General features: G+C 40.8%; 21 protein-coding genes and 5 long non-coding RNA genes across 71 annotated transcripts; 11 read left to right on the forward strand and 15 right to left on the reverse strand.

Annotated features, from left to right (window-relative positions):
- Positions 1 to 2,943: 2,943 nt before the first annotated feature.
- Positions 2,944 to 4,561, reverse strand: LOC309696141 (G-protein coupled receptor 151). Its single transcript, XM_082517273.1, has one exon. The coding sequence runs from the start codon at positions 4,317 to 4,319 to the stop codon at positions 3,186 to 3,188; it is 1,134 nt and encodes a 377-aa protein (XP_082373399.1). The 5' UTR covers positions 4,320 to 4,561; the 3' UTR covers positions 2,944 to 3,185.
- A 26,030-nt stretch (positions 4,562 to 30,591) lies between these two features.
- Positions 30,592 to 35,089, reverse strand: LOC309695958. The gene is made up of 2 exons (XR_014273268.1): positions 34,493 to 35,089; positions 30,592 to 32,905 (listed from the first exon to the last, which is right to left on the reverse strand). It is a non-coding gene; the product is annotated as an uncharacterized lncRNA (long non-coding RNA).
- A 545-nt stretch (positions 35,090 to 35,634) lies between these two features.
- On the forward strand, positions 35,635 to 66,345 carry rab11fip5a (RAB11 family interacting protein 5a (class I)). 3 transcript variants are annotated; one of them, XM_082516987.1, is made up of 6 exons: positions 35,635 to 36,559; positions 51,782 to 52,293; positions 52,756 to 53,341; positions 58,288 to 60,450; positions 61,841 to 61,985; positions 63,399 to 66,345. In XM_082516987.1, exons 1-6 carry the CDS (start codon positions 36,183 to 36,185, stop codon positions 63,654 to 63,656), a joined length of 4,041 nt encoding a protein of 1,346 aa, XP_082373113.1. In that variant the 5' UTR covers positions 35,635 to 36,182; the 3' UTR covers positions 63,657 to 66,345. The 3 variants fall into 3 exon arrangements, with proteins under 3 accessions (XP_082373113.1, XP_082373112.1, XP_082373114.1); XM_082516986.1 differs by having other exon boundaries at positions 35,636 to 36,559; positions 58,015 to 60,450; XM_082516988.1 differs by having other exon boundaries at positions 35,636 to 36,559; positions 58,504 to 60,450.
- A 777-nt stretch (positions 66,346 to 67,122) lies between these two features.
- sfxn5a (sideroflexin 5a) lies at positions 67,123 to 89,421 on the forward strand. 3 transcript variants are annotated; one of them, XM_082515989.1, is made up of 14 exons: positions 67,132 to 67,467; positions 70,342 to 70,410; positions 71,448 to 71,525; positions 72,263 to 72,289; positions 75,001 to 75,055; positions 75,562 to 75,587; positions 75,747 to 75,800; positions 76,272 to 76,328; positions 76,449 to 76,514; positions 77,806 to 77,896; positions 81,489 to 81,604; positions 81,832 to 81,917; positions 85,774 to 85,891; positions 87,827 to 89,421. In XM_082515989.1, the coding sequence occupies exons 1-14, from the start codon at positions 67,420 to 67,422 to the stop codon at positions 87,902 to 87,904; spliced, it is 969 nt and encodes a 322-aa protein (XP_082372115.1). In that variant the 5' UTR covers positions 67,132 to 67,419; the 3' UTR covers positions 87,905 to 89,421. The 3 variants fall into 3 exon arrangements, 2 of the variants coding, with proteins under 2 accessions (XP_082372115.1, XP_082372116.1); XR_014273139.1 differs by lacking the exon at positions 87,827 to 89,421 and having other exon boundaries at positions 67,123 to 67,467; positions 81,489 to 81,600; positions 85,774 to 85,888; XM_082515990.1 differs by lacking the exons at positions 67,132 to 67,467; positions 70,342 to 70,410; positions 71,448 to 71,525; positions 72,263 to 72,289 and adding an exon at positions 73,244 to 73,307.
- A 1,418-nt stretch (positions 89,422 to 90,839) lies between these two features.
- emx1 (empty spiracles homeobox 1) lies at positions 90,840 to 101,095 on the reverse strand. 6 transcript variants are annotated; one of them, XM_082516496.1, is made up of 6 exons: positions 100,846 to 101,095; positions 100,537 to 100,667; positions 100,334 to 100,431; positions 96,520 to 96,871; positions 94,680 to 94,864; positions 90,840 to 92,365 (listed from the first exon to the last, which is right to left on the reverse strand). In XM_082516496.1, the coding sequence occupies exons 3-6, from the start codon at positions 100,412 to 100,414 to the stop codon at positions 92,198 to 92,200; spliced, it is 786 nt and encodes a 261-aa protein (XP_082372622.1). In that variant the 5' UTR covers positions 100,415 to 100,431; positions 100,537 to 100,667; positions 100,846 to 101,095; the 3' UTR covers positions 90,840 to 92,197. The 6 variants fall into 6 exon arrangements, with proteins under 6 accessions (XP_082372622.1, XP_082372623.1, XP_082372626.1 ...); XM_082516497.1 differs by lacking the exon at positions 100,537 to 100,667; XM_082516500.1 differs by lacking the exons at positions 100,334 to 100,431; positions 100,537 to 100,667 and having other exon boundaries at positions 100,846 to 101,090.
- A 3,054-nt stretch (positions 101,096 to 104,149) lies between these two features.
- Positions 104,150 to 105,401, reverse strand: noto (notochord homeobox). The gene is made up of 3 exons (XM_082515384.1): positions 104,826 to 105,401; positions 104,526 to 104,713; positions 104,150 to 104,402 (listed from the first exon to the last, which is right to left on the reverse strand). Exons 1-3 carry the CDS (start codon positions 105,202 to 105,204, stop codon positions 104,196 to 104,198), a joined length of 774 nt encoding a protein of 257 aa, XP_082371510.1. The 5' UTR covers positions 105,205 to 105,401; the 3' UTR covers positions 104,150 to 104,195.
- Positions 105,402 to 132,415: 27,014 nt separating this feature from the next.
- On the forward strand, positions 132,416 to 139,375 carry cdc25b (cell division cycle 25B). Of its 2 annotated transcripts, none has more exons than XM_082516917.1 (15): positions 132,416 to 132,981; positions 133,154 to 133,236; positions 133,605 to 133,656; positions 134,833 to 134,874; positions 135,021 to 135,054; positions 135,281 to 135,409; positions 135,644 to 135,763; positions 135,856 to 135,990; positions 136,089 to 136,172; positions 136,420 to 136,608; positions 137,115 to 137,219; positions 137,304 to 137,366; positions 137,461 to 137,559; positions 137,772 to 138,017; positions 138,205 to 139,375. In XM_082516917.1, exons 1-15 carry the CDS (start codon positions 132,782 to 132,784, stop codon positions 138,343 to 138,345), a joined length of 1,722 nt encoding a protein of 573 aa, XP_082373043.1. In that variant the 5' UTR covers positions 132,416 to 132,781; the 3' UTR covers positions 138,346 to 139,375. The 2 variants fall into 2 exon arrangements, with proteins under 2 accessions (XP_082373043.1, XP_082373044.1); XM_082516918.1 differs by having other exon boundaries at positions 132,418 to 132,981; positions 136,089 to 136,166.
- A 9,356-nt stretch (positions 139,376 to 148,731) lies between these two features.
- Positions 148,732 to 157,773, forward strand: ap5s1 (adaptor related protein complex 5 subunit sigma 1). Its single transcript, XM_082516175.1, has 3 exons — positions 148,732 to 149,064; positions 151,330 to 151,621; positions 156,523 to 157,773. The coding sequence occupies exons 1-3, from the start codon at positions 148,883 to 148,885 to the stop codon at positions 156,649 to 156,651; spliced, it is 603 nt and encodes a 200-aa protein (XP_082372301.1). The 5' UTR covers positions 148,732 to 148,882; the 3' UTR covers positions 156,652 to 157,773.
- Positions 157,774 to 160,469: 2,696 nt separating this feature from the next.
- On the forward strand, positions 160,470 to 163,592 carry LOC309695488. 3 transcript variants are annotated; one of them, XR_014273160.1, is made up of 6 exons: positions 160,470 to 160,525; positions 160,647 to 160,779; positions 161,188 to 161,251; positions 161,628 to 161,775; positions 162,137 to 162,224; positions 162,808 to 163,592. It is a non-coding gene; the product is annotated as an uncharacterized lncRNA (long non-coding RNA). The 3 variants fall into 3 exon arrangements; XR_014273161.1 differs by having other exon boundaries at positions 160,479 to 160,779; XR_014273162.1 differs by having other exon boundaries at positions 160,480 to 160,779; positions 161,216 to 161,251.
- Positions 163,593 to 292,002: 128,410 nt separating this feature from the next.
- On the forward strand, positions 292,003 to 297,678 carry LOC309695486 (uncharacterized protein). Of its 2 annotated transcripts, none has more exons than XM_082516176.1 (6): positions 292,003 to 294,366; positions 294,494 to 294,638; positions 294,749 to 294,980; positions 295,058 to 295,195; positions 295,318 to 295,377; positions 295,465 to 297,678. In XM_082516176.1, exons 1-3 carry the CDS (start codon positions 294,312 to 294,314, stop codon positions 294,894 to 294,896), a joined length of 348 nt encoding a protein of 115 aa, XP_082372302.1. In that variant the 5' UTR covers positions 292,003 to 294,311; the 3' UTR covers positions 294,897 to 294,980; positions 295,058 to 295,195; positions 295,318 to 295,377; positions 295,465 to 297,678. The 2 variants fall into 2 exon arrangements, with proteins under 2 accessions (XP_082372302.1, XP_082372303.1); XM_082516177.1 differs by having other exon boundaries at positions 292,008 to 294,260.
- Positions 297,679 to 373,040: 75,362 nt separating this feature from the next.
- Positions 373,041 to 527,916, forward strand: gfra4a (GDNF family receptor alpha 4a). Of its 2 annotated transcripts, none has more exons than XM_082516173.1 (8): positions 373,041 to 374,021; positions 493,425 to 493,706; positions 497,564 to 497,644; positions 504,307 to 504,646; positions 508,094 to 508,203; positions 509,889 to 510,023; positions 520,612 to 520,781; positions 524,201 to 527,916. In XM_082516173.1, exons 1-8 carry the CDS (start codon positions 373,964 to 373,966, stop codon positions 524,345 to 524,347), a joined length of 1,323 nt encoding a protein of 440 aa, XP_082372299.1. In that variant the 5' UTR covers positions 373,041 to 373,963; the 3' UTR covers positions 524,348 to 527,916. The 2 variants fall into 2 exon arrangements, with proteins under 2 accessions (XP_082372299.1, XP_082372300.1); XM_082516174.1 differs by lacking the exon at positions 373,041 to 374,021 and adding an exon at positions 493,056 to 493,240.
- Positions 428,797 to 431,107, reverse strand: LOC309696222 (uncharacterized protein; the record flags this gene model as incomplete). The annotated part of the gene is made up of 4 exons (XM_082517376.1): positions 428,797 to 429,384; positions 429,430 to 429,696; positions 430,268 to 430,450; positions 430,829 to 431,107. The coding sequence occupies 4 exons, from the start codon at positions 431,105 to 431,107 to the stop codon at positions 428,944 to 428,946; spliced, it is 1,170 nt and encodes a 389-aa protein (XP_082373502.1). The 3' UTR covers positions 428,797 to 428,943.
- A 9,982-nt stretch (positions 527,917 to 537,898) lies between the features above and the next one.
- atrn (attractin) lies at positions 537,899 to 671,847 on the reverse strand. 2 transcript variants are annotated; one of them, XM_082516171.1, is made up of 29 exons: positions 671,366 to 671,847; positions 660,134 to 660,217; positions 656,186 to 656,299; positions 655,964 to 656,092; positions 652,616 to 652,812; positions 649,858 to 650,026; positions 648,364 to 648,454; positions 647,155 to 647,404; positions 646,608 to 646,791; positions 645,644 to 645,798; positions 641,728 to 641,812; positions 639,569 to 639,789; positions 637,045 to 637,166; positions 634,433 to 634,571; positions 633,258 to 633,439; positions 631,107 to 631,326; positions 629,086 to 629,274; positions 626,754 to 626,999; positions 626,078 to 626,215; positions 623,557 to 623,650; positions 622,473 to 622,525; positions 619,668 to 619,762; positions 618,316 to 618,394; positions 617,581 to 617,738; positions 603,934 to 603,995; positions 587,618 to 587,696; positions 558,859 to 558,966; positions 548,630 to 548,744; positions 537,899 to 545,430 (listed from the first exon to the last, which is right to left on the reverse strand). In XM_082516171.1, exons 1-29 carry the CDS (start codon positions 671,602 to 671,604, stop codon positions 545,306 to 545,308), a joined length of 4,122 nt encoding a protein of 1,373 aa, XP_082372297.1. In that variant the 5' UTR covers positions 671,605 to 671,847; the 3' UTR covers positions 537,899 to 545,305. The 2 variants fall into 2 exon arrangements, with proteins under 2 accessions (XP_082372297.1, XP_082372298.1); XM_082516172.1 differs by lacking the exons at positions 537,899 to 545,430; positions 548,630 to 548,744; positions 558,859 to 558,966 and adding an exon at positions 564,400 to 567,460.
- On the forward strand, positions 606,249 to 610,388 carry LOC309695020. The gene is made up of 3 exons (XR_014273019.1): positions 606,249 to 606,453; positions 607,140 to 607,228; positions 607,426 to 610,388. It is a non-coding gene; the product is annotated as an uncharacterized lncRNA (long non-coding RNA).
- A 3,082-nt stretch (positions 671,848 to 674,929) lies between the features above and the next one.
- eif2ak3 (eukaryotic translation initiation factor 2-alpha kinase 3) lies at positions 674,930 to 702,393 on the reverse strand. 2 transcript variants are annotated; one of them, XM_082516180.1, is made up of 18 exons: positions 701,678 to 702,393; positions 693,356 to 693,485; positions 686,773 to 686,967; positions 686,513 to 686,643; positions 686,051 to 686,318; positions 685,749 to 685,914; positions 685,526 to 685,651; positions 685,147 to 685,269; positions 684,814 to 685,043; positions 683,328 to 683,440; positions 681,874 to 681,996; positions 681,314 to 681,463; positions 680,298 to 680,847; positions 680,016 to 680,189; positions 679,623 to 679,796; positions 679,415 to 679,516; positions 678,657 to 678,719; positions 674,930 to 677,555 (listed from the first exon to the last, which is right to left on the reverse strand). In XM_082516180.1, exons 1-18 carry the CDS (start codon positions 701,977 to 701,979, stop codon positions 677,373 to 677,375), a joined length of 3,303 nt encoding a protein of 1,100 aa, XP_082372306.1. In that variant the 5' UTR covers positions 701,980 to 702,393; the 3' UTR covers positions 674,930 to 677,372. The 2 variants fall into 2 exon arrangements, with proteins under 2 accessions (XP_082372306.1, XP_082372307.1); XM_082516181.1 differs by lacking the exon at positions 701,678 to 702,393 and adding an exon at positions 701,181 to 701,458.
- Positions 702,394 to 703,933: 1,540 nt separating this feature from the next.
- rpia (ribose 5-phosphate isomerase A (ribose 5-phosphate epimerase)) lies at positions 703,934 to 712,186 on the reverse strand. 5 transcript variants are annotated; one of them, XM_082516183.1, is made up of 10 exons: positions 712,061 to 712,186; positions 711,892 to 711,960; positions 710,943 to 711,003; positions 710,675 to 710,730; positions 710,498 to 710,557; positions 710,197 to 710,261; positions 710,048 to 710,116; positions 707,253 to 707,394; positions 705,874 to 705,973; positions 703,934 to 705,779 (listed from the first exon to the last, which is right to left on the reverse strand). In XM_082516183.1, the coding sequence occupies exons 1-10, from the start codon at positions 712,169 to 712,171 to the stop codon at positions 705,682 to 705,684; spliced, it is 831 nt and encodes a 276-aa protein (XP_082372309.1). In that variant the 5' UTR covers positions 712,172 to 712,186; the 3' UTR covers positions 703,934 to 705,681. The 5 variants fall into 5 exon arrangements, with proteins under 5 accessions (XP_082372309.1, XP_082372310.1, XP_082372311.1 ...); XM_082516184.1 differs by having other exon boundaries at positions 711,892 to 711,964; positions 712,061 to 712,163; XM_082516185.1 differs by having other exon boundaries at positions 712,057 to 712,143.
- Positions 711,011 to 713,556, forward strand: LOC309695491. The gene is made up of 3 exons (XR_014273163.1): positions 711,011 to 711,558; positions 712,717 to 712,925; positions 713,156 to 713,556. It is a non-coding gene; the product is annotated as an uncharacterized lncRNA (long non-coding RNA).
- A 4,809-nt stretch (positions 713,557 to 718,365) lies between these two features.
- Positions 718,366 to 822,505, reverse strand: slc4a11 (solute carrier family 4 member 11). Of its 13 annotated transcripts, none has more exons than XM_082516515.1 (22): positions 822,396 to 822,505; positions 791,587 to 791,672; positions 768,806 to 768,856; positions 765,921 to 766,037; positions 758,370 to 758,413; positions 754,155 to 754,383; positions 750,488 to 750,520; positions 746,540 to 746,621; positions 744,933 to 745,056; positions 742,690 to 742,899; positions 739,680 to 739,764; positions 738,593 to 738,718; positions 736,806 to 736,919; positions 735,610 to 735,742; positions 734,077 to 734,150; positions 731,063 to 731,282; positions 730,530 to 730,636; positions 727,601 to 727,766; positions 725,721 to 725,894; positions 724,067 to 724,262; positions 722,771 to 722,940; positions 718,366 to 721,730 (listed from the first exon to the last, which is right to left on the reverse strand). In XM_082516515.1, exons 3-22 carry the CDS (start codon positions 768,837 to 768,839, stop codon positions 721,664 to 721,666), a joined length of 2,505 nt encoding a protein of 834 aa, XP_082372641.1. In that variant the 5' UTR covers positions 768,840 to 768,856; positions 791,587 to 791,672; positions 822,396 to 822,505; the 3' UTR covers positions 718,366 to 721,663. The 13 variants fall into 13 exon arrangements, with proteins under 13 accessions (XP_082372641.1, XP_082372632.1, XP_082372633.1 ...); XM_082516506.1 differs by lacking the exon at positions 822,396 to 822,505 and adding an exon at positions 821,556 to 821,871 and having other exon boundaries at positions 765,921 to 766,032; XM_082516507.1 differs by lacking the exons at positions 791,587 to 791,672; positions 822,396 to 822,505 and adding exons at positions 821,349 to 821,465; positions 821,556 to 821,871 and having other exon boundaries at positions 765,921 to 766,032.
- Positions 822,506 to 826,768: 4,263 nt separating this feature from the next.
- ky (kyphoscoliosis peptidase) lies at positions 826,769 to 832,915 on the forward strand. Its single transcript, XM_082516522.1, has 7 exons — positions 826,769 to 826,938; positions 827,771 to 828,372; positions 828,768 to 828,882; positions 829,030 to 829,147; positions 829,305 to 829,496; positions 829,682 to 829,872; positions 830,050 to 832,915. The coding sequence occupies exons 2-7, from the start codon at positions 827,791 to 827,793 to the stop codon at positions 831,375 to 831,377; spliced, it is 2,526 nt and encodes an 841-aa protein (XP_082372648.1). The 5' UTR covers positions 826,769 to 826,938; positions 827,771 to 827,790; the 3' UTR covers positions 831,378 to 832,915.
- A 1,037-nt stretch (positions 832,916 to 833,952) lies between these two features.
- Positions 833,953 to 857,610, reverse strand: dnaaf9 (dynein axonemal assembly factor 9). The gene is given in 39 exon segments (XM_082516990.1): positions 833,953 to 836,529; positions 838,594 to 838,743; positions 838,951 to 839,044; positions 839,897 to 839,962; positions 840,073 to 840,260; positions 841,071 to 841,145; positions 841,403 to 841,509; positions 842,172 to 842,258; positions 842,606 to 842,741; positions 843,848 to 843,885; positions 846,714 to 846,839; positions 847,039 to 847,164; positions 847,251 to 847,339; positions 847,575 to 847,692; positions 848,912 to 849,013; positions 849,129 to 849,208; positions 849,450 to 849,593; positions 849,808 to 849,908; positions 850,006 to 850,096; positions 850,190 to 850,237; positions 850,367 to 850,437; positions 850,684 to 850,752; positions 850,755 to 850,794; positions 850,898 to 850,943; positions 851,601 to 851,645; positions 851,752 to 851,828; positions 851,916 to 852,000; positions 852,094 to 852,130; positions 852,293 to 852,374; positions 852,844 to 852,979; positions 853,095 to 853,150; positions 853,534 to 853,635; positions 855,128 to 855,205; positions 855,308 to 855,414; positions 855,586 to 855,682; positions 855,957 to 856,081; positions 856,169 to 856,294; positions 856,436 to 856,515; positions 857,346 to 857,610. Coding segments are annotated over 38 exon segments (3,438 nt in total). The 5' UTR covers positions 857,402 to 857,610; the 3' UTR covers positions 833,953 to 836,529; positions 838,594 to 838,636.
- Positions 857,611 to 862,411: 4,801 nt separating this feature from the next.
- cfd (complement factor D (adipsin)) lies at positions 862,412 to 864,245 on the reverse strand. Its single transcript, XM_082517224.1, has 5 exons — positions 864,116 to 864,245; positions 863,848 to 864,004; positions 863,431 to 863,572; positions 863,027 to 863,317; positions 862,412 to 862,890 (listed from the first exon to the last, which is right to left on the reverse strand). The coding sequence occupies exons 1-5, from the start codon at positions 864,171 to 864,173 to the stop codon at positions 862,711 to 862,713; spliced, it is 828 nt and encodes a 275-aa protein (XP_082373350.1). The 5' UTR covers positions 864,174 to 864,245; the 3' UTR covers positions 862,412 to 862,710.
- A 32,116-nt stretch (positions 864,246 to 896,361) lies between these two features.
- On the reverse strand, positions 896,362 to 900,569 carry foxi2 (forkhead box I2). Its single transcript, XM_082516818.1, has 2 exons — positions 899,842 to 900,569; positions 896,362 to 898,908 (listed from the first exon to the last, which is right to left on the reverse strand). Exons 1-2 carry the CDS (start codon positions 900,443 to 900,445, stop codon positions 898,319 to 898,321), a joined length of 1,194 nt encoding a protein of 397 aa, XP_082372944.1. The 5' UTR covers positions 900,446 to 900,569; the 3' UTR covers positions 896,362 to 898,318.
- A 7,921-nt stretch (positions 900,570 to 908,490) lies between these two features.
- On the reverse strand, positions 908,491 to 921,203 carry LOC309695862 (phospholipase A and acyltransferase 3-like). Its single transcript, XM_082516821.1, has 5 exons — positions 919,666 to 921,203; positions 919,240 to 919,348; positions 918,852 to 919,129; positions 918,136 to 918,254; positions 908,491 to 908,519 (listed from the first exon to the last, which is right to left on the reverse strand). The coding sequence occupies exons 1-5, from the start codon at positions 919,678 to 919,680 to the stop codon at positions 908,507 to 908,509; spliced, it is 534 nt and encodes a 177-aa protein (XP_082372947.1). The 5' UTR covers positions 919,681 to 921,203; the 3' UTR covers positions 908,491 to 908,506.
- A 2,528-nt stretch (positions 921,204 to 923,731) lies between these two features.
- LOC309695861 (uncharacterized protein) lies at positions 923,732 to 925,817 on the reverse strand. 2 transcript variants are annotated; one of them, XM_082516819.1, is made up of 3 exons: positions 925,175 to 925,817; positions 924,763 to 924,872; positions 923,732 to 924,581 (listed from the first exon to the last, which is right to left on the reverse strand). In XM_082516819.1, the coding sequence occupies exon 3, from the start codon at positions 924,491 to 924,493 to the stop codon at positions 923,927 to 923,929; it is 567 nt and encodes a 188-aa protein (XP_082372945.1). In that variant the 5' UTR covers positions 924,494 to 924,581; positions 924,763 to 924,872; positions 925,175 to 925,817; the 3' UTR covers positions 923,732 to 923,926. The 2 variants fall into 2 exon arrangements, with proteins under 2 accessions (XP_082372945.1, XP_082372946.1); XM_082516820.1 differs by having other exon boundaries at positions 924,763 to 925,817.
- Positions 925,818 to 1,033,902: 108,085 nt separating this feature from the next.
- Positions 1,033,903 to 1,035,305, reverse strand: LOC309695505. The gene is made up of 4 exons (XR_014273167.1): positions 1,035,217 to 1,035,305; positions 1,034,540 to 1,034,582; positions 1,034,105 to 1,034,157; positions 1,033,903 to 1,033,948 (listed from the first exon to the last, which is right to left on the reverse strand). It is a non-coding gene; the product is annotated as an uncharacterized lncRNA (long non-coding RNA).
- Positions 1,035,306 to 1,067,027: 31,722 nt separating this feature from the next.
- On the forward strand, positions 1,067,028 to 1,135,490 carry fgfr3 (fibroblast growth factor receptor 3). Of its 13 annotated transcripts, none has more exons than XM_082515489.1 (18): positions 1,067,028 to 1,067,492; positions 1,071,749 to 1,071,974; positions 1,092,040 to 1,092,312; positions 1,095,396 to 1,095,461; positions 1,103,732 to 1,103,901; positions 1,112,116 to 1,112,239; positions 1,112,401 to 1,112,591; positions 1,116,611 to 1,116,755; positions 1,119,202 to 1,119,383; positions 1,122,731 to 1,122,876; positions 1,123,061 to 1,123,182; positions 1,123,354 to 1,123,464; positions 1,123,552 to 1,123,742; positions 1,124,108 to 1,124,230; positions 1,124,637 to 1,124,707; positions 1,129,235 to 1,129,372; positions 1,130,362 to 1,130,467; positions 1,130,774 to 1,135,490. In XM_082515489.1, the coding sequence occupies exons 2-18, from the start codon at positions 1,071,827 to 1,071,829 to the stop codon at positions 1,130,936 to 1,130,938; spliced, it is 2,472 nt and encodes an 823-aa protein (XP_082371615.1). In that variant the 5' UTR covers positions 1,067,028 to 1,067,492; positions 1,071,749 to 1,071,826; the 3' UTR covers positions 1,130,939 to 1,135,490. The 13 variants fall into 13 exon arrangements, with proteins under 13 accessions (XP_082371615.1, XP_082371618.1, XP_082371621.1 ...); XM_082515492.1 differs by having other exon boundaries at positions 1,119,205 to 1,119,383; XM_082515495.1 differs by having other exon boundaries at positions 1,119,205 to 1,119,377; positions 1,122,728 to 1,122,876.
- Positions 1,135,491 to 1,153,433: the final 17,943 nt, after the last annotated feature.

A 1,153,433-nucleotide genomic window follows, 5' to 3' on the forward strand; every position in this document is an offset into this window, starting at 1 on the left:
CCAAAGTACACTGAACCTGTTCTGGTATGTAGTGCCAGAAGACCTTACAGAGATGCTTCATGTTGGCTTTCCTTTCATTTAAAATGTGCTTGTTTGATTTTTTTTCCCTTTTAGAATAAATGTAAAAAAAAAAAAAAAAGAGTTGGGTATAATTTTGACATATATTTATTTATGTGATCAGCCATTTTTAGCTACTTTACACTCAAACGGGGGATTATTGCATTTTTTCTTTATCACTTTGTTGATTCATAAAGATGAAAAAAGGGTCATTGAGTGTCCAGCTTATGCACTACTACTTTCTAAAAGTGAATGCTGCTTTCAGTGAAATATCATTATTCACTTGACCCAAATTATGCAGCTGGATTAGTTGTGAATTTAATATGGAGGAATGATCTATTTGTACAGAGCATGGCATGTCAAAACCTTTTGAATTAAATGGAGCGATTTGATGGTCGAATTGTATTTTATCAGTGATTAAGGTCGGGTGGGTGTTTCAGGGGGAAAAACGAAACAGAGCGATTCGTATTTGAGAAGGTTTTAATATCGATGATATGCATCACATGTACACAATCACAATTTGAATGTTCTGAGTATTTACACTGGCTTCATGTCTGTACAAATATCTGCTACATATTACAGTTTTTCTCAAATGCTAAAACACATTTCACAAACGTTACCACCAGGTCCCCCAATGTCCAAACACAACACCCTTCTCTAAAGCTACATAAACACAACCACACCTTCCCACTGCAAAACTCAAACTCCCACACCAAGAGAGCAGCTCGAAGCTGTCAAAACTATAAACACTATACACAGCATTACACACTACAGCAAAACAATTGAAAACACAATGCTCAATTTGTGAGAAGGTTCTTTGTTCCATAACTGCCAATGCATATTTTAGAAGCTATACAGTAACGGATCGTCGTAGATCTCTGCAGAGGATTAGGCATTTAGATTTGTGAGTTTCATATGAGTAGTATAAATCTATAGAAAATCCTGCATGTACGTACACTACTGTAACACAACTCAATGCAAAAACAGAATCTATTGCACACAACAGTAATCTTGAAAACATGAACAGGGTGTGAAGTTTTTTTATTTACGTTACAGTTTTTCTCAAATGTTAAAACACAAAAGCCAATCCTGTAACCCAAATGACCAGTAGTCTAAACACATTTACTAAATGTAGCCACCATATTCCAGTACCATAAACACATGTCACATGAAGACACAATTCACAAAACACAACCCTATGTACTCTTAAATCTAAACACATTTTTCCTTGCTAAAACACATGTTGCAAAACAACTCTGCTCATATTCTCAAATGAAAGCCCATGTGATGCAAAATGCTTGCCACAGTCACCAATCTTTGAACACAGGGAACACACCTGGCGTCATTCACTACACACAATGACTCAAAATTGAAGACACTTGTTGCTAATGCTGTACCCTCATGTAAAAGCAAGTTCAGAGTGCACAGTATGCTGAAGGTTCCAAACAAACACAATGGATGAAGGCAGAGTCAGGGGAAGAGGAATTTGATGCAGAGGAGGGAGAAGAGCTGGCCCTGGAAGAAGAGGAGCAGGCCAATGAGGAAGAGGAGTTCAAATGAGAGGAGGAAGAGGAGCGACCAACGAGGAAGAGGAGAAGGCCAACATGGGAGAGGAGAAGGTCCAGGAGGGAGAGCAAGACAACCTCGCACCATCATTACGGACAAGATGCGAGCAACAGCTCAGCGACATGATGCCGCACAGTGATTGTGGTGTGTGTGTGGTGTGAATAACGTAAATAAAAAAACTTCACACCCTGTTCATGTTTTCAAGATTACTGTTGTGTGCAATAGATTCTGTTTTTGCTTTGAGTTGTGTTACAGTAGTGTACGTACATGCAGGATTTTCTATAGATTTATACTACTCATATGAAACTCACAAATCTAAATGCCTAATCCTCTGCAGAGATCTACGACGATCTGTTACTGTATAGCTTCTAAAATATGCATTGGCAGTTATGAAACAAAGAACCTTCTCACAAATTGAGCATTGTGTTTTCAATTGTTTTGCTGTAGTGTGTAATGCTGTGTATAGTGTTTACAGTTTTGACAGCTTCGAGCTGCTCTCTTGGTGTGGGAGTTTGAGTTTTGCAGTGGGAAGGTGTGGTTGTGTTTATGTAGCTTTAGAGAAGGGTGTTGTGTTTGGACATTGGGGGACCTGGTGGTAACGTTTGTGACATGTGTTTTAGCATTTGAGAAAAACTGTATTCACACCACACACACACCACAATCACTGTGCGGCATCATGTCGCTGAGCTGTTGCTCGCATCTCGTCCGTAATGATGGTGCGAGGTTGTCTTGCTCTCCCTCCTGGACCTTCTCCTCTCCCATGTTGGCCTTCTCCTCTTCCTCGTTGGTCGCTCCTCTTCCTCCTCTCATTTGAACTCCTCTTCCTCATTGGCCTGCTCCTCTTCTTCCAGGGCCAGCTCTTCTCCCTCCTCTGCATCAAATTCCTCTTCCCCTGACTCTGCCTTCATCCATTGTGTTTGTTTGGAATCTTCAGCATACTGTGCACTCTGAACTTGCTTTTACATGAGGGTACAGCATTAGCAACAAGTGTCTTCAATTTTGAGTCATTGTGTGTAGTGAATGACGCCAGGTGTGTTCCCTGTGTTCAAAGATTGGTGACTGTGGCAAGCATTTTGCATCACATGGGCTTTCATTTGAGGATATGAGCAGAGTTGTTTTGCAACATGTGTTTTAGCAAGGAAAAATGTGTTTAGATTTATGAGTACAGAGGGTTGTGTTTTGTGAATTGTGTCTTCATGTGACATGTGTTTATGGTACTGGAATATGGTGGCTACATTTAGTAAATGTGTTTAGACTACTGGTCATTTGGGTTACAGGATTGGCTTTTGTGTTTTAACATTTGAGAAAAACTGTAAACATGTCCTAAGTGACAGCGTATCAAAACTGCGGGCAAATAAAATAAATATTCAGATCAAAAGAACAGAAATATGCGTAACATCGAAACATACTGTTTGAGTTTATTTTACATCTAGTCAAGCTTACGATAGCAAACAGGCCACTACAGACTTTCAGCCAGGGTCTGCGTTGTGGGTCAAAAAACTAGCAACCAGTCCAGAACAAGCAGAAATATTCTGCTAAAAGGAAAAAAAAGATACTTCTGATTACAACATTTTCTCTTCTCTCTCCCATGGAACCGGGTCCTGGTCCTCTTCCACGTGTGTGTTTCTGCGCCCTGTCCAAAAGTGCTCCACATCTGGGAACGTCTTCTCGTTCCCTGGCGAGATCGCGTTGGTGACGGCGTTTGCCCCGACCTCTGCTCCGTTCCCCTCCGTTTTTGGACATTTTTTTCGGGGCACGCGCTTCTTGCTTCTGCAGGTCCCGATGAACCAGATGCTGATCAGTCCCTGACGCACATCGTCGTACATGGTCATCAAGATGACCGGGGACAAAGAGCTGCATGCGTAAAGGAGGACTTGCGCGAACATCATTAAACCCACGGGAGGCCTGGAGTAGCCGAGTCTGATCCAGGTGAATGTCCCCCACTCCGGCAGCAGCATGAGCCCGAGGGCGCCGCTCAGACACAACAAAACCAGGATAACTTTGCTCTGGTGCTGCGGTCTCGGTGCGTGGTTCACCGCAGTGTGCAGCGTTTTAGTGTAGTAGGCCACTGTGTAGATGACTGGCACAACAAAGGTTGCAGTCGGATAAATTTTGTAGAACAAACTCATGAAGTCAGACGCGCACGCTGGCATTTCGGAGACGCAAATATTGTCGCGGCCATACGGCAGCATGGAGGCAAACAGCATCTGAGGGATGGGAAACATCATGGACACTATCCAAATGAACGCCAGGGCTCCGTGAATCCACGTCGGGTTGTGCAGACCCCCCGTGGCGTTGCTGGGAATCAAAGTGTGTTTGGCTCTGGTGGTGAATGCGAGGATTAAAGTTTTTGCAACCACACACGAGTGCTGGAACCAGTCTGTGGTGCTGCACACAAAACTCCCCAAGGTCCAGGTCTGCTTATAGTAGGTGATGGCGCGCACGGGCGCGCACAATAACAGGATCACCAAATCCGTAGAAGCTAAAGAAGCGAGAAGTGCTTTTACCTCAGAGCCCTTTCCGTTCCTGAAGTCACGGATGAAAATGAGCAAAACGAGCAAATTCCCAACCGCTCCGGACACGCAGACACCGATCAAGAGGACAGGCATGGCTGTCCGGGTGTTCTCGCCTTGAAGAAGTTGAACTCCTCCAATGAAATCAAAAAAGGAGACATTTGATGGTCTTTCAGTATTCATCTCTCCCACCGTGACTTGAAAGTTTGCCTTCGTTAAAGTAACAAAACGTATTCAGCAAACTGTCCCGCAGACGCAAATCCTGGAAGCAGAGCAGTCGGAGGAGCTGTCCGGGGCAACGCAGTGCTGAAGCGCTTCTGACGGGGTCGTGAGCGCATCAGCGAGTGGGTGAGCGGGCAGGCAGGTAGGCTATTTCAAATGCTTCCATTTGGTATCGTCAAGCACTCACGTCACTTTAACAGTGTCGCTCCAGGCTGCAGCCAACCCAAAATGTGAGCGCAGCGGGACATGGTTTACATCCACAACCTCACAAACGTAGTCATGCAAGAGTAATCGTGCCATAATAAGCCTGCGCTACCGTAAATCCACCAATATATGCCTCAAATTTTCGAATTTTGCCAAGTGATATAAATATAGTTCAGTTTTAGGGGAGGGAAACTTGGGTCAACGTGGGGACCAAATTCGCAATTTTAGGACTTTAAAATTATATATAGTGTCACATTTTAATGTTATAGTTTATTTAGTGTAAAGGTAAGATTACAATAATAATAAAAATAAGTAAAAGCAAGATTGTGTGACTTTTGACATCAAATCACATAGTGAAGGCAGGGCTAAGGCATCTGTGAACCGTTGCTCATAGTGACCAAAAATGCCAACTTTAAAATTGTAAATTCTTCTTCCACTAATGCATTTATAATGTATGAACCCTATCTATCTATCTATCTATCTATCTATCTATCTATCTATCTATCTATCTATCTATCTAAGAAGTATTTAAGAAAAACAGCATGAAATCAAAGAAAGAAAGTTTTTACATTCTGACATCCCATCACAACAGCTTGGAGGCAAACAGCATCTGAGAGATGGGAAACATCATGGACACTATCCAAATGAACGCCAGGGCTCTGTGAATCCACCAACCCATCTTGGTTCATGGTGATTCATGATGGTAGCAGAGTTCACTGTCTAACATAACAGCCCAAAAGCTCTTGTGCGGATCCAACTGAGTTTTGGCTCATATTGTTCTCATACCCATCAAATACCCACTTCACTGTCGTCCCTCACAGCATAATAAATCCACCTTTAGGTAAAAGATTTTGCCAACCTAAAAGATGGCTAGTTTTATTGTCATCACACTGTTCAAACTTTAAAATATCAATAATTGTCTAAATCTCTGCGGTGTAGCTGGCACATCATGGAAAGTCCATCTGCATTATTGTCACTTTAGATCTGTTTAGTTCACATAAACGCAGCGTTCTCCAATCAGCTGTTTCTACATGCAAAGTCCATAACATCAACTTTTAACACAGTAGAGTTTGAACATTTGTACATTTGCTTGGTGAATCATTTGAAAGTAAGAATCCAGTAAGAATCTCTTATTTAATTAGCTGTTCCTGAAACCAATCACATGTCACTCTTTCTAACTTAAATCCCTCCTTATAACTGAGCAGTTTTATTGATGTCCTTAGTTATGCTAAAAACTCCTATCAGTGACTGTGTGACATTTACTGTATTTAATGATCATCATGGCCCATACGCTTGCCTAACTCATTAGATAAGGTTAGTGTCAGGCCCACTTATAGTCTAGCCTGTGATATTTAAGCATCCCTAAAAGAAAGGGTAAACATCACACCTGATTTATTTTTTTGTAACCCATTCAAGTGTTAATAAATCATTCAAGAAGTATTAATAAGTTATTAAGTAGCAGTCTACTGTATATATAGATAAAAACACAACCGCCTTTAAAGCAAATAGAGTCAAATATATTATGTCCTGTTTAACCAGAGGCACCCATGTGGTGGTTCAATGATCCAACTATGAATGGAAGTGTAGCATTGAACTCATTATTCAGTGATGTTATCATTCTAATACGGTGAACTTCATGCACAAGTGCACTCGGCACACTGCGCCACAGAGTGAGGTCTGTTTACTTGACTTGAAGAGCATCCGGTTGGTGGAGAGAAGGGAGAGGGTGTTGGAGGTGTTGGAGGGGAGGAGCGGGGGGTGAATGTGTAGAGGTGAGGGTGCCTACTCAAATGCTGTCACCTCCTCTGAGAGGACCGGTTGCTAGGAGACCGGCACCACCATCACAGTATGGGGTTAGGAAGATGTAAGGCATCACGAAGTAGTGCGAGATGGATAGAGAGGCTTTAAAGCCACTCTGGAGCTTCAGATCTAATGAATGAATAGGTACAGCGGTGTAATTGCAGTGGGGGAAAAGGCTCCTGTGGTATTTAAAGGGATTATATAATAGCATGAGCAGTGGTGCAGCCCTCAAGGTGTGCAGTAATCAGGGATAATTGATATGTTATGGTGTGTGCAAGGCTGTGAATGCAAACAGATTTCAGCGCCCACTTGTTTCACCTCTGACAAACTGGAGCGGAACCACAGATAGTAGCACTGAGAAAAATAAATAGCAACAGTAACAATAAAATGGGAAAATAATACAGTTAGCACGCCAATGTTTGCAGTGGATATGACCTCAATTTTATTTCATATGCATGCTAAAATGAGCAACTTTGCACAAGTTTGTCAGAGGTTGACGGGAAAGTCAGCAGTTTTGAAGTTTCATTGTATTTGTTCATAAAGTGAGGAAGTACAGAATGTATTCAAAGGCAGAGAAAAAGTGGAATAAGTAGAAAGATAACAAAAGCAGACAAGAGTACTTTGAGGCTTGGTGCACGAGAGAGGTGGAAAAGGGAACGGTAAAGACATGAAGCTGGACACTAAGTTAAAAAGACTTGTGCTGATCGGCTGAAGAGAGATTGAGCTGGAGATGTGCAGCAGGTTACGGTGATTAAGAACAGAGCCTGTAATTTACTAACAAGTGAAGAGAGTGCAGGGAACATAGATGGAGTATTTTGAGGAGCTGATGAATGAAGAAAGTAAGAGGATGAATGGAGGACAGTTAGTGAATCATGAAGGTCAGGAGGATGTGAGAGCGTCTACAAAGAGTGGAAAGACAGCTGGTCAGGATGCCATAGGGAGATGTCCATGAGAGAGGGTAGTAGACTTTTTGACCAGATTGTTTAACAGGATACCTGAGGAATGGAGACGAAGTGTACTGTTACTGATTTTCAACAAAGCTGATGTGCAGAGTTGTAGTACAGAGTGATAAAGTTTGATGAGCCATGCAATGAAGATATGGCAGGATTGACGCTGGCTTCATGCTGAGAAAGTGCACTTGAGATGGGATGCTTGCTTTGAAAGAGTTGATGGAGGAGTAAGTAGAAAGAATATATGGAACGAGTTGCACTGTGTCTTTGTGTATCTATAAAAAATATATGATAGTGGTGCTGTACGAGGAAGTCAGGAGAGGCAGAGAAGCATGTGAGGTTGTTGCAGGAGGACAGTGGTTGACTCACATCAGGGTTGAACTTATGACCTTCTTTCTGTGAGGCAACAGTACTACCAACTGCACCACCGTACATAGCAAACAACTGCATTTACTTACATGGAAGTCAGCTCAAGTGTTATTATCAGCTGGATTATTGTCTGACTATCTCACTCCTGTCTGACTAGGCACTCACTTCTTTCATGGGTCTGCCATCAAAGGCACAAAGCCTGTCCCACGGTACACTTTGAATACATCTGTTTACATGATAAAGAAGTGAATGCAGAAATACTAAGTAAAGAAGAAGAAAAGAAGTAAATCCATTTATAAATTATGAAATCATAATTCATCATCTTAATGAAACTAAAAATTAAATAGCAAAGTCTGAAGTATTAATCTGTGTCCTACTTTTATAATGACTTAATGCCCCTTTCTCTTATTATTTTTGATGCATTTAGTCCCATAGTCATTTATGTCGTTTATTTTGGCAGTGTTGGTCCTCCAAAATTAAAAAAGGTGATGAATGTAAACATTGTAGCCTCTGGACCTTGGGCTCTAATTATGATCACTTTGAGCCAATAGTATTACTCTGACTGACTATAGACTCAGACAATGGCAAAAATAAGTCATCATTGCTGTTGTTCGTTTAGAATATTAATTTCATTTTTTCTTTCTTTCTGTTTTTCTGCTGAGGTCATAAAATAGGATACAATTTTATCCTATTTTATGGACAGGGATCATCTCAGAGATGAAAGACTCTTTTTTCCCAGTTGTTTTATGCCTTCATGAATTACCATAATTGTAAACCTTTCTTTTATTTCTTTTTTTTTGGGGAAGGGTGGAAACCAGCTGAAGCTGAGATGCAAACAGAAAATTCCCAGTTTGCACCCACGACTCAGCCTAAATAGAATGTATTGTGTGAGGCTCAGATCTCTCAGCGTCCCCATGGATGAGCCGGAGACGGGCAGAATAAGAGTAAAAGGGAAAAGGAAAGAGAGGAGGGGGTGTACCTGAACAAAAACCCAGAGCCTAAATGAGCTCCAGTAATGTTCCCTTTGGAGATATTCCCGAGAAAAAACAAACGTGAAGTACTTTTTTGACCGCAGGGATAATCTTTTCTAAAAAGCAGACCTTTCAATGACAACTGTCGGTTCGCAGATCCCTTGATGCAGAAAAGCTTTTACAGTATAAAAGAGAGCAAGTGCAGGTTTTTGTTATTGCTGTCATTCAGAAAGATCAAGGGTCTCCCTGGCAACGTAATTGATGTTATTACTCAGAAGTGGAGAAGCGAGTCGCAATTTGTTGTTAATCTTGCAACTGTTTTACATGAAAACTGACTCCTTTCAAGTCCCCCTCTTCCACCCCCCTCGCCCCCCCCCAGCCATCAAACGGAGCGGATGGCTGCTGGCATCAGGTTGCTACTATATGGTGCCAAAATGGGGAGTTACCACGACAACCTGTAGATGGAAACCCCTTGACTTGCAAAGGTGAGAGTTGTCACGCTCTTTATCACTTTTAATTTGTCTGTATTAGCTGTATTAGCACAGGAAACAGCATCACCTTCATTACAGTTTTGTTCATTTGAAATCAGGTATAATTCCAAAGGGGGGTAAATGACTCCCTTTAGCAAAAGGGCAGCCTCCTGCCTGCAAAACAGCAAATAATTAATGTCAGGCTTTTTTATAGTGTGTGTGAGAGGGCGGGGGAGCGGATGGAGATGCAACCCACCCCCCGCACTCATAACCCCGCACTGCTTTGCTTTTCTTTTTCTTTTCTCTTTAATCACAAGCACATTTAAAAAAAGCCAAAACACTGCTACATAAATGCCTTGGAAACATGGCATTAACAGGTGCTGTGTACATTATGGGTTTGGTTGTTTGCATCAATTACCAACTTATGAAATATGTATCGTCTTCCTTTTTTAGTGCTTTTTAACCACCTGCTGTGGTTTCCTGCTGTCTGCTGCTACAACCGTTCGAGTGGCAGCTCATTAGAAAGCTCCACCGAACATAGGTGAACCAGTATGTATGTATGTATGTATGTATGTATGTATGTATGTATGTATGTATATATATATATATATATATATATATATATATATATATATATATATATATATATATAAATAAAAACACCCAGCACGCCCCTGCGGGCGGTTTATCCTTCAAGCTCGGGTCCTCTACCAGAGGCCTGGGAGCTTGAGGGTCCTGCACAGTATCTTAGCTGTTCCCAGGACTGCGCTCTTCTGGACAGAGATCTCCGTTGTGGTTCCCGGGATCTGCTGGAGCCACTCGCCTAATATATATATATATATATATATATATATTAGGCGAGTGGCTCTACTATTTTCACCCCTCTTTTATGTTTATTTGTAATCATTTTGGGCTATAAGAGTTCCCATAATTGTCAAATTACTGTAAACGATGCCTTCTTAGTTCCAGTTACGTGAATCAGGAATTCTATGATAATGCACTTATCATAGAATTCCTTAGCTTCACCAGCCTCAGCATCCTTCAACAACCCATAATAGAAGCTCAAACACTTGTTGTGCCTCACGACAATCTACTGTTGTGATACTAATGGGTTTAATAGGCTTCTTAGTGATAAATAAGATACCAGGAGAAATACTGATGGGAGAATGCCACCATGTGGCAGAGGGAGGAAAACATTTTAAACATAGAATCAATGCCAGATATGTTGTTCAAGAAGTTATTTATTTTCAGTACATTGTAAGTTTTATTATTTGGTGTCTTGAAAGAATTGCAAAGATAAGGAATGTCTTCATGTGTAATTCTTCTTCTTCTTCTGTAACATTTTTAATAAAAGCAACACTTTAATTTAAATTGTTCACACGCTTTGTGCTTATTTAAAGATCTTGTTTCAGTCTCAAACTGCCAGTACCTGATATCAACGATAGATGGCAGCAGAGGATATTGTTTAAAAATCCACAGAAAAGCATTAAAGCCTCTGAGCCAATAGATGGAGGCTTCAGTGTGTAGGTTTTTTAAAGAGGGGCCGTGATTCAATTCCATCTGTTTCAATAGTCTCCAGGTGCTGCTTGTCGAATTAATTTAATGAATTCATCATGAGTAAGTGCACCGCCCCTAAAAATACAGAAGCTTTGGCAATTTGCTGGTCCGGGCCATTCAGGTGTGTATTACAGTTTTTCTCGATTGGTTTGGCTCATTTCTTGAAACCGAGATGACATTCTCAAAATAACATGGACAAATCTCCAAACCACCTTGCAATTGTTCACAACAGAATGTCATTTTTCATTGGTTTTATCAAATTGCAAATGCTTTAGTACATGTCTCAAGTGACTCTGTGCTTCTTTTCAAATGATTATGTACAAGTAGCTACAGTTAGCACAATGAGCCCACATTTAGCACATTTTCCAAATAAATAGATCTTGGCGATCTAAACTGATTAGTTGATTTTTCAGTGAAATGGTTACTCACTCCAAAACATATCAGCATGGTTTCATTGTGTAAGTCATCATATGCACAATTGTCTGTTCAACTGTCAAAATTAGTCAAACATATAATACCATGAAAGAATATCTTGGAACACTTGATAAAGTTATGACAGTACTTGACAATCAATCAGGTGAAATTAGAACTAACGAAGGAGCAGTTTCCCACATCTCAGATGACCAATCAAACAGGTTGTTTAGATACCTGACAGGTGTTGTCTATGATTATGACTGCTGCCAAAAGTATATAGACAGAGCTTGGCCCGGGGCCAGTTTCATTTGCAGTGTGAACATGGAAGCACCTCGCCAAGTACAACAGCAACTTCCTGCTCGAGGAAGAGGAGGAAGAAGAAGAGGAGGAGTGAGAATGCGTGGAGGAATAGGGGGAAGAGGCCGAGGAGCACGGAGGCACCATGATGTCCCAGATGAAATCCGGGCCACCCTTATTGACCACGTTATAAACCATCGCCTCACAATGGCAGAGGCAGGTCGCCGAGTGCAGCCTAATGTGCCTCGGTCTACAGTCTCCTCCATCATCCTAACCTTTCGCAGGGAAAACAGGTACAGAACTATGCTATTGAACTATTCAGTGTTGGTGTGTGTGTAGGCCTAGAGTACTGTAATATCTTCGTGTGCTGTTATATGATACTATAAAAATGACAAAGAAAAAAAAAATGGAGAAAATACTGTGAATAGTATTCCAGTCACTGTGCAGTGCATCACACTTTTAGTACCATACAACAGCAGTACAATTACATTGGTAACTCATTTCGTAACAAATTTACAGTGTTGACCTTTGACTTGTATGTCTAGGATTGGACGACAGCCTCAAGTGGGTGGCAGAAGAAAACTTCTAAATGAACAACAAGAACGAGAAATATGCAACGTGGTCATTGCAAATACTGCCATCACACTGAGACAGATTCGTAATGCAATCCTGCTAGACAATGTAATGTTCCAAAATATAAACTCTATCAGCATCTCCACAATAGACCGGGTATTGAAGAAACATCAGATGACCATGAAACAGATTTACAGGGTACCATTTGAGAGAAACTGACAGAGTGAAAGGGCTGCCGTACCAGTATGTGCATGTAAGTCAACTACTGGTTGTCTATCATTGTAACACTATTACAGTAAGACGTGGTTACCACTGTTTTTTTTGTTTTGCGTTATCCTTTTTACCTTCAGAATCCAGCTTTGTGTGACTAGAGCATTTTGCCTAGAAATTGTCTTCAGTTTTCCACTCCCTGTTTTTACAGTACTTTAGATCCTCCCTGCAGTATCTGTCTCTACTTCACTGATTAGATTTATTTCTATTCTATTGTAGAGAATAATGGCATTAGAAGGCAATGAAACCCCTCACATCCTAGTGTTCGTTGATGAAGCTGGCTTCAACCTGGCCAAAGGTCGAAGGCGTGGCCGTAACATCATTGGCCACCGAGCCACTGTGGATGTCCCAGGCCAGCGAGGAGCAAATATAACAATGTGTGCCGCTATATCAGAAAGAGGTGTGGCCACACACATTCCCAGTTTAGGGCCCTACAATACACAAAAGCTCCTCAATTTTTTGGACCACCTTTATACTGATCTGATCCCAGAAAATGAGAGAGGTGAAGAAGGACCTCAGCTACCACATTATGTCATTGTGTGGGATAATGTGAACTTCCACCGCGGCCCACGCATCAGAACCTGGTTCACCACCCATCCCCAGATGCTGATGGAGTTTCTTCCACCTTACTCTCCTTTTCTAAATCCAATTGAGGAGTTTTTTTCAGCTTGGAGGTGGAGGGTGTATGAGCATCAGGCTCAAGACCAGAGGGCCCTGCTGCATGCAATGGATGCTGCATGTGAGGACATCACAGGGGATCAATGTAGGGGATGGTTGAGACATTCACGCCGTTTCTTCCCTCGCTGCATCGCAAGAGAAAATATCCGTTGCGATGTGGATGAGAATTTATGGCCTGACAGAGAGCAGCGCGTCGATGGCCAGGGGGATGAGGATGGTGGCCAGGAAGGAGAGGGTGACAATGGCGACCACTGAAAATATTACTGTACTATAGTTCTGAAACTTTATTTACAGTATGGTAGGCTACAGTTTTTTTTGTTTTTTTTGTTTTTTGTGTTTATGACTGTTCACATTTACAGAATCCTGTATATGTTTTCTTTTCACAGTATGTTCTCTAATGTTAACATTTCTTTGTACGAATAAAAATGTTTAGTTTCCTTGAGTATGAGTGGTTTATTGGAGGCTGATTTTACTGTAAAATCTTTTAGTTTTATTCATAGTGGTATTCTGTTGCTAGACCTGTGCCTCAGTGACAAAACGTCTAAGCATTTTGACTTGCAGTGCTTAAACAATGCCAAAGGTATAATGCATTTTGGGGGCATTGACTATTTATATGAGAAGGATATTTAGTTTTGACACATGGATAAACTCTTTTGGGAGAGATATGAGCTTTTGCAGGGGATCCATGGTGTTGTGCTAAACCATCCAGGTTATTTTGACAAAAGCACTAAATGAATGCACATGTGCCAAGGCAATTGAGAAGGATCTGTGCTATTTTGACTGTACTGATCTTTTATATGGGAAAGGAATCTGCTTTTGAAGCATGGACGAAGAGTTTGGAGAAAGATGTTTGATTTTGCTAGTGAGCTATAATGTTGGGCAGAACTGTAAGACTGTTTGGCCAAATGACCTTATGGTTTTGAGAATGTCATCTTGGTTTCAAGAAATGAGCCAAACCAATCGAGTGAAACTGTAACACAATGAATAGGAGGAAAGAGATTACCAGTGAACTCAGAGAACCAATCAGTGCTCTGTTTTAATCTGGGAAGATTTCCATTTCAAAACAATCTGAAGTCCATCATTCTACAGTAAGAAAGATTATTCACGAGTGAAAACATTTAAGAGAGTTGTTTGAGGGTGACTGCAAATTCTGTTGGTCAAAGTTCAGCTCATGTAGTGCTTAAAGAATCTGCAATAATAATAATAATAATAATAATAATAATAATAATAGGAGTAGTAATAAAAGACTGGTTAACATGTAAAATGTTAAAGTTCATGTCAGTACAACAAGAAAAAGACTGCACAAGTAGTCAAAGTCAAAGTAAACTTTATTGTCATCTCTGCTACATAGAGTAAAGTACATAAAGAGACAAGACGACGAGGCTCCAGTTACATTCAGTGCAAAAGCAACAATAAATATAAGAAGAGTAACAAATAAATATACACTTTGAGACTAAGGTAAAAGGAATAAATGTACACTCAAGGTAAAAAGGATCAATAACAGCATGAGTGTTTTGGAAGAAACAGCTTAGGTTTGCAAAGTCCCACCTGAACAACAACAAAAAGACTTCTGGAACAATGAACAGATGAGACCTAAGTGGAGAAATTTGGCCATAATGACCAGTACCACATTTGATGAAAACCAAACGACACATCAACACAAACACTCAATAACAACTGTCAAGCACAGTGCTGAGTTGATTGTGAATTATTATTTTTAGGGTCAAATATGAGGCCATCTGGGTATGCAACAGGAAGATGACCCTAAGCACACCAGCAAATCTACAGCAGACGGTCTGAGAAACATACGCACATGAAGTGTTCACACTGTTTTGCTGGGCAAGATGTTCTCTGGTTTATTTGGACTCAAACCCTCAAACATAACTCTATTTTTAGAAATACTAAAACACCAAATATATATTAATCTGCACTGTAGAGTTTATTTGTAGACAGGCAAAAACAAGAGCACACTGCTGTCAGTGCATTGCATTTCCTCTTGGTGAGAAGAGCCACAAAGAAGACTTACAATTTTACTTACAGTAACACCAAAATACACCCAGGCAGACTTTTATGTACATAACTAGAGACAATCTTGCAGCTGGGATTGCTGTTAATGTGCTGATGTTCTGACCCGTGAAAACTCAGTAGTACTAGATTATTACCAGGTGGAGAAACTGTAGCTGGTACTGCTTTCACTTTGTCACTTACCGACACCTTGGAACTCATTGGTGTTACTATCTTGAGTATTCGTCTACTTGATTGGTTTACATTCAGATTACACTAAGCACATTTTCCTTAATAATTAATTATTTGAATTTAAAAAAAACTTTTATACATTTTAATTACATATTAGTCAAAATTGTTGCTTCATATTTATAGGGACCAAGAATCTTTTTTTTTAGCGCAGAAACACATACACACCTGCTTCCATTACATCTGTTTCATGTGTTGGCTGATTAATAATTGGTTTCAATGTGTAATTTCAGCATGTTTTATGAAACATTTTAAAAAGAACGAAGGCCTGCATGTCAGAAAGTCATTGATATTAACATGCAGACGAAAACACACACACAGTCAGTCTGTTTAAAGTTAAAGTTTTTAATGCACGCAATAAGAAACCAAATGTGTTTTGCTTTTGGATCTCTGCTCGCTTTATTTAATCTAGATGACTTGTATGTTCTCGCCTTTATGCACACAAGGCCCCGCTAATCGTGTTCTCCATCGGCCCCTGTGCATAATGAAAAGGGGCTTATCGTGATGCTGGCCTCGGGGTGACGTCGACTTTCTCCATTTCCGCCACGAATAAGGTGAATGCCACTTAAACCACGTGACTGGCGGAAATCTCCCAGGACCCATAGGTGCCATTGCGGGCTGGAATGGGAACAATAACTCAGAGAGAATAAAATGAAGAGTTCAATTGGGAAGCGATTAAAATGAATAGAAGCTCTGACTAGATAAGACACATACCATTTCCTCATCTATTTAACATTCATTGAATTGAATAATCCGGTCTTATTATCGTAAATAGTCTGCATATTTACCCTGAATATGCTAATTTATGTTTGCTGCAAGCGCTCAGCGACTTAATAATTTTTTCATCAATATATGCATATCTCTGTCTTTCTCCTATAGCTATTTCTAAAGAGGAGTGGAGAGAGAAAGAGAGGGAGAGAGTCAGAGAGACCTAGAGACACAGCTCTATAGTGCTTGTTGTTTCTGTAACTTTTTTTTTTTTGCTCTTTGCCCAGGGCCAACCCAGTTACATTTCAATCAAAAGATTCATTGTAAAGTCATTATCCCAAACTAGGCCCCAATAATTGGCTGTCATTTTGCATAGTGGTGGCACTCTGGCTTTAGGGCGAATGAGTGCAGTCTTATCTTTCACTTTTAAGGAAAAATAATAGACAATTTATCATTAATCTTTTCCCGGAAATAATAACAAGTTAAATGTCATTCCCTGTGTCATGCCTTACAAATAAAATTATGTTGCTCTGGGCCTGGGCTGATCACTGACTGACCTATCCCCTTCACTGTGAAGGCAGCGTTGAAGTTCAGCATATGCACAGAAAACATCACCACAAATCCTCTGCAGGTAAATATATGCGCAATGTTGACAATAAACGGCATTTTTCTTGTTTTAGGCACCAAAGTGGGAACATGGCACTTACATATTAGCTGTTTTGAAGTTGCTTTCTTCTTAAAGGTACCATATTTAAATAAAACATCAATTTCTCTCACAGTCAGTTGTTGACTGAATGCTTTTTTTACCACCTCACTCATGACATGGGTGAAAACGTGTAAGTATCTACACTATATTTAAAAAAGACTACATATCAAGTGTTGCACTGCCAATTGGGAAATTTCTTTTGACTTTTGAAAACTGTCTGTGCATTCAGTCACCTCAAAGCGCTTTACATGGTAATGTAGACTCTACAATGATACATACAGAGAGAAACCCAACAATCATATGGCCTCCTATGAGCAAGCACTTTGGCGACAGTGGGAAGGAAAAACTCCCTTTTTAACAGGAAGAAACCTCCAGCAGAACCAGGCTCAGGGAGGGGCGGGGCCATCTGCTACACTGGGACTCTTTTACTACAAACATGTGGAACGTGCAGAATGTGGTTTAGCATTTAAAGCATTCATAAAAACTCACAGCATCTGTGTGGAAGCATATGTTGTTTCAAGGCCTGTATTCAACATCCAGCATCAATGGTGCCTTCACAGATGTGCGAGCTATCCCCGGCATGTGCGCTAATGAACCCACCCATGCATCATTAATGCTGGCCTTTCAGCCATGCATCAGTAATAAGCTGGCCTGTCCCTCCCGTCTTTAGCTTTAAAAATGCACATTTTGCTCAATCATACTGTTTTTGTTTTCCCATTGTGCCTCAGTCCATCTCAAATGAACTCAAGCCCAGAGAAGGAGGTGGCATGTTTTATATGTATATAACCAAAGTTCAAAGCAAAAAGGGTGGATTAACAGACACTGGTGGTTAAATATGTTTCTGTATCATCAGCAGTGATATAACATTTGAAAGATTTGTAATGACAGGACTCAGAGGATCATGTTATGCATTTGCCTTAATGGATCATGTAATGGAATGAGTTTTGAGATCAGATTACTTAATCATGATTTGTATTCACTGCTGTTTTGATTATTGTGCTTAGTAAAGGCTCAAAGCTGCAGGCCTCTGTGAGTGACCCTGTCCTCGGTCACCATCACCGGGGCCTCATCAGCAAACAATCTGAGATAAATGGCAGAGTGAAAGGTTGACATCAGCAGAGGACGTCACTCATTCCCATTCGTTTATCGGATTAGGCTGCTGTGGGAGGACGGGGGAGAATGACTCGTTTGGCATTCAGAGGCAACTGTGGCCCAAAGAAAGGCTGTTTGAACAGAGATCAATTATCAATCAGTCTACCATCGAGGACCGGAGATTACCAGAGCTACACGAGCCATGTTGACAAATAACCTCGGAGATCTTGTCAATGAATGCAAACGGACAAACGTCTTTGGCTTTGACACTGGCCACTGCTGAAATTCAGATTAGAGTCCATCTCATCAGCAGATTGGAGCTCGTTATGTCTGCCCGATCCTCACGCATTATTTCGATTGTCGTGCAGCATTAACGCCGCGACTGGATCCTGCACAGGCAATCATGTCCTCGAAAGCTTACGGGTAACTTTCGCTTTGTCAGTAAATCACATTTTAAGTTAAAAACCATTAAGTGCATCCATATTTTTTCTAATTGTGTCATCATCGCACTAAAATAAGGAAAACAATCTCACTTAAAATGTGGCTTCTGCAGTAGTTGTACACTAAACTAGGCTAAAATAAACATGTTTTTGTGGTTCAGAGTGTGAGAGACTGGGAGTCAGATAACATAAATCAGATAATGCGAGTAATAACTAAACTCGTATATTAGTGTTTGTTTTGCACTTATGGAAATATAAATCATTTATTAGCTACAGATAGTGTGACGGAATTTGGTTTGTACAGATTTTTATTGTTTGTTTATTGAACGGTTCGGTGAACAGAGCCATCCCGCCTTAACATCAACCCAATTTTTTCCCCCAGTGCAATTAGTGCTCACCTAAGTATAATTCAGCAAGAGCCAGAAACAGAATCTACAGTTGTGCACACTGTGAACACAAAGTAAGGAGCAGCGGTTGCTACGGCATTGGTATCGTTACTGTCACTTTTACCTGGATACTCTTTATAATGATACACCAATGAGGCCTAACATTATGAGCACCTGACAAAACAGCCCTGACTCACTGAGGCATGGACTCCACTCGATCCCTCAAGGTTTGCTGTGGTATTTGGTGCCAAGATGTTATCAACAGATCCTTTGACTCCATGTTGAGCCTCCATGGTTCGTCCATCACGTCCCGCAGATGCTTGATTCAACTGAGATGTGGGGAATGTGGAGGTCAAGTCAACAGCTCAAAGTCGTTGTTGTGCTTCTCAAACCGTTCCTGAACCATTTTTGCTTTGTGGCAGGGAACGTTATCCTGGTGGAGGCCACAGACACCATAAAATGGTGTACATGGTCTGCAACAATGCTCATCTAGGTCGTACGTGTCAAAGTAACATCCACATGGATAGCAGGGCCCAAAGCATCACACTGCGTACCCCAACTAGCCATTGTACATCTTGGTGCCAGGTGTTCCACAGGTAAGTGACACACATGCACCCGGCCATACACATGATGTAAAAGAAAATGTGATTCAACAGATCAGGTCACCTTCTTTTATTGTTCCATGATCCAGGGAGTGGACAGCGGTTAGCATGGGAACCCTGAGTGATCTGTGGCTTTCCTGCCCCTTGAGCAGCAAACTGTGATGCATTGTATAATCTGACGTTTTTCTATTAACGTCAGATTATAACCATTAGAACCACCTAGAGCTGGGCGATATGAGATTTTTTCATATCACGATATGTTTTTTTCATTTCAGGCGATAACGATATCTATCACGATACAAGCCAAATAACTATATTTGTAAGATTTAAATGTGCCGTTGCTCACAAGTAAAATGTGAAATAATCAGCAGCTTGTTTTTATTTAAATATTTATTTCCCATAATAAGTTCAACAGGGTAGATGTACTTAAGGAACATGAGACTTTTTCAGATAAATAAAGGCAAATATTACAAACTACACAAAAGGCAGCCGCTAAAGCGTTTAAGTTTCAAAATAGAACAAATGAAACAGACTAAATTGTCAATTCCACTTAGAAACAAAATATTAATTCTAAAAATAGATCTTAGTTTGTTTTACAGAAGAACAGACAAAACTCACTAACTTTTGTCAATATCAAATAAACTGAGAACTAAAAGGAAATTCTCAATCTCTCCTTGTTGTATAGCTGAGCTTTTCAAACAGTTTTAACAGTTACTTTAGTCTGACAAAAGCCGAATGACGAATTAGCGCTTCCAGTCAGAGACTGAGGCTACGTCCACACGTACACGGGTATTTTTGAAAACGGAGATTTTCCGTTTTCGTTTTAAAAAATAATCCCGTCCACACATAAAGGCAGGAATGAAGGAAAACGCTGCTATGAACATGCCAAAGCAGCAGGTGGCGCTAGATTCCTAACCGTGCAGAAATGTTGGCCAATCAGAAGTCTAGAAGCCTCGGTGGGAAAAAGTAAACAAAGCTGGGGCATAGAAGCAGAACCGAGTCGTATGTGTGGAGGGACAGTAACTGTGTGTATATGTAAGCATTTAAACACTGCAGAGAGTAGAATTAACAGTATTGTAGAAATTCATTTCACCGAAACAATAACGTGGCGCACAGTGTGACGCATGCACCAGTTTATTGTATTTCCAGACTTGCTTTCGGCACATTTACAGTGCACGCTACTCTGTTTTTTGTCAGACTTGAAATAGCCGAAATACCTTCACACTACGGAACTTCTATGGCTCTTCCGTTCGACAATCTCTCCGGCGTTGGAACCATCATCTGTTTTCTCTTCGGTCACGCTCGGTTGATTTTTCTAGTCGGCACACTCATTTCCTCCATTACGCGCTGGCTCCATTACCCGCTGGCTGCTTCCCAAACAAACACACGTGCGGCTTGGCACTTGTGCTGTAGTAACAAGTCACGCGACGTGACGCTGCGGCTGTGATTGGTTCGGCTCTGCGCTACTTAATTTGGATTGGCTGACCTTTTTTTTTTTTTTTTTAAGAGGACAAGAGCGGCGAAGTCTATCGCGATAGTTTAATTTCTCTATCGAGTAAAAGTTATATCGCGATACATATCGTTATCATTCTATGCCCAGCTCTAGAACCACCATTAACATTTTCACAATGCATGCTAGAGGAGCTTGCGTGTTAGGTTCAAATACATGAATTTCAACAACTGCAGGAAGTAAACATCAATAACAAAGAACATGCTTCACTTTTAGATTCATCAGATGCACGTCTGAAGCAGCCAATGTTTCATTTTCTCCTCTTTAACTATGAATGAGAACCTTCCTCAGCTTTATTGTGAAAAAATTCATCAGATTAGGTTAATTTGACCAAATGCTGCTGTTTGCTGATGCTAATGCTAATACCACGAATCAACTTCTCCGGCCCTTCTATGATGAAAGAGGGATTTGACATTGCTCCGAGTGCTGCTGTGCTTCACGGCTGCATCAATACCAGCAGTCAGTGTGTCTGTTTGGAGGGCAGGTTGAAGGTTACATGGGGCCCCAGAGAGCAAACAGGCCCCTGTAATCCTGACCTTCCTTGTCTCCCACAGCAGTCAGGAGTTGACCGTGACAGCTAAGAACCACGATGACTCCACGGGCACGTCTGGACGCCCTCAGAGACAAACTGCAGGACACAGGGAGGGCTCGCTCAAGCTCACAGACTTGTTGTGAATGAAACTGAATGTATACCAGTCGAATAGATTTTGACCAGTTTCTGTTACATATATGTTTTAAATGATCCTTATTTAACAGAATTACATGAAAATTTGACATCTAATTATATTAATTAAAGTCAGTATTTTGGGCACAATTTGTTTTTAAGTGGTGCAAGTGGACCCAGTAAAGTCAAGATGTAGACTATTTTAAGGTCTGTACTGAGAAGTTGAGGAAACAGGAAAGAATAGGATTTATAACCTAAATATGAAGTTCCCTCCAACTTACAAACAATATTTAATTACATAAAATTACTCACTATACCTGCCCAGAAATAGGCACAGCTTCTGTGACAAATCTTCTTTACTCAGGATTCCATGAATGAAGGAGTCAGTGGAGTATGTTAGTGAAAGTACACCTCATGATTCAACAGCTCATAGAACCTTTCTCAGACATACATCATGTAATTATCTTTATCAGTCTCTCATATCACTGTGGAGGAATTTTGTCTATTCATCTTTAAAGCCTTGCTTCAGTTCATTCAGCTGGACATTTATTTATGCACAGCTCTCTTGAGGTCTTAAGGTTGGATTCTTTTCTTTGTGACCCATTCTGCTGAACTGTTGGACCTGTGCCTGGGTCCTGTGGCTAGAAAACAAGACCAAATCATTACCTCTCCACCACCATGCTTGACATTTAATATAAGGTTTGTGCTGTTATGCTGTGCTTGGTTTTTGGTCAAATGTGGCACTGTGCATTACAACAAAACATCTTCACTTTGGACCTGACCAAGAGGCGTTGTTCCAGAAGTCTTGTGGTTTCTTTAGATACAGTATTGCAAATCTAAGCTGTGCTGGCATGTTTTTTTTTAGAGTGGAGAGGCTTTTTCCTGACAATCCTTCGATACTACTTTCTAATTGCATTTCCCAAAATGTAACATTTAGCATACTAACTGAGGCTTGTAGAGTCTGAGATGTGACCATTGTGTTAAAAGACACCTGAATGCTGTAGACCAGCAAACTGCCAAAATCTCTCATGTAATAGAGCTGCTCACACGTGTTGATGATCAGTTAATCATGTGCATTTTGTTAAGAGCACCTGGCTGCTCCATACCCTCTTAACTCTTAAGATGCACTGCATCTGGACTCCAGTTTGTTGAGTAAGAATTGAAGCATCCTGGGCCAAGGCAGTATTACCTTAGCATGTTTTAGATGAAAAAAGAAACCAGTGCTTCCAGAAAAAAAACAATGGAAAACTTAAAAACATGCAAACTTCTGAACATCGACCCCTACGGACCTGTGGTAAGTGCCATATCTGGGTTTCAGTTCATGAAGTTCTGTCCTCTTGTGGCCAAAATAAAAAATAAAAATTATTTATAAATTTTAAATTATTTATAAATAAATAAATACACCATATTTTTTTCTTACCTGATTCAGGTTTGATACATTTTTCCTGAAAAATAAAGCAAGTAAAGCTAATTGCTTTGTGTAGCTGTTTTTAACCTGAGGAAAAACCACCAAGATAAAAACCATTTCTTCACATTTTATGGCTCCAAGATGAGAAAGCCAAAGATTTTTCTTTTAAACGTTCCTAAAGCAATCATTATTCCATAATCACAAAGAGTTCCCCGAAATCATCCTCTCTCTCCAAACATTTATCTCATACATACACACGTTCATGTTAAGTCCTCAGGAGGGTCACGCTGCTCTTCAGCCATCGTGACCTGCGGGGGGTCAACAAGAGCAGCTTTACAAATCGTGACTTCATAACAACACTGGGAGAAGGTCCTCATGGGAATTAACCCTACCCGGGCAACCCCAAACAGTAAATTACAGGGGGCTTACATGATTTCTGCATTCCCCGGGGACATCAAACAGTGAAACGGACTCCATTAAAATAACCCTGCTCACTCCACTTTAGATCTGCTCCTCTCTTTTGTTCCACTGTATTAGTTCAGTGTCTTAAAGACTGCAGGGAGGCTGCTCTGTGTCTGCTCCCTTTCTTTACACTCTCCTTCCTTCTTCTCTTTAGAAAACTCTTGCAAAGATCTTGCCTGACTCGCTTGATAGGAAAGGTTAAAAACTGCATCACTCGCAAACAAGGCTTTGTTTAGTTGTTTATGTGATTCACAAGCAATTTTCCGACAAAATGACAGAACAAAAGGTCCAATAGCTGCATATCTGAGCCTCCTGTAGCTTTGTTTTCATTTTTGTAATGTCTAAACTTCATATTTCCACCACGCAAACCGCTTGTTTGGTAAATTAGAGAGAACTCCCCCGTGCAATATAGGCTTAAATTTCGAATGATTAAAAATGGTATAGCCTCTCAGTAATTGTTTTGCCTGTGAACAATCAAGAAAGACTAGCATGGAAATATCAACTCCAAATTGGAAACTCGGTGAAACAAAAACAAAACAAGAAGAAGAAAAAAACCAGGTCTGATTATGAGACTTCATAAAAATGGAAAAGAGAGAGGACCGGAAGATCAGTGACCGTGACAGTTGCAGTAGCAATCAGGAGGAACAGGACGGGTTATAATATTACTAATATGAGGCACAGTGATATACTTCTAAAATGACAGTGTGCTACTCGCACAGTGAACAGCAGATGGGTAAGTGCTTTAGATTTGGCAGAGGAACTGTCAGTAGTTCCTGTGACAGATCAGGCAGTGTGACGCATTGTATAACATCAACATCTATGGATGGCATCCAACAATGAAAAAGCCATTTGTACTCTCACCAAACTGTAAGATTAAACTAAAGAATATGACCAAGAAGACTAGTTGATCTCAGGATCAACTAGTCTTTGAGAGCCTTAGAGAGGCTATACCATTTTTAATCATTCGAAATTTAAGCCTATATTGCACGGGGGAGTTCTCTCTAGTTGATCTCAGGATCAACTAGTCTTTGGTTAGATGAGACCAGGATATCTGTTTGGCTCGAGTCCACATTAAAACACCTCTGAGATGTTTTAAAGAGAAAGAAAAAACTGTCTGCTCACTGATCTCTGCAGAGATTGGTACAACACAACACAAATCCTCCACAGGTTTGACTCTGTCTTTAAATTATAAAATCAAAAAATTAAGCTAGAGGAGTTGGTTGGTACATTTAGATGCTTCTGTATTTCCCAAGGAGTGCGTGAATGTGCATATTTGATTTGGCAGAGTTTTTACAGTGAATCCCTTCCCCGGTGCAACCCTTCGGTTTGTCCAGGCCTGGAAGCAGCACATGGAGCACACTAACCTGTGACTTCATGAGGCTGGGTTTGTCTCCTCCCAGTCTCCAGCAGGGGCCTTTTGCACATAAGGCAAATGTGTTAACCACCAAAGCAGAAAAAGTACTAAAAAATTGGGATCTCAGATTTATTGCATGGGCCCTGCGTTCATCGGGTCCCTCCATTTCAAAAACATTAATCTTAACTGCCTTTCGACTGTCATAATGATTTACTGTGTGATTTGCACTGTTTGTTTCTACTTTTTAAATCCTTTCACAATCACGTAATGTAGCAGCTCTAAAAACTTAAAATGAATTCAAACAGCATGACAATGAAAATGAGCTCTGAAATATAATATTAAAATATAAATGACCAAATAAAATCCAAACTACAAACTAGAATCATACTCTGCACTCTAATGTACACACAGGAGCCCCTGACACAATTACAACAGTGGTTATTGTGCAAGTCTACATATTGTATATAGTGTGTTATTAATATGAGAGGTTTTATTAGAATTTGTTTTTTAATAGTAACAAGTACCTGTAATTGGATCTGTGCAGCATCATTAAATAAAGCTCATTACTACATCTACAGATTTTCAGAACATGATGATGAAGTTTATTAAGTAAGATTAAACATGCAGCTCTACGTATATAAGTGGTTACCCACTGCTGACGTAAAAAGGGCGGCTTGCCCGTATTGACTTGGGAACAATAGCTTGTATGTCTGAGCATTTCTTTCTCAGCTCCTCATTGGAAGGAGCCCCCGCTGGGAGCAGATTAGCCCCTTCATGGGGGTTGTGATGCCCAGAGAGGAAGTATCAAAGGAGGACAAACACAAGGGCAAATCGTCCGACCGACACTTAATATTCACCACAGACAAGCAGAAAGCAGGAGAGGGATTCCTTCAAGCTGGAGGCTGAGATTTCCATGTCTGCTCGTCTTTGTTTCCCTCATTTTGAGCTCTGTTAACTGCGACTGAGATGATTACTGGTTGCCTATGGAGGCAGAAATGTATCAAGTAATAGTAAAAAAAGAGGAAAAATAACCTGTAAAATATGATTTATGTTATGTTACTGATCACACAATTTATGTCTGACTGTGTCTGTGCCTGCCTCTGAAGGAGATATATGTATATATATATATATATATATATATATATAGATATAGATATATATATAGATATAGATATAGATATAGATATATAGATATAGCTTAGCCATAAAAATCATGAGACTTTAATAGCTAAGATATTATATATAGCCATTTCATTAATATAGAGTGAATATAAAACAAAGTTTTACAAAAATGATGTAACCAAATATATTTATTTTTTTAATTTCTAGTTTATTTTAATAGCTTTTAGGGAAAAATATCAGTAACACAGTACTTCTGTATGTATGTATTTCTTTATTTTGCGTGTTGTGGATGGATTTCATCACCAACAGATGGCGTCAAATCCAAACACATTTCGATAGAAGTGAAGTCTCTTCACGTTACATCTACACATTTGACCTTTTTGCGCTGATTTGAACATTGTCTGCATTGAACGCCTCACACGTTTTAAACATATAAACTCTTTTAATTTCATATATCTGTAGATTTATATGAAAAGTATATTTTTAGAAGTCTGAAAAACATACATTTAAAAGGGCTGTATTAACATTTATTTCCCTTTGTCAGCACATCCACTTCTATGTGTATAAACACATATAGTATAAATAAGTCCGTGATATGAATAATATGAATATGTGTGTGTGGTTCCTCTGACCTCCTCCTCAGTGCTGGGTGATTGACAGCTGCTGAGGTCAGTCCTCGGTTCTTTCCCACATGGCCCTCAGCCGCAGTTTAGCAGATAATTAAAATATAAATCGGACAAAGACCACTAAGTCTCTGGGTAAGCGTTACAAAGGGAGAGCCCACATCCCCAGAGCTGGTAAACCAACACCTTATTGCTGAGCCCACAAAGAAAAACACGCCGCTCTCCGCCAGCTGTTCACCGCAAGTGGTGTGCTGTGTTCACGGTCCAATCGTCCACAGGCAGCCGGAACCACGCTGCGTTCAGTCCGATGGGAAATATTACACATACTTCCTAATTTACATGATTTAAGAAAAATAAATCGCTGACAGTGACAGGATTTCTTGTTTTCCGGTTTAATTTAGATTCGATTTTTCTAGTAAATATTGTTGTTTTTGTTTTTAATCTTAATCGTGATTGGTCCAAATCCTGTAATAACAGTACGTAAAATAACATTATATAAAAATGAAAAATAAAAATGTTTTTGCGTGTTATTTGAATGGAGAAAAGGTATTTAAACTGAAATTTAAACTAAAGTCAAATCAGTTCAGCTAAAGATTCACTGGCTATGAATACTATGAACACTATGAATGCCTATGTGTATGCATCTTTACATTGTGTGCATCTGAGACACTAACAGCCCACTGAAATATTTGATTTAGCAACTCAAAGAATTATAAAATCACATCTTTATGCATTTTTTGTGATTCTTAAAAGTTTAAAAAAAAAAAAGCAACTTAAAAACTTAATTTTAAACTGCGTGAAAATATACCACATCATTCAAAGTTTTTTTAATTTGAAAATTTTTATCCAAATGTAAGATTTCAATTATGCGTGTGAGAGCGAGCACATGTCTTTTCTAAAAGATAACACTGAAATATGGACATTTAAAATATGAAAATGATGTGTTTTGTTTTTAAAATGAAGCAATTTAAAGTGCTTATTGGTGTATAGTTTTTATCTGCCATAAGGAAAGATTTATATATTTGAACACATCTTGTATTATTACAGTTTTGCTTTACTATATTACTGTTTGTGTATAGCTATGAACTGCTGGCAATATATAAATGTTTTACACTAAGCCTTTCTAGTAGCCTAACAGTCTTTCTAAGGACAGTTAAGATCAAATTTGAGCCTTTCTGCAATAAAAAGATATTTAAATTTAAAAAAACCAAACAGCTAACAGTAAAGTGTGCATAACTCACATGTATGGAAGGTCATTAAAGCTGACCTACTGCTTGTCTAAGGTCCTTTAACAAATTTAATGCATAGCTTCTAACTTTAAAAGGTGGGCTGTCAAACATTGTGCTGTTTCAACTAAGACTTGATGATTTTATGAATTATCAACTAAATTATTGAAAATTAGCATTTATAGAAAAAAAAATGAAAGGACTGATAATATTAAGAGGATTAACACTGAGTAGAAATCTTGTATTTAAATGTAAAGTTAAAATGAATTCATTTTTATAAATCTTGCAGGTTTTCTGTTATTTAATGAACTCCTGACTGAGCATAATGCAACGTGATAAGCATTTACAGGCAGTCACAGCTGTTTTGGGCCTTGTGTATATGGGTCAGTTCTAGGGTCACGTATGAGGACAGGAGTGCGGCATTTCATTACGTTTATGAGGGTGAGAAAGTGAGCCCTGATTAGGTTTCTAATTACTCACTTAAACTCTAAGTAGGCCATTTGCACTCTGGTGCTTGAACTGGATCCATCTCAGAGCTCGTCTATCTGTTTCTCTTGGCTCCACAGAAAGTACGTGTGTGTGTGTGTGTGTGTGTGGCAGCTGCTCACACTTATTGTCTTCTAGAGTGTGTGTTTATATGTGTGCGCGCATTCAATCCCAGCATTTTACACATGGATTAGTGGTGGTTATGTAACAGCTGTCGGTGTCAGGATCTGATATGAATCTGTGAGCCTGATCAGGGGATGATTGACAGCTCAGCTCCCAGAATAGATGAAGAATCTCTCTTTGATGAGGCCCTAAACTCAGAGTTGATCTCTTCACGGGGGCTTTTTAGAAAATCTCTGCCTCGTCTATGATTGGCAGGGATAACACCTTAATTAGCCAGATGACTTTGTCAAAACATTTTAGAGACTGTGAAATTCTGACTCTCATTTCAACATTTTATTTAAAAATAACAGATGATTTTTGTTGTTCCACAAGGTCTATCTTGTAGATTTTCTGCACTTTTGGATCATATCACAGTATTTTTACGAGCAGATGAAGTATGCACATCTATGCCATGTTTAATATTTAATCTTTATAACTTTCCTTCCATGTAACACGGCCACTGCAAACAGATGAAAGATTTTTTATCATTAACTAGTTGTTCAAGTCATATTTGCAGTGAAAGTGGGACACAGGAGTGCGCATTTGCAATGTGAAACATTGATTTTGTTTCAAATGTTAGCCATTTTATTTTTTATTTTGTTGTAAATCATCAAAAAATAATTATAATTAACATCCATGACATGCAGTGAGGGTCAAACATGGCAGTGGAGTCTCAATGATCAGCCTCGGTCAGCACGTGCAAGTAGGACTCTGATATCCTTCTTCATATATGTGTATTACTGATCAGAACCCTTTGACAACAATGTGTGGGAGTGTCACTATCATGAGATAGACTGGGAATATGTCAAGCTCCAATGTTGGCAGGATCTTAGCTGCTTGGTTTTCCGAAATAAACAATGCCCTGCCTTCTAATGTCCCTTGATTGTGCAGCCATATTGTAGGAAATATAACTTAAAAATGCCTGAACCATTTTAGTAACGCATGAATCTCTGCGGTGTGCATTTTTGTGCATGTCTGAATGATCACATGCATCCCTGGGTGGATAACTTGATGTCCAACTAGGCCCACGTTGCTATAAAACAGGAGCATTAAGTCAAATTTCTTTCCAAATGAAGCCCCATAGAGGGCGCCATAGGATCCTATCTAAAACTCATCCTCACTGTTACCAAAGGTAAAGAGTAGTGTTTAAATATTAGAAAAACTTTAATAGAAAATGAACACTTGCCACTTGAATGAACTTATGTAGCAAAATAGACTGAATAAAATCAAAAGTAAAGTGGCCACAATGCAAACTTATGTTTCCTGCGTGTCATATATTTGGACTATTATTTGTGATTGATGTTACATATGTGATGCATGATGAATTAAGTTATTTATAGTGGACATATTTGCATATCAAATTTGAATCTGTAACGCATCTACAGCTGTGAAGATACAGCGCAGAGCTGGAGAACACTACTTGAATAAATGTGGAGATGCATTCGCTGAAGTGGGAGTTGAGCAGATGAGGAAGATGGGAAGATAAGATGCTTGAGTTATTAGATTTGTCTTTTTAGTCACATTTCCAAATTGTTCATCAAAAGTTTCAGCCATGTGGGTGAAATTTCAGCGAGCCCTCAGAACTCATGCAAAGCGTGTCAGCCATTTCTGGTCATCCCCCGAGTTTTGATTTGCATGAATACAGGAAAAAGGATTTCACTCTTAATAGAGGTCATAGTAAGGTCGGCTGTTTTTGCATGTTAGGAATTTTTAACACCTTAAGTAAAGACCCATTTAAACTACAGCAACCCGAACAGGTTTTAACCCACAGCATTAAGGCTGGTTTTCAGATGATGCTGTTGATTCTTAGTCTGCCCTCATTGGTTGTCGGACACACTAACAGAAATCTGGACTTTTACCAATCAAACCTGCTTTGTTACTCTGCCAGCATCACATCTTTACACAGCCAACAGTCCATTTTGGCAACGCTGAAATAGTTCTGAGACTTCCTCCAGAAAACTGCAATTTGCAAATTGTACCTGTTTTGAAGGAAGGAAGGTTCAGGGCTGAAGCAATCAGCATCATGGGCTCATCCGGTTAGAATAAGAAAAAGCAGCCATCTAATTCAGAATTATTCTCAGGGTTCTCCTTTTATTCTCAAATAAATAAGGCAAAGAAGGAACGAAACAAAGACACACATGGACTTCCTCAGCTGAAAGAAAACAGGAAAACAGATTTAAGTTACTCATTCCCTTAAACAATACATAAAATAAAACCCAAATAGAACCTCACCTCAGCTGCCGCCCCGTGTGGAAGTGAAGAAAGAGTGACCCAAAAGTGAATGCAGTCCTTATATAATGTGTGACATATAATGTGTGACAGGTGATTGCAATTGAGGACAAGCACCATACCCAATCAAAGGTGAGAGAACTAAACAAGGTGCATCTGGTGAAGTGAGTGGGTGTGCTGGGATGTGCCAAAGGGTGGGTCTCTACAACAGTACCATTTATCAGAACTGTGTTTGCTCCATGTGTCATTTCTGTGGAGCAAAACGGGCGAAACTCTGAAACTATCATCTTCTAGTTACCCTAAAACGAATTCATTCCCAAATCTCATTAAAACCGCGGCTGATGAAATTGTATAAAACATCGCTGACACATTTCTGGTATCTAAAATAATGGGAACACAGTGGACAAAGCTATTTTTTTATGGCAATGACAAAGTGTGAGAGTCAAATCATTGTTTATATTTATTCATCACTCTGTTACATTCTTACATAAAGGCTAAGTGTTGAGAAAGTTTTGACAATTAAAGATAAGGAAGGGGGTAAGAGATTTTTGGCCAGAGGAAAGTGTTATCATGAAGTGGCCACCCCACAGCCTTTTGAACTTCTCCTTCTACTTCAGATTTCATGGTTACAAAGCTTTAAGTGGCCTGTGATCCCCCCCACTGGTCACCACTTGACAGCCAGCCTGTTTACTCAGGCTTTTTACCTGAGTGGAAAATTTCAAGTGCTTCTGTCAAAATACCACCAACAAATCTCATCAGCAAAAGCAACATGTTACTGTGAGATGGCACATGCAGTAATATTTCATAACTGGGCAGCAGAAGACCAAAGGTTTGAACTAAAACCTGGATTCTGACTGGAAGACAAACTTCAAATTTGAGTTGAAAGTTTTTTCTTTTTGCTTTAAACACAAGATTGATACCATATCTAATCAAATATTAAGCTCATGTCCAGTCATTCTCTATTGGTTGCCCTCCAGTGACATCCAACCAAAATCTGTCAAGCATAATTTCAGTTTAGATTTTTTTTTTAACTCAAACGAGCTCTAACAGGTCCCAGCAAAAAGATCATGACCACCAGACAGATCCTGACAAACTGTTTGCAGTCATTCTGCGATCATCATAGTCTACATTTACTTTTTCAAGTGGCACTAAAAAATAGGCTGTAACACCTAAAGTTTTGTCTTCTTGCTGCCTGATCTGACTGAATTGGTGCTGAGGTACTTCAGTCTTAAGCTTACCTTGTAAAACACAATCTATCTTAACCCTGCAACAGCAATCAGGGTATAACAATCAGACACATGCAGCACTACTGTGAGCAGTAAATTTGCAAAAAGATGCTGGCTGTAGAAAAAAATGATGCAATTCAATTCAATTAAAATCAATTGATTATATATTCATATGTTTATGTACTTAATGTTGCATCATCCGTCATGTGCTAATCCCTACATTAGGTGAAATAGATTTTTTTGTAGGATGTGTCATACCTCCATATTTGAGCTTACTCATCATAGTGTCTCTAGGTCACAACTCCTGCACATTCATTCATATGACACCAGCCAGTTTTACATACTGTAGGAATGATCTCATACTGATCTATATGAGCTCTGAACCAGTGTCAATCTCAAAGGTGGCGAGGGTGAAATTGAGAGAGCTTCTTCTTCTATACAGTCCTGGACTTGTTTGTGGGATTACATAAAACTAAGAACCCAGATGCACTTTACATGAACAGATGACGGTTATGGAAGAAAAACTTTAAATTTACTTTGAGGATGAGCTTTTAGTGTGAAAATTGGAAGCTGGGGGCGATGTTAGGAAAAGACCACTTCTGACTGAGTTTGTGTTTATCGCAGAAAGAAAAAAAATTGCAAATGATCGGTAACTGGCACACGAGTCCTGCACAGCAAATTCCACTCCTGTAATTGTGGCACACGCAGAAGAAAGAAAGACAGTAAGAGATGTGATGCTCCTCCCACTGTCTTGCAGGTTGTTCTGGCCTGTGCTTTCTAACACTTGCCTGGGAGGGTCATGAATTGGCTCACCTGGGCATTCCAAGCTATATGAGCTGGCCAAGATGTGCAATGTTGTGTTCTCAATTTCGTTCGACTTGGCATCAATCAACCTTGGCGTTTGTGTTTTGCTGGTTTATTTTTAGATAAATTATATTGGATTGACACTTACTTTGAGCCAGTCTGAGACGCTGGCTAGGAAGCAGAGGAGGCAGAAATAGTATAAAATGTTTAAGATAATTACTCTTAATTAAAATAAATGAACCTTTTGACTTCATCAGTAAAAAGATGTGATTGGCAGTAGATATTTCTAGACTTTCTTACATGCAAGTTATGGGCACTTCAGCATTAATGGGCATCAGCCACTCTCAGTCTCACATGTGACCCTGGGTCACATGGCGTTTTTCTCCACTGCAGGTCAAGTCAGTTCAGATGGACTGAAGCAGGCGAGTCAACAGGGAACAAGTCTTCTTCACAGTGACAGCTGCTAAGAGACAAACGGGGGTCTGACTGGTGAAGAGAAAAGTGTGGAGGACGGGTAAGAGGACCACAAGTCTGCACAGGACAAAAGAAAACAGAACGAACTGGCATAAATGTGAAGCCGTAAACAGCAAACAGCCTGACAAATGACATGAGCAACCACAATCGGTTAAAACATGCCGTAAACATGAGGCAAGCTCTGACTGGGAACTCAGTAAGGGACGGTGCATCTCCTGTTACAGAGAGAAAGAATATACTGACATTTATGCCAAACTGTGTCATTAGAAAAAACAGCCTTCAAGAAATGATAATCTGCGGTTGAGTTCTGGAAACATTAAATACGGTGAAACCATCATGTGACACAGGATGTGCCAATAATATCCGTGTAGTCACCTACATGCCAGTTATTGTTGACTTAATGTCATGACCTTTGGCACTTTCGATGGGGGAAATCCTGCCTGCAGGACTGATTAAAACAACGTGGCTTTTATATTTTTTATCATTACAGATACCCAAAGGTCTTCTGTACAAGTACACAATGCTAATAGAAACACAATGTTATACTCTGTTTGTGAAAAACTAACCAAAGGTCTTCAGAAAACACTTGAACTCATAAGCTTGCCAGCTGATGTGTGAAGCTAAGTGTTAGCATACTGCTAACACAGTGGATGATCGGGAAGGCATGTAATTCTGCAGTTATTCGATCCAAATTCAGACAAAGTATTTGTAAATCATCATAAATGACTGACAATCTGCCCATTGTATGGATCAGTGATGGAAAACCAACCAGCGTGGATAAAGATACAGTCTAGAAGTGAATTACACTGAGATAAAAGTGATGGAAAAGTGGTCAAACAACAGTCAGCAAACTGATCTGTAAACCCTGAATGAAATTATTGGTCTCTACATCAATAAATTTTAACACTAAATGGGAGGCTTAAGTATCCACGACACAATCTGCTGAAAGATCTGATATTTAGGACTAATCCACTTCATTGTGTTCTATTGATAATAGAGCGACGCGATTGGTTGTAGGTCTCCTTAAAACTCAAAATACATGAACAACTGAAAGATGCGTTTTTGTATTAACAAATTATTGGTAAAGTAAACCTCAAAGTGATTGAGTGGTCATTAAAATGTGTTCAGAATTTTATTTATTTTATTTTATTTTATTTTATTTTTATTTTTATTTTTTTTTAAATGACATCAGAAACAGCAGTATGCGACATTACGTGATGGCAGAGCTTCAGTTCATCCTTTGTCATTTTTTTTTTTTTTTTTTTTTTTTAATAAATAGGACAGGGGGAATGAATGAGAGAAAGAGGGGGAGAGAAAGAAAGAAAACCAAAGGGGAGAAGAGACGGTGAGAAGGGGGGGAAGAGAGAGAGAAAAAAAAAAGAACTCCTGGGTCACCTGTATGGAGAAAAAAAACAAAAAAAACAAACAAAAAAAACAAACAGAGGAGACAGCAAACAACAAAGAGCAACATAATAATAGAGAAAACAAAGCACCATCACAATAAACTAGCTAGTCATAGATATCAATATTTACTAAATAATGAACGATATTGTGCAGCACGCAAGATAGACAGCGCACAGTGTGCTTTGAGGCAGCAGCCAAGAAAGCTTTAGTCCGCGTCTGTGAATACCCATGTGTGCATACCTGTGTGGATCAGCATGCTTGCATTCCAAAGGTTTCTCCATGTAATGATCTGCTAGGGAGTGTGGGGGGGCCACAGCCCCGTCCTCCAGGGTGTGAAGCGGGTATGGAGGAGATCAAAACTCCAGACATCCAGAGGCCCCCAGAACACAAGAGACCAAGGAAGACCAACAGAGGGGCAGCCGCGCCACTGTTCCAGTAAGAGCTGAGGAGAGTCCCAGATGAGGGCTCGCCCAGCAGCCGCGGAGAAGAAGTCAGGGGGAGTTGCAGTGACGCGCCCGTGAGCTCCGCCGGCCCCCAGCTGCGCCTGAGTGACCGAGCCCCAGGCCGAGAGGCCGGGGGCACCCCACCTCCAAAGGGGCCCGAGCGAGCCCCAGGCCCCAGGCCCCGACAAGCGGCCGCCAAGGAGTGAGCCGGTGTGTACCCGGACGCCCACCCCCAGACACAAAGAACCACCAACACACCGACACCTGAGGGAGTCCGCCACCGGCAGGGGAAGTGGTGGTGGGTGGAGATAGGCCTCCAAACCTTGGAGGGCCTGAGGTGTCCCCAGAGAGGTGGCGTCTGATACCCAACCTGACATATAGACACAGACATACAGGCACACACAGACACAAACATCCATTCCCACCCTCATGCTCTCATATGCACTTACTCCACACTCAACCAATGTGGAGACAGACATAAAGAGACGCTGTACACACGATCACACTCCCCAAGCGTACTCTACAAACCGGGTCTAGGTACCCTTGCCCCTGGAGGGGGGAATTGCACCCAGACCCAGGTGGTGTTACCCTTTTCCCTGCGGTGGGGAGAATTTTGTGTTCAGAATTTTAAAATGAATGAAAATTCAGCTCATAAATGATAAATCATGACACACTGCTCTCCACTGCATATCATAATTGGAATCAGTAATACTGGCCCTGTATTTACTTGGTATCAGAGCAAAGCCAAGATTTCACACAGCACTAAAATTAAAATGCTAAAATTAAAGTGAAACTAACAAAAAACTAAAAAACTAAACTGAATTAAAAACAAAAAAGTTAAATTGAGCTCAAAATAATAATAACAAAAAAATAGGAAACTCTAATAACTCTGGTGTGCTGTGGTGGAGTTATGTTGGCACACGCTGTCACGGAAACTTCGTCTGGCTTTGTAGTTGTGCAGCTTGTAACTCAGACAAACAGGTTAAGGGCGGAGTGTTGTTGATGTGATGCTTGAATAATAGCTTTCACCCAGGGGATACATCGGGCCCTACGTTACAGCCCAGGCACGTGTGTGTGTGTGATTTCTCCGTGCATGCAGACATGTGTCGAGTCGGCGCTGAACTTCCTCGTCCTGCATTAGAAGAAGGAGGATAGAGAGGCGTGACGTCGCTGGCCGCAGACAGGCCCGTGCGGCAGGGGGAGAGAGGCAGGGACGGACGCTGCTGCTGCCGCAGAGCAGACTGAAGAATCGCAGGAGCAGCCGGGCACGAAACAACCGGCAACCACGGCAACTTTGTAGAGACGCCAGACGGCCATAATGCGGCACCGCCCGCCGACGACCCCGGAGCTGATGTGACTGTGCACAACCAGAACCGGGAGGAAGCGGCGGACACCACCACCTCCCTTCGCTCTCTCTCTCTCGGTGTGTGCGCAGCCGGTCGGTTTGTCGTTCTGTCTGTCTGGAGGGAGGAGGTGGGGGGACGGACATGTCCTCGCTAAACGTACCGGAGGACCAGAAATGGGTACCGACACACGTCCAGGTGACGGTTCTGAGAGGCAGGGGCTTACGGGGCAAGGGCAAGCACGGCACCAGCGATGTGTACACCATCATCCAGCTCGGGAAGGAGAAGTACTCGACCGGCGTGGCGGAGAAGACGACCGAGCCGGAGTGGAAGGAGGAGTGCTCGTTCGAGCTGCAGCCCGGTGTGCTGGAGAGCGGCGGGCAGAGCGGATACCCGGCTGGGAGCTGCGAGCTAATCCTGACGGTGATGCACAGGGCGCTCATTGGGCTGGACGTGTTCCTCGGACAGGCTGTGATCCCTCTGGATAAAGTCTTTCTCGAAAGTAGATGCGTGAAAAACGAGTAAGTCCAACTGTCTCCGCTTGTAATAGTTGTGTGTGTGTTTTTAGTACGAGAACCTGCTACAGTGTGGCAAAAAAGCTGCGTGGATATGCTTTCACGTGTTGTTGTTTTATCTAATTTCCCATATCCCTTGAACCCGTCAAGGGTGTTTTTTCTTGTCCAGTCCGCTTTTTGTCCCGTTTAACTCGCCACACAGTTTGTTGTTAGATACAAACACAGCTGTCAAATCTCTGGTGCTGCATCAGGGCCCTGCAGACACACCCTCCCTCCTCCCACAGACAGACCAAACTAACTCTTAGCAACCATCAGCGCACTCCCCACTGAGGCTCAAGGCTCCCCTACAACTTGTGCAAACCTCACATCCTCCACAATGTTTACATCATCAGCTGCTTGCGGTCGGTTCTTTAGAAAAGAAAAAACCCCACCAACAACAACTGTTGTTTCCCCATAGCTGAGGCATAGAGTAGAGCTGGATTAATGCTTGTCCCAAATCCAGGGATTAACCAACAGTTACATGATCCCAATAAAGCTTCAAGGTATTTTTAGCAATAACATGCTGTTTCACACAAGCCCCGCCCACTACAGCAGGAAGTTTGGTGATAAATCTTTGGAGGAATCTTTCCGTTTCTTTTTCATGGTAACAGAAATCTTCTTTTTTTTTTGTGCATCTCTCTAATGGTGCAAACAGGAGCTTTTCTTTTCTTTTTTTGTTGATAACACCTTTCAACACCTTCAGAGAATATCGAAATGTGTGACATTTGTAGGTTGAGTAATAATGGCACATAAGCAGTTAGCTGTTAGATAAAAAGGTGGGTTTTGCACTGATGGTTCAAAGGCACTAGTAGCAAAAGATCTGACATTTACAGGAAGGTTTTGGATACCTAAAGGTTTTCCTACTGCTTGCGTGTTCGTACCACTGCTCCAAAACTTGACGAGCTTCCCTTCTACTTTTCATCCACCAAACCAGGGTCAATAAAAAAGTAAGTCCAGTTGTTATATCTGACAGTAGCAATAAGTGCTACTCAGAACTGGTACATGATCTTGCCCCATCATGCTGACACCACACTAAAAGATGTTATGTTTTGTCGTGTTGGCTAACAAAATGCCACATGAAGCAGTTTTTTTAAAAATCTTTTAAGTGACTGCCACCTGACCTAAGTGTGCTTTCAGTCAAACAGAGCCATGAATTTGAGACGAAAGGGGAGCAAGTCTCCTCCAGTCGGCCCTGTTGGAGCTGGTCAATTGAAGGTTAGAGCCAGCCTGTGATGATGATGATGTGTCAGCAGTTTGGTGCTGTGGTACATTCAGTGTCTTCACGTGGGATTCAGTGAATGTTCACTGGTTATTAGCAACACCAGCAGCTTTCAAAGCTTCCAGCTTCAATTCTCGTCTTTGCTACTGAAGAGAAAATATATGCTAGAAGGTTTGCAAAAGACCCCCCAAAACAAACATTTGAACACGACGATTTACAATAGTTGACTTTGATACATAAAAAAGCTTATAATTAGACATTTCTTCTTATTCTTCCAACACCAAAACACTATACCCAGCCAATGCGTGTATAATTTAAAGACAAGAAAGGCTACCTGTGGGCTGAAGGTATTCAGCATCTGCTCGCTCCCTGTTCTCTGAGTTTTGCTACACAATCAGATCCTGTATGTTCTGACTACTCTTGCATTAAATCATGGGAAATGTTCAAACAGGAACTTAGAACAAATAGAAAAGTTTGCTCATTTTAAAAAGATACTTCCAACTACTAGCTACTACTATAAGCCTCTGGTCGTATTAGGCCTTGTGAGGTTATTACAACAAACCCCCCTGAGTGTATTGGCTTTTCATTTTGTAGGATAATGGCTATTCTCATTCTGAGAAAAGTAGTATTTGTTTGCTGCATGTTAATGTGTTTTCTGCAGAACCTGTTGTATTTCTCAAGTGCACCAGTTTTTAAAGTTTGATTCAAACAAAAACTCTCATAAGAGCTTTGTCTAACAAATATGGAAGCTAGCGAAGTACAGATAAGCTAATAAGAGATTCACAGTACTGTGCAAAAGTCTTGAACTGCCTGTTATGTTTTATGAAATAGGTGCATTTTGAAATGTGCAAACATGCATGGAAATACAGTATATAAATCAAAAGCACAGTTTGTACAATTCTAAAAAGCTTGATAGTCAATATTTGGTATGACTTACTTACTTTAATTCTTCAACATAGTCTGAGTTCACTTAGGCAGCTTTCTTTAGGAAGTTCACCAGGCTTCTGGAAGGTCTTCCAAAGCTCTTCTTTAGATTTTAGCTGCCTTTTGTTTCATTCTGTCAAGATGATCCCACACTGGAGGCCAATCCATGACTGACAGTGTCCATTGTGTGTTTTTCTATCAAGGTATGCTTTTACTGTGTTGTCCATATGCTTGGAATCAATTCCATGCTTAAAAATGAAGCAGTAGCCAATCAGCTGCATTCAAAACCGATATTGCATGGTGCATTAAAATCTGACATTACTTTGCGTGTTCATATTTACATCAGTTTTTACAAGTTCTCCGACACCACTGACTGAGATGCAGCTTCAAACCATGACTAAGCCTCCACCGTGTTTTACAGATTGCTGTAGATGCTCACTGATGTGTCTCTCTCCTAACTCCCTTATACATATTAATGTACTAATATTAAGATTCGTCACTCTCTAGGACCTCTTGCCACTGCTTTTAAGCTCAGTTCTTGTGTACACTGGAATTCCTCTAACAGTAGATGGACCAACTGAAGAATATTGTTTTCAAATACTGTTCAAGATGGTTTTTCTTTTGTTTTTTAGGCTTACTACTTTTTCTTTTCGCCTCCACTTGTCTAGTTTCTGTTTCAAATTGCACACCATGCTGAGATATACAAAGTTTTCGGCTAATAGCTCGTTGGGAATCACCTTGTTGGTACAAAAATACTATTTTTCTTCAAGTCAAACTGTGTTATTGTTGACATGTTTTTCGTTTTCTTTTCTTTTTTTTTAGATGTACAGTGCTGTACACGCTAGTGATCATAACTAATGAACAACTTCAGTAGATTGTGTTTTGATAGAACCCTGTTAAATGTAGTAGCTACTTTTGGCAGCTCCCTCTTCACAAGGGGTCACCACAGCGGGACGCTCCACATGCTTGATTTGGCAGAGCTTATGCCGAATGCCCTTCCGAATGCAACCCTAAAGTTCAAAACCAAATTGAACTGAACTGTTTGTCGAAACCAGAAAATAAAGTGTTACAGTGAAAATGGGACAAAACAGCTCAGTTTATTAATATTCAGTTTGAGTTGACAGTTGATGCTTGACACTTAACGTACCCCTCTCCATCATTACTGTGATCTTCTGCTTTGGAGAACATTTTGTCATCAGGTTGATCATTTTATGTAACTTTCCATTCATTGTATACATGGTTTGAATACATATACGATCATTAAGGTGACAATATTTAAATATTTTTAAGGAAAATGAACATGAGAAAGACGAGAAGTCTAGTTTGACATACACAATGCAAAATTGGTTTCCTCAAGTGTGCTGTTTGTGTTAGTTGAGTTTTTTTTGGATGGTGATCAAATCTAGAGGGAAACATAAATGATGGCAGTAAAATCTGATAATAAAAACATGATGAAAGTACGACTGATAGACGGCTTACATAAGGTTAGAAAGAGAACCGGTAGCTTTTCAACTCACTCAACAACCATGAAACGAGATTAAAAGTGACCTTTCCTTTTAGACTGCCATGCAATTTAATGGGAAAACACAGAATAATGCAGTGACAACAGCCTTGTAATTATTTTAGCAGAGGTTAAGAAGCAAGGTGTGCATCTGTAACTTTACAGATTTTAATAGTTAGCCCTTTGGAAGAGTTTGAAGCATCACACTGTATATTTCTACCCCCCCAGCCACCCTATTTTCTGACTTTTATTGTCTGCAGGATTCATCATTTTCCATACAGTGTACTTCTGAATCAGCATGTTCCAGTCAGTGAGTGGAAATGAGGAATGAGCTTTAAATTTGGACGCATTTATATTGGACTGCATGAGTTAACTCTGCTCATTTGACTTGCCTTGTGATTCTGTTAAAAATGAATCGATAAACAACTTGTAATTCAACATTAACACAGGACTTCGCTTTGAGCTGAGCCTTTTGACTTAGATGGAGTCTTACTTGCCTTTTTAAAACCCAAGAATGCGAGAGGAAAAGTGTTGGTAATGAATTTAACCAAGTGTTTATCTTTAACATGAGTTGCAACCTCCGATACGTTTAACTGAGTAGCACAATTGTTACTTCAAGGAATATGTCATTAAACAATTTAGCTACATTATTGTGTCTGTAGGTCAGAAAGGTTGCGTTACTTGCTAGCTTCTGTTTCTCCAGGACTGGCTAGCTTAATGCTTTAATAAAAGTGTTATACCATATTTTTGTATGAAACCAATGAGGATGCTGCCAGTTTGTCTTGTATGTATGTGTCATCAAGTGCATGTATTGGTTTAATTTCTTTAAACAAGTCAGCTAAAACAAAAAGTCCCATAGTGACAATGTTTTCAACCTTATCATGTAGCTAATGTTAGCTTAAGCTAGTTATCTATTGCTAGCTTAACAAATTAAGAAAAGCTATCAAAATCAAGTGTTTACTGGTAGTAGAGTTTCAATATTAATTGCTCAAATATTCAAAAAGGTATCAAATTTGTTGAAGGGTACAAAATGACTAAGTTGGTGCTAAAACGGTGTTTAGTACCTTGACTTGTTCCTAATTCATGACAAAATCAATGGTAATGATTTTTTTTAAATACATCAAATATATCTAGTAACTGGTTTAAATGAGATTTTCACCTTTTATTTTAGTTTGAATATGCATGGCACTGAAAATATTGGAGTTTTGACTCATTGTAAGACTGCAAAATGATAAATCATGAATCTATTGTGAAAGTTGCCTACAGTGAAAACTGAGGCAATTTCAATCAATAAGCACTCTAGGTTCGGTAACTTTTTGTAGTAACAGAGAAGCTTTACACAAGTATGTAAGAGTATTAAAAACACAGTTTATATTCATAGTTAGCAATGAAAGAAGTAAAAGAAAACATATCAAATATGTTCCTCCTTCAGTAATTCTTTTCAAGAAACAAAGATAGAAGTGGATCTTCCTTCAAAAGAGTGACCACAGCATATTTGCATTTTGCATTACTGGTGTAGAGCAGATTACTGGAAAGGTGGGCGTTCGGTGAATTCCCCTACTGGGTCTGTCAGGAAGAAGCTACAAAGGCCCTGCCAGTGCAGCATGCATACCAGGGAACCCATGTTGTTAACAGAAAATTCATTTTGCCAGGCTTTTGCTGATTATCAGATTTGCCATATTCAGGTTTCCTTTATAATCAAGTTTCTTCCCAAGAGTATAAATGTCAGCTCTTTTATTCAGTTATTTATTTATTTATTTATTGTTTGCTGCCTGCCAGTGATTCTTTACTGGTTCAGTGCTTCTTGTTGTGCTAAGATTATATATTTAGATTTGGTGCTTTACAACTTCTTCTTTGTATCGGCTCTCTGTCACAGTTCCCTACCCTGTTGTGTATGTGTAGGAAGAAAATCTGTGATGTTGTTTCAGGCCTGAGAGCTGAACGTCTATTTGCTGAGTGAGGCAGGAAGATGGTGTGTTTATTTCTGTGTGTGAGAGAGAGAGATGTAGATCCAGAAAAATCCTCTGCTAAGAGCCAACAGACTTTCAGTAGCTACAAGCTGGAGAAAATCTAGTCTAATGGACATTAAAAGTTATATAACAGTGTGACCTGTTAAGTCACCCTAGATAATATAAATGTAGCATGGCTTTCTGGGAAAATTTTCCATGGAGATTTTTCAGACAATAATCTGTATAGATTATACAGATAGCCGAGTATGCAGGAGTCCACTGGTCGTTCGAGGGATATGTTCCTGAGTGATGGAGAGGCAGTGTGTGTCTACATCACAAAAATCTCATCAGACCATCTGGTTGTATTCAACAAAGCCAGAAAGTAAAGGAGAGGAGGCGCACATAGAGGATGACTGCTGTTTTGTTTGCTAATATTTTGTAGCAGGCCACAATTGCTAGATGAGTTTGACTTGCTTCCAGATCTAGGTCAGCTAACATTGCTGCCTTTTCGTGTATTTCTAGCTAGTCAAATAGCTAGCATGCTAATGTAAAGTTATTTTAAAGTGATGCCAGGTTAGCTCCTCTCTAGTATTAGCATTGTGCCATAGTGTGGCATATTGTATAATATCATCAGTATAGTGGTTACTAACAGTGGCAGTGAGGGGTACCTTTGGAGTTTGTATTTATAGCTAATGCTTGCTTTTTGTCAAGATTGAAGTGTAATCACTACTTTAAAATTAAAAATGCAAACATTCTTGCTTTTCCTTGATGACCAAATTACATTTGGAATCATGAGAAATCTCTTAAGTTTATTAGACTCTACGTAAGTCGATGAACAATCCCCTGATTTTAATTTTTTTTATGATGAAGGTAATGAGTAGTGATGTGATTAAACTAAGGTAATTTAAGGGGTTAGATAATGTGAGTTAATCTGTAGTGAATACCTCTTTGTTACTTGCAGAGCATCACTGGTGAGTTAAGTAGTCATTCAGGAGGGAAATACAGTTTATTGAAAGATGATAGGGAAAAGTTATACATGCCCGATTGCTTAAGTTTCCCATTGAGTCCCCCGTCCTGAAAGTCTTAGCTCTGTTGCCTAATTTTCTTCTCATTTGCTTCTTTCTTACTCGGTACTTAGATATTTAATGGTAGTTGTTGTACATAAACCTTGGAAAGCTGGCAGACTCGAGCGTCACATTTCGGCTACTTTTCAGACTGAAACACTGGAACGCAGTGGTGGCAAGAATGTGGCAAACTTTGCGTTGCAAAAAATGTTCTTGGATGTCTTCTGGTGGCCTTGCATATTAGTGCCTGATTCTTGTAGATATAGCTTAAAACCTGATTACAATGTATTATTTGGCATAGCCTGCGTTAGTATTCTGTAATCTGCATTTATTTTTATTTTGCATTTTCTTTTATTGTGGATTCTTTTTTTCTGTCTGTTATTGCAGTCTATCTAGTTTTTATACAACGAGCATTCATGTCCAGGTTTATTTATCACTCATTTATCCCTAATATGTATCTGCGACTATGTGGTTTTAAAGAATTGGGAGGGAAGTTGGTCGGTAGGTTTTTCGCTCATAGCATCCAGATGTGGAATGTGGTTTGGGTCTCACAGCCTGTCTGCTTCTTCTGCTGAGGAAGCAGGAATCCAGGGCATATTACCAGTATTACCCACAGTATTCCTGAAGGGCTTGTTGGCCTAATTAATTCAGAAAGGTGTAATGGGAAGTGTTCAGTGTTGGTAACTCAAATGAACAACACTGCTTGCATCCTTTTTTATGCACTTGGATATGATATGGAGGTGATGGTCTGCTATCATTGTTGAAGACCACTGACTGCTGTATTTTTTTCACTATATCCTTTGTTTTGGCTGTAATTGTTCATTATTTTATGAATTTTCTGCTGAATCATTTCATCATTTTGGATAAAAAGTTGACCCTTTTCTTACCTTCAATCCCTGCCAGCACTAGAGCCGAACATTGATGAAGATTCCTAACAGAGTATTGTTAAAAAGAAAACCTTGTGTTTTTTGGGGTTTTTTTGGATTACGCTGTAATATAGCAGTTTGTAGTGTGTTGGAAATTTTGGTAAAGGTTTTTGTTTCAAAAATACTCTCATCTACTGAAGTCCTTGTGCGTTAGCATGAGCACAGCCCTCTAGAGCTGCTAGAAAAGCTGTTAGCTTCATTTCTAAATGTGACAGACTGTTCGAGAAGTGACAAAGTTTCTTCACTTGCTTGTGTTTTCTAAAGTTGTAGTGCAAGATGCACTCTGCACTCGTGTCCCTGGAGTGTACTCCCTGAAACTGAAACCCGTCTGATGCTTCTGCTAGATAAACGCAAAAAAAAGAGAAGAAGAGAGCGATACGACCTTAAATGCCAACATATTTGTTAAATCATGTGCTGCTAAGTTCCACAGCTCACACGCCCTTGGCAATGGTTTCATTTCACTCTTGTGTCTGGCCCCGATACCACAGAGGCTCACAGAGGCCGACTACACACTGGATGAAACGAGTTGATAGCCTACTTGTGTTGTAATTTCAGCTCTCGTCTGCTCCGAAGGGTGGTTTCTAGGGATTGACATATAGCCTGTAAGTTGAAGTCTGCAATAAGACAGCAGCTTCAGAGTGGGAACATCTTCCTGTCTGCTCTGTGGTAGATCAGGGAGATTGAGGAGATGGTGGTGTGTTGCTGGGATGGGGTGGAGTGTTGTGATTTCCTGTTTTCCCAAGATGGGGAAGCAGATGTGTAGTTATGCTCTGCAGCTCTGGAATGGCATTTTTCCCTCTCTTATGACAATTAAAAGCCTGTTTAGACTTCCACAAGTTCCCAAAAACAAGAAGAACATTTTCCATCTTTATTGTGTTTTCACTTAGTGCTTATAACGAAAACCGTGTTTGCACGATGGCCTTAGTGAACTATACAGTTTCTGTGTGGGATGATGCTTTTGGGAAACTGGCTCCTCTTCGGTAGCAGGCTGTGCTCTGCCTGAGTATGTGGGCTACAAAATGTAGGTTGCTGCTTTTGTCTCTCTTGCAGTTTCTGTATTTGGGCCTCTTGTGTGTTTTACTTGTTGTTCACATTTATTATTGTCAAGCTTAGTCATGCATCAGGCAAGAACAGGTGCACGTACAACGGAACTGTACGTGGCCTTTTAAGTATTTTGCAACTTCTTTATTTTTATATGACCAGTTAGAAATGTTATTTTGAGAAGACAAAGGCACAAAATGTTACCGTGTGCAGGTTTAGAGAAAGATGTACATATTTTTAATGAATTACAATCCCTGTAATGTTAGTGATGGTGGCTGTAGTACTAAGTATCCCTGAGGAAACCTTGCATAGCTTCCCTGGCCCTGTGTTTGGAATGTGAACCCCACCTCGGCTGACGTGCCAGGAGGAGGACCGATACTATTGTTGACACGTCGATGTGAAATTCGAAACCACACCTAACAGGCGTTTGAGACATATTATTAGTGACAGGAGAATGAGCCCACACAAAAAAATCTGTTTTGGCTCCAAACATTAAAAAGAAAATAGACAAGTTCAGAGCTGAGGAATTGACTTTGTTGACATGTTGCTCAATAATCCCTTAAAAGGATTTGTCTTAATGAAACGCGCCAATATAAATACCTTATCTGGATTAGACTAAATCAGCCTCAAACTCATCATTCAGCAAACGTAGAAACATAAGACCCAGGCTTATAGGCTGTATGTATTTGCTTCATTGGAGTGCTGCTCCTGCCTACGCCTTTTTCATGTGTGTGAATGATATCTGGTTCGTTAATGAAAACAACGTGCTCAAGTGGCAGATTTCCATTGTTGCCTCATTTCTGTGAGGTATAGTTCTCTTGTTCTTGGGCCGTAAAAAGCATTCCTCTCTCCTTATACGCCGAGCTCCACCTGCTCATTAGTCGCGCCTCTTGGAGTTTGACTTTTAGAGTTGCTTTACTAATTGTTTTCAGTGACATTCTTCTTGGGTGTTACCATGTTTTCAGGGCTGAACTTGAGGTCAGAGGCAGGACGATGATGATTACATAACAGGCTGTGCAGTGAATTATATGACTTGTGTTATTTCTTCTCTGCAGCCTACTATTACGCCAGTGTTGTTGCCAGAAACGACTTTCTCGTCTCTGTTCCTCTGTAATCAAACAGAAGATTGGTTGAAGAGTAGGGATGGGTATTGATAAGATTTTCACGATTCCGATTCCATTTTCGATTCTGTTTAACAATTAGATTCTTTATCGATTCTCTTATCTTCTCTTTGAACAAGATAGAAATTTAGGAGTAACATGGCCTTACAAACCCAACAGTGAGATCTTAAGAGATCCACAGCCTACGGCTCTTCAATGGGGTGTCACAGGATCCCCAGGAAAAGAAATTGTAAATGTAAAATAATAAAATAAATATTCTTCTGTAGCAATAACAAAGTATAACAGAAATTCTTCTGTAGCAATTACACAAGAATATCCAGTAATGTCCCTGCCTACAATTAAACACATTCACTTACTGAAAATCGGGGCATCTGCTGTGGCAAATGGGTGCAAGCCTTTGACCACAAACTGAGTCACTGCTCGGTGAGATTCGTCTATCCTGGCCTGAAAGGAGACGCTACCGGTAGACTGCAGCGAGAACTGCCAGCATCTGAGCCAGACTCTGTCTCTCTCATCATGGTCACCTAAATGCACAGCAATGGCAGGTTTTGTAATAAGGCAGATCGCGCTAACATAATATGCACTGTTAGTTGATTATTTACCTGCCGCATTAACGGGAGAGAACGTGCAAACGTTACCGCTGCTGCTGGGTTGAGATTCACGAGTCCGGAGCAGAATTAAAATCACGACATTCATTTAAGGTCATCGTGTGTTTTGTGAGCAAATGCTTTTGCATATTCGTAGTGTTTCCTCCCTTAAATGAAATCTCTACTTTGCAAGTATTGCAAGTTGCCCTGCTGTCATCCGTTCTCGTAAAGTATAATCAAACTTTTGAGCGTTTGAGCCGCTTATGCGCCGTGTTTCCTGCCAGGTAAATGATGCTCTGCAACGTGGTGACGTCATTCGGGGCGACTGGAATCGATAAGGGAATCGTTTGCAAAAATGGCAAACAACTCCAAGGAATTGAAACAGTGGGAACCGGTTCTCAACAAGAACCGGTTTTTGATACCCATCCCTATTGAAGAGAAGAGAGTTTGGTATTCTGATTAGATTTAGATGATTTCATGTTGGGTTCATGAGTCTGTCAGTCCTACTCCATAGTCTTTTTTTTCTCCATTATATTGTGTCTTCAATATAATGTTACATTTTGACCAGGTGCTGTAGTCAAAATGTAGGCATTTAAAACACTTATTTATGCTTTAATTACTAGCTCTAAATCTTAAATATCTTTTTTTAATGTCAGTTTTTCAACATTTTGGTCTAAAACTAAATCCTCTCCAGTCTTGCTTCTTGGACTGATGGAGCTTGGTAAGCTGGCAAATGCTAATTTGTCTCATAAGTATGTGTTTATCTCATAGGTTAAGCATTTTTTGCCTATTGGCGTTAAGCGAAGATAACAACCCTGACTGTTGAATGTGTTATTAATGTCTTGTAGTGCTGTGCACGTTGTTCTCTAAATAGAAACAAGCCCCCCACAAAGTTTTCATTCTTGGCCTCTGCAGCTTTTTTATTAGCAGCATACATGTGCAGCATATATTTACACTCTTGGGTCATCTAAGATTTCAGCAGCAAGTAATCTAAACCAATCTGCAATCAGAATCAGAATACTTCATTAATCCCTAGGAAAATGACAACAAGGTGATTCAAAGTGCTTTACAGAGACATTAAAGAACAAAAACAAATAAAAAGCATGATTTAAAATTGATTAAAAAAAAACAGTAGATAAAATCAGTAGTTAAAATGTATGTTTTGAAATTTAAGCTTAACAGTGTGGATTTGGTGTTTTGTTCAAATGCAGGTAGAAGAGTCTTCAACCTGGATTTAAATAAACTGAGTGCTTCAGCTGATCTGAGGCTTTCTGGGAGTTTGTTCCAGATATAAGGAGCATAAAAGCTGAATGCAGCTTCTCCGTGTCTGGTTCTGACTCTGGGAACTGATAAAAAACCGGATCCAGATGACCTGAGGGATCTGGAAGGTTCATACTGGGTCAGGAGGTCACTGACGAGAATAATCCATGCTATTTTAACATTATAGCTTATACTTTAGAATGTAATTCAATTGATACTTAAACTGTACATTTATATCTACAGGGAGTGCAGAATTATTAGGCAAGTTGTATTTTTGAGGAATAATTTTATTATTGAACAACAACCATGTTCTCAATGAACCCAAAAAACTCATTAATATCAAAGCTGAATGTTTTTGGAAGTAGTTTTTAGTTTGTTTTTAGTTTTAGCTATTTTAGGGGGATATCTGTGTGTGCAGGTGACTATTACTGTGCATAATTATTAGGCAACTTAACAAAAAACAAATATATACCCATTTCAATTATTTATTTTTACCAGTGAAACCAATATAACATCTCCACATTCACAAATATACATTTCTGACATTCAAAAACAAAACAAAAACAAATCAGCGACCAATATAGCCACCTTTCTTTGCAAGGACACTCAAAAGCCTGCCATCCATGGATTCTGTCAGTGTTTTGATCTGTTCACCATCAACATTGCGTGCAGCAGCAACCACAGCCTCCCAGACACTGTTCAGAGAGGTGTACTGTTTTCCCTCCTTGTAAATCTCACATTTGATGATGGACCACAGGTTCTCAATGGGGTTCAGATCAGGTGAACAAGGTGGCCATGTCATTAGTTTTTCTTCTTTTATACCCTTTCTTGCCAGCCATGCTGTGGAGTACTTGGACGCGTGTGATGGAGCATTGTCCTGCATGAAAATCATGTTTTTCTTGAAGGATGCAGACTTCTTCCTGTACCACTGCTTGAAGAAGGTGTCTTCCAGAAACTGGCAGTAGGACTGGGAGTTGAGCTTGACTCCATCCTCAACCCGGAAAGGCCCCACAAGCTCATCTTTGATGATACCAGCCCAAACCAGTACTCCACCTCCACCTTGCTGGCGTCTGAGTCGGACTGGAGCTCTCTGCCCTTTACCAATCCAGCCACGGGCCCATCCATCTGGCCCATCAAGACTCACTCTCATTTCATCAGTCCATAAAACCTTAGAAAAATCAGTCTTGAGATATTTCTTGCCCCAGTCTTGACGTTTCAGCTGTCTTGTTCAGTGGTGGTCGTCTTTCAGCCTTTCTTACCTTGGCCATGTCTCTGAGTATTGCACACCTTGTGCTTTTGGGCACTCCAGTGATGTTGCAGCTCTGAAATATGGCCAAACTGGTGGCAAGTGGCATCTTGGCAGCTGCACGCTTGACTTTTCTCAGTTCATGGGCAGTTATTTTGCGCCTTGGTTTTTCCACACGCTTCTTGCGACCCTGTTGACTATTTTGAATGAAACGCTTGATTGTTCGATGAAGCTTTGCAATTTTGAGACTGCTGCATCCCTCTGCAAGATATCTCACTATTTTTGACTTTTCTGAGCCTGTCAAGTTCTTCTTTTGACCCATTTTGCCAAAGGAAAGGAAGTTGTCTAATAATTATGCACACCTGATATAGGGTGTTGATGTCATTAGACCACACCCCTTCTCATTACAGAGTTGCACATCACCTAATATGCTTAATTGGTAGTAGGCTTTCGAGCCTATACAGCTTGGAGTAAGACAACATGCATGAAGAGGATGATGTGGACAAAATACTCATTTGCCTAATGATTCTGCACTCCCTGTACATGATGTTAGCATGACAACATGCTAAACCTGTGCCACAATGTTGCAACAATGCAGCAACACCCGTGTTAATTTTCAACTTCAGTGTTTCTGCAGAGTCACAGTGGAGGTTTAGAGAAAAAAGGAAGGGATCCCGTGGGGGAGAAATAAAAAGCTTTCTGGTTTCTAAGAAGGCGAATGTGTGAGGTTCCTTTCTCATACACGAGTGGGGTAGTCCCCGTTTTCTTTCATTTTGGAGCTTTCATGTTTTGCCTTTGATTCTTAAACCTCTGTTCTTGTAACTTTCCTCAGTTGCACGTTTGAGTTTCCAGTGCACGACATTTAGATTTTCTTGTTTACTCAACAGAACATTTGTAGTTGATCATGAAGCAATTTCGACAACCTTATTAACATCCTGTTTTGTCATTTGTGCAATAAGAAGTTTCACAACCATTTAATGCAATCAGAAAATTACATGTAAGCACACTTGATTTAGTTAATGACCGTTATTTAACGTCTCAGATAAACTGTATTGAAGAATTCATTGCAGGAAATATTTCGTTTAAAAAGGCTCAAATTTATATACTATATCACAACACCAGCTTAAGTTGTCTGAATATTTCAAAAGATATAAAAATAGTTGTTTACTTGACAAAGAAAGTATTTTTGTCTCTCCAAATGTACCTTGAATATAGTGTGGATACCCTGCTTTATATCTATGGATGTCTGTACTCTTTCTCAGAACAATGGTGAATGTTCACTTTGGTTACGTATTTGCCCCTCAGCTTCGTAATGCACATATGAATAAAGAGATGATGCGGTGGAGGTGTGAGGTTTATAATAATGTGGCCACCCAGTAGCACAGGAAGTGAAAAATCTATAAGCAGATACCCGTTTGAGGCCTGTTTGTTTGTCTTCCTGACAGAGCTGACAACTTCCCGTTGGCAGCATATTTATGCTAACTGGGGAATTTTTCTCACTCATTTAATTTTTTTTAAACCAGTCACTACAGATCAGATGAGACTTTCCTATGAGTCACAGTGCAGTGAACTTGGTGGCACCGTTCCACACACTTTTCAGGCCTTCATATTCATGTGGGGCGCTGAGTGTTACATCAGAAGTGAGCATTGTTTTACTTCATTGTTCTTGCTTACCGGCCCTGACAACAAAAACAAGGGGCCTCCCGCAGGGTATTGTGGTATGTCAGGACGCACAGCTGTTTGGTATTAGTAGGTCGCAGATACTCACACACCCTGTTACCCTGTGCGAGGACAGATTAGCCCCATTCATGATCACAATACAGTCATTCACACTGCTTCATGGCTGCACGCAGCGGCGAACTAATTGTTAATGTGATTCGTCACAAAAGCACTTTGAGTTGTTGTTACTATAGTAAGAAGAGTAATCAACACCAGAACATTTCAGCTCTGTGTTTGGATTTTTATTGACAGCGGAAAAAGATGCACCTGTGCATTTTTCAATATGATGCATAATATATTTTCTCAGGAGGTTGTTCTGGATTTGGTCAGCTGTCAGATCCGTGACGAGCACCTGGAACCACAGGTGCACAAAATAGTTCCTCGCACTCTGCAGCTCTTTTCCGGGCACGCACAGAAGCCCGGTTTAAGTATCAAATAACATGAAGCTATAAAAAATAAGCCTTTGCTGATAGTCAGAACACACATACTTTAAGATGATATGAACTAGTGAAAAGCAGCACATTTGAATATGCTATAATACAGCTTCTTTTCACTTCTTTTCACACGCCTTTTCACTGGAGAGTGATAGTGTTTGTGTGTTAATCATGCAAATGGATTCTTTTCTGTTGCAGGTGGTACAGGCTCAACTCGAAGACGGGGAAGAAGGAGAAGGAACGGGGAGACATTCAAGTCACCATCCAGTTCACCCGCGACAACCTGACAGCTAGCATGTACGACCTCGTCATCAAAGATAAAAGCGCCTCCACCTTCGGCAAGCTGAAGGAGCGCATGAAAGGCAAGAGGAGATCCAGCGACGAGGACTCCTCTTCGGCCGTCCTGCCGAGTGGGTATGGCTCTTTGTACCGCATGCGCCAAAGACTTCCTAGCGACGGAGGCGGAGAGGAGGATTATGAGGACGACGAAGGGGGCGAGGTCCGGAGGAGCAAGATGAGAACTTTCTTTTTGAGGGGAAAGTTGCGAAAATCGTCCGACACTCGGTCCAGCACGTCCCTGGGCTCGGAGAGCAGCGAGTCATCGTCACGGGGTGGGAGCCTCAGTCCCACGGCCGGTATCAGCGTGGTGGTGTCCGATCTCTCTAACTCGCCCAGTAACAGCAGCAACCTGACAGCAGATAACAGCCCAGGTGAGCTTGTTGTCACTTTAGTATCAAAGTGAAATATTCTTCTTGTATGATAATGTCTAGAACATGGATTTGTTAGCTGTTGTGTTTCAACCAAAGGAACAGAAATATTTGTTAGCAAGAGTTTTCGAGGTTATTCTGTAAATGTCACAGACTTTAAGTTAAAGTTATACATGTGGAAGTTCTATTTCTTGATAGTTGTGCTCCCTGAAATCTCATCTACACTGAGAGCAGGGTTTAAAAAGCTGCACTACGAAGCACAGTTTGTAGAAAAGATTCTGCAATCGTGGGTAAATTTTCATTGACACCTTTGTCTGCCAGAAACACTGATCAGCTCTGTTTTGAAAGACATTGTCAGGAAAATGTCAAGAAGGCTTTACCAGCTGAAGTTTAATCGAGTAAAGTCATATGTTTTCCTCTGTTCTCAATTTTCTTCCATTCCCTCCTCCTCGCCACGATTTGCAGAGCACACAGCAAACACGTCGCCCAAGTCTTCGTCTCTCAAATGCGAGTTTGGTGATGAGGCCGGTGAGATCACCATTGCAGTGCCTCAGCCCACTGTTTGCATCAACGGAAGCCATTCTTACAACGTGCAGCCCCAGGCCCCAGGCTCAGGAAAACCTGCAGGTTCTTTAGGCCTGGGACTGTTGCAGAAGTCTATGCCTCTCTCCGTGTCTCTACAGAACCTCAGTCAGCAGGCCTCCATAGATCTCCCTAAAGGTGGTGTGGGAGATGGGCGCCGCTGGTCCTTTGACAAGCCCGGCGAGGAGGAAAAAGCAGCCATAGCTGCGGCTCTGGAGAAAAGCGGCCCGATGCTGGGTGAAAACGAGGAGCGCCTGGGACAGGCTGCTCCGACAGAAGCCACGTCATGGTCCTTTGCTTCCACAGTGGAGGCGGGGGACCTCCAGGGGAAAAAGCAGAGGAGGAACTTTTTCTCTCATGCGGGGAAGGGACAGAGTCAGCCCAAGGATGAGTGCGAGCGGGCCCATGCTGCAACTGACGAGAAACAAAGGGGATGGTTTGGATCAAAGGACTCGCAGAGCAAACCCAGGTGAGATACACACTGATCACAGAGAAGACGTCCGACCAGTTTAAACCTTTGGTGCAAATATTATTTGAATGAAGGTCAAAAGCAACCAAAAACAAAGTGCCTGCTGAGAGTTTGTACCTGCACATTTAGACTTCCAGTATCATTACTCACAAAGTGAGGTGCGTAATTGCATGTGACCCGTATACGTTTTATCTTACTTTAGCAATCATAAGGGCATCAAAGAATGTTTTTGATGTGTAAGATGATATTTTGGCAGCAGAGCAGAATGCAAATGCGTGTTCGAGTAACAGAAAGTGTTATAGCGGTGTTACCCTAGTATTACTAGATAAAATCTTTAAATGTGCATTTTATTTCAAGATCAATGATCTTGAAATGAATTTCTAAATGAATCTCTGCACAAAATTTTCTCTAGCCTCTCTAGTGCAGGTTGCCAGATACAGCCAGTGAGTACAGGCCACTGCCACCAGACATGGCAACCAAGCTACGACAGAGGCTAGCAGTGACAGGTTTTGACAAACAGTTTTGAGTAGCAGTGAAACAGACTTCCTTCCTGGCTCTAAATTAGCACTCAATTTCCTGTGGAGCACCTCATTTGGCGTGACATTGCACGATATCTGTTGTCTACCACTATTTGCTTAAACCGATGACGCTCACAGTGCAGCAAAAGCGTAACTTAAACCCATTCTCAGGAGGGTTAAATGACGGCGTAGATGTTTACTTCCTGTGCACCAGCATCACAGCTAGAAATTGCTTCCAGCTTTGCACATATCCCTCCTGGTTTCAGTCTCTGGTTACAGCAGGTATCTGCAGTGCAGATGGAGGAGGAGAGCTGCTCTTGTGAAATTAGCTCTGTCAACTTTCAACCTTGTGCACGCTGTAATATGCTTCAGTAATAATGTTCATTTCATTGGAAAGATGATGATGTGAGCTGGGAAAAAGAAATCATTCTTCTATTACAGGTTGTGTGTGTGTGTTTATGGGCAGGGAGAAAGTGGGGGAAGAAAACCTCGTCTTATTTTATATCCACTTCTAACACAAGTGCATACAGTGGGGCAAAAAAGTATTTAGTCAGCCACCGATTGTGCAAGTTCCCCCACCTAAAATGATGACAGAGGTCAGTAATTTGCACCAGAGGTACACTTCAACTGTGAGAGACAGAATGTGGAAAAAAAAAATCCATGAATCCACATGGTAGGATTTGTAAAGAATTTATTCGTAAATCAGGGTGGAAAATAAGTATTTGGTCAATAACAAAAATACAACTCAATACTTTGTAACATAACCTTTGTTGGCAATAACAGAGGTCAAACATTTACTATAGGTCTTTACCAGGTTTGCACACACAGTAGCTGGTATTTTGGCCCATTCCTCCATGCAGATCTTCTCGAGAGCAGTGATGTTTTGGGGCTGTCGCCGAGCAACACGGACTTTCAACTCCCGCCACAGATTTTCTATGGGGTTGAGGTCTGGAGACTGGCTAGGCCACTCCAGGACTTTCAAATGCTTCTTACGGAGCCACTCCTTTGTTGCCCGGGCGGTGTGTTTTGGATCATTGTCATGTTGGAAGACCCAGCCTCGTTTCATCTTCAAAGTTCTCACTGATGGAAGGAGGTTTTGGCTCAAAATCTCACGATACATGGCCCCATTCATTCTGTCCTTAACACGGATCAGTCGTCCTGTCCCCTTGGCAGAAAAACAGCCCCATAGCATGATGTTTCCACCCCCATGCTTCACAGTAGGTATGGTGTTCTTGGGATGCAACTCAGTATTCTTCTTCCTCCAAACACGACGAGTTGAGTTTATACCAAAAAGTTCTACTTTGGTTTCATCTGACCACATGACATTCTCCCAATCCTCTGCTGTATCATCCATGTGCTCTCTGGCAAACTTCAGACGGGCCTGGACATGCACTGGCTTCAGCAGCGGAACACGTCTGGCACTGCGGGATTTGATTCCCTGCCGTTGTAGTGTGTTACTGATGGTGACCTTTGTTACTTTGGTCCCAGCTCTCTGCAGGTCATTCACCAGGTCCCCCCGTGTGGTTCTGGGATCTTTGCTCACCGTTCTCATGATCATTTTGACCCCACGGGATGAGATCCTGCGTGGAGCCCCAGATCGAGGGAGATTATCAGTGGTCTTGTATGTCTTCCATTTTCTGATGATTGCTCCCACAGTTGATTTTTTCACACCAAGCTGCTTGCCTATTGTAGATTCACTCTTCCCAGTCTGGTGCAGGTCTACAATACTTTTCCTGGTGTCCTTCGAAAGCTCTTTGGTCTTGGCCATGGCGGAGTTTGGAGTCTGACTGTTTGAGGCTGTGGACAGGTGTCTTTTATACAGATGATGAGTTCAAACAGGTGCCATTCATACAGGTAATGAGTGGGGGACAGAAAAGCTTCTTACAGAAGACGTTACAGGTCTGTGAGAGCCAGAGATTTTCCTTGTTTGAGGTGACCAAATACTTATTTTCCACCCTAATTTACGAATAAATTCTTTACAAATCCTACCATGTGGATTCATGGATTTTTTTTTTTCACATTCTGTCTCTCACAGTTGAAGTGTACCTCTGGTGCAAATTACTGACCTCTGTCATCATTTTAAGTGGGGGAACTTGCACAATCGGTGGCTGACTAAATACTTTTTTGCCCCACTGTATTTAAGTGGGTAATTTATTTTGGGGGTGTCACAGGCCTTACTGCACTTTCTGCACTGCTGTCGGTGGTAAATAGTAGTAAATACATTATTAATCTTTCATTCAGGTCTCCCAAAACTCATGATTTAAATTTTTTAAATCAATTTACTTAACCAAGGTGGGGGGGGAAAAAATAAGTCGATGTCGTAATATTTTCATACACAGAGTGTAAACAAAATATTGGCCAGATAAGCACCTGCTCGTAGAAGTAAGGGGTCAGCTATTCTGGACCATAGTACACACAGGGCCTTTCTGCTGCCTCTGTAACTATACATTTTCTCAGCCTACGCACCCACATGCTTTTAGATACTGGAGTTGAGAAAGGTGCCAAGTTGGTGCAGTTAGCGCTAAGCAATGACTACGCCTAGCTGCGTCAACGTTTCTCGCAAATTATTACATGAAGGGCCAATGAAAACAGAGAAGAGACGGCCATTAATGTTTTAGATGCAAAGTGTTTTGGATGGAAGACGTGAAGACACGTGCATGCATATGACTGATGTCAACAATTAAAAAGTAATATCTGTTTTTTAATTCAGCTTTTTCAATTAAAGTCTTCAATGAAGTGTACCTGGAACTGAAGGTCTTACTTACCGTATTTTTCGGACCATAAGGCACACCGGATTATAAGGCGCATTAAACGCCTTATAATGTTTGCTATGTAACTTTGCACTGTCCACTGCTGTAACAAAACAAATTTCCCACGTGTGGGACTAATAAAGGTTATCTTATCTTACATTAATGACTAACCTCGTATTGTGGATAGATTATCTCAGTCGTTCTCCTGACTGAAGTTTGGTCCGTTTACACCATCTTTCCATGCGATTGCATTTGTCAAAAACACACTAACTTTTATCGAGTGGAAAAAGGTTAGCATTCATCCTCCAGTGTTTATGTTATGCTAAAATAGCTGTGGCGCTAGCGATCACGTAGCACAGCATTATATACCAGCTAGCCCAACTTCAGTAACCCTACAAACGTCACTGCTGTTTAGTTTTCTATCTTTATTTATGTTGCAAGTGATAGCAGAGCAGAGTGATAGTTTACATTTTTTTCCAGAAATCTCTCAGTCAGAAAATGGTATATCATGTTTAGGTAAGCAAAAGGAGTGAGCTAACTTCCTGCTAACATTCTGCTAACTTCTAACCCTGTTAAATGTAATAAATCCTGTTTTCATGGATGCCAGGATGTTAAACTTAATTGTTACACCTGGTAAAGCAGCAACGCTGATCATTTTATTAAAGATGAAAGAATTTAGGCAGTTTTTAACTCTCGGTGTGCCTCAGTGTTTGTTTGACTATAGAACCTGAAGTAAACGGATCTTTGGACCCAGATTACTCCGCGAGGCTCCCTGACTATGGTAGCCATAATGCTCCGACAATCCATCAAGCTGTGCGGCTTGGTAGCTTACCATACATAAGGCGCACCGGATTATAAGGCACACTGCCGATTTTTAAGAAAATTAAAGGATTTTAAGTGCACCTTATAGTGCGGAAAATACGGTAACAAACATGCTTTTTTAAAGGTTTTTATAGATTTTTATAGTAGATGATTACAGCAGTTGGACATTCCCAATATGATTCTCTCAATTTCTTAATGCTATCATGCACTGTTAGAGGTTGTGATTACCAACCTCTTTGCAACTCTACTTCTAGAATACTATTTTTAAAGTGAGTCATGTTTTTTTTTTTTTTTTCATGTTTTTGTTTTTTGGCATTATGTTTGCTTTGCTGCAGCTTTTTGATGTGTGTTGCTGGCTTCAAATTGTGTGTGCAAACTCTTCCACTTCAGTTTATACACTAATTAGTAGTGGTTTTAAAGAATAAAGGGGACTGCAGCTTCGACTGATTTGATTCATGTGAGCACTCTGTACAAGTATGTTCTTTAAATCGTGATTTGAGACAGAAAAGCCCTCTTCAGCGTGCGGTTATTCTGTGTGAATGATCCAAACTAATCAAGAGGACTGTGTGCCTTCCTTTCACAGCCTGGTGGTCTCACCTAAATTAGAACCCAGCACTGATCCCCACTTACCACCTCTTCCACCTAGTCACCACCCTCTGGGTCCCCTTGTAGAGCATACCTCCATGGTTCCAAACCTGCACCATACTAACCCTTTCTGCCACTCACCGACCTCACCACCCCCTATATCACAATCCAACCCTTTCTTTTCTCTAATCCAGCACAACCCTTTCTATGAAGACATGATAACCACTCAGCAACTTAAACCTACACCGCCTCCTCTGCCCTATCTTTCCAGTTCCCGGCCCCCTATAGCTCAACTCTTTCCACAGCCGAGTAACTCTAACTCTGTCCTCACCCATGGCAACTCAGCTGCCGAGGAATCCATCACTGATGCTGATGCAAGCAGCACAGAGGTCACGAAAGCTGGGATGAGAGGACTTCCTCTAACTCTCGTGGAAGGAAAGAAACCGTTACTCAAGAAGTCATCCAACCCTTTTATGTCTGTTAGCAGTGTGGAACCGGATTCAGAGTGGGACGAATCCTTTGAAGCATTTGCAGCTGGCAGGCTGCAGTCTCCTGAGGATCTCTCCACAGGCTGCAAAACGCAGCAAAAACCACCCAGCGACCATCTGCTGGAACACTGCAATAATAAAGCCGATCGAAACACAAATGTGACTGATGCACTGCATTATCATCAGCTAGCCAGCCAAGTGACCAACACTAACATGCATTACCATAACACTTTCCCACAATTCCTTGAAACAATCCCAGAACACAGAAGTTTTGAGCACAATGATGTAACTTTAAATACTTCCACTAACTCTCTGAAACTGAACACTTGCTCTGAAACTAATCAGGACACCAGCGCTACCAGTGAAATACCCGACACGAACATGAGTCGAGCTCCTTGCCGCACCCCGTCTGTACAACTCAGCAGCAGCTCTCCAGATCCTAGTTCTTCAGGTCTCGGCAGTTCAGCAGAAGAGGATTTTCTGTCATGTGTTTCCTCTTATTCTGATAAAGTCTCTGCATCCTCATTTGAAGACACTGAAAGCAACATCTTTGGGTCAACGGATGTAAAAAATAAAAGGGGCTCAGAATCTGAAGATGACACTACTTACAGGTCAAATGATCTATCTTTAGTTGATGTTGTTCAGCAAACTGTTATTGAGCCTAAGGATAGCGGAAAGGTAGACTTGAGTGGTTCAGCAGGGTCTTTGGCACCACAGCCCACAGTACTTGGGCATCCACATCCATCAATCACAGAGAAGATAGGAACTGATGGTGCAGATGCTGAAACACGTAACAATTCTAATATTGTATACCCTGACTTGTTGCCTGAACTCTCTAAACCACAACTAAAGTCCATCATCTTTTCACAGTCGGACAATGTAGGGCAAGAAAGAAACATAAATGATTTAAAGGTCTCTATAGAGGATTTTTCTAAAGATTTAAATGATGGCTCTAAAGACAATAATATAAAAGTGAGGAATCCTGCAACTCCAGATCAAGAAAGATCCTCCACACTACCATCATTACACATCACAACCTCCTCCCCTGATGTCAAGCAGGCTTCATTGGTTGAACCCTTTGAGAGGGCTCATTTAGCAGGCCAGGATGTTAGCCCCAATTCTCATGTGCCATTTAGCAGCCTTGGTGATTTACTCAACATCAGTCAGATTGCAAACAGTCCTAGCCAAGACTTTGATGACACTCAGTTGCACAGACGGATATCTGATCAGAGCTCCAGCAGCTTTCTCCAAAGTCTGAATGTCAGTATTGACTCACAGGATTACCAAACCTGCGTGTCTCACTCTTCCTCCAAAAGTTCCAGCGTCTCTGAGCCAAATGAGACGATGCAGCTGAAGGATGTTAAAACAACTGCAGATGCTGCGTTGGGCTTAATGGATTCTACAAATGCATCCAAGTTATCTAATGGGGAAATCGGGGAAACTGACAAATCTGAAGCATCTCCCCAAGCTGCTCAGGACAAGACGACGACTCTTGAGCCAACCTTCCCAATAGGAGACTTGCAATCATTCCCTGCAGCACAGCCGGACTCTTTTATGAGCTGTAATCTGAAGAGTGCTGGTGAGGTCTCGGATGCTACGTCCTCGATATGCGCTCCTACACAGAATGTTACACTACACCGCTCCCAGTCTGAGGGCACACTGGCAACTCCCTTCGACGAGCTCCTCCTACCCTCTTTTGGTAGTGATCCTGGCGGGGTACAGGGTTCCACCTCGTCTCAGCCAGGCCCCGACCTTCCCTCTCTGATTTCCTTTGCTCCTTCTCTTGCTCCTGAAAGTATTTGCTCCCCTGTAGCGCTTCCTGCCTTCTCTCCCTTTGCCAACGCTTCAGCGAGGTTACCGCCCAGCTCAACGCAAGCCACAGCACCAATGCCACTGCAACAGGAGGCAGAGCAGCAGCAGCAGCAGGCAGCCAGTCAGCAGAACAGGTGAGGTTGCACATGCTCAGTGCTTGGTGACGAGGTGAAGAGGAAGGACTACTTGCAGAAATTTCTATCCTGTCATCTCTTTGGTCTCCTTCTGGCGCTCTGCTTCCGCCTGCTTTTCTTCTGCGCCAACTGCACATCCTGTCTCATCCCTGTGGTGTGATCTTCCCTTTTTGCTTCACTTTGTTAAAACACACACACAACAACATTGGTGTTAACAAAACTCCTCTGTAGGTGTCTTTCATGTGTCCTGGCTGTGGTAACGGGAGGGGAAAAAAAGCCTCAGGCCAATTAGCAGTTATTATTTTGCCCCATTTCCTACCACACACCTCCAACTCCCTTTCGAATACACACACTCACACGCACAACGCACACAAATACTCACATACCTCCCCTTTCCCCACAGGGCCAGCTAGAGTTCTCACACAGCCATCCTCATTTGCCAAAATCTCAAGCAAAAAACAGGCTTTTTTTTGCAAGACACAAAAGGTGTTGTTTTGTCACTGGTAGCATTTCCTTTCCACCTCCGGGTAATAACATATTTAATACAATTCTACATGATTGATTGCACCAGTGCATGCAATTAAGTCTCTCGGTTTTTAAGGTCTTTTCAATTTTCACCATTACTTCTTTTAATAAGACATCTTACACCTGTCTAACCTCCTCTGGTCTTAATCACTTAAAGCAAGGAGTCCTTAAGCACCTGATGTCACCCTGGAGGTCCACAGGCCAATCTGTTGCGTTTAAATAACAGCTTAACCTGCAATACCTGGAATAAAGAAAGATTTGTTGCTGATTGAGAGCATGAAAGTTCAGCAAGTCGACTCAGATTTCCTATGAATGCAGGTCAACTGTAGAGTTTCAGAAGATCCTTTAAGCTGACTCAAATAGAGGGCTAGTTTTTGGCTGTTTGTTGCCCTGCATGCAAATCAGTGTAACAAAGCAGCAAGACGGTTTTCTTGTCTCTGTTTGTTACAGTAGTAAAATGCACTATTGTCAGCCTATAGCTCCTCACAGCCACCATGTGGCTGATGTGAGTCCTTTTTTTTAAGCTACGGACTGATTGGGTTTCTTGCATTAGTTTATTAAGAAGATGTTTGGGGCTGAAGTGCTAGAATCCAGTATTACACTTATATTGTAGAATCCTTGGTTATTATTAATGTAGCTGCGATCATCATTTCACATGCAGAAATAGTCCTGATGTATATTGTTGAAGCATAGTTGGCTTTTTTTTTAAGTTAAATATATCCAAGAGTTGTGGAACTCCAGTATGGCAACCGGGTTTTTCACCTAACCTCAACTGAAAAAAAACTTCATATAAAATATAAGAGTCAGAGTGCGGTGTTGTATCAAGTGTGGTGGTGTGACTGTGTGTATGTCTTGTCACATCCAGCCCCCACCCAGTGAAGCCCCTGCCCACTGCCATGCAGGCTGAGGAGAAGCGGTCAGTGCTGGCCACAGGCCTGGAGAAGCTAAAGTCCACCATCCACCACGGAAGGAGCAGCCAGCTGACGGAGCAGGAGGGCGAAAGGAAGAAGGTACAGTGTTTGAAAAAAATCGAAAAAAATTGAAATAAACTACTAACATAAAATAAAATGGCTTACGTTATAAGAATTGTACTTTGTAGTAACAGAAGATTTTATAAGAGTTCTGAGCTCTCCCAGCGAGACAAACGCATTCAGCTTTAGTGTCCTCTGAAAGTTATTCCATGAACACAGTGCAAAATAAGAGAACCAGGTCCTACTACCTTAAAAACACATAACAGCAAAAAACTCAGTGCCCTAATGAGGAGATATTTAAAGTAGTGAAGATCATAGTAGCTTTTTGTAATGTTAAGTAAATAAAGAGATAAAAAGGGGGGCGCTTATTCAGTACGGATTTGTTAATATAGTTATACCAGTGACGTTGTCTAGACCACAAAATACATGGGAATGTGTACTGGACAATGAATTTGATATGAAATACAAATAACTGTGATACACGAAGTCTAGAACAAATAATAGAATCATAATGAAAACCTTTAAAAACATATTATGTCCGAGTGTTTTCCTGAGTGCTAAATTTAAAAAAGGCCCTATTCTGATAATAGAAAAACCAGTGTGTACACAATATGATGTTAAAGAAAAGTCTATCATCCAGCAAGACACATGTGTATTTGTAGGATTACCCTTTTTACACTAAGTCTTCTCCTAGCGTATGAATACCGAGATTATTTGAGATCTGGGATATTTCATTAGTCTGTCCATCTGTGTGTTTTTTTTTTTTTTTTTTTTTTTCCACTAATCCAGTTTAAGGTTGGGAGACGGGGGTAGGGGTGGAGTGTCTATGAAAAGGGCTAACAGACAGAAAAAAGGCTTTCATGCTCCCATTCACATTTACAGGCAGCTTAGAATAACCAGGATGTCTTTGGAGTGTGGGAGGAAGCCCTAGCACTCAGAGAAAAACCTCAAGGAGAACCTGAACACGGAAGCGCCCCAACCAATACGTGGATTCAAACGCAGGACCTTCTTGCTGTGAGGCAGTATAGTCCTAGCCACTGTCGAGATCTGGGAGTGAACAGCATAGGTTTTGTTTCCTTAGTATTAAGAAGCAACTTCAAACCAGGCAATGATGGCTGCAGCAGTTCAAAAGCAGTCTGGATCTCCTAAATGGCCTGACTTAGAGAAGAGCTAACTGAGTAGGGTATTATATCATCTGTATAAAGGTGCAGTTCAGGAACAGGCATGTCCTTCGCAATATTCTTTATAAAAATAGGGGGGGAAAAAGCAGGGCCTGTAGTTGAACCTTGAGAAACTTGTTTTGAAATCTCCAGGAAGCTTGACTTCCTTTCTACAAGGTAGCTATGTAACGCCTGAATCTCATTCTGTAATGAGTGCAATGAAAAGACACAAGGCTGTACCTGTTAAATTAATATTTCTTTCTTGTCCTTTTTTTTTCCTTTTTGTCTTAAGTCACTGACAGAAGGAGCGGGGTCATACTACCACCTGACCCACAGCGAACTGGTCAACCTGCTGGTGCAACGCGAGGCGGAGCTGGAGAGGCAGAAGGCGGAGTATGAACGTCAGAAACTTTTGCTGGCCAAGCGGGAGACGGAGCTGAAGAAACTGAAGCCGCAGGTCAAAGATTTGGAGGACTACATTGACACACTGCTGGTGCGCATCATGGAGCAGAAGCCCACCCTCCTGCAAGTGCGCTCCAAATTCAAGTGACGAATTCAGGCGGGGGGTAGAGGGTTTGCAGTTCACGTTGCATCTGTTCACTCTAACCTCCACAACAGCTCTTTAGTCTTTTCACTGCTATGCTGTCTTTTTTGATACAAATATTTAGGCACTGAGAGATGTCGAGGCGACGTTTTCCAGCTGGCATGCTTTACTGTACTGAAACCCGTCCTCGGTGAAGGGTTTGGTCTGAGTGGTTTTATGAATGTAGCGCGTCCTCAGGTTGTTTTCAGGTTCACAAAGCCAGATGGTGGGTTTAAAAAACCCAGATGCTTCAATTTTGGGATCTTGATTGTAAAACAATTAATTTTCCTTCTCACCTCACCTGTCACTTCTATCACCTTATCACAAAAGAGAGAAAATTGTAGGGTTTCAGTCCACATGACGTTTATCCGACTATATCCTCACTCGAGATGAAACGACACCAACACTTCCTCGTGAGTGTTGCAGCTTTGTAGCTTGAGCAGAGCAACCTGAAGAGACATACTGGTGGTTTTGCATATTTAGTCCATCAGTTGTTGGCCTTTTTTCAGCATGCAGTCAAGTAGTAGATTGATTCCCCTCTTTCAAGGCAGACATTGTTTCAGCTATTTTTGGCATGAAAATCAAAGCCTCTCAAGACACGATCGATCAGGGTGAGCATTTTGTTGTCTTGTTACATGTCATAGTAGCTCAGAAAATGTCGCCATTTTATGGAGTGCAATGAGATGTTGCTAGCTCAATTGCCAGTTCAAAAGCCAAAAATGACATAAAGAGACTAAAAATCCTGACATTTGAAGGAAAACCACATTGAGTATTTGCAGCAGTATCTCCTGTTGTGTGTTGAGCAGTTCACTGGGCAATCCCCTAACCTAGTTTCTCCTGCATTGTCTGGAGTTCATGTGTAAAACTTGTGAAAGTTTATGTTGGATTTGGCTTTTTTGGGCCCTGTGTATAGAGTCAGAATGAAGCGCCAACAGCAGCCACTGCAGTACGTAATGGAAACACCGCTAACAAATAACAAAGGCACCATAACATTTCCTCCAACAGAGGGAAAGTTTCAAGTCTCTGCAAGTTGAGACCTGATTGAAATGATCTCAAAAGTCTGGCTATCTGGAAGGAAGGAAGAAATCTTCAAATAGAAATCATGCAAAGTGAACTAAAAAGGCAAATTCATGATAAAAATGTGCAAAACCACTGATATGTTTCTTTTGGTATGGCTTTCTGCAACGTTTGAGTCGTGCCACTATTTCCAGAGTGTGTGTCTGTGCGTGTTTGGTTTTGGATTAAGACTCTACTAATGTTCCCTGATAAGTACCGAGTGCTCTGACTCGTGTTTGAAAGGAGCAGATTTCAGCCTTTGTCACGTGGACATTACTGGGAACTGATTGTAGCCTTTGAATGTTCAAAAGTGTTCTTAGCCAGCAAGTGAATGGTGTTTTCTTCTTTTTCTTTCACCCATTTATTTGCTTGTTCCGTCCTCTTTTTTTTTTCCCTCTTTTCTTCTTTCTGTTCTTTGGGCATGTTATGCTCAGCCACATAAGCTAACTGATTCTAGCATGGGTCACGGTGTTATCAGGTGAAGACAGTATCACTCAGTATCCAGTCAGTATCAGGATCAGCCATCCCAGCTATTTGATCTCATGCTTCTGCCTTCCCACGTGTGCGTTCTCGACACCACGTTATGAAGAAGATGCCTGCGACATGCTGGTACTTGACTTCCCTCCCTCAGTGTCTTGGGTGTCACATATGCTTCTGCTCAAGCACACATATCGCTACAGCTTTCAGGTGTTACAAAGGGATATATACCGCGTTCTACAGCATATATGCCGTATTGAAATGCCAAATGCTGCCTTATTTTTGTTTTTTGGTGTTCATTGAGAATCGAGCACTTCGTTTGAACTTGTCAGGGCCCGAGGCAGGTTTTGAGAAAGAAAAGCCATCTGTTCACTGATATTTTTCTGTTCTCTCAGTTTTTTCTAATGCTTTGTTTTGATATTGTTTAGGTCACTGCTGCACAAAAGTACAATGTATGCATAACAATAGAAAATGAGTAGAAACAGTGATTTCCTGTGAAATGCCAAAAATAAAGTGTGTACATATTTATTTAAAAAGAAGCCTTGAAACTTAATCTATGGAGCAGAGTGATACACCATAAAGTATTCTGATAGGATGCCACTTTTAACAGCATTTGTGGATGTTCTTGCACTACTTAACTGTCAGAATAAAACTGTACCTGTCTGTCTGGTATCGGTATAGTTAGATCTTCTTTACACCGTACTGCACTTTCTAATCGCTCCGTGATTTAAGCACTCGGCCTACTTTTAACGTCACGACAGATAACTAGCCAGTGAGCTCAAAGCATACACGAGCATACACAAGCATCCGGACCTATCCCGTCGTCTCAGTCCTGCTGTGCGATTGCGAAATCGAGTTGCATAGATGACTGTAGAGACTGCACATTACGTGTGACTCGGCACATCCTCTTTCACGTCTTCCATTTTACAGAGGTTTTGTTTTGTTTTTTGGTTTTTTTTGCATTTCAGTTTAAACTGATTGTATTTTTCTCCTCAACTGTGTAGCTGGTGGAATGTGCTTGAGGTAGTATGTAAGATTGGAAAGTTTACAATCCGTGATGCAATTCTGTTTCACAAATTTTGTATATTTAATAAAGAATATTTTGTGTTTCTTGCTCACCGTATGTTTTCTGGTAATTATTTCTTTCCATATTTCCACTGATTGTTTAAAAAAACTCAGAATCTTTCACTCTGGGTTTTTTCTTACAATTTTGCATCCAATTCCAAGCTGCTAAAACAGCAGAGTTCTAGATGTTCCTGACATTCAGGTAGTTCTTTAACTAGTTTGACTCTTTTAGATTGAGCATATTCTTCAAAGTAGTAACTGAATAAAATGTGATATATTAAAACAAGTGATCTTGCTATGTCATGTTGAACGCTGTCTTTTGGGAACCTTTCACCGACAGTGACTGGGCTCATATTATACACGATTTCACCCATTTGTCATGCCTTTATTAGTTCCACCTTCTTAAAACACTGAAAAGATGGAGCTGAAATCTTATTGGAGATTTCACAATACCTCTCGTAGCCTTTACACCAGAACACTGAAGTCATTAGTGTTCTTCACTATTAACAATAACATTTTTTTATATCCTTTTTGAATCTTTTCCTGCAGTTTTATTATCCTTTGTACATGCTCTCACACACCTCCAGGACTGATATTCTTCTGAATACTGCATAGTCACCAGCAATTTTAAGCATGCATAATTTCTAAAAACCACGTGTGTCATGACATCATATACTTTGAACTCAAATTTACAAACCAAACCCAACTCCTGCTGGGTTACCCTGTTGCACATTTGTATAATGCAAGCTGCTACTGTTTGCTCCTCAGAACCACCACTAGGGGGTATGTTATCCTCTATAAGCTCAAGCAACCTCGCACTCACCAAGAGCATTTCTCTTTTTAACCGTTGTACTCCAAACCCAGTGCAGGTCTTTCGACATTAACCTCCCGTTTTAAAAGAGGCGAAAACAATGCAAGCTCTTCTGGGAAATGTAGTTATCCTGTAAAGGGGTTAAAGCCACGTCCTGTCAGAGCGAAGCAGACCGGAAAAACTACATTTCCAACAGTGCAACTTGGCCAGCTGACTGTTTGACGGCAGTCCCACAGCTGTAAAAGTTAGTTGGAGGGTGAGAAAGAAATAAACATTTAATAATCTCAGAGAAGAAGAGGGCTGGCGGTGATTTGAAGCGGCATGTCTGAATATCCGCCCTTCCAGTATGGCAAGTCTCGTTTCGACCAGGTACTTGCAGTTTTTATCTGATCATAAACAGATACACTTGTAACAAAATATATTTTTTGGACATAATTTGCGTGGCAAACAGACCACACCCACTCACCGTGTCAGCGTGTTTATGCGTGTGTGTGGTTAGATGCGCTGTCCCGCAGGCGGATTCTTAAACCCATATCAGGACCATTATACCATATCATATCTTATTGCGCTTTTGAAATGAAAGTCATACCATAACTTTAGGTGAAGCCTTGTGACTTTTAAAGCTGTATCCGAAAGGCTTTAGGTGAAGTTGGGCATTGAACGCATCACAAGAGCAAAGGTAAACTTGTAAAAATCTGTAATATGCAGCTGGTCCATAAATGTTTGGACAGCGACGCAGCTTTTTGTAGTTTAGCCTCTGCACACCACCTCTTGACTTAAAATCAAGATGTGATTAAGGTCAAGGCTTCCAGCTTCTATTCAAGGGGTTTAAAAATAACTGTTCAGTGGTTGGTGTCAATCATTGTACAGGTGAAACCAAGATGAATTTGTACTACAGTGTGCAGGGAGGGAAAGTATGGAGAAGGAGATAAACATGCCTCATTATCTGTCAATCAGGGTGGAGGCAATGTTATGGCACGGTCATGTATGCTTGCCAGAGGAACCGGGTCACTAGTGTTTACTGATGACATGACTGCTGATAAAAGTAGCAGGATGAAATGTGAAGTATACAGGGATATACTCTGTGCTCCGATTCGGCACAAATGCTGCAAAACTGATCAGAAAGCGATTTACAGTGCAGAAAATCATCGAAAGCAGCGAGTCAGAGACACTGAATATTTTTCAATGATTCTAGACTTCAGAAAGTCACTGACTGCAAAGGATTTTCATCCAAGTATTAAAAACAGTCATTTTATTTCAAATTATGTTGATCCAACAAGCTTTTAGCTCCTGAAAAATATCTGTAATTGTTAAATAGTTCCTTGATTGCTTGATTTTAAATCCACTGTGGAGGCACACAGAGCTAAAACTGCAAAATACTGTGTTGTTGTTCAAATGCTTTTTGACCCTCACTGTATGTGCTAACAGAAAATATGCAGGTCAGCTGTTATCATACAGGTATCCCATGAGATATGCTTTTATTCCATCTTATGTTAGCCTTTTATATTTCAACCCTAGTGCCCTCAAAAGCGAATACACACAAGCCTGCACCTTCGAGGCTCTTTCAGAGAAATGTTTATTACTTTATCAGTTTGAACTGTACGACCTTCTTTTGGTGTCTGACTTCTTATATGCCTCATTTAGATAAATGAGACAAATGTCATAAACGGCTCTCTATATGGGGTATAGCGGTTCAGCACCACAAGCCACATGTAACAAAAACCATCGCCCAGGTGAATCAGTTAAGTTTTAACAGAAAATGAAGATTTATTGTGTAATACACTTTTTAGTCTGCTATAAATATACATTTACATCAATTTATGGTATTTTTGTACACAAATATATTGAGTCAGTAAAAATGAAAAAGAAGAACATAAGACATAAGATGTATACACTCACCAACCTCTTTATTAGGTACACCTGTCCAACTGCTGGTCAACACAAATATGTGATTAGCCCACATGCATTTTGCCATGTAGGCATGTTCTCTGCTCATAAACAAATTTTCTGAATGAGGACGAACGGTGATTTGAGTGCCAGGTGAGCTGGTCTGAGTATTTTAGAAAGTACTGGTTTGCTGGGAATTTTCTGTAGGGTTTACGACAATGTCCTGAAAAAGACCAAAGCTTAATCTCTTGTTCCAGAGGATGGTTATTTGTTTTGGTAGCTCTAATTTCTGTGCTTTCATAGTTTTTTAACCATCACTGAGGTGATTTGCATTTAACTCCAACTCTATTGGTCTAAGTTGGGGAGGTCTCCATCTGTACTCCGGTATAACGGTATGGCATGAACTGTGGAAAAATTGAATTTCCAGCATTCCCTATTTTGATCCTGTGAAATTATTACATGGAGATATTTTTTTGAATTTTCTTTTATTAAAACTGTTAAGTTTACTCCATTGAAAGTGGAATTTCAGACGAAGCTGAAATGTGGAAACCAACTCAAAAGGCTGCGTCTTCATAAATCAGGATCTGATACAACATAATGATAAGATTAAGCCCCTGTTACCCTTCCAGTAAAGCTGAGACAAGTCTGTTCCACTCGAGTATCGACTCAAACTGGTCAAACTGGAGTGGCACTGGTGGGTAATTGAATGTACCAGATTTAACAACTTTTCCCCTGTGCCATGTTTGTACAAACCATCCATATGTTCAGGAAGTCACGAGGCACAGCAGTGAGTCAGATACCAGATTTTCATCCAAATTAGCAGTTAGTGTAATTAAACTCCAGTTAGGGAGGGATAGGAGGCTTTCGAGGCTGCGTGGCACGTTGCTGATTCCCCTAAATTATTCCTTATGCTCGGTTATGAATAAATTCTCGAAAGGTATTTCTGGCACAGTCGTTATTAGAATGAATTGCAAAACGGTGTGAGTAGTTTTGGGTGTGCAAAAGATGCAGATAGGAAACAGTTTGTCTCTGGCATTAATGAGGAGGCTCCACCTGGCGTGTTTAAACAGCTGGCGAGCGGTAATATTGCTGTTTACTGGGCGACAGCTGGAATCTCCATGGCTCTCGATTCATAATCATGATTTGGCTGCATATAATTGATCAACAATTTATATGCAGACTGGGTGGAAAGTTGGACTTTCTGAACTTATACATTCCAGATCAGGATTTTTCCACTGATTATATATTTAAAGTTGCATCTGCAGTTTAATGTTTGGTCTTTAAATAAAAAAAACAATATTGCTAACAATTGCTTTGTATATGAATGAATGAATGTGCATTTCGTTTGTCTCTCAGAACACGTTTTTTGGCCAGTTCAGGCACTTCTTGGACGTGATTGACCCCAGCACGCTCTTTGTGACAGAGGTAAACAAACCTTTGGATTTGTTACATGGATCACATGCGTGGGTTGCTTATTTACCAAGTTAGCCACAGTATCACAATATCTGCATACAAATGACATTAAACTCCATCAGATGATCTGTGATGGTGATCTTTAGAGAAGTCAGGTTTTATATAACCGCAGTGGTTTCCTAGCTGGGCTAAAACGGCAGCACAATAATCTTGTGGGATTCAACATTAGCCAAAATTTACTGAAGGAGGTGTTGAATTAAAGGAAGAAAACCTCAAAGGTATAATTAAAATGAAGGATTCTCAGCTACTGCCAGCAAATGTGCCACCTTTAGGTTACAGGATATTCTCTGTAAATGTTAGGCTGCTCTGCTCATTGCAACATTTCCACAGTTCTTGGTTGTGTTGTGGTAATTTTGCTCATGGAGCCATCACAGCTCTAGTGCTCTGGGTAATGAAGCTGTTAGTGGGTTCTTTGGTGACACTAATAGCTGCAGTACCTCCCGGGATGTGATGAGGTGTGGACATATGGGGCTGCTGGGAGGGGTGGAAAGTGCATATGCTTAGACACTCACCCACACCCACACTGATACACATGACACCTTGCTGGGCCAGGCATCGCCTCAACTTGCCCCTAATTCAGACAGTGGAACAGGGACAGCCCTGATTTGCCTTCGGTCGCACGCACACATGACCTCCTGTGCATACAGTAAAAAAAAAAGAAAAAAGTGCACGGCTAACACTGACACGCACAATTACAGAAACGTGAACACACATACACACACAGATGGCGAGCTCATTAGAACAAATTGGTCCTCATGACCTTGTATTTTCCTCCATATTAGACAATGATCACACCACAGTAAGCTCCTCATTACCTTTTAGGGAACTCATTTGTCACATGAAAATCATCACGGAGGTTTTAGTAAAACATAATTATCACACATTGAGGCCTATAGCAGGAGGGCAAATACACATCTAAGCTGACATAGAGGCGAGAGTGGCCAGACTTGGTTTCACATTTTATTGACTCTCATGTTCCGTCACATCAGAAACGGCTGCGGGAGTGCGTCGAGCTGCTTGACCATTTCAAGCAAGGAACTCTGCCTCTGGGAGTGACGAATGCTCAGGTAAATATGCGTCAGCTTGAGTTGAAAACTCACATCAACATCAGTTTGTGAGAATTCAGCATCTGAAACGCTGCAAACCTTTCTGAAAAGCCTCTTCTATGCAGTCTGACATGTGTCTCCTGCCCTTGAGTGGATTATCTGTGCACTGCAGGCACTAACCGGCCTTTGAGTGCTAAATCAAAAATAGCTGCTTTAATGTTTGTGCCAGGGAAATATTTATGGTATGAACGAAGTTTATATTGTTGCAACATTTTAATAATTAGTTTTTATTTACACCGTTGAAGCAACTTATTCGTTATTAGTTGTACAGTAATTTCTCTGTGAAGCAGACTCTGTGAATATACTTAACCTTCTATTTTATCTAAGGAGGTATTTACAGTCAATATTTTTAATTGTTTAAACGTTCAGATGAAATATTTAAATTTGAAATATCTGTTCTTTTCAAGTCTACTGCTTTTGCAATAGCTGATGTACTACAAACAATTTTAATTGTAAAAATAAACCAAATTTAGTCTTTTTAATTAATTTAATTTCAACAATATTATTAACCGTACAGTCCTGTTAATAATTGCAAAATATAATAATTGAAATTTCATCATTTTTTAATGTAATTTTTTTATTTAATTTTCTTTTACATATTAAATTTGTAAACTATATTGTAGACAGACAAACTATCCCCCTTAAACACAGAAGCATTGAAAGACTTTCTACTTTTTCTTATTTATTTTACTTTACAGCTTTGGCAAGCCCAGAAAATAAAGCAGGTAAGATTTCTCTGTTTTTGCTTACTTGAAATACGATCCATCTCTATATAATGTCATTATTGGGTCCAATCTAAGTGAAACACTCCAAAAAAAAGTAACGTCATTCGAAGCGGGTAAGGTTTGACTGGTGTTACGTGCTTATACCGCAAATATACCAAAGAGTGTACAAAAACAACATTAAAAAAGGCTTCCATGTTGAAGTAACTACATTAAAATTAGACACTGAAGCAGGCGAGCGGTTTTACCTCCAGTGTTAATTAGCTGGAAGTGCCAGCTCTGCAAGACGGCTGACAGTCGTTGAACTACAGGTGCAGCCGGTTAAAGTGGGAGAAAATTACTTAAAGTTTTAATATCTATTTACAAACTGCCAACGTCCAACACTGCCAGAGATTTATATGTTTGATATTTATGCCTCACCTAAATAAAACTTAATTAATGTAATGAATTGATGAATTATTTAATGAATGTATTTTTAAGTGCAATGTCAGCACTGTGAAATTAGTTTTGTACTTTGTTTGGCATTTCTTTAATTTAGATGCTGTTTAAATCTTATGACTTCCCACGTCCACCTTATTCATTTATAAAATGTGCATTTTCATTGGAAAATTAAAAATTAAAAGCTGTTACATCTCAGTTTTTGCTCATATTGAACTCGACACTAAAATGTGTATTTAAGGATCTAATCAAACACTCTAAATACAGATGAACCATAAGTATCCTCTCATCTTTAGAACTAATTTTCTAAACCATGGATGGGATGCAGTGGACTTTACGTTAAAGTATGTATCTTGTCGACATAAACTTGTCTTTGGGTCAGGTTTAATGTGTGTATAAAGGGTTGTTCAGACAAATCTTAAGTAAGTAACTCTTCTTTTATCATTATGGTTGCTATTGCTTCCATTTCATGTGTAGGATATGCAGTTCAGTCTACATAAACAATTTCACACTCTGCAGGAATGAAACCAAATCCGGCTCAAACTGGGCTCCATATGAACACTGAAGGCTGGCTTACGTCCAGGTTTGTTTTTGTATGAGAACATGAAACAGTTGGTGCTCTTGCAGGGTTTCAGGGTTGTCAACTGCCAAAACTCCCCAAAACCGACCTATCCTTCAGCATGGTGCTTGCCTTATTTATGTGCTTCTAAGGTTTATACTCTTTCTGAGTGTTAAAGACCTAGAACTCTTTGTGTAGTTAGATCATTATAGTTTAAACTAGTCTCCAGATTTTTCTTACTGCATCCCAAGTTCATTCAAGACTAAGAGGAAAATCTATATTCAGCCATGATAGTGGTATATCTATCACATGTACGTATGTGGTCTTTCACAAGTCGAAGCTTGGCTCCATGAGCCTGAGGAAGCAGTGTAATCGCTTTCGTTCTTTTCCAATCTGCAGATTTGATCAGTGTTAAGGCAGTGGGGGAAAGACACATCATCTGTCTTATCTACTTTGTAACAGTGGGAATAGCAAACTGACGGGATAATGTCTGGTGTAATTGCTTGAATATTTGTGTAGAATTGACAAAAAACACCCCACAATCCTTCTAAAATCATTTAAAAGTAAATGGGCTTTCTAAAGTTAGCCTCCTATTTGTCTAGAAATACCTGCCATAATTCCTTTTGGCTGCTTCTGTCTCTTTATGTCATCCAAGATTCACTCAGTGACACTGGAATCGTGGCTCTATGGTGGCCTTACCTAATGTTGCCGGTCCTTCCTGTGGTTCTTTATCACTTTGACCGTCTGGTTAAGTTGTTGTAATGTTGTAGAACGAATCTGAAACTGATCAAATGCTTTCTTGTGTGGTAGATGAGAAGGTAAACCTTGAAAATGCCTCGTACCTTAGTCTAGCTGAAAAGACTGCTGTTAAAATTTGCTCCCTGTTTCGGGGGAGTTAATTAAGCCATTCGATGTGGTTGCAACCAGTTCGTACATTCAGCTGACAGTGTGTGCAGGCAGTCTGCAGGATAAATTTCATTCACTAGACATCCCTTAACTGTCCATGAAAACTGCCTGGTTCAACTTTACTTTGTGTTTTAATATAAATTAGAAGATGATAGCATGCTAACATGCTAAAAACGATAGCTCTCGCTACCCAAACCATAACAGAAATTAGATTTGTTGTAAATATTGCGTTAAGTGTTAGGGTTGGGTTTCTACGGCACCCCACAATTGGTAATGACACTGGTGTTTCGTACTTTTATGCATCAGCATATTGTTATTCCAAGTATTTTACATTAGCATTAGCATCTTTAGCTTCTTAAAGGGAGCTTTTTCTGTGGTGAATACTTTTGGCTTGCTTTAAAGCGTTATACTGTATCCGACAACTCAGTCACTATTTTTCTTTTACTTGTGAAGATAACAACTTTTGTTGAATTTTGTTTAATTACTGCAAACATGTCAAACTGTTATATTTGTCAAAGGAGTAAGGTTATTTTTCAAAAGCTCCCCAAGTGCAATGCATTGTTCCTGAAATATGATTAAATGAGTGATGTAAATAAATAAGTCGATTAGCAATAACTGGTTAATCTATTGATTTGAAACCATTTTCTCAGTGGTTTTTATATATTCAAGTTAATATTAAATACCCTGAGCAGTAACTTTCTTTTAGTTATTTTCACAGCAGTGCTCTCTTTATAAGTCATATGAACTGACTTAACCCAAATCATTCGGTGCTCATTACTGTCTGATTGTTATCATTATGCACTTATTACAGGCCATCATCCACCCCGACACAGGGGAGAAGATCCTCATGCCTTTTCGGATGTCAGGTAGCGTATCTAAGAGTGGAAACTTTGGAGTGGAGGGGAATCTCGGGGCTTTTAAGTGGTCCAATACGGAGGCGTCTTCACCTTAGAGACTGTCATGGCTCAACAGGGCTCTTCAGGTTGTCTCAGTCCTGGAAAAGGTCACGCTCAGCTGGGCGCTGATTAAAACCTCTCTGCTGTGCTGACAGAGATCTACTTGGGGTTTGTGAAGAAGCAAACGCTAGCACTTTGGTTCAGTTTGAAAGCACCCTTTTTGTAGGGTGACCGTAGTGGAAGTGAGAACAAAGAAAAGAAGGAAAGGACAGAAGCAATTAACATGTAATTACCAACATACCACATGAATGTCAGACCAATAGGAACTGGCCTCGTGATCCAAAGTTAGAAAGAAGAGAACAGTGTTTTTTGAAGGGCTTGGACATTTCTGCACAAAAGAATAGATTTATAGTAAATCTGAGAAAAAGGGTAGAGGCGAAATTGTAAGAGTGGTAATACTGATCATCTTTTACCAGGTTTTATCCCGTTTGGCACACCAGTGGTAAGAGTGGTTTTCATAAACTCTGTTTTTCCAAAGCACACACTCATACAATACCAATGCTACAAATAATGATAATTTATTGATTTTCCTTTATGAAATCTTTCTTTCTTTCTTTCTTTCTTTCTTTCTTTCTTTCTTTCTTTCTTTCTTTCTTTGCAGGTTGTTGGCCTCCTTCTCCCTAATCAAACACTTGCATCTACCGTCTTCTGGCAGGTATTTCCTCGAAATTCATCTCTGGCGTAGTTTGGTTTTCTAAATTACTTCACTTTGTAAACATGGCACATATGCTGTAGGTAGTGCCTCAAGAAAAACAACGAATGAGCAAGTGTTGACTATGATGTGATTTTGTTTTGATAAAACTAAGAATGATCAGTTGTAAAGCTGCGGGATTAATGGAAAATGCTTTAAAAAAGCAGAAACAATAATGAATAGAATAAATTAAGAATTAATTATAAGAAATCCGGGTGGTGTGAGACAGAGGCTGCCACTGTTTAAATAACGGAGTCTCTTCTGTCACTGATTCTGCTCGTATGCTTGATAGAGCCAGTGGCTGAGCCTGTAGGTTAAGATGCTTCTTTTAGCTGATTTTAAATGCACAGGAGAATCACCTTAAATGAAACTTATTATTATCGCAGTTTATTACATCTTACTATACTTTTCACTTTCCTCTCCTTTGTACGGCAGTGGTTGAACCAAAGTCACAATGCCTGTGTTAACTACAGCAACCGCAATGCCTCCAAGGTACTGTACCTGCATGGCATCCCAGCTGGCCCATTACTACACACATTACAAATGCCTTTTTCTGTTGCTCAGCTAAAGTGCTTTTATAATGTTGTCTCCTCTTGTTTTCTGCCACTTTAGCCAGCTCCAGCTTCCAAGTTCCTGCTGGGATACCTTGGGGCGGTTACCAGTGCAGTGTCCATTGCTGTAAGTCCCAGCAAATCTTGTGTTGACTGATAAAGGAAAAACCAAAAAAGTAAAGCCTTCAACCTTGGCATGAGTGTTGATGTTGCATAGTTTTTCTACCAAAACAGTGCAACTTCCCTGCTGGCAACAAATGTTTGGAACACCACAAACCCAACAACCAGCTGATCCAAGTAATGTAAATGAGAAATCCATGATTTGTTGTGGACTAAAGACTCATTAACAACTATTTGCGGGATCTGTATATGTGCTGTGTCTGAAAAAAATCTCTGATTATATCGGCCATTATAAAGGACTTTGAAAATCACCAAATAGTAGTATTAGTCTCATTCGACATCTAAGGATCCATCAGGTTAACTGATAATTCACTGAAACTAGGAACAATGTATAGAAGCAGGTCTTTGTAATCCCTTCATTACCCACAGATGGGGAAAAAAATGTTCAATAAGCCTTCTTTTTTTTTGCAGATTATTTATTAATTTGTCTGTTACATACACTAAACGAAGGGTTCCTGTAACCACCTTGATAACAGAAGAAAATATTGGTAATCTGGGCTTCTGTGCAGTTTCAGCATGTGGTCTTTCACCGCATTACTTCTTCAGTTAAACACCAAATATCCAAAATGGCAAAATTTCAAATAAGGTGGATATCAACATAACTATAAAAAAAGCAGACTTCATAATATCCCAATCACTTAAACGTCTCTTCTTACCTCTATGTCACCACAGAATAAAATGTCATAGGGGCGTAATACCCGTTCACACACCTGCCTGACACAACCCTTAGTGTGGACAAGGAGCTCCAACCAAGCCAATTACTGGTCCTGCTGGGTGTTCATCCGGCTGATGCCCTCAGGCTTGACAATGGCAGCAAGCACAGAAAGAAATTGCGGGGTGTCTGGAGTTTGGTACGACATCCCTGGAGGGGGGCAGGCACGCTCCAATTAAACGTCCGCTCTGGTGACGACCCCCCGCAGGGCTAGAGGGAGCTGGAGGATGAAGTGGCGTGGTGGTGTGTTATTTGAGCGAATATAGCCTTTTGAATGCACCAATCTGAAATGTTAAAACACTGCAAAGTTACGTTCATCAAATGTTTAAACACATTGCCCATAATTTTAGTCCACTTTCTCCCAGTGATCCTTTTTCTGATGCTTGTATGTTTAAGCCTGGTGGTGGCTGTTCTCGTGCTCTGCTCATCCCCTTTGAAAGAAAGAGCTCTGAATTCCAAATTTTCTGTGCTGGCTTTTCACACACACAGTGTCTGATCATATCATCTGTGTCTGGTTTATCTTCAGGTTGGGTTAAACGTTTTAATCCAGAGAGCGAGCCGCTTCAGCCCAACCACCAGGCTTTTGGTGCAGAGGTTCATCCCCTTCCCAGCAGTGGGTAAGTTAAATAAAAATGTAAAAAGTCAGGTGAGCTTCTCGTGGGACAGAGAAGGGTTAAGCCCTGGATGGACATTTAAAGTAAATGTCATAGCTTAGATATTTTTTAGTAATAGTAATAAAACAATTGGGGGTTTTATAGAAACAAATGAAACGCCTTTGGCTAACAGCTCTGCAATAATTGCTATTAAAAGGTATATTTAAAAAAACGCACACACAAGCTGATTGTTTTCTTTTCCTTGCTCTTGATATATTATACCTTTTTATTTAAGCTGTTTTCTGATCACAATAATTCCCTGTATGAAAGCTAAATAGAGCGATTTTTGTCTCACGCCGCTCCCCTCCGCCCGCTCTCCTCTCTGCAGGCTTACCGTCGCGTTGACAGCCGGCTTTGTGTGTGCAGCCACAAAGCTGATTTTCATGCCACTCTCCCGCAAACACAATCACACCCAGGGGTATAGACCCGTGTCCCAGAATGCCCCGGGCTGCTGGCTCATAATTAAATTGTTTGCTTGCCCCCCCCCCCTTTCCTTACCATGGCGGTTCTTCTAATTAAATCAACAGGTTTCTACAGCGCAGCCTTTGCCTGGTAATTGGCTGCTTGTTAGAACTCTGCTGCCGCAAACAAATTGGATAATTACCCTTAAAGTGGCGTCTATGTCAAGGCCTCATTTACCTGATTTCTGTTTGTTCATTGTTGTTCCTGTTGTTGTTTTGCTAGGCCAATATAAGAGGTAATTAAAATGGCTAATTGAAGCGAACGAAAGCAAAGGGCCGTTTGAATTTTCGCCCATTTGATTTTGTTTGCTTACTTAAGGCTAGATTTATTTGTAATAACCTAATCAAGCGGCGGCCTGTCATTCAATTAGATTATGAAGACCTTAACTGGAGGGAAAGCCACGCTGGCAGAAATTTAGGGGGTTAATTATTTGTTGTCTTATTTGTCATTATTTGTGATATTTAGAAAGTAATTATGTACAAAAAATTCTTGGATGTATTTCTGTGAGTGTACCACCAGTTATGAGATGATGATTAAAATGTACACAAATGTAATTATTTTAAATAATTACAAATGACAGGCAGATATTTCAACATTAAGCTGTGCAGATTTTGCATTTTATCAATTTAATTTAGTAATTACTTTGATGCTTTTATTTATGTGTTTAAGAGTTTCTATTTAACTGTAGTGTTTGTTCCTGTTTGTTCCTCGCCACAACCCTGTCTGTCCCTTTTTATTATTAACTGGTCTGGGTAAAAAAATCCCTTATAGGTAAAAAGAGTTATTTGCTCAGTCAATTGAATTCCCCTCACAAAGCGACCTGGCAGCCCTGCGGCCTTTAGTAGAGATAACTCTGAACGCTGTTGTCTTAAATTAAAAAGGCTCGGGGCAGCACCACTAAACTCTCTAAAATGAATTTGTCTTATTCCTATTAGAGTCAAGAAGAAAGGTTAATCTATATTAACATACATTTGTGTTCATTTTAGTTTTCGTGAATAATCAGAGGGAAGCAACGCCGCTGTTTGTCAACCTGCCAGCCTCTCTGTGATCTGACTGTTGTGTGTGTCAGAGTCTCGCAGAGGCACGGCTTCAGTTTTCTGAACGCTGACACAATGACATGGCAATAATGTTCTTCATTTGAGGAGTGAGAAGAGTAAACAGGAGTTCAGTGTCTTCCACAGGGACACTCAGCGGTGGTAATTGGCAGTTTGGAGTTTTCATAACAATGTCAGTTCAGCCTGTTAGCTTCTTTTACAAGAGATGATTTTCCTTACAGGAGGGAACAAGGGCAAAAGCGATTTCTTAAGCTGTGGTGTTTTCTGACCTAATTGCATATCCTGATGTGTTAAAATGGACTGTAGATCAATGATAGGCTGCTCATCTAACATTATTGTGTAACCAAAAATGTGCAAATAACATGCAGTTGTAGATATTTAATGTAAATATGCAAACAGAAATTATTTATCTGTATTATAGGTCTAGTGCCAATCCTTGAGTTAATGTAGTTAATAGGTTATTTCATTTGAAAGAATAGTCTTGTGCAAGTCTTGAGCCATGCTTCATTTCTTTATATCTTTTAAAATGAATTATCTTGAGTACTAGGTGATTACCAGAGAGTCAACAGCTTGGCCTATTGCAGCGTGGCGTGCAGTGTGACTTCAAAAAATTTGAGGAAACTGTGACAGGCCTAAAAAATGTCTACAGCTGATTAACAGTATCTGAAAATTATATCCTTAAGAAATAGGAAAAAATCCAGCAAAGGGTTCACACGGGACCTGAGTGATACAGCCAACGCGTCAGCTGATCCATGTGTCAGTGAAAGAAGGGTGGCTGTCATTGTTCTTATGGAAAGTAAACAAGGAGAACAGGCTGAAGTATGACAAACTGAACAAGAACTGGACTGAAAGTTGGTGGCAACAGGCTTTATGGAGTGATGAAAGCAATTTTTAAGTCTGATTCAAGTCATTGTCAGTGTGGACGGAGGAGATTGAGAGAAAAGTACAACAGTGAGTGTCTGTAGCCATCTGTGAAGCACGGCGGAGGCTCTGCCAAGCTTTGGGGCTACAGTCAGTGGGGAGAGTGCCTAAGAGAGTTCAGCCTGTGTTGGAGAATAAATGAGGTCACACCAAATACTGACTTTTAAATGTCATTAGAATTGTACAAACTCTGTTTTTGCCTAATATACTGTATTTCTGTGTATATTTGCACATGTTTGCATGTACACACTGCAGTTATTTCCTATTTTTCTAGCAAAAAGGAAACAAATAAGTGATGACTCGAGCCTTATATGATATAATTTTAAAGAAACATTATGTACGGGTATTACAAGTTTCTTTTTTTAATCAATCTGTGTGTTAAAGTATTATTATTTCTTGTTGGCAGCTGAGTGTCCTTGCAGTTTTACTGCCTTGCTGCCAGTTCTATAGTTAGTTTTATGCTGATTCTTACATTACAACATTTTGGACAAATGATGATTTTTCACTTCATGATAAAAAGTTAAAGGCTCATCAAAGTTATTGTAGCGCATCAGGGTCTGTAGTAAATTTAATGTCAGTCCAGATTTTTAAATATATTTCACAAGAAAACAAAAGGTCACGCTCGTAGAAATCCAAGAGGAAAAGTCAGCGCCACAGGTTAGTCACTCTGAATTTCATCAAAGTGGTGGACCCAGCCATGTGACCCATTGACTGATATTACCATCCTTAGAGCCAAGATGCTTCATTATTTTTGAGCAAATATTTAATAATCACAGGACACTGATGTGGAGTTTACATCTTGAAAAAGAATATGTGCAACTTCTGAATCCATCCATGCAGTTCAGAACAAACAAAGTTTAGTCCTTCATCCTTATAGGACTTATAAGAGGAAATCAAACCTCCCTTTTCCAGTGGGCGTCTTCATAGAAAACCTGTTTATCAGTTAGTAGACTGATTACTTTTAAGGCTGTCAAAACGGTGCTTTAAAAAAAAAAACCTTTTCTATCTCTGTCCATAACATCACGATTTCCTCATTCCAAATATGACTGTATGTTACATTCCTAGTGGCAGTGGCACGTTTCCCTTTGATCTTAAAAAACTATATTCTGTCTTCACAGCGAGTGCAAATGTCTGCAACGTGGTGCTCATGAGACACTCTGAGCTGTCAGAGGGCATCAGCGTGCTCGACAACAACGGCAACGTGGTGGGAACATCAAGAGTAGCTGCCAGGCATGTATGTCCTCAGCTCTGAAAATTAAATGGATCATGTTATTGGTATTGCTGTTTAGCAACATATGCACTACAATGCTTTTAAATAGCAAACAATTTAAAGTTTAAGTGTTTTGCTTTCACACGTCAGTATTCGTGCATTTAAACACTTAAATGATTGCATTGTTTCCCAGATTCAAAGCAAATTTATTTGTATTTTTTAATATTCCTGGTTTATGTTTTTTTATGCAGGCTCTCTTGGAGACGGCCCTGACCAGAGTAGTCATGCCCATGCCAATCCTGGTGCTTCCTCCCCTGATCATGTCTGCACTGGAAAAGTAAGAAACACTTCTCAACTTAGTTTAGCCATTGTGTGTTTCCACCTGTTCAGCTGCTGTTTAACACAAGACACCCTGCAGAAGTTCAAATCCAGCATCAGAATTGTTAAGAGAAGTGATTCTTGATGATGCAGAGGCCACTCCGAGTATTTCAGAAACAGCTGATCTGCTGCCATTTCAGTGCCAAACAATTCCTGCTACAGCTTTCGGATGGTAGGATCCCACCTGTCTTATATAAATGTTTCAGGCTGGTGGTGGTGTAATGGTATTTGGGGTGTTTTCTTGGCAGACTTGTTTAAAAGCCACAGCCTACACAGCAGTATTGCTGATGACCTTCCCATTCCCAGGATCCAGGAGGATAACCCAAAGCTCAAATCATCTCAGACTGGCTTCTTGAATATGAATGGGATATTTGCATTTCGGACATGCAGCTGCCTAATCTGCAGCACCTGTGTGATGCTGTCATGTCAATATGTCTGGAATGTTTCCAGCGTCTTGTTGAATCTCTGCCATGAAGAATTAAGACCATTCTGAAGGCAAAACGGGAACCAACCCGATACTAGCACCGATTGGTGCACCTAATAAAGCTATCCTGTGAATGTATCGGACGACTGAAGGCAGAAAGATGTTGATGCCGTTTAGATGTTTGGATTTTCTGATTCCTTATCGTCTGTCTTAAAGTGTGCTGTTGAGATCCATCGCTTTTATATCCACAAAAACAGGATAACAGTAGAAGAACCACACTGTTCCTGATCAAATAAAGAATTCCCTGCAATGTCTTTCAAATGAAAATATAATCTTGACTTTCAATGGAGACTGATCTCTTCCTTTCACTGGAAAGTTGACTCCTCTGGCTTTTTATGCTATTAATTGTAGATTGTGTCTGTTGGAACTGCTGATGTTGACCTCTGTTGTCTGTACGAGTAGTGAGGTTGTGCTCTGCACTTTAAATGCATTCCTTAATATGCATTTCATTTTGATATGAATAGTTTTATTTAGGAAAAGAAGAACAAACAGCCAGTGTTTGCAGCAGGAAAATAACTAATTTAATTAAGTCTTAATGGAGAGAACCACTGTCTTTATAAAACTCCATAAACTATTTTTTAAAGAGGCTGATTATGCTGTTATGGCAGTAATGAAGGAGGTGAAAGTTTCATGAGTTAGAATAATTCAAGGATCCAGCTGTCTTCTAATTAAATTACCACAAATTAATTATAAAGCCGTCCAATTTTTGTTCAAGAAAAGAATATTTGCGATTCTCTCGTTATCTACTCGGCTGTTGTTTAATACTGATTCGATACTGCACATCAGCTCTACTGGTTCAGCGTTGTGTGCGATGACGGTAACGGTGCTTTAATGACAAAGGGTGTTTATGCAGATGCCCGTTGATCGATGGCGCGACTGTGCCTGTGGTGCAGCGAGGAATGCAGCCGTCTCTGCAGATCCTTGACAGCACTTGTCTAGACCTCTCAGAGTGGGCGGGCTCAGTCGGTGGGGCCGACTGCCCAGGTGTGTTTGGGATTCCTGGCAGCTGAATGACTGAACCGTGAGCGAGAGAGAAAGCAGCGGTGGGGTGAGCGTAGATCTCCGAGGGTTGGCTGCAGCGCTGCTCAGCCGTCCTCCACATCAGCTCGCCTTCACTGGCTCTCAATGGAGCGAGAACAAGGGGATGGAGACACGTCCCCGGGCGGCCCCTCAGTGATGGATTACACTGCTGAGAACAGATACACGGGGAGTGACTGCAGGTTCTGGCCTTCATGTGCTTCAGTAGCTGTGAGGGGGTGCAGTGAATTCTGGACTTTCATCTGTTTATTTAAGTCCCAGACTACATTAATCTGCAATGGGAATTTCCATTTGCTGTAAGATACCCAGGTTACCTGATTCAGAGTCAGGTTTACTGCTTCAGCATTTAAATTCTAAGTCAGGTGTTATTTATAACAATTTAATAATATAAATGATAGTATATTTCCTGCAGTAGCAGTAGCGAGACTGTTTAGATAAACACAATGGTCAAAACTGGCCATGTTAAGGCTCTTTCATATTGAAATATGACACCAAAGATATATTGCTAAAAATAGACATGCTCACCATTATTTTTTCCTTTTTTTGTAACATTTGTGAAAAGTCTGTATTACACAACCCCTCTTGACACATGTTTGCACGCTTCTTTCTGCTCTAACTGGCCAACATGTCAAAATAAATCAAATGATGGCTCAGCAGAAGCGAACGAGTGAATAAAAATGAACCGTTTCGCTGTCAGGAATTCATTTTTAATAAATGGGAACACATTTGGGCACATTTTGGGCAAACTCTAGGACACTTGTATAATAAAAATAAACAATATAAATATGATATCCTAGATTTAGTAATTTAGAAATTGTTTCTGTTAGTCCACATTAAAGGGGAAAAACAGTTATAGTTGATTATGTGTTAATTTCTGATGCTTTTATTTGCTGTTTCATTTCACAGTAATGCACTTAGTTATAAGTAGAACGACTAACAATATTAAATTTGATTATGATGCTGCTTTTTATTTTTTTCCTCCATCATCATCTAGTGCTGTGTTTCGCCACAGGTCAGCAGGGGATAGTCTAACAGCCAGTTTGATCATGGTAACAGGGAGACACAGGTCCATGTAAACAGTTCAACCTGGGTAAGACCTTGACCAAAATATGGCCACTAGCCAGGTTGTAGTCAGATCCCGTGAATGCAGTATTACATTAAATGATATCACTGATTTTGGTTGGTTTCAGGTTTTTCACCTGACCAAAAAGGGGTTTTAAATTTTGCACATGAGCCCGAATCCAAGTTCCTGTCACGTCTCACATACCTTGCAACTTTTCTCCCGTTGACTTTTTTTGTTAAAAATGCAGTTTTCCACGTGTGTGTGTGTGTGTGTGTGTGTGTGTGTGTGTGCGCGTGTGTGTGCGCGTGCGTGTGTGTGCACGGAGCCTAATTAAACCATGGCAGCCATATGTGTTAATGAGCTCTCTCATTAGGCAGTAGCTCTCCTCGTTAGGGGGAGAGGCGTCGCTAGCGGTGGAGAGACAGAGCGGCTCTTTCTCAAGCTCCTGCTGAGCTTCGCTGTCCCGCTCAATGTAGAGGGGGATTATCCTAGTGGAGGGTTAGCGAGGAGAGAGAGGAGAAACATATTTCATTCGTTTGATTTATTAAATGCCCTTAAAAAAATTAACATGCATTTGTTTTCTTTAGCTCATGGGAATACACTTTTGAAACCTTTTGCAAAATGTTAGCAAAGGATCATGCGGTTCAGTTTTAACTGCATAAATGGTGATTAAAGGCTTGTTTAAGCTAAACATGTGTAACGACGGAGTGGACAGCTGATAGTGTGTGTGAAATCAAAATGTTTTGATCTGCTCACCTGCTGATCCACGTGAGTTTTATCAGGTCCTGACAAATGACTTTCTTGCCGGGGTTTATTTAGCTTAACTGCACTGAATTAACTTCGGTGATGAATGGTGTGGAAAAGTAGCCTGCCTAGTGCTGCATAGGTCTTGTGCTGACTGGCACCTGAACAGAGTTGGAGACTCCGTCAATGTCTTGGGTGTTTGTCATGTTCCTTTCTTAAGCACATTTTGCTGGGACCCTGGCCAGAACCTAAAGTTTTCAACAGAAGATTATAAATATAATAAGATGATCCAGCTTTTATTCACCTTTATTTTAAAATGTGTAGCTGGTTGGTCCCTAAACACTCATAGCATATGTGTGTTTGTTGACTATATATGCAGCCCAGGCTATGTTGCACTGTGTTGTGTGTGAGAACCTGTTGCTTTTGCCCATGGTCTGGGTGTATGGCTGACAACTGACTTGTTTCTTCTTCTCTGTTTCCCGTCAGGCTCCCTCTCCTGCAGAGACAAAAGAGGCTCGTCCTGCCTGTCCACAGTCTCGTGTGTCTCGCTGCCTTCAGCCTGGCTCTGCCGCTTGCCATCAGTTTGTTTCCACAGATGTCGCAGGTACTTCATGCCCAATTCTTTTTCTCTTAAGGAGCATGCAGTTGGAGACATAATTATTTGATCCCCTGCTAAATTTTTAAGTTTGAAGTGAAGTGAACAGGCTAATCTTTATGGTCGTTTTATTTTAATTGAGAGAGACGAACTATCAACCAGAGTCACTTGCTTGTTGCCTTGGGGGTATGTTTTGAGGTCTGATGGAAGATCCATCCATGACCCAATTTAATTTTATTGTTCTGGCCGAGAGAAGGAGGTTGTCAGGCAAGATATCACGGTACTGAGGAAGCCGTCTTCTAAACTACACAGAAAAATAGCCCCAAAGCATAAGATAAGATGAGATAGAACTTTATTAATCCCTCGGGTGGGTTCCTCTGGGAAATTCGATCGATAATTCGATAATGTTTCCACCTTGACTGTGGGGATGATGTTCTTTGGGTCATACTCTGCATTTCTCTTCCTCCAAAGATTTTTGGAACTGTGTTATCAATGGTGTTCTTGGTGACCGTGGTCCCAACTGCCTTCAGATCATTAACAACCTCCTCCGGTGTAGTTTTGTGCTGATCCACCACCGTTCTCATCATCATCCTCATCCTATGAGCCAAGATCTTGCATGGAGCTCCAAACCGAGACTCACTGATGGTCATTTTATATTTCTTCCTTTGATTTTCTCTCTATGCATTAAAATGAAAATACCATAAAAAAGACAGTTCATTTATTTTGAAGTGAGCATACTTACAAGTTCATCAGGAGATCAAATAATCATTTCCCCCGCTGTAATTTTTCAACATTGAATAAAACAGAACAGACTTAAGCAGGGCTTTATATTGGGTCTTCTAAAATTGCAGATATGCTGGATGTGTGTTCGAGCATATGTGTCTAAATTATGAATGTTTGAGTCTCTGCGGTGGCACAGTTTTTGTTCTCCTGCCTAATGCTCGGTTGCTCATGCTCAGTCCTGAGATTTTGTTCATTGCAAACACAGAGCTGCAAATGTAAAGCCTCAGGTTGAATGATGATGTCGGTGACCAGCGTCTCCTGACCTCTCCAGTATTTCCCATTGAGCTGTGCAGCAGCGCTGTCCTAATGAGGCGCCGCCCTCTGAGACTCAACCTGCTCTGTTATGATCTGCCCAGAGCCACCATTGCCTTTATTCACCGCCACTGATGCCATCCAGACTAGCGGGCTGAGATCTAACTTTAGCCTTATTGCCTCAGTATGTATCATTCTACTCATTAAACGGCAATGGCACAATTATGTTTTTCCACTCCATCTCCCTCTCTCTTTGTCTCCTCTCTGCCAAATGACTTGCTGACACAAGCCAACCAGCTCTGGCTTTAAAATGTTTAGGATTTAATTACCACTTGAAATAGCTCAGACAGCCATATGGCAAAAAACTTCAGACATATGTGCCGCCAACAGTCCTGTGAAAAGCTGCCTCCAGTTCCACAGAGGGGCCTGTTTTTTTTTCTTCTCACAAGTCCTTTTTGCACTTTCACAAGGATAGCAGATGAAAAAAAAAAAGGGAAAAAAAAAAGATCTCCCCAAAAAGCAACATGAATGCCCCACTCTCTTGGACCCCCCGCCTACTCAATTTGTCCCACTTCCCCATTTCACACCTACCAAGATGTCTGATTAGGATTCTGCCTCCAACTCCAACAGCCATCTGTCTCTGGTTCAAATATTAGGTGATGCAAACCTCAAATTAGACTTTAATCTGGCAAATTGGCTCTTTTTGCACATTAGCAGTAAATACAGAACATTTAAAGCCTTTGAGAATTACAGTCAGTTTCCAGTCTCTATGCAGCGGTTCGTGTCGGTGATATACGGTTGCATATACAGCACGCACATACTGCATCGAAGCTGTTATATCTGACGATTTGTGCGAAATATTTCCATTTGCACTACTGACCTTTTCTGTCCTGCTTTGGTTTCCCACAGATCAGTGTAGATCAGCTGGAGCCAGAGATCGCCATGGCAACCGACTGTAAGATTGTGACATACAATAAAGGACTTTGAGTGATCGCTACCAAAACTGAAATGTGAAGAAAGGACGCGCAGCCCGTCGTGGCTCGAGCCGCCCCGACGCTGCCAGGGAATTAATTGTGTCAAATTTGGCTGCTGCTGCAGTGGCTTTAGCACACGTTTGGACAACAACAGCTGATACGAAGAATCAGCAGCAACAGTGATAAGAAAATATGTATCACAACACGAGGAGACAAAGCCAAACAAGTGCATTTTGAGGGTAACAGCCCAGTTAGGTTGATTAATTAGGTTAACAAAACCCATAAGCTTGCTTGGTTCCTTGAGGCTTTTTCCACAACGAGCAGACCGCTAACCATAGATCAAAGATGGGCAAATTAAAATGTCTGGACAAATAAATGTGTAAACTGTGAATGAAATGAAGATACAAATGCTTCCCGCCTTTTTTTTTTGTTTTTGACCCTTCAATATGAGTCAGTACCTTCCTGTGACCCAAGGCGATGTATGTCTATAACCTGGAAGTATTTCAATCAACGTGGAAATAAGAAAGCAGCCAAGATCAATCTTTTTGAATCTGAATGATTATTTTTGCTCTCTTGGGGTGCTGTGACTCACGTTCGCAACTACTGATTTATGTATTTTTAAAGTAGCTTTGCTGTGAATTGCGTTTCTCTGGTGTCTGCACAACAAATATATACACAGCCTGATTGTGTTTGTTTAAGTTTCCTTAGATCTCAATGAGCCAAGTGTTCCCTGTGACCACTATCAGCTTTAAATTCCTCCAGTGAAAGAGTGACTCAGTTTCTAACCACAATGGCAAATAATAAAAAAGTTGCAGTTTTGGTTCAGAGTGAAAACCAGAACATTATAATTAAGCAAATATTGCAAAAGCATAAATAAATACACAATTGTGACATTTTATTTCCAAATTGTTTCTTTTATTAGTCTTATAACCAGAGACTTCTCTCTCGCTCTCTCTCTTTGTGTACATATTCATGCTCGATTTATCTAAACATTCTCAAAGTATTAAGATGGTTTGCTGTGATGTGTGTGATTAGTATGTTTGCCCGGTTGCTGAGGGAACACAGCACAGTAGGCTGCACTCCAGCGTAATTCAACAAGAAGCCACATGCAGGATCAGTGGAGGTTGCTGGGTGTGAGTTATGGCACACAACCAGGGTGAGATGAATAAATGGAAACAAAACCCCATTCATAACGACGCACATCTCTCACCAAGTTATTGTCATCAGATTTAGTTCTGGCCTGTTAACTGTAATGTCATCTGATGTTACAAAGCACCATGTTGTAGCTTTTGAGCTAGTAATTTAAATTGTAACCCACAGTGGATTTATCAGCATCTGTCTGATTAATCCAGAGGGGGGTGTGGTTGGGTATCAATTGGGTGTCTCTTGTAGGTGAGTATATGAAACCTTTGAGGAAGATTATAAACTGGTAATCAAAAGGTATTGTTTTTTTGTTTTTTTTAACAGAACTTGAACGATATTGATATTTGTTGGCTGATATTTGCATATCATAAAGCTGTGGAAAACATATGTTGCAGAAAATGTCATTAATTTTTATTATTATTATTTTTTTAAGAAGGCCACAATTCATTAAAATCATGCGATTTGAGAAATTGTGCCATAATTTGTCCAGCAGAGTGGCTCCACCGCCATAGCTTATCCAACAGCTGAGACGTTTATAATGCAGGATCAAGGCGTCCCATCACCGGAAGCTGCTTACTAGCTTTGTAATATCTCACTGAAATTCAGTAAATTAATTTTTTTAATTTAACATTAAAATAAAAACAATAAAATAGCCATAAAATAACAAAAATAAAAATTGCTTAACGTGGTTACGGTGATATATTGCATTTATTTATTTCTAATTACATCTATGTTGAATATTATTTTTCAGCCAGCAAATGTTTTTCAGCGTCATCTCTAAAGGTGCTGTGGGTTGTGCCCTATAATTTCAGTTTTTCAGCTATACTTTGAGCTCCGTGTAAATGCTACCAGGGCATAGTTAGCAGCATTCTTTCAGTAATTAGACGTGTAATTCTGTGTGTGCGTTGCACTGCATGATTTATCACTCAACGAGGAATTTTAAAGCCAGTGTAATTTGTACGTTTTACTGAGAAAACAGAAAGCTGCAATCATCCCCCAGAAAGCAAGTAATGAGAAAATCCTGATTAAACCCACAGTGATTCGGTCGAGTTTTCTAACACCTTTGCAGCAACAACAGCAGCAGCAGCTCCTAAACCTACACGTCTGGAGAGACACTTGTTATTCACGCTGTTTTCCTGCTCTCATCCTAAACTCTCCCCTCTGCTGACTAAGGCGACACGAGACCGGGCGTTTAGGGAGATGAGCTTGATTTTTGCCTTTAATTGTTTTCCTAACAGACGACTTAGAGGTGCAGCTCGCGTTAATTGCGCTGACCTTATAGCTAATCAAGATGTGATTGGGCTTAAGCAACCCGCTCACAGTCAAGACAGCTTTTAGTGTCAGTGAGCTACTGTACTGTTTAAAAATAAGCCCATTTGATTGTGTTTGTTTAGATGATTGGAAACCGTCAATGTCTCTTACAATGTATTTGCACCTGCAGTGAGTATAGGATATCCTGGAACTCAAAACAAAACATATGGCCCCTTTACACCTCCAGATGTCTGATGTATTGTGCACCGCTGTTAAAAAAAAACAAGAAAAAAGTGAGCACTACTGCAGTGCATTTTACTCGTACGTCTCCGTGCCTCTTAGCTTACAAAACAAGTCATCAGGGTCAGCCGTCAGGGCTCATCTCTAAAGCCTCGGGGTCATTAGGCAGAGGCTCCTTCCGTTTCCTTTGACAGGTGATTACTGTGGCAGTTGGTGAAAAGGCTTCTGCACAATGCCAACTACTTTCCCTCCTTTTTTTCCCAGGAGTTTCAGCCTCTGGATGGGAATGATTTCTGTGCTATTTCTGCTGGAATTCAGAGGAAATACAGACTGATGGCTAACACACCTGACACCTGTGCAGCTGTCCGGCAACATTCCTGACACATCAATCTCAAAGAGAAACCACCTTAACGGGATGTTGGATTGCACCACCCACCTAAGCTTGCTGCAGCTTACAGCAAAAAGAACAGTAAAATTCTTCATTTGTGCTCCAGTATTGCCGGGTTGTCATTCCCATCACTTGCATGCATCTTGAGTTTGAAAGTAAGACGTAATAAATCAAATCTGCAACTGCAATGGCTGTAATGAAATGTAATCTTGCAGTATCTGAAGTTTAAAAAGAAAACACTTGAGTCACACACACACACACACACACACACACACACACACACACCGTATCCCATCAGAGAAATAATTTTTACTTTTATTTCTAAAACATCTTTCTGTAATTACACGTTCCGCTCGCACAACTGTGTTCTGGTCATATTACGTTTTTGTACTACACACAGTGCTGGATGAAATCTGCACACATTCACGATCACAAATGTGCCATGGCAGAAGAAGCACGAAGCTGTGAACTTGTACTATGCAGCTCAAGTTAACCCGAACACCAGAGGTCTCTGCAGCTTCTCATCTGTCCCAGAGTCATGCACAGCTGGCCAAGAGTCACATTACTGTGAAGAATCTTCATTAGGAAGTGTAACAAAGAGCCAAGACGGCTTTGAAGGCGTGAAAGTGGGAATAAAATCATGCAGGGTCTTTGAATCTTCTTTAGATGCGTGCTCCTTTACGTAATTTTTTTTTGTTTGTTTGTTTGTTTCTCCCCAGTTTTTGTTCTTCCGGTCTGGCACCGAGTGCGTCCTCCGACTCACCGGGTGGATTCGTAGTGTGGATCACCTCCTTCTTGTAAGTGAGGAGAAATTTAAATTAACTTGGTACACAGGTGGTGGAGTAGGGCGAGCGATGAAGTGTTAATGACCTAAGCAAGTGGTAACACCCCCCCCAACAAAACAAACAAAAAACACGTAACCTTCACTGGTCTATGTACAATTTAAAAAAACAAAACAACAAAAACACCATGGTAGAGGGTGTCATGTCTCTTCATGTTTGGCTGTCACACAACCAAAATGATCAAACGATGTCAGAATCTCTTCTCATCCAGAGACAATCAGAGGAGATTTCATTAAATAAGATGCCCCCCACCCCTCCCAGTGTCACAGAGTATAGCACCTTGATGAAGAGATGAGCAGTGATCACATATTAAGTCCTCGAGTCTTCCTCTAATGTGTCTAATTATACTTAATAATATTACATAATAAATAGTATTGGTCCTCTGATGCGTCACAAGCAGACGCAGGGGTAGGGCAGCATTGTCAGAGGCTGGACCGCAGATTTAGTCCTCTGAGGTCACGTCAATGTCCTCGGAGCTGGTCTGCTTAGTGGCGATGCGCCATCTGTTGATGTGGTGGTTCCCCTTCTTCTTCTGCTGGCTGTCTGGTCCCTCCTCCTCCAGCTTCTGTCGCTTGTACTTGGTCCTCCTGTTCTGGAACCACACCTTCACCTGGATAGAGAAAAGCACTCAGTGTGTGACCCGAGAAAAAGGAAAAGACTTAACGAACATCTGTTTAGATGCACATTTTGAGTTTCCCAACGCACAAGCAGCTAATAAGATAAATGATGGCCATGTTGTGGTTTTGTTGATCTAATAAAGGCACAATAATTACTCCTTAAGAAGCTCCTTTCTCTCTTTCTTTATGGTACTACAAAGTATGTCCTTTGGCAAACTGTGTTTCTGACTTGTATTGTTGAAATGCAGTAAGGGAAATAAAATAAAGCAACGCAGTTTATTCTGTTTAGCAAGCGAGAGGGAAAACAGAAATGCACATAAAGACTTAATGACTAAGGATGGCATAAAATGCGTGAAATATCAAGCTTAAAAGCTTCCAGACAGTTGCTGCTGTGACCTTGTAATATGAACCTGTCTGACTAACCCGTATGTAGTCAGAGTACTACACACTCACACTTACATTACTTTTCTTTCATCTTTACTTTGCTCGGCTTTGGGGTAATTTTTTTTTCAGAGCAAACGCTTAAAGATCCTTGGTACAGTGCAGTAATTTGTGAATGACCTGTTTAGCTAAAGGGGTGGAGGGTGAGCTGCATTATATACGTTATAGTATATTACAGTATTTCGTGCTTATTTCATGACCACAGTGACTTGATTAATCGTATCCAAATTTTCTAACTTTAAGATAAACTGATGACATGGGCCTTGCTATCACCCATGTAGATGCTATCGTTTAATCTTGCTGATCCAATAAAGTGAGTTTATTAGTATTCGTTTGACAGTCTTTAAAATTTGCATAATTCAATTGCTGCTTAATTGCAAGCCGCCTTATTGACTGACACAAACCAGAAACTTGCAAGCAGAATATATTCACACTGCTGACTGAGGAAATATCTTTTAATCTTACCTATTAGGCAGCCTAATTGACACCCACAGAGTGTGGACTCATTAAACTTAAGCATCAATAATATTTACCACAGCTTACAGTAGAGCATACATGAGTGAAATCCTTTTGAGAGACTCTTTGCAAAATGTGGGTCAGGTAAATGTTAAAAAAATGCAAGTGCACAGGCCTACAGATATGTCATGTAAGATAAATTCAGTTAATTATTGTTAATTTAAATTTCTAACGTATCAATTATTGAAATTAGAATAACAAGAAGAAAATATTTGTATATTTATCATCTCTGTCTCTGAAACATAGTGATCAAGTCAGGAACTTTTTTTCATTTTGGACTTTAATTTTCTGTTTTTCATTATGTTAACAGGTTCACAAGAACTGTTTTTTCTTTCTGCCACTTAAATATATATTTAAAAAGTTTGAAAATACTTATATCAAAGTGCTTGATGCATCCGTATCAAGAGTGCTGTAATGCTCCATTTGAAGGATCATTCAAACTATCAGTAGGCTTCAGCTTGTCCAGAATGCAGCAGAGTCCTTATAAATACGCAGAAATTTGAACATATTAAAGTCTCCCAGCTCAGCACAGAATCATCGTTAAAATCCTATTAATTCAGAAAGCTCCAAATGGTTTGGCCCCGCAATAAATCTCTGACTTGCTCCCTGTCGATTAAACCTCTCAGGTCATCAGGTGCAGATCTTTTAACTGTTCCCAGAATTAGATCAAAGTGTGCTGAGAATGCTCTCAGCTACCCGGGTCCTGTTCTTAGGAACAAGCTGCCCTGAGGTCAGTCAGAGCTCTGTCCACAATCAAAGACAAACTTCAAACTTTATCATTCTCGCAGCTCTGCACTTAATAACAGTGTGTGTTACCTTGTACGTGTGTGTTGTGTTTTATATCTTTGTAAAGATTGTTTTGTTATTTTTACTGCCTGAAGGCACAGTAGACCTACATGGGTTTTATGTTTTTATCTTTCATGTTAAACACATTGAGTTTACACATAAAATGTGCTATACAAATAAAATTGCCATAAACTATTACAATTGAATCTAGTTTTCTGCAATACAGTGCATTCATTCAAATAAATGTATTCTAACAACTAAACAGACGAGTAAAAGCCTATAATATAACATATAAAGAATTGTTGGCTACGTAAGAAAATAAATATAAATTATTTTTATAAATTATTATTTTTTATTATTCTTTTGTTGCTGTCCGTTTTAATGTCGTTGCTTGGGCTTTAAAATATTGGGGCTATTTTAGCTGTAGCTATGTGTGGATAACGTTATAGAAGTATCCAGAACTAGCCAGATGCTAGTAATAGTTTATTAGCAGTAATAGTATTGACGACTAAAGTAAGCGACGTTAGCAATTAATTTAAACAAGCAAGCGTTAGCTTAACCTACCTGCGTTTCAGATAAACTCAGGCTGTTGGCCAGTTGTTTCCTCTCGGCTCCGACCACATAGTGGTTCTTCTCGAAGGCTCTTTCCAGCCGGAGGAGCTGGGAGGGAGAGAAGGCCGTCCGGATGCGTTTGGGTTTTCTCGCGAAAGGGCCGTGGAGGAGCAGGCTGTCCTGGGACACGTCGTTACCTGACAGCGAAGTCAACGAAACGGTAACGTCAGTCATGGAAAAAGTTCATTCTTATTTTATTTTCCCGAGAAAAAAAACAAAACAAGTTATAATGGTTCACTTATTACTGTTTTTGTTAATAAAATAGAATTGACATTTGGAAAAAAAAGAAGCGTATTAATACAAAAGTACGATAACAAAATGCTGTTTTGCACAATCGTGCTATTTATTAGGCCCGTTTGAACGTGGCATTGTAAACTGTCCAACCTGATAAAAAAAACACAATAAATTCATTTTCTGGTAAACTCATTAAAGACAGTTTTGCCCTATAACGCAGTTTTAGGCTGAATGACTTTACGCACATTTTAAAAATAAATGAATCGTGACAAAAATCAGGATCAGACATTTATAGTTAAATAAGAAAGTACATGGCTACACATTCGGAATAGAGTCATAAAATAGCACATCATAACACATCGTAATATATAAAAAATATTTATGTGACTACAGCTAAATATATCAAATGCGTCTTTAAAAGTTATTGTCTTTAGTCTGATCTATTTTGCATTTTTTAGGGTATAAATATTTTTCAGAATTTTTTTTATGGTCAATATTTCTCAGAGTGATTTTTTGGTGCAAACTGTTTTATTTAAAATAAATGTTTGGGTTTTTGTTTGTTGGGGTTTTTTTACATTTACAAATTCTGTTAAATTCCCCATATTACCCAATTACATCCAATAAGGCTAATGTATGTATTAATTAGCCTATGGTATAATTATGATACAGATATTTGATTTATTTAGTTGTTTTTGTTTTGTTTTTAAATTAAGGGGCCCTTTATGCGTTTGCAACATTGCTTTTTCCCCCCAAAATGACATTTTCTGTCCAGACAATTACGTAATTAAAAATGATTGAATGAATAAAAAGATGTAGATTATCTTTCATGTCTTACTAATAACAGGTCTTAGTGCTGTATAGTTATTGGAGGGTAGGTGTGGCTGAGGTTTGTCACCACTAGCTGTGTTCAAAGCCTCTCTGCATCAGATTTTTATTCCGCATCCCTCCCCTCACGATGAAATTATTATGGTAGATTTGATCTATTTTGCCTCTGTGGACTGGCTTTTGTGCAAGATTTTTTAATTAAATGAAAAAAAACTGTAGCCTCACCTAAGGCGAATTTTATTTTATGTGGGGAAAAAACACAACACGGCTGCTTATCTTTTCCTCCTGTGGTTTTCCGAGAGTAGCTGCAGGGCAAACGAGAGTGGGAAACATGAGAGGAGCCCAACAAGCCTGCTGCAAGCTGTCAGTGGTCTTGTGGATTGTGATATCTGCGGCTACAGTTTATTGTTCGACTAAAAATGCTTTTGAAATCTACAGTCATATTGTTGAAAAAAAATCCCACACAAAGATATTTAGTTTACTATGGAAACCACGTGTTATGCACACACTTATTTTATTAGTTTAATCACCTCCACCTACTTTATTCACCATTTTACGCACAGAATAACGCATTGTTTAATTCTAGACTAAGAATTCTGGCCTTTATAGCCCAACAGTGGACCTCAAAATACGCACACATCTGCAAATCTTTAAGCGAAGTAATAATTAAAAAAAAACTTTTATTAGTATTATTATTATATTATTATGTTTTGCATTCGCATTTTTCGCGTACCTTGAAATCTGTGTCCAAAAAATCTGTTACGTAACACCCAGGGGTAAAAGTTGAGCGGGTCTCGGTGTTGCGTCCCAAAGAAGTGCGGATGCTGTAGGTGGGATCCTCCGAGCTGGTGAGGAGCCACGGTGAGTGAGGGGTGGTTCATCGTCTCCGGGAACACCAGGTCCGGGCTCTGGTAGAGGGACCTGGCCGGTGGTGGAGCCTGGTAACTGTTCATTAAGGCATCTGTCGTCGGGTTGGAGTAACTTAAAGCCGTCGGGCGGATGGGATCCTCTGCCGTTAGAGGGTTCTCTTTAGCGACCAGAGACTCTATCGTGAAGCAGCGCTTGCCTGCAGACGAAAACATCATCTCTCGGTAGAAAGGGAAACCAAAAAGAACGCGATCAGCCTTTATTATTTTCCTTCCTCTTGCTGTAAAGGGAAAAAAAAGAAGCCCACTCTCAGAGAAGCATCATGGCCAAAGATGGTGGGGGTGTTAGGGGAGGGTGGGTGAAGGGTTTGTCTACACGAGCTCTAAGATGCTGCTAGAAAACTCAACAGTGCTGCAAATTGTCCTGATTCACCGAGCCCGTGCGCGCTCGGAGGGTTTCTGCGCGCAAATGCGCACCAAGAAAAGCGCCCGAAACCTTCCATGTGGCTTGACGTTGCGCGGAAAGAGGGAGCTGATTGGACCAGAGCACCTGCCAATAGGTCTCCTCAAGTACCTGCTTTGTAGATCACACAAGACCGGGCAGCTTAGTTACAGGGGCACGCTGAGAAAAACTAGCATGCTCCAATTAATGGGTCATTGCATGTCGCGTTCAGCTTTAATGTCAAGTTTTTCTACAGGAGGGGGAAAAAAAGTAGTCCGCCTGCGGGAGTGAGAAGGTCCCACTCGTCCCACAGCAGATTCATCCAGTTCAGGAATTCTCATAGTGTCAGTATTTGACTGACGCTCGTTAAGAAGTTTTGTTGGTTTTTTTTTTTAAAGCTGACTCACCGAGACACTTTGGATCTTTCACCTTTAACTTAACGTTTAGGCTCTCTTTCAACTCTCATTACAAACACACGCACACACAAGAGCAAAATTAGATTTATATTATGAGATTTATGTGCCTCTCAGAATAAGACAATACAAAGTTTTATCTTCAAATACCGCTTATTTTTCTTTTATTGAGGTTATTATTATTAATTATTATTACTACAGTCGAAACTCCACGTCTGTCTTTCATGTTTTTATGTGATCTTCATAATATATTTTTAAAACAAACAAACCCGACAACAACAACATGAATCAGTGAAGAATGCTGATTCTGGTGAGTCAGACTCCCTGCAGCAGAGCATCCTTTCTCTCTACAAAGTGAGGTGTCCCGCTGATTGTTTTGTTTTGTTTTTTAAATCAAATTTTCCGTGGATTTAAAATGTTTCTCAATCGGTGCAATAATAAGTGCACGTTCGACTTAACAGCTCCGGTTAAAAAAAGGAGAAAAGGCGAGAAATAATATTTGTTACAGGTGTTATTTTTAATTTTAGTTTAGAGGTTTTTTTCTGTTTAAAATTTAAATTCGTCAAGCAAACGTTTTTAAATTTGGTCGAATCAGATCGAAGCATCTTTCAGGTCACAACGTGTATTTGTATTTTTTAATGGTGTGCTCGCGTTTTTATGTTAAAAATTAAGCTCATTTATCATTATTATTATTATTATTACTTTTTATTGTAAGCACATAACGGCGTTATTAATTCGCCTCGTGTTTTTTTTTATATATATTTTTAAGAAAACGTCTGTGAGTTTGTCCTCTGTGAGGACAGTTTAGCAGGAGAAAGTCTGTTTGTCATTACTAGAGCTGCTCCCTCGGCGCTCAGCTTCCATTGCGCGCTAACCAAGTTAATAATTATCCTCTTAATATGCTCCTTCGCGTTGGGGTTGCATTAGAAAATCATTACCGATGGAAATTATGAGGTAAAACAAGCTGTTGATTAGGCTTTTAGAGCTAAAGGCTCCTAAAGACAGCAATCGGTTCTGGGAATGGGTCATTGTTCGAAAAGCTTAATATGGGGCTGTTCCTTGAACACTTCCATTTCTTTTAGTTATAGTAATTACACGGTGAGGATTGTGGCGACGCATAAATGCTATTCAGTTATTTTAACATTCATTCTTGGTGGATCATAAATTCCTAATACAGTTTGCCAGGAAATCATCCACATCTGTGGCATAACTATAAGTGTCTATTGAAAGGTCTGCCGCGAAATAGCTGTAAAATTAAACCCTGGAGTTTTTTTTTAACTCTTTAAATTTAACCTTCACAAGTATTTTAGTCGTATAGGTCAGCGGTAAGTTCCACAAGCCTATAGTGGTAGAGAATGGAGAGATAAGAGGAACAAGGAAACAGCGCCGATGAATACACCGCCTTTACAGGGAAACGTTTCAGGAATCAGTCACGCAGCTCAGTTCTCTATCTAAACAGTCCAAACGGAGCATCAGAAGCAGGAACTTGAAGGATGGCTGAGTGGGTTAAAAATGCCGCCTTGAGTTTAATGATGAAACCCTGTGGGCCTCTACGCGCTGACCCTGATCGCGGCTGGTTAATAGATGATCAAATCGCTCTGCTGTAACAAAAAACAAAGGAAAGCGCTCTAACCTTGTTCCGTACCTGTTGCTGATTTCACCCCCGAGGCCCCCTTATTACTCAGTCTGACCAAAGTGATCTTCAAGAATAGTGCACTGACTGTTTTAATGGATTTGTTTCCTTAAAGCTTTTATAGTGACATTTCAATGTAGCAGCTGCAACAATCTGAAACCTTTTCGAGATCTTAATTCTCATTTAGTGCATTAAGAATCAAATAAAACGAGATAAATGACAACTCTTTAAAGCACCCAACACACGTATGAATATGTCCAGTGTGACCGGAGGGAAAAAAAAATCGTTGCACATTTTGTGTATTAAGAAAACCCAGAAGAGAGATCGGAGATGTTCCAAGATGCAGGTAGCCTGCAGGAGCTAGAAATAACCGGATGGAAGAGTGGGGGGAAAAAACGCTTACGGTAAACCCTAAACAGCCTGCTTTTATCCATAACTTAAAATAAATTTTTATCTTATAATTTTAAATGTTAATCAACTGATATGAAGTTGACAACAACAGCAACAACAAAAGCAACAACAACAACAAAATTAATAATAATAATAATAATAATAATAATACATTTTAAACTGTTCAGTTCCTCACAGTCAAAAAAGGAAACAACTGTGAGGAGTGACGGCAGTTTAGATTAGTGCTGTCCTCTAGTGGCGGAAGATTGAAACGCTCTTACAGCTCCCTGAAAAACACCGACTTCTATGTCAATGCTGCCATCTAGCGGTTGAGGTGAGGAACCGTAAGGTTGTAAGGATTTTGAGTTTATCCGCGGAGATCAAAGGGAAGTTGTGACCTCAGCGGTTCCAGGTTGGCGAGGGGCTTCACGAGGGCTTGTAAGTTGGAAAACAAGAAGTTTAAGTTTTAACTGATGCATATTATTTTTTAAATGAAACTTAATGAAATTACTTGTGAATTAAAAGGAAATAACTAAATAAATATTGGGATATTCAGCTTTTGGGGCTGTGTGACAAAGATCAGCGCCGTGTGTTGTCTGCTCGTTCTCCCCTAACGCTGATCAAAGCCATGAGATCAAATCAGTCCGCCTCGGTCCCTTCCTCCGTTCATTAATAAACTAATTAGCCATTTTGTTTCGCATTAGCGTTGTGTGTTCAGCTAATCTCTTCCACTTAAATACTTGGGAAATTTCACCCCATTATAACGAGATGAGAAAAGTAGCACGTCTCTGCGTTTGTGGCACCTGCATAAGAAGTGCGGTCGTTCGGCCACCTGTACGGGCCCCGCTCTTCCACCGGCTCCCCTCCTCAGCATAAACAAACATCCCACTTTGAACAAGGCCTGGGGAAAAAATAATGGGATGGGAAATGCATTAGTGTTAAGATTATATGTTTGAAATCTCAGTTTGGGACGTCAGATACAATACAATTAAAATATGACACTTAATTGATGAAAGGTTTTGCTGTCGAACGTAAAAGTTGCACAGTCGGTATCCGGCGGTCTTTCTGTTTTAGCCTGCAGCTTGTTTAATGGCGTCCTCCGTCTCTGTATACAACGTTAACAGGAACTGCTGTTTCCTGGCAAAGAAAAGAAGCAGTTTGTTCTCCGAGCATGAGCCCCTCTTGTCCGTGCCCGTGTCAGAAGTCAATGTGCATCTCAAATGTGAGCCTTTCACGTCGAGACAAAGCCCTGCCTCTACTTCAAACGCTTGTAATGAAAGCTAATGACTATTAGATGGAGTAGAGTGGCCCTTACCTCTGCAAATAAAATGCAAAGAGGGATTCCCCCCCTTTACGATCGCCTGCTCTAAAACGCATGTTGGTTAAAGCGTGAGTGCGCTCTCCATTGAGGCTGCAGCTCGTTGAATTCCATGAGAACTTTCACACCTCCTCAAAGCTGCATTACAATCTGAAGGCGAAGAAGAACTCATGGGAGTCATGTGACGAACTGTATTTAAATTTTTTGGTGGGGAGAAACTCAGTAGCCAATTAATTAGGTACACCAGACAATATAAAACAGCTAGTATAAAACAGGCCTCACTGGTGCAAATAAGGATCATCATTGCCACTAATAATCCTCAAAAAAAGTGAGTTCAATATACTACTACTACTACTAATAATACTAATAATAATTATTATAATAATTATAATAATGCTTTGGCCTTTGATCTGTTCTTGAGGCCAAGAAAGCGACTTCGAGACATCAGCTTCAACATCAAGAAACTCAGATCAGACCCAAATTGACTAATTCATTCTTCAAATTAGGATTTAGTTGCAATTAATTATTCACTGAAACCCTAATATTGATTCTCCCAACATTTTGAGCTTTGAGCAAAGTTAATAGCTTGAAATGTGCACGCTCTAAACACTAAACCCAGCAAAGAGTGGTCTTTTCTCTTGAGCGAGTTATCAAAACAGTTGCTGATGAGTTGTTTCAGATTAACACAGCCCAACAAAGGCACATTGAAGAGACCCGTGTGGATAGACCAAAATTGCCCACTGTGTTTGTGTCGCCAAGACAAATTGTGTAATGTGCTGAAATGCAAAGCTCACGAGAGCAGATGAGAGCGACCGGTCAAGAGACAAGTGAAGATGTTACAGTTTCCTTTCAGAAAAGCCTTCAATTCGGACCCTGGAGAGAGTCTTAAGAAGCACAGTCAGCGCTGGCAAGCATCCAGCCGTTAAGGTGCCCTGTGCTAATTGAGACGATGAGCCCGGTGACCCCCACCGCCCCTCCCCTGGACTCTCTCAGTTTTCCCAGGCCTCTAGCTGCTTCTTTCTGTTCCTCAATGGGATTACGTGGAGCTGTGGACAGAGAAGAGGAGAAGGGGGCTCTGATTCCCGGCTGATCACATCAGAAACGGCTCTCTGTGGTTTTACACAAATTCTGCTCCTTCAGCGGTGCTTAAGCCATAATCAGGCCAAACGGGGGCACCAAGAGAGAGCAGGCAGGGGGTGGCGGACAAGAGACAGTGAAAGAGATCAGCTCTGTTAGCGTTTATTAAACTCTTCTCTTTGATACGGTGACCAGCTGTCTTCTCCTTGTCTCCTTGCACTCTGATATTTAAATTGACAGTTAAATTGATCGGCAGAAAAAGAAATATCTGACTTGATTTTGTTGAACTTTTTGTAGTGAATTAGTCAGCTTGAGTGGCCTGTTGGTCAGAAACATATAGTATATTGCATGGGAAAGGAAACCTTTATTCTAAAATACATTTTGCACGCAGAAACAAGTGTATCTGCATCTGGAGTTGTTCTGTTGATTGAATATGATTGTGTGACTTGTGTGTGCTTTTTTCTTCCAAATGTCATGTTTGTGTAATTGTTCTTTGCCTCGGGTAAAATAACGTGAGCATAGAAACTAAATTATAAATTTAAATCATCACTTTCAGCAACCAAATTTGTTACCATAGAAGCAAAGAAGCCTAACCCTTCATATAATTAGTTACATCAGGGGTATCAAACATAAGGCCTGGGGGCCCAACTTGGCCCAGCGAAGACTCCACGCTTGTGAAGGAGTGCATAGCTTTAGCTAGGAACTTTTTTTTAGCTGTATTTTTATAGGTTTTCCAGCTTTTCCCGTTGGTAAAGACAACCTTCCCACTGGTATTCACACTATACCAAAGTAATTCAATAAAAGATAAACAATTAAATGACAGAAACATTCCAGGTCACATAAAAAAGGGGAAAAAAGAAAAGAAAACCTCCCCAGACATTTTTCAGAGAAATAATAAAAACATTATATTTTAGAATTACAGGACAGTCTGGGCAATGAACTACCAAGACTTTTTCTTTCATTTTACTCATTTACCTTGTAATTTCACTTGGCCAACCCATTGAAGATCAAAGTAGCTGTATGTGACCTAGAACTAAAATCTATTTGACATCCCTGACTTGTACCTTCTGTTGTCCCTGTGACGATGCATTTGTTAACATGAAATGTGTCATCATATGTTTTTAAGATTATAGAGGTAGACGCTGTGTGTTCCCATCAGCCTTCTTTGTTTAATGTGACCGAGTTTCAGTTGACCACCCCAATTACCTGCTCTGATGGACACATATCCTTTCTACGTGCCGTCTTCTCTTCTGTTTTATCCCTCATGTCTGCCAGGCAGACAGCATGAGTCCCTTTCGTTTCAATAGAGCAGAGACAGGACACCTGCTGGCGGTGGGTGGGCATGTGGAAGCCCAGTCCACTGAGAAACAGTGAGAACGGTCGTATTGACCATTTAAACAGATTAAACAGTGAGACCCAGCTCTCTTGCTCCGAGACACAGTGACCCCTACCACCCTGGGTTACAGATATCCCAGCTAATCCCTGAGCTGGTTATTTATTTGCTTAGCTTAAACCAGAGGGGAACCTAGACTTTACATTGGATCGAACCTGGAAGGAAATATCTCCCATCATCCTCAGACTTGGCAGAGTGAGATGAGAGGGAAATGAGCAAAGTCCAGAAAGACACAAGAATGACCTGCTTAGGACACATTAAAGATGAACATTGCTCCATGTAGCAAAGATGAAAGTTCATTTATTTGTTAAATAAAACTCTGAAATATCTAAATGATGCCTCTGAAAACAGGATTTCAAGTCTTTCTCTAAAACACCAAGTGAACCAGATTTGAAGTTAATGTGCCATGTATTTTTTTAACCCCTCAAACATGAATTCATTTGCTTCTTCATAACTGTGTGATCACATTTCACTGACGATGAATAATGAACCCCAGCAAACATCCAGCAAATTCACTCAAACTATTAAAAATTCAGATTTGAAGAACATGATGTAACATGTCTCTGCTTCCCAAACAAACTTTAAGCTGCTGAGTTTGCTGCTGTTGCCTTAAACTTCTAAAAATCTCTCTAATTGGATATAAAGGAATGAACAGGACAGGTTTTGCATTCATTTCATAAAATATATTTTCTTAATATTTCAGATATACAAAAACAAACTCATCAAAAGGGCAATAAATGTAGACAATTAAATAAAAAACTATAAATCTATTAAATATTTTTAGTTGGAGACTATTAGCCTCTTTTCTCAGATATATATATGTACATATATAAAAAAGTCCTCTTTTTTTATTGTAGTCAAAGGTCCGGTGGTTGGTTCAGCAGTGCTCATTGGAGTCGTCAGATACGTCAATATCCACATCCGAATCGGAGAACTCTTCATCCTCATCGCCCTCATCTCCGTTCCCTTGAGATCCGGGGCTTTTCGGTGGAGCAGCCAGGCCCAGTTTGGCCAGTTTGGCCTGCTGCTGTTCCAGACTCTGTTTGCGCCACTTGATGCGTCTGTTCTGAAACCAGACTTTGACCTATGGGGTAAAAAAAAAAGAAAGAAGACACTTAGAAATCGTACTTTTACCTTAAGACGACTAAGTTGTTGAGATGTCTGAAAGAATACCTAAACTATGTGTTTTCCGGTAAGATTTTATTACCTGAGCTTCGGTGAGCTGCAGAGAAGACGCTAGGAGGAATCTCTCCGATCCGACCATGTACTGCTGCCGGGCGAACTCTTTCTCCAGGCGGGATAGCTGCTCGCTGGTGAAGCTGGTGCGCATCCTCTTTGACTTCCCACCTTTCGTTTTGAGCGAATGTAGCCCCACGTTGATTTTGGGCATTGCAGCTGCAGAACAGATGAAACATATAATCACACACACTGCCGCGTAAAGGTCTCCGTTTCTACAGACAAACTACTTTTCGGATGTTTTTGTTTTTGTTTGTTTGTTTGTTTTTACCTTGAGCGTAAAGTGCGCCTCGACACGATGGCTGGTAGGTGAAAGGTGAGTAACAGTAGACGGAATATCCAGGTTGCGTGTGGATCGCTGAGTGTAACACGTTGGGTGAGGAGTAGACCCACGGAGCTGGTCCTATCGGTAAGCCTACGTGTCCGGTAAAAGGCAGAGATGGTGCTGCTGGCTCGTATTTTACTCCGCACTTAGCAGGACTCGTGCGGCCGCTGGTTGTGTCCTCGGGTTTGGCGAGCAAAGCCTCAATAGTAAAAGATTTCCCACTGGGTGGTTTCGACTCGCACTGCCCTCCCTGGTAGTGCAGGTGCAGCGACGCAGGTGCGCAATTACGCACGGAGTATCCATAAGCTCCGATCGGTACCTGCATGCTGACGGTTGTTTAAAATTAGTTTATGAAGGTCTCTGCTGAAAAAAAAGTTGCTTCTCCAAGTCCAGCAGGAAGGTGAATGCTGCTCCTCTGCGGAGTGTCTCAATTTATAGTCCAGAGGCGCACGGAGGTGTCAACAGCCCCCCGCCAGCCCTTTGTCTTTCTAAGTAGCAGATGAGAGGCGAACATCCCGACAAGGTATCCAATTAATTGCTGGAGTAATACAAGCTGGGATTGTCAAACATCCTAACCCTTTGAATGAGCAGCCTTTTGAAGAGGGCTGGGGGGGCTGGGACTCAAGAGATTTGCTAGAGTACAAATTCTTGCATGGATCTTAAGTCCAAATGTAATCATTACCGCTGGGAAAGCCTTGATGTTACCAAATCATCTTATTTTTGTGTCCTTTAAGTTCAGGCTGGTCGACAGATGCTTTAAGCACTTGATAATTGGAAACCTTCTTTAAGCTACAGAGAAAGGGAATGTTGTGTTGCTTTCTGTTTTTGTATCCTGTATTCTGAATTCCACGCTAAGATACGTGTTTGCAGTTGTAAATCAAGCGCTGCATCTGTGTGTTAACAGTTTGTGATGCGTTTCCTGTATAAAACGAATGCACTCTATTCCCAAAGTGTTTATTTTAGCAGCAACGGTGTGGTTCTTGAAACTGAATAACAGCCCTGCGTAATTGAGGCGTCAAATTCAGCGGGTGAGCGCAGCGCTGCAGGTTTTACCAAACTGCAACTCCGCTAATCTCAATTACTCCGTTAATCCACATGCTGATCTGTCCCGTCCTTTAGCTCCTCAGAGAAGGCAAGGCTTTGGTTGATTCCTCAAACAATCTAAAGTTGCTCTGAATCTGAGCCCTAAATCTGAGGTCGGGTTGGTTTATGGTCTAAAAATACTAAATGTGGAGTATTATCACTGCACAGCTATTTTGCATACATTTATTTTATTTTATTTTATTTAAAAAAAAAACTTGTTAGGTTTTTTCTTTCTTTTTTGTTTAAGGGGGTGATTTTACACTAACTCTAGGACAAAAAAACTTCCTCTCTTTCAACCCGGATTATTGCCAGCTCTGCAAACTTTCCAGGCTCATTTCCATCATTTGGACGTGGCAGAGAGCGCCTCCCGAGCCTTAAGTAACTGTTAAAACACATTTAAACACCGAAGCGAAACGCTCATTCCCTTTGACCTCCGTTCGATCTGTTTATTCTCTTTGGCTGACACTAGAATGTCTAATGAAGAGGGCAAACACAGACTTTCTCGAGTCGGCCTGAACAATAAAGGATCCTTCTTCTGATGCCTATACGACCGGACCACCCACCCCATGACCGGTGTTTACTTACTGCGGAAAACCTCTGCCCCGACGAGTCCTTTAATTCACATTTAGTCTTGAAAAGGAAAAGCTTTAAGTTGGTGCGCAAATGTAAGCCATTTCAGAGTTAAAACAGCGTTGGAAATTATTTGTCGACTAAGGCCTTATTTTCTGACGCAGAGAAAAGGACTATTGTAGTGTCAAAAAATTATCAAAAGAAGGGAAAAATACATAAATTATTAACTTCACATTCTTCCTGTGAGGCCAAGACAATTAATAAGCAAATACAAAAATAGTCTAGGTCTATATAAGAGACATTTAGATCCAAAAGTTATGTTATAATATGTTAATTTGTATATTTCAAGGATTCTTTTCTGTTAAGATGGACAAAAGTGGAATATAGAACATAAATACATTCTTTGATGGATTCACATTGAGCTGTGGGGACTGGTGATGGACATTTCCTGCATTTTCTGGACAATTTAGGCTAAAAAAGAGAATTGAATAAATTCCATTTTAAGTCTGAACTATATATGTTTAATATATTTCTTTTTCATTTTCAGCCAAATCCTCCAATATTTCAGCTGTAAATATTTAATCTAATAACATTACTTCATCTTCAACAACACTCTTTTTCTTTATATTGAGAGTTAACCTGAAATAAAAACCCTCTCTGGGTCAAGGTAGTCACAGAGCATGCTTGTGTATTGGAGCCAGACAGGGAATACACGCGCCTTTGTCCAGGGGAGTTCCCTTTTCATAGTCATGGCTCGAGAGAAGAAAGACAACTAAGGGCTGCTCTCTAATAGCTCCGTGGGCCACCCTTCCCAAATGAGGCTCTCAGCAGAAGCTTGAAACTCATCAGCATCACTTAGTCATTCAGCATCTGGCTGCATGTAGTGATGGCTCATGTTTCTCTCGCCTCTTGGTATTTGTTTTACTTCTGTGAGTGATGCAAAACTCTACCAAGATAAAGGGGTCATACAGTAAAATCAACCCTCCACACACACTTGGTGAACAACCAAAACTCCATCTAATTAACATGATGCATAAATGGTAAATGGCCTGTATTTGTATAGCGCTTTACACATCCAGTCATCCACCCATTCACACACACATTCACACACAATCTTAAAATTTCATAGAAAGTGAAACATTTTCATACATCAGAGTTTTAAAGGCAGTTTGTGGAATATGAGAGATCCATTAGCTGCTCTGACAGATGCCATTAATGTTATGTTAATACAACCAACAAGCATGAAAAAAATCACAGTAGTCTGTCAATGATGGGTGGCATTTAGATTCTCATTTTATTTGCGATTCAGTCAGTTGTGAAAGTTTACCCAAGGAGCAGTCACAAACATAGACAATAAAGGTGCTGTTTTTAATCAAAAAATAAAAAACACAAGAGCTGTCAGCAGAAATGAACCTCACATTCTCACATTTGGTATACAATCAAGTTGTGTAATAAATACTTGTATGAAAGATAATTCACCTACAGTTTAAGTAGCATGAAATAAAATAAAACAATCAATTAAAAGTTCCAACAAAACACGGCAACTGGAGATGTAAGCCTACTCTTGCCTACATGCTTCTGATTTCCTGTTTTACTTTCAGTTACAAGTTACTGCGAGGTTTTCAGGATCAAAGCCGTCATTTTAAAACAATGGATGTCAGAAATATTACTCCAGCTCATGGGCACATGACAGAGGAGTGAGAGCTATACAACTCTGTTTAGCTCTGTGCACATGCAGCTGAATGAGACAAAAGCAAAGAGAAACACTATCATCATCATCATCATCATTACCACTGCACTGAAAGGGATCTTTTTCTCACCTGCTCGACATATTTAACATACACTGTAATCTCAGTCTTTCCTGTCTCCACACATTCCCCACTAATGACTTTATGAAGCTACTTACTAAACGATCAAGAACGACTTGTTTCTATCACTTTGCCACTGGGAGTCATTAGGTATTACAGGGGCCTGCTGGGCTCTGGCCCTCAACTTGACTATGAATGAGAGTCCAGTGAATGGGCAGGTATGCCGTCTGACTCCAATACACATTCAGGGACTGCTGTGGGCTGTGACTGTAGTTGGTCAATGAAGAACCTCACACGCCCTAAAGATGAAACCATAACATGAGACTGTTTTTCAAAATTGTTACTTTCTAAGTGTTTTTTTTTTTATTTCTTAAAAAAGCGAGTTGACCTGCTAGAAGTGGACAGCTTTAAAATCAGCTTCAGTGCTTGAACCCCCTGGGTTACTGTTTAAGGAAGTGTGAAGAGGCAGGACACAGAAATATTGAGATATATTAACAAAAAACAACAAAACACCAGTGCATATCATTCTCTGTCTCTGTATGGTGACTTCTAATAAATACTGTCGATAGCTTAATAATTGTTCTATATTTCTTTAGAAATAAGTCAGATCTTGTCACAACATGTCTCAAGACTTTCATGATAAGTCTGAGGGGGGGGGGTGTCACAGGCTATTAAATTGCAAATGAGTCTTTGAATGTAAAAGACTTTATACCCGTGTCATCAACCATTAGTTTCAGATAAAAATCTTTCAATCACATATAAATAACATTTATGATAGCCCTGGGGAAACTTTCTTATATATATTTGGTTCTTTTGGCGTTTTACTAGCCCAAATCATTAACTTGAATATATTTACCTGTAATCATACAGCAGGTCATTTAAAAGCAGTTATAAACTGGCTGTCTAGAATGTATGTGAACATACATGTGTTTAATTTTGCTCTATAACAGCGGTCCCCAACCCTCGGGGAGTCGTTTGGTACCAGGCCGCGAGAGTTGAGGCTCAGGTGTGAAATGTATGGTTTTCAGGGTTTTTATCGGTTTTCAGCGTTATTTTGTTATCATTTTTATCGTTAACTCGTTTTTCCTGGGTCTTTTCACGTGTGTTATGAATAAATTTTCTTTTTTTCGGTACAGGTACTAGTTTTATTTTATTGTATTTATCCGGTCCATGAAAATATTGTCGGGCATAAACCGGTCCGTGGCGCAAAAAAGGTTGGAGACCGCTGCTCTATAAGACCTGATCTCATTAAAAGAGCTGGAGAGAAATAAAAATCGGTATAAAAGCGATGTTTTGTATTCCTCTAATGAACAAAGTAATTACAGTATTGGAAATAGCTTCTTTTGCATGTGACTATGTATATTCTGTGTGTTTTCCATTTATATGTGTGGCGGCAGAAACAGCCTCACTGCAGCTCTGTCCTTCAGTGTCGACACCGGAGCTGTGAACTGACTGCATGAGCTGCTTTCTGCCACCATTCACTTAAATAATCGTCTATACTGTCAACTTAATGAAGGATTAACTTTCTTGCTGAGGAGTTTCTGTTCACTGGCTTTACAGGCACCGCAGCATCAGTGTATTCAAGCTGTCAGACACAGACAAGCCACTACTGGGCCAAAGAAAGAGTCTGTTAATCGCTGATTTCAGCAGAGCAAAATCCAAAATAAAGAGCCAATTCCCTCGGTAACTTTTAAAAAATAAGGATTTCAATAAGTCATTTGATAGAGAAAAGTGGTGATGGTGAGACACAATAAAAACAGCATTTCAATATTTAGATAGGATAGCCTTTTCAGCCATGCTAGCAGCTTAGCTATCATATCTGTCAGCTACAGAAATATATATATATTATATAGTTCTGTCCTCAGTCAACAAACCCCCAGTGTCTTTCCTTTAGGACCGCTATAAGGTGGACATTTGTGGTTTTAGTGGATCGTTTTTTAAAAGATGCTGCTTGCCATTAAATTGATGTCCCGTTCTATGGATTTCTGATAAGTTTCATGATCTAACAGCTAATCATCTGACCCCAGATTACATTTAACAAAACTTAATTTTGTTCCTAATTTACTTTATGACCACATAATGACCTACAGAAATGAAAGTCCCATTAGCAAAACTTGTGTTTAGAACACAATTCAGTGTAAATTCAGCAAGCTAACAAGCTAAACCTAGCAAACATAATAGCAAGGTGTAGCCCAACATTACGCTTCAACCATGTATTCCAGCTGTGCACATTTTCCCTTACTTACAGGAATTCATGCTGCTGCTGCTGCTGCAGCTGCTGACCTTATAAAGTATTTATTGTTGCATACAATGTAAAAAAAATTGCACCATGAACTGAGACACTTGCTGTACGTGAAGCCTGTGCAGATAATTGTGGGTGCAAATCTGCCTGGTCTATTAGAACTGATTTCCATCATGCATGGTTCTGGCACACTGATGTGGTCAAATATATGTGCAGCCATTGTAAGCGACAAGCTTTGGTAGTGCTTCATATTACCGGTTACTTTCAGTACCTAAAAATGCTTACCAGTAGGCACAGACAAGAGGTAACAGCTAGTGCTTTAATAGGAAAAACAAATTATACTATAAGTATATTTCATGTATAAACAATGTGATTGCATTTTTTGGGGGAAATGGGCTGTAAAGTCCTCCAGATACTGTGTTTTTCAAGTGGCGCTAGTTTCCAAAAAAGATTTCAGAAGTAATAAATAAATAAAAAGAAAAGTACAAAAAAAATTGAATTAATTTCAGAGGCTTTGATTATCTCAATTTATTTAAAATTAAGGGTTGGATTAGTTAGCTCAAGACAATTTGTTCTTTTGCTTTTTAATATTATAATTTATTATTTGTTTAACATTCAGTTTATTCTGTTCAAAAGTCGACGTTAATTAAAACATTGGTCAATTAAAAATGTTGCAGTCTAATTTACTCATCACTTACTTTAATGCTGACAATTGTTACCCAATTATTCTCCCGTGCCTACATTTATCCCCTGAAAACATGCACATGTGTGCATTTTTTCTAATTATTACTCATGGTATAACATTGTCCAGACATGCTCTGTAAGGACACGAGGAGGAAACGGTCACCAAAGGAGCTGTGTGAGGCTAAAAGCAGTGGATCCCTCACCAGCTGGGCTACAAAGAGCACAGGTCACAATAACACATGTACCAGTTGTTGCATTGCAGAGGTATTCAAGTATAAAAACAATAATAAACACAATATTTTGGTTCTATAACATTTTTCTATCATTACTTTATCATGGATTAGGTGCAAGAGTTGTTAAGTGTGGATAACTGAATAACAGTTTAATGCAATAGCAAACTGTGCCTTGTTCTCAGATGGACAGCAAGTGGAGAGTGATGGATGAGATGAGGAGATGGAAGGAGGAAGAGCGTTTTTTTAAATCTCTTGCCTGATGGTTCCAAGTACTGTCACCAATCTTTGCATTTTATTATTATCTCATAACACTTGTTTAATCAGCTACCATCTCTCCTATGAACCTTTTACAGTCTACAGTCTCAGATCAGCACAGCCCTGCCCACCAGCACTATCAGCAGCAGGAGCAGCAGCAACCCCTCCACAGCAACCTTGTACCCATCAGGTAAAACATAGGCTACGTTTGCTTTGCATTGTCCCCACCTGATGACAGTGATATAATATGATGTGAGTCCATATTAGATTCTTGATGAATGTGTGTTGTTGTTAGTCAGCCTGGTTCTGTGTGGCCCTTTTTAACTTTGAGCACCTTCAAACATCTCTGCATGGCTCTGACCACTGCAGTGGATTTTAAATGAAAAAAATAAAATAAAAATCAAGATGTGATTGAAATACCAGCTTTCAGCTTTAATTCAAGGGTTTTTCCAAAAAAAAATACTTTTTCTAGAAGTTGTACCCATTTGTGCACATAGTCTCCATTTTCAGAGACCTGATTAGATCTTGTGAAGTTCGTTTTCTTTAGGATGGAAATGATTCTGTCATCATGCACTTTAGTTGTTTTTCACGATCTTTCAAGCCTTTGGTGTTTCTGAGATGGTCATTCATTCTTTTAAGAATTTACCAGATTGCTGATTTGTCCACTCCTAACGTTTTTTCTGTATGTGATGGCTTTAAATTGCCTATTTGTGCCCTGTAGTAAAAATTACAACCAAAAGCTGCAAAATGCAAAATCAACACCTTGAATTTTGATATTATGTTTGCATCATTTGCCATGTAATAACAAGGGAACAGGTCTCACACAGCCATGAAACTGTTTGTCAACTTTCAAATTCATCTCAAGCCTCTGAAAATGGGGGACTGACTGTAATTCCCGATGCCAGCATTACCTCTGACAAGGAGATTATGTTTTCATTAGCATTTGCGTGCAGGTGTGTCATCATTCTGTTTGTAAACATGATCGTTCAATTTTTTAATGACATTTGATTAAACTTCATGGGGGTGCAAAGTAGGGTCCTGTTCACAATCCATTAAAATTTGGCTTACAAGTGTACTGCGTATTGTCAACACATAGAAATTACTGGATGAAGATTTAAAATGTTTTGTCATGTTTGACCTCAAAATGTTAAACTTCCACAAAAACAAAAACTTCCTTAAAAATCTGCTGCCTTTGTTTGTATTGGCAAAATTTAGAAAAATGGTATATGGTGATTTTAAATATCATATATAATATTATTTGCTTAAAACTAAATCCGTCCCAGAGAGTGAACTGCCTTTATGGCCTCTGAGAGCTTCATGTTTTAACTGTGATACAAAAATTTTGCTGTGTCTGTCTTTAAAATGTAATAAGATTAACGGTGCGTTCCCATCTAGCAACCAGCTAATTTAATGGCCAAGTCAGTCACCTGATCTCAACCCAGTAGAGCATGCATTTCTTTTATTAATAAGTGAAGGCAGAGATCTGAAACACACTGATTGGTGAAAGGCCTTATAGGTGGCATCATCATAACCTTTTTGAGAAAAGTTTGGTCAGACATAGATACCACATTTAATAACAAACTTTTCTTGTCTCTCTAGTCAAATTAGCATCCCCATTAGTCTTTTGATAAATGCATAAATTGTAGACTTTTGAGATCTTCACTGAGTCATAAGGCTTCTTTTTAAAACCAGTCTTTCCAGTGTTTAAAAGGGTGGGCTCTTCCCAGGTGCTTTGAGGGACCCCCTCTATCTTTAACGGAGGTGAGAATTGGCGGGTTGGACTTTAACACTTGACCTCTGTTTACACTTCCTGTGGGTGTCAGAGCTTGTCTATAAAGCACTTCTTGCAGGGTTTTGCAGCATTGAAAGAAGACAGAGAGAGGCCAAGCACCCTGGCGCTGTGAGCTCAATGCACTGCTGCTCCTGGGCTGTGATTATAGGGACAAGCCATTTCCTCTCTTCACATTCTCTGTTTGCTTATGGTACTGCCACACTTCCTCCACCCCCCCTACACTCAGGCCTTTTATAGGAAATGATGACAAGCCTGCATATTCAAACCCGACTGTTCAGGTCACTGTCTGGCTGACAATAAAGATCTAATGAATGGTAGAAATCAGAAAACTCCTGTCTTCCTCCACTGACCCCCAACCAGTAATAGGGTCTTTAGGGTCTTTACCTTACAATATAAACCACCTTCAGGCAACCTTGTTGTGATTTGATGCTATAGAAATTAAATTGAATAGATTTTTGTTTTGTAGTCTGTTTGACATTGAACTATGAATCATTCAAGGATTAAGACACCTAACTTAAGGCATAAACCAATGTTGTGTAGACACATAACTGAGCAAAGAACCCATTTAAAATTGCATCTTCAGGCATCTTTAGTCATTTTCAGCCTGTCACAAAAACAAGCTATTTGTTCCCAATTGTTTAGGTGAAACCATGAAAAATGCCAAAGATAAAACAGTTTGATCTCAGCATGCTGTGCAGTGGAAACTGGAGGAAATTGTACCAGTGGAAGACAAAAGAAGAAGTGGCAGGCCTAAAAAACAATCATTAAAAATATCTAAAAGTCACACTCTTAAGAAAGGAAAAATCCAGCAAAGACCTGACACAGGACCTGAGTTAAACCATCTACTATTCACTGGAGCCTTGTCAGAAATGCTGTCAGTAGAAAAGTGGCTCTCAAGAAGCCATTATTAAGGGAAACGGAGAAAAAAGACTGGTGTGGGAAGATACACAAGAAATGACAGCAGGTGACAACAGGTCTCACGTAGTGAAGAATCTAAATTTGTATGAAATTGTCTGAAAAAGAATCACATAAGCTGATTGAATATGTGACCGGCATTAGCAAATTAGATTACTGTCACCAGGCATACAGGAAATTAGGAATGAAGAACAAAAGTGAGTGTCTACATCTATCTATAAAGCATGGTTGAGGCTCTGTCATGGTTTGGAGCTTCACTTAAGTCAGTGGATCCTGTTAAAAATTTAAGGAAATATGAAACAAGAAAAGTACAGTCAGATCTTGATCCACCATGCAATACCAAAAGCGTCAGCTTGATCATTAAAATCTTCCATTTAGAAGATTTTGATGTGAACAGACAACATGCGGTCAAATGAGTTCTCTTTGCAAGTGAAACAAACCATCCTTAAGCTGCGAAGACAGAAAAAACCCATCCAAGAAAATGCTACAATATTAGGAGTGGCAAAATCTACATTTTGGTGCATCCCGAGAAAGAGCCAAAAGGTTGATTCTGTTCAGTGGGAGCGTTTTCCCACTGAAAATGCTGCTGTCAGATGAACTGAATCAACCTTTTGGGATTTACTTACCTGGATGGTTAAGCATGCATCAAGACATCCTGAGAAAACAAAGAAAAAAGAAGTCAGTGAACTCAGCAATGCAAAAAGACCTGGACATCCATGGAAGGCAACACCGGTGGATAATCGCAGAATCATTTCCATGGTGAAGAGAAATCCCTCCACAGGAGCAAACCAAGTGAACAGCACTCTTCAGGAGGTAGGCATATCTACATCAAGTCTATCATAAAGAGAAAACTGCATGAAAGTTAATACAGAAGGTTCACTGCAAGGTGGAAGCCACTCATAAGCCTCAGGAATAGAAAGGCTAGATTGGCTAAAACAAAAAACAAAACTCTAAAAAAGCCAGCACAGCACACACAGGACAGAAGCAGCCGAATGAATTCTGAAGTGTTCAGAGACATACTGTCTGCTTAAATCCAGCTAAATGCACTCAGATTGATTGGGAGGCATTTCATAATACAGACAATGAACCAGAACATATTGTGGTGTACAGAACCAAAATGAGAAGATGGTTGTCTTTATCCAAATACTTGAATCAAACTATATGCTCAGTGTATCAGAAGAGTACCTGGGCAAGTGCTGGTTTAGCTCATTGGGTGAACAGGCAACACATGCTGCATAGCCACAAAAGCAGTGGATTGGATTTAAGTCATAGCCCCTTGCCTCATGCATAAAGGCAGTGAAAAAAGTACAAGTTTATTAAAAATTAAATGTAAAAAGCTATTGATTGTGGGCCTGTGTAAATAAAAAAGGTTTGTTCAGAATGACTCCTGAGTTGCTCAGTGCAGTTTAAAGACAGATGATAGAAATATCACCTGCATAAGAACGGTAGGATATATTAGAATTCTTTATGACACTGACAAGCAGGAGCATGTAAAGGTTGAAGACTAATGAACAAGGACTGACCCTCAGGAACCTTTGATTGAAAGGGTTGTGCAGATCTAACCTGAAAGCACTACTTTCATTCTTATGTTGTAATTTTGGTGATGGGATAAACATTTGTTTACAGTTAGAAGGAAACTGTAAATGAATGTTGTGGTTTGACGCGTAACTTCAAAGTTTATAGTTGGCTCACCTTGGCTGTAGTCTTTTGTTTCTGTCATGTAGCCTGACTTTGAGCTGAGCAACAGGGACTTTAAACAGCAGATCAAAGCAGCTGTCTCCATGGAGAAATGACAAACAAAGACAGATTTGCAGATTATGTGGGCCATGATAGACAGAGTGCAATAATTAGAGTGGACGGCCCACCTAGAGGCACACTACATCTCACTTCCCTGTCTGCTCCAGTATGCAAAGAGTCAGGGGACACAATGGCTTATTTAGTGTTTTTTCACAAGGGCAGACTGAGCACTTCAAACAAGACCACACACAGGCTCACAGGTAGAACCAGGGACGGCATCTGGTGACATCTGGTGGACAAGTGAGGTACAAGCTGTTAAAGTGATGAAAAACATCCACATGGAAAAAAAAAAGTCATAAAGTCAATTCGTGTTTCAGTTGTCCAGTTTATTGCCACCTTGGAAAAAATGTTGCTCTCCTCAGTCCTTACTGACTTTAAAGTTCTGATGCTGGCCTATAAAGCTCTGAATGGTTTAGGACCAAAATACATCAGTGACCTCCTGACCCAGTATGAACCATCCAGATCCCTCAGGTCATCTGGATCCGGTCTTTTATCAGTTCCCAGAGTCAGAACCAGACACGGAGAAGCTGCATTCAGCTTTTTTGCTCCTTATATCTGGAACAAACTCCCAGAAAGCCTCAGATCAGCTGAAACACTCAGTTTATTTAAATCCAGGTTGAAGACTCACCTGTTCTCAGCTGCATTTGAATAAAGCACCAAATCCACACTTTAAGCTTAAATTTCAAAACTTACATTTAACTACTGATTTTATCTACTGTTCTGATTTTATCTGTTTTGATTTTATATACTGTTTTGTTTGTTTGTTTGTTTGTTTGTTTGTTTGTTAATTAGTTAGTTAGTTTATTTGCTTGTTTTAATCAATTTTAAATCATGCTTTTTATTTGTTCTTGTTTCTAATGTCTCTGTAAAGCACTTTGAATCACCTTGTTGTTGAATTGTGCTATACAAATAAACTTGCCTTGCCTTGCCTTGCCTTCAAGAACTGGTGGAGTCCTGAGTTATCATCTACTGTATTCAGAAACTGTAACATTCTGCGCAAACATTTTTCCCATGATCCTTTGTCATTTACAGTAAATTAAAATATTAACTGGTTATAATATCCTACTGTCACAATATCATGCTGTTCAAAGTACACAAAGCAGTCAGAGTCAGTAAAAGACCGGTAAAATAATAGAATTTAATTTGCCAAAAACTTATCAAAACTGAAGCACAAACCTCTTGGACGGCTTGTACCTCATTTATATCATTTTAAACGCTTTATTCAGGCCTAATAAATTCATATATAACATGACAACATTTTCATACTTTGTAAATGATGGATTAACCATTTCTAAATAATGTACAAAAAGGATTTAGGAGCTCTTTATTTCTCATGGTATCATTTAGAAAATCTAAGTAAATGAGTAAGAAAGTTTATAGATGTACATTCAAATTAATCTTACTATAATGATCTTAGCTTATGTATGTACATATGTACCCATATCCTCGTCAACAGGTAGGCTTATATGAATGAAACTTTGCATAAGCATCTTAATACATACAGCAATTATTAACATCTATATGTTTTTTTTAAATGTATTATAAATCTCTATTCTTTTCATTTGGATTTCTGCAAATGCAATGTGTATATGACATTCTCTGTATTTTTTTTTCATGTTAGATTCAACATATGTCACACATATAACTTAACAGTGACCAAAATTTATATCCATGGCTAATTCAGGCGGTTACAGGATATTTATTAAGTATTTTACAGCACACCGTCTACTATAGGCCTTATAAAACATTTGCAAATGAATCTCAAAGATCAGAATGACCTTGAGAGTCAAAACAGTCTCAGCTATCATCATAACAGAAAAGGGAAACAGACAAAGCACAAAAATGATGCGGAACAAACAAAGATTTATTGTTAAATAAAAAAAAATAACCCATCCGAGGTTTATTGATTAGTAAAATGTAAGTTGGGCTAGAGACTGTAGGAATGGGATAAAGAGGAAATGAATTAACAGAACACTTTCAACTTAAATATATTTACTTTGTATCGAAATATATTTTTCAATTAAAATAACACAGATGAGGTTATAAACTGTTGTAACAGTTGTAATCACCATAAACAAAGTGAAGTCTCAGAGGGAAACCTCTCTGGGACGTTTAAGAGTTTGGAATTTCTTTACATCATCATCCTCAACTTCTGCAGTCAGTTAGTTAGTTAAGGCAGAGTTAATGAAAACTCTGTGCAGCTCCTAGACAGCTTCAACTTCAGCCAGCATCTCCTGGCTTCTTGTCGCCAAACAACCTTTTAAACCGGCTTAAGAGATTAATGTCTAGATGCCTCCAGATGCCTGGTATGTCCATTGAATTGGTGCCATTCAAACCACCTCCCTCAACTCCTTGCTCTGCAGTTTGCTCACTAATTTCTGCAAGACCAAAAGCACGTGAAGAGGTGATGCTAGCAAAGAGACGACCTGCAGCTTATTGATCACAGCAGCCAGGCCTCTAATTTTAATAATTACCTGTACAACAAATGTGTGCATTTGCGGGTGCATGTGTGTGTGATTTGGTGAACGACTCTTTGAGTTTTTAACTGAGTAGAAAGGCGCTATATTGAGTACCAGTCCATTTATGAGTTGTTAAAAAGAAATTCACCCACCATACGTTTGCTTTAAAGAGTGATACTACCTCTGAAGATCCAAATCTTTTTGTGTTTTGTTTTTGTTTACATCAGGTTAAAATAATTTTTTTAAATGAAAAAAAGGAGATTGATTCACTTTTGGAGCTCGCCTCTAGAGGCCATTAAAGGAACTGCACCTTTTTCTACACCATCCTGTGCTCTTCGACTGGTGTTACACTACAAGTGACACCGACACTACACCCACATGGTCAATACATAAAACAACAAACAAAGAAAACCTTTAATATTATATTATATTATATTATATTATATTATATTATATTATATTATATTATATTATTACACATTAAACAACCCCTGCCAGGGGAAATTAGTGAACAAAACTAGTGTGAAAACTACTTCCTATAACTTCAACTGAAGTTTTATTTGCTGGGAGAAGTTAAGGAGGTGCCAAGCAAGCTAAAAGTGAGCCCATGGAAACCAAATATCTCCTCTCACATAAACTCTCCGTCAGTAAAAGAACAGTTAATCATCAATTCAGTTCATCTCCATGAAGATGATGCAAAAAAAAAATTATAATTATCTGCATAGTTTGTGAATCCTCACTTGGAATGTGACATTTATTTCCCAAAGAAGAGAGAAAGAAAAACAACAAAGTGTCTGTGAAGGTTCTCAGTCATCCAGGTCATCGTAGTCAAAGGAGCTTGCAAAGAAAAGCGTCTGGACTTCTTTAAGTTGCTTGAAGACGTTTCACCTCTCATCCGAGAAGCTTCTTCAGTTCTAAGGTCAAATGGTGGAGAGTCCCAGATATAAACCTAGTGGGAGTAACCCCCCACAGAGGGACAACAGGACCCCCTGATGATCCTCTAATCGCCTGAGCCAAAACAACAAAGGTTTTCTTACTCCCGTTTTTGTCTTACACTAATGTCGCCAGTAGGTGGCAGCATACCACCGCTGGTTGCAGCACATGTTGAATCAGTTACTTTATAATAAATAATAACAAACACAATGTTAAAGTTGTCTGTGGATTATTTTTGAGGGGGAAATTACTAACTGCAAAAGAATAAGCAGTAGAGTGAAAAGTGAAATTACAGGAGTTTTTAAAACGTTGCTGGTCAGAAAAAGTGTGGGGAACTCTTTAAATCAGTGTTGCCCCAATACAGTGGACGTTTTCTGAACAGGAAGTTAATCCCTGCATAGATGGATGACATTAATCCCAATTAATTCAGTAATAATAAGGAATCAGTCATTTGGGTGATAATCGGCAAGAGCTCCTAATTGTTGAGCGAATATTTAGTAACGTTTCCTCTGATACTTGTGGAACTTATTAACTTTTAATCCCTGACCTCATCCATGATTAATAACTCTCTGTCTGATCCTGTGAAAATGAAGCCCCGCACTGGCTCTGACAGATGGGCAGCCCAACTGCTGCCAGCTGCTTTCTATGCAATATTCAAGATGCATATGCCTGAGCGTGCACGCGCAGACACACATATACACACACAACCAGTGCCCATGGCTCACATTGGCAGTTGAACAAAAGGACAGTCTCAGTATCACAAGGACGGTGATTTTATTCCTAGACAGGCTGCCCCTCTTTTCTTGTAGTTATCCATCAAGGTGACAACAGCAACATAATTTAGGCTATTTGAGAAAAACTGGGAGATGTCATAGAATGATGACTGTTGAGGAATTTTCGGAGCTATCTGTAACATACTTTATTTTTATGCATCATTTTTTTCTGTATTACAAATGTAATAACTTAGAAATGAAATAATCAAGTTGCAACTGAGCTTCAAGTCAAGGGCTTGAAGACGGATGTTTATTTTTACATGCGTTTCTGCCATTGTGACACTTTACTGCAGCTATGTGCAGTGTTTGCTAGTGGCTCTTTCTGCCTTTAGTTTTGTCCCTTTTCTGACCAAGGGAGTCTCGCGTTATCACTCAGTATCCCTGATACTAAGTGATACTCACTATCTCACTATATCGGCTAAATGTATATCTGCTACAGTTCTGAGGGAAACTTCCAAGAAGGTAAATGCTCTCTCCAGAGGATGAATACAAACACCACAGAAAGAGGATGAAGAGACTTGGTGGTAAAATGAGGAACTGCGTTCAAAGGATGGTGCCTTCAGCTTCCAGGCCTCTATTGCATGGACTCAGCTCCCAGTTTGGATTTGACAGACACACACCTTAACTATTTTATGATTAGACTTAAAACCTTCCTTTTTGATAAAGCTTATTGTTAGACCTGAATCAGGTGACCCTGAACCCTCCCTTAGTTACACTGCAACAGGCCAAGGCTCCTGTTTCCACTCTCTTTGTGTTTATTCACCACTTTGTGTTTAATCATAAGTTATTGTTAATCTCTGGCTCTCTTATACAGCCTTTTGTCTTTTGTCCTGTCTACCTCCCCTCACCTACAGATGGCTGCCTGTCCCTGAGCCTGGTTCTGCTGGAGGTTTCTTCCTGTTAAAAGGGAGTTTTTCCTTCCCACTGTCACCAAGTGTTCGCTCATATAGGGTTCGTCTGAATGCGGTGGTGTTTTCGCTATATTATTGTTGGGTCTTTACTTTATAATATAACAATATAAAGCACATTGTTCTCTCTTGTGTGTGTGTGTGTGTGTGTGTGTGTGTGTGTGTGTGTGTGTGTGTGTGTGTAAAAAAAACTGTTTTTGACCAAAAAACGTGTGTGAGGAACATTTTCAAAGACTAAAAGCATCTGCTTCATGTACAAACCACATTAAACTGTGTGATCTATGCTCGGTAGTACTGCATATGATTATCAGTTTCCTGTGTAGTACAAGTGTACACTTTGTCACTGAAGCCTTTTAGAAATTCTTTTGTTTCTTTGCTTTCTAAGACAACAGAGCAGTGTCTATCAAATGCCATGAAACAGCCTAAGACTGAGCGCTCTGGGGGAAACTCATGTCCTTCAGCTGATAATTGTTCATGTTTTGAAGCAAACGATGCGTTATAAACACATTTAGTTTAAAAGTTTTAAATCCATCTCTTACTGATGACCTACATACACGGTTTTATCTGCTTATAATAAACGCGTCAATAGCAATAGCAATAGCAATTTTGAAGAATACAATAATTAAAAATGCTAAAAGCAGGAGATACTTAAATGTCACCAGTATGTGGAGTTTGTTCTGAGGTGTCCCTGTAAAACACTATGATGGTATCTAAATCCATTTCCCCAGCTGCTGCATAGATAAAGATCTGCTCAGCAGAAACTGTAAACAGCCAAGGGTATTCACTCACAAATTCTCCCACTGAAGTCATTTTTTTTTTCTCACAGTGTGGAGCCTGACTTAACAGCCTGCTCAACGCAACATGATGAACTTTGCCTCACTCGTTTGCTCGGCTTAAAAGCAGTTTGTTTTATTCTATAACTATACATTTCTGTATTACTTTTCTTTATCTTTGTTGTTTTTACATTTAAATGCAGCTAAGATTGTATTTATTAAAGGCTACATTTCTTCTTCTTTGCCTTATGGATTCTGTTATTTACACTAAACAATAAACATATAACACAGATACCATATCTATGGTGTGGTATATGTGCCATATACAAATAACATAAACCAAAGGTAAAAATAAAAGTAAATAACCTAACAAGTGAAAGATCGCTGGTTCAAACTGAGGAGGAGGCGATCGCTTAGGTGTTGTGTCAGGAACAGAGATGGGTAACGCGTTACTGTAATCTGATTACTTTTTTCAAGTAACGAGTAAAGTAAGGGATTACTATTGCAAAATCGGTAATTAGATTACCGTTACTTTCCCGTAGGAACGCTGCGTTACTGCGTTACTAAAACCGTGATTTTTCACGAGAATGTCTCACGACAGTGACATAAGCAAGTGCGCTGTTAGTGACAACAGCTGTCTGCAGATCAACAATGGATCACATATTGAGTGTGGAGAGAGTATGAGCGTGCAGCGTTTAAAGCGTGGAAGTACTGACCTTACTTCCATAAAAAGTGACAAAAACATTAGTGTCCGTTGTGCGTGGGAAGAAAACTTCTTTTTACAGCGAAAAAATACCCCTAAACTTCCAAGCAAGCACCGAGTGGGCAACGACGTAATGGGAAACTCACAGAGAAACTCGCGGATTCTTCAACTGACCGCGGCACACCTGCACCAGGGTAAACCTCCGCCTACCCCACTCCTGCTTTACAGGTGAAAATAGAGCAACAGGACCGCTGAGTCTTTGACTTTATTTATTTTCTGCTGTGTTTTACTTGCATCTATTTGAAAGACTGAGTGTAAACACAAAAAATATATATATTTTATGTGCTGGAATGTGCAGAAAATAGGTTTAAATGTTAAACTAATTTATTCAAGTCAGAGAATGTTGCATATAATTAAATTTTTGCTTGATGCATAAAGTTAAAAGATTAAAACTGATAAAACAAGTTAAAAAAAGAGACTTTTCCATTTGATTACATTTTGTATGATGGATTATGCAGAAAAAGTAGAATTGGGCTGAAAGATCTATCGCTTTATCACCTCTTCAGGTTGTAAATCGTGTTTTTAAAAAGTAACTAAGTAATTAATTACTTTTGAAAATAAGTAATCAGTAAAGTAACAGGATTACTTTTTTGGGAAAGTAATCAGTAATTAGTTACTGATTACTTTTTTCAAGTAACTTGACCAACACTGGTCAGGAAGGGGTTAAAAAAGATGGTAGAAAACATGTGGAACTACCCATTATAAATCAGGAATAAAGTGTTAACCATGCATACACATGCAGGTATGAATACCATAAACCAGAAAACAAAACAAGATGTAACATCTAAACAAACATGAATGTACACAATCTTGTAAAACGTCCTTCCATCTTTGTTTCTGAAATCCTTTTCAGAAACTTTCAGACATATTTGAGATCCTTCATTTTTTAATTGCTTTATTTTTGTAGCTTCAAATCTATAGATCTGCTCATATCTTTTGTAACAGTTAGTGGTGTGGTGTTTTTACCTTGTGTTTGTTATTCTTTTCTATTTTTAAACCGCTCTGTTTTGTATTTTTATAATCATAAAAGAGCAGACTAACACTGTGTTGCTCCAGCTGCTTAAGAAAAGGCTCATTTCCTTCCGACTCTCAAATAATGATGATAATAATAATAAGGACTGACTTCATTTATATGCACCTTTCAAGCAAAAATGGAGCTGAAGATGTGTAATAATATCTCCTTTTTAAAAAATGTCTGCTTTCTCTCGCTTTAATATTGTGTATTAACAGAATACACTGAGCTTTATCAGGATGTCATTTCACTCTATTAACCTCTATCTCCTCCTCCTCCCTTTCATTAACCCCTTCAATCGCCCGCTGCAGCCTCCCATCTTTGCCCCCTCCTTGCCTTTTGTCTGTCTTTCCCTCCAGAACTTCCGGCCAAAGACTGGAGCTCTTTCCCCCCGTGTCCATCTGTCAGCCTTCTCCAAGAGCTGATATTGACTGCTGTTGCATTGGCCCGCGCCTAGGGGTGTGGGTAAATGTGGAGGGAGCTGGGGTATCTACGAGTGAAAGGCTACCTATACATACTGACACTAGTAGAGACAATGCGCCAAAACAATGGTATGGATGGACACCAGGCAGGACACCAGGGAGGAGGATGGGGGTAACATAGCTGCCTGACTGTGTCCATGCATATGAAGCCTTCATTCCTCTGTAGAGCGGAGGGCTGTAAACATACATAGGACGAGTTAAAGCTTTCAAGGGTCTTGACTACCGCAGGATTTCTGCTCACAAAATGATCTCATCACTATAAAATGACCTAAAAGGTTTAATATAAATATAACAATATAATGTGCAAGTCCAAAACACCTCTACATAATGTCTATTAAAATTGGATTTTACAGCAACAGACACTTCAGCACAGTACCTCACGTAATTTGCTTCCATGACAAGAAAGTGTTTTGGCAACATAAATGCATCTTACTTTGCAAATGCTTATCACTTATGCGAAAAGTCCACTGGTGAGAAACCAGAAATCCTGTGATAGGGAACGTTAAGAAACACAATAAGGAATATGGTGTTTTGCCTACTGTATTTTATAGATGGGAAAATGTTATACTACTGCCATGAAGCTACCCAGTAACTGCTGCTTAGCTTAGCATAAGGATAGAAAGCAGGTTGAAACAGCTAGCCTGGGTTTATCAAATGAAACAACAACAAACCCTCAAACTATGTCTTTGTGCAGCTATAAATACCACAAGTTGTGTTTTAGGTGGAGAAGCTGCTCCATCTTGAAGAAATGTTGTGAATCTGTGTCATAAATCTGGATTGAATGCATTTTTTAAAGCTTTGCAGAGAGCCAGACTAGGCTAGCTGTTTTACCCTCTCCTTTTCATCTTCAAGCAAAGCTAAATAAGCTAATCGATTAGCAGGTTGTTCAGGTTTAAAATGTAATAACTCTGAGAAAGCAAGAAAATAAGCATAATAAAATGGTCAAATGAAAAGAAGAACAATATATGGAGCAGTTAAATGTTAACTTACTGCAGCATTTCTTTCATAGTACCACTTTTTTTTTAACACTGCTGAGATTTCTTTATCACACAGCACATTTTAATTGTCCTATTAGGAAACACAGGGCTTATATTAGTTTGCATTTACAGGTTAATCTCTGTTGCATTGATTGAAGCTGCGAAGATAGCTCAAATGACTCATGGAGGACTGCAACAACAGTGAGAAAACATGCCTATAAATTTAGTTAATTTGATTGTTTAATTCTTTCTTTGTAAAGGAACAAAGCCATAGCTACAGCAGTGCTGTTCAACCTACAGAGAGATCATTATTAGCAGCTACAAGAGACGTTGTTTTGTGAGCAGTCTGCCATGTTAATTACCCTCTGGTGTCATCAGCCTGAGGTGGTAAACTGTCTCCTCTGTCCACATGACAGTCTGAGTGCTCTGCCACTGTGCTAATGGCCTGTTTGAACTAGTGTGAATGTAAATGCTCCTTCCAGGATTCATTTCCAGATAAGACAAATTCAAATGCGTACCTAAGTGTCCAATCAACAGCTCCAGCTTTTATCAGCTCTTAACTTCTGCTGAGGTTGTCGGCTAGTTGTAAAAGCCCCTAAATTAATAGTTAAACATAACTAGGTGCTCCCAAATATTCCATATAATTTAAAGATACTTCCTTTAAACTCACTTCCTGTAATAATAGAAATGTTTCAGTGATCCACGGGTGCTGTTGCGTTGCTTTCATTTTGCTGGGAGTATCTGTGATACACTTGTGGGTCACGTTTTTATAACCGAAATGCACCCTCTGCAGTTTCACACAGTGACAAGTCTAAACTCCCCGGTGCCTTTGGCAAGAGATCTGTCAAACTCCATGACCTTCGGTAGTCAAATTCAGAAGTTACTCACAAAGACCACCTTGAAAGTCCAGTTTCACACCTATGAGACTACAAGGTGTGTGTGCGTGTGTGTGTCTCTTTCTCTCTGTGTCTCAGCTCCCTTGTAGTTACACAGCTGCAGAGGGGGTTGAAAAGAGCGCAGATGGTTTAGTCGGGGGACAATTGGTGGAAAAGCACTGATGAACTCACACTTGCAGGATTCCACAGTAACACAAACAGCTGCCCACAGAAAACAGCCTGCTAACTGATCTGACAGAAATGAACAAGAAGCAAAATGTGCCTTTAACTGTTATTAATGTATATAAAACGTTAGATAAAACTGAGTACAGCTCCGTGTCAAACAACTTGTTGCTATAGACTAAAACTTACAGACTGTGATTTTAGTTTTTTCCCCCAAGTAGCACAGGGGCTTTACAACAGTTTACAACAGTATACTGAGATAATCACTGTAACGTTTTAAAAGCTCCCTGGATCATCATTTTACTGTTTATTTGTTTGGGTCCTAGTCAGCCCGTCGGTGTAGAACTGTAGAAAAGTTTGAGTTCAACGTTGTGTTTGCTGAGTCTTGATAATAAAGATGCTTTTTTGACATAAGCTGACTGTGATGGATTACAGTTGTCAAGCAAATTTCAAGAGTCTGCTGATTCACTTTGTACATTATGGTGCAAAAACTCCACAGCAGCATGCTTTGCATAATGCCATTGCCCTTGCAGTGATATTTAAAGCTGTATTGACTTGGTGTACTGCAATCATAAGTGTAGGTGATTTGCAGCAAATTGGATGGAGCACAAAACCAAAGACAATAAAGAAAACATAGTAGTCTTTATCACTCTCTGACACACATTTTGCACACCAATTCACTTGTGATGTGTAATGGGTATCGCAATAGGCAGAAGTTAAACACAACTACAGCGCAGATGTGTTGCAGTTGTGTTTAATGACATGTGAACATATTTAGAGATAAGCAAAAAGGCTAAATGAGATTTACAAACTTTATCTAACTAAGTAAAAGTGGTAAAAACAAAAGACAGAAAATTTGGCTCAGAGATTGGTTTGAATACTGAATGCTCAGTAGTGTTGTTATTTTGACTGTGTGTGTGCATGTGATCTGAAATTGTTGTGTGGTTTTGAAATAGATAAGAACGGTTTTGAGGCATTTGAGTGATTTTGGCGAACGAGTCGGAGGTTTTGCAAATGTTTGTGTATGTGGATGTGTATCTTTGCAATTATGAATAAACTGTAGCCTGGCATGATCAGAAGCTCAGAAAGTGCAATCATAGCTAACTCTGGGAAAACGTAATACTTCTGGCCAATTCTACCCTTCTACGTTTGCTTGTTTTGCAATTGCAACATGTAACACATGTAACACATGTTGCAATTATTCTGTATTTGGTTACAATTCACTTATTTAAAGTAACAACAAATACATAAACTGATGTCAGCATTGTTTCTTTAAAGTGTGAAGGAAAATGAATTCTCATAAATCCAAAAAATCAACATGTTTATGGTATCGGATTACTTGAATGGTATCCGATTGTTCAGTCTGACGCCGTGTCTGGGCCTAAACTCCGCTGCAGGTCCATATATCAAGCGATCACTATGGCATTACTGAGAGTTGAAAAACTGTCTAAAGTCTTTCATCTTTAATAAAATGATCAGAGTTCTGTCTACCAGGTGTAACAATTGAGTTTAACATCCAGGCATCCATGAAAACGGAATTTATGAGATTTAACGGAGTTAGAAGTTAGCAGGGAGTTAGCTCGCTAGCTTCTATCTAAATACAATATAGCATGTCCTGACTGCGGGGTTTTGGAAACAAATTCAAACGTACAGCTCTGCTATCACTTCCAACATAAATGAAGACAGAAAACTAAACAGCAGTGACGTTTGTAGGGTTACTGAAGTTGGGCTAGCTGGTATATAATGATGTGCTACGTGACCGCTAGCGACACAGCTATGTTAGCATAATATACACAAGCTAACTTTTTTTCCACTCGATAAAAGTTAACGTGAGTGTTCTCGGTGGTCAGGAACAAATGTAATCGCATGGCAGGATGCTGTAAAAGGACCAAACTTCAGCCAGGAGAACAACTGAGATAATCCATCCACAATACGAGGTTAGTCATTCATATACTGCTGCATGGGCTGGGCTGTAGTTACATCCTAAGGTTTTAAAAACCAGAGGTGGGACCAAGTCATTGTTTTGCAAGTCTCAAGTAAGTCTCAAGTCTTTATCTTCAAGTCTCAAGTCAAGTCTCAAGTAATGTCAGGCAAGTCAGAGTCGAGTCTCAAGTCACTGGTGTAAAAGTCCGAGTCAAGTCACAAGTCTGAAACTTTGAATTTCAAGTCCTTTCCAGTCTTTAAAAAAAAAAAAAACGAAAAAATAATGTTGCAGTTATATGCTAAATGTAAATATTAGACCATGTAATTTTAAAATCTGTGTTTTTCTCAACACATGACAAAATAGTGAACTTAGAAAATATACACAAATTGTGAAATTGCACCTCTTTAAAATGCAGCTCAATTAAACCTAGCTCCAAGAATAATTTTCACCGACAGTTCTGAGATACGCTGCATGTTATTCTTGGATGCGGTTGTAGGACTGGCTTTAAAATCGCATGACAAAAATATCATACACATTAAAAAAAACTGTATCACCAACGTAGCCTGGACAACATTTGCTAGTTAGATGAAGTCAGCTATCTCATCTTAGCATATTTATATGCATATTTATAATCATACGGTTCTTGGAGTGAGCGCATACGATCATGAAGTTTAGTAACTTCAGGTCACTGCAACAAGCCCAGGTACAGTTTACCGACGGATGGGTGCAGGACCTTGAAACGCACCGTGTAGAACGAAAGACCATCGTACGTATCATAAGTTTACCAGTCTCACAAATTGTCGTCATAAATACACATTCCTTAACCGTTTATTAATAGGACCTTTGAGCTCAACGGTAATTAATTAGTAGTGGAAATAATTTCTGGTACCCATCACAGAAATGTAGCAGTGACAATAATACTGTATGCTGTAATCGTACTGGGCAATTAGTGATACAAAAAACCTGTTTTATCCTGTGAATAAAAGTATATGTTTTTGTCAATGTACCATAATAACAGAAGCGAAACGCAATATTGTGTCAGGACAATTCACTATTTATGCACAATAAATAAAGGAGCATAGCGCGACAATTTCTGTTCAGCGCCAGACTTGCTTGTAACCTATATCACTAATTATGTTAAGAAAAATGACGCATTAACTACTAAAAAACACTGACCTTCGTGTAAATGCTTGGAGCAGACTAACCTGTGAGCTGGAGTGTTCTGGGACGTTATATTTGATCTTTGAATGGCTGCAATCCAGGCCATCCGTCGCGTCTTTGTTACTTCGGAAACATGGCTCGAACAATTTCTCTTCAACGACGTAATCCGATAACAACCGATCTCTTTACCCGTCGGCTTCCCGTGGCTGTCATGCGATCGGCTATTGCAGTTAATAATACAACGGCTTCTTGACATTTTTGTGTTTCTTTTTATCGCTGTATAACTGATTTTAATTGAAAGCCTGCGTGTGCTAGTACCGCTTGCCACGAGTTCCCAGAATCCTTTGCGGTTCTACCCGTGAATGACGTCACATTTTCAATCTCTATATAATATGCATGTTAAATTTTATATTTGGGGTAAAATATCAAGTCTTTTCAAGTAAACCGGTTCAAGTCCAATTCAAGTCCCAAGTCATTGGTGTAAAAGTCCAAGTCAAGTCACAAGTCTTAGAACATTTTTTCAAGTCAAGTCTAAAGTCATAAAATTAATGACTCGAGTCTGACTCGAGTCCAAGTCATGTGACTCGAGTCCACACCTCTGTTAAAAACTGAGCTTAAATAAATGATTAGCGGTAATAAAAGCCGAGGGAGGTCAACAGTGATCACTGACTGTTTTAGGAGCTTTTTGAGATTAAATAGAAGAAAATACATAACATTAAACATGTTAACAACACAAAAGCCATATTAAACGCAGACTACTTTAGACCCGGAAGTAGGATTCGTCGCGTCATCACTGAACAATCGGATAGAGTCTTGTTTTCAGTAGAATGATTCTCAGTGATCTCAGTCTTATTTGCATGTTTGTGCAGCTGAGGTTGTGGTGTGAGTGCACTAGCACTATCAAGTGGGAGCAGTAGTTTTGAAGGGGGTTCATTTGGGATGATTCACCTTCCCTCTCCCACCTTTTGTCTCCCTTTTTCACTTGCGGGGTGTGGAGCCTTGGGTCGTATCGCTGTGCTCACACCTTTCCAAAGAAAGTTCATTTACATTTGAGATGGCAGTTACAAGGATACTTTAGCTGAGCGAAGTCCAGTGAACAGCGATTAAAACCAGAAGGTCACAGGGTCAACACACCGACTTTGCTGAAAATGTTAGCCGAGGATCTTCTCACTGAAATACTAAATCACTGTTGTCATGTTAAAATGAGTGATAAGATATCAGATTTTCAACTATACACCACTGCGCCCTTAGCTTTGTGAATGCAATCAAAATGTGGGAAACCTGGACTGCTGGTGGAAGAAGTTTCGAAATGAATCACGCAGAGATGGATGAAAGCAAAAAACAAAGCCTGACATTAACCTCAGGCAGAATACCGATGTGGTTTTACGAACATCTGTCTGGTTTTGTCGGTTGGACAACTTCAATTGTCTGGTTGAACTAGTTGCAGGAAGGTGTGTGCCTTTCAGTTCAATATATGGCATATCAGTCAACAGCGAGCATGTACAAACTTTATGACTGTTAGCCCACTGCACATAGGAGATTGGGATAAGCATAAAAGGAAATAAAAAGTCTGTGCTGAAACCAGCTAGAACCAGAACCTACGTAATAACCTGCTGTACAAATACAGAAATCATGAACCATTTACATTTTTTGCAGTTTATAATATCATTACATTGTACAGTCAAAAGTCCATGCTTTAAATTGAAACATATGCGTGGTAAACTCTATTGTCCAGCAGCGTGAAAATGGGTTCATTCTATTTGAGATGCTTTCTAAAACATTTAGTTGTAATTTTAGGAGCCAGGTTCTGATGTTTAATTTCAAATAAGATGAATTTTAAAACACTTAGTTGAAGTCCTAACAACTCCCATATCACGCCACAGCATTCACAATCAACAAGGAGCATTCATTAGAACATGAGTTCTATTTTCTCATCTAATCAATAAAATGCTTCATGCATTTAACATGATTTCAGAAAGAAAAGCACAAGAGAAAGAACGTGGTGTTCTTAATACATGTTCGCCCTGCGAGAAGCTGATTTCTTTGACTGACTCACTCTGCCATTAAGCATGTACACAATCAGTGTTACAATGGGATTTACCAAATTTTTGTGCAGCTCAGTCCTCTTAAGGAACAACCTGCGGTTCATCTGTAAGATTTATGTAACATATTTGGGCCTTTTATGCTTAATTATTATTGAAGTACTGTACTTATAATTTGTTTTTCCATTTGCTTTTCAATTCTTCTTCACTGCCTTTTGAACAACAATGGATATCTGTTTTCTGTATTTGACAAGTTTGTTACACACACAACCAAAAACACCCACTTGAAGCATTTTTGTAATTTCTGCAATTGGTTTCATGTTTTAAACCTAATGTTGATAATGCTTTGTACATAAAATCATGCATTTTTATGCTTTTTTACTTTGTGTCTTTCACTTAAAAAGTACTTTGATATTTCTGCCTTCACTAAAAATATTCATGAAAATATGAGGGAGAACGTTTTGTTTCAGTTTGTACTTGAGGTTAGATTATTATTGATGCCCTTAATCGTCGATTTGAGTACAGGTTTGTAAAAACGGGCATTTTGTTTGCAAGACTGTCCATTGTTGTTCGAAATATTCAAAGTTCCCTATCAAATCCATCATTTACAGTTAAGTAAATCTTACTCCACAAATTGAAAAACTAATAAAGTAATCTGAAGACATGTTTTTCTGAGTGTATAGTCCCGGTAAATACATAATAAAAAATAAAAAAATTCAAATTTCTTCTCAGAACAAAAGAATTGCGAGGAAGAAAAAAGATGAATATTGTGTCATATCCTCCTCCTTTTTTCCCTCATCCGGTGAGAGGACAACAGCGGAGACGCCTTTCGCGCTCTGATTGGTTTTCCAGATGTAACAACGTCGCTGATTGGTTCAAATATTGCCGCTTCTGAGCTTCTATTTTGAACATAAATACGAGCAGCTTCAGTCCTTTCCTCACAAATCAGGGGTTGTCAGAGAGGAGGTGCCTTATGCTGTAACTCTCTGGCATAAACAACAGCTATGTGACTTTAGTGATTTGGAAAGACCAAATCTAGGTTTTACACCTCACGGAACCACCGTCTAACTTACGGCCGGTGTTTTGCTTCGTATTTTTGGAAATGTAATCTCAATTGTTCCTAGCTAGCTGCTTAGCTTCCGGGTTAGCTCGAAACTTTGACTGTCTTGCTTTCTCCGACTCGAAATTCAAACCAAATCTATCATACAGTAGTACTCCCGCGTGACTTTTGCACAGATTTGACAGCGAAAAAAGCAACATGGAATCTTTTTTTAGCAGGATTAGTCCTGTTAAGACGAACAGGCCCGACCGGATCCCCGAGCTTTCCTTGCCCTCTCTGCTTGAGCACAGCACTAAGACCTCGCACTGCAGGAATCTGTTTTCCCCTGGGCCCACGGCTGTGCTGTCTCCTGTTACCAATTTGGCTATGGACATGAACAATTTAGCTGGACTCGGAAGGTACTACTAAGTTTTTATTTGTTAATTATTTTCATGTAACTGCAGTTCCCGTTTTTCAAACCACTAACTACCCTGTCATCTATTTATTCCTTTTGATCGGTTCTTTGCGATGCACAATACGTTTCAGTCTTGACATTAAGGAAAATTTTCTGTTTCTTTCTTTGTCGTGCAGCCAATGTGATACCCCGAAAAGGAGAAAGCATGCACCCCTCGAGAAGGTTCCCTCCTTCGCCTCTGACGTCTCATCTGATGCTGGTGAGACCCCGTTAAAGCTATTGTTTGTGCTAATTTATGCTATAAGGCCAAATGTTCATGGACTGAATTTGATTTCAAGTCACAAGATTCGATACGGTTATGCGGAATGTAGTATTGTATTATTTATTTTAGCTGCAGTAATATTTTATGTATTGTAATTTACGACTCAGTTACGACTCAAATGTATCAAGTATAGTCTTTTATTTATTTATTTATTTATTTATTTATTATTTATTTGTAATTCCAGTCTTCTAATGTAAAGTCCTTACTCCACCAGACAGCTCACCTATGCACTGCAATATGAGAAATGTGTGTATACATGTGGCAGGTCAGTATCATCTATTAGTGACACATATCTCTTCCTTCAGGCCTGGGCATGGATCTCCCCAGCCCACTAGATGCCATCGAAGTGGAAGACACGTAAGTTAAACTATCCTCCTTCTGACTATTGTTATCAGCCTTTGAGCAGTGCGTCTCCTTACCCTTTTGCCCCTTCACCCGACCCTCCACCCCCACCCCAGTGCTAGGGTTCAGCAGCGCTAAGCACCATTTCCCATCTGAGGGATTAATATTTCTGCCGTTGACTTTAAGACGATGACCTCGCTCCTTTTTCTTAGACAAAGCAGATTAGCTGATACACCATGTGAGCTTTACTTTCTAAATCAATGTAGTGTGACATATTATGGACTTAACTTAATAGTTAAATATTGCAATTTTGTAGGTGGGAAGTAATACAACTGGGACAATATGCTCTGTAAAATCAGTTGGAAACCCTAGTGCTGCTCACTGAAAATACTGTTGCACTTGTGCTCAGCGTTATTATCTTGATCAGTTTGTTAGCATACCCTCAGCTGCCTAATCTTGGGTGGCCCTTTTCCTTATTCTCAGTTGGGTGAGTCTGCCCTGCAGACATCTGCCGAGGTCTGATGTGAGTTCTTTTGCAGCAGTTGGTGCTCAAGACTTCATTCACCTCCTTTTACAGCTGTTAGGTTGCTAGGAGTTTTCCATGATGGGGGGGAGGATGTGGCGTGCGTGCTCTGGTTTGATAACCCACCCCCTCTGAGCTTTGGCACACTCTTCTACTGCAGCCTTGTTTCAATAGGGAATTGAGGGCTGGAGTTTCTCTGCATCAGCTATTGAAATCAGGGCACCCCCAGAGAACAGCTGCCCTCCCTTCTTGTGGTCTGCACTGAATGGGACACGCTCCCCCCTCGACAAACAAAAGAGCTCTTGCAGAAAGGGGGCTTTGCAGCTTCGGCTCCAGCAGGCATATGGTAGATTAGCTGATTTCCGCATCCCTTCCCCTGACCTCCCTCCCACCCCCTGAGCTCTCAGGCCCACTTATTTAGCATACAGGTGGGCCGTACTCCCAATGCAAAGAGTACGTCTTGCCTCCATGCATTCACCCAACTTCCTCATGTCCAACCGTTCCTCTCGGTGTCTCAATAGAGTCCCAGACTCTTTGTAGTTTATGAGTATGCAATGTTTCGACTGACAGTTGAGGCCTTCCTAGTCTCTTTTCTTAGCAGATCTTCTTGCAAGAATATATTAGTTTTGTAATTTCTGAAGCATTCCTTGCTCTTCTTTCTGTTACAGATTTGAAAAAGCCATTCGAGAGTCAAGCAGAGTTGTCAATGAGTAAGTTTTGTACCTGGTATTATCTCTCCCCCCCCCCCCCCCCCCCCCCCCCTTAAAAACAACATTGCAGAGCAGTTTAATTTTCAAAATCTTATCTCCTTATTTTATTGACTGCAATTCTTTTCTCTGCCATCTGTTGATTATAGGAGAATGCCAATTCGAAGAATCAACTCATTGCCCGTAAGTATTTTACAGCTTGTGTGTTATGCGTACACATATTATCTGTTATCCCCAGAGATAACAGATAATGTCCTGTTGTAGTTGTGATTTTGGCGCTTGAATAGGATTTAATCTTAATTTTTAAAGAGGAGTTGACAGTACACATAAACACAACTCAAACAAACCATACAGTGGAGGTTAAGCCTAAACGCGTTGCTAACTGATTCCCTTTTATTCCCCCACTCAGCTCCAGCTCATGGCCTTCAGTCCAGCTCTGAAGGGGCAGCAAAATGATCCAAACCGCTATGGAGTATTTGGTCAGCAACCTTCCCAAGTATCCACCTCTCAGCATGAGAATAAGGAGAACATGCCAGAGGTCAGTTGGACCAAAATCATTTACTTAAGTCTCACTGCCTTAGAACTAAGGCGATGCTAAATGAGCTTTTATTACTGTGGAGACGGCATTTCATCATTTGGGTTAAAAACGGGATATTTGCATTTTATGTAAGTGAAAATTATTAGTGTCATTAGCAGGTGCTTTTATTAATCTGTCACGTCTGTGTTGGCATTCCTTGTTTAAAATGCCTTGTTGTTGTTTTTTTTCTTTCAGGAAAGCTTTGAATTCAAGAAACCCACCAAACCTGCTTCGCGGTGTCGTGGGCGATCCTTTAACAACGGGCAGTCTAAGGATGCCTTTGCCTGCCGTCCCAGCTCCGCACCAGCCCTCATGGTATGTGAAGAATCTGTCTGCAAGTTAAAAAGGGGTGATCTGCTTCTCGAAAGATGCTGACTGACGTTTTTTTTTTTCATTTTTATGTAAAGCTTTCTTCACCTCCTCCGGTGCAGCAGCTTGACTTTCATGACTCCAGCCCCATGTTTCTGAGAAGTTCCTCCCTCACCTCCTCAAATGATGATGAAGACGATGGCTTTTTGGATGTACTTGATGACAACATGGAGGTGAGTCCCTGCCATTCATGTTTTTATGGATTCATTTTTTTTCTGCAATTCCTTTTTGTCAGACTTGATTTTTAACGGCACCCATTTGTTGTTTGCAGAATGACTCTGGGGTACCGATGGGCATGGCCAGCTTACTCACTGCCCCACTGGTGGCTGACAGTATAGGAGAAGACTCTGTAAGTGTGCGTACTTTAGGTGCAGTATGTAAAGTGTGTGCCTGCTTTTCTCAGTAGCCACAGATGACTTATCCATCTTGACAACCATTTTACAACAAACACAATATGTCACAGCATAGTATAAAGAATAGTCCTGATGTATTTTGATGCAATCACCCAGAATAAATTTTGATGCTTTGCTGTCACAAGTTGTAGCACCTCACGCAAAATGTGGGTTGAATTTAAAAATGTACTTATTCTCGCATTTCTTTAGCCTGTGATTCGGTGCAGACCACGAAGCCTGTTTCGCTCTCCTTCGATGCCCAGTCCTGTTTCCCGTCTCTCTGTGAAGCGCGCTGACCGCCCCGGAGATGAAAATACACCCATCAGGGTGAAGAGGCGGCGTAGCCTTGCAGGAACGCAAGTAACCACCCTGGAACAAAACCCAGAATCCCCAAGAATGGTAAGGCCATACTGCCTTGGACAACATGCATCACTTTTGTTGTTGTGATAGTTGATGCAAGTTAGTTGGATGACTTGATCATTTTAACATGTTGGCCAATAACATGAGGAGCTGAGGTGAATGGGAGGAAGTAGCAGCATCGTCTTTTAAATGAAAACGGAATGAAGTGCATGCATGCTGAGATTGGTCTTACAGCATTGCTCAGGTCTAAGCCACACGGTGCAAGATTAATAAAAACTGTCTTGTGTTACAAAAACGTGCTGTCGAGCTCAAGTCCTTTTCTGATTGAAACATTTAAAACCAGTGATAACATGGAGCTGCTGTTCTGAACAGACAGCAATGATCTGTAGGCGTGATTTAAAAAATCTCCACTGACCATCTGTCACCCAGCTTCTGAAACATCCACTGAGGCTTACTGGCTATTGTTCCAGGCTTTGAAGCTTATCTTAAATCGCTTCATTTTCTCCTTGGCTACCTCGGTAAGTGTCCCTCTCCTCTCTTTCCAGGGCTGCTCACTGCTCCAGAGGTCCAAGTCGTTCTGCCAGGCAGAGATTGAAAAGCTGTTGGACAGTGAGGCTGGTTCTAATGAGCTAATAGGCGATTTCACCAAGGTAAGGGAGAATGAAAACTCTTCTGTGTGCTTGTTAGTTAGTTGCTTGAAAAAGTGGAATAACGAATCCTCTTTCGTCTTTTAGCCTTTCGTTCTACCCACAGTGCATGGAAAACACCAAGACCTCAAATACATTACCTCAGACATGGTGAGTAGACGCACTGTGTCAAAGCGCTCAGTCCCTTCACAGTAATCACTGCTCCTTTTGAAAACATTAAAAGTATGTTCTGTGTGGTCTTTAGATGGTGGCAGCTCTCACTGGCCAGTTTGATCATGTAGTTGAACAAGTCATCGTCATTGACTGCCGCTATCCTTATGAGTTTGAAGGAGGACATATCAAGGTGAGTCAGTGACAGACATTGCAGTATACATAAAACTCGAGTGTTTCCTAATTTGTGTTGGAAAATCACACAGAACGATGTGAAAATCGGTGATAGATGTTTTCAGTAACAACTGTGGGGGGGGGGGGGTGATGATGTAAAAACTGCTTAATTAAAGACTTCTCTGTAGGTGATCCATCCCTGAGCTCTAAAGGTATTTGTTTTTGTTCCAGGGAGCGCTAAACCTACACCAGGAGGACCAGGTGAAGGACTTCCTCCTCAAGAACCCGATTGTCCCATCCAGCCCAGACAAACGAATCGTCATCATCTTCCACTGCGAGTTCTCCTCGGAGCGCGGCCCCCGAATGTGCCGTTTCGTCAGAGAGCAAGACCGCGCCATGAACGAGTATCCCAAACTTCACTACCCCGAGCTCTACATCCTCAAGGGCGGCTACAAGGACTTCTTCCCTCATTTTCAGGTTGGGTTTGATTTGATTCTCAAGGAGTGAAATATAAATGCTGGTGAGGCCTTGTGTATCTGGAGCATAATGCTTCGGTTTTAGTCCAAAGAACTGCGTGCTCATGTTTTAGCATATCAGTTATCACAGACCCACATGAATCTCAGCTGTTCAGTCCTCTGAATCCTCATCTCGTTCTCTTGTGCAGGCACAATGTGAACCTCAGTCTTACCGACCCATGCACCATGAGGATTTCAAGGAGGACCTGAGGAAGTGCCGCCTCAAGAGTCGCACCTGGGCCGGAGAGCGCAGTAAGAGGGAGATGTACGGACGACTGAAGAAGCTGTGAGCACGTCCTCATCTTCCCAACCTCCCGCTAAAACACACTGCCTCTCCATGAAACGGACTCAGTGCAACCTCCTCATGTGTCTAACGCCTCACTCTAACCAAGGAGAAATGCCTTCTGTGATTGCGCCAGCAGAAAAAGGGATTTTTAAATTTCCTACAAAGTTTCATTTATAGCCAATTTAGTTATTTATGCGAGTTACAGAGAGAAGGATGTGGAATGATGGATCCTTGAAGAAATCAGCAGTGCAGTGAACAGATTTTATAAAGGTGATTTGAAACAATTTGTATGTTTTAACAAAACAAACCACTAGGACCTACTGCCTGTTTTTTACCTTTCCTTTTCCTTTTTTTTTTTTTTTTTTAAATATAAGCTGGCATTAGTGATATGAATCAATGCCATATTGCAATATACAAACAGACCACACTGCCAGGACTTTGTCTTTCAGTCCCCCCACTGGATTTTTTTTTCTTTTTTCTTTTAATGTCATGTACTACATTATATCAGCACTTAATTAAAGAAAAAAAAAAAGTTGAATTGGAGAGGTGTCCCTGTCCCCAAGATTTTTATATATACATACACACACACACTTTGTTTTTAAAGAATGATTTGAGTATTCTTTGGAGTGTGCATTTCTCCAGGCATTCCAAAATGCAAATTGGATACTTAATGATAACATGTGAAAGCACAAGATCAATGCAGAGCTTTGCCCCATCACCTCCACCCACATCTGTTGCAATAATTATTTTCCTCAGTCAGAAGATACCAAAGCAAACAAAGCTACCTGTTTACTTTGCAGTGAGATTTCTCTGATGCTGCAGGTCAGCAAGTGTGGACAGATTTTTTCTTTTTTTCTTTTTCTGTCTTATAAGAAGTCTTTTGTTTCGCTTTGACACCTTTTAAAATCCAGAGAACTGTCTAACCCTCTGCCGAGCTAATAATGTTGGTTTATAATGAGCAGGGTGCTTTTGGTATTTTGGTCCAGGCTTGCGGGGGAGCTGCTGAAATAAAGATCTGATGTGTGTTGAAATGAGATGAATAGCAGCCTCTTCTTTCTGAGTTTTATCACGCAGGATTTTAAAATTATATTTCTTTGCAAGTAGTTTGTGAATGAATAATACTTTTTAAAATAAACTTAAAATTCTTTAAAAATGGTTTGTCAGAATTATTTAATAAAATCAGGCTTTAGTTGAGCTTGACAAACTTTAAACCTTTATGGTTTTGGCAAGACCATCAAAGATCGAAAGTGTTGAGCTCTAATGGCCACAACCACTCGTGCAGAGTTTAAGGGACTAAAAGTGCCCACTGGCTTCATAATTGCCACGTCTATTAGCTGAAACCAGTTGTTCTATAAGAAAGTCTCAATGTTCAGTATGTATGTCCTACTAAGGAGTTGAGCTGCTTTGGTGAGGTACGAATACTAAAATTCATACTTAAAATTAGGACTATCAGTTCATAGATATATCGATCTCGGTCTTTAATAAGGCCTAGATTTAAAAATGTACAAAAGGCTCAATAGATCAATACTTTTATGCAATTTTTAGCCTTTGATGCATTTGAATATACTTTATACGTGAGTGTAGTCAGTTTATTACCCTGCTAATTGAATGCTTTCTTTGAAAAGGCAGCAGGTTTCCTGTCAATGATTAATAATTAATTGGTTGCCCAGAGGGAGTCTCTCCCCCCCCGACTATTTTTCTGATTAGTGTTGAAAATCAATGACCAGTTCAAAGTGAAGTCACTTTAGCATGTGTGTATCTCACATCTTATTCATTGATATACATGCTACAGTGGGGCAAAAAAGTATTTAGTCAGCCACCGATTGTGCAAGTTCCCCCACCTAAAATGATGACAGAGGTCAGTAATTTGCACCAGAGGTACACTTCAACTGTGAGAGACAGAATGTGGAAAAAAAAAAAAATCCATGAATCCACATGGTAGGATTTGTAAAGAATTTATTCGTAAATCAGGGTGGAAAATAAGTATTTGGTCAATAACAAAAATACAACTCAATACTTTGTAACATAACCTTTGTTGGCAATAACAGAGGTCAAACGTTTACTATAGGTCTTTACCAGGTTTGCACACACAGTAGCTGGTATTTTGGCCCATTCCTCCATGCAGATCTTCTCGAGAGCAGTGATGTTTTGGGGCTGTCGCCGAGCAACACGGACTTTCAACTCCCGCCACAGATTTTCTATGGGGTTGAGGTCTGGAGACTGGCTAGGCCACTCCAGGACTTTCAAATGCTTCTTACGGAGCCACTCCTTTGTTGCCCGGGCGGTGTGTTTTGGATCATTGTCATGTTGGAAGACCCAGCCTCGTTTCATCTTCAAAGTTCTCACTGATGGAAGGAGGTTTTGGCTCAAAATCTCACGATACATGGCCCCATTCATTCTGTCCTTAACACGGATCAGTCGTCCTGTCCCCTTGGCAGAAAAACAGCCCCATAGCATGATGTTTCCACCCCCATGCTTCACAGTAGGTATGGTGTTCTTGGGATGCAACTCAGTATTCTTCTTCCTCCAAACACGACGAGTTGAGTTTTTACCAAAAATTTCTCCTTTGGTTTCATCTGACCACATGACATTCTCCCAATCCTCTGCTGTATCATCCATGTGCTCTCTGGCAAACTTCAGACGGGCCTGGACATGCACTGGCTTCAGCAGCGGAACACGTCTGGCACTGCGGGATTTGATTCCCTGCCGTTGTAGTGTGTTACTGATGGTGACCTTTGTTACTTTGGTCCCAGCTCTCTGCAGGTCATTCACCAGGTCCCCCCGTGTGGTTCTGGGATCTTTGCTCACCGTTCTCATGATCATTTTGACCCCACGGGATGAGATCTTGCGTGGAGCCCCAGATCGAGGGAGATTATCAGTGGTCTTGTATGTCTTCCATTTTCTGATGATTGCTCCCACAGTTGATTTTTTCACACCAAGCTGCTTGCCTATTGTAGATTCACTCTTCCCAGTCTGGTGCAGGTCTACAATACTTTTCCTGGTGTCCTTTGAAAGCTCTTTGGTCTTGGCCATGGCGGCGTTTGGAGTCTGACTGTTTGAGGCTGTGGACAGGTGTCTTTTATACAGATGATGAGTTCAAACAGGTGCCATTCATACAGGTAACGAGTGGGGGACAGAAAAGCTTCTTACAGAAGACATTACAGGTCTGTGAGGGCCAGAGATTTTCCTTGTTTGAGGTGACCAAATACTTATTTTCCACCCTAATTTACGAATAAATTCTTTACAAATCCTACCATGTGGATTCATGGATTTTTTTTTCACATTCTGTCTCTCACAGTTGAAGTGTACCTCTGGTGCAAATTACTGACCTCTGTCATCATTTTAAGTGGGGGAACTTGCACAATCGGTGGCTGACTAAATACTTTTTTGCCCCACTGTATGTGTCAACAGGGCCACTATTCTTATTTCCTCTTCTCGTCTCAGGATTAACTTTAGTCTTAAATACACAAAACTACATTAAAGAAAGATGCTGATTTTGTATATTAATATTGACCAAGTTGTGATATTGAAATTTCATTCCAAGCGGAACAGTGATTTGTTTCTGATTAATAAAGTGATTTATAATGTAGGAAATGCTCTCTGATGGCTGCACGAATCACATTAGAGCCTCTAAACAACATTTGTTTTTGTAATTTTTTTTCACTGCTTTCTGGCAAAAACTAACTGAAAGAACTGATAGACCAGTTTAGAGAAACTTTATTCATATTCCGGGATATACACATTATTTGTACACATCCTGGACCTAAACTTCCTTCAGCTTTCAGCCTGAGTTCACCCAAAGCCAGTTTTCCACATTTGATCTCTAAGAATAGCCCGTCTGCCGTTTTGTTTAGCATGCCTGCTGTGCACGGTGAAGGATTTCTTTCCACAGGCTGCTTCCTGTTTTTTCAAATTTTCCCTCTCGAGTTGGCCGTGGGAGTGGCCTCTCCTTTCCAGCACGTGTCCACGCATACAAACACATTCCTCTCTGTGAAGGCAGTACCTGGCAGCTTGACGTGTCCTGACATGAGGTTAACTGTCCTGTTACAGGACAAGGAGTGGAGGGAAAATATCACAGTCACCACGTGCTGAAAACACGTGACATGAAGGGAGGAGAGGTTGTAAAAGCACAAGCCTGCTGGCACCTCACCAAAGTTTGAAATCAGACAGTTTCCCAATGTCCATGTGGCTGTGGGAACGAAAGGGCAAGGCTTTGTTTGCATTCCAGTGAGTGAAGTCTAACTTATTTACAGCCAGTGGCAAATTGCCGAAACTAATGTCTGTTGGTTGAATTGTGCAACTGAAGCTGCTTCAAGTCTCTCCTAAATCCTCTAAAAAATTACTGACAGCAGCACTAAAGAGCAAACACTACACAGCTTAATAAACGACTATTTAGCTTCCACAGTCTTTACACATACTGGTCCGTGAGTCTATGGTATCTTTCACCTTTTTTTTTTTGCAATTACCAGGCCAGCTGCTTAGATTTGAGAGGCCTCACACCTTTACACGAGGCATACATAATGCAACACTTGCGAGATCCTTTCAATACAAGCTTCCCTTCTCCACCTCAATAGTCGTTTTTAAAATGTAGATGAGTCCTTGGCAGGTCCTCAAAAAGTAAACTGAGCCAGGTTTTACAATTAGACTCATCCAATTAGGAGATTCAAGAATTCAGCAAAGCAACAGTGGGACACTTAAACTGATTTCCACGAATGAATGCTGCATTACCGAGTGGCTTGTTCTCAAAGGTGTGCTTTGTTTATCTGACGGCTTTCAAAAGAGTTGAATGAATGTAAACTCTAAACTGTATACAACATAAACAGAAACAATATCTTATGTGTATGTTTTCCTTTTTTTCCCTCCCACAATAGAGGTCTCACTCCCTGTATAGTGGAGGAATCCCATATTTCCATAGTGAAAACAGTGTATATTATAAAGACATACCCTAAAGGGTACCTTCTGGGCACAACAGAGAATAAAATAAACAACATTTTCCATTCAGGAAGACTTGAAAACAGCAATCGAGTCTGTAAACTTTGAGGAAAGTGTCTCCTGGGGACATGGCTCAAGCGAGCCCAGGGCTGCTTTCCCACAGCTTGCTAGATTGTTGGACTTCTTTTTGCAACAAAGGGAAATTCTGAATGCATGTTTAAGGCACTCACTTCACAGACTCACTACCTATACTTTGCGTATACAGTGTGTGACTCTCTGATGGTGGATGCTGTTTGATGACCTTTCATTACTTTGGTTTGGATTTAGTCAAATGACTAAATGTGGACCCTTGATGGTGTGAAGCAATGTTCCTGTTAAATCAGTTTAATTAATTCAAATATGGCCAAAGACTGATGAAGATATGTAAAGACTTGACATGAGATGAAAAAGCATGCCAGCGCTCTGTAGAATTGCCCTTAAAACCTCGCCACCCTTCCTGTGACTGTCTTTCCTTTTCTGCAAAGCCGATCAAAGGTGCCCTCAAACAAACCTCCAGCCTGGGTGTCACCCATAAACCTCTGTTTGCTGTGCGACTGCCGACATTGTCAGTAAACTGACAAACCAGCCTGCAAATCAAAGGGTCGCACGGGCCAACAAGGGTGGTGAAATTCTGAAGCGTAACAGTGTGGTTTCAAGGAAAGGGTGGAGATTGTGGTTTTCTAAGGTGAAGTCAAAGTTTTTGAGGATTAGAAACTTCTTAATGTCTCACTCACAGTTCTGCTTTCTGCACACACACACGCACACATACACACAATTTAAGAAGATTTCACCCTGCGCAGCAGACAAAATGTTCTTTATGTCACTCGCTGCATGTTGTCTTCAGCTTCCTTTAATTCAAATTGGCGGGTTTCATCATTATTGGTCCGTATGACTGGCTGATTGCCCTTGCCATCCCCCACATCCTGTTGTTCTTCATATTCAGCTGGTTTTTATTTCATCACAAGGAAATGTGACTCATAGGTGAAAAACACCGAAACGTGTTCTGACTTTTTTTTGTGGTGATCTCGACACAAGTTTCTGCACTTCAGTCACGCTCGCTGCTTTTGCTTTTTTGTTTTCCTCCACGCTGAAAACGCGATCCTCGTCAAACAGCTGGTGTTTGAAGCTGAAATTTCACAATGACAACATAATCTGCCTTCACTTTCACACTGACTGCTCTCAATGATTTTGTCTAATTATTACCTGCAGTGATCTCCACCCTTTACTTTATTGCTGAGGAGCAATGTGTGCATGTGTAGATCATTACCTTATGTGTGTGTTGCAGAAATATTGCTCTCCTATGTCTATTTTGATGACAAGCTCCATAAAAGTAGGCTGAAAATTCTCTCTTGGTTTCCGAGCATGAATCAAAACCAGACTTGAACTGAATCCAAAGTAGTCAGTGTTTAAAGCAGCAGAATCGTTTTAGTTCACGGGCCACTTGATCTCAAGTGGGACGCAAAAGTATTGGATCATTTTTCTTTTAGTCTCAAGATTTATATTGTGGAAACGTTCACATTTGATGAACCACCCATTCAGAAAAATTGATGACGAAAAGCTAATGAAGTCTTGAGAAAATAAATGCGTCTTCAACGCTCTGACTAATTTTTTCCATGTTCAGTCATTTCACTGTCATCATAGAGAAATGCACCAGCCACGCAGTCGTACAGATTAAGCTCTTTGTTAGGCTTGTTCTTACGTTTGACACACTGGTCTAAAGAATAGTTAGTTATTAAGTTACATTCATTCAATTCTTTTCTGTCTTTTCTGTAAGTGGAACATAATTTCACCTGCACAACATTCATATGTTAACCAGTGATTTGAGAAGTGCTACAACTATCTTCATATTTTCCCATTTTTATGTCTGTTCTTTTAAACATGGAATTTTTATGCGCATCTTAAAAGTACAGACAGTTGTTTTTTAAAAAAAAATTATTTAATAGAGTCAAAGAATGTTATTCTCATAAATGTACAGTAATTGTTCCAACAAATGTATGCATTGTCATAACTTTGAATTCATCCATTAAAAATACACAGGAGTTAACACCGGTTTGTGGCAGCTACTATGTTGCTCCGCCATCTTGACTGCAATGGCCAAGATGGTCATCATGTTCCACCTACCGTAATCGCATCTTATGTATGCGTCTGGAGACTTGCAAAAGGTGGAGAAGAAGAGAATCTGGACAGCTCAAGGCTGGCTAGCTTACAAACAGCTGTTTATAAGCTAACATTGTGAAAGCTAATGGAGTTTCCTAAAAATCACACTTTCCCTCTGATAAACAGTTTGATTACATTCTCACGTCATATGAGTTTATTTACAAAGTGCCAAAGTCCAATAATGTTATATTAACTTCAAAGTTCCAATTTTCTCTAACACCAGTTAACAGCGGCTAACCGAGTTTATTGGTGGCTAACAGCTAACAGGATATCTTCAAAAAAAGATCATAGTGTCTGTGCCATTGAACAGAAGTGAACATCGCTGACACATCAACTCGTATTCAAGTTTTACAGCCTCCTAAAAGTAAATAGACGTGGACGCCTCTCATCTGCATATTGACAGTTGAGGCAAACAGTGGCCTGCCCAGATAGCAAAAAGACTCCAGGGCAGATTTGGTCCAGAGTCACTTTAATGCCTGAGTACACTCACTACAGATTAATGGTCTGTCTTCTGGAACAAATGGTAAGCATCCCATGTGTGTTGACTGGAGTCTGCAATCTACAGACATCTAGTAGTAAGTTTTTACACACTGTCATTTTAAGCTACAATATTGTATGCTTATATGGAGACATCTCAAACAAAATAAAAGATAGTAATTTTTGTGTGGGGTTACAGTAACTCCCTGTATTAGTGTCTTTCTCAGTTGTAGTTGGTTTACAACTCTGCTGCTTGACTTCTAACTGCCTGACAACACATCCCTCCTTTTTTAGCTCAGTTGCACTGTCTACCTGTGAAATAGAGTTGTTTTTAAAATATTATTATTTACTTTAAAAGCCCTCTGAGGATCAGCTCCACAATAGTTCACGGATGTTTTAAGCCCAAATTTTGCCTCCAGGTTCGAGGTCACTGAGGTCATCCTCCAGCAACGTCTCTCAGCGTCCCCTTTTCGCCTAAAGCCTAAAAGCAACCGCATCTTTGTTTTTATAGCCCTCAGGCTCTGGAATAATTTGCCATCCCATATAAAAACCTGTCAAACAGGTGATTGTTTTTAAATCAAATCTGAAGACTTACTTTTATTTGTATTCCCTTTGAGTTAAGTTTGAGGGGCCTCGTGGTTTTTGTCATGTCCATTGTGAATGTTTTATTCCTGCTCATTTATGTCAGCTGCTGTTTGTCTTCTTAGACATTGTTTATATAGTCATTTCTATTTGACTGGTGGTTTTTATGTGAATTATGGTACTTGAGTTTTTGTAGACCTGGAGTATAAATACATCTGCTTTAACTGGATAGAACTCCTGTTGTTTTAAATGTGCAATAGAAACAAAGGTGACATGAGTGTCCTAGCTAAATAATGAAACAAGACAGCTTAATTTCAGGTTAAACCTGACTGAGGTAACTAAACCAAACTGTATATCTAAAAGAAGAGTCAGGGTACCACTGAATTCAGGAAGATGAATCACCAAAATGTGGAACCTATCGAAAGCAGCGAGAAGTTGTTGTATTCAATTCAATTCAATTTTATTTATGCAACGCCAAATCAGAGCAACAGTCGCTCAAGGCGCTTTATATTGTAAGGTAGACCCTAAAATAATACAACCAACCCCAACAATCGTATGACCCCTATGCGCAAGCACTTTGGCGAAAGTTGGAAGGAGAAACTTCCACAGGAAGAAACCTCCAACAGAACCAGACTCAGAGAGGGGCGGGGCCATCTGCCACAACCGGCTGGAGAGAGGGGAGCAAGACAGGATAGAAGACATGCTGTGGAAGAGAGTCAGAGATGAAGAATAACTAATGATTAAATGCAGAGAGGTGTATAAACACACTTTGAGTGGAAAAGCTGACTCAAGAAGAAGGGCTCAATGCATCATGGGAATCCCCCAGCAGCCTACACTTATCGTAGCTTAACTAAGGGAGGATTCAGGGTCACCTGATCCAGCCCTAACTATATGCTTTAGCAAAAAGGAAAGTTTTAAACCTAATCTTAAAAGTAGAGATTGTGTCTGTCTTCCAAATCCAAACTGGAAGCTGTTTCCACAGAAGAGGGGCCTGAAAACTGAAGGCTGTCCCTCCATTCTACTTTTGAAAACTCTAGGAACAGCAAGTAAGCCTTCACTCTGAGAGCAGGGTGCTTTATTGGGATAATATGACACTAAACGATCTGTAACATATGACAGGGTCTCATCGTCATGTCAAATTGCATGTGAGAAGAGACTTTTTAAAGGGTTTTAAAATGACATTCTAGATTTTACCTGGAACCAATGAAGAGAAGCTAATATGGGAGAAATACAGTCCTTCTTTCTTGCCTATGTTACTTGTTTGCTGTGGCCTTTTGGATCAAAATAAGGATTTCCAGGATTTCCTGCCTGATGCTAAGGAGTCTAGTTTAGTCTAGCCTAGAAATCCCTAAAATACCTACTGAGATGTTTCATTCTGGACCAACGTGGTGAACTAACATGAGTCCCTATTACCTAATAATAAAGCCAGACTGCTAACAGCCTCATGATGCTACTCTCTTCCAGCTGTTAGAGTTGTAATAATGACATACGGAGTTCTGAATGTCATAAAATCAGCAGTTCTTTTAATAAAATAAAATAAAATAAAATCCTGTGAAGAGCTAGAACTATCCCCAGGTCTTGTTACACTGTGTTTCAGTTACACCAAGTAAGTTCAGGGCTGAGGGTGAAGAGGTTAACAGGATGGTGGAGTGAATGCTAACAAAGAAGAGTGAATGCTCTCTTTCTTCTTCACACACACACAGACAGACGCATGCACACACACAGAGGAGGGCCTCTCAGTGTAAAGAAGCATGACCAGCAGCAGCTGTTGGATTACCAGCTGCCTCTGTTTATCTGCTGAGACCCCGAAACCCTCTGTTCTCACTCAGCCTCTCTGCAGCCTCTCCTGTCCCTCAGTCCTGAGAGCTGTACTAGGAAGAAAGAGACTATTGAGTTAGTGAGGTATGTTGAGCTGAAAGCAGGAGTGTTTAATTTCACATGTGACCTGTTCAATAGAATGTTACGGTCAGAATTATTGATCGTATTGTCTATGATCAGTGTACTATAGACTGTCAGCTAAAGCAATGCTATTCTGGCTAAACCATTCTGATTTTACACACAGCCACCACACAGCTCCATGCTGCCGTTTAAAAACAATCATTTGTAAGTGTAAACAAACAAACAAACAGTCTTCAAAGATACTGTATGGCTCTGAATAACACTGCTGGGAGCATATGTGGGAGTCGCTGACTGCGAGCGACCTCTGGTGGTTATATTTATGAAAAGCAACAGTGCACGAGACTGGTCAGCTGACCAATGCGGAAGTGCTTAAAATCAGCAGTGTAAACAACGATTCAGAAGAAATAAAGTAAAAAGCTCTGTTTGGATAACTTTTTCTCCCCTAGTACGACAGCATGGTTCGGTGTTTCCTCATCCACACCGTGTGCCCGGTGAGTGCTCTGTCTGCCGGGGAGAGCCGTGTTCTGTACTCCCGGGTTTTCGGTCCAGATGACGGAGTCCTGTCCGAGCGGCACCGAGACTTCAGCCCGGAGGAAAGAAGGCTTCTGCAGAAGGAGAGGGTGACCGCAGTAGCCAGGTGGGTGTTTGTGGTTAACAGTTAAAAATAAATCATTATTCGAAGTCATTTTTTTTCTGGACATCCACAGATTGGGACAGAAGTGGACACTTTAATTAAGCCCTTTTTGTGTAATTTTGCCTGTAGGAGTGAAGAGATAAGGACAGCAGACATAATTAAATTCAGTTAATCACCTTTCTGTGTTTTTGCATTACATTAACATAGTGGAAACGACTTGACAGCCCAAGGCTCTGTCCCATTACTTGAGCTTCATTCATTTTCCACCAGGTAGACAGAGTGGACCTGTTGTGGTAGTCTTCTGATTCCGCTTTGTGGATGCATCTGATTTACACTATTCCCTCGTGTTTACAACAGGATTCAGCAGTTCATGCAGAGACTGCAGGGGGCAAAGATGTTTTTGTTTCCTCCTGAATAAATGTCTCAGTCAGCTCTGATAGCTGATGTGTGTTTTCTTTTCATGTTTTGGAACTAACACCTGTCCAGATAAAGACATGCAGCCAGTGTATTCTGTTGAGTGGCGTCTGTTCGTGTCCCTGCATTGCCTGTTGATGTTTGTCATATACAGTATTGTTCAAAAGGCTCTTTGAATGCTCTATTCATATCCGTCATGCAGTGTCATGAAGATCTATCCAGCGATGAGCACAGGAGCTATGTTTAGACTCAAGAACACAGGACTACTTGTTATACAGATGGTCTGCCAGACACCGAGATGGCCTCAGTCTCAATGCTTTAAAAAAATGAATTTACCTGCCAGAGTACCTAGAGCCATTTTTGGCTTTTGAGCAATTTTTTTTTTACTGCTAATTGTATGAAGGTAATTTAAAAAAATACTGAAAATAGCACCCTGGCTTTATTTCTAGTGATTTTTAGGATTTATTCTTGTTGATAACTCATAATAGCAGTTCTTTCACCATCAATCATCTCTCTGTTTTCTCATATAAAGCATCCTGCTATTTTGATGGGAACACACAATGTAAAATGCCAGACAATAATATTTTTTTTCAGTGACTCATGAATCATTGTGTGTGTGTGTGTTTTAGGGATGGGTATTGATAAGATTTTAACGATTCCGATTCCATTTTCGATTCTGTTTAACGATTCGATTCTTTATCGATTCTCTTATCGATTCTTTTTTAAAAAGGAGAACACTAAGGTCGATTAGCTTAGAACTTTGTTTTATATCTTCTCTTTGAACAAGATAGAAACTTAGGAGTAACATGGCCTTACAAACCCAACAGTGAGAGCTTCAGAGATCCAGCCTACGGCTCTTCAATGGGGTGTCACAGGGTCCCCAGGAAAAAAAATTGTAAATGTAAAATAATAAAATAAATATTCTTCTGTAGCAATAACAAAGTATAACATAAATTGTTCTGTGGCAATTACACAAGAATATCCAGTAATGTCCCTGCCTACAATTAAACACATTCACTTACTGAAAATCATCTGCTGTGGCAAACGGGTGCAAGCCTTTGACCACAAACTGAGTCACTGCTCGGTGAGATTCGTCTATCCTGCCTGAAAGGAGACGCTGCCGGCAGACTGCAGCGAGAACTGCCAGCATCTGTGCCAGACTCTGTCTCTCTCATCATGGTCACCTACATGTACAGTAATGGCAGGTTTTGTAATAAGGCAGATCATGCTAACATAATATGCACTGTTAGTTGATTATTTACCTGCCGCATTAACGGAAGAGGGCGTGCAAACGTTACCGCTGCTGCTGGGAGAGTCACGAGTCCGGAGTGGAATTAAAAACACGACATTCATTTAAGGTCATCGCGTGTTTTGTGAGCAAATGCTTTTGCATATTCGTAGTGTTTCCTCCCTTAAATGAAATATCTACTTTGCAAGTTGCCCTGTTGTCATCGGTTCTCATGAAGTATAATCAAACTTTTGAGCGGTTGAGCCGCTTAGGCGCCGTGTTTCCTGCCAGGTAAATGACGCTCCGCAACGTGGTGACGTCATTCGGGGCGACTGGAATCGATAAGGGAATCGTTTGCAAAAATGGCAAACGATTCCAAGGAATTGAAACAGTGGGAACCGGTTCTCAACAAGAACCGGTTTTCGATACCCATCCCTAATTGTGTGTGTGTGTGTTTTGTTTTTCTCCTGTTCCAGCCTGTAACTAGTGATTACTACTGTCAAAGACAACGGTTGTTCTAATGTTATCAGTAAAACTGGTTAAATAGCTCAAAATAAAATGAGTCCCACAGTTATTGTGACTATGAAAGCATCCTAACTAATGGCAAAACACTTTTTGTGTCTCAGACAAGTCCGGAGTGCTATCTCTCTGTCCCGGGAAGCCTCGGGTCGGCTGATAGTGGAGACGTTGCCGGGCGAAGAGAATCTGGCTCTGCAGGACGCCGACTGCGGCGTGGTGCGGCTCAGAGCCGGAGACCCGTTCTCCGAGGAGACGAGCGCTCTGTGGCTGGGGGTTCAGAGTCTGGGCTTCACGCTCGTCTGTGAGCCTCATGAGAACCTGCTGCTGGCTGAGGGAACACTGCGCAACCTGACCCGCCACTGCCTGGAGCACCTGCACATGCTGGGGCAAGGGAGCGAGGTGAGCCGTGGACACACATTCTACTGCTCAAAAAAATGAAAGGAACACTTTTTAATCAGCGTACACCATCAAGTCAGTTAAGTTTCTGGGATACTGAGCTGGTCAGCTAAGTAGCAGTAGGTTGTAAATAAGTTTCAGTTGCTTTGAAATTAAGAGTAGGTGCACTAGAGGGGCAAAAATGAGACAACCCCCAAAACAGGTTTTACAGGTCGAGGCCCCTGACATTTTTTTCCTGCCTCATCTTTTCTGATTGTTTTCTGGTACCAGGACCCTACAGAGGTTGCACAGGTACTCCAACTCCTTCAGGATGACACATCAATATGTTTCAATATGAAGGTTTGCCGTGTCTCACAGCACAGTCTCAAGACCACACAGGAGATTCCAGCAGGCAGGTAGCTACTCTAGGAGAGCTGGACTTCTTCTAGAGTGAGCATACTCACTCTGTTGCACTCGATGTGTGTTTAATTTGGACCTGGGGCCCGTTCTTCGTACGTCGCTTACTACATCCAAGATCAAATGACACATCCAAGACCAAATCATCGCGCTAACCGTGAGCTCGCTAATCCGGTTCTCCGAACACACCTGCTGTTGACGATTAGTACAGCTGGATGAAGTAATGTGAGATCACTGGGTGTCGTAAAAGGGGCTACGCATCCATAGTAGAAACATTGATCGGCAACCCTCTGATTGGTCGGCGAAAATGTCGAAGGAGCGCGCTCAGTATTTTTCGGCAGCAGAGCAAGAACTCTTGAGTGAGGGATTTCAGGAGTTTAATCAGAACTCAAGGGAACACTGCAAAGGCTGCAAAAGCAAGGAGAGAGGGCTGGCAGGAAGTTGCTGACAAATTAAACTCGTAAGTAATTTCATATCACACTAGGGCTGCTCGATTATGGCAAAAATGATAATCACGATTATTTTCACTGAAATTGAGATCACGATTATTTGACGATATTTATTTAACCCTTTAAGACCTACTATAGAACCAAGTCCACCAGAGCTTATATTATTTTTATTTATTTTTTTACATGCTGTAGTGCCATTTGTGGGAGCATTTCAAGTTGCTATACATCAATACAACTGTTATAGCCCATATTTTAATAATATGTATGCATTAAGTCCATAGTAATTACATAAATTGCAAAAAAGTGCAATAAACTACAAAAAAAATTGAAAATCGCTTTTGTTTTGTTTACATATATTTCTACTTGGAGAAGTTTAAGAGGTTTATCCCTCAAAACTTTAAATACAATAAAGTTGCAAAAAATAGTTTACAACAACAGGAAATTTATTTTGAGTGTCTTCATAGTTTTATTTTGGAGATACAGCAATTTTTATATACTGCAGGAAAAACAAAAAACAATCCTATGATGCAAATTTGCAAAGAAAACAGCATGTGCATCATTTCACTGTGGGAAGTGTTACGAACAGCTGATAGGAACGGCAAAGCGTGTTTCTGGAATATTATGTTTTTGTTGCTGCAAGCGCTTTTTATGCAGTTTTTGCAAAGCTATATGTGGAACGAAACCGTGACCGAGGACTGATTGTCCCTAAAGTCAGGACACATACTCACGGAGAGGCAGCGTTTCAGTGGTATGGTCCTCGTCTGTGGAACAGCCTGCCGGAGGAGCTCAGGGCCGCAGAGAACGTACATGTTTTTAAGAACAGGCTCAAGACCCACCTTTTTAATTTAGCTTTTACTTAGCGTTTATTTATTTTATGCTTATTTATTCTATCCTGTTATTCTATTATTAATTTAGGATTTACCTAATATTTGTTTGATTTTATTCTTATTCATTTTTTAATCTTCTTATTCTATTTATATTTATATTGTATCCTGTTCTTATTTATTTTATCATTTTACCCTATATATATTGTATTGCGTCATATCTCCAGTGTTTCCTCGGAGGGCGCTCTCTGCACCGGGGCTGTTATTGACCGTGGCTGCTGGGTCTCTGGGGTCCTCTCAGCCTGGCTGGGGGGCTCCTTTGCCTCCCTCCTGCTGTGTGCCCAGCCTGGAGGCTGCGGTCTGTGACCGGCTCCCGGTGCAGACGGCTCCCTGTTATAGTGTTTCCTCACTTGGCTCATGCGAGCCCAGCCCAATTTTTACTCTTTAAGTGTGCGCGTGTGTGTATGTGTGTGTGGGTGGGGGGATATATGTGTATTGAGAGTGTGGGGAGTGAGTTGGAGGGTGGGGTGGGTTGCTTTTAACTATGTAAAGCACTTTGTGCTACATTTTCTCTGTATGAAAAGTGCTTTATAAATAAAGATTGATTGATTGATTGATTGATTGACAAGCTGATGGCATCAGATGTAAGTACAACTCCTCCGGTTTCATATGCAAAACAAATTATTGCGCTAGCTTACACGGTTCAGATTCTACAGGGGTTTAAAAATAGTTACGCAAAACGGAGCATGCTGCTCTGACCGGCTTTAAAGGGTTAACAATGACTTTAAAAAAATAATATAAAATAGTGTGCAACACCACTGAAGTTTTTTTTTTAACTCTTTTCAACCAACGGCAGTCACTCTCCAAATAACTTCTGCTTAGCTTTCCGAGCTTCCCTCGGGTCCTCTTAATCAGCGGTCTCCACCCTTTTTTGCGCCACGGACCGGTTTATGCCCGACAATATTTTCACAGACCGGCCTTTAAGGTGTCGCGGATAAATGAGGGAGGGGCCAATAATCGGCTCAGTCATTTTTAATGATCGTTGAAAGCCCAGATCGTAATCGTGATTAAAATTCGATTAATTGAGCAGCCCTATATCACACTATATTATCCAATATTATATTACATTATATTATATTATATTATATTATATTATATTATGTTATATTATATCCCCTTTCACATTAGAGCCACAACAGGACCCACTAGAACATGGGAACAAGTAAAAGTGAAATATAAGAATATTCTACAGAATGGTAATATTTATCACTTATATTGCTTTTAGTCTCTTGAAAAGAGACCCTGAAATAATCTGTTTGTTTGTTCATAACAGCAACCAAGAAAAGGGCAGAGCAAAAAAAGACAAGTGGTGGTCCTGCACCCCCTCGTCAACAAGTTGGTTAAGTAAATAATATCCTCACGGGAAAATCGATATCTCTCAATGAGCACACTGTCGCGCTGAGCTAAAGGATCCTGTCTGTCCCGCAATATACGCTGAATTCTGAAAACTCTCCTTATCCACCTTCGCTTTTATAGCCGTGGTCTCTCATCTTGATTACACGAAGTAATTTACAATTACTACTCTAAAATATGAATTACATCTGTAATAATCACATACATGTAATAGAATGTTAATAGTACATTTCCCTTTTTTAGGATATGACCTGTATGTATCTGTGTGAAATCAATAAAAGAATCAAGTACTGCATTATCTTTAGTTACATTGATAATATTTATTTATGGTGAAACAGTGGTGGAATATCGCTGTTGCTTTCGTATGAATGACGCGGGCATACCTGCGTGGCCGCGATCTAATCCTGTTTACATAAAGTAAACCTGCTCCCGAGCAGGTTTACGCTTACGGCTCTGTTGCTACGACAGCAAGTCCCGAATGAGCTTCGGGGAACCGAACGATCCAGGATCACGCGAAATCGTCAACAATCAAATCCAGCTAACTTACTTAGCGAGGTACGAAGAACGGACCCCTGGTCTGGAGTATTCAGGATCTATTTTCACAAATACAGTTTAGATTTCATAAATATGACAGAGTTATAATAAGTGCCCATATTACTATAGTTCAAACTTGCCAATTCCAGTTACTGTAATTTGTAAATGGCTATGGTCTGGTGCGGTATGAATTTTCATATGTTAAACCCATTTAAATTGGGTTTAAACTTTGTATTATCAGGAGTATTGTCCCTTTGATTGAGAAGTGGACGCCTGCCTGCGGGGTTGTAGCCAGCAGCAGTTTCATGAGCTTCATCTCAGTTAATTCACGTCACTGAATGAGAACTCTGGTATTGATGCCTTTTTGAGTGTCATCAGTTCAATTATCTGACAAGTAATATGGGGCCATGTGTCACTGATTGTGCTGACAGACCATGCAAGAAGTCTTTCTCTCAGTTTTGATGAATGAAGTTATGGTGTTTTATGTGTTTGTGTGTTTCACAGCACTTACTTTTAGCGCCTGTGCGATAAACCTGCTGATAGCTTAGCGCTCTCATCGAAATATAGTTGCTTCTGGCTAATCTTGGTGTCAGCTAAAATGCTAAACATGGGGATGTCACAAGCTGAAGTGCAACATCACATTTGTTAATGCCTTCTTTTATATACTGTTTAAGGCTTTCATAGATTAAAGAAGTGTTATCTCTGATGGCTGCTTCAGTGAGAAGTGTGTGAAGAACACTGAGACATGTCATTAGCTTTGAAGTTATTCTCAACAGTGAAACTTTAAAGACCTCTTGAGCCTTTTGACTTGTACAAACCTAGTGAAGCCATGAGTCACTGACCAGCTGTTGATAAAATGTATTGTTTTATTTCATTTCTCCAATTTTTCTTTTTTTCTGACAGGAATAATTGCATAAACATCTTTTCTTTACCACAAACATACAGTAGATCACTGTGACTCATGCATCTTCCGGCTGCTGTAAAGTGCATTTGTATTCAGAAACTGTAGCGAGTGTTTGTGTCTATATGCGTCCTAAGGCATCATCAGACTGCAATCCATTAACTTAAACAGTTTACCTCCCCAAAGAAAGATGATTGTCGAACACTGGTATCGAGACTCGCAAGAGCAGCCTCTCATTACGTGCTATGAAAAATATCAATAAAGCAAAATTCAGCAGTAATGAAACTAGATTGCAGCAGCGCGCATTCTTATTACCAGCTTTTAAGCATCTCTTGATTAATCGAGAAGCCTGCTCGGGGTCATCACTTGTGGCATTTTTCTCTCCAGGTCCTGCTGAAGAGCAACCGGATCGACGTCCTGCTCAGTCGCCTGCTTCCTCACGGCCAGCTGCTCTTCCTCAACCACCGCTTTGCCCAGAGTTTGGAAAAGGAAGTAGCGGCTTATATGGCCAAATAAAGCCGAGCAGCCACGGTTGCCATTTTCAGGGAGGGCGGGCTATCATTTACAGCTACTTCTAGCTATATCTGCTGGCTTCCAAGCAAACAAGCCCTCTGTCATTCACCTCCGGTGACATTTCCACGCTGGAAGACGAAGAGCGGACTACCAGCTGCTGCTGCTGCTGCTGCTGTTGTTAGAGATTGCATGATGTGTAAACACACAGAGTGGTAAATACCTGCCTCATCCACTTGCAGCTCACTCTTGGCTGTTTACTGTGTGGGTGGCTTCACTTCAAATCCTGTTTGTCAAATTGAAGAGTGGAAAGAAAAATGTGGCAGATTAAAGAGTGCAGTCGCAGAGGCCAGTTAAGACGTACTTGTCAGCATTAAAGCCTGCTGTTTATCTGATTCACCATACTCGAAATGTCACAGTGTGACCTTGAGGAGCCAGACTTGACCCTTTTTTGTGCTTTTTCAGATTTCAGTGAGTATAAATGAAATCTCGGAGTGTTATTGCCTTATAGTAACTCCTCATAAGACCTTACGTTTCCTACTACTCATCGGGATAGCGAATGGGTTTTAAAAGAATGTTTTGGGAGAACAAGAACACAGTATAAATCCTCTTAAAGAAATGCACAATAGAAAGGGAAGAACAAAAGATCTAGATCTGAGTTGTTTTATGACAATTTATAGCAGAAATGCCGCAATGCCAGTGATGCTAAGGACAACGGACGGGGCAGGAAGTGAGGAGACGTTTGGATAAACTATTATGAATGAAAGCAGAAATGTTGGCATGCAGAACATGGAACAAAACATGAGGAAATGATGACAAGTAGACCTACAAACACAAACATCCTGACTCAACAAATAAAAAATGTATTCCTGTGTCTTGTGAACATCTGTTGTTCCCCCCCGACTGCCTCTCCTCACATCGAGCCAGACTCTCCTGCTCCTCCTTCTGGCCTCTTAAGAGCTTCTTAAACCCCACTTTTTGTGCTGGCAACCAAAACCAGAGCTGTGTTTTTAGGTGTGTGTCTGTGTGTGTGGAGAGGAGATTGTGTGGATGCCAACATTGATTGCTTTGATCTTCTTCTTTCCCCCCCCCCCCCTGTATTAAAAATAAAACTAATTTCTTGTATTACCCAAGGCGTATGCTTTGATACTTGTGTAGTCTGCAATCAAGGATGCGGCACATCTCCCCCACCCAAAAAAAGAAAAAAAAAAAGAAGATATCAGCGAGGAGCTGGGGATTGCACCTTAAATGAGATGTAGCACACAAGAGGAGAATTTGATATGCTGAGCAAAAATTACTGAAAAAAAAGAACCACCATAAACACCTTTACACTGATCGTGACAAGTAATGTCATGGTATGACCAGGAGAGGGAGCTGTTACTGTGACTTTCAGTGTGCCATGAAGGACGTTGGAGGGGAAATCTTACTTGGAGCTCTCTTCATAGAGAAAGAACTTGTTAAAAGATGGATGCTGGACTGAGGGAGACTTCCACATAATTGCAAAATAAAAAGGACAAGTACAAGACAAGAAGAAGTATTACTGAAGAGTCCTCACGGAGATGACAAGAAAGCTTGCCTTAGAAAGTTGGTAAGGTGGTCATACTGAATATTAACTTTCCAGCTTGTACAAATTGTTTTTGCCTTATATATGTATATATATATATATATATACATACACACATATATAGCAAAATATAAAGAAATGAGGGGCGGTACTGTATTTTATCTGTTTTGAGAATGCTCATCTTTCCATCCTGAAGCTATTATAAATAATGCCAGTGGAGACATCAGCTAAGTAAGTGTTGGTCCATCAACTTTCCAATAACAGCGTCTCTACTAATAGCGTGTAAAACACAGAAAAAGTATCTGACTCCAGTGGAACATTTTCTAAGGACAGATCCACTAAATGGAAGACGTCAAACGGAACTCAAGAGTTCTTTCAGTCAAGAAATTGTTACATTTCCCTTTTTTCCAACCAACAAAAACAGCCATATAAAGAAATATAAAGAAGTTGTGTAGAACTGGCCCGCACAGAGACCTGACTTCAACCCCATCCAAAACCTTTGAGATGAGCTAGAACATTGACTGCGAGCCAGAACTCATCATCCAACATCAGTGAGCGACCTTATGAATAACTCAGAGCTGGTTCAGACAGGCAGCGCAGGTCCTCTGCTGCACTCGCATGGCCTGCTTTTCTCTCTGCGTGCAGTGCCGTGCAGACGTTTGGGCAGTAGTGCTCGTCAAAATGACTCTGAATGGCCAATAAAGATGTCCTGATTTCTAAAAGGCACCGAGTTAAAGAGGATACTTAATTTAATTTGCATATTCCACAATTTCAACATAAAAAAGAAAAAATGGCCCACAGCAAAGATAGGTCAGCGCTTAGCAGCGTGCGCTTTGGCAAGGATCACAGCATGAAGGTGCTTTCTGTGGTGCTATGAGTCTTTCAGTTCTTGTTTGGGGGGATTTACAGTTGTTGTTTGAACACAGCAGAATGCAGTGGCACCACTCTAAATCTTCATGAAGGTCTTTTGCACTCAGACTGTGCTTTTGATTTGCCTCTCTAGCGATTCTATGAGCAATTTTCTCAAAGTTTTCCAGGTCTTCCTGACCGCAGCCTGGCCTCCACCGTTCCTGTTAACTAACATTTCTTAATTGCACTTCTAACTGAGGAAACATCCATCTTCCTACTGTCTTCTTGCAGCCTTCTCCTGCTTTGGGGGCATCAATTACTCTAATTTTCCAAGTGCAGTGCAGCTGTGTTCTCTACTGATTACTTGAGCAAGGTTTAAGGAGTGTTTATAAAGCTTTAAAATGTACTCTACCTGACCTTTATTATGAATGAATGTGAACAAGCCACAACCTCTTGCTTAGAGTGTTATCTGCATGTGAATAATATTGAATCTTTAACTTCTATGCCTTTTGTAGATCTAATCTAATGAGAGCAACACTTTTTCTTTGGAGCAATTAGCTTTAAAAGACTGGAAGTCTTGTTATTGTTCAATAACATTATTTATACAAATCCGAAGCAGGAGATTTTAAGTAGGAGACATCTTTTGACATGCACACTGTAAGAAAGAAAAAGGCCATTAAACTTAAAATATCAACTGATTTCAACTCAATACATTTTTTGATTTTTTCTCTACTTTTGAGCGTTTTTATTGACTTTACTAATATTCACGGGCTGAGCACTAAGTTCTGGCATCTTCTTGTTCGACTAATTACAATAATTCTAGCTTTAATTTCATGCATTTCTACCTTTAAAAACAGAAATTCTTCTTGTTAGTCTGGTGCTAGTCTGGTGAAAATTGTAATTTCTGCTGATTGTTCACAAGTCAACAACAACAGGAAATGCATCAGAATAATAAAGTTTATTTTTGTTTTTGTTGTGTTCATGATCAAATGATCAAATCTGTGGATAAAATGATTGTTTCAGGAATATTGCAGTATCAACAAAAACTATGACCCAAAATTTGAGTTTGAGTGAAAATGTATAACACTTATCACACTAACATATTTCAGATAATTTAAAAAACATATTAGGAAAGATAAATAACCAGAATTTTTGGAAAGCTCAGTTCAGTTTCACTAGTCACACCCAGGCCTGACCACTGTCAGACCTGCTGAATCAAGAAATGACTTTAATAGAACCTTGTCACAAAGTGAAGCAGGCTCATAAAGCAACACACCATGCCATGATCTAAAGAAACAACTGACAAAACAAAGTCATTGACATGTTACCGGCTGGAAAGGATTCTAAAACCATTTCTAAGGCTTTGGGACTCCAGTGAAGCCCAATTGAGAACCTTTGAAAGGAGTGGCCATCTTACTGAAATTACTCTACACTGAAAAAAAGGGACTGGCCATCTCTTGGATTTATGTAAGCATCTTGCATGTATTTAACACAATTGCCTCATGTTTTAAAGATAAATGTAACTATATAGTGTAAAAACTACATGATATGCAGAAAGGGTGTATTAAATTGTTTATATCATGTTCAGGTGAAGTAAGTCAATAAGATAGCAACGTTAAATCTCGTGAAACCACGCGTGATTTCATCTCGCGGGCTTTGGATCGTGGTTTAAAAAATGCATCCATCTCAGTCAAGTCGAGCAGCCAACTCTACGTTTTTTGGTATGTCTTGATTTTTTGAATTAATATTTACCATATTTCAGCCAAATGTAGTTAAACGTCTAAAGTGCCGCCATGTAACATGCTAAAAAAGAGCCGTTAGCTTATTTGCTGTTTTATCTGTTATCAAAGAATTGGCGCTTTTTCATTTGAATTTGTCTTTGGCACAAGAGCCGTAATATCACATTAAACCTAATTACGAGGCACTCATAACATAATTTGGTTTTCTGTGTGAATAGATTTGTCAACTGACTCTTCAGTTACATTGTGTATTTACTGCACCGTGGTGTTAGTGAGATTTTGGACATTGAACAGCTTTAGCTAATATCATCAGCGGTATTATGCTAGCTTACATCCCTACCCCTCCTGCCCTCACCTGCTGTCCTTTTGTTTTTGTTGATGCACATTGAGAGACCACATCTATTCTGCATTTCACCAGGAGTCAGCTGATGGATTGTGGGTTCAAGGTGTTATGGTAAGAAAGTATATTCTATTTTTGCTTAAGGTTTCTGTAACTTAATTATAATAGGTTTTTTATAATTATTAGGTGCATGCATACTCAAATAGACCACCCTATTAATACAACTGAGAAATCCAAAATCTGCCATAGGTTTGACTTATACCTGTATGTATTGTCAGAAAGGTGATTACTGGACTCACATTAATGCACACTTGAACTAAAATGAGGTTGTAACTTGTGGGTTCTTGGGTTGCAAATCAGAAATAAACATCTTTGGATTTTTTTAATCCCATAAGATCTGGAAACACAGTTTTTATTCAACAAAACATTACTGATTATTAACCAAGCACAGTGCCTGCTGTTATTTCAAAATAATTTTATGTCATTTCAGATAAAATGCAGCATTCCAGTGCATCCCAACCATGCCTTTACAGGTTTCTGACGGAGCTGAGTTTCTCTCTGACAGTCTGCTGAAAGTGTTTGCAAAGTGATCGGGGGAACAGGGCACAAAGCTAAAGGATGTAGCTGCCATGATGACAGTAAGAACTTTAAAATTCTTTAACTACAAAGTGTATATGTATTGCATTAGGTCAGTAAAAGATTTTTATGCTGCATCCATTGAAACAGTCAACTATTACCTGTGAGTACTGATTCCACCGAAAGGATGCCATAATTTTCGTCATGCATTTACTGGCCCACTGAGAAAAATTGATCTTTTTAAAAAAATAAATGTTCTGGAAACTATATATCCATAAAGTTGATGTCAAACAGGAACTTTTGATATTGCTTTGTAGATGCTGGTGTTGCATGTTGACTGGTTTAAGTTTTGGTCTGGGATCATTTTCTTCTGTGCTACTGAAAAGTTCACAAATCTCTGTTTTCTTTGTTATAATACTTTAGGATGACATTAATGCTCAAAGGGAGTCTCATCAAAGTGCTCCGCATCTGTGTGAAAGACAATTGCAACATCTTGGTGCAGGAGTTCATGGTGAGTGTTTTATGAGTAGATTGTGGCTTTGCAACATTTTAAAATGCATTTAGTTATCCACTTGATCCTCATTGGACCAGTTAGGACCAGTAGTCCTCTTTAATAATTTGAAGTTCACATGAGGCCTGGTAGTGAACTCAGCCGCCGGCCCTTGAGGCCCCACCCCTGTATTAGGGGTCACATCAGTGTGAAAAAACTTTAAATTTGTCATTCTAGTGAACAAAGGAAAATCCCACCAATATTTACATTAGCTTTTGTTTGAAAAAAAAAAAAAGACCAACAGCTAACCAAATTGTGGGGCTGAAAGTCTAAATTCTAACATCTTCTGAGTGACAAAACCTGGATTTCTGATGGGCCGGTGTCTTTCTAAGAAAAACTAATGTAAAGCATTTGAAATTATGTTTTTCACCCTCTCTTAGAAACTCTGTTAGACCATGAATGGCAGCATGGCAGGCCACTCTTTGGCTATAGCTATTTACTATGTTGCTTGCATTGGTTTAAATTACTCTAACATTAGAACTGGTAGATTCAAAAGAGATGAGTTTAAAAAGGAATCTTAAAGAAATGTTTTGTGTTTAACCAGGACTTGACTGAGGCCACTGCACAGATTGAGAAAACCACAATGAACATCTGTCTCCAGAGGATGCACCAGGCAATGACTTTTCTGACGTTGGCATCATCATCGAGGGTATAGTAGTTCTTCAAGATCTGGATAACGTGACCTTTGCAGTAGCCATGCTGTTTGGACCTTTTTTATTCCTTCAATATGAGTTACCCATCACAACTCTGCTACACTTTTGAGGTGATTCAAAGGGTGGTAATGGAGTTGGAAGCAACTCAGCTCTCAAGAAAAGCTCACAACTAAGACAAAACTGCTCCTGCAACGAAGCTCACTGTTATGCATGTGAGGTGACCAGCTCTAGGTGAGAAGACATTTAAATCTCACACTTGTTCTGCTGCATTTTTGAAGCTCAATTCCAGGAACAGATCGCAGGGTTCATTTTTATATACACTGCAACTGCCATGAGGACGAGCCGTTTTTTTGTTGTTGTTGTTGTTTGTTTTTCCTTTTGCTCTGTACAAGTTCTCTGTCTGTTTGGCAGCATTTTTAAATTTCTCTTTGTATTTTTTCTTTCTTTTACTAGTGAAGAGATGTAGCATGAACAGTTATGCAGTCTAAATATCCCATATGGGCCATGTGAAATGGTATTTTCAGTTTCATTCAGTTGAAGTAAGGAACGTTGAATATTTCTAAGCTTGCTGTTTTGAACCAAGATGTCACAGTATGATCAGTGCCGTAATTTTTGACAGTCACTCACTGTATCAATGTTATTTTTGCATCTCTTGAATAAAGGTTTTGACCTGCAAGTGCTAATTTCTTTAGTTATTGGGGTAAAATGGGTAATGTTAATAGGAAGGTGTTTGCCAATTCAGTAACCTAATTTAATGTTAATGGAAACTAACATTACCTCAAATTGTTTAGTTATAATTGTTGTTTAACTGAATCTTGACGTCAGAGGCCTTAAATAGAATGTTTTGTATTGTTCTTTCCCAACATTTTTCAAAAGAAAGAGTCTAATTTCTTTGCTGTGATTGATTCCAGAGAACACGGAAGAACTGACATTATTTAACTGTTGGTTTATATAGATTCAGTAGTGGAGTAATGTCAGTTTAATTCTTTACCTACTGTCAATGCAGTGAAATTAGACATTTTGTTTTGAAAGGTTACTGGTGGATGCCAGCAACCATCTTGGAAGAGAACAATATAATCTGTTATAAGGCCTCCATTTGAAAATTGTGTATTTGATACTAGAATATAATAGCAAAATGTAATTTGAAGATAACATGTAGTATTTAAGTGACCAAGTAGTATTGGGTAAAAGTTATTGAATGGTGTTGGGATAAAGTGAGAAAATTGTGAAGGATTAAAATATTTCAAGAGCTCAAATTACTTCATCAAAACATGTTTAAGTCACATTTTATCAACACAAATTGCACAGGTTTATTGAACATGAATAAATTGTGTTAATTTAACTCAATTGTTTAAGTTGCTGCCAAAGCAAAACATCTGTGTGCAACAAATGTCCACCATTGAATTAAGTAAATCCAACAACATATTTTTTTCAGTGTAAGAGTGATGAATGACTCACCCAGAAAGAAGAACTTAGAACAACATCTAAAGACCTCCACTTGCCAGAGTTAAGGTCAGAGCTCATGATTCAACAATAAGAAATTGTGTCCATGGGAAGAGGTCCAAGCCCAAATCCACTACTGGCCCCACAAAAAAGAAAAGAAAAACATCTCGATGATCACTGAAATCTTTGGGAAAATATTCTGTGGACTGATGAAAGTCAGTTGAACTTCATACCACCAGTCAAGCATGGTGGTCTCGGTCTGCTTTGCTGCTTCAGGCCCTGGACGAGTTGCTGTAATTGATGAAACCATGAATTGTGCTCGCTACCAGAAAATCATGAAAAAGAATATCTGGATATCAACTCAAGCCCTGAAGCTTAAGGGCACTTGGGTTATGCAGTAGGACAATGATCCAAAACACAACAGCAAGTCCTCCTCTGAAAGTCTCAAAAAGTCAAACTTGACGTCTTTGAGTGACCGAGTCAAAGTCTGGACTTAATTCCGGATGAGATGCTCCGGCAAGACCATAAACAGGCTGTTCATGCTTGAAACATTTTAGTGTGACTGAATTAAAACAATTCTGCAGAGAAGAGTGGGCCACAATTTCTCCACAGTGATATAAAAGGCTCATTAGCAGTTATCACAAATCCTTGAATGCAGCTCTTGCATGGGTGGCACAACTGAACGTCAGTGTTGTGCAAATTAATATTGCTACAAATGTGTTTTTCAGGGCATGCATACTAAAAGCAAAACTTGTACATTCACTCATGTTTTATTAACAATCAGTATGATTGGGCGCTACTGCCATGCCATGCACTCACAAGGAGGCGCAGATGCATGACGCATTTGGTTTTATCTGTGGAGCAGCTAGTGGGTTTCCAGTGGCATATTTTTATTTTTGAAATGGAAAACTTTTCAACAATTGTTAGTTGTTGTTTTTTTTAATAGCATTTACATCTTAAATGAAAAACATTAGCATGTTTGTTGAGTCTGGTTCTTTTGAGGAAGAAGAATTCAGACTTTGTGTGTTAAAATCATAAAACTCATTCAAAGTGTTCTTAACTGTCTGTAATTGTATTCAAACTTAACTTCAGGTAGTTTCTGAGTTCTTTAAATTGTTTAGCAAATTTAGTTTACTTCATTTTATAATCTCCCAACAAAACATTTAGTTGATTCAAATGTGGAGGCTGGCCTCCATCCAGTTACTTGGCATCTTTAAAAAGTTGTGTTAAACAACCAGGTGCAGCATAAGGACTGACAATGCAGCGCCTCACCACTAGGGGGCAGTATGTAGCCAAAGACGATCCAAGCAGCTGCTCCCTGTGTTTCTTCTAATGGAAGACAAACAGTAATAGCAGAACCGGCCATAAAATCACAAATTCTACTTATTTGAAACCATTTAAAACAATATGATAGACATCAAAACAAGCAGGCGCTCAAACTGTTTTCATGTGTGTGGATCCTGTTTGTGATTACGTCTAATTAGGGAAGCTCGGAAAATCAGAAGTTGATCTTTGCCAACAAGCAGCTGTTTGATAAAATGCATGACTTGGTGTCAAGTGGAGATTAAATTTACAGTATCTGCTGCAGATATTTTAGCATGTATGTTGTGCTTTCAAAGCCTGTGATTGTAATGGCCTAGCTACATTTAATTACAGCACAGCTCGGTTTGAAAACAGGGACTATTAAAAAGGACATGTTACGCAGCAGAGTGTACAAATAAACACGTGGAAGTCAGAAGGGCGAAGGAGACGCTCAGCATAATTGCACAAAAAAAATCCCAGGGACAGAAAATGCAATGATGCCACAAAATGAGCATGCGCAGGTTGTCTTGACTTTGAAAGGAGGGCGCTCTCAGGTCAAAGTTTAAATGGAGGAAGGTCATGAAGAGGTTTTTCTACTGAGTGCTACCAAAAGCCCAAGAACTCCGGCTAAACACTGCAGGTGATAGCTCCCTGATTAGCACAAGGCGCGAGCCGGCTGCTTTAATGTGTTGCTGAAATGAAAACGTCAACACTCTCTGGCTTCAATAGCACTTACAGAGGGAATAAATTGAAGGCCATTAACTGAAGTACAGAAAATTCTCATAGCTAACAAAACCCGGTTCTGAGAATGGCAAGCAGATGGTGAGTGGGGCAAGGTTAAAGAAGACCCAAAGGTCAAGCTGCATGAAGCAGCAGAGCCAGTGGATCAAAGGCAAAATCTGGGTATCTGCTTTGTACACGAGCTGGACTGCACTGCTGACCCACCAAGTCAAGAAAGAAGGTGTTTCCCAGAGCACCTGATACTCTGTAGTAGCGAGCAGAGTGGCTGTCCTACACAGATTTTCACTCTTTTTACAATATTCTTATCCACTTGGCAGCTCCCTCCTGCTCTGGTTTTGTGCTCCGGCTCTCCCCTCCTGCCTTTCTTCTTCCAGCTTCCCTCATATTCACTCATCATCTGTGCGGGCTGACCAGACCAAAGCTGACATTGTCACAGCCCATCTCAGTCACTCACTCAATCTTTTCTTCTCCCCGCTTTTTGTTCTCTCCCTCCCACCGGCCTCAAGCTCCTAACAAAAAAAAAACAAAAAAAGATTTTCTCATTGCATTTAGAGTGTGGTCATTGAGTATGCCAACTCCTGAGTTTAAGGATTTTGCTCTTAATATTTTTTCTCCTGCCTCATTAGATGTCTCCCTGACTATTGTATGGCTCATGGCGAGAGCGCAGTGGAGAGAATGGGCTCAGCCCCAGCCAGAGATACAATATGAATTTCAATGCGAGTTGACGACTTATTCACTTTAGCCTCTGTCAGGGCATGCAGTGTGAAATACCTGAACGCCATGGCTTCCATTCATATACATTAGGCATCATTTCTATTCCCTTTCACGCGTACATCGCTAGAATTTCAAACGTTCCTCTGCTCCTGGGCCACAGCTAAGTGGAGTTTCTATTGGAGTGGAGGTGGAGGAATGCTCAGTGCTAACAGCTAAACGCCACTCATATTAGATGTCACAACAGATCTGCGTGATCTGTAAATTTCTGCTTTCTCCGCAGAATCCGTAGGAGGGAGATTACATGTTTGTGGAGTGCGTGGGTGCGCACATGCCAAGCTTGAATTAATGGCTGGAATGTAATAAACATAAATTTGTCATGATGATTTTTTTCCCCATAATTCTGTAACTTATACCTGGAATCATCTTTAAAAACACACACACATATGCAGAGGGAGTATCGCATTCTCTCTCATCCAGTCTATCGGGCATCACAAGTGAGACGTTCTCTCTTAGCATCTCAAATCGCGTTAGATTTCCAATTTCAAGCCCTTTATTTCATAGCTTTTTTCTCCCCAGTCTCTGAAAAAACATCTTTTCCGCATTTCAACCAACATGCGCGCAATGTGCCTGCTTTCTAAAGGTACGGTTTGTCAGAGGCAGACTTCAAACAACCCCATTAATTGAAAATATAAGTCAATTATTTCTTAATTAAGCTCCCTCTGCTGCGGGATGCCTCTGTAGGATTTCTGTTTTTGCTCATTACCAATGAAAAGGCAGCGCGTGGGTCTGCGGGGAAACAAGTCGAGTAAATAACTTCACACCAAGAAATGAAAACGGGGACTTTTATGGCGTTAATTTTTCTGCTTTCTGTTTGTGTTCTTTTTTGTTTTTCACACCAAATTGATTTATTGATCTGTAAATAAGCTAAGCGATAAAGTAGTCTAGACTGATAAAGGCCACATGCTCCGGATGCTCTGATAGTGACTCAGAGGGGATTATATAGCAAACTGGATGCCATCTGTTTCTGCACGGGAGACGCTCTTAATATTTGTCACCACTGTTTAAATCACAGATAGAGATACTTTCACTTACTTTTCGCTTTTCTCTTAAAATCACAGCGACAGGCTGTGCACGCACGGCTCCGTATAAACTCCTAATAAGTTCCAAGAATTGTAGCAAAAACACACTCGTTTCTTTATCACGCAGAAAACCTTCTGCTGCTTTACAGCTTGCAATTAGCCATTAATTGCAATTTTCAGCAGTAATGAAAATAATTTCAGCGAGGCTGGAAGCTCCTCAGCAGTATGTCTGGGATCATAATTTCAACAGCTCTGAACAAATGTGGTCACATCCACTACAGAGTACCGGCTATAAAATGTTACAGCCTCCCCAATAAATTTACATCCGGGGAATGGTTGACTCCTTTATGGTAAAATTACAGTGAGAGTGCGTGTCACTGTGTCATAGTCGGGCCTGGAGTTTTTTTTAATGGGTCATGCCCCTTTATCACATTAATACTCCCCTATGTCTCCTCCCTGCTCCTCACTGCACTTTTCTTCATTCAGATCAGAAAAAAGCTGTCTGTATTATGTTTATGTTTTAGAAATACAGCCACATACAATTCACCTTTCCTCTTTGATTTTAACTGAATATATCAGGACATCTATGAAGCAAATTCACTCAGTGAAATAAGGGAGTGCTTCAATCACAAATTGGCTTTTAATGAATGAAATATCCAAGTTGAAATCCTTTAATGGTATACATTTTGTAATTTGTTGAGAGCAATATGGTCAATGGAAACAAAAATCACAAACGGCTTGAGGGTTTGAAATTTGAAATCACAGGCCATGTTCACTCCTGACAGTGTCACTCCTGATAAGATGGTAGATCGGGTCAAGGAATTTCCTTCCAGACCTGGGTCAAGACATCAGTAAGCTCCTGGACAAGTGCTATTTGATGGCTTCAGATTCACTGACACATCCCAAAGGTTCTCAGTTCGATTTAGGCCTGGAGAATGTGAAGGGCTGTCAATAGTTAATGGTATTAACATCTGTCATCACCCGGGAACTTCCTATACACTCTTGTTGGACACTGGATGTTCTCTTGAAGCAGCAGGAACTCAGGGCCCATGACACAAGCACAATTTCTGATAATGGGCGTGAGGATTTTATCGTCCATCCACAGCATCTCCAAATTCTTTCATGCCACTTTTGGCCACTAGGGGGCAGAAGACCTAAGAAAAAAGCTCTGAGAAGGCTCTAAAGTTCTTACTGGCCACATGTTAGCAAAGAACTGCATATTCACCCAGTTGTTCCCAGTTTGGGGTCGTTGTCATGTTACTACTTATCACAAATGTCAAAATTATTAAAAAAAAAAAAACTAGCTGAGGATTTAATTCTTAATCTTATCTATAAAGCAGCTCAGATTGTTGATTTTTAACCACAGCTTGTTATTCTGCTTTTGCCAGCTTATGTTTAATTGACTTAATGCCATGTGGCCCTATAGGCAAGCATTATATATTTAATTTAATACAGATTTACTGACAGTAATACTATTCAAAATATGCATCATTTACTGTTAAATGAACTAATTTAACATATATTTAATTTAAAAAATGATTAATTGATATTTAAAATGATAACTTGGAAACTTTAACTCTTTCTCCCATAAAGACTAGATATCACCATCTCCCAGCACCCTTAGAGACAGGTTTTGACATCTCATTATATCAATAAGGACAGGGTTTGATTAGACTAGGTACCAGGTTCTTCACTTGAGTTGTGCTAAAATATTTAACTGGGCCTTTCCCAAAATCATTTTTCTGATCTTCTGAGATAAAATGCACCAGTAAATAACTCGAGCAATATTGCACCCATTTAAAATATGACTCTGCGCATGTCTTAAGAGCCTCATCCTTACGTTGGTTCACCGCAGCTTTGAATTCAACCGCACAGTGCTCGTGGCACGTGAGAGCCTGGAGATGGGAAATGCCTCATTATGACTGCTTTCCAAGTTAAATGGAGAAGATGTATTATTCATTTTGGAAAATCCCCTGTGAGTGAGACCCAACAGGAAAACAGGAAGTGTGGGAGGTTTTCTCTCTGCCAGCCATTAACCAATTGGTTGATACACCCAGTTCTGCATTCGGAACCCAGGAGAAGCCGTGCAGCATTCGCTCACATAAATTACAGGATGTCCAGGAGGCCTCATCAAACGAGCTGGCTTTTCTTCGGTCTTGATAATAGCATCTCTCCTTTGCCAGACTCTAGTGTTTTTTACTTTCCATTCAATTACAATGGCATTTAATACAAACTCAAACTGTAGCCTAATTCAGCATCTGGATTCTGTATCAGCTCAGTGTCTCATTTCAAAGCAATGCACCCTTCTTCTGCTGATTTAGAGGACATACTGGCGGGTCTTTTAGACTCCCCGGCATGGTACACTCCATTGTCCACTGATAAGTTGTTTAATGAAGCATTCTGGAGAGCCTAATCAACTCGCAGTAGTTGAGATTTATAACAAAACCACATTGTATGTACCAGGACTTGTGATGCACGATGAGACACTGATGAAGACGTAACACTGAAATGTTTGTCTGTGGGCATTCTTGCACTTTATCACTTTTTTTGCAGTCTGGTGAGCTGCAATAGATGTTTTGAGGCTTTTTTTGCCTCTTCTGCTGTCATTTGATATGACTCTGGTAAATATATCACCTAAACTAGACAAATGAAAACCCAGTCCCAGTTGGAAACAATGGAAATGTATCTTGTTAGCACTCTGAACAATTTGTTGATCACAGTAAATTCATTTTACGTTTTCATTAACACTTTTCACAGCGCAGGTAAACTGTCACAACATATGTTGTAAACCTGTGGTTTTAATGTTTCCGTGTGGATGGTTTGATAAGGATTATGGCAGATGTGTGAAACAAACTTGTCTCTGTATAAAGTTGCCTGATGAGACATTAATTTTCACATTTCTGGACTCGTTTTAGGAGAGCCCCCTTTAATTCACTGGATAAAATCGCATAATACAAATACACCGCATGAGTTCAAGGGTTGCAAAGTGTATAATAGCGTATGTGCTTGTACTTGCAAACTAAACACACAGAACTACTGTGAGAATAAACACTAATTCCCTTTGCATTTTATGCGTGTCACTGCAGAAGGCAGTTGCACAATGCATCTTCGGGTGTGCATAGTAATACAGTTTTAAAGAGGGAATTGCAATTAGAGAGAGGGGGGAAAGTGGGTCACTTGTGACACCAGGGATGTGCAGCAGAAAGCACTATGTGCTTGTCATGTCATCTCTCACTAAGCTGCAGTCACTCAGGAGCAGCCCCCAGTGTCAGTGATGTCAGTTTGGGCAGGTTGGATCCACTCTAAAAGCAAGCCTGTCCAATTTTCTCCTTACTGGCCATTATCCCTCACAGAAAGAGCCTCTAATATGTTGCAATACAGCTGTCATAAGGACTGGGCTCATATAAGGAGATTAGATTAACTGGATATAGGAATGTTGTCAATGTAACATTTTTTGAAACACCGTGTGTAGGTAGTAAAGCTATTTTAGACCATCATATATGCCTTGAAGGCGATGTTAGGATACTGAAGGATAAATGGTAGAATCCCTATTCTGTAATGGCAGCCTAATAATTACCTGTGTGTGTGGGTAGCTGTGTTGTTGTCACCTATTTGATATTTAAAGCACTTTGAAAAGATCTTTGAAAATCGCTGTGACCTCATTTGAACACATCACACGTTACACTTTTGACTGATGCCTTTTTTCAGCTCTGGCTGGAGTCCAGCCATGTATATGTATAATTTACTGCAAACCAACAAGGTGTATGCATGCAAGGGTTGGAGGAGACCCATAATTTCTACCAGCGATAATCTCCGGAGACACGTCCACATTCGTTGGCACACTTACGTGAATGACACATACAAAGGCCTCTGTGTTATTTACTGAACAATTATTTGCTGTGGATTTTCTCGAACATGGAAATTAGGCTGTTTTTTTTTTATCCTTCTAATAACTTTGCACGTATGTGCCAAAGTATGCAAGAAGATTAGCATTTTTCGCAATCCTTGCCAAATTTTACCCATGTGTTTTCCAATTTGAGTCTCAGGCAACACAAAAGCAGCAGCATATTTGGGGTATTTCAGTTAAATAGTGTCAAATAAAAGACTAAAATATTTATAAATTAAAAGCTAAATGGTACCCCGAGGTGTGATTAGTGGTGTTATTAGTGGGTATGTTGTATAGTTTACGATGTTACAGTTGCGGTGTTTTGTTCCCGTTGGGAGCAGAAGATGAAGCTGTACACAATGTCAGGGGCAGCTCAAAGGCTCTTAGCAGTCCCCGGTGGTCCTCCTGGTGGAGCTGGCCTTTTACCCATCCTTTCTAAAAGGTGACATTTTTTACCATATCTTTGCAGTGAATGACTTCGGATACAATCTTGCTCTGATCTATTTTATTCATGTTTCTGTCACTACAGGGGCCCTGCTATGGGTAAAGGTTAGGAAGTGTAAAAAACAGTTGTTCTTCCCATTCCATCTGAACTCCAGAAGTTTTCTCACAGTCCTTTGTGACTACCTGTCCTGTTTTAAGGTTTCCAGAGGTTGTCCGTCCTCCACTCCATGTCTCTAGAGAGTCACAATTAATTTTTTCTCTCCCATCTCTGTTTAGCTACTTTTATCCCTAGCCTTATCCCGCCTTGATCCTTTATCGGTTTCAACAGTTAGAGAGCTGCCCACTCCCCAGAGTCCTCCTCTCTTACCTGGAAAGCTCTGGCTTCAAACTGTGAAGAGAGGCTTATTGATTTTCAAAAAGTTTGCTGAAATACAAATAATTATGCATCATTACCTAATGCTAATACGATTGCAGCGTATATCTTCAAGGATTTTCTTTTCCTCGTCCCGATCTTTGTGAAATAATAGTTTCCCCTCCCAGAGGGGTTTTGGAACACCAATGAGACTTTTTGTTTTGTTGGAACAAAACTGATATTTCTGATCTAGTGCGGCTGTTATAGCCAAGGTGACAGTGGAGGAATGATGACCTGGTAAGCTATGTTTTCACAGTTTTTTTTTCTTTCTTAAAATTGTTTCCCCTGCAGCGAGGATGGATTTATATGTACCTACAATGAGGGTGGCATGCATCAACCCCAAATTACCTTGTCCTGCCCAGGATAGAAAGCAATATTTAATAACTAGCTGGTCTTTACTCTCAGTGCTAATGAGGGAAATTTCTGTCCACGGCTTTCCAACTGTCACAGCTCATTACAGCAGGTTTCAAAGCTATACCTGCCTGAAGTCTGATGTCTTTTCAGACTGGACCTTTTTTCATTGTTGCCTCCTTCTCAAAGAGAAAAGGTAGTCAGGTGATCGCCACATTAAAAACCTCGAGAGACCCTGCAGCTCCAATTCAAACATTTTCTGTTGTATTGATGACTAATGTTAATTTCTTTAATTACAGAAACTAAAGCTACATGTCGTTTATGCTGATTTTCGTTCAGCTTTTGGTTCACTTTGCCCTCGGGCATCTATAAAGGTGAATGCATTAAACATTTTTATTTCAAAGAATCCTTGTTTGAGTAAACTGACGACCAAACGTCCACACCAATCCAGATCATGGTAAAAGTAGAGTTTCGGTGTTTTAGTGCGTGCTGACACAAGCTTCAGCTGTCCCAGAAAATGAATTATGGGAATAATTCTGTGTTCTTGCAGCTCAGCCTCATTCAGCAAGCTGGGGCACAGCAACACCTTTCATCCTAACCTCCCTAATGAAATTACAGACTTGCCCTATTTTCTAATTTTATTACTGAGATCATGTATGTACAGTTTACTGCCCCTAAAGTAGGAAGTCCCATAATGAAGAAGAAAGAAACGTCTGTCATTCAACTTCAGTGTAAGTCATGGTGGACTAGGTTGGTAAAAACAACCCAAACTTTGGTGGCAAAATGAGGTCAGAACAAATGAAGTTAGTAATGTGCAGGGATAGCCTTTAGTCGCCGAGGATAGATGGACATAGGTGCAAGAAGGTGGTTGGTTTAGAACAGATGAGAAAAAGAGCGCAGAAAGGAAGTAGGACTGCTGGGCGAAGTGTTCTCTAGGGGTTGTGACACCTGAGGCAACTCGACGCCGGGTAAAAGAAAATGAAATGAAGCTGAGCCGAGTGTGGGCTTGACAGACATTGTTCAAGTTGTGGTGAAAAGAGAAATGGGTTTCTGTGGCTCTAGTAGTATCCACTGGTCACTGAGGGTGCCAATAGAGAGGACTTGTTAAAATGATGAAAATATGAGAATGCTGTATTTCCTCAGTTTGCTCTGCGACACATACACACGAATCGTGAATAAAAGGCTGCTGAAACATGTTTGCATATTGTGTTTTGTATATTTAACACATGTGCTTGCAGTGCGCTGACCTGTATGCACATTAGAGGTGGGCGGATTGATCCAAATGTCGACGCTGGTATTTGTATGGGATCAATACTGCCGTGATCGATCCTCTGTTTTTATCCTCTAAGTTCATTATGCAGCCCACTGAACTGTGTTGCATTTTTTTCTTGGAAATGAAAAAAATATAACTGAAACATGCGCTATGAAAAATGTCTGAACCTTTTCGTGTTGACTGTCTCTATTTTAGCATATTTAAACAACAGAAGTTTCCCCAATGTGCTTTAAAAACAGGCACATTTACAAAAAAAACAAAACGAGTGATTTGTTGCATTTACTAATTATTGTGGAAAGTAAAAATCAAAGTGATTTAGCGGTCATTAAAATGTGTTCAGAATTTGCAAACTAATAATGATTCATCTCATAAATCACGACACACTCTCTCCTACATAAACTGGCTTTATAGTATCGGTGCTGGTATCAGTATCGGCAGTATTGTCCTCGCATTTCCTTGGTATCTGATCAACACCCAAATTTTCCATATTGCACAGCAGTGATGCACATATGTAAAAGGTAAGCAGGCTTAAAGGTAATACTGTTTGCTTCATTAAGTAATAAAACTCATCCTTTTCCTGTACTGTGTTTCTTTTTCAAAGTGGCTACTCCCCAATGTATTTTCAAAATAAAAGCAACCCTTCTACTGTAGTCATGAAGCTCCTTTGCTGCAACCTGCATAAATGCCACTTGCTCTTGATAGCAGCGCACGCACTATTAGCAGACACTCTTTCACCCAGCTGAGGGCAACAATTAGCCAACAAAAGGGAATCTCAATCAATTTCAATTTCACCTTTGTAGAGACAATTGAGAACACAAGGGGTTAATTATCCCTCTGCAGTATTGATTGGTGTTCCTCGTTGGCCTTTTAATTAGGGTGAATGATTTGGTGCTGAGGTTGGAGTGAGAGTTAAATGATAAGCATGAGTAGAGGGAAGAGGTGTGTGCAGCAATTCGTCGCCTCCACTCAACAATTTCAGGCCTCCTCCTGTTCATACCCCCCCCTCCCCGCCCCACTTTCCTGTACTTATGAATCTGACTGTGCTTTTAGCTGAATAACGTAGGGGCCTCTGATTCAATCTTCTTTTCTCCCCTTCTAGTTATGTTTGACGAATGTGGCTTGATGGAGGCATTTTCTGTCACTCAGATGTCTGAGATTTTGCATATCACATGCTATTTACCTGTGACAGGCAGATCTGCTGCAATACATAGTTTGTTTCTTATGTATTTTTCATGAAGAAGATGGCATAAAAGGTTATTTTTCTCTTCAGTGAAAGAAGATACCTCCTCAAGCTGTCTCGTTGTCATGTCTCATTGATGGGGGTATGATATGGAATGAATAAAACTCAGATGCAGAAACACTTGCTGGGAGCTTTCTGTGAGCACTGGGCTTCATGCCGCTTGGCTATGCTTGGCTACACAGGTGACAGTGTGGCTTAGCTGTGAAAGTAAGGCAGGCAGAGCTGAAAGGCAAGCCTAATTGAAATCCCCTCCTATGTGAGACAGAAGAGATGGAGCTGTAAAAGGGCCTGTAATTACTGAGGCCACTAATGAGAGATAATTAGGTCATATGGCAATGTCTCTACTGGGGCTGTGCTGCAAGAGATGCGGTTAGGAATAAAAAGGTGGGAAAAACTATGAACTCCTGTTGCTCATCACCATTATGTACCACCATTACAAATGAGCAGTTCATTAGTAGCAATAAGTTATGCTCTTTTTCATCATCAGCAGAGTGAATTCTACAAGAAGCCACGGTACACACCTGGCAAGAGATGCAAGGGCGTAAAGTAGATTTTTGCGCCTAAAATGATAGTAAGGACCTGATAGAGAATATGCAAAATTTCTATCCAGTCGTGTGAAAAAGAGCAGTTTCAGAGGACTTATTGAAATTAGAAAAAATGGAAAAAGTAAGGCTTGTTTGAAGTGTTTGTCAGGAGACAGTCTCTTCCCTGTGAAAAGAACAGGACAGGACAGCTTAGAAAAATTGTATTTCAACAAACCACAAGACCTCTGGAATAACACCCCTTGGGTAGATACGACCAAAATGGAGATGTTTGCTCATATTGAACAACACCACATGCTAGCATATCAGTAGGGATGGAAATTGATAAGAATTTAGCGATTCCGGTTCCATTATCGATTTTCTTATCCGATTCTCACTGGCTCCCCTTTGAGATTCACCACTATCGCTAAGCAGCAGATCAAAGGTATTTGTGCAAAGTAATTGCATGCTGTGTGGTTCCACACACCAACACAAACACCTATGCTAATGAGGACACACTATGATCTTTCTCTTAGTATTTAGGTATGAACACAAAGCTGACAACAGAAAATAAAGATGGAAACCAGCGCCGAGACTTTAAAGCGATCGCCATGGTGATTCCACTTTAGAAACAGGTAGAAACAGAGGTTGCAGCCTCAATGCTCGTCAGTGCTTTTGATACCCGTTGAAGTTCAGTTTCAGGCTGCTGGCCTGGAGTCAGCATTCACTCAGCTTTAACATCACTTTGGCTTTCTTGGCTAGCTTAGTATTAGAATGCTGCTGTGCAGATGCTTGCAGGCTTGAAGTTGTGTTAGCAGCATAATGCAGCTGTTGCTGTTCTGGATGCAGTTTACCACTTCACCATTGTGCTCTTGTCCTTTTTTGCAATAAAACACAAATAAATTATCCACATCAGTGCTCTAGACTGTACTGCTAATGTCCTCTTCTGGTACAAGAACTGAAATCAGGTGATTGTACGATTGATAAGCGGCAGACTAAGAATTCCAAGGAACTGAACTAAAAGGAACAAGTTCTTACCAAGGACTGGATCTCAATTCCAATCCCTGCATAGCATCGCAAACACCTCATGCCAACTGTCAAGAAAAACGGGGAGATATCCTGATTTGGCTTTGTTCTGCAGCCACAGGACTTGGACACCTTCCAGTCATCGAGTCAACCATGAACTCTGTGTACCAACTTGTTCTAGATCTGTCCAAGAGCTGAAGAGTGGCTGAAACCGAGTCATGCAACAGCAGCAATCGGAGAAGTTGGATCCTAAGAGAGCCGTGCATGAACAAATGCCCAAAACTTGCAACGAAATGAAACAACATGACGAGTGGGCCAAAATTTTCACAATAACATGAGAGAATGATCAGCTCTTGCAGAAAATAAGTGCTTCATGTAATTGCTAATAAAGGTGGTTCTACATGCTACTGAGTCGAGTTAGTTATTTGCAATGCTGCACTGAGTCCTGCGAAACTCTCGTTTTTTTCACATGACTGTATCTGGTGGATCTGTTTCGAGTTAATTGTGCTCCTTGTGTTTTTTCTTGACTAATTTGGCATCAAGCTGAAATTGTTTTTCTCTGCATTTTCACATTGCAGACTTAATTTGTACTCTTTAACAGTTAAACAATAAAAAACAGGTTTAAATGTTAATAAGAAGTAATTATGCACTTAAATAAAAGTAATAATATCACAGTGTGTGATGAACATATTAAAAAATCCGTTTGAAACAGAACATTTTGAGCCTGATGTGCCCTCAGCTCATCTGGATTATTTGTACATAGGATGACCAAAAATAGGCAAAACATAATCCACTCAGAAATGAAAAGTAACTGAGATTAATTTAGCTGTTTATCACTGATGCTGAATTTACTTTCATTGTGTGTAACAGTCTTAGTAAATTAGAGTCACTCTATATAAGCAAAGTGAGAAACTAGTAACACTCTTACAATTCAGTCATACCCTGGTCTTCCAATCTCATCAGAATTTTATGCTCTACTTTTAACCACTTTCTACAGACATCATTTGAAAAAAGCCCTTTTAAATAAATGTCGTTTTAATCCAGAAGTCAGTTAAGGGATGATGGGGATTCGGAAGAGGCTGAAACAGACTGCTTCATGTTTAACGTGCTGGTGGGACTGCATGACTAATACAGGAGATGCTGCTGTGATGTTCACAGTTAGAGTGTGATTATGTAGAGCTGCTGCGCATGAATGAATGATTCCAACACAACGTGCATGTGGAATCCAGTTGAAAAAGACTTTTATACACCCGGTCCCTTTGCAGTTGTATATATTGATGTTGCAATTCATGTTTCTGTGGCTGTTCAGGGAAACATTTGTACTTTGTTTAGTTTACCATCTCTTTTTCAGGGCTAACGTGAAAGTCAATATTTCTTGGATTTGTTTTGTGTGCAGTGCTCAGTTTGTGGTAAACATTGATTTGTTCTTAGGTCTTTTTTCCTTTTGGCTTAGCTTGGCGTAAAAAGGATAAAGTTGCTCTATAGCTTATACAATGCGTCACAGCTTATAGCAGTGGATGTCTGATAGAGTGTGTTGAGGATTGAATTTACGGACACATGACATGCATGACTGCACCTGTTCCCCAGATTCAATCAAGGTAAAGAATTTAACAAAAAGGCCAACAGCCTCCATAAAGCAGAATCAGCCATGTGTTTTCTTTATGGGAGAAATGTAAAACTAAAGTGGGAGAGTCATGGGTCCAGCTTTGAAAAGCCCTAATGGGTTTCTTTAGAGCTCTTCAGGATAATGACCTCTTCAGCTCGCCAACCATTTAAGTGATCTCCAGTTAATTGGGCAGGAACCCCAATCATGTCGGCACATTCGCCCCATCTGACCCTGCTCTCTTTTAATCCATTAGCCTTATTTTTCTTCTATATTTTACAGGGAGCCTTCAGAGAAAATCATCTGTGAGTCTGAAGCAGGGTCTCGAAGCGAGTGTATAAAATTTGCAGCACTATTAAAGGAAAATAATACCGCTTTGGTCCACTAAGGCAGGGAATGCGATCAAAGACAAAGAATGATTTTAAGCACCCTTCAAGCGTCACTATATCATCAAACCAGTGAGTACATTCAAAGGGGTTTGTGATGCCACAAGGACCAAGATGGCATCGCTTTTGCTTACAGTTAGACTTCAAACAGTCAATCATCAAAGTTACCTTGTGTCGTTCATAGTATTTTTTTGTGATGACATACTGCACAGTATTGGGAACTTTGTAATGTGAAAATTTGTAAAAGTGTAAGCATTCACAAGGGGTGAGTAGTTAATGTTAGGTTTATATCTCAATACTGACAGAAAATACAGAAAATACACATTTGAGCTGATGTCTCTAATTTTCCTGCCACGTTCTGTTTTCCAGATGCAAACGAAAAAGCTTTAAACCGTAGTCAAACCATAAAAGGTGAAAAAAAAGGTAATGGAAAAATGCAGTATTTTTGGTGAGGACATACTGTTATAGTCTCTTAATCTCTCCACATGGATCTGACGCTTTTGTCTGCTGCTACTTTTAGTCGCCACAGCAGCGCAGAAGCTTCAGTTGCTTCATGCGCATCGTGACGTATTTGCCAAGCCTGTTGTAATGTCACTGTATTACATTTTGATGCACTGATACAGGGATACAATGCTTTTTTTCTTCATATGTTTACACAGTTGTTTTCATGCTCATTTAAAAAAAAAAAAAAAAAAGCACCTTGCTTCATTTCAAAGTCTAAGAAGCCACAAAAGTCAAAAATCAGTCATCTAAATGAGATGCCTGGAGGAAAAATAATGAACGTGAGCAGGAAATAAAGGTTGTTGATTGTTGAGAAAGACTGATTGTTGATTACAATCCCTTACTGCAAAAAGAGGAAGAAAGAAAGAAGTTGTAAAATCTGATTAACATTAATAAGTCTAAATTATTATATATGCCCACAGCGCCTTTTCAAGTTCTGTCACAGATACAGACTTTAGTGAGCTACATAACTGGCTGACGTCATTGCCCACATTCATGCTTGTGTGTAATTACGTGTTAATTATCGTGTGGTATTACATATGTGGTGCCAGCTGATAAAAAAGTCTCTCAGGTTTTTCCACTTCTTCGTATTCACTCAAGTCCATTTTGGTCGTTTCAGCAATCTCCCTCCAGGAATCTGCTGACATTCGATTCCTTATATATATATATATATATATATATATATATATATATATATATATATATATATATATATGCATGCTATGATTATTGTTCTATGTGCTGAGGCGATGATTGCTATTCTGCCACTGGTAAGTTAAAAAACAAAAAAGTAGCTGGAAATGGTGCTGAACTGACCAGTTATATATTTGATGTGTAGTTATTTTTCAGGTTATGTCGTAGGGTTAAAAGTGGTTTCTAATTACATCGTAGTTTGTGACATAGATTTCTGTGGAAGTCTAAATCAGAAGAAGTTATGGGTGATGTACACTGAACATGAGGAACAGGAAGAATATGCACAGAAAGCCAGCTGGGTGATTTGAACCCAAAATAGTAGGAATTACATTTACAATCATATAGACTGTGATTAAAGTGTAACCAAAAAAAGAAATAAAAAGTCAAAATTGTAACAAAATAAGGAAACATTTTTTCCAGTGTTTTTCCAGCTGTCTGCCTAAATCTGTCTAAATCTGTGATTCTGAGTTCTGGGATGTGTCCCCGTTCTTCATTTCTCTTTAACATGGAAAGTATCAGTTGGATGTTAGTATGGGTGGGAATCACTGATCTTTCTTCCCTCATCGGGCTTAAAGAGAAGAAAGCTTCCTGTGGGTCCCATCTTGGCTGAGACAAATACATAGTGGCATCTGTGTTCTGCAGGCCTCTGTGACACGGCGGCCGGGAACAGCGACTGGTGGGACGAGATGAATATTCATCACTGGGTGCTATTTTACCCCATCAGCCCGTGCCGGCTGTTCCCTGTCCTCTGTCAGGGACTGAAAGAGAGAATGGGGCTAAGAATATGTTGATGAGAATCAGAGCCGAGACAGATGAGAAGCAGACTGAGGGAAGAAATGACTATGTTTTGAAAGATGCCTTTGACCACCAGATGAGAAAGACAAGTTGGATGGGTGAACGGTAAGTGAAGGGAGAGGAGGAAAGAGAGAAAGGCTTAGGTGTGGGAAAGGATGGCTTTAGAAAGATAACTAGACAGCCACTCAACAAAGGAAAAGGTGTGGGAGAAGAGAGAAGGGGTAAAAAATGGCAAAGGGTATAAAAAGGAGGGGGTGTGGGTGGAGCTCAGAGAGGACAACGAGAGGAGGACTGAGAGGAAGTGAAAGAGATTGCTCTGGAAAGATGAGTAAATTAAACTGGTGTGAGAAAGTGGCAAACGATGCAGCAAAATGGAGAGCAGAAAAGGATGACTCTGCAGCGACGAGCAGACAGCATGGGCAGAGACAAAGGTTTGGAAGTTTGGCGCTTGTGTAAAGGATGATTTATCCCCGGATGAAGACAGAATCACACCCCTCCCGCTTGTCCTGGGCTCTGGCTGCACGCTTACCTGTGGACAGGAGTGCTGCTGCTCTCTGGTCGAGGGATAAGTAAACAAGGCTGTTGCTCGCAGATGGGACTGTTTGAGATGAATAGCCTTGTCACAAAAATATGCATGCACGTGCAAAAACATACAAATCCACAGCACACTCACACCAAACGGTGGAAAGGAAAACAAATACTCATGCATGAGCTAACCCCCTTGGTAAAAAAACACTTTAGGAAAAAAACCCCAAAATGTGTCTGCAGCTTTTAGGTGTTTTTGGTGGTGGGCAAGGCCGCTGTGAAGGAGATGGTGTTATGTTTGATTCAGCATTTTCAGGGCTGAAGCAGGAAAAAAGCTGGGGGCCAGCGTGTCTGGCTTTCCTGCTGTGGCTGACTGTCAGTACGTGTGTGTGTGTGTGTGTGTGTGTGTGTGTGTGCGTGTGTGTGCGTGTGTGTGTGTGTGTGTGTGCGTGCGTGTGTGTGTGCGTGTGTGTGCGTGTGTGTGCGTGTGTGTGTGTGTGTGTGTGTGTGCGTGTGTGAGGGAGAAAAGGGACAAAATAGATGGCAGACTTAAGGCGCTTGTGTTTCTGTCTGAGTGTGGCTGAGCACCCATTAACTTCACTCTTTCTTTTAGCACGTCTGTCTGCATTGTGTTGTTGTCTTGTTTGCATGAGAAACCTGTAATCTTCCGGAAATGTGGGGAAGCAGTAATAACGAGCAGGTACCGAACACAAGGGCTCAGAAAAGACATCTCCAAAATCTTGACAGGAAGCGTGGAGAAACAAATGAAAAAAAAAAAAAAAGCAGTCATCAACCTGATATTTTTCATTTGTCAGTGAGGCACGAGCGTGACAGTGTCACTTCCCACATGAAAAGGAAAAAGGGAAACGCATCGAACTGTAAGCCTCATCACTCCACTGCCTTTTCTTCCCTCGGCCAGCTCTGTTCGCCGTGAAAAAACAGACCAGGGAAATTCATTATCGCTAATGTATTCTGATGTGCCAGATTTCATCACACCTGAAGAGCATAATAGCAGTTTGGGTACTGTTAGTACATATTGAAGATTTTTATACAGTATGATCCACAGTGCAGATTCTAAAAATATTTATGCAGCGTGTATGGAGCGTCTCCGTCTCTATGTGATCTTCTGTGTTTGTGGAGCTGAAGGTTAAGAGAATAATGCATGTTGATGGAGGCTTTTTGTAGCTGTAAAGTTGAAGTCTTTGGTCCAACAGTCTGAGAAAATGACAACACATGTGTGACTTCAGCATCTGTAAAGGCGACACGGCAGTTGTGGAGGGGTAATTATACAGTCATGGGGAAAAAGGAAAGTTTTCACAGTCTTTCTGTGTCGTCCTGTGCTCAATGTACATCATAATTCAGTGACTTGTGGAACCACTATTAGCAACGGTATCTTTAAGTAGTCCTATGTTGTATGACTCTCACATCATTGTGGAGGAATTTTAGCCCACTCGTCTTCACAATGCTGCTTCAGTTAATTGCGGTTTGTGGCTATTCGCTTTGACAGCTTTCTTAAAGCCTCAACGCAGCGTTTCAATCCAGTTAAGGTCTGGACTTTGGCCTCACATCTGACTCCATATAGGTGGCCAGGCCCCATGACTGCAAAACAAGTCAAAATCATCATCCCTCTTTCCCCCATTTGTGCTAATATGCTGCGTGTAGTTTTTTGCTAATTGGCAAACATCTCTACAAAGGACACAAGTCCAGAAGTCCTGCAGTTTATTCATAGGCTACTCTGCAAACCTAAGCTTTGCTTCAATGTTCCTTTTAGAAGCTTGAGGCCTCTGAGATGTAGCTCTTTGCTGTGTGATCACTGTGCACTGTGTGGTAAGGTCTTTGCTAAGACATACACTTCTGGGAAGATTGGCAGTTGACTTGAATGTTTTCCACTTGTGAATGAATTGTTTCCGCTGTAGAATGAAGGACATTTCTTTCCCCATATTAATTTTAGTGCAAAGAAGCACATTCTGAAAACACTCATTCAACATTCACATTAATGAATCAACTCTATACAAAATAGATGACAAGCAGTCAAATATGTATTAATGGCCATTACTTAGAAATGCAGCTCCATGGCTGTGTGCTATGGTAGGCCATTGGAAATCTCTTTATCAGAAAGTGCAGAGCTGATGATGACTGAACCATTATTGTGACACAATTCATTCTTTGCACATCCATCTAGTGGACCAGATCACACATTTTGGCAGGCCTTAACTGGTCTGCAAACCTTTTTTTTTTTTACATCATCGTTCTAGACATTCAAGCAGCATATTACTTACCTTTTTATATAGTGATTTTCTACTCTAACTGAGGACTTTATACTACAACCATCATTTACCCAATTACACACACATTCACACATCGTTTGTATACCTGAGGCCCTTTTCTAACTTTCTCAGATACACTCACACTCTGACTGATGCATCTGGGGCAGCTTTGGGTTTAGTATGTTGCCCAAAGAAACATTGACATGCAGACTGGCGGAGCCAATGCCCACCTTCCAATTGTTAGATTACCACTCTATCTCCTGAGCCACAGACGCCTCCCACAACAACAATAATCTGTACAATTATTATCATACTTGCTCCTGTAAACATTTATTACACCTTACAGACCAAATGCTTGGTTCAACATTTTTCTTTGCACCATCTTTCAATTTCCTCCCAGTTAAAAAGGGATGACCTGAGCTAAGTACTACTAAGTATGAAGTATTAAGCACTACTGCTTCTAGTCAAGATTTATATGTAAGTGACATCACGTAAAACTATTGCTATGATTGAATATTCCAGTAGGAACTGTTACTTTCACATTATTCCAAAATACTATGACTCACTGAGCTTGATAATTAAGTCCTTTACTATTTAAATTCATATACTAGAAAATCAGAAACTATCAACCAAAAACTGAGCAGTGAGTGGTCTCTGTTAGGTTTCTTTTTGAGTAGCAAGATTTGAAAAGAGCTGCAAATGTTGCAGGACTCACTCTTACGAAGATGTACTTGGACACAGTATTAATAATAATAATCTTGAGATGCCAGAACGATTGTTCCTACAGCTTTGATGTGGCCACTAAAAATTTAAAGTGTCATCAATGATTACACCAAGACTGTTGACATGGGTGTCCTAGACTCAAGGTCAGCAGTCTGATTGCCAACCTTCCTTTGTTTATTGCCAAAAAACAATATTTCCACCTTAACTTTATTTAAATTGCTTTAAATGGGTTCAACAAAAGTCAGAATAATAAAGGGAAATGTTTTACAGTTGTGGATGAGTAGTTGAGGCTCATCTGAAATGTTTGGGTTTTTCCCCCATTTATTTTAGAAAAGTATTGACAGGTGTTCTGTTAATAGGCAGCAAACTGACATCTCTCAATAAATATCCTAATGACACATCATTAGCCAACCTTTTTTTTGTGCACACATTTGTGAAATCATGACTGTTTGGGGCTGTGGATATTTCATCAAGCCCATCAGAAATGGTCTTGATGGATGGTTGGCTATCAAGAGGCCATTCTTAAGGTAGGGAAACTGAGAAAGGGCCGAGGTGAAATTATACAAGAACTGGACTGAAATCAGTGACAAGTCTCATGGAGTAATGAACCAAAATGAATAATCTTTGGTTAAAATTGCCATCGATATGAATGGAGGAGGACAGAAGAAAGGTCTAACAATGAGTGTCTACAGTCATCTGTAAAACACGGTGGAGGCTCCATCATGGTTTGGGGTTACATGTCAGTGAGAGATGAACCCAGAAAAGTGCTGTCAGATTTGAATTAATCCACCGTGCAATACCATCTAGAAAGCATCTGATTGGCTTTATTTTTTTTTAGCAGTATAAATAACCCATAAACACTGCCAATGCAATAAAAATACCTGATCGTCTTAACAGAGAACAGAACAAAAGACAGCCAACATGCAAAGAAGCTTTGAATGTCCTTCAACAAGGCTATTCCTAAACACTACTGGAAGGAGTTGCAAGAGAGCTTGCCCAAAGAGTTCTGGCTGTGTTAAAGAATAAAAGTAATCATACCGAATATTGACTTTCAAGCTTATCAGAATTTTACTTAGAACTCTACTTTTACCTTATATATTGTATATTTAAATACAATGTTGCTGCAAAATACAAAGAAATAGTTTTAAGACACTGTAGCAAAATATTTTCTGGTTTAAGCTCTGGCAAGGCATCACATTAATGTCATAATCAAGCACACTTTTCAAAAAGTCTTTTGTGCCCCAAAATGCCAACTTCAATGGCATTAAAGGAAATATTTCTGTTCAGTCGCAAATGAATATGAACTGTGGGTGAAGTTTATTTGAAAACAATAAAAAATGATATAAAAAAAAAGAGACTATAAAAACACATCCTTTATTTTTTGTAAGTTTGTTTTTCTTTTCTTTAGTGTCAAGTAATGTTTTAGCAACGGGTTACATCCCAGAAAAGGGATAAATAGAAATCTTACAAATCAGGTCCTGAAGCAGAAGTGATTCAGAATAAAGCTTTAAGGCCTGTGGAGTTAACCCACCCGCTGAGATCAAACCTCTCTGCTATTTACCTGAGACAAAATGTAACAGGGGCAGAAGGCGACGCTTCTGTCACGATATTTTCTGCTCCTATCAGACAGCTCGTCGTCACAGGAGGGCCTCCCAGCTCTCGCTCAGATTTGTCTGTTGTTCCTTTTTAATTCCTGGAGCAAGGTGACGCCCAATGGCAAGCTGCGATGTGACAGCGTACCTAAATCTGCTCATTGTGTGACAGTGGGGGGAAGGAGCTGGATTTTCATCACTGGCAGGCTTTTGTTAAAGAATGTGGATGATTTTGGGAGGGGGGCTAAAGCTGTAAAATGATTTTTTTGTATTTTTAGATTTAGATTACACTTCAAGCTCTTAGAGGATGCATTTTAAACCTATGCCTGTGGGTGTGTCTGTGTAAGGCCTGTAGGTCTAACATTAATAAACACTGCTTTCCCAGTGTGAATCCAGATGGATTTTTAGACAGCAGAGAGAAATATTAGATTACACGCCATCCGACACTACATTAAATCCCCGGTCTGTTCCCATGGTAGCTGTCAATAACACTGCATGGGCGAATGCGGGCCTGAATTCATTTCTGCAAAAATGCCCTTAAAGTGTGACATGAAATGCCATTTGCATTAAAGATCCCCGCTCCTTATATGGTGTCGTCACCTTCTCATGTAGAACTATCCAAAGGAAACACGTTTATTTCATAAACACTTCTGACCATTTTCTAAAATGCGAAGATTTAAGCCAGAGTTTTCTGTGAAAAGAAACAGCCCATTTTTGGAGAACACTGTGCCATCTCTATCAGCGCTCACTGACAGCATCTGTGTAGCATCTAAAGTGGGCATCATCACCGCTGTTCCCCACGCGCGACACAACTATTTTTGAAAAGCATAAAGATGGGAAATGGTGCGTCTGTCTCTGGCATCACTCTGGCATAAACATCTGAGAGCCTGTTCGCACCTGTTTCCAAATGAATGCCTGATGTTGGTTGTAGATGTTTCCCTCCTAGGAAAAACTTAAAATTCAAACCACGTGACTGACACCAGCTGCAGATTTCATTTGAAGGTGAAGCTTTGCTCGTATGCTGTTTCTGTTTTGTTTTTTTTCATGGACACAGAGATAAATGTTAGCCTAAATCATGTTTTTTTTTGTGTTCAAGTAGGTGCAACTCTAAATGTGCTTTACTTAAGACATTCAATATGATAAATACACAATGATGTCAAAAAGCAGTTATACAGTTCTCCTTGGCTCACCAGTGTTTTTTTGTACTGTGAACTTTCTATCAAGGAATCCACCCTTTAATTTTCTTAACAGGTAATCCAATCAGGTTAAAAAAGAGAAAGCCTGAGGGGCTCAGAGCAGAGCCGCTGCTCCTCCACATTGAAAGGAGCCAGCTGAGGTTGCTCAGGGATCTGACAAGGATGCCTCCTGGGTGAGGTGTTCCCGGTATGTCCCACTGGGAGGAGGCCCCGGGGTAGACCCAGGACATGCTGGAGAGATTATATCTCTTGGCTGGCCTGGGAACACCTTGGTGTTCCCCCTGGATAAGCTGGAGGAGGTGGCTGGGGAGAGGGAGGTCTGGGCTTCTCTGCTTAGGCTGCTGTTCCTGCGACCCGGTCCTGGAAGATGGATGGATGGGATGGATGGAGGAAAATCCAGTCTCCAGTATAACTGAAGGTTCTATTACTGCTGGATCCTTGCTCAGTTACCTTTTGCTCTGCTCCCAAAGTTATATCATCAGACTGTCAGTTCTAGACTAAACTATTAATGCTATTTGAATTACAGTGGAACAGCAGCAAATCTCCATGTTTCAAATGCTGTAAGCAGCTAGTTTTGTGATTTTGATTTGATAAATGGCTTCAAATCATTAACAAATTATCAACCTTGCTAGTGATTTATTTTTGCTCCAGAACTTATTGATAATCAATAGCCAGTTATTTGCACGACGGCCCTTGAGAATGAATGCATCAGAGCCCATCGCAACCAAACTGTGTATTAGGCCTGGACGCTCTTTACACACCAGGCTTTTCCTGTAACCTACAGCTTATCACAGTGAATCCATCTGAAATGAAATGTCCTCCTGTCTGAAAACATGAAACATGGGCACATTAAGTTCTTGTGCAGAAGGCTTTTGATTCTGATCCATCCTTTTACCGTGGCTCCCAGGCAGCCGCTGGTATTTATTGTATATGTTGTATGTCTCAGGTATTTTCTGATCTCTCACTGTGAGCAGTGACAGTTTTTCTTCTGCCACTGTTAGACAAATTGGGCAGATCTGGTGGTAAAAGGCAGTCTACGTATGGATGCAGTGAGCTGTTATCACTGGCCCTGCTTGCTTGTTTTCATAATGTATTCGTCTCCTTATTTATATGCAATATCGGGCATATCTTTACCCTTTCTGTTTGTTTACCTTCTCTGCATGGATGTGGTAAATTCATATGAGTCATACCTAACATTTCATTAATAATAGCAATCTTTATGTTTCATGCCTAAAGGAATGATTAGAGTTTTATAGCTGCGATCAAAAGGTTATATACATCATCCTGGACATAAATGTCAAGGCGTTACTGGGCTTTCAGTCATCTCTGTGATTTGTTGTTTTTCTGGGGTAGAATGGTTGTATAACATACATCTTTAAAAGTTAAAAAAATTCTGCACATATTAGCATATTTCAGATATTTGGGGTTCTCTGAAACATGATTGGAATTCAAATATACAAAAGAAACTGCACACCTAATATTTTGCTAAAACTTTAACAAACTTTTGATACAATTCTGGTTGAATATTTGCCCGTTCTTACAAGTAGAACTGCAAAATACAGTTAAAAATGGTTGTTTCACCGGCACATACCTTACTTTTTACACATTTTAGACACATTTAAGGTCGGAATTGGAACAGAAACCATAGTTAATCAAACAGCCTGGTTTATCGATTCTACACCCAGCTTTTAGATTTCTGTGGCAGTTTTACGTCCATTCTTTCAGATGTACCACTGGGACAACCTCGAAGCACGATTCGACCCCTCCCCAGTATTCTTATCATTGAATGCCAATACTGCTCCAAACATACCTCTGCAAGTTGTAGCTATGATGTGTGGTGCAATGCTGAAATATCGATTCTTTCAATGCCAGATATGTTCTAGAATTAATTCTCATAGTAACATATCAATATTTTAAAATTTGTTCTTTATGACTAACAGGAAGACACATTGGAAAGTGAATATATTACTTGGATTGTCTAAATGATTGGTAGGAACTACTTCTTCTTCCGCCTGTAATAGTGATATGCCAAATATGGCTGTCACGTGTGCTCACTGATGATTGTCAGGGAGTCATGTGTGGCGCTATTGCAGCTCCACATACAGCCAAGAGGCAGTTTGTGACACATGTGGCAACACACAATCCCATTTGTTGAACTTTAAAGTGGATTATATAGACTAGGTATCTTTAAAATACACAGTGTACTTGCAGTACAGCCGTTGTAGGTATTGCCTTTTAAGGGTTTATTGATTTCTTGTATGATAATTCTTCATAATTAAACAATCAGAACAAGTAGTCTGATGTCTTGTATTCATCATGAAGTTGTACTAGATACACAACTTTTGGATTTTACAACTCATACTCTGAAAAGCATATGTTGTAGATTGGCTATAATCTAATCTTTTATAAACCACATCCCTCTGGATGCCGTTAATAAGGTGTGACAATAGTTTAATACAGGGGTATTTGCAACAAAATATCAAATCGGATCAGTATTGCCAATAACAGCCTAAATTCTACTTGGTATCAGATTGGAAAGGAAATCAGTGGTACCACACATCACTAGTTGTCTCATCTGGCCATAAAAAATCTCCTCCACAGGGCCGTTTCTTTGTTCACATGTTCAGCAACACACTTTAGTTCAGTTTCTGGAGCAAGGATGCTACACTTTCAGTCAGTAATATAAAATATATTTGAAGGTAGATGACACCGAGTCCATGACAGGCCTGCGCCCTTGTGGTTCTCTGGGTTGTTTCTGATGATGTAAACTGACTTCCTCTCAGCTGAGGATAACAGTGTTGGGTCTCTTTTGAAACTCAACTGGTACTCTTGGCATATACAGTTTTAAAGAAATGGCTCTGAAACACATTCCTGACTTGTTTAAATCTTTGATGCTGTTCCTAGAGCTGCACTGAGCTCCTTAGACTTTGCCAATATGCTGTGTTTGGGTTCAGGGAGTGCTGTGAAACAAACCCTTTTTCTGATGGCACAGAAGAATCTGTAGTCAAACATGATCACATACAAAATAATGAAGAGGTCTTGGCCTTGAAACTTAAAACATTTTATTTTGTACTTTCCGCAGCATGTTAATAATGCAAGTGGGTTTATGTATACTTTTGACCCTGTATGCATCATTTTTGATCCATCGTTAAATCTTTTTAAAACTTCTTCTCTACTTTCTTGAGTTCTCTTTTCTCAGTACATCATTCCACCACAGAAAATGAACAATTCACTGATATGAATAAAAATGTAACAAATGACAAAAACTTTCATATGAGTGGACACATGTGCCTTCTGTGAATGGCCACTTGCCAGGACACCAGCCTCTCTTTCTCCATGCTCCATGTTTTAAACCAGGATGGGGAGGAAGTAGAACAGATGACATCATCAGTGTAGTTTGGCAGCATTTGAATGTAGAAAATTAAAATATGGTTGTATGTGGGCTGTGTCAGAACAACCTGCCAAGTAACCACTCGACTGAAGCAATGCATAGCCATATTCAGGAGAGACATGAGGAGTTTAAACTGGCTTCTGGTGCTGGCACAGCTAACAGTAGCCACACACAAAAAAGCAATCTGACAATATGTGAGCGCAGTGTTTTAAACAGTGAGAAGTGCCAGTGACTGGCATTTAAAAGACTGAAGGATATGATCAATGGCTTTGTGGATTTTCTGAATGTTTACTATTGACTAGTTGATTAGTCTGAATTCCTTTTCCTGTTTAATAAACTAGAAAATTAGATGAAACAGCTCAGATGGTAGTCTGCAGGGGAAAGTAATCTGTAAAATGACTTTGGAAATCAAGAGGAGAAAATTAGAGTGCCAATTTAGTGAGTGCCATGTGCGTTACAGCTAAAATTCAGTGGCCTAGGTTGGAGTCTGACCTGCGGTGCTCTACTGTATGTCTTCCTGTCCAATAAAAGCAGAAAGGCCCAAAATATAGCTTCAAAAAATGACAAGAAAGTGAGGCAGAGACAGGGATTAATTCTGCACAGAGTTGAGGGAGGAGGTGAGGCAGGCTCTTGGTGGTAGGCAATAGTTACCAGATGACTGGGAATGTATAGCTGGAGTGCTGTGGGAAACTGCCAAGAAGGTGTTTGGTACATCTTCTGAAAAGACAACAAAGAAGTATACAGGAGTACTTGGAAGGTTGGGATACAGCAAAGAGAGAGGTGGCTATGCGATGCTGGTGCATAGTGAGTTGTATGTGAGACTGGACACCTGAGGAAGGACAAGGGGACTTGTATCAATTGGCTTGGCAGAGAGATCAAGTAGGAAATGAGCTGCAGCAGGTTTGATTGATTAAGAACAAAAGATCCAAAATAAACAACGAAAAGCAATCAGCAGTGGCTTGCAATGGTTTCTTTGTATTGTTTTCAACACTCGTTTCACTTTAGCTCTTTGCATGCTGCAACTTCACTCTTCCCTGCAGCCAGCTGATAGACCACGAAGTAGCACACAGACATGTTGTACCACATATTGTTGACACTGCCCCAATCTGACAACAGGTGCTCTCTGCAGGTAAACAAACAGCTTGAAGCTACCCACAAAGTGCCAGTGTGCTACTACCGTTAAACCTAATTTCCCCATAAAGCCTGGTCCACAGTGTAAATGAGACCATAGAAAGTGAATGACATTTGGCTACTTTAAGGTAAAATAACCACTGATCATGCAAAGTGAGTAGGTCCTTTAAAAACTTTTCTCAATTTCCAGTCGCAACTGACTGAATCAATGAGAGTTCAGGATTCAACTCATTGACATTTGACCTGATAGTAAATATGTTAGATGGTTACCTAGGCAACCAGATCCTGGAATATCTCCAAGTAACCAGCTGTCAGCTTCATTTGCCTCTTAAACAGTACTTATGAGTGTGGGTTAATGAATAGTTGTGTTTAGGGACGCAACATAATGATGGGAAATTCCTGTTCAGCAACATTAATCAATAGAGTTCATGACTGACTGAGACTGGGTTGGGTGACAACAGCTCTACTCTTTGCTTCTGACAATTTTCACCTTTGTGACTAAAAACATTAGGACATTAAAGCATACATTGGGTACTTTGCAGAGCCTTTCATGGTACATTGAAATGTATTTTATTGACATTTTATGGGTTTGTAAGCGTCACACTTTGACATGTTTGTAAAAGTGTTTATTTTTTAACAAATGCTAGAATAGAACAGTGGCAACATCATAATCCATAGGTGCACCAACTGTGCCGTCAAGAAACTTGACTGATATTCAAATTGATGGTGGCAACCGGGACCACAGTTTGTGTTTTTCGTTGGATTTCATCATAATTTCACTGGAATCTCACATGAGGCCTAATTTATGAAATTATTATGTAATCAAATTATTTTTACTATTAAAGATGCAGTCACAATATCCCCAAAACACAAATTATCATGGTATAAGCACTACACTCAAGCCTTATTAATTCAAAGTTCACAGATAACAGCACTCTTGGAATAACTGATGCCTATCCACCGGCAATCTAACAATTTGACGATGAGCAGAAGCAGTGGAGCATCCTTTAAAACAAATTCTGCCACAGGGTTTAGAGATAAAAATGTTAAAAATGCACAGAAAATCCCAGTTGAATACTGGTGGGATTTTAAAAATTAATACAGATGATCAGACTTTAAATCTAACGTGGCTGCCTTGTGTTTACTTTTTGTTATGTTTCACCCTCTTTTCTGGATGACAATTTTGTGAGTTTCTTTACCCTGTTTTATTAGAAGTCATTATTCTAGTGTATTTTTGTGTTAACACTGATAACAAATGTCTGAAGTAATGATGAAATCAAATCAACCGAACTTTTATTTGCAGTCTGTTTATTGCTTTTTCTCTAATGCATTGAAACCCATACTGATCTGTTTAATTAACATCTTCTCTCTTTGTGTACTATAAACTCAGATGAATACGGTCCCTTTGGAACGACATTTCAAAATATAATTTTTTTAAGTTGACACAGAAGCAACAAAAAATTAAAACTGTATTTATCAAATAATATAATATCATATTAACAGAGTGGGCATAAATGTAATCATAAAATTGTCAAGAATTCTGGGCTGTAAATATCTATGGTACATATAGTATTATAAGTACAAGACTGAGAGAAAGGTGCAAAGGCTGAAAACAAGGTGCTACATTAAAAACAGACACATTTTTTGCATGGGCTCAGGGTCACACATGCACACCACTTTTAGTGAACGCTTTGTTGCAGATTCCACAAAGTCAAGGTCAAATTTAGGCTGAAACTCTACCATGCAGAAAACAAACAACCCTTCAACCTTCTCAGGACTCTACAACCTATTATCACCTATGGCATTATTTATTTCAGCATAGTTATGCGGTAACAGACTCGCCGCTAATCTGTCCTGCCTGAAATCCACATTTATCACTCATTAAAACCATTTACTGCATTATGAAACCACAAATACGACAAAGGAGACCGCAAAATGTTGACCTGCTGATATTCTCTCTTTACCCAAAATGGAAAAACAAACATCCTTAGTTCCCAAAGGCTTATGCATTGTTTTTAAGAGAAGAGGTTTGGAAAACAGTGGTAAATAAACCCTTCTACCTACAACCCAAACTAACAAAAGATTGTTGAAAAATAAGTTGCTGTTAAAAATGTAAATAAAAGCAAAAAATGATGATCTGCGATTCTTGTAAACCCATATTTTATTCACAGAAAACACACGAAATGTTTAAACTGTCTTTGCTTATTTTCAACTTGATGGCAGCAAGTGTCTCAAAAAAAAGCTAAAAAGTAAAAAAAGTGAGTGGTATTAAAAAGAAACATCCATCCATCCATCCATCCATCCATTCGCTTCCGCTTATCCTTTTCAGGGTCGCGGGGGGTGCTGGAGCCTATCCCAGCTGTCATAGGGCGAGAGGCAGGGTACACCCTGGACAGGTCGCCAGTCTGTCGCAGGGTGAAACAGCTGGAGGAAAATTTTCCAACTAATTAGGTTAACTGGCAACAGGTCAGTGATACGATTGGTATTAAAAGAGCATCTTAGAAAGGCAGAGTTTAAAGGTTTAAAGATGGGGGGGGGGCAGTCTACAAATTGTGGATTAGTTTAAAATTGATGTTCTTGAATGTAAAATTGCAAAGACTTTAAGTATCATCTACTCTACATAATACGATTCTGAGAATCTGAGAGTTTTGGAGAAATCTCTGTGCGCAAGGGACAGGCGCAAAACATGATTATTGGATGCCCGTGATCTTTGGGGCCCACCGATAGTACTGCATTAAAAACAGACATGATTCTGTCATGAAAATCATTGCTCGGTTCAAAAGCCCGCATCTCTGATTGTATGGGGGTGCATCAGTGCCTAAAGGATTTGTAGCTTGCACATATGCTTAACAGTATATACAGATTTTAAATCAACATACCTGTATGCTCCCATCCAGATGACATCATTTTAAGAAAAAAAAAACAGGTTACAAGACACAGATGAAAATCCTAAACATAAAAGACAAAGGTTACTAAAATAAAACAAGAAATAACCAAATTACGAGAACACCAGACACAGATACTTAGACTTAACACAAAGCACGAGGAACAACTGGTTGGTAGCATTAAATATAAATAGATTATAATCATGAACAGAATTCAGAAAGCTACACTAAAACTAAGGTCTGAGGACTTAAACACAAAGAAACCAATCAGGAAATAATTGCTGAGAGTAAAAATACAAAACTCAAAATAAAAAGAATTCAGAATCCAAAAAGCCAGACTAAACTCCAGCGTTTATGACAGTTACACCACACGCTGCATTTATGAAGTAGCATGGTTTCATAGCAGAGTGGAGCTCAGGTGCTGAGTGAGCCCGCCTGCAGTCGAGACCTGTCACAAGTTGGAAACATTTAGCACTTCATTAAATGAAAGACAACCCAGGATTGTTAAGTAGCTGGAATCCTACAGAAGGGAGAAGGGTGAGACAACAAGTCCAACAACTGGTCTCCTCAGTTCCTGAAAATCAACGGACATCAACAGATGTTAAAAGAAGATGGGATTCTGTACAGTTGTTAATATGACCCTGAAATTTTGTTTTAGATATGTTGGTTCCATCAAGTTCTGAATTACATTTTTTTTAAATGGTACATTTTCAGTTTTCTATTTCTGTTGTGTGTAAAATCTTAGTTTATGCGATTTGTAAATCATGTCGTTCTGTTTTTGTGGGTCATTGTAATTAACTAGACTAAAGTAAAAACTAAGTGTACATTTGAAAAAAGACCTTTTAAATAACTAAAATAAAAAGAAAAACTGGACTCTTGAAATTTAATGAAATGAACTGAAACGATTTTGTGAATTTGGAAAACACAATAAAATAACAATTTAGATGAAACAACCTTAGTTTTATAATTTGTACATTTTGTAAAAACATTTTAGCAAATTTTGTCTAACGAGGCTTTGATGGACATATTTTTTGTGACTTTCTTGCAAAACAGCGAGTCAACTGCTTTTAAAAAAGCTATTTGTTTTAACCACCGGTAGTGATTTGCCTGAATCCTGCCTCTGGCATGTACATACAGTAATGATTAAAAAGTTTAACGCAAACACCGAAATTAAAAAAATAAACCAAACATTTTCAAACAATAAAAAGTAAAGTGAAACAAGAAAACTCACTCTGGAAACTAACTGAAACTAAACTGAATTAAAAACAAACAAGTCAAAATTAGGTAAAAATAACAACTGATTTTGAAATACATAGTACTATTATAATAACAAAAACATAATAAAATGATAATAACAATAAAAACATCTAATCAATGCAATGATGCTGTAATTAAAGCTTGCAAGAAAAAAAGTAAAGTCTGAACTGCTGAAAGACAAGAAACAAAGCAATGAAGGTCTCAGTAGTAACATTAGTTCCTAATAACAATGCTCCGTTTGTAGGGTTCAGTTTTTTCTTTCTATAGTCATACTCTACATATTTTTAGACTCCTCAGGTTTGCTGAAGCGCCACTGCTTAGTGGTCGCCACAAACTCTCATTTTATGGTGTGTACAGCCTAACATTAGTCCTACATTCAAGACCTACATCTGCTTCAGCTATGATGTTACTTCACAACTGTTTTCTATGCTGCTATGCAGCACCACGGCACACAAAAAGGCACTTCAGAAGTCAATGATATGGCCCAAAAAATCATTGGCCATCCTCTTCCCTCCCTGAAGGACCTGTACAGCGCGCTGTCTCAGGAGGGCACGCAGCATCCCACGGGACTGCAAACACCCAGGACACCGGGTGTTTAAGCTGCTGCCGTCTGGTGGAAGGTTCAGGCTGCTGGTCCTAGACAAATAAACTAAAGGGCAGCTTTTACAACAGGGCAATAGCCCTAATCAATGCAAACAGCGTACCTGATTGGCTACCTCCCTGGACTTTTTTTTTTCTTTTTCTTTCTCTTTCTTTCGTTTTTTTTTAAATAATTAATGTGCAATAATAACAGTGTGCAATACACATGCACTTATTCTTCTTTTTTTTTACTAAGTTAAGTTACTGTGTTGTGTTGTCATGTGTCGCGTCATGTTGTGTTGTACGTAGTGCCGACGTGGGACAGTTTTACAATTTCATTGTAATATTGAACAGGGTGGGCCATTTATGTGGATACACCGTAATAACATGGGAATGGTTGGTGATATTAAAGTCCTGTTTGTGGCACATTAGCATATGTGAGGGGGCAAACTCCTCAAGATGGGTGGTGACCATGGTGGCCATTTAGAAGTCGGCCATCTTGGATACAACCTTTGTTTTTTCAATAGGAAAAGGGCCATGTGACACATCAAACTTATTGGTAATGTCACAAGAAAAACAATGGTGTGCTTGGTTTCAACGTAACTTTATTCTTTCATGAGTTATTTACAAGTTTCTCTTTGTTCACAGCCATTGACATGTCGAAGAAGTTAACACGTGAGGAGCGGATTGAAATTGCGTTGATATCTGGTGAACGCAGTAACCGGGTCATTGCAGCAGATTTCAATGCAAGACACCCTACGAGACCACCCATCTCCCATGCTACAGTTAGCAAACTGCTTGCTAAGTTTCGTGAAACTGGTTCAGTGTTGGATTTGCCAAAATGTGGACGCAAGAAAACTGTCACTAATGAAGAAACATCAGTGGCTGTCCTAGCTTCATTCAGCAAGAGCCCACAGCGTAGCACTCGCTGCGTGTCACTGGAGAGTGGCATTAGTCGAACATCCCTTAGGCGGGTATTAGCTACTCACAAATGGCACCCTTACAAACTCCAGCTACTGCAGCATCTCAACGAGGATGACCCAGATCGGCGCACAGAATTTGCAGAATGGGCAAAACAAAAACTGGAACAGGACCCTCAGTTCACACAGAAGATTTTGTTCAGTGATGAGGCAAACTTTTATGTGAATGGTGAAGTTAACAAACAAAACCACCACTATTGGTCTGACACTAACCCACATTGGATGGATCCCTCCAAGACTGTTGGAACAACAAAAGTGATGGTTTGGTGTGGTATGTGGGGTACAATGATAGTGGGTCCATTCTTCATCAATGGAAACCTCAAGGCCACTGGATATTTGAAATTGCTACATGATGATCTGTTTCCCTCTTTATGCACTGAAGCTGGCACGTTCCCTGAGTTTTTCCAGCAAGATGGTGCTCCACCACATTATGGGTGCCAGGTCCGAGCATTCCTAGATGAACAGTTTCCTGGAAAGTGGATTGGTTGTCGTGGGCCAATTGAATGGCCCCCAAGGTCTCCCGATCTGACCCCCTTAGACTTTTATCTTTGGGGTCATCTGAAGGCAATTGTCTATGGTGTGAAGATACGAGATGTGCAGCACCTGAAACTACGGATACTGGATGCCTGTGCTGGCATTTCTCCTGCGGTGTTGCTATCAGAGTGTGAAGAGTGGAAGAAGAGTGTTGCATTGACAATCCAAAACAATGGGCAGCACATTGAACACGTTTTATAAGTGGTCAGAAACTTGTAAATAACTCATGAAAGAATAAAGTTACGTTGAAACCAAGCACACCATTGTTTTTCTTGTGACATTACCAATAAGTTTGATGTGTCACATGGCCCTCTTCCTATTGAAAAAACAAAAGTTGTATCCAAGATGGCCGACTTCTAAATGGCCACCATGGTCACCACCCATCTTGAGGAGTTTGCCCCCTCACATACACTAATGTGCCACAAACAGGACTTTAATATCACCAACCATTCCCATGTTATTACGGTGTATCCATATTAATGGCCCACCCTGTACTATGTATGACTGTGCAATGATAATAGAGAGTTATCCTATCTTATCTCTTATCTTACCTATGTTATTTGCATGTTTTTTTTATGTTATTCTGGAATTGTTTTACATCTTTGTGTGTTATTGTCTCTGTTTTGCCATTGTGGCTCATGACACCTTCACACTGCGAGCAATCCATTCTGACTAAACGTGTCACTTTAGGAATTTAAATATGTGTCTTAAGAATTAACGACACGAAATGGCTTTCAGGTTCATTATACTATGGCCTTTGAGAAACTATATTTCATGCAGCTCAGAAAGTTATGTCAACACTTAAGCCATTAGTGCCCAACCTCCTCAATTATGCACAGTTACTGTATCATTATTAAAAGATTCTTTCAAACGTCTTTTAAGCCCTCTAATGGAAGAAGGGTGCCCCTAATGCATTGCTGCACTCCTCACAATCTGCTGTGAGGATAGCATCTAATTTTCCTTCAAACCAAGAGAGCCCCTCATTCTCTGGCTGGCCTGATTTGAGACCACAAGTAGTAATTTCATTAAGTTTGCAAGACAAGTTTAATATAGCAGATGGCATCCTGAAAATTGGTACATTTGTGCTCTGGAGGCTCTAATTAACTTTTTGGATAGTTTAAAACAAGTTCATTAGTGTCATGGTTAGATTATGGCAGAGAACTATGTATAATCTTTTCATTGTTCTTAGAGAATGAAATTACTGCAAAATTCACAAATGCATGCAGTGCAGTCTGCAAATATGGACATGTGTTTCTACATGCACAGTCTGTGTGTTTCTGTTGCACATTCTGGCCAGTATTGATTAGGGTTAGAGCCTTGTGGACATGGACAGATGGTGAAAATGTTTTGTCTGAATATCCGTGCAGCATCTCAAAAATCACCCAGATGTGTGAAGTATAATTTGGGCCTTACATACAGCGTGCATTCTGGAAAGAGCCCTCAGCGGAACGACTGCTCCTTTACATAATAGCAAGCCAGCTAGGTTGTTTTTTTTCTTCTCTTCATCTGATCAGGACTCTTGGGCTCCCTTCACTCCACTGTTGATTCGTCTTCCCCTCAGGCAGCAGAAACATGCTGGAATTATTACATAATACATCTGGCAAGGAAAGGAAACACCTTGGGTTCCCCAGGAGAAGCTAAAATATGTGGCTATATGTCTGCTGCTACATTTAAGCTGCTGTCACCACAAATTGAATAAGCAGCCGACGATGGATGGATGGAACAGATAGCGTTATGAAACCTCCTTTATGCTTTGTAAAGACTAAGCATTTGATTTCAGTGACCCTGGGGTGATTCCTCTTGTGTTGCAATTCTCTGATCACTGCTGGCATAGCGGTGCTATTAGCAGAATAATCAGTATGAGTTTTTGTTGCTTGACCTTTTTATATAGTATGTAATGATAATTACTATTACAGCCTCCACAGCCCAGTAGTTGGCCTTTAGTCTAACTTAGGGGGATTCCTTGTGAAATTAGGGTTTAATTCTATCTTGCTAGCATTTTCTGCTCGCTACCTGGAAAGAAGCAGGTTACTAGATCAGAATCCACAATGCCAAACTTGTGTTTCTTTCCTATGCTTGCTGCATATTGTCTTAAAATAGTCAGCCCCTATTTTTGTTTCCTCTCTCTGACCTTAATGACTTCAACATGCCCAGAGCTCCATATGTGGTTAGTTATCCTTGAATCTTGGGTGTTAAATCTCTTCTCTCCAGCGCCGCATGTTGTTTTGTTTTCCGGCAAAGGATTTTATTGGATAGAAGCGGTGTGATGGATAAAGTCTATTCCCAGGATCCCCCTGCCCAGGGAATGTATCATCAGTGTCAGACATTGCTGGCAACTCAAGGTGATGGGTGTCAAGGGCTAAAGAAGTGTTGAGAGGAAGGAAGGAAGTGCGGGATCAGAGCAATAATAGCGCCCCCCATCATCACTGGGTCTCCCTGTGGCTCGTCATGACTTCTCTATCCCGCGGGTCATCGCTTAGGTGCAGACTCAATACACTGTTAAAGAGGAGGTACAATTTGCAGCACTCCTGGAGCTTACTAGAATTAAACAATAAAGTGACTTGCGAGTATTTAGTTTAGAGTCTAGTCCCAAAACACTTGGAGAGGCCCTCTGAAAAAACTCAAGCACCTGTTTTACTGTTTTATACCCACAAACACCTCAGCCTCTGAGTTTTTATTTTTATGTGTGTGCGTCATTCAATGCTGAGTGCTAGAGAAACACCAGCTCTGTAACCACAAACTCCATACCAGAGCTTGTTTGTCAGCAAATACAGTGATGAAAGATATTTGTTGACTATCTTTTTTCCTTTCCACCACTGTCTCACAGCTTACCTGTTCTGTCAACAAACAAAAATTCTCCGCCGTTCCCGCTAACCTTGCAAAAACACCAGTATCCATAGTAACACAACAGAACAAAGATACAATGAAAAAAGCTGCGCGCACACACACACTCATTAGAAGAAATAAAAATGAAAAATCAAAGACTAGACTAGAATATAATATTCTTATTTTTGTTTAGTGAAACTAAAGTTACCGAGTCGCTGCAGCCTGCTTACTCATTATAAGTCTTACTGTTATTTGATGTTTTGTGGCGACGCGAAATCTCTTAAAAGAACAATAATAACTAACAGGCCCGAGAAATCAGAGCACTAAAAGACTTTGAAGTGAAATAGAAGCAGAACAGAACTATTACATTACAGTGTTAAGCTTCCTGCCCTTCAGGACGATCGCATCGAGTCTCCTAGTACATCTGTCTTTACTTCACATATGACACTGTGTCACTGTTTTTTTAATAATCTACAAAGATGATGAAAGTCTTACCATTCTTTACAGGGCAAAATTAGAATTTGCTACAGAAAAAAATAAACATTGTTCTCCTCGTGACTGCACGGGTTCTCTCTAGGTGCTCTGGCTTCCTCCCACAGTCCAAAGACATGCTTGTTAGGTTAGCTGGTGATTCTAAATTGCCTGTAGGTGTGAATGTGAGCATGAATGGCTGTCTGTCTCTCATCTCTCTGTGTGAGCCCTGTGATAGACTGGCAGCCTGTCCAGGGCGTACCCCGCCTCTCACGTTATGAAAGCAAGAGCAGAGATAGGTTCCAGCCTGCTCACGACCATGAAATGGATAAGCAGTCAAGATTTATATGGAAATATTGGTAACAAAACATAGTTTTCCTTCCTACTCTTATAGTTTTAGAAAAACGTTGTGGACATATCACATATTACAATAAAACATTATCCATCTGTACATTTTCTTCCAGTTATTCAACTCTTATGTCATGGGGCTACAGCAAGGTACGCCCTGGACAGGTCACCAGTTTATCACAGAGACACAGAAAACCAGAAGCCCGAGTAGCAAACACAGAAAGGCTCCAGCTGGCCGAGAATCTTCTTGCTGTGAGGCCACAGTGCTAACCACTGTACCACTCTGTTCCCCTAAAACACTTTTCTTTATTTTTTGTGCAGGCTCAGGCTAACCTATAAATGTCAACTTCTCCTTTATTCCCCAGTTGCATTGGAGTAAATTCTATTAAATGTAACATTTAAAACGTTACTTTAAAACTTACATATGATTAAATTATTAGCATTCTCCACTGCAACCACTGAACATCCAAGGTATGGACATTGAGGCTGTGGACAGCTACAGGTACCTTGGTGTTCATCTGAACAATAGACTGGACTGGACTCATAACTCAGATGCCCTCTACAGGAAAGGGCAGAGCAGGCTGTACCTGCTGCGGAGACTCAGGTCGTTTGGGGTGGAGGGCCCACTCCTGAAGACCTTCTATGACTCTGTTGTGGCTTCTGCTATCTTTTATGGTGTGGTCTGCTGGGGCGGCAGCATCTCTGCTGGGGACAGGAAGAGACTGAACAGGGTGATCCGAAGGGCCAGCTCTGTTCTAGGATGCCCTCTGGACCCAGTGGAGGTGGTGAGTGACAGGAGAACGGCGGCTAAGCTGTCATCCCTGTTGGACAACGTCTCCCACCCCATGCAGCAGACTGTGACAGCACTGAGCAGCTCCTTCAGTGGGAGACTGCGGCACCCACGGTGTGGGACGGAGAGATTTCGCAGGTCTTTCCTCCCCACTGCTGTCAGACTCCATAATAAAGACTTTAACTGATCAAGCACACACATCCATACATATGCAATAATACTAAGTGCAATAATCCTTTCTGTCATCGTTGTATTTTTACTCAGTTGTATATAGTATTTGTATTTGTATCCTATTTTTATCTTATTGTATATTTATTTTATTTTATTCTACTGTATATAGTATTTTATTTTATTCTATTCTGTACAGTTGTGTACTGTATTTATTCTTATTGTATTCTAATTTTTGCCTCATAACTTTTGCACTGTCCACTTCCTGCTGTGACAAAACAAATTTCCCACGTGTGGGACTAATAAAGGTTATCTTATCTTATCTTATCTTATCTTAATTAGTAAAAATCATCATTTTGGGGATACACTTAGGCCTATTACAACATAACTAAAGGAGAGTTCAGTGTCACCTGTTCCAGCCTTAACTATTAGCTTTGTCAAAAAGGAAAGCTTTAATCCTAACATATGATATTATGCTATCTTTGAAATATCAAAGGAGTATGGAAGCCCGATTCTGCCACTAAAAAAAAAAGCATTCATAACTTGAAATTTCGAGTTAGCTCTGCCAATCAGTAAACTACGTGAATGATGTCATTTCCTTTTTACCCAGAAGCTGAAGCCCTCAGCTACAAATGCAACAGCTAAGCTACCAGTATTACAGCCAGACTATTTTTTTTAGTGGCGGAAATGGGCTTCCATAAATGAGTGCTACATCAGTATTGTGGCAAAAGTATTTTCTGTCAAAGCATGTTCACAAAAAGATTTAGAACACTGAGCTGATTCATTGCCCTGTATTGTATATTATACGCTCACTTTTGTTGCTTCTAAAAGCTGAACAAGCTGTGTGTTTGTTTTAATGAGCGATGATTAAACACTGAAAGTTCAACAAGTGGTCTTGTGCCCATAAGATTCAGTCCGTCAACCAATCATCAGCTGTTCCATTTGCAATTAAGTCCCATGATGAGCTTTTGTTGAAAACAGATGTTCAGAAAGACTTGGGTCATCAGGGGAAAGGAAGGGAGAGAGGTCACCAGTCAACAGTGTGATTGATTATCCTTCAGAATCTGTTTCAGTTTGTCTTTCAAGTCAACCTAATAATTATCAATCAAGTTGTTTATGTGAGGAATTCCATTTGGTGTGGATGCAGCTTGCCAAAGGGAGCTTTTGCAAAATAAATGAACCCTCAGAAAGAGTTTACCATATCTGTTTAGTCTTGTTTAACGCAGTTATTAAAGCCCAACCATGTCTTTTACTGTAGCTGGGCTTTAAATGTAACCTTTTAAAAATGAATATTAGATTTTTTGAAGGCCATAGAGTGAAAATTACATAAAATTTATGCCAATGTTAGAGTTTCACAGCAATTTCTTCTAAGCTAATAGAGTCACGCACTGTTAACAGAAGATAAGCACTTAAAATCAGTGAACCTGAACATGAAAAACAGTGACTTTTAATGTCTTGAACACATTTCAGGAGCAAACGATGAGTTTTCTCTTTTATCTAGCAAGAATTACAGCTCTGCATGGGTTTTAGCTGACAAAAGCCATATTCAAATGAACTGTCTCCAGTGCTGATTTGAAAGGGATATGCTACTTCTGCAGGAGATTTACAAAAATCACTGTCCATTGTGCTGTAGGCCGGTTTCTATCAGTCTGTATCAGGATTACAGCTCTTACAAATACTTCTTGCCTTAAATAACAATTTGCCCATTTGATCAGTTAAGAGCTTTTGACAGCAGTGTCATTGAGCAACTTTTCCGGGATGCAGCGGGGATCACTTCATTGCCCTCATTCATACTGTACTCTGTTGGTGGGATTAGCTTCAAATCCTCTCCCTCTCTAAAATCCTCTGTAGGGAGCGCCGTCATTGAACCTGCTGTAACAGAGCGCTCTTCTATTTTTATTCCTCTTGCTCTTAGTCAGCCTTGGTGTGAAACATCAAAGCGCATTTGTAGTTCAGCAAAAGGAAAACCAAACCTCTCATTTATAACTGGTTCGCAGCCAAATTAATTATTCATTCAGATTACCGTTCACCAACACGAACAACAGGAAGATAGGCCAAGACACACAAACACGTACACAAATTCACTCAAAGAGCCTCGGAAAAGTGAAGGGCAGATAATGAGAGCGGTGGCTCTGTTTTCAGTCTGCTAAAACGCTCTCACCTTCCAAACCTGCCAAAAAGAGCACAATGTAGAGAGTTACAGTCTAACTCCAAGGTGTTTGAAGCAGATTAGTAAGTGTTTTGAAGCAGATAAGCATACAGATTAACAGACTTTCTGTTGTGTGGAGTAAAGAGTTCAAGCCTTTAGTGTCTCTGGTGGGTAATTGGGCTTCTGGCAAGACAAACAACATCATATGTAATTGCAATCAATGAAGTACAGATATGCAAAGCACATTTAAATTAAACAATGAAAAGTGCTACAGATGGAGTTAATGGACTAGTCTATGGGGGACATTTAAACAGGATTAAATCACACAGTCTGGATGTATTATCTCGGGGTGCACAGTCACAAATTTTCAGTGAACATAAGTGAGTTTGTTTTCCAGGTGTAGCCGATGGACAATTTTAACTGCAACTTTATATAAGTGTCTGACACTGCCTGCTTTAGTCAGTGCTAAGGTCTCCAGGTAGCATGATTGGTTAATGGATTGGCCAATTTATATGCTCCAATCCAATTCTTGTTGGTCTTACAATCAGCAGCGTTGGAAAAGTGTTAGTTCAGTAGATTTCCAGGATTAATGGAAGTACTGGTTAAAATTATTCCTGAAAAGTTACTAAAATTTGCTAATTTGGTTCCCAAGGTCTGGACACTAGCTGGGAATTAAATGGTAACCAAGTCACAGTTTGGTGCTTCTAATATGAAGACTTGAGTGAAGTAAGAGGAACTACTGAACAAACTGGTTTTTCCAAGTTTTTCAACAAAGTTTTCAGCATTTCTCCTGGTTTAACATTTCTGTGAAAGCAAAAGATTGTTGCATGGTTTGATTTCTTTACAGGGAGCTGTAAATGATGCCAAGACAGAAAGTGCAGTTGGTGTATGAAAAATGTTGCTGTCATCTCATATTCCTGGAAATAAAGAAGGACGTCGTTATTGCTCAGCTTGCCAAAGAACCAGCTCACAACAGCGATACCTGCTAGCCTGGGATTGCTACAAAAGATGATCTAAAGAATGACGAGAGCTGTAAATCATGAGCTGAAAGCTGATGAGAAAAGAAGTTCTCAGTGACAGGAAATGAGCACAATTTTAAGTGCTCTTCAGTAGTTGACAAATCACTGGTCTGGTGAATGCTAAAGTTAGGGTCGCGTTGTTCAAGCCAATAAAAATATTTTCAAGGGAGAAAATGACTCTCAGCTGACCGTGGCGATTAAGACAGTTGTTCAAACCTAGATAATAAAAAAGCCCTACATAATGGCTGACATGAGCTATTTTATTTAGACCCCCCCCCCCCCTCTTTAAAAATGACTCATTTCAAGAATAAAAAAGGTTTGTGACAAGCTAGAGCAGCAGAAGTGATCAAATCACTGCAGACACACTCTCACTTGATCAAGTCTCCCATGAGCTTTCGCAGCAGCAGAATCTGAGGTAAGAAGAAAAAATAAAAACCTTGTACAGTTCTTAAAAAGAAACAACACAGCTGAAAGCTGGAGGCGGCTATAAATGACAAGTTGAGGAGCTTCATGCAGAGCATGAAAGTTAACCATAATAATGCCAACCCTTTAGAGCAGGGGTGTCAAACATAAGGCCCAGGTGACAAAATCAGCTCAACAAAGACGTCAATCCAGGCCCACTGGACAGCTTTGAAAAATGTGAGACATTTTTCTGCAGTTTTGCACAGTTCTTTCTTACAAGCACAAACAGTCATGGTGACAGATTCATGAACTACATAAGCATTTTTTTTAATAATGTAGAAAGACATGTCCTATACTTCCTTTTCTGATTTTAAGATGTCATATGGATTAAATGTGTCATTAATCTTCTTTACACTGGCAGGAATGGGGATGCCGCTGGTCCGGCCCACTAAAGATTAAAATGGGCTTTATCTGACCCACGATGGAAACAAAGTGTAGCGAAGCTCACCAATCTACCTGTATATTCCCGCCATTAGTGTCCCCTTTAAGAGAGCTTTCAACACCGATGAGCTCCCACAGCTCCACCCTATAAACAGATGCTGTTTGCAGCCACCAAACTTGTAATGCTTTGACAGACTCTGTATAACAAAGCCTCCAAGGGGGATTTGTGCAAGGAATGTAAATTGTTTCCTGCATCCTGACTAAAATATTGGCACCAAAGATGTTATTACTTGGGATGGGAATCACAGAAACTCATGTTCACATTACCCTCATTTATTTGATAAGCCCCAGTATGAGAATTCTTGAAGTAATGACTCTGTTAAGTCAAACTGGCAGAGGAAACCCTCAGAAGCACCTGCATGCTTTTCTTTCTGTAAAGACATAGGTCTGTCTATATTACATCACAACAGCTTTTCCCTTTGCACATTTCTTCATTGCTCATTTTTACTTAAAATATAAAGTAGCAGCACTCTTCGTGCTATAGCTTAACAAAAATGATGACTTTCTCCAAAACCACAAAAAAGATCATTTGAGAAGGCAAATAATAGTTAGAGCTCAGCGCAGGGGTTTGGTGATGGACAGGTGGGCTAACAATGAAAGGGAGGCCTACACTGGAGAGCCACCCTGACCCACCCCGACCCCTCATGCTCCTTACACTTCTGTGTATATTCACACTATGTTGAAAATTAAAACCAGGTTTCCACTAATAAACATGACACACGGGACAGAGGATCCAAACACCAGAAGCGTTCAGCCACCATGGCTTTGGAGTCAGTTTCTATCTTGAAGAAAGTCACACACGCGCGTGCACACACACACACACACACAGTGTCAGTTGATAAATTATGAACCAAACACATTAAATCACACTCAGTCGTAGAGCATATGCAGACACACACCAGCGCACATGGCTCAGATTTCAAAAAGCCTCATAACAATTAGTTCCTAATATAACAAATTACGTAAGGCTTTTGAACAAAAACAGATATGATGCAGCTACATGGGAGGAAAGCCAAATGTTACTCTTGTCAAAGTGGAAGATAAAACTCAGCACTGGGGTGTAACGTGAAGTTCAACATAGTGAGGGTTTTTGGGCCTGCTGGCTGGACAGACCCTACACCCCGAGTCAGTGATAACCACTGCAAAGGTAATCAGGCCTTCTGCTGTAGTCTCTGTGCTGTCTTACATAAAAGGATGTTGTCACTTGACTCTTCTTCCACACCATATGGCTCCATCTTGCAATCAGAACACTATCAGATGAGCAGGAATTAAACATATATAAAGAACATAAAGAATACAACAGCAGAAGACAACACTACGGCTGCAAATAAACCAGGAACGAAAGACTGGCAGAAAACTGTTAATGATGTAAATTCATAAGTTAATGTATTTGTTCTGTGATTCAGTACTGATGCCTATTGCTCATGCAACAGCTGTACGGAAGGCTCTAAAATTTTAAACCTGATCCATTTTCATTAAAGATTACTCGATGTTTTCTGGTACGACTGAACACTGGCCAGTAGCTTAATGAAGGGGATGTAGAAATCACTTTAGTTTCTTGCCAGATGAAAGTGAAAATTATTTGAACTATTGAGTATTCTTGGTGATGAAAAGCCTATAAAACAGACTGTTTGGCTTTCTGCTAGTGATGTGGTTTACGCATTGAGAGCTCCCTGGTTCAAGTTCATCTGGTGACCTCTGCTGAATAAGAGAGCAGCCAAAAGTCGCTTACAGTTCCAGCAATGTAAAAGAAAAAAACTTGACAGCAGAGTTATATGAAATAAAAATATTCATCATCGATTGAATACAAATTCATGTGAAAATTAAAAGTAATTACTATTATAGATGCAGAAAGTCTCAAATCTCCTCAACAGTTACTAAAGTAACCTTATTATGTACATTAAAGTCTGTAAATGCAGTATAATGCATTTGTAAACATCATTTAGATATTTATGAGACATTAGTCGAAAGCATTTTTGTGCAAATAACTGTTTCTTTGTTGTTCGTAAATTAAGCCATTAAAAGGTCTGAGCTAATTCTGTGGCTGAAACATGTGGTGAAGGAGCTCTCATTGTAAATCATCCCATCTTTAGGCTGTAAAAAACGAGGCAACTCCATCAGAAAAATAGCACAAATGTTAAGAGTTGCCAAATCAACAGTTTGTTACGTTCTGGAAAACAGAAAGAGCTTGGCAACTTAAAAAGGCCTAAAGGCCAGGAAAGACATCAGTGGTGGATGATTGAAAAACCCTTCCTGAGGTCACGCGCGGCCTTCTTCAGAACATACAGCCAACAGAAGAACACTCCAGGAGGACGACATATCATTAACCAAGTCTATCATAAAGACAAGAATTCACTAGAGAAAACATAGAGTTCACCAGAAGGTGCAAACCATTCATACGCTGGGAGAATGAAAAAAGATGAAAAAAGAAAATATGGCTCTATGTTGGAACTGATTCAGAGCAAACGAAATCATCTGTAAAACACAGTGGAAGCAGTGTGATGACATGGACATGCACGCTTTCCAATGGCACCAGGTCACTAGTGTTTATTGATGATGTGACAGAAAAGCTATAATCTCTGCTCGGATTCAGCCAAATGCAGCAAAGCTGATTGGACGGCGCTTCACAGTACAGATGGACAATGACGCACGACATATTGTGAAAGCAACCTGGGAGCTGTGAAGGGAAGTGGAAGGTTCTGCAAGAGGCGAGTTGATCACCTGATTTCAGCATCATTGAGCTGTTCACTCGCTAAAGACGAAACTAAAAGGACCAAAGCTGCAACTGAAGAAAGATTCTCATCAACGAATTTTGTTAGTTTGTCCAATTTAATTTTTAAGCATCTTTGCATGTTTCTGTAAATCTAGTGTGATGGCATGCACAAAATTATGAAGATTTGTCACTGTCCAAACTTTTCTGGACCAAAATGTGTAATGTGATAATGCTCGCATCTTTCAAAGTACTGTGCTACAAACTTTTTTGTACAGCTGAATCATTTTTAAATCATTTTTAAAGAACAGAGACAATCACTTAAACTCGTCTTCTCCCACGCACCTTTACTGGGCTTCGTTTACAGCGCCCCCTACAGGGCACAGTGGTATTGCTGTCAGGCACTGTAGAAACTAACAAAGATTAAGAACACAGAAGTCTGTGGGTCAGCACACTGTGAAGACTCCCCTGTAGTTTAGTTCATCCATCTGCCAAAACAGCAACACACACATGCACACATCTCTCATGTCTGCTGCACAATCAGTATGGGTTAGTATCCATTTGTGTTATTGCTTGTATTTAATTTATTACCTGCTTGAATAATTCATTTTTAGCGCTGCTTCTCAAATACATTTAAATAAAAATGATCAGTGTTTTGAACAGAAAACCTTTCCGAGCTAACTCAGCAGGCACAGTGAGCGCCAATCCCTCATGGTGTCTTGCTCTCTGATAAATCGTAGCAAAAATCCCCATTTTTCAACAACAGCGGCAATTGTTTTGCCTCTATCAAACCTGAATGAGGCAGCTGCCACAAGCCCACACACTAAAACTGGGGTTTACACACTCTCATAACATAGCCGTCAACCTCGAAAGCACAGGTCACAGAGTTTCACAAACTAACCCATGAAACACTATCTCTGCTTTCTAAATGTCAAGTGATTTGGGGTTTGACAGCAAACTGGGATTGTCCTTGACTATCATCGTCATCATGAACATTACTTAAGGTGAGAAAGTCACATAGGTTATGTGAAGTAGAGTCTTTTAGCCACGCTAGCACAGCATTTCAAATGTTAATGTGACTTGTGTGTTTTACAAGTGTTATGTATATATATAAATCACTAACTGACACTTATGTCAAAGCTCTCATAAAGCTTCATAAAATTACATCACTTTATGCTCAAGCAGTTTCATTCTTTATTAAATAATTTACATATCAAATAGGCAAGTGTAAATCTGCCATTCACACATAAGTTCCATATATTATGCTAAAACAATCACAATTGGTATTTAATAAATTAACGACTATGTAAAGGCATGATGAAGCACCCCTGTGTTGGTGTTTGCATGGCCCTCTACACTACCAAAGTGCTAACAATGTCCCTCCAGAAGATAAAATTTGGCTTTTAGGGTTTTTTATTAGTTATTATACACTAACTAAGTAAATAACTTATGTATTAGTTACCATACAATCATTGAATGTTGTTGTTTTTTTTTTTCTGAAGAGTGTCTCCCCTTGTGTTAAATATCTATTAATAAGCATTGTCATTTAGCTACATACCTATTGTGTACATTATTATTATTGTACTTTATTGAGCCCCGTGGGGAAATTGCTCTCTGCATTTAACCCACTCACTCAGTGAAGCAGTGGGCAGCCATTGGGCGCCCGGGGAGCAGTGTGTAGGGACGGTACCTTGCTCAGGGGTACCTCAGGGTAGCTGTTAAGGGGAATCGAACCCCCGACCTTCCGATCATGGGGCAACCACTCTACCTACTGAGCTATCCCTGCCCTCTGGGTGTGACTTAGCTGTCATTGCAGCTGTGAACCTTTTCAGAAGCTGTCAAAGCCTCTAATTAACTGAAAGTTGTTCAGCTGGAAGCTGTTCAAAGTTTAGCTTCCAAATGTTGTGTATGTATATATATGTTGTATATTGTTGTATAGGTTAAGTGAAATTTCAAATCAATGACCTGAAAGGCACCAAAACACAAGACATGGTGCATTTCTGCAAGCGAGAAATAGCTGAACTTCTAATTTCTGAACCAAAATGTGTTTTATATGAACATTTTAAAAACCCAGTCGAAAAGCGGAGTGCTAAGCCCTTCTTTTGGAAGAATAAATGACGGCATTGGCTGCCATAAACATTAACTGGTTATGCATTAAAATCATTTATCACAAATCTAGTATTTTAATTATGTGGAAGTATGAGACCATTTTGTGGCAAGACAAAGCATCATCCATGTCTATTTATCCTTTGGAGGATGGTTTGAAGAGGCTCCCTGTCCTTGTCTTCTTGTAGAAGCTATTTTATTGTGCACGTATGGAGCGCGTCCTGTAAATGTGATAAATGATTTTAATGCATAACCAGTTAATGTTTATGGCAGCCAATGCCGTCATTTATTCTTCCAAAAGAAGGGCTTAACACTCCGCTTTTCGACTGGGTTTTTAAAATGTTCATATAAAACACATTTTGGTTCAGAAATTAGAAGTTCAGCTATTTCTCGCTTGCAGAAATGCACCATGTCTTGTGTTTTGGTGCCTTTCAGGTCATTGATTTGAAATTTCACTTAACCTATACAACAATATACAACATATATATACATACACAACATTTGGAAGCTAAACTTTGAACAGCTTCCAGCTGAACAACTTTCAGTTAATTAGAGGCTTTGACAGCTTCTGAAAAGGTTCACAGCTGCAATGACAGCTAACATAAACTATCTGTCTGTTATAGCCATAGCTGTCAGTGTACAGTACATTTTTTAGACCACCACCCAATGTAAAATTTATGGAATAAATTAACAGTATTAATTAAACTGATTATTTTGTATGTTTCTGTAATAAATAATCCACCAATAGGCCAAATCTTTAATCCAAAATTACATTTTTGGCACTTTTTAAAACTTTTTTGGTAATGACAGGTTATAAATTTGTTAAGCACTTTATGTGTCCACGAGGGAGTCTTACTGAGGTTGTACCCTTCTCAAAGACCCCACTACCATCCACGAATATCACTGACACTGTCTGCAGTAATGTTGCAGGGGTCGGCATGGACATTCACATTCAGCTCTATGCACTGAAAGCTGTACGTTGTCTGATATCCTTTATTCATAACAAGCATTTTCCTGCTCTCCTCCTTTGCTTCCTTGGGACCTGTGGTCTTCTAGCCAAGTCATCAAGTCACCCACATCCTTATTCTTCCCTATTTTTCTTGCTTCTCACATATCACCTCAAAGAACTGTCTGTCCGTTTGCTGCCTAAAGTATTCCAATCTTTGACAGGTCCCATTTATAATAAAAATAATCAATATTATTCACTTCATCCAGTTTTGTCACTGATCAGTGGGTGTTTCTGTATGATGTGTGTGTGTGTGTGTGTGTATGTGTGTGTGTGTGTGTGTGTGTGTGTGTGTGTGTGTACACTTAAACACATACACAATACAATTTGAAACCAGTGTTTGGGCAGTAACAGCAGTCACATAGTTATAAACCTGGGCTTTGACCTGTGCTGATTCAGATGACATTTTGGTTCTTTGCTCCTGCATTTAACCCCCCCCCCCCCCCCCCCCCCCCGCAAAAAACAAAACAAAACAAAAAACCCCCACACAGTTTCCGACAAGTGTCGCACAATGCATGGATTAGGGGGGGAAAAGGGAAATCTGAGTATACTTGCTCAGTGTAATTACTCAAACACACCAGCTGAATCCATTTTGAGGGGCAGGAGTTTCTCAGCTGGAGGTGTCTCTGTTGCTCATGTGTTTAATTGTGTTTCTGTGTAAACAAACTAAAGGCCTTGCACAGGTCCGTGGACACGGGCACATTCAGTCTTGTTCAACATGCCATCTCTAACAGAGGTGTAATACTCACCAGCTCGGATAAAGTCTCCCGCTGTTGCTGTCAATGAAATAAACACGTTCCTAATGTTATTCAGCCTCTCTCCACTCTGCTCGGCAAGCTGTTGGCCACAATTATACAACCCTACGTATGCGCAGTGTTGGGGAGTAACGGAATACATGTACCGCCGTTACGTATTTAAAATACAAAATATGAGTAACTGTATTCCGTTACAGTTACCGTTTTAAAAGGTGGTATTCAGAATACAGTTACTTTGTTGAAATAAATGGATTACACTGCGGTACTTTCCTGTTTCATTTTGTCGCGGGTCAGGACTGTTTGGGTTTTGTTTGACAGCTACGTTCTGTTGTTCCAGGCGGCAGCGTTACGGTTGCCATGGTTACAGGGCGACGCTCTCTCTCTCTCTGCGACTGTGTGTTTCCTGGGTGAGAGAGCGCCTTTTCGTTGTTGTTGTTGTGCTAAGCTAACAGGCAGAATGCTACAAGCATAGCTCTAAAGAATGAAGCATCATGGGCAGTATAGTCCGTGTTGCAGGGAGAATGGACTGCCATACACGTTATGGGTCTGTGAGCGCGAGGAGGGAGAAAAAGGGGAGTGGAACGGTACGAGTTGTCATCGAGGAAAAACGGGAGCTGGAAGCATGTAAATATAATAATAACCACTTCAGCCAAGAAGAGTGCCTGACGAGCCCAGTTGTAAGTAAGCTATTAAGACTCGACTGTACACCGTGTTCGTGTTTTCCTCCGAAAACAATAAGTTCCGTTGGAGCAGTCTTTCAACGCCTCTCTCTGTCTCTCGCAAGAAAAGTTGACCCACACAACAAAGTAGAGCTAGTTTTCGACTACAAGCCGACAGGGACCCCGCCGTATTAGTCAGAGGTCCCTTTACTACAGTTCGGAGTCGCGGACTTTCAGTAATAGTAATAAATCACACAGCAATAGTACATTCACGTTGTTGTAAAAAGCATGATAATATATTAAGTAATCCAAAGTATTCAGAATACGTTACTGTCATTGAGTAACGTAACGGAATACGTTACAGAATACATTTTGGGGCATGTATTCTGTATTCTGTAATGGAATACATTTTAAAAGTAACCTTCCCAACACTGCGTATGCGCATGAACAGGGCACAGACATGCCCAGATGTGTGGTGTTCAAAGGAGTGCAAGCAAGGAAAACACACCTTCTGTTTTGAAATATACCAGAGCAGGTGTTTTGCAATGCTAAATGACGTCATTGCATTTAGATGCACCTAGACCCCAGTTGGAGTTTGCACCTTATCAGCTGTTAGCCCATTTGTATGCCTCACAGACAGGCATCTAGTGTGGGGACTGGACTGGATTATCTCTGGCTCATTCTGTCCTCCTCTGATTGTCCGTCTCAGTCTGTCCCAGCTTTGATCATGTTTGGTTTTGGAGTGAGTCAGACATGAAACGGCACCAATGCACAGCCCACACAGATCCTGTACATACATTCAAATCATACACACTCACAAATGCACACACACACACACACACACACACACACACACACACGCATGGGGCTTAGTGATTTGCTGTTGCTTCTACAATTGCTGCTAACATGTTTCTCCACACATCTCTTTGTATTCAAGTGGGAGGGCATGTCTCCTTGTTTTCAGAGTCCTATAATGGCTCTAGCATTTAAAGTGTGCCAGTATGCAGTGTGTTATGTGTCAGAGCCCTAATTCTGTAATTCTGTGTATACCAGCGTCAACAAGACACATTTCATTTTTCTCATTGTACTAGGTGAATACAGCAGTCCCTCACTAAAATATTCTTTTAATTCAATTTGAGTTTAATTTCAGTTTTATTTATATAGTGCCAAATCACAACAATAGTTGCCTCAAGGTTCTTTATATTGTACGGAAAAGACCCTACAATAACACAGAAAACCCCAGCAATCAGACAACCCCCTACAAGCAAGCACTTGATGTCAGTGGGAAGGAAGAACTCCCTTTTAACAGGCAGAAACCTCCAGTAGAACCAGGTTTAAGGAGGGGCAGCCATTTGTTGGGAGGTGACGAGGCAAACAGAGAGCCAGTGCATCATGGGAAACCCCCAGCAGCCTAGGTCTGTTGGAACACAACAAAGGGAGGGTTTAGGGTCACCTAATCCTAACTAACTAATCTATATTGTTTTTATCATAAACCAAAGTTTTAAGCTTGATCTTAAAAGGCTGTATGTCTTTAAAACCCAAACTGGGACTGGTTCCACAGAAGAGGGGCCTAAAAGCTGGAGTCTCTGCCTCCCAGTCTACTTTTTAACAGTGTTGGTCAAGTTACTTGAAAAAAGTAATCAGTAACTAATTACCTATTACTTCCCCCAAAAAGTAATCCCGTTACTTTACTGATTACTTATTTTCAAAAGTAATTAATTACTTAGTTACTTAGTTACTTAGTTACTTTTTAAAAACACGATTTACAACCTGAATAGGTGATAAAGCGATAGATCTTTCAGCCCAATTCTACTTTTTCTGCATAATCCATCATACAAAATGTAATCAAATGGAAAAGTCTCTTTTTTTAACTTGTTTTATCAGTTTTAATCTTTTAACTTTATGCATCAAGCAAAAATTGAATAAATTAGTTTAACAATTAAACCTATTTTCTGCACATTCCAGCACATAAAATAAAATATTTTTTGTGTTTACACTCACTCTTTCAAATAGATGCAAGTAAAACACAGCAGAACATAAATAAAGTCAAAGACTCAGCGGTCCTGTTGCTCTATTTTCACCTGTAAAGCAGGAGTTGGGTAGGTGGAGGTTTACCCTGGTGCAGGTGTGCCGCGGTCAGTTGAAGAATCCGCGAGCTTCTCTGTGAGTTTCCCATTACGTCGTTGCCCACTCGGTGCTTGTTTGGAAGTTTAGGGGTATTTTTTCGCTGTAAAAAGAAGTTTTCTTCCCACACACGATGGACGCTAATGTTTTTGTCACTTTTTATGGAAGTAAGGTCAGTACTTCCACGCTTTAAACGCTGCACGCTCATACTCTATCCACACTCGATATGTGATCCATTGTTGATCTGCAGACAGCTGTTGTCACTAACAGCGCACTCGCTTACGTCACTGTCGTGAGACATTCTCGCAAAAAATCACGGTTTTAGTAATGCAGTAACGCAGCGTTCCTACGGGAAAGTAACGGTAATCTAATTACCGTTTTTGCAATAGTAATCCCTTACTTTACTCGTTACTCGAAAAAAGTAATCAGATTACAGTAACACGTTACAAGTAACGCGTTACTGTAATCTGATTACTGCCCATCTCTGCTTTTTAATATCCTAGGAAGCACAAGTAAACCAGCAGTCTGAGAGCAAAGTGCCCTATTGGGGTCAAACACTACTTTGAGACCTTAAGGATAAAATGAGTACTGATTATTCAAGACCTTGTAGGTGAGGAGAAGGATTTTAAATCCTGATTAAACGGAGAAATATGGTGTCTTTCTAGTCCCTGTCAGTAGTCTTGATTCTTAATAAAAGCTGTGTTTGAAAAATGACTCATAGCTTTCACCAAAAACACTCTCATGAAAACTGTTTGCATATTTAGAAGAAGAGGTCACCATTCCTTTCCTGGGGAATAAATATCCCCGACATGCAGCTCGGGGAGCTTAATCTGAATTAGGAAAACTTTCAATTAAAGGAAAGAGTCACATTCGTTTTCAGGTCAAAGTCACTTTGCCTTAACAAACTCTGTTATTCACTTAATTAACATGGATTCATTAACAATTAAGGTGCTCTAGTCCAAGACAGCTACAAACACTCACATTGATCTCGTTCCCTTTTGCATTTTTTACTTCAGGTTCTATTAAATGTGGGAAAGTTCAATAAAATGAGGGATTAATGTTGTAAGGTGCATTTATATATCCATAAATTGATTTGTACAGTTATTTAGATTAACCTTTCATAATCCACAAAGTACTGCTGTTTTTTTTTTAAATGATTTATTTAATAAACAAAAGAACAACAGAGAAGCTGTGAAATCACGAGTTATGTTGATTTTAAGATTTTGTTAGTTTATAATCCTTTAAATGATCACGAAGCATTAAGATTTCTTTAATTTACTTAATATAGTTTCATTATCATTACATCCAGAAAATCTATTTTATTTCGATGGGGCCACATTTACAAGTTGTGGAAATTAAATATCCCTAGCATATATTTCTTAGATAATCATCCAGACCATTTAATGGTCCATGTAATTTACGACCATGTAATTTGACAGCCTTATTTGAAGTTCTTTTTGGGGAGTTCAAAAGTATGTAGCATTACCTTTTTACCTAAGTAGGCCCTGTCTACTTTAAACCACAGAGAAACGCTCTGACAGAACAGCTGATATGAGATTTCTTTTGGAGAAAATTGTGTTCACGCAGGACCACATCTCTTTTAGCAAGGAGCTGATTGGAGAAATAGGTTTTCGAAACCTTTAAGCAAAGGATTTGAATACTTCTTCCACAAACCCACAAAGGGCTGCAGTATCATGCAGTGAAAATGGTTTTCAGAAAAAATCATCTCAGGTATTGTATATTACGAACAGGCCTATTTTCTCCCAAATGGCCATGGCATTATGAAACAAACGCAGCTATTTCAAGTGGCTTCTTGTTAAGATGGGAAGTTTTCTGCAGAATAGCTCCTTTATAAAACATCCCACACCATGGAAAGTGGGCAGGCAACCCCACAGGGAAGTTCTCCTTACCGTGCATCACTGGAGCAAGACAAATCCCCTTGAAAGGACTCTTTGCAGCAGGTGATGGGCTACAGTGGCAGAATGGGAGGGAGAGAGATTGGCCTTCTGTGAAGCGGTTTAGGGTGGCTCGCTCTCTGTATCTAAAAAGAGGCGTCTGCCATGTTAATGACTTACAGCCCATAGTGAGATGATGTTCAGAGTGTGACAGCTGCCTGGGAACCCGCAGCTCAGTCAAAATAATTAAACAGATAAATCAGCTGCTAACGGTTCTGTGCGGACAATAGTGTTTCACTGTAAAGGCAAAATTTATACCTCTGTTGAAATGGCTTTGTTGTTGTCATGCATAATAAGGCCAAAGAGGGGTTTTTCCTAGTATGTTACCTTTTATAATGATAGCCATAATTACACGGGGCAGCTCACATCTGTGGTATTGATCAAAGAGAGAACCTGGGCTAAGCTGTTGGTCAATAATCATAATTAAACAGGACGTTGAGGTTATTAGAGTTCTGAAAACTGCAAACGCTTTTGGGAACACTTTTGCCTTTTCCCATAAGATTAAAAAATGTCATCGTGTAACTGTTTTTTTTTAATCGTGCCAACTAAACGATTTCAGGAAACTCAGAGTTTTTGTAATCATATTATGTGCCGTCATTTGGGATGATTGCAGTAAAGAATTGCCTTTTGGAAGACATCTTTTTACGTCCATCTGTCATCCATTAACGCCGCACTAATCGTGGAATGACAATTGCACAGAATTGACCATTTAAGTCCAAACTGTAAAAAGAAACAAAACAGAGAGCAGGCTCATGCTGTAGTACAGTATTTATGTTCCTTGAGTGTGTGAATTCCTGTTGAAAAATGTATCGACTGTTCAGATGCGAAAGCCGAAAATGGTAGTGGCGTGATTCATGTCGCGTTGTGCCAGAAATCCAACGATAACGAGATGCATTTTATGACATTTTATAGATGCAAAAATGATAGTCACAAAAACAAACACCTGTCAGCCACATCGCAGAGTGATGAGCAATAAGTGTTTAAAACCTCACGTCGCTGCTGAAGGGAATGTTTAAAGAATATTAGCGTCTGGGCCCGTTTTATCGTGTTATACATTGTGCTTGAAACTGTGCTGTTTATTGAACGTCGGTAAGGCTGTCAGAAATCTCTGTCTTAAAATTCCAGCTAGAAATGTACTGAATAAAAAAGAAAATGAAACAAGCCAGTGTTTGATGGAAGGATCTAAGGACCTTTGTGCAAATATCAATGGGTGCGTGTGCGCTCCTGGGCATGGATGTGTGCGGTTGTGTGAGGTCGTCATGTGGTAAACAAAAGGCGCATCATTAGCACACCAATCACTACTGTGTTTCACTCAGCGCTCCTCTTGCTTGATTTGAACTGTTGCTCTTTTCTGAAAGCCATTACGATCTGTGACAATCTGTCAGACAGCGGTGGTGCGGCCTGACTGTAACAACTTTATTTTGCTTTTCTGAGTGGGAGCTAATCAACAACAGTTATTTAGTTTTGGCTCTTTGACCTCTCTTTCTGCTTTAACTTGTAAAACACTTCATGTTTGTTTTTGCACCAGCCACAGCTTCAGTCTGTACAGCTACTCTGTTTTCAACAGAAAAGAAGGATTTGTCTCTAACCTAACATTTGACAACAGGTTTAAATTAAGTATGCATTAAGTATACATTTTTGGGTCAAAAAAGAGCTTGATATCAATATTCCTCACATTTCCCATTCCCATCAACATCCTCAACACCCCAGTTGGAATTATAGTGGGATTATAGCAAAGCACGAACGTGAAGTGGTTGTTTGTTGTCTTTTTAAATAAACCAGTGGAAAAAATGTAAACTCAACAGGTAGTAGGGTGTGATTCTGCTGGGATTATACTTTTAAACTTTAATAGGTGCATGTACACCACTCAAAAACCAAAGAACACTTAAAAAAAACACATCTAATCTCAATGGGCAAAAGTCATGCTGGATATCTGTACTGGTGTTATGTGTTAGGAGTAAAAGGATGCCACACTGTTTCATTGAAATGAAAATTATCAACCTCCAGAGGGCTGAAAAAATGATGCAGGAGGCTACTATGTTTTGTTTAAATTTCATTACAGCAACTCAAAGTGGCACTCAGTAGTCTGTATGGCCCCCACGTGCTTGTATGCATGACTGACAACATCAGGGCATGCTCCTAATGAGATGATGGATGGTGTCCTCCCACATCTGGACTAGGCCATCACTGAGCTCCTGGACAGTTTGAGATGCAACCTGGCAGCGTTGGATAGACTGAAACATAAAGTCCAACAGTTGTTCTATTTAATTTCAGTCAAGTGAGTGTGGGGGGCCAGTCAGTTCTTTCATGCTCCAGGAACCGCTTGCCACATGAGGCCGTTCACCAGGAGGAACCCAAGCTCGCACCAGTGTAGGGTCTGACCATGTCACCAGAGATCATGTAGAGATCTACGCCTCCCCAGACCATCAGTGAGCCACGATCAAACCCTTCATGCTGAACCTTGTTACAGACAACATAACGGTCTCCATGGCTCCTCCAGACCCTTTCACATCTATCACCTGTACTTTGGGTGAACCTGTTCTCATCTGTGAAAAGCGCAGGGCGCCAGTGATAATTCTGGTGTTCTATGACCCCGCTACTTAACTCACCAGATCAGTATCCCAGAAGTTTAACTGAGTCGATGCTATACTCTGATTAAAGATTTTTCTCTTCTCTTTTTTTTGAGTAGGTCATGTTTTCTTTTAATCTACGCTGGTACAGCCTATTTTTCTGTGTTCTTATATTTTCAAACAGGCATGTGGTTGGTATGCGTGTTTTCTTTTCAGCTCAGCAAACTACACTTTTCATATACACACATACCCAAAACCCAGAAGATGCAAGTGAAATACTTTATTCAAATCGACTAGCAGAAGGAACCTCATGCTGCTTAGAGTGCATTCAATATAATCACCATGACCACCGAAAGTTCAGTTTAGTATGGGGTACGTGGGGCTTGAGAGGAATGTTTAGTAAGCTTCATATTTTTTGGGGAAAAAAAGGTGTTTGTCTGTAACTCCCATGCCCCCACACCTTTCAGAATTGAGTGAGATGCATCTAGATGTTTGAAGCAGTCCAAACTTAAACTTTAATGTCTTCCAGGTGAAAATGTTCTCGCAGCCAGCTAACATAGAAAGTGTATTGTATTGTATTTAAAAAAAAAACATCAACACAAAAACCAAAAGACAACAAAAAAGGCCTGCGCTGAGTTGCTGCTTCTGCTATTGAAACGATGAATGATGAAATGATGAAGCACAATATAAGAAGTCCGGTTTGAGTGCAACATGAATTTGAAGCCTTATCAGATCTAAAAACAGGCGCCAATATTTATGCTGAAATTTGGACAGTTTTACAAAAACACTCACTGTCTCTTACTCAGAAATGACACCGTGAGTATAGTTTACATTAGCAGCCATGCTTGCTACTATTTTGCCCTTTTTAAATATTTTTTAATGGGACAAAATTTTTTATGTCTCGTATTTACTCTGTGACATATGGATGAGACCCAGGGAAAAAAACACTTATTTAAACAGTTCAGTAAGAAGATATTGAACTACTTTTTGCTCACATGCTGGGTAAACACTTTTTATTTAAATAAAAATCTTTTCTTTGAGTCCATTTTGCAGCTCCTGTTAAATGTCCAATAAAGACATAATGCTTTCGACTCTTACCTGCAGGATGCTGCACTACACTGAGCTATGCTCGACCTCTTTGCCAGGGATACTTACATATTATTTTCATACAGCATTTTGTGTTGGTGATCTAATAATCAGGCTTTAATAAGCTAAATAATAATAAGCTAAACTGTACTTGGAAGTTAAACCTGCTGCCTAGACATTATTGTTATGATCTGCGGGGCGTAGATTGTGTGTTGTGGAGAAAAGGCCCCAAATGCAGACTCGCAGGCAGGCGGAGATCAACAAGAAACGAGCCATTACAAAACTAAGGCAACAACACAAAAAGCACAAGGCAACTAGGAAGCATCTACAAAAACTAAACTGGGAAGAAACACTAGGAGCACTGCAACTGAGAAACACAGAAGGAAAGTAAAATGTTGATCTGACAAGAGATAAAGGGAGACAGAAGATAAATACACAAGCAGGTGACGAGGGGGAGTGGAGGCACATGGGAACACAGATGAACTCAATAGTAGTTAACGAGACAAAGGAAGCAAAACTCAATACAAAACACATAGGCTACAAATAAAACAAGAAGTAACAGCACAGAGACTGAGATTAGGACACTCAGACGGAGACACGACTGACTTCACAAGGAGACGCAACAGGACGAAACAAATGCAAGAGACAAAGGAAACAGTAGGAGAAATAACTAAATATAAGGATAATATACACACAAATAGACTAATACAAGGGAGTTGATACAAGACAATGGCGCACAGAGGGTGACAGAACTTAATGATCATCAGGCACGCAAGATAAGGGACTAGCAAAGTAAGATGTAAAGTACAGAACAAAAGGACGCGGACTATACACAGACAGAAAGGGATACAGAACTGACTACATACAGGGGACGCTAGGGGGGACACAGAGACAAGACCAAGGTGAACAGAAAACAAGAGGAAAATAACTAAGCCAGGAGCCTAAGAAGTAAAGACAAGAGTGACTAAACTAGCAGACACTGAAACTACTAAACAAAAGTTCTAGGAATAATACATGAAATGAGACTAAACATTAAATAAACCAAGAATCAGCCTGAAATATAAGACCAGAAACACTGGAACAAAGGATCCAGGACCACGACTGTTGTGTTACCAAAGGTATTCATCCAATAACCTCAGAAGAACAGTTTCATCTTCAGGCTTTTTGATGTTCTCACTATCAGCTACTAATCAGGGACTTGTCTGTTTTGCCACGAGACTGGCAGTGTTAAAATGTGTGAGAGTTAAACTATGAGCACTTTGTGAATGTATTTGTGCAAACACGTGTGTGACTGTTGTTCCGTGGCTGTTTCCACTTGGTTGTCTGCCTGTGCCAACGCATGTGAATGTGTATTCATGTGTTTTCACCTGCGGCTGAGGCATAAAGAAGCGTGAACGTCAACACGCTTTTTTGTTAACACTGAATGAATCAGGGTGTATGAATGATTATGTATGTAGCCATCTAAAAGCAAAGATATTAGATGACTACCTCGCTTAAATGCGACTGTGTGGTTTTGTGTTTTGCCAAATGCATCCTTTCCTCTTTTTTTACCCTCCTGCTTTGATTTGTGTGATACTTGATCCTCTTCTGATAAAAAACTACAGCCTCTCAGAAAGTCTAGCCCGCAGCTGCTCCGACTCTCATGCTATCCTCCATCTTCCGCCCTTCTTTCCTTTCACACTCACCAGCTTTTATGGAGGCAATAAATAACCTTGCTCTGTCTCCATGTTTAACTTAGGGTTTAGAGGCCAGTGTAGTGGGCTCCGTTTAACATTACACTTTACAAAAGCAGGGTTCATCAACGGGCCATCAAAGATCCTTGAATCTAAATCTAAGAACAACTTAATTTCAACATTTTTGACAAAAGACAAGAAAATTTCATGTCTGGGCATCTAGTCTGTGGATTTTTGTTTCTACTGTACCAGCTTTACAAAAGAATTGAAATACTTCACGGCCTCTGGTCAGAAAAATATTGTGTTGTTGTAAATGGTGGTCATATTTCCCATTAATGCTCTTTGCAGCTGCAAGTCTTAACTGGAATTATGTTGTGATTGCAGGAATGGGAGAAAGGTGTGTTGTTTGATGAAATCAACCATCAGCGAGTTAATGAAGTGTGGCACCGCTAGGCTTACACCTGTAGATTTAAATACGTCAGTATAAAAACACAGGAGCATGAGTGAGATGCTTGACTGGAAGTGATTAAGAAGGTACTGTCTGCTGCTTAATGTGCTAAACGGTTCCTTACAAAAAAAGCAACAAACGTTGGTGTGAGCGGTTCATCTGCACTACCCTCGTCCTCTAAAACATCAGGTGTAATCATCCAAAGTTTCGTTGAATGTTGATTTCATGCATCTGGCATGCATGGAGCTGATGGGTTAGGCCAAACTAAAATACACTAAACTTAAAGTTGTAGTTAGCAAATATTTCCAAGGCTGATTCAGTTATCAATTTTAATGTCCTACTTAATCATCTGATGTTATCCTCTTAAATTCCTGACACAGAAATCCAATCCTGATATTTTGAACCCAGCAACATGACCTGATAAGTCAGTAGAATAGCTGAATTTTTCTTTTAGTATAGCAACAGAAAAAACACTTAAAAATGTACCTTCTGAGTTTTCAGGCAAGAAAAACAACTTCTTTAGATTCTTCCAGGTGTAGGTTATTAGTCCCTTTGGATCTGATGAATAGTTAATGAAGGAATTCTCAAGGTTGCCCTTAGAAGAACCCCTAAAGGTTCCTCTAAGGTCTTTATTTTTAAAGAGACTCGATTAAGCCAGGCTAAAACAAACACAAGGAGTGTTCCTGAGATGGATAGACCCTTATGGAAAACCAGCACAGCTAAGTGAACGCGAAACCCGGAGAAAGCTGAGGCAACTCCCATTAATTATGATCTATATGTGTTTTAGCAAGGATTAACAAGGCAGATGAAGGAAGTGGCGTGTACTTCTGCGATCATTTAAAAGCCCTCATGGATCTGAAAGGCAAACACAATTTCCACACTGGAGGACTGCAAGCAGAATCCCAGAATGGAGGGGAGTAAGGCTTTTCCACCACCATATATGGTTTCATCCTGGACTTCCTGCCCCATTGTTGAATCTCCCCTGACTTCAGTATATGTTAAATAATTCAGCTATACATGTTTTGTGCTCACTGGAGTCTAATACAAGGTAGTTACTGTGTTTTACACCCTCATATTATCAACCTTAGACTGTAGCCCATAGTAATATTGAGCTCATGACTGTTCATTGACTTTTAATGACAAAAATGTTTTCATTTCACGATCATGCTTTTACACCCGGGTGCTGCATTCCTGCTTATTTACAAAATTTTGCAGAAACATAAATTCAGTGCATCTCTTAGAAGAACAAAAAGGAATAAAGGAACAGTTCGCTGTTTTTACCTTTGCAGTGTGCTATCAATTACTTCTTATATTCCTGGTAATTAGAAGGTGTTTATTCAGATTCAGACCTAAGTGCATCTCCTAAAGTTAAATACTAATTCGTTCACCCCTTTCTAAGTACCTGTGTGATGGAGGTGAATAATACTCGTAGTATACTCGAGGTTTTTGCACTTTGGAAAAATAACACAAGGCTTTGTCTGTATGTTCAACATTTTCCTGGAGTCTTCATTGCTCACTCACTCATGTTTATTGAACAGCACGTTTTTGTAAGCTGCTTTTATCTGAGTTGATGTTGGATAATTCACATTAGTAACCACTGGATTGTTTTTCTTGGCCATCATGCTTTAATTATAATGCCGTTGGTGTGTTTTCAGGCAGCCGTCGGTTGTATTGCTCTGCTTTACAGCACTCTTTGCATATAATTTGCTCTTGGTTAACATCACTTGCCCAAAATCTTCAGTATTTCCAAACAACGGATGATCTGCTTCAAGGGACACACTCTTCGCCTTCTGCCGTGCCAGGCATTGCAGTTTTGCTGTATATCTGTCTGAATGAACAGCTGTGACTGGCACATGCAGGCGTGTGGTCAGGCAGTGATTTAGGGAGCGCTTGATTGGCTTTTGCTTTTGCTTTGCGTTCCATTGGTGGAACACACATTTTCAGTATTGCTTGATCATGTTCATTTATCATTTGTGGGAAGCCAAAATCATAATCAAGAATGAAATTGTTAATAAAAGTTGTGAAGCCCGGCATGCAGTATTTCCTCTGCTCTTTGTCACACTGTAAAGCCTGATTTAGACTCAGCTGAAGCTTTGTAGAGCTTACAATGTAACCTATGTAAGTGGCTGACTTTGTTGCTAGTGTTTATGCTACTGTTAGTGTTAATTATCTTGTAGTGATGTTGTTGTGGTTTTTTTTTGGAAGCAATCACATTTGTCCCACAAGTTTTTGCACTTCTTAACACATTCGTTCCGATAGTTTCAGCAATCTCCCTCCAAGAGATTGCCGACATTTGTGAGTCTTTACATTGTTGCGATCATTTTTATTCCTTATGTTGAGACGATGATTGTTTTTCTTTAGTGTTTTTGTTCTGTCGACATGCTGTATGTTCCGTCATAGGGTCTGCATTTATGACACAGCTATAATGTAGATTTCCCACTGAAGCATAAATCTCTGGTATGTCTGTTGATACCAGTGAACTCAGCTTGTGTGGGTCTTTTAATTCTTGTGCACAGCCACAGTTATTCCCGAGTTCATTTTTGTCTTATCTCCAGGACAACTGAGATCAACCAATGATTGTTCAAGCTGGTATGAAAAAGCACATTCTTTACTCAGGTAATTGAAGAATATAATGCAAAGTATTTGATTAGTGATTATATGTAGACTTATTTCTATGCTGTACTTAAGAGCAGTACTGTATTAGTGTTTGAGATATATATATATATAAAAAACACCCAGCACGCCCCTGCGGGCGGTTTATCCTTCAAGCTCGGGTCCTCTACCAGAGGCCTGGGAGCTTGAGGGTCCTGCGCAGTATCTTAGCTGTTCCCAGGACTGCGCTCTTCTGGACAGAGATCTCGGATGTTATTCCCGGGATCTGCTGGAGCCACTCGCCTAGCTTGGGAGTCACCGCACCTAGTGCTCCGATTACCACGGGGACCACCGTTACCTTCACCCTCCACATCCTCTCGAGCTCTTCTCTGAGCCCTTGGTATTTCTCCAGCTTCTCGTGTTCCTTCTTCCTGATATTGCTGTCATTCGGAACCGCTACATCGATCACTACGGCCGTCTTCTTCTGTTTGTCTACCACCACTATGTCCGGTTGGTTAGCCACCATCATTTTGTCCGTCTGTATCTGGAAGTCCCACAGGATCTTAGCTCGGTCATTCTCCACCACCCTTGGGGGCATCTCCCATTTTGACCTTGGGACTTCCAGGTTATACTCGGCACAGATGTTCCTGTACACTATGCCGGCCACTTGGTTATGGCGTTCCATGTATGCCTTGCCTGCTAGCATCTTGCACCCTGCTGTTATGTGCTGGATTGTCTCTGGGGCATCTTTACACAGCCTGCACCTGGGGTCTTGCCTGGTGTGATAGACCCCAGCCTCTATGGATCTTGTGCTCAGAGCTTGTTCTTGTGCTGCCATGATTAGTGCCTCTGTGCTGTCTTTCAGTCCAGCTTTGTCCAGCCACTGGTAGGATTTCTGGATATCAGCCACCTCCTCTATCTGCCGGTGGTACATACCGTGCAGGGGCCTGTCCTTCCATGATGGTTCCTCGTCTCCCTCCTCTTTCTTGGGTTTCTGCTGCCTGAGGTATTCACTTGAGCACTCGGTCAGTTGGGGCCATCTTCCCAATGTATTCTTGGATGTTCGTTGTCTCATCCTGGACTGTGGTGCTGACACTCACCAGTCCCCGGCCCCCTTCCTTCCGCTTAACGTACAGCCTCAGGGTGCTGGACTTGGGGTGAAACCCTCCATGCATGGTAAGGAGCTTTCTTGTCTTTATGTCAGTGGCTTCTATCTCCTCCTTTGGCCAGCCTATTACCCCAGCAGGGTACCTGATCACGGGTAGGGCGTACGTGTTGATGGCCCGGATCTTGTTCTTACCATTCAGCTGACTCCTCAGGACTTGCCTGACCCTCTGCAGGTACTTGGTGGTTGCAGCTTTTCTAGCGGCCTCTTCATGGTTCCCATTCGCCTGCGGGATCCCCAAGTACTTGTAACTGTCCTCTATGTCTGCAATGTTGCCTTCTGGTAGTTCAATCCCCTCAGTTCTGACTACCTTCCCTCTCTTTGTTACCATCCGACTACACTTCTCCAGTCCGAACGACATTCCAATGTCTTTGCTGTATAGCCTGGTAGTGTGAATCAGTGAATCGATGTCTCGTTCACTCTTGGCATACAGCTTGATGTCATCCATGTACAGGAGGTGGCTGACAACTGCTCCGTTCCGTAGTCGGTATCCGTAGCCAGTCTTGTTTTTTTTTTTGTTTTGTTTTTTTGGCCTGTCCCGTTTGGCTCTTTTGCCATCAGAATTGTTGTCTAAAGGCAAAGAAAGATGCCCAACGGATTTACTTTACCAAACTGACCATCCCAGCCTTGCCGTAATGGTCCATTTGATTCACCTTTTATTGTTTATTTTATTTTCACTTGCTGAATACGGGACAGACTTGACTGGGGGAAAGAAGGGGAGAAAGAAAGAGGGAAAGAGAAACAGCTGAGAAGAGGGACGGGGGAGAAGGGCAAAAGACAAAAACCAACAGAACGGGCAGAGAAAAAAAAATGCATATATCAATCACCTGGGTCACCTGCTGAGAAAGAAAAAAGAAAGCAAGTAGAAGAGAACAAGAGTAATAGAATAAACAACATCACAATGATATATGGGAATATGACAGTAAATACTAAATGTTAAACATTATTGTGCAGCACATAAGATCAACAGAACACAGTGTGCTTTGAGGTAGGAGCCAAAAAGGGTGTAGTTTGTGGGTGTGATCACCTGTGTGTACACCTGTGAGCATGGACGCGCTTGTTTTTTGTTTTTTTAAAAGGTTCCTTCATGTAATAATCTGCTAGAGGGTGTGGGGGGGCCACAGCCCTGTCCTCCAGGGCGTGAAGCAGGTGTGGAGGAGATCAAAACTCCAGACATCCAGAGGCCCCCAGAACACAAGAGACCAAGGAAGACCAACAGAGGGGCAGCTGCGCCACTGTCCCGGAAAGAGCCGAGGAGAGTCCCAGATGAGGGCTCACTCAGCAGCCGCGGAGCAGAAGCCAGGGGGAGTTGCAGTGACGCGCCCGTGAGCTCCGCCGGCAGCCAGCTGCGCCTGAGTGACCGAGCCCCCAGGCCGAGAGGCCGGGGGCACCCCACCTCCGAAGTGGCCCGAGCGAGCCCCAGGCTCCAGGCCCCGTAGCCAGTCTTGTTAATGATCTCACTGAGGGGGTTCAGGCCTATGCAGAACAGCAGTGGGGACAGAGCATCTCCTTGGTAGATCCCGCACTTGATGGTGACTTGTGCTATGGGCTTGGAGTTGGCCTCTAGTGTTGTACGCCACATCCCCATTGAGTTCCTGATGAAGGCTCTTAGGGTCCCATTGATCTTGTACAATTCTAGGCATTCCAGTATCCAGCTGTGGGGCATTGAGTCATAGGCCTTCTTGTAATCAATCCAGGCAGTGCACAGGTTGGTCAGTCTGGTCTTGCAGTCTCGGCTGATTGTTCTGTCTACCAGTAGCTGGTGTTTTGCGCCTCTGGTATTCTTGCCAATTCCTTTCTGTGTCCCACTCATGTATTGACCCATGTGCCTGTTCATCTTAGCCGATATGATGCCTGACAGGAGCTTCCATGTAGTACTGAGGCAGGTTATTGGTCGGTAGTTGGAGGGGACCGGTCCCTTCTTGGGGTCCTTGGGGATCAGGACCGTCCGGCCTTCAGTTAGCCATTCCGGGTGTCTCTCGTTAACTAGCAGCTGGTTCATTTGTGCTGCCAGACGCTCGTGGAGTGCAGTCAGCTTCTTCAGCCAGTAGGCGTGAACCATGTCGGGCCCTGGTGCTGTCCAACTCTTCATACTGGAGACCCTTTCTTGGATATCTGCCACTGTGATGGTTACTGGACCCTGTTCAGGGAGGTCGCTGTGGTCTGCCCTCAGATCCTCTAGCCACTGAGCATTGCCGTTATGGGTTGCATCCTTCTCCCATATGCTCTTCCAGTATATATATATATATATATATATATATATATATATATATATATATATATATACGTTTGTTGTAAATATAGATATACAAGCCAAACTACACCATAACCAAGAAATTATACCACAAGAACAGCTATATTAGCTTATAGCAGTCTTAAATCATTAGCAGGCTCACCCATCTTCTTAGGCAAATATGCCATGAGTTATTTTCCTTCATTTTATATTTCTTTCATTTGTGCTTTTTCGGGTTATACAGATTTAGCTTTGATGTTGAGGAAAAAGCATCTTGCTTGCCAGCAGTCAGCACAATTAGCCACATCAGGTTATGATCAAACCGTACTGCAGGTGCAGGCTAAACTATTATTTTTTGTTTAATAAGGGGACCGCTTGAGGCAAAAGGATTCCACCAATCATCAGCTTTATGTATATAAATACATGCTGCTTAGTTCTGTCATATTTGGAATAATATGATGATGCACCAGATTTTTAATTTTGTTATTTTCCTGATACACAGCGGGATAGCGATTGTTGGTTGGGCATTCATCCTGTTTTAGACCACAACCCCATGACTCATTATGACTAATGGCTTCTGACTAGTTTTGTTTACTTCCCTCAGCGTTCACACTAGGTACCTGGCTCACCCACACGCACATGTATGGGAATGGATTCACCTAGCCTGATATGTGATATGAAACATGTTAAGCATCCAGGGCCATAGAATCACTACCAGCTCCTTTCCAGTAACAGATCAGCCTAATTATTTTCTTTCCTGCTTAAGAATCAGTTGATTGCATGTCTTTTAGTTGGTCTGAAAGCAGCTAAAAGGAAATGTGCTGTCATATTCACATCAAAAATGTTATTATTCTGCACACACAGCACACAGACACAAGGTTGACATTTTCTAATTAAACGTTTCCTTAAGCTGTGTACATCTCCCAGGGAAGTCTGAAAGACGCGGACGCCCTCACTGCCAAGATGAAAGAACTCATTATTTCCCTTGCCCACTATCGTCCTCATGTTTCGCCCCTTTTTATCCAGATAACAGAACTATTCCATTTAATCAATGCTGCCTGGTAGAGTACAGCAGTGTAGCAGCGGTCAAGAAAATGCACCTCAACAAGTAAGCATAAAATTCAATACTGCTCCCCCATCCCATCCACCTCCCCCCCTCCGCCCGTGCCACCCCAAAACAAACAAGCACATGGAGCAGCGGGGCATTCATCATTGCTGTTTCTGGTTTGACAACTCGCTCTGTTTTAGTATTACAATCATAAGCCCTGAATTGGATAAGGGCAGCAGGAGAAGTTGAAAAATGGAAACGCAATGGATTTGGCCCGCCACCAACTGCAAAAAAACCATAAAAAAATAAAAACCCTTTCCTGTTCAATTGGAAATGATGCTGCTGCACAGAAGTTAAGGAGTCGGAGATTATATTCTAATCCTCGACTCGCACTTTGGTAGTTGTGTTTGAATGGAAACCATGGGTATTGTTAAAAAAAGCCTTAATATGGAAATTATTTAACAAGGCAGAAAAGGGAGGAGGGAGGGGGTAGATAAGCAGTAAGCAGGCAATTGTTTTAGTCCAAGTGTCGGGTTAGACAAGCAGCAACGAATGATAACCAAAAAAAACCCAAAAATCAGTTAGAGAACAAAAGCGGGATTGGATCAGCTCAACATCACATTAAAACAAGCATAACGATCAACAAAATGTCTAAAACACATCACAGGATATATGTCGCACAAACCAGTGTATGCTTGGATTCAGTCTGAAACTTCCATCAGATATCCAACTGACAGACAGGCAATCATCAAACCAAAGCCGTGCGCATTAGGCTGTATTATCTGTAGCTGCAAACTGTGCAGCTTCTCTTGTTCACAGAGAAAAGGAAAAGTTCCTCTGAAAAGAAAGCTTCCATCGTTCTAGCAGGCACCAGCTAGCATTGAATTCCCAGATCAGTCACATTTAAATCCGAGCTCCCAGCAGGAGTAACGGGGCATTAGAGTTTGCTCTGGAACAGATAGATGTTATTGCAAACATATCGGTTATCATAGTCAAATATTATCTTAAAGAACTAAAGACAGGAAGCTCTGCGAGCAGATTCTTGGAATCTGGGCTCTTTCAGGCAAATATTGTGTAACAGCTTTTTACATGGTTCGCTTCAGTCCAGAGAGTTTCAGTCCAGCTATTTATATTTTTAGCCCACTTGCAACACGGAATTTTGAATACACAATAATGCCAAGATCTCTGAAATATTTCAACAATATCTGTGAAAGGCAGCATCTGAGCTAAAGCTGTGTGGACTTATATTTCTGTGCATCTGATAAATATTTTCCCATCACCAACTACTTTGAGAAAAGGCATATATCATCATATATCATGCATACAAATCATGATTCAAAATAAATCATAAAACAAAACCTTCATCTCTGCTAGACAGACTAGGAGAGGCTTTTATTTTGGCGAGCATGTTTAGCTAATGCGAAAGTCTTGAGCCCCAGTTCTCAAATCCTTCTCTCGCTGTGATGTTATTGCACATTTTAGCACAAGTTGCCTGCAGGAACCTCACAGACTTCTGATCAAACCCAACCTTAAAAACAGCCTCAAACTTTTTGCTGTTATCGGTACTTTATTAATTTACCAACTCTTGTTTGGAAGGGATTAGATCAGGGCTGCCCAATCTCAGTCCTCAAGAGCTACTGTCCTGCAGCTTTTAGATGCATCCCTACTCCAACACAGCTGAATCAAATGAATGGCTTGTTATCAGGCCTTTGCCAAACACGATGGCATGCTGAAGAGGTAATCAAACCATTTGATTCAGCTGTGTTGGAGTAGGGATGCATCTAAAAGCTGCAGGACGGTAGCTCTCGAGGACCGGGATTGGGCACCCCTGGATTAAATGAACTATTTGGAGCCTGTTATTCAGTGCTATAAAAGCTGTTGGGCAGTCTTGATTAAAAAGTGATGGTGGAGCCAGCGCACCAAATGTAATGTAAAATGTAGTTAACCTGTTTTGTATTTTGACGATATGTACCTAAACTTAAACCCCTTAAGGAGAAATGTTCTTAGCTATTGCTGTTCATATACAAAGAATATCTAAAAAGACACAAGTCTCTTCTTATAAGTGTCAGTATATTTACTGCAAACTATCTCTCTACATAAGGATGGATGGATGGATACTTCCTGATGACCGCTACAGGCTCTCATAGACAGAGGGAAAAACATTAAAAACATGGCTGCAAATGCATCTCTGCTATCAGTGTAGTAGTCTTCCCTCACAGCATTCAACCAGCACGGCAGGCAAACAGGATCTGACTTCATTAAGACGGGAATAATTTGATCAGGTGTATTTAAAACTCAAGGCAAAACAGCAAGAAGGAAAATGAACCTTAGACGTCTAATGAAATTTGAACACTTTTCACAAGAACCACGCAAGGTTTTATGTTTCTAACCTGAAGGAGTTTAAGAGGCACTGCATTTACTGTGGTGAGTTTAGTATAAGAATGCTAAAGAAAGAGGTAATTCAGGAAATTATAAACCAGTAAGTGGTTATACAAATCATATAACATAGATTCTGCAACTTTTCCATACATTTGAAGTTCACTGTAGTAGTTGTAATGGGAATTATAACTCCTTCTGTGAAAAGATTTGTATCATCTTTCTTTCATTTTTAGCTGAGGAGAGGTTCACTTTTACAATCATATCTTCAGGGTCTTTGAAAGTATTCAGGATTCAACTTTTGTTTAACTTTTGTAAGAGATAAAAAAAACTGGTTTGGTGTGAACTTTCTCCCCACTCACACAGATCACATTTAGTCTAAAACATGTTCATTTATAAAAAATAAAATAAATTAATTAAATACAATAAATTAAAATTTAAACCCCCGAAAGACTATCAGCTAATTTTGTGGCTAAAGAAGTGATCAACAGTGTGAAAACAGCCCTGTTTGAAATTATTTAGCTTTACTGCCAACGCACTGCTCGGTGCAGTGTTTCTCCATGACTGAGCCTTCCCAGTGAGCTATTCTCACCGCCTGCAGTAAGAATAGCTTTGTAATGGTGTTGCTTATTTTGCATGTGTGTTTTCGCCTCTGTGTGTCTTTCAGTAAGTGTTTGTGTGGACTGCATTTACGCATGTATGTTTATGGATGCGTGTGTGCTCATGTGTGCATGAGCCTTCAAAGGCACATTCATGGAATAATGTCCTGTAGGGCAGGCAGGTGCCAGGGGATCTGACTGAGAAGAAACTGCTCAGCTGTGGTAATAAGTGTCTTCCTTGCTGGAATAATGCTTAAGACTAAAAATGACTGGAATGATTCAGACTTGCCAGCATGGTCCGCTGGGCTCCCACTCACCACAGCATGAAAATATAGGCTGCAGCAGCACAGTGAGAAATGTTACGGTTTCACTCTGTTGTGACCGCGCATATGAGCAGGGGAGGCAATGAAAAAAGGCCTCACACAGAGCCCAGCACTATCCAGCAAGTCGAGTTACCCCCAGAGAAATTAGCACATAATGTTCTTGAATTATAATTCATAATGTTCTCTTAAAGGCTTGTTAGTAGCTTGGTTGGTTGTTCTAAGAGCAAATGGCTCTTCCGAGAGAATAGAGGGGTGTTAAAGAGCTTACACGTGGGCTGTTTAGAAAAAGAAGAAAGAAAGATTAAAGCGTGACAGTTGAATATCTTCAGATAGCATTGTGTTTGTTTTGCCCAACCTCCCCCTTTTAACCTTTGATAAGAACTACATGGAAAAACATTATTCAGATCTTTTCATATTATATGACATTTTTATTATGGATATGATGCAATTCCATCAGTGCTACTGATGCCTTAAAAAGTCTATTTTATTGGATTTTCGGTGTCCTGCCATTCTTTGTAAAAAGGAAATAAAAAATAAATCACGCACTCATCAGTGAGTCACGGATGTGTTAATGGCTAAAAGGAGCGTGAAAGGTTTGCAGCAAAGCTCCTCGCCACTGCCTGTGAGTCTATCTACATTAATGTATTTCTACATCACTCTGGTATTTCAATCATAGCAAATAATATGTTTAATTTAAAGCGCAAATCAGGCTCTGAATAATGAATGCTGTTCTGTCAGCCAAAAGCTCACTTCTCAGAGTTTTGCTGTTGCTTTCCACTCAACCTCTGCAACTTATTAACTATGACTCATCCGTTGCAGAGCAGAAAGTGGATTACCAAGTTTTCTGTTCCTGAATAAAAAACATTGTCAGTGTATACATCTCTACTGTTACCACAAACCATGTGACTATAAACTATCAACTGAAAAAAATCATCTTTAGACCACCTGGCATACAGTAAAAACAAGAAAACACAAATATTTTTAAAATCTGTCAAAAACTTGTTTAAAACAAAAAAATATGTTTTTTATTTCTTAAACTAAATTCATGTTTTTATAGCTAAATTTGAGACTCTAAGAAGTCAGAAGTTAATGAAACTCAACATTTAATCACTAAAACATTTGTTAAGCACTGTAGATGATAACAGATATTCAATCTTCGTCACATTAACACTGTCTAATTGCAAAGAGATTGCGTGTAGTTGCCAACTTTATGCCTTTTATTTGCAAACTGATTGAAGACTGATTTTGTGCTATTGGCGATTTATCGTAGTCTTGCAACCCGATAACACGGCAAAGTGTGAAATAGACACCTTGGTCAACTGTGTCTGTTTCACATTTTGGACAGATGAAGTGTGAAGTGGACTGGGCCGTGTGTGGACAAACCAAAGTTGTTGGTTTTTTTAACACCAGTTGGCTGCAAGTTATTGCAGACCTGGTCTCCGGCTTTACAACAACTGTTAAAACGGTAATGAGATTCACTGCACGTGGCAGCAATAATTCTTGTTTTTCACTAGTGGGATGATAGCATTAGTGAAACAAGATGAATTTGTCCTGGATCTCTTAATGTTTGCAACCCTGTTTGACTTCTCCATAGATTTTATGCGTGTAAAATGTAACACTCTCATTCGGTACTTCCAACATCACTGTAACCTGCGAATCAAAATGGATAGTGAGCTAATACATCATTGATTTTTTTGGTTTAAAATCTTTTTACTTTGCAAACGCAGCTTAAATCTGTGTCATTTTCTTTTTCCACCTTTCTTTTCCTCATCTATCACCACAGAAACTCTCTTTCTGCCTGTCCAACAATTCAGTTCTACCTTATTCTGCTCTTTGTTGTCTTTCGGGTGGTCATTGCATTGTTCTGAATAGTACTATATTATTATATAATATAGTATACTTTATATATATTATATATATATTTTTTATATATATTATATAATATAATATACTTTTTTTTCTTCTTCTAAAATTAAGGCTACTTGCTGTTGTATAAAACACAGATTGTGGTTCTGCCTTTGCTAATAAATTAAGTCAAAAAACTATCTTTGCCAAGAGAACAGTTAAAAAAAACTCATGACCATCTGGCTCAGAAATTTTTAATCACTAGTGTTGCGAATGGGGACCTTCATCTAAGCAGAATGGAGGACTTCTCCCGTCCTCTGCGGCTTTAAAACTGAGAACCACAGCCCTCCTGGAGCTTCTTAAGTCTTCACCAGGAAACTGTAAACTTTCTTACATGATAAATATGTAAAAACAGTCTAGAAGCTCCTTCCACTCCCATTCAAAGCCCACTTTAAAATTTAGAAGAGCATGTGTCAATCCATTAAAATAATAATACTAATAAAAAAAAAACAGAATTTATGATTTATTAACTATAATTACCATTTTGCTGAATGCCGTGTCCACAGGAATCCAGGCCTTCTATGCACCACGGAGTCTTTCATAAGTAGTTTCAAAGACTACTTATAAAATTAAATAACACACACACACCAGCTGGAGTCACTGCAGTCAGGACACCCAGGCCAGCCAGTCTAAATACTTAAATGAGTTCAGGGAGTTTGGGGTTCGTCTCACCCGTCCTGACCTCCTCCATTCTGTCTTGTTGCCATCTCATTTATAAAATGACGGGAGAATTGGGAGACCCGTTAATTTAATTTATCTTGGTCATATGTGGTCACATTTGGACTCAGACACAAACAATGTTGTCGCCACTCCTTCACCTCCTTCCCAGAGGGTGAAAAGTGTATATCTGTCTTTGGATCCTAGCAGCGAGGGGATGACAATAAATCACGACAGTTCTCAGGATAGGAGAAACAGTGGAGGATGTCTTCATGCTTCAGCGGTAAACCCTCTGGATCTTTGGTAACATTTCCTCAGTGATGTGACCAAAAAAAAAAAAAAAAAAAAGGAAAAATATAAAATAACATTCCCTGGCCCAAAATGTTATTCATCCTCCAGCTTCCTGATGTTTCTCAATTCTGTCCCTGCAGACAGAATAATATATTGTTTTCACATTCAATTATGCAGCAGCTGAAACTGCTCAGGAGAGGAAGCAGAGGAACAATGACAATATTTATTAGGCTAGAGAGGACAGCAGCGTTATCGCTGCTGGTAATGACAACATGAAACTCCACTATTTCACCCTTTTTTATCCTGATGTGGCCTGTTGTATTCGATGTATTGAGATTTTCTCCTGCAAAGTGCGATGCTCTTCACTCACATCCAGTAAGATATATTATTTACTTTGTTCTAAGGAAGAAGAAATCCTTGACGACCGCAAGCTTCTCTCTAGACCGTGTGATATGTGCTCTGATTGCAGGTAATACTCAGCTGTTCAATCACTTATTAATCATTAAATATACAAAATACACAGCCTGCTGCTTCTGCAAGACCAAAACCCAAAGTGAAGTCGGATGGTCCCTGAATAATAAATAAAATAAAAAGTACAATAATCAATTATTCATGGTCCTTGTTATTTCAGTTCATTCCTACATCATTGTGGCGCCCCTGCCTGCCATTGTAAATTCCAGCTGTCATCCTCTTCAAGAGTCCAAGAACACTTGCTATGCTCAAACACAATCAGAAATATCATTAAACATTTACTTTGGCTAACTCCAAAGAGGGAGACTCGTCCAACCCTAATATGGCACTTTTGAAGTGAGTTGTTCCTTGTCAACACATGAAGTTTTAAAATGTTTTTTTATGAGCCGTCATTTATGCGAGAAACCATTAAGGAGTGAATCATAGTGTGGAGAAAAAGCCCAGCTTGCTTGATATCACCTAAATCATCTGGATGGAACAAACACTAATGGCTAAACTGTCAGTTTGATGTTTTGCCTGCTGGCTGCTTCTTTACAACATTCCTGCTTTTTTATTTAATTCATAATAATGTTCAAAGTAATTTCCAGTAAGGAAGAAAGTAAGAAGACAGATCATTGCTTGTAATATTTTTTTAATAGTCAACAGCAAAGATTTAATTAAACTGTCAAAGCCTGGATCTCTTTTAGAATACTGCAATTAGTCTAGACAGGTAAAAGTGTTGATTATTATTGCATTTATATACAGTGACAGATTAACAAGTCTGCTTTTTTTGATTTGTTTTTTTGTTTTGCAATTTCTCTACTCTCTCATTGTACTTTGGGACATCACGCTTCCAAAAATACATGCCTATACCAGCAAGGACCATCATGAGGCAAAGTGACAGGCACTTATACAAGGCGTGACAGTGTGAAGTTGCACATTATTGGTTCCCTTGTGATTTGAAACTTACAGACACAAGGTGCAAGATGCAATACATTTCATATATAGACCCAATTCCCCCTGAAAATATGTAAAATGGAACAGAATGGAATGATTTGCAAATCTCATAAAGCCATAAACCCAAGTCCATGCAGTTTTCATCACGTAACACTAACAATGGGACCTATAATTCCAAGTTGGAGTCCAGACATGGACTCTCAGAGATTAGCCATTCACCACTGCTTAGCAGAAATCTAAGTGTAGTAGCAATTCTCATTTTCTCTCATTAGCAAATGACTTAATTCTCACAGCTTTCACTAAATCTGCCTTGCTTCGAATACTTCACAGTTCCTAACCTTCTGAGAATGCAATTAGCTACCACCCAAATAAGATTGATTTACGAGTCTAAACCAAGAGACTTCCCTGACAGATTAAAAGAGGGCCGCGTATAATCTCTACCTGCACTCAGTGAGCAAACACAGTCCCTCTTTAATTAAGCATATCTATAGGGGAGAGTAGAATACAATCCACTCTATTGAATGTGTTCAGGTGCTGGTGTGATGAAGAGTTGTGTTTCACTTGATAGCATTACGCCACAGCTGAGGAGCTCAGGGTTCATTGTGCGAGCCCAGTTTTTCCAGATGTCACAGCAATTCATTTCCTGCCAGCGTGTAAAGACAAAAAGCACCATTCCTCTAAAGAAATCCATGAGCCCTCCGAGATGCTTAACTGTTGACTGTGATCATTCACCGAAGAGACATTTATCGCAGCTGCTAATTAAATATTTTCCGTAACAACACCTTGCATCCCGCAGGCCTGCTGCAGTGCCTTGTGTTCTTTCTGCAAGAGTGAGAAAGTTAGCTTAGCCAAGGCAGCTTCCCAGTATTGACTGTGGGTTGTTTGCTGTTGGTGTGCTAATGCAGTACCTGCTGTTTCAAACACTTCCTGAGGGATATGTTGAAACCAAGTCAATATTTATGAGTATTGCTGCTGTGGGCTCTTCCCTAATGGCATATGGCTGCTGAGGTGTCCATGCAGAGTGAAGGCAGGACGCCTGAGGCTTGCAATGATGAGAGGGCTGAGAGAGGCAGAGAGACATGGAGGAAGTACATTTTTTGAGAGCGAGAGAGGAATAAAAGAGTTTCATACAGTACATATTGACCTGGCCTTTGTAGTGGTGATGTTGCAATCTCCTGACCTGCCCTTGGTATTAGAAATCTATTCAGTTTAGAGTCTGGAGAAAAACTGTGTGTGCTTCTGTGTGGGTGTGTTGGACTCAAGACAGATATGTGTTCTGCTTGCATACTACACTACTTTAAGGCGTGTGATTTGGATTGGGTGTATAGCACGTTTGCAAAGACAATGCGTGCAGACTAATATCATTCATTTTTTAACCTTGATTTTATTTTAAATTTTCCTAAATTTGTGAAAATTACTTATACAATCTAAATAATTGTTTTTTTCTTTAAGTTCTTTCTGTAAATCTACTGAACAGTCTAAAGATATAACACAAGGTGATATCATAAACTTTATTGACTGCTAATACTCACTTCATAAGAAACAATAGCATCAAATTCAACAGTTGAATGATTGGATTGAAACCGATGAACAAATTGGAAAGCTTTCTGTAAAATGTTGGCACTCTAAGACTAGGTGGCAGACTTAAAGGACACTTTAAACTCTCCCTGGGAACTGGTGCTCTTGTAATCCCAATATCAGAAATGGACAATCTTAAAATTTTGTCTAGTCTCAAACTCAACACAGGCTCAAGTCTGAGGAATATTTACGGGTCACCAGTGCAGTGCAGACTAAATGCCATCTTATTTATAAAGCACACCTAGAAGCCAAACACTCTTTGGTTGGAAAATCACCTGTCACTTCGATTTATGTTATTGTGCATTAAATTGTATCACACATACAGTCATGTTTAAAGAAAGTACCCCCTCTTTTAGTTTTAAGGTTCTGCATATCTGGACATAATAAAAATACTGTGTTCATTTTAAATTTAGGCAAATATAACCTCAAAATATGATACATTATGTCATTTTGTACAAAACCTGAGCCAAAATGCAGATGCATTTATGAGAAAAACTAAGTACACCCTTGCTGCTTCCACAGGGTATGAGAGGGTAAGAAGCAGTCAGGAAATGCTAATTAAAATCAAGTATAAAAGCAGAGGTTTTAGCAGGTCTGGAGCATCCAGGTGCAAAGACATCAGCACTGCTCTCAAAGAAGCAATTATTTTTGTCCACCAAACTGGGAAAGGTTATAATGTCATTTTCAAATAATCTGAAGTTCATCATTCTAAAGAAAAAGCAGCTGGAAACATTCAAGTCAAATGCCACTCTCACCAGAGTTGATGTTCCAGAAAAACCATCCACAGTCAGACCGAACAATGTCAGAGAAAAAACCCAAATACTTAATCTCAGACTCAGATTAAATGATAAATTTTAAATGAATAAATATGACTTGTTTGGAAGGATTGCCAGGAGAAAGCCTCTCTAAAAGCAACATAGCAGCATGGCCTAGCTTTACAAAAATGCACTCAAGACTTCTTGAACAGTGTCACTTGGATGGATAAGATCAAAGTGGATACGCACAGCAAACCCAAAGAGAGCGTATCACAGCACATACTCCTCACATATCTGGGGACCTTGTAGTTAGGATTTCTCTCAAAGAGGAGAGGACAAGTTTGAGGCAGATAAGAGGGATCCGGAGAGACCTCAGAGGTGAGCAGTGAAGAGCATGCAGGCAGGTAAGTAACTACTAGATATTCTGTCCCTTGGCAGGTGGCAACCAGCTTGAGTGTACAAGGTGAGGTGACTTTGCTTAGCTTAGAGAAAACATTAGAGAGCCCGATTACCACCATTCAGCAATCTGGCAGAGTGTAGAGGATTGAGCCGGTTTTTAAATACTGCATGCTTGATGAGTTGATGACACACAAGTGTGATGGCTGGAGCTGCAGAAAACTGTAAAGCCCACCTAGAGAGCAAAGCAGAAATGGCAATTCACTGCTCCATCTGAGGGAGAGAGAAAGGAATATAAAGCCAGGCCCATGTGGATGATGACAGCAGCAAATCTTAAACAGAAAGGCTAAAAAAACGAAAGAATCGAGGCGTGGCAAAGTCAAGACTTCGATCCAGCTGAAACCCTTAAGAGAGCTGTGCATAAATGAACACCTGCAAACCTCAGTGAACAGAAGCTAGGCTGCACACTGTTGTGAGGCTGAAATTGCCATACAGAAAAAGAATAAGTTACTTAAAATGATTGACACTAAATGTTGTTCTAGAAAATACAGAATTGAATGAGTGCTGTTTATAAACTCTCATTTTTAATCAATAAGAGATTTTTTATTATCTCCTGATATGTAAAAATGTGAAATTTAAAGAGGATGTACTTTCTTCTCTCCATGACTGCAGCTTAATTTAGATAACAACATACTGCAGATGCATGCAGAGAGGCATGTGCTGCATATGTGTTATCTACAGTCTGGCTGCATGCTTCCCTAATTACTGTGCAGAAAAGGGTATCAGTTCCCTCATTGCTAGCCATTTGTAAGCTAACCATATGGCATAGTTCTCACAGTAAATATACATTGCAAATATAACTCTACGTTTCCATTGCTATTTATAGCAAAAATGTGAAAACTTCCACTCATATAGAAGAAGAATGTTACCATGCAGGCATCACATGTGCAACACTGTCTGGAAAAAAGAATTTGTTGCAATGTGGCTGAAAATCAGTCCGGTTGGGTGATTGTTAATTTGGATTCATGCTATGTTTTAAAAAAGAAACAGAACTGAAAACTGATCCAAGTTAAGAAAAGGGCACAACCTCGTACGTACACTCTATGTCTCTTGACTCGAGTTAGTAGGTGTTCTACTGATAATAACAAACTTGAAATCTGTCCAGTTCCTACTCATATAAAACCACTTTACGCTATGCCTTTAATAAAATCTTTGCTCTTATCACACTAGAAAACAATCTTAAGACCTCTGCGAGAAATGCTGTTTTTCAATTTTGCCTGTCTGTGTGGGGTTGCCAGGGAGTTAATAACAAAGACAGCAAAAGAGAAACAATTTCAACTAGATGCTGTTACACATGGCCGTAGTCTCAGCTTTCATGCGAATGCTTCTTCTGCTTGCCGTGACGCATCATTACTGGCTGATGCACTCGTTCTGTGATTGCAGCTTTTGTTTTGTTTCAGATGCCTATAGAGCTCATTTATTTGTTGATCACAGCTGTTGTCTCATGAAAGCCTGTAAGTATGCCTTCTGACTGCCAACTTTTCCTGTGTTGCTCATTTATTAAACGCTCAAGTTCCATTTTCTTGGGCCCGAGAGTCAGCTTTAATTAGAAGTGCGTCTTGTCTTATTGCCTGATATTGATTGTAGCTATTTGGGATTCGATCGCACCTACTGCTAATTTTCCACAGCATATTAGAAATGTGCACCTTGTTGTTCTTGTTTTTTCGCAGGGTCCAGATGAAGGCTTCTAAATGAAAATCATGTGGAGGTTATAATGGCAATGACAGGACGGTCGCAACAAATTTCACTCAGATCTTTCTGCTTGCTTTACTCTAATTTGCTTTCTCTTTGTTTATATCCATGCAACAGTTGTGAGAGCTGTTTGCTTTCATATCATTTTATTCTGCTTTTTACTGCATTTATTTTAAATTATTGTTTATTTGCTGACTGCCGTCAACAAATATTTGCTTATACACTTCCTCTTTCTTTATGGCTCGCCACAGTGCATCGTCTGTCTTCATCTCACCCTGTCTGAAATGCCTCTTCTGTCACCAACCCTCTGCATGTCTTCCTTTGCAATATCAATGAATCTTCCCTGGGCTCTTCCTCTTTTCCCCCTGGCCCCAGTCTCTCCACTATCCATCCTTTGTCCTTGTCCAAACAATTCTTGTCTCTCTAACTTTGTCTCCAAACCATTCAAAACCCTCTGATGTAATTTCTAATTTTCTCCATCCTGGTCATTCTCAATGTAAATCTCCACATCTTCAATTCTGCCACCTCCAGCGAAGCCTCCTGCCTTTTTTGTCAGCGCCACTATTTCCAAACCATGCATCACAGCATGTCTCACTACCCTTTCACTCTCGCTGGTTGAATGCTGACCCCAGGTATTTAATCTCACCCTCTCTACAACTATTCCTCGCAAATTGGCTGTTAAACACGTCTCCCACACGTCTCCCGCATTCTGTCTTGCTTTTATTGGAGATTATGTATGGAAATTTCAGGAGCGGGACCACACCTCCAAACATGCTCCTTCCTGTTGTCATCTACAGTGGGGCAAAAAAGTATTTAGTCAGCCACCGATTGTGCAAGTTCCCCCACCTAAAATGATGACAGAGGTCAGTAATTTGCACCAGAGGTACACTTCAACTGTGAGAGACAGAATGTGAAAAAAAAATCCATGAATCCACATGGTAGGATTTGTAAAGAATTTATTCGTAAATCAGGGTGGCAAATAAGTATTTGGTCAATAACAAAAATACAACTCAATACTTTGTAACATAACCTTTGTTGGCAATAACAGAGGTCAAACGTTTACTATAGGTCTTTACCAGGTTTGCACACACAGTAGCTGGTATTTTGGCCCATTCCTCCATGCAGATCTTCTCGAGAGCAGTGATGTTTTGGGGCTGTCGCCGAGCAACACGGACTTTCAACTCCCGCCACAGATTTTCTATGGGGTTGAGGTCTGGAGACTGGCTAGGGCACTCCAGGACTTTCAAATGCTTCTTACGGAGCCACTCCTTTGTTGCCCGGGTGGTGTGTTTTGGATCATTGTCATGTTGGAAGACCCGGCCTCGTTTCATCTTCAAAGTTCTCACTGATGGAAGGAGGTTTTGGCTCAAAATCTCACGATACATGGCCCCATTCATTCTGTCCTTAACACGGATCAGTCGTCCTGTCCCCTTGGCAGAAAAACAGCCCCGCAGCATGATGTTTCCACCCCCATGCTTCACAGTAGGTATGGTGTTCTTGGGATGCAACTCAGTATTCTTCTTCCTCCAAACACGACGAGTTGAGTTTATACCAAAAAGTTCTACTTTGGTTTCATCTGACCACATGACATTCTCCCAATCCTCTGCTGTATCATCCATGTGCTCTCTGGCAAACTTCAGACGGGCCTGGACATGCACTGGCTTCAGCAGCGGAACACGTCTGGCACTGCGGGATTTGATTCCCTGCCGTTGTAGTGTGTTACTGATGGTGACCTTTGTTACTTTGGTCCCAGCTCTCTGCAGGTCATTCACCAGGTCCCCCCGTGTGGTTCTGGGATCTTTGCTCACCGTTCTCATGATCATTTTGACCCCACGGGATGAGATCTTGCGTGGCGCCCCAGATCGAGGGAGATTATCAGTGGTCTTGTATGTCTTCCATTTTCTGATGATTGCTCCCACAGTTGATTTTTTCACACCAAGCTGCTTGCCTATTGTAGATTCACTCTTCCCAGTCTGGTGCAGGTCTACAATACTTTTCCTGGTGTCCTTCGAAAGCTCTTTGGTCTTGGCCATGGTGGAGTTTGGAGTCTGACTGTTTGAGGCTGTGGACAGGTGTCTTTTATACAGATGATGAGTTCAAACAGGTGCCATTCATACAGGTAACGAGTGGGGGACAGAAAAGCGTCTTACAGAAGACGTTACAGGTCTGTGAGAGCCAGAGATTTTCCTTGTTTGAGGTGACCAAATACTTATTTGCCACCCTGATTTACGAATAAATTCTTTACAAATCCTACCATGTGAATTCATGGATTTTTTTTTCACATTCTGTCTCTCACAGTTGAAGTGTACCTCTGGTGCAAATTACTGACCTCTGTCATCATTTTAAGTGGGGGAACTTGCACAATCGGTGGCTGACTAAATACTTTTTTGCCCCACTGTATATAGGTTCCCCCAGTTCTGCAAACTGTTCATTCTCATTTACGTGCCCCACCCTCCCTCCGTCCTTGTTCTCAATTCTTTAACACGGTGATCTCCCAGGCCCGGGAGCCGTCGCCGCCCCCAAACCACAGCTCAATTCATGTCCAAGCGTTCACCTTTACCTACTAAAACGCTGTCAAATCTAAAATGAGGACGTGGGCCCAGCTAGTGAACTGACTTTTAATCCTCTTCTCTACAGTGCATACCTCCACCTCTCCAGGCTCTCTTCCACCTGCTTCCTGCTCTCAGTACATATCACAATGTAGTCTGCAAACAGCATAGTCCACAAAGACTCCTGCCCGACCTCATCTGTTAACCAGTCCATCACCTGATTTAATCTCACGCCCACCTTAAACCCATCTGTCACTCCTACTGCACACATCAATACTTTCTCAGAGTCCCCACACACGTCCAGCCTCACACACTTTTTTGCCACTCTTAACTTCCTCATACAGTACCACAGTGTTTCTCTTGGCACCCCCGTCATATGCTTTCTCTACATCAACAAAGACAAAGTGCAACCCACTCTCCTCACTATTCTTTTCCATCAACACAGTCAAAGTAAACATCACATCTGTGGTGCTCTTTCTTGGGATGAAATCATACCGATGCTCGCTGATCGTGGCTTCCTGACCTCAAAATATCTTCAGCAAAAATACTTTATCCAAGGCCAAAGCTGAGAAGCGGAGATTGTGATCATATTTAATTTGTTAATTTGATGAATTTATGTGACTAATCTTAAATTTGACAAATTAAATATCAGGTATATATATCAGGTGTATATATCAGGGTGTTAAACATACTTCCCGGGGGCCAGAATCAGCCCAGTAAAGATTCCAATGTGAAGAAAAGCATAAATTTAGAATTTGTAACTGTATTTTCATACATTTTACAGCTTTTCCTACTGATAAAGACCTACCCCACAGCCATTCACACTGCACAAAAGTAATAAATAAACTATTAAATGAAAGAAGGTGCTGTTTTTTTTTTATGATCTACAACAAGAATTTCTGATTTTTACAATTTGTCAAAAGTCAAATGTATAAAAGAAAAATAGTTTCTGCATTATGATTAGAGGACAGTCTGGGCAAAAATCAACCATAACATTTTCTGTAGTTTTATTACATATATTTCAATTTAAGCCCAAAGAGTCATGGTGACAGATTTCTTTCATTTAATAAGGCAGTATTTCTTTAACGTGTTCTTTAACTGGGACATAAAGTTGAAATTGCACTTCTTTGTCTTATTGAGACATAGGGATTAAATGTGTAGTTAAACTTCTTTACACTGGCCCACTTAAGATCAAAGTGGGCTGTATGTGGCAGACGATGTAAAATGAGTTTTGCATCCCTGATGTAGCTTTTTTACAGTGATGCTTTTCCTAGTTTAAGATGTGAGAAGTATATGGTTTGGGCTCTTCTTCCTGGCTGACATTACCTATGTGCTGATGTATCTGGATTGGGAAGAATTTTCATTTATCTGATGATAAATTATCATTTAAAAGTAAAGAAGAGACAGGAGAAACACCTGTTATCTGTTGGCAGAGTTGAGCAGAGCATAAACAGGTAATCCAGGACCTGTTAATTTTTAACACTGTCATATTATGTTTAAGTATACATATATGAATAAGTAATAAGTATCAGCTGATCTGATTTCTAAATAGTTAAATACCAGTATTGTTCTTAAAAATCTTATACTGGTCTGACTGTAGTTGGAAAGTATCTATGTTTTAGAATTTGAAGCTTCTTCATAGCAAAATCTATGTCTAAGGATTTATTTCATCCTCGCAAAAATGTTGTCTTCTGCTAATATCAGTTGTATTGCCTGACACCAAGACTGACACCAACTTTTAGAATGATTCTTCAAAGTTGTCTTTCACCTGCATGTAAAGTATGTTTATGTTTTATTTCATGTTTCATCAGCAGTTGTAGCTCAGGAAGTCAAGCAGGTCACCACCTGCTCTAGCCTAGTCTAGTAACTCCAAGTTATTATCCAATGCACCCATTAGAGTATGATGGATTTAAGCATGTAGTTGGTTTTGGTCACATCAAACAGTAAAATGAAATATTGATAATACAGTAATACTGATATGGATTCAGTGCAAACATGCTGTCATAAATTGCGCTTAAATAGACATGAAAAAATAAAAGTAAGAATAAGAATTAAAAGTGCTACGTAGAAAGATATATGCATGAGATATACATGAGATATATACATGAGAATAAGAATTAAAAGTGCTATGTAGAAAGGTATATACATGAGTGCAGGTGGTGATCAGTGCCAAAACATGGAATCATGCAGTGAACACAGCGTAGGGTCATGAGTTAGTGGTGGGAACAGTCGTACGTTTATTGTTCATGTGTCCAACAGCAGAGGGGAAGAAACTGTTCTTGTGGCGAGAGGTTCTGGTGCGAATGGACCGGAGCCTCCTGCCTGAGGGGAGCAGGTCAAACAGACTGTGTCCAGGGTGAGAAAGGTCAGCTGTGATCCGAGCTGCACGCCCCAGTGTCCTGGAGGTGTACAGGTCCTGCAGAGATGGGAGTCTGCAGCCAATCACCTTCTCAGCAGAGCGCACAACATGCTGCAGTCTCTGTTTGTCCCTGATAGTGGCTCCAGCGTATCACACGGTGATGGAGGAGGTGAGGATGGACTCGATGATTGCAGTGTAGAATTGCATCATCGTCCGTGTTGGCAGGTTGAATTTCTTCAGCTGCCTCAGGAAGTACATCCTCTGCTGGGCTTTCTTGATGACGGAGGTGATGGTGGGCTCCCACTTCAGGTCCTGAGTGATGGTGGTACCCAGGAAGCGGAATGAGTCCACAGAGGTGATGGGGGTGTCAGTCAGGATGATGGGGGGGAGTGGGGCTGTGTGCTTCCTGAAGTCCACAATAATCTCCACTGTCTTCTGGGCATTCAGCACCAGGTTGTTGTGGCTGCACCAAGACACCAGACGTTCAACCTCCCTCCTGTAGGCAGACTCATCCCCGTCCGAGATGAGCCCAATAACGGTGGTGTCATCTGCAAACTTGATTAGCTTGACAGACTGGTGGGTGGAGGTGCAGCAGTTGGTGTACAGGGAGAAGAGCAGAGGAGAAAGAACACAGCCCTGAGGGGAGCCGGTGCTGATGGTCCGGGAGTCCGAGACATTCTTTCCCAGCCTCACATGCTGCTTCCTGTCTGTCAGGAAGTCAGTGATCCACCGGCAGATGGGATCAGGCACATTCATCTGGGAAAGCTTGCCTCGGAGATGGTCTGGAAGGATGGTGTTGAAGGCAGAGCTGAAGTCCACAAACAGGATCCTGGCGTAGGTTCCTGGGGAGTCCAGATGCTGCAGGATGAAGTGTAGGGCCATGTTGATGGCGTCATCTACAGACCTGTTGGCTCTGTATGCAAACTGCAGGGGGTCCAGGAGGGGGGCCGTGAGGGTCTTGAGATGGGAGAGAACTAGGCGCTCAAATGACTTCATGACCACAGATGTCAGAGCCACGGGTCTGTAGTCATTTAGTCCAGTGATCCTAGGTTTCTTGGGGACAGGGATTATGGTAGAGGACTTGAAGCAGGCAGGCACATGACATGCCTGCAGTGAGGAGTTGAAATGCAAGAGTACAGCGTGTTTGCTTGATATCTGGTGCTAATTAGCACTAAACAGCTGAGACAGATGGAAATATGATTCATTTAGCTTGGTGACATAGATAATGCAATACTGACAACCTTAGTCCCACTTTTCCTGTCTGGGATGTAAATGTCTCTTTCTCTTATCTTAGAAACATATACGTACCATTTTACAAAAACTAGATAAGTCAACCCAGTCAACACAAAGGCTGGTATAAAAATTAATTGGGGTCCAATCAGGAACAAAGTAACCAGCAAGTCATCGCTTCCATGTCTAAAGCCATGTGAAAAACATCCATAAAACAAGTGATTACATGTTCGCAACAAGCAGTGCAAGACTTCAGACTGCAAAAAAACACACAAAAAAAATCATTTTGGAAGCCTCAGTGTTGCTGTCAAGCTTCTGCTCCCACTTGTCTAACGAGTAGCCAAGGAAAGTGCCACTACCAAATCCTAACTACTTGTCAACTGTCAGCACAACTCCAGGTACACCCAAGTCTTTCAACACACATCACTGGGGTGGGTGGTGGTGCAAGAAATCTACTCCAATATTTCGACTGCATTATTTATTGAGGGGGAAACTTACTTCTGTTGCCTCGTCTGGAAAGCAATGATGACATTTCTGATTTTCATATGCATAACGATCTGCTCTTTTTCATACTAAATTCAGTTGAGGAACTGATTTCTATTTCTTTGCTACAGCACAGAATGAAATGTCTGGCAAATCGACTTTGTGACATTGCTGCAGAAATCGCATCTCGCTTGGCGTAATCTAAACAGCTTACTTATTTGAGGTTTGCATCCAGTACAACCAACAACATTAGGCGCTTTCACACTTGAAATGAAACTTGAAATGAACACAATCTCATTGTCTCGTGGTAAATACTGTCATATCTCCGGAGCCTAGTTTCCAATATTTACTTTTCTACTCATGTTGTAGATTTTCTGCCAGAAACTGCACTTACCATTTTGTGACAGGCCGGCATTATAAATGAGCTCTGCCACAGTCCAGCATGCTCTTTATTAAAGAACGTTATGATGAGCCAGCTCTGTTAGGCTTGAATCATAGACTCAGTCCCTCCCTCATTAACACCTAAAACTGACTGCACACTGCTGTTGCTTCCCCATTAGACAAGGATATGCTAATGCACTGTTGCTGATGACAAAAAAGTATTGCATATTTTTAATCAGCAGTATGTGCCTGAGTGCTTTTGCGCGTATGCTTGTTTTATACAGTTTTGTGTGTGTGTGTTTCTGCACGTGCAAATGCTCGTTCTTGTCTGTGTACACGTGGCTATATGGCTGTCATAGCACTTCCGCTTATATATATGTGTATCGGTCTTGGGTGTGTGATTTTGCTGAGAGAGATCATTAGCAGTAATGTGCACTGGCCTGATTCTCTGCCCGTCCTTTGCTCCTTTAGATGTATTAATATTTTGAAGGAGTCACCTGGTGAAACTGAAAGCTTATGCAAGCACAAATGCCATGAGAGCGTTGCATTGTGTACACTGGGCCTCATTAACAGGATGAAAATGGATAAAATTTGCACACACAGTATGTTGATACATTTGCGTCGAGGAGATTTGTTATGTCTTGCACTTCTGGACCAAGCTTTTACCATCGCTTTTGCACTGTTATGCTATTTACAAATTTTCACTGCTCATGTGCGAAACGTTTTATGGTTGTAGCTTTAAAGCTGCAGTTACAGCAGAACTCATTTTAAAAATAGTGAAGATTAATGAGACTTCAATTAGCTTGGTGTCAATTCACTGGTGTCAAATCATATATAGGTCAGATAACACAGTGTGTTAAATATACAACATTTAGAAAAACAAATTTAGCCTCATAGGCCTCTGCCACAAAGGCCTAGAGAGCAAACAGCTACATAGCCCCCAGCCTACAACTGCTGACTAGGGGAAAATGGGTATTCCCAGGTGGTGAGTGGTCACAGTTGGAGTTTGCTGGTAGTTTCTCTGGTTGCCTTTCTTCTGGATTCATATTATTATGACGACAAGATTTCCTTTTTTGACCTAATTATTATGAAAAATCACAGCAGAATGAGTTTAACACTAGACAAAACTATTTCCTGTTTAACCAAGCACAGGTGAAAACTCATTTTCCATCACAGCACAACTACCAAAATACACTGTTATTTGTGAAAAGATTGAATCTTCATAACACTTTGACATGCATGTTTCATTTATCAAAGTAACTTTCAACCACTGCAGCACTTTTATCTTTCTGATAAACAGCCTCCTTTTTCCCCTGTAGAAATGGTGTCCAAGTCAAACGTAATCTTCAAAGCGATGCACTGAGGCATCCTCGTGGCTCAGTCGGCTCAGTTGTGTATCCAGTCCTTTGTTTGAATCTGGAACAGGACCTTTGTCACATGGCTTATTTTATTCCTTTTTTTTCTTCGCCATCCTTCTTCCACGGACTAATTAAATAAAGCTTAAAAACAGCAAACTGCAAAAAGATCAAGGTGAAAGCTAGGGTCAAAATCTGACAAATGAGCTGGAAAATATGAAAAAGCAAATACAAATGTATAAATACACATCTGATTCTAGATAATTTCATTAAAAACACTAAAGATGAAAAATGGTGATTCATGGCTGTAATATGTATTAAGAAAAAGAGGTGACAGTGAAAAATATAAAAACATGCCCAGTTTTACTCATAAACTTAACTTCCATGTTTCCTTGGTTTGAGGTAAACAGATGTCCTTTATTTTTTCTTACCTTCTTTTTACCTTTTATATAGATAGATAGATGTATATACTATAACTAGTAACTATTTGTAACTAGTTGGCCTATACAGTCATCTTCCATCACTGGCTTGTGTGTGCCTGGTTATTTAATGTTTCCATGAGTTCCAGTCCAGATTTCCTGTTGTTATTTTTTAATAAATAAACTAACAGCAGAATGTGCCGTTTCGTTAGCCTGTAAGAGCCAACTAAATTCAAAGAGTGAAAATAAAGTGACTTTAGTGATACTCTTTGTCCCACTTCTTGGTAAGGTTGTAATCAAAAAGTTGGGCATCAGTGATATGGGCAGAACTTTGTGCCATCAGAAACTGAATTTGAATAAGTTAAATTCAAATCTGAATTGTAACTTGAATAAATGCTTTTTTAAACTGAATTTGAATTAATTTGAAATTCAATTTATTGGTTTGAAAATGATAATCACTAAATTGAAACTGAATTTTATATTTTGAAAATGAATTCATTTGCTTTGGTCATTCATGACATGACGAACAACTTCTGAAGTCTTAAGACGCTGTAGATTCCCTTCAGTAACACTTTCATTACGCTGGTAAACGTAGCACTGTGGAGGTAAGCATTAACGACACAGAGCTCTCAGTCCTCACTCCTTCTTTATTCGTCTCTCAACAACAACTGAGCATATCGCGCCACAAAACACAGGACACACTTCCTTTACACTGGGTGTGAGTGGAGCCCTCTAGTGGTCCACCACACATGCCCCCCCCGAACACCCAGCAGAACTAGTCCAGGATCCGGGGCTTAAGCAAACGGCCGGAACGGCTGAACTGGGGGGGTGGGGAAACGACAGAGGGCAACCCAGCCCGGGAGCGAGGCTGGCACTGGCGGTCAGAAAAAGCTGCAGACGACTCCGTTGATTTTGGGTCGCTCCTGGGGGAAAAAACAGAATCCATCAGCTCGGCGGCAGGTGGGCGGCCGCGGCGAGGGGCCTGGGCCGGGACCACCTGATCCTCTTGCATAACATATGCAGGCTTAAGCCTGTCAACAGAGACAACTTCCTCCCGACCGCCAAAGTCCAAAATGAAATGTTTGTTGCCTGGTTTAAGAACCCTGTATGGCCCGTCATATGGTGGACGCAGCGGAGTCCTATGGGCATCGTGCCTGACGAAAACGAAACGAGCAGAGTCCAACGAACTCGGAACAAAAGTGTCAGGCAGGCAGTGGTGCACAGGACCAGGAACAGGAAATGAGTCTCTTGGGGGGCGAAAAGGCAACAAAGAGGTATCGAAACATGGGGGAGGGCTCTCAGGTAAGAATTCCCCAGGGACCCGGAGAGGCTGGCCGAGGACCAGTTCAGCCGGGGAAACCCCGAGGTCTTCTTTAACCGCGCTACGCAATCCCAGCAAAACCCACGGAAGACGGTCGACCCAGTCGCCACTCGTTAAGGAAGCCCGGAGCGCGGCCTTAAGTGACCGGTGAAACCGTTCGCACATCCCATTAGCTTGCGGGTGGTATGCTGTGGTGCGGTGGACCTTGACTCCCAGGCCGTCAGCCATAGCAGACCAAAGCTCGGAAACAAACTGGGGGCCCCTGTCCGAGGTAATGTCAGCAGGGGGGCCGAAACGTGAAACCCACGTTGACAAAAATGCCCTGGCCACCGTCGCCGCTGTCGTGGACGCCAGGGGTACCGCCTCCGGCCACCTGGTTGTGCGGTCCACCACAGTCAAAAGGTGCGTGAAACCCTGTGACTGCGGCAAGGGACCAACCAAGTCCACATGAACGTGATCGAAACGCCTACCTGTGACACGGAAAGGTTCGAGGGGTGCCTGTGTGTGCCGGTGGATTTTCGAGCGTTGGCATGGGATACAAACCGCCGCCCATTCTTTCACCGTCTTGCGAAGGCCCGGCCAAACAAACCTGGCGCTGACCAGCTTGACCGAGGCCCGGACGCCGGGATGAGAGAGGGCATGCACCGAGTCAAAAACACGACGACGCCACGAACGGGGAACCACCGGGCGGGGGCGGCCGGTGGAAATGTCGCAAAGAAGGTGCGGACCGCCGTCCCACACCGGGGTGTCCTCCAGCACGAGGCCCGTTTTCGTTGACTGAAGGGCAAGGACGTCCGGGTCAGCACGTTGCTCGGCGGCCATGGCAGCGTAGTCGATGCCAACATACACCGGAGAAACTAACACACGTGAGAGACAGTCAGCGACGTGATTGGACTTACCAGCCACATGCTGAATGTCTGTGGTAAACTCAGAAATGGCCGCCAACTGGCGCTGCTGGCGTGCGCTCCATGGGTCAGAGACCTTGGACATCGCAAACGTCAAAGGTTTGTGGTCAACGTACGCAGTAAAGTTGCGACCCTCGAGGAAAAAACGAAAATGTCGTGTCGCGAGGTGCAGGGCCAGCAACTCCCTGTCAAAAACACTGTACCTGCGTTCAGCATCCCTGAGCGTACGACTGAAAAAAGCGAGCGGTTGCCAGAGACCTGAAACCCGCTGTTCCAACACCCCACCCACTGCCACGTCAGAGGCGTCGGTGGTCAACGCGATCTCTGCCGACGGAAGCGGGTGGGCCAGCAGGGCGGCGTCAGCCAGCGCAGACTTAGCTGCGGAAAACGCACGGACGCGTTCTGGCAGCCAGTCAACCGGATCTTTGGCTGTTTTACCCTTTAAGGCAGCATAGAGTGGCTGTAGCAGGTGGGCAGCTCTGGGGAGAAAGCGGTTGTAAAAATTTATCATCCCCAAGAACTCCTGCAGCGCTTTAACTGACGTGGGACGCGGAAAAACCGAAACGGCCTGGACTCTGTCGGGCAACGGAACCACACCTTCAGCGGAAATGCGGTGCCCGAGGAAATCCAGAACAGGCAACCCAAACTGGCACTTGGAAGGGTTGATGATCAGGCCGTGCGCTGCCAAACGCTGGAAAACCTGGCGCAGATGGGACTCGTGCTGGCTCGCTGAGCAGCTGGCCACCAATATATCGTCCAGATAAACAAAAACGAACGGCAGCCCACGCAAAACGGAGTCCATCAGCCGCTGAAAGGTCTGGGCAGCACCTTTCAGGCCAAACGGCATGCGCAAAAACTCGAACAAGCCGAAGGGGGTAATGACAGCGGTTTTAGGAACGTCTTCGGCGTGCACGGGAACCTGGTGATACCCCGCACCAAGTCAATTTTAGAAAAAATCGATGTTCCCGCGAGATTGGCAGAAAAATCCTGAATGTGGGGGATGGGGTAACGGTCATTGTCCGTGGCATTATTTAAACGGCGGAAATCTCCGCATGGCCGCCACCGACCGTCCGATTTGGGCACCATGTGAAGCGGAGAGGCCCATGCACTGTTCGAACGCTGTACAATGCCAAGGCGCTCCATGGCTGCAAACTCTTCCCGAGCGACGGACAGTTTCGCGGGGTCGAGGCGGCGCGCGCGCGCGAACACCGGGGGCCCGACCGTAGGAATATAATGCTCAACCCCATGCTTCGTTACCGTGTTAGAGAAATTAGGGACAGACAGCGATGGAAACTGTAAAAGCAAACGCTGAAAAGCATCCCCGGAGGTCACTACATTAGCTCGAATCAGGGGCTCGGTGGCCCGGGTAAAACAGGGTAGCGAAGAAAACGAGAGAGCATCGATTAAACGTCTGTTAGCCACATCGACAAGCAGTCCATTAGCACACAGGAAATCAGCTCCCAAAATAGGTACAGAGCTAGCGGCAACAACAAAGTTCCACTGGAAATCCCGGCCATGAAAACAAACAGTCACCAACCTTTCCCCAAACGTTTTGATGGGAGAGCCATTAGCTGCAATGAGCTGCGGCCCACAGTTCGCTGCTAGTCCGTCGGCAGCGGTAGGGGGAAGGAGGCTCTTCTGGGAGCCGGAGTCCACAAGAAAACGTCTCCCGGAGCGCGAGTCCTCTATGAAGAGCAGCCTTTCTGTATTGCCAGCGGTCGCGGCCGCTACGGCGCGCTGGCGGGTCCGTTTCCCTGGGCCGTGAAAGCGCAAGGCGGCAGGCAGCGACGCGCTCTGTCGCCAAAACGCTGATGGTAGAAACAGATGCTCTTTCCGCGGCGACGGCGTGTAGCAATCCCTGCCGTCAGCAAGGGGGCGGATGCTCCGGGGGAGGCAGGTGGAGGCGTGGAAGGTGCCGCCGGCGTGTCCGTAGCCAGGGCGTGAACGTCGAAAGTGCGGCTAGCCAGGAGAATGCGATCCGCTTCTTCAGCCAGGGAGCGATAATCCTTCGCAGGCAGAAGTGGAGAGTTCGCGAGGACAGCTCTCACGGCGGCCGGTAGTTGGCGGAGGAAGAGGTGGGCGAAGAGGAAACCACCGTCATCTGGCCCGAGCAACGATAGCATGTTCTCCATGAGCTCGAGCGCAGTACCGCCACCTAAGCCTGACAGGTTGAGGAGCTTGTCGGCTCGTTCAGCGTCAGAGAGGGCATAGCGCCGAAGAAGCAGCTCTTTGAGGGCGGCGTATTTCCCTTGGGCGGGTGGGTCCCGGAGGAGCGCCATCGCGCGGCGGGTGGCCAGCGGGTCGAGCGAGGCCACCACATGGTGATACTTCGTGTCGTCAGCCAAGATGCCGCGAAGGGCGAACTGAGCCTCCACGTGTACAAACCATGACGGGGGGTCATGGAGCCAAAAGTCCGGCAGTTTCACCGCCACAGCGAACGTAGCTGAAACAGGAGGCGGAGGTCCGGCGGCCGCTGATATATCCATAGCGGGGTCTGTGTTATCTGCGGCCCGTTGCATGCTCGAGTCAGGGGTCACCAATGTGGAGGTAAGCATCAACGACACAGAGCTCTCAGTCCTCACTCCTTCTTTATTCGTCTCTCAACAACAACTGAGCATATCGCGCCACAAAACACAGGACACACTTCCTTTACACTGGGTGTGAGTGGAGCCCTCTAGTGGTCCACCACAGCACTATTAATCTGCGCTTGATTACTCTGGAACTGGAACCAGATGTAAGTCCCAAAAAACTGAAGTTTGGAACTGAAATTGAATGTTGAGAAGTAAAATACAGTTTCAAAGCAAATGAACGACACTTAAAGAAAAGCAACTGTTAGCTACTTAGCTAATATATATTTTGGCATTTAAGACTTTAAGAAAATTAATCTGGCACACCTTATGAAAGAACTAAGATAACCTAGTGTAAAACCCCAATTTTGTTAACAATTAAGTAAACAAGATAAAGCAATAATACATTTTAATTACCACCAGTCATAGGCAGTCAGTTAAGCTTAGCTAACCAGCTTACCATCAATGTTGTTTTTAGCTTAACAGAATAAATGTTAAAATACATTTTCCCATTTTCTCTAAAGTGTGTTAAAACTTGTGCAAAGAAAACTTTAGAGCAGCATGATTGCATTAACAAACTATGCTGCACTGAACTGAATGTTCAACCATCAAGCCAGACTTTCAATTAAGGCAAATAAATGCAAGTTAGAACCCACTTTTCCCCTACCTCCACCATATTTAACTCAAGTTAATGAACAATGCATTTAAACCACTTTTATCCCAATAATTCCTTCTTAATAAACTCTGTGTACACATCAGGCTCTACTAAGTGAAAAAGCATGTAATGCTTTCACACTTGAAAATGACAAGGCCGACAGACAGACAAACAGCCTCCACTGCTGCAGATATCAAAGCAGATCATGGAAAACAAGAGCGCCAGAATTAAATTTACTCTAAAGACTCCAGCCAAAGTTATCCTAGTAGTCTCATGTTCAAATTCCCCAGTCTCAGCTCTCATCTCTATCTGACCAGCCCTTAGAGTGCACAGACTGGATGGTGTAATAATTTGTCCATTATCTTGCCTTGTTTGCTTGTTATATTGACAGATAAAGTGTTTGTTTTGTGGTTTCAGAAAGCAGCTGGAAAATTGAAGCAAAAACAACGTTAGACTTTTCCCTGCTTGAGGCCAGTGATGATGCAGATACTGAGTTCACCATCTCTCTCTGTAAAGTATGAACTGCAAACACTGATTACTCACTTAAAAGAAACATTAACATTTCACAAATTACCTTTGCTGTTACAGCGATTAGACAAAATTATAGGAATGTGCTTGTTTGATCTAAATAAAAGGAGCACTAGTTACATATTAACCAGACAATAATCGTTTTTGGTGTCCCCACTAGGGCATGACTACAAATTTCAGACGTAAGCATTTTTATGCGGGAACTGGCCCTGCTTTGACAGCTCACAGCACAAAAACCTAAATAAATAAATGAAATAAACTTGAAAAGAGCTCACAGTCCTCCTGGAAAAACTACCAGCTGCAGCAGCTTGTTGGTAAGAACTTTCCCTTACGAAGGCAATATGTGGACTGAGTTTCTTTTACCAGTGGAATGATGGAATGCCAAGGCATTTTGAGTGTTTTCCATTAGTCTAACAAATACTCAAGAGACATAATGTACCAGTTGAACACCTCCCCTTGGAGTCTGTGAGGCTCTGAGTGTATTGCAATGTAAGTGTTTTGGAGAGTTGGAGGAATGAGAGGTAGGCAGGAAGAGAGGGAGGAAAAAATACAGAGAGAAAGACAATAGGATGAAGGTGGTAAAAAAAAAAAAAAAGAGCAGGAGAACCAGAGAGAGAAAGAGATCAAGAGGGGAGAGGAGACAGAAATTAAATCAGGGGAAAGGGAGGGAGAGAGGGGGTTGAGCCAGCAAGAGAGAAATGGCATGTAAGCAGCACAGCAGAGAGAAATAACATCTCTCAGAGAGCATCTTGGTGTGAGTTTGTTGGTTCAAAGTAAGAGCACGTCAGGCTCCACGGGGAACCGTGGAGAGAAGCTTTTTGGCTTTCGATGCCTCCCGCAAAAACTGACGTTTGATTCCTAACACAACCTAACAGTTGTGTTTGGCCAGCAGGCCAAGGCTCTGATAGCAATCAGAGGGGCTCTGGGGATGAAGGCTGGTTGCTCACACCAAACACTTTTTGTAATGTGCTGCTTTAGCGGTCCAACATCTCAGAAAAGGTGCAAATTCCAAAGTTCTATAGGATGGTTTGCACCAACAGTCAGATTCATAAAATTCGACACGATTCTTTGAGCAGTAAACACTGCAGACATTTGTTTGGGGAGAGCAAAACTACACTGGACACTGGGTATTATATAACAGTGGTTCATCACCTACTATCAATGGTAGTGATAGTTAGATATGATAGTTAATATGCTGATCTTCCAGTATTACATGTTTTGATTCATACTTAGCGATCCAATGGAGTGTTTCCTGTTTCCTATTCCTTGCTAGAATCATTGTTACATGTTACGAAAAAAGGTTATGATGATTTTAAGTTTGTTTTCCACCACTTCCTAGTTCATTTTAGAATTACTCATCTTGTTTTATTCCTAATAGTTGTTTTCCCACTCTCTGTTTCATTTCCTGCTTTTGAACCCTACGTACCCTAACCCAAATTACTATATCCTGTTTTTAACTCTTTTCACTCTTCTTTCTGTGTGATCTCTTACCTTATATTAAATATCTGGATTTTGAACTGCAAAGAAAGGGTGACCTAGAGTTTACACTGTCATTCACCCAATTAAAGCTGGGATAATCTCCAGTGCACCGTGACTCTAACCTGCATAAAAAGCTAAGAAAATGGATGGCTGGATGGGTATAATGTATGTAGAAAATCGTCATATCTCTCAATCTGTGTGTCATTTATTCATATTACTTGTTGTTGCATCAACTTTACCTTTTCTGCCTTCAAGATATATTATAATGTTTCCTCAATACAGCAGTTTTCCTTGAATCACTGAGGACTTCAAGATATCCTTTTGTTTCTTTTTCAGTCTAGTTTATGCACTGACTGGCTGCTTACCATGCTAATGTCTATCCTGTCCCTCCTTCTGTTTCAAAGTGGGCATTAGGCACAATTTACAACACAATGCTCTCATCAATGCAGGCAGTTGGCAGAAATATAGAACAGCAAGAGGGAGATAATTTTTTTGAAGTTACATTGGAAAACAATCCAAACTGAAGCCAAAGCTACATGCAAAATAGCAATAAAAAAAGACTCAACCAAACCTGGCCTGACACAAAACAATTTGTGGAGGCCTATCAGATATACCAAGCATATGTACTCACCTCATTTGATTAGTGCACAGTCCTGAAATCTACTTTTAAAAACCTCAAAACTGTTGTTTCTGTTTTTTATTTGGTAATTTGCTACTCATACAGCAGAATAATGTGAGAAATGTTACGTCAAGGTGCATTTATAGTTACATATTAAATATGTAACTACCTAATAATTATTTTGACATTTGTAAAGCACGTACAAAAAGTTTCACATTTAACTTGTGTGCTTGTGTTTCACAGAAAAACACTAGATAGCAAAGGTACCGTGATGTATCGTGTTCGCATTGGAGATCATTAACTTTCAACCCAACTTTGACTTCAGAGCAGCTGTCAAATTTCCACTAACAAAATCAAGAGTGTGCAACGTTGATTCAGATTTTTTGTGAATATACATTATATTGAGTCTCTTTTATACTCGCGGCTCATTTGGTGCCCCATTTTTACAAACACTGTAAATGTAGCTAAAGCTACATAGGTATGTAATCTACTCTGTTTTGCCCTTACATTAGTCTCACTGAAGAAAAATGGTCTAACTTTCTAATCTGCTGCTTAACTGCTATCATCTAATGTTCCCTTTATAATATATAATAAGGACAAAATCTCCCTCTTGCCCTTTTAGAAAGTTTCTGGCCTTTTTTCTTGAACCTTACAAAAGGTTCAAGAAAATTAAAACTCACACTCAAATGTACCTTAGGCAGCTTTTAGCTATTATAACTATGATTATGATAGCTTACATATATTTTATAAATTTCAGCTCCTGTGCCATTGTCTTGGTGCTAACAATGGAAAAGCAGCAGGTTGTGGTTTTGCTGGCACCTACCACGCAGGAATGAGATGTAACTACTGTATCAAGGCAAGGTGTTTCTATAGTAGAGAAATGCATACCCAAAGTCTTTTCAGGAGTATAAAACCATAACATAAACAAGTCCCAGGACCACTGAATTTAGTGTATATAAAGTATGCTTTACAGACTGCCTCTTCTCACAAATAAAAATTGGTTTAAATATAAATACTCAAGCATTTCTGTGAATCTATGTAGTAGTTTTCATGTTGTGCTTTGTTTTGTTTTTATTTTAGAGCACTTAGTACCATGACACAAATAGTCGTGGTAGTAAAACACGACCACTTTTGCTTCATTTCACTTCTTATTTGTAAGTAATGACTGCTTGTGTCATAAGTCAACATGCTAGCAAGCATCTGTTTTGGTTTAGTTTTTTTCTGATTATAGCATTACAGTAACACCTTTGCAGGGTGGGATATATTCAGCAAGTCAACAATAATATTCTGAAGGTAATGTGTTGAAAACGAGAACTGGCAAAGGATCTGTAAGGAGTTCATTTAAAATGGATGAGGATCCAATTCATTTGAATTCAATTTTATTCATACAGCACCAAATCACAACAATAATTCCCTCAAGGCGCTTTATATTTTAAGGTATACCCTCCAAAAATACATACAAAGAAAAACCCAACAATCATATGACCCCCTATGAGCAAGCACTTTGGCAACAGTGGGAAGGAAAAAGTCCCTTTTTACAGGAAGAAACCTCTGGCAGAACCAGGCACAGGGAGGGGCGGGGCCATCTGCCTTGATCGGCTGGGGAGAGAGAAGGAAGACAGGATAAAAGACATGCCTTGGGAGAGAGACAGAGATCAATAACAAGTATAGGTCAAATCAGAGTGGTCTATTAACACATAGGGTCTCATAAAAGAGGGACTCATCCAGGCTGGAGAAACTGATCAGGAAGGCTAGCTCTGTGGTCGGCATGAAGCTGGACACTCTGGTGACAGTGGCAGAGAAAAGGACATTAAAGAAACTGCTGGACATTATGAACAATGCTGGGCATCCTCTGCACACGGCCATAAACAATCAGAAGAGTCTGTTCAGTGACAGGTTGCTTCTCCCCAAGACAAGAACTAACAGACTTAAAAACTCCTTTGTCCCACACACCATCAAACTGTTTAACTCCTCTCTGGAGGGGAGAGGGAGGGGAAACAGGAGGACAAAGGAGGGGGGAACAACTAAGCTGTAGTGCCTCTTCACCTCACTGTACAATACCTTGTGCAATACTTTTTGTAAATAGTCAACAGTGCAATAGACTCAATACTTGAAATGTGCAATTCACTTGTATTTTTATTTTTTATTCCTATTTATTCTATTTATCCCCTTTGTATATTTTATTTATATTGTCTCTGTATTTATATATGTGTGTGTGTGTGTGTGTGTATATATATATATATATATATATAACAATTCTGTAACTGTAACTTCGGTCGTTGCTGTGCTTTTTGGAAGTCGAATTTCCCAGAGGAACCCACCCGAGGGATTAATAAAGTTCTATCTTATCTTAAAAATCTGACCTTCTGGGGTATTCCTAGTAAACAGTGCAGTCCAATTGCATAGAAGGCCTGCATTGTACAGAATCCTTAAAAACTTAATGTTGGCTAGAGTGCCAATGAACAGAAGTGACTACATTGTGTTACGACCCGTCTAGGGCCAGGCCATAACATGAGTGAGGCACTCGCTTCCCCCCCAAGACCCAAGCAGCCACAAGAAACAAATCCGTTAGTTACAATGCGATTTATTTACAATGTGAAATAAAGGAACCAAAACGGGAGTGTCAACACTTCAGGATGAGCCAAGGCCAAAGCAATAAACAAAACAAATCTACACACATCCCCGCACCCCTGACCTTACCAAAACAAAGTCAAAAATAAAGACAGAGTCTGACCTCCTTAACTAACTCAAAACAGGAGAAAACGGGTGATCAAAAGAAACGGCAGCTCACCCCTACCCACTCCACTTCCACAACTTTTAAGCGCACTGCAGCCAGCGGCTACCACAGGAATACTGCTGGGTCATGAGGAGAAACGCAAGGACCTCTCCCGCTGTAGCACTCCAGCCTCCTTTGACTGACTGGAACCAGTCACGTCGGGGCGGTGTATCCACGCACCAATCGGAGCAGGGCTCTGGCACAGCTAAATTAACATAAAAAGACACAACACCTGCACAAACAAACACATGGACATGCAAGTTCGTAACAATTGTCAGTAGGGCTGCCACAAACGATTATTTTGATAGTCGACTAGTCACCGATTATTTTTGCGATTAGTCGACTAATCAGATCATCATCCACTGGACGTAAAACTACAGCTTATATAACTATCATTAGCTTACAGCTTTAAGCTTTTAAGGTGCTAACTAAAAATAAAGACAAGATGATAGTTTATTCAATTTTAATGAAATTTGCAGATTGTTTCGGTAAAGTTTAATAAACTCCTTGCTATCTAAAATATAACAGGACACTGGAGTATATTCTGGAGCATCTCACACTTCTGATAATCAGCTGTCTGCTTGACGTTTATTCAGCTGTGTAAAAACTATAACTTTAATCTCAGCCAAACCGATTTACTCAGGAACAAATAAAATACTAAAAAAAAAAAAAAAAGCCAAACAATAACATTTTAAGTTATCTAAGTGACTCATATATATTTAACCTGAGTCGCGAAAGACGGCGGTGGGTTTGAAAACAATTTGCCGGGAGTCCGGTGTTCTCACGGCGCTAGTGACCTAGCCCCCGGCTAGCTATCGAGCTAGTGGGTAACAGACGTCTCCGAAAACGTCGGAGCGCTTTTGAAAATATGTGGTGTCCTGATAAACTGAGCCGATATTTGAGGTTTACACAGCTACATTCTCGCCTGAAAATATGTTAAACGTTTATTTTGTGACCCAGAAAGAATAATAAGAGTAATATTAAAACTAACTAGCTACCGCCATTGTTGGAAACTAAGCTGGGCCGCGCTATGAATTCTGGGACACAGCTACTTCTTCTTCTTCGGGGTTTAACGGCAGCTGGAATCCTTGTACATGCAGTGCTGCCATCTTCTGTTTCAGTCCGTTATTACACTCTTAAATCCTGCTATTATTCCTGCGTCTTTTGCGATCTTACAAAGCTTCAAACGACACGTCGACTATTAAATCAGTCGTCGACGATTTTGATAGTCGATGTAATCGTGACTAGTCGACAAATCGTGGCAGCCCTAATTGTCAGACTATTGAGCAGTGGTAGAAGGTGGCCTGGGCAAATGAATCACATTGATCTTTTGCACATTTGTGGAAAAAGTGAAAGATGGATGCGATGGGAAAAAGGAAAGCCAGTGGAAGGAATGCGATGCTCTGGGCAATGTTTTGCTGGGAAACTCTGGGTCATGGCATTTGTATGAGTTTTACTTTGAAACATACCCCTGATAGTGGTGATACCACACTGCAAACATTCTTCAAGAACTCTTTGAGACAAAGTGGGCTATACAATATTAGAGTGGTGGTTTTGAAGTAATGTCTTATCAATAAACTGCAAATGGAATATATCATCAAATCAAAACTCAAAACCAAATCAAATCAATCAAATCAAAACCAATCAAAACCACAAATTACTTCTTGCATAAAGATTTGTTAGGCCATAATTCTGCCCCGAGGGCCACAGGAATTCCATATTAAATAATTTTAATGGATTTTTCCTAAGTTAAGTGTGTATCATCACCAAAAACCACATCCTTCAGCATTATCGGATAAATAAAGAGGCCTAATGTGAAAAGCTGTAGGTGTTAGGAGGACAGCTTGCTAAAACTTTATTTGAAGGTGTTTAAAGTAAGTTAAATAGAGTGTGGTTAATGTATCATTAATGTTAAATTAAGGCAAAATATGTTCCTAGACATACTGCAGCTATAATATTACCAGCATGAGAGCTGGTTGTGCTGTGGCCAGAAGAGCATTTAAACTACTAATAGTCATGGCTGTAAAACATGACCACGTTAGCTTCATTTCACCTCTCATTTGTAAGTAATGACTGCTCGTGTCATAGGTCAGTTTGCTAGCAGGCATCTTGTAGTGTGATCCCAGTGCAAGAGGTTCATGTTTATTTTCACAAATACATATCTTGTTTAATCAAATTCTCTATCCACGCTACGTATCACATGCTCTCTGTTTGAAAAAAAAAAATATTTGTGAGTCTTTGTGAGGAATATTTTTCACTAACAAACAATTATCTGATCAGAAACAAGATGCTTGGGTTAGTCATTTTAGTAGTAGCATTTAACCTAATCAATTAATAATGTCCAAGTAATCAGTTAGAGCAGACCTTCCCAAAGTGTGGGGCCCGCCCGCCATTGCAGGGGGGGTGCGGTATGAAAAGGAAAAAACAAAGCAAAAAAAACAACGCTTGGACACTGCTAGCACGGGCGCCTCCACAAACGCAAAGCAGGAGATGAAGCATCGCTGAATATGTTTCCAAACCAACTTCATTCTAAGCCAAAGACTAGAAAATATGGTGAGGCATATCTTTCCTTTGGTTTCACCTGCACAAGTGCTGAGGTAGGTCTCCCTGCATGATTGGTTTTCCCTTTGTCGGGAGCAGCGCTGGACTGTTTAAATCACGGACAAAGAGTATCCCACATTCGTGATTTTTAGTTCACAAACACTTGACTAACTACTCCTGACATTTTAGAGATATTAGCTCTTTATACAGTAAAGTTACAGCAGGTTACAAATAATAGCAGGCTGATCCTGTCATGGCTACTGAACGGACCCACGCGCAGACAGTTCTTTCAAGGAAACAAAAGGGGATTTATTTACAATAGGGATCACCTTAGTGCAAAATATATGTACAGTGAGTTGGGAGGGGGTCCAGGGCTCCAGGGAGAGAAGGGGGGGGAATCCACACACACGCTTCCTCTTCCACTCAGTCACCGCCACCGCTCCTCCGCACACACGCACTCCTCTTCAGCCGCACTCGCTCCAACACTCCACACACTGCCCCACTTGGACAGGTCCGGTGATTCGGTCCAGAATCTACAGACAGAAGGTCAAAGGTTAGTTCCACAACATAAAACACGTGTAAGCGATTCTTCTTTGAATATGCCGCGAGCACGAACTCAGGTGGTTCGACGTTCCAGCGGTGAGCTGCTCTGTGCCACTGCCTTAAATAGCAGCTGGGGAAATCAGCCAGATCAGCCGCAGGTGGACACCATCCACAGGGGTGCGTGGGCCAAGAGTGAGAGCCCGTAATGAGCTCCACCCAGGCAGAGAGGAGGAGGAGAGACAAAAAACTAAAACTAACAACAGCAAAACCTGTAGCCAGCGTGGGCCAACCAGAGAGACACGGGGACCGTGACAGATCCTGCCACGATTTGTTCCCTCGGTTCAAATCACGGACAAACAGTATCCAACAGTTGTTTATGTTTTTGAACCCATTTTGCAGAGGGATTGAAAAATTTATTGATAGCAATGTTGAATATTGTAGCACATGAAAAAAAACAACTACGTGTAAAATAATCACACCATGACGCCTCTGCCTTTGTAAATGGAGGGACAGTATCTGCGTGTTTATATGTAAGCGTGTAAAACCTGCAGATGGTCAGATTAACAGTATTTTGTCTCTATCTGCTATTCTGCAATTCATCTCATGTAAACAATAACGTGGCGCACAGCGTGACGTGAAAAAAGGCACATACCTTTGACATTGCGTGATGAACTCTGTATTCCTCGTCCACACGTAAACGCAAAAAAGGAGTTTTAAAAAATCTCAGTTTTCGGTGATTCGAAACGCCGTTTACGTGTGGACGACACAGCTGCGTTTTCAAAAATACCCGTGTAGGTGTAGACGTAGCGTAAAAGAGTTAGTAGTTTATATTCTTACTACCTGTAATTTATTGCAGATTACTTGTATTTGCTTAATTGCTTAGTAAATGTTTGAAGTGTGAAATAAACCGCAATGGAGCAAAATATGGGTGTGTGTGGTTGGAGGATGTATCACTGTTGTTGTGATTTGGTGCTATATAAATAAAATTGAATTGAACTGATTAGAAAAAAACCTGTTCGTGGTGTATCATGACCGTTCTGCCTGAATTGGGTTCTTTGTCCTTGTCCTGATGTAGTGATCAGTTGAGGCTGTGCTGCCTCTGCTTACACTGATCTGATCTTAGCAGGCTCACGTGGAGAGACTTAATGGTCAGGCCATGGCAGCAGTCCTGTACCTCCTTCTCAAAGGTGTTCAGTCATGAAGGTCATTACAGTAATGCAAAAGGTTTTTTGAGCTCCACTTGCCTGTGTGCACAACATGACTGGGCCAGGACCAACGGGAGCAGAAAGTTAAGTCAATTTTCAGACCAATATGACCAACACGGCATAAAGCTACTGCAGAGCCATATCCCAGCTATGCCCGCTCTGTCTCACTTCAACCGAATTCCTTACATTTGTTCTTTCTTCTCATTCCCTGTTTCTTATTACATCTGAGTTAATTTACATATGATTTGCTGTAAAACTCAGAGCTTTACGCTTTACTCTCCTCTCCAGCAGCTTTAGCTAACAGAATCATGATCTGAATGCACTGATGTGCCAGACACATTTCGCTTTGCCAAGCTTAGCTCTATAAACTCCTGTAGGTTCCTCTTTATAAAGTAGCCAGTTTCTTTTTATTATATTAATTGTTATCATTCACATTATTTTATATTGTTTAGTAATGCCAGCGCTGACATGTAAGAGGAAAGGAGAAGAAAGTGAGAATTAAAAAAAAGTAGACCTGAGGCCACGTGTCCCAATGACAATTGTGTGCCCGCTCCAGCAGAAGGAAGAGGGAGGCCAAACGACAAGAGCCATAGAAGACTACTAGAGGTTGACCATTGCAGAAATGGCCAGCCTTTAGCACAAGCCAAAGAGAAAAGCCCACGCCCCCAAGTATGTGAGAATGCTCCCTTCCTGCAGGCACCTGAGAAAGAAGCAGTTCAGCAACCACGCTAAATACTTTTAAAAACCTCAAGACTGTTGTTTCTCTTTTTTATTTGGTAATTTGCTACTCATACAGCAGAATAATGTGAGAAATGTTACGGCAAGGTGCATTTATAGTTACATATTAAATATGTAACTACCTAATAATTATTTTGACATTTGTAAAGCATGAAAAAATTGTCTCACATTTAACTTGTGTGCCTTTGTTTCAAAGAAAAACACTCGATAACAAAGGTACCGTGATGTATTGTGTTCGCATTTGAGATCATTAACTTTCAACCCAACTTTGACTTCAGAGCAGCTGTCAAATTTCCTCTTCCACTTTCCTAACAAAGTCAAGAGTGTGCAACGTTGATTCAGATTTTTTGTGAATATACATTATATTGAGTCTCTTTTATACTTGCAGCTCCTTTGGTGCCCCATTTTTACAAACACTGTACAGCAAGCACGCTAAATCACACATCCGCCTCGAAACTCACATCCTGGGTGATGCAGCAATGAGCTTTATTCTGAACGACAGTGTTTGTGTGTTCATACTTTTCTCCTTTTTCTGAGTGGAAAAACATAATTTCCTAAAACAATTTTAAATATAAATGTCATTTATTACAAAAAAGCTACTCTTCAAAAGCCCCCTCAGTCCCAGTGTGCTTTCTTAACAACTAAAATAATTCTGCCTGCTTAGCTAAACTAATGCATGACTGTTAAAAAATACTCGTACGCCTGCAAAGCAATAATCCAAACATTATTTAGTAGGAGTTAATTTGACAGTCAGGACTCTTCAATCTCCACACAACGTGCACAGACATCTGTACTCGGCAACTCGCTGAATCCTAATGAGTACGCTTCTACCAGTAACCACAAAAACAATGGCTGCCTTGCTGTTCATTTGTACCTGTAGCAGCAGCTCTGCTTCGCTCCTGCGATCACTTACAGACACATGAATATTCCTCATTACAGATTAGTGTCTCTAATCAGCATTCCATCTGAGACCTGCACTGCGACTGAGATTCATCCACACGCCTACCTTCAGAGAGAAGAGAGACTACTCAGATATCGCAAATCAATGTGAAGATACTTTGGGATGAAAAGAAATCATGTCTCTCTGTAATTAGTCTGTATTCACACGCAACAAGACTCACAATTGTTTTGTGCATGTACTTGGCATGTTTGTGGTTTTGATGATCAGGCTGCTAGAGTAGCGGTGTTTGGGGAACTATCCTAATAAATACTGCTGAAAAGGAATCTATAGCACAGTTGTAAAACTTTAATGTGTCCTCAAAAATTCACATATGCTATCATTAGCTTTGGCTACAGTAGAGTCTTTAACATGATGATGAAGTGATGAAAGTGGAGCAACACATCACACATGACCTCATAGCTTCAAGCATGCCATCGTTAGTGTTGGATGAAAAAATCATGAAGTGCTCGAGTGAGCTTTTCACAAAAGAAAAACAAAGGTTTATTTGCACATTATGCACAATACATTTGCTTATAGTTTAGTGCTTCAGCCACTGTGTTCAGTTCATAGGAATTATTCTGCTTGCTCATTGATCCTGGTTATTGGTTCCACCTGCACTTGAGCTACAATCAGCTGATTTCACTTCATATGCCAGAGGAGGAAAATACAGCCTGCAGCATGGATATGGACATTACTTATTACTAGTGCTGTCAATAGATTAAAAAAAATTAACTAACTAATCTCACAATTTTCTGTTATTAATTGCGATTAATCTCAATTACTTTATTAATAGCCTGGCTCCAATTACATTTTTTTATTCTTTATATTTTAAGTAATTATCGTTGTTCACCGAAGTCCAGTGGTCTCCGGTGAGAGCGACATTCCTTACTTGCACAAGCTTGCTGGACTGCTGAGCCCTCTGGTCCCCATACAAAGTGTGCAGTCTCGACACAATGGTTCCTCTCGAGGGCAGATTGTAACACTCATCTCCTGATGCAGCACGAATGACTTCTCTCAGTCCATCATCTTCTACTATGCTAACTGGTCGGCAGTTTTTAGCTATCCAAACAACCAAGGAATTGGTTACCTTTTCTCTCACATTTTTTGTTATTCGTCCACAAGCACCATACTCCTGAAGCGTAGACTGGCGAGGTCCCGTAGAGGTGGATTCAGTTGGGTGTTTTGCTCTCAGGTGATACGCCAGTGATGAACTGCTTCTGTGGTACTTGAATTCAGCGTTGCAAATTGTGCATCTTACTCTCGTTTTGTCCAACAAGCCATCAGGCAACTTCTTAAAGAGAAACTTTCCACCCAAAAGTCCGCCCTCGTCCATGCTTGCGTGTGTTAGCTAGTGTTAGCTAGATAGTAGCATGGTGTCACTTCTTCTTCTTCTAATCATTTCTGTCAGGCCAAACGCCAGCATAGCACACTGTTGCCCCCTCCTCCAGAGGTGCTCATGAATTTAAAGGTCTTAGATTACAGGAAATTAATAAAAAAAAACAAAATCAGCGTTACATTTTTTTAATGCATTAAACATTTCGCGTTGATCTTAACAATTAACGCGATAATTTTGACAGCACTACTTATTACTTACTTATTTTTATTGCACGAAAGGACAAGAACGCGATGGTCAAGTAGAACCTGCATCCAAGACAAAAAAAACTGCATCATGCTGCTGACACAGTGTCGGCTCTTTGCAAGGATCTGCACAGGCAGCATGCTAATGCTAAGCTAGCCAAGAACCCGGAGTTACGTTAAAGCTGAGTGAATGCGGCCCAGCAAGCAGACCCTTAACGTCAACAGGTGACACAGGGATGAGCAGTCAGGCTGCAGCCTGTTCATGTTTCTAAAGTAGAATCAGCATAGTGACTGCTTTAAAGTCTCCTTGTGCTGGTTTTCATCTTTGCTTTGTGTTCATACCTAAACATTAGGAGAAAGCTCATATGTGTGCCTCATTAGAACAGAGATTAGTGTTGGTGTGTGGGACTGTAGCCTATAGGTTTATATTGTTAATTATGACACAATGTGCTTCAAATCATTTTTAATGTACCATACTGCCTTACTGTCTTCTGTGTAATTTGTGTAACACATTACTTTTACAAAGAGTAGAAATACCTCAAACATATAAAAATAAAAATGTGACCACATAGCATACAGTTAATTTGCATGAATCTAATCCTGATAACTAATATCGATAATGGATTCTGAATCACCCAAATCTGATGAATTCCCATCCCTAGTGACAAAGGGAAAGCAGATCTGTTGATTGTTCTGCTGTTGACAGCATTTTGCTGGCATTAATGGAACATTTCTGTCTTTCCCTGGATGACCATACCTCAATCCATAGGGTTGGCCAATATCAATATGATATGTGGTATGACTTTTTGCAGCAGAACACCTATGGGATCATTTGGATTGGCTTTATTTCACTATAATTAAAACAGTCTTCTGGAAGATCAGTGTGTCTTCCCTGCAGTAGAGAATTAAGACCAGAAGAATTAAACCCAGGGTACACTGAAGGCGCTCTGGGGCACGTGGTGGAAATAACCTTAAGTTGCTTTATGTTGGGTTTAAATTTAACACTAGTTTATGTGAATCTAAAATACATTATTAACATGCTTCAGTTTGCCACCTAACTTACTGGGATTCACTTTTTCACAAACATGTGACATGTTTCAAGTAATGTTTGGTACTGTTAAGACAATTCTTGCGCTGCTTTTTGTCTTTTTTGATATGAAAGGTGTTCTGTATACATCTTTTAATGCAAATTGCTGAATCTTCCAGTAGATATTGATTTTGGGAATAGGTCCTTAATAAAAAGTTGTCCCTGACTATAGAATGAATTCATATCTGAAGAGACTAGATCCATTTTTATATTCTAGAAACGGAGAAACCCCCATGTCACTTGTTTCCGTTGTTCCTGGATTACATTGCTAAAAAAGCTGTTTTCTCACTATACAAAAATGTTCTGTAAAGACACAGAATATAACTAAAGTCTCTTAGCCCAAGCAATAAAATTGTGCATATTTGATGCAGAAAGACAGATTTGGTCCAAAGAGACAACTCTGCTCAGCCCTTCAAAGAAAACAACATCAAGGGATTTTCAATAGATTGTTATTGGAGCGCTATGCATGTTTGTCTCTGTAGTGAGCACGCATGAGTGGACTTCACTGGTTCACTGCTTCTAATGTCCTGAGTACCTGGGCTCCGTGCAAGGAGATGCTCCTCAGACCTTTTCGCCTAGTAGACAGAAAGAAATGACAATTGAAAAGCAGAAAACAGACAGATGCAGAAACAACATAAACAGATGCAGACAGACTGTACTCTGGATGTACCTGTATCTCTCAAACATGCCTACATACACATAAAATCAAAAACACACTCATGTTAACATGTGCAGGCGCATAATAGGAGGTTTGCACACATACACACAGAGGTGCAGCCACAGAAAAGCAAACACAAATTATGTTCGCATGCACGTTCACAGTCAAAAACGGGACAGATGGATGTGCGCGCACATATCAACCCTCATCCAGCAAGGAACTGACAGTGATGCACAGCAGGCAGGAAGATTAACACCAAGAAAGTCTGCTCAAAATGCTGATAATATCATTTGTAATAAATGATATTGAACCACGCAGGAAATTAAATTAAATTGAAATCTAAACTAGAGACCATCTTGCACTGGGATCTGCTGTGGTACCAGTTGACTCTTCAGGTTACAACAATATTTTAAATCACCCTTCAATGCATGTCAAGCTGCACACCGCATCTTGCGTAGATGACGTTGGGTTTTTTTGTCATATGAATGGCAGAGAAACAGACATGCAGATTAACTGTCTGTTTCACTCTGGTTCTGGAAACAGTAACAGATATGCTGGTGCAACTGTGAAAACACTGTGAAAGGCAAATATGACATTTTCTTCTTTTCCAATATTGGTATACTTAAAAAAAATTATAGCTGCATCTTGTTTTGCTTGATGTTATTCTTAGTGAGAAACAAATAGTATTGCACAGATTTGATGAATTTATTTGAATTTAATTACAGTTCATCGATAAGCTAAATGCTAACTTAATTGCTAGTTTTTTCATAGAGGTGTGACAAAATAGTGCGTGTTGTTTCTGTTTTACTAACCAAACCCTACAAGTATTAAGTAACTATACTCATTATTTGGTAGTTAGCTAAATGCTAAAATATTAAATGCTAAATGACGTTCTTCCTTCAGAGCTACAGGTAAACTTAAAGTGACTGCTATGTGTTGAAAGTGGCTGTTTCACAAATGGCAGTAACAGCTTTGCAACTGAAATTTACTGTTCATAAAGAGGGAAAGGTTTATGTGAAGTACCACATGAAACTTGTATAATTTGTTGAAATGACTTTAAATGTCTTTACAAATTACATGTTTTTGTTGTCAGCCAATGCTACAAATTTATTGACCTACTAAGAGAGTTTGATGGTGACGTCCTGATATTCCAATTTTAAATAGTTTTTATAATAAAAGTTTTTCCATTTGACATGCATATTTTTGTATAGAAGTGTCTAAACAGAGTGATATCCATTTTTAAAATTTTTTTAAGACAGTTTTTTAAATTTACATCTTTTAAAAGTGTTTATTTCAACAACAAACAAACTTAAGGCTGGAATTTGTTTTAACGTTCTATATAATATAATTGAAGTGCCTTAAAAACAATAGTGTTAATAAAAGAAAAAAACAAGGAAAATCAAGGAAAAAGGTAAATGTGGGGTACCTGAGAGACAGTAATGTATAAATACCGGTACGTGTGTGTAAAAATATGCTGTAGGAGGTGATTTCCAGACAGAAAAACAACTCCCCTGAGTTTTCAGAAGATGTTTTGATTGATAAATTGCATGTAAATACGTGCAGTGTTCATTATCCACTGGGTTAATTATGAAACAAAACAGACAATTAGAGCAATGCGATTATTTAAAAAGTCTGTCCGGAAAAAGAGCTTGGTAGAGGTGAATTATAGAGTCAGCAAACAGCTTGATTTTGTAAGCTGTAATTAGTATTGCATGCAAATCTGCGCAAGGCTGATTATGCAGGCAGCTTATGGTGACCAGTGATCACATTAACTTCACACTTCTCGGTCAGCGTAATGTCTGTGTTGAAGGTGAAAGGTAACATCTCCATGGTGAAGGGAGGTTGAGGGAGAAGGTTATTAGATTAGTGTGAGAGAAGTGTTTCACCAATGGTCCCTACAGTGCCAAGTGATTGAGCTCTGAGGACAGATTGTGTGCAATTACAGTCCATTTGTTCCAGTCTAGCCTCCCCTCCCGTTAGAGAGGACCTGGTAATAGAACAAGCTCGCTGGCTTTCGTCGGGCTCCTATTGTCTTTGACTTGGCTCCTTTTCCCTTCTGTCTTATTTCCCTTTCTTTTTCTATCTGTCTCTATCTCACGACTCCCATCTCACTTTTCTCTCGCGATCAGAAACACTTTGCCCTCACCAGTTCAATAAATACACTAGATCTCCCCTTTTCTCTTTAATTCCTCTCCTTCTCCCTCTTTATCTCTTTATCGCTCCTTCTCTTTCCTTTCTGTCTCTCGTTCCTTTTTTCTGTCTGGCTGAAGCAATTATATGCTTTCCAGCTTCCAACTAAGGGCCTTTTCCTTTTTGAAATCAAGAATGTCCCCCTCCCCCGTCATCCCACTTGGCCTCCTCCAAAGGACCGGGCAGAGTCCGTCTGCTTGCAGAATATATCAAGTGGAACTTAATTAGATGAAGCTCATGGAACCTTGCATGCAGTGCACAGAGACACAGAAAACCTATAAGTAACACACCAAACTACAAAAATATACAGAGTCAACAATTCCACATGCCCTTATCATCATTTCCTCTTCTTTTTTTATATTTCTATATTCCCATAAGCTTTGTAGCTCCTTGCTAAAGCTCTTTCCTTTCAACACAACCCCTTTCCTGCCTTTTTGTCTGTCTTTGTTGCTTCTAAAGCAGTCCCACTTTCTGCCTTCCTCGGTACCTCCTGTCCCTCCCTCAAAGTCCCTAAGGAGTCAGCCTCTTGGGTGTATCTCTGCAAGGTTCAGAGACAAGCACAATTAGATTGCAGTGCAGCTGGAGAAAAAGGTAGAGTGACCTTGCAAACAGTCCAAATGAAAGGGAAGACCATTGTTTTATATCTCAGTCAAGCAACATTCATTGTTCAGATGTGGTGTTATATTTATGTGAACACAATGTTGTATATGTCTTTGTTTTAACACCTGCACTTCATTCATGACCAACAGTGCATAATGCAGTAAAGGGGCAAATTTTAACCCAACTCCAAACTTTTCCAGAACTTATTGAAGCCGCTTTTAGTGTCTAAATCCAACTGGAAAGTAAGGAAAGTAAAAGGGGATGAAAGTGGAGTGAAGCAGTAAGTAAAAACAAAGTCAACAAAGGGGACAAAAATCAAGCACTCCTGACTGGCAAACTTGTGAGATCCTCTTCCCACAAATGTGCACTTTGTTGTTCCTTAAAAGAATTCTTAAAAAGCTATTTACTAACTAGGCACAGTGTCTATTTTGCAAGAGAAAGACTTGAAAACATTTATTTTTGTGTCTTGCCAGTAATTTATTTTCAGATCACAAAACTTCGGGAAGTTATTTGAATTACCCAGACAATATAGAAGGGTCGAAAGGAAGATTGCATGGAGCAGTGGTAGTAAAGGTGAGTTTGAATAACAGGTGTCAACTATCCAAAGAAAGGGACAGTGCACAAGAAAGGTGGACAGAGTGGAGACAAAGGGAAGGTTTACAAGGTGGCGGTGAGACCTGCATGTACAGTATAGTTTGGGAACATTGGTTTTCACTGGGTGTGACCAAGAGTGCAGTTTTCATAACCAAGGCAAGGCTGAGTTTGCACATGTGCAGCAGAAAGGTAGCTGATATTCTGGGCAAAAGACCACCACAGCAACCCTTAAGGTATCAACCAAAATAAGCAGAAGGGAAACAAGTAAATCTGCCCTTTTAGTGTGTATCCAGTGTTTTCCAACAAAATGGCACAGAGAGGGACAAGGTAAAATGAAAAGTACAAATGAATGTCTTGTATTCCGTCTTCCTTCTTTCACCCCAACCGGTTGCAGCAGATGGCCCCGCCCCTCCCTGAGCCTGGTTCTGCCGGAGGTTTCTTCCTGTTAAAAGGGAGTTTTTCCTTCCCACTGTCGCCAAAGTGCTTGCTCATAGGGGGTCATATGATTGTTGGGTTTTTCTCTGTATGTATTAATGTACAGTGTACCTTACAACATAAAGCGCCTTGAGGCGACTGTTGTTGTGTTTTGGAGCTGTATAAATAACATTGAATTGAATTGAATAGTTTAACCAAAGTTATTCAAGATGTTTTAAAAGGTGTTCCACTTTTATCCATGAAAAAAACTTAAAGTCGTTATCTTACAGATAATGAACTGCACTTGAATAACCTTTAAAAAGAAAAAAAAAGATAATTAGTTATAGAGAACAACAGCCCACCACCTCAACCTTTCAGGGAATCTTTAATTTTCAATAACAGATTTAAGTTGGATGGACATATATTTTACAAACAGGTGTATTTTTCCATTGTTTTCTCTGCTTTTTAAACCAGTTTTTATTACCATCTTCCTTCCTCGTCTTTACTACCAGCCCTCCTGTTGTGCCCTGGCTCTTCTCTCGCTGTAGCTTTTGACCTGCTCCAGAGGACCTCTGGTAGTGCATGCCTTTGTTTCATGCTTGTAAGTTCTCTAGTAAAACTTAATTAGATGAACTGACTGAGTAAGACAAATATAGCTATAACCCACATACAGTGTGTTGCAGAGAAACAGTGTTATTCACACAGATCATGTTCATGTGCAGTATGAAATTAGGGCTCAGTGCTCCATGATTCCCATGTTCTTTGTCACTCTTTTGTCTTCATTTATCTTTCTGTCTGACTCCAGCAATTACCTTGTATTCTAGCTCTTTGCTAAAGCCCTATTTTTACCCTCTGCTTCTTCGTGGTTTCTCCAACTTCTCTGATTTCTTTTCTCATTCAGTGCTATGACTCCCCTGAGGGGCACTGTAAGTGTGCCTCTTGAGTGTGGGACTGAGTAGAGCACAATTACATGAACTTTCTACAGTCTGAGCAGATGTCAAAGATCACCTCATTTCAAAATTAGGTGGACAGGCTCTGTTAGAACACTGCCATCAGATGGTAATTAGCTTCAGATTTGATGTTGTTCTTTTGACCCTTTGCTATAACAGAGGCTTTAGATTCATCTGACTGCGTGAAAATGTTGATAAGACAGGGGACAGAGGGGGGAAATGTAACTTGTCAGAGATGAACTGTTGCGGGTAAACAGCTACTCCCACACCTCACACACGCTTCCCCTGCACTTAAATTTCCAGCCATTAATTTTAGTATGGACAACCTCATCCATCACACCAGATGCACTTCTGAGAGTAGCCCGGTGGTTTTACCATTAAGGCCTGTCCTCTGTAGCCCTTTAGCATGAATCTGAGTGCTAACACTCAACAACCCTATAATTTTTTACTCATTACACCAAGTTTCAAACTAGCCCAGTTAAAAAAATCAGACAAAAATATACTTTTATTTAATAAAACACGTGAGGAGAAAAGCATGAACTTTTAACCTCAGATGTTATCTATTGATGGGATGACAATCAGGTGCGCAGCCAGTCTGAAGAAAAGAATGGAGGATTATGAAAGATGGATCACTTAAACACATGTGAAAAAGTAAATCATGCCACAAGGTGAAGATGGGAGGACATCAGAAAAAATAGTTCTTTATGCTTAATAAGGTTGTAAAAGATTACAAAATCATAAGTTCAATAAGGATTGATGGTTTCTCCATAAAGAGAAAACTACTGTCCATCTGCAGTTTGCTGTGTATGATATGGGCAAACCAGGATCGTTCCAGTTGGACATGTCTGAAACACCTCACCTATGAGGCACCCAGGAGGCATCCTATTCAAATGCCCAAACCACCTACGCTGGCTCTATCGATGTGGAGGAAAGTGACCATATGTGAGGGCAGGAATGTAGCTCGACAGCTTTGTTTCACACTAAGCTCTCCCTTCACCACAACAGACCGAAACAGCATCCGTATTACTGCCGACACTGTACCTATCAGTCTCTTTGTTCCTCTCTCTCCTTCCCTCACCCGTGAGGAAGACCCAGAGATACTTAAACTCTTTGGGGCAGCAATTCCTTCTGAAGAGTGGGGCAACCATCTCCAACTGAAGATCTTATACCATTTCCTGCTGTGTAGCTAGACTGCAAGGTCTTTTCACAAATTCACATTCCAGATGGGAACCGCTTAAGTGCTGAATAATTGTTGGGTTTAGATTAGATTAGGTTAAATAGTTTGCAACCACAAAAGTGATGCTAGCGGTTCTCCGTGTTGAACTGAATGCTACTTTCTTAAAAACCCAAAGCTAGAAGTCTGATGTTTCTGGTCTGTACGAAATATTGCTTATACCATATAACAACAATAAAACAGGAAATCGAGTTTCATGTGCAACAGTAATATTTACACTTACTGTTGATTTTTTTTAAACTTCTCTATTTTTGTTGAATATGTCCAAAAAGTGTTAACTTGAAAAAAATTGAAGACCCCAACAAAATGCTTTGCAGTTGAGGGCAAAACACTGGCTGTAGTCTGTTGAGCTATAAGGGATGTATAACGCAAAGATGCTTTGTTAACTATTGCATGCATCCAAAATTCCAAATGCAAAACACTGGATTCTGGATGTGTTGCCATGATCTAGTTTTTGAACAGGCGGTTATCAGCAGGCTATAGGTATTAACATCCCCAGTCATGCGGGCATTTGCATGCAGGCCAGCTTACTTCACAAAACAGATGACATATCAGAAACGGAATGCAGAATGAACTTTCTAAGCCCCTCATTTCTATGCAAGACTGATCTGCTGGGGACTTGTCATCAGATCAGGTAAAGCCAGTGAGAAATCAGTGGGACAATTATAGAATGCAACCAGTGAGCAGTTAAATGAACAACATGAAACATACATAGAGCGGAGTGTACAAAGGGCAATAACTTTCACAGTGTCAATAATGTGAGGCCTGAATATAAGTGTGTTGAATGTGTTGTTAAACAGCTTATTCAATAAGTGAACGCAGCTCTCACTGTTCCACCTGTCAAGTAGGGAAGACGAATAGAAGCCTTTATGTTAATGTGTTACATAATGCATGGACTTTAATCTTTAAAAGCAGTATTTCTTACAGTGAAACCAGATGAGAACTACCTGGGTGTTTGCTGGGCAAAGAGGCATTGCAGAGATTAAGAGACTACACATGTATGAGAGGGGATGTACAGTGCAAGCTTTTGCCTTGAAAGGAATAATTCAGAGGCATGTTTGCAAAATGTGTATCAGTGATTCAATGGGGTGCACAGGACAACTTGCATCATTTGGCAGCTACAGAGAAGCATCCATATAGACCCACTCGTCTGAAATTTAGATTTAAAAAGATCAAATGTTTGTATTACAAAAGGTTTGGCTGAAGCAAAATACATTCACTACACTAATGTGTGAACATTATCAAAATCGCCAAAACATGAAATGTGGATACAAATAAATACAAATGATAAATACAAAGTAGTGCACTTGTTGTTCTGTAGGCACAGGAGACAATACTTAACATTCACAAGCAGAACAAACACACACACACACACACACACACACACACACACACACACACACACACACACACACACACACACACACACACACACAGACACAAGTGAATAATTCACCTCAAGATAGAAATGTTAGATATGTGTTCATCTGGCATTCATTACATTCATTAATTATTCACATTAGTTGTAGTTCAAAGCATTTTTTGTGCATTTCATTTTGATCACACTATGCTGCCTTCATGAAATTGCATTCAAAATTAATTTAAAGCATGTTGTCAGCTCATGCATCCAGAAATGAAGTCACATGATACCCTTAGAGGGCTGAGCCTGGCCTAGGAAGCGTTGCACTCATGTCTCTGCTGTGTGATTTCTAGAATATACTGGCTCTTGATTATTCTTTTAAATTAATATTTGTGGCAGTTCCCCACAAATGTCCATTTTCTTCTGTTAGAAGCTGAATTAGTAATATACTGCTTTAGCCAATACACTTGATTCATCAAATGTTACACATTTGAATTTTTATTCATAAGCAGCAGGGCTTCAGTGATGGCAGTTTCTGTTTTTTTATGGGTCAGTCAGGTGGTTGGTTGCCCACTTCAAACTGTTAGATGAATTAAGATACAAATATGTGTAAACATCACCGGTGCCTTGACGATAAAGCCTGCTTTGCGCCTGCTTGCATAACACATTTTAGATTTTTTTGATCGGCCATCAGGCGAACAGATACACACTATTAAAACCAGCTGTCTCCACAGGTGGTGTAACAGGTTGGTTTACTTGCACTTTGCACTAAAAAACATCAGGTGTTTCAGATGACTTCAGGTCAGTTTTCCTTGATTTTGCATGTGCAACTAAAGCAATCAAGTTCTGGTAGCTGGTAAGTGCAGCCAAATAATACAGGGAGTGCAGAATTATTAGGCAAATGAGTATTTTGTCCACATCATCCTCTTCATGCATGTTGTCTTACTCCAAGCTGTATAGGCTCGAAAGCCTTCTACCAATTAAGCATATTAGGTGATGTGCATCTCTTTAATGAGAAGGGGTGTGGTCTAATGACATCAACACCCTATATCAGGTGTGCATAATTATTAGGCAACGTCCTTTCCTTTGGCAAAATGGGTCAAAAGAAGGACTTGACAGGCTCAGAAAAGTCAAAAATAGTGAGATATCTTGCAGAGGGATGCAGCAGTCTCAAAACTGCAAAGCTTCTGAAGCGTGATCATCGAACAATCAAGCGTTTCATTCAAAATAGTCAACAGGGTCGCAAGAAGCGTGTGGAAAAACCAAGGCGCAAAATAACTGCCCACGAACTGAGAAAAGTCAAGCGTGCAGCTGCCAAGATGCCACTTGCCACCAGTTTGGCCATATTTCAGAGCTGCAACATCACTGGAGTGCCCAAAAGCACAAGGTGTGCAATACTCAGAGACATGGCCAAGGTAAGAAAGGCTGAAAGACGACCACCACTGAACAAGACACACAAGCTGAAACGTCAAGACTGGGCCAAGAAATATCTCAAGACTGATTTTTCTAAGGTTTTATGGACTGATGAAATGAGAGTGAGTCTTGATGGGCCAGATGGATGGGCCCGTGGCTGGATTGGTAAAGGGCAGAGAGCTCCAGTCCGACTCAGACGCCAGCAAGGTGGAGGTGGAGTACTGGTTTGGGCTGGTATCATCAAAGATGAGCTTGTGGGGCCTTTTCGGGTTGAGGATGGAGTCAAGCTCAACTCCCAGTCCTACTGCCAGTTTCTGGAAGACACCTTCTTCAAGCAGTGGTACAGGAAGAAGTCTGCATCCTTCAAGAAAAACATGATTTTCATGCAGGACAATGCTCCATCACACGCGTCCAAGTACTCCACAGCGTGGCTGGCAAGAAAGGGTATAAAAGAAGAAAAACTATGACATGGCCACCTTGTTCACCTGATCTGAACCCCATTGAGAACCTGTGGTCCATCATCAAATGTGAGATTTACAAGGAGGGAAAACAGTACACCTCTCTGAACAGTGTCTGGGAGGCTGTGGTTGCTGCTGCACGCAATGTTGATGGTGAACAGATCAAAACACTGACAGAATCCATGGATGGCAGGCTTTTGAGTGTCCTTGCAAAGAAAGGTGGCTATATTGGTCGCTGATTTGTTTTTCTTTTGTTTTTGAATGTCAGAAATGTATATTTGTGAATGTGGAGATGTTATATTGGTTTCACTGGTAAAAATAAATAATTGAAATGGGTATATATTTGTTTTTTGTTAAGTTGCCTAATAATTATGCACAGTAATAGTCACCTGCACACACAGATATCCCCCTAAAATAGCTAAAACTAAAAACAAACTAAAAACTACTTCCAAAAACATTCAGCTTTGATATTAATGAGTTTTTTGGGTTCATTGAGAACATGGTTGTTGTTCAATAATAAAATTATTCCTCAGAAATACAACTTGCCTAATAATTCTGCACTCCCTGTAGTTTCCACTCTATTTTGAGATCACTGCAGCTGACTCCTTTACTTTTCTCAGGTTTAATATTTTATTTTGTCTAGAACTTTGCTAAACGCTGCTGTTTTGTAAAGCTACATTCACATTTCCCCTAATACAGCAAATGCTAGAAATTAGCATGTAAGCTATCATTTTAGTGCACTATAGTCTGCAAGAGCCGCTTTTGAAAAATGCATGGTTCAGAAAACATGTTTTCTGGGTGCAGCACAAAAAGTTGCGCGAGCTTTACTTTGTTGGGAAGAAACTTTTGTGTAGCAGTGTTTGTGCTAATCTGTCCAACTGATGTTGAGACATTTCACTGGATTGAAAACTTACACTTGCCGCTTGGTGACAGTGAGGAGCTATAATAAGAATGATGTTGATCAAAAGTGAGAAATTGTGACTTCGCAGTGAATAACACCCTTCTACCATTTTTGTGCCGCAAAAGCATCTTTCATATTTCCTGTCAAATCTAACCCTGGTGCTCACAAGGTAAGGACGAGGCTGTCACAGGCGCTAATTCTCCGTGTGACGGACATGTTTGTTTACTGTAATTATAGTGACACTAAAAATTATTTTTGTGATGATTTATTGATGTTAAATGTAGGGCCTTCAATTAAGCAGTCAATTCATTATTTATTACTTTTCCCTGTCAAATACATGAACACATTCGCTCTTTTCTGTCTTTGCATAAATCATACCCACAGCTGTCTTTTAATCTCACTAGGTCGCTTTCTTTTGCAAACATATCAATGTCAGTATACTGTATTAACGCTGAATTTATTTTTCTCCAACTCTTTCCCGCAGCTCTCCCACTGTCAACTTGCTTTTGTTTTAAGTTTTTTAAGGGTGAGGCAGAGACCCTGTCGTAAGTCCTTGGAGTTTTCTTTCTTTACTATTATTATTCATTTTCTTCACACTAAAACACTTATAAAAGCAAAGGTGAGACCTGGATGTGGTTTCAAAGTTCTCTTACGACCCCAAACCTGAGGTAAAGCACCCATAAATGGTGGTGTAAACTTTAATTATATGTTTGTGAAAGTATTAGAAGTTGAAGTCATTGATGCAACATTTTTACAATACTTTATTCAAGATATGATATTATTACAGTTTTTAACATTCTGCAATATGCTGATTATTGCCATAACATATATTGCCATTTACTGTCTTTTTTCAACTGCAAATTATGTCCCCAAAGTTCTTTTTTATCCAATAAGGGAATTCGAATCTGAATCAGTTGATGAGTTCTCAAACTTGGTTTGTTTTCATACAGAGAAAAATCCAGGTCAACTCCAGGTGAATTTAAATACGTCACTACAAACCACGTGCTCAGTCCGCTCTCTGGCCAGATGTGTCTGGGGCAGGAGCAACAAAGGTAACTCAAACTTAAGCTCAAGCTAAAAACATACACCTGATTGTTGGTTGTGGTCGGGGTCAGGTCACGTTCACACCATAAACAAAATGCTCTGGAGTTTGTTTGGAACCATACTGAGACCACGTCCTCCAAAGGGTCTCGGTGTGGTGGTTTTTGTTGGCACCTGAGTGCAATTACTGTGTTCACACCTGCACATACGGCAAACAGCAGTAAGTGGGAACCAGAGTTTGATTTCGATGGACTAAACACTGGAGGTGTGAAAACAACCCAAAATACATGATTTCACGCCACTTAGTTGTTGCTGCAAACTGAAACTGTCAGTAACACGACACTGAGTCAGTCTGATGTCGGTCTGTGATTGAATATCTGCTGTTTACATAGACAAAATTTTAACATTTAACAGAAGAAGTTCAAGTGTCACCCCAACCTGTTTCTTCCTGTTAAAAGGGAGTTTTCCGTCCCACTGTCGCCAAAGCGCTTGCTTACAGGGTTCATATGATTCTTAAGGTTTTCTTTGTATTACTGTAGTGTCTTTACCTTACAACATAAAACACCTTGAGGCAACTGTTGTTGTGATTTGGCGCTGTATAAATAAAATGGATTTGAATTGAATTATTACATTTATACTTAGCAAACTTCCTGTTCTATAGGTATATAACCAGAAGACTACTAGCTGACGGCCAGTCGAGGGGTTCAAGTCCCCTTGAGTTGGCAACATGTTGGCAGTCTGTCTGCATTTATACAGTTATTTTTTTTTTTTGAAAGGAGGTTGCTTCCCTATTTTAACTGGTGCCACTGAACCATTAGCAATTTAAACTATTATTAGCCTAAAATTCTTTGGACTTACCAGTCTACTGAAAACGGACTCAGGTTCCTCTACACTCCACAAGTTATTAATGGGATTTTATTTTCCAAGTCAATTAATTGTAACTAACATGGTGATTTAGAAAAGCTAGCAATACTTTAGGAACTCTGGGATATCAATCTGAAATTTTAAGCTTATATTTGAGTGTCAAAAACAAAACGAAATGCATATCTGTAAGTGAACTGAAAAGTCTGTCAGTCTGTATCTTTTATTAAGCTATATAAAATCAATTCACATGTATATGTCAGTGCAGAGTTATTTAGACGTTAATAACACTGACAGTAAATCTTTGAATACAGGCTTCACATAGATCATATGTTTTTAAATGGTTGTCAGATATGCTAAATGATGACTTCACAGTCTATTAGCATGAATTAATACTGATTAAGATTTTTTTTATTTGTCCAAAACCTGCAGTTTGTTTGATTTTTTTTATTTTTTGCAGATATCTTTGCTTATAAGTCTTTAAGTTTGATTTTGAATTTAATAATTGACGCCACTGCCGTAGCTCGTTAGATGGCGTGTGGAAAACCTCCCTAATGGCACAGTCAGTAATTGAAGCTTGTGGTATGTTTTGCACCTCAATCACTTGAGGCTATTTTTTGAAAAAAAAAAAACTGTCTGTCCGTAACAGGGTCCAGGTGCAACTCAGTGGGAAATTTCTCCTTCCTCCGGAAACCTGGTGATTGCAGGACAATTACAGTAAACACTAACAGCCAAGCTTCATCCTAAACACAGGCTTTATCAGTCAGTAGGCCACCTCTCTCTGGGCAACACTAGCATTTATCTCTATCTAGACAGACAGACAATCCTTCTGGGCAACAGAAGTAGCTTCACTGTAAACATGTTCTTCTCAAAAAATTGTTTAATCTGGCACTCGGTTGTATCATCTCAGCGGAGAAATCGTAAACATTGTTAATTGAGGCAACAGCACCTTTTCCAGGGGAAATACATGTTCCAGGAATGTCCCTCAAATGTCCCTCAGATCAGTCACAACATCTTTAAAATTGACTGATGATCCCGGTAGGGCTGCTCAATTAATCGAATTTTAATCACGATTACGATCTGGGCTTTCAACGATCATTAAAAATGACTGAGCCGATTATTAGCCCCTCCCTCATTTATCCGCGACACCTTAAAGGCCGGTCCGTGAAAATATTGTCGGGCATAAACCAGTCCGTGGCGCAAAAAAGGTTGGAGACCGCTGATTAAGAGGACCCGAGGGAAGCTCGGAAAGCTAAGCAGAAGTTATTTGGAGAGTGACTGCCGTTGGTTGAAAAGAGTTTAAAAAAAAAAAACTTCAGTGGTGTTGTGCACTATTTTATATTATTTTTTAAAGTCATTGTTAACCCTTTAAAGCCGGTCAGAGCAGCACGCTCCGTTTTGCGTAACTATTTTTAAACCCCTGTAGAATCTGAACCGTGTAAGCTAGCGCAATAATTTGTTTTGCATATGAAACCGGAGGAGTTGTACTTACATCTGATGCCATCAGCTTGTCCTCGGTCACGGTTTCGTTCCACATATAGCTTTGCAAAAACTGCATAAAAAGCGCTTGCAGCAACAAAAACATAATATTCCAGAAACACGCTTTGCCGTTCCTATCAGCTGTTCGTAACACTTCCCACAGTGAAATGATGCACATGCTGTTTTCTTTGCAAATTTGCATCATAGGATTGTTTTTTCGTTTTTCCTGCAGTATATAAAAATTGCTGTATCTCCAAAATAAAACTATGAAGACACTCAAAATAAATTTCCTGTGGTGGGAAACTATTTTTTGCAACATTATTGTATTTAAAGTTTTGAGGGATAAACCTCTTAAACGTCTCCAAGTAGAAATATATGTAAACAAAACAAAAGCGATTTTCAATTTTTTTTGTAGTTTATTGCACTTTTTTGCAATTTATGTAATTACTATGCACTTAATGCATACATATTATTAAAATATGGGCTATAACAGTTGTATTGATGTATAGCAACTTGAAATGCTCCCACAAATGGCACTACAGCATGTAAAAAAAATAAATAAAAATAATATAAGCTCTGGTGGACTTGGTTCTATAGTAGGTCTTAAAGGGTTAAATAAATATCGTCAAATAATCGTGATCTCAATTTCAGTGAAAATAATCGTGATTATCATTTTTGCCATAATCGAGCAGCCCTAGATCCCGGTATTAAACAATAATGCTAATTTCTTTGCTGTTATCATATTTTTTCTTATAGGCCTACTAAATGTAAGTAGGTCCATAAGATTTTGGTACTGACACTTACTTCTATGGAGTCTAACAAGATGCAAAAAGGTAAGTGAAGCAGAACTTTATTAGGCTGAAAACAAAAATAAACATATCAGAGAGATATTTAAAAAACAACAACTAAAACTAACAGTATCCGCTTATTTCTACAAAGCTTAACGCCACCTTTAGACACATTAGATGGCTGGATGCTTCCTGTGTAGTTTCTCTCAGTTATGTCCACAGCCTTGTCCTTTTGATTTACTTCAAGCAGCCTTAATTTCTCAGAGCAGACTTTCATGTCCATCCAAGTGTTGGAAGACTTCCAAATATACATGGGGGATATGATTAGGCATTATCTATTTAACACAGTCGCACACAAGAAAAAACACATCTCAACTGTCTCGTTATCAGGTGGCTGCCACAGATGCACGCCTAATACAAACGACTTACAAGTGGGATCTTTAATTTTGTGTTTTATTGTTGGTGTAGCTCTAATGTAACTCTCGTGACTCGCAATGCTGGAATCAGGGCTGGGCAAATACAGCATAAATATTACATAAACAGTAAGTATCAAAAATGTAATGTTCCCCACCGAGGATGCCATACGCTGTAATTTTCTCAACGGGGTATGTTATTTCACACCGCAATATTCTGGTGCTTTGCAACTACCAATCAGGTCAGCTGCACAAACTGCACCTTCAACCCACACACACACACAGTAGTTTCAGTTTGACGGTCTATGAAAGTAACAAAACAGATTGAAATGTAACAAGAGTGTTTTTTGTGCTTTTCTTAATGTGCTGTTTGTGTTATTTAAGAGCACGCCACCTTTAATGTTACAGTCCACCTGAACACATGTTTGTTATTAGTATTACATTGAGATTCTCAGCGGGTTGCTCTGATGTTGACCAGCTGCCCTGCTGTTGGCTGTCAAATACAAAATAAAATAGTAATTTAGGTTAATGATGCCCATTCAGAGCCGAATATACTGCATAGCCACGAGGAAAGACAACTTGAAACACAAGGGCAACGCAAAATCCATCTGTTCTCCTTCTCCACCTCCGCAGTCTGTCACGTCTTTCTCTTCTGCACCGTACGCCGCCGTGAACTCTAGGAAACAACTATCCCGCAGCTGTGTGTACACTGATCCTGTGGTAATGTTGCCTGCACTACTCGCTGATTGTCATGCTGTTGCTTTCTCACAATATGCAGTGTTACACAGTGTGTTCTGCAAGCACTTCTCTTTGCAGAATCAAAGTAGTGTGTGGGTGACGATTTTCTTTTTTTGTACGAGAAAAGAAACAGTTTTTACTTCTGCTGAGGTGCACTTACAGTCTCTTTGTCCAAGGGTAGATATTTTTAGATGTTCTTTACTTGGGCACTGATATTGAACACAAGTAAATGCAGCTTCTAGTTATTCAGGGATATATTAGCAATTCCATATTAATGCAGAAAATGCCTGCCAGCAATTGCTACATTTCTGTGTGGAGTTTGGATGTTTTGTACCTAAGGCTGGGCAAACACTGTGCGATTTCTTCAGTCGCGTTTTTCAGCTCCTGCTTAAACTGTATTATTGAATCGCAGGGGTTAGAAGTTCGTAGGTCACGATGTAGGGTCTCACACTATACGGCCCGATGCTCTGATGTGACCTGAGTGCTCACACTGTGCATCAATAACACGAGGCTTATAACACAAAATCTGTCTCTCGCTCTCCCTCTGTGTTTCACTCACACAGACACACACACACCACCATCAACTTGTCTAAATTGCTAATAAAAAACACTGACCAGGCAGCTGCAATTGAGCAGCAATGTCCATCCAACTCTTTTCACGGTTGTTGTGGTCGTGATAATTTTGTGAGGCCACATCGAAAAGGCTCGGAGGAGCTTGCCAAAGTTCTACAAGTTGTGCCTCCATCGCTTGTGTCGAGATCACACGCTGCACTGCCGTGCTACTCCATCTTTTTCACTTCCATTCCTGTGTTTGCGCGTGCGCAGTGTGAGAGGCTGCGTTGACACCTTCACGAGGGGCGACAAGATTTCAAACAGGTTTGATTTTCTTGCGACCATACGATTGATGATTGGGAGCTGGTCGTGAGGTGTTAATCGCTTCTTATTACCCCATGTATACTACACAATGCACGACACACGATTAAGGCAAAACTCAGGCCAATCCCCAAAACAGTCACACGACTGAAAAATCGGTTCAAAATGGGCCAAAAATTGCACAGTGTATGCCCAGCTTAAGTGCATGGGATTCTCCTTGGGTACTTTCACCAACCAACCATGATTTCGTTTTTTCAAACAAATAATTGCACTGCTTAAACATCACCAAGAGAGATACCTTTAATGAATAATGTATTCAAAACTGATGATGAGACAAACTTGGGTTTCTGGTGTGAGCAACCAAAGGTGACTATTTCATGAACTTCTATGAGACGGGGTTGTAGCATGACCTTACCTCAGTCTCGCTTCTGTAGACTTCTGTAGAATCTTCATCACATTTCCTGGATAACAGATTTTCAGGATCCTTATCTGAAACTTTAGGTAAACCTCGGTTTTCTTAACATCAAGTCTTCTTCGTCTCTGCTTGTTTGCATAATCAATCATTTCAAATTTGCAAATCTTGTTATCTTGCGCAGGGCCACTGGACCAACATCAGTTAAGCGCTTGGTATGTGAAATTAAAATGTACCAAAGCCCTCAGTGTTTTCTTTGAATACCTCATTTTCTTTTGGCTATGCAACCCGTCTATCACATTTGCATTTTCGTACAAACACAACATCATAGCGTAGATTGTTCTTTTCTTTTAATCACAGCCAACTGGCCGTGCAGGAAAACAAATAGGGTTGACACAGACAAACATTACGGCGCAATCGAAGCCATGATCTAAAGTGTTCTATTTAACGTCAGCCATTCATATGCTGATTTTAAATTGCTACAGCACCATGCTGTGCCAAGTGTCTATAATCACAGTGACAGTATACAATATTCTGGCCCGTAGGCGAGAGCTCTCTCTCCAATTATGTTTCTCTTGGCCTGAGATTGAATCTATTACTGTGTAATTGCCTCTATATCTCCAACTATCACCCCGAGCAGTTCCGCGGATTATTCACACATATGGTGAGTAAATGTTTGGTGGAAATCAGAGCTATTTTTAGGATGTTGTTGATGTTGAAGGAGCAGTGTCCTGATACTCGCAGAAATTGTTGAACAAAGTTATTCAAAGGACTGTTTTATCCTAAACTGTAATGGTGACCTGGAGAGTGCCTCGATATATGACTTTTTTTGGATTGCAGTGAGACGACCACTCTGAGAAGCACATGTGTGCATGAAGCCAAGGTAGTGACAAATACTTTTTTTTTTAAACATTTCCTCTCATCCTTTTTACCCAGGTGGGTTCAGCTCACTGAGTCAAGACATAGACAGCATCACTCAAGCTGTCAGGGACTAAGAAGTAGATTTAAGCTCCAGGTTTTACACTGGCCAAAAAATACCACACAAACTTCCACCCTTTTCTCATCAGCAGCAAAGTGTTGGCATTCATTTCCAGGTGAACCGATTATGCAGTAAGCACAGGTATTTATTGGCACCAACTGAAACATGACCCGTATGCAGCAGTGCTGTGCAACAGTGCAAATGTGGAAACTACATTTTGTTATTAAATAATTGGTTAGTATTGCAAATGCAAATATTCACACAATTCAGTGGGCTGCATACCAAACTAAAGGGAAATAAACAGAGTCATGCTACTATCAATCAATAGTATTGACACTATTACCAGCATTGGTATCTATACTATTGATATTTGGATCAATGCATTAACCTTTTTACAATTTTTCAGTCTTATACAAACTTCCTTTTGGTGGTGCTTTGCTCACGGGTGCAACATTGAGTTCTGAAAACACCCATTTACTGACAGAAGAAGTAACAAGAGTTCTGACAGTGACGGGAGCACAGATGCGTGGATACAGAGAGACGTGAGAGATCCCTTTTACTGTTCTGAACACCAGCTAGCAACTCACTCTCAAATGCACTGTGAATTGCTGTGAATGCACTGGCACCTGCTGTTGTGGCCCAGACAGAAATATTGCTACAACACTACATTTTAAACACGACATGCTCAGATTTTTCTGTCTTTACTGGAATGTACAGGCTACGTTTTGGTAGCATGGTATGTCATACCAATGTATCTCAGCAGGCTGAAAAGCCAATAAACTAAGCAATGGTTATCATTTAGCGTAATACTCACACTTCCCTGGTCAGCCATGTAGAGTTAGCTAATCAGTGGACATTTCCGTCTGTTTCACACAGCTAAAATGTCTGAAAAAAAGTGCACACCAAATGGCTTCTTGCCATTTAGCAGCTGTGTTCCTGTTCCACAGTCACACAACAGATGATAGCTCAAATGCCCTCTTTTCCCCACCCAACATGGACAACAGGAGGGGTCAGGTTCCATGTAGAGTCACTCCAACAGCTTTTACCAAGAAAATAATTACGAATGAAAAAGAGAGAAAAAAAAATCAAACAGTACTCATGTTTTTCACATCCTGCATCATGTGACATTTTTTTCATGTGCTGCTACTTTTCTGAATTCAATAGTGATGGGATTTTGGTTCGGCTCACTAAAAAGAGCCGGCTCTTTCGGCTCCGAACCGGCTCTTCAGGTTGTTTTGTTGCTTTAATTAATTTATTATTAACAATAATATAAAATTATGCACAAAAGGAATTACTAACGTAAAAAAAAAAGTGATTTTATTTATATATGTTTATATATAAATATATGCGGTGGCCCCTAGAGACAAAGCACGTACTAACTACAAAACACATTTCTAGCATGAACTGAACTTCCAAAGCAGAGCTACTAGATCACTTAAATTACACAATTGAAAGCATGTGTGTGTTGGTTGTGTATTTATACACAGGCACTCATATATATTCAAATAATTTAAAAAAAAGTTCATTTACCTGTTACTACCACACACCAAATCCGGTCGTTGGTACTTGCTGGCTTGTGTAGCCACAAGATAACAAAAGCTCAACACTGCGCCCAGCATCCTGGAGCACTTCTGTTGTCTTTTGTACGTGTTTTGAGTTTTTACGTGCTTTGGAGTTTGTACGTGTTTTTACGTGTTTTGGAGTTTTTACGTGTTTTGGAGTTTGTACGTGTTTTTACGTGTTTTGGAGTTTGTACATGCTTCAGAGTTCGTATGTGATTTGAAGTTTGTATGTGCTTTGTCTCTAGGGGCCACCGTAAATATACTTTTATTTATTCACTTCACATAAAATGTAATAAATAAATCATATAATACAAAAATCAACTATTCACATTTCAACTTTTAACTATTTAAATTTTCAGCTTTTTTCTTTTACAAATTTAAAGTGAAACAACACAAAACACTGCAAGCCACAACACAATTAAATATAAATTATAATATGAAAACAAAAAGAACATGCACATTCTCTGTCATATTAGCCTGCATGAATAAACTTTCTGAATCCTTCATCCACAACCAAAAATAGTTGTGGATGATTACTATACCTTTCTAATGTGACGTTGTTGTCCCTGCCTCTCTCTCTCTCCCTCTGGCTCTGTTCCTGTGCTACTGAGTGTAACTACCGCCCCTCCCCCCTCTGCCCAGCATAAAGCACAAGGCTCGCATGCAGAGTGAAGCGGAAAAAAAGAAGCTCCTTATCGGCTTGTGATAAGGAGCGTCGTTCACGTCAAAGATCCGGCTCTAAGGCTACGTTCACACTGCAGGCGAAAGCGCATCAAATCCGATTTTTTTGGACCCTATGCGAGCCATATCCGATCATGGTATGACAGTGTGAATGACACAAATCCGATATTTTCAAATCCGATCTGGGTCACTTTCGTATGTGGTACTGAATCCGATACATATCCGATGTTTTAGAAAGTGACTGCTGTTTGAACGGTCATGTCGCATTAAATCCGTCTTTTACGTCACCGACACAAGACAGACGCCAATTATCAGCTCCGGAGAAGCGCCCGAGAAGACATCGCGAACACTTCCTTGCCATCCAGTGTAGATGTTAGTGAATCTGTTGGGAAGACAACGTTGGGGAAACGTGAACATTTTATTTTCACGTATATTTTATGTACTGTATAATCTGCAGATTCTGACAGAAATCTGCAACTATCCTTTGAAGCACTGCTCCTCTAAAATAGCAATAAGGATCATTATTAGGTTATTTACATTATTATGTAAATAACAAAATAACTTAAAGCAAAAATTGGGAAACGTAAAGTCGGAAGTCTTTATATTAAGGGCCATCAGCCAAACAATATTGTTTGCTCTGGGTATAAACGGGGTGCGTTGTGTGTGACGTCTACTTTTGCGCATGCGGGTCGCTTTGAGCGTTCACACTAGAGCGCGTTTGCATTCGCATTTTATTTGTAGTGTGAACAAGCAGACAAAAAAATCGGATTTGATCAAAAAATCGGAATTGAGCATTAAGACCTGCAGTGTGAACGTAGCCTAAGAGCCATTTCGTTCGCGAACGACCCATCACTAGAATTCAATCACCCAGTGTTGATAAGGAGGCTCTCTCTGCGCCTTCCAGTTCCTGAGAATCATTTGCCATCTTGTCATAATAGCAGTCTGAATCCAATACTTAAATGATTGTGAAATTCCAGATAACATGTTCCAGTCTTACATAAAATGTTGGCTATCACATTAGCTTCAATTTTTTATAACATTACCAACATAACAGTAAGTTTTGATATGAATTAACCAAATGAAGTTTAGTGTTCACTCATGTTTAATAAAAACAAAGGTTTTGACATGTCACCACATGCTGAGAAAACATAGATCATTGCATTGATTCAGCAAGCCTGAAGCTCTACAGAGGGATGGAAAACCTTTTTTACTTCAGTCGTTATTAAACTCAACAATTGAGCAGCTGATACCTGTTTGCTATTTGCTTCGGCTATGATGACCTACATGTATTTTCTACTATAATGACATTGTGAACTCCGCTCCATTCCATTTAAGTCCATGATCAGGCCATTTCCACACCAACAAAAAAAACCAAGTCATTTTAAATAAGACCAATCACAGAATATTAGTTACCGACAGTTTTTAACAATTTCTAGATTTCAGGCACACCAAGCAATATAAGGATGACCCGTAGGGATGGGTATCGAAAACCGGTTCTTGTTGAGAACCGGTTCCCACTGTTTCAATTCCTTGGAATTGTTTGCCATTTTTACAAACGATTCCCTTATCGATTCCAGATGCCTCGAATGACGTCACCACGTTGCATAGCGTCTTTTACTCAGTAGGAAACACGGCGCCTAAGCGGCACAAATGCTCAAAAGTTTGGTTACCCTTTATGAGAAAGGATGACAACAGGGCAACGTGCAATACTTGCAAAGTAGAGATTTCATCAAAGAGAGGAAACACTACGAATATGCAAAAGCATTTGCTCAAAAAACACGTGATTGCTTTAAATGAATGTCGTGTTTTTGATCCGCTCCGGACTAGCAAAGCTCAACCCAGCAGCAGCGTTAGCGTTTGCACGTCCTCTCCCGTTAATACTGCAGGTAACTAATCAACTAGCATTGCATATTATGTTAGCACGTTTTGCCTTATTACAAAACCTGCCATTACTGTACGCTGCATTTAGATGACCATGACGAGAGAGACAGACAGAGTCTGTCTGGCTCAGATGCTGGCAGTTCTCGCTGCAGTCTACAGGTGGCTTCTCCTTTCACAGAGGCAGGGAAAAGTAAAATGACACAGGCCAGGATAGACGAATGTCACCGAGCAGTGACTAAGTTTGTTGTAAAAGGCTTGCACCCTTTTGCCACAGTAGATGCCCCCGAGTTTCGGTAAGTGAATGTTTAATTGTAGGCTAAGTCAGGAAATGTCAAAGTTTAAGGATGAAGAGGTCCCACATGACAAAAGTGGTCCTGAAGGAGAAGCAAGAGTTGCTCAGTAAGCATAGTAATAGTTTTTTAAGATTGTGTATATTATAATCATTAGATCATGATCAAATTAAATTTATAAACTAAGATAAGGAATATTACATTAGCATTTAAGTTGTGAACGCGTTACCCCTCAGAGCTGCCCAAGCATATGCTGCTCCTAGATGTAAAGACCAGATGGAACTCCTTGTATTTGATGATGGACAGATTCTGCGAGCAGTTTCCTGCCATCCAGGCTGCAGCCATCGATCCACAAATAAGAAAGTCCATGGAAAAGGAAAGGTGAGTAGTATTGAAAAATAATGATAATATGGCTTAACTTGGACTCAGGTTTTATTTTTGTTTGTTTTATGCAACATATCTGTTGTATTTTTGTTTTGTTGATTTTGCAGACTGGCTAAAATGGGCAATGACGACTTAAGAAAAGCAGAGGAGTTTGTGGTACTCATGCGGAAGCACTACACCTCCACACTAGCAGTGTCCAGTGACAAAAGTCCGACCTGTGGTGAGATTTTGCCCATCCTGCAAAAGCTACAGTAACACTACACCGTACAAGAAGATGACTCTGCCTTCACAAGGAGCATAAAGGAGAACATTTGGAAAGATCTTTCCAAACGATACCAGGTACAATTGATGATTTATTTATCATAAATAAAATGACAGTCATGATGTCACATTTTCCTCCCTCTTAAAAATGTAAGGACGCTGATATCAAGAGCTTCCTGGAGGAGGCCACCATCTTGGACCCCCGATTTAAATCCAAAGTGGAGAAGGATGAAGTCTGGCACAGGATCAGGGAAGCAGCAATTGCAGCAAAGGCAGAGGCAGGAGCAGATGAGGTATTTCAATATGACAGTGTTTTTCATTGTTGCACATTTCCATTGTGAGAGTGAGACCTTTCATCTATGGAGCTGTGGTACTTAGTTTGATTTGCTTGTTTATTTGTCACTTTCTACTCAAGCACCTGGAGCAAGGAGACACACAGGGAGAGTTGTTCGAAGATGAGGATGAAGAAGACTATGTAAGTTTAGTTCATTGTGATGATAATTTAAATGTCATTGATTGTTCATTTTTTGCTTATTTTTTTATCATGTCAATTTAATTTCAGGCGCCACCAGTAAAGCAAAGAAAAACGGCCTTGGAGGAATTCTTTGAAGAAGAGGACAACAAGCTGCAGTCATTCCAACAACGGCATCCCGTTCTTTCCCTGGGCCACAGAGTGGATCAGGAGATCCAGCTGTATAGAAGCCTAACCCCCATCCCCTGCAAGGATAACGCTGCCCTATGGTGGTGGAGCAAGAGAGGGGGCTGTCAGCACTGGCTGAAAGGTTTCTGTGTGTGCAGGCATCCTCCACCCCGTCTGAGAGGGTGTTCTCCACAGCTGGAGAGACCATAAGTCCAGAAAGATCACGTATCCTTCCTGAAAAAGCAGATATGCTTACATTTCTGCAAAATAATTTTTAATTCTCTATAGTTGATGGATGCAGAATTGCACAGTGCACTGTTCCATTGGACTTGAGTTGATTGTATTTTTTGCTGGCTGATATAGTTTTATTTTTGAGTGCCCAGCTCATATATACTTTTAAAAAGGAGAGTGTAAATGTTGCTGGACATTCTTGTGTAATTGCCACTGAATAATTTATGTTATACTTTGTTATTGCTACAACAGAATATTTATTTTATTATTATTTTACATTTACAACCTTTTTTTTTCTGGGGTCCTCGTGGCATCGAGGAGCAGTAGGCTGTGGATCTCTTAAGATCTCACTGTTGGGTTTGTAAGGTCATGTTACTCCTACATTTCTGTCTGTTCAAAGATAAGATATAAAACAAAGTTCAAAGCTAATCGACCTGTGGGTTCTCCTTTTTTTAAAATAAGAATCAATAAGAGAATCGATAAATAATCGAATCGTTAAACAGAATCGAAAATGGAATCGGAATGGTGAAAATTAATACCCATCCCTAATGACCAGTGCTACTGAAAACTTCTCGTAGACTTGTAAGCATAATTCTGTGGGTTTACAGCTTTGACATAACCCAAAGCTGGATGGCTACTCAAGGTCACAGAATTAAAGCTAAATCATGGCTGGACCTCCAGGACCCTTGAGGAAGCAGATCAGAATCTGCTTTCATAGTTATGGTCGTGCAGGCGATCATTTGTTTTTGAATATCTAATAGGAAGCTTGGAAAGCACAAACACATCTGGCCTAGTAATTGTGGTGCAGTGATTGTCAGCTAACAGCCACCAAACCAAAGACATGAATCAGATCGTTTGAATGCACGGTGTGGAGGGTGCTTTCATGCTGTTTTCTGAAAGCAATAAGGAATAATGCATGAAGATTCTGGTCTATTTAATCCAAAACACACTTAAAGAATGAACTAAACTGCAACTATCTTTTTCACAACAAACATATTCATGTTATACACTATGTATAGAAAATATATGCGTTTGCTTAATGGCTCAGTGAGACTAGAGTATAAATAGGACTCTTCTTCTAACTCGGAAAATCCGTCACTGTGTCTCTTTGCAGTTGGGCTCTCAACTCAACTAGTTGTCAACTGGTTGTGTTGTGATTGTATTCCTATATAAATAATGTGACAGCAACATTTTTGGATGGATGGATGAAAATAAACTTTCTACTACAGACCTGCTACTACATGGTAAAACGAGTAACTCAAAACATCAGCATGATTTGTACATGGCTTGATCAAACCTTGAAAGACATGCAAGAGTGAACATTTGTTGACTTTCGCATTCATGATTTGAACAGTAACGTGATATCAGGTTTCAAACCACTGGGGTATTTTTTTTTTCCTGTAGTAAATCAAAATCATATTCCCTCACTGACCTTAATTGAGAGCTGTGGGTTTTAAAACTTGAGACCGTCTTACAGTGAGATTGCACCAGTCATTGCATCAATGAGCCACCATACTTATCTTTGAACATTTTAACCCTGTAAAGCCTGAACCATGAAATAACTGACAGAAAAGCCAAAGTTTTTGACACTGGGGTGCTTATATATGTTTATATTTTCTTTAAAATTAAAGAAATAAATTAAATACAAATTTGCACATGTACATTTTTTATCTTTTTTTTTTTTGCTATATCCAACATTTTTGTGCAATTTATTACTTAAAAATGTATTGTGTATGTATTTATTTTGATTCCTCTGGAGAATTTTTTTTTTACTCATTTGACATTAAAAGGTTCATAAAATGAAACACTGATAAAGATGGCTCAAATGCAGTGTTATGAATATTAACAAGAGTGTGCCAATGGCATAAAGTCCAAGGCCCTATGCTTTTGATGAGTCAGACCACCCTTGACCCATCTCCCACTCTCTTGCACAGACACACGCACACACACACACAAGTGGTTGGTTAAACTGTGCATCCTTGTGAGAACATTCATTGGCATATCGAATCCCCAGCCCCCCTATCCTACCATTAGCCATTTTCAGTCAGTAGTTAACCCAAAAAAACATCAAATCTAATACCAGGTCTTGGAATTAGGTATCCTCAAACAGTCATATAAAGGTGTGCGAAAACAACATCAGCCCCGTCATGCACTCAGCATTCGCAGATGTTGCGCTGCATTATTAAACAGATGGTTGAAATATGTAACTTGCTAGATACCTTAATCACCAGCAGTTCCTTATTATGTATGTATAGTAGAAAACACAATAGAAGTATTATTATATTTCCAGTACAACACACTGTATTTGCTCTGGCTGTTCCTTTTATACAGGTATATAGCATGTTTGCTTTTGTGTGTACCTCACTCTTATATTAGCTCCAGCTCGAGGCGGGCAAGTCAGTGTCTACACAACAGGTAGATGTGAAAGTTATTACTTATGGTATGTTTTTCTGATGCAAGTAGACATGTACTGTTAAAACAGGTCATGTCTACTTGCATTTCTTGCAAATGCATAATTGGAATTGAAAATAAATGTCAATGCAATGTGTACCACACAAAGTTACAGTATGAGAGAAGTGATTGGATCTTACATTCAGTTAAATAAAAAAATTCTACTTTTAGTCTGTGTTTAGTAAGTAAGTAAAGTAAGTAAAGTTTATTTATTAAGCGCTTTTCATAGACAGGTAGTCACAAAGCGCTGCACACAGAGATTAAAATAAACAGTACGATAAATAGCAAAATGCACAGTATACACAATATAGAGTTTAAATGTAAATTAAAAATATAAAAATGTAAAACGCATTGGTCAACAGAAAGATTGTTTAAACAGTAAAGTTTTTAACTGTTTTTTAAAGGATTCCACAGAGTCAACCAAACGTAGTTGTAGAGGTAGACTGTTCCACAGCCTTGGTGCCACAGACTGAAAGGCTCTGTCCCCTTTCGTCTTCAGACGTGTTCTGGGAGCAACCAACAAACTCTGAGTCTGTGAACGGAGACGGCGAGTGAGAAGCTTGGATAAATAATCTGGGGCTTGGCCATTTAGTGCTCTGTACGTTAAAACAATAATTTTAAAATGAATTCTAAAATCTATCGGGAGCCAATGTAAAGAACATAAAATAGGAGTGATGTGAGCTCGCTTGCTAGAGCGTGTTAGTAGTCTGGCTGCTGCGTTTTGTATAGCTTGGAGGCGAGAAAGAGATGATTTATCCAAGCTGGTAAACAGGGAATTACAATAATCTAAACGCGATGACACAAATGCATGGACAATTTTTTCCAGTTCAGCTAAGGAGACCACATGTCGCAATTTAGAAATATTCCTTAAATGAAAGAAACAGGAACGAGACAGAGATTTTAGGTGTGAGTCAAGGCCCAAAGAAGAGTCAAATATTACTCCAAGATTTTGAATATTTGGCTTAGCAGAAGAACAGAAAGGGGCAAGAACCTGACTGATTTTAGAATATAGATCAGGAGGAGCAATGATCATGGTCTCTGTCTTGTTCATGTTTAAAGCAAGGTAATTGTAAGAAAGCCAATCAGAGATTTGAGTTAAAGCCTGGACTAGGGTGGACAGCCTATCCAGCTGACATCCAGGACATATACAGCTGAATGTCATCGGCATAGAAATGATAAGACAGGTCACTAAAAGACTAAATAATGCCAGCTAAAGGAAGCATATAAAAAGAAAATAATAATGGACCCAATACTGAACCCTGTGGAACCCCGCAGGTTAGGGCAGCAGTGTTAAAGAACCTATCAGTCCTAACAGAAAAGGTCCTGTCTGATAAGTAGGAAGAAAACCAGTCTAAGGCGGTGCCAGATATACCAGCCAGAACCTTCAGCCTGTTGAGTAGGATTTTGTGGTCGATGGTATCGAAGGCTGCGCTAAGATCTAGCAAAAATGATCACGGAACAATTTCCTGCATCAGATGCCATTAGTAGATTATTATAGACCCTTAAGAGAGCGGTCTCCATAGAGTGCTGCTTTTGAAAGCCAGACTGAAAAGGGTCAAAAATCTGCATAGTAAATCGGCATAGTAAGTATCTGAACTGATTTTCTACAATTTTTTCTAGTAATTTACTTATAAATGGCAATCTTGAAATAGGACGATAACTACTAGGGGAGGTAGGATCTAGATTCTGTTTTTTTAACAGAGGGGTTACCTCAGCATGTTTAAAATAGGACGGAACACAGCCTTGCCTCAGTGAATTGTTGATGATGGATAGTGTGGGACCAATGCTGGTGAGAGTCCCAGACAGGACAGAGGGAGGTAATATATCTAAGGAGCATGATGAGGATTTCATTTTACCTATTACTGCAATTAAGTCATTGAGTGTGATTGGAGAAAAAGAAGTAAATGACCCGGGACAACAAGGGGCATCTTCATAAGGGGAGGCACTTGAGGGGATTTTGGATCTCAAGTCCATCACCTTATTTACAAAGTAATTGAGGAAAGTAGTGATGGGATTTCCGGCTCTTTCGGTTCGGCTCACTAAAAAGAGCCAGCTCTTCAGGTTGTTTTGTTGCTTTAATTAATTTGTTATTAACAATAATATAAAATTATGCACAAAATGAATTACTAATGTAAAAAAACTGGTTTTATATATAGGTGTATATGTACACCTATATATAAAAAATATATATATATAAATATTTACAGTGGCCCCTAGAGACAAAACACATACAAACTCCAAAACACTTTTCTAGCATGAACTGAACTTCCAAAACAGAGCTACCTAGATCACTTAAATTACACAATTGAAAGCATATGTGTGTTGTTTGTGTATTTATACACAAGCACTCATATATATTCAAATAATAAAAAAAATGTTAATTTACCTGTTACTACCACACACCAAATCCAGTTGTTGGTACTTGCTGGCTTGTGTAGCCACTAGGTAACAAAAGCTCAACACTGCCCCTAGCATCCTGGAGCACTTCTGTTGTCTTTTGTACGTGTTTTGAGTTTTTATGTGCTTCTGAGTTTTTACGTGTTTTGGAGTTTGTAACGTGCTTTGTCTGTAGGGGCCACCGTAAATATACTTTTATTTATTCACTCCACATAAAATGTAATAAATAAATCATATAATACAAAAACCATCTATTCACATTTCAACTTTTAATTATTTAAATTTTCAGCTTTTTCCTTTAAAAATTTTAAAGTGAAACAACACAAAACGCTGCAAACCACAACACAATTAAATATAAATTAAAATATGAAAACAAAAAGAACATGCACATTCTCTGTCATATGGGCCTGCATGAATAAACTTTCTGAAACCTTTATTGCTGAATCCTCTGCAACTGAAAATAGTTGTGGATGATTAGATTAGATTAGATTAGATTAGATTAGATTAGATAGAACTTTATTAATCCCTCGGGTGGGTTCCTCTGGGAAATTCGATTTCCAAAAAAGCACAGCACCGACAGAAGTTACAGAGTTACAGAATATTATATATATATACATATATATATATATACATATATATATATATATATATATATACACACACACACACACACACATATATATGAATACAGAGACAATATAAATAAAATATACGAAGGGGATAAATAGAATAAATAGGAATAAAAATAAAAATACAAGTGAATTGCACATTTCAAGTATTGAGTCTATTGCACTGTTGACTATTTACAAAAGTATTGCACAAAAGGTATTGCACAGTGAGGTGAAGAGGCACTACAGCTTAGTTGTTCCCCCCTCCTTTGTCCTCCTGTTTCCCCTCCCTCTCCCCTCCAGGGAGGAGTTAAACAGTCTGATGGCGTGTGGGACAAAGGAGTTTTTAAGTCTGTTAGTTCTTGTCTTTGGGAGAAGCAACCTGTCACTGAACAGACTCTTCTGGTTGTTAATGGCCGTGTGCAGAGGATGTCTGGCATTGTCCATAATGTCCATCAGTTTCTTTAATGTCCTTTTCTCTGCCACTGAAAATTACTAGACACGATTACTAGACCTTTCTAATGTGACGTTGTTGTCCCTGGCTCTTTCTCTCTCTCTCCCTCCCGCTCTGTTCCTGTGCTACTGAGTGTAACTACCGCCCCTCCCACCTCTTCCCAGCGTAAAGCACAAGGCTTGCATGCGGAGTGAAGCGGAAAAAAAGTGCGAGAGAGAGGGTGAGAGAAAAAGAAAAAACCCTGTGGCTCGCGATAAGGAGCCGGCTCGTGTCGTTCACGTCAAAGATCCGGCTCTAAGAGCCATTTCGTTCGTGACCGACACATCACTAGAGGAAAGTGCTACAGTCTTCGTCAGAAAGCAACACAGCATGCTGAGTTGGAGGAGAAACAATACTGTTGATAGTATCAAATAGAATTCTTGGGTTAGTTTTATGACAATTTATGAGATTATTGAAGTAAGAGGATCTGGCCTCTTTGACTGACTCATATAAGTGAAGAAGTTCTTTGAAGTGTTCCCGATGGACAACCAGCCCAGTGGACTTTCAGAGACACTCTGCTTTTCAACAGGAGCGTCGAAGACCACGGGTTTGATTATTTAACCATGGTGTGCAGGAACTAACAGTGCAATGACTACTTTTGAAAGGAGCAACCTGATTAAGAATGGCAAGACAGTGTTCATTAAAAGAATTAATAAGGATGTCGACATCGTCAGAAGAAGGTTTAAAATTAAAAAGAGAAGAAAACTTTAAAATGACAGAGTCATCAATAAAGCGCCTGCACCTAATAAAACTTTGGGGAAGAGACTCTGAATTGAACGATACATTAAAAAAGACTGACTTATGGTCGCTAAAAGAAACATCATTTAAGTTCATGTGGTCAAGGGAAACACCACAGGTGAAGACCAAGTCCAGAGCATGCCCAGCTGTGTGAGTAGGACCTGATACATGTTGAACAAAATTGAAAGAGTCCATAATGCTCAGGAACTCCTTAGTGGTACTATTTGATGAGTCCTCTGCATGAATGTTGAAGTCACCAACAATGATGACCTTGCCCAGTTTAATCATGGAAGTTAAAAATTTTTGTAGGTCTGACAGAAAAGGTGCAGCAGACCCAGGTGGACGATAAATTAAAATGCCGTATATGGGCTGTTCTCGTCCAATTTTTATCATAATCATCTCAAAAGAGTTGTAACAGCTTGAGGAGATCATCTGGCATAAAAATGTCTTTTTGAAAATTACCGCTGTTCCCGCCTCCTCGTCCAGTCATTCGAGGTGCACAGAGAAATGAACAGTCAGCGGGACACAGCTCTAAAAGATGTGAGTCTTCATTCTCACGCTGCCACGTCTCAGAGATAAACATGAAATCTAGCTTCTCCGTACAGAACAAGTCATTTAAGATATAAGACTTGTTGGCAATTAAGCGGGCATTAATTAACATCCATTTAACGCTGCGACCCACCGGGACAGGGGTAGAGTTTCCAGGAACAGATTTAGTACTATGCGGTAAGCTGCGCAGCAAAACAGGGTTCCTGCCGCGATGAGGCATTCCTTTCCATGCTTTTAGGTGGAAGCCTGGGTGGTAAACACAGTGGGTTGTGGGGATTAATCCAGCTCCGACAAGTCTCAGGCAGATCTTACCGCTAGCAGCCCAAGAATAAAGCCCCCGAAGATCTGCCTCTTTCCAAAGACGACGGAGCAGGACAAGAAAGCCGGCTCTCTTCCCCCGCTTCCTCCGACGAGGCCTCTGAAGCAAAATTGAGCTGACCAGCAAGAGTGGAGGTAAACCGGGTGCTGCGTCGCGCTCAAGCGGCGGTGGGAAAACAACGTCGTATTGTTGACTCTGAAAGTTATCCATAGCAGATTTGATCGCCAGTAACGCCTGGCGATCATAAATCCGAAGGGAGATGACACCGGACAAGACTGAAGCAAGAACATTTGCATAACATATAAAGTAAACAAACACACGGACGAAGGCAGCGGCACAGCCAAACACAGGCGCCATCTTGCCAGTCCTGTTTATAATTAATGCTTTTTAGTGTCGAAGTAACTTGGAGAAAAAGATTTCAGGAGTGTTGCTGAGTACATTTCCTCTTGTATGTTTTTTTCCCCCAAACCTTATTAAAAATATCATAAAATCTGCAGGAGAATAGGTGAAGAAATTTCTTGTCATCCGTTGCAAAACAGGGCTGCTGCATTTTTAAAAATGCATGGCTTCATGTGCATCACCACACTGCCACTCTTTGTGTTCCTGAATCTCCAAAGCAAACGTTCTGTGTGGAAATGGAGCTGACTGCTGCTGAATGAATGCGTTGGTGTTCCACTGATGTTTGTGACATCTGATTGATTTATTCATCTTCCCTGGCTCTGCCTTGCCCAGAAACTATGAACATCGCAGTCTTGATCTGGCACCCTGAAAGAGGTTGCAGGGCTCTAGAGTGCGACCAATTTGGTTGCAAATGCGACCAAATTTTTCAGTGGTGCGACTAAAAAAAATATTTGGTTGCATCTGTGCGACCGACGTTTCGGGTAGCAAAAAAAAAAAAAAAATCTGCAACCTTCACTGTGGTCAACAACAGACACACATTATGCCCCTATCGTGGACTAAACCAATCAGAGATAGTAAGGGGCGGGACCTCTCTGATTGGGCATGGTCCAGTTGAAAGTGCAGGTGGAAGTGGGAGGTGAGTAGCTTGAATAAAGCGATATCAATTCATTAAATCCTGAATCGACTTTTAAATATAACTGTGTTTTGCCAGAAACGCCAGATTCTCAGATTAAAGCTCACAAAACCATTTCAACAACAACCAAACAGCAGGTATGAGAGCAGGTACACGGATTCACACAAAGACGTAAACACAGAACGGATCAACGCATCAGAATCAACTTTGTCTTTCTCGGCTTTCTCACCCAACGGCCCGTAGACGGACACGCTGTCGGAGCTTAGCGATTCTGATGCGTCCAGTCCGCGCTGTGATTACGTCTTTTTGCGCTGATTCTGAGCTGCAGGTTTTGTCTCTCTCCAACCAAAATTCACAGAGCCAGCAGCAAAAGAAGCAGCAAACTGCGCTTCACATTTGATCAATGTCATCATGAATTTTGCTGTTTTGCTTCCACGACTATTAAAATCACACTTCATGCACAGCTAGCTCTCTCTCTATCTCTCTCTGTACTTCAAGAACAGTTTCCTGTCTCCAATCTCTGTTTTCTGTATTATTAATTCGCTTATTGCCCACCAGTCTACCGTTGTTTACAGCGCTGTGGCTGCTGTCTTTTTCTTTTCTTTTTCACTTAAATGACCTCGGACAAGAAAGCCTATTTTTTCTGTTGTTGAATACTGAAGAAATTTAGACTTTATATGCAGAACATTGTAGAATATTTTTAAGGTTATCTGCTATAAAAAGCCAGACCAGGAAAATCTCCTTCATGTTTTTCTGTGTTTTATTCTCAGTTACTTTCACACAAAGGCATCTGCTGTGATGTTCACAATTCTGATGAAGTCAGTACTGATAAATGATCAGAATTATAATATTTCTGACTGTCTGAGGCTAAGTTGAATTGAATCGGGACTTTGAAAACCGGAATCGAATGGATTATAGAAATCAGTGATGATACCCAGCCCTAGTGAGCAGCCTAGGCACAACAGAAGTGGATGTAGCTGTAATAGGAAAAGAACTATTGCTAACTTTTCTGTTAAGTTAAGGCCTGATCCTTCTGAAATTCATAGCCAGTGCTCTGACACAGTGTCATCAATCTTTGAATGCTTAAAAAGCACAGTGTATCCAGAAAAACACATTATATTATATAAATTATTATAAAATTTGTGTGCGCCTAACATTTGTGCCGGTACGCCTAACTTAGGCGTACCGGTACGCCTATGGCAAAAAGTTAGTCTAGAGCCCTGGGTTGGGGTCTGGCTGTGACAAATGCAATGCTATTTTTTGGGGGGGTAGGGGTAGGGATGGGTACCGGTGTCCGGTGCCATGATGGCACCGGTTCTGACATAAACGGTAGTAACCAGACCGAAAAGCAGCGCACATTTCGGTGCTTTATTTCGGTGCTTTTTTTTTCCTGAGCTGTGATACACTTCTAGCCAATCATTTTACGTTTCCGAGGATAGTAGGCTGGGCCAGGTACGTACGTTCTTTTAGAGCAGAGCTACAGATTAAAAATGTCCAAGGCGAAGCGGTCAAAAGTCTGGCTGTACTTCACAGCAAAATATGCAAACTCAGCAGCAACAAGTGCTTTAAGCTGATACTGTGATACTGTCAAAGGAGGTAACACCTCGAATCCGATGAAACACCTGGCGACGCATAGCGTTTTTTTTAAAAGCCCAGAAATGCGGCGTATTTGATAGCTTGCTGCGAGACCTCACACCGTGCACGTCGGGTGGGTTGCCAGTTATCGGACCCGGAGCAACATCCCCCAAAAACCCGAAGAATAGAGTCCTGGCCCCTAGCCCTGCCAGTGTAGCAGAAATGATGAGGATGATGATGCAGCAGCAGCCGTTCTTCTCTGCGTGAGTAGCTTAATGTTGTTCGTGTGTAATTTACGTTGAGTAGGCTAACCACGTTATTACATTAATGCATGTAAGGTGAACTAGCAAACATCATCATAGCTACATGCGGCTGTCCTCTTGTTTGATGGCAGATACTCCCTTCACCCTGGCCAAAAAGGCTAAAATGACCAAAGAAAAAGTGGGAAACAGTTAAACATGAGAGGTTTAGGACAAAGTTTGTGTTTTTTCCATTGTTTAAGCACTGCTTCCAGCCAAGAGTGATACCATATATGCCCCATAGCTGCAGAAAAGGCTAACATTGTTATCTTTTTACAAAAAAACAGCTGAACATGAGAGGTTTTTGGACAAAGTTTGTGTTCTCCATTCTTTAAGCACCGGTTTGAGCACCGTTTAAGCACCGGCACCATTTCAAAAGTACCGATTTGGCACCGGTATCGGATAAAACCTAAACGATACCCATCCCTAGGTAGGGGGTTGGTGTAGGTACCCTGATTTTCATGTTTGCAATGAAATTGGGACTTTATAGCTTTATAGGCAAAAAAAATGCTCCTGTGCAAAAATTCTCAAAATTCTGATTCGAGAAGAGCACACAGTTTATAACTTTGTGCTTATAAGTGCTTCTCAATAGGCTATCAGACCATATCTCGCTAAGCTTGGGCTACCAGCTTTTTAAATACACAGCCAAGGAGAAAAATTCAAAGCAGACAGCGGGTTTAATGATAGAATAACAGACGTGGATAAAGGCAGGTTAAATACTTGCACTTGTTTCAGACTGGAGATTCAAACTGAGGGATGTTACCACATCAAGACAGTCAAGGTTTCGCCAATGCAGAAAACCAAGGCAGATTTAACACTGTGGAGGCTGGTTTGAAGCGTGGGGGTTATTGCTGCAAACTGCATCACTGAAAAGAATAAAGTGCAAATACCCAGTTGGATTCTGCACAGCTATGTCTGTTGCATTTTAACAGATGATTTGCATCTGTTTTCAATTTTTTCACCTTGCCCCATTGGAACACTTGTGTTGGATTCTTCCATTATGATGCATGAAGTTCAAATGTATTTCCCTGAGCATTGTATGCCTGAATGAACCATTAGATAAAATCTGGAAAGTTCTGTAATTGGCAGTCAGGAGGGGATTCTTTTGGAATCTCATACTACAATACCAACTGGTTTACAGGTAGATCCATTTATGTGAAATTTCTCACAGCGCATTAGTGTATAGAAAGTGTATGGCTCCTCTGTGACGTCTATAGTAACAAAGTTCTAGTAAATACAGGTCTATTTTCACAAATATTAATTTGGCAGCAGACCACTTAAGACTACAGAAGAGGACGAAGTGCTCATCCCACTCCGATCTCACTGTTTGTCAGGTGCTGTATGCATCTTGCGGTTACACACAAGGTGTCTATTGTGATGGATCACTTGATACATTAGGTTGTTGGCTGGGTGGCACTGGCATTACTCACAGGTTTATCAGCATGGAGACTTTGGTCCACATCCAGATTGGACCTTTGACTTCCCAGTTCATACGCGAGCTGCTGACCTTGCTGAGTTTCTGGGCACTAAATGATTTGCTGTGTCATGACAGATGACTGAACATTCTTTTTGAACTAACCTTTTTTTAGTTGTTACATTTTTGCGCTTTTCTTTTAACACAGCAATGATTTGGCAGCTTGACTCTTAGCAATACCAAGGAAATGCCAAAGAAAGGACAAGAAGGAATCCGAGAGTGCAAACCTCCAACAAGGAAGCTCACTCTATGGACAATATTTACTTTTGAAGGAATGGTATTGTGGTTTTTATATATTCATTCATATAGTCATCATTATATATTCATTTTGTTTTCTTTGGTCTTTTCAAACATACCTTAAGAGGCTCGTGGTGCAGTAAAAAGAAGTGCAAACTGCAGGCTTTTGTTATTTGTCATTAAGCTGACCTTGAAGGCAAATTATAAAAGATTGTTAACAGTCCACCTTAACATATGACTCCACTCTAAAAGATGCACACAAACATTACCAAAAACGTTAACCTCTTTGATGAAGGTAATAAAACATAAATTCCAATAAAACTGTGGTTGTGTTTTAAACATTTAGCATGGCCACTTTACAGTATGTTTATGTCTAAGTACATCAAGCTCTGTATAACTTAAACAAGTGTATAAAGCCACTGGCACCCATCCAACAACCTAATGCATCAAATAATCAGTGACAAGTATTTAAATCAGTTTGTTGACCCAGCATAATGCTGGCTTGGTCGAAGCTGTGATGAAGTAGGACTGTACCTAATCCAGTACTAATATTTTTCAAGAACAATAGTGGGATGCAAACATTCTTGTTTACTGTCATAAATGTATGAATTTGCCTCTGCAGCATTTGTGAAGCTGAGGCAACCCATGGCTGTTTGTGCCTAATGAGGTGCCTAATGGATCTGAGAACAGTCAGGCTTTTTGGTTTGCCAGCGAAACATTTCCATGAATCTTTGTCTCCTATGCACAGGAAGTAACGGAAGATGTTACAGGTAACAGAGGGTAAGCATCTGATTATGCAAGACAGCATGTCATAGTGGGAATCTGATCAAAAACGTCTCATATCATGACATTTTCTGACATACTGTAGTGTCAGTTCAACAAGAAGAAGACAAAAAAACTGGTTCAAAAAGTTTTATTTATTATAGGGGGAAAAGTTACACTCACTCATTTATATGTCATATAATGATGGATTGGATTTATATAGCGCTTTTCAAGGCACCCAAAGCGCTTTACAATGCCACTATTCATTCACTCTCACATTCACACACTGGTGGAGGCAAGCTACGGTTGTAGCCACAGCTGCTCTGGGGCAGACTGACAGAAGCGAGGCTGCCATATCGCGCCATCGGCCCCTCTGGCCAACACCAGTAGGCAAGTAGGGTAAAGTGTCTTGCCCAAGGACACAAAGACTAGGACAGAGAGCCCGGGGATCGAACCGGCGACCTTCCGGTTACAGATACGCTTCCCAACCCCCTGAGCCACGGTCGCCCATGTCCTTACATGTCCTTATATGTCCTTACTGCTATAGGGAATTTGTAGATAGTAAAAGAAAGAAGTCTGTTGCTTTATACGTCTGCTAATCAGAAGGTCTGTGGTTTGATACTGAACCCCAGAGTTGCCCCCAATGATATCCACAGCAGTGGGTGAGTGAATGTTAGGTTAAGGTGTTTAGTGTAGAAAAGAAAAAAAACACACGTGTGAGTGGTTGAATGAGGCTTGTAGTAAGAAAGCACATTGAATGCGTTTTCTTACTACAAGCAGTTTTAATTGATTAGAGAAGTGCTATGTAAGTACTAATCCATTTACCAGTTTCTTGTTTGCAGGTACAGTAGGAAACACCAACTTTCTGGACTTTACAGTTTGTACAAGGAAGTGCAAAGGAAGAAAACATGGATGAGCTATTATGATTAAAACCTCACATGCTTCTCTGCATTGTTTGGCAGAGTTATATTGTGCATCTGCACTAACATGCAAACCCAATTCCAAAAGCAATGGGAAGATATGTAAACTCTATATAAGATCAGAACATGATGATTAGCAAATCTAGTATTTCATATTTTATTCACAATAGAAAAATAACTTGGAAAGCATTTTAAGAAAAGTATTGGCTAATTTTATATTTGATAGCAGCCACCTGTCTAAAAAAATGTTAGGACAGTGTCTTTTTGACCACTGTGGAGTATCCCCTCTTCTTTTAACAATGATCTGTAAATCTCTGGGCACACAGGAGACGAGCTGCTGGACATTTTTTAGGGGGGGGAATGTTGTCCCGTTTTTCTGTGTTACAGCTGCTCAACATTCATGGGTCTTCTTTATCATATTTTTTGTTTCATGAAATTTTTGATTTGTCTGTTTTCCACTTTTCCATATTCACACATTGTTTTTTCTTTGCACAACAGAGCTTAAACTTGCATACGGATGGCACGGCAAACTGTGTTGACTGGAAGTGTCCTTGAAGGCCATGCAGTGATTTCCATGACAGGATCTTGCCATGAACAATAATCATTTACAAACAGATTTTTCAGTTCAACAAATTTAATCGTTTTCACTTTCATAAAGGTTCCTTTATGTACAAATGCCTAAAACTTTTTTGCTCACTAACAGAAATATGAATAAAGGTGCACAAATTGCCTGAAATGCACAGTTCACATCACATCACATGTAGATGTGGAGTTTTGAGTATCTTCACAAAGCTCCACAGATGTAACCTGTGTTCAGCTGCTAGTTGAAAACTGGGACATCTGAGTTTCCAGAACATTCCTTTGTTATTTCAACTTCATTGTATATAGATGATACAGTAGCACATGAAGTTTAATATATGATTTAAATATATGGTGGCCATTCTTCTGTTTGGAAAACAGAGCGTGCAGATGAAAGAAAACCATGGTCATACACCCCTGTGGCTCATCCTCTGAAGCGAGTATATGCTAAATAATCTCTTGTCCACTTTGAATATAGATATAATCCAGCTAATTTGGGATAACTACATCTGACAATTGCCATCTTACAATTGTTTGGTATCAACAGACCAACATTAATGTTTGCTTGAGGACTAATAAACAGTTGGTATCAGTGCTCATCCTTCTCAAATTTTACTCAGCAGTACAGTTTTGTACAGTCTTATTAAGAGAGTGCCTGCTGTTCCTGAACTATCAGCATTTTGTCATCTGAATTCAACAACAGGTTAACAGCTTTCTGCTATCAGCTAAATACAAAGCAAAAATACAAGAGATTAGTTCTGATACTAAAATACCAAACTTAAAAAGTTGCCTGTAAACAATTACTATATCTGGTTTTAACATGTAAGTTCATTAAAAAAAACCAAAAACAAAACATGTCTTACATGTTATACATGTCCTCACATTACTTTGCATTTGTGTGTGCACCCATTTGTGAATTCTCCAAATTACACAATGTAAACATTTGTAAATCTTAGTTTATGTTTTTGAATCACAACATCCACGTTTTTCACAAAAAGAAGAGCCAGTGTAAAAATTTGAGTCACAAACTGTGCACATGACACATTTCTGTCGTCGACATTGTAAACACTGCAATCTGCATATTGCCACGCCCATTTTTCTGTTTAAGGAAACACGTTTACCTCAAGGTACAGTGAAGAAAGCCGTGAAGTCATTCTTAGGTAGAAGCCTCCAATGCAAAATACAGACTGTCAAACTGAAAAAACTAAAAAATGATGTCTGAGCAGGCACTTCTTTACCTACAAGTGATAATAGTTTTTAAAAAAATTCAAGGCTCTGGCTTCAATAAATGTTTTATGCTCTGAGACAAGGACTGTGGTTCAGGTAAAGAAGGAAAAAGTTTGACATCAAACTGTGGTCTTACACACATGAGTAAATGTGAAATTTTCTTTAATTTAAGGAAAGGAAAATATCAAATAATATTGATCGGCTACTCATGAACAATTGTTTTGTTTCAAAAAGCCCTGAAATGACACTATAGTGAGTTCGTGCTTGGCCGCTAACATTATAATGCTTCTATCGTGCTACACAGCCCGTAGCTGTGAGTATGTGTCTGTAAACGTGTTTCTCCCTTAGGCCATAATGTTGTAAATTAGAATGTGTTCTGAGTCAACCTACCATGCTAAATAACAGTTAAATGTACTGTAAGTCAGCGATTTTCAGACTCGGCAGCAGGGAATTTTGCTGAGAGGTCGCTGCTGTGGATATCTGTCAGAGATATCCTGTTTCCTAGATCAGCTTTAATGTAAACTACAATTCGGCTGACTTCAGGCGGACCCTGAACGTAGGACTGCTTGGCATTTGTTTATTTATTTTTTGTAAGTCTCAATAAATAAACAGCTGATTATTTTTTAAGCCGAAGCGAAGATGTGGGTAGTGCAGCTGAATATCTTATGAAAGCAGAATCAGTAATGCTGCTTGTGAGATTCTTAGTAAGGTAATTCAGTGCTCAACAAGGTGTCACATTATGCAACACTGTGTTACAGATGTCCTGAGAATTGGCTGTAGGAATGACACCGGACTGGGACAAATGTAATGCTTCGGCTGTCAATTTGCCTACTAAAATTGGGCTCATTATAGCGTAACAGCCATCAAATCCACTGAATAGTTAATATCCTTTTCATTGTGAAGTTGTACAAATCCCTTTCTGTTTCACAGGCATGTCAAATGTGGCTTTAACAGGAGTAATGAAAGCAAAACCCCCCCCTGCAAAATGCAATTATAGTCTGCAAATTACAAACTGTAATGATTCTTGAGCTACTGGGACAACTATTGTATTTCATTTGTAGATACCATGATTGCAGATGTGTCTTGATTTGGCATTTTCAAAGCGAGGGCTTCACTGGGAGCCTCTTTTTCCTTTTTTTATTGATCCCAACAAAGCAAGGATGCCTGAGGATGCCTCGCTGCAAAAAAAAAGAAAGAAAAGAAAGGCACTCTGTATGTTAGAGGTTCGTAGAAGTTCAGACAGAGTTTACAAAGCCTGCACAAAAAGGATTTTTAAGAAAACATGTGTCTCTGGGGAGTACAATAGCAAGAACTAGCCCAACGTGATTTAGATGTTTTTGTCACAATGTCACCAAATATGTTTTTAAATCACAAGCCTGGTGACATTCTCTAGTTTGTTATTGTCAGTAAGAAATATTGATTAACTATTAGTACCCACTGCATCACAGTGGAGCAGTGGGTTGCACTTTTGCCTCACAGCAAGAGGGTCCTGGGTTCAAGGGCCTTTCTGTGTGAATATTCCCCCAGTGTCTGCATGGGTTCTCTCCACGTACTTTTTTTTCTTCTTATAGTCCAAACACATGCAGTTAGTAGAGTTGGATTAACTGGTGAGTCTAAATTGGACACTGGTGTGAATGTGAGTGATTGTGGGTCTCTCTGTTTTACCCCCGCAACAGGCCTGTCAAGGGTGTACCCTGCCTCTCGCTGTATGGTAGGTTAGGATAGGCTCCAACCACCTGCGATCCTAAACTGGAAGGAAATGAAAATAATTAACACCCAGTAGGTTCCGTTAAACAGCTTCCTTAACCTTACCAGCTTCCTATCGACAGATAGCCATTCACGATCACATTCATAACTATGGACAATTTAAAATCAACAGTTAACCTAACTAGCATGTCTTTGGGAGGATGCTGCAGTACCTACGCAGGCATAGGAAGAACAGGCAAAGTCCGCAAAGAAGAATATTCAACCCAGGACTGGCTTTTGCCATGAAGCGGCACCACTACCACACCACTATACCACACCACTATACCACCTTGTAACAATAGTAATTAACAGGAAAGGTGGAGGTTAAGCTAAAGCTTGGAAGACAAAAACAAACATTTAAATTAAAACCACCATCTGACTGCAAAACACCTTTAGGAAGATTTACCAGAGAGTGGAAAGGTGGTGCCATGTATAGAAAAAAGACTTCCCTCCGTCCTAACCACAAGATTTTGCCCATTCAGAGCTGCACCTCTAAGAATATAGACTAATCTAATGTTATTATAAAACCTGCTCTAAAAGGTACACAAAGACCAACACTGTGTTGGACAGTGTTTCACTAAAAGCATAGCTTTGTAAACCACTGACTTCACACTGAAAGAAGCTGAACTATGGCACACTTACTTTCAAAGCTGCTGAGCAGTTATGTTGTAAAAGTACTCTGAACTGCTTCCACTTACCTTTAGGGAGGCAGGCCGGCCCCCAAAGTGGTAGTAGAATAAGCACAGGTGAAGTTGAACTACTAGGAAGCTACTGCAGAATATAGTGCAAATGCAGCTGATCCAAACAGATCTAAGAGTAGCAAAGAAATGGTGCTCCACCAAATAACCTAACCTAAATATTGACATAAATACTCTGAGTCATTGATGAAGAAAAAAAAGAAATAGCGTGTCATGTGATCAGAGATAACAGTGAGTCCAGCACAAAATAACTAGATTGCGAATGTTCTCAGTTTGCAAATTATAAGTCCAATTTAAAGGCCTCTAATTTGAACCTCCTAATTCACTAGTATGCCCTCAAGGTTTTCTTTCTCTTCTTATTTCTAGTTACATAAATGCTTTTGAGCATTGGCTCAACCTAAGAGTTCCTAAAAGCCACAGTGCTGTGCAAAGTGTAAGTTGAAATAAACCACTGCTTGTATTTTCTAGTTGGGGAGGTCAACTCACATACTCATTGACTCAGTTTGGATTTCAGTGCCCTGATGAATGTGGAGATTTGGAAGTGTACAATTGCAATCTGAAGATCCCCCGTAGGCTTTGCAAAGCCTTTTGACCTTGTGGAGCAAAAGAATGCGGCAGAAGTCTCGGTGAATGTAATTACTTCGCTGTGAGCAGTTCCTCCAGCCTTGCACGTAAAGATTTATTTGTGTAAAGCTCTTTGCTTTGGACTCACCCCAGCACATTTCATCAAATTTAACCACAATATCTTTATCATTAGTTGCTTTAGAGCCAGCGAAGAAGCTCAACTGCGGTATCTGGGGGATCAAAGTGAAATGGGGGCGCAAACTTCCCTAGTTGCTCTTGACCTCACACTATCTCAATTAAACGTTGGGGCTTTATTGGCCTGCAGATTTGCATAATTTATGAAGTGCCCTCAGGAAGTTCCTCCTCATTACAAAGCATGTTATTATGGTTTATTAGGTTCAGAATCAGGGTCTTTGTGTGCGCTGCCTGATAACATGGCTTACACAAAACAAACTAGTGGGACACACAGTCTCTCTTTAATGTCTTCCATTAAGTTTAAGCATGTGTGACTCATACAGCTCCTTGAAACTCAGTGACCTCATCTTCAGGAGTGAGAGGAGAGTCTGTGAAGTTCAGTTTCTGGATGAGTGCTTGGTTCTTCATTTGTGTTGTGTTTCAGCTGTTGATAACATTTTGTAATATTATTATATTATCAGAGCATTACCATTTCAGCACCATTTTCTACTCTACCGAGAGGAGCCAGTATTGCTTTTATTATTTGTATTTGCTGGCTGATTTTCATGGGTGCAGCTACACCCTCCCCCTTAGGGTTTGATTTATTGTCACATGTGAAAATGTCAAAAATATCTTCATTTTGCCTGTTCTGACGAGGAGCGCGGCGTTAGGATTCCCTAACATCCTTGTTATTTACGCAAGCTTACAAGGTTAGGACAGAATTTAGACTCCTGAATGTCATGACGGCTTTAAAGAACTGAATTTAATAAGCTCCACTGTCAGGTTAGGGTGCAGCAGTGCATTTATATGCATGAATATGTATGTAAGCACCTCTTCCTAACGTTTAACGGATTAACAGCTGAGTCTGTTACCTGTTTTAGAATTGCCAGAGGAAGAACGTTTCTGAATCTAATGGGGAGGAATTATTTATTGTCATTATTATTATCATGAGCTGGGGGGAATGCCGTACTGAGCTAATGTTAGTAACTAAAGTAAAGCTGGTTTAAAATGCTGCACTCCTTTGGCCTACCAGAATTACTTGAGATCAATTTACATATTATGATAATTTGTGAGTCATATGGCGCTTTCCTTGTTCGCTTTTGTGAATTAATAAGCTCCGACTGCATTGTTTGGGTAGAGGTGGAGATTCTTGACCCAGTCGCTGGAGTCTGTGTCACTGTTGGTCCGTTCAGCTGAGTCAGGTCTGCCCTTCCCACACCACCTTATCCTCTGTCTCCTATCTCGCTATCTCCTTTATATGCCCTCATCATCCCCAGGCCAATATATTCCCATTTACTGTGGCTGACAGTGGGTATGAACAGAGCTACAAATAGCACTGGGTCATTAAATGAGGGCAGAAGTAACCTGAAGGTGAGAACAATGGGCTTGTTGCTTGAAAGTTGCTGGTTTAAAATTTCTGACCAGGGAAACAGGACTATGAGAAATTCATTTCTTGCAGCACTCGTTTGATGACTTTTGTGTTACTCTGTAACATGGTGAGATGCATTGTCACGTAAAGGCATTTCCAGTTTTGTTTTTAAGTGTGACCTGCCGCAAATTTTCTACTATAACATAGTAAAAAGAACTATAACATACACACCGTATACAAAAAGCTACTTAAAAAAAAAAAATTCTTTTCATTTGCTTCTTTAAAATGTCCATGTTCAGCTAGGTGAGGGTAATTTAAGAATGCTCTATGCTAACAACAAGCTAACAACATGTTAGCCTGTTGCTGTGACCTCGCATATTTGCCTGTGCATCATCACCTAAGCTGAATTTCTCCTTGTTTGGTTGCAACTTGTTTATTGTAGGCAGATGTGAAGACTTCTGCAAGTTTTAGAGATTTCTAAGGCTGTTACTTTGTGTTACACTTACAGTTACTCTTGGGTTCTGTCAAACTCTCAAGACTGCAGACTGTGCTCTTTCGAGAAAGTCAGGTCATCCAGGGAGAGTGGTGCAGCATTCCTGAATTTCTCCAGACTGCAGTCAATGTTTCTCAACAAGAGCAGACTTAACGATAACCACAGTTTGTATGAATTTATTTCTGATATAGGGAAATGTCTACAACCAGTACTTCCAATCTCATCTCTTTTAATTGGAATGCCTAACTCCTAATAGCTTTTGAAAAACGTTGTTAGCACCGAGGTCTACTTACATCAGCTTTCACGGAGTAATGAAAGTACACCAGCCTTCGTGTCAAGTGATAGAGTCAAGTGACTCAAACATGGCAACGGACTGGATAGTTAGGTAAATGTTTCTAGCTAGTTAGTTGCTGTGCAGTGAAATGTTTCAAGGTATTTCAAGGTAAAGAAAGAACGGTAAGAGTAAATGAGAGCTCGCTCATCACTGAATCTCATTTCAAAGTGATCCTTTTTACAACAGCTTAAAGGTCACAATGCACTTTTTTAGCTCAGGCATCATTTATGTTAGATCCCTTGAGGTTATTACATTACATTAATATAGGTGAGGTGTTAATATGAACAAAAATCCGTTAAAAAAAAAGCACAAGATTATGTGTTTAGCTGTACCCGTCGAGCAAGCAGATTTTATTTCACCTCTGAGATCTCACATCACACTTGAATTGAAATTTGACTGAATTGCCCTATAGCATTAAAACTAAAGTTAATTAACAGAATGAAAAGCAGACAAAGCAAAACCTTAGAGAACCAGAGCTGTAGCAGAGTTTTGATATTCCCACAAAGAAGACGAGGAAGCAGATTTTATGGATTTAGCTTCACTACTGTATCCTCGCTCAATCCTCACTCACAGAGGTGTCAGTACAAGAGATCTCTCGACCTTATGTCAGCCTGCTGGAGTTGACCAAAGTTGCTGTTTTGCTGATGGTCAAGCCTCTTTGATCATAAGACATGAATTGAGGGCCTCCGGCCCTATAGTGACTAAGCAGATATGACTCAGTGAGGCAGAGAGTAACCTGACTCAGCTGAAAATAAAGACTCTGCTGTCATAACAACAGGAGCAGCAGGGAAAATTAAACAATAGCTGACCAAACCCGAGGAAAACAGTGATGACAGCTACAGTAACACATCCTGAATAAAATGCTCTGTACACCCAGGAGACTGTCTTTATTTCACAAATTACCTTGTATAAAAAAGATTAAGTTACGTGCGAGCAAAAGCAGATCTGGGAATCCTGAGAGAACAAACCTAATGAATTCACTCTGTTTCCCTTACCAGCGTTTTACCCAATAAGGATACAACTTTAAACATTCAAAACACAGCACCATAAATATAAATTTATTAGAGCTACAAAAAGATCCACTGTGTGGCCACAGGCAATCGACAGGCATCAAGGGATGAAGTGAGCATGTGAGACGGAGGAGAAGAATGGTAAGTGAATAAAAAGACAGGGGTGGCTAAAGCACCCGGAGGTCAACAACAAACGCTTCACGGGCTAAAATAGAGACAGCTGTGCCTCAGGATATCAACTAATGAGCATGGAATGCATTTCTTTCAAGAATTCAGGAGCGCATGTTATGAAGTCGAGGACATGGGAGCGGGTGATGGTCTGTGGCAAATGATCATTATTAGAAAGACAAAAAAACCCATAATGAATAATCAAATGTTTTTTAAATGAGGGCTTTAATGCCAAAAGTACAGATGTATTTTGGGGAATGTTTTATTTCCAAGACTACATTAATCATAAAATAAGCACAACATCAAAAAAGCACAAGTGATCATCAAAGCCGCTTCTTTGCAGAATCTTGAGTAATGCTTTAATTATGTCCTTGACTTTCATGCCAGCAAAAATTTTGTATGAGTGTACTGCAGTTTTGGGGGTGATTACCTCATCGCACTGCAAAAAAAGAAAAGAAAAAAGTTTGTGTACCCATGCCCCTTTTCTAAAATACACCACAGGCAGCCAGTTTATGTTTACTTAAAAGATAAAGCCTGCACACAGCATTGCTGTTAATAATCAACTTCCCAGCCAGCTGCTGGCACTCAAACTTTAACCCAGTGAAAGTTATTGTTATAATTCTTTAAAATCAGTTAATTATACTGTGTTATTGTATCAAAACAGACAAACAACAAACAGAAAAAAAATCATATAACATGTGGGCACTGCAGGTTTTTTGCAAACATTTTAGGACAGCAGCAGAGGTCTATGATGCAGGGATTTGGGATTTTAGAGGAGAAATATTAAATATTAATATTAAGGTGTTTATTAAAGGTCTTTAAACATAATAACACAACTGCTGCAAGTGCATTTTTATCTGCCAGTAATAGTGTGTTTAATTTTGCAGTAGACTCAAAACTCAAATCCCTTCATTATTAATCTAAGCATGCAAGTGATTTCCACAGAAAAACAAACAAACAAAAAAATTATTAGATATATAAATGACAATGGCTGCGAAGAACTGAATATGTGACTCCTATATACATATCTATTTTATCTGTTAACACTACCTGGCCCCTGTTGGACTGGACTTGGTTCAGCTTTGTCTAATCATCTCCTATCTTAAATTTTTATTATATTAATTGATTGTCTTAGTTTACATTGAAACTATTTAGTTCAGCTTTATAATAATGAATGTACATTTTATGTATATCATTGTATTCCAGTAATAGCACTGGCAGATGATATAGTGATATTAACTGTTGCTCAAAATGCTAAATACTTGATTTTTGGGGTATTTTTGAATGTAGGTTTACTTTTGATTTCCACTGATCATTGTTATTTTGTTAAAAAAAAAAAAACCCACAGTGGGTACCTTTAAACATTTCCAACATGAATAAGCATCATCATCCGATGTGTGACTTACAGTTGTGGTCAGAAGTTCAAACATTGGATTGACCAATACGCGGAACGATGGGAAAGACCAATGAACTCCATGAAGATCTACAAAGGAGAAATGTAGATTTGCACAAGTTGAAAAGGTTTCTTGTGGCCATTTCTAAACAAATGCAGTTTCTAAGATCATCAGTTCAGTTTATTTGTTTGGATCTGGTTTAAAAGAAGATCCCAACTGTCCTCAGATGAGAGTAAATTGGGTAGGACATTAGCATAAACAAAGAGGGTGCTGTCCAAGAAGTTTGAAACTTTACACCTTCAAGCTCGACTCAGATTTACAGCTACCAACATGCACCAAATGCCTTTAGTTTTTAAACTTTGTCAGAGGAGACAAAGGTTAAGCTATGGTATGTTTGGAGGTGTAAGGTGAGACTCAAACGCTGTACCTACTATCAAGTATGGTGGTGGTAGCATCATGCTCTAGGGCTGTTTTGCTGCTGGTAACAGTGCAATACATTACATTATAGCAGAAGGGGAAGGATACATGAAGAAGGATTCTTCAACCTTACCTCAAATCAACAGCTAGATGATTGAAACTTAGATGCAATTCCAACACGACAATGCAAAGCAATGCATTGTTCACAATGCGAGGTGGCTCAAAGCTAAGCAGCATGATTCACTTTTTGTCAGAAAGCCCAGAGAGTGGTACATGAAGGTGGACCCAAAGACACCAAAACAAGACAGTGATTAGATTTACAGATGTTACTGTAAACACTGGAGGAAAATAACAAGGGAGCCCCCCATATGGAAAAGATATATATAAATCTTATAAAGTTTGTATCTGTCTTGTGTGAAACTTGTATGAAAAGCATATAAGTGTGAAAACAGATATAAGATCCCTTGAAAAATTATATAATGAAACTTGCATGTTTTGGATACTTACTAAAACAATGTATGAAAGTAATGCGAAAGTGGCCACTTTCATGAGTAAATCATGTAAGCCTTATATGATTTACTCATTAAAGTGGCCACTTTCATGAGTAATCACATATAAGTTTTTACTATTTCTTTTCCGTATGGGCCTGAGCAGGGAATCACTTGGCGTGACGCACTGCAACAGAGGGAGAGGTGGTTAAATCAAATCAAATCACTTTTATTGTCACATCACATGTGCAGGTACACTGGTACAGTACATGCGAGGGAAATTCTTGTGTGCGAGCTTCACAAGCAACAGGGGTGTGCAAAAATACAATAACATAAGAACAAGCAAAATATAAGAATGGGTAAATCTGAGAGTTATATGAATAAATATATGTACAATATAAGAGTATATGCGCATTACTGAATGTGTATACTAAATATGGATATCTACGCGTGTGTGTGTATGTATTTTAAAAATTAAATAGAATAAATAATAAAATAAAATATACAGAGGTTGGTAGTTGGACATGTGCAAAACAAGTGGCATTTATATACAGTATGGAGTGCATAATGTTGAAGTTCCGGTAAGAGAAGGTGAGGTGTTTATGAAGTGCTCAGCAGTCTGATGGCCTGGTGGAAAAAGCTGTCTCTCAGTCTGCTAGTTCGGGACCGGATGCTGCAGAACCTCCTTCCTGATGGAAGTAGTCTGAACAGTTTATGGCTGGGGTGACTGGAGTCCTTGATGATCCTCCCCGCTTTCCTCAGGCACCGCTTCCTGTAGATGTCTTGGAGGGACGGAAGCTCACCTCCAATTATCCGTTCAGAACACCGCACTACTCACTGGAGAGCTTTGCGGTTGTAAGCGGTGCTGTTGCCATACCAGGTGGTGATGCATCCAGTGAGGATGCTCTCAATGGCACAGCGATAGAAGGTCCTGAGGATGCGGGGGCTCATGCCGAATCTTTTCAGTCTCCTGAGAAAGAAGAGGCGCTGCTGCGCCTTCTTCACTGTTTTGTTTATGTGTACTGACCACGTAAGATCCTCAGCCAGATGTACACCAAGGAACCGGAAGCTGCTCACTCTCTCCACAGCAGCGTCGTTGATGGTGATGGGGGTGTGTACTTCTCTGCACCTCCGGAAGTCCACTATCAACTCCTTTGTCTTTGCGACATTGAGGGTGAGATGGTTGTCTTGACACCAGTGGGTCAGGGCGCTGACCTCCTCCCTGTAAGCCGTCTCATCACCGTTGGTGATAAGACCCACCACTGTAGTGTCGTCCGCAAACTTCACAATGATGTTGGAGTTGTTAGTGGCCGTGCAGTCGTAGGTGTAGAGTGAGTACAGGAGAGGGCTCAGTACACACCCCTGTGGAGCACCAGTGTTCAGTGTGATGGGGGATGAGGTGATGCTGCCCAGTCTGACAACTTGGCGTCTGTCAGACAGGAAGTTAAGGATCCAGCTGCAGAGGGAGCTGCTCAGTCCTAGATCCTGCAGTTTCCTGTCCAGCTTCGAGGGAACGATGGTATTGAATGCTGAGCTGTGATCTACAAACAGCATCCTCACATATGTGTCTGTCTTCTCCAGGTGTGAGAGGGCAGTATGTAGTGTCAGGGCTATGGCATCATCAGTGGACCTGTTGTGGCGGTATGCGAATTGAGTCCAGTGAGTTGGGTAGTGAAGAGCAGATGTCCCAGACCAGCTTCTCGAAGCATTTGCTTACGATGGGGGTCAGGGCTACAGGTCGCCAGTCGTTCAATAAGGAGATGGTGGAGGATTTGGGTACAGAAATGACAGTGGCCATTTTGAAGCAGGCTGGGACTACAGACAGAGAGAGTGAAAGACTGAAGATGTGTGTAAACACTCCAGCCAGCTGACTTGAGGACACCCGTCCGGACCAGTAGCTTTGCGTCCGTTCACCTTCCTGAAGCACTTCCGCACATCCTGTGTCTGAGGAGGTTAAAGACGAATGAGGAGTGAGCACCAGAACACTGAGAGGAATGTTGGGTTGAAGGGCTTACCTGCAGGTGGAAGTCATTCAAGTTTGGTGGGGGGGATGCTGAGTGAGCGTTCAACAGGTGAGTGGGTTTCCAACCGTCAGAGGATAGACTTTAAAGTTCTGATGCTGGCCTATAAAGCTCTGAATGGTTTAGGACCAAAATACATCAATGACCTCCTGACCCAGTATGAACCATCCAGATCCCTCAGGTCATCTGGATCCGGTCTTTTATCAGTTCCCAGAGTCAGAACCAGACACGGAGAAGCTGCATTCAGCTTTTATGCTCCTTATATCTGGAACAAACTCCCAGAAAGCCTCAGATCAGCTGAAACACTCAGTTTATTTAAATCCAGGTTGAAGACTCACCTGTTCTCAGCTGCATTTGAATAAAGCACCAAATCCACACTTTAAGCTTAAATTTCAAAACTTACATTTAACTACTGATTTTATCTACTGTTCTGATTTTATCTGTTTTGATTTTATATACTGTTGTTTGTTTGTTTGTTTGTTTGTTTGTTAATTAGTTAGTTAGTTTATTTGCTTGTTTTAATCAATTTTAAATCATGCTTTTTATTTGTTCTTGTTTCTAATGTCTCTGTAAAGCACTTTGAATCACCTTGTTGTTGAATTGTGCTATACAAATAAACTTGCCTTGCCTTGAGTTACTGATGTTCCAGAGAAGACGGCAGGCAGGAGGACGGGCAGGTGAAAACGGTGAATATCCAGTTTCCAGAAGTGGAACAGTGGAGCTGCTTGAGATTATTGTCAGGAGACCAGTGCGTAGGTTGTAGACTGCAGGATGGTAGTGAAGGCACAATGAAGAAAATACGGACACAGGGAAACATGGTAAGTACAACAACTGATTGCGAGGCACAAACAGAGTGTAGGGCCTGGTTACCACCATAGGTAGATGACGGACTGGCAAAGAACTGATGGTTCTGAAATTTAACTTAAATCTGACTGTAAGACTAGTCAGTTTGTCTAATTGTTGTTCCTTGTTTATTTGACTAAGGAATTAGTCGCCAGGAACATCCCTAATAAAACTTTCATAATTAACATGACATTCACGGTCATAACGAGTGAATGTAAAGTTCTGACAACAGCTATAGGTTCATTTAATGTTCTTTTTTGTTTATTTGCTTCTTTTTCAGATGTGTAGCCAGCATTTATTGTATTTACACTGCAGAAAAGAGGTAACAGCAGATAAGGTAAGGCATAAGGGACAGTGTTAGACTATGGTTTTGAGCTCTGTGGTAAGTGAGGAAAATAACATTTTTTATTCCACAGCAGTAACTCCTTGATAACTTTTACTCTGTAAAGTGCTTTTTGTAAATTCATTTAAAAATACCAATCAAATCACATTGTTTCACAATGCAATGGCGCCATTTGTTTCTATTAAATAGATTTTAATTGTACTTGTCTTTGAAAGATGAACTGTACTGTTGTGAAACTGCTTCACGTTGTATTTGCACTGCTGCAAATAGCTGTGAAAAACACAATTTTTCATGTGTGTAGACGACATCCTTGGGGTTGAAATTAATAGCGAGAGCACTGCTAATAGATTGTCTTGTGTAACCCTTTGCACTCTGCTGTGCAACTAGGTAGACTGCACACACAATGCCACCGGTTCTCATAAATTCCCAGCCGAGGGTGAGAGTGAACGTTGACGAGGACTGAACCTTTATCTGAGAATGATAAATCCCTCTCCACTGCCACGCAGAGGATCACTGAGGAACCTTGAGCTGATTTATCGAGCTCAGAAAAACAAGGAGAGTGAAGAAGCTGTCCTCTGGCTTGATATCGCTGCCATTCTTCATTTGGATGACTTTTCACTCAACCCTTGAAGAAAGTCCCAGGGAATACTAGGCTTGCTGTTTTAAGGAAATTTTTTGTGACATTTCTGCTTCATAAGATTCTGTTTAGAGACAAAATAGGAAGAGAAAGGAAGCTTGAGAGTGATAAGAGAGGGTCATAGGATTCATTCAAAAGTCATGACATTGGAAACAGGTTCTTATTTTTCTGTTGTTGTTACCATGTCTCTGTGCAGAATCTGTACACATGCAACATACACAATACTGTGCACAGATCTTGGATCAGCCCTCATTTCTTCATATTCTGCTTCCAAGGAGCCAGACTTTCTTGTAATTTTTTAATCATCTTGAGGCCTCCAGGCTTTCTGGAGACCTTTCAGAGTTTTTCTTTGGACACTGGCTGTTTTTTCAGTCATTGTCAGTCCAGTTTTTGTACCTTATCCTTTTCAAATGAATGATTTCTTTCCTTTTTAAGCCATTTAGCTCTGACCTGTGAATCAGCCAAGCATCAAAAGAAACCCAAGTCATCAAATTAAACTATGCAAAAAGTTCAACTTCACAAAGAACCAATTTAAAATTTTATCTTTAGGCACTTTTTTTCCTTTAGTTGCAAAAATGCATAATTTGTGACCAAAATTGTGACCAAATTTATGAAACATGACAAAGATAACATAGTCTGACATGCATAAAGTGGTATTTTTACACCAAAAAGGTGATTTCCAAGGAGATATTAGCCGAGAACTTTGTCAGCATGGTGTGCATAGTATCCTCAAAAAAATAAATAAATAAATAAAGGAAATTGGACAAATGCAGGCTAAAGGAAGAAGCAGCAGGCTTGAAAAAAAAACACTGAAAGAGGATGAACTGTATCTGAAAATCATGTTCTTAGGAAAGAGCAAAAACTCCAGCAGGACCTGAGAGATGCATCTGGCGCTTCAATTGATCCATCTATTGTTTATCAAAGGCTCATTAGAAAGCATGTAAAAGCTGAAGTATGTTTAAAATCAGTAGCAACACCCAGAAAAGTATTACCAAAATTTGATCCATCCTCCAATAGCATGTGGAAAGCATCTGATTGGCAACAGCTTCAATTTTCAGCATGAAAATTATTCTAAACACACTGCCAATACAGTAAAAGCACACCTGAATAGAAAAACACATAATGGAGCAGTCATGGATTGGCCTCCCCAGAGCCCAGACCTCAACATTATTGAAGCAGTGAGATCATCGTGACAGAGAAAAGAACAAAAGACAGCCAACATCCAAAGAAGAGGTTTGAATGTCCTTCAAGAAGCCTGGAGAACTATTCCTGAAGACTACTTAAAGAAATGACAAAAAAGGGCGTTCAGGCTGTGTGGAAGAATAAAGATGGCCATACTAAATATTGACTTTTTAAACTGTTTTTGCCTTATATACTGTATTTCCATGTATGTTTCCACATGTTTGAACATATTTCTGCAGGCGTTTCCCATTTTTCCTAGCAAAGAAATGAGGGCAAGAGGTCAGAAAGTGTGTGACAAACTGCACAGACTGCACATAGCCACGTCATGCTAGAGCTGCTGTATTTCATAGGAGAAGGGAAAATACCTTAATGTACAACAGTGAGAGCTGGAGAAAGATTTATGAAAGAGATGACAGGAGAGAAATAGGAGAGTTTATTTTCAAAATTAAGGGCTGATCTTGTTGGACTGGTACAGTGCAAGCAATGTTAGCTTACATCAAGGGTAGCAGTGAAATGCTCCTAGTACCACTAGGGACCACTTTGGACTTTATCTTCCACATCTGCTCCAGTGGTTCCTTCAGCTCCCTAGTACAATTTCCTTGTGCACCTTCTTCCTGATGTTGCTGTCTCCAGGGACTGCAACATCTATCACACTGTGATGTTCTGTTCTTGTATTCTGTTCCTTGTGAACCACCACTCTGTCTGGTTGGTTCTTTGGCAGCTGCTTCTCTGTCTGGAACTCAAAGTCCCACAGGATCTTAGCCCTGTTGTTCTCAACCACTTTTGGTGGCATGTCCCACTTTGTCCTTGGGGAGAATCCCAGCCACTTGGTTATGCCTCTCCCAGCACGCGCGCGCGCGTACACACACTCACACACACACACACACACACACACACACACACACACACACACACACACATACAAGTATATATAGCTGACAAAACAAGCTATTAATGTGACTTATTTCTGAGTAATTCTTCACATAGTGCACTGCTACACCAGACCATAGGGTTCCCCACCTGCTAAATCCCACTGTAACCCCTGGATATATATGCAGATATACTTTTAAGATGTTGGTGCCTGAACTAAAAGTAATAGAGCTACTCTGCAGTAATGAGCTTTATCAAAAGCTGTGATCTGTCTGGAACACCAGACACAAACTCCTAAGAGTTCTCTGTGTTCCACAAAATAAAAAAAGAAAATGATACATATATATTTGTCTAAACTGATTGTCTGTCTCTATTACTTGAGTTAACTTTTCAACCCCAATCATCCAACCCTAACTCCAAGTCCGAACTTCACCTACAACCAGCATTCTTTTCAGAGGCAACGATATAATGATGCTAATTATATTCTGTCGCTGCAATCCCCTGTTTAGCTCCAGTGAGAGACTGTAGCTACATCAGCCATTAGAGAGAAATTCTCTGTCAGCTTGTCTTCTGCATTTGCTTCTTTTAGCCTTTTATGCAACTTTATGCAAAGTTCATAGCTGTTCTACTAAATGTAAAAGCAGACATAAAGCAGGTAAATCAGGTTGAAGGACAATGGAAAGATACTAGAACATTTACATCGCAAAATCAGTGCCTCCCAGAAGACTCCGAACATTACAGATCTATCAGTGTAAGAGTTCTCGAGGTCAGACATTTCTTTCATACACAGTAAAGTTTTGTGGAATCTTTCTCTGGACTCATTACTGAAAGCCACACATCCAGCACAGCTGTTCTGTTGCCAACTCAGACACATGACTAAATAATTAATTTTTACTTGTGTTGAGGTCTGGGTTTTCCTGCTCCTGTTGTTGCCTGAAATATGTTCATTAAAAGCATTCGTTACCAAAAGAGTGAAATTCTTACAGCCTGATGCACAGTCTGAATCATTTGTAAACTAGAATGGCATTCAGACTATTGCCTTTGGTGGAGGCAATAGTTCACAATCATATACAGAGCCTTGCCACGTGATTCATTTATGGATAAAATATCAGCATTATTGGACAAACACACATTTTTCTTTTTGTTGTATTCAGTGAAGGTAAAACGCTATAAAACCTTTTGTTCTTCAAAATGTTTCCATGTTACTGAAAACACTTTTGCGATAGACAAGGCTGGGATTGAATATCATCTGTGGTAGTAGCTGAATTGGAATGAAAAAATGTGTGGTATTGGAAATAATTTCAAAGTTTGTCATAAAATCTAATGGTCGACTATCCACTATAGCAGAACCCAGCTTGATCCAACGACTCCAACAGCACTTCCTGTGTGAAAATAAACATGGTGCTACAGTGCTAACTGCAGTTCACTATATGAGGTATCTGGTGTGTAAATATTTTGTGGGTTTTTTCCGATGATGACCTTGAGTTAATTTTATTTGACTTTTTAACTCCAGGGAGCACTTTATGTGCTTTGTCACATTTCAGGAAGCTCCATTTAAATCCACTGAAGACTTTATTATTTCTGTCATAAACGCAATGCTTTCCAAAGCCTGTAAGCAGTTTTTAAGTTGTAAAGTGTAAGTGTATATTTTTATGGAACAACTGTCAAGTAACATTAAGCAATATGAGGGTTGTCGGAGGCCTTGAAACAACCCTTCACATGGAGGTAGGTCAGCATTGCCTCTTAAGACAGAGGAAGGTATCTCTTTACCTTCAGGCCCTTATGTTCCATGTTGTGTTCTTTTGTTATTTCTCCCACTAATCACTGTGACACCAGTGGTGACACAGCTGGCAATCATTTGTCTCCAAGTGACCTTTGGACAAAAGCAGAGTGATGTAGTTACACTTCAAACCATGTGTACATCCTTGTATCCAGGTTTTAAACAGAGTGGACGGATACACAGATTGATTCCATTTCAAATTTCACTTAATCAATTCATTACTAATGTAAAGTTTGCTACTTTTAAAATAGGATACAAACAAATGTTTGTATTCCCTTTTCATTTGTGTGCCTTGATGATCAACATGAAAGCAAGGCAGTGATGTATATGTGAGATATGGGAGGGATAACACTGATTTATTTGGAGATTGGAAATTGCAAGATTATTTTTTTTTTTGAGACATACAATTTTCCTTCAAACACAGTAAATTAAATGGTGAGTGAGTTTGTTATTTTTGTTGTATTTTTGGCTGAGGAACCAGTGTAAAAGCGAGATCGAGTTCCTCAAAGCAGGTGCGATGGAAAAATGAGGATCATTTCTGCCGGTGTCTGGTTTTGCCCCAACAACACCAGTTTGTTCAAATGTAGCCATACATCTTGGTTGAGCGTGATTACGAATGAAGAGAGACAGGGAACATGAGGCTGCTCATGAGGAGCTTCAGTTTGGGGCGTTTCGATTGAATCTACCTGCATCGTGGGCTCGAGCCGGAGCACCTTCACCGCTAAACATATCTGACACCTTAATGGCGGAGGCAGACGGGCATGTTTGTTTAGTCTCTGTAAGGAAGACAATTGTTTTCAAATTATCTCTGCACCTGTCTGCTACATTGCTCCAGTCAGCTGTTTGCTCTACCCAACCCCTCCCATCCCAGACAGCTGCTGTGAACGCTTGGCCTCAGCTGAGACACGATTGGCCAGATGCAGATCCATTCAGCAGTAGTCATACCAGTATACATGCTTACATTTGTTAGCTTTCCACTTTCGTATTGCACAAATTCAGTTTAGAATGATAGCAGTGGCAGCTACAATTAACCATAGCTGTAGAGTAGATAGAAAAACAAATGAAACCGATGTCAGGCGTTGTTCCTAATAAAAGCAAGTTTCCCAACTGTGAAACCATGGTAACACTTTCGAACACTGATTTAGATTGTTATTTTCTGCAATTCTTTTTAAATGTGGTAATGCTACCCTGTTGCAGTCACCTGGAGCAGCAGTCCTACATCAAACCTTCTTATAGTGCAGTTGTATAAAGATGAGTTTTATTAGTATTTCCTGCAGACCGTTAAATTCCCTCTTTATCTCTAGATTGGCTAGACATTGGATATCTTTTTTTTATCCTTGATCTGCAGAACCGAGCTCTAAGATTTTTTTGTTGTACCGAGCTCTAAGATGATGTAAAAAAAAAAAAAAAAGGCATTCCATTGAAATCAACCTATCGCACCTGTTTCAACAGAAGCACATATGGAGAGATTATTTGCAGAAAAATACGCAAGTGGTGGTCAGAGTTTGACTGATTGCTCTTAAAGAAGCTCATAAAAATCCAAGGACAAGTGTCTAAAGCCTACGATGCTTTCACGGCCTTGATGCCAGCTGGATTAAATTTAATTTGTTCTTTTCAGTTCCACTTACTCCATCTCACACAAACACTCATAGTCCCGTCGGTGGCATTGATAAGATTATTTATGAAAACCATTTATTTAGCCATGACTTGATCAGAGGCAAAATAATTGCACACACCCGTGATTAGCAAAAATACATGCAATTAGATGCATGCCTACAAGTGTGCTTCTCCACCACACTGGGCCATGCAAGGCTATGGTGCCTTGCTAAAGAAAAATAACATTATGCAGGTATATATACGCTTACCAGCCACTTTACCTTATTCTACCTTAAGCCTTAGCAACATTCCTAGAAGAGTTTGGTCCATGATAGCATCAAACAGTTGCTTCAGATTATTTAGATTCAGATCCATGAAGCAAGCCTCTTGTTACACCACATCCCAAAGGTTATAGTGTTTAAACAATGGCCAAAGTTATTTAAAATAAAACTTCAAAGGGTCATCTTGACCACACCTAAATTCCCTGAGTTGCTGTCATGTAATTGGCTGATTAGATACTTGCATTAATGAGCAGCTGAAAAGGTGTACCTAATAAAGTGACTGGTAAGTGTGTGTGTTTATTTCAATATTTATATTCCATTTCAACGTTTGCTTTTGAAACCAATAATCTATTTATATCAAAATCTACAAATGCCACTCTCTATTTAATATACATGTAATAGCTTTGTTTACCAATGCAGGCGATGCTGTGGCACTGGTTGTCTATTTCAGAAAAGTGTCATGCACTCACAACAAAGTTAAGCAACATTATATATGTAATACTATAGTGTATAAGGGAATGAAGCTCAAGAGCATTGCAAGTGGGTAATGAAACACAGTGTCTAGAACAACATGAGTTCAAACAAAACTGCCAAAATTTGTTGAATTTTTGCAAATGCTTTGCTCATTGTCTCTGAATATATAATTACTCAACTCAAATATGTTGTGTGTTGGAGGAATATCGCTAGCTGAAAAACAGAATTGTGAACTATTTTATCTCTGCTCTGTTTGTGCTGTGGCAGTAAAACTATCCAGTAACATTCCAGTGGGCGTAGAATGGTTATTGCGAGCACCAGCAGAATTCCTTGTGACCTGGCCAGGTGATTGGCCTGTAATACGAAAGCAGTGTTAAAAATACATAACTTGTAAATTACAAGGCAGGCACAGCCACAGAGTCCAACCCTGCTTTTGACTTAAACGCTGTGATCGCCAGGTCACTGGTCACGCATTTATGCACATCAACATACAGTAACATTATTAGTGCTTTACTGAAGTGCAGTAAAACCACAACACGTCTTTTGTTATTGTATCCTAATGCATAAGGACACTGAAATGGTATTCTCTGGCAGGGCCATCCTTAGTAAACATTCAGTAACAACTACCCTTCCTGAGTCGATTGCTCGGTCTTGCTGGCTTGAGATGTTTGCCCACCAGACAATAACAACATGTAGCATTATGTAGTAATGGAGCATGTGACATGTTCTTCATCAGTGGGGGGAGTTTACCCAGTCGTTGTGAATGTTTTTTTGTTATTTTGCCAGGTTAGTATTAAAGTTGATTTTACAAAGTCTGTTCTTGACCTTTAAAATGGCAGTGGACAAAGTGTCTCATTACATCTCACCATTGTGTCATTTGACAGCAGTAAAAAATATTTTAAATGTAATTCTTTTAAGACTGAAATTTGATGACCTTTCCTAAAGTGACCAGAAATACACAAAAATTCACACTGTTATACAGGTGCTAGACACTTTTGTACAGTGAGGCTGCTTGGGACAAATTTGACCCATATCTGTTCAGGTGGATTTTATATCAAATCAAGTTAAATCATGTTTTTAGGGAATCTTGTGTCTGTGTTATTTTTTTTATATCACAGTGACTCTGTAGATGAACTGCACAGAATAAAGTGTTGCATGAATTTTTGGTTAAAATGTGGGTCATCGTTAAAAGAGCTTTTAGTTATTAGTATTAAAAAAAATGCTACAAGAATGCAAGAATGTTACATTTGCACCTGCAGTTTACCTAAATCTATTTATTCCTAGCTAACTGAGATTAAAACAAAGATCCAAATGGGAGTTTGAGGGTCCTGACATTATAAAGGCACCTGCGACTTCACAAGCCCCACACATGCAAGGTTTCCTGTCACTGATTTGAATGCACAGGCTAGTTTGCAAGAAATAGCGTTTCATGTTTTGTGTTCCTCCTGGTCATTTTTGCTTTGAGTAAAATATATTTAAATTATAATGTCTGGTATGTTTTCATACCTTATGCAAAACAAGACTTATGTTGTGTGATAATAGATGTTTTTCTCTAAAATGAACTCTGGTAAATCCTAAAAATACACTTTTCCTAGCTGTCTGAAATACTTAATTAGGGTTTAATCACCCATTCATGAATGCCAGATGGGTTATTTAAACATTCTAATAGAGCTGTAGTTTAGAATTCAGTATAGACAATTATTATGGGTCTATGATATTGACCTGCCCCATATTGTGAATGCATAAACAGCATGTTAAGAGTAGTTAAGCTAGTCCGTAATTTTGCAGTTTCAAATCCATCCATCCATCCATCTTCTGCCACTTATTCTTGGCCGGGTCACGAGGGCATCAGCCTAAGCAGAGAAGCCCAGACCTCCCTTTCCCCGGCCACCTCCTCCAGCTTGTCCAGGGGAAAACCAAGGCGTTCCCAGACCAGCTGACAGATATAATCTCTCCAGTGTGTCCTGGGTCTGTCCTGGGGCCACATCCTGGTGGGACATACCTCAGTGGGCATCTGATAAGGAGGCATCCTTGCCAGATGCCCGAACCACCTTAACTGGCTCCCCTCCACTTGCACAAAAGAGGTGACATTCCATGTCCCAGTTGCTAGTGCTTCGTAGCCAGGGATAAGTCTGCCAAGGCCTCCGCTCCTGGTTGCCGCCCAGCACACATTGCCCCTACAGCGCCTGCAGGAGGATGGGCCCATGTTCGTTTTTCAGGCTGTGCCCAGCCGGGCCCCATGGACTAAGGCCATGTCACCAGACGCTCATCCTCAGGCACCCAGGCACCCTGCCCAGGATAACCCTATCTTTCACTCATAGAGGTCTGCTGAATCGCTCATTGTCTGGTCCCTCACCCAGGACCAATTTGCCATGGGAAATCCTACCAGGAACAACATAGCCCCTGGGGTCCCTGGGACACACAAACTACCTCCACCATGATAAGGTAGCAATTAATTCCCAAATTAATTGGGAAATTCCAAGATTAATATTAAGTTTGCCCAAATTTTGTTATACGGCATGAGGATGCACAAGCACAGGGTGTGAAAATGAGAGATGCAATCCAAGATGATATGTTGTAGAGTTTATGTGTGTAATAATGTCGGGGTGAATGTCTTTCGAAATATTCAAAAGAGACCAGCTGCAGAGGGTTGCACTTCCATCAGAGCACTTTCAGATATTATAACTACAGGTCAGCTGTTTCAACGTTGTCGGTTATTACAGGAAGAACTAGGCCAGTGATGGACGTGACACTCAACTATATAAGTGGTTAAAAAACATGATCAGTGGATATAAAGAAATACATAATTCTAACTGTTAAGGTCTCTTTTTTTTTTTTACCTGTGTTTAACATCGACCTAATGGTCAACAGTTTTAATTATGAATTCGACATTAGTATCACAAGACATGCTATTTGTCTCCTCCCATCACATAGTTGCAATTTCCAAGCAGCTCTATCTGGTAAATAAATTCATCGAGTGTCTCAAAAGGAGCGGACATCAGTCACACTGAGCACATAGATATTTGCTCAAAGCACTCTTTGAAACCAGTTCACCAGCAGTTTCATTTTGTGCAAGCTTGAGTCCATTTGCAGTATATTGCTGCCTTCAGGAACGAGCAGTGCAGATGATTGGCTCTTACATGTTCACACCTGGTTGAACATGGGTGGTTTGACATTCATCTGAGGCTAATTGTGTGCCTGATTTTGAATTAAACTGATAAGAACATTAGGACACAGCATATCCCACAGTTGAACTGTCTCTATGACGAATCAGTTAGCAGCATTTTAAAGCCTCTTAAGTGCGAGGAGAAAGGAAGAAAAATCTTTTCGTACAAGAATAATATTTTCCCGATATTTAATTTATCTACATAATGTCTTCACTACACATCATGAGTCACATTCAATCTCAAGACATGAACTCATAAGCCTGTTATGCACCACCACCTGCTGAGCTTCTCAATTAATTTTGCCACCTTTTGCGAAATCACATCAGTAGAATTAAGTCTGTGCAGATATGCAGTTAAAAAAGTGAACACAATGTTCAGCCATCCTCCGTTTTGCCCGCGATAACGCCACAATTTCCCCCCTAAAATGAATCCAGCACAAGGAATTACCCGCAGTGTCATTTTTCCTGCATTATCACACAGATTTCCCTATCACAGGTTTTTGCAAAAAAAAAAAAAAACTATCAGTTTATCTCTGCCATGTAGAGAGGAAGTTCTTCACCAGTGATGCTGCTGTCAGCAGTGCAAACAAAAAGAAGCTGATTGCAGTGCAGAATTATCTAGATTACCTGTCTCTGTTAGCATCCGAAGATATCATAGCGCCAGAGAACAGAGAAAGGCACTTGCCTCGTGCGTACTTGTTTATAAGATAATATCTTTTTACGATAAGTCCCCATTCCCAAGCCCCGCCCCAAACAATATAAATGTATATGAGGGAAAACTAGGGCAAGCCTGAATCAGAATTTCAATAGACCCCGTTTTTGTTTAGACTTGCAATTTTGCAGTAAGCACCACCACACTGAGAATATCAATCAAATGCTCTTATTCTTACGTCTCCGAGATGTGTTTTGAGAGAGACGCCAGTCTGCTCAGTGGAGGTGGCACCGCTGAGAATATCGACAGTAATCACAAGCAGAGGCAGATGTCACAGATTGTTATTTTATTTTTTTGTGCTGCATGAATTATTCCTCTGATATAAAGTGCAGTGACTCTGTCACCTCTCTCTCCCCCACACTGCTATGAACACCTCGACATATCCAGGACCTCCGCGACCTCGCCATACATTAAAAGGCAACACTAACTGCTGTTCTGCTTGCTGATTCACTTGCACAGTTATCGCTGGAATGATGCTCGTGGATGTTTGGCAACAGAGGGCAAAAATAGAAACAGGGCGATGATGGATCGTAAAGTATTTGGTTTATTGAGCATAATGGCGCTCCGTTTATAGGGAGAATGGTGGACCATTGAAACAGGAGTGTCAGCTGTGTAGTTTAGACACCATGAAATTCCCAGCTACCTTCAGGGCATTGCATATCTGCAGGTAGAAAGATTTTGTACACATACTGGCAAAGAATAATAAATGTGAATGCTGTGAAATGAGGGGGTCAAAGCCATAATGACTTCCAATTAAGGCACACTGACGGTTCAAAGTCAGAATTCAGGAGCTCATTGTGCTAGAGTCCAATATTTCATTTAATTGCAGTGTGGTTTTACTTTTAAAAGAAATTAGACAATTTTTTTTCTTAAGATGTCAAGGAAATATTTTTAGGTATGAGCGCCACGTACTATGAAAGCTCCATTTTTTGAGGTATCAGCTAGAGCTTGACATGCATTCCTGCCACTTATGGTTGCCTTAGCTCGAATAAAATGAAAAGAGACTTGTGGGTGCACAAAAATTTGGAGAATGTTAAACCAGCAGGCAGCACAGGTTTGCTTGCAACCCCACAGAAGCATATTTAAACCCTTACAGCTGATTGACTCCAGGCTCAGCCTCATTAGTGGGTTTGGAGAGGAAAGTTTCATGCAGGTTGGGTGGGGAGCGAGTTTCATAGAGCATGAAGGCCAAATACGCCGCATCCCATGACAATACCAAGGACACCGTTCTGCCGGCAGCAGAACCAAGGCAGAATCCTTGGATCATCAAAAATGCTGTTTTCACGTAATGGGAGTGAGCTGAAAACAAATAAACCAAGCTGATAATGAGGCTTTCCCTCAATTTCTGTGACATTTTTCCAATAAGAATCATCTGTGCTTTTTAATAGACAACAAACATCTGTGCTGCTCAGTACCACGGAGTCTAATTTGTCTGGTAATTGTTGGCCGAGGGCGGAGTGAGCTAACCGCAGTTTTTGTCAATAGCTATTAAAGTTCTTAGAGATGTAATAAAATGGTTATTCATTACAGTATGCACCACTCTCATAATTCAACTGCTGATATAAGAAGCAAGTTAGAGAGCAGCTTTAGAGGGCTGCTTGCATAGCTGTGGAGACCGAGCCTGGTTACATTTCAGAGACGGTAACAGATGGATGGTTTTATTGCTGCTAAGTTTAAAACAACCAAATAAACATGTTGTAAATATCTAGATTAAAACTGGAATTCATTTATTTATAAAACCTGAAGGGTTTTTTTCTGCAGATCTAGCTGGAACATAATTCATTATTCAGCTTTAAATGTATACAAGGATGTACAGCTGTAATGCACAGCTGTAATGCATTTAAAGCAGTTGCCATCACTCCAGCAGTATAGAAGTTTATTCAATTAGCTGTGATTCTGATGCCTTGCTAATTAGAGAGGAAAATAATTATGCTCAGTTGACATCCTTTGGGGGCACCTTTCCACTCAACTTGATCGTAGATGTGCAAATTAAAAAAGATAGACCCAGAACGCAGCTAAAAACTCAATTATCTCCTGTGACTCAGTAGCAAGAAACAGGTGGACATGAGCAAACGATATCATTCCCTATCCTTCTACAGTCAAGTTCTTACCCTTCACAGACAGACTGTGATAGTTTGTCTACGCTAAATTTCTTTCCATTTTAAGACTTTTGTTCTTTTTGATGTTAGCCAAAATGCTTTTTTCTCAGAAAATGAGGGGGAAAGTGAAGGGGAAATGCTTCTTGTGCCATGAAGTGATGAAGCTTATGTGTCAGTTCAGTTAGGAACATCTTTAATCAGTCATCTGCCTGCTTTCCTGGGCGTTAGTTTCCTGTTCTGTTCGCTACATCACTTCCTCTTTTCCAATGCTGTCCGTCTCAATACAGTCGACCCCCGCCTATTTGGGGTTCGGTATTCACAGGTTTACCTACTTGCAGTTTTTTCTGTGGAATGTAACTCCAAATTATTTGTGGAAAATTCGCCTATTCGCAGATTTTTTCGTAGAGCATCTAAAATGTTCGCTACATATTCTCATTCTATCCACACGAGTGTTCGAGTGTATGTAAGCCATATATTTTAAGGGTAATGTTGTAAGATGGCTTTGAAATGGTGTTTCAGGATGATAGTTTAAGGTATTTTTGATGTTTGAACTATTAAAACAAGCACTTTTAAGCATTTTAAGAGAGGGTTTCATTTTTCAAATTTTCAATTCGCAGGCGGTTGTGGTCACCGACTGTACTGTTGCCCTTACTCTACTTCAATCAACTTCTTGCCAACCTTCTTTGGGTCAATCAGCCTTGACTTTGTGTAGTTTAAATCCCTTGCAATCCACCTCCTCCCCACCTTGATCTCACAGACACCTCATTTGGAGCTCCATCCTCACCACCCATCTACACTCCAGGGGGGTCCTATCCTAAATCCTATCACCACTGGGACTCCATTCTGTCATGATGGGTTTTTCGCTATCTCAATAAATCATGTTCTAATTCTTCTAAATGATCTTTTCTTATTAAACTGTGAAAAAGTATTTCCCCCCTTCTTGGTTTCTTAGTTTTTATGTATTTTTCACACTTAAATTATTTACATCATCAAACAAATTTAATTTAAAAACTATATTTTATATTTTCTCCTGTTATCATTGTCTAATATTACAAATTTGCTTGATGATTTGAATCATTTAGATGTGACAAATATGCAAAATGCTAAGAAATCAGGAAGGGGACAAATACATTTTCACAGCAATGTAGCTTTTTAAGAGAGGACCTTGAGTGACAAAGTGATCTGAAAAATGCATAATTTTTCTTTTCAGGTGTTAATTGGTGGACTTCATGGCTCATTGTGCCGTGTTTGATTCAAGTAAGTGGTTAGAAAAAAGGAACTTCAGTAGAAATACTGTAATGTAAGCTGTTATCATCCACACATGAACGAAAAGAATGTGATTTTAGCTGATGGTAGTTTTTGAAGACATTTTCTAATATTACACCAATTCATGTGGTTCTGAACAAAAGGACGAGTCAAATAAATTAGCTTCTTTTTAAAATGAGGAATGAGCTATTTTTAAAGCTATATTTAAAGTTTTGCTCTGGCTTTTACTCATGCAACACTAGTCTTGCATACTAAGACCTGCATTTGTGGTAAAAAAGAACACTTACTCTTTGTCAGTTCTAAGATGTATCAGAATTTGAACCTGTGCAGGTCTTAAAATAAGGTAAATAAAACCTCAGATTAACAGTAATCGCCATGATTTTCGGGCTTTTCCATTAGGTCAAAGTATGTGGTAACAGCTGTTTTTTTTAGTACCTGCTCAGCTAGGTTTCCAAGCAATCCGAGCATGTACTAAAATGTGATGTCGTCACACTGCGGGCCTCCGATTGGTTGGTCAGCATCACTCGATGAGTCGTGAGAATCAAACCAGCGAGGCAAATGGCTACAAAAAACAACACCGTGCTCCCTGACGCTGATGAAAAGCCAAAGACTGAGCAGCAGGTATATCCCCTCACATTCATGTCACATTTCGTCACAGGATGCTCTGCAGGGTTGCCATGACAACAACCACGGACATTAGGACTGGAATGTAATGGAAAACCAGTCGATCCAAGCCTAGTCGTGGCGATCCATGCTGAGTCCATCAGAGTAGGTACTAATGGAAAAGGGGCTTTACTAACAGTGCATAAATCACACATACAAACATTTCACACACAAATCCACATACCAACTGTCAAACACGGTGGTGGAGGAGTGCTGATTTGAGCTTGTTTTGCAGCCACAGGATTTTGGGAACTTTGCAGTCATTGAGTTGATCATAAACTCCTTTACCACAAACCTCAATGAAATAAAGCAGAGGAAATTCTGCTTAGTTGAATAAATAACGTTTCCCAAAGTCTTCCTACCTCTGTTTGTTTTTTGTTTTTTTTGGAGAGATAGGGGGCAGGGGGGTGTTAAACAAAACTATGGGACATAATTACGACACTGCAGCCAGCACAATCAAGGCGGAAAGGTGCCGTCAGAGGTAGGAGGGAAAGTGGTGGATAGATTGGACACTGCTGGTGCTGGGCTCACACCACCGAGAACAAAACAGAGGACCCTCTTAGTTATGGTGGCGAGGGAAGCGTAGCGCTTGTAAGGAAAGTGGAATGCTGTTGTGTTTCTTCTTCACGCCTCATCTGCTCCTGCTGTTTTGATGATGACAGTGTGCCACCATAGGTTTGACATACCCTTTTAAATTTTCCTTGTAATGATGTAGATGTAGCGTGTTGTCTGATGTGTGCTGAGGTGACAGGTTTTCTTTTCTCTGGCAATTTTTGATTTGGGATTTTAAAAACACTGTGAATCTCAGAAAACAGACAATACCGCTGCAGAAAGTAAAATACAATAAAAATAAAAGCATTTATTAATGAATTTATACAAAAATGACCAATCAGTACCAATATTTCAGAAAATAAAATGCTGTGACAAAAAATATAATATCAAGCGAACAAAACTGTGCTACAACAGAGATAATAATATGAAAACGCATAGAGCAAAAAGATAATACTTTACCACAGATAGCAACAGCAATCCATAATCAACATCATAACACACTTACACAACAATACTTAAGAGGCAACCAACACTTAAAAAAGCCCCTCTAAAGCAATACCATAGATAAAACAATAAAAAAGCAGGCAGATAGAGGGGGAAGTACAAAGCCAAAGCTGCATGCGATGACAAATCTAAAAATCTAAATCAACTATATTAGCCAAGTGCTGAAGACAAACAAAATTGTAAATGTGTTTTCCAGCCTGAGATATTAACTGCGTTAAGTATGAGATGCCTCTGCAGACAGTTCCACCAGCCGGGGTGGAATTGATATGAGAATAAAATTGGAGTGTAAAATGTTATTTTACAGCCAGTAAAGAGCTCGTGTGCACAAAAGTGTAGGTTGTTCATTACTGAGCATACGCTGCTTTAAGTCGGACTAAAATAAAACTATGCTGACGGCAGAGCGACTTTTTTCAAATGTCATTTCAACTGCTGTAAACTACACAGAGTCCTTTTCTTCTATTGCTGGAAAAATAAGTTTTTCTTGACTTTACTGTTCAAGGTGCCTTACCTTAGCCGTGGCCCGACTGCAGCAGTGTTGTGTTGTGAGTTTTGCTTGGGCAGAAGAATGTAAACACTAAACCTTTTATTCTGAAGCGCTGGCAGTACAGTTAATACCGATCTGTTCTGTTAAAGCACGCTGCAGATTACAGTGTATGCGCTTAATGAACTAGATTGAAATGTAAATGGGGCTCACTTGAAAGCAGCTGTTTAATGTGGAGTCTGTTTGTACTTGTGCTTTAACAAGGACGTCGATTTGAATGACCTTGTATTAAGGCGGCATGTTGTAAACTAGAGCCCGGATGCTGTTGGACATAATTTCCCTTTTCAACGCTGCCAGTTTTGGATCCTAATAGTCCGACACATTTTCTTTAGTTCCTTTTTGCTGTGACATTTAACGGCGTTATCGTCAAGACATAAAAAAACAGCAACCGTGTCAACTATGTCAATTAGAGCCACAACAGAGAGAATGCTTCTGTTTCAACCAGAATCACAGTCTTAAAGGTAGCTCTCTGTGAAAATAAAAGAGCAAACGTGTGGGTTGTTTGTGTCACTAATGTCACTCATTTTACTTTTAAAGCAGGTGCATTTTTGGAAAATGTGCTCTTGAACTAAACCTGCCTTGCGTTAATGGAAGCTGTGCTGCTGGAGGTGCGGGTCTGCAGCCCTCCAGGGATCCTTGATAAAAAGCCATTAGTCTCCTGTGGGCAATACCTGGTACTTTACAGTATATAATGGACTTAACATGCTGGTCGTGTAGCTTTGTGTTCTGAATTTTATCCACCTTACTGGGATTAATCCCTAAAGGCTGATAGATGCTAAATGAATATTTATGACCCCAAACAATGAGGGTGAGTAGTGAGCACTGGGCCTCCCCTCTCACCACAGGTGTGTCTAAGTGTGTGAGGATGTGTGTGGTTGTGTGCCTCTGAACCGGCCAACATAATCAAATCCTTGTAACATACTTCCAACTGGAGCACTTTACTGCAACACAAGTTTATAGATTTTTTTTTTTTTCAGGAGTGAAATGACGCCCTGCTGGACACCAAATTCACTCTGTGAACAACTTTTTTTTTCTCTTGGTCTGGGCTGTGTGAGGGCAGAGCTGAGAGGATAGTCAGACATTTTCAGCTGCTTTTGGTTAAGCTTTAAAGATTATTTCTTATATTGTACTTATTTCTTACAAGTCTTCAGTGCTATTGCCGGAAAATCCTTAAAGTATAACTTGTACACATATACTTAATTCTCTTTCATTCAATTCATGAGGCACTTCGTGCACAGTATAAATGGTTTCAGAAGTTTCATCTTCAGCATTTACATCGTCACCATCTTGGTTGCAAAAATAAACAGATGTGGCAAAGAAGGGCAGGTCTGACTGTGGCTGATGGCTAATGACTTGTGATCAGCAAATCAGCTTCATTCCACAGATGATCCTTCATTTTGAAACATGGCTAAGATTTCCAAAACACACTTAATTTTTGTAATCAATATGGCCCAACATGAGTGAGTGAGCCCATAAACTCAGCCGTCAAGAGAGAAAGCTGTTGTGTCATCGACTCAGAAAGACCAGAAGAAGTCTTTTTGGTGGTCTTTAGACAGAATTCAGATTTTAGGCACATTTTCTAACCCAGTAAACTGTCCAACCTGTTTATGGTGCCATCCTATGAATTAAGAGTTTTGCTGTACCTAGTGACAAACCAACAACTCTCAGTGTAATGTTTGCCTTTTTTTTTGCACTTAACAAATGAAATAAATGGCATTCATTGAATAGTAAGTAGGACTACTCAAAATATCAATTGGTTCTTAACATTTGGTAACAGCAAAATGTTCTAGCCTGACAAAATTTTCTCTTATAAAAAGCTTTTTGGGGGTCTGCACGTTGGCTGAACCAGCTTTTTTTCTTGTCCAAATCCATAAACGTAGTGTCCTTTAGTAACTTGTTGATTTGAATAATTGCACTGTGTGTGGTTCTCCTGGTTCTTACTGAGCTGCACAGAGAATTTCGTTTTTAACCATGAAAACCGCTAGTGTCACGCTCTGCCCATCGGGGTGTACATGAACACGGAGTAACCTGACAGTGCCTCAGATTTGCATTAAAATCTTTCTGATGTTATTTTAGGAATCTGGAATGGCTTTCATGCAAATGGTAAAACTCTCCCACACAACTGTCTTTTTGGTGATTTAGGGCACTTCTTGAAATTGATTTTGCTGCAATGCAGTTCGAGCCATCAAGCTAACTCGCTCTTTTTAACATCAGCCGTTTGCTATGGTTGCACGAAATTGCAAATCAGCGGCTGGTGACACTCTCTGTCATGTTTGCAATGAGAAACAGAGAAGAGAGGTAGAGAAGAGAGGAAGCCGAAACAGTATCTAACACCTGCAAATGGAAACTGTCACAGCTTGATAACAAACCTAGAGGAGGTGGAACAGAATAAACACTAAGCTCTCTAGTGTTGCTGCTTAATGAGGTTTTCAATGATACAATTCAGTGAGATGGAAAGAAGCGACTGGCAGTTGTGAATGTGATTCACAAAGGAAGCCAAATCCTTTGACCTCTGCAAGGATCTGTAAGTCTTAGTGGCCATACATTTTGTTCCTTTCAATGACCGAGATCCTATAGAAGATCATAAATGGAGTCACCGCCACGGCTGGGCGCTCAGCTTCATCTTTGATTTAGTGCAGCGAGACAGGTAGAGACACTGGTGCAGCCTTGCATGACCAGAGGCAAATGAAACAGGAAACTGACCGCCTCATCTTCTCAAGGGTGTCTGTGGATGTCTGAGGTGTGTGGGCGTGTGGTGGTGGAGATCAGGTGGGGTGGGCAGACGCGGTAAGGTTGGGGGAGTATATTTTACTAATGAGGACATACTTGCTGTCACCTATGGGTGTACAAACAGATGATGCAGAAAAATAAATTATGCATCATCATTGCACCTGAGCATGTATACAGCTGAATACTGCAGAGCTGTATAGCCATCTGCTTAGTGGCAGTATTGCTATTAAATGCACATACAGGCCTATTGACCGGTGCAAATGCAAAAGATGACAGCATACAGATTGCTTGCTGTCTGCTCACTTTAGCTAGTTACCCCTGTAAAGATGTGTACTTAGAGAGTTTGAGAAAAAATCTATGAGCCGAAGCTGAAAACGTTAAAGGCACCTGACAAACATCAGGACTGCAGCCTTTATTGGAAATGTTAGAGGGGTGGATAGATTGTTTGGACATAAGGAACAAACAAAAGCACAAAACAAAGAAAAACAAATTCAGCCACGAAATGAATAACAACGAACAAAATTTTAGGATTAACCTCAACATGAGGTTGTGGTTGGAAGTTTACATACACTCAACATGGCTATGAATGTCATGGTAATTTTGCCAGAAGCTTGTTGATGGCTATCAAAAGCAAGGTCAACTATGTATATATAGTCCAAAAAATAGTCAAAAAAACTGGACAAGTGGACATTTTTGACACTTTGTTTCCAGCACTGGAGACTGAATGTGTGTATATATGTCACGCCATAAATAAATTGTTACAACGGTTATTCTGAAATACTTTTAAAATCTTCCATCCGTGTGTGCTATCTTGCTCCAGATATTAGAAAGCGTTTTTCTCCGTCAGTGATCTTGTTGGTAAGATTTATGATCTTCTACCTGTTCAGAAACATAGAAGTGTGGATCTTCCTTTGATGTGCACGCATGCTGTTCTAGATACTTACTGCATAAACATCTGCAAAGCGTTATTGGACTGAAGATCAAGGATCATGATTGTCTGCAAACGGAAGAGAAAGGTTAGGGATAAACAGCACTATAAACTCTTTAAACAGCGAATTATGTGGCCCATAGGAAAACCCGTTGCATACCTGATGTCACTAATAGCATCTTTTATTTGAAGATTTTAGAAAGTCTAGTAATAATCAAAAACGAGAGGCAGATTTGTTTTTAATTAAACACTGAATGTCTCGAGTCGGAGGTGTTTGGCTGAGGCCATTAACCAGAATGACTTTGAATGATTTAACTAGTATGGAGTGTTTCTCAAGGGGACTCTGAATAGCGTGCCTCCTCCTGAGACCTAACCTGTGATCCTTTTTTTATTACAGGATTACTTTGTGAGAGCTAGGCTACCTGCGACCTTTAACTCCTTGTGCTGGTCACGGTTCACGAGTCCCCAATCCATTAAGGTGTGAGAGGCATGGGCTTCATTACAAACGAAACGGTCTGTGCACATCGGGAGGAGGAGAGAGGAGTGTCTTATTAAAAAAGTGGACTTCTTTGCCTCCAGCTGTACTTTGCGAGTGACAGGAAAAGCCTTCGTCTTCATGGTTCTGCAAGTGGTCCAACTTCATTATATGCAGCAGTGACACTTGAGCCACAAAATGCCAAAAGTCCAAAAAGATGATTTTCCAACTGTGTGACTATGACCAAATGCTGTTTCGTTTAGCTGATGCTTTCATCCAGAGCTTTTTTACGGTCGTCAAACACTGGCGTTAAAAGAACCCTTAACCATGGCAGTCCACATTCAGTTAAAGGACGTTTGGAGCATTTTATTCAAAGTTTGCTTTGCTTTTCTCTTTCAGTCTGTATCAGTTGGAGAGGTGCAAAGAATGCTTTTCAAACAGTGCAGGTCACTAACCCTGACAATGTAATACAAACCAGCAGTAGGAGAGAGGTATTAGAGAACACATGATGATATCTTATATCAAACCCTGGAAAGAACAAAATGAACTGAGGGCAGTCGAGTGAGATGCTACTGGTATATTTCTTTATGTATTTTTAAGCTGCGAAAATCATTATTCACAGTAAAAAAAATAAATAAATCCCTTTTTAAATAAAAATAAAAATATTCCAAAGACTAAAAAAATCATTCACCCTGTGTACAACAGTATTTCACATATTCTGTATCTGCTTGTTACAGCGTTTAAACAAAGCAACAGTATAAAATGCTGACACTGAGTTAAGCATCCAGACCCAAGAAACTGTGTTTTTATGGCTGCGGCATTAAATCAGGCTGAAATCTGTTAGACGTATTGAGCATAATTTTATTCACATCCTCCTGGAAGTCATCCTAGTGTATTTGTATCTCTGGAAATCTGGGGGATATCCACTAGAATTCAAATAAAGTCAAGATGGTTTTAGTGGTATAAACACAGAAAAAAACACACACGTTCAAGTCTCTTATGGTTAGCCATTGTCAGATATATCTCATATTTATTTGTCCTTCCCCTTGGAGAGTTGAGGGAAAGCTGTTTAGTGTGATAAGCTAAGACATATGTCAGTCCACAGCACATTTTTTACAAACTTTGCAATCTTACTTTCTTAGTTTAACCTGTTCATCTCTGGTATAGCGATTTCATTTTGGCTTGAAGTCTAAGCTGTGTTTACCACTACTAGATTTTGAAAATCCCCTTTACCTTAATGTCACTGACCTAAGCAGCACGCCTAGTGAAGATGAATATACTCTAATTTCACCGTACAATTTTTGACCAACTCTAATGCGCTCCGATTTCACAGGTGTACCTTTTGGACACAATTCCGCATGATTGTAGTCAAAAGTTCATTATAAAAACAAATAAGTGCGATCAGTGTGGCGACACTGATAACAAGGTTCTGTTCCTCATCTCTGTAATGAATGGAATAATCATCTCAGCGAGGCTGCTGTCGAATAAACGTCAGCACTAAACCATTTCTCTTCCACACTTCTTCTCCCCCAATGGGCTCATTAGTGTGCTGCTGAAAGCTGCGCTCCACAGTTATACAACATATTTATTATGTAGTGGGGGTTTTTTCTGTATTCTACTTCTTTGTCTTCTTTGTTTGCACAGCGACGTCCTGCACATTTCACACTAGTGCTGTAATCGAAACTACTATGATCCACTATATTTAATGTGGCTCTCAGTCATTCTTTTCCCAGTAAGAAATCTATAGAAAAATGACACATGCAGTGGGTTTATGTGTGGTACTTGGATAAGATCCAGAAACTGTATTTGTTTCAAATGTAGAGCCGTTATCATGAACTCATTTAGCTCTTTTTTAGCTAACCAACCCTAAAAAACTGAAGCCAGAATAAAAGCATCTTCACCTTCAGTGTGAGGTTTATGACCTTTTAAAGGTTAGTCGCTTTCAGCACATTCGTCTGACATCAGCACTGTGACGTGAGAACAGAACATCCTCGTTACAACTGCTGTCAACAAGATCTGTGATGCAGGAAACATCGCACAGATGCAGGGTTGGCTTTGCTCAGAAGACACACTGACAAGCTTGAAGTTGCACATCTGTTTGAAGCATGCAGATTCAAGAAAAGATGAAGAAAATGGGCTTGATTTCACAGTAATTTTAGACTATTTACTTTTCGTGCTTTAATATAATGTTTGACGATGAAAAGGTCAGGCATTTTCTTCCTGGTATATTAAACACATTATTGCTTTAATACTTTATTCAGTGTATACTTTAGAAAAACAAACTGTTTTCTTTTGCAGTGCAGTTAAAAGGACAAATGGAATCCAATCTTTTGGAAATTATACTACTTCTTTCTACCTATCTAGCAATAGGTACAATGAAATCATTGTAATATATATATTTTTTGTCATTCTCTTAGCCTGAAAAAGTGACCCAAAATACAGAAAATGAAAACATTTTTTTTAAATTGTACTGTTATAGAGGAGCTACTGGTTTGAGGCATATTAATTCAAATGGCTTTTTTGATAAACCAGTGTGAGTCAAAACTTTTAAACTGTGCATGCCATGTCCGTTTGTATCTTGTACAGGACAGTGGTGACACAGTTAAGGCAGGATCATGTCTTTGTTGCGAGAACTGTGTTCCCATTACAATTGCCCAGGTTCCCCCAGAGACAGGCACTTTCTGGTCTTCTGGCCACCTTCTGGTAATTAGTGATTCTATCCTGGCTGTGGATATGAAGTAGACAAAGTGCTTGAGTTTTAATAGAGCCAAATAGAAAAGTGGTGTACAGTGGTGCCTCGCTATAACACGGTTCACCTTTCGCAGCCTCGCTGTTTCGCTGATTTTTTTTTTGTGTGTGCAATTTTGCATGCTTTTTTGTGTTCTGCATCCTGATTGGCTGTAGCCAATTTCAATCAATCTCCTCCATGAAATGTCTCCTGTACAGTACAGAATGTGTTCAGCTTGTCAAATTTACATAAATCCTTGATCGCTAGCAGTGTGACTCTGAAGTGCTGTACTGTATGTTTGTAAGTTTTCTCCCCAACAAACACAACAATGTCGACGAAACGTTTTACACCGTCAAAGGCACCTGCGGTAGCACCCAAAAGGCAGAGGAAGATGCTAATCATCACACAAAAAGTTGGACTTCTGGATATGCTAAAGGAAGGTAGAAGTTACCGTATTTTTTGGACCATAAGGCGCACCGCATTACAAGGCATATTAAAAGCAAATCAAAACAGTCAGATAAGTCAAACTTTACTCAACTCATTCTTCTTGCTTCCTCCACTTCTGTACCATTGACTCATTAATGTTGAATTCAAACAATATGTGGACTGTCCCACCAGGGGAGAGAAAACTTTAGACTTACTGTATGCTAACGTCAAGGATGCATACAGCTCCTCCTCCCTCCCCCCACTTGGTAGGTCAGATCATAACCTGATTCACCTCACCCCCCGCTATGTGCCAATTGTGAGGAGGGAACCTGTGACCACCAGGACTGTCAGGAGGTGGTCAGAGGAGGCAATAGCGGAACTACAGGGCTGTTTCGAGGTGACCGACTGGGAAACACTCTGTGAGCCTCACGCCGAGGACATCAATGGGCTTACTGAGTGTATCACAGGCTACATAACTTTCTGCACCGACTCCATTGTTCCAGCTCAGACTGTTCATTGTTACCCAAATAACAAGCCGTGGGTGACTAAGGACATCAAAGCCCTCCTCAACAACAAGAAGAGGGCTTTCAGAGGGGGCAACAAAGAGGAGGTGAGGAAGATCCAGGTGTTACTAAAGGACAAGATCAGAGAGGCTAAGGACAATTACAGGAGGAAGCTGGAGTGGAAACTCCAGCAGAACAGCATGAGAGAGGTGTGGAGGGGCATGAAGACCATCACTGGATTCAGGCCAACCAACAGCAGGGGAACTGAGGGAGGTGAGAATAGAGCCGACGAGTTGAATCTGTTTTTCAATAGATTCGACACCACAGTGTCTGCTCCCACCCCCACAACCTCACCTGTAGTCAGCCTGGAATCCAGAGCCACACCACTGTGCCAGCCTCTCTCTTCACATGTTGCCTCCTGTGAGATTCCTGACACCCCTCCCCCACCCATCACCTTCACTCAATACCAGGTTGAGATGCAAATGAGGAGACTTCACTCAGGCAAGTCTGCTGGACCAGACGGAGTGAGTCCCCTTGTCCTCAAGACCTGTGCCCCCCAGCTGTGTGGAGTCTTTCATAAACTGTTTATGCTGAGTCTGAGTCTGCAGAGGGTCCCGGTGATGTGGAAGACATCATGCCTCGTCCCTGTACCAAAGACGCCTCGTCCCAGTGGCCCCCAGGATTACAGGCCTGTGGCACTGACCTCCCACATCATGAAGACCCTGGAAAAGCTCATCCTGGACCAGCTGCGACCCATAGTAAGACCACATCTGGATCCCCTTCAGTTCGCTTATCAGCCTCGTCTCGGAACAGAGGACGCCATCATCTACCTGCTCAATCGTGTCTACACCCATCTGGACCAGCTGGCGAGCACTGTGAGGGTCATGTTTTTTGACTTTTCCAGTGCTTTCAACACCATCAGGCCGACCCTCCTGGGTGATAAGTTAGCAGCGATGCAGGTGGATGCTTTTCTGGTGTCCTGGATTGTTGATTACCTGACAGGAAGACCACAATATGTACGTCTCCCACAGTGTGTGTCTGACAAGGTGATCAGCAACACAGGGGCACCACAGGGGACTGTCCTCTCCCCCTTCCTCTTCACCCTCTACACCACAGACTTCAGCCACTGCACAGAGACCTGCCATCTTCAGAAGTTTTCTGATGACTCTGCGGTGGTTGGATGCATCAGCAGGGATGATGAGACAGAGTACCGGGCTGTGGTCGACTCCTTTGTCACGTGGTGTGAGCAGAATCATCTGCAGCTCAACGTGGCAAAGACCAAGGAACTGATCGTGGACTTCAGGAAGACCAGGAAACACTTGACCCCTGTTTCAATCCAGGGGGTCAGTGTTGACATTGTGGAGGACTATAAATACCTTGGAGTACACATTGACAATAAACTGGACTGGGCTAAAAACACCACAGCACTTTACAGGAAGGGCCAGAGTCGTCTCTATTTTTTGAGGCGACTGAGGTCCTTCAACATCTGCCAGAAAATGCTGAGGATTTTCTATGAGTCTGTTGTGGCCAGTGCGATCCTCTATGCTGTTGCATGCTGGGGGAGCAGGCTGAGGGTCGCAGATGCCAACAGACTTAATAAACTGATCCGTAAGGCCAGCAATGTTGTGGGGATGGAGCTGGACTCCCTCAAGGTGGTGTCGGAGAGGCGGATGCTGTCCAAGATAAAGACAATGTTGGATAACACCTCCCACCCACTCCATGACATGTTGGTCAGCCACAGGAGCTCGTTCAGTGAGAGACTGAGATTACCCAAAAGCACCACTGAACGACACAGGAAATCATTCCTGCCTGTGGCCATCTCCCTGTACAACGCATCCACTTAACACACTGTTTGCTGCTACAGCTACACATGTTTCTTTTCCAAATATTTATTTATAAGTGACTTATGTATGTATGTATGTATGTATATATATGTATATATTGTACTATTCTTAGTTAGCGTATTGTCTGTCTTGTCTTAATGTTGGTTTAAAATGGAGCACTGTAACAAAAAATAATTTCCCCCAGGGATCAATAAAGTATTCTGATTCTGATTCTGAATTCTCTCGCAGCTGCTCTATTCTCATGTTCTGGACCTGAAAAAAGGGTTTGATCTTTGGTTTCGTTCTATAATACTGGACTTATTTTTCTACCAAGGTTTGAACTTTTACAGCCTTAACCCTTGTATGGTGTTCGGGTCTGTGAGACCCGTGTTCAGTTTTTTTCAAAAGAAAAATTAAACAATTAATTATTTTTTCACGTGTAAATGTGTTGTGTCTTTCCACTCACTCCACTTGATTATAACTGATTTATTTATAACATTTTATATAAAAGAAAAACGAGAAGCACATTAATTCATAAATGTGATCTAACAAAGGTAAAGGGAAAAAATTAACCATGTTTGCTGTTCATATGTCTTGTAATTGGGATGAAGTAAACATCTGTTGAGTAATTTAACATAAAATTGTTTGATAGTGTTAATTTGGAAAGCCAAAACTCTAGCGGGTCCACCAGACCCATGAACACTGGCTGAGTAACAAAAATACGAACACCACACAAGGGTTAAAACATCTATAATAATTGTAAAAAAGAAAGATGGCTACTTCGCAGATTTCACCTACCGCGGGTTATTCTTAGAACATAACTCCCGCGATAAACTCATCGCGATAAACGAGGGACCACTGTATAAATGTCTGGTCAACGGTAGTTAGGGCTCTAACACACAAAAATGTGCATAAGCATGCTCGCTTATTTCTGACATTGTCGCAGTTATTTATTGTTGTAATTATTTATTGTCAGCAGATTAGATGCAATTCTCCCATTGCAGCTAACAACAAGCCTGCTAAACAACAATAGCTGGTTATAAGCTAATGCTACGTCAGCTAATGTTAGGCTCAAGGGTCCTAAAAATCCCACTGATGAACCGTTTGAGTCCAACAATGTCAGAGCCACTTCAAAGGAAGTTTCACTAATGCAGATTAACAGCAACTAACAGTTGCAAAAACTGCAGCGCTTACAGAAAAGTTCAGGATATCTTCAACAACTCAACTCAATATGACCGTCATCAGAAAGAAGTGAGCTTCACTGACCCTTTAACACGTATCAGACTCGTTTCACAAAGGTTTATAGCCTCACACTCATGGACACATATTGACAGCTGAGGTAAACGGCAGACTGACAGCTTATACTCACTACAGATGAACAGCAGCTGGGGTTGTTTGTCCTACAGCAGCCTAGATAGGGTTATGGACTTGAATTGGAAAGGGTAAGAAAACAGAGCTCAGCTGACTGCAATCTGCGATCTACTGACAGCTAGTAGTGAAGTTTTACACACTGAACCTTTAAAAAAGCTTTGAGTGGTAAGGAAGACTAGAAAAGTACGATTTAAATCTCAGCACATTGCAATGTAACAAAGTACCCTAAAGCCAAATCAGAATCAATTTATTCTATCTAAGTAAGCTTAAAACAGAGAACAGGGGGATCTGGAGGAGATAACAAATTTTAATGGTCCCAGCAGTTCCAAAAGGTTTTTGTTTTTTGCCATTTTCAATTTCAAAACATTGAAGTCATTATTGCTGTTATGTTTCCATGTCTCAGGTAAAACAGCACGTTGATGTTTTTTCTCCAAAAATGAGTGTTGTAAAACCTTCATAAATATACTCCCCCGGTCTCTGAAACGTTAATTAAAAATGATAATCCATGTATTAACGATGGTTATTTATACATTCTGAAAAGATCTGTAGTATACAATTCCTTATAGAAACTTATAATGAGGGAATTCTTGGCCCAAGTCAAAACTGACCCTGGGCTATTCTGTTAAGGCATGAAATATGAACAGTATATAAGAATTCGATTTATTTCACCTTTCTGTATTAATACAATACAGGGCTGATAGCAAGACTTAACAGAAAGCCTTTAAATCTAACTTCAAGCGGTAAACATAAAAATGTTGCACACCACACTAGGCTACTGTTTTACCTTTAAGCTTGAGAATAAAGAACTCAGTCTGCATAAGAAAAACATTTCATTTACAACTTTACATGACACTGAGCAAAGCTGTTTTTTTCTTTTTCTTAAATCTGTAAAGGCTACTTAATTTTCTTTGGCGTGTTATTCTATCAGGTCTTACATTAGGATTTAATAATGGAGAGGTGTTGCTTGAATAAGATATCACGTGACAATCTGAAAATAAAGGGTGACCATCGTAGCATAGTAACAAAAACACTGCGACTGCAGAGTAGATGTGAGGAAAATTAATGAGTATTTAAATTGCTAGTGTTGACATTGCCTCAACCCCACACTGCTCCAGTGGAGCTGCTTGGTGTTCACTAGTATGACTCTGTGGTTATACTGGGGAGCCCCCAGCCATGTGTGTGTGTGTATATGTGTATGTATGTGTGTGAATCTGGGAGCTGCTGGAACAGAGCATGCATGCTCAATCAAGTTCCCCAAGATAAATAATATGGAAAGAGATTAGTGCCAGCAGAGATTGTATTTGTATTGCATAAATTTAAATTTGTCACCCTCATATTAAGCAGTTGATTTAAAAAAAAAAAATGAATTTGTTGAATAAATGAATTCTAAAATTAAATATGAAGTGAAATTAAGGGATTTATGTCGGCTCTGATTACATTTAAATTAATTTTAACAAGCCCACATGATCTCTGTGTTTTCTTCTTTGCTATGTCTTTTGTCGAGATTTGGACCAAATGTAGCCAGTCATGATATGACATACAAGACCAGGACACAATAAGAGCTAACTGGTTTAAAGCTGTATAAAAAATAGTGATATGACAAGTGGATTTGTCATTTAATAGCCTTTGTGCAGATTACAGAGCTTCTGTCAAACAGTGTTAGTGACAACAGAGTAACAGGAAATGCTAAAACACTGTGTGACGGTGGCACAAATAAAGATATAAAGTCATTAAACAGTCCAAGGAATTTTTGCTTCTGATCAACTGAGGTTAGACTGGAGCAGCAAAAAGTGTAAAAGGTAATTAATACATATTTAGTCTACTGCTGTACTAAAGCACAGCAGCTGTTATTTATTTAATTTCACTCATTGTCAAGTTAAATTACAATGTTGGTGCTAATAGACTGCAGTTTTTGCTCCACACATTTAGCAGACAGCTATTTTTTTTTACAAATATTTTAATGTATACAGAAAATGTATCTAGGTTTGTTCCTTTATCATGTTCAGGCAAATTTTTATTAGAATTAATTATTAGAAACTCTTAGAGTCTAAATATAACTTCCACCATTACAGTTGTGTCCATAATTTGTTGTATAAAGACTTATTTTGTAGTGCATCCACCAAAAAAGTGCAGACTAATTCAAAGCATTTAAAAGGATTACATTGACTGTTTATGAATTACAGCAATATTTATACACAGGGCCTCATTTTCAGAGGCTCAAGTAACTGGAAAATTGGCTGACAAAGCAGGTTTACGGCCAGTCCTCTTGTTATTTCATGCCAATGAGGCAGATACAATATCTGAAATTGATTCAAAATGTTGTCAAGGTTTACAGTCAAACAACACCTTCATGAATGGAAATACAGAAGGCTTTGAACAAAAGAAGCGCTACTTACACTGGAAGCAAAAAGGTCAGATTAGCCTTGAAATAAAACAACTAAATGAACTGGCACTGTTCTTTAAAAATAAAGTTCTTTAGACAGATGAAACCAAGATTAACTTGAACTACAATAATGGGAAGAGAAAAGTATGAAGGGGGAGGATGGACACTGCTCATGATGCGAAGCATAACACATCATCTGTCAAACATGGAGCAGCCAGTGTTGAGCACGGGGATGTATGGCTGACAGTGGAACCAGGTCACTTAGTGTTTATTAATAAATTCTAAAGTTTAGATCACTCTCTCCTCAGATTCAGTCAAATGCTGCAAAATTGATCGGAAAGAGTTTCACAGTGACCCGAAACAAACTGCAAAAGCAGCCCAAGATGAGATATTCTTTAATGACCAATTCAGTCACCTGATCTCAACCCAATAGAGTTTTACTGCTTTACAGTCACTGAAGACAAAACTAAAGGCAGAGAGACCCACAAAGAAGTAGCAACTAACAGTGACTGCAGTAAAGGCAGCGTTTAGTGACATTCAACTTCTCATCAATTACTAAAAACGTTCCCTATAGTTCTGATGTGTTTATCCAATTACTTTTGAGAATCTGAACATGCGAGATTCCTAAACACTTAATGCAACTTTTTTTTTTAGTTTTTCAGGTTTTGTTTGTTTGTTTCTCATAGGAAGATGTGTGCTCTTTCATTTTTTTTTCCAAAGGACTGTTTGAAATGAGCCCAGCACTTGAGTGGAAGTTGAAGTTTACAGCTGCACATATATCTGTCCCTTTCTGTACTCTTCACTCTGCTTCATTTCTTACTTTTCCAGTGGACAAAATTGAAAATGTCCGTAAAACTCACTGCTCAAAGTCACTGCCGATAAAACTTGGAACAAGATATCAGATTTTGGCTGCAGTGTCTCCCCTGGCACAGCGAGGAAATTACTAAAAGCAATAATTCAGTTCTGAAGAAAAGTAGCATTTTTTATATTTTTGATACTTTTGCCTGTTTAGGAATTCAGCACCTTTGGCTGCTTTTTAGCTCGGGCTATACCGCAGGAAACACTCAGGCTTGCATTTAGAAACAAGTTGATGTCTTCTTGCTCCTCTGGTCTGAAAGATAATGTTGCCAGTTAGTAATAACTGATATCAGAACTGGAGGAGAAAGCCCTATTTCCTGAAATGACATCAGGCCCCCCTGGCAACACATTTACAGGTTGACTGCTTCTGAAGTGTTTTTGGAGGTGTTGATGCTAAAAAAGTTTCTGATTCTGATTGCAGTTTGATGTAGTAACTTTTGTTTTCCTCTCTACATCTACGTTTAGAGTTAAACTTGTTATTTTAAAGGATTATGTATGAGTTTTCAGACTAAATAATTCCCATAATCTTCAATAATTACTTGAACTGACAGTCATCTAAAAGAGTAAGTCTATTACTTTATGTTTGTCATAGAGACACGTACCAGCGAAGATTTAATTTCTTGAACTGAAAAATGTGAACAGTGATCTTTATTAAAGGCTTGTTTGTCGTTTGTCTTCACAGTAAGTGACGTATCTTTGTTTAACTGCATTTGTCATGTAAAAGGTTGCTGTGACTCAGTGTAGCACTGTGCATCTGTACCAGTGGTGTTTTCTCAGGAAAAGCAAGGCAGGGAGTGTTTGCCTTGTCAAATCTAAAAATAGACAAAAATTAAAATGTGCCAAAGCAAACTGACCTCTCCTTTCATCTCAGGTACCGCTGTCACACATGTAAAGCTCCTCACCTGTTTCCATCCATCCGTTAAATAATGTTGTGAACACACTCGCTGAAAGCTGCATTTATTCCATGCTCACTGGATACTGTAGCTCTCTGTCATACCAGCATGTCTGTCTCCCATTAACAATGACTGGAGCTGGGTAAACTGAGAGACCAGAAGCTTTTTCTGGTTTATTTGTCATCCGTACTGTGGATAAACCTCTGGTCTTTTGTACTAAACTAATCAGAGACCAAGCTGCTGGCTCAGCTTTGACTGCTTTGAGATCAATTACGACTTGAGCTTCGTATGGGAACACAGCTAGCATTAGCAAGTAAACTAGCATTAATGATGTAGCATCATAACAGATAACTTTTGTATTTTTAACCACCTTGGCTAAAATATGTGATGTAGACAAGGTGGAGGGTGAAAAAGTTGTTAATAACTCCTCTAGTGCATTTTTAAGGAAAGTTCTAATGGTGATGGAGAAGGGACGGCAGGTCCACCCATGTCCATAAAATAGGCAAGTTGGCAAGGTGCAGCCACCTTCTTTGGTGGCACAAATAATTACAGAGGTTATCAGTGTCACATGAAAAAAAAACCCACTGTACCTGTTTATAGTACAGCTAAACAAACCAAAGTCCATCAGTGGCTGCATCGGACAACCGATTAATGCTCCACATAGTACCCATTGTTTTTCCTGCCGCAGTGGGACGCAGGAAAGTCGGTTACCTCACTGAAGAGCTGTGGAGCCTGTCACCTGCAGCTCTTCATCTAGACGGCTCATTGCAACTAGTCCTTCTCATGCTTTCCTACACTTCCTTCCCTTTACTCCCTGTGGTATCTGATCCAGTGTTGTCTTGTTGTGTTGGCACATTTCTGATGGACAGTATGCGCATACCTCGCTGACATATACTGTATGTAGGAGACCAGGTTTGTGCACATCTAGGCAAAAACAAAATATCCAGGTGCAAGACAGAAATGACACAAGATGTCATAAAACAGGCACTGCAGAGCTCCATTTTAATAATTTAAGTCCATTTTAAATTATTATTTTAAATGCAGCAATTCAGACCACAGGATCTTCTTCAGGTATGCGATGACAAGTCTGGAGGCCATTCTCTCTCTCTTTTTTTGACACATGTGGCTTCATAGCACACCCATGCAGGGCATATAATGTGAAGCAGGAGTAGCACTCATATGATGCGCAGAGATAGAACAGTCAGACTGATATTAATGTGATTACATTTATACTGAATTACATGGATGCATTTCCTCTGAGAGGGAAATTTGGTGCAAAAAGGCCAGGCTTCGCTGAAGAGTGCACGCAGTGAGGCAATCACGTGTAACTGCTAAGTACGAAGAGGTGCTAATCATGAAACATATGAAAACCCAGTCTGAATCCATGAAAAGGTTTGCAAATTTTAGGTGCTAGGTGATACCGCGTCACAAGTTACACACATTGCAGTGGAAACATTAGTGTCCGTCTCTGTAAAGATAAAAGTCAGTTGAAAGTTAAATGCTACTGCGACATTTGCACTCCATTTCCTCCACACTCTAGTTAAATGAGCACTCATTTAGAAATGATGAATAGCACATTCGTTCTCTGTAATATATATATATGATAGCGAAGGAGAGCACAAACACTTTTCTCATACGTCCAGTTCATGCATTTGATTGTCGGTAATGGGCTTGTATTCCAGTAAGTTTGAAAGTAATGCATACAGTTTAGTGATTATGTAATATGTTCTGCAACTAGTTTACACCCAGTAGACTTGGACCCTGTAAACAGGCAGTCTCAATCAGCAGCATGCAGGCAGATAATACGGGCACATGGATTTCTGTTCCTGATTGCAGCAAAATGTAGTGCCTTTCATTTAATGAAGCAAATAGCTCGAGTTCAAATGGTAAGGGGTTATTTATTCAGTCATCTCATGGATGTTGTCTACATTAAGCATTATAGCATGTAGCCTATTAGCTCAAATTTGTTGTCTGCTCTTCATAATGAGTCAGATGCTCAGTAGCAATAACAGTGTCACAGCCAGATGTGTAACTTGATTGTTCTCTGTGGTTGGCGTGTACAGATATGTGTTTACCCAACCTCTAATCTGTCATTAAACCGGTGAAACAAAGCCTCGCATTCTCTGCGTTTGATCAACAAATCGTGCCGACGATTTAATTTATCAGACAACAAAATCGATGCTTTTGCACAGTTTAACCAGATGACACACTTTGTTTGAGAAACCTTAGCGTTGGTTACATTTTTAAGTCAGTGGGATGTTTTAGATGGCCCGCTGTTGCACCGCTTTCTAATCAAGGCTGCACCTTGAGTGTGAGGGAGACAGTGAGAGGTGTCGTCGTGTATGCCTGTGTGTGTGTGTGTGTGTGTGTGTGTGTGTGTGTGTGTGTGTGTGATGACTACTGACTCAGCTGGAGAGGGCAGACAATGACAATGATGATATTTAGCAATGCACATGGCAACTGGGGCCTTAATTTAGACATGCAGCAGTTACCAGCAAAGTACAAGGTCATTTTATTCCATGTTCTTTTTTGTACTTTTGCTAATTGTGCCAAATTTATCATTCAGACCCTGATCTGTAAACGCAACTGTGTCAGATAATGAAAAAATACATAACATGCAGTCCTTTTTTTGGTTGCATAACTTTAACAAATATTCCATGACCTATAGCTTCCTTCAAGACATATTTGAAGGGAAATTTCTTTCATTTGTGCCATGAATGGTAAATGGTAAATGGCCTGTATTTATATAGCGCTTTTCTAGTCCCTAAGGACCCCAAAGCGCTTTACATATCCAGTCATCCACCCATTCACACACTGGTGATGGCAAGCTACATTGTAGCCACAGCCACCCTGGGGCGCACTGACAGAGGCGAGGCTGCTGGACACTGGCGCCACCGGGCCCTCTGACCACCACCAGTAGGCAACAGGTGAAGTGTCTTACCCAAGGACACAACGACCGAGACTGTCCAAGCCGGGGCTCGAACCGGCAACCTTCCGATTACAAGGCGAACTCCTAACTCTTGAGCCACGATCGCCCCATGAAAATAACAAGAGTCTGTCTCCTTTTTTTCCATCTCAGTAATGAATGAAATAATTAGGTCTGTGAGGCTACTGTCGACTGAACGTCAGCATTAAACCATTTCTCATCTTGACTTCCTCTCCCCAGATGGCCTCATTGATTTATCCATTTCCACGCATCCTCGCTGTGCATCTGAAATATGCCCCTGCAAACACATCACGAAAAAAAAAAGAAGCCACGAGTTGCCAAGGGCGTATGGGTCTTTTGGTCTCTGTGCTTTGCACTTTTTTTTTTTGGTGCAAATCCTTCTCATCACCTGCCCACTGAGATGGGCAGATATGATTGTAATTATGCCACAGGCCTGCCTCGAAAAGCCCAAACACACCACAGACTCATTTGGCAGCTTTTTTATTCCTGCCAGTTTCTGGTTACAGCTCGAGCCCGCAATGAGAGCAGAAGCTGATGCTGCAGTACGCTGGCACCACTGCAGGCGAGGCTTCTCATATTCAGCTTCATCTTCAAAGGGTTTTCATTGTTGCTGGAAAGACTGGGTGACGAGCTGGCATTTCGATGACATGCACCCACGCTGGAGGGGCAAAGCGGAAATATGTTGCCCGCCACAAACTCTAATCATTGCTGTAGCCGGTGGCGGGAAGCTTATCTAACCTTAAGGATAGACAGTGTCTGAAATGAGATACAGGCTGTGGTGAATATGAAAAACCATCCATCTCAGTTAAAAGTTCGGTATGTATTAAACTGGTAAAAGTACAGCAGCAAAATATCCTTGAAGTCAGAGTGCAAAAAGTTACTGATTCCTTTATGTACGCACAGTATATGGAGCATTTAAAGGCTGTCACTGTGCAGGTGGCATTAGAGTTGACCTTGCTCTTGTTGTGCCCTTAAACAGGGGAAATAGTGAGGAGAGGTGAAAGAACGGCACAGACACGCAGCTCTCACTCTCACTCGTCTGTATTGAGTTTCAGAAGCAATACAACCAAAACAATATTCTTATGGATGCACTCAGTCTCAGGACAACTGTATCCAAACTAAGTCACTATTGTTCGCTGCATTAGCTGATGAGAATACTTTAGGTAACATGAACTGTAGCATTAGGCAAAAACATCTTTTTAACTCGCACATGTTAGCTGACACAGTCACTAACTTTCCACAGCAATGAAATAATACTTTAAGTACTGCATGTCTTTCAGTAGTTAACTTATACAGATCGTAACAGAAAAATCTTCACACAATATGGCGGAGTAATAGCGAAAACTAGCATACACAGCAACAGAGATTAACTGGAACTTCTCAACAAAATAGTCCGCAATTCACATCTTCCGCTACAATGAACAATGATAACAATGTAATAATCAACAGTAACACACATTTATACAGATTTGTGCATGACAGTTACCTTAAACAGGGGAAATAGTGAGGAGAGGTGAAAGAACGGCACAGACACGCAGCTCTCACTCTCACTCGTCTGTATTGAGTGAAGGAGGAAGCGCGCGAACCTACCTACTGGAGCCCTGAGGCATTAACAATGGATCGACGCACAATCAACCCAGGCAAAACTTTCACTACTTATCTCCCTCTATATTCCCACTGCATTTCTATTCGAAAACAGTCAAAGCAACAAATAAAACATTAATAAGGGCATGACATGAAATGTAAGGAACAGAGATGTACAACTTGAAAACTAATCAAATTATCAAATTTATGATCCACCACATACTCCCCCTCAGAATAGATGTTGTCCTCAACATCCAAATGTTTAACATTTAGCACAAACGTGGAGTTATGAACATTAATATCACCAAAACCACATACAATAAACCATTGCATACTATAACTGTTTCTTGTACCTTATATGTACTCTACAAAAATAGTTTCACAAGCTCGAACTCTTTTCATACATTCTTTAGTGTGGGTTATTACCCAAAGTCTTTCAGTGTTCTCATACAGTCTGTATGAATTACAGTGTCCATGCAGTTACATTAACACAGTCTGCTGCTGGCTTGAGAACAAAGTCATTTTAGTGCAGCTTGTCAAAGCAGTCACTCTCTCCTTTGACAAATGTCCATGAGAGTGATACAAGTGGCCGTAGCCATGTGGTGTGCTTTGGATGTGTCTGTTAAGCTGCAAGCACAATATGAATCAGTTCAATGTCCAAAAGTCACTTTGAATATGAATTCTGTGTTAAACAGTCCATTTCCTTGTGGTTGGTGTGGAGTGTAAGTACATTGTCTCTGTTCAGTAATGTGTTTCGTGTGTGATCACAATGTTTCTTTTCACTCAAGTCCAAACAGTTATCAGTGGCAGTATGCCTGAACAGTCCGTGGAACCATGAAGTGTGTATGATGTGATGGTGTTCTCAGGTTATAACAAGCTGGTGAACCAAGCCGATCATATGTGAAGATCTTTGGTGGCTTGCGCTCTCTACTCGGTCGCTGATGCTCTTGCTCACAGGTCCTGCTGTGTTTGTCTGGAACAGGTGCAGGAACAGGTTCCTCCACTGATGGCTCCTCGACATAATTTTCCTCTTGGTCGGGTAGTTGTTCACATTGGTTCAGTACTTCATGTTCATTCTCTGGCTCAGATGACATGTTTTCCACTGTTTGAAGGTGTTTGGCTGGTTCATCAGTGCTCATAGGATTCAGTGTCGGAGGGTAAAGTGGCTCAAATGGCTGCTGAGATGACACTGGATAGTACTCATCATCGTCATCCTCTTCCTCAGCTTGTTCCACTTCCTCACTTGTCTCCACGGCTCTTTTTCTTGTTCGTGGTCGCACTTCAGTTTCAACAGGCAGATGGTCACATGGCAGAAGAAGATTGCGATGCAATATCCTTGATCTCCCTTTTGCTTTCTCAGGTCTGAGTTCATAAACTGGGATATCTCTGCTGACCTGACGAACGACTGTGTGAACCACATCCTCCCAGTGGTTCCTCAGCTTGCCTGGACCTCCTCGAGGTGTCATGTTCCTTATTAAAACACGATCACCTGGCTGTAATACTGAGCTCTTCACCTTGCTGTCATAATGTCTTTTACTTCTTACAGCTGCTTTATGAGCATTTTCTCTCATGATCTCATATGCTTCTTCCATGCCTTGTTTCCATTTTACCATGTAGTCATGATGATTGCCAGCTCCTTGTTCTGAGGTCAAGCTGAACAGCATGTCGATTGGCAATCGTGGGGAGTGTCCATATAACAAGTAAAAAGGGGAAAATCCAGTTACCTCGCTGCGGGTACAATTATAGGCATAAATCAGTTTGTTAAGCGAGTCCTTCCAGTTAGTTTTCTGACTCTCTGAGAGTGTTTTCAGCATCTGGAGTAGTGTCCTATTAAACCGCTCCACTTGTCCATTCCCTTGGGGATGGTAGGGAGTAGTCCTGGACCCAGCAACTCCACAGTAGTTTTTTAGTTGTGCAAACAGATGATTTTCAAATTCAGCACCTTGATCATGATGTATTCGTGCTGGAAAGCCAAATCTTAAAGCATAGTCATTAAAGATTTTGTCTGCAGCCGTTTTACCTGATTTGGAAGTTGTGGCATACGCTTGGGCGAAGCGTGTGAAATGGTCAATGACTACAAGGATGTATTCATAACCCCCTTTGCACTTGTCAAGGTGCAGGAAATCAATTGAGACAAGTTCAAATGGGTGAGTAGTGACAATATTAGTCAGTGGTGCTTTGCTCTCATAACACGGCTTCTTCTGTTTTATGCAAACACACCTTCTGGTCACATAATCCTCTACTTCCCGTTGCATATAGGGCCAGTAAAACCGGTCCCGTATCAGTGACAATGTTCTCTCTACACCTTGATGGCCCATTTCATCATGTAGCTCCTTTAGTACAGTACTTTTGTGTATTTCTGGTAGGACCAACTGTTTTCTGTTTGCTGTTTTTCTGTGCAAGATCCCATTCTCATCCATCTCCAATTTGTTCCACTCCCTCAGGAGACATATGACCTGTGGGCTGAGTTTTCTTAGTTCTGAACGTGATGGTTTTTCCTGTGTTAATTTACACTGAATTACAGGTCCAATAGTTGGATCACTTCTCTGGTCCTGTTTGATCTGGCCTTTTGTCAGTGGAATGATGGAAACATCTGTGGCCATGGCTGAACACCTGACTGAGACACCCATGGACCATGACACATTGGAGTCATCCTGCCTTTCCACTGCCTGTGTGGTTGCTCCAATTGCATCGTATGCCATTTCCTCTGTGCATTCATTCATAAACGTTTCCATGTCTACCGGCATCCTGGAGAGGCTGTCTGCGTCCACATTTTCTTTACCAGGGCGATATTTAATTGTGAAGTGAAAATCTGCCAGTTCTGCTACCCATCGACACCCTGTTGCATTCAGTTTGGCAGTGGACAGTACATAGGTAAGTGGATTATTGTCGGTGTACACGGTGAAGAATGGTGCATAATATAGATAATCACGGAATTTTCCTGTGATAGCCCACTTGAGAGCAAGAAACTCTAACTTGCCTGAATGCAGATGGTAATTCTTCTCAGCTGCCGTTAAAGTGCGGGAACCATAAGCAATCACACGAAGCTTTCCATTCTGCTTTTGGTACAACACGGCACCTAATCCCTGGTTTGACGCATCAGTGTGAAGGGTGAATGGCTGTGAAAATTCTGGAAAGCCTAGAACAGGGGGCTGAGTTAGACAGTCTATCAGCTGCTCTAGTGCTAACTGGTGCATGTCGGTCCACTCAATAGGTGTACTCGAAGGGACACTACACCTGTTTCGCTTTGTTTTCCACTTTAATCTTGTGTTTCGCTGGGTTTCAGCATCTGCAGGTCCCTTGAGCAAGTCATACAGAGGATTTGCAATTCTGGCAAAATCCTTGATGTATTGTCTGTAATAACTTAGTAGGCCCAACATTGCTCTTAGTTCACCAACAGTACCTGGCCGTTTGTTTTTCAAAGCTGTTACAGCAGCAGTGTCTGCGGAGTCTATCCTGCTTCCCTCTGCTGACACAATCCTGCCAAGGTACCTCACTTCTGTCCTAAACAGGTCACACTTCCTTGGTTTGAGTTTGATTCTGTACTCCCTGAGTCGGCGCAGCACTTTCCTGACATCCTCAACATGATCCTCAAACGTTCTGCTAAAGACAAGGACATCATCGAGGTAAGGCACACATATTTCATCCCTTAACCCTTCTAAGCACTCCTCCATGCAGCGTTGAAATGCTGCCGGAGCATTCATCAGTCCAAATGGGATTCTGACCCACTCATACAGGCCCCAGGGGGTCACAAAAGCTGTTAGGTGTTTACTGTCTTTGCCCATGAACCCCTGGTGGTATGCTTTACCCTGGTCCAGTAGAGAAAAGAGAGTGTTGCCACCTAAGTTGTCCATGATGTCTTGTACTCTGGGAATGGGGTGGCGGTCTGGGTGAGTCTTCCTATTCAGCTCTCGGTAGTCAATACACAAGCGCAATGTACCGTCTTTTTTTCTCACACAGACTACTGGAGAGGAGTAAGATGAGTTTGATTTTTCCACCCACCCCTGAGCTATTAGGTCCTGTAGGTAGTTTTTCATTTCCTGATACAAGGGTTTTGGTACAGAGAGATAAGTCCGTGTGACTGGCTCATTATCTTTCAACGAAATGTTCATTTGCAAGTTTTCAACACAGCCTATGTCATCATCAGATTTAGAGAATGACTCTGACTCTTCTCTTAGCATCTGACTAACAGCTTGTCTCTGGTGGTCATTCAGGTGAGTCAAGTCGACAGGTGGGTCCCATTGTTCACTTTTAGGTGTGTTCTCACCTGAGCTCTTAGCCTGGATGGGACGGACCGATGCAGTAGGGAGGCAGTCAGTTTTGAATACATTAGCAGGATATATTGATGCAACAGACTGCACATTTCCGATAACAGTCCTACTTGGCAGTGTGATGTCATGGCTGGTGGGATTTTGTACACTAATGACAATTTTTGGTGTCATACCAGCCTTTACTAAAACAAGGGTATCACAGAACTCGAGTCCTTCAGGCCACTGTGGGTTCTCATGAGGCTCGAAGATCAGGGTTCTATCTTCTTTGAAAGGCGGGGCTTGCACTCGACACTCTATTTGGACGGAGCTCTGTTTAGGCACTTCAACTCTCTCATTTGTTGTTCTTACACTGTGCTCACATGGCTGTCCCACTGTCACTGCATTAACAAAAGCTCTTGCCCTACTCTTTCTGAGGTGAGGAAAAGCTACTTTTACTGTTTTCATGAGTTTCTCTTTATTCTTATTGTTTGTCTTATCCTGTATTCTGTTTGCAACTAGATGTGAAATCACATTGAAGCCAATTATGGGGCATGACTGTTGGTTGCCTTTTAACACTAACACAGGTATTAGCAGATCTTTATCATTAGCAGTAAGTCTGAAGCTTACCTCGAGCCAACCAATATATGGTATTTCCGTCCCATTGGCTGCTTCAAGTTGCAGTGGTTCAAGTGGGTCTACTAGTTCTGCTATATCTCTTAGTTGGACATCAGGCAAATGGGTCTGTTTCCAGGCCGCATCTACAGCACAAATTTGTGAACCTGTGTCCCAAAGTGCCTGGATTCTTTGGTTGTGCAGAAAGCACTGAATGAGACATTTCTCTCCTACAAGCTCTTTTACAGTAGGCATCTTCACTGGATTACTTCTTTTCCTACACTTTGGTTTGCAACTTGACTGTGTTTCCTGTTTCTTAATAGATGAACATGTATGTGGCTTACAGTACCTTCTGTGCACAGACCAGTGTGTCTCTTGACAGTCTTTTGAGCAGTACAATGTTATTTTACAAACAGAACAACATTTTAACTTCATACTCTCTTCCTTTCCCTCACAGTTAGCACAATATTGGGACTTTTCAATGCTGTCGGTTGCCCCATGTCCCGTGGGAGCAACCTCCCTTAGTTTAAAGGGCTCCCTTTATCTGATTTTGTCAGTCTAGGTGCTTTACAACCTGCACGGAAATGCTCACTACTCCCACACCTAAAACAATGCTGGCAATATGCCTCACCTGCCTGCACACATGCAAAACATCTGGGACGGTGACTTGGTGAGGGATAATATCGCTGTGGTGCGAATCTTTGTTGAAACTGTGCTGTCCCATACACATGCCCAGGTCCATATGCTGAGTGGTGTTCCTGTGCTGCTGCAGGAGGGTGCTGGTGGTAAAATGGCATGCAGTTTTGTTCAGCCTTAATGGGGAAAGGCTGCTGAGGTGCTGGGGTTGTCTTTTGAATGGTTTCTCTGATTTGGGAAACTTCAGCCCTCAAGTCTTTCAGCAGCACCATGTCAGCACGCATTTCCTTTATTTCTGTTAGAAGATCAGGGGGTGGAGGGGCTGGTTTCTCTTGAGCTGTGCTTCTCTTTCCCACTGGGGAATCATTAGACTGGACAGTATTTACAGCTGTTACTCGTGATGGAGCGGCATGTTTCTTTTTGTCCTGTCTTTCCTTTTCATTTGCGACTGCAATATTTACCTTCTCGAGCAACAACTCATCTGAAGTATTTGTTTGCAGGAGGTAAGGTTGCAGGTCACTTTTAATATTGTCATTCTGAAGGCCAGTCAGGACAGTATGCATAAAAAGGCTCTGGACTAGTGCTGGATCATACTTTAGACTGGACTCAACTTCCTGAGAAGCAAACAGGATTTTCTGTCTCAAGTCCATTGTCCTGATCAAGAAATTTTGGGGTGTCTCTTTACTACTCTGAACCTCAGAGGTAAGTTGTTTGTATAACTCTGTGGCACCTTTCTCCTGGTAATGAGACCTGAGGATTCTCCTAAGAGCAGGTAATGTGAGGTTTTCTTTTCCTTCAAGATAACTCCTTAGCTGCAAGCCTGGCGTGATAGCACGAATTACAGCATCAGTGATTTCTGATTCTGGGTAGCCTCTATTAAGCCCGCTTTCAATTTGTCTGGCCAGACTGGAGAATGTCAGCCTGTCTTTTTGCCCCGGCTCTCCTATTTGGCCTGATATCTTAAAATCTTTGCGCCACATGGAACTGTTTGGTGCTGTTGGAACAATGTTTCTCACTGGGATGCGAGGACTTAAGGCAGGATTCATGCTATTCCTCATCAAGTCATGCATTTCACCCTCTTTTTGTTGTAAGAGCAGTCTTAATGTCTCTATCTCCTCCTGGCTACTTTCCTGGTCCTGAACAGCTGGATCCACTGTTTCATTCACACCTTGTTTTTTATCCATTTGTATGTCACTTATAATGTCCTGGACATTAAGAAGTTCTGACATACCTTCATCCTCTCGGGTAGCCAGCTCGGTGCGTTCAAGGTGCTTAACTAAATGCGAGACTAGCTGACTGCGCGTTCTATTAATCACAAACTCTTTTCCTGGTCCTGAGATTTGAAGTACATCACATAATTTAGTCAGCTGCTCTAAAGTCAGTTGATACAGTGTTCCTTTAATCTCCAGCTGAAGCTTTTCTAATTCAGACTCCATGTTGTCAGAGGAGTTAGCACAAGCAGTCAGTTGAGAAATGATCAGACTTAGTTGGCTTTTACTGCCCCCTAGTGGCCACTTTTTCACTTCAGGATACAGATACCAACGTAGGTCTAGCGATGTCTCTGCTGCTTTACTATGCTCCTTTCTGATACCTGGGTTGTCTGGGGGGGATGATCAACGAGAGGATTTCTCTTACAGGTCAGGGATGGTCCTCGAATCAATCATCCCAGCGGTGCCTCCAAATGTTGTGCCCTTAAACAGGGGAAATAGTGAGGAGAGGTGAAAGAACGGCACAGACACGCAGCTCTCACTCTCACTCGTCTGTATTGAGTTTCAGAAGCAATACAACCAAAACAATATTCTTATGGATGCACTCAGTCTCAGGACAACTGTATCCAAACTAAGTCACTATTGTTCGCTGCATTAGCTGATGAGAATACTTTAGGTAACATGAACTGTAGCATTAGGCAAAAACATCTTTTTAACTCGCACATGTTAGCTGACACAGTCACTAACTTTCCACAGCAATGAAATAATACTTTAAGTACTGCATGTCTTTCAGTAGTTAACTTATACAGATCGTAACAGAAAAATCTTCACACAATATGGCGGAGTAATAGCGAAAACTAGCATACACAGCAACAGAGATTAACTGGAACTTCTCAACAAAATAGTCCGCAATTCACATCTTCCGCTACAATGAACAATGATAACAATGTAATAATCAACAGTAACACACATTTATACAGATTTGTGCATGACAGTTACCTTAAACAGGGGAAATAGTGAGGAGAGGTGAAAGAACGGCACAGACACGCAGCTCTCACTCTCACTCGTCTGTATTGAGTGAAGGAGGAAGCGCGCGAACCCACCTACTGGAGCCCTGAGGCATTAACAATGGATCGACGCACAATCAACCCAGGCAAAACTTTCACTACTTATCTCCCTCTATATTCCCACTGCATTTCTATTCGAAAACAGTCAAAGCAACAAATAAAACATTAATAAGGGCATGACATGAAATGTAAGGAACAGAGATGTACAACTTGAAAACTAATCAAATTATCAAATTTATGATCCACCACACTCTCACACCAGTCCAGTGCAACAATGTGCAGAGCAAGGACATTATTTTCAATCGAGAGTGCACCTGCCCCTTCACGAGCATCTTCACTCCTGCCTTTGCAGCCAGACTGGAAAGATTCACATCAACACTGACACCACAACACAGAAGTCCCAAGGATTATGCTTCAGTGCGTTTTGATTATTTCATACTGTGTATATAAAAAAAATGGTACAATCTAGTCTTTATAATTTAAGTATGAAAAATTAGTCTTAGAAATGTAACTCCCCTGTCACAGAGTGAATTAAACTGGATGTATCTCATGCTGACTGAATTCATGAAATACTAGGAAGGAGCTTCAAGCTTGCTTTTATTACCTCCTTTAGCATAGGATAGAATGGAACATCCTTCATGAAAGATGAATGATCCATCATTAATTAGGAGTGCACTTTCAATTTCATGCTATAATCTGCCGTTTGGAACCATCAGTGACAAGCTACGCTAAAACCACCAGTTAAAATTATCTTAGTGTAATAAAATCTTCTACTTAAATGAAGAATGAAGTTTTTTTTTAGTTCTATAAACAAAGATTATGAGCAACAAAAATTATCAGAGTGAATTTAAGGTTTGCAGTACCTTACGTTCGCATAAGTATTGCCAGCCTTTACTCTCTATCAACAATCAGTTTTACTTCAGTCATAGAAAGCCTTAATAAAGCTGAAGATGGACAATCGCCTCAGCAGGAAGAGGAAGTATTTTATATGCAGTATTATCTTCATTTATTTGTCGGGTGATAGAGTGGCTGGTGCTGTCACCTAACAGCATGAAGGTCCAGGGTGCTGGCCAGCTCCTGGTATGGAGCGTGTTCTCCCCGTGCCTGTGTGGATTCCCTCCCACAGTTCAAAGGCAGGCATGTTAGGTTAACTGCTGATGAGTGTGAATGTGGGGGTGAAAGGTTGTCTGTCTCTGTTAGCCTGCAGTAGGCGATCTGTTCAGGGTGTACCCCCACCTTTTACCTCGTGACAGCTGAGATAGACTCCAGCTCCACTGCAACACTGATTTGGATAAGAGGAAGAAAATATATGGATGGCAATAAAGTCCCATTTCTAACTGAGTCATCCTCGTCTATACATTCTGCATGAATCAACACGGTGAAGCGGGTGACGTATAGGAGATGCACTTTTTTGTAGTCTTTTGTAGGAAGATAGTTGCAACATGGCAGTCTCATGTCAACAACATCCACCATCACATTATCAAGCAGTGCTGTCAGGTTCTCCGACTCCCGAGTTTCACTTTTCCCCAGCTCATCACACCTTTCTTTGACTAACAAGATGAAGCAAAGGGCTCAGAAAAAAAGCAATAGGTTTTTTGTTGTTGTCTTTTTGGTTTTTTTATCACCACTGTGCTCTCTCTCCTCTGCCTTTCTTGTGCGTGAGTTGGGGACAGCTGACTTCAGTCAGGTTAAGAAAGAGGAAACCGTCAGTAGCAATGAGTCCGTCTGACAGTGTTTTAAAGCATAGGGTGTGCACTATATTTAGCCTATTTTAAATTGATCCTTTCTAAATGTGTGGACAAATCCTAATTATGTGATTAGATTTTTTGTTGGCTGGATTCATTTAAAGCATTGTGTCATATTTTTGTAAGCTTTTTATAAAACTGTTGCACAGTTTAAAAAAACAGAGAAAGTTCAAAAAAGGGGAAATGGTCAAAAGTTAAATTATAGTATGGAGAAATATATGGATAAAATTCAACCTCACAATATTATTAAAACCAACTGCAGATACACAGAATATCTGTTTGGAGAGACATCAGGTGACTTTCTGCTGGAACTGTGCAGTAACTACTCAGATACATTCAGTACAATTCTGAAGTATGTGACTAAAAATAAATGTGCCTTTCAACTTCCCATCCCTTTACATAATTTTGTCTTTATCCCAAAGATAAAATGCAGTACGATGCACATTAATACCGAGAAAACATTTTTCAGTTCATTGTTTCTCCTTTTCACAGAAATCTATCAACTGAGACGCTCCCCGCTGAAAAGTTGCTTGGACATCAAATGAGACGTGCTGAGTTTCATTCGACTCAGATTTCAAATCACTGCTCACAAACGATGTCTGCACTGCCGTTAAAGGCTACAGCGTGCGGGAAATATTTTGTAGTGCTACAGCTTGATAATATTGCCCACAGCAGGGACAGAATTTGAAAATGGGCCAAAATCAGTGTGACAGCAAAGAAAAAGTGTCATCAGTCCAAATTGTCAGTTGTTTCAGTTATGCCTCTGCCCAAGAGGAGGAAGTGAAAAGTGTTTTGGGCTAAATAGAAACTCAGTGCGATACAGAGAGGTTTTTTGACCCTCATTTCTTCTTGCTGCCCCACTGCCCTCAGCTATGTTGCTGAAAGCCAGTAGGTTAAACTTCCTTACTGCAGAACAGTTTAAGTGCTAAGAACTCTGGAGCATGATAGGATGTCATATACAGTGCTGTGTAAAAGTCTTGAGTCACCTCCATTACTTTCATGTTTTGCTAGGAAAATGGGAAATAGTCCCCATAATAGTCCACACATGGATATGCAACATATTTAGCAAAAGTTGAGTTTTTGCAGTTCTGACTAGCTTCGAAATCAATATTTGGTGTGAGTACCTTTTTTCTTCAACACAGGCTGAACTCTGAAAAGGCAAAATCTAAGGTAATTTCTTTATGTAGGCTTTAGGAATAGTTTCCTAAAGGGATTCCAAAGCTCTTCTTTGGATGTTGGCTTTTTGAATGCTGAAATCTGGTTCTGGAGAGGCCATTCCCAGACTGATAGCGTTCCACTGTGTGTCGTTTTCTATCCAGGTATGCTTTGACTGCATTGGCAGTGTGTTTCAGATCATCGTTGTGCTGAAAAATGAATCTGGTGCCAATCAAATGCTTTCCAGATAGTACTGAATGGTGGAGTCACATCTGCTGGTACTTTTTTACATTGATAATTACACAGACCATTTCTGTTGAAGTTTCAGTGAGCAGTAGATGGATCACCTGAAGGATCAGTCATTTCTCAGGTTCTGTGTCAGAGTTTTACTGGATATTTTCCTGTTTCTTAAAGACATGACTTTCATATCCTGTTCACCTGCTGTAGATAGTTTTTTTAGACCTACCACTTCTTTTGTCCCCCACTTGTCCAGTTTCCTCTTTTTTGTTTGGTTTTTTTTTACGAACACACTCCATACCATGGTGAGATATGCCGAGAGTTTGTCTTATAGTTTTTTGGTATCTTGTTTGTGGAAAAATAATATTTTATGCTTGTCAATCTGTTATACTATGTGTTTTTATGACAGACAGCTAGGAACAAAGTGCCAAAGATTCAACTGAAAATTGATTCCTTTTTAAGTTGTCTGTTATGCGTAGCTAGGTTCATCTCTTTAGTTAGGTGCCTTTCTTATGATTGAGTGATCCATAGATCAGTGTTAGGTGGCTTTACAAAAAACACACAAACAAAAAAAATATTCTAAAATGATCTGGACCAATATAATTATTGCTCAGGACCAATTTAAAAAATTACAAGAAGATGTGGCTGAAAGCAAAATTTAAAGAACTGAGGGGTGACTCAAGACTTTTGCACACGTATGAACAACAACTACTTACTAATCGTTTTTCTTGGCAAATCTGTTTCTACGTGACCGATTATGATCAAAGGCACTAAACCTTCTTACCAAGAGCATGTCCTGGCATATAAGACTTTGGTTTGGTGTGGCTTCTCTAAATGCCCGTCTCAGTACTGTGTAATTGGGCCGACTCTGGTAATTATCCATCTGAGATAATTATGTAAATTGCTTGCAAAAATGCAAAGCAGTTATGTAAGGGTTAAACGAGAAGGTGAGAGAAACAAGAGAAAAGCGCGTGAGATGGAGACGAGATTTCACGGACACGGAGCAGAGTGTTGCACTGCAGTGGCTTTGTGTCATCATCATGTAGCTGTACCTTGCCCAGCAAGTCTTTGTTTATATTCTCCGGCCTTGAAAGCTGTTCCAGCGTCTGATTCAGCTCCATCGCTGGTCAATAACACAACTACAAAGTGACTCCATCACAATTGTGGAGTCGCACAGAAATGGCGGTGTGTAGGTGGTGCAGCACCACATCTCTCTCTATGTATTCTCTCTTTCTTTCCTCCTCAGTCTCACCCTCTAATTTCTCTCTCCATGTGTCTAAGCAAGATTGTGCAGCAGTAGGCAGACACAGGAAAAAAAACAAAAAAACCCCAACAACAACAACTCAGGAGCTGGCATTAATTTGAATGCATTAACACCTCTCAATCAACCTATAAGATTTTTTTCTGCTGTTGCATGGCCAACACAGCAGGAGCTTGTCCCACATCCTCGCCAGGCTTATGACATCAGTGTTGCAAATATTTGGAGGGCAAGGCAGCTTTTTGAGTCACATCAAGAGCTGGAGCGGAGGCGGGGACGCAGAAGATATTTCACTAGGAAGATTGGATCCAATGTGGGGAGGGGGACGCTTGATTCAAAGGGGAGAGGTGGGAATCAGAGGCCACAAACTGTGATTCAGGGAGTGTTGGAGAGGGGTTGAGGCTGCGTTGAACTTTGGAAATGTCGGAAATGGAAAGACACGACGACCCTAAAAGGATTGTTCTCTGTTCCCAGCCAACTCGCCCTTGAGCAAGGCAGTTAACCACCAGCTGTTGCTGCTGTGGAGCAATCAGTTAATGCACTGCTAGACAGCTGCCAGGCTACAAATCCAAACCTCAGACTTTACATTGTCCCTATCAAAATAAAAAAAAAGAAAAGTTAAAACTGAGTTTTATTTCTTGTTAAATATGCGCATTGACAGAGCTGCCACAGACAAAAGCTTCAGATTGAATAGTGAAGTCCAATTTGTGCTGAATGTTGTTTTCTTTTCGTGTGTGCAGACAACAGAGAATGCCACCGAGTGACCACTAGCGCATTTTAAAATGATTGTTTACTGAGATAACTAACAACCTGACAAATCAGGTCACAGCATACAACAGGACTGTTCAGCATCTCTAAATGATTTTTTTATAAACTTACTGCACCTCAATGGCATTTGTTTTATATATTTAAAATGTACTATTTTAGAGTGATACAAATACTCAAAGCTTCACTGTTCAGTTTACTTTTTTGCATCCTGTGATTATCATGATGATTTTTATACTTGCAGCGTGTTGTATATTTGTACAAAACAATGAGCGGTAAGCAATTAAAACTCACTTCAGGCTAAAGAAGAATCTAAGCAAATATAGTTTAAAAAAAAAACTTGAAAAAGCAATGTGGGAAAAACCAACAACGGAGTCTGCTGTGGTCCCTGAGCAGTACATGCTATTGGCCTCGAAGCATAAATGCTCCTTGAAACTTCTCACCTCCTGCGGTATCTTTCTTCTCACCCTCCCTGTAGCCTCCGTATAAGCAAATCCTAAGAGGAGCAAACTGCCCACTCTCTTTGAGGGGGAAAAGTAGAACAGTGAAAAACAGAATGGGGTTGTGTTTCTATTTTTATTTATATATTTATTCATTGGGCATGATCCTTCCCACGAGTATCAGTCTTTTTTTTTTTTGCATACTGCACAGACACATTAGGAGACAGACACCGTGAGTCAGCCTGGCTCTGTTTTCACCGCTGCTCCTTCTGCCTCCGTGGGGGCCCTTAAAAAGATTTTCTCTGCTGCCTCACTGATTCTCGTTTAAGTTGATTGTGGTAGTTACTCTTTTTTTCTTTTTCTTGGAGGTGTGCGTGTGTGTGTGTGTGTATGTGCGTGTGGGGGTATAACCTACTTTCAGAAAAGTGTGGTTATGGTCTACCCACCGATGCAGGCTATGCACCATTTTACGCGGGGTTGTTGTTTCCATTTTATGGCAGTAACGAAATAGCCTATCGATTTAAGTTGTCCTATTTCAACTTTGGTCAAGATTGGATTTTTTAAACGAGCTGGTTTGGGCATCTCCGGCCGGCCCGCCTGGGAGCTGAGGATCACAGCGGGGACTGACTCTCGGGTCGGAGTGCGCAAAGCAGCGCGCCAGTGATTCAGCCGCAGTTTCCAGACGGCGCGCAGGTGGAGGCGACGAGGAGAGGAAGCAGCCGCTCAGGACGTGCTGATGAACCGCACGGGGATGTTCAATACGCACACGATTTGTTCCACGTAAAGACCGAACTGCTTCTTTTTTCTTCTTCTTCTCCCTCCGCGGTGTGATTTTGGTAGCGGTGTCTTGGTCTGGCTCAGCTGTAACCCATTTCCCCTCCAAGACAAAAGTTTGCCTGCTAAAAAAAAAGGAGAAAAAAAAAGGAAAATGATGTTCTGGTCCGCTAATGTTTTTTCACGCAGTGTTGTGGATTCCGGCGTCAGCGTAAGTGGACAGTCATCACTTGAGAAATAGCTGCGATTTTTTTTCCGCTCTTAATTTCAGTGCCAGTTTCAACAAAAACAGCGGGCTTTTATTCTCCGCACATCATCTCTCGCCCAGGATTGCATCCGTTTGAATTAATGTCGCACTCCATAATGGACTTCCTCGGACTGTACTTTTTACAGCTGGCTCTCATCGGTAAGTTGATCAACACTTGAACAATTGATTGTGGTCGAAACCAATGCGCCGTCCTGTGACTGCCCAATGCAGCTCGCATTCGGCTTGATTTTATTTTATTATTCTGTTGTTACTAGCTTTTGTTAAGTCTTTCTTAGTGCGAATGATCTTTAAAGGTCCATATTCGCTTGCTTGTGTCAAAGTTGCATCATGAGATCATTCTTTTGTTTTTTTAACCCCTTTGCAGAATAAGCCGGTTTGTTAATGAGATACACGGATGCACGACAGGGTCAGAAAATGAGGAGAGATTGTGATTTTCTTTTAAAGACCACACAGAAAGCCCGCAAGTAACATCCTATGTGTGACTGGGGAGTGATGAAACAGCGGGACTCTGACAGGCTGCTCACATTTTCTCCACTCGAGAGATGCTCGCTTGTGTTTTTTCGCAGTCTTATTTTGTTCTTTTTTCTTTTTCCCACCCCGCGGGCAGAAGTCCCCTTTGTACATCCCATGTATTTAAACCATTTCCCAGCACCGGCAGATGGATGTGATGATAGATTACCAAAGAAAAGATAAAGATGCCACCAAGCTGCCGCTGCTGCTGTTATCCAGCTTCGCTGCGAAAATGCCAATGCAGACAAGTGTATGTCAAACTGTTGGCGTGCGCGCCCGCATGTGCCACTTCTCACGGTTCGGTGAGCGTGCGTGTTGGAGGAAGGGGCATGGTGGTGGGGGGTTACGCGCTTGTGCACCTGCCTTTGCAGGTGAATTGTGTTGTCAGTGCGTGAATAGGGAGGAAAAAACAACGTGGTGGTGGTTTGCGTGCGTGCATGCGTGCGTGGTGGCAGGAGAGGAGTGTGTGTGAGCGCGCACACGCTTGAAACGAGCCAGTCAAACAGGGATCACATCAAACGCTGAAATCATGAGCAATGACCACCAGCACTGCAGACGCACACGCGCACACACGCACGCACACATGTACACTCAGCTTTTTTCCATTCCTCCACACTTACTTGGGCCAGGTGGTGCAAGTCAGTTTCAGTGCCAGCTTTGTTTTGTGTTTGCCAAACACAAGAGTAGACACCCTGAGTTTTTTTTTTTTATTGCATTCTATTGTGAAAAAAATATTATATGGAGGGAAAAAAAACTTCCTGCAGAACGAATGCTGGCTGGAAACAGGATGTACAGACGGAGGGATTTGTGTTTGTTAGATTTATAGCCTCAGTGTTGACAGCTCTCCATCCCGCAGTTCATTTCCTTTTTGCTGCAGATGTGATTTCAGCCACACTCCTGGTGCACTGACAGCAGCCTTATACGCTGGGAGTGAACTGGAAACTCGGGTCTTAGACAAGAGCTTCCACCACCATGAATCCTTAACAAACACTTTCAGCGGTGCTAATACCCCCCGCCCCCCTTGCTGTCTTCCTTCACTTTTCCCATCATATGTAAAACCTGTGTCACCACACTGCTGTCAGTCAAGATATGAGCAGGGTGGGTAACTGGAAGCAATATGTGCTCGGTGGAATAGTCACTCCTCGTCTTTTCTCTGCAGATATTCTCACCTTGTCAAAAAGATGTGTCAAAACGGCCGAGTCACTTAGCCAGGGCCTCATGATCCCGTCCATCAGCCACACAGGGAGAGACGGAGGGGGGATGAAAGGCAGGAAAAGCAGTTTATTCTTAGAAAAGGGGAGGGAAGGTGGCTGGTTTGAATCCTCAGGCATAGACTGGCTTAACTGAACTTAAGAAAACCAGCAGACTTTATGAGGATTTTTTCTTTTTTTCAGTTTAAGAGGACACATCGGCTATGTGGGATTGCATGCAGCTTTTTTCCTGGGGCTCCCTTACATATAAAAGCATGCTTCTCTACAACTTGCTGGGCCAAACCTGAGCTTTAAAAGCTGCCTGTGGTGTCCAGGGCTGTACTAATATCCTTCCAATCTAATGAATGTTTCTCTCTTACGAAGCGTGCTGTGTGAAGTGGATGTATGCAAGATTAGTGTGCTGTGTTTTTGCATTTTGTTAACTTTGCAGGGCTAAACTCGTGGCATAAAAACGACGGGGGGAGAAACAAGCATCTATTTACTTCGGCTTTAAATTAGCATATTTACCGCTCAGTCTTGTGATGCTTCACTGATTATCTGCCCGCACAGCTCTGAACATTTTGCAATCATTACTGCAATTAGTTGACCAGGTTTATCTGCATATTATTCTTCTCTAAGTGGTGTGGAGCAAATGAGCATGCCCTGCCTTGCCATTTCTGACATGGGAGAGGGTTTGTAGTGCTTAGCATTCTGTGTGGTCTAATCTTTTATACATGGTAGTGCTTAGCTGGCAAATAATAATGATGGTAAACTCGAGTGGCTATGTTTTTGCCTAACATGTGTTTGTAGCGACTGATTCTCGCAGCGGTGGAGGAAACTATAGATAAGATGTGTCAAGGTGAGGGGGCTGGCTGGGAGGACAGTGTCACATCCTGTAATGAGAACCAGCAGATTAAGAGGAAGGGCATCCATCCACTGGCACTTTGTTTTATCAGCCTGCTTTGTCTAATGGCTGATTAAGTTTAATCTTTTTTAGTACAGTAGCTGTCATAGTGTTAGCTCCACAAAAAGAATAAGATAAGAATCTGCATACATAAAAAACTATTTCTGAAAGTAATGCAAAGCCACAAGATATTATTGATTTGCTAAATGTTGGTAATTTGTGGGAATTAATAATTTTCCTCATCACAACAGGAATATCTGCTATTAAAAAATATTGAAAGTTGCCTGAAACTCATCAATAAGAATGATGAGCAGCATGAGAATGTTTGACCTTCTACAACAAAAGCATGTTGAAAATAGTTCAGCGGGTGTAGGTTAGTCGGTGGTTGTGCTAGTAGATTACCCGTTAAAGCAGAAAGACACTGGAACTGTATCGCTAATATATGCTTTTTAATATTTATTAATTACAAGTAATGTTATTTTTGCAGTCTTGACATTGCATGTGACAGATTTTCATACTCTAACACAGGCCTAGTCAACACTGTCCATATAAAGTGCAGAAACATAAATGAAACATCAACTTAAGCTTTGTATGCCGTGACAGTTTTATTTAGTTTTAACAGCAAGGACTTGGCCATTGTCCAATGTGGATATCACTTTGGTTTGTCCCCTTCTCCCTCCCTCTACCTGCTGAAACAGCACCCTCTCTGGGGACCTGCTGATTGCTGTGCATATGTAACAGTGTTTGTCAAACAGTGTCCTTATAATTCATCAGTCTAATTAAAAAGCAAATCAGTGTCCCAATAATAATCGTCAAGTGTTGATGGTAAACAACAGAGCAAAGTATAGATCTCACTGCCTTGTCCCTGATTAAGTTTACTCATTTATCTCATTCCAGCACATTAGTAACTGGTGGTCCTGATTTTTGATAGATGAGATCAGGCAGTAGACTCTGTGTGGACTTTGACATAGTGAGGAGGAGGAAGAGGGCCTGGAGAGGTGGAGGTATGCTCTGGAGAGAAGAGGGAAGAAAGTGAGGAGAAGCAAGACAGAATATATATGTGTTAATGGGAGGGAGACAGGTGGAAAGGTGAAAATGCAAGAAGGAGATATAGTGAAGGTGAAGCCATCCAAAGCAATGGATGGTGCTCAAGAGTGGTGAAGAAGAGAGTGCAGGCAGGGTGGAGCGAGTGTAGACAAGTGTCAGGGGTGATTTGTCTCACAAGGATAGCGGCGAGAGTAAAAGAGAAGCTTGACAAGGTGGTAGTGAGACCTGCTGACATGTATGGTTTGGAGACACTAACGCTGACAAAAAAAAGGAGCTTTTCATTAGAAATGACCAGAATGAAGAAGATTAGAAATGAGTACATCAGCTTAGGATGAGCAGTTTGGAGACAAAGGTGGAGAAACAAGTCTGAGATGGTTTGGTCATGATCCACTGTGGTGACCCCCAAAACGGATCATCTGAAAGAAGAAAAAAATGGTCATGATTTTTTGATCTTGCGGCCACACACTACTAATTTCGTGGTGGCAATCTTGTGATCACTCAGTAACATTTGATTTCCAGACATAGGTGGCCTGGGGACTCTAACAGAATGTTCAGAGTTTGATTCTGAAATTGTAGCATGGAATTAGATCTGTCATAATCACACAGTCTCACAATAAACACAGCAACCGATAATATTTAACTGTGTTTACACCATCAGCCATTCTGTACTGTAGCTAATCACGGTTGTTGATCGTGTCAGTGCAGCCTTTCAAATCACTGATTGGAACAAAACACACATTTTGATTTTATATTTTAAGTGTTCTAGATCAAAGTTTCCCGAAAGTAATTACAGCGCTGAGGCTACTGAAAGTAAGCCTGCTGATTTCCATTTCTTGCTAGGTAATTATTTACTGATTAACTTTCCAGTCCAGTTGAACAGATTTTTTAAAGTAGTGCTTCCTTACCTCAGATTAGTATTCACGCCATGGGGACGTAAGGAGGAGCACTGCAAGATACAATACGTTTTTCAGAATCAGAATCAGAATCAGAATACTTTATTGATCCCTGGGGGAAATTATTTTTTGTTACAGTGCTCCATTTTAAACCAACATTAAGACAAGACAGACAATACGCTAACTAAGAATAGTACAATATATACATATATATACATACATACATACATAAGTCAACATGTGTGCTCAAAAAAGTAAATCAGCCACATACTTAGTACTGTGCCCGTGCCGACTGAAGTTGCACACAAAATTGGAAAAACTGTTATTGTTGTGTTTGTGCCTCTCTGATGAATGCATGCCCGTTATTCTTTCTACTTTTAGTGGTGGTTTGGTCTCCACAGTACCTTCCCTCATCCCAGGCAAGCAGGGATACATGGGTGCATTAACATTTATTAGACCAAATGCTTGTCAAACATGCTAGTTGCGAAACGTGAGCCCTGCAGCCAAACGGTCTTTTATGGCACAGCGTTGGTGGCTGTTTGCGTTGCTCTCCACCTTTCCAGACAAATTATGGGAATTGAACCTACTAGGAGGCAAAAATGCTCCAATAACCATTTTGTGGCCCACTGATACTGTTTTTTCTTTTCTTTTTCTTTTGCAGAGTCTGATTTTTTTATTCTAAAAACTGTGCCTGACAGCACATATAAACAAAAAATCAACTTACCTTCAATGCAACAATTTTATTTTCTTGGTTTCCTTGAAATTTCTCGCAAACTGCAGTAAGTTACTGGATCTTCACTCACTTAAACAACTGAAAATAAAGTGCTCCTTCACTTGAAAGAGGTATAAAGAACTAAATGAAAATGAGTTACTGTACAGCCATCTTTACCTGACATGTCTGACCTTAACAAACAAAAGCAAGTGCAACAGATTTTTCTTTAACTGTTCTGACCTGTGATCCTTACTGCTCATACCGAGGCTCATACTGGCACTGCTGGCTTGCGGCTGGTTCTTAGCTCCAGATGGTGCTAGCTTTGGCACACTTTGTCTTTGTTAGTTTCTTTAAATTTTCCACATTCGGCTAGGTGAGGGTGATTTTTTGCATACATGAAATGGACCATCTCAACATATGGGAAGCTGACTGGATGGTCTGGGCCGAGGATACTGAACATCATCCTGGTCCCTGGCTGGTCGATCGTTGCAGCTCTAATTGGAGGCTCTGGGGCTGTGCTTGCCCGCTGTCCATCGATGCTTAGATTGAATGCTGTGTGGCTGAAAATGTAGCATGAATAGGAAAGTAAGAAGTGTGAAAAACAACAAAAATCAATTCAACAATCAATCCCAAATTTCAGATCTGCTAAAAAGATGTTTTATGTATATGGTCTTTTACATGATGGGGCTAAGCTAAGAACAGCACAGACTGTTGGCTATTCCACATGTAGATGGGGCCTGCAAAGCTCTGTGCAGCACCTCTGCACAGCAGCCAGTTTCTTAAACAGTTAACGAAAAGTTTTGTTTAAATGAAAAAACAACAAAAAAGTAAAGAGATGAAATACATTTGAAAAGTTTGTGGGAAAAAGCTGCAGTGCGTCGACATTTTATTTTTTTATCTCCGTTACTAAAAACCCACGTTGCCGTTTAATTCACAGTTATGTAATGTTGTTAATTATCACACCTGTAATGAAGAGTAAATATAAAGAGTTTAGCTGTGGGAAACATAATCACAGCTTTTAGAAAGTTTCACAGGACAAATATTCAAGTGTAGAGGGACAGTGGAAGAGATTCCACAGAAGATAAGCTGAACATTTCACTCCACGCAAATAGCTTCCTAATTATCAACCCACGCACAGTCTTGGCCAAATTAACCCACGCTCAGTCTCACACGCAGACACACTGAACGTCCTCCAGTGTATACAAACCAAACTCCTACTGTTGCTGTCAGCAGTTTTTCAAACTAATCACTTTGCTTTGGGTGGGAATGAATAATTTGCTCCCTTCATGTTTAGTAACCTTGCATTGTAACTGCTAATATCGCAGTCATTTCCCCGCGTGCATTTATTCGGACAAATCTGAAGCCCGCCCCTGAAACATGTATAATTCATACCCACCCTCCTCTCTCTCCAGGTCTCTGTAGCTGGCGCGGCGTTGCATAGTTTCCTGATTTCCCTTACTTGTAGATACTTCGCTGTGCCTTCAAGTTCCACTGACAGAGAGAAGCGAGAGAATATTGTCGGAGAAATTACAGAAGCAAACACAGCAGAGAGAGGAGGATGTGAATGTGAATAAGCCATGTGACAGCCAGAGAAGGGATTTATTTTTCTGTGAGGATGGAGCTGTCGTTGGGCATCTAACATAGAGGAGATACGTAGTCTCTGTAGAGAGTCTCACCCTAACTGACTTTCTCTTTAGATTCCCGGCACATCGGCTCAGTTCTAAGCCTCAAATTTACTCAGCTGGCCCTTCAAAATCTATTTATACACTTGCGATTGTTTTTCATGCAGAGCACCTGTTGCTCCGCATCCCTAAAGTGGAGATTTAGAGATGGCTTTCCCAAATCTGCACGCTCAATCTTCCCATTTGCAGATACGATTTTTGACGCTCACTCTGTCTTGTGTGATTTATTGGTTTCATTTGTCTAGTTGCTGTGATAATGCTTTGGAGTCACATGGGGGGAAGTGCTTTAGGGACTCTCATTATGACTCAGTGATAGTGACACACTTGGATACTTGGTAGGTGTGTTTCATCGATGGTTGACGGTTATCGCCAGCTGTCTTGATGATTTTCTCACTGCTCTCTGCTATCTCTGACAGAAAAAGTATGATTTTAAGAGTATGTGGATGCAGTTAGAGGTAGTTGGAGGTACTGGAGATAAACATTCCCTGAAATAGAATGAATCAAACTCTTGGTAGAGACCAAAATGACTTCTAGTATTAAAACCCTGTCATTTCCATTTGCTTTTGTCGAGGGATGATTATACCACATAGAAAATTACCCTGCCCTGTGAGCTAAAAGGATATGGCATTTACTTCCACTGTATTCTGTAAGTTTGTAATGAAAAGGCTGCAGGATGGTCCAAGCAGATTGTAAGAAAGCCTAAAAGGCTGCAATTAATCAGAAGGAAAAGGGTTTTTTTCCCTTAGTTTGAGGGGGTGGCGTTGAGTTGGCAAGGCAGAGAGAATGAGAGGTGGTAATGAAACAAGCTAGCAAGACTCCAAGGCCCTTCATCAAATGCTCACAGTACTTAAAGCCTGTAAGTGTGTCTGTCAGTGCTTATTTAAGTATAAGGAACTTTAAGTGTCTTATTGCAGCTGGTGCAAACCATTATTCGATCCCATACAATAAAGGCTCTTATCACTCCACAATTTTATTGAGAGAGGTGACAGCCGTTTCAAACATTCTCACATATTCTCATTTCACACAGACAGGGCCAGCAAGAATATATCTGATTATCATGAGGCCTCAGCTTCCATTCCCATGATCCCACACATTAATCACACATGCTGTGCCAGTGCCTGTCTGAGAGACTGAGCATACATATTTATTTTTGTCACTTTTCCAGTGTGAACACAGCACAGACTATAAACACTAAAGAGAATATGGTTGTCGCATGGAAAAGGAGCAGGCTACCTTTCTTCTACCTGACAAAAATGGAAATTGGACAATTTAACATGTTTTTTTTTTTCTTTGTTTGTTTTTTTGGTCAGTGGGAAAACTGCTTTCAAGGTGGTGCACTGATCCAACCTGATCCAAAAGTTATCTGCCAACACTGAGTACTGATCCAATAGACTTTCATCCCAACTATGAGGAAGAAACTGGGACTCAAACACCAAACTAAAAAAAAAGATTTTAAAAAACTAAAAGTGTTTTAAGTTTTAGAGCTGATATCTCCAAACTGCTGTCGTTTCGCTGTGACACATCTTCCTCCATGCTACTGAACCGAACTGAACTAAATGAATCATCCCTACATCGAGCTGTTGTGCAACCAATATCCAGTCCAGCGTCTTAAGCCAGGATCTGACTAATAGAGATGTTAAGAGATGGGAATCACCACAATATGATAATATCGCAATACTTCACTCACGATATGATATTATTGTGATTTTAAACATTTTGTGATATGATGAACATTGCCATAACACATGTTGTGATTTATTGCCTTTTTAAAATGTTTTTCAAACTTTTTTCAGTATCTGTTTAAGACAAACTTATCTCATTTCAGTTATATTTTTATTTATTTAACTGCAAAATTAGATTGTCAAGCATCTGCTGTCACCAAAACTGTTTTCTATAAAACAGTCTGCTATCAGTCTGCAGCTGAATGAGGTCAAGTTGACAATTACACGCAATCTGTTTCTGATAATACAGCAATTACCTGTGAAAACTGTAACTTTGTTAGTGAAAATCACATATCTATTGTTGTCTACATAGACTGAAATTCACATTTAACAGAAATTTATTTATTTATTACATTTTTTGTCAGTACCCTTTCTGCTCTATAGCAATATAAGCAGAAAACAACAAGCTGTGCTTAAAGACTAATGGAAACATTTTGCCCCTGTTTGCATTTTTTAATTTAGTGGCGAGTATTTGCAAATTGTAGGCTGTTTACCTTACAATATAAAGCACCTTGAGATAACTATTGTTGTGATTTGGTGCCATATATAAATACAGTTGAACTGAATCAACTGTTTGTCAAGCTAAGTGTGTCCAGTGTTATTTAGTTGAGCCAATTTGGTGGGGGTTTGTTCAGGTAACATTGTCTCAGGATGGTGCAGTATGAGATGAGGCGTTTTGTTCATAATATTCCAGAATATTTGAATTTAGCTAACAAAATATCAGTATTTGCTAATGTTTGTCCCTGTCTTGAAATAATAAAAAAAAAAAGAAAAACTGTGCTATAATTCTGTTTTTTCACTCCTACCAAATATATTAGAAACTTGAAGCCATTTTCTTTTTTCTCATATAGCAGAAATTGTTCACGTCTGACAGCCTGTGTAATGTGAAAGAAGGTGCACATGTACGTTTCATGTGGTTTCAATAACTTTAATACCATAGATTGTCACAGTTGTATGGTATATAGCCATAAGTTTTCTTAACATATACCAGAAACTGCTTGAACCCAAATGTCTTAAATCTTTTTATTCTGTCTGTCGACTGTGTGTCCGCTGAACCACTCAGCCAGCTTTCCCGTAGAGGACATGAGTGCATGATAAGAGTGAACCTCTTTATTATAGACATCAGCTTTACAGCATCACCTGTCAATTAGTGTAGCAATTCAATGACATGTTATTTTAAAAAAATTGAACAGCATAAAATGTCTGTCAAGTGCAGTTAGACCAGAAGTCAGTAGATTTCTTTGTGGTGCTGAAACACAACGCTTGTTAGAACCTGACAGAAAGTTTGTAAGTGGTTAAAAGTTTGGGGAAATGATCAAAAGGCTGAATCCTCTGCTGCCAGGTTTCTGGTAGGTAGGTATGTTTGTTTGGTGTCAAACTCAACTAATCAAAGATGTTTTAAAAAAACCTCTTTCACCTAGCAGCAGCAAATTTGAACTTTGCTGAAACTTGACCTGAAATTTGATCTTAAACGTAATCATCAATCCACGACTAAGCAAGAAAAAGAAATACATGCGAGACACAAACAAGTATCCAAAGAAAATCAATCTTTATTAATCTTTTCCTACTACAGCTCACATTTAACTCAGGCTGTGTTAAAGAAGTAGCTCTTCCACTTGTCATCTTACGTTTCCCTGTGAACCCCCGGCAAATGAGAGCAGGCTGCTTCATCCAGAGCAGCAGGCGAATCGTGATGATATCCTGCACCGGGATCTGAGGAGCTAATTGGTTTCTAATCAGGGCTTCAGTTTCTGTGGTGGCGTTCTGCTCAGTCTGTCGAGATAGAAATAGAGGAAAAGTGTGAAATCGAGATTCAGGAATCAGGTTCAGTGCCAGGCTGTCAACTGACTAGACCATGGAGAGGTGGAAGAGGATGGGGATGTGTAGCAATGGGCCAAATCGCTGCAGGCTATCTAACAAGGCAGTCTCAGATGTGTGCCAAATAGCATTTATGAGGGCTAATGAAAGAGCTTGCAACTCAACACTCTTACAAGGTTTCCACTCTGTTGTCTGTAGCAGGCCACCCAGCTGATTTACACTCATCACATGTGCACATGGAAAAAAAAGAGTGATGGGGGGAAATTAAATCAGAAAAATGTTCAATATTTGTTAAAGAGGGAAAAAACTCAAAATAGGACAATCTGTATTTTTCTGCAATCTTTTTCTACAGCTTGCAAAAACACTGCAATATGCAGGGATGACCCTGTGAATAGTCAAGAAAATCATATTAGGGATATGGAACAATTTAAGTATACTAGTAAGTGAAGAAGGAGTTGGTATTTCAGGCGAAGCATAGTTTCATGTAGAATTTATTTCTATAGGTTCGTCATCTCTCTAAATTAGCACTGTAGTTTGACCTGAAGTTGGGGTGTTTGAGTGATTAGTACAAATGAGTGCAATAAATACTAAAATAGTATTTGATAAAGTTTGCGTGCATTAGATAATGAGGAGAAGCTACAGTATTTGCAGCACAAAAGGTTTTTCAAGCTGACCTGTAAACATTCACTTAGAAAATGTACAATTCTGTTGCCTACACATTTGTGGATGTGACTGTTGCAGGAAATGAACCGTGTCTCATTTTTAATCCTTTCTTTTAGAGACTTGAACGTAAACTACTTGCATGTGTGTGTAATGAATGTAAACCTGATAGTGCTGTCTGAAACTAGACATGGCAGGTTGTGCATAGACAGATTTAACAACAGCGTTTACAAGTTTATAAGCAGGGGTGCACATAAGTGGTCCGTAGGTGCGCATGCGCTGTCAAAATAAAAGACGCGCACCAGATAAGAAGTTGCAATGCGCGTTTGCGTACATAAGATTTTCTGGAGGAGGACAGACATTTGTTTTGAACTCTTAGAAATTTCAAAGAAGAAAGCTCCTTTAAGCAATTACTTTGGTGTTCCTCCACCTCCAAAGAAATGTCAGAAGGAGCCCAAACCGCAAAAGAAGAGCGTATTCTCGGAAAAGTGGTTGCAGGAGGTGAGCTGGCATTTGTTTGAAGCCAGCTCACAACGGGCATAATCCTGTATGCAATTTTTTAAGTGATTCATATACTTGGATGCGTATTTAGCTGCATCATCTGTAATGACACAAATAAACCTAATGGTCAATAACGGCAATTAACGTCACTGGAAATAAGTCATTGCACATTTGTCATTTTTGGTACTTAATTGGCACTTTGGAGATGGTGGAGTTTGCTTAGATTACATTGTGTCAGCAAGCAAATAAGTGACTTAGAAAGGAGCAAATTAGATCAGGGTTAGGGTTTTGACAATAGTCATAAAGGTACTTTGCTTAGAGTCTGCAAGCAAAGTTAGTGCTGCTAGCATTACAGTGTTGATTTTGAACCATGGAAGGTCTGTATTTCCAGTAAGGATGCATATATCTACCATTAGTGTGCTTCTGCAGCTGTTTATCATGCTTGAGTATATATCTGAATGATGGCTGACAAAGGATTGCCTGAGCATGCTGATAAAAACCTATCCTTTTTTATATAATATAAACTGGAGAGTCAAAATGAATATCAGATTCCTTGAAATAATATTTATTTTAATTTGATTCAGTGTAATTTCTTTAGCTAGTTGTTTTAACACATATTTCAACAGCTCGATTTGGTCTTGCTTTCCCTTATATTGTCCTTGTGCCTAACTGTGTGCCTAATTCCTGCTTAATGTGCTTTTTAGCACACATGTATCTAAACTATATTCCATATTGGTGTTAAAATGCTAAAACGTTTAGCTAGCTGGTTGCCCATTGGCTGGTTATGGTGGTCTGGCATCAGTAAGGCTAATGGGCTTTTCATTAACCACAATCAGTTGCTCTCTGTCCCTTGGACACTCTCTCCTTTGCAGGGTAAATGTAAATCTGCATGACTGGGATTGGAAAGCATAAAGGTAAAGGTCATCTAAGTGGAGATATTTGGTAATGAATTGTGTTTGTAAATACAATAAAATAATCTCTCCTATCAAGAGAAACAAATACTGGTAACGCCTGTAAAACTCTGTTGGTTCTTCAACATAAGTGACCCCTTTCACAGGGCACAAATAGCTTCACAAACTTTGATAGCTGGGTGGTAAGATGGCAAGGCTAGCAATAAATAATGGAGTTAGGCAGAATGCATAAACAGGGCCACAACGTGTCAGCAATAAAGGAGTTGTGTTTATGGCAGTTTTATCACGTTAAACTGTTCTTTTTAAAATATTAATACGTTTATGTCCTGCAGGCCTTGAGATGGATTCCATGTGAAAATCATATGCAGCTTTTTGCCAGGCTCCATATAAGCTGAGAATAAGACGGGGCAACCCCGTCCTATCTCCGCTCAGTGGATCATCTCCCTTTAACTAAGCTGATAAATCCTGCCTTCAAGGTCTTTTTGTCCTAGCACATCTAAATACTTTTTTTTTTTAGATTTATTTCAGAAGGGATTTTAGAGTATCTTGATTGACACTCTGCACACAATATAATAAGGAATTAGTAGCTTTCCTTCTTTTTCATGTGGTACATGTACCCATTTCACCAGCGGGATCGGAAACTTGATTTGCAGTGTCTCATAAACGGTCAAGGGAGTGGACATATTACATATCATGGGGATTGTGTCTTTCTTGAATTTGACTTTGTGATTAGCCATTCTGCTGCATTCTAGATGGTGCATAGGGATTAGATGAAACCCTGATCTTTTTGCCTTTTTGCCTTGAATATATTATATGTTGAAGATTAGTTGAACCAATATAACTAAGGTATGGAAGCTTAGTAGCACAAGAATGAATGTAAATAGGATTCTGTGGCGATGAAAGGTACAAAGTGGTCTAATTAAATCCCTCTCGATGTGAATTCAATTTCCCCAGCCCTCACGGCATCCTGTCAGTGACAAGAGAGCTGCTTCTCTTTGTCTTCCTCTGAGCAAATTGCAATTAGGTGGTGGGTGTATGTTGGCTTGCCAGTCAATCACAGTCAAAGCCCATGTTTTAAAGATGATGACAGTGGCAATATATACAGACTCTAATGCTTTTGGAGTCTCTTGTTTAGAACAATAGACAGTTAACAGAGATATTGATTTCTTTTTATATGCTTGTTGAGTAGGAGACTCGGTTCATTTAGAGACTGGCTATTTGCTGCTCTCCCTCATCGCTCTTAGGGTTCCTCCGAAATATCACTCACACAGCTGTTTTGTAGTGTCGCAGTTTCTTCAGGCAATTAACACTAGCGCCTACCGCTAAAGTGATTTTCACGACTTTCGAAACTGAAAATATTTTTTCCATGTTATCGTTATGGATGTCGGTGGTTTTACAGTCTGCCAACAAGGAGCTTTTGTTTTTAATTAATGTAATCTGACAAACTGTAAAAGCAATGAAAGCACCTAATAATGTGGGGGAGAGCAGTCAACACCTACACTCGACTTAATCTGACTGAGCCTTTGGAGCAGGAGTACGTGAAAGAAAGGGAGACCATAGTTCCACGCCACTGCTGCCTCAAACCACAGACACACACTTACAGATACACACACAGATTTTCTTCAAATCAAATTACTGATGCCCGTTACGATGGCCAGCGACGGCTCGGTCTCAACCATCATCTGCGTTTGCCTTCAGAGAGCCTCATTTATTTTGAGTAGACTTTTTTTTATGACACGCTCCCTCATGTGGAACACTGAATATAAAATATAAGACCCGTCTGCCTGGTGACTTTGGGCCATGACGAGATCAAACAACAGAGCGAAGGGAAAAGGATTGGAGAGACGGAGAGGTGAAAGGAGAAAAAAAAGAGTGAGGGAAAATATTGGAAATCTTTTCCAGATGACTGCTGGCTCGCCTTTGTCCCCTTGGTCACTACATGTCTTATCTTTAGTTCCTTTTAACTCAGCCCATCGGCCTTTCCGTGTGATCATGGATCCTTGCCCTGCATGGCTTTAGGCCTCGCTTCTGAGCTGCGTGAGGATCACTGAAGCTACTGAAGTGTGACCCAACCTTAGTGCCATTGATCTTAGGTCACTCGCCGTCACGCCAGTGACATTTCACAGATTCCAATTACTTGATAATCTGCTGCATCATTCATCCCTCAGATGAGTCAGGTATGAGATTTCTCCCCAGTGCTCAAGTAGCTACATGAAACCCAGCTTTTGGAGGATTCTTAACTCTTTGAACACCATCAAAGTACTGCTACTTTTTTTAGCCTTTTTCTGCTTTACCTAATAGTGCTGCTATCGTGAAGATGAAGGATTATGAGGAGATAGCCTCTGAGGTCAAAACCACTTGACTTACTCAGCTACTGCTTGATGATATCTAAGTAAGGTAATAGACACAGCCTTCCGAAAAGTGAAGCTTGGCCAGCAGCATAGCAGGTTGGTTATCATCAGCTCCTACAAGGCGGCAGATAAAGTAAAAGCCCCTCCTCCCCCGTCAGCTGCCATGACCTCTCGTCTGATCAACAACCCGAACAAACCCGAGGTTACGTGTTCACAGAACAGAACAAGATGCTGTCCAATCTTGATAACCACTAGATTGGATGAAAGCCATTGAGTCACAGAAGAATACTCTTCTGTGGACCCCAGCTATCACAGGGTTCACGAGGTTTTAGTTCCCATCAATATCGCTTAAGGACTTACACAGTGTACCAGTACTCCAGTGTTCTGGGAGCCAGGTAGTACTACGCTCCCTAGCTGAGGGTGCTAAAAGCCCAAAATGCATGAAAAGACCAAGAGGCTGGCCTAAGACGCGGAGCCAAGATTCTGCCAGGGCCAGAGCCATGATAGATGATGAGGTGTTACGAAGGTTTTATTGAGGCTGTAGCGCAGCTTGTCGTGACAACCAGTATGAATGAGATCCTTGGCATCTCTGGGCACTGTCACCCCTCCGGTCCCATTTTTATTATTACTTATTCACGTACAGCAATAATGTTGGTGTAATTTCTGCTGCTATCAATTTGCAACCTTGGCTCGTAAACAGTGAATTATGCGACAAAAAAAAGAGGGGATGTCAGCTAATCACCACTACTATGCTGAGGATATTTACAGCCTGCCTTTGCTCCCTGGAACTGTTTTACACCAGTGAAGGGAAGAAAACATATGGAAATATGTGAACACACATCTTGACTGTAGCAGTTCTCTGCTGGTCCTCTTGATTAGTTAAATGATAAATCCACCCTCCCCGCTACTCACAGTATGATGGTATTTGCATACAGTGATTAGAGTTTTTTTTATAATCACTGGTGTATTAACCATGCGGTCTTTTTCTAATTTAGCAGGGATTGCTTACAAGAATGTGTATATTGTATGGTAGACAATATGCCATTATGCCAAGGTGTGTTTGTCAATAACACGAATGCTTAATGGAGTGTCTGTTCGCTAACCCCGTCCCAGCCTTCCACTGATGTATTATGTCAAGACAAACTTGTGAGCATGTTTGCCTTTTTACTGTTCAGCTTCTTGTCCTTTAGCTAGTTTTATTAATATAAAGTATACAGTGTGGTTTTGGAGTTTGAGTTTAATGCTTGTTGGGAAATACTGGCTAACTTTACACTGATGGAGTTAAGGCAGATATTAAAATAGCTCTAAGGACTGAAAGAAGTTTTATAAAGGTCTCTTTAATTTTCCTCACTTATCTGAAGTGTGCTCCAAAAAGGAATGGCTGTAGTTCAAAAGGCACAGTAGGGCTTCCATTAATCAAATGAGTTGCTTTTTCAGGTGGAATGCAGGTGTAAATTAGTACGGCTAATGCTGTACTACATAAAAGCTGTTCATCGGCATGGAGGTTATTCAAACATATCGCGATATGTATCGTGTATCGTGATCAGAAATCAGAGGCAGTAACGCATAACTAACGTATTTAGTGAAGTAATGGATTACTATTGCAAAAAAGCAATTAGATTACTGCTACTTTCCCATAAGCACGCTGCATTACTGCGTTACTAAACCGTCGGGATTTAGTAACGCGAGTGTCTCATGACAATGACGCAAGCACATGGACGCCCGTAGCAGCAACAGACGTGTGTATATCAAGATTATATCAAGATTAAAACTCATAAAACAATTTTTAAAAAGAGACTTTCCATTTGATTCAATTTTATATCTGTATTATGCATAAAAAATAAAATTGGGCTGAAAGGGCTATTGCTTTATTACGTATTCAGGTTGTGTATCATGTTATTAAGAAAGTAAATAAGTAACAAAGCAACTAATTACGTTCGAAAATAAGTAATATATATATATATGCTCCCTACTGAGCCTGGTGGGAGTCCTTACCTTACATACATATTATGCACCTTGAAGCAACTGCTGTTGGGATTTGGCGCTATATAAATAATGTTGAATTGAATTGAATTGAATTGAATTGCCTATGCTACGTTTGTGTTTATAATTCACTAATGCCGTGTCACTACTATATTGGACTACATTACTGCTGCTGCTGTTGGCACCTTGTGATAGTAGATTCAATATTTGAATCATGTCGTCTGTCATCAATGAAAATAGCTTTTTGGAGAAGAGAGATGGAACATGCCCCTTACTTGGTTTGCACTAATAAATGCTGCTGCCTGTGAGCCACAATCACCGATAAAACATTATTCGGAATTGTATTTTCCTTTTCATCGCATGTATCATTATTGCATACTTTTTTGGAATTGCCTTGATATAATTTTGAGACTATATCGCCCACCCCTGTTGAAGTCCCCTCTTTATAATTTCAGTTCAGGGCATTGTGGTTAGTGTTCTGCTCACATTAACAACCCAGTTTGTTGCATGAAATGGTTTAGTGATTAAATAGTCCACATAAACTAAAAATTATGGTTTTCTGCTGGCCTGGAATCAAAGCAAGGCAGAGCCTTCCACTAGGTGAAACTAGGTTTTTAGGGAAAAGCTAATTTTGACAGGCAGCAGAAAACAGCTGCTTGACACTGTGTGTTTCAGACAGCAAATGGAAATGCTTTCATGGACTCAGTATCAGTTAAATGTTCTGCCAGTCAATGAAAGCATCCCCAGATATATTTAGATAGAATGATTTAGGCCTACTTTATTCACACATTGTTATGGTTCCTGCTTCCATCTATATTTGTGCTGCCGCAGAGACATAAGGAAGACATGCACGACTGTCCTCCTTGATCATGTCCGACATTTATGGTCAATCCTATGATCTGGCGCCATGTTCCTATGCACTCCTCGCTTTCTTTAACAGGACAGCTGAAATTTCCCTCTTTGCATATTAAATCCTCTGACCAGAGAAATGTCGCAATAATCCCCAACCGTGTTATTAGGGGCCATTGAGATCTGCTAGCATGTTCAGCTACGCTTGACTGGATGATTCCCATTTATACCTAACTTTCTTATCCTCCCTGCTGTCTGGGAAGACAAGAGCTGCCAGGTTCATCTGTTTGCCTGTCTCCTGACTTGTTAGAAGCCTCTGTCAGCCTTGTTACTGAGCCTACTGATCCATGGCCATAAACCTGTGCAAAGGTGGAGAGGTATTAGCGAACCAGGGCTTTACACAGCTGTTGGATGGGGTGGCTTTAAGCCCAGCATCTCTCTCAATTCATTACTGACACTGTTAGCAAAAGCTGAACTAGTGTCAACCTAAAATAGATAAACAAATGCGTATTTCCTCATGTCTGATTCTTCCTTTTGAGTTTTAAAACCTGTTTTGTGCGCTCTCTTGTATTGACAATGTTGGATTGTATCAGAATCATTTTGTGTAATGACCCCACAGTAATGGCCTATGCGTGCATTGCTCAATAAAAGCAATGAACTGGTACTGTTTCTCAGCCCTATAATCTCCAGCTGTCCTCTAGTACTGCTTTATTGCATCCACGTCTGCTGGCTTTAATATCCTGGTTTGTTAAATCAGTACATTTCACTGCTGGCTATGCTGATTTGTTTCCAGCGGTTGTTGTAATTACCCCTGGTGGAATCAGTTTTGTCGGTGATGTTTACCAGACAAAAACACTGGAAAAACAATTTACCCGAGGAGATGAAGATGTATTTGACCTCATGGGAAATCTTTACTAGATCAACACCATTAATTACTGACAAAAGATTCCCGTTCGATATGTATGTAAAGCCAATACGTGTTAAGGACGGTGTGCGCATGTGACTTATTTATATTTAATGAAGCCTGAAAAGTGAAAAAAAAAAACATGTTTATTTTTCAAAGGTGTGTTTTTTAATATTTATTCACGATCTTTGCTTTACTTCCTTTATTTTTTTTTCTCGCTTTGATAAACCCATCTGGACATTTCTTTGTAACAGCTCGTGTGTGATTAATTTCACTCTCCTCACTGCACACTTCATCAAATAGATGTTACCTGTAGCTGGTACAGTTTTATCTCTGTCTTTGCTCAGTGACTTTCATTAACAGCAGGTAATGTTTGCGAACAAAGACGCAGCTTCCAGTGTTTATTCCCTCATCTCCCGATGCTCTTGCGAATGGAAAGCACACCCATTGTGGCCACCTGCTCTGAAAATAGCTGGTGTAAAACCTCAAGCCATAAGTCAGCTGGCACAGTGGCAGAAACTGAATTGTTTCAAAATGCAAAGTATGTTGAACGGTGCGGGGAAAAGGCAAGAAAGTGTGAAGATGCATGAAACACTACATTTTGGCTTTTTGGCTCAGAGTCCCATGAGAAATATCCCCCACTGGCCATCATTCTTCATGCACTAAGAGATATGCACAGAGACAAAAATAGAGGAGATGGGACACTGAAATAGTGAATTCAGCACCAAATGAAAGAGCTGAGAGAAGGTTTAAAAGGTGACGCAGAGGGTGAAAAGGACAAAAAGAAACAGCAAGATGAAGAAAGAGAAAGTTGAGAGAAAGTGGACAAGATTAATTAACTTATTTCCAACAACAGATCCCATTAAAGTTGCTGTCAGCACTCACTGACTTCTTCTCACTGAGGCCGAATACTTTATGAGCTGTGATTTTAGGTTCTGCCACGTGAACCTAAAAACCGGGCATTGTCTGCATGCTGTTTGCCGTTTTCTTTTATGGCTTTCCTGAGATTGCTCCAGCAGCGGTCAGGTATCTGTTGCTACACTATTACAGAGCGCAGCAGATAGCAAAATGGCAGGTAGAGCTGTAAACAGAACATCTGAGTGATTCAGTATAGCAGGCAGGTGTATAATACCAAAGAGCGATGGAGTCAGAGAGAAGGAGGTGGCGTGCGGGGTGAGAGGCCAGCTGCTGGGAGACAGCAATGAAAGATTGATCAAGGAGGCAGATGCCTTTTCAAGGTGAGATCTCAGTTCTGAGGGAGGGTGGGACCTCATCCTCACCTTCTCACCTCCTCAGTTCAGATTTTTCTCTTTTCTTTTCAGTACTCTGGGAGAAAGAAGATCTCAGAGAAGAGAATAAACCTGAGCTGGAGCAGCAGGAAGTCTCAGATTAGGAGAGTGGGCTGTTGTTTTTTTACCTGGTGGACTCTAGTAACACTCTAATACTGTACCTTCCCATAGTAGTTTTTTAATCATTTTCTCTTTAAAACTTGTTTTATTAGTTTTAATCTTTTAATTTCATGCACATTGCATCAAGCAAAAATGAAATTATATGCAAAAGTGTTTGACATGAAGAAATTTGTTTAACATTTAAATGTATTTTCTGCATACAGTGGGGCAAAAAAGTATTTAGTCAGCCACCGATTGTGCAAGTTCCCCCACTTAAAATGATGACAGAGGTCAGTAATTTGCACCAGAGGTACACTTCAACTGTGAGAGACAGAATGTGAAAAAAAAATCCATGAATCCACATGGTAGGATTTGTAAAGAATTTATTCGTAAATTCAGGTGGAAAATAAGTATTTGGTCACCTCAAACAAGGAAAATCTCTGGCTCTCACAGACCTGTAACGTCTTCTGTAAGAAGCTTTTCTGTCCCTCACTCGTTACCTGTATGAATGGCACCTGTTTGAACTCATCATCTGTATAAAAGACACCTGTCCACAGCCTCAAACAGTCAGACTCCAAACTCCGCCATGGCCAAGACCAAAGAGCTTTCGAAGGACACCAGGAAAAGTATTGTAGACCTGCACCAGACTGGGAAGAGTGAATCTACAATAGGCAAGCAGCTTGGTGTGAAAAAATCAACTGTGGGAGCAATCATCAGAAAATGGAAGACATACAAGACCACTGATAATCTCCCTCGATCTGGGGCTCCACGCAAGATCTCATCCCGTGGGGTCAAAATGATCATGAGAACGGTGAGCAAAGATCCCAGAACCACACGGGGGGACCTGGTGAATGACCTGCAGAGAGCTGGGACCAAAGTAACAAAGGTCACCATCAGTAACACACTACAACGGCAGGGAATCAAATCCCGCAGTGCCAGACGTGTTCCGCTGCTGAAGCCAGTGCATGTCCAGGCCCGTCTGAAGTTTGCCAGAGAGCACATGGATGATACAGCAGAGGATTGGGAGAATGTCATGTGGTCAGATGAAACCAAAGTAGAACTTTTTGGTATAAACTCAACTCGTCGTGTTTGGAGGAAGAAGAATACTGAGTTGCATCCCAAGAACACCATACCTACTGTGAAGCATGGGGGTGGAAACATCATGCTATGGGACTGTTTTTCTGCCAAGGGGACAGGACGACTGATCCGTGTTAAGGACAGAATGAATGGGGCCATGTATCGTGAGATTTTGAGCCAAAACCTCCTTCCATCAGTGAGAACTTTGAAGATGAAACGAGGCTGGGTCTTCCAACATGACAATGATCCAAAACACACCGCCCGGCCAACAAAGGAGTGGCTCCGTAAGAAGCATTTGAAAGTCCTGGAGTGGCCTAGCCAGTCTCCAGACCTCAACCCCATAGAAAATCTGTGGCGGGAGTTGAAAGTCCGTGTTGCTCGGCGACAGCCCCAAAACATCACTGCTCTCGAGAAGATCTGCATGGAGGAATGGGCCAAAATACCAGCTACTGTGTGTGCAAACCTGGTAAAGACCTATAGTAAACGTTTGACCTCTGTTAGTGCCAACAAAGGTTATGTTACAAAGTATTGAGTTGTATTTTTGTTATTGACCAAATACTTATTTTCCACCCTGATTTACGAATAAATTCTTTACAAATCCTACCATGTGGATTCATGGATTTTTTTTCACATTCTGTCTCTCACAGTTGAAGTGTACCTCTGGTGCAAATTACTGACCTCTGTCATCATTTTAGGTGGGGGAACTTGCACAATCGGTGGCTGACTAAATACTTTTTTGCCCCACTGTATTCCAGCATAAAAAATACCATATAACTTTTGTGTTTACACATATGTTGCTGCCGGACGTCGCGTGCTCAAACCTCATTGTCATGGGACACTCTCACAAACAAAATCATGGTTTAGTAACGCAGTAACGCAGCATGCTTATGGGAAAGTAGCAGTAATCTAATTACTTTTTTGCAATAGTAATCCATTACTTTACTAAATACGTTAGTTATGCGTTACTGCCTCTGATTTCTGATCACGATACACGATACATATCGCGATATGTTTGAATAACCTCCAAAAACAAATTTTTTTTTTAACCATATAGTGACTAAAATTTCACTGGTATAGTCACTCAAATTACCCATTCCATATATACTATAAACAAAATCAGAATGAATTGAAATGTTTTTTTAACCACAGAGATGTTTCCAAAATTACACTACTGTCGCAGTAAGTCTCTTTCTGTGGTCAACACTGACCTTTAACGAAAGATCATAGCAACAAAAAAGGACATCAAGCAATAATTCATGAGACAAAATAAAGCAATTAAAATTGAAAAGGTGCTCTTTTGTAATTATAACATATAAAAATTGTAAAATAAAAAATGTGATGACCTCAAATTACAAAAACATATGCCTAGCTTAAAAAAGCTGACCAAGAACAGTCACAGGGATCACAGCTGGTTAATTTAATGTTTTCTTTGGTGTGTGGGGAGATGTTGACATGCAGAGTTTAAGAAAATATCCCCCACACTATTAGACCACCATCAGCACCCTAAACTGTTTATACGAGGCAGGACAGAACTTCTTCGGTTTTTCCAATTTTGGTTAGTTCAGGTAATTGTGCCATCACGTTCCTATTCTCAGCTGGCAGGAGTGACATCTGGTGTGGTCTTCTGCTGCTGTAGCCCATTTGTTTTTACATTTGAAGTTTTGTGCGTTCAGAGATCCTCTTCTGCACACTGTGGTTTGTAACAAGTTGTTATTTGAGTTACCTTTGCCTTCCTTTCAGCTTGAAGCAGCAGCCTGGTTCTGCTCTGACCCCTGGCATCAAACAACCACTCAGAACAGCTGCTCTCTTTTTTTCAGTCCATTGTGTGTACACCCTGGAGATAGTACTGTGGGAAAATCCCAGTAGGTGAGCAAATTCCAAAATACTCAGACCATCCTGTCTGGCACCAAGAACCATATATTACATAAATCTTCTTTTTTTTTTGTATTTTACAAAGCAGCCATGGCCCACTGAGGCTTTTTAAACATTTGTAGAACTCTATTATATCTGTCAGCATCATCAAGCACAATGACAATAGAGCCTCTGGGTGTGAATCTTCACCTTCCTTCATATTTACTGCAGCACCATTTGATCTTTTACAGCTTCCTTCAGTCCCCTGCACTGCTTCTCATTTAAAACCATGTGGGGGTTTGATCTCACTATGACAAAGCTTTTCTGACACTTAAAAGGGCATCTCGCCACTGTTCAGCTCTCACATGCATTCCTAATAGTGAGAATGATAGTTAGCAGTAAGTGCTAATTTCACATAATTGATTTTTCCACTCGGTTCCATTTAACACAATGTAAAAACCGTAATTGGACTCTATGTCAGTCTGCACATTGTTTTTCACTTCCTACTATGTCCCCTTTAGAGCTTCGGAGGGAACATATATAATGGATCACGACAAAGAAGCTGGATGCAAGAACCAGGTGCATCTGTGGTTATCAGTTTGCAGGTTCAACTCAGGCAAGTGTGGTTGGAGAGAGCAAATTAAGAATTTTATATAGTCCCTGTCGTGCTTCCAAGGTGCCTTTAATCAAACCTCTTAGACTAAAAATATTCTTTAGGCCTTTTTAAATGTTAAGTGTTAAAAACACGTCTCTGATTGCCAGGAGATTCCAGGAGTTGGTTCCTAACAAACTGTTATAATTCACCCGCCCCACAACCACCACATAACTTTAGTGATTTATTACTTCTTCTACAATTCCAACTTCTAAAGAACGAGTCTGGACTTGTTGCTTGCTTTTTTCTGATAATGATAGCACTGTTATTAATATCTGTCAGCGCCAGGGCTAGTTTGTTTCCAGTAAACTACAGCCTTACAACAACTATCCTCTGGCCATTTTGGGCATTCTTGGTTACTGAGACTACTGGCCATACAGAAAAGGCCGTGTACTGTTAGAATAACATTGAAAACAGAAAATGATTAGGGTCATAATTAACTTTTCAGCGGTGTACTTCACTAACTAGTTAGAAACTTACCAGAAGGCACCACATGACTCCACACCACCGCTGCACATGTCTCTTGTGTTCTCCTCTACATGTGCTTCTAGACAAGGTTGAGAGTTTTGTAAACAACGGACTTGGAGATGCTCTCCTTCACAAATGTGAGGTTGTGATGACACCACTTATAACATGCCCAAGATAGGTTTTTCGCTGCATTAAAGTTTGTGAAAATAAATAAAAACATTTTCATGATGACAGATACTTATATACTGTATATGTACAATAGAACAAAATATCAATACAGCCATAGGGTTGGACAATATTGTGATGAGGTAGACCAGGTCATCTACTAATTGGACGGATGGTGGTTCAATCCTTGGCTGCTCTAGTCTGCATGCCAAAGTATCCTTGGGCAAGATACTGATCTCATGAAGTTGCTCCTGATGCGCTCATTGAGTGTTTGATAAAAAGCAATAGGTGAATAAAATGCTTTGAGTGCTCCAAGGAAAGGGAGTGGGAGAAAGCAATATAATAACCAGTCCATTTACCATAGTTGTGGTCTATGTGCTGTATATTAATTAGGTCTACTGAGTCTTCATCGTGTGTTTCACGAGGTTGGTGCTTTGGGGATGCAGCTATGTGTGAGTTGCTGGTAGACTCATCGACAGCCCTGCGTAACGATCTATTGAAATGTACGCAGGCTATGCATGTTTTCCTATAGCATTACAGTTCTGAAAAATAAGTTCAGCTTTAATAAAAACAGTGTTTCTCCATGAAAAGATAATCAAGTGCGCTGGCTGCTGCTCAAGCCAGATTTGCAAAATATCTTGCTGATAATTATGACCACTGACTGTCATGTTTCGGCCGTGTGGCAGGCAGGATGAGGACCCAAATTGCAAACTCACACACACGGGGGATAAACTCAAAATGCAGCTTTAATGCTGATAAGTGATAAACAATAACGATGATACAAAAAGCAATACAAAACTACACTAAACTGGGAAAAGCTAAAGTAACATATACTGGAAGACACGGGGAGAACCACACACGGCATGAGGGAGAACGCGACGCCGAACAGAGGAAGACGCAGACAGAAATACACAGAGGGTTAACGAGGAAAGTGGGAACACACGGGGAACACAGGTGACACAGATAACCATAACGAGACAGGGCGGGGTGAACATAACACTGACGGGTACAGGCACAGAGGTTCAGACAGGAGGAGAGAGAGCACGGGGAAAACACAGACATAACAGGCTGGGGAAACATGAAACAACCACAAAGGGAGACGGGGGCTCATAAATACATAGAGGGCACACAGGGGGAAGAGAGAGCACGGGGAGAACTTAGACATAAAGGGCAGGGGAAACATGGAATAAAACATAAGGAGAGACGAGGGCTCACAGATACACAGAGGGGCACACAGGGGGTAAAAGCCATGAAGGGAAAACACTAAGGGAACACCACAACAGGGCAACTCAGAAAACATGGTCTAAATAAGGAACGAAAATACAAAAATACATGGAAACTAAGAATACTGGGCCAACACGGCCCAGGACCATGACATCACCCCCCCCTTAAGGGCTGGCTCCCGACAGCCCAAACCCGAGAAACAAAAACAAAAACAGAAAACAACCCACCCAGGGCGGGAGGCGGGGGACCAGGACGGAGGGACCAGAACGGGAAACAAAACAAACAACAGAAAACACAGGAGCACATGACCATAGTCAAAATAAAGTTCAGGGGGCCGACCCAGAGCCCACAGGCACAAGAGTTCACGGGTCACACGGTCGGGGGGCCGACCAGGCGGGTAGCACAGGTGGCAGAGCTGGTCCGGAGGCCGGCCGTGCGGAAGGCAGCGGCGGCGGCGAAGGAGACGACGGAGCAGTTCAGGGGGCCGGCCGCGCGGAAGGCAGCGGCGGCGGCGGAGGAGACGACGGAGCAGTTCAGGGGGCCGGCCGCGCGGAAAGCAGCGGCGGCGGCGGAGGAGACGACGGAGCAGTTCAGGGGGCCGGCCGCGCGGAAGGCAGCGGCGGCGGCGGAGGAGACGACGGAGCAGTTCAGGGGGCCGGCCGCGCGGAAGGCAGCGGCGGCTCTCCAGCGTCAGGCGCGCCGGCCATGGCCCGGTGGGCACAGGACCAGACGAAGCACAGGCCGAAGACTCAGAGGCTGGACCAGACGAAGCACAGGCCGGAGCTGCGGCAGACGAAGCACAGGCCGAAGCTGCGGCAGACGAAGCAGAAGACTCGGAGGCTGGACCAGGCGAAGGCTCTGAGGCTGGACCAGGCGAAGGCTCTGAGGCTGGACCAGGCGAAGGCTCTGAGGCTGGACCAGGCGAGGCAGCTGATGAGGATGCTGGACCAGGCGAGGCAGCTGATGAGGATGCTGGACCAGACGAGGCAGCTGATGAGGATGCTGGACCAGACGAGGCAGCTGATGAGGATGCTGGACCAGACGAGGCAGCTGATGAGGATGCTGGACCAGACGAGGCAGCTGATGAGGATGCTGCGGCAGACGAGGCAGCTGATGAGGATGCTGCGGCAGACGAAGGCTCTGAAGAGGAGGCTGCGGCAGACGAAGGCTCTGAAGAGGAGGCTGCGGCAGACGAAGGCTCTGAAGAGGAGGCTGCGGCAGACGAAGGCTCTGAAGAGGAGGCTGCGGCAGACGAAGGCTCTGAAGAGGAGGCTGCGGCAGACGAAGGCTCTGAAGAGGAGGCTGCGGCAGACGAAGGCTCTGAAGAGGAGGCTGCGGCAGACGAAGGCTCTGAAGAGGAGGCTGCGGCAGACGAAGGCTCGGAGGCCGGGCCAGGCGAGGTTGCAGAGGCTGAGGCCGGGCCAGGCGTAGCAGAAGCACAGGCGGATGTAGCCGGGCCAGGTGATGACGAGGCGGTCGCAGATGGCGGCTGGACAGGCTCCTCGGGCCCTCCAGCTGATGCGGCGTGAGGCTGAACGGGCCCCTCGGACCCTCCAGCGGAGACAGGAGGCTGAACGGGCCCCTCGGACCCTCCAGCGGAGACAGGAGGCTGAACGGGCCCCTCGGACCCTCCAGCGGAGACAGGAGGCTGAACGGGCCCCTCGGACCCTCCAGCGGAGACAGGAGGCTGAACGGGCCCCTCGGACCCTCCAGCGGAGACAGGAGGCTGAACGGGCCTCTCGGACCCTCCAGCGGAGACAGGAGGCTGAACGGGCCCCTTGGACCCTCCAGCTGACGTGGCATGAGGCTGGTGCGGTTCTCCCGAACCCCCAGCTGACGAGGAAGGTGGCTGAATGGGCTCCGAGGCTGCTGCAGCTGACGAAGGCTCGGAGGCTGCTGCAGCTGACGAAGGCTCGGAGGCTGCTGCAGCTGACGAAGGCTCGGAGGCTGCTGCAGCTGACGAAGGCTCGGAGGCTGCTGCAGCGGGCGAAGGCTCGGAGGCTGCTGCAGCGGGCGAAGGCTCGGAGGCTGCTGCAGCGGGCGAAGGCTCGGAGGCTGCTGCAGCGGGCGAAGGCTCTGAGGCTGCAGCTGACGAAGGCTCTGAGGCTGCAGCTGACGAAGGCTCTGAGGCTGCAGCTGACGAAGGCTCTGAGGCTGCAGCTGACGAAGGCTCTGAGGCTGCAGCTGACGAAGCACAGGCTGGACTAGGCGTAGCAGAAGGTGGCTCTGGAGCTACTGGGGCCTGAACTGAAACAGGCGGCACTGGAGCTACTGGGGCCTGAACCGGGGGTGACACTGGTGTACTGGGGTGAAGGCAGCGAGGATGCAGTCTCTTTCTTAAGGGAGGATCGAATGATTTGGCGATAAACCTAGACGGGAAAAGATGCCGATGCTGAAAATACCAGGCAGCGGGGGCTAACTGAACTGAGGGTGGCTGCGAGGGGGCTAACTGAACTGAGGGTGGCTGCGAGGGTGCTAACTGAGTTGTGAGGGGCTGCGAGGGAGCTAACTGAACTGACCTGGGAGGAGAAACACGAGCAGGAAAAGGAGCAGGCTCAGAAAAAACTGTCCGAGAAATGGCAGGCTCAGGGTCGACAAAAATAGCTCTATCAAAGATGAACCCGCCGTCCACTTCATGTTTTGTAGTCTTAGCATTGTCCGGTTTATGGCGGCGGGCGCGCCGCCCCCTTCGAGCAGAGGAAGCTGGCGCGATGGGCGCTGATGGCGCCAACACAGAGGGTGACGTAGTGGTGAGTTCCCCGTCGTCCGCCCCCATCCTTGCCAGAAATGAGGCAGGCGAAAAATAGCCTAAGCGGATCGGAGACGGCGAGCGGCTGGTAGGCTGTGCAGCAGGTGAGAGGTCCTCCTCCGGGATGAGCCAGGGTTTCCGCCGGAGCTCGTCCTCCCGATAAGCCCGTAACACCTGCTGCCGCTCTTCCTCGCCAAAGTCTATGGCTTCCGTTGTCTCCGTGCGCCACGCCGTGCGGCCAGACCGCGGTGAAGACGCGGAAGCCGGCGGGGTGCGGGCGGAAGGTGTGTCTGTGGCGAGCCTCACCGTTCCAACTCTGACCGCTACTGGCTCATGAGACAGCGGGGAAACGGCGCAACGGCACGGCTCTGGTGAAGGTGTACGCCCACCGGGCCGCTGCTCCTGCGGACGGAGTTGGAGGGTGGAGGCGAGAAAGTCGCTGACGAGGGGGTGCAGCGTCTCCCATAACCAGGGGAACACAGATACGCACACCTCTATTTGGCGGGCGAACTCCTCTCGTTCCTCCTCACTGGAACAGTGCAGCCACTTGTCGCAGAGAGACTCCACTGTCCGGACGATCCCCCTCCTCCGTGTCGCTGGGTCCGACATGTTCGCGTCGTCCTGGAGGTCCGCGGAGGGGTTGTGAACTGCTGGGTCCATGTTGTGGTCGCGTTCTTCTGTCATGTTTCGGCCGTGTGGCAGGCAGGATGAGGACCCAAATTGCAAACTCACACACACGGGGGATAAACTCAAAATGCAGCTTTAATGCTGATAAGTGATAAACAATAACGATGATACAAAAAGCAATACAAAACTACACTAAACTGGGAAAAGCTAAAGTAACATATACTGGAAGACACGGGGAGAACCACACACGGCATGAGGGAGAACGCGACGCCGAACAGAGGAAGACGCAGACAGAAATACACAGAGGGTTAACGAGGAAAGTGGGAACACACGGGGAACACAGGTGACACAGATAACCATAACGAGACAGGGCGGGGTGAACATAACACTGACGGGTACAGGCACAGAGGTTCAGACAGGAGGAGAGAGAGCACGGGGAAAACACAGACATAACAGGCTGGGGAAACATGAAACAACCACAAAGGGAGACGGGGGCTCATAAATACATAGAGGGCACACAGGGGGAAGAGAGAGCACGGGGAGAACTTAGACATAAAGGGCAGGGGAAACATGGAATAAAACATAAGGAGAGACGAGGGCTCACAGATACACAGAGGGGCACACAGGGGGTAAAAGCCATGAAGGGAAAACACTAAGGGAACACCACAACAGGGCAACTCAGAAAACATGGTCTAAATAAGGAACGAAAATACAAAAATACATGGAAACTAAGAATACTGGGCCAACACGGCCCAGGACCATGACACTGACATGATTATGCCTTTAAGTATTCACAGGCAAAGCGTTAACAAAATGTCAATAGTAACCTAATTTGCTTTTAACCTTTTAAATCTCAGGGAGGTACCTGCTTGAAAATGACAGGCCTAAAAAGAATGGATTATTTCTCTACAATTACAAACTCTGTGTAAACCATCTTGGTATCAAAATAAACTAACACGTGTGAGACTTAATAATAGGTGTAAGCATTACAGCAGATGCTACAGTATCAAAGTAACTGAGGATGGAAGACAGAAAAACAAAAGTTGAAATTTCTTAGGTATTGAATAGCAAAAATTAGCCGTACTTGTCAGACAAATACACAACAGTTTACTGGAGCGTAAACAGGCAAAGAAGGCAGGAAATAGTGGTTCATGATGGGAAACTGCTCTTGAAGCACACTGGGAGATGGAGCAGTGCAGGAAATGTGGTTTTATTGCAGTGGATTTTTTTTAGGAAGCGAGACCGCAAAGGTAAGACAGAATTCATGCTAATATTTTTCAAAATTGAAGCATAATTTTGGTCTTTTTTTGCTGCTGCTTCAGTGAATTTTGGTTGGATCCGAGATCTGTGCTTTCAGCAGAGATATGGTTTGGCCACGTACATGCCATCGGAGTGAACAGGTGACTATGTACTGTGTGTTTAAATCTTTTCATGGCATCTGTTTACCTGATGCACACCCCGTGTAATCACGTCCCCCCCTTTACATTGGGATTCAAGAGGTTAATGCAAAATATAGGGTGGCAGAGCATGAAAGAAGATTGTCTTAATTAAAAGTTTTCACCCTGTGTATTTCTCAAGGATGTCTCCTCTCCGGTAACTTGGGAAATACTAGCTTCCTGATCTCTTGCTAGCGGTTATGTTTGTGATTAGCATACTTTGCATATAAATATATAAGGTTTTGGAATATTTGTTGACTTTTAATTGCTTGAAAACAATATAAATACATAATTTTTATACACTAGTATCTGAACATTATTGTGTAAAGTTTCTTGCAGCTGACAAACATGTGTCTGTGATGAGTAAGGACAGACATTCCCATCAATGGCACATTACAACACAGAGTCAGTGTGCATAGAATCTTAATAGACATGTGTATATGCATAGTACTACATACTATATAAATCATACACATTAAAATACACAATAAATCACAGAAGCACACTTTTAAATAGCTGCCAAAATGAGTAATGGTGTGACACTGCTACAGAAAAAAGGCTTTTAATTTACACCCTGCAGAAGCTTCACACGCGATGTGTTCACCGCAGTCTAAAAGGGCATCCAGCATTGCAGACGACTCTGTGGGAGATCAAAGATGTGCTATTTGTGACATTGATGGGGAGGTAGTCTTGGATTTTTTTCATTTTCATTTGTCCCTTCTTTCTGACATAACCCCCCCCCCCCCCCCCCCCCCAAAAAAAATAAAGATACTGTACAAAGAATTTTTTTCTGTGTGAAATTTTGACATAATGTAATTATTTCAGATGTATGAAATTGTAACTGAAATTGGACAGAAACAAAAAAGCACCCTTACTGGTTTCTTTCCAACATGTATCCCGTGGATATAATCCAGAGGACGGCTGAAAAATCTAGCAGGTGCAGTAGTGATTATCGAGCCTCCTTATGCCACAAGTGGTTATGTATCCAAGGAGGAGTACATGTCATGGTGTTGTAGGACCTGTGAAATCCACTGCGCATCTTGGTTTAAAGTTCACAGAAACACCGCTGTTAACAAGGAAACAAGCATTTTCGTTCCTCTAGAAACAGTTACCTGCATGGAGAAAGGCGAATAAATCGACCTTAATGCAATTGTCTCACTTTCTGCTTAGTCATGTGTGCTCAAGGAATTTATATTTATACTGCAGATGGTTAAAGCTGTTGTATCTAAATGGAATAGATTCAGTTTTAATTCAATTCAATGTAATTTTTCATTTTCATTTTGTTTTTTACTTTATTTATATGGTTTTGCAAGTTATGCTTTTTACATAAATTAAGCACGTTCTTGCATTCGAGCCAACACAAAGTGTGAAACAGGTGTTACACAGGATAATTTTATTTGCTTGATGAATAGGGGTGAATGGGGTAAACGTGTAGACTCTAGCTCTGACACTCATGGTAAATCTCTGGTTCACTCCTGTTTTTATCACTTGAGAAACATTGCTAAGCTGAGTCCCACTGTGTCACGCTCTGAATTGGAAATTGTCATACATGCATTTGTTTCATCTCGTTTGGATTATTGTAATTCTTTGTTCTCTTGTTTATGTAAGGCCTCCTTGGAACGTCTGCAGGTTTTTCAGAACGCTGCTGCAAGGCTCCTGTCCAAGTCTCCCAAGTACTTGCATGTTGCACCACTGCTGATCCAGCTGCACTGGCACCATCCCCGCACCAACATACATCCCTAATCTTTTACATCCATACATCCACAGCAGGCCCCTGAGGTCATGTGATCAAGGTTTGTCGGTTGTCCTTCATATGAGGCTGAAAACGGAAGGTGACAGAGCTTTTGTAACTGTGGCCCCCAGACTCTTGAGATCTGTGGACTCAGTGGTCTCTTTGTGATTTTTATCTTGAAAGGTGCTTTACAAAAAAGATTTACTTACTTAGACATATGGATAACATGAAACAGCCTAAAAAATACATTTTTGCTATAATTTTAAGCTAAGTTTGTTCTAGCTTCGTGTTACTGTAGGCAGTTTACCTTACATTATAAAGTGCCTTGAAGCGACTGTTGTTGTGATTTAGAATAGAATAGAATAGAATAGCTATGGGCAAGGGAGGGCTCAATCCAGCCAACTGAGTTGTTTTACCCACCCAAACCAGCCAGTAGTCTGCTGATCGCCTACAAAACCTCCCCCTGCAGAGCCATTTAGACTTGAGGTACAAGCACACAAAGAAGCAGACTGCTGTGAGTTTTAGATGGTACAGAGATCCCAAGAAATAGCCAGTATAAACTTATACACATGGACCTATACACAGTCCATGTTTAAAAAAAGAAAACTGTAGTATCCACTAACTCCAGATGAATCAGTATAGCATTGTTGGTTATTGTTTATGACAATATTCTCTGCTTTCAATATTTCTGTCTAGTTTAGATTCACCTGCTGTTCCTGTGCTCTCAGGTTAACACATTTGATGTGTGGATCATTACCTGTCTTTTCTGGTTGGTAAAAATTGTGATTACTTCTGTTAAACCTATCTGAGAGTTTCACGTATTTGCATCTTTTTTTGGACTGGCTGCACTGAGAGATGGATGCACATTATGGTGTTGAATCATGATTTTTCAATTGTCTGGTGTGCTTTTACTCACAGACTGCATCAAACGAGAACCCTAACAACAGGAAAATAAGCTCCATATGAGCACTTTCGGTATCATGACATTTCCTGGTGGCCCAAACCTTTTTTTTGCTCCAGTGAATAATTTTGACTCAATTTGAATGAGTTGACCTAATAGAATCCACACATCAGGTGATACTGTATCTCCACATACACTCTCTGCTCTCCAAATAATATCAATGGCATGCAGGTGCACACCTCAGAGACATTCACTGCGAATAAATGTGCAGATGTTAGAACAGCGACAGATGTTCAGTGACATCACACAGCTGCTACACTGGAACAACTTAATGTTTTTTTTAATATTAGCTTAGTCAATTTGTCTTCTTATCTTTTTCATGGATAAGGCACAAAAACTCAGAGATGTCAGCATCCGAAGGTGAACTCAAACCAGAAAACCTAAGATCACTTAGTCAGCTATTCTCAGTTCCTCGTTTCACCCAAGTTGGCCACAAGGATTGATAAAGAAAACCGTACTCAGATACTAATCAATACTAAAAATTAAAACCTTAACGATACCACCAATAGTATCTTTGCTTCATCCAGTTGATGAATAACTTCAAACGGCCTTGTGACACGTAGGCTCAAAGCCCCTCCCTCACTACCAGCTAGCATAACATCTATCCATCCATTCATTCATCCATCCATGCATCCATCTTCTTCTGCTTATCTGGGCCCGGGTCGCGGGAGCAGCACACTAAGCAGAGAAGCCCAGACCTCCCTCTCCCTGTCCACCTCCTCCAGCTTTTCCGGGGGAACACCAAAGCGTTCCCAGGCCAGCCAAGAGATCTGGGTCTGCCCCGGATCATTTATTAGTAATGTGTTTCTGAGTGGATGGTGGGATGGGTGCAGTTTTCTCTGTGGTGGGGTTGGGTGGACTGTCCCGGGCTCTGTGGGGCCGGGAGGCGCTGCTGCACTGGGCCCCGGTCTGGATGGGCCTGGGCCCCCTTCCCCTGGTGGGTCGCGGAGTATGGGGGTGCCTACTGGGGTCAGCGGGGGAGCTGGCCCCAGGGAGGGGTCACTTGCCCCTCCCTTCCTTCCCTCCCCATCTACAGCTGCCTCCCTCTTCCCGCTCCACCACAACCACCCACACATGCAGGGCCTTGGAGTAGGGGTATGTCACCAGGGTGCAGAGGAGGCTACCCCCCCCCCCCCCCCCCCTGTCCCCTTCTGGCTGCCTCTGCCTCAATTTTATCCCACAACTTAGACATTCACATTACTCACACTCTCATTACACATACATATAGGATCTTGGGGGTGGGCACGATACACGGAATCCAAGTTACCATCAGGGTGTACACCTCACCCCTGGCGTCGTTGCCCACCTCTCAATTTTAAATACACGTAGACATTGAGGGCTAGCAGGAGGGACTATGCGCTTACCTGCTGCTCTCTGGCAGGTAGCTCCATGCCCTTCTGGGTTTTAAAGGCACCTTACAACACACATGCATCAACACTACAATGAGCGGGTGGAGGGAGGTTTGGAGTCTTCTCTCACCCCCGTTCTCTGCGACCTGCTGGAGGGGGGGGGGCTAGGAGGAGTTGGCCGTCCGACTGCGGTCTGGAGTGTGGGGCCTCCCTGCTGCGGAGTCGGGACGGTCTGCCTCTCCCCACCGCAGGGAAAAGGGTAACACCACCTGGGTCTGGGTGCAGTTCCCCCCTCCAGGGGCAAGAGTACCTAGACCCGGTTCGTAGAGTACGCTTGGGGAGTGTGATCGTGTGTACAGCGTCTCTTTATGTCTGTCTCCACGTTGGTTGAGTGTGGAGTAGGTGCATATGAGAGCATGAGGGTGGGAATGGATGTTTGTATCTGTGTGTGCCTGTATGTCTGTGTCTATATGTCAGGTTGGGTATCAGACGCCACCTCTCTGGGGACATCTCAGGCCCTCCAAGGTTTGGAGGCCTATCTCCCCCTACCACCACTTCCCCTGCCAGTGGCGGACTCCCTCAGACATCGGTGCGTTGGTGGTTCTTTGTGTCCGGGGATGGGCGTCCAGGTACACACCGGCTCACTCCTTGGCGGCCGCTTATCGGGGCCTGGAGCCTGGGGCTCGCTCGGGCCACTTCGGAGGTGGGGTGCCCCTGGCCTCTCGGCCTGGGGCTCGGTCACTCAGGCACAGCTGGCTGCCGGCGGAGCTCACGGGCGCGTCACTGCAACTCCCCCTGGCTTCTGCTCCGCGGCTGCTGAGTGAGCCCTCATCTGGGACTCTCCTCAGCTCTTTCTGGGACAGTGGCGCGGCTGCCCCTCTGTTGGTCTTCCTTGGTCTCTTGTGTTCTGGGGGCCTCTGGATGTCTGGAGTTTTGATCTCCTCCATACCTGCTTCATGCCCTGGAGGACGGGGCAGTGGCCCCCCCACACCCTCTAACAGATCATTACATGAAGGAACCTTTTTAAAAAACAAGCGCGTCCATGCTCACAGGTGTACACACAGGTGATCACACCCACAAACTACACCCTTTTTGGCTCCTACCTCAAAGCACACTGTGTTCTGTTGATCTTATGTGCTGCACAATAATGTTTAATATTTAGTATTTACTGTCATATTCCCATATATCATTGTGATGTTGTTTATTCTATTACTCTTGTTCTCTTCTACTTGTTTTCTTTTTTCTTTCTCAACAGGTGATCCAGGTGATTGATATATGCATTTTTCTTCTTTTCTTTTTTTTTTTTGCTGCCCATTCTGTTGGTTTTTGTTTATTGCCCTTCTCCCCCGTCCCTCTTCTCAGCTGTTTCTCTTTCCCTCTTTCTTTCTCCCCTTCTTTCCTCCAGTCAAGTCTGTCCCGTATTCAGCAAGTGAAAATAAAATAAACAGTAGAAGGTGAATCAAATGGACCATTATGGCAAGGCTGGGATGGTCAATTTGGTAAAGTAAATCCGTTGGGCATCTTTCTTTGCCTTTAGACAATAATTCTGATGGCAAAAGAGCCAAACGGGACAGGCAAAAAAAAGAAGAAAAAAAAAAGTAACGTGTTTCTGCTGTCTTTAGTATCTATCACTCAGTGACTGCCTAATCTGATGCAGTTTTCATGAAATCAAAAGGTATAGTTTGATCCCAGCAATGCAATTTTTTTTTAAAGAAAAAGGTCAAATAAATATTACAGTTACACTTGTGGCATTTGTCTGATGATGACTAATCTGGTATGATACTGCACTCTGTCTCACAGTGGAAGTGCTAGAATTTCAAAAACCTTTAATCTCTTGGCTTACTACAGTCTGTTATGAACGAGTGAGGATTTGCAGTTGTAGCTCGTCAGATGGTGGAGAGATGAGACATCTGAAGGACAAACGATGGAGGTGGGTGGTGTTTTGAAGACTCCACAGCACCTCTGGAGCTTAAGGTGTGTTTCATGATGAAGATTAACTCTCCTGTGACTGCATCTATTCTGGAAATGCAATCTCTTTGTCACTTTCACAAACGAAACCTATACTCTACGCGTCTTGTGAAAGCAGTGTTTAGTCTCTTTCGCTCAACATGCAGCGTTACCATGGTTACTCACTGTATATCACAGCTATTCATCTTTGAGTTTAAAGTTAAAGCTACAGTTTATAGTATATTCAATTTTTTTTCTAATGGCGTGTCCATCCTCCTATCATTGTCCCTCCGGTTGTGCTGTGTAAGAATTCTCTTCTTCTCCACTATATCATAATACGTGTACCTCTATCCTTCCCTGCCTGAAGTTAGAGTACAGTTAATCTCACCCTTCCCCTCTTCTGCCTTATATTTTGAGACACTTTATCTTTCTCTTTCAACTTACAGTATAGGAGCCAAATTCAAAACCTCTCTCCAAGTATAAGCTTAATCTTTCCATCAACCCTTTCCTCTCTATGCGCTTCTTCCCTAATTTGCAACAGAGTTAATGTTAAACTACCCAAAAAGAAGAAGACTCATAGCCTTCTGTTAGAAGTGTAAATGTGCCGAAAAGTACTTTTGCAGGAGGGTTTAAGAAGGATGAGTGGGGTTAAAGGGTTGGATTTTAATCTTAACCACATCAGTGCTGCTATATTTCCATTTGGTTGCTGTGCTACACTCTGAGTGTCACTCACTGATGAACTGATCCGGATAAGGCTCAAGTGGTTTTACATTAACAGGACAGCGTTTGATAAACAGTTTTTCACCTTGTTGACATGAACTCATCGCATGCTACTCTTCATCTAAAATCACTGCAAATTGTCAATCAGTTTTTTATTTTACTAAAACGTAATCAACAATTCATGGTAGCTTAACTGAGAGGAGACAAAAATGTTCTGGTTCCATTTCCATCAAGCCTGTGCTGGGTTGACTGTTGGGGACATTTAATGTGAAAAAGCAGCTTGAATTGTTAGAATGTGCGGTGCTGTAATATAAAAATGATAAAGCCGGTATGGAGTAGCAGAGTGGAAGAATGGTGTATGAACCAAAGAAGAATACATTCACACAATAACGTATACATTTCTTCATACAGCAGGACAGTAATCAAATATCAAACATTTTTTTGTAAGTGTAACTGCTTTATTTTAATAACAGAAGATGGTGTTTCTTATACACTGACTGCGTATAAAAGATGAACTGTCACCCGTTGGTTGGTGAAGTCCCACTGGGAGCCTTAATGTGAGTGTTTTCATTGACCATGTTGGTGATTTGAACATATGGCTACCCCTCCCCAACTCTCTGGTCCTGGTGGAGTGCACTAACTCATAGAGAATAGCCTGATCTGGTTCTCTGTCTGTTATGGTTGGGTCTTACCTTTAAAATATGAAGGCTCTTGAAAAGACAGCTGTGTTGAACTTGGGCTATAAGTTTAGTTCAGCTGAATTTAAACTGGGCGAGACAATCGGAGGATGAAAGGGTGATGGTAGCAGCTTGTCAGCTGGGAGTAATGTTGGGATCGTTACTCAAAAAAAAAGCAATGTGTTACACATTACAGTGAGACAGTAATTCGTTACACTACTCGCTACTTTACTTTCTGTCATTCTTCTGGGTCGGTGACCCCCGTGTTTTTGATTTTTGTACTCTTATTTTTGATATTATAAATTATGACAGTTTGTGTTTTGGTTTCCCAGTTTTTATTCTGTGCTCCCTCTGTTTTCCGTCGTCTCTGCCTGTGTATGCCTGTGTATCCCCTGTAATGTAGTCAGGTCTCTGTGTTAAGCCAGTGTCTCTTAGTCTGTCTTTGTGTTTGTGTTTCCTGTTTTATTTTGAAAGTCCGCGTCTGATCTCAGTGTGTTCACTTTATGCTTCCTTGTCTCATCGGTTCTGATTTCCCCCAGCTGTGCTCTCCTTCTGTGTCTCATTCCCCTCGTTACTTCCCAGTGTATTTAAACCCTGTGTTTCTCTGAGTCAGTGTTGTGTTGTCCCTCATGTTGTGGATCGCCCTGTGTCTCACTGTGAGTTTAGTTTAGTTTGCTTTTGTATGACTTTCCCCTGCCAGCAAATAAAGCTGAGTTCTATGTGTTTAAACCTCGTGCCTGAGTGCCTGCATTTTGGGTCCAACTCCTGCCTGCCACACAGCGATTCATGACACGTTCGTGTTACTCTATCAAATGACATGAAATGTATTGTCATAAAATTACCAGTTCCCCACACAAATCCATATCCTAATGAAGACACACACAGAATCTTTTTCTATTTACAGATGAAAACAGGCAAAATAACAGAAAGCCAATACCAAGGGACTTCAAAGCGATCGCCACAGTGATTCTGCTGCAGGATTGATAAAAATGGATGCTGCAATGCCACAAGGCTGACTGCTTATCGCTGCCGTTATTACCTGTTCAGGATCAGGCTCAGGCTCCGGTCTGGGATTTTTAACAGCTTTAATATGATTCTGGGTTCTTTGCTAGCTTTGTGTTGGCATGCTGTCTGTGCAGATGCTTGTGCTCTTTTGCTTCCATGCTCAGAAATAAAATTAATGTCCATACCACCGGGCTTCAAAAGCCTGCGGGCCAGAATCAGCCCGACAAAGACTCCCATCCAGCCCATCCGCCCCACTGGACTGCTGGAAACTGTGAAGGAGGGCTTACATTTTAGACTTTTAATTGCATTTTTCATAAGTTTTACAGCTTCTCCTAATGATAACATCTCCCATGGCCGTACTACATCTACTACCACAAGTAATTAATTCATACATAAACAAATAACAGAAAAGTACAGTGTTTTTCACAGTCTACTATAATTATTTTTTACAATGGGTCCACAGTAAAAAAAAACAAACAAAAAAAAAAAACATGTATATACACACATAAATATACACACACACACACACACACACACACACACACACACACATATATATATATATATATATATATATATATATATTTTAGGGGTGCAACGATATTCGTATCGATATTGAACCGTTCGATACAGTGCTTTCGGTTCGGTACGCATATGTATCGAACAATACAACATTTGTAATTTATTTTATCAACTTTCCTTCTGACGATGCTGTCTGTGTTGAGCGCTCAGTGAATCTGCGTTCGACTACTCCGCCTAGGCTCGACAGTGCAGCCTAGGCGGAGTAGTCGAACGCAGATTCACTGAGCGCTCAACACAGACAGCATCGTCAGAAGGAAGAGCGCAGGGCAAGCTAGCGAGACAGAAGTAAAGCTCACCTTTTAACATGGACCTCCCCCACTCTCATTCAGATCTGGCGTTTGGAATTATTTTGGTTTTCATGTGACGTATGACCCTGAAGGTAAGCGAGTCATGGACTAAAGTAAAACAGTATGTTGGATGTGCCACGCAATGCTCAATTACATGGGTGGGAACTAGTGTGTTAGCGCAGTTAGCTCGTTAACGTGTTGGCCGTCTAGCCCCATGCACGGGGCGATCGGCGGTAGCTCGTTAACGGAGATTTGCCGTGTTGTGGCGTTAAGGTCATTTCAACGAGATTAACCTGAAAGCACTAGTGGGAACACAACGAATATGACTGCACATTTACGCCGACATCATCCTAGTGCAAAGACAAGTGGAAGCAGAAAAAAAACAAGCAAGCATGCTACTAACTTTAGCCGAGTCATTTAGACAGCTGTTAGCACATGATTCTCCTTATATGTTTAATATGCTGCTGAGAATATAGCCCAGAAGAAGCGGATAGTATAGCTTTTATTTTGGAAAGAGCCATTTCTCTGTAATAAACTCTCTTTTACAAAGATGAGTGATTCCTCAATCAGATACAGGGCTCGCAATATCGCTAGCCCGACGTCCCGGGGCTAGCGATTTTTTCAGTCGGTTTACCAAAATCTATCTCTGCCCTGCCCGTCGGGCTATTGTAGGAAGGAAAAATATATGTCAATGCTTTTGCATTCTTTCAGAAATGTAGCTGGGTAATTATGTCATTGGCATCGGTGAGCCACTGTCAATATGTGACATATTGCAATCGCGTTTGAATTTGCGCTTGTATTTTTGCTTTCACTTTGCAATCGCGCGAACTGTGTATAGAGAGCGACAGCACTGATCTGTGAGTGATGATAATTTGTGCACCAATTCCTCTGACATTGTCTTATTAATCGTTAGCTTACTATGCAAACATGACAAGTGAAATCTCACGCAGAAAGCTTAAACATGTGAGAGGTTGATCGCGCAGAGAATCGCTGAGCTTATGTGAGTGCGTGTGTAAAAGCAGCAGGATATATATTTGACTACAATGACCTGGATGACTGAGAACCTTCACAGACAGATATATATTTTAGTTCTGCTGAGCCAAATAAGACAGGTCAGGGTGAAGAAGTGACAGCCAAAGAAAAGCTTACCACAAAACGGAGAAGTTATGACAAATCAGACTATAAGGCAAAAAGAAAGTGCAGCTTTATGGTTTCATGGACAAAATAATTTCTGTGGCTGCAATATGACGAGCTAATTTGGCTCAGCAGAACTGAAATGCTTTTACACATGCACTCACATAAGCTCAGCGATTCTCTGCGCGATCAACCTCTCACATGTTTAAGCTGTGGGAGATTTCACTTGTCATGTTTGCATAGTAAGCTAACGATTAATAAGACGATGTCAGAGGAATTGGTGCACAAATTATCATCACTCACAGATCAGTACTGTCGCTCTCTATACACAGTTCGCGCGATTGCAAAGTGAAAGCAAAAAAACAAGCGCAAATTCAAACGCGATTTCAATATGTCACATATTGACAGTGGCTCACCGATGCCAATGATATAATTACCCAGCTACATTTCTGAAAGAATGCAAAAGCATTGACATATATTTTTCCTACAATAGCCCGACGGGCAGGGAAGAGATAGATTTTGGTACCCCGACTGAAAAAATCGCTAGCTCCGGGACGTCGGGCTAGCGATATTGCGAGCCCTGTATCTGATTGAGGAATCACTCATCTTTGGAAAAGAGAGTTTATTACAGAGAAATGTCTCTTTCCAAAATAAAAGCTATACTATCCGCTTCTTCTGGGCTATATTCTCAGCAGCATAAGGAGAATCATGTGCTAACAGCTGTCTAAATGACTCGGCTAAAGTTAGTAGCATGCTTGTTGTTTTTGTCTTTGCACTAGGATGATGTCGGCGTAAATGTGCAGTCATATTCGTTGTGTTCCCACTAGTGCTTTCAGGTTAATCTCGTTGAAATGACCTTAACACCACAACACGGCAAATCTCCGTTAACGAGCTACCGCCGATCGCCCCGTGCATGGGGCTAGACGGCTAACACGTTAACGAGCTAACTGCGCTAACACACTAGTTCCCACCCATGTAATTGAGCATTGCATGGCACATCCAACATACTGTTTTACTTTAGTCCATGACTCGCTTACCTTCAGGGTCATACGTCACATGAAAACCAAAATAATTCCAAACGCCAGATCTGAATGAGGGTGGGGGAGGTCCATGTTGCAAGGAGAGCTTAACTTCTGTCTCGCTAGCTTGCCCTGCGCTCTTCCTTCTGACTATGCTGTCTGTGTTGAGCGCTCAGTGGATCTGCGCTCGACAGTGCAGCCTAGGCGGAGTAGTCGAACGCAGATTCACTGAGCGCTCAACACAGACAGCATCGTCAGAAGGAAAGTTGATAAAATAAATTACAAATGTTGTATTGTTCGATACATATGCGTACCGAACCGAAAGCACTGTATCGAACGGTTCAATATCGATACGAATATCGTTGCACCCCTAATATATATATATGTATATATATATATATATATATATATATATATATATATATATATATATATATATATATGTATAAAACACCCAGCACGCCCCTGTGGGCGGTTTATCCTTCAAGCTCGGGTCCTCTACCAGAGGCCTGGGAGCTTGAGGGTCCTGCGCAGGATCTTAAGCTGGGCTTACACTGTGCGATTTTTGGCCCATTTTGAGCCGATTTTTCAGTCGCGCGACCGTTTTGGCGATCGGCCCGATTTTGGCCTTCATCGTGCGTCGTGCATCGTGTAGTATACGTGGGTTAACGACAAGCGATTAACACCTCACAACCAGCTCCCGATCATTAATCGCTTGGTCGGGAGGATATCAAACCAGTTTGAAATCCTCACGACCATCGTGAGGGTTTCACCGCAGCTTCTCACACTGCGCACGCGCAAACACAAATTTCGGTGAAAAAGACGGAGTAGCGCAGCAGTGAGTGCAGCGTGTGCACTTGTAGAACTTTGGAAAGCTCATCCGAGCCTTTTCGATGTGGCCTCACAAAATTATCACGACCACAACAACCGTGAAAATAGTTGGATGGACATTGCTGCTCAATCACAGCTGCCCGATCAGTGTTTTTCATTAGCAATTTAGCAAAGTTGATGGTGGTGGTGTGCGTGTCTGTGTGAGTGAAAGACAGAGAGGGAGAGCGAGCGACAGAATTTCTGTTAACCTTCATTTTTATGGACGCACAGTGTGAGCACTCAGGTTGCATCAGAGCATCGGGTCGTATAGTGTGAGACCCTACATTGTGACTTACGAACTTCTAACCCCTGCGAGTCAATCGCACAGTGTCTGCCCAGCTTTAGCTGTTCCCAGGACTGCGCCCTTCTGGACAGAGATCTCCGATGTTGTTCCCGGGATCTGCTGGAGCCACTCGCCTAGATTGGGAGTCACCACACCTAGTGCTCCGATTACCACGGGGACCACCGTTACCTTCACCCTCCACATCCTCTCGAGCTCTTCTCTGAGCCCTTGGTATTTCTCCAGCTTCTCGTGTTCCTTCTTCCTCATATTGCTGTCATTCGGAACCGCTACATCAATCACAACGGCCGTCTTCTCATGTTTGTCTACCACCACTATGTCCGATTGGTTAGCCACCACCATTTTGTCCGTCTGTATCTGGAAGTCCCACAGGATCCTAGCTCGGACATTCTCCACCACCCTTGGGGGCATCTCCCATTTTGACCTCGGGACTTCCAGGTTATGCTCTGCACAGATGTTCCTGTACACTATGCCGGCCCGATTAAGAGATCCTTAAGGTTATTTTCTTCCAGACTATCTTTTTGCAACCAGAGGAGTCAGAAGTGTCTTACATGCCAGTTGAATGGATAAAGTATCGATCTTTTATGTACAATTTGTCCTCTGCTGTGCAGAACAGTCTGAAAGTTACAGTTTAACACTCAAATATTCATCTATGGATGCTGTCACATTTTAAACAACTAATAAAACCTTTCCAGTGAGAGAATTCAAGAAGCCAGAGTAAAGTCAGTTTAGTGCATTATGTCAAATTTAAGGTTACCATGAAGGTCAAAGTAAGAACATTCATCCAGTGATACAATCTGAAATGCCGCATTTTGTCTCTGTCTGGTGTCACGCAGAAATAAAGTTGTATTTACTCACCATCTATAACTTTTTCTCTATCTTGTGCCCTCTCTGTCACTTGAACCTAGTGTCCATCTTTCTCTATTCCATTTTCTCCTTCAACTTTTTTACCTCTGTTCCCTCTGTTCCCTCACAATGACAATATTATTTACAGTTGTTTGAGTTCATATCGTTGACCCTCCCAGCAGTGATAAGGTTATGGGCTTTCTGTGCAGGTGGCTGGTTGCCCACCCCCACCAGAACACACACAGACGAAGACACATAAACACTCACTCACGACTGCTCGAGCATCGGCTGTGAATCATGGTCTGACCTGGAGAACAGGGGACGGACCTGTAATTAAGGCCTGGTGCTATCATTCCTCTTCTCACCTTTGGTCCCCTCCACCTTCTTCTTCTTTGTCTTTCTCTTCCTTCCTCTCTCAGTGCCTTTTCTTTCTATTTCCCCATGCTCCATTCTTTCCTGTCACATTGTCTTTTCCTCAATTTTCCTTCCCCCTTAAACCCTTTCTGATATTTGTATTTATGCAAATAACAGACTGGCAGTTTTATCAGGCAAAATTGCAGGCTGGCTATTGTAGCCGATTCTCATTCTTCCTCACTGAGATGCGCAGGCTCATCCCCTTTGCCCAGATGAAATTGAAGCGTTGGACACTAGCAGGGGATCTTTTATTGTCATCATTACTCTAAGCAGCCACTGAGAGGGAATTGAGATGTGAGAAGAGCATTGTAATTTATGGGTAATGAAGTTCTTCGAGTGGTTACCTCCTGTTGCTTCCCGGTGCCTGGTTTTGTGTCACATTTTATCCAGACTATTGCAGCACTGCACACTCCATAAACATTCCCAGTAGCTCTTCCTACATATACATATGAAAGAGATTCAAACACCCCACAAGTCTGGAATTTACACAGAAGACCTCCCGAGATGGTTGACCTCTCCCCTGCAGCCTCACCGTGTGAAGTTTACTCACATTTAAAGTGGAAAACTTTGGATATAAAAGCTGTTTTTAACTGTTGGACATCAAGGAGGTTTCTAAGCAGTTTAGAGCCCTGTTCCATGTTCGAGTGCACCTCAGTAGAAGTCATAGAGAGGATGCTTTCTTTGTGTTAATGCCTCTCTTCCCTTCCTTCACTTGCATCTCGTCCTTGCCTCTTAGCTCCTCCCAGCTGGAATATGTGCTGCAAAATAAGAATACCTGTCTTCTACAATGTTAATCTTAAGCTACGTCACTTAGCTATGACCAAGAGCTGAAAAATAAAGGCAGTGGGTACCACCGGAGCTTTAGCTTATAAAATGTTTTGTGGGAGGTTTTTTGTTATTTTTTGTAACTCGTCCATCTGGATACTGAAATTAGTGGCTTGGGCACTATGACTGACAGGTTTCCAACACAGCCAGCTGGAGGCGATCAGTGTCTGCTGTCTGCTCACCTCCACTACTTTGAGTCATTAACTGGGCCTCTATACTGTGCTTATATTGGTCCCTTTTGGAGCCTTTTTAATGGATTATCTAATTATCATTATTATAACTTGTTGTCTAGAATAGACCGTGCAAGAAATATTTGGTTTAGTTCTGGTGAGTGAAATATTACGGTTTTATTCTTAAACAGACAACATGTGTTTTTGCACATTGCACCTGCACCTGTTTGTAGATGTACTTTGGTGATCAGGCTACTAAACATAGCTTCTGACTCCAAAAACAGCCAAACCACTGATGTCTGAAGCTTCAGAATACAGAGTACCAAAAGTAATCGGTGGCATCCCTGTGGGTCCTTTTTTTTATATATATACTGTGGTTATGGCATGATGCAAAGCTGGATCAACTGTCAAGTGAAGTTGATTTTAATAATTTCTTAATATGTCTTTTAAATCTTCTAAGTTACGTATGGATCAGTTCTTTTATTTCCATTATAATTTCTTAGGCTTTATAACTGTGGCTTTACGTCAAGCTGCTACATCTTGAAATCATTTTTCCTTTTGCATGTTCTCCCTGTGTCTGTGTAGATTTCCTCCAGGTGCTTCAGCTTCCTCCCACATCCAAAGATGAGCATGTTAGGTTAATTGGCCATAGATGTGGTTGGGCATGTGAATGCCGGTCTATTTGTGTGTGTGTGTGTGTGTGTGTGTGTGTGTGTGTGTGTGTGTGTGTGTGTGTGTGTGTGTGTGGTAGCCCTGGACTGATACACTGGCATCTTTTCCTGGGTCTACCCTGCCTCTAACAAAATGCCAGGTTCCATGTAGCCTGCACAGTTGGTCACAGCTTGTGTTCGTGTTTCACACAGAAAGCCAGTGCATGCTTGAGTATCAGCACAATTGTCTGCGCCAACTGTAGCATGAGCATGAAAATGCCCTTAAATAATAAAATGCCTTTGACTGAAATATGGTCTCAAGAAACAGATGAAATTGAAAAATTGGTTGCCGTGAAATTGTATTGTCTTTTTTTTGTCTTTTGGATATATGCAGACTTTCAAATGACACTAATCCAGTAGTGAATTCATAATAAAATCCTGCACTTAGTGTAACTCCTTTGCGCTGCTCTTGTGGTGCTCGGCCTACGAGCAAGTGCATAATCTGCACTCTTCATTATTTAAAAAAAATAGTGACATCGTTTACATATCAGAATGTCAACAGGGTATTTGCATATTTTTTCATGAACTCTGCTAAATTAATGACTTTGCTGTGAGGCTGTAATAGGAAAGACCCCCTGCTTAATATTGATATGTGTTAGGCCATTATTCTACTGAGCACAGCCAGTCAGCCATGCTTAATCATCAAGTCAATTCAAATATTTATATTAGTAGCTTGATGGTGGGACATGGGTACACGCCTAATGCTTTTTCAATATGGTTCAGTGTGACTGATCGGGCAGTGGATTGGATGATGACTGTGTGCTGATGGAAATTATTCAACGTGTATCAAAGTTGGCAAGTCAACAGGAGAGGTTTAAATAAATAAGCTATTCCCCGCAGCCCCCGGTGCCTACTCTGAGTCTGTGTGTAGGTGGACGGCTTGTGAGGGAGATGGTGCTTATGTGCGTGTGTGTGTGTTTGCGTGGGCAGGCAGGCCGCTCATTAGCATATTCACTTCAGAAATTCAGAACTAAAGATGGCATCCGTGAACCTGCTTTCGCTCTTAATCACACCTAGAAAGTGTGCACACACACGCATTCCTCAGCATGCATGCAAACACAAAAGCCACACAGCCTGTCAACACAGAGACACTCCTTAAATCACACACTCTTAACACAGACACTACATGCACACTTATACACATCTTTGCCACACTCAAACTCTCTCTCACTCATATTCGCGTTTCACATTAGAGTCCCCAAGTGTGCTGTTTGATAAATCTTCCCCTTAAGTCTATTATCCATGGAATACTCTGGTGGCACAAAAAAGCTGCTTTGAAGTCTTCCACCCTCTTCCTGCTTATTCTTCAGTATGAAAACACAGATGATGCTCTGCAACTCAGCTGCCTACACGCAGCAGATGCACAATATTCTGCTTGAAGAGTTCACTTCCAAAGTGCAAGATATGCATTTTGGAAATCGTTCAAAGGCGTGTTATCTACCGGTGCAAGAGAAAAAGTGCACAATTTGTTTTGTTTGTTTGCTAACAGACATTTTGTAAGAGTGGGTGTTATCGTGCTACTTGAAACTCTTATTGAAGGAAGGCTTATAATGCTGCTTCCAAGGCAAGGAGCTTGCAAGGCTGCAAAGTGAAGTTCATAAAGGCTCGTTTTGGCCACTATCAGTAGTGCTGTTCTTAGCACCAACCAGAAAGTGTCTAAAACAGAAAAGAATTTTAATTTTTTGATTGAATCTTGATTGAATTGAACTTCACCTTATATGTTTTGCTACATTGGTGGATGTAATATATTCCAAATACTTTGCTCTTCAGTACAGTTTGGGGTACTGGTACAATTGGCAAATACTGTTTTCTCAAATACATTTACTTGACAGCTTAAGTTACTTTGTCCACACAATACAGAATCAAACAGTAAATGTCTAGTAACCCTCAAGGGTAAACCTGATTAGCAATCTAAACACCTAAATTTAGCTAACAAATCATTTAAAAGTGCCAATTATAACTTAGTTTTAATTCAAAGAACACAAATGGCTCTTTTAAACTGTATATGACCAAATAAAGTTTGTACATTTAGATTTTGTGCATTGTTTTCCCATTATCTCTTTCTCCATCAGCTCTTTCCTCTCTCATCTTCACCTTACCCTCCCCCTCCACACCTGAAGCCTCATCTACCGAACTGAAATCAACTTTATAATAAAAGAAACCATATGTAAATATGGTTATTCATCCAGATATTGTCACTTTTACATTTTGCTAGCAGATTAAACATACAAACCTGAAGAGCTGGCCAAAAGCCAGCTATAACAACGTTAGCTGGTTATAAGCTAACATTATGCTAGCTAACATTAGCAAATCACACGTTACATCTGATAAACAGTGTGATTACATTCCCACATTGTATTAGAGTTTATTAGATAATTGCCTCAGTCTGACAATATTAGAGCCACTTCTAAGAAAGTTTTGGTAAAGACCTCGATACCTGTCACATTGCTCACATTGTGCACCACAGGTAATGTAATCACACAGTCATATCCATTTATGGCTGGCAACAGCAGATATGACCTTTAACTTCAACTTTGGTGTATGATACATTCGCCAAAGTTAACGCTGTGGGGATAAAGGAGGCCTAACAGAGGCTAACCATGGCTAATGGTGGCGCTAACAGAAGCTAACACCAATTCCAGCCCTTACCAAGAGAAAATTTCAGGATATCGTGAGCTATATTGACTTGTCAACTTGTATTGAACTGTACAGTCTCCTCAAGAGTAAACAGATGTGAATGCTTCACACCAAGCACTTTGACAAATGAGGTATACAGCAGAAAGACACGCTTCACTTAACTACAGATGAACTGCAGCCATTATGGGATATAAACATCACTACAAAAACTGTATCAACAATTAAAGTCCAGTGACCCAATTTTTTATTATTCTCATGAAAACATGATGATTCTTATAGTTGTGGCAGAACAGTTCAATGGTGGTGAATACTACGCATATGCTTAGCCCCCAAATTAATATTCATATTAATCTGCCTTTTTTTAATGCTAAAATTCTGATCCTTTTTTTAGCTTAGGCTTTACTCATTTATTACGTTTTTAACAACATGTCTTTATTGCTGCAAGAATCCAGGAAACAACATAAAAACTCTGTAACAACTCCTGCTGGCAGTTTCTAAGTGTCCTCAATGATAAAATAAATTTTACAGCCGAATTTGCAGTTTCAGCTTTCTAGTCTTCTAATTTCTGATAAATCCATAAAAATTGTTTTCGTTTTTATTTTATAGCACTCATGTAAATTAGGTATGTGAGTAAACTTAATAACTGAGAGGAATAATAGTCAAAACCACAATAATTGCCCACAGGTAAATAAGAGAAGAAAATAGCTCCTCTCAGGAGATTTTGTAGCCAGTCAGGAACAAAACCTCTCAAATCTACAAACTTTGTTTCACATTTTTTTCCCTGCAGGAAAAACAAAGACCTTTCTACAAAAATAGGATAATAAATAGGAGTGTGTGCCTTTGAAATATGTTCTCATTGATGTGAAAGTTAAACACATTGTGGGTAACATTTTCTTTTATCGTACTTTCTATTTTTTCAAAGTTAATTAACCAAAATTCTCGAATATTACTCCAAATATGTTCTCAAGGGAGTCCTCTTCGTTGCTCAGCCATATAAGGACTTTTGGGCTGAGTTAAAGCACAGAGTTAAAAGTGGTGCTTTCCACAGATACTTGACTGTTACGCAGCTGAAAGAGAACACACAGATAGAAGCTCATTTTTGTTCTCTTGTGCTACCAACCAGCAGGATCTATGTTTAATGGAGGCAAACAGGCACTTGGACAGAAACAGAGACACTGATATGATGAAAGCTTTTTTACCACTTGGCACAGCGTGGGGGGATACAACGTCACAGTGAATTTAAAATATAATGATATCTCCCTGATGTTTTATGTGGCAAATGCAGGAATGGTGGGCATAAAAGAACACTTATTTGTCATTGTTGAATAATTAACATCACCGTCTTGTTAGAAAAAAACCTTTTGTTGTCTTCTCACCGACTCGAAGGCAATCTAAGCCACCAGACCTCCCATTGGCACTGAGTGCATTAAGCGAATTCTCTTCCACTGCTGAAATTGAGCAAGTCACTCAGGCATGCTGATATCTCTATGAGTTAGATGTGTAGTTTTGCCTTTGCACTTGTATAGCAGGGCATCAGCTGTAACATTAGCTACAGCTAACGTTTAGGCCAAGTTATATGCAAACGTGCCCACAGACAACTGTAGACTTACATTGGCTTATATACAAACCGCAACTGGGTTCAGGCACACATTCTTGCGTGGATGCTGCTGAAGAAGAAGAAGAAAAACCACTTTGTTTTTGTTTTTTGGCTGGATGACATAAAAAGCCAAAAAAGAGAAAGCAGTGCTTGTGATAAGTGACCAAGAAACCAGCCAAGAATTTTCCATCACCTGAACAAACAGATAAATGACTGTGAAACCCGTTAATTGGTGTGAGAGGTAATAGTTGTTTTCACTCACACTGCCTACAGTACATATGGTTTAGAACACACAGTTTTCTACCTGTAGAGATAACATTTTTATTCACAGCTTGTATTGCATTACAGTTTTACCATGTCTCATTTGAGTAAGAAATGGCACTAGTATGAATAGTTGGCTTGTAGAAAAACATTTTTTAAAGTCAACTATTTGTATTACATTCGAAGTAACCTATAAGAAGGACAATGTATATGACATGTGTATATTTTTTTTTTTTAATGTAGCGTAATAAAAAGTTTAGATCTAAATGGCCTGTATTTATATAGCGCTTTACTAGTCTCTAAGGACCCCAAAGCGCTTTACATATCCAGTCATCCACCCATTCACACACTGGTGATGGCAAGCTACATTGTAGCCACAGCCACCCTGTGTCATATGCTGTGGGAGTGTCTGGTTGGGCGTGGTCCAGGTTCCTGTCATTTGTCCCTGGGAGTGGAGTTGGCCAGCTCATCACCTGTTGTCAACCTCCGGGGCTCCACCTAGAGGGTTTTTAAGCCAGCACGGCTTGCCACTCCTCGCCAGTTCGTCCTGCTACCATCTATTCTCTTGAGCCACGATCGCCCCATCTAAGTAAATATACAGACTGGTATGAGGGGCCGTACAAGCCAAAATTCATTCTTTCACTCTCACACACATATATTCTTCTGTCAGACACACATATTGTCACTCTCACATACATATATTACTCTTTCACATACATATATTTTCACTCTCACATAGTTTTATTTTAATTTTTATATTTAGATATTTTTATTCTCATGTTTACACATATTTAACACACACATTGCAATATTGTGCTCTCTTATACATGTATTTTAATGTACATATTTACAAATTTTCACTCTAACATACATGCATTTTCATTTATGCATTCCTACATTTTGCTCTCATTTACATGCATTCAATATGCATTTAATCTCACAAATAATATATGTATGTAAGAAGAGAATGCATACATGTCTGAAGAAAATATATGTATGCAAGAGAATAATGTATGTGAATGAAAGAGTATAGTGGAAGTGAAGAATGAATTTTGGCCCCTCATAGACTGGTTGTACCTGGTAGACTAAGGAGCCTCAAAAAAGCCTAAACATTCAGCCTTCTTGGATTTCTAATCATAATTTCAATAGAAATAGCAGCTGCACTGACAAAGCTCTGACACTGCACCTTGTAGCATTCTCACCGACCTCATTAACCCGCCGCAGATATTACACAGACATTTCAGTATATGAGAAAGTAAAAATACTACCTATTTCTTCTTTTAAAAGACTTGGCACCCAATCTTTATAAATGGCAGAGATCTTCATTTGCAATAAAACTGCTCAAGTGAAACCCAGCTAACCTCGGGGACTGTGGAAATACCTAATCTGTTCAGCTTGATCTGCTGGATCAACTTTTGTAACCCCCACAGCTCAGTGAGTCGAGTCCCCTTTTGTTTTAGTACATTTCCTCCTTGAGCCCCAGTACATCAAGATCAGGAGTGTGAGTACAGGTTAGGGCCACGGCTCCATCCCAGGACTTATAGTCTGAGCCCTCATGGTCATTATAATTTAAATAGAAGTCACTATCAAAGCTCAAGCTCTCTGTCACATTGAAAATGGTTGTGCACCAGATGAACATAAGGATTTACACTAAAAGCGTTTAAGGTCATCCACTCATCGTGGTCAGCTTGAAGGAATATGGTATCCCTGCAATGCTGTACATCCCACTATGTCTTTGTAATGCCAAATGACTTTTAGTCCCCCATCAGATTTCCCTGTTGGCTGCAAGGGCCCTTTTTCAGAGATATGCTGTGGAAATAAGGGCATGGTTTGCAGGCAGTGGGGCAAAACGCAACAGACAAATAGCACAGACAAGGAGCACCTTGTACAGACGGACCGGACATGCAAACAGGTAAACAGGAAAGGGTAAGAAGTCATATAGAGGACATGTCAGAGACGGTTTAGCTGACAGATTTATCCACAATGACTTTCATTGAGTTTTCCAACCCGAATAAACTTAAATTCCTCGATCAACAATATGACAAGCCATCAAAGAAAAAGACCTCAAAGGTCAAAGCAGCAGCATGAATATAGATGTAATAAATATTCCCATGTCCCTCAAAGTGCTGCATACTAAAATAATGGAGTGAAGAAAAGTTAAGGTGCAGTTATATGGCAGAGAGAGTTTTTCTTCAATGCACTAAAACAAGCTAATATTAGATAGAGTTATTCACATTTCCATCTCAGTAAGCCTTGGCTAATATGTAAGATAGATGTAGTGGATTCAAACTAGACAGACTGAAATCCCTTGGGGCAAAAACACATGTACAAATAGGTGTACAGGATTAAAGAAAGGCAAACATACAGGCATGAAGAGAGGAGACAAACAGCAGGATGGACAGTGCCCAGAAGAGGAGATAGATGGGATAGACTGACAAACTTAAAGACAGAGTGATAAGACTAAGGAAAACACACATGCATAGAGACAGACAGCAGACAGCCTGGTCTTTTCATGGCTCATTCTGCAAGAGATCACGGGAGAGAAACGGCCTCTCAGCAGATGGAATATTTATCATGTCTGGCTCTGGATTCGGTACGCAGTCACAGCTGAGAAGCAGTGAGACGGCTGGGACAGATCTGGGCTGCACAACACACACCGAGCGGATTGGGACATGCCGCGACTTGGGCTTGCCGTGCCCATGATGGTGATGAAGGCCTTGTCACCAACCTGTCACTCGCCAGCCGCATTCAGCTCAGCCAGGCCCTCAGCCAGAGACGGCACAAAATAGCCCACTAATGAATACAAGAGAGTGCTTAGTGGTTTGATAGCTGCCAGGTACAAGTTACACAAACCCCTTTAACTAGCTTTGCTTGTGTGTGTGTGTGTGTGTGTGTGTGTGTGTGTGTGTGTGTGTGTGTGTGTGTGTGTGTCTTTTAACACACACACACGAACCTGTGGGCATCGCTGCAACTCTCTCTTGCTTCCTGTCATCGAGTGTAAGTGGAGTCTGTTGACAGCTGAAGTAGGAAAAATGTCAACATAGACATGCATGATATCAAGACAACAAAAATGACCCACTAAAGTAAACAAACACAAACAAAACAACTCACTAATGGCATCTCAGAAGTACAAGTGACAAAGCTACAAAATGTGAAAGTTTGTAGGTGTCATTTAAGCTGCTGTGATTTCCTTGAGTTTTTGACAAAAAGGGGCTCTGTTATTTCAGAATTGTGTGCAAACTTTTAGCGGTACAAAAACTTCCCTGATTTGAAGTCACATTGTGTAACCTGACAATGATAGAAGTTTTATAACCTCAAGGCCAACCCACGCTTATACTACTCACTAAAGCTTGAGTGATGCATTGTTAGTCATCTGTCTTGTGGAGAAGATAAGACTCCATTGTAAACAATGTGTCTATCCATGCTTACTCCGAGGGACATGCGTTACAGTATATGCAGTTTAATAATACCTGTAGACGTTCTTTGTTGTCTTTCTTTTGCCTTGACTGTCATCCCTGTAATCACCCAATTTTCCTGCCTTTTATACTCTGTAAAAAAACACACACACACACACACACACACACACACACACACCCAACAACAGTATTCTGCTCATTTTCAGCCATGATATTATCCATTTTAATGGATGTTTATGGGATTTTCCATAAATTGTCAAAATCCACGGATGATTAAAAATATCGAAAAATATCCAGAAAAAAAATTAACACTGAAAATTAATTCGCATTAAAAAAGTATGATAATGCTAAACTATTGGTATTTACAAAGAGAGCATAGTGACCTGAATCCATGCAGATTGTTGTGGCTCACCCTGTTTCATATGTATTTCTGAGAGTTCCTTACTTAAGATGCAAAATATATTAAGGGGTGTCACGGCTGGCGGAGGGAGCCGTGTGGTGTGGAGGAAAAGGAGGACCCAAGATGCAGCAAACTGATGATACGAGTGATGTTTTATTTACAAAGGTGGTGGTGACAAAAACAGGCAACGAGGTATGAGTACTTTACAAACGGAAACCTAAACTGGGAGAAACTAAGTGACAAACCTGAGACCATACAAAAGGGGTGCGGGGCAGAGAGACGCAGAGACAGGAACACCATAGAACGCAGAGGTAGACGGATGAATGCAGACGAGCCGACAACAGGCAGGAGAACACACAGGGCTTAAATACACACCAGTAATCAGGGGATGAGGGACAGGAGGGCAACACAGCTGGGAGAAATCAGAACTGACGGGACAGGGGAAATGTAAACTGAACACACTCACATCAGACAGAGACCTTCACAATAAAACAGGAAACTCAGACACGGGGAACCAAACAAGACACAGATCTAAACAGACAGCTTCACAAACAGATGGGGTGACACCATAGACAGACAGATCCAGACGCAGACTCAGAGGCAGACCGAATATAACACAGAACTAAAACAATCATCATCATGAAAATGATAACAAACTAAAAGCGCTGGGTCACCGACCCAGGACCATGACAGTACCCCCCCCCGCAAGGGCTGGCCCCAGACAGCCCAAAACAAAAACAGACGACCAACCCAGGGCGGGCGGCGGGGGACCAGGACGGAGGGACCAACACCAAACAAAAAAAAAAAACTCCAGTGACCCAAAAGAATTGACCAAAACACAACACACACTGGAGTCCCCGAACAGGGTCCCAAAATATAGTTCAGGAGGCCGGCCCGGAGGCTGACAACTCAGGAGCCTAGAATAGTTCATCTCCGGGGGCCGACCATGCGGAAGGCAGTGGCGGCGACGGGGAAACCGTTCAGGCGGCCGACCGTGCGGACAGCAACGGCGGCGACGGGGAAACAGTTCAGGGGGCCGACCGTGCGGACGGCAACGGCGGCGCAAATGCAGGTCCGGGGGCCGACCGTGCAGACGGCAACGGCGGCGTGTAGGAGGTCGTCCACGCAGCAGGCGGGGGTGGCAACAGAAGTCCGGAGGGCGGCCACGGTGGTGATGATGCCCAACAAGCGGCCTGGCAGACGACCGACGATGTGAAGGTGGTAGTAGGGGACCCGAAGGCTGCGTGGCCCCTGCAGCCCCAGGCGAAGCGGAGGTTGGACCAGACGAGGCTGAAGCCGATGCGGAGGCTGGTCCAGGCGACGGCGTAGGTGAAGCAGTAGCTGGACCAGGCGATGCTGATGAGGATGCTGATGCTGGACCAGGCGATGCTGATGAGGATGCTGATGCTGGACCAGGCGATGCTGATGCTGGACCAGGCGATGCTGATGCTGGACCAGGCGAGACTGAGGTTGAAGCGGAGGCCGGACCAGACGAGACTGAGGTTGAAGCGGAGGCCGGACCAGACGAGACTGAGGTTGAGGCTGGACCAGGCGAGGATGAAGACACGGAGGCCGGACCAGGCGTGGATGACGGCAGCGGGACGGCTGCAAAACCTGACGGCAGCGATGCTGCAGGAGGTGATGTGGAGATGTGCTGGCTGGGTCCTCCAGGACCGTCAGCTAACGAGGCGTGGTGCTGGGTGGGCTCCTCGGGCCCTCCAGCAGACGGCACTTGAGGCTGGCTGGGTTCTCCTAAACCCCCAGCAGAAGACACTTGAGGCTGGCTGGGTTCTCCAGAACCCCCAGCAGAAGACACTTGAGGCTGGACGGGCTCCTCGGGCCCCCCAGCTGACGAGGAAGCGGAAGGAGGCTGGACGGGCTCCTCGGGCCCTCCAGCTGACGAGGAAGCGGAAGGAGGCTGGACGGGCTCTTCGGGCCCTCCAGCTGACGAGGCGGGAGGCTGGACGGGCTCTTCGGGCCCTCCAGCTGACGAGGCGGGAGGCTGGACGGGCTCCTCGGGCCCTCCAGCGAGAACAGTCTCAGGACCAGTGGGCACAGGGGCCCCTGGAACACACGGGTCAAAACCAGCAGGCGCACGGGCCTCTGGCAGGCACGCAACAGAACCAGCAGGCACACGGGCCTCTGGCAGGAACAGGTCAGAACCAGCAGGCGCACGGGCCTCTGGCAGGAACGCAACAGAACCAGCAGGCGCACGGGCCTCTGGCGAACACAAAGCGGACTGCGGCTGCACAGAGCAGTGACTCAGCTCAGGCAGCGACAGCCGGATGCAGTCCTCAGCTGGCTTCTTGACCTCCAGGGGTCCAGAGTCGGCTGGGGGCTGGAACCCAGCCTCTGGGGAGGCCCTGGAGTGCGTCACAGTCTCTGTACTGGCCAGCTGTTGGGGACTGATTACTGCGTTATGTGGCGTGTCTCTCTGCTGGACATGAGCAGGTGAAAAACAGTGCTTTTTGGGTTGGATGGACTCTACCAACTGAGCTATTGACTGGGCTATGGACTGTAACATAGTGTCTAATGAATCTGACTGTGACTGTAACTGGGCTATGGGTAGTGAGGCTGAATGTGATGGAGGTGGCGACTGAGCGGCTAACTGAGCTAGTGGCTGCTGGGCAGCTAACTGAGCTACCGGCGGGGCAGCTGACTCAAAAAACACAGCCCCGGAACAAACAGTCACACAGTCCAAAACAGAAAAAGGGTCCTTCTCACTCACCACAGCCGGCAGTTCCGAAGTCCTAATCTCCGGCTGTGGGGTGACGCGCCGACGGCGCGATCGTCGCTTCCTCCCGGGCGAAACCTCCGGCGGGCCGGGCAAAACCTTCACCGCCGGGCTGGGTTGGGAAGCGGTAGCGGCTGGTGGGTGAAGGTGCAGCTCGTGAAGAAGGAAGTCTTGTGCTAGCGGGTGAAGCGAGTCCAGCAGCCAGGAGTGGGCAGAGATTAGCTGCTGTAGCCTGGCTTCTACCGCGCGGTGAAACCCTTCCCCCTCGTGCTCGAGCCACAAGTTGACCAACCTTGAAACAGTGTCAATTAATTCCTCCCGAAACTCCTGGGAAGGTGCGGATGCTGCTGGGTCCATGTTGGTCGGCTCGTACTGTCACGGCTGGCGGAGGGAGCCGTGTGGTGTGGAGGAAAAGGAGGACCCAAGATGCAGCAAACTGATGATACGAGTGATGTTTTATTTACAAAGGTGGTGGTGACAAAAACAGGCAACGAGGTATGAGTACTTTACAAACGGAAACCTAAACTGGGAGAAACTAAGTGACAAACCTGAGACCATACAAAAGGGGTGCGGGGCAGAGAGACGCAGAGACAGGAACACCATAGAACGCAGAGGTAGACGGATGAATGCAGACGAGCCGACAACAGGCAGGAGAACACACAGGGCTTAAATACACACCAGTAATCAGGGGATGAGGGACAGGAGGGCAACACAGCTGGGAGAAATCAGAACTGACGGGACAGGGGAAATGTAAACTGAACACACTCACATCAGACAGAGACCTTCACAAGAAAAAAAGGAAACTCAGACACGGGGAACCAAACAAGACACAGATCTAAACAGACAGCTTCACAAACAGATGGGGTGACACCATAGACAGACAGATCCAGACGCAGACTCAGAGGCAGACCGAATATAACACAGAACTAAAACAATCATCATCATGAAAATGATAACAAACTAAAAGCGCTGGGTCACCGACCCAGGACCATGACAAGGGGAATTTTTTAAATCAGGCATGCTAACTAATTAACCAACCTTTGCCACGTTCACTACAAATTGCACCAAAAAAAAAAAGCGTGCCTTATCTTGAGATATATATATTGCACAGCGCAACTTTTGTACATCGCCCATAAAACTATGCAGACCTGTATTTGGGGTTTGGGGTTTACTCATATTCAGTTGAGTAAACCTGCCCCACAGTGCTGTTAATGTGTATTTGCACTTTTTTTTTCAGTGTAATTTATGCTCAAGACTTGTGTCCCACTATAAAGCTATAGAGCGGTGATGACGGGATAAAAAGAGGATAAAGACGTGACTTGCCAGATCTCTGCTGGTGAGAAACTCCAAAGTAATGAGTCCCTATAGTAATGGGTAGCTACTGTGTTTTTTAACCACAACTTTGGAATCATATGATATTAAACATGCATTGATGTATTCAGAGGGAGGTCCCAAATTGGGCCTTAAAATCCTATTCTGAGATTACAAGTTGCCAGCTTTTGGGCTATATGGACCTATTTGGGAAGTTAGTAAGAAGTCTGGCAGCTGATTTATTTGGATCGGTTATGTTTTCTGAAGCCTGATTAGAGTGAGTGAGTGCAGTCTAGCTGGATGTGAACTGATGAATGAATGGCAAATTCCAAGTTTTTTAGCAGACGGAAATGTTTGGATAGGAATTCTGTGTAACTAGTCTAAAACAGGACTTGTTGTTGTTGTTAAATCCTTGACTAAAGGAGGTTAAACCTCTTTTAGTCGTGCTTTCTCATGCCCAGTAATTTGAGTCACAGCCAAAATCCATCAAAACAAACAAAGCAGCCTCACAGATCTGCCAGCGTGGCTATATACAGTTAGTCGTGACCTGCTAAATAGCCCCATTGGTGACATTACTGTGTTTTTATTATGAAAGTATCACCTGTTGAAAGGATTTTTATTAAGCTATTAGACTTCTAGCAAAAATAAAGAGGGACAAGTAAACTTACTTTACTATGAGATTGATTTCTAAATACAGCATGAGTTATCCAAAGTTCAGATAGATAAATTGGTTAACTTAGTTAACTAAGTTGACAATGACTGCAGAATGGCAATCAAACATAATTTATATAAAAAGAGAATATAAAGTTCATTGTATATTTTATGTGACTGAAAGTTTGGAATCAGTCACTCGTCACACTGCTGATGGATTATTTAGTGTGATTTAATTTTCAATTGAATTCAGTTTTGTTTGTACCAAATCACAATAACAGTCACCTCAGGGCACTTTATATTGTAAGGTAGACCCTACAATAATACAGCACCTGTTCTGGTGTTGGTTTAAGCAGTGAATCTTTAGACAAAATAGGTTAATTGACTTACTCTGTCATTTAATTTGATTTGAAATAACAATAAAACAGAGAAACTGAAATAAATCTCAGCGAAACATGATGCAATATTTCTCACAGGAACAAAGGATTTCCAATTTGATGCTGTCAGAGTGGAGTGTTATGATCTTTTACCTTTGTTAAACAGGGAAATGAAATGTTCACCAAGCTGCACTGCAGAGTTGAAACAACTCTTTCAAAGCATCAGTGCCTCTCAACAGGTTTTCTAAGCCAGAAAACAGCACTTGTGGAGATAAGTTCCATGCCACGTTAGGACTTAAGGATAAAGCAGCAGTGTTCTTGAGAGACATTTCTCATGTAATGATTTCTTGCCCCAGAATCCAATTTAAACAAAGGAATTTAGTGATCCATTTCCTGGAGTTAAGATAAGAAGAACAGTTTAACATGGTGGCTAACGGCTCTTGTAACTTGAGCTCATTTGCAGCCAGACAGCATCTCCTGCTCCTGCTCTCCCTCCATACTCACCATCTCCTCCTCCTCTTCCGTCCTTACCCCTTTTCTTCTCTTTCCTCCAGGGCTGTAGGCTGGCAGAGGCTGCACTGGTCAGCCAAATCAGTCCAATTAGAGAGGCTCATTTGGGGCTGTTGGAGGGGCTCAGGTGCTCTACTGGGGTGGTAAATCTCTATTAAAACCACAGCCTTTACTGTCCTCTTCATATTAATACCTACCCTTCCCAGCTTTCAGTGCCATCAAGGTGATCAAATCCAGCCCTTCCCTTTTTGTTTCTGTTCACTCTCCTTCCACTGTTTCCTGTATAAATAGGGCATCTCCGTGCCAGCAGTCTACCTCCACCCAGAGGCAAAGAGCACTGGTTAGCAGACTAAGTCTGGGCCAGCTTGCTTATGTGGATTATCCATCATCCTGTCAATGCTTTTAATTCAACGCAGTGCAGACGCCTTTAAGGGGACTTGACCTGAATAAGTTGTTGTTTGTATTTTGATGTAAAGGTCATTCCATTTACTAATGATGCACTGAGGGACTGTGATTGGTGCTAGCCTTGCTGTCCAGGGGTTCAGAGGGCAGGTGTGCTCTGGCGGGGTGCCCTGTTTCAGACAGCTGGGTTCAGCAAAATAGAAGCGTAACACAGCGGCAACCCGGCTTACCGAGCACATATGTATCTATTTGTTGGAAAAGTAACCAACACAGGAATCTCAACGAGTGTTTCCCTACAACACCTAAAAATCAATACTATAATCGCAACAAAAGAGCATCCAGGAGTCAAAAGAAGATAAAAATAAAAAGAACACAATACAGAACTTGTGTGTGTGCTTGGGTGACTGAGTGATCCTTGGTCTGTGTCGCATGAATGTGCGAGCACGTATATGTGGATTTGCGCTACCCGAAGTGCATACAAATAAATCTGCAGCATATGAGATCCTCGGTGCATAAACATAAGATCACTGAGTGTTTTGTGAATATTTTATTTGCCTTTATGATCATGGGTATGTAAATAAGAATCCAAGGATTCTTACGAGCTCTCGGTGTAATCGCAGGAGAGATGAGCTGATCTGAAGGGAGGGGAATTACAATAGAGGAGCCGAGGCGTCAGGTACAGCTAACAAGGCCAGCGCTGCCAGCTATGCAGATTGTGCACCATCACTCGTCCTCCGCAGGGAACCCGCCCACCCCATAAGACGATGACTGCAGAATGTTTAAGGCAAACTGACAGTTCATTATATCAATGACAGACATCTATCTCTCACACCTATACACTCTCTAGCACTTACGTTGCTTAGTATTCAGTGTAATGCGAGCAAGAGGGATTTTCAAGGTGCTCTAATTGCATGACGGCTGTAATATAGCTGGATTTATGATTTATAATCCTCAATCAGTTTCTCAATCAGTTTACTAAAGTTTCTAAAAAAGTTTGAACTGGGTTCAGACTTACTGTGTGTAGGTTGTTATAAACTGTCTATGCCTGTTTTTAATTACAAGCAAAACTTAAAAAATATGTCTATTTACAAAATATACGTACTGTGCTGTGCATAGTTGCTGTAGGCACGATCTGATATCCTCGTGTTGGTGTTGTTCCCAGATCAACGTAGTAAATGTTGTTCCAGGATCAACATTGCAAGTGACCAATCAGAATGTTGTGACGTCATACTTTTGCGACTTCGGGAAAAAACGCCGTAAAACAAAAAACTGTACTTAAGGTGTGAGAAACCGCCTCTGTCCGCCGATCAATGGACCCTGACCCTAACCCTTTAATAAACGCTAAGCAGAATTGATATTGTCCTTGCAACATTGGAATTTCATAAATACATGAATGGCTTGGCGCGCCAAAGAATAACATCACAAGAATGTGATTGTTCACTTGCAATGTTGATCCTGGAACAACATTTACTATGTTGTTCCAGGATCAACACCAAGACGACGATATCAGATCATCCGTTGCGCTAGAAGGAACTCCAGCAATTTAGTCACTTTAGTCACACAGTTGGGAACTAGAATAGAAAAGTTAAAGCACCTGAGGTTTTAGATGGCCTTTTTATACATTTAAAGATAATTAAAACAAAGAATTTGTACATTGTTATCATACAATTCACTGTCACTTTTTGAAAAATGTTGACATGTGAACCTTTAAAGTGGTAATATGGTAATTGTAATATCAACAGTAAGTCATGATCAGAAAACCTGCTTTAGTGCATTGTTGTGTTATCATACTCATACATACATACTCATCTATTTACATTTATTATTATTAGTTCTTTATTTATCCATGTAAAAAAATCTCATTTCCAAGAGAGACCTGGCATGACATTTGAGGGCTTGGTTCACTAAAACTTTGAGTAGAACACTGGAGTGTTATATGACTCATTTGCCCAGAGGCCGAAATGTCTTCACTCTCATCTCACCACCTACTCAACAGATAAACTCCAGTGATAGTTTATATAGTTTGTATTCATTATACAAACTATACAGACATTCATTCAGCAGTTTTTGGGAAGGCTGCTAGACATTTATTTCAGTAATTCCATCTCATAATTATGTAAATGTTTTCATTTATTTTGCTAGGTAGTTTTGTGTAGTCTAAACACAGCCTTATCAAGATATTCAAAAATATAAATTATTCATGCAGTGCAAACAGTTTTTCAACACTAAATTATCTTCAGGTCCAGAAATAAGTTGTTAGTGGTTCCTTAATGATTTCTAATAGTCTGTTGCTCCCAGTTTAGTATAAATTTGAAATTAAAAGCAGATTCTACTGTAAATTTAAGGCATTACAAAAGATGTACTTTCAACTGCAAGGTGAGAAACGGACATTTTCTTATATAAAATAATGGGCAGTTTTGACTCGCTAGAAGAAAAATAATTTGTATAAAACAAAACAATATCTTAAATACAGTTTATTCACTATCAGACGCAGCTTCTTATAGAGGCAAAACGTGTTTGTCAGTTATAGAACGACCCAAAATAATTATTAGCGGTCAAAGCGCTCTCTTGGACGTTGCAATGCTCATATTGTCAGCTTTACAGGTACCAGAATTCATCTCAGAAGGTAAGTTACTTAAGAAACTTAGCTTTGTGCACTTTTTGGCATATCCATTGATATATTTGGAACTTTGTTTTAGATGCATAACATGCATTAACACAAAGATGGCACGTATATGTTAATATCAAAATTCATACTGTTTGTGCTGCAAACAGTATGAACAGTTTCTAAGTCAGGTAGCCAACTTATATATTTTTTGAATTTACAAAATCATTTATTATATTTGGGGCCAAGCATTCAGACTCTGCACACATAAGTGAAAGTATGATTGTTCATTTATTTCATTTTATTTTACATGATGATACATTACAGCTTATATCATGATGCTGTTGAAAAATCTAGGCTAATTAACACGGTCATTAAAAAAAAGATGAGCGATTCAGTGGGTTTTTTTTTTTATCTCAATGGAGCACTTAGGCGCACTGGAGGGATTAGTGTACTACGAGCCTTATTTTAAGGGCACGATCGCATTTTCAAGGGCGAAAATCACATTACGAGAAGTGACTCAGGGAAAAGTCTTGTCCCCGATGTACCAGGCGATGGTGCAGCGAAACTCTGAATATTTCTGAGTCCTTTGGCTGTGTAGAGATTTGTAATGTTTTGTCAAGAAAACAGTTTATCGACGGCGAAATACCCGGCCGATCACACAGCTCCTTGCTCACTGGAATTGTGTTTCTATCTCATCCTGAGATCCCGCGGTGAAAAGGTACTGTTATGTAAAGTGTGACTGCCCAGCTATATCCATGCCCACACACTATCCATCTAGTCTCTGCACACCTACCCAGCCGTGCCAATTTATCTACCCATCTCGCCTTCCACCCATCCATTTTACTCTCTGTAGCTTCTCTGATCTGCTACCCTATCATAATCAGCCAGCCCTCAAAGGCAAGGGAGGGTTTTTTATCTCAATCAACCATGCTCTCCTCCACTATCACTGACACCATCTATGGACCTCCTCTGCAAAATTAGATGCCGTATTTTAAATATGTATTCCCAGCCCCTGCTGTCATAACCACCTGCTGACCCACGATCAGACCCATCAGCTTGGCCATGCCTTTGCTTTCAACCACTGTGCTTTGATGAGATTATTTGTATTTGAGAACAACATGTAATTTCCTGGTTAGGCACAGAGGAGTATATTTCACCTGCCTTCAGGGTAAACACAGCACAGCTTGATAGTCCAGTCCAGTTGAAGATACTTCCAATGTGAGAAGACAGTTATGTCTTAGAACTGAAGGTGTGGGGGTGTTTTTGCATAAGAGTTTGTTTTTCTAAAAATAATTTCATTGCTTTAATTATTTTCTTGGATAGTTCAGTAGCTAATAAGCGAAAACATGTAAATAAGATGAGCTTAAGTGTTTCTAGTAAGTAAGTATTCTGCACAAATCTCCCTCCTGAACAACGATGAAATGTAATACTCCTTCTAGTCCCAGTAAGACAACAAGCAAACACATTTTTTTAAATAACCTATTTATTTAACTTTTGGGTCACTGGTTAGCGAATGTATGTAGTCAGTTAATTTTTAGCAATAAAGTACGTGTGCTATTACTTGAATCTACAGTATGTAAGACTGTCTGTCCCTGTCTGTATCTCTGTGTCTGTGTCTAATCCATGGCTGTGGGAGAGCGACAGGGACACTGTACATCTGAGAGTTTCTGGGAGATAATTGGGACCTTTTCTCAGGTGATTACCATTCAGAAGGAGTTAGGATCAAAGCGAGGGCACCCTGGCAGCTGAGGAGAGAGGCCACGGCTGCCTTCAGTAATCTTTTCAGATAAAACGCTCTCCCCCCGCCTCCCTGCAGGGCTCCGACTGTCCCAGTCTTTACCTGACTGTTCATCACTGTCAACGCAGACCCACGTTAGACTTGTCAATTCGACTAGATTTCAAAGATAAGATAAGGATTGCGTGATGTAGGAGCAAATTTCAGCTTGAATAAGTCATGTATGAGCCAGTTAAATCTATGACTATATATTACTTAAAGGAGTTTGAGTTCAGGAAGTAGCCCTGTGCACAGGAATGTTATAACTTGTGATTTTTCTAGTTATTAAGAGCATCTTTTAAAGACATTATTATCCAAAATGCAAGATTACACCTGATGGATACGATGTATTCGTTATTCCACAAGCTACATATCATAATGGTAAAAACATCTGTTAATAAAACCGGTCAAAAGTAATTGGTGATAAGCTCGGTTCTGCAAAATTTGTGAGAAAGGAAAATCTTTTCATTTGTCGTACAAAGAAGATCAAACAGCCAGGCATTTGTTGTTTTTTTCACTGATACCGTCTGGGTTACCCAATACTACTTGTATATCATCAAAAACATTCATTAAACTCAAATATGTAACTGTAGCTGTCGTGTCGTTGTCGAATAGCACTCATTATAAAAATAAGTGTATTTAGCGGGACAACCTGCTGGAGTTTCTAGGTGAGGTGATTAAAATAGCGATGTGAATTGTGCGGCATGGCAAGGTGTGTTGGATTTGTACAAGGGTTAGCTGTCAGTTAGTAATTGGAAAGCATTGTGCAGTCACATGTTTTTATAATTTCTCAACACAGCACTGCTGTTGTTGTTGGACATAAAGATACCTAAGGAAGAGACAGAGCTTTGCTCCCACGCTGCTTCAGTAATGTTGAAGTCTGGGCTCTGCGGAGGCCAATCCATGACTGATAGTGTTCCATTGTATGTTTCTACTGCATTGGCAGTGTGTTGGGAATTATTGTCACGAAGATGAATAGCATAAGCTGTTGCAGTGTTGCCGTTACACCACTGCAGTACATGGTGTGAGAGCCTCCACCATGTTTTGCAGATGCTGTAGGCACTTGCTGTTGTACCTCTCTCCTGACCTGCTCTGCATATATTGACAACAACTGGAACCAAAGATTTTTGTTTTGAATTATCACTCCTCGATACCTGTTGCCACTGATTTGCAGTCATGTTCTTGTGTAATTCTGCATGCCTCAGCCTTTCCTCCCTATTCGTTCCTTCCTTCCACTGAGACCATTTTGGACGAGGCTTCTGGAAACAGTATCACGTGAAAGGGCAGATTTATCGCTCAGGTCCTGTGTTAAGTCTTTGCTGATTTATTGTCCTATTTCTTAAAGACATGACTTTCTGATACAGGTTATCTGCTGCAGAGGCCGACCTTATCTTCTTCTGTCCTCCACCTGTCCAGTTTCCTCAATGTTTTTAAGGACACACTGCACACCATGCTGACAGAGTTTAGCTTTTTGGGAATTAACTTGTTGGTGCTATTTTTATATCTGTCGAACTGTGTTACAGAAGAAATGGGAACAAATTATGTGCTTTTGTGACAGATTGCTACAAACAAATGCAGTTAAGGAACTCCCCAAAGGTAACACATGTTCATGCCCAGATAACACCAATAAAAATGTTGTACTTCCGCTCCTGATATAAATTAGCCACTGAAACTTAAATGTAAAAATTGGAAAAACGTTGCATATAGTGTGAATCCTCTGCCTGATGTTATAGTAGCAACTATACGGATGAAGTGTTGTGATAAGGCATATTGTGTTTTATGGAGGTCGTTATCACAATGGCGCACTTTGGTTCAAACCCTGATTCTGTCTCTCTACAGCACATTCATCATTAATCCCATTCTGCTCTAAAGTTATTGTGGCATTATGTGATGCTGGATAGAAGGTCAGCCTTGGGGTTAGTTGCATGCTCTCATACACTATGGAGATAAAGTGATATAGTGCTTCCACGAGTTTATTTCAGAATTCTATGATAACCACAAAAAGTGAGTATCTTTACCTCTATGTCTGCAGTAATATGGTTTTCTATTGTTAAGAATCAAAGTAAAATTAACAAAAAGGATATAAAGTTTTATTCCGCTTGTCAAATCATCTTTAATTACGTAATTTTCAATAGTGTTACAAAATAATGACTGAAAGTTGTGCTCAAATGACTGATTTAATTAGGATAGTCATAATTACAGCACAGAATTCATCAATTTATCACAACTTCAATGACAGACACATTGATATGGATGATTTCTTCAGCCTGTCCATACAGAGACGTCACAGATGGAAGTAATTCCAAAATGTGATTCCGCCTCAAAGGCATTTTGTCCTTTTCCTTTATTTGAAAAGACAAGTTGAGTGTTTTTTCGCCAGCTGGTTACATATGAGATAACGCTGCCGCAGAAACATATCAACACTTAGAGGCCACCGGGACATTTCCAGTCTTCGTGTCTTTTTCATTCTTATCCTCTTCCAGTGTGTCTAGTCACGTACGTAAAGCAGGCAGCACTATGAATGTAAATGCATGTAGACCTTATCTCAAGGCATGCCCCATCAAGAGACCTTTGGCAAAGCGAGGGAACCAGGCTGCATTATTCACAGCCACAAATGAAACTGTACCCCCATGAGAGATAGCAAACCCAGGAGAGAACATACACACTTGACCTGGCCTTCTGTTCATGCTGTTTTCACATCTTTCGGCCCCTATGAATCCCTGCAAAACACTGTAGAGGTGCATACTGAACAACCAGCCACATCCCCCGTGGACTGGCTCCAGGCAGCTTGAATTAGCAATGGGAAGCGTTTGTTTCAAAGCACCGTGATAGATAGCTGTGAAAAAATTTCCTGAAATGTGTCAAATGCCCTTGACGTGGTGAAGACTCTCTGACACGCAGGGTGCCAATGAAAACTTTTGCTATAAAGTTTCTGCCAGTGGCTTAAAAGCTTGTATTTACATTGCCATAAACCAAAACAACAACAACAACAACAGTTGACTGTGATCCCATTTTGTTGTGTTTCTAGGAAGAATGGCTACTTTTGAAGCATATTCATTTGTATTCTTCTCTTTTAGTTTTTAGAACACAAACACCGATAAGGCAACATGTCACTGAAATGACCTGCAGGAGTAGACACCAAAGAGATGAGATTTTCTTTTATCAAATTGTTTGTTGTTGTTTTTTCAGTTGCAGTTGCCTTTAATTATACTACTTAACATTTCATGGTTAACTTGTGAGTTTTTGCTCAAAAGGATACCATTATTGCTGCACCTGAACAAATACTTATGATACCATTCAGTACCAAAATATCAGATTTTTTTATGTGGTAACGTGCTTAACTGTAGGCAACATATGTACAGAGGTGCCAGTACCGCGAGAACGGAAAGGGGCAGCAAGTGTTCTAGTCTATCTTTACATGCTAGAAGAAGGTCCACAAGCACAGAAAAAACTGCAAATGGAAGATGGTGACAAGTGTCAAAATATCTGTCTTTCAAGTCATTCATAAGAAAGAGCCGTTCAGGGTGAAGCATTTAAAAGACCAGCATCCACATTTGCTCAAAGAATTGAAGTTCACTAAGTTTAGGTTGACAGTAACAACATCCAAAGTGTTATCTCAATCTTCTTGCAATGAAATACACGTTAACATTTTCTTTGTGACAGCTGACATTGTTCCACAGGCTGAAACATTAGCAATGTTTGCAATTGCTAACATTAAATGCTTAAGCTAACATAATATAACTGCAACATTAGCAGGCTACTCAACCATTTATGCTAGCCTTCATGTTGAAGTACGTGGGGTCTTGATGATAGTAATTCTACTAGTATTGGCACCAACTTCTAACTTTTCTTGTATTGTGATGTTGCTATCCTGAATGTAAGTCCAGGTAGTTAAAGTAAAGAACAAGTTAGTAGTTGAGTTTGAGTTTGTAGTTAATAAGCTATAAGTAAAAAAAGTCAGTCAATGTGTGTGTGAATAAATGAGTGTGTAAATAACAGAGTTAGCGAGAAGTTGACTGAATGAGCGAGAGGAAGTAACGGTGATAAGTAGAGCAATTTAAAAGACATTTCTCGTTTGTCTATATTGCCTCCAGAAGGGAGGCTAGTAACCCTCCAGGCTTTTGCCCTGGGCTAGGATATCCTGCTGCACCGTGGTCGTTCAGGGATGCATGGACAGCAGTGACAATCCTGAGGTGAATGCAGAGCCCAAGCTTTAGTCAATAAATAAATCACTGGCTGTGACTGATGTGCTTGACCATCGAACCCAAGTGTTTGAAAACGTGGCACTTTTTCTATAGAGTCACGGTCTGACCATTCTTGTCTCAAGAGTATCGGTAAGATAAATCTCGACATTTTGCTTGCCCTTTTTGCTCTACTGTAGCCGACACATTCATGCGTTAGATTTGGGTGTTGATTTCACTTAGTGAAAGAGTTGTCTTTATCATTTAGCGATGAAAGCGTGAAAGGGTTAATTTGCCTTAAAAACCTCACTATCCCAGTACTATGAAATAAATTCTGGGTTTCACTGGAAACTTTTGTGTTCTCTCTTGTTTTCACAAATAGTTTTTACCACTACAAGCATATGCAATTGTAAAATTAATGGATTTGAACAAAATCTACTTTTTTTGCCATGACATTAGCAACATAACTATTCAATTCATTTTTTTAAAATTCATTTTTTTTCATATAATAGCAAATCGTACCAGCAGTCGCTTCTAGGCACATTATAGTAAAGACCAAGTCCCTCTCTTGCTCTGGGTAATAGATCCTTTTCAGGGACAGTGGAACAGTGAGTGAATTTCTCACACATCTAATACAACTAATAATTTAACATGCATTACTGGGCATGTGGCAGGTTTGAAATAGGCAACAGCTGTCTGCTTAGTTTAAGTTCGGCTAATTTGAGTTAGTGAACTGGATCACCTTTATTGCTGTGTCTGGCATGTTGATGTGTTTGGAGCATTTTAATGCTGTTGTCTAACAAATAATGTGCGTTGCTGCGTGGTGCAGCCCATCCAAAAAAGTGAAATTCTATTCGTTTAATTACTGTATATACAGTCGCTGGTTCTAACGTAGTGGAATCAACAGCACAATGCTGCACGGCATAAATGAGAACTGACAGCATGTTGATTGTGCTGGGTGTTCCATCTCTGGCCTGAATATGCAGCTAGCACAGAGTTACAGCAATCTTCTGCAGAAACTTATGAATCTCCTTTCATCTTTAATGCATGTATTCATCAGTACATATGCACTGTATGTGACCAGATGGCTCGTGTGTGTGTCTGAGGAGTTTCATTTCCACCCGCTCGCTCTGTTTCTGTCTCGTCACAAAAAAATAAAAAATATGATCACTTCAACAGAAGAATACTAAGTGTTGAGTATCATGTGTGGGGGGAAAGGATTTGAATTGCAAAGAGGTAGGAATTATAAATAAGAAGTGACAGTGACACTGGCAGGGAATGGCTTGAATGCTTGAAACATTTGGATTTGTAATTACATCTCCTTTGCAATTCAAATCATTTCTCTTGCACAGTCTATGACTTTCTGCCACCTTTTCAGCATTGAGACCCATTAATGTCCATTTCTGGAGTGCTACTTTAGGCTGTTTGCACAGTTTTGGGTCCCAAGGTGTGAAGTTTCATATACTTCAGCAGCTTGAAGCCGTGCCTGCAAGGAAGTTATTGATTTGCAGCAACTACCAGTAACAGATTGAAATGGACCTAGCCCTGCCTGTGAGCGCTAATTCTCCTTCCAACTCACCTGAATCTGATTTTCCGTGTTTCTCGTGGTGCTGTGGTTGAGCAGTACAATGTAGAAATTATTCCTTTTGAATAAACATGACTCACCGGTATGTAATTTATTAATAATATAATACACGATAACATTTAAAGTAAGAGGATCAACATTCAACTCTGCTGCTTTCTGAAGCTTTTAACTTTTAACTAATTGTTTTAGATTTTTGGGATGCAAATTTACTCTTTGACCCGACAGGTGGCTGTTTTCAACAAGGGAAAAAGACTGATAAATGGATTCACACCCACAATGTGCCAACAGCAAAGTGTTAGTGACATACCAAGCAACGTAAAACACTGATTATTTTGCGGAGGTCAAAGCTGGCCTGAAAGTAGTAGAAAACATTTACCCAATAACTTTTACTAAAACCTTAATTTGTTAGGTATGCTAACAATCAGCCCATCGTGATAACTAAACCTCGACTTGAGAGACTAAATAATCACCGTCTTCCTGTCCTGGAAGTAGCTGCCTGGCAACTAATTTAGCAGAACTGTGATGGTGCCAGCATATCGAGTTGCCTCATAATGGAAAAAAATCAAATACAGAGCATGACCTTTAAAGGTAGATGAGAAGAAATATCTTTATGGCTTGTAATTCTGGAAGTTAGTTGTTTGGTTTGTAAATGAGGATTAGCAGCCCTCCAAATGCTATCAAATGACATTCATCAAAAGTATCAAAAGTCCGGTTAAGAAAATCCACTTATCCATCAGCGTGACCTTTGCTGAGGTCACACTGATGGCAGAAAATAATTTAACTCGCACTTGCATAAGTTTTGACTGTACTCAGTGGCACCTCAGGCTTCTGTCTGCAGCTGTGTCAATATGAAGCAAGCTGCTGTTGCAGATGAGTGCTTTCAGCAAACTCACCCTAGAAGAAAATTTCTGGAAAAATAAATGGTTTACTCAGTTCAAGACAGAAACTGAGGATAATGTATGAAGGCACATGATGCCATTCGTCATTGTTTACGAGACATGTCCTCCCCCCAAATCAAGATCTGATAAGTCAGTCCTGACCTACAGGATATTTTATCACAGCCACTCGAGCTGGTTGATGCTTATGATGATACATGCCTGTTAGTATTTCATATTCCTCATCATTACACCGGCCTTACAAGCCATCATTTATGAGATATTACCCAGTTTAAGCTGTAAGAGAGAGGATGCCTGTATTCAAAGCCAACTCTGAATTCTTGTAGATCCAGTGTGACAGCTCACCAAAATAAAAGCTTCAAATGACAACATGAGTAATTATATAATTTATATATATATATATATATATATATATATATATATATATATATATATATATATATATTTTTTTATAAATATATATATATATATATGCATGCGCACACATATACACGCACATACCAATGTGCAAAAATCCATGTACACACATGCCCCATATTTATTTATTTGTCCAGAGTCCCTCATTAGTAACTGATGTTACACTTGCATCACATACACAGATTCCTTCACTCTACAGCTGCAGCTGACAGGCCAGCGGGCTGTGTCATTGTCATCATTGCAGTCCATGGCAGGCCACTTCAGTGTGTGATGAGTGTAAATCCTGCATCAGCGCTGACTCCTCTCGCAGGCCTGCCACTGCTGGCACACGGTGTCACTCCTCATCATGTCCCCAGACGGACAGCTCACCACTTTTCCTTGTCCCGCTGCCATCCACCAACTGCCTGGCAGCTTTTAATCTGACCCCCTTCCCCCATGTTGGTGTGCAGGGATAGCGGTAAGTAACTAATTACTCCAGTGAAATTACCTTTTGTCTGTGTGTTAATCCTCCTGACCTGCTGTGGGCAAAGCTACGGACTATCATTGATCTCGGAATAATGTGATGCTGGATTAACTTTGATTATTTTTTTAAAAAAAAGGTCAAACCTTAAAATGTTAACATTCATGTGGTGTCATCAGCTAACATCATGCATCAAAACAGTAGTTTTAAATTGAAGATAAAAATCCACTTTGCTATTGCTTTGATGTTTCACACATAGCAGGTTTGACAAACACTAAGATAGTTTTAAACATTTGGACATTCTATTTTAATGCCTGAAGGTATGGCACTGTTTGTGTGTCCATCATTTGACTCCAGACTAAACTAGTTGATGGTTTAAAATGAGCCACCCGTGACTTCCAGAGGATGAAATCTAATGGGTTTTGTGATCCCCTAACTTTTCATCTGCAGACAGGTCAGAACGCCCGTAAAATATCTCAATATCTCCGGGATGGATCTGAGCAAAAACTAGCACAAACATTCATAGTTCCCATAGCATGCATCTAAATGACTTCAGGCATCCTTTGATTTTCACCTTTCCCTCTAGTGCCATTACTTTGACATTACTATTTCTCCAATAAAATATCTCCTTACCACTACTTCACTGCCATGAAATTTCATACAGAACAGACATTCATGGCACCCTCAGGATGACTTTGGATTAACTTTTGCGATCACTCACTTTCTGTTTAGCAGTTACTGGTGTGCACTTCAGTGTTTACACTCCTTAATGTAAATTCATACAGTTGGTGTTTTCACGCTGAGCGTATGGCAGCATTCAATGCACTTCAAGTATGCAGAATGTGTATGTATAACAAGGAAAATGATGGCCGGTTTGATGCTGTGTATGCTAACGCTGACGCTCAGTTCTGGCCTTAAATAGTTTTCATCTGACCGAATTTCTAGTCACAAAGAAGAGCATACACAATTACTGCTGATGCCAATGCCACTGCTAGTTTCCTAGCAAATCGTAGCAGCTTTTCATTGGCCAGCCACCCTTCGGAGGAAGCTCATTTCCGCCGCTTGTATCTCGTTCTTTCGCTCACTACCCACAGCTCGTGGCCATAGGTGAGCGTAGGGACGTAGATCGACCGGTAAATTGAGAGCTCGCTCTCTCTTCACCACGACGGACCGGTGCAGCACCAATCCGTCCGTCGATCTCCGTCTCCCTTCTCCCATCACTCGCGAACAAGACCCCGAGATACTTGAACTCCTCCACTTGGGGCAGGAACTCATCCTCAACCCAGAGTGGGCACTCCACCCTTTTCCGGCTGAGAACCATGGCCTCAGATTTGGAGGTGCTGATCCTCATTCCCGCTGCTTCACACTCGGCTGCGAACCATTCCAGTGCAAGCTGGAGGCCATCACCCGATGAAGCCAACAGTTGGTGTACTATAAGCACATATAATGATGAAATTATCAACAAATAAAAAAGACAATTTCTTTTTCTTTTTTTTTTGGTTTATGGTCAAATATCAAGGAGAAACTAATGACAGAAAATGTTAACCTGCAAAAAATAGGTTAACTATGTCATTGCAGCTATATCAGATTTCTGAGCATGTAGTACACAACTGTCTTTGAATAATTTCCTACCTCTAAAAGCTGATTTTAGAGGTACACGCTGGAAGCAATTCATCTCAATATGGCAACCAGGAACCATAGAAAGTGAATGACATTTCAAGCACATTATTCATAGATCAGCGATAGTCTGTAGAAATAACCACTGGTGACTGCAAAAGAAAGCGCACGTCCACTGTGGAAGCTGCTTTACAGTCTTCTCTGTAATCACAGGTTGTTTCTGTATAAGGGTTTCTAAAGATTTCATTTTTCTTCTTCTTTTTTGATAATGAAGCTTTTCATTTCGACTTACTAGCCGAGAGTAATAATGTAAGAAAGTCTTTTGTATCCGGAGAAGACAAAAACATTGTAACTCACCTCCTCAGCATTTTCTATCTGGTCTCAAGACAGAATTAGTGCGCATTATTAACACTGTATACTAGTCACTTTGTGTTAAGGCCTTTACTTCTCTTTCATATACCTATCTTGCCTCTGTTAGTGATTTCTCAAACTGTCCCATCTGATTTCCCAAAAGAGCCTTTGTGCAAACGCTGATGGCGTCAGTGCTCAGATGTTTCATGGAAACCAGGTCGCTGAATTCTCTGAGGAATGCACACACACGTGCACGCACGCACACACACACGCACACACACACACACACACACACACACACACACGTATTCACACATACCTACACATGGTTTAAGGAGTCTATTTTAATGGGAATTCATCAAGCACTTATTTTTAGTTGAGGGCAGTCACTTTACTGGTAACACAGCATAGTACCTGCTGCCAGCTCACAGCAGTAGGATTCCTTTATCCATATTGCAAAGCAAGATGTTTGTGGGAATCTCTCAAAAGATAATTGATTATTCACCATCTGGTACTGAAGTCTTATCACAGAAATCTGTGGCAAACCAGAGTGTGATGCAGGGTTTTTGGACTCATACAGAGTCAGACAAAGATAAATGTTTAGTAAAACTTAAAACTCCTCTTTTAAATCCTTCAAAAAGTAATTGTCCCTCTATAGTTCACATTTGGTGTCTATGTCTTAGCTGTTGACATTTTTTCCATGTTTATGGTGCAGTGCTCTAAAATACATTCAAATTTGTTTTAACTGCAACTTGAACTTGTAAATTAAGCATTAGTCAATGTTAACCAATCAATTTTTTTCTTCCAGATGTGCGCATGTTACAGAGACACTCACACCCACACTCACAGTCTGGTATTTTATGTCTCCACTGTTTGTTTAATTTCTCTTGCATTGTCATGTTACCTCCATTCCAACATGGTTTTCTTTGCAATTAATTTCTGAAGTTTAAATCATACGCACAGAGAAACGCCTCAGTAAAATAGACAAGTGATAGAAATTAGTCATTAAATTTCAGGGGTAAAGTGGTTACTTGCATGAAATCAAGTGCATTGTTTACCTTGGTTCAAAATCTTTTTTTTTTTTGCACTAGACATTTATGGGAAATGGAGTGCAGTAATTGGTGGACAAACTAAATATGGCTTTTCCTAAAGTGAGTCAACAGCGATTTGCAGGAGAAGCACAGTAATGCTTAGCTGACTTGAAATGGTCATCTGTCCAAACTGTGCTTGTTTTTGCCAAAACTAAATGACCAGGCATGCACTGGTCTACTGCCAAAGTCCTTCAGAAATAAATTTAGACAAACTTTATGGATTTTGTGGCACTAAAACTGATGTTTAAAAGTATTGGTTGGATCTAATTTTCATCATACACTACTAGGTCAGTTTCAAGAGCACAAATTCTTCACTGGCACCAGATTAAAATACAGAATTAGGCAAAAATGGTCCGTGTCACGGTACCTGCTAATTTTCAGTTACTCTTCCAAAACTGTTTTGATTACACTTGAGGAAGTTGAAACAATGAAAAACAACTGTAAAATCTCAAATTTGTCATATTACCTGTTAGGACTGTTCGATATAACGATATATATCGGATGACGATATAAAAACGTCTATCGTTTCATTTTACGCTATCGTTTGTTTCGTGGTGTCGCAAAATAAACAGTTTACGGCAATATTTTTTCATCGTTTTGATGGTCACTGTAGTGGCTATATTAATTTCTTAAAGTTCTCCCTTTCTCTTATATTTAATATAACCACACTACGGATGGACATGCGCCTGTTTTTATGCGTTGTCGTTAGCAACAACGACGGTAAAACCATCGCATGTCCGCTTGTTTATTTTCCACATAAACCTTTCACAATAAAGCTCAAGATCCTGTTGAGACTTTTCAAAATAAACGTACCCATGTGAAAGACTATGGAATGCTTACTGTTGAGAAGTAAAAAAGAGCCGCTAGGTGCTAAAAAATAAACATTAGACTCACACGTTAGAACAGGCTTTTCCCCGCAGCACGCCGTGTAATAAATACTCACAAAGAAAACAGCGGCTGTTACAACTTATGTCTAAAAATGTATCGTTTCATGCATCGGTTAAAACACTCGCCTCCAGGTACACGACGCCCAGCTGGAAACACTTCACGCAAGTCGAGCTGCCCGAGATTCACAGAATTTACAGAAAATGTTAAAGTTTTGTGATTTATATCGTTATCGGACGATAGAAGTCTTATATCGGGATATGAGATTTTGGTCATATCGCACAGCCCTATTACCTGTAGTTGAGCTTTGGATGTTTACTCTGACTGTGGATTTGGTAACAGGAACTTTTTAAAAAGTTTTTTTAAGCATATTAAAATATCCTACAAATAATGCATTTTATTTTGTTTTACAATAAGCGTTTGAAAGTCCTGTGACTAATCAAAGTTTTTCCAGTGAAATACCTGTACAGTAACCTTTCCTTGTCATTGGTTGGCTTCCTACAGTGAGCCGGCACTGTCTCATAAATAAATTAAACAACTTGACATCGATAGACTGTCTATGTCTTTTTGTAATGGCAATGTTAATTAATGAATAGGGATGGAAATGAGAATCGATAAGAATTTAATTTCAATTCCACTGTCGATATCACTCATCAATTTGATTCTCATTGGGTCCTCACCGCTTTGAGAGTCACCACCATCTCTAAGCAACATATCAGAGACATTACATTCATGCAAATTAATTGCTCTGTGGTCAAATGTTTGTGCATGTTGGAGGCATTTCCCATCTTTGTTGTGATGTGTGTTGGGGTCATTATTCATAAAAAGTAATAAAGTTGCTATTATATTAAGTAACCATAAACAGAAGAGAAGTCTTTTTTGTTTTATATATCGGAAAAACAAACTGAGAGTTATGAGTGACAGAAAAAGCATGGAAACAATCTGTTAGAGGGAGTAGCACAAGATCCCTCCAGCAGTGGTCTGATCGATTCCGCATTAAAGAGGTCTTAAAAAGGGATTAAACAGGGGACATGGTGATATGTTAATTTTGTTCTGTTTTCTTTTTAAAAACTGTTCAGTTGTTTATGTTGATACAAATGCTCAACACATCTAAGTGCAATCAAACTTGCATGCCTCTTCACAGAGAGAATATGTGTAACTTCTGTTGCAGTTCATGTAACGTGGGTGTTTTACCAAAGCGAGCCAAGAAGTGGGCTTTAAAACCAGAATTTCCAGCACCTGCGAGCACAGAGTAATTGAGTCATTAGTTTTGATCAAGGACCCTATCAGCCTCTTGCAGATATATTACGGCCATTTTGTAGCAAAAGTAAAGAGTAAGTTAAATTCTCTTGGTTTTATTCTTTAAATCTGTTTCCCTCGAGGTTACTAAGTAGAAAAGAATTCCTCTCGCACTGAAAGAAATTAAGTAGCACTTTGAATTGAACTGAAAAGGAAATGGAATTAAGCATAACTGACTGCAACTGAGTGTGGCTAATAAAAAGAATTATCAAATTAAAATGTTTTTAATCACACTCCCTCTAATTCTATGTTATTCCATATAATCCATGACCTTCCAGCCACAATCAAACGGCAGTATTACCTTATTCACTCAACCCTTCACATCGGCACTAAATCCCATTGATATGTACAAGGAAGCATCAATTACATTTTGTCTTTTCGTTTAATCCCGCTGGGTACACGAGCCGTTAATGTTTAAATCAAAATCAATACATAACTTAATCATTCAAACTCGTTTCTAATTTGTTTGTCACAATCGATTGCTTTGGCCTGAGCGTGCTGTCTGCCCCTCTCCCCGTCAATTAAGGTGTGATGTGAGCAGACTGTAGCTGCTGGATCGGAGGGACAGCGGGAGGTTTATGACCAGCCCTGCTGACATTATGATCTATCAAATGTTATGACCTTGGGGATATTAAGTAGAACTAATAAAGAAGCAGTACAAGTAGAAATGAAATGACAGGAATGATTTCTCATTCCACACACAGTGCTTGTTCAGGGGGAATATAATTAGAGCATGGGTGATCCTCATCTGCACAGGTACATTTTTATTATGAAAATATCATTTTAAAACACATTCTTCCACGTGCAGTATTGCAGCTGCTATAAAGTCTCAATCTCATATATAATACATGCATTCTCTTTGTAGTCCTAGCTCTGGATAGACTAAATCTGCTTGATGACTGAAGGGGCACCCATAGGAGCGCTTAAAAACCACTGCAGGGGTGATATCAAAGAAATAGTTCGATTGCTCAAACAGACTGGTTGATTCAGATTCTAGTCATAACCTTTGACATTAACTAGTAATTTGTAAGAGCGTTGCAAAAACCGCCTTGAAGAGAATGGAATATTGAACTGGGAGATACAGTAATTTACCCTGAATGAAAAGCCTTTTACAATAAGTTACTAGAATTAGCTTCGATTCTTAGAATAGCAGCTGACTTTAAAAACTACAACTGAAAGCTGCAGCATCTTGACAGCAGATGAAACAAATGTGATATCATAACAGCGTCTCATATAAAAATCTGTGTTTTCATTGACAGCACTCATTCTTTCATGTTTGCTGTTCCCATGTGAAAACACTGTGTCAGCAGTGATTAACTGATGCAGCAATTATGGCTTACATAAAGCTATGCCATGACAACGTCAAAAACAAATCTGTACCATATGCATTGGTGAAGTGCTGCTCAGAGGACACAGCAGCAGATTTTTTTCATGTCATGTACTTGCAACGTGTCAAGCTAATTTCAAACTCATCCTTTATTAGTTCCCCTGAAACAAATTAAATGAAAACCTGCCTACGTCATTCATATTCACAGATGTTAAGGTATTTCCTTCCAGCAGCTTGGGAATCAAGAAAAACGAACTGCGATGTCAGTGTTTTGAAGGCTTTGAGGGCTTTAAGTGGTACTAAGTTAGAAAAACAGGAAGAAATAGTTACCTCCTCTCTGTGATCAGGGGGGGATTTTTACAAGAAAAATGGCTTACTATTACAAGAATAAACGAATTGCTGTCAAGGTAACTCCAATTGCAACTGCAACTCCAAATTTGGTTATTTGGAGACTTTAATTAAATGATTTTATCCTCTGCCATTCAAGAAAAGCCTATCAGGATATGACTTTATCAAAATCTATTTCTAAGCACCCTGGATAAACTCACCTGAATAGAAAGCCCTTTTTTGAATGGCTGACACTGCTGAATTCAAGACGATTGCTTGATAGTGATAGTGACACGTACTGCATGCTCAACTCTCACCCCGTCTTCTACCAACTTCATTTCCCCTTCTGAGATATGTAGAGGTCTGCCTGCATACAAGGTGGAAGTAATTTGCTTAGAATATGGTCATAAATCTAGCCAAGCACCGAAGCTTTCTGAAGAATGCAGGGTTTATCAGTAGAAGAAGGACTGATCGTTTATCTTAACTTCAGCAGAGCACGCCGCACACTGTGATGAGGCTGATTGTGTTAGAACTCACAGCAGATTTAAAGCTCATAAACACTATCATCATCACGAAATCAGGAAGAAAGTCATTAGCCAGCATTGCAGTGATTCGCTTTGTATATTCACACTGTTGCACATTATTGAGATATGAGCCCATTGTGCCAAATGTGAACTTATATGCCCTGAACTTTACCTTCACAAAATATATTCAGTGTCTTAAGTTCCCTTGATATATTTCTCTGTCTTTTCATAATAATAAAATGTTTCATCTTCTTAAACACTCCATCAACTTAACCTGCAGTACAAGTGCAGTTGGTGGTGTACCATCTGGAGAAGTCTCTTTCAAACTACATGAGAAATTTGTTAAAAGAACTATTATTATAAAATTGACAAAGCAAACTTGTGAGATGATCTATTTTTTCTATTGAGTTTCCTCAACAGAAAGAAAAAGAAAGTAAGACAAAAAAACCAAAACAAAACTGAATTATTGTCTAAAGTTTTTGCCTTCAATGACTGAATCACTTCTCTACTATAAAAAGTATGAGATTGTAATGTTTTGGCTTTGAGTGGGTGTACAATAGTGGAAAACCCTCTGCTTTTTAATATCTTTCGTAAAACCTAATAGATTTTTTCACAAGTTATTTTAACGATATTAATTATTCCCATTAAAAGGTTTCTTTTGTTTTAGTTTGAAAAGTTATCAAAACGCAACATGGTTTTTGCTAACGCCATACTATAATAAAACGTGTGTGTGTATGTACCTGTTTAGAAATATTTGTGGGGACCAAATATTGGAATGTTACTATACTTGTGGGGACCAACAGCCACTTGTGAGGACAAAGGTGCCTGTTCTCACAAGTTTGAAGGCATTTTTGAGACTCAAAATGTGATTTTAGTGTCAGGGTTATGATTAGATTATGATTAGGTTTAGGCTAAGGGTTAGAATTAGGCATTCATTTTTGATAGAGTTGAGGTAAGCGGGTGGGAAAAGCATTATGTCCTCACTAAGATATCAAAACGAGAGTATGTGTGTGTGTGTGTGTGTGTGTGCGCGCATAATCCTGCTGTAGATTTTTTTCTTGCTTTAAGAGGGTTATTGCCTACAGGCCTAGAGAACAGTCGGTGAACCCCAGGTAACCTCTGGTTGCTAGGGGAAACATATCTTACAAGATGAGTGGTTGCTGGATTTTTCTGCCTGTTGCTAGGTGAAATCAGTCACAAAGACATGGCTGCAGCAAAAACCTTGTGATTGCTTTCGTCCATAGTTTGCATGGAAGAAGCTGACTTTAGCAGCAAGTAGTTGGTGAGTGTTTGCAGAGAAGTTGGAATCTTCCATTCAACCTACAGGCGACCAACACAATATGCTAACAGCCAAAGCAATTGCAAGCAGGTTTTTCGTGCAACAAAATTCACTTCTTTGGAAGCAACTTCAGCTAGGGAACAACTCACCAATAGGTTCCCTAGAAAGTGGAGATTTTTCAGTTTGGGGATTTGGATATTTGTATTTTGTTAAATGTTTTTCCTAAAATTGTGTTAAAATATAGAACCATCTGAGCTTCAGCGGTCTGCAAACATGTTGCGTAAAGTAGTAATAATTATGCTGACCCCCCTTTTTTTGCCAACTGAGCAACTTTGTTGATAGGTTTAGTGACTCTTGGTAGTGATTTTTGTTTTTTAAACCAGCCAATAAATTTTCTCTAGCAACCCCGCTACCTGGTTGTGAGAGTGAAGTGCGCAGCACTCAGATCGAGGTTGCAGACTACATGAAAGCAAAATTATACATAGAAGGAAAAAATAAGAAAGACATTCTGACTATTTCACTTGTAAATATTTCACAGCCATTAAGAAGATTTTGACAAAGTGTATAAAGTTCAACCATTTCCCAACCACACCTACCAATTTGTAGTTCAAAAAACTGTATTCACAAAAAACTATTTGGTCTTTTGTATATATATATATATATATATATATATATATATATATATATATATATATATATATATATATATATATATATATATGACTCACTTACGGATGATACCATACAGCATGTTCTTTAATTGGAGACATATCTTTTTAGAGGCTTTACAATGATGTGTTGCCTGAACCTTTACAGATAAAACATTCCGTGTCTCTCTTTTCACTTCTAACAACCCCAGAACCCATCTGCATTCAGAAGGTGATGGAGCAATATGGCAAGTGAAGTTAGAAGCAGTCTGGCAGGGGCAATGAGCAGCGGCCTTCATCTTTGAGTGGAATCGATTGCTTGTACAAGTCAAGGGAAATGAAAGAGATCTGACCACCTTTGGATTGGGTAGATCCCTCATAGACAGAATCATAACAAGAGAGAGAGCTTATGGCCCGAGTGTGTGTTTGTGTTTCAGATTGATCAGGTGTACATGCATGGTTATGAGGAGAGATTTACTGGTTGAGCATAAAATGTTTTGAAATATGTAAATAAGATATCACATTTCTGATTGAAGTCATTTTAAGATTGTTGAATTGTGCGGGATAAGCGTGTGCATGACCAATCGAATTCACAGAAGTAAATGATTGCATCAGCATTCTTAATACTGTGAAATTAAAATTGTTAGCATGCATCAGCCTAGGAGCCATTTGGGTTATCAAGCAGTGTTTGAAATCTCATATCATAATGGGAAGACCTCCCCACTTTGTGTGAGGATTTGCCAGATATGAAGTGGTGAGACAGAGGGATGTTTGATTCTCTCCCAAGCACTCTCTAATTTGACTTCCTCGCTTTTATGTACACAGTTCAATGAAAACACTATGGAAGCATTCAACAGAAGGTTGTTTGAAAGAGACCATTCATTTTTATTTAAATAATTCTAGGTGAACAGTTGAGTACAAATCCAACTAATATGGGTAATTTACTCAAATACATGCATCCTCTTAGTTTTAAGTTGTGTAATAACTATTCTTTAAAGCCAAAGATAGCAGCAGTGTACTACAGATGTAGAGCTTTAAAAGTGCATTGACAATAGCATTGCAGTGTCCCTTACCAACAGTATAAAATGATTTTAGTTAACCATTAGTCAGTAGTTTATTTTTTTATTTGTTGTGATAATATATGTCTAAGATGTCATTAAATGGGCTTTGATTTAAATGTGATTTACAACAGATCGGTTATTAAAAACAGAAAGTCCTTGAGCATTTTACAGGCTCTGCAATTTTCTCCTTGGACTCTAATAGCAGTCAGCACATCGTGATAGGTTCTTTAATTTTCCCTGCCTTTTAGTAAGCTAGAGCTTATTCCGGTTTATAAGTCGTTTTTAAAAATTGATATAGTAATAATAATAACAATAATGGATTGGATTTATATAGCGCTTTTCAAGGCACCCAAAGCGCTTTACAATGCCACTATTCATTCACTCTCACATTCATACACTGGTGGACCGTGGCTCAGGGGGTTGGGAATACACAGACTATGTAAAAGATGTGTTTAAAAGTGGAAATTAATAGATCGCTGTATGTTAACGTCTCTGCAATGAATACTCACCAGCCACTATATTGAATCTAACACATTTGTTGGTGCCAAACAGGCTGATCTGTGTTTCAGAAACTGCTAATCTACTGGGATTTTCCAGGGTTTACAAACAATGGCCTTTAAAAAACATAGAAACTATGCACTATATGCTCTGACCTTTGTTGTTGTCAAAGGTCAGACTGCTTCTATGTGAATGCAACAGTCATTCAAATAACAGTTAGTTACAACCAAACTATGCAGAAGAGCATCTCTGAACAAGCATGTGTTGACAAAGATGTACAGCAACAGAAGACCATACCAGCTCAAAAGAGCTCACTTAGCACAGGGTTAGTAAAATTAGACAATGGAAGACTGAAAAATATTGTGAGGTCTGATGAGTCTTTATTTTTCTGCAACATTCAGATAAGTGTCCAAATTTGGCATAATCAACACTATTCTGCCTTCTGTCAGTGGTTCAGGCTACTGCTGGGGATGTAACGATGTGGGAGATATTTTCTTAGTACAGGTTAGTACCAGCTGAGAGTCTGCTTGAGTGTTGTTGCTGACCACGTCCATCCCTTATGACTACACTGTGCCCATCTTCTGAATCTGTTTCACGTCACAAAACTCAAATCATCTCAAACTGGTTTCTTGAAAATGACATATTCAAATGGCCTCACCAGATCTCAGTCTAACAGAGCATCTTTGTGATGTGGTGGAATGTGATATTAACATCTTGGATGTGCAGCCAACACATCTGCAGCAGCTAAGTGATGCTATCACATTAATATGGAACAAAATCCCTGAGGAATCTCTCCAGCACCAAAGTATAACCTGATATTATCAAGGTACCTGCAAGAGTGGCCAGTATGTGCATTTTGCAGACTTAAAAGACCCAACCTTGATTCAGCAACACCACCTGCTGAGCTGCTTTGCACAGTCTGATACATGTGCTGCTGGCTGTGCTGACAGCATAAACAAATGAATAAATATAATGACCAATATCGGATGTATCTGTGATAGAAGGAGCTCTATTTTTTTCAGCCATGGTATGAGATTATGGTTACCACGCTCTGTGTTAAAAATTATTTTGTCCCTGAACTAGGCACTACTGTTTCTGCTGACTGGTATTTACTGCAGATTGATGCTGACCAAGTAAAAATGAATGAGAACAGTTTAAAAGGTTCTCTTTTTTTGGAGGATTGTAATGTGATCAGCGCTGAAAAGGAATCTGCAAATGCCTGCTAAGATACCTGCGAATAAAGAGATGAACTAGATAAACTAAAGAGGGGCAAGTAATTCAATTAGGTCTCCCTGGACATCAAATTAGTACCCATAAGTGGGTGAGCTACATTATAAAAGTACATTTTGAGCCTTTTTCATTTTAATGACCAGCCAAAAACTAAGAAGAGTCACAAGTGGTAGTTTAAAGCAATTCAAAGTACTATTCAAACATGGCTAATGCTTCCAGAGCTCAATTTAAGGAACTATTAGAGCTGAAAGGAGTGCCATCTATGACCGGGTTAGTGGAGGGCCAGAGATTTAACAGAACTAGACAGAGGTGGGGGTAGTAAGGGCAGCCAGGGTGGCTTTGCTGGAAATGGAGGCCATAGATCTGTTTGTTTGGGGATTAGGCTGGGATTAGGCCTCTAATTCCCTTCCCTCGTGTGCATAATTGAAAAATGTGCCTCATCTAAGGAAGACGAGAGGCCGCAGTCTGAGCCCCTTGCATCGCTTGATTTTGAGGCTGTCGAGCTCTGAGCGAAGAGGAGGAACTTTTAACAAAGAGCTTCAGTCAAACCAACGTCCACAATTGATTTCTGCTCAGCTACACAGAGTCGGTCTGTCCTTCCATCCATGTCTGTGAAGGATGAGCTCTCTGACTGCAGCAACAAAGCGACAGACAGCAGCATCTAACCAGCTTTTTGTTCCTTGGCTCTGAGGAGAGAGTGGCTGTCATTGCGGTCTATAATAGTGAGCCTGTCCCCTTGGATTCTTTGTGCTTTATCCCCACATTTCTGCACCCTTTCTTTCCCGCTGGCTCCTTCTGGACTAAGCACAAGCATCTGCTGGAAATTTCCTGTGTGGTTTTTGTTTTTTGCAGCGCATGATACAATGCAGAACGGTATAACTGTGTAATTTTATGGCTAATGCCGAGCTGTACACGGATTCAAGAACAAGGACACCACTCGCAGAGTGAAAATCCATTGTAATTGTGTTTTATATCCCACTGCTCTTTGGATACACGTGGCACTGAATGACGACATTGCACAGTGGATGATGAAGAGACCAGAGATGTATTGCTATAAATCACATCAGATGGTGCTGTAGAGCGCCATGTGACTTGCACAGAAAAGGTATATTTTAGAAGATCTCACCTCCTACTAGATGGAGGGTAATATGTTTGAAATACCATAAATCCAACCAGACTGTCCAGACTTTAGTGAGAAATGTTGGGTTTATCCACGATTTCTCTCTTTTTATGTCAGCATAGTCAAATGCGTCCTGGAATCATTTCTGCCTTTTATCTTAACTCCTGACAATACACACCAAGCACTTGCTTGCAGATTGAGCCGTCGCTTTTTCTCGTGCTGTCGAAAGCACAGCGTACACTGATAACAGATATGATTACACTTTGACATCTAAATGTTTCTCATCTCAGGCCCAAATAGACTCACTCATCTCTGATCTGCAGCCGAGCATGAGCTCTACCCGCAAACATATCCTTCTCAGATCTTTCTTAAGGTAAAAAACTCTCTGTCCCTGAGAACATGGAGCTAGTTTAATTTTGAAAATACTTGGGTTTAGTAGTCAGCAGTATTTTAAAAAGGTAGAAAATTCTGTCTGTTTAAATATTAACACTTTCCCTTCCTTCAACTATTTTCATGGTGCCTGTGAGCCAACAGTGCTCTATACCCACAGTAAAAGCCTCTTTGCAGGCTCCCTCTTGTGAATTTATAGCTTTAACCAAATGAATATAAAGCCGGTGGTTGTTGAAGGAGTGTGTGTGTGTGTGTGTGTGTGTGTGTGTGTGTGTGTGTGTGTGTGTGTGTGTGTGTGTGTGTGTGTGTGTGTGTGTGTGTGTGTGTGAGCCCAGCAAACTTTCCCAGTATGAATAAAGGTTAAGGCACTTAAACTGAATTAGGCTGAAAAAGAATTAAAATACATTTTTAATACTTTTGGGAATCCCGGACGCAAAGCACAATCGATCATATCGTACCACTTGGCCAGCCAAGATAAGGAAGGTGTCACTAAGACACTTGATCTCCTCTACTTGTGAATTAGGCTGTTAAATGTTGCATTTGTCTTCGCTCAGAGCTAATTAAATACACGCATCTGCCCAGCGAACCACAGACATTTAATTGAAATGCAGATTTGAAAAAGTACGTTTGTTAGAATGGCAGAACTGCTTTCACCTTTTAAAAGAGTGTGAAAGTGTGTGATTAGATAAGAGCGAGAGATGACCTTTTTGAGTTTACCCATACACCTTAATTAAAATTCATCCTCCAAGGCCAAATGACTTTTCTTATTTAGTTGATGTATTCTGTTGAAAGGAAGGCAAATTAAATTTGACCAGCGCTACATTTAGCCAGTGAACAGTAAGCGCTGTGTAGGAAGGTTTTATGTGTCGACACAAAGTTATGAGGACTCTTAATTTGATATGAGCTCATTGTTAACCACCGAGTGCACAACCTAGCTGAGTAGCTTTATAAAACAAGTGGAAAAGTGTAATTTAAAAAAAATTAAATTAATGAATTATCTATTTCCTGTCCACCAACCCCTGAGAAATATCTGCCTTAATTGCTAAATACTTCAGCGGTATAGTTTAACATAAAAGGATTCTGTAGACCGCTACAATGGTTAGAGTGACCCAAAACATTAAAATTACCAGGTATATTTTATTTATCAGTCACATTTTATATACTACATTCATACTGTTTAAAAAAAATAGAAACATGTTAAAACAGCAAATATTATTCATTTTAAAAACAGTTTTTTTCTTTATCTTTGCTATTTTAAACACCTGCAGGTTTTCCAGCTTCTGATTATTCAGTGATCTGTACAGCTGCCCTAACAATGTTCTCCAGTTGTCTTTTTTGCTATCAAAATTTAACAGTTAATAACTACTAATACTATTATTAATAATATTAATAAAATCTCAAAAGACCAAGCAGCAAACAGTGTAGTCTGTACATGTGCTCTTGGGCTTTAGTACTGCCATGATTTATGCCCTCTTCATTCCTAAAAACAAAGATTTCCTCAAACTTCTTCAGGTTTCCCAACTCTAACTACTGTATGTCAGTTTTGTTGCTTAATACGGCTACTTTGAAAAATCTTTACACATTTTGCCTTCATTCAATGAAAGCCTTTAGAGTGATGACAATAAATAACATGAAAAGGAGAGAGAGAGAATGATGGGATGAAGCAAAGGTCATCTGACAGATTCGAATTGTGGATATTATGGATACATGTCTGGGAGTTTGTGGAGTGCAGGAGACACTATTCTCAACTGGATGCAGATAAGTGTGACCTTCACATGTGATCAGAATTGAATACATTTCACATTTCTGTTTCAAAATATTGTGCCCTTCTTTGAAATGTTCTGTGGGAACATCTTTACTTACTTACATAAAAAATAAGAATTAGGTGCACAAGTTTGAATTCACAACCTCAAGCTTGTACAAGCTCTGTTGATTATGGTCATAAAGGCATAAATATAGCCTTTGTTACCATGATCAAGCCACATGAAACACTACTGCAAATATGAACACTTCAAAAAATCCTTATAAACAAGCATTGATGACAGTGGAAAGAAAAATTGAAGAGGGAACATAAGAACAAAGATTACAAATAATATGACATTTCCTGTTTATCCAAAGCTGACCTCAGCACACTGCTTTATTTAACTGATGTAAATAGGAATAATACAGACATAATTCATATACACTGTTTTTCTAGTAAAGAAAAAGTTTCTAAAAAGATTTCTTACAAGTACCAAACATGGAAGCATTAAGGCTTCCCTTTTGAAATGCAGCCTTTCTAAATCCCTTTGATAATGACACCCTTTCACTTTCTAAGGAAGATAATTAAATGTTTAATTTCTAACTGACTTCTGTTCTTGCCAGATGAAAATATATGAGTTGCATGGGTGACTGTATATAACCTCCATGCAGTACAGCTGCAGGTTTTCGATGTGCATATTATGGTCTTATCAAGCCGCTGACAATAGACACGCTGCATTACGGTGGCTGCAGGGAGGCTGTAACTGGAATGGACAAGGTCAAGTGCGGCACTCCCAGTTTTAAAGAGAACATAGTGTGTTTTCTCCTAGCCTAACTATGACAGCAACACAAAGTGACATGTGCTCATGTAATACTGGGGCCATGCTTCCAGATAAGTATGAGGCTATGCATCAAAAAATTACCTGTACGTGTTTTCCTAGCGAGCAAATGAGGAGACGTGAAGTGTCTTAGCTGAGAAAACATGTTTACCAGTCGTGGGAAATGAGAGGAGTAAATTTCATGAGAGAGCGCAAGTTTGTAAACATGTTTACTCATGGAACTGAGCTACTCTGATAAGGGTTTGTCCTGAAATGCAGTGGAAGGCAATGGGGACCCCAGGCCTATTGGCACTTTGGCATCAGGGGTCACTCAAAGTGGACTTTTCTGAGTCCTAAGGGTGATGTGAAATGAGCACAAACAATCAGTCCGTGCACACAATTGTATGGCACACTAGGGTTAAGATAAGCATCTCACATGAGATACGTGGGAATCTAATATTTCGCTGTTAGGCTAATTAGTATTCTAAGAAAAGGTGTTGTGACGCAAAGGCTCAGTTAATTTGCATTATTCATCAGGACTCTGCATACTTGCTGTGGGAAGCCGCCGTGTGTTTGTCTAGAGCCCATGGGAAACGCCTCACAAGGAGTTCCTGTTGAGCAGAAACTTTTTTGCTTGCAACCCCAAAAAACAAAGTGCTGTCTTTTCAAAAAAAAAAAAAAAAATCAGCCAACTTAGATGCTCTTGTCTAAAATGGTGAACTTACTTGACTACCGGTAGATCAGAGAGACTGTCACATCACCAAAAGGTCAAAGATGTCCTCGAGCAACCTACCTAATCCTTTTCCTGTCAGTGTGCATAAGACTCTCACCTAATATGGATGTACTTTCTTTTTCCAGCCTTAACACTGTAACACAGGTTTAGAGGCAGCACTGTATATATTACCTCTGGAAAAGCTTTTCCCTTATAATGCCCCTTTCGTACCATTAATAGCAAAACTCAGTATAATCAATCAGATTAGTTGACAGGTGTTTATCATCATCTTGTTTTATCATCTGCTTATTTGTTTGGTTTTAATAGTTATTCTATTCAAAGATAATTTTGCTAATTCTACAGGAAGCTGTATCTAAATATTTTTTGATATGTAAAAAACCTGTTAACCATTTTTAACTTGTTGTGTTTCAAATTTTCAGCAGAACATTGTGTACTAAATGACATTGTTGTAGTGGTAAACATGGCTTTGGCATTCAGCAGAAGTATCATGCGTCAAATTGATTTTGTGAGTAAAGAAATGCTTTCTGCATTGTGAACCTGTGGCTAGACTGAAGGTTTCTTAGGGGGCAGTGGATGGATCTCTGAAACATTTTGTGGAAAGTGGATCAGTTGTATCCAAAGCACAATCAGGCAAGCAAAAAGTGACCGCCCTATCAGAAGATCAATACATCAAGCTTCGTTCACTGAGAGATAGAAAAACAACTTTGGTGCAGAATTTGCTTTTTGAAGATAGCAACACTCCAATTAAGAGTCCTGTGAAAAGAAGGGCCTGTCTCAGGGGATAAGCAGACTTTGTGCTCTCAGGGGATAAGCGGTGTCTCCTCTAAACCAATTCTCAGGAGGGAACAAAGCCTCAGACATACCAGCATTTTACAGTGGCTGACTCAAAGTCCTATTTACTGATGATCCGAGTAACATAAGCATGTATGTAAGGAGACAAACAAGAGAGAATGATACCTGCGTACATAGATCAAACACAAAGAAAAATACAGCCATGGGCATATACGATGTGGTAAAGTCTTCTGTGCTGGGACACCTGCACCAAATTAAGCGTCCAAATGACCTCACCTTTGGAAGAGGTACTCGAAGACAAAAAAAGGTTTTTGCAGATTGTCCTGCACTTTCTACTGAGTTTAACCCCACTGAGCATCCACAGTCCCACCAATGTAATTGAGCATTGCGTGGCACATCTGATATACTGGTTTACTTTTTTCCATGATGCGCTTACCATCAGGGTCATACTTCACATGAAAACCAAAATAGTTCCAAACGCCAGATCTGAATGAGGGTGGGGGAGGTTCAATTTCGGCTAGCGCTGAGGCAGTTTGCCATGTTGCAACGAGCTTAACTTCTGTCTCGCTAGATTGCGCTGCGCTCAGTGGCTCTGCGCTCGACAGTGCAGCCTAGGCGGAGTAGTCGAACGCAGATCCACTGAGCGCTCAACACAGACAGCATCGTCAGAAGAAAAGTTGATAAAATAAATTAAAAATTTTGTATTGTTCAATACATATGCATACCGAACCAAAAACACTGTATCGAACGGTTCAATAGCGATACGAGTATTGTTGCACCCCTAATATATATATATATATATATATATATATATATATATATATATATATATATATATATATATATATATATATATATATATATATACCATTGTTAAGGTTCAATGCAGGGGACTCAAACGCGGGACTCCTGAATCAGCTGATCACAAGGATTTATTTACAGAGTTCACCAGGTGAATATACAGAGAGTGCCGGGCAGTGCTATATACAACAATGTGAGGGACGGGGCTCCAGGCAAATCCAAGGGGGATCGCTCTCCAACTCTCCACATACACGACTGCAGTTCCTCTCTTCACACTTGACACACAGATTCACACGGGCAAGGTTATCCAGGGGGTGCGTGGTAGACAACGATCCAGCGAAGACCAGCAGTCACCTCCTGGCTTAAATGCCGTTCACCTTGATGGGCATCAAGTGTGTTCTTTTCCGTGGTCGTGGGCCGAGGGCGCGAACCCACAATGAGTTCCGCCCCGGTGACAGAGAGGAGGAGAGAGAGAGCGCGAGAGAGAGAAAAGAAAGAAAAAGGCCGATCAGCGTCTCGCCGATCCCCCAGGCCGTGACAACTATGTACTGCATTTAACATGCTAATGTTCATATCAGATAGTATTATGTACCCCAGATATTTTAATAATTACATTCATTGGTTTGGGAATATTGTCTATTGAAGCGTCAACCCTCTCTGAAGTAAACCAATATAACAGTGTATCATTTCAGAGCCCGGTATTATCATATGCTTTCTTATTGTAATTTGTAAGTACATTTCTCAGTCCTTTGAGAATTTCTTACCCTGTCTGTGGACCATGGTGCATTGATAGTATTAGCCTTATTGTTCAGCGTTAGAGTTGTCAGCTCTAAAAGTATCCTCCAACAATAACTTCATCTGTGGGGATCCGAATCTGTAAATAAACAGACAGCGGTGTGGCTTAAGTGGAGCAGAAAACAGCATAAACTTTAAACAGACCGCGCATGAGTTTTATGAGTGTACCAGCAAGACATTTTACTTCTTCATCGTTGCCTTTTCCTTTCAATAAAATTGCTCTCTCTGTGCTGTCTGCACTATCAGCAGAGTAAAGAGTGCAAACCGTAACTTTGTCAATTCTGGGGCCAAAACCACCAGTTACTTATTTTGCCCACCAACCAAACTCTGTTTATCTGTTGTGCAGCAATTTTGAGATGTACTCAATCTCAGGTCAGTAATAACGCTGTTCCAGGCTGACTCACAAAAACAAAAAGAAAAAAAGAGCCTGTGCGCTGCCTTGTGATGCATAAAATCTGTACATTTCTTGAGGGGAGGATTTTTAGCTAAAATCCAATAGATTATGCTAGATTGTGATTCAGTGAATCATGATGCGCTGGAACCATAGCAGAACACAATCTTCTCATTGTCATATTGTAAACAGATGGGGAAAGGGGATGAAACATGACGCGGCATCAATAAGCACAAAACAGCCTATTTTAGACTTGCATTTTCGTGGCTCTGCATGGTCTCTGCATTGCAGGACCCCATTGTGCTGCAGATGGGTAGAAATAAACAAGCAAGATCGCGGCTGTTTATAATGACGTTTCTCTCAAGAGATTCCGAATGGAGTCATTCCACTGTGATGCTTTTCTACCAGGGATTTAGATATGCCTGTTTCTTTCTTTCTTTTTTTCTTTCTTTTAAACCAGGAGGTATTAAAAGTAATTATGCCAATAAGATAAACATAATTAGCACAGCATGAAACTTCATTCCTTTTCCTGTGAATTTTCCAACCCTAATTATGGCTGAACAGTTTTTTAGGCCTGTTCCAAATAAACATACGCACTGTTGCAGTTAATGTCTATCTATTTCGTGTAACAAGTCTTTATTTACATTTTAGTCATCATCAGTTATCACCGAGTTACTCTGTACTTGGAAAGAAGTCTTTAAGGAGGGCTACTTAGCTTCACTGTGTATTCATTAGATCTACATCAAACTTCATGCAACTCTTTAGCCCTCAATCTTTGCTTATATTGTCCTCTAACTTCTGATTTGCGGTACACTCGACATTGTTACGTGGCTGCTTCTTGGGCTTTACACAGTTGTCAAAAGTATGCGGATGGTTTCCAAACTTCCCTCTCTAGCTGCCTCTCGGTGGTGACAGCCAACAATGTTCCTTCATATCGGTGACTCCCTCGCAGAGTCAAGTCAAGTCAAATCTATTTATAAAGTGCTTTTAACAACCAGGTTTGTGCCAAAGCGCTTCACAAAAGGAGAAGAAATGACAGAGAACAAATAAAAATGAATAAAATGCAAAAAGGATGATGGTCGGACGGGAGATGGTGGAAGATTGAGGATGGCATCTGGTAATGTCAGGCAGATTGTATACGTACACCTGTATATGCGTGTGTGTGGGATGACTAGAAAAAAGGGTGTTATAGACACAAAAAGCTACATGCAGAGGGATTTGTCATTTGTCTCCTAGCAACCGTAGCTGTCCTCATCTTGCAGGTTTATATGGGAGAAATCCTCACCTTCATCTTGGCTTTGCTCCTTTTGATTTTTGGTGGCTCACAGATTAGAAAAGCACAGATAAGCAATAAACTACCGTATTCCAACTGTGAGTGTGATATACATCCAGACTACATGCATGTGTGGGTTTTAATCTCTGCAGCATTCATCTGAACATAATTTACTGTTTTTATCAAACAGCAGCTTAGCTAATATACAGCATTTCTGTTTGTAGTAGGCCAGTTTCCACAGACAACAAACATACGATGCAGTTTTATAACTTCACGTGTTGACAATAGGATAAAAAGTGTATTCAATGTCTTTAATGTTGTAGGAAATGAAACCCGTTCAAAATAAATGACCAGAAATGAGAATTTCAGGAGCAGGACAACACTGCACAAACTTCCAGTTGGGCGTCTATAAATGCCTTCCTGTCCTACATGCCAGTTTGTTCTTGTTTTCATGCCCCACCCTCCCTCCCCCTTTCTCAGTTTCTCACTTCCTCTTGTTAATCCCAGGGGAGCTGCCTGGCCCGGGTTCTCACTGAGTCCTTCCCCAAATCGCAGTCTCTGGCCTAGATCTTTGCTCACTCCTGCCGTTCTCTTTCAGTAAATATTGTTAAATTATATTTGAGGTTGTTCTTTGCTGGTGAAGTTCCAGTTAGAAAATATAGAGTCATGCTGATGTTTACAGAGGATTCTTTTAATACTTGGTCCTTATTCTTTAGTCTGGCCTCTAAGTTCAAGAGGCAGTGTGGCTGGGACACTGTAAGCACTGTGGCATCGTCACCATCGGCATCTGCAGACAGTAAGAGGCAGTTTCCATTTGGTTGAAGTGGGGATGGGGTCAGCAGTGACATCTGTGACAGAATGCAAATTCTGTCTGTTGCACTGCATTGAAAGTGAATGCTACCACTGAGTGCAAATTAGATGTGCAAAATTATAACTGCAAATGTGGTGATCTTCTACAGCTATAACTACTGTGTCTCAGTTTCATACATGACGTGGCTTACGTTTGTCCGTCCTTTAATGCCTTTACTGTGGATGTGAACTGGTGCAAGCCAGTTTCAACTTTGTTGCGTAACAATTTTTCAGATGGTTCATAAAAAAAAAATAGGCTTTTGCAAGATTTACTTGCAGGATATAATAAAACTGATCTTGATTCAAATTTGATCTGCTCTTAGAGAAAACGGCATCCAGTCCTGATAAATTTGCCCCATTAACACTGTATCAATATTTAAGCGTGATGCTGTAAACACCCATAAAGAAATGAATACAGAAGCATGCACAGTGTTGTTAATTTCCTTTTTTTATTCATGGGGGTTGAATAAACTTTTAAATTCTTTATATCGGCTTTGTGCAAAAAAGGTACTTGAGGGTGTTAGCAGTAGTGAAACAAGAGAGAGGAGAGTGCAGGGGGTTTGCAGTATTCGGAGACATGTATCTATTTACAACATCGGCATGTCTTCCAGCTCACAGGCTTCTGGAAAAATTAAGACAAGGGGGAGAAAGAAGAAAAGGTGTTCATAGTGGCGCCCCAGTGCTGCGGTGCCGCTGCCTCAGCCCCGTGTGTCACTCCAAGTGTCAGCTTGATTAATGAGCCTGTGGCTCCCAGGAGGGACAACACAGATCAATACGCTATGAAAACTAGTTCCAGAGGTCCCTGTTCATGGCCTCTGTAGGTTCGTCTGTGATGTCAGGTGACTGAAACATGCGAACAATAATTCTGCATGTTTTTAATGGTGCCTCAGACGTAACAGTTTAAATCAGTCGAAGATAAAACAGCAGCTAAAAATCCCAGGAGGCATCAAACATATGCCGTGGCTTGATTGATATTAAACTCACAGTACAGCGTTTGAGTGCATGCATCTAAACCGAAGTGCCCTGCGGCAGTATCTTGGCTCGTTCTCAAGACAAGATAGCGAGCTCTTAAGAAGCGTCTCTGTGTGTGATTTAGACTCTTTACTCTCACTGTCTTATTGCATCTTTTTTAATGAACTTTTTCTGGTGTTTGTATCAATATCCCGGCCTGTAAAGACAAAGCATCCAAAGTCTAGCCGGGGTTTTAATTGCTTTGGCAGGAGCACAAGTCTGTCTCCTGCTCAGATTTGGGACCAAGTCGGGGTCGATAGCTCACAGTCGATATTGCTTTGTGTCAGGGAGAGAAGGGGGGAGGGTGACAGTGTCGGTATTTACGACCCTGTATAGGAAAACGATTTTAAACAAGAGAATGATTGTTGATATTGAACATCCATGCATTCTAAATGGGGCAATTTTATTCCTGCTATTTCGGGGACAGTAAGTGATGCCGGTTTACTTCCCTCCTCACTGTAAAAACCTGTTTTGCTGCAGGCTGCGGTCAATGGACTCTCGCTGCATCACATTCATCACATTTATTTTGAGCTTTCCTGAAAACCCATAGGGGTGAAACTGATAACATTTTCTGCGTGCTCTTCCCTGAGTATCTGTAAAAGTTTCGTGCCCATAAAAATTCAAGGAACTTCAATCAGTTTTCGCTCCTAAAATTTCCAGAGTGACAAAGATTTAAGATTCTAAACTGTGCTCGGGTGTTTGAAATCATCACAAAACTCAAGCAGGCTGAACATAAGATGTCACTCAAGTTTCTATGTGTGTGAAGACAGATGAGAGAATACTACAAAGCAATATGTGTATTTCATATATTTCAGATTGCCTGAAAATTAAACAGTGTTAAACTGTATTACTGACCGGCTCTTTCCTTCACACAAGACTTCTCGTCTTGGAAAAAAAGAATGAAATTGCTCTTTCTTTATTTCTTTTCTCAGCTTTTTCTCTCTGTAAATAATCTTTCTGTGTTTGCTGTTGTTGTGTTAAGGCTGCTTACACCTGCTTGATGGAAACTTTGATTCTGCTTTCAAAGTTTGTGTGAAGGAAAGAGCCGGTCAGTAATACAGTTTAACACTGTTTAATTTTCAGGCAATCTGAAATATATGAAATACACATATTGCTTTGTAGTATTCTCTCATCTGTCTTCACACACATAGAAACTTGAGTGACATCTTATTCTTAATCCATAGGGTTTAATATGATGTTGACCCATCTTTTCCAGCTATAAAAGCTTCAAGTCGTCTGGGAAGGCTTTCCACAATGTTTATGGGGCCCTCACAAATGTGCATCAGATACTGATGTTCAACAAAAAGGACTAGCTTACAGTCTCTGCTCTAATTCATGCTAAAGGTGTTCTGTTGGGTCGAGGTCAGGACTCTGTGCAGGCCAGTCAAGTTCTTCCACACCAGACTCACTCATGCATGTCTTTATGCACCTTACTTTGTGCACTGGTGTGCAGTCATGTTGGAACAGGAAGGGGTCGTCCCTAAACTACTCCCGCAAAGCATGAAATTGTCCAAAATGTCTTGGCAGGGTGAAGCATTAAGGGGGTTTTTTTTCACTGGAACTAAGGGACCAAGCCCAACTCCTGAAAAAAAAACCCTACACCAAAACATCCATCCACCAAACTTTACACTTGGCACAGTGCAGTCAGACAAGTATGGTTCTCCTAGCAGCCGTCAAACTTGAACACTTCCATCCAATTGCCAGACAGAGAAGCACGATTTGTCACTTCAGAAAACACATGTCTGCTCTATAGACCAGTACTACACTACTGCATCTGACACTTTGCATTATGCTTGGTGATGTAAGGCTTGGATGCAGCTGTTCAGCAATGAAACCCATTCTATAAAGCCCTCTATGCACTGTTCTTAAGCTAATCTAAAGGCTACATGAAGTTTGCAGGTCTGTAGCGAGGCTCAAAATTTGGATCACTATTTCTTTTACTAGCAAAAATCATCAACCATACAGGTGACTTTTGCCAGGCCTGTGGCATTTCTTCCACTTCGTTCGTGTACAGAACTTAGCAACAGAATGACATATACATGATACTTACAAGCTACATAGTAACTTGTAATTATCAAGAGGACAATTTGAACTAATTCATTTGCCTATGATCATATACTACTTTTCCTTTATGCACATGGTTAATTTTAAAATACCTTTCTATATCCCAAATTGCACAGATAGTCAAAGCCAAACAAAACTGACACAGAGTCCCCGACGGCAGAGAGTCCACATGCCCGTTCATGTGGAATGGCAGCCTCTGTGACATGAACACCAGGACACAAACCTTGCCCAACCTTTTCAATTTAAAATGATCTGAAATGCCATACAGAATGGCACCTCAGCACTACAAATGTTTATTACAGGGACATCACATCATATATAAATCTATATGAGTTAAACGCATATCGGTTCAGGGGCTGTAAAGATGCACACACACACAAACACACACACTCGAGCCATTTTCTGCTCAGCACAATCTCACCACAACGTTTGCCTCTGACCGTTTAGATCAAAGTTACATATCCCTGAATTATATAAGTGTAGAAAAAGTTGCTTGCCCATGGGACTCCTTTGAATAAGCCCATGGCATGGCCTCATAGTAAAAATATTAACTTTAAGCTTTATTCGGGTCAGCGGCATCTAACATCCTTTTTGGGGCTGGGATGTGCATGTGTGCATGTGTGTATGTGTGAGGGGGAAGATAAATAAATAAACATGCATGGAGCACTTTTAAGAGCTTATTTCAGTCAAATCTTTTGGGAACATTTTATCAGACTTCCCTACTCACTCTTGTAAATTAAGTGCATTAAATCAGTTATTTTCCATTGGAGCTGAAAGTGCAAAGGTTCTAATATACTTTGCAAGAAAAAAAATGCATTATATGGCGGCACAAAGCCTTTGTCTACACTTTTTCAGAAAGTTTGCCTCCACTATTACACAAAATGTTTGGTCTTAAAGATAAGCTCTTATGAAAAACCACTGTTCTTCATATAGTTTCCACAATAAATGGAGAACATTTGTCACAGTGAGCAGGCCAATATAGCTCTATATTTCCTTTTTGTGAAAAAAAAACTAAACAAATTCTTATACAGCAGCTCTCTGGTGTTGTGTATGAGCACAGCAGGATCACAGCCCCAGACTCTTCCTCTGTATGCTGTATGTGCTAGTAATATGTGGTTATATATGGAAATACTATGGCAGCAAAAACACACACAATAGAGCATTCAGGCGTTCAAGGAGGAGAGAGAGAGATCGGTTGGAAGAAAAGAGCTAAATTTGTTTAAATAAAATATGAAGATGCAGAAATGAAGTTTGTTTGGCAGATTCTGATGAGAAGCGACATCATAAAACCGAGTCCCAGATAAAAGTAAGAGATAGTGACTGGACCCTGGAGTCCGTAGATGGCTGATAGAGACTTTGGATGAGACACCCTGAGCAAGGGTGACAAGAGGGGAAGGCAGACAGCCGGAAAGGCAGAGTGACAGATCACACATTTTAAGAAGTGTCAACAAAAACAGATAGTTTTTTTAGGCTTAAGTAGAGATGTAATCTTGATTGACATAATTTTGCGTTGGATAACACAAGTGACAGAGAAAGTAGAGCAGCAACAACGGCCCATATCAGCGACATCCTTGTTATCCTTATTTCTCCGGCGGTGTCAGTAATCCGTGCAGGAATCATAAAGCAGCTTCTTATAACCTCAGCTCCTTCCTCATATCAAGCAGACTCGTGCATTTCCTGCAGCTGTAAAAAAAATAATCCATGTAACTTTTGTCTGTTTATCCATTGTCACTGCATGAGCAATAACTGCTGGCCTCTTACGATGCAACACAAAGGCCACAGGCTAAAACATCAGAGAAATGTAAAGCATTAAATATGGCATTCAAACCCTTGGAGTCGTTAATCCTCACATATTTCCACCCCGAGATCTACTTTGAAGACAGACATCTTCAGTAGAAAATCTTTTGTTACGGGCTATGAAGAGTGAAGTATGCAGAGTGGCCGAGAAGAGTGGAGTCTTTATCCAAAATTTCTAATGTAAACAGACACATTGCTAAAGATTTTCATGTCAAATAATTGATACAGGAATATAGAAACAGTCTTTGTGTGTGTGTGTGTGTGTGTGTGTGTGTGTGTGTGTGTGTGTGTGTGTGTGTGTGTGTGTGTGTGTGTGTTCCTTTGTAGTTATGATTTGTCAATTCCTCCGTGAGACAGTTTAATCATTTTTTACAAACCTATACATGCAGAAAATAAGGGGGGCTTATAAGGGTCAATAAAATAAAATAAAAACACAGACAGCGTCGTAACAGGGAATCGAAACTGCAGACCTTGTTAAACGACACAAGCACAGCTTGGCTCTGTGGGATAATCACCTCCAGTCTGCTCTCTGTGTTGACACACAGCACAGAGGAGTCGATGTGGGAGAGGGTGTCCAGGGTTTCTTACTTCACCTGGGAGCCAGAGCTTGATCCAATCTGCCTTTCCCACTGAGCCGTCGTGAGGCAGCTGGCATTTTATTCAAAATTGATTCCTCATTGTGATATGAATTTAAAAATTGATAGTCACACAGGATGTTAAAGGTTCAATTTTCACATTAATTTACTCTTTAAAATGAAATATTTACTTTTCTAGTTTTTGTCTTCTTTGGAAAAGAGCTGAAGTATTTTATTTCTGGCTTATGTCCCCTTGGCAAAGTCCAGCAAAAAGAGACCCAGGATGAAAATATCCACTTACGATTAAAACATTCACGTGCAAAACGCCTTTTTTTTCCGGTCTTGGTAATGGCAGAGCTCCTCCGCATGCAGATGGGACCTCATAATTCCAAGCTCGTGAATTGCTTCCGTGAGGCATCTGCAACTAAAGCTGCATTCACAATAGAAAAGATAATCAAAGTTTTATCTGTTTGTGGTGCACAGAAGGCAATCTTTACTGTTTAAACAGAAGGAAATGATTGACTCAATGAGGCTTTTCATAGCTGAGAGTTTGGGGTCATATTTGGGTGGAAGATTAAAAAAAAGAAAAAGGGCATAGGAGTTATTTGTACTCATCTATGAAAGGATCAAATGTGCATTGAGTTGTTAAAACCTAATGTTTCTGCTTTAATTCTTCTAACAACCGTTTACCACCAAATAACAGGTGTTTTCTCTCATGCTACGTTTATCTGTCCAAAAGTTCCCAGTCACTGTTATAACACTAAAGAGGATGTTTTGGCAAAAGTGTTCTTGTAAACCGCACGGGAACTGGGTATTAAACCCCCACATCTTTACGGTAATTCAACATCAAAGACAGATCAGCTGGAATTTGAAAGCACCGAGTGGGTGTGAAAGGACTTTAAATACAAGCATAAAATATAAATGATAAAATAAGACATTGTAATGCGTAAACCCCGACTATAATCGCTGAATGCAAGTGTTTTTGCAGTTAGTGGATCGCTGACTCAACACAGATCCTGACAAACACCAAACTGTTTTCCAGAGCAAAGCCAGCACTACCACTGCTCTTAAAAGCTCACTTGATAAATGTGCACAGCTGCTCCGCAGATTACATACTGTTGCTGCTTAAGTGTCTCATATGCAAGTTAGTGAAACAAACCTTATTTCTTCGTTCATATATTATTATAATAATAATAAACCTATCTTGCTTTTTGTCCAGTTTTATAAACTTTACTTAATAATATCCAAATAATTTCAAAAAGACAAAACTTAAGCAGGAAATTAAGTCATCTTGTAGAAAACATAAGCAACTAACTAACTACTAAAAATAAGAATTATTTAACACTAAATGGATTAAAAAACTAAGAAGTGTTACATATGCATATTTTAAGTCCCAGTTCTACCAGACTGTATATAAAAGATGGGCACAGACCCCTTGTCTGAAAAGTGAAGCTGATGCAACCGTGCAATAAACATGTACTTATGTAATGGCCATCAGGTGCAAAAAATCAAATTCAATTTAGTTGTTTTCATTTAGCCCCAAATAACAACAATAGTCACTTCAAGAGTAGTAGTAGAGTACTACAGTATTTGATTGAAAACCACAACAATCACATGACCCCTCTATGAGGAAGCACTTAGCAACTGTGGGAAGGAAAAACTCCCTTTTAACAGGAAGACACATCCGGCAGAAGCAGGCTCTGGAGGAGCGGTTATCTGCCACAACAGGTTTGGGATGACAGGACAAAAGACATGGTGCGGAAGGGAGCCAGAGATGAATAATAACTAATGATTGAATGCAGAGTGCTGTAAAAACACATAGTGAGTGTGTAAGATCCCTGGTGTCCAAAAGGAGTCTGGTTGTATAGTCTATGGGAAAACAACACTTTCTTTGTAACTTCAATAAACACTTTCCTTATGAGTTTATGGTTTCATTAGCTCACTAGTCTTAATACAACATGTGGCTCATTTTGTAAATTATTGATCCCAATAGGATCAGAAAAGGAGGATAACAGAATTGGGCTTTGAGGTGGGTCTACTTTGTGACATATAAATTGTACGGGTGTGACAAGTCCCTTAGTTTCTCAGTCCGATCCACATTTCAGTCAAAACATGAAGATGATGATGACATCAGAAACACTCAGTTTTCAGACAGCAACAATGTACCAGTGTCTGCAGACAACCACGGCACACCTTGATATACGGTAATAGTTTATGGGACGTCACATAAGGGCCAATAAAACAAGCCAAGTGCCGCAGAAAATATATACAGCAGGGCTGCTATACAGGAAGTTGATGTTAAAAGAGAAAAGCGCAGTTTTAACGAGACTTTTTACTGCAGTTCCTTAAATGCACTTCTACAATTTTGCTGCCTTTTTTTTTCAAAAGCACATATTTGATTGGGAAACAAGACTTTTCATAGGCTCTGAGTAAAGTAAGGCAGCTCTGCATGCTGTGCCCTGCCTGACTTAAGCTACAGCAGCAGCTCTGCGCCGCCTACACACTCACACCCGCGCCAAGAAAGAGCTCACTTCCAATTCCTCTCCTGCGCTGCGTGTCGAGTCAGCGTGGACCCGTTTCTCTCCTGCTAGTGAATAGTTAGAGCACAGCACTCAGGCCAAGGGAGCTGTTACCTCGCCTGACAGAGGGAGTTTCATCATTATTCGATCCATAAGAGAGGATTTTGTCACAACAGCGACAGCAAACGCTGCTCCAGTGAATATCGTTAGCACTGCTTTGGTCTGAGTTTCACTGTGCACTTCCACAGCTGCTCTAGAGCATGTTGTCTGTTATGGGCACAGATTTAAAGGCTGTCATCCAAATCCATTCACACTGCAGGTGTCTTAAGCATGGTTGGAAAAATATACTCTGTAACACATTTTAAATGTGGTTACTTTAAAGTCTAAAAATTAGCTCTCTAACTGGACAGGAGAGACTGGGTAGCCAAATTTTTCTTTTTAATTACATGGGCAGGAATATAGTAGTTAATTATTGGAGGGTTTTTGTTTTGTTTTTTTGCTGCAGTGTTCTTCATATGTACGCAGCCTTGATTGCCCAGATCATTTTGTTTGTTTCCCAATAGATTAAAATTGCTGCAAACAAAAGCTTGAACTAATCAATCCTGTATGGAACATCACACATATGGGACCTGACAAGCTTGCCTTCTCTATTTATTTTTCTATTTAAATTTTGCCCTGATATGGGCACAAAAAATAATAACTTCAAAATAACCTCATTTTCTTTAGGTAAACATCAGGTCAAAGTTCAAAAGGATTCAGTTTACAGCGCTGTAACGCAGGAACAGGAACATTCTTCCACTTTGGATACTACAACGACCAAATGTTTGATGCCTTTGCTTATGGAAGCGCAGGAATGATTAATCAGTTATTGAAACCGCCTTGATTAATATTTAGCGTTTGATTAGGTAAACCAATTAATCAGCTAATCATATCAGTAGCAACAAATTACCTGTGTAACAAGAAAAGAGAGGGGAACTTTCCTCCACAGGGACCGTGCAACATGAGCGTACTTTCTATTTAAACCACTATATTTATTTTAGTTGAAGCATTTAATGTCTCGTGCTGTACCTGAACTGTTCACAAAATGGTCTTTTTTGCCCTTGCAACAAGCAATTTGTGGATGAAGCCCCGGTGCAGATGGAAGCCCTCAGCGTGTTTTTTATGAGTGAACATGGAGAAGCTTCTCTGTGTGTTCCCGACCTGGCAGTCTACAACAGGCACTTCAAATTGCTTCTGACACAAAGAGAGCCTAGCTAGTCATTTGTGTCTGACTTGATCTGTCTCTGTGGGGCTCGAGCATTATTCGTGTCTGTGGGTTTCTGTGTCTGCGCTCCTTGTGAGTGTGCACATACAGACTAGCAGGACAAAGTATTGGCTGGGTCCAGGCTTGTATCAGGTCAGCTTGCCCCTCTCACAGTGTCCCTCCTCATTAAAAAGATGCCTCAGGCTCCAAACTCGTGACCACAGACCTAAACTGAGAAAGCTCTCCTCGACGTGACAAGGACCACATTAATACTGCGACGCCCTCCACTCACTGGACTACATTTGCAGGACAATACTGACATCACTAGCACTAGTTAAAAGAAAGGGAAAAAAAGCAGAGTTAAAATTGGCCAAAATTCAATTTCAAAGTCACTCTTCCAGAGAGACATCAAATCCAGCCAAAGCTCAAATCTATTCCACTGGATGCTGCCATGAGATTCAAAATGATGATCTGCTCATGCAGAATGATATTGCTCTGAAAGTGTAACAGAGCATAAGGTAGCTGGAGTGAGACAGAAGCAAAATCTGTCAATACACATTATCATTTCATGCTGATCTCATATGGAACACAACGCTCTCCTACCTTAGATAAGGGGACGCCAGAGCCATCTTTTAATCTGCTGCCTTCCATAATGAAATATCAGCTCACCACCTTCCTCATCACGGGTCATGTCCCAAGGAGTGTGTGTGACCACAGAGCCTTTGCCAAGCGCTTACGTCAAAAGCCCTTCCTATTTTTATCTTTTGGAATGACATTGTTAATTAGCGGGCATCCACAATCAGTAATTAATGCAGAGTAGATTCTTGGCCCATAAGGGCACCCACCGTGGAGAACGGAAACGATAACTCAGTAATCACGCCACCGTCAAAATGGCTCAAAACCATTTTTCACTGTGTAATAGATCCATTTGCCAGTTTCAAGGTTAGGTTTTCCACTCGTCCAAAAGTCTTTTTTTTTCTCTGATTTTAATTGTCTGCTGACCTTTACCCTGCAGGTTAAAATATACATTTGGAGAGCTCTTTGTAGAAGTTATAATTGGGGGTCGGTGATGCAGTCACAGCCCGTCCCTGCAATCAGTGTGTCCTCGCTGCGTTGACTTATCTGACCCAGGCACATGTACAGGCAGGGCCAGGCACTCACTTTTTACAAAAATCAGACAGAAAAGCTAAACACGACCAGCTACGTGAACACACACACACACACACACACACACGGCATACTCCGTCAGTTGCGCTGAATTTAAAAGTGAAACACAGCACTCACAAGCCGACATCTATATGTACTCAGTCATTTCCGAGCCTGCAGCAGGGAGTATTAAATCCATTTCACACCAGGCACGAAGATCTGCAACTTTCAAATATAATTATTTTGTAGCGTGTAATGGAAGATTGCACACTAATGCAGAAGGTTGGTGAGGCACAAAAAGTGACTGGAAACAAAAAAATAAAATCCTTCAGATCCTGAAACTAAAAACCAGGACTCGCAGATTACATGCAACTTTGGCTGGTAACATGCTACTAGTTAGTAATTATGGAGGGTCACAAGTGCCAAAAATGAATTAAATAAATACATTATTAAATAATTAATCAAATGTGCCATCAATTGATAAAAGTAAAATAAAATTAAAAATCTGTTCATTTTATTTAAACAATGTAATCAATTATTTATTCATTAATTTCCGATGTTCAATGATTAATGACATGTTTAAGGAGTTGTTTAATAATTTATTAGTTATTTAATAATGTATTTACTTCTTCATTTTGGCACTTATGGCTCTCCGTAAGTACTGACTAACAGCTATTTTCAATAGCGAGTAACTGAACTGATCCGCTACTGTGTACTGTATCTTAAATTGTTGGTGAACATGAATTAAAAGGATATGAAACCAACTAGCTTGTAGTTCTTTTAGCTGTGGGGTGTATACTTAGGTAACCTACTAACTAGCCCGTCACATAGTCAGACCTATCACACGAAAAATGGCCAGGCTCGTCTTTGTGGTATGGGTGGGAACAGCAGTAAATAGTAACATGCACACAGCAGAAGTGAAGAACCACTGGGAGGTTCATACCAACACTCTCAACTCAAACTGGCTCAAACGACCGTGAATACAATGCCAGTTCTGAGTACTACGCTTGTGAGTGCAGTGTGTAGTCACTGGGACTAATGTTAAGCCTGCTACTGGAATGTTAATACCTTTAAATCACAGTCTGCCTGCCTGATTATCTGACTATCCCTTTTTTCCATCTTATATGTACTACTTAAAAAACACAATGCATGGCATTACAGCAGCTTTGCAGACTTTCAGAAAGAAACTTTGTCTGGAACTGGCCGGGTTTGTGTTAGTTTTGTTCAGTGCATCGCATGTTCCTTTAATTGAGGAATAGGGTTGTCACAGCTTGAAAGTACTGTGAAAAATTCCATTTTCAATACCACATGAGCAACAAATCACAAAAAGTAAGGCCTCAATCTGGGACTTTTTAGACACCAACACTTTTTAGACACAAATATGTGTGTTATGCTGTTAAATTAACACTGTCCCTTACAATAGACATTACAGACGAGCAGAGCTGATAGCATTTGGCCACCTTGCTACTGAGGAATTTTGCACATGCTGAAGTGAATGTTTAAGCTACGCATAGGAAGTGGCTACATTTTTCAAGAGCCTTGTTTGTGTGAGCACCAGGTTCAGCACCATGGACAGCGCACCAGGGCAAACCATCCTATCAACAAGGACGTGTCGGACTGAGAGGAATTGAATTTTTGTGATTAAAAGATGGATCACACCGGTGCTACTGTACAATTGCCTTCTTTTTTTTTTTGGTGGGGGGGGGGTGGGGGGTGTCTTCTATTGCTTCTAATGCTTCACACAACACAAACCAACAGAGATACACAAAATAAGCTGCCTATTGCCCACATGAGCAACGTGGCAGGGTACTGATAAGCAACACATTAGATGAAAAGACCCAGCTTTAAAGGATTGCCAAGTGCAGCTCAGGGTTTATTGGGTCAGAATATTTACTATGCTGCATCATTAAGTGTGGGAGTACCATTTCCAGCATGGCCTCAAACTGTGCTTCTGACATTTGAAAATAGTGCTTTTATACCAATGACACACGCGTTACCTCGTAACTACTCACTCATTGTTATCAAAGGTGCTTTCTCAGGGGGCAATAGAACACGAGAAATTGCTGCGACAATCAGACTACCGCTTTGGTTATGTTAATGCGTTCACGTTGGCTGATTGCTCCTTGAGAATGTTGAGTCTCTTGTTTTGTTTTGCTCTCATCATCACCAGTAATGAGTGTCCCATCGTCATTATTTTTGTTTGACACAGGTAGTGTTGTATTGGTTCCTAAAAGCGGTTAGCTTGTTGTTTTTCCACACAGATGAAAGAGATTTTTTTATGAGGTCTTATGTTTGTTGATTAACAACACCCTTCCCTCCTAAAATAATCCGCCCTTTAGCAAATTTGTTAAAATATATATTTAAAAACACTGACAGGGGGAACGGAAATTGTCATTAAAATTGTTCTGACATGTTAAGGCTTCAGCTCCACAAGACCTCTTAAAGTGTCCCAGCAACAAGGTTCAGCAGATCTTTCAAGTCTTGGAAGTTGTGAGGTGGGCCACCAGGGAATGGGCTTGTTTTCCTCGCACATCCCACAGACGTAAACACTATGTGATGTTCTTCAAACTACTCTTGAGCAGTCTATGCGGCAGGGTGCATTATCATGCTATCTTGCCCACTGCTGTCATCAAGAATGACGTCTGTGGTCTGCAGGAGGAGGAGGCACGTGTCAAAGGATCATCAGCATGAATGCCAGGGCTTAAGGCTTTGCAGCAGAACATTGCCGAGAGCTTTACACTGCCGTGCCGCCATCTCACCTGATGATGGATGTAAAAGAAAATATGATTCATTGCATCTTCTTTCATGGTCTTTCATGGTCCAGTTCTGACACTCAGAAGCCACTAAGGCACTTTTGATGCCAGACAGGGGTCAGCATGGCAGCTATGCACCCACATATACAGGAAGCTATATGCTGTGACATCTTTTTTTTTCCATAAAGCTGTTTCCCAGTCTGGGAACCCTTTAAGTGTGTTCTTGTGTGTGTTCTCATTTGAGGAAATATTCCTTTATGCTTTACATGTGACACACACATGTATGGTAACGTTTTTACTGCAGTACCAAGTTTGAACAATGAAGGATTTTAAGGTCAGATTCTAACGAAGCATCGTGGCAGAGTGGCACCCCCAACAAAGACAGGAAATATGGTGTCTGAGATCAGGTGGAGATGTGAAGGAGAGTCCGGAAGGCAGAGTCAGAGAATATCATTGAGTCCTAAAGAAAAGGGGACTGATTCACAGAAGATTATTGGATCTGGGAGACGACAACAGAACCGAAGCAGGAGTGATGAAACGAATAGAATTGCACGAAGAGCTCAAATATAAAGCAGTGCAGGCAGAACTAGTCAGTAAGTGTTAATGCCCTGTATAGACACACCTATGTTCATGATGTATTTCCCGATTTCTCTTTTTCTCCTTTAATTTGTTCATTTGGATCTGTTAATTTGCAAACCAGGATGTGACATAACATGGTCAGAGCAGCCAAGGCATAAATGAACTACGTAAGAAGCAAAAGCTAATTGCAGATGAAATTCCTCATGTGGACAAAGTGAATTTTCAAGCCTTGTAAAAATCTGGTTCAGATAATCAGTGCACTGGCACCGATGCTTCAACGCAAGACCAAGACACAGTAGCCTTGGGCTGCCTAGGTAACCTTGTTAATTAACCTGATGGCCCCACAAGATGATAAATGACGAGCCTTTGGTAAAAAAAAAAAAATGTTTTAAAAAAATGAATAAGTAGTTCCCTGCTTCTCTCTCTCTCTCAAGTTACTCTGAACAAAGCATCGGAGAAGCTTTGTTTCTGTTGTTCTGCCCACTTGGGATTAACTCAAACAATAAAATTATTTCCACCTGCACAAAAAGACAAAAAAAAAATGTTTACACAAATGTTTGTGTAAGAGCGTGCTCGCACATAAATGCTGTAAACAGAAAAACGCAAGGAGGATGCTGACAGGAAAGAGGCACATTTGTAATCCTCAGCAACAAAACTGTGGATGCAGACAGGTAGCAACATGTGCGCACACACACACAACTATGTTTTCTGGCTCGACCCTAGTTAATGCAGACGTAGGGTGTCCCGGGGAGATGAAGCGAAGAGGTGAGGTATCAGTGGAGAGCATGTTCAGGGCATGTGAGGAACACCGAGGCGTATTTGTGTATTTTGGCCGTGACGTTTCATTTTTCTGTGCATGCGGCATAAAAAAACAGAAGAAGAAGCAAAAAAAATGAAACAATAATAAGAATGTGCGGTTGTGTGCGACACACAAGAGACTGGGTACGAGTGTGCTGTGTTTGATGTTTATTTGCAATCTGCACATAGTGTGTGTGTGTGTGTGTGCAAGCGGAGAAACAGCAGCTCTGTTCATTTCGGTGTCTGTGTGTATTCACAGCTTCATGTGTTCTTATAACAAAAAGAAGAAGAGATAGGCGATGATGCAGGAAGGAGGAGGGGAGTGCAGCTATTTTGGCATGTGTATTTAGAAAGTGAGAGAACGTAGGGTTTTTTTTTTTTTCTTTAATGCTTCCTTCTGTGCTCCAATCAGACTTTATAGCACCTTGTCTCTGGAGGACGGTGAGGATATAGCAGTTCATGAGAATAAAAATATCATTAGAGAAATATGAAAACCTTTATGTGAGAAAGCAACAATATATCGCCTTAAAATGGGCCAAATGCCAGTGGGAACAATAGTTATAATAGAGAAGCATTGAAAGGTGGATGCAAGGAAGAAAAATAATGCCAACAGGGTAGACTGTAATACCTCTGCCTATGGATTCCCATCCATACTGATCATGAACCACACCAAATGTGCAAAGCATCTTCTTGTTTTTCACAGACAGAGGTTGGAGACAGGGTGTCATAATAAAATTTCTTTTGGAAACTCTTGACTTTGCCTGTGCTGTGCTCAGAAAGTGTTTGGGGCTTGTTATAAATGGGAACCCAAGAACAACAGCAGCTCTGACGGAGACCGATGCTTTCTGAGCTTTGCTTTAGCACTCAGGGCAGATAAGGAATTGTAAAACCTTGGTGCGGCAGGTGTTCGGGAAGACTGTTGAGGTTGTCTTTCAGGCGCCTTCTGAGATTTCCTAGACAGCCATTCTATCACTTCATAAAAGGGATGAAATCCAGGCTTTTAGCCACATGTGGCAAGAACTGATCATCAGAACAGTGGATGTCGTTGAACTATAAAAGTCCCTGCTTGGGAAAAAAACAAAGCCATTAGAAATGGAAACATATGGGAATAATTATTTCATAACAGTTACTATGCTCATCAGTGGCAGCAAGCTAACAGTAGACAGGCTTACAAAATCCCAGGGACAACTTCCTTGAATTGTCCAGAAGGTGCCAATGATTGAAAAGAATGACTGGTACTGCACCAAGTAGTCTACTAATATGCCTTTCTCTCAAACGTTTTATTCATAGCAATAAATGGTCAAAAGTTCTCACAATCTGTTGCTCATAACCCCCCAAGATCATCTTCACATGTACCTCATGGCAGCAACCTCTATGATTCCCTCGTAGGGTGTTTAGGGTTCACTTGAAATTTGGACTGTGAGAGCAAAACATTAAAAGCAAAAATTGCTCCGAGTAATTTAAACTTATCAGTATTTTATCTGTATTTTTTATTTTATTTGTAGAAATAAGGTTCTGTCCCAACATCCTATATGTGACAGCAATCCACAGTAAAGTCTACAAATGTTAAAGCCAAAAAGCAGTAAGGATTGTAAGGTCAGAAGACAGCACCCAGACAAAAGATGAAACAAATAGCCTTATTTCCCCAGATTGCTCTCTAACTGAGAAAATTGGCAACAATTACATCTGGACTGACACTTCATGGATTTCCTGGCACTACAAAAAATATCCAGTTCAAGAAAACACTGCCTGTTCAATGTGTCCTCTCTCGGCATTTTACTCACGAGCTGACATCATTTTAAGAGTATTTTTCTACCAGCGTTGTGGTCTGCAACAGAACATCTGTTGGACTTCACATAAGTTCCTTCTTTGTACCAGGCTTTCTCAATCAACATGAACAAGAAGAAGCTGAACAAGCATGTTCGGCTTCTTCTTCCCGAGCAGCACATTAACAAACAAACAAACAAACAAAAAACATAGGATGTCTTGTTGACAGCTATTGTGTGCACAGGATCATTGGCACTTTCCACAACACATTCCTGCTTATGACTTTGGCTTGAAATATTTGGTGGCTTGAGGTGATGAGGTGAGGTTATCCACGTTATTTGATGGATAGAGCATTGGACGTATAATATTGCTGGTTGATCAACAGCTAGAAATTCATTCTATAGTTTTTCATAGGATAAATATTCATGCTAGGATGGACTAATCTTCCCTTTGTTATCAGCTAGCTATGAATGCAACTTCTATTTCAGTTGGAAGAAATAAGTCTGATCATTCTAATTTTCCTTTTCCCGTTTAGGATCAAACTCTGGTTCATCGAGTGCCACATAGTCTTACCTTTGCAGTTGAAGCTATTACTTGCAGCATTGCAAATGACGTGGGGGAATTTCCATTATTTATTAGGCAGTATTCTGATTGGCTGAAGGATAACTTAGAGCGACACCTCTTGCCAGTTAGAGCAGGCTGTCATGAATGATGCAAATCGTATTCAAATAGCTACCAAAACAGGCTGCTGGAGGACTGAGAAGAATCAGGGATATGGGGAATATCAAAGTTTTGGTGAATAGATTTGGGATATATAAGAGACTGTATTTAACAGACCTTTTAGTCTGTAAAGTTGAGAAAACTCAATATAAAAGTAGCTTTTTGCGTTTTCTCAAGTTTTGACTGTTGTTGATTTTAGCTAGATTTAGTTCTGGCAACTCCAGTTTTGTTGTTCTCCCAATTACAATAATCTTGTTAGGTTAAAGGTTTTTGGTTTGGGGCTGATTATTACACCTGACACCTTCCTGCAACCCTCCCATTTATCCAGGCTTAGGACAGGACCAACAAGGACTAACAAGGACAAGGCATTATTTTCTTCTCTGTCTGACTGTACTTGTAGATTTCTGTGTAGACTTAACAAGAGGCACAATTCTGATATAAAATCCCCAAAGAGTCGTAAACAATAAGAATAACAATAAGAGCTTAAATGTGTTGTTTTTGCTGTTTAACTAAGTGGTCTCCCTGGTGTTGTAAGTTGGTTATCATAGCTGGAAAGGATTCAGCATAAGATGAACTTGGCATCACTTCTCTAGTGGCTGAACAGCCAATTTGGACCAAACACTCAGTAGTCCAAGGATTCACTTTTTCAGATCCATCGGGAAAAAAAATACTGACCAACACTGGACATCTAAAATCTTTGTGTGGGAAAAGGGAATGGAGATTCTTTGCTCTCCCACAAAGACCTCACACTGTCTACAGCTGAATTTGCTGCTCAGTCCTCAGTTCTTCCAAACTCAACTTTGCTCTTTTACCTTTTTTTTAAAAGTCACCCCCAATTTTTTGTACTGGCCTTTCACAAAGAAGACTTCTAAAAACAAAATAACTCACCATTGCCTTCATTTCTTCTGTTTGGCCACCTACAGAAAAAGTAGTCGACAAACACTGTCTGGCTTTTCTGGGAATTTTCACTGAATCACATAGTCCTCCTCATCATCAACAGACTGAGTTTGCTCAGCTGGCTTGGACCTGGACACTTCAGACTTTCCATGTAAGAGCAAATACATTTACCTCTGAAATGTGGTTGAGGGAAAACAGGTAAAATGCTCGAGTCTACCACTGGGCTTCAACAGTTTGCTTGATTTCTACCTTAAAGTGCCAAATGCTGTCAATTCTATTACATATTATTCTTCTCTGTGTGAATGTGTGTGTGTGTGGATGGGTGGATGACTGGGTGGATGACTGGACGTGTAAAGCGCTATACAAATACAGGCCATTTACCATTTCTCTCATGCTGTATCTGTAATTCACATTTAAATAAAAACCCACATTCATTATTATAATATTAGTGTCAGTACTTTTTTGAAGTACTGAGCCTTTTTCCATATCTTTTCAAACTCTGATCTTGTAATCTAACTTTAGCATAATAATAATAAAATTCTTTCACATCATTCCTATCACTGAAGCTCAGTCTAAAATCAATTTAATATTATCTTGCAAAACATAAATGTCTCGGCAAAAAGCATGATCTCTATATTAAAGGGGTAAAGTTACTTTCTCACTGGAAAAAATTGATTTTTTTTTTTTGCTACTTTTTTCTGTATACTTTCTGGGTAAATGATACACATTTGAATTCGAAGAAGACAGAAAAATAGAGAAAAAAAGAGCAAAAATGCCCAACTTGCATTTGCATGTTTTTTTCTGAAGCAGCTGTGGAATAATATTGACATTCTTTGGGATGGATTAGTCACTGAGGAATCTGGGAAGAGCATTAGTATTCTGCATCATAGCCAGAGTACTTTGGATCGTCTCTAAATTTCATCATGCATTGCAAGTTGTTGTCCAAGGAGACTTTAATACAAACTAAAGTTATGCTAACATGCTTATATTCTTTTGGGTTTTTTTTTTTTTTTTTACTGCTATGAGGACATTAATGCAAGCATGTTGGATCTTTGACACTGACGTGTCCATGCATTTATGGGAAGAATATTGCATTTTTGGCAAAACTGGTGGGGAGGAGAGAGGGCATTATTAGTAGCTGTGAAAAAAAGAGCAACAACAGAGCAGAAAAGCCCCAGCAGACACTGTGTGAGTCATCTCGGTTAAAAAGTGTTCAGGGAGGCACGGTTAGCTAATAGGGAGCTACAATACAATAACAAAAGCATTGTCCCTTGGTAGTGCTGTCAAAGATTTACCAAACAATTCAAGAGGCTGTTATCCTTAATAAGATTCATGATATTGTCTTATAGCAAGTTACTCAGCTGTAGCGCGACTGATGAAGCAAAAGATTTTTTTTTCTAGTCAAATCAGAAGAAGAAGAAAAAAACTACAAGCAGCATGGAGACTGCATCAGCTCAAATAGAGATAACAAACTTCAGTCATCAGTTACAGGTCCAGATCTTTGTTACGTCAGTGTTTGAAACTTGTAGCTGGAACATTTAGCAAAGAGTGGAATGCTTGCTTTATACTGAGTTAAAGACTGGGCAGTTGTTTTTGGTGGGGTTTTTATATGGTGATATTGGGAATAGTCTTTCTAAACAGTATGTAAAGAAAGCTTTTTTTGCTACCTCTGGGCAAGTTCAATAAGATAAATTAAGTTTCATACACAATGTCTATTTACTTTCATGGCCCACAAGTGTGGCACCAATAAGTCTTATTGCTTTATATCACTATTTTGGAACAGCAGCAGCACTGACAGCAGCTGACTTGTTTTTCCACCATTGATGTTTTTCCAGCAAGCTGTATATGGCAGCTAAAGCTTCACTAATGTTTTTGATGGCTACAGTATCTTCATTCAGACACTTGTGTTAGTAGACTGCTCACATACTAGTGCTTGAGCTTCCATAGGGTAGAGTTGTGTGAAGTTAAACACAATGCAGTTATTGTAAAAAATGAAAATGGCTGTTAGCTAGCTAGCACTGGCATTTCTATTAACATAAGTGCTTTTTAAAGGCTGGATATTAGTCGATGGTCCATCTCATTCTGCTATAGCAGAGGATGAGGGGAGAGGCTTTTATACAGAACTTTTTGCCAGTTATGATACTGGGTATTCATAGTACACCGAGTACACACAACATACTGCAGGTAAAATAAGTATTGAACACGTTAGCAATTTAAAATATATTTGTAAAGGTGTTATTGACATACAGTTCTTACCAGATGACAGTAAAAACCCATCCAAACCACACATGCAAAGAAATCAAACCATAATGTCCATAAATTAAGTAATGTGCAATGATAAGGGGAGAAAAGTATTGAACACATAAAGAACAGGAGGTGCAAAAAGGCATGGAAAGTCATGACACCAGCCAGAATCTGTCAGTAATTAGAAAGCAATCCTGCCAATGAGTGCAAATTCATATCAGCTGGTTCAGTCCCGACTGACAGCCTATAAAAGGTGTCACACAAGAAACATCTCATGATGAGTAAAACTAGTGAGCTCGAGCAAAAATGTTGATTGTATATTATTTCACCAAAAACCGGCCACGACCAGGTGCTCCCTACAAGATTTCAGACAGAAGAGATAAAAACATTATAAGAAGAGTCGTCCAAGAGCCACTTGTGGAGAGCTTCAAAAACACCTGAAATCAGCAGGGACAAGGCAAAACTCCATTTCTGAAGATAAAGCATGGTGAAGCACAACATTTAGACAAGCCTGTGACATATAATCTGAGCACCATGTTTGGAGGTCAAAAGGCACTGCATATCACCCCAAAAACACCAGACCACCAGTGAAGTTTGGAGGTGGGGCTGTTTTTAAGTATAAGGCCCTGGCACTCTTCGTGTAATTGAAGGAGGAATGAATGGAAAAATGTTTTGAGACATTCTCGATAAAAAAAAAAATTCTGCTGTCATCTACCAGGATGATGAAGATGAAAAGAGGGTGGATGTTTCAGCAAGGCGATGATCCCAAACACACAGCCAAGGAAACTCTTTCATTTGGTTTCAGAGAAAGAAAATAAAGCTGCTAGAATGGCCCAGCCAATCACCTGCCCTGAAAATTTATAGAAAGAACTAAAGCTTAGAGTTCACAGAAGGAGCCCACGAAACCTTCAGGATTTGAAGACTGCGTGTGGAAGAAGGTGTCAAAATCACACCTGAGCGATGTATGTGACTAGATTCGCAACTGTAGTGTTGCACTTTGCAAAAGGATGAGCATATACAACATGACATCATCCATTATATTTGTAACTCTGTCTGTGGAAGCCGCAGCTTTATGTCCACTTTCATCCTGATTTTCTGCCTGATAGCTGCCTGTGAGGACTCCTGTCAGCCAAAGGAGCTACTCCCCGAACTTAGTGAGTTATACAGAAATCACATGTTATAAAGACTATTAGCTACTGAGATTGTGAACATTGTACCGCATAAACTAATTTTTCTCTCTGAACTTAGTCACTTTAACACCAGATTCTATGGGAACTAACCTTTGGAGCCTCTAAGCTATTTAAGGAACTGCAGCTCAACTGCAGATCAAACACTGTATTTCTAGAAAAAATAAATAAATTAAAAAGAAGAAAATGAAAAACCTGAAGATGGAAAAACAAAATTAGAAGATGTAAAAAGCTCAGCGCACCAGGAAATTAAAAAGGATTCCTTCCCCTGTAACAGACAGCGAGTGGTCTCTACTCGGATTCTCTCATTAGGAAATCTTAACATGATTCTGGTTCAAGCACACAGCATGTTTTGAATACTACATCGTTTTATTATTGGCTTGGCTGTCCTCCACACCCTTTAATCATAATCATTCTTTTCATGATCTGCTTGCAGTGATGGACGTCAGTTATTAAGCATTTCTCAGCTCCTTTCATGTGACATAAGAGAACGTGACGCTTTTGATGGAGCTCATAGATTTTTAAAGGATACTGGCAGTGATTCATTCTTTGCACTGTGAATTGACACGTGACGTGCTTTCCACGGTTGTTTTCAATTCGCGGTCCGCTGTGCCGCCATTTAAAACACAATCATTTCCCCCCCTGTTATTGCTAATGTGAGCACTTCCATGGTTTCCCTGTCAAAAAAAAAAAAACATTGTTAATTCTTCGTGTCTGTTTTTGTTTCCGGCTCTAAGAATAAAGCCAAATTGGCCCGACATCACAGGAATGACAAGTGAATTCAGTGTTGTGTTTGTCTGCTTCTTCATTTTCTTTCCATAAAAAAAAACGTTTATTTACTAAAATGTTTCTCTGATTTCAGAATCTTCTCTTTGAACTGTACCAGGTGTGTTTTAGCGCAAGCTGGGTAGGGGGCCATGACAGGAAGAATGTGGGGAAAGCATGGCGTGAAAGAGGGAATCAGTGGAAAAGCAGGAAGAGAAACAAAAAAGCAGAGAGAGAGAGAGAGAGAGAGAGGGTGCCCAAATAGTTTATTTACCTCGGTGGGGTAAACAGGAAGTGATATAGGTTGGAACGAATTTGAATGACAAGGCAACTGATTTCTCCTAATTGGTTTTGACTGTCTGTCTTTGAACTGCCGGTGCGCCGCGGCTCTGTTTCCAGGCAAACAGTTATCTCTGGCAATCTGGAGTGCTGCTTAATTCCTCAGACAAATATCAAACCTCTCTCCACACTGGATTAGTTGCAGTTTAATAAGATTCACACTGCCACTGCTCACAGGAGCTCTCCCCCACCCCCAACCGCCCCCACCATACTTGAAACCAATTGCAAGGAAAACTCTGCTTTAAGTTTCCTCTCTGCTCCACCTTCTAAACCAGAACACCCACACACAGCCACACACGCACGCACGCGCGCGCCACCCACGAATCCAGCCCTCACCTGCAGTTCAAACGCACTCGCGTGAGAGAAGCAAAACGAAGCAACTCCAAATGTGTTTAAATATTGTTTCTCCTCACCTCCAGTGAAGGAATACCGCCACGGGGATGAGGCAATGTTGCGCGTTTCCAATGCGAATCTGACTTTTTAGGGGTTTCTTAGAGCGAGTGAAACATCTTGACATACGGCAGATTCCTCCACTCTTTCTTTCCTAGGTACCATCTTTTGATCCAAGAAAACTCTCGAGCAGAGCTGATTTGCATCAAAAACGAATGACATTATCTCACCCTGCAGTTCTTTTTTTCTCTCCCCACCGCCCCGTGCTTTACATAAGATACATCAGATTTTAAGATTCTATAGTGAAATAACTGATTTGGTGAGGAGGGAGGTGGGTTCTTTTGTAGTTGTTGTTGTTGTTGTTGTTTGGCACAATAAGTTCTGCCTGTCAAGACCTCAGCAAAAATGAGCTCTTCACTTGAGTGGCAGATGCTTTCTCTCAGCAGCATCCACAAACATAGCAACAAGCTTCTTGCCTCACTGTCTAAGTTTTTTATTGACAGGCCGCCGCTGGATTAGCTCATTCCTCGGCACAGTTGAGACGTATCCAGCCGGGCACGTGGCAGTTAACCCATTTTCTTCACGAGTGTGGAAGGCTTCAGCCAAAGAAGTTGTAACCTTTTGTTTTATCTGATCGACCCCCAAGATCCATCCAGGGAGAGTGACAGTCTGAGTCAAACAGGGATGAGCAATTCTGACAGTTTTGTGGGTTAGTCTAAAACTAACCCACAGTTAGTGAGATGGAATTCAATTTTATTAAGCTGTAACTGGCCTGTATGTCTCATTTAGGCCTTAAATTTTCACTTTGGTGTACGCAAACATGAAAAGTTGATATTTTATAGCTGCACCATTCCCTGAAATTCAAGCGTTCTTGGTGCATCGAGATGTTTTAGATGCTTTTCACCAAAATCCAGCCTGACATATATGCAGTGTTTAAAACTTCAGGATATCCACAACAGTTAAAAATTAAGTTTTGCGGAGAAACCCAGAAGCAGTGTGGCTAGAGCACAAATTCAGCAAGTCCCAGGTTCAGTTACTTCAATTTGCACCACTTTCTCTCCTTACATTTCCCTTTCTTCTCTGCAGCTATGAAATAAAGACACAAAATGTCACTAAAAGACAATATTTTAACTCTTTTTTATTTATTTATTTTTTTGCAGAAAGTGTTGAGGTGGCATTGTTTGATCCAATCTTTGGGAATCTGAATCTCGACATCTGTCATTCTCCTCTTGAGTCGCCATGGTGACATGAATAAAATAAAACTATTTGATTGATTGCCAAAGAATTTGGTGCTGTACTCTTAAGTTTCCTTGCACCATCGTCCAATTTAAAGTTTCAGCTCTCGCAGTACTTTTGCTTACGAGCCTGACAAACTTATGACATCCATGTTAGCAGTTAGCATGAAAATAATTAACTATTTGCATAAGACAGTGGAGATGTCTAACCTCATATCCTGTTGTTCCTCTGCAAATTTGCATTGTCAGCAGACAAACATTAGCATTCGCAGCTTAAGATAGTTTACATGGCAAAAAAAATTACTGATCCTTTCATTAATGAGCCCAATTAGAGGCAAAAACGGGCTATCACCACTGTACACTCTTATTTAGCTCTTTATTTTTTAGCATTTTTCACTCACTTCTAGCTTCTTCTTTCTTTTTTTTACTCTAATAATAAGATGTTTCATTTAATGTTACATGCACTGTATATTTTGAATATTAAGCAGGAACTCATAGACAGCTGGAAATAAATATTGTCCTTAGGGGAATAAAGCTTGCATGTTATTAGTGCCACATGAAATAAAAAGGCAGACGGTAAAAATGTTGTCCCCCCCACAACTAATACAGCTGCTCTCTGGGCCAATCTGTAACAAATATGACACTTTGTTTTGACTGGAGCTGAAACGCTTCAGTGTAATTTAGAACACGTCTGGTATTGGTGAGATACAAGTTTCATCAAAACCTAGTCAGTGGCACCAGATGGATTTCATGTGACATGTGTATGAATTCATGAATAATATAGCGCACCCCTCGGGTTTATGAATGTAATTTTTTTTGTTGTTTTTTTTACTGGCAAGAGGAATCATTGACCGTGTTTGATGGCTGCTGACGAGGGATGCGAAAATGTAATCCAATTATTAAATTCAGCTCAATTGCTTTGTCTTAGAGATGAACCAGCGAGTCATAAATACTTCGCATTTATTTACAGCAGTTTGTTTTGATTTGCTTAAAGGAGCAAACCCATCAGCTACGCACGTCAAAGTGAGCTCTCTCATCGCGGGGGGAGCAAATAAAACGTTATGAATCCCCACTGTAAGTCTGGAGAGCTTTAACTACTCTAGTGCACAAATTAGCCGTGAACATTTTTTGATTATCCCCCATGATAGTGTGCCGACAAGTTTCACATTATGGGACACGGGCACTCCAAGTTTATGACAAACATGAGGGGCGCACAAGTGGACTTTTATCAGGAGCTTCACTCATATTAAAGACTGAAGTGCGTACTAAATTAGCTTTTAATTTGAAAGTAATGCTTTCACAAAGTAGCAAAACAGCTTTGTCGGGGAGTACAGAAAATGAGCCAATGAGATCAATAATTAAACAAACACGGGGATGGTAGCTACACCTGTATAAACAGGAGGGCAAAATATGTTGGCTGACCTTTTGTCTGTTAACTCTCTATCCTCAAAGTAAGTAAGTCAAAGTCTTTTGTCTGATGCGTTTCCACCTTTGATAACCTCCGATTAGCAAAGCAAAAACTGGTTAATACAACTGTCAGTACGTGAAAAAAAATAACAAAGACAAAACAGATCTACACGGCTGTCTCTCGAGAATCCATCACGACTCTAACATGTCCTCTCCCTTGTCTCACAGGAATCCCACGTATGGCCCTCTCTGTGGGTGGGAGGGACTGTCTGCGTGCTGGTGACACCTGTTCCAGCGATGACACCTGTAGCCCGCGACTGCGCACCCTCAGGCAGTGTGTGGCAGGGGACGGCAGCGTGAAACTGGGGCCCGGGGCGCGAAACCAGTGTGAGAACGCCATGACGGCACTTCTGTCCACCCCTCTGCATGGCTGCCAATGTAAACGAGGCATGAAGAAGGAGAAGAACTGCCTGAGTATCTACTGGAGTCTGCATCAATCTGTGCTGCATGGTAAGATTCGCATTAGTCCCAAGGTCACCAGTAGGTGGACCAGGATCCGGATCAGGACCCAGAAGCTGTTTCAAAAACTGTGAATTTAATCATTATTTTATTATTCATTATTAATATCCTTGTAACTATATATAGTTACAGTGAACTGTTGATTATGTAGTCCATGCTACTTAAAACGTATTGCTTTGAATCATGCTAAATGTGGAACTTTATGATACTTTTGAAACCATTTTTTGAGGACAGTTTCTCTAACTGGATTTCCTTCAGTTGAGTAGCATTAAAAGAGGCGGGCAGAAGTCGGGGTATCATGTCACTGCGATTATCAAGTGTGTGCCACCCAGTACACATGAATTAGACTTCCACCTCCAGATGGCTTGACAGTAGATTCCAGGCTGAAATGAAAAGAGTCATTATTATGTCGAAAACTGAGCATTGTGTGTGCATATTGATAATAGCAAAAACGCAGCAATGACTTTTGTTCACTCAAACTTAGCTTTTCTTCGCTCAAAATAAATTTCTCCTCAAAATGCAACACTTGTACTTGCACATTGTTTTTACGTGCGCTCAGAATAGTGGCACAAAAATAACGCCATAAAAATCCAGAGGCCCTGTAAAATGCGTATGCTTTTACATTCAGACCAAATGGAAAAAGCTCGACTCTAGAACAAAGCTGACAACAATGTAAATATAAGTACGGATAAACCAATCAGTGTCTGTAGAAAACATTTATGAGGTCAATTTCATGCAACACGTAGACAAAACAACACGCATGCTTTCAAGCAATCACGCCTCTGTCGTGCATTTTATGTAATGGACTGTTGGTCAACCAAACATTACTAAAACATCCGTTTATGTACGGCAGTTGCTCCTCCCCAATAAATATTTATTCATTACATTTCAAGTTCAGAACTAATAATAAATATTTATTTTTCTAACTGCATGTACTTTATATTTAAACATCGCTTCATCTCTATTTAAACATCAATAACATTTTATGTCATAGATAGATATATATACTTCTATTACGGTTACCCACTTAATTCACCAGGAACACCTTGCTAGTATGCGATTGGACCGACTTTTACCCTCAGAAGTGCCTTAAATCGATTCAACAAGGTGCTGGAAACATTCCTCACAGATTTGAAACCATATTGACATGATGGCATCACGCAGTTCCTGCAGATTTTTCAGCTGCACATGATATGAACCTCCAGTTCCACCATGTCCCAAACGTGCTCTACTGCAGTGTTTCCCAACCTTTTGGAGCCATGGCACGTATTTCACATTAGAAAAGTCACACAGCACACCACCAAATGTCACAAAAAAGCATTTTTCCCTGCCACCAGGCATAGCGGAATTGGATCAATTTGTCCTTCTTTGCTTTCTTCTGACCACTACTCATGCTAGGGCCTTCATCTGGGTTGGAATTTTCTTCAGGACGCAGGACAGATTGGCTACTTTTTTCCTTGTATTGCTATTATGCAACTGGCAGTTGGCAACCCATTTAATTAGAGCAGGTAGTTGTACTGCCCTCTAGTGGAAGAGAATGTAATTGCTTTGCATGTTACGCCAGTCACTTAGGCTACGTTCACACTGCAGGCGAAAGCGCATGAAATACGATTTTTTTGACCCTATGCGAGCCATATCCGATCATGGTATGACAGTGTGAACAGCGCAAATCCGATATTTTCAAATCTGATCTGGGTCACTATCATATGTGGTACTGAATCCGATACATATCCGATGTTTCAGAAAGCGACTGCTGTTTCAACGGTCATGTCGCATTAAATCCGTCTTTTACGTCACTGACACAAGACAGACGCCAATTATCAGCTCCGGAGAAGCGCCCGAGAAGACATCGCAAACGCTTCCTAGCCATCCAGTGAAACTGTTGGGAAGACAGCGTTGGAGAAATGTGAACATTTTGTTTGTACTGTATAATCTGCAGATTCTGACAGAAATCTGCAACTATCCTTTGAAGCACCGCTCCTCTCTAAAACAGCAATAAGGATCATTATTAGGTTATTTACATTATTATGTAAATAACAAAATAACTTAAAGCAAAAATTGGGCAACGTAAAATCCGAAGTCTTTATTAAGGGCCATCTGTCAAACAATACTGTTTGCTTTGGGTCTAAACAGAGCGCGTTGTGTGTGACGTCTTCTTTTGCGCATGCGGTCCGCATTGAGCGTTCACACTAGAGCACGTTTGCTGTCGCATTTTATTTGTAGTGTGAACGAGCAGACAAAAAAATCGGATTTGATCAAAAAATCGGAATTGAGCATTAAGACCTGCAGTGTGAACGTAGCCTTAGAGTGCTTATCAGGTGGAACCAGGTAATCTTCCACAGCACGCACAGTGGTTGAGAATCACTGCTCTACTGGACTGAGATCTGGTCACTCTTCATCAGATAATCAGATTAAGACAATTTGACCTTTGTGACATGACACAGTCAGGGTCAGCAGGAATACTTAGGTGGCACGTGAACGATGCTAAAGATGTCTAAAGTGGGCCAATAAAACCATTACACCAACAACAACAACCTGAACCACTGATTAGATTTTCAGCCAAAGGTCCAACATCTGATCCTACGGTTCCAGTGTCACAGCAGAAATCAAGACTCATCAGACCAGATGTGGTAAAACACGATTGTTGTTGTTTTCACTTTATGGTTTTAACTTGTGGAAGCAGCAGTAATCTGTGCTCAGTGACAGATGTTTCCAAAAATGTTCCTGAGTCCATGCAGCGATATCTAAGATATAGTAAAGCACTATACAAATACAGGCCATTTACCATCTACTAAAGAATCTTCACACAAGGATCTGAAGATCACAGTTATTCAAAGATTTGCTCCTTTTTCTCCTTGTGTGAAGATTTCTAGCTGGTTTCTCTGGATCTTTGAGAGACTTTACATTCCACAGATGACAGAATCCAAAAATTATTTGGACTAGTTGCACTTATGAGTTAAGAACCCATCCTTCCATCCATCCATCCATCCATCCACCTTCTTCCGCTTATCCGGGGCCAGGTCAAGCAGCCTATGCAGAGAAGCCCAGACCTCCCGCTCCCCGGCCACCTCCTCTCACAAAACAGCCTCCACCAAGGCGTTCCCAGGCCAGAGATATAATGTCTCCAGCATGTCCTGGGTCTGCCCCGGGGCCTCCTCCCGAACCCTCCTAAGTGAATTTTGCACTACTCATCTGCACCTATAGTCCTGTCTCAACTTTGTCTCTTTCCTTCCTTGTGTCCTTTCCTTGTTTTCCCTGTTCCATTTACCCTATTTTATTCTTCTAGAGTTTTTTATTTGTCTGTTTACCTTTGATTTGAATTTTTAGCTTGTTGTTATCTTTCATGGGTCTTAAATCTCTTATTTTTCTCTGTGCCTTCATGATGTCCTGCTTTTGAATCGGCTGAAGAATGTTTCTAAACCATAATACATTTTTTTACAGTCCGTGTTGCAAGCATCAAACTACAAGAAAATCCTTCTTTTGTAAACATTAGATTTTGTCATGTTGCCTTTTTACTATTTTCATTGAAATTTTCCATTTAAATATAATTCAGGGCAGCTGAGCTGTGGCATTAAGCCGTACATTGTGTGATGGTCTAATAAGGTTGTTGAGCACTGTGTGGTTGATTTTCTAGCAACTTCTGTAACTAGCTAATTTCTAATAGCCTGTGGTAATTTACACAAATGTGAGGGGTTTGCATGTTTTGCAGCTTTGTGCACATCTATAGCTTTTATGAGTAACACTACATCCTTCAACAGTGTTACACGCTGGGATTTAGGACTTTGCAAAAATCTTTAAAAAGAAGAAAAGCCATTTAGCTAACTACTCTCTTTCCTCTGTGTTGGCAGGACTCAGCCTGGTGGAGAGCTACCCATATGAACCAGAGGAGAGGGGCACTGACTACGTTCGTCTGGCCTCCATCGCTGCAGGTAATCAAATGAGCAGTTACTGCCTGGCCAGGGGGGGAAAAGTCATTTAAGTAAGTTAAGTATCTATTTTTAAGAACAAAAAAAGGCTAAGTGGGTTATACTATACTACGTGTCAGAGTAATAACAGATCAAGTTGTGATTCTGCGTTGTTTTGACAGAGCAGATATGCAGGTGGTTTTGTGAAGCGTTTGATGAGTAACAGTCTCACTTTGCTTCTGTCTTGCCTCCAAGCCTGTGGGCAAGCTGCAGGGTTGGTATGTGCTGCTGTTAGCCCCCAAGGCACAGATTAATTACCTATTTACTTAATGCAGCTGGAAGCAGCAAAGCTGCAGTGGGTAAAGAGCTGAAAGCCAGAGTGTGAAGTAACGACAGAAACAGAAGAAAAGAAAAGAGGTTACATGGAGAAAGAGACAGAGGAGGCGAGAAAAAGAAAATGGCAGAGCTGTTGACTCATATAAAAAACACTTTGTTTTCTTCTGGAGGAATGGAAAAGACAGAGGCTGCACAAAACTGACAAGTTGCTTTTTTTCCACTGCAGAGGACGTGAAGTTAAGTGTTTTATGTTTTTCTGACAACAGTTACACTCAGAGAGTCTGTGAATGTAATGACTGAAATGAAGTGATTTCTATGGAAGGTATTCATGCATTACAGCAGAGTATAATGATAGTTGTCATGATATACTATCAGGAAGAACCTGATGCACCTTTTCCAGCATAAACCCAACAGGTCAATGAGAAAATGAACCAAATTGTCTTGAAAGAAGAAGAAACAAAAGGAAAATTGGTGGGTTTAAAAATTACCACCACAAAATAATAAATGTTAGAAATGTTAAATATGCAAAGTCCAGCATCAAATCTATTAAACCTTTGTGATATTGATGTGGTCAGTTAAGTAGCAGAGGGGATTGTTAATCAGTTTCCACTGCTTTGGTGTTAATGACATTAACAAGAGGTGAACTAGAGTGGCAACAATGAGACAACCCACAAAATCTGACTCTTTTTTGTTTAACTAGTTTTGCATTTTGGCTAGACTCAGTGTCACTGCTGTTAGCTTGAGGTGATACCTGGCCCTTACAGAGGTTACACAGGCAGTCCAACCCTTCCAGGATGACACATCAATATGTGCCATCTGCTGTGTCTCCCAGCACAGTCTCAAGAGCATGGACTAGATTCCAGCAGGCAGGCAGTTCATCTAGGAGAGCTAGACAGGGACGTAGAAGGTCCTTAACCCATTACCACAATGGGTGTCAGTGCACAAAGGTATCTGCTCCTTTGTGCACTGACAGAGCTACAAAATGACCTCCAGCAGGACACTGATGTGAATGCCTCTGACCAAGCAATCAGAAAAAGACTTCATGAGGGTGACCTGAAGGCCCAGCGTCCTCTAGTGGGCCCTGTGCTCACTGCTCAGCATGGTGGTGTCTGATTGGCATTTGCCAGAGAGTAGAAGATTCGCCACTGGTGTCCTGTGCTTTTCACAGATGAGAGCAGGTTCAGCCTGAGCACATGTGACAGATGTGAAAGGGTCTGACGAAGCCAGAGGGAACGTTTGACTAACCTCTACAGGTTAGTCAACAGCACCCTGACTGCCATCAGGTATTAGGATGAAACTGTCAGACGCTACACTGGTGCAGTGGGTCCTGATTCCCTTATCAGGAACGACATTGCCTGGCCTCATGTGGCAAAAGTATGCAGGAAGCTACTGGAGGATGAAGAAACTTCCAGAGACTTTATGTTTCTGTCCATCCAGGTTACCCCTCAGAGAGCTCAGTGATGTCCCGATCCAGATCTGGGAGGAGATCCCACAGGACACCATCCATTGTTTCATTAGGAGCATGCTCCGACATTGTTAGGCATGCATGTGGGGGCCAAACAAACTACTGAGTACAGTTTTGAGTTGCTGCAATAACATTTTGGCAAACTAAACTTCCTTGCTCTGATAGTTTCCATTTCATTTAACCGATGTGGCGTTCTTCTGTTCCTAACACATACTCAGTCCATATCAATATTGATATCTGGCATGATTTTTGTTTCCCATTGAGATCTGATGTATTTTTCAAGTGTTACTTTAATTCTTTTGAGACCAGTACATTAATATAAATATTAGAAGTCTCTATGTTTTTACACAATTTTGTACTATTTAGGTGTGTGGCGTGTACACTTTAGTCATGTACAGAGGTGAGGTGAGGTGAGGAGTGGAGTGGAAGCACTCTGTGCCACAGGAGGTTTCTTCTTCCCACAAGCTGTAATATTTATTGTATTTATCATGGGATTTAAAGGTAGTTCTATATTTTGGCATCCGGTAATACCAATGAGGGATCAGTGTCAAATACCAATTTCATGTTTCCAAACCTGAACTAATGCAAGTTGACACTGGTAAACTGTACATCCTCTTTTCATGGATGGGAAAGCATTTAACGGTGAGATGAGGGCAGTTCAGGCCATAGTTTGCATAATAGCCTTAAAGGTAAATTCAGGTTATGTAACAGGTAACAATGTAACTGAATACAGAGATGCAGAGCATGGCTTTTCCTCTAAATGGAGCTTTAGAGTGAAGACCACAGAGCATACAAGCTGGTTTAAGATTATAAGAACACTATACTAAGTAATTACTACCACCTGTGAATGCAGTGACTTGTATAAAGTAAAAAAAAGTATCAACTCTATACTGTAACCAGACATGTACTCCCCCACAGCAGAGCTACTCTGCACAGCTTCTCTCATTTTCAAGGATCTTCCCACAACATCCCAGCCAGCTTTTTTCAAACCCACTAAGGATCTCAGCGGTGCATTATAGTGGCGATATCAGCTCAGCACCATTCATGGCTCCCAGAAATGCATAGTGCATGCTGTAACATTCACCTTCATCTCCTTAACCAATTCATTTTCTTCGGGCTTGTTGTGCATAATTTAGTGAGATCACAGATTAGGCAAATTGGATAAACCGCGCTCACCTGTTTGCACGAAACTGTGTTTGCATCTGTAAAGACTGTAAAGAAATGCACACAAAAACCATAAGAAATACCAAACAATTCAGGTTTAGTGCTTGTCACCTTTTACGCGTGATCACATACATATGCTGCTTTTTTAAAACGAAACCTCTCATCCTGGGCTGACGTGAATTACAACAGCACCAGGCCCGCACTGTAACCGCCTTCTGGTAAATCTCGCTCCAGTACCTCCACAAGGGGTCATAGTTGACATCCGTGCCATGCATCTCGACAAGTCAACTGCCAAAACAACAAAGACGTGATTAATGGATGTTTTTCCGCCCTTATAGCATCGCTCCTCAGACAGAGTAATGACCCTTTTTGAAGATGCAAGTCAGAGTCCCAGCTCATCATATTTAGCGAAATATTCAAATAACAGAACAGTTCACCCTTTAACAATTAATCAGTTAACTAAAGTCAACTCGGTGATGCTGAGAAAAGGCTTTCTGTTGAAGCGCAGCAGATGTAGGGCAACAAGAAAGAAACTTTTTTTAATGCGTCGTTGACCCGAGTGTGATCAGTCCTTTTGTCCTCACAGCGATGCTTCAAGTTTGTCACAAGCTTTGTAAAATCAATCAGCCTTTTAGATACAAACCTCTTTGGAACAAGAGGCACTCTGAGATCACAGGCGTGACAGATGATTACTTTGATTATAAAACATTATGTAGGAGTAGGTAATGGATAACAGGCAGTGATTTGTAAATAACTGGACATGAATACCTTGAGCCTATTATATACTATTATAATACAGGATATTTCTTAGTAACAAGGCAGCTCATTCTCTGTGTCTTCACAAAGGTTTCTTTAAAGATATAAACACATTTTGGGGTCAACTTGAAAGAAATGGGAAATGTAAAAGTGAGGTCAGAGGTCAAATTTGACCTGATATTTGGATGCTAACTATAGTGTGAATCCCCGTACGCCAGTATCATTTCCTAAATCCTGCCAATATACACAAAGCAGAAGACGTTTAAACACAGTTTTAAAAGTAAAAGACATTTTATTAAAGTTTGACCTTATTTGACCTCGACGAAGAGAGAAGAGGTCAAAGTTCCAGAGTTTCAGAATCCCCATATCCCCTATATACCTATTTATTGTTAATACAAATCTATGTGTATATATTGTAATTAGCATTCTTATCACTCTGACCTCCAGATCAATCTAAAGACCTTGAAGGTCAGAGGTCAAATGTGGCATGATATTTTAAATCTTTATATGTTACTTTCTATGTGTTGACATTACACACCTCATCTGTGAGAATCATAGTTTCAAGTTATGAGGCTTTTTGTCTGTTTTCCTTGAAGACCTTGGTGGATTTACGGCAAAGTTGAATGGCTTGTTAATATGACCCCACTCTACACCCCTACAAAGTTTTATCAGAATCCATTATAAACTTTTTGGAGATTATATATTGGAATTTCAGGAGCGGGACCACGCCTCCAAACACGCTCCCTCCGGCTCTCATCTACGTGCTCCCAGTTCTGCAAGCTGTCATTCTCGTTTACGTGCCCCTCCCTCCCTTCCCCTTTCAATTCTTTAACTTCTTCACTTCTATTTAGTACATGTGGATCTGCCAGGCCTGGGAGCCGTCGCCAGTCCCCTTCGAGGCCTTCCCCCAAACCGCAGCTCAATTCATGTCCAAGCGTTCACCTTTACCACTAAAATGCTGTCAAATCTAAAATGAGGACGTGGGCCCAGTGAGTGAATTGAGCTATTATGTTTACAGAAAGTGACATGCACGCACTCATACGCTACCAAAAAACTTAGCAAAGGTAAGAAGAAAATGCTTGTGTTGTGTTTCCATCCAGATCAGCTGAACAGTCATTGTTATACTGTGTAATATTTCAAGGTGGTCTTTAAAAAGGCTTCTGTTTGTGAGATGTTTGTGTAATAAGGATCTGACCACGTTCAGAGACACTGGTGGCTTTAAAGGGAGAGAAAGCGAGAAAGCTTACCGCAGAACAAAAGAAGTTGAGAAGTTTCACGTGGCATAATCCACTCTTTCTTTCACATCCTTTAAACTACAGACATTTCCACGTCACTTTTTCAAGCATGTAGTTTGCGATTGTGGTTTTTTTTTCCTTTTCTTTTTTTGGACACACATTTTTTTGATTTTCATAGACAAATGCTGGAGTTTTCCTTTAAGGCTTAGGTACTTTACGCTCAGTTGCTTTCTATTTTTCAAATCCATTGTGCTAGAAGGATGGTGCCAAAACAGCTGAATGTGTCACTGTCCAAACACAGAGAGACTGGCACCACGTAATTAAAATTTAGACGCGTAATCCTGAACATTACAGAATCTGGTGTGAGACTGGATAATAATCCTCGGTATGTTCGATCTACAGTCGGCCCGGTGGCAGCGCCGGGCTGTGGGTAACTTTTGGATGCGAGTGCATGACACATAAGTGTGCTGCATGCTCAGCGAGCCTCCTTTGAATAAATAACAGGTTACAAAACCATGGCGTGAAGGATTTCACACTCAAGCGTGTGGGAGTATTCTCCTCCCCAAGTATGCAGATACTGGATCCAGTTTTCCAACCTGCACTCCACCCTTGCCCTCCGCTGGCTACTTGGTTAAGCTGGGAATAACCTGTGCTTTGCGATGGGTTGTTTGCCTTCTCTCTGAGGCCATTCATATTTTATATGACAGCTTGGTGAGAGTCAAACTCACCAGGAGACGCAACTACAGGCACTTTACAAACTAATGAGCAGCACTATCTGCCAGAGGAGCTGAGCGTCATCATGGCCGTATTGACTGGAAGGTCGCTTAGGAAAAAAACACACACGCACACATATAATGATGGATTGGGAAATAATACAATGGGGAAAAAAGGTGCTTATGAAAGGGGTTTCCACTGCCTCCACAGAAGGTGGCTCATTACTCGAGAAGTCAGCAGGAGCATGGGCACTGAGGGAGGCAGAGATGGACAAAGTTGAGGAAGAATGGATGGGAGAGAGAGCTAAGCAGGGGAAGGGACGAGACAGATGGAGTGGGGGCGATAGCGGCATCGCGGGTGGCAGGCACATAGCGAGGGAGGAGGGCGGCGAGGGAAGGAGGGAGTCAGGTGAGTGAGGAATGGGCCCAGATGTAGGGAGGGAGTGCTGGGGAGATGGATAGATGGATGAAGGGGGGAAGGAACAGTAATTACAGGCCTTGTTGTGCGGCTGGAGAGATGGAGGAGCAGCTTTTTCAGCGCTGCCACTCTGCATTAACCCAGCAGAATGAAATATTCAGCCATTAGGCCTTGGCTGAAACACATCCAGTGCCCGCACTCATACAACATTTAGACACCATTCATGTTCTATTCATTACAGGGAGGCCTGTTACATACAATCATCATTTTGGTTTATTTTCTTCTTCAAGACATCTTGTTTGGTTTTGTTTGTTTTTTGTTTTGTTTTTTTTTTGGTTTTTTGTTTTGTTTTGTTTTGTTTTGTTTTGTTTTGTTTTGTTTTGTTTTGTTTTGTTTTGTTTTGTTTTGTTTTGTTTTGGGGGGTTTTTGCACTTGTAAATGCAACTCTGCATCCGAGTGTAGAGGTGAGGGCCGGCGAGTCGATCCTAACTCCAATTAGTGCTTCAAATCATTTGTAAACATTGCTTGAGATTTGATTTTCTGCACACGAGGATGTAAGCCTTTCTGCCGCTCACTTGTGTCTTCTTTCTTCCTTTCAGAGTCTGAAGTGACGACAGTGAACCGCTGCCTGGACGCTGCCAAGGCGTGTAACATAGATGAGACGTGTCAGAAGCTTCGTACGGAGTACGTCTCCTCCTGCATCCAGCCGTCTGCCCGCTCGGGGCCGTGCAATCGAGCAAAGTGCAACAAGGCGCTGAGGAAGTTCTTCGACCGCGTCCCCCCTGAATACACCAACGAGCTGCTGTTCTGTCCCTGCACCGACACAGCCTGCGCAGAGCGCCGCAGGCAAACCATCGTGCCGTCCTGCTCCTACGAAGACAAGGAAAAGCCCAACTGTTTGGCTCAGCTGCGGATCTGCAAGGCAGACTATGTGTGCAGGTAGAAATGTGAAAGAAAAAAATCTGGTCTTAGATGCTGCCTCCTGCTAAAAACATTTCACACATAATTTCTAGAGTTGACATCACTTTTCACACTAAATTGAGAATCATTTTCAGCAGCTGCAGCTTCTATTAAAGGCTCACAAAAGGTCTTTTTCCATATTTTGACCTAAAAGTAAAATCACTTTGTTAAATGTTTCACGTCATGGTTATCACATCCTGCTCAGACGCTTATTCAGAACACTTGAAATAACTAATCCAGGACAAACGGATTGATTCAGAAGGTGCCCGTTCTTTAAAATGATGCTCAAAGACTTAAAACTGAGATAAATGTTATCTGACGTGTAGAAGCTGAAAGTAAACTCCCACTTAAATGGAGAAACAGGCTTTAAAGACTGTATCAGCTTATCGAGTTCTTTTGTTAAACTTGTTGGTAAACACTCGCCTGAGGTTACTGACACATCGCAGATCTTCTTTGATCTGTCGGCTCTTGAGGAAACTATTTGAGTCTTGCCTTGTCGTACGCTTTTAACACCAGCTTTTTTTTTCTCTTTGACTTTCTGCTTTTTACGATGAAAAATTTAAAGCTTGATTCATTTTAAATGACAGGGCTCCTGAATACCATAACAATCACACAGTAACCGAGCGAGGACACGAGAAGAATAATGCGATCGGTAGTTTCTTACATGGAAATTGTAGCCATTAATTTTTGACCACTAGCTGAAAGACAAGCTGCACATAAAAGAGGTTTGCTAAAGTGTTAGCAAACAGTCCCCACACACACATCAAGCAGACATAGAGCAGTTTTATTATTTATGATCATTAGCATCAATATAATTAAAGTTTGGTGTCTAGGCTCCAAGGCCAGTGCACCCAGAAAAAGTGTTGCATGCAGAAATCTGAGGGTGTGGAGCGGACGGGTGGATGTCCGCTTCAACCAGAGAACCTTCAACCACTCACCTAAAAAGAAAACAAGACAGTTAAAATAAGATAAAGTAACACCTGATTTATTGTACTGCTCAAAAGGTTTGGGGCTACTTAGGGAGGTCTTTGTTTTTGAAGGAAGCCACTTTTGTTTAGATTTATAATATAACTGAATTGAACAGACATGTGGTAAAGAACAATTGGAGATTCATGGAAATCATTCAGTGTTTTCAGTGCAGCGTGGACATAGATGTAACTTTCCCTGCTCAGTTAGCCGAACGCAACTGTATCCTGTTAAAAGGCTAATTGATTATTATAAGAAAAAAGCCATTATCATCTTCTAGTTGGGTGCCGAAAACATCACCTGCTGTGGTTTCAGTTAGTGTCATAATACCCAAACAAACAAGTAATGAACCCAGTAAAAAAACAACTCACATAACGATGCATAATGTTCCTTTTACATAACTGGAAAAACTGGCTCTTACTAGAAAAAACAAGCGAGAGGCTGTGGGGGGGAAACTGAGCAAGAACAAAGGCACGTCAGAGTCCCCAGTTCGACAAACAGACCCTTTATAGGTTCTCAACTGGCAGCTTTATTAAATGGCGGCTGCAAAACACCAGTCGCAATGTCAGCAGTGAAGAGGTAACTCCAGGATGCCGGTTGTCTAGGCAGAGTTCCAAAGAAAAAGCAATAACTGAGAGCGGCCAATAAAAGGCAAAAAGATAAAGACGGGCAAAAGGCGCACAGACGACGGAATATTGGACGAAAATACTGATGACAGCAAAACAGGCTCGCCAAGTTTGATTCCGACTACAGTTTACTTCATAACTACCTCTACAGTTGGTGCATTTGGTCAACACTGAGCAATAACAGCCAGTCTTATTGACCACTGAGGGAACAGAGCCATGCTTTATTCACCGCCTTTCCCAGAGTACACGAGGTGTTGAGTGTAAACTGTAAGGGTTTACTGTCCCATTAGTGACTAAGCTGACGAGTTTGCTGACAGGTGACAAGCTAAGTTGCAAGTTGTGTCATGTTGATTTATTTTTTCTGACCGAGTACAAGATGTGGCGTCATCGTCACCGCTGTCTGGTTTAATTTGAAGTGCTCTGTTGATGGTGGCCTCGCTCGCTGACTTTCCCTCAGGACAGTAAATAGCGTCGTGTATATCTTGGAAGATGTGTCTGGCTAGGGTGATATGTTCATTTAGATTTAATTAGTCAGTTGTGTTTAATTAATGCAATTGTTATACTCATTAACTGTGTTTAATTAGCTCAATTAAATTCTGCATTCATTTTCCAAGTGAAGCAGCCATGTGAAATAGTCATTATTGAAACAGCCTTTCTCACTGGGGATTCACGCATGGTTTTCCTGGCAAGTTGCTTGGAAAAATGTTTATTAACAGCAGTGAAGACATCGTCAGGATCAGAAAATAGTTTGTAGAAAAAGTGACCCTCCTCGCATGGTGAGTCATCTGAGAAAGCTTAGTTATCCGGCGTTTATGTCCCCATGTATGTGACTACCAAAGGATTTAATTCAAATTTAAATGGGTTGTAAAGCGTCCAGTCAGAAAACTAACAATGCCTTATGAGGTCATTAGGATTCATAGGGTGTGTTTCTCCCAGGAACACGGAGTTCTCAGAAGCATCCAGTCAGCCTCCTCTTACTGACAGCAAATGGTCGCCAGCATTTAATCTAGTTCCTCTTCAAATGTCAGGAAGACAAAGGGCTTCATCTGTCACGGCTATCGATCAGGCATTATTCTCCACTGCCGCCCCGACGGATAGAGCATCTCAAGGCCCCTGCACGGCCCACCAATCGCGCACCAGTCAGCCGGCATTAACTGGCTGCCTGCGGAGGATGCCTTCACTTAGCGCACAGCCTATGAGTTTTACGCACATCATTACAATGACATGACAAATGAGGGCAAAGTGGAGAGTTGTGGTGCCCTGAGGGGATCCCGTCGCAAATGCCAGTCGGCGGGGGCCAATGATGCAATATGATGGCCTCGATAGCCTCGCACGATGACGGTGATGAGGTTGGATGTCTGTGCGGCTGGCAGGAAGGGTAAGGCGGGAAGGCAAAGCTGCTGTGGGAGGAAGTATTTATATGAAAGATCCATATTTGTCTAATCTCCTCGTGGCCAGGCCTGCCAGACAGCACCCACAGTATTAAGAGAGCAGAGCTAAGGCCTATCTTTGCCCCTCATTGACTCTTTACAGCCTGGCAGCTTTCCAGAAGACGACTGCCAGGGAGAAGAAAAAAAAGGAAGAAAGAATAAAGGGGGATGAATGTCACCATGGGTGACTGGAGTAGGGTTGAAGTGCTGTAGAGCGGGAGATCTTGAAGGGCAGAGGGAGTTGTTACGGGGAGCACAAGCAGGTAGATGAGCGTGGTGGTTTTCAAACCTACATTCTGGGGTTAGATGAGAGAAAGCACCAGCGCTGGCCACCACTCATTGACATGATGTGTGCAGCAGCCAAGCACAAGTAAATGATGGATGGCATGTTATTGCTCCCACAGGTCTCGCTGGGCACAGTTCCAGCATGATTGCCAGCCCTCCGAGCAGAGTGCCAGTGGCTGCAAGCAGGAGAACTACGGGCAATGTCTGCTCGCATACACCGGCCTGATAGGTAAGAACTAAATCTTTCTGCACCAGCTCCGGCTCGCCCACCTTCGGTGATAGATTGGGAACAAAAGGTTTTCGAGGGAGGAAGGCCAAGAGCAGACAAGTGCGCTGAACAGGGCTCAAAAGAATGAATCAAGGATTGTGATGAGGAGCGCGCTTTAGGAATCGATGAAGTGCTGATTAATGTGGCTACAGCGTGCCCAGCCAAATCGTTGGCATTATAAGTAGTGCAATTACAACTATTGACCGCTGTTTTGAGAGAATTATCCCTGACGTGACAATGAGCGGGACTGGGTAGAGGCGCAGAACACGGCCTATTGTGCTTCGTACAAAAACTTAACAAAGGATCACATAATGCACAAAAGGTTGTTAAAAAGCACTCAGTTCAAACATGTCATTATTGGACAACAATACCTAAGTGAAGTACTGCAAAAAGAAGGGTGTGTGGGGGAGAGGGGGGTTGTTGGAAAGTGAAGTAGACAGATAAAGGAAGACGGAGACAGAAAGCTGTGCAGCACAGATTGGCCATTGTAGACAACTCAAGACGAAGTGAAACTCTGAGGTGCTGTTGTTTGGAAGTCCCAGAAAAATCAATAGAGGTAAATCAGAACTTTTTGTTTTGTTTTGCCACACTGCCTCGAAGTGCAGCGGTTTTATCCTCACCCTCTTTAAAAAATACAAACTAGAAGGCTTCCCGGGGAATGACTTTCCAATCATTTCCCACTGAACGGTTGAAAAGATTCAAAACGAAAAGAAAGACTCTGACGGCGCCTGAATTTTGTGTCTCAGGCCACTGCTCTTATCAGAGTTTGCCAGGCTGGCGCATGTGGTGGATGCGCATGTTTGGGGAGTTCACAAGTGTAAAAGAAAACCTAAACAACTGCTGCGGTACTTGGATGCTTGGATCTGTTGTAACATCAACAAAGTAGGAAGGTTGCAAGAGATCAAGAGGATAAGCTAGCAGCGATGCACTGTATGTATGATAAATTCACCCACGATGAAAATCACATTTTTGAATAATCACCAGTTACACAGACAGAGTATTTTTAGCTGTGTGTTTGCTATTTTCAAACCAAGACATAATACAGTAAGATTTCTTTGCCTGACTCGGTCCCAGCTGGTGTCCGGCTGCGGCACTAACTAACCTGCCCGTCTGCGCATTCACTCCATTTTCATCCGTTCCTCTTTTTAAATTCCTTTCACTTTCCCTCTCAATGAATACATTTACATACGCACTAATAACTCAGTCTTAACATGATTAGGGCAATGCCGGGATGATAGAAATTGCCATGTAAATGCCTTTATTTGATTATCGTAATCAGAGTAAGGTCATAATCAGGCTAAGCGTAACAAGATTAAATCAGCCAGAATTCAGCTCGAATGACATCAAACTTCTCAGTCAGACAACTTTTTGGGGGGTTTTCTTTGGAAACTGCAGTTTTTATGAGGCGCTTACGAGCAGAGTGTTGCACGGGGAGACGGGCGGAATAGCTTGAATAACAAAAAAGATGTTAAATATTCCGCACAGTTCGGCTAAATCAAAGAGATAGCTTCCTTTTTATGCGAGCTCGCTTAAGGTCAGATTCAATCACTGCATCGTAAAGATAGTAATGTGAGGAGATGTGTTGGCTCAGTACGCCTGTAAACATACAGAAATGTGTTGTTTTCCACCTCTCCTGCCCTCAACAGGAAGCACAATAACTCCCAACTACCTTGACAACTCCACCTCCAATGTGGGACCCTGGTGCTCCTGCGCAGCGAGTGGCAACCACAGGGAACAATGCAGCGACTTTCTCACTTTTTTCCACGACAACATCTGCCTGAGTAAGTAACAACTGCAAAAAGAGAGACCTCTGGCAACAGAGAAGCAATTACAACCCAGACTAAGAACCAGAGCAAGTGCGAGAATTAAGAAAGTCTAGTTGTGAACAGAATAATCTGTGACGCTTTTATTGTGGTGCAAAAATCCCTTTGATGTTCTGCAACCCACACGGGAGTCAGGCTTTTTTGTACATAGATGAGAAACAGAGCAGACAGAGGGGTAGTCATTACTTTACTTACTTACTTACTTGCGTTTTCACTTGAACTGTGTTGAATAGAAAATATACACTAGACCTCTTGAATGGCACTTAAAAACAAATATCAAATTAGCCAATCACATGGCAACAACTCAACGCTTTTAGGCATTGAGTTGCTGCAATGTCAAGATGACCTGCTGAAGTTCAAATCAAGTATCAGAATGATGATTTTGAGTGATTTTGAACATGACATGGTTGTTGGTACCAGACAGGCTGGTCAGGCTGAGTGTTTCAGAATCTGCTGATCGACAGGGATTTGCCCACCCAATGATCTATAGGGTTTAAAGAAAATGATCTGAAAACAAGAAGGTATCTAGTGAGAGTTAGTTCTCTGGGTGAAAATGCCCTGTTGATGCTAGAGGTCAGAGGAGACTATTTCAAGCTGATAGGAAAGCTACAATAACTCAAATAACTAGTTGTTTCAACCAGGATATATATCTCTGAATGCACAACTGGTAAAACCTTGAAACAGATCGCCTACCGCAGTAGAAAACCACACTGGGTGTTATTGCTGTCAGCAGAGAAAGGGTAACTGAAGCTATAATTTGCTCAGGCTCAACAAACCTGAACAATAGACGACCGGAAAAATGTTTGCTGGTCTGATGAGTCTTAATTTCTGTGACGATATTCACGCGGTAGGGTCAGAAACAGCAGGAACACATGGATCCATCCTGCTATGTATCCGTGGTTCATGCTGCTGGTGGTGTAATGATCTGGTGAATGACTTCTTGGCACACTTTAGGTGACTTAGTGCCAATTAAAATCCCATAGTGTACCTGAGTACTGCTGCTGATCATGTCCATCCCCTTATGAACACAATGTACCAATGAAGACATTCTCGAACATGACAATGAGTTCACTGTATTCAAATAGATGGTCACCAGTTGTCAGTCCAATAGAGCTGAGATCTGATGATGAAATTTTGTGACGCTATCATGTTAATATGAACCAAAATCTGCGAGGAATGTTTCCAGCATCGGCAGTTCTGATAATGCATTTACTTTTCTGTTGGATGGTCCATTTAAAATTGTCCATTGTAACTTGGTAACACACTGCCAGCTATTATCCACTGCCCGCTCCTTCTTTGGGACTTAAAACAAATGGGCCTTTCAAACTGCAGCCAACCAGCAGACCAGAGCTAGTTTTATGGTGCAGAGCACCATAAAAGTTGTGTCATCAAATTATGGCTGCGTAATTGTGTGATTTTCTTTTCTAGAAGAGTAATATTTTGGGGAGAAAAACAAATTTAAAGTCTTAATTTGTAGGTTTACTAGAAAAAAATATGCACTACTACTGTGCTGTAGATGTAATTTGAGTTTATAAAGTAATGTATTTGTGAAAAAAAAGTTATAATAAAAGAACTGCATCACATTTGCTTCGTTGACAGAAGAAAAATTCGTCTTTTCTCACAAATTTGTGACTTTAATCTCTGAGAATTTTTATATTGTAAATTTGGCACCTGTAAGAATAAGAAGGGTTTTTTTTTTTTTTGGTCCTCTTAAATTTGTGAGTCATTCCTGGTTATTTTCAAACATAAAATCTGAATCATCCAGCCTTTAACAGTGGAAATTATTGTTCGATTATTACCCTCAACTGTGCTGCTAAACATCACTTTGCTTTTACCGTGTTTGAAAAGGATTCTTGGGAAAGCTCGTTCTAGTGACACATCAGCGACAAAGTAAAAAGCCGCTCCTTCCCCCTTGTTATCGTTTCAGTCAATAGTCATTTATTTATTTTCACAATTAAACTGTCAGATAAACAGCACTGTGAATTATGACAGCGGTAGACCAGTGACACTAATGAAACACTACAGCTGGTGGCACAAAGTAATGGGTTAACACAAATATCACATATGTTTGTTTATGCAACTCGCAGGGAGTTTTATCACGCCAGAAAACAAAAATAACAATAATAGCATGTTTTCTTAATTGCAGTGCATTCTGCTGATAAACTGCAGCTGGTGTTACGTTAGAATTATCCACCAATCCGGTGTAATCTTTTATTCATCCAGCAACGACAACAAAACGGCTATGATGATACGGGATCATCCCTCCGAATGAATGATGGCGCCAGTGACAGAAGAATGACATTAGTGACAAAGTAATACAAACTGTAGCTGCTGGTGTCTCACACACACACACACACACACACACACACACACACACACACACACACACACACACACACACTGGGATTTATTTGGGGTTATTATATTTTTTCTAACAACAAAAGCAGACATGTTCTTACAAAGCTGTCAGCATGAATAACAACATCAGTGACAAACCACAGACGCCAGACGTTGGACTGTGTGACTGTAGTGACACTACAAAGCAAACTGCAACTGATATTCAGGGTCAGTTTATACATATGTTCAACTGCGACAGAACAGCCAAGTACCAAACTCTCATCAGATGTCAGACAAACGGCCTCTTACCACTGATTTAACCAGACTCCACAGCAACATAAACCCTGCCACGAGTGATCCGATGGTGTCGGCGTGTTATCTGTGCTGCTGTTACTGCAGCATCTCACCCTCTGCTCCTCTGCCTTCACATGATCGCTCTATTTTTCCTGGCTTTTGGTCTTAAGTGTGAAATTTACATCAACACCTATGATTAAAGCCTGCAAATGTACTCGTTTCAGACTGCACAGCTTTCCACGCACCTGTTTATTCTTTACACTGCACAATAAAGCAGAAATACACACTTGATTTTTCATGTCAGGGAATAATAAAAGGATTTAATAGCTGGTCAAAGATAGTGAGATGAGCCATACACTAGATAGTATTTCTGTCACAATTTTTTCAAACTTTTCAAACTCCGCTTGACCAGCTGACGATTCCCAGAAACAATTAATATAACCATGATGAAAAAAAGCTATACAGCAGTAGACCCAGGGGCAGCAGATGTTCACCAAGCAACTTTGCAATTTTGGATGCTTAATAAGACAAAGTATGAAGATTCAAACAAACCTTGTTAACAGAAAACAATGTCTCAGTAGTTTTAAAAAACAGGCCTTTGGATATTTATTAAAATCCATCCATTCGCTTCCGCTTATCTTTTTTAGGAAGCCTGTCTCAGCTGTCTTAGGGCAAGAGGCAGGGTACACCCTGGACAGGTCGCCAGTCTGTCGCAGGGCTCCCGCATTCACTCCTACGGGCAATTAAGTGTTTCCAATTAACCTATCCCCACTAACTGCATGTCTTTGGACTGTGGGAGGAAGCCAGAATACCCGGTGAGAACATGCAAACTCCACACAGAAAGACCCCGGCCTGGTGGTGGAATTGAACTGTGCTAACCACCGTGCCACCATGTTGCCCTTTATTAAAATCTCGCTTTAAAACTCAAAGTTACCAATTCTCCATAGAATGAATTAGATTACAGGTAAGACCTGGCTGATGGATGTCTTGCTGTCCAGTGAAACTCCTCACGGGTATCCTGCAGTCAGGAGTTAGACTTGCTATGGCAGCTCCCGTGTGCTGTTTACAGTAAGCTCCTTAAAGACCCAGAAAAACAGAGCTCAGAGTCACTGGCCTCATTTTCCTGCATCTTGGCCAAAAGTGGAAACAGCTTGAGCGAACGGCTGAAGTCAAACATTCTACATGTGATGATAAGGATTAACAAGTTTCTAATGGGAAAGGACCAGCAGTGCATGTCACACTCATCTCAGCTGGAATTTAGTTGCTCTTCTAATACTCGGGCAGACAACACCTCTTTTTTGGGGGGAGAAAGTGTCCGTAATGAATTGACAAAGCGAGTTTGGATTGGATCCAATAATTGGGGAAATGAATGCACCCTGGGAGAGTTCCTCATTGTTTGCTTTCTCCCATGTTTCTTGTATAATCACAGCGTGTAAAGAATTGTTATTCGTTTTGAGTACAGGGGAAGACTCTCCTGTCTTCAGTGATCGTTCAGTTTTACAAATGGACAGCGACATCATCATCATCGGTTAAATAAATCCTCCTTGTCTTTTTTGTGTGTAAATTTCTTGCAGCTGAATCCACCGTTATTTTGCGCACAACCCCGCCCTTGTGCTGGGGCCTGCTTGCTGAGACAGGACTTCAGATGGCCTTTGATGACTTTGTAATTGAGCCTAATTTGGTTTCCTGCCTCCGAACTAATGAGGCGGACAGAGAGAATAGTGGCAGGGAAGAATACAGTTGTTTGCAGACAGGGGAGGGGGAAACTGCTGGGGAAAAAAAGCCTTCCCTGTATGGAGCGAGCTCAGTCAGGTTTTAAAAACAGCTGTCACCCCACCTTACTTCCTCATCACGGCAGTAATAGTCGCATCACTATGCAGAGCAGCAGCTCTGGACCTCTTCATTCTGTCCGTGGCAGGGGGAAAAAAAGAGAGGACAGATGGAGGTGAAGCTAATTTTATTTCTGCAATTATGTAAAATCTTTTCTGGAACTTGAATTGGTATTATAACAGGGAAAAGTCAGGGTGGCCAACAATACGTTGGGGAGTTTGGGGACAGAACCGGGGCATGCATAGGATGGGCTCTGCATTAATGCCCCAGGGAACCTGTGAAGTCAGTAAAAGAGGAAAAAAAGCCCTCAGGAGGAAACTTAAAAGTGGAAGAGATGGCTGTGCTTAAACAGCCGTGGCCAAACATTTACAAAGAAACTGTCACAACAGCTTACCACTAAAGATATCAATTGGCACTTCATCTCTGCGTGATGGCGGGTGGTGAGGCATGGTGGCGAGCAGCTGGAGTTGCATCCTTCGCTTCTCTCATCCGTCACGCTGCCAGGGAATTGCTGTGCGCTGCCGAACCCTAACTGCACACTTTGAGCGCACTGGCACACTTTCCCACCTGTCCTACCAATGCTAATGACCCACAGCACCATTAGCATGGTAGTCCACAGCCTCATATATGTATATATAGCCTCAAATGGGATCAGTATTTGATTTCTTCTCACTGTCAATTCATTGAGATTCTGTTGCAACATGCATTCCCTAATTAGCTGCAGGGCTAAAGGAACAAACAGGTCACCCTTCCAGCAACTCCAGTGCTCGATGCTGATGCTCAAGTCAAGGCGCTGCATTGACTGCTGCAGAATTTTCTTTGCAGAGGCAAACTATCTCAGGAGGAACGATCAATTTGTTTATGATCCTGTGAGAAATCAATGTCTGTGCGTCACACGCTGATACTCCGCTGAAGACTCTGAATTCACATCACTGAAATTCAGTGAGTCGCTTCTGGGTTTTTTCCCCCTCAGGAACAGCTGGAAAATGAGGGTTTTTCATGTCTCATGCTCACATTCATCTTACAGTATAAGCTATGGTTATTAATTGATGGATCTGACAGTCATGTCTTTATTTTGAGCATATTTTAATTGAAGTGACTTTCATGAAAACGTAATTGCTGCTGAGTAAGCCATTAGCCAAATGAGAATGAATGCCTATAGAATATTAATTCATTATATGGTCATAATTCATTCTGGTTGCTATAAATCCAACAACTTGATGTAATGAATTTCCTTATAAATCCAGCAGTCAGTAAATTGTACACAGGAAATATAATGTGATATTCCTCGCAGTCACAGGCTTCTTATGGTCCTTTTAAATAATCAGTGATCATTTTGTCAAACCTTTACAGAAAGGTGACAGATATTTGAGGGTCTTAAATACATTAAAGGGAACCAGTTCATAGTCCAGTATCCATGTCTGCCGTCTCTGACTTTCTCCACCTTCTTGCTCTGTGTCAACGCTCTGCTAACCAAACATTTCTGTCTGTATTTTACGCGCCTGTAATTTTACTGCATACTTCTGGTAGACAGTGAAGGTAGAAATGTTATCTGTTTCAATCACTCGAGTATTCAAACAGAAATATCAACAGCATCTGTTTGACTGAATTACATCCAAATTTGAACATCCTGGCCTCCTTGCATATTGACGACCTGTTTCCACTGATTTTCAGTACAGTTCTTGTGTAATTTAACATATCTGCATTTGCCATCCTTCCACTGAGACCTTTTCTGATGATGCTTTAGCAAATAATAGATTAACTGAAAGGCCAGATGCATCTCTCAGATCACGTGTCAGGTCTTTCAGAGATTTTTTTTTCCTGCTACTCAAAATACTTTTAATGAGCTGATAGTATTTTAAGCTTTCCTCTCTTTCTTTTGTCCTTCACTAGGGCACACCATCCTGAGAAAGCTTTTAACTAAATTGGTCTTAAAATATTATCACATCTTTGGAAGTTCAAGTTCTCTAGCCAGAGCCAGGCCTGATTACTGCCACACCTGTTCTCCATCAAGAAATCGCTTAAATAGGACCTGCCTGACAAAGTGGAGTAGACTTTGTCTGTGTGTAATACTTACATTTGTTTGATGATCTGAAACATTTAAGTGTGAAGAACATAGAAAAAATAGAGGAAGAAAGTTACATTTGTTTCTAAACTTACATTTTAGTAGATCTCTTACATTCCACTGTGGTTTCCATTTGACTGACATTTTATTGGCACTAGAGTAGAGAGCCATACTGTACTGCATCCTCTCCAGGTACACAGACCAGTATTACATGCCAGTGGTTTTAAAAATGAAAATTCATTTATGCAATTCATATAAATCTGTATCTAAATTTTAGATTCTGATAGTATTATGACTCATTGTTTGCTGCTTGAGGAGCTGATTCAGGCTTTGGACAGTCAGAATCTTTTGCATGCTAGAGCTGTATAGAGCTGTATAGAGCTGTATAGAGGTGGCATTGTGCCTATACTGAGTCTCCCTTTTCAACCAACCAACACATTAAGGGACATAATGTTTTAAGACCTGCTGTGTTTAACGACACTAAAAAAAACTTCACATTTCACGTTTTAAACATTATGATTGTTAGCGCATCATTTTCAGCATCTTTTCTTTGCTGGATGGATAACTTCTCACATCTGAAGTCGCTGAAAACGTGATGTTAACATCCAGTGTCTGGCTCTTTAGATGTTAAATGTTCCACTTAGTGTGAGCTAGTTAAAAACACTGTGTGACATTCGATATTTATACAGTACGGATAAATATACAGTACTTCAGAATCCCAACCATCTATCAAACACATTTTAAAAGCTTACAGCTATAAGAAAATGCTACCATTACAATTTTGATCAAATCTGCATTTGAACTGACACAAGCTGGTGCTGGTGGTGTCAGTGGATGACAAAAACATTTGGGTCATCCTGTAATCGGAACTCTTTGGGGCACGATACCGAACCCCCATACTGATAAAGATAATATGAAATCAAATCACTTTGTGGGCGAGGACGGTTTGAATTGTAAAGCGCTTTTGGTGGTCGATAAGACAAAAAAAAGCATCAAAGACCTTTTTACTTTTCTTTTTTGTGCTTTTGTTAAACATAATTGCTCACTGTTGCTGCCGGCTAACGCATAAAAACCTATTTAACCTCACCATTGTGTGCTGATTGGATGTTATGACTCAGCTGCTATTCTGTGTTTAGTCATTACTTCACATTCCCAACTTGCGATGCCGTATGCAGAGGACGCTGCACTTCAGTGTATTCTCAAGTGGGACTGAGGCAAGTTTAATTATGCCGTATAGAGAAACTTTGCACAGCGTTGGCCCTTCGTTCTCCTCTCAAGTGTTAAGTGCGGGGCCAGTAACTACCCATGCCAATCAATGAACCCTCTTGTTCTCACTAATCAACAACTACCCCTCTGCTCTTTCATAACATTGTCATACAAGTCACAACAGGTGTGTCCTTTATTAAAAACAGATGTTGTCCAATCAGTTTGTGCATTAAAACCCCTCCGTCTAACACACTCATCTATTTCTAACATTTCACAATGAGATTAATTTCCACATTTCACTAGTAGTACTGCAGTGGAGCACTTTCAGCATGTATTGTGATGGTTTGTGTGCGTTGGCGCTCCACCGCCCATGACCCTGTGTGGTGCTCTTATTTTACTAAAGAGAGAATCCTGCCAGGTTGAGAGGGTCTGAGAGTGTATGTCCTTGGTTTTTACTGAGTGAATTAAAGCACTGGAAAATATGAAAATCCTGCTGCATAATTTTGTGTAATTTGACCTTACTTTAAAATCAATCACTGTGCATAAAATCAAACATTGTACATATAAAGTCTGTCTTGATTATACATTGCACAAGGCATGAATTTAAACAAAGCATATAGGGCTTCTAGTTCCAGGACTAGATCCGTTGTTAAGTACAACTCAGAAGGATTTAAGGCTCTGGGTTATTGCTTAAGATGCCTGATTAAGTGAAACCAAAAAGTTGGAGCTGGTATATGTTTGGAAGGAGAATCAAAAAACTCAAAATGTATATGAAGCAGAAATGTTGAGTCAACAAAGAAAAATGCTGTAAATCAAATTTTCTCTCAATGAATTCAACACACACAGCCGCACCATTCAAGCTAAGATAACTCCTAGCTGGTTCCAACCATTGCTGCAGGAGGTGTTTTCAGTCCTCCAGACACTTGGGGTCACACGTGCACATGCATTCTGTGCACAAGCCTCATTTCCACTCCCATCTCTGGCCTCAAAATAAATGTAGAGACTCCGTCTGCCTATTATTTGGATTGTTTGTGCCACAAGTTATAAAACACGGCAATGAAAACAATAAAGAAGATGTGCAAGTCTGTGTAAATTCAGAGAAAACAAATGAGTGCTACAAAAGAGAGGCTAAAAAGTACGTCCGTTCACACAAGGGAAGCATTAAGTATGGCTTCAGCTATTTATAGTGTCACAGTTACCAATAATAATGATAACAACAGTGGCCTCATACAATTTAGTGGACACTAAATTCTTTGCAGTGAAGTCCATGTGGATAAATTAAGCATATTAATATAAGTAAGTGTGTTTGCAAGTAGAAATATAATATATATAAGAAACTCAAGCCCTGAATACTTGTTTGTTTAATTTTCATGTTAAATTCTGTTTTAAATTTCTAGTTCCAGACTTTCAGACCTGACTCTCTCGAAAAAGCGTGTGTGCGATCTGACTTGTGTGTGTAGTCTGCACACTGTTTCTATCATAAATACTTTGTGTGGTAGAAAAAACATGCACGTGTCTTTTTTGTGCACTTACATCATTTATATATCCAGTCCCAGAACAACAAAGGTGATAATTACACTTATTAGAAGACACATGCACAACTCTTATTATGCACTGCTGCTCAAGATCTGCCTTACATTCAGCTTCTCCCGCTATTTTCTACATAATACGACTCCTTCTCACAGACACGGTATTTTTTGCCTCATACTTAACCACCGTTCTCTCCACATGCACCATAATTTGTTCCTAACTGTCAGTTTCACTTACACACACCATAACTTCCTAACTACCAGTCCCTTCTTTTTTAGTCAGCTGTCTCACACGAACAACTTTACCAAGGTGATAATTGTGTAGTGTGGATACTTTTTGGCCTTGCAAACCTGCACTGCAACCAGAAGCAACACATTATTTATTTATTTTGCAATGATTTCCTTATAATAAACAGTGAATATTGTGAGATTTATGGATACATCTTTATTTTGGAGAAAACCAGCAGGAAAACCAGTACACTAGAATAGCAAAGTGGTAGCTAAGAGACTTAGCAACCAGGCATGCTTGCAGGGAATTAATTAATTATTATTTTATAATGTAATTATAGTTCTCATTTTGCTGTTATATGTTCCTGCATTACATCTGACTTGCTGGAGCCCTTGCCTCACAGATTGACGTAATTAAAACCAAAGCCTCCATCTGTATCTCAGGCATTTTTCCATAGTTTGTTTATGTCTCTTACATAAAAAAGTGAGTTTTGGCTCACACGCTCTTTCTTTCTGTCTTGTTTAAGAGCAGACAGAGCACAAGTTTGCTTTTTTTATCGCCTGAGGAATAACATACTGAAACTGATTCCCCAGGTGTGAATAACACAGGTAGCTCCTTACACCGGTGACCCAGCACAGAACCAAGATGTGTAAATTTGAAAACTGAACCGTGGCTGAAGCATTCACTGCTTATTTAGGGACATTTTACACATTTCTTTCTAAACTACTAAGGTTTTCCTTCCTGTGTGTGTGGTAGCTGCTTCTTCTTTCTTTTTTGTGTGTTGAACTGCCAAATCCAGGGTGAAATTAATGCTTCAGCTCAACAAGCCTGATGAGTCACAATGCAAAGTTGACCACCTTGCAATTTTGGGCCTCTTGTACGTAGCTGTAAAGTGGCCAATCACAATCAAAAGAGTTATGCAGGAGAAAAAAGCAAAAGAACACTTGAGGTGATGACTCATGTAAAAATGATCAAAGTCTCCTGATTTTTCAGCATGAATGTTTCTATTAAGCTTCCAGTCGTGTCAGTGTATCTGCGGCTGCTCTTTTGTTCCAGAAAATGCCATTCAGGCCTTTGGAAACGGATCGGATGTGAAAACGGGGGCCAGTCAGCCTGGAGTGTCCAGTCCAGCAACGGACAACCATAGCCCACACTTGGCAACCACTGCCCCGGGCATCGCTATGGAAACAGAGCAGAACATTCTGCGGGCACAGATACCTACTCAGGTGAGACGAGAGGGAAGACTGAAAATATGACGTACGGCCTTCTCCAAACACACGCGCTAATGGAGACGGCCTCTCCGAGAGTCGGGTCATAAAGCTACAGATATCTTTAATTGTTTGTTTTAACTTAGTGGGAGCGACAGATGGATGAGATTTACACAGTCTGGATAATTTACACAGCACCAGGTCACAGAGAAGTTGAGAAGAGAGTTTATATGGCATCTCGTGCAGAAAATTCACTTCTTTATTTGAGCATCTAAATTCTAGGTGTCCTCAATGGGTCAAGAAGCATTTCTTTGCCTTTTAAACTCACTTGTGTGCTTGCTTTTACTTAATAAATACCAGAATCTCTGGAAAAACTGCCCCTTTCCCCTATATGCCTGAAATTTGGCTGCTAAATGGTAAATGGTCTGTATTCACACACTGGTGGAGGCAAGCTACAGTTGTAGCCACAGCTGCCCTGGGGCAGAGGCTGCCATATCGCGCCATCGGCCCTTCTGTCCATCACCAGTAGGCGGTAGGTGAAGTGTCTTGCCCAAGGACACAATGACCGAGACTGTCCTTCCGATTACAAGGCGAACTCGCAACTCTTGAGCCACAATCTCCCCAACAGTATTTGGCACTGAGTAAAGATATTTTTAATGTCTAAATATGAAGTTTTGCAGGAAATATGAGCCCGATAAAAGATAAAGCATGCTCATGCTGTGGTTTCTATATTATATGTGCTTTATATCCTGTGACAAGCTATTATTGACTCATTAAGTCAATACACTGACCGGGCTCTCCAGCTCAGCGGAGACTAACCAGGGGGTACGAGTGAACTAAAGCATCTTTAACATTTGCTTTAACTTTATTGATTGCAGTGTTGTCATTAGATCGATTGAGCACATAGCCAAGCAAAAAGCAAAACAAAAGAACACATGGAGAGTAAGTGATATAAATTGATTTAAACAAAGGTAAACAAATGAAACTGGAGCACAAAATACCAAACCTACGGATGACACAGTGAGCAAAAAGTAATGTGAATCAAAGTATCTATACGTAAATAATTATGTTCTTAAAATATGTCAAAAAGACATTTTTTGAAATGTAATGTTGTTCAGGAATTAGTAAAAAATAATAATAATTTGCCACCCAAACAAAATGAAACTCAGAAAGTGCAAGAACATGTCAGATTAAAGCAAACATTTGGTTAATTGTTAATTCTTTGTTGATACATTTTTCACTTTCACATAGATAAAAACATTTATAAGCATTAATCCTGACAAACAGGTCAGCCATGGTGAAAAAAAAGGAAAGTACATCAAGGTTTTAGTTAATAAGACTAAAAAAATCAACTGGTAAAATCATCATTTAGTAAACACAATAACACATGAAGTATTACAAAATGTCCTTAATTATTTAACAAAAACTGAGGGAAAAATACAAAAGCAGTGCGTGGAAATCTAAGTACACCTTTACTGTTTCCATAGGAGTTAAAGGGAGTAAGTAGCAGCCAGTGCTGCTAATCAAATGCACTTGATTAATTCCACTCACCACTTTTTACTCTCCAAGTGTTTCCACAGAAACGCAGTGTGTCATTGAATTTTTCTATTCCCGCTCCCTAATCTTTTTTTCCTATCTTGCTACACTTTCTTTATTTTCTCTTTCCCCCTCACCCCCTAACCATTTGAGTGACAGCATTGGTCTTGGAGAAGCATTGTTCATTCTCTACTCATCTCGTGCTCTACAGCCCTCAGTTAGCATGTCAGATGTTTCCAATTCAATTTTCAATTCAATTCAATTTTATTTATATAGCGCGAAATCACAACAAAAGTCGCCTCAAGGCGCTTCATAGATACAGAGAAAAACCCAACAATCATATGACCCCCTATGAGCAAGCACTTTGGCGACAGTGGGAAGGAAAAACTCCCTTTTAACAGGAAGAAACCTCTGGCAGAACCAGGCTCATTCACACCATTATCAGGTTCTGTAAACCCCATTAACAAAGCCCATACCATGCAGTCATAAAGCAAACAACTACTGAATTCTGTTGGACATAAATTTTAATGTGAACAGCCTGTTTTGCATTAAACATGCACACAGTATTGCAGATTTTAATAATGAGGAGAAATTTATAAATTATGTAATTTACATCAGGGAAAAGAAATTTGTTCCATGCATTATGCTCCAAATGGGAACCCAAAAAAATAATGCTGATAACATAATTGACAGTCTGGCAACAGATATAAATAAACTTGACAAGCTAAGTAGGCCACTTACTTAGTTCCAGGGGAAAAGCTGCAGAAAAATGGCCAAAAACCAAATGATATCTTTTTGCCCCGAGTCCTCTGAACGGTGTGCCCCACATGCAATTGTTTCAACAGTCTGTATCATCCTTTCACCACAGCAGAGCTAACAGTACGGTAAAGAGACTCTGTTGAACATAAACGTTTTGTCACCTGATAGTCGAATGTCAAATGAGGTTTGGATAACATACGACTGACTTGACACCAGTCAAAGTTAATTGAATCTGTAAATTAATTCTGGGCAGCTGCCTCAGAGTCATAACAGCAGATATGACCAAACAATATCCTGTCACATTGTTTTTAAACTGTCAAGCAATACAGCTCCAGTCTGTAGTACCTCACAAATGAGGTACGAGAGGTAGGAGTGGGGGGGAAACACCCATTTCTAATTAAATATTTTGATTGACGCATTTTCATCCTGTTTGTTTGTTTGATTAAATTCTAAATGCTCATTTTCAAGCAGGAAGTTGTGATTTCATTATCCAATTTCTTTTTAATACATAGTTTCATACATATTGGTGACACAGTTTATCTGTTATAAGCTCACTAATGGCCTGATGGATGTTGAAAGGTTAAAACTTGTTTAATTTAAATGTAATAGTATTTTACCCCAAGATGAACTATTTGTTTCAGGGTCACGGTGGGGCTTGGATTTAATGTGTGCTGACATAAGGCTGGGTATTCGTGGATCGGGTGCCGAGTATATCACAGGGCTAACGCAGAGAGACAGACACACGCTCACATTTCCACCCACAGCCAATTTAGAATCACCAATCAGCCTAACATGCATGTCTGTGGACTGTGGGAGGAAGCCGGAGGGAACCCACACAAGCTCAAGGAGAATATCAAGAGAATGAAGGGGAAAAAATGATGATGATGATTGAAGAGTTTACTCTGAATACATCTGCAGCCAAAAGAAAAAGCTTCTCTTGCTGTGAAATTGCATCATGTTGATAAGTGGCTATGTCCTTGGCATTGCTTATCTTATTTTTCAACTGTGGATGCGGAAAATTCGGCCATTATAACCACATAGTTGGTCATAAAATCGCTGAAGATATGTTTCAACAGATTTTGTTGTATTCCTGTTAAACATAAATGGATGTTTCAGACACAGATTTACATGTTTTCTTTCAGGTAAATGAGAACGACAGATTGTGGGACGATGACGGAGACTCCACTCTTCCCTCTCCGGGCCTTTTGGACCACGGAGCTGAGCCCGTCTGCCTCTCCATGCCGCTGCTCAGCCTGGGCTTGCTGTTCCTCCTGCTCTCCAGTCTGTAAGAGGCCTCGGTTTGCCCGGCCTCCAAAGACAAATGTCAAGATCCAAGGGGGAGGGGTTGGGGCACCAGATGAAAAAAACACAACCTAAAAACAGCCATTTTCTATGTGTCACGTGACGGTGAGGGAAAGGGTCAGCCTCGTCTTACCCTACTCCCCTCTCCCTTTCTGTCACAAAAATCACTTAATCTCTATTTGTGAATCATGACTGAGAGCAGATGTGTTGTGCAGCCCACACACTTGCGAAGACCACCTGAGTGTGTACCACTACAGTGCCATGGGAGGGGGGAGGGGCTCAAGAGGAAGTACACAACTCATTTCCTGCTTCACACCTGCCCAAACATAAACTTTTCCACACAACACACACACACACACATACAAGCAGACTTCACTTCATCTGAAAATAACATCCAAACGGTGAAAACGAGCGAGATCAGAAGGTGTACAGCAAAAGACACTGATGACCCAGTGCAGGAAAACTCTTAAATATATACATATGAAACAGCACAATTTCTTTTCTTTTCTTTTGTTCTTGAACATTCCTTGGTGTAAAAGAAAAATACTCAATGTTAAGACTTTTCTCGCAGATGAACTGTGATGACGTGTTACACGAAATTTAAGCTGGAGTGTGTGTGTGTGCGTGTGTGTGTGTGCTCAGCTTCGCTCTTTATTTCTTCGAAACGCACATTTTAAATTTCGAACTGTTGTTTTGCTACCTGGGATGTTAGATGGAAGCACATCGAGTCAAATCGCAGTGAAAATTCTTTGATCGTTGTCGTGCTCCATGTTTCAGGTATGAAGAGTTCATTTCCAAAACAAAGAATATATAAATATATATAAATATATCTAAAATACGAAATTTAAGTTTAAAATTTAACATTCAAAGAAGATAGAAGTGTATTATGTCATCAAACAAGGACCTACTTTAATGTACTTTGTACATGTTTTTTCAAATGGTGGATACCTCACTTTGGAAGGGGACTCTTCATATAGTCATTCATTAAGCTTTAAGTGTGAAGGCCTACAAAATATCTTGGATCTGTTCCTTTTATAGAACTTTTAAAAAGCCACAATCGTGTGAAGTGGAAAGAGGTTGAGACAAGTTTATATTTTTTCAAAAGTAAGTGGACTTTGTTGCAGAAAATGCAGATGTGTATTGACAAGTTTGGGACCATTCATGCTTTGCTGGTAAAGAGGGATACGGTTGGCTTTAGTCGGTGCACATTTGAATGGATGGTTGGATGCATCTGTCTTTGTGGGATGGAAGCAGTAACTCGCCTGCTACCTGCAGGGAATCTACGTTCAGCGTGGGACGGTGAAGAATTTGCACTGTAAAAGCACAGCTCTGCGTGGTGGAGCGGACATGTCTACAGGAGGCGCTCGAGAAATATATTGTGGGGTGTAGGGACAACCTTCAGTACTGCCATAGAATACAGTTTATTCACCTGCATTGCTAAACAATGCTGATTTTTACACAATGAAAATCAGCTGCGATGAGGAAATGATGGACCTAAGAAACTCCAGATAAGGACGTTCTACTGGGCGAATTCTACGAGGACACAAGTGATGCTCATGTCATTTCAGTGTGTTTTAACAGGTGTGGGGAAACAGTTGTACTATCTTAAAGAACCAGTTCACTCAAATCACAAATATTCTCACTCTCAAAAAATCACATGGATATATAGAAGACCGCTTTAGTGAAAATAGTGCAGCCCATTTATGTGCACTTACATGGAAAGCTTAAAGCAGGGAGAGCACACATCCCTGCCCTTCAGGTGTGTAGGTTTGAATAGCCAGAAGGCGGGGAGTAAAGGAGGAGCTGCAGTGGAGGTGTGTTGCAAAGTGGCTTGCAGAGGCACTGCAGCCAGGATTACTAGCTGAGCTCGACTTAGCGGTCTGCCAGAACTAATGCGATGCTCGGTTTTGGTTTTATTTTCGCAGCTTTTAGAAGAGAATACTTACTGGTCGGTTCATTATGGATACCTGTCAAAATCCATTTCAATCCAGTATAAATGCTCTGCGATAGCTCTACTTTTACAAACATGTCTTCATTTTCTGTTTTTCTAGATGTTTTCAAAAACGTTTACTATGAGAGTAAAAGAGGGTGCTGGGTGAAATATACTTTTAAATGTAATGCAGATGATATCTAGTATAGTCTGGCCCTTGGAAGACGTTTTAATTTAAATTACATATAATTGTCATTTAGGGATATTAAGGGAAATGTGTTTATAAGCTAAATACTCCACTGCATTTACCAGCTGGTCGGTATGTTTGCCAGTTGTTTACAGCCGAGCAGTTAGGGTACAAAGACTTTAGAAGGCAGTTTCTGGTAAAGGTCAGCTCAAACAGAAAAGGCTTAAAAGCTCGTGCACAGTCATCAGACATTTCTCTCCCCAATATGCTAAACATTGTGTTGCCGACAGCAGTTTCAGAGAAAGATATAGGTACTCAAACTGTACAACAGTGGATTTATTAATGGTTAAAAAAAACTATTTGCTGCTTTTACTGACTTCTTAAAGATGAGGAAGCATTTACTATAACTCAAAAGTTCCTGTTTTAGTGGAATATGATTAACTAAGTATCAGTAAACGTTACATTAACAATTAAGTTAAATTAAAATGTGTTTTTATTGTTCAAATTAGTCAAATGTTTTGTAAAAAAAAGGCGTATAACTATATATTATATATGCAGAGGCCCCATTAATGAATTCGGTGCAAATGGAGCAACAAACAGAAAATGTATCTGTTTGGTGTTGTTTTAATCTGGGATTATCCACAGTAACTAATGACGACTAACTGCTGATGGAAGGACACATTCCTGTGGAGTTTGCAGAGGATAAAAAGATGTGTGCCCAGTGCTCACACATGAAATCACTTCTGCATTCAAGTGGTGTGTTTGTTTTGTCGTTTGGGTGAACTGGCGCTTTTGTTTTCGCATAAGAAAAATCACCTTCATCTATGTACGTTTCGACACGTCAGCGAGTCCGAGGGCTCCCGTTGGTTTGCACAAAGCCTCTGTCTCATATCATGATGTGTCACCAGCTGAGCGTCCTGTTTTGATTTGTCCTGTGTTTTATCAGTCAGCGTGCATCGCGGTGCCGTGAGGTGACCGACCAACCTGCTCCCTGTTCGTCTGCGCTGGCAGAATCCCTGATGTGACATGTGTCACTTCCAGAAATAAAGATGACATTGTAAATGGAGGTGAATTCTGACCACTTTCTTGTAAAAGGGGGGAAGAGACTTTTTTTCCACCTGTCTAGAAATTTCTGGGTCCCTTGACAAGATGTGACTGTTGACCTCGATCTGAGTTCAGCTCTCTGTATTCCCCCTTAGCATCCAGTTAAAAATCCATGTTTCATCACACACAGGGCGTGATTTGTAAAGATGTTATAGTACAGTGTATATACTACATGGTGAATACCATATATATGATGTCTATAAAATTCATACCTTGAGTAAAAATAAAAAAGGATTTTATCCAAAGTTTTGCTTTTGATATGTCAGAGAAAATCACCAAGGAGTTAATTCTGACATGAAAACTTTACAAAGCACAACTTTGAGCCCAAACTTGAGCATCAGGAAACTTTAATAAATGAGACCCCTGGTGTAAATAAACCTAGAGCAAATTGGTGTTTCTTCTAAACTACTCTATACCTTAAGGCTATAATGCAAGGATGTGTTTGTAAGGCAGCTGAGGTGAGGCACACTGCAGCTGGAAATAGCCACAGAAACACTCGATGCTGTGGTTTTTGGAAAATCAGCAATCCACACACACAAAAAAGCCTGACAGTAGCCAAATATAACTAGAAATCACCTCACAACTTCTGAAAGTTGCTGTTTGGCTAAAGAAAAAGACTTTAGCCCATCATCCTTCCAAATTGAGACTCCAGCTGCACGTGTGCGCCACCTGTGCTTTGCATATTGCGGCTGTAATTGGCACCGTTCTCCATGTTTTGGGTCAACAGCTATGTGGGACAGACCTCCTGCTGTCCCACATACTGGAGCTGTTAGTTCTGTGGCTGCTGCTGCTGCTGCTGCTAGTGAAGGCTGATAAAAAGCTAAAAATCTGACCACCAACGGGCAGCTAAGTACTGCACGACGTCCTAAACTGACTTCTGAAGTTCAGAAACAAATATCTGCAAGAGTGTTTACTGACTTGTGACACTTTATGGCTACTTAAACTCAACTGTAGAATTATTACATTTAAAGAGATCAAAATAGGCTCAAAACAAACTAAATGCTAAGTGAAGAAACAGATTCTCTTAAATCGGAGGTCAGCAAGCTGTTTTTGTTGCCACTGGACCATAAAATCCATAATGAAATATCAAAATAGTCAAAATCTTGCTTCTGTTGAGGTCACTGATTACTTTAATATACATGGTCAACTCAGTGACTATAAGGTGCTCAGGACCTGTGGCTGCAAAACGAGTCCAAACCATTACTCCTCTCCTACTGTGTTGAAAATTACCGTAGGATGTTTGTGCTGATATGCTGTGTTTTCACCAAATGTGGTGCAATGCATGTTGACCGAACATCTCTACTTTTGAAGTACTTGAGATACTTGAGGTACTTGAAGTAAACGGTGTTGGCAGATTCTTTTTAAAGATGAGAGTGTTTCTCCTTGCCATATTTCAAAAATAAGCCATACTTGAACATGAACTTTAACATGTAACGTGCTAACTGAGGCCTGTAGAGTCTGAGATGTAAGTTTGGGGTTTTTGCAGTTTCTGAGCGTTGCACAGTCTGAGCTCAGGATGAAGATCTAGTGAAGATTGGAGCGTTGTGCTGACGCAAACCTGAATGCTTTAGTCCAGAAATGTGTCAAAACATCTTCTTTTACAGAAGTGCTCACACTTGCTGATAAGCAATTAATCAAGTGCTTTTGATTAGCAGGACCTGGCTGCTACTTACCATTTTAAACCCTATTGAACCAGTAATGTGGAGGCATTGTAGGGAAGAAGGCTTTGAAGGTGGAGAGCTATGTTTATTTCAAATTTTGCAATTTTTCCACATTAAAAAGTTTGTTTACTTGAGGCATGTGCATACGCAGACACTTCCAAACACTTTCAGCATATTAGTTACAAGACAAAGCAGCATCATAAAGACAAACAAGCCCATGATCGATGTGAGCTGCTTCCCACTGGTCACAGAGTTGTTTCTACTCATTTTATGATGACACATTTCTGCTTGTAGCTGCTGTTACGTGTAGGTTTTCCTGTCATATCACAAAGGGCAAGTTTTATCAACCAGACGTCACAGATCTTAGAAACTTCCTCTCATCCACTGTTGCAGACATATTACTTTACTGGCATTTTGCGATACTGGCAACATCTTGGACAAGCTATCATATTAAAGGCCTTTTGTTTGGGAGCTACAGCACATGAGCAAACAGGGATTTTCCTCACATGATGGATTTATTGCAGATTGTTAATGAGTGAAGTCCTTTAACATCACAAGAGGGTGGAGGGGTGGGTATCAGCATCAGCCAGAATCTGACAAGCCAGCATAAAGAAGGAAACTAAAGACGGACCGATGGAAGAAACTTCCCTGAGAAACATTTACTAATTGTCATAATGTGTCAGAACGACACACGAGAAGAAGGGAAAAAAGACGTCTGTGACAGAAAAACACACATGCAGCATTTCTGAGAATTCCATCTCACCGTGTAACCTTTGTTCAGCAAATTTGAAACACGACGGGAGGATTTTTTTTTCTCTTCCCCCCCCAGACGTTATTGTCCCTGACAGCTCTGCTGAAAAACCAGCCGAATCAAAGCTGAGGAGAGATAATTACATTAGACTGTTTGATGAAAGCAATAAAGTCTGGATGACCCGAAAATGGGCAGACGCATGTAAAGTCTGCAAATAATATCTGCTTACTCGGAATTAGACTCAGATGATGAGGAGGAGGAGAGGGAGGAGGAGGAGGAGAGGGGAGGATGGTTTCATAAACAGCATTGCTGTAATGTGAAGGAGGAAAAAAGAAAGAGAGGAAAAAGTCTGGATGATAAAAAGTTTTATTATCATCCAGCTGCTACAGAGCAGAGTGTGCAGCCTGTCATAATGATCAGGATGGATTTAGTCAAAGATTTGGAATCAAAGGACAGCACCTAATCATCTGTTTACACCGTATAGGAGCTCCTCGGGCGGAGAGAGAACAGGGTCGGAGCAGGTAGTGAGGAGAGAGAGGTAGGGAAGGAGAGGGAGGGAGGGAGAAGAGAAACAGAGTGAGAGATGAATAGATAGGGGGGCAGAAAGGAGGTGCATTGGAGGATAGAAGAGAGAAAGGAATTAAGTGAGTGGGACTGGGAACATTTAGGACGCGAAAGAGGCAGAAAAGAGAAGGAATAAATAGAAATAAATCAGAGAGGGAACGGCAAAAGAGGACAACGAGAAAAAAAGGATTAAGAGAGAGGCAACAGAAGACCGAAACAACGAGGAGAACAGACGTGACAGGGATTAAAAACAAGAGTAGGTGAGAGAGAGAAAGAGAGATGGAAAGGTGAGATGACAGGAAGGAAGGTAGTGGGAGGAAGAGGGGGGAGAGTGAGAGAAACTGAAAAGGAGATATAAAAAAAAGAGAGAGAGCGAGGAAAGGATTTAAGGGAAGGAAAGATTAGAGAAAAGCAAGAAGAAAGGAGCATCAAAGCGAAGAGGGGTGCCAGGAATCAGGGAAAGAGGAGATATGAGCAGAAGAGTTGAGAAATGACAGATGAACATAAGTGTGTGATGTATGGAGGAAAATAATTAGGAAGGGAAAGAATCAAAGAAAGATGGACAGCAAAAAGGAGGGGAGACAGACATGAGAAGAGAAGGAGAAAGGAAGGGAGGGGAAAGACAAACAAAAAGGGGAAGGATGTGAAAGATGAGACGAGGGATCTGTGTGTGAAAGGGAATATGGGAGGAATGAAAAAAGAGGACAGAGGAGAAGAGAGAGACGAATGGAACTGGGAAAGGAGGGGAAATGGGGAGAAAGATGCAGGGAACGTGGAGATGAAAGAGAAGAAAATGGAAAGGAGGAGTATGGAAAGAAGAAAGGAAAAGAAGGAGAGAGGAAAAAGTTGAGGGATCAAAGACAGAAATAGATGAGAAGAGGAAAGGGACACAAAATAAGGGACATGGGGGGGGGGGGGGGGGGCAACAGCAAAAAAAAATTTAAAAAATGGGTTAAATGAGAAGAGTGGATGAACAACACATGAGGGGGGAAAGGAAGAAACATGAAGATGGGCCATGACTCAAAAAAGAAAAGAAAAGAGATCAGGAAGGAAGTGAAAAGAGGAGAGTGAGAGATGGCAACAAAAGGAGACATGAAGTGAGTGAGAGGGAGGGAGGGAGTGGCAGACACAGAGATTAAAGGGAGAGAAAGAATAAAGGAGAGATGGAGAAAGACTGGTGATGAATAATTGCTGGTGAGAACACAGCAGCTCAGTGACACTCAGCCTCTCCTGCCGCCGCTTACCTCGAGGGCTCGGCAACATCAACCGCGGCATTAAAAATAGGAGTGATTATTTGAAAACAGGCCCGGGGAAAAGTGTATTTACAAATAATAATTCTCAACATTTGTTTTTGTCTTACTTGAAGCAGCAGATGGGAGGGGTGGATCACAATCTGACAACTGAACGTGGGGGAAACTTTTTGTCTTTCTAAAGCGACACTTTTAACACACATCGTGACACCTAAACAAGTAAAACAAGTCAGGACTAGGAACAGTAACAAATCTGTGTTACAATAAGTCGAAGTTTATGGAGCAGAGTGACATGAAAGACTGTTATGATGGATTTTCATTGCAGTTCCAGTTACTACTGCCTGCTTACTTTTGCCACATGAGGCCAGGCAATGCTGTGCACCAGGAGGAACCCAGGACCCACTGCACCAGTGTCAGACTACACTGGTGCAGTGGGTCCTGGGTTCCTCTGAGGTCTGAGAAGGACTTCACGCCAATACCTACGGGTAGTGTCTAGCACCGCCTTAAAACAGGATGGTTCTTGGGCTCGATTCCACCATGTGTCCAGGATCTTTCTGTGTGAAGTTTCCATGTTTGCACATCTGCATGGGCTCCCTCCCACAGTCCAAAGTCATCTCGTTGTTGGGGTTAGGTTAACTGGTGATTCTAAATTGCTCATAGCGTGAGTGTGAATGCTTGTGTCCCTGTGGCAGGGTCTGTGTCTTGCTACAATAGCTGGGATAGGATCCAGCCTTCCACAACTGTGAACTGAACAAGTGAAAGAGAATGGATGGACCTAATAGCAGTCACCAAACCAGCCATGCTGAACCATGTAGCAGGCAGCTCTGGGTGAACCTGCTCTCACCTGGGAAAAGCAGAGGGGGCCCGTGGGGGCCCTAATTCTTCTATGCTGTGGCAAATGCCAATCGGGCTCACTGTCAAGCCACCAAGTCTGTTTCTGATCATTTTGGAGACATCAGCATCGGTGTCCTGCTGGAGGTCATTTTGTAGCTCATCATGAGTTAAGGACCTTCCAATTTTTTTGTAGTTTATTGCATTTTTTGCAATTTATGTAATTACTATGCACTTAATGCATACATATTATTAAAATATGGGCTTTAATGGTTGTATTGATGTATAGCGATTTGAAATGCTCCCAAAAATGGCACTACAGCATGTAAAAATATAATATGAGCTCTGGCGGCCTTGGTTCTTTACAGGGAGTGCAGAATTATTAGGCAAATGAGTATTTTGTCCACATCATCCTCTTCATGCATGTTGTCTTACTCCAAGCTGTATAGGCTCGAAAGCCTTCTACCAATTAAGCATATTAGGTGATGTGCATCTCTGTAATGAGAAGGGGTGTGGTCTAATGGCATCAACACCCTATATCAGGTGTGCATAATTATTAGGCAACATCCTTTCCTTTGGCAAAATGGGTCAAAAGAAGGACTTGACAGGCTCAGAAAAGTCAAAAATAGTGAGATATCTTGCAGAGGGATGCAGCAGTCTCAAAATTGCAAAGCTTCTGAAGCGTGATCATCGAACAATCAAGCGTTTCATTCAAAATAGTCAACAGGGTCGCAAGAAGCGTGTGGAAAAACCAAGGCGCAAAATAACTGCCCATGAACTGAGAAAAGTCAAGCGTGCAGCTGCCAAGATGCCACTTGCCACCAGTTTGGCCATATTTCAGAGCTGCAACATCACTGGAGTGCCCAAAAACACAAGGTGTGCAATACTCAGAGACATGGCCAAGGTAAGAAAGGCTGAAAGACGACCACCACTGAACAAGACACACAAGCTGAAACGTCAAGACTGGGCCAAGAAATATCCCAAGACTGATTTTTCTAAGGTTTTATGGACTGATGAAATGAGAGTGAGTCTTGATGGGCCAGATGGATGGGCCCGTGGCTGGATTGGTAAAGGGCAGAGAGCTCCAGTCTGAGTCAGACGCCAGCAAGGTGGAGGTGGAGTACTGGTTTGGGCTGGTATCATCAAAGATGAGCTTGTGGGGCCTTTTCGGGTTGAGGATGGAGTCAAGCTCAACTCCCAGTCCTACTGCCAGTTTCTGGAAGACACCTTCTTCAAGCAGTGGTACAGGAAGAAGTCTGCATCCTTCAAGAAAAACATGATTTTCATGCAGGACAATGCTCCATTACACGCGTCCAAGTACTCCACAGCGTGGCTGGCAAGAAAGGGTATAAAAGAAGAAAAACTAATGACATGGCCACCTTGTTCACCTGGTCTGAACCCCATTGAGAACCTGTGGTCCATCATCAAATGTGAGATTTACAAGGAGGGAAAACAGTACACCTCTCTGAACAGTGTCTGGGAGGCTGTGGTTGCTGCTGCACGCAATGTTGATGGTGAACAGATCAAAACACTGACAGAATCCATGGATGGCAGGCTTTTGAGTGTCCTTGCAAAGAAAGGTGGCTATATTGGTCGCTGATTTGTTTTTGTTTTGTTTTTGAATGTCAGAAATGTATATTTGTGAATGTGGAGATGTTATATTGGTTTCACTGGTAAAAATAAATAATTGAAATGGGTATATATTTGTTTTTTGTTAAGTTGCCTAATAATTATGCACAGTAATAGTCACCTGCACACACAGATATCCCCCTAAAATAGCAGAAACTAAAAACAAACTAAAAACTACTTCCAAAAACATTCAGCTTTGATATTAATGAGTTTTTTGGGTTCATTGAGAACATGGTTGTTGTTCAATAATAAAATTATTCCTCAAAAATACAACTTGCCTAATAATTCTGCACTCCCTGTACTAGGTCTTAAAGGGTTAATGTCATTAACAGCAAAGCAGCTGAAACTGATGCTACTTAACTGATCAGATCAATATCCCAGAAGCTCGTCTGACTTGATGCTATGCTATCCTTTATGTATTTATTTTTTATAAGAAAGTAGGAGAAAATCCAAACTGTCAAAGGAAAAAGAATGAAAAAGTGGCGCAGTGGCCTTTAGTTCGCTCTTTCAGCCTTGCTTGGTTCACTCCTGCCGTTTGTATCATAGGTTTATTATCACAGCGCGTGCTGTGTTGCTTTGTAATTTCATCTGGAAATGATTGGCGATGCTTGCGGAGAATGTTGGAATATTTCCAGTGATTTAGCAAAGGGACGAGGACTCGTTATCTGGAGAAAAGGTGAGTAAACGCTGTTAAAAGCCGACCGAGTCTCTGCATCATCACAAAGCAGAAGCAGGGAGGAACATACAGCATACTGTACATTACCACTGAGACAGCGCTACAGACACAACCTTTAAAACAAGAATATCTCACTTTAATTTGCGAGAGAATGCGCGAGCTGTGTACTAAAGTTATCTTTCCAGGAAAACGGAACATTCTTGCATGAAAGAAACAAACTGAAGGGAAAAAATGCTCCAAATCCAACCACTTCAGAAAGGACTGATAAATAAATGCATGCTGACAAACACAAATGCACATATGCACATCTTACACGTTATCTAAAAAAAAAAAAAAAAAAAACCCTGTTGCATTACAGGCTGAAAAACTGAAAAAGTTCCCATCTTTAAATTACTGTGTGTTTGGAATACAGGTTCATCATCCTGTCAGTGGCAGCTCTGCCTCAACAACTGGTCAAGGTGTACTGTACTTTACAATTAAAGGACAGATTTCAGTGCTTGAAATCTGTCCTTTAATTGTAAAGTGATCACTTTATTACCAGGTCTTGTCCCAGCGAGAGCTACATTATGATGCATTTGTGCACCTGAGTAAGTGTTGGAGTCGTTAACAATGCCTGGAGGTATAGCTTGTTTCTCCAACCAAGTTCTTGCCACGATGACTTATGGAGCACATTATTGTTTATTAATAGGAAGCAGACTTCACCCCGATTATTTGGTTTGCACAGGCACGAATGCGTTCACCACATTTCCACAGGCTTAGTGGGTATTGCAGGTTTTTATATTAGCTGCTTCGAAGCTCCAAAGTCCCCTCTTCTGGGAGCTGACGAAGTCGTGATTTGGAGTTGGGTGAGGTCCGATGATCCTGCTGTAACTGGAAATCCTAGCCATGTGAAATCATTAGTGTGACTTTTTGGGAGGTTTCTTTTCAGGGTGGATCCCTGAAAAGCACACAACCAGATTTTCTGCACTGTCTGCAGAACAAAGGTTGTTTGTTAAAATAAACAAATAAATTCAGATTTCTTTACCTTTTCTTGTGTTCCTAAACACACCAGGCTCTCCAGAACATGCACCTATTTTTGGAGTTTTACGCTGTAACTCAACTTCTGCTTTCAAGTCAAATGATGATGGTGCTCTATTTTAAAAAGCCCGATGGATCACAGAGCTGATATGTTCTATATGATTCGTCTTTCCTTGCATTATAGATGCCCTCTGTCCACTAGCAACAGTCCCAAAGTGCCAGAAGCCATCAGAATTATTCAAAGAAAAAAAATTCAATTGACAACTTATAAAAATTGTTCTTTTATTCTTTATACATTATGCATGTAAAATCTTAAATATATTCCATGTATTGAAGTAATAGAAGTACTTAGCATCCAAACCTTGAGTCAGTTGAAGTTCTGGTCAGTGCACTTTGTATTCTGTGGGATTTCATTCAAAAACCCGAAGTCTTATCTCAAAGAGACTCACCCTGTGTGAAAGAGGACAAAATTGGCTTCATCTCAATTTAAAATTGTGCTTGCTTTTGTTCAGGACAAGTATTTTGCTGTGGTTAACCAGCATATGTTGTCTTACAACGCACAGTCATGGTAAAAAGAAAGCATGCCTCCTGTCAACTCTAAGCTTTCACCTAACAGGGGAATATTTTACAATCCAGGGCAGCATTAACCTTAAAATGACAACGTGAAACAAACACCACGAGACATCTGACACCGTGTCGTTATTTATTATTTTAAAAACATAAGCCAAACTTGAGAACCAACTATTGGAAAACCTGTGGATCGATTCAAATATCTATAGTATCAATACCAATGCTGGAGCGATACTAGCACGGTAGGATACTTTGTTTCTATCCTCTAACTTCAGTAAGTGAAGCCCACAAACCGCCTTTAGGTTATAGCAGCTGTGTTGGCTACAGTGGTCCTGTGTTTACTTGGTATCGGATCAATACCAACATTTACAGTATTGCGCAGCACTAACATACATTTTTTAAAACCATCTTTTTGCACCGATACCTTGAATTGTTTCCTGTATGACTTTTCCAAACTCCTGCATCACTGCAGAGGAATTTTGACCTACTTTTGTTTACAACGGTGAACTTTTGTTGATGCACAGCTCTCCTACAGTCCCGCCAAAGCACTTCAATCAGATTAAAGTCTGGACTTTGGCCATTTGAACAACTTGATTCATTTCTTTTTCAGCCATTCTGTTGTAGATCTGCTGCTTTGCTTGGGATCATTGCATGATAGTGGTTGGGCCAAGCTTTAGCTGTCAGACAGATAGCCTCACGTCTGAATACTCTGGTATACAGAGGTGCTCATTGTTGACAAAATGACTGCAAGGTGCCAAGAACCTGTGGCTGCTAAACAAACCCAAATCATCATCCATCCACCACCGTGCTCGACAGTTGGTACGAGGTGTTTGTGTCGATATTCCGCCTTTGGTTTTCCATATAAACAGCGCTGTGCGTTGGCTCTACTGTAATCAAAAGAAGTGTTGTGGTGTGTTCACATATAACGTTGCACACCCCGTATTAAGCAGCAGGTAGGAAAGTATTTTAAAATTTCAGAACTTAGAACGGGAGTGGAGATGAAATTTTGTAATTTTACAGCACAGGAGGAACCCCGCCTTCACTCTGATCCATCCCTAAGCTGATTTGTCATATTTTCCACAGCTTTTAAATTCATCCTGCTGTAAACATAAATTTTTCAATACCGGCTCCTTTCATTGCGAGGCGAACATTACATCCTCTAGGGGATGCAAAAGGGGCTTGTTTTGGAATTACAGCATCAAAGACAATCGTTTCAAGTTGAGTGTACTTACTTGAAAGACATCTTAGCCGAATTTGTGCACAGTCTGAAGCACCATCCCTCTGGCACCGAACGAGCACATTCAAATAAGCGTTGCAGGAGATTTCCAAAATTAATTATTCGTAGTTATCGAGACAAACAGCAATGGCTGGATTTCCACATTTAATAATAGACAAAAAAAATGTTCTGTCATTCTTTTATGTACATCAATAATTACAAGGTCAGTAAGCTATTATCCTCAAGTTTTACATGTAGTTGTCATCAGCTTCTAGTAATGCTTGTTCATCCTACTCTGCTGTCTTACATACAAAATATGCACTGTAGTCACATTTTTAAAAGCCGAGAGAGGTTCGCCATAAATGATTTTTTTAAACCATTCAACAAATATCATTCACAATACTTTCTCATTATTTACAAAAGAACAGCAACTGCTAAATTATACATATTAACAGCCTACTTCCTCAAGATATATAATGCCTCTATACAAAAAGGAAGGAGGAGGAAAAACTAGAGGGGGTAATGCCTGAATTTACAATGACCTTATTCAGATGCTTTAACCTAGGTGTTACAGCATTTTAAGTACAGGTTAATGCAGCTAGTGTCTACTTGTGAATATTAGGAACGTTTCCAGTTACTAAACAGACTTCATGAACATGTATCTGCTGTACATTTCTACCAGCGAATACAGAGATTAATAAAGTGAAATAAGGCCACTGTAAAGTTTCAGTGTTACCCTAGTAAAGTTTGAGGCCTGGAAAGCAGAGCAAAATAGAGAAAGCTGCCCATCTATTCGAATCAAAAACAAAAAAAAATGGACAGGTAAACAGGGCAGTGACAGTGTACACGCTTTAAACGTTTCCCTTTGCAAACTTCCACACTCCCTCTCAGATATTTTGAGCTGCTCAGGAGCACTTCACACCCTGGTAACACCGAATGGTAGCGGGAGGTAATCGGCTGGAAAATCTGAACTTTAGGATGCAGGAATCTCGTAATGCGGCATCAGCAGAGTGCCCACGCTAAAGTTCATGTTTACCAACAGGGCTGGGCTTTAACGCGTTTAGACCAAGGGGAGAAAGTCAACAGATTTAGCTTCGGCCTGCCCACGTTGACGTTAAAACGGAGTGTATTGTGCTCTTAGGTTTTGATTTGTCGCATCAATTTGGTCTTACAAAAAACACAGGACACATACTGGAGCTGGATTTCTGACTTTTTAAAAAAAAGGCATTTCATATATATATTCTCATGCCATGCTGGCACAGATTCCTCAACACATAACGAGGAAAAAAAGCCAGTGATTCCACGTTTGACGGTTGAAAACAAAAAGCAGCTTTCCTGCAGCTTTAAAACCTTCCTCCAAGCAATATTTAATACTAATCCACCAAACAAAATAGGGCACACTGAGGCCATCTTCCAGCTCTGTAGAGGTATAATCATTTACTATTTAAGGATGGCAAGACTAAATTAGCAAACGCAGGCCCTTTTCCCCCATAGATGCTTTACAATAAATGCCTTACAGATAGATTCAAACTATTATATTCCAAGTAAAGGTTTTGATTAAAATGTGACTCCAAAAATAAATAAGAGGGGAAGAAAATGAATGTGCAGGTATGTTTCTTAGTAATTTGAAAGGACGGTTATGTTTGACTGGTTTTAATCTGGGATGGTTAAATATTTTCCCTGTTGCTGCCAAAAATTATTTTAGCACAAATTTGAATGATTACGTTTTGTATTTACACTTGAAATTTTTCCGCTACAAATACATAACATTTTTTGAGTACAGTTTCCAGTTTTGCGCTTAAATGACTGTTAGCTTATCCTGATTGCACAGACACCAGAGTAGCTCCACCCCCACTGGTCTACAGGTGGAAACCTTTCTGTAAAGCATCGACTGCAGGACGCAATCGATTTCCATCATGAGCCGTGTTTAAAGGTACCCTGTAGGGTTTTTTTTTTTTATCATTAATGCTACGCATCAGCAATTTTTTTTTTTTTTTTTTAAATTGTACACAAACACATCTGTCCCAGTGATTTGATGCTAATCCACTGGGGAAAAACAAAAGAAAAAAAAGCAGCAATGCATCAGAGCAAAAACATGCCGTGCAGGTTAGCACATTTAAAGGTGCAATATGTTTAGATTTAATTATTCCAAAGAAGTGTATGCATCACACATATCGACCGAATTTGGCATGCTAACCTGCCAACACTGACCCGTACTTTTACACAATTGCACTTTGCACTAAAGCATCCAGTCTGCACTCGGCACAGCATCAGAGAAACACCCCCCCCCCCAAAAAAACCCAACTTTTCTTTTATACGGACACTGAGGACCGGGAACTTTGAGCAGCAGACGGCAGACATGAGCACTGTTTGTGCCTCATTGTGAGTTTTAAAGAAAGTCAGGCTAAGAAAAAAAAAAAAACAAGGCTGCTTAGGATCCAGACTAGCTGCTAACGCTAATGCTAATGCAAAAACACTGACCTTCCCACTGCCACCCTAGAGTAAGGTGTTCTACATATTGCACCTTTAAAATTTGGCTTTGCAAAAGAAAAAGTAAAATCCTTCAGTATGTTTGCAAGCCGTCAAAGGTACATGTGATGCATCTGAGGAATACTGACTAAAAATCCAAGGCGGTGCTTTTAACACTAACGAAAGGCGACTAAATGCAGACAGAAGACCACAAAAAGTGGCTAATCTCAAAAATTAGTTATTAGTTGTTCATTTATAAGATACAGGCTACGCACACGTACACAGATATTTTTGAAAACACAGATTTTTCTATGCGTTTGCGCCTTTCGTCCGCACGTAAACGGCGTTTTCGGTCACTGAAAACAGATTTTTAAAAACGCCTGCCAGGGTGGATATTTTCGAAAACTTTGTTTTTGCATTTATGTGCGGACGAGGATAACGGAGAAAACGCAGCGTCAAAGATGTGCGCCTATTTTGAGGTTACACTGTGCGCCGCGTTTTTGTTTCGGTGAAATGAATTTCTGCCATGGTGGACTTAGACAAAATACTGTTACTGTTAATTTTACTCTCTGTAGTGTTTAAACGCTAACATATACACACACAGTTACTGTCCCTACACACATAGGACTCAGTTCTGCTTCTATGCGCCATCTTTGTTTACTCTTTCCCACCCAGGCTTCTAGACTTCTGATTGGCCAACATTTCTACATGGTTAGGAATATATCGCCACCTGTTGCTTTGGCATGTTCCTAGCAGCGTTTTCCTTCAATTTTGCATTTACGTGTGGACAGGATTTTTTTTTAAAAACAAAAACGGAAAATCTCCGTTTTCAAAAATACCCGTATACGTGTGGACGTCGCCACAATGTAGCTGAGATGAAAACAGCAAGACCTTTTTGTCCATCAGTCATCATTGGGGGGAGATGAGGTTATCATGGGGCGACCTAACTGGACAACAGTAGCTGCAGCTGGGCGTGGCTTCACCCTGCTGAGTGCAAATGAGTTTGCTGCTCGGCATGGCTGAAGCACACTAAGTAGGGCCTTTAAAGCATTAGTTGGCTGAATGGACTTCTCTTCAAGTTCTGTAGAGCTAAATATGCTTTGAATGCGTGCACAGGCCAAATTTATCCAATTACAGCATACAGTCTGGGCCACAAGCCCAGAATTATGAACCCGACAAACTGCAATTAGCCAAGACCAAGAATGAGGCATCGTGCTCTAATGATACATGAAACATGTCGTTACATTTATTATTAAAGTGATAAAAGTAATGACATGCTTTAGATATCAGGTCATACTGTCCAGCCCTACCATTAGCTGTAAGTCAGTCCTGTCCTAACAGGTGCAAACGCACAACTCGGAGTCTGTACACGCCAACACAGTCCTGAGAAGATGCCTGATCGGCAAAACAAAATTAATAAAAACAGTGTGGGTGGACCAGGGATGAACTGCCCTGCATAAATGTTGAAACTGCAATATTACTTCTAAATTTATCTAATTGCTGAATGCTTGGGACTTGTGTAGGAGTCCGGTGTGAGGCTGCTGACAACAAACATGTTTACAGATAAACAGGTTTCATATACATGTCAAAAATCTGGAAAAACTTTAGTCTCGTTTGGGTTTCTTAAGCCAATCATAGCACAGAGGTTAAAGACAAAAACACAAACATTCAACATTATCTCAAAGACATCAGTATCCGACACAGGATCCGTGTCGTTTGAACCATCAAGCAGAAGAAGATCACAGTGGGCTGACTGGGCATGCAGAGCTCACATCTTCTTTACAAGCTCAGTGTCTTTCTTAAAAAAGGGAAAAAAAAAACTTCAAAGTGACAACTCGCTCTTTAATGGTCTGAACCCATCATCCCACAGTTCCTCTGCCGTCTGCATTAACCACTGCACCGCCCTGTCACCCACGGCCAAAGAAAGAAAGTGGCGACAAACCGTCCCCGGTGAGTTACAGTTTACAGATTTACCTTGGCTGCACAGATTTTACATTCATTTATAGAAAACAAAACAAACAATCTTTATGAAATTATTACTGCAGTACAGTCGAAGCAGTTGTACACCACACTCGTATGGAGAGAGTCAATGCAACAAAATCATATTTGCAATGATGAAAACGACTGCCGTTGTAGGTTTTGTCACTGGAGAGTACAGTAAAGCGATTGAGCATCGTGAACAGCTAGTGTTTTATGTTAAACAGAAACAGGCCTGCTGCGGAGTGAAAACGTTAACCTGCAGAGAAATCAAAAACGCAAAGGTGCTGGCAGATCTCAGAGCTGCTGACGCTGCAGAGGAAAGACAGATGTAGTTCATGTGCCGTTCGGGCATTTTAGTGTTGGGAGCACATCGCCACCTTTGATGGCGGTTAATTGGAGTTTGCGAGCCGCGTGTCTGTCGTGTCTCTGCCACACTTTTGCCTCACAGGTTATTGTAAAGTCTCACTTTTAAGCCAAATCTCACACAAAGCGTAATTTTCTTCTTCCAATGGCCAACATAGCATGTTTTATCAGAGTTTCTTGAACTGAACTCCACCTTCAAATGGTTGGAGGTGAAAGAACTCCTTCATTCTGAGACAGGGTGGTAGGTGTTTTCAAAGGGACTGAAAAAGTACTAAATAAAAATACTCTGTGGAACTCAGAAGGACTCTTTGTGATCATCACATTCATGTAATAATAGTTGGTTATTACCAAAACGCCCTACAAGATCCAGAGCCTCAGCTTAATATAAATAATAATAATTAATATTATTTTATTCTGTAAAAACAACCCAACAAAACATCAAACTACCCATGTTGGGTAAAAAAACAAACCCTTTATTCTAGCAGAGGAAAATTGATAAAGACTGCAGGTGAAGCACTTTGATTCCTCAAAGCACGAGCACGAACGGAGCCGCTTCTCCGCGCCGTGACGCTCGCCGAGCGGAGTCACAAGCGCACGCGGCGCTCTATAATTACAGAATGTCAGCTTTGTTCATGCTTTCTGTTCTGACCTTTTCCCAGTGCTAAAAGTGTGCCCTTTAACCAGGCGGTGTGAAGTTCTAGTATGCTGCGCACATGTGAGAGCCAGGAACTAAACACAACGAGCTCTTTAGGGTAGAATGCAAACTATTAAATTGTTCTATTGCTGCACTTCCCAGAGAGCGGGAAGTTTACAACCTTACGAGACTGCAGGAGACGCATCATATTTCCTATAGGTTGATACACCAACAAATGTGTCGAAGGCCTAAAAGTGCTGCAGTGTACAACTTATATCCTGTATATGTGAACAATAAGATACATATATAGCTACATGCAAAATTGAACAAAGAAAGAAAAACTAAAGCAAAAAATGGCACAAACCCAAATTTGATGCTTTAGTTGTGACATCTCTGTTTTAATCTACCAATCTCAGTTTTTCTGTGTTTGCCTTGAGATTTTTTATTCTGCATTTTCCCTCATTTTCCCACTTGAAGTAATGCTGCTTTAAAAGCAGGATCGATATTTTAGATGTAGACTGTAGACAAGTGCAGGGAAAAGCAGCTGAGGGACCAGACGACAACATAAGAGACATGGAGGCCAATTCAAAAGTCCATTTTTAAAAAACGATGCTCTTAAAGAAACAGGCACTGACTCATGCATTCTGGCTGCTAACAAAAGTAAAAAAACACTGCACTTTACCATTTAAACGCTGGGGTTTAGCAGCTCCACTGTAGCCGCATCGATAAGGGCACAGACGTCGCTGCTGTATGGGCTAATTGGGCGGTTGTAGATAGATCACAGATGTGGAACGATCGCAATCGAATGGCACAATAAGAGCGGCGGAGATGCTGGTATCCCGGGGGTAGGAGGGATGCATTGCATTTTGGGAAATGAGAGCAGTAATTAGAAGGTATGGATTTCTTAGGCAACAGTCTCAGAGCTCAACAGTTGCCCTGGCAGCGGTCACTAACATCAGCCAAATCACTTCAGTCAGAGTCACGTGATCTATAGGAAGCCTGTGTCACAATGGTTTCGAGGACAATTTTTAATTGCCAGAGGTCCCCCCCCCACCCCACCACTACTTCTAGCTCTGTGTGTGAGTGAGCTGCCATTGGCTTTCATTAGAACTGGAAGAGTAATTAGCTGGAAAAGTTTCAATTGCACTGGCGATCCAGCAGCCAGCCGGCCAGCACGGGTGAGGCATTGCAGCGGTCTTGCCTTGTGCGGCGGACGGCTCGGCAGCCAAATGGCCAAAGACAGAGAGACGAAGCTCCAGACAGGCCGCAAGAGTGGGCAGCGGGAGAAGACGCATAGGCCGATTGAAATGTCACACACTCTTTAAATGGGCTCTGGCTACACAGGCAACCTCCTACAGTGGATCCTCATTAAAGGAAGACTGAACATGCTGTTAGCTTGCTCGGAGGCCAAACTGTGCAGGACTCCAGTGACAACAGCCCTCAGTGCTGAGCTGTGAACATGACAGCAGGTGACAATGGGCTACAAATGGGTACAAGGGCTTGCTGAAGTGTGTGTTATGCGTTTTTGTGTGTGCATGTCCAACTGAGCGTGTCCAGTTTTGTTCCTGCCTCTGAAATAACACAATACAAAAGAAAGAACAACAATAACTTAAATAAAATGCGAACATAGACGGTCGCAAAGTCTCTGGATTTTTTTTGTTTTGTTTTTTGTTTTGTCAAAAACTACGAGACAAGGATCTCTTCTAGCAGCAAGCCGTGGCCGCCTCGACTAACGAGGTGGTGTCGACAAATGTAAAATGTTTCGCTGAGGGGGAGGGGAGGGGTCAGCACCTGCTCTGTCCCTTCCTTCCTTCCTTCCTCCCTCCCTCCCCCCTCTCTGTGTCTAGTTTCTGTCGATCAGTTCGAGGGGACTCCAAGCATCAAAGTTCCTGTAGGAGGACAGGAAAGGGGAGACCTCTGAGGCTGCAGTCTGCCAGATGTCTCGGCCCCCTTCACCAAAACGTTCAAGTCCTGCGTCCCAGCATGCACCTCTCCCTGCCAGAGCGGAGCTGGTGGGAGTCTCTGAAGGATGGGGCTGAGGCGAGGGGAGGGTGGGGGAGGCTGATGGGAGAGCTTTTGGTGTTGGGATGGTAGAAGAGGACAGGGGATGCAGTCAGATGCAGGTGGATGGCTGTGCTGTGGGCTGCTGTTTACGGTTCCTCAGTCCGCCAGACTTCTCCTTGTACCCCACACACATCTGCTGAGATACATCGACCAGCGCGCTGGCCACGGCCAAACCTGCGCACACAGGAGGACTCGTTTAGTTAAAGTAAAAGATATAAAACTACAAACATGAATTACTTTTATTACGCTTTTCCTTATTTTCTGTCATATCAACCTGTGAACTTTGTATAACATATAAAACATGTCCAAAGTTTCAAACATGTGCAAATAATCACACTGCTCCACAAAAGACAAGGTACGATCTACTATGATCAGGGGTGCACATGAGTGGTCCACAGGTGTGCATGCGACATGTGCGCCCCTGAATATGATCACCTCAAGCACAGAGCTTTGTTTTTCTTTTTCTTTTTTTTGCGAGAGGCAGCCAATCAGAAGACAACTTTAAAAAACCTAAAAAACACAGTGTGACCTTTAAGACAGAGGATGAACTGCGATGTTAGCACTTTTAACCTCCAAGAATACAAATGTGGAGCTGGGAATGAGGATAAATGATCAAGTTTAAAGTAGAAACTGACCCATAAATAAGGAAATCGATGCATATAAGTTAAATTAGAGGGAGAAAAGTTAAATGCTAAGCCATGTTAAAATGGCGAGGAGATCGTTTATAATTAAGGAAAAAAATTAAGACACTGAAATGTAAGCACTGGTAACAGTCTCAAAAACCCAGCATTAATTAGGCTACACTTGCAATATGAGGCTAACTCTGAATGCAGTAACTGTAATGTGGGGAAAGCTGCTGATGTGTGGAAAGCAAAACACACAACTGCCAACTCACAACCGCGTACACAAACGTGCAGAGCTGGCAATCATTAACTTACACCACACTTCATCAACATTTAATAACATTCTCTGAGCCATGAAATACCAGTAAACTCCATTTATCACCAATATTAGACGCATTTATTGCAATCAAGTAAACACTGAAGGCATAAAAAAGAGAAAACGGCTGCGCTAGGGGTCGCATGCTGAGAAATCATACAGATACTACTAGTTTCTTATTGGTTGAAAAAGAAAAAAAAAAGCAGGATGGCTCAAATCACCTAAACGAGCCGAAGATAGAAATCAGTGATAATCTGTGGTGGTGATATCCTTTTGGTTGCTATGAAATGAGCTAAAGAGTGCTGTGAGGCTGGGATGCTGAAAAACTGAAAGCAGTTTAAAGATCTGAAAGCAACACGGCTGGATGGGGAGCAAGTTAAAAGCATTATAACGGTAGACCCCCCCCCCCCCCCAGGGCACGAGGAGATGGGAGGAACACGGCTAACATGGTCTCAACAAAAGCTGCCCAAGGGAAAGCTCCATCGAGAGCCGCGGCAGTTTTGTTATGACAAAAGGACAATGTGGTAATTAATAAGGGCCTTAGGCATGCTGATGGTCTGGGGATTGCAACTGTGGGAGGCAAAGAGCTATACAACACAGAGGAGGAAAAAAATACTGAAAGAAAGGCGAGTTGAATTATTGAGACAGTAAAAGAAAGAGAACAGGAAACAAAAACTAAGAAAAGGTAAGGGAAGCAGCACTTGGGTCTTATCAGAGGATCTTGAAAAGAAAGATAAGGAAAACAGATGAAGCATGGGTGGGAATGTGAAGACAGCAAGTGACAGAGCAGAGGATGAAAGAAAGTAATGGACTCAATTCTCAGTGCAGTCAGAAGTTGGGCAAAAAAAAGGAGGAGGAAGGGAAAGAAGGGAGCAGAGGGAAACAGGAAAAACACTAGATTGCACTTTAAAGCAACGAGGATGAGAAGAGGATAGAGAGGAATCAAGCACAGAATGAGTCTGCATGGATATAGCTGCAGTATGCTTCCTAACACACCAAGTAGATGAAGGTAGGAAAGCAACAAGCAGTCTTCATTTCGCCACAGGAAGAGGAAAAAAGGAGGGAGTGAAGAGCAGTAACTGAGGAAAACCAGGAATAGCACTGCTGCTTTCAAGCTGCAGCGTTTTTAAAAATGAATACATCCACATCAAAACGATGGTGCTACATGAAGTAATTACTGTAAACATGTTAGACCACTGTCGAGATGGATGTGCATGATTTTGCTGAGACTAAAAATCACGCAATCCCCAAGTAGCACTCAGAGGTGTGGTTGGTTCTGCGAGTAATTTACAACTGTTGTGCTGTTTTCCAAACACAGGCACAGTCAGCTGATGTCCAAAAACAGGCAGTTAGTGAGGTCGGGTTAATTGGTGATCCTAAATTGCACATAGGTGTGAATGAGAGTGCGAATGCCCCGTGAGAGGCTGGCGACTGGTCCAAAGTGCACGCAGCTGAATTTGAGTAGGTCCACCACTAAAAATCAGTCATGTGGTCAAGTAGAGCTCATGAGATCACTGTGAAACCTTGAGTGCTCTCCATGGTCCTGAAATCACAACGGTTCAATTTGAGTGTAATTAAATTTAATATTTTACGTAAAGGTATTGATCCAGACTGACGTCCATCCAAGGCCTGATTATTGTCAGGATGGGGTCCAAAATCCACATCGTGATCCCTCCGTTCTCTCCTTTCTCCAACTGCTAAAAACTAAAGAGTGGCTGGAAGGTTTTGCTGCCGCAAGTGAGCTAATACAGGGCGCAATACATGCTTTTTTCCAGCGTTAAATATCAGTGCAAATAGCACGTCACAAATCAGTTTGCACGCTTGATTTAAATATTCTCTCCTTCCTATATTTTGAAAAAGGAACCAAGAAATCTCTAAATTCCTAATTTTTATGTCATCTTCTCACTGTGCTCTGTTTCTAAATGCTGATAGTGCTTTTTTACCTCCCACCAAAACCCAAATCTGGTCCTTGCATCCTAATTTTTTTTTATTTAAATATATAGGCCTGGGGGAAAAAAATAGATGCGTGAGCTCTCAATTATTTTTTATCCATGTATATTAAATGCATTAACTTGGAAGCATTTTGCAGGTTTATCCTGTACAAATATTAAATAAAAATTTAACTAATCTATAGATTAAGAATCAAGATCACCAGTTTCATTTTCTTAAAACTGAAGCTGGTGTGTGTGTGTATACACTGGAGGCTGGATCATAAAGTCAGTGTTGGATAACAAAAGAAAGAGGAAGTGAACCACGTTGAAAAAAGACTGAAAGGCTCAAAATTGTCATGGACCGACTAAGACCAAAGCTACAGTACATAACAGAGGGGGGAGGAAGTCAGATCAAGGAAAGATGATGTAAAAAAGTGAGGCTCAATCAAACAAACAAGTCAGGAAAGAAAAACAAGTGAAGGATTTTAAAGGCTGCGTCTTACCAGACTGTCCTGGAGGAGGGATTCCGCCAGTGCCCCTGGGTAACCGTACAAAGATGGAGAGCACGGCGGCTTTGTTGCCAAAGCAAGGCTCGAGGGCGATGGGTTTTGGGACGGACTGTGGAAAGAAAATGGGAAAAGAAGAAAAAAGTATACATCACAAGGCTCTCAAATCCTGGTGAACACACACCATTTTCAAAGCCGTGGATAACAGAGGCTTTACTGTTACTGTTCTTGTTTGTGTCAGCAACATGCACAGAAACACAAAAAACCCACCTTTCTATCCCGTGCTGAGATGCAACTACTGATCTGCAGGCACAAATTGCCCACCCCTCCAACCTTCAAAATCCCCAACTGAGCACAATTTCATGACAATGCCGCATGTGTGCAGCGTTGGCAATGAGTGGCTATCAAGCGAAGACGCCTGAATGGAGATTTGGGTCGGCGGTGCGCTCCGGTCGCTGCAGGCCGTCTGACACGCCTGACTCTCTAATACCAATATCTCCTTTTTATCAGCGACTCATCCATATGTGGGGGATGAGTCCCCCCCCCTCCACCCTGTAAACACTGTCTGGATCTGCTGCTGATGCTAGCCTCGTACAATATTTATAGTTTTACCTCGACAGAGGATATGGATATGGAGAATGCCACCATCTTGCCTGCATACAGATAACTTCCTGTGTCTCTCTGGCTTTGTGTTTTGAATTCCTGAGCCGGACAAGAAAAATTGGGCCATGGCATGGCTTCACACACTACTGACACTGCCTCTCAATGTGCTCAAACACAAAACCTTCCAAAACAGACAAGTTGAGATCCTTCCCATGGCAGTCTTTATACTCTGGAGAGTTGAGTTTAACTCCCCGAGTGGGAATGCAGCTAAAGTGACACACGCACGCACATACAGCACTAGGCACACACTCTTTTCGCCTTTTCACTCACAAATTCATCACAGCTTGTCTCTCTCACACATACAGATACACACACACACACACACACACACACACACACACACAGGCACAGTAAGTATACACATGGGGAGCAGGGCAGTAATGATATTCAGGCTCTGACCCATTTTACACATTTATTCTCTGCTCCGTCTCTCTGAGGCTTACCTTTCATACCAGCAGGATACACAGGCTGTCTCGCAGGTAGCTAGGGAAGTGGCACAAAGACCTGGATGCCTCTGGGTGTCTGTATGTATGTATGTGTGTGTCTGAGTAGGGATTCAGTTCAGCTGGTGCTGTAACAGAAGGGAGTCTGTATTTGTTTATGCTCGCACACATGTGTGTCTGTCTGTTTATGGCACGTGTGCTTTCGGAGGTGTGCCTGTGCAATTGGCCGTGCTCAGGTACAACCTGACAGAGAAGGGCATTTTATGCCCAGTTATGTGCACTGTATACAGTACGCCTTAGTGGATACCATCATGCCTTCCAGACACTCAATAAATGTGCTGGTGATTTTACACGTCGGCCTCATGCATGGATAAACCATCATATCCGTTTTTCTCTAAAAGCAATGACTGCAATTTGACTGGGTAGGACACTCTGGCACTCCCGTAACATTTTCACACAGCTGTACCCTCTTATGGGAGATGTCCCAAGACGGGGTTCTTGCACGCAAGAGATCGCAATGCTTCGCAGCACTGGACGCTTGATGGACAGGCCACTAGGGCGGTGTCGTAACAGATAATCGACAGGGCCTATCTCTCTTCTACGGCCTCGTGCAACCATGCAAATGCAAACCATGCTCCTAGATTTTGGGCAAAAACCAACATGGCGGCCTGCTAGCAAACTTTCTCTTACATTTAACAGTCATTTTTACTATTTTTGTCCAGCAAAATGCACCTCTAAAAATAACACCATTTAATGCAAGAAATAAGTTAGTATTCCAAGATGCATTCAGCCAAAGCCTATGTTCATATAACAACTGGCTAAACAGAAAAACTGGCTTTACACTTTGCGCTGCGTGTGCATAACACCAATGTGTGTGTATATAAGAGCTCGCAACACTTTCTCCTCTCACATTTACACACACACAGCATTAAAGCCCTTCCTGAGAACTGACGGGGTGTTGGCGTGTCACCCTCTGGAAACACTGCAGTCGAACCAGCAGCAGCAAATAAATTTCCAGACACTAAAGCTGTGGCCTGCTTCTCAACTCTGACACGCAATAAATAAATTACTGTAACAGTGGCACGGCTTTGAGAAATTAATCTGACTAATGTAGACAAAGAGGCCCATAGATAATAGGATGGGTCACTGCTTTGTTTTGCATTCTCTTCTCCTTCAGCCTCCTTCTTCACCTCCACCCCACTCTTGTAAAGATATTTTTAAAAGGCTAAAATCACAGAGAGTTTATGCTTTACAATCCATATAGTGTGCTACAGCGTCTCCTTCATGACCTCTGACCCAGACAAGGGAAAACTTCACAACAGCTTATCACGGTGAAGACAGAGCTCCTTCTTCCATGTAATGTTCTCTATTAATGTTCTCTGCTTTTGCCATTTGTTTGTCTTTTAAATCGCTTGCCTCGGTGGTGCTCACTGTCACATTTCAACATCAACCCCAAGTTGTAAAAGAACATGTAAAAATGCTGAAAAATCTCACAAAAGACAAGCAAAGTTTTTTTGGGAGACGATAATGTGACGTAACAGCTGTAGAAGTGACAAGTTAACAGCTAATAACAAAAGTCTACTGTAGTATATAACATGTAGTATTATATGAATAGAAACATATGACCTGCGCTTACTCTCTCTCTGCTTTTTTAAACACGTCTCAGTGCAATACTTTGCATGTTTTGGTTTATGCCACTTTCACAGCTGTTCAGTGACGCTATTGTCTCCCCAAAACTACTGTAGTGTTTTTGTTTTATGTACTTTGTGTTTTATCCAACTCCCTGTGTTTTATTCATCTTTTGTGTATCTTTAACGTTGTCTTTGTGTTTTATTCCATTTCTGTTGTTTACTGGTGTTTTCTGTGTGTTTGACATCTGAGGGCTACCACAGCTATCACATAACGCAGCCCCTTTATATGTTTGCATTTAATAAGACTAAAGGATTTTTCTCAAAAACGAGCACTAAATGCCTCACTAAACGTGAAAAAATGATTTCCGAAACTCTTAAACAGTCTTGCCTCCCAACATCTGTGGTTACTGGGGAAACTGTAAGTGTGCTACGCTTCATCCCATGTGAGACACGAGGCTGCTAAACTCTGCAAGCTGTCAAGTTTCTGACACTTGTGTCTGAAATGACACGTATGAACCAATCAGTTTATCTTCAAGGAATTCCCCTTACACATATTACACTATTTATAGGCACAGCTCTTTCTCTCTTTCCTTTCAGTGAGTTCACGAAAACAGAGGCTGAGCAAGAATAGAAAAAAAGCACGAGTCCTTCTCTAAGAGTGGATTTCAATGGCAAATACAGACGAATTCACAGCACAGATATCATGTTTAATGCATGTGTATGATGACCTTGTCAGCTAGTGTTCTGATTTTTGAAATAAATAAATAAAAATCAGGTCTGACTTTGATTACTATCAATTTTCTGGAGCACCTCAAACACTGTATACTGTATAGAAACAGAAAATATCCAATTAAGGTTTTTACAGAGAATGAAAAAAATAGATTTAAATGAACTACACATTAATTTACTTTTTGTGAAGGTTGCTGTGGGACGCAGTCAGAGGTGTCTATAGCGCTCCAAAGGCACTTTAGAAAAGCAAAATTAAAGACTCACAAGAGAGGTGGCAGAGAACCAGATAAAAGCATCCTATTTTTCATTTGATTAAAGTAAAAGCCAATATTTTCCCCCAAGGCAACAAAGAGAAGAAGAAAAAAAACCCAACCATAATATCCCTTACAGCTTTGTGTGATAAATGAGTGATGACTCAATAACGAGATAAGACAACAAAGCACTCACTATAAGGATCATTTCTTCCCATTTTCAAAATCACGGTGCCAGAACATCATTATATTCTGCTGACACGGATTGCTAAAAAAAATGGGAATAAAAATACCGACAACTGACAACCAATACAACATAAGGTAGAGCAATACCACACTTGGCTAAGTTTGCTCCTCGATGCCTTGGTACAAGAAAAGATGAAACAATTATTTTGGCCTTGCCAGAAGCACTTCAACTAGGCTGGGTTTGCTCCAGTCCACGGGCCTGTTTTTGCCTCGGGCAGAATGGATTTCTCATCCAATGTTTTTACAACTGAAAAATAAGTGGCGCCGTGATGACTCGAGCACATCTGTATTCTGTGTAAAAATAAATAACAAAAAAAAAAGAAAAGAAGAAAAAGACTGGCAGCTTTTAATTTCACAGCTTAGAGTCCAAGTCCAATTTCCACCGCAGCAGCTGCAAGCTGCTCTTAGGTTGTGACTTGTTTTCGTGTCGTTTCTCATTTTATAACACCGGTATCTCATATTCAGACCGAAGAGGGAGTAGACACTGCGAATAAGTGTGGTATTGGAAGAGACTTGCTATCAGACTGATGTGACAATGGGATCATTTTGATTTCAACAGGCCTTGTTGCATTGTCAATTGCGGTGTTCATCAGCACTGCATCCAGTGTACAACCTCAATTTCAACTTGACGCTACTAGGCAGGTGCTTCACTTTCTATTTTTGAGAAAAACAAAACAGGAAAAACCAAAAACCCCAAAACAAACAAACACACCTAATTTATCTTCCACAACATACATTTTATTTTGTCCTATGCAGAAATTAAGGGATGGGGGGGATCAAAAAAACAACACCTTGAAAAATTCAATTATCCATCCTTTCAAACTCTTTGAGCGTGCTTTGTCTTTGCCTAAGATGTTCCCCGAAGGAGGTGTCTTTTTCTGTGGTCTTCTTCAGAAGCTGCATGTTAATAACATTCCCCAGCAGATGCCTTTGTTATATGGTGTTGAAGCGCTCTCCCCCAACTCCGCCGGCTCCCCCTTGCTCAACCTCCCTCACCAGCCGCCACTCTGGAGAGTTATCTAGAGTGGCCAGGCAGAGCGGCAAAAGGTTTTGTTAAATTACCTCCAGTAATTAGCCCAGTAGGAAGAATTGCCCACACACACACAAAAACACACATACGTTCACATTGATGTGGGCATACAAAGCAACCGCATGCTGCTCCGCTTTCATCCACTGCATTCGTTTCTACTTTAGCAGCAGCCAGGGGATAGTTTTCCCCTAGCAGCAACAAGAGCAAGCCAGTCTCCCTGTTGTGGTGACTCACCAGGTACAGCCGCACCACTGAGCCAACTTTGAGTTTTTAGTGAGTTGGTTTCTTTCCACCAAAAATCATTTGGCACCCTGTAATGGCAACATATGGTGATGGATTTGAACTAAATCCTCCAGAGAAGTTTATATATAAGTGCAGTACTGTGCAAAAGCCTCCAACCACACATATTTCTTTATGTTTTGCTGGGCAAATAGGCAATATGTGCAGCAATTTATTCAAATATGCAATTATAAATGGAAAAAGCATGTAAGTATACTAATTAAAAGTACCTGCCCCGTTCCCAATGTAACATTTACATGTTTTCAAATCACCAAACTGGTTTTAATATTAGACCACGATGAAAATGAGTAAATACAAAACAATCTTGATGGACATTCAAAGCTCTTCTTTGAACTTTGGATGCCTTTTGTTCGGTTCTCTGTCAAGTTGATCCCGCTGAGCTTCAAAAATGTTCAAGTACAATCTGTGACTGATAATGTTCCAAAAAATGCTTTTACTGCACTTACAGTCAGACCAAGCAAAATAAATATTGCTTGGTGGAGCCAATTTGGATGGTTTTTTTCAGCATTCATAACTCAAAAAGATTCCCAGCATCCCCGGCTGAAATGCAGCCCCAAACCATGATACAGCCTCCACTGTGTTTTACAGATGGCTGTAGACACTCGCTGCTGACCTCCTCCATACATACATGAACCAAGTTTAAATTTGGTTTAAATTTGAATTTGAACCAAAACATGCAAGTATAGGATCTGTTGCCACTAATTTTCCGTCCAGTTCTTGTCTAATTTAGAGGGTTTTTTTCACTGAAGCGTATGTGCAGTAATGCCAACCGCATGCTAATTTTATTTGAAGACTAAAGACAGCGGAAGAGAACAATGGCTGTCATTTTTAATACAAACGCACGCACACACAAGCTCAAACAAACTGAGGTATCTGATGTGCTGGCCAAAACAAACAAAAGGCACATACTTTTCTTCTAGTGCTCCCTCATCTTTCAGCCCATTTCTGTTTGTTGGTTTTTACATAAGTGCCAGAACAGAAACACTGATTACTGACAAAACAACATAAAACACCTCAGGAAATATAACCTCAGACATCAAAAATGTGTAATTGCATGTAATTGTAATTCAATCTGGGAGGAAAAGTCCTTTTTTTTTCCCATTTCACAATGAAATACAGAAAGGACCTAAAAAATGAGGTACACAATGAATATCTTGTCTTTCATAAAGAAAAAACAACAAATAAAAATAACTGAGCACTGATCTGCGCTGATTGATTTTGCCTCATTAAGACAGAATGTGACGACCTTCTCTGTACCTTTAAGGGCAAGTATTGATAACTCAGTATATCTCAACAAAGATGTGGGTTGATGACCATTAGATTCCAGGTTATTTGAAGGGTAGTTAAATAACTTCTGATGCACAACCAGTCATTTTGTCCTATAATCAGGCCTGAAATGTGGCAGACTCCACTCTGATCAGAAAACACTACTCCTAGTAGGGTTTTAATAGGTAAAGACACCAACATTAGTAGAATACGCCTGACCTGCAGCTTAGAATGACATATCATAAACACAGGGGATAGGGATAGCTCAGTAGGTAAAGTGGTCACCCCATGATCGGAAGGTCGGCGGTTCGAATCCACTTAACGGTTACCCTGAGGTACCCCTGAGCAAGGTACCGTCCCTACACACTGCTCCCCGGGCGCCTGCTTAGTGGGCTGCCCACTGCTTCACTGAGTGAATGGGTCAAATGCAGAGAAAAACAAGTAATTTCCCCATGGGGATCAATAAAGTATCCATTATTATTATTATTATTATTATCATAAACACGTTAGATAAAACAATACTTTTCCCTCCCAATAGCAAACACTACTTTTTTTTGCCTCACATGTCCTGATTTCCTCTCTTCACACAGTATCTATGAATAAAAGCAGAGCAGAAGGCGTCACAAAGGTAATCATCTGCCTGCTATGCTGGGACCGCAGGCTCCATTTGGCAGGAGCTGAGTGAATATATCTCATCGGCGGAGCAAGTTTGGACTTCCCATCATGACTATAAACAACTTTAATGATCTTGAGCTTGCTGTGCGGCGCCTGGCCTCCCGTATACTCTGACTGTGGGCCTTAATACACAACTGTAGCATCCTGATAAAACAGCATGGAAACAAGGGGAAGAACCTGCTCCGAGTCGCTCAATCTGAGCTGGGAGGAGATAGGATAGCGCACACTCACTGTGAGCAGGTTAAGGCACAGAAAGCTGAGGAGGAAGATCTAAATTGGATCTCTGCTCCTGGGCTGCTCCTACCCTGATGGAGAGGAGGAGAGCAGGCTGGGAAGAATAGAAGAAACAAGAAAAAAAAGACCAGGAAGAAGAAAAGGTAATGCAGAGCAGGAAGAGTCTGATTCTGCAGCATCTTTTCTTTCTCCGCCACAGCGACACACAGGAGTGCACACAGAATGCACATAAACACACACAATAAAGGGGAAAAAACAGATAAGGCCAATAGAAAATCCTAGACAGCTGATAGGATCATTTAAGGGCTAGTAAATTAGAGGAGAACACTACAGTGAAGTAAGGATGTCAGACAGGGCACAAGAGCGACGAAAAGAAAAAGAAAAGATACAAAGCAGAGGACAGAATGAGTCAAAATGGAGAAAAAAGTGAAAATAAAGAGGACAAAAGGAGGACAAAACTGGAGGCAAAATATAAGAAGACAAGAACAGAAGAAGCAATATAAATAAAGAAATGGGAAAATATACTGAATAGATTTGAATAAATGACATGAGAAGAGAAACGACAAACGGAAGCCATCAAGAAAAGAGTAAAAGTAGAGACGAGAACCACTGCTGGGTAAAGGGGAAAAAAATCGAAATGTAGAAAATGCAAGAATGCATTAAAAGGGGAGAGAGGGCATAAAACAGAGAAAAGTGGAAGAGGCTAACCAAGGAAATTACAATGAAGAGCAGACAAAGGAAAGACAAAATAAGATAATAAAAGCCCGAGATTAACAGAAGAGATGAAAACAGGACATTAAAAAAATGAAAAGAAAGGGCAAATGATAAAGCAAAGAAAGCAAAATGAATAAAATGAAGATAGAAGAGAAAAAACAGTAAAAGATGGTAAATTACAAAGAAGTTAAAAGAAGGCGAGAAGAAGAAAGAGGGACGAAGAAGGAGGCAGTAGGGAAGGGAATATTTAAAGGAAAGGAAAGATGAGAAGAGGAGAGAAGAAGTGAGGACAGAGGAGCAGAGATGTGAAGAGGCGGCATAGTTTCTGTTCAAGCAGGGGTTTGATTAGCTGCTGATCTTCCCGAGGGGCCCCGCAGCCTTTGCTAGAAGTAACCTTGTGCTCATGATCCAAGCCCCTTGAGATGCATGGACCCTGTCAGAGCCGAGGGGCCCTGAGCTAGCCTGCTGCACAGTCCTATAATTCTGAGCTGCATCTGCATTCAGGGGTCATTCATCACAAAGCGCACAGTCACAGGTATGCCTGCCTGCGGCTCTGTGCCGTTGTATACTAAACTGCAATTTCTATAAGTGCACGATTCCTACTTTTAAATGTTTTCTGCTACTGCATCTATTCTCGGCATCTGCATTTAAATCCACTCCGACTTCTACTGCCGGCACGTTAAACTCCGCTCTATAATGAAGTCTTCTAAACCTCCATCTCTACCTCACCTTGACCTTTATGTTTAAATCTACCCTTCTACTACTTTCAGCACTTTCTCTCTACACAGATTTCTTTTCACCGTACCTATAATTCAGAATGTTGTGTGTGTGTTTGGAGGGGTGGCGGGGATGTTTTCACTCAAAAAGCCGTCAGGATAATCAAGTCACGACTCTGTCTGAAGTATTCGGTTCCCACATGTAGCACGCAACAGGAGATGGTCTGCATCAGCGGGAATCTCACTAGTGGAAATATGCCCTTTGAGTTATTTGAGAGTGTGCAAGTAGCAGGATGCAACCCTTTGGTAACAGTAAAAACACTGAATCATTACCAATGGTCTCATATAGGCACAAATTGGTGCAATCTCACATCGCGCAGACTGTGCAACAGAGCTACCGAAGTCGCTATACCGAAGTCCACTGAGCGATGATCAAACTGAAATGGACGGTATCTGTCACGGCTGAAGTGCATGCATGTGCAAAAAAACGGCTGTGCAGTCACTTGCCAGAGTACTCAAAACTGCCTTTAAGGTAGTTCCCGAATGAAATCTTTACCAGTTTTTATGCTGCACTCCAAATATGAACGAGTAAACTTGCTACCTTTATTTTCTGCTTGTCCATCAAACACACTGATGCACTAAAACAAGTGTGTTTTCTAAGATGAAGATTATGATTTTATTGTTACCCCCTAATTGTTTCATTATCTTCATGTCTGCAAACACTTTGCGTGAGAAGGTGTCAATTTTTTTTAATCAAATGAAGAATATCTCAATGTGGGAGGTAAGTACTGTCTTAATCAGCAGAACTGTATTCTTGTCTGCATGTATTTAACTCCTGGGTTAACTCAATTCATTTCCATTAGAATTCACAGGCTACCCACATAACCTGGAAATAACTGGTATAATGTGCTGTGTTACTCATTGGCAGCCCACATTCAACATCATCCAACCCTCGCACTGTCCCGGCAAATGCACACTGCATTGACCCTCATTAGATGTACTAGACCTGTAATGCACTTCAAACTCTTCTTCATAAGAGAGCTCAATTTGGCCTTCTTGGCTTGCTGAAAACTAATGAGATCTCCTTAAAAAAAACATTCTTCAGAGCCAACATTGACGTAAAGCAGATGACGTGCAGTACATCTCTCCCTGAGCATAATCAAAAAAGCAGCCAAAAGACACAAGACTGAGCTCCCACTTGAGGGCAGATGAGTGACACGGGCAAACATAGATGGAACTTTCCTGCCTGCGGTAACCGTCAACCCAGACAAGAGAAGTAGATCTCTGGGGTTCTGTGTTGATTGCTTTAAGGAAAAGGTTGCGCTAACCTTGACGTTTCCTCCTATGAGGTCAGGCGGCTCCTCCTCAGTCTCCAAGGCGACGTTGATGGTGGCAAAAGGCCGGCTGGCCATCTGCTGCATCTCCCTCAGCAGTTGCTAAGAAAAAGGAAGGAGAGTAATGCGAAGGTCAGTGACAGATAAATACCATCTACTGTCCATTCTCCAGACAACTGCCCATCAGGAGGTGGGCTTTTTTTATTTTTAAAAATGACTTTTCACACACACAACCCAGCTAGCAGAAAACATTTAGATCGTTCACTGAAGTAAAAGAGTGAGAAATCCACTTTGACCGCCATTAATTTAATTTGTATCCACTTGGTTGTACAGCCACGATCTGTGTACGTCTCTGTGTGTATTCTTTAGTTGTGTGAAGTTTGATTTCACACTCGGGGGATCTTTTCGAACAGTGGTTCGTGTGTTTTGTTCAGTGAGCAAATTGTAGCCACGCCACCAACAACACAAAATTGGAAACTGTCAATCTAAACACTGTGGTGAAACATATGTACGACAGTAACAAATAACAGCTAACCCTAGCACTGCTCACCAAGCTGTGAGTATTTCACTATGGAGCTGAATTTAACCAGTACAGAGGTACTCATTTTCTTCCATGCAGTGAAATAAAGGTTAGCACAATGACTTTACGTTAAATCATTGAGGCCACTGTTGTTGTGATTTGGCGCTATACAAATTGAATTGAATTGAATCCTGGTAATCCATCCTACAGTCCTGCAAATCAATCAATGCGTGTTTGACTGATCTCCATTTATCTCATGAACATCCACCTGTGAGTGTGACACCTTTGAATTTGGCAGATAGTGTGGATTAAACCTTTATTGACTGTGACATCCACCTTAATGCTGACATGTCTGTGACAGCAGACACTGAATCAGGTTTTAAAGTTCATGTGACGAATATCCGAGAAGCTTATTTCAACATTAAGCAGGCAGGGAGACACATTAATCAATCACACACAAATACAAGAACAAGACTGACTTTGAGAGAAATACCTGCCTCTTTTAAATGCATCACTATTGCACCATCTGGTTTCTAACTGTAATTGCCTGCTGCCTGGTGGATGGCCTGAACTTTTGTCCAGCGTGATTCTGTGTTTAATCAGAGTTGCATCCATCGATTCATTTGTAAATAAATGTTTAAATTTAAAAATAAATGTTAAATCAGTGGATCCTTAAGTATGGAAAGAATTTATTACCCAGACCCGGCAGGCTGGTTTGATCAATGACTTTTAATATTAAGAACTTTTCAACCCAAAGGCAGATTTTATAAAATCTTTAAACTGACATATAATGTATTTAATGAGGCAAGAAGCCTGTAGCCTAAACTATTTGTAAAGTTTGCCCGATTAGAAGGTTTCTAACAAGCTTTGTTATCCTTCAGTATAATTTATACGTAAAACCTGCAGAATACTGCAGGTAGTGAAAAGCATTTCTAAATTTCCCTGTATAGCTGTCAGAAGCACAAATTGTATGATGGTAGCCATCACTGACAAGTAGAATACCTTAAAAGTGCAGTTGAGGAACTTTTTCAGTAACTTTCCTCCACTGCAAAACAGAGGAACAGGCTCATTTTCTTCTGATTTATAGCATGGACCTTGGCCAAAGGGAAAGGAGGAGGGAGGTGATTATGAGGAATAGGAGGAGAAAAAGGACAAGAAACAGAAGCTAAAGAATGAGAGCAGACAAGGAAATAAGGAGGATTGCAATAAGAGGAAATAGGGAAGGTGAAAGATGGGAAGTGTAGCGGTGCAAAAGATGCAGACTGTGAGCAGCAGAAAGGTAGGTCAAAGCAAGGAGAGATACAGATCAAGAGGTTGAGGAAAGCAAGAGACAACAGTAAACAAGGTGATGCACCCATGTCTTCGACTGTCAAAGCAGCCAAAGCGCTACGAGTGCAGAAACAAACGGCCTCGACTGTCAAGGAACCGGGACCTGAACCCAGGCAGCAAAACCAGTGAAAGAAAAACACCTGTAGCTGTCGTAAGAGCAGGAACAACATCGGCAGAAATGAGGCAAAATAATATTAATAATGATAAAAAAAAACATTTGTTTGAAATGTATTTGTTATATACAGGATATAATAAGTCAAACACCTACAACATAGCTTTGTGTGTGTGGAGTTAGAAGTTAGGCTTCTGTCTCATTACAGTGGGCTCTTGTCAAAAAAAAAAACCAAAAGGTGCAAGTAAAGGGCAGGACTGAGATTCAACTAGAAAGCGCACACAGAGTAGAAATCACACATGGCGCTGGTGTGACAGGAGGATGCTGATCCTTCTGTGAACCCTTCAACAGCTTTCAATTAATATGCCGAGTGTTTTCATCCTCTCTGAGGATGTCGATTCTCGTTATTGGCATTGTTATCGTTTTCTCCCTAAATGCGACGCCTTATAATGATATTCTTAACACGGGATACAGAAATTGCTTGAGGGAAAGTCTCTTTTTCTTTGTATAGTAAAGCCAAATGAAGAAAAACGGGCTCTAAATATAACGTCCTGGATTCTCTTTGTGGCGCAAGCCAGCTCATTAAATTCTCGTATGCGTCTGTGGATGCGTGCCCATATCCAAATCTCCTCTGCTGTAACAGCTGGGCTAGGAGGAGCTGGGATGGAGCTGCATCTTATAAGGTAATGGTTTTATCTTAAAATGGTAAAAAGTTTTAGAAATATTAGCATTCTTGCCATTTAATAAATGAGACTAACAATGTCCTACTCTCTACTTAATTTTTTAGCTCTAGCCAGGAATCAGTTACCTAAAGAAAGAGCTCCACTGATTCTGTCATGTTGAGTTTCTCAACCCATCACCTACCCCACAGCTCGTGTTTTACTGTCTATTTTCCTGTATCCGTCTTATCACAGGTAGCTTCTCAATTGAAGACGAGCAGAAAGAAAGTAGGAAGCTGTGACTTGCAGCCTGGAAATACTGTAGCAATTAATCCCCCCCATAAACCATAACCTGTCCTATTTCCACTTTCCACAGTTATTATACGCAACACAAAAAAAAACAAGACAAGATGCTAATAAGTGAGCTTTACAAAAACTAGCAAGTAGATTTTCTCCTTTATTAACACTTTACAGAGCCAGGGTTTCAAATATTTATGAAAAAGACCATTTCAAACCGTCGCCTACCCCTAACTTTATATTAAAAAGACACACCTCTGTAATATATCTTTCTCATGTAACATTTACAGTCAGTCAGGGAGCAGCTGACGAATGAACAGAAAGGTTACACGATTGTGACAAGTCTTAAGAAATGCATCAAAGAAGAAAAAAAAAGTGCAATTTCCTCATCTTTGTTTTTTCCAGAGTTCATAAGTCTGTTTTTGACAAGAAAATTCTTGTCATTTTGTATTATTATAACAGGTTTTACAAATGTTTAGTTTGTCATAAAAAAAAATTAGCTGGTATGTATTAAAAAAAATCAGTTTAATATGTAACACACATGAGTGCAAACACACACACCATATGGTGAGAACATGTGCTTTTTCAGAAGTACTCTGTGAAATGACTGCAGATGGTTTAATCTCATCTGATAGACACAACCTAACAGTTACCTGGATCCTGCCTTCATGAATCATCGTTTTCCTTTTTTTCCCCTCACATTTCCCAACTGCCCACACGGTCATTCACGTTTTATGAATCGACAGTGTTGGCGCAGCTCGTTTATCATACGAGTTATCAAACAGCTTTGTTAAGAGAACTTAAAAATAGTTCTGGCAACAGGAAGTTTGCATATTAGCAAATTAGTAAAAACATTAAACTGCTTAACAAAAGGCGGTAATAAAAGGACATTTTATGGAGGAGGTACTGCATCGAGGAGGGGGGTTTATAAAAAGCTGGCAGCTCTAACAGAAAGAAACCAGAAACCAAATCAATCATTACAAGCTAAACTGCAAGAAGATCCTATAAATAGAAATGGTGTGCCGTATGATCGCAGACTGACGCCCATAAAGTATGCATGAATACAAACACAAAAGCAGATAGTTGCCTCGTTACCATGAACACAAATAAAAAGAACAGGCTTAAGCATCTGATGTGCCCAGTCTTAGTTTTCCCACTCTTCACTGCCACTGCAGCAGCCGCAGCCCAAGAACAAATGAGAACACAAACCAGCAACTCATTGTGCTGAGTCGCGATTTGTCATGATTAGATACCCCGCTGTGTGAAACATCTGAGAGCCAAAATATGTAGCCTTTGTGGGTGTGATGAATGGCGGGGTCCGTGGCGACGCAACGTGCGGAGAGGTGCAGAATCACATTTCACCACGCGTGTTTAGGCGTGTTACAGGTGCACATGCCTGTGCACATTATGAGCAGTGACAGGCAGATTCACTTCTGTTTTCTCGCGTCCTTTTTTTTGCAAAAAACAATCATTAATTCATGTACACAATATTAGGCAAGTGTTTTTAATGTGGCTGATCACAATAATGGCATGGCTCTTGTAACCTGCTGTCAAACTGTAACAGGAATAAAAAATTAAAGGTAGGTAACAGGTAGGCTGAGAGTTGTGATAGGCTCCGCCCCCCGCAACGCCGAACTGGATAGGCGGTTCTGAAAATGGACGGATGGGGACGCATTTTGACAGTTGCACCAATTTTGTCCTCTCATCTGCTCGTTGTGACAGAGTTTCGGGATGAGCGAGGGTCACACAGCTTCTTTACACGATGCCTTCTGAAGTGCAGGTAATATTTAGAGGTATTTCCTGACAGCTGCACAAGTCCAGCTAGAAACTTTGTCTTTGAAATGGGAACATTTTAGGTTTAATTAGAATGAATTGAAGAGAATGTGATCCCATTATTGGCGACAAATCAGTGAGCGATGAAAAAAAATTACCTAAACCAATGAGAGACAGCCCATTAAGGAGTGAATGACACTATATTTCCCTCATGATAACCATGTATTATTGTTAACAGAGCCAACTGCGTGCCAATTAGCCATATAAATTAGAGTGTGCGCGCGTGTGGTTTTATTTTTTGTTTGTTTTGCGATTGTTGTTCTTGAGATTAGTGAGAGTGTCTTCTGGCTAACATAGAAAGCATTATCCAACAGTGTTCTGTCAATGGTGGGAGAAACCAGAGCTCCTTGTTTTAACAAACCTCTGCAAACTCCACAAATAGAAAAAAAAAATCAATTATATTATACACTAGGGCTGCCATAATCGATGATGTTTACTATAAAAATGAGTTGAAATGTCTGTGACAAGGGTGTGGTCTCTAGCTCTGCAGCAGGCTCAAGGCCAGTGCAGGCTGATGGGGCAGGTGGAGATGATTGTGCTAACGAGGTCTCCTTCCTTTTAGTGACCTGAGATGAGAGCGCTTGGAGTGTGCAGCTGCAAAGCTGACTGCCTGGAAAAGACCTTGTTGCCAAACCACAAAGTAACATTTCTGTGTGTGAAATAAAAATGAAAAACAGTCCCCTGAACACTGTGTGGGCTTCACAGTGTCATATTCATGTAACTGCAATACCCTCGTATCATTGATCAGTCAACTATCACAATAATTGTTAGTTGCAGCCATACTGTACACTCACTGGCCACTTTATTTGTTCTTGTTAATGCAAATGTCTAATAAACCAGTCACACGGCATTGACTCACAACATTTAGGCATATACTGTAGACATGGTTAAGACGACCTGCTCAAGTTCAAATCGGGCATCAGAACAAGGAAGAAAGATGATAAAAGTGACTTTGAACGTGGCGTGGTTGTTGGTGCAACACAGGCCGCTCCAAATATTTCAGAAAGTGCTGATCTACTGGGATTTTCCCCACACCACCATCTTTAGGGTTTGTAGAGTGAGCGGCAGTGAAAATGCCTTGTTGATACAAGAAGTCAAGGGAGAATGGTCAGACTGCTTAAAAGCTGATAAGAAGGCAGCAGTAACTCAAATAACCACTGAATATAACAGAGTTATGCAGACCAGCATCCCTGAATGCACAACAAGAGAAACCTTGAAGCAGATTGTGTCAGCGAAGAACACCTTCAGGGTATGGCGAATCATGGATGTGCAGCTGACAAATCTGCAGTAAATATATGATGCCATCATGTGAATATGGACCAAAATCTCTGAGGAATGTTCCCAGCAATTTGTTGAATCTGTGCCATGAAGCATGAAGCGAGTTCTGAAGGCAAAAGGGTTCTAGCATGGTACTAGCAAGGTGTGCCTAAGAGAGTGGCTAATGATTGTGCATCAACTACTTAAAGCTAATCAAACATGGCCAAGTTAAATGTAATACCCCCCTGCTCTCACACTTAAAGTAGTTCTGCATTCTGAATCAACATCATTCATACTAATGCAACTGGCTGAACCAGGCAGCAACATCATAGTCTGGATCTGCGTAGTAAACAGCATGCAGAGAAAGTGAGAATCTGCATGCAGACAACATCCTTTTTCATAAGCACAGCACACCTTGAACAGCACAAAGCAGCAGAATTGATTTACTGGATAAAAAGCAGATGGAGGAGCATCTGAATGTTGCGGTAAACAAACTTTATTCAGTCCACCTCCCTCAACCTACCTGCAAACACCCTGGTCTCACGTTTAAGATGCAGGTAACCTTTGTTTAAAAATTCACATTTACCTCAAATTATGTGGTTTTATTATTATATTCACAATTAGAATTTTCAATTTTACCCCTGGGAACTTTGCACAATTTATGGCCTTTACTACTGAGCAATGAGCTGCTGCAAGTCAAAGGATTTTTATCTAAATTTGAGAATGACAGCAGGGACAAAAGGCTCGTGTTCAAGGACAATCAGACTTCTACAAGTTTAATCAGTTCAGATTTAAAACACATTTGTTGGAAAATAGAATTTAAAAAAATTATCCTATAGACTATTAAAGCTTAGTTAGTGTTTAAGAGGGCAGTTTGTATGACCAGTTTTTGTCAAAACAAAAGTATTCACCAATTCATCATCTGAAATATTCAGGGGTTTGTTTTTTTATCTTTTAAATGAACAAGCTTTAATTATGTTTTGACATGATGAAAGTAATATTCAGTCTTCACTACTTTGCTTTGTATTTGCACTTGTTTTGCTAATGACTAACAAAGACTTGATCTGTGAGCTGCAAGAATTGTGGTTTTATGACTTCATTACTGTCACCGAGCTCAAATGATGACCAAAAAGTAGTACTGTCATTTTATACAGACCCTTAATGGACTATTGGCATAATTTTGTTCTTCCAAATCGTGTCTTTTGTGTCATCTTCCACTGCTCCCTTAGCCTGGTTCTGCCGGAGGATTCTTCTTGGTAAAATGTTTTTCCTTCCCACTGTTGCTATGTGTTTGCTCATAGCTAGGAGATTTCTCTCGATTAGGCTCTCTATTTAAGTTATTACAATATAAGTAACTATTAAGCAACTATTGTTGGGATTTGGAGCTATATAAATAAAACTAAATCTAATTACATTTGATACATTTTTAAAAAATTATTCATTTTGATCCTCCACCTAAATCTATTTTCTCTGACCTCTGAAGAGTTTCCCCATTTTTTTGTTGGGGTTTTTTTTATTGTTTTTTTGTCCCATGCCCCCCTCTCTAACCTATAATCAGGTTAAGCAGAAAGCAGAATATGCAGAATACCCATCCAGGAAGGAGTCCTATAGAAGATATAATTTGCTGAAATCTTATTATGTGCTGCGAGTAGGAAGCCGCTGTACAGCAAACACTCAGCACTCCAAAGATAACCAGACGCCAGAGGAGTTACAGTGCAAGTCGCTTACTTCTTAAATTGGCTCTTGGTTTTCTGCAGGGCAGTTAGTGTGTGTGTGTGTGTGTGTGTGTGTGTGTGTGTGTGTGTGTGTGTGTGTGTGTGTGTGTGTGTGTGTGTGTGTGTGTGTGTGTGTGTGTGTGAGAATGGGAGTAATATCTGACTATGGAAGAGAAAACTATGCATATATAAACCTAGTTATAGGATGAGTGCACAGAGGTGGGCACGCACAAGCATGGATGCAGACAGGTTGGAGATACGTGCACATGACCAGTCATGTATGTGTGCGTATTTTCTCAGCTGCAAATGAATGATCTCAAGCACACAGAGGGAATTTCATTCCAAAGGGACAACTGAGTAAAGCAACAGGCACTAGGATGAGTGTCAAACCTGCAAGTACTGAAACAATTATTCATCAGCTGGTCACCAACAATTCAGTTTACAAGATGCATGTCAGTTATTACTAATCATTTACTAAGAAAGGTGCAATAACTAAACAGTTATTGGTTAGATTTCTTGTAAGTTAGTAGGACAAAGCAGGGTACAACATTAACTCAGAAGTGAGTATTTTCCAGCCAAAATCTAGTAAATGGTAAATGCTTGCAGCGAGAAAGCAAAAAATATATTCTGTATAATTCTAACAAGCTTGAAAACCAACATTTCTCATGACCACTTTTATTCTCAACACAGCCTGAACTCTTTCAGGCCGTGTTGAGCTGTGTTTATAATTTCTTTAAGTAGTCTTCAGTAATAGAGTAGTTCTCCAGGCTTCTTGAACGACATTCAAAGCTCCTCCTTGGATGTTGGCTGTCATTTGTTCCATTCACTGTCAAGACGATCCCACACTCCCTCAATAAAGTTGAGGTCCAGGCAACTGCAACAATTAACAATTATGATTAGAAACAAAAGATTCAAACCTAGATTCCCCACTCCATGAGACTTGCTTTCATTGATTTTCATAATATTTTTTGTCTTATTTGGTATACCTCAGCCTTTTCCCCCTGTTTCCCTTCATTACAAATGGCTTCTTGACAGCCACCCTTCCAAAAACAATTTCTGATGAGAAATTGGTCCTGCGTCAGATCTTTTCCTATTTCTTAAGGATATGGCTTTCATGTATTTTTCATCTGCTGTAGAAAGTTTTTGGCCTACCACTTCTTTTGTCCCCCCACAGGTCCTGTTTCCCCATTATTTGCACATCATGCCAAATTTAAAAAGTACTATATTATATTATCCCTCTCAAACTACATTATCTTTGGAATTTTCCATAGAATCAGCAAAAGAAATGGGAATGATGTATATGATTTTGAAAAAAGCTGTTAGCAGCAAAGCTCTGAAAGACTTTCAGAAAGACCTATTGCTCAAGACTATAAGAGTCTGGTGTCTTGAAAGCAAAGTATAGATTTTTCCATAGTACTGTAGTTACTTTACCTTCCGTTTCTATCCATGATTCTATCCAGTGAGGGAATTTATGTCCAATATTCGCTTTCTTTTAGCCTTCTTTTGATGAGATGTGTGGCTTTTTAGGTGCTCCCACTAACCCCACTCTCTAGTTACCAGGTTTGTTTCCTTCTCTGTACTCCTCTTGTAATATATTGTGGATGTTTTTTTCTTTTTCTGAAAGCTAACTACCTGCTACAGCAAGAAGCACCACTAATAAGAGGCATGAGAGTGAACTAAAAGACTAAATTAGCAGGCTAATGAATTGAAAAGACAAACACTTCTTAAAGCTAAGGGAAACCAATGAAATGGGCTATAATTGCATTTGGATTCCAGTGAGCAAAACCCTTTTCACACTGAACAGACACTTGAACAATTGTTCGCATGCAAATAGTGAGAAGTTTTTAAAATAATCTGTTGGCTGACCAATATTGTTAAAAGATGGTAATTGCATCTCTGGAACAAAACTGTCAATTCAGAAACGCTTGTATTTGCTCGATCACACACACACACACGGGCGAGTGGAAACTATCTGAGGGAATTGTGTTTGAGCATTTTCAAAGTGAGCAGTACTGTGCCAAAGAGATTGAGTGCGTCAGCAGAGCATGCATATATGGGAGGGAGGGGGCAATAGGAAAAAAAAATAAAAGGAGGATGCGGGAGAGGAATAGAAAGAGGGAAATTAGACTAAAAAGAAATTTTTAAGCCTGTTGGTGAAGCAGAAGTGAAGTGAACGTAGAGGAGGAGAGAGGTGAAGTGAGGTGAAAGACAAAGGTGTACAAAGTGTTTGCCCCTGGGAAGAGATGGAGGGGATGGAGTGTTAGATCGCTCGAGTGCAGAGAACGTACACACAGGCACACACACTGTGTACAATCACAGATGCACATACAGTACACATGCCGCACATCTTAGAGCACTACACCAAACCGTTTATTTATTGATGCGTCTGTTTAAAAAAAGAAGAAGAAGAAGAAGAAAAAATGCAGATACAGAGAGAGTTCTCAATCATCCTTCGGAATCACTGAAGGAAAACTGCAGTGAGCGGCATGCGGGGGAGGGGAGGGAGAGGGAAGAAGAGGAGGGAGGAAGGAAAGTAGGAAGCGGGCAGGGGGATTTCTTTAGCAACGCAGGAATGTTAGCTACTTGCTGCTTCTCTCTCTCGCTTCATCGTTCCATCTCTCCGGTGGTGAGGTGGGGGGGGGGAGGAGAAGATGCACGCTGTGAATACTGACATGGGAGAAGGCTTTGATCCCTCTCTACATCTTTCTCTCTTTCCTGCTACCCAACTCTTCCTTGTTCCTCACTCCTGGCCTCCCACTCTATGTTCTTCTCCTCTTTGTCCATCGCATTCAAATAATCCTAAGTTAGTGTTTGCTTGGTATACTGTTAAAAACTGCACTGCTTCATACAGCGTGCACCATCAAAAAGGAACAGCCTTTCAGATTATAAATAAATAAAAGAGAAAAGGAAACTGAACAGACGGAAGCATTGGAAACCTTCAAAAGAATCAAAGGGCTGAGATTCACTGAAAGAGCATTTAACCAATCGATAAAGGAACCACACACACACCAGATCTGTTCGAAACAGCTCATGTGAACTCTCATGGTGAGGTGCTGAAACCGGACCAAAATCACAAAAATTTGTTAAACTGCAAAACACTGACTACTGCAATGAAGGGGGGCAGCATTTGATACAAGTCTGCAATAAAAAAAGCTCTAAGCCAAGTTTACCTATCAAAATGCATACAGTCACGCGCAGAAGTCCTGAGCCACACAACATTTTTTTTATTTTCCGTCCAACAAGCTAAACTTTCTTGTAATCCCCCCCCTGGACACTGGCTACTTTTTCACTCATTTTCCCTTCCGTCCTTGTACCTGACCATTTTCAGAGGAATACTGACCTATGAATTGTTCAAATATAAAATGCACCTAGCTCGAGGTTTGAACCAGCACCGTATCTAGATGCAACTGACAGCTTAGCAATGAACCAATTTTTTTAGGTATTTTCTTCCTAACGACGAAAACGCATACAAATCAGCAAGGTGTTTTCCAAAGAGCTATTTGTTGACAATTATTATCTGAACGTGGTGTGCAGCGTCTCCTTCTAAAAATTTGAGGAAACCATACTGCTAGGGGACAAAAGAAGTAGCAGACCTAAAACAAAAACAATGCACAGCAAATGAACTGTGGTCCTAATCCATCTACTGTTTACTAAAGCCTCCACAGAAGTGGTCTCAGTGGAACGTTAGCTGTCAAGAAGCCATTCTTAATGAAGGGAAACACTGAGAATTAAACAAGAACTGGACTGAAAATCAGTGGCAACAGGCCTTACTCAGCGATGAATCCAAATGTGACATTTTTGTATCAAATCGTTGTCAGTGGTGTGGTTCAAAATATTTTTTGATCTGTGTATAAGCAGAGGATTGGCAGTTCTGGGAATATAGTATATCAAGGTGGCTGAGTAACAACGGGCCCAGCTCCAGCATGCCTCTGTTCTTTTTACATATTAGATTTGACCAGTAAACAACCAAATCAATAAAGCCAAGTACACCATTTAAATCAGCACAACTTGTTTTCTCTGGCCAATGTCTTTACAACTTGGCTGGCACTAAATGGGAACAAACATAGCAGCTAATTGGCCAGATTATAACAGGTCTCGTTCAAATGTAAGCAAATGTTTAATCGCAGCTAATATTTAACCTATGAGAGGCCAGCGTCTGTGGTCAGCATAAGCAATTAAAGCATCTTAAAAGAAAATATAGTATTATAATGTCGAAATGCTGTACTGCACAAGGCTAAATTGCCAGGGAAATGAAATCATTTTATTTGTAGCACTTTCAGCTCAGAGGACAAAGTACTTTGAGCAGACATAAATAAAAACAACCAATATAAATGAACAACACAATAATAGCCTAACACATGACTAAAAGCAAACCAAAACACCATATGGCTGGAAAAAGCAATCTGATTAGCTTCACTACATCACATCATCTGACAGCTATGGCGCACACAACAATGCACTGAAGGGACAGGGGAAGCAGTCGGTGCGCAGAAGTGACTTTCAGGGAGAGAACGGGAATAGTGGCATAGACAGGAAACAGGTGAGCAGAGATTTCCCAATATAGAAACAGGACGTGTCATGTTAGGAAATTATACCTTAATACAGATGCAGCAAGCTCTGTGCAAAGATGTGCTGTAGAGGGGGAGAGCATCCGAGGTGACGCACAGCTCGCTGTTTAATGAACATCCTTACTTCAGAATCCACAGTACGTATTAAAGTTGCTGACTTTAGGATGACTAGAGTAAACCGAGGTGCCTTGGAGGTTAAAACAAAGACTGCACAAAGATGGAGGAGCTGAGACAGATGCAGGAGGAAGAACCAGATAAAAGTAAAGAAAGCAAAGACAGTCTGTAATAAGATGAAACAGAATTTAAAAAGTGTAGGAGTGGCGCTTTGACAGAGGTTCTGGGCTTGTACCAGTGCCATGATGGATGGCTGAGGGGTGGGAGGGGGTGCTAGATGTTATTAGATCAAATGGGGGTCAACCACAGTGTAGTAGGGTTGAGATGCTAAGACAGCCTGTATATTGTGAGCAATAAGACACTGGCACTGATCCAAACTCTAATTATACGCACCATCTCTGCAGAATTAAGATTAGGAGGATTTAGAAGTGTCTCGGGAACACTGACAGACAAAAAAGCCTCGTGTTCACACGAACAGTCAGATTTCCTACATACGCAGAAAATGAAAATGACACGAGGGCAAAATCTGCACTGACACAGAATACACTGCTGAAATACAATTCAGCCAACCCACACACACTGATCTGGTATTCATTCGCTTGCACCCGAACACTGTAGAAACAAACGGTATCTGTTCACGAATGCAGAATATGCCCCCGGACTCATGCAGGACTTGTACAAACACACAAATGTATTATTAGTACTCTTTCACTTCTGCACACACAGTCTATCATTTGCATGCTAGTGATTTTCCTTTTAAAAACCAAAGCTAATATTTGCTCTGGAGTTGGCACGGACAGCTAAAGCAGGAGTCTTCTAACACTGTTGCAGAGATAGCTTGCTGCCAGCGCTGCAGCTCTGCTCTTGATTCTTTTTCATCACATTTTGATGAATCCGCATCCTGTCAAGTGCAAAGAAAGTCTTAGATTGACTATGTGGAGGATACCCATTAACGAGACCTTTCCTTTAAGCGGGATGTACGTTTTCCTAAATATTCTCATAATCCTCTTTGAGTGACTGTGACTCATCCTTACCCTCTCTCACCCTCATCTTTCTCTCCACCTCTCACTTCAGGATTGATCACCTCTGAAGTAGGCCTTTTGTTCTGTGCGGTGGTGCAGCGAACATTGACCTCAGGAGAGAAAAGGAGATGGAAGACATCTCTCAAAGAATCTTAAAGCATCTCTCTAGTTAATCTACAGAGGCCTTGCAGTGCTTTAAGGAAGAGCACAGTTGATGTTGCTGCCTCAGTACTCACACAACAGATTTTTCTTACATGTCCGCTTGCCCCCGGTTCGCTGCATCATAATGTGCAGTCAAAATAATGTCAATTACTTGTTGAAAACGTTATGAAGTATGTGCCAAGAAGCACTCTCTGAGACTGGAAAATTGAGAGAATGAGAAAAAAGGTGCAGAGACCTGTAGTTCATCAAATGGTCAGCGGTTGGCTCTGAAAGCGAGTCAATCTGCATAGACTCTTGTGTCAAACATAGAAGAGAAATCATTTTTATTTTACATCTTTGTGAAGAAACAGTTCCGCATAGAAAATCCCAAAAGGAGTAAAATTTTAGATAACTATCTTTGGAGATGAAACCCCCCGTAAAACTGTAAGATTAAAATTAGTATTTTAATGCATTTTAAGTACCCTATAACAACCATGGACGGGCTCTCTCCATTTCACCCGCAATGGACTGCTGACACGATACGGAGGTCAGTTACTGAGGAAAACCTAAATGTCTGTGTCAGTAAGAGCTGCTGATTTAGCTGCTGTTAGCGGTAAGTGGATCCGACTCTGGTAATTATGCTAGCTGACATGACGTTAGCTTAGAACTAGCTGCGGGCGTTGCTATTATTGGCTCATTGTCAGCTTTTCAGAGACAGAAGGGTCGCGTGTCTGATCTGTTAACAATAAGTAACTGTGGAATAAATAAGCACGAGAGGAGACGAATGAAAAAGAGAAAGAGGTGATGAAAGTCTATCATATACAGATTAAGCTAGCTTAAAGCTAACTTGTGATTTACATATCAATAGTTTCAAAGTATTTAATGGATTTCTCCTCTATTATGAAATTCTTGGGAAACTGGAGCATTGTAATCAAATTCTATTGGGATATAGAGGGTTAAAAATCAAAGTAATTTATATAAGTGCCTTTTTAATCAACCAAGCTAGCATTAGCTTAAAAGTCTCCACCTCTACAGTCACATTCAAATATGGTCATACCTGGTTTAAATAAGGGAGGGGAAAGCTGATAAAAGCAAAAAGACAGATTGAAGGCAATGAAACCATCCAATGACGTCTCAGTGGCTCAGGCCAGCCATTACATACAGCATATGTTTTTAACAGTTTACTACTTGAGGTCCATAAAAATAACATTGGTTTCCTATCGTTTTATTTTAAACATGCTGCAGGCAGTTGGATCCAAACTTGTTTCTGTGAAGAGTTTATAACTTGTATGGTATAAAATTCATTATCAGTAGTTTCAAGTTAGTCTTCTGATTAGATTATCAGGGGCAGGTCTGCAGTGCTTTCTCTGAACCGTTATTCCATATTTAGAGGTGAATCAAACAACACTGTTCAGTTACGTATGGGCAGCGAGCCTTGAATGTGAGATGTGAAACAAACAAGTGGAGAACATTAGATGGTATTTGCAGGGGTATGAATGAACATAATATATATCTATGTAGGCAAATTGAAAGTATTAGGATTTATAACAAATGTTTGGGGTAAAAAAAGGACACATGGATGCTAAAAGTTGTATGTGTAATAATGTTTGTGCAGAGTTTCAGTCAAAAACCCACCCGTTAAAGAGGAGATTGGGTACAGGACATATATACATGCATATGCAGCATTTGTTATAGTATGATGCTATTTATCATAACCTAATTCCTTTTGATGTTAAATGTTTATGCTGTCTCACAAACCTAGAACAGCGCTGCTTTTCAAAAAGCAGTTTCCAGAGTTTCCAGTTATGTCTGGAGACATTTTCGTATTTGCTGGTAAATGACTGTAATTAACATAACTCAGTATTACAGCTTTAACCCATTAGGAGACTAGTCTGGGACTTTTACATCATCTGCTCATGAAGAAACAAGGCTGCACGGCAGCAGAGAGGGAAAACGTTGTTCGGGGGTGGGGGATCTCAGCTAAGAAGCTGCTAGAGGCAGCTCTGAAGAATGCCGCCTGGGGTACTGGCAACGTGCGAGACGAAAGAAGAGAATGAGTAAGTGTGAAGAATGGTGGCATGAGAGCGGTCGGGCTGAGCAGACAGTGTGCCAGTTGGGGTCACCTTGAGCAATCCATCTCCCCACCTCCAGCAGGGATGCAGACTGCAGGAGCGGGGAGGACTGAACAGGTTTCCCCCCCTTAATAGCATTCTGCAGAGAGTGAGACAAGGCGATGCCTTCTCCCTCTCTGAACTTGTCCGGCAAGGATTTGGCCACAGCTGAACTGCTGGAAGGTGAGATAACCGGACACCCCTGACAGCTGAGACAAACAACGCGAGACAACACTAGCCGAGACAAACAACACAATTCTGTCAATGCTGAAATGAGCTTTCATTCTGTAAAAAAGGGAAAAGGTGAAACTTTGGCTTCTTTGTCTTCACAAGGCTATGCTTGCTACATAAAGGAAAAGAAGGGAAATCAAGCCTTTTATTTCTTTTGTTTCATTCTGTTGGTAGTCAACGGTGAGGAGACAAATACTCTTACAACAGAAAGAGCTATTAAACTAAAGTAGATTTATCACCTACGCAATCCTTAATGTTTCAGGAGCACGACACTCTCCCCGGAGAATCACGTGGCAATCTGCTATGATGTCAGCTGTTCACACTACATGTGTTTCTGTTTTTTCAGAGACAGGAGGAAGTAGCATGAGGAGAGACAATTTTTTCCTCGTGTGCACACCAAAAAGCAAGGAAATAAAGGGGGAGAGGGACATTTTTAACCCAAAGGATTGTTACAGTAGTCGTATGAATGCCCTCTGTATTTCCTAAAGCTGAGATACACTTCTGGAGCACAATCCCAGAGCATTTCACTCTACCACAGAGCCATAACAATGACCATGGCCTCAAAAGTCTGCCTTCAAGGGCACAATTATTCTTACTGAGAGCAGGCATGGTTGAATCCATTTTCAAGGGTACACAAAAGTAATACTAATCTACCTCTGTGTTCAAACAACGTAACAGACTTTCTTTCATCAAGAACACAGTGACTGACATGGAGGCCTTTCGCTCCTTTATTGTTTAAGTCACAAAGCTTATGCTGTTTGGAGTCTCCACAAATTACACAGAAATGATTCTACACTAAGCTACCTGAGCAGAAATCTTTAATCTTCAACCTGCCACTGACAAAAAAGTTCAGGTGGTCAAGTTTACACTGCAAAGCTGCATTTGCAAAGAGCTGCTCAGGTCAGCCACTATTCACTCCATCAGCCTTTGGAGTGGCCTAATGCTTTAATCTGAAATGAATTTCATTACCTATAAAATACCAGTTAGCACCATAGTGAGCAGGTAGTAGCTGGGGACCAGCATGACAATAAAAACACGTTCAAGCCGAAATAATAAATAAAGTCATTTCACTTGACTTCTTTTTGTCCATTCTCCTTTATCTCTGTCATAATTTGGTTCCCAAACCCTCTGCTTTTAATTTCAGTTACTGCCACATGAAGAGAGGAATCCAAATTACAAACTGAAAAGTCTTTGTTGGTTTAACATTACCAGTGGATCTTTTCCAAAGCACTGCAGGTGATCTGTACTGGAGGTTCCACCAGTTAAACTACTGATCGGGCTAATTAAACACTTTAAACATTATTGACCAAGTCAGTGGATTACAGGAGTGATACAGATGTTGAGCTGTGGATGTGCTGCTAATTCCTCCGCCTGATCCTTGCGGGGGGGGGGGGGGTTAACAGATGCAAGTTTGCTGGATTTTAAAGTTTTCATCCAAGTTGAACTGAAATTGCTCCATTTTTACTGAATGTCTGGGCTGATGATAAAAAAAAAGCTGAGCTGATTATTAATCATCTCTGCTTGTCCCCAGGCTATGTTAGTCCTGCACTAATAATGTTTAGCTGGATCAAACTCCAGCTAAACACTGCCAGCAACAGAAAAACATCTTTTTACAACTTGGGAGCGTTTACATTTCATTCCAAAATTCTCACCACAGACCTGTTTTTATATTATAATAAACTGCGATGTAGCTGGTGGCCTGTAGCCTGGCTATATCTCAAAAGGATAAACCAGCTCAGTTTTCAATGAGAGAAAGCCTTCACTTTAATAATAAACACCAACATCGGCATTAGAAATGAATATTCTTGCTGAAGCGGAACAAGATAAGAGGCTGTTCACCTTAAACCGCTAACCTTTTGCACAGGTGCCACAAAACAATAATGAGCTGAGCACAATTACTGAGAGCAGGTAGCCCAGGGTGTCTCAATAATCTCCTGCTCAGCATAAGCAAAACAGGACTTCATGCGCCCCAAACAAAATGTGAACCCATAACTTTGACAGATTGATTCAAATTTCTTGGAACAAATATGAGCAACACACAGAAAAGTAATATTTATGGAGCTAATTTCCTGCCAAAAATGAAAGAAAACATGTTTTCCAAATGCCTGATGATTCATTATCAAACTGTGCAAAACATCACTAACAAATTCATGCATTTCGTTTCGCACATACAAAACGCACCTATTAAGATTAATAGAACAACAATGCTTCATAAAAGGAATGCAGAATTTATAAAATAAACTGTATTTTTTTTTAGAGAAAAAATATGTGCACAACCAGTGTGCTGTGAAGGTCCCAAAAAGAGCAGATATTAAACACTCAAACACAGCGATAATTTCCAGTCTGTCAGCATTAGCAGTGAATAATAGCGACGGACAAATGAAAAATTAGCAAGATAAACAAGAATGCCCGCTCATGTTGACGTTGGCGTTGCAGAGTTGCACTTCTAACTTCTGTGGGGGTAACGCACGTGTTTGGAACAACACAAACAACTAGAATATCTGGGAAAAGAGCTTAAACATGTACATAACTTCAAATAACAAATGTGAATATCAGAAAATTGGATTTTTAAATCAATAAATATTTATCACAGTTGCAAAATTCTAATGCAGACTTCATGTTTTTAAAGATATTTTTGATATTTCTGATTGCTTTCCAACATTACAACTACATGGCTGACTTGTATGTTTCTCCTCAGCAGAGACTGCATATGTAATGTGGACAGTGTAAGAGTACATAATTAAGTTTTATTAGCTTGGTCTTCATTTATTACACACTAATTATTGGATGCAAACATGTGGCACATTAAGTTGAAGCTCTGTGTATTAAAGCACCGTCAGGGGACGCGCACAGATACTCTCTGGATCGCGTTGCGGACTGCTCCTGGCGTGCAGAAGCGAAGAGGCTCCAAGCTACAGTGCATTCCCATGATTCTAAAATTATAATATATTACAGAGCATCATCGGGAAGTGCTTTGTAAGGGGGTAACAGCTGCAAGGTAAAGGTGGAAAGATAGTTTTTTCCTTTCTTCCTTGCTCATGTGTGAACCGCATTCACATCTAGCCATCTGCTTCTGGGCCTGGGTGTGTATGTGTGGGAGCTGCCATGCTAGCGGAGAGGATCCGATTTATCATTACAGATGATTCTGGAAACAAAACCGATGTGTGGAGCCTACGTGGCTCCTTGATATCTTCATTGTATTCCAGGTTTCTGCCTATTCAAATGATACGTGTGCCAATCTCTCCCAATCTACTGCGCTTTCACACCGAACCATCTGCTGCAGACCTTTTTTCGCACGCGAGGCCGGCGTGTACGAGTCAACGCAGGAGTCGGTGAGAGTGGAGCGAAGGTGGTGAGTGTCTGAGACTGTGGGCTTGTGTGGCCGCGCATGTATAACAACGAGTTGTTTTGAAAGCTTCTAACAATGACTGCATGACTGATTATGGAGATGCAATTTACAAACTTCCTGATGATGTTGTACACTAGACTGAGTTTCATTACAGACTTAACTGCCAACACACACCTTTGTGTTCTGCTTGATGTGCAGGACTGGGTTCAGAAACCTAGTTCTATATCATGAAAATGCAGAAAGCCGCCTTAGTTTACTGCAAAGAAATAGAATAGATTTTATGCATATTTCTTAAGGAATAATGTTGGTATTTCATTGTTAGCCTGCACTGCGGTACATGTACAACAAAACACAATCATGCAGTGCACTGAAAGAAAAATGACAACTGCAATATCTGGGATTTCATTCCTTCATCCAAAGCATTCCTACTCGGTACTTTGGGAAGTTACATAGAGTTTAATATGGTTTTAATGACAGTGATGAATGCCCGTATTTATTTAGCCAACACTGATGTGTAATCTTTAAACCGTGTGACAACTACGATGTAATTAAAAGTAGCCACTATAGTAGTGTTTTGTTGTTAAGCTCCCTATATATTACCTTTGCAGCAAGTATGAACGAACGATTTTTCTTCCTGAGCGACCACTGCATAGAGCGGTTTTATGGATTTTTAATACATTCTGAGGTCCTTTGTTTGTACAGTAGCAGAGTGACTGCTGATATTCAACGTGCTACGTGGCCTTAACCTCTTAAATGTCCCTCTCTGTTAGATTATACTGCAAGTCTGTGTGTGGGTGAGTGTGTGTGTTTGTGTATTCATGCACAATTCTGAAGACAAAGTGAAAGAGAGTACACAAGTGTGCTCACGTTGAAGTACATGAAGCAGCACAAGCGCAGGGATTGCTGAAAGCTTCAGACAGAGTCAGCGAAGGCGTCTGTAAAAGGTCACCGTTCTCTCCATCAACAGAGTTTGGAATGGATGGGGGCGGACCGGAGAGGAGAGGACAGGGCAAAACGAGGGGGCCCAGTGGAAAAAGTCACCCACCCAAAAATGTGGGTCAGCAGTTTGCTGTGACTAAGGGCACAACCATAAGGAGGCAGCCAGGGAACCATTTAACAACCTTATTGCCGGCTCTTCATCCTCACGCCTGGCATGAGATGGCAAGGAAAGGTCCCGCGCGAGCCGTGATTCAGACTTTAATAGTGTGCAAATATGTCAGGTGGGGAACTATGCACATGTTAGGTTAGACAGGTAAGGAAAGGGTTTAGGAATGAATCTGAAACTATTTATACTTCACACTTTTCTTGTCTTATCTGCCAGCAGTTCATTTTAAATTAACCTAATTTTGTACTGCTTCAGTGAAAACGTGACATACTGTGTGAGAGGAATCAGGAACAAATCTGACAAATCCCGTTAGAGTTTTCTGAACATTACTATAAAAGTGCTTAAGATGACTACAGGCGCTTAAACCTAAGCTAGGTATTTAAACTTTAGAAATACTCTTTAGCTCACAGCCATCATTGCATGAAAATTTACATAAATGTTGTAGGATGTAATTACCTGAAGCCCAAGGTCAAATTCTATACAGGTGTGCAAAAATTATAGCCTGCTACACTCTTGGGTATCTCAGGTAAAACTTTTGATGTGAAGCAAAAAATCTGAACGCCTGAAACTTTATGCACACAGTTTTGAACCTTTCTTGTACATTTTGAATGCCACATTTGTTGCTTTTTCACATGTCAACTCACAGGTAATATCCTTCAATAAAACGAGTGAAAGGTCTTACATAAGAGATCATAGCTTTTTCACATCGTCACCTCTGGTTAAGGTCTCAGACCTCATCTCTGATCTGCTTTTTAAAAAAATAGACTTTCATGTGTGGACGGCGTACTTTCCCACTCACCGAATCATCAAAGAGATGAGGGAAACCGTGGCCATTTCAAGCAAGAAAATATGTTTATGTTTAACCTGAGTTAGGCAACCTTTGATGCTAAAATATTAGGTTTAAACGTTGTAGCCTATTTCGCAGCTGCGGTTCATTTTATGATGGGGCCTGAGCCTCGACGCCTTGACTGACATCCTTCTTTGCTTTTTCATAGTTGAGAGGAGGTAGTAGTGGGAGGGCAGCTTAATGGCTGATAATAAATATGGGAAGGTATCTAAGAGACATTTATCCCATTTCTGCTCCCTCCCTGCCTTCTTCCTGCAGGCAGCCTGCGTCTTGCGTAACGTAAATGTGGAACACAGCACAAATGATCAGGGACATTATCACATTCTGCATTTCTGTCAATACCTCAGGGTGCAATACGCGTCTAATATATGTCAAGTTATATGTGATATATATCTGAGTAAGTGCGACAGTGGATGTTGGATAAATTCACACTTTGTCATCGGGAGGATATTTTTGGGAAGCTACAGTGGAGGAGGAGGATCTCCAGGGGAATGTAACTGTATGAGATCCCAGTGATGGTGAAAAAGAGAATACTGGGAAAACTGACAATGAACATCAAAGGCTCACTCTATGCATTACAATGTCATTCAAAAGGGGCTCCATCTCTGAACATATGACTCAACTCTCACGCAGCCAGGTGCAGAAAATTCTGTCTTTCAGCCCTCCCATTCTGGCCTAAAATCTCTGCTACAATCTAGCGAAATTAGATATTCTGTCCTTAGGCAAAGAAGGGGAAAGTGGCACCATTATTACAGTATTTTGCATCATGATATATTACCCTTTCAATAGATCTGCTTGCTGGATTTTCGCTTTAATTAGCCAGCTTGCTAAAAGAATAGAAAAAAAAAGAGAAGGAACAACTTTAATCATTTGTGTCTGTCACAGGCCTGCGTAAGCTGTGCTCGAAACCTGTCTGTGACGCTGTAATTGTTGGCCGCTCAAAAGAGAAAACTGTAACTCTCATTTTAGTCACTTCGATTAACTTTAGGACAGTAAATATAGACATAGCGCAAAAAGATAAAAGTGAGAATCAATTTAGAACTACAGCCATTTAAGTCCTGCTGTTGCTAAAACGTTACCACAGGAATAATCAACTTGCATTAACAACGTTGCTCAAGCACTGCTTATTCTGACTAAAATGCCAGAGCCCGCTATGGTACCGGCTGTGGTGGGGTCCATCTAATGCCATCTGGCAGCTCCAGCTTCCTTCAAAGGAACTGTCAGGTCTCAAAGGAAGGCTTTGATTTAGATTCAGACACTACAGACCACACACCGCAAGCACGCACATGTATGCAAACAGATGCAGGGTGCAGACACACATGAGGAACGAAATCCATCGCAATACTTTGAAACGTGCACAAACAAGCCACACGCAGTGACCAACAGGTGGAACCGACATGCTTAGCAGGTGTTAGCCTACGCCTACAATAACAGCAACTTCAGACACAGTCCTCGAGTCATTAATACTCCTGGCACCAAATTAACACCTGGATGCCTTCCAAATGAAAAAGTTGAATTTTGGAGAACTGCGAGATTATAGTTTGTCATGCTAAAGAATAAAAAGAAATACTCTGTTTCTTCTAAAATGTTCCCTTTATATATATATATAACCTCTATTAATATCTCCTAATATACATTTTTTATTAAAGTTTTTGGATGGGGTTAATAAAAATCTTCTCAACAAACCCATTTTTAAGAATAAATGTAACGTTTCAAAGTCAGTTTCACTCAACAAACATGTCATTCTAAAAAAGCTGATTTCAATCCCTGTGCCAACAGCCACATCTTTAAAAAGAAAGGGAAAAAAGTCTCAGTGACATTTGCATTATAGGGCTCGCACTAACACTGTTATCCCGAGCGACTTACAATGCCTGTGACAGCACAATGAGCTTAAACTCCTTAAAGTCAAATGACAAGCAGCCAGCGGTGGGGAATAAAAGGACTCGAGGCCATCGGCTTAAACTCCTCTGACCCTGCAATGACCACATAAAATGCAACGGCCACCACTTTCCACTGCGTCGGGCCTAAGTGGGGTGAACGTGGGCATAATTAGATGCAAATGTGTGTCACTGTACAGCTGATGCAAGCACCAAGTAACATGGAGGAATCAAGGATAAATGTGAAAGCCAAGCCTTGAGGGACAGTGCTGAAAAGAACAGAACGGTCTCGATGTCAAGGAAGCGAACGGCTGTAACGGAGACAGTCGACCTCGTGGAAAAACATGATTAGCTTTCTGTTTGCGTGAATTGTGTGTCACGCTGTGTTCACATGGAACATGAGCATGCGTGAAAGCAGGTTGCCTGTGCTGCTAGATTAAGTCACATTTGATGGAAATTTGCCATCTTTGGTTTGTTTATACGATACTCCTTATGAACACTAGATGAAGATAAGTGGCAAGAATTTAGGAGATGGTGAGTGTGTGTATGAGCAGCAGAAAATAAACTCCACGAGTGAACAGAACATGTCCAAACATTTTTAATTTAAATAAATAAATAATAATGACATTTCTATCCTTACTATTCTGAGTGGTTTTGTAGAGAGGAGGGTATTAGATCCCAAACCTGTTGAGCATTTCCCAATCCTAATTCAGTTGACATCTGTGCTTGACATCTGTGCTAGGAAGAGCTCACTATATAACTAATGTTTTGGGGGGGGATTTTCCCCCACAGTGGTTTATAAAAAGGCTGCTGAGCCAGTGATGTCATTGCTAAATTTGTGATTCTGCCTGGCAACAACTACTATCTTTATAAATTGGCTCGTCTTTCCTGCAGATTCTTCACAGAAGAATGTATGACTCGGGTGAGATGATACTCGGGGTATCATCTCACAGCATTTTACCAAAATGTGACTTCACAACTAGCACTAGGACCGAGCTTCATTTGCTCAGATTGCAACTAAAATTGCAACTTTTTTTTTGCTTTGCTTATATAATGAGTTAACTGTATAGTGTTTACCATCTTCCATTAACTACTGATTGGTAAAATATCTGTAATAGGTTTATTTAACTGTGGTTTTTAAAAAAAATGAGATTAACCGCTAATATAGATGAATAGAAAAGAACAATTATTAATAACAAGAATACCTGGCATTTAATAAAAATGTGTACTGTATAATGGGCATAATTTATCCAGTTAACCTATCATGAATAGATGACTGGCATTACATCATCATCATATGGCTCTTTCAGAGTTATGGACGAGTTAAAAAAAAAGTTAAAAGCTTGTCACTGTTCAAAATTAATCAAGCGCTTTTATAACTGTTGCTCAAGGTTTGTAAATGTATTCAGATGATGAAGTACAAAGGAGACGTGATACACTGAGATTCTTACATAAAGACAAAAACCAAAGTTCTTCCACAGGTCATGTTTGTGACATTACCAGACAGTCATCTGACATGTATTAAAGTACTCTGAGTGAATGGGGAGAGATTTTCAACATTAGTTTCTTTCGTTACATAAAACCTGCATGTATTGAATCACAAGTCACGACTCGTTACAAAAAAATTCGCTCTTTTATTATATCTATAAATAAATATTTTATATTTATAATTGATATTTCAACTATGCATTTTCACATTACTGCAGTTTCATTAACAGATTAATTAAAAGCATTACCACGATGACCATCTCTGCTTATTCTGCTACAGCACACAAAAAACGAGGTAAAACTGACCTGTGGGCATCATCTGACACAACCAACGTCGAAAAGGAATATGGTTGAGGCATGTATCGCCTCTACCGTATTTGACAGCTGATCTGTTATGCTTTGGATGCAAAATAGTCCCTCTTAGTTAGGGTGTGCCACAAGGCTCAATTTCGGGTCCAGTCTTGTTTGCACGTCACATGTTGACACTGGGGTCTATTTTTTCCCAGCATAACCTTTTATTTCACTGATTTGCACATGACTTGCAGATTTGACTTTGTGAGTAAATACATTGACAGTGCTCTGGATCCTTTATCTTCCCATTATAAGACAAATGTTAAAAACCTCATTGTGTACCTTGATGGTTACTTTAAACTGTGTAGGCAGGTATGCAGCAGTCCATTTTCCCCATCACTTTGACATGAGCCCAGGTTTGTTCTACAAAAGTGAAACATTTTAGTAAAACCTACAAGCTTTTTCAGGTGTTGGGGAGTTTAGCACAGGCCACAGTTTTCAGGTGGCCACCAATCCTCTTAACAAAGTTCCACTTTTAATTTTGTGTAAAGGTTAGAGTGTACAGCGTCCAGATGGACAACTGTGGTTTTATGATGAAGAGAGGGCAGAGCGGGTGCAGGTAAAAGGGGGATGCTAAGAGGCACAATAGGTGAGGCTGATTACAGCACTTTCGGACGATGTTACAGGCAAAAGGCACTTCAACCGACACAACGAGTGTAAAAAGCACAGACCAAAAGTTCACATTAAGCACAACATTAGCGTGTATGCTCTTAGACACTGACACATATGCACTCGCACACACGCACATAAAATGCAGAAACACAGTGCCACCAGTACACAACCTTTCAGCCACTCATTCAAAAGGTGGTCCAAACCCTTCTGGAAGCACACGTGAAAAAGCATTTTATCATTTTCCCAGCGAGGCAGTATTCAACATGCAAAAACTGCACTGACTTTTCATACTTCTCACATCTCGTTAGTGCTCCACATGCAGAAAGCAAATGCAATGCTTGGCAATCTGTCTGAACAGCTAGTCAGGCCAGACTGTTAGTTAAGCATTTGTTGAGTCTTAATCATGCAAACACCGAGCTTACAGAGAGAGATGTGACAAGTTAAAAGCAATCTGAATTCTTGCTGATAATTAACTAGTAAGCCATCCAACTCTTCCTCAGCCAGCTAGTGAAGGTTTATTTATATGTCTGATGTTGAACAATGATTTTGAAAACGTATTCATTTAATCCTTCTAACTGTAGAGATTACTTGTTGCTTAACAGGACACTGATGACTTTGCAATGACTTGTAACTTGCAGCATGACTGCACATTTTCATTAGTCTTAGCAGTTACTTTAAACTAAAAGGACCATTGCAATCAACACGTGATATGTTATATGTTATAATGATATAAAACCCAAGGTTAATTGAAATATGAGTGACTACACAAGTCAAGTTTAAAAATGCATTACACCCAAGATCCTTTTAATATTCTCTCCTGATTATTTCTGCGTCCTGAGGAGACAGGGGCAAGCATGACTCTAAATACTGGAGTCATAATACTGCTAATACCTGCTGCTTTATGAAAGACCACTGATGAATGTCTGCCTCAATACATTAACAACAACCAAACACTTAATGGTTGCAGGGCTGTTGTGATTCAAATTACTTAGTGTGCACATTGATAATACTAGAAGGAGCCAAGAGTTTAGCGTTGCCTGGAAGTTGCCTGTAGTGTTGATTGCTTTAACTCTTTCCCCTATAAAGACGACCTCCCCTGTATCCTTCATGATCAATTTTGACAGCTCAGTATGTATATCGATACAGATGTGGTTTGACAACCTCTAGAATAGTTTCTAGAGGATCCTGACCTCAGTCCAACACAAGAGTGGAGACCACGAACCAGTCCATCATCAGTTTCTGACCTCACAAATCCACTTCTGGAACAATGTCCAGAAATTCCCATAAACACTCTTCTAAACCACGTGGAAAGCCTTCCCAGAAGAGTTTGGCCGACATAAAAAAACCCTATGGATTAAGAACAGGACGTCCCTCAAGTTTATATGTGTGTGAAGACGGATGAGGGAATACTTCTGGCAATATAGTGCATGACAGAATCAACGCAATCACACTTCTTTGTGATTGTGGACAAAAACGAACTTGATATACAGTGGGGCAAAAAAGTATTTAGTCAGCCACCGATTGTGCAAGTTCCCCCACTTAAAATGATGACAGAGGTCAGTAATTTGCACCAGAGGTACACTTCAACTGTGAGAGACAGAATGTGAAAAAAAAATCCATGAATCCACATGGTAGGATTTGTAAAGAATTTATTCGTAAATCAGGGTGGAAAATAAGTATTTGGTCACCTCAAACAAGGAAAATCTCTGGCTCTCACAGACCTGTAACGTCTTCTGTAAGAAGCTTTTCTGTCCCCCACTCGTTACCTGTATGAATGGCACCTGTTTGAACTCATCATCTGTATAAAAGACACCTGTCCGCAGCCTCAAACAGTCAGACTCCAAACTCCGCCATGGCCAAGACCAAAGAGCTTTCGAAGGACACCAGGAAAAGTATTGTAGACCTGCACCAGACTGGGAAGAGTGAATCTACAATAGGCAAGCAGCTTGGTGTGAAAAAATCAACTGTGGGAGCAATCATCAGAAAATGGAAGACATACAAGACCACTGATAATCTCCCTCGATCTGGGGCTCCACGCAAGATCTCATCCCGTGGGGTCAAAATGATCATGAGAACGGTGAGCAAAGATCCCAGAACCACACGGGGGGACCTGGTGAATGACCTGCAGAGAGCTGGGACCAAAGTAACAAAGTAACATCAGTAACACACTACAACGGCAGGGAATCACATCCCGCAGTGCCAGACGTGTTCCGCTGCTGAAGCCAGTGCATGTCCAGGCCCGTCTGAAGTTTGCCAGAGAGCACATGGATGATACAGCAGAGGATTGGGAGAATGTCATGTGGTCAGATGAAACCAAAGTAGAACTTTTTGGTATAAACTCAACTCGTCGTGTTTGGAGGAAGAAGAATACTGAGTTGCATCCCAAGAACACCATACCTACTGTGAAGCATGGGGGTGGAAACATCATGCTATGGGGCTGTTTTTCTGCCAAGGGGACAGGACGACTGATCCGTGTTAAGGACAGAATGAATGGGGCCATGTATCGTGAGATTTTGAGCCAAAACCTCCTTCCATCAGTGAGAACTTTGAAGATGAAACGAGGCTGGGTCTTCCAACATGACAATGATCCAAAACACACCGCCCGGCCAACAAAGGAGTGGCTCCGTAAGAAGCATTTGAAAGTCCTGGAGTGGCCTAGCCAGTCTCCAGACCTCAACCCCATAGAAAATCTGTGGCGGGAGTTGAAAGTCCGTGTTGCTCGGCGACAGCCCCAAAACATCACTGCTCTCGAGAAGATCTGCATGGAGGAATGGGCCAAAATACCAGCTACTGTGTGTGCAAACCTGGTAAAGACCTATAGTAAACGTTTGACCTCTGTTATTGCCAACAAAGGTTATGTTACAAAGTATTGAGTTGTATTTTTGTTATTGACCAAATACTTATTTTCCACCCTGATTTACGAATAAATTCTTTACAAATCCTACCATGTGGATTCATGGATTTTTTTTTCACATTCTGTCTCTCACAGTTGAAGTGTACCTCTGGTGCAAATTACTGACCTCTGTCATCATTTTAAGTGGGGGAACTTGCACAATCGGTGGCTGACTAAATACTTTTTTGCCCCACTGTATTTATTCCACTGGAAAATCCACAAAACAAAGCAACTTTTACAGCAGCAATAACTTTAACCAGAAATGAGTTGATGTGACTGTGGCAACTTAAAATCAATTGTAAGCATGGAGTCAAACGCTTACCTCTCGCCGCCGTGACGCCCAGCAGCTCTGTTTGATCTTCCAAACTACGGCGGCCACCAGGAGCAGGGACAGGAAGCAGCTGTGGGTGGAAAAGACAGAGGAAGAGATGAGTCCAAAATATATTAAAAAAAGAAATAAAAACAGATAAATGAAGCGATGAGAAGACAAAACCTATAAGCTTTTGTCTTCTCATCAAAAGCTATAAGGATGGTTTGATGTTAACTTTATAGGAAAGAAGTATTTGACTACGAGTTTTATTTTCTGTCACCGATAAATATATTAACAAACAGATTTTTGACATCAAACATATACATGTGTGCATTTTAAACTGACAGCAAGTAGGGGAGGAAAATAAAGCAAAATAAAACAAGGTGATGCCAGCCCACACTGAACAGCATTAAAGAGCGACAGGTCTGAAACTCGAAGGGTAACATTAATTATCATAAGCGATGAATCTGCCACAATATGCACAACCTTTGAAGTCAATTTGACACGTCACTGCAGCCTTTTCCATCTGTACTGGAAATCCAGGAAAACTGCTTGACAAATATGGGCAGCTGACAAAGTTACACAAATTTTCATTTTACTGGAATTAGTCCTTTTTTTCAAGATCAAAAGAATCAAAACGATACATTCTCAGCTATAGAAAAAGAGCTGATGATGTCACTTCTTAACGGGATACAAAGTGATCGTGCTAAACGTCAAAAGAAACAAGCTAAAAAACAAAAGGTTAGCAAAAAAAAAATGGATGTACACTTTGCGCTTTTCTTGAGATTGTTTAGGAGGGTGGTCACACATGATGATTTTCTGCTTAAATACTTTTAAACAACACACACACACACACAGACGGTCTTCAACCACCATTCCATTTTATGCCCTCGAGCTCCAAGTGTTGGCATCAAGCACCATCTTTGTCATCCTGTTATGTTTCTGTTCTGTTTTACTCTACACTCGCTTCCTTTCATTCTTCAGCACTTTGTGAAATGTTTTTTCATGTTTTTTCTTGAACACATAATGTGTTTTTCTTGGTTCATTTCAAGAACCGCCCTCCCCCCTCAACACACGCGCACACAAACACACACAAATAAAATATACAAAGAATCAAAACGCTTAGCGCTATTTACGCTCTACAGAAAAACACCTTGAGGTGATGATGATTGTGGTGACATGTCTGGGTGACATGGTTTGTTAGCATCAGCGTGTGTGTGCGCGCGTCTGCTCTCCCTGGCTTCCAGACGTGTACTTAGACAAGATGGAGTGAGTGTGTGTGCGCGCGCGCACGTGTAAACACATCAGGGACAACATCTTTAGCACTCAGCTTCACTCTCAGCCTGTCACGGCTCTTGCTGATCTTCAGTCAAAGCTATCAGAAGTACGATGGCAAAATGCCTAAATATGAGTGATTCGTGACACAGTTTCCTCCAGGACGGGAGAAAAAGACAAAAAAAACCCATCTAGCCTTAAGAAAAGAGATACGTGAGATTAAATATTAAGTCTCATGCAATTTATTTTCATATATGGGTCAATTTAAAAGTCCACATAGGTTAGAACTTTAAAAAAAGGAGCATACTCTGGTGTTTTGTCCTAGCTAAAGGCATTTCTATCAGAGACACAAAGCTGGCAAGCTTCATGGCACTATGTGTCACATCTAATTTAAAAATACAGAACAGTACAAAGTAAGTGAAGCCGTGTTTCTAGTTTACACCGTGGCATATCGGCCTCCAGGTCTCTATGTACTGCAGTATTCAACACAAGACTGAGTCCTCAATGATTAATGGGCTCAGAGCTAACTGTCTGAAAGACTGAAAACTCCTGGCTTTGACTTTCATAAATACATTTATGCTTTATTGTCTCAAGTGTAGTTTTTTTTGCTAGTGTTTATCGCATAAAGAATATTTGTGAATAAACTTTCTGGGCTTTGAAGTGGATTTAATTAGTCCACATTGAAGCGTAACTTCTTCAGACACAGGGCCTTCCAGTCAGACCCCTCGCAGGGTTTTCTCCAACGTTCTACCACTTTTTCCATCTAAATGCCTTTGCCTATTTTAATAGTGGCTGTGAAGCGTCAGATCTTCATTCATCGCTCCCGACCCCATCCGAGCCCCCGCCCACCCTGTGTGACTCTTTAAAGTGCCATTTATTTAAAAAAAGAAGAAGAAAAAAAGATTCCCTTATCTCTCTGGGCTGAAGAAGCCCCTTAAGAGATCCATCCGTTCAGCCATCTTACTGATCTGGCTTCCTGCTCATTGCTTTAAAAGCAACACGGTGCTGATGAATAGATATCGGCTTCACATCAAAGGCTTCCCTGCTCAGCAGGGTGGCAGGGAAAAGGAGAGAGAAACGAAGGACAAGAAGAGAAGGAAAGACAATGATGAAGAAAATGGACAGCGATGGTGAAAGACAACGTGAAACACAGACAGATTGGAAAGTGTAAGCTGAAGTCTAAACAATGGTATAAGTTTAGAGTTAAGGAGGAGAAAATGGAGCAAGAGACAAAGACTGAAGGAATCGAAAGTAACACCGGAGAGACAAACACTAAGAGAAGCAGACGGAGACCGACACAGAGAAATGTGCTTCATTTGATCTCAACCTCTGCAAGGGATGCTGGGAAAGTTAGTCAAGCTTCAGCTCCCACCTCAACCCATACGTGACGTATGGGTTGAGGTGGGAGCTGAAGCATCTCTCACTTTCAATGAAAATAGAAAAGAATATTCACCAGCAGATGCTGCCTCACCAAAGCCACCTGTGACAATCGCACTTCACCTTCACTAAAGTCTCAATAAAAGCAACTCTGAGCCAACGGATTACGGATTTCGGGGGTTATATTTATGCGAATTCCTGTACAGTTAGAAGATGGTGATCTAAACGGAGCATCTGTTTGCCTTTGTGTAGCAGACTCCAGCAATACCCTTAACAAAATGACACAAAGTACCGAACACATGAAAAACAAAACAAAACATCAGACAACTGATAGTGGGGTAAAGTTAACCCTACTAAGCTACAGATACAAATTTACATTACTGCACCCTTCAGGTTCAACGGTGCACACATACACATTACGTACAAGGAAGTTTATGTTGCCCTAACAACACAGTTGCATTAACATTACTGTTTCTTGTGTCGAGATTAATTCAAATCAGCGCAGATTGCTACTTCCTGTGAGATCTGTCTCGGTTATTTTCATGCTTTTTAAGAGCACCGAGCGAGCCAGGTAAAGCAGGTTAAAGAGAATCACTCTGATGGCATGTTCAAGGGAGGTTCCCTCTACTGAAAAATACCTAATGGGGAAAAGATCTAAATCAACTTTGTAGCAGGAACTCACCAGTACGATTTCTTTTATCCAGTTTCCTCAGATATCTAACGTGTAATGAAAAGTGACGGAATCAAAGTTTGAAAGTTTACGAAGGAAAAAATACTGACTCTCTAAACACATTAAATGATTATTTCAGTTTCCTGAAAACAAAACCGTTTGAATTTAATTAGTGCGATGAGCAAAAAGTCACTTTAAAACAAGACCCGAAACTAATTAACATTTTACCAAATATTCAGGTTAAATTAACCAGTTTCATCAAACTCATCGTATTCAGCTGCAATTAAGTTGAATTTTAAAAACAGCAGAAAGTATTGTTCTGACACTGACAGTGATTTATGGAACAGACTGTAAACTACAGCTCCAAAAACATAAAATAAAATGTTTTAAAAAGATCATTTGGTATGGATTCTTATGATATTTGATACCATGTTAGTGAATGTCCAGTACTAGTACTTAAAATTTGCTTGATGATCTGAAATTTTTTTATGAAAAATGTGCAACAAACTAAGAAATCAAGAAGAGGGAAAACACTTTTTCACAGCACCCGATGTTTAGAAAGAGTGTCAGCATGCCATTATTCACATTTTCTGGATGCTATTAATGCTTTTCCTACTTTAAACAAGATTAATTTCAGGCAAAAATATCAGACAGACATTTATTCTAGAGTAAAAGATTACTTATATCGCAGTTTTACCTTCAAATGCATTCTAAAATGAGAACATCGTGAGCATATTTCAATGTTGTTCCATTTAGAAATGTGGAATTTTCTCACTTCTAGCTTGAATTTAAAAAAGTTTAGCTGCTCAGTCCATAATAAGGCAGTCCAAAGTTTGATGGCATAACAGAAGACGCTAAAACGCTGGCAAAAAAAAGAATACTGTGTGCAAAGCTCTTGAGTGTCTCGGGTAAAAAAAAAAAAAAAAAAAAGATGGATGCCGTCTATTTTAAGTGGCAGAGTGGAAAGCGGAAAAAGAGCCAGGCGAAGTGTATTATAGCCATCGGCTGCTGAGGCCAGAGAGGTGAGCTCTGACGTGTCATTGGCTAACCTGACAGCAAGACAACAGCCACAGGGCAAACACCAGCACACTGGTTCTGTTGTCCACAGCCAGCTGAATACTAATCCTGCAGTCTGCCTGCTGCTGGCTTTTACTCCGGGGTGGGAAATGAAACCTGCTCACTAGCCAAACAGCATTTCATTTTCGCTATGACTGATAAGTTTTGTCCGCTGAACCACACACACTAATCAGCAGTTGCTCAGAGGTCCTATTCTGCCATGCACTTGTCGCCACTAAACCCTGCAGCGCTGCGGGTGATGGGACCCTTCAAAGAAAGGCTAACCTACCTGAAATAAAATGAGGACCTGAACATGTCACAGAATACAAATTTGGGTATAATCTGTGCAGCTCCAGATCATTTCTTTACTCTCTGCTCTAACAATGGAAGCAGCGGTTATTTTCGGTACGAGGGCAAAACCAAATACGGTCTAAGAAAGCAGAATGAGAAGCATGCAACCAAAGCCGTGGGCTGCACTTGTTTCTGGACAGGGAGGGGTACGGGCCTGAGGAGCGGTCCTGGATTCAGAGTTCGTTTATTGAGGACCCTGAGCTTATTGCTGACTTTTACAGGAGGCACCCTGATAAGCCCAGAGAGGGGGGGGGGGGGTACTATTAGGAGTTGGTGGGGTTTCTCTGGTGTGGTGTCACGGGGTCTGCTTCTGTTTTCAGCACACCTCCCCACCTACCCGAGTGGTAACGTGTCTGTTAATTCTCCGCGGTGTGCATTGCTGCCGGATCCATCACCCGCTTACCTGTCAGCTGTTTGTGAAGCCGCATTTCCGGGATCACTACAGAGATCAATCTCAGCGTTTCTCCCACATCCCGAGAATCCTCGCCCGAGCAGCCAGTGTGACAAGTGAGCTCTCCAACTCTCCCCATGTTTATTGCCGTTTCTTACCGGTTGTTTGGCATCTCCCCCTAAAGTTTCGTTTTTTCTTTTTCTCATAGATCCACCCTGCGTGCGCGGGTAACCCCTTTCCCTCCGAATGCGTGTCAGCCCCCTCCCCTGGTTTCCTTCTGTTTATTTATCAGCATACATATCTCATCCCGTGTAAATAAGTTTGACACTGTAAATAAAGAGCACTCCCTGCATTTTCTGCACTTCTGTGTGTTCTGCCATAGAGTCCGTTCACTCCTCATAACAGTTTCACACAGGCCTGTTGACTTCCCCAATGCGAATTATAAATTAATTAATTAATTGATAATTAAACTGGCCACCCTCAGTTATTGTTTCATCCCTTAGAGCTTGTTAAGATGACAGGGTGAAGCTAATTAGAATTGTGCTTCTTTGAAACTGGAAGTTCAATAAGAGGATGATTAATCGTGCTGTGGAAATAATCATTTAATGTTGTACGTTTGGCCACTGGGGCTGCAATGTGAGGGCTGATATTTACTGAAAATACCAAAGCACAGAACTTGCTAAATGCAAGTTTGGGAGTGTCTTACCATCTGCCTTAGATGTCATTCGGATTAAGGTGGTAGTGACAAACTCAAGGATGAAAACAAAAAGCTTCTTAGGGAATAGGATTTAGAAATTGATTAATGGAAAGGGAAGAGATTTCCTTTGAAAAAAAAAAAAAAAACCTACGCAGTTTGAGTTTTTGCACCATCGAACCTCACCAGGTAATAAACTGCAGAAATGAGAGCTATTCAACAAGTCGCATTATATTTCAGACAATCCTGAGCTGAGGCCCGCAGCATGAAAACTCCAATTCCACATCATCTTTTGTCCTGCGAGCTTTTTTGCTTTTGCTTGTATAACCCTGCCAAAACTCATTGTTATGGGAAAAAAAGCAGCCCTGAGCGCAAACGTGCTAGACGTAGAGGAAGGGGGTAGACACGAGGCTGATCAGATGGGGAGGAGAAACAAACAAACAAAAACATTGCCCTCCTCTTGGGACTTTTTCCCCTCGTGTCGTGGCCTCGGTCACATTCCTCGTACCCTCCTCCCAACTCATTACAGGTGAGGGAAAGTGGTGAGGAGGAGGAGGAGGAGTGTAGGCTTCGAGTCAAATCTACTGATCTCAGTGATTTATTATTAATGGGACGCAGAGGGGCTTTCAGCTTCTCACAGACACACCAGGAGGGATTTGCCACAAGGTGCTTCTTGCACTCTATCTGCTGCATCTTACACTTGTATCGCTCTCGCTCCTCACTGATGACCTGGCCTAGATGAATATCGATGCAAAGATCGCTAAGAAAGCAAGAGAGGGGTGGGAAGAAGGGGCGAGAAGTTAAGAAAACAATGCTGTGAGGAAAGGAGGCAGAGGTGAAGATGAAGAGAAGGTTAGAAATGTGGAGATAACGCAGACAGAAGAAGAGAAGACAGTAGGTAAACAGGCAGTTTTGCAGCAGCCCACGTTCAGAATATGAGAAGGCAGAAATCCAGTGACAGAAAGAAAGTGAGGACTAAAAAGCTCGGAGAGGAGAGAGAGTGGGGGGGGGGGGGGGGGGGGGGTGAGCGCCGGGGGGAGGCCCCTTAGGACAGACAGGCCAGGTTTGGATGAGTGTTCAGTATCTCTCTCTGCTTCTCTTTTTCAGGTGTTCCTAGAGGGTGAAAGTGAATCTGCCTGTCAGTGCACACCACAAGAAGTAATCTGTGGGCAAACACTACACTGGGTCTGAACCAGTGTTAGTGTGTGTTTAGAGAAACACGGAAGCAGCTGGTTTCCAAACTGTTTAAAACCATACAAACAGGCACGTTTACTTTTTTCTTTTATTGATAAAAGAATGCAGACCATACAGCATCTTGACAGTATATAAATGGCCTGTATTTGTATAGTGCTTTACTCAGTCCCTATGGACCCCAAAGTGCTTTACACTACATTCAGTCATTCACCCATTCACACACACATTCACACACTGGTGATGGCAGCTACATTGTAGCCACAGCTGCACTGACAGAGACGAGGCTGCCCGACACTGGCGCCACCGGGCCCTCTGACCACGAACAGAAGGCAACGGGTGAAGTGTCTTGACCAAGGACACAACGACCAAGCTGGGGCTCGAACCGGCAACCTTCCGATTACAAGACGAACTGCCAACTCTTGAGCCACGATCGCCCTATATAAGCAACCTTAGTCTGTTTAACTGTTTGATATTAGTTAGAATTAGAATCTCCAGAAGTCGATTTTGTTCATCTAGACGTAGCGTTTTCAGTGGGAGAAACGTTTCGTCACTCATCCAAGTGGCTTTTTCAGTCTCAGCTGACACCTGGATGAGCGTGCATCAAGACAAGTAAATCTCCAGAAGTTGATTCTGTTCATCGGACCGGAGCGTTTTTCAGCTTAACAGATGAGTCTGGACAGAGGAGGTCTGTTCCTTCCAGGACTGCCTGGGGAAACAGATGAGAAGAGCTTTAAACAAGGTAGATATACCAGACAGGAACCATCTAGTAATGCAAATAATCAATACCAATTTCACCTAAATTGCTGTACAGTTTTTACAGAACTCTGTGCAATCCTGTGATAAACTAAGCACAACCTTGCTACTTGCATAGGAATTAAGAGGGGGAGTCGCAGGCATGCTGCTAATAAAATGCTCATAAGAAACTTTCAGCAAGATCATAACTGCAGACGTTTCAGTGGTGTGCGGCTCCGAAGCATTCAGATGCTTTAACACAATGCCACTATCTTCCAACGAGTCAAGAGTCTCTACGGGCCTCTACAAAACATCTGGACAGACCCCGTTTGAACAGACAAGAACAAAGTGGAAATGTTGGGCATTGCACAGAGCCATGTATGGTGTTGTCACTTTATCGAGCATTGTGGTGGAGGGGTGAAGATTTGGGTTTGCAATCGCGGGACCTCGACACTGAATGGACCTCCTCTGTACCAGCTGTCTCAATCACACAATCAAAGTGAAAACATCAACCAGACTGAAACACTGGAACTTAATTCTTTCACAGTAATGTGAGAGATTGATCAAGTTATACAGAAAGCAGCTACTGAATCATGGGGTGTGTTGTGAAAACTCGTACAGAGCGGCACTTATTTGTTTTTAAAAAAACGAAAACATTTAAAATAAATTACATTTATGACTAAAAATTATAACATGACATCTTCCAACAAAACAAACATAAATTTCATTTAAGGTAAAATTACAATTTGTACTATTACAACTGCCATTAAAATTACAAGTTTTTTACATTCATGCAAATATGTGAACGAATTGAGTATTAACATAAAACATTAATGTGAATATGAATTAATATTAAATTAGATTCAATTAAATAAGGCAACTCACCTGGTAGTGGAAGGGCTTTAATTTCGTCTGATCCCTTTGGTGACTTTCCATTTGAATTAATGTCATTAGAAGGCGCATTTCAAGTGACGCTAGAAAATGCTCTTGATTGGATGCAGTATACAAATGGTTAGTGTTTGCCTGATTATTTTTCTAGACAGTTTAACATTTTTGTTCATACAATTATTTTTCTTCCTCAAAAACGTGATTGGTTGGAGGGTTTTGATAGAAAAGAAAAAAATGAATTGCTCCATCGCTCATTTTCAAACTTAAAGCAGAAAGCAGCCTTTGGCCTGCCGCCTACATTGTTAGAAAATGAGGGAGAAATTATTAAATCATGTGGGTAAAGATTTTGCCCACTGAGGTCCAAAGACACATATCTGACCCCGGATATTTCTGCTATATTAATATAGCTGAATATTCATAAAGGGCCTTATTACCCAGCTCAATAATTTCAGAAGTTTGCATGACCCAAGTTCTGCTTTTGCACTGCAGACTCTTCCACAATCTGTGCTTCTGTCAATCATCCATCACCCGTCCTGTCAATGCGACGCGAGACGCTCATCCAGATGGACATTTGTGTACAAACACAAACATGTGTCAGAGGGAGAGCCGAGTGCACGCTCTGCACGGTGCATATCCCTGTTGGGGTCAATGTCACATTCTTTTCCAACCAATTACAGTGATCGAATCTGAAGACAGAAATGCTCTGGGCTCCACAGTGAAGCCAATGAGGACAAATGTCACAGGATAATAATGGAGAATGATTTGTCTTAAGTTAACAGGCTGCAGCTTAAATTGACATTTGGATTTGATGATATTGACCCAACTCCGTGCGCGTGCAGTCATCCGCGCGCCCGTCTGAAGCTTTAAAGATGCAGCGGACAAAAAGCGCAGCCACTCGTTGCATTGTGAGGTTTGAAGGACAATCACTCAGCTCAGAAGGCACGTAGCGCTAGTGAGCAGCCAGCTGCCTCATATATGAACAAAGAGTGCTTCTGAGTGCGTGTTTAAGGGTGAAAGACCGAGCGCGTGCTTTGAGAGACTTTCTGTGCCAGCGTCCGAACCTGCAGATGTGTTTGAGAGGCTCAATAGTGAGATGATGATCACAAAAACAGAATCATTTGTGATGTGCTGCAATCCACTTCCAGCTGCAAACATATGCAAGAGTGGCCATTAGGTTCCTATCAAAGTCTGGAGCCAACGCAGAGAACCCTGAGAGTGTGTGTGCGTGTGCATGTGTGTGTGGTTGCGTCCATAGTTAAGAGGATAGTCTTGCTTTTATTTCTTTTTGTGGCTCGCTAAACGCTGGGCACCAAAACACAGAGAAATAACAGAAATATGACGAGTTATCAAATAATACATCAACACACTTAACTCCCATTATGTGCAAGTAGGTGCTGCTGACTACAACACACATGGATCATACATTTGAGGTCCACTTCATCTTAGAGGAGTTCTTGAGATGAAAGAAGAAAGGTGTTTTTTGTTTTGTTTGCACATGGCGTCAAACAAAACATTAATAAAATATTAATAAACCTGATTACTGAACACTGAAAACACAGAACTTTAGGTACAAGAAAGGCAAGAGTGTTATTTTAGCACTGACAATGGAGGGGGAGAAAAAAATAAGAAAAAAGCAGAAGGGAGGAAAGAACAGACAAACTGGTGTGCGACTGGGACAGGCTCAGCACAGAGCCAGTGGTGAAATGCAAAGATTAGACTGCTGCGGCTTCAGCAGAAGAGAGGAAAGGCGCGACGGGGAGGGCAGAGGGAGCAGGAGAGAGTTAGTTGACTGTGGGAGCTGGTGCGACACGCAAGGTTGAGATACTGACCGAAGAGACCTGGGATTGACGACACAAATCACCTCTCTGCTTTAATCAGGTAAATGGTTTAGAACAAGGTCAGCAGGTGCAAATAACACTGCTGCCCACTTTCTGCTGCTGCATGCTGATTGTGGTAGTGCTGAAAGTCGAGATCTCGCAGTTGTTCTGAATTACTTCTGGTTGATTTTGATTTCTAGTGTTAAGATATTCGTCCAGGAAAGCAAACAAAACCTAAGGAAGCTGTCAGCTGGTGACTTGACAGAGGTACATCTGTAAAGACATACGTTTCTGATGTAGAGGAAGAAAAAAGACAGAGAGGAGAAAAAAAAACAGCCCCGAGTGAAAGCTAGTCTTCACTCTGATGTGCATTTTCAGTCAAACTCGTCTGTCTCGCAGGAGAGAATTTAAGTCTCCTTGGTGGCAGTGGCATGATTCATTCAGCACCCACACATCCACCCAGACTTGGCCCAGGGTGGGCAGCCTGCTGGTACCCAGTCTTTTAATGCCTCAGTCCCAAGCAAATTACATTTCCCCTCTGTTAAGAAACAAATCGCTAATCATTTTAAATGCACAACCATGCTAACACACTGCAAAGTGAGGTGAAATGCGATTTTTAAAATGTGTTTTGCGATATTAATAATTAATCTCTCCGAGCATGACATGTCGCATGGGTGAGTCAGTGTTGCTGATTCACATAAGCTCCATGTGGATCTGTCATCCTTGCTGCTGCACCGTTATGTTGGCAAACATTTTTAAAGTTGGGAATTTCTGTGGTGCTTTCAAAGACGGCTTTTCTTGTTAACACGCAGATACAGATTAGTCATTCTCAATACGTTCTAAGGCAAATCTTACTCTGAACGACACTACTGCAGGCTGTGGGCTGATGTGCATTAGGTGCTCTAATGAGTATTTTCAGTAACAGGGCATTTGTCATTCTAGCTAGCAATTTGTTAAGGTTATCTGGAGACATTTGCCCTGCTGCTTTACGAAGCGGCACTTGTTTGACGGACACTTTGTTGCAGTTTGTTGTCCTCCTGAAGAGAGAAATTGGCACCAATCAGTCATACACAGGGGCATGGCCATGCAAACTGAAATGATAGCTGTCCTTTTATAATTCTAAGACTTTACCGTTCTCAAACAACCCTTAACTAGCCGATGTACTACTGCGGTTTCCAGCAGTGCCAACATAATTGGAAATGCTTTTGCTTTTATTCCTGTAGTAACTAAATAGCCTTTGTGCCATAACCAAAGTGGATTGATAAAGATATTTGATTAAATACCACTAATGACTTATAATGAATGATTTCATGAATTGGGCAGCTTGGCAGCACAGTGGTTAACGCGGTTGCCTCACAGCAGGAAGGTCCTGAGTTTGAATCCACCCTACTTGTTCTCCTTGTGCATGCATTCAGCTTTCTCCCCTTTTATGGTGAATTTAAACTTAAAAAACAAAAACAAGGACATGTCCAGGTGACTTTACAGTAACAGTAACAGTTTAAATATGAACATGTCATTCGCTGATGTGCCGAATCATTTTTAGACAACAATGCGAGTCTGTAGGACAGAAACAGCTTGCGTCACCCTGCACAGACAAAAGCTGATAAAAGAATTTGTTACTAAAAATACCAAATATTGCCAGTCTTGTCTATTAATGTTGCTAAGTGGGCGGTTATATCAGTGTTTTACACCTTCTAGAGCTCAAGTTTGAAAATTCTTGCATTTGTTAAGCTATTAAAGCAGCAATGAAACCCACCACAAACCTTTCATTGGGGATCTCATAGGTGGCAGAGCAAACACCATATTTTAATATGTGAAACACATGATTAGCCCCACTTAACACACCAGGTTTCCTGTCATTTACAAAATTTGTAATGTGTTTACCTCGAGCAGGACTTCCAATGGAAAGAACAGAGTGTCACTTTCCAAAGATAAGTGTGTCTTAACAAGCAATAACAAATTATATTTGGAGCCAGGTGCTGTTGACTTTACTAGATTTGACAGGTACTTAGGATATCAATTGTAAGAAAAATGTGAACAGGTTAAACACGACGATGATTGTCTGCTCGCTCAAATATTATTTGTAACACAAAAGATGAGCTCAAAGCAGCGATTATTAGCTATACCTACACTCAGTGACTTCGTGAACTTATTCATATGCAGCGAAGGGAGCAAAGCACTCTTAGCACCAGGGTTTTAGCCTCCACTGGGAACAGCCATGTGCTAAAATATATGCAAGAAACCGTGCCGAATAGAGGTGCCCACCAGATAGCCCAAGTTATTTTAATATTAGCTATCAAGCAACAGAGATGTGTCTGTAGTCTCCCCCATGGGAAGCCAAATTTTCTAGGACATCAGGCCTGAGTGCCGCACTGACCATTATGAGGTTAAGTCGAGTTTTTTTTTTAAGAAGTAAACACCGCGCCGGGTGGACGTGCAGTCAGTGTTCTAGAACATTTTCTTCTGTTACTTTCTCGTCTCCACAGGAACGAAAATAAAAAGCAGCTCCCAGAGCAGAACAAGTGCGATCTCACTGCAGGTTAAACAAGTTGAATGTTGTCTCAAACACTTGACAGTTTCATTGCCGTGCCTTGACCTTGTTCTTTATGCCAGATTGTAGTTACTTCAAAACACCATCTCTCTCTTGTTTAGCCCACACTGCTGCGAGCTGTAGAACTCAGTGCTAACGCTGAAATATCTGCATCTGGCTGAACAGGATATTAAAGTGGTTCTATGTCATTTTGCTTATTATCTATTCAAGTACCATCAGTTCCCCAAGACACAGATGTAACCTCTGTGGGTCTTACTTCTGTACACACCTTTGCTAAACGTTTCCTTTGTATATAAGATAAAGTATAAAGAAAAAAACTTTTTGCTTTCCTTTTGCAGGAGTGAGAAATGTAGGTTATATGATGTGTAGTGTCAGACTTCCAAATAAGAAGAAGCCAAAACTGCACAAATATTTCCATGACGAATGTGCTCCCGTGTGCAAATGTTAAAATGTTGCAAATTTTTTTTGTGGCAGTTCTTTAGCCTCTTCTACTCAACCAGTTTGGTAGCCAAGAAATTTGTCATTCAGGTCACTATTACTTCAAAGACCGCTTGCTTTAGCAGCAGCCAAGTTTAAAATTAAAAACATGACAGCTAGGGAGAAAGTGAGAATACATTTTCATTGCATTTCCAAAAAAAAAAAAAAAAAAGTTTTTATGAAATTTCACATTCTCCAGGGCTTTTCCAGGCCTGGAAGAAAACACTCAATTTGCACAGCTAGAGACAACATTCATACTTGTTAAACATTCATGAAAGGAAAAAAAGCTTAAAATTATTCAGAAATGTTGGAGAAGACCCTGACTCTGCTCGATCTGAAACGTTTGGGAGGGGTTGTCTGCTTTAAAGAGCCTAGGAAGCCTAAAGGTGAGAAAGAGCTGGAAGACTGGACACGAGTATGTGGATGCATCTGTTTGCTGTTAACGCTGATGTTTAATGCATCTCTTCTGTTCTGCTCTGTGGCTGGAGAACGCTCGTGGGGGTATCTGTGCTGGCACTGCAGATAACAGAATGGCACTACCTTCATCTGTCCCCACAGGGAACATGGCAGCGAGAGGAGCAAGAAAGAGAGATTAAGACACCGAGAAAGACTGAGTGAAGGAGAGCAAACAATTTTCACGTTAATTAGCATCCCTCTCCTCCCCCGCAACGCAAACAATGCAGAACCCACAGAACGGGAAGCAAACAGGGACACGGCTGCTGCAAGCTTGCTAACTTTAAGTCTCCTCATCTTGTGCTGAATCAGTGGCAGGCGGCAAAACACATCAAAAAGGACAGCGCTGTGGGATTAAGAGCAAGTCAGAGGGAGTGGTGGGAGGCTAGGAGTAAAAAAAAAAACAAAAAACAAAACACAGGCGAGGGAAAACTAGGCAAGGGACAGAGGGGAAAAATGGAGGAGGCAAACAGAAGGGGAAGATGGGAGAGCCAGACATGAAAGGAGAAAGACAGAGGAGAACATGGTGGGAAGGTGGGAAATGGGGAGGATAAGAAAGAGGCAGGGGACAAGAAAAGCGGGGATAGGGAAAAAAAGAAAAGAGAGCAGCTAGAAGGAAGGCGGGGGAATCTAAAAAATGATGAATGAAGGAGAGACAAAAAGGGGAAGAGTAGAGAAATAGGGAGCACAACGGGAAGATGGTTCTGTTTATGAATCGCTGTGACTCTGCTTCCTACACACAGCTGCTCTGCTGACATGCAAACACCCAAATGCTGATGCATGTCAATAAACGTACCAGCATCACAATCCAGTAACGGCGGGGTTTCTAAGTGAAAGCAGAGGAAGTGAGGTGCACAATGCCGTCCTACTGCCTTTAATGGCGAACGCATCCAAAATAAACCTCAGGAGAGAAAGGCGGTTTATTCAGCTGATGCTGAAACACGTTGTCGAACAGCCGAACGGCCGGTCAGAAAAATAAAAAAAGGATCCATCAAAGCAGCTTGATCAAATCTATCGTCCTTTACATGGCTGCCGGATCGATAAAAACAGCACGACTCGGAACAGCTGGCAATTTCTTCAACGCAATGTGGCGAGCACACAAACATGAAAAGAGTCCTACAATTCTCCTCTGGGTTGGAGGCGCGCAAACACAAACCCGCACGCTGGATACTCGAGAGAAATACCATACATGCAGTCGAGCATGCAAGGACACAGTTGTGTATCCAATTTTTGTTCCATCTCATTTTTGAATCGATAACACATTACAGCAGTTTCTGAAGACGTCGAGCACAGACTCGGGGATTCGTCCAAGCCGAACATATGCACATTTTTAGACCTGCCAGGGAAAAAAACCAAAACAAACTGCATCTCCATCATTACAAAGTAGCGCATCACTGTGCCAACAATACTCCAGAAATTCATTTTAAATTCCAGTCAAGACACAGAGGTGAGTCACTCAAACATAACAGATACATCACAGGAAGATGTGTGCAAACTCATGTGCAAGACGGCAAAAAACAGTTCCGTCTCCGTGCCATCGCACATTTTAACATCTGAGTCAACACGGCATCATAAACTGCAGAAGTAAGCCGATACAGGGGCTACTGTATGTGCCTGACTTCAAAGCAAAGCAAACATTATGAATGTGGAATTAACTCTGATTCTAACGATGCTTCTTTTGAATTTTAGGCTCATGTATCTTTTAAGTGAGTAGCTGCCATACAAACATGAGCATGTAGCTGCAGTTTAAGATACCATCAACAGAATATCTTCAATTCTTCAAATGACTGAAGTCATCTCCACTTCTTGTAAGAGTGTCTTAAGGCATATACTAAGGGTGATCTCACACCAGCCACGGCTGCCTTGCACCGTGCTTTCATATAACTGCTCCCCACTCCCTACGATGCCCTTACCAGTCCAGGCCAGAGCGCCACAGTTTGTCTCAACGTCTCTACTCCACTCTCGAGCTCACAGCTTCTTTCTCACAGACACATACTTTTAAAATAACCTTGCATTGCATAATGAGGTTCATCACGTTACATATTTTGTGGGTTATTTGGGGAAGTGGTGCTACGCTGTTTCTTTAACATTTGTTAATTGCTTAACACAGTGATTAACAGGAGGGTCAAACGAACACACACACACACACACACACAAATAGCACATTTTACTATCACGTTTGCCACAAAATAATGTTTTTACACTGTACGTCAGGCTGTGTAAGGCACAGCAGAATCAAAAATGGCTGGTATAAAAAGGGGAAAGCAGCTTTGGTAATCCATCACCATCGTTCACGTTGAACACAGGCACATGTATGTACACATTAAGGGTGAGTGCAGCAACATTAACGCCCGGCATCTCTGGTGGAGGAGCGGGCGAGTTGACAGGGGACGGCCGCTTACCTGAAGAACGTGACGAAGAACTGCACCAGATCCATGAAGTTACTATGCTGGGAGAAGGCAATCTGTTAAAACAGGAAACAGAGGTCACAGGAGGGAGTCAGAAATCTGCTTTAATAGAGGAGATTTTGAAGCAGGTCAGCGTTATACATTCAAAAAAAATAAATAAATAAAGCTTTTGACCAGCGCTGACCTTGCAGATCTGAGGAGAGCAGGAGGGATGCTCCTGCTCTCACTATGCATGTTTGCATTGCATACTGTGAACCATCTATATGATCAACACTTTACAGTGTGTCTAAAACATTTATTATTATTATTCTTATCAGTGACATTTCTCCTTCGCTGAGGCTACCCATACACAGCTATCCCCAACTGCTGGGAGGTTGCCAGTCGGTTGGCTTATCTGTGCTCCCGACTACACGCCTGTCAGAGACAACGACCCAGCCGCCGGACCTCTCAGCTGCCCACAGCCTGCACAAAAAAAAGCATTCCTGCACATGTGGGCAGAAATATTCACTATGTAATCATCACAAGAGCAATTGTGCTAACATAATCCTGTCTTAATCAAGGTTGCCAGGGGTAACATTGGCAGTGAGGTACCAACTCCCCAATGCCCCCTCCTCTTCTTACGCCTACAACTCCACCCCCCCACCCCCAAGCAAAATGCCTTACATCCACCTGTTCCTACAACAACACAACACTGCCTCTATCTGGCAAACCAGAGGTAATGTAGCTGCTGCCATGTTTCTGTTATGTGGGAACTTGAACCAAAACTCCTCACTGCTTATAATTTGTATGAAAAGCTGGTGCAGCATAGCATTCCTCGGAGGGTAAATTATATATATATATATATATATATATATATATATATATATATATATATATATATATATATATATATATATATATATATATATATATATATATAAAAAAATAAACAAAAACAAAAAAACAAACAAAAAAAACCCCCAACACAAACCACCTGTCATACTCAGATTAGTCCATGAATATGCAATAGGTGGGGGAAAAAAAAAACCAGACAGGTCAGATTGCAAAAATATCTACAGTGTCTTTACACCAGACCTCAACCAGGCCAAAGGCACCGGGCTTTACAGTGAGGTGACAGGGGGTGTGGGGTGCTGTGGGATCGGCCTGGGGTCTAATTTACTTGTGGAGTCAGCGCCATCTGGATTGCTAATGTGTTGCCGTTGATTACTGTTGAGCACAGATTCCTCAGTGTAATCATTTTGCTCCAGACTGTTGAACACTGAAGATAAGTTCAGGGTACCAGTATAGTCAGGGAAAAGTTTTAAAACGATGACATCAGCACAGATCGGGATAGGCGACCAACACTGGAGCAGTTTAGGAATTAACCACAGAGTACTATAATGGACAATATGTGCCACTAATGCTTTAAAAATCAGTGATTTGATGTTTATCCAGGTACAAATAGGCCACTGACTGTGAGCCATCAACAAGTAATGTACGCTTTCTACAACAAATGTCTTCTTTTTCCTGTGCATCACCAGTCCCCCTTCATTTCAAACCATTATCAGTCAATAGACCGGACCCCTACCAGCATCTTTTCCCAAACCATAACCACTCCAAGCCCCGTCTGGATTTCACAAAACCTACCCAGGAAAGTTATACAAGCTGACTCAGAATGACCTGAAATGCACTCCCCCAAAGTACGGTAGGTTGACTCGGGACTGACAAAAAAAAAAAAAAAAAAAAAACCTCTCTCAAAGTGGGTCTTGTCACATATCTATTAACTTGGGACCCTGCGGAAACACCCTGTACTCCTGCACTTAGCATCCTGCAACCTTCCTGACGAGGTTATGAGCTAAAGTTTCCCTCGTTATCACCCATTTCCTTCATATCTCTAGAACCGTACATGCGATTGGCACGTGGGTGGTAATGTTTGATTTGGGGGTACAACTATTCAACCTACAAAAAGTTCTATACAGGCTGATTACTTCCAGCTATTCATACTTAGTGTAATTCTGTCTAGTTACTTTTAGGGATTAAATAACTATGGATGCTTTAAGATGTGGAATCAGAACGATGCCACCTTGAAACGAAACCGGAAAAAAAAAAATTATAACTGAAATAAATGTACTGAAAAATCTTGTATTGAAACCGAAAAGAAATTGATAGTGAAAAACAATTAATTGAAACTAATTTTTTGTTTTATACGCTTACAATTTTTTTTTTTCAGTTTCAATCCATTTTTCAGTTTCACTCTGCTGGCACTGTTTTGGCGTCCGGGGGCGCGCTGGGAGGGGGGCGGGGATTCCGACCCGCATGTATTTGCATATATTATAATGCTGACCAATGACTGGAGAAAACACTGACGACGCGGCTGCGGTCACGGACAAACATGCACGTGTCTGTTCGGGAATGGCAGATGCAGAGAGGTCCAGCGTTTACATTACCGAGTATTTCAAAGTGACAGCCTGAGGTGTTCTTCAGTAAATTGGACTACCGGACAGGAGGACCTGAGGCCCCCCCGCATTATTTTTGGTAAGTTAAATGTGTTTGTAAACTAATCCGTAATTTAGGTCCTTAGCTAGCTACCTAGCTAGTGCTCACCTTAGCTAGCTAAGATGAGCACTCGGCTGTCGGGGAAACGTGTTTTGTATAGTTCGTTTAGCTAACCCGTGCAGGTGAATGAATTTACCCTGACTAAAGAAATCAAGAGAAACGCACCGGGCTGCTCAGTGACTAACCACGGTTACTGTACTTTTATTATACTGTAAGAGCAACAGGCTGGACTCTGCTTCTGCTCCTGTGCAGAGCTGATTATTAAATATGTGGAAACAGCAGCATGTTTTCTGTCGCTTTCCACATGTGGAAGGACATTAACGCCAACTTTTAAAAACCTGGCACTTCAGTAACCCCACATTAGTCAATAGCTACGGATTAAAGAGCAAAGCCCGATACTTATGTACTGAAACCAAACTACTTCCGCTTGTCAGTTTAAGTTAAAATGTTACATTTTTTCCTCTGATTATTTTTGCTTTTTTTTTTTTTTACTGAGTTTGTTACAAATATTCAGGTTAAAAAACTGTCTGAATTATTTTTAATGAGTTATGTTCACAAAGTCACATGTGCAGTACTCTGTACAGCTTGCATCCTTTAGGACAAATAATTTGAAGCATTAATATTTCTTGTTCACTGCTGATAACACCTCCGTATGTTGTGACCAGGATGCAGCAGCAGACTGAACCAGAACTGAAACCTGCTCCATCATCTCATCTTTGCAGATGTCCATTTATAAAGCATCAACAACTCAAAGGTAAACATAATATTAGAAAATGTGTTAGTATATAAGGCCTTTAAAACAAATAAAAATAAACAGCTGTCGGCAGAACTGTAGACTGAACAACTTCAGATCCCGAGTGTGTGAGGACAGAGAAGGATCAGCTCTATTTCAGATTTGAGAGAAACTTTATATTTCAGTTTGTAATGATTCTGTTCTGTTTGTGATTACAGGAGCCGTCCTCAGATTCAGACCTCAGCACCACCCAGTGACAGCAGACAGATCATCCTATATCTTCAATCTTTGTAGTAACTCCAAAATTAACTGAAGAAAACAGTACAAAGGTTAAAGTACCACACGTGCTGTCAGTGAAAGCTGCAGCTGTTTTATTGATAAAGTTAAAGACAAAAAGTCAAAAGGATTAATCACCCCAGTGTTGGGAAGGTTAATTTTAAAATGTATTCCACCAAAGATTATAGAAGTAATGTATTCTGAATACTTTATAACTACATGAATGTACTATTGCTGTGTGATTTATTACTATTACTGAAGGCTACTCGCCATACCAATACCAACTAGATGTTAAAATCTTAATATAAATGAGTAACAGTAGGTGGACATTAGGTAAGGCTGCACTTTTTGCAACGATCTCGTGTAGAAAACTATTCCGCGTGTATATAAAACAGGTCAGCGGCTCCGAACCGTAGTAAAGGGACCTCTGGCTAATACTTCGGGTTCGTGTCGGGCTCGTAGCTGAAAACTAGCTTTACTTTGTTGTCTGGGTCGACTTTGCTAGCTAGAGACAGAGAGAGGCGTTGAAAGGCTGCTCCAGCGGGACTTATTGTTTCAGAGGAAAACACGAACACAGTCGAGTCTTAACAACTTACTTACAGCTGGGCTCGTCAGGCACTCTTTTTGGCTGCAGTAGTTATTATTATATTTACATGCTTCCAGCTCCCGTTTCTGCTCCGTGACAGCTCGTACTTTTCCTTCCTCCTCACTCACAGACACATCACGGGTATGGCAGTCCATTCTCCCTGCAGCACGGACTACACTGAGGCCTGAGGCTACATTGTTTAGGGCAATGCCTTTAACACTCTGCCTGTTGCCTTCATATTAAATCATTTTTGTATAATAATTTTTAGAGGCTCTTATTGTTTTGTTTGGGTTTCCACTGGCGTGGAATTACCAAAAATAGAGAGACCATAGCCTAACATATGAAACAGGAAAATACCGCCATGTAATCCATTTATTTCAACAAACTAACTGTATTCTCAATATCACCTATTGAACGGTAACTGTAACGGATACATTTACTCATATTTTGTATTTTAAATACGTAACGCTGCTGCATGTATTACGTTACTGCCCAACACTGCCGGTTGATGAGATCTTGTGCCGCTCCTAAAACACCGGCCTCCAACTCCTAAAGAGACACGGGTGTCCCTAAATTTAGCAGATATTAGCTTCAGGCTAGCTTGCTACGACGAATAGGCTAACACCAGCATTTTACCACAAGTTCACCAGATGTAGCAAAAAAAAAAACCTAAACTAATGTCCAGTCCAGTGGGACAGCAAGGAAAAACGACAAAAAATGATTACTTACTTGCGGTTTGTAGAAATGACTGAAAGATTAATTTGCTCTGTTTTGAGTTTTGTTCAAAAAAGAATGACTTCATATAGGGAAAAATATATATCATATGCAGGACACTTTAAACTAGTTTTTTAATTAAGCAGCAAGGCAGAACTAAATCAGGGCTGCATCAAGACACGAGGACTAAACTCCAATTCAACCAGACCCAGAACTGATCCAGAATTAAAACAGGACTACAACAGTTCAAAGTCAGGACTACTTAGGATTTAACCAAGACAGAACCAGAATCAAAACTAGATGATAGTAGCACTAAAAATCATCATAGACCTGCACTACACTTATTTTTTAATTCTACTAAAGTACACTATTTAGATTGAGAAAAGTTTATATAATTATTTAGCCTTGTTGTTCAAACAAGCCTGCAAAACTTAATAAATATAGAATTTGAAAAATAACAAACCTAAAAAGAAACGAGTACCTATGATACGGTGATACTTTTGGTAAACAACCATTTGACTAACATGTGTGTCTCACCTGCTCTTGTTCATCTCTGTTCTGTCCTCATTCTCTCTCTCCCTCTCTGTTCCTCTCTCTCCCTCTTTGTGCTGACAATCATCAAATATACAGTTGAAACCAGATATTTATGTATTCTTCAGATCAAAACACAAACACTTTTTTAATTGTAACATCAAATCAGACTAAATGTTTATTTTTTTTAGATTGATAAATATAAAAAACATTTATTAACTTTAAGAGTAAAGAGATAAACTGTCTGTATTTCTTAATTGCAAATGGCACCAAATTGTATTCAAAACTGAGCCACACTTATGGAGCTCCACAGTTCTTTTCCTGGTGTTTTGGTTGACATCTCTTGATTTTCCCATGTCAAAGAAACAGGCTCTGTGTTTTGCCTTATAAGCATCCACAGCTGTGCCACCAGTTTACTCACATGGACTCTACTAACCTATCAGAAGCTTCTTCAGCTCAGAATGGAATCGTCTGGAGTTTTCTTATTAATTAACAATAAACTGAGTGTATATGTACTCCTACATTTGATCAAAGTGATAAAATTAGAAGCTCTGTCTCTCTTTATCTGACATTTAACTTATTCAAAAGATATTTCAATATTTATTTATCTAAAACAAAACAAGTTTACTCTAAATTGATGTTGTACAGTAAAAAAAATGTTCTTGTGTTTTCCATAAAGTGTAAATATCTGGTTTAAACTGTGAATATACTGCTGTGTATTGAAATTCCTCTTGTTTTGCATAGAAATATACTGAACAAGGTACAAAGCATAATATATAAAATACTTCCAGAGTTTTTTCTTTGAAAGCTCCTTATGTCCATTCTTGTATATCAGTGCATTACTGAAACAGATTTATTTAGCCGTGGAGGGTAACAACTGAAAATATGAAATAAACACACATGTAAGCTAAGACTCTCTAAAGAAACAGCATTGTTGTTGTTCGGCTTTTCATTTCGCCATTTGTTGATTCACTTGAAGAATAAAGTAACGTAATATGGGTCAAGTGATCAGTTTAACATCAATCTTTTGTGATACACCGTCATATTTACATTATTTGTACAGTACGAATGATTTGCTTTGGTACCTGGTCGAACTTCAGTTCTCCTCTGTCTGCCTGGCTCAGTTTCTCTAACAGCGCACTCGCAGGCAGCAGCTGCCCCGCCCCGCTTAGTGTCTGAGCTCGGATCATACCAATATTAGGGGGGATTTACGCACAGTCGTAAATTCCCACAGTGTGCACTATGTGCTTCGAATATTGTGTGTAGTTTTTTGTTTTATACAGTTGTCAGCCAGGCATCTAACTATGAAAAAATTACACTCCAAAAGACCCCGGGCTTCTGAAAAAACAACCCGGGCTTAAGCCCAGTAAGCCACCCCCCCCCGCTCCGCCACTGGTTTGGAGGGTAAAGCTGAAATTGAAGCAGCCATTGAAAGACGGGAAGAGAGAAAGATGGCAGCTTGGTCAGCACCATTGACTGTTCTACAGTCAATGGTCAGCACTAGTGGCCTCTATAATGTGTGCAAATACATGCGGGCCGGAATCCCCGCCCCCCCCAGCGCGCCCCTGGACGCCAAAACCGTGCCAGCAGATTGAAACTGGAAAAAAAAAAAAAAAAAAAATTGTAAGCGAAGAATTGTTTTTCACTATCATTTTTTTTTTTTCCGGTTTCAATACAAGATTTTTCAGTTCATTTATTTTCGGTTTCAATATTTTTTTCGGTTTCGTTTCAAGGTGGCATCGTTCTGATTCCAAACTAAGAGACCAAATGTTTGAATATGCTGTTTGTCTGTTCATTAAAATGTTTGCCAATCTTTGGCAGGACACATGAACGCCTCATTTTAACTAAAAGTACAAGACTATGTTTAACTTACTGCAGTGTAATATATGTGATTTTGACATTACACAATGCAGCATTGTCAAACTCTTAGGCTTAAAATTCATCCATGCATCTTCAATAAAAACCCTGCGGAGGCATTTCAGGAAATTATTCCATTTTTAAAGAAGCCAATTAGGTTATTTACAGTTTGGAGGAAATATTTTACTTCCTCGTCCTCATGAATGTAAAGTGGGGGTAAAAGTGAAAGGCTGAGAGAAAACGCACCGGAGAGCTTATGAACCTGCGAATTGCAGGAATTCTTTAAAGAGCGAAGCATAGAATTATCAAAGAAGCCCTGTCGGTCGGGGCACTGAAACCCAGCATGCCTTATGACAACGTCCTAACAAAGCCGTCGCATTTTTTTTCTTTTTCGTTGATTAGAGATTCATAATTCTCTGCCCCCACCCCATCAAAAACAACGCCAATTTGTCCAGCACAAGAAAAAGCAGCGACATAACTCCGTGCCATTAGTGCTTCGACTCAATTTTGAACAGTGTGAGGAGGCTGTGGCACTGGGAAGATGTGCGATAACAGTTATTGTAGCGGCTAATCTCAAGTGTCAGCAATGTGCGGTTCTCTGTCAGTGACAGGCAGGCTGAAGGTGGCAGCAGGCGGCCTGGGCGACGCTCTAGTTATGTGCCCAGCAGAGGGTGAATTCTTTAGGGGTTGTAAAGGATCTCACAGCAGGGTCTGTCAGCCTGCCGCCGGGCATTAGGATTGGAAATATTCTGCCTTAATGGATTCTGACAGCTGCTTGAAGTATATTGGAGTTTTGAAGGAAAGTGTCGTTATCATTGCGAGGGATGCCTGCTCAACAGGTTCTGCTATAAAGGAAGGGGTCTGAGAGGAAAGTCATTTTAAATGTGCTGGACTGTGTAGAACTTTGGATTCTATCGTGCTGCTGTGAACGACATCTGAAAACAAACCAGCTGATTGTGACAAGCGGTCGATCAGATCGTCAAACTTACACGAATGTTGTGTAGTAAATGAAAAATCTATCAACACAAATAATAAATGTAGAAAATTGCAGAAAAGTTTATGGTAGAAATTACAAACACAGGAGAGTAATTTACATTAATTCACCAAAAACTCCTCAAAGACAGAAATTGACAGGAGATAAGAAAGTTCCTGTTTTTTCACTGTGTTTTAACTAGAGATGGCATTTTTAATATCTTGCTGCATTTAGTATAAGTTCATACTCAAGTTTAAATAAACAACAACACTAAAGCTATTCTGTTATACCTGTGTGCAAAAAATACACTGCACCCAAACTATCTCATAGTTCAATCTAATAAACTTAAACCTAGTCTATCCTCCCTATTCTGGTATTTTAAAGAGTACTTAGCAGAAATATTAAGCAACCTAACTAATAGGGTTGCAAACTCCCAGGGGGGAACCACCCTCCACCTCATGATGCTTAATCGACGTAATCAACTTTAATTTGATGCAGGGTGGGGGGAAAAAAAATGCACAGAAATCAATTATTTTTCAAGAATAATTAAATAGATTCAACATCTTTCTTCAACAGAGAAAAAGATCCTGGTGTACAAAGTAAAATTAAATAAATTCTAACAACAGATTATCAAGCTGTTGTTAGATGCCGGTTTGGTAGCGAGGCTCCAGACCGCTGACAGTCTTGCACGCCACAGCCGCTCTATCACGTGATGCATACTGCTCCGACGTGCTACGGTTATGAGCAGAGTTACGCCATGTCGCAAGTTTTGTGAGGTGCTTTTGTGATATTTAATGGATCTGATTACATTTTTTATTTCTCTCCGATATCCGATCCAGTAATTTAGGTCAGTATCGGACCGATACAGATACGTAATTTCGGATCGGTCCATCTCTAGTTTTAACTGTTGTTCATCTATTACTTAATTTGGTGTAGTATGAATGGCAATAGGTGTTGTCACATTTTCCAAAGATGGGGGTCAAAGTGGGCCACATTGGAGTCTTTGCTGGGCCGATTCTGGCCCCAGGGCCTTATGTTTGACAACCCTGGTGTATACAAATGATGTATGATGATGTTGGTGAACTCTGGACTTTTGCTGTAACAGTACTGGAGGGTTTTCTCTCTTTCTGTTTTTTGGTGTGAAATGACTTAACCATCTAATGAATCTGACATCTTCTGAGGAACAATCAAGAGTCCAGCGCTTTGTGTTTGTGACCAAATACTTGGAGAAGTAATAATACTCCCATCAAACTCAGACTGATTTAATCCTGATACAGGGGCAAAAACAACACCACAAAAAGAACCGTCATCAACAAAACAACACTATACCTGCTAAACCTCAGCATGGCAGCTCTGTCACTGCAGCCATACACTGCAGAAAAATTTACATTTTTCTCAAAACAGCACAGTCAAAGTGAAGCCTCAAAGGTCAGTAAACAGTTTTACTTTACTGTACTGAGCAAGTTAGATTAGCTGGAAAATGATGAGTAGCTGGCTGATTTTCAAATGTACAGTAAACAACAAAATCCGTAAGTAAAATCTGTGCAAACTTACTTCAGTGTCAAATGTTTTAAAATGTTTCTGAGCCAAAACAAAGGAGTACTGCCATTTTATGAACAAGCACGATCCTTTAGAGTGACTAAACTGACAAACACACACCAAAATGGAAAGTCGAGGCAACAACAATGTGATTTAAAAAAAGGGAAAGCTAAAAAAGTAAAAAGCCTAAAAGATGACTCCAAGTCACATGAACATTTGGCACGATAATCTCCAGCATGCTGCCAAAATGACAGATTTTAAAAAGAAGTAAAGCTTCTGAGCTGAACAGGAATATGTTCAAAAACATTGGGCATATTTTAAAGAGAAACACAGAGCCACACCTCCGATCACGCCAGGAGGAACTTAAAAAGGAAGAAAGAATCTAACGATTAGTCTTTAAATCTAAATTAAGACTAAATTACCTGCTTTACAAACTAGAAATGAGTTATGCAATTACTGCAAGGTGACGCAATTATCAATTTCTGTAAGTGGTATTTCTAAGGAAAGTACTTACTCCTGTTATCTTAGTGCATCTCAGATTAAGGTGTTAAACATGTAGATTTTTTTAAAGGTAGAATACTTTCATATATAACCACTATATTAATGTGCATGGTACCTTTTTAAGTTTTCATTTTCCTTTAGTTTTTATACAGTAATTTTATGTTGTATCAGTCACTGCAAAAACCACTGCTTCTGTTTTCCAACCTCTCTGCGATCACTATCAAGACACACCCACCAGGCAGCGAGGCATGGCCCAGATAAACGCTACACGGGTCCGTACAGATATGCAGAGCAGCAGTCAGCTGATAGCTACAGATGCTGCTACTCCACGGCGGGGTATTAAATTGCAGGCCGTTGTAATCTCTACCATATCATGACATGTTCACTAAGGCACGGAACAGGAGATCACAGGTCTTTAATGTAATTAGTCTGGGATTTGTGTTTCATTACAAACATCATTAAAATCTGATCTATTCTTCATCAGGAAAAAAGGGAGAAAAGAGGTGTGTGAGAACTCTGGGCTTACTAATCTCCCTGCAATTGATTCTGCTTTGATGATCCGAGCAGCTCGACGGTTGATGAACTCATCACGGAATTCACTCCGACCACTGGGAAAGATCTCATTTGGTAAATGAGACTAATTACAACGGGGTGTGTCCTGTAATCCAATTCAGGGCTTTTAGAAGTTTTTGATCTGATGTGAAGAAATGTGTAATAATTCCAAAAAGCTTGAACTCAACCGTGTGTTCGGACAAAGTGGAGCGAAGGTAAAACGAGCAAAAAACAAATTCCCTTCAAAATGATGCGCCTGCTGTTCGAGCGCCACTTCCAACCCTGTGAAAGCAAACAGAAGCAACCTTGAGGTGGCGTGTGAAGAGAGGGAGCAAGAGAAAGACAGAGAGCCCTGTATAGCTCAGAGAGAGAGCTTAGCTTCGCGCACTCTGAATGCAGCATGTGTTTCAACTTAACATTCCACTTTGCCCTTGCTCTTTCTAAGTTGCTGTTTATGAACCATTTTCCAGCATGCCGATCTCTGCCTGCCAACACCAGAGGACCTGCCGCCTACGGTTCCACACACAAGCGCGCTCACGTATCCAAGTGTCACACTGCAGCAGACCGCTGAATGCGAGGAGAGCGAGAAAAGGCAAAGGAAAAATCAAGAACTATTAGTCAGAAGAAGTGGTTTAAAAAAAAACAACAAAAAAAACCCAAACAGAAATTGTTACCTCGCTGACGAAGATAAAACTCCACGAGTGCAAAGTAGGGGGCAAGAAACCCAAAAAACATAGCAACAGACCTGTGTTTTAGTTTCAAAATAGGGGTGATCTTCTACATGATCCCACCCAGGAAGGCAGAAGGTGAGGTGGACCTAAAAGAGGCCGAGTGGGGTGTGGGGGGAGCTAAGTCAGCTAAGCTCTCTGCTCTGCTGTGGAGCTGCACCTCCTGAGGCTGGTTGGCAGCAGTTTGGGTGTTCTAAACTAAAAGCCCTCACAAGGCAGGATATGGTAGATGGAGGCAGGATTTTATTTTTTTCCTCCCCTACAGGAGGAGGGCGAGAGGTGGGGGAAGAAGCTTGCAAGGGGGGCAACCACCGAAAATCATTCCCAGAACTGTTTGGAGAGGCACACAGTCGGGCACAGGAAGCCAGGCCCAGAGTGACTCTCCCCCTCCAGCAGCGTGCAGTCCTGGCAGAACATTCATTTATTACACCAACAGGTTGTATTGATGCAGGAGTTTATACCACCCTGCACAAACACCCATGTACACACGGCACATTTTCAGATGCAATTTCCTGAAATGCTTTATTAGAACTCTACGAATCTACACAGAAAACAAGCCACATCCTACATCAGTGACAACTACACGTGTAAGGATGTCGATACAAAGCTGTATGAGGCGTTTCAAACACAACACAGTCGTTAAGCATAAGGCAACTGAGTACAGCTGCATTTTAATCAGGGCCGAGTCTGTGTTACAGTGTTACTTGAATCAAAGCCGCTGAGTACTGAGACGTAAAGTGTTGTATTGATTACCATTTTGCTAACTATGTCAGCAATAAAGCCAATAAGAACTCATTTCAGGTGAAAAGAAAAGGCTTACTTTCTGAAAAAACAACACAGCTCCATTACATGCTGCACAATAACAAAAACGAGCAAAAATTAAACACCACTGCTGTTTTGTCTGTACAGTCAAACCAAGCTGGTTTAATTTTAATAATTCAGAGGCCTGGAACAAAGTCAGCAAACTGTCCTCTGTCCTGGTGACAGAGGAAATTTCAAATTGACATAGATAATTGTTCTAAAACTAAAACAAAACTGCAGTAACCACTACAACACACAGCTAACACATAAATTACAACTCTATAAAGGTGTCTTTGGCTTTTAAAGTGTCATGTTTGTATGTTGTTTTAGCATTGCGGATACTGCTTATCTCAGAGTTGTCTAAGGAGCTTGGAAAGAAAAGCCTCTGGACTTATTTAAGTGTCTTAAAGACGTTTCACCTCTTATCCGAGAAGCTTCTTCAGTTCTAAGAGCAACAGGTGGAGAGCCCTGGATTTAAGCCCTATGGGAGTGTCCCCAACAGGGTCATGGACGCCCTGTATTGATCCGCTACGTCAGCGGCCCCCAACCCCCGGGCCGAGTCATTTAGCACTGGGCCACGAGAGTTTAGGCTCAGGTGTGAAATTTATTTTTTAAATTTATCGTTAACTTGGTTAACTCATATTGCAGTTGTGTCTTATTTTGAAAGAAATATTCACACGTTACCATAGCGACCAAAAGAGCGTTAAGGGGTAGAGAGGAGGATGTTACTTTCGATGTTGTTGGCGCATTTCAGGAGGACGCTGCTAATAAAGTTACACAATTGCACAGCAAATTCACGTTTATTATTATATTTGCAAAATACCAGTGAATTTGACTTAAAGCTACATTTGGTAAACTCGTCCCCTTTTTCATATATGTGACACAGAAACAAAGCAACCTTCTCTACCTGTCACGTTTAAGGTTTCCGGCCATCATTAATTCTACTTCCCACACTTTGTCATACACCAAGCTTCTCATTTTAACACTTTTAAATTCATATCTAACATTCTTTTCACTTTCTTAGATGTCACATGAATGACTTACTCTGTCTGGCAGAAGTAAATGTGCCCAGATAAGAGCACTCCATAAACTGACAATCGATCACGCTTCTTTGGCATTTGAGTCATCAATACATGTCAGTTTTTATGTAAATGTATTGCTCACAGTGGAGCTGTATCATAAATATAGAGTTACAAATTGAACAGAATTTTAGTATTGCATTAATCTGTAGTGAGCCTGTCTTTACCTCCCTGCTTTACAAATATGTATGGTAACAAAAACGGATCAGTTATCGTTAAGCGTACGAGTTGCTTACTTGGATCTTGATGGGCCACGTGAAGTTACTGACGTAGACGAAGAAAGTAATGTTGGGGCTGTTTCGGAAATCAAAGTTCTCATTGGAAAAGCTTTCTTTGAACTCTTTAATGTTGCTCCGAGAGACGATGGGGATCTCCTCTCCGGCCTGGGTGCCCGCTGGGTGACACAAAAAAGGGACAGAGATGGAGGGAGAAAATAGGAATACAGAAAATAGAAATAACAGGATGATAAAGAAAAGAGGAGAAGAAAGGGGAAAGGGAAGACAGGACAAAAATGTCAAATCATACAAAAGTTATAGATGATGGAGGAAATTATTTAAAAAAAAAAAAGAAAAAACAAGACAAGACAAAAAGAAAAGGAGAATTTCTCATTTCTGCTCCAGTGTCTGGTGGAATTTTATTGACACAACAAATGTGAAATATCTGCATTACTTCACATTTGTAAATCTCCTGGTGCAGAAACTACTACAATGGAAAGACAGGTGACTTTTCATATCATTTTTAAACAGCTGTGAACATGGTGACAAAAAACAAAACAAAACCTTGTCATTAACTTGTTATTACATGAATATAAAACCAGTCATCTTCACTTTCTTTGTCTGAGAAAATCAGTAATATTTATCATTTTAAGCCTTAATTTAAACACTTGAGTGCATATTTCAATCACTGGCCAATCATTAGCTCATTGACTAATTCGTTGAGCAGCACTAATAAGGGGCTTTGTTGAAACTTACCGGTGAAGCTGGTGGCCCAGGTTACATTCAGATTGAAGTTCTTGGAGGCATTTATGAACATGTCTAGATCTCGGTTTGGCTGAGGACAGAAACACGGACAAGTCATCATCATCAGTTTACTGGTGTCATTTCCCCCACGTGCCCCATAGTGGTCGAACCGCAATTCAGTGAAGATGGGCGAGTCCGTTTTTTACTGCAGCCACCAGAGTAAACGAAAAACAAACTGCTCGTAGCACACAGACCAGGAAAGCCCTTACGTTTTACTGTAACTGCAGAGCAGCGACTTTGTTCACTCCTCCGGTATCACTTTGTAGCTGCACAAGCACTTACTGTATTGCAGACCAGAGCAAATTTGCAGAGCTAATGGGAGGCCGAATTAACAAATCAAATGTTTGAATAAGCACCGCAGCTGAACACTGTATGTATCACATTCACTGTAAGTGAAGCTCAAATAATGTCAAACAGATGTAAGCTGAGATGTAATTGATGTTTACTCACTAACTGAAAGCCGGCGTTCATGAATCAATCATTTATTAAAGAAAAAAAAGGCAACAATTAACATTTCAACAGCTTCAGCGAAGCCGGCTGAAGCTAGACGGCGAGAAATCCAGATGTCTTCACTATTTATTGTTACACATGTGCGTCACAGATGTTATCATCGCTTTGTCTGGACTTTGAAATCATCTGCTCAATTCTATATTTTGTAAACGATCTTTTGGTTTCTGATTTACTAAATAACTGCGGAACAACTCAAACAGCTAAAAATTCAACTTCACCACAAGTTTCCTGGATTTGCTAAATATATATCGAAATATGTTGTGATTTGCTGTAAGAGTTGAGCTTCCCCTGTAGCCGATTGTGTATTTGTAAATCTTTAGTAGAAGCTTTGTCAGGGGAAAAATACCATCTGGAACATTTAATCAGATGCTTATGTTTCAATTTTGGCCCCAGATGCTGCAGCCAGGTAAACACGACCAGACAAGCTTTTGTTTGCTGTAAAAACATCTGTGTGACTGACTCTCTGATGAGTGGCCACATTACTCTTCGCTCTGATCACCAGCTTATCAGCGAGGAAACTTTCCTGCAGGGAACATAGTAAACCAGTCGACTCAGTTTGTTGAGTGATTATTAAATACTGATTCTTATTTTATTTTGAAGTTAGTTTTGGCGTCACCGTGCTTCCTGCCTGTCCAGTACAATCGGTGTGCATGTAAACTACTGAACTACCATCTAAGTTATCCCTAAAATGACAAAGAAGTGAGCCTATTTGTTCGACAACAACTGTAAACTTTCTAATCCTCACAGAAGTGACAGCTGCTGTGGCGGTGGGGTGCTCACTGTTAGACACATACCTCCTCAGGTGTGGCCACAAAGTTGATGGCCGTGTAGTAGCGGTCGTCTTCCTGCGACAGGCTGAAGGTGAACTGGTAGTCGATGAGGAGCGTGTCTGTTTGAAGCCAGTGAGCCAGCGTGGGAGGAATGTGGTGGGGATTACAAAAAGAAGCAGAAGAACAACTCAATCAGTCTAGTTTGAAAGTCACACAAGAACATGGTTTCAGAAAATTACTCCCATTCTTTCCCCGTTTCAAACATTCGATTCGAGACCTGAGGATTTTGGAGCGTGCTCTGTGATGAAGGTCAGGACAGAGGATGGGTTACATGACAGCGTGTCAGCTAGCGGTAAATTACAGCTGAAGGTCACTTTCAGGACAGCGCAACAAAACACGGGAGACGGACGCATTCAGACGCCAGGGGTTATTCTGCAGTTACAGTTCCACTCAAATAATCTGGATAAGAGCGATTTAGATGGGGCCAAATCTCGAAAATAAGTAAACATAAAATAATCCCACCTCAACAAAAAGTTCAACAAAAAAGTTCAACTTCAGTCAAAAATCAATTTAAACAGCTGGATCACGTACTTGGAAAAATTGGAGGGTTTTATTTGTTAGTTTGTTTCCTCTCCATACAGCAAGGGTAACACTGATCAAAAGCTTTATAGATATTTGAATAATAGTACATGGTGCTGTCATTAAAAAACACTAATGTAATTAACGTCTAATGTACAGAAAACATTCCCAACTGCTTCAACTTCACATTAAAAGGAATGTAACCGGCAGACATGAGTTTATTTTTATTATTAGGTAGTAACAGGAAATGCAGCTTGTGTCAGGAACCGAGCGCTTGCCACTACTGTTCCCCACCAACGCACATACAAAACAACAGTCCCTGCTGGCATTTTTTTGACAGCAGGTCGTTTTGAAATATTACAGGGAGTAATGGGACAAGAAGGAGCAGCCACGGTGAGCTGGCAGTGACTGGCAGCACGCCTCTAAGCTCCCAGCAAGGTAACCGAACGAACACAGTGGGGACGTAGACTCATATTGTGCGAAGCAGAAAATCAGATCACCGTGGCTCACAGGCTGATTGAAAATTCCCAATTACAAATTACTGCCCGACTTCTTTATTAAAGTTGCAGTGTGTTTGGATGACGGGGGCGTTTGCTACAACCACAAATAGCAACAGCTGCTACCAAAAATAAGCTGTGTCTGAACACTAGCTGTTAAATTCCATTATAGATTAATAATCTGATGAGGAATGAATTTACAGTTGATTGATTTTTAACAAACTATCCAATTAATTCAGGGTAAATATGGATAACACTTAATGTTCCTGCTCATTTATGCCTTAGAAACATTTTCACACCTTAGCAGAATACAGGGTAATAAAAACAAATACTTTTTTTTTTTTTTTTAAAGCAGCACAATGGATGACCTAGTTCCTCCATCAGTGTGAAAATTTAACACTATACAGTCCAACATGATTTATAGCTTGTTTGGGTTAGAAAGTACTGATGATTAGACAAACGTGACATCACTTTAGCCTCCATAATCATCAGATAATGAGATTAAAAATGGCAGGACCGCTGTACTGCAATCTGTCTGCAAAATGACTTATCACAGGTGCAAAAAGAGCAAGACGGTCCTTTATAAGCTTACATGCATTTTTTTGGCAATTTCATCTGCGTCTCACTTTCAATTCTTTCCACCTGCGACTTGTTTAACCCTTTAAGACCTACCATAGAACCAAGTCCGCCAGAGCTTATATTATATTTTTACATGTTGTAGTGCCATTTTTTGGAGCATTTCAAGTTGCTATACATCAATACAACCATTACAGCCTAAATTTTAATAATATGCATGCATTAAGTGCATAGTAATTACATAAATTGCAAAAAAGTGCAATAAACTTCAAAAAAATTGAAAATCGTTTTTGTTTTTTAACATATATTTCTAGTTAGAGAAATTTAAGAGGCTCAAAACTGTAAATACAAAAAAGTTGCACAAACTAGTTTCCCACCACAGGAAATTTATTTTGAGTGTCTTCATAGTTTTATTTTTGAAATACACCAATTTTTATACACTGCAGGAAAAACGAAAATAAATATTATAATGCAAATTTGCAAAAAAGCAGCATATGCATCAAAATAAACTATTTCCAGCAGTGCAATTTGAGTCCTAAGCATCCCAGAAACGACACAGAAAGTCATAAAGTCAAACATAACTTTTAAAAACATCAGTATAAGCTCATGAGGCCTTGATGGTAAAAAACTACATTTCCGCGAAAATGACGTCACTTCCGGTTTCGGGCAGGTCATGGCGGACATGCGATAGTTCACGCTGATGGACGTAGGAAGTGTTACGAACAGCTGATCGGATCGGCAAAGCGAGTTTCTGGAATATTATGTTTTTGTTCCTGCAAGCGCTTTTTATGCAGTTTTTGGCAAAGCTATATGTGGAAGGAAACCGATCGAGGACAAGCTGATGGCATAAGATGTAAGTACAACTCCTCCGGTTTCATATGCAAAAAAAATTATTGCGCTAGCTCACGTGGTCGCAGTGCTACCGGGATTTAAAAATAGTTACGCAAAACGGAGCGTGCCCACTCTGACCGGTTTTAAAGGGTTAAAAGAGCAGCTCTGGCTCTGGATGTTATTTTTTAAACATCAAACTGCTTTGATTTAGGAGCCGTGTTGCTGTCTTGCCACTGACATGAACAAGGAAGAGATTCAGACCTCATAGTGCTCTCTTAATGTGACACCGCACACGCACGCACACACAAACCCCTTTACTGACGTTAGTGATTGTAATTCCACTTACAATAGCATGTTCCTTTGAGGGGGTTGCCTTGGTAGCGGTTCTCGACTTCACACCTGAAGAGAGGAGAGGGAAAGATGAACAGGGATGGTAGAAAAGTCAGAAAGAAAGGAAAGAGGGAAGAGAAGTGTTAACCTTCAGCCAGGAAGTAACACCACAGTGAAAAAGAATAAAAAAAAAAAAAGATTAAAAGGAGACCGAGTGAGCGTGATGGGAATTCACAGGAAACGTGTGCCTACGAAATCTTTAAAGAAATTTAATAAGGCGAAAAAAAGGCCTCATTTTCATACTGATGACCAATCATTTGTGAAACCTTATCTCAACTTTTTAAATGGATTTTGGAAAACCTTCTGATAATGAAGTCCAGGGTTAAGACAAGTACTAAAAATATAGCTGCAAGCGCTAATGAACAGCTGCTGCTGCGCTGTGCCATGGTTAGAGTTTCTCATTTTGAAATCTCAACATGTGGCTTTACAGGTCTGGAAAATAACATTTCAGGGGAGGAAAAAAACCCACTGAAGTTCATGTGGTTCAGCAATTTTGCACATAAAGGTTGTTGATTACTGGAAACCCATTTCTCAATCTGCTGGTGGTTTGACAGGCTCGTTCTTGGGTTAGCTCAACAACTGACAAATACATGTATGCTGTTAATTTTTGGAGAAGTTGACTAAATCATTAAAAGGAATTCACACTTTTACTCGTCACTGAATGTTGTTTTCACGGTACACAGATTGCAGAAGCCTTGATGCCTGTGATTGACCAGTTACCAGCTTTGATCCCCAAAGTGCTGAACTACAAGCCCGTACTATCACAAAGGACCATCTTCAAGAAAAAAATCCTAGAAAAAGTTAAAAAAGGCTATTTGAGGGTTTTCTATAGACCAGTACCACTACTGTGCTGTCAGATTCTCTGGGTGTAACACATAATGGATCTGCTGCACAGAGACAAACTAGAAAATAAAGTCTACGGTACCCCACAAGCAATCTGAATTCTAGGGGTGCAAAATATTACAGTAAAGACTTCAGACATCGCATGAGTGAAAAAGAGGACAGAGAGACAGGCGAGCATCATGAAATGTGAAACTCACAGGTGGCATCTGTCTCCTTTGATGCCCTTGGTGGTACAGAAGCACTTGCCATTGTTAGGGTTGCACATGCTTGCGTGGCCATTGCACTTGCAGGCTGAAAAAATAAATAAATAGATAAATAAATTATTTTACTTATCATTGCAGCAACCACACACAAGACTTGCACAGTAGAGTGAATATATTACACATATATAAATAATCTAATGACTGATTAACTTGATTCAGCACATTCATAACCTATAAGACCTACAGACTCCATTAATGGCCTCTTCCTGTATTAAATCATTTTGCCCTGCGTGATAATAGTGAAGCTCTGTTTTTTATCTTGTCACTTCCAGCTTGGTGGTCAGGATGAGGATTCAAAGTCCACCGCTAATATTTCATTGGACCGCCTCTGCTGCATTAAGTCTTCTCATGTACATCCCAAAGATTCTCAGTGGGGTTAAAGTCTGCGCTCTGTGCTGGCTAATCCATGTGTGACAATGTCTCATGCTCTCTGAATGAAAAAAAAGAATCCATCGTGCAGTATATCCAGGTGGTCCAGCTGACCCTGCATAATAACACCGTCCCCACAGGCTGTGAGCATGAGGCATGAGGGGTGCTTCACCTCATCGGCTTCACTTCTTACCCTGATGTACAAACCACTATGGAAAAGGTCAATTTAATTCAATTCAATTTATATATTGCTAAATCACAACAGTCACCTCAAGGAGCTTTATATTGCAAGGCAAAGACACTACAATAATACAAATGACTGCATGATCTTTTCCATTGCTCTAGTGTCCAGTCTTCAAGCTTACTGGCAAACTGAACCAGATTAATATCACAGAGAAGTGCTTTTCTTAAGGCTACACACCTTTGAGTTCTCATAATATTGCGCAAGTGAAAAAGCTCTTATTTCATCTATTAAACACAGTTATGAGTTCTACAGTTGATTTTTTTTACAATATGACTGAATGTTTAACGTATCTCTGATAACAATCATTCCAGATGAATCATTACTGTCAGTGCATATAAAAATATTCTGCACAAACAGCATCCAGCACATTATTTAGTTCATTTAAACCCGGGTTGTCAAACATGTGTCCCACGAGCCAGAACAGGCCCTTTACAGGTCAAACCTGGACAAATGGATGGGAATCAGCAAAGATTCAGGATATAGTTTTTACCTTTAGACTGTTTTGCACCAGGAAGTATAGATTTTGCTTTATGTGTTGTTGTCCAAACAGTACTTGCATTAGAGCCAGAGGCCAGAATTACTGTCAGTTTTTTGAATTTATTTATGTGACCCTTGGTCTGCCATACACCAAAGTAAGGTGGTGAAGCCATACATGAACATACATGTATGTGCAACTCTAACATCTGTGCTTTAAAAAATAAAGCATTGCACAGCACCACCTCTCAGCTTCCCCATGCTGTTTAAAGCTTAACATCTAATTCTTACATCTTTTTAAGCTAGCTTGTGGCCAATAATTTGCAACGGTGGCTACGCAACGGTTTTTCCCACCACTATCATCGGATTGTGTTCGGAAGGTGTACGAAGCACGTGAGTCCAGGATTTGAAATCTAACTGAAAAGCTCAAAGATTCCCATGAGGCCGCTGCACCTAGAGACTCAAAAAAAAGGCCTCATCCTCTGAAACTATGTTAACTACACGGGCACACCAGCAGTCATGGCAATCTGGCCCATCACATCGCAACGAGGCAGCACTCTCCAGGAGAAGAACAACTTTCCATCTCCCAAGAGAGAACCGTCTTGTATGTGAACACGTGTGAAATGTCTATTAGGCTTGGTGATTTTTAAAAGACCCATTTTAAGGTGCCTGCACAAACATTAATGCGCATCATCCTTTATATTAATTCATCCTCATTTATCATTCTTAAAATGACTCACCCCTTTGGTAGAAACAGCTGTGAAATACATACAAGTCTGCTAACAGTGGGGGACTTGGAAGAAAAGAGCCACCTTGTGATTTATCATCATTTAGTCACACGTGTCATCTTGATTATTTGATAATAATCTCCATTTTGAGGCACTGACTGTGTACTTTTTACTTGTCCACATAATGCCTCTTGAGTCAAACCAATTAGCTGTGAAGTAAAGCATGCCTTTAATGTCCCCGAGGGGGCACGCTGACAAGATAGCGATGCTGAATGGAGACAGGACAGGTTATTGATTGACTGTCACAGACGCAGAACTTAATAAATATATGTACATACCAGAGGGAGGCATAAAAAGTAAAAATCACACAACATACACTGTGGCTGTAATATACCTGTAATCTAAATTAACCTGTCGAAGGAATAGACAATTGATTTGTTGTCCGACTGACTGACTGTCAGCATTAGCTGTAAAGGAGTAAATCTTTAATATCCCTGGGAAGGCTTTACGGTGCAGCGAGGAATCAGGAAATGGCTGACATAAAAATGGACTGTAAAATACTGACAAGTTAAAAAAAGCCTCGTGCCGAAATACCGACTGGCTGATTTAGCGTCGTGCCGAACGGCCCACGGATACTCACGCTGGCAGCTGCCCCCGTTGGTCGGATCTCCGTAGAAGCCGGAGATGCAGCTCTCGCAGTGTCGGCCGGTTGTCAGGTCCTCGCACTTCTCACAGATGCTTTCGTTGACACACTGGCTGTGACCATTACACTGACAAGCTGCAAAAGAGTAAACAAACATACTGCATAAACATCACACCCCGAGACGAGAGGGGGGTACGATAAAGACAGAACATGAAGGAATGAGTAGATTATTCTGAGCAGAGAAATTTATGTAAATTTATGTAAAAAAACAAAACGCTGTTTGTTGTCCAGTGCTCGAGTGTGTCATAAGAGGCATCAGAGCAGCCAGAAGTCTCTTTAAAGCAGCATTTCAATCATTTTAGATGAGAAGATCACTATAGTTATTAAGCTAAGTGAGTAATTCCTTCAAATGCAAGTCCGCCTGTCTGTACCACATAATGAGGAACAATTATAAACCAAAGTGACAATACAGAAACACATTTTCCCAAAATGCAACATAAACACATACTTTCTTTGGATGCCTATTGTCTGATAAATTCACATTTAGGTTTTTGTTACAACGCAGATTTAACAGACAACCATTTTTGTAATCCCCACAACATGTGTGTGTGAAATTAATTTGCATGAATGTCATTTAATGTCACATAACTAATATCTTAGATTACGTTCCTACCTGGGCAGTGAATGAAGGACCAGTTGTACTTTGATTCGCTCGGGCACATGCTGGCGTTGAGGGCTGGCTGAGGATTGGCGGGCAGACCAGGAAGGGTGGAAGGGGCCGGGACAGAGGTCTGGAAGGGCCCGCGGTAGGAACCCTCGATGCACTGACCTTTGCCCGTGTTACTGGGGTCAGTGCACCAACCGCAGCCCGGCTGATCCAGACACTGCCCGCATGTTCTGTATCCAGAACAGTTCTCCGCTGAAGTGAAACACAACGCAGCACCAGGTGATTAAAAAGGTATTTATATTTCTGAATTCTTTGACTGTAAAAAATAAAAACGGCTTTTAAAAATGATTCTGTGTTGGAAGGTACAAACAAAGCCATCAGTATTTCAACAATCAGAGCTCTGAATTCTCGACATACCGGTACTCAGAAAATTGTGCTTATATGAGAATAAAACACTAGTCAGTAGCAGCAAGCGATAGCGTGATCATTTTTGAGTTAGCTTAAAATAAAGCTAAGACACTGGAACTGGAGGGAAATGGCTATAATATAATCTCCTCACACATTACAGGTTACATCATGTTAGCTCTCGACCTTTAGCAGGGTCGTGCCAGCTGGTTTCACCGGATTTCACTCTTTAAATCAAAGCTAGCCTCTTTGCTTTTAGCTTCAAAGTGGACAGCTGGATTGATCTTCACATCTATAGCCCGGCAAGAATGTGGTTGTCAAAAAATGTCAAACAGTTTCTTCAGAAAAACTGAATGTGTGTTCTATTCAAAAAAAAAAAAAATCTGGCTTAATTTCCACTTAATTTGGAAAGGAAGAGAGTTTCAAAAGCTATCTATAAGCTGGATAACCATTTAACATGTAATCATCATCAGTCAACATGGCACATGAATGTGTGCCTTTAATTTCCATCTCTCGCCCCATGAGCAGTTCATCCATCGATGGCTATAATAACTTGATTCACCTGCTAGGTTTCATAAAAGAAAATTGTTCTCTGCTGCAAAGACGAAATCCAAAAAGTACCAGGTTTCAAACTATCAAACCAGATTATCGATCCCCATCGCCATTCAGTGGAGGGCTACAATTTTATTTGTTCAGCTAAATGGAGGTTAACCCCCCCATTTAGCAGTCCAAAGTTGCTCTACTCTACAGACCAATAATCAACAAGCCTTTTTTGTAAATTTGGTGAAGATCTCCAGAGCAGCATATGCTTGAATGATTGAGTATATTAACTGCAGCTACAGTACTACATACACAGATTTCAGATTTATGCTTTATTTTTCGCCGGGTTTTCCTCGTTTCTTAAATTGCAACTAATGAATCGTGACTGAAGGGCTGGTAGTTATACATGTAGCTGCTTGCAGCTTCAGAGCTTTAAATGAAATGCTGCAACGGTTTCAAGTGTCGGGCTCTTCTTCTAGAGTGTTTTTGCTATGGCAGCAGCTGCAATTTGTTCAAAGTAGGAGAATGACTGGGCAGCCGGCATGAGCTGGCAACTCTTAAAAGTAAACATTTTACGTGCAATCAATGGGATTTTAAATGAGAGACGCAGAGATCAAGGAGATCAGTGATGCACCGCTGATCGGAATCCAAAACATTTACGAATTGCAGCAGCAAAGACGACGGTAAGGGTGCCCAATTTTACTGCTCCCTACATTTAGAGTCACTCTCCCCCAGCAGTGATAAATAAGGAAATAAACTTTAAAATGTTACACTCTCTTCTTCTAACTCATCTACGCATTGAACCATTTCTTTTGTCTTAAGATTATTTGTTTGCCACTTTATGATTTTATGACTGATTAAAATAATAATAATAAATCTGTCAAATCAGACAGGAAATATGGGAAACACCAGGCAATTTGCACCCATATGGCACGCTCAATAACCACCCGAAAATTTCACTAAAGTTTTTGTTCCCCATGTTCACCAACATGCTGTGCTCTGACTAAAACATAAATTAGTCATTAAGTGGAGCAATTAGATGAAACTCCTTTACTCCCCTTGAAATTCAATTCATTACATATTTCATTCTAAGAAATAACTCTGTTAAATAAAGTATTACTAAAAGGAGATTAAGAATTTAAACTGTGAAGGGCTACATTAAACGGCTAAAGGTTTTAAAACTTGGTTTTAGCCTCAATCCCACTTTAATGTGGTTAGTTGGTTTCTCATCTTGATTGTTTGGTCATGAAATGACCCTCAGGCCAAAACTGCTTGCCAGAAGTCCTTGGGCAAAAAAGGGAGGAACAGTGAAACTATTGAGGAGCTATACTTTTATAACATGTAGGCAGATGAAATGAAATCGAATTGCAATAACGGGAAAATGATCTCTTACGTGGACAAGTGTTCATGGTGTACCACTCCATACACTGGCCAAAGGGGAAGGAGGCTACATAGGCGTTGGAGTCGACGCACTGCTTCATGTTGCTGCACCACATGCACTCTGAGCTGCTGCTGCTGGTGCATTCGCTGCAGGTGGTTCTCATGGCGCAGGGTGTCCGGCACTGCTTGGCACTGTGGTTGGCTGTAAAATGCAACAAACTCTTTTAGCACAGATGCCTCTGTGGGACATCAGCCTCTGCTGAACTCCAGGGCATTATAAAGCAGCAGCTATAAGTCTCTTAAGCTCATTTTAAAGGGTGAGAAATGAACACAAGTGAATTTTAAAAGGTGTCATTGTTACAGCAAGAGGTATAATGAGCCTCATAGCTATTCACAAATCCATTTAGGCCTCCATCTGCCTTTTGTGTACCCAGTATCAGCCTAATGACAGCCTCATCAGGCAGACATGAGGCATCTGCAACAAAAATGAGCATCAGGCATGACAATCTACTTGTGCAGCCTCAACAAGAACGGACAGAAAGGTTACAGAGGAAAAAAACCCTTTCTCTTCAGCTAGTTCTTAGACATGGCATTACTCATGCATGCAACTTCTTTTTTCTGTTATGTAAAAATACATGTGCATTAAAAGATTTTAAAATACACTGAACAAAAATATAAACGCAACACTTTTGTTTTTGCTCCCATTCCCCATGGGATGGACGTAGAGACCTAAAATTCATTCCAGATACACAATATAACCATCCCTCCCAAACAGTGGTCACAAATCAGTCCAAATGTGTGGTAGTGGGCACATCTGCTATATTGAGATAATCCATCCCACCTCACAGGTGTGCCACATCAGGATGCTGATCTGACATCATGAGTAGTGCACAGGTGTACCTCAGACTGCCCACAACAAAAGGCCACCCTGGAATGTGCAGTTTTGTCTCACAGCAAAATGCCACAGATGCCACAAGCAATGAGGGAACGTGCAACTGGCATGCTGACAGCAGGAATGTCAACCAGATCTGTCGCCCCTTCCATTGAATGTTCATTTCTCAACCATAAGCCGTCTCCACAGGCGTTTCAGAGAATATGGCAGCACATCCAACCGGCCTCACAACCGCAGACCTCGTGTAACCACACCAGCCCAGGACCTCCACATCCAGCAGGTTCACCTCCAAGATCGTCTGAGACCAGCCACCCAGACAGCTGCTGGAACAATTGGTTTGCACAACCAAACAATTTCTGCACAAACTGTCAGAAACCGTCTCAGGGACGCTCAACTGCATGCCCGTCGTCCTCATCGGGGTCTTGACCTGACTCCAGCTCGTCGCCGTAACAGACTTGTGTGGGCAAATGCTCACATTCGATGGCGTCTGGCACGTTGGAGAGGTGTGCGCTTCACGGATGAATCATGGTTCACATTGTTCAGGGCAGATGGCAGCTGAGAATGTCCCAGTTCTTGCATGGCCAGCATACTCACCGGACATGTCACCCATTGAGCATGTTCGGGATGTGCTTGACCGGCGTATACGACAGCGTGTACCAGTTCCCACGAATATCCAACAACCTCGCACAGCCATTGAAGTGGAGTGGACCAACATTCCACAGGCCACAATTGACAATCTGATAGACTCCATGCGACGATGTGTTGCACTGCATGAGGCAAATGGTGGTCACACCAGATACTGACCGGTTCTGGGTCCCCAGACCCCCAATAGCGCAAAAAACTGCACATTCCAGGGTGGCCTTTTGTTGTGGGCAGTCTGAGGTACACCTGTGCACTACTCATGATGTCAGATCAGCATCCTGATGTGGCACACCTGTGAGGTGGGATGGATTATCTCAATATAGCAGATGTGCCCACTACCACACATTTGGACTGATTTGTGACCACTGTTTGGGAGGGATGGTTATATTGTGTATCTGGAATGAATTTTAGGTCTCTACGTCCATCCCATGGGGAATGGGAGCAGTAACAAAGGTGTTGCGTTTATATTTTTGTTGAGTGTATAAACATAGTGAGCTCACCTGGTCGTTCGCACAGGCTGCCATTCACCGGGCTTATGCAGGTTTGAGCTTTCAGTCCGGTGGCTGCCGGCTCGGCCAGGTAGCCGCAAAACCCGGCGTCGCTTGGCTCACCCGGCAGCCATTGCAGGGTGGTGTTGGTGAACGGCGACATGTCCTCCCAGCACCAGTAGGACACGTTGATTTTCCTGAGCCCTACCCACGGCGTCACAGTGGCCTTGTACTGTAAACACCAAACCAAAGGAGGATTTCACACGATGGCTCTTTGCTCTGATCGAATTTGGTAACAGATTGCTGCCAGATTTTTCTGGAAAACATCTCAAACGTAAGCGTCAGTTACACTTATGCTGAAGATTAAATCAGTTTACCTAAATCAATTCCAAAACACATGTTTTTACTACAACACAAAGAGAAAATGTCAGTGCAGCTTTTCATTCATTCTGACGTGCAACACACTGCACCAGGCGCAGTGGCAATAAAGGCAGCTTTACCTCAGTTGACTTGAGAAGCTCCGTTATCCAACTCATCTCTAATCAATGGTTTTAATATTGCAATAGTAGCAAACAAAAAGACTTTTCTCTCTCTCGCAGGCATGAGAGGGATAACTGTACCTTTGAGATCGAATACAATCGCCATTTCTCGGATTGATTAAACCTGCCTGGAAACCGTTGGAACTACTGAACTGGATGTACACCATCAATACAACAAGGGAGCCTGTTCTCAAATCTCTGCGCCCGTATCATTGAAAACCAATGTTATTCCAGAGCGGTTAAGCTTCCATTATTCTCTACCCTTAAGCACAAAGATTACCGAAAAGCAACCACGAGAACAAATTTAGACCAGCAGGGGAAATCTACACGATTTCATTAGAATGGATGAAAGACACTTCTTTAATTCCAGCCTGACTTTGTGATTTAGACCCCTTTTGTCTTATTTAGCTTCAGCATTAGATTTGCCGTGTGGTGGCTGCAAGGCACTTTGCAGGATCGCTTTTTTTGCATGGGTGGCCTAAGTTAAAGGAGGCAGTATTTGCATTTGGTATGTAATTAGAAACTACAAAGAGCTATATTACTTTTTTCTTTTCTTTTTTTGTAGGGACTTTCCTGATATTACAAAATACTTTTTGTATTATCTACACATCTTCTTCTCGTCTATTTATGAATGAACTGATTGATTTCTTAATGGTTTAATGTGCAAAATGTAATAAAATCATTTCATGTCAAACATTTCAAAATAAGGGGAAAAAAAATCAGATAATTCTACTATTGGAGAAGATAAAACTTCTGTTAAATCTTCTGCTTAACTTGGTAAGATGCACAAATTTTTACAAACCTAAGGAAGTTTAACCCCAACTAACTTAAAAACTGAATTCAGACTTTACAACCCGATACCCAACAGTGCGTCCGGTCCATCCTCCGTCCATATCTGCGGATACGTGAACAGAATAAAGACGGCAGCTTGCGATGGTTGATTGATCGCAGGGATAGATTTTTGTGCATGTGCTCTAATGGAGCGAGTAAGAGATGTCTGAGCTCTGAGGAAGAGATCTGTTAATGGGAGATTTGTTTCACACTTAATGGTTCAAAAATCTCTCTCACACGCACGCACACACACACACACACACACACACACACACACACACACAGAATCCAACCAGAGCTCATTCAGATTAAGAAGGAAAAGAGAAGATTTCAAAAGCTACTGAAAAGACAGCCAAGGGCAAAAACTAGAGAAAGGGCACAAGAGTCCATTTATGCTCATCAATCAGAGAAAAACATGAGAAATAAAAATCTTTCTTACAGTGGACTTCAGATGTGCTGGTCTTTTGAACCCGTGTGTAACTTATTGATTTAGTCTTCTAATGTGTCCACATCCGCTTACTTCAACAAGACTGTATATCAAGGAAGGCTCTTTGTAGACGACATCATTAGTTGTCTAAGTAGTGTATCATTCTTCAGTCATTGCCTGATTTGATCTTTTTGCTGTAATTATCCATTTTTATCTCCGGCACTCTCAGCGCATCTCAAGTCTTATCGGTATCTTTCTCTCTGCTAGTCTGATGACCCAATTTCCCCAAGGAGAATATCACATTTTCTCTAATCCGATAATTAATATCCTGGCTACTTCCCCCTCCAATCGCCCCCTTCTCCTTACCACCACGCTCATTATCTGCAGCTCCTTCAGGACAAAGTCCACCTTCTTTTGTGTGGTCAGAGAGGCCAGGACGGCGTTGTGGTTCCTGCAGGTCAGCTTGGCGTTATCATACGAGTCCTTGGTCGTGATGAATTTCAGACAAGAGTTGCCCACCAGGTGCCAGCTTTCACCACACACGTTCTCTGCAGGGGAGAGAGTAGACGTCAATACTTCTGATATGCAATATGCAAGCTGACTGTATATCTACTGGAAAAACTGGCCACCTTCAGTTTATGTATGTCAGAAGCAGTACAGGTATTATAATAAAATACAGAACTTTTTAAAAAGCAGTTGTCTCCGTCTTGTAGACATGCAAAGTTTCAAACACGTCCATCAATGCCTCATCAGGTAACTTGTAAACTAAAACCAAGAATATTTCTGCTGTGTTTTTAATTCTATTCTTTGTTCGTTTTCCAAGTTCACAACTGATTTTGTAAAATTTGTAATTTTTCTTCACAAATCTATTTTTTTATTTTAGTTAAAAATGTTTTAATTTCCAGTTTAGTTTCAGTTGGCTGTAATATTTTTAGTCTATATTTCTGTCATTCACCAAAACAGAGCTTTCATCACTGTGTAGCATGTGGCTAATTATTTTTAATAGATTTCAGAGGGGGCAGCACGGTGGCTCGGTGGTTAGCACTGTTGCCTCTCAGAAAGAAGTTCAATTCCAACATCAGGCCAGGGTCTTTCTGTTAGTGGGGATTCATAGGTAACTCTAAATTGCCCATAGGTGTGAATGGTTGTCTGTCTCTGTGTGTCAGCCCTGTGATAGACTGGCGACCTGTCCAGGGTGTACCCTGGCTCTCGCGTAGGAGTGACTTTCCTTCTGACAGACTTTATCTGATATATGAACAGTTAACTTGGGTTTGATAACTAGAGAGATAAAATTGGTGAATATCTGTTCAGCACTTCCTGCTTATCTGTGCTGTGTATCAATATTTGACTATTTAAATTCTGTTATCAGTTTTGCACCTCTAGATTTCAGAAACTAAGTATGATTCGTGTTGCCTTTTGCCTGTGTGTGTGTGTGTGTGTGTGTGTGTGTGTGTGTGTGTGTGTGTGTGTGTGTGTGTGTGTGTGTTGTCGTAATCTTTTCAAATTAAAACTGCTTTATTTCTTCCAAGCATCCCTGTTACCTGGCAGCGAGATGCACTCTTGGTTGCGAGAATCCCACTGACAGTTTTGGTCCACAGCACAGCTCTTGCAGCTTGTTTTCTTGTTGCACACGTACGACGGATTGTCCTTGGGGCAAACTTCATACTCTGCTATGGCCCCCTGAGAAAAGAAACCCGAAAACAACAGACATCAACACTTTGGACTCTAAACTGCAAAACAATTACATTTCATGATGCGTAAATGATATTCATTCAGATGAAACAAAAAACAACAAAACAAAAAGAAAGGAAACATTTTTTATTAGTCACGCAGAATAAAGGGGAACAGATATATGAGGACCAGACAGATCTTTTCAAATTCGTTCAAAAAGATTTAAACTTCGGATGCGCTGGAAAAAAAAAAAAAAAAAAAAATCAAAGTCTTCTTTTTCCTACAACACAGCTATTTGAATTTAAATATTCGATTATTTAATAACTGAAGTCAGAGATATTGAGACTCATTTCTCACATATTGTGCAGATAAGAGTGCTGAAAGAGACATTTGAACTGTGCGAGTCTGCCGGCGGCTAACAGAGGAGTAATCTGATCATAGATTGACAAACCAGATCCAGCAAACATGAAAATGTTTCATTAGTTGTCACACAAAGCACTGAATTCTGCTCAAGTCTATCCATTTAGTAGACATGGCTGATTATTTTAGTAATAGTATATTTGCTTGCACAGAAAGCCCGAGTCCTTTTTTCTTATTAAACAAGAATTTTATCTTAGAAACGTTTCTTCTTTCTTCCCCCCACATTACTTACATAAAACAATCCACTTACATGTTATATAAACCTTTAAATTAGCCTACATCTTACTGCTCGGGTCGCTAATGAAACACATTATATTATGTTATAAATATGGACTCACGACAAACTGTAAAAACCATTACACGACATACCTGCTTCAATAAAAAGGAAGAAAATATTAATGTTGACCTTCTTATTATGAATAAATACATTGTGGTAATCATACAATGAAAGAACGGATGAAACGTTTTTACTTGTAGAAGCTGAGATACCACCGCAGCACATATCAGCATCACCATTTGATGAAAACACATTTTTGGGCTCCGCGAGTGCTGGGTTGAACTAAGTGCCTTAATTCCATATTGACAGTGACAGCATCACACAGCTGCTGTGAACCTCTTGTTCCACCTCACTCCAAAGATGTTCCATTGGACTGAGATCTGATGACTGCGGAGGCCGCTTGAGTACACTGGATTGAGATCATTTCAGGTTTGTGACATGGTGTGATACCCTGCTGGAAGCAGCCATCAGATGATGAGAACACTGTAGTCATAAAAGGACCACATCGTGTGCACATGATTATAATCAGAAACCATACTCTGGTAAGGCTTTGGCATCCACACAATATTCACTTGCTATGAATGAACCTAAAGCATGCCAAGAAAATATCAACAACACCATTACGCCACACCACCGTGGTTTTAACGACTGGTTATTTGAGTTACTGTTGCGGTCCTATCAGATCGAAGCAGTGTGGCCTCTGTTCTCTGACCTCAGGCATCAACAAGGTATTTTTGCCCAAACTGCTGCTCACTGGATCTTTTACATACAAACATGCCATTCAAAGTTCCTCAAATCACTCAAACACACTCACACGCTTATGCTCACTTTGAATTTCTGCAGGTCATTTTGATCATGTCTAAAATGCCTAAATGCATTGAGTAGCTTGCAGTTATATTGGCAGACTAAGATATTTGCATTACCTAGCAGCTGAACAGGTGCAGTGAGTGTACATTATAACAGAGCTGCAAGATGGAAAGGTGTGTGTAGGGTGCTACTGACCATCACAGAAAATCCCCAAAAAGGTTCGTTTGCACGCATACATGGAGCGTCCTATTCTGGAGCATTGTTGCATGGCAGTGAGTGTAGACTCAAAAAAGTAATTTGCCATTAACATAATGTAAGCACTCAGATTCTAGGGATCAGGGTTATTTTGATTTCTTTTAAGGACACATGGGCTGGACTGAGACAGGCTGTATTTTTCCCTCTGATGTGTGTTTTAAGATGAAATAACCTTTGGAGAAAAATGGAAAAAGTTTGTGTAGTCCATTGAAAGCAACAAAAAGTTGCCAAAATTAGTGAAGCTGCACTGGAATTGGCTCCAGGAAACTATTGTGTCTGAGCATTCATTATTCTGTGCTTCAAAGAGCCTCTGACTGCTCGAGATCATAACAACACTACCTATTCATGTATTACAATAAGTTGCAAAATTGCACTCGGCTTGCGTGGCAACAAAATGTTAGTTGGCAATGTTTGCTGAAGTGAATACACATCCACGCATGTAAACATCAGATTGTGAAGTTCTGCAGCTTGCAGAAAAACCACTGGTGTCCAACAAAACCATTACTTTGTGTGTTTAATGTCCAACAAAGGGTTTTTTCTCCCCCAAGCAATGAGGTGACTGCAGGCAGTAAGCCCAGCAGGCCCCTTCTCTACAACCTGATATATCCTGCTTTCTGGATCCTCCCAGGCTTATAAGAAGCACCTCTTCAGCTCCTATATGTAACACAGTTAGAGGCGATGTCCCCAAATGCTCTGGGCAGGGTGGAGAGCAAGTTTTCTTACCGATGCAGAGGTGCAGTTACTTCCAAGAGACACGCATTGGCTCGAACACCACTGGCAGCCGTTGGTGTTGGCAGTGCAGCTGTAACAGTCGGTATACTGGTCACATCTCTCAGCATCACCGTCTGCAAAATGTAGAACAGGGTGCACTTTTTTTTTTTTAATTTATAAGAACAGAGACAGAAATCTTCCAGTCAGTTCAAAAGTCAAAGCAACCAGTAACTCTGTTTCTGCCATTAACCACAGCTCAGTCAAAACATTTGCCGTCTCTTTCGGGGTATCCAGTGTTGACTGCCAGATCGCATCCCTTGTATTTAATGTGCCGGAAAGAGATGCCATGGAGCGGTTTCCATCTGCCAGCACTGCTGTAGAAGCAAGACCGGAAAATAAGACAGCCGTGCCGAGGAGAAAGACTGATGTTTCTGGGTTTTCCTCTTTGTGTGACAACTGACAAACAAACGGAAGACAACTCTCAACAGGAACCAGAGAGAGAAGGCTGGACTGTCCTTCGTGATTACCTCACTGACACGCACGCTCACATGTAAGAAATTGTGTGTGGGTGCATCAGTGTCACGAGTGTTAGCGTTGGGGGATGTTTATAACTAGAAATCAAAATGTAATAAAACCTCAATGCAATTAAAAACCAAACAAACACATTTGCACATCACACAAAATGTAAACAAAAACAGAATCCAGGATTTTATTTGGTAGAGAAAACAGAAACCATAATGAGTGTTGAAATTGGGAAAATGTACTACTATATTAGCTAATTTTGAGCAGCAATACATCTTTAAAAAGTTGGAACGGAGGCAAAAAAAAAAAAAAAAGACTGGTAAAAAGTAAAAGTGAAAAAGTAAGTGGTCCTAAAATGAAACAGCCAGTGGGACATTTTGCAACTAATTAATTGAATTAGCACCAGGTCAATTCCTGTTTTTACTGCCAGAGTTTCTCAGAAGGTGGGCAGAGGTTCTCCAATTAGCAAAAAACTGTCAACAACAATCAGAATGTTCTCAACATAAGATGGTGAAGTCCTTGAATATCTCATCATCTACATAGTATGCTTGCACTAGTGCACCAGTGGCCAGTCGTGCTCCTGTATGCATTTCCCCCAGCGGAAATAATATCTCCAGTTCTAGAGAGAGTGTGTCGACAGCAGCTCTCTCTGATTCTAGTGGCCCCTTGATGGATGTGGATATAATGAGTCTTTTAGCACCAAGGCCTTGGCAGTTTCATCTCTGAAGGGACCTCCTCTCTCAGGTGGGAGGAGAAGTGGTTCATCTGCGCCCGGATCTGGCGCCTTCATGCTTACCTGCTGAGAGGTCTAATGTGATAGATAAGCAAGCATAGTAGCAACAATCTAGGGCCTCAACCAGACCTTCAAGCAATGGTGCTAGGACCGGCGCAATCCTCCATTCCAGTGGTCTATTCTGGATATTTTGACATTGCTGCAGGAGATTCAGCAATATCTGCTCATCTTATTGGTTTTGATTGGGTTGCACATCTCCTTGTCATAAATTTTTGTAAAAGGGTTTGCCGCCCGAGACCCGTGGTTAGGTTCAGTGTCCCTGCATGGGTCTTTGGTGCTGGAGCCCCCTTGTAGACCCCTTTGAACCCACCGAGTCCATGTATACAAAATTTCTTTCATATAAGACTGCACTGGTTCTCCCATTGGCTTCTGAAAAGCGAGTAGGTGACCTTCACGCTCTGTCTGTGCATCCCTCCTGCACACAGTTCTCTCCTGATGGCCTCAGGGTCGTATTGTACCCGAATGCGGCATGTTTACCCAAGGTCATTCCTGCATCTTATAGCTCAATGGAATTTGAGCATCTGAGCTTTTGCTCCTCTTCTTTTGCATCTAAGAAGCAGAAGAGGATGCACGTGTGCTATGTACAAACATTAAGAGCACTCAGAATGTGCTTTTATGAGACCAGTTGTCTGCTTCGCTAATCCGACTACAGGTAGACCCCCCTGTTTAAACAGAGGCTGCCCCACTGGATTATAGAAGCTATCTCACTGGCATACAGCACCAAGGATCCCGCTTTGTCCCGCTTCTTTGTGCTGGGTCTACTGCACACTGGTGATGCTGGTGGTCCGACTCCAGTTTGATGGCTGCTCTATGGGGTGCATATATATGTTCCATACTTATGTGTTGCACCTCATTCCTCTCCTTCAGGGAACAGAAGTTATAGGTATAACTGTTTGTTTCTGGATGATGCATGAGGGCCATATTTTCCACATTCCAAAACTTACCACACATACACAAACACGCACAAGCACACACAGAGGAAAACACCCAGGTGACATATTTTTTCGCTCATTTTCCCTCTTTGATGTGAGGAACTGTGTTGGCAGCCCATGACAAACAAGCCGTTTCTGGCAGCGTATGCATCTCATCGGACATCAGTGAAGCGAATGCAGATGAGTTCTGCACACACTGAAGGAAAGCATCGAGAACCCCAAATTATCTTGGATTAGCTTCACGTGCCACGTCCGTGCGGCATTTCAATGCAACTGCAGCGTCACCTACATGATCTCGTGTTGCAGGAGGGCTGCTGCTGCTGTTCAGTGCCGATAACGTCGCTTTCCCAAGGCAGACAGGCCTCCTGGGTGGCGTTCCACACGCAGTGAATTCCTGGCCAGGCCTGGCTGCAGGACGTCGGGCTGGAAAAGGCCGAGCAGCTGGGCGAGGTGTACGTGAGGACATCGCGGAGCAGTAGACTGTTAAAGCCACCGAACACGTACATAACGCTGCAGGAGAACACAAGAAAAGAATTAGAGGACTACAGGTGAAATAGATGTTAGGAGGGAAGGGATTCAGGAAGTAAGACAAGTGAATTTCCTCCCTACTATTTTGCCCAATTTCAACCCTTTTTGCACACTCTAAGTGATCCTCCTCTTCTCTGGGCTTCAACCTGCCTCTTAAGTCTGCTAAATCCCCAACAAGCGCTCTCTTCCTGTGCAGATGGACCTGACAGGACCCCCTACTGTGCACGTGTTAGAGTGCATTTTGATGATGGGTCCAGGTCGTTTCTGAAGATGTTTCTCCACTGGCCTATGTTCAGCTACTGGGATTACTCTGCGAGCGTGGGCCTAAGCGTATGCATGCTCTCAGACTCATCCACCAATTACCCATTCACAGGCTGCCCGGCCGGGTAGATGGGTAATTTGCACAAGTCTGATCAAAAGCCACCCCCACTCCACTGGATCGTGGAGGGCACACTTCAAACTGCACGCTGAGGACATCCTGCTGAGTGCCTAGATCGGGAGGAGGAGAACATGGTAGTCTTGCAGGGGACTACATCAGTTAACCACTTTCTTTTCTTCTCATTTAAAAGATGTGAGTCATTGTAGAGAAAAAGTCTTACGGATAGTGAAAGCGTGTGTTTTCCCTCCCAATCATTTTCTTTCAAAAATATTATGAAAACTGTTTTTTAACAGAGAATTTAAAGAAACTGAGATAGCAAGACACAGTTCAAAGGAAAGACTGTGCCAGGTTTTTTTGGGGGAGCCTGAAAGCAAATGCAGATCCTTTACTTTAAAGTTCAGACCAAAGGATGCTTGGAGAGTTTTGCTGTAGTACTTAAGTTAATGTGGAGCAGGTACATCAGTCTCTGTCTTCAATATAACAACTCAAACCTGACATTAAGGACTACAGCAGTAGAGCCTGTTTTTTTAAACCTTATTACGGCTTCTTGTAAACTTGCTTATCGTCATTTAATACATTTTAAAAAAATACCGCTCAGTTCAACTGCTGTGAACTTTTGATTGCGCTGAACTCGAACAGTTAATGAATGCATGAACAAACTTTGAACTGCTCCCAAGGAAGTGGAGTCATGAGTAATATAAGGACTGCCCCAAACAGGGGTAGTGATTAATGTTAATATTTAATGTCTTCTATACAACAGGATGTATAATTTAATATGGATCGCAGCGTCTTGCTCTGCTGGCAGAGCAGATCATATTTAGTGATGACTCATCGCTTCTGCTCGCAGCACCATCCCCATCACAATCTATTCATATTGCAGACTGATAATGAAATGTCATGTATGGATCCACACAGCTTTTCCCAAGGCAACAAGGGTTTGATTTTTCCCTGTGATGCATTGTTTGCTCGTTTTCCTTTGCTTCAAGTGTTTCCCCTTTGTCCCCGCTCTGTGCTGCCATAGTGCAAGACCATTTCCTTATGCTACACCATAAATTCAACACAATTTAAGAAGCAACAATAACCCCACGTGTGTTGCAATTGTCCCCTATCAAGCAAAGGACGTGTATTTGAAGGGTTTAAGCCAACAAAGGAACTCTGAGGACTCCCTTTTATCAAAAAGTCTGCTGCCAATACTTGAAAATCTCTTGTTCTGTTCTCAACTGTCACTCTGAATGCCAAAGCATCCATTCATGAATTCAGCTTCTCTTTCTTAACAATCCTTTTTAATCGTTTTTCGACAACAAACGGCAGCTTTCTACGTTTTTGCGTTCCTCATTTCCTCTCTGCTGATGTTTTGTGGTTGTTCCATCATCCATCTAACAAGTCCACAGCGATCATAAATAAAACAAACAGGAAAGGAATGGAGTGAAGAAGAAAAATCATACAGGAGCTCATGTTTAATGAGATTCATATATGTACTGCAGAGGATTTTCCACTTTTAATCCGGTGAGTTTTCAATTACGTAATTAATTAAAGATTACCCATCACTGAAGATTGCAGAGTGTCCGAAGCGGTTGACATCGTGGTACAGGTCCGGTCGAGGTAAGACTGTCCACTCATCACACGCTGCAATGAAAAGAAGACAGAAGTTAAACCCTTCACCTGCTCCCACTCGTTATAACATACATGTCTTCAGCTGTGGCAAACTCCGCTGACACGCTCTGGGTGGTTAGCGAGGCTCATCTTCTCGTGTCAGACAAGCTAATGGCCGAAGTGACTGAGACACTGATCACAGGTAGTGGAATGCCATAGCTGAATGTAAAGGCAGGTAAAAGGTGCAGAAGGGGACAGAGAGTCAGTGATGGTTTTGTTTGACCCACATAAGCAGACGTAAGTGACCAATTTCCAACAGTCTGATGGTTCAAACGAAGTCTGAACTGGTATCCCTGGATTTGACTTGCATGTCTCTAAGCCTGGCCTTTCCATTTTTGGTGGTAGAAACTGCAATAGGGTGTTTTGAACCTGCGACACACTAACAAGTTATTCTGGGTCCTTTCTGCAATTTGCAGGTGGAAGAATTCACAATCTGTTAAACGATTAGGCTCTCAGAAAGCTTCAGACCCACAGATTTTGCATATTCATATGCAGATCTGTCAGTCTGAAGTTACACATATGGATGTTGTTATCCGAACTAGTGCTACCCAACTTGTTTGTCTAGTAACTAATAAAATGAAGCAAAGGAGAAATGTTTCTATTCTTACTGCAACTTACCTACAGTTTGAAATTCAGCCACTGGAAAGCCGCCGTGATGTCATGACCTCTAAATTTCTATATTGGTGTTTAGCAGGTAAATGAATAACTGAATGGTTTGATTCCTTTATGTTTGTTTTAATGGAAAGCAGCAGCAGTATGTGCAGCTATAAAATCTTAATGGAAAAAAAAGAATGAGCTTGAAAGTCAAAGCCTAAAGAAGCCAGCACAGTGACTGTGGTAAATCACATTCACACGGTACAATGCAGTGCAAGTCATCATAGTCTCCCAGAGGAGATGGACGGACATCTGTGAGAGCTCCACGTTCACGAGCAGACAGTGCCCTCTGGTGTCAGAGGATGGCACTGCAGCTGGTGTGGTGCATTGCCCCTCACGGTGGTTATGTTACAACACGATTTACCAATGTCAGGACAGTGGACAGCTCTTGAATTCTATGCTCTAATTGAGTTCAGCTTGTTAAGGAGAGACAATTAGTTCTCGGCGCGGGGTCATCTTGACTCTAATTACCACTGCGGCTGCTGACACCGACCCTACAGCTGGCTGGTGCTGGAGTAATATAGTGAGCTAGTACTTTCAGTCCAATTACAAAATCATAGAGAGGATGAGGAGTGGCAGGCAGAGGTCAGAAACAAGGAGGGGAGGGGTTGGTGGGCTTAAAGTTTATTAAATCTAAAAGTTTGGCTCGAATAATCTCTGGGGAAATCCCAAAAACAATTTGTCGCCAGGGTCAGATGAGCTAGTCTCATTTCGCCAGGCAAGACACAGCATGCGGTAACTTAAACATATGTGGCACATGTTGCCTCATCATCCGTTCTTCATACCACAAAGGGATGTCTTAGTCCGAACCTGCAATTCTCGAGAACAAAAGCTGTGAGAGATCGGAGGACGTGTGTGTGCCCCTGAGAGATAGTTTCACTGCTTGTCAATCATGATGGAAATGACACAGCAAACCCTCACATGTCCCGGGGCAATTTTCTGCCTCCGGGGAATTCTCCCATCCGGAGAGAGTGAAGTCTCTCATTAATAAGCAGCTTGCGACGGCACTGCGGAAGGAGGCAGACTCAATTTATGACAACGTTTATAGGCAGTTAACAGAATGAGGAAGCCGGGATGGTTTGTGACAAAGCTGTGTTAGCTTACATTAGGACAAAGAGGAGAACTTGAAACAGGATTATAATTAGTTCTCAAAAATCAACTCTGATCTCAGTATTTTACTTGTAAAAGGAAAGAAATCTGATTTTCTACTCTGCCAGCAGTCTGCACAGGGGCTCTGCTGTCAAGTAATAATTTACAAACCTAAGGTATCCCGAAGAATTGCAACATAGCATTCAGAAAAGAGACTGCATGAATAAACACGAATAAATATAGTTTATGTCCCCAAAGCTATGAGTAGGAATGCCCACCCTGCTTTACAGACACCCTGAAATCCTCACAGAGCAGCTTGGAGGGGAAGGTCCATAAAATTGAACTTGCTAGTTTTCAACCCTGAAGCCCAGGTTTTCCTTTATGTCACTAATTTGTATGAGAAGTGCACATCAGACACACTAATTAAAAATTGATTTAATATCATAACTCCCTCACAGCAGGTAGGTTGGAGCAGCAGGCCCCAGCCTTTGCATCACGGACCGGTTTAATGTCAGACAATGTTTTCACTGACCGGCCTTTAAGGTGTCGCGGATAAATACAACAAAATAAAATGATACGACCAAGACAAAAACTGTGGTATTTTGTAAATATAATATTAAACGCAAATTCACTGTATAATTGTGTAACTTTATTAGCAGCGTCCTCCTGAAATGCACCAACAACATTGAGAGTAACGTCCTCCTCTCTCTGGTCGCTATGGTATCACGTAAATATTTCTTTCAAAATAATACACACAACTACAACACAGGAAAAGACCCAGGGAAACAGAGTTAGTGATGAAAACCCTGAGAACCATAAATTTCACACCCAAGCCTCAACTCTCGCAGCGAAGTACCAAACGACTCCGTCCCCAGCCCCCGGGTCCGGGGCTGCGGACCGCTGGGGTAGAGGATTGGATCTTACTGGGGGCGACTTCCCGTTTTGTCCAGGAAAGCCCTTAAAGCCACTCAAGAGGAGTGGCTCTTTTTTTGCAACACGAACTGCAGTAAACACCTTTGTGTGCCTTCCAGTACAATCACTGGTAAACCAGTATGACTGTGTCTGAGAAAAATCCCAGACGACAATTAACTACATATGTCAGGTGTTTAAGAAAACACAAAACAAAACCTGCTCGTGCTCACCCTTCCAGGGGCGGGGCTAACACCACAGACTTCCTAATACCGTCATGTTGAAATGAGCAAAAGGAAAGAGCTAGAAGCTTCCAAATACTTAGGCGATATTATTTCAAAAGCCCGAACTTCAAGAAACAAACTAACTGTCTGGGCAAACGGACAAAGTTTGCATCCCTAGCCAAGGCAAATTCCCAATTTTCACCTTTTAAAGATGATCCAGAGCCACATCAAAACTTTATGGATCGTTTCTTTTTTTCCCCTTCTTCCTATGCTCCCCCTTTGCAGGTAGTTTTAATGAAATATCGTTTGCAGTTTTGCAGTTTTTGATCTCGCTGACAAACAAAGAGTGCGCATCGCGTACTTCTGCCAGAGCTCTCGCCTTAGCGGAGGAGTAATTCCAAGCGCCAACTCATTCGACTGGTAATTTAAAGCAAAGTGTTTCTTCTGAAACGGTGAAAATCAAAAGCTATCTGGAGGAACAATAAATATTTTGAAATCAAAACCCCACAGGATTCAGCTTTTCCAAAGCATTAAGAATTATGAAGAACAGGATTGTTATGCACATAAATAAAGTGAGAAGTCAAAAAGCACCTTCACTCTCTCAGTTAGCTTTAATTTCTCTCTTTTTATACCAAGATCCAGCATAATAATACTAGTGTGAATATGACAAAAACACCACAGTGCTGGAAAGCTTAACAACATCTCGTTATGAGTATTTATTTATTATTTTATTCCAGTTATGAATAGAAGATGCGTTTTTATTGAGTCTGCAAGTTGCAAAAATCTGACCTTCTGTTGCTCCAGTGGAGCTTCCTAGTGACAACAAGAAGCCTGCCGCTGTACTAAGCAGCTCTCAGGTGTGAATGCATGTAGATGGGTGTAAGCAAAGAGCCTTAGTGAAAGGAAAAAGTCTGTGTGTGTTACTGACCTAAATTGTAGGCCAAGAAGTCCGATGAGAAGCACTTGGCGCCGTGGCTCATGGAGGTGTCGTTGTGGGTATTTCCACCAAACACCAGCATCATCCCACTAACCATCACTGCTGTGTGGAGGTACCGGAAGAAGCCGCTGTCTCTCAGAATGGTCCTGCACAGCCACAGTTTGGATTGTTGTTAAGCACTTGAACGCCACACGGCCCTTATTTTCAGAGCACCAGCGAGTTTCATTTTAAAATGTCGTCACGTGAACGCTTTTTGTAACTCAAGAGAGTTAAGTTTGTTTTCCTTACACATGCAAACTTTGCCTTAAGTACTGAATGTTGAACCTTGGCTTGTTCAAAGATGCTTCATCCGCAGAGTGCAACCTCCTGCCATTAGCAGAGGTTTAGACATGTGAAGGCTGCGCGGCACTTCTGTGACTAATTCTATCAAAATAAGGCGAAATCTCTGCAAGGTCAAAGTGCTGATTACCAAAATAGTTTTTACAAAGGTATCAGCTGAAGAAAAAGGGAAGTCAGTAAAAGAAGGCAGTGCATTTAAGTTATTACTGTAATGTAAATGGCATTTAAGTACCTGTATATCCTTACAGTGAAAGGTTTGGAAAGTGATAATTAAAAATAATTTGGGGGCTTATCAGGTCGACATATTTTCCGCAGTTGCTGGCCAGCTCCACACGTGTTCACGCTACTTAAAAAACTTTTGCGGTACAGCGTGCACATAGGCAGGACACGTCATGCACATTTGCTAGCTGTAAATGCTCCAGACTGCTACCTGGGATTTTCACACACCCACACAATCACATCAGGTTGTAGTTTGACTGCATATTTTCGATCCAACTGCTTGCACTCTCGCACGTAACTGTGCTGGGTATGACTTGAGGTGCAGTACATGTGTGAAAACCCTGCTACTGTAGCATTTAAGCAAGCATATTTCATAACAAAACAGAAAATCTCTCACCATTTCCTCTTGCCCACATCAAACTTGTAAAGGTCTCCTGCTAGGCCATACTTGTTGGCGCTGAAGGCTTTGTAGCCTCCGTGGATGTAGATGGCTCTGGTGCTGGGGTCAAACACACTGCTGTGGCCATAGCCCCCCTGGACCAGGGCACCATCTGTGGACACGATGCTCCATGTGTTCTTGGCTGGAGGGTCACATAATAGGATTTTACTGGACAATTAAAATCTAAATTCAAGTTTTCACAATGTAATGAAATACTCAAATACAAGAGTTTTTACTAGAGATCATTACTGCTGGGCTTTGCAGTGTGTGAAAGACGTATCAGACTGCCATCACTTCTTATTGCTGATAGCTCAGGTAAAGATAACATCCAAGTTTAAAATGTGCTCGTCCATCAGCCACAGCCGCAATTGAATTCACCCAGTTTTCTCAGGCAGATTGCGTCTCAGATGACGACGAGACCTCTTAAGCATCTTCACTTTCTTTTCATAAACATGTATATTTTTAGTTTAGTTTGACCACATTCTCACAAGTGCCTAAAACCTACCAATGTTGTACTCTTGCACCTGGCTGATGTAACCGTACAGAGGACAGTGCCCGAACAGAACTAGCATGACGGGACCGTCCCCCTCGTGGACAGGAGGCACAATGTGGGCAGAGTGTCCCACCACGGCGTACTGCTCCTTGGCCCTGGGGCTTAAAAGGACCCAGGTCTGATTCTGGATGTGGAAAACCCACAGCTGGCTCGAGACATTTCCTGTAGCATCGATCTTTCCGCCATACATGTAGATCTTACCCTGGAGGGAACAAAGAGTGAAGCAGGATTATATGCACACTCCAAAGACTTTTTGCAGAATTTTGCTAACAAATTAAGTTAAACTTTCTTATAATTCACTGGAATAACTCACGGCAACAACACTACAGAGTCTGTATCGCTTGCATGTTACATATAAGAAGAATTATTATAATCCAGCAAATTGATGACTATTTTCATGTCTTGTTTGATATAACAAAAATAACAATACGCCTACTGCTGTTTCGCCTTCTCCTATGAATAAGCTGAAGATGGCCTGGAGGTCACACAGAATAATGGCTCTTCAAATTAAGAGCAGGCCATTTGACAGTGTTGGCTCCAGACTAAAAGTAGACATGATGAACATTTACGTAGGTGCAGCCAAGTTGGGAATTTTATTTTAATGCAGGAGCCAGTTTAGCTCAACCATATGACACGTGGCCATGTTCAAGTCCGGCTTATGGCCCTTTGCTGTGTGTCTTCCACTTCTCTCTCTCCCCACCTACCAATCTGTATTCACTGTTTTATTATCACATAAAGGCCAAAAAAAATTTTTTTTTAAATGCATCATATAATTTTAACGAAACAGACCTTTTGAGGCATCATGTGCAGTTTTCTATAAATCCGTTATGAGTAATGTCCTGAGAGTATGACGTCATGGTACATGACGTGTAAATTAAAATGATTTAAATTCTGTTTGTTAATCATCAATGGACCTCCTCCTCTTGTTATTATTCCACCAGAAATCCCTAAAAGTCTTTTTGCAGAGAGTAAACTGCCTCATTTCTGCATAAAAACACCCTGAGATTTATTTATATCCAAGCTGCAGATAACAAAAGGTTATCTAAAAGGCATAAAGAAAGAATAGGGAGGTTGTAAGATTTGTAAAATGCACCGCAGTACGAAGATGTAGTTAAGAGCATACACTCACTTTGTGCTTTCAACGACTTTAGCTTCACATACCTCGTGCAGGGCTAGCGAGTGGCCGTATCGTGGTGTGACAGTGTTGACGGAGGGGTCGAGGCTCATCCATGTCTTGCTGCTGACGTTATACCTGCAGGAACGAAGAAGCGGCTTTGCTCAGATTTACAGAAGGATTTCCCAGCTCGCTTTAAAATTGTATATGAAAGTGTTCAAAGTCTTTCACAAAGTAACCAAACAAAGCACAGCAAAGATTCTATTAATCACTTGACTCGCTGCATGAGATTATGCATTTAGCTGATTTAAAGTGTGATCGTAAATGCCGGCCCTGCAGCAAACAGTTTAGAGTTACTGCCTCGCTGCTTTTGCCTCTGCCAGCCTTTTAAGTTCCAGTTTTACATCAATCTCTCCTTCTGTTCCTGACTTATGTTGTTGTAGTACTGGCCAAACAATGTTTTTGCAGCACGTAAGGGCATCGCAGCAAGACGGCCTTCGGAATATAAACTGATCGCTTCATTCAATCCCACGATATTTGTTTGGAATCTTGTCACGGTTCGTGACATTTTGAGTTTTGAAGAAACCAAATGTTGAATTCAAATCATTTTTTGTCATATAGAGCCAAGTTACAACATCACTTTAAGGGACTTTTACTGTAAAGCAAAGGATATTAGATGAGCAAGCAAACATAAGGCTTCAAGTCTTCACATGTTAACGTGCTTTGATTTAATAAATCTCCAAAATTCGACAGTATTTGAGGAATGTGTGCTTGTTTAGGCAACCTGGTAGTTCAGTGTTTTAGGACCTCTGCTTTGGAAACTCAAGGGTCATAATAAATAAATAATTAAAATAAGATTGCAGCACCTTTGACAGATACCAGTGTATAACAAATATCTGGATCGCCAAGTAGGCCAGCAATCAAAGTGGATCTTATGTTCAGGTATAACAGTAAGAAAGCATTGTTACACTGGGTACAAGGTAACTAGTTACACTTAGGGGGATTATATATGTGTTCTAATTCAATTAAATAGGTTGTGCAAGGCGGACAAAATGATCATTTATAGTTTCACATGACCTAAGTTTAGGGGAAAAAAAGACGAAGAAAAAAACCACACCTTGGCTTACAGGCAATCTAATAAACCAAAACTTGAGCCGAGGGCATGTGTGTGATTGTCCTGGGTGGAGTTCAGGGTGATAACTTTGAGCCAGTGCTGTAATTTTATGGTTTTAATTACATGCCGTCTGTGTCCGAGACACACTGTCTGTACGGAGCTGTGTTCTTCTTCATGTCGATTTTCAGGAGGCGGGAAGTCCTGCGGCTTCTTCCTGACAGCCAAGTACAGCTTTAGCCCTCAGTACACTGGGCGTAAGTTTTAAATACTCAAATATTCTCCAAAAAAGACACTGTGTTTGAAAAGAACAAACCCTGCAGTCGCATAGCAACAAGGAGAACCAGTGTCTCGCAGCTCTTTTGGACGAGAGCTGCAGCCAATGCCTACAAATCAAAGCGAAGATGTTCGCTGGGGGGAGTCAACTTACGCTTTGACCATGTGATAGTCGGAGGCATTAAAGACGTAGCCTCCGATGACCCACATGACGCCCAGCTCAACTACAGCCTTGTGGGAAGCCCTGGCCAGCCCGGCCTCGGTGTACTCCTCTCGGCTCCAAAAAGAGGAATTGGCAGGAACCGAGACGGAGCAGTCAGGACCTGAGAGGGGAGGGAAAAACCACAGAGTTAAGGCTCCACAGGAAACTAGCCGATGTAGGAGGCTTGGTTAACTCAGGTCATTCCTTTAATTTCTACTTTTACAGGGACATAAAAAATATGACTGTACTAAAATAAAATCAGCATGAAGCAGGAAGCAGAAAACAAATTTGTTTGCTTGTTTGTTAAAAAGTCTTCACATTAAGAGGATAAAACTTCCAAGGATTTTATTCATTTAGAGCAAAGGAAAAGACATTGGGGACATGCAGAAGAATATATTTTTCCCACATTTACTCCCATCTAGTTATTTATTTGACGGTAACAGTGTGACTGTGCTTTAAAAGAGTTCTCCTTACGTGCTAATTTTTTGCCAAAACCTCTGCTTCAATCTACCTGATTGTCACAGAGCTTTCAAGAAAGAGGTTAAAGCAGGCGTGCTGCCATAAACTAGATCATAAAGTTTTTGGAGTTCAGAAAAACACTGACGTGATGCAGACGCTTTAGCTAATGGTGGAGACTATTCTTTAAGGAAACCATAACTATTAAAGCTTCATTGTTTTCACTGAAATAAATCTTTAAAAAGACAGATGGCTGTGGCCAGAGCTGCCTTCCTCTGTTTATGGACGAGAACAATATAGCCACCATAAACCGGAATCGCTCCTGAATGAAGGGAAAACTTTTCTGGCAAACAGAGACCAGGACAGGAATACAAAGATTGGCCTTTTCCTGTCAATCCTGCAGGCAGCGGCCGGGTCAGAGGGCTCTTTGATGACCCTTTTCATCTACAGTCCGTCCATCCTACCCGATGAGATGAATCCTCATCGGAATAAAACATTTACCAACCATTTAGCGCACATCGCTCTACCCCACAGCACAAACCGGATGTTCACCGCTGGACTAAAAAAATTACACATGCGACCGTGTGCCAGGAAAGGAAGTTCTCTGCTTCACTCCGACAATCAAGGTCACTTTACTTGTTCTGCTTTTTGTTCAGCAGCTAAATGAATCCCCAGTAGCTAATATTCTCAAACCTCTTCCTGCAGTGCTTAAATAACAACATTACTTTCACACCACAGTGGCATTTCCATAAATAAAAACAAACACGGTGTTACCACCTTTAAAAACATGTTACTTTTTAAGTCTATGAGTCTGTGAAAGAGAGATTAAAGACCGGGGTGGCTTGACTAAACAAGCATCTGTCTCTGCTTTTTGCACTGCCTGGTGTAGAAAATGAGTTAATTTGGAAGCTGGCAGCATAAAGTACACCAAGAGTGCTATTCCTCTGCTAAAACACCATGACAGGGTAATAAAGGCTAAAGAAAAACGCTAGTCTGTTTCTCAACTCCCTCAGCTTTGGTAATTAGATTGTGAGCACACTGCGCTGCTGATATAACTGCGGTTAAATTAAGCCGTTGTCTCTGCTTGTGCAAGGCAGCGCAGTGGAGCTGTTTAAGAACTAACAGAGCGGTTAGAGGGGCCATATGGTCCGGCACAAAAAGCATACAGCGGCGTCGGGTCATGACCAAATAAAATAAGTGAATAGTCATGACTCGACCAGAACTATGAGGAAGCTGATCGTGCTAAAAGTTCATTTCAAGTCCATCGGGTGACGGCAGATGGATGCCGTGGGGGCTGCAGAAACCTCAATAACAGCGCGGGAGGCTTAAAGCTTAAAGAGGACCCGGTTTGAATCACCAGATAAACAGGCAAAATCTGGACGGATGAAAGAAAACACTCTCTTTGCTAAACCTCCAACTGCTCTGCTGGAGCTGCTCAGTGCTCGACTGCACTGAGGTTTCCTCTAATTTACACTGAGTTTGCTTTTAGAAATCAACACAAAGTCCTGATATTGTTTAAAAAAAAAAAAAGGTTAGAAAAATACATAAATCAGAATTAACTGGTACCTTAAAAGTCTCAGCATATAGGCCAAAGACAGTCTTTTCATTACCTATAACAGGCTAAACAACTGTCATGCAGACCAGTGAAACTCTCCTTTCTCACAGTCTGAAGTTTAGCTCAGTATTTAACTAACTATACTACTAAGTATTTAACCAAGAAGTTTAATTACTTTGGTGTAGTAGGAACAGCCATGGGGGAAGTCTTTATCCGTCCTTCTCAATATCCAAAGCTGTCCAGTGAACCGGAGTCTTTGGGTCAATTCTGGCCCCTGGGCCTTATGTTTGACACCCCCCGATTTAGGCTAGATATCTCCTTAAAATGTTGATTTATACCGAGACTATACAAAAACCAGCCTTCTTCAGTTAATGGGGGGGTTGGGTGACCAAAGAGAGAACTCAACAACAATAATCCTGCTGTGATTTGTTCATTAAGATCTAAACACAGTTATTCCCGCTTTTATTAAATGAGTGTGACAGTCTGGGTACCTGATCACACCTGACGGACATACTGTTAAGTTTATTGTCACTGTTCATTGTTGATAGCCAGTCAAAGGCTTATTTTAGTCCCTTGGGAGGATTTGGGTTGTATGAGAAAGCTGAGGCCAACTTGCTGTGGATAGTAACACCAGCAAAGCATATGTGAAGATGAAGTCGCACATCTGCTAAAGTGTTCCCGCCAAGCTGCCAGCCCTACCTTGCCACCCAGCCGTACAGACGCAGGTCTTGTCCTTGCAACTGCCTCTTTCAGGTTCCCCGCAGTCAGCCAGGCAGTACGGGATGTCACAGGCTTCCCCCTTCCAGTAATTTTCGCACTCGCAGTACACAGAAGAAGTGGAGTTCCCCACATGACACTCTCCGTGGCCAGAGCAGTTGTTAGGACAGGTGTTCACTCTTGGAAGGTAGAAAGAGAAGGAAACAGTCAGAGAGAAAAACTGGAATTTCGATCTAAAAACCCTGAATAAAACATCAGGAAACCCTTTCAGCAACTGCATTACTTCTGATTCTGTGGCCTCTGTCTCCACGCTTAAAGCTAAAATATGCAACACCCCCCCCTCAAGAAAGCAGAATGTATTGTTATTGGCATCGTCCTTCCCTCATCGGGTGGTCAAGCACCTGTCTCAACACTTGCCAGTCATCTCAGAGGGATATCTACACTCAAACAGCACTGAGCTAGAAGCTGAGGCAAAGGAAGTTTCCCCAGGCACTGCAGAGCAGATGGCAAACACACTCAGTCTGCAGTAGAACTGTAACACCGGTGCTCTCAATGTCAAACAGGCTCCTTATATTATAACAGCTCAATGACAGTTTGAGGCAACTCTTCAGTCACATCAAAATATCAATTAGTTAGGAATCAGCACTCACTCCATCCACTAAAAGTAAGCAAGTATCTCATACTGTGGCAGCTGGCTGCTGAGGAATAGACGCAAATGCCTGTCCTGTGGTGCAGAGGTATACAGTTATAACTGGATATTAGTATGCATGCTGCATGCCAGTGTATTAACAAATAATGAATGAGAATATAGTTTTAATAAGATAAACATCTGTCTTCATTTGAAGCATTACAGGTGTACACCGAAGCCTAGGGATACCACATTGTGTTGTGTGGCCAGCAGAGGCTTAAATGCATCTGTACAACACAGCTGCAGATCAGTGAAATAAGCACCAAGCTCCTGCACAAACACCATATCACAAAATGAGACACTACTTAAAACACTGCTCTACTAACTGGAGGAAAAAAAAATATATATATATATATATATATGTAAATAAAAACAGGAAGACTCGGTCCTAAGCGTAAACAAACAAGTATTACCAATCAAAGGTGGACACAGAGGCATTCGTTTCTTTCCTCCTGCAAACACACTTGTTGAGAGCGATGACACAAAAGGCGCTCGTGATTCTTTCATGTTCCTGCGGTGCCAGATAGTTTGATGTTTCGGCTCCTCCACCTCTCCCAGACACCAAGGGCTGCAGGTGGGGGGGGTTGGAAAGGGGGGCACTTTGCTTTCATCCAGCTGTCCTCAGCACAACATCAGTCCCATTGCTATGGCAACTGTAGCAGGGGTCTACTGTGCCATTTACAATTGTTTACAATGTTTAAAGCATTTCCCCCCCCTTATAAATTTGAAGTTTAGTAATGATGAACCCACATATGGATGTGTTACTTATGCTAAACCTTCTGTCTGGAATAAAAAGAGGCATATATAAGAAGATTTTTGCTTTGTAGACAGAGGCATCCACAATATGAATATCTGTAATGGCTCGTGTCAAACAAGGGGTAAAGAGTAAGGTTAGTCATGAACGTGGTGGATCCACAATCTAATTTTATAATTTTGTCACAGCTGTTTGTTTTCTGCATTATCAGCTGTTTGCTGATGTGTTGATCAAACCTTTTTAGGTGTGTCCCCATTACATTTGGCCTCTGCTCTGCCTCAGGTAATTCAGGTTATAATATTTAATCATGCAATGTAGCATAGTTACCATAAGTAATACAGAAACTCAACTCTGGACCTGCACACAGCGTTGATACCAGACTGCAGAGCAAAGAGCAGCATCATTACACTACACCAAATGGAGCCATTAAAAGCATGTTAAAGAGGAGAGAAATGAACTGCTGGCATAGGCCCAAAGTACTGACAGAGGCAAAGAGCGGCCTTAAAAGTTCACTCCTTTTACTTATGTATAATAATATTTGCAGTACTTTCAGCTTAAATTTGTGTTTGGTTTCCTAGAGTTGCACTGAGTCAGAGCATAAGATAAAAGATATAAAAGTCAGCCAGGGTGCTGCATCAGCATTGATGTCCCCGGCAGATATGCTGAACACAGAGGTGAGCTGAGAGGAAAACAGTTCAGTTTACAAGCCAATCCAAGCTCCAACCCTCACCGACAGCTATGAGACAGCTGAAGAAGAAATAAACATGCAAAAGATCCTGCATCTGACTCTGCTTAGACAAGCAGAGGAAACTAGGCGGATTAAAAATGGGCATTCAAGCTTTTTAATTACTTATCTCCGTTACTTTTTTTTTTTTTTTGTAACAAATTCATTATAAATTCCACAAACGACTGCAATGCCACATACATGGAGACATTTTAAGATAAAATAAATCAAATGGGCACCACCATAGCTCACCTGGTTGAGCAGGAAACCCATACACTGAAGGCCTACAAGCAGTTCCTCAGTGTTATTTCTCTCCTCCCACCCTCCTGTAAACCCTTTGTACTAGTCTAACAGTCTAATAAAAAAGTTAAAATGCCAATAATAAATCTTAAGCTTAAATAAAATCAATGGTTGCATTACATGATGAGATGTTCAGCGGCTAATAACACGCGTGTTAGTATGGCCACTCTATCCGTCCAGTCCCTGAAAAGCAGGGAGGAACCACATATTCGTTACACAAACAAAAAGACAGCAAAAGTGCCACAGTGTGTCTGAACAATAACAGGAGTACTGATGCTGCAACAACACACTGCAGCAAATGGACGGCAGTAACCTGACATGATCCTCCGCTAAAATGCTCTCCACCAATCGTGCCAGCACACCGGCTGAATCATGTAGCGAGTGAGAGGTTTGTATGCGTCATCGTGTCCCAAGGAAGGGTGTGAAGTGGGCCCTTCACCTAAATTAATCTCAGCCAGTGAAACAGAAATGATTTGCACAGAGGCTCTCCTGTCAGGGCTCAGTATCCAGGCATTTGTCATTTAGTAGATACTTTCTATCGAGTGACTGACAACACGAACGCATTTGCGGACCCCGAGAGTTGCAAACCCTGAGGCATGACAGGACTGCACAGTCAGCTCAGAGGATTATGAACAAGTCGATATGCGGGAGCTGCCACTCCAGCTAAAATATCAAATATGAAGAAGAAGAAAAAAAATGACAGACGAAGCCAACAACACATCTAGTTTCTGTATTTGTTTTGTGGTCTGGCCAGTCAGCGGAGAAACCTCGACTTCCCTGAAGCGAAAGCCGAATCCTTGTTTGTTTAAAAATAAATAAGAAAATGCAGGATGTGGTACTTTGTTTTTTCAGAGATTCTCTCACCGGTAGGAAATGTTGAAGCCGGTCAGGTTGTAGGCAGCATCGCTGAAGAAGTGCAACAGGGCGTAGCCAGATTGAGACACCACCTCCGGGACGGTCTCGTTCCCATATCGCTCAGGAACAATCAGACCGCTACAATAATAACCCAAAAGAAGAGTTTAAGGTGTTTTTATTACCATTTATACTCAAGCGTGTTGCAAGCCTGTCACATATTTGAAGCTTTACCTGAAAGCCGCCAGAAGGGGCGCATAGATGGAGTCGCCGTCGTACACGTAGAGGTGGTCCCAGCTGCATTCAGTAGCAAAGTGGTTGAACCGTAATCGCAGAATGGTGTTGGGCCTGTAAAACACAGACAAGTTCTCAGACCTCACAGCTACATACATGTCAAACCTTATGCAGAGCAGTCGAAGACAGACCAGACATACAAGCCTGAACAGATAGCCGGTCTTTTTCAGATATCCATTTCTTTGAGCAGAGGTCGGGAACTGCTCGCAAGATTTTTAGGTTAGCAGATCCAAACTTGTCTGAGCGCAAACCTTCGCCAAGGAAGCTCACTCTCTGGGCAGAATTTTTTTTACCTTTTACATATTCATCTGGTTTTCTTTGTTCTTTTAAAATGTACTTTAAGTTTGCAGTGCAGTAAAAATCAGATAAGTACAGCATGACAGATGTTTACTGTAGGTGAAGGAGGTAATGGATAAGAGGTATTAATCTGCAAATAACTGGGCATGAATTATTTCAGCCCATTATATAATATTATACCACAGTATAGTTCTAACTAACGAGGCAGCTCATTCTCTTTGTCTTAAAAATACTTTCTTTAAAGATCGAACCCATCCTGAGGTGATATTTGGATCCAAACTATAATATTATATTTATAATCCCCATATATCAGCATCACTTCCTAAATGTTGCCAATCTAAACAAAGGCAGCAGCATTAAAGCAGTTTTGAAGATAAGACGTTTGACCTTTATTTGAACTTGTAGAAGAGGTCAGAAGTCCAAAGTAACAGGATATTTAATTCCCATATATCGGCCCTGTATGCCTATATGGTGTCAATACAAAACGTGGTTTTAAAGAGTTCTACATTCCATTATTTTCACTTTGACCTTGAAGGAGAAGTCGAGAAGAGGTCAAATCTTTATACAATGCTTTCTATATTACCCTAACCCTAAACCTAACAATAACCCAATTGTAACCCTGACACTAAAACCACATTTTGAGTCTCAAAAATGCCTTCAAACTAGTGGGGACCTGGATTTTGGTCCCCATAAGGGGTGTTGGTCCCCACAAGTATAGTGAACTTCCAACTTTTGGTCCCCACAAAGATATAAATACACGCTCAATCACACACACAGACTCGCGTGTAAGAATCATAGTTCGTGTTAATTTTTGACCAATAAATCAATAATTTGCCCTTGGTGGATGTGAGCCATATTTGAATAGACTGGTAACATGAGCTCTACATGCTTACAAAGTTTTCACAGAATTCACCCAAAACGCTAAGCTATCGTGTTTACAGACAGACAGAATGGCACGCACACAAACGCTGGTGGTAACGAGGCCTGTGGCGTGTCCAGTTAAAGAGCTTTGTACCTGCATTATGTTTAAAGAACCATGCAGCATTACTATTCTCAGTGCTGTGATCCCATTGCAAGATAACTATGGGTTTGTGTTGAGGCTAGCCTCTAAAAATCACAGCATCAACATACCAAATGTAAAATCGCTAAAGATAAAAAACAAAACAAAACAGGGTAACAGCAGCATTATAATCTTAAATGCATCAAAACCCTGGAATGGACTACTTAACAAGCACAAGCTGAAGGTTTTGGCATGCCTCTCACAGTGTCCTGAATTACATGTCATAAAAAAACAAAAAAGTTGCCAGACAACAAAAGAGAAGTGCATTCAAGGCCACCAGACAAAAATTAACTAAACAGGAATCATGTGACTCTTCTGGCTACAGAAAATCTCTGCAAGCTAAGATACTTAGAAAAATGGCTGTAAGTCCTGAAGAAGTAGCGCTTTGGGAACTTTGCACACTGTTATTCAAAACTGTAAAAGACAGAAATAAAGAATCAATCTTGCTTACAATTAACAAAATGCACAGATTTCAATTTTAAGCCCTCTGGAAATCATCTCCTGTCTTTGGTTTTCACACTAAGAGAACATTTGACCAGAGGTGCCCCAACGTTTCCACTCCATTGCACTTAATTGTGTTTGGAAACAAACAGTTTCTCCAGGAAACGTGTAATTTTTTATTAGATAGGACCTACTCTAAGGTTTTTGCTTTGTTTAGATTTTTACATAGTTTTATTATGTGCAATAAAAAATATTTCCTTGTTGACTGGGTCACATTTAGCTTTGCACTCTTCCAACAGCTGAACTTGTGGAATGATACTTTCAGGACAATAAAAGGTGGATGATTAACTGGGTGATATGGTAGAAACAGTCACCACCTACAGCAACATTTTTACTAGCGTTTGTGTGTGGCCAACCACCAACTACACCTTTATATTCGAATCACATTGCAGTGTTCTGCACAAATCGGCTATGTTTTCCGTATCAAGTGTAAAAACCGTACTGCGGCGTGCATCCCAGTTATTTAGTCTACCAGCAAAACACGATTACATCAAGCGAATTATATGGCAGACAAGTTTCGCTGTTGCACAATGTGTGCTACAGAGACAGTGAATAAACCAAGTATCTGTGGCCGGATGTTTTTATGCACGGGCAGTGTTCAGCAAAACAGGAAAAAAGCTGGCTTAATCTGATTTTGATTGAAGACATTCATGAGATCCTTTAAAAAACAAAAAACAAACTCTGCTCTAAATTTGGGGAAACATGGCTAAATGAAATCATTCAAAAGAGGAGGGAAGAAGACAAAGACCCATTCAGTGCATCTACGATGAGAAACTGAGACATACAGGATGTGTTATGAATAGTCACATTTTTCTCTTTATAATTATATTTATTAGAGTGAAGCGATGGCTCCTCCTTAATGACCTAGCAGACAAACTGGGGAATGGCAGCAGCCCCTGGGGTTCGAGTACAGAGGACTTGTGACTGGTAAATTGTTAATCTAATGTAAGCCCTTATTTTTGTAGGAAGCACTGGGACCCCTTTGAGCAAGGCATCGAGCAAAGCCACATTTTAGTAGTTATTTCATTGGCTTTCAGGAGATAAAGTCACTTCAAGCCACTAGAAATGGATTCGATACACTTAGCTGCAGAGGGAGCTTTTGAAGATTCAAAGTGAGAGCATATCTGAAGCCCATAAAACCTCTTCAACAGTATTCTTGTCAGTGTGACGCATATAGCGCATATGTCACTACATTAACCTCTTGTTGAAGATGGGCTAAAGTCTCAAGATGGCATATAAAATGAGCCATCAGTATGTAATGAAACACTGGACGGCAGGGTGACATGGTGATTAGAGAAGCCATCCGGGAAAACGAAGGTCAGAAGTTCAAAACTATGTAAGATGTGCACGACGAGCAGAAGCGCGATCTCCTGAGCCTTACGTGTTCGTTCTTAGTTAGCCCCGCCTTCCCCCAAATGAGCATGCTGGCTATCTGCCTGGAATGTAAATGCAAGCGGCGGGTTTAAAGTTTGGATAAGCTCGAAGCCAAAAAATCAATTAAAAAAAATAAATTAAAAAAAATCAAGAATCGTCGCTTTAAATCGATACTCGGTGGCGTGGATGTGCTGACTGAAACGATAGAGAAAGGAGGCTATTGGATTTCTTACACTTGCTTTGCCATTCATTTTTATCCACATTACCAGGGGCTGGAGCACAGCAGGAGTCTGCAATGTATACTGTGCACAAACTAATCATTATAAATCCCGCCTGCAACATTGAGTTGCGGCCTCAGTTTGCACAATCCTAATCCCATCAGTCTCAACGTTTTTAGGGTTCCTTCCCACTGTTCCCACTGTTTCCCCTAATGGCAAAAGCTAATGATCAACAGGATTGTGCCAGTTTTCCCAATGGTTTTTTGTTTGTTTTTTTAAATCCAGGATGATATAATATATTCAAAGCTGTTAAACTTCAATTGAAAAAGTACTCCTATTGCTAGTGCTATTTAGGACGTGGAACAAATGTGTTCTGAGCTAATTAATTCGGCGCCTCTGAAGAAGAACTTGCTTTCCCATGGCGTTGTCTGTACTTACTGTCCCTCAATGAGCCAGGTGCACTTGGTCTTGTATTTGTAGTTTCCTGGACCGTCAGTCAGATAACCAGAGGGCCCCGTCAATCTGAAAGGAACAGGAAAAAGAGAGAGAGGTCCAAGGTTACTGGTGAACATGTAACTTTTTAGTAGCTGACATTTAGCTGAAAGCGCGGCTGTGCCCATGTACAGCCTCACGGAGCGCCTAGAACAGCTGTATGCTTGTCCTGGAATTTGATTACTTAGGAAAACCTGCAGCTGAAAGACTTCATGGAAAACTTCAATTGAAAAGAAGATTGCTTATCAAACAATTACTTCCATTTCTGTCTTTTTAAAATGTGAGGATTGATGTTTTTATATTGTTATAACTTTGACATGTTTGGAATTTGCTGTGAACATTTTGCTGGTGGACTTTTAACATCAGGGACTCAGGATGGGCCTGGTAATAACTCAGATAATCGTTTTATGATTGCTTTGTGTCCAAAATCCTAATTCTTTGCAAGAGAAAACATTCTTTACATCTTTTTTTTAAGACTCAATCCCTCTAGCAGCTCTTCTTTATCCTGTTGCCAACTAGTTGCAAATAACTTTTCCGTTTTGTAGCATTATTACACAACTTTCGCAGCCTTTTGCTGCCTTGTTCTCAACTTGGGATTCAAGTTTGTATAGGAAAAGTACCATATGTAGAGGTACAATTAAAAAAAAAAAAAGTGCAGTACTAATGTTTCATGACTGCATGAAACAAGAGGTTAGAAAAGAGCCACTAAGCAGAGAGTGTGCAGTTAAACACGGTCTTCTTCAAGCAGCACCGTGGTTGAGCAAGCAACAAATAGGACAAAGACAAAGCAAAGACAGCTAATTATTGTCCGAGGCCAACACCATGAGGGGCATCCACAAGCACTAATGGTACAGTATGGCATACGGCCTGTTATTGGCAATTCAATTGCAGTCTCATGACACAGCACCGGTCGGGAGATGAATTACGCAAGGGACACTTAGATGCATACAGACATTGTATCATTACTGATGCAGGTCTCAAGGTGCGAGGAGTCTGCCAACACACCCAGTCGCTCTCTTGTTCCAAAACAGTCTCTCAGCAACATTTCACACCGACGTCTGCTGAGGAAGCTGCAGAGAACACACTGCTCCCATGTGCAGTTAAAGAAGCGATTTATAGATGTCTGCAGCACAAGTAGAACATTTTAAAAAAGCGCTTTTAGCAAAATTAATCAATCGATACAAGCTGAGCAGTTTGACATTTTGCTACAGGTCCGAACTTGTGTCTTATAATATGAGTGATTTTTTTAATTTCATGTCTTTTTTTTTTTTTAAATGGAAAATAGAAGTATTTATATCCTTTCACTTAAAAAAACAAAAACCAAAAAGCAGGATGTTCTCCTTTCAGTGTGATGTTTTTGTGTTTTTTTAAATATTCATCTCTATATTGAGAGCTTCTGGGGAGATTCCATATTGCACAACTCAGGTTTGTTTGTAGCTAGGCAACAAGAAGTGCTGCACGTTACTGAAGACTTAAGCCTGCTCCAATTACTGCAGAGGTTCAGGCCTATAGTCCCAGCTGTGTGAATTGGAGGCTCATGGTCCAAGGCTAAGGGTGTTGTTAAGGGCGGTTAACAGGCCAAATGCATGACGCTATATGACAACAATGCTCTTTGTGCTGTCGCTGCAACTTGTGGATGAAAGTTTTTAACAGAACAGCAAATCTTGGCTTGATTTTTTTTTTTTTTTTACACTGAGTCCATGCTGAATGTTGATGGCTCACCGATTCCTTTAAGAGAATACTTTCAACACATACGGTGAGACTTGTGGCAGGTTTGCAAACGTGTACACCATGTCTATAATTACAGATCAGCCAGCGATAATAAAGCCAGGCCAACAGGGACTTTCAGCTTTTGCAGCAAGCAGACAAACAGCTTCTCCCCCCTGTGAGAGTGATAAGAAAGTCATGAACTCAACACACTGATGCATGTGCAGTTAACATACTGTACTGTTGTTAAAACACAATTATCATACTTACAAGGTAAACAATATTTAAAAACAACAACAACAACAACAGGAACAGATCTGCAACCAAAGGGAAACTCATCAACCTTACAGTCGAACAACATTAGAGGAAGTCAAGGGTGACACTTCAGTAACCGAGTGATAGGACTGGCTTTGTGTTATGCCTCAACTCTAAATGAGCAAATTCAGTAGTTTCAGTTGGGCTCGTCAGAAATCCAGCAGCATCAACAAGTATCTGCTCCAGACGTAAGAGTGGCCTCTAACCAGCTTGAAACTAATTCTAACAGCAACTGAGGGCCAAAATATATACTAGGATTAAGCTGCACAATTAATTGGATTTTAGGTCTGATCACTATTTTGGCTTCCAATAATTAAATGAGCATGATCGAGTATGCTTTTGCGGTTTTAAAACACAAAGCAAATCAAATGCACTCTAAATCGCTGCCCAGCCACATGCATGCATGGGCCAATCACAGTCACTCCCACACTGCACAGCAAAGTTTCTGGACAAGTATATAACAAATGCAAATTTGTGGCACAACAGAAGGCAAAGAGCTTGTCCCTTGAAGCAGATCATTACTGTTGTTTGGAAATACTTCAGATTTAGTGCACGTGAGGTAACCAAGAAGAAATCATATCCAAAGAGTGCTGTGCGTCTGCACCCCAAAGCAACACAAGTAACACATCTGAAGGCCTGAAAGACACTAATTTGGAGTCTAGCTGATGCATGAACTTTGCTACGAGTTTTAGTCACATTCATCATGTAGGTTCAGTCAAGTGAAAAACCTTATATTATTATTTGTCTGCAAAATTTAGGATAATCCAAAAGTAAAAGCAGTGCTCCTCTGATTCATTTTGTCTTACAACGATTTATATAGATCTGAAGATGTGTTATGTTTACATTTTTGTCATAAACTTAATGAATAATCGTGACAAATAATCGTAATCTTTGATTAATTAGGAAAACGTCTCTCTAAATAGGATCACCGGCTATTCAGCTAGCAACCAAACATGCTAACAAAGAGAGAAAATTCTAAATTTAAATATTGTTTAAAAGCATTTCAAAGTATTTGGTGAATAAACAAATAAATACTGATTCACTGGCTGTGATGTAACATTTTCATATATTTTTTTATCCTATTAGATGCTTCTGTGAAAGCGACATACCCAGAATTAGGTTACACATTTACAGCTTATCAGCTGCACCCTCTGAGTTTGTATTATGTTGGGACTTGGAAAGGGTCATTTAGGACGCGACTGTGTACCTAAAGCATACCTGGGAGCAAAACACTGAACTGAGCTGGTAGTTGTTTCACTATAAATTCCTTGTTTTCGTTAAAGCTTATAATATACGAAATGAGCTGGTAAACTGCAACAAAAATATATATTTTCAAATGATATTTTTATACTTTAAAGTGGTGTAAAAGTATAAAAACGATATTGAGGCTCTTTAAGCCCTTAGGCACATTATAGCATGTAGTTATAATAATAATAGATTGCATTTATATAGCGCTTTTTCGGGACCCCTCAAAGCGCTTTACAATTCCACTATTCATTCACACTCACATTCATACACTGGTGGAGGCAAGCTACAGTTGTAGCCACAGCTGCCCTGGGACAGACCGACAGAGGCGAGGCTGCCATATTGCGCCATCGGCCCCTCTGGCCAACACCAGCAGGCGGTAGGTGAAGTGTCTTGCCCAAGGACACAACGACCGAGACTGTCCGAGCCGGGGCTCGAACCGGCAACCTTCCGATTACAAGGCGAACACCCAACTCTTGAGCCACGATCACCCCAGTATTAGAAATAACAACACCTTATCTTTACTTTCAGACAAAATACACCCTGATTTTAAGATTTAAAAAAAATCCCTTAGTGTCTGTGCTTTTTGCTAGTGGCAAAAATTGATATTAGATAAAATGCTTCATTTCACAGAGTCTATTCTAATACAAATGGTATTCGTGCAGCTGAGCCAAGTGGTCTGCAAAGGGTAAAGTGGTGCAGCTTGAGAGCAAAGCAAACAACTGCTTATTCAAAGGCGACAACAGTCCTGTTTCAGTGGTACAGCCTGGAGAGGCACGCTCAGAGCATGCTCAGACAGAGTGTAAATGCTACAGAGGCAAAAAGCTTTTTGCCTCTGTAGCAAAGAGAAGAAAGCGGCCGATTACAGAATATTAGAGGGGCGATGTCACATTTTCATTGGTGGTCATGATTTAAAAATTTGATATGACTTTGAATGTCATCGGGAAGAAATTTACCACGACATTTAAAGCAGACAAAAATCAGTAGCGCAGCAGTGTGGCCATTAGTTAACTGGAGGAGAGGTGGCTTTTGTAAAGAGGGGCTAATCGACTAATATTTAAGCTACACAAGAGACTGAACTCCATCCATCTTCACCCGCTTTATCCGAGGCCGGGTCGCGGGGCAGCAGCCTAAGCAAAGAGGCCCAGACCTCCCTCTCCCCAGCCACCTCCTCCAGCTTATCCGGGGGAACACCAAGGCGTTCCCAGGCCAGCCGAGAGATATAATCTCTCCAGTGTGTCCTGGGTCTGCCCCGGGGCCTCCTCCCGGTGGGACATGGCTGGAACACCTCACCCAGGAGGCACCCAGGAGGCATCCTTGTCAGATGCCCGAACCACCTCAGCTGGCTCCTTTCGATGTGGAGCAGCAGCAGCAGCTCTACTCTGAGCCCCTCCCGGATGGCCGAACCTCTCACCCCATCTCTAAGGGAGAGGCCAGCCAGCCTTCGGAGGAAGCTCATTTCTGCCGCTTGTATCCGCGATCTCGTTCTTTCGGTCACTACCCACTACCCAAACTAAAATGATCAACAACCAACACTAAGATATACGCATACATCAGCAGTGCATTAATGGAAGGGACTCTTTTTAAAGTTGTTGTTTCTTTCCCATACCTGGAAACAAAATCCTAATAGATATACATTTGAATGAATAGATTCATTCAGTCACTAACACATAAAAGGATACACTGGGCAGTTTAGATCATGACAGCTCATAAAATTGGAGGAAAACCGATGGGAGAACAAAAAAGAAAAAACGGTTTCATTTATTACAAAGCAGTTCTAAACATTTATTAAGGACATTTCAAAGGAGCTCTTTAACACACAATCAACTATTAATCTGTCGTTTCAGCAGTTCCATTACTGTCATTATTTGATGAGAAAGCTTAGCGTGAGAACGAGTGAAAAACCAAAGGACTACAGCAGGAGTTTAGGAAACTAAAACAAAGCACAGTCACTAATATCCCCCTCATTTTGCTTTTATTAGATACGTGTAGTAGAGCAAGATGTGATGAATGTGGGGAAAGCAAGCAAGCATCCGAGCCTACGTAATATATTCCCCAACTACTCCGCTATCAGTTCACCCAAATTACATTAAAGCATTTCCAGAAGCCACTTTAAAGTTGAGAAACAAGCAAGAACTCCCAAACACTGAGGGGGTGGCACTATGAGAGCACTTAGGATTCAATATGCGCTCTTTACATAAAATTATTAAAAAATAAGCAGGTAAATTGAGACACTTCCAGGTTTCACATTAATTGCAACCAAAACTGGTACTCAAACCAGTGCCAGAACATGAACAGGCATCAGACTCTTTATGCACCACCCCGTCCTGCTGCGTATGAAAACTGGTTGGGAATCCCCATTCTATGAAAAAAAATTAAATAAATTATCTCCGCAAGAATTTTATGTCATGCTAATAAAAATGTGCATTTGTGTCCAAGAGTCTTCAAACCAACAGGCGTGAAGCAGCCTTTTGTTGACACTATGTGATAGAGATCAGCCTCATGGCTACAGTCGTTAATATGACAAGCAAGGATAGTAGCTACAACTTACAGTTATAACTGTCACTTTATTAGTTTTTAAAGCTTTTTAAAGCTTCTCTAACACAGTGAGCCTGCATCCTAGTTTAACAGCTCCAGTCAGGCAGGAGAGGAAGAACATCCATCCATCAGCTACAGCAGCTAATGAACTGTTCTTCCCAATCTCTTGCTCCACTCGTTTCCTGTCAACTATTTGCTTTCATCTATTAAATGAAACCATACAATTAGCAAAATGTACAAGAGGAAAAAACCCTAGAAGCAATTTACAGTGACTGAAGGTCCCAGGTGAGCAAACAACAGCATAAAAGTAGAAATCTGCAGCCATTACAGTACTCAGAAAGGAGGCGAATCTGCCTCTGAGAACAATTTTTAAAAGCACCTTAACAAGATTCTGCAGAACTCAAGTGTTCAGAATGAAACCAGTCCTTACATGCAAACAAAGATCTTACAATTTTCTATTGCTCTTGTCTGATGAAACTACTTTGACTGTTTGGCCGTAACGGCGATCATATTGGTTGGAGAAGAAAAGAGTTTGCAAGTATAGGAACACCAACCCAGCATGGTGGAGGTGCCATCAAGCTGTGGCCTGCTTGTTGTGGGACTTGGGGAGAAATTTAATTTGAGCGGAAAAAGGTTTTTAATGTGTTTGAAATATAAAATTCTGATAAATATTTATAAGACACTTCAAATTAAAATTTCCCCACCGTGGAATCAATAAAGTCTGATCTTATCTTTTATTAAACATTAGTTTTGTCAGCATCAACAGTTATGGGGGGTTACAAAACCTTTCCAAAGACTTTTAAAGAAAATTTAACTCACTAACAGTTATTACCAACTGACAGGTCCCTCCTGATTCCAAAGGTGGAATGTAAGCAGATGTCCACATGTAAGACGTGAATTGTCGGAGAAGAAATTATTAGAAATAAGAAGTTAAAGGTTTGTGATAAAGTCTCAAGCTAAAGACTTTTTTTTTTATTATCCATTTGCTTTAATCCTCTGTGGACCTCGCACACCCAGGGGCGTATAGTACAATCGTTGAACAATAGATTTTAAAGACAGCAAGCATTTGTAATTGAATGTTTTAATTTCAAATATGAAGAATTAAATAAGGAACCTGTACTTTGTTAGTGGCTATCACAAAGCCCTAAACTCAGATAGAAATTTAAAACGAAGAAGAAGGTGGCTGCCTGAAACTTTGAAGTCAACACGACCAAAGGTTAACAAAATGTACATAAACTGGTGATGCAGTAGGATTAATATTAAAGTTTCCCTGACCCAAAACAGGGGAATAACAGAATTAAATATCCATGGAAAACTAAGTTAAACTATATGTAGGAAAATGGGAAATGAGTAGTCTCAAGTTCTTCAATAGTCCTTCAAGGCTTCTCGAAGAACATTCAAAGCTCTTCTTTGGATGTTGGCTGCATTTGTTCTGTTCTCTGTAAAGATGACCGAACACTGCTACAATAATGTTCAGGTCCTTGCTCTAGGGAGGTCAATCCATAAATAAACCATTGACAATCGGATGCTTACCCAATAGTATGGCATGGATCACCAGAATCTGCCCTCTTAGATCCATCAAGTTCAACAAGATCCTCAACACCAATGACTGTAATGCAGCCCCAAACCACGACAGAGCATCCAGTGTGTTTTACAGACGGCTGCAAACAGTCATTATTGTAACTCTACACAATCGACACATGTTGAAACTTCAAATTTCGATCAATTATTCTGCAAGACCTGTTGTTACTGTTTTTAAGATAAGATAAGCTTTATTAGTCCCACACGTGGGAAATTTGTTTTGTCACAGCAGGAAGTGGACAGTGCAAATGTTATATAGCAAAAATTAGAATACAATAAGAATAAAATAGTGTACATAACTGTACAGAATAGAATAATAAAATAATATATACAGTAGAATAAAATATACAATAGGATAAAAATAAAATACAAATGCTTTATACAACTGAGTAAAAATACAACTTTGTCAGAAAAAGAGTATTGCACTTAGTGTTATTGCACATGTGTGGATGTGTGTTTGATCAGATGGAAGTCCAGTTCTTGTGTCATTATGCATACCTCAGTCTTTTCTCCCATCTTACTTACAGTTTATTTGCCGTAGACAGATTTTTAGGCCTTCTTTTGTCCTGCACTAGTCCAGCTTCCTCCACATACTTAAGAATAAACAGTACACCTTGTAGAGATATGCTAAGCGTGCAGCTAATTATTGTTTAGGAATCACTTTGTTGGTGCAAAAATAATATTCTGTCTCAGTCAAACCGTTATCTTTGGGATTTTTTTCCCCAGAAGGCTGCTAGTAACAAAGCGCCTAAAGATACAAATCAAGTTTTCTGTCATGTGCAGACAACAGTAGTGCGTCCCTTGTTTTGGGTGGTTTTTTTAATACTTGGATGATTCATAAGTCAGCATTAAGTGGCTCCAAAAATAAAAATCCCCTGAAAATTTCCATGAACAAGAACTGGACTGAAAATGAGTGAAAAGGATGTGCAAAGAAAAACCCAGAAAGCCTGGAGACCTAATGTTAAGACCACTCTAAAACAAAAGAAATGAGGGGTGCTTCAAGGCTTTTGCACAGTAGTGTATATCAAAAGAACAACAACAACGACCCCCTTCTTCATGTTGATTTTTGGCCCTCAAAGCTAGAATAGGGACTCCATTTTGGCACACCCCTGTCACAGAAAGCTGCTTTTACCAGCATTCACCGAGCCTTGTATGGCAGCATTGTCTGTATGCTAAACACGGCCTCAGACCACAGGCTCTCCGTGAAAAACTATCAGCACTTTGACCGTGTTAACAAAGTAACACAGCGCCGATTCCAAGCAAATGTGGAATCACAGCAGCAGTACGTTTACCGTTCCACTTCAAGATGATTAGCCTAGGGTGATGTGGCTTCAGCATCACTTTTAATGCTGGACCCACTGACACAGGAGCGCTGACAGCTGAACATTACACTGTACGAGAGTGGCCTGTTCTGCTATTAGCGAAGTTCACAGTCAGACAAGCAGCACCACAACCAGTCTGGCAGCACTGTGAAACAAAGAGAGATCTCCGTTTTTTTCCACTTATCAGCAGAGTTTTTCTTCTGATGCCAGGATGAAGCTTTTAAAAGAAGCTGGAAAAGACAAACGTAGCAGCCTTAGAAAAAACGGATTAACTTTAATGAGCCCCGTAGGGAGGTTCATCCTAGCAGTTGACCCCCTGGGTTGTATTAAAGCAGTCCTGAAAAAGAACCTAAAGCTTTGGTATTTTGATCAAGGGCGACTGAAAGAGTATGTCTTATACTTTTAATGCATGCCAGTCAACCACCACCCTACAATAAAAGAGCGTGGCGTACAAATAAAGATCTACATAAAAGCCAACCACTGGGTTTGTCAGCTGTTTAGGACAAAATAAGCAAATTCCATTGACTTTAGCCTCTTCTCTATTACACATTACTAACTAATGAGAGAAAAATCATAAATATTAATAAACAGAGTTTAACTCCATTCAAACCCAGCGTTCTTAGAGACGGGTACCCTGAACGCAGCTGGTGGTCAGCGATGATTTCCCACACTGATAGACTGTCGAGGCTGATACTCGAGTGCAACAGAATCACAGTTTTTATTCACAGCCAAGATGAGCCATTTCACCCAGAGACCACTTAAGCCCAGTGTTCTGAAACATTAGACACTCAGCAGCCATTCAGCCTTCATTTCACCTGCTCAGATGTGCTCACCAATCGGCTGCACTAATGTGGAAATTGTTCCAGCTTCCCTTCCCTTCATCATGACCGACTTGTGAGCACGCATAACACAGCAGGCCTCCCGCTGGCTCTGCTTTATGACCTGGCAAGACTGATCACAAGCAGAGGGAGCATGACACAGTATTAAATAAAATGCTCTGGACTCCCTTTACGAAAAAAGAGACGAAAATCCGCTGCCTACAGGGTGGACCCGACTCACACGTTCTTAGCTGCACAGACACGCTAGCTCATCAGAACAAGATCACCTTGCTTAACAGCGAAAAGAAAGAAAGCAGAAGTGTAAAATTACTTCAAGAGGTCACATTTGAGCTCTGTCAAGGAAAAAAATGATTTGGGGAACAAGATGTTTTTCTAATTCGGTGCTTGCTAAATGTCATAGTTGAAGGATGAGCAGAAGGGCGCGATGCTATGGAAAGTGATCAATAATATAGTCGTGACTGATTCCGAGTGAAACTGTCATCAAGTACTGCGGGATAATTTCCAGATCAGAGGACAAACTCCAGTAATGCAAAGTGACAGTAAAATGGGAACAGAGGACGGGCACAGCGGTAATAATTGCCAGTTTACAACTTTCGAAAATGTGCAGCTTTGGCATTCACACACTCGCACACAAACTAGTGGCACTCATGGTTTAAATCAGAGTTAAAGAAAGCCAACACGGATGTGGGCAGATACGAGGGGGGTGTGGGGGGCGATTGAGAGATGATGCAATAATGGGTTTGTCAAGTGGTACCTTCCTCCCACCTCTCACTAACCTGGGCAGCTCAGCTATAAAAGCACAAAGTGCTTCAGTGCCCCCCATCCCATCCCATACTTTGACCCTGAGCTGCTGCTGTCCTGGCATCAGCACACAATATCAGTTATCTGAACGTTTCAGTGGGCCAAACATCATGCAGGCAGCTTTTCAAAGAGTCCCGTGAAGCTGAAGAATGCAAAGCGTCTCACCTACTGGCCTGAAAAAGTGGGACACTACCAACAGAACAGCAGTCTGGTTTAGTCAGAGATAAATTACTTGGTTAGATTGAAAAAAAAAAAAACAGAGGCTAGCAGAGAGTGCTACAAGTCAAAATGGTTTTGAGGGGCAGTCTGTCTGTCTGTGCTGTCAGATTTTCTAAAGAATAATGTCAGACTACAGAGGAAACATGCAGCCCGGCTACTCCTCATGGTTCCGTCCTTTCTGATAGGTGATCTTAGTCAAGAAACGGTGTGTACGAAAACAGGCTGATGATCTGCGTGAATGAGTGGCAAGATGTGACACTAATTCGGATTAAAAAGCTCTGAAGCTCAATGTTGGTCAAATGTTAAATACCACATTCACACAGGCATAGCCGTCCAACCCACACACTTGAATCATTCAGCAAACACATGCTGCATTTAAACAAGGAGGACTGTGGCCTTTGGGGGGAACCGCTTCGCTTGTAGCTGGGGCAGAGGTAGTAGCAGACCGGTACTTGAACGCCTCGAGTGTGGGCTGCTCGCCATCTCCAGACAAGGACTGTCAGGTCTGAATTAGCAAACATTTGGCGCAAAACAAGGCAGACGTAGACTCCACATTCAGCTTATGTCACTGCTAACAGTAGGCTATAATCTGCCAGTGTGTTTTACATTACCTGAATCGCCCTCCGCAGTGCTGGCATTGGTCCCCAACCCAGCCGGGGAAACATACACATTCGCCAGTGGCGGTGTTACACTGGCCGTTCATACACGGCTTATCGCACTCCTTGGCCTCGGTGAAGCCAGGCAAGCCGGACAGCAGCCCGATAACCGAGAGAAGGAGCGCGGTGGTCAGCATCAGCGAGCTCCGGTCCCGACCAGAGCCCGAGCAGGCCCGCCGCGTCGCCCCGTACATTCTCTCACAAAAGATGGCTGCTAGAGGCAGGCGCTCCGCTGACTTCGGAGGTAGCGAGCCGACGAGCTACCTGTTGATGTAGTTCCGTTTATTGGACCAGAGGTACGGTTTCCCTGGAGGGAAGGTTTAGTGTCTTCGCTGAACCTGGTTTCTGCCGGTTAGTTGGTTTACATCTTTCCAGTGGTTGTGTTTCCCAGCGCCGCACCAAGCCGCATATTTACATCCAGAAGTGACGTCACGACAACGGAAATGCGCAACGGAAGGAGGCAGAGCGCGCAGGGCTTTAAACTTTTATGTTGGAAGACAGGAAAAGTCCTTTCGTTTTCTCAGACAGCTCCTTAGCAGCTTTCTCTTATTATTTTTTTCTCTAAAATAATCACCGTCGTCCGTTTGCTGCTCGTGTTCTAAGCGTAGTTCGATGTTTATTTTAATATTTTTAATACAAAATAATGATATATAAGAAATATGACCTCCTTCCTCCGCTCCCACTACAGGACATAGTTCACATAAAATCAGACTATTTACGATTTAAATGTTTATGCTCTTGAGAACAGCAGCTGTTGATATTAAATTCATATCGTGGGTTTATTTATTCATTTCATTTTAACCCTCTCAGGCTCAAATTAAACTTTGTGTTGCTAATGCACAACTAAGTCCTGCAGTGGTACTTCTGAGTTAAAAAAAAAAACTCATAAAATATGTATGTGGGGTAATCAGGTTGTTAGTTTTTAACTGTTGCAAATAGGCAAAGCCTGCCTTGAGAGGGTTAAATCAGATAATTGATAAGCCTATACAATATTGCCTCTTAAATGTTATGATTTTATAGCCATATTCTAAGCTTAAGTTAAGTTAACCTATTTGGCTATTTAGCTTAAACTTTATAATCATGCGTCACTGAATATGAGGAAAAGTGTATACCACTATGATTGTTATAGTACTATAACTAGACTTTCCATGATGCTTTGCGCACACAACAGGACACCGTTTTTAGTTATAGCTTGTGAAACTAAGACTATTAACCTTGAATTCTAATCCGAGATGCAGAATCTCACAAATCATCTTACATGTTGTGGTAGAGAGACAAGACACTGAAGGCAGAATCCTAAACCATAAGGGAGCCTTTGTATATCTGATAAATGGTCCCAAACAAAATGCAAAAGTTTCACTTGGATTTATAATCCAAAGAAAAAGAAGTCCAAAAGAAATGTAAAGACCAGATGGGCAGAATGCCTCCTGCAAGCTCTGCTTTATGATGTAGACACACCATAATACTTCCACTTAAGCTTCTCCATTCTTTCTCTGTGTCCAAACAGCTGTACTTTTCATCTCTCATAATCTTTCTCTCGGCTGTCCTTCATGTTCTTCTGTCTATAACCTCATAGTCAATTACTGTGCAGAGTTCTAGCGATTGTGTTCTTTGAGACTACAATTCCCATCATTCACTCATGTCGTGGCAGATGTTCTGGGGTTATTTGCCATTTTTCTCTGGCTAGTATTCTTTCCAGAGTCTTTGAAATGTTCTTCTCCCTACCTCTGCCATGCTCATTCTGTACAGTGTGGCTCTCTTTGAGTTTCTTGGTGATACTTCTCTCTCCAGTTCTTGACACTTGGAAACCTTGTGATAACTTTGTATGTCCATCCCCTGCTTTCTGATCATCAACAATTCTCTTTCTGAGACCAACCTGATTTGTTTTTGGCACGGTACTTCCTCAGTGACAGCTAAAAAGCCTTGCTGAAGTTTTTATTGGAAGATAACCTCCAGTTTTAACTTGATTTTACAAGCGTTGAGGATTACAAAGCTAAAGCGCATAGTTATCCCTATCTGTAAGTGGCTGAATACATCAAGTTACGCCAAAAAGAGGCCTTCCCTTTATACACAATTTGATATAAGGGTTATCTTCAAGGTGTTCGTCCTGTATCAACACTGTATTATATGGAATGACCTGGTAAATTTTGTTTGTTTTTTTAAATCCTGTCTTGTCTGGCAGCTTTTGCAATTAAGATTTATGATGAATGCACTGTTGTGCCAAACACATTGTGTTTTTCCAAGATCAGCTGTATAAATCTCTATATGCTCCTCTTTTTCATGTATTTCTTTTATCTCTTTATTTATTCATTTCTATTTGTGTTATTTCAGTTATTACATTATGTGGTATACTATGTCTAAAGAAGGGCAGGCAGGAGAGAGAGAGAAAAGATGGGAGGAGAAAATAGGGGAAAATATAACAAAAGGATAGAGTACAAATCAAAATGCACAATGTTTCCCCAACTGCTGGACCTCTAAGAAAAAACAAAGATGAATAACCTGGAACACAAAAATATGAAAACGCACAGATACATATATCCACATATATTTAAAGCCACTCAAGGTCAAGGTATATTTACTCCCCTTACCTCAGTCTCAAAGTGTATATTTATTCTTACTCTTCCTATATTTATTGTTGTTCTTTTGCACTGCTGTAACTGGAGCCTCTCTATATACTGTACTGTATATAGCAGAGATGACAAGAAAGTTTATTTTGACTTTGACAATCTCCGTGTGGTGTGTGTGTGTGTCACAAATGTACTCGATAATGAGGTTGGGAAACCACAATAACGCCCTCCAGGGGTCAGAGGCAGACTGAACTGGATCCAGGAGGCCATCCGCAGCCCCCAAGTTTACTGAAGAGCAGATACCACACATCTTGGTGATGTTTAAATTTTGAGAACATGAGGGGATCACTCTTGTGCTGCCCGTCTGTAACAATGAGTTTTACACTAAGAAACAGAGGATATACTGTCCACTTTCACCGTCTCTTTAGCTGTAATTGTCTCTTTGGTCAGCTGCACTGAAACGGGAAATTCCAGCTGTTCACTGTAATGTTCAGGTTTGTAAAGCACTTTATAAAAAACTAAGTGTGAAGGAGCATCATGAAATATTTCAGATGTCATACAGTTTTGTCTGTCTCAGCTTTTAAGGCTATACTGAATTCATCTTTTTTGATTTACAGCCTTGCTGGCGCTTACTTTGATATAATACTCTCATCACTCTTACTCACTCTCACTTTGTAAAATGTATGAAAGCACATTATTAGATGAGCTCTGTCACGTTGTAATCTTCTATTTCAGTGCATCATATACATGTGAGAAAATATGTCAAGTAAGAGACAGCAAAATGATTTATAGGCCTGCTGCTTCAAGAAATATTCATGTTTGTGTCTGAATTTCTTAGCAGTCATCCCGACTGATGAACAGGTGATTGTTATTTAAAAAAAAAAAAAACAACAACAACAACCCCCCAACACACTGACCCAGAGACTCCAGACGAAGGACACAAAACTTTACAAACGGTATAGAACAGTTTATTAAATTTAGACTTTTAAGAAGTCATCATATTCCAATGCACTCCATCGAATGAAGCGCATTTGTAATAACACCAACCCCAAAAGGATTGATCACGGCATCAAAAACATAAATAAAGCAAATGAACATATTTACAATTTAACATGGGAGTTGTGCACAAGAACACGCAACTACATGTCTAGGAGGAGAGATCAGACGCCGAGGAGAAGGGTCTGACTTTTCAACGAAACCATCCGGACGCCTGGAGTGGAAGGAGGAGAAACACGATTTAACAAAGCGCGAGAGAAGACCTACACTGTAATCACATTTTCTTGGATTGACAGAAAAGAGGGAAAAGCGCAGAACCTCTGACAATACTCTATAATGCTGTTTTCAGTATTAATGGTATAAAGATGACAAGCCATCTCCTGCTGTAGGTGATTACAGTCCCCATCCTTGTCCATGAATAATCACAGTTCACTCTGGAATTAAAACAGGGGACGAAACGTTTTCTCCGCTAGAAGAATTTGCCCTGAATCAAATGTCTGAATCAGATATGAAACATTTAGTCTACAAAAGGTGTGACGAAAGAACACCTTCTTTATACAGTCCTTAAAGCAATTTCCACCTCTGTCGTGGTAGGTTTACAGTTCGTTTTAATCATCGTCGAGAGAATTGGATTTGGACATGAATGGCTTGTCTTCAGTGAGCCGAGTGGATGGATGAGCAAACATCACTATGACTTCCTGTAACGGTCAGGATTTTACAGTAATCTAAAACCCTGAAGATAATCAAAAAACTGTGCTTTAAAAAGAAAAAGACAAGAGCCTTAAAAAAGTACAATCATTGAAAGCATGTTACAATTAGTGAGTGTGTAGTTACAAATGGGTCATGTGATTCAGCACTTCTAATGCACATAAAAAAAATGTGGATCACATAACCAACATCAGGTCCAGGTCCCCCAGTACACAGTGTAGAGGGGTATCGACAGTATCGACTTATTAGCTAAATGCTATTTTTCTGCATCACAGGAGGGCTGCAGACCTCAGTATTTGTGTTTTTGTGCTTCACTGGGAACACCAGCTGGATGGGGTCGGAGCACAGTAGCACAATTCCAAAAACGTGAGGCGAGTTATCCGTCGAAGAAAAGTACACTTAACTGACTTTCAAATGGCACTCTGGTTCATGCAGATTCTCCTCCGGCAAACCCCTTCCACTTGGGTCCCCTAACGTGTGAAAACAAACACTGAGAATAATTTCAAAGAGGCAACCACCATCATCTCGTCTCTGGAGGTCACGCAGTAACATTCAGCTATCAGAGATCGTCTCCTCTTTGTTTCCTCTCTCACAGTATATCACACTATCTTACAGTAGCTTAATGAAAAAGCCATTTACAAGCAACAATATGTACAAGATTGGTCTTAGGAATTACAAAGAAAAGCATATAAACAGGGTTTTCTCTTCAGTTCTGTACAGAGAGCAAAGAGGAGGTGTTAGAAAATGATTGAGCACCTCAGAGTCATTGTGTAGAATTTACACAGATAAACTCTCATTCACCCCTTCATTTTCCTAACAGGTACATACAAAAGGACAAGAGCCACAGGCTCAGCATTCATTCAGAAGGGGCCAAAGGCCCTTTCTAAAGGCAAGTCATATCTGATGGAAAGGACTCATAAACTCTTTCTATGCAACACATCACCTTCTCGCATTAAAAAAACAAAACAAAAACAGGGAAAAAAAAAGTGGTCTCTTTTTTTTGGTCTCCCGTATCAGGCATGTTGGGTGTCAGAACACCAATTAGTGCTCGTACTAGTGACCAGTACAAATCACTAGTAGATAGGATGATCAAGCATCAAAGGCCCCTTTGGAGTGTCCTCTTGGTTTTGATACCTGAGGTGTAGTGTGAGTGAGTGAACACTGGCTGAACGTTGGGAGGAAGCAGCATGTTCTTAGCACGTGTGCCATGTCAGAGTCAGGAGAACGGCAACGCTTTAGGATAATCACAGGTAAACACTGCGAAATAAATCACAAGCCGAGTCTACTCCGAGCTGTCTGGATACAGTAAACGCTGCCCGTCAGGTAATCAGGGCTGTTTTAAAATAGCCACTGATAATTATTCGCAAGTACTAAGTACCACTCGAGCCAAGCCTGGCAGTGAACGTTACGGAACGGCTGTCGCTTTTAAAATATCCCTTCATTTGTAAGCAAGATTAAAATTGGAAGCCTAGGCAACAAAATGTAACGGCATGTGTATTTACTAAGAAACGTAGCTGTGCAGGATGTGTGCCTCACTACCGTAAAGAGAGCGCGACGCCATCCAGCACATCTGCTGTTCTTAGTGTTCAATGTGATTGTGTCCGAAGCGCAATGGGATGGCAGGGCACCGAGGGGTTTCAGTAGGGTGGCAGACCACAAGGTGGGGGTGGGGGTCACATGTTGTAAGGTTTTCAGTTAGTTGATGTCTGGCGTGAGGGGCGGCCCATCGAAGAGGCGCTGTAAGTGCGGGAGCGCTGCCTCACGGCCAATCGGCAAGGCAGCTCGAGCTCCTGGAAGAGGGGCATCCCTGTGATATCAGCCGCCTCGGGACGCTTGTTGGGGTTCGGTGACAGCATGCTGTGGACCATGGCCAGCTAAACAGGGAGGAAACAGACAGTAAAAATCTGTCAGATAACATTATCATCCATTTCTTCAACTGCTTTGCTTATAAAAACATTAGAATAATACAATACTAAATTAAATAATTAAAAAACAACAACAACAACAACAACTTAAATACTACGGCTCAGAACTACTACTAGCACAGTGAGATACTCAGGTAAGAAGTAATTTCCAGTGTCAGAGAATCACAGCTTATGCTCTGGGATTATGTTAATCTAATTACAAAGAAAACAGGTAAACAAGATCATAGGACCACACAAACAACAAATTACAGCCTCAGTTTGTAGTTCGGTGGTCAGTCCCATGCTTAATACAGAGCAGTAATTTAAAAAAAATGCTCATCTGTGTATTTGATTAAATAAGTCATTCTAATTGTAATTCGAGTATTAATATAAATCAGCAAATGAGTCATGCTGCTTTTAACTTTTCAGTGTGCAAACGGATTTTCATTTATTTTATAGTCTATTTAAATCTGTGACTGACTTCATTATAAGCGCTAGCGGCAACAGAAGCTATAATCCTGCATGGATTGTGCATACAGAAGACTTTCACTTAAACACTTGTAACAACATTCCCTTGGATTCTTTCGTTGATTAATTTTGACAGCTTCCTCTGTTATGATGCAAATGTATTGCAAGCTGGATTGTTTCGAATTAATTTGCCAACATTTCTGGCACTTAATAGACACTCTGGCTGTGTTGGATTTTGCTGATGTCATCCTTTGGGGGTTGCGTCAGGAAAGGGCATCCAGCGTGAAAATCTCCCAAATCAAACATGGGTAGCGACCCGCTGTTGCGACCCCTTGTGAATAAGGAATTAGACAAAAGTAACTTTTATGTGTTTGGAAGCAAATAAGCTCAGACAACAGAATCTTTTTTTAGGCTTTTGAAGATGAAGCACTGCTAAAGTTAGAGTTAGGGCTCCTAATATTATTATAGAGAGCTCAAATTATGAATTGGAGTCCTGCTGGCACCACTGATGAGAAGAAACCTCCCAATCCTGTATATCTTACATTTCTGGCTCAGATGCAGTGCATATTTACAGCCACTAGGTGGCAGCAGATAACAACTCACCTCCTGAACATTGTTTTTGGAGAAAACCTCTGGGAAGCGCAGGACTCTCACTTCTGTCAGTGTCTGGAAGAAAGGATGTAAACACCTGTGAGCCGAGCTGTGCTAATGGCTTACCAGGTCCTTTGTTGCTGAGACAAAGACTTCATGGCTACTAAGAAACTGCCTGTGCATGCCTCACGTGAGCACTCGTGGGTAAAGCCAACACATAAACAAACGGCAACGACGAGAGAAATAACAATAATCAGCAATCGTGAATTCTTGATTTCTCAACACATAATGACATTGTAGGAGGCAGGAAGATAAACGGCCTCACTAGCTTACACACAATTGGCCAGCTGGGCTTCTTACTGAAGCCAAAATGAGATCATTTCATTTCAATCCGAATCATCCGGTCATTGAATCATTTCTTACGTTTTTCAAAAGTTCCACAACACATTTTATTCAAACCTTCATAGGCGCTGCAGCTCAGTAAGAACAAGTAAATAAGATGAACAGTAAATGTTTTTCATTATTTTTTAAGCTCAAAATTGTTTTTGGATGTTGAGATGTTTAACAGGATCCAGACAGCAAATATGCACAATTTGCAAAGGAACTCAAACCAGTTTTAGATCATGTTAAATACAAATTAATCCTACAATAATATTAATCTCTTGGTTGTTAAGGAAACCTAATTACAATGTAATTCACAACCCTTTTACAGATCCTAAAATAAAGTAATAATAAGCCAGGTTTATAAGGATATGTGTTTTCTGACTCACCCTCACTCTCTCCATCTGAGTCCTGAAAGGATACAGCAACTCAAACAGGATCAGACCCAGAGAGTATATATCCACTTTATGAGAGTAGGAGTTTCCAGAGAGCTGCAAGGACAAAAAGGAAAGCACATAATTAGTCTTGACTGCAGAAGCAGGAAACCAAGAACTAAATGTTGTTGTTTTTTTTCTTTAATGAACGGCGCTTCCTCACCTGCTCTGGGCTCATGTAGAGTTTGGTGCCGACCTGGCCCGTGTGGCGGGTGAGGAGTGGGGCAGGCGTGAGGGCGCTCGGTTCATCTTCATCTTCCTCCTGGTCCATTGCCGTCACCAGGCCGAAGTCTCCCACTTTCACTACGTCGTCCATGGTGAAGAAGATGTTGGAGGGCTGCAGGATCAGCAGTTACAGGTTACATCACGCGCACCACACAAAGAACGACGACAGCAGAGTGGTTTACAAAGCTCTACTTCACATGCTGCCCATAAAACAAACACAGTAACACACAACACTCTAATCCAGTCAAGTCTGAAGGAAAGTTTTTCTTCCTTAACTGAAGCTGCAGAATTTAGATGGTCACACACGCACAGACAATGTGTACATGTTCACCTTGAGGTCCCTGTGCATAAGCCCCTTGCTGTGCAGGAAGTCGACAGCTTCTGCAATCTGCAAGAAGATGTCCAGACACTGGTTGTGCTCCCTTTGCTCCAGCAGGCAGCGCTGAGCCATCCAGTCCTTCAGGTTCTCCTTCCGACAGAGCTGCATCTGGATGTACAGGTAGACCTGGAGACGGGGCGAGAGGATTCACCACATTACAATTTCACACTGCACTCTTAAAAACAGTGGATATATTGTTAAAAAAAAAACAAGAACCCAAAACTATTCACAAACCTTAGGTGAAGGTTGAACCCGCGGATTTGGAGGTGTTGTGGGGAGAGCCAGGGCGAGCGAGGTTGGCCGAGGAGGAGAGGAAGAGACGGGGGGGACAGATTCCTGTCGTCTGGTGTGTGACGAGGACGAACTGTTCTTCTCCGTCACCGTGCCAGGACTGGCTGGGCCAGAGGCAGAGTCCGTGTCTGCGTCGGCATCTCGATCGCAGCCCGAATCCTCGAACACAATATCAAAGGAAGAGGAAGTGCAGTCACTGGGACCGCGGGGAGGGCAGAGCTCGAACGAGTGGGGGGTGTCTGACGCGTCAGGGTCGGCCTGGCTGTCCCTCTCAGACATTAGGCTGTCGTGGCCCAGCAGCGGGGGGAAGGACAGGTTGGTGCCAAAGCCCACAATGCTGCCTGTGCTGCTGGAAAACAGCACATGATCTTTGGCTGATGCTTCATGAGCATCTCCTTGAGGGTTGAGGACAGGGGACACTGAGCTGGACACGGGTACTTTGACTGACAGAGCCTCCATGTGATCGAGGAAGCTCATTGGCCAGTCAGTGGTACTGAAAGAGAAAAAGGATTGTTGTTTCTCCCAATATTGATGCAAGACAAACAGAAGATGTGTGCCAATCATTTCAGCAGTTAAATAAGGACTCATGAACAACAGGCAGAAGGTGCTTTCAATGTAGCTCTTTCAGATTTTTGTCATGTGAGCTGTAAAAACAGCACAGTAGTAATATTACATGGTTCTAATCAATACATATCCACCAAAGCAATTAAAAGCAGCACACAGCAGACATCAAATTAAATTTTAAATACTCAATTTTAATGCGCACAAGATTTTTTTATCCCGTGGCATTTTAACATCTGTGAATCAAATTAGCCAAGTGGGATAAAGATGTGTGGTGCACCATTTGTCACAAATGTCACTAATTAATGATTCCAGAGGGGACAGCTAGATTTTCATTGGATGTCCGCACGCTGGTTCGGCCAGCTGAGCTACAAAAGGTTTAAAAACATCTGGCTCACCTTGCATCTTTCAGCCACCTCTGGTCCATTTCCTCCTGCCAGCCCTCAGGAGGGCTCTCTTGCCAGGCGTTGAAGTAGCGAATGATCCCCGGGTGCTCCAGCTTTGCTAAAGCCTTCACCTCTCGCATCACCTTCTCCCGGGCCAGCTCCCTGAACGACAGAAAAACGAAAAAATGAAAAAAAAAAAAACCCCCACTGAGGTTGTAATAAGCCACAAGTCTCCACCAAAGGTTGAATAAGCACAGCAGGCCTGAAAATAATTAGCCCCTTTCACACGAGGATCAAACTATAATGCCACTTTTGCTTATTTATGTAGAACAAAAACACACAGAGCTACTGCAGCTAAACATTTATTACCCATGCTTGTCAGCATAAATTATAGCGCACAGATAATATTTGTTCTGAAATGTCAGCTTCCTCTGCATGGGTTTCTGTGTTTAGACCAGTGGGCTGCTGCTTACATAACTCAGTTTAACAGCTTTAGAGAAAACAGAGATAAAGGAAGAGCTAATAGCCTCCAGCTAAGGAAGTCTGGCGCAGCCTAGCGAGAGATGCGCTACCTATTGGGCAAGCGGATTCTTTTGATGGCGTAGTTGCAGTCGTCCACTTTGTTGCGGGCTTCAAACACGACGCCAAACCCCCCGCGGCCGAGGCACTGCACTGGCTCAAAGTCTGTCAGGTACCTGAGGAGAGACACTTTGGTTAGCAGTGTGGAAAGACGACTCGCGGCCCTCCAAGTGCTTTAAAATTATCATCTGGATCTCTGATAATTTAAAAAAAGACCAAGAAGGAGGCCTTTTAAATTATAAATCCCAATTATCAGAGAGGGAATTACAACCAGTGTGTAAGATAAGTGCTTTGTTTTTTCACTGCCTTGGCCACACTCCACTTTAAGGTCAGCAAAAATACATTTCTACAAACCAAAGAGAAACTTTAAACTTTATGACTTTCTGGCAGGTTTACTTCCCACTTAATCTCTTAAAGAGAAGACATTATTTGCAGTTGCAGAAGTTTTCAAAAGCAAGCATAGCTTGCCTTTAAACTAAAGCAACAGCTGTCACAGTGTTGCATATTACATGTATCTCACGGTTTGGCACGTCAAACAGTTCCAGCAAGGATCATTATAAAGTTCTTTTTATGCAAAATCATTGTGTTTACTGCTGCGTAAGACACAGGCGCACACCGACTCCATCCCCTCCACCCTGTCAAAACATCCCTGCTCGGTTTGCTCAGGGGGATTAAAAGGCTCTTATTAGGATGTGTGTGGGCAGCATGCGATTCAAGGTTCCTGATCCCAATCTGCCTCCTAATGATCCTGACTCATGCCCGCCGCAGCTGCTGCAACAGCCGCCGGTTTTATTTAAGGAAAGTTGTTCGGCAAAAGTGATTTGCATGGACTGCAGAAGCAGCAGCAGCTTTGAAGGAAGGGGAGGGGGTGGGGTGGGGTGTTTGTCATTTTCGGGTGGATCAAAAAGAAGAGAATGTGCAAGTGGTGACACCAAGAGGACAGAAATTTGCAGATTAAAATCAGTTTTCACTTCTGTTCCAGGAGGGTGAGGCTCACAGATGTAAACACGCAAAAACCCTCATCGATCACACTGCGGGAGGGCAGCGGCAGCCCATAAATTACGGCTCCTGATCATATTTAGAAATTCTGACAATGTCCTGACAGTGATGTAAAACGACACTCTGACCCTGAGGCAGATGCTGCTGTTGTAGGGTGCGGTCTGAGGGGACCGAGGCCATTTTCATTTGATGCCAAACAGCTGAGTTACCCAATCATGAACTACTACGATTCATATCGCCCATCTCTGCCTTGTCCTATCAAGGCAGGTTGGAAGACCACTGGTCACCATGGTAACAGAGCCGAATCTGTAGCTACACCTTGAAAAAGTGATGCTGGCATCTGACTGAACTGTACAGAGCACTCCCGGCACATTGCTAAGTGAAGTTCTCCCGAATCATTGCAAATATTTTTGACACGGGACACGTTTTGTTTAACGGTGCGCCTTACCTGGATACATATTCGCTGGAACGGGTCTCCATGGCAACCGGCTCTTTGGATTCCACAACTTCAAGGTCAAACTTGCTGTCTGTCTGGCACTGTGTCTCCGACTCTTTCCGTTGCTTTTAGGGACAGGAGGATGACAAAAATGACACGTTACAAACACGACAAACAACAAACAAACAACAAGTTTACCTTGTTTGTGGCGTATTGGGCAAGAAACACTTAAAGATTTAACAGTCGCAAGAAAAAGAAGGTGGAAATGTATACAGCTAACCCCTATAAACATGAAAACAAAAAGAAGTATCCCACATAGACACTAGACCCTGTTTCTTGCTTTCGGATGGCATGGATGGGGATTGTGAGTGAACAGCTGGGTTCAGGTGTTAAAAGTTCGACTGGGATCAAATCAGGCCTGGCAGAGAAACATTCATAGAGTAATCAATGATGTTGACTGCAAGTTTAGGATCACTGTTCTGTTTAAAGGCGAGTTTCAAGTCAGGTACGAGGCCCCACTAAAGCAAAACTAGTTTTCTTTCTTGAAAGTATCGCTGCCCTTTGCACAGTTTAGCTTTAGTTTTCCTGTCATTTCTGCAGAAAAACAGCCGTGAAGCACATTGCTGCCACCACTGGGTTTACCTGCTGTGCTACTGTTGATGAACTGGTTCAGATTGACAGAATTGAGGTCAGTCACATTTTCAATCTTGTGTCTTTCCACCATGACAAAATCCCTGCCACTCACTGCAGCACTCCAACAATCATTAAAAAAATCCTGATTGGTGGAGTGCTGCAGTGATGATTGTCCTTCTGATTTTTCTCACATTTTCACATAGGATCACTGGAGTTCAGACAAAGTGACCTTCAATTTCTCCATGAACTCTTTTACCAAGGCTCTTCTCCCCCACTGCTTATTTTTTTATCCTTTTAAATATTCCTCTTGGGATCTTTAATCCAGCTGAAACTGCATTGCAGCATTTCCCAGATCTGTGTGATGACACAAAGCTGTCCATCAGCTCAGCAGGCTTTTCTTTCAAACTAATGACTGGCTTTTTGCATTTGTGAGCCTATTAGACAGCAAGGTATCTGACATCCAACGAAATGAATTTCCACAAGTCTACCTCAATAAACATACAGTGATTCAGAGAAATTAAAAGGGAAGATAATCTTTTTTAGATTTCATAAGGAAGTCTGAACACTTTCTGATCACACAGTAAAACTAACAGTATCCAGTTTTTGTTTGAAACTAACTTTTTAAGCAATCAAGCTATCCATCCTCCAGCCCCTGGGAACCCTGAACTAGATAAGTGGAAGAACATGGATGTTTCCTGATGAAGAAATCATTTTGTCATCCATACCAGCTCATTATTGCAACAGTAATTGTGAAAAAAATTGAGACAAAAGATCTAAAATGTTACAAACATTACACGGCAAACATAATGACCAGTAGGCACCGTCGGTGCGGCATTAATGTTGCGGACTGTGTCTTGGCTCTTACCCTCACGTAGGCCACAGGAGCAGGAGGGTGGAAAAACTTGCGTACAATGTAAGTGGTGGTGGCAATGCAAAAGATGATGGTGCCCAGAATCTCCTTCCACCAGGGTAATAGCAGCACGGGATCCTTTCTTCTTCGATTCTCACCTCCTGCCCCGTTTCCATTTATGAGACTTATGGCGGTGTCACGCTTCTCTCGGTAACGCTTGCTGTAGGGGAAGTAGTAGCCATTGTCTGGAGCAAGAAGAAGCAAAAATCCTTCAGTCCACTTCAAATCATTTCAACTTTAACAGCTAGAATGTGCGTACGGAGTAACATTGCACAATTAAACTCTTACCGTATGGATACTGGAGGATGGACAAGGCTCCATTGCTGTATTCGTCGTGGGAGAACTTGTCGTTATTTAGACACTTGTCGAATTCATCAGAGCCGACCAGAGCTGGTGTCCGAGATGGAGAATCTGCATCAAGGACAAGATGAATAACTTCTTGTATCTCACAAGAAAGACTGATCAATATGGAATAAAAGGTTTTGGACGATGAAGAATGAAGGGCAAAGCTTTGGGCTACAGGGAGCATGGTGATAGATTGTGTCCACGTGACATCAAATACTTCTTGGAACATGGTGTAACTTTGTTCTTAAAGATGGGCTTTGGCCGTTCTGCCCTGACTCTGCATGTAATCATGAATTTAGTCCCTTTGGTGCTGCAAACTTACGTATTAGAGGCTTCCATTTGACAGTGGGTAGTGGAATTATGTCCTTCTCTGAACCGATGGCTTTGGAGGGAAATTTTTCCGTGATTTTTACCGATGACTGAAGGTAGAGCTGCCCCTGAAACATCCCTAAAAAAAACCAACAGTCAACACGGTTATCCACAATCACTGGTTCCTAACCCTTACAGGAATAGTGAAGCGTCTGTATACATGTGTAAGAAGTTACCTAGGTAAACACTGGACTCTGCAGATTCCCGCGCTTTCTCTGGATCTTCGTCTTCCTCGTCTTCCTCTGTTTTGGACTGGCTGCTGTAGGTGGTGTCGTCGAACAGGCTGATTGGCGTAACTTTACCACCCCCCACCAGCCAAGCTGAGGCGATGGGAGTGCAGAACTACACGACACACGTGAGAATGAGTAGAAATACTTTAATGAGCTCCACAGTCAAAGTCATGAAGCACTGAACTCCATTAAAGCACTAAAACTCGCTAATAAATAAGTGACCAGAGGATTTATTTTAAGCATCTAACCTGATGTTCCCAGACCAGCTGTGCATCAGGCCCGGTGCTGAAAGCCATGACCTTCCAATCAGGAACAGACACTTTGATAACTAGGTCCAAATGCTGGTTTTGATTCTGGTGGTTCTCGGCCTGCCGTTTCTCTGTTGGCTCATCAGCGATGACCCACTGACTCTCCTTCCAGCTGTCACCATTTGCTAGTTCGCCCTCCAGGAAGTTAATTCCAGGCTGCATCTCCGGAACGAGTTTCAGCTCAAAGTTTCCGACACTAAAGTTCCACCTTGCACAAACAGCGAAGATGCATGATTTAAATAAAAATCCCTGCCTTATACGTTTCTGGTCTTTCATGTTACCCTGTGGTTTCCTTCTACTTACTACTGCTTGTTGTTCACTACTGTTAGTGACTTTATAGCCAACTTTGTTAATAAAAACAACGTCAGTAGCTGCTCTGTGAATTAGCTTTGATTGACTCACTTCTCCATCCCCGATCGAGGCCTGATGGCTCGCACAGTCTTCTGAGTCCTCTGCAGCAGGAGCACATCTTCGGTCTCCACCTCGTCCTCTTCCCAGCGACTGCAGCCCCCCGCAGAGCAGATGTACCGAAGCTGAGGAAAGCAACAGGGGGGAAATTACAAAAGTCGGTTATCCTACTGCGCCGGACTGGTTAGTATGCTAATAGATTTGACACGTGTTAACCTGTCCTATCAGGTTGTTCTTGAAATTGTTTCACAGACCTTGCCACTGTAGGCCCCCAGGCCATAGGTGGTGAGGGATTTCCCCCCGACCAGGACTGTGTCCTCTCCAATGCGATATGACGACTCCAGCAGGGACTCGACGCTGAAAGGCACTGCCTCCATGCTCTCTCTGTCCCGGTTCCACTGAAACAAGGCACCATCCAGGGAAGGTATTACCATCTTATTGCCAAACACCTGCAACAACAAAAAACAAACAAACAAAAAAACAAAACGCAGAGTCAGGTTAGTTTTGGTTTCTAGAAGAAGACCGCTCTAAATAAAATAAAAGGAACTTCTGAAAACAGAAAAGATGTGGCAATGACTTATATTGATATTTTTTAAAATAAGCATCTTAAATTCAGTCTCTAAATTGCCAGGTCAGCGTTGCTAATCAAAATTGGGACAATGTTTATATTTGTTATGAGTTTGGCAACAAAATAACTGCCTGTGAGCCCCCACAAGTGGCAGCTGTATAAAACCACAATGAGCGACAATTTATCAAAACGCCACTACCAATAAAACAAACTAAAAAAAAAAATTCATTGGGGTTATATGTATAAATTTTGTTTGTTTGTTTTTTACAAATACTATAAAAGCTCTAGAGCTGCTGCATAAGTTACCAGCACTCCTCTAACATTGTGTTTCAATGCCACACAGACAAATCACTAAAAACAAAATGATTCATTAGGAATGTTGTTTTTTTGGCCCACGCAGTTTTCCTTTCGTACACACGGCTGTTTTAAACTAGCAGTTTTTATGTATTTCTTTATTTCTTTTCTCCCAGCTTAAAAAGACAATCCTTAAAAAACACAAAAACACTTTGCCACACAGACAGTGCTGGCCGACACACATCCACCCACACAGCAGCAGCTCCGGCCTCCACACGCTTGGACTCAATCCACAGACGTGGAACCATTATACAACTCAAAGCCGGAGTAATTAACTCAAATCTTTATAAAAGTGTGCTACCCTCAACTCTGTGTGTGTGTGTGTGTGTGTGTGTGTGTGTGTGTGCGCGCGCGCGCGCGCTCTATTAGGTGCTGGTTCAACAAGGATGACATCATTGCCAAAACCCTGAGCCTAATCCTGATTTAACCTCTGCAGATTTAGCTGTCAAAAGAGAGTCTTTTTCATTCGATGTCCAACTTGTGACTCACTTCTATCAACAAACTCACGAGTGACATAACAGCAGTTTTGGGTCCAATTCTTGGCCTTGTTGATGCTAAACAGGTGCTATTGAGGTTAAAACTGCAACCAATCAGTCAGTAGCCTTGCTTCGGAAATCCTATCAGACTCGAAAAAAGTCAGAGCTTTGTGGCGGATTAAGAAAAATGCCAGCGGGGAGCAACGTGTGGCAGTTTGATTTATTAGAGAGCACAGGCAGGAGAAGCGGTGATGTCATCTTTTCTTTCAGAGGGAGGGGCTGGTTTAGACACAAGATGGGGATAAATTTAGCAAGTGAAAGGAGGAAGGGTTAGCAATCTGACCATCACATCCCACCACACTGGTACTACTGAGGAGCTTTACAGCCGGGGGTGGGGGGTATTCTTATAGCCGTGGATGAGTCATCCTGCTCCCGATGGTTTAATCCATCTCTCTGATCCAGCCCAGTTAGCTTCATCTCAGCTGTTCATCTTGTCAATGTCCTCTAAGTCAGAAACACGGTCCCCATATGTACTCTGAGTGACTGTCCTACAAACCACGAGCTCAGCAAATTACTGAAAGTCAATCACATTATCATTATCTCAGACTTATTGTAAAACTTTCTCCAGTGGCTTTTACTTGTAAATAACTTTTTTAAAAAGTGCTTAAGCATATTTTTTTCTGCATTATCACAGTAAATTTAGCTTTAAGGACCCAGCTGAGATGCCTAATTATTGTTTAGAAATGTAATTATTTATTTAACTAATATTTAACAGGGCTTAAAAATCATTAGATCTCAAGTGGTATAGCTTTAGAGCTCCTTCGGGGTTCCTTTATCAGGTATCACTGAGTGTGCACCTTGTGTTTCACTCACTTTATGCACCATGCTACATTTAATCATTTGTTATTATTAATCTCTGGCTGCCAGAGGTTCCTTCCTGCTAAAAGGGAGTTTTTCTTTCCCACTGTCGCCAAAGGGTTTGCTCATAGGGGCCATCTGATTGTTGGGGTTTTCAGTGTTTTCTCAGTATTAGGTGTAAGGTGTTATAGGGTCTTGGTCTAATAACCTAAAGTGCATTGAGGCAACGGTTGTTGTGATTTGGCACTATATAAATAAAATTAAACTGAACTGAATCAGGAGTTTTGTGGTGTGATTTACTTTGACAACTCTCTAATGATGAACGGCACTTAAAGCTGGCAGTTAAACGATTAAGACGAGTTGAGCTGAGTTCTTAAGGTATTTACAGCTAAGTGACTTTGCTAACAGCTCTCTTTTTATTACTGGGGTATGCTGCCTACAATGATCTGAAACTGTACATTTTAATGTATTTGTAATTTTTTTTTTTTTTTAAATACGCTTTCATTATTTAATTTGGAAATATTCAGATTTAGATGAACACACGATGTTGATAAGGGAAGCTTCCTACAAACCAGCTGGCAGTGTCACAAATTTTGATGTTTTTGGCAACAGACCCGCATAACATTATCAGAGATTCATGGTATTACTCACCACTCAGTCGACCTTGATATATATTTGTTAGGAAAATTTGCCAATTAAAATCTGAGCCATAAGGATTACAGAGATCTCGCTATAACTCACAATATGTTTGATTGAAATAACAGTCTGTCGCTCTACAGTTGGAATTAGATTATTCGAAAAGTAAAAAAAGCTTTAAGGATGGGAAAGTAATTTTATAATCTGTGCCAACTCGTATTTGATTATATGATCACCAAAGTATAAAGATATCAAGTGATGCTTATGAACATCCCACCTCCACAATCTGTTTTGTTCCCATGTCTTTGTCTGCTGTGTTTGCCCTGGTCTATTTTTGTGAGAGAGCTTCAGTATCTTTTATAGTCAAACTATTGGTTATTAAAATAACAAGGTCTTAGATTAAATGCATTTAATTTGTAGGATGTGATAAAATATTCAAGAGTTAACTTAAAAAAAACCCCAAAAAACTGACTTCTCAGCACAAACGTTTTCCTTCTCTTTGTGCCTCATTTACTATGAATTTTAAGAGCTTATTAATCTTTAAAGAGCTATAAGACAGACTCATTCAGGAAAAATATGCACCATTACTGAGAGACCAGAGCCATTCACTTATTTAAGATACTCATCTACTGGCTAAAAGAAACATCCAGCCTCCAGCGTGCACGCTCAAATTATAGTTATCATTTTTCTTTATATAACCACTTCTTCATGAAGGCATTCATCCAAATGTGCTTGATGATTATTTGATGTCACTGATCATACCATCATATTCCACCCCCGGGGCGTGGGGGGCAGATTAAGGGTGGGGGTGGGGGGGTGGGGGGGGGGGGGAGTGTGGGGAGCCGTAATGTGCGCAATTGTTTGTGTGTGTAAGCTGCTGCCTACGCTCCGGTGAGCCTGTCAAACAGTGTCCCCTCTTACCCACCGCTAATATGCCATGTTTGGTCCACGAGGCTACTGCTCTACTTCAAGGTGGCAGACCGACCGCGCGAGAGAAACGCTAACACCGCGGGTTCAGATAAAACACACGAAGCAAAACAATCAAAACTAAATCAGAGCAGCTGGAAGGCGGCTCTGGGAGATTTATTGCGAGTATTTGTCCCCGTGTTGTAATCAATCAAATTCTCCCAATTCATTCATTCGCACTGCATGCCAGCAGAGAGAGTGTGTGTGTGTGTGTGTGTTGGAGTGAGCATGTGTCTATTATGTGATGACATCATCTCTGCTCTGAGGCATTACCTCACCTCCCTAATCACCCAACCTCTTCTTTCTTCATTCCTTTAGCCCCACCCCCACCCCCCTGTGTGAGTCACTCCACATTGGCACCGACTCTACTGTCTAATGTGCGCACACCCACACACACACACACACACACACACACACACTTGAACCCCCCTCTAAGCTCAGGGGTAACTTTGCTTTTTGAAGTGATGGCTGCTTTTTCTGCAGACAATGCTGTTTGTGGGTCTGTCCCTCATTTTATTACTTAAAGAAAAAAAAGACACACTCTACAAGATGCAGCAGGCGACTGGTTGTTTCCGGCCCGGTGTGTGGAGGCCAGCCAATAGTATAGCATGAGACCCAACCCCCCAGCCTCTGATCACTGAGCAGAGTGGTGTCTCAGGGACCCGGCAAGCACCACCGACAGGCAGGCAGGCAGGTGGGGGGGGGGGGGGGGGGGGGGGGAAATAGAGGTTGCAGGAGCAACTGGCAATGCTTCCCACCTGCCTTTGCCCCCACCCACACCCCCTCACCCCAGGGTAAGAGAGAGAGGAATCACAGGTAAACAAGGACAGAGAGGGTAAGGCTGGATTAAAACTTAGAAAGTATATTAGAAAAAACAAACAACACCAACACACACACACACACACACACACAAAAACAAACGAAAAACAAAACAAAAACACAAACAGCCCACACTCGACAGATCACAACAAGTGACGTCACATCGCAGCAAGTCACCGAGTTCAGAGCTGACAGGCATCTCTCCTCGTTCCGCTCCGTCAGCCAAATGAAAGCCAACAGGTGAAAAAAGAAAGCACACAAACACACACCATACTCCATCACAACAGAAGCACACTGGAAGATGACAGGAGGATGTTACATGTGTGCATGCCCATGAATTTCATGACACTTCTTATGAAGTGTCAGCATACTGTTATAGTGAGTATAACTGCTTTTAATTCTTTATATTTAGAAAAGTTTGCATTCATTTATGAGAGAACTAAAAGCCTTTGTAACTGCGCAACTCATTTAATGTTGTAAACAATACACGTTAAACCAAATTAACATCATACATCGTCAACCCAGCTGGAAAACATTCTTTACATAGTTTGCCAGTTTCTGAGTTTTATAAGTGAATAATAAACAATTTCGATTTAAAATTTAAATTTAAATTTAAAATTGATTCTCCTCAGCGTGCAGAGAACCATGCAGGACATCGAGTCATTTAAATTTAAAAGGGTTGATTCCGATGACGCTGGTGGAGAAGCTATCTTATGCATACTGTACATACTGTATGTGCATCACAGAATCTCTAGAGGTTCTCCACACTTGCAAGAATCCCAGATTTTGAAAGAAAATGGTAATGAAGCTCGATTCATTTTCCAAATCTCACAGACGGCACGTTTCAACCACATGCCCACGAGATGCTCGAGTCTAAAGGCTGCCTTTGAAATGCAACCCAGCATTATAGCAGCTGATTTCAGTGATTAGTTCCCTTCTTCTAATTGTAGCTTTACTAATCAATGAAGTCAGCAGCTGTAGTTTTAAAAGCTGGAACCAAAAAGAAAATTAAGCATGTGTCATTCAGACTTTTCAGGCTGAATGACACATGCTTGAGTATCACTTCACCCTTCATTATGAAAGGTCCTTAAATATTTGAATGAAAGTCTCCCACAGTGAGTAACTCTGAATTGCTATTTTGGGACTGCAGCTGCTTATTTTACACTTTCATTTTATACACACTGTTACACCAGTTGTATTTCCTTTATCATTTGGTGAATAAATACATATATATATCTGTGCTATACACCACATAATCAAAGAAATTTCTAGGAAACATTTACAGCAAACTGCAACGCGACCCCTAGAAAAACAGGATATCAGAAATGTTTTAAACTTAATGAACTACGTCTGGATTGCTCTGTTATTGTTACCTCAGTAATGAAGCAGTCAGAGTTCCTTACATTCAGACATGCTCTACCAGCACCAGCAGACTAACATTAAACTGATCTCAGCAGCCACCCAGACCCTTGTTAGTATCAGAGGCTTTTTCCCTGAGGCAAAACTCTCGCAGAGAGCGAGTCCACATCAAAGTGAACCATGGGCATGTTTCTAGCATGCAACACTCTGGTCTCGCTCTGGGCTCCACTTCACTTTCAGCACGTCTGTGTGGGCGGTTTAAGCTTCAGTATACATGTAGAGGCGAGGGTCTTGCTGTGCTTGTATGTGTAAACTACTACAGTCAACAAAGAGGCTAATCCTCCAGGCGAATCAGCTACTCTCAGATTTACGCGGGGGTGTGAAGCATGTCTGGTGTCTATTGCGCTGTGTGTGTGTGTGTGTACATATGAAATGTATGTAAGCAACAACAACCCTTGCTTGACTGTTTAAAGTGCAGAGAGTTCAATTACTAGTCTTGGAGTCTGCAGAGAGAGAGCCAGGAGGGACAGTGTTTGTTTTGAGGAAGAGACAGAGATGAGACTGCATCCTTAACCTCCCCCTGACATGTAGATTTTGGAAATCATCTTTTAGTAGACATTAATAACACAAACAAAGGTGTTTTAACCTGTGTAAGTGGCTTAAGTTGACCTTTGCTTATTCCTTAAGGCTGGTATTTAAATTTTAATTCCTGCAGTGGCATTTAGTCAGACTAAAGCTAAGTTTTCCTCCTATTTTCCACTGAAATGAAAAGAAAGTAGGGAAACAAAGACATGGATTTACCTCAGGTTTGCTGAGGCTGGAGGACACTAAGGAACCTGAACCGACATCTAGGTCCCACTGCTTCCTGCCCTGGTTGTGAGGATCTAAAGCAGAGATCCGTCCATCCAGGGTACTGATGATTACCAGAGACCTGTGGATAGAACATACACATACTTTGAAATACTTTCCAAATGAGGGTTCATAGAGCTATCACCGTACATCAACACAAGGGCGCCGGTATACCGCTGTTGAAAAGACTGCTTAAGGCTCGTCTGTGCACTCATGAGCACTCTGCGAGCTGATTTTAAATTTCAAAAGACATTAAAGCCGACGTTGCCCTTTAATGCAGTCCTATAAGTGTGTGTGTGTGTGTGTGTGTGGGGGGGGGGGGGGGGGGGGTGTTCTAACCCCTTCACAGATAAGACACTAAAGGGCAAACTGTGAAGGGGTGTCTTCTCTTTTCTAGTCTGCACTTGTTTAGGAATCAAGGTGACCTTCAACAGCAGTTAACAGCACATCTGTGCCATGACAAACCCCTTTGTTTTAGTTTTTGGGGGGTGGGGGGCATACTAACTACAGAGGATGATCACCATATGTACCACACACACTGTGACTGTGTGAAACCATGAATTTTCAGTTATGGTTTATCATATCTATCAAGTATGTCAAAGGGGCTAAAGTCTTTCACCAATAGGAGAGAAGATTTTATAAATTATTGTTATGATAGTATTGTAATCATCCCCCAGCTCTATAGCTATACCAAATTACTTTATCTAAGGTAAGAAAAATAATAATAAAAGTACTTTTATTCCCCATTGATGTGCAAACGCAGCAATATTTAATAACAACTCTGTTTTCTTTTTCCTCTCATTTTCCTAGTAACAGCCTGACTGAAACATTATTGAGACATCCCGCCCCACCCCTCGACTCGGTTCTTAGGTCTTCTGCCGCATTGCTTGTCAATCATGTCCAGAGCTCCGGTGGGGGCAACATCCCAGCTATTGATCTGTATCCGTCTCGAGGAGCTGCTGTCAACAGGGCATTTAGCTTTATTTAACTGGTGAGGGTCTGCCGTGTACACATGCAGTTTCTGAGAACCCACTGCTCTCACATCCACACAGCTGGGACCGAGGCAGCTTCCCTCTGTTGGCCACCAGAGCACACTGGGATTTCAACCATCTCCCTCAAGGGCAACTAGACAGAAGTTGCTGAGGGAAACTAGTGAATACAATATTACAATATTATGTGTTCACTTTCCCGTGTTGCGCTGTCACATCCAGTTTGGTTCATTTACATGCACAGTGACATCTATCAACTAGCTTGAGTACATTTAATAATAGCATCATCCACTGCATCTATCACTTAGACTGCTAATGATTGGCCATAATGCCTTATTGATTTCTGCTATCGAACAGTCTTCAGTCATGAAGGGGAAGGAGCATGTTGGAGGATGTTAAAGCTTTTGGACAACTTACAAATTGATTGTTTCTGAGAGTGCAAATCAATTTTAGGAAGGTTTCTCTTCTGTTACGCCGCAGTCGCTGACACATTCACGGGGAGCTGCACGCGCCGCTGTGGAGCAGCAAGACTGCAAGTCTGCATAAAAATGCAAATAAGATCACTTAACAGTAATGGGCCATGTGTCTTTCAGGCCTATCGAAGCCAAGATTATCTCCCCCAAATCTGCTCCGAGCATTATCAGCTTCGCCACTTGCGCTCAAGAGTAGCGTACTGAGAAAAACATTGTTTTTTTTCCTTTTCTTTCTTTTCTTTTCTTTTTTTAAATCCTCCAAGCCACCAATAAAAACAGAGCGCTAAAGCCCGCTCTCACTCTCTCAATTGGCTGCGAGACCCTGCCAAAAATATTTGGCTGATTGGTTGTTGCTAAGCAGTCGAGTCTCTGAGAAGGCGGAAGCTTTCGGCGGCCTTCGCTCGGCCAGACCCGCCCCCACCACCACGGAGTCATGCTGTGAATGTAGAAAGTGATGAAGAAGTCGCTCAAGTTCAACTTCAGAGATGGAAGAAGAGTAATCAGGAGATATAAGAATTTCACTCGGCGAGGGAGATCAAAGGCTTTTGTGGACTCTTTGTACTCCAGATAAAGGATAAGAATGAGTAGATTTGAGGGTGCGGGCTGGGGGAGGCACTTAATTTTACAACTTAGGTACCAGGATAGAGATGGAGAAAACGAGCTGTGGGGGAGGGAGCAGCTACGAAAATAGCAGTTAACCAAAAACTGTGACACAAAACAAATAGCCCTACTGTATCATTTAGAGCTGGAGGCAATTTATTTTCCACGTCTGAGCCCTGAGACGCTGCAGCACTGCTCATCACCAAAGGGATAACATGTAGCCTGTGGGGCTGCTGCTGCCAGCTGTGACAGACGCAGGCGGTGGAGACACTGAAGAGTATGTTTGAATGGAGACTGAGCAAAATAAAATAAAATTTAAAAAAAAGGAGAAAAAAGGGAAAGAGAGTGTTGTGAGGCTGCCAACACACTGGGGGTTGTTAGTGTCCTCGCCTGTAATGTTGTCAAAAGTGTCATAATAGTCCTGACTGCTTCTTCAATCACAGAGCGTATGGCGGAGCAGGGAGCCAATTAGCCTCACTCTCGCAAGACTCTACTCCTCAGAGACGCTCGGCCTCAGTCTGCTCACACCGGCAAAGCTGAGCTGCTGGTAAACACACTCCCATTGAAGGAAACAACCAGGATGTTTACACAGGCTGAGTCTCCAAGGATGCGAGGAACCGCCGAACCGGGCCAATCCCAGCAAGCCTGCCGTGTCCCGGCAGCCAATGGAAGCTCTGTTTTTCCCTGCTCGTTTAGCCAATGGGTGGCGAGCTCTGCGGACTTCGAGCCAATGGCGGAGCACGGATGCTTGTAACCATGCAACAGCAAAGCAGCCCGGGCTGTGGAGTTCTGCTGCCGCGCTGCTGCCGCTCAGCCGAACTCACAGCCACTGAGAGGCAGAGAAAAAAAAAAATATGAGAGCATGGGGAGCACGTGGTGAGAAAGTTATGGATGCAGCTCTGAGCCGGCCGCACCCAATACCAACACAGCTGCACCAGCAGGAGGAAAGGAAAAAAAATGGGTCATGTGCAATCCTTTAAACAGTGCACTGTCTGACGGGCAACGCCACAGAAAAGCTCTAAATATGACATTGTCGATTACCACGGCAATGCAAGCAGAGCTGGCCGCTTCAAAAGAGACAGCAAAGGGTGTCGCAAATGTGCTTGACATGACATCAAAATGCCACTTACCCTAAGGTGACATCTTTCATGAAAGGTCACATAACACCAGAGCTTAATCACAGATTAATGTGATCTGAAGGTTTACATAACTGTCCCTGGACCTGCTAAATAAACAAGTGATCATGTTTGTAGGTCTTTGTCCCAGCAGGAGAAAGCCTTCAGTGGCCTCAAGTGGAAAAGCTGTGGCGAATAGTTGGCCATACATGCATGGCGAGTGCAGCACAGAGAGCACAGGGTGTGGTTTTTTAACAGGAAAAAAAAACAACTTCTAGTACAAGCATAAAAACACACACACACCATTTAAAAGTGTCACTATCTCTCTCCTCCTCTTTTCTCTCCTGCAGAAGTGCGCTCTTCTCTCCAGCCTCACACGTGGTAAAATATAAACTCTATGGCGCCACGCTCCTGCCGCCCGATTGGCTGGGGCGCAGCTCCGATCCGCGGATGTGATTCGTTGTTGCTAAGCAGTGAGGAGCTGTTGAGAGTGAAAACAAGACAGCGTGGTCCTGCTAACTACCAGCCAACTCTGGAGTTTTCATCCTCCCCTCCCTCCTTTTCTCGCTCCCGTTCTCTCAGAGTATCGCACCTTTTTTTTTTTTGCCTCTGCCCCACCCATACTGCAGTGCTGCTAGACGGGGGTCCTGCCGACTTACCGAAATAGCCACTGACCTAATAAATTCACTCATTCTGATAATCGGATTCGAACAACACTGCTGTCAAGCAGTCACACGTTCAAAAGACTGTTTACAGTTTCTACCTCTGTACATGCGAGCATCTTCTATGATCTCGGACTGTGTTCATCAAGTGCAGAGAAATTCAGGAGGTCAGACACAAAGACTCTAAAGGTCAGCATTAAAAAGCACCAGGCAGCACTTAAAAAACAAAACATGGTTACATAAGGAACGGACAATGAGGATAAAACAGGTAAAAAGATCTTATATAAGCTCGTTTAAAGCCACTGTGAGCTTGGTAAGTGGAGTTATATATTCAGACCTCTGCAGGAAAACAAGTGCCGGGTTTAAAGAAGCCAGTTTTGAGCGATCAATTACGAGCTTCTCCAGTGATGGAGTTCAATCAGCTTCATCGCGACCTGTTATTTTTGGGGACAGTAGTGTCTATTATTAAAACGCACTCAGCAGCTCCCTGGTTACACAGAGCAGACTAAAGATACAATGTGAGGAAAATGAAAAAAAATAAAAACTCTTCACTTCATCCTTTACCTAACTATAGCCAGACCCGTGCAGTCAACTCAAATTCTGAGCACCAGCCCGTCTACGACGCAATTGGCCGCCAAGTCGCCCAGCTTGGCCGATTGGCTGTTGCTAAGCAGTAGGCTGGTGGGAGCCAGCCTGCGAGCACGGCGGCCCAGAAGAGCTGTTGCAGCTACGGGGCCCTGAGGGTGGGTGGGGCGGGGAGGGGGCAGTCGGGGGAGCACGTTCAAACAGAGCTGCTGTCCTCTCACCTCCAAGTGCTCCCGAAGGTGCTGAAGGGCCCCGTGGAGCACTTGCTGGCAGAGGCTTTAAACTTGGCAGGGCAAACACACACACGGTTCGCACATATACACACACTAAAGGGTTAAATCCTATATGTACACATATACGTGCGCCGAGACAGACGTAAACACCACGTCTCCAGGGCGACGTTTACGGCACGAGGATGAAAGCGTTAAAGGTGAAGCGACAGCCGACACAACAGCAGGCTCGTCGCACGCTGAATGCCGGATCAAAGCAAACATCTACAATATTTATAGATTACAGGATAGAGAAGTGGAAGGAGGGGCTTTTATAAATGACAGAAATTGAAAAACGCTGACATCTGAGCGCTGACTGGTTTTCAAGAGTTTGCCTTTGAAGTGCTCGACTCCCAAATCTCAATCAGAAGTAGAAGAAAACAACAACAACAAAAAGAAAAGCAGGTCTTTACTCGAGATCTATTATACTTTATATAAAATGGGATCCAGATGTGAGAGTTATGATGTTCTTAACAAAGCACTAAAGTTACTGGGATGCTTGAAAAGTAGAAAGAGTAGTTAAATCCAGAGCAGTACAGGGTGCCACTTACTGCCACAGGGTCTGTTTGACTTGGAAAGTCAAGCAGGTAAAAGTCCCAAAAGGTCGCAGAATGTTTTCAAAAAGCTGACCTAATTAACGGTGGGAGATGTTCAACTTCACCGTTTCACATTCATTTTAACCAAATACAAGTTCACTGTCGCTATTATAAATATAAGCAACACATTTCAAACAACTTCCTTTAAAAACAGGCAATTTCCACGCTTCCTGAAAATGTGTTTTCTGACATTTAAGGCGCCTCTTATTTGTTTATTTTTTTAGTTAAATTAGCCCCTTTACAAGAGAAACCTACCTAAAAATCACTCTTTTTTGTTTCTTGTGACATTTCTAAAGTTCAGCAACAACTCTGTAGGCGGACAGATGCAAATGGAGCACTCGGCAGTGTATACTCAAGGGATGACATTAAAAAGCAGCGTGTGTGTGAGGATAAGGGGTGTCAGAGAAGAAGCAGGGGGAGACTTAAATTCAAGGGCGAGAGACAAAGAGAATAAATGCAAAGGAGAGACTGGTGTGGTCGGGCTTGCTGCGCTGTAACCCTGGAAAAACAAAACCTTACAAACAACAACTACTAAAGTCGAGAGACCATTAGTCCACAACTTCTAAACATACTGCTCAAAAGACTTATTTATATAAGGTGACAAAAAAACAGAAAAGAAAAAAGCCGGTAGTTTGTGGCGAAAAAGCCTGGAAATATGTAAGAGAGCGAACAGAAAGCAAGTAGAGAGTGTGACACGGCAGGGAGAAAGCGAGCAGTGGAAGGGTGTGACCAGCACCAGGGTGAACGCTCAGGAGTTTTCCTGCAGCAGCTGAGGTGGCTGGCAGGGGAATATTCTGCTTCTACCTGTTAATTACGTTCATCTTGATATTGTACGGCAGATGCCAGGCAGGAGCTTTTGTGTTGCCCTCGTGCCACGAGTTTACCCTGGTAAAACTGTGGCTTTGTGCAGGGTGTAAAAAAAAAAAAAGAGTGCGGCAGTACTCTGAAAGATTTTGGGAAATCTTTCATTTTTCCCAACCAAGTAACTACACCTCTTGACTTGAGTATGGCGGGACAGACTACACAGCATGCCGAGTTGCCCCCTGCTGTGAAAGAGCATTGTTTATATAGCACCTCGAACACCCAGGGCTAGCACGCGGTGCTTCGGGTCTTGTCAGAAAACTTTAAAGTGAGCCTGGGGTGTAAAAAAGGTTGGCAGAAAATTGGCGGCACGCTGCGTTTCAGCTGTCAAGTAGATACAATGGCAGCAAGCTCGAACATTAAGGTGATGAAACGACACCGCGCATCTTCAAAAGGTTCGACTCTAACAAGGTTTTCGATGTTATGACTCCCTCAGGAAAACAGACAGCGTATTCAGAATAATACATAGGGAATAATTTATTACAGGACCTCAGGACCTTGGATACCTAAAGCAAGAAAGCGTGCTGATATAATCCTGATTCAAGGAGCTATATTACACTCAAAAAGTGGGTGTAATGGACTTGTAAAGGTAAAAATAAGATGAAAGAACAGAAAAGGAACACACTGCGCCAAACATCTAAGGTGGGCGTCAAACCTACTGTTTACCAAGGAAGACAAAATCAATGCCCTCCCCACTGTGAGATGCAGCGAGAACTGCATCTCACTTTGGGCAGCAGCAGCAGCAGTAATCTAACAGGACTGGGTAAACATGTGGTCTGTGTCAGACTGTAAACTTTTCACTGGCGGCATCCAGGGGACTTTCTCAGCAGTGCCGCATGCCTTTTCAAGGTGTTATGTGAAAATGTAACTGCGCTAAACACGTTAGAGTTGTATTTTATGTCTGAGGTTAAAGCACTGACATGCAGCATGGTCTCAGGTGCGTCTGAGACACCGCCCTCCCTCCCACAGCAGCAGCAGCAGCAGCAGCAGCAAGGTGTAGCAAACCTGAGCTCCTTCTGTCAAACAAACAACAGCTTGTCATTTTGCATACTTTTACATGTATCTTCTCCGGGGCCACTTTGCTACAGCTTTAAACCGCTAAGATCAACACAAACGCTTTATGCAAAGTGTCCAACTCAACGGTTAAGAGCATAATAAACAGACTGGTGCATGTAAATGTGATGCAGATTATCTGCAGACAGGAGGGGGACGTCACCAGTTACCGCTGTTATCCTGCTCTATCGTTTTATAATAAACGAATCTTGCATTTAAATCTGCAAAGAAAGCAGCAGCTGCATCTTCACTTGGAACATAAATTCCATTCAATGTAACTTGGGGCTGCTTTCAGATCGCTTTTCGGATTAACTCAACCGGGTTTAGGACGGCAGAGCGCATGTGCTCATAGTTGCCTGTATTTCTCCGCAGAGAGAATCAAAAGTTCCAGCAACCATGGCATTTCAGCTCATAACGTGTTCCCCTTTCGCGGTTGGAAAATAACAACAGACTATAGAAAAGCCACTTTCTCCATAAACTGCAAGAAGAAGCTATTCGTCGTACACCAAACTTTCCTGTCAGTTATCTGGGGCGCGTTTTGCCCTGACATGTAACCCACATGTTAGCAACTTACCTAAAACTGCCGACACCAGATAAATACATTAAAACAGCTAGCTCTAGTTAGCGGGGCATTAGCGCATCTGCTACGGTGTGCGTCCATTATCGGACACGAAGCCAAACTCGCTCACAAACGCTTCATTTTCCTGTTCTGCGCTGTGACACTCCACTTAACCTTTCTGTCGCATTATTTTCTTGGCACCGTTTGTAAGGCTGCATATTATAACACGCAGTAAAACGAGGTTTATGAGCAAAGTGGACACAAACAACTAGTTCCCCAGCAACTTCGGAATGCGCCGCTTCGGCGGAGGAATACTAAACAAGAAGTGTCGCTTGACAAAAAAAGTAATAAGTTTAAAATGACTTTACAAATACATTGGGGGAGGGAGGCGTTACTAGTTTGTGTGTTTGTTATTTTAGGGGTCGTCTTTATTTTGTAGGCGCTAGAGTGGTGTTGCGATATAATTAATGTGTAGTTACTTACTATCAGTTGGCAGCTGTTTCTATAATTACCTCGTCTTTCTGACGCTTCCGTTACTTTCTCCATGTGATTCGTCTGCCTCTGACCCATTGTCGTCGTCCTCCACGGTAACGTCTGCTCCAATGACCGAGGTGCCTACGTTCTCCAAGCCACGCTTCATGACTCCTGCACCATCTTGCCCCGCGGTCGAACCTGAATCCCCGGTTGTGGACAGCGGCACCCTCCCGATGGTGGAGCCCTGAGCTTGCGAAGTCCCAAATCCGATAAGCGCTTTCAGCAACAAGAGGAGCACCAGGGAAATGCTCACGTTTCCAAAGTGAAACCCCCTTTCCATTTGTGAGACTGGCACATTAGTGATTAGATTTACATGCCACTGGCCTTGTAAATCTTAACATAAAAAAACTTAAGGTCCAAAAAAAACTGTAGTTAAAACAGAAATCAAAGCTGTGTCTTCTAAAACGCCCTTTTCGGAGATGTTCTTTAAGTAAACATAAACAGCCACTGGGAAACCATGTTATTGCCTTTATACTGGACTCGACTTGCCTTGGTAACGCTGAATCCCGCCTTGTTTCTACACTAGGATTGGTTAGTGGAATCGCCGAGTTTGTTAAAAATTCATGTATCCGCCTCTCGTTGGATAATTTGCTGTCAATCATCTAGACTCGCACACTAAGCAGAATACTATTGCACTACCCATCTGTCACTCAAAGAGGTGGGCTCAGGAAGTCCCAGCCTCCCAAACAGTGTACTGCATTGGCTAATCCGCTGTCTGTCACAGCCACGCAGGCGCATTGACGGCTGCCCGACGACCAGAGCAAAAGGTGACGCAAAAATGTCCTCGATGGCGAATTCCGTAGCGGAGCTGTGATTGGTCCGAGTTGACGTCCTCTAACCAAGAACACAGGTTGGTCTGACAGGCAGGGACGTTATTGGTCAGTTTGCGTCCTGGGTGACTGAATGGAACAACTAGATTCGACATTTAGGCTGTCATTCATGAATTGTTGTCAAGACAGCCAACATGAAAGCATCAACGTGGCTATAGAAGATCGGTGCAGTTCCTGGTCCTGGTCACGAGTTATCGTTCTCAGTTTCATTTACACAGAGATAACAATGACATAATGTCTATAACTCAAGTCACAGGCGAAAAGCTCAAAGCTCTCCATGACGTTACAGAACATTTTTTTGTGTTATAAATATATATTACACAAGTTATTATAAACATGTCAAAGCATTTAATATACAAAAGACGAATTTAGCTATGTATTGTACATAAGGGTATTAGCGCATAATCTGTATATAGAACATTTTGTTGTGCTGGCATTAAACTACCTTAAGTACACCAAGCAGATTGAATATCTAGCGCCTCCCTGTGGTCAAAAAGGAGGGTGGTACTTTCCTGCATTCTGCACAAACTCGAGCACAGCTTGTTATATTCATTCCCGTGTGCCCAGTGACTAAACTGCTCCACCGAGGACACCATCTCCTCTTCTCTTTACTGAAGCCTGCACACCTGGAAAACACCACTCTGAGCACTTTGCTGTTCACGCTGATGACTGACACATGACCACCAACCACACTATGAAGTTTGCGGGCAATGCAACAGCAGTGGGCCTCATCAGGGATGACCACCTGGCTTACAGAGAGGTGGTGTAACAGTTGGTGTGGAGTCAACAACCTGATCCTGAACGTCGGACTTTGAACATGGTGTCACTGGTCAAGAGGGCACAACATTAGGCTGCACTTCCTGCGCAGGATGACGAGAGCCCCCCTAGTCCCACCCATCCTCACTACATTGTAGAGCGGTACCATAGAGGGCATTTTGACCAGCTGCATCTATGTGTGGAGTGGCTGCTGCAGTACCTCTGATTGGAAGACTGAAGAGAGGCGAGGATGGTGGAAGAAAACCACTGAGGCTCGCCTTCCCTCCATTTAAGACACTGCACCCAAGCGCTGCTTGTTTCGAGGCACAGACATCATCACTGCATCCTCATCCCTCTTTCATGCTCTGTTGTCCCAACCCTCGCATGTTACAGGATTTCTGCTGCTATACAATTTTATATTTCACAATATTTCACCAACTGTAATGAAATTTTGTTCCTTGTATACCTGTTGTACAGTGACTGACAAGGTCAAAGTCAAATAATGTTCAGAAATCACACATTGGTACGGATATCATCTTAATATTTTAACTATTATTCAATTTGCTATTTTGTTAATAGCTTTAAATAAAGGGAAATAAGTGTCAACAAGTATGCTCACACTAAATCACAAAAAAATAAAACAAGACATTGAGTTATAATTTTGGTCCTGTATTGACAAAGAAATTAGAACCTTTGCAGCAAAAATAATAATAATCACAGTCAACTGGTAAAGAAAAGAATGGAGAAAAATACCATGCTGGTGCAAAAATATTCCAAACACATTCCCAGATCGCTTAACCTTTCATCTCCAGGCCACTTGAATTTGATTTATGAGACTGGAATAACATTAGAACAGGATCCGAGTGTGTGCACTTCACAGTGTTTTGTTTTTTTTTTAAACATATTTGCCAACTGACTGCATTTGCATGACTTGATCTTGAATTTCGCAGCTCTGCCCATGTCCAGAGTCTCTCAGAGTTTTACATTGAAACAAACACATTCACAAAAATAAAACCACAGTGTAAGGCATAGTAAAGTCGAAGGAACGGCTGAATTTGAAAACCATAAGAACAACATGTGATGGCTGATGCAGGCAGAGACAGTAACTTGGCCACAAAATAACATAAGGGATCATTTCTTCAAGGGACAGACTCCATGCTATAAACTGAACTACGAAGATGCAGTTTTACCAACACTGACAACGCTTTTGTCTTAAACTAAAATATTTTAAAGGCATTCAACTATGAAAATGTATTAACTTTTGCTACTTGAATCATAAAGAACATTCTATTACTTTGGTATTACAAGACACAAAATGTACTCATGGTTCTAGTGAAACTTACATAATCTACAGCACGCCAAAGTTAAATAGCATGGCTGTCTACCATCATTACCTACTTCAAGTTCTGTTAGTGGGAGGCGTTCAGTGTCCAGATGACTCGTGTAAAGGATAAGTAACGGTCATGCAGGTGACATACAGGCACAAAAAGAACAGAGACAGAGGAAGGAGATGTGTACGTGCATTAGTTTTGCTTTTTTCCTGGACAAACAGCGAGGCTGAGGACTTTAACCTTCAATGATTAGTCTAACTTTACAGGAGCAGTTGTGAAACCTCAGAGGAAACCACATATATTTCCCCATTCTGTCCTCATTCAGGACTGTTTTGTCATGTTAGGCTTCTTCAACAAGGAAACTTGCATTACACTCCACCTTTATATTGTGCATCTTTGTAACACATTACCAGAGGCTTCATAGCTGCACTAGATCATTTTATGCCTCTTGCTGCTTAAATTGGGATATTCATTAGTAGTTCTTGCCATCCCTCCAAAAGCAGGGAGACTAGTGCTGACTGCTTACAGGGTTTTTTTTGGTTTTGTCGGCCTAGCAGATGTTTTGACATATAATTATGATATTTATTTATTTTATTATTATTATTATTTTATTTTTTTAAATGTGCCTTTAAAAAGGTCTTCTTTTTTTAAATCTCAAGGCACTCCTTAATCTGGCTGTGCAGCACTGCAGTGGTTCACCTTAATACTTGAGAACCACAACTCTGCAGAGACTCTGTCAAACCTGCTAACTGCAGAAGAGCCAAAATTCCCAGTGTGACTGGGAAGACAAACTGGGGACATTACAGGCTAAGAAAGAAGATGCGACGCACTTGATTTTACTCATCAGGCACTTTAAAACTCTGAAGCACCACCAGCAGGATGAGAAAACCAAGTGATCTTCAGTGAGATCCTAGTGAGATGTGTGAAAACTGCCTTGCTTTGCAGGAGGTGCAGCTCAACCCAAACAGTAGGGCACCTGGAGGAAATCAAGACTATGGCACTTGTGGGAGCGGTGAGGTCATTCGGAAAGATGAGCAGAGAGAGATTGTGTTGATGGTGGAAAACTCAGTTGACCGCAGGATCTCGAACCTGCACGCTTCCGTCCTCCATGCCAAAGTAGGCCCTTTCGGCCATCCCTACGAAGAGCCCGGTCTCTACCACACCTGTAAGCACACAGAGACAGGCTGAGCACTCTGAACACTGATGGATGGACCAATATACTTACAACAACAATGAGACACGCCCCAAGCTCCTCACCCGGGATCATCTTGATTGCAGTGTTCACTTCCTTCCAGTTCTGAGCATGCTCAAACTTCCAGTCCAGGATGAAGTTGCTATTATCAGTGACCACGGGACCCTGAAAGCCACAAATACATAACCCAGTCACTCCAGCAAAGTACGGGAACACACGCAAAGCTTGTTATCTCAGGCGCTGGAAATATAATTGTTCTCCTTAGCAGTTTACAAAACGCGAGTGTGGTCTGCCACATGTAATTACTAAGTGATCGTGCGCGATTATAAAGGAAGTTTTAATTAAATAACAGCATGTCTGATCGTCAAGGATCTGTGAGTAAACAAACTGTCCCACTCATTAGCACTCAAAACAGTTTCCAGGCTCAACAGCATAAAAAAGGAAAAACAAAAAAAGAGAAAAAAAAAGAGCAATGAAAACATTAAGAGCTGGAATAATAAACAGAGGCTCCCGTCTCTCGCTGGATGTTGTTCATTTGAAAGAACAGAGTAGGAGGCAAATCATTAAAGTCTGCAGAGTGTTAATGAGGCAGTTACGGCGCCTGTGTAGGCGGCTTTGCCCTCCGCTTTCAGTGTAAACTTTCCTCAGTTTCACACAGTTGTCACAAGCCTCTAACGAAGCCGACTCACGAGGCCACGCAGTTAGTTAATTGCACTGGATTGACACTACAGGCTCTGCAGCCAATGAGCTGGTCCACAGCAGCACTAAGTCTTCCTCAAAGTTACTCAAAAACCGTTTAACTATGTGCTCCTCGCTTCACCAAGTTCAGTAAACGACATATAGAAAAATGTAAAGTCCCGGTTATTGTTTGTGGGTTCAACTCCTTCATGTGAAGCCCAGTGTAATGCTTCACTGTCACTGATGAGGCAGTATCACCATCCATCATCACATCCTTCAATTTGGACACACTTAAAGATAAAAATACTAGTAGGTAGGATAAGTGAAATGAGATGATCAGAGGGTAAAATCACCTTTTACACTGAGGCCAGCTACACAGGCAACATCAGGCTGATATACACGGCAGCATTTTTGATTCTGTTTTATGGGAAGGGTTAAAATGTTGCTAATAAAAGTAGAAAATGGGGCTCAGTGACTGCGGTGTAGCACCTATGGAAGTCTGGTCGGGACAAACAACAGGCACAAGTCCCCAGAAGCAAACAAAGGCTATTAACCAATATGCTGCCACTGAAATGTCTCTTTTATGCACAGCCTATGGCTAAATTTAAACTTAAATTCTTTTTTAACTGTTGATTAACGCTAAAAGTTCAATGGTAAGTTTGAGAACCACTGAATGAAAATCCAGGAGGAAAACCAAAGCAAAGCTGTGAGCAATGAAACAGAGGTGCAGCTGAGATGTCACAGATGTTAGAGTCAGTCCACTTACTGCTTTGCTGACAGCCATTCTTAAGTTAGCCTCGCCTCCAAAACGCTTGGCTATTGTTCTGGAGACGGGAACATGCGCCATGGGGATAACCTCAACGGGAACTCCTTTCTTCCACTGTTGGCCCAGAGCTTTGGAGTCCTTCCTGGAGTTGTGGAGAGAGGGAACGAATCAAATCTGGACGAATGATCCTCACATAGATACAGATCAGTCTAAAACCTGTTTTTATTTTAGTAAAAGAAAATGAATACAAATATTTAATACTTAAAGTGTCTTATTTGGTACCCGATGTGGCTGTGATAGCTGATGTGGCAGCAGCGAGTGTCAGTTTACTTAGAATGAAAGGACACATTTCCATCACTGGTTCAAAGCTGTGGTAAAACTGGTGCTGTCTTGGAATTACAAGCACTCGTACACGGTAACGCTACAAACACACTTTCCTATCATATTGAACCGTCTGCCAAAACATAACGATTAATGACACCTCAACAGATCTCTGAATTCTACGATATTTTAATAAACAGTAGGATTACATGGTTCCTGAGGCCAAAGTCACCTGGATTTAAACTTGTCCAAAGATTTTTAATAGATTCAAGTTAAATTTGCAAACATGGGTTTCCACACCACTCACCTGCCTGGCAGGGTGGCCAGACCCCATCACCCTAAAAAGCCCAAGTGTGCACCTTTAATTATACCCAGATAGTCAAGATCTTCATATGAATAATTTTTCATGTCCTGTACATCCTAAAGGTCGGGTCAGGTTTATATGGTGGATGTTTGGAATCATGCACAGGTTAAGTCCAGTGCAGTTCATTTTTTCTGTTGTAACAGAGTAATTTAATCAACCCTGGTTTTAAAAAAAAGTACACTGCTGAGCAATGTTCCCTCTAATTTTTCATGTGTCTGAGCGAACACACAAACTCCCTGAGCGGTCCCTTGGACCCCTGTGAGCAACAGCAGACGTGTGCACTGTGGTCACGCCAGCATCGAATCCATCCAAGTTACACGGTTTATTAAAATAATCAAATTACAGCATTTACATTTATGTTAGACTACTTTATCCCACTTACAATGAAAATAAAAATCTTGTTCATGATCTGTGTAGTATGTTAACACTATTAGATAGATAGATCTATCTATCTATATCAAACTGACTTGTATTACGAGTCTGTGGTCTGGGAGAGAGTCTGTAACTCTCTCTCTGCAAAATGCAGTATATAATGACCAATGTTGGGCAATTAATTATGTAGTTACTTCTTCAAAAAAGTAACTGAGTTTTGCAAACAAAGTTTTTGCAGCTGTTTACCTAAAAATGCAGCCAAGGCGTTTTTTAAATAAACATTTCAAACTATTTACAGAACAATCAGCTGTTCTGCATCAAATTTGATGCCACACAAATTATTTGTGCCACTCCAAAAAATTATTTCTGTCCACTAAGAGATAAAGGAGAACAACAGCCTGATACCTGCAGGCCTGACAACAGGAGCTGTATCACTGCTGTAACACCTGTAACACTCAGCAGTCGCCTCATTGTTCTGACACACACAACAAAACTAGTGACTACACTACACACTAACTACACAAGATTTGCGCTAAATGTCGGAAATCTCTCACATCTCAAAACACACCATCACTCCTAAAACTTCCCCCTTCCTAAACAACTAAATGCAATGTTGCCATGTCATTTTTTGATTGGTCGACATGGTACATTTTTCCACCAATAGGAAAAGGTGGGGTTTTTTGCTCATAGGCTTTCGAGCGTTTTCCTTATAAAACGCAGTTTTTAACCATTTCCTCCCGCAGTAAATATAAACAACGACAGTATTCAGGAAGAAAACCAAACATTGCATATATATTTATCATAACTCTGGTTTTACGTGGCCGATCAACACAATTCAAAAACTGGTATAAAGTCCACACTTTTTCCCGTCAGTTGTTCCGTCCGTCCTGCTCACATCTCCAATGGTTGTACACGTTGTCATTAACGTGGCTTCACTCCACATCAGCCGCTTTGCTAACTAAAACACCGGTGTCGGCACATAAGGACGCTGTCATAGCCTGTCAACGACGCTGATTAGCTGCGTATATACGAATGTGAATCGCATCATTGGCTGGACTATGGGATAAGGTGGCATCTTCTAATCCCATACGGGAGCAGCCAGTCACTTATTGACTTACACTGCAAAACAGAGTTGTTAACGTATTAATTTTAATTTCAATTAAGCGTAGATTTTTTTTTTTCTGTGCACAACGCAGATTTTCTGTGCACAAAGAGCGTGCCAGCAGTGCGCAATTGCGCATGCGTGCAGCTTAGAGGGAACATTGCTGCTGAACTACCCGCTTTCATTTCCTTATATTTTGCTAAGAAAATGGAAACATACAACATTCAAAACAGCATGTCAACACAGCCTTAACTCTTAGGCAAGATAGGCCATGTTTAAAAGCTCAATGGTTATCACTTGGATGGTACAAACATCATCACCGATTCAGCTAAAGAAACAGGAATAAAGTGTCTAAAGATACCATTTAAAATAGATTCTTTGCCAAGTTGCCTGTTATGTGTAGAGAACTCTGATTCATCTCATAAGCAAATATATAAAATATGAATCACTAAAGTTTGACCATTTTTCCTAGTTATAGTTGTCTAATATATAAAGCTATTACAGTCTTTACATGTGCTTAGAAACAAGCAACAACTCCAGTGCACACGTGGAAATCTGTGTTCTGCTACTTCACACTACACCTCTGAATGACCACACTTTCTCTAACATCTGACATTTAGGTTCACTGATACACACCTGTAATCGGCAATTACAACAAAATGTTTAGCACAGCCGGCTACAATCTTCTCCTGAGTCAGGCAGCCACTGGTGAAGAAGAAGAAGAGGATGAATGAGAGAAAACACGACAGATGCTGCTTGCAATCAGACATCTGTACTGTACTCACCCTCCACCTTTTATCAGCGTGAGGTCTTTGTCCACTTCATCTGCTCCGTCAATTGCCACGTCCAGCTGCAAAAGCAAAGGCGGTGATTTTTTATGCAAGCAGACCACTGAGCACAGATACCGGTATATACAAAAGAAACTCCTGAACCATTCCCTAAATGTAGAAAATGCTATAGTCAGCTCTCCCAATCATGTTTTATTTATTTGGTTGGGCTTTGCCCCCTTTTTATTTTTATTGATAGTAAGTAGAGATAGACAGGAAATCAGGGCTTTCAGATTGATTTCCAATGAGCTCATCATACCTCGGGGTGCCTGTCCAGATCTGACAGAGTGAGGCCATGCTGTAGAATCAGCTGACGAGCCTGTGGGACAAAAAACAAAAGAAAAGCACAGAGGAAAGAAAAACACAGTTTTAAGTAAGGGGAAATGATGTTTCAAAGCCATATTGCTCCACACTGTTGTGAAATATGCAAACCAACCTGGAAGGAGGTGGGAACACAAACAATATTGAGTTTCTCCTGACGCACTCTCTCAGCTAGAAGAGAGAGGGATAAAACACAAGGGCCATTAGTGCTTCTATTTTATGAATTCTAATAAAGACCCAAATGGTGCTGCATTTAGGAATTTGCTTGTGTTGTTAAGACAGAAAAAAAACTGTGCTCCGTGTCACAACTGGAGCAGAGCTTCAAATCTTCCTGTAGAGCTCAAAGTTGGTGTATTATCTTCTGACGTACAGGTTTCCCTCACCTAATCTATCCACAGCGTAGACGATAGTTGACCCGCTGCCCACACCAACAACCTGATTATTCTAGAAAAACACAAATAAAGTCAAACAAATGCAGTGAGGCTAAATATCCTGAGGATGTGTGGAGAAAAACAAACAACATCAAAAGATGCATAAGGGTTTAATTGACTGCAATCATAATAACAATGATCATATCATGAATCTACTTTGTTAGGACTGCTGAGTGTTTAATTCATGTATTGGCATACTAAAAATGACTAAAACACAAGATACCAAGATTTTAGGTTTCAGCAGGTAGAAAGCTCTCTCCTGTCTCATCTAAGCCCCTCCCACTAGAAGAGCCTGGACACGTGCTTCAGACCTGCTGGTTTGGGCTCTTCTGTTCAACCCAACGTGCAGACAGCTCACTTCTTAAGCAGACTTGTTTGCTCTGTATTGCTCAGCAGCGTTTTGCTTCATGAGATTGACTTTCTAAACCCTGAACACAGAGGCGATCGGAGGTGCAGGAGTGTACATACAAATCGTAATTGCACAACAGTAAAAGGTTATTATGGACGCCCCTCATCATCATCATCATCGGCCCAAATGGATACCGGAGAGACTTTAATGTGACATTTGGTGAGCGGTCATGCCGTGTTAAATCAGCAGTGTACGGCTCTGTCAAATACAGCGACCGCTTAGCTAGCGGCTTACTATGTGTTGCAACATGTAACATGCACTGCTTAATGCTAAGCAAAGTTAGCTAGCTAACTCAGCTAATTCGCTTCCAAACCGTGCAAGTTAGATAACGGTAACAAATCACTAAGCTGGTCTTCTAGCTGTATATTTAGCCAACTTTACTAGCACGCTGTTATCTAAACACGCAGATAAGACTATATACTGCTGTTTCAAATCCTGTTAATAGTAAGCGACAAACTAGCAGAGAGTGAACGGTAACAGAACCTGCTGTACCTGAATGTGGTTATCCACGGCGGCGTAAGCAGCTAGCTTCTTCGCCTCCTCTGCCATGTTAGCTGCAGACTGAGTGAAAAGACACACGTGCTTATAGTTATTGGGAACCGCCAGCCTCCGGGATGCTAGATACACAAATCCAGCTGCGTGTTTCTTGAAGGAGACCCACCCCTGAAGTGTCATGACCCGGCCCACAAGACACGGAGACAGACAGGTCCACCAAAGACAGCGCCGCGGACAGCTTTCCCCTCAAACAACATAGATCTGCAGTATAAGTCATAAACCCCGCCTCCTCCGTGTTAGTGGATAAAATACAAATTTCTCCTCGAACTTTTGTTTAGCAAATATTCTTTCTTTGATTATCAATATTTATCATCATTTATATTCAAGGGGTCTCCTTTCCCATAAGTTTGATTCTAATTACTACTATAATGCTTTTAAATTGGGGTGCAACGTCATCATATCAGCTTTGACTGGCAGCTGCAATCACGGTGAAACTTGTGAAAACCTCTGTGTATATATATATATGTATATATGTATATATATATGTATATATGTATATATATATGTATATATGTATATATGTATATATATATATATATATATATATATATATATATATATATATGTATATATGTATATATATATATATGTATATATGTATATATATATAATATACATGTATATTTACAGAGTTTGTTTCAAATATTCAGGTTAAAAAAACGAATCTGAATTCATGTTAATGGTCACAAAGTTATATGTGCAGCACTCTGGACAGCTTACATCCTTTAAGAGAAATAATTTGTAGCATTATTTGTTTTTCAGTACTCAGGCAGCAGCTTTAACATTGCTGTATGTCAGTGACCACAATGCAGGAGCAGACTGAACCAGGACTACAAACTAAAAACTGCATTTCGTTGCCCTGTACCTGTGACATGTGCAATGACAATAAAGTTGAATTCTATTCTATTCTAAACCTGCTCCATCTTCTCATCTCTGGAGATTTCCATTTACAAAGCACCAACAACTCAAAGGTAAATATTATATTGGAAAATCTGTTTATATATGTTGTTTATATAGTATGTATGGTATATAAGGCTTTGGCCTTTTTTAATAAGCAGCTCGTATGTCAGCAGAACTGTAGAACTGAAAGAATGCAAGAGTAGAACTCTGTGAGGACCAAGAAGGATCAGCTTTATTTCATATTTGAGAGATAAACTTTATATTTCAGTTCGTGATGATTCTGTTCTCTTCGTGATTACAGGAGCTCCCCTCAGACTCAGACCTCTGTACCACCCAGTGAAAGCAGACAGATATCCAACATGTTCATGTTAACTCCAGAATTAACTGATAAAAAAAAAAACAGTACAAAGGTTAAAGTACCACATGTGCTGTCAGTGAAAGCTGCAGCTGTTTTATTGATAAAGTTAAAGACAAAAAGTCAAAAGGATTAATCACCCATGTAACCGTGTGTGTCACTACATATCAGCAGTTTGGTGTTTCAGAAAGCTGCTGATCTGAGACCTGCAGAGGTTCTATTTTAAACACTGAATGCACTCAGACACAGGAAGAGCACATGAGATTTTCTCTGACACAATTAAATAAAACCTGATGACTAAAAACTAGTGATCTGGAATTCTTTCACTGTGTTTTTTTTGCCAATAGTGTGTTATTTACCACAAAATAATTCAGAGTCATTCATACCAGTGACCAGAGAGGATAATATATATATATGTATATATATGTATATATATATATATATATATATATATATATATATATGTATATATATATATATATATATTTCTACATATATATATTTCTACAAGACTGAATATAATATCTTTATGTAAGAGTTCAGTCCAAGTATTTATAACATTAAACAAACCAAAGGTCTCTTCTGGAGTGGGCCTACAGTGGAGTTCTGAAGATTTCTCTGTAAGGGAGCTGGTGGTGAAGATCATGAGGTCCTCCTTGATCCCTGCGATGAACTTCAGTTCTTCTGATGTTTCTGAAATGATGCCTCTCTCAGTGGGTCAACAGATGTTCTGTTGACCCACTGAGGAACACGCTCTATAATGTTGCAAAAATCAGAGCAGTTATCAACTCAGTTGGATCATGACATTAGTTTCATGCATGTTTTGCCCAGAGACTTACCTAAACTTCAGTCTATTCTGGCCTTGCATACTTATTTCATTTGCCCATTTAATGGAGGTTTCAGCTCGGGTTCAACATATCAAAGCATTGAACCCAAATCAAAGGCGAAACAGAGGTTGTTGATTGTCTTGCTTCTACTTTTGTCAGGAAATGTGCAACCAAATCCTGGCCCTGAACTGCAATATTCCCAGACTCCTGATTTTAAAATAATGTCTGGTGTCAAATATATTCATCTTAATGTGCGCAGCCTACTACCGAAGATGGACATGGTCAAAATTTGGGTTAAATCTACAGATGCAGATGTTGCTATAATTTCTGAAACTTGGTTAACTAAATCTATTACTAATGAAGACATTAACATATATGGGTACAATGTATATCGCACTGATAGGCCAAAAAAAGGAGGTGGTGTAGCTATTTATGTCAAATCAAGATTTAATGCTTCGATTGTTCTGTCCCAATCGATATGCAAACAAATGGAGTTTTTGGCCTTGAATGTAGATATTGCTAATACTTTTTCGATAACCATTGCTGGGTGTTACAGGCCCCCCATCTGCTTCAAAAGAGGCATTATCTTCATTAAAGCACCTTTTGGCTAAACTAAATTATACCGAACTACTAATGGCTGGAGACTTGAACTGGGACTGGCTAAATGCAACTTCTGGTGAATTTAAAGAATTCTGCGATTCAATTAATCTTACCCAGCTAGTCTATCTTCCTACCAGGCCAAATCTTAAATGCCCTGAAAAGTCTACATTAATTGATTTGGTTTTAACAAATGTACCTCATAAATTCTCTTCACTTGGTGTTTTCTGTAATGACCTAAGTGATCACTGTGTTGTTGCTGTTTGCAGAAATGCTAAAATTCCAAAATGTAAGCCACGCATAGTGTGCAAAAGGAATCTTAAACAATTTAATGAACAGGCTTTTCATCATGATTTGTCATTAGTTAATTGGGAAAAAAATCGGACTATTACCAGATGTAGAGCTAGCTTGGACATATTTTAAGGAAAGTTTTATGGGAATTGTTAATAAACATGCCCCCTTACGGAAAGTTAGAATTAAAGGTCGAGAAAATCCTTGGTTTTCGCAGACACTCGCAGATAGCATACACAAGCGTAATAGAGCATGGGACAAGGCGAGACAAACAGATACTTCCACTGATTGGTCTGTTTTCAAACAGCTTAGAAATAAATGTACTTCTCTTATTAAAAAGGCCAAATCTGAATACTTTTTGTCTGTCACCACTGAGAACCTCAATGATCCACAGAAATTTTGGAAAGTAATCAAGTCTTTTTCCACCAATAAAATGACTCAAACCTTTCCTAAATCTGTTGTAAAAGATTCAGTCTCAATTAATGATAAAACTGAAATTTTGAATTGTTTTAATGAACACTTTCTATCAGTGGGTTCCTTGTTTGCTTCTGCAGAAACTTTTTTAACAAATACTTGCCCAGAACTCTCTATGTTTTCTGGAGACCGTTTTAACTTTGTACCTTTTAGTGTTTATGAAGTGCATAAAGCTTTAAAGGCTTTGGATCACAGAAAACCTCCTGGTCCAGACTTGATGGAACCTTATTTTTTGAAGTTGGCAGCTGATTTTATTGCAGAACCACTCTCAATTCTATTTAATTTTTCAATTAAAACCAAAGAAATTCCAGCGGTTTGGAAATCAGCTTTCGTTTTGCCTTTATTGAAAGGAGGTGATCCATCGGTGTTGACTAATTATAGGCCAATATCAAATTTGTGTGTTTTATCCAAAATCCTGGAATCTCTAGTTTGTGACCAGTTGAAAGAGTTTTTGTACTCTAATGATATTGTCTCCAAATTTCAGTCAGGCTTCAGGAAAAAACACAGTACTAACACTGCCACTATGAAAGTGATAAATGATATTATTGTGGCACTTGATAAGAAATTGTACTGTGCGTCACTCTTTATTGACCTCTCAAAAGCTTTTGACACTGTTAATCATGCAGTCCTAAAAAACAGACTGCTCAGCCTTGGATTGTCAGAACATGCATTAGCGTGGTTCTCAAATTATCTGAAAAATAGAACCCAGTGCATTAAACTTGAAGGTCTTTGTTCTAAATTTGTTGCTGTCCACAAGGGGGTGCCACAGGGCTCAGTTTTGGGTCCCCTTCTGTTCCTTTTATATATCAATGACTTGGGTCAAAATGTCTCAGACACAAATTTGCATTTTTATGCTGACGACACAGTTATTTACTGTTATGGATCATCTCTTGCTCAGGCCATTGAAACTTTACAGAAAGCCTTTGTTGCTTTCCAGCATTCACTTATTCAGCTAAAATTAGTTCTCAATGCTGACAAGACTAAGCTAATGTTGTTTTCCAAGTCAAAGAAGGTCCCGGAGCCTATTCCAGTGGTGTCCACCCTTGAAGGAAATGTCATAGAGATAGTTCATGAATATAAATACCTTGGTGTCTGGATTGATGACTCCTTCACCTTTAAACCACATATAGAGAGACTAGTAAAGAAACTGAGACTTAAACTTCGTTTTTTTCTTCCGTAATAAACAGTGCTTTTCTTTTGCAGTAAAAAAACATCTTGTCACTGCAACCTTTTTATCTGTGTTAGATTATGGTGACATTCTGTATATGAACGCTTCTTCTTCATGTCTTCTAATGTTGGACACGATGTATCATGCTTCCTTGAGGTTTATTACCAATTGTAAATACCTGACCCATCACTGTGATTTGTACTTAAGAGTAAAATGGCCTTCTTTGGCCATTAGAAGACAGGGGCATTGGTACACTTTTATTTACAAAGCTATGCTTGGATTGCTGCCTCCTTATATTTGTACTTTGGTCACAAGGACAAATAGTGGTTCTTACTCCTTGCGCTCAAATGATCAGCTGCTGTTGTCTGTTCCCCTTGTCCACACAGAGCTGGGTAAGAAAGCCTTTGTCCACTCTACGCCTTTTTCATGGAACATGTTACAGAAAGACTGGAAACTAACTGAATTGTTGTCTTTAAATGTTTTTAAAACTAAACTCAAAGGCCTACAGGCTGCCTCAATAATGTGTAATTGTTTTGTGTAATTTTAACTTTGTTTGTTCGTATGTATTTGTCTTGAAATGTGCTGCCTCTTGGCCAGGACTCCCTTGAAAAAGAGGTCTTTGATCTCAACGGGACATTCCTGGTTAAATAAAGGTTAAATAAAAAAAAAAAATTTCTCCAAACCTCTAGACCCAGGAAACCCAGCTTGGTCCTGATGGTCTCTCTCACCAGTTTCTCCCATGGTGGGTGTAGCTGGTAATAATTATGTGGACTCTATTATTAAATAAAAAGAACAAATTACAATACACTACTGAAACCTTCTGCTGCTGTTTTTAAAGTTTTCATGTTACCAGGCTGTAGAGTGCTCTGAAGATTTAAACAGTTTTAGATCCATTACACTCACAGTCTTCTGTTAAAATCTCAAAGGACAGCATTACATTTTTGATATTAACAGTAACTCTGGGTCTCTGTGGAGTATGCAGCTGATGTCATCTGTTAAAAAATGGATAACAAAAACTAAGGAATCATTCAAAAATACAGACTTTGCGGTCACGTCCAGCGGGTGGGAGCGTGACGCAGTCGCTCCACCTCAAGTCACTCCTCCGCACTCTGGCTCCAAAAGCGCAATATGGCAGCTTCCACGAGGGGAATATTTTGGCTTCATTTTTGCACCATGGGAGAAAGTGCTGTCGCGTCGTCCATCGTTTATACAGTCAGAGCTCCGCACCATGCAGCCCAGAGCGGCAGAGCGACTTAACTGATTTAACGCGACTCTGTCCGCGTACCTTTATTAATAACCCCACAGAGCTGATCACCTGCACTGCCAGGTTTCTTATGACTTAAGAGATCTGCGGTCATCTGCGCAGGTGCAGTGCAACAGAGACGATGTTATACTCTAAAAATTGATATTTTTTTCTGCCTATACATCAGTTCGAGATAAATATTTATTAAAACACGTAATTACTCATTCAGTAATTATGGTACCAATACACACAGGATCCCCTTTCAGTGAAGTTGGGAATATAAAAACAGTCCTGAAGGCGGCGCTGTAAATACATCTACTGGTTAAAGAGCGGTTGAAGCGTTTTATCCCCATGCGAGGATGAATGTCAGTAACATTGATAATAGCGCTTACACCGAGGTTTGTTTCAATGGAAGGATGATACTTAAAGCACCAACAATGCCTATTAATTCCCCACAGAGCAGGAAATTTATAGGTGAAATAACAGATAACTTAAAATTTTTGGAAACGTGTTAAGATACATAAAAATCTCTCTCTGTAATTTATAAATATAGGAGTGGGTTTTTATTTTTATTAAAACAAGATTGTGACAAAAAAAATAGAAACATAAGTAGAAATAGATGCATGTTTGCAGCATGGAGCTGTATTTCACACACGGTCCTACAGCTGCATTACTTGGCACAACCCAGAAGTTATTTTGAGTCGATTACCTTCTTACTTCCACAGCAGATTAGCATACTGAAAATACACTGCATTCTTTATGTAACCATGTGGCACATAATGTCTTGACCTTTTGTAATATCCTCTAAATGAACAAGGCTGCTGAGGGGAACGTTTTGTCCTGGTAGTGGCCGTAGATAAATGGTCAAGGTGGTCAATAACATTAGAAGGAACCTTTGTCTAAAGGGCACTAATATAAATATCAAACATTACGACAATCTGATCACCAATTCACAGTGAGCACAAGCACACACTTATTTACATCACTACTACTTTTTATTTGGCAAACAGCTTGAGATAATCTCTCTTTTTCAGCGTAGAGTGTGTGTGTGTAAAATGAGAAAAAAATGGTTATCAAAACAGAATGTGTTGGTTTACTATAGAGTGTGTGTGTGTGTGTGTGTGTGTGTGTGTGTGTGTGTGTGTGTACACACACACACACACACACACACACACACACACACACACACACACACACACTCTATAGTAAACCAACACATTCTGTTTTGATAACCATTTTTTCTCATTTTACATCTTACAGCTTACAAATATAGCTGATCTTTTTGACAAAATTACAGATTCTGTTTGACACCTAAATTAGTATGCTATATAAAAATCCACACATCATACATTCATGATTAGAAAAAGTAGGCTATATGAAATCAGAAAAGAGGGGTGGTTAACCTAAACAAAACATCACAGTACGCAATTTCAAACAAATCCAATTAGGAGGAAGGGGAAGTCAAGGTTTCACAAACTGAGTAGTATCTTTCATCCCAAATCCAATATCAAGTCCTCTGAGAGAAGTTTGCTGCTATTCCAAAATTATCAGTACAGTGAGGATATCAAGGAACAACAACAGTACTGTCACATAAGAAGAAGAATCAGTAAATCTCAGTCCAAAGTTAGAAACTAATACCTTGCGTTGGATTATAATGGATAGTTAATAAAAACTAAACTTTGCATTGCAAACTGTACATATTCCTTCATACCTCACAATCTCATCCTGCTTTCACCAGTGCTGTCTTAAGGCTTAGTCCAAGGATTATGCAAATGCTTGCAGGCTTTTATGCCTTGCTATCTCAGCATGAGACATCCATCTGCTTAAATTGGACATCTTTCTCACATCTGTAAGACAAAGTTGAACAGAAGTGCGGGAGCTGCCATTTGGATATTGGGAAAGCAACAAAATCTGCCACTGTGGATGCCTCTTTGACAGGCAAATATATATATATTTTTTATTTATTTTTTCCTCTTGATGTGTAACGTAATCAAATCAGCGCAGAGCAGCGTTTGTACCATGAGGATGGACTGAAAAGGTGCTGTTGTAAAAATACAGCTGGCCTGTCATTGCTTCAGTGATGGGTCCGCCTTTGCTGATTCACCCCAATATCACTGGTGAAGTTCTGCTTTATACACAGTATTGCTAAATATTGAGCATTGCATTCGTTTTAATGAGAAGTTACTGTTTGACTTGCTACTTTTTTTTCTCATGTAGGATACATGTCCATTGGCATCACATTGTATTAAAAACCCAGGTGACATGCTTTAAGCAAATCAGTGCTTAGAATCTTTTTTTTCTTTTTGAGCTGTAGATAACAATATTAATCTCTCCAGACACCTGGATTATTACATGACAACATCTGCAAGCACTGATCTAATCATAACATCTAAATAGAAAACAAGACTGGGTTATTCTAAAACTCATTTTTGAACACTTGATCACAGGAAAAAAAATGCATTTTGTTCAGTCCAAAGCTCTCAGATGCTTTGTTTTGTTTTTTTTAACCTGACTTTACTAGCAATGCACCAGAACTGTGACATGGAACTGGAAGGGACTTTGATATGTAAACTGTGGGAGAGTCATATGTGAGACACACTCGGAATACAACATTTGGTATCTGTGGGATGAAAAAGAGCAAAAAGAGAACAACAGGTCAGGGCAAACACACAAAATGATCATTCTCCACTTGACAAACGGTCATCATGATAAATAAATAATCCTAGATTTGAACAATAATAAGTTTTATATACTGCCATAATATATTCTAATATATTCATAATTTCATAAAGACTTTACTATATGATTTGGTTTGTGCTGTCTTTCTAAATAATTACACATAATATATACCCGTGGAATGTATTTTTTAAAATTCATCTGAGCACTTAAATTCCACCTTAAAAATTCGGTTTTCTAAGACCCGGCAGAAAGCTAGATGATGGCGCACACACGCACACACAGACGCACACGCACACACACCTTAATGAATACTAACGTTTTTGGAATGACTTAGAATCAAAACATGTAAGGACGCACGTGTCCTACATAGATAAAAGGGAGGATCACAGCTAAAAGGTGTAGGAATGTGAAGGTTTTAACACTGCACAATGATTAAGGTAAAGATTTTCTTTACAGTGGCCTAAACGCGGTATTACTTTCATGTAAGTGGTCCATGGAAAAGATTTTCAATACTTAACACAGTGTACAGATGGCAAACCTCCCTGTATGGCAGTGTAAAAACACAATGTGAGTGCAAAGTGTCAAAAATAGATAATGTTCATACTGACATTGTGCCATTACACCTTTCTAATTAATACGCAATTTCCACTGGCAGCAGTTTTATTACTTGAGCAGTATTAGTGAATACTTGAAGCAGTTGCCCACAGGTTAAAACACAGATGTACACACTGCAGTAGGATATTGTAAAGTGTTACCATAGAAAAGTAAAAGGTGTGAATGGAGAAGATGGAGGTATATGGCACTGAACAATCTGAGAGGGTCAAACAGAAGTGAAACAGGGAGTTCTGGATGGTCCCGTTTTATGTTTCATTTTTTTTCCTCCTTCCTTTTTTTCGGTAGAATTTCCCCTTCAGAGAGATGCTGTCCGTTTAATGTTTGGAAAATATTTCCCACGACTCTCGTCCCTCTTCACATGACTTGCCACTTTTCCAGTGTTTCACCTAAAAGAATGTTCTTATCGGATACAAAAATCAAAACAGTCGATATATATTTCCTTTCCATACAGTTTTGCATTGAAAAATATGTTTTTGTTAATTTTCTTTTTTTTTCTTTTTTTTTTTTTTGTTTAAATTCCAGATGTCTTTATGTGGATCCAGAGCTTATTCCATCTGTAGCTACATGTGTTGGGCATCCATTATGTCCAAGTATTTGGCCTCAATGATATGAGGGAGCACGTTGTTCCTAAACACAGAGCAGAAATAATTCATGTCAGTTGGTGCTTGTTAGAGCAGAAAGAAAGCATAAGAAGAAAATAAACCCCAAAGCCTTTCCAGTGTCTGATTTTACCAGATAAAACTGACCGCCTTCTTATCAGTGCTACCAGTGATCAAGAGCGCATTTCTACAGTGGCTAATTTACGAGCCCCCAAACTTTAAAAGATGCACTTTATGGTTTCAGGATATTATTATTTTATACACATTTACCTTCATGGTGATTAAGTGTCAACATTTGCACTATAAAATCAGACTGAAAAAAGAATGACTGAGAATTTTCCCCCTATATTTTTAACTCATTAATGTAACCTGATTTTTATTACAATCCAGTTGGAAAAACAAAGTTGGAGGGAACCAAAACAAACAAGTGAAAAGGGGAATATTGAATTAGCTCGCACCCAGTAACCTGAAGCACAACTTTGCTGAATATCAATGCTGTGTCGTGTCTCAAGCATATGTGTAATACTTCTTCCCCACACAAAAATGTACTAATGCAGGTCACCTCATGAAAAATGTATTTTTTCAGTGTATTTATCCACTGTGATCATCTAATAAATAATTGAAACTTTGTTTTTTAAATTCAGGTATTTCCAGTAGGCTTGTATGCTGTGCTTTAGTTCTGCATCTGATCATTATGGTAAAAGCCTCCATACAGTGTGTTTCAAAGTTTTATCAATCTGATCAATATTTGGGTATCGTTCAGTCAGACGTTGCAGTTTTTTTCCATTCCACATTATTCTGTTTTTAAACTTTAACATTTAAAGATAATCCATCATCTTGTCTACTTTATTCCCCATAATAGCACTTTTTAGAGAGATATGAAGATTTTTGAAAGAAAAAAAAAAGACAGCAGAAACCAGACTTCACTGTAATTTAAAGCTTTTTTCATCTAGAGGGCAGATTTAGGTCAGACACAGCTCTTGTTATTACCCGTGTGGTGCTGAATGTCACCCTGGTTTAAAGCACCCGAGAAAACAATTTTACGGGACAAAGTGGTCACAGTCGTACCTGATTGGGATTAGGAGGATCATGACCAGAGGGAAGATCATTTTCATGTACGGTATCGGGTACATGCCAAATGTACACAGCACCAGCAGCTGCATCATCTGCAGGAACGTGAAGTAGTGGATCTTCCTCTGGGGCACTTTGCGGATGTAGTGGGTAGGTGGGTAAGATGTCTGCAGGAGGTGAGAGGATCAAGACAGATTAAAAAACAATCTCCCCTGTGGCTCTTCTTCTTCACTGTCCTCAGGTCTCCTGCAAACTTAAAGGAATGACTAAGGGAAGTGGGCAACCCACACGCATTTAAGAAGTGCACTCTGGATTTTAAATCACAACGAACATTTAGCATTCATTCCTACAACGTACAATAACTGCATTTATAGTATCTCCTGTGTGACTGTATACCACAATAACATTGATTGTTGGTAGGACATGCAGTCCCAGTCGAGCTGCAGCAAAAACTAATTTAGCTCCACCAACTGATCTGGTGTCAGGTACTAATCTTATAACAAACAAAGAGCAAATAAATTTAAAAAAAATGACAGGACAAATCTGCATCTTCTAAAGCTTGGTTGGTACCTGTACAGTCAGTAAATTGGAATTATCTACAGGTGAGGACAGAAAATGTATTTATGTGAAGAAGAAAACAGACAAAGATCTGGATTTCATACGAAGCAAAAAAAATGTGGTCATTAAATTGAACAATGTTTATATGAGATTTTTTAAGGTTTGGTTTTACTTTTATTTAATTAATACATTTATTTTATTTTCAGTTTAATCTTTGCATGATTGTATATGTACATGAGCATAAATGCTTCTACAACACTAAGATTTACACTTATGCAGGCTTTCTACACAGCGAAACCTGTAAATTTTGAGTCATTTCCTCATATCGTCATTAGGAGGCGCCAGTGTGTGACATTACCAAGCGTAGGGAAAAATGGCAAGCCTTGCTTTACATCTTTACTGAGAGAGAAGGAAGGTTAAATCGGACACAAAGGATAAAACACTCAAGACAAACAATCAGCATTCTCTTTTAGTATTGTTATGTGTTTGATACACTATACTAGAATAAAAATGTTAATTTATCAGCTTATCTGTCTTAATTCACTAAACACTACCCACCTCGTACTGTGAATATACGAGCACAAAAATTATATTTGCAAATACCATTTCACTCGTGTCTGGTCCTCCAGCACCGGGCACACAGTCAACCGTTTGATCTGCAGAGCCCTGCTATCGACATATGGACACGGACACACACATTTATTCAACTGTTACTTCCACCACACACTTTCTGACCTGCTCCTTCAGAAGGAGAGCCATTCGGTCGCACATCTGGTTTCCGTCGATGGAGGTGAGGGCGATGTAGAGGAAGAGGCCATAGAGGACAGGTTTGGGTATCCACTGCAGCGGGAGAGGCAACAGCAACACTGATATGCCAATGAAGATGTTGGCAGCCAGAGACGTCAGACGGGTCTCCTTAACCTGGACGATACTGAGAAAACGCACACAATAACATACAAATGAATGGTTACTGGAAAGCCCCCAATTGATTCATACAATGCAACAGACAATGTATTTTCTGGGATTTTGTTATCAGTATTGCAGCATATTTTTTCATTTGAAAAATCAGGAATTTTCCAGACCCACTTCCCAGAGTTTAAGGGGCCTGAGCAGTGGGGAAAAGACATGCTATATATTTTTTTCCAATATCTCATTAACAGATCCTGTTATTTTTAAAACCACAAAAAGGATGAAGATTTCTGCTATTACTGATAACTCTCTTCTTACAGATTAAAAATATTAACCACTCTTTTTGAACAATAACAAAAATGATCAGGACTTATGAGTCGCCTGTGTGATAATAAGAACATCTCTTCATCCGCATCATGAACAAACACAAGTTTAAATTAATAAAATACAAATAAGCTTTTTGCTAGAGTATAGTTGATTTAAAAAATTTGCAGAGTTGTTTGGAAAAAGTAAGGAAAGCCCTAGGCTAATGACATCTACAAAAGCTAATTGAAGTCAGGCACCAGCAATCCTGCACTCCAATTAATGGAACATGATTGGAGGTGTCGGCTAGACTTAAAAAAAAACAAAACATGTGAGCATTTTGAATTTGCTATTTAAAAATGCATCTGCTTTGCAAAGTGAAATATGACAAAGATTACTTTTGATTTGTATAAAGCTGGAAAAGCTTTAAAGTATTTAGTATTAATCAATAAGAACCTGCACAATTATATATGTTTTCTGAAGTTGAAAATGGACCTCACCATCATTTTAAGGAAACAATCAAAGCAACGTGAGGGATTGCATCTGTGACCTTGGAATGACCTCATTTGGACTCAACCTGTGGAGCTGAAACCTCACATTTTTCTCGTTGTGTAATTTTTATTTATTTTACCTTGTGTTTATCTTATTCTTGAGTCTTTTTAATTTAATGTCACCTGTTCAGGACTAGTAAGCACCTCCTAATAAAGATGCAATAAAAATACTTTATGTAGTACACCTTCAAAAACACTGGAAATAACAGCTGTTCATAAACAGTCAGTGATACTAATATTCAAAATTTTCAGACATATACACACTTTCAAAATTCCTGAAATGGCACACTTTTCTCCAGCTTATATCTCTAATTAAATCTTCTGAACTTATATAAGACCGTCCCCCCTAGTCTCCATTAACCATACTCAACTACTTTCTTAATCCCGAATATATGCAAACTGTAATTTTGCACATATCTGTGTGGCCAGAATGATGAACATAATCCTCTCATCTATTAAAAACTCCCTCACCTCTTCCACCCCGAGGGAAAATCTTTAGTTACATAGTAATCACGCAATCAGGGAAGAACAGGATACAACTCAAGATTACAGTCGCCACACGCTCTGAAGACGAGCTTTAATTAAGAATCTGATTAGCACTGGAAGTGAGAGGGTGGGTAACTCACGTCTCGTAGAGGTGCCCCCCCTCAACGCGCTGCTCCACAAAAGCCAGCTGGCGCACATGGAGGGTGGAGTGGGGAAAGGCGGCATGCATCCAGGGCAACCCCAGCACTGACATTAGGATGTTAATGAGCCCAGAGAGCATTAGGTCCCAGTGATATGCAGTACCCTTCAGCAATCTGAGGAGTAACGCAACCATTACAGTCAACAGCATAATGCAGCACAAAAACAGGTTAAAGCTGCCTCTAAAACCATAAAGGGACAAATTACATACAAATGTAAAAAAGTAACAGAGTACATTTACCATAAGTTCTATAAATAGGTTTAAAGGCACGCACAAGAAAACTGCCATACACAAATTTTTAGAAGTAAGTCCACGTGACAGTAGTCTGCCTGTACACTCTACAACTACTAGTACACTTCTGCTAAAACCAAAAAGGGCATCTTTCTCCTAAGGTCAGTGATGCCCTTCGACAAACCTCGCTCACGTTTCACTAACTTTTTCCCATTAAACATAAAAGAAAAAATCCTGTACATTTTTGTGGATTCGTTCTCTTTTCTTTTTTTACAGAATGAAAAGCACAACCAATATGTCACTGATGATGACATCATAAGCCGAGCATGACATTACAGTAATGTTACACAAAAACAAGGCTGCGACCTTTTTGATGCCACCAAACTTTTTTTTTGCCCCTGTTAGTGAGGGATCACTGCAATGCATCATCTCTGAGGTGGTATGAGGGGGACTGTGCGTGTGTGTGTGTGTGTGTGTGTGTGTGTGTGTGTGTGTTGGTAGCCTAAAACTGTAAATATGCTGCCTGAAGGCAGACAGCAGCAGTGTTGTAAAGAAATATGAACACACTGATCACTAGTCGTGCCTCCTGCTCTATGCCCTTGCATATGACATTGGCACCGCTGCATACTGTAAATTACAGTGCATAGGAAACTTTAGGTCATCAAGCATAAATCTAAGTGAAAGAGGATTTTATTGGTGAAGAAGCCTTTAGCTTCATTTTCATTTATATCCACTCAACAACCATATATATAACTTTGTAAGTTGGGATCATGCTGAGAGCCTGTAAAGTCTTTATTCATTTTCAAAATGTTGTCATATTTTTTAAACTAACACGACTGATGGAATCAAATATCTGTGCGGGTGGGGGAAAAAAGTTCAAATGCTTCAAAAAAGATGTAAAGCAAATAAAGGAATGGACCAGATAAAATAACACAAAGAACAAAGCTGCAGCAGAAATAGCTTCAGCTGTTTGGGACTCTTTTATTAATGACATATGAAGGAAGACATGAGGTATAAACAAAGTGAATTCTGTTTACCACTCTTTTTCATCTCACAATGAGTCCCATTTTTAGATATCTTTAATTCTTTTTCTGAATTTTGAGGACTAGTGGATATCTGCCCTCTGGGGAATTCTTCCATATTTAGAGCAGACATTTAGATCCAATTAATCTCTGTCCAACAAATGTACAAGCTAATGCCAGAAATTCCATCATTATATGTTTTCATTGTAGGGCTGCTAGATGGTTGATGGCTCTAAATTGGCCCATCCAATGCAAATTTAGAAGAACTGGGTGTTTTGTTTTGTTTTGTGTTTTGGCTCCGAGGCTTCTTTAGAGCTCTCTGACTGTGACAATTTGACTTCCACCCTCCCCAACAGACTGGAAAATATCCGGTTGAAGCAAATTCCAAAGTGGAGGAGTGGATCTCTAAAAGTCTGACAGCATTCCGAATGGTCACAGGAAGAGTGCTAAGCAAATACTAGAATCAACTCAACTTTCCCCTTGGTGTTGTTAAGCTATTTTCAGTGAAGAGAGTTTTGCAATCATATCTCTTAGATGTCCAACGTCTGCTCAGCATATAAGGATTTACCTGTTTTCTGGTGCGTTCGTCAGTGAAACGACGATGTTCTGGTCGATGAAGATAAGGAGGGCCAGGAGAAAGCCGAGTCCCATGGCGCTGACAACGTTCATGGGCGACAGCCGCTCAAATGGTGCCACGTTGAAGGTGGGCCGGTTATGAACTTTAAACACTGGAACTGTTTCAAAGGAAGAAAATTAAACAAAAAAAAACAACCACGAGTTTAAGTTTATATTACAAAATGATGCCTTAAACCGCCATCATAACTCATATTTAACTTTAGCCTGGGACATGAGAAACATCTGCTTCCAACAAGATGTATGAATATACTGAAATTCATTAAGAATATTCTCAAGAAAAGAGCTGTGTAAAATTCATTAGCATTACTCCTATCTCATCACATTCAATCATTACAAACACGACTGTCTCTTAAACTCCTGTAATGACTCGTGTTTTTTTCACACCAATAATCATAAGAGAGGCTGGATTTTTTTTTTCAAATGCTGAACATCTTTTTTGGCACACTCTCCTGTCAAAGGCGGTTGAATTATTAAGTGCAGTTGGTTAAATTTAGGAAGGAATGACAATACAATAATGGCTCTATTATCTTATGACTTATTGTCTCTGGAGGTAAAGCACTTATATTTAAATTCATTTGAGGGTTTGGCACTGATCTCTTTGTTTCTATGTCGACCTCTAGAGAACAGCTGCTGCCTTGGCAACAATGAATGGGGACACAAAATGATGCTAAACAATAGAGGATAAAAATTGAAAATCTCCAATGTGTTTTGGCCTGTGCCTTGATTGGGGAACATAAAAAGACAATAAAGGCGTTAAATAAGAGGGGCCTCGCAGTTAGAAAACATGTTTTGGAAATAAAAAGGTTATAAGTTTGGGAGTATCTTCAAGTAAGTTTAGGATATCTTCAAATTCCTTAAATGGAGCTCAAAAAATACCACAGTATGTCACAAAGTAAGAGATTGAGCAATCACTGTTTACACTTAGGTTGCTTCAACAATTTTATTTCATAATTGTGTAAAAATGTTAAATGTCTATTCCTGACAAACCAGATGCTCAAAAAAGCTCTCAAGAGTAAATTATTAAAATATATATTTATAGATGCATTCAAGAAACGATTTAATGTCTCAGTTATCTTCTATTAAAATGCCGTGACAGACTATAGAGATAAATAAAGTTTTCACAGGCCTTCATAGGAATTAAGAGGATAAGTAGTAGCATAGTGCTGCAAATCACATGCACTTGATTATTGATCATCCGCATGTGCGAGCTCCTCTCTAAAAGCACAAGTTTCGACAGTTTGCAGGTCTGGAGTATTCATGTGTTTGTTAACACAATGCAACAATCCTCCCATGAGTGACCGTCCCAGCAAATTCACCCCAAGGTCAGACTGCAAGACTGCAGAGATACTATTAAAAGCAAAGAGCTACACTGCAGACTCTTCAGGGCTCCATTAGCCATGTTAAATATTAAAGTTAATGACAGTACAATTAGAAAAATAATGAAACCTCTTATTTCTAAAAAGAGCATGGTAGCACAGGTTAAGAATAATGCACAGCGCCTGTTTTGGCAAAAACCACAACGTATCAGGACAAATACCTTCTACCAACTTTCTAGTATGGTGACAGAGTGCTGATGATTTGGGCTTGTTTTGCAGTCACTAGACCTGGGCAGTTTACAGTTACTGAGTCAACCATGAACTCTGTAGTGGACTGTATCCTTATGTTAAATATGAAGCTGTCTGTCTGCCAGCTAAAACTTGGCCAAACAGTCTCACTCGACAGGATGGTCATCTCAACAATACCAGCAAATCTACAACAGAAAAAGAAAAGAATCCTAGTATTTCAATGGTCCCTGACACAGCCTGACTGAAACGCTATAGTGAGACTTGAAGGGGGTTGTTGCCATTGCACATTGTACTTTTTTGATGACAAATATAGGTTGTTTTCTCAGGCTTATATTATATTATTTTGGAGTGTGTATGTGATGTGTTGGTTGTCTGTTTGTTTGTTTGTACGGACATACTGCAAATCAATTTCCCGTTAGGGACAATAAAGTTACCAAAGTAAAGTTACCAAAGAAGAGAGCTACCTACAAACCTCAATCAAGTGAAACAGCCCTAAAAAGAAGACTGAGCCAAAATTTCTCCACAACAGCGCGAGAGACTGACAAAGTCAAAGTAAACAATTACTTCAAGTTATTGCTGTTGAAGGTGGTTCTAAAAGCCAGTGAATCATGGGGTGTACTTATTTTTTCACAGAATTGCATAGAGTCCTGTGAACACTCACTTTATCACATGATTATGTAGTAATTTGAAATGGAATTTGTGTGGGCATTCAAGGTTTAAAGAGTTTTAAGAACATGAATCTCCCCTTACTAAATAGAAAAAAACATGTGCAAGGTTTAATAAATACACAATTACTGAGAAAAGAGAAAACTAATTAACCACTAACCAAGTATTAGGGACAGTTTCAAGTTTTATTTTGTGGTCTCTTTTGAATGAAGTGGACATTATATAGCTGTCGAGCTATACCGCAAGTCTTCCACTAATCACACAGACAATTGATGGTTTAGTTCTTGACTACTCGCAGTAACATCCTTGACCAAGGCAATGAACCTCTATCGCTTTGCGTGTGTGAGAATTGCAAGATACGTTTTCCTCCACCTGTGTCAATGACTTGAATTTACTGGTACAGGCCAAAGTCACAACACCTTCTCCAAAATAAAAGTGTTAGAAATAGGGTGAAAAAAAGTGCTGCACGTGGTCACATTATTCAAACATTTTTAGTTTTAAAACAGTTTTAAAGTAAGAAACACACTATATTACACTGCATAGTATTATTTATAATGAACATCTCAAATGCACTCTATAACTGCAATAAATAAATTATATTAACACTACCAAGCAATAAATGATACTGACGTTCAATGTCACTGAAAATGTAGGAGCCGATGAAGGAGAACATGAGCACTGAGATTGGCAGGGCACAGTCCGACAGCACCTCCCTCACTTTGGCATGCAGGAACGGACTTGAAGAGAGAGAGGGAGAAAGGAGAAGGGAGTGAGGAGGGAGAGACAAATAATAGAGGAATACAATTACTGTGGACAAGACAAGGACAATGGCTGCAATCCTGACACTGCTTAAGTACCTTGGTCCGCCTTTTACTTGCACAATTGAATCGAGCTTTGAGGTTGATTTGATTACTGGGAGCAATCAGAAGTAGAATATTAATGCTTATTAAATCACAGGCTGGAACAGAAGCTTCGACTGAAAAGTGAGCTTTGTAAGAGCTGTCTGGAAAGTTCCTGTAAGCTCTGTCACTCCTGCAATCTTTAGAGTCAAGGCCCTACTCAGCGGTATTCATGCTAGCAGGCAGTGCTCCCATCCAAACACAATTTAAACTTCTCCAGTGATTTATGTTAAGACTGCTGCAGCACTGCAGTGCTGCACATACCTCCTTTTGAACTGGTAGAGAGTATAGCCCATCCATAATGTCCCGAGCATCAGCAGGAGGCAGAGGACAGGTCTCTCTCGACTGCACTGGATGAAGGATTCAGTAAGTGCAAACCCCGCGACCACCTCACTCCTGTTTCCCCCCAGCAGGTCTCCACCTTGAGGAAAGTCCCCTATGCTTCTGTTGGCCAGTGTTGGAGCGTGGTAGTACCTATGAAAGACTGAAATCACATTCACAGTGTTTAGCTATAAACAGTGTTGGGGAGTAACGAAATACATGTTCTGGGGTTACGTATTTAAAATACAAAATAAGTAACTGTATTCCATTACAGTTACCGCTTAAATTGGTGATAATTACAATACAATTACTTTGTTGAAATCAATGTATTACACGGCTGTCTTTTCCTGTTTCATATTTTAGGCTATGCCCTCTCTATCCCCTCTCTAATTTTTGTAATACCACGCACTGCCGGAAACCCAAACAAAAGAGGCTCTAATGCAAGCGTCCTGTTAATGTTGGTGGTGTCAGTTACACAATGGACCCGGAGCCAGCACAACAGAGCCAGCAGTGCACGGGCAGGAATGCGTTTCTTACTTGGAAATTCCAACACCACTTCACATTTAAAGAACAAAGGGATGGGCGAAATCTGACCGTGCAATGCAAACTCTGTTTATCAGCAACCATCTGGAAGTCAGTTTGTTTTTAAAAACAAACGTTAGCCTACTGCAACTACCTTGTTTTAGTTGTGGTAGCTACCTGGGTTATGTGCTACTTCAGTATCGTCAATGTACTATTGCTGTGTGATTTATTACTATTAATGAAGGCTGCATTACAATCTGGTAGCTAACAATGTTAGCTCGGTGGCGAGTAGCCTTCAGTAATAGTAACAAATCACACAGGAATAGTGCATTCATGTAGTTGTGAAAAGCATGACAATATATCAAGTAATCCAAAGTATTCAGAATACATTACTCACATTGAGTAACTTAACCGAATACGTTACAAACTACATTTTGGGCATGTATTCTGTAATCTGTATTGGAATACATTTTAAAAGTAACCTTTGCAACACTGGCTATAAAATGCATCGTTAGTGCCAACAGATTCCATGTGAACCATCAGATACAATGAACGGACAATAACAACAAGTATGCTGCCAAAGTCTGGTATAGTAAATGAAGCAATATCACAGATCTCAAATGAAATCCAAAACTTACAGCTGACATATTTATAATCCTTTAAAAAAATATTGATTGGATTCCTATTAAACAGGAAAATCTTGAAATCTTTCAAGAAGCCTTGTATATAACCTAACCAAAGCTACAAAAAAATGTCCATCATGCTCAGGTTGCATTGTTCATGTTGCAGTCAACACAAAAAAGGCAAAGAAACAAGTCTTTTAATAATGTTTAAATCTTTCATGAAGAGACACGTGAGAGTAACTGTCAGTACTGCTGGGGATAAAACTTTGAAAGCGAGATAAATCTCATCTGAGTTATGCCTCTACACTGAATGCCCATCAACCAGGCTGTAAAATACTCAAGGTGCTATTTTTCTTGTATGTTTGGGTGTTTGATGCCAGTGTTCTCTGTCCAACCACTAAATGAACCAGTAACCTTTGTGATAATCTAAACTAATCAAATTTAGCAGAATAGGCCGAGTCTGGATTAGGGGTGAAATGATGGGGAAACAGCACAGAATACGTTATCTACACCTGCTTTAACAAACTCTGCCTAGTTTGCTTAAATCAGTCTTTGCACCCATAAGGACTGCAGAATAAATAGCTCACCAACTGTAATGTGTGGCTAAAGGCTGGGATTTTAAGCTCAGTGGAGATGGTTTTCCTGCCATTGTGACTTAGAATGAATGCACAACTTTGTCTCTATTAATTTCATAATGAGTGCAACATAATACCTTCTAACATCACTTGAGGAATAGTGTGCGAGATGACTAGCTCCCTCCACAGGTCTTTTCATCAAACAGGGATAAAGTTACAGGCTAGGCGAGGTTGTGCAGGTGACTAGATACAGCCCCAAACTGTATTCATTTGTGTTAGTGGAAAATATTTTGGAGGAACAGTGTCAGCAAAATAGCATAGGTTAATGTTATGGTAATGGCATATGAGCTCGGAGCGTATTTTACAAATGGCTTCTGAAAATTGAACTACTGCACTGGCAATCTACAAAACAGGAGAACACTGCATTCAAAATAAATTACATTCAGCTATCGTCATCTCATTTTTGTGAAATTAAATTGTGTAAAATATTTATGATATGGGACCATAAAAGCTGGGGTGGTATAATATAGCTGCAGATGGGGTTCAAAATCTGGACTGATTAATTTCTAAAGCCTCTCAACCTGCTGACCCACAACAGTAACAAATGACCTCGTATGGTATTTCTGTCTCCCTACTATTTTAAAAGGTAATATTTCTCAACATATGCTTGTTTATCTAAATTTACTAATTGAGATCATATTATTATATTACCCGTGGTTCACTAGTAAGTCATTTGGCAGGTGACTGTCTAACACTCTTTTGGTCTTTTGTTTTGCTGTCAGGGTATTAAATATAAGTCTTTAGCTGTTATTATGAAAGAATTCTATCTGGCCTCACCATCACAATAAACACAGTTTGTTTCTTGATAAGTATTCGATTTTAAGAGGTGCAGAGGACTGCAGAAGGAATATAGAAACACTGGAAGAAACTATTTGACAGTTTTTAATTAAAAGGACTAAATGATTAGTTGAAGAGATCTTATGACTCTCAGCTGCCCACTTAAATGATAATCTCAAAATTCACTTACACATAATAATGTGTATGTATGTGGCAGTGAAGGCCTTTATTTTCTTTATCTTTCGGGGCTTAGAAATCACATCAGACACGAGCTTGCGGCAGATTCGACAGCAGGTGTGTTGAGTTAGCCGACTACTTGATTTGATTTTCACCACAGAAAAGCAACGTGTAAACAACTCACAGAAAAAAAAGATATTTCTCGTGTGTGTCATGAACTTACTTTTGACTGTGCCTTTCACAGCATCAACCACAAAAGCAATGGAAATGAACAGGGCAATGACCTCCTCTGTTGACCTAAACACATTACACAATTAAGACGGTTGTAAGACAGTAAAAACTAATATAAATACATACAAATAAAAAGGACACCCATAATAAAAAAAAAACCACATAAGAAGGAAATGAAAATTAATGAATTAACAAACATATTTTCAGAATAAAGTGTGCATTACTGTTTTCTTATAATTGATACTTTTTTACAGTCTTGTGTTTTTAGGGTACATGAAAGGGTTTTCTTGTATTAGCTGCATTAGTCCAATTAGAGATCATAGGTGGCGCAGCTGTGGTTACCAAGTTTCTTTGTTAACCCGGGTTTTCATAGAGAGCTCAAATAGAACGGCTGTTTGACGGCTTGTTTGAACCTCCTTCCATAGAAAATGCAGCGACTATTCAGTCAAGAGGAACACGTCACAGAGCTCGACTATGACACAAACACGCATTGTCTAAAGGCAAGACAGGAATGTCGCAAACATTGTTAATGTTATAAATTCATTAGTTAAATATTTATTTCAACACAGAACACACTATCAGCATTGTCTTTTAACCTTAAGGTTCCACATTAGAGCTTATAAATACTTCAAATGGAAGCTCAGGAATACTCAGGAAGTCCATTTAAGTCTGACACTGACCAATAATGCAGAATAACCCTCCATGGAAATTACTTTAATCTCTGGCCAACATGAAGTTAACTTCACTGCCTATATAAGACACTGTGATAAATACATGTAATTCATTTTATAATCTCCATTAGCTGATATACTGGCAGTATGACACCAACTTTGCAATAAAATACAACTATAATGCATCACCAACTAAATGGATGCGGTTCCTAAGATAACACAGTAGCAGGATTTACAGGTCAGTATCATAAAACCAGCCGAACAGCAAATTGCTGCAAGTCCCATAACGAGAGTTGGCGCTGTTAGCCAAGTACCGAGTGGGAAGTGCATTACAGCTGGTAGGTGTTTGAATGCATGCTGGTCTGGCAGAATTTGAGTATAAATATATTTATTAATCAAAATTATGGACTCTTATGTATGGAAATTTCAATGCAAGATATTTCCCAATCTGTGAACCAAAACAAAACTAAAAACTGTGTTTCAAATTTACTCAAACTGTGTAACACATACTTTTTTCAAATTAACCAGAGTTGCACTGATTGCAATGTTATGCCACACATGCCTGGAGAGTAAATATAAACTACCTTTAAAATAAGTAAATGGAGCACATAGCAGTTAAAACTACTTAAAAATACTAGAATATAATAATAATAATACATTTCAAACATTGATTGTGTGCATTCTTTAAAAACATCCTGCTGTCCCATAAAGTTTTCTGTTGTTACAAGACAATTTAAAAAATTTTTCTATATGACAGAAAGCAACCAAAATAAAAGGAAACTCAAAGTGATTAAAAAATTGGACTTTAAAAATTAAAATACTCCAACATATAAAATTAGGAATATGAAGGACACCTTTTGAAGAGCTTCATGAGCAGACTGACATTGAAGATTCCTCCCAGGATGAGAAAGAGGCAGTTCCACAACCCAATGCAGGCGTAGAAAGCTGGGAAATCCAGGTTGTAGTCGTCACAGATTCCTCGGATCACTGTGTTCCAGTTGCACATGTGCACATGTAAACAGACAGACAAATAAACCACATATAATAAATACACATTATGAAACTAAGTAACACAATTGCTATGCTAATTTTGTGATAGTGAGAAAAAAAATGTTACAAAAGAACTTCATTACAGATTTCTCTCCCAGCAAAGACTGACTTGTACACACACAAGTACAGACACATAAACAATGACTGGAAAAAAATTAAATTCATTCAAACATGAAAGGACAAAAAGAACTGTAATAGGTTTGTTAAAACCATAACAATTTTAGTTGTAATCTTGAGCAGATTTGTACGCAGATGAGTTACAGCTTTACAAACAAGCCATTGTTCTGCTCAGACAGGCTGCTGGAAATGTGCTATAATTATGCCCATGAGAATGCGCATAGCACAGTTCTAACCCATTTACTTCAAAGATCATCACACCACAAACCTAACAAACAGCCTTGGTATTAAAACTACATCTTGGCATCGGAGTTGCTGCTTTTCCTCATCATGGCCTGATAACTGCAGCTTCCAGCCGTCAAGATCGTTTAAATTCCAACCAACAAAACATCGCTGTTGGGTAAAAACCATGTAACAGTTTATGCGCTGTCTCTCTCTGAACTGAACCTAAAGTTTACATGTTTGTGAATGCGATGAGTGACTCTCCTGACCCGCAGGCCCCTGGAACCAATCATTACATAACCACAGTGCGCAAAAAAAAAAAAAGTTCTGCTCCTCATTCTTGAAAAAAAAGAAACAAGTTTTTGAAGATTTGTGCTTTTTGCTTGACTGCACCAGGAACACTCATTAAGGGCACATGTGTGAGCTAACAGCTTAATTACTCTAGCGGTACCGCTTTCTGGTAAAAGCAAGAGCAGATGAGGACAAGAGTTTTTGGCTGGTGTTCGACATGGTTGGGTGCTTCTTTTTCTTGATTTTTGACGTAATCTTCTTAGTACTCCACCCACTCTCAGCCTTCCATTCAAACTGGCTGTCAGCAGAAACTGTGAAAAGATAAGTGCATCTTGATTGAGATGAGCTGAATGACAGCGGGGAAGCCTACCGCTGATGAAAATGGCGAGGGGAGCTGTGGTTAGAGGGATGACTAGAGGAGAGCCGGCAAACAACGAGTAGATGACCCCACCGATACTCTGGCCAATGATGGTCTTCCGAACATCTGGAGAGAGATGACACACAGAGAACACACAGCGTGAAGCTCTGATTAATGTGCATGAGTGACTGCTAGGGTTCCTTTGAAGCTGAAGTAAGTTACATATTAATTTTTCAGATAAGATACGTTAACTTTGGAAATAATATGTATATTTTTTCCCTTTTCGTTTTTTTAAACAAAACAGCTAACGTGATGCCTTTTCCACCCCCACCGAGTACATAATTATGTGAATATTTTCCAAAAAAGAGGCTTCAATGTTTCACTGTTTTACTATGTGTATGGTAACCTGAAACTTGCAAGTACTTTTGAACAATCATCAGCTCACAACTATATGTCTTAAACTCAGACTTAAAACAGAAAAAAGTGAAGGTCAAACATACAAGAGAAAAATACTTAGTAAGGAAAGTGCTTACTCATATAGCACAATGAATAAAGGAGAATTACTACTAGATTTTGGCACTACTTACAGAGACCAAACGTAGCCCTTTCTGGTCTTATCCAACAGTATCGTGCAACAGTCTTGAGCCACTACTCATTTGTTTAGATTTTTCTCTCAAGGAGCTAGAAATTCTTGTGATTTAAAAAAAAAAAAAAGTAGTCTTACAAATTGGCACCATTGAGTCTATTCTGTATTTCCCCATATGTCTGCATGTTTCGATAAATTACTGTAAGTTTTTCCAATTTTCCTAGCCAAATATAAAGAAATAAGACTTGAACACTAATGTGTTACTATTTAGTAACTCAGTGCATTCATTAGCCATGTTATCAGCTAGAAGGTAAAGAAAGTAGCTAAATCACATTTTTCTGAGCTAAAAACGTAAAAACTGGGTATTGTGAATTTTAAACAGGTGCTAATATTTGCTTATTACTTGTCAACTATGGAAATAAGGAACTGCTTTGTTTATTTTGAAATGTCCAGTAGTGGAAAGTTATAAAATTAATTTTTTTTTAAAGTGATTGGCTGTTTATGTTCTCTAAATATTTTTGTACAAAAGGAAGATTATTTTCAGTTGAATTAATTTTATTTATTTAGCGCAAATTCACAACAGTCACCTCGTGGCATTTTACATTGTTGGGTAAATGCCCTAAAATACTAGACTTGCTAACCATGTCATAGGTCTGTTGTGGGTGTGTGTGTGTGGGCTGTTCATTGCTTTGTGTGTGTACTGAACTGTTTGACATTCTTTGTTAAAACTTCATTAAAATTATTTTTAAAAAAAATGTGTACTGTGTTTCATAATACTGCCTCAAGGAATTGTTTATCATGTAAAAAAGTGTTTTAATGTGTGAAAATACCCCATATACATGAAATGGAGATTATCATATAGATATGATTCAAAACATTGCAGTATATTCTAATCTATGTAGTAAAATACTGTGGTCAGTGGTTTTGCACTGAAGTCTAGCAGGACAAGCACAGAGATGACAGAGACCAAAAGAAGATCATTGGCAACCTTAATTAATGCTGCTTCTGTGTTATAATGAACTCTAAATCCTGACTAAAACTCTTCTTTCTAATTTTAAACTTTTATTTTTCAACAGTTATTTTCTTAAACAATTGATAAAATAGCTGTTTTTACACCCAGCACTTGATACTGACATGGAAAAATTTGCAGGAGCTCAAGAATCCCAATCTGAGAAAAGCGTTCATGTTTCTAGATTTAAGTACATGTTCATACCGATCTCGCCACGTGTGCTCTCATCATTGAGGGAGCCGAAAGCAATGGCAGGGAGGAGGATGGCAATGTAGAGGAAGATGGCTGTGGTCATGTACTTCAGCAGGGTTTTATTACTGCCAACTATACCTGAGGGGAGACAAACACAAACACATGAGTCATATTCCCCTCATAATGGAGCGGAGGAGGCTGAACACTTTAATTTCAAAACGGCAAGAACATTAGCACAGTTCATCATTCAGTGCCTCTACATCTATAAACACCCAGTTCATACAGTAAAAATATTCTACGGAGGATTACGCTACCTGCTGCCCTTTTAAAATATGAGTCATTTGTTTTGGTTTCGTGTCATCCATCATTTTGCAAGAGCAGTTACCCAAATGATGGATAACTCATTTTGGAATAAAACACTTTAATTGGGCTCTAATGTGATCACAACAATTTTGGTCCTGTGACCTTCATCAGATAATCATTCTCTGATGACGCTCACAAGACAGAAATATCTTGATTTTGTTACTGCCCAGTCAATGTGTTTGGTTGGTGTGACACGAGGAAAGACTGAAAGAAAACAGCTGAAGAGGAAATGCTCCTAGAAAACTCTTTACTCTGTCGGCTTTTCTTTACAACAGACAACCATATTGAATTACACAGATTAATCTAAAATATTTCTACACAAGCTATTCTAGCAACTAATTAACTAACATTAAAAAAAAATACTCAACACTGAGTAAGATGTACATTTATTTGACTTGAGACACAAAAGCTCTTTCATATTTGGCAGCAGTGTGACTTGATGAGTCGATAAAACCACCAGCTGGATGCGTTTGCAATGAGAATGTATAGTATGCGACGTGTGTGAAAGTCTCGTGTCTGATGACTGAATACTGGACATATGGAAACATATGAGAGCAGTAAGGCATCCGAGATTTTATGTCATTTTAGCAGGAGATGACCCTAGACGTGACACAGATGCAGCACAGATGTAACTGAGGCAAAGGGTGACAGACAAATGAGGAGCTGCCAGAAGTACCACAGTGTGCCATAATAAGCAAGATGATTCATTTTCACTACAAGTTCAGGTCCAGCCTACCATCTGTGAAGTCAGAGGGGTAGAAAGGCAGCCTGCGGCAAAAGTCCTCATAAATTCCCCGGCCAGCTTTGAAGAAATCTTTACACTGTGAAGACAAAAGATTACTTTTTAAAAATGAGAAATAGTCTCACTGATGGAGTCCCACCTGCACCACCTTTCGTCAGGAGAATTACGTATCACACTGTAGAACAAGAGCAAAGGAATCAACGCTGTGATATAAAATGAAATAATGTTAAACAAACCAACATATGTTCCACATTATAGAAGAAAAAGCCACTCTATGGCTTGATGACGACACACTAGCGGCAGTATCTTCACGATGATGTGAGCTGGGATGTTTTCCAATGAGAACTGTACCTTTTTACAACGCAAAGTATCAGACACTTAGATGAAGATGCCTCTCATACAGACCACTTGAAGAAAGGAAGACAGAGTTTCCCTGCTGCAGAGTTTAAGTTCATTAGAGTTACCAGCTTTAGAAAGCAGCAATTAACAGCAACTCAGATTAGTGCCAGGAGTTCAAATAGCAGATACATCTCAGCATCAGCTGCTTAGAGGAAAACCTGCTGCACAGACGCCACTATTGAGGAAGAACAATGATAAGAATTTGGCTCAGTCAAGGAGCACAAGGAGTAGAAATCTTTTTTTTTTTTTCCATCCTAGTCCGATTACGATGTCAACTAGGTGAATCGTTGGTATCTGACATTAAAGAAAAGATGGTGGCACAGGGGTCCAACGACTAAAGGGGTCAAACGACTAAAATCAGCCAACACACAACCCCAGGGAGATAGGGGTTGTGTGGCTGTTGATTTACAGGTCCAGGCTGGTTACCTAATGGCCAGATACTGTTTCTAATGAAGAAGCAAAACTGATGGAGTGACTTTTTCTCTGTCGAATCTGGATTTGGGTGCACAGTAAGATCACTGTATCACATGTAGGTCGTTCTGCCAGTATTATTTTCCCTGTCTATAGGAGGCATCGCCCCAAAGTAGCTGAAACTAAACGGAGATGAGCATTTCAATTAAACCCATAATCTTAAATTATGTCCCTCTTGATGCATATGGCTCCGTTTTGCTTTTAGGCATTTTGCTAATTTAGTCTGCCTTATCCACAGTGACCTTGAAGAGTAATAAAAGCCAGAGGCTGTATCCAGCTCTGAAACCTCGTTTTATTTTAAACACGCATTGCAGTGGACAATGACACATTTAGATTAAAAGTTGCACATTTGATGATTCAGCTAAGACGCTGGTGATTCCACTGGGGGGGATCTTTGAAAGATCATTTGAGTCATGACCATTAATGGCGTAGTTCTTAAAAATCATATAATCTAAAACATAGCAAGTAAAGCAGCATATTTGGATTTGGATGTACATTTAATGGGATCCCCGTGTCTCCAAAAATGACTGGGAAAGACAGAGAGACGACAGCATCAGTGACGGAGAGAAGTATAATTTTACACAAGACAGGAAGAGAATGGTTATAAAGAGCCATGTGATTTAAAAGGAGACGTGAAGTGTTTCATTTTAAAAGATGAGCTTTCAGGTTACACCAGACAGGGAGTAAATGTGTAGCCCTGATTAAGCTTATTAAGCAAATTATCCAATTACCCAGTGTTTCATTTTCTTGTTGAACATAGTATTACGCAATGAAGTGGAACGGATGATGATAGGGGGTGGCTGAGTGGGAAAAGTTCCCAGGAAAATCATTCTGGCCTCATTTGTCATCCTAAAAAGTTTGGATGGTCTATGACAGATCAAAGGTATTTACATCACATGTAAACAACTTTTTTTCTCCAAGCTGGCTAGTTTTAGCTACACATGCTTGCTCGACAATGACTGTTCATTCATTAAATCCCTATACATCATGGAATTATTTATTATTGCAAGGAACAATGTGTGTGTTTGTGTGTGTGGGGTGAGGGCGTTGCAATCACCAGCTTTTGGCTCAAGTTCGATAAACAAAAGTCTCAGAGAGGAATTACCGTCCACCTGTTTGCCATTCGTTCTGATGGAGTGAGGCAACAGAAAGGAAAAACATAAAAACACAGCAGCAATTTGACCTTTTTTCTTAAAGTACTGGAAAGTGGTTTGCTGTTGCGGGTGGTCCAGTGTCAATTTTGGATGTGGAACAAGGAGAAGGCGGACTGGCTGGCTTTTTCCCTGTAATTTTCTTTCTTATTTTATCATTTTCCGTTTCCTCTTTATTCCACCTGCTCCCCCTCCCCCATCACTTCTTTCCCTTTTCACTCCATCTGTCTTTCCCCATATAGCCCTCTGTCTCTGAGTGGCACTGAGCCTTTCAAGCCCTGGGATAAACACCTAACAAAATCCTTTGCTGTATAAAAAACAAACAAAAAAAACAAGGGGAAATGTCTAGGAGCTGTGGCATGCCAGTGGCAACATTAGGAAGAGATGTCGGTCCGTGGCATTGAGCAGAGCCCCTCTGGAGGGGTGTGTGTGTGTGTGTGTGTGTGTGTGTGTGTGCCGGCGAGCACATGCACATGTAACTAAGGCGTGGGGAGTTCTGACAGGACTGTGAGAGATGTAAGGTCATTTACCCACTGAGGAGGCCTGGCAGGAGTTGATGCTGATTGATTAGGGGGAGAGAAAAGATTGAAGAGTCAAGCCAGTCGAGCGAGGAGGAGAGGAGGAGTGAAGGGGGAGGAGGAAATGGTGCTGAAGGTTGATGAAGGGAGAGAAAGAAAGAAATACAAAAGAAATAAAAATAATAATAATTGTACTGTATGTGCGCAGTTCTCTGTTCTATACACAATCATAAGGATGTGAGATGATCAAGAAATAAGCGAAAGGTAAGGGGGGATGAGGCAAACGGAGGAAAGGAAGAAGACCTCAAATATAACATCATCACAAGTTCTAACCAATCACAGGCACCATTTCAGGGCACCAAGCACGACTCATAATGCCTTCACATCACTTCAAAATGTGCGGAAACGTGTCTAATCACCCAGCACTGACACACACTCGCACACTCATAGATTTTCCTTGCTGACCTTGAGGGGTTTATGACTGCGAGGGTCAGTCTCCTCCTTCCCCAGAGCCGTTGGCTTCTGGTTGGCTGCCGTGAGCTGGTGCCTCTGGAACACCAACGCTTCCTTAAACTCCTCCTGTGTCTTTGTCTCCAGGAGCTTCTGCCTGAAGGAGATGTCAGAGAAGAGGGTGGCGAATGTGCGACCCAGCTCCATCGCCGTCTTGGTACTTTTCTACAAAAAAAAAAAAAAAAAAAATGCAAAGTGATACAAAATGTAAATCACGAATACCTCCTACATTTCTTTGCTGATCATCCGTTTGTTCTATACAGTTGTTTGTATACCGATCAATCACTACATGTGTAACTGCCTGTTTTAAAAAAATATATAGGTAAATAGAAAGGCAAAGGTGGGCGAGGGGTGGGTGCATACTGTCTTTAACTAGATTATTTTAAAACTGTGTTTGCGACATACCAAATATTAGAATTAATACCAGCTGCAGAGGTGTTATTGATATGTTTTTCTGTGATGCACTGCAGATATACAAAACTTCAAAATCTCTTTTACAAAGGAGAGACTTTTTCATACTAAAGAAATACTTTTTAATTGCAAAACATATTTAAGTATTTAAGGTCAATAGTTTGCCCATGCCAACTGGAAAAATGTGCTTGTAGAAATTGATGAGCACCCTGCTGCCAACATAAAACTCAGAGGGCAGCATGTCAGACAGGCAAAGAGCTAGAGGAGTTTCTTTGAGGGTAACATTACATGAAACAGTTAATGAAAACAGAACTTTTTTTTTAAACAAGGGTCATGTCTTTATACCATATTCAGTCTGGTTAAAGAGAGGAAGGAAAAACAGGGGGAAACAGTTTCTAGACAGCTCTGTAAATGGTGGTTGATGGAAACGGTCCATTCTTACACATGCTAGATCACATACATTTGCCAACCAAAGGAATTTCTATCATCATTACCATCATGCCCCTTCAAAGATTTTTCTCTGAGAAGCATTCACCATCAAGGATAATTGAGGCATAATAATGCTTTATGTTTACTTGGGGCTTAGATTAATGTCTCTGAAAATACCATTAGTGGTTCTGATTGCTGCCAATAAGACTGGCGAGGAGGGTGCTGTAGGCACCACTGAAAGAAATAAACATAAATGAGGGTTCATGGGAAAAGAGATAGAAACAAGCAAATATACAGAAAACATAATGCAACAAGCTGAAGCATAACCGATAACCAGGTTTCCTCTTCCTCGACTGACCACCTACCCAGTGGTGAAAATTACATACTTGGGAGGATACCAAAGTAAAAGTGAGGAAAGCATGAAATCTCTCTTCTTCCCAGCAGGATGGGGGTTGGGAAGTCGAGGGTTTTCACCTGGTTTGGGGCAACAATCAGAGTCAACTGAAGGAGGGAGTGAAGTGTGTGTATGCGAGTCGAAAGCTGAGGATGAAGCAGTGGAGGACAGAAGGGATGAGTGGGTTGATGGGAAGGAGAAAGAGTTCATGGTTTTGATGGGAGGGAGGGACATTACAGGATATGTGTCTCTCCAGAAGCTCTTCAGAGCTGAAGAAAAACAGCAAACACAAACACAACAGTGACCCGAAAAGTTCAGCAACACAGAGGCCCTTGAACTGATTTCAGTTCAGGAGTCAATTTGGCCATTTAGCAGTTCTGACATCATATCTGTCAGTGTTTCAGGTATTTTCAGATACATATCTAAATATATGTATATAACGCAGAAATAGACAGATTATATCTTCACAAATAACAACCATATAGACCCTAAACATCATGCGGCCTAACCAATATTTAATTTGTGGTGCTACAATTATGTAACATTATATAATAATATAATAGATTTGTGGTTTCTTCTGCTTTGCATTTTGAATTAAAATAGCAGAAAATCCTTTAAAGCCAATCTGTGCATTTTTTGTACAAAAAACAAACAAACAAACAATAAAGATAAGAATTATACAGATTTTATAATTTTATTCAAAAATGAATTTGCTTTGAATTATTTTTTTAACCTAAATGAACAGGTTGACAGGCAGCTCACAATAAGTGATTTTGCAAGAGCAGAACAATAAAACAGATTTTTAATTACCAGGAAAAATATTTTGTTAAATCACACTGGGCTACAAGTGAACATGAAATGAAATAATCAAAATGAATAAATGAAATAGGAACTAATTAACAAGTGACTAACCAGCGAAGACATAAATCTCATGTATCATTCCCTATGCCTGTGGGTTAGTTACCATTTTGAGAGGGGCCAGTATCAGGATGACATAGCGGACCTCGCAGCAGTTCTCCCCCCAGTTTTGTGGCCTCTCCAGGCGGGAGATGCACACATGACGTTTCTGGAGATGCTTCACGTTGCAGCTGGAGCACAGAGGGAAAAGAAGGAGGTTTTATAAATGTCAACACCTCACTTCACCGCCAGCGCCCTTCATTTCCATAGATTAACCTCTTTCTCGACAGCAACACTTAGACAATATTCCAATATGCCAGGTGAGCTTGCATTCACATTATAGGAATGCATGTGAACATACATACATAATATTTAAATATCACGTCATGCATATTTAAACATGGTCAGTGTAAAAAGGCTTTTTAAAGATTCATATAATTTCCATGCTCAGAAAACCACTCAGTGATGCTTCCTGGCTTATCATCCTCAAATATGGCACTCCCATGTGGTAATGTTTGATCATAATATGACGGGTATCACTCAAAACTTTGCATTTCTGTTTATTTTACTTGCCCCCTTTCCTCTAAGAAGGAAAGTATACAAACCACACCAGTGAAAACGCCACCTAGTTCCCAAGATCCCTACCTTACTAAATTTTCACCTCTCAATCCTAGTCTCAGTCGCCTGAGGTTACTTCTTCCTTCCATCCTTACGAATGTCTTTTTCACAGATCTAAATCCAAATGTCACTTGAGTCACTAGTCCCAGTAAAACACTAGCCAATTGAACAGTCTTTGTTACTGAAACTCCTGCCATCTGTTCCCCCCAAAATGAACACACTTTCAAAGTCTCTTAGATCTTTTCCTCTTGGCATCTTGATACAAAATCAGAATATGCTTTAGCATTTTTAGACCTGCAACAGAGAATGATTGGATATTAACTGCCTAATTATAACAAGCGGCACACACGTGGAAGCATCTGCATTTCTGTGTTTCGCCGTTTGTTCATTTATACTTTTTTCCCCCTGATTTGTTACTCGTTTGTATTATTGACATTTATGCACAGCTGACCCTGGATACATTTTTTTAAAAAGAGATTATATATTATTTCAGTTGTACTTGATTTGGTGATGATGTCATCCTTTCCTTTGCATTACGTTTACCACCAGGAAGCCTGTTAACATGACACGAGAAGAAAAAAATATCCACCTGCAGTGACTGAATGCTCCAGAGCGCACTTTGCGATTGTTCTCTGCTTCTTCAGCGTGGAGATGACCACCAATTTGAAAGGTAGGGAAGTAAGTGCAAGTAATTTACTAACTTGCACATTCAGTCAGATAATCGACTATAGGACAGAGCAGAGAAGGCTGTGTTGCAACACAGGTAGGGTGACTTCATTCTCTATGAAGGACACCATACCGCGGCAGCTGTATTCAGCACTTATTGTAATATGCTAAAATCAAAATCTTGTTTTCAATGTGAGTAGTAATGTATGTAACATAAAATACACCTATAATCTATAGTGATGATGAGCGTGAATGTTAAAAATAATCAATTTATAACTACATAAAAGCATAAATGAGTAATAAGAGAAAGCATCTTATAACACATTATTATACAACTCTTTCTCTCGGCTCCCTCACACACATGTACATACACACATATATTTTGCTTACAGGATGCAAAGCCAGGACTGCTGGTACTGGACCCCTGTGGCGGTTGCTGTAACTCCCTGGATCGTCTCTGAAAGCAGGTGAACTGCAGACCAAAAAGTCAGAAGTCAAACAAATGATCTGAGATCAAGTGTCACATACTCGAAGCCCCCCTGAAAAGTGTTTAACTCCTGTGTGTGCGCGTCTTAGAAATCCATGTCAACCCTTAAGAGTAGCTGACTGTAACAGTGTTAAACTCTATAAAAACGCATCACCACATTAATAGGAGTACCTACTGTTTAAGTTTACAAAATTCATGCATTTGAAAACACAAATTAGCTTAGATTTCATTTTTTTATATGGCCCAAAAGGCATCATTTAAAAGCCTAAAAACATTCAACTGAAATCTTGTGCCTTTTCTGCTGCGCCAAACCTCTCGATGTGTCGTCTACATCAGAAGTGTCTAACAAGCTCGCCTTCTGGTTTAGACAGTATCGCCAGGCTGCGCTGTGTGCACCAAGACAAGCTAATAAGGGTGTCCATCCAACCTTGGAAAACACCACGCTCATGTTCAGATTAAAAAAAAACATTTCATTATGCTGCCATGTTTACAGAGCACAAATCATTAAACATGGGCAACTGGGGGCACTGCTGAAGCCAGCTCATTGCTTCCTAATAAGAGGAATCTCCCTTCCGCTGTCTCCCGCTGAGAGTGATGAATAATAGTGTTTTGGGGGACATTCTTCAGCAGCCCCGAATATCCCAAACCCCTCTAGAAGATTCAGTATGTTTTGCTTCGCAACATCCTCTTCAACTCATTAGTACTGAGAAAATTACAGGGTGGAAATGTTTTGTATCGTAAGCAGCGGGGACGATCATTTCCATATCATTCTGATTTTCCCTGCCAGTGGTTTTTCTCTCTCTTATTCCATCTGTCTTTGTCTTTCTCTCCATCACTCTTCTTTTCTCTCCCTCTGCCTTGCCGTCTCATCAATAAAGTATCCTCCATTCATGCCAGAAAATGATGGGCGTCACCATGACAACAGTATCACAGTGCTCAAGGAGTGAGAGAGCCAGGAGGGGAGAAATGGGGTGGGGGGGGCAGAAAGATACACAAAAAGAGAGAGAGAGAGAACGCATGTAGATAAAGAATAAGGGGGGAAAGAAGTCTTTAGAGACAGAGAATGACAAGGATGAAAATGAAACCAGCACGTGGTGAAGAAGAGCGAGAAAGAGGTGTAGGAAAAGGAAAAACAAGGGGCAAAGAGAGAAAAAAAGAAAGAAAAGAGAACAAGAGAGACGATACATGCAGCAAGAAGGCATTAAACTCTGAAAGAAGAAAATGAAAGCGAGAAAAATAAAGCCAAGGGAATAAAAATAAGTCATACAAAAAGTAAGACTTAAACGAAATTACAAGAAGAGCTTGAGACAGAGGGAGGAAAAAGGGAAGGAGAAGTAGAGGAGATGGACTGGGATTCAATTCAATTAATAGCAGTAAGCCTGACAGCCATGTAATAATCAAAAACCATCCAATTTCTCATTGACGTCAGGGATGAGAAGAGGAGAGAGAGACAGACAGAAAGAGAACAAAAGAAAGATTAAAAGATAAAGAAAGGGGGATGAGGATAAAAGCAAGAAGAGAGAGGTAACAGAAGAGCAAAAGACAAGAAAAAACAGAAAGAGAGGTAAATGTGTGTAGTGAGGTTATCTGTTGTCCTCTATATCGACAGACTACGTTGTCAATGTCATGCTAAAAGAAGAGAAGCTAATGGCTAAATCTGCTAGCTGCAAGCCTCAATATCACATCATCCACTTCAGTGTGTTTTGTTTTGTTAGCTGCATATGCCTTTTCCAACAGAGGCTGCTGCAGTGTAGAAGGAATGGTCATCTTTAGAGTTAAATGCAACAACAGCTAAAAGTATAAAAGCTCTATACAATTATGAGCAATGCAAGTGGTCAATGAGGTGCGTTAAAGAAGGCATTTTTATGATAAACACATTAAAATAGAAGATTGTGTAACATCTATGACTTAGTCTAGGTCATTACTGGATCAGATGATCTGCAAAAGTTTATATATTAGAATAACTACCAGCTGTGTAATGAGTGACAGCCAGTCAGAAGGTGTACACTGCACTCCCTTTGCAGAAGACTGTGACACAGAATTAAATATGACCAGAAAGGCAAGCGACGGCAGGTCACTCAGTGCAAACCAAAATGAATGGGGAGCAAAATGCGATGTCATAGTTCGTTCAGTTTGTTGATTATCTCGTAGAAGCAGAAAAAAAAAAAAAAAAAGATTAAGTGTAGTGCAAGGGAATAAATTGTGTCTTATGTCTCCAGCTCAGGTGATGACAGGAAGAAGAGAACAAGTATTTGTGAGTGATTGCTGACATGATCAGGACAGACTAATTAAGAGATGTACATTTGATACTTGTCAGTTATGTGAAGATTTCTGCACGGTTTCATCAGCTTTTGCTATGCAAACACTTCTATTTCCACACAGAAAAGAAGAAAAAAAAACCTGATTCTTACACGCAGCATATCAAATGTGACAAACTTCAATGGAAAATGAGGAAAAAATATGAGGAAGGAAAGACCGGATGGCTGGATTGGTCCCTTTGATCTTTCTGTATTCTTGGTGAATTCTTTAACTGTGTTATTCACAGTTTGGTTGGAGGGAGAAAAACAGATTGCAATTTCTGCAAATCACATGAGGATAAAGCCGTCTGTCATAAATAAGGGAGCGAGGAATCAATAAATATGCTAAACCAGTGAAAAAGATGTGATATTCATATTTTTTTCGGTTTATGTGACAGAAAATCTGCAGAGATGTGCAGGTACAAAAACGCATCGATTCATTAGTTTCCCAGTTGATGTCTGAAAACGGTACAAGATCTTTTGGCAAGGTGACTCCTTGCATTACGCTCAGAGGTGACCTCCAGAAAGCCGCCTCTGTCTACGATGCCTAAAAGATTAACTGTGGTCTTAGCCACTGGTAGACTCGCATCATACATACACAAAACCCCTCAGTCACACACACTAACACACAAAGAGAAAACGATTGGTTTCCTTCAAAGAGTGTGAATGTTGCAAAGGGCACTATGAAGGATGTGATGAAAACATATAGGTATCCATCACAGCCAATCACAAGGCACAAATGCTATGGTCACATGGTGAGGAAGGGGCCACTAGGACTGGGTCAATAGTGAAACTTCATATTTAGAGAGATTTAAATTGCAGTGATTTCTTTGGATAGAACCAAATTAAATGTGCAGTAAAATAATTAGTTATATAATTAGCTAATTAATTAAAAAAAAATACCTGAATATAAAACCTCTGAAAAATAGGTCATTTTTTCCTAGCAAGGACATAATGTCTATTCTAAACTAAAAAATTTTAATTATTTTGATTTTATGCTTTAACCTCGTAAGACCCAAACTCTTTCATGGCATGCATTTTTAATTTCTCTTTGATATTTAGGCATATTTTTACCTGATTTTTGTTCGAAGAAAAATGAGAGCCACATATGAGGATATTAGTTTAAAATTTTGATAAAACAGAGGCAGTATATTGTCCTCGTAAGTGGATATCAGGCCCTTGTAGAGCAAAATTTAGTATTTTGGTCTAGACAACCCAAAATGTGATGTCCACATATGTGGACACCAGGTCCTAGGAGGTTAAATCTCATTTAGATGTATGAATTATTCGATCACTTTACAGAACTATCAGTTTTCTTTTTACGCAGAACTGATAACTGCTGGTTGGACCCAGCGTTGACTTGAGGGGCCAATGAAGAGGCATCGATATCTTGCTGGTGTCTCTAATCATTTGATGACTCAGTGGATCGACCCAGTCCTGAGCACGGAGAGGAACACAAACGGAATACTGATGGTGATTGGTACAGGAGCAAACGACTGATTGCAGCTTCACGGCGGCTGATGCTGACATTTTCATCCAATTAGCACAGCTTACCGTCATCAAAGAAAACGAAACTTTGAGACTTGTCTGCATGGGGAGAAGGAGGAAGAAAAACCAAGAGGAGAGACAAAGAGTCAGTTCAGTCACCTTTTCTGGGCAACAGGCTAGCAGTTTTCAGCAAGAAAATGACACGCATACACACACTTTCCTACCGAGCAGGCACACACATAAATATCTCTACTGAACAGAAGCTTCATTTCCTGCCCTCCTTTACCTCATACATATTAAATATCATTTTCCAGAGAAAATCTCGTCTTTGTTAGGCACAGAGAGATCCCATCTTGATTACCGTCTACAGGCTATTAACAAAAATTGGATTTTATCTCCGATAACGGTCGTGTGTTCAGCTGGTCCAAGAAGCCCAAAGACGTCACTGATGAGATCAAGATGAGAAAACTGGCATGTATGGCCACCATATATCATGATAAGTAAAGTGGTTAAATTAATGGTTTCAAATTAGTATTCTGATCTTTCCTGAAAAATGTGCCACAATGAAAACTCATGTGTCTTGCTGTGATATAATAAGGGTAAAACAAAGTCCAAAGGAAAAGATAGCAGCATTCATGGCAGTACTCTCAGGTTAAAAACACGAATCTGTGCAAAATATGTTCTTTGCAAACACACAAAAAAAAGACAAGCAGTAATAATCCCCTCCTGGTTGAACAGATGGTCAAGTATTTCTGAATTTCTGAAGAGTTTAAGGGTGACAAAACTCACAGCGTACACAGATGGAGAAAAAAACAAAAAAACAAAAGAGAGAGACCTACCCTAAGTTTTCGTACTTAAAATAATAAATATGTTGCAGTCTAAATTCAACTGGCAGAAAATAAAAAATACAGCAACACAGGAGGATTATGCAAATCGAGACCAAGTAAAGAGCCAGCAAGATCGATCAAAGGTGACAGCAATTTAGGGAGAAATTATGCTACAGTCATCACAGACAGGGCACACAATCAGCAGCACACAGAGCACTGTGGCTATGAACATCACAGAGGAAGAGGGGAAAATATATTTATACATTATCATACAAAACACTGTCAGTTATTCTGTGGTAGCGGATCATCATTTTGGTCAGCATCCTAAAATCATTTAGTTCTTCAAGTACTCCTAGTTTGTCAAAAAATTATACATTACTTTTAAATTTTGGTGTACATATTAAAAGCGGAAGTAATATTATCATGCGTTGCATCATCGTCAGCGTTGTTCATTATTCCTCTGCACAATCCCGCTCTCCATCGCTGAATCCCAAGACAAAAGCAAAGCAAAAAAACAAAAAACAGCTCAAGTTGGCCTCCAAAAAGAAAAATACTCCTCTGTACAAGTAGGAGCAGGACTAATTATCTCTGTGGGCTTTCATCTTTTTCATTTCTGTAATTCTCTGTTCTTTCGGTGCCTGTTATAATCTTGCCCTGTTCTCTTTATCTCACAGCTGTACAGTATTACACTCCAAATGAGCTGGTCCGCTCGCCAGCCGTAATACCCCACTGTGGCAGAGGGAACCTTGATATGGCAGAAATTAATACCTGAAGAGATATGTCCCGTTGATAACATACTTACGTGCAATATGAATGTATTCCCCCAGGAAAAGCCTTTGTTCCTTCCCAAGAGATATTTTTTCCCCTCAGCGCTGACACGAGTGTTTCACTGGTGAATTCAGGGATTCTACCAGCAATGTGAAAATTCAAACTTTGTTTGAAATGCACCGCTGAACCACTGCCATTGTTATTAATTTATTAGGACGACCAAATCAAAGAGGTGAAATCCACAGACTACTTGGTAAACATTGTGTAATGCATACTTGAAAGACTAAACTAATTATGAACATTTCTGTATGTTCACATCCTTCTTTGAGCATATTATAGTAGCCTCTGTAAAGTTTTCGTGTAAATGTTTTCTGAATAGCTTCACTATGCTTATTATTAATGACCCCCACAGTTCAGTCTATTATTACCCTATTCTGTCTGCTGCAACTGATGCGTCCCTGCTGCGTGATGAGTTTCAGCCTATTTTTAAAATAGTATTTTGTGTCGCATAATAAAACAAAGAAATTATTGATTATTCGTTGTTTAATTCATAAATAAGTTAAAAAAGAATGTAATACTGACTGCTGCTACTCTGTTTTCACAATCAAGCATCACTTGAACAAAATGTCATCCCTTCATTTATGTATTTTTTTTCATTGATTTTAGAAGCACACAGCCCAGACTTACAGAGGAATCATTTTTGTCAAGATGACAGCCATAAAAAAAGGGAAACAAAAAGGGAAAAAACCTTCCTTAGCCTCTTTGTGGGATATTCTTGAAGAGCAAAAGTGAAAACGCAGCTGCAGTGACCACAGCTTGAGAGTCTTGGAAAGCCATTTGAAAAACTAAGTGAGTGATCGATGACAGAAGTCAATTATCACCTTGCGGATCTGTCAGAGGCGGCTCTGCAGGGTGAGCGTCACACACCGCCCACCTCTGACTATCCATCAACAACTGCAGACACCAGCCCAGCCAGACAGGAAAACACTGGACACCGAGTACATGACAGGAAGCCCTTACACTAGGATTACCTCCACATGCTCTTACAGTGGTGAAATCCCACTTATATTTACTCCTATATCGGCACGGCATTAAATCGAATGTACTGAAAGAAACCATTTTCCACGATTCTTCACGACTTTAACTAGATAGAAAGCAAAGTTTCATTTGCCAAACAATTACTTTTGTGAATGTTCTGTACAGCTTGCGGCAGAAAGCAATGCTTCAACAATAGCTACATATTATTATGTAAGAGGGCGGATTTCTCTTGCTCTAATGGGCTGAAGAGATTCGCCTTAACCAAGAGGCTTTGCTACTCAGCCAAGAGGACCTGTGCTGAGGGGACTAAACTAATGTGACAGGGATCTGTAAGCTGACAAATGGGCACCAAACCTAGAAACATGGGTACATTTACAATTGCATTCATGCATTACAATATAATATTTTAGGTACAACCGTTACTGAACATAGTTTCAGGTCAAAATAGAAAAAAAAAAATGTTTAAATGTATGTGAGACTTAATAAAGCTGTTACTTTTTTGCTTTTGCTTCCCCAATTAATTCTGCACTTCGAAACTGTAGCCTTCCCTTTAATATTTAATTGCTTTAATATTCAGGAGGAAAAAAAGCGAACGCCTGCTTTAAATTGCACAAAAAAGTAAAAACGATAAAGCTAAACTACCTAAAAATAAAAAGGAACATTGGTGTCTGTGTGTGCAGTATATGGTGGTGTGTTGAAGTGTAAAACATCCACTTTTCACCACGCTGAGTGCTATTTTTGTCCACCTAAAAAAGCTGTGGGTCAAATTGGCATCCTTGGTACAAACATCAAAAACGTTCCTTTGGGTATTCAAAGCTCCTTGAACCATTCTCAAGTCTATCTGACAATTCTGCTGCAGAGCCTGAGGTACAGCTTATTTATTTATTTAATTTTAGGTAGGCGATGACATGTGCAGACGTCAGATGTTTTTAGGTCAAGTGTCAGATGCTATGGGTCCTGGTCTGATTGTGGTTAGGCACAGATGATGCATTGTACTTCTCCATCTTGTGGTTTGCATATCTCTGTATCAACTGTATCTCAAAACAAATTAGACAACATATGACTGTGTTTACATGCATGTCGACAGAATCCTTGCTCACCGTTGACCTCCTGTGCTCCTGCATCTGTGAAAAGCATGCTCATCACCTCCTCGAAGTTGCACCCGGGCTCTAAAGCATGGCTGTCCTGGCCCACGTGGTGCAACATTCTCTTCAGAACATCGTCCAGGGACGCGGCTGTCTCATCCAGCAAGATGCTGGCCCTCGCCAGGAAGCCATCCAGGTCACGGTGTGCCCGAACCTCCTCCTCAAAATTCATCAGCTTCACATACTGTGGAAAAACAATAATTATTTCAAGTCTGAAATAGTTTTAAACGAGATCCCGTGTTGAGAATGCAAATAAGTTCAATTATAAAAGAAGAAAACAGTGTCAAAATGCATCTAGCCTAGTTTCTGCAGAATTGTACCCAAAGGAAAAAAACTAGATTTAGTTTTAATGTTTATATGGCAGGGTTTATTCTCTAAGGCAATTTTCAGTTTCAACTTTATTTATATAGCATCTAACCACAAATTATGTGAGTACACTTTACCAAGAAAGCTTGAAAATTGTCAAGGTAAACTGAATATCAGGGTAAACCCTGGCTATAAAAGTGAGCTAAGCGTTTATATTTTTTTTTATTTATTTATATCTCATATCTATATATCTATATATCTATATATATATATATATATATATATATATTTTTTTTTTTTATTTAATATCTTAAGATATAAAGAAATTAAATTTCTAGATATAATATCTAATGTTTATCAAATTACATTTTTGACAATCAAGAATACAATAAATAAGCCTTTAAGGTGATTTTAGTTGTTAAAAACAAAACTGTATAACTATAAAACTGTTACAAACTGTTACTTTAAAGACAAACTGCTGAACCCCAATTTATTTTAGAATTAGATCACATTTCTTACCTATTTCAGAATGAGGGCAGATGTAAGATCTTACTGACTTTTTGGATTGCAGTCAAATATAAAAGAACCCTAATAGGTTTGAGTTTATTGCCTTAAATCCTTCTGAGCTCTTCAAAATAGCAGAACACTGCCAACAATCAAAATTTTATCAAAACTGTACTAGTGCTGTCCACGATTCAGCTCAAGGGAGACGGCTGGACAAAGAAACCAACACAGCTCCATTAAGAGCCCAGACACCCACCAGTCATTGATTGTGTGATTGACAGAAATTCTGAAGATGAGTGGATTTCCTGCTGTTTCTTTTAAGCACCAAGCAGAAAGTCTCCGTGCTCTTTACAGAAAAAAACATGTATAGGTATTTCTGCAAAGAGCTCTCTATATAAATTTGATTTTGCTTTGTTTGTGCAATCACAGAAAGCATCGGTCCTGGGGCTCTTATGCAACTCGAATGAAATGATTAAAAAAAAGTAAGAAACAAATAGAGTTCATTTTGCACTTTTTAAAAGAAATTATAAAGCGAGTCATACAGGGCAGAATGTGTGGTCCAGTAGTTCATGTGTTAATTCAAAGGTTATATTTTAAATTGCTCATGAAGGAAGTGAAAAATATCCACCTGCAAGCACAAGCATAAATGAAAATCTATTTATGGACCATTGCAAATAAAAAAGATCCATAACAAAATTCTTGGCTAGGACTTAAGGACGGGAACATGTGAAATTAATAAAAAGCAGAGGGAGAGAGCAAACAAACGGAACTGTGATACAGAATGAGGAGATTAGAGAAAAGAACCAGGCAAGCTGTTGGTAGGAATGAGGCACAACAAACCGAAATCTCTGACAGGCTCATAACGGGGAAGACTAACTCTTGACAGGTTTGGTCACCAGTTCAAACTAATGCCCTCTCGGGGTTGCTTTAAACCCTTTTACCTAATTGGCACAGAGACATTTGTTTACTGCATCACTAATGATTTACAAACCTGTAGTAATAGTAATCTTATTCCCCTAAATTTTGTAAAAATACAATTTTTCTTATACATGTAACATATGTGCCTCAACTGTGGGACTCCTGCACAAAACAATGCCGACGATAAGAGGCTACATTTGTGGTCCAAACTTTACATGCACTTATCATGGGCACGAATGACACAGTAATTTGGGGGGGGGGTTTAATAATTTCTTTCAACTGTTCTACTTCCAGGGTGGAATGCTTGTACAGCGTACATCTTTAAAAGCTTTAAAATGCAAAATTTCATCCAATTTGCATGTGGTCAAAACATGCAGACTCAAATATATACATACACTCACTTAAATCTTTTAATAAGAAGTGCTGAAGGTTTTACTCCAGGTCTCACCTTCACAAGGCCAAGAACTATTAAATTCTTGTTAGGGACCATGATTCACTACAACTGGTAGTTTCTCTTTGCAAACATAAAAATGATTTGTTTGACAGCAGCCTGGAAATAGAACAGTTCAAAGAAATCATTAAAAGTCACAAATTACCATGACACTGATGCCCATGATGAGTACACATACTCTATGTGCCACAACTGCATCCTGCTACTTCTACATTCACTGTGTGGTTCTCATCAGCCCATAATTTTAACAGAAATCCATCAACTTATCAAAACTGATTGGTGAAGGGAACTGGTGAAGATTATCATTCTCCGCTTTGAAATTTGTGTCTAAGCATTCATGTGAATAATATTAAGATGTACCACCATTGTTCAGATTGTTCAGAACAAACCCACCAACCCATGGCAGCAGCACTGTACAGCAGCTATGGTCCTCCCCAGCATGACAGCATGACAAAGCACAACGTCCCACCACAAAACTGCTCAAGGGTGGCTTGAGGACGTCAAAAACGTGCTCCGAGTATTGACCTGGTCGATGTAACGACAGATCCCTGCTATGAAAATATGGACTAACAAGACTGCTGCCAACTTTTAACTGGGGACAAACAAAATTAATCAGGTAATTCTTTTAATCAAAACATAAAATTAAGGTTTTTGGGTTTGAGTCCTTTACAAAGAGGGCTCATGATGCCACATGAATGAAAACGTCTGGCTTTAATCCAGTGCAAAAATAAAGTTTGCTGGAATTCGAAAAGAATGACGCACAAATAGATGAATGGTAAAAACAAAGGTCCTCAGGCTAGCCATCACATCTACAGGATCATCAAGCACAATAAAACCATTACAGATGTTTCATTTAGACCCTCTATAGCTGGAGAGCAATTCTTAATATCCCGAACTGCCTCGGCAAATAATAATTGCAATTTCCTTCCTGCAAGATCCATATGTGCATTATTCAGTTATTTTATGTTTGAAATGATTGCAATAATTCATAATTGCATAATTTACTTTAGCCCATCACAACATGTAGCTATTGTACAGGTATAACACTGCGACTCTCTAAGCAAAACCCCAAAACTAACCCGTAACAAAATGAGTGAGCCAGCAGTAAAGATGCATGAAAAGATTAACACTAGCAGTTTTACAGAAAATATTCAATATAGCAGAGCTATTCATTTATCAAGCACATCTTACACAGATTGGATTGTTTTTACAAATCTTGGTGTACTTCGAGTGTGCTCAGTGGAACTGTGGGCTGTTAAAACACATAGGAAAATAAGCGCAGCACGTTTTGGTTCCATATAGAATGAGACTCAATATTAAACCAATCAGGAAAAGATGTTTATTCTTTAATTTACTGCCCAAACTTACTTTAATATAAAATCATCTCTGTACCTTTATGCACAGCCAGCAGTGGGTAAGCAGGTATTTCAAATGCCTTCTTCAGTTGTTCCTCATTCAGTTTGACAACTGAGATTTTGGTCCTGTGTATATTCATAGAGGTCTACATACACTAGGCTTAAAATTTTAGATCATATTTGTTTTTCTTTCTTGATAAAAGCACTGGGTGCATTATATGTTGCTGACTCGTACTGCTAAATTACTGAGCCCTTAACTGGAAAAAGAACTGGAAGTTCTGTTGCTTCAGAACAAGAACGTTCTCAGTTTGAATCTTCTGGTCATTTTGGGGCCTTTCTGTGCAGGGCTTGCATGCTCTCCTCGTCTCTGCAAGTATTTTCTCTGGATGCTTCAGCTTCCTCTCTCAGTCCAAAGACATGTAGATTAAATCAACTGGTGAATTTAACATAGGTGTGGATGTAAGCATGACAGATTGACTCTCTACGTTAGACGTGTGATCGGCTGGTGACTTGCTCCGGGTTTAATCTGCCTCTGACGCTATACTCTGCAGCCCTGACAGATGGTTAAAAAGGTCAAATAGATATAATAAATAAACAGTAATATCAGACTTCTAGTTGATAAACATCCATCCTTACCCTTCTTGATGTATTGAGTAACACACAACCAGAATCGTCAGTTTCTGAGAAAGAAATAAAAAGCGATATAATTAGACACTCAAAGTGTACATCAATAAAGACTTGAGATGTGTTTATATTAAACAGATTTATCCACAATAAGGGTGAACACATATATATCTGCTCAAAGGGCTTGAACCCATAAGTGCACTCTGCAATTGATCATCACAAATGAAAAATGAAAACGCAAACTGCTTTAAAAGATTAGAGCCAACATTATGTAGTTCTAGCAAATTATTTTACTTTATATACTTAACCTCCTAAGACCTGAACTCTTACATGGCATGCATTTTTAATTTCTCTTTGATATTTGGGCTGATTGGGGCCCGATGAATGTAAAAACAAAGAATTACCAGATTTTTTTTTACCTTATTTTTGTTTTTAAGAAAAATAAGAGCCACATATGAGGATATTTGTTTAAAATTTTGATAGAACAGTAGCAGTATAATGTCTTTGTAAGAGGATATCAGGCCCATGTAGAGCAAAGTTGAGTATTTTAGTCTAAATAACCCAAAATGTGATGTCCACATATGTGGACGCCAGGTCCTAGGAGGTTAAAAAAAAAAAAACTAAGAATTTACAGAACTGACAGCAAAGGTGAAACAGAAGATGAGACATTGAGTGATGAAGAATTACAGAACATGAAAGCAGACTTTGTTTTGAACCATTTCGTGTTCAGTGTCTTAAACTCCTGGGCCACTAAATATCAACATTTCCTTCGTTTGAATAGACTATGTTAAAGTTTTAACACCAATATGGTCATTATAATGTTCTGTATTTTCAGGACAGGCATTAATTCTGAAATCACAAGTAACAGCCACTCGAAGAAAAACAGCCTGAGACCCCTTTTTTCTAAAAGTGATGAAAATGTCAAGAGGCATGTCTTTAAATGCTCTCATTGAATAAGGATTGAAAATTCTCTTCTGATAAGGCTTTAATATGCGCATGTGGAGCTAAGGCAAGAGCTCAGATAAAGTACAAAGGTTTGGATTTTCCCAGTGTTGGGAAGAGGGGAAAAACCTTTTATGTTAGAAAACAATATAGGGACAAACGGAGGGAATGTGGTTTTCAACACACTCCCGTCCCTTAACTAGCAGACTGTCAGTACCCTGCTGACTCTCATAAAACAGTCCGCCACCACAGATACATAACACGGTTATCGCCGTTTACTGTGGGGACAACATTATTAGGTTACCATGGGCTTTCCTCCTCTGCTCCACGTGATGCATACTGTCGACTCGGTCTGGAAATCAATCAGTGCTTTAACTCCTCCCTCCAGCAACAAAGAAGCAAGAACACCCCCCCGACACACACGCGCGCACATACACTTTGACAAGCCAATAAGCCTTAGGAAAGTGCCAGGATATTATAAATAATCCTGCGACGAGTGAACGCGTTTGAGTGTGAGTCTGCAGAAAAGGGTGAGGGGCTTTGATCGAAACACCAAACACCTTGCCACAAAAACCCTGCAGGCAGTGTAGGAAAAAAAAGAGCCCCAACCCCTGCCTTTCTGTCTCTGATGAGACTATAGCAGGGGGCACGTGTCATGTGCAGTGGATTTGGTTCATCAAAGCCGCACAATCAAAAAGCACACGGCCAGGCTGATCTGTTCCCTTAGGGGAGAGGAAGCTCCGGCTCTAATTGCTGTCAGGCTGTCGCTGTAAGGAGATATTCGAATATTCATATTAAGATTACCTCGTCCCCGATGATCACCTCCTTCTAATGGACTCTGTATGTCTCAATATAGCTTAAAGTAATCCAGAAGAATTTCATTTTCTTTGGATTAGGTAAAAGAAGTGTTAAAATGTGTCCTTTATTTGAGCAATGTGCCACTATGACTGAGGATACCAGATTAACAACCTTGTACTTAGGCTAAGGTTGGGGATCTCCCATACTCTGCCTTAAACATCCAGTGTTTTTGCACCAGATGAAACTATAAACCTAAAAAGGATTCATGGATTACATCTGCATCTGGCAGATTTTACCCACAGGTCAACAATCTTACAGATTAAAATGAAAAATATTCATTATTTAACTTCTTGAGTTTTGAACAAGAACACTTGGCATCAAACTGGAAATTAGTATCAGATGTTACTCTTAGTTGAGTGTCTAAAAATGTATTTATCGCAGAGTTTCCTTTAAGAAACCTCATGGAAGCAGTGACAGTCAATAAAGAGGTGGAAAACAAGTGGGACAATAAGGTTTGATTATAGTGTAAAGGTACAACAGTATTTTTAGCTGTTGGTTTCAAAAGGCATTCAACAGTCCCTTTCAAAAGCAATTATAATCCTTCAAACAAATATGACCAGTACCTATTTAAGAGGCTTTGTTGCGGGTATTTATATTTAATACCTGAAAAAAAAAACTGAAAAATAATATAAACTTAAAACGACGCCTTAAACATTAACCTAAGAAAACTAATGTTCTTGCATGTATGTCATTACTGTTAATACCACATGAGTCAGCGTCTCAGGCAGGTCTTACTCTTTCTGTTTATCACACACCCCAAAGGTTTTTTTCTTAGGGTTTTTTTTCATGAAAAATGTCCAATTCCTACCCAGGTCTTAAAAGAAGTTGCACTATTACTTCTGTATAAAAGTATTAACTATAAAAAGATTAGACTGACTACCTTAAGACAGTCTATACCCAAGTTAGAAAACATAGCATTACCTCTGGACTCTTTTTGCAGATATCTCATCCATAAATAGTCAAATCTTTATAGTAAAAAGAAAAGAGGGGGGAAAAAAAAAAAAGTATTTTTGTCAATCCCCTCTCCACACTCATCATACATTCATGAAACTAACTTCGCTCCAGGTTATCAAGGTCAAGTCAGGACCTTGGTAAAAACCAAAATGTCTTTTCCAGCGTCAAAGACGGCTGTCCTTCCTCGTGACTTTTCCACATCAGCATTCAGCCAAATTGATTGAAGTGAAGTGGAACTGAGCCCAGCGCTGGCTGAAAAATGTATAATCAAGATATCAATTGTATTTATGGAGGGAATTTGACAGCTTTATGACAAAGAGAGAAGAATGGATGAGATCATGTCAAAGTGATATAATAACAGAAGGAGACAAACAAACAAGTCTGTATTACTGTGATACAACAGTACTGGTAACCTCTTCATTTTCATATCTTTAATATTCCCTTCAATAACCACCATCAGTCACCTTTTTTGATGTTGCTACAGCCACGTTGAGACAGTGAGCCTTCTTCAGATACTTTCAGTGACAGTGTATACTGACAGACTGGGCAGATAACTAACACGACTAACACTATTCTCACTGGGGGGCTGTAGCTATATGCTAAAGTCAGAATAATGGCACAGCAGATCTATAATAGGTTTGTTTTTCTTGTTTATTGTTCCAGTTTAGCGTGCCAGCATTTCCTAATTAGCAATAAGTCACAACTTACAGATGATGAAACCAAGGTACTGGACATATTTATAATGTGGGCTTGACACAAAGCCACAGGATCACCCGAATTCTTAAACCAACTTGAATCTACTGACAGATTGACGAGTCCCTCTTTGGTTTACTCTCCCTGAGGCACTGCTCAGTAAAGAATCACTTTTTGTACAAGAAAAAAAAGACTAACTTTTGAAAACACCCACCTATTTTCAAAAACTCAGACACTCAAACTTCTAAATCTATTTATTTGTTTTAGCTAAACTTCGTTTAAACCTTACTCTACTTTTTCAATGAAAAGGGAGTCTGTGGAATTTAGCCCCTTCTCTTACATTAGAGATAATGGAGCGGATCATTCAGTTTGTAGTACAAGGAGGAATAATAGTACCTCAGAACCGACAGAAAGTGCACTCTCTTTTTACCATATCAGGACATTCATTACCAGGAATCAGTATTAGAAACAACAGCACACAATGTCAGCTGTTGTTTGGGTTTTTTTGTTTCGTTTTGCAAAAACTATGAATTGAAGAAAATGAAACAACTTGTAGAACCACCTTTAACAGCAATAACTTGAAGTAATGGTTTTCTGTGTGACTATCGGTCTCTGCAAAGTCATGAAGCAAGTTTAACCCACCCTTCCTGCTTCAGTTTTTTGAAGTTTGCAGACATTATTATTTATACACAGATCTCTGCACACCCGTTCTGTTGTAGATTTGGTGCTGTGCTTGGGTCACTGTCCCGCTGATTGACCCAATTTGGTCAACCTTTAGCTCTGCAATGCTTTGGTATACAGAGTTCTTCTTGGTGGACTCAAGGTGCTCAGGCCCTGTGGCTGCAAAACAAACCCAAACCCCATCCACCAGATGCTTGTAGATAACTTCAGTGTTTGCAGTTTCACTGAGCGTTGTCTGACCTTGGAGTGGGTTTGCTTGGACATCCAGTTCTGGGAAGATCAGCAGCTGTCTTGAATGTTTTTCATTTGAGAACATTTGTTTTAGTTGGTGATATCTTTCTTTCTTGGTTTTGTATAAATGCAGATTTGAATACTCCAGAAGTGCAAACTGCCAAAGCGTTTTTATAGAGGCGGTCACTGCTGCTGCTGATTAATTCGAGTGCCATCAAATATCAGCACCTGGCTCACTACACATTTTCTGTATTTTGGCTTAATTTTTGCTAAATAAATAATGACAGTGTAATATGTCACGTTTGTTATTCATTTGACGTTTTATTTATGTAATTTTAAGAACCGGGTTATTTGTCTTATGTCTTGGTATGTAAAACCTCAGAACTGATAAAGGGTTTTACTGATAAAGGCCACGTTTGTCAGTAATATTCTGAAACCAGGCATGAATCAAGAAAGGGGAAATAAAAATGAAAATAGAAACCCCTCCTCCTGCAGCTCTTGCTCTTTTGAGATTAAGCACAGCACATGCCTGTGCCCGTGCTTAATACACTTAAAAATAAGAGGACTTTTTCATTGTTGACCTTTGGCCTCACATGGAATTTAAACCCCACTCTCCAAGATCAAGATCCTCTGCTTAATTCATTGTGCTGCCACATCCAACTTTCTTTCTGACTTTCATGCTCATTATACTGCTTTCTGCTGCTCATCTCATCTGGTCTAAAGACTGATTGGTAGGAAGGTAGAAACGGTCTAGTTAAATATATATAAAAACATATAATGGTGAATATGGTGGAGTTACACACAATTGAATGCTGTCCTAGAAAACGGGCTGGAAAGATACATTTGAAACAAACATTTTCTCATGAATTAATTAAACAGACAGATGTTTTTAAAATTAGATTAAGATAGGAGCTGCTGTCTCTTGGTATGACGTAATCACTGAGTTATTTGCTTTTCCAAACCACTGCTTATTCAGGCAGACAGGATGTGATTAAAAGTCTTAGTCAGTCTTAGATTAATTTGACATGGTGGACATATTCCACAGTGGTCTGTGATAATTTGTGACACAAATTAAAAGCAAAAATAAGATGCAAACAACTAATGATACTGGGATCAAATGTATGTGACAGCTACACTTGTGAGGCTGGGGGCAGCCAGGAACGAAAACAAAACACTCTAATCAGCATTCAGCTGTGCTGTCAATGAGTAATGCACTGAAAATCTGTGAGCAGGAACTGCTGTGCATGACAAACATTCTGCACCTGCAGGTGAGAATTTTGACAGCAGCGAGATTTCAACATATTACAGCTGTATAGAGAGAGAGAGGGGAATATTACACAAATCACTGGAGCTCAGGATGTGAACATACTCACTGAGATTAAGGATGAACAGGAAGACAATTACATAACTTGAGATTATATCAATTCATCCTACCCTTCCATAGACTTACCTATACTTAACTGTAGCATCTACCCCCTTGCAATAATTCTTGGATGTTTGGGAAGGCTGTCAGCAGTTTTATAATTTACTGAAGACACTGGATATAAAGTTAATTTTTTTCAATCAATTCCATAAATGCTTCCTGTTTTGTTCATCCTGATAGTTCATTAGTCTGGAACTGACTGTCACACTGGCGTATAGACAGATACAAAACCGATAATTGAGGTGAGTAAAAATGAGGTATTTTATGCTTTTATTTTAGGCCCGACATAAGTACAAGCTGTTCAACGTGAAGAAGAGCATTATCACAGCCGTTTTGTTTTTCTAACTTGTCCCCAGCTTGCACCACTACAGCTCTCTTGTCAGATGCCTTAAGTGTTACTATGTATGGAGACCCAGCCTAAGTGGCATGGTCACCTGTCACATTCAAAGCAAATGGGCATCTCCGTCTTTCCTCCTCTCCCTATGGTGCACCTGGGACTGTTACCATGGCAACAATAACCTGGGTTGACCCACCGGGATTGTGGTGATGGGGTCAAAATCATCTGCACCTGCAGCTGAGTAGCCGTCCATCAAGTCAACACCATCATGCCACCGGTCTGTGGAAGGGCAGCGCCCACCAGAACTCCACAGAAATTATTGAAATGTTTCTCACGCGGCTTTATTCAACAGGTTTTCTTTTTCTTCCTTCCTATATGATGCTGTATTGATTATGATTATGCTGACTGGAAGACAGTGGTCTCCTTTAAAAAAAACCCACCTATCCAAGTTTATTTATTTCATGTAAACTTCAACTTTCATGTAAATGTTTAGCTTAAAAGATGAAAAAAATGTTCCTTGTCATAAAATGCTAATAGATAACATGTATTATATATGTATGTACTCTGTATCTGACAGTTTATGGATGTAATTCCTTATGCATGTAGCATTTTCAAGCCCTAGGCAAAGTTTGACAGCACCAGATTCAGAATGAGTTTGATGCTGGTGACTGTATAAACAACATTAGTCAGTGAGACAAGATGTTAACCCTTATGAAGCTTAATTGTCTCTCATTTTCTACCTGTATGTCCACCTGTATCCATATCAACTTACTAACAACTTCAACAACATATTGGCATTCACATAGATTCATGTGTCCGGCCAGTTTAGCACGTGTCATGATTGCTATAAGACTCACTTTAGCTGCTGTTAGTTGTGCCACTATGTTTTTAGAAGGTGGTCTCCGACTCTGTTTTTTGCTATCTGGTGCTGGTAAAAGGGCACACAGCTTTTTTTTCTAAAACATGATGCTTGTTGCAGCTGGTAATGATGTTGATGTGAGTGACAAAGAAACCAAAAGTAAACTAATGGCTGCAAAACTAAAAGAGAAAGCTCAGCTGAACACGAGCAGAAACTATTGCAGGGGACTGCAGATTATCCTGGGATTTGCCTGTGGGTTCAGTATATTCGAATCTTATATGTACAGTATTGTTTAAACCTAACAAAAGTGTTAAATTAATATTTGATGAGGTTTAAGTTAATCTTTAGCATTTTCTTTCTAACAGTTTGTTTTACAGATTAAACAACAGATCAAGCTTTCAGCTTTTCTATAAAACCAAAGAATTATTTTTATTTATGGAGTCTATCGCCTTTAATTTCCAACTCACTTAAAAATCCTTATCAGTGGCTTCATCAAGTTTATTTTTCTTCCTCCTTGTCCAGACTGCATACTCTAACCCCTGCTGCCCTCTCACTTTCTTTCCCTCTCTCTCTCTCTGTACTGACCTGGCCCAGGGCTGATCTGGTTGTCATAGAGGTGGATGTCATCTCCGCAGGCGATCGGCGAATCTTGTCCCTCCTCTCGGCCCTCGCTGCCCTCCTCCTGCTCCACCTCCCGCTGCTCTGGGGACACAACAGCACAGGGTCACCTCCTGGACTTCACCGGCTACCAGGCAGGGTAGCAAACTGACTTTAATTATTGTTGTTATCCTCAGCCAAAGTCACAAAATCCAACAGTCAAATTTATTTTAGTGCTTTGTAGATGTTTATGGCACACTTTCAAAATGAGGAATAAATAAAAGAATGTGAAAGGAATAAATAAAATTTCTGAGTGAAGTTTTTCACAAAATAAATCTAGTCCAAAAATCACTCAAAAAAGGTAAAACTTTAGACAGTGACAGGAAATTATTACAGCAATTATGCTTCTCTGTGACAACTCATCTGACAGTCAGTGAACCATCCAGACTGTAATAAACATCTGCTGCTTAAAACAAAAACCCTGAAAATTATAAGAAAATATTGCTCAAGTGTCACCTGAAGTATGACTAGAGAGCTTCTTTCTTCCAGACAGTCTCTTTCATTGTCAGATGATATGGTTGAGAATGACAGTGTGTTCAAGTGAAAAACAGGAAAAAAAAGTTATGTCTAGATATTATTAGACATAACTAGTCGTATACATGTCAGTGTTTTAAGGTGTAATATACACCTTAAAACACTGACATGTATACATACTATCAGTCTAAATACCAAATACTTCTCCTTCCTCTACATCTTTTAAAATAGGCAAACTATGGACCTAAAATTTGTGTCGGTGTACATTAAGAGATGAATCTAACCATTTTCGGATGGACAATGTCCAAAATATCCAGACTTAGTCAAACAAAACCAGTGTACAGGATGTGCCCTTTAAGGTGCAAAAGCTGAAATTTGTTTTTTCAGCTCACGATTCCTCTCCTGTTCATATGAATACATAAGAGTAGTGTTTTAATGTCAATGGAAGCAGCAACAACTACTAAAAGGTGCTTTCAATTAGTGTAACGCACAAATAGCTGCAAGCAGCGGTCCTTTATGCCTAAAAACCTAAAAATGCCACAAATTGTCAAAGAATATTAAGAAAATTAAGCTGTTAGACAAGTGAGACATGACGAGTCTTTTATGAATCAGCAGGTAAACGCTGTTTTTCGCAGGGTTTTGGTGTGTAACGGTCAGGACTTTGCATGTTGGAAAGCATCACAGGACTGAGCCTGGAGCTTGTTTGGATGACTCATTCCTTTCCCTCTTCCCGAGACAGCGGCCCCCTTAAATCCAAAGCTCCAGTAACTGGTGGGCTCCCAAATATCATCCAGCGATCGGCTTGATGCGACAAGAACAATATCTCACTTGCTCTTTATCTGCTGACCTTATACGTGAGGAGCCCCAAATTTCAGTTCATTCAGTTTGTCTTGCATCAGGATCAACCCTCAGCATTTGACATTATTTGAACTTCACTGTGTAGTTGCCTTCCCTGCATCCCTCTGTGCCTCAGACTTACCAGCTGGGCTCTGACTTTCAAATCACCTTGGAGGAGAGAAGCAACTGCTAAACTGCAAGCACTAAATTAGAGGGTTAAAAAAAAAGGAATGGCATTAATTTTAGGGAAATGTATTAAAACTTATTTATAAACTAATGCATGAAAAATATTCCAATCTCTCCATGTAGCAATCATGTAATTTATCTTTATATAACATATAACTAGAACTCCAAGTATGCAAAACGTCACAATTAGAGCTTCTTGTATTAAAAATAAATAAACTATGATTGAAATAAACGAATCACTGCTTCCTAAATGTAAAGCTATGCTGCCCTGCAGAACTTTGATCGGTGAATACAACATCTAGAAAGAACAAGAGCTAAGGGACGAGGAATGTTGAAAACGTTAAACGATTGATGTGCATCCTTCAAACGGTGTGCAGGGTTTTGCTGCTGCCTTTGAGACGCCGTGGGACATAAAGAAACAACAATCACACGGTAGCATGTTCGGATCATTAAAAGAAAGTTTGGAACTTTCTTGCTTCGTGTTTGGAGAAAAAAAAGATACATAACTGCCATGTTTGGTGAATAACACCACTGTGTCTCAGTAACCTGTTCACTTCTAACACCACAGCAAAGAACTAAATGACACAGATAGCATATGCACAGCAGAGCTGCTTCTGCAGCACAAGACACACTTCAAATATTGTTTACTGTGCGACCGTGATTCACCCTTTAATTGCAAAGTTCACAACAAGAGCACTGACGTTCCAAAACAACCTTTGCTAATGAACCACTAAAGATAACAGTGGTTTGTAATGCCTACTTGCCAACAGTATTGTAATTACATTAATATCTGATAAAAGGTCGCATAATAAAGACATTTATGTTGAGCTGCGGCAGGGGGTCTTCTGTGAATGTGCCGAATGAGACGGTGTGTTGCAGGAGGGGAATAATTGGCTGGGGGAGACGGGGAGATCCAATGCAAGTGTATTCTGTCTTGACTGCCTGTGCTGCACATACTAATTGGGAGCTTCTCCTTGGCTTGAAGGTAATGAAACTGCCGTTATCATAACACAAAGTTTGTTGTTTATATCCAAATGGAGGAGAGTGTGTAAGCTGGGAGAGGTTTGGGTTGTTTTTTTGTTTTTAATTTTACGTGTGCTGCAGCTCCAATCTTTAAATCACATCTTTCACTCTAAATATACCTTACACAATACACATTACTGGTAGGAAGATGTTCAAAGACGTCGATGACAGCGGCTATATTCACTTTGAGGATTAGGCTTTTAGGTTCCATGCTTTTCTTTCCATTTTTAATACACAGTGGAAGAGGAACAAATGTTGAAAATTTTGTCCTTGTGCTGGTGGTTCACACTCACCCATTTCTTGAAAGAAGTATCCATTCTTGGACATCCCAGAGGGAGGCGCCTCTGTGAGAGCAAAACAGAGAAAGACTGTAATTACTGAGCTGAATCTAGGCAACGGTAACAGGCCCGGCAGGGAGCAATTACTCGTTATTATTTTTACACAGCAATTGCTGGTATGAGAAATGTTATGAATACAAATACGCATCATTTTCAGACCTCTTTGTCATTCAGGGTTATTATACATGGAAAAGATCTATGCATTTAAAAGGTAAAACACAAAGTAATCCACGGATTATTTGCTTACAAGCAAAAGTATTTGTTCTGTAATGGCCGCTAGAAGATGTAACAATGACTTCTTATAACACACTGCATGCGCACACGTAAATAACCCAGGAAGGCCTAAAATATGTTTGTCCTTGACATGAACTTTATCCTAACGAGTGCGGTCTATTTATTGTAAAGATGATCCACCCAGTCATCAAATATTTATTTTTTAATTAAACTATAGCTCTGTAGTATTCACAGTTTAAAAAAAACCAAAAAAAACAAACCACATTTAGCTCTTAATGAGCCCATCTATTCATTCTCTCGATAAAAAAAAAAAAAAGATAAAAAGCCCTGTCCATCTAGGTCAGCTGTCTCCTGAAAGTCTATCCCTTGCATTTGGTACTTTATTAATCATTAAGTGCCAAACCAATGTCCTATTATTTTGCATCTTGCTTTCAAGAAACAGCAGGTACTAATACATTCATGGTACCCACAGGATGAAAAATACAGCAGCGTTACATTAAATGAAATTCCACGCATCACTAGAAAATATTTTAGAGTTGCAATTTTGATCTTGACATATTTTGTTGATGGTTATACGTACGGATTGTTATAAAGCACACTCTGTGTACATTTACATTTTAATTCAGTCTGAGCACATATACCAGGCTGAAAGCTGCATAAGAAAAAATACGCTGCTAGACGCCAGAAATAAAATACGCTGTACAAAAGTGAATGAGGGAAACACTTTTGTTTGCCTACTGCAAGGAGAGCCATGAATGCAAATGTGGTACAGATGAAACAAATATTACCATTTGGGTATGGGTGTGGGAACCGAGGAATACAAATAACAAAAATTTGTAAAACTTATTTTAGGTATTGTACAGATTGAGAAGGTTTAAAAATGCTTATTTTGACCATGAGGAATGGTGTATATTGTCAAAACTGATCATCGAGGGGAAATGCTAGAAGATGAGCTGTGAAATGTGTGGCAAGAGTTGCAGTTGCAGACTTTTTGTTGCTCCGTCACCGAGTTGTCAGACAAAAATGTCATTAAAAAAAAAAAAAAAAAAAAAAAAAAAATTCCAACCCCAAAAAAACTCAACCCCTGTATAACACATCAGTTTCATTATTTTCCCATTACTTAATTGCCTCATCAGCACAAACATGTGTATCTCTGTTTCTTGTGTACATAGATCAACTTGCAATGAGACCTTGTAATATAAGATTTTGATAGCAAAATTTTCCACTCAGTGCAGGACAATGATCAGACTAAAAGTGAGCATAAATTGGATGACCATGTAGTTCAACCAGAAGGCAAAGAGTTCCCCTAAGGAAGAAACATTATCAGTAAAACGCAAGGGCTTCCTTCATTACATCTAAAACATGTTAACAGGCAGTGATTATGAGCAGTGCACATCCTTTCATCAGCAAAGGTCTTGACTTTTCTAATACATTCAGCGATAATCCACATTGAGTTTCGCTTCCAGGCCAGCACTCATTTTGCATTGGTGGTGTGCAGCATTTTTTAAAATGGTGGATATCTCATTTTGGAATTAAACTTAATCTGGTGAAGAGCTCCACTACAAATGCACTGAGGGAATTTAGAGTACAACATTTCAGAGTGTTTGTCACGCGGCCCTGTGGATGTGTGCAGCATGCGGATTGCGCAGAAAAAAGAGAGATATGGAGCAGGGATACTTTGAAGGTTATTGAGACATTGTGAAGGAAGAGAGGTGGCCCTGCCATGCTACCAGACTTCAGTGAGGCTCTTATTGAGCATTAAGCAAACATGTTTACATACTCATCCCATAACCACAGATCAACGGCACGTCGCGCGGGTAGTTTTCTGATTTGACTACTAAAAATCACAGCATCCTGGACAAAGGGACACACACTGGGAAAGAAATTGCACAAATACTCACAGATGTGCACAAGCACATACACAACCACTTTCACACAGACAAAAAAAAAAAAATCATTATACAAGAACCGAGTGCCTCTTTTAACATGGCGACTGTCATAGAAGAGGGAAGTAAAGACTTACAACAGCTTTCTCTTCTGGAAAGGATTCTTTGATGTGACAACATCTAGCATACAAATACAGCATGCAACTTTAATTACACAAAATGCTCTTTCACTCTTGGGATAGGACACACAAAGCAAAACAATTTCAGAGTTAAAAGACCCAGGGATTCATTTATCCTCAAAACAATCAACTTTTTTTTAATCCATACAGGTTCCTGCCTCAGTCTGCCACACATGCATACATTCAATCTTCTTAAGATTTCACCTCCTGCACTTTGACTGATATGGTTAATGCTGTGTTGATTTTTTTTTTTTTTTTTTTTTTTTTTTTTTTCATGATTTCAAATAGTTTCTAAACCAACCGTTACCTGTTGAAAACATACAAAAGACCACTGATACATTTTTATACCTTTAAAGTGCAGTGAAGCTACAGTACTGTGCAAAAGGTTTTAGGCAGATGAGAAAAAATGCTGTAAACACAGAATGCTTTCAAAAATGGGAGTGTTAATCCTTTATTTACAATCAACAAAATGTAGCAAATGAACAAAAGAGAAATGGAATGAATAAAATCAATATTCGGTGTGACCACCCTTTGCCTTCTTCTAGGTACACTTGCACACAAGTTTTGAAGGAACTCTGTTTCCGGGTTGTTCCAAACATCTTGGGGAATCAACCACAGATCGTCTGCGAATGTAGGCTTCCTCAGATCCTTCTGTCTCTTCATTAATCCCAGACACACTCGATGATGTGTGGGGGCCATACCATCACTTCTAGTACTTCTTGTTCTTCTAGTACTTCTGAAGATAGTTCTTAATGACTTTGGCTGTATGTTTGGGGTCGTTGTCCTGCTGCAGGATATATTTGGGGCCAATAAACAATCATTTATATTTCTGGAAGCATTCTTTGTTTACAGCATTTTTTCCACACATGCCTAAAACTTTTGCACAGTACTGTAAATGGTTGGAAATCATGGCTCAAGTTGACCAGATAAAGCTTTGAATCTCAATTATTTCATTTAAAGCATGTGTCTAACTATCTTGCTTCACCTACTAAGAAATAGTCACCAACACAGTATATCTGACAGATTAACTAGTGGGTCTGTATTTTCAATAGTCATGCTGGTATTGGCATTCATAAAGGCAGATAAATGAAAATTTAAAAGGTAAATAAGACGCCGGAGAATCACCCTTCAGCCAAGTTATGAGTGTCGAAACTGCATAATTTATCCACCCGAAGGCACTCTGCAACTTCCCTGTTGGCAAAATATGTGCAGAAACACAACAATGAGCTGATCTAAGCAAAGCGTAAAAGCAAGTAAGCAATTACACAGAACGAATGTTAAGGAAATCTTATTATATTCTGTATGTCTGAAAGAAAGAATATCAGCTGTATACATTGGTCGCTAGCACATACACCCTCTTAAATCTACCTTGTCCTTTTTTATGTTTAGCTTTTCTAATAATCGTTATTTGCTTTTCAAGTGTTGGCAGGCATATAGATTCTTGTTTACATGCGGACAGAGCCACAGCGATAGCTACCCAGTATTTGTGTTATGCTAAGCTACTCTTGCACTTCTATACTGCTTCAAAATTTATGCCATGCAGCTGGTTGTATGATAAATGTACACATACATAAAATGTCTTTTTAAGAAGATATTTACACATTTCCCATAACTTTTCATAACTAAAAAATACAAAAAATAAATAGCTCCCTGTACTTCCTTAGAAAACCTGCATGATTAAAACCTATCGGTTACTAATGTAAGATATTTTTGTGATTTCTTATGATAACTGTCACTGCACAAGAAAAAAAAAAAAAAGAAAAATCGGTTGTGACAAGTCTGCTTATCGGAACATTTTTGGTTGTGTTTCATTCTGATGCATAAAAGAAGTCAGCAGAAGCAAGTTTGTAAAACTAAACACCCTAGTGGTATTTATTCTCCAGGCTTTCTTTCTAACACTTTATCCTCAAGCATTAGGGGGGAAAAAAAATCAGTTCTGTCATCTGAGTTTTTTGTGCTAAAGAAAAAAATGTATGTGGCATAATTCACCAACATCCTGCTACTGAACTATCCTCTGCTTCTCCAGGGTATGTGTTGGATTGTTATGGCAGTCATGCAAACATTTTTCTCATCTTTGTACCCAACACACACATATGCATCATCCCCATGCAGCCCATTTATCTGCAGCTATTACATCAAACATATCTTGAATAGCAGACGACGAACATGGATGCACTGAAATATGTAGCTTTTATATTTTTGCATAGCCAGCTTTATTTCAGCTTAACTGTGACATCTGTTATTTTTTCTACTGTTTAGTCATTTTACATGTGCAGCAAAATAAACCCTGTAAACACAGACATGCTCACCGCTTAGCAGCCTGAGGTGGTGCTAGTATTCCTGCGTCATAATCTGCATAATCATTTTTCTTTTACTCGTCTTCGCACATGCGTCTCTCTCCTAGCTATAATGAAGATAATGATGATGATAATGTAACTATCATTATGGCTTCATTAACCTTCTTTTAGCCATAAAACAACAAGCCTTTTTATATAAACGTGACGTTAGTCTCATAACTGAGTAAGTACAAGTCATAGGTGTCAAATAAAAATGGGAAAATTCATCCGATATCACTGTATCTCTAATTTATGCACAATGACATCAGTGTACTAAAGACCAGCTACAGCAATGTATAATACCTAGAGGTTAAAAGGGTGAAAGATATACATCCTACTTGGAAGCTTAGTGTTTCTCATGGTTTCACTTGGCATTCAGTCCTAGATTTGTTTCTCGCATTTTTTGTGTTTCCCCCCCCCCCCAACTTTGTACAAATGGAACCCCGACTTACGAAATTAATTCGTTCCCGACTTCCTTTCGTAAGTCAAAAATTTTCATATGTTGAAGCACCCATTGGGCCTTTTGAGTGAACGATAGGCTATAGGCTAATTGCTAACTAACGACGTAACAACAATACGTCGTTCAAGTGGAACAGCAAAGCGCAAGTACGAACGCCAAGGGGGTTGTTTATATTTTTATGCAGTGTCTGGCTTCACTCCAATAATATGATCAATGGCAGAAAACCCTGTAATATATTATAGTTGAAATTAGTAGCACTAAGGCCATCTATAACAAAAACGATTCATGAAATGCATATCAGCACAGACAGAGATGTTTAGAAAATTATTGAACAAAGCCAAATCTTTTTTTTCTGTATCCTGGAGGGTTGCTCTGTTGATTGCTCTTTTATTTATGTGTCACATCATGCCAGCCTCCTGTGGATGCTGTGCTTCTCTGAACTGTGTCTTACTCTGAGTGTTGTGATCAGGAGCAGCATCATGAAGATTCATGTGCTCTGCTTGTATTGAGCTGTTTGGCACTGACAGATGCAGGAAGAGATTTAGAAGGATTGAGGGAATGCACGTTATCCATGTTGCCGGCTTTGCTAGATCAATGAAAATACACCAAGAAGATTTCTCTGTTGTGAGACACTAAACTTCCCTTCATGAGGGCTTTGTATCCAAATATAACCCTGTTTCCCCAGACAGCTGAAATCTTGTGTAAAATGTAAAGAAAAATGAAACCTCAGTAATAAGAAAATAATTTAAACACTTTCATGTTTGACTATTTTCAGTTAAAGACAACTAAAGCTGAGAAATAAGATGACAGATATGTGATCAATTTGAATATGACACCAGAAAAATGTTTAAATCTTTACAGAACACATGTCCCAAAATGTATTTTGTAACGTATTCTGTTATGTTACTCAATGAGAGTAATGTATTCTGAATACTTTGGATTACTTAATACATTATTAAGCTTTTTACAATTATATGAATGTACTATTGCTGTGTGATTCTTTACTATTACTGAAGAATACTCGCCATACCAACACCAACTAGATTTTTAAATCTTAATATAAAATGAGTAACAGTAGGGTGGACATTAGGTAAGGCTGCACTTTTTGCAGCGATCTTGTATAGAAAACTATTCCGCACATATATAAAACAGGTCCGCGGCTCCGAACCGCAGTAAAGGGGCCTCTGGCTAATACGTCGGGTTCTGTGTCGGGCTCGTAGCGGAAAAATAGCTTTACTTTGCTAGCGGCAGGCATTTAGTCTCTTAATGCGTGTTTTGTTCCAGCGTGGAATTATCAAAAATAGAGAGGGCATAGCCTAACATACGAAACAGGAAAAGGCCGCCGTGTAATCCCTGCATTTCAACAAAGTAACTGTATACTAAATACCACCTTTTTAAACAGTAACTGTGACAGAATACAGTTACTCATATTTTGTATTTTAAATACGTAACGCCGGCACATGTATTCCGTTACTCCCCAACACTGTCTATGCATTGTAGTAGTGCTTTACCTTGCATGCATGGATGCACCAACAAATTTGTTTTTAAATGTCTCTCCGAGCCCATGCAGTGATTACATACAGAAGTGTTTTAGTACTGTCTGAGGCCCTAAAGATCATGGATATTCAATACTGTTTTCAGACTCTTATTTAGAGGAAGTTATCTGAATTCCTGCACTCTTAATAATATTATGTAAAGCAGATGACAAAATAATTTCTTTGCAATTTTAAATTGTTGCATATTTCTCCAGCACCCACTCATCTTTACTTCTGAAAAACAGAAAGAATGATGTCTCTTTTCTATGTGAATTTTTAAAATAGGGGTAAAATGATTTGCACAGCCTTTTTTGTTGATTTATATTTTTATGCAGTGTCTGGCTTCGGTATATCTAACTCTAATATGATCAATGGCAGAAAACCCTGCAATATATTATAGTTGAAATTAGTAGCACTAAGGCCATCTACAACTAATCTATAAATTTGAATTATTTGTTATCATGAGCTAAAGACACACACATGTGCTGTCAGATGCAACTGATTTAGAGCCAGTGGTCCTTTAGGGACAGGTTTATTAGTCGTCATAAAGGTTATTTTATTGTCAAAGAACATGAAAGTGATATATTTAATTTGTGTCAACTCAGACCGATAAGTAAAGGTCACTGAAAAAAAGATGAAAAGATGCAGCAGGTTCATTCACTGCCCGATTCCATGTATGACTTCCTCATTTTGCACTTTCATAAACAACATTAGTTTCATAATCATGAAATGTCTAACGTGTGATGTCTTAAAAATAAAAATGCTAAATATATTTAGGGATATTTTAGAGACTGAGGCTGATCTGAAACCTAAACAGGCTCAATTCCCCCCCCTCCCAAACTGGTGGCGGCAGATGGCTGGTTGTGCCAGAGGTTTCTTCCTGTCAAAAAGGAGTAGTCCTTCCCACTGCCACTAAGTGGTTGCTCATAGGGGGTGGCCTGATTGTTGGGGACTTTACCCTGAAGTATAAAACACAGGTTGTTGTGATGTGGTGCAAAATGAATGAAACTAAACTGAACTGTATACCACTACAGAACAACAATACATAGTAAATTATTATATGTACACAACTTCTTACTATAATGATCATAGTTTATGTACATATGCACCCCGTCTCCTCCTTAAAAGGTGAGCCAACCTAAAAGAAACTTCGTCACACAAAGATTTATTATTTTCATTTAATCTTTTCTCTGCAAATGCAATGTTATGCTCTCCATTTCCGGGTCTTACGTGTCTCACATATGTTTGTTTAACAAATTCTGTATCCACGTAGAATTTTGTTCCCATCATCACTAAATACAGAATAAAGACTTTAAAAAAAGCAACACAGGCCTGGCTAGTATTATACAGGCACGAAGAAAAAAATGGAGGTGTCTGTATGTGTATTTGGTGGTTTGTAGTTCTATGGTACTGAGTGCCAGTCACTGACAAAATATAAGCTCTAGAACAACAATTATAGCAGATGCGTCTTAACTTTGAGCTTTGTAGATCAAATGTTGATATTAACATGAAAATATTCCTTCTTTCCAAAAATTACATTACTTATGAAAATGAATAATAAAACTACTCTATATGATGAGAAGGTATGTCAAGATAAAATTAAGCATGTAGCTGGTGAAAAAGTGCTGTTTGTTTTGTAGTTGAGAGTGAAAAGAGTAAAGACCGTTTCATTTCACCAAAAAGGTAGAGAGTATAACAAGACACCAAAGACCTTCCTAGAAAATACCACAGCAGATACAAACAGCAAGAACTGTTCTGAACAAGTGTAGATTTGTGAGGACAATGTAGAAAAACATGTCTAACTGATAACCTTGATAAGTCTGAAACAAATGCGTCGGTGCTCAGCACACTAAGATCAGTTAACAAACAAGGCATTCGTGGGTTACTTAATACATCCCACTCCTGACCGAGAAGCAAAACAAGGGTCGGCGGTGATATATCAGAAGAAATTCTGAAATGCTTGCTGGGTGATAGGAGACAGTTTTGCAGAGTGACAAAACAAAACAGGAACTGTTTGGCCACATGGATCACTGGTTTGTCTAGCATAAGAATAGCCTGGAGCAGCCTTCTTAGGCTGCAGATTTCGATCCCAAAGAACATCTTTAGTGGGATTTAAGGAGAGCATTTGCAGCACGGAAGCCATCAACTTCAATAAGATGGAAGCTTTTGGAAGGGAACAAAAGGCAAAGACTTCACAAGAGAGACGTCTGAAGCTTGTCTTACCAAAAAACGCTCATTCGAGGTCAATCAAGGTCTATGGAGGTAAAAAGGAGCTTCAGGAGTGCTGAGGTTGGGAGCTGAATACTAGTGCATGGGGCGTTTTTATTTATTTTTTTTTAACTTCAACTCAAAATGTCAGCTTATGTTATTAAAATTGCTGTTGCATGAATACATATTACGTCTCCATTTACTGAGACTTCATGCATATTTGTCTATACACATCAACATGATACATATTAAGGTTAGAGGATTTGAATACTATTGCCTCTCTGCATAGTGTATATAGAGATCCGGAACATAACATGAATGCATGTTTTTGTTTTGCAAGTTTATCTTTTCATCAAAGCATCAAAACTGTTACCAGAACACAAAAATGCACAGAAACAGACCTAATTTCCACAAGCCCAAACTGCTGTTTTAAATACTATTTTCAGTATGGCCACATTTATAATTAGTGTTAGTGTGCATTAAATATATACAAACAGTGCTTAAACAGAAGTGACTTTCAAAACCACTCTCACAGGAAGAGAAACATTAAAAAAAAAAAAAAAAAATGCCTGATAACATTCTTCAGAAATCAGGAAGCTGTCGACTTGCAAGCAGGAAGTCAGATCTGGTTAGCACAGTATCACACATATGCCTCATCACTTTCATTGATCTGCTGCATGTGCATTTGTTTGTGTATGCGAGTGTCTTGTTTAGAGTCAGTGCTTTCATCATTGCCCAGCATACACATGAGGGAAATATCTGTCAGTCAGCTGAGTTTACATGTCACAAACCCACAAGCAAGGCAACATCTGCTCTGCTTGACACTCGATATAACGTCTTATATGTCAAATGACAAGCTCTCTCTCTCTCTGATAAACCGAGACCTTGGACTGATACTAGCTATCTTAAAAAAAAAAAAAAAAAAAAAGGGTAGAAAAAAAAAAGATGGCAGGCAGCTGCTTGTTGCCTTTGCGATTGTGGGTTAGCATCAGATTGAGGACGACTGACAAAGTAACAGCTGTCTGACAGAGACAGACAGAGGGGGTTTCAGCAGGGAAATTTTTTTTACTTGCGATCCTCTTATGATTTTTATCACCAGAACAACAAATATCCCTGTGGGTTTTAAATCAAAACACCAGCCGACCTTTACTACTTCTTTGAATTCTCTTTTTTTGATCTGGTTTTTAAAGAGAAAAAAGTGAAAGGAACGTAACTTCCCACCATTCTTTCCAGGACAAAACATTTCTTAAGGTAAATTCACGAGATGACTTTATAATTTCCATGTTCTAAGATGAACCCCTGTGGCTATATGAATGTGCACACAGTTAGTAAGATCTACCACTTCTCTTATCAAGTCACAGAGCACCATTGCAGCTGAAAACTGCGGGAAACCCAGCTCTTCCCTACCAGGCATGACAAACTCACAGAGAGAACAAAGCTTGTTTCAGTAAACAAAGCCTACTGAGAATTCTCCAAGAAGAGCTGAAAATGCTCTTTGCTCAAAAAACAATTGGGCAAGAAAAATATTGCAACTATATGCTATAGGTTTACAATTTCCTGGGTGGTTGGTGTGCAAACCAAAGCAAAAGAAGAAGAAAAAAAACCCTGAGGGAACAGGTTTGTGTAATTTCTTTTCTTTTTTTTCCCCTTTAACCCGAGTCACAAGTGCCATCCTACTGAAGTATGACACAATCTAAAAGAGGCTAAAGCAGGATGAATATATTGTTAGTAAGAAAAGTATCAGCAGGTGAAGTCGGGTGGAGCTTAAATAATGCCCATTACCATTAATCCCCTTTTAAAAGAAGCACCAGCAGCAGGACAAATACTAATATGAAGCAATCCCCAAAGCTTGAAAAGTTGAATTAACATTTCATGAGAGATAAGTTCAAGTCTGCAATTTTACATAACAACATTACCGCTTCACATTTACTTTGTTCCATTTATACTCACTCAATTCATGCCCCAACTGTTTTAGTTCACTCATATTTCATTATATTTACATGTGCACAATAGTGACATACTGAGGGGGCAACAGGCTGGCTACTCAATGTCAGAAATACATTATTTCTCTAGCAGGGAGAAGGTAGGCAGTGCACCACTAAAAGGAAGGAGATACAAACACATCTTAAGATGCCTCCATATGTTGGCTACAGGTATTTAATCAACTGCAAGGGACTGATGCATTCTCCGCACAGTTGTGCATGACTTTATAGGTAAGGATCACTCGTTATTCTAATCTGGTACAGATGCAGCCTTTATTTCTGTCTTGATGTGAATTCAAAATGCTTCAAGACAAGAGGAAGTCAACTTATACGACCCTTTATGTGTCTATAAACTGAGGCAACCCTTTTGTCCATATAAACTGAGCTAACATTCCTCTACATGTAGGTTGATATATTGTACAGCTGTGTGCTGCAGGTACATGCAAAACAAATGCCAGAACCCCCAGGAGGGACAACCCTGGAATTTACAGGAGAGGTGAGGCTGAAAGTCTTAAGTGAAGAGGGCAAGAGATTAAAAGGAGCTCCTGCTGCGTTAATATGGGAATCTACGAGGTCTGGGCCAGCACAGGAGAGGAGGCCGGGCCTTTTGTTGGCTAATTGTGCCCACAGGCTCTTCTGGCAACCGTCCACTGGATCTGTGGTCGCTGAGAGAGCCCAGGCAGAGAGGGAATTCCTCCCGACGCTCTGCTCCGGGCAAACAAGCTTGATCATATACACATTTTAAACAACATGCCAACATTTAGCCTCTCTGTTTTTAAATTTTGCAACAAATTAAATAAAACTTAAGCCAGCAGACTTTTTACACACACACACACACACACAGTAAATGATAATTTCCTGTATATGCTGGCATTTTGCTTTCCAAGAGAAGTGGTGGCATGCAGGTAAGAAAGCACAATGATGCATTTTGTATTTTTAAACCATACTGGAAGCATAAACTTTGATGCATCTCTTTATTTCATTAAGGTGAAGTTCATTTTCAATATGAGACTTTTATTTTAGTAACACAGGGAACAGTTTCATGACATTCTTTGAAATTTCACTTATGAACTTTCTCAATCTACTCTTCTACAACTCCCATATGTTTCTTATATAGACTATAGATGACCCCATTGAAACAAAGGGCTGAAAGCAGTCAGTCAACTTTGCATATGGCAGAGCCTAAGAGTACAGCACTAGTGTGCTCATTCAAACACCATCATTCTATTTCAAATGGTGGTCTTTGACAGCAAACTGCAGTTTCAGTGGCTATATTAGAAATGCGAGAAGCCACCGCAGCATTCTACAAGGAGTATAAGCGGCTGCAGTAAACACAGAGCCATTTAAGACAACTACAAGGCATAGAGAAGATTCAAACCAAATGTCATTTGTGTGACGTAATATGTGAAGAAACATGATTTGGCTTGATAATTAAACTCATCGCAACTTTACAAGGTCACAGTCAAGTTCAATCCCAGCTCCATCAGGACAGGTCCTCTCTGGTCTCTCACCAGATTCACACACTCACACTGTGAGTGCAATATTCCACTCAGCTGTCAGCTTCACTCGTCAACAAAAGCCTTCATGCAGTTTTCCCACGCAGGAGCCACAAACCGAGTCAATAAAATCTTTCCAGAGGGAACGCATTTACTGTATATGTAAGGTTGCAATTTTCAATGAATTTTCAAAATCTGAATATTTATCCCGGTGGGGAGCTTCTACAGTTTAAGGTTTTCTGTGTTATATTAAACGTATTACCAGTAATACAACACAAAAAAAATGTAAGGATCTAAGTCAATCTTTAGACTGAATGTCACCACATATATATTATGGAGGAGATTTCATAATTACGTGTTTACCAGTACTGATTCAGCAAGCTTCTACTGCACAGCTGTCCAGGTGGTATCCTGGATAAATCACATTATTTAATGTTTTTGTCCAATGGACCTTGAAATACAATGAGTTACATCAGAAGAAAAAAAATCTATTTTTTCTTTTGGTTTCCTTGAAAGAGATTGGTAGAAATCTCGTTATTCAAACTGAAGGATATAATGGTCTTCATGTTTCCATCAAGCTCTCTCTGTTGTGTTTCACCAAGTCATGCTGCTCTAAATAAATAAATAAATAAATAAATAAATAGATTCAAAGGCATTTCAGTTGCTACACTGACAAGTGATTGAGAAAAAAAAAAAAATCACAACTATCACATTTAAGTTTGAAGACTTCTTTCTGTATCTTCTTGCAGCTTTAGATCCAGATTTCTTCACATCAAGTTATACTTTTCTAAATAGCTGCAGACAGCTGTGTCCTCAGGCTCTTGTCTGACGTTGATGATGTCACAACAGACCCTTGACTGCGAGGCTCGCTACGGCCAAGCTGTCTGGCAAGCAGGTGGACTGTGGCTGTGTTGATGCTGGACAGCAGTGTGCGTGGGTGCACTCAGCCATATGCTCTTGATGTGTGTGTGTCTTTATATGTATCTGTTTCAGCACCTTTTCACATTAATAAATTAACATCTATAAATTGTCTTTTTGCTTTGGGGAATCTACAGGTGTTTTCATTTTGTGTATGTGTGTGTATAAGTGACTCGCCTTGAGTACCATTTGTTCACATGTAAATTTAGCAAAAGAATATGTGGAAAGCAGAGTTACTTCAGGCTGATTTGCAGCAAAACAAAATGTTCAAGAAACATTTCCTGTGTTTAGAAATAAAGAAAATAACCTGACGAAGCTAGCAACAACAAAATACAATTTTGCAAATGAAAACTCAATTAAATTTATTTTGAATAATTAGTAGTAGTAATTGAGTTTACACACACACACACACACACACACACACACACACACACACACACACACTGAATATTTAACTCTTGGTGTAAGGTCTGTGGACCGAAAAGCTGTGTAGTAATCCTCTGGTCTTTTCACCAGAGAGGGATTGATGGTTACAGTGAGCTGGCTGGTGTGGGTTCACGTACTCTGCGGCGTGGCAGAACAAGACATCGTGACTCAGGTTAGGCACAGGAAGAATCTACAGTCTAAACCTCTCCACCATTTCATCATTATTTCACCTCGTTTCCTCTTTCTGTCCATCCACCATTTGTTGCTACATCTCATTTTCCATTTTCACATCTTTCTCTCTTCCTTCTTTCTTCTCTGCATTTTCACCTGATTTCCTGGTATAGGATTAAGCTCAGGTGCTGAAGCACAGACACCCTGTGTGTGTTTATAGGAAGCCAGGCAGTGAATGAGCAAGTTAGTGACTGAGGATGTAATTCCAATATATAAACAAACACACACACACCAGCCAACCACTCGCTACAGAAATTGGCTGCCTCGATTTTCATAGAAGGGGGGAATGAGGAAAAAAAAAAAAAAAAAAAAAAAAAAAAAAAAAAGGCCAGTGCTCGGGGATTCCTGCTAATTGCTTGCACATTCCCTTCTTCCTCTGGCTCGATTAAAGCCAGGCCACCATCTCCCTTTCAAGTCTGCTGTTCTCCACACAGCCATGTAGGCTGCTCAAGCCTGCCCACTATCCGACAGCATATCTCATTGCCTTTCATTTGTGGTGTTCCCCCACGGAACTACTCTGACAGTTTCAGACTTAATCAACGTGAAGCAGCAAAAGAGAAAAAAAGTCCATTACATTATATATGCAACATGCTTTAAGTTTACTTGCATCAAGTCTCTTCATGTTTACACAGTATTGTGTGAAATATTATTATATTTAGGATTTTTTACCTACAATTAACATACACTTAGCATTTTAGTGGGTAAAGTGTAAAATTGAATGGCTGTTTTAATTAAATAAGCCTTTAAAGCTGTCCGTTCACCCCCCCGGTGAGAATCAAACCACTAACCTGAGCAGTGTCAGTGGCCTGCCCTGCTCTGCTCACTAGCTGTCTCTTTGCTTAGCTCAATTGCATCCTGCAACACATTGACAGAATTTAAATTATGCAACCTTGGATCTGCATTGTTCTCCTCAATATTTTTTATGCCATTACTCACTTCTAGCCATCTCGTTTAATCCTCCATCTGACACTCACTGTAGATTGGGTTTGTGTAGTCCTCTGTACGTTTTATTTCTTTAGCTTTCTTCATTGCAATGCTGTGAGACCTTTTGCTCTTCTCATTTACTTGTTATGCTTCTATACGTCTCTGAACAGGTGCTTGCCATTAAGTAACTGTCCAAGTTTACTTACAGTTTAGGCAGATCCAGCTTTCTAGATACTATATGTGCAAAAATAACGACGCAATTTTGGTGCTGCAGCACCCGGCCTTTATGACTTATACGGTTGCATGCGGCAAGGACAAAAAGGACATTAGACACAGGGTGAAGGAAGTGTGCAAAAGAATTCCAAGTGTAATCTCTGCATTTAACAGCTGTATGCAAACAGCAGCATGGCACAACTAACCTCAGCATGAACAGGAAGGAGGAAACTATCTGCAGTACTCATCGTGACGCAACCTATTTCTGCAGTTCTCTATACATCCTGTCTCAGCTGTGTGGGTCATACATGACAGGACATGCGCTTGTGTGTGTGCACATGTATGGGTATCATTCAAATTATAATACAGTGAAAATAAACATTCAATCTAGCTTCCATGCAAGCCTACAATACAGCTTGCGTATATAATGCTACTTTTTAGCATGCTGATGTTTTTGCTCACTCACATCAAAAGGGAAGGTTTACAATCAATGTTCAGGAATTCATCAACAGTAATTAGTAATTATTCCAAGATGTCTTTGTTGGAGAAGGGGTGTACATATCAAGAGGAGGGGAGGTGCAGTATAGCAGCATTTCTACAAGTTGATTCAGTTTTGTTTGCTGGTTTTAAATTAAATTCACTGCAAAGGAGAAAATACCCTGCACAGTACAAGCTGTTCTGTGCTGCGGAGCCTGTGCCGTCTTGGTTGAATATACAAAAGTGATAATAAATGGGAACTGAAATAAATGCCTCGGCCGTGCTCAGTACTGCTTCCTGTGTTTATAACCTGAAAATATCTCTGCATATGCAGAATGTGCAGGCAGCGGTACCAGAAGGGTTTGTTCCCGAAGTCATACTGTTATTACTCATACTATTATTAGTTGTAACAGTATGAGTAGTGTTAACTAATCATGTTTGACTACATGCAGGGAAATGAAAAATGAAAAAAAGCTTTGGCCAGAATGTTGTTGCATTTTGCTAGCGTGTATCTGCATTCTTGCCCGACTCTAAACAAAGACCAGCACTTGGGACAAGAGGTCTTGGCCTGGATATCGATTATCTGTTAGTCTGAAAACTGCTAGATTGTCTGTGTTATGACATGTGGACTAATCCTCTGTTTTCCGTGTATGTGTGTACAGTCTGAAGACTGTCAGCACCAACACCAAAGATGGGAGTTTTTTCTATTTTCGAAATTTAAAAGAAAGAAACGGCTCTATACAAATATGTGGGAGATGATGGCAGCTGACAACTGGCTCCGAGTTAAAAGCATCTATTGTGTTTTGAATGAGATTAAGTCATGCCCTCTGTGTTAAAAGTGGATCAAATCTGCACTAAAGAGCCGTTAATATCATCTTTGACTTTCACTCTCTGAAAGCCACTTACACATCATCATGAATCCAAACATACAATCTGCTACTAAAAACAAAGAATACTTGAGTAGAGAAACAAGGGCTTTACATCCATTTTTGAGAATAAAATGAGACTTCCCCATAATTGCCAACGCCTGCGAGACTTCCCGCCTTTATAATCAGGGTTAAAAATATCTCCAAATGGTATAAGTAGATTCAGCTTCACTTGATATGCAGCACACTAGTATTTACACCCATTTTTATCTGAACATTGAAAAAACTCTTTAGAGATCTTTTTCATACCTCCACATCTGGGCTGCTATAAAGCAGTGAGGACATGTGAAATTAAAAGATCTGCAATTGTAACATGAAAAATACCATGTTGGGACTACAGGGCTTTTTTGGTACAGTGCTAATGAAGCTAATAGACACAGCTGCCTAAATAGCTTGTAAATACCACATTAAGGTCCTCCCTAATGTGGAATTTACAAGCTAGCAGACTAGATTTAGTTCATGTAGCATGTTGTGCCTACTATTAAAAAAAACATAACGAAATTCAAAGCTTCAAAGTATCAGTCAAAAATCTCAATTTGACTCAGATTCTTTATATGTGATATATTTATTTATATATATTTGAAAAATTATAGTAAATGATCATATCTTATCATATCTGACTGCTTATATTTTGATTTGTGGAGGTGAGGGCTGGACTAATAGACTAGATTTTGTTAACAAGCATAGTAAGGTTGCTTTATTCACTACTGTTTGGCTCGACGCTTTTAAGATATACACGAGTACTTGAGTGTTTTATTTATCCTTTTCAGGTCTCGTAATCCAATTTAGTGAACTGATGTTTGGCTAACGACATCACTAAAGTGAGTAATTTAATTTAGATGTTAAAAGGAATGCAACAGAGCTTGTGTTAAAGTATCAATATGTTCTGCTCCTTAGACCTTAAGTCCACATTTGAAAATATACGTCCTATAACTTAGCTTAGCTTAGTCCTGACCTTAAAGGACAAAATTCAAAGAAGGCTGTCAGAGGGTTTTGCAACATACAGTAGGGCTGCACGATTTTGCATAAAATGAGAATCACGATTTTTTGGCTTAGAATTGAGATCACGATTCTCTCACGATTTTCTTTTCCAGTATAAATATTTATTGCGCTTATTAACTGCACATCAACTTCGTAACAGTTGAGACTGAACATAAAAACAATAAATATAAAAACAATAAATAAATATAAAAACAACAAATGTCTCACGTTTTGTTGTTGCCGCAAAATGTTGTACTGCTTGAAATTCCGTCTCCACCGTTGCTCGACACTGCGTGTATAGAGCAGGTAGTGCAACAATAGAAAAATAGTTGCGGGACGGCACTGTGTAGCGTTTGTCTAGGGTGTTGATCATTTTCCTAAATCCCTCGTTTTGCACAGTGTTGCTGGGAGCCATATCTTTGGTCAGGTGATAAGTGATAGCCTCCGTAATTTCTTTGTGCCTGCGGGAGTTCGACGGGTATAGGGAAGCGCTGTATAAGGTTCCCGTTATTGATGTTTGGGTGGTTGACCGGGACGGATTTTCTCCTGTCACTTTCTCGTCATCCCTGATGTGTTCTCCGTTGTTTTTTCCCTGCTAATGTTAGCATCACACGGCACAGCTTCTGTATCACGTGGTATAAGGCTCCGCCCTTGTCATTTGTTGAGCAGGAAGAGTGAGCGCTTGTTTTCATGCAGAGTACGTCCCGGATCAAAATGCGGAACAATCGTCGTTGTCTTTTTTTTTTTTTTTTTTTTTAAATCGTTGTCATTTGGAAATGAGATCGCACATAAGTATGAATCGAGATCGCGATTTTCTAACGATTAATCGTGCAGCTCTAACATATAGTATAGCAAAATTAATTAAAAGAAAAGAAAAAACAACAACAAAAGAAGAATTTGGTCGGTTGCTGTTAAACACTTCCACAAAGGCAAGTCAAGGTAAAATTACATCATCAGTGTTGCCTCACTGTTAAAAAATTATTGCAAGCTAGACCATTGGTCTTGTTGGTGGATACCACTAAATTCTTTTTTTTCCCCCTTTCTTTTTTGCCTTTTTTAAACCACAAGATCTAGTTTAAATGGGTATTTAGTATTTAATTTAATACCCATTATGCTGTAGAAAATGTAATGGCCAAGAGGTGTGAGGTGCACCTGATTAATTTGAAAACGCAGTAAGGTGCTAGGCCACACCTGGTACCACATCTCATTTTGTAACGTTGGCCTGAAAATAGCAAGTTTTGTTAAAAAAATAAAGAATAAAAAAAATAAAAATCTCACAAAAGCCACACAGATTAAAATTGCAAGAAAATATAAAATCTGCAATACGGATTTTAAAGTCATTCATTTTTCCCTGATTGTTTCCCAACTGCAAAAATATCCATTATAGCATTTTCTAATCTCAATCTAAGTATAGTAAATGTCAGCAGTTAAGTTCTCTTAGCTTTCTTAATACTACTTTTAATGGCAAACAGAGTTTTTTTTTAGCTTTCTATTTTCCAGTTATATATTATTTCCATTTCATTTTGATTTTTGTTTTTAATATTTAGCTTTTATTAGTCTTTGAAATTACAAAGATTGTCCTTGACAAATTACCTTACAAAGATTAAGAAATGACAATCGATATTAGAATACAACACCTGAAGACAGCTGACCAACAGTGATGTATATATTTTAGTATAAATAAAAAAATATCATCTTCTTCCCCCGAAAATGCACACCTACCCATTGTACAATTCTGCAAACGTGCCTGCATATTTTATGGAATTTAACATGCATGTAAAAGGAGTGCATATACGTGTGTGTGTGTGTGTGTGTGTGTGTGTGTGTGTATAAGCTAACAAATGTATGTAGATGCATGTAGATAAGATGAATTGTGTATATAATTATGTGGAGTGCGTGAACATTATCTGACATAACTGGTATGTGAGTGTACTTTAGTGTGTGCAAATACACAGAGCGTGCGTGAATTTTCAAACGATGCCTATGTGTGACAGCGCTGCATGTGTGGCTGTCTTGTCGTGTCTTGCAAGGACGTGTTTTTGTGACATTTCAGTGCTTGTGCGTATTAGTATTTGTATGTGTGGTACTGTATAATAATTTGTATGTGTGTGTCAATGTGTGTTTCTCCTCTGCCCAGATGGCTGTGCTCAGAGGCTGGAGCTTCTGAGATCTGTTGCCAGCGGTGAATACTGATCAGAGATCACTGTCACATCTACAGCACAAACACGCACGCATGCACACAGGAACACGTCATCCATCTTCTTCCCCACACACCTCCACTTCCACATGGTCGAACTACTAATTCACACATCCACTGTGTGTCCTCCATGCTGATATCTTCTGGCACTGCAGGTCACGGATGCAACACTGATTATCTGACTCTGTCCCACCTGAAGATCGACACGCTACCAGCATGACTCGAGGTTGAGTTTTAAGTCACGGTTATTTGTGTTAAAATGAACTGTTTAAAAACACAGCAGACATGAGCATTTCCCTGTGAAGGCTGGACTTACAGGTCTTAATAATTTGTTTTGCAAATCAACTGCAATGTTTTTATTCATTCATAACAAGTCACATATTAATGATGTACTTAATTTATCCTAATGCAAATATGCTGAGCTTCTGTTCTAAATTACGCCAACATATTTTAAGCTTGCGCTGGCTGAAATGATGCTTGTAATTTACTAATAAAAACATTTATTTCGTATTCCAAAAGTCACATAAGAAACAAAGAGGATGATTTTGAATGGAACTTGCATACTGCATGCATATTGCTTTTGCTTGAAGAGTAGCATGTTGGGTTGTCTCAACCACTGTATTGGTCATGGACCAAATTATTAACTGAAAAAAGTCTACAGAATACCTTTTAATAAAAATACTTTTCAACTGCTGTTCTTTTTGTTTAAATCAAAGTATTCCTGCACAAATTTAAAAAAAAAAACAACTATAATACATTTCAATTTATATCACCATCATATCCGTCATCATTGCACCATTCTGCATGCTGTTAGACTGCACTCCTACAAGCTGCAGGAATTTGCTAGCGTGTGATGAACAGGGAACAAAAACCAGTGAGGTTAAACTATGCCTCAGTATTGAAACCCACTGCAATATGTCCACACTGTGCAATTAGATTTGGACGTTCTGTGGTAATTTACTACTCCATAAAGTAAAAATTAATTTCTGAACTCTTTTATATAACCGTTTTTTTTTTTTCTTTCAACTGTCAGCAGTTTGCCACTGATAATGACACAATTTGGGTGCTTACCCCAAACTACGCAGCAATAGAGCTTTGTTAATGCTCACATAAGACAAAAAGCAATATAAAGGTCTGCAGTCAGCTTCAGACGAACATTATTTTGGACTCCATGTTCCTGTTAAGTATGCTGAGTTTTGCTGCATGGAACAGCTTGCTCTGCTTTATTCAAAAATACAGAGGGCAGTAAAGTGAGGGTTGAAAGCAAGAAAGAAAAATCCTCTGGAAAGGTAATTGTTGAGTCACCAGTGGAGCTAAATATCTGCTGTCAGATTTCTGAACATGTACCTTTTTGACAGCATTTTTGATTCCTGACAGAGATCAATAATGCTACCAAATTTTTTATAAATGTACAGTTATGTTTAGAGAGGTTTTGTTTTATTAAAATCTGCTGTTAAAGCCAAGGTTACATTACACAACACACAAACACAAAAGTAATTTCCGATAAGCCATTACTATAGCAGACTTTCTCCTATTAATACCCGCAATTTTTAAAAACCTCTCCCTCTCCCTAGTAAGAAATCTTTTGAATACCTTTATGTTCACACCACCAAATTGTTCTGCTGTAAGAATCAAATCTGCCCTCTCTGCCTGTAATCAGCTAATGCAAATTATTTTTTAGAGGACAAGCCACAGCAGTGTCCATCATACCCCAGCACATACTCAGGGATGTAGTTAGTGTGCAAAAAGCATGTTCACTCGTGTACGCACAAACACATATGTAGACACAAAACACATCTGAACTGTGAAAAAACACAAAAATGAGCGCCCCCCCCCCCAAAAACAAAAAACAAAAAAAACAAACAAAAACAACACAGCTATATAAATGCATTCTTACAAAATACTGTAGACTACAAACAAAAACACACTGATATACACGCTAACACACAGATTCCCACACTTGTATTATCCTCAAAACATCCTATTCTCTCTCTCTCTCTAACACACACACACACACACACACACACACACACACACACACACACACACAGCATCCTGCTCCGTCTTCCCAGACAAAATGAAAGTGAAGCGGCAGCCGCATCACACCTCCAAATGGGCTATGGACTCTCAGAGGACTTTCAGTGAGGAGAGAACTCGCTGCTCTCCTGTGGCTGTCACCAACACTAATCTGTCATTCTTTATCTCACACACATAAACACACGTTTCAAGAGGCAAAAAAGAGAAAGAAAAACACATGCAGGCACTACACATGGATCCATGCACACACGCACACATGAATGCAAATGCACACAGTCTTACATTCATGAGCCGCACCAGTGCAACACTGAGAAAGTGCATTGTGATCCCAGGTTTCCTCTGCATGCCTTCTGTACATGCTCGACAGGTACACTGGCTTTCTATGGGTGGGTTTGCAATGCGATTGTTTCTCAAGGTTCAGTTCCTTAACTGATAATATACGACACAGGAACCTCTTGTGCCGCATACCAGACATAAACAAGTACAAGACAGAAAACCCCCCACAAATGCATACCAATACAAAAAGGCAAAAAAACAAAAAAAAAAAACAACATCTGCGATCTGTCTTCCAAAACCCCTCCTCCCCTCAGAAGAAAATAAAAAATTAGATTTCTGTCACAAGTGGAACATTGCCACATTCCTAAGTACACAGAAAGGGCAAACACGAAAACAAGTATGTACAGTAGAGCACATGCACAAAAACATCTGCCATCCCTCAGAGCAGAGGTGGAAGTGGGCTGCACATGTTTTGCACAAGGGGTTCTCAGGTTTCACTAGGTAGGGAACCCCAAGGTTCTCCCAGTGAACGATGTGTCGTGCACAGCTGAGAAGCAGCTTTCGGAGCTTTGATCCACTTACCCGAAGGCACAAAATGAAGAACTTTGTTGGTCTCCATAGCTGAGCAAGTGGTGGCGAATGCACACTTCCTCTCTCCAACCGCCCCCCCTCCCCCCAAGTCAACCCATCATGGTTGTGTTATCCTGTGCTGATGAGTGTGAGATCACCTCTGCTCCCTTGCTCTGCTCTGTTTCTGACTGCCTCTCAGACACATGCAGTGACTCAGCCCCACTCTGCCTGCCTACTCACTCACTTGTCTGGGTCCTAGTGCCTACTCCTTTACTCCTTTACTGCTTTACACCAGGCCCACCAGTCAGCGGCGTATGGCAGGGCATCATGCTGCAAGGCAAACCCAACATCAGGACACACCTCCTCAGCACGGTTCTCTTAACAATAACACACAACAAGCCATCTTGTCAGCCATTTGTCCCTACACTTTCACAGAGCTTAAAATTCCCAAACTAGTTTCATAATGAATGTGAGATATTGCTTCACACTGACGTATGCATGTTCACTCACAGTGGCTGGTGTTATTAAACCAACAGTGGAACAGTGATGCAACAAAACCATCATGCATTTTTGCTGTGTGATCATTTTGATAAGCCAGTATTAAAGCTTGCTGCTATATTTGATTTCCTCAGTTTTCACTAACAATAAAGTATATTAAAATCAACTATAGCTATACAGACACTAGTATCTATGGGGAATGACTGTATTTGCCCAGCAGAACACACATTTATAAATCTCTCTTTCAACATGCTAAAACCGCTTTTTGCCAGTTTCAGTTTTTCTTCCAAGACATAATTAAAAGCATATAGAAACAACAACAATACATTTTAACTTTTCCCCCCAAATGCGAAATATTATTTTCATAATAAATTAAGTACAACTGTAATTACAGGATCTTCTCTTACTAAAACACCTGAAAATAAAGTGCTCTGCTACTGGAAAGAGGTACAAATAAATGAAAAATAAATCAAAATGATTTGCATTTCCAATACTTTTAGACCATGTCTAACCTCTCAGTCTTTTTTATAAGATTATAGTTTTATGATCTGGTAAAATATTCTGTTCTGTTGTTGATATTTTTTATTTTGTGATTGGTCACATAGTGTTTAACGCATTAGCTGATGCTAGTGTAAGTAAAGCCAGGTAAGGAAAAGGTATCCTGGTCATTCTGAACCTGACTGCCGCAACTATAAAAAAAAAAAAAAACACACAAACAAAAAAAAAAAAAAAACATATGTAAAGACAGCCTTTTAAAGGTCAAGCTGAGTTCTAACTAATAATTTGTATATATTTTCCATGTTTTGAAACAAAATACTATTCAGACATCATATTTATATATCTTCTATTTGTGTTTTCATTTACTAATATCAGCTTGCAAAGCTGAATGCATATTACGATTTTTAACATATCTGATCACATGCAAATGTACTGAGGTAGTTACAAAAATAATGAAAATACATTAAAAAAAAATCACCATACAGATTTGCAAATGATTCTCTTTATTTGTTTAAACTGTATCCCTTAAAGCTTTTACTTCATTAATAGTTGGGCTTTATGAAAGAAATGGATGCATGTCATGCCCATCTCTCTCTTTGCATGTTTTCAATAAGTAGCTGCACTGTGTTTTAGCATTTTCTTCTATAGTTGACAATCTCAGTTGCTACCCTGATCACATTTGACTCACAATTAATTTTGCCTTGGTATGAAAGAAACATGATGGCACAGATGTGACGATATTGGGAGTCAGAAGAAGAAAGCAATTGTGATAAAACAACTGAAGAACAAAAACTAGGTGCTTGTGGCTAGATAAAAAGACAGAGCCTGGGACCAGATTTGTGTTCACACCTCTTCATTCAGCAGCCGTCATCTTTGTCCAGAAAACAAGCTCCTGCTAAGAGTATGTGACCTTTCAGATCCCTGTTCAGCTGTAAATACTATAATGCAAAAACTAAAAATATGCAAATTTAATCAAGTTTTTTTATTTAAAGAACACAAACTGAAGACGTGCTTGCACATTTGGGTTCAATTTAAAAGGCAATCAACCAAGCTCATTCCTTTCTTTTTATGAGTTGTTTTCACTCATGAGATTGTCCTCACAAGTTGCATACAGCTGATCTTGCAAGATAAAATCCTACGACTTACAAAAAAACCCAACCAAACAAAAAAAACTAAACATACATTGATTTCGATGAGGCTGCTGCCTCGGTTAAGTACAGCCTCCAAGAGACAGGACAACTTCTTGCTCATAGGACTCAAGCTAAAGTCACAGTGAAACAAATAAGGGCTATCGATAATCACATGGACCCACATAGCAAAATTGGTATGGCCCGGATCTGGCCCACACAATGTGCTTACACATGGCCTACATACTGCAAAGAATGACGGCCCTTTGGTGGCCCAGATCTGGTTTGCTAGATGTGGCCCACACATGGGCGAGCACAAGGCCAGTTGCAGGCACTGGTGGTCCTGTGCTGGCCCATGTGTGGATTACCTCCGCTAAACCTACCTTAATCAAACCATGTATTAACAACATGTGGCAGAACATGCAAAAGTTTTATAGTATTACAACATGGCATTTAGGTCTTCTAACTAAAATAGGAACATAAATAGTACCATCATTGTCAGACCTGGCACACATCTGGTTGACATACACCCTGCCTTGACACCAGTCAGTCCGAAGTGCCAGCTTGATGCCACATCCAGGGAAGACCTGTTTTCTGTGGGCCTGGGCCTCATACACCAAACCATAATCAGGCCAGATATGGCATACCATTGCATAAACAGTGGCGTCATTGCCAGACATGGCGCACATCTGGTTGACATACACTCTGCCATGACACGAGTCAGTCCGAAGTGCCAGCTTGATGCCAGATCCGGGCCAGACCTGTTTTCTATGGACCTGGGCCACATGAACCAAACCACAATCGAGCCAGATGTGGCATGCCATCACATAAACAGTGCCACCTATGCCAGGCCTGGCCCATATCTGGTACATGTCTTATCATGCCAGAAGTCAGCCAGCAGTGCCGACTTGATACCAGATCCGGGCCAGACCTCCTTACTATGTGGGGTGTCACATGGAATACAGCAGGTTAAAAACGATTGACTTCATTGGATGTCATCGTTCACATATCCACCCTAATTGAGGTAAACTGTTTAGTTGTGCTAATCTCACATGTGTTGATTTTTAAGCTTACACTATTGCTTTTTCACTATATACACAAATGTATGGCAGGTAACATAATGAATGCACATAACATGAAACAGAAAAAGAAACATTTTTAAATAATTTAATGAGCAAATGAACTGAATTGAAAGTCTTGTTCAAAGTCTCTTTTCATCCCTGTGAACTTATCATTGTAACAAATGTAACAATGCTTATTAAAACTAGGATTTTTAATAAGGAAAAAAATAGGTACAAGGAAAAAAACATTTAACTTCATTTTAATTTTATTAATCTGACAGAAACTACTGAATAATAATAATAAAAAATAAGAATTCTTACCGTGATGTAAATGTTCTTTGAAAGGTCATTCATTTGCATAAGTCTGCAAGTACAACATCCCTATGTGTGGTATGGCCAATGGGTCTGTTTTGCATAAGAACTGTTACACACAGTTAGGGCAAATGCATCACTTTGTGAGCCAGAGCCCTTTCTCCCCAGAGGATAATTCGTGTTCTCACCAAACCCGTGTAGCACAGGTGTAAAGACATGTGTATTCTACTTAAACATCAATGTGCACAGCTACCTTACATGCCTATTTTTTGGTTATCAGTAAGAGTATATAAATGAAAGCCTACAGTACATAAAAATAAGCTGGTAGTGTTTGGTACTTACAGCACCATGAAGACTTTATTCCTGCTTTATCAGTTTTTTACCATTTTGTTACACTTGCATGTTTCCAATGAAACAAATTTTAATATCAGACAAAGATAACCTGAGTAAATCCAAAATACCATTTTTAAATGGTTTCATTTATTAATGGAGGGGAAAAAAGCTATCCAAACTTACATGACCCAATGTGCCAGCATGAACCGCAATAAAGTATTTGTGATGATTGGCAATGAGTCTTTCACATCAATAGGGAGGAATTTTGGCCCATTTTCCTTTGCAGAATTGTTTTATTTTAGCCACTTTGGAAGGTTTCAGCATGAACAGCCTTTTTGTGGTCATGCCAAATCACCCCAACATGATTTAAGTCCGGACTTTAACAAGGCCGCTCCAAAACCATTTCAAAACATTCATTTTGTATTTTGAGCCAATCAAATGTGGACTTGCTGGTGTGTTTTGGATCATTGTCCTGCTGCATAACACAGCTTGCGCTTGTGCTTCATGGTACAAACCGATGGCCGGACATTCTCCTTCAGGATTTTGTGGTAGAGAGCAGAATTCATGGTTGTATCAATTACAGTAAGTTGTCCAGGTGCTGAACCAGCAGAGTAAGTCCAGACTATCCCACTACTACCACTATATTTCACTGCTGATATGATGTGGTTGGTTTTAAGACAGACATAACAGGACTCAAACCTTCCAAAATTTCAACTTTTGTCTGGTCAATCCTGGGAATATTTTCCCAAAAGTGTTGGGGATCATCAAGATGTTTATTTTGGCAACTGCGAGACGAGCCTTTGTATTTGTGTTAAAATCAGCAGTGATTTTTGCCCTGGAACTCACCCAAAGATACCAAATATGCTTAGTCTCCTTCTTATTGTTGTATCATGAACATTGACCATACCTAAGACAAGTGAGGCCTGCAGGACTTTAGATGTTGTGGCGTCTTTTGTAACATCCTGGATCTTTCGTTGTTGCGCTCTTGGAGTATGGCATTAAGTGTTGCTTTTTGAAATCCTTTACCTATTATCTATGAATTTTCTCCACAGGTTCAATTTGAGTGATTTCTTGATTAAATGGGTCTGGAAGTAATCAGGCCTTTGTGTGGCTAGTGAACTCTGCTTAAAAAAAAAAAAAAAAAAAAAAAAAAAAAGAAGAAAAAAGCTAATCATAGTTAATTCATGATTTAACAACAAGGGGGATTACCTTTTTTTAGCATAAGGCCAGGTAGGTTTGTATAGCCGTTTTTCCCTTAATAATTGAAAAGCATTCGATAACTGCGTCTTGTATTTACTTGGGTTAAATTGGTCTTATGTATTCGATGTATTCGCTGATCTGAACCACTGAAGTGTGCCTAAAATGGGAAAATGTATGAAATCAGGAAAGAATCAGGAATACTTTTTTTTTATGGCACTGTATATGTCCTTGAAATGATCAAAAGTTTGAAGGTTCGATTTAGATTTGCTTCCATCTTTGTCACCAAAGTCAAATCTCATTAACATGGTGCCTCCTGGGTGCACCTGGGGCGTTTTGGGTACGGTGTCAAAATTAGATCAAATGAGTGGAAAGAAAAGAAAATATTTTAGATTAAGAAACAAACACCTGAAAACACAAAATCCATTTTTAGAGTTTTATTCTTGCTTTTCAGCTTCTCTGTTCTTACAATTGGTGAACCCGTTTTGATGTTGAGGGTCAGCTTTGTGCCTACAGCCACAATGTGATATAGGTCATGTCAGACTTGTCCCACGAGTTTTCTACAGGCCATGTTTTCTGCTTATTTGTTTTTGTAGTTCTTATGTAGTTCAGCAAACTTCTAACAGCTACACACCAATAAAGCTGCACTTCAAAATACAATGGGTAAAAAAATCTAAACCTTTAATATGACTTATAACCTGTACAATTCAACTGAACAAACACCTTTTTATAACTGGGGAGAAATGTTAAGACTAGTTTTTAGCACACACCTGTCATCAGTTCCAGTGAGTTCATAAAAATCAAATAAAGTTAAATTGTTGCAGGAAGGACATTTACTCAGACATTTTAGTCGCCTAGGTCAGCGGTCCCCAACCTTTTGTGCGCCACGGACCGTTTATGTCTGACAATATTTTCACGGACCGGCCTTTAAGGTGTCGCGGATAAATACAACAAAATAAAACCAGTACCAGTACCCAAAAAGAAGAAGATTTATTCATAACACCAGTGTTGGGTAAGTTACTTTAAATTAGTAACTTAGTTACATTACTAGTTACTTCCATCAAAAGTAACTCAGTTACTTCAAGTTACTCGTTACTTTCAAAGTAACTAGTTACTAGGGAAAGTAACTTTGGTTTTACTCAGACTTCTCTTGTTAATGTGTTGCTTCCTTAACTTTGCCAGTCTTCTAGCTTGCTTACTTGCCACAAGTGCACTGTGCCACCTACCAAAGGAAAAAAATAACGTGCATATTTCCACGAGAGAAATCCCACGCCTGGACCGTCGTTGACCGTCGCCATGATTCTAGCCTACGTCACAGCGTCATGTGCGCTTTTTACATCCAACACAAAAACTGCAGTCGTGGTGCTTTGATTGTACTCAGAACTCAGACATTCTGCCTTCTGAATAGGAAGATGTTGGTAACACCAGACTGCAGATGAGCTGCATACAGGGCTGGACTGGGACAAAAAAAAAAATCAGCCCGGGCATTTTGACTAGAGACCAGCCCACTATTATAGCAAAAATCATAAAGCCTTTGAATGAAAACAAACACTGTTGTGACAGTGATGTACACTGTTCTGATGGTATATATGCATCAATCTATCAATTGTTTGTTGTAAGACTCAGATAATTATTTATTAAAAGCGAGACATTTGAAATGAGAATAAGAAAGTATTTCCTTGTGCCCCCCTTTCCCTTTTAATGCTCTACCTGGCCCCCTAGCAACACTTTGCTAGATCCGCCCCTGCACAGTTACCAGCTGTCAGCTACCTAAAAAAGGATCCTGGTGTTATTTGTCTCTCAGAAACAGTTCATAACTTCAACTCATTCATGTCACCTAAAAGGTAAACCTGTTTCTCCATCACAGCTCTGATGATTCAGTAAGGACATCTCCTGGTTTCATCTTCATGTTTCCCTCTCACCAGATAACCAAACGATATCATCACCAGCAGCTTACAGATGTGGCTCCAGCAAACATCAGCTGATACTAGAAATTAATATTAAATAAATTCTAACAACAGCTGATCAAACGTGCTGCTGTTTAACGCGACATCCGCTGGTTTCCTCTTTCTGGCGCAAAGTGGACGATAAATAAACAAGAGAGCCGATCAGCTGATCATTGATCAGTTTCATGATTGAAGTAGCAGCAGGAGAGGGAGAGGAGAGAATGAGAGAAGAAGAGGCAGCTGTGCAGCGTAAACACAGAATAACTCCAGCTTTGTGTCTTTTTCATTGTAGCTGAAGTCCGGGACAAACTGTTCCTTTTCACCTCAATACGAAACGCGTAATATTTTCTCTGAATACGAGACGATTCTGTTTTTTTAGGGAAACGGTTGGCAACTCTAATAATTAACCTTATGAACAAAATAAAGTTCAACAGCATTAACATCGTAGCACCCACCCAGCTGTATAGAAACCCCGTCATGCTAGCTAGCACGCAGTACGAAAAAGTCAGCCCAACGAAAATAAACTCCACCTAAACTTGGTTTATATCTGACTCAGACTGCAGGTCATAACTTCTTACCTGAAGTTCAGTTCACCTGACACTCGGACCGGCGGCCGCTTCGGGTCTCTCATCCTCCTGCGTCCCCTTTCTCTCATCCACCTGCTGGCCTCCACCACTTGCTAATGTTACTGAATCTGTGGAAGCTCCGCGATAGCCACCACACGAAGTAACGAGTAACGACCCTATCTAAATCCCAGTAACGAGTAACGCGTTCCTGATTTTGGCATAATAACTAGTTACCGTGCTCGTTACCACAATAATAACGTAGTTACTGTAACCCGTTACTTAATAACTCGTTAGTCCCAACACTGCATAACACACAGGAAAAGACCCAGGGAAACTGAGTTACTGATAAAAAACATAATGCTAAAAACTGATAAAAACCCTGAAAAGCATACATTTCACACCCAAGCCTTAACTCTTGCGCCCCGCTACCAAACAACTTACCGGTTCGTGGCCCGGGGGTTGGCGACCGCTGACCTAGACGAAACGCTACGGTCCCCAAGATCAAAGGGAAAGTTATGTTAGGAAAATGTTAACAAAAGAATTTTTCAGGCATTGGAGATAAGGTGGAACACAGTGAAGACAGTCACGTGGAGAAAATATGGCACAGTGATATTACCAAGAACTGGATCCCAGAAGTTGCAGAAATTTTTTTGCAAGACCTCGTTATGTACTACATGCGACATTCTTCATATGTCAGACTATGGGGTGGGATGGCACGACAGAAAGAATAGAACACAATAGAATAGAACTGAAAAGACTCAAATACCAACTGTAAAACTCTGTGGTGGCAGCATCATGGAGTTTTAAGTGGTGGCCTTTATGAACAATTCCAAACCGTCACATCTGGCACAAAACATTAACCCCTCTACTAGAAAGCTGACGACAATGATGAATTTCCCCTTTGCGCACAACAACAACCTAAAACATATATCGTAATTAACAAAGGAATGGCTTCACCAGAAGAATCTTAAAGTTTCAGAATGGCTAGCCCCAAGGCAAATGAAAATGTGGGGGGGGTGCCCAAAAGAGGCCTATCATCAGAGAAGTCCTTGCAATCTGAGATTTGGCATGCTTGTGCAAGGGAGAGTGGGAAACTGTGGCTAAGTTAAGATTTGCATAACCCAAAAAGACTAAATACAGCATCAAAGTCAAAAGAAACTTTCAAACTAATTATTTTATGAGACTTCTGAAATGATCGATCTCCGTCTTATTTTATTACATCTGGGAAAACTCCCATTTTAAGAGAGGTTTGCAGGATTTTTAAATCCAATTTTGAAGCCCAGCTGATATTGGATTGATAATACCGATACTAATACTGATTTTAAAATTTGACGATTTAAAAACCTGATATCAGCCAATATTTATTTTCTTCTGTCGAGAAACATTAATCAAACAGACTTGCCAACCATTTTTTTAAGTGGAGTTATTACTTATTTATGCTCTGCCTGATTCTGCTCAGATCAGCTGGTGGTTGTGTTTGTGGCCTTCGAAACACGTGTTACCAACAGAATAAATTGCACTTCCTCTGATGGACAAGCTACGCGATACTGATAGACTGGAAAATGGCCATTATCGACTCTAATCTAGTCAAATTTTTAAAAAAAGAATTTAACAGGTTGGCAGGAATCTCAGTGCTAGCCTCCTGTTGCAAACTGATTTTGACACTCACTCCACCCGACCTCCAATCTCCTTTTCACCTCATGGTATTTAAACTCATCGTCCTTCACTACCACTGCTCCTTCCATCTTTACCTTTCCACCTGCTACTCTCTAATTCACACACATATATATTTTGTCTTGCTTCTAATGACTTTCGTTCCTCTTCTCTCCAGGGCATACCTCTACCCGACCACGCTCTCTTCCACCTGCTCCCTACTCTCACTACAGATTACATCATCTGCAGTATCATACTCCATGAAGACTCCTGCTTGACCGCATATGTCAACCTCACCATCAATATCATAAATCGGGGGGGGGGGGGGGGGGGGGGGGGGGGGCTCCGAGCCAATCCCTACCACCATCTTGAACCAGTCTTTCACTCCAAATGCACACCTCAACACTGAGTCATACATGTCCGTCACCAGCCTCACATACTTCTCCACCACTCTTGAAATCTTCATACCACATCTCCCAACTTTGCCACCCCTCTCCTTGCTGCCTCCTGTCTATTTCTTTTTTTAAATCTCCTGACTATCCCCATTTCTCTTTGCTTACCTCTTCCTTTGAATGCTTTCCTCATTCTACCACAAAGTCTTCTCGTCTTCTTTCATTTGTCCAGAGGATACACCAAGCACCTTCTTGGCAGTTTCTTCTCACCACTGCAGCTGTACTTTTCTATAAATCTGGTAACCCTTCCCTACCACTCAAGTCTGTGTCAACTCCTCACTGAACTCTGCTCAGTTGTCCTCTTTCTTCAGCTTTTAACATTTAATCATCGTCTCTGTCTGGACGTGCTTCCTTTTCTTGACTTCCAAAGTCATCCCACAGACAAGCATCAAATGGTGCCTACCTACTTTGCTGTGAAAAAGTCTTTCCCCTTTCCAATTTCTTCATTTTTTGTCTATTTGTCATATGTTTTAGATCAAACTAATTGAAATACTAAACAGAGATTGTATTCTGTATTTAATTGGGCTGTTTTTAAATGATGATTTAATTTAAAGGGAAAAACAGGCCTCCAAACCTTACTGGTTCTATGTGAAAAAATAATTGCCCCCTAAACTTAATCACTGGTTGTGCCACCCTTGCCATCAAGAAGGGCAAGCAAGTATTTGCAGTAACTTGCAAAGGTGGAGAGTCTTTCGTGTCACTGAGGAAGAATTTGGCCCACTTTTCTTTCCTCCACTCTTACACAGCATGTCTCACCATTTCCATCTTTTTTACTAAATTCACTACCATCTGTTTTTAGATTAACCAGATAACCTAAACCCACTACCTGCATGTCTTAGGACAATGGGAGGAAGCTTGAGAACCCAGAGAGAACCCAGGCAGACACGTGGAGAACATGCAAACTCCAATGACTGGAGAAAACAGTCTTAGATACTGGGACACACAGAGCAGGAAAGAGTCCACAGTAAAGGGAGTGAAAGAAAACATTTGCATTTACCGTAGTGATAATCTGAAGGGTATCAAATGTTGGCAATTGATTTTGGTAAACTGTCAAACTAATATACAGTTGGTATAAGTATCTGCCTTCCTCCTGCGAATGTGAACATGGTTGCCTAAAAGGCATTTATGAAAAACCGGTTCTCAAAAATTCATATGCTTTCATTTCGTATTTGTGTGGTTCAAATGTGCACAGTTTGTACTGCATTTACTCATTTTATTTCTGCAGTTTTTTTTTTTTTTAATGTGTTACATTTCAGTTTCTATATTTCTTTTCCAGGTGTTTTCACATTGTTTTTGTATTTTGGGACAAAAATTCACACCAATAATACTTTAATACTATAATTATAGTATACTTATATATAGTACAGTATAGCATATGCATTGTTATAGTGTAAAAGAAGCTGTTGTCAGCTCTTCTTCCTCTCACTCTCTCAGGTTATACCCTAGTTTCCAGCTGAGAGGTTGAAGTCAGGTCCAGTTCTCATTTCTGCTCAGAGTCACACATCTAGCAAAAATGCTGTCTCGCTTTACCAGCTAATTGGCATGAAAAGGTAGTTCCACCACACACCTAGAATGGGAACTCTCTGTGCAAGCCCTATCATCTGAAACTACAAATTTGTTTCATTTTTTTCACACAGAGAAGCATATGAAATGACCTGCAGCTACTCTCTGGGTAGTCATCAGCTGGTGCTATGACGATGAAGGTGGGAATGGCCTTCAGTAAGCTCACAGCTTGGTGTCTGTGTGTGCACGTGCATGTGCGCGTGTGTGTAATAGTGAGAGATGAATCACCATGTGTGAACCGCTTTAACCACTAAAAAGCAATAAGGTGAACAGAGTGAGTTTAGTGGTTAGGACTACCAGCTCGTAACCACATGTACCTTTCAGCTGGCCTCTGCCAGAAAGCCATACCTACTAATCAAGTGTGAATTACAAAACACTGGCACTGCAAACAAACAACAAAGCGAATCCAAATGGCAGAATATTTAGAAAGTAAGAAAAAGGTTAAAGCCATTGTTACATGTGACAGTTTGTTCTTGATCCCAGTTGTGGGGTTTCTAACAATATTGAGATAATCAATGAAACGTATCCACCCTGAACTATATTGTAATATGCTTTCATCAGACAAAAAACAAACAGTTAAGAGCATGTGGCACACACCTTATCTAAACAACAGAGCCGGAGCTGACTTAAGGTTTAACAAGTCCCACAGTGTAAACAGCAGAATGTCAACACAGTGGTTGTTTCATAAAGAAATATTTAACATGAGCTGAATAGTCTGAAGAGCAAAGAATTACAGTGGGAATAATGTTATTGTTGGTATATCCATTATATCAAAAAGAAAGCCACAAAAACTCAAGCTCAAATAAATGATAAGATATTAAACTTGGTGTTCAGTGTCTTCATGAAGGACACTTTGGCACATAGGAGTGACCGGGGATCCAACCACCACCTTTCTGATTAGCTGATAACCTGCTTTACCTCTTGGCTGCCTTGCACTTTGGTGCATCATGGTACTTCAGCATCTCTGGTACCGGTCGGTTACAGAGGAGACATGGTGTTGGTGATGTTGTCAAAATTCACTAACAGACCTCTGCCTTGTATACAAGCTTTATAGTATCTTAGTATCTCAGCCAGACACCTTGTGAAAAATCTGCTGGTATCTTGTTGAATTCAGCTGGCTAAACCCACAAAGAACCATGAATATGAGAAACAGCAGGACAAATTATGTGACTTATTTCTAAGTAATTTTACCCATGCTGCACCACTATATCCAATCTAAGGGTTCCACCACCAGCCAAATCCCCTTTAACCCCTGAGAATATCCCCAATAAAATGGCACCTAGACTACTGTCCTATCCTATCCTAGGCTATAGTAAACTGAAGGTTTTCCTTCTTGTTGCCCCAAGTGGACGAAATTCGATTTTTATTTGTTTTTGCTCTTGAAACTGACAATTTCTCCTGAGGAGACTCCACACTGTCACAATGTCCCAAATTAGCAAGAGTGACATTCTGGTGTCTGTGTTTTCATGCTCCCAACTGCAGGAGAGTGTCAGCTTGGAAACTGTTTTCTCTGAAAGCCTTAACCTAAAAAAAAAAAAAAAAAAAACTACACAGGCATAGTCCTCAGATCAATCCATCAAGCAGAAATGACTTCTGCATAAATTATGCAGATCTATAGGGAAGAAGATCATAGAGGTCTCTTATTAAGCTGAATTTGATTCCTTCCATTTCACAGAGTTCCCCTCAGATGAGTTTGCAATGTTTTTTTTTTAAATTGTACCAAGCCCAAAGCAGAATATGCAAGCATTGCACAATGAAAGCATACCCTTGCCTGCACTTTTGAAACATATTTAAAATGCTTCAATTGCTAACAGGGTGTGATAATAGTTCACTCACATTCCCATGGCCCTGTCGCTGGTTTACCACTGTTCCTTCCCAGTCATCGGGCCATCACATTTTGGTCCTTGTCAGACTCACTCAAATAATTCCAGGATAACTGTAGAACCACTTTAAATTTAAAATACATGAATACATGAGGTTCCATCATAGTTGCTCTCCCCATGGTGAAAACCAGACACTATGACTGCTTTTCCTAGATGCGGCTTTGACTACATCATTGGTGGGTGGAGGGAGATCATAGACCAGTAGAAGAGAGCCAAGGATCGGTCAGCGATCTCTCTCGGTCCTGTCACCAGGCAGCCATTTTCACTAGGTGAATCTACAGGAACGTTTCGGCTGCTACATTGTTAGCAGAAGATTTGGGTGCCAAATTGAGTGATGGTGGAAAAACTGAAAATATTTTTGTGTAAAAGTTCTTTAAATGGTCTGTTTAAGGGTTAAAGGCTTTGTTACCTTTTGGATGTGCACACTTTTGTTTGAATCTCAAAAATCTGTTAATTTGTGCACATAAATTTTAGTTTTCTTTGTCAAGTATGACCATTTTGCTAGATACTGGAATATGCACACATAGAAAGCCAGGCTGAAATCCTGTGACAACTGATTTGTAGTCTAGTATTGCACATGCTGCTGCATTTTATGCTGTGTCCTTTTGTCCTTGTGCCAGATGTCAGGATGTGGTGTACGACTCATTAGGATGCCAACTTGCCTCTGCATGGGGGTTAACGTTTTTCACTTGGCTTTTTAAAGCCTGATGGAAGATCCTGCTTTATAGAAGTTACAGGGTAAGATAGCTGGATCTGCAATAGTGTAGAAATAATGGTAATACTGCATAGCAAGTAATGAATCGCAAACAGCAACAGCTATTGCCTCAATGAGTCATCAGTGAGGGAATCCTGCTCCCTCCTTTTGACTGGGAACAACCATCATTAGCAGCTGTGTGTGTGTGTGTGTGTGTGTGTGTGTGTACGTGTGTGTGTGTGTGTGTGTGTGTGTACGTGTCTACTGTAAGTATGTGTGTGCTTGTGCATTAACCACACCTCAGTGTCTGCATGTGTAGGCGCTGATCTTGTCTGTCTATGTGTAGGAGTCTATTTTGCCTTTCTGTTTGTATGCGTCTATTATCTAGTGTGGTTGTCAGCTTTTCCATGTGTGTTTATTAGGGGAGGTCCCTTTCTTTGTTGTTGTTTTTTATGCTGGCTGGCACAGGAAGAGAGACAGACAGTAATATTCATAATAACACTCGGGAATAAAGAACATTGCTGAAGGAAATGGAGAGAGAAAGAAGGCGAGGAAGACAAAGAAGATGAGGGTAGCAGCTGGTTGTCGTTACTCTGCTGCCCATACACTTCACTGCAGGAGCTATCAGTATATACAGTAGGCTCCAGCAATCCCCTCTCTATGGATACAAGTAACTGTGTGTGTGTGTGTGTGTGTGTGTGTGTGTGTGTGTGTGTGTGTGTGTGTGTGTGTGTGTACTTTCAGTAGCTGAAAGCATTGCCAAGGGGATGAGGTTATATTTCAGGTCACAAACTAGCTAGAGATTTAATTTGAAGAAGAACAACTTGATTATGTTCTCTCAGGCAAAAACAGCTTAAGGAAATATAACTAAGATGACACAGGTGAACACACACACACACACACACACACACACAGATTTGGCAACTCATTTGAGCTTTTTTAAAACATACGTTTATCCAAAAGAACTTTGTCTTCCACTTTTTTTTTGAAGTTCAATCACTAATAATCAGCCAGACCTACAAAAAAGCCAGGATGCTGTTGTGGCAGTCTTTGATATAGTCTTGAGTCTATCACCCTGCAGCCCGACAGACTCTAGCATCACCATCTTGGACTGCAGGAGGCAATGGTTCTTCTTAAACCTCGACTAAACTTTCCACATCTGCGAGTCCATTATGGTTCAAGTGACTCACATTCTGATGACAAAATATGCATGTGAAGGGGTTTGTTTTTCCACTGATCCGTTGAGAATTCACATTACAGTGCACCAATTATAGACACATCCCACGTGGCGGACTTCAGTAAAGTATAATGCCAGGTCTCCAGTTGTCCATGTCAGTCTAACTAGAACCTGCAGCAGGTGGAGAATTGTTTCATATGGCTGAACACCAGCCTCACCAAGGTTGCAGAACAAGCACTAATCATAGCCCTACCATGCAACAAGAGACTCACTGGAAAGGCAGTTGAATATTATTTATTTGGCATCATGTATCTGGCAATGAAAATATTTACTAAGGAGCACTTAATAAAGGGTACCGTTAACTGTGCATGAGTCCATGCAGAGACATACCCCAATATTGCAACAAATAAAATTCAAATCTGCAGGTAACACTACAGTGTTATCTGCATGCCCGAATTAATCCCTGCCTTCTTCATTCAGCTCCTCTCTTTAGAGTTCACCACAGCAGATCATCTGCATCATATCACCCTATACCAGGGGTCTGCAACCTTTAACACCCAAAGAGCCATTTGGACCCGGTTTCCACGCAAAACAAAAACACTGGGAGCCGCAAATACTTTTTGACATCTAAAATGAAGATAACACTGTATATATATTGTTTGTTACCTTTATGCTTTGTGTGAACAACTAAGGTGTGTTGCTTATGAAATCCATGAAGTGCTACAGAGAAAATTACATTTTATTTATGTAGTTAACACATTTTGAACTCTTAAAGAAATATAACAAAAGGAAAGACACCAACATGAACTAAAATGATCCATGTAGCAAAGAAAAACTGTTGTGAGCCGCCACCCTCATATCGCCTTTGGGTTTTTGGAGCCTTGACCTGACTTTTAAAAAATTATTTGAAAAAAAAGCACTATGCTTTTAAAAAATGAAAAATATATATTTGCAAAATTCTGCCTAAATATGTATTTTACCTGGTTAATGTGTTTGGCGGGGCGTCGTCTGCAGCACTGCTGCAGGGGAGGCAGACGCACCTGAGCGGCACCCGCAATCACGCCTCGCCGCCTTAACGTCTGTGCTATCTATGCTGTTGTTGGTATGTGTCGGGCTGTGAGCTGAAAAGCTACAGCCGGCTGTGTGCGTACAGCAACCGCGTGTGAAAAGTGGTCAATAAAGACCTGCTAAAAAGCATGTTCATGCAAACATCGTCAGGTCTGCCGTCGTATGTTTACAATGGGACTTCTGTGCACAGCGTCTGCAAATCGGGGCTTTAATCTTTACGCAGGACTGTAAGCTGTCGCATGTGAGGCGTGAGCGGTGTTTGTTTTTAACATAGATCACGGTGGAGAACAGCTGCCGACATAATGTGGATCCGAAGCTCCATAATTGGCCTACCTGGGGTTGAAAGTCTCGATAAATGCACGGCGTTTCGTACACCAGCTTCCGCGAGTGTGACGCTTATTTTGAGCGATGAAAAAAAAAATATATAATTATATTTTTATATCTCAATATCACAATAATCTTCCAATTTAGAACTACAAGTTAAAAAAAGAACTAACATAAATAAAATACACTTCAGCTAAATACTTCTAATTTATTTTCCCAAACCACGCGGAGCCGCACTATACGGACTAAAGAGCCGCATGCAGCTCCGGAGCCGCAGCTTGCCGACCCCTGCCCTATACCTAGCATCCTCTTTTATCAGACCAATCCTCTGCATATCCTCGTTAACTACATCTATGAACCTTTGAGGCCTTCCTCTTTTCCTCCTGCCTTGCAGTTCCATCTTCAACATCCTTCGTCCACTATCCACTATCCGCTCCTTCCTCCAATAACCTTGCTTAACTAACTTTGACTGCAAACTGCTCAACCTGAGCTGTTTTTTTATATATAGGACCAAATCACAACATTAGTCACTTCAAGCCACTTTATACTGAGAGAAAACACCAGCTATCAGAAAACCACTATAAGGCAAGCACTTGGCGACAGTGCGAAGGAAAAACTCCCTCCCTGGTGTATCCATTTATAATTCTGCCCTCCTGGTCACTCCCAACACCTATCCAGTCTTTCTGTCACCACCACAGTCTCCAAACTATACACATGTCCTTTCAATCTTGCTGTGGTCACAAAATACCCCTGACACTTTTCTCCACCCACTGACTCCATCCCGCCTGAACTCTCCTCTTCACCTCTCTTGTACACGGTCAGTTGCTTTGGATGGTTGACTGCAGGTATTTAAACGTATCCTCTATTCATTACAGCTGCTCCTTCCATCTTCACCCCCCCCCCCCCAATTTGCACACATCTATTCTGTGTTCTGAATTTCATTCCTGTGCTTCCACCTGCTCCAGACTAGATGGACACTGACTGTTGCACTAGATGGCTGCCACTCCCATACAACGATGCAGCTGGGAGTCTCTTGTTTAACCGAGATTCTTCTTTAATGCCGTTGTCTGCAGATGGAGGTTCTGTCTCTAATTCTGCAGTCTTTACCTTATAAAATAAAGCACCTTGAGACAGCTGATGTTGTTCTACATAAATAAAAGTGAACTAACACAAATGGGTCCAGTAATACATCAAGTGAGGGTAAGATGCAGCTTAGAAGCTGACTTGCAACCTTGCACTGCAAAGGCTGATATGATCAGAGACAGGCAGTATATAGTTTGATAATATCATCTATGAGGACGGGAGAGAGCAGTTCGGGGAAATAACTTTAAGAAAATCATGTTCCAAGATCAACAGGAAGGAGTGAAAAACAAAATCCAAAACCCAGAAAAGTAGAGGCTAGGAAGACGCAAAAGAGAGGGAGACAGCATATCTGAAGGAGCTTTTAGAGTGACATCAGGAGCTGGGTATCATATGTGAGGAGAGCAGAGCAGATTTTCAATCATGGGTAGGTGAAAAGGAGAGAGGACATAGTTTTTCACTGCAACCTCTGAGTACACACATTGTGCACTCGAGGAGAAAGCACTGAGCGTGAGGCTGCCAAAGAAGAATTGAACATGCAAAAAGCCAACTAAGTGTTCTACAAAAAGATTTATACTCAGCCCTGGACAGCCAGGGACCTAGAGACCCCACCACTACACAGTAGAACTATGTGGTGGAGCTGAAATTGGTTGAATTATAAGTTGCTTTGAAGAACAAAGTCATTCTGAATGAATAGTACACAGTTTTGAATATGTTCAATTCAGAAGAACATTATTCAAGAAAGGTCTCTCAAAAAAATTACAAAGTATTAAGACCTCCACTGACTAATGCTTTCCAAACAGAACCATTTATTTCATCTGGTTAACATTTCTGTATTCTTTTAACAACACTAGCCATCTGTCTGTCAGTCTATAGATAGGAGAAAACACAATTATTGTAATGTCAATTTTTTCCAAATGTGTTCCAACTTCATCTATATGGTTTGTTTTTGATTAAATCTCTAGAAAATGTTTTATACTGGCTAATAAAGCTGAACTCTTAAAAACACATCAAAACCAAACATTGTAAGCACTGTAAATGCAAGCACTACCAATTTGTCCTCAAGTGAAAATAAATATACTGCCTACTTATTGAATCACACAAAAGATAAAAGTTTTGGTAATGACAAAAATATTTATGTGTCACATGCTTTGTCACTTCAACATTCAAAGACCTTTACAGGGTCTGTATAGTAAGATTTTTGCCTTTCTGCAAACAACAAAACACTCAGACACTAAAAATTACTAATGCGTCAGTAAAGCTCCAATTTCAGCAAAATTAACACAGTAAACAATTATCATAAAGGCTAAACTGCCTGGTGCAAACATTAGTGTTAGCTGTTTAACTGTTCCTAATCACTCTATAGCCACAGTAGTCTTCTATAGAGCAGGGCGATATGACCAAAAATATTTATCACGATATACATTTGAAAATTTGCGATAACAATATAACTGACGATATAACTGACACCAGACAAAACACTTTACAACTCCACAACTTTATTAGTGCAAAAAAAAAAACCAAAAAAAAAAAAAACCAAACAAACCCCAAAACAGAACATCACTGTATTTTCACTTAAACAAGCAGCTGTTTTTTTTTTTAGTTTTTTTTTTTTTTTATGTGCATTAAAGTTACATAAAAATTTAACAGGCAAATGCAAAAAAAACCCCAAAACAAAACAAAACACCCCCCAAAAAACTGTAACCCCCAAAACATAAATCAAAAATCCAAACATGAACTCAGTAATGAGTAGCTCCACCGTTATTGTTGATCTGTTCAAAAATTCATTGAGGCATGTTTGATGCAAGTGGCAACATTTCTCCAAGTGGTGAAGACGGTCACATGAAGGCCATCTACTGTCTGAAACCGTTGTCTATTTTTGTAAACTTCCCTTGCCATCTATCCCCAAAGGTACTCAATTGGATTTAGATCAGGGGAACACACAGGGGGGTCCAAACGAGTGTTTCTATGTTATTCTTCTGGAAGAAGTCCATTGTCCTGCGAGCTTTGTGTACTGTAGCGTTGTCCTGTTGAAAAGCCCAGTCATTACCACACTGACGAGGGCCCTCAGTCATGAGGGATGCTCTCTGCAACATCTGGACATAGCCAGCGGACGTTTGACGCCCCTGCACCTCCTGAAGCTCCATTGTTCCACTGAAGGAAAAAGCACCCCAGACCATTATGGTGCCCCCTCCACTGTGGCACGTAGAAAACATCTCAGGTGGGCCCTGCTTGTCAGTAATGTTGGAAACCATCAGGACCATCAAGGTTAAAAACTTTCTCATCAGAGAATAAAACTTTCTTCCACCTTTCAATGTCCCGTGTTTGGTGCTCTCTTGTCCAAACGGTCAGTTCTGTGCTGTTCAAGGAGACGAGGCCTTTGAAGACGTTTTTTGTTGTTAGTCTCAGATGCTGCCCGATGGTTATGGGGCTAAAGTCGGCACCAGTAATGGCCTTAATTTGGGTCGAGGATCGACCAGTTTGATGAATAACCAATTGGATCCTCTGGTTCAGTGCTGGTGAAATATTTTTGAGTCTTTCTCTTGACTTTTCTGTTCCATAACCCTCAGGATCATTTAAGAAATTCCAAATCACTGTCTTATCACTGTCCTACCTCAGCAGTGATGGCGTGCTGCGAGAGACTGATTATGCAATTCAACAACGTGACCACGTTCAAAAAGGGAACCTTTTTTTGCCATCAGAACTTCATGACAGCGTGACTACCTGACTGAAAAAAAAAACCTTGAATCCACATTTTTGCACAGATTTGGCCTTTTAAAGGCACGGGGACCTAAACTTTTGATCAGCTGTCAAACAGCCTGTTTCAGTTCAAGCGGTCTTTTCAATAAATTCCATGTTCAAAATATGTTTTGTCTCACTCCCATTTCTTCTCGTTGCATGTTGAAGCTCTACTTGGAACCTTGTTAACATCCAACCATGCAAAATATGATTTTTTGCCATTTTTCCAAGTGGTCTTAAACTTTTGATCGGGACTGACAATCCCACTGCAAATTACACCTTTACATAAATAACTAAATAAATAACATGGTGCAGAGCCCTACTGCAAGTAAGTTACATTTCCTGTGTCTCTGTATGTCTTGTTATGTTCAAATTTTTTAGATAACTACAGTACTTTCTCTGGCCTCATACAACTCTTACACTCTACAATAGAGTTGGAGACCATTTACTATTTCAAAGGAAAAATATTTTTGAATTACCAAAAGGTATTCTTGGTGCGGTTGGCAGGTTGCCAGCATGACATCTTCAACAAATTGTTTTGATGATCAGACATTAAGTGGTGCAAGATTATGCAAACTGCTAAATGCAAGGATACTTCAGTATCTGGGGCTGTGGACCTTCATGTAAGATAGCGGGCCAAGGCTACATTAGCCATTACTAGCAATGCACACCGGAGAAAATAGTTGGCTGTCAAGTCACATTCTAATGAACAGTGTACTCTTTTTAAGAATGTGGTGAAGGAGAAGAGGTATTTTTAAAACTCACTCAATTTTAAAGAGGTACTAGATGAGGTATTCTGAGTGTATCAAGTCAGTATATAACTTTATAATACCATAACCTAATACATAATAAATCTAGACATAATCACAGTACATGAGACAATACTGACATTATTATCTGACTCCATTATACCTCTTGATTACTCATATTGTCAAAATGATCAGCACAAAAGTAATTAACTAATGAATGCTGGGTAGCCATCAGCGAGACGGAATCAGCCCAATAATAGCCTTCACCCAGGCACTTTGAGCAGCAACAAATCCCTCCCCTCCACCATTAATGTAAGCTGTCCTGGAAACCTGAATGACATAACTGACAAAATTGTAAAATAACAAGTGTAGTGCAACAAGCACAGAGGGAATGTTTCGACTCATTGAATTGAAGAAGGCTGCCTAAGCACACACACACACTTACTAGCACCTTTTTGCTTGCAGCCACAGTCTCCTCTATGCAATGGTCTCTTCTGCTCAAAGGTAAGCGTTTCCTATTGATTTTCACTACATAGACCTTCGCAGTGGCTGAAGTGATTAAACCAGCAAGCCTGTAACCCCTTCACTCATAATATTTATATTAATATTCATACCACTGACCAAATGAAAATATCATCAACAAAGAAAGAAAAGAAAGCTGATACATCACAACCTTATAAAAAAAAAAAAAAAAAAGAAGGTACAAGATACATTTTTCCTTAAATGCTTGAGTATGATTTGGATATTGCAGGCAGCATACAGAGTCTTTTTCATGTGTGAATAAATGCACAGTGACAATTATATGACTATTATTTTCTTATTTTTATATTAAAAACGATTTCCTAGTGATACAGGAGCACATACACACTGCCCTCTGCTGGAAACTGTAGAGGCTGAAAAAACAATAATGATAATGGATAATAATGGAAAAAACATCTACTATTGTCAGTTTTCTAAATATATTTCTATTCTGCAGTGTTTTCTCAGACGCTGTTTGTATTTTAAAATGTTTAAAATCAATTAGAAGGCATACATGTATTTATGTGCAGTATTTGTCTGTAACAAATGAAGTATTGTCTGATCCAGATGCACAAATGTGCAGAGAGGAGAAGCAACACTGAACAGAAGATTGTAGAGGTGCCCTTTAACTCCAAATTTCCCCTACATATTTCCCTCTTCACTGTGATACTCTGTACCCACGCACGCACACACACAGGAAATGTTTTTGTCTTTATATTTCCAAAAGCCCTTATGGGGAAGCAATGCTGACACACACACTTTTTAACTTTGAAGTAAGTGAGGTAAATGGTCAAATCAGCAGCATGGATTGTCCTGCCTCACTTTAAACCGCTCTCTTTAAAAGAAAATCCAACAAATTTATTTGCATATTATAAAAGGGAATAAAATACTAATGCAGTCATGTGAGTCATAATATTCCCTGAACATTACTAGTGGTTGGGTGAGTCATATTTCGCCCTATCCTAAAGCCAAAATGACAAAAGAGTATATGTGCTGAATGTGATATGTGCTTAAAGAATGTGTCAAAGCTATTTTGGGGGGTAGGAATATATAATGGCATCATACTCATGATTCAAGATCCAGTTTGCAAAATTGCTTCATTTTATCAGCTAAACTACAGTCTCCTACTTTGTGCTATTAATATTTTGCAAGACTGCATGTCACAATATCAAAATAGATTAAACCGTCTCATTTTGAAATGAAGCCCTTCCCTTTGCTTGTCCTGAAAGACTTCAGCGAGAGAGAAAAAAGTCACTCTGCAGCAAGCTTTAAAATTCTGTGCACCTACAGAGCACATTAAAACGCTACAATAAACCGCAAAGGGCACCTTGTTGCATTGTGCTCCAAGCAGGAAGACAGCAAAGACGCAGTTAGTGGACAAACACTGGGTGGGATTTCCTTTCCTCTTGGCTGCTGCCTTACATTGTCTGTTTCCATATGCTGGCCAAGGGCCGCAGACATGGACAATAACAAATTGTGTCTGTTTTGAAACTACAGACAGACACACAAAGATATTCAAACAAAATAAATGCTCTCCATCATGTGCGTGCATTCTGACTAGGATTGCAGCCAAGGTAAATCAATTTCTAACACTTATCTTCAACATCGACGGTTCAAATGTTAACCGGGCTGGTGTGCGCCTTAATGTTAACTCTTTAACTATTAGCAATTACCCTGTAGCCACGCGAGTTGTATATTGAAATTACCATTATGAAAAAAAAAAAAAAAAAAAAAAAAAAGGACACGCCTCTTAATTTTGTCAAGAGACATGTAGTATTGAAAATGGCATTGGGTATCAAGCATTTTTATAGGTATCAATATTGAGCATGAAATTCTAACATGGTGACAACCCTGCTCCAAACTTAAACAATCATACTGTACAATACAATAATCATAGTTTTACAACTGTTTATTAATACTCACAATTGTATATTTAAAATCTGTATAGTTTTCAGTGATAATATAATTAGAATATAATTATTTTTTGTGAGCTTATACAAGAACTATGTTTCTGCAATAGCCACATAAAGTTTGTTATACCAATATGTCTGGTAAGACTGTGCTGAATTTGGCAGAAGAGCTAAAAATTTCAGCGGTATAACTGTAAGTCATTTGGTACCAAATTTTTAATTTTTTATTAACCGATCTGTCAACAGATTTCTTTTACTTTTAAAATGTATGAAATGTCCAAAAAAAATAGTAAATAATATCTATACTGTTTCGCCGGAATTCAAACAAATGATTAATTATCAAAATTACTGATATTTTCTGCAATTATACTCATGTTCATCACTATACATGTGATGACCGAATTATATTTCCAAAATCATTAAGTATCAGCTGTAGTTGAGTGTTTAAGTGGTCCAGACTGTTGAAATCCTGTGGAAAGCAGTTTCATCCATGTCCTGTTGTATGTTTGCTTACATTTTAGAAAAATAGATAACTACAGTATATTTACAATCATACTTTTTTTTTTTTTTTTTTTAAATGGACTGTCAATCAGCAGTCCATTTCCAGACATTTCACTTATTACATAATTGTCTAATATATAAAGTAAATATATTACCTTGTTCAACATATGCTCAGCCAATTCCTTGTTGGTAATCTATTGGTGGATATGTATACTGGATGTATATGATTGGTTTCTATGTTTTTCTCTACTAGAAACATTTTTTCCACACAAACGTCTACACTGCAATATGTTTTTCGATGAGCCTAATGAAGGCTACAGCCTGAAATACATTGGTCATGTAATAAAGTGGTTATTCAGAAGCATTGCTAAAGTTTCAACCTCTTAACATACAGAGTAGGGCTGTGCGATATGACCAAAATCTCATATCCCGATATAAGACATCTATTGTCCCGATAACGATATAAATCACATATATATCGTTATATCGAACAGCCCTAATACAGAGATACAAAAGACAGAAATTTTTCTTTTACAGACAAGTTTGGTAGAATAGTGACTGTCAGGTTATACTACAATGTGTCCTTATCACATGATATTTAAGGCTGTATAAGGAGGTTTCAGCTGGCACAGCTGGCCCATGCAATGCCATCAGAAGGTCCCACAGAGAGTGTGGCTCTAATCATGCATGTATTAACAAACCTACAGTGAATGCAACCCACTGAACAAACGCGGTTACCTGCTAAAGCTAAACAATTATGGCTATTCCTTTGACATTACATGTATGTAGTATAAACCATTTAAAAAAAAAAAAAAAAACTAATGAAAACAACAAAGATGAACTGCTAGTTGCTGATCACTATAATTTCTCAGTTACAGGTTTCATAGCCTCCTGATGTCCTTCATGCAGTTACGTATTTGTAGCCTAAACATTTTAAACAAGTCTATATCAATTTAACCCCCACACAATAATGTGCCTAATTAACCTGACAAATAAAGGGCTTCCAAAGGCAGCTGAGGGAGCTGGAAGTTAACCGACTGTCCACACTTGCTGAGGTGATTGATTAATAGCTTCACCAGGAGCTACTTGATTCCAGTGCAGTTCTGCCAGACAGCAGCTAATGAATATCACTTAACAAACAATTAACACTGTTGACCAAATTCCCGTGCGTCCATGAATACACCACTGACCTAATTTGAAGTCAGAATGAAGATTGAGAAAGAGTTTTAGGCCCTCAGATAATAGATAATAGTTCAAATAATGTTTGTTACTTTATATTTTTAGAGAGAAATTATTAAATTTTGCATCCATCCAAGGGCATTAATAGTTACTGACCAATATTCAGTTGTTAATTTTGAAAATATGTTTTTAATGTAGTCCAGAATATTTGCAAAAAGCAAACAGTATTTTACATCTTCCCTAAATCAGACATCTATGTGACAGTGAAGGGAACTAAAATGTAAGAGTAATAAAATTTTGTCATGGTATGCACAGTCTTTAAAGAATTTTGTTAAGAAAAAGGATAAAGGCTTCCTCTTGGCTAATTCAATGAATTAAATACAAAAATAAAGAAAATTTATTACATAGATAAAAACTGCCATAAAGCTGTCCTGCTCCTAGAAGCCTAGAATAACCACAGCTGTTTAAGATTATCAGAAGAGACAAGCAGCCATGAAAGTAAAAGAACTGACAAGGGGGCATGTATAAAGCTGATAATCTTGTTTCAATACAATATTGCGCTGGAAAACCTTGAGTGCTGGGATGAATATCGATGTTACTTTGACACGTACCACCCACGCAAACATTGTGGCAAAACAAGCACACTCCAGCAGCCCCATGAAAATACAACGCCTCTTCCCTGCAGGACAAAGATTCCTGCTCCAAACTCTCCACATCGCAGTCTAATCAAGCAACCACCAAATGCAATGCAACAAGCCTGATGAACAGGGGACCCACCTCACAGCCCAAAGAACCCCCATCAAGGCCCAGTAAAACCAGACACCTTCATACAAGCCCCCAACGATTAAAATTCTTTTAGCAGCACAACAAATATTAGGCAAGGGGTATAGGTAGTATATTCAACCACAAAACACCAATATTCAGTGAACACTACACTTTTTTTCCTCTTAATGTGACCTGTACTGTACTAACAGGGTTATGGGTGTATTCTCGGGAGCAGGTCAACATGTAGAGCATGGTGTTAACAGCATCAGAGAGAGAGGCTCAGATCCCACTGGAAACAAAACAGCATGTATGCACACTCAAGTCTGGGAGGAGCTCAGAGTGAAAGTGCCAGCCGGATAGCATATATATATAAGTGGTAATCCTGATAAAAACAGACCGTTACACAATACGGACAGGATGATGTGGGGGAAAAAAATGATTGTTTGGGAAAATTCAAGGTCAAACCAATGTCTTTTTTTTTTTTTTTTTTTTTAAAATAAGGCTTTGAACTTAGAGGTTTCTCAACTATAAAGCTTCTGTTTTTCAATAGCCAATTAATATTACAAGATAAGGCAAAGGAGGGTTCAAAAGGCTAATTGTGTGTCTTTCTGTGACTTGTTCCATTTACAAGCACCTTGATTTTATGATGTAAGAACTGCTGTACTAAGAGAAGACCTAAAATTCAACATTCTGCAAGCCTACACATAGAAAAACAGTTTTATCTTTCCCCATTTATGTTACTATTATTATTATTATTATTATTATTATTATCATCATCATCATCATCATCATCATCATGGTTAATTTTCACATGGTGATTATTTAACATGATTACTCATTAAAAGTTGCCTTTAGCTGTTATTTTTGTGCTGTCATTAGCTGGCCTAATTGTTGTAGTTTTTAATCTAAAAATGTATTAATAAAAATAAAAAATAAATAAATAAATAAATAAATAAATAAATAAAAAGCAGGGTGACTGGCTTGCAGAGGAAACCCAGCATAACAAACCTGGAGCAAAATGTCATGAACTCAAGCTAGGCGATCAAAACTGTATTCTCTGTCAGTATGTGATGCACTTTGGCTAACTGTTTTGACAGATTGCATGCGTTTCCTCCTTTACACGTAAAAGGCTTGGTACACTTGAAATGAGCACACTCAGCATTTGCTGCAGTTAAGCGTAATCACTCTTAAACAGCCCTCATGCAAACTCTCAAAGAGAGAGATCTCTCTAGCAAACAGGAAACAGATTATGCATCACTGACAAATTTGCAAATCAGAAACAAAAAATGTGCAAAGATGTGCAAGATTACATTCATGACAGTAATAAATATGAATTGTATACTGTAATTTCTCCAGTGTCAGGTCTACAACCAGAAATCTTTTTAATACTCCATGATGAGAGGGTCAAAGACAAAGCCACTGGATGCAGAGATCTACCAATCAAACTTTATTATAGCTCTGACTGACCGATTCACACCACTTTTAAATTAATAGGATTTATTTCTCTGTCTGAGAAAGGATTCCTACTTAAACAACCCTTATTTCTACCAGCATCTTTCCGGTTGCAGAAATAAATTGCTTTCTTTTTCTCGGCCCAAAAAGTTGATTCTGTCTATCTGGTCTAGTGTTTTCAGTGGAAGAAATGTCTCCAGTCTCAGCTGACTGCAGGTTCCCCAACTTTATAAACAGTATATTTGCATAATGAATGAAACTAGCAACACTGACAAACAATGGGCTGTGAGGTCCGTTTCTGGATTATTTATATGCAAATTATCATTACTATGAGTACCAGTTACACAGAGTTGGGGAACGGCTGCAATCACAGCATTGTAAGATGTATCCTTAGGCCCCTTACTCGATTTAGGGATGGCCTCTTTGACTCCCCGCTCGAACCAGCGGGGCTGAGAATGGTCCTTTTTTTGAGTTTGGGGTCATCCTGCAACCTCTTACGAACGACCTCAACTGATTCAGTGGCTGGAACACAAGTGAAGAGAGATGAAACAATGGTTTTGTATGATGTTACATCTGCCTCCATAATGACATCTCTCACCTTCTCAACAAAATCCAAAGTGTTCTGGATGTGGTGTTTAGAGCTGCCTACCAACAGGTTGAGGATCGTAGCCAGAAACCTTGAGATGTTATAGGTGACCAAGTTGATCATGCAGATTTAGGTATACAGATTTGTCTTAAAGGTACACCCTGTTTATGTATTTTCGATCATCATCAGTGGTAGTTGATCAATGGTCAAGAAAACTTCTATATTAGTGATCAAGAAACTGACCTCACAGTATATTGTTCATCAGTGGTGCTAGTTTCAGTCATTATGTAAGTCTATAGTTCATTAGGTTGGGGAAACATTGAGTTACCAAATTAATCTGTCCCATAGATTAGCCCATTTCCACTGATACCCAATCCAACTTTCTGAGTCAGGATCAAACCGATATACAAACCAGTCAGATAGATGTATCCCTACATAGATAACAAAGGAACTACTCGAGAGACCACAATGTACCTAGGTAATGCTTGGACTGAGTACAAGAAACCTACAACTTAACACTGCATAGATAGAGTGCTTGCTACTATTCAAGGGTAACAGGACGCTGATAGCCATCACCAGGAACACAATGCGGCTGTGAAGGCAAAGTCCACGGCCACTGCAGAAGCCACATCAAGGGAGGCATTATCTGTACTAACAGAGTGCATTGTCCACAATGCTGTTCATGGTTCACAGTCATCATTGTTCAATCTCAAAAGGTAAGTGACCATCAACCACCTCATATACAAGATGGAATAATTTATGAAACTCTACTGATAAAAATGAAAAACAACACTGATTTAAACTAATTTCCTTGAAACCCTTTTCTGATCACATGCATGTTTATCTGCAATGCTTAAGTTTCTCCACTATATCAAAATGACAACAATTTAACTCAAATTTAATTGTGAAAAAGAGGACAAGGTCACAAAGTAGCATAGCAACAAAGAGAGGAAGCATGGTACAGTCATACTGTCAGTTTCCCCTGACAGTATGACTGAGGTTCACGCAGACAACCCTGTGGATCTCTTCAGCCACAACAAGGATGCTCTGGGTTATATCCAAGTCTGAAGCATCACATGTGGACTTGAACAGGGCAGACTCTTCCACTGAAAGCTGCTACCCATGCACAAGTTTAAGAGGTATTACAACAGAGCAATATCAGCTGGGAGTGGTGCACAAGTACATGAGAAAATGACAAATGTGAAAATCAGCCAAATTTGAAGCAGGTTAGGTCGATTTTTAATTCATGATGTCTCACCTAGTACAATTATGATGTCAGGCTGTATGCCAGGAGTGAACAAGACATCCACTCATTGATCCATTTCACCAGGATCAATGGCTAGAAGATTGGAATGTCATTCAAACTGGATATATCCAGTGGATGGTGGCAAAGAGAGGGAAGATGTTAAGAGCTCCAAACAGACAAGCTGCCACTGGCCAACCACACATACTGATGGTTGGAAAAGAGCAGAAGACTAGATGGAGAGTCTTCTTGTCATGCACAGAGGAGCATGACAAGGTTGCAATAACAGTGGACACATCACAATTTAAGATCAAAGTTGTTATAAAAGCTAGCCAACTCCAACTACATCTGAGAACCCTGTCTGAAAAAACACAGCCTTAGGAACATCTAAAGTGTGTAAAATCCTCAAACTCCCTTAAGATCAGATGCTCTGCTGGAGGATCAGAGCTTGAGAAAAAACATAATACCTCTCACATGGTGTTATAATTTTAAAAAGGTCACAAAATCAGTGAATGACTCTAAAATGTACTTAAATCATCTTATCAGTGTGCCTCACCATTGAACTTGCTTAAAATCTTAATGATGTAGAAGGTAAGGCCGATTCTGCTGTTCTATATTCTTGAAGACTGAATGAAATAAATATCAGTGTTTATGGTTGCAGATATTAGACGCCATATTTCGCTTTTGTTAGACTTAAAGCTGCTTCTTTGCATGTGTTTTGGCGCCAATGACAGTACTTGCCTTGCTTGTGTGTTCAGCATGTACTCCATCCATTTATAATGAGTTCTGCTGAGAACTGAGGAAGCCAATTGTATTATTTACACATATAATAATTCCCTCCCAGCCTAAACCATGTCTTACAATGACAGTACAGGTAGTTGTTATGACTCATTTAATTAAAACAATTATTATTGTTGTTAATCATACACACCTGTCAGGACTGAAGCCAAAACATATTACTGAGTGTGTTTAAGATGAAGACTTGTACCACACTCTTTAAGTTCGCCATCCGCGTGCCTTGTTTTTAACTCCGGTGCATAACAAGTGACTAAAATAAGAAATACAGTCCTTATATAAGGTGAACTGTCACCTGTGAGGGAAAACATTAGCAAAAAAGTTTTATATTTCCACATCTTACCTTTAGTAAAACGATTCACTGACGCCGCCCTCACCTTTCCATCGTCCTTAACAGTTTTCATAATGTTCCCGGTCTCCAGAAAATGTCGAGAATATATTCTTTTCTTCTTCCTCCTCTTTTTAAAATAAAGAAACCGAGCAATAACGAAAGGTTTGACTTTGTTTTCTCCGGTCGCTACATTTAAAGAACTAGAGAAAGTGTCATCAATTAATTAACGGTGGTCGTCAGGTGCTGATGACCGCACGCGCCCGCCGAGTGCCTGAACACCAGCCCCGCCCACCGCTCGCGCTGCGCTGCGGACTGTCACATAACAGTATCCAGAGCGGGAAAAAGCTGACTGGCTACAGTGTTCCAATTTACTGAAACCAGTCATTGAATGCGACACCTGCTGCCCCCTGATACAGCGCGGATTTTAGATTTTATACTGTGTTTCGATTACACAGCAGAAAAATGACAACTGCATAATGTAAAACCTCTTATCATTTTTACTGATTGACAGTTTTGTTTGTTTTTTACTAAATTATAAATAGAAATTAAGGAGCGGGAGGGGGGCTTACTGAATATTATTAGCATTTTTGTATCACAGTCTAATTATGTATTATTTTATATTTAAAAATAGCAAGCCAGAGAGCAGAAATACAGAAAACTTCCTCGAAAATCATCTACCTTGTAAAAGAGTAGGTAATGATTACTTACTTACTGACTCTTATTACTCTTACTAAATAGTTAAATTTTATTTATATAGCACCAAAGCACAACAACAGTCTCCCCCTGGTGGTTTATACTGTAAAGTAGAGACCTTACAGAGAGAAAGCCCCCAAAAAACAACAATCCACATACCATCTAGGTCAGGGGTGCCCAATCCCGGTCCTCGAGAGCTACCGTCCTGCAGCTTTTAGATGCATCCCTACTCCAACACAGCTGAATCAAATGGTTTGATTACCTCTTCAGCATGCCATCGTGTTTGGCAAAGGCCTGATAACAAGCCATTCATTTGATTCAGCTGTGTTGGAGTAGGGATGCATCTAAAAGCTGCAGGATAGTAGCTCTCGAGGACTGGGATTGGGCAGCCCTGATCTAGGTCATGCTTCTGGTAGCATTTGCATGCATGGGTTTCTGTCTGTGTGGTCTGTGTTATTAACATATAGAAACTACGTTTAAAATATGTCACATTTGACCTATGACTTTCAAAGTAATCAAAGTAATGTTGATTTCAAGGTCAAAGTAATATTAAGGTTATATAGAGTTCCTTACGTGACCTTGGTAATCTGACCTCTACTTGAAGGTCAAATAATCCATGTCCAGGTATTTACAAATCAGTACCTCTGATCCATTATCTGCTTCAACATAATGTTTGTGTAATCAAAGTAAACATCTGCCACGCTGCCCTAATCGGATTTTTACTGCCCTAGAAAATTATTAAAGTAGGCTTAAAAAGAACAAAGAAACAAAATGATTATATAGAAAATACAGTATTATTCCCTTGAAAGTAAATAACGCCCAGAGAGTGAGCTGCCTTGGCAGAGGTTTATGCTCTGTGAGTGCTTCTTGTTCGGTGCTGTTATACGCTGGACTTTGGTTAATTGTATAACCCACAGAACTGATTTGCCCCCAGTATTTGTATCAGCAGTTTACCATAGCTTCTATGGTATTATCACAGAAGGGCTTATTGCCCATTGATGTTTTTTGGATTTTTTTCAAACTAGACATTGTTACAACAAAATTGGAATACATAACTGACTCATTATTAATATTATTTTTTAGAAGCCAGCTGTCCAGATTATGTGGTTTTTACACCACATTTACCAGCTGTTAAAATGCAGAATTGCTATCAGCTGAGTACTCTGAGTTCTTAGCTGCAGCTGGTAAGTTATATTGCTCTGCAAAGTTTTTTAATTATTTCCTGTCAATACCCCTCAGGTAGATGTGCTATATAAAGCAGTTATTAGAACACATTCACAAAGGTGAACATAACAGAGACCTTTTGTGATCAAGCGTTTGTTTGAACATCATAATAAACCATTTCTTGGGTTTGCAATAGAAACTAAAGCCCTAAGTTAGAAATAGTTTTTGTCATATTGGACTTAGGTTGTCACTCTGGCTGTCGCATCACCACAGCCTTGCCACAAATATGACTAAATCTGTCTTTTAGAGTCTAAAAATAGCATAAAAGAGAGGTCTCTTGTCCACGTGGGATTTAAAGCAACTGATTTTTGTCTTCACCTCCTGCGGGGTGCAACACTCTCACTCATTCTTGATCTTCTGAAACAGAACACGTGTCGAAAGCTACATGTGGAATAACTAAAAAGACAACTGAGCACCGAGTTAGTTATAGAATTGATTATTGAGGGCTTCCGCAGTTTCTTAGATCACGTAACAGCAAAGGCTAACATTTGTTTGATATGTTTGAAGAATACAAACCCAGTCAGTCCCTTAGATCTCATCGTAACAGCTTTTTTTTGCCTGCGGTCATAACCGAGCTGCACACACACCCACGACCCCCCAGTGCGGTACCACAACTTTCAAGTCAAATTTGTGTTCTTTTTAATTCCCCTGCTTTTGTGTTATTTGATCCACTACATTTCTTATGGCGTTTATTTCTCCATGTATGTGTGTGGGGTTTTTTTTGGTTATAATTTCAAATTTCAGTATTATCACAGAGACCATTTGGGGCTTTCAAAGTTCTGTGTAGTGGAAACTATCATTGATCTCGAGACAGTACCTATGGGGAGGGCTGTATCAGCCGGAATAAAGTTTTAGATGTTAATTAATGCCCATTTGGACTGAAAGCACACAGTTTATTACACTGCAGAAGAATCACACACAAACCTCCTGCACCCAAAAGCGAGTGGGATACATCTCTTCTTTTTCAGCCTGTGGTTATTTCCTTCATTTCTCTGCTGCATCAAACATCTCTCCCACCAGTGCGTCTCACCTCTCTGTGAGGTGGAGAGAAACCCCCACAGCACCCAATCCCGCTCCTCCACTCTCCCTAATAAGCCAGGAAGAGATTCCTTGGCAGACAGCTGTTCCAGATGGCATTATTACTCTGCACTTTCCCAGTCATCTGGCCCGGGATCCAGCACTGGCAGAGGTGGCGGTCCCTTTGCTCTGCCTGCGCATCAATATCAACACCAACATATGGCAGTGTTATATAACACTGTATCTGCTGGGTGATATGTTTCTGTGATAATCCAACAAGTTCTCTTTCTTTCTTTCTTTTTATTTCTGTGGCGGGTTCAATCGTCGTTCAAGGACCACTTCCCTTTTCTGCAGTGTTTATGTACACAGACGAAACGCACTGAAGATGACAGAGTGTTGTGTTGAAAGTAAAAGGTGAGAAAACCTCGATGCTCTCAGCTCCCTTGGCATGAAAACAGCCTGAAGCCTATACTTGAAAAGCACAAAATTGGTTTAGCTTAAAAGTTCAAAGCGTCCATGATGTATATACCAGATGATACGCGGACTGCGCTTTTATTAAAACGCATGGCAGTCTGACTCTTGCTGCTGCATCCTTTTCTTTAGTTCAATTTACCCCTTCACTCAGCTTTATCTCCACCATGTTTTTGATAGCGTTGGGGTGTCTGCGTGCCACTGAACATGATAGCTCAAAAAGTTTTGAATGTGTTCTCATAAAACTTTGTAGGGGTGTAGAGTAGGGTCATGTTAACAACCCATTAACATTTGGCTTACATCTACCAAGGTCAACTTAGTGATTAATAGGTCAAAAATATACAAAAACCTTTAGAACATTGAAACTATAATTCTTACAAGTGTGGTGAGTATTGTCAACATATAGAGAGCATCATATAAAGAGGCAAAATATGTCACATTTGACCTTTGTGTAAGAGTCAATAGGTTGATCTGAAGGTCAAAGTGACAATCCTATATATTTAAAAATAAATTTTTATATTTCTTACTGCCATTGTTTGTTTTTAAAACATAATGGGAAATAGGGATATTGTTCCAAACTGGGATGCTAAAGAGCACAGTACTTTGGACCTCTGGTCTCAAGGTCAATTAGACTCAAATTGTCATAGAAAGTCTTTTATCTATGAAATTAGATAAAAGCAACATTAGGAAATTATTTATGAGGATTTTAAAAAATCACATTATAGTTTGCATCCAAATATTAGGTCACATTTGATTTCTGGCCTTTCACTTTTACATTTCACATCTGCCAAGAGGGTCAATATATTAAAATAGGTTCACAAATACCAAAAAACAAACATCTAAATGGGCATTTAAAATGAAATAAATATATCCGAAATACAAATACTATTCCTTTAAAAGTAAATATTGCACATAAAGTGAGCTGTCTTGGCTGACTTTTGCACTCGCAGTGTTTCTTGGCTTGTATGCAGAAACGTTTTGTTACACTAATGACTTTCTGGTGTTCCCACATCAATTGCACACATATTTTTTTTAATGTAGTAATTTTTTTTCTTTCAATTTTTCTTTTAATTTTTGTTCAAATTGCTGGTTGAAATAGTTTCCTTTGGTCCTGAAAGTGAAAAAAACAAAACAAGGAAGTTACTTCATGAGTCAACAAATGAGTCTAATATCTCACATTAAATCACACCTTATCATTTTCACATACAAAGAAGATAATAACTTGGAGAGTAGCAAGATTTAGAAGTGGAAGAAAAACTGTTACCTTCAAAACCGATCAGACAGATAAAGGCTGATGCAGATCTTATCCAACTGTTGTCTAAAAGGTGAATAAGAAATATTTCCAAAATATTTTCCCCACCTGTCTGAGGAGCTGTTGCCTTTTCCTTGTCTCCTTAACTGTGAAAAAACAGCTATTTGTGCTTATGTGCACCAGAAGCAGTCTTTAACGTTGATGTCAACGTTATTTTATGCCAACTCTCTGAATCCTGCCCCTTTGTCACAATCAGCACATGCTCAAACATTAACCCTTCCACCTGCCTGTTCAGCAGGAATGGATCCAAACATTAACACTGTACAAACCTGCACATTCAAAATTTACACGGATACACATGCACAGACTGACACAGATGTCCAATAATTTACACTCACTTGTGTGTCCAGATATGCCGGCGGTGGTGGCGGTGTTATTAGCAAAAGCACGTACCAAACACACACAAGCACATCCAAACATACATTTGTAAGCTTTACAAGCGCTTACAAATACACACACAGACGTCACACACTTCTCAGTTGGGGCTCTCTCTATTGGCTGGTCTTAACTGCTTTGTAGTATTTTTAGGCCTGTTATTCTGGGGTCTGTCCTGGCAGGCCAATAGGAGAATATATAAGCCTCCCACCCTGCAACTGGGGACCACAAAGAACACACAGTGGAAACATCTCTGGTCGATACTCCGGCAAACATCCGGCAGGCTTTTGAAATCCTCTCAGGGTGAGTATAAGCCTCACTAACATATAGGGATGTAGGAGCAGTTAAGCCTACACAGAATGGGTTTCCCCTCCTGCCCTTTTAAGTGTAAATCAGGCATAAATCAGTATTTTGAGAGCTACTTTCATCCATGTTTTTATTTATTAAAAAAAAAAAAAGTACTATTCTTAAAAACTCGAGCACACCTAATTATTTTAGGACAATGGATTAACTTTGACATGATAGGGGCTAGCTTTACTGTCATCTGAAAGTTTTGCTTGAATTGCTCCTCAGGAAGGGGTCAGGGTTAACTGCTACGCAGTGCACACAGCTGATAGGACCTGGTGAGGGACACTTGAGCAGGGCAGATACATGCCACGTGGCTTCAAACAGGTCATCTGGCTGAAGGACAGCCGCTGTGCCAGCCTGCTGCCCTGTCAAGAATAAGCAGTTTTTCCCATACGTTGCTTATTTTAAAGAGATGAATACGGTCATCAGTGTGAAGGTTCATCACGTACAGGAAGTTACGGGGTCATGTAATATGACGAAAGATTTATTTCTGCTTTTAGCTGAGACAGTGATTAATGATTTTAGCTTTTGCATTCATTTGGTTATGAATAGACATGATATAATTGCCAATTCATCTCTGTCTTACACACAGCGCACTGCACTGTATAGAATAAGCTCTCTGCTTCTGTCTTCCGAACAGCTTGCGCACGAGGGATCCCTCAGCAGTTGTGTGTCTCACTCTAAGCAGAACAAGATACTGAGTCACTATCTGCTCATGAGATTAAGCTAAAAATATCTTACAGATAATAACTGAATTTTACATTTTATCCACCTTGTCTCTGGACAGGATACCATGCATCCAGCATAATGTCCGCTGAAGTTGCAATTCAAAAGTTTTCTTTCCCGTTTGTCCGTGCTGCACACCTTTCTCAGGAAAACAATGTGACCCGGAAGGGATGCATACAGGTGAAAACCCTGGAGCTTCGTGAGCTTCAGGACAATCCTGTTTTAAGCAATCCAAGCTCAGTTAGGGTTATAGGAGCTCAGGCACACAATGAGAAGCAGGCACAGGAGAGTCTACCAGAGCTTCCTCCTGGACAAGACGTGGCAGCAGCACAGGTCCTGGTCTGTGGTGAAGCCTCCAAGAGTACTGTGCTCTCCAGGCAGTGTGTGTTTGAGAAACTGATAGTGGAGAGCGAGGACCAGCGTCCCGCTGCAAAGAGACAACTGTCGTCTGAGAGCGCGGCTAGAACCATCACGGTGGTGAAAAAGAGTGCTGTGAGGAAGGAGGCAGATGAACCAAGACACTTGCAGCAAAAAGCACAGCTGGGACAGAGGCCGAGAGCGTGTGCTTCAGTAACAGTGACGAGAAAGCACAGAAAGGACCTCTTCACCAGCTCAGACGTGTTCCACAGGGTTGACTCACATGCTGTGAGGGCTGGAGCAGAGGTCAGAAGTACTTTTGTGTGTGTGTGTGTGTGTGTGTGTGTGTGTGTGTGTGTGTGTGTGTGTGTGTGTGTGTGTGTGTGTGTGTGTGTGGGGTTTTTTTTTTAAGTGTCTGCAAATCTATCTGCCATTTAGTGCTTAATCTTAGTGCTTTAGCTTCAGCAGTGAGTCACACTAGAACACTTTCCATATGCCAAGATGAACAGAACTGCAGTTCAGTCAGTTTCAGTATTTGGTTAGTTCAACACTAGAGAGACACAGGGACACAACGCTGTAAAACTATAAGGAATTAAGTCATTCCAACTCCATGAAAGTTTGTGACTCCATCTTTGCCTATGTTAGTTACCTTTAAAAAGCTGTGAGTTCTAACAGTGCATATCGTTGTGTTTGTTTTGGAGCTGAAAGAAAAGTGCGTGTACAATGTGAAAACAATTGTACAAAGCATCACAAAGGAAGCCAGAACTGAGCTGGAGAAACTTCGTGCCATCTGGGTCTGGCTGTGCCACAACATCGGTAACTACAGCCCACACAAGCCCACTAGGTTTAGCTAATGAGACATATTTTTGAGTTTAAGGTGGCGAATCCATCTATGTTCAGCAGCATTCACTCATACAGGTGTCATTCATCCTACTGTGAATAAAAGGAAGGTTGCTTTCACAGAGTATGATGTGAGCGGGTACCTTGGCCACTCGGAGAAGCTGAGTTCACCAGAGGAGGTGATTGCGGCTGGCCGCGGTGTTTGCTGCAGCTACTCCAACCTTTGTACGGAGATGTGCAGGTAAACACAACACCTCCGAAAACAGCTGTTGTTGATTTGTGATCGCCAGTTTATTAACTGCTGCATTAAAGGCCTTCTGAGTTTATGAACTCGAGTTTGAGGACATGCGATATAAAAACAAAAAGCCATGAGCATGTTGTTTGGTTTGTGTTTACAGAGAGGTGGGCATCGAGTGCCAAGAAGTGCCGGGCCACAGTAAGGGCATAGGATACCGCCAGGGCCAAAGCCTGAAGCATGTGAAATCTGATCACCTGTGGAACGCTGTGCTTCTGGGAGGACAGTGGTTCCTATTGGATGCCTGCTGGGGAGCGGGACGAGTAGATATGGAACATGAAAGCTTTGTGAAAAGGTGTGAAAAGGAAATGATTTCAACACATTCACTATTTAGCGGTTAGGTTGCTGCAAACAATACCACAATGACACGGTGGTACGACAATAATGACTGAAGTTTAACAGCTGCTTATTCGAATAATCCCATGACAGGCAGCAGGTTGAGTCTAAAACCAGCACACTGTCTCTATCTGTTCCTTCAAGGTTTGATGATTTCTATTTCCTAACGGACCCGGAGGAGTTCATCGATTCGCACTTCCCTGATGAGGAGAAATGGCAGCTCCTAGGCATACCCATCTCCCAGGAAGAGTTTGAGAGAAGGGTCTTCAAGACCTCAGCCTTCTTCAGTATGGGGCTTAGGCTGATTCGGCCACATCACTGTCACATTGTCACAGGTTACCTGACAACTTTTTTGTTTTGTTCTTCTGGTCAGCTTTCTTTTTTTTGGTTTAGTCTTATTGTTGAATGTCATTATGTTTTAATCAAGAATGCACTCATATTTATTTTTAACATCTATCTTCAAGTACGTTAAAAAAAACAAAAACAAACGCTCTCTTGTATTTTCTGCTCAGATAATGGTGAGGCAAGTGTGTCCCTTGGCTTCTCAAAGCCAACAACCTTTACCTATGAGATCACCCAGCACCAAGACCTCCTCCACTGTGGTGCTTCAGAGCAGAAAGAGTCTATCAACTCTTCATTCGGTATCCTAACTGTCTCCCATCGGAGCATGAAGTTGCAACTCCTGCCACCCGCAAGTGGAATGTACGATGTGAAGGTGTTTGCTAGACCCGAGGCAGCTGCCACGCCTCTGGTTTGGGTTTGCTCCTTCACAGTCGAGTGTCCTACCCCCAGAGCGATGGAAGAGATCCCAGAGAACCCCTTCTTGTCTTGGGGGCTGCAGCCAGTTGCAGGATCTCTTGGAGTCACAAGCAGCAGCCAGAGCAGCGAGGTTGCTGAGGTGGACGAAGGTGTCTTTGATTTGGTGCTGAAGACCTCCAGGCCTCTGATGATGCTGTGTGAACTGGTTCACCCAGAGATGAATGCTGCCATAGCCAAACGCTGCCTGGCTACTCAGATTAAACCAGACACCCTGACGTGCCACGTCCTCTGCCCTTTACATGGCTTCTACCGGCTGTCGGTGTTTGTGCGGGATTATGAGAAAACGGAAGTCAAGTTCCAGAACACTGCAAACTTCCTGTTGCACTGCAGGGGGAAGGTGGTTAGTCCTCATGAGCTCTTCCCTCCTAACCTGGGCTCAGCATGTGGCCCAGGGACCCGGACGTCAGAGGCGGGACTTTCCAAATTCAGTCATACAACAGCAGTGGTGGTTACCCAGCAAGGCAAATGCAACATCACCTTCCACAACCATCGCGACCTTGAGCTTCACACTGTGCTCAGCAAAGAAGAGAACAAATCAGCAGCTTTTCCACTTTCCCGCTACTTGTTCTGCACATACACAGACACAAAAGTGACAGTGAGCATCAGCCTGCCTGATACTGGGGTATATCGGCTGGGCCTCTACGCTAGGATAACCCCTGGTGGAGATTTTAACCCCATGTGTGACTTTATCCTAAGGAACATCTGCGATCAGCCGGGGATCCCTTTCCCTTGTGTCTATTCTGCCTGGAGCAAAGGCTGCGTTCTCTTTGAGCCTCGTGTGGGCCTACTGGAGCCCGCCTCATGGGTTCGCTTCAGGGTACGGGTTCCAGGGATCCAGAGGGTAAGCGTGGTGGGAGAGACACGGACTGACCTGAAACTTAATAAAAGCAGAATCTGGGAGGGTGACGTTTTCAGTGGAAATGCTCTTCAGGTACTAAAACTGGCTGTCTCCTTGGGGGACTCCAGTGACATGGCTGTTTTGATGACCTTTGACATCAAGCAGCAGGACAAAGAAGTGTGAAATCAAAATGCGGGGGTGTGGGGGCTACCGAAGCAAATCGCACTCAGAATACTTGCAAATAATTCAAACTGTGAGCTCAGATCTTCTATGTTTATCTGTATTAATAAAGTGCAGATGGCGGTATGTTAAAGCTTGTCAAAATGAAGCATACAGTAACAGGTACAACACTGGAGATTTTCTACATTTCTGAAGATATTTAAGTGCATGCACAAGTCTTGAAAGTAGACAAAAAAGAACAAAATTAAATAAATAGCATGGAACAAAAATTAGACTTGGTCATTTGGTTATTGGGAGAAATGGTCAAATAGTGCATAACTGTGAGCGGCAGAAGTATGTAACCCTCTAGGATTAGCAGTAAATGTAATGGTAAAATCAAGAGTAACTGGAGACACTGATCTGTTAATAACTGACTTTCACTAAACATATTTAGGGAAGTGACTCAAACCACAAATTATAATTCAGAGTATGCCAAAGGCAGATTCAACAACAATGTTCAACAACCCTTTAGAGGAGAGGTTTACCTGCACTCCAAGAATGAAAGCTGTGATAGCTTGTGAGGCCCCAGTGGGACCCTGGGTAGCTCCTTAGCGACAGAAAGACTCTCTCACAATGGCTAATGGTCATGTAGCTCATCTCAATCATTTCACCAAGAACACATTGAAAAAATGGTGTGCAAGATGAGCAAGTAGAAAGCTACTGTTCTCCAAAAAGCACAATGGTGCTGTACAGGCCTTGGTGCCCTTTGCACTAAGTTGGATAAGCAGTTTAGTCATTTAAATATTTTAAATGAGAAGCATTGTGTTTGGACAGAACCTTTTCCACCTGTGAAACATGGTGGTGGTAGTGTCATGGGACTCCTTGCTGCATCTGGATCAGGACAGTTCTTGATTAAAGCTACAATGAACTCTTGATTGTTGATTTTTAAAAAACAACAACAACCCAACAACACAGAGATAATTAGCAATAATTAGCAAGACAATATCAAAAGTATCTAACAGTAGAAGAAGAACAAAAACATATTTTCAATCAAATTTTTTTAACTTTAACAGAAATAATTAAAAAAAAAAAGAGCGACCCAAGCAGGGAAACTTACCAAATATTGCAGTCGAATGAGCTAAAAGTGGGTTTTCGCCATCTAGTTTTCAGATTTCTAAGTCTAAACATGTTTTTGGCTATATTTATGCAGGAAAAAAAAAACAGTTCAAAAGGTTTGCAAGCTTTTCTTTCTCTTTCCTGTAACTCTATAAGAATTGATCTTAAATTATGTTCTTGCAACTGTATAAGCATTGCAGCAGCGTAGTATTATAAATACAATCGCAAACCAACATGACATTTTTATTTGAAAGCTATTATTTGATGCAGGTAGTATTCATCACCAGCAAACCTTCAAGCTTGACAATGGTGCTCAGCTGTGGTGCTCAGTCGTGATATTAAACTGATCAAGAGAGCTGTGTGTATTATTATTGTTGTTATGAGAAACAAAACTGCATTATGAAATGACGGTTGTCAAAAACTGTGCAATAAATATATACAGTGATGATGGTATGTCTTTTGTTTTCTGCAGTCACAGTCACGCAACGTTGCAATTTAAGTCTCCAAATTATGTTAATTATGCAACAAAGGCCTGTCAATGGTCGTTTTACAATTGTCTTACTTACACTGATTTATCTGGTAGCTTCTGGAATACCTGTCACAAGTTCTCAAGATTTATTGTGAAGATTTGCTTCACAGGAGTTCTAAATTAAGACAGCTATTACTTTACTGGCCTTAAAGTACAAACAAAAATAAATTCCATAGAATTTCACTTTGTAAAATTGAAAACATCTAGCACAGTGGTCCATTGTTGTAGAGACCTGGACCCACTCAGCAGGCTTTGGCAGACACCAGCAAGAGCGATGAGTGTTTACATGTGGCCCTCATAATAGGCCACAAATAGCCTCAGTTCAGCTCCTCGGTAAAAATACAACAATAGAATGGGTGGGGAGGAAAAAAAGAGCAACTAATGGTGGAAGAGATATGGCTAGAGCGTGTTTTGAGTGTGCTAAGTGTATCTGGGCGGGTAGTCTTGCCTTGAGTCGCTGGGGAGAAACTGGCGGCACAGTGGTGGCAGAAGAGAGGCGAGGAAACACTGATGTCAGAGGTTAGCCATGTGAACGAATGTATCTGCCTGGCAACAATACAAGGACACACAGACTATCTTCACACAGCATGAGGAAATAAAGGGATCTGTGGGGCAGGATTCCTCTTGTTCTCTCTGTGCTATTCCAGCCGTCATTTCTCAAGTCCATCACACATAAGTGTGCGACGTAACTCAGACCTTCAACCTCCTAAGACCTGAACTCTTTCATGGCATGCATTTTTATTTTTTTGCTATTTGGGACCTGATGAATGTAAAAACAAAGAACTATCTTTTTACCTGATGTAGTTTCGGAGAAGAGGATATCAGGCCCTTGTAGAGAAAAATTTAGTATTGTGGTCTAAACAACCCAAAATGTGATGTCCACATAGGTGGACGCCAGGTCCTAGAAGGTTAAATTCCTACATGTTGAATGAAATGATAAAGACAACAAACTCATTAAACTTATAAATATTTAATGTATTACGTGGTGCAATAAATACAACAATTAGTTAATAAAAGCATCAGTCACAGGAAGAAAAACAGAAGTTACAGTAGTTTTGTGCAAATGCAATTTGTTTTTGCTCACTTTCCGTGAACACTCTTAAAACAAGACGTGGAAGTCAGTTTGGCACTTTTAAAGTTGTTTTTTGCTTCCCATCACAATACAAAGTTATTTTTTCCCCCTTTCGCTTTGGACGGCCTGTATAGGGAAGAAAAAGATTGAGCCCTTTGCTGAGATCTAATTCTGCCATCATGAAATCAAATGTTTGCCAACTTGAATCGCAACTGTTCCTTAACATAAATTACAACATCCTCGTTTTGTATGCGGCCGTGCAGCCTGTTGCTATGTAGCTACAGACCCAAGACATTAACCACAACTTCACCTCCATCTTTTTCTTTAAAACTTGAGTTTGTAAGGGCAAATATGTAACCTCGGGCACAGAAATAATAATAACTACACCTGAAAGAACTCCTCGCCGTCTGTAAGGACTGAGGAGTGAAGAGCATGTGCTCAAATTTAACCTTCTCGGAACAGAACGCCTCAAACAATTAGTATCAACGGTCCCCGAGGCCTGAGAAATATTTGGTCAGTCAAAAATCCATTTGCGAGCTGCATTTTTTCTAATAAGCGCAAAAACACCATAAAAAGATCCACTTCCACTTTTAGAGGGTGGCCCCTTTTTTGAACACTGGAGCCAAACTAGAAAAGAACAGAAAAACCTTTAACACTGCATTATCACACTGCAGTATGAGAACGTCACATTTCCGTCCTTCCCAAATAACCAATTAACACCAAACTTTGTTTTCTTGTCCTATAACTTCAGCTACAAAATAGCTAGTCTCCACATACAGGATGAAGACACCAGAGTGCTCAGTCTGCCAGAGAGCTACGTAGCAGTCACACTGAGAGGCTTGTGGAGGGCTCTCTGGGGGTCCCATGTGCAAGAAAGAAGGGACCACCCAACTTTAGTCACAAACTAAATCCTCCTTTTTGCTTATTTCATAGGGGTGGGGCATACTCTGATGCAAAGCTTTACATTTTTGTATCCCAGCTTGTGCTAGGCACGTATCCTAAAAACATATGAATGAAATTTTCTAGATCTTAAAAGAACTGAGACAAAAATGTACGTTTCATTTAAAAGACCAAATGAACTTGAACGAAAGACACAAAACAAATGTAAGTGTGAACATAAATCAGAGTTGCTGTGGTGCCCTGCCCCTTTTACACCATATTTTTGGTTTGTTAGTGAGAATACCTGAATTATCCTGAGCCAGCCAGCGGCCTCCCTGTGTGTGACCTTGACTACTTTACCCTCTGGCTTAGTAAAAACACATTGCTTTAAAGAACGACTCCATGGATTCCTTTCACCAACACTGCTGAAGGACAGATCCTCGCCTGACAACACCTCCTCCCCTGGTGAAAGGGAGAGGGATGGAGTTCTGAATGCAGCTTTAATCTCTGCTTTTCTTAGCTGTAGCCAAGGCACTGCTGGATCTGAGAAACCTGATGTGTCACAACTTATCAGATTCCCAAGTTAGTTTGTTTTTTCTACAAAAAATTTGCATCTGCTTTTGCTTTTTGAAGCTTGTGCGAAAGGAAATGTTTTGTTTTGCACCTTGAATGCTCAATTCACGGTCTTACAAAAATACTATTTGTTGCTTAGAGGTCATTCAAATTCTCAGCAGATATGTAAAATAAATGCGATTATTTTCTCTTTGCTGTACCAGTTTGGTGAAAGGCAATTGTGTCAGAATATATGTCGTGGTATGTTCACGTGACATCTCAAACATGCAAAATAGTGTAGACACATTTGTAGCAGTAATTATAGCGTACACTGTTAGTAGTGCTTTCATTTAAAAGTCACAAACATCTTACATAACCCTCACTTCTTTAAGGACCACTTTATGATCTCTTAGCCAATTAAGGTTACAACATCTCTGCTCTTGGACATAAAGCAGCTTTCAAAATGGTCTCCCATACATATTCCCAACAACTATTTCACTGTCAGTCAAGGCAACTCTCTGCAGTATTACATAACTACAGAATGACGGCAACTGTTGTTGCAAACAGACGGCTTAGAGTGCATCTCTGAAACGCTAAAAAGAACATCCAGCTTAAACGATAGTTATCATTTTGTCACCAGAGGATTTAAGTTATATATTATCCCACTCCATTAAAAGAAGCACTGTAATCTGTGTGCATTTTGTTGTCCGTCATTTGTAAGCAGAGGTAATACCCCCCTGCCTCCCCTCCAAGCGGCATTTAATGTTGCACCAAACCCTTGACTTGTTTTGTGAGCACTTGAAAGTGAGTGAAAATCAGAGACTGAGAATTTAGCAGCTCATTTGTTTCCTCAGTTATGTCCTTAAAGAGCTTTTTGAGGGTACTGTAAGTAGAATATATAAAAAGACAAAGAACAATTGCACTTCTTCATAGAATAAAAGAGAAGAACATCAGGAGAGGAGCTAATGGAATGACTAACTTGGGGTGAGCTCCTCCCTTCCTTGTGAGCCCCCCTTTTTTCTGGCTATCTGGAACATGTCAGAGCAACACATGTTAGAAGATGTACTTCACCGCTAGGTTATGTGCTATTTTAAAACTACGCATGATCGCTCCACACCTAGCACACCTAAGACTATATGGCTTGTTCAGGTCAAAGTGGATGGATGGGGCTAGCAGTGCTGGATCACTTAAATCTGCACAGACAGAGAGGTCACCTGGGGAAAAAAACCCAAAACTTGCTAATGATGTAATCACACTGTTTTTGTCTGAAAAGGAAAAAAGCACCGTCAGACGGTTATCCAAAATATGAATTATGAAGGGTACCCATAACACACTGAGGTCTCCACTGATCTAAAAATATGTTTTTAAAAGGAGATTATAACAGCAAATGTTCACCTCACTAGCAAGCGTGCCCTCCATTTGAGGAAAATTTTGATTGTAGACTTGAAACGTAGACTGAACAGAAACATTTTTCCTCACTTATCCGTAAATCTCAAAGTTCTCACTGATTACAGACATTTTTTTGGTACAGCAGCCACTGCAATATATCATGCAATTATAGCTGCAGCAGTATTTCTTAAAAGCATATTAGTGTATTGGATTGCACTAATATACTACACTGCTAACCCCATAATGAATGAAAGCCACTGAATCTCCAGATACTGAAGCAGGGTTCCTACACATTCTGCACCTCAAAATTTCATATCTTTTTGACGCAGTTATACTGAAATACTTGTTCAGTATAAATATTATAGATTAGTGGCTCTTTAAATATGCAGCTGTCGCAGCTTTTCCCAGAGAAATGACTGCCTATTAAACACATTTTCTTACAGGTCACAGAATTTCCAAACCTGTGTAGGAACCCTGATAAAAGGAAGACGTGCATAAAACATTAGTGTGACACACAATCGCAGAGCAAACAGTGGAATAACTCATTTAAACAAGACTGTTCTCTGCAACATCACACCACTGATACAAAGCCTTATACCTTTTACTAATCACTTTACTCATGTTAACCCTAATCTAGCCAATATTTAATAAAGCAGTATTTTCCCCCACTTTATTTCATTTTCCCTGTCCTCCCCAAATGCTGCCACTCAAAAGAATCAGGGGGATGTGTGAATTTTCAGCAAATAGTGGCATAATGAATGATCCACTTCTGGCTGTCTAAACTTTTTGTTTATCATGTGCTGGTGTAAACTAACTAACATTACAACAAACAGAACACAGGGCTATGATGAAGTTTGTGGAGGACCTCGGTAACCCCAGTAATTCAATATGTTTCATGACAGCCTCAGCTGTTTTACAACACTTTGCTGCTGGAATTGAAATCTGGTTAATTGCACTTTCATAAGATTCCCTTGACATGTCTTAAAATAAAGCACTGGGACGGTCTATAGCTATGCGATTAATGGCATCATTCATCAGTTGTCTGTTGCCAACAGGCTGTCCAATGTTTACAGCTCAATGATCAAGTCTTCCTCTGCTGCTGTGTGGCTTACAGACAAGCTAACAGGTGGACCATGGATTGGGTGACAACAGAGGAGGAGCGATTCTTGAGAAACCCCACCAGGGAGCCCACCAGAATCACACGGCTATCCACGCCTGCCCAGAAATAGAGGCATTAATTTGCCAACTGCGATAAACAGAAACGCACAAGGAGTGTGTGGCCCTTCCCTTCAATTGTGAAAGTCGCATAGCTTGCAGACTCAGTGGTATAATCATACTGGTTTAAAGGTGGAGATTTGTGTGGTGCTTGTTCTGATTTGTCTACAGCTGTGAGCAAATTGCATCTCTTGACAAACATGTCTTAATCTAAATTAGCTACCATAACAATGAAACCCAACTCACCAAAGTGCTAATGCTAGCGTAGTCTACAGCATGGCAAACAGCCATACAATTACATAACCACCTTTTCATTGATGATTGAAGGCTCCAAATAAGAAATAAAATGATAAAGTAAATAAGAAAGGACTTCCAGCAGAAGCGGCTTGTGAAGATACATGATGTGTGACCACACACTGACTGCTCTAGTGGAGTGTTCAGCACATATCCCCTTTGCCCTCCCTCACCCCCCACAGTGGTTCCCTTACAAGGTAAATACGACAGATGGAGTGAACATACACGAAGATTCTATCACGGCTCAAAGAGGTCGGGCTGTCCCTGCGATTCCAGCTGACAGTTGAATTGCTCTATCTCCTTGTTGGCCTCAGCGATATACTCTTTAATGAATTCCTCCATGTCTAGGGTAGCAGCAATGTAAGGAAAACTGCAACACATGCACTCCACACAGCAGTATATAAAGGTGCATCTCAGTATTTTTCACTGTTCTTCTGTGTCAAAATCTCAGTCAGTCAAATCAAACTGACTCATGACTATTTCAGACTTTTGTTCTCAAGCCTTAATGACAGGGACATACAGTTTTACAGTAACCCTTGTGAAAAGGATACTGGGATGGAAGTTTGTTTTATCTCCAAAGATGTCAACATATTGATAACCATTGTAGAAGTAGCCTGGTGGAAGAGGTTCCAAATGTCTGGTCATCTAAACAGAAACATACGATATCAGGTTCAGTCAAGATTATTGATAAAAGCCACAAGTCCCTCATCTAGCCCAATATTTAAGAATTAGCAAAACCTGATAAATAAAGAACAGACCACAAAAAAGAACAATGGCACCCATATTTAACATCAGTTAGAAAACTGTCTCTATCAGCAAATGTTAATGGTAACCTTGGGAGATTTTTGTGCATTCATTGTTTATCATCCATTCGCTTCCGCTTATCCTTTTTTCAGGGTCGCAGGGGGCGCTGGAGCCTATCCCAGCTGTCATAGGACGAGAGGCGGGGTACAGGTTGCCAGTCTGTTGCAGGGCCAACACACAGGGACAGACAACCATTCGCGCTCACATTCACACCTAATGGCAATTTGGATTTTCCAATTAACCTATCCCCACAGCTGCATGTCTTTGGACTGTGGGAGGAAGCCGGAGTACCCGGAGGGAACCCACACAAACACGGGGAGAACATGTGTGTATCAGATGTGTGTATAATCCTTTGATTTCATAAATGTGGTTTTTAAAATGTTTTGATTTTATTTAGAAACTTCAAACTTCAAACAAATCAAACTCCAAAGATGAGCAATGATTTTGTTCTGGAAACAAAAAACTGGTAAACATGAAATTCTGTAAAAAATATCTAAACGTGAACACACTGGCATGTATGTGCTTTCATCTTTAGTTTCTACAGTCTGCAGCATATGTGTCAAAGTACTCCTGCCTTTGAGTATTTCTGCTTGTTTAGAGCCTTTTATGAAATATTATGTATTGCATGACAATTATCATCAATTATACCTATAGTCCCTATAGTTCTGAGCATGTTAGAAAGTGGAGACTCACGTGGATGCTCTTGATTTCTTGTGGTGAAAGGGTACTTTTGGTCTTCTTAGTTTTCTTTGCCTGCTTCTGTAAACGTAAAAAAAAACAAAGAAAGAAACAAAACGTTATTTTTTTAAAACCTGACTGATGTTGTGTGATAACATGGCTATACATGAGTGTCAGTGTTCAGTGTCTACCTGCTTGGCGCACAGTCTTAACCAGTCCTTCAGTCCATCCTCAGTGAGACCAACACCATCAAAGAATAGGAAACAGGAGGTGTTGGTCTCTTTGGGACCCTGACTCAGAGGGTCACTGTTGTCTTCAGGGACAATTCTCAGGTTCCCACTCAGTGCATTGTAGCTCACTTCCATCAGCTGGTCTGAGTCTGGAGGTTTCACAGATGAAGAAGCTCAGATTTGAGTCTCAGTAAAGTTCACACCTTGTCTAACACCTGCTACAGCAGCTTCATATGTTACCAGCATGCTGTTGGTGGAGTGTTAATGTTTTAACATCCATACAGGGCTTCTGTTCCCAAAACGGCTCACAGAACCCGTGTGTACAAAACCAGATAAAAGCAAGATAAATACGTCCCACTTCAACAATATGTGTTGGATGTATATCAGCTAAATCGAAAAACTCAAACAAAATAACTACATGGATGTAAATGATACACTACCCAATAGGCAGCTACTAAAATATACATTAAGGGAAAGTCGGAGTCTCAGACACCACACTGGTTTCATACTCTATCTTCCCAACTATACAAATATATTCACACTCGCTGAACATCTCCTCACAGGCACCTGCACTTTCTCCTCATGCAACAACTCTACACACGTCTTAAAATAAAAAATAACAAAAAGAGTGAGAAAATTATGTGAAGCAAACCAAACTAGTGGAATATGGGCTGAGTTCTAAGCACCAGACACCAGAGCAACAACCAAGCAAAATTCCTACCGTCAGGAGCTTCTTTCCTGCCTTGAGAGAAACCTTTTGTCTAATGATTCCCCAAACTGGGAAATGCAAATGTAGATTAAAATATTTCCCAAGGAAAGAAGTCACATTTGTTTTTTGTCATGTTTTTCATAAGCAAGTTCTTCAAAGTAGGATCTGAAATTTTTAAAAGTTAGCAGAAGTATATTGCAAATATATTTTATAAAGAGTAAAATCAAAGGGAAAAATATGTGAATCCTACCAGAAAATCTGACTTTTCCCCAAACATTGTACATATTTCCTTGGAAGGGGCTTGGCCGTAGCGATGACTTGATTGCTGCAGAAAAACAATGCGAGTTTGATCATTTAGTATTGTCGAGCAAATTATGTAAAGTGAAAATTTCCTAGAAAGCAAGTTTGTGACAAGACTCTAAAGCCATCCTTTGGAAGTACAGATGACTTCAAAGCAACGGCTGATAATTACTTCAACACCTCCATATTCGGAGGGAAGGCAGCTCATGTAATCACAACCAAATCCTTCCATCTCATATCTAGAGAGTCTGTCACGAGGCAGGGGGCTTCTTTCCATCTCACCTTTACAGTGGGTGACAAATAGAGGCCTCTCTAGGGGCCGGTTAAAAGCCACGCGCTGCTGGGTGAGGACCAGAGTCCCAGAACCAGAGCAGAAGCGCCCTTTGCACCTGGAACAAAGAACACGTGAAAGTTAAATCTAGACCAAGCCAAATGTTTGTGCTACATTTTGTCTTTGGCTGGAAAGCTGTTTACTCAACCAGCTGCTCACAGTGAAGAGGCCAGTGTATGTGATTTGCTGCTAAAATGCAAGACAAATTTCTAAATGCAGATTCTTTTAACAGCAGGTATAAACAAAACAAACATTTCTCGCTCCTTGATATGAGGGCATCTAAGAAGAATCCCAAACACACCCCAATATACACAAACTGTACAAATTAAAGGCTGAAGATGAGCAAATTAAAACGGGCCACACTCTGGCCAGATACTGTGTATGATCTGAGAGGAGGATTTAGCAGCAGTTCATATTAGGCTGAGCATTGAGGCATGAAGACTGGCTGGACATAGTCCAAAGGAAAAGAGACCCCTCTGTGTATATGGCAACTGCATGGCCAACAGCTTGTTACTGTGCTGCCAGGAGGCAACTGGTGATAGAACACGAGATGCCCTGAGGGGCTTCATGCCAATCAGCTGCCGATACACACACCACTGTAGCTGAGCAGCAATTAAACTGCAGGGAGGCAGGACTGAGGAAAGCCGAAGCAGGAATCAATCTGTCATTCAGCAGCCAAGAGGTTGTGTGTTGACACAGGAGGACATATGGGTGCCTTACCATCCAGGGTAGAGGACGTAACGGGCTCTCAGCATCTGTGGCTCATTGAAGCTGCTCTCAGACAATATCAGATTCATATCTTCATCCCTAATTAGGGAGAAAAATAATAATAAAAAATAGATATTTAACATCTAATATTCTACTGTACCAGTAATCGGTCTGTAAGTGTTTGCATTTTGAACACCAAATGTGACAAAGGAGTACTTTGATCTGTAGCAGACTGTCAATCACAACGATAAAATATTAAGTATAGAATGCATTGGGGAGTGTTCATTACACATTCAGGAGTTAAGTGAGCCGTGCTCTGACCCAGAAGATTTAAACATAGACTCAGAGAGTGGAATAAAATGTAGCCTAGAGTGAATATTTTAGGCAAAGATAAAAGCAGTGAAATGACTGTTTGCAGCATTGATCATGATTCTGTGGGCGCCTACCTGGTGACAGCTCCTCTCTCTGCCAGTATGAAGGCAGCAGTGGGGTTGGCAGAGCGTACCAACTGCTGAACATGCTGCATGAGAGGGTGCTTCTTCTCTGCTGTCAGCCCAGTGAACACCACTGTACTCACAATACCTGACATACAACAAGGCACAAAAAAAGAATGAAAATTCCACAAGAAAATGGATCACTTTCCCAAAAAATACAGAATCTCCTCAGTTTTGTCCCTGCTGAAATACCGTATTTCACACTACATTTAATTTATTGTCCATACCACTGCTTTTTTTCTGCCTGAAAGCAGAATATGCATTTTGATCACCTCACATGAGCTGACTGATATAAAAGGGAACGACATATTTTTTCCCTTCACAGTTCCATGTTTTTCCTCCGCACTGCCCCAAATTAGGATCCAGTAACAAAGATGGGAAATATGATGACAGTAAACCCAAAAATGTGAAAATTCTCACTTGAGAATGTGAAATGGAAAGTAAACCATCTCAAACATACAGTAATGTTTGCACCAATGAGGTGTGAAACGTTTTTATAGCTCCTACTGTATGTAACAACATCTCTAAAAAACATTATTTAAAACTTACTATGTCACAAAATAATCTGTATTAGTATTGTTGCTATTTTTACCTCCATCACTAAGTTGTACTTACAAAACACTTTAATTAAATGAAATTGTTTTATTTATATAGTGCCAAATCACAACAGCATTCATCTGAAGGCGCTTTAGGTTGTAAAGAAAAGATACTACAAAAAACAGAGAAAACCCCAACAATCAAAAGACCCCCTATGAGCAAGCACTTGGTGACACTGGGAAGGAAAAACTACCTGTCACCTAGGCAACAAGAGCCTTTTATGTCCATTAAGTGGTGATGTGTCAGCTAGAAAGTGATGCACAACGAGCATATCGTTTTATATAAATGGTGCTTAAGAACTAAAAGTTTTTACCTCCATATTTATTATAAAGCATCTTACATGTCAGCAACTCTAAGGTAAAGAGCATCATATTTCATAAGTCAACACTTTCTAGTACAAACAATACAAAACTTTGGTTAATTGATAAATGGTCTGTAACAATTTATAATGCAGCTACAGGCCGATAAAGAAGAGTCTAGCTTTGCTGCAAACAAAAGAAAATTCTAACTATCTATCGACATGGTCCTTCCTCAGCATTAAACATACTGTGCTGCTGGACAGGTGAATGAAAGTGCAGTGAAACAGACTAGACTAACCTTGGCTGAGCTGCTCCAACAGCTTAGGAAAAGCAAACCTAAAAAACAAAATGACAAGAAGAAATGAGAGAGGAGAACTATAGTTAAATATTAAACATATTCTAGAAACTACCTAATGCAAATTTTATTTTTGACTGAGACGCTTACTGCTTGCACTATAGGTTCCATACTCAACAACACACAAGAGGTGTATTTAAATGTATTCACTTTTCTGCCCTCTTTATTTTGCCCATGTCCTGTGTCACCACATCATCCTTAATAAGAGCTCTATTTCTGACTAATGAATGCATACCAGCGTTGAGCAGCAATAAACAGACTAATTCCACATTGTGGGCCTTGGCCATAATGTATGACATCAGGACTTTGACTGGCAATGGACCAATGGAACATCTTTCTGTAATTTAATTAATTAAAATTCATTGTAACAATGTATCCGGAGTTTTCATATCAATCTGTGTTATACACCACTTTCTGAAGTCTCCTTACAACCACTACCCTTCTTTGGGAGCCTGCAGGCTTGGGGATCAGCAGTTTGAAAGGCATTTATCTTTCCTGTCCTGACGTAATGAACTGTCTGCATCCATCACAAAGAATAGATCATGACTGACTGATGAGCTTCGCTGAGGGGGGTTGCTGGCCACACATGTGGATCTGGGGGATTAAAGGGCTATGCTGAAGCGGGTGACAGGCAGGTCAGACCTAAGCTGGGCTAACCGTATCCAATTAGCGCCATAGTAGGGGTCCACAGACCTCCATACAATCTGTGGCAACAGACAGGGACAGGAGGCTTGATGAAGATGCCTCAATTGGAAAAGTCACTGCTAACTGCATTGTTAGCTAAATTCTTATTACACATTTTCCACTCCTGAACTAAGTAGGTACTGTGTTTAACTGAAAAGGTAATCACTGCATGATTAATGCATGCAATTCAAGACATATTTCATAAGCCTAGCTTGTGACACAAGCATGGACCATTTTTAGAATTTTGCTCATGCACATCTCCACAGTGGACACAAACAACATCTAACTGAAGTACAGACTTTAAGATTTACTTTAAGGGGTTTACCAAAGTTTTATATATAGTCCCAGATTTTCATAGACTCAGATTTAGGTGCACAACTGACTGACAGGCACTTTCATGGTCATGAGAGGCCTAATCGCTCATTAATTCATGACAAATGAAACAAATAAAATATCTGGAACTGATTCAGTTTTGAACTTGTAGCTGGTAACTGTTCACTGCAACTCTCAGCACGAGGTCCAAAGAGATATTTGCAAGAGGACAGACTCATAAGGTTTAAAATAAAAAATAAAGCTATAAGAGACATAACAAACACTTTAAAAATGGCAAAATTACAATCTGGTGTATTCTTATAAAGAACGAAAGCATTGACCAGCTCAGCAACAACAAAAGACATGAAAGAAAACAGAAGACAACTAAAGTCCATGATTACATAATTCATCACATGGTTCAGACCCCTCACAACACCTCACAACTCAATAACACTCACGAGGAGGCAGACATGCTACTGATAAAGTCTATGATCCAGAGATGCCTTCCTGAATGTAATTACAGTGGATTCATAAAAAGGTGCAAACCACTGGTTACACTCAAGAAGCCCTTAACAGAAAAATTCTTTGGACAGGTGAAACCAGCATTAACCTGTATCAGAATGATGGGAAGACAAAACTGTGGAGCAGGAGAGAAACAGCTCATGACCGGAAACGTACCACATCATGTGTCAAACATGGTGGAGACAATATTATAACATGGGCCTTTGGAATTAAGTCTCTAGTGAATGGATAATGACCCAAAGCATGCTGTAAAACAAATCAAGACTTTCCTGAATATAATGATGAAAAACAATTACGGTATTTAAAACAGTAAAATTTGTGCAATTACTTTTCAGCCTCTGAAAATGGTTTTTTTTTTTTGCATAAAAATGACTTTAATTCCTAACCAGTACATGGAATTTATATGTGTAGTTAACATTTGTCAAGCTTAATACCCAGAATCTAGTTACTATAGCTTAACTAACAAAGGATGTGTTATATAACGTCTATTGATTTTTTTAAATGAAAGTTCTGATGAAGACAGATGATGGCACAAGTTTTCAAAGCATGCAAAGACTACACCCTTTAGACTGGCCTTGTGTGTATGAAAGCATCAGGGGCTTGGTCAAGCTTGGCCTGCTTTGGAAAAACAGCCTATCAACCGGAGTAGTATGCCATATTGTGTTGAGCTGCTCAGTAAATCTATGACAGTGAGAAGCTCTGTAAACTCCATCTAAAGCCTGTAACAAAAGGAGAGTGAGATTAAATGTAGAGCTGATCCTCTCTGTAAAAAGGGACCCAGCCTTGAGTTTTAATAGCTAAAAGTGTCATGTAACCTTTTCATGGAAACCTCCAGCACTTTAACAATTTATGAGCATCTCCTGTCTGTAATTATCTGGCCTGTCCATATGTTGCTTGAAAATATACCTAAGTGAAACCCTTAATACTGGTGCGTTTGACCTCACTGAAACTCTTAAACTTTGCACAACAAACTGAAATGTGTGTCATTTCAGAAATAATCTTCGTTGGTAGCAAATTACTTTATTGCACATCTGCTCATGTGCTAGAAAAATCTATGGTGGACACACGTGTTTCAGGAAACTAAGCACACAGAGAGGTGAATGGCAAACTATACAACAAAAGTAATATACAATTTTTCATCGATAACCTGGATCAATGAATTGACTTTAACTGCTGTGAAACTGAGCTGACTGCACTTTCAGAGTCATGGTGATTTACTTACCACTAGTTACTATAATCCAAAATTGTTTTATATCTTAAAAATAGCAGAGAGAAATATCTCAAATCGTACCTGTGCTCGATAAAGGAGGTGAGAGGGTTCACACAGGCAGTAACTGCACCAATTGTGAAGCATGCCTGAACAACTGGGTCAGGATGGAAGAGCACAGCCTGGACCACATCTAGAACATCTGTATATCTGTAAGTAGGAACATTCACAAATGTAAACAATATTGATCTATTCTATACTCAACATCCTGCATGTTTTAATAGTTTCATATTCTAAGCTCTTTTATATTAGATGAATACATCTTTAATATTAAAAAGGTACAAGTCTTATGACTGGTCTGCTTTAGATCTAAAGCACAAATTAGTCTTAACTGCTAATTTTTTCTTACCCCGGTGTGAGCACCAACAGACGGGGTTTGCCTCTTGTACCTCTTTGGCTCTCCAAGAAGCTGGACAAATACTTTTGGAGATGAGAAGCTGAGAAACTTTCCGGAGCAGGCTCATAAACCACCCACCTGTGAGTGTAATGATTGAAAAACTTGTGTATATTTGGTTGTGTTATAAGTCTGGTATTTACTATGTTATTTGAGAAATGTTGTACCTTTCACATTTGTGGTTTAGCTGGACTGAGAAGTTGCAAAGTATCTTCTTATGGCTTCCTGGCAGTCCAGTGATGATGGTGATGACAACCTTTTCACACATTAAAAAAGCCCACATCAGATATTCATTAAATCAGCTTTATTATAATTAAACTAGGTGCTAGATAAGAAAGCAATCAGAAAATGATTTACTATGTCTACAATCTTTAAAGAGAGAGAGAGAGAGAGAGAGAGAGAGAGAGAGAGAGAGCGAGAGAGAGAGAGAGAGAGAGAGAGAGAGAGAGAGAGAGAGAAGGATTCACTGCATCCTAAGACAACATACTCACCTTGTCTCCCTGACAAGGGGGTATATTCCTAAGCTCTGCAGAGGGAAAGAGCATCCCCAGGTGGTCATACATAATGGGCTCTTGACCAATGCTACTAAGAGCAAAATGCTGAAGAAACCTGGTACAGGCCAGAATACAGGAATCAGTGAACAGAAATGTGGTTGACACAGACCGACATGCCTAGACAAACCTATGATTGCATTTACTGTATTGTGTTTACATGCCATTACTGTCTAAAGAAAACAGCAATTGAAATTACACTGATAATACAAAATAACACTATGGACAGTGAGTATTATGGAACAACGCACAGGACGCTTATTTTGGGTGCAAATGCTTAACACTAGAACTGCGAATGGGGTCATTTTGAACCCTTGGCATTTTAAAAATCATGTAACTCTGTTACATTTCTATTCAACAACTAAAACATTTTGGGTTTTGTGGGCTCAAAATGTAAAAAACTATATGATCACTAGAACTGCAGAGGACATTACTTTGACCCCATAGAAATTAATCCAAAACCACTACTGCAGCACACTGAGTTGGCTAGCAACACGACTGTTTACACACATTTTAATATGAAAGCTGCTATAACACGAGCAAAAGCTTGCTCGATGTGATCGGTAAATTAATATATAGTAGAATGTAGTTAGGTAAAAGTTGAGTGCCCGGGTGGGTTTGCTGGCTGTTCTGAAGAGCAAGGGAACTGTAACTGAGCTGAGCAGAGTCCAAGTAAAGAGTGAAATCCAGCAGTTTCAGTTCCTTAGTTTATTTTTATGTTTATTAGTTTACTCTAATTTGAATTTTAACTTTACAACCTGTAATGAAACAATCTAAATAGATTATAAAACAAATAAAAACCTTCTTTAATACTTAAAGTTTGAGAAATTAGATGATAATTAACAACTTAACTTCTTCAAGAAGTTAATTATTTGCCATCAATGCTGTTGTGGCAGGACGAGGTCAAAATGACGCCTCCTGGTGGTTTTGAGGACTTTGGGATTCTGGCAGTTCTAGTTTTGAAGCAGCTGGAGTTTTAATTATACAGGCTAACAAACAAAACAATGCAAAATAAGTGCTTTATGCATGTTTTGGCTCTAGCTATGCAGACTGGGGGAAAAGAATGCATTTCTTATTTTGGCTCTTTGATCATATATACTCTGTGTCAGCATAACAGACCTAAGAAGTGTAGACGGTCAACACTGATTGAAACAGTGCAACACAGGCTTAAAAGCTATTTTGGGAGTGCATACTCATGATTAAGCAATACCTAGCATCAGGTTTTACTACTTGTTTGATCCAGTTCTGGAGCACTCTGTTGCTACGTGTGTACTAACATTTCCTGTCCTGGCAGCTGACAGTATGAAGTCTTCAGGCTGCCTCTGCGTTTGGCCATTGGTGGCTCCTGACTGTCGTGCAGCTTCTGCAGCTTGGTGTGCCTGAAAGAGGAAAACAGAATGTCTACCCTGAAACAAATCTACTTATCTGTCTACCTACTCAAATGATCATACTTCACAATAGCTGAAACTGGCAAAGCAAGCACTGTTTGCTTACATATTTTTCTGGTTCCACGTCAGGTTGTCTTGGTCCAAGAATTGCAGAGCGAGTCCAGAGCTTTTCCACACAGACAAAACCTACAAAAATAAGATAACAGGTTTATACAAGTACAACTGTGGCTTTAATGGGAATAATATAAAGAGAAAGGGGGCTAAAACACATTTTAGTATATAGTAGACAAATAAATAATGACATTCTTGTGCCAACAAGAGAAGTGTTAATTGGATATTCTTAATAATTAATTAAAATGATAAATTCACCAGAAAAAACAAACAAACTTAATGGACAAACTTGCTAATGAGATTTTACCCCTCTCACCTTAGAGTAGAAGGCCCTCTGGCTCTTAGACCTTGGAAGTAGAGCAAAGACCAGACACCTATCAGAGCTGTGGAGAGGGAATGGAAGGTGGGGGAGCAAGCTGTCCTCATACTCTACAAACAGAGAAGCCACAGTGCTGTAGTCCTGGTGATAAAACGACACACAAAACACAAGAAGTAGGAATGAGAAATCCAATATAATATGTTTTATCATACTTTTACATGGAAGGTACTGAAACTCTGAATTTTAACTGTTAAACAGATGTTGCACAGAAATATATAGGTGTGTAAAGATGAACTACCATATGAGAGCTAAAAATGTAGCTCTCATATGATAAAACGAGTAGTTTTATGCATACCGGATTGTAAAACTTGACTTTGTTGATGTGATCCTTGGAAATAGTGATGCTTCCATATTGAGAATGGATAAACAGTCCCTCAGAAAAGAAAATTATCTTTCCTGAAATCAAAATTTGAATAAAACACATTTTGAATGATTGCAGGAAAATCAAAATAGAAAATGCTAAATTCCTCCCAGGCTTTTCAACAATGCTCACCTTCTTCAGGAGCTGAGAGGTGGCTGCTGGACAACACATATGCAGCATCTGCTGCAGTCAGAACTTTTCCCAAACAAGTACCATCGTCATCCTGTTTAAAACAAATAATGTAGATCATCAGGTTGTACATGAAGGACTTAGACAAGCAACCTGTAGTGCTATGAGCAGAGGCTTTGGAACCTACCTTAGTGAGCTGCTGAGCTTGTTCAGACTGCTTGACATCAGATTCCATCTGAAAACAAAATGACAATAAAAAATCAAAAGTCAAAGAAAATGCTATGTTTATATCACAGATTCAGCATAGGTCTGTCAGATTACTTCAAATATTGGTCCTGATTTCTACATTCAGTACCACACATACCAGCCAGCAGGCGTAGCGAGGCACTGTTGCAGTCAAGATGGTGTAGCAGCTGTCTGAGGACACAGTGCCATCTACAGGAGAAGAACCAGACATGTTTAACGTGGGGAAACAAAAAACAAGCCAAAGAATGACAAACACAAGATGTACAACAAACACAACCCATGGCACGGAAAATAAGATATCTTTGTACTACTGTGATGACTGTAGATGACTTTCAGCTTTTTATGTTTGCAGTGGATTTGTAATGTTAATTATGTATATCAAACTTCCTTTGCAGATTGAATCAGCAATCCATTCAAATCTAATCTGCACTGTACCTCTCTGTTGAATGTTGATACTGGACTCCAAGAAGGATTCAGAGAAGACTACAGATCCCAGTTCCCCCTGTCCCACTGCAGGTCTGGGATGTCATGGACAATCAGGGAAGCCTTAAGGAACATAGAATTATTGCAAATGTAGAACATTGTGTACACAAATAATTTTATCAAAAACCTTTGATCAAACAAGTTATAATGTGCTTCTCTAACTTACTGTTTTTATTACGTAGCGGCTGTCTTCATTAGTGAGAGGAATTATCCTGAAAACAAATAAGAAAAAAAGTTTTAAGAAAGCATCAATTTGGGATATAGTTTTCAGATAACACAATGAAAACACTGTTCACTGACTTCCCCATATTTGAATGCTTAAACAGAGGTTCGGGGCAATACTTCAAAATGTTCACTATCATCGTGATCTATATTGCAAAAAAAGGGCTGTAACGATAATCCATAACACTGACCTACTTCCTGATAATATTCTAAAACTGTTATTTAAAGGAGATGGAGAACACAATTTGAGGGGGAGTTAAATTCAAATAATTTTTGTGGGTTTTTTTGCATCTCTGTATTTGGAGTAAAGCTGTGGAACAGACTGAGTGATGAACTGAAGCAAAGTCCAAAAGCAAGGTACAATGAGGAAGAAGGGCTTTTATTGGGTGTTCCCACCCACAACTTAACCTATATGTGTGTACATGTGCTTGTATACGTATGTGCATAATTTGGCAAAAGAAGGATTTATGTTAGGACAGAACATAAAAAGGAAGTAAAGAGCTGACTATTAGTTACTAAATATGTTAAATTATTTACTGATTATTATTTTCCTCATGTTTTTGTCCTTTTGTTTGTATTTCTGTATATCTACAAATCTTTGTATATTAAGCCACAAGCAAATTTGAGAACGTGCAGATAACACCCACATTCCTTGCTTATTCACTGCTTGAATGGTGAATTCACATTTGGACCTGTAGAGAGCAAACACAAGAGCAAAGGGATATAACATATACTTTAAACCTTTGATCAAGGTCTGACACAGTTGATGATTGAAAAAAAAAAGTAATCAATTGCTACCTGAGAAAACTGCGATACTGGCTTAAATTCATCGAGTCCAATGACATCAGAAAGGTGTTCTCAGCCACATCCTTAGCCTACAAAGGATTACACAGTGAACAACTGTATATGCTAGAGTACATGCTGTAAAGCCAATGCTAAAATCTGTGTACTTTTTCTCTAACCTTGGTAGCGCTGGTGGTACAGGAGTAGCATTTGATTCCCGACAGAACTGCTTGAATGGCAGCTGAATAAATCTGTGACAAAACTCTGAAGAAAAAGAAAAGTTTTCGTTAGATATTCTCAAACGTTTGACACCCAACAGCTTAAAGGGAAATGAAAGATTAAAAATTAAACACTTACAAGACGTCTGTCTTCTTTTGCTCTGTGTTCTGATTTCCTGTGAAAAATACAAGGGGAAAATGTTATTACTGCTTTAACTATGGGTTAATATATCATATATTGCAGTCTCTGAAGTACTAAGGACAACAAAGTAAATATAAGATGTTCTAAATATGCAACAGATGAATAGACACAAGTAAAGTCACACAATAAACTTCACCAAGATATGGGTTGTGGGTAGTCCCAAAGAAATAGGTCCGAGCGCAGGCTAGAGGTCCTTTGGGAGCCACACACTGGAGAATCTAATGGGGTAAAAGGTGTTTTGTATGAATGACATGAACAGCAGAACGTTCCCACTTTACAAACAACACAAGTAACAATATTGAGACCCAGAATTTGCAAACTGACCTACATCTCTTATTTACAGGAGGACATATTAACAGACTTAAGTGCTCCAGATGACTTATCAAAATGCTGCCCAGTAGATGGTGCTGCAGCTAATTTTTTCTCTTTTAATTGAGTAATTTGTTTTATAGCACATTCATTAGAAGTGGAAAAAAATCCACTCCATTTGAAATAGTGGAGTCTTAACAGAGGTCTTTGAACCTAATAATCACTTTGGCATTTGTCCAGTCATTACCAAATGTTTTATAGTAATGGGTGTAGATGTAGGGTTATATTATTTATTGATGATTTAAATGTCTGCTTCGTACTTGCTCTCTGCTCTACCCCAGAGAAGTTATTATCCTTCACTATGCTGCTGTTCCTCACCATGTGTCTGGCTGCAGAACCTTGAGGCCCTGTGTTGCGGACCTGATGACTCTCTGAGGGAAAGTTGAATAAATAGTTCTCCAGATCTTCTAAGGCAGAGTGTTTCCCAAACAACACATAGGGCTGCTGGCATTTACTGAAATAAAGAAATGTTTCACTGAGAAAAGGTGTGTGTTTATTTCATTCCATGCCAACAAGACCACAGATAAACATCATTTCAATATTTACACACGAGTGAATACAAAGAATACCTTTTATCTGTGATTTTTCTTGAGATCAGTCCATGAAGGTAATAGGAACGGAATGCCTGCAGATTGTTGAGAATACACTTTATGCTCATACAGGTACACTCTACTTCTGTTAGACTGATAAAACCCCCTGCTGTCTGCAAATACTCTTTGCATTTGTTATAAACTGCATAACATTTGTGCAGACAATCTTTTTTCAGCTGCTACTCTTTGCAACAGAACTGGCAACAAAGTCTGATTAGTCATTCAATATTATGACTAATTATTATGACAATATTAAATAATATTTAATATTATTTATCTTTTCACTGTGTAAAAAAAGCAGTTGATGTCTCTTTTTTGGAAAAAGTATATCCAGAAAAAAATCAGAACAATTTAAATTACTCCAAATATCACACAGCAGTTATTCTAGTTTTGTGAGGATATGAAGGCATAAATGTACCTCCCCTGCTTGTGCTTCAGAGAGCTCCAAGATAGAAAGATGACTTTCCAGGTCCATGCCCGAGAAGAAGCCATTCCACTGTTTCTCAAAGTTGACCAGGTCCTAAAACAAAACCAACAGCACTCAGGTAATACGACATATCTCTTTACATACAGTACCGTGGAGTCCCTCATTCCTCTGTTTTTCTTGGAAAATGGGAAATAGGTGCAGGGATTTAATAAAACATAGTTTCTAGAATTCTAATGAGCTTGAAAGTCAATATTTGGTATGACCAGCTTTATTATTCAAAACAGCATAAACTCTCTTAAACAAGCTTTCCTATAATATGCTAAAGTAATCTTCAGCAATAGTCCTCAGGATTCTTGAAGGAAAGACTTTTGTCCTGTTTCTCTCTCAAAATGATCCCACTGCTTCAATAATGTTGAGGTCCAGAATTTGGGGAGGCCAATACATGAGTGATAATTTTCCAGTGTGTGGTTTTCTACCCAGTTATGCTTTCTTAGGATTATTCACGTCCTGAATAATAAAACTGTCACCAAGCTGTCATCTAGACACTTTCTAAATGTTAATGCATGGCGGATCAAAATCTACCTGTGCTTTTCTGCATTCATAACATGATCAGTTTTGGTAAGATCCCAACACCACTGGCTGACATTCAGTGCTAAACCATGACAGGGGTTCCAGATGTTTTTACAGATAGTTGTAGAAACTCACTGTTGTCAATCTCGCTCTACATACAGTATAGACAACAATTTTAACCAACAATTTCATTTGTACTCATCACATATAAGAACTGTTGACACCGTTTTTCAGTCTAGGTCTTGCACATTTTATGAGTTTTTGACAGCCACTCTTCAATCAAGATAATTTCTGATGAGGTTTCAGTGAACACTAGATGGATCAACTAAAGGACTGGATTCATCTGTCAGGTCCTGTGTCAGGTATTTGCTGATATGACTTTCAAATACTGTTCATTTGCCATAGATAGTTTTTTAGACCTACCATTTCTTCTTTTGTCCTCTACTTGTCCAGTATCCGCATTTTGTAAGTGACAATGTCCCCAGTTAATACGTCTTTGGCTAATAGCGCTGTAGGAATCACTTTGTTGGATCAAAAAATTTTTTTTGCTTGTCAATCTGTTATTTTTTTATATTTTTTGTAGATTCAGTTATGGAAATCAGCTCAAATTATGTGTTCCCATGATAGGCTGTTAGTGAAAAAGTGGCTAAAGATACAATTGGAAATTGAATTGGTGGTTATTAATTGAACTGAAAAAGTGAAAAAGCAGCCAATGTCAAGAAAAAACCTTTGAATGATTGCTGAAGACCACGTCAGCAATTACAAGAAAGTCTAGCAAAATACAGATTTAAACCATTTCACAGTACTGTGCTTACTATGACTTGTAGTTACCAAATAATGATTTATATATTAATGGCTAGTCCAAAAAAAATGATTCCTAATAGCGGCACTGGATTTTTGGCAATTTAAAAAAACTTCAGATGTCAGATGATGAAGTACTGTAGGCCTCGCCACTAAAAGTAACAAGAAACTTTCAAATTTGGTAAAGCTGACAGAAAATTAAACTCATTGTTACCTCTGTGAGGAGATTATCCAGCGACACTGGGTCGAGTCTGTTGTAAACCTGCCACAGATTCTCACTCATGTCCATTAGCTGCATAAGTAGAGATACATAAAACAAACAAACAAACAAACAGAAGCATAGGATCCTAAGAACTTTCTACATATTGTAGTTTCTTTTGCTGTTAGGCTTTACCTTGTATTTCATGGTAAAAAAGCTTCCTCCACCAATGCCTTCCAGAGCAAAAGCTTGAAGCAGAGGCCATTTTTCCACCATAAACATATCAAACTTCTGGATTTGTCCTAAAATTAACAGAAACTAAGTTTAACTAGGTTTTGTTAATTGGGAGGTCTCATTTCAGAAGTAGATAAAACTAACACAACAACATGAATTACAGTTTAAGAAGACATTTTAATTTCTTTGAAAGACACAAGTAGTAAATGATGGGGAAATTAAAATGTAAAAACATGTACCTTGCGAGCTGTAAGGTACTCCAATGTGATAACAGTCCTGCACCATTGCAACAAAACTGGAGATTTTAAATTCTTCTGCTGCTTCTTCATCTTCATACTGCAAGTGGAAGGAAAAAAACGACAGTAAATGTAAGCTTTAGAATAGAATAACAGAATTACAAACACTGCTACAAAGAAACACATTTTAAAGGAAAATCCTCTTTATGTCATTGATGACAATAAATGCGCTATCATTGTGCAGTCAATGAGTTAAACATGCAACCTGTTAAACCTAAGTACTTCTTAATTAATCGACTAAACAGGAACTGTAATAAAGTGAGAGGTATAGTTTTTTTTCTCCTTCTTCTTCTTATTTATCTATTTATTTTTACCTCTGTTTCTGTCATGCAGTACAGGTGTAGGTTTCTCCAGTGGGACACATAGGGCAACAGGTAACTGTAGTTCAGTGGGTTGCAGTACAGGTGAACACAGTCCACCTTAATCAGCAGGATTACATCTGACACAAGGACAAGTGATGTGTCAACGCTGATAAAAACTAAAGCATGCACAAAAATATGACATGCATATGGAGACCCACACTCACCATCCAGCATTTCTTCAGGAAATTCCTCAAGGCCATGCTCCAGATTCACCTGGTTTTGTTCATATAGTCCATAGAACAAGTATTTTGCCAGCTCAGTGCACCCCTCATTATATCTGCTATCAATTCCTAAAATAGAGAAAAATACAATAAATAAAGTTTATGGCTTTGGAGTGTCCAGAGAAAATATTCAAGTCACTTTCTATTCTGCTTAACAAACTTTGTTTTAGCCTTAACAACTGACACATCAAAGTTTCTGACTTAACATACCGAGAGAGCACAGGATGCCATCAGGAATGGCAGTGCCACTTCCACAGAGCAGAGCCTGAACTTGACGCAGACGACAGCAACTGAAAAGCATGATAAAAAACAACAACCCATAAATAAGTACAAAGTCATGGCTTTCATGGTTATTGATGATGCATTTTAGATAGAAAAGTAATTCTTCTTTTTGGAAAGATAGAGCTTTTGTTATGCCAAATTTACAGAAGCTAATGAAGTTGCATGTAATTGGCAATTTGAGCCCATTTAATTGCAGACTGATATCAGACTGACTGTTGTGTGGCTTTCCTGACAGTATGCTTGATAATCTCATTTTGTGGCAAAAATAAAAAATAAAATAAGATAAAAACAAAGTGATAAATTACAATATACGTTATTGCAATATTCAGTATATCGCAAAACGTTAAAAATCGCCACAATATGCTACTTTGAGTAGTATTGTCGTGTTGTGGGGTGTCTGGTGAGTCCTACCTCTAGAAATAATATAGCTGTAACACAGGTTCACCTAATAAAACACTCAATAGTATCAAGCATTAACTTATTTAATAGGATTCGCTTAGATAATTTTAGAATTCTTCGTTTACTACGCTGTTAAAATTGTAACAACATAAACTGCCTCCACTGGGATACATTGAATGAGAAATCCCCGGCAGGGGATAGCAAAACTATTATGCAGCTTGACCAGATGTTTTTATTAATAAAAAATATAAACTTCAGCTGGTTTGAAACGTTGATAATGTGGGCATTACTATACGCTATTCAGTCAAAATTAATAACGATAAATGGCGTTGATACGTCGACTAGTAACGGAGAGTGGTTCTGTCTAACGTTAGCTACGTTAGCATGGCAGCTACGGTGAAGCATTTTCTAACAAAACACAACTCGATTCAAACATCACCTCACGGCTGGGTTGATTCCAGAGAATTTCCCGTTAACTTTCCTTATACTTGACATTGTAATTGTTGTCACCGTTCACACAAAACCGACAAAGCGTTGCGTATTTTTCCGTATCGGGCCGTGTAACTACATTTTCTTCTCCATCACCCTGGAGAGTGTCTACAGAAGATAGCATAGCAACGGAGCGAACGATTTCAATAACTGGGGGGGTTACTAAACCAGCATATAAGTACTTCCGGGCAAACTTTACAATATAAGATTATGATTTGATTTACTCCCGACACAGTTTTATAGTATTTCGCGTCGTGTCGGACACACCAATCCATTATAAGAAATAAAATTTTCGGGTTTTAACAGACGATGCCCCCGTTGTCACGTCTTAGTACGGTCTTGTTTTGGGCCGTTTTGACAGCAGCTGGCAGTTTCACGCAGCTTCTAGTGATGCTGCAATCCTTCTGCGATCACGTACGGGGGAAAACAGCTGCATACTGTAGTGTGTCTTTATTCTAACGTGGCGTGTTATAATATAGCTATGTGTTATTACTGCTCATTTAATGGTTTCTTGGGGATTTTCTTCCTTGGAATTTTTATTAGTAGTAATTCATCGGAGATGAAGTGTTCACAGGCTGTTGAACCACAGTATATTTGGCATGCCATGACTCCAAAGTAAACTTATGTTTCTTGACGGTCTGCAGTGTGGCTGATTCAGCTGTTATCCAGATTAAAAAAAACAAAAACAATTACCGGATGTCTTGCAGACTGGCTCCATGGTGCAGAGGGCAGTAAATGATTAAAGTAGGAAAGGGAAACCGGATCAGGCAAGCTGATTATGTGTTTGCAAATTCCCACAATGGTTCCATTTAAAATGTTCACCTTGTGCAGACACTGACATTATGAGCGCTTCCATCTTAGGCGGAAGCACGTTATCTTAGGCCTGTTGTGTTAAGATCAAGTCTTTACTGAATTTTAAAGTTTAGCATGGAAAACTGCTTTGTGCACCAAAATTATTTGAAGTAATGCTTTTTTTCTTTTGTATTCTCAAACCTAAAGTGAAACACAAGGAAAATACATGTTCATCCAGGCGTGAACGGTGGAATGCACTTCCTTGACAGTTGAACTTGTAGTGCCACATGTTGTAATCCAGAAGCATCCTGTTTTACCTTTTACCTGTTTTACCTTTTTCCTTTATAATGCTTGTTTCAGAGCCTGAGTGTCTAGTTTCAGGTGTTATCTTGAGCTGACAAGAATCTTAGTGCAGACTTGCTGGAGCACCTGCAAAAGACATGGCTAGGAGTGAGTAATCGTATTTTTCTTTTACTATGAGGTCAAATCATTGACTAAATAGTTGCAAATTATTTTAAACGTTAGATCCTAAGGATGTGTTGGTTTGTGTACTGAAAAGTTGTTATTGTTTTGTTTGACAGAAAATGTAACAGATATAAGAGAGATGATGGTGGTCATATCAATGATGGAAGAATGGTCTGCTCTGAAATCTCTGGCTCAGGATAGCTCTGAGGATGAAAGTCACAAGTTAAGTTTTAGATCTGTGGGATCAAACCAAGTCTGTGATTTGACTGTGGAGGATCGTTCGATCAGCTTGCACTATGCAGAGTTAAAGGAAAACATGACAGAGGAGAGCATCTGTGAGACAATCGATAGCTGTTTCAAGTCTTGCACAGAGGAAATCAGAACATTTCTGTTGCTGATCCAAGGTGGCTGTTACACAATGAGAGAACAAAGACTGACAGGGATCCTTCAGGCCCACTTTGGAGCTGAGGCTTTAAAATACTTAATTGTCCTCTCTGTGGAAGATGGAAAGGTTGTTGACACATTAGATGACGCCCTGCTAGATTTGATAAATGTATGTGATGGCAGGTACTGCCGAGTTAGGTCCTCTGCTCCGGGTGGCGGGCTGCACACCCTGCTCGAGATGGTTGACTACCTGATGACTGAAAATGGCGTCACAGGTTACACTGAAAGCATGCTAAGTGAATCCATGAAACGTAGGACAGAAGACTCGGCCATGAACATGCTGAAAATGAAAGTACGCGAGGCAGAAGAGAAGGAGCAAGCTTTCATGCAGCTACTTCAACAACAGGAGCAGAGAAGAGCCAAGGAGCTGGAGGAGCTGAATGCAAAGCACGATGAGGAAAGAAAGAAGGAGGGAGCTGAACAAAAGCAGTATGAGGCAAAAAGAGAGAACCTTGAGGAGGCTGTAAGAAGCCACAGAGCCATGTTGCAACTTCAGATCAGTACCCCTGATGGTAAGAGCTATTTCCATTTGTTCTGGTGTTTTAAAACTAAAGTTGTCAAGATGAATAAAAATACAGACCTATAACTTCCCTGTACACCAAAGAGTGGTGAATACATCGTCCAGCATCTACTGGAAGAGGTAAAAGTGATGTTAATTGCCCCTAGGGGGTGATAGAGTTACATTTTTATATGGATATTGTTATAATCTTTAGTGTTACAATTCAGTTTGACACATGTAAAACCAGAAGAACATGATATAGACCCCAACAGGGGAAATGGCCCTCCACAAGTTATAGATATTATAATATTGGGGCTGTAGCTAGTGTGTAATCATATTTTCAACATTTTCATAAGAGTTGTATGGTCTAATTTTCTGTAGGTGTTTTCTAACAGTCATTTTCCATTTCATTTTTGGCTTTCAGATGATGAAAAGAATAAGATCTCTGTGATCTTTCTTGGTCTCAGTGGCAGCGGTAAGTCTTCTGCTCTGAATGTAATCCTAGAGAAAGCAGGTAGCCAGTACTCAATTAACGGATCCACTCATGAACCGGCCCTACTGACTGTATTTTGCGAGAGAAAGGAGGTATACGCAGCAGGGAGGAAGCTCATCCTCGTCGACACCCCTGAGCTGTGGGACGAAGACGGGGTGGAGAATGTAGAGCTTGTGAAGGACTGCCTGGCTCTGGCCGTACCTGGGCCCCATGTTTTCCTGCTGGTGCTCCAGGTGGGACGCTTCACCCAGGGAGAGTGCGAGATGTTCGGACACCTCCAGAAGATCTTTGGACGAGAATTCGCAGAGCATGCCATCGTGTTGTTCGTTCAATTCGACAACAACAAGTGCAGGCCTCAGAAAATCAACAACTATGTTGCTGGTGCTCATTCAGCTCTGCAGGATCTTGTCCGGAAGTGCGGGAGCCGTTATTATGAGCTAAACATTATAAAATCCCAGAATGCTTTGAGCTATCCTCAGGTGAAAGATTTGCTGTCTGGGATCAGTAAACTGGTTGCCTCACATGGAGGACACCCCCACATAGTGAAGAGATTTTCTTTGCAGGAGCTGCAGGAACGAAACAAAGTGATTGAAGAGAGGAAGGAAGGAGCACTGGAAGTGAACTACTTATTAAGAGAAAATTAACTTCTCTTTCTTATAAAAAGGGGAACACTGCAGATGGAAAAGCAGTACAATGATGTACCCTAGAGCCTTGAACCTTTCTTAAACTTCCTGTTTGGTAAAAAAAAAAGTGTTAGTGTAGATGTTTTAAATTGGATTGAATTACATTAAACATTTGTTTCCTTTATTTGATACTCATGTGGTAGTATGGTTTGCTTTTGAAGGTTGAATCACTTGCAGAAAATGTCCTTGTAATCTTTTTTATTGTCTTTATAACCTTTGTATTTTAAGTTAACTAGCTATGAATACCTTTAAATGACTGTTAAGATGTACTGTCTTTTAGAAATGTGAGCCTCTTGGTAGAACACAATGGCGGGGGTGATGGTGTGGTTTTGATCAAGCTAAACAAATCAGTGGAGCATGTTGGGAACTACTCACATACCTGCTTGTCTGCACAGACCAGTGAAAGGAGGAAAAGAAAAAGTACATGTGCTCTTTTTATTTGCTTTTGGACTTCCTCACCACTGGTATGAAGACTGGAAAGTTTATGAGATCTGTTGTTGTTGTTGTTGTCTTGATTGCCTGAGACTTGAAGACAATTTTACAAATGTTTCCACTTGCCAATAAGCTGACACACATGTATTAAAATTACAACAGTGATGCATAAATTGTTTAGATGACATCTTGGTGTTGTGTTCCAACATTGTAAACTTTGGCTTTTAACCATATTTTCAGTTAGTCTGATCTATTATTGTTTGTCTTTCTACTCACAAAGTACATTTGGAACTTTATTGCCAATAGCACAACTTACAGGTAGTATTAAACAAAACTAAACAAGAGGAAAAGGCACCGACTGACTTTCAGGGTTGGCTTCATTTGAAATATAGTTTAGCTACAAACAGATATATAAACTATTGATAGAACAAAGCTGATAAGTGACAGCAATGATAAGTGTCCATCTTCTTATAAGTTAAAGTAATTAAAGCTGTGTAATATATCTGGCATTTTCTGATATCTCTGTCACTCACTTTTTAAAATACATATATGTTTTATTGTTGGAATACGTAGATGAAATCATAATTCGATATTGGTTGGATCCTTTTTCAGAACGCCACAGTCAGTGTGTTTAGTGATGTGATGTCTAATTTTTAGATGTCTATACATAAGTCACCTAGGAGTAAGCCAATTATTTTTTCCTGGAGTAGATAATGTGAACACGTTTCCATCAAATAATTGGTTTATTCTTAACTTTTGGCCTATCTTCTATTAAAAATAACAAGTACAGAGGGGGGACACTTGATATTTCCTAGTGAACAGTAAGCATGGTCCATGACCTGCTACTTTCCCCTTTAATTGCATGCACTGCATTCCATACCTGCAGTGTTTGTTTAACCCGTGTATTACGTTAATTTTCCTCTGAGACTGTTGACTAAGACATTGCACTGTAGATATTAATATTCCTGGCATTCCTGGAGTTCTGTTTAACATAACCAATCTCTTCATCTCTACTACTGTTCTGAGCTGGGATGCCCAGTAATACAATCTTATTTTAGGTAGAATCAATCAATCAATCAATCAATCAATCAATCAATCAATCAATCAATCAATCAATCTATCTATCTATCTATCTATCTATCTATCTATCTATCTATCTATCTATCTATCTATCTATCTATCTCTGCAAGGTACAGGTATAACACGAGACATGTACTACGTTTTTATTAATTCCATAATACAGCAAAGTGCTACATTATGTGATTGTTATTATGATGCTAGAGAGGGTAAAATGGAGGCAGACAATTCCCTATGGCGACGCCCATAGAGGGAGCAATCAGGAGCAGTAGAAAAAAATAAAGACGTTTACATATGTTTTTGTCATTTGCCACACATTGATGAACTGCTCCTACAGACATGCATTAATCATATATGTATATATAAAAAACACTGTGACAGATGCATAGTCAGCTGTAGCTAAAAACTTGAATGTAACATCTGCTTTCATTTATGCGCTCTGCTCTTCTGCTGCGGCTGGCTGTGGATTCATGATGTTGTCAATCCATTGAGTGTAGTGAGAGATGATAGTATAAATTCCAGGCTTTTTTGTTTGGCCGCACTTTTTTCCGCCATTTGAGGTGATGCCCACCACAACGCCATTATAGAGCAGAGGACCCCCAGAGTCCCCCTGAATGACCACAACAAAGAAGCAGGAAAAAAAAGCACAAGTTTAGGATCAGTAATGCAATCTAAGCCAGCTGTCTAACAACTGTTTTCACGTTTCATCATTTATGTTTAGTAGAATAAAAGGAAGTAAAACTTACATCACAACTGTCCTCATTCTTATGTGGTTGGTCACAGGGGTTTGCGCATACTTTATGTGCACATATCATGTTAGTGGTGAACTTTCTACCAAAGTAGTCGCTGCGTCTGCACCGATCTGGGCTAATCACCTCGACAGTCACCTCTTTGAGTTTATCTGGTCTGGCCCCCAGGTTGTCAACCGATCCCCAGCCAGCTGTTTCGACCTCGTTACCGGTGTCGGGGTTTGTGCCTCCAGCACGCAGAAATTCCACCGCTTTAACCGCTTCGGAAATGTTAAATGGACGATCCAGCTGCAAAAGCCCCCACAGATAATGATTCCAACTATATCACTGTTTTGGTTTACTATTATAGACTCTTGTTTCTGAGTATTCAGATAGTATAAGGGCATAGCATATGCACTTACCTTAATTAAAGCAATATCATTGTCATAATTACTTGGGTCAAAATCTTGGTGATTGTGAAGTTCCAAAATGTCAAAGATTTGCTTTGTCTCTTCAGGTTCACTCAGAGAATGGACACCGAGCATCACCTTCCTTCCATCTGGTCTTAAAAAAGAGCACAATAGTGTTATATTATTGAATAATCATCAAGAAAAAGAGTTATCTACTACATAAAAGCAAACTCTAAATGCTTTTGTAGAGCCATTGAGCAAATTTAAACATGAAACTTGAACAAGCACAGGAGAGATTATTGCCCAAGCAAATACAAACAAACACAATCCAAACAGCACCAGCTTTAAATGGAAAATATCATGCTAATATGATTCTGATCTTGCAAATGTTTCCATACATTTGTTACACTGTAAAAAATGTTGCCTTACCCGTTAGGTAGACAGTGCACTGCAGTCATCACCCACTGATCTGCTACCACAAAGCCTCCGCATTCATGTTTCAGATTCTCCCCTTCTGGCACCTGGATGGAAGCCATGTAGGGCCGAGAATGCGGCGCTGCCTCCCTGCCTCCGATTATGCCCGCACCTGAGATGAAGAAGCATATTTTTCTTTTACAGACGCGCAAAATATTAATAGCAGAAAAATAACATCTGAAATGTTGCACCAAAAAACACAGATAAAGCAGCACAAACGTACTCTCTGAAATGAGGGCGACAACAAAAACAGCAGCACCCACGAGCACCTTTGACACCATGATGTCGCTTTAACTGATACAGAACGAGCATGTGTGCTGTTTTTAAAGGCTTTCATTTGGAACAAAGGAAGCCAATATTACGCAAAGCACAAGGGGGAGTCGGACCATCCTCCCATTCTCTGTTTCCTGGAATGAAAAACAGGAAAACATAAAACATGTTCTTGAGGTCGTTACTTTTTTGCGTGGCTTTTATTTTTTTGCCATTGTCTTTGCTTGGAATTCCTATGTGTGACTTTTCCTGATACAGTCATATTATTGATTTGATCTTTAAATGAAGATGAGCAAAGTATGTAGTATATAGTAGCAGTAGTTTTTGAAACTCATGCTTTAATTGGCTTCTTATAACTTCAGGTTCATAAACACAACACTCAGAAGAAAACATCGTGTTCCTCTTTGATTTCTGTAAGAGATGCAGGAAAATATGGCGAGAAAATGCATTGCAAAGCAGTTTTTGAGGCAGGAATTCCAGCATGTGTTGAAAATATGCGCAAAGCTTCGGCATCTTGGCTCAGACTTTAAACATACCCACTGCAAAAAGACACAATTCGTAATTTACGCCCTTACCAAGGAAATCCTATATGCAGAGGCACAGTATTGCAAAAATATAAATCAGAAACAGAATGGATGAAATATCTTTGTAGGTTTGAAGATGCTTCGATGATTTAACACTTTGTTTCTCAACTTTGAAATTTACGACATGGCGAGCTGAGCAGTGCTGCTTTCAATGAAAAAACATTTTTTCAAAAAAACTTGGCTGTACTGTGTTTAGAATGACAGTCTAGGCCATTTCCTGTACATTTTGACTCAACTCACAGTTAAGATAAGTCTGTACCATCAGCACCTAAGGAGACATTAACCCTCTCCAAGCTTTAACAGAAAGGTAACAGTAGATTGATAGTGATAGTGAAACTCAGGAACGTGATACTGCTATTTACAGTAAAAGCCACTTGCAATGGTATGTAATTGTGTCTTTGTGTGATGTATGATGCCGCCTAAAATCAGCAGAAGCACAATCACTTCGATGTTGTCAACACATGGTTCACATCAGGATGTCATCTGACACAGAGGTTTGTGTACTGTGCACACAGAGAACTAATTGTAGTTTTCTTAACAAATCCCCTCATATATCAGATATAATTAGGTGTTTTGCTGTGATTATTGTCAGACATGGGCCCACTGAGGCAAATTCCTAACGATGACATGGCAAAAAAGTATTGAATCCTTGATCTTAATATTACACTTATGTTTCTAGTTGTATTTAATTGTTTTTTTTTCTTTGCATACTTGTCCAGGCTCTCGGTTGCTTAAATTTAAACTCCTACTGGGTGGAGTTTGGACAGAATTATCCTGCTCCGAATGTCTGGGAACGTTTCTAGTTGGCTGATTTGGGGGGAGACAGTCAGGCATTATAGACAGGGAAATATACTGAGGTTTTTCGTTTCAGCAAAGGTCTTTAGGACCTGGTAATTAGGTTGTAGTCTGTGTCCCCTCAAGCTTATTATGTATCATTACTCCTTAGTCAGCAGCCTGTGTCTATGATCTTCACTGGACTCTATGCCTTATGCTCGTAAAGAACATATTGATTTTTACAATTAATGTGAATAAATGTCTTCATATTTGCACTGTAAGTTTCTTTGGCTAAGCATACCCTCTCTGCCACATTCATCTACTGTAAAGGGAATTGTTTTGTGATTGTAAGTGTATTAGTAGTAGAGCTTTGTGAGTCTGGGCCTTGGACAACATCTGCTATTCAAAAGGTCACATATTTATCATCACGCTCTGTGATCCCATTAGACATTTCCTTTGGAGGAAGTATTTACAAAGTGTGCAGCTGGATGAGACTAAAATATATATTCATATATGAAAATCTATATAAAATTTCACATATATGTAAAACTGCACACTTGATTTAAATGTAACTGTAACAGTTTGTACTCCAGACCAGGGTATTCGAGTGGCCCGTCACTAATTTGAAAATTTATAAATACATTAAAAACTTTTGCCAATCTACAACTCCAACTCCAAAAACAACGGGATGGTGTGTAAAATGAAAAAAATAAAATAAAATAAAAATAAAACAGAATGCAATGACTTGCAAATTTCATAACCCCATTTTTAATTTACCATAAAACACAGAAAGCACATGAAATACTTAAACTGAGGTTTAACGTTAAAAATAATACTAACAATAGGATAATTTTGAATTTGATGGCACCAACAAGTCTGAAAACAGTTGAACAGCGATGTTTACCATTACATCCCTTCTACTTTTAACAACAGTCCATAAACATCTGGGAACTGAGGAGAGACCAGTGTCTGGTCCCATTTTTGTCTAGTATAAGATTCTCACTGCTCAAGCCTGAGACTTCTTAAAACTTGAAGCATAAATAGTGTTGTAATAGATGTAGTAACAGGTTTGCAAGGTCTTTCCTGACATCATCACCTGGAACTGTTGTGTTAAACCTTGTATATACCTTTCACTCTTACCTGACTGTGTATATTTCTTCTATCTTTACTATTTTGATTTTTTAAATTTTACTTCTGCACAGTTTTCATGGAGTACCCATAATTTTATTGTACATGAACAATGACAATTAAGGGCTGTTCTATTCTACCTTAAAAATAATTTATATATTCTGATAAAATAATAATGTAGAAAATAATGTGCTGGTGACACCTTTTTGCTACCTGGAGCAAAGACAATTCGGTTTATTGCGTTAAATTTTGAGAATCCGTGTTGAAGTGTCACGATTTACCACTATTGACACGCAGAGGGAGACAACGTAACAGTTTGTTACTTTTTTACAATTGTAGGCCTGCACTGCCCTCTGCAGGTACAAGCAAAAACTACACGACCATGTTTTAGAAAAACAGAGACGCTCATCAGTGAGGATAAAAAAGTTTCAGATTTGGCTAGAAGCGTGAATGTGTTACCAAATGTTCATTTTAGGTTCTGAAGCACTTACAGTAAATGTAAAAATGTAATGAATGTTAAACAGTAAATTACATGAACAAATGTCTTGCCATATCTAAAATGTTAGTGTCTATTGACTGAACAGGATGACAATTTTATATCATTAAGGCCATTTTCTCTGAAATAGACCTATTATGGTAATTAAAGTGCTTACAAATGCTTACTAAGAGTTTCTTTTCCTTATGTCTTCGGGATCTGACTGAAGAGTGATCACGTGGGTTCATTACTGTAAAGTGGGGAAATAGCATGCATGGAGGATTTTTTCTCTCTCCTTATAACATTTTCCTGCTCCTCACCAATTAAGTCATGAGTCATATTCTCCCAATTACAAGTTAGGAAGGATATAATAGTTAGAAATTACAGGTTAAAACTGACTACGGTACCCACCTTGGATGATGATGAGTTAATTTAGCTACAGAAATGTTTGGTATATCTGCAGAATCTGTGAGTAATTCACCCAACAACATTCTGAATATTAAAAAAAATTATATCACCACCTGATTTGGTTATTGGACGTGCAATGCATTTAATGTAATTCAATAGTTGCATATTTACCAATTTATGGTTACTACAGAATAAAAAGATTATTAGACTTTAATTAGCTTTGAAGAATTGTTCCAGTATTTTGATTGTCAGCCATGAGTCGTTGTTGTTGCGATGGAGACGAATTACAACTACAACTGTAGCCTCGAGCAATCGAGCCCACCCATCCAGGTATGCAGTGTGTGTATATGTGTGTGTGTGTATGTGCAGACATCTATATCTGATCGTCCGTGTGTGTGGTCTGGCACTGAACCAGTTATCAGAGGTAAATTAACACAGTCATTTTCAACTTTATGTTTTCTAATGTTTCATTTCTCTCCCTCTCTTTCTCGCTCTCTGCTTCCCTTGCTTGCTCATTCCACCTCTGCCTCTCATTCTCAGACACTGACTCAGCGTGGCTGTCAGTCTCAGTCTGTCTGGCAGGCTTTTCTTTCAATCAATCAGTCAGTCAGTCAGTTTGACTGTCTGTTTATGTCTTTGATCTCTCCTTGCTATCGGCCTCATGGGTAGCATGTTATTTTCTTTTGGCTTTTGAGCTTTTTTTTTATTTTATTATGAAACATACAGACAACATTACACAATTCCACATTAGAAATGCAAATAAAACCAGAATAAAATCAACTACTGTCAGTAAATCTGCCTCATAGTACTAACTCTGCTTGTAATATTCATAAATATCGTTTATGAAGTACAGAAAAAAAACTGCTATCCCTTTTAAGGTAATACTACAGAATGGATCTTTAAAGCAGCAAATTGTCCCACAACATGTAATCACTGGTGTCACACACATTAATGTCACTTGACACCCTGTGTTAATGTGTTATGCTTTGTTTTAAACTAGTGCTTGATTTACAGGTCGATCACGAGCACAGAATCCAAGACACAAAAGAAACAGAACAAACATAATCATCCGACATATATGATTCTTACAAAAGTGAACTTGTATTGTTTTCACACATAACATGAAACACTATGGCAACTGCATTTCTATAGTAAAAATAAACTGTCAACATCAATAAGAAAAATTTGACTAGACATTAAATGAAAAACACTTCTGTTTGAATGGAGTCTTACATATACCTGCAGTATAAGTAATTGTTACTGTGAAGGCTTGTTTTCTGGCTTGAATATTGAACTGCTGCCTGTTGCTGAGGGGAGCCGTCCTACTGCTGTCTGACTCAAGTTTGAATCTACACAAAGTTAGGATTCCTCTATCAGCTGGCGTGAGTGTGGCTATGGCAAAAGGCTGCGGAGAATAAATAAATCTGTTTCAGCTCTGTTGACACAGATACCACCTCATGCCCGCATTTAATTTAGATCTAAGCTCCTGGGGTGCTGGTGTCGCAAACTGGTTGTGCAGGCTAAATGTAGTGGCCTAGGTTTGATTCTGATGCAAGGCCCTTGTTGTGTGTCTTACGCCAGCGGTCCCCAACACCCGGGCCACGGACTGGTACCGGTCTGTGAGTCGTTTGGTACCGGGCCGCGAGAGTTGAAGCTCGATTATTTTTTAAATCGTTTTTATCGTTAACTCAGTTTCCCTGTGTCTTTTCCTGTGTGTTATTAATAAATCTTCTTTTTTTGGTACAGGTACTAGTTTTATTTTGTTGTATTTATCTGCGACACCTTAAAGGCCGGTCTGTGAAAATATTGTCGGACATAAATCGCTCCATGGCGCAAAAAAGGTTGGGGACCGCTGCCTTACACCACCCCCAGTGTCTCTCTTTCTCTGTTTTCCTGTCTCTTTTTCACGGCACTACTGACTTAGGGTGAAAAGTCCCCCAAAGTCTGGTTTTGCCAGTAGTTTCTTCCTGTTAAAAGGGAGTTCTTCCTTCCCACTGTTGCCACGTGTTTGCTCACTGGGGGTTGTGAGATCGTTGGCCTTTCTTTGTCTTGTTTGCTTAACTGTATAAAGTTCCTTGAAGTGACTGCTGTTGTGATTGGGCTCTATATAAATAAAACTGAATTGAATTGAACAGAATCATCACCTTACAAAGACACCAGCCAGTGACATAAGATGACTATAGGCCTTAATTTTGTACTGACTAGTGTGGGGGGCGTTTTTTTTAGGTGATTTTGCAGAAGAACTTCACTTTGTAGGTGCAGTTGTTGGTTAGAAATGCCAACTGAACATCAGTGACAGGAAAGATTAACAGTAACTTTGACCAAAGTCATTTTTCCTTTGTTAAAAGTAATTGTGCCTGCATCTATCCATGAATGAATCAAACATATAACATCCTGTACCCTAGTAGTATAACCCCCACCAAAAAATACAAAATTAATTAGTAAGACACGGAGCCTAGTGGCTCAAAAAGATAACAAACATGACAAGTGTCAGGAATGAAATCGACATCTTCTCTTCACGTTTCTCTTTTAAAAGCTTTAAAACAAAATGCACGTGCTTTGGTACGTGACTTATTCTCCGAGTCAGCTGGAGCATTCTTTCGTGAAAGTTGTAAATCTTTTTAAAAGTGTGGACTCTCCACCCGGGACTGTCTCTCTCTCCTTGTTTTTCTTTGTTTCTCCAGTCGAACGGAGGTCTTCTGCTCTGCACTGGCATCGCTCCAGAAGAGGGGGATTACTGTTAAACATGTATAATCTCTCCTGTTTCCTCCATCAGACCAGGCCCATCTGATGGGAGCTGGTGTTTAGAAGGGGCTCCACAGGACGAGATACTCTTTAACTGTAATCTCTCTAATCTCGCTTCTTACTGCAGGCCGGGGTCCCACAGGACTGTCATCTTTACATTTTGTAACTCACTGTCATATTTCTTCTAAAGCCATTTGACAGAGCCTGTATTTTTAGTTGAGAAAATATAATCATTTTTTTTCAAATGCAAACTCATAAAAAGTAATTATGGTATTTTTTTTCAATGCAGTGTATACTTAATGACAATAAATCTTCAGTTAATAGGTTTGGGGAGTTTTGCAAAAAAGGTCACACAAGCTGTTTAGGCACTTTTTAGAGGCTTTGTGTCTTTTCTAATGAAGCGTCTGTTGTATTTAGCTATAAAAATGCATTATCTATAAAACAGACTGTTTACAATTCAAATAAATGCTTCTGATTCTGATGCATTATTTGAAAAAAATGTAAATTTATTTCATAAATCGCTCTGTTACAGTAAAATGAAATATGCACATTAAGTAATTAATGGTGCTTAAGATGTCAGGATACAAATGGTGTTTACAAATGCTAACTAGATGTATATATATTTATCTAAAGGTAAATTAATTTAAGGTTTTTTTTCCATCTAATTCGTTTTTGCACATTTACATTTTCTATTCTAGAGAGGACGAAACTGAGGGTCAGATGTTTATCTATATATGTCTGTGAATGTGTTTCCCAGCATTTTCCCATCAAAAGCTGAATCCTGTAATCTGACAGTTTATCAGTCTGTATGACCGTGCATTACTTTGCATTTGTATAATCATACCTGCCAGTTAGACCTTGAAAGAAAGGCGACTACAAGTTTGAGGGTGTCTTTGACTGTGTGAGGACAATCTTCTCAGGAACGGTCAAATATCTACAATTATTTACCTTCTTTTCCCAGTAAACGTGTGTGAATGTGCGTCAGTACCTCCATGTTTCCCAGGAGAACACTGAATCCTGTAAATCTGACATTTCTCTTCCTGGTGTTGGTCCCAGGAGGATCAGCGGGAGATTCCACCTTTCCCACATTGCTCCTTGATCCACCTGACTCCTCCTCGCCTCAGCCGTAAGCCTGGCTTTTGTACCCATCTGTGTGCAGCGCTCAGTTTGTTTGTACATCCAGACATCAGGGTGAGAATGTGCGACAGTCCCACAAAATTGAGAACCAGGAGCTCACATTCCCACAAGGGAATAAATGTGTCTTGAAACACATTCATAAAGAAGCTCGAGCAGGATATATGTGTAATTACAGTGAGGGGTTCAATATTAATCCCTAAATAAGCAACTCAACTTAGAAAAAAAAATCTCAGGAAAAAAATGATATTATCTTAAGGTCAAGGAATGTACGAACTATGAAAAGAAAGAAAAAGAAAAAAGCTGAAAAAACAAAAAAGCCCCCTAAAAAACTTAATGTTTGAGATCGCTTCCTGAAATAGGTCCCAGAAAAAGAAACAATTAAACCTGTTTGATGTTCTCTGTGAGTCCAAAAAAAATGAAAGAACAGAAAACGGAAAAGGAAAGAAATGTTTTGGATGAAAAAAATCTTTCTTTCATGATGGAAATAACACTTTATGACAGAAATATCACCCATTCTTGCGAAATTCTGCAACAGAACACACACCAAGACAAATAATTGATGAACTGATCAACTGAAACTATTTTGACATTTAATCTGTTGATATTTTTTTATTTGCAAAGTCCTAAATTTTCCGTTATTTTAGCTTTTCACTTCACTGAATTGTGTCTTTTTTGATGGTCATTCTTTGGTACAAAAAGGTCCTTTAAGGGTCATATTAATCACTTATGAATTTAACTGAAATTTAACTGAGTGAAAAGCTCAGATTGTCCGGCTCAGGCAGAAACTTGTCTGATCTTTCAGTTCTGCGACAGATCAGCATTTTTGTAAATGTGTGTTGGGTTTTTTTGACAATAGAAATACAATTCTGTTAAAAACAAGCAAGATTACCACCATGAGGACTTAACAAAATAACAACAAAACAGATAACAAAGGCAAAAAAACAGTAAGTGAAAAAAGGAGGGAACCAAAGAAAATATGAGCACGCAGACACACACAGCGAGGATGATCTATGACCGCAATCCTCGTCTGAACATGCAGGAAAAGTGAGGTTTTCAGATGCTGTAATTTACGCAGATTCAGATTCTGATCCTGATCCAGATCCAGATCATTTTGGCAGAATATGGGACCACCTGCACTTCAGCTCATGTGAGCAACTTCCAAACTCCTGAGAGGAAAGACATGAATCTGGTATTTTACAAAAGCGTGAGATCTAAGCCCAGCACCAGCTCTCAGTGCTCCTCTGACACTCTGATATCTCCAGTGTGTTTGTAGACGTGTCTGTTACTGGGTAGAGGTATTCAGAGGATTTGAAATAACTGTCAGTGCAATGGAATCAATCAATGCATATTGGAGGCTGTCAGCGGGATTGAAAGAATGCATGTGCAAAGCAGGTGTCGGAGTAAAGATGCAATGAGTGGAAGTAGTGATGATGGAGGAGCTTAAATACCTGGGGGCAACCATCGAAAGCGACGGACAGCACACAAGAAAAAGGAACGCAGTGAGGGTGGAGTGGGTGGAGTGTCGGGGTGATTTGTGGCAGAAGGATAGCAGTAAGATTTACAAGATAGTAGCGAGACTGTGATGTATGGTTTGGAGAGAGCAGCATCCACAAAACACAGGAGGCCGAGCTGGAGGTGGCAGATTTGAAGATACTTAAATCTGGGAGAGACCAGGATTAGAAATGAGTAGATCAAAGGGACAGTTCAGGTCGGGTGGTTTGGAGACAAGGTTAGAGAAGAGATGGTTTGGACATGTCTGCAAATGTCCAAACCATCTCAACTCTGTGGATATATGCCAGGTAAGAACCACAGAAAAGGTTTGTGGATCTAGTGAAGGAGGACATGCAGAGGGCTGTTGTGACAGAAGAGGCGATAGGCGATAGAGATAGAGGCAGATGATCTGCTGTGACGACCCCTAAAGAGAGCAGCTCTGGCTTATTGATGTATGAATCTCAGCCCTCTATAATGTTGGTAGTATAGAGAATAAAGCACCTTGTCTGGCACAAATAGGAGAAAGATTTTATTATGATGACTTAAAGGTACAAAATAATAATAGTCTATTAATATAAACTATTATTATTCATGTTAGAGCAGATAAAATATGATATAATGGACTGAATAAAATCCAGACGCGTGCAAGGGGGGTTGGAGGAGCTGGGTGAAGCTAAATTGCTATGAAATTATAAGTCTAAAATATTAAATGGCAAATGTGGGACTATTCGGCCTGTTGAGAGTAACGTCTGAAGAATTTATGTCACATCTCTACTGCTCTGTCTTTTTTTCCGGTTACTTCAGTACAGTTTATGGAAGCTAACATCTAGCACTCAGTTAAACAATAGCAGAAAAAACCCCCAACACACTTGCTGGTTGGTGAAAATCACATTAAAATATACATAAAAGTCTACAAAAGTAGACTTGTGTATATGAAATTTTACAATAGTATTTGCAATATGAACACTCTCGTCTCTCTTGACTTTATAAATTGCATGCACATTTTGCAGCTATACCAATTTCACTTTTTTCCCCCCTTTGCTTAATCGTTGTGGGTTTGAAGACCATTAATCTAACAGCTGGAGATGTTTTATTTTATTTATTTATTAAGATGCCAAAGAAAATAACTTAGAGCTTGTGGGGGCCTTGCTGATTTAAAAAACAAAAAACAAAACGCTGGGCAAATCTCGACTGACAGGTCATCCATTTAAAGTTGCCACATCAGTAGCGACTTACGCAGACACATCTGTGCACAGTTTGATTGGCACAGATGTTGACCGTGCGTCTTTGAAGTGCAGGGTGTGACGGGGTGCGTCCTTTGAAGCTGCTGCGAGTGAGTGTTGGAAGCAGACGCTGGACAATCACAGGAGAGAGGGAATAGCTGCATGGGTGACCGGCGGGCACTGACCCTTCCAACCATTTCCACACAAGGCTGAGAGTCACTCAACGGGGGGAGACACTGACTAAATCTGCTGATCTTTGATCCTGGTTTCAGACGCTCTCGCACGCTCAAACACACCCAACGGACAAAATAAGTAAGATTGTGACTATCTGATGATGAGTGCCAGAAAACAGTCAAATTGTGTACTTCTTAATCCTACAGGATACAACTGATGCCAAAAAACTGTTTGAAAATACAGTGCGACCCTCTGGCAATTGCACACACTCACTTACACAAACTCACACACACAAACATCAGATCTGATGATTCAGATTCAACTTGGAGTGGGTGTCATCTGCTGTGCCCATTCACAGCCACAGCAATGAAAACAAAATGCTAAATCTGAAGGATCCGTGCTGTCAGTCTGATTAAAAAAATGGTCTCTTTTCATTTCAAGGTGTGTAAACAACCAGGGAATCTTGGACTAATTTGTTGAACATAGTTACAGTTGTCAAGGTAAAACCTGCCCCATTTGAAGCTCCTCTTTCTGAAGTGTTTATGTTGGAAGTGGTTGATTCCTCTCCCTCTGGCGTATTATGGCTAGACAGGGTCGATTGTCAATAACTGTCACCCACAGAGGAGAGGAAGAAACGGGGCTCATTTGCCTTTGCCTGCCGTGTAATTAGCCCTAAAACAAAATGCTTTGTGCTGAAATGCAGAAACTGGCACCCCTGCCAAGCAAACATAACATCACCTGGCCAAAGAAAACATCGATGTGTGGCATGATGGAACATAATCACCTTTTTCCTACTCACGAGGCATGCAAATAGTGCAGATCTCCAATGCAAAAGCGCTATTACGAGCTAATTAAAAAAGACCTGAATTATGAAATCCATTCTGCAATGTTGTCTCCTGGTGTGTACTGGTTTGTCCAGACACAGCGAGGGAAAAAAAATCCACCTGTTCCCCCCAGGGCTCAATGCTAAACAAGCCCTCCTGAAAGGAGGAGAGGCCTGCAATCCAAACTGGTAACAGATATATGTGAATATTAAAAGCACTTCATTTTACCCCCTCCCGTATACAAACCCCCCCAAAAAACAATTGCGCCATTGTGCTTGGTGCCAAGTTGTGTTTTCCTCGGTGGTTATTACTCATGGGAGTGATAAATGCAGCCCTCTAAGTGGCTTCCCTCTGGATTTCCCGCAAACAGGACATCTCTGCCAGATTCTTCCATGCTTACTCGATCAGCGAAACACACCTACAACAATTTACACATGCAGCGTTAATGCTTTGATAGTAGTTGTTATATGCTGTGCTCCGGTTGTTGAACTTCAGATAGATGATGTGTTAATTCTGACTTGCAAGGTTTTTATTCTGTTATAAAAAAAAATAATAACAACATAGACGGTGCAGACGTTGCGGTCCTTGAAATGTTTAACTCTTTAATTCTGACTTCATTACACAGCAATCAAACACCATAACAGCTAATCAACGCAAACCAGAGAGATCACAATGATTCCACCTGCCTTACTTCACAGGATCATAATTAAGCATCCAGTCAGTCATAACTCCAGAAAACAGTGGCAGGATTGTTCAGCAACATCACCACAAAGAATTTAACCCCATTTACACAGACAAATCACTGAAATCCCCACCAAATAAAACAAATCCAAGAGTGGCTTTTCATTATTGTGATGCCACAAGACTGTTTTTAAATAATTATTTCAACCACCAGGCTGTCGGACGTAAATTATGAGCAGCCGAGCAATTTGCATCTCCAGCGAGTGGAATAATACTGAGGTTAGTGAGCTGTTGTTGGACAAATGAGTTAAGGGATGCCTAACCTAAGTTTTGAGCTGATGTGTTTATGTGACGGCTATATTCGCTTTTTCACAAATATTCAGTATTTCATTTCAATCCAGACCAAAAAATTCACTTTGAATTTAATTAAGACTTCACTTTGTTATTCCCGAATTTAACTGGATATCTTTTGAATTTGAAGCAGCCTGATTCATAAATAAATACCTGTGCAACAATTTGCATTCTTTTTCATAATTTAAATATTACGGTAATTCTCGATAACAACATCATATCTGACTGGATATCACTATAATGGCACATAATAAGCATGGGCACATGAGCATTGGTATCATAATAATAATAATAATAATAATAATAATAATAATAATAATAATAATAATAATAACACATGTCTGCATTGGCAAAAAATAATAGTATAATAATGTAATTTAAAATTTTAATTCCTTCTCATTTTAAAGTTACAGTCTCTAAAATTTCACCATTAGACGCTCTTGTTGTTTCGCCAGTTTGTTGCTAGCTGTGCAGAAACGGGAGGTCTGCACGTCTAATCTGCTCACAATAAGTAACTGTGACAATATCAGGAATACACAAGCATGTTTATTGTTACTAATTAATGGATAGTTACTGTAGGCTACATCTCAAAAGGCAATGTTGAAGTTCTGATTTAACACTGAATACAACCAAATGAGCAGCAAATAAGGTGTGTGTATCTGTGACAGAGTGATAATCAGTGATGACAAATTTTCAATCTAAACTAACCTAAATCAAACTTGTCTGTCTTCTACTGGTCTACTGATGGCTATCTTAGCTTGGATCTTATAGGACCTGTTTGCTCAAGCCTTCTTCGAGCTTGTCAGCAAGCACAGGAAACTCCTCCCGTCTGCTCTTACCCCACTTTTGTCTCCTACTCACTCTCCCCATCCATCACCATCACCGCTGCCTTCCCCGCCTCACTCACCTCCCCTAACGCCAGTTTGATTTATGGGCTAGCTGTGCTACCTGGCCCAAGACGACAGGCTATTTCCATTACTGCTGGGATTCTCTGTAATAATGGGATCTGAAGTAATGGCATAGCACGAAGGCCAGCTGTCTTGTCCCAGCTGAGCAACAACAACAGACCTCCAGAGAGCGAAAATATTCATACACTTTGCTCGAACACTTGATGTTGTTGCATTTATCGGTGGAAACATGTGTTTTCAACTATGTTCTACCTCGAGCGATGCACTGTTTTGTAATCTCGATCTATAATTTATGTTTGAGTCATAAAATTCAAATCCACCACACACAGTTGCTTACGCAGGCAAGCAGCTAGCAACTTGTTCACATCCGCCCAGAACAATTCGCTTCTGCATACAAACATATAAACAACATGGCAGTTCTTGGAATATATTTAAAATGTGTGTAAGAGGGTGTGAGTGATCCCAGAGGAGTGACTCCGACCTGAGAGACTTTCATGGCTCCACCTCCACTGAAACGTCGCGTCTGTCAGCAGAACAGACAAAAGTGTCCGGCCTCTTTGATTCTGGGCTCAGAGTTGTTTTTGAATCTCCTGGGTCAGCATTGCATCACTTCCCCTCTGAGGTAGTCTCAGACGAAAAGTGTCACTCGCTTGTTGTTATCTAAGTCGCTCTGACAAAGGCAAGTTCACACATTACTTGAAAGCTTGGTGCCTCTAACAGTTTGATGAAGGGTTGCCTAAAATGACTTTAGCTTTAAAGTTCAAGAGACAGCGCTGCTTTTTTTCCACACGGATGTTGTTGTGGAAACCAGAATAATTATTTATTAAGGCAAATACTTTTTCATGTCACAGTAACTTTAATTGGAAATGAAAGAAAAAGGCTTTAAAAATACATGATTTTCAGGAGAGGTTTTTAAAGAAGCTTTAGCCACCTGGATGCTGGCAATGTGTTGATAAGCACTTACATAGTGCAGAAGCCAGTTGATGACGAATAAGACTGCACAGCTGACTATGCTTATCAGTCATACAAGCACAATGACAAACTTCTCTCTTAGCTTCAAAATCAATTTAAAGGACTGGTAAGTCATCCTTTGAGTTTACTTAATAGAACGATATACACATAAATATACATTGATTATGTATTCCAACAAATTGATGCATTCCTATAAGCTTAGAATTGTTCCATCAAAAAATATGTAGGTGTGGGCACCACTTTGCGGAAAACACCTTGTTGACCCACAATCTTGAATGCAGTGACCAAGATGGACACTTTGCCTAATAGCTTTAGAAGCAATTGCATGTAGCTTGAGACTGGCCACAAAAGCAGTATGCCAAAGGCGGAGGAGATTAGAAAATGTAGTTGGGAAGGACAGGGACAACACAACCAGCATCTGGATACAATCTCATACTCTTCCTCACCTAAAGCCTCATGTCCTCCCATCAGGGCTCCAACGCCAACAAAAACGTGCACAAATATGTTTATTTATTCTCAAGACGGTCACATTTACTTACTGTCAGCAGATTAATAAAACACAGTGCTTCTGTCTCCAGACAACTGCCAAGAACTGGCTAAACAACAACAGCTGGTTATATGCTAACATTATGCTAGCTAATGTTAGCCTAAAGGGCCCAAAAACACGTTTTTATTTGCCAAGTATCCAAGTCCAACAATATCAGAGCTAGTTAAATAAAAGTTTCCCTGTCACCTGCTAATAGCAGCTAACAGTGGTAAAAACAGCAGTGCTTACTGACAGAAAGTTCAGGAAAGCCTCAACCAATCAACTCGTCATCGCCGTCATCAGTTAGAAGTGAGCTTCAGCGACTCATCGAGTCATATCAGACTCTTTTCACAAAGTTTTACAGCTTTCTCCAGAGTAAATAGGTCAGCAGACTGGCAGCCCACATTCACTACAAATGTACGGTAGCCAGAGTTGTTTGTCCTACAGCAGCCACTGTAGCTAGGTTTTAAATAAGGACAGATCATTGGAAGGAACTGAACAGAGTTTTTGATATACAAAATTTTAGTATTTGGTGATTACACTCAAATGACCCATCACGGCAGAGTAAAATGTCTAGACGCTGATGGTGGTGAAGATAAGATGGAGGGTTGGATGGAGTGTCTTGCATGAGGGGGGGGAAGCAGGCTGTATTTAGCAGTCTGCAAGGGTAACATGAGAGTTTTATTTAAAGTACGCAGAGTGGAGGCTGATTGGCTTGAAGAAGGGCGGGTAGAAAGATGATTGGACTATGATTGATGACGATGATTAAGTCTTACAGACTGATGGAAACAGCCAAATTACCAGGGAAAGCAGACAGATGAGTAAATAAAGATCTTTCTTATTAAACTTATGTATTAGCTTCATTATGCACTTCAATTGGGAGGTGTAAAAGACAGAATTCAGTTGAGCGCAATCTGCAGTCTACTGACATCTAGTGGTTAGTTTTTCCACACTATAACTTTAAGAAATGAGTACTTTGGGTAATAGCAAAAAGAGTATAACTTTGAGTGCTTTTGACAGTATCCCAGTTTTTTTGTTTTTTTTTTTAAAAAAAAAAGCAAAAACCAAAAAAAGAAAAAAGACTTCATTAGGAAGTGTAAGATGAATTGACAGATGTTTGGCCTGTGCTGCTGGAAACAATGCCACACACCAACGTTTTAACTCAGCTCATGCATAAAAAACTTGGCAGCAATCAACTGTAGACCGCAACCCCCAATGAATCACAGCAGTTAATGCCGAATTAATAATGGGAAGTTGTTTATGACCTTGAAAAGGTAGATGACTTATTATTGTCATCAGGCTGCTGACAGACGATCTGTCTGCTCTGTCTGGCTCTCCATTCATACAACATTCATTAGCAACTGAAGCATTTGTAAACACACTAAGTGTAAAGGTAACCTGAGCTCACAGCAGGTTTCATTAAACAGGTAGACTGTTGTACGTGTACAAATTGCAGTTGTAGTACCTACTATGGCTATGCTATAAGAAGGGAAAAACACCTAACACCATGGCACACTCCCTGAGGTCTATGTTTCACGCTCTGATGAGGCAGACTATGAGGAGATCTACATAATGTTAGGGAGTTGGTTTTAATCTTTTGCTGATCTGTGGACTTTCCCTCCTTCTTTAATTTCTGTATCAAAGACTGAGTTGACATGATAATATCAGTTTGCTAGTGTATTGCATAACCCATTCGGGTCAAAGAGTTCTAAGTGATAATGTGAATTAAAGGTCCTTGATTAATTACATGTCAAAAATTATGCAACATGGATCTAAGTTACAAAGAAAAACAGTAACAGCATTTTCATAATGAGTCTGGTTTCAATCATAATTATCAATAAAAAGTCCTGTGCAGAATACTGACAGGTGTACTGCTTTAAAATAGACCAAACATAAACAGTATTAAAGTGCATTAGGGCATCATAAACTGGGCATTTAATCCATGCTACTCCATTATTTGTATAACACTTCCACCGCAACATCAAAACCACACCTTGTGCCACTAAAACAGTCCTAACCTGCTGTCAAAGCAAGGACCTCACAAGACCTCTGAAGGTGTACCGCTGCATGTGCTGTGTACTATGGCACCAGTATGTCAGCAGCAGATACTTTAAGCCTTGTGAGCTGCAAGATCTCACTTGATTCCCACCAACTTTTATCATTGTACTCAAAGCATTCCTGAACAACGTCTGTAACAGAACTTACCCTGCTGAAAGGGGACACTGCTATTAGGCGTAGGTTATTGGTACATATCAAAGTGATACACACAGAGACTGACGGGTTTCTAGGAGCACATTGCTCAAGGCTTCAAACTGCCTCTGCCAGCTTGCAAAAGAAAACGTGATTCATAAACCAGGCTGTCCTCTCTCTATGGTCCAGTTCTGCTGCTCATGTGGCTATTATAGGTGCATAACAAGCCAGCATTAACATCCAGTATATTCTACAGTAGCTCTCTTGGTTTGGACCACATGGGCCATCCTGTGGTTCACAACAGCTACCTACCACCAGTTGCCTTTTTTAGACTGCTTTTTGTAGACGCCACAGCATGCTGCAGACTGAATAATAACAGAATTTAGCTCATGTTACAATCTGTTATATTGTCATACTTAGCTTTTTCCTACACACCAGTGTTGGATTAATTTGCCGTCTAATATATATATAGTCCTCATCCCTTGATAGGTGCCATCATAATAACATAATCAGTGTTATTCACTTCAGCTGACAGTGGTTTTAATGTTGTGGGTGAACTGTGTTTACTTACCACAGAGTCCAGGAAGCAGCTATTCTGCAGCTTTCAGTCACATCACATGATTTACCTCATGTTTAGATTTCAGTCTTCAAAACCTACAAAAATCTGTTTTCAGCTGCAAGCTGTAGACACAATCAGGAACATATTGTTACGTAGCATTTCTGGTTCAGTCGTATCTTTTGTTGTCTCTGATGCATATTCTGTGAACGGGTGTATAAAGTGTAGTGTTTCCTCTAGCTAAGGTCATCTTTACCTTCCTCAGCCTTCTTTAAAGCCGGGCTCGGTGAGGCCCACCTGGCAGCGGAAGGCAGGCTGGAGGTGGAGGGGGTTGGTGGTGGGGCGGGGAAGCGTTGTGGGTGTTCTGCAGCGTCTGGGCTGGACCAGGCTCGTGCTGTCGGGTGTGTGTTGTGTAACCCAAAGCCGCGGATGGATCGCCCCACCCCCACCCCCACATGAGCTGTCAACTGACTTACTGACTGAATTAATTAAATTAATTCCCACTGTGACAGTTTCCTTTATGAGGCAAAAATAAATACTATATCGTCAAACTGGAATCACAGAGAAACAAGAGACTGCTGTGCGTGAGTTAAAAGACTTTCTTTTGCCTCAGTAGTTTATAAAAGCAGCACTTCGGAAATACAGAAACAAACACACGAGCAACAAAACCCCAAACCTGATGTTGTTGTCATTTCTTTTCCCCCCAGTTAGATCATACTTAGTGTAATCTAACCTATAAAGACTTTATTACTCATAAAAAAGGTGTACCTGTAAATTAGAAGGTGTTCAGCTAGATTTATCCTTCATTACATGCCGAAAATTTGACTTTGATGTTTAAGGGGCAAAGGTGTGTGAGTGAAACCAGAGATGCAAGTGGGTTTAAGAGTGCTTCTTTTTGCCACATAAACTCTGCACGGGAAATTTGATGCATGCAAAAACAGTTGCATAGATGCAGATTTTACTTGCAGCTCTTTTGCATCCCCTCCTTTTTCCCCAGATGAGACTCTCTCACGCGCTCAAACAGGCGATGGTTGTACAGTTGTACTGAAGAGAGGAGGAGGGGATAATTTAAAGGTGAATTAGGGCCTTTTATACTGATACCATATTGTCAACATGGCCTGTAAAACCTCCTCCTTCACTCCTCTTCCCTCCCTTCCCTTCCCTGCCATTCTTTCCTCAGTTCCTCTTTATTTGTTCTAATTCCAGGGACCGGCTGGGTCTTGCCTGGATTTGGAGAGTGCTTGGTTTCAAAGGGTAATTGACACCTTACCTGTAATTTCATGGTTTCACTCCACCTGCCTTTGATGTCTGGGTCTCAGTTGGGGTTGGGATGCGTAGGAAAGAGGCGATGTCATTTTGCTGCTGTAAGCTCCACCGCGAGTCTCTTCCAGCTTGCCTGGGTTTTTTTTTTCTTTTCTGAACATGAATGGCATCTCATGCAAACCCGGTTTATTAAAGCAAGGCGTGAGGGACGGGGAGGGGCCGGGGTGCTTTTCTTGTGGTGACAAATAGGCCTATAGATTTGTCAAGACTGACTAAGAGACAGAGGGATAAGAGATGACTCAGTGGTAGAGATGATGACTTCTTCAGTTTAAGTGCATCAGATGAAAACCACATGAAAATCTGTGGTAACTTTTGTGGAATTTAAAGAAGAAAAATTGGACTCACTGTAAAGGTCCTGATATAATTGTTCTTATTTTACCCCGTTCATGCGTACAGGGAGCTAAGAGGAAGTCAAACAGCTTAACAAGGCAGCATCTTGTTGTGCATGGTCTCTTCCCAAAGTACATACTGTGTGGGACACCTCGTAACAGAAGCTTTGCAGTATTTTTTTGTCCACTTATTAATTATCGTCATGATTAATTAATAAAAAAAATACCACTGTTAAGTTATTCTTAGTGGCTGTGTTTATATTAATGCAGTCATATTTGTTGTTGTAATATTTATTATAATTTTTGGGCTTTTTACAGCAAGTTGGCATAAATAATATCCTCTCTCTCTCTCTCTCTCTCTCTCTCTCTCTCTCTCTCTCTCCTTCTTAAAGGTTATTAGTTAGTATTAATTAGTAGTTAGCAGAAAACTAAACCGTAGAAATATTCTGTTAAAATACAAAAAGAGTCTCGTCGACCAGGTTTTTTTTGTCCTGTGGCAAATGTCAGCTACTACAGTCTGCTAATCCCACGCTGTTATCTCTTAAATCTACTCGATTATGAATGAAAAAAAGTTGAATGACTTATGCATTATGCCTCACTCCTGACTGCATGCTCTCACATGCACGCTGACAGGATGAAAACTGGTTAGATCACACATTTGAATCATCTTTTTTGTTTGTATGCAGCAAATAATAATAATAATGATGATGATGATGATGATGATGATGATATTCATGATTTTTTTTTACATGAGGGATGAAAGAAAGTGCAAAGTGTACAGTTTGTGCTCGAAGCTTGAGAGCTGCTAAAAGAACCATTAGATAGAACATTAACTGAATTAATGGAACTTTTCTTTTCTTTTTCTACGTTGGGGAAATGTGTCTCGTTAGCACAGCAGAGATGCGCCGTGCAGGGGTGGGAGGAAGGCTACCTGCATATCCAGGCGAGCAGCAGTGAGTGATGAGAAGGGAGTGACAGGAAAATTGCATTTGTGCAACCATGAATCATTACAAACAACCCTTTAAAAGGCACCCCTCACTGTAATTACCTCCTCTGCGATGCTCTATTACGGGGTACTTTATTACCTTCTATTACTTTGCTGTGCTTGCCTTGGCAGATGTAGACCTCACACTGACTAACAAAGCCTGGCAGGTGAATCTACAAGACTTTATCTGTTTGAGGGCAAAAATAGAGACACGCACACAAAAAGAGCGGTATGGAAACAACCTTTAAAGTCAGATTGTGTAACTGGCTCTGATAAATTATGTTATTTAAGGTAACTGAGCTGTCCATGCACTCTTACACTGCTAGTTTTTTGGAGTGTAAAACTGCACTAATCGATCTGTAATGACTGTGGAGCACATTTACTAATGGCTATGACTATCTGTATTTATTAAAGAGACCAGAGTCTCAGTTTTGTCATTGAAAGGCATGGACACAGGTGTTTTTGCAGCTGGCCTTGTGTATTCCGGTTTCAGAGCAAAAGGTTTTGGAAGTGGAAAGTATTTAAATGATTTGCAATTTACTGTAAATTAAATTGCAAATCATTTAAATGCTGGAAAAATAAAAGCATGCCATATTTTGCACCCAGCATAGTTTTTATAGTTTCCATTAGGGGTGTTAATTTATTTGGAAATGGAGTGGGAGTTTATTGGAAGGACTGCATAAACGGTGTGGGTGGATGGATCAAAGCTGTGAGCCCAGGGCCTCGAGCTTTGGCTGTGCCATGTAACGGCTCACTGAAGTGAACTTTGGAGGGTGAAGGAAAAAATCCCAATGCAAAAAGTAAAAAGTATATGAGTAAGGATTGTCAATGTTTCACATGCTTAGTCACTGTCTTTTAAAATGCAACAATTACTGAAACTGCATGTTAGATCAATATGTGAATATCACAATATAGAATATTGACTTTAATCAATGTACGCTGCCTCACACACACACAAGCACACGCACACATACACAAAAAGAAGTAATGATGCATGCATTTACTGAGCAGGTGAAAAAGTAACAGTAACTTTGGCTGTTACGTTGTTTCCACCAGCTAATTTACACTGGTTAAATTCAGGTAGTTAGTAAAATGAGCTAGCTGTGGTTTTGCTTAGAAATGAATCCATGGTTAGTAGATCTATTAAAACTATTGGCTCCCTTATAAAAGGGGACTTATATATAGTGTTAAATCTACAGTGTAGGCCCATCATAACAATTCAGAAACCCTAAGCTGTAAGTTGATATCTCTAGAAGTGTAACTGCACATTGCTTTGGTGCAACTGTGGTCATTCAGGTATTAATGCTGGTCGCTTGTGTGGGCTACATCTTAGGATCTACTTGAATTCCCCGCTTAAGCACAAACTAAAGTTAACTGCTGCAGATGTATTGCATTAATTCTGTGGTAATTTTGGCAATCATAAAAACAAATTTTAAATAACAATCTCCAAGTCACCTGCAAATTAAGGACATAGGAACCATAGTCAAGGTGCTAAATATACATATTTTTAATTATGAATTTTTTTTGTTCATTCAAACGTTGCTTTTGTCAAAAACTATGTGGAGGTAATCTGGACCCAGTGCTTCCTGAAGCACCCACCACATATTCGATTGTTGTATGGACACTTTTTTTAGGAAGCACGCTATGAAGCTGTTATCAGAAAAGTTGGATTTGAACTGGAAGTCCAGTGTCTCCACTGGCCCCAATACTACAGACAGAACATCAGGTGATAGTTTGCTCTGGATTATTTGAAGCTGTGCTTTTGGCCCATTGCTCTGTTGCAGGTGGAAATTAGTGTCTGTCTAGCACCACAACATACATGCACACACCTGTATGCACATCATCATTATTGAGAGCCCCTTTATATGCACAAGGAGTGCTAAGGGTGTGCAGTTTTTATGCCTTAACAACAAGCTATTTGGAGAATTCAATGCTTTATCAGAAGGATTTCCTTATTTTTTATCTTTAGTACAGTTTCTGCAACAAAACATTTTGGATTTAGGGAAACTGTAGGCTGTTTTTAGTAAGTATCAACTATCACACATCTGTGTTATTACTGCAGTAGTTATGTCAAAGCAAGCCTGTCCTAAATGTTGTGAATAGGAACTGTACTATGCACTCTTCAATTGTTAACAATAGAGCTGATGAACCGTCCCAATGAGCAGAGACAGACTAAGCTGATCACAGAAAAGTAGATCAGTGCAGCGAGAGATCAAGAGGTGGAGGTGGGAGTAGAGGGGGAAATAAAAGACAAGCGAATGAATGAATGAAAATATATTGGTCATCCTGAGTTCAGCCCCTATTTGCCTGCTCTGAGTCTCAGTTGTGGGCTGCTTCACCGCATCTCTGCCCAGGCTCTGCTTTGCTGTTGGGCAGAAATCCAGTTTTCTGTCCAAATTACCAGCTCTGCTGCACGGAAGAAGGCATGCAGGGTGAGAAGATCTCATCCTCCACCCCCCTGTCTGAACCCCTTGCTGGCCCGGTGTGAAGCTGACGGAGCGTCGCGGATGGCCCTGTATTGCACCTGCGCTGGGGGCTTTCCAGTTCTTCCCCCATTTGGTTCACACACACACACACACACACACACACACACACACACACACACACACACACACACACACACACACGGAGCATAACCCTGTTTGCCTCTATGTGTGTTTGAGTCAGGTGGCCTACAAGTAGCTGTCTTTTTAAAAAGCACACACTTGTTATGGAGAACTGTGCTGGATAGTGAGACGTAAGCATTTTGTTATTAAAAAGTGATATATGGTGCATCTTATAGTTAAACACTACACTTTACTGTTTTTCTCAATAGTGTCAAATGTAACATGGTGGGCACTCAACACCATTTACAAAACGTGAGGTTATCCTTGAAATACTCGATGACTGCTGATGAAGTCACCCAGGATAAAACTGCAAACAAGCACACTCGTCTTCGGTGTTCACAGCATGCTGTGTATCAGTCTTTACGTTAGCGCTCTTACTAAAATATTCCCTACTGGGCGTACGAGCTATCACGTGTCATAGCTATGGGATGCCTTCTTGGTCTGGGTGATTGTCCTGGCCTTGCCTCAGGGTTGAGGGTTGTGTTTACCTCATAACAAAAAGCAACAAGGTTTTGATGCACTGCCAGAGTGCTACTGTGTAAACTGTAAACAATACACACACACACACACACACACACACACACACACACACACACACACACACAGTCAGCTATCATGTCTCAGCCTCCACCACTCTCAGCACTGGAGCCCCCCAGGGGTGTGTTCTGAGCCCCCTGCTGTACTCTTTGTACACATATGACTGTGTGGCCACTACCAGCTCCACCACCATCATCAAGTTTGCTGACGACACCGTCGTGGTGGGCCTGATCTCTGATAACAATGAGACGGCCTACCTGAAGGAGATTAGGAATCTGGAGAACTGGTGCCAGAGGAACAACCTCCTTCTAAACGTCAGTAAGACAAAGGAGCTGATAGTGGACTTCAGCACTAAGCAGGAGAGGAACTACCAGACCCCCGTCATCAACGAGTGCCCAGTGGAGAGAGTGGACAGCTTCAAATACCTCGGAGTTCACATCACGCAGGACCTGTCATGGTCCTGTCACATCAACACCGTGGTGAAAAAGGCCCGACAGCGTCTCTACCACCTCAGACGCTTGAGAGACTTCCAACTGCCCTCCAAGGTGCTCAGGAACTTTTACTCGTGCACCATAGAGAGCATCCTGGCGGGAAACATCTTAACCTGGTTCGGGAACAGCACCATGCAGGACAGACGAGCTCTACAGAGGGTTGTGCGGTCAGCTGAGCGCACCATCCGCTCCGAGCTCCCTGACCTGCACTCAATCTACAGCAGGCGGTGCTGGACCAAGGCCAGGAAGATCGTGAAGGACCTCAGCCATCCCAACAACAGACTGTTCTCTCTGTTGAGGTCAGGAAAGTGATTCCGCTCCCTGAAGACCAACACAGAGAGACTGAGGAGGAGCTTCTTCCCGCAGGCGATACGGTCTCTCAATCACACCACCACACAGTACTGACCCACACATATGGTTCTTACACACACACTGGACTTTCTGGACTTTGGTTTTGCACAACACTGGTCACTATATTCTTCATTTCCGGTTAATACTTGTACAGCTGCTGTTATTGTGTATATATTTATTTAGATTTAGATTTCTTCATACATTCTTATATAGTTCTATATTGTGTATTTTGTTGTACAGTTATTTTATTTTCAACTTTAATTTATATATTTATCTTTATCTTATTCTTCCCAGTTAAATTTACCCTTCATTCTAATTTGTGTTGTACAGTTATTTCATTTTTAACCTTAATTTATATTCTATTCCTTCCTAGTTAAATTTACCCTTTTTAATTTTTCATATTTATTTCCTATCTTATTCATAGCCTTTTCCTTTTTTGTTCTCTTTAGGTCACGAGCAGTTGTCCAAGCATTTCACTACATATCGTACTGTGTATGACTGTGTACGTGACAAATAAAATTTGAATTTGAATGATAGGACATTTTGTTAATGTCCATTTAATATGGAAACCCTAAATCATCCCAACTCTAACTGGAACCCCAGAAACAACAACTTGCCTCATTAGGGTTGGGTCTGGGCCACATGAGGACCACTGCTCCCACTCTCTATGTAAAATCTGAGTGAACTAATTGTCGGAGCCATTTTCTGTTTGCAGTTATTTGTCTTTAAACTTTTGACAATCAACTGATGCTTTTTTGTTTTGGTTTAACAATTATGAGCAGCAGGAAAAACAGAAAAAGTAGAGCAGCTTCAGGTCCTGCCAGTTAGCAATGATTTAAGGGTGACCATGCAATCCTGCAGCATGTTGCACATGTCTTTATAGTTTCACATCAGTTTTAGGTGTAAACTACATTATCAGTAGATAAAGAATAACTTTAAATTTTGAATTTAGATCATTTCCTGAAGCAGCCCCTCTGTTGTTTTAACTTACTGATAATTGAACTTACTGACAAAAACTGAATTATTTAAAACAGTGAATAATAAATTTTGAAGGTTTACTAATTTTCTATAAGGATGATCTTAGAAATAAATAAAAGCAGTTTAGAAATGCTTGGTGAGAAAAAAGTTAAGAATAAGTTAATTTTCATATAAATTTTACATAGGTTTACTGTTATTTTTAGATACATGAAATATCAATAAAATAACGCACAAAAAAGATTGAACTACCATATTGAACTTAAAATATATTTAATTTGAAGCATATTAAAATATTTAAAAAACATTAAATGATAATAACAATAACTGATTTCATTTTTCAAGGGAAATGTTGTTACATCATACACAAAAACCAGTGCATTAAGATGAGTTGTCATTGATGAAAGCATATAATCAATTCGGTTATGCCTCTCTGAGACCTCCTAAAATGAGATTTTAGCGTTACTCCAGACAGCTACTTCTCGTCTTTCCCTCCAAAAAATATGCGATTTCAGACAGCTGGTATGGCCTGACCAGAAGCTCAGCTGTGACCCGTGAGCAGACGTTCAGAGCGGTGAACTATGACAAATGTGGAAGAAAAAAACCCCTCAGAACCAGTGAACCTCCAACACAACTACATGCATGCACACACATTCATCATCAGGAATGATGCCCTCTTACAGTCCCCTCCATTCTTACACACACTACTGCAAACTCATACACACATCCCACACCAACCTCACTGAATGCCTCTCTAGCCCCAGCTTTTTGCCATGGAGGTTGATTCCGCCCTCTGGATGAACTTTTCCTGAGGACCCTGGGCTCAGAGGTGGTGGCTGGATTAGAGGTTGGAGGCTGGTAGGGTGGGTGAGTGTGTGCACATGTTTCTGTGTGCATGTGTGTAAGTAGAAGAAGGATCTTGATAGATAGACACAGATTGCGGCATATAAAAAACTTTTTTGTAGCAATTTATTCTTTTGCTTTTAATTACACACATTTTGCTAATGCAAACCTGTTTTTATTAAAGTTAACAAATTTTACTCAAAATGTGAAAAAATTGTGGTCAAAGTGAAGAAAACTTAATAAAGTAAAGAAGAAGTTTATCCCCACTCCAACATCTAACCACAAGCCAGACTCACATAGTAACTACAGGGACTCGCCTGCCTGGACTCCCCCTGTTGCACCTGTTCACACCTCAGTCCCAGCCTGCCCTCCAGCATTCCACCAAGCGCGCGCGCACACACACGCACACACACGCACACACATGAACAGACTCTCTTAAAAAACTCTTGATATCTTGCAAAATAAAATCCTAAAATCTATCACTATTTAGCTTTCCAGCAGGATAAATCAACAGACCTCACATTTAATTTACCTACTTGTATATCAGTTCTGCAGCAGGAGTTCAGAATTGACTCCTGGTAACAAATGAGTGCTTGACAATCTTCAACGAATCTGAAACATGTATATCTCCAACATAAAATACAGCTCTGCTTTCTCCCTGCCAAGTCTTTGTGCAAGTATTAGCGCCTCAGACGGTCTGCAGTGCCAAGGCCTCGTCTAACCCCCTGATTTTCCGCCTGGAGGTGTTGAGACATGTACAGGAGCTGTTATATGGTTGAGGAAAGCTCCTCTCCATTGAGGCAGGCCCAGAGACTTCTTATCTAAAATGTTTTTAACAAAGGTTTTGTGAAATAAGTAACTACACAATTTGATTACAAATAAACAACATTTGTGATATTTATTACGAATGTGTGAAAGCAGCACAGCGCAGTTTTGTACGTTTGTGGTTGAACTGTGGGTGTTGAAACGTGAAATGGAAGAAGTAAAGAAAACAAAAGTGTCATGTTTGCCAAGCTAAGCTGTTAGACCAACCTGAGAAAACAAAATATTGTAGTAGACCAAACCTCTGAGCACCCCACAATGAAAAGATGCTCCCAATGCAGGATTGCCATTTCCCTTCATGCTGATTTTTATGTATTTTGTCATGCACCACGTGCCCAACACTTTGCAATGTGGCATACAAAAACAAAGATTAAAAAAATGTATCAAAAAAAAATCCAGGAGGTAAAGACAGACGGAAAAATACACATTCCAGAATACTTTCTGGATAAACTCGAGGTGGTAAAATACGCAATGAATAAAATCTTCATTTACAAGTCTAGTATCAGCATTTTTCTAACAGGCGCTCTGCTCTTTTAGGACGAGGTAGAAAGTCATATTTTTGTCAAAGCAGGATGGCTGAACCAAAGGTGTGACAGTTTGTTTTCGCTGTTTCCTAGGGGGGTAGCGAGAGTGAGTTCACCTCTCCTTGATCTCCTCCTTCTGTTTACTTCTCCCTCTCCTCCCACCTCCTCCCTCTGTGAGCCAAGGCATGGGCAACCAGGGCCTTGAGGTCCAGCCAATAACAATAGCAGGACTGTGATGTCCTGAGTACCAGTCCTTCACAATGGCCATGTCCATGTTGATTAGCGTGGGGTGGCTGTGGAACCGGGTCCGGCTGGGGCTAATAGCTTATTACGCAGTGTAAAATGACAGTGTGATCTGGGGAGGTGCCAGAAAAATGGGCCCAATTAAAGGAGAAAAGAGAAAAGAAGGGAGTGTGTGTGTGTGGAAGGGGTGGAGGTGGGAGTATTAGGGAGGGGGTGAGGACGAGGGCAACGATGTGCATTCCACTGAGCTTTTGGTCCAATTTGCCCATGACGGGTTCCCTAGGGACTGACACCCTCCTCCACTGAAAATATTTGAGTATCCTCCTGTTCTGTTGTTCCAAAACACACCTAAAATAAACCCCAAACACACTCGCAAACCATGTTGCTGCTGCACATTTTGGGGTAAACAATGCTGTTTACTTGTTGATACAGTCTGAGAAATGGGACATGGAGAATATGGAGGAGTAATATTGTTATTGACACCACTACAAGAGTTGTACAGCGAATGTGGCTGTGCAGTTAATAACACTCTAGTTTAAGCTGGTGTGATGAGTTTGAATATTAGCAGCAGTGTCATGTTTAACCACAAATTGGTCTCAGACAGCAGACCCAGACAACCGGCAGCAGCTTTACAGATTTTATTGTAAAAGTGGAATCGGTATTCAGAAAGCAGGCAAGTGGTGTGAAAGGGATTTCTTTCAATAGGAATGGGACTGTAGCTTCTGCTGGAGATGAGGGGAGAGTGTCCAAAGTAAGTTTGATAAGGTCTTGCAGAATTTGTAAATCGATTTGAGACCTTACGTATTTGTATCATGAGCAAACACCTTACGTATTTGTACCCCTCACCTGGTTCTGCTGGAGGTCTCATCCTGTGAAAAGGGAGTTTTTCTTTCTCACTGTCACAAAGTGCTTGCTCAAAGGGGGCCATCTGATTGTTGGGTCTTTCACTGTATTATTGCAGGGTCTTGACCTTACAATGTAAAACATGTTGAGGTTACTGCACAATGTAAACTGAACTGGTACGTATTTGCCAACAGAGACCCTCCAGCGAAGGGTTTTCAACGAACACAAACATCCTCCCATCCAGTTTTCAAAGATTCCAATTGCACATTGCTTCGTGTGGATGATGCTGTGCATCGATTGAGTGCTGATTGGTTGAGAAAAATGCCTGAAAAGAAAAGAAGGGGCAGCAGAGTTGGGAGACGTTCAGTACAGACAGAAGTACAGACAGTGGCTGCAATGGGCACTTTTAATTGTTATTAATGCTCAGTTTGATTTCAGCTTTTAAGATGATGGACCAACAACAGCACAAGAGTAGTAACACATATTTTCGACTCTACCCTCATCTGACAATAGACAGAGGGCTAGAAGTGGATGGTTTGACTTCAGACATGTGGGATGATAGTGATGATTCTCATAGAAGCAGACAATTTAAAACAGTCTGCAGATGAACTGATTGATTTCTCCATTTCAAAAGGACCAATAAATCTATGAGAGAGTTTCTGGGAGGAGTATGTTAAAAGAAAATGTCCTTGGAGCCAAGCCTTCTGACCCGGGGAGCACTGCGAGGCTGAGGGGTTCCCCTTTTGTTTGTCAAACCGTGGTTTTGAGGAGGGCGGCCTTAGCCTTTTTCCATACTCAGTGGCAGCAACATAGATGGAGCTGGATGGATGAAATATCTTCCTCTCGTTCTTGAGCTGGAAACAAAGGCTTGGTAACCAAGGCAGGCTTCAAAAGTACCTGTAGAGGTCAATGTATTATTGGCATACTCAATCCAGGGCATAAATAGAAAACAGAAAGACCACAAATCACCAGTCACCTTGCTGTGAGTGAAGTGTGAGGAAAACGCAATTAATTCTCAATATTTTAAGGGATTTACAGGCTAGCCTCAACAATATCCAACCAAGAGCTGGAATTATTTTGTTTACACATCACTAAGCTAAAATATGATACCTGTGTTGAAAAACCAAGTTATTAACTTTAAGTACTTTTTAACATTTAGACACCTGCCTGTTGTGAGTAACTCCACACCTACCCACTGGGTAGGCCTTGCTGCTGTATTTACAGTTTGTTGAATGTTCCCTGTTTCGGATTAAAATAAATAAACAAAAGTGACCAAAAAGTTAAACATTCATTAAAAAATAGTATCTTTAGTTCAACTAGTTTTGCATATACTTATATAAGACTAAAGCCTTTAGTACAATCACCACCAGTGTGTAGTATTGGTAAGAAGAGCTATCCAAACGTTCCCAAACCCTCACAGCGTTTGGTTAGGTCACCAAACAGCTTAGCAGTGAAGTTAAAGTGCATCCCCACTGGTGAGTGGACAGACTGGAAAAAGCTGTTGCAACAAAGTGTTGCTAAAGTTTTTCTCAATGGGATGTGGATTCCGTCAGTTCAATGTTTAAGCTCTAGGAGGAAGAACAACAGAAGGGGTTAATGTAATCCATTACATTGGCGGGGGCCTCTAATAACTGGTCTCTCTCTGCGTCTCCATTGGCCCGCGGAGTTTCCATTGTGCTGGCTGGTGCAGGTGTGGGACATGCTTTGTTGATCATAATCCCCTCGGCAAGGGGAGAGGCTTTGAGTGTGTTTGACGTACCCCACCGGCAGGCCCTTTGCTCCTCGGCCGCCGAGCAGCCACCGTCTCCAGCGGCCACTCATGGGATCCGACAGGCGGAAAAATAATGAACAACATCTCAACCCGGAGCTGACCTGGCTCCAATTCACCAGCTCCACACGAGGGGTAAACGAACCACTTAATTGAGCCTTCCAGGATCAAATCATGCCCAAGACCCCCCCAAGCCACCCTACTACTTCAACCCTCCCCACCTTCCCACTTCTACAGTACGCAGCCCACCAAGATTTGTTTTTCTACACATGCCAAAACTATTATTCTCCTTTTTAATTTTAGAATTAAAAGTCAGAATGGTGTTCACAGGTAACGTAACTTGAAGCATTTACTCTCAGATTGAGTGGTGCATGGCTTCTTCTTTAAAATGTTCTCTCTTTCTGCACAATTATGACCAAAAACATCATCAAATATAAAAAAAAACACCAAAAATTGACTTTGTTATCACTTTATTGAAGAAAAGCACCTGTAACCTTCTATAGTTGCTAAAGACAAGCCAGAAAGCAACAAAAAAGAGCACAATAATTTGTGCTATCCTTCACATTACTTTTTCCTTTATTTAATCTTATTTGTTAAATTGACTATTTATCTCCACAAGACTGTAGATGATCATAATAATGAAGTAATAAAATTGTTTTTTAAGGGGCACTGATGCTTCACAGACATGGTTTGACCTTTACATCAAATTGAAGTTAAGGAGCAAGGTCAAATTATAAAATACTTGACCTAATAGCATGAAAGAGTTGCTATTGTCAGACATGGGGAAAACCTGTTTTGTTTTCGTGGATCGTGGATCAGGACACGGGACATTGACAGTCCCGTGTCCTGAAACGAGCCACCGGCCCGACGCAGCATCACTCTGCTGTGCTTATTTAACATCGCAGTCAGGGATCCTTGATGAAGTTGATCTCCGGCCCTTCATGTGAAACATGCTGACGAGACTGAACAGTTGTTTTCTGTGCTCCCTCTAAGATGTTTCTCATTAGCGAGGCGTCACCTCTTCCCTGTCTATTATCAGAGGAACAATTTGGGTTCGGGGAGAGGAGAGGGGGGGTGTCTTGTGGGGTCGTTTTGGGACTTGAATTCGGCCTACACTGTACAGTCACTGATCGAAATAGCACCAGCAGTCTAGTATTTAACCTGCTTCCCAGCTGGCCCAACAATGCTGCTTTTCAAATGTCACCCAATAGGGCCGCGCGAATGCCAAATTAGGACGGGGTGCCAAATGTTCCAGGCACAAAAGAAGGTGATCAAACAGAGCCTGGGTCAGTGGATCCTCTCTAATTGAAAAGTTCACACTTGGCAGCAGGAATGCTCATTCACGGACAACTCTGGAGAAGTCCACCAGGATGGGAAAAGCTCCGGAACCGTCTGCTCGATGTACATTGACATCGAAGGTCAGATCTAGGTAATCTGACTGTCGCTCAGGAGTCGCCGCAGCGCTGGAGAGGAGCGCAGAAGAAGAAACACGACGTGCTAACTGATCCTTGCTTTTACAGATTAGATCACACTGGAATGACTCTTTGGCTACGAAGCTGCGATCGTGAAAAGCTACATTAATAGGGCTTAATTAGTAGGTCAGATTTTTATTAATGAAACAAGGGTCACACAAGTGCATGGCATGAGGTGAAATGCTTTTAAACAATGTTCTATTATTACATTATGACAATATTTTTTTCCCCTTTAATTATGTTTGGATCCTCTAAATGGAAACGATACGCCCTCCCACCCCCACGCCCTCCCCTGCAGTCTGCAACCATTCTCATAACCGAGGGCCAAAAGAAAGAAGACGCAAATCCGAGATAATAAGAAAGTACAGTCATGTCAATTTCACGGCACAGTGCTTAAGTACCTGGACACATGCATGGTGTGAATTATAAACAGTGAAAACTAAATAAATCATCACATCATTGTCCCTAATCTGCACAATGGGTGGCAAATATTTGCAGAGGGAATTTCTCGATGCATTGTTTCTTAGCAGGAACAAAGGAACATGGCCTCCTCTCAGTTTGGGACAAACACTGCTGGAGAATGGAGACAAAGAGATACTTAAGGGGGATATCTTCACCTCTCTTCAGAGAGTCCCTAATTGATACATGGGGACCGGCATAAAGGACAGAGCACAATGGCTCTATTGTTTCACGTATTCTTTCTGTATGAAGTCGTCTGTAAACTGCTGAGTCTTTGGACCGGCTCCAACCTTGAACTTTCTTTCTTAATTTTGGTCAGAACTGAGCACAGCTCGTCTCTGCCTGTGGAGCATATTTAGTATTAGAAGTAGGCGCAAAAATATTAATCTGCTGTTCCCTTTGAAGTGGTAAATGTTGCAAACGTGACAGGAGAAAGGAAAAGTTGCACACAGAGCAGGCTGTAAATTTAAAACAAAGCATGTTTTCGTATCATGAGGGTACAAGTTTAATCTCTTTGTAATGCTGTACAGAAATATTGACAGAACAATAATATAGAAAAAAAAACATACTTCAGAAATGTACGTGTTGAAAGTTTCGAGGATTAATTTTCCTCAGAGAAACATTTCGTTTAACTCCTTACTGGAAACTTAACTCTCCGCGTTTTGATTTCCTCTAGATGAATATCGCAATCTGGAGATCAGCTGACACTTTAGCCTTGTCAGTAATTCACTGGAGGTCTTTCACTGGAAGTTTGAAGTTGTCTCACTTTTCCTTATAATTAGTACAAAACTGCATAGTTCTTTCTGGGGAATTTCCCAAATTCTAAGGAAATGTGAAAGCATCCGTGTGAACTTTTCTTAATTTTAGGAACAATTTTTGTTTTGGTGTCATTTTATTTTATTTTTTTTACGTATTGAACATCATTAGCAGTGGCAGATAGAGGCAGGAGGAGGCCCGGTATAAGCAGGCAAACTACCTGGTACTAAAATTGTCTTCTGAGAGCAAAAACCACCCGACAAACACTAATCGCTGATCTGAAAGTAAGAAAAATGGACTAAACAGAATAAAAGAGTCGTGCTGTAAACTTGACTTTAAACCACTACACTCAAGCCATAGATTCTTGTTAAACTCTGAGTACAAGCAGAATATTTATAAAGCTGGAAAAGGAACTTGAAAAGACCCACACAATAAAAATAATATGTAAATAATAGGTGAACATGACATACTAAAAAAAATGTTCATAGTATTTTTTTTTATGCAAGTTGTTTGACTTTACAACTGATTATTAAATTAAAGTAAATTCATGGGGAATACATTTAAATTACAATGCAGACCTGAATGCACCTCATGCCCTGTTTAAAAGGATGCATGACAATACAGTAGATAGCACACAGCATTTATTTGTGATGGTAGATGAATCTGCTTATGTGCTGAATATAACGTATAAAGAAAAACAAAGGCAACAGAAGATACATAAGCCATTCAGTGATTGTCACATTGAATCCTGAGTGAAACCATAGTATAGGATATAGCTTTAGTGTACAGATCTGGGGGTTTAGTGAGAGCATTTCTTCTGCGTTTTGCAAAGCTAATATTCTGCTTTAACCAAACTATGTTCAGACAACAGTAGATAAAAAAAAGCCTATTTGCATAAATAGCATAAATAGTCACCAACTACTTTCATAATTTACAAAAATACATATTTATAAAGCACACGCGTATTTAAATGAGCCTTAGTGCTGCGGTTTTAGTCAACATGGAGATATTAAAAAAATAAGGCAAGCTCACGTTTAAGTTTACTTGTCTGTGAAATCAGTTATTATGTGTCTAAATATACAAAGAAACCTGTCATAGTATTGGGCACTTTCATGTCATGTGATTGTTGTTTTGAGGTAATGGCGGTCTCACGAAGGCAACTTTGGCAGATTTGCATTGACTGCGACTCAACTATGTGATCTGATAGAAGAATTTGGCTGCTCCGGAGAAAAATGGGCCACACTTGGCAAATGCATGTTTACATCTTAAGCGGTTTTATCTAAAAAGCAAAAGTAACATTCAAATAAAAAAAAATAAAATAAAGTTTTTCAAAAAATGCAGTTTTCAGTGGCAGCCTTTTTTTTTTTAAAACCACTGAGAGCTTTGATATAGTCATGAAAAAGAAGAAAAAAGAGAAGTGCTTCATTTTTGTTACACTTTCAGGCTGACCTTTCCACCGTTTTAATGTTAAAAGTTAAATTAACTTAAAAAAATATTTCGTGTTCTTTAATCTGTCTGGCATGTTGATCGGTGAAGGAAGTGTTGTGTTTTTTTATGTGGTGGAGTGCAACCCAGCCTGTACTTAGATCTCGCTGCAGAAATAAATGCATGCAAGCATGCGTTTGAGTCATAGAGCAAAAATAAGTCCCTGCAACAGTGTGACGCTGTGGTTAAAGCAGGTCCTATAGCTCAGTGCCTTCCCTGGGATAGATCAAGCTGTTGACACTGAAACTGTTATAGAAGTGACTGTTGAACTGTCCGCTCTGCCCTCCGCCAAACGTGTTGTAGTACACTCCACGGTTAAAATGCAAGCTCTCGCTGTGCTCTGATGGCCCCGTGTCCTGCCCGCTGTGGTTGGGGTGGTATGGGCTCAGGGCGGTTATGTTCCTGTTCGAGAGCTCGTTCACCAGTCCAAGGGACCCCTGTCGGCTGGGGCCCCCCGAGCTGAGCGTGGACATATTGCTGTAAAAGTTATTAAAACAAGGAGCAGAGGAGGCCAGTCCAGGCGGGGACGCAGATGCGGGTGTTTTGTGGTTCTCGCTCATCACTTCCATCTCTGGGGAGGAAGGCCCCAGGAGCTGAGGACTGTCTGAGGGTTTCAGTGGGGCAGCCGCTGTCGGCCTACCATCCTCAACCTTTGTGGCACCCACAGCTGCTGCTGCTGCTCCTCCTGCGCTGCTCTGATCCGATCGTCTTTTCCTTTTCCTGCGGAAATTTCCGTTATCAAACATCTTCTCACAGTTTGGATCCAACGTCCAGTAGTTCCCCTTCCCTGCAAGTGGAAATGAGAGACACATCACAGCTGAATTACTTCAGTTTTGTAATATTGAAACATTACCTGATCAGAATTTGTCTGACTAAATAAAATCCTAAATTTCTTTCTGATGCCATTTTTTAAAGCTTCCCGTCAAACTTTAGTATTTAGTATTTAGTATTTATTTATTTATTGTCATTGTCAAGAACAATGAAATTGCGTTTGGGGCTTCCATACAACCCAAAAAAAGAAGAAAATAATAAATACCCCTTAAAACCCAAATCAAAGCAATGTGAATGAACCTTAAAAGAAATGATCTATAAGAGATGTCTGTGTCACGGAAGCTAAGATCCAATAGGTAAAAATGTACTGTATTATACTGCCATCCCTAGTTTCCTATTATCTGCACTACTGGACACTTGGGAGTTCTCTTGGCACCTCTTCCTGAGCTGACTGTCTTTCTAGTCTAGACTGAAGTACAGGTTAGAATGAAAAACAACATTCCAGTCATAGTGTACAATACAAGCACTGCTTTAAAAATACTACAATAGACTACTGAAGGTAGTGCAGAGGAACATAAACTGTACTACATTATTGTATACAGTCTGCTCATATTTATCCGTCTGTCTATATAAAGTAGTGCTACTTGTTTTCCATTGCAATATGAAAAGCACATACCTGACCTGATCATATTGACTTATTGGCAGTAAAAAAAAAAAACACTTTACAAAGCATCAACCAGGGTTTTACGCACATATCTGCTTAGGCACTATAAAATGAAGTTATTTAACTATTCATATTAATTTTTAAAAGTTTCAATTTTGATTGATTGAACGAAATTTTCTATTTAACTGATCACCACTGAGCCCTCCCGATGAGTAAACTCCATGTATTAAACGCCTCAACACTTTTGATGTACTAATAACGTTTTCTGTGATGCGTTCACGGTACCTGGATCGTCCTCGTCCCTCGGCACTTTTTTGAAACAGTCGTTGAGAGATAGGTTGTGCCGGATAGAGTTCTGCCAGCCCGCTTTGCTCTTCTTATAGAAGGGGAAATTGTCAGCCACGTACTGGTAAATCTGACTCAGGGTCAGCTTCTTCTCGTGCGCATTCTGGATGGCCATGGCGATGAGCGCCGAGTAGGAGTAGGGTGGACGGACCAACTTCAGCAGCTCCTCCTGGCTGGCGATGGACAACCAGCCCAGGTCGGGCCCGCCGAATCCAGGTGAGTTTGTTATGAACTGCCGCTGCGAGCCGTAGGAGGGCGGGATGAACGACGGGTTGTTGCCGTGCAGGTATGAAGCGGACGAGTTGACGCTCGGCCCGTTGAGCCACAGGTAGGGATTTGGAGACGACGCGTAGTCCCCGAGGCCGTAGCCAGCGGGCCTTTGCGCACCTTGGAGGCTCGGCTGGTGGTACATGCTGCTGAAGTTGTCGCAGTAGACAGCAGCCGCCATATCCGGGGCCTCCTGGGCGCCTTTGGGTGGGAGAGAACCGACGGTAGGGGAGGTGTGGTGGTGCTGGTGATGGGACTGAGGATCGATGGAGTTCATCACTCCCCGCGGGAAATCCTAAAAAGAAATGCTGAAGCGATTCAGGTGTCCTCTCCCCGGTGGTGCGCGCACAGCAGCAACAAGTGTCAGGGAGGATGGAGGAGTTTGGGGAGTTTTAATAGTATAAACCCTTGACAGGAGCCACATGCGAGCGCTTTTCCCAACAGCCAATAAACACACACGGTGAGTAAACGGGGGTGTGGTCACGCTCTAGCTCATTCATCAGAGAGTGGGTCAGTGGTTCTCAAAATGTTTCCCCTCCTTAAACCTCCCGGAGAGACACAACAGACACCCGCTGGGTTCAGATTTTCTCCGAGGGGTGGAAGCTGTGATCATTTAGCCTCAGTCAACAAACAGCGAACGTGGCTCAGACTGTAATAATCGCTTTTAGATGGGATTTCCTGGCCTGCTCACTTAGACCTGCACTAGAATTTACTTTTTTCAAGCCACCGAATGTCCCTTTCCCCCCTTCCTTCACTAATATTAAGTACTGTAAACGTTATTTTGGTTGGATTGTAAATACCGAGAGCTGACAGCAGATCTTTGGGCAGGCAAACCCATCACCCGCAGCCATCCAGATTTCTGCCACGCTACCTGTAACCACTCAGCAATCCACATAATGGGCAGCTGTGCAGTTAGAGACATCCCCTGAATGAGATGATTGGTTTTAAGTGATTTTAATTAACAAAAGTCTAACAATTAGTCATTATAAATGCAGGAAATGAATAAAGTGTTTTGTAGTATCCATTAGCTGAATATGCAGTCATGGGGACTATTAAACCTCTCTCAATCTCCAATCAATGAGACTCTTTTCAGGTACTTGAAAAAAGTATCCCTTAGCCATGCTGAAGTGCCAAAGCAAGTGTGTGGTTAAAGGATGGTAGTCATTATGTTTTCTATGTGTTTTTACTTGGATTTATTTATTTATTTTATTTATTTATTTTTAAAAAAAGCAGTGTTACTGAAAGATAGTTTGCTTTTCAAATCAGTGAATTTCAGTATCTCATAGCTCATAAGACAATGGGAGTATCCACACACCAAAACTCTTAATATTTTGATGAAGCAAATCATGCAGGACTAATATTTAATGTTTGATCTTCCGGGAAATGAGATGAAAACCTCAAGTAGATTAAAGGAACTGCAGTGGATTAAATCCTTCAAGTACAGCAGCTCCTTGGTGTGAGCAGTAGCACTAGTATTGTATCTGTAAAAACCTTATTTCCAATATCCTAAATTTATTTTGTACATTTACTCCTACATACTGACATGGTGTTTATTTTTTTTAAAACACAGAACATGGTGAACTTTGACTCAAGGATCCTCATCAAAATAAAACAAACCTTAACCCTTAAACCCAGATTTAAGCACTTCAGTGTGGTTCTGATGGAAATGGAAGCAAAGGCACAGACACACAAACTGTGTGTACTGTGTATATGTACCACATATACATAGATTAAATATATGTAAATACATGTTTATGACTCTGTCCTTGACCCTGTCATACTGTTTTTTTTTTACAATAAAGAGATCCCTGTGAGGAGCAGTGATTTGAGCACCCACAATGTGAATATATATTCAGAGAGGAAAAAACTCAGTAAGTCATTTTAATAAATAACACTACTTTCGATATGCATTCTCATAGCGCTCTTTGCTTTATTTTATTAAGGTTTTTGTGATGCTTCACCGTTTATCTCTAAATTAACTGTTCCTGTCTAACTTTTATTCACTCATCTGATGTGAAATTCATGAATTAGATCCTAGTATGTAAGAAAATGATGCTCTAAAATTTTCATATACTCCAGTTAATATGATTTGTGAAGCTTGAAGAATAACACTTCCCAAAGAGGACTTCCTGTTATTGTTCATGTGCCTCGTAAAAGCTGCAATTAAACTGCACCTATTAATATTGTGAACTGTCAAGAAGTCTCAAGCGAAAATTGCTCGGCGGCACAAACATTATTGCCCATAGGCAAGAAATAACAAATCTGTTTGTTTGAAGAGTTTTTAAAGTTGGTTTTGTGGGTAATTAAGGTGTCTGGAGAACATTCGGTTATTTGTTTTGTCTTTTAGTCAAAGCATTTCCTCTGTTTTTTTTTTAAGTTGATGAAATTTCTTTCATTTTTCAAAATAAAAGATCAGTATATTTTGAACCTGGAGATTAATAAATAACAATAAAAAAAAATCAGTGTGATTGTGAGTTTATAGGACTTTAAATCTTGTTTTTTGGGTGTTAATAAATGGATTAAACCCCTAGTCTTGTTACTTTTGCTGCTATTGCTTCAAATCCCTCTGTGAAAGTTAAAGGTCGACTTCATTCAGTATTTTAAAAACAAAAAAGTTTTTCTCTATAGTGACACTGCCATACACAAATTACATTTCTCTGAGTCATTAAGAGATTTTGTTTGTTTTATTATAATTTGATATATTAGTCACTACATCAAGAATTACAAACCTTTTTCTATTAAAAATAGCAGTAAACCAAACTATTCTGAAAGGACTTTTACTTTATGAATGCTTATGCATGCCCTGGCTTCGGACCGTCAATCAAAACAACCTTATACATGTTTTCACACAGTTTTTCCAAACTTCACCATAAGTATTCCACAGCCATGGGAAAGTTTTGATACCTTCCAGAAGGGGAAAAAAAAGAGATGTTCGATGAGTTTAGATAACATGTCATGAAAGATGAGCTTAAAGTAGAAATTTGTGTTTACAATATTGAACACCGAGGTGCGCCGTATATATGAAACATGTAGCAGGAGGACATGAGGGGCCACAATGATAAAAAAACACAGTGGGAGCTGCTTTGAGGATAATGAGATGGCAGCTTTTGTGGTGCTTGAGGAGGATTAAGTCCAACAAGTGTTCACAACTTGACTGATGAGAGAGCTCCACCTACCAACTGTCTGCTAAACTAAAACACACCAAACTGAAATGTAGTGTGAACATAAAGATATCATCTAAATAAGACCCCCCCTCCTCACCTCGCCAATTGTGGCTTATCATGAAGATCGTTTCTGGGGTGTAATTATTATTTGGACACAAGCATAAACATCATTATCTACATATTACTGGCTTTAAGTAATAATTTTCCTCTTCTGAACACACTGGGAATACTTTTTTTAAGGTGATGCTAAATAATGTTTGTAATCATTTTAAATGTTTTTAAACTATTATTACAGTCAAACGAAATATTAAGTAAACTAAATTAAACAGAAAATAATAAAGAATATTGTCTTTTTCACCTCTTTATTTCATTGTTTTATGTATACCTCTACATAAGTGTGTGTGTGTGCATGTGTGTGTGCTCTCCATCTCCAACAGCACATTACACTTAACACCCTCGACCCCCCAAAAAACACATAAACCCCCCCCCCAATTTGTACATGGGAATGATTTTAGCTGTTATTTCTTAGAGGATGTTGTCGTCATGACGTTGTTTGCAGGTCTGCGGGTTATATGTAGCTGAAGCTGGGAAAGATAATGGTGTGGTACTGAAACAAACTTTAACTGAGACTGGGCTGCGTGTGTGGGTTTTTTTTTTTAAATGTTTTTAAAATTTTACAACTTTTTAAGCCATTTATGTATTAGCTCATGCATTTCTTTTATTATTAAAGTGGGCTTAGTAGGCCTGCGTAACTTTATAGCTACTCTGTTTAAACAAAGGCAATGATAATCAGTGACAATAGATTTTTTCTCTACATTGTTTCAGTTTTATTGGTAACAAACTCAATAGAAAAGTAAATTTTTCCTGTTATATTTGTTGTATAATTACATATATATATATATATATATATATATATATATATATATATATATATATATATATATATATATATATATATATATACACAACAAAACATAACATAGTTGTACAAATACAAATGCAACATTAAAGTACCAAATAATCCTAAATAACCCCGTACAGAGTAGGCTGATGTGGTAAAAGATTTTAATTATATAAACCTATTAGTAACGTTGATATGTTGTTTGTTATTTAATAGGCTGTGTCACCATCATATAGATTTTTTTTGTTAAAAAAATTTGCCAAGTTGTCAAGTTGTCTTTAAGCCCCAGTCACACAGGCCCAGAGGGTTGATGAACCCCAGGCAACCACTGGCTGTGTGTTCCTGAATACTCGCCACCCACTGAGTCTCAGTAGTTCTTATTCAGTGGGTGTCTGAATAAGAAATATAATAATGCTAATAATGTGAATTGTTTTTGCTGTTTTTTTGGGTATTTTTTTGAATCAGCTCTGCAAACACGGATAGCAAAGTAAAAAATTTAAAGACCACAGCAAGATCACTGTTTGTTTCTGCAGTCCTGGTCCCTTTCTTTCTGCGACTGGCTCAAATCGTTGAGAGAAGAATCACTTGTGGAGCCACACTGCCACCTTGAGATGCCATTTTTCTATGGCAAAGATAAAAAAAATAACCTTTTCCTTGACTGTTTAGAGTTTTCTGTAGGATATCATACTCGCCACTAGATGGAGGCAGCACATTGCTCAATGTAGAGACTGAAGCCACAGCACAGAGTATGTGGCACCCACAGAAGAGAGTCATACTGCTGTAAATGTCTTTAAATGAAAGCTCTAAAGAGCTGATGAACTCTTTAAAACTGTGACCTACATGGAAAAATCATTCCATGTGAACTTTAATGACTTCTTCTGTCTTTGAAGCACATAGAGCATGCTTTCCACATCAACAATTCTTCCAATCAAGTGTCCAGCTTAAGACTAATTATATCCAAGATACCCTGCCTCATGATGTTAAAACAAAACATTTGACATAAATGTTTCTTTAACTGGAGCCTGTCTGCATTTTTCTGGAATCCCATAAGTGTTACATTTCTTCTTGGAGAGGAACTTTCTAATAAAGTGGAGTCAGACCCCTTCTGAGCCCCGCTGTGATTACTTTGGTTGGTATTGACACATTATTTGCCAACACTTCCCTGTTTTTTCTGCATCTGAGACGGAGGTTTTTCTCTAATGCAGCTTTTCCACTGGGATCCAGGCCGCAGAGTAATTGTCCGCGCAGCACCAGGAGTCGCTCTGTCTGACTGTAATTCTATAATATCGGGGTTGGCTATGACAATAATCCCTGGGCTCATCACACGTCGCCAAAACTGTTTCACAAACTCAAATGTATGTATGAGAATCTGAGATTGTGGAAAAGGGAAGACTCGCTGGCTCTGAAGCTTCTGTCAGCAGAGTTTTTTAAAGAAGAAAGCTTTCTGTGAACACACAGCATCTTGGCTTCACGAGTGGTGCTTTTGCTTTCTGAACTAAAGAACCCAAAAGATGGAAAGCAGAAAATGTGGATCTGCGGCATAACTGTGGTCACGTGAACGCCTATTTGTCATCCGTTACTGAGTATATTATCATTTCTGAAACTAATTTAACTTTGGCTCCCCATATAGCACAAAAAAATTAAGGAAATGAAGCAAAGAGGACAAAATTTTAAGCTCCCAACAACAGAAGAGGGATCATTAGGTTGCTGCATTGCTACCAATATGTCTGGTTTGTATTACTTTTATTCAAATATCTCCATATATTCACTGTGTCTGTGGGTGTATGATACAAACTGGGATAAGGATGGTAATAGAACAACATAACAGGATGAAGGATGCAAAAAAATGGGCAGATGGTGTTCTGCTGTGCCCGGCTTTTGCAGCTTCACAACACGGCGTCAAAGTATTTCGCTTTTAAATCATTAAAGAAATGTTCAAAGACGAGAGAAAGCATCAATAGTTCACAACTTCCATGCTGATATCATGTACAGTATGCGAGTTATTACAGCACAGAACCATGGCGCTTGCTCAGAATCGCGTCTGAATAATACATTTTACATCGGCTTGTTTTAGCAATACTGAAAGAGGTTGCACTCAAAGACAGACACATTTCACAAACAGCTGAAAGGATGGCATTTTAATGCTACATTTCATATTTAACACACATGTAATTACAGACAAAAGGCAAAAACAGGAATGAGACCAGACAAGATTATTCTTTTTTGTCGCTCTGTTGTCTATCTTGTTTTCTCATGACAAGTTGAGAGTTTGTGTACACTGCTGTCAGCAAACTGCTAAATTTAACCAATAAATAAACCAGAGTCAAGTGTCATTTTCAAACTGAGGCGAGGATGCAACTTATAGAGAAGTGATAACTCAAAAACACATTGCTATTTCTTTGTCATCAACCCTGTAAAGCGAGAATGATGAAACAATTGCCAGAAAATTGATTTTTTTAGTTGTTGTTCATACTGGAGTGTTTATTGTGTTTAGCAGTTTGAATGTCAGAGTTCGAATTAGGCTGAGAGATACGGTGACGGGTTCGGCCATCAGGAAGGGGCTCAGATTAGAGCCGCTGCTCCTCCACATTGAAAGGAGTCAGTCGAGGTGGTTCGGGGATCTGACAAGGATGCCTCCTGGGAGAGGAGTTCCAGGCATATCAGACTGGCAGGCCTTCTCCCCTTAGGCTGCTGTCCCTGTGACCCAGCCCCAGATAAATGGAAATAGATGGATGGATGGAGTTCGAATTAGTAAAACAATAGGGACAAAAAATCACACTCATGGTGCTGAGGTTTTAAAAACTAACATATTAAATATATTTTGAAAATGCATGATGGGGACCCGATCATACGTAGCTGAAAAATACGCTGACTGTTCTTGGCTACCTGTTCAAAACAGAAAAAGGCATGAAACCACGATAGTCTGCTTTTAGCTTGCTCTGGTTTTTTGCTTTTGCCGGTAAGTCAAAGCAAAACATGTTATGTTAAAGAAAGAATATAACTTACACATGTGCAGGTTTATTTTTCCACCAAGCCAAAACTAAGGCCACCTAATACAGTCCTGCAGTGAGTTAACATATGGGAATCTCAAATCTACCCAAGGGTTATTCTTTTAACGTGGATGTCCAGTGTCAGAAGTCTGCATTAGGAGGCGGTTGGATTAATGGATGCGATCAGACAACATCCAACAAGAAGGGAACCAGACAAGAGTTTGGTCTCCTTATTGACTATGCCTTTCAACTTGTTCATCCCTTGGGTTTAGCCTCACACATTAAATTATGTGACATAAACATATAAGGGCCAGATTTGCTAAGAGTGCAGAGGCAAGACTGCTTGTAAGAGGTGGAAATTGATGCTGTTGCATATGCATTTCTGGGAGTTCCTTTCTCAAGGCACAAAATCTAAGGAGGCAGATATTTAAACTAATATCCTAAAGTTTGCAACATGCAGTCTTTACATTTATGATCTTTTCCCCCATGAACTTAAAGGCACTTCTACATTGGCTTGATTTTATAGACCAGGAAGCTATGTGCATCTTTGATATACAGTATTTCTCTTTATTACTTTGTTCAAAATGGTTATACATCCCAAGGCGTTGTTACCCAGGTTCCCATTGCATCTGTTTCAGACACCCGGGAACTGTTAAACTTGTAAAAAAAAAATTGTGCCAAACCGATACACAATGTGAAGCTGGTGGGTTATTACAATGTAACAACCTGGGAGTAAGAAGATATTGGACAAGTGACCCGTTTTACCACTTAGAGATGGAAACCTTAGCACGTAAAGATGAAGTTTAGAGCTTGAGAATTTCTTTACTTCCCAAAGATGAAGTTGTCATAGCATGTAACATTTGTAGGTGGTCTGATGATGAATGGCAGTGACTTATAATCCTTTACTGTAATAATAGGGGCTAAACATGGAAAATGAATGGATAAACCACACTCTTGGGGAATTATACAGTTAACGAATGATTAACGTGTGGTTGTCATTTTTTCCTCCCATCACAGAATAGTTGTACTGTATATAATCAATAAAATCCTCACATAAACAGGTAAACCCGTCAGACTTTACAGCTTTACCGCTGCTGGTTTGTGGGGGAGGCTGAGCCGCGAATCTGTGGATGCAAGACTTATTTACTCCTGTTTCAGAGACAGTCGGGCCCATTCAGTGACTGCACAATCTCCACCATTTAGCTACAGTCTATTTCTGTGGCATATTTATACCCATGTATCAGGCCCCATAAATCTACCTGTGTTAGGCTGAGCAGGATCATTTACGCAGGAAGCCTGTGGAAATAAACATTTGCACACATTAAGTGTATGTTGCATTCCTCTTTGTGCCAAACACATGGACAGACTTACATGTGAAGGCCAACCGATAACAACATGTATACACATAGACACAGAAAGCATTCATAGTGGGCGGTAATAACATAGTGCTGCTTTTAGGAGGCCGGCCACAGTTCTGTGGGCTGAGAGGGCACATACAGGAGATGTTATTGCACTATATGTTTATAACGCTGCCATGGAAAAATAAGAGGCTTGGCCACAGGCATTTCCTCAGTTCCTCTCTCTCTTCAGTCACCCCTCCAAACCAGCACTGGGGGAAGGCAGTCAGCATTTAGATGAGGGCTGAGCATATGTCACACTTCATCATTTTCAAAAATAGGCATTCTAATTGTTTCTTTTTGCTTTTGCATATATTTAATCACAAACCCCATTCACCGCCCAGCTCTAGTTTCTACCCAACTCAGCTATTTGTTATGTCTCCTGCTGAGATTCTTCCCTGAAATTGTCTTATTTACTTGAGATGTGGATTTAGTGTAATGTTAGAAACATGGGACTTCAGACATAAATATTTTAGATAGACTATCTGGTGCATTTATTGTTTGGTTTGACCCTCATATTGCCCAACAATGACTGCTTAAATTGCAGACCACCAAGTGCTTTACGTTTATCTCACTGCTGACCTGTTTGAAAGTTGCTGTACATTTAAAAAAATCTAAATGAATTGGTTTTTTTTTACTCTTTCTAAATGTTTTTCCATGTAATGGTCATGGAAGTAGCAGTCCCTGTAACTAAGGTTGTGACAAAAAACAATGTTTACCCTAAATTAAGTACATATCTTTCTTCACAGCCTGTTCTAATGAGTCATTATTCAAATTTCTTTAATTTACTAAAGCAAACCTATAGAAATATAAAGTATAAAAGTTGCTTGCAGTTACTCTAGGAGCACGTAGGGCAAATAGAAGGTCCTTAACCCATCTTTGGGGGCCAGTATCTGCTCCTTTGTGCAAGGAGGAACTGCCAGAGCTACAAAATTACCTCCAGCAGGCCACTAATGGGAATATCTCTGATCAAGTCAGACCCTGTGATGGTGCAGTGGGTATGGGTTCCTCCTGGTTGCGACAATGCCCGGCATCATGTAGCAAGAGTATGCAGAATGAAGGAATTGACACTGGCCTCCATGCTCGCCTGACCTAAGTCCAACAGTGTTAGATCGATCCAGTCCCACCAGGCTACACCTCAGACTGTTCAAGAGCTCAGTGATGCTCTGGTCCAGATCTGCGTAGTGTTTTGGATGTCGTTATAGGCTTAATATTCCTGGTTAAGCCACAAAAGGAAACCATTTCTGATATTCGATGTGAATTTTACTCATTTTAAGAGTACTATTGAAACAAACTAGCATGTTACAGTATAAAGTCACCTGAATCACGATGATCTGATTTTAATTGGCAAAAGGTTGATGGTGGTGATTAGTCTTTCCAGATACTCAATTTATTTAAATTCTGTATTTGGAGCTTGTTATGTTGGTAATTTTAAAAAAAAGACAGAGACAAACTAATTTTCAAAATGTTAAGGCCAAATGCGGTCCATAACAAGGCATCACTAAGCACTTCCTTCAGTCCAACTTTCATTTCTTTTCCAATCACATCTCTATTAAACAGAACATTCAAGGACAAAGGAAGCACAGGAAATGAAACTGATTCTACTGTTGCCCCATGTCGCTCTAAATGATCGTGTCAGCCTGTAATATAAATGTAAATAACAGCTGGAATCATGTCGCGTCTAATTATTTTCAGAAACAGCCATCTTCTGTTCATCTTCTGCAACTCTGAAACCAGCTTTCTGTTTGTGATCCAAACGATAATTAAGCCTCGGAGCACGGCGGTGAATGTTTGGTCTCACTCAGCCCGGCTTTAAAGAGAATGCTCCTTTTGGATGCTGCACTATGAGCATATATGGGCCTTAAAAAAACCCCAGAACTCTAGCTGCTCATGCCTCTGATGTGCCATCCAACTTTAAAATACAGCTTTGCGAGCTCGGTCTTCTTCAAAGCCTTCTTTTTCTTTGCTCTTTTCCTCCCTCCTTTGGTTTTTTCTTTTTTTTGCCCCCTTCTGCCAGCTCCAGCTCTGCTCTGCCTTCTGCCTCAACATGATGTGTAGAACTGAGTAAAGAAGTCAGGTGAAAAGGCTGAAAGGAAGTGCAGCTGATGCATGAAACAAGTCACTATTGCATAAGTTAAAAAGTAGCTATAGCTGAGAGAAAAATACTGAGAACCTGCCATAAAATGAGACACTGAGCGACTGGTGGTCTGTGTGTTGATCACCATTCTGTTTAACATTCGCTGCAAGCAATCAGTGTGGAAAAAACACCCCTTTCATTCTCTTTGACTCAGAGGCCTAATGGCTTTTTTAGTAATGACTTTGTGTCTTCAGTGGCACAAACATCATTAACCCGGGCCATTGTTATTCTAATCTCTCTCTGTCAGTGGTCTGAGAGGCAGAGCCCCTGTCCTGCTGAAACAGTTTCCTCATTGTGAACCTGGCGAATGGGGGTAGATAGAGGTATTTTAGCTGCTGCCACCTGAGTGTGCATCAGCAGCCAGGAAGCCGTACATTTAGGGTGGTCCAATCCACCATCTCCCAACCGCGTCCTTCTGGCTCTCGTCTTTATGTGGTCCTAATTCTAGCTCCCCATCCTGCCTCCCTCCAGCCCCCTTTCCCCCTTCTCTCCACACAGCCTCTCTCACAAAAAGCCCCTCACACGATGAACAAAGTTTCACTGGCCCTCATTTGTTGACTTATCTGGCATGGCAGCAGTTTGCCTTTTGAAAAAAAAGGAGAAAAAAAACTTGTCCGGCTAGTTTTTGGGAGGTGGTGGACTGTTGTCGCTTAGTCGGACACAGAGGAAGACCTTCTGCTGCCTCTTCCATGACTTCAGCAGGTGCAGAGACAAACCTCAATGACATCTTTGTATCGGATGGAAGATTTCGGGTCGTTTTTAATGGCTCTCCTGGCCCAAGCCACGTCCTCCACGTTTGCCTTTGTGGAAACTGAACGTGAGACATTAGCAGTGACAGAACCCAGAGGGGGCAACCATATATCCTCAAGTGACACAGACACCAAAGGTAGTTGATTTTTGGCCTCTGTGGCTGCCTGTCACGCTGCATTTATCACCAACTGCTCTTTACTGGCTGTACTTATTCATGTTGGTTCAGTGCTGCCTCCAAGCCTAGTGTACAATAGAAACTCACAATAAGTCCCTTTTCAGTCCATTAGGCTCCAGGATAAAGCATCTCTGAACTCATTTATCTTACTATTAACCAGGGAAGACCTATTATTGATGTAAAGAAAAAACCCATTACTGAACCATTGTTGGCTTTAAGTTTACTGCATCCCAGATCATCACAGGTAAACATTCAAGCTGTGCAGTCGGGCAGTTGTATGGTGGAAACGGCAACAAAGTGATTTCCGTTGCTGGCAGTTCTTAGAAAAGTACCCCAGATTTATGTCCACTGGGAGTTATCCAGAGCTCTGCATCCACCTCTAACCACATGTTGCTATCAGATGTGACTATTCCATGATGTAATTCTCTCTGTTTGCTTATTTAAATGCAGTTTATCCCCCCCAGTGCTTGGAGTTTGTACATTATTGTGCCCACAAAAACATTTTCATATTTATGGCCAGGGTAAACTTGAAACAAGCCAGTTCATACAAACTATCTATTCACATTTCCGAGTGTTTATAGCTGCAGTTTATAACACCAAATTCAAAGGAAACCTAACAGCCTCCAGCTACAGGAGGGGGCACGATGTGTCGTACGTATGGTGGGAACAGTTCAAACTTCTAAGTGGGGAAAAAGAGGAAGCATGTTCACCCCCTGCTTAATATCTCAGCTGTGTGCACTTAATCATTTGCTATATGAGGTAAGGTTTAGTCAGGTCACAAGTTACTGCGGTTACTGAGATCAGATGATTTGAGGAGGAAGTTAAGATGTTGAACTTTGATCTTTACCAAATGTTTGTTGTCTGTAGGAGTAGGTATCAATGTGCAACGCTCATACATTATTAAAGGTACAGTGTGGAAAATCTCACCACTAGATGTCAGTAGATTGCAGTAATTCTGACTTGATTTGTTCAGGATATCCTGCACTTTTCTATTTTCTTTCTTTCTTTCTGAAGTGGATCTAACATTGCTGGACTCGGACAATTAGCAAATAACATCTCGTACTATGTGAGTATATAATCAAGCTGTTTATCAGAGGGGAAAGTGTGATTTTTAGGACACTTGAGCTAACGTAACCTAGCATGAAGTTAGATCATTAAACTGCAGGAATGTCTTAGAGACATAAAGACCTGGATGACCTCTAATTTTCTGCTTCTAAATTCAGATCAAACTGAGGTTATTGTACTCGGCCCTGAAAATCTTAGTAATATGGTATCTAACCAGATTCTTACTCTGGATGGCATTACCTTGGCCTCCAGTAACACTGTGAGGAATCTTGGAGTGATTTTTGACCAGGACATGTCCTTCAATGCACATATTAAACAAATATGTAGGAATGCTTTCTTCCATTTGTGCAATATGTATAAAATTAGAAATATCCTGTCTCAGAGTGAAGCTGGAAAAACTAGTTCATGCATTTATTACTTCCAGGCTGGACTACTGTAATTCTTTATTATCAGGATGTCCTAAAAACTCCATGAAAAGCCTTCAGCTAATCCAAGATGCTGCAGCAAGAGTACTGACAGGGACTAGAAAGAGAGAGCAGATTTCTCCTGTATTGGCTTCTCTTGATGGCTTCCTGTTAAACCCGGAATTGAATTCAAAATCCTGCTTCTCACATACAAGGTTTTGAATAATCAGGCCCCATCTTATCTTAATGACCTTATAGTACTATATCACCCCCATTAGAGCACTTTTCTCTCGTACTGCAGGCCTACTTATTGCTCCTAGAGTATTTAAAAGTAGAATGGGAGACAGAGCCTTCAGTTTTCAGGCCCCTCTTCTGTGGAACCAGCTTCCAGTTTGGATTTAAGAGACAGACACTATCTCTACTTTTAAGATTAGGCTTAAAAGAAACCCCGACTATTATGACAAGCTACTCTAAATATGTTACAAATGATCTCCACTACATAAAAACATACTTAAGAATAACAAATTTTTTTTTTGTTATTCATTAAATCTTTGTTGTTTAAAACTATTTTGGAGCCGTGGGAGTGGCCATTTTTTTTCTGGCACTATGACATGTATTGGTTGTCGTCAGTATAGGCGCTTTCGTTCAGCTAACCTGTTTTGTTGTTTTGCAGTGTAGCAATGGTGTTAATTAACTTGCCTATTAGTAACCTGGTTACGACTTAGTAGACCAGCACTATACTGGTCATGGAGACTAACAAGGGCTGCCCAAAGAACATCTGGATTAAGACATATGGCTTCAAAGTTTTGGTGCACTATGTTGCATGGAGAATTGTAATTTTTCATAATTTCACTGTATAATAAAAAATAGAATTCTATTAGTGTTTTTATCATGCGCTTATGCGTTACCATGGGTAGCTGCTGCCATAAAATTGAGCTCTTTACAACAAACACTCTCAGTAGCTGCATAGACACCAGTAGTTTTCCCTCACTCTCGCGTCCTCGTGTGACGGATTGTTTTCATCTTCATCTAAACTAAGTACTGGTTGACTATTTTATCCTCTCCCTCGGTTTGCTCTGGTTCAAACGGGAAAAGTCGAACAGAAGCCATTTCCAGTGCGCTGCTAATTGTGAACCCGATGCGGTGCAACCATGTGACGTCACTACCCAGAGTGCATTGAGAAGAAAATAACAAAGGCGGCCTACTGGTAAATCGGTTTTATATAAAATGTAAAAGGAAAACATTTTGCGTATTTTCTACATATTTTGAGTCTGAAGGTGCAGACATTAATTCAAATTTCCCTCCAGAGCCCGTGAACACCTATGAGCTCTGTGTTCAAGATGGCAGGACAACATGGCAACTTCCAACAATCTGTTCCTGTGTATTTTTCATGAATTCATTCTAAGTTTATGAGAATGTTTTCTATTAGCTTGTAAACGTCACTTACATTTCACTGACAGCAGCCCAAACCACTGTGGCTAAAATTACAAGGCAAAGAGCTCTGGAGAGTGTAAAGAAAAGTGAACAAATGTACTATAAAGTGCATTTCTTAGCTAAATTAACTGTGAAAAAAATATTTATTCATGATCAAATATCGATTTATCGGCCCTGGATTAGACGGATGGATCAATGAATGGATACCATCTAATTAGTGATCATGTTTGAGGCTGTGACTCACCATCTCTCTGTAATCATGCATATTATTGGCATGTCTTTTCTATCATTCACAGAGTGAAAATGCTGCACATTTGTTATGCATGGTGATTCTGAGCCTCACGATCAGCCACCATTAACCGTTCCATCAGACTCCCAAAGCGTGGACGGTGTGAGGCTTTATTATTGCTGGATTCTGTCCCATGACCAGAGTGTTTGCAGACTGCAGTGGATTCCATGGAGCTCACAAACGGTGACCTCAAACAATGTGGGGTTCTGTAGTAGGGTTGCCAACCGTCCCTTAAAAAACGGAATCGTCCCGTATTTAGAAACAAAAGTACACGTCCCGTATTGAGCTAATAAGGGACGCACTTTGTCCCGTAATACAGTGAGAATCAAAAGTAGTCTATAACTTTTAATGGAATTAACACTTTGTTTGAAAACATAATTCCCAGCCCCTCTCCTGCTTTGTGACCAATGAGCTGACAGCACACTTATGACAATTCGAGTATGACAAGTCAGATTACCGCTCATCTCATTGGTTGAGGAAAGATCGCTTACGGAGAAAATACCGGAAGACAACCGATGACCACAACAACAAGCATGGCCAACAGGGAAACAAACGCCGACACTGCGGTGCAAGTCTCGGACGGCACACTGTGCGTCCATAAAATGAAGGTTATAACAGAAAATCTGTCGCTCGCTCTCTCTGTCTTTCACTCACACAGACACACCACCACATCAACTTTGCTAAATTGCTAATGAAAAACAGTGATCAGGCAGCTGTGATTGAGCAGCAATGTAAATCCAACTATTTTCACGGTTGTTGTGGTCGTGATAATTTTGTGATGCCACATCGAAAAGGCTCGGATGAGCTTTCCAAAGTTCTACAAGTTGTGCCTCCATCGCTTGTGTCCAGATCACACGCTGCACAGCTGTGCTGCTCCGTCTTTTTCACCGACGTTTACGTGTTTGCGCGTGAGCAGCTGCGGTGACACCCTCACGAGCGATTGATGATCGGGAGCTGGTCGTGAGGTGTTAATCGCTTCTCGTTACCCCACGTATACTACACGACGCACGATGAAGGCCAAAATCGGGCTGATCACCAAATCGGTCGCACGACTCAAAAATCGGCTCAAAATGGGCCAAAAATCGCACAGTGTGAGCCCAGCATTAGAGCAGCAATGTTTGTTCGCTCAGAGAAAGAAAAAAAAAGGCTGCAAAAGTACAGGGAGGAATGGGAAAAGGAAAACACCTGGCTGGAAAAGTGCACTATAAAGCGCACTGCACTGTGTGCCGCGCACTTTTTCCATAGGCATGCTTCTATTGGTGGGCACATGAAGAACATGAGAGGCGTGAAAGCTCGGGGAACCCTTTACCAATTTTTTGTCCGCCAGGCCACGGCAGAAGCAGATATGGTATGTAAACACTGGTTTGTTTTTTTTAAACCCTCTGGTTAAGGTTAATATGGGCATGTGCAGTGAATATCAGGGCTATGTGGCCAGAAGTGTGATAATATAACTTATTTTGTGTAATAAACAAATGCAAGGATAGATGATTACAACAAATAGATGACTAATACATAAAAGTAATACATAGATGAATAATGATGATGAGTTAAGATGCGTAATCATGGGAACAAGTGGGTTTACAAACAGGAGCAGCTGATTAGCTTTAGAAAAGCTGAAATAATACCTCAACTGAAGCCAACTGTACTAAATGCACTATATGTGCACTGTTACAAGAATATTTTTCTTTCTATTGTTTTCTATTAATTTATATAATTTTAAGTTAAGTAGGACAGAGTTCTTTTAAAGAAAGATTTACTTATATTCTCAAAAGTTAAGCATGACAGGCTTCTGTTTAAGAAAGAGACCTGTTTTACTGTGTTAATGTTGTCATTGTGAGCTAAAAATAAATGGCTAAATGATCATTTGTTTCCCATATGGTCATATCACAAAGAATATGCATCTGCTTAAATCAAGTTCAAGTCAAATGGTTAAAAAATAATTTCACACACAAAAAAAGAGCTACCACACTGGGAAGGGTGAAGACAACTGGGTTGCCCGGCCCTGGCCACGAGGTGTCCCTTATTTATTTTTCAGGGAGTTGGCAACCCTATTCTGTAGTGATTCTGGGGCCTAAGCAAGCCCAGCTGCACCCACCTGCTAATCCGATTGTTCAGTCTGACGTCACTAGCCGTGTCTGGGCCTAAACTCCGCTGCAGGTCCATATATCAAACTATCACTATGGCATTACTGAGAGTTGAAAAACTGTCTAAAGTCTTTCATCTTTAATAAAATGATCAGCGTTCTGCTCTACCAGGTGTAACAATTGAGTTTAACATCCAGGCATCCATGAAAGCGGAATTTATGACATTTAACGGAGTTAGAAGTTAGCAGGGAGTTAGCTCGCTAGCTTCTATCTAAATACAATATAGCATGTCCTGACTGCGGGGTTTTGGAAACAAATTAAAACGTACAGCTCTGTTATCACTTTCAACATAAATGAAGACAGAAAGCTAAACAGCAGTGACGTTTGTAGGGTTACTGAAGTTGGGCTAGCTGGTATATAATGATGTGCTACGTGACCGCTAGCGACACAGCTATGTTAGCATAATATAAACAAGCTAACTTTTTTTCCACTCGATAAAAGTTAACGTGAGTGTTCTCGGTGGTCAGGAACAAATGTAATCGCATGGCAGGATGCTGTATAAGGACCAAACTTCAGCCAGGAGAACAACTGAGATAATCCATCCATAATACGAGGTTAGTCATTCATATACTGCTGCATGGGCTGGGCTGTAGCTACATCCTAAGGTTTTAAAAACTGAGCTTAAATAAATGATTAGTGGTAATAAAAGCCGAGGGAGGTCAACAGGGATCACTGACTGTTTTAGGAGCTTTTTGAGATCAAAAATAAGAAAATACATAACATTAAACATGTTAACAACACAAAAGCCATATTAAACGCAGACTACTTTAGACCCGGAAGTAGGATTCGTCGCGTCATCACTGAACAACCGGATAGCTTTACTGGCCTGGCCCAGTGCTCTGACCTCCTACATTGCAAAAAAACATCCAAAGCATTAGATTGTATATTTGTCTGTACGGTGATATGGTCAAAAAGCCTAATTTCAAATTTCCAAATCTTTATTTAGAATTTAGGCAGTACAAATTTAAGCGTTCTAAAATCACCCACAATTCCAAAAATATCTTCAATCCTAGAAATCCTCACTGTGATTAACTTATTGTTTCTGCTGACCTTGTTACACCAACAAACTATTTCCTTCCTTTTTACTGATATTAATGATATCAGTCACTGCAATCACCTATAATTTCTTCTTCTTTTGTTTTCGTCCGTGTTGAAGGAGGAAAACAGCGCGGCACCCAAAATTGCAGCGGCTACACCTGCCACCGCGACGCCTCCAATCACAGCTGCTGTTTGAACCTATGGAAAAAAACACAATAAAGAGAAAAGCAGTTGTGGAGGGAAAGCAGTTATTGCATTGTTGTTGAGGTTGTATTTCAGTGCTGACTTCCACAAGGCTGCAATAATAGACAGTAAAAACAAAATAAAAAATAATGACCATGTTTACATTCATTAAAAATTGAGCGGCTGCCATGTTGCATTTTCTGATTGAACACTATGAAAAAGAAGTTTTTTTTTAATGCATCTCAGAGAGCTATTTATGGCAGCGAAGGTGACAAAACGGGTTGACTAAGCAAGCTTTTTTTGGAACTTGCAAATCAGCTAATCTGCCGTTTGATACATAATCAAAATTTATTCAGCACCACATCTGCTTCTAATTATTCATAATAGATTGTGTTACATCTTTGTATCTTTACAATAAATGAGGCGCTTAGATGATAAACACATCCAGCGCAGGTGCAGACAAACACTTTGATAAAATCATTTCTCACTGAAACAGCAATAAAGTGTTACTGTTGCTCTTCACTGTTGGTTTAAGCCATGTTCAGCTTAACACAAGAGAATTTACAACCCATTTGATCTCACAGACTTTTCTTTTAGGTAAAAATCCCTCACCTGTCGGGACTCTGGCTTTCCATAACGTAGCTCTGTGACAAAGTGTTCACAATTCTGAGTAGCGATACAGTAAGGCAGCTCTCGACCGACCATCCTGCAGGCATCCCTCACAATGGCAAGAGGCTCACGAGGACTGTACTCATCATCCAGAAGATTATTGACCTCAAATTCGCTGGAGCCGACAACTTCCCAGATCTTCTGACGCCTCACCTGCGCCTTACCGCTGTCTAGTAACGTCAGCAGTTCACCGAAGGATCCCAACTCACCACCTGGATGTGCTTTTTTTGGAAGAGGAAAAAGGAGGTCAGAGAGACACTAAAGCAACATCTGTGAATTATGTAGGGCACGTTAATGTGTGTTTTGTGCAGGTCAAAAATGTAATACTCACTCGGAGGCAGTAAATGAACAACTTCATTTCCTCCAATGTAAACAGCCCAGTGTTTATATGCCCCCCGAGAGATCTCGATAAGGTCCCCTGGCTTTGGCTCTTTGTCAAACTGAAAATAATGAGAAAAGGCAGCACTCAGTATAAACAGACAAGTGAGCTAGTAAAAGCTGACTAGAGGAAGAACAAAAATCATAACGAGGTGAAAATATGAGTCGCCTAGTAATTTTCAGATATTGTAATAATGTATAATATATCAAAGTTGTTTGAATCTCTTTGCTGTGGCAAAGAAAAAGGTTAGCATAAATTCTGAATTTTCATATATCTAAAAATAATTAAAATTTGATCAAGTAAAAGCACACAACATACCAATGTAGTCACAAAAATGTGGACTTAAGTAATAGTAAAAGCAAGGAGAGGATCACTCACCAGTGTTGGTGCCATGGCTTCACCTCTTCAGTCAGCTGGTGGGCACGACTGGTAGCGAATTTACTCTGACTGGTACTGAAACTTATTAGCTTACATTTCAGATGGAGAAGTGCTAATATGGAAAGACAGATTAGATAAGCGCATTGGTAAATACCACATGGAGGCTACATGGCCTAAATTTGCAAATCATTAACTAGAAAAGCCAATGAGACTGTTGCTGTTAAGCAGCTGCCAAGCAGTGCGCAGTGCGAGAAAGGGTAAGTTTCATTTCTTGTGAACTGTTCATTGGATTGAGCCTTCTACAATAAACCAAAGTTCATTGTAAAGAAGGTGAAAATCTACAGCAACAAGATAAAACACTCCAACATCAGACAGATACAAGACAAACAACTATTGTAAAGACTTTAAGGTCCGTCTTAGTTCTCAAATTATTTTTACTCATAATTCAAGAAAAAAATCAATATCCTGTACATGTCAATCTGGGATTTTATTTAAAAGACCTCTAGCTTGTTGACCTCAAGCTGACGCTGACTCAAAGGAACTAATGAAATGTTATTGTGGAGTAAACTGACTGAATACAGTTGTAAATGTAATGATTTTAAGTGTTTATTTGTGGTTTATGGTCTTTCATGCCTTACAATTTATTGACAAAATAAACATTGTTAACATTGGTGCAAAGTTAGTTTGTTCCATAGTGTGGCAGTTAATGCATTTGCTTGGAAATTTGAAGGTCCCTGATAAAATTCTAGCCCAATGCACAAAAACCCTTTGTGTTTGCGTCATGAAGGGCATCGGTTATAAAATTCTGCCAAAGCAAACAGCTGGAGCAACCTGCTGTGCTATTTAAGACAAGGGAATTGCTGAAAGTAGCATTTATTACCTTTAGTGGTGTGGTCTGTTAAACAGCAGCTATATATTAGCATTTATTTGGAGGCAGGTAAGCGTACTAAGAGTCCAACATTATGATCTGTAGAAACTCTTGAGCACTGCGTTCACTAATGTGTCACTAAAATTGACAGTCTACTGTTTCAGATTAATATTATCTGATCAAAGATATTCTGACACAAGGCTAATGTGTTAGCCCCGATAAGGATAAGTGGAAAGAATGAAGGGATGGATGGATGGCCAAACTAGAAGTACTGACAACTGCAATTCCTCAAATGGCCACTTGAGGCTGACTCCAAGTGTAATTGACCCCCATGTTAAAATGCCTAACTTCAACCATCTTTAAGTCCAGGTACAGGTTTAGTCTCTAATTTCTCCCTACATAAAACTGATCTCAGCTTGCACACTAGTTATCCTATCCTGATACATCACTGGGCCATTGGTTCAGCTATGTGAAAATGCTACATCCAGATGAACAGAATCAGCTTATTGAATATAATATGGCATGCTATCTTCTTGTAGGAAAGCATATCAAGTGAAACTGAAAGTGTCCAAGTAAAATTTTTATATTTCATTTGTGTGTTACTTTGTCTTAAGGCTCCAAAATGACAAAGTAGGGAAACTGCAGCCGAGTCATTTTTCCTCTCTCTGGTTTTGCCATTATTAGAAATCTCTTTTTTTTTATTGCTTTCCTTTTCTGCATTTTGATGTAAGACCCTTACTGAACAAAATTTAAAACTGCACATGTACAGCAACAGCAGGTGTTTGGTAACATCATCCAGAAGAACCTGGAAAAAAGAAGCTTTGTTTCATTATTATTGTCCGGAAAGCATCCAAGTCAAGAGACCTGGAAGTTAGATTTTTCCCCAGTTCCTCATTAAGTACTTAAAACAGGAAACCCTCAATCAGACCAGCACAGGGAGCTCCCTGGCCTTTTAGCTTTACAGGATGTTTGGAGGAATTCCCCACAGTATGATCAATGCAGCACTTTTTTTCATTAAATACAGCTGTAATACACTATGTCCTGCACTGTTGCCAAGACGAATTTTTTCAAATTTTTCTTTTGCTGTTCTACTGTCTTCACCTCACTGACAGCAGACAGAAGCCAGAGGAGAGATTTGACACCAGACACTGAACTCCTTCCTCGTCTGTTAGTTCTGGCTTTTAACGTGGCTTGTATACCTCCCATTTATTCTTCTGACCACCATACCTATACTTTTGACCTTTGTGCTTTCTCACTGAAAAAAATCATATGTTATATACTGGGTTTAATCAGAGCCCGAGGCAGAGAGGAGGGCTCTCATCTTCAACATCTGCCCCCTAATATTCTTCCTAATCCCTCTCTTGTGATGGTCTCATCTTGTGTGACTGATGAGCAGCAGTAAAACCCTCAGTAATCTTCAACTGTTGGACTTTTCCCACCTTTCCTCCTGTACAGTCAAACCCTTTTCTCCCAGTGCACACCACTTATGGAAGGTTCAGGCAGGCCCTTGTCAGATGTTGGTCTTTGATATGCTAATGCTGCTCTCTTTTTCATGGCTTTTTTAAGTATTGACTGTTAGACTTGCAAGCGCAGCACGATCTTTGGCCTGTTACAGTGAAAGAGGGAGGAGATTTTGTTGGGAGCGGATTGCTAAGTCAGTGATTTGCGCTCCTTTCCCTCACCGAGTCTTAAAAGGAGAAACCACCTCAATCAGCTGCAGAACAATGAACGTTCAGGAATTGGTGGCGATTGCAAGGAGCGGCAATCCCACGGCTGGCACGCAAACGTTCACGGTGCACTCGGAGAAAAACTTGTCCCCTTTTGTAAAAGGCTTAAGTTTAAGGTAACTAAAGTGCGTTCTAAAGTGAGCAGACCTTTTTTTGTGCAAATAAAGAAGCACCAAAAACACATGAATGACTTCAGGTCACATACAGGACAAGAGAAAAATGCACATACCGATTTATTTACTTACTAATCAATAACATATGCTGCTGCTTTTAAATCAAACATACTAAATTGGATTACATGGCAGAGAATACATATAAATATGAGGTTCTTTTTTTAAATTTTGTTCCAGAATTCTGAAAAAACAAATTGAAAACATGTTCTGCAAATAATTGTAACTAAGTATTTACTTTGAAAGGCTAGAGGGATAAAAAAGGTTCCATAACATTTAAAATCCTTTAGGAGAGTGTAGTCTCCTTGTGGAGAATATTATATTTTAATATAATATATTTTGGAGAAAGAGAGAATTTCAAAATGCCTGTATTTTGGTGTCTCATATATCATATTAAATTCTGGATTGCAAACTCAGCCTGAACTACTTTCTTTCTTAACAGAACAAGCTCAGCTGAAGTTGCCTCCTGTGCCCATATTCAACCACAAGTGGATCGTAAATCACGCCGACTGTTTGGCAGAAGCCATGGATCATTGTACAATGGTTAATTAAAGCCAAATCAATTTCAGTGCCAGTGGTCTTTTTTACACTGTTTCTACAGAATGCAGTCCCACGGTGGAGTCAGGAGGAGGAGGATGACGAGGACCATAGCGTTTGCTCAGGGCTAGAAAAGAGCCTGCCACTCATATTTGTACAGAAGACAAAGCCTCGTGGGTTCTCTGGCACTATATGAAAGATGTGTTTTCACAGCGCATACAGCAAATACAACTGTTATTTTTTTTTCTTTTCTACTCTTTTCCAAAAGCGATGGTCACATTTCAGGAAAATTAGTTCTGTGCCAGTTGCCATGGGGACTGGTCAGCACAGTTGACAGAGGCTAGTTGGGGGCGGCTGGAGGCAGAGTTCACATCTTAGTTTCTTATTGCTATAGTGGCAGCATATTGTGTGTAATTACCCTGCAAGAGAGTTTAGATACTGCAAAGAGAACAATGATGAAAGTGGAAAATTTAAAATGTGCATTTCAAATAGTGACACTACTTAAATAAGTGTTTACGAACTTAAGGTCAGTTATGCTTTAATCACCTCATTTGTAAAGTTAGATGCGACTTTCTCCTTTGAACTAAGGGCTGAGACTGATTCATCCTGCCTCCATCTACCATGAACAGAATAAATATTTCTTGAAGCTGACTCCAGAGAATTCAAATGTACAGCAAGTATTTTTTTAAGTTATAAAGTATATAAAAAGAGATTACTGTACTCATATATATAAAATAAATTCCCCACTCGCCCCTGCGGGCGGTCAATCCTTCAAGCTCAGATCCTCTACCAGAGGCCTGGGAGCTTGAGGGTCCTGCGCAGTATCTTAGCTGTTCCCAGGACTGCGCTCTTCTGGACAGAGATCTCCGATGTTGTTCCCGGGATCTGCTGGAGCCACTCGCCTAGCTTGGGAGTCACCGTGCTCCGATTACCACGGGGACCACCGTCACCTTCACCCTTCACATCTTCTTGAGCTCTTCTCTGAGCCCTTGGTATTTCTCGAGCTTCTCGTGTTCCTTCTTCCTGATGTTGCTGTCATTCGGAACCGCTACATCGATCACTACGGCCGTCTTCTTCTGTTTGTCTACTACCACTATGTCCGGTTGGTTAGCCACCACCATTTTGTCCGTCTGTATCTGGAAGTCCCACAGGATCTTAGCTCGGTCATTCTCCACCACCCTTGGGGGCATCTCCCATTTTGACCTCGGGACTTCCAGGTTATACTCGGCACAGATGTTCCTGTACACTATGCCGGCCACTTGGTTATGGAGTTCCATGTATGCCTTGCCTCCTAGCATCTTGCACCCTGCTGTTATGTGCTGGATTGTCTCTGGGGCATCTTTACACAGCCTGCACCTGGGGTCTTGCCTGGTGTGATAGACCCCAGCCTCTATGGATCTTGTACTCAGAGCTTGTTCCTGTGCTGCCATGATTAGTGCCTCTGTGCTGTCTTTCAGTCCAGCTTTGTCCAGCCACTGGTAGCATTTCTGGATATCAGCCACCTCCTCTATCTGCCGGTGGTACATACCGTGCAGGGGCCTGTCCTTCCATGATGGTTCCTCGTCTTCCTCCACTTTCTTGGGTTTCTGCTGCCTGAGGTATTCACTGAGCACGCTGTCAGTTGGGGCCATATATATATATACATACATATATATATATGTTGATTAGCGTGTGATTAAGTCCAAATAATTGATGTATTCTCATAAACTTTGATGCTACTGACTGGCCACATACGTAGTAAGCTTTATAGGTTACTTATAGTTTAAATTCACAAATACCCACTAAAAGTGTTTACCTTTCTCTATATGTCTTTCTCCTTCCCTGCTTCTCTCTCTCCTCCCTTATTTACACCTGATCCTTTTCCTCGTTATCTCAAGCCTCATCTCTTGAACTAAAATCGGGGCTCTAACAAATTTAAAAAAAAAAAATGCATAAACATACTTTATTCCTGATATTGTCACAATTACTTATTGTAAGCAGACTGGCATCTGACAACAAGTTGGCTAAACAACAAAAGCAGCTCGCTAAAAGATAACATTATGCTAGGCTAAAGTGTCCTAAAAGAAAATCACACATTCAAACACACAGGTTAATTACATTGTCACATTATATGAGACTTCATTTGTTAATCACCTGAGTCCACTTCAAAGGAATGTTCATAATGCCAGCTAATAGCAGCTAACAGTAGCAAAAACAGCATAGCTTACCAATAGAAAAGTTTAGGATATCCTCAACAACTAACTGAGTATTGTTGTTGTTACGGCCCTAGCAGGGCCTCCTCCTGAAGTTGCCTGTGTGGGCGTGTCCCACCACTTCTTCTGCCTGAGGTGCCACCTTTCCCTGTAACACAGCTGACTCACATCAGTAATTAAAAGTATTTAAGCCCAGGGAAAGGTGAGCTCTGGGCCAGAGTGCCATTTTGTGTGGTGTTTGCAGCTAGTGAGCTGTGTGTGTGTGTTTTGTGGTGTTTGCAGCTAGTGAGCTGTCTGTGTTTTGTGGTGATTGCAGCTAGTGAGCTGTGTTTGTGGTTTCCAGCTAGTGAGCTGCGCTTTCCTTTTGACTTTGCTTTACTGACCGACGCCTGAGTTTTTGTTTGTTTCTTTTATGGTGATAACGGCTTGTCCGTCTCTTTTAGTTGAATTACTTCAATAAAACTGTTTTATTTAACTGTTTTGCCTCCCTGACTCCTTTTTCTGACCCGGTCACTTTTGTTACTTCCCCCTCCCCGCCTAGACCCCTCAGGGGAACGTAACAGTTGTCATCAGAGATATTGGACTGCTTTCACCAAGTTTTACATTCTCCTGCAGAATAAATAGACCTGAATACCTGGCATATTGAAACTATAGCCAAATTGACAGCTAAGGTACAAAGCAGACTGATAGCTATGGCGTTATTTTTGTGCCACTATTCTGAGCGCACGTAAAAAAAATTTGCAGGTGCAAGTGTTGCATTTTGAGGAGAAATTTATTTTGAGCCAACAAAAGCTAAATTTGAGTGAACAAAATTCGTTGCTGCGTGCAAAAAAAACGTGTTTGCTATTATCCATACACACACAATAGCAGCCCCTCTCGGTCAGTTTTTGTATTTGCACTCGCTTGCAATGTGTTGCTTGCGCTCTCAACATTTCTGCCCGTCCGGATTCAACTCTTTCTGCACACCGTTATATTTGTGCCACAAAACCAGCCAATCACAGACTTGGATGCAAAAAAAATCTGGTTGGCTGATTTTTTGGTCTCCAATCAGATCGAAATGACAAAATGCAATATCCCAGAACTCAAAACTCAAACGAGGCAGTGGCGGTGTCATGGTCCTGGGCCATGTGGGCCCAGTATTCTTAGTTTCCATGTATTTTTGTATTTCGTTCCTTATTTAGACCATGTTTTCTGAGTTGCCCTGTTGTGGTGTTCCTTATGTGCGTTCCCTTTGTGACTCTCACCCCCTGTGTGCCCCTCTGTGTATCTGTGAGCCTTCGTCTCTCCTTATGTTTTATTCCATGTTTCCCCTGCCCGTTATGTCTAAGTTTTCCCCGTGCTCTCTCTCCCCCCTGTGTGCCCTCTCTGTATTTATGAGCCCTCGTCTCCCTTTGTGGTTGTTCCATGTTTCCCCAGCCCGTTATGTCTGTGTTTTTCCCCGTGCTCTCTCTCCTCCTGTCTGAACCTCTGTACTTCCTGTTTGACTCTGCCCGTCTCCCGTCAGTGTCTCGTTATGGTTATCTGTGTCACCTGTGTTCCCCGTGTGTTCCCACTTTCCTCGTTAACCCTCTGTGTATTTCTGTCTGCGTCTTCCTCTGTTCGGCGTCGCGTTCTCCCTCATGTTGTGTGGATCTCCCTGTGTCTCTCCGCGTATGTTAGTTTACTTTTCCCCAGTTTAGTTTGTATTTCCTATGTTCTGCCATTCCAGCATTAAAGCTGTGATTTTGAGTTCATCCCCGTGTCTGTGAGTTTTGCTATTGGGTCCTTCTCCTGCCTGCCACACAACGTATCGTGACAGAAGAACGCGACCACAACATGGACCCAGCAGTTCACAACCCCTCCGCGGACCTCCAGGACGACGCGAACATGTCGGACCCAGCGACACGGAGGAGGGGGATCGTCCGGACAGTGGAGTCTCTCTGCGACAAGTGGCTGCACTGTTCCAGTGAGGAGGAACGAGAGGAGTTCGCCCGCCAAGTAGGGGTGTGCGTATCTGTGTTCCCCTGGTTATGGGAGACGCTGCACCCCCTCGTCAGCGACTTTCTCGTCTCCACCCTCCAACTCCGTCCGCAGGAGCAGCGGCCCGGTGGGCGTGCACCTTCACCAGAGCCGTGCCGTTGCGCCGTTTCCCCGCTGTCTCATGAGCCAGTAGCGGTCAGAGTTGGAACGGTGAGGCTCGCCACAGACACACCTTCCGCCCGCACCCCGCCGGCTTCCGCGTCTTCACCGCGGTCTGGCCGCACGGCGTGGCGCACGGAGACAACGGAAGCCATAGACTTTGGCGAGGAAGAGCGGCAGCAGGTGTTACGGGCTTATCGGGAGGACGAGCTCCGGCGGAAACCCTGGCTCATCCCGGAGGAGGACCTCTCACCTGCTGCACAGCCTACCAGCCGCTCGCCGTCTCCGATCCGCTTAGGCTATTTTTCGCCTGCCTCATTTCTGGCAAGGATGGAGGCGGACGACGGGGAACTCACCACTACGTCACCCTCTGTGTTGGCGCCATCAGCGCCCATCGCGCCAGCTTCCTCTGCTCGAAGGAGGCGGCGCGCCCGCCGCCATAAACCGGACAATGCTAAGACTACAAAACATGAAGTGGACGGCGGGTTCATCTTTGATAGAGCTATTTTTGTCGACCCTGAGCCTGCCATTTCTCGGACAGTTTTTTCTGAGCCTGCTCCTTTTCCTGCTCGTGTTTCTCCTCCCAGGTCAGTTCAGTTAGCTCCCTCGCAGCCCCTCACAACTCAGTTAGCACCCTCGCAGCCACCCTCAGTTCAGTTAGTTCCCTCGCAGCCACGCTCAGTTCAGTTAGTTCCCTCGCAGCCACGCTCAGTTCAGTTAGCTCCCTCGCAGCCACGCTCAGTTCAGTTAGCTCCCTCGCAGCCACGCTCAGTTCAGTTAGCTCCCTCGCAGCCACGCTCAGTTCAGTTAGCTCCCTCGCAGCCACGCTCAGTTCAGTCAGCTACCCTCCTGGAAGCCCCCGCTGCCTGGTATTTTCAGCATCGGCATCTTTTCCCGTCTAGGTTTATCGCTAAATCATTCGATCCTCCCTTAAGAGAGAGACTGCGTCCTCGCTGCCTTCACCCCAGTACACCAGTGTCACCTGGGTCTCCAGTAGCTCAGCTCCCAGTGTCACCTACCCCGCAACCACTTTCAGCTCAGTTTCCAGAGCCACCTGTTTCAGTTCAGGCCCCAGTAGCTCCAGTGCCGCCTGTTTCAGTTCAGGCCCCAGTAGCTCCAGTGCCGCCTGTTTCAGTTCAGGCCCCAGTGGCTCCAGTGCCGCCTGTTTCAGTTCAGGCCCCAGTAGCTCCAGTGCCGCCTGTTTCAGTTCAGGCCCCAGTAGCTCCTGTAGCCCAGTCCCCGATAGCAGTACGGTCCGCTGGTCAGCTCAACATTCAGCCAGGGGTCTCAGGTCTCTCTGGCTCTACTTCAGCTCCTGCTGGAAGCTCGGATGAGCTCATCCAGGACTCCGCGGCTCCCACGCCGCCATCTACCTCGTCCGCTGGGGGTTCCAGTGAGCCCGGCCAGCACCTCCCTGTCTCCGCTGGAGGGTCCGAGAGGCCCGTTCAGCCTCCTGTCTCCGCTGGAGGGTCCGAGGGGCCCGTTCAGCCTCCTGTCTCCGCTGGAGGGTCCGAGGGGCCCGTTCAGCCTCCTGTCTCCGCTGGAGGGTCCGAGGGGCCCGTTCAGCCTCCTGTCTCCGCTGGAGGGTCCGAGGGGCCCGTTCAGCCTCACGCCGCATCAGCTGGAGGGCCCGAGGAGCCTGTCCAGCCGCCATCTGCGACCGCCTCGTCATCACCTGGCCCGGCTACATCCGCCTGTGTTTCTGCTACGCCTGGCCCGGCCTCAGCCTCTGCAACCTCGCCTGGCCCGGCCTCCGAGCCTTCGTCTGCCGCAGCCTCCTCTTCAGAGCCTTCGTCTGCCGCAGCCCCCTCTTCAGAGCCTTCGTCTGCCGCAGCCCCCTCTTCAGAGCCTTCGTCTGCCGCAGCCCCCTCTTCAGAGCCTTCGTCTGCCGCAGCCCCCTCTTCAGAGCCTTCGTCTGCCGCAGCCCCCTCTTCAGAGCCTTCGTCTGCCGCAGCCCCCTCTTCAGAGCCTTCGTCTGCCGCAGCCCCCTCTTCAGAGCCTTCGTCTGCCGCAGCCTCCTCTTCAGAGCCTTCGTCTGCCGCAGCCTCCTCTTCAGAGCCTTCGTCTGCCGCAGCCTCCTCTTCAGAGCCTTCGTCTGCCGCAGCCTCCTCTTCAGAGCCTTCGTCTGCCGCAGCCTCCTCTTCAGAGCCTTCGTCTGCCGCAGCCTCCTCTTCAGAGCCTTCGTCTGCCGCAGCCTCCTCTTCAGAGCCTTCGTCTGCCGCAGCCTCCTCTTCAGAGCCTTCGTCTGCCGCAGCCTCCTCTTCAGAGCCTTCGTCTGCCGCAGCCTCCTCGTCGGCTGCCTCGTCTGGTCCGGCATCCTCATCGGCTGCCTCGCCTGGTCCGGCATCCTCATCGGCTGCCTCGCCTGGTCCAGCCTCAGAGCCTTCGTCAGCTGCAGCAGCCTCAGAGCCTTCGTCAGCTGCAGCAGCCTCAGAGCCTTCGTCAGCTGCAGCAGCCTCAGAGCCTTCGTCAGCTGCAGCAGCCTCAGAGCCTTCGTCAGCTGCAGCAGCCTCAGAGCCTTCGTCAGCTGCAGCAGCCTCAGAGCCTTCGTCAGCTGCAGCAGCCTCAGAGCCTTCGTCAGCTGCAGCAGCCTCAGAGCCTTCGTCAGCTGCAGCAGCCTCAGAGCCTTCGTCAGCTGCAGCAGCCTCAGAGCCTTCGGCCTGTGCTTCGTCTGGTCCTGTGCCCACCGGGCCATGGCCAGCACGCCTGACACTGGAGAGCCGCCGCTGCCTTCCGCGCGGCCGGCCCCCTGAACTGCTCCGTCGTCTCCTCCGCCGCCGCCGCTGCCTTCCGCGCGGCCGGCCCCCTGAACTGCTCCGTCGTCTCCTCCGCCGCCGCCGCTGCCTTCCGCGCGGCCGGCCCCCTGAACTGCTCCGTCGTCTCCTTCGCCGCCGCCGCTGCCTTCCGCGCGGCCGGCCTCCGGACCAGCTCTGCCACCTGTGCTACCCGCCTGGTCGGCCCCCCGACCGTGTGACCCGTGAACTCTTGTGCCTGTGGGCTCTGGGTCGGCCCCCTGAACTTTATTTTGACTATGGTCATGTGCTCCTGTGTTTTCTGTTGTTTGTTTTGTTTCCCGTTCTGGTCCCTCCGTCCTGGTCCCCCGCCTCCCGCCCTGGGTGGGTTGTTTTCTGTTTTTGTTTTTGTTTCTCGGGTTTGGGCTGTCGGGAGCCAGCCCTTTAGGGGGGGGTGATGTCATGGTCCTGGGCCATGTGGGCCCAGTATTCTTAGTTTCCATGTATTTTTGTATTTCGTTCCTTATTTAGACCATGTTTTCTGAGTTGCCCTGTTGTGGTGTTCCTTATGTGCGTTCCCTTTGTGACTCTCACCCCCTGTGTGCCCCTCTGTGTATCTGTGAGCCTTCGTCTCTCCTTATGTTTTATTCCATGTTTCCCCTGCCCGTTATGTCTAAGTTTTCCCCGTGCTCTCTCTCCCCCCTGTGTGCCCTCTCTGTATTTATGAGCCCTCGTCTCCCTTTGTGGTTGTTCCATGTTTCCCCAGCCCGTTATGTCTGTGTTTTTCCCCGTGCTCTCTCTCCTCCTGTCTGAACCTCTGTACTTCCTGTTTGACTCTGCCCGTCTCCCGTCAGTGTCTCGTTATGGTTATCTGTGTCACCTGTGTTCCCCGTGTGTTCCCACTTTCCTCGTTAACCCTCTGTGTATTTCTGTCTGCGTCTTCCTCTGTTCGGCGTCGCGTTCTCCCTCATGTTGTGTGGATCTCCCTGTGTCTCTCCGCGTATGTTAGTTTACTTTTCCCCAGTTTAGTTTGTATTTCCTATGTTCTGCCATTCCAGCATTAAAGCTGTGATTTTGAGTTCATCCCCGTGTCTGTGAGTTTTGCTATTGGGTCCTTCTCCTGCCTGCCACACAACGTATCGTGACAGGCGGAGGAACACAGAGTGGCGGAGTTTGAAATATTACTCTTTCTGGGTCACAAAATAAACTTTTAAGATATTTTCATGCGAGAATGGTGCTGTGTAAACTTCAAATATCTGCTCGATTAACAAGACATCACATATTTGCAAAAGTGCTCTAACGTTTTCGGAGATGCCTGAATTATAGGAAAACTTGTGGCGTCCATTGTATGTGATTATGTTTGCAATGAAAATTAGTTCTCTCAAAAAATTTGAGATAAAAATAAAGATGTACTGATTTTGATGAATGAAGGGGGGCGTAATCCTAAATTCCTCTTCTTAAAGGAGGGACAAACATCCAGCAGTAGTTGCATATGTGATGCAAAGTGGGACTGCAACAACTGTAAAAACAAACGCTTCTTATCTGTCCTAACTGCTTCAGCTCTTGCTCTGGCCCTTTCATCTGCCAAGGATTTTTCTGGGATGAGACGTGAGGCGAAAGAAGAAGAGAGAAAAGATGCCAGTTACTGTAGGGTTGTCATCTCTGAAACTCAGATGACATGCCAATGAGCTTGCTGCAGCTCCGGCCAGTGAAACTCAGAGCAGTTAGCAGCATGAGATGATGGGGGAATTGAAAAGAGTTCTTGGCCTTCTTTGCCGACTTCCTGCTCTGGGCCAGTCAACCACAACATCTCATAACACACACACACACACACACACACACACACACACACACACACACACACACACACACACACACACACACATATATTTTTTTCTTTATTTTTACTACTTTCTACATTGTTGATACATAGTGAAGACATCAGATATATGAAGCAAGATATATGAACTTATGTAGTAAAAAGAAAAGATAAATAACTTAGATTCCTCAAAGTAGCCACCCTTTGCTTTGTTGACAGAGCTGCAAACCCTTGGCTTTCTCTCAATGAGCTTCGTGATGTAGTCAACTGAAATGGTTTTCACTTCACAGGTGTTCCTTATTTGTGGAATTTCTTGCCTTTATGTGGTTGGGACCATCAGTTGCGTTGTGCAGAAGTCAGCTTGGTACACAGCCGACAGCCCTATTTGACAACTGTTAGAATTCATATTATGGCAAGAACCAATCAACTAAGTAAAGAGAAACGACAGTCCATCATTACTTTAAGAACTGAAGGTCATTCAGTCCAGAAAATTGCTAAAACTTTGAATCTGTCCCCAAGTGCAGTCGCAAAACCCTTCATGTTCTATGACGAAACTGGCTCACATTAAGAGGACCCCAGGAAATTCATTCAAGTCACCAGCCTCAGAAGTCGCAGAGTTCCAGTAGCAGACACATCTCTACATCAACTGTTCAGAGGAGACTGCACAAATCAGGCCTTTATGGTCAAATAGCTGCAAAGAAACCACTACTAAGGAAAAGCAATAGGCAGAAGAGATTTGTTTGGGCCAAGAAACACAAGGAATGGACATTAGACCAATGAAAATCTGTGCTTTGGTCTGATGAGTTCAAATTTGAGATCTTTGGTTCCAGAAAAGGTGAACTGATGGTCTATACATGCATGGTTCCCATGCATGGAGGAGGAGGTGTGATGGTGTGGGGGTGCTTTTGCTGGTAACACTGTTGGGGATTTATTCAAAACTGAAGGCACACTGAACCAGTGTGGCTACCACAGCATCCTGCAGTGACGTGCCATCCAATCCGGTGCGCGTTTAGTTGGACGATCATTTACCTTTCAACAGGACAATGACCCCAAACAGACCTCCAGGCTGTGTAAGGACTATTTGACAAGAAGGAGAGTGATGGAGTGCTGCATCAAATGGCCTGCACTCCACAGTCACCTGATCTAAACCCATCTGAGATGGTTTGTGATGAGATGGACCACATAGTGAAGGCAAAGCAGTAATCAAAGGGTGGCATTTTGAAGAATCTAAAATATAAAACATGCTTTGAGTTATTTCACACTTTTTCATTTGTTATGTGATTTCATATGTATTCACTCATTCATTTTGATGCCTTCGGTGAGAATCTACAATAAAATAGTCATGAAAATAAAGAAAAAAACATTAAATAAGAAGGCGTGTCCAAAGTTTTGACTGGCAGCATATGTATATCTTTTTGTGTGTGTTACGTGCCTCTGTATATCATTGTTTTCCCTTGGGAGAGTGTCTGTGCTGGAAAAGAGAAGAAGGAAGCAAAACTCCTCAAAGTTCAGTAAAGTGTCAGAAGCAGCAGACAGCAGGTGGATGATGATTCACAGAGAGAAGAAGCCGCCTTCTGCTCACCCTCTGTGGTCTCCTCTGAGATCTCCTCCATGCGACAGAAAGAAATGGTGGATATTTTCACCAGCAGGCAACAGTTGAAAGGTGACCAACTGCTGGTGACTCATTCAAAACATACTGCTTTTACATGGCTGTGGAGATGGAAATTATGCTCATGTCAATACAGGAGGAGAAATAGTGAAACACTGCTGCGGCCTTTTTCAACTTTCAGGCATGAAAGTAAGAATCTTCTTTATATAAGAAGTCTGTTTTGCTCACAGGAATTTGATCTGCGGTTAGTTCACAAACGTTTTCCCGTTTTGTTTGCCGTTTATATGCAGTGGATGGTACTATAGCTCAGTATGGCTTGGAAATAAGGTAACTTTGTTTGTAAGGAAGAAATAGATAGTAGTGGTGAAAATTGACACTGACTAATCAAACAAAGTAACTAATTAAACAAAGACAGACGGTCATGTATTAACTGTATGGCAGAGTTGAAAGGCACGTGGATTTTGTTAAAGGGATTTAAGTCATTTTAATTAATTTAAAAAACCGAGAGAGAAAAAACATCAGAAATATGCAAACTTCATCGAAATGGAGTTAAAAATCATTTTAAAGAACTATCTGTTATTTGCCTGTAATCTGAACACAGCCTGTTCTTATTCCCAGCGTCAAATATCACCTTCTGTCATAGTCACTAACAGAAGGCGTTCTTAGGTATTGGTGGGTTATGGTGGGTGGGGATTTATGCTTCAGTGGGAAATCTACTGTAGTTACATTGTAACCTCACACCCCTCTGAAACCCTGCCCTGTAACTTATGCTTATAAAATGTAACTACACGCCTCATCAACACATCCTCCTGTGCATTTCCAGCTGCTTTTCCACTGCAGTTTATTAAATATTTTTACCCTGTACCTTGGATATTTAGATTTTCAACCACTGAACAATATTATTAAAAGGCCTTCTGATTGGTCTCTGGCTCAATAGCGGGAAAACAAAGCCAAACATACAGCAAGAGTCATAAAGAACTGTCTTTGGTGAACGAGGACCTGAGCTCATACCATAAAGAGTCACTCTGGGTGAATCTGAGGCAGACTGAAAGAAAACAAAAGAAAATATTTATTTACTTTTTCTATTGACTATTGCCTGCACTTTGCATGGAGTTAATTAGACGTTTAATTGATGTGACATGTGAAAGTTATGCGCCGCGCTGCACAATAGTTTAATTCCCCTTTGAAAACTCTTAGAAGCAAATCTAAATAAACTATTAATAAAACTCTAAAACCAGAAATCCAAACAGAATTATTTAAGCTCTCAGAGGTTACTTACAGCACCAACCCACTGACTTAGAGCAGAAGAAAAAATACATTATATTTAATCAAAGAGCAGTGTGTCATTTTCTACAAATGTTTTTTACTTAAAACTGTGTTAAAGGTACCAAACAAATGATGAAGAAAGTTTAAGGGATACGACCAATATCATAAATTACCAATATCATCAGTGTATCAGGCTAATGCAATGAAAACCTCTTTATTCAGATTCAACTCAAAGCTTCAAGCATCCCAGAAAGGATCATCCATGTAACTGTAAGTAACAAACTGTGCATAAGAAACAAAAAATGCTGCTTATTTGGTTCAAAGTCATTACCGCTCTTTTTTTGAATTACACAATATTTTTTAATGAAAATTATCTGGCAAAGTTCTGGATTAATCCAACTTTTTAAAAACACGTGCATCATCATCGCTTTCCTGCAGTGGCGCTGTTGGATCAAGAAAACACACACCACAGCTGCTGATGAAAGCCGTTTCCATGTTTGCACAGATGTGGGAAGAGCACTGGATAGTTTTAGCTACTGTAAACGGCAGTTCAAACATAGATACGAGTCAGTCTACCTACTGTACTTAATACCAGTTAGTATTAAGCCGGTTTTCACTCAGGGGGAATGGAATAGGGTGTTACTGTTGAGCAGACCTGTTTGTGAGAAATCAGATCTATGTTAAAGCATTTGACAGGACTTGCACCCTGCTCTGAAAGTCATCAGCTGACTTTGGCCAGTTCTTGCTGGACTGACACATCCTGACACTGTTTGCACAAGGACTGGCCATGGATGATTGATTACCCCTTATCTACCCTGGCAAATCAGAGTCTTAACTGAGCATGGTTTGGTTACAGACCCTTTTCTCTGTCCATGAAAGGCTTGGCCAGTGCTCTGGGTTCTCCCTCGCAATGAATGGCTGCATTCTGGGCCAGACCATGCTGTGGGCGTGCCTTTGTTTCCCTGACTGATGGGTTTGGGTTGTTGAACAGCTTCCAGGAGATCGTTACTGACTTGATCTGACAGTGTTGGTGACTGCCAGGGCCCAGTAGCCTCAGCTGCCAGCAGAGACAGCTGCAAAGAGCGGGAGGCATCTCTCAAATACACTGACCCCTGCTTGTATAACTGACCTACCACAGCAACTTTGGTTACATGGCTGAAATTATTTAGCGCAGCAGATGTGCCCCTGAGCAAGGCATTTAATAATCCTTAATTACTGAAACTCTGTGGTCACGTTGTTTCACAACAGCGCACTTCAACATTTTCCTCTGATGCATTTCAATGTGCCTTTTGATTGCCAAATAGTGTAACTTATTTGCAAGTCTTTGGAGCAACCATTTATTGACCACACCAATATGACTTTGAATACCTTCAGTATTGTACTGGCTGACTGTTCAATGGGCTGCACATACTACTAGGTTGGATCGCTTTTCCTTTCAAAACTGCCTTAATCAATTTCTCATGGCACACATTCAACAAGGTGCTGCAAACATTCCTCAGAGATTTTGCTCCATATTAATGACATAGCGTCGTGCAGTTGCTGCAGATATGTCAGCTGCACATCCATGACGCCAGTTCCATGATGATGTGAGCTCTGTCAGACGGCACATTATCCTGCTGGAAACTGTCACAAGGTGATTGCTAAACTGTGGTCAGAAAGGGATTGTGGAATATACTAGGCACAGGTACACGCACACACAGGTCTTTATCGCCAAGTTCCACATTTATTTACACTTTCACACACTGATACTATCCCACAGAATGACAGCTGTCCATCCCAGCTGATGTGTGTCTCTTTTTCTCCTCTCCCGCTCCTCTCCGTCTCACTATAACACAGGGGAGGGAAACCATCATCAGTCCATAAACAACATCAGCTGTTCTTACCGGCCTCGCAGCGCCGCCCTGATGAGCCTTCCGCTCCACTCCTCCCCTGCAGCTGCGCCCGGGGCCACGCCTCCGCCACACACCCCCACCGCCCGTTCGAGGCCGGGGAGCCGTCCGGCCGAGCCAACTCCCCCCCCCCCCGCGAGCGAGAGAGGAAATCGGCCACTGCCATCTGCGCCCCCGGCCTATGGATCACCTTGAACTTAAAGGGCTGCAACGCCAGATACCACCGGGTGATCCGGGCGTTGGCATCCTTCATGCGGTGGAGCCACTGCAGCGGGGCGTGGTCCGAACAGAGGGTGAATGAGCGTCCCAGGAGGTAATAGCGCAGGGAGCCGACCGCCCACCGGATGGCCAGGCACTCCTTCTCCACGGTGCTGTACCGGCGCTCGCGCTCTGCTAGCTTCCGGCTGATGTATAGGACAGGGCGGTCGGCCCCCCTTACCCGCTGGGACAAAACGGCTCCCAGCCCTCTGTCCGAGGCGTCAGTCTGCAGAACAAAAGGGAGGGAAAAGTTAGGAGTGTGAAGCAGCGGCTCCCCACAGAGAGCCTTTTTCACCTGCACAAACGCCGCCTGGCACGGCCCCGTCCACTGGACCAGATCCGGGGCACCCTTTCGAGTGAGATCGGTCAGGGGGCTGGTTAGCTGCGCAAACCCCGGCACAAAGCGACGATAGTAACCCGCCAACCCCAAGAACCGTCTCACCTCCTTTTTCGTCCTGGGGGGCGGGCAGGATGCGACAGCCGCCGTCTTCTCCACCTGTGGACGCACCTGCCCGCCCCCCAGGTGGTACCCCAGATACTGCACCTCCCTCCGTCCAACCGCGCACTTCTTCGGATTGGCCGTGAGCCCCGCCCCCCTCAGGGACTCCAGGACCGCGGCCACCCGCAGCACATGCTCCGCCCAGGTGTCGCTGTGGATGATCACGTCATCCAGGTAGGCGGCAGCATACGCTGCGTGCGGACGCAGTACCCGGTCCATGAGACGCTGGAAAGTGGCCGGGGCCCCGAACAGGCCAAACGGAAGTGTCACGAACTGGTACAAACCGTACGGAGTGGAGAAGGCCGTTTTCTCCCTGGCCTCGGCAGACAAGGGAATCTGCCAATAGCCCTTGGTTAAGTCCAGTGTCGTGAAAAAGCGGGCCGTGCCTAACCGGTCCAGGAGCTCGTCGACCCGAGGCATGGGGTAGGCATCAAAGCGTGACACTTCGTTCACCCTGCGATAGTCGACACAGAACCGTATAGACCCATCCTTCTTCGCCACCAGAACGATGGGGCTACACCAGGCGCTGTGCGACTCTTCTATTACTCCCATCCTCAGCATTCCCGCCAATTCCCTCTGCACGATTTTTCGCTTGTGCTCCGGGAGCCTGTAGGGCCGTGAACGCACCGTCACGCCAGGCTGCGTCACGAAATGGTGCTCGATGAGGGACGTCCGGCCGGGCAGGGGGGAGAACACGTCCGCAAAACGCTGTTGCAACGCGACAACATCCGCTCTCTGGGCCTGTGTGAGATGGTCATCACAAGGGAGGGAGGTGGGAATGATAGAATTTGGCACCTCAGGCCCCAACTCATCTCTCTCCTTCACCAAGCTCACCAGAGAAGCGGTTTCAACCTCTCGCCACAGTTTGAGGAGATTGAGGTGATAAATCTGCGTGGCTCCTCCCCTGTCCGACCGAGCGACCTCATAGTCCACGTCCCCGACTCGCCGTGTGACCACAAAGGGTCCTTGCCACTTGGCGAGCAACTTCGAGCTGGAAGTAGGGAGTAACACAAGCACTTTATCTCCCGGTGAAAATTGCCTGAGCCTAGCCCCTCTGTCATACAGGCGTTGCTGACGCTGCTGAGCCTGGAGCAAATTCTCCCGTGACAACCTCCCCAAAGTGTGGAGTTTTGCTCTCAGGTCCAACACGTACTGAATCTCATTTTTGGCGGGGCTCGGACCGTCCTCCCAGCTTTCTTTAATCAGGTCGAGCACCCCACGCGGCCTCCTGCCGAACAGCAGTTCAAAGGGAGAAAATCCCGTGGAGGCCTGGGGCACCTCCCGCACTGCGAATAACAGAGGGTCTAGCCAGTGATCCCAATTGCGTTCATCCTCGTTAATGAACTTCCGAATCATGGACTTTAAAGTCTTATTCAGCCGCTCCACCAGCCCGTCAGTCTGAGGGTGGTAGACGCTGGTCCGAATAGATTTAATGCCCAGTAATTCGTACAGTTCCCGCAGTGTACGAGACATAAACGACGTGCCCTGGTCAGTCAGTATCTCTTTCGGGATTCCGACTCGGGAGATGACCTGAAACAGTGCCTGCGCCACACTCTTTGCAGAGATGGTGCGCAGCGGAACTGCTTCCGGGTACCGCGTTGCGTAATCCACCAAGACTAACACAAAGCGGTAGCCGCGTGCACTCCGGTGAAACGGCCCGATGAGGTCCATGCCGATGCGCTCAAACGGGACCTCAATGAGGGGGAGAGGGCGCAGCGGCGCCTTCGGTATGGCCGGCTGGTTAACAAGTTGGCAGTCCGGGCAGGACGCGCACCAGCGGCGCACATCCGCTCGGATGCCCGGCCAATAAAATCGGGCCGTTATTCGCTCCAGAGTTTTCTCATAGCCCATATGCCCTGCCATGGGGTTATAGTGGGCCGCCTGGAAAAGCGTTTCCCGGCGGCCCTGCGGCACCAACAACTGGGTGTGTGTTTCCTCTGTCTGAGTGTCACGACTCACTCGATGTAATCGGTCGTTTAATAAGACGAAACGCGGGTAGGTCTGCGCGGCCTCAGGGCGCACCACGTGACCATCAATAGCCATCACTTGGTCAAAGGCTGAGCGTAGGGTGCCGTCACGAGACTGCTCCAGTGGGAAATCACCCATGGGGGACACTTCCGGGGCCGGCGGGACGTCCCGTGAGGGACCCGCCGGCTCCTCCCCCCCGGAGTCAGTGTCGGACGACCCCGCGTCACCGCTGAACGCCGCGCACACGCTACACCCCGCTTCCGGTCGTGATCGCACCCCCGCGTACTGTCCCAGTAGCTGATGAAACCCCGGCCAATTGGTACCCAGAATCAGGGGGTGCGACAGGCGCGGGCTAACCGCCGCCGTTACTCTATGCGTTTTGCCCTTATACTTTAATAACAGCGGCACTATGGGATACCTGTGAACGTCACCATGCACACACCTCACCTCCACCCATTCTGCCTCCAGCAATGCCCCGGGGCGAACCAAGCTTTGGTGTACGAGGGTCTGCGTGCAGCCCGTGTCCACCAACGCCTGGCGTATACCCCCTCGAGTCCTTACCGGAATACTGTATGTCCCTCCTGGACCGGGGGAGGGTGCTGGGGCGCCAGCAACACGAAACACCTGCCCCACTTCCATAAGCGGACAATCCCTCCTCAGGTGCCCCGGCTGCCCGCACTTCCAACACTCCGGCCCCGGCGTCTGTGCTGCTCTCCGTGGCTCGGGGGCGGCTCCACTTGGCTCGGCTGCCCTGGACGGCACCAACGCCGCGAAAGGGTTAGTGGGGCTCAGCGCCGGCAGCCGCTCTGCCTGCCCTGGTGCCGGCACACGGCGCCTCGGGGCCGGCACCGGGGCCTGTTTGTTCGGCCTCCGTCCGGCGTCCCCGGGTTCCCCTGCTCCAGCGGCAAGGTGGTCCTCCGCCAGCGTCACCGCTACCTCCAAGCTTGCGGGCCGGTGGCACCGGACCCATCTCGCCGTCTCCGCTGGCAATCCCTCCGTGAACTGCTCCAGCACCACCTTGTCCACCAGCTTCGTCTCCCCCTCCGATGTTCCCGGTTGCAGCCAGCGTACCGCCGCGTCGCGCAGCTGCCGGGCCCAGGCGAATGGTCGGTCCGTTGTAGCCAGCCGACAGGCCCAGAACCGCCGGCGGTGGTCTTCGGCGGTGAGCCCTAGCCTGTCCACCACCGCCCGGCTCACGTCCGCGAAGCTGCTCCTCGACGCCGGAGGCAGACTCAGGGCCGCTGTTTGTGCCTCCCCGGACAGCAGGGGGAGCAGCCGCGGAGCCCACTCCTCCCGCGGCCATTGGCAAGCCTCCGCCGTGGCACGGAAGGTCTCCAAAAAAACCTGTGGGTCGTCCCCGTCCCCCATCCGGGGCACCGCCACCGACAGTGGCGAGGGCTTCGGCGTGGCAGCGGCCCCGACCAGCCGCTCCAGAACTTGCGTCTGCCGGTCCGTCTGCTCCCGCAGCGCGGCCAGGTGGGTACGCTGGTCGGCCGCCTGATCCCGGCTCATCGTCGCCATCTCCGCCAGCATCTGCGCCAAGAATTGCAGAGGCTGGGCGGGTGGCGCGGCCTGTGGGTCGGACATTTCCCCACCGGCACTTTCCTGGGTTTCGGCACCACTTGTGGAATATACTAGGCACAGGTACACGCACACACAGGTCTTTATCGCCAAGTTCCACATTTATTTACACTTTCACACACTGATACTATCGCACAGAATGACAGCTGTCCATCCCAGCTGATGTGTGTCTCTTTTTCTCCTCTCCCGCTCCTCTCCGTCTCACTATAACACAGGGGAGGGAAACCATCATCAGTCCATAAACAACATCAGCTGTTCTTACCGGCCTCGCAGCGCCGCCCTGATGAGCCTTCCGCTCCACTCCTCCCCTGCAGCTGCGCCCGGGGCCACGCCTCCGCCACAGGGATGTACAGTGGCCCCTAGAGACAAAGCACGTACAAACTCCAAAACACAACGGAAGTGCTCCAGGACACTAGGAGCAGTCTTCAGCTTTTTTTTTTCTTTACCTAGTGGCTACACAAACCAGGAAGTACCAATGACCGGATCTGGTGTGTGGTATAACAGGTAAATGAACATTTTTTTAAATTATGTGAATATATGTGAGTGTGGTTGTTTTTGCAGGTGTTTTCCGCTAGTATCCAACTCCATGTGTTTGTGGAAACCATCCGTCCTGGAGTACTTCCGTTGTGTTTTGGAGTTTGCATGTGTTTTGCAGTTTATACGTGCTTCGGAGTTCGTACGTGCTTTATCTCTAGGGGCCACCGTAGGGATGGACGTGTTCAGCAAAAATACACAGGAAGGCTAAGCAATGCTTAGTTTGAACTAAAAGATTAAAAGTGTGCATAAAACATATCCACTACACCATTATCAGCCGGCATTGTTCATACATCAAATTCTAACCCTACAATCTGTTTGTTGCAACGGGAAGCAATTAGTGTGGTGTTCTGCTCTTGCAGCCCATGCTCTTCTGCATCCTGGTTGTAGCAATTCCTATTTAAGTTACTGTTGCCTTCCTATCAGCCCCATGCAGTCTAGTGATTCTCCTCTAAACTCTTTCATCGGCAATGCATTTTGTCCCAGAGAACTGGACATTTTCTTTTTTCACACTATTCTCTGTAAACCAGAAATTGACAGCTCATTTTTCCCAAGGGGCCATATTAGGAAACTACAGATGTTCTGGAGGGTTCTGCTCAATAATCATTATAAACTGGTACTGGTAAGAGTATGTGTTACAATTAACCAGTTAATAATAATAATTTCCTCTGGGATTAAGAAAGTATTCTGATTCCGATTAAACTGTGAAATGGGCCTGGTAGAAACACCAGCATTTCATCACTATTTAATCAACACTCCCAAAAACAAATGTGAACAAATTGTGCATGTCTTTTGCAAAACGTCAAATACTTTTAACTCTGTATTTGACGTGAACATACGCATTAAAATCAGGTTCAGGATGTCTGAGGTGGAAAAGTGAAATATGATGGACAAGTGATCCTCACTGAGAGAGGATCTGCATCTGGACTTATGTGGAAGTTCCTCCTTTTTGAAAGAAGAACAAAAATCCAGCAGGGCTTGAAGTGCTCTGCCAGTAGTGCAACAAACTGTCTGTGATTCATTGCTCTTAAGGTGTTCGCTATAACATCAACAACATGGTTAATTTTTAGCACTGACTTACACAACACCTCCTGGTGGATAACACAGTACATAAATGCCGATTTCCCAATGCCGGGTTCTTTTCAGTCATTTTATCTTTCATCTGCTTCAAAAGTAAATCATTTCCCTTGTCAGTATTTGAACAACCATTAGTTGTAACACCTGCCAGTTTGCTGCATTTTCAGTCGAAATCTATCAAAGCACACAGTTACCTGTGTTGTGAACATCACAGCTTTCATCCAGAGCCAAGGAGAAAATGTCAGAACTGTCCACTTTGCTTTTCAGCTCCAGATTTGTCTTGTTACACTTTGAATGGAGAGGGGTACGTTCTCAAATGTTTTTGTTTTTTTCATATTTCTGCATATTAGTGGATAACCTCATCATCAAAGAAAGCCTTACTGTGTTTGCAGTTTTGTGGGAAATCACAAACCTGCCATTGACTGGTCCATATCTGAAAGTGTAACACTTTTCCTGCATGCTTCATCTCATAATTGTGATTAAAACTATAATACTTAACAAAGCACTCTGCCATAAACCAAGCACATGGCCTTACCACTGACTAAACCTCACATCTCATGAACTTAGTTCATTTACATTTACAGTGAAGCTACAATTTGCTTGCACAGACACATGTACATTTTCCAAAAAAGCAACAAAGCTGTATTATGATCTCTCACAAAATTGCACGTTCTTGATAGTGTCTACATGCCTAAATTCATTGTGTTTGCAATAATAGGTAGTTGAACAGGTATACCTAATGTATGGGCTTTGTTAGCATCCCACTATATTGTGCAATAGATCTACTGCCATAAATAGGGTCAGCAGGCACATTTCTTTACCTGCTGGTGGTCCAAAAGGTGTGTTAGCATTCCACGGGTAAGCAGAAGGCAACCCAAGTTATGTGGTACACCTCAAGTGGCCATCTACCCGAACAATTGTCCTTAATTTCTGTTCAGCAAGATATCACCATAAGGCCATAACTGTCCACTAAGCTTGCTAGTATTTGAAGCAGGCCACGTACAAGCACATGATAATGGCCAGATGTTAATTTGATGGGCTTGGGAAACTGGAGGATAGACTATAAACGGCTAATGTTACCCATTTTATAGCAAAGTATAGCTTAACAATGAAAAGACTACGTTAGTGCTGTTGTTTAGCGAAGAGATAATTCAGACAGCGAGGGGATGAACAAACAGGCTGCTGCTGCACTTTTTAATTGCTTCCTTTGCCTTACCTTTTTTTTTTTTTTTTTTTAATTTGTTACCTCACAATTGGGCTTTGTTCAGAGTTTATCTATGGAAAACAAAAGCTGAACCTTTTAAAGCCAGGTCAACAAGAGAGTGTCAAAGTCTGTTCTCTCTCTGATGAAGGTCACTGACAAAGCTCAGAGACACATTGTTTTCACAAGAAAAGCTGCATTCACTCCCACTGCAGTATCTCGTCACTTCCCTTTCACGAGGTTATCCGGTCGGCACCTCTGGATAAACACGATTTAAAAAATGCATAGCTGCTGTTTTGTTTGTGCTCTGACTGTAATTAATGGTGCGCTGGCCTCATTTGGGAAGAAAATCTAAATAAGCAAACTCGAGAAGAAATTTAAGCTAAACATGTCACGCTCGGTGAACTGCGTAAGGTTTTCTGTTTCTTTCTGTGGCTCTTTGCTAAACATACAGCGTGGGCTGACGACATCCTCTCGATGCAGGGAAAGGGATGAGAAAAGCTCTGCTATTCCATACACTTGATTCTGGAAGTGAAGAGAGACAAAAACCAGGCTGGGCCCGCTGCACTGACCTCAGCTGAACTCCCCACATCACAGGAACTGATTCCGGTGCTTCCCTGAAAGAAAAATCCCTGAATGGTAACCAGCCTCACCGCATTTTACATTTGTACAGCTGTATGTTTAATGAAGTGGCGGTGCAGGTTAAGATTCAGGTTAAGTGCAGAATGCACACACCAGCGGGCAGCGGGGGCTCTCTCGAGACCTGAACCAATGACCCGCTCTTCAGCGGCCGCTTTATCCTCCCGCTAATTGATACAGAGATGCCACCGCAGCTTCATATCTCAGAGGCTGTGATTTTAACACAGAGGAATGCTGTTTTGTGGCGGGGGTTTTGTATGCATATATAAAATTGAACACCTGCTGTTTTAAAAGAACAAAGTGCAGAAGAAATCAAACCGAAGGAGGAAAATGCAGAGTGGCAGGGATCTGTGGTTCTGTTGATGTTTTGTCTTTTACAAACTTTGCGTGGCTGCGACAGAAAGCAGGCACACGTCAAAGAGAGCCAGCATCCCTGCTGCGGCACCATGTGAACCCCCCCCAAACCACATCTGTTTTATAGTGATGTTTCCATCACCTCTCTCACCTGCATTATGAATCATGAATGGAATTAGCAAGTGTTAGCATGCTAACACATCAAAGGAAGCTATTGAATATTGAAGATATTCTACTTGACTAATATGTTAACCGCTTCAAAAACAGTAGTATGAGGTGACTGGTTTAAAAATGTATTGCATATTAATGTTAATTTCCTTGTGAGTCTGTACACAAGCTAATTAGCCCATTAGCATTTAGCTCAAAGCACCACTGTGCCTATCTCTCAGAGGTGCTCACAGTGTCAAACATAAGGCCTGAGGGCCAGAATTAGCCTGCCATAGCTCCACCCACTAATGGATATCCGGTTGTTCAGTGATGACGCGACGAATCCTACTTCCGGGTTTAAAGTAGTCTGCGTTTAATATGGCTTTTGTGTTGTTAACATGTTTAATGTTATGTATTTTCTTCTATTTGATCTCAAAAAGCTCCTAAAACAGTCAGTGATCCCTGTTGACCTCCCTCGGCTTTTATTACCACTAATCATTTATTTAAGCTCAGTTTTTAAAACCTTAGGATGTAACTACAGCCCAGCCCATGCAACAGTATATGAATGACTAACCTCGTATTGTGGATGGATTATCTCAGTTGTTCTCCTGGCTGAAGTTTGGTCCTTTTACAGCATCCTGCCATGCGATTACATTTGTTCCTGACCACCGAGAACACTCACGTTAACTTTTATCGAGTGGAAAAAAAGTTAGCTTGTTTATATTATGCTAACATAGCTGTGTCGCTAGCGGTCACGTAGCACATCATTATATACCAGCTAGCCCAACTTCAGTAACCCTACAAGCGTCACTGCTGTTTAGTTTTCTGTCTTCATTTATGCTGGAAGTGATAACAGAGCTGTACGTTTTAATTTGTTTCCAAAACCCCGCAGTCAGGACATGCTATATTGTATTTAGATAGAAGCTAGCGAGCTAACTCCCTGCTAACTTCTAACTCCGTTAAATGTCATAAATTCCGTTTTCATGGATGCCTGGATGTTAAACTCAATTGTTACACCTGGTAGAGCAGAACGCTGATCATTTTATTAAAGATGAAAGACTTTAGACAGTTTTTCAACTCTCAGTAATGCCACAGTGATCGTTTGATATATGGACCTGCAGCGGAGTTTAGGCCCAGACACGGCTAGTGACGTCAGACTGAACAACCGGATTCCTACCCAATGGCCATTCATATTACACCAAAGTAAACAAGTAACAAATAAACAACTGAATGGCAAAAAGTTACAGGTTTTTTTTGTTTTTTTTTTACAATGTATTATAGAAATCTATGATTTTTACAGTGGGTTCACAGTAAAAAAAATCTTTCATAATAACATTATAGTTATTATAAAACTACACTTCTTTGTGTCATATTAAAAATATCAGAGGGATTAAATGTGTAGTTAAACTTCTTTCCAGTGACAGAAAATGGAGACTGCTCTGGCCCACTGAGGCTCAAGATGGGTTGTATGTGGCTCACAATGTAAAAAAAACTTTGACATCTCTGCTGTAAAATGTTTATATTCTTTTCCCTGTATTATTGAACTGTATCACTAGAAAAATGACCCGATAAGCAGGGTTTCTGCATTAAACAGCTCCATGAAGATCATTCAACTTCATACTATACTTTCAGATTTTTTTTCCAGTAACCAGACATTTCCAGTTTAGACAAGTAAAGAACACATGAGATGAGGCTCAAACTTTATTAGAGCAGGCCGCTGCTATAAAACATATTCACTAGGGCCCGATATCAAACATGGTGGTAGTCTGTGTGTTTAAAGCTCAAGCACGCCAACCAAATGTAAATCCGCCCTGCCCTCGCTCTCACTACCACCTCCCTATTTCCCACTGCTGCACCGAGCACCTGTCTCGCTAAAATCACAACAGCGCACGAGAGCCCCTCGTCTCTGGATCGTTAATTCGCTGTGACTACGTACAGAACAGTTGTGAGCGTTAGTGTAAACATTAAGTTTGGCCGGGGGCCATACAATCCTGCCATCCAACAGCTGAAGCTAAACAGAGGCTGAGCTAAAGCTGATCCCAGAGGGACGATTTCCTCAGAAAGAAGCTTTCTATCTGTTCCTGATAATCAATCATGGAATCAGACTGACAGATCCTCCTGTTTCACAGGCATGTTTGTCACCCACATATTCTAAAATCACTTGCTAGCTTTTCCTGTAAGTATAATGCCACTGTTGAGAACTGTGATGAACATAGGTTTGAAGAAATAATTTGTAATTTTTTTTCATCTATATGGGATAAAACGATTGGAAATGAAAACTACTGTTCAGTTTAGCTCCAGAGAATTGAACACTGCAAATCTTTGACCCTCCTGTGTGTCCCCATCATGAAGAAAAAGAGAACAAAAATAAAAGGTTTCCTCTTCCCACCCTCTCCTCTGGACTGTGTAGATAATAAAGATTTAATAGGTGACACTGGAGAGAAGGGGTTGTTACTATGTGGCAGTGGTAGCCGTACATCTCCTCTTGCAACAGTCCAAACAACCTCTCTGGGTACGGAGTGCTCAGGACCGTCTCCAAGAATAGCCCAATTCTGGCATCACTCAAGGCCTTATAAAGCCAGGTACAGACTCCGGATGCCAGGGATCGCACTGTCCCTGGGCTCGAACGCCAAGAGTGGAGTTGAAATACTGCAGGGTTTCTTCACTCTTTACAGACACTCCATGTTTCTCTCCCTTTACCCCCTAACATTGACAGGAAGCTCTGTGATAGATCAGGCCTCCTCAGTGGACTGTCACAGAAAGACGGTATGTGGGGCTTCCTTTATTGCTCTGTGGAGGATCCATATTGTTAGAGGGCAACATATAATCTTAACTTAATGTTGAAAACTTTGCGACCTAGAATTTGTATCTTTGCCAGCTTCTAGCTGTGGTTAATTTTTGTTGTAAATTTGAAGTTAAGGTTTCTTAAAACACAATGTAGTGTGGATGTAGTATCAACTTTAAACTAGCCACGTTTTTAAACTTGTATGTTTGATTTTAATTACTACATGTAATGTAGTTAGACACAGAAGACTGCCGGCGCTTGGTGACTCTACTATTTTACAGGTACTGAGAGCACACATGCAAGAGAGGCTGCAACACTAGTACATGTGGACCATTACAGATGCTGAGCAGATACAAAAACTCTTCTCCTCACAGTGATTGTTACTGTGGCTGTGATACACTGTTCAGCAACACATCTGGGGAATTTCTCTTTTCCTTCTAATAAAGAACAAAAACACACCGTTTTGTAAAGGATGGAAGAAACCCCTGTTTGCATTAATTGCTTATCCGATTCAGGGTTTGAGGAGCATGGCCCAACTCACACTCACACCTACAGCCAATTTACAATTGAAAATTAAAAAAAAAAACAATTGGACAAGTGTGGGTTTGACTAGCGCCAAATTGTGATGGCTAGATGACTGGGATCAGAGCATCTCCAAAACTGCAGCTCTTGTGGAGTGTTCCCAGCCTGCAGTGGTCCAAAGAAGGAACAGTGAACCAGAGACATGGTCATGGGTGCCCAAGGGTCACTGATGCATGTGGGAATAACGGCTGGCCCTGGTCTCGTGAATCACGGTTTCTTTTACATCATTTGAATCGCCTTGTCACGTCGGGGTACGCCTACGCCTAAGTTTTCTAAATGGACCCAAAAGCAGACACTGAAGCGAGGAACTGCAGTTTAAACCAAAAGTGAGCCTTTTATTGTGGCTGGTGAGCAACAAACTGAGGGCAAAACAGGAGCGACAACTAAACAGAAACCTAAACTGGAAAAATGACGAGACCTAGAGGGAAACAGCTGACTAGATTGAACATAATGATGCCAAAGGGGAAGGGAAACTAAACACAATGCCAAAGACACACAGGACTCTTTCAAAATAAACCAGGAAAAACTGAGAAAATAACATTAATCAAACAATAAAACTAAAACACACAAAACACTGGATCTTAGTAACGTGACACGCCTGGTGGGTCACCTAACTGGGGAATACCTGGCATTGAGTTGCACCACCGGGTCCCTACAGAGGTCTATAGTGACCCCATTATCTTTAATATTCATTTATTCATACATTTTCCACTGCTGGTTTTATAGTCCATGCAAACTATGTAACATATGTAGTTAAAACATCTGTAGTTTTTATTAAGCCTAATAAAGACAATAGTGGATTTCTCACAGGTTACTTCATCAACACTGACAAAATAGTAAGATAGCCATGACTAGATTAGTTCGTTTCAGAGACCCTTGTTGCTAACCGAGAGTTTTGGTGAAGAAAGAAAGAAACAAGACCTTTGAACTTCTTTTTTTATCCCTGCAAAAACTCAAATAATCATCTGCTTTTTGTTTCTTTAGTCAGTGCGTATAAACTTTATCTCTGTGAAAAGGTTCCTTCTCTTTTACTGATTTCAGGGCACAGCAGTTCTCTTTACTTGGGGCCGGAAGAGGAGGTTGACTTAGACGCAAGGTCAGAGTGACCTTAGCGGTGTGATAGTAAGAAAAAAGAGACAATGTGTTTGAGGTGATTTCTAATGATGTGGGAACAGGGTGCTTAACACTGCTGGGTTTCCTGCTAAACATATTATTTATCTCAGTGTCTCCCAGTCAAGGACTGAAAGTAAATCATCTTCTGAAGGTCCATGTGGGTTTTTTTACTGTCAGATTCTGAATGTTTTCATCTAAATTGAACTAGGGGGAAAACTGATGATGTTTGTGTCAGAATAATTGGAATGTACACAATGGATCTCTTATCTTCATCCTGGTGCTTCCAGTTTTTTTTTGTTTATGAATGGGAATTTTGTCTTGTTGTTCAGCACCTGTTAGAACACTGGAAGCAATGCATCTCAAACTGCTCATATTTTCACACATTAAAGCCAAACATAAGCGCGGTAGTATCACACTTCACAGCTTACTGTACTGATATTAACAAGTTCAGACTGGCTGCTAAAGATAAACAGCAGGCTGGTTGATCTCCTAACTGATTTCTGCTATGAGGGCATAAAAAGGAAAAATAAGTAACATTTTTCTTCTCTTTTTCAATCTTTGTTAATCTAATTTTATTTTGCATTTAAAACCGTGTCCTGGTTCAGATGTATTACAAATCCCCCATTACATTAAGTTATACCTTTCCATGGTCATTCGGTCATTTTAAAAATGACTGACAATTCATTGCTTAAAAATGCATTGTGCAATTTCTTTAGGCTTATAACCAGAGATGGGCAGTAACATGTTTCATCAATGTAAATCTTTGATTTTATTTATTTTTTGCTGTGTTTCCCTTGCATCTATTTGAAAGAGTGAGTGTAAACACAAAAAATTATTTGATTTTATATGCTGGAATATGTAGAAAATAGGTTTAAATCTTAAACACATTTCTTCAAGTCAAACACTGTTGCATATACTTATATTTTTCATTTGATGCAATGTGCATAAATATAAAAGATTAAAACTAATAAAAAAGTTTAAAAAAAGTAACTTTTTCATTTGATTCAATTTTATATGATGGATTATGCAGAAAAATTAGAATTGGGCTGAAAGGTCTATTGCTTTATTACACATTCAGGTTATATATCATATTTTTAAAAAGTAACTAAGTAATAAAGTAACTAATTACTTTTGAAAATAAGTAATCAGTAAAGTAACAGGATTACTTTTTTGGAGAAGTAATCAGTAATTAGGAACTAATTACTATTTTCAACTAATTTGACCAACACTGCTTATTACAAAAGAACCCAGAACAACATCTGAAGAATTACAGGTCTCACTTGCCTCAGTTAGAGATCATGCTTCAACGATAAGAGAGAGACTGGGCAAATATACCATCTATGGGAGAGTTCCCAGGCAAAAACCACTGCTGACCGAAACCCCCCCACAAAATATTAACCAATGAGACAAAAGTTGAACCTTTTGGATGGTTTGAGTCCCGTGGCATCTGGAATAAAACTTCAAGCATGGTATGGTAGTGTTATACACCAGGACAATGATAGGAAACACCAGCAAGTCAGCCTCTGAGTCACAATTTCGATTGAGATGCTTCCCCTTAAACGGGCCATTTATGCTTGAAAACCCTGCATTTTCTCTGAATTAAAACAATTCTGCAAAGACGAGTGAGCCAAAATTCATTCACAGTGATGTGAAAGCCTCACTGACAGTTATGGCAAATGCTTAATTGCAGTTGCTGCCAAGGGTGACTTAACCAGTTATTAGGGGGAATTACATTTTCACATAAGGCCTGGTAAGTTTAGATAACATTTGTTCCTCAGTAAAAAGGCTATTATTTTAAACCTTGTATTAGATAGGGTTATCTTTATTTTGTTTGATGATCTGAAACATGCATTTGTGCTTTCAGTGGCATGCTGAGTATATATGTGTGCAGCAACCTTTACTTTTCAAGGTATTTCATTGTTGTTTGCTGTTATCATAGCTATATGTGTTCAAAGCAGCTGGTTCTGGCACTGGTAGAGGAAAAAAGGAGAAACAATTCTGACAACTGCTTTAATCTAGTTTACATATTTCTAGCTTTGGTGCTACAAAATAAGCATCAGTAACTGTTACACGGAGGCATGATCAACACTGTAGAGCCTGTAGCTTACAATATAAACCACCTTTAGGTGACTTTTGTTGTCAACTGGGGCTATAGCAATAAAACTGAATTGATATGAATTGAAGTCTATGAACACCAGCTGCTGCTGTGCTACATTTAAAAAAGATTGTAAAAAAAGTGATCAGTTTATGATCATAGACTGGAAAATTTTGAACTGCTGAGAGTTATGTATGAGTAACATGACTATGAGTCCTGAAAGTGAAGAAGTCAAAGGGGGATAGTGGAACAATTAATCTGTGTCAAACAGGCTGTAATTACTGCATTGTTACAGACAGAAATAGAGTATATGGATGTTGTTTAAATGGCCTTTTTAATAGCACAGAGGGGTACTTAGTGATTTCTAATCATCTGTGGCAGCAGCGGGTGTAATTCCGCTCCTTAATCTGATCTCATTAGTAGGACCCCGTCTGCAGCTGTGATTTATATTGATCGTCAGGACTTGTGACTCACACACTGGAAGTTAATTAAGTGATAAACTAGGAAACAAATTAGCGAGTTCTAAATGTTTGTTTTGTTGCACAGGGAACTCCTGCCAGGACAACGAGGAAACTAATGCAAACAAAAAAAGTCAGCCACACTACACACACAACCACAATCTACAACACCCGGCGCTCAAGTGGCACCTCAACACACTTACCTGAATCTTGCTTTTCTAACGTGATGTTCTGATAAACAAACTATTAAGTTTAGAAATTGGTTAAAAATATGAAAAAACTGAATTTAGTTGAAAATATTAAGAATACTATATATATGTGTTTTGTTTTTGTTTTTAAATATATGCTGGTTCAAATACGAGGGAACTTTCCAAAAATAATATGAAGGTGCAACAAAACGTGTTTATATCCATTCTTCCTCTTAACATCATAGTGAATGCAGGGCTGCAGGGCGATGAGATTATATTTAAATTGTCAAAGGATAAAAATCAGCCTGTTGCAGGGCCAACATGGACAAACAATCATTCACGCTTACATTTATACCCGTGGCCACCTATTCTGTCTAACAAGCATGTCTGTGGACTGTGGGAGGAAGCAGGGATAACACTGTATGTGTTTAGAAAATTTTAGGATCTAGTCCCCCAGTAGTGAATGCAATTCGCTGCGCTCAAAAATGCAACTTAAATAATAATAATATTAATACTGACTCAAAATGATAAATGTCAATTATGAAGAATGTAAAGAAAAAAAATGCTCCCTACTCTGAGCTCAAGCTCTTTGCACACTTTAGGATGTACCTCACAAATATATAAAGAGTGTACTGGTATACTGTAGAATAGAATAGAATAGAATAGAATACATCCGGAGAATGTAAGAATATACAATCCGGTGTAAAAAAGAAAAGCGAAAGTAAATATGTAAATAAATGGTGTTTTGTATATACAGTTGCAAATAGGATTTAGTATTGGACAGGGGTGATTTATAGAGGGACATGGGAAAATGAGGGGGTGGAACTGTGTTTATCAGCGCATGTGTGAGTTTAAGGTGGTTATGGCCTTTGGGAAGAAGGTTCTCTATATAAAGGTTCTGAAGCAATATTTTTTTTAAGTGAAGGACTTGCTTATTTTAACAATGCAATGCTAAAACGCATTCTGCATGTATAACAATAGCAAAACACTTTGAGGTTGTATGAGGTACATTTCCATGCATGTTTTCGATTTATTGAGTGAAAAAATTGGATTTCAGTTGCAATTCAAAGAAAAGGTACAATAGTAAAAAAAATTTGTATTTATTTTTTTAAATTTGCCACACGTTTGTCTTAGATGATTTTGGAGTGAAAAAATGGGCCATTTTTCCGAGCTTCTGTTGTAATATTGTGAATTTCTCTTAAAATTTATGGCTTGCACATAACGTGGTCTTTAAAAGGAAATATAATATTTGGGAATTCATAAAATTTTAATGCACTGCAGATTTAGAGTCATGAGGTACACACTGTGGAACCTGACATTTGTGACATAAGTAAATGTCAAATAAAAAGAGATAATGAGACGGCAGAAGTGTCATCTGATAAAGTAGCGATTGAATGTGAAAGAGAGAGAGAGCACTTACTAACGTCACTGGAAAAGCTACACCCTAGAGTTCCACATAGTAAGCACGCAATCTTTTGTCTATTGATAACATATAAAAATATTTTTATAGCACTAATAATTATTTTTTGATGCATGATCACATTGAAAAGGATTTAACATTTAGGGAAACTATTTGTTGTTTACCTAAATTGTTTTGCTGGTAGATGCCAATGGCATTCTGTAAGGGCAAGCAAGGCAATCAGTGCTTGTCCAGTAACATTTTAAAACACATCAAAGTGAAAGCAAACACACTTCTTGTATCTCAAACATCCATCAAAAACCTTCTTACCTGCTTGCATCCATCCTTTAAGTTACTGCCATCTTGTGTCTCCAGCTGGACATTGTTTCTGGAAAGAGGCTTAACTCTGCTTGGCTTGGATTCCTTTGGAACTTGTCTGGGGCTTTCATTTTGATGTTGGTAACAAAAACCGTGCTGAGTAAGGAGAGAGACAAGCTGGCACTGGCTCTGATTTTACTGCTCTGGAATCAGTTATGAGGTAATGATGTTAGTGTGAGGAAGATTTTCTATTAACTCCTTTGGGACATTAACAAGCAACCCTTGATGGGAGAGGATGTTAGCTATTGTCATATCTGGTTTATTAAAACAGGTAAGTTGAACACGTACAGGCTCCAGCAGCACTTTCAGATTACCATCTCAAAGAAATAGTTTTATCACCTGAATGTATAAAGTTTAACTAGATATTTTTCTAAAACACCACCTTCACTTTTTATTAATATTTGAATCTTTTCATTTAAAACTAGATCTTTTAAATCAGCAGTGATTTTTACAGTGTAGTTCATTTTTATATGAAGATGTAGGCTTGTTTGTAAGATATTTAGTTATTTTAGAGATACAAGAACAGATACTTCAAAAATCTGACTTGACAGAATATAATTCATTACTGTAGATTCAACAGACTATAAAGCATTTTAGATTACCTTAGCCTTAAAAATCTGTAGCAGTAGTATTAAATCCTATAACACTGATGGGGGTATTACTTTCGATACCTTATGTCAGAGGTGGCCAACTACAGTCCCCGAGAGCTACTGTCCTGCAGCTTTTAGATGCATCCTTGTTCCGACACACCTGAATCAAATGAATGGCTTGATACCAGGCCTTTGCCAAAATCGATGGCATGCTAAAGTGCTAATCCAGCCATGTGATTCAACTGTGTTGAAGTAGGGACGCATTATGCCTTATGTAAACTCTGCCTACAATACACAGATGATGTGCAATGTGTTTTCATATTACTACTTTTACCAAAGGAATGGGTTTAAAAACACGTCTCCTAAAGGTCATTGTTGTCTAATGGTAAATACTTTAAAGATAACAGTAGAAAAAATAATGTGTAATGATAAAACTGTTTTATTTTGGGTCATTTACACAACCCTTAACTAGCAAAATCAGAAGTAACGAGAGTACCTTAGCAGGCAACATGCATGTTCCTGAAAAATGAAGAGGAAATGATCTTGTTATTACAGTTAATTTTTTGGAAAGGCTTAGAAAGGGCACTTGTAGCAGAAAATGCTTTAACAAGCTATTTTAAAGTCATTTGAATGAGTTAGAAGAAAATAGTTTTTGGTTGCTTTGCTGTAATTGTTTACGTCACTGAACACTTGCATAATGGTTTCGTACATTAAAAAGTATGAATTTGAAGTCCTTGTAAAACCTTCATCCTTGTGATGAAAACAAAGGAGCGGACATCCTTCTGGTATTTATTATCTCTTCAACCAGACACACGGCATTCATAATGACGTTATGACTTTGCGAACAGGGAACAGAATGTAAAGGACGTTTACACTGATCGGTGGAACTTTTTACTCTTTTCGACGGAAACAAACCTCACATGTTTTTTTTCCCTCCTTCCCAATTAATTTCCATCTGCATAAGCAGAAATTCTGCATTAGCCACTGGGTTGTGATGCCGTGTTGATACCACAGCCAATGAGAGTAACCTCAAGAGAAGGACAATCTGGAGTAATGCATGCACCCAGGAGAAAATAATTGAATTTTTATCTGTTTTATACTATAATGAATCCTTAGACATTAGCACGGATTCAGCTCTGAGGACGTTGCAAAGCATGGATAATTAGTGGGAGCTGAATCTATGGGGTAGTCACCGAGAGAGAGGGAGAGAAAGAGAGAGAGCTCCAATATATTGTATACTGATTACTAAAGAGGCCACGGTGCTGGTGGAGGCATCTGTTACAACAGCCACCCAGTTATCTATTGTCTGGGAGCACAGGAGCCAAAACATTCTTCATTATCAGATAAAAGAATTAATGTACACTCCAATCAGCTTTTGTGAGATTGTGAGATTATTTATACAGTGTGGCAGGACTACGTGTGAGTGATTATTTAGTCCATTTGTTTGTGTGTGATTGTGGGTTTGCTGTATGTTTGTGGTCTGAGTAGTGGCTCTCAGAAGCAGATTTGTTAATTAAAAATGATGAAAAGAAGAAACTGTAGGCTGTTTTTTTTTTAAGTTTGATTTGTAAATGTACAGTTTGTGGAATTAATCTAAATAGTTCATTGTTTTGTAATGATGACTGAGTTTCATTTAGGCCATTTTAATTATTTTGTGTAGAGTGTGAAAAATGAAGACTTCCTCCTCACTGTGTTTACATGTAAGGTGCTTTTTGCTCTGACAATACATTTGTGTCATCCTGCATTTTTATGCATTTTTAGAGTGAGATAATTTTCTCATTGCTACTCCAGTGATTGTGTTTAATGACAGCTACAATATTTACCAGAAACTAGCTTTTCTTTCCTGAGCTTGCTATTTACTTCTTTAGGGGTGATAATCACAATAAGTAAAAAGAAAAAGAAAAAAGAAAAAAAACTCTTAAATGTGTTGAAACTCTGACCTCTAGACTAGACATTAAATTACTGATCATAAGCCAGATCATAAGGTTGGGACTGATTGGGGGGAAAAACTGTACGTAATGTGTAGAAATGAAAATAGAAGACTCTTTATTTTCATTTCAATCTGGCAAGCCAAATATTTACCTACAACTTTACTAATGAAATGTAGAGCTGGTAGCTGGAAAAATAGTATTTATTTTATTTATATCTAATCTAATCTAATCTATTGTGGAAAATTGCAGCATCGGCCTCAGAATCAACATAAGTTTCTCCGTATTATACTGAGTGTGTGTGTGTGTGTGTGTGTGTGTGTGTGTGTGTGTGTGTGTGTCCTATATTTATTCACTAAAACTGTGAGTAATGCTCTCCTTTATGTTTTTGAGACTGGGTGTGGCTCTCGTTCTTATGTTTTGGCGTCCTATGTGCACGAGTGCAACAATGTCTTATATATGCGATTGTACGCATCTGTTGGACTGAGCTCATTGTTTGCACTGAAAAAAAAGCTTCACCAGTTAGTTTCACAAACACAACGCATCAGTGGAGAGGAAAACACTGCAGTGTTTCTTTTTTCTTTGAGTAGTGGGGGCCATTGCTGCCCAGTCAACCATTTCTTATAAAATCATCACCTAAATCTCCGCAGATACGCAACTGTTGTCAATGGACTCATCGGCCTCTCCCCTTTCCCCGCCCCTTGCCCTCTGTTTCAAAAGAAAAGGCCTTGTGCTCGCGTTCCCTCCTTCTAGTATTTGAAGGGGATTAAGACGAAGGTCCCAAAACGAGATGGCCAAAGAGCAGCGTCATGAAGAGTCTATTTCACACATGAGTGTGCCTCCATCTCATGCTGTTGGCCATTCTTTGAATGGGCAGAAGGAGAAAATGGAGGGGTGGGGTGGGGTGGGGTGTGGGCTGCCAATTGATCTCTTTAAGCCACTGGGACTTACTTAACTTATCCAGGAGCAGGCATTCTGTTGAAGGTATCGCCTAGGCCTCACTTTGCATGAGAAAACCAGGATTAATCCAAATATTTATCCATGCTGAGAGAGATGTTTTCCCAGTCTTTACATCCCCAAAGGAATTCTGCATATTTCTTTCCTTTGAAATGCTAAGATTAATACACTTTTTCCTGCCTGAAGTCTAGTCTGTGTTGCATCTTGTGTAAGAAAGTCTATGCAGTGAATTGGAAAGTATGGCATTAATATTTCACACAGGGAAAATTCATTGTCTCCTGCCTCTGGAGTGGGCTTGTGGCAGCAGTGAAGCTGATTGGAAAGTGAGAATGTCTCACGGAGGCAGCGCTGATAGGAGTATGTGTACGCCGCAGTGAACTTGGCTGCCGGAATACCTGCAGACAACAACAGCTCCGCTTGTGAGACGCGTCTGATGTCAGAGCTGTCACCGCGGTTACAGACGGTTACAACGTCATTTGACAATTCTCTCAGAAGAGATGGAGAAACTCCCCAGGAAACCCATCTCTCCGCTATGAGGTGTCCATGGCAACCACAAGCATATTGTAATTGAATAGATATCTCACACTCTGCGTGCATTCAGTCATCCCATTCAGCTCTTCTCTCTCTCGCTCTACATTTCTATCTGTCCTTCTTTCCTCCGCAGTCTGCCACTCTCAATCAAACCCTCATAACACCTCTCTTCCTTTCTCTTTTATCTTTCTTAATGTATCTAGTTTTTGTTGCTGTGCAACTTGTTATAAAAAAAATTGTCTGTAATTGTAACAATAATGTTCCATTCTTCTCTCTTTCTGATAAATTTGTTTCCAGGAAATCTCTTTATATAAAAAAAGGAAAACGTAAGAAAGAACCAAGAACTTATTATATGTGACGATATATGATTTTGTTGCTGCTTCTCATCTAACTTATTTTGAGAAAATGACCTAACATGTAATTAAAGTCCAGATCTAAACCAAACAGCTGTACTCTTTGTTTTGTGTGGTCCAGGCCACTGCAGCTGAAGCTTATCCAATACACAAGTTACAAATATCATTAACAAACCAACAATTTTCTACAGAGCTCCTTATATAAGCCTCAACATTAGACACATTTTGAAATCTGTTTGCACTTTCAGTGAAATTTTGTTGTAATGAAGATTAAACCACGCTATGACACTAAGAATCAATAACCAAGCAACATTTCTCAATTTGAAAAAGTATTTTCTTCTCTTTCAGTGGAGTCTGTTTTTTTTGTTCTACACGCTTGTCTTCATCACAGTCTCTTATTCACATGTCTTCCTTTCTTTATTCCCACTTTCTTCTGTTTCTGCTTCTTCAGGTCTCTCCGCTCCTGTCACTTTCCATCTCCTGCTTTTACTGTATCTGCCTGCGCCCTGCCTCCTCTGCTTTCTCATCTTTTGTTATCATTTTTCTTCCTCTCTGTCTCACTATCTTCCCACCTCCCTTTCCCTTTCTTTAAGACTTTCCCTTGAAGCATTTTTTCCCTGCCTGCCTGTATGATGGCGTGTTCTTGGGAACCACTCTTTCTGTGTAAACTGTTAGCTTGGCTCCAGCAGTATCTCAAGCTCAACCATAAATTGTGCTGTCAGACAAACAGACAAGCACTGGGTCAACACGGCAGCGCAGTTTTCTTCTGTCTTTTTTTTTTTTTTTGCTTTTGTCTTGGTTGTCTTTGGCGAAGGGGGGTGCGCTGACCCTTCTTCTCAGCCACAGCAGGCTCTGGGTTTTCGCTGGCCTGGCAGCAGTGGTGGTGTTGGTAGGAGGGTGATGTGGAGGATGAAGGGTCCCACAGACATGAGGGACTCTGCTGCAGACCCTGAGACAGCTCAGAACTCCTCTAGAGGAGTCAAACAGAGCTATTGAGACAGGAGAATAGTTAGGCTCAGCCAGAGGGAGGGCCGAGTCCAGCCCACGCAGCGTGAGACATGGTATCATGGGAAAGATAAGCAAAGGGAAGCCATGAGCTGATCCACCTTTCTCATACAGACTGCAGTGTCAGAGACAATGTAGCCTTCTCCCTACTCTCTGTATCCTGCAGAAATGCATCTGTGATTCCAACAACACCATGTATTGTTTCAATCTCCGGTGTCATTCTAGACATTTATCAGTGTTTGGAAGGAAACCATGAGTATCTAAACCGCAGACAGATTTACATTTGTGTTTATTTTACGTTTTTGTCCTTTGATTTTGTGTTTCTTTTTTTGGTGAATCAAGGTCTAGTTTTGGGGAACTTGTGGGTTTGAAACCCATAAACAATTTAAATGTAAAAATGGAGATTTTCTGTCTTTTTTTTGACACACAGGTTGCAGCATTATTGTCCTTACATTTGTCTTTTAAAGCAATAAAATTCAAATAAAAAAAAAAACCATCTATTAACAAAACACAAACAAAGCAACCAATAACATATTAGATTTCCCAGTGGAGTACTTTAAATTATTTGAAAAAATACTGAAAAAATAAGTAATAAAAATAGGCTGATTGTATGTTATTTTAAAGGAAACATTTGGTAGCTGTTTAGGTGGATGTGTGACCTGCTATGGCTTTCATGAATCATCATAACTGTGGCATAGATACTTCTGTAATGCTGTTTTGCAGTAAAGTATACAATAACATGAAAATTCATCTACTTTAATTACTTGTTTATGTCAGGCACATAATGAGCACATGATGGATGGCTGGAGAATAATCGGTTACCCCAGAATAACTTTTTTTTTCTCTCGTATTTCTAAATAGGGAGGCAGATACGCTGCATTTGTGGGAAACCAAGACTGCCGAGAGACTGGGAAACCATTAAAAAAGTGAATTTAGAGCAAATGTTAACAAACAATGACCTAAAGATAGCTTGCTCTGATGTGATTGCTTTCCTCTGCATGAGTACCCACTACTTCAGACACCTTGGGGCACAGCTCTCACCTGCCCCCACCAGTAGAGGGCACTTGAGTCACACTTCCTCAGGTAAACATATACAGGCACTTTCAATACAAATCAGATCAGATTGATTTACATAGCGCCAAATCACAGCAAGTCACCTCAAGGCGTTTAATACTGTAATTTAAAGATGCTTCAAGAATCAAGCATCTCTCTGGCAGCAACAGTGGGAAGGAAAAGAAAACAAGAGTATAGTAAGACAGGACAAAACACAAAGTCAGGGAGACAGAAGACAAAAAATGAAATACATAGAGTGGTGTAGTCAGTGTATCACAGGATGTCCTGCAGCAGTCTGAACCTATAACAACACAACAAAGGGTTCAGAATCATCTGATTTACTCCTGATGCTTTATCTGTCTGTCTGTCTCCTGAATCCAAACAGGAAGAAGCTGAAAGCTTTCGAATTTCAGAAACTCGAGAAACTCCAAGTGCTTTGTCAGATGATTTTGACATATGACAGGGCCTGATCATATGAAATCACCACACCCAAACCTGCTTATAAGACAGAAGGTTTTACAGAGGGTGTTACAGCGATGAGGCCTAATTTTAAGGCTGATAGACATGGATGAAATTGCCTCTCTAGGAAATTTCTCTTTTTAGAAACACAGACAGGAAATAATATTTTGTCTTAATTAAAAATTGATGGTCCCTCTGTAAGGAGCTAGCCGTGCAATCACTAATTTCTCTCCAGTGTCATCTGCTTTATTTCATACACTGCATTTATAATATAGATCATCACTGAAATTCATTAAAATTAAGCTCTTATTAATCATTTAAATGAAGGTAGATTCTTGCTTTTGCTATAAATATTCCACACACACCCTGCGCTGAAATTCATGAAAAGTATATATATATCATTAAAGGCTATAATGATTTTCTGCCTGGAGCTTTTCTTAGCCAGGAGAAACAAATTCATTTGAGAAAACAATAATTACAAAACAGGACAAAAAAAATAAAAGGCGATTGAAAAACAGCCATTAGGCACAAATAAAACTAAAGTAAACATTATGTTTAAGTTGCCACAAAGTCAAAAGCAGCCAAAGGGTATGAGCTGTATGATTGGAAGATTATTTACGGTACATTTGTTGGGCCATTTATTAAAGGAAACATCTTAATTCTGAAAATGCGACAGCTTAACTTCTAAAGGAGTCATTTAGGTTAAAAATCTATAAAGAGATAAAACATTGATTTTAAGATGAGACTGGAGATTTTTCCACACTGGAAAAAGTGTGATTGTTTCATTAGATCTCAGTGTCATAGTTCATTTAGAATCAGATCAACAATGATTGTGACAATCACATAAAATGTAAAAAAATACAAAAGCTTTTTTTGAGATAAAAAAAAAAGTATTCGCTGTCTGCTTTTAGTGGCTGGCTCTGATTGGATAAAACTTTCTAAATTGTATACTTGAAGTTCAATATTACAGAGCCAGAAAAATACCATGCAAACAAGTTGTTAAAGTCACACAATTGAAAATAAATTGGCAAGCGATATGTGGTCCACCGAGAGGCTGATGTCTCACTCTCTGTGTCAGGTCTCTTTTGGTGGGAACATCTTCATTTCGAGGGGAGCAGAAAGCTGTTACACAGCAGGCTCATTCACTCCTGCCTCAATGGGACAAGCACAACAATAGGCGTGATCAATGTACGCAGGGCCAACAAAGAGCAGATAAGGGCTTTCTCAAGGATCAACAAGCCTGGTTTACCATCTATATTGCCCAGAAAAGGGCCCTGCTTAAAAAAACACTGGCTGAATCTGATAGAGCTAAAGATCAGATCAGTATTCAGCTCGACAGTCTTTCTCTGGTATTCACTTTCAGCGGTCATCAGATTGTGGCTCTTAAGCCACTTTTCAGCCAATCAGATGCAGCTTGTGGGATGTTTAAAGAGCAAAGTGGAGTTTGTTCTCCACTGAGTGTGGAACAGACGGCTTTCCTCATCAGTGTGAATAAAAGAAAAATTGCTTCAAGTCACATTTGTTCAAATTCATTCTGGCATGGATGTAAATTCTGGACAATCATCACTCCCATGGCACGTATTTTATATTTAAATGTAATCACTGCTGTGATAATAACATAATTTTGGCACCACATCTTTTGGCAAACTGGGGTTTTGCATGTCCCGAAATGAGGCGCAACATAGGATAGATTGCCAAAAAGCTGACAGGACTGATCTGGTGGTAATGTCTCAACTGAATCAAAGGTCAAAAAGGGGCACATGTCTTCATTTAATTTTCTCTAGAGACTCCCAGACCTTCCCTCTCCCTGACCACTTCCAGCTCATCTGGGGACACACCAAGGCATTCCCCAGCCAGCTGAGAGATATGTATCCTATTCTGGATCTGTCCTGGTGCCACCTCCCGGTAGGACATTCCCAAAACACCTCACCTTGGTAGCTTCTTGAAAGCATCCTCACCAGATACCCAGACTGCTTCAGTTGCTTCCTTTCAAATTAGAGGAACAGCAGCTTCACTTTGAGCTGCTCCCCAATGACAGAGCTCGTCACCCTATCTCTGAGGGAGAGCTCTGACAGCCTTTGGAGGAAGCTCCTTTCCATTGCTTGTATCTGTGATCTCGTTCTTTCAGTCACTACCCACAGCTCGTGGCCATGGGTGAAAACAGGAACGTAGATAGACCAGCAAACTGACAGCTTCGTATTTACTGTCAGCTCCCCATAATGGGCTGCAGACGCCACCACTAAAACTCTAAACCTCTTTACTTGAAGTACATGTAAAATGCTTGTGAAATATTTTTGAAAATAACACAAAAGGACAGCTAACATCAGGAGCTGTTGATAGAAAATGTTAGCGATGGTCCAGAACAGTCTCAGTCTCAGCAGCAGCAGATTCAGAGCGGCTCTACAAACAGTTTAGGTCAACGATTTGGTGATGAGTGAAGAGGTGAGCCGGAGTTAGATACTGCACGTAAGTGACTAATGAGGTACAGGTGCACTACCCAGAGCCTGGAGAAGCTGTGCTTAATCTGGGAGTTCACAGTTAATGAAGCACACGCACACCCAAACACACCACAGAGGAACAGAAACGTGGAGCGAAACGGGGAGAGCAGAGAGGCGGCAGGTCGGCTCTTTGACCGCAACAAACTAAGAATCCCTAATTTAACATGCACGTCTCTGGACTGGAAGGAAGACGCTACTCAGAAAGAACCCACACAGGCACAGGGAGAACATGCAAACTCCACACAGAAAGAACCCAGCATACTAATTAATTCACCACTTAATTAACACTGTCATATATCACTGTATGGTAAAAAGGTCCCTACTGTACACGAGTGAGGCACAGAACTAAAACCTGCTGCTTGGCCCTCCATCTGGAACATATGCAGCTCTGACTTATGACAGGCACTAAATCTGGATACTTCTGATTATGTACTTTGATGCAGTACACTGTACACACTATACTTAATCTTTATATAGGGTAGTGTTGTCTCAAATCAAGTTGTGAGCATACCCAGACTGCAGTGTGTGTCTGCAAAGCCTCTGACCATGCATAACGCTTAATTCATTGGCGTCAATGCTGAAGACGCATCCACCAAAATTATTTGGTGTTCTTCTCTTTCACGTGTAGCCAAGATGGTGAGCACTGGATAGCTCTACACACTTAACTTTTTGACACACACAAACCAGGTGCCTATAGTTTGCTCTCAGCGGTATTACTGTTAGGGCTGGTCCGTTTGTACTAAGAATCATATGCAAGCGAGATCTGACCTAAATCTTCTATAAGCCAGTCAAAGTTAACTTTCTCATACAGGCTTTTTCACTGCGGCGTGCAGTGGGAAAATTTGACGAGCTGCGGGGACAGCCATGGGGCCTGCAGCACTCGTCTGCTTTAAGTCTATTTCTCTGGGAATTAGCAGACACTAAGGCCTAAGGGGGCAACCACATGGAGGGTCTTTGGATCTCAGCACACTGATGTCTTATTCAGATGCTCATGTCTCATTGTGATGAGCTCTGTCTGTTATCCCAGCTCTCTGGGATAATGACTTATTAACATAATTCAGTTACCCAAAGCCAGGAAACTACAAGCTAATAATGTATCTCTTTTAATCACCTCAGATTTCTAACCTAATCTTCTCTCTTTGTTCTTCTTGCTCAGTGCAAACCAATTTTATTTACATAACTCAAGATCACAAATACGTTTCACCACAAGGGTCTTTAACATACGTACAGCTCCACCTGCTTTCACACATTTCACTACATGTGATTTTGTTAAGACAAAATAATGACACTTCATTATTTGAACAGATTCATGACTTGATCAACTGCAAGTCAGTCAAAGTTTTGATTCATACTTTGGAAATCCAATAGCACGGTATATCTAAAGTCCTTTACAGCAGCGGTCCCCAACCTTTTTTGCGCCTCGGACCAGTTTATGTCCGACAATCTTTTCACGGACCGGCCTTTAAGGTGTTGCAGATAAATACAACAAAATAAAACCAGTACCGGTACCAAAAAAAGAAGATTTATTGATAACACAGGGGAAAAAATAACAATAAAAACCGATAAAAACCCTGAAAACCATAAATTTCACACCCAAGCCTCAACTCTCGCAGCCCAGGACGGGTTTGGGACGGCTTCTTTACAGTGATGGAAAAACATTACCCATTGCATTATACAGGATTTGTACAGGAAATTTCAGTGAACAAAGCTGAGCTGAGAGAGTTCAAGGTAGACAGCTGAGGCAGCAAATTGTAGGAAGTCCCCCGTTTCACTGTTTCACCGTCATTCCTGATTATACTCAAAGAAATCAAAGTGCCTCTCTAAAAAACAAATGTTCCTTTATCCCAGTGTTGTCTTTGATAACAGAGTGATGTTGTTGTAGCAGTCAGCCTTGCCCAACACGGCGTCCCTCAATATTCAACTACAGTCCCTCACTTGTCAGCAGACAAGTAGGAAAACACAAGTGGGGCCTGGTGTAAGTGCTGTATCAGGAAAACTGTATCGAAATCGTTCAGCTCTAATCTGCAGAGCATGTTCCATCAACCAGGCTGTCATGTGGCGATACTGAGCTTAAGTGTCAAACGGCACAAAAGGTTGAAGAGAAACAAAGTGTTTCTGACCTACAAGACTTATTCGTGTATTTATTTCGTAACATATCATTTCAGGATGACAGAAGACGTGAATTTAAACAAATTTATTGCAAGTTTTACTACGTTTGACTTGTATGCATGGAAGTGTAAGAAAGGAGGGTATGTCAAAGTCAGCTCCTCTGCAGCCATTTCACATTCCACAAAAGTGGTTTGCTTTTTAACAGGGACCATAAATTAAATATATGGCTTCTTTATTAAATCATAGCTGCCGCCAACAGCCAAACATGCAGGAATTCAGTTTATCATGTTGATGATGAAGGAAAAGATCAGAGGTGATGAGTGTTTTTGAAGAAGAACCCATCTGAGAGGTGGTTACACTTGTATCTGAGGCGCTACGTCAAAGGGTCAGCAGGTGTTCAGGTGTATTTATATTGCATTACAAGAGAATAATGAGACAAAACCATCATTTGTATCCGTGTTTATAAATGGCAAAAAGCCTCATCGGTTGGTATTGAAAGTAATTTAAATATTAAATAATATATAATTATTAAAAAGCTTCACATTTCTTAGTTAGTGAAGTGAATCTGCACGTCAAATCCCATGAAAGCGCGTCAATCACGACAAAGAATTGATCTCCTTTATGTTGTGATCCCACAGTTGAGTGAACGGGGCTTGCCGATCAGTGTGCTGTGATCCTGGGGAGGCTTTGGGGATCAGGCGTGACAGGGACAGTTGTCTCATTGTGTTTGCAACTGTTGGACAGCTAAATCCTCACCGACTGAGAGGTTGCAGATGCAGCGCCGTGAAGAACGTCCTCTCGTCATTCCCGGATTAACCCCCACATACAAATCAGAGGTTATCTGCTGAGAGTAAGAAAAACAGGGATGATCATACCAGACGCACTCCCATAGCGGTGTAACTGGCGCTTCAGCCGACCACACTCCCACTGCATACACACACAATCCCCACTCTACAGCGTGTGAACTCCCCACACCACGTCCATCTCTGTCTTCTCAGAGCGCTGTGATGTCACTGATAGCTCTGATTGATCTGAACTCTGCAGAGGATCAAAGAATTCACCAAAGTAAAGGGATGGCTGGAAAACCCACCCATCTCCCTTTTGGTTTTCATTTCACACAATTATATCTTGGAGTGCGATCATGGCGTTTGTTTGTTTTGGTCTTTGGTTACAAAAGCTACAAAAACCTGGGTGGATGTCAGTTTTTAGGCGGTACCACCCTGCTTACGACTATAAAGTGGCAAAACAAATCCCTGAAATGGGAATGAACGGGCACAGGTGGGAAATTAAGAAAGAAAACAATTTGGATAAAATAAAAGTAATTTTAAGGATCAGTGACACAGCAGGGAACAGGCAGTGGTTACTGGAAAGGTTCTTAGAGTTAATGGTAGCACTTTATATCACAGCACGGTAATAGTAGGGTAACACAGAAGAAACAAGAGCAAAATAATGTGGTAATTTCTAAGTTAGAACTATGCAATTATCAAAGTAATAACCATGTACTATCATGGTAGCAACAGTGGTTACAGTTGAGTAATATTACCCTGAAAGTTATGTAAAGTATAATAAAAGCCCCCAAACTGGGGCTAATAATGTGGAAATACAGCTAAAAATACTACAAAAATGCCTGTTTCTCTTCAATAACATATGAATAAAGTTTAAAGCTAACTTTAGAAAGTGTGTGATTATTACCTGTGGTAGGTTCTGTGTAATAAGCATCAATAGAAACAGCCTGCAAAGAGCCGACTCCTACCTAGTTAAGTAAACCTAAATTAAAACTAAATAATAATTATAAGTATAAATAATAAAATGAGCATCTCTCTATGGTGACTACAACATTGATCAATTATTGTCATCTGACACCGCAAAAGAAACGCTTCTTTGAAATGTGGTAAAACAAGAAACTTTGCTGCTCCTGAATGCAAATATAAAAGAAGTCTGTAGAAGAACATATTGATAACTTTTTGATAAGAATGTAACAACTGACGCAGTATTTAAGTTTTCAAAAACTTCCAGCTTCACTTCCTGGAACTGTAGGTTTTAAAGGTTTTGCTTTTTGTACAATTTAGCCTGCAAAAAGCCAAAAAAGTGTATCTGTCTCTAAGAACCAAGAGTGCAGAAGATGTTTTTTTTTTTTTTAGAGCAAGTAAGCATTAGAAACAAATACCTTAAATGTCACTTTTATCTGCCAGCATTTGAGAAACTGTAAAAAAAAAGAAGAAGAAGAAAATCCTGCTTTTTGTAGTTTTCTACAGAGGAGGTACGAAGCTTGTGGTTTTGGCTTAACTTCTAATCATTTTTTCAGTCTTTTAAACACTTTTCACCAAGTTATACATTTTCTTTTCCTTTCACTGAGAACATTTCAGAGTTACTTATCCTGCATCTTATAGAGCTGGCTCTTTGTTCAGAGAAAGAGTGAAGCTTCCAAGTTTCCTGTGAGATGCAAGTGAATGAGCAGTTATAGAATTCCCTTTTCCTTTGGCATCTCAATGTTGCTATGGTGTGTTGCATCACAAACTGCTTGCTTTATACTACAGTCACACTAATGGAGACCACGGCACTGAAACGTCCACAAACATTTGCAATAAACTTGCGATCTGCTAAAGGCTTGTATCCACTCTCAGTTAGTTTCCATCTTCAAATGACTCTGGTGTGTCCAAACAATGATAATACGTCAATAAGACATTAGCCTTTTGTCAGTTTGTGACTCAATAGGATCAAGCTAGATAGGCAGGTACATGCAGTCTGCAAACCTGTTACCATCCATGGCTAATCTCTTTCTGTTTACACACACAATTCACATTAAGCACCTGCAGTACCAGTTTTATGCTAGTTGCAAGACTGCCACCCTGCTTTTATTCTAGGGAAATAATACCTTACTGATACTGCAATACGTAAATCAGCTACCAGAACAGAAAACAACCCAGAAAAGATGCATCAGCTCCTGTTTAAAACTATATAATCACTGTCTCAGGTGTAGTGGACCTGGATATTTGTGGAAAAAATGCTATTTTGATTTCAGGATCTATTGAAAACTACAGTGGAATAAAATTTAATTCAGCTCAGTTGTATTCTGTTGTGTTTACATCGCAATCACACCGTGTGTCAGTCATTTTACATAGTAAAGTCAACACCTTAGACAGAAGCCAATTCTCTCTCAAATAAGCACCTGGCAACAGGTGTTGTTTAAAGGAAGGTAGGCGACAGTCTCCCTCGACTAAAAAGAGAATAAACTGCTAATGTTTATGTTCTAATTTTTGTTTGTTTCTTTGTTTCTGTAAATTCAATCCAAATCTTAATATCTTATTCAAATTTCCCTCATTATCTTCTTGGCAGCTGGCAGATTTGCTTCCTATAGATTTACATTCCTCTGCGAGTCATTATCATAACCAAACGAGACTGCGGGGACTTTCAGCTTTAGATTAACTCCAAAGTATGGGATACCTGAACCCCTCGGGCACGTCATGCCAAGTGGATGTAATGGCTCATTGTCAACGCTGGTGTGATGCCTCATTTTCACGTAATACACCACATTGTTCCTCTGTGTTGGACCCTGACACCATGTTGGAAATCTCTTTAATTCTTGTAGTTTGAGTGGAACCTCTCTCTCTGTCTTCCCCCAATTACAACCCTCTGCCGCTCTGGTCCCCTGACAGCCAACCAATTATGTATTTTTTTTAAAGCCTTTTCAACATACCCGTCTCTCGCCTTGCCTGAAACTCCTCTCTCTGAAGTGCATTAAGCCAGAGTTTGCCGCAGCTTCGAAGGTGTGAGGTTAATCAAAATAAGCCTCTGCATGCCGGTGCTGACCCAGAGCTCCATTAATAGAAACACCTACAGCCTAAGTGATGTCGCTGATTGTTGGAAGGGAAATGGAGGGCGAATGCTCGATTGCCAGAATTCCCCAAAGTCTCCCAACACCCCTTTCTCCCAGAGAGAGCAAAATGAATTAAAGCCTGTTTTCATCCCTGCTTGCTTTCTTTAATTCAGAAACCAATTACTTCAGATTTTCCACTTCAGGAGAGAGAGTGTGAGCAGCAAAGATAGAAAAAAACATGGGATGAGAGACAGACATGGAGGCGAGAAGAGAAAAAAAAAAGCACAAAGACAATCCTTCTCGGAATTAGTTTCATACGGAGATGCCAGCTAGGAAAAAAATATCTATACACTTCCGTTCCCTCGCTCTGCACCCTGGATGACAAAATTGCATGATGAAATACCTCATCCCCACCCAAAAAATTAAATAAATTAAAGATTACACCCACTGTACAGCACAAAGTTTATCCAGAATAAATTCATCCCTGATTGAACATGGCATACTTATTGCATCTCCATTAAAAATGGATGTTACCCTAGAATCTAACTAGTTTGGCTGAAATGTTTCTTCATATCCCAGTTGAGAATTCATTCCACCAGTGCTGGGATGATTTCACTGGAATGGCGTTGTTTAAACACACTGAAGCAGCAGCATTGTTTTGTGATTCTGTATCTGCAGAATAGTAAAAAAAAAGGATGTTGCATTATTTATGACGCCAGGAGTAGATAGACATCGAACATCACTCTGAGATTAAATATCCTCTCAGGCTTCCTCCTCTTCTGTGACCCTGTGATCTACACGAGGAAACCCCAAACTCCAATCCTGTCTCTTCTCTCTTCTCATCCATTCCCCTCCGTGCCTCCCTCTAAACCTCTCCACAGCTGGAAATGAGACATTTCACTCAGGCAGCGCTACTGCTGTTGCTGCTTTGGTTCAAATTTACCTGAGAGCACTTGCCAAGGAAATTACACAAGTACAAGGAAACTGCAGATCACTTAAGCTACTCGAGCGCTCGGTTACATGGAGAGAAGTACTCTGAGTTCATCCTTGGAATATTGAACCGTGGAGTACAAGCAAAGGACTGAATTTGACTTGTTTTTTGAGAATAGATTCAGAAGATGGTCAACAGCAGTTATGCTGAATTGACGACATGGTTTGATCATTTCTTTCAACCGCTTTGTGAGTATGTGTGTAGAGTGGAGGGGTCTGTGTTTGTGCATGTGAGGGATTGATAATAGGTGTAAACTTTTATGTTTCAACACAAAATAAAATTCAGTCTCCTGCCTCATGGACACGGTTTTAATCTTCTGTTCATGTGTAGTCACACAAAAAATGCTGGACACAGTCTGGGAGTGAGTGTTTCATAGTTCAGTGCAATTCAGTTTTATTTATAAAGTGCCAAATCACGACAACAGTCGCCTCAAGGTGCTTTATATTGTAAGGTAGACTCTACAATGATACATACAGAGAGAAACCCAGCAATCATATGACCTCCTAAGAGCAACCACTTTGGCGACAGTGGGAAGGAAAAACTCCCTTTTAACAGGAAGAATGCTGACGGTATTTTGTTAGTTCACACATGCATGAATTATCATTATCAATCCTAAAGAGCAAAACCTTATGAGGAGGTGTGGTGGTAGCAGAAGCAGATTTGTGTTAGAAATTAAAGCTCAAATTGAACACGAAAGAAAGGTTTTACACAGTCACTTTTTAACTTTAGTCTTAATTATTGTGTGTTTAAGCACCAAGGTAGTTAATTACTTTAAGAACGGAAAGCAGGGTTTGGTCTAAAATGCAACATTTGCTTACAGCGAATAGATGCTCAGGCAAGAATCTCCTTTGTCAATCTAACTTTAGCTGTTGAGGACACGCATTTTATTGCAACACCTAATTAATATGGGGTTAACTCCAGGACTGATAAATGGGATTAGAGATTTTTGAAGTGGTCGTCCACAAAAGTCCGCTTTAATCCTGTTTTATCTGATGAAACCATTGTTAATACAGGAGCCCATCAAGGGTCTGTTTTATTACCACTCCCATTCTCTGTTTATATATATGACATGCACAAATAACATTGTTTTCAGTCCACAGGCTATATAACAGGTCTTTCATTTTTTAGACAGTCTGTGGAAATTTAGCTTCAAAAATCGAGCAACATATGACAAGATGAACTGATTGATTCCATCTACAACACAGCTAGTCAGAGATTCTTACTTATTAGGATGTTGAGAGGCTTTCAACTTAGCCAAAACATTTTGTAGAGAGTATATGTCAGCTTGCCTGAAAGCATCCTTATGTCCAGCGTCTGGTGTGGTTACCACAGCAACAAAATAACTGGTTGACATTAGAAGCTCATTAGAAAAGCTGTATCGTCCCATCTTAAGGAAAGACCGCTCTATTGCTGCTGACCAAGAACACTTATGTTTTTCGCATTTTGACGACATTATGGGATGTTTCTTCCTGGTAAAAATGTGTATAAGGGCGCATTTGTGTGAGATACAGTTATTATCCTTAATAATGAGATAGTTATTGTGATGTATTTGTATAGTCTTATTGAAGTTTTATGTATGTCTAAGTATGAATGTGTGCTGATTATTATCAGCATTTTTTAAATGAATTGATATGTGACTTCAAAGCAAAAACAGTTTTCCACTAATGTAGACAAAGTTATTCTAATTTATCGCTTGTTTCAAAGCTTTTTATTCTCACTTTGCTTGGAGACAAGTCACACATTTAATGTTATTTATTTGTATTATTCTATATTATAAACATACTGTACTTACATTTTTTTTAAATTATGTTGAATTTTTTTCACAACCAAAAAAGTCAACATTTGCTTTACTTTGTCACTATTTTATATTTTGTCATGGCGCATGGATATTTGGCTCTACCCCAAACAGCTGACCTGCTGGGATGATCTGAAACATCTGCTGGTATTCTCTCCTAAGTGGGCCAGAGTGCACCAGCATATACATATTATTGTTTAATTTAACCCAAGTTTACCAAAAATTATTGACTTTAAAAAAAAAAAAAGATTTTGTTAAAGGTATTCATTTATGTATCAAACTATCATTCACCAGAAATAACCTCTTTCTGACTGTCCTTTTGTTGAACTATATTTCTAACATTTATTCATAAAATTACACAATATGATATTATTATATTGCATAATTTCTATGGCAGAGGAAATGCTAGTGAAGAAAAGGAAATTGTAAACCAATTCATTGCACTAACAATTAGTATTTTTTATTTTGATTTAAAGCATTTACTAAGCTTTTCTTATATATATTAACATTATAGTCCATTTTTAAACCATAGTGGTTACAATTAATATTAGACACATTTGTAAGACAGACAGAACAACGTGTCACTACATCTCTTGCTCTTCCTGTTTTAATTTTTATATCTGGGAATCAGAATCAGAATCAGAATGGGTTTATTGCCAGATGTTGAGGTTTACAACATTAGGAAATTGCTGCGGTGCTTCAGTGCAGACAATAAGAATTAAAGTGCTATGTAGAAAGAAAGATATGTGCATGAGATATACATGAGATATATACATGAGAATAAGAAGCTGAGCAGAGCAGCTGTGAAAGAAGCTCTGTGGTGCCAGAGCGATATTAAGACTCATTCCCAGAAACTGAAACCTAATGTACAGCTGGCAGTGAATCTGCGCTGTTCGACAGATAATTGGATATTGTTCTATCATCAGTGATTGTGGGGTAAATGGAGAAACAGTGTAGCAATTTCACAGACGCAGCCTGTCCCTCAACTAACACCATACTTGACTGAAGAATTCTGTGTCAGCATGGGAAACTGAGGATTGGGAAATTTACAGAAAAGTCTCCCCTTGGGCCAGAAGCTGGGTCCAAAGCACTCTTGTACAATGTATCCAAGAGGCATCTGTGCACTCTGTTGCTTTATTTTAGCATTAGACAGGTGGAAAGAAGCTACGGCAACTGACAGAGAGTATTTCCTCTATCACCATCTGCCAAAACGGCTACTTCTTTCAATAATGGCCAAAATAGGATTTCTATTATGAGCACATTGTGTGCGGCGCAGTGGTGCTAGCACTGTTGCCTCACAGCCAGAAGGTCCTGGGTTTGAATCTCCATATTCTCCCAGTGCTTCCATTGGTTCTCTTAAGTACTCAGCCTTTCTTCCACAGCCTGAAGCATGTTAGGAGATCCAAAATTAATTGTAGGTGTCACCAGTCTGTCACCAGTCTTTACAGCCAAGACATGATTGCATCAGTCATCTCAAAGCAACTATAGCAAAAGCTCAATCGTCACAAATCCTCCCACTAAACTCTCAAAGCAGTTACTGGTTCAGTTTATCTGACATGACATGGCCCATGCAACACTTCTCTATATCTTGTGTGACATATAAGACTTTAATATTTAAACCAATGGTTATAATTTATTTATTGAGTCCAACTGGATGAATGTAACAACTTTGAAGAAGGTCCTACACAAAATTCACAAAAATGGAAAGTACAGACAGAAAAATCACAAAACATGACGCCTCTCGCCATGACTGCCATCATCATAAGATAAGATAAGATAAGATAAGATAACTCTTTATTGGCATTGCACAGTCATACATAGTACAGTAGTACAATGAAATTGGAAAACTGTCCTACGTCGGCACTACATATAACACAACACGACACGATATGACACATCACAACGCAACAAACAACACAACACAGTATATTAACTTAGTATAAAAAAGAAGAATAAGTGTATGTGTATTGCACACTGTTATTATTGCACATTAATTATTATTGCACCTTGTTATAAATATAAATATTGTATGTATATTGTATGTATATGCAAACCAAAATATATGTTTGACCAGCATTTTCCTGGACACAGAACAGGAAAATGTTACTCTTAGACAAACTGAACATTTATATCAATATGATTTGAATAGTAGAGTAGAGGAAATCAGTAAATTTATAGCCCAATGTGTTTTTTTCTTTTCAAGGATGATAAAAGGGCATTACAGAATATTGTCCAGACTTTTTCCCAGCCTTTAAGGTGAGAGGATTTAGGCTGTTTTAGTAAATCTGGACTGGTCAAAGATAGAAGGGTGAAAGGTCACTATTGGCATTCTTAAAGCTTGAAGCTCACTATTCAGAGACCTCCAGGCAAAGTGACTGAATGCAGGAAAGCCTGGTGTCCAAGGTAAACCTAGATGAGGCTGATAAAAGAGAATGTTTTTAAGGCTTGTTTGACCGGCTAAAATGGACCTGGCCATTAGAGATCGAAGACGTGTCGTGGGCAGTTGGGGGACTGGATATACGAAGATATTAAAACTCTCATTCCTATTGAAACTTCACGATCTAACAGAGTTCTTGAAAACAAGCATTGAAGAAAACACTTTATTGGTTAAGAATCTAAAGAATCTTATAATCTAAATGAAATATGAGACTAAAGCATTTTATTCTTAATCTATATTTATGAGAACGAGCTGCCGAATGAGCATATCTCTTTCTTAGTTTTTACAATGGATTCAGAAAATTTTCAAGCCCCTTTACATTTTACATAGTTGCAAAATCGCACATTAAACTGTTACATTTGCAGCAATTCAAACTTAATTGTTCTCTGATTTTGGAAAGCATATGCTTTAAGCTTTAACAAAAGTAGTTTCTGAATTTTGCAGATTTTTCCAAAGTTGAACTGTGTTAAAGCTACACTGGAAAGAACCAGATTCAAATGTGTTTTGTCACATTGCTTCACTACAAATGTACTGCGAGTTTGAGCTGGTTCTCATGATATAGCTGATTCTTTGGAAGCTTAATGTAATCCTTGTTATCCTTTCTCTAATAACACTTGGTGCCTTTTCATGAACTATGCTGACTGGTGGTATTTTGTTCAAGTTAATGCCGGTTGGCTCATAATGTGAACATTTTCTCTTTGGCAGTTGATGTGTAATTTCAATGAAATGTGTCAAAACTGACAGTAGCTTAAGTCGGTCTGAAGAGGTTAGGTTCAGGTTGAACTGTTGTAAAAATAAACAAATGTTTCATCATTGGAGATGGAGGCTATTCATACTGGGTCTCATCGATCTTTCTTATGACCCCCCTATAAAGGGAGGCAAAAGAGGTCATATATGATAAAGTGAACCATATACAGTATACAATAACTGACTGATGAGCTGTCAAATCAGCCCAAGAACTAAATGCCAGGAGACATAAAACACAGACGTGAAGAAGAAACTTCTGCACAAACATGACAATAACATTTCTATTTAACCTCCTTTACATTTTGCTTCCAGGAAGCTGTTTTCTTGTAATTTTTCAAGTGGTTTTGTTTAATTGTCCTGCAGAATTTCACAGTTTTTCTTTGGAAATTGGCTGGGTTTCTTTTTCAGTCCAGTCCTTATACCGGATCATTTTCAGTAAAAAATATTTGAGGAAACTCAACAAGTGGGCAAGGTGAAGTATGCCAGATTACACAAGAACTGAATCAAAATGTGACAAATTTGGTTCAAATAATCATCAGCACTTCAGAAGAGAGAGTTTCCAGCCATCTTTAATATAAAGGCGAGGCTCTGTCGTGGTGTGGGTCTGCATTTCAGCAAGTGATCTTGGTGATCTTCTCAAAATTTATGAAATTATGAACACAGAAAAGTACTGCCAGATTTTGATCCACCATGCAATATCATCTGGAAAACATCTGATTGGCATCTGCTTTAAATTTCTGGATGATAATTAACGCCAAACACGCTACCAAGGAACACTATCGTCGTAGATTGGCCTCCCCAGAGCCAGGACTTCAAAATTCTCACAAAGACAGAGAGCATAACATCTTTATATAAAACATTAAAGTTACTTGGCAAATGACAGCGATTCCCCTGGTGGTGTGGACAGTGTTTTTCATCAGAATGTTATGTTGGTAATGCCAGTGACAAGTCCAGGAATGCTCAAGCCACAGACCCACAAACAATGCTGAGACGTTAAATAAATGAAATAGCTCTGAAACCACAAGCAGCTCATAGGGTCTATTTGGGTGATTTTATCTGTGTTGTCTAAAGCCCGGGGAAGTTAATTGAGGCAATATAAATGTGTTGGACAACCACAAACTGACCTGGAATGCAGTGTAATTGTAGTTTACAGTTGGGACTTCGTGAAGAGTTTTTGGCAAGGCAAGTGTAGATTTCCACTTTCACAGAAATGAGACAGCTGCAGTCGTCTCTCAATAGCTAAAATTATTTTCAAATGTAATGCTTTACATACAATATGATTTTTAGACATTCTGTGAACACACCCTGTGTTTACCTTCTAGCACTATGAAACGTGAGTGAGTGAGTGAGTGAGTAGGGTCTGCAGGGAGAAATGCTTTTCTAAGGATGTATTGCCACCAAAGAAGAGTACCATACATTGAAGACACAAGTCCCTGCAACATGGCACTGGTGTAACAAGCCCTCGCTTCGTGAAGTGGACAGGACACGAGAGTGGGTGCAGAAAAGTGGAAGACAAGCATGAAGGCCAGGGGTGTCCAACTCCAGGCCTCAAGGGCCGGTGTCCTGCAGGTTTTAGATGTGTCCTTGATCCAACACAGCTGATTTAAATGGCTAAATGACCTCCTCAACATTTCTTGAAGTTCTCCAGAGGCCTGGTAATGAACTAATCATTTAATTCAGGTTTGTTGAGGCCTGGAGTTGGACACCCCTGATGTAGGCCGAGCCAATAACTAAGCTAAAGGCTTGCATAACCTGCACAAACTCTGAGAACGGTTGATAACGAAATGTCGACGGGTCGGTGCACGAGCTGCTCTGCCTGTGTGGCATCAGTTTTATATTTATGATATCAATTTCTGATCACTATGCTATCTTTTGTTGTTGTGCTTGGTTCACATTTATTGGTGTCAGTAAATTCTTTGTTTATTCTTTTCTGTTTTAGAGCTTTGAATTTTTGCTCATAATTTTGAAGGCTGAAAGGATCGTAAGAAGGTATGAAAACGGGCAATTTGCACCTCGTACGAGCGTGACTAGAGATTGGAACATTCAAATCTGATCAGTGGTCGTTGAGATAAATTAACTTGTACTGGATTAACTAATTAAAAAATAAAATAAGAGTTTCAAAATCTCTTGATTGGAATCAATCACCAAAGGAGTTTTTTTAATGAGTTGCAGGTTGCTACTCTATGCTCCATCCTTTCTTCCCCAAGATAAAAAGGGACTTACAGTCTAAAAATAGACTGGACCGTTTGCTTTGATGGGACATCACTGCAAAAGGAAACATCTAATCCACATAACTAATGTCCAAAGCGGAGAGGAAGATTGTTTTGGACCATCATCAGAGCAAATCCCACCAATCCAAACCCCTGCAAGGAGAAGACAGAAAAGGGGATATAAAGGGAAAGAGAGCATCCAGCCATGTGCTCCCCATATGCTTCACACAAAGAGTGAGGGCTTTGGATTTCTGCTGCGATGCTTCAAACAGGCAAATCTCTCACCATCATTCTTCCACTATCAGCTCCTTTCAGTCTAATCTAGGAATGTGTTTGTACAAGTTAGGTAAGCAGAGGTCAGACGATTTTCAACCAGATGAGAGAGACATCAATAAAGAGAGTAAGATGTGAAAGTGAAAATCTAAAACGATCTTACTATAAACTTGAATGTGTAACAAAAGCCACATATTTTAGGTAACAAACGCAGATTTGGCTACAAATATGAAGACTCAAAAAATGACCAAAAATAAAACAAAACACTTGAAAGCATGTTCCCATTTACATTTCCCAGGAATCACTGGACAAGCTCCAGCGTGGCTATTATTTTAGACCACTGCCTGGAAAGGTAGTGTGTTTATTGCTACTATAACTATACTATGCGTACAGATATGTTTTAATATATCAAATTTAGTGGATGACTAAGTAACTAATGACATTTCCATCAGCTCAGCTGTAGTTTGCATTTATTACAAAACCAGTGTGTCTACAGGTTTTGCACTAATTTGTAGGTGTTGCCACTAATTAGCCATTATAGCATATCTAGCTACAACTAGTTACGGAGCATTCCCGAAAAAGTCAGAATTTCCGAGTTCCCAGTCGGAATTGAATCTGAAATGTCCACCAACAGTCCAAGATGGCAGCAGGATACGTAAAGAGCAGTAAAACAGTAAAAGTTTTGTGAATTGTGACTCACTAAATAAACCATATGAAGAGCACTGAAAAGGCTCTATGCATGATTGTGCTGCCGGGTGTTTTTAAGTGCAATCTAAAGACTCTACTTTGCTAATAACAAAAACAAATCCTGTTTCTTCTCACTTTTTCTGGAACCTGCTAACTTGGGAGTGATGTAACTTGCAGCTTTCGACATCTGAGTTCCAAGATTTCGGGAACGCGTAGAGAAGCCAGCATGGCTGCAGTCTAACTGAATATTAAAGCTGTTGTACAGTTTTTATTTCAAACACAACTTTTTATATTCATATCTAAGTAAGTTCTTGTAAGATCCTTGAGTCTGCATCATTAATACACCGTAGATACAAAATAGATTATTAATTTATTAATTAAATAAAATGAAACAATAAGCTCATCACAGAGCTTTCTTTCTCCTCCCCTCTCACCCTCTGTCTGCAAGGCCCCGTGTGGTTGGGCAGCATGCCTGTGTACCATGTGACCCCTGAGTATCAGCAACAGGATTAAGGTTGTTGAAGATAATTTATTAGCAGAGATGTTCAGCAAGGCAGACACTTCATAAGAGCTGACAGAGGCCACAGTGAGCCTGAAACATGACGAACACAAATGTTCTTTCATATTATGGTTTATCTGTAAGTCTGTGTGTCTTAATACCAAAGTGTTATTGGTAGGCAGGTTAGTGATACCAGCCCAAAAGGTTCGCTCCACAAGTATCAGTCTGGACAGGTAGAAAAATCATATGTTTTCTGACATCAGTGTGACAAGCTCACTGATTAAAAGGCAAAGTAGCTGCTATTTCCAATTCAAGATAAAAATAAATAAATAAAGTATAACATTCTGTTCTGTTTTTTTATTGTTTTGGGGTTTTTTTGTCTGTGAGTTGTGTGCTCATTACAGGCTTTGGTTTTATACACGAGTGAATCGGGTGCATTTTGTCGACTCGTTTCCTGTAAAAGTATAATGAGCCCGAGTTCCTGGTGTTCTTGGTCACAAATGTGCCAAGGTGGCCAACGGCTGAAGTGGCAGCCCTCAAATTCCTGCTCCAGTTAACGAGTCAGTCCCTCATCTGTTTGTTCCAAACAAACCGGAAACATCGCTTCAAAAACAGCGGCGACAGACTGAAACATAAATGGATATTTGTGACTTATTGCTGTACTGGATGTTTCGCAGTGGCGTGAGTGAGTGACTTCGTGAAACTCACAGAGAAAACAGTAACGAAAAGATTAGAACCATGTAATTAAAAGTCACTGACTCATAATCTATCATTATTAGCCATGTTTGCAGGACCTTGCAGAAAAGTTTCATCATCTCAATACCTCATATTATTCTTCTCACAAAATGAGCTTAGCTACAACAGCTCGTATCACCCTCCGTGTGTGTTCTGCATCGTGACCTTGATGTCATTTCAGTGGAATATGACATAGTGAGACGTGAGGTTTGAAGGAAATGAACGAGACAGAGACACATCAAATTAACAACATTCTTGATATATATTTAGGAGAGAATTTTATTATTTCCTAGTGGTAATCTTTCACAGCTGCTCCAGTGTCGGTGGTGAACAAACCAGGCAGACATAAATTTGATCTCAACCTAGGGAAGTCAACAAAACAAGACGAAAACAGGTCATCGCTGAGGAATGTAGGAATTTTCTAGGAACCTCATGTGGGAGTGTGGTGATAAAGTGTAGTATTAAAATCATGTTTTATGAGCAACGGGATTATAAGGATGAGCATGTCGAAGGGGAGTGGAAGCTAAAATATTTATTGTCTGGAAAATTTATTTTCCAAATGGTTTAAAGAATTGTGTAATTGCTACATAGCATAGGTGTAAATACAGCACCGAGTCACTCAGAGACTCAAGTGTCCTCCTGTTACTGATTCCTTCTGCACTATATTTCACCAGCCCTCCACAAGCAATAAAAGCTATATCTCAAAGTGAGGCTTACTAGTGTGTGTGTGTGTCTGTGTTGCACAGTGCAACAACATAAAACCTTTCTCCTTGATCTTTTTGTGCAACATTAGTGAGCAATCTGAGATGTGATACTCCTGCACCTACACACGTGTGATTCATTGTCATCTTGGGTTCCATGAGCTTAAGAGAGGGGCTGAAAACTGGGGGCTAAATGTTGGAAGAGCTGGAAGTAGCCTTAATGTATTGCAGTATTTGTGTGGGTGGAATATATATGTGTAAAAAAAGAAAACAAGCAAAGAGATAAAATGAGCCACTTCCATTTTATGCACTAGATCGTTGGTCATTTAAGCTTTATTCAAGCAACTAGTGCACTGTCTTGTATTTCTTGTCATATGCACAACAGCTATGTAACACTCACATATGATAGATAGATAGATAGATAGATAGATAGATAGATAGATAGATAGATAGATAGATAGATAGATAGATAGATAGATAGATAGATAGATAGATAGATAGATAGATAGATAGATAGATAGATAGATAGATAGATAGATAGATGCAGAAGGGTTTTTGAACATTTGAACAAGAGCGATTTAAAACTGAGCAGAAAACTGGCAAAAAATACCTAGAATAAATAGAAAACCTGGAGCACATGGTCAGAAGGTTTTCTAAAACATGCTTGCCAAAAAGCTTAGTGTGATATATTTCGAAATAAAAGCGTACCTTTGTTCACTGTAAATTGCAACAATGTCACAAGTGTTTCCTTTTAGCAGCAGAATGTCACTATTAACATTAAAAATGAAAAACAACCAGAAACCGATGTGTTTGTTCATCCACGGCACTTCACAGACGACTCCTGCATGAAGCTGGATTTTCAGCTAAATATTAAAAACAAAGTTGTTGCATCTGTAAAGAAACAAAGAGTCAGTCAGAAAATGAACTAGTAAAGTTGTAGTCTAGGAATAAAAGAAGCCAGTGTGGCTGACTGTGTCTTATTTCCTACACTGCGTGTATTCGGGATATGTTGTTTATAGAACTTTACCGTTATTCATGCAGTTTGTTCAAATCGGTAATTTAAAGCCGTTTTCTTTCCAAGTGTTTGCGACTTTAGTCTTCATAACTGACACGTCATTCATCAAGTCTATTTATTCTGTGATTGTAGGATCACTCACCAATTGGCAACGCAGAGATGTGCAGTTAACCTCCTCTGCCTGCTGCAGCTGCTTTTACAAAAACTGTTTTCTTTGTTCATATTTTGCAGATTTCTTTTTTCAGTGCTGTGAGACTAAGGCTTTGCCAGGGGCTGTGTCTGTCATGCTTGTTGAGACTGCTCAAGACCATCACTTCAACAAACACAAAAATGCACAGCTTTCTTAAATGAACGGTTAAAGCTCACATAAACGTCCCGCCTGAAATGCATTTAATATAATTTCTCTGTGACGCAGACCTCTGTGTCGGCTAAGACGTCTTGTAAAAGTTCAAGGAAAACTCTTGAATGGCTTTAAATTTATGTGGCCAAATTATTTTAGGACTGAGACTTGATCATGTACTTAAGAGCTCTATTGTTTCCAGTATAAACAAAGCCACAGAGTAGAATACGCTGGATATTGCTCTCTGTCACGCCACTAACGTCTTAAGCACACGCCAGCGAAGACAAAGCAGGGAGCAAGAGCAGAGCTGATCCGATTTGAGAGGAGAGCGACTTTGTCAAAATGGCTCCATAAAGCATAATTCAGATGAAATGTGAGCTCCCAGTCGCAGATTCTTCTTTTGTTATTTTTTTGTATTTTACGTCAAACGCAGGGAAAGTTTGCGGGTGCATGTGTGGCGGTGCTTTTGCAAATGCAATCCGTGCGATAGAGCACAAACCTCGTAAAGAAATAACAGACAGAAAGATCTATGAGTCTAAGATCGTATGATAGGAGAGAGGTGAGCGTTCCTTCACATTGTAAACACGATGAAATACCCTTGAAGTAATACAAAAGAAAAATATATTGCATTACATTTTTTAAGAAAAAAAATCTCCTCTTTTTAAATTTTAAAAAAGTTGTTTTATTTTTCAGTAGCATAACTAAATGAAATGTTGGTAAAACTGGCAGATATAAAAGAAAGCTTCAAACATCTGTTTTGTCTTTTTTTGTGCTCTAAAATATAAAGTGTGTATGTAGATATACCAACAAAAAGTGGACATATGATACAATGTCACTTTCATTTTTTAGAAAGCTTTGGCTGCAGATAAACCGTCTCCTGCGTGGTTTGTTTGTTACAGATATTGTAAAAAGTTATACAAATAAAGTAATTTTGTAAACTATGCAAGAAGGAAATATGACAAATCTGTAGCCTACGTTTGCTGGCCCGCTGCACAGTCTACTCATTCAATAAAGCATCCATTGATACACAGAAACAATGAACATTCATTGCAAATCATTTGTCATGCTGTTCACTTGTATGAAAACATTCTGGATCAGCTCCATCACTCATCACTCTGTAAAAGCTTTTCTCTTCAGCGTGAAATAGTTTTTGTTTTTCTTTGTTTTTCTTTTTCAGTTTTGATACATATTCAGTCTTGATTTTTTTCCACCTACCTCTCCACTAGAAGGGATAAAAATGGATTTGTTAGCGGCACAGTTTCTGGAATATGGGCTGATTTGATTAAGAGGCAACTAATTACCGAACACCTCCTGTGGTACCTGCTGGGATTTTGTAGTTTTTTACAAAAACAATCCACCGAGAATGCTTTTGTGAATCATCCCTAAAATGTTTGCCAGTTCTAAATATTTGAGTTTTTGCCAACTAGTATTTGTTCATCTGGGATCTTTTGAAGTTCAACGGGGACTTTGTTAACTAGCGTGCTCCAACTTGAGTCATATGACGCAGCTTTCCTAAAGTCGTGTAAGTCAGAGCGAGATTATAGACTATGACAAGTAATGAAAACTTGATATTAACTCTGGGGAAACCTCTGGAAATGTTTTGGAATTCAAATGTAAAGTAAGTGTGGGAACTCTGCAGACACACGGTTTGGGAATACTTAGAGCAGCCCCGACAAGGAAAGTTTTCCTTCTGTTCTTCTTGCACAATATCTACCAAATCCGAGATCACGAAGCTCATGTGAGGTTTAAACTCAGACGGATTCGTTCAGCCGCTGCCAGAAATTTCTGGCTATCTAATTTCTTGGCCCTAACGAGTCTGTGATTGATGAGACTTCAACGGATGGCAGCGGAGCACTGAAGCAAAAGAAGACCTTCCTCAGCCAGCCTGTGACCAGGCTTGGGTGAGAAACTATTCCAAATACCTCTCCATATGGGATTTATATTTTTTGGAATGACAGGGAGATGGCAAATCAGGACAGTTTAAAGAATATCAAGCGAGCTGTCAGTCACAGTGAAGTCTAAATCATTAGCTCGGTCACTTTATTGAGATTAATAAACTATTTGGCGCTTTGTTGCAAAACTATCTTTCACTATGTAAAAGAGTCAACCCCATCTGGCGCCTACATTGGCTAAAACAAACCACAGACATGACTTGCAAATAGTTTTTCATCAACGTCCAGTGAACTCTGACAACCTGATTTTTTCTTTAACCTAACAAGCAAGTGATTGATGACATTTCAGCTAACAGCAGCAGAGAAATAGGCAAAGAGAAGTCTCATGCAGCAGAGCAGAAGAAAAACATTTAGATGTAAAATCTTTCATCTGCAGCCACTGGTGGCACATATCCCTGCGCATATGTGTGTCTGGGTGGAGGGAAAAGTTCACTCTGTGTGTGGACTCTGAGTCAGACCTGGGCCATGAATGTATGTGCAAAGATTTTTTTTTTATTGTAGTTTGATTTAGCCTACTTTAAAGCCAGATGGGTGGGTTTTTCACCACATATGACAACAACATGAGCGCCAGAAAGTTATTCACCAACCACAAAAGAGTGTCGAACTTCATGCGATGCTGTTTGCCGTGACTGACAATTTATCTAACAAAATCTGATGCTATTAACTCCACCCAACTAGTGCTGCAAGTAAATGAAAACAAACGCTTTATGTAAGAATCATTTGCAGATAGCATTAAAGATTTTAATTCAGTGAATGTGTGTGTGTGTGTGTGTGTGTGTGTGTGTGTGTGTGTGTGTGTGTGTGCAGCAGGGGATGTAAGTCTGTGAGGAGCAGCAGAGGAGCGGTGTGGTTTTAATTAGGCGGCTGCTGCAGCGTTGCGGGTTGGGACGCGGTGCCAGGACGTCCCGGGAGAAACAGCGCTGACGCCTTTGAGGCCTGCCAAGCACGGCCACAGCCTATCCCAGAATGCCTCTGTCACCGTCACCGTGGGGAATGGCGGGGCCACAGAACATCTGAGAAAACAATCATTTTCACCCCACCATCGCTACGGAAACACTCCCATTTTTCTGCTCTGGGAGACCGGGGAAGGCAAACAGGCTGGGTCGCTGTCTGTTTGCTAGACGTTTGGGTTCTCTTCTCCGACAAGCTGCAAAATGATACGTCACATTTGATTTCGTGCAGGCTGGGTGCATCGCATTCAGAAAAAACGTGGTGAAAACAAGAGGAGAGCTTTGATTCCTCATTGAAGGCTTGGAAAAGGGAAAATTTGCTTCCCTTATGTTCATGCATAAATATTTTATGAATATTCTGTAGTCAAAGTTGCTGAAAAAAGGACTGCTTCTGTTTTTCCAAGTTGTCGACAGTTCTGGCAGGTCCGCTGATGTCAGTGCTAGCCCACTTCAGCTGATGATTCAGCTGATACACGACTACCAACTGGCAAATCTCATATAGGACATGCTATTTAAGCTGCAAGCTGCTTGGCAACCCAACCACCCCAGGTTGTCTTTGTCATACTGTGTCTGACTTAATTGGTGTCATAATATTTGTCACTTGTGCCTTCACTCTTTGGTACTCGGGTTTTTACTGCTTCTCTCATAAAGCCATACCGCCAAATATACACTGCTGCAGATGGAAAGAAACCAGGTCCCATTCAGCACCAAATGGCTAACAGACTAAATCTGTCACAAAGTCACAAAGCAAAGCCATGTCAGTTTTTTAAGGTTACGTTGTGTCAGATTTTTGTGGCTTGTTCTGGAAGACTTGTGCGTGTAGCTTTAGAAAAAACCCCACGTCTTTAGAAGAAGATACTGTCGGTTTGTTCCTTCAACAAGGGGTCACTATGCATATCTGATCTGGCAGAGTTTTTTGCCTTTCCTGATGCAACCCCAGTGGGGATGTCCTCCAGCTGGAATCAAACCAGCAACCTTTTTCTTGCCACACAAATCTGCTAACCTCTATGCATGCATCTTTAAAGTCAGCTTACTTTGGAAAGTAAGGAACATAAAAAATTTTTTTTCATCTTTTTACTTGGAAGTTAGCTAAAAAGTCGAGCAGCTGTTAGCATAAAGACTGCTAACAATGCAGGCACATGCTACACATATATTGCCACAGATATTAATAAAAATAATCTCTTTCACTGATGCATGTAATTGGCACATATTTGAATATGAATGAGACTCAAACACTGTTTTAATAAACATTTACTGTTTGTTCAGTGGCTTGAATGTTGCTGTCCACTGCAGTGATTCAGTCTTGTTCCTCCTGCATGATGACCTCTGAATTACTCATGCTGCTGTGACAAGTTAAAATAACAACAAATTCATGGTCTTAGTATTGATATTCTGTGATTTATTAGATACGTTTAAGACTTTTTTATAATAGTAAAAGAACTCATTGTGTAAAAATAAGGGGGTGAAACTTAAAAGCCTATAAGTGATTTGTTTATTTTATCCTTAAGTTAATAAGTGTTATCTGTAAACTATGAAGTGGTCTGACACAGGTCATCTGGGATCGATTACTTAGCTAGGGGAAATCACGATATTTTCCTCATTCAAGTAAAAGTACTCAGTGAGGAAACACCAGCTCGTTACTTTTGTGATTTTTTTCTCCTCTTTGACACACTAACATACAGGAAACACTGTTAAAAATAATTCATCTACTGATCAAGCTTACCTCTGCCTTTTCTTCATTCTCTCAAAGCAGTCAGGCAGAAGAACACACAGGGCCACGAGTACCTTTTATTAGTTCCTGAAGGGTAAAACAGTAGGTAGAGGGGTGTTTTTTATTTTGCTAGTAAAATGTATGTATTTATTGATTGATATTCATGGTGTGTGTTTATTTTGGGGGCCATTTGGGGGTTTCTGTTGATAAATCGCCGCAGATCAGCAGTTGCAAAACTACCCTGACCAGTCCGCTTGACAACAACAAACAAAAATGCCACATTCAAAGTCCCTCAAATCACCTTTCTTCCCCGATTCTGATGCTTGGTTTGATCCTCAGCAGGCCATCTTGACCACAGCTACATGCCTAAATGCATATTGCGGCCACGCGACTGGCTGATTAAATATTTGCATTAATAACCAGTCAGTATGGGTTTCATAACAACCAATAAGACACTTTCAGTTGAACAATAACATCTCAGTCGAGTGAATTGTATTCATTTTTCAAATAATCTAAATGAGATGGCTGAGTAGAGTCAGTGGGTGGACTACATTGATTTGGTTCTTTTGGATGCTTGATTAAAATCTCCACAGAGCTGACATCACTCTCAGATGTCACCCATCACTGCCTGATGATGACACCACTGCATCGCCTTGAAAGCAATCCTCACTCAGGCGAGCCCCACCTGCCTCTGCCTCGCACGCTGTCATACACAAAACCGAAAAATGCTGTTTTACTGTAATTTTTCAGCTCTGTCTCAACATACATCACTAACGCTGGGAGTTCTTGCAACAACAAAAAAAGAAAGAAAAGAAAAAATCACAATATGGACTCAAAGTGGAGCCATTTGTGGAGCACTGCAATTACATGACGAGCAGATGGGGTGGGGGGCAAAGAAAATGGGGCCTGTGGGTTGACTAATGAATACCCTGGGGGATTCTCTCTCATCGGGGCGGAAGAATGAAAGTATGATGGTGCAAACGACATTCAAGCTTGCGACAATTCCCCCTCCCTCTCTCTGAGTGAACATTAAAGGAGGATGAGGCTGAGCACAGAAAACAAATAGGCAGCCCTTGACTGTGATTATATGTTTGAGCAAATTGGAATCAGAGTACAAAGGAAAGCCACTCTTTGTTTGGGACCTGTAATAGATTCTTCATGGAAGTGAGCATTCATGGCTGTGTCTGCGTGTATGCGTCCGAGATGACAGCACCTACCAGGAGGCCGGTATAAACTTTAGCCATCACACACTGACTATAATTGGCCCTGAGAAAGAAGGAAGCAGATATTCAACATTTGTTTCCATCTTCCCACTACACATGATCAGTCCCACATCATAAGACAACTGCTCTCAGCTGATGCCCTTTCAAAATGTACACAGGATATTGTGTACAGGATATTACCCACATTTTCTGTATGTCATTCCCCCTGACACCCACTATAAATATAAAGGCCCAAACCAAAACTTAAAAAAGATGATACTTACCTTTCAAAATAAATGCATCAATCATGGCGGATGGCTCTATCAATGAACAGCAAAATTCGGCTCTCACATGAATAATACATCTGCTGTAGGAGATGCTTTACTCAGGTACAAGCATGTATACCAAAGTCTCACAATACTCTGTGACAAGTAAGCTTTTGGTGGAGGCAGGCAGGAAAAGAGGGGTTAAACGCCAGCGTGCCACTGTTTAATTTATTCTCTGATGAATATTTAATTGCTTCAGCAGGATGGCCGATCTCTGCAGCTGAGGTGGGAAAAGGGAGACTCCACCAACGCTCGCGTTTGATGGAAGTTCAGCTCGCTTTCATCACGTTTCAGGCGCTTGTCACAGCCCCGCAGCTGGAAGCTGGCGCTGAGGTAACATCACAGGATGGTTACAGTAAATTTCTTAAGTAGAACGCACACGTGTGATTATGCATCTATAAACCAGCTTTTAAGGCTACGGGGATTTGAGGCGAACGAAATAGTGGACTCTAGTCTTCGGCGACATCGGACGCAAGTTTCAGCGAGCATCCCCTCTTGTCATCAAGTGCAGAGATAAGCTTGAGCATGAAGGGATGACGCTCTGAGATCAAAACTAGATTATGTCACTTTGTCGGCGCTGCGATAAAAGCACACGCTACATTATTTTACAAGTCTAATTAGCCCTGCTAATTACCATCCCATGTGGATTTTTGCCAGTGTGACGCCCGTCCCCATGCATGCATGATTAGGGCATGGTCACAGGCACTCGCTTTAGCAGAGGTTAATAAGGGTGGGTACTGTAGGAATTTTAGGAGGCGGGTGGCAGGCTCTTACACGGTGGATGGAGAGAGTGCAGCGGTACATCGACTCTGTATGTGTGCGACGTGAAGAAAAATGAAGAGCTGAAATAAGCTTCCAGAATCCAGCTTTTAATGGTATTTCTGCTTCATTGGATAACAGAGCTGAGAATGACAGGAATCACTGAGGAGAAAGACTCAGTGTGTGATGTGGGTCAGGCATCAACCTCCCAGCAGCACACCCACTAAACACCCAGTTTTGCAGAACACTTTTTTTTTTTTGCAGAAGTACTGTTAGATCCCTAATATATATTTCTTTAACCTCCTAGGACCTGGCGTCCACAAATGTGGACATCACATTTTGGGTTATTTAGACCAAAATACTCAATTTTGCTCTACAAGGGCCTGATATCCACTTACAAAGACATTATACTGCTACTGTTCTATCACAAGTTTAAACAAATATCCTCATATGTGGCTCTCATTTTTCTTAAAAACAAAAATAAGGTTAAAAAAAAATCTGGTAATTCTTTGTTTTTACATTCATTGGGCCCCAATATGCCCAAATATCAAAGAGAAATTAAAAATGCATGCCGTGGTAGAGTTTGGGTCTTAGGAGGTTAAGGATTTTTTTTTAAAGCATTAATGATTGGGGTAGCAGCAGTTTCTACCCTTCTTTGTAGATGGAATTAAGACACTCGTTCATGATGCGAGAGCAGAAAAACAGCAGAGAGTGGAGATGCTGGCAATCATTTTTCTGTCAGAAGCAGTAAACTGTGCAAAAAGGCGCAATGGGACGGTGACGGGCGAGCACGTAGCACAGAGGGCTGACTTAAACTAAATGAAGGAAGAATGTAGCACTGACCAATCACACCTGACAACTGTCATGTAGTTATTTTAATATTTTAAATAAATGTAAATTGCTGCTTGTTATTCCTGTGAAACTCTCCAGTAAGAGGTACCTCCTGAACTCATGCGTATCAGCGCGAGTTGAAATAGCAGCAATTGCAGACGCATGCAATAAATTGCATCCGGGTTGACATGCAAATGGATCCAGACTCGCAGGTGAGAGATTTCAGGGGTTCCCTGCTGGCTTAGCTGTGCTCTGGGTTTCTACATGAACTTCACATGAGTGCCTGATGACTGAACAGTCACATGTCTTTTAAGTCCCTTTACATGTGGACTGTGCCAAGGTTTCATCTGTGGCTGATTGCATCGCGTTTGCTTCCTACCTCACAGGACACATTCAATCAAGTGCTCTGGCTTACAATTAAAATATGATAATTCTTCATCTATCTAATTTCAGTTTTATTAACTGTAAGATGGAATGGGACTGTCAGAGAAAACCACAGTGTTTAGACCTCATCCATTCATTTATATGTTGATATAAAGCACAAATATTGTAGACCTTTGGTTCACCTCATCCTTAAGTCGATAGGGAAAAAAATGCAACATCCACATTTTGATCTCATTTCCCTGTGGTTACACTGAACATGTGACATATGCAGAACATTTGTGGAGTGGATGCTGCAACACTGTACCTCTGCTGTGGTAAATGAACCTGGTTACATCATGCATGAGGTCAGAGTATGAGCTACACGTATCTGCTAAGCAATACATTAAAAATTCAAGACAAACCAGTCTTCCCTTTGGTTCTTTTACATAGTAATGGTACAGAGGATCTGAGAGGTCAAACGTACTGCAATTTAAGAAGACTCCAGCAAATAGAAAAATACTGCAAAGACACACAAAACACAGCAGAAGTTGAATAAAACATGATGAAAATAGAAAAACAACCTCAGAAGTGTTTTTTGGGGCAACAATAACGTAACAGAGTAGCCATGGAAGTGACAAGCTAACAATTAACGGCTTATAGCAAACTTGTATCTACAGTATTATAAGAATAATGGGATTAAAACACACATTACCTTGCGTCTTTTTCTTCCTCGCAACACTTCCACCGACACTTTGGTTATGTTTTGTGTGCTTTTGCAGAGTTGCATTGCATTTGACCTCTTGGGGCCACCGTATAATGACTTAGAAAATGTTCTCTCATTTATTTTTAATGAGGCTTCCAGAAAACATGACTGCCATGGCTTTATTTTTTGCCAGAACCAGTAGTAGTTGCTCATTGATCTCATCCCTGCATGCTGTAGCCTGTCAAAATTAACTTACCCATATTCCATACGCTGAGTAAAAAGTACCTTCATCAGCTCTGTACTAGTTCAGGAAACTGAAGACACAACACAGTCTTGAAACAAATTGTCATAATTGTGTTTTGCCTATGTTTTAAACAGGCTTTATGATACACATATTGCCAAAAATTAAAAACATATATATTCAGTGAACGTTTCACATATCCTAAATGTTTGATGTTGCCTAGTCCTTAAAGTGTGCTAACCCCTGAATCCACTTTAAGGACTAATGCACATCAGCCATAATGACCTTGCAGGTGTGCCGCTAACAACCCGCCAAAAAACTGTTGTGATTTTAAAATGAAAACCAATTTGGAGGAATTGTGATTGAACACCGAAACCAGGAAGGACAAGCAGCTGGCATTTTCTAAGAACAAGTTTCCCCCATCTTGAAAGGCTTCGTTTTAAAACGCTATCCATTTAGCCAAAACGTGTCACCAGATGGTGACTCTTAAAGTGAAGAAAAACACATAGTTAAATGTAGTGTTGCACCAGAAGACGGCGGGAATCTTTAATTGCGTGTCTTGTCTCCAAGCCAGCAATCGGTTTGTCAGACGAGATGGCGAATCCGTTTGGTTTCAAATGAACCTCTGAGATTTTTCTTTATACCTCCTGTTGTGTTTGGGCTTGCAGTAGTTCTAGTGGATGAAAAGGAGGTAGGTTGGGGTGGGGTAGCTGGTAGGGTGCGGGGGCACCCCAACAGTAAAGGTGGCATTAAGAGACAGGAGGTGAAATGGAACCCACACACTGAAAGGAGATGAGAGCCTTGAGGTGCACAGTGGGCTTTTTTTTTCTGTCCCATCACACCTGTTTACAAGAGGAAATGGTGATGTCACCCACTTCACACTTTGGGACAATGGTGGCTGGAAGAAAGCAACAGGTCGAGAAGGGCGGTGGGAGTAGGGAGAAGGAAGGGAGGGGTTGTCAAAGGGGCTGAAGAAGCTCTCTGTTTTATTTACCATGGATACTATGTTTTGGCCCCTCTGCTTGAGCACAATAACACTCGCCGCTTCAAGTTCCTGCCCTCCCTCTATTCTCTCTTTCCTTCCTTTAATTCTGTACCAGCCTCTCCTCATACATCATATGGCTTGGGCTCAAAGACATGAATTTCCCATCTATTGAGACTTCTCTGTAATTACCTTGAGGGGAGAAGGTGGGGGTGAGGGGGGTGTAAAACGGGGAAGTGAAGACTTGTTGGGGGGGGCACATATTAAAAGTGCCTGAAAAAGAAATACTCTGCATTCTTCTATCACTCTTCACAAATGCAATAAAAGAATGAAGAGGAGTTGGGGAGGGGTGGGTTAGTGGGTGAGCGGGTGTTGGGTATAAGTGTACATAAAATTGGGGTGCGTTCCAGGAGAGTCGGTCCCCAGAGGGATTCTGAATAAATTAATCACAGCGATTGGCTTTCCCTCTCTCTCTCTCTCTTTTTTATCCACCTCCTTTCCTCTTGCGGAATGCTGTCATCTAATTGGGCCTTGCATCTGCACGGGGTTCTGATTGGCCGAGAGGGATTGTGAGAACCTGAAGACCCCGGCCAACGAGGCTGACAGGGGCTCAAAGGGCAGCTTCTCTCCCTAGATTGAATATAGAGAAGTTGGGGGGGGTGGGGTTAGAAGAGGGGACACTATTATACGGCTACTAATGGAGCGGCGGATTTGGAGTGGGATAATTAAAACCAATGGAGATGGTGGGGGTGTGGGCTGAGAAAGTGTGTGTGTGTGTGTCTGTGTGTGTTTTTACGTGCGCAATGTTCACATGTTTGTAGGAGAGGAAGAAAGAGCGAGAGGCCATGAGAGGCAAAAGACTGAGAGGAGCAAGAGAGGGAGAGGGTGAACCCCACCAACAAAAGCAGGGATGTGTCCCCCCTGCCTGCTGTGGGCTCCCAATGGCCAGACATCTGCCTCATTATAGCCTGCACTTCACTGCATGCTGCCTATTGTCTGCAGCCATTCTGTTTGTGCACACCATTCTGAGGCCTGCAGAAATAGCTGCACAGCCACAAGTTCTGTTAACACAGAGTGAGTGGTGGCATGGAGGAAGTGTTTTGTTTTGAAAAACCTTCCTTGAATTAGTCTATTGCTAGAGAGAGAGAGAGAGAGAAACGGACAGTCGTGCATTGGAGGGAAAATGGTGAAATCACAACAGCTTGCTAAGATGCATGTACACCGATTCAAGGTTGTATTCAAAGCTCAAATTCCACACTGGCTATTTTATTAATTAACAAGCTTTTAACAAAACAGAAAGAAATCCAGAATAAATTACAGAGAAAGGCACTTAACTCTCAGCACTTGTAAAGAGCAGTTCGGTTTTGTTCACATTTTAATGTTTTCTTTTAAAGCAATTTAAAAAAAAGGACCGATAGGAGGAAATGGAGTCCTTTTTCTTCTGTTTCACCTTTTCCAAGCTGTTATACGGATTCAAAAATGAATAAATAAAATCCCCAATACAAGCGTAATCCACCTGCGCACGTGATTACACTTACTTCCACTAATTAGACAGCTTCTTGTGACTCTGTAGATGTGCTGAGGTGAGCCTGCTGGGCGTTTGTTTGCACCTGTTTGTAGAAACTAACAGGTGTTAGTAGGACAGCTTGTATCTCTGTGTCGTGTTTTTAGACTTGCAAGAAGATAAAAAGCACAGGTGTAATAAATGATTTACATGATGGCTGTGTTGCATTTAGTTACATCAGTCCCAGCACTTCAATATTGCATGCTGGCTCTTTGACAAGTCTTATTGGGGTACTGAAAAAGCACAGACTCATCATTAAAGTGTCGTTAAACAGACATGTTTTTGCTGCATGGTCATTATCCACATATAATCATATCCATCTGCATGACCTGCAGTCAAGGGGTGACTTTCACCTCTACAAAATTAAGCGAATACGTAAAATTAGGTTAACTGTAACAAACATATAACTAACAGCTTAATACAGGGGTGTCAAAAATAAGGCCAGGGGGCCATAATCCGGTCGTTAAGTGATGACGTGACGAATCCTACTTCCGGGTCTAAAGTAGTCTGCGTTTAATATGGCTTTTGTGTTAACATGTTTAATGTTATGTATTTTCTTCTATTTAATCTCAAAAAGCTCCTAAAACAGTCAGTGATCACTGTTGACCTCCCTCGGCTTTTATTACCGCTAATCATTTATTTAAGCTCAGTTTTTAAAACCTTACGATGTAATTACAGCCCAGCCCATGCAGCAGTATATGAATGACTAACCTCGTATTGTGGATGGATTATCTCAGTTGTTCTCCTGGCTGAAGTTTGGTCCTTTTACAGCATCCTGCCATGCGATTACATTTGTTCCTGACCACCGAGAACACTCACGTTAACTTTTATCGAGTGGAAAAAAAGTTAGCTTGTTTATATTATGCTAACATAGCTGTGTCGCTAGCGGTCACGTAGCACATCATTATATACCAGCTAGCCCAACTTCAGTAACCCTACAAACGTCACTGCTGTTTAGTTTTCTGTCTTCATTTATGTTGGAAGTGATAACAGAGCTGTACGTTTTAATTTGTTTCCAAAACCCCGCAGTCAGGACATGCTATATTGTATTTAGATAGAAGCTAGCGAGCTAACTTCCTGCTAACTTCTAACTCCGTTAAATGTCATAAATTCAGTTTTCATGGATGCCTGGATGTTAAACTCAATTGTTACACCTGGTAGAGCAGAACGCTGATCATTTTATTAAAGATGAAAGACTTTAGACAGTTTTTCAACTCTCAGTAATGCCATAGTGATCGTTTGATATATGGACCTGCAGCGGAGTTTAGGCCCAGACACGGCTAGTGACGTCAGACTTAACGACCGGATTGAGCTGGCAAAGACTCCAATCCAGCCCACTGCACAGTTTTGGAAATTGTCAAAAACTGCATAAGTGTTTTATTTTTAACTGTATTTTTACAGCTTATTACAGGTTAAAAACCTTCTAAGGAAGTAATTAAGGACTAAATGGCAGAAAAGTTCCACTTTTTTCTCTATCTACTATGGAAATTTCATTTTTTTGCGACGCATCCACAGTAAAAAAGAAAAAAAATTTCTGTGAAAATGTCTGTTTTATCATTAGAGGACATTCTGGGGAACGAGCTACCTTGATAAATAGTTACATAGTCTCAAGTTCAGTTAACACAGCGTGAGTGGTGGCATGGAAAAAGTGTCTAAAAAGTAAAAGTATTCACTTTTAAGGGAACAGTATTGTATTTTTATTCATTTTTATTTATTTATTTCTCTGCTCTTTTTTTTAAACATACATTAATAAGTCTTTGTGCAGACTTCTGTTATTTGCTCTGCTGAAACCCATTTTAATATGGCTCACCTATTCAGTATAATTATTTTTATTCATGTGGATGTCCACCTCTTAAGTCTGACATCATCTTCTTCATCTCCCAAACTCAAACAAACACTGTGGTGTCTCTAAGAGTTAAAAACTGACAAAATTCTTTCATCTTCAACAAAAACGATCAGTGTAGCTGCTCTCCCAGGTGTCATAATAAAGTTTCATGTCCAGGTAGCCATGTAAAATTGGATTTACAGGGTTTAACTGCATTTGAACATAGCTTGCTAGTTTACATATAAAGATGACATACCATTTTCCGACTGATGGATTAAAAAAAAACAACACAATAAATATTAAATGAAGTTTTTGATCACAAGTATATTGTTTTTAAAAAATGACACTTATTTGGAAACATTGTACATGTATTCAAAGGTTTATGTCTTTAAACATGTTACTGTAACACACACAACACAGTTGTAATAAAATGAATCAACTATGCTTGATTGACTTGATTGACTATACTTAATTAGGTATCCCATTCTAAATAGCTCTATTATTACACTATACAGGACCTGTGACCTTGAAGGAGTAGTCACAGGTCAAATGTGGCATAATTTAAGTCATTATACTGTACTTTCTACAAAACACACCATAGTTGTAAGAATCATAGTTTTTAAGTTGTGAGGGGTTTTTGACCCCCACTACTAGAACTTTAGCACATGTTGTGAAACCGTGCTTCACATGTGCTTTTGCCTTCATACCGTAACGTTTCTCCAAACTACAGGTGCTGAAAGCAAACAGGGGTGGCCTGAAATGTGGCGCTTTTCCAACGCTCATAATTTCTTATAATACATGATCAAACTGCAGCGATATCAATTTCAGCCCACTCCAAGTGTCACAGAATGAAAAAGAACTTTAACACTGTGAAAATACATTTGAAAGTTTCTCAAATAAGCACTGAAGGCTTAGTTAGTCCTGTGATGGTTACATTGGAAGATTATTTTGACAAAGAAGAAATGACAGCTAGATCATCCTGACCAGTCACCCTATCTCCATGGTGACATCACCCTTAAAATGCACTTTTTGCAGTTTTCTTTAGTGAATTATCACAAACTACACAAATGGCAGGGTACCAAGGTTTGATTCTGAGACTGTGTCCTACCCAAAAGCCGCAATATATTTAAGGATACTGATGCTCAAAGTTGGTTATAGAAAGAAAATCATGCAAAACTAAAATGTGACTTTAAAATTTGACAGTTGGAGTGGTGTAAAATTGATTCAGCTGCACTTTTTACGAGTGCTTAAATGTCTCTTTGAGTCATGAATATTTCATGTAGCTACCTCCTGTACTTCAGAGGTCATGAGGGCTCAAAAATGCAAAAATACATTTTTTAAACAACCCTTTGTAGTTGTACCTTAGGGCCTGTTTTTTTTTTTTTTTTTTGGTTTTTTACATAGTATGAAGGGAACATTTAGCATGAATTTATTTATACTAAAGTTGCTAATTAAAAAACCTAATAAAAACAGTACCACTGAAAGAGTATGAATGCCAGTAATTGCTGTAAAAATGTTCAATCAATCAAATATTACACGATTCCTCCTGCATCTTCATCTCCAATGAAAAACCAGAAACATTAGTGATTACTCCTGCTACTTTTAAATCTCTTCCATCCCCGCTACTTGCACGTGCGCGTGAGACAGATCACAGACTTGCACCTTGTGCAGAGTAATTAACATCAACTTCAGTGTCAGACTGACCCAACTTTCATGCCGAGGACCATTACTGGTCATAAGAAATCAATCTTCTGCTATGACTCAGAAAACAACATTTTTCAAAGGAAGAGCCCATCGAGTCCAAGTCAGAAGACATCACATCAGGTGTCAGGATGTTAAGGCAGAGTTTCATGAAATTTTGAGGGGTCTGTGTGAGAACTTTGAGGAGGATGTGCACCACTTTTCTTCCTCTCACAGAAGAAGGCAGGATTCTGTGCCTAGCTGTTGCATAGCTGCTCCCAAATGCTAAACTACTTGTTTAGTGTTGAGCTATTTGGTTGTATACAGTATTGCTTCAAGAGCAGCAAGGCTTCAGGTAGCTGATGTACAGGGTGGGCCATTTATATGGATACACCGTAATAACATGGGAATGGTTGGTGATATTAAAGTCCTGTTTGTGGCACATTAGTATATGTGAGGGGGCAAACTCCTCAAGATGGGTGGTGACCATGGTGGCCATTTAGAAGTCGACCGTCTTGGATACAACTTTTGTTTTTTCAATAGGAAGAGGGTTGCATTGACAATCCAACACAATGGGCAGCACATTGAACACGTTTTATAAGTGGTCAGAAACTTGTAAATAGCTCATGAAAGAATAAAGTTACGTTGAAACCAAGCACACCATTGTTTTTCTTGTGACATTACCAATAAGTTTGATGTGTCACATGGCCCTCTTCCTACTGAAAAAACAAAAGTTGTATCCAAGATGGCCGACTTCTAAGTGGCCACCATGGTCACCACCCATCTTGAGGAGTTTGCCCCCTCACATACACTAATGCGCCACAAACAGGACTTTAATATCACCAACCATTCCCATGTTATTACGGTGTATCCATATTAATGGCCCACCCTGTAGAAGAGCTCCCAGCGTGTGGCGAAAAGTAGGGCAGCCGCTGTTAGTTCAGACTTTACTGTTCAGGGATCACTTCATGTGGAAATATAGCAAACTACATCAAGGCTTTCTATCGATCTGTATTTCATGTTGACATGGTTACTCTATTGTTTTAAAAGCACACAATCCTGATGACAGTTCTGGCCAAATTTAAAATCAGCTGAGCATTTTGATGCTTTATGAAAAGCCTTTTTTATTATTATTATTAAGAAGCTTTGAGTAAGGACAGCTCGTGGATTCACTGGGCGGTTTCATGCAGACATTTTGACATGCCACAGCAGGAAAATCACATTTGGCTGCATTCCACAGGTCATCTATTGTGTATGACGGTTCACTGTCGTGGCTTAATGGGACGTTTAATGGAACTGAGTCATTATTATTAATTTTCTGCTGCTTTAAATGGTTGAATAGAAGAATGAATACATACACAAATAAAAAGTAACAGGCATGAAACCATCAAATCCTGCACATCCTTGTTTCTTCAGGTATTGTTGTCAGTTTGCTAATCGTTAAAAGCACTGGAGACATTGTGCACAAGTCGACGTGTAGCCGACGAGCACTTCATCATTTTATTTATGCTACAGTGGGCGGGGATTTAGCCAAATGGGATTAGTAGCTTATTCTAAACTCTAATTTTCATAACAAGCTATGACAAGATAATCTGACAGACTGTTGCTAATTTTCTGCACTAATTACATTTGCAAGGTTTGCGTGTTAAAGGTGTTAAAGCGTTCAGATAATTAATCACTGCAGAAGACTCCCATGCTCTGCGCTCTGCTTTACACATGCAAGACAGAGGGAGATGTGAGACCACACAGATAAGACTGAAACCAACTTTGTAACTTTGTTTTTTTTTTTTAGCCTTTTAATCCAATTTTCATTTTAACTGTTGCTGGAAGGGGAAGAAGAATACAATATTTAAGCAAATACCTTTCAATGTGGACGAATGATGAACAAATCACTTTAATCTGAATATTTAAAGAGTGGAAATTATTCCTTTAGTAATTCTTCTGTTTTCCCCCCAATATCATCTTTAATTTACTTCATGTTTCATTATCTTTTCACACATCTTTCCCTGTTAAAGATTTAGCGTTCATTCAAAATCATCGAAACTCTGAATGCCATCTTAATTTGAGAGGAATGCAAGTGCCTTTCGCAAGAAAGTAAACAAATAAAAGCACCCGAGACAACCTTCGCCTGCCTGCACATACCAAATGGGCACTTAGTTTCAAAGTAGAGCTGGCCGCTGTGGCCTGCATACTTTCATATACCGTGGTCCCTTTCTCCTCAGGGCCTGAGGTGAATGTGGCCTTTGAAAGTGGAGGGAAAGCAAACATGTAGCCAGCAGCTCTGGCCTGGGAAAAGAACATCCAAACTGAGTGGGCTGTCTTCAGAGCAACAGCCTGAGCAAACAACCTGAGAGGGCTACATGAGAAATGCGGGGGGGTGCAAGGGGTTTCATGGAGCCACCCAATCTTTCATACAGCAGGGACTAGATCTTATTTGGGTTGTCAGTAGAGTGACAGATGATGAGACACGATGATGAGAACACATGAATCTGCCAACAGATTGTATTCAATTAAGATGCCAGCAAAAAATAATCACGATTAAAAACCCCACACCGTTAAGTATCAAAGACTTTCAAAGAAAGTTTGAGTAATGACTCCATGCAGGAAGTGATGAAACTCAAAAGCTGTCAGATTTGATCGGCACATATCCAGACTCCTCAAAAAAGATTTTTTGGAGTCATCCCCTAAAGCTTCGATTACACTCCACAGACAGCTAGAGAGCCGTTGGCTGGTTAGTTACGTCTTTGAAGTCTTCTTCAAATCGGCCACCTGGGGCGCATGCGTGGTCGGTGCATTGTCATGTAAATCTTTCGTGCATGAGTCCTGGTGTTCACACAGACATCTCTAGAGACCCATGTCTTTACACTCAACCAAATTTACACTAGGGTCCACTGAGAGGAAGCGATTGGACCCCAGCTTATATGAACAAAATAAAGCCCCAATGAAAATCAGCCACTTAGATTTTTAGTTTGTACCATCTGCAACCATTATACTAGAAGAAATCCTCTTCGAGAGGACTTCAGATTTGGTCGGTTTCACCTGAAAATATTTGCAATGCAAAGTTAGCAAAATTTCTACTATTTACTTTTAAGTGATTTGCTGTTTAACAGCGAGGTATCATTGCATTTCTTTGTCATGAATCTATAACTGTGTTAAATTCAATAAGCAGATTTACTTATAAATATGTTGATACAGGTGTTACAGAGGTTCTTTAATTATAATCACTGTGCATAATCGGCGCATAAAAAGAAAAAAAGAAATCAAAAGCTCTCTACACACACACATACATACTAACAGTGCATATTTGAAGTGATGTCAGACTCCTTAATGAAATATCCAATAAGAGTCCAGGACTGAAGACATCTGCATGCCTGAAGAAATGAGGGTGCAAGGTCTGATCACTGCTGCTTCTAGTTTTAATCAAAAGATACCTCTCGCCAAATTACAGAGAATACATTAACCAGAAAGTTACAGTCATGTTCAATTCAGATTTATTTATAAAGTGTCAAATCACAACAGTCGCCTCGAGGTAAAGACCCTTCGATAATCAAGAGAAAACCCCAACAATCAAACGACCCCCTTTGAGCGTGCACTTGGCGACCGTGGGAAGGAATTTTATTATTGTATGTTAAGTCATATTAAGCCACAGGTGATAATTTATTTGCCATTGCATTATTTTGCATAAATTCAAAGGTCTGCCCAGTTGTTTGGCACGTGACATTTTACTAGCAAAAAAATAAACAAAACAAAAAAGATTAAAAAATAAATAATTGTTAGGGTCAGAGTTTAAAGACAATTTTACCAACCAGGATACCAGATACAAAATCATCCTATCAGAGCTCACTGTTATTTACAACAGTAGAACCCAATCAGAAAGAAATAATTAGGCGATTCTTGCAAGTGGTCCAGCTTTTTGGAACGTGTGTGTATTTATTTATTTTATTGATGACCTTATTGGCTTGGAACTTAAGTTGGGCATTCCCTTCATTATAGAACCGTTGAGTATTAATTAAATTACGTTAATTTGTAGAGTTCATTAATACTTTTGATTTACAGCCAACAGATGAAGAGTGTAAATGCAGAGAGATGTGATTGCGCCAGCACCCCACCCCCAAGTCGTGACTGCTGTTCACATTGAGCGGATCAGAGCTCACAGATCAGGGCTTTCAGTGTTTAGACTGTGGATTAACTATTGTGTCCGGCTAGCACGATCACCCCTGACTCAAACTCTCTTTCACCACTCTCCACTCTGAGCCCACGATGCACACCTGGCTTAGAGGTGGGTCTAAGTCTGTGAAACCAGATTATTGTGTTGGTCACTTTAAACCACTGTATCTGCTTTCAGAAGTTATATATTAATTGGGAACCTCATGCATTTAATTCAGTTACTATTCAGTCAGTCTGAAACATAATAAGCCAGTCTGCTGACTTAGCCTCTCAGGGCAGCAGCATATTTTTCAGGGCTTCCATCATGAATAGCCTCTTTCATTCTGGGTATATGTTTGTGTTTGCCAGTCATTTATCTATGAATCCAAATACATTTTAAAAAGCCAATCAAGAGTGAAATTGTTGTCAGACAATAGCCTATAGCAGGGGTCACTAACAGGCGGACCGTGGTCCAAGTGCGGACCCAGTGACCATCCCATATCCCGTATTAAATTATATTTAATTTTGACGGGGGCGATTCAATTTTAAGCTGTAACGTTACATTGAATTAGACCAGGGAACATACAAACCAATTGTGTGCGACCCACGTGACACTACTTAGCCAATCACATCTGCGCATTCAAGGCGATCGCAACGCTGAGTGCAGACACAGACAGACAGAGGAAAGAGACGGTGAGAGGCGAATGACAAGCGAGACGATTAACGATACAGTGAGACAAGACGTGAGTGGGATTCACAAGAGGTAAAACAACTATGGCGCTTTCAAAAAAGAGAAAAGTAGACACCGAAAATAGAACTTTCAAGACTGAATGGACCGACGCATATATGTTCATTTTTACGGCCCCAAGCAGCAAACCAGTGTGTCTCATATGTTCAGAAACCGTGGCACTGATTAAAAGTGTCAAACGCCACTATGAGACAAAGCACAAAGCTTTTGAACAGTCATACCCACCCAAGTCTGAAGTCAGGTCCCAGAAAATTAGCAGTCTCAGAGCCCAATATGATCAATCCCCTAGGATCTTAACCATTTCTTTCACCGCCCAAAAACGTGCTCATAAATGTTCCCTCAGAGTTGCTTGGATTTTAGGTCAACACAAAAAGCCCTTTGCAGATGCAGGTGTTGTCAAAGAGTGCATGAGTGCAGTAGCAGAAACATTACTTGAGGGTAAACAAAAAGAAGAGCTTTGTGACAAAATAAAGCAAATACGTATGTAAGCATCAACAGCCACAAAGAGAAGTGAAATATTAGCTCAGGATGTGCTGTCCCAGCTGGAAGAAGCTATTCATAAGACACCATGTGTAGGCTTGGCTGTAGATGAGTCCACTGAGGTGTCGGACAATGCTCAGCTGTTAGTTTATGTAAGGTTCTTCAACAACGATAAGAAAGAGTTCTGTGAAGACCTGCTAGGTGTAACTTCCCTTCACAGCACTTCTCCAAGCAGATGTGGCCCTGAAAGAGCAGTTTGGAAGAACTGAACCTGCGACTTTCTGGCTCTAAATGGTCTCTGAGACAGCTTTCCCAAATCTGAGGAAAGTAGCCCTGTACATCTTGACCATGTTAGGCTCCACATACAGCTGTGAGGCAGCTTTCTCCACAATGAACATAATAAAAACTAAATATCGTTCCAGGCTCACCAATGAGCACCTACACTTGTGTATGAGAATGGCCCTGACACCATTCCAGTCCAGTTTTGAAATCCTGGTAGGGCAAACTAAAGCTCAATTCATTTTAAACAGCAGCCCTATATCTAATGTAGGCCTACTGTGTGTTTCAGTGTTAACAATAAATTTTGTTGAAATGTTCTTAACTTGTATTTTCATTGATTTGACAGTCTATTGTTCATACGTTCAGATATTAATTTGAAAAAAAAAAGGCTGCTTCTCTATCACGATCATAACGTAAGTTAGACATTATGATGTCCAGGACCTCTGCTTGAGAAGATTTTCTCCAACCGGACCTCCTCAAATTTTAGTTTAATACCCCTGGCCTATAGCTTCAAGGCTAATGTGTAATTCCTCTTTTACTCTCCACTCGAATTGTTTACCTGCACACTAAGTCTGCCTAATGCTGGAGTCACACTAAAGAAAACAGTCATTGGAGACAATGGCATGGTCAGATTTACTGTGACTGTGATGCAATAAACCTGAAGATGAACTTTGAAGGTGAGGACTGGCTTTGCAACCACACGAAGCAAAGTGTCGTATTTAAAATGAAGCTCATGTAAGGAAGATCTGTGAACACTCATCTGCCTGCTATCCTGGGTGTGCAGCTGCACTACCTGCTTGCCACACTGTTAAACTCAATATTGTCGTCATTACTCTAATCCAGTCTGCTTTCTTTGAGCCAATCAGCCTCCACCCTTCATGGTTTGTGCTCTGTGCTCTCCATCATTCTCACTTTCAGACTCGCATTTGTGCAACCCACATCCTCCCTGTCCCAACCTCACAGACACCACAGCTGGAGCTCCATCCAAGCCCCAGTCTTCATCTTTACCACTCATCTACACTCCAGGCGTCCTGTCCTAAATCCTATCACCGCTTGGATTCCTCTGTGCCATAATGGGTCAGCGGAGTCTAATTGTCAAATATATTAATTTCTCTATGTCAATAAATCATGTTTAAGTCTTTCTGAATATCTTTCCTTACTGAAGGAAGACAGTAAAAACAAAAAGCAATAATATGGAGTCCGTCTGCTATCAGTTTACAGTTCAATGAGGTTAAGTTGGCACTCTGTACTTGCGATCCATGTGTGATAATCTGGTGATCAACTGTGAAAAATTGTCAGAAATCGCACACACATACACAGAAATTTGCAATAAATACAAACTGATATTAGCTAAGCTACATAAAGTTTAACTCCAACCAGAAACTCAAAGATTTGAAACAAATTCTTCCAGAAATAGTTACAAAGTTGCTACAGGGTGGGTTTACTACTACAAGCCACAGGAGCTAGAAGCGCAACCAGCTGGCAACTACTCGAGTGCTCTTTTGCAAAAAGATATGTTGTAGATAAGTTGGATCATCTGCACCGACAAAGTCAGACTGATGCTGGCAATCAGTCAGTGTTCCTGAGAGTGATTGCAGTCAGTCCGAGTCGGACCACAGTTCTTTGATACAGGCTGCTTCTTACCAGGCGACCTGTGCAATCAGCTTGCAATCAAAAGTAGTCGTTGCAACTACTTGCAATCATTCTCCAACAGCCCAAATAATTTAGTGCAAACATCAGATTTTTTCCTGGTCACAAGGAGGTTGGCATCTAGCATTACTAACTCATAAACATGATTGGTCATTGGAACTACAAGTTTTAGCTGTATACACCACTATAGTGGGTTTTAATTGAGTAAATCAACACAGCATAATGTTAAATATAAAGATTGTTTTTAATACTTCGATGAAAATCCCAGTCAGTTGTTTGGTTTTTTTACATTGCACATATTAAGGTTTGCAGAAACAGTACCTCGGGCTACGTGTTCTTTCAGTTCTCAGTGGTGTTGCACCACAGCATGCGTTGGGCCTGCTGGTCCTTCCAAAATAAAATTCTGGAGGAGTAATTTACTACCAACAAAAACACTCAGTGGTGCACTCTGAATATTAGTGTTATTGAAACTGAAGTTCCATAAAAGAAAGAAAAAACAGACATTCAGAATCAGTTCAACTTAAGCTTATTTCTAAATACAGAAATGTCACACTGCATTGAACAGATGTTACTGTAAGCAAGTAATTTGATATTCTGAAGTAATTTTATATATAAATAAAAGTGTACATCAATTAGGAGATTTGTTTCCTAGATGAAATGTGACATTGCATTAAGATTGTTGAGCCAGCATCCTGCAACACACAGTGGCTCGGTCTACATGATGGTCTGTGTTTTCAAAAGTAAAAGTAGAGTATTGCTTTTTTACCACTAGAAAACAACATACGATTATATTATAGCCAGTTTTTTCCCAACAATTCACTTCTTAAAGGGCGAATGCCTACATCGTCCTTTCACACAACACTGTGGTGCTTCATGTGCCAGATACGATCCAGCAGGTAATGGCTTACTTGAATGACGGGGGGAAACAGATGGTCAACAACAGCCCAGGAGAGACGTCTTTGAGTGGGCCACAGCACCAGGAGCTGCCAACAAAAAGCTCTTCAATCCAAAGTCCAGGGAGGGAACAAAAGGCCAAACGCAGGGTGAGTCAAGCCTTATTCACTCAGCAGCTGGCTGGGAACCAACAGGTCAGCAAACCCAGCACTTCTCAAAGACAACAAGAGAGAAACTCAGTACAGTGTGGCAGAGACGGATGGACAGCACATCATCGGAGAACCAGTAAAATCACTGATTGTTAGAAAACGTAAAAAATGGGAAATGTTAGATGAAAATTTGTAAATCTTGCAGGATTTGAATTTGCAAAAAGCAGAAACACATGCTCCTGATGAAATAATAAGGAATTTTTTCTCGCTCGTGTTTTTGAATGCAACCCAGAACTTAATTGACTGCTATTTGCTCTCATGCGGATACGTGAAATAGATAGAAATACAAATCGGTCCATTTAAATGCATTTTGAGTCAAAGCCGAAGCCTCGTAGGGCATCAGAGTGTTCATTCCTGCTGTAATTCATTCAGATTTTGATAATTATTTCTCCTGGGCAGAGATAACCACTACCAGACAAGTGAGTGTTTAATTTAATCTGTGCATTTGCAGACCCTCAACCGCAGCTGTGATCAGTGCCAGTGTTTACACTGAGACAACAGTGCAAACAGCCACCTTGTATATTTTAGAAGGCTTGTGGCGTGATTTATAATACAGTACAGTAAGATTGGCTGTAACTGCCTGTCTACCTGCCTGGCTGCCTAATTACATTTTTTCTTGTCTGTCTGTCTCGCTCTTTTCTCTTTTTTTGCTAGATTCAGTAGCCTGACTGAGCCCTGTTAAAGTTAATAGCTCTCCACAAGCACAGACGCCCAGACAAGCCAACACTAATAAAACTCAAGCAAATTATATCAGAGAAAAGGAGGCACCGAGGAGTCATTTTGTTATTGGGTTCGGCATTCCTCAGCTTCGGAGAGGGACTCTTGCGTCATGCAGAACTCGCTCCGAAACACTATAAAATAACAAAAGGAATAATGCAGACTGTGGGATTGAATATGCACATGGACTCGGAGCATGACTGAGACATTGTTGAGGCCTGGCAAAAACATCCCGACAAGGTGAAAAGTGTGCTGGCAAAGCTCCTGTCCTCTTAGCGTCTGTCATACACCATATCCTGTGGCAGACTGCTGGTATTAGACATCTGGCTTGTTACTGTCTGCCAAAATACAATTATCACAAAGGTCAGCAGAATATAAATGTTAAGGCAGCACCACGTTCACTGTGATTAAAGCAGGTTGAAGCCAGGTAATTTGATTAAAAATTATCCTGGAATCTTGAAATATAATTTCTCCTTTTGTTTTTTAAGCCATTGTCTGAGGTATAAAAATAACATATCAAATAAACTCACTGACTTCTATAAGTATCCTTTCATTTTGTTTTTGTGTTTTGGTTTTTGTCCATTAATCTGTACACTTAGCTCTGCATCAGAGCAGTCTTCCAAGGAATTACATTCACACTGGGCAATAATACAAGATGGTTTGCATCCAATTCCATGTCCAACGTCAGTGCAGGAAGTAGTGTGTCCGGTGCATGGCAGGGGAAACACGAGGTATTAAGCCTACAATGTTGAACAGTTCCAGAAGTCAGCATCTGCATCAAAACTACTGGAACTACGTCTTTTTCAGATTATGAAAACCAAAGCAGAAAGTCCAAGAGGTCATAGATTATAATTACTCTTGACCACAACAGGAATACATTATTTATGAGTTTTTTGGGTTTTTTAAATCATGCTTACGCTTTGTTTGATGCAACTGTTCATATGTTTGAATTTTAGTCATCTAAACCTGTCCACTCAACCTGTTCGTGAGTGGCTGCTGGAGATTGCTAGCAGTTGCTGTGGATTTGATTGCTAAACCACAGCCACACAAGGCTAGAGACTAGTCAGTGACCAACTGGTAACCACTGGTTGCTAGTGAAAAATGCATATTGCTCAGTTGGTGAGTGGTTATGGGAGGTTACTTGGTGTCTTTAAGTAAAATTTATGGCAAAGAGGTCTAAAGGGCTGCACTGAAATCTCCTTGCTATTATTTAGTTCCCTAACCGATTGCTACTGCCATCTTTAGTTTGCATGGAAGGCTCTTACTCTTCTCCAAGCACTCGTCAATTACTCGCTAAGCGGTAATAAAATTAGCTTCACCGCTTTACCATGTTTCAGCATTAAAGCACAACTTTTATTTTGAAAGGGAACATTCTAGTTGCACTAATTTGAACTTTTAATACAGTTTGGAGATAAAATGGCGAGCGTGCATACAAGTTGGCGTCATTCATGCACACTGTTTGCCAACCTGGCGACCAAGCTATCTGCTAGCAACCAAATATTTTTGTGCTACACCCTCTTTGGCAACAGCCAGCAAACTCCAGCAAGCATTCACCAACCAGTCGGGGTATCCACATTTTGCAGAGAAAGGCCTATAAAGTGATTTATCATAAGTGACATTGGTTCCAAGTGAAACTGGATACAATACCAGTAGTAATGCAGTTCTGTTCAACTCGCAGAGCTTCATGTTGTGGCGCTGACACACAGTTTGGCTCACTCCCCCAGCCTGGCTGGCGGTGTGTATCCCTGTCTGAACAAGAAAGACTGGGTCCAACATTAGTCACTGATTCAACAGAGATTAGCGTGTACCAGAAGTGTTTATACAAAGAAACACTGTATATGAATTGAAAAGTTGAGAGTGTAGCTGTCTGTGACCGACAATGAAGCAGACACAAAAACCTGTGGTTAACTCACCGTGTAAACAAATGACATATTCACAGCTACTAGTGGAGCGCTTTCTCTGTGTAATGAGAGCTCACAGTTCACCGAGGCCCAAAACCTCGGGCAGAGGCTCTGCCAGGCAGTGTAAATATTTAGGGTCACCTGTCGCACAATGGAAAATATAAGCCATGACTTTCACTGCGCGTGTGTACGTGTGTTTGAGTGTGTGTCCAACAGAGATAGAGAGCCCTTAGCATGTGTGTGTTTCTCTGTTAGCGTATATACTAGAATCCACGTCTGTCTGAATTGCGTGTACGTGCGCGCATGCACGTGTGCGTTAGGTCTCTGTGGACAGAAACCAACAGCAGACACTTGCACATGTTCGACTAAAAACTTTGATTCCCCCTTTTTTAAACTTTTCAGCTCTTCCCTCCTGCTGGTACTTTGACAGGAGGCAGAAAACAGTTTGTGTGTGATGTGCTGCCTCTCCGCTTAACATAAACACCATCCTCCAGAAACAGATCATGACACATCGTAGTGCTGAATGCACCAATGCTCGCTTTTGTTTCGTCACTCAGCAGCTTCCGTCCTTTGGCTCTCGTTTGAACTGGGAATTTTTACCTTGTATCTTTTTCTTGTGCATCTTATCATTTATTAGTCCTCTGGCGGAATTAAAGTGCCTTTTAGGTGTTATTAGTTAAAGCTGTAAGGCTCATTTTTTTATTTCTGTTTTTTATTGTTTGATCTGTTATTCATAAGTAGATTCAGCACATGATTATGTTTTACCAATAAAACACCTTACAGCTATGCTCAGATACATATGCACATAACCAGCTCTAATAGCTCTGCCATAATAACTGCCTTAGCTTAGTCAACAATTTTATTTGCAGATCATTTGGTTTGTGATTCCTGAGTCTTTTCCTCCTTTATGATTGTCTGTCTTGCCATCATCGGCTCCACTTCATTAGCTTTATGTATTTATACTCCTCCATTTCTCCTTGGTTCAGCGTGTCAGTTTTCTCTTTTGTTTTCCTGGCTGGTTAGCTATATGTGCTCCTTGCATCTTCTTTTATCTATGCTTCTTGTGTCGTTTGGACTGTTCTGGATAATTACTCAAAAGCCCACATTTTCAACTTTTCTGCCTCCAGGGCCCTGCGCTTGGGTCTTTATCTTTGTAACCCATGACAAAAAAAGAGGGTGAAATTGAATTGATTAGCTCATCCTTCACTGATGCTTTCACCCTTCAACCCCCAGAAGATCCCAGCATGGTGGGCAGCAGAACTAGATTTCTAATAAATCCTGCATATATGCAGCAGCTTTCTCACAGAGCAGATTTAAGAGCAGAAGGTTAAGTGAACAAACTGGGGGAAAAAACTGCAACTAAAGTTGAAAAAGGCTTGACATATTAGAGCACATAATACAGAAGCACTGTTAGTTGGAGGCGACGGCTGTGATTTGGGAGGACGGGGGCGACTTTCAGAATAAAAATCCAGTGTTGTCAGGGAACAGGGTTACACTAGGAGCATTTATAGGTGCTTTGAAAAGAGCCTCACAGCCCTTGCGACGAAAGAAAAACTAGCTGGAGACATGGGGGGATAAATATAACTTTGTGTGTGTGGCCTGCGGTGGATACCCTGCTCCTGTTTAACACCGAGCCCACAGGGCTCATTCGCTCGCCGAGAACAGACAGCTTTGACCCCACAAGGAGTCACGGCAACTCTGAAACCAGCAAGTCATAATGTTATCGTCACTCTGCCGTTTTACAGGGGACAGAACAAGGTTTCAGTCTCACATCTGCAACAAATTGAACTTGATAAATAAACTGCAGAATCAACACATGTGTTTGTTGCCTGTGTAACTATCCTGAATGGTCCATATTCAGTTTATACCTTAACAGGTCTGCCTTGTTCTGCGCTGTGCCCGACACTCCCAGAGACATTCACCCGGTTGTGATCCTCTCAGTCATAAGCAGAGGTGGAAAGTGCCTGATACTGGGAAGTTCTTTAGTTAGTCATCCTCCAGGATGGAAGTAAAGTGTATTTATATAGCACCTTTCTACTGTATATAAGGGTTACAAATTAATTCCCAAAAACAAACAGCAAATAAAACACAAGTAATTAATACAACAATCAAGCAGTATCCACAAGTTATTAGTTCTGTTTAATACTGCTCAAGTTCAATACAGGTAATTTCAACTAACTCAAAATAGCATTAATCAGTATTTTGGCAAAAAATGTAGTTTTTGGCTAAATGTTACAATATTATATTTAAGTAGTCTGCTCAGACTACAGCTACACTAATCTGGATAAATCTGAAATTTTTTCAAATTTTCTATCGTTTTCATCCACTCTGAAAACACCTACGTTCCTGTACTGTGCATGCGTGAAATGTAAGACAATTTGACCTGCATCATTTCTGTCTGCCGTTTATTTACTTTCCAGTTCTTTGAAACGTCACGGCAAAATGTCGAGGAAAAGTGCCGAGTTTTTTAAATGGACTAACAATGAGGTGAAGTTGTTGCTGTGAGTAACACAAGAGTAGAAAGCTGCAAAAGCGAGCGAGAATATAGACTTGCTCTCTCTCTCTATATGTATATATATATATATAACAAAGCAACTGCTGTACAGTGCCGTCCGCCATCTTAGTTGAATTGGTCACGACTGCCTCATATGACTAAAATGCGTATCGTTTTCGAAAGCCTCCGTTTTCACAGTCCACACTGCGAAGCGGAAAAAGCGTTTTCAAATGTATCCACTTTGAAGAGCTCAAAAGGAGAGAAAAAGATGCATTTTCAAACAAAAACGTCTTAGTGTGGACATGGCCTTAGTTAACATCACACCTTAGTTATAAACAGGAAGTTTGGGGGTTGCCTGAATTTCTTTATTCTGATTATTTGCATCCAAACTGAGATCATCCCCCAACAAGTCACGGCAGATGGCTTCTGGAGCTTTCTTCCTGTTAAAAAGGAATTTTGCATTCAGGCGACTGTTGTTGTGACTCTGCAATATACAAATGAAACTGAACTGAATTGAATGACTTACTTTCTTGATCATCCCCACTCCATAAACTCCATAAATAATCCCCATCAAATTGACAAAAAGTTGAAAATATAAATCATTCACCTCTGGAAATATCAAAGTTGTCATTCATTTCCAGTGCCTGGCATCTTTCAGGCTTCTCACAAGGAGTTTTAAGCAACTGTGACATAAAATATATTATCTGCAAAAGCTAAATTAGACTCGGGTGGAGATGCAGAGATACATTTTTCATGAGTTTCAGCAGACTCAGCTGTAATTTAGGTCATCCCACATCATTCTAACTGATTGGAGGCGAAATGCAGCCTCTGTGTCTTTGTCAGCAGCTTTCTTGTTGTAGCTGAAAATGAGAAGAAGCCTGGCAGCTTTGATGACTGATCAGGTTAAAGAGTCTGGAAGTGTTAAGAGCAGCACTGATGCGGAAAGTGAAAACTGTTTGACGTCATCGGACTTAAATACTGATGTTGAAGCAATGATGTAATCTTTTTTCCATTGTCATTTTGAGAATGTGACATTTAACACATTAATACGAAATATATATCTGAAATATCATCAGTTAGAAGTTTGAAACTTACCTTTAGCCTCTGGATTTGAGCAATGTTCGCATGAGAGATTTCAATTTTTTTCTGGTTAGTCTCAGTAACCCTGATTAGTGTTACCAATTTTTGGTATCGTTTAAAAAGATATATCTATAGATATATGGATTACCTTCCTTTACTAATTAATTCAACTAATTCAGAACTAGTTAGGGTAAACACCACTTTTGTAATCATAAAATTCTGGACCTGTACCCGTACTGGTAATCGCCAGTGCCACCCTTAAGAGTCCTAATAGACACACCTATGGTATCGATTTCAAAATCCTACGTTGCTTTGTTCTGAAGTTATCGCATTCACAAGAGTTTCAGAAAATTTACTTTGACCTTGAGGTCAGTGAGATTCAAACTCATCCAAGATTTTTAGCAGATTCACATCCGATGCGATCAATTTCAAGTCCAACGTCGCCGTGTTCTCGAAGTGTCACAGTTGCAAAATTTTCAGAAAATTCGACACCCGACCCTATCCTGGATGTCCTCTTCTGGCCAGTTGTGTTTCTGCCGTCCACCATGGATCTCTTGCACTTGTCAAAATAGCGACCGTAGAGCTGGAATTACATTTAGTCAAAAAATGCTTTTCAGGAGTCACTGAACTTTCTGATTGAACCTCACAGCTCTCCTTTATCAACTCACCAGGTGTTAGGCTCTAAATAAGTCTGTGAGGAGCGGAGAGCCGAAACACTTTTGGAGGGGGGCAAATCTAATCAGCTCTTACGCCAGGGGAGATTGATGAGTCCTCGCAAAAGGAACAGATCTATTTCAAATACTAATAGCGGTTCAGCCTGGATTTGTCCATTAGACAGTGCCGAGCTCAAGTCTTCTATTAGTTTTTAGAGAGAAAATGTAAAGAGTCTGCAATATGGATTCACTTTAAAGAAACAGGCTAATATATCAGTCAGCCATTTAACAGGGGTGTGAATCAACATTAGTGACTCAAAGATTACTTTGGCATGTTGAAACGTCTGGCTTTAAAAATTCTAATCTGTTCTGCAACAAATGCTCCACGCCTGTTTTGATTTTTGACACGTAACTCAACAGCAACGCCACCCAGCCTTTTGACTGGTGATTTAACTGGCTGTGCACAAAAAAATAGCCAGCTCATGTCTCTCTCAGTAAGTGTCGTATAGGTTTAAAAGAGGAAACATGCGAGGTGAGAAGAAAAGGCACCAGTCTAGTGGTGAGGAGTTTATGTGCAACAAATAGATCTGCTGATGGATTTCAGTATGAAGCATTACTCAGAGCATGAATGAATGAATGATTGAATCAAAGTAAATGAGCACAAGATGACAATTGAGGGGGTTTTTGTACATTAACGCGATAAATCAACTGTCATTACAAAAATCACCAAAGTCAAATTTATTTATCACATGTGAAACAACAAAGATTACCAAAGTGCTGCACATTAAAAGTATATAGCCCCAAGAAAAATGACACACAATCCAGAAAAATTCAAAGACAATAAATAAAATAAGATAAAAAATCAAATCAGCCAAAAGGATGTCACACTAGACCCAAATGCCAAGAAAAGTAAATGTGTTTTTAATAAAGATTTGCGTGTACCACATGCACTGTGTGGATATGGAAAGGTCGCCTTGATCGCCTCTCTGCTTTGAGCACCACTGCAAACAGCAGGTAAAAACCTCTGCAGTCCCTTCAGTCCGTATGTTGTCTATTTATAAAATAATGTTTTTCAAGATGGACTCTAATTTTATCCTTTTATTTTCATCCACTTATCCAGGGGTCGCGTGGCACCTATCCACTATGTCACCATAGAGTGAAAGGACTGGTCGCCAATTTGTCAGAGGGTAGCACGGGGAGACAGACATAGCTTTAAACCTAATGCCAATTTCAAATCACTTAACCAGTTAAAATGCACGTTTTTGGACTGTTGGATGAAGCTGGAGTACCTGGTGAGAACCAACGCAGTGCTAACCAGTGTAGTTCCAGTTAACGACAAATTCAGATTCATAACAAACCGTGTATGACAGCTTTTTCATGTCTCTAAATAAATGTTGGTTTTTCAAATGGAACTGTTCCTTTCTAATGTGTCCTTTCCTCTTTGTTTTTTTTTGTTTTATTTTATGCCAACTGTCTACAAGTCGGTACATCTGCTGTAGTGGCCTCGCAGTGACTAAAGTTAGAGTGTTTTCCTTTTCTCCAGGTCTTTCACCCTCTCTAAGTTTTACTTTCTGGAGCCACACTATATAATTTTCTCTAAGCCAGCTGAGTCTCTATTTTTTTCCAACCACTAATTAATTATAATTCAGCGCAGTTTGATGCAGTCAGGCCAAAGGAATGCCGGAGCCTGCAAGTCGAGTTGGAGAAGAGGAGGCGGCTGACAGAGGGATGGATAGAGAGTGGGAGGGGAGGGAGGGAGTTTGTGGTTTCTATCTAGCTTGAATGCCCGGCCCATTGAAGGGAATTAATTACTTATATGACCAAAGACTCAGAGGCAAGGACATAACATACTGCTGTCTGCAGAGGTGTGACTATCGCGCCACAGACGATTACCGAGCCTTGTCTAACCTCGAGCGCTTAATTGCTCTAGTCCCGAGCTGGTGTTTGGATAAACCAGAAGAGCTGAGGAACAGACACTTAGCAACAGGTCTGAACTCTGACAAAGCCACTTAGCTGCCACAATACACTGTGTATGAGATTCATGTTTCCAAGCAATTATGGTGGAATCAACACATGTAAATGGACAATATACATATACATATGTATATATATGTACACGATTAATCCAAAACTGGGGAAATTTACTTGTAAATTTGAGACAGAAGAATAAATAAATAGAAAAATAGACACAAAAAAGCAAAAATATTGTACAAGACAAATTAGAGTTACAAAGTTACTATACACAGTAAAGTCCACTAGAATACATGTCACAGAGATTTTTATATGGACATAAAGTGCAGTGGATTAAATACACTTTTTTTTTTAGCAGGTGTTTATCAGATATGGTATTTTACAGTCTGACTGCTGTTGGTTCTACATCATCTGTTGAACCTTTAATCTAATGTGACGTCCCATGCCATGGATCAAACATAATTTACACAGTGATACCAGAAGAGAAAAGGTAAGAGTTTGTGTGTTCTTTGGCAAACCTTAACATTGCAATTTTTTTTCAGGTGTATTTCTCTCTGCTGACTTGACAAAACTGACGAGACTGCAGTTATTTCACTCATGTTACTTAGGACATCAGCTCCAGGTATGCAAACAACCCACCTGAATGTCAGGCAAGAACATCAATATTGAAAAAAAAAACCACCAATAAGAACTCCACATTACAGCATATGATTGCATTTTGTATGACCAAGGGCCTGCTACTCTTTTTTTAAAGTAAAATATAGTCTGCAGGACTTGTGTGTTGAGAAAAATGATAGATTTGCTTCTTAGAACAGTGGATCAGTGTGTGATTGCAGAAAATGTGAAAAGCATGAACAATGTGCAGCTGAATTGTGGAGTTAGACAATTCAAGTGTATTAAACAGTTTTGTTTGAAGAACTTTTTGGGCTGAGCAGAATCGGTCCACGATAACGTCCCAGGGTTGTTTCTCTGGCATGACCCGCCCCTTAAAACTATAACGTTATAAATACCAGAGCGCATTGGCACCAGTGGCTCCCGCTCCCAGCTCGACTACACGTATCGTTTACACGTCTAAATGTTAGCATTGGTTGACAATCATCAGGTGCCAAATCGCCCACTGAACTTTAATTCCTATGAATTATAGGCTGGATATACTAGTCGCAGTGACACTGCCAGTATTTCATTTCCAAGAGCAAAATAATGAGTGAGGAATACGATGTAAAAAATGGTGCGATGACCCACAGCAGAAAACAGATGTTGTCAGCTATATGTTCTGACACATTGATTTTGAGTTTATTTCCAACAAGATCTGAGTCAGTATGATTTGGGGAAAAAACATTTGCTATAGGTTTAAAGAGCAAGCATCCTTTAATACAAAAAACATATGTCCATTTTTGCAGTGCTTAAAGTGGTAATTTATGGATTTGATTTACTGGAAGCCGCTTGCACTGAGGTGTGAAACCACAGCGTGGACTGTTGCACATTCTAACTGCTCACCCTGAGAGTGCAGTCAGAGAGGACGTGAAAAGGGAGAGACGCAGTCCACGTGAGCTCTTTTCTCCTCGTCAGAAACAAAAAAAAATTGCATCTCCAAGAACCTACAGTAGCAAATTTTCTGTGATTTCTTTTCTCTGCACAGCCACGGAATCAGCAGTTTGCCAGATCTTTCACCAAGCACACGTGTCCTGTTCTGCTCAGTAAAAGCTCTGGCTGCTGTTTGTGCACGGTAGCAAGAAGTACTAGCTAAATAATAAATATTCAAACCCATTTAAGGACCCTCAAAGCTGATGATTGAAATTCAGATGTCTGAAGGATGTGCTCATGTGTTATTCAGAAATATGGCCAAAGAAGGTATTCCTGCATGATGGAATTAGTGCTGTCAAAATTAACATTATTGTTTTATGTACTTTTATTTGTATCACTATATTTTATTTATTTGCCAGTGTTGATGTCTAAAGTTATTTTCTTTTAAGAATTAAAACACAACTGTGAGTACTGCCTGGAGGACCTATATAATCTTTTAAAGAGGATGAAAATAATTTCTCTTTTTAAATGTTTTTGAAAACGTATCACTGAGGGTGTCAAAGAACAATTTTTAGATTTTGGGAGTTGCTGATGGAAGAGTTTTGGTTTTTTTTAACACCTCTGTGTTCCCACAAAGCAAATATCAACAGAAAGTCTTGATGTTCCAGAGCAGTTAATGATACATTAAATTTCACTTTGTCATTTTCGTGCAGTCCATTAGAGAACCAAAAATGCCCCCATTTCCCATGTTCTACATTTCTGCGGTAAGTCTTTGTGCGTGCACTTACACAGCCTCAATAAAAATTTCCTCATTGATTTAGCAGACGGATCTCAGCTTCAGCCTGCTAAATCAGTGAATTTGCTGATGTAGGCCCGTGTGGGTGGTCTGGCTATTCTGTCTTACATTACGACTTGTTCTACGGGGCCGACGATGTCATCACTGCCTTGTCTGCATTGAGTTCACACAGTCATCACATACTTAGGGGTTGAGGAATATGATGAGGAGGGGGGGAGGATGATTTATGAACACTTTCAGTGTGTTCCAGTTTGCTTTCACACTGTCACTGACTGTAGTGCATTCAAGCTTGAGATACACATTATTCATCTTTCGCTCTGTGTTCATGAGAAGGGCAGCAACCAAAGCAGAACTTAGCCGCAGGGCACTTTGGTCAAAGCAGACTTTAAATTGAGCAGAAGATTCTGCTTTGCAAATATTTTGTGAAGCTGAAGTGAAGTTTAATGAGACGCCTGCAGATCTTTGCTTTGTTTAACTGTATGTCAGGTGGGAAAAAAGAGAAATCAGCGCCACCGCAGACGTGGACCAGAATCCCTGTAGGAGAGCTGGGTGCAGAGAATGGGAGTGGATGAGATGGAGCCTCCTGCTGAAAGATCAATATTCTGAGCTAGAGTTGTCACGATAGTCACAGTTATTGTGACCAAAAGAATTCACAGAAATTCACAACTCACAAAAAAAGTCAAAATTATGCTTATTTTTTAGTTTCTTTGTCTTTATTAATTCACTATCCGGTCTTGAAGTGATGACGTGATGAATCCTGCTTCCAGGTCCAAACTCTACTCTGCGTTTATTAAGGCTGTTGTGTTGTTAACATGTTTTAATGCTTTGTACCTTGGTCTATTTAATCTGAACAAGTCCCTAAAAAAGGCAGTGATCACTGTCGGCCTCTCTCGGTTTTTATTACAACTGTTCATTTTAAAGCTCAGTTTTTAAAACCTTACGATCTAACTACAGCCCAGCCCATGCATAAATAAAAAAAATTATAGCCTGGTATTGTGGATGGATTATCTCAGTTGATCTCCTGACTGAAGTTTGGTCCGTTTACAGCATCCTGCCATACAACTGCATTTGTACCTACCACTGGGAACCCTCACGCTAACTTTTATCAAGTGGGAAAAAGTTAGCGTTCATCCTCCAGCTTCACTGTGCAATGTGTTTATATTATGCTAACCATAGCTGTGTAGCTAGCCACCACGTAGCACATCATTATATACAAGCTAGCCCAACTTCAGTAACCCTACAAACGTCACTGCTGTTTAGTTTCAAGTCTTCATTTATGTCAGAAGTGATAGCAGAGCTGTATGTTTTAATTTTTTCAGAAATCTCTCGGTCAGAACATGCTATATTATGTTTAGGTGGAAACTAGCGAGCTAACTCCCTGCTAACTCCGTTAAATGTCATTGTTTCTCATGGATGTTTGGATTTTAAACTTAATTGTTACACCTGGTGGAGCAGTAACAAGGTGAATTAACATGTCTGTTTTTTAATATGTGAACAAAGCAAACAAGCCCCACAAGGCAGTTTTTGCTATTACTGCTTACCCGTAAACTTTGTTATTTTTCGTTTTTGTCTCTTGTTCATGCAGGTTATTTCCTGAATAATTTGCTTACTTGAAATGACTTGAAAAGAATCGATATGATTGAAATCCTTGATCTACAGGAGGCCCTTCACTTCACAGAATTAATAACGTGTCTGACCTTTCTAACTTTACAGCAGGGCATCGGTAACAGTGGGTTGAATCCAGTAAAGTAGAGCCAGTGTTTTGGTCAGAGGTTACGGTAAGAAGCTCCCCGAATTGCCGTCCAGTTATAGCTCAGCAGTCTGAATAACATGCTGCCCAAATAACCCAACATACACACATAACACTCATAGAAAATACATGGTTAGCATCCTGAAAAACAGCAATATACTTTCACGCAAGAACCAATGCAGCTGTTTTACTCTCCCATTTTGGGGAAAGGCAGCTGTGCCGTGGGCATCTTCACCACAGGGTGGTTGTTTGCAGAGACCAGTTTAGACCTGTTTGTCTCACATCCATCCCTCCGGGCCCTCGGGTGGAAAAATTTCAGCCCCGTCCTATTACTGTTCAGCACCACAAAACCTGTACCCAAGTGCTTGATCGTAACTTCTTTCAAAATGAGCCCAACAAGAGAAATGCTTGGACGCGGAAGTTTGAGATCTCTGACTCAGGCTGGGTCTTCATAAACACAGAGCTGTATGTTAGAGAAAGACTTTATCCGGGATTATTTTAAACTTGAGTTTACCAGAAATTTCCGTTGCTGGACTGTAAAACTTGCCGTTATCCTCGGCTCTGTCAGACAGGGCATTTAAGGGTACTGATTTGTTTCTGGCAGTGTACAGAGAGGACTTTATTTGAACACCTTCATTCACACTTGTCCACATTTCTCTGACGTACAAAATGTGCACTCTCCCCCCCATTTCTTTCTAATTTTTTAATAGATATAAATACACACCCAGTTAGTCTGTTGTAAACCAGTTTTTAATGGGACATAAAACTTTTTTCCATCAACACCACGCAACTGCTGCTGCACACAGGAGCATTTAGGAGGTTTATACTTAAATACCTCCACTCAGGCTCCAGAGGAATTTGTCCATCACAAATTCACAAGAATTCCTGCATCACAATCTTCTCATTGTTTTCCTGACTGGCTCCTCTGTGCTTAAACTCTCCTGGAGCTCCAGCCTCACTTTCCCTGCACAAATTACGCATTTAACCTATGAGAAGCGTGTCCTAAGGAAAGAAGGGAGAAAATAGAAGTTTGGCAAGGAATCAAGGAATGTCAGTGCAAACAGTGGTGTTGCTCTAGGCGAAACAAGGTGTGGCAATACAAGTTTCAGATTAAGATGATACTATAAATAGATCTAGCTTTAACTCTGATTGCTAATGCCAATCATGTGGGAAACCTTCAAAAGACATTTCCCACCAGAAATGGATTTTTTTTTCAAGTGATCAGACTGTTCTGAGCCTTTTTTAACTGACGATACGTGGACTCTGTGGAATTGCTTTTGCAGGATAATTCAAGAAACCCTCGCAGAACTGTTTAGTACTGAATCACCAGTAAATGCATTTTTAAAAGGATGTTAAAGGGAATCTTGAGTTGCATACAACTTGATCAGTTTTAATTATGAGTGGCAATTGGGGAAAGAGCTATATCGTGTCTTTCAAGGTTACCGAGGAGCGTCAAAAAACTGACCTTGATGTATATTACCAGACCCCCGTCATCAACGAGTGCCCAGTGGAGAGAGTGGACAGCTTCAAATACCTCGGAGTTCACATCACGCAGGACCTGTCATGGTCCTGTCACATCAACACCGTGGTGAAAAAGGCCCGACAGCGTCTCTACCACCTCAGACGCTTGAGAGACTTCCAACTGCCCTCCAAGGTGCTCAGGAACTTTTACTCGTGCACCATAGAGAGCATCCTGGCGGGAAACATCTTAACCTGGTTCGGGAACAGCACCATGGAGGACAGACGAGCTCTACAGAGGGTTGTGCGGTCAGCTGAGCGCACCATCCGCTCCGAGCTCCCTGACCTGCACTCAATCTACAGCAGGCGGTGCTGGACCAAGGCCAGGAAGATCGTGAAGGACCTCAGCCATCCCAACAACAGACTGTTCTCTCTGCTGAGGTCAGGAAAGCGATTCCGCTCCCTGAAGACCAACACAGAGAGACTGAGGAGGAGCTTCTTCCCGCAGGCGATACGGTCTCTCAATCACACCACCACACAGTACTGACCCACACATATGGTTCTTACACACACACTGGACTTTCTGGACTTTGGTTTTGCACAACACTGGTCACTATATTCTTCATTTCCGGTTAATACTTGTACAGCTGCTGTTATTGTGTATATATTTATTTATATTTAGATTCCTTCATACATTCTTATATAGTTCTATATTGTGTATTGTGTATTTTGTTGTACAGTTATTTTATTTTCAACTTTAATTTATATATTTATCTTTATCTTATTCTTCCCAGTTAAATTTACCCTTCATTCTAATTTGTGTTGTACAGTTATTTCATTTTTAACCTTAATTTATATTTTATTCCTTCCTAGTTAAATTTACCCTTTTTAATTTTTCATATTTATTTCCTATCTTATTCATAGCCTTTTCCTTTTTTGTTTTCTTTAGGTCACGAGCAGTTGTCCAAGCATTTCACTACATATCGTACTGTGTATGACTGTGTACGTGACAAATAAAATTTGAATTTGAATTTGAATATTCGCCATACCCAGTTTAAAACCAAAACCAAGCTCAATGGTTAATGACTTTTGAAGTCAAAAATTGTAAAGCGGTGAATTTATTAATCACTGACTTTTGATTAAGTCATTATTCAACGAGCACTCCTGTGAAATGCATCAGGAAAATGTTTACTGAGGTCACAGAGAAACAGAGCCGAGGGCTGTTAGACCTCCACACAACCCAAAGTGTGCTTGCTGCTGGAGGAGTTGCCCTCACGTCTGCCCATTAAAAATAATCCAGGTTTAAGGCGCTTTATTGTTGGCTTCTCTTTACTGACCCAGAAAGCTACATTATATTGCTATTCAACTAGTCGCGCACATCCCCAGTTTATAATATCTTGAACCATGGCTTTGTAAGTAGCCACAGGATAGCACCTAGCCCAATTTCAACAACCCTAAAACATTAAAACATTCAGTAACCCTAATGGAGTTTTCTGTGACAGAGTCAGTCAGAACATGGCAATTTATCTTTAGGTGTAAATTGGCAAGCTAACTTCCTAATAACTTCTTACACCATTTAACATGGTAAATCTTCTTTTTTGCGGATGCCTGGATGTTCAACTGTATTGTAATACCTGGGAGAGCAGCCACACTGGTCGTTCTCTTACAGATGAAAAAATTTGGACTGTTTTTATCTCTCATTGATGAACTCTGTTGCAAAAAGCATGTGTTTGATTGTGGAAACCAAAGAAGAGTTTGGACTCGAAAATGGCTGATGAAGTCAGACTTAAAAATCAGACACTTCAGTATCTCGGCCCCTCCTGTACCAGATTTGTCCAACATGTTGTTGTTGTTTTTTTTTTAAAGAAATGTATCCTGTGTCCTGTTCCGTTGTTTTATCCATACTGTTACTTTGTCATTTTAATCCAGTTGACGATAGCTTTTTAAAAGTAAAAAATAAATGAAGGCTAGTCTTAAACAAAAGGTTTGATAGCTGTCATCAGGATGTAGTGACCAAAATATTAGAAAGTATAAGAGAATTGCCTGAAACATAATGACTACAGGTGATGATTACATATTCAGCACAGTGGATGTTCATTTCCATATGACGCGGCATGCACTGCACCGACCGCTAGCTAGAGCGAATGACCAATAATCTGTGTTGCGCTGGTCGCTGCGCTCTGCTTGTATGTCGTTGTTTTTGTGCCTGCCCTATGTGTACTAGATGTCTCGTAAAGAAGAAAGCTGTGTAACTATCGCTTTCCACTATCAGCAAAGCGATAGGAATGAATGGGTTTTACAGTGCGTGGCCATGTGTGCTGCATCCTTCGTGAAAGGGGCTTTACAGATGTTTTCAGTCAGTCAGTTGCTGTTCCCTTGCGTAATTCTCACTGATGGCTAGACTAAAATAAACACCCACTCTTACAGTAGAAGCGGCCATTACTACAAAGGTCAGAAGTCACAACAACAACCCTCGGATTTACTGAGATAGCAGCTAATAAACATGTCTGTGTTTCGTCATTTATACTACACTTTTTTTTTCTTGTAAGACATGACTGATTACAGCAGTCTGAGAGCTGTTTGTGTTCAGCAGTAGTATAGTGTTACTGCTGAATTGTTCATTTGGCACCGTTAGTGAGGATCTGCAATATGAGTCACACCGTCAGTGAATCATGTTTTGCCATTTCCAGGGATTATCTAAGACTGGCACATGAAAAAGATAAATGTTTCCTTTTTCACCTTTCCCTCCTTTGTTTCGGTCTTTCGTTCACTGCCTCTACTGTGTTTTAAATTGTTTCTGTCACTTTTATGCCTTTTTTTTTAACTTCACGCTCCATAGATGCCTCTCCCACTCACACTTGCCTCTTTCATCCTCCCCTTGTGGCCTTCTTCTCATCACATCTTTTTCTTTTTGCTGTTTCCTCTTTAGTCTCTTTTCTTCAACCTTCTCTTCTTCCACCCTTCTCCTTCATGTTTCTTCTGTCCTCCGTCCCCGCTCAAATCCTTCTCCAGCGTTGTTTGTCGTGCTCCTCGCCCCATCAGCTGCTGCTGTGGTGGCTAGGAGGTAGACAGACAGCCTCAGGAGATATTTGTGGTGCCAGGAAGACATAATAAAAAATAAAACCGGAGGGACGGATAGGAAAATCTATTAAAGGGACTTATTCACATATAATGTGGCAAATATTGCTTTTGGTATCCCTGAATAATATTGTTATTATCCAGCAAAAAAACATCAGCCAAAGACTGTCTAACAGGCGGGAAACAAGAAGAGGCATTTAACTGCTGAATGTCATTCCCAGCTTAAATGAGTCTCTCTGAAATAAGGCGTACAAACAGATGACTTATTCACACCATACAATGCTTAACGAAATATCTGTTAAGTTTGTAGATTGTGTAACTGATGGTGTTTGTTTGTATTTACCAGGAGAAGTTAGGACCTCATGGTTAAAATATGAGGCTTCTTCTGAAGTGTTTAGTGTCTTTTAATTTGAAATTGCACACTTTCTTGTAAAATCTAAAATAGGCAAAAACTTAGAATCGGACTTTCCACATGTAATAAAATCACTAAAACTATACTGTGATGTAATAGGAATCTAAGAGTCCAATAACTGACAAGCACAGTAACTGCCACACACCATTACCACAATAGCTTCCTGTTCAGTGCTGACCCAGAAAGCTCAGTGAATAATGTTTTAAAGAGTAAAGGAAACTAGTATTCCTTACAGGGTATTAGCTTTATCTGATATGAGATAAAGTTGACATCACACTGAGCAACCTAGCTCTGTTTGTGCGCCTTTAGGCACGGGAGTCTTTTAAGCTAAGTGTTACTGTTAGCATGCTAACATGCTTGTAGAATGCTAACATGCTACTGTTAGGGGTGGGTTTGATAATCGATTTATCAATTAAAATCGATTCTAGCTTGGATAACGTGATATCGATTCATTAGAATCCTGAATCGATTTTTTAATATGAATTTATTTTGCCCGAAACACCAGAATCTCAGGTTAAACCTCACAAATTTTCAACAACCACCAAACAGCTAAAACAGTAAATGAGAGCACGTACACGGATTCTGCGCAGAGATGTAAACACAAAGCGCGGACCCGACGGATCAGAATCAGTGAGATGTCGCCTTTCTCACACGACGGCACGGACACGGTCGGGGCTGAAAGCCGACAGCTCGCTGATTCTGATGTTTCGGCGGGTCCGCGCTTTGTGTTTACGTCCTTTTTGCGCTAGATTCAGAAGTTGTAGCTTTTATCTCTCTCCAAACAATATTCACTGAACCAGCAGCAAAAGAAGATCCAAACTACGCTTCACATAAACATCGTCATGAATCCCCTCTTCCTTTTGCTGTTTTGTTTCCACCATGATAAAATCACACTTCATGCACAGCTCTCTCTCTCTCTCAGTATACTTCAGGAACAGTTTCCCATCTAAAAATCTGTTTTCTGCATTATTCGCTTGCTTGTTATGCACAAGTCTACCGTTGTTTACAGCGCTGTCGGCCGCCGTTTTTTCCTTTTACTTACTTCCGAAAAGAAATCCTCATTTCTGCTGTTCAATACTGAATAAAATTTAAACTTTAAATTATGCAAAATTACCAGGAAAATCACCTTCATGTTTTTCTGTGTTTTATCCTCGGCTACTTTGACACAAAGGCATCTGCTGTGATGCTTGCACCTTTGATAAACTCTCGCAAGTGTTAGCTTTCTTTTTATAGATATAAAAATATAGTAATGTACTGATGCATGATCTCAATTATAATATTTCTGACTGTCTGAGGCAAAATTTCCCCGATTCGAATCGAATCGAATTGAATGAAATCGTGGGTCGAATAGATTTGGGACCTTGTGAATCGGAATCGAATCGGTTCTACAAATCAGTGACGATACCCGCCCCTAGCTAGCGTGTACATATTTAGTAAAAACAAAACACCAATTATAGCCGAGGCTGATGAAGATGTGAAATTTTGAGGGGCTTTTTTCTTTCACCAGCATGTTGGACAAAATCACATCTTGATGTGATGACAGCATTGTATGCAATCTCTGAACCAAAGTACTGCACAACCAATCAACAGATTAGCTTTCCCTGAAGTAGCAGGCCTTAAGGATAGGAAAGTGACTAAAAAAAACTATAGTTAGGCATGAGAATGTTGTATTATCCAGTTTATACTTTGCAATTTTGTTTAGTGATGATGTATAGTCTCCTATGGGGTGTGTATGACGAGTGTACTAACTGATTTAATATCTTTACTCAGCATGTTTTATCTCTTTGCATCAAGTTGCAACATATAGCTTCATGCTACATGCCTTCATGTTATTATTTACCTAGAGTGCAGCATCTGAAGCCTGTAAGTTCTTTGTATTCCCATGACTGTATGAAGGTGGTGACAGCACCAGTGGTGGCCGCCAAGGTGACGGGATTTTAATTTGTCTCGCTCAGCCTGCTGTCTGGCAGCGTATGTTAATCGCCGAGATGCCACTCTAACGGTTTAACAATAATAACGGACCTGTTTAATAGAAATGAATTACCATCATTATACAGCGAGGGCCTGCCGATCCCAGCAACTGTGAGCGCTGACACAGTCAGGGGGGGTAGACAGTAAGCTGGAGCTCACTTCTCTCCTCTGCAGTAAAGTGATAAATGAGGCTGGTGGAATACTGAAGACCTGGCTGCATAGATAGGCAGCTGTCAGGGTGAAAATATAGTTATACGGTTGCTCTCTTCACCACTTTACTTTTCTTGTTATTTAGCAGGTAATTGCACCAATCAAAGTAATCTCTACTATTTAGTTGATATGATAAAAGTGACTGAATACGATCTAGTCACGGTCACTTTTAGGATTACTGGGGAAATAAAGTTAGCCAGTATTGATTTCTTTCATAGCGTGAAATGGTCCTTTGACAGGCAACACACAAGAGCAGGGCTCAAAATGCATGATGCAGAACAACAAGGGTAGAAGACAAAAGGCAGCTTTTTAATGAGCAAAGAGGGTTCAGTAAACAGGACATCAATCCAAATCAAGCAAAGAAATCCAACACAAAGTACAAGGACAGTCAGAAGACAGACGAAATACAAAGAGGGAAGGACAACTAAACACAGATGGCACACTTTAGAGAAGGGCAGTTAATCACACAGGTGGGAGAACACAAGGACAAGGAGTGGACAGTCTAAAACAAGATAAAGTTCCAAATTAAAACATGGAGCTGACAAACACGAACAGAGACAACACATGACTAAAGGTGGCAGTTTTCTTAATTAATTTCAAGTAACTAAAAATTCCTCTTGGACAACGAAAAGTTATAGCACACCTAAATCCTGATGAAGTTCACATTTCAGGGTTTTATCCTTGCTCTGCCCTACATGGATATAAAAGATCAAATTAAAACACTAAAGCTGTGTGCATTTAAAACCACAGTTGGCAGCTCATGGTGCTTAATGACAGCTTTTGGAAAAATCATCTTTTGTTGCTGTCTGTCAAAACAGCCCGGTGACGGGTGTTTGAAATGCTTCTGTTCAGGCAACATTTCATGACAGACAATAAAATTAAATTAAGTTCAAACCACAGATCAACAAAGCCAAAGACACAAGCGATACATTTAAAGAAGCCAGAGCACTGATATGACAAAGAAAGGATGTGGCACAAATTTGCAGGTAAACATTTATTTTTACCCTAATATGCTGGATAACAATGACTGGAAGACCTCCAGCTCGTTCCCCCAACACGCAGCGAGCAGGTTCGTGTGCCTGCACATTTATGGCACGCCACCCAGCCAAAGAACCATTGTTTTATTGTAGCTTTACACAATGCGAGTTGTTAAGCCTGAAAATGAACTCACATTGAATCAACAGCAGCTTGGGCTCGGTTCACTTTCTACGATTGCTGTTGCAGGGGAAGAATGCGTCCACTTTAACAGACTATCAGGAGCTTAAAATGCACCTGCAGAAGAGCTGGTTTAATATTTTTACATGTTTTTAGAAACTCTCCAAGGTAATTTTTCAAGATATCATGTCTAAAAAAACTATAATTTGGTGTCCTTTTGTGTTGGCAGCTACTTTGTCTTCATTGTCTCATTTGTAAAAGAACACTTTGCACTCCTCCCACATACCCTCATTTATTTTGCTGAAACTGAACCACTCTTTTTAAAAAAAACCAAAAAAAAAAAAACCCAAGAGGATCATCTTTCATCATAAATTCCTGATGAGTGGAGCTGAAATTATCTCACATGTAATGTGGTCATTGTTATGTTCTTACTCCTACAACATTTCAGAACGCTTCCACTTGTCAAAAGCAGAAAGCAGAAGGAAACAAACCGCGAGAGGCTGATTCACAGATCCCACCGCTGCAGACCTGTCTGATTCCATAAAGTTGTATATGCAAACAACGTCCCGTGCAGCCAAACTTCTTTAGGTAACAGGGTTGAGTGATTTTATTTTTGTCACCTCTCGGGTATGTATCTAGGTTGTCGGAACAGGTTTGTGCTCTAGCGCTTGGCGGCCTGGCTCTTTCGGCTCAGCTGCTGGTGATTAATGAGCTGTCAGTGTGGAGGGAGGCTTTAAAAGACAGCCTTCCCCTGGTCAGAAAAGATAATTACTGTTGATCACTCGCGCCGTAAGAGTAATAACTGTCTGCCTGTCTCTCTGCACATCTGCCTCTGCCTACGTGACTGTGTGCCTGCTTTTCCAGACTTTACCTCCTACCTGTCTGACTTTTTAGCTGTCTGCCTGTCTGAATTCGTGCCAGGGGTGTTACCAAACGGGTCTTATTGAAATTTTGTTTCCCATCATTTATGATTAAGCATAACAAAGCCTGGATAATAGATCTGGTTGAATTCTCTCACTGAGCTTTAACACAGAATGCGGGGGCACTAGTGGAAAAGGCTAATCAGAGGAAACTCAGTCAGAACTTTTGTTTATTTCCACATACAAAAATAGAAAGGTTAATAATTTTGAAAAGTTTCAAAGTTACTAAAAATGCAAAAATTTTCAATGTTTTCATTTCAGCATTAAAGGAAATCTGTACATCAATCCGTATCAATACATTGCAATCTTTACACATTTTAAATTAGAGTAGCAGTGTGAAGATTAACCTCAGAGAAAGTTTCAGGCTAAGGTCCAAACTCAGACTCAGACAGGATGAGACAGAGAGAGAACGGTTTATTGGTACATATTCAAAGGGAGACACAGTCCAGACTTACAATTAGATGCAGAACACTTGCAAAAGCAAAATGCAGAAAAAATCGTTTAAAGGTTCAAACGCAGCAGGTATGTCAAAACAGACGAGGGTGAGGACGGGGAAGCAGGGGAGTCAGCTACTGAACTCGCACTCATGCTTTCTGCATCATCAATAATAAGTAATATCAGGTGAAAACAGTGACAGTCTTTTATAGTTTCAATCCAAAAGAAAAAACAGCTTCAGTCTTAGAGAGCATATTGCAACTGAGTTATATAAGGATATAATAAAAAAGGGTGTCTGCAACTCTGCTATTTATAAAATCTGTCTTTTCTGCTGATGCTGTAGGTTTAAAGCTCCAGGAAGCCTTCAGTCTCTCAGACTTTGTTCACAGTCTTTGTTCTAACTAGAAAAACTGAGAGCTTGCACATTGCACTGCAAAATATGTGCTATATTTTAGCTAATGCAGCTGTGCCTAATGAATTACTGAGCTATACTGTTAACTATTAGGTGACACCAGCAGCATACAAAGTGGTTTCAAACTAAAAATGCCATTGATTTAAAGAAAATAGCACAACTTAGCCTGAAAGTTTCCATTTTTCTATGTTTTCTAGAATTGCAACTATAGTCCAGTTATTGCGTTTCTGTCTGAACCCAGGCTACAGCCACACTCTGTGTGAACATACAGGCTTATGTGTGGCTGTAGCCTGTTTTTCCTCCTGATCCTGACTTTGAGATATTCTTACACTGTAAAACAGACAAATGTGGCAGATCTTGCCCGAGAAAGCATTTGTGTGTCTGATTGCCCTGACAGTGAACAAACGTAAAAGGACCCAGTTCCTTCCTGTGTTTCTGCTTCCAAACTATGTGACAACAGGTTCTTTTTTGTAAGCAAAAATCAGCTATGCAGTGCACGCTGCACACCTGGTGGCTGCTTTGAGCTGCTTAGTTCTGCACACACATTTGTCGGGAAAATATACTGAGCAAGTGTTTGTGAAGAGCTGCAAATGTGTAAATATATTATAAATTGATCCTCTGCAAACCAGAGGAGAGGTTTTGCCAGAAAAAAAGAGGCTGCTTTAAGGGTATGAAGCTCACAGACATGCAGTAATGGTCTTCATCTTAAAATATCATGTGCTGTAAATTTTGAAAATCTTAAATTTCAAGTTCAAAAATGTTATTCTTAAATCATTGATGATTGTCCGATGAGCCCCTCATCCTCTCTGGATGCCCTTTTTATAGCACTGATACTGGCACTGACCTTTATTAGTATTATTATTAAGCTTAGTGCCACTCTCCAAATTTTAAAAATGTTTTAGTTGCATCAAATTCAAAATAAGAACATGGACTTCTAAAGACAATAAAAAGACACAACTCATATCCTGTCTTTATACAATTTTAATTAAATATTTGCAGATCTTTTTTTTGGAAAGAGGATTGTGAAAATCAGTTTCATTTGAAGTAGTTGCTCACTGTCCCACTTTGAGCTTCTGCTTTTTCTTAGATTTTTCTTTTCCCTAAATCTTTTTATGTCCTCCCATTCAAACAGTGCCACTGTGCTTCATTTCCATTCTGCTCAGAAATATAAATATAGAGAGACAAAGATAAAGACCTTATTTGGAAAAGTGCCATTTATTCATTTTTGCACAACTGAGGCTTCACGCATCAAAATCCAAAGACTGCAAAGATAAAACTTTGGTTTAAAAGCACAAGTTGGTATTCCTCTTGAACTTTCAGTAAACATGCTTCCATGTGGCTTTTCTTCTTTGTCATCATTTCTCTGCAATCTTCCTTACCACAGTGCATATAGTAAGTTTACATATAGCTCTATGTTATGAAGCTTTCCATATATTAGCCCATATAAATCATCGCTCTGACAGCAAACTGCTCCAGCGTAATGACCCCTCTTTATGTGGGTTCTTCAGAGCCAGCCCTCGGTGCACATACAGATGCAATTACTTGAAGGATGACATGGCTTTCATGTGGTGCAAGCTTTCCCTCTATTGATTCACTTCATCTTTCAACTTGACTATTATCAGTTTGGATGTTTGTTTTTTTAAATCGTGTGCTCCTTGGAGAGCTCAATTCCTAAATGTATCGCCCTTTTGAATGCACTTTCTATAGCTGATATATAAGTTCAAGTTCAAAATGGCACAACGCTCTCTCTGGTTTAGGGAGAGAAGCCACCTCCAGTGGGGGATTTCACGGTCTCATTCATGTGTGATGGGAAGGCAGGGCATGAGTTGGACTGAGTTGGTGCAACGTCAGCAGTAATGCAGTACAGCAGAGTATTAGATGTTGCAGTGAAAGATTTACCAGTCCAGCTGCATTCCAACCCTCACCTATGGTCATGAGATTTGGACAATGACCAGAAGCTTAAACTTGCAAATACAAGCGGATGAAATTAGTTTCTTCTTTTAGATTGAGGAATTTGGACGGCCAGAGCAATTCAGATAATAATAATGGATTGGATTTATATAGCGCTTTTCAAGGCACCCAAAGCGCTTTACAATGCCACAATTCATTCACTCTCACATTCACACACTGGTGGAGGCAAGCTACGGTTGTAGCCACAGCTGCCCTGGGGCAGACTGACAGAAGCGAGGCTGCCATATCGCACCATCGGCCCCTCTGGCCAACACCAGTAGGCGGTAGGTAAAGTGTCTTGCCCAAGGACACAACGACCAGGACAGAGAGCCCAGGGATCGAACCGGCGACCTTCCGGTTACAGATACGCTTCCCAACCCCCTAGATGAGTTATTTCGATCTGTAGTAGGCTACTGGTGTGAAGTCTTTGACCAAAGAATCAAAAACAGATTTTATGAGGGTCGCCTGAGAGCCATGTGCTATCTGTCTGGCACTGTGGAGCCATAGAGTATCAGAATTGGCAGATCCATCACTGGCACCCTGTGCTTTTCACAGATGAGGGCAGGTTCACCCTGAGCACAAGTGACACACATGAAAGGGTCTGGAGAAGCTGGGGAGAACGTTATGCTGCCTGTAACGTTGTTCAACATGACCGTTTTGGTGATGGGTCACTGATGGTCTGTGGAAGCATATCCATAGAGGTACACCCAGACCCAGGCAACGGCACCCAGGTATCAGGATGTCCTTGTTCCCAATGTCAGACCCTACGCTGGTTCAGTGGGTTCTGATTTCCTCCTGGTGGAAGACAATGCCAAGCCTCATGTGGTGAGATTGTGCAGGCAGTTCCTGGAGGATGAAGGAATTGATACCATTAATTGGTTCCCACGCTCGCCTGACCTAAATCCAATACCACACCTTGGGGATATTATGTTTTGCTCCATCAGATGCAACCAGGCTGCACCTCAGAGTGTCCAGGAGCTCAGTGATGCCCTGGTCCAGATCTGGCTGGAGATCCCCAGGAAACCATACATCGTCTCATTAAGAGCATGCCAATCAGTGAAGTATCTATCTACCACACATCATTCCTTGTATTTTACTTAACACTGTAAATGATTGCAGCATGCCCCCTTCTCAAACAGCCTGAAGAGTTTTCATGTTTTCACTAAAGAGACTAATCAAAGTTTCCCATTAGGATCTAAAGTGCATGGCAGCTGCCAAACATAACATTAAGTCAAGCTGACAGGAATGCAGAAATTTTCTATATATCCAATATCTCAAAAATACTTGTTTTTCTTCTTGATTTCACTCTCACTGTGACCTCAAAGTATTCCTTTTTGAACATCAGGTCATCAGTTCAACACATGCCTCTGAAATTGGCTCCTGGCACCGTCCTGCATTATTAAGTTTAGAGTGGGAAGCAATATTCCTCCTGCCCAAGAGCACTACAGCTTACTGGGACATCCTCAGCTGCTGGAGCCATATACAAACATTGGTTCCTTTAATTAAGGGTGGCAATGAAAGTGCAGAGTAATTAGTCACTGCTCGAGTCTGGGGGAAGAATGCAGCTACACCTCCACGAAGACGGAAAGATTTAAAGCTGCAGACCTCCAATAAGATGTGTTTATCTTTGATTATGTACGGTTCTCCCTTTTCTTTGTTTTGGCATTTAAATTTCTTGATGCGTGAAAATGAGCACTAATTACCCACAGTCGATATGATAGATGTAGACAAAAGAAGTCACATTTTTAAAGACTATCTGCCTGCCTACATTAAAACGGCATTGAAGTAGCATTAAAACTTGATTACTGATGACCTGAAGGCTAGGGATTAACCTCCAGTCTTTGGAGCTGATAATAGTTCATTAATAGAACCTGATATTAATAGCCTCAGTTGCTGCTGCTGCCAACCCACATGCATGTGCAAGCAACAGTTTTGGCTTCTTACAGAGAAAGTAGTTGTCTCTGAGATATGCAGCCAAGAGACATGGATGAGTGTGGGTTGCTGGGTGTTGTCTGAGATGGTATATTAGTGTGTGGGTGTGTATATTGTACTGTATATTAGAGGTAGCAATGTGCACTTTTAGACATCTGTAGTGTTATGTTTGGGGTTCAAAAACCGAACCAGCCACTGCCTAAGGACTTGGCATCGTCTTGCTTTTAGGTGCAACAGGCATGGACTTGCAAAGTATGTAATTACAAAATTGGATGTCTTACCAGCAACACAGCGATTTTGGTCTACTGCAGGTCTGATTAGCGCTCAAAGTGGCTGTAAAGGGATTTCTGGGATACCAGGATTTACAGATGCAAACAAGCAAAAAGCTGTATCCTGAAATGAGATTTGCTCACCTAAAAACTCTAATAGTCTGCCAACACCCATTAACCCCACAGATTTTTTTCATTAACATCCCAAGTTCATCTGCACTATTAAAAAAAAACATCTTAAAAAAACAGTAATGTTCCAGCAGCTGGGGCGCCAAAATAATACCGTAAAATAACAGAAAATAACTTCCTCATAAAAACACGGTTATTTTCAGTAATGACAATACAATTTGTTGCCCTAATTTTACATGGGATTTTGCCTTTTCCAAGTGCTTTTAAACATTAAATTTGGAACATTTTAATGTGATTAAACAATGAAATTACCTATAAACAAGGTCAATGAATGTGTCAATATGAATAATAATGCTTAAATTCACAGAAATATACAGTTAACAGTTGGGTTAAATAACATTATTTGATGTAAAAAAAAGTTGTATATTCAATTATATTTGATGTAATACTACATTATACAGCACAAAATAATTTGATTTATCTTTCAAAACATGTCAAAAAACTAGATATTGGCTTTAAAATTACAATTCACTGTTAATTTTACATAATATCACACGTAAATTTAGATTTGAAGCGTAATTTAGCATAAATTTCCTGAATATTTACTGGACTTTCAGTTTGAATTAAGTGTGCTCCCTGTAAGATTGTGGGTTTTATCTGTCACAAAACACCCAAAGAACCCTTATTAAACAAAACCCCTGATTATAATTACATCAAGATTATGTTAATTCTTGATCATATGTTGTGTATGAGCAGTTTGTAGATGTTTATTTTACTTATAAGACATGAGACATTGTTTCAATCATTAACATGGATTTTACTGACAAAAGGATAACCCTTCCTGGAACAATCCAAGAACAACTAACACTTATGCATAAACAAAGGCACGTAGAAAAAAGAATGTAATGCAAACGTACATTTGAGCCCCAAAGAAGGGGACGATGCCACCTCGAACGTTCATCTGCCTCCCCACATCTGGAGCAACGAAAAGGGGTATATTTGAGGCACATAACCTGCAGGTTTAGAAGTAGCTCTAGCTTTCTGAAAGTCTCACATTCAGGGCTGCTGCTGGCCATTTGGGTTCCCTTGGAGAAATTTGCAAAGTAATCATATGCAAAGAACAACTCGAGTAAAACAAAAGCCTCATTGTTATGCTGATTATACTTAACTGATAAGTATTGATATGTTGTAAGTTGTCACTTTAACACAAACTTTTACCAAAATAACTGAACGAATGGGACTGTGTTTGCAGAGCAAGCACCACAAGTGTCAATGCCTGTTACAATGAACTGAGATGAAGTTGATACTTAAGACAATGCTACACCTAAAGCAGGACAGAGTGACAGAGAGCCTGTCAGCAGACAGTAACATACCAACTGGCTAGCACTAATGCTAGCTAAATGTGAATAGGATTTGCAGCCTATATTTCACTTTTCCTCTCTCAAGCAGGCCACCCGTGCTGTTGACATTGACCATGAACCAGAGACCAGTGTTACTGAACAACAGATATAGTTATCCTCAGGATAAAAATAAGAACTTTTTATGCTCTCCACTCATAGTCTGCAATCAACGTCAGAACCTTTGGATTGACTGCAAGGTTTTTCTTAGACGTGTTCCACTCCACTTTGGATCCCTTGTCGGGGTTTATCATAAGGCATCTGTCGAATGAAAAACAACAACTTCTTTAAGAAACTGAGGACTGGACTGTATGTGTTTTTTTACATTTGGGCTACTGGATAAGAAATGTTCGTGCAGTAGTAAGAGCCAAACATCAGGATAAGTGCGTCGCTAAAGATAGTGATATGGCCATTCACAATTGCCTGGTCCACAGATAACATGAAGTTCTCGGCTGCCAAAGTAGAGTTTCCTGTTGTGTACATGAACAAGAGACAAGGGGACAAAAAAAACAAGTCCACACATGACTCAAACAACTAACTGCAATGTTACAACTGATGTATATCAATTACGTACACTGGCATGCAGTTTGGGCCCTACGATCAACTACAAGGTGTCTAAACTTTTGCTGAGGGCCTTTTCCTTTTCTGTTTAAAAAAGTATGAAAATGATTTTATTTAAAATTAAATGTCATCTATAACTTTAAGCCATTTGGAGATTATTTCATCTTCTACTTGCTTAACTGTTCACATGAACTTAAATGTTGACCATGGGTGCCCAAACATTTACATTAAAGCACCACAACTGCGACAGGTGTAATCTTTTGACATCCTTAAATGCAGCACAATACTCACCTTTACAGCTTACTGAATAAATTTGAGAACTCACGCTACTAATCTGCAGGGGAAGAAAAAAAACCTTATGAATCATGAAACCTGCCAAAATCCAAATACATGTATGCAATGTACGTTTAAATGTAGTCAAATAATTCGCCTCAGCTGCTTTAGCCCTACTTCCTTTCCACAAAATAGAAGGAAATACCTGGCTTACATGTTCATTTTATTTTACAGGGCAAAGCTAGCACAGTGGGCTACTTCTATTTCCTATTTCTCTCACTTCCTCTCACTTCATCACGCAGCACATCTTGGCACGCACGAGCTCTCTACAAGAGTGCAGGTGCGTTGCTAGAGTGGAACAGGTCGCCTCTTAGCTCTTAAGTTGCATACTTACTTTCACATTAAGACAAATGCATCAGTGGCAGCTGTCATCATGGGCCCCCTAACGGGTATTAGCGGTGTAGGAACTATCCACATAGCAACTGCTGTGTTTACACGGTCACAGAAAGCTGGCAGCTAACAAATTAGCGAACAACAACTCTGCTAGCTAGCAAGATAGCGGCTGGTCTAGCTGTATACTAACTGCACCTACACCTTTGCCTTCAAAGCTAGGGATTCCATGCTCAGTAAACTACGAGCCATAGTGGTCAAGCAATGCCAAGTTAATTCTACTAAGCTGAGTTTGATATACTTGCCTTGCAGCACTGCATGGATGATCTTTCAATCTCTCTCTTCCACCGTGCTTTCCACAGCCATACCCGCGACCTTGTGGTTGTCAGTTCTAATTCATTGGCCGATGTTTATGGTCATGTCGTTATGTGTCCGAACATCCAATGGCATGTCACATTGTTTTCATGACCGCGCCCTCACCCCAGGTGCAATGTATTTTCACAATCTAACTATGCATATGTACAGAGAAATATATTTGGGTAACAAGGAGATTATGTTTTATTACATTTACAGTGATTTTATGTTATTTTACATTTTACATGTGAAATCACAGTCGATTTATGTAAATTTGATGATATTGTGGAAAAACAGTACACAACTGTAAAATACACAGTAAAATAATTTGACATTACTATTTTTTGGAACAGTGTGGCTCATTGAATTGAGAATTAGGATTCATCAGTTACAACCATTTTAAAACCAGACATCTGCCCACTCATAAAGCATGGTAATAACTCGCAAATGTGATGGCAAACTCTAATCTGTTACTGAATAATGACTAACCAGCCCTGAAGTCTTAGTGGCTTTTATTCATACAAATATATTACATGATGTATGCACTTTTAGTAGATGTGTATTTTATCAGCTTTAAAATAATATTATCTGTAATCTGAGCAATTCTTAAAATTATTCAGCTGCTTTCAGATCTTTTCATGCCAAATGCACTGATGGCAGTGAAACTGTTACTTGGCGGCTCAGTAGCCAAAACTTTATACAACTGCAAACACATTTTTATGATTAATGATGCTTCTTGACTTAAAAATAAGTGAAAGTGCAAACAGTTACGTAAAGGAGTTTTAGATTCAATCTTTTTTTCCCTATGTGATTCATGTACAGCAGAATGGACAATGCTGATACTGAACACTGTAAAAGTTTGATAATGAGATCCGCTTATGTGCAAATAATCTGAGTGTGTTAAAAACTCAGACTGACCAGCTTCAGACAGTTTTTTCTTACTCTTGGATGTGTTTGATGCCATAAAAAGGAAGCATCCTTAATATAGTCATCCAGGTCAAAGCCATAGCTATGAATGTAGAGGCCCCGCCCACCTGCTTTTTAAACCCACTGTTTATAAGGGGCAACCAATAGGAAGAAGCTGCTTATAAAAGTGGTTCTCAGACTTTTTTAGCGCACACCACTTCAGAAGCTTAAAAAAAAGAGTTCAACCTCTATCAAGATTAACTTTTAGTCCAATTTCTAAAATTAAAATTTCAGTTCATTTTCTCACCAAAAATAATGCTAACAGCTAACGTTTTCCTTGGGTTTATGATAGTTGTCTTGATGTATGCTCCAAGTAAGAAAATCCCAGAATTTTGATACGGTTCATCTGGACGTTGCAATCTAAGCAATTATGCATTTTAAATTTTCTGGGATTAATGTAGGTAATCCCCTGGTCACCAACACCCTGACTACAGTGGCTCTATGCCCCACCCGGTGGGACCCACCCTATCGTTTGAGGAGCACTGGCTTAACATGGCTTATTTCAGGCACTTCCTGAAGAGGCTACTTCAAATATAAGAAAATAAAGGATTATTTTGAACTGACTCATCCAACACCACTCTAGTAGAGTCCATAAATACAAATTTGGAACATAATAGCCACCTATTATGTTTTAAAAACCCAGCCAGTCACATGATCTACCTTATTGATGGGAATTTGCTCACTTGATGTGGAGATAACTTGAATTTTATTAGATGATATACTATCAGATAACAGGCATGTGAAACGACATATAATTGGTACCAACAGTGAAGACATTAATGTGTTCTTCGTTTCCAAACTATACACCAAACTAAAGCTGTTTAAATTAAACCAAGCAGCCAATGGACAAAGAGTCTTGAAAATTCAGCTTGTACTGTGCACAAACCCATCAGAGGTCACCATGCATCACTGCTCTGTTAATTGTTTCTCACCTCTGGTATTTCACACCTGCCGGGAAATGTCGGCACAGACCCAGCAGCCAGCAGCTGAGCCAGGGCATGATTGATATCTGTGGTTATTTCACTCGGTCCCTTCACCCGAAGGCGTGGCTGCACTGCGAGCCTCTTCGGCTGCTGTTGTCTCCCACGCGTGTTGCTATAATTCTTCACCGTTGATTGTTCTGGCACACCTTGAATGCTTTGAGGAAAGACAGATTGATTGCACATTTAAGTGCGAGAGTTCCCGAGCAGATATTCGGAGACACGCTGCATGCACAAACATACATGTGCTGCACGTGACCTAGCTGACACACTCACAGAAGGACTTCTTTGCCCTCTTAAATCTGCTTCAGTCATAAAAGGGCGGTGCAGGAGAGAAGGGTGTTTAAATGATTATTAATCTAGGACACAGTTCAGCCAACAACCTGATACATGGCTGCAAGCCAGCACTGGGAGCTGTAATGGTTTGTGTCTTGTAGAAAGTCGACTAGTGATATCCCAGTAAGAAAACAGGTTAGTCAGAGAATATTTTTCTAGTTTCCTGAGCTTCCAATACTCCCGACAGCTGTTTCAGTGGTAATCAGGTGTACACGTTGTACAGACAGGCTGTACTGAACACACCTTAATGAGTGGCGAAACCAGACTATGAATACACAATCTGCCATTAAAATACATATTTGTGTAACAAAATGAAACAACAACAGATGAAAGAGATTTTTTGAAGTGCATTTAACATAACATTTAACCTTAAACGGTCATGTGGCCACTTGTGCTGAATGAATCATGTTACGATTTTGTTTTGTCATGCAGTTCTTTCATTAAAAGAACATTGTGGTGGGCCTGAGAGGTCAAATACAGCAACTTAAGAAAACCCCAGCAAATAGAAACTGGAACAGAAGCACATAAAACACAGCGGTTTTTGTGTGTTTTGTAATTGAACAGCTAAAACATTCACAAACTACTTTCTTGTGTTTAGTGAGGGTCTTTTTGTGAGATTTACGGCACTGTTTGTTTTTATATTTCCGTTGTGTTTGATCCAGCGCCCATTGTGCTTTGTGTGCTTTTACAGCTATTCACTATTGGGTGTTTTCTTAAACCTGTAATGCCAAGTGTATCATATTTGATATATGAGTTTCTGTGAATCTGTGAGACCTATACATCTAAATTCTAGAATTTTTTTATATTTGGGAGAAGGTTCAATAAACACTCCATTTTCAAAAAATTTTAATTTCCTGGAAATTATTTCACGGTTCAAGCTTTACACACTTGTTTTAAGGTGGATTATATACAGGGGCGTAATTTCCAGGGGGGTTATGACCCAGATGTATTTATTTAGAGATCTTGACGCCCCCCCACCCCCCCAATGTTCAGCACAAAGTTACACTGATGATTATATAACATGAAAAACTGGTGTCAATGTATTTTGCTTTTCTACATCCAGAGAAATACTTACTCCGCTAACCTGCACCCTTTGTCTCCACGATAACCCACTTCACTGTGATGCATTTTTCTTGGGGAACTGGTATATTCAGCAGGTTAGACAAAGATTATGCGACCACAGGGAGAACATCTGTCAGAGAAATGAGACTAATGTACCACTTATTGCCAAGACACTTTTGATTAAGGCTCATTTGCATTGAAACAGTGAAGGCGCGTAGCTGAATTCAGGAGCTACCACAGCTGTTTACTGAAGTGTACTGACATGCATAGCTGCAAATTCATATTTATGAAAGACTGCACATTAGGAACACTTAACTTAAAGAAGACAAGGAGTTTGAAGGTACAGGGATGGAGACAAACATCCCTTTCTAAAAATAAAAAATACATAAACCTGTAAATTGCTACATTCCCCTTTGTGTTTTCTTCACGTTAAAGAGAGAGTCGAGTGTCTTGTTGCCCTTAACTCTTAATGCTAGTTTAATTGCTCTCTGACTCTGGCAGTGGTGTTGTTGTTAACAAAGCAGGAGAAATCTTCTCCTCCTGAAACAAAGATGGAGAAAATTCAAACAAGAAATTTTGCTCAAATGAATGTTTTTTTTTTATCCAGATATTACAAAGGCTCATTATAATCCTTCACTGATGCTCTTCTTGTGTTTTTCTTTCAATAGTTTGAATACAGTTCAGTCATAAGTGGCTAATTTATTTACTTAGAAGTAACATGAGTGAATCTGTCCAGTATGTACCTTAAATTTTAACCAGTTATTATTTAATTAATTAGGTGTTTGTAGTAAATAGTTTCATTAAACTTTTGAGCATTTTATCACACAAACAACATCAACTTGCACTGATTTCTGCTTTCTTTGTATCATTTTTAACAAAACCTCCCCTTGCGGTTTGAGAAATTGGAATTTACTACAAATTTACTCACTAATACAACCTTAAGTCACGACAAAAATACATGCATGCTCATTAGTTGCAGGTGTCTCAAAATCCCTGTCACTGTCTGTAGTATTGGATGTTAAGTTGCATATTGGATGAATGACAGAGAGTGTATTCTCAGCCTGCATGAATTCTTTCTAATAAAGGTACAGACGAGGAGAGACAGGTTAAAGATTCAGTGCAGATTCAGAGTCAGACCGGGCTTTATCTTTGAACAACAGTAGTCAACCGTTTCAGTAAATCCACCAGGAATGAAACATAATACTTTTGGGGTTTATTGTGGGAGGACTGACCAGCACTAACACCCTTTCCTCAAAGATCCTTTTTGTCTTAAGTGTTCAGTGGTGGACAGAGCAGAGCTAACAGGCGCTCCTAGCGCTTAGGCAAGCAGTTGTGAAAACACATGAACCCCGGCGCCAGGGATCTAACTGTGCTTTTTTGACCAAAAGCGAGAAGCTCTGGTTGAGATCACGGGGCTTGGAGGGGGCAGTGGGAAGGCCAGAGTGAAGATGAGGGGCTTGAAATTGTGGAAGATTATTGTCCGAGGCCTTAATCGAGTTTTTGAGGCAAGGCTCAGCGCCTTTAAAGGGGGCGGTTTGGAGTCAAATAATACTCACTCCGTCTGGAGTGTGGAACTCCTGTCAAAACAAGCTATCGTGAGAATGCAAGGCCTGGCTATTAGAGGGCACAGGGGAGGGGAAAAATCCTACCCACAAGACCAACAAAGGTGATTTATATGAAATAAAAGAGTGGAAGAGTGAATTCAAAACGGTTATTCAACGAAAAAGAAAAAATTATGGAGTGATACTTTATACTGGCAGTATTCAAACACTATCTATCATGGTAATATATGAAAAGGTATAAAATCTGCAAAAGAAATAATTGCAAAAAATGTGTTAGTACTTTACTGCTTCACAGTCTTCTCCATTAAACTGCTCAACAGAGAAATATAGTTTCATTAGAAAACAGTAGAAAACAAATACAACAAATTTACTTTGCAGACTAATCATGATCTCATTGCCCCATCCTTTTAGTTTAATTCATTTCAATTTTATTCATATAGTGCCAAATCACAACAACCCTCACCTCAAGGTGCTTTATACTGTAAGGCAAAGACCCTACAATGATAGAGAGAAGGACCCCTACAATCACAACCCCCTATTAGCAACCACTCGGCGACAGTGGGAAGAAAAAACTACCTTTTAACAGGAATAAACTTGAGCTATCAGCTACCTGCCACAACTGGTTTGTGGTGAGCGGAAATAAAAGACGGGACAAGAAGATGTGCTGTAGAAGAGAGGCACAGAGGTGGAATCGAGGCACAGAGGTGGTTGTAGCTTAGGAAGTAAAGCAGGTCATGTACTAATCAGAAGGGATGTGGTTCAAACCTTGGTTGCTCCAGTCTGCTTCCCAAATATCCAAATTCTTCTACTCTGCACCTACTGGAGTCTGAATTAAGATTAAAAAGCATTTTTTTTAAAGTGCTTGTGTGAGTATAGGTGAATGCTCAGGTAGAGTAGAAAAGCATGTCATTGGCTGGGTCTTTTGATCCGGCATTTTGAGTTTCATACCTTTTTGTATAATGATGTCCTTGCTTGTATAGTTGAGGCTGTAGTTAGTTCTGTTTCCCTATTTAGTTCTTGTCTGCCGAGGTTCCTCTCATTCTGTCTTCCCCACTATGTTAGTTATAGTGTTGTGTCTTCAGTGTGCAAGTCTGTCATGTCCCCTGTGTCAGTTAGACGCCCTTTGTGTGTCTCAGTGTGCCTTGGTCCTCTGTGTCCCTTTCTGTGTGTCTGTGTTTATGTGCACATGTCCCTTCTCAGTTTATGTCTCCATGTTTCTTGTTTTATTTTGAAAGCCTTGCGTTTCATGTTCAGTGTGTTTAGTTTTGCTTCCCCTGTGGCGTCATGTTCGTTTGTATCGGCTGTGTTTCCCGTGCGTTTCCACTTCCCTCATTACCCTGGTGTGTGTTTCTGTGGTTGGTTCACCCAGTTTATGTTGTTGTTTAGTTTCGCCTTGCCTCTTGTTGTGTATGTTTCTTATTCAGGCATCAATGAATGGCTCGCCCTTTGTTAAATCATAGTTTTGTTACAAGTGTCTGCATTTGGGTCCACCTCCTCTCTCCGCTGTATAAGAACCAGTCCATCTACCATTAATGTGCCGGACAAAGTGCATATCATGAGGTCTGTTTTATTTATTAGTCCTGAATATGTTTAAATTAATCTTCCTTTTTTCTATTGAAGTTCAATAAAATGCCTTTAACTTCAGTATGGAGAGAAAATATTTCTTTGGAATCACGGCATGTATTTATATCCAGACTCAAGATTATTCAAATGGCAAGCTTGGATGGTATGCACTCCTACTGCATTCCAGTGCTTAGCTCGAGTTGCTGTTTTACAGGTGTAGCATGTGTGAGCGAGCATTTCAGCTATACACAGACCTTAATGACTTTACTTATGATTGTATGAAATATTACTTTGCAGCATTAAACCGGCCAAACTAACAATAGAGTGAAACGTGAGGCTTTTAGATCAGAATTTGCGCCCTATCTGAAGCACTCTGCTGCTAGTGTTGTTCACGCTGAAGTGCTCTCAGAGCTCTTTCTATTACCATGTGTCATTTGCGGTCTTCTATTTTGGATGCGACCTATTTAAGAGTGATGTGTGTGTGTTTATGCAGTCCTTTCGCCCCCACAGAAACACTAAGGTTACTATGCTGCAGTAATTGCGCTCCCTGCTTTTAGCTGTCATAACACAAAATGTTTAGGCTCAGGGAGAACAGGCGAGGTTGTCAAACTGAACAAAACCGCTAACCAGACATAGTAACCCACGTTTAACTGCAGGGGATGGCTGGGCTGCTATATAGCATCACTTAAAGAGGGAGGGAGCATAAAAGTGGGCAACTGTCCACTCATACCAGACAATAAAAGAAGAAAAAGGGGAGGGAGACATATATATATATATATATATATATATATATATATATACACTGTATGAGAAGAGGCAGAAAGGAGGGAGGGCTGACTGACCGACTTTGAACTTACTCCCAAAGAATGCTTTTGAATGTTGTTTAGCACATTTTAGATTTTGAGAGGCAGACAAAGGAAGTCAGATAGACACAAAAGCAGATGAAGTCTGGTAGACACGCAAGCTGAAATAGATACAGACAGTTAAAAAATGATAGAGCTAGCAAGGTCAAACAGAGTGATAGAATTCCCGATCAGCATGAGCTACAGTTCAGCTGTAACCTTTTTTTATTCAGGCTATCAAGCCTGGTCCACTCTGGTGTTATTACTTTGCCAGACTGGGGCTTTTCAGATGATGAGTGATACTGAGGACTCCTGGCTTTGAGTTAGCTTTGACCAATTTTTTGTGCTCAAACAAAATTTTTAAATGAACCACAAAAGAGAAAATGGTATGAGCTTGGTAGCTGAGAAATTACCATTTCAGTTGAATATGATGGTACAAAATTCCATTTTGCTCATTAAAAAAGTAACAACATCCACTAATGTGTTACTTTTTTGCCTCTGACTCTCTGGCTTTCTGGCTGTATAAATAAATAAAGTTTTAGGGACATGATGTAGTCATCAGTGGATGTGTTCACATCCTTGGCCACAATCTTTCCATAACCTTGTTAAAAAAGTTTATTTATTTGCTTCATCCCAGCTTTATTCATTGACTTCGAGCAGCTCAGAGAACTGCCATGTGCCCCCCCACCACACACACACACACACACACTATCTATTAGAAAAATTTCTGGGGGGTTTTGTTTTGTTTCTTTTTTCGTTTTTTTTTTTACAATGGTTTGTTTGTTTGTTTGTTTGTTTGTTTGTTTGTTTGTTTGTTTGTTTGTTTGTTTGTTTGTTTGTTTGTTTGTTTAAAAAAACTATAAATTAACAGAAAATTTCTGTTTTATGGTTACAGGACAAACTGTATTTTTTCACATTACAGGTGAGTCACGCTGACAAATTTCTTTAATTCATTACATCAGCATTTCTTGAAATTAAATGTCTTTTTATTATTTTAAATATTTTATTATAAATGGTCCTGGGTTCAGTTCTTGTTGTGAACTGGTGCTATAGAAATAAAACTGAACTGAACGTTATGATATCTCAGGAAATAAGTGTGTAATGAAACTTCTTTACACTGACAAAAACAGGCAGTTTCATTGGTCCTGCCCATTTAAGATTAAAGTAGGCCTATGTGGCCCACAATGTAAAATTAGCTTAAGAGGTTTTGATAATATTAGTGTACTATTAAACCCCTTGTTTCAGCTATTAAGGCCTCAGTCACACAGGTCTAGAGACCTGTCAGCGACCATCAGACATGAGGGAAAAGATGTATTCTCTATCTGGTGGGAAAGTAATTGGCAGGGCTAGAGAACAGTCAAAGGCCCCCTGGTAAGCACAGGTCTACAAGGAAAATTGTGTAATCTGCAACCAGTTGGCAAGTGGTTGTTGTTGGAGGTTTCTTGCAGTTTGTAATAGCATACTGTAAACACTTGCAAGTATTTACAGTATCAGTATTGTTATGAAACCTAATATGGTCAGTTTTTTGGATTAAATATATAAGTGTAACTCTCTTGTAACATTGTGCAATGTTTTAAATGTAATTTAAAGTGGCTCTAAACATAAAACATTTCACGAGCACTAACATAGGTGACTGAAACCAAACAATTTATAATGCAGCCCTTTTATTTAATTAACAAGTTAATTAAATGCATTCATTATATTTAATTAATTGCTTTTAAAAGGAGCATGGATGGCTTATTTTGTTAAATGCCACGACTCCTCTCTCCTCGTACCCCTGTCTTACCTCCTTTGCTCACATCTCTGGTAGGAAGGACTAAGATGCCAAGAAAGGAGTCAAGGAGTCGAGGAGAGCTGTGCACCTTGAGAAATGAGAAAGTGGGTTACGGTGCAATCGATCTGAAGCGAGAAGTCAGAGATTTCAGGTTAAACGTCCCACTCAGAAGTTGGAGAAGCCACACCAAAACAGACTTCAGAGATGACAGCAGTGCATCTAAACTTATCAGTGGTGTTTTAAGTGTTTGAATCATTTCAATCAAAATCATTCGTGGATTGCATCCCACGTTATTCCATTATTGCACAGAAGCAGACAAAAACATCAGCGAGAGCCAAACATTCCTAGAAAAAGTGAATACTGCACTGAGGTATCTTAATCTATTTTCTTTGTTTCTAACTGCATTAGAGCCCAGTATCTACTCTCTTAAAGGACCATCCTCTTTTGTTTCCAAGGTAACCACCAACTGGCATCCTACTGAACCTCACCTACTATGCAACGTTAAAGTCCTTGCATGCTTTTGTATGGATTTCCAATTAAGGCTACTCGCCATTGTTAATCACACAATTACCCCCGGGACTGCAGAGAGCCTGTGAAATTGATTTTAAATCTTATAATCATGATTTTTAAATTTAGCCTCTTTGTACAATCAACAAATGAAGAATCTTTGTTGAAATAAAATTAACACTTGAGTTATTTGTGTTTGGTTTTGCGGACTGGTTAAGCACTACTAATTAGTCACTCTGCTGCGAGTTTGTTTTAAACATCTGAACAGTCTAATCATTCTTTACAATTACAGAAAGTTTTTAATCACCTGCCATTTGCTGAAGAATTTAATTTGATCCACAAATTAAGAAAATGTTTCTGACGTGATTACTTTCTTTGTTTCCAAGTTCTTGTCACTGGAACGCAGGCTGAGTGGGTGTGTTGAAGGCAGTAGCTTATCCCCAAGGGAGGAAAGACAGGTACACAAAGAATGTAAAGACTGTGCCATATCAGATCTAAGCGTTGAGCTGTTACCTACCTCCTCTATGCTATACATATCGAGGATTCGGTTGCTTCGGAGTTTTGAAGAAAATGTACATATTTACATTGACAGGCTTCAAGAAGACCTAGATTCTCCCACAAACGTCAGCTGTCTGGAGTGACACTTTGACACCGCATTATTCTTAGCATGAGGTTTTGCATAATGTAAACATGTAGCCATACTTGTCAATGTGAATGCATATAAAATAGTACGTGTAAGCATGCTAGAAGTAGTTTAAGAACCATTTCTCCTGACTAGGTTTTTAGCGAGTTGTGGGGATCACATTTTTGTATATAATTTGTTTTTAACATTACAGATACAAATGCAAGTCCTGTTTGGCAAATATTTGTTTGATTGATAAGTCTGGATGGCACTGACATAGCAACATAGTTGAGGAAAAAGGGAAGGTAGTGATGTTTGCTATCTTGCTGTTAACTTCACTGTGAGATATTAGTTTCACAAAAAGGATCACCTAAAAGTTACAGTGCATAAATTCTCACTATAGATGTTGGTAGATTCCAGATTGTTTTTTATTTATGGCTCCCATTTCAAGTCCATTATCCTCGCTACAGTGACCACCGTAGAGCAAACAACTATAGCCTTTGCTGTAAATATGTCTACAGTGTCAATATGCCAGGTGTCTATATCTATTCTGTGAAATTTAGTGATATTTAGAAAACTCTGATGCAAGTCGATGAGCCAGTGAACATCCCTTCTGACCAAAGACAGTGATACTGAGGTCAGTTGTTGAGGATTCTGTCAGTAAGGACTGCTGTTTTTGCAGTTAGCTACTGTTAGCTGCTGTTAGCAGCTAACAGCAGCTAACAACATCCATTTTCTTTGAAGTAAATGTAACTTTATTTGACTGTGATGCTTAGTGAATAAACTCACATTTAAAATGAGAAAGTAATGAAACTGCTTATCAGATGAAAAGTGGGATTTTTAGGACCTTTAAGCCTAAAAATTATGCCTGTGGGCTGGCATAATGTTAGCTTATAACCAGTTGTTATTGTTGTTTAGCCAGCTTGTTGTCTGCAGTTTGGAGATGGAAGGATGCCATGTCCAGTCTTCTGACAATAAGTAACTGTGACAATATCTATAACAAATAATCCTTTTTATGCATGTTTTTGTATGTTAGGGACCTGACTCTAAATTCAGAAGCTCGGGCTTGAGGTGAGCAGGAAGAAGATAAAGTTTTAGTCAGATGTTAGTTGTGCTTTGTCTTTCCTTGACCTTTTCACTTCTTTGGTGAAGGGAACGCCATCTCAGATAATAAAATATAGGTACAATCCTTCAGTGTATCTTTTTGAGCACATTAAACATTGTTTTTTGTTTCCAGTAACATTAAAAAAATGACTGATGAAATTATGTTGCTTTAGTCCGAGATAATTTGAAGATCCAGCTGATTAACTTCACTGACCAGAAGATTTTTGACATCTTGGTGAAGGCACTTGTTAGCATACACACATTCAAGACAAAACTGATCGCACAGTAATTGTGTATGCAGTAAATCTGAGACAGTAATTTCACATGTTTTCCAGGGAGTTCAAGTGTGAAGCCCACCAAAAATTGACCACACATATCACACGTCAACCCAGGCTGCATTTCATCTTCATCTGAAACATGCATAATGTATAACATTGATTTCCATCAAGCTTTGAAGGTTGCACATAAAAGGTTATATGTTACATAAATGCAGATCTAAAAGTGTTTTATAGAGAAATCTGTCTTTTTATTGCTCCCTGCTGCAATAATCATTGCACTGCACAATCATTATTCAGCTTCTCATGTGGTCCCTGGTGGTCTAATTTACTTGTCTCAATTGCACATGCTTGTTTTAATGCAGGCTTAAAAAAAACATGTCAGGCGTTGTGACCATAGCACAAGCTTCACAGGGTTAACAAAGAACTTAATACAGTTCTAATAAAGCCAGTGTTAAGTGTTAGAGTTACACTTACACCTGCCTTCTGTGTTACATGAAACCTGGTGTGAAAATAGAGTTACTAAAGAAGCCATACATGTGTACATTTGTGTTGCACATCTACTGTTAACAAATCATGTTTGTCTTCTGGTCACTCACACTGAACGGCACATACGTGTGCATAGAGCATGTAAACGCTATCTATGAAAGACGAAGGAAAAACTTCGGTTGATGATGCATGCATTCACTTTGAACTCAACAAAAATAAACAATGTTACCGCAGCATGTTTTTCCTTCACAACCTCTTAACAACGTCTTTAAACTGTTTAAAGTTTTGTATTTGTTGTGTCACCAGACTAAGTAGGTCTGCATATAAAACACAGCAGGAAGCTTAAGTTGAGCCATTAAGTTATTCTTAGTTTAAGCAACACAATATAGTCTTTATGTCATTCAAGTTATTGTCTTTCTGATACCTTCCATGCGAGGCTCAATCCAGCTCATGGCGAATTACATTTGATTCTGTAAACTCTTTGCATATTTACTTAAGAAAAACTTAGGGTTACAAAGAAAGTGGTGTAACTGGCTAAGAAACAAAACAGACTCTCAAACCTGATTTATATAGAAACTGAAGGACAGAACTTTACTGTACAGCTCACTTTGTGTGATTGACAAGTTAACAAAGCAAAGAAAGGGCACGCGGATTAGCTCTTAGCAACAGCACGGTGACAAAACAAAGTCAGAAGAATACACAGTAACGCTTGGAAATGAATAGATGGCATTACGTGGAGAAATGTCTATTATTGCACATAAAATACGGTAAGGGCCCTACAGGTATTTTTATTCATATTTACACTATTTGGACAAAAGTATTGGATCGCACCTCTTAATCTCTGAATTCTGGTGTTTATTTTCATTGCCAAATGTGTATGAAATCAAGCATTCAGCCATGCAGTCTGTTTTACAGACGTTTGTCAAAGAATCTGTCTTTCTAAGGAGCTCACTGAATCCAAGCGTGGTGTTGTAATAGGATACCGCTTTTGCAATAAGTAAGTTCATGAAGTTTCTTCCTTCCCAGATATTAGATAATCAACGGCAAGTGGTATTCTTGGAAAGTGAAAGTATTTAGGAACCAAAGCAGCTCAGCCATGAAGTGGCAGACCACGTGACATTACAGAGTGGGATTGTCATGTGAATTGAGCCCAGTGGGAATTCTGGGTCCCACAGACAGGCTGTATGTCCATGTGGCACGCAGATTACAATCAATCAATCAATTATTGATACTCTGCATCTCAACCTGTTATGTACATAAAGCAAACCTGTCTACCTGTTATCTATTCCAGCATCTCCACCACCATGGGCAAGACCAAAGAGCTTGTCAGGGAACTTGTTAATGATCTGAAGGCGTTTGGGATGACGGTCACCAGGAACATTACTGGTAACACACACTGTTGTAATGGACGACCCCCTGCTCAAGAAGGCACGTTTACAACCCAGTCTTAAGTTTGCCAGTGAACATCTAAATGGTTCAGAGAAGGTTTGGGAAGAACAGGACAGAAACGAACAGGACAGGATGACTTCACTACATTGAGGGGCCAACAGACTGGGCTATGTACTGTAAAATTTTGTACAAGAGCTTCACTCCATCAGGCCATGTCCCACTAATATGTTTTTGTTTGAAAACGCATCTTTTCGTCTACGTTTTGGCCTTCCATCCACGTTTTCAGACGAAAACGCCGTTTTCAAATCTATCCGGGCTAGTGTGGACGTAGCCTCAGCCAGAACACTAAAGGTGGGTCATGGATAGGTCTTCTAGGAGTGGCTAAATAAGACGCACATTAAGGTCATCGAGTGCCCTTGCCAGTCGCCTGACAGAAAATTTGTGGAGAGAGCTGAAGCTTCAAGTTGCCACGCAGCAGCCAAGAAGTCTAGAGGAGTTTCTCTGAAGAGGAGTGGGTCAAAATCCCTCCTAAGATGTCTGCAAACCTGATGACCAACTACAAAAAACGTCTTACTGCTGTGCTCGCCTAAGTCATGTTTTGGTTGAGGATCAAATACTTATTTCACTCAGTGACATGAAGATCAATTTATCACTTTTATATCATGTGTTTTTTGTATTTGGTCTCTCTGAATTAAAATAAAACTACCATCAAAAAGAGACTGTTTATCTCTTTTATATATATATATATATGTGTGTGTGTGTAGTTGCTTTTTTTTTAACAATTTGGAATATTCCATTATAGTCCTGCACTTTCCCACAAGTTAGCCCATAACGTGGAGAATATGCTTAATCCCATGCAAAGTTATGACATATGGTCAGCGGCTTAAGTGATCTGGAGCCATCTTAAGATGTTAGTGGAATGCTATTCCCAAAGGTAAATAATGGAGACAATGCTCAGAAGATATGGGAAAATATTGACATGGCTGACCTCGCTACTTAACTGATTATGGCCGGTAACATGCCACAGCTGTTTATCTAATAGCTAGCAGTGTTTTGTTTTGTTTTTTAAATGTCAAAATCTCTGCTCACATTTTGGGGGAAAATCACAATTTTAAATTTGAAAACCAAGTTATGTGTTGCTGGTTTTGTGGGGACTATGTGGTTGTTAAAATCATTTTAACAACCACATAGCGTCGTTGTATTTATACACTTTAAATGCAGAAATACACCAACAAAATGAAAGAGGACAAACAGCCGGTGTAAACAGCGTAGATCTCAAAAGATTTTAGGTTTAGGTTTACATTGGTAATATAAATATAAATTAGCCTGTTTAAATGCTCTAAACTGGTACACACATCAATCAACACTCTTTATTCTCCCTCCTTTTCCCTCCGTGTAATCTTTGATAAAGGAACAGACAAACATCAGGAGACTTTTCACTTCACAAGTTACACTTCTGCACAAATAACTCAAACACAGTCAGAGGGCTAATCCTGCAGCCACAGGGCAAGAACTTAGCACAGCCTGCACAGGTCACCACAGAGACACAGATAACCATTCATACTCACATTCACACTTACAGGTTAGAATCACCAATTAACCTAACTTCACTAACCTTGTCTTTGGACTGTGGGAGACCAATATGACCCAGTATTGGACTGGTTTTAGCTGTCAGACAAAAGGTCTCGCGGTTGAGTCTAAAATACTTTGGTATGCTCAGGTCCTGTGGCTGCAAAAAACAAACCAAAATCATCACCCGTCCACCACTGTGCTAGACAACTGGTATGAGACGTTTATTCGGATATTCTGTTCTTGGTATTTCCCAAACGAACAGACATCTCTACCTTGGTCTCATCTGTCCCAAGGACATTATTCCAGAGGTGGTTTGTTCAGATGCAGCTTTGCAAACCTAAGCATGTTTTTTTAGAGAGAAGAGGATTTTACCAGACAACCCTTCCAAACTAGGAGAGGTTGGTTTTTCACACTGCTTTTGCATTTTGGCTTAGTTTTGTTACACAGATAATGATGCTGTATATTTATCTAAATTTAAGACCTGCTGGTGATCAGGTCATTTTTATCATGTGCAAAACCTTAGAACTGAAAATACTTTCTCTCACAACGACTGGCGGTCTGTTTAACTGAGATGGGTGCAGCTGTGTAAAGCACATGCTAAATTCTGATCGTATTATTTGTTCTTGTTCATACGTTCTTACTCATCTTTCTAACCAAAACTGGTCCAAGGCTGCTTCCAAGGCTTCCAATTACTGATTACCTGTGTGTTTCTCCTGACCCCACAACCCACACCATTACCGGGTTCCTCTAGTCATCAATGACGATCAATAGTCAATAACTCTGAAGGACACTCAGAATGTGCATGAGAATTAGGATTCAGGGTTTTATTTCAACAGCTATTCAGAACCAGATTTTAAGTGTTGATACAATAGAAAAAACAATTATTCCGTTTTTTTGATTGGCATTTATCAGATAATTATGCTTGGCAACAGTTCTGCTAATTTAAATATGGGCTGCTGTGACAGTTCTTTGTTAGGCAGACATTGCAAAACTCTACTGTCTACATTTTGTCCTTTCTCTTAGTTTAATAGCGGCTGTGTGTTGTTTGGTAAGTTAACAACTGCAAACTGTAAAGAGGTGAGCACTGCAGGGCCCCCCTTTGTACCTTAGCAGAGCTGAATGGGAATTTGTCATCATCTGAATGAAGACAAACGACAAACAGTGAATAAAACCAGCCTGCAGCATGGCCACCTTCTCTAGAGCGTCATAATGTGCGACTGCAGATGTAACTACACATTTTTAAAGAACTATTGGGGGAAAATGATGGTGGTGGAGGTTTAAATTGTCTAAAAGCGAGAGAATAGCAGAAACTGAGCTGCACTGCGGTTTTAAATGAGACGTCTCTAATTGACAGCCTGCTCCTCCTCAGTGTTTCAGACGGCATCTTGTTGAGGGTTCTTCTCCGTTACGCCTGTTTTCTTTGCTGGCCTGTGAGTGATAACAAAACCCCCTCTTTAAAACACTCCTCAACACAACACCCCGCACCCACACCCCCTCATAAACACACAAACACTCTTGGTTTCACATGCCTGCGCACAGCGTGAGATGCAAGCAACACAAACCCCCCACATACATCATATCACACTGAGAAACGAGTGCAAGCGTGCACACGTTCACGTGCACGCACATGGACACACACAGCCGCATAATTTGCTATGCACACGCTCACACTATCTCACACACATGCACACACTCACTTACTCACATGCAGGGAGGGAGGAGTCAGCGCTAAAAGACTTGTAATTTGTGTTTTGCCAACAAAGGCTGGCTAATCCTGCAGTGGGCTTTGTCGCAGCTGCTATTTTGTGTGTGTGTGTGTGTGTGTGTGTGTGTGTGTGTGTGTGTGTGTGTGTGAAAGAGAAAGAGAGTTAGGGACAGAGCGAGAGAAAGACAACGTGGGGGTTAAAGAGAAGACAAATTTAAGTGAGGGATGAAGAGAAAACTCGAGGGAAAAAGTGTGAAAGAGAAAGCCAGTGTGAGAGTGTGTGCGTGTTACTCTTTGTCCCAGCTGTGTGTGCATATCTGTGGGGGGTGGCAGTGTGTATTTGTCGCCTCCTCCTCCTGCAGTTTTCTGCATGACAGAGCTCATTTCGGCTCATCTCCTTCTTATTCCCATGGCCAATCCTCCTCGCCCTAGCCCAGACCTCTGCTCCTCTGGCGGCCCATGGTGCCGAGGGGTCGTGGGGGTCATGGGGGGAGAGGAATGGAAGAGCGCAACGCTTGTTGGAGTCGTTTAGCTTAAGATGGAGATGATCTCTCTGATATCTGCAAGGGGGCCTCAGCCGAGTCCAAATAAAGTCACCAACGTGTGACAGGTGGAAAGAGAGGGAGCTAATAGCTTTGGAGAAGTGAGGGGGTTTTCCTCCTCCAGCCTCCTGCCCATCCGACTCCATTCACAGGCTTAAAGAAACCACTGAATCAGAGTTATCCAAAGAAAGGCAAACCAGCGGGAGACTAATCAGATTTAGCCAAATTCATCAGCTGCCACAAAGTGTCTTCAAGGGGCACAGGTATCCTAGTTTTCGCTAGTTTTTATACTTCGGTTTTTTCCCGTTTTAGTTCCACAACATTTTGTTGTGTCAGGTTTGGGGTTTTTTTGTTTTTTAAGAACTTGCTGACAGGCTTGTGCACTCGATCCAGTGGCCTGAGGGAACCAACTGACATGCAGTCTGTAAATGCTGCTCTTTTCAACGAGCGGCGAAGTTGCGAGCCGCTCTTGGCAAATTCCCTCCATGTTGGAGCAGAGATTGTAATCTGCGTGAGGGTTTTTAGTGTTTGTGCGCTGGTATGAGTGATAGAGTACACAGGTGCAGCTCTGTAACAGTTTTTAATCTTTAAAAAACTGACATGCAGCAATAAAGAGGAAGATGGGTAGACTCTAGCTCAGCGGTCCCCAACCCCCGGGCCTCAGACCGGTACCGGTCCGTGAGTCGTTTGGTACCGGGCCGCGAGAGTTGAGGCTCAGGTGTGAAATGTATGGTTTTCAGGGTTTTTATCGGTTTTCAGCGTTATTTTGTTATCGTTTTTATCGTTAACTCGGTTTTCCTGGGTCTTTTCACGTGTGTTATGAATAAATCTTCTTTTTTCGGTACCGGTACTAGTTTTATTTTGTTGTATTTATCCGCGACACCTTAAAGGCCGGTCCATGAAAATATTGTCGGGCATAAACCGGTCCGTGGCGCAAAAAAGGTTGGGGACCGCTGCTCTAGCTGATCAGGGATTGCCATCTCAGCCACGTCATCACTTTTCTATGTGTGTTTTTTTTTGGGTTTGTTTGTTCCTTTAGACCAATTTGAACCAGCGATCCCAGAAATATTCAAGCATATGTTGTGGCTCTGACAAATGCACACAGCACAATTTCACAGCAGTTTCCTCTGTGTGTTGCTGGGCATATCTACTTGTTACCAAAGTGAAGACAGAGGTAAGTGTATGTAGGTAAGTTATTTTTCTTGGCTTGTTACACTACGACATGAACTACCCTGGAATTTGTTCAAGAGTTCTGATAGGTTGAACCAGAAATCATGTTGTCACTCTTGATTGAAGGGTTAACAAAGTTGTGATGTTGTGAAATGTCACACACGTGGGGAGGAATAAAGCTTCGGAAACCTGATTGTAAGGCATCATACGTTTTAAGTGGTTTCTGTCAGCTGACTGTCTCTCCTCATTTACTTAAACCTAATGATCCTGACCATTGCCTTTATGCTCCAAAATCATAACCATGAAAGAAAAGGAAAGAGAAAGTATAGACATTAAAAGCATCATGACACTAAAACAGTAAGAAGGCCCTGGTTAGGGGATCGGAAAGGTCGGCTGCAGTGATAAGGTTTCAGAAGCTCTGCTATATCAGCTCTGTCCACGTAGAGCGTTACTTGTTAGTAACTGAATTTTAAACTCCATTCTGAATTTCCCTGGAAGCCATTGAAGGGACACGAGAAGAAGTGTGACATGTGACTGGCAGCTTGTTTTTGTTAGCAGGATTTCTGCTGCACTCTGCAGTAACTGGAGACGAGCTATGGACAATGCGCGTGAAAAGTGAATTGCAATAATCAAGGTGGGAAAATACTAAGGTGTGAGGTAGAATTTCCACATGACTGAATGACAACAAAGGATTAATACTGAAATATTTCTGGTGTGAAGGAAACAAGGCCTTCAAGAGTGAGCGCGAATCACCTAACCAGCAAACTGAAAGGAGGTGAGCACAGAAATAGAAGGTCTGTGGGCTGGTTGTTTGCTTTGTCAACTTTATGTTTATATGTAAAAACTACAAGAAAGATCATATGTGTGTCCTGATTAGGAAAGGGATTTATGTTGGTGTGTGGGTGGTGAGTTTCACATCATTTTATGTGGTAACAAGAAACTAATGTAACAAGTAGTATAAGGCGATTCATAAAGTAACGCACTGCACGTGTGTAACAAAGTACTTCTCTTAGGTAACGATGGCAACGCTGGTCATAGAGACAAAGTTTCAGTATAAAGCTGCACCTTCACCTACAACATACAACCGTGACGTGTTCGGTGTTTCTTTGCCTTTAAGTGACAGATCGGGGACGGGTGAAAAGCACTGATGATTGATAAACGCCGTGACATACCTCCTGTCTGCCAGCAGCACTCCTTCACAGGCTCGTGCACTGCTGTTTCACAGGAATGCAGCTAAAACCAACGACCAGCAGTCGTCTATATGCAGACACAAGGCTTTATGAATCATCAAATGCTCTTTGTTACACACATCAGAGACAGATAAAGCTTTAACTGACAGTTGCATGGAGTCTCGTCTGGACATATTGTTGAGTTCATCAGTATTATGCAGTGGCACAAGTTCATATAAACTATTGTTGCCACATAGATATGTCTGGACAATAGTGCCAGTTTTCAAAGTCGCACTGGTTTTCTTTTATGGATCAGTAAAAGAGAAGAAAAGACTGCGATTGTGGTCGTGGTTCAAAGAAATCTGAATTTCCCAGATGTGATTTTTCCTTGGGAAGCTTATTCCTAGTACAGTCCCTTTGTAAGTTTTCCCACGTTTGCTTTTGCACAAATTCTGTGCAGCCCGAAATCATAAAGTTCAAGTGTGACGCACAAGTAAATCGGTAGCATCGAAACAGTTGATGGAGTACACGTGAAGTCACCGTTGATGTGCTCATTCTGTGTTTAAACAGATTAAAGAATAAGTGCAGAGCAAAGCATGTGTGCACACCTGTTTGGAGGGTGATGAGGTAACAAGGCCTTGTTTCACTGCACAGCAGATGAGATAACATCTAGCTTGACTGGCGGATTGTAAATCAAATCTGTCTAAAGTCAGTCATCAAGGCACTCTGTATGCCTGCTTTCACCGGGGCTTTACAAACAGGTCTGACAAGCAGTGTGAGTCTCTCCTCCACCTTCACCTCTCCTCCCACGCTGCTGCGCTTGCTGTACTGCAATCCAGTGGACGAGCCCAGTTCAGTGCGTAAAAACGAGAAACCCGGGGCACAGTTCCGCCTCTCCGCCCTCCCACTCAGTCATTAAAACAAGCCACATGCAGCCAGCGGAAAGAGAGAGAAACTATCTCGCTCCCGTCAGATGAAGGCAGCACGGATGTGCTCGTGTGATGAGAACATCTGAACAGATACCACACTGTATCACAACAAAATTATGAGGGAAGGCGGTGCCATTGTGTGTGCAGCCAGTATTGTTTTCACTGTTAAGCTTCATTAAGATCGCAATACCCACAAAAATTTCTACCCCTCCCCCAGCTCTGTGGTCATCCCTGCAACACTGCCACTCCTGTGTCGGTGTAATAGCATGGATGTGCACTGGATGCATATTCTGCTGCTCTGCGAAAACCCATCTCCTTTCCCAAATGTATCTTTCTTCCAAGGCTCTTGGTTGGAGCGGAGGCTTTTTGATGTTAGTAAAAAAAAACAACTGAAGGAGCGCCTAAGAAGAAAATAGCGGGCTAAAAATAGCCTTTGGATGAGGCGCAGGCGGAAAATAGCCTTTCATCTGTCTTTGCAGCGTGCATTTTTATTTTTGCTGCTGTCCTCTTTGTCAATCACAGGGAAGTAAACCCTGATAATCTGCATGATAAATGATTTTTTTAGTACAGGTGAGATCAGTGAAAAGAGGTTCCAGCTGGACAGAATGACACTTTTTCTTTTGCAGCTGTTAAAATAAGTTGTTTTGTCAAACTGTGTTAGAGATTGTCTTTTTAATTGAAACTGAAAATGCCAATTTTACACCACGTTCCACGAATAATTGAAAATACTACTCGATTTATTTGGATGAAACAAAAGCAGCAACCCCTGAAGCTGCAAAAAATTGCAGTTCCCCAATTGGCCACTTGAGGCCTTGTCCAAAATATCGACTTCCATGTTAAAATGCCCAACTTTAAAGCATTTAAAAGCATTTCACATTCCAGTAAAAGAAAAAAAAAGCAGCAGCCTATTCCAGCGTATCAAATTGTAACATTGTAAATGTAACCAGTAATGTAACCAGTATGTCTTTATGGCATTTTGGCTCTTGCTGGTAAGCCGAAGAATGGAAGTGCAGCATCTAATAAGGTTATTATTATTATGAAAAGGTCTGTTTTATCCACACAAAAACTTTTAAATAGAATAGAAACAGTAATTATTTTTTTAAACTAACTTAAAACTGAAGTTTTGCTGTTTGTGGCCCTGTTTTCTAACCATTTGTAGTCTTTCTCACACGACAAAAATGATGTCAAATCTGTGGTGCTCAAATATGTGCACAGTATATCACAATGTGTTTCCCCCAGCTGTTATGCTGCTTAATTATTTTTATAAGAGGACCTTAAGCAGTTCCTGTACTTGATTCTGGCCTATTTCATCATCAGTTTCCACAATGACAGACTTGAAATGATTTCTCCTCCTATTACTGCACAGCAGAGAAAGTTACTCAGTCTTTGTTTTAGGGTGAGTGACACAAAACCAAACAAATTGGCATACAACAATGGTGCTGCTGATGTAGTTTCCTATCATACTTGCGCCATTCAAGCTCATCTCTCGCTATGATGCCATGATCCTCTTGCTTATTATCCTCGCTGCACGACCTCCACCTCCTTTCCACTTCTGTGTCACTGTATCAGCAGCAGCCTCAGTGAACATGCGACCAGATGCCTCTGTGCCTTTTAAAATGTAGCAACGGTGTGGCGTGATCAGAGCGCTGCCAAGGTAGAACTCAGATGCTCTGATAATGTGAAACTTTAAGGAGAGACAGCCAAGTTTATATAACCTCAATAGCAAAATGTACACACTGTTTTGGCTATGTGCCCGCTCACCACTGTGCAGTGCATGTTTGAGTAGTGAAATGTATAGTCTGCTGTCTGATGTGTGTCTTGGACTGTCCTTTGGAGCCGAACGTGGAGTCGTTTTGAATTTTCATCAGCTTCGGAGACAAAAAAAACCCTCCAAGTTGTCACTTTAGTAAAAGTAAATAACTCACAGTGGGAAATGACTGCAGTGCAAGAAAGAGAACGATACAGGATAGCATGCATTCTGATAAGCATAGGTAGGTCAAAGAGGGGAACACATATGAAATAATGAAGGGACAGACTGTGCAGCAGTGAAAAGAAAAAGAATAATGGAAGGATATACGAGAAAGGCTCAAAGGATAAAAGAAAGGACAACATAACAGTGATGTGAGCCCATAAAATCCTTAAGAATTCAACAAAAGGTTAAAATCTGCCATCAGTCAGTCTCATTTCACTAACTGATTTAAGGAGATTGGGTTTGTTAAACTGTTGTACTTCCTGCTGTATTTCGGCTGCTGTGTGAGTGTGGAGACATACAACAAAATGTTTCTCTGTAATCCAAACACACAGCAGCGCGTCTGCCATCTCCACCTTGATACGCTGAAGATCAGTAAAGCTTTTTGTCACACTGGCTGGCTGGCAGCAATGCAGCTGGCAAACTTTATAACACTCTACAGCTGATACACAGCAGGCAGGGGTGATTTTTCCATACTCTATTTTCTTCTACTCTCTGCTTCTTGCCAAGAACTTCCAACTGCCTACTTAACCGAGATATTACTTGACATACAAGGCTAACCATCGGATAACGTTACTTCCTTTGATCAGTTTGAAATGTTTAAGTGTGTGCTGGAACTTGAGAGAAGACTACATATCAATATGTAGAAAAAGATGCCTTCCTGGAAATTATTTTCATTTGTCTGATTTTGCTTTCTTTTCTCACTCCTACAAATCTACAAAATATATATTTTGCCATGCAAGCACGGTGAGAAACTCATGCTCTGCGTCACACTCTGGCCTCACATAGAGCATTCTCTGTTGTTTGAGTTTGCTTTAAATATAAATGAATATGTGTGGCGTAGCATTTCTTTTTGTTTGCTCCTTGTAAACAGCAGATTTTCTCTGAGTTTTCTTGGATGAGAGGTAGAAATTAAGCAACCTGCTTTTTGACTCTAAGGGGTTTTGGGGGGTGAGTAGAAATACAAACACAGCTGAGGGCTTGCTTTGTTTGATCTGTTGACTCTCTGTTTTACACCTCAGCTCGTAATCAGAGCAGAAGGGAGGTAAAGCCGAATTTGGAAATGGAGACACGCGGAGTGTGCCAAGTACCCGGCATGGAACAACCAGGCCACTGTACACTGGGATAACAGAGAGATTTAGTATCTCAGTGCTTCTGTGCCAAACTAGCATTGAATAGCAGTCATCAAGGAACTTATTTTAATTCACTCAGAGGGCTGTTTTTATCCACATAAGAACATTTGCAACCTCGCACCCTCAGCCTCAGGAAGCTCCACTGTCACGCAGAGGGAAATAATCAAACTCAGATTACAAATCATAAATTTGGCCATTAAAATATGCAGATTACAAAAAGTAGCAAACATCTATACTGAGAATCTGTGTGCTAAAAGTTCAACCAAGAGATGCGTTCCTCATAAATGATGTATTCATATATTCCATCTAAAACTAAACTACAGGAAAACAGTCCGCCAGATACAAACTGAATGTTCATTAGTTTTTCGACATAAGCATAGATGAGGGAGGGAAGTGAGAGTAGTGCTGACAGCAGGAGTTTCCACACTACTGTAAAACTTGTATTTTAAAAAAAAGTGCTTTAAAGATATTCTTTTCTAAATATTGAATAATAAGCAGCTTAATAAGTAAAATACAAAATTAATGTGGGTATTGTGAGATGAGGCAACAGAGATGAATCAGACGTTAGAGAAATGTGGTGCAGTTTCTGCACCATCTGATATTTGTGCAGAGGATAGTCAGGACCTGTTTAGGGCCAAATTTATTAAATGGGACAAAATACTATGTGAGTGAAATCTCCGAGCAGCGTTCATAGGTGTGGTTAGCTTTACAGGTTATTTACAAAAGATGCAATGTTTTTAACATCAAGCACAAGAAATAAGACTTTCTCTCTGGTTTTAAATATTGGTGCAATGAGCAGCAAGCAGAATGACACAAACAGGATTTAAATATTCTCCTAAGTAAGACAGGAACTCCCATGAAGTAATGATAGTACTTTTTCTATGCCATTAGTAAATCTGGCTCTTAACATCCATAAATGTGACATCAAGTCAGCTGATAGAGGAATCCACACAGTGTGATGCTTCAAGCTAATTTCAACCAGCAGTGATGGAAGAAAATTCTCTCAGCAAGTAATACGAACATATTTCACAGCTAGCCGTTGAATATCTGTGCCACAGAAATGTTCCTTTACAGTAACATGCTTGCAACTTATTAATTACAGCTATTGCAACCCATCCACATTTCTTCCTACTGCTACGATTAATGTCACTGTCCACCCTGAAGGTCCTGAAGCCAAGTATGGTCACACTGTGGTCAAGCAAGTTCCTTTCTTCGTAGCTCCCCAAAGGAAAGTCGACCAACAGAGCTAGCATAAAAATGGCTTGTTGTATTAAAAGATTCTGCATCTCCAGGACTCTACAGAAAAAATGCCCTTTTATAATGCTGTTTTCTACCTAAATAACACAACAGTAGCTCAGCTTATAAGGCATGAGTATGTCTTTGATGTAATTAAAACCAAGAAAAAAAACCTTTAAACTAATTCTGTAGCCAACAGGTAGTCAGTGTGCTATAGCAAAGATGAAAGTGATACATTTCATTTAGCTTGTCAAAAGTCTGGTAGAGAAGTTTGGAACAAGTTGGAACTGAGGGCGTAGTTTTGGCTGAGCCCCAGTGGAATTACAATAATCCAGACATGACAAGACAAAAGCACAGATGATGTTTTTTCAAGGTTCACTTAAGATTAAAAAAATATCAACTACAATAATACATTATTCAAGATCAATATAATTTTTTAGAGTTTGGTTAAATATAGATTTATTATAAATTTATTATAAATAAATAATAGATTAGTATAGATTTATTTAAACGATTTAACTTTCTTTGATATTCGTATGTCAGAACAAGGTTTAAAGTTAATTATTACATCTAAATCTAAGATCACAGGTTATATCAAGTCATAAAATAACAAAACATCTCTCCATTACTAACACTCAGGGGAACACATAGTTGAATATCATCTGCATAACAATGAACATTGATCCTATAGATTATTTCTCCCAAGGAAACTATAAATAGAGTATAAAATGGGGGTAAAAATGGGGAAATGATTTCTACTAAAATTACAAAAAGGAATGAAACTAGACAACAGCAATATGATTTATAACAACATCACAATCAGTTATATCAAATGCAGAACTCGTTCAAAAGAACATGATCTGATATCGGAATCTTCCTGTTTCTGTGCTGTGGGTTTGGAATCTGGATTGCTACTGCCCAAAAACATTTTACTTCAATAAATGTGTAAGTTTAAAATTGGTTCGTTCAGAAAAGGTTAAACTCCTGCAAAGGTTATAAGCAATAAAAAATATATTAATAAAAAGATTTTAATGGCCAAAGGTCGGGTAGGGTAAATTTTTAGTAATCAAAGTGGAAAAATGTGAATTCTCTGCTTTTTAATCAGGACAGTGAAAGGTCAAAATCAAGCAGATGTCTGGAGAAATATTAATTTTGACTATTCCATTTATGATTATCTCAATTATTCTGTACAGCATGCTTTACTGTTTTACTTTTTCTCTGTAAAATTGTTTTTTAATTGTGTTTTTGGGTTTTGCACAGAGGAAGTTTACAAAATGCAGCAGTACCGAGCAACCACATTAAAGCCATTCACTTGCCATTAACAAGGCAACTTAATTTCTTTCTCAGCTGCTCATTTTGCACAAGTGACTAAACAAGAATTTTATGCCCATCCCAATCTTTAGCCCTCCTGCTGTCAATAACTTAAACATTGCCTGTTTGCTCTGATCTGTTTGCAAATGTGCAATAGGCACCCAGGGGAACGGAAGCTCAGTATGTCCAAAGTTTGTCTTGACGGGGCAATGAGTATAATCAAAAAGGAGATTTCATTTTTAATTGAAATTTGCAACTTCCAGCATAGTTCTGAAGTATCATATACTGCGTTGCCATCACAAATTTCCCAATTTCCTAGTTTTTGCATATTTTTCACACTTGAACGTTTCAAATCATCAAATAAGTTTTAATATTAGACAAAGATAACCTGAGTAAATACAGAATGGAGCTTTTAAATGAGGATTTCATTTACTAAGGGGAAAAATTATCCAACCCTGCCTGGCCCTATGTGAAAAAGTAACTACACCTCCCTTTAAATCGTAAATTAACTGTGAGTAACCATATTTTTTTAAAGCTGAGTTCAATTTCACTAGACACACCCGGGCCTAATTACTGTCAGACCTGTTGACTCAAGACATTCAAAATCATTTCTAAGGCTTTGGCATGATGACAGCCCTTATCTACAAATGGAGAAAAGGCGGTGAATGTTCCCAGGAATGCAGGTGTGACGTCACTCAGTCAAGGTCAGCGTTCATCATGAGACAATAAGAAAGAGACCAGGGCTGAAACCACTGCGGACCAAAGCGCACAAAGCCTCGTCTAACTGTTGCCAAAAAACATCCTGATGGGCCTCAAGACGTTTAAGAAAATGTTTTGTGGACTGACAAGACAAAAGTAGCAGGTTTGAGTCCTGTTACATCTGTCGTAAAACCACAGCACTTCAAAAAAGAACATCATACCACCAGTCAAACATGGTGGTGGTAGTGTGATGGTCTGGGATCTTTACCGGCACAACCACCTACTAGGTTTCGGGGTAATTACTTTTTCACACGGGGTCAGCTACGTTAGAATAATAGTTTTTCCCTTAATAAATAAAATATTTTTTTAAAACAGCCTTTTGTATTTACTTGGGTCATATTTGTCTATTTTTGGGGGGGAATTTTCTAAAACATGCAACAAAAATGTAAGACTAAGGAATTAGAAAGGGGGAAAACTTTTCTCAAGGCATTCTACTATTAATTGTCAACCATATTCTTATATTATTTAGAGAAAGTGACAATCGAGGAGTTCGTCAAAGAGACCACAGAGTCCTTGTGCGGCTCAATGCCACATTGAGAGCACAGTTATGTTGTGATTTACTCTTTTCGGTCTTTAGATGCATTGCTCTGCACAAACGTCCAGGGGCTCAGACTCAAGCTGTCTGTTTTGCAACTTCACCAACAAGCTCTCCACTCTCACAGTGACGAAAACACTAGCCCATAGAGCGAAAATGACTTGCAGCTCAGTGGTCTTCTAGAGAGGTGTAATGGCTGTGCCAAACAGGTGGACTGGCTGTGCTCTATAACCTTTTCTCTAAAAAGCTCCCATTACGCCCAGCAGAGGAGAGACAATACAAAACTGTGTGCTGGAACCCCGCTGAGCCTCAGGAGAGTGTTCAGCTCACCTCACACTGCGCCTCAAACCTGTCAGCCTCATTTCGCTTTAAGGTGTGGGCGCCCATCGCAATTTGTGGTTACAAGGGAGTCGCTGCACGCATGCACTCGCATCGACTGTTTTTCTGTGTTCTTGGGTTTGGTCGCACAACTACTCGATTGCCAATAAGCTTGCTCTAAAAGATGCTGGGGGGAAAACGCCATACTAGCAATGCCCCAAATTATTTTGTGATCTAAAAAATAGTATTAGTATTATATTGTTGCAGGTGAAGCCCTATTGGTTGCACTGATCATGGTACATAGTAAATAGGTTGTGCTTATTATGAACCTGGCAAGCCTGTTTGTTTTATTAGCCTGGATTAATAGTCACCCATACTTCTTGAACTAATGTAAATTATGCAAATGCACCGACGTGTGATTTTGCTGCAAGCTGTCCTGTTTGCACTGAGATCTGAGGAAACAGAGCCTGATGACAAGCTGTCATGTTAGCAGCATAGCACCACTGTTTTCAATACACATAAATGGCCTCAAAAAACTCTGGCACGGTTTGCAGCTAGTGATAAAACCGAAGTGAAATCTACAAGTTCCAACAAGTCAAACAGATATCCAACAGTCGGGGCTGTGTTTAAAATGTAAATAAAATTAGAAGCCAGCTTGTTTTATTGTATAACCTCGCTTCCAGATAATTGACCTTTTTGGATTGCGCCTGCTTGGGCGCGCTTGTCTCTGGTTTCACATACTTTGTGTCTGGGAACGTTTTCTCTCAGAATAAAACTGTTTTTTCTCGTTTCCAATCCCATCATTCATCTCACAGCCCCTGTGAGTCATATAGTGTCTCGCTGGAGTGGTCTCAACCCCCTTGTTGAGAGCCGCTGATATACAGTATGTTAGCGGGTGCGTGTGACGACAGCAGTTGGTCACTAGCGTATGTGCAGGACCAAGAAAGCACTGCCAAGTGGAGTGCGAAGTGACCTCGGAGATCGACTCCCTCCCATTGTGCTGCATCTTTGTCTGGCCCGAAACTCCGGTGTTAATGATTAGCCCTGCTGCTTTTGTGCACCTCTTACAGACAAAACCAGTGCGAGTCAATTGGCTGTTGCCCACACAGGCAGTGTGCTGCGACGAGGCCCAAAGAGAAAACAATCAGGGCTGCCTGCTACTCGGGGTTATCAGTGAAAATATGTGCCGTGATAAGCTGAATAATGTAATGGGTGAAAAAGAAAAAAAAGAGAAAAACACAGAATTTATTAAAGCTGTCAGTTTCTTCTGGGCATGCCAGGCTTCGGATAATCAAGTTAAACTCTACGGACTCAGCGTTGTTGTTGTTGTTTAATTTTTAACTCCATTTTAAATGAAAAGGCCTCACCTTTCATCTCCTGCTGATCTATTCCCTCGAGGGGTTGGGTGGGGGGTGGGGTGTAAGTGTCTGTATGTGTGTGTGTTTGGGTGGAGGGGGTGTGTTATGTGTGTGAATACATATGTTTGTGTGAGTTCATTAGAAGTTAGAGTGTCGTGGGGGAGCTGGGAGGAGTTTTGTTTACGTGTGTGCGTGTGTGTGTGTGAGTGTGTGAGTGTGTGTGTGTGTGTGCACAAAGAGGTCATTTGGTCAGTTTGCCCATCAGTACTTGAGCTGTCTGACTGAGCATTCTCACCATCTGTATGACCTCTCCTCCCGACCGACTGGCTTTTGTTCCCGAGCTTGCCTGCCTCCCACCAGCGTTTCTCACAGAGCTCTGTAGTACGAAGGGTCACCGGGACTGGCCTTCATCATTAGTCTGCGCTCTTCGTCTTCACCAACATTAATGAGGACCTCTTTGTTCTTTCACCATTTGACTTTCCCATGAGGTCGGGCACGGGTACAGTATCACCTGTATGCATGACGTATGTAGAAAAATACAAAATAAAGCAGAATTCTTTGTCTATTAAAGCCAATGAGCAAATATTAAAGCACCCAAACATCTATATCATGTATGTAATTTAGATCCATGTCTAAAAACCTTCATTCACTCTCACACGTATGTCAGTTCGTGCACGTCTGACACATATTGTCACAAATCACTGCCGAGGAGCCCACCTCTGCTGAACAAATAGCGGCACACTCCTCAACCTTCCTCGCAGCCACTTAGCAGAGGTCTGCTGCGCTTTATGGTGTCATAAAGTTGCCTTCTCAAAACACAGTTTAAGAGATGTCGGTAATTGGTGTGTTGTTTGACGCAGAGTCGGGTGCTATCGCCTCTGTCCTGACTGCGGTAATTAGCCAAAGGCTGCAGTATATGGCAGATTAAATGGGTGGTTAATGGTAATTTGCTCTTCACTCAGCACACTTTGGGGTCTGAATGGTCAAACGTTTGCATTGGCTGGTCTCAATCTTGAATGACAGTTCTGACAGATTATCGCATGACTTACAGTTTCCACAGTAAGCTGTAATTATTAGACAGCAATAAACCTACTTAAGGGAAAAGTACATATTTAATAATGTTTAACAGTGGAAAATAGAGGCGGTAAATTTTGAATCAGCAGATGCAAGACAAAGATCAGCAAAGCTTACTGAAAATGCATTGCTTTTGGCATGTATCCCTCAGCTTTAATGGTGCTTACGCAGAGCTACGCTGTATGCACCATGCACCCCGAAAACCACTGGCTGCAACATTCTTTGATATTGAGAATCATAGAGAACAGTCAGGGAGACGAGCAAAAGAAGTGATGGCAGCCATCAGTATTACTTAGAAGCTTTTTGAACATTGGCTACACCAGAAGCTCACAAAGGTGGGTGTTTTAGGAGAGTGTGTTTTATTTAGTTTCCCGCCTTTTTAAAAAAAAAAAAAAAAAAGATAAATAAGTTAAAAATATTTTACAGTGGGGGTTTTCTCATATTTGTTATATCCAGGACTTCAGATGGACAAAATATAAATTCAACAAACTTCTGATCCAAAGACGTTTTCTGGTATAAGTTTTTTCAGTGAACGGAACTGGTTGAGATCCCCCTCACTCTTATAGATAACTAAAAGTCTGCGGTCAGTCACCATGTGCGGACACTGTATTCATTTCCATACAGCACGCTTGTCTTCATTACATCTCAGAGCCATCTACTGGTGCCTCTGTACCCACGCTGAGTGTCAGACTAAAAATTCGGGGCTCATAAAGCAGCTCAGGATTCTCAAGTTTGAAAGAAAGAGATGGGAGGCGCTTGGACCATCCATCACTGGCTGCCTCTAGCGGACCCCGGAGGGGCGGCGCGCCGAAATCTGATCGCCCTTCCCCCGCTGCTGCTGTTTGTCCCAGCGGCGCGCAGGCTGGCAGAGGGAGGCATCGTGGACTCAAGAGGAGTGATGAGCGTCACCCAATCGTACACGCGATGGTTCCGCCTTCAAAATAAAAGCTTGATATCTAATCGCCTTATTGAATAGGACTCTTTTTGATGACTCAATTGAGTCCGCCAGGCTGATTTAATTGAGTTTGCTGCTAACGACAGCTAGCTGTGCTTCACTTATTTGTCTCCTCAGATGGCTCTGTTGGTATATCATTTTAACATATTTTAAATTTAAATTTACATATTCATTTATTGAAGAATGCATTCAGATTTTCATCAAATACACTGATTCACAACTTAACAATGATGACAGGATGTGAGCAATTAAGCAAAAAATACAATTAAAAACAGAAAAACATAATAAAGACTCTTATTTAAGTACACACAAGTACTAAAGTGCATGAAACGATACGATATAACCATTGCTGCATTACAGAGTTCCTTTGTAGATGGCTCATAGGCTGGCGAGTGCTTTTTTTCCCTTACCTTTCCTGCATTTTCATAATTGAACGAGTGCCTCGGAGCAAAGCATGCGTCATCGGATCCGAGCCAAGGATCTTATTTTGAAAGTAAACCTGGAACTCCTCGTGTTTCCCAGCGGTGCACGGTTGACGGCAGCACCTTGCAACTCCTACTTCACAGACAGCGAGAGGAGAAGAGTCACCACTCTGCGTTGGTTGATCAGAAGCGACGAAACGCACCGAAACTGGCATCTGCGCCGGAGGAGACGCAAAGGAACCGCGCATCCCGCGTCCCCGTCCGCCTCGTCCACTCTGCCCCCTCGCAGGACAGGATGAAAGGACTTTGGAGGACTGGACACTTTGGACAACGCGGACAGCAGCGCGCGGCGGAGGACGGGATTTAGTGGAGAGAAGTTGGCGAAGACACTCGCCTTCAAGTCGTGAGGGGGGGATTTGTGACTCTTTTTTTCCGCTGTCGCTAAACTGCTCTCCAAGCGCTGGAACGTGAGGATTTAAAAGTAGTTTTGTGGGTTTTTGTGAAGTTTACCGGAGACTAGAGGCTATTTCACCAAAGGAAAGCTTGGTGCCATCTAAACTCTGAAGGCTGATCTTTTCTGTCAAAACGGGATACTGTGGGTAAATATTATTATTATTATTATTATTATTATTATTATTATTATTATTATTTACAAGCAGGTTACGCAGACTCAGACACATAAGTCTCACAGCTTCACTTCCTTGTAGATGAGGACAGGTTAGAGCTTTGAGCACTGTGTACACTGCGTGAGTCGTGAAGCAGCCCCGCGGCTGTGCCACAGCACAGGTGGCGTGGAGGTCCCTGTTTGTGCGCAATTGGCGCATCTTGGCCAGTGTCAGCAGACTCTGGAGGAATCAACAGTCAGTGCGCAAATCTATTGCCACGGGTTCGGAGCAGGAGCGCAAAGCGGCTTCTGTTGTAGCTTGTGGAGGTGTGTGTGTGTGTTGCTGAAATTACGCACGCTGTAAGAAAAAAACGAGTGGAAAAAATACTGTAAAACATATTTGGGTTGGGAAACGTGTATGCTTTTTCCAGCAGTTGATTGAGTTTGGTTGATTTTTCAGTGAGGGGAAAAAAGTAATTTGCGCTAAAGCGTTCTCTCCACATCCAAAGTCATTCCCTTCATCCTTTCCAGTTTTTCAGTATTTACAGAAAAATCCACGAATGAGGGAAACTGTGAAACTGAGTGTTTTAGAAAGAAAGAGGCCAAATGAAATCACGCACGCTTATCCTTACACAAAGGGTGGTTTGTGGTGATACCTGCCAGATTTCGTTTGAGGTGAGCTCGCTCTTCATTCAGAATGAATCGAACCTATCCTGATTTTATCTTGTTTTTTTTTTTTAAATAAATAAATAAATAAAATCCAGCCATCCCCGTGCTCGTTAGGATGGGCACGCCGTTTCTCCTCACCGCAGTAGTGACGTCTTCTCAGGTTTGGCGCTGAAATATGAATTGCACATCTCTTTCACAGAGCCGCACTCCCCCAAATCCTCTGATCATCTCTGAAGTTAGAAAGCGGCGGATTGTCCCCCCTCCTCTCCCTCTCAGTGAATGAACTGTGCGGTTCTCTCCCCTCAGCAGCAGATCACTCATCCCCTCTTCAAACACATGCGCATCAATGGGATTCAGATGGTGATTTTTTCTTCTCCTTCTTCTCCTTTTTGGCCACTCAGCTCGGCTTTGACTCCCACCATGTCAACTCCCAACCCGAAGAAAATTATTAGATTATTGCGTCCTGCGAGAGAGACGCTGAAAATGAGATTTGGGCTCTGTTGCTTTAGCTTATTAAAAAAAAAGAAGAAAAAAAATGCTGTCATAAACAAGCGTGCGGCCGATAATAGTTGTGCTAATGCTCCAAATTAATTGTATCTATTGACCCGAGAAATAATGCGTGCCAGTGTGCAGCTTTTTCAATCAGAGGCGAGCCTCAGACACTTTCGGTTCCAAATGAGACTCTGATTGCCTCTTTTCATTAGTGAAATTGGCCCGAGACCATCGCTCTGCTCCTGGTTTAGTGCCTTTACGTTTTCCTTCTCGTTCATAAAGAGAAGGGTTCATTAATCTGCTTCAGCTTGTCTAATTTGACAGAGAAAAAGGATCATTACTTTCATGCACAAACACTCATTTATTATTTAAAGAAAACAAACTTATGTGACCTTATCTGAGCTTTACACTATACCTCTGATATAAAATTTGTGCCTATATATGTAAGGACTTCTAGTCTTTCTGTTCCCCTGTAATTAGGATTCTCACATGTCTGAGGTAGTAAAAGCTGAGTTTATACCAACCTTAGTACGATTTATAACATTTTAATGTCCCCCAGTGTCTGCTAGCAGCACTTCATGTAGTCTTTATAATTTCAAAAGGGACTTCGCTGTCCATCTGTATCTTCTGCTTTAACACAGAGGACAAAGCCCTGGCGTTCGGATCTTTTTCCATGTGCAGGCTGAGTCTCAGACGAGACGCCGCCCGTCTGAGTGTCAGCCCGAGGTGAGCTGAGCCCGGAGTCACCCCTGAACCTCTGACAGCTCTGAAGTGCCGAGCTCTCCTCTGCCTCTCAGCTGATCAATATCTCTTCTCACCTGAGGACTCGTTCGAGCGAGCTCTCTGAAGAGAGGGTGGCTCAGCTATGAAGGCAGGCAAGAAGTCGTGAAGGGACAGGCAGAAGGGAGATGGTGGGTGTGAGACATGCATTGCATTGCAAAAGAAAAAAGCTGGAGTGGAGAAAGGCGTGCTGCAAAGGAAGATGACCCACTTGTGTGTCTCTTTATTACCCATCTAACCTCCACTTGGCTCCACTCTCCAAAAAAAACCTCTAATCTCCCTTTTTTCCCCACCAAGAACACAAAGCTGATCCGGCCCCAGCCGCTGATTATCCGACTTAATTATTAAAGATTGCTGACACTCCATGGAGGTGTGACTAGCATGTGACTTCCTCACGTCGCTCCTCACTGAGGATAGAGGGATGGCAGGGATTTGAACCCGGGTTGAAGCGTTTTTCCGCCCCTGAGCTATTACAATGTGAAGATAGTCCTGCATGATTAATGCTCATGCCTTATTCATTGCCGTAGTTGTGTTTCCCTGCCATGCTTTAAGAAAATATTAGCATGAAAATTTGAGGCTTTGAACTCCTCTCTCGGTCTTTGGGATCCATATTACCTCATGTTCTTCTTCTACTCAGCTATTTGAGGTTGTTAAGTGATATCAAAGTGTTTTTAGCTGGTTGTGCTGTATATGAGGGTTTCATTTTCAGTGAGGATATCAGGTAGTTGTGTGTAATAAGGGGCACACATTAATTACTGCTCTTGCACATGGCTGTCATTTATTTCACCCTAAATGCATCAATTACACTGCAGCACTTTGCTGCTCTTCAGATTCAAACACTCGCCGTGGACTCTGGCCTAGTCTAAACCCCTACCTGACACCAGATAAGTCAATGCTGCTATTGTATTAGATCTTCTTCTCACATGGTTTGAGAGGCTGTCATGCTACTTGTCTAAACAGATCTACGGGTTGATATGAACCAACTCTGAAGCCCTGTCAGCTCTCCAAGTGTACTGCCTTGTAAAAAGCTACTATTTTATATATATATGTATGTATATATTTATTTCTGTGTGTGTGTGTGTGTGTGTGTTTCTGTGCCTGCCAGAGAAAACAAAAGTTTAGATTTAGAGAGGCCTGTAATCAGCAACCTCCACGGCCTGAGAGCGAAGGCCTTATTGTGCTATATAAACAAACCTCAGCAGCATGTAGGCGTCTCGTGTTGTAAGAAGGTGAGGATGGGCTGAGACGGGAATAGAAGGACTCCTGGGAGTTCATAAGGAGAACATTAAAGGCTGAAGTATGTTGACGGGTAAAAGGTGCGGTGGCACTGTTTAAATTAGGACACCGTGTGTGTGTGTGCTGCTTTATTTATCCACGTGTGTCTTGTGAAGTGTCCCCAGTCTGTGTTTTTCTTTACTGAAGCTCGATAACGTGCAAATGCGTCCTCGCACTTGTGCCAAGCGAGGAGTGGGTCACAGGTCCTGCAAGGGAAAGAAAACAGTACTGTTAAGACTTAAGACAACACAACCTTTCTTTTGACTGTGTGTCTGTGTGCAATACACCTCAGTGTGTGCAAGTGAAGCTTGTTCTGTAATGTTAGCATGTGTATTCAATAAACGTCTCCGTAGGAGTGTGTGTGTTAAGGTAGACGTCCCACAACCAAAGGTATTCAGAAGATTCACAGACCCTCTGACGTTTAGGTTAATAGTGGTACCATGTGTGTTTACGTGTGCTCGTGTGGGAAGATTTTTCTTTTACTTTTCTGGGCATTTCACTCACATCTCACTGGGCATTCCAACTTTTCCTTTCTCGGGAAAACTTAGGGGCTGAACACTCTGCTATCCCTTTCTGTAGCCACCATGCTGCAGTCTGATAATGGAGGGTGACTTTGTCGAGAAGAGTCCCCGGGAAAAGAGCGTCAGGCTGTTTAGCTCTGTAACAATGAGCAAGTTAACTGATTGATTGTTGAGCTTGTGATCTGAACTCACGGTAGGGTACTGAAGTTTTCACTTTGAGCTGTTCGTGTGTTGGAATTTCTGTTTTCCCATCCTAAGAACCAGGTGCTCAGAGAAAGTTTCTAAGAAAAAACTTTGAAGAGGGATTTCCCGTCTAATCTTTAAAATCTGTGTGGACTCTCAGGTCAAAACAGGTTAGCATATGCACAGACCCCAAGGCGCTTTGTTGCACTGCGTTCAATGTACAGCCATTTGATGTTGGTTTTTTTTAAGTTTCAGACTGTGTTGATTTCTGTGTTTATAGTCTCAATGGACATCCTGGCTTCTCTTTGACAGATTCTGCTGCTTGTTTCAGGTCCGTGGTGGGGAGCTGTCGGACAGATTCTTGCGGCATCTGCGGCCGCCCTTCTGCTGGACAGTATGCGAACGGAGGATGTTGTCTAAGTTGGAGTCGGGCCTCGCTGCTCTGCGTCTGACCTCTTCGCCCAGAGGAATGACTGCTCTGTGGTGCTCACTCTGGCTTTCTCTCCTCCTTCCTCTCACCGTCGTTCCAGCCGGGCTGCCCACTGCTCAGCCCACAGGTAGGAGACAGACATCCAACCCCACACTGCTGATGCCACATTATTAATTGTCCTAAGTCTGCTTAAGACGCTGAGAAAACTCATTTTGAATTTTGTGCCTCAAACTCATTGCAACATAATTTTAGAGAACAATTTGAGCAAAGATGCCCTTTAATGCGTTGTGATTTATATTATTAGCTAAAAATACCAAACTCTGAGTGGTTCCAGCTCCTTTTTTTAATCGTGATTTGAATAATCCACATGTTGGCTTTACATTGAAAGGGTAGAAAAGGTCATTAAACAGTGCTTCTTGTGCACTCTTGTTCATTGCTTTCTTTTCCATGTTCTTTGAAAGACATTAATTTTTCTGTGTTCATCACTTCAAATAATGGTATTTAAAAGTCCCATTTACTGTTTATGCGAATGGAGTCCTTTCTCTTTTTCAACAAAAAATTTTTATGACGTTTTTTGTCCGAGGAGGATTTAATTGGCCTCTTCTCGGTTCGCTGAGCTTAGTGAGATTTTCCCTCTTTGTTCTCGAGGCAGAGAAATACCCAAAGATCAATCCAAAATAAACTTTGACTGCGTTTGCTTTAATCTCTCCATATTGCTATTAAAAAAAAAAACAACAACACAGAGTAATCTTTATTCGTAGGTGTTAGCCAACACTTCTTTCTCTCCCCTCCCTTTTTTTTCCTTTTTATGTGAGGGTTATTTAAAATGAGTCTTTGACACTCTTTACACGGTACAGCGCATTAAGAAAGACGAGGAGCCCGGGCGCCTGCTGGAGAGGGCCCAGCTGTCTTACGCAAGCTGAGACACTTTGTGCATGAGTGTAAAAGATCGTGGTATTACAGCTTTTCTAACTGCTGCTTTTGTGTGTACAGTTTGTTTTGGCTGTCGCCCAAATAACTGAGGTCAGAGCAGAGATGCAGACTTTGAGATTCAAGACTTGGACTTAAGTCACTAAAGTGGAGACTTGTGTTTGTGGGACTTAATCTGCTGATCAGTGATAATGAACATAGCTTTGAGAGATAACAGCTAAATAGCCACATTATCCTCTGCATCCAGCGACTTAAAAAGAGACTTGTCCCCCGCCCTCTCTCGTGTAAAACGCATAATGTAAGGAAAGACAATGTGTGATTCTGTCTGCCTGATTGCCTTCCCTGCTGGAAGCCATCACAGTCTCTCATGCGTGGGATCATCCAAAAAGCTGAGTGTGTGTCTGTGTTTTTTTTTTTTACCCCCCTCTGGGTGGCGGGTGTTCAGGCTGTGATCTTCATGTACCTGCAGCCAAATGCACGCGGAGCCCACGGCTCTGAGGAGGATATTGTTTCAAGTTCCTAATGTTGGGGTGTGATGATTCATCTGATGTCAAGTGGATAGCTGTGGTGATAACACGTGCAGCAGTGCTTCTGCCAAGGACGCTTCCTGGTGCAATGTAAAGCTTTTTACCTTAGAATCAAACTGAAAACGCGAGACTCTTTGTTCACCTTCATAATTACCCACCCAGTCAAAACTTGCTGGAAAGAAATGGGTTTTGCTAGACGTCTAAACAGCTCTGAGCTTTCGCTGTTAAGCTCCCAGCATTTTTGGGCACAATTTTTTTTTTGAATGTAGGACAGCTACATGAAGGTTAGATGTATTTGCCCATTTATTTACATCTACATGTAAATTTAATTCCTTTTCAATGGTGCGTTGCATGGCAACCTTATTCATTCAGTCGTCTGGATTGTCATAGCGCCTTATGACCACACCCCTAAGATAATAGACATGGTGTTTTAGAGTGGCTGATTAGCTCAACAAGCAAACAAAGTGGGTTGTGGCGATACTCCTTTAGGTCATTTTATGATATTGTGTTTCTGATGAGGGTGTAGGCACATGAGGTTGATCTTAATGTCATTTTTTGATTCAAATTGCACAGTGGGTTTGCATGTAAAGCAGCATCTTTTTCTTAAAATGTCCTTTCAGAGAGCTGGAAAGACTCTTTTTTTGTCACATTTGGCTTTTCAACCAAATCTTAAAGTTGTTATGTCTGCTAAAGTTTGTATTATTTCTTCCGGGGGGAGGGGACATTTACAGGCCCTATTTGCAGGTCCAAAACAAACACATCTTGGGCCAAATCAGATCGAATATAAACATTTTCAGTTGATATTTTTGGGCTAAAGAAAGAAAACCCTTGACTGATCGGTGTAGAAACAGCGAATACACCAACGTCTGATGTTAAGTGGGTACTTTCTTTACAGCCTTCGTGACACTTGGAAGTCCTGTTGTGATCTGGATATTATTTCTGAGACTTGTTTCACTTGAATATCTGGCACAAATTAATGTTTGGGGGGGCGGGGTTGTCATTAGGGTTGCCAACCGTCCCTTAAAATACGGAATCGTCCCGTATTTCGAAACAAAAGTACACGTCCCGTATTGAGCTAATAAGGGACGCACTTTATCCTGTAACACAGTGAGAATCAAAAGTAGTCTATAAATGTTTATGGAATTAACGCTTTGTTTGAAAACATAATTCCCAGCCCCTCTCCTGCTTTGTGACCAATGAGCTGACAGCACACTTATGACAATTCGAGTATGACAATTCAGATTACCGCTCATCTCATTGGTCGAGGAAAGGTCGCTTACGGAGAAAATACCGGAAGACAACAGATGACCACAACAAGAAGCATGGCCAACAGGGAAACAAACGCCGACACGGCGGTGCAAGTCTCGGACGACTGTACACCTAAAGCTGGGCAAACACTGTGCGATTTTTTCAGTCACGTTATTCAGCTCCTGCTCAAACTGCACGATTGACTCGCAGGGGTTAGAAGTTGGTAGGTCACGATGCAGGTCTCACACTATACCGCCCGATGCTCTGATGCGACCTGAGTGCTCACACTGTGCCTCCATAACATGAAGGTTATAACAGAAAATCTGTCGCTCGCTCTCTCTGTCTTTCACTCACACAGACACACACACCACCACCATCAACTTTGCTAAATTGCTAATGAAAAACACTCATCAGGCAGCTGTGATTGAGCAGCAGTGTAAATCCAACTGTTTTCACGGTTGTTGTGGTCGTGATAATTTTGTGATGCCACATCGAAAAGGCTCGGATGAGCTTTCCAAAGTTCTACAAGTTGTGCCTCCATCGCTTGTGTCCAGATCACACGCTGCACAGCTGTGCTGCTCCATCTTTTACACCAACGTTTACGTGTTTGCGCGCGAGCAGTGTGAGCGGGTGTGGTGAGAACCTCACGAGCGATTGATGATCGGGAGCTGGTCGTGAGGTGTTAATCACTTCTCGTTACCCCACGTATACTACACGATGCACGATGAAGGCCAAAATCGGTCCGATCACTCAAAAATCGGCTCAAAATGGGCCTAAAACCGCACGGTGTGAGCCCAGCATTAGAGCAGCAATGTTTGTTCCCCTCAGACAAAGGGAAGAATGGGAAAAGGAAAACACCTGGCTGGAAAAAGTTAATATGGGCATGTGCAGTGAATATCAGCGCTATGTGGCCAGAAGTGTGATAATATAACTTATTTTGTGTAATAAACATCTGTAAGGATAGATGATTACAACAAATAGATGACTAATACATAAAAGTAATACATAGATGAATAATGATGATGAGTTATGATGCGTAATCATGGGAACAAGCGGGTTTACAAACAGGAGCAGCTGATTAGCATTAGAAAAGCTGAAATAATATTTCAACTGAAGCCGATTGTACTAAATGCACTAAATGTGCACTGTTACAAGAATGTTTTTCTTTCTATTGTTTTCTATTATTTTAAGTTAAGCAGGACAGAGTTCTTTTAAAGAAAGATTTACTTATATTCTCAAAAGTTAAGCATGACAGGCTTCTGTTTAAGAAGGAGACCTGTTTTACTGTGTTAATGTTGTCATTTTGAGCTAAAAATAAATGGCTAAATGATCATTTGTTTCACATGTGTTCATATCACAAAGAATACACATCTACTTAAATCAAATTCAAGTCAAAGGGTTAAAAAAATAATTTCACACACAAAAAAAGAGCTAGAAAATTCACCACACTGGGAAGGGTGAAGACAACTGGGTCGCCCGGCCCTGGCCACGAGGTGTCCCTTATTTATTTTTCAGGGAGTTGGCAACCCTAGTTGTCATGGAAGTGTTGTTAGCTGTTTTTCTTTCAGTCATAGCAGAAATAGTAGTAAATACAGGTTGGTTTTGTTCACACATCATCTTAAAAGTGATCAATGACATTATCTGAGCATTGAGTTAGCATTAGCCAAGAAATTGGCTAATGCTAATGCTAAAACAAACACTAGCACACCGACAGTTATCAAGCTAACTTGACATGTTTATTGTGTTGTGTAAATTAATAAAGAATACACTTAAAATGCTTATCATTGGTTCAAGAATAGACTTTAATATATAAAAAAAAACAGTTTTCCCGTTTTTTCCATTACAACAATGTGATTGGTCAGTTTGAATGTTGATCCCAGACCAACATTACTATGAAGATGCAGAAATACCAACAAGGGAATATCAGACACACCCTTACTTTGGCTAAGAGGACTACTCTGCATTCGAGGGTTGAAGCTACATTTTTATTTTATGTGAAACTATTAAAAATCCCCAAATTTCAGGTTCAAATTGATTTTTAAAAAAGTAAGAATCTCAAGTGTTGACAATTCATTGCTGTCCAGTTGGGACGGCTCCTCGTTGGCGTCTCTGGCCTGCGTCTTGTCTCCCCCGTGGCCCTCTGGCCTCCAGGAGAGTTCTCCACATCCACAGATGGACGAGCAGTAGGGGTAAAATGAGTGTTGTTTAATGGCAGATGGCACAATTTCCCCTCAGCAACCGCAACACCGGGCTGCAAAGTTGTCACTTAGGTTTTGTGTTTTCCGTGTGTGGCACTGTGTGACTTTGGGGGGAAGTGTGTGGATTAGTGTGTGTCAGGATCAGCAGGTGTTAAGGACAAATATGCCCTTGAAGGTTTACAGCTGGCCTCTAAATATCAATTCAGATCTTTTTCAGTATGTTTAAAGTGTGTAGTTGTTTTGGTTGAACTCTGGTTGTGATCACTGACCTCTGTTGGCTGCTGGATAGAAGTTATAGAAGGAAACCGCTTTATTTTTAAGCATAAACATTTTCCACAATGCCTTCTTAACAAGTAACAGTAATAGATCATAGTAGAAAAAAAGGTCGTAATTACCCTTTAAAAAGTCATCTAATGGTAATATAGTGGGTCTTTAAAAATCCTGTTTAAAGTCAAGCTGTTTTCTGGGTGTTTATTTATGTGTGTGTGAGGTAAGCAGGCCTTGTGGTGTGTGTTAAGTTGTGTCGGTGCGCAGCGTTGTTTATTTCTTCAAGAGCTGGTGTCATTTGCTGTGACAAAAAAAAAAGTTTGAGAGGCCAAGTTGACTGATTTGAGAGACTGATGACATAGAACAGAGACTGTGTGTGTGTGTGTCATTCGTAACCTTCCCTGAGTATTTACTGACCACACACACCCCCTGCTGATATCCCCGCGGAGCTCTGATGGAAGTATACGGCACATGTGAATCAGCAGACATGCACATTCAGTTTTGCCATTGCATCGCTGTGTGCGCACATTTGTGTTTACGCGTGAGCAGAGTCTGCAGTTAATGCGACATTATAAATAAAAGAAGGCAGAAGAAGAAAATGTGTGTCCGCATGAGCGAGAGGAAGACGCACCGTGGTTGTGTGGTCACCGTGTCCTTCAACTAGAGAAGAAAGCAAGTTGTTTGCCCCGTTTAGAGACTGAAAATGTGTGCGTGTGAGCGTGTGTGTGTGTGTGTGTGTGTGTGTGGTCACGCCACCCCATCGGCAAGGACTGTAAATGTCAGCAGGAGGTGTTTGGGTGATTAGGCGACTCGTTAAAACCTCAGCATTTGCCGATTTACGCTCATGCTCTACAGTTCACACACACATCAGTACACAAACAAGCATGAGTGCACACACACACACACTCTCGTTCTCTGCCTCTCCTTGTTTCTTACTTTTTTTCTACACAACACGCTCACTTCTACACACTTTCGAAAAACTTTGATGTGTGCTGTTAGTCTTTGATGGTGACAGCATCTTCCTGAAGGTAACAGATCTATACCTGCGTGCATGCATGCATGCGTGTGTGTGTGTGTGTGTGTGTGTGTGTGGACAGAGATAGTTTCCAGTCAGCATTTATGGTGTGGTCAGCTGTTTCCCATCTCATGTCTGGAGGAAGAGTTCTATGTAATCTTTGTAATGGATGTATTGATGTGTTTAATCAGGATGTTGCTACTGTCACAGCAGAAGCGCTTTACTGTGCTGCTGTAGTGCACGTTAGTTTCTTCTATATCCACCTCTAAGCCCTTCTTCGCACTCTGAGTTTGCGTCAAGCAAGCACCCCTCTAGTCAGATGTTTATTTTTATTATTATTATCATTATTAATACCCACCCACAGCAGCTCTTTCCTTTCCAGTATCCCTGAGTGTCCCTGAGACTTCTGGTCAGTCCGAGTTTCCCCTCTTTCTTGCTCAGATGTCCCTGTGGAGAATCCAGTTGGCTCTATCATTCTAGCACCATCAAGTCCTTTCCTTGTCACCTCTTACATGAGCTGTAAGTGATCTTACAGCTCATGTAAGAGGATTGTTAGTTGCCTTTGTGTTTACCTACTTAGCTCAAACGCTCTTATGTTCATAGGTCTGCACATGTTGCCAGCTGTGCAAAGTTTTCCTTAAACCTTCTTGTTTTTAACTCTTATTTTTTAGTCCTATTTCTTTATAGAGAGTGACTAAAAATAAATCATCTGATCTTTAACAAGCATCTATTTTAAATCACACCACAATGACACTGATCGTGTTGACGATTAGTCATCCGATGCACTTTCTTTCTTTTTTTAAGCCCTAAAGCAATACTCGTGTACCTTCTTGGTCTTATTTTGCATATTATTAGTATTTTTATTTCTAATTGTTTATGGTGGAGCAGTCTCCACATCGCTAGCCTGTAATTAGCCAGTTCTGTACATGTGTGGGCTCAGCGTGGCTGCCTGTTCATCACAACTTCAGCGTAAAAAGTTCCTCCGTTGTGTTGTGTTTTGGTTTTCACAGTGTCTGCGCGAAGGCTCATTTCCCCGGCAACATTATCGAGAAATCTTTCTGGCAAGTGGAGTAAATGTTCAGGCCAAACAAGCTTTGAATGATGATTTGTTAAACAATGGCACTTCTGTCCTCAGTCTGTCAGGCATTTAATCCAGTAGGCATTTCAGACACGTTTGTGGATGGGAATTAATCATTACAAACAAACTCACAAGGGATCATAGCGGGGTATTTCTCCTAGACTCTCTGCAGTTGTACAAACACTGGCACCAGTGTTCAGTTTTTACATCTGTAAACCTACACATGTTACTGTATTCACACAGTTTTTTAACAAAGAGTAATAAATGGTAGTTGATCATTTAAATCAACATTAAAACATGTTGTGTTGTCTCGTCCTTCTAAGCACGTTATGCATTAGGCGGCACTGTCTAGACGCAGTGTTTTTCCAAGGATAACACACAGCTGAGCATTAGTGGAAAAAGCCTGTTGCTTAGCAAAATGTTATTAAAGGTTTTCATATCAGATCACAGACTGAAGTGAAAATGCTCAGATTGAACTGTGCTATACTGTGAAACAAAAACCGGCTTGTATGTTGGGACCTCTGCTGTGTGAAAGAAAACCCGTCTTTGTCAGGTACGAGTTGGATGCACACCTTGGTGCACCTTCACTAGGTAGGCAAAAAAGAAACACAAAAAATTAGCAGACAGCTGTAGATCAGTAGGTCATTGTCTGCCCGCGGCCTTCGTACGAGCCGTGTCTGCAGGCCACAGCTATGCATGTATTATTACACCTCATTAATGCCCTTTGAAATCCTCTCTGCACACCGTTCAATGAATTATGGATGAAAAAGGCCCGTCTGTGTGTTCTGGTCACGTCTAACTCCCCGCCACCTTTTCTGCATTCTTCTTTGCCATATTTGAATGCATACATATATTATACAACATTTTAAGCCTTAAAGCCTCCTGTGTATCTGCTCATTTTTCTCCTCTCTGGCAAGTTTTCAAATCTCCATCAGTTTCTAAGCTCTGATTCCTGCATCCACTGCCTGCTTTTTTTGTTTCTGTTTTTTTTTTCTCCACCAGCACGTACGCACACTCGCCTGCCTCGTACACACCTGTGCATGCCCTTTGCTCTACCCCTGGCTGCGGTTCAGGGCGGTTCTTAGCCCGCTGGCTGACAGTGGCGTTGACATATGGTCGGACTTTTAATTACAAAGCTTCCCCTTAAGGAAATTGTTGAGATACTTAACAGATAAGGCAGACATGGAGCAGAACAAAAAGGCTCATTGTATCACATCAGGAAGACCGCTCTCGGAGGGCGCACGGGGAAAAGAGAGTTGGCGATTAGTCAACTGGAGCCACAGTTGAAGCTGACAAAATATTTTTGCACTGTGAAGTGATGGGTTGACAGGATTTTTTTTTAAGTTAGGTGTCTCACTCTTTCTGTTTTGCCTTCTGTCCTGCTGACATGTGGATTTATTGCCACCGTTGGTTCAATTGCATAATCTCACCTGAATCTTCAAGATGGATGATGATTGCAAAATGTACCCAATATACACCGTGCATGTCTAAACGTGTTTGTATGTGAACAACCTGACTGTAAGCGTGTGTGTGTGCGCGCGGTTTGAGCCAACCCCATTGGAAGAGGTAATTTTGTTGCTGGCAGAGTCAAACAGATGGCAGGTTGAGCGCTGGGCTGTTAGAAATCCAGCACACACAGACACACACAAGTACCAAGAGAGTCACAGTCCTGGCTTCATGTCCCACCCATCATTAAATAGTAGCTTACGTCTGTCTTTCCACTTTCTTGTTCTTCTATTTGCACCAATTACCATTTTTAATTGCATTTACTCCACCGTTCTCACTCATACTCATCCTTACAGTGATATGAACAGCACTCATGTCTTTATTTCCTCTATACAGAAACTCAACTCAGTGGTACTTCATTTGTCTTACAGGTCTCCGCTGTATCAGAGGACACGCTGTCTAACTTATAATAAAGGATCTCGTTAGCGGGAGTCAAAAGCATATTGAGTCATTAATAACGTGCATTTTCAAGATAATTAGACTAATAAAAGTCACATGGTGAGCAAGTTTACTCCAGGCCTCCCACGTGCACTGATCCCTCTCCTCCTAACAGGTCCATCTCTCTCTTTCTTTCTTTCTTTCTCACTGACCACTAACCAGAAGCAGAGCTGTCTGGCTCTGCTGCACCCCATTTACATTTCTGTGAATGGAACCAGAGAGCCAACAGACAGTGTTTAATGCCGTGTGTGTCGGGGAGCGAGGGAGGGAAGCAGTTACTGCGCAGTATGAGATTACCTCCTTGCTTGTGATTGTGTGTGCGTGTGTGTGTGATTGTGTGTGTGTGCATCTCTTTCATATTCTTCTGTCCTCTGTCTTCCTTCCCCTTCATCCCTCCTTTCCCTGTCCCGGTCTTTGTGTCTTTCCTCTTCTTCTGTGTCTTTCCCTCTGCTCTTTTATTTCGTCTCCTTTACTTTAACAGGTGACTGTGATGCAGTAAGACTGAAAAAGGTTATACATGAGCAGTAGTTTCTTTCTTTCGTTCTTTCTTGGTTGAATCATCTATTTCCTGCCTTGATCCCCCCCCAAAAAACCAAAAATAAAAGACCTGGGGTCTCCACTCACACCCTTGCATGCGCTTCTGTTTAATGCTCCCTCGCATCCAGGGCAGCTGACACATCTAATATTGAAACCAAACTCCCTCCCACGTCTCGCTCTCTCACCCCTCTCCCCCCTCTCCCCCCCTTTATGTTATTTTGCCAGGAGAGCTAAAATAATAAAGCCTTGTGCCCTCTGCAGAGCGTAAGGGAAGCCTTTTTCCTCCCTGGAAAGAAGAGAGCGAGAGCGCTCGGTGTGCTGGCTAGCAGCAGAGCAGTGACAGAAGAGCTGACTCCAGATTTGTTTTTATGTTGGTTTTTTTCTAAACCATCAGATTTTTTTTCCTTTTTCAGAACTCCCATGAAATGTTAGTTTTGAGCGCGGTGGATGTGTTAATTGGCCGTCTTTTCGCCTTGTGAGCCGTCTTTCTCCCCGTCGCCCGTGCACCATGCAGTCAGTGGTTTATCTGCTGGCTGCCGTCACAATCAAACCAGGAAACAGCCTCACTTCATTTTTTATATTATTGATTCTTTGTTTTTCCAAATGTGTCCGCTCGCTGCATTTTGGGGCGTCACCCTGCATCAGACTTCGTTAGGAGCTAGGATGTCATCGGTGACCTTTATCGACTTCCTCGGCTGACAAGGAGTAACTTCAACAACGCTGATAGAACTGAACCCGATCTTTACTTTTCTGACACCCTGCTGATTCGGTGGCCTCTAACTGACAGAATCTGTAAAGTCAGACTTCCACAAAGGAGAGCACAGCTCCAGCTGATAAAGAGGCAACACGGAGCACGGCTAAATACCAGCAACCTACAGCAGCGCTCCAAAAACTGTACAGCAACACGCTTCGCTCATATGACGATGCTTTGAAATACATTTTTTTATAAAGGCTGGAAGAGCAGTTAATTTGTAATTTTATAAACTGTTGAGGCATTTCTCTCATTTTTATTTTCGCAGATAAAAGCCGCCTTCAACCCGCCACCAGCAGCAGCTTTTAGCTATCATCCGTCTCTAGCTGTTTAACTGTAAAAATCAAGTTTGAATTCTTTGCTCAGTGACAAGTTGGTGCTGGTCGAACAAGAATGCAACTGAAATTTTTCATGTGTATGCAGTGCTGTGGAAACACCAATGGATGCTAAAGGAGCGTAGGCGATCACATGCAGGTTTCAGCCATCCTGATAACTGATTTGGTTACCGCAAGTAAATCAAGCTGTCTGGGCAACTGCTAAGTAGTTAGTAATATTAGCTGCCCATGTCTTGTACTTAGAATTATTAATAAAATCAATTTTTTTCATTAGTGAGTTTAAAATGAAATCCAGGCTTTTTAAAATCATCCCTGGCTCTCAAAGCCTTTTTGCACAGTGGTAACAATGTAACAGTGTAGATGTCTTCGGACAACTGTGCTCCAGTTGTTCTTCGCCCCAAACAGAGGCTCCTCTCTACGGTCAGCCTGTGCTGTGAGTGGAGGCAGGACCTGGAGGGAAGCAGGAGGCAGGGATGATGGGATTAAAGGGCTTTTCCTGCCCCTGCCCTGCTCTCATAAGCTAACATACTCTAACAGTACTTCATTCAAGGCTTTCACCACGCTCAGACAACGACCCGCAGGGAGCTGTAATCTTGATACGTCCTCTGTGACATGTTCCTCATTTTTCCTTGTCAGGTTAGAGTGAGAACAAAAAAACGACTATAGGGAGAGCAAGACGAGAAGAAGAAGAGAGAGACGAAGTGACGAAGTGGTCGGTTGCCCAGAAAGCTTGGGATGTTTTTGACCGTGCGCCAGGTGATCTGAACCATGTGGCTGAGCCCAGCAGCAGGTTTCAGAGGAGGCAGGTTGGAACCAGGCTGAGGGAGAGACCCGCACGGTCCCGCCGCACTAATAAACCGCATCATAAACAGAGCAGTAAACGCTTTCACGTCCTGCTGATCCCAACCCCAGGTCTCATGCAAACATACACCGCAAACTCCCCCAACCACCCTGGGACACGAGTTAACAAAGGTAGACCAAATAATGCTGATGTATGCGCTGCTTGATATCAGTTGAGTTTCAATTAAATTCCCCAAAGGAACACAAAAGACATCAATCTAAAGTTTACTTAGGACACATTTATCTCCTGCAACATGTTTCTGGTTCCAACTGTGCTTACTTGAATTCACCTAAACACGGTTAATGCTTGATAGGCTAATTACCAAAACCCCAGTTGAGGTTTTAATTTTCAGCTCTTTGTTAAGTGAGAGAGAGAGTAAATACGATTACTGTAGGTTTCTTCACCAGATGAATGCACAACGCCGCCATCAAAGTTTGCACCGTTGCCAAGGGGAACAGACTAGACACGGAGCGATCCAGGATTTAGGCTTGTTTTGTAAATGTGTCTCTGAGTGCTCGAGTTGAGTACTGTGATCAGTGTTAAGGCACACTTTCCTTTTTAACACACACGCACACACATCGCTATCATTGTCGAGCCAGAGATTTTGCGGGGGAGGGTCGTCGCCGCTGGAGAGTATCAGAAGTACACTTGCCACACTGGGAGGTCAGAGTAGGGTCCTGGTCGGGGTCAGTTGAGGTCAAAGTTTAATGTTTGAATCAAGCATCTCCCTGAGGTGTGTTCGGAGATGGTTTCCATCAGCTGAGACGCCTTCAGGCATCACTTTGAACCCTTTAAAACTCTGTTTCAGGTCAGATGTGCAGTAAACGTGTTTGTGGTCCAGATGTTTAGCTGTTCATGCGTGCATTCATTTGTCTTGTTGCTAATCACGTGATGAGTTGTTTTGTAAAAGACGAAGAACATTGATGGATTTAAGCAGGAAAAGAAAAAAAGTTCTCACACTACATTTTCAGTTCTTGCAAAAACGTTTGTTTTTCATGCGTTTGCTCAGATTTTTCGAGTTTTACCTTTTTTCCGATTTCCCACATTCACTAAGTGTTTTCCGAGTACCGGTCTGCCCCCCTCCTCCTCAAAATCTTTGGGAAATCATGAGTGATTTGACTTTCCAGAAAGTGGCACTAAAATTACTACTACTCGACTACTCGCTCTATTAGGAACACTCGAGTAAGAAGCTGTGACGTATGAATTCAAAGCTCTCAAAGCTGTGCTGTAATCAGATTGGTTCCTCCGCGTTGTTCAGGGAAGGGTGATTATGTTGTTTAGTAGGCCCCCACACACACACACACAGACACACACACTCCGCAGACATCCTGGCCGTTGTGGGGCGAGCTTCTTACACTTGTCTGTTGAATTGAAACTAGGCCAGTTCGTCTTTGGAATTACAATTACCGTGGACCAAACCCCGGTCCTATTCTGAGGCTGAAGGGATGAAGGCGAGGTGGGGGGTGATGATGAGGGTGTGAAAGGAGCAAAGACGATTGGGCGCTGCCAGGATACCCTGTATGTACAGTAGCTTCCGATGCTCGTTAGCGCAACTGAGTAGAGGGCCAGCCACCGAGGAGGGATGAGGTGGAGGAGGAAGGGAGGGTGAAGGCTGGCACAGGCCGGGGCGGGATGTTTAGAGGCAACGTCTATCTTTAACTTGATTTTCGAGGCTCTTTTGAGAAGGCGCGGCTCAGGCTCACAGAAGAATAGAGGCAACAAGCTGGGGGAAACCTCACCCCTCTCTCTCCTCTCTTTCCCCCTTCCTCCTTGATCTCCACCGAGCCATCCCTCTTTTCTCTCCAGTCTCCTCCTGGCAGGCTTCTCCACAACGGTGTGAGGTTGTCAGGCTGGCCCAGATTAGGGGCATTGTCCGAAGGTATTTACATCCGGCCAAACCATATTAAAGAGAGATTAGCGGTTTTGCAGCACATTTCGAAAAAAGAGAAAAGCAAAGTGTGGGGGGAGCTTTTCTAAGATGAGCAGGATTTACAATTGGCATAGCTGTGAAATGGAGGAAGAGAAATGCGCTCTTTATGGCGAGGGGAGGTGATGGTTGTTGTTGCTGTTGGGGGTGGTTTGTGGGGTGGGTAGGGGTTCCACAGATCCTGTTTGAAGGTCATGTGATGCTGGCTCGTCTGGTGGGGGTGTTGAGTTTGCCAAACGGTTGGCAGCCAGTCTGGATTTACAACATAGGAAGCAGAAGTAAAAGAATCTGTTGGCGGGACACAGTGAGCAGACGGGCTGCTGTGGAGGACATCATGGTCCGAACCAAGCTGTCCGTCTGCGTTCATCGAGCTCTACGGGAAATATCTTTAGAGGGTAATTTAGTGTTTTTATAACTCAAAGTAACTTTATTTTTTTATCTTAGTGTTTATGATTTCTTTATCACGGCTGATAATTTAAAAAGTGAGAACAGTGCACGTAAAGCATCTGGCGGAGTCATAGCGAGCATGCGTCATGTGTCTTTCCTCCTGCACGCCCGACCCAGACAGGACCTTAGCCTAAATAAAAGTGATTAAAAGTGATCATATTAGTGTAATTTGCTTACTGAAGATGTGTTTTTATAAATTTCTGTCTGTTGTTTGACCTGTCCAGGATCTGCAGATTAAAATTAGCTAGTAGATAAATTTGATACAATGCATCTTTTCTCTGAGGAGATTATGAAAATCTCCTGCTGAACAAATTGAAAACATGTCCTGATTCTGATCTGGGCTGACTACATCTCAGGAGGAAGAGCGAGTCATCCACTCATGGTGGTTCATTCCCTGGCTGCTCCGGCCTGCATGCCAAAGTATCCCTGGGCAAGAAACTGAACCCCAAGTTGCTCTGTGATGTGTTCATCAGAGCTTGGATGTGTGTGAATGTTGGATAGAAAGCGCTTAGGCATAGAAAAAACCGCTTGTATGATTGTGTGTGAATGAGGGATCTTGAGTCTTAGAGTAGAGTAGAAAACCATTTTCCTAACATTGCACGTGCATATGTGTGAAAACAACTTAAGATTCAGCAAAAGTTAGTCATTCTCTGTGTAAAATCCTAAAACCTGTTTGTTGCCCTGTGTTGAATTAGTGATGTATTTGCTTAAAAAGACGAAGTCCGGCCTTTTTCTGCAGTAGAAGCAAACAACTAATTACCTTCTTGAAAAGACCATTTACTGCTAAATTGTTTGCTGCTGGTTTAGCATCGGCACGCTCCGCACATGTTGGAAACATGGCCTTGTTGTGTTATTAGCTGTAGTGAGGAGGAGGAGGAGGAAAAAGAGGGCGCTTGATAAAGATGAACGTCTCCCCGGCCCATCTGGAATCCATCACTTTCAAGAGCAGTTTAGAAGCAGATATGGTCTGAAAAAGTATGTGCTCCTGCTTTTGTACCAGGCTCAATAAAAGTACCTGTTAAGCCCTCCTTCCCCGAAGAAAGTGAGTCCTGTTATCGGTCACCATTTACGATCCCTCTTGCCTCTTTGAACCAGTTTGGATTCTGCCTTATGTAAAACAGCCCGACTGAAGCAGCTTCATAAATCAACCCGGACCATCATCAGCAGGAAGTTAGGAAGGGTACTTAAACAACCAAACTTTTAAAGGATTAGTCTCTCAGCGCTGAAAGATGAAACTCGACGTGTTCGCCTCCTTCAGAGCAGAAAATGAATTCATCAAAATGCAGCATCGTGATGCATCAACGTACTTGTTTACTGACGGATGTGAACTTCAGAAAATGCTCTCTTCACTCTGAATGTGTCAAGAAGGATACGTATCAGGAAACATCCCACCCAAATACAGAACGTAATATAAAACCGCATCTTAAGGATTCTTGCTCGACTCGACCCTGCTTGATCTTCCTCTTTTCCCCCATCGCTCAGACGTTGGCGTCAAAAGCTTAGATTTAGGGGGGGAAATCAGATCTAGACATGTAAACAAATATAGTGAAAACAGGGTGGCAGACCACAGAAACAGGAAAGCCCAGGGATGCACATGCACGCACTGAGAAGGCAGAGAGGAGCGTGCCTTATTCAAGATTGCACCGTTTTTTATATTTGTGATGTTGGCCTGCATTTGTTCACATCTCTATCAAAACCTCGTGTTCTTTCTCAGAGCGAAAACCTTTGAGATCTGCTGACAACTTGAGAATTTCCCTTAAAAAGTCCTGATATGACAGCGGCCACGGCGACAGCTTCTCGGTCTGGCCTACACTCCTTCCTGTTCCTCGAGATCCGTCGCTCAGTCCTTCAGTGTGTGCGCTCGAGTGGGAGAAAGACAGGCGTGGAAAGGTTCCCCCACATAAAGAGGCCTTTTCATCGAGAAGTTTGTAGAGGATAAATAAACCTCTTCAGAGGCGCAGAAAAAGATGGGGTCTGTGAGCGGCACGTTAGCGGACAGCGCGCGGTCCTATCTCAAAGACAGACTTTATATTATTCTGAAGGGCTATTTGTTATGATATTGAGCCGCGAGGGTTAGAAGGGCCAGGAGGGCAGGGGTCTCTTGATTTATGGAGTGACTGTCCAGCCTGTACTGCACAAATATACGCACACATATCAGAACCCACATCCACTCTAGCACACACACTCAAAAACACACATCACACATTGCTTCCAGCTGGCTGCAGGTTCCGTTGGGAGATTTCCACCCTCAAACACACACACAGACACACACGGCAGGAAGATCTAGATCAGGGGTGTCAAACACCAGGACCCAGAATCGTCCCTGCAAAGACGTCCAACTGGAGAGCTTCGGTAAATGTGAAAGAAGGCACTCATTTTCAACATTTAACTGTATTTTCGTAACTTTTATAGCTTTATCTTTACTGATAAAGACCTCCCATATGACCATTCATGCGGTACCAAAGATTACACAGTGTATCTATTGGATACACTTCTTCTGTAACTCAACGCATTTGTTTCTTACAGTTTGAGAGTCGTGCTGACAGATTTCTTACTACAGCATTTATCATTTAAAAAAACTGAGGTGTACTGTTGAAATTGCACTTCTTTTTCTTGTATCTAGGATATCTCAGTGATTGACTGTGTTGTTAAACTTCTTTACACTGACAGAAAGGGGAGTTTCACTAATATGGAAGCCTGTTTCCGCCACTAAAAAAAAGGATCCATAACTCAAAATTTCGAGTTACTTTCTCGAAATTTCGACATATTAACTCGAAATTTCGATTTATTAACTCAAAATTTTGAGAAAAGCAACTCGAAATTTCGAGTTAGCGCTGCCAATCAGTAATCTACGTGAATGACGTCATTTCCTTGTTACCCGTTAGCTGAAGCCCTCAGCTACAAATGCTACAGCTAAGCTACCGGTATTACATCCAGTCGTGAATGCACAGATTGCTGAGTGTTTTCAGCCTGGCTTCACAAATGATGAAATCCCTGTGTTATTAGCTGAATCACATGGTGTTACTATCAGCAAACGTATTCGCAAAAGCGCCAATTTGTTGGGGTCCGTTTTTGAGTGCGCGTTCCTCTGCGCGATATGCTTCCGGGTAACAAGAAAGCGACCTCATTCACGTATATTTTGGATTGGCAGAGCTAACTCGAAATTTCGAGTTATGGATACTAGCTTTTTTGTTTTTATTTAATGGCGGAAACGGGCTTCCATTCACTAAGGATCAAAGTGGTCTGTATGTGAAATGAGTTTGTCCCCGACCCCTGATCTAGACTGGATGCTGTCAGCAGGATAGTTGTGCTCTGGATGAATCGCCTCTGGTTTGATGATTTTCCCTGCGTTTTCATCAGAACTCGTGTTTAATATCTAAATTTATTTTGAAAGTCTGCATTATGATTTTTTTTTCAAAGTAGCCAATTATTCTTTAGTCTGAGTAGCGCTGTACTTCCTCGGCTCCTGCTAAGGTTTCTGGGAAAGCTTCCTGTGGTCTTTCAAGGACTCATTTCAGATTATTAGGCCTCACTCTTTCAGATGCAGGGAACCACGTGAGACGCTGTGGCAGAGTTTTATTTCATTCTGCTGAATGAAATGAATCAAACTACCTTTGATTCGTTTCTTATCTTAACTTGTATGCAGGAAAAAAGTGCCCGAGCAACACCCTGCTTCACATTTAGTCACTTCCATAAGCACCCACCCAGACGCTGCCTATTAAAACCCCATTCTTCCACAGCTAGGCACACAGCAGCCGGATTTTTTTTTCTTTAGGTTATCAGCTGCTAATTAAGGAATATTTCTCTGTGACTCACCACCACGAGCACATTTTATTGCCGCTCAAAGAGCCGTCTCTTGTCAGTGTGATCAAACACATCACTTCACGTAGGAGAAGTTTCACTTGAAAGGTGCAGCGTGGAGACCCGGGTCTCCACCCGAGCTCACCGGCTGGTACATCTGTCCTGAGAGGTTGTGCAGCCGGCACGGCGTGAGGCTTTTTCAAACCAAAAATCCACTTTTTATTCAAAGCACTTTCCAAATCTGCATTTCAAAGTGCAGGATCTGAGAAAGAAACACATATTTGGTCATTGATAGTGACTAAGAAAAGGGTTCTTTGCTCCTTTGTGCAACATCTGAAAAATTGAGGGTTTTTTCCTCCCTTAACGTCCAAGAAGTATATTTTTTCTTTGTTTTGCTCTTTCTGTAAATTGCATTTGTTTAGCCTCTGGTGGTGTAAACATCCAAGTGGTGTGCAAATGTTTGTCCTATCCATTTTCCCCAGGATCAAAGTGAAAAAGGAAAAAAGTATTGTTTTGCAAGCTGGATCACATGAACGCCTCGCCTCGCCTTGCTATTAACAAATCCTAATTAAATAAACTTTACTGCTTAATCCAGATTTTTCTCCACTAAAGCCATAATCTGCTTAGAGTAGATTTGTACACATTATGAATATTACCAGTTTTCTGGAAAGAAGGGCAACTTTGTGGCATGTTTTAAGCCTGTATGCTAATATTGGCCAATCCTTTTGTATATATATCAAAACTTTAGCACATAAAAGTGAGACTCTTTGAATGGTTGCACATTATTGTGTGCAAGGAATAAAAATGGTTCTAAACCAAGTCAGTGCCTCATACAAAGAAACACTTCTAGCTGCTGCTGCTGCTCATTCAGAGCTGCCATACGAGGTTGTGCTCGAGCGCTCGCCTTCCATAAAGCACAAGTGAGCTATGAGTCTCTGGAGATTATTATATCTATGTCATAAACCCAAATTTCCCATGTTTTAAGACCTGGAGATATTCTGTGGCCTGTATTCTGCCTTTGTTCCATAGCCATTCATTCATTCATTCATGCTGGGCTTGGATTTATGCGTTCGGCACTGTTGCCTCAGTGTTTTTCTTCACCTGAATGGACCTTTTTTTTTGTTTGAACAAAAAGCATTGTAAATGCGGCTGTCAAAGCCAGAGGCTACGCAGAGAACTACACAGCGGCGTTCAGCACATTGACTTAATATCTCCAGGATTCTTTAATGGGTCGATGGATGCAATAAGACAGAGAAAAAGACGCACAAATCATCTGTCCCGTTCATTTTATTCATGATCCGCGCTACATGGGAGAAATGCGTTGGGCTTGTTGACTCCAACACATTTATCTAATGGCTGAAGTTGCTTTGTGCGTTACTTGTTTAAGTTTAATATCAGGGTGATAGTTAGTAAATTAATTGGCCTTTTTTTAAAATCATGGAGCGTTTCTCCAGAGGGCTGCGTTCACGATCGCTGCTTGAGTAACATCGTTGCCCTTTTAGCAGGTCAACAGTGGGTGTATTTGCCATCGCAAATCACACTCTTAACACACCTCATTCACTGTTTCCCATGGGTGGGTGGGTGTGCACTTGTGCGAGCAAACAAGTGTGCGTTGTGTACTCTGTTGCCTGAGCAGCTCATTCGAAGACTTTTACAGTGGCTACATTCCCGCGTGTGTGAAAGCGTCTGTGACGTCCTCGTAAGTGTCCTAAATGTGTGTGTTTTTTAAAGTGTGTTTGCTTAAATAAGCTAGTAAATAAACCAGTGGGCGCATAAGGCCATCTTTCTTGTGTCTCTGCAATGGGTGATGACGTGTGATTAAGTTCAGAATAAGAAGACATCTCTAATGAGGGGACTGCAGGAGACACGAGGGGAGCCAGAGTTTGTTTATCCAGACGTGTCCCTCCATGTCTCCACCGTCCTCCAGTGGAGGCTGGCATCCTTAGCAAGGCTTGTAAACATGTTGATTTTTCCTTGGCTCTAACCAAGCTGGCTCACAGAGCTCGCGGAGTAAATGAGCTGGTGTTTGACCAGGGCCAGCTGAGGAGGAGGCGTGGAGACGAGGGAGGGAGGGGTGAGGGTGGGGAGGTCATTTCCACAGAGATCTGCATACTCGACAATTAAAAAAAAGTTGCACTTTTCTGACTCTCAGGGTCAAATTACTTAATTCTGCTACTTTATTGCTTTTTTGAAGGTTGATATGGGCAGAGGTGTCCGATCTTGCTTTATTATCAGATTGTTTTTTGACTTAGAGGTGAGGCTAAATACTGACCCCGTGCATGAAGTTGATTGCATTTATTAAAAATTTCTTCTTACATAAACCATTCCTTCTTTTTTTGTTTGCAGACCCTGTATCCAGCGAGACGGCCTTCCTGGAGGACTATGTTCTGGGCATCGGGGACACTCTGGAAATGTCATGTGACCCGGAAGAGCAGGAAGACCACACGGAGCCTATTGTGTGGTTAAAAGACGGCGCTGGACTTGTGCCTTGCAACCGGATACGGTTGGGCCAGAGGATACTCCGCATTATCAATGTGTCGTATGACGACTCCGGGGTCTACTCGTGCCACCTCGCCCGGAGCAACACGCTGCTCAGCAACTACACCATCAGGGTGACAGGTGAGAGCGTGGGGAAAGTGTGTAGAAAAGACAAAAGTTGTTGAGTATCTGAAAACTTTAAGTAGGGGCATCTAGCCTTATATTTAAATGCAAAAGTGGAAGGCAGATACTTTAACTGTTGAGCTTTAAATAGGATACGAGACCCACAATATTTGTAAGATAGTTGAGTTACTAGCAGAGCTCCAGCAGAAACAGGCGCTTTGGCTGCACCTCGCAGAGCTCTCTGAAATCCGACCTGTCTCGGTTGTTCTGCCTGTCTGACAGACAAACCGAGTCTGAAAGTATTTTCTATCAACAAATATACTCAAACAGTTACAGTAGCGCTGTCTCTACATGACAGCTGTTTATAGAGAAACACTGAAAACTTAGCTCAGGAGGAAATTTCTATTATTTGCTACTCCTGCTCAGTTTCAGCTCCATGTCATCTGCCTGTCACACACACACACACACACCAACACACACACAAGCACATATCCAGCATACCGGTACAGGCTTTCACCAGCTAACACCCAGCCAAGCTTCACACAGATTCCCACCTCCTGATGCATAGTCAAAGGTGAAATTCATTATCCGGCGAGGGGATGGGAAACATTTTAAACAAGTGTGCGATGCAAGCGGAGCTCTAATAGGAATGCTTGTGTAGGGGGTGGGGGAGGCTCTGTGTGTGTGTGTGTGTGTGTGTGTGTGCTTAAAAGTGGAGCCGCATTTACCCGTAAAACTCATGGACACCAACTGAGCCTGTTATTGACAACTAATTAGAAAGCAATTAGCTTGAAACATTTCATCATTGAAAGCAGATGGGGTGGCAAGAAATGAGAGAGTTCACTCTCAGCTCACTCACCCCACCTCCTCTCACACACACACACACACACACACACACACACACACACACACACAGAGGTGGGCAGGTTCTCCTCCCGGATCTTCGTATCAGCTCCAAACTGCACACCAGGACACTGTGCAAACACAGTACCTTCATCAGTGACTTAAAAGGAAGAATAAGAGGCGTTCTCCTTTAAAATCTGACTTTTTTTATGAAGAAGTTGATAAATAGAGATAACTGAAGCTGGTTCCACCTCCACTTAACATGTCTCAGGTGTTGCACAGGCTGCCAGTTCATTTCACACTAATGTCTGACATTTCATATTGTTTCGGCTCCCCGTGCATGTTTAAATTACTCAAGAAGCCAGACTTCTTCCAGTATGCGTTTCAGTATCCTGTTTTTTCCCCCCTTATACCGCCGATTCTCCTCCCTCTACTTTAAACATAGAGCCTCCGTTTTATCTAAAACACACATGGACTATTGTGTTTTCCCTCAAATATTTGAGCAAGGTGTCAGAAATTTAGGGGCGGTATCAGATTTAGCACTTGGACAGCTTCCAGGCAGTAGAAAGGGGCCAAATCTCACTGTACACACACAGCACACATGCAACAAGTACAACTACAAACTGAGGTTTCTACAAAGGAGTGCGTGAATTACTTATTGACAAAAATTCAGTTTTATTTATAAAGCGCTAAATCACAATAAGAGTTGCCTCAAGGTGATTTATACTGCAAGCTAAAGACCCTACAATAATACACAGAAAACCCCAAGAATCTGGTAACCACCTATGAGTAGGCACTTGGCGAAAGTGGGAAGGAAAAACCCTTTTAACAGGAAGAAACCTCCAGCAGAACCAGGCTCAGACACAGGCAGCAACTGCTGCGACCGTTGGGGGTGATGGGCATGACAAAAGACTTATGACTAATGATTAAATGGTTTAAACTCTTACGAGTTTATGGACTCCATCACTTGTTTCAAGTGCTGTTTAATATAGCGTTAACAAAATCGATCCGAATACAGTAAAATAGACAATAAACTGGGATTTACGATGTGGCTACTTTGTCGGTCAACCTTTTCACGTGATGTCTGATTCCACAGATAACAAGATGGCAGCTGTCAAAATGTTTAAGGTGGTTACGTCCATCCTTTATGTCCAGTCTATGGCTACACTGTATCCTAACTGTATGCTAAAGCTAAACTAATCCTTTCATCTATTGAGGCAGAAGGCTTTAGAGCTTTATCAGTGCACTAAAATACATGTGCCTGCTTTTCTCTATTATTTCTCTCTTTTATTCCAAAGTTTTCTATTATGTAATTCATTTTGACAACCACTATAGTGTGTTAAATACTTGGTTTACTGATACAGTGCTGGCACCCGTCTGATCCGTCAGTCAACTGTAACTGCTGCCTTGCTTCTAAGGTGCAAAGCACTAGCAGAGTGGAGTTGTGGGCTGAGGTGTCCAATAATAGAAACAAAACCTGCTAGTTCCAGGAGCAGTTTGAGTTGTCGAGGTAACAGCTGGCTCTCATTAACCAGACCCGTGGAGCTGAACCAGAAAACGTTGAGGTCACATCGAAAATAATTACAGCAGCGGAGTGAAAACGTGTGATACAGCAAACCTAAACAAGATGGAGAGCAAGATGGAAAGTAATTTGGCGTAAACCGGCGCGCTAACCGTTAGCAAGAGTTAGGGTCAGTGTGTGTTGCAGAGATAGCTAGAAAGAATAGTTTTTGTGCGTGTATCAGCACATGTGCGCACACTCTTGTGCAAGTGCGTCTCAGCGACACTAATGACCCTCTTATTTGTACCGTCTGTGGAAATGTTTGGATTGCAATATCTGAGAGAGCTGCCACGCTACAGAGAACGGTGGGCTCATTCATGAGTTTCTGAATGAACAGCTTTAATATGCATTCATGCATCTGTGTGTGTGTGTGTGTGTGTGTGTGTGTGTGTCTTTGTGCTTGTTTGTCTACTCGTGCTTGGTTGTGAACACCCCCTTTTCCCTTTATCTCCCTCTTGTTGCATAAAATACATTCTGGTCTACAAACTTTCCACATGTAATTTCCTTCTTATCCAAAATGCAAAATAGTTCAAGGAGTTGTATAAGAAAATACACTGTATTATGTGTTTTCTCATACAACTGCTGTATTTTTTAAAATGAATTATTGCTCATTTATATTATTTTAAATGAAATAATTTCATTCCAGCCATAAATTAATAATTAATTAAACTCTTTTTTTTGTATTTTCTTTCGTCAGATTCTCTGTCGTCTGGTGATGATGAAGATTATGATGAAGACCCTGAAGGTGCAGGTAATGAAAATGGTGAATTCTTTTCTTAAACCACATTTCACAATCAGAAAGTATGATACGTCTCTCATCAGGAAATGCAGTATTGTGCAAGAGTGTTGAACCAGTCCTCATCTCTTTATAGTTTGCAAGGAAAATGGTAAATGGGTACAGCGATTTCTTGAAACATGTTCAAACATATGTGGAAACACAGAACATAGGTCAACAATAGAGTTTGTAGAATGATAGCTTAAGTCCATATTTATTATGAACACCTTTACTCTGCAATGCCGATTGAACTCTCTTAGTCAAGCTTTCTTTAAGCAGTCTTCATAAATGGTTCTCCAGGGTTCTTCAAGGACATTTAAGGTTCTTCAAGGTTCTTTGGTTTGTTCTGTTCTCTGTAAAGATGATTCCACACTGCTTCAGTAATGCTGAGATCAATAACTGATAGGGGTCTACTGTGTGTTTTTATATTCAGGCATGTTTTTATTGGATTGGCAGTGTGTTTGGGTTCATTGTCATGCTGAAAATGAAGCTGTTGCAATTCAGACACTTTTCAGATTGCACTGCATGGTGGGTCAAAACCTGATGGTACTTTTCTGCTTTTAAAGCTCCATCAATTTTGATAAGATCTCCAACAGCACTGGTTGAAATGCAGCCCTAAACATGACAGAGCCTCCACCGTGCTTTAGCTCTACACATCCCTCTGTCCTCACCTGCTCCATATATATGATGTAAATTTGAACCGAAAAGTTTTAAATTTGGATTCATTACACCATGAGACCTGTTGCCACCGACTGCCAGTAAAGTTCTTGTGTAATTTGCCATACCTCAGTTTTTTCCTCTGTTTCATTCCATAAAAATTCAATTTTATTCAGTTTTATTTATACAGCGCCAAATCACAACAACAGTCGCCTCAAGGCACTTTATATTTTAAGGTAGACCCTACAATAATACACACAGAGATAAACCCAACAATCAAATGACCCCCTTTGAACAAGCACTTTGGCGACAGTGGGAAGGAAAAACTCCCTTTTAACAGGAAGAAACCTCCAGCAGAACCAGGCTCATTGAGAGAGAGAAGGAAGAGAGAAGAGAAGGAAGACAGGATGAAAGACATGCTGTGGAAGAGAGCCAGAGATGAATAACAAGTGTGATTCAATGCAGAGATGTCTATTAGCACATAGTGAGTGAGAAAGGTGACTAAAGAAGAAATACTCAATGCATCATGGGAATCCCCCAGCAACCAAAATGGCATCAGACATCAACACCATTTCTGATGAGGCTTGGAGGAACTGAAGGGCCAAATGCATCTTTAAGGTCCTGTGTCAGATATTTATAAAGTTATAAATTCCCTATGTCGTACATAAATGAGCTCTTCATATTATTTACACCACACTTGCACTTTTATCCTCAGAAGTTAATGTGCAGTTTACAATTTAAACTCATTTCATTTGTCATAGTGATAAAAGAGTTCATCTGCAGGAGCAACAGCACGTCCCCACAAAGTTGCTTTTATGGGCCACTGTGTGACTACAAATGGATTTATGCAGGCTTGTATGAGCGTAATCAGAGTTGTATATCTGTAATTGACATTATATGGCTCTTATAATCGCTCGCATTAAACCTTCCCCCACAAGCACAAAACTAAATGCCACTGTCGCACAGATCAAAGGCTGCTGTTTCTCCAGCAGGTAACAGCCCTTCTCACTGCTCTTTTGTGATGTGAGCTGTTTTGGCATTCAGAGACCTGCGGAGTTCAGGTGTAGGTGAACAAAGAACGAGGAGGGATGGCTTTCACTGGCTGCACACACTTTACACGCTCTATTCTGTCAGCTAGCATGACTCCAGAGAGACAGAAAGCACCTCCACCCCTCTCGGCAAGCTCTCGACCAGCCAGACGCCACACTGTGCTGCCTTTGTTGTACCATACGGAGCGAGACAGCAGAAGGTGAGGTGCTGACAGTCAGAGACGAATCTAAAAAATGAGAGGAAAGAGTTGATGGAACTACAGTAATAAAGGGAAGACAATGGGATGTAAGTGAAAGGTAAAAGATAGAGTGTAGGATGCAGAGACGAAAAAAGGGGGAGTCAGCAGACTGTATAAAAGTGAAAGCCCAAAACATGCTAACGATGTCAAACAGACCATGATATGTTGAACCAACTCCCAGTCCACCCTTAACCACTCAACAAAATTGGTGCCAAAAGCAAAATGCGCAACTGTTTCAGTGACAGAGCGACAGGCGCACGCCCAGCCGAAATCAAAGCCCCTTTGTGAAAGTCGCTACAAAGATCCAACCAAATCAAACGTCGTCACACTCAGCTCAAACTAAAATAAAACTGAAGCTGAGGCAATGATTGTGGGACATACTGCCGCTCCTGAAACTCTCAGTGCCCCGTGGTCATCATTAACAGTTCACCCAATCGTTTGTTATCCAGCTACAACGATTGCATGGCGAGAGATGGATCGGGAAGGGGAGATGAACTGGTGTTCAAGAGAAACAAGAAATTTTAAATGTTCTAAAATCATGTGAAAAACAAGCAAAGCTATTCCACGGAAATATAAATGTGGCCACTCCAGAACCAACAGCAACTAGGTGTGTCCAAAAAATAAATAAGAATAAGAATAATGCTTTTTAAAGTGATCTGGAATTAAGATGGTGCTCATTTAATGATTCTGGGGAACTTAGTTGCATCTTATACCAGTTTCTAAATGTTTGATCTGAGGTCATCTTACAAATGTTTTACTTCTGTCAATATCAACATTTAAACTATTCAACCTACTCAATATGTGTGAGAGACTCAAACCTAATATTGCTTCGTTTTCATGTTTGACTTTTAATCTTTCAGACTTGATTCAGTTCGACTTCAATTAGAATTGATTTAATTGATTGCTTTTATCCAGAGAGATAGAAAAAATGAACAAAATAAATACGTTTCTTAAAGAAAACTTCCCGATGCGGTCTTTGTAGTGCAGGCCGCTTTGGAAAAGCTTGCTAACAGCTCCAGCGTAAAATCTCTGAATGCACAGCTTCACGTCGCAGTGAAAGCCTGCAGTGTGTTTTTTCAAAACAGGCTGAAGTGGCAGAGGCGGTAACAGCTTACGGCAGACATCCTGAATGCCGGTAAATAGCCTCAGACTGCCAGACTTAATCTCTTAAAGTAAGTCTACCTCATGACATATAAGGCTCTGATTTCCTGACCAAAAGCAGAGGGATTAGCCCAGAAACTTTAAACCCCTATCGCCGCTTAATGTCCGCAAAGCCAATGCTAATTAGCCAGCTGTAGCAGGAAGGAGCCATGTGACAAACCACACAACCAGACAGAGTCCCCGAAAGCAGACGATAACAGATATGTGGAGATGGTGAAAATGTCGGGGTATTAATTAATGAGAAGAGAGGGCGCAGGAAACAAGGAAAGGAGGCAGCATTAACCTGACCACTTTAAGAAAAAGTTTCCAGCTGGGGAACTAAAATATTTACTGAGTAATTATTCATCAATGAGAGTTGCATTGTTGCTGTCGGTAGGCTTCTTTTGTTAGCCTCAGCAGCATTTTGAGATATTGAGAGTGAACAAAGATATCAGGGAAACAGGTGGCCTCCTCTGTGCAACACATGTCCAAATTAATTAGCGGTACCTTTGCAGCTGAAACAGCGTGGTGTGCATTGTTTTCAACATGTATTTCTGTGTTTGTCATCTTTGCAATTTTATGGTCTTGGAGACACAAATTTAGCAGAAACCAACACAGAGACAGTCTTGATTCATTTGCCAGGTGCTCGTATGAGAGGTTTTCTCAATAGGATGTGGATGTCGTCACGCAGTTTTGCAGGTGGATTTCAGAACAAGCTGAAGGTTGCATTCAAGGACGAGTGCGGTCCGACCCAGGAGTTAAGAGCGCTTGAAGTGGGGAGGAAGAGGCCCTACCTGTATGATGACCTACATGATCTTTAGAGCATGGCCCTAAAGAAAACTGTTGGAGAGCCAAGGTGGTTTCAAGGACTTTGCTGTCTGTGGACTATTTTTGCAGTCACAAAACTTGTGTAAAGTGACCAGAGCGATGCCAACTTCAGCAATGAGTGCGCAAGAACCTACCACTCGAATCTCTCAGACCTGACGTTTGATCTCTCAAAATATGCGTAAAAACTTGAAAAAACATTTTAAAATGGAGTGCCCTGAAGATGCTGCGCTGACAGATGGGCAAATACAAAGTGAGCAATTTTTGAACAGCCGTCCGCCCTCACACGATGAATGCGAATTGAGTGTGTGAGTATTTTTTGCAGCATGGAAAGCAGCGAACACACTTGGAGCCTGTGCGAACTAAAAGGGCAGCGTGTATGTGAACGAGGGTGGGAGGGTTAATCTGTGCTGTGCTCCTGAGCTATGCAGCCTCCTTGTTTACCCTGGCAGGAGAGCAGAGAGCTGGACGCCGGGCCACGCTACGCTGCTCCACAGCCGCCATTCCTCCTGCTCTGTTTGCCTTGAGTCCCCGCAGGCCCTCCAGGGCAGTGTGCCTTCAAAGAGCCCCAGTGTAATCTGTAATGAAATCTGCCTGTGTGCTCGCAGGCGTCAGTGAGGGCAAATTATACAATTACACAATTAGACCCCCCCTTTTTTTTCCCAGATCGGTGTCTGAGCGCTGAAGAGACTTGTGCCGTGGCGATCAGCACTGCACTGTGTCGTGCTCCAGCTAATTGCTGTTGTACTCAACATAGCTGATAGAGGAGCCACAGTCATGCTTCTCCAACCTGCAGCACAGATCCATGAGCCAGAAAGACGTGAGCGCACTAAGAAGTTTATGAGAAAATCTTGAAAATTCCAATTCAGTTACGTTTTATTTAGGCGCTTTATATTGTAGACCCCAACAATCATAGGAACCCCTATGAGCAGGCACTTGGTGACAGTGGGAAGGAAAAACTTGCTTTTAGCAGGAAGGAACCTGCAACAGAACCAGGCCCATCGAGGGGCATGGGGAATGGTTGGGGGTGAGACAGACATTAATAATGACTAATAATGAAATGTAGAGCAGTGTATAAACACAAAGTGAGTGGAAAACAGATGAGTGAAGGAGACTCACAGCATCATGAGAAGCAGCCTAGGCCTATTGCAGCGTAACTTAAGGGAGGATTCTGGGTCACCATATCCACCCTAATTAGAAAAACAATATAATAATAATAATAATAATAATAATAATAATAGGGGAAATCCCAGCTCCAGACCAAAAAGTGGACGGTCTTCCTATGTTAGCTTGTGCTTTTTGCACAATATTTTGCACCATATCACTGAGTTTGAGTCTTACCTTAAGGGCTGCAGCCGCAATGGGGAAGAATATACCTGCTGACAATGTGACACTTTGTGTGCCTGCGGAAACAACCTTCTTCCTTTGACTGATCTCTACCCCGTCTGTGTTGGTGGGATTTCTCCAGCCACACTTTGAAATCTGTTATCAAACATGAAGCAAGCAAGGCGGATCACGCTCGTGTATTTATAGGCTCCCGGAGAGATTCCCCTCGCAGTTAGCCTCCGTGTCTGACAGGTGGGCATGACACTGTAGCTGCTGAGTTGTGCTAAGATGTTATTGTAAACCAGTTTCCACTACAGCGACTGCATATCCGTGCAGGGCAGGGTTATCTGTCGAGTCCCTTCTAACCCCCCTCTGCGAGGGGTTGAGGGGTGCCAGCCCTCCCCTCCTCCGTGCCTCCTCGCCTCCCTCCCAGAAAATCCCACTCCCCTCTTCTGCTGAGGAAATACCATCCTGCCAATTAGACACGGGATGGGATTCCTGCGTGTTGCTGAGCATACAGAGCAAGGCTGCGCAGTAAATCAAAAGCATGCTGAAATCAAAATATCGACGGCTTTTTCTGAACTGGAAAAGGCTGCGGCTCTTTCACTTTTTTCCTTCTGGTGGAAAGTGTCTGCATCAGCTCTCTGAAAAGTAAGCTGTTTTAAGAATCGGCAGAGCCAGCATATCGTATTTTTGAAGCACCAGAAAGAAAGCTTTTCAGTCTCGCGAATAAAAAAGATTTTTTTTTTTAAACTGTTAAATCACCGTCCCCGCTTAATCACGGCATAATTTCACGTGGAATAAACATTTGTTTCGGCAAGCTACTAATTGGCTTAATGGTTCACAGGAGGTGATTGTTACATCTGGAACACGTTGAATGAGAGGAGACTTGCTCGCATGAGCGACAAGTACAACAATGGGCAACAAATTACGAGAAGATTTCAAAAGCTTCATCCAGACTGCCTGACTGACGGCTGATCTCCTGATTCCACAGAGGAGAGCGTCAGTCAGAGCAGCTGAAGGTCCGCGAATAAAACAACCTTCGTGTGTTATGGTGACAAAACCACGGAGACTCCTTTAGTCCGTCCTGTGAATCCACCTAAGCATCTATTTTGGGTTATAAGCGTCATTGTGGCTGAAGGATCAGCAGCAGAAATATGTTTTCAGGCCCAGATGAGTTCAGGACCCACAGCAGCAGCAGCAGGGGAAGGAGGAGGATGAGGAGAAGGACCACACATTGGGTTAGAGACTTGTTTAAAACCTCACTGAGCGTTTCTGTTTGACTGAGTGTGTGTCTGTGTGTCAGTGTGTGTGTAGGGTGGCTGATTACCATGCCAAAAAACAATGTGTTCAGACTGCTTTTGGAGGATTGTCCCAGTGTGGAGTGTGGAACTTCGCTCCAGAGACAGAAAAAGAGAGATGGAGGGAGAGAAGTCATGAATTCAAACAGACACTTCCCTTTTAAGGTGGAAGCTGTGTGTGTGTCTGTGTGTATGTGTGTGTGATTGCACGTGGAGGGTGTTTGTCTTTGCGAGCTGGGGAGTCTCTAAGTCAGCCAGTGGTCTGTGTGCTTTATTAGCAGACACACACACACAGTCTGTTTAGAGGGTTCAGTAACATCCTGTTTGTTTGCTTTCTAAGAAGATAGGTAGGTGTCTTTAATCGCTGAACATCTCTCTCAGTCTGGTTGCAATTACTCTGTGAAGCTGAAGCCAGAGTTTGATGGTAGGAGCCAAAGTGTCAGAAAAGTATCAGAACACCCCAGACATTTGATAAATAGACACACAGTAGATCAAAGGCATTTATAGGTAGATGTTATATCGAACGGTGATTGACATCTCACCTGAGTTGCCAAGATGAGACGGGAATTTGCCCGTTCAGCGGTCGAGGGTGAGAATTACTTTTTAACTATTGCCTGACTCACTCAAATACACACACACACACACACACACACACACACACACACACACACACACAAGCGCGGCTATTGAGATGGTAATTAGCTCCACTCTCTCCTGCTGCATTTAGAAAGTAAAAGAGACATCTGATGACCGGTCAGCCAACTCCCCAGCTTTTGTCCTGGGAAGCACACACACACACAGATTATACCAAGAGGAGAGTGAGCAAGCCATGCCTCGTTGCTCTCACTCTCCACACCCACACAGCATGGACAATAGCCCTTCCTGACTCACTACGCTCTCTTTGTCCACCGTCTTCTCAATACAACTCAATAAATCGCCCTGACAGGTTTCCAAACTCTCAAGATCTCATGATTCAGACCAACTCCTCATCTTGTTATAGAGGAAAGATGGTAAGATGGTTTTGTCTGGTCCCCCCGTGACGCTTCATGCGTCCGTTTTGAGCTCTTTCAGCATCCGTCAAACTGTGTTTTACACCGCTGGCGCATCTTCAACTTAACTGTATCTCTGTGGACAGCGGGGAAGGGCCGACTTGGAAGAAAGATTGTTTTATCAGTAAAAAATGAAAAGGTTTCATTCAAACATCTATAAGCAACTCTTCCTTTGGGATATCAAAACAAAAGCCTCATGATTTACTCAAGAAAAACATCTTGAAATCACAAAAAAAAAGAGCTTAAAATGACTGAAAATGAATCACAGAAACCTAACAGTGTACATGTGTATTAGTCTCTGTAAACACTGCAGGTACTCTGTGTTGTTAGATGAGGGAAGACCTCTGGTGACACCACATCTGTTCTGGTATAGTGCATAACTCATCCAAGATGAAGCACTCGTTTAAAAAAAAGGGCAGAAGAGCAACTTGTCCCATCTGTGCCGTCTTTTAACAATTACAAAAACATGTAACTGTAAATTCCTGGAGGGTCTTTCCCCAAATGTTTTATGATCTAAGAGTAAATGGAAAACCGTAGACAGATCTGTTTGGAGAAAAAAAAAAGTGGCATCTTCGTATTGCGTGAGTCTGCCTTATCTATTTAATGTCTTTGAAATGGAAATATTTAAAAGTCTTAAGAGTTTTCAATGAGTCTTTTGTGTTTTCCCAACAGAAGCGCCATATTGGACCAGGCCAGAACGAATGGACAAGAAATTATTGGCCGTTCCTGCGGCCAACACCGTCAAATTCCGCTGCGCTGCGTCTGGAAACCCACCACCAACCATACACTGGCTGAAGAATGGCAAAGAGTTCAAGGGAGAGCAGAGAATGGGAGGCATCAAGGTGAGAGCAATAACATGTTAACACCTAAAGGTTAAAGGAGCAGGACTGTGATTTATAGATTCAAATCTTCACACAGCACCAAAAGAATCTGCTTGGAGGAGTCTCATGTTCTTCCCTGTTTGAGCTACTGTCAAAGTGCCTTTTAGCAAGGCATTTTAATCCCCTGCTGCGTGTCCATCAGTAGATCAGTGTGGGTGTTGCAATGTTCCCTGGTGTGAATGTCTATAACTGGGAGACTGTGAAGCAGAGTGCTGAAAGAAACTCACGCTCTGTGAATCTTCTCACGGTAAATAAAGGTCAGGAAACACGCCATAGTCGAGGACACCCCCGGCACTCAGAAACGGATAAGCTGAATATGAATTTAGGGTCAGACCGCTGTGCTGAAATCAGAATGGTTCACAGATACATGCATGCTCGCGTGATAGCTCAGTGTTGACAGTAACCCAGTGCAGCAGACAGCTGTTGTGCTCAGTTTTGTCATCGGATTCACTCTAAACACTAGGCTCTCGGGTGGAATGGCACTGCTTAAAGTAGCGGGGCTTGGTTTACTTTTGTTTTCCCTTAATGGCCCTGAGCTGCAGAATTAAAGGACAAACTTGGTGTGGTAAGACCATCGGAATTCAAACAGTAAAAACGTGTGTTTTGGTTCAAAATAAACTTCAACCTAATGGCACATAAATTCTAAAATTATGCCCAGAGATGTAAATTCTTTTGAGGGTCATTCAGCCTGTGTCTTATTATTTTGTCCTTCTCATTCTTCTCAGTGCTTTCCTAAAATGATGGTGGGGGGACTGTTTTAGATGCTAACATTCACATATGTGGTGAATTATGTAAGGGAGAGCTGCATTAATTTGTTACTTTCTAACCTGAAATTGCTGTCATTTCAGCAATTATGATTTATTAAAATGTAATCAAGTCATTACTAATGTTCCAGAAAAAAATGTACATGAGGTTTGCCAACATTTAGTAACATTAGCCACCCTAAGTTAATGCTTTGTCTGCACTTCTATACTTAAACTCACTAATTTCAGAGTATTATAGCGCTCAAATTACTAACTGTGGCTACACTGAGGGCTCTAGAAATATCGAATAGTGTCTCCTAACAGTCACTGTACACGTGGACAAACATTTTTCAGCCAGTTAAAGGAAGTATATATTATCAGATAATGACGGCGTTGTTAGCTAGCCATTACTAGCTAGCTAAGAGCTAGCTAACAAACTTTTTCATTTCGAGGCATTGCAGTTAAAACCCAGTTAATAAATGCAATTGGGTTTTTTATAAGCGTGTTAAACTGTCATCTTCACTGCTAAAGAATTTAGTATTATGTTTTGTGAAAGCACCACAGTTGTGCTAAACGTTAACGTTATTTCTAGATAGTGTTACAGTAGGCTGTCAGAATTCACATACTACACAAGTAGGTATGTAGAGGACATAGTACACTAACTGAGAGTGTATTTGCAGAATAATTGCTGAATTAAAAATGAGAAAGAGTGAGGTTAAAGAGTCAACTGAGACAGGTTTTTTATTACAGAAGAGAGGGAAAGTGTCCATTTGAGCTATTTCCTATTACTCTAACATTTCATCTTCCACTTTCAGCGGGGTAATCATGTGTCAGACTGCTATAGAAGCAGTGAGAGACATTTGGCCTTTAAAGAGTTAAATGTAATGAGACTCTTCAGCTATTAACAGTTTACAGAGATCTTCAACATCTGCTCCCAGCAGACCAACAGCAGTTGTCTCCCTCTCTCTGTCCCCACTCTGACACACACACAGATTCACACACACCTGCCACCAGTCCTCAGGACGCTCCAACTTTGACTGGAGTGGTTCCCTGACAGCAACTTTTAGCATGTGTAGTACACATGAAGATTAATGGATGAGAAATTTTGTTGTTAGCAGCAAATTAATCCCAAACTGAGCGCTCAGAGCACTTAGATGTTTAATCCAACTGTTCAACAAATCTCTGAGTTCTCCAAATCCCAGAGTTGTTCTGTACTCACCAGTGTCCAGTTAAAGAGCACAGCGGAGGTGTTTTTAGCATTAAGGTCTGGTCTTAATGTCAGCGCCATCTTTGTATTTTCCTCACACAAACTCAGCCTATGCAGTGTGTATAGCTTGGTGTGTTTGCCCCTGAAGCAGCAGTAACCATTTTGTACACCTTTATGCTTTAATACATGCTCCTATGGGATGCTCCATGTATAGTTAGAGGTCGATATGTATAGCTGCCTCTTCATACTAAGCCTTTACGAAGTATGTAAAGTCACATTGACCTCGGGCTGGCTTTATTTGAGTGTGAGCTGTGACACTAACAAGTCATTAACACAAATTCCTGTACATGCTCTGCTCTGTGTAGCTTGAGCAAAACAACCACTGCTGTGGGTTTAATTGTATCTGTGGCCACTTGTACTCTAAGGATAAAATGATTCAGTGGAATGGGACGTTGTAGTTGCAGTACAAGCGTAGGGACTGAATAGGTTCTAGTAGTGGCTTGGCCATTTCTGCACACTATGGCCTCAGTTATTTCACTGTTATAAATGGTTAGCATTAGCACACGTAAGAGCACGTCCTGTGATTATTAAGACATTCCTCTACGTGTCTTTATCAAGACGTTTTCACACGCTCCCCTCGTCCCTCCCTTCTTTCCCAGAGATGCTTCGAAATCCATTTAGCTAATCACCATGTGACCACTGTTGGCCTTAAGGGAGGTGAACAGAGAGGTCATCCTCTATAAAATCACAGTGCCGGGTGACAGACAAGTCTGTGACCCAGCTACGTTTCAGTGAGGTCAAGGGTGACAGCTTCAGTCCATCTCAATGCCAAGAACTGCTGCTCGTCATGTTATTCTGCTACTATGCACACCACAAATAACGCCCTTCTTCAAATGCAGACCAAGAAATTTCCATAATGGCTTAATTTGCACTAAAAGATATTAACACTGAAAATCTAGTCACATTATCCTCGGTTAAGTTGATTGATGTGCCTGATAGTATCTAATATAATTTAATTTGCCTTTTTTTTGTTCCTGCCATATGCTTGAAGTTGTTAGTCCACAAACTACTTTTATGCTTTATTCCTTAATCCTCCATCTCTTATTTTTTTGTCATTTTAGACACAGTAACTAATGCCGGTCATGTTAAACATGATCTATTGAGGATACTTCTTTTCTCAAAAAAGTCTAAACTTGTAGCACAAAATGATATTTACAGGTAATAGTCATTAGTCTTTCAAACTAACAGCTAAAGTTTGAATAATAGTTGTGTTAATAGAAATATATTGGTTCATCTTAGTGGGCTGGGGGTGGTTAGGGGGGTCTCGGAGTCCTGACAGCCTGACAATGGCCTCTTAAAGACTCTATTCCTCCAACAGGTCGTCAAGGTGAAGTCGCTTCCTCCAGCATCTATACTGAAATGACAAGATCATTTTTGATGTGACAGCCATGGTTAACTTTGGCTGAACGAATTGGCTTCGGATGGGGGGATGAAACGACTCTGTCGCACATATCTCAGGGCTTGGAGTGTGCTGGTTGGGGACTGACTTGCTAACTGATCCATGCTGACGGGCACAGTGGAGTCCACTCCATGTAAGCGCTGCCCACCAGCCAGTTTGTCATTTTCTCTTGAGTGCCTTCAGATCTGCGGACGTGTGAGAGAAAGGCACTGACTGAGTGGACCATTAGGGTCCATTAGCCACCTACAGAAAATACGTCCTGTCTTCACGCCAGAGTGCTTGAAAACAGCCTTTCCGAGGATGCACTACGTTCACCTTTGTTGCTTAAAGACTTCCGCTTTAACAGAGGGTTTGACAATCGCTCTTTTCTTTTGCAAATATGCACACGTCTAAACTAGTCTCCGGTTTTACTTTTCTTTTGAAGAATTTATTGAAATGTAGGGGGGAAAGTGGCACATTGACTCTTTTGTCGATCACCATCAAAACTCTCATATTTTAAATACAATTAAGATGTTGACATTGAGCATTTATCCTGAAGGTATCTCAAAGCAAAACAGCTTACGTCTATTTTCAGTGGTTACAATGTAATCAGGGATAAAAGTGCTCTCTTGAGATTAAGGGTATCTTTTACAGGAGGCTGAAGGAAAATGATGGCAGAGATAATGTCATCTCTGTGGTAAAGAGATTCAAAGGTGTTATTGTAGGGTCTTTATCTTACATGAAGTGTCTTGAGGCAACTGTTGTTGTGATTGGGCGCTATAAAAATTAACTGAATTGAATTTCAGAACAGGCAAGAAAACAAATGGCAGAAGGCAGGATTGTATTAATATTCCACCCATTTTGAAGCATTTTTTCTGGCCACACAACACTTTTTTTTTATTAGATCAATGGATTTTATACTTTATTTTGCATAACTAAACTTTTTAAAGCTCTTTCTAGATTTTTTATTTTATTTTATTTTTTGTAGGTCAAGCTGCATTTACCAGCTGCTGACAACGGTATTATCAGACAGTCTGGCTTTCAGTGTTAATGTCTTTCACATGCTTTCCATTCTGGAAGGTAATGTATTTCTGGGGGAAAATGCTGACTACAACAAAGGGATTGTTTAATTTACAGAAGAGGATCAGCAGAATGATCCGTGTGTTAGCAGCTCCAGTGTCAGTATTTGATAGTCTAACCCTACAGGCCTGTATATTTGTACACTGACACCTTTTTCCCCATGCAAGCTGGAGGCTGTTTCAGATATTCACTTAAAATCTTGCAAGCACTTTACAATTCTGTTGAAATGCAACCGAGAGAGCTAAGCGGTGCATTAGCTGAAAACTAAAGGAAACTAAATAGGATGTGTGGCTCATTTATAAAATGGAAAATAAAATTCCAGCAGTGCGATGTGCCGGAGCATTGTTCGCCTTTCCAGACAACTGCGGCGCTCCTTATTGTGAAGGCCAAGCCCTAAAGGTTAAAGTTCAGCCGTCTATTGAGCCATCAGATGGACGTGGCAAGAGATGGGCGTGTTGTCAACCCATTGAGCCAGCCCGAGCCTTCGACAGACAAAGTCATCGCCGTTGTATGATGCCACATATGGCGGATGGGATTTTGTTGTGCTCATGCTAAACTTCGGCAGCACAAGCGAGGCTAAAGCTGACAATGTAATTATTGTGTTTCATTCCTTCCAGGTCGCTCAGCACTTAACTGATTTTTCAATCCCTGTTTTGACAGCTTTCCAAGACGGGGCTCTTAAACTGGCTCCACACTGTTGCTTTTTAAGACTTTAAGCACTTTAAATCCTTGTTTTTTCCACTCCGGATTTTAACACAGCCTGGATTGTGAGTCTCAGTAGGCCACGCAGGAATTTCTACACATTGCAAGATTATTTTTGGACTCCTTTTTTTAATTTTAGACCAGCCGCACGTCTTTTTCCCCTCTCGGTCATTTTAATCAAACACATCGCAGATATCAAAAGATAGATGATCCAATTTTTTGTTGTTTTTTTTACTCATATACTTCCATTTTTACAGCCTTCTGCTGTCTTGCAAAGCTAAACTTTACCAGCTTTAATAGCAACCCCCTTAGGGCTGCATCTCTCTGTTTCTACCTTCTCTATGGGTCAAATTAGACGGTAGCGCAGATCCGGGCCACTGGTCCGCTCTGACACACTCATAAATTCTGGTAACTGGCCCCGCTGGTTCTGACAGAAGCTATTTTGTGAGGTGAAGACGGAGAGTTTGGACTATAAAGGGAAAAGAGCTTCCTGTGTTTTCTCAGACAACTAATACACTGCAAAAAATGTCAGCATCTTTGCCAGTCTCTCAAGCTCGCTCAGAGTCCAGAATTTGATGAAAAGACGTGAGAGAATCTGCCCATTGGATGAGGGAACTGAAGTGTTTTCGATGGCAATCCCGGTGAAGCAAAAGGAAATGCCTTGAAAGGCAGTTTACTTTGTCCCAAAATATTTCAGAGAAAAAATTAACACAGAATACAAATTTCAAGTTGTTTCTCTGTCCTTCTCAGACTCCTGAAAAGCTGGTAATGTCTCTTTCAAAGTGCACTTTTTGCAGTGTAAAACTGCCTGTCCATTCCCATGGCATGCTCTGTGCGCTCCGTACATCCACAGCCAAAGCCTTAAAACCTTTAAAGCCTTGTATGACTCTAATGTAAGCTGCTTAATAATTTAATTCTGGTTGGAATCTGGCATGATTGGAATGGATAGGATTATCACATTTGGGGACTAATGCTACGAGTTCAACAGGGGTTAGCCAGTGTAACATGGTAATAAAAGCCAGTGATGTGTGTTTAGAAAATAATGAAAAGTGCCAGGAGGAATTAAAGTAGAATGGCACTCAAAGTTAATTATTACCGCAGACAAGAAGTTCGGTTTCAGTAGCCACGATATTAGTGGCAGTTAACACTTTAAAACCGAGTGCGTGTATCAGACACAGATGTCTCGGGCTAGGTGTGAAATCAGAATCTGCAATGTAACAGCAGCTGTCGTATAAATGTAGTTGCGCAAAAGCTCCATCTGAACTGAAAGTTTGCAAAGAGTTACAAAGCAAAGAAGTCATGCTTTGGATCGCTCTCTTTCTGTATCTCCTGGTGGTCTTGCCCACTACTGAGCTTGAACTTGTTCTCATATTTTACCACCTTTTCGGTTCCCCCTGCATGTGTCGCCTGTTTTCTGGGGGGTTTTTATCCCTTCACTCCCCTCTCAGCTCAGCTCAATCCCAGCCACCACAGCACAAGGCGTCACTCAGCTGCTCATGAGAGCAGCCATTGACTTCGGTTTGACTCCTGTCTCTGAGAGGGGTAGACGGGGTGGAGCCAGCCCCTCTGAAGAACCATTTGCCAGCGTCGAGCGAGCCTATGTTACCACGCAACTGCAAAAAGCACACACAGGCATAATATTTACACTGTTACATTATTTTCCGTATACGCCTCCAAGAGTGGGAGTCAAGAAGTGTATACTGTAAGACAGACAGAGGAGAAGAAGAAGAAGTAGGGGAGGAGAATTTGATCCTCGGCATACAAATATATACATATATATATATATATATATATATACCTTCTGTGAATGGCTGGCTGGCCACCAAAATGTGTGGGGTTAAATGTTTACAAAAACATTAAACCTTCTCTGGGTCGGCACATTTTCCTTTGCGGGTGATGTTAAGTGTTCCACCCTGAAAAGCCTCCTTGTTGACATCACTCACTCCCGTCGTTAGTAATTCTGACCTCTCGCGGAGGAGTTCACTCTGCTCCTGTCTCGCAGCGCTAAGCGCCACACGTTTCCACTTAAACCGTGGAGGTCATTCCTCTCGGCCCGTGGAGACTCTGCTTATCGATGCGTGGCGGGTTCTGTCTTTGCGCCTCGCGGTGCCGGACCGCTCGTACGTTCGCTCTCCCATCCGATAGACTTCTGAATCTGTCAAGTTAGTATCTGTCTGCTGCTGCCATCCAGCCACACCTGGTTTGAATTACTACACACAATTCAACACTCGGGTCTCCGGGGATGGCTTGCTCCTGAGTGGCACAGTGGAACCACTTTCAGAGGTGCAAAAGAAGAAAAAAAATCCTTCTGCCCTCACTGCAGGCGGAGAGAAGAAAATACTTCTCTGCTATTTGAAAATGTCATATTTCATCAAGTCATGATTCCAGTTAGTTTAACTGGTTTCTCAAACATATGGCGTGTGCTGCGTTCTTTTTCTTGAAAAGGCCGTTCCTTGTGATTTATTCAAAGCGATACCTGATGGCACCACTCTCTGCAGCTTCCCTGGCCGCTGCGGGCACGCGGAATAATTTCCCATTAAGACTTTAACACCACGTCAAAATATTGCGTTCTGCTAATCACATCTGTTCTGCATCAAGCGGGATGCAATTAATAAAAAGAGGTTACAGTTGTGTTGTCGTTTGAAATGTTTGTTCAAAAGGGTTTGCACCTCAGTAAACATGCACTGCACAAAGGCCTCTCCTGTTTACCGAGCGGTGCGCTCTGTGATGTTTTATACCAAAGGATATCAAAGGAGGGAATAGCTCTGACAGTAGAGAGGACGCTTTTCTATAGCAATAGCTGATATTTATTGGAGCAATTTCTCTATGGTGACCGTCTTATTAAACGTAGGAATATACTAAATGGGTATTTGTGTGTTGCTCTCTTGAAAATATGAAAGCAAATTCTCCCAAAGACTTCTGCACCCTTGTCATTTTTTATGACATATACTAAATATTCTCTCCTCTCTCATCTCCGTCGTCCCTCCACCCCATCCAACCCCAAGCTGAGACACCAGCAGTGGAGTCTGGTGATGGAGAGCGCCGTGCCGTCAGACCGGGGAAACTACACCTGCGTTGTGCAAAACAAATACGGCTCCATCAGCCACACCTACCAGCTCGACGTGCTCGGTGAATGTCTTTTCTCTTCTGCTGTTTTAACAACACATAACTTAACACACAGCAATTATAAAAGAGCTTATTTTTAGCTGTACCTTAAGTCTAAATTTCCTGCAGCATATTATTGCCACAAATGAGTTGTGGTAATGACTCTATAATTTCTTTTTCCTCAGAGCGTTCACCTCACAGGCCCATCCTCCAGGCTGGTCTGCCAGCTAATCAGACTGTGGTGGTGGGCAGCAATGTGGAGTTTCATTGTAAGGTTTACAGCGACGCCCAGCCTCACATCCAGTGGCTCAAACACATTGAGGTGAACGGCAGTCGCCTTGGCCCCGACGGTGTTCCCTACGTCAACGTGCTGAAGGTGGGTCTGTAGCTCAGAGCTCTTTGTTTTACATCTGTAATGAGCCTGAGTCTCACTGCCTGGAGTCGATCTCAGTCTGCGATAATTCTACTCATAATTAATCTCTCCTAATAGTTCTGTTTAATGAGCTTTTACAGTAGGTGGGTCTGTGGGGCCCACAGGCTGTTTTCGCTGCAGCCTGAACCCGAAGAGCTCATTCCTCAAACACCATACCTTCATTATGGGGAAAAAACACACACCTGCATTTTGCGACATACCACACCATATAAAAATGGATTCTCATAAACCTAATAATAGCCCTGTAAATAATTTTCTCCACTTAACCACGGCACCTGCACTGCTTCAGTTTATTCTAATGCTGGCCTGAGCAGTGTGGTTCCATACTGGTGATGATGGAGCCAGTTCACTTATAATTACAGTGTTTTATTTTCTTTCTCCTTTTTCTTATTTGTTCCTTTTTCTTTTTTTCTACTCATTTATGTCATGATGAAACAGTAAGAGGATATCATTTTTAAGATTGTCTCAGACACACAGCTCTGGCTGTCAGCACAGACGTTCTAATTCAATTCAATTTCAAATCAGTTTTACTTGTTAAGGTCCAAATCGTAACCGTTGTCACCTCAGATCACTTTATATCGTAAGGTAAAGGCCTTATAATAACACAGAAAAAACCTAAACAATGAGATGATCCACCCTAAAGGTTATAAGTCTGATCAGTCAAGGTGGCCCTACGTGTTTACTTGCTTGGGAAAGAACTATTTAATTATAAATCGAGCTGGAAAATGATGTATACGTGACTTGCATTTTCAGATGTCCCTGTAGATTAATCACAACTTTTCTGAGCTATTCAGCGTTGCCCGTCTTCAGTTTTTGTCCTTGCCCTGATGAAGCATCTTTTAGTTTTTAAAAAGATATTTTAATCGCATACTTCCTCATGAAGTATTAGGAAAGTGTAGATAGGATTGTCCTCAATCAATCGAAGAGAGGGCAACAACCTTAAACCCACTTCGAGGCGTGTTTTTAGATCTGGGGTCTAGAAAGGAAGACTCCCATCCACATCGCAAAACCCGAGAGGGCTTAGCTGTCTCATTTTGACCGCCCCCCCTCCTTTTTTTCTTTTTTCTGCCTCTGGAGAGAGAAAGAGGAGAGGGTGAATAAAACAAACATCTGGTTTGGACTAAGTTAACTGCTGTGGTGGCGGCAACGCAGGGAGAGAGGCAGGCTCTGCTAACCGCCACTGCCGTCAGATGTGCTGCGTCGCGTGGTTTGAGGAGGAGGAGGAGGAGAGAGGAAAAAGGGAAGAGGCAACCAAAAAAGCCATGGAAAAAATTAGTGGAGGAACACGAGGAAGGGCAAAGTCAGCAGGGAGAGGGAGAGAATGTGTGACAGATTGGTGGGCAAAGATGGAGAGCGAGGGCGAGAACGAGTGGCTGGGGTGTCAGAAAAGCAGCGAGACGGGCGGGAGGAGGGGACGAAGGAAATAAGATGCAAACGTGAAACAAGAAGAGCAAGAGATAGAAGCTGAACAAAGCGCATGGAGAAACGTCACAGTGTTAGCTTTTCACATATGAAAGTAACTGTCCAGGTACAAGAGTGCTCTCAGGTTGCAAATAGATTATTTTGGAGCTGAAGCCTTTAGATGATAACCTTCCTGAGTTGAAGAGATGCTCAAGGCCTGAGTTTCTAATCTTCTAACACATTATTAGAATTATTATTAAAATTTTTAAATATCTTCACACTATGAGTCGTGAGCTTGAAGGTCTGGGTTACTCCATCTTGACATTAAAGTTTCATTGACTTTTAATGTCAAGTCATTTAAATAAATAAATGAATACCTTCACTTGTTACATGAGACGCTCTCCTATCCGCACGTTCAATATGAGGCTATATGAGCCTGGTAGTTTAGCGAGGTGTCCTAGGTGCTCACTCATTTAATGTTGAAATGTCACTTTAAATCTGCTGGATTCACAGTTATTTTATGACTTATTAAAACACTGACTGTGCCGAAGCCTTTTACATCAATGTAGTGTCATTTAATTTATGCTTGAGCTGAAACACGTGGGTCGTTTGTGGATAAGAGATATGGTTGTGGGTGCAGTATGTTGTCTTCGTAACTTCACGACTTCAAACACAAGATCAGCATATAAAGTGTCCAGCAAATCTTTAGAAATGTACGTCTGAGAAGGTGGAGTAAAATAGAAAGCAAAAGGACTGAGAGAGTGAGAGTAAGACAGAGCGAAAGAGGAGGAGAAAGAGAGAGGCCAACAAAAAGAGAGAGAAAGAGGGGGGAAAGCAAGCCTGTCAGCCCAGACTGCGGCTCCACGCTCTATTTTCGACTACCGCATAATTGAAACAGTATTTACTGAGATTTGTGTGTGCCTCCCTCTCTCTCTGTCACTCTCAGTCTCTCTCTCTAGGCCCACCACAGTTCACTCAGACATGATATGCTCTCTCGTGTGTGGCATATACTGTAGAAGTTAAATACAGCTTAGGGTGAGACGAGGGGGTCAAAAAAAGAATTTTTCTTTTCTTTTTTTTGAGAAATGCCTGAATCGTTCTTTTGATGCCTGGAAAAAGAGTTAACGATGAGTGACTCGCCCCGCACGGGGGAGGGAGAAGGAGACGTCTGGAGCCAAGCCGTGGATGTTCATTAAGCAACTATAAAACATAGAATAGAATAGAATAGAATAGAATAGAATTCAACTTTATTGTCATTGCACATGCACAGGTACAGGGCAACGAAATGCAGTTTGCATCCATCCAGAAGTGCTTTAGTGATATAGATATATTACAATATATATTAGCAATAATATAGATATGTGAGTATATTACAGAAATGGGTCTATTATGGTATGTTATAATGTACACGGTATGAAGTATGTTGTGAATATTCTATAACTATAAGTATGTACAGGCTGTAGTGAGTACAAGCTATGTACAGGATATGAACAGGATATAAATATGAAAAAGTATACAGAATATGAAATAAATAACTTTACAGAATCTGGGATATACAGCTATACAGAAATGGGAACTATGCAAGTTGTAAACAGTTGTAGGATTAAAGATTATCGAATGTACAGAATGATTATTTACACAGAGCTATACAGTAGTGCAGTTAAGATAAGTGAGGGTGTAGATAGTTTCTACAGAGGCTATATAAAGTGCTAGTGGTTGTGAGTGGTGATATGTTTTCTCCTTTATGCGCCGGGCCCGTTTAATAATTTAGCAGCAGTTTCTCTGCGAGCGAAGCACCCAGTCAGATCGTGAGTGTTTACACTCACAGGTTTACACCCTTATAGGACTGACATACTGTAATGCCTTTAAACTAGCAACAGACAGCGCGGATTGGTGCGAGTCTGCAATGTATGGTTCGTGTGTGTTCCTGTTGTTGTGTGTTTATGATCTTACAGGTTTGACATGTTGCTTTTAATCAACAAAACTGACAGAATGACACTATGCCTCACTGTATCACTCTCACGTCATGTTAGCATAGCTTAGCATAAATCTGTAAACAACTGGAAAGTCATAGAACTGGCTGTCTCTGTTTTTTTTTTTTACAACAGCAGCTTATAAAGAGGATTTATTCATCATGCTTTTCATTATTTTCTATCACATATATACTGTTACAATAGTGGACTAAATGATGAGGATGATAAGACTTCTTTAAATGTTCAGTTTGAGGCAGTTTTTTCCACTGATGGCTCTCTGTGATGTATGAAAACACACGGATCGGCCAATCAGAAGAAAGTTTGCCTTAAAGAGAGAGAAGCTGGATCGTTTTTGAGCTGTGAAGCACGTAGAGCTATGTGGAGATAAGAATGAGCGTAAGAGGTCCCCTTTGTTCACAATAAACAATGAAACTAAGCTAATAACACAAAAAAATGTTGTAAATGTAAAAACCAATGTGCAGTGCTTCTTTTAGATGTGTGTGTAGTATGTAGGTTTGCATGTTGTTACTATGTGTTTTTGCAGGAGCTGTGAAGGCCTCACTCTGCCTTTCAATTTTCCCTTTACAGAGTGTTGTCAGTAAACACATTGAGACCCACAGTAAGTTGAAACTGTCCAACGTGACAGAGAAAGATGCCGGGAAGTACTGGTGTCGTGCTTCAAACTTTGTAGGAAAGTCAGAAAACGCTTTCTGGCTTAACATATACAAACCAGGTAAATTCTGAACTCTGGGCGAGAACCGTCGTCACCACATTTGATCTGCTGTGCCTCTTCCTCTCTGCAATGTTCCTCTTGGTTGTGGGTTTTGACTGGCTCGCTGGCTTGCTGACACCTATACACATTCATCAGTGAGGTTTGAGTTCTAATGCTCGCATTTAGTTAGCTAATGGCCATCATCTATTTTAGCTCCACTTTGTCTTCCTTCCCGGTCGATAAGAGAAAGACAATATTGCGCCATTAATTAATGCAAAAACTTCAAAAGTCACACACACACACACACACACACACACACACACACACACACACACACACAGATTAAAGCCCACATAAAACCTTTACTGACCAAAGCGTACCCGTACACAAACAAGCCAGTATTGATTTCTCTGGGAGAGCATCCTCCTGCTATATTAATGTGCTTTTATATGAGAGCATGCAGCAGGCGTCTGGATGTCAGTGTTCATTACTGAGGCACGGGGAATAAGTCCTCCACCTCAGCCTTTACTAAGCCACATCCAGCACTGCCTTTGAATCAAACTAACCTAGCGGTCATCACACCAAATGATATTTGAAGAAAGAAAAATCGCAACTGCAGTGATGCACTTTTTAGGCTGGGCTTTGGTGCTTAAAAAAAAAAGTTGATGTTGATGATACTCTTGATATTTACAAAAAGTGCACAGTGACAAGATGGCGTGTAAGAGGTGGGAACTCAGACCCTGTTGTATTTCTGTGAGTTCCTTTCTCAAGGCACAAACTATTTAAGACTAAGACTGTTTAAATCAAGCGTGCAAACTGATTTACTAACGTTAAATATCTGCACAATTTAAAAAGCTGGGGGGAAAAAAGGGTTTTTTGTGCTTTATGGCGCTTTATTAAATCACCCATAAAACTAACCAGGCCTCTGAGCTCTATTTGGGGATTGCGGACCATTTAATAAATCTGGCTCTCTAAATTTTACTTGTAAAAAATTCAGGTGAAATCCCATTTTGGTAATGACATCTTGCAGCAGTAATCTTAAACTAAAAATATCTTTTTAAAACATCTTTACAAAACCCGGTGCTCATTTGAATTTGTTTTCTTTTAAAAACATAAAGGATCTAGGACTGATCCTTGAGGCATTCCTAGAAAAACACTGATCCAAAGGCGCAAATCACTTTCCTCTCACAAACACACAAAGACCTTCATAAGCAAGTCCAGAACCAAAGGCAAGCTTTGTCATCAGGTCAACTGTACGTGGTTCAGTTTAAACTCACGGGTGCATTTGGAGGCAACAGAAAACTCTCCTTATCAAAGAAGCTTACAGAAGTCTGTAAGAAATATTTTGTGTTAGGAAACTCTGTTATGACACTTCTGCCTGTTCTAAATGTGGAAATGGATGCCTGTGTCTTACGATTCCACATATGAAAGTAAATCACTGCTACAGTCTAGAAAATTCTTGATAGGAGTTCATTACATCAAAGAGTGCCTGTGGCGTTAGGCTGAACCAACGAGCTTGTCTCACAGCGTGGTGTAGGTGCTGCTTGGGTGTTTTCAGGTGTGGGTGATGGTGCTGACAACAGTAAACAGGACTGTCCTTTCCTCCAGGGTGCATTTGGTGTTTCTTCTAAGAAGCTTTCGCCTTACGATATATCTTCTCTCTCTGTCTCTTTCTCTTCCCTCTCATCCTCCACAGACGGCTGGCATTAACACTACAGATAAGGAGCTAGAGGTTCTCTTCTTGACCAATGTGTCTTTTGAGGATGCGGGCGAGTACACTTGTCTCGCAGGGAACTCTATCGGCTTTTCTTACCACTCTGCTTGGCTGACGGTGCTTCCAGGTATACTCTTCACTCTGTGGGTCCATTTTCTCCCACCTGTGTTACCTGAAATGTTAGAAACGCCACGAAACTTGTTTTGCTCTGCAGCACAATATTTAACATCAATTTTCAAACCTAATTATCATAGATTGCTACTTGTAAGCACATATTTTAAGTGCGTCGACGCTCTGTCACCATCCCTTTAATTTAACCAACCGAACATGCAATCCATCCTTCACTGAAAGGCGCTTTTTAATCAGAGCAGATCGTCTGCTCAGATGTCTCTGGGCTATGAGGCAATTTAACGACACTTCAGCTTTTGCTTTTCAAGACAATAATTGCCTCCCTGAGGAAAAGCGTATCACAGGTGCAATTACCTGCAGCAGGATAAAACTACACGATGATCACACCGTGGGTTGCTGCCCCAACCCACGGTGTGAATGCGAGCTTTCAGTGAGGAACAACAAGTTTCTGATCTGTTTCTCTTTTGATTTATGGATATTTCTTCACAGAAAATGCTCACTAAAAATCCATTTGGTTGAAGTGTGCTACTGAACAAAGCAAGCTATTTTTGAGTGGGAATTAAAACAAAATGCTGTGTGAATTTGGTGAATTTCAACTGACTTTTCACATTTTCCCTCCTAAAGCAGTGAGTCCACAAAAGGAAGACTACTACGCCGACATCCTTATCTACGTGACAGGCTGCGTGCTCTTCATCCTCGCCGTGGTCATCGCAATCCTCTGTCGTATGAGGATGACCACGCAGAAGACTCTGCCCACGCCTCCCGTGCAAAAACTGTCAAAGTTCCCCCTCAAGAGACAGGTAACAGAAAGTAGATACAAGATTTGCACAAGACTTTCCCAAAACCCTTCTTCTCTCTGCTTGTCTGTTTAATGCAGCTTTTAGTATATAACCCAGGTCAAACTAAGAAAGGAAGAGTTTGGGGTATCTGTCATTTAAATAATAGAACAAAGTATAAATTGGTTAAAGAAGGTTTCTACGCGTCTGTCTGTCCTGTTGTTTAATTGGCGCTGTGTTGACGATGGACGGCAGCACACTGGTGACATGTGTTCACATTTATCTTGGAGCAGATTTGGTTCAGGGATATTTATGCGCTCCTGTGACTGTCAGTGTTGGTTTTAGATTTCACTCTGAGTGTATCACACACTCTCTCTCATCAACTGTTTGCGAAGAAACACAGAGTGGAGCAGCTGCATTGCCGCAGCTTTTAGTCCGAAGAACTCTTCGTGACTTCAAGCTTAGATACAGTATCTACTAAGATCGGGCTAATCATGCTCAGTTTATTATCGAACAGGCTGTTATTGAAATTAAAGCAAGTCTCGAGGGCTGAAGGAATAATTTATTTTGTAAAAAAATTGTTGAGCACTCTTCCAACAAGAGTTGAGACAAAGGATTGATCATCTCTTTATGTAAACACAAAGCTAGAGCTAGTAGCGGGTTAGCTTAGCATAAAGAGTAAAACCTGGGTACGCTAGCTTGACTTGTTAGTAAACACTCAGAGACAGACCGACAGATACAGGATTTTTTTTTAGACTGATGTTGATATTTTAACCCTTCAAGCTCTTTTTCTGACCTTAGTGGTTTCTGTCATATTTCAGGACTGCTTATAGAACAAAATTATTGGGTGCACATCAGACGTTAGCATAGCTGGTCTCTGCTTATGCAGCTACCCTTGAAAAAAATAACAGAAACTGCTTCTAATGGTCATCAAACCACATCCTTATTGATTTATACTGAGATGCTAAAATTCGTCATTATCTGTACGGGGGACGCTGTCAGATGTCATCTTTTTGGGGGTAGAATTAAGACGCACGAAAAAACATTTCCTCAACATTTGTTATGCAGTTATTTATTCATGGATCATTTGCTAAGATCAGTTGCGGATCGGATCGCGAGTCGTCGTCACCATTTTACGCTCTGTTGTCATCAGTTGCAGAGCGCCCTCTTGTGGACTAACTATACAACGTCAGCACTGATATAATGGTTAAAGTGTGTTTTCTTTGTCTCTTCTTTACTTTTTTAATTGTTATTTATATGCCGTTATAAATGCTGATTCTTATATGTTGCCAAATAGCTAATATAAACCAATTTTTACTGTGCTTTACTGTGAGCAGCTCTAATGCTAACTTTTAACAGATATATGAAGGGGGCTTTCAGTTTTTAGGTTAAATCAAGATAATTCTTCTTTTTTTTTTTTTTTTTATAATTTCTGCTACAAATAGCATTTTGTGCAATTTATTGTTCACGGTTTGTTTCCCTTAAACAAGCAAAATCATATTAGGAGAAATGAAAACACACTGATGAGGCTTCAAAAAATAAGATATCAGATATGATACACTTGGCAGTACGGGGTTAAAAGGGAACTATTACGCTCTTTTATAAGTCCAAGTTATTATTTTTGGACTCTAGCTTTGCATGAATCACAGTTCAAGAAATCCTGATTTATCCTACGTACTGTAGTTTATCTTCCATCTGAAAAAAGCTTTTTTACCTTCAACCTTTTCTCTAAAGAGAAGGTCGAACAAGAGGTGGGACAAATAGGCTTCTGTGCTCAGAGCCAGAGCTGTGAGTCTGGGTTGAGCATATTAAGGATAGCCACTTTGAATGACATCACAGAGAGCCAAGAACAAAACAAGACAGTCAGAAACAGATTATTTAGAGCAGTCGCACTAATCCCTGTGAGCCTTTAGCTCATTACTTTTGGTCTCTTACAGTAATTATAATCCAGGTAGGGATGTGCATCTTACCATTTCTCTCTGAATGCCAAGATTGTCTGAATGTCTAACATGTAGACGAGTTTGCGATTATCTCTTCGGCCCCACCCTGCTGGCTCCCACTGTGTGCAGGACATAGCCACTATGTGTGTCTGTGTGTTTTGTGCAAAATCCAGCTTTCCGACTCCATAATTAAAGGGTTGTGCATCTCAAAATGGAAACGATGCATTTTTAGAAAAGAAAATATTATTTGAAAGCCATAATGCAGTTCTTGGAAAACAAACAGACTTTTAAAACCACGATAAGGTTTCAGCTGTAAAGGCTGTTATACAGTCTGAGGTTGGGTTTTTTTTGGTACATAAAGAAGTATTGTTAGGTTATATCAAGTAGAAACCTCAACTATCGAAACATTTTTTAATTGTAGCCTCTAAATCATTTCTACTTGTGCGGCGCTCATATAAATGGTCTTATAAGGTAGTGCAGGGAAAGTTCTTATTGCATTTTTCTATAATCTTTGCTTCGTTTTTGTAAAGCTAATCTCCCTGTTCTCTCCTTTTTTTTTCATAACTCTGAGTAAATCTCCTGTAAAGCTCCTGGCATGTTCTATCAGATATTACTTTTCATGCCTCTGAAATTGTGGTCAGGGCCCTTTTTCTCATTTTCCTCCAGTCAAGAAGTCTGGTAAGTGGACATGTTTGTTTCAGGACCCCACCTGAAGGGTCTGAGCCGGCAGACCCTGACATAAACAGATCTATCAAAAAGCAGACCCGAGCCATCGTTTTTTTCCCCAGCAGTCAGATAAATGGCGGGAGGATGCCGAGCCCAAGGGCTCAGCGGAATGACCGCAGATCCAGAAATGGAGCTTGTTGATGGATGGAGATGTCCACCCCACCTCGCCACTCACTCGCCCACCTCTGCATCCTCCTTCATTCATCTTTGTTACCTCTCGCTTCGTCCCGTGCGCAGCCACAGGCCTGCTGTTTGTAAAAGTCACTGACATTGGTCTGGTCCCGAGATGTGTGATGTTTCCCAAAAAGGGTTTTATCTCAAGTCACTGAATGTTGTTCTTTAAACTTCAAAGCGGTTTTGAATTTGACTGGATTTTGCACTGGATGTATTTTTGTCAGTTTTTGTTTTTTTTCACCCCCCAAAAGAGTGTCAAGATTTTCAGTGTGTCACGAGAAAAGATTTCTTTTGAATATATTTTATGTTTCAGGGGCTGGTTCATTTTCAAAAACATCAAAAATATTAGGACTGTTTGAATAAATAATAAAGAGTCAAACTGATCTGAAAAAGGAATTACTTATTCATTATTTAGTTAAAAAATATTTGGTCAAAGATCACGGTTAGATTTCTCTTTTCCCTCTGTCTTTATTTGAATGCCTGTCACCAAACTCTTTTTCAGAGACTATAACAGTTTATTCTTTTGTACCCAAGCAGGTGTCCTTGGATTCCAACTCTTCCATGAACTCAAACACGCCGCTGGTCAGGATCGCCCGTCTGTCGTCCAGCGACGGCCCGATGCTCGCCAACGTCTCGGAGCTGGAGCTGCCGTCCGACCCCAAATGGGAGTTCCCTCGGACACGGTGAGGAAAAAAGCACACTGCACGCGCTCAAAAAAAATTATTCAGTCAAGTAAATTATATTTCACACTTTACATTGTGCTTATGTGACAAAATTACATGTGAAATTTACATGTAATCAAATTACTTAAAGTCTTATGAGTATACACACTGAACTCCAAGTCTGAAATCTGGCCACTTGTTTCAGGCTAACTCTGGGTAAACCTCTGGGAGAAGGCTGCTTCGGTCAGGTGGTTATGGCTGAGGCTGTTGGCATCGACAAAGAGAAGCCCAACAAGTCGCTCACTGTTGCTGTGAAAATGTTGAAAGGTAAGTAATCACTGTGGCTACCCTGCAGGAATGAATACATGACCTTGGCAGTGACAGTGCTACCATGCTCGCTGTTGTTCTGTTAGTCTTGTGTACTGGATTTGCGTTGGTTTGATTGCTTCGGTTCGTATTTTCGTCAGTACAAATGCTCCATTGATTTTCTTATCTCAGATGACGCCACAGATAAAGATTTATCAGACCTGGTGTCAGAAATGGAGATGATGAAGATGATTGGGAAACACAAAAACATCATCAACCTACTCGGAGCCTGCACACAGGATGGTGAGCGCAGAGTGCAGTAACAACAGAATTAATGCAGGACTTAACCATTGCCATGAAAGTCATATTTGTTCTCTGTTTCCCGTGCAGGTCCTCTGTATGTCCTGGTGGAATACGCCTCCAAAGGCAACCTGAGGGAGTACCTGCGTGCACGGCGGCCACCGGGCATGGACTACTCCTTCGACACGTGCAAAATCCCCGATGAGCAGCTCACGTTCAAAGACCTGGTGTCCTGTGCCTACCAGGTTGCCCGAGGCATGGAGTATCTTGCGTCACAGAAGGTTAGCCACGTTGCTTCACTTTAACTCAGTTATCATATAAAAGGATGCTTTGGCCTGCACTTAACTTCTCAATCAGACAACCCCCTATGAGCAAGCACTTGGCAACAGTGAGAAGGTAAAACTCCCTTTTAACAGGAAGAAATCAAGTCCATTACAGCAATGTGTTAATTGCGAAATTGAAAGATAATTAGATTAGTGAATTAAAACTCTAAGTTTAAACTAAATTTGAGGCTTTTAAAGTTCAGTTTGTGCGTTTCATAGTGCAAAGTAAAACTTGTCAACTTGCATCAGTGTTTCAGTATATTTGCGTGTATGCGTGAGTGCAATGCGCCGTGTGTTTGATGCATTTGTTCTTCTTCCCTCAGTGCATCCACAGAGACCTGGCAGCCAGAAACGTCCTTGTGACGGAGGACAACGTTATGAAGATCGCCGACTTCGGTCTCGCCAGAGACGTGCACAATATAGACTACTACAAAAAGACCACAAATGTGAGGCTCATTCCTTCAGTGCTGTCCTTTAGGAAAATATTATGTGTTTGAAGCGATACGATGGGATGGTATTGAATACAGCAGCAGCTTATTACATATGGCTGAAAGTCTTTTCTTTCAGTGTCACGGTCGGGTCGCATCTCAAAAGTAGAATTGAGCAGATTGAGCAAAATTAAAAGTGTATATGCGGATTCCACAGTGTTGATATGAATGTGTTTTCAAGCAAAGGCGTTGCTGCGAATGAAGCACCGAAATGGTCATCAGATTTCTGAAGCTAGCTGAAGTTCAAGCTGTGGTGGTGGCAGCGTGACTAGGCTGAAGTTTGTGTGTTTGTGTGAGTGTTTGGTTGTCAGCTCCGTACAGAGTGCTTCTGCTGACCCAAGCGTTTCTGTCTCCTTTGTTTCAGGGTCGTCTCCCCGTGAAATGGATGGCTCCAGAGGCTCTCTTCGACCGGGTCTACACGCACCAGAGCGATGTGTGAGTTTGCACAAACTAACCGTCACATACCAACTGCCCAGTCGCGTGTAAGCGAGTGCACCGGCGGAATCCGGGTGTTGAAATATCGTGACTGAGCGTGTTAGCATCAACCGTGTGCGAACATGGAATCATAACATTCCCTTTCCAAATATCTGCGGTTCACCTGATAACCCCCGAGGTTCTCGCGTATTAGCCGCGGCGCATTCCTGCATTTGTTCTTTTAATCTCTATCCAACGACAGCAGAGAGAGATAGGAACACAACAGAGTCCCGACATCTTAGTGCTGTTTTATCAGTGAAAATCCAACCTGCCCCAGAGCAGGAGGAGATAAAGAGGGTCAGTTCAAAAGGAATCTGGGCAGCAGAGACAGTTTTCACAACCTCTGATTGCTTCCGTGTTGGCCACGATCAAGAGAAGAAAGGTGAGGAGGCGAGGCGGCCTGCCTTGCAGTAGCTGTAACATACCACCCCCCACCCCAAAACGTCTTCTCAACCCCCAAGCCCCGCCGGCTACAGCCAGACGCCGTGTCCCCAGCACAGCCATCCAAGCCAAACACAGGCCCCTGTCAACACTGGCTCGCCGTGTGATTACACTAGACTGGGAACAGGCCGAGGGGAGAATCAGGCTTCTCTGTTATTTCAGCAGGTCTGGATTACACAGTCAATCCTCCCGCCAAACCTCCTCCTCCTCCTTTTATACAGTAGTCGCTCTGAAGCCAGTTTACTCTCACACACCCTGGGGGACCTTGACTTTTGACTCGCAATGATTTCTTATTTTTCCCCCTTTTTTTTTAGGAAATATGATGGCGAATCAATTAAAAAACAATGAAAAAACTGTAGTGCATATTGTTTCTCCTGTCAGATTCATGCTTGTTGAAACCCTCCTGGCTCATTTACAGCTGTAAAGGCAGAAAACACAGTGGCAACATTTGGGAGCCATTTTTATAGGATTTTTGTCCTTTCGCACATTTTTCATTTTTCAAGAAAACGTGTAAGTCGTCATTAACATCACCAGTTCTCTTTTCGACTTCAAACACCAGAGTTATTTAGTGCAGATAGAGGCTCAGCCAGCACTGCGGCCGCTGCCAATGTCACGGAGGTGAGGATTTTATTTTGGACAGCTTCGGAGGTGTCAGCCTATAAAAGCTGCAGTGGAGAAATCTCACTGCAGCTTCACAGTGACGCACTAGCCCATTAAAAGCAGGGAAGGTGGGGAAGGTGTGGGCCAAAAGCAGCTGGGTTGTAAAAGCAGGTATGATTAAGACTAAAGCTTTTGGCACTGACACGTTTGCAGAAATGATTTTAAAGGGAAAGAAACTTACCTGTAACTAAATAAACGAATTAATGTCCAGTAGAACAGTAAATGTAATGCTGGTAGGCTTAGAGCAAAGATATGGTCACAGATAGAGTAGATGCCATTCTTTTCATTTAAGCCAGGGGTGTCCAAACCCAGGCCTCGAGGGCCGGTGTCCTGCAGGTTTTAGATGTGTCCTTGCTCCATCACAGCTTTAAATGGCTAAATTTCCTCCTCAACATGTCTTGAAGTTCTCCAGAGGCTGGTAATGAACTAATCATGTGATTCAGGTGTGTAGACCCAGGGTGAGATCTAAAACCTGCAGGGACACCGGCCCTCGAGGCCTGGAGTTGGCCAAGCCTGAATTAAGCAATGTCAATATCTTTAGATGAAGATGCAATTCTAAGTCCCCCTATGAAACATTTTAGCACAGCTTTTCCAAAAACCAAGGCTTGCTTTGGATTAAAATTATTAGCCCCCATGATGCTGATACTCAATTGTATATGTCCTCCTGAGCAGTCCCAGCCTATTCTTCTTTTGTGAATCTCTCGAGCTCCTCCAAACTTCCTGCACAGACCCTGGTCGTCAGTTCACCCCACAGTCAATGACACTCACTGTAGACTTCACCAGGACTGGGACACTCCTCAGTGACGTGTGTTGCTGTTTTCTTTCAAAATCTTCACATATCCTTCCTTTATGATTCCTTCTACTGTGAACATAATACTCCCAGCACCGTGTTTGACTGTGAGGACGGTGTTCTTGGGGTTGGTCGCCTCTCCCTTCTTCCTCCAAACACAAGCAGTGCCTCTATGATCAAATGGCTTTATTTTTGTCTCATCTGACCAAAGCATGTTTTTCCAGTATGCAGTATCTTCCTCCAGGTCATCCTTAGCATAGTTGAGTCTGGGTTGATGGTTTCTCTTCTGCAGAAGTGGACTTTTTCTCGCAGTCCATTCCTGTGCAGAGTTTGTGTGCGATTGTCTTCTTTGCGTTCTGGTGTTCTGGGATTATTTGACACTTCTCTCAAAGAGTCTTTGAAATCTTCTGCTCCCTACCTCTGCCAGGCTCGTTCTGTACGGTGTGGCTCTCTTTGAGTTTCTTGGTGATACTTCTCACTCCAAATCTTGACACTTGGAAACCCTCTGATAACTTTTTATGTCCACCTCCTCTAAACCAATTCCCTTTTTGTTGGCACGATGCTTTCACAGCGACAGCTAAAAACCCTTACTGAAGTTTTTATACTGTATATAAATAGAAAGATACATTTTACAAGCGTTGAGCATTACAGAGTTAAAGCACATCCTGTAGTGGTTTATGCTATAGCTCAGTAAAAGTAGTATGTTTAGATATACTATGTTAAAAAGACACATGGGAAAAAGCCTTTCAATAATTTTGCACTTATCTGCTCACAATATTACTCAAAACTTCTTTAACAAAGTCGGTCATTATATTGCGACGCTGATATATTCTAACAGCCTTCATTTTCTTAATTTGACTCATGCCGCTGCTTATATGAGTGGCTGACGTTTATTAATGTCTGCTGTAAGAATACACGATCAGTGGTGTGTTGATTGGTATCATGTGCAAATATTCTTTATTAAAAGTGTCTACAGGACTGAAATCACAGATGGATACCATTCGTCAGAGTCTATTATTAGCCCCAGAAACAGATGATGTTGTTTTTCCGTATAAGTCACGAAGAGAGTCGGTGCTGAATATGAAAACAGCAAGAAGCAATGCTTGGGCAACAAATAAAGCCAATAAAGTTGTGGCTGACTTTTCATTAACTCTCGTCTCCAACCACCTAGCACATGCAGTACTGCCAGATTGTCAGTAACAGGTTTGGTATGATTGGTGAAGAGAAAATCCAAGCAAATAACGAGTTCCCCACTAACGAAATTAGTAGTGGCAGCATGGCCTTTTTGCTACTAAGGCAGCGTTGTTCCTCTTCGTCTGTTCGCACATGTACTTTCAGTGGCTTTTCATCACCCAACAGGGCTGATTGATGAACACATTTGAAGTCGATAGATATTGCCACAGCTATCATTGAACCAGCACACCAAATGCAGGATTATATTCATTCCTCCCCAAAGTGATTATCCTTCTAAATCTCACTAAATCAGCCATCGGTGATGCTTGCATTGAGATTCCGAGACTGTCAGCTCCCGTTGCTGCAGGTGCCCAAATGAAGTGTTTATATCTTCATTGCCTTCTTCTCCTGTTAGTCACCTAATAGCCTGTGAATATTCATTCCTAGCAACCATCAATAAATATAAGCAGCCTCTCTTTTCTGCTCTTCCTTCTGATTCCGACTATCCTGCTGTGACACTGAACACCTGATTTGTTGACATGTTTCCCTCTCTTTGAATATTGATGTCTCTTTTTCACCACAGTCGTCTCTCAGGCTTTCATCCGACTCTCTCCCTCTCTGTCTCAGGCGTGCGCCGTATTCGGATTTAAGACCAGCCGGCTAAGCCAGTGTAGCGGCCCTTTTTTTTCATTTATTCACCCTCTGGACCAGAGCGCGGATAATTAGATTAGACCTAGCGAGAGCTGCAATAGAAGGAGGGGACTCATTCTGATTCACTGGACGAATAGCCAAACAATAGTATGCTGAGTTAATAGACTGCCCGTTATATGATTACTGTCCCTCATTTTTTAGACATTAAGAAATAATACGGGGGTTCATTGGAGCTGCTGCCACCGAGAGACAAAGAAAGAGAGATGATGGCTTGGTTTAGATAGCAGCTGCGCTTTAACGCTAGATGCTGTATAATAAGTTTTCCCATTTATCTCTGCTTCTCCCTTCAGGTCAGGCCTGTGTTGGTGTTGTGGAAACATCATTATCTGCGTCCATAGTTAATAGCTGCCTATTTACCACAAGATTTTTGTGCACGCTTCGTTTTTTTGTGTTGTTTTTTTTTCTTGAGCCATCAAAACAACGAACTGATGATTACATCTCCTTCTTTCGTTTACTCGTCTTATTTCTTGCTTGAGGCAAGAGAAGTAGATTTTTTTTGTTTGTTTACAAATATTGACCAGCTGTCTGAAACAATAAGAATTTCAAATGGATTTTTTCAAATTGAGTGCAGTTAACATTACCGAGGATCGATTTTTCCTTCAAACAGATCGATCGGTGGACAGAGCGCATCTGTGTGAACTATGACTGCCTTAGACCGCGGCGTCGCTACGACCTCTGATCTATATTCCTCGTGTGTTTGCGCTGCTGTTTAGGTGGTCTTATGGGGTACTGCTGTGGGAGATCTTCACCTTGGGAGGCTCGCCGTACCCAGGGATCCCAGTGGAAGAACTCTTTAAACTGCTGAAGGAAGGACATCGAATGGACAAGCCTGCCAACTGCACCCATGAACTGTAGGTGTCTGCATGAGTATAAGTGTGTTGCCTTTGTTTACAGGAGGCTGTCCAGATGAGCCAAACAACAGCAGGTTACACCAGGGCCCTGTTATGTTCCTCAGTAATATTCTGTTTATCTGTCATACTGTCATACATTTGCTGACATTCCCAGAAAGCCATAACTTTATACCTCTTTTTTGAAGTGTTTTTTGTTAGGAGGGTTTCGATGTTTTAATGAGTTGTTCTGTCATTAAAATACTGTATTCATAATATGTTTGTATAAGGCAGGGGTGTCCAACTCCAGGCCTCAAGGGCCGGTGTCCTGCAGGTTTTAGATGTCCCCGTGATCCATCACAGATAAATACAACAAAATAAAATGATATGATAGGACGAAAACTGGGGTATTTTGTAAATATAATAATAAACAAGAATTTACTGTGTAATTGTGTAACTTTATTAGCAGCGTCCCCTTTTGAAATGCGCCAACAAGAGAGTAACGTCCTCCTCTCTGCCCCTTAATGCTCTCTGGTCACTATGGTAACACGTAAATATTTTTTTCAAAATAAGACACACAACTACAACACGGGAAAAGATCCAGGGAATCCAAGTTAATGATAAAAAAAACCCTGAAAACCTTAAATTTCACACCCGAGTCTCGTCTCTCACGGTACCAAACGACGGCCCGGGGGTTCGGACCGCTGTTGACCCAAGGTGATATCTAAAGCCTGCAGCACACCGGCCCTTGAGGCCTGGGGTTGGACACCCCTGGTATAAGGGAACCAAACAGCTTGTTGGCCCTGTACAATATAGATATGAGATCATTTTCAACTGTGAATCACTCAAAGCTAAGAATAAAAATAAGGAGCTGGAAATGAGCCTAATAGGGACCTTTTGTGTTATGTCTAGTCTGCTAAAAAAAACCGAAACAGTAAAAACAGTCCATCTAAGACCGGAGAATGTAGTGAACGAGATGCAGTGTGACTAAATCCTCGCTGTTGGGATTCCAGGTACATGATCATGAGGGAGTGCTGGCACGCTGTGCCATCGCAGAGGCCGACCTTCAGACAGCTGGTAGAAGATCACGACCGGATTTTATCAATGACCTCCACAGACGTAAGTCTCCCTGCAAAGCTGCAGAACACACACAACACCAGAAATAAAAGCACACGCAGCTTATTGCGTCACCCAACCATAAAAACACTGCTAAAGAGTCGCAATGAGAGATTCTTTAGATGTTTGGGTGTATTTTTAAAGTTGCATGCGAGTGAACAATGTAAAGCAGCATAACATTTCCAAAGTATTTCATATTCTGAAGACCTGGAATAATACGCTAAACTTTTTTCCAATCATCTGACCACCAAAAAGTGAAAAAGTTTGACTGTGACACCAGAGTCTAACCTCTGACCTCTCCTCTGACAGGAGTACCTGGACCTGTCGGTGCCCTTCGAGCAGTACTCGCCCACCTGTCAGGACTCCAACAGCACCTGCTCCTCAGGGGACGACTCCGTGTTCGCCCACGACCCGCTGCCTGACGAGCCCTGTCTTCCCAAACAGCTTCCCAGTAACGGGGTGATTAGGACATAAAACCTGTGCCGGAGGAGGTCGGACATTAACCTCTTCTCACAGTTTGTGACAGAAATATCACCGCTCACTGACTCAAGCACCTCAAGATACGGAGAGGGACAAAAAAGAAAAAAAAGAAAACTCAGCATGCAATACTTCCACAGTGCTTCAGCTCTTTTTGATTTGTCTTAAACTCTCGGACAAAGCTCTGTTTCGTGTTTTCTTTTTCTCCTCATCCCCACGAACTCTCTTTAAACATTGAAGGATTTTTTTTTTCTTGCCGTTGAACCATGTTTGTGTTCTTCTTTTCAGAAATGAAATTATATTTTTGTACTCGGGCCAGTCTTTTGTTACAGACAATCTGTGGGGTGAAACCATTCCGTGCCTACTGGGATTAAACCTCCTGAGACTGGATTTAGGAGGAGGAAATGAAGGGCATTGATGAGTGACTTGTTGGTGATCCAGTGGGTGGGGGTCCTCCAATTTTCGGTTTGTTTTTTTTTACTACACGGAGCCCTTTTATCGCAATAAAGCGATGTGAAAGAAAATTGATGAACGAGATACCAGCAAAGCCAGCGTGAGCTCAATGACAGGATTTGTTCTTCCGCAGAGTTACTAGAAGACGTTCAGCAACAGAGAGGATCACGTGAGCGTTTCCTCGTGAACGTGTACGCCATCATCCGCATTTTAGCTTCCTGGGAAAAAGAAAAAGTGATAATCATGGAACAAATTTTCCTCATCAAAGATGAGGCAAAGCTTCAGGGCCATTCAGTAATAAGAACAGCGAGGTTATGAGGGGTTTTTTAAAAATGTATCTACAAAGTGATTTATTGTAAATATATAAATGCAAATATGTATTATAATGCTGTCCACAGCCGTGTACTTAAAAGACAAAAAATGACATTTTTTTAAGATATTGTTTTAGGATTGGAAACTTTGCAATCTAGGAGACACTGTCATGAACGTGTAAAACACTTAATCAGAAAAGGTTTATTTGAGTAATTAACGTGTATATTTGTAAAGATATTTATAGACTTAACATGTGGTTCTTAAGTTCGAAAGGTCTAGTTTAGGATTTTTAGTACTGTACGCAAAGATTTCTATTTCAATGGGTTTTTTCCTTTTGTTTTTGTAACTTATTTTACAACCAAACTGCGATATTATTTTCACAACTGGCAGACTCCTCTGGTTTCTGATCCATCTTTTTATTGGTTTGTTTACAGTTTAGAATGTATGACACGAAGATGATTTGTTTTGTTTTGTTTTGAGAGCGAGAGAGTGCGATTTGACTGCCGGAGGAGGACTCACGAAGGCTGAAGGCTCCTGCTGAGGAGAACCGGATGTTTCCAATGAGTTCTGAGTTCTGGTTTAGAAAAGTTAGCGTTTGCCGTATCAAAGCGACGATTCACTCTTGCTGGGCAAGAAAAAGCAGGAGATGCGTACCGGGGAGACCTTCTAGTACTTAAACACATATTGAACATCAACAACAATGACTAGCTGTGAATCATAAGAAGCCTTCAGACCCTTTGTAAGGGAAAAAAATCCTCCTGTTTGGACTGTTTTACTGTTCAGGCAATGAAAAGATTAATGTGTTTGCTTCTATTATTTCAGTTCAATTTATGTAATCACCAAACTACAATAATACAGAGAAAAACCCAACAATCAGAGCGAGCATTTGGCGACAGCGGGAAGGACAAACTCCCTTTTAACAGGAAGACTTCTGCTAGATCCAGGCTGAGAGAGGGGCAGCCATCTGGATCAATTGTTCTTCCAAGTTTTGGCATTATAGTCATTTTTTACATCTGACCACAAAGGCTGGTGTCAGAGTAGCATCTCACCTGCAAACATGAAGGTGTTAGCCTGTATTGACAGTTTTCTGTAGAGGGTTAGGGTTAAGATTAGCAGCTACGATGAGGGTTAGAAATGGGCTTCTTCATGTGTAATTGTTAAATGTCACTTGTTTCGTAGTCTAAAAATGACCAAAAAGAGGAATTCAAGTTGCATCGCCTGTAGCTGGTGTTGTTTGAAAAGATTTAACGTAATTATAGGGGGATTTTTTTTTTAAACATGCTTCTGAAGGCTTCAATTGCTTAACTCGTAAAGGTCACAGGGTCAGCGCTAACAAGCTTCAGTCTCAAAACTCTGAGCGCCTGTGTACACTTTCACGGATGAAAAGATCAGCTTGAAGGCAGAAATGTAAAGCTGTTGTCCTTTTGTGCTTGAGTGTGGGGGAAAAAAACACTCTGCCCAAACGCTTGAGATTTTATCGCTGCTCTGTAGTATTAATACTGAAATGAAGGCATGCTGTGCGACTTACAGATCACACGGCAACAAAAGAAACTATATATACAGTATATATATATATATATATATATATATAAATATATAAATATTGGTTTGTTGAATGAGACTCTGTGGTGGGTCCTTCTTCAATTTCCATTTGTTGAGAAAAGTGCCAAATTAGTCTTAAAAGTGTATTTTATCAAATTCTTCATATCTCTGAACCAAATACTGCACTGGTGAATGTAGGCGGGCAGAGGTTTACACGTGCAGGGAAGGATCATGGGATTTCCAAGATGGATGGATCCATCTTTTTATTTTGTTTTTGTTTTTCTTTCTTTTTTTTAATGCAGTCATCTGTCTAGCCGACTCCTCCCTCCCCCAAAAAAGCAAAAGCGTTGAAATGTTTACAGAATCTGTTTTCAGAAAAGTCACAAAAGGGAAAGCGACGTTCAAGTGGCATTGAAGGGTTCACTAACACATTTTACTCGCTGCTAAATGGAAAAGGTGCAGACACGCCGCTCTGCAAAGGCCTCGCTTCAGTGTGTGAGATGACTTTAAACATGTGGTCATCCCTCACCTCACCTGAAGTACTTTAAAGTGTGAAAATTCATATTTTAATTGATTGCTTCACTGGTAGAGCACTGAAACAAGGCCTTTGCATAGTGAGCAGCCACACAAAGTCGTAGTTATTTCTGTTTTCAGAACAGTTTTTGGCCCAAATCTGTAAAGTGCCTGGAAATAATTTAGGACATTGGTTCATTTTGATCACATTTTGAATGTATAATTACCAAAATAAAGTTCTCACTAGAAGCGGGCAACTATTAGCCTGATTTTTTTATTTCGTTTCTTTCCCAAGTGAACAAAACAAACAAAAAAGGCACTTCGGTAAAAGGTTGGATGGATCTAATGAAACAGATGATGTTTTGTTGTATTTATTCTTCCATGCTGGGTAAAAGCTTTCCCTATGGTGAGAGTATTTTTATTCTTAACTATTTCAGTTTTTCAGTGTTGTTATTCATTAAAGAGCCAGAAGAAGAAGAAGAAGATGATGATGTAGAGTAGTAATTGTACTAGATGCTGATGCTCCCCATCAGGATTTGCTCCTGGCATAGTTTATCTTTTATTTTTCATGTTATTTCTGTGTCCATGTCGAGCTTTTTACTCTTGACACTGATGGGCTCTCTCTGTTTCATCACTCTTAAAATGAATGTGTTGTATTTAAGACGTGTCCCATTTTTGGCAATAACCAGGACCTCGTTTCCACGGTTTTGATTTTGAGTCATGTGATTTCAGCAACCTGTCAAACACATCTATTAAAGATAATAAATCTTCTATCAAATGTGACGGTGTTTCACAATTCAAATAAAATCGGAATCGGGAGTTTTAGTGGAGACGTTTCCGTATTATTGTGCAGAAGTATCTGCGACACATTAAAAACAACACATATATTTGAGTGAATATGGTTGCTTTGCTACTAAACTGAACAACCCCCACAGCCTCAGCAGGGAGCGACTCTTACTGTACTTACAGTCACGCGTTGACCTTTAAACGCTTGCGGTCACTGCTCGGATTTATTTATTTATTCTCCCGTTTCCGATCAGGAGGGGAGGGAGAGGGGTGTCATCTTAAGTATACGTCTTTCCTTCCCTATATTGCACAACTACACCCAAACATTCACGTCCTTTCTCACGTGGATTGTTTTTTTTCAGTAAGTTGTCAAGCAGCTCCGCACTATTTTCATTTTTCTCTACGCTTCATATAGTTCTAACCTCGCGATGAGTTAGTCCAGCATAATTTATAGTTTGAAATGCGCTTTTACGTTGCTTAAGTATGCACGAGTAGAGCTGTTTTGTAAGTATCGTTTTCATGCATTTGTTTTATTGCCGCCATTTTGCATTCTGCAGGGTTTGTTTGTCGGGGGTTTTGTGTTTTTTTGCAAAAGTTATCCTCAGATTTTTTTTTTGTTTTCACAATCCCGCACTATTTATTTTTCCTCCCTCTGTATTCATGTTTCTAACATAGAAAGGTGGAACTAACCATTTGGCATTATTTGATTTTTTTTTTTTAGCGTGTGTGTAATTCATAGCTTTTGTTGTAACGTACCTGTTCTGCTCATGGTGAATCCTCTGTAACATTCCACCATCACACCCCCTCTGAGCAAACAAAACAACTTTCCACAACTCTCTCTTTATGTCTCTCTCTCTCAGTTTCTCTCTCTCTCTGTGTCTCTGTGCCTGACAAACTATGCTGTCAAAAAAAAAAAACGTTTTCAATAAACAATATAATAGCGTTTGCTGTCAGCAGTGTGTCTGTCGCTAAGAGTATGAATTTGCAAAAACAAACTGTTCCTGTGGCAAAAAACGAGTCAAACATTAAAAAAACCCCAGACAGATTTTATGATTCATGGTAGAAGTTTGGAAGTGTATGTCAATGAAATGGAGCTAAAATACCACAAAAGTACAAATGTCAGCATGTTTGTTTGCCCGCTGTCTCAGGTTGTTTCGTCTGAACGTTGTCAGTACAGACGCAGATTGCGGGACTTTTCCCTTCTACGCAAACTTACATAACTGAGGGATGAAATGCAAGACTTTAACAAAGACAAAGAAGTTGCTGCAAAGAAACACACTCACTGGAGACTTTACTACATCCATGTCACTAGTACCCAGTTCAGCCTTATTTTGCCTTCAGAAACATTCCTGACAAATTTTGCAGACTTGTCGGTTTACGTCCATGATATAAATCTTGTTTTCTACCACATCCCAAAGGTGGACTGAGACCGGATCACTGCGAAGGCCAGTTGCATTCAGCGAAGTCATTGTCATGCTTGAGAAACCAGTTTAAGGTAATTTGAGGTTTGTGACATGGTGCCTTATGTCAGGATAACACTGTGGTGTAAAGGACACTGTAAGCGATGCTCATTTAAACTGTGGCATTTAAACGATGCTCACGGGGTCAATTTGATGGGAACTTATCAACGATGAGGTAGCCATCATGGGGTAGCCAAGCTGATTTTACTCTAAAAGGAAACATCATTTACAAAATGACTATCATGCTATTTTTTATTATGAGATCATGAAAACAAAAATGTGTTACAAACATGTAAAGCCAACATTTTTTGTCATTTTTGTCACTGATTTCTACACAAATATACTTGTCTTTGCATGCAGAGGAAAATTGTCCAACAAAGACTTCAGCATTAGATATACTCAGTTTGTAGGGCCAACCCTTCAGGCCGTGTCACAAGCATGGCTAAAAATAAATATCCATGCATCCATCCTCTTCCATTTATCCAATTCAGGGTCACGGAGGGTCTGTAGCCGATCACAGGTACCATAGGTCGAGAGGCAGGGTACACCCTGGACAGGTCACCAGTCTGTCGTAGAGCCAACACATAGAAGCAGACAACCATTCTCACTCACATTCATATCTACGGGCAATTTAGATTAACTAATTAACCTAACCTCACTAACTGCATGTGCTGCAACAGTGCTAACCATTGCACCAGCGTGCTGCCATACTGTCTTTAGCAATACCTAAACACGGTTTTTCAGTCAAGTAAAAAGCAACTACAGATAACTGTCGTTACTGGATGGTATTGTTTCCTTCGATTCCCGAATATCTCCATCGACAAGTGGACACATTACTGTGTTATTATCTTATTTAAAGGAGCTTGAAGAGAAATAAGAGACCGAGCGTTTATGCCACTCTGCATAAAGAGGCTCTTATATGTACAGAGGAGGATTATGGGAATTCGACCAACACAGAGACACACTTACGTTGTCCAGCAACAATGGCGCTGTGTGAAAGTCAAATGCTGATTGATTAACAAGCCGAGTCAGCAAACCAAGGATGCCGAGCAAAGACAGTGACCGCACTGGTTATTGTGGTGATATTTAATTTGTAATAGAGTGCGTCCAGTTAGCTTTATGACAAAGAAATTCTTTGTATATTATGACCTCGTCTCCTCCAAGGTAGGGGCTAAACTTAAAGGTCCAAAACCAGTACATGCAGGTATGTAAATCAGCTGAATGTGAAGATGTGTTATTACAATTTAATTACAATAATTAATTGTTTTCTTCAGTAAAATGTGTATATTATCATGACATGGTATGTGTACAGCATGCAGAGAGGGAAACTAAAGATGCTGAGAATTTGAATAACACCTTTAAAGTGCAACAGGAAATGCAGTGAGCAGAGATTTTGTTGCCCCAGTTCCTGTTGATTCTGTCACACAGTGAACAAATTAGCCTCTCATAGCATCTTAACTGCTCTTTAATCAAGTAAAGTCTTTGCCTCTCTGTCTTTGTTTGCTGAGCATGGTTCCACGCCCTCCCTCGCCGCCTCACTGGCTGCAGCTCAGTAAATGGCTGGTAGGAGGGGAAGATTTTTTTCAGAGGGGTACTGAAGGCACGGCCAGGGTGGGAGGGCAAAGCTGGACAGTGACAGAGGGAGAGAGAGGGGTCTATGTATTCAGGCTTTTGGCCCTCAGCCCGTCTCAAGTGCGTCCTGAGGGGAACATCCTGCCCCTCGTTGGAACTTCCTCAGCCTGCTGAAGTGGCCCATTCATGGAGGTCTTGTGAGGGGGGCTTGTTTTTGCTGCTAAATGGATGTTTCTGTTTCAGAGGTGTTTGTGCTACTGGACGCTTTCCACTCCACGCCATCCCCCAGACACACATACTTACGCACACACCCTCTACCCCCACTTTTCTCCTCCTCCTCCTGTTGACTTCCCATTTCCCCTTCTTCTCCTTCTCCTTTTCCCTTCTGTTTCTCCTCCCTGCTCTCAGCTAACTACAGTCTCAGCTGCAGTTCATCAAACTTACACTCCCACTTTAGGCTCCTGTTAGACCTTTAATCCACCTCTCAGCACAGGAGGAGCTGGAGTCGAGGAGGGGTAACTGCAAAGCAGATATAAAGGGATGGATACTTGTTTCACTTCTCTAAAGCAGAAGTGGTGAGTCTGCTAATCAGCCAGCTACACATCTGTATCTTTTCATGTAAAACAGTGCACATGTTATCAAGTGTAAAATGATGAGAAACAGTTGCTTCAGGAAAAAGCTGCATTAAAGAACTGCATCTGTGGACTTCCAGTTTGGGCATCATTTACGTTTTGTTCCCTGAGACTGTTTAATCTGTGAGTCTGATAAGTGCTGCCGTCACATTAGGGGAAACAGTGGTTGGAGACAACAACAAGATCAAAAGTGCAATGAACTTGCCATTTCTTTGTCTTTCAAATGGCTGCTTTGAAGTCAACTTTGGTCACTCAAGAAGATAAAGCAACAATAACACAGTCAGTCTACTACGTGTCTATTAGTTTGTGATTAAAAACGGTCATATTGGTCAATTACAAGTAATCTGTCTGCAACAATATGGTGACGAACGGCAAAATCTGTTGCCGTCTACATACAATTTATTTTTCTGTGAATGTTCTGGCAAGACATTCAGAATCTCGCCAGAACTTCATAAATGTGAAAATAGTGATGTAGTTACTGTGTGATGGCAAATTAACTGCAAAATGGCATAGGCACTTGGCAAGCTTTCTGTTATATGGATATATAAACAGAATAGAACCATTTGGCAACCAGCTGAATTCAGTCCACTGTTGCAAAGAGATGTTGCACAGAAAAGTTGCACTCATTGGCACAGACTGACTCAGATTGTAACGAGTTGGCAGTCTTTCTCCATTTATAAATTAGACAATTACTCATTAACCTTTTCCCACTGGTCTGAGACCAGTCGTGGTCAGTTTGAAATGGCTATGACAGGTTGCCTCTCACCAGGCAAGCTCTGCAATTGCCTTGCTATCAAATATGGCTGCACAGAGCAGCGAGCAAAATCTACTGAGGAGAACTTTGAAATGTTACTAAAGCCCTATGATAAATAAATCATTTAGCCCAATTACATTTTTTTGCAGGTTTCCTATTTCAAAGGAGGCAGAAAGTTACCCGACATCAGGGCAATCTACCATGGTGACAAACCCTTGAAACTTTTCAAGAATTTGAGGGAAGTGCACCTCGGGATTGTTGGTTCACTGCCATGGAAACTGCTGACATTGTGAGTGTGTCACTTGGTTGATTCTTTGTGCCGTGGCTCCTGACTTCAAAGAAACAGCAGCGTCATCAGGCACGGGGATGCCCCAACCTTGATTTTGAGCATCATCACTGGTGTTACGAGTCGGTTGTACAGCTATGACACAGCTACCAAACAGAAACAGGGCCCATAGTCTCTGAGGAAAAAGAAGGCACACTAGTTAGGAAGGCAACAAACACATGAATTTGTACTCGAGGGTCAGTTTATCAAACCAGAGTTCTACTGTTGCAACAAATGCGCTCGTAAAAATGCACTGAGTGGCAGCGCATTAAAAACACGGATTTTTCCAAAACAAAAACACACAATCGTGCTCTCCGTCAGCTGAGATTTAGCTTTTCATCTTCCTCAGAAGAAGAAGCTGGAACCATCTTTCTCTAAAACTTTGCATTAAAAAAGGACCCTGCAGACTATTAGACAATTCTGCACACAGCTGTTTCTCTGGCAACACATAAAACCAGTTTCATTATGATGGATTCCAGATGTTAGAAAATGTTGAAAAGTTTATGTTGTCAAAAATTTCAATAGAATCGTCCTTTCAACAACTAGAGCAGTCATGAGGCAGGTCTTTGCAGTGCATGTCAACGCTCATTTAAATACCCAGGGTTGTCAATGAGCCCTCACAAATTTGCAAAGCTGAAGTTGAAGCAACCACCTTGAAGGATTAATTAAAGCCTCGGCGTAGGCCCAGAGTAGCTTCTAGCCCCCATCTTGAGACTGGATCTGTTTAATCCAGAACAGGCTAAATCTAGAGCTATTTTAAGACAAGTCTTTGCAACTAGGCTTGAACCTTGCCTGTGAAACCTTCCCAAAAAGAGATTAATCACTGCACAGAAAATATTCAATACGACAGTCAGATTAGTTCACTTGCCTCAAGATTTGAAGGAGACCACTGGGAGTCTCTAAAAGACACATGAATGAAAATAGCATAATAAGTCATGCAGTTACAACGTTGCAGTGGCTAGCTACAGCATGATTAATCCCTTTCACGTAAATTAGCTCTGATAACTAATATTTAACAAACGTGAAATGAGTACAGCAGCAGAACTTTTGTATTTTTGTCCCTAAATAATGAAACCCAGGGAGACCAGGAGGAAAGTTTTCTGGAAGATTCTCAGACCTCCTGACAGGCCAAACTGAGAGGCCTCGCCCGTGCTGAAAAGCTTGACCATTTTTATCGCTGTCTGGCTTCATGTGCTGCCAAAAAGTTCTTTAATTGTTTCCCATTCAGTCAAAGCCACAAAGCTTCACAAAGCGTTCCAGTATATACAAACTGTGGGTCTTTTTTTTTTCCCTTTTTTTTTTTTTTGCAGGCAACTGAAAATAATTGCACGTTTCAGGCTGGCTTTGAAAACGCAGCCTTATGTGTTTCGCACAGTTTGACTGTGAGTCAACATTGGGAGGAAAATCAAAGATGTCTGCGGAGCAGAGGGACTGTTTGTCTCATCATGAGGTCTCAGTGTCTGTTACATACGCTGTGTGCCTGTGACATTAGCATAATGTACATGTTTCTGCAAAATTTTTTGAATTGTGTGTGTGCGTTTATCTGTGTGCATCCAAGTCTGAAACACTACATGCGTGTGGGAGACTATAAGAATGACAGTTTGTTTTGTGAGTGCGCGACTGAGTTCCTGAAACTGGACCTTGGTATGTTGTCACTGTAAGTGTGCCAAATCAGCGATTAACTGCGCTCCCTCTGAGACAAGCGTGTAGCTGAGTGACATTTTGAAACAGGTGTGTGTAAAACAATCCGGTTTTCAGCACTCCTTGGAGAACTGCTGTCCCACTGAAAAGCAGGAATAGACTTGATGATAGTTTAGGGACCAACATAGGTTTGTCTTAGCTAGATGCCCTTCTAAAAGCTGGCTGCTAGAGTGGCGGGCGCAGAAGCAACAATTGGTTAAAGAGGTAAAATAACTGTTTAAGTGATTAAAGAGCATTAAATGACAAAAAATCAAGAATCTGTATAATATTTCAAACAAATTCAAATTTAAGTCTTACTGTGTGACTGAACGTAGCATAGATTTCGTTTTTGATTGTGTTTTCTATTTCAGGAGAGAAGCTATCAGAGCTCCGCCCACAGTGCTTGAGGGACAGGTGATAATGAGGTAAGGACACAGCCTGAACTTAGCTCATTGTAAACAGGGGTGAATGGATGGCTGGAAGGGTTTTTTGTTTTTGGAGTGCACAAACATTTGTGTTGGCATGTGTGTTGATCTGCCAGTGCAAAATTACCGATCATGATTCTGAAATTGCATTGACCGCATTGTTTGAACTGTGGAGAACTGTTTTGTATTTTATGTCATACATTATGTTTATATGACGAAGTATAAAGAGAGGCTCTCAGTCTTACCACAGAAAAAGTGTGTCATCATTAGGACAAAAGAACATGTTGTACGTCTCCAAAACTCTTGGTGGATATGTACTAACCAGTGCTTTGTTTAAAATGGATTAACTATTCAAGTCAATTCAGTTTTATTTATAGAGCGCCAAATCACAACATCAGTCGCCTCAAGGCACTTTATATTGTAAGGTAGACCCTATAATAATACATACAGAGAAAAACCCAACAATTATATGACCCCCTATGAGCAAGCACTTTGGCGACAGTGGGAAGGAAAAACTCCCTTTTAACAGGAAGAAACCTCTGGCAGAACCAGGCTCAGGGAGGGGCGGGGCCATCTGCGACAACCGGTTGGGGAGAGAGAAGGACGACAGCATAAAAGACATGCTGTGGAAGAGAACCAGAGATTAATAACAACTTCAGTGCAGAGAGCACAGTGCTAATGTTGCTAGCTGGGAAAGACAATACGTAAAATTCACATTATTTTTTTTAGAAAGCTACACACTATTTTTGTGAGGAAAAAAACTAGCTGGTAGCTGTCTCACTAGAGCAATAGATAAGCACCCAACAACTCCAAAAGTCTGTTTAGTAACACTTTCACCAAAGTGACCAGTGGTGGACTGCCTGTCCAGAGAACCAGGACATTTCCCAGTGACGTGTCAATCATTTTGGCCTGCCATGAACAGTTAACACAGTGAGCAACAGCAAAGGATGCCATTGATTGACATATGGCAGGGTGATACAGTATGTTCATCAGATGTTTATCTACGCAAGTGGTGTCCACTAATTACCAACCATCAGCTACAGTGATATACACTGAGCAAGTTGCTTCCTGTGTGACCCCATCTGTATGTGCTATTCCTAGTAAGCACTATAGCTTCACTTTGGATACTTTGAAAATCCAGTGTTCAGGTTAACTGGTTTGTACCAGGCCAGAAGCAGCTATCCACTGCTGCTAACGCAACACCCACAAAGTGTTGTGTGATACATTCTTTCCTTGCAATCCCAACACTAGCCAAGTAAAAGGGCAAATAACACTTAGGTAAATTAGATTATGCTTTTGTATAAGAGCAGCGTTCTGTATATTTTTGTGTAACAGTTTTCCGTGTGATGTGGCGTCATTATGTGGAGCAGTCACAGATATCCACACTGTGTTCATCAAAGCTAACTTTTTTGTGTGTGGAACCTGTTCGGTTATCTTGCTCTCCACAAACATGTGGTTCTTTAGTTTTGTTAGTGTTTGATGAGGTAATGACCAGTTCCTTTGTTCTGTCCCAAAGGCTCTTTCCAGTTGAACCAGATGCAGCAGAAGTCAATATGTGAGTTTGTAGCCATTACTATGTACCTTGCTTGCTAGCCACAATGTTTTTAGGGGTGGGTTCCCATTTCTTTTGACACTGTTTGCTCCTAGGCAAGGAGGTAGTTTGCTGTATTTCAATTTATTTTAGTTAATCTACCATGGCTGTGTTCCTTTGATGTGTTTGTTGGCCTGAGTTTGGCTTGAGTTCATCCTAAAGCTAACTTAAATATATACCTATGGGTATGTAGACAGGATTTAGGAAGCAAGTCGTTATGTGGCTGCTTGAGAGGATCAGTTACGTTAACTTTCAGGACATCGCTTCCCATACCTGAGAAAATACAATGAGCAAAGAAAGAGCCCAATCCAGCGTGTACATGTTGTGCACAGTATGCAAAGTACAAAGCTAAATTTAAATCAGGTAAGGTTTTTGCAGTGCAGTAGCATGGCGGTTAGCATCACTATGTCACAGCAAGAAGGTCCTGAGTTTGACTGCCAACATCTGGCAGGGGTGTTTCTGTGTGGCGTTTGCACGTCCTCCACAGATTTTTCACTGGGGGACTCTGGCTTCCTCCCACAGTTTAGAAACGTGTCTAAATTGGCCATAGGTGTGAATATGAGTGTGAATGGTCATCTGTCTCTCTGTGTTAGCCTTATGTCAGAATAGCGAAGCTGCCTTTCGCAATCTTGCTGGGCTAGGCTCCAGCCCCCTGTGACCCTGATAAGGATAAGTGGAAGAGAATGGATGGTTTTTACAGGCAAAGTTGCAGAAGGTCTTGATTGCTCAGGTCTCCTGTTCTTTTTTGTTATTTCAGTAACACAGCACTGCCATATTCAGTCCCACCAAATCTTCCAAAATCATGAATCACTCTTCTTCTAATGACCAGGTACACATGCTTATTGTATTGTTGGTTACCGTAGATCCTCCAGTTTTAATAATAGAAGGGTGAGCGAGTTTGTTGATTAAATAAGCACTTTACTAGATTCAAAGTGACCCTCTTACAGGCAATCTCAACTATTTTTGGCAGCCTGTCCAGATTAAATTTAGCCACATGAATTATCAGTAGACTATTTGAAATCCGTCTGTACTACAGGAGGACGGCTGTTCTCTTACTCTCCTTGGTCATCCTCCTTAGAGAGATTAGGAATACCTTTGATGGCCAGGACTCCCTCAGCCTTTCCCATTTATGGAGCATCTGCTCATCTCTCTGGCCTTTTCTCTAATTGTTGGATTAATGGTTGACGGGAAGGCCCTGGTTGTTAAGAGTTGTCTCAGAGCTGTTTTGACAAGTTCACCCGTGATGTGCAATCATGGGGGGAAAATGCCTGTGTAGGTCACGGTATCACAACATTCAATAGCATTTATCAGGGTGGTTGAAGGGAGTGGAGGTTACAACGTGTTTGTGGTTCTTTCTTGTCATTTTCTGAAAGTGTCCTTGGTTATGTAAATACATTTTTGTGTGCTGTTTGAACTCTGATGTCTCACGTATTTAATCATTCCTGCACACATTATTGTAGCAAAGCACACATCAACAGACATGAGGATGAGTGTTGAAAAGTCAGCTATGATGTAAGATGTATTTCAACCTAAACTTGGATAGCTAAGGAAAAGATAGGAAAAGGAAAAGAAACTCACCATCTATCTTTAACCATCAGGTTTTCTTTATTGGTCACAGTTGCACCATTTGTGAGAGTAAAACACGCACACACCGATTCTTGTTTAGTAAACCGTAAAAGCATTTTGGTAGGCAATAACAGCTTCACAGTAACAGAAATGGAAAACTTTTAACCCATCAAAATACATTTACCTTATATTAAAACTTGCAATAGATAATTTCCATGTTCTCAGTATAGATCTACAGTTACGTCAGATGTTCATAAGTAAGTAAGAGTTAAGTTACAGTTAACTTTCCCAGGGGAGTCAGTAACTGGTGGCAGAAAGAAATGGCCAGTGAAAGCAGATTTATAGGAAACAACACTGGGGAAGTTATTATCCTGTTATTACTCTGTTGGCACTATATTGTACAATCAGCATTTATTTCATGATGTGTTTGATGCACTTAATATTAAATTCATGTATTAAAATGCCACCGCTGAGTTTTCCTTTCTTTATGGTAGCATTAAAGACCAAATGTGGTAACACCAAAGTTGCTCTGTTGTGTTGCGATCTGGTTACTGTGCAGGCCGATTTAAGAGAACTCAATTTCCATGTTTAAGCAAACCGTTTGAAATGATTAGAGCTGTAAGGCAATGCATTATCCTGCTGGAAGCAGCCATCAGATGATCGGTACGTTGTGGTTATAAAGAGACATGGTCAGCTCAGTTGGTACTAAGCGGCCCAAAGAGCACCAACAAAATTTCCTCACACTAACACACCACCAAGCAGTGGCCTGAACTGTCGTACATGGCAGGATAAATTCATGCTTTCGTGGTGTTTAAATTCCAACCCTACCTTCCAAATGTCAGAGCAGAAGAGACTCGTCAGTCCAATGTTTCTATTGTCTCATTTTGGAGAGCCCATATGAACTGTAGCCTTGATCTCAGAAGTAGCACCCAATGCAGTCTTTTGCTGCTGCCGCCCATCTGCTTCGAGGTTCAGTGTGATGCGCTTTCAGACACCCTCTTCTCTCCTGTCCTTTGGTCCTGTCAGCTTAAAGCAGTTTGACTATTCTTCTCAATCGATGATCACTGGATGTTTTCTGTTTTTTATACCATTCTCTGTAAACCCTTGACTTCCTTGTGTGGGAAAATCACAGTAGAACAGCAGTTTCTGAAATATTCAGGCCAACAACCATGAAATTCAAAGTTGAACATCCAGCCATCCCTCCATCATCTCACAAGCCTATCCCAGCTGCCATAAGGTGGGAGGCGGGGTACACCCTGGACCGGTCTGTTGCAGGGCTAACACTGGGAGACAGACAGCCATTTGTACTCATATTCACACAGATGGGTATTTAGAATCATCAATTAACCTAACCTCACTAACTGCACGTCTTTGGACTGTAGGTGGAAGCTGAAGTAAGAACCCACACAAACATGGAGAGAACATGTAAACTCCACACAGAAAGGCCCTGGCCAGATGGTGACTTTGAACCGAGTACATTCCTGCAGTGAGACAACAGTGCTGGCCTATGTTGCAAAACACACACATATATATATTTATGCACTGGTCCACAAAACTAAATCCGGCTGAGTGCACTCACAGGTCGATTGGTAGATAAGAAAGGAACATTTAAGCTGCACTTTAACTGGAAAAGAATGTGATTTTGTCTTGTAGCATTGCTCTATAAATGAAGCGAGACTCAAAGACATCATTGTTTAGTTTATTTGCCATGAAATTAGCAGTCATTAAGGCTGGGGAAAATGGTTCCACATGCGAAAACTGTCTTCAGTCTCACGTTCAAACAAAGACAGCTCTCTCACTCACATTCACTCTCCTGCCCTCACTCTTTTATTTTTATAACCTTAAGCTAGTTGCAGGTAGCCCCACTGAGAGCTCAAATCTCCCCTCTCACTAGACGTCTGACCTAGAAAGTAGCATCAATGACAAACTTAACAACACACTGCGCCAACAATACATCTTTTTCTCACCCACACATTTCACATTTTCGTTTGACCTTGCAGGATGTTTTGATCATCCACAGCAACGCACACACACGCAGAAACACTCGAGAACACTTCCTCCACTTTTTTGCCAGACAGGAATGAACATGACTGATGACACTAAGGTAACACAGTGCTACCAATGTGGAATTTAAAGTGAGCCTGTGAAACTTAGCTGCTACCATCAAGACAGAGCTCAGGAGGTCTGTGTATGTGGGGCCAGGTGGAATGTGATGGGTAGGAGGTGTGGATGAAGAGCTGTTTCACACAGTGATATGGGAAGTTTCCACAGAGTCTGACGCATCAGGTCAAATCACAGTACCTTGATGTTGTTGATTGTCATGTGGGATACATTTTTGACACCAAAAGGTAAAGCCTGGGGGGGAAGGAGGCATCACAGTTCGGAAAATTTAATCTAGCGTGAGACAGAAAAAGTGAATGCATTACCAGAGAAAAATATAATGATTTTTTAGATTAACATCTTTCAAATATAGGTGGGCAGCTTGATCCACAAACCAATAGCATCGTTACTAATGCTGATATCGGCATCGGATTACTTTTTTCTATCTACTAAGTTTAGTATGTAAAAATATACCTAAAATATGCATTAAAAAAATAGATGAAGCTTTATTTGTTGACTGTCACGTTGATTTTATTTATAGCCTATAGCACATTTAAACAACAGAAGCCTAAAGTGGTAAATGGACTGATTGTTATATATCCGGTTGTTCAGTGATGACACGACGAATCCTACTTCCGGGTCTAAAGTAGTCTGCGTTTAATATGGCTTTTGTGTTGTTAACATGTTTAATGTTATGTATTTTCTTCTATTTGATCTCAAAAAGCTCCTAAAACAGTCAGTGATCACTGTTGACCTCCCTCGGCTTTTATTCCCGCTAATCATTTATTTAAGCTCAGTTTTTAAAACCTTAGGATGTAATTACAGCCCAGCCCATGCAGCAGTATATGAATGACTAACCTCGTATTGTGGATGGATTATCTCAGTTGTTCTCCTGGCTGAAGTTTGGTCCTTTTACAGCATCCTGCCATGCGATTACATTTGTTCCTGACCACCGAGAACACTCACGTTAACTTTTATCGAGTGGAAAAAAAGTTAGCTTGTTTATATTATGCTAACATAGCTGTGTCGCTAGCGGTCACGTAGCACATCATTATATACCAGCTAGCCAAACTTCAGTAACCCTACAAACGTCACTGCTGTTTAGTTTTCTGTCTTCATTTATGTTGGAAGTGATAAGAAAGCTGTACGTTTTAATTTGTTTCCAAAACCCACAGTCAGGACATGCTATATTGTATTTAGATAGAAGCTAGCGAGCTAACTCCCTGCTAATTTCTAACTCCGTTAAATGTCATAAATTCCGTTTTCATGGATGCCTGGATGTTAAACTCAATTGTTACACCTGGTAGACAGAACTCTGATCATTTTATTAAAGATGAAAGACTTTAGACAGTTTTTCAACTCTCAATAATGCCATAGTGATCGTTGGATATATGGACCTGCAGCGGAGTTTAGGCCCAGACACGGCTAGTGACGTCAGACTGAACAACCGGATAGTGCTTTTCTACTCTCCCGGAGTACTTAAAGCGCTCTATTTAACATGCCTCGTTCACCCAATCACACAAGCACTTTCTTCTAAACTTCTGAGTGCTTACTAACTACATTCCTACACATTCATACTCCGATGGATGCATCGGAGAGCGACTTGGGGTTAGCCAAGGATATGTGACATGCAGATCGGAGGAGCCAGAGATCGAACCACTAACCTTCCGATCAGTAGATGATCTGCGCTACCTCCTGAACTATAGCCACCCCCAGCTTCCCCAAACTGCTTTAGAGACAAGCACATTTACATTCCAGGTGTCCAAAAAACACCCAGTTTAAAGTACCTGCAAAGCTGAAAAGAGTGGAGTTTTTTAATTATTGTGAAAAATAAAAAATTCTGTGATTCAGAGGTCAATAAAATGTGTTCAGAACTTGTAAATAAATTGTATTTCATTTAATAAATTATCACACACTGCTCTCCTCTACACAGACGGCCTTTATAGGTTAAAAGCATCAATATTGGTCTCGGCAGTGCTTCCCCTGTATTTATTTACGTCGTATTGATCGATACCAAAATGTGCAGTATTACACAGCACTACCTTCAACAGAACACTGTAAACTTTGAATCTATGAAGTCTATTTTCATCAAGTCCAAATGTTATTTTGTTGCGTTCTGACTTGCTGACTACAGATTTATTATCTTGTTTTAACTGCTCAGTTAATGTTGAGAGAATGTTTAAGGGTATTTTGAACTTATTAGTTTTTGTCTTAATAAATCAGTTCTTGACTATTTATGATTTCTTTTTCATTTTTTGCCTCAGTTTCATGTCTGCTTTTTTCTTTTCATACTAGGAATGAGCTTCTATAGCGAGCCGTATCCATCACAGTAAATTAAACTTGACTGATTACTCAGCCAAATGAGATGATAACTTTTATCTTGATATCAACAGATCTGTAGCAGAGAGGGAGGAAAACATCACCCCCTGTAGTTACCACAATGCAGTCATCAGCCAAAATTGTGTAAGGATGATGAAATGCACCTATTTATGCTGCAAAATATAAGAGTAGCTCATGTATTTTTCAACAGTGCGGCCAACTTGTTCTCCACTCATCCTTTTTATCTCTTCTTTTGGTTTGTAACTTAGAGAAACCACTCTTGTACGCCACAGCTATTAATTTACATGAAGCATCAGCTCTGACTGATCAAGTCACTGGTTTACGTGGATTTGCATGACACTTTTATGTAGTAGAAACAAAAGATAAAAAACAGCAGCATTAACATTTGTTTCATAGATTTTTTTCCTGTTCATTTAGTTTGTCACCGATTCTGTTCGTAATTTTTATGGACAGAATTTCTAGCTGTAGCCAAGTGGCGGAGGGTTTCGTTTAGGTTGTCTCAGAATCTCATCTCTGCTTTTTGCGGATGACGTGGTTCTGCTGGCTTCATCGGATGATGGCCTCCAGCTCGCACTGGAACGGTTCGCAGCTGAGTGTGAAGCAGTGGGAATGAGATTCCTCACCTCCAAATCTGAGAACATGGTCCTCAGCCAGAATGGTAAATGGACTGATCCTTATGTAGCGCTTTTCTACTCTCCCGGAGTACTCAAAGCGCTGTATACAACATGCCTCATTCACCCTTTCACACCCACTCATACATGCACAAGTGCAAACTAATCAACACTAACACACATTCACACTTCGATGAACGCATTGGAGGGCAACTTGGGGTTAGTATCGGGGAAGGCCGGAAAAGGTAGAGTGCTGACTCCAGGTCAGGGATGAGTTCCTGCACCAAGTGGAGGACTTTAAGTATCTCGGGGTCTTCTTCACAAGTGACGGGAGAAGGGAGCGGGAGATCAACAGACAGATTGGTGCTGTGGCTGCTGTGCCGCAGACCCTGTACCGGTCCGTTGTGGTGAAGAGAGAGCTGAGTGTAAAAGCGAAGCTCTCAGTTTACCGGTCAATCTAAGTCCTTACCTGGTCACGAGCTGTGGGCAGTGACAGAAAGAACAAGATTGGGCCTCTTCCAAAGGGTTGCTGGCCCTCTCCCTTAGAGATAGGGTGAGAGGTTGCGCCATTCGGAAAGGGCTCTGAATAGAGCTGCTGCTCCTCCACATCGAAAGGAGCCAGTTGAGGTGGTTCATCTGGTAAGGATGTCTCCTGGGCGACTCCTGGGTGAGGTGTTCCAGGCGTGTCCCACCGGCAGGAGGCCCCGGGGCAGACCCAGGACAGGCTGGAGAGATTACCTCTCTCAGCTGGCCTGGGAACGCCTTGAGTTCAGCCTTAACTCCAGACTGAGCAGCTGCCTCAATGACATCCAAATATGGCTATGTTATAAGTTTTTCAAGGAAATGTATATTGTTAGGTTCCCTCAGCAGGCAGCTGTCTGGTTAGGAAAATTAGTTTGACATATTAGAAAACTGTATTATTAAGTGATCACTAATAAGCTAACAGAGAGTGACGAGAGTGTTGAGAAGATGGAAGGCATATTTTGAGGAGTAGTTGAATGAAGAAAATGAGAGAGGAAGACAAATAAAAGACAGCTGGAAAATCAGCAGAGGATTAGTAAGGAGGAAGTACGTCAGCCATGGAGAGGATGGTCTCTTCATAGAAGAGTGGAAAGGTGGTTGGTCCAGAGGACATACCTGTGGAGGTATGGAGATGTCTGCGAGGGAGGGCAGTGGACTTTCTGATCTGATTGTTTAAAACAACTTGGTGCCTGTGGAATTGAGAAGAAGCGTACTGATACTAAATTTCAAGAACACAAGTGATGTGGAGAGCTGTAGTAGCTACAGATGGACGTGGATGAGCCATAGGATAAAGCTACAGGAAAGAGTTGTTGAAACTAGATTAAGACTGGAGTTGACCATCAATGAGGAGCTGTATGGCTTCTTGTTGAGAAAAAACACTTTAGATGTGATGTTTTGCTTTATGAATGGTCAGCAAAGGACAGTGAACAAGGGAAGCAAAGAAGAGAGAAAGATAGTAGCAAGAGGGACAATGAAGGTGATGGTTCATCGTTTGGAGACATTGGCACTGTAAAACAGACAGGAAGCTAAGCTGGAGGTGACAGAGTTGCTATGCTTTGTTGGAAGTGACCAGGATGTAAAAGATTAGAAACTAGTATATCAGAACTAGAGCTCAGGTTTAGTGGCTTAAAGACAATAGTTAAAGAGGCAAGGATGAGATGGTTTAGACGTGTGGATATATTAGACAACGGATGTTCAATGTGAAGCTGTCACATAGGAGGGAAAGAGGAAGGCCATAGAGAAGGTCCACAGATGTAGTAAAGGAGAAAATACAGAGAGTTGGTGGGACAGAAGCTACAGGATGCGAGGAGTAGATGGAGGTAGATGATCCACTCTGGCGATCAGTGAAGAGAGCAACCAAAAGAAGAACAACTCCGTAAAATGGGGGACAAATGGCACCGGAAAAACAGTAAACATGGTAAAGGGTTATGTCATTTTTCAATACCTACAGCTCTGAAAATGGGTAAAAAAGAGGTGAGAAACAGCATTAACCGCTAAATTTGTAGACAAAGTCACCCTGAAGGCTGAACTTACCATAAGAAAACAGTGTAGACCATTGCAAAGTTCCTGTGTGGGTCACATATTAAGAATAATTATTCTGGCATGATTTTCTTTCAGACATAAGAATCCACTCCTATTTGTTCTATTTGTAACCTTTAATTGGAGAACATGGATTTATCTTAGTTTTGTCAGAAAGGTGCTGTAACTCAGACCTAATCAGCCCTCAGGCATGAAGTCAAAAAACAATTTAATGATTTCACCTACACTGTTGTTTTGCAGTGTACATCCAGCCCATTCATGATGCTAGAGGGGGAAAACGTGCTACTTTTGGCCTACAAATAATGTAACTGGGACTTCCTCTGCCATCCAAGAGGAAAAAAGAGGCACACTAGTTTGTAAAAGCAATGCTGCCAGATCCTTTAAATAGTGTCAGGTCTGTATTAAATACAATATAACCATCTTGACACTCCCAAAGCCATTCAAAACACAATGGAAATCTATCGAGCACATAGTATTGGCACTTAGCACAATACTCTATATGTATAGGTCTGCAAAGCAGTGAAAAATACATGTACAGAGCCACCCAGCTATTGGTCATACTTAAAGTATTATTCAGGTTAAGCTTCCAGACTCTACATGAACCTTTGATACTGTGGGATTGAGTTTCCCTCTTGTCAAAAAAACAGTTAATAGAATATTCCTGTCTGCTCTGAGCCTGCTGCTCCATAAAATATATGAAAGGATTTGGCTGCCAGCTCCCTCAGTGACCGAGGCTTCCTTTAATAGCCTACAGGGTAAATAAATGAGGATTTCCATGGCAGCGGTGATAGTAGGTACTGCTCGCTTGCCATGCCTTTTTATTGACATCCAAATCTACCTATAACCCATAATTAAATTATAAGCTTAGCAAGGTCATTGAGAGTGGTGTCATTTATATGCACCGATCAAAACCAGGCTGCTTCCGTGCATGGAAATGAAGTATCCCCACAGAAAACGTTTCTCAACATTTAGATGTCTTATTCTTGCTTGAAAGTGAGGGCAGCACATCCATCATCTATACATATAAATTGTCTTCAATTATTTAGAGATTTTTTTTATCGAAATAGCTCTTTACTTGTGCCTATGACAAAAAAATTGATCGCGGTCGAGTAACTAGGTTACTTAGAAGTGAATGCTCTGTGCATGTAAACATAGTGGCTGTCTCCTGTGGTGTCAGCGTTTGATGGATGAGCTGTAGTGGAGATTAAACGCTCCTCAGTGCGCAGTGACAGGTGAGTCCAGCGGCTCTGCACTCCACGCACATTTCTATCTGTCTGCAAACGGCTCTTTGTCAAAAGCTGGACTACAAAGGCCTTCAGGTCTCTATTGTTCTCTGCGATTAATATGGAGGTACAGTGCTAGAAAGCACCCCCAGCACTGTTTGGGGAGTTCAATTAAAATGCTGGTGAAATATAGAGTATCATGGTAGAGTTCCTTCATAGTGCAAATATGCTGGAGTGTGTAATGCAATGTAGGTTACAGTAATGGAAAATATTGCAGCCTGCTTAAGACAGTAGGTAATATTACATAAAAGCTTTTTTGTATATTTTCATTGCACTCTTCGCACACTTCAAACATGCAGTGAAAATGTAAGTAAAAAACTTTACAGATATGTGTTGTCTAAAGATTTTCTTCATGCCACACCCAAGTATAACGGCACAATGCAGGGCTTTTCCTTTGACGAACACAATCCACCATAATACCTCAGTCTGCGACTGGGGAGAGTGCCCGCCCTATGGAAGACATCCTGCATCGTCCCGGTCCCCAAA

This window comes from Aulonocara stuartgranti (genome assembly GCF_965226115.1).
Source record: "Aulonocara stuartgranti genome assembly, chromosome: 19".
Classification (NCBI taxonomy): domain Eukaryota; kingdom Metazoa; phylum Chordata; class Actinopteri; order Cichliformes; family Cichlidae; genus Aulonocara; species Aulonocara stuartgranti.

Excerpts from the sequence above, each read along its gene's own strand:
- LOC309696141 (XM_082517273.1), bottom strand. The coding sequence starts at position 4,319 with ATGAATACTGAAAGACCATCAAATGTCTCCTTTTTTGATTTCATTGGA.
- rab11fip5a (XM_082516986.1), top strand. The coding sequence starts at position 36,183 with ATGTCCTCGCTAAACGTACCGGAGGACCAGAAATGGGTACCGACACAC. Across the intron at positions 36,560-51,781 it reads AGTAGATGCGTGAAAAACGA|GTGGTACAGGCTCAACTCGA; the intron begins GTAAGTCCAACT and ends TTTCTGTTGCAG. Across the intron at positions 53,342-58,014 it reads GACTCGCAGAGCAAACCCAG|CCTGGTGGTCTCACCTAAAT; the intron begins GTGAGATACACA and ends TTCCTTTCACAG.
- sfxn5a (XM_082515989.1), top strand. The coding sequence starts at position 67,420 with ATGTCTGAATATCCGCCCTTCCAGTATGGCAAGTCTCGTTTCGACCAG. Across the intron at positions 72,290-75,000 it reads AAGCCCAGAAAATAAAGCAG|GCCATCATCCACCCCGACAC; the intron begins GTAAGATTTCTC and ends CACTTATTACAG. Across the intron at positions 76,515-77,805 it reads CCAGTGCAGTGTCCATTGCT|GTTGGGTTAAACGTTTTAAT; the intron begins GTAAGTCCCAGC and ends GTTTATCTTCAG.
- emx1 (XM_082516497.1), bottom strand. The coding sequence starts at position 100,414 with ATGTTTGTTTATGCTGAGGAGGGGAGCCGGTGGAAGAGCGGGGCCCGT. Across the intron at positions 96,872-100,333 it reads CGACCGCACTTCTTATGCAG|ATGATGTTTTCGTCTGCAGG; the intron begins GTGCCACAAACG and ends TTCTACCGAGAG. Across the intron at positions 94,865-96,519 it reads TTTTGGACACAGATTTCAAG|GTAACGACGTGTCCCAGGAC; the intron begins GTACGCGAAAAA and ends CTTCGCTGTCAG.
- noto (XM_082515384.1), bottom strand. The coding sequence starts at position 105,204 with ATGCAGGTACCGATCGGAGCTTATGGATACTCCGTGCGTAATTGCGCA. Across the intron at positions 104,714-104,825 it reads AGGCGCACTTTACGCTCAAG|CTGCAATGCCCAAAATCAAC; the intron begins GTAAAAACAAAC and ends TCTGTTCTGCAG. Across the intron at positions 104,403-104,525 it reads TGCAGCTCACCGAAGCTCAG|GTCAAAGTCTGGTTTCAGAA; the intron begins GTAATAAAATCT and ends TTTACCCCATAG.
- cdc25b (XM_082516917.1), top strand. The coding sequence starts at position 132,782 with ATGGAATCTTTTTTTAGCAGGATTAGTCCTGTTAAGACGAACAGGCCC. Across the intron at positions 134,875-135,020 it reads TCAAGCAGAGTTGTCAATGA|GAGAATGCCAATTCGAAGAA; the intron begins GTAAGTTTTGTA and ends TGTTGATTATAG. Across the intron at positions 135,764-135,855 it reads GCTCCGCACCAGCCCTCATG|CTTTCTTCACCTCCTCCGGT; the intron begins GTATGTGAAGAA and ends TTTTATGTAAAG.
- ap5s1 (XM_082516175.1), top strand. The coding sequence starts at position 148,883 with ATGGTTCGGTGTTTCCTCATCCACACCGTGTGCCCGGTGAGTGCTCTG. Across the intron at positions 149,065-151,329 it reads AGGGTGACCGCAGTAGCCAG|ACAAGTCCGGAGTGCTATCT; the intron begins GTGGGTGTTTGT and ends TTTGTGTCTCAG. Across the intron at positions 151,622-156,522 it reads TGCTGGGGCAAGGGAGCGAG|GTCCTGCTGAAGAGCAACCG; the intron begins GTGAGCCGTGGA and ends TTTTCTCTCCAG.
- LOC309695486 (XM_082516176.1), top strand. The coding sequence starts at position 294,312 with ATGAAGAGGTCCCACATGACAAAAGTGGTCCTGAAGGAGAAGCAAGAG. Across the intron at positions 294,367-294,493 it reads GGAGAAGCAAGAGTTGCTCA|AGCTGCCCAAGCATATGCTG; the intron begins GTAAGCATAGTA and ends GTTACCCCTCAG. Across the intron at positions 294,639-294,748 it reads AAGTCCATGGAAAAGGAAAG|ACTGGCTAAAATGGGCAATG; the intron begins GTGAGTAGTATT and ends TTGATTTTGCAG.
- gfra4a (XM_082516173.1), top strand. The coding sequence starts at position 373,964 with ATGTCGCACTCCATAATGGACTTCCTCGGACTGTACTTTTTACAGCTG. Across the intron at positions 497,645-504,306 it reads TCTGGCCTCCATCGCTGCAG|AGTCTGAAGTGACGACAGTG; the intron begins GTAATCAAATGA and ends TCTTCCTTTCAG. Across the intron at positions 520,782-524,200 it reads GGGCACAGATACCTACTCAG|GTAAATGAGAACGACAGATT; the intron begins GTGAGACGAGAG and ends GTTTTCTTTCAG.
- atrn (XM_082516171.1), bottom strand. The coding sequence starts at position 671,604 with ATGTACGGGGCGACGCGGCGGGCCTGCTCGGGCTCTGGTCGGGACCGG. Across the intron at positions 646,792-647,154 it reads GGTGCAAGAGTACAACATTG|CCAAGAACACATGGAGCATC; the intron begins GTAGGTTTTAGG and ends GTGACCCTCCAG. Across the intron at positions 619,763-622,472 it reads CCTCAAAGGAACATGCTATT|ACACGCTCCTCATCGACTAC; the intron begins GTAAGTGGAATT and ends GGCTTCAAACAG.
- eif2ak3 (XM_082516180.1), bottom strand. The coding sequence starts at position 701,979 with ATGGAAAGGGGGTTTCACTTTGGAAACGTGAGCATTTCCCTGGTGCTC. Across the intron at positions 686,968-693,355 it reads CCAGCCTCAGCAAACCTGAG|GTGTTTGGCAATAAGATGGT; the intron begins GTAAATCCATGT and ends TTGTTGTTGCAG. Across the intron at positions 680,848-681,313 it reads AGGTGGCTGAAAGATGCAAG|TACCACTGACTGGCCAATGA; the intron begins GTGAGCCAGATG and ends TTTCTCTTTCAG.
- rpia (XM_082516182.1), bottom strand. The coding sequence starts at position 712,074 with ATGACACTTCAGGGGTGGGTCTCCTTCAAGAAACACGCAGCTGGATTT. Across the intron at positions 710,262-710,497 it reads ATCTGGACAGGCACCCCGAG|CTGGACGTGGCAATTGACGG; the intron begins GTATGATGAGCT and ends TTGCTTTTGCAG. Across the intron at positions 705,974-707,252 it reads GAATGGCTGTCAGCAAAGCA|GGTCCCGTGGTCACTGATAA; the intron begins GTAAGTGGACTG and ends TGTGGCTTTCAG.
- slc4a11 (XM_082516503.1), bottom strand. The coding sequence starts at position 821,616 with ATGAAAACTGTTAAGGACGATGGAAAGGTGAGGGCGGCGTCAGTGAAT. Across the intron at positions 746,622-750,487 it reads TTTCGTTTTCTTTGATGACG|TTCACCTGCTTTCAGAGACG; the intron begins GTAAGCTGTGCT and ends TTTGGTCTGCAG. Across the intron at positions 734,151-735,609 it reads CTCATGAAGCTCTTCAAAAG|GTCAACAGAGGAGGTCATTG; the intron begins GTGTCCTTCATA and ends TAATGTGTTTAG.
- ky (XM_082516522.1), top strand. The coding sequence starts at position 827,791 with ATGTCCGCTGAAGTTGCAATTCAAAAGTTTTCTTTCCCGTTTGTCCGT. Across the intron at positions 829,148-829,304 it reads CTTTGTACGGAGATGTGCAG|AGAGGTGGGCATCGAGTGCC; the intron begins GTAAACACAACA and ends TTGTGTTTACAG. Across the intron at positions 829,497-829,681 it reads CATGAAAGCTTTGTGAAAAG|GTTTGATGATTTCTATTTCC; the intron begins GTGTGAAAAGGA and ends TGTTCCTTCAAG.
- cfd (XM_082517224.1), bottom strand. The coding sequence starts at position 864,173 with ATGGTGTCAAAGGTGCTCGTGGGTGCTGCTGTTTTTGTTGTCGCCCTC. Across the intron at positions 863,573-863,847 it reads GTGCACTGTCTACCTAACGG|ACCAGATGGAAGGAAGGTGA; the intron begins GTAAGGCAACAT and ends CTCTTTTTTAAG. Across the intron at positions 862,891-863,026 it reads AGAATGAGGACAGTTGTGAT|GGGGACTCTGGGGGTCCTCT; the intron begins GTAAGTTTTACT and ends GTGGTCATTCAG.
- foxi2 (XM_082516818.1), bottom strand. The coding sequence starts at position 900,445 with ATGAACTCCATCGATCCTCAGTCCCATCACCAGCACCACCACACCTCC. Across the intron at positions 898,909-899,841 it reads GAGGGACGAGGACGATCCAG|GGAAGGGGAACTACTGGACG; the intron begins GTACCGTGAACG and ends TTCCACTTGCAG.
- LOC309695862 (XM_082516821.1), bottom strand. Across the intron at positions 919,130-919,239 it reads TGTTCATTTACTGCCTCCGA|CACATCCAGGTGGTGAGTTG; the intron begins GTGAGTATTACA and ends TTCCAAAAAAAG. Across the intron at positions 918,255-918,851 it reads GAAAGCCAGAGTCCCGACAG|GTTCAAACAGCAGCTGTGAT; the intron begins GTGAGGGATTTT and ends TTTTTTCCATAG.
- LOC309695861 (XM_082516819.1), bottom strand. The coding sequence starts at position 924,493 with ATGTACCACCGGCAGATAGAGGAGGTGGCTGATATCCAGAAATGCTAC.
- fgfr3 (XM_082515489.1), top strand. The coding sequence starts at position 1,071,827 with ATGTTGTCTAAGTTGGAGTCGGGCCTCGCTGCTCTGCGTCTGACCTCT. Across the intron at positions 1,116,756-1,119,201 it reads GCTTAACATATACAAACCAG|CAGTGAGTCCACAAAAGGAA; the intron begins GTAAATTCTGAA and ends TCCCTCCTAAAG. Across the intron at positions 1,123,183-1,123,353 it reads TGCTGTGAAAATGTTGAAAG|ATGACGCCACAGATAAAGAT; the intron begins GTAAGTAATCAC and ends TTCTTATCTCAG.